Genomic DNA, 1,153,433 nt, shown 5'->3' with positions numbered 1-1,153,433 from the left:
GACATAATCACTGATGCTTCCTGGATCATAAAACTATTCCATGGAGTAAGGGCAGGAGATTCTGAGATTTATTTTAAATAAATTAAACAAAATGAAGCAGCAGGAAAGCAAGTCCTCATAAAATCTGGGCTGGGGAATTCTGGGAGTTGAAGTCCACAGGTCTTAAAGTTGCCAAGGTTGAGAAACACTGGTTTAGGAAGTCCCTCAAGACCTGGTTATGTCCTCAGGCCTTGGGGTCTTTGGGAACCAGAGACATTCTTAGATGGCTCCACTATAATTGACATTCTGCTCTCTCCATGGGATTGGTCTATTTTAAAATCCAAATGTTTTAAAATTTGGGATAATGTTTTTATTGTAATAACAACTTTTTATCTTTTTGTAAGGCTTGCTTTTATTCACTCATTATTTTATTTAATTGTTGTACGCCACCCAGAGTTGCTTGGTGTGAAATGGGTGGCTATATACATGTGATAGATAGATAGATAGATAGCAGTATTATTGCTGTTCTAAAACCTCACTATTTTTTCAAAGCACAGTAGGAAGAGACCCCAGACAAGCATGAATTTACATTGTATTTTTAACTGATCTTAACGGTTTCGGTGAACCACTCAGAGTCGTTTTCTAATGAGATGGGTGGTGACAAATTTGATATCTAAATAAAATATTAAAAAAATGAAAGGTATTGATAGGGTGCCACATGTAGACTAGAGAACTGTGGCATACGGCAGTGAGGGGTTCTCCACTATCAGCCCTCAACCTCTCCTGCAAGCCCTGATCAAGCAGACTTCCACTGCTCCTGCACGACAAGAACCATACAAGGAGCTGCCCATCAATGATCTAACAATGCTTTTACCTTCCCTTGTGAGGTTTCCCTCTCTCAGGGATCCCGGCTGACGTCCTCCGATTCACTGTCGAGTACTCTGGGTCTAGTTCGTATCCTTCATCGTCAACCCCGAGGCTGCGGTTATCATCCTCAAGCCCGTACGGTTCTGGTTGGAACCGTTCCGGCTGGGAGCGATTCAAGTCTGCATTGCTCCCAGTTGGCGCCTGGGGTTGTGGAAGAGGCCCGTAGTTATCCCTCCTGCTTGGCAAAGTGAAGCTGCCGTCCTCTGGCCGGTAATTGTTCCCAGGAACGTAGGCATAATGTGGGCGGTAATTGACGCTCCGGGATAAGCTTCCATAGCTGTCGGGGAGGTCGCCATAACCGTTGTGGCTCACAAATGAACGATACTGGCCATCATGACCATCGGGATAGGAATCGCTGTAGCTGTTATAAGCTCGGGTCAAGGTGGACGATGCCTGTGGTGTGATGTATCGCTCTCCGTTCTTCATGTGCCTTCTGTCTATGGAGTCAGTGTAACTACCCATAGGAGATGATCCATCCATCACAGGGAGGCCATCTGGTCCAAGAGGGACTTGGCGCACCGTTCTAGTTGTGACGGTTTTGACCATTTTTGTTACCTGCGAGGCAGAGAGAGAAGAACACAGACATAATTTATTATTTGTACACCAGTGTGCTTCAGGGTAAATTATTTTACACCCACCCATCTGCACAAATGCAACCCAACCCAAAGAAATGGAGGATACGCCTTTTGCTATCAGTTGGGATCCTTCACAAGGACGTTGGAAGTGCTTTGCAAAAGATCGATGCCTATCTCAGCCAGTGTGGTGTTCATCCACTGGCCAATCAGATCGTAGGTGTTTAGTAGAAGCCACAATGTCCCATGTGTTATGACATCACCGTGCAAATGTCATACTTCATGTCATTTGTGCTGTGATGTCCTTTGGACAACCTTGGATCAAATACCTTCATGAAGTCCCTATAATGATCAACATACTTTCCTGCAATTTTTCTTTTGCCCCTCTTAATTTGGAGGCATCTTATCATATCATAGTTCCCTACCTGTGTTTAGTCAACACCCTTAACTGGATCAGTTAAGGACCCAGCGACCGCATTCACACGACATGCTATATTTTGCTAGTTTTAAGCTTGTTCTAAGGCTAATTCCATGTGTGTGTTGTGCAAACCCAGCACATTTAATTTATGATTCAGTGGATAGTGCAAACCCAGAGAATGGCTAAATTCCCATGATATGTGAAACCTAGTCAACTATGGTTTATTCAGTGAACCATGCTAAAGCAAACCAGGTCTTAATAAAAAGACTGAATCCAGAGCCAGGACTGTAGGTTTAAGGCTGGAGTTCTTCACTCCATTCTGGAGATGCTACAGACTGAAAGCTTTGACATTGTCACAAAGCTTCATGAAACATGATCTTCCTTTATAGGGGAGAAGCTATACATTATCTTGCTCCAAAAACATGCACCAAAAGTCCTCTTAAAGATTTTCCACCCGTATAAACATGCCACTTGGTTTAAGACCCATACAGGCACTCACTCATCAAAAGAGAGAAAATGGAGTAAACAATTCTTTAATGACACAGACACATGTTGTCAAAAAAACAGGGGGGAACACTGCATGTTCTGTGAATGTCTGACACCCATGGGTGTTTGTTATGCATGGGTAACAAACACCACACAAAGCTTTGAACAGCCAAGGGTTTATGAACAATATTTATAACCCCAAATGGACAGTACGTGTTTGGAGATGAGCAAATAGGAAAATCTGTCTTTAGGCACATTTTTCCCTTGCCTTCCCTGTTCCCTACTAGAGATTGACTTGAATCCCAAACAAGATTTACCCAGAAACAAACACTTAATTGGCCCGCCAAGGTTGGGGCAGAAAATTCCACAGTATTACAGTAGCAATAACAAATCCATTTTTTGGGATCAGCCTGGAAAGTCTTGCTCATAAAAGGAGAAGAATGAAGCCATTTAGTTCAGTTCAAAAGAGAAACCAGTAGATCAATAAGCAAAGGAAGAAGACAAAGATCTAGAAAGTGGGATCAAATGCTTAAAAAAAGTTTCAGGACATGTTTGCAAATCGATATGTGGTTGAAAAGAAGTGCCTCTCTACTCTGTAGCACTGGGGAATCTGCATTCAGCATGCTTGATGGTTTAGAAATTATGCAAGGGGAGAAGAGAGGAAAGTGGAGATATTTTGATCTGCAATAACTAATTAAAATAGATAGACCAACCGCCAGATTAGGTAAGTCACTTCAACAACCCTCCACAAAATAATTAGAGCTTGTTTTGAGCTGTTCCAAACATATGGTCCCTCCCTATTTTAGCACCATGTTGACAAGAGAAAGAAAAATGCAGAGCCACCCAAGTAGTGGATATCTTCTTCTAAAGATAGCTTTGAGCAACTGAGACTCGAAAAATATACACAACACAGAACCTGCTGAGATCACCACTAGTGGAATAATTAAGAGGTTCACAGACAAGTATGCAACATGAGCTAACGACACTAGAGGAATTACTAAGGCCTCCCTCCATCTTAAGGAAATGTTTATATCAGTAACAAACCTGCCCACTGCATTTTCAGTCTCCTCCCCCCTTTAAAAAATGTTTTTATTTCTTCAGTGTAAATAAGGGAATCCCAGCTCAAAAAAGCCTTACTCGGTTTCAGGAATATGGAAAGCAATATATCACTCATCTTTCAAATGTACCTTTACTTTGTTTTAAGAGCTAAGGGGCACCTGAAACAACTCGCCCTTAAGGGGTCTGATAATTCCTAAGGTGAAAGAGAGCAAACACAACAGAGTTAGTCTTCCTACAGACTTAGAAGTCTTCTCAACTTTGCTGAGACAATAATTCTCAGCCAATATTGCTCTGTCCAAGGTCCCGACATTAGCCCTCCTTGCCCAACAGCTGTTCATTTCTCTTCAGTTCAGTTCAGTTCAGGTTTTTCTGATTGGCAAATAATCAGGAAACAGCACCAGACAAACAATCAAGGAAGAAATCATATCCTAATCAAGGAACCATCAAGGACAAAGCCATATCTCCACCAAGACTAGCGAGGCAAATTGGTATGTAGAAATAGCCACCAAACTCTACTCTTCCATGTCCTGATGATGTTACCTACCCTGGGAATGAAATGTCTGCAAGAAAACATCCAAGCTTTGAGAACACCAAGAACCCAACAGCTTTCAACCCTGAGCTGTGTGTAGTCTGTACTATTGGACATTTTCCTGAGCTTTGCAACATATCTGAGAAGAACTGTGGGGCTCTTTCTAAGATCCCAAGGGCAGAGAGGAACTGCTGGGCAAGGAAAATAAGCTGTTCTTCCTGCATCATATCTCTGACAAGGGGGCATCAGGAGGAGATTGTTGAATGTCTGGAAGTCCTGGAACAGGACAGGAAGCTGTGAGAGAGATGATGTTGGGACACAGTGGGTTTAAGATACTGTAGAAATAAGGGTCCCAAGTGAGTTCTAAGAATGAAGAAGTCACTGATTTTGACAGTGGACCGTTGGATGGATGCAAGGGAACCCCGGTGGAATGACAGAATGACCTTCCCCCAGACATACAATTGGGCCCAACCCAGCTGGTCCTTTCCTTGACGGTTGGAGCCTCAAAAAGGAGCATCCCCATCTGGGAAGAGTAATCACTGCCAGTTCCTGATGGTCTGTTAAGGGGTGCTTTTATTTTAATGAAACAGTTGACTGGTTTGTGTTATTTCTTGTAACTGTAATCCACCCAGAGTCACCTTGTTTGAGCTGGGCAGCCATGCCAACCTCAAATAAATAAATAAATAAATAAATAAATAAATAAATAAATAAATAAGGAAGACCAGAGGTGGTGCCCTGTGATAGCCCAATGCTTACAAAGAACAGAAATGCAGGATATGCAAGGAGAAAAGCCCATGAGCTGCTTCAGAGTCTATGGTACCCTTCTGGCACGGTGTGATGCAGAGAGGAGGGAGGAAACATGGAAATAACCTCCTGGAAATTGTAAAGAATTAACACAACCCCACTTGCCTGTCACCCTTCCTGCAACTCTTGTTGTTGTTCAGTCATTAAGTCGTGTCCGACTCTTTGTGACCCCATGAACCACGTCGCGCCAGGCCTTCCTGTCCTTCACTGCCTCCCGGAGTTTCCTCAGTTTCATGCTCATTGCTTCCGTGATGCTATCTAACCATCTCATCTTCTGCCGTCCCCTTCTCCTCCTGCCTTCAATCCTTCCCAGTGTCACGGTCTTCTCCAAAGAGTCCTCTCTTCGCATTAGGTGGCCAAAGTCTCTGAGCTTGAGCTTTAGCATCAATCCTTCCAATAAAACTCTCTCCAGGAGCACCAAACAGAAACACTAGCGCCTGCTTCTTTTCCCCCTTCGTCCAAATGAAGTGATCCGTTTGGAATTGTTAGGAAAAGGAGAAAGATGCTTTAGGTGGATGGAGTATTTGATAGAAGCTGTCAAAACTTGAAAGATCCTTTTGTCTGACTTGTGTCATAAAACACCAAGTGGGGAAGGAGGAAGCACTCAAGGATAAAAGCATTCTGACATTTCTGAGCGCTTTTTTTTTTTTTTTTTTGACATCTAGACTGTAAAATTATTAGGCCAAAAAAGGGGCAAGCCATTATCTTATTAACAGAAGGCTGTGAAAGAGGGTGCCCTCTTGAGGCCAATGAAATGGGAAGTTCAGGCCTTGCTCCCCAGCAGCCATTTTAATTGAAAATGGCTTGGCTTTTCAAAAAGAGCTGGAGGAAGCCCAGATGTTTCCTTCTTGCAGAAATCACAATGCGGGCCACCGTCCCCTGGCTATGGGTGCTCTGTCTGTAAAAAAGGTGCCTCACAGGTAACTTTGAATCCAAATCAGTCCTTCAATCTGACGTGGGGATGGATGGAGGACTCACCTGTATGAGTTCCTTTTTTACGCCCAGCCCACCTTGCTTCCCCTTTCAATTGGGAATATAGCATGGACACGTTTCATTCCGCCCCGGTTTTGCCAAGGTGGGTTTCTTGAATTCCTTTCAAAATTCACTTTTCCCATCATAGTATGATGGGAACAAAACGACAGGGTCAGGTCATTATGCTTCACAGCATCTGGAGAAATGCACAACTTCCAGGAGTCTCACAACAAGCATATTCTTCTGGCAAGGCTCAAAATAGAAGAGGAAGGCCTCTTTAAGTACCTATCAGACTTTTAAGGTAGGCCAGGTCAGGAAACAGACGCTACACAAAATAGACACCACACAAAATATTGGAAGTTGATACAGGTTATAGTAACAGGATTGTGAAAGCCTGACAGTTTTCTTTCCCTTCTTATACCAAAGAGAATCAAGACAGGCCAGTCTTGAGTTTCTTCCACACCTCTTCATGTTTTCCCTCCCCGTTAAACCAAAGAGAATCAAGACAGGCAACTCCAACTTTCTTTCTCACACTGTCTTGTTTCCCTGGACCGAGCACGTGTTTTGCTCATAGTCTGACCTCTTGTTTTACTTATGGTCTCCACATATCTTCTCCAAGGCCATCTCTGTGTTCCTCTGTCTAAAATACCTTCTTGTCCAGGAAGATCTAATGGCCATCCAGGTGGTCAAACCAATCTATGGCAGCCTTTCCAAACCTGATGGTTAGAGATGAGAGAAGTGAAGATTCACTATACCTGGAGGCTATCTGATGAGGACCTTCATACTGGAGCATTTAATTAAAAAGTGACATCTAGAGTCAAATAGTCCACCATGGAGAATATACACTGCCCTATGTAATAGACCCAAGACCTTGAGATCTGATATGTGCTGAGGCTTCTCCTGGGTGAGGAACACATAACCACTCGCCATCTAGACCTCTTCTAGATGCAAAATCCACAACAGTTGTAATTTGGCCACATCAGACACAGATTTCCATGACTGCAAAAAGAGTTATCTGCAAAACAACGGTGCCTCTCAACTGCCATGTTTTTGAGAAAAAAGGAGTGGGAACTTTGCTGGAGCAAAACCAGGGCCATGATAAGAATGTAAGAGACGGCGCAGGGAAGAGGTGAAAAGAGATTCTTTTTGTTCAGAAATCCTTGTGCTTTAAACCACATATACATGACACGCGCTCACTTTAATCTGCCGTAGTGTTCATCTGCTGGGAAACTTAAACAGCCTGCACCTTCCTGTGCAAGGTCACCTTTGTTGGTTTAAGATGTTAAAATGTTTGCTTTCTAATAGCAATCACAAAAATGAATGAGTGATGCCTCCAAATTAGTCCTTTGGGTTTGAAAGCTACCTGCACAGAGTTAGAGGCAGAAAAATAGCCGTTTTCAGCCTAAGACCCTCTAGATGGAAATCCTCATCACTCTAGGCCACCCAAGACATCTGGCAAGTACTAACTAGAAAAAGGCAACTGAGTCAAATAAAAAGGGACTTACAAAAACATCATCAACATCACTGCTTAGAACCCTGATGAACTGATGCAGCAGATAAAGAGTGGGTACATGTGTGCACACACGTGTATATGTATACATGGGTGTGTGTACACACCCATCTCTTTTTCTGGACTGGAATGACAATGGCTAATTTCCATTCTCTTTTTTCTCTTTCCGTCCACTGACTAGAACATGATTCTCCTTATTTACAACTACCATGATTTCTCTTCTTTCCTGCTCCCCGGATAGGAGCTTTCTGAAACTCATGGTTTAACGTATTGTTTCTACCAAGTTTGCAGGTCTTTTCCGGCAATCTCAAATGGGCATTTCTGCTAAGTTGCTGTTTTCAGCCGGAACTTTTTAGACGCTTTGAAGGTAGCCTGTTTATTTATTCATTTCCTGACTTACCTCTCCCACAAGAAATCGCAAATCCACCCAAGGAAATCAGAAATGCAAGTTAACACAAGCTTGAGGGATGGGCAACCTGGTTTCCTTTGAGTCGGAATGAAACCAGAGCTTCAAAAGGAACAGTGTTCTTGAGACGGGGTGGATATCACCCGCAGAGACATATGACAAACAGTGGGGGAGGAGGAAGGCTCCGAGGACTTCGCCATTCTACAAGGGTCACTGTAATTCTTGAAGCTCAGAAGCTTCCTCTTCTCTCCCAGCCAACATCTCCTCACTCTTCAGATGGTTCCACCCTGTAGCTTAGCTGCACCAAGAGAATCTCAAAAGCTTGAACCCCCATGCATGGTGCAAGAATTCCTAGGCAGCTTTTCTTCAACTGGTACCCAACAGATATGTTCTCACAAGCCTTGAAAACTTCAAAACATCTCCGTCTAAATCCCATACATCTCCAGAGTTAAAGTGAAGGCTGAGAAGATTCCCTAAATCCATTTATCTCGCTATTCAGCATCACAAACAGTGGTCAATAGGAAGCTTCTCCCTTGCTTGTGGACTTGTACGTTGCATATGCTCCTCCTGAGTACCAGCTACTGGCAAAACTGGGGCATCTTCTAATCCCCTTTAAAGCCGTGAACACGGATAACTTAGATGGAATCAGCAAATTCCATAATCCGTGTAAGGAATGTTGAACAACCTTGGCACAGTTATTTTGTCTTGAATCTTATAGGGTGAAGATTATGAAGAACAAAGAAGAATGGTTCCCAGCTCGATTTCCTTCATGTTACAAATTTCCATAGATGACATCTGGCACTTTTTCTACCTGGCAAAGTTTTGAGTTTTCTAGCTTTTACCTAGAAGAAGTGCTTCCAATCATTGTACAGCCCTCTTCCTGTTCTTTCCTCCAGTTCTGGCAGAGAACATTCAAAATGTGATAAAGCATTTCAAAATTGGCCGTACCATAGATTTTCACAAGGACATTACAATTCCAGCAGTTGTATTTTTTTTCTCCTTTTTCTTAAACCTCCCTAGAATGGCATTCATTTCCACTTTATTCTGCTTTGTTAGGATGATTTTTCCCCATCCCCAGAATTTGGGATCAACTTACTTTGCTCCCAGATGTTTCGGAGTTGCTGCAAGAAAACAAAAATTTTTCCCCTGTATGGGCTCCTTCCTTTCCCTGATAAAACTAAATTGAAGTCACAATCCCGCATGGTTTAAGTGCCTTCTAATTTTATGACTCATAGCCACAGTGGCTGTAAAACAACAACTCTGAGAAGCAAACATGTAATTTGAAAAGCAATGTTTATCTAGCATTAAAAACAGTGCAAGTGTGGTGGGCTTTCAGGAGAGGAACACCACAGCTGCCTCCTCCTGTTGCCCTAAGTCAAAACATGGCATGTTTTTGGCTTGGCAGATTGTGCAAACGCAATCCTTAGGATTGTAAACCATAGTTCATGGCTTAGTGTGTCATACCAACCCAGCCAACTGCAGTTGACTTGATAAACCACTGTTAAGCAAACGATGGCTTCACACATCATGTAAACCCAATGGTGGAATTTTTGAAACTATGACCAGACCACCGCTCCTTTCACAGCTCTGTGCAAAAGAAGCTTAAAAAACCCATATTACCATTTAATCAAATATCAGATTATCTACTTAAAGACGTTCCAGAAAAGAGCTGTAATGGTCTCTTCTACATAGGAAAGGAAGTCTACAACATGCTTGATGATTGAATTAACTCACTTTCTGACTTCACACAGTGTATTGACCACTCATAACTAACCAAATGGGCCATATACCCATTTGTTATATTATAACAATTATAATTATATATTACATATATATGTTTCTAGCTTCCTGAGGCTTTCAATGGCAGCTCTCCTTGGATGATTGGGAACAAGCAGACATCAAATTTGCATGCAAGGGATGTATTCTAGCAGGAACGACGGTCTCTCCAAAATAGAATGCTTGCTATTATTGCAAAAGGCTTCCCTGTCATTTTAATGGGGAAAGATAACAGTACTGTATCCATTTCAGTTTTGATAATTCTGACTGTGAACATCTTTCTTATCAGTTGCACGACTATTCTGGGCAATCCCTATCACCCACGTGCCAGTCTTGTTTTATCTAGCAGATAGCACACGAAGAGGTCTCTGCTATTCATATGAAGCATGCTTCTGAAGCACAAGACTTAGGGAGGTCCTCTCCTTGGCTTTATTATTATTTTTATTTATTACATCATAAAATACAAATAACAGCCAAGTACAGGGCTATTTATACAACAAGACCTGGAAGCGATTAACCCTGTAATGATTACAGAACATTAAAACATTCAAAGCAGAAAATGTGTATCCATGTTAAGTACGATTCTGAGATGCAAATGGACAGAGAGTTGCTTACGTTGTAGAGATAATGCTGAATATAACACAGAGAAGAAGTTGCAAAGTAGAAAAGTAGATATTTTATTTTATTTATTTCTCGTATTTATATAGCTGCCCATCTCAACCACACTGGCTAAGTATTGAGTTTCTCACTTTGCCTTTCTCTGTACTCCGACTGATTTGCCTTTACCTTCTTGTATGGCTCAAGGTTTAGCTTTATCAAATGATACACCAGAGCCCACGAGAAAGAGAGAGAAGAAAACATGAGCTCCATCTCACACCTAACTTTCCAGTTCCTCCAAGATCAATTTCCATCAGTTGGTCTTCTCAAAACCAAGGGATGATTCATGTATGCAATGGGCAGTATGAGAACTTTTCCGAACATAGATTCAAAACAGACAAAAAGCATCAGATTAGTCTTTATACTAGATTAGTCAACATCATCTACTCCCAGATGCATCTAATCTGAGATGCCAAGAATTCATCTTGGATATGGGAAACATACGGACACAGCCATGTCATTTTCTTATTCTTATTCTGCAGATAAATCAAAAAGACTACCGACTTAAGCACAGATCTCTTCAATCTTCGGACGGGAAAGAGAATGAAACCGAGTGGTTAAATCTAGAAAACCAATTCACCTCTATTGCAACATAACATACAATAAGCTGGAAGCAAACACCATCAAACAAATTTGCATCTAGCTCTGGGATAATATCTACAAGACATTTTTTTCTTTGCAGAGCCAAAATACCATGCCTGTACTTTCTTCCCTCTGCCCTTTCTTTTCACTGTAGCATGTACAAGAATAATAATTAAAAAGCAACCCTAACAGCTCAAATGCAGAAGGCCAGTACAGAACACGATAGAAAGTTACCCAACACAAACAGCCATCCTTTCTTTACAGGAATAACGTAACACAAAAGAAGGGGCGAGATTAACTATTAACTCTGGCATCATTATTTAGCCTTCAAATAAAGAATCCAATAACTGATCATCATAAAAGCTGTTATCTAGAAGGGAATGGAAGATGTAAATAGCTTAATAGCAAGGCAACAATACCCATAAAATATCACAAAGTTCTCCATAAGCTATAGGAGCAAAGCAAATGACAAGAACAAAAAAGGCAAGTACTTGAGTGGTTTTGCAAAATATTCTTTAAAAGTGAGTTACAGATAGAGTCTTTTGGGGAGGGAACAGAAGAATTTGTCCATTCAAGCCAGATGCCTCCTTTGAATCTCCAAAGAGGGCATATCTTTATGTTTCTGTTCTGTTGTCGTTCTATGGACGTAAATTCAGAGGTTCATTTAATCTTGGATGGAATATGTAGAGATCATAGCAGGTTGTCATTGTGGGTTCTATCATCTACAGTGGTCTGTAATCCCTTATGAAAGACATCAAAGCTGGTAGCTGTCAACACATCTTGTGGCAAAGAATCCTACAGGGTAATTAAGTCACTGCATGAAACACTGCAATTTTTAGACAAGTGCCAAACTTTTCTTCTCTCCTCCTTCTTCCCAACTTCTTCTTTTTTTTGGTGAGCCATGTCCTTAAAATTGGAAAACACACACACACACACACACACACACACACACACACACAGAGGAATGGTCTCACTACAGATATCTGGAAGTCTTTTGGGTTCTCCATACATTATGTCATGTTACTTCATTTATAAACAGTTCTTTCCTCTTCCATTCACAAGACTCTGGGCAGCTCCACCAGCATTCTGATAAAGCCATAACAAGATACGCCTGGATAAATCATATTAAAACTAAAATTAAATTGGAACCAACACCACAACCAAAATGCTTCCAAAACACAGATCACAACAAAGGATGCCCAGAGAGAAGGTACTTTCGCCCCATAGGCACAGTGGGAAAATGTTCTTTTTAGCACCTTCCAAACAGCAACAGAGTTGGGGCCCTCCAGACCTTGGAGGACCAGCTATTCCCAAGAGATGGGTTGCTACTAAGTGGGCTGGTTTTCAGGCCCCCAACCTCTTCCTTCTGAGGATGTGTGGGCAAACCAACCCTGTCTGGGTCTCCATCTCAAGCATTTACTTAAATGTCACCAGTTTTGTCACTCCTCACGGTCCTGCTGTTGAGTCCTCAATGTGGTCCCCAGACCCTGCTCTCCATTTCATCAGGGGGCTAGACCTTCTCTTTATCCTCTTTTTTTCCACACCCTCTGTCATTTTACAGAACTCAAAAGGGTGGGCCACCGCCATCTCTTACTCACCTTCCTGGCTTAATCTTCCCAAAGAAAAATAAACACCTTCAAATGCGTCAACAGCTTCTAAAATAAACTTCCGTTTGAGAACATCTGCTCAAAAGCCAGACAGTGTTTTTATCAAGCGGCCTTATTTTTTTTTTTTTCTGATTTATTCATTCACCTGTTACCACAGCTTCCCTTCAGCTTCCAGAGAGACCAGCACTTCAATCATGCTGAGAAAGTGCTTCCATTCTCTGCTAAACATTCAGGTAATTTATTTGCGCATTTCAGTTATTTTAGTCCCCAATCTGCCAGGAATCAAAAGTACCAATTTAGACTGATTTAGACCTTCAACTCTAGACACCAGGAGAAGGCAACCAATGCTCCCTACAGCATATGGGGTTGATTTTTGCAGCCCCAGAGCTCCTATAGACACCCGCTGCTGAAAACAAGTGGAGCAAAGACATGAACGTTGGACTTCAACCTTAAATTACACTTTAGTGTAAAAGAGAAAAAGAAAAGGAAAAGATCAAAACCTGGTGAAAAAAACATCCTGAATGCCAGTCGTGAGTGTGAGACTCAACCTCAACTAATCTGCATACTTGCCCCACCCACAAACTCTCACCCTCCTCCAAACTCTAAATGGAGTCTCCATTGCCATGTAAAGATTGTGTTCACACAGTATGTTGGACCAGCACCTCCCTACTATGCACACCCCAAAGGTTAATTCAGAAGCTCAGTTAAATCTGTGGTAAGATATGGCTACACACTGGGAGTAAATCTGAACCTCAGCGATGGAAATGCTGCAACCATCATTTCCTACCTTCGTCTCAGTCCTCCTTGTGGTCCCGTCTTCTGAAGTCACAATAGAAACGTGAGATGTGGGGGTACCAGGATCTTCTTCTACGGTCACAGTCTCCTCTACCATCTCTTGGGGCTCTTGCATCATAGCTATGGATGTCTGGTTGCTGGGACTTTGCTCCTAGATAGGAAAGAATGGGCAGTCTCAAAAACTTAGGCAGAAAAGGAGGAGAAGAAGCCTATGATAAAATTTAAGAAGGGTGTAAAACACCTATGCAAATCACAGCCAAGAATACGTAGGTCTCCTGGAGATTCCCAAACCTCATTTTTGGCTCCATATTTGCAAGTTCTTTAACCGCAGCTGATGCATTATCACTGTTGAAGCTCCTAGCCCATCCAGATGCTTGCTCACTCAATTCAGAGGTGGCTTTAGGCATTCAAGAGAGCCACTTCATATTAATTGGATGGGTTCCAATTCCTTATGTTTGGGGATCTACTCATCCTTTAGTTATCATGAAAACCTGGTTTATACTGTGAAGGTGATATGGTTTATAGATTTTGGTTAGAATATCTCTGTATGCTTTGAAGGCCTTTTGGAGGTCCTCCTACACTCATTTTTCTCCTTGACTTGAAGGAGGAGAAGAAGACAACCTAAAACTCCTTAAAAGCAGACCCACAGATCTCTTTTCACACTAAACAACCAAACTGTTCTGAAAAGGAACAATGTAGGATAGGCTGGGTACAGTTGTTGTTTTTCCACACTGTCTCATTTTACCTACACTAGATCCGTTTCGACCTATTCTGCCAACAGTTTGCAATTTTTTAAAGATAATCCTGCCCCCAAATGCATTAATATGCCTTCTTTTCTATGCATATTTCTTAATGCATCTATGGCATTTTGCAAAGGTTGTTATCGTTATTATTATTATTATTATTACTATTCAGAAAAGTCAGCCAAACATTTGCAGCCTTTTGGGGTCCATTTCATCAAATACACACTTTTTCTTCCTCTGCAAGTTTCCTTAATGTAGGCACTTCCATCCATTCTTTTTAACCTAATCTATGTGTTTTTCCCCACTGGTGTCTGACTTTTCCCTTAATGCTCATACTTTTGAGGTTAAACTGACCGAGGGGCTACCCTGTCGTTATAATGGATGCACTAAATAACTCCAGTTAAGTGGAGATCTTTCAAAGGCACCATTTACTGCTTATTCACAAGAAATGGTTTTGTCATATTTAAAAGCAATTTCCATGCTCCCTCCCCTCCTTGGGTCAAGCTGCTGTGTTCATAGATACAACACCTCTAAATAACAAATGTTCTGCCAACTCCAGGACTCTAAATCTATGTAGTTACTTAGAAGACTTGCACCACTCTTAAATTAGTCTCTTTCCCCGTGACTGGGGGCTCTTCTTCACCCCCGCCCCATTGATGGGCTTTCCTCCCATCCTTGAGATGGGAGGATAGTACAACAATATTAAATGCCTGCCCCCACAACATTCCTTTTACTGAACCCCAGCAAGGAGGCCTGTTGTGTTACTGTGTTGGCAGAAAATCCAGATATTCAGTTCCAGGGGAGTTCAGTGATTCAAAATAAATCGCCAAAGCAATTCAAAGCACCTAGCTGAATTGATTTAGAAAGAGCTGGATACAACACAGGGATGTGACAGGCTTTTACAATGTGCAAAGGTGCCTCCTTCCAAGGATCTGAATTGGATTCATTCCAATTTTGCAGTCATTCACCCCCACTCCCACCCACCCCCACGCTTGCATCTTATCCACCGGCAGAAGGAAAGTCCATGGTATTTAAGGCAGAAAATCCTTTCTGAAAGCGCCAGAATGAGATTCTCCTCAAACATCGATCCACTGACGAGGTCCCTCTGCTATAACCAGTCCTCTCGTGTTTGTTTCAAACTGACCCACTGCACTCCTGCTTCCAAAAATAGGTAGCTGAATTTTAATTGTTCTCAATACTTCCATCGCTGTTCTCCAATGTTACATGAGGGTACAAGAAACAGTCCTTGGCTTTCCAAGTTTTTCCTGCTTATCAATGTGTCTCCCACAGCTCACCAAGAAAAGAAAGGTCCTACAAGGCTACACATGGTTTAACTTCTTGTATTCACAAAAATGAAGCCTTAGTACCCAAAGCATGTACTTTACTACTGAGCTATGGTCTCCTTCCCATCAAAGGAGAGCTAACTTGGAGTTGATGATCTAAAAGCTGGCCTATGAATGATTCTGAAAATAAAAGTGAGACCTGAGCCCCTGCCCTGATCTACCCACCAGCATGTTGATGGTATCAGCGTAGTGACAATACTGATCTGCCCTAGACACCCCTGGTTTCATTCTCATTACTGCATCAACTCAAGAAATTGCCTCAATTTCCTGAAAAACACTGTTCTATCCACCTCCAAGCCTTTGATAGCTGGCATATTAGTGTTCGAGAAACTGGGTAGGTTTAACTTGGAGAGGAGAAAACTTAGTGCCTGAAGGACTATGGCTTAAGACAGGTCAAAGATTAATTTCCCTTCTGGCCTAAGAAGGAGAAATGGACACTGGGAGTGAATGTTAGGTGTTTAAGATAGAAGGAAGAGTGACCTAGAAAGAAAGATGGTTCTCCTTCAGTGAAAGCCTATAAGCAGATGACGTTTTGGGGAAAAGACCTAGATCCCTTGTATCAAACATGGGGTTGGTCTAAAAGACCCTTGCTGATGGTAATATTCTAAGAAAGTTTTTTAGTTTCGTTTTTCTACAGCGTTTGTTTTTCAATATTACTTATCCTGACCTTCCATATGGGAAAAAACGTATGCTTGAGAATCAAGCATTTGAGATGACAACATCTGTAAGTTGCAAATATCTGTCCTCACGTTTTTTCACTAGCATTTTCTGTTCCTGATATTTTTAAAATCCTCTGGGTTCGCAGGTAAGGCGTAACTTTTGTTGTACAGCAGAGATGGTCCTGAATGTGTTTTTTCTGTGCAGCTGAAGGAGGCTGCCAAGATTTCAGTGCTCTTTGTTCAAACTCTGCATGGGAAGAAAATGTATCTCTTAATTCTTACATGATCTTGGGCTTCCTTTGAGACAAACCGGCTAAGGTGCCCTTGTTTGCCCCGGCTTTATTTACTGCCTGACATTGTGGAAGAAGATGCCATGTCAAAATTAAAGGCTTAGATTTTAGCCCTGAAAGCAGCTTTTGCTTCCAAGGAACTCCAACAATAAGCCCCATCACAATGCCATTCTTCTATTCCCAACCCTCATAGATGTGGCCAGGAATAAATGAGGACAAAGGTCTTCCCTCCTTGTTTTAATGAGGACCAAAACTGTCTCTTCATACACACAAGCAAAGTGCAGTCTGTTTAAAAATGGCTTCCTGGATCAGGGAAGAATGTCTGAGTCAAAGCCTGGGGCACTAAAAATTGTCCCTGGAAGAAGCCACAAATGGACCTGACCTTTCCCACAAAGCCTTAACAGTTCTAAGTGAGAGGATCTGGTTTCTTATCCTCTCTTGTTCACATCATCTCCTTGCATGATTGACTTGAGTTCTCGTTTCACTACTCTATTTGCTAGCCCTTCACTCATTAATTCATTCCACATCTGCAGCGTGCATCCTTGCCTGCCTGCCTGCCTGCCTGCCTGCCTGCCTGCCTCCCTCCCTCCTTCCTTCCTTCCTTCGTAGAAAATCTATGTAGTTGCTAAGAGTTGACATGCACTTGATGGCATATAATCAGTCAATAATCAGTCAATCAATAATGCAATCTTAGATGTCTTCCAAACTGGTGTTCCATCTCAACTCCACTCAACTGCCCATCCCTTCATCTCCCCTTGGCTCAAATTCCTGAAGCAGTAAATTCTTCTTTGTGACATTAAGCCTGAGAAGAATACTAGGAGAGAAAAGAATATTTTCACCCTTTTCAAGTTCTTTTTGCAGCTCTTCTTTGAAAATATGTTTCGGATACAAATAAAACTCCCACTTTGCATTCTGCTTTGCCTGCGGGCATAGCAAATCTTTAAAGCTTGGAACTTACCCATACATAAAGTAAGTTTTAAATTAGCCTTTTTTTTTTTTTAATTTCAGTGACAGACTTGGAAATCACAGTCCTGGGACATTTTTAGAGTGAAGCTACATTCCTAAAACAGCATGCAAATAGTTTGGAAGGCCAAGTCTCCCCAAATTGGAAATTAAATCCCTTGCTTGACTCATTCTCAGGGAAATGTGGTTGGCACCAATACTCTTATTTGGAGTTCTCCAGGTTTTGGGAGATCAATACCAAAGTAGAAATCACATTTTTTGCAGAAGTTTTGCCCCACATTGTAATGGTTCAGAAAGGTGTGTAAAAAGTGTGATATCTACTTCAGTGTTGATCTCCTTTAAGCCTTGGAGAACTCTAACTAAAAGCAAAGTTGGGCTACTATTATCCCAAGAAATCCTTAAAGAGTAACACTCATTCTTTCTAGGACACAACAAAAATGCTTTGACTGGTTCTCTGGTCTTTCACTTCCATGTATTAGTGACATTCTCCATATACATACTACCCCAAAACATGGACAAGGTGTCTTCATCCAGTTTCACCTAACGAGTGAGATTTCCAATCCTGCATTAGAAAATGTTAACAAGTACATTTTTCCTCTGTTGAAAATTATTTTTGAAGTATACTTGCTCTCCTCTTTTGCCTCCAAGAGAAATTCAAGAGCAAGTTCTATTGAAGCTCTTCTATTTGTTTAGTTTCCTCCTTCTGAGACCTCCTTCTATTCCCCAGGATTTTTTCCCCTCAATTTAATTTTGGACTAAAGACAAAGTTTGCAAAGGTCTCCCTGGGAACTTAAGCTCACAACTAAAATGAGTTTCCTCCCTCCTACATAATAGCACAGTGTAAGGTTCAAGGATCCAAAACAAATAAAACAGCGAACTCCGAATAGGTTGTATTTATAAAAGAATAAAAGTTTAAAAGTTTATAAACGTTTACCAAGCTTCCATTTGCCTTCAAAATAAAGGATTTTTGAAGCAAGTCCTCTCCCTCTTACAGTTACAGGAATTCTCTAAAACAGGAATCTCTAGAGAAAGGAGAGTCCATTTTTAAACTTAATATATCTTGCTGTTCTATTTAAATCAACATTCCAGGTGGCTCTTCGCACACCGTTCAAAATAGAGAGAGCTGTACAAGCTTAATAAGTCAACATCAGCATTGAACACCTTGACTAAGGTGAAGTTAATCACTCCTGTAGACTCCTGTAGAGAAGAAGGATACGTAATTTGGTTTTCCAGTTAACTTTTATTGCAGAAGTTTGAATCCTATGAGATAAATCAACCATACTGCATCTACATTACTGGTTTGAGTCAAAAATCAAAGCTGGAAAATATCAGCCAGCAAGCAGAGGATGGATGGATGGATGGATGGATGGATGGATGGATGGATGGAGAAAGGAAGGGAGGGAGGGAGGGAGGGAGGGAGGAAGGAAGGAAGGAAGGAAGGAAGGAAGGAAGGAAGGAAGGAAGGAAGGAAGGAAGGAAGGAAGGAAGGAGCTGCATTCTTCTATGTGACAACTTCACATAAGGACATGGAATCAACATTGTTCTGCCAACTCAATAAAAGGAATTTTATAGTATTTTAACAATCTGAAGTGCCTAGTTAACAGAAGAGGAAACAAACTGGCACCCAGCCCTCTCTGATTGACAGAGATGGTGGATGTCACCAACTCACAAAACATTTATGCGTGGAACAGATCATGACAACACTTCCAAGAATTAAAATCTCCGAAGGGAGAGAAACATTGATACATTACTGTTCAAGAGCTTTCCCTCTTTCAAAGTTGTTCAGGAGAAGAATAAAGGATGGAGAAGGATTCTTAAAAAATGAAAAATAGTACCAAGGAAGTGGAGAAAACAAGTGTAGCACGTTCCCTTTGCTCCATTAGCAGAGGGCTAATGTCTTTCACTCTGCCACATGAGTTGTCCCCAAAGATCAGAAATGGCCATTTGTCATGTTGACAAGTGTGATGTCTCTTGGAGATCCTTCAGCACCTCATCTCCTGAAGAGTTTAGGGGGTTGGGTCTTTTTTTTTCCCCTTCCACCATTATACTGACGGGATAGAAGCATCTGCAAAGTGGTTCCTCTACAAACAGCATATTGTGTATTAAAGTTGTGGGTGGGCAGAGTGTTTAAAAAAGAGAAGGAAGAACCATTGGCTGACCTTCAGAACACCAGAATTCCCTGTGGTTTTGAAGCAAGGGGAGGGAGAGGTGCAAAGGGCAAGTCGTCATGCAGGGCAGAGACTGCCCAGCTAAAAATGCATCCACACTGTGTGGAACAATGAGAAAATTACTCTGGTCACAGGGCCAACAGACCTTTCCTGCTCTTGAAACAAAGAGACTAAAGGATGAAAGGCTTGGTGTGGATTTTCTTGGCCTCCAATTAAAACAAGCAAGATCTATGCTCTCAACTCCCACCCTTGGGAAGGAAGGAAGGAAGGAAGGAAGGAAGGAAGGAAGGAAGGAAGGAAGGAAGGAAGGAAGGAAGGAAGGAAGGAAGGAAGGAAGGAAGGAAGGAAGGAAGGAAGGAAGGAAGGAAGGAAGGAAGATGTCCCTCTACCAAGTAGCTCCCAAATCTTTTTCTTAATTTTTATTGCCTAACAGATTTTGGGTCAGTCTTTGAGCAATGTTTTGGAGATTCCAAGAAGAGGCCAAGTGGGAAGAAATGGGACAATCCACAAGCCATGGGGCGGGGAATCAAGATGATTTGAAATGGGTCTTCCAGTGGTTGTTGGCTAATTTGGGGAAATTTCTTTCCTGTCACTTTCCCATCTTCCTTGTGCTTGCTTGCTTGTCATCATGACAGGACTTCGCATGGCAAGTGAACATGCCCCAAATTGCTTTGAACCAACAAAAACCTTGCATATAAACCTTTCTCGTGCTTCCAGCCAAATCATCTCGAGCTGCTACCAAAATGGGCAAACAACAAGGGTTGTTTGGAGACACCTTTGCAATACAGAAGACGCTACAAGAAACCCCCCTTGGAATAGGGAAACACCACATGCTATCAAGGATTGGCTAACAGCGATTTTTCCATTTCTCTCCACCTGTTATGGGCATCATGCAAATAGATCTGTATTCCTTTGTTTTTTAAAAAGATTGAATCATTTGCAAATTCTTTCCTTTCTCCGACATGCCTTTCCCCTTAACTCAGCCTGGTCCTGAAATTAAAATTAAGTGGATACAACTGTGTTCTATTCTGCAGGGCTATATGTATCCAACTCTACTTTTTGGAAATCATAAAAGCCACATTCTGGCCCTAAAAAGGATAAAAATAAAAATAAAAACCAATACCCTAATCAAGGAACTACCAAGGAGAAAACCACAGCCCCATCAACACTGGCAGGGCAAGCTACTGTATATAAACAGGGAGCCAACCCCCCACTCACCAGCACTGATGATGTTACCTAGTCGGGCAATGAAATGTCTGTAGGAAACCACCAAGCTCAGAGAGCACCAAGGACTCCACAGTTCAACCTTGAGCTACAGAGATTCTCTTCTGCTAAAATATGTGTCTCCATTTCCCAATGTGAATATTGTACCACCTAGCAGAGTAACTATCCTTCATCAAGATACATCTTTGACAAAGTGGGAAATAGCCTGTCATCCGGTGTCTTTTAGATGACCTGTGAAGCTCTTTTAGCTAAAAGCGTACAATAAAAATAATAAATATCTGCCAGAATTCACACTTCACCAAAGTTTGTGGCACAGTTCTAAGCAGATTTAATATATCAGCATACTTATTTAAAAGCATATTTAAATAACTTTTCTAAATCCAGATTACTATGTCTAGAGAATGAAATGTACTGTACCAAAATGGATGTGAGCTTGAAATATATTTGCTCACCCTTATTATCTTCCACCCACAGGTATTTAGTGACATGCAAAGTTGAACATGGAGATTACATTTATTTATTTGCATAACGGTTGACTTCAGTTATTTGGGCCACTGTTCTCCAATGGTAACAAAAATATCAATTTGAAAATGGATAAAAATCACATTTGGGCAAAAGAACATAGCCGAAGGAGCGAATTAAAGAAAATCAACATAATATTTCAGCAAAGCGGATAACCCAATTGTTGCTAAGTGGCGTATAAGCCGGTGCAAATTCTCTAGGTGCCATTGATTAGTTGATGCTGTGCAAGTCTTCCATCGGTGCATAGTTTATTAAATGAGAATTGCTAATATTGAAAAGTAATTGTTAAGAACAACTATTTTTTTCTCCCAGTGCTAGCTGCTCCACCAGATTTTACTTAAGAAACCATTTCTGTCATTCTTTCACAGATAACCTATTTCTCCTTTAAGGAAGAGGGCTCATGGTTCTTCTCCTGCCTTCTGACTTCCCAAAAGCCCCACAAGGTAGACTAAGGGTTGTGAGGCTGTGAAAAGACCCTAAATACCCCATAATCTTCTCCATGAGCTCCTGGAAGAAAGAAGGGAAACAAGAGTAACAAACAAATCACACCATAAGTACATCTTTGCAAATCTTTTAAACATAAGAACAGCCCTGCTGGATCAAGTCAAGGTCCATCTTAGGGTCAGCCTTCCCAGCTAGACCAGACGGGAAACCCGACCAGATGAGCTAATTCTACTTCATTGTAAAGCCACATTAACAGAATCTTGCAAGTCTGCAGGTACAATTCTCCCACCATCTCCTTTACAGCCCGAGAAACTAGGGAGGGTCCCTTCTGAGCCTCTTTCTCTTCCCATTATGCAGCTGTGGGCTATGCCCTCTCTTATCTGACTGTTCCATTGGCAGCATCTCTTTGCCCCGTCTCCCAAGGTCTTTCCCACATACCATTACATCTTAATCCAGCCTTTCGTTTCTTACAGTGGCCATCAGATGCTTTGGGAATGTTTGCAAGCAGTAGATGGAGACCCCCCTCTCTCCTGCAGTTATCTCCTTAAAACTGGCATTTGGAGGCATTTAGGTCATACTGATGTTCAAGAGTTAGAGATCTCCATGGATCTGTCTTCTATGAATTTACCCACTCTTCTTCTAATGTCATCCAAGGTAGTGTAGTGGCTATCTACACATCTTGTGTCAATAGCTTCCATGGGTTAATGATGACAAAAGCTGCTGTAAAAGGGAGTCTGATTTGGAGCAGAGCATGGTTTCCCCAAAATGTGGAGTTAATAGCCGGGGGTGGGGGGAAGAGGCAACAGACATAACACCAGCACTGTAATGCTTCTATGATTGTGGAGTCCTTGGAGTTCTCTGAGCTTGGCTGTTTTCTTGCAAACAGTTTGTTACCCAGCTAGGTAACATCTTCAGTGCTAGAATGGAGTGGGGTTTGCTCTCTATTTATATACAGGGGCATGCCCTGCTAGTGTTGGTGTTGGTGTGGGTGTGGGTTTTGTTTTATGTTTTCTTTCTGGTAGTTCTTTGATTAGGGCATTGTTTACTGCTGATTGTATGTCTGGTGATAATCTTGGTGCTAATTTCTGCTTATCTGGGTGATGATTGCTGGCGAGGAGATGTTCTGGTCTTTTGTTTTCCTTTTTATTGTCTCTTTTGAATAGTGCGTAGATGTTGTTTATCTCTATGTGTCTGTTGATGGCTGCCTTGTCTGAATATCAAGCTTCCAGGAATTCCCTCACACTTTTGGATTTAGCTTGGTCTAAGATGCTGACCGTTTCCCATTTGAAACTATGGTTAAGTCTCTCCATGTGTTGTGAGATTAAGGAGTTTTCATCGTGTCTTCTGACTGCTGGTTGGTGTTCATGGATGTGCTCTGCCAGCCTTCTGCCTGTCTGTCCTACATAGTGTTTGTTGCAGTCCTTACACTGTATGTTGTAGATGACTCCTGTTTTTTCTTCTTGGGCTACTGGGTCTTTTGGTTTGCTTAAGAGGTTTTGGAGGGCTTTAGTTGGTTTGTGTGCTATGAAAATGTCTTGTAGTTGTAATAGTCTGTTGGTAGTTTCTCAGACATTTCTGATGTATGGCAGTGTTATCCTTTTCATAGCTTGTGTTGGTTGTATTATAGTAGGTTGAGTGGTCTGGCACTTTTTGATAAAGTTGCGTGGATATCCATTTTGTTGGAAGATGTTGTGTAGGCGGTCTGTTTCCTTTTTCTGCTGTTCTGGGTTGCTGCAGTGCGTTTGTGCTCATTTGAATAACGTTCTTACACAACTCCTCTTGTGGGAGGTTGGGTTGTTACTTTGGTAATGGAGTACTTGATTAGTGTGGGCTGTCTTCCAACAGACTTGGGTTTCTAATTTGCTGTTGTTTCCTCTGCTGATGAGGATATCCAGCAAGGATAGTGTGTTGTTTTCTTCCTCTCTGGTGAATTTTATTCCTTTGAAGATGTTGTTGATAGTTTCATGTGTCTTCTCTAGTTGTTCCTTTTTTATTATAACAAAGGTGTCATCTACATACCGGATCCATACTTTAGCTTGTATGGGTGGAAGTGCTACAGTTTCTAGGTGTTGCATTACAATCTCTGCTGAGTCCTGACAGTGGTGATCCCATGAGTGTGGCTCTGATTTGTTGGTATATTTGTCCATCAAACTGAAAATAGGTGGTGAGGCAGAGGTGGATGAGGTCCATGATTCTGGGTATTTCGATCTGGGTGTATTTGACCCTGAGCTACACATATTCTGTTCTATTGGCTTGTATGATTCTCCTTTGTAGCCAACATACAAGAGCTGGTGTGGAGAGATTTAAGCTGTACTTCTACATACCCATAGCTAAGCTCTATCAAACTCAATGGATTTTGATGCAAGTACAAGGTTGGACTATTAAGCCAGGAAAAGGAGAAGAAGGGGATTATCTCCCAGCATTGGAGTCTCTGATCTCAATTCCCCCACCCCTACCTCTATGGGCTGCTTTTAGCAAAATCACAGATCTCCTGTCTTGGATATTTTTAGCTCTGGGTAGTTTATTCTGAACTTTATTGCAGTTCTAGTGTCAAAGTTCCATTTGGCCCTGGACTATTTGGAGAAAAAAAAAAAAAGCAATTGACAGATAAGGTTAAGAATAAGGGCCGAGTGGTGCCAAAGAAGCCAATCTAAATTCTCATCTCCAAAGAGTTACTCTTGGTCACTCAATGTGTTGTTTCGGCATTAAATCAGACAGTAAAAGATTTTCCTTGGAAAGAAGGAAATTAGGCACTCAAGAAGTGAGAAATCCATCATCCAAAGGCTTGCTCGGTTGCTGGGTTGGAAAGCTCTCACCATCCATTCAGGGTTTGTTGAATCCTTGGGCATGGAGGGGAAAGAGGCAGGGCAAGTCAATGCTTTCAGCTGGGAAGCTATCAAGACAGAGGTTTTTTTTCCCCTTTCTTTCCAAAAGATGAAGAGAAAGTAGCAAGCACTGCAGAAGTGATCAAAAGAACGGCAAGGGTCCTCCTGACCCTCTTGCAAATAACATAGGCTCTAGAGACATGTTCAAGGCTGGTAACCACCCAAAGTGTATGAACACAATCCCCAGTCTCCAAAAGCCTGGGTAAGAATTCATTCCATGATGAATAGAGAAACAGAGAGGGGGTGAAATGGTTAAGGTGTTGGAGTAGGACCAGGGAGACCAGGTTCTAGGCTGCTCTGAGCCATGGAAGCTCACTGGGCAATTGTGGGTCAGTATAGAGGAGTAGGGAGATGGCCTTCAAGAAAATATGCAGCAACTGTTGGGAAAATATGATCTTAGTCTGGGAAAACAGGAAGGGGTGAGAAAGAAAGATTGTGCCACTTTGATTCTCTTTGGTATAAGAGGGAAAGAAGGGGAAATGCAGTCCAGATTTTATTACTATACCTTCTAACAGTAAGGTCTGTTTCCAGAAGTGGCCTAACTCAAAGAGCTGACAGTCACCTTCCTTCAGCCCAACCTTCCCCATGATGTGTGTGTGTGTGGGGGGGGGGGGATTGGAAGAGCATAGTATGTCCTCCTCAAGATCTTGAAGGAAACATATATAAATCAAGCAAAACACACAAAGGTCATTTATTTTCAATACTGTATCAGCATATTGTTGAAAAGACACAACCACTTGTTCATTCACTCAAGTTATACTGTGCCTTTCTTCCAATAACTTTTCCACTCAAGGTACTCCCGCCTCCAATTTATCCCCACAGAACTCTACAAGATCATTGAGGAGAGAGAAAGAATAAAGATGAATGAATCAAGCCCAAGGGCACCCTGTAAGTTTCCATAACAGAAGGTGCGGTAGAAACTGGGTTTTGCTGCTCATAGCCTAATATCCAAACCACTCTATGGCTTCTCTCAGGGTACTTTCCACACCATTGCTGCCCCTCAACCTCAAACCCTTCCCTGCCAACCTGTATCCCCAGTATTGAGGCTCTGTCCTTCTTGGTTGCCAGCTGGCACCCCCTCAGCTGGCCAACACAAGGCTATTGCTTTAGTTTCAGATCTTCCGTATCATCCTTTGGTTTTTGCAGCACAGGGAAAGATGGTTTTAAAAAATATCCATCAACCACTTCCCCATCCCCAGGAGCAGCTCTCCTGGCAGCATTTCCTCGAGAGCAGGACCTGAATCGATAGCAGATCAGCTCATATTCCCAAGCAGCACAAAAGACTCATAACCTGAGGAGACACTGACCCAGGGTTGGTCTCAGAATGGCAGACCCGGACGCGGTTCTGTCCTAGAAGGGTATCTAGATGGCAGAGATGCCAACAGCAGGAAAAGAAACCAATGCCTTTGCAAACATTTGAGAAGGACAACCAAGGATAACACCCATTCATTGACTTGGATTGTCCCGTATCTGGGAAAAATCAGCCCTTGGTGGCATCAGTCCAGTATCAGGGTGGCCAACCCTGGGACTTTCCCAGAAAACTTAAGGACACCTCCAGATGCAATCTGTATCCCACTGGATCCAATCTGCATGTCTGCAGACTTTCCAGTGCTTCATCTAAAAGGTTCTGGTGCAGAAATGGCACAAAGGCCGCCCAAACCTTCTTTCTTCTTCTCAAAACAATTATTCTTCCCTGTCCCCGTTTTTCCTCTCCTTTTTTCTTAAAAAAAAAAATCTTTCCTAATGAAAAAACCTTGGAACATCAAAAACTTGGGTACAACTCTGCAAACGTTCTGCGTGGACCTAAGGAGGATACATTCTCATGAGAATATCAGTTATCACCCATATCATCTCTACGCTACTCAAAGGAATGCAGGAAATCCTTCTCATAACCCCTCCACTTCTGCCTACTATGGCTTGAAGGAAACCCTAACGGGCAATTGCTTCATTCTGTTACGGTTAAAACTGAAAACCTTGGCAGATTTCATTGCCAGCTTTCAGGCTAGGGGGACTTTTATGACAAGGTGACAAATCAGGATCCAACCTTCTCTCTCCTTATCTGTGAATCATGCAGAGCCCTTTATAATTTACAGGCAAATGTAATTTCTGCTCTTTGAAAATCCACAAGAGGTTGTTGGTTACTGCCCTTGGTTTGTTGGCTGGATTCAGATCAGTTTTGCTGGGTCTACAAATGAATGTAGACCCAGCCAACATGATGACTACTGATTTGCATCCAGTAGCCATCATGAGAGAGCGAATGGCTTTCGACGCTAAGACTTAAGGTTCTGAAGGATAAGAGAGGAACAGGAGGCAAATGCAAACGAGCTAGCTAACTAAAAATAGCGCGGGTGGCTCATGTAAATTTTGCACACAGACTTCCAAGAATGTGCATAAATCTCTGCAGCTTACATATCTCATAAGAGATAAATCAGGCTTAAGAGAAAGAGAAAGTTTCCATCGTTGTACTTTTTAAGAACTGTGTAAGCAAAGACAAAGGACACAGAAAATATCCTAAATAAACAAATACCTGTCAGTAAAAAGTAACTGAGCAACCCCAATGGTTAAATAAAGATATAGCAAATTTTCCAGGGGGGCCCCCTCAAAATTATTTTATACATGCCAGCAGTTAGCAACCTTGTTTTGGTGTCACCATGCACTCTTACATCATGAGTTGCCCAAAATCCATTGGAGTTGGGTGGCTAATAAATTCAAATAATTCTATTGCCCGACCGCAGTAGAATTTTGCAAAATTGGGGGAATTATTTCCTTGGGTAGGCAAAGCTTTTTTAGCATTTGTGGACACCACACTGCTAATCCCAGAAGTTCCTAAATGGACACAACACCTTCCTACCACAAATAGAGTGAAAAGGACGTGCAAAGGCTGTCGGGTGTAGAGACTGAGATCAACCAAGATACTCTTGATGGTGAAACTGTTTTAGGGATGAGGATCGGTTTTTCTCCACTGAAATCTAAACTCAGCTGAAACTGGCCCCAGATCTTGACAACCATTGCTTAGCTGAACAGCTTTTAATTCATAAACAGCTTTGGCTACGTTGGCAAGTCTGCTCAAGGATCACGAGAAATTCAAATGTTACCCCAAAGCCTACAAGATTGAGACCAGGCCTACAATATTCCAAATTTGGCTGGAAAATATGCCCTTTTTTAAAGCGAGACTTGTAAACCTGGTTCTTCCTCCAGACCCTGGCCTAGGAGGTATAACAGGCTCCTTTGGGGAATACGTGGCATGGAAGATTATGATTTTACTGCTTTTCTTAGAGATTATAATTTTTACAACTGCTTTTAAATTGGTTGACACCCAAAGTTGTTAAGGAGTTGGACAGCCTTGGAAATGTGAAAAACAATAAGAAAATTGATAAATGAATACAATAAACAAATATCAACAAGCTCACAATGATGGCTCCAGAGGAAAAAGACTGGCTCTGCCTAGCAATAAAATATAAATGTGCTTTTTTCCCATCACCAAGAAACGCTGGAGAGTACCTGTGTTTTCCTCATCAACACTGGGGAAATGCAAACAGGCACTGTTAAAATAGGCTTCACACTCCATTTGTGTGTGCATGGATGTGTGTATATGATACCCACACACACACACACACACACTGTATAGTTGTGACCATGATATGAAAAGCAATTAGCATTAAACAGGCAATAAAAACATTTTCCCAATTTGCACTGGCAAAATCATTGCAACATGGAATCGAGAAGTGGGGTTTTGATCCTGTTTTCATCAGAACTGTCTGCTTGCTGAGACGCTAAAGGAGTAAAATGGAGATTAATCCACTACTGATCCTCAATGCAACCCAGTACATCCGCCCTGCATTACAACAAGGCACAGAGGTGCGGGGAGGTTCATGGCTGATCAGCAAGACAAAGATCTGCTCGTGGGCTGACATTCCCATACTTGATACCCAGAACTTCCAATTTAAGCTGGGCTGGAGGAGTCATCTCCCTTCAGATGTTAGTGGGCAACCCATTTCAGCCCTCCTGACCACCATGGAATGTAGCTCGGCACCATTTGAAGCCCCCTTCCCCAAATTTCAAAGGAAGGTCCCTCCAAAAGGAAGGAATTCCTCAAGTGAATGCTCAGGGGACACAACAACAAAAGCTGCTGGAGTGGAGTGAATGGAATGGAGTATCCTAAAAAAGGGCCCAGACAACTGGCTGGCTGAAACTTTGAAGTGTGACATTCTATAGAGCCCCCTGTGCCTGGGCACCTGCAGGAGCTTGCTACTTTCCTCAGAATGGAAAGTGTCACGGCATTGGGCCACAAGCTCAATCTCTTTTGAACACGTATGTGTGACATCACGGGGCTTGCATGGCCCGGCTGCAGCTTTTGTTATTCTACTCTGCCTTTGCTGATGCCCCTGGACATGCGTGTAATCCAAAGGAGCTGTGTCTGATAGGTTTCTCCACCTGGCAAGGTCCCCCCTCGATGAGATCACTTCTTGATGGCAACTGGGAAGGCCTTTTGAGACACCAGCCATTAATAACATCGGCTGGCCGGCTCCGTCGGAGATTTCCTCCGCTGATCGATATCTTAGGCTGTGCAGAAAGAATGGAGAACTGCTGAGTTGTTGGAATTCCCCACCCTCCGCCACTGTTTTCTCCTTAGAAGTCTATTTTCAAATTAAAATATAAAACACTTGTTTGACTGGTTTACCCCCTGAGGACCCCGGTCTTATCTAAATGTTTGGCTGTGACTTTTGCTAGTGTAGGGTTTATTTATGTTAAGTTCAGTTCTTTTCCATGTCTGTTTGGCTGCCTTAAGTGTGCCTCAAAAGAGAAAGAAGGCACGCATTTATATAAATGATAAACCTCATCTCAGGGATGGACCATCCACAGAAGAAAAGGCCAAGATCATCATCATCATCCAGACCAGCGGCGGCACTCAGCTGGGATTGCTACTTTTGATCATCATCAGATCATCAATCATCTCCAGACCTTTGGGAATAGGGATGAACATTTTTAAAAAGCAGTAATTTCGGTGGTGGAGGTCTTAGATGTTTGCAGGAGATGTTGACTTTGATCCTCACAGCTTCAGCCAAGGAAGAGTCCAATAAGAGTCCAAAGTAGGCAATAATCTTGAGAACACAAGATAGGGACAGGTATATTTGGCTTGAATTTTCATATGAATTAATTTCCATTCTATGCTTCCTCTGCACCAATAGGAACCCAATTCACCAGCAAACCTGCTCCTTTGAAAATAGGACAATCTAGCTTGCAACTAACACCCTCCCACCCCCGTGGAATAATAATATATTAGATTGAAAATGATGCCAAATCAGACAGACTCGAGGCAATTTACAATTAAAAACTCAATAAACACAATCAAATACATCCAATAAACAACTTCCCGCTTGGGGAAGTAGATAAAAAATAATTTCAACCCTTCTTACTCATTGCTCAGAGACACTTCAACCCAGAGGCTTCCAATGTTTTTCTAGGGTAGAGTAGGGATGGCACCAACCAGATTTTGGGGGAATGGTATTCCAGAGGGCAGGAATCTTTATTTCTAAATAAAAACTCATACATAGTTCAACAGGACTGCAAAATCCAGTATCTTGGCACACCTACTGATATTGCCAATATTAAAAAATCTAAACATGCTATTTAGAAGGAAACAAGAGTCATACGTTAAGATAGTTCAGGCATTCTCTAGTTTTTCAAAACTGAACAAATTTATTCGAGCACGAACCACCACGACCATTATAAACCAAATACACAGGTTAACAAATTTGGACACAAACCAGCATCTACTTGAAGGATTGGTGCTGGAGAAACCACGTGGGGAAGGTCACTCAATTTGTCCTCTGCCCTTCCCATCTTTAAGAGGTCAGTGGACCAAATAAAACTAACGATAGTAAAAACCCAGCTAAAATAACACCCTGGCCCACACTGGCTGAGCCTGCTTCCTACATTCTCTTTTTATTTTTAAAAGAATAAATGGGTATGGGAAAGTATGAAGTGACAGCCATCAGTTGCAGATTCTCAAATTTACTTATTCCAATACTGCTGGATGGAAGCAATGTATACGCCAAGTAAAGTAAAGTAAAGTAAAGTAAAGTAAAGTAAAGTAAAGTAAAGTAAAGTAAAGTAAAGTAAAGTAAAGTAAAGTAAAGTAAAGTAAAGTAAAGTAAAGTAAAGTAAAGTAAAGGTAAAGGTAAAGGTAAAGGTAAAGGTAAAGGTAAAGGTAAAGGTAAAGGTAAAGGTAAAGGTAAAGGTAAAGGTAAAGGTAAAGGTAAAAGTACCTGGCTTTATGAAAGGAATCTCCTTCCTTTCATAAGATGATTAAATCTATAGCTAACACCCCTGGGCACGCAGTAGAACCCACATTGGAAGAAATTAGTGCAGAAAGTTGAGTACAGTATTTGGGGATTATATTCCAATGAATATATGCAGCAGAACATTGTTGCCCTTGGCTGTGTCATAGTTGAAAAGCTCTCACCAGTCTTTGGAAATGTGAAAGACCAAGTCGCCTCTGGCTTGGAATGGAAGCCAGAAGTTTCAAGTCAAGGGGTGGGAGCCAGAATACAAGCAAGAAATCACTCTTCTTCTCTGGACAAAGTCCTTGAAATACAAGGAAGCTTTCATAGCGGTTCCTTCTTAGAAATGCCAATGACCAGCCTGGGGAAGTCAAGCCACTCAAGGACCTTAAAGAAAAATGACCGAAGTTATGGAGACTTCCCATAATAAGCTTTTGTACAGTGCCCCAAGCTGCCAATTTTAGATTCAGCAGCTCCTCTCTGAAACGTGTACAGCCTCAAGGGTCAATCTAGCAGAGATCTGGAATGCTAAAAAGGTCACACTTGCAAGAACTGAATCTCCTGTAAACTTGGTAAGTTGCCTCACCTTCTAATTTTCATCCATTCATCTATATATTTTAATGACAGCAACCCAGGAGCAGGAAATGATTCCCTTGCTAAATAAGCAGATTGCATTCCAAAATCTGCTGCTGTTTTACAGTTATAATAACACACTGTCAAAAGCAAGCTGTTCTCGCCACAGAACAAAAGTCTGACCACTACTGTGGTGGACCTATGCCTGATTTTGATCCTGAAGAAGACAAAAATGAAATAAACTTTTGCCATCTTAACAAAGAGAAGCTTTCAAGCAGATAGGTACCTGAGATAAAGCAGGATGCCAATAAGCAGATGAAACTCAATTGATATGAACAAGACTCCCAAATGTTGGATTGTAAACCCTTTGAGGTAGTCCAAACAAGAAACACAATGTTGAGTACTAACTCTATCTTTATTGTAAAGTTACATTAACAGAATCTTGCAAGACTGAAAGTATTTCTCCCTTCCTTTCCTTTTACTCCCCGGAAAACTAGGGAGGGTCCCTTCTGAAATGCTTCCCACGGCTCCTCTCCTTCTGAGATACCTTTTGCATGATGGTTGTCTAATCTGTGGCTGTTCCTCCTGTCTCCCAAGGTCATTCCCACATCCCATTACATGGATAGTCTCTATTTTTCAATACTTGCCTCCTTTTTATATCTATTGCAAGTGACCTTCTTACTATTTTTTTAACAGTAGTCCTTCTCAGTCTTCTGAACTCAGGTCTCAGTCTTCTGAACTCAGGTCCTTCTTTTCAGATGCAGTAGCCCATCCCGATGTGAGGAATGGTTGCTTCATCTTCAGCCTCAATGCACATCCTTGAGCACCAATGTGCCATGTAGAACTCAGTTTGCCAAGTATAAAAACCACTGGGGTCTGTCTCAAACTCTACTTGTAGGACCGTTCTGTTGTTTTTTCTTTTTCCAAGAATGAACATATACCTCTTCGTAGTTCTTAGAAGAAGACTGGTGGTGGCATAAGAAGTAAATGATGAGTTTACAATGCAGAGTTGAATCTTCATGGACGACCAGTTGAGGAAGGTTTGGGACCATCATTATTGCTATGAGAACTGGAGTGTTAAAAATGTGATGACAGTTGCAGCCATAAAATCTCTGGAGAGTTTGTCATCAGTGTGATTTCTTGATAACCTGATCTCCATTCTTCTTGCTAAAACCAAACAGTGTGAATTGCACAAACTAGTGGAGGTGATCTTTTTTGAAATCAAGTCAGAGGCTCCTTTCCTCTGCCTTTTTCCTTTCACCTCTGCAGAAAATGATTGAAGCTGACCAGCATGAAAGTCAAGAGCATCCAAACCACCGTGTTGGCTATGGAAAGAAATTTCTATAAATTCAACCCACATGAGAGAAAGCCTAGCAAATTAGGGGGTTAGGAAGAATAAGGAAGGAGCAGGGTAAGAAGCTGTTCTTTACAAGAGCCTGTAAGACTAGCCATGGCACAGAGGTAATAGGCAGGGTAGTTTTTGTCTTTATTTCAACAAAATAGACTGGTTAGCAATCTGGGAAAGATGAAACCAACGTTTTTACATAGAGCATAATTCATCCTTGGATTAATTATTAACTAACCTACCTACCATTTAAATGGTTTTAAGGAAAGATTAAATTAAAGTCGATTGGTGGTTAGAATGATTAGCGTACACCTTCAAAAGAGTGAGAGACAGCTCACTTGTGAAGACCAGCCGTTAAGAAGCAAGGAGGACAGAAGACTACTACCTTTGTGCTCAGGATTATGACCATCTGGTTTATGACCATCTGAACCATCTGACCATCTAGTTTATGACCATCGGAATGACCATTATGACCATCTTATGACCATTAAGATCACCTTACGACCATTAGGGTTTATGACCATCTGAACCATCTGACCATCTGGTTTATGACCAGGATTATGACCATCTGAAAAAGAAGACTGGACTAAATGGACCTTTGGGCTGATTCAAAGGAAGGTGCTACTTCTGAGGTTCCACCTCTGCCTTACTTATTTACAAGGGCCTCAAAAACCCTTCCCATACAATGAAACTCAACATGAGGTCCTATGAAGGACCTCATCCCATGTCACTATTTGCCCATTTAAAGAACTGGGGAACCTCCAGCCCGCAGGCCAAATTTAGCATACCAAAATGTCCTGGTGGACCCTCTGAGTAATGAACAAGGCCCCAAGTCTCATCCTTCACCTCCAGAAAGAGCCACCAGTTTGCTCTTTGCCTCAAGTATTAGATAGTTTGAACTGGTCCTCTTCCTGCTTCATAGAGAATTCCCTTTGCTTCTTCTCCCTTAAAAAGTAACACTGCTTCCAAGCTTAAGAACTTCTGCATCAACTCCTTCCTGGTGTTCCTGCAAACTTGCTATAGTATAAAGAAAGCAAAAAAGAGCCAAAAGAAAAAAAAAATCTTAATAGTGGAATTAAAAGCCAACCAGTTCTTAGATTTGGAGGGAAAAAAGGAACTTTTAAAAAGAATTATCATATCAGATGCACTCCAAGCCTGAGATCTTTCAAGTGGGCTTTTTGCTGCAGGCGATCAGTTTGAAGAGCTCCAAAAATAAATGCAGGTATTATGTAATGTGCTTGTAACAGGCTCCCCTACTGAGGGAAGCACAGAAAGTCGTGTCTCACCCAAAATGATGGAAAGCAAAGATGAAACTCCAGTTCACATTTCCAAGTCAAACTCTTTTCTGCTAATCATGATTTACCATCTTCCTACCACCCTGCTTCTTTTTAAAAAATCATTGTTCTGTCCTACAGAAAAACCATTTTTTTCCTATCGTACATCTGTGAAAGTCCCTGGCAAGGATTAATTGGGAATCGTGAAGGAGAAAATTGTGATAGTTCTCACAGTGTCAGTGAAGAACAAGACACAAACCAATCTCAAGTTACAAAACAAAGGTCAGATGAAAACAAGCCTTCTCAGAAGAAATGACTAAGAAGTCCATCAGGCAGGGCATGAAATTACACAAAGGAAGGTTTGAAGTTGGTCTTTATAAATAAACCTGGTTCTTAATTAAATGCCACTGCTTAAATTCTTTTGCTTGTGGCTTCATAACTTTCTTCAATAAATCTTGTTATTCTCAGCTCCTGGATTTCTGGTGAACTTGTCTACCTGCTTCTAGATGTTGCCTCTTGGATGAAGCTTGAAACAAATCCCATATCAAAGATATACAAACAAATATCCCCAAAGACTCCAGACTTAATTTCTAGCTTCTTTAGGAAAGGCTGCTGAAGACCTCTGTTGGAAACCCTGGAGACCCGTAGTATTTTCAGATTTTGGACTTCTCATTTGATCTTGTCGAACCTCACTGTCCCAAGAGCACGAATGCTTGAGAATCCTATAATCTCACCAGACTGCAGGTGCAACGGGAGGTGTGAGACCATAGGGAGGCTGGGGGAGAAATGGAAGTGAGAGTAGAAATAAACCATCAAAGGTCAGATGGCAGTATACCTCATAAACTGCCATGTAGCCTAGATGGGAAGAAGCATTTCAAATCATTCAAAGCAACTCCTCCTTAATGAACTTACTATAAATGGGGTGGGAAATTCCTCTTGCAGTTTCCAGGATTCTGTATTTACCCCTGATGAGCTAAGGACACCTTAATGTTCTTGCATCCTTGGTCTTGCTCAACTGTGTGGGGCCTGACAGGAAAGATCTCAGAAGCAACATTGTCTGCAAGAGCTCCCTTCTTGTGGAACGTCCTCACACCAGAAATGAGATCTATTTAGGAAGATTTTAAAAACACGGACATTCCAAAAAGCATTTAGGGACTGTTCATTGCTTGTATCTGGGATGAGTGAAGGTGCTAGTAACAGTAATGCCTCCTGTGATTATTAGAAGGGTTATTATTTTGTCCTTGTTTTACAGTTACTGAATTGCTGCACTACATTTTCCTGCTTGTAAGCTGCTTAGCGTTGTAGTGATTGTATCATAAAGCTTAAACATAATCTCAAATAAAAATGCAGAAGTCAGAGATCAACAACCTGCACGGAATGGATTCCAGAGCCGCCAACAGAAGCGAGCTTAAAAATTACTTAGATAAACTTAGATTACAAGAAAGTAACTGCCATTGGGTCAACCACCAACTAAGTCAAATACAGCAAGCTAAAATATCACTACGAAACCCCAGCCCTTCTGCAATGTTGTTCAACCCCAACTCTGGCCAGTTTCAGCCAGTACTGGCAACGTTAAGGGTTGCTAATATCTGGAGGGTCATTTAGAGGAAGGATTTGATCTGACTCATGGGGTGGGAGACCAGATTAATAGATAGAGCATCTGTTGGACAGCCATAATTAATTATATTCTCTCTCTGCCATCGTCCTATCCGGTTTTATACACATGCAATTCACCTCCCTACTAATCTGTTGAGGAAAACCCATTCGCCAACTGAAGCCACAGGCCAGGCCAAAGCATGCTATACACATGCTGGGAGATCTAAGCAAATTGTCTATGCCACTAGTGCTATGCATTGGTGGACAACAGAACACAGCTATGTGGAACTCTGGTGACTGGTAGATTAGGGGTTTGTTTATAGCTTTAGGAGCAGTTGAGCAATCTGTCTCCAAAACACAACACAATCACTGTTAAAGTTTCACAGTGGTGCTCAAATAGGGGAAAAGGTTAAAAGGGAAAAGGGTCAACATTGGGTAACAACTGTTGTGAATCCAGACTTCTGCAGTAACTAAGAAGCATGGAAATTCACCAGGGCAGGAGCCCCAGTAAATGACAAAGACTGATTTAGTAGGCTGCAATTAAGTTTCTCCCCACTGCAAAACTTTGCTGGTGCTTGGTTCCACGCCTCATCTAAGGAATGAAAGAATCGCCAAGATCCTTCAACTAAAATCCGATACCCATCTCAACCTGGAAGACAATTCTGTGCCGCTTGGAACTTAGTAGACATGTACTGGAGTGTGCTGCAAATTTCTCATTTTATGTTTTATGCCAGTGCAGATTCGCAACACTAAATCAGGAGGTTTGTCATCTTTTTCATAAAGACTCACTGAATCTGGCTACCATGCTGTTTCCTTCCTTCCTTCTCCCTCCTTCACTCCCAAGGAAACAGCTCGGAGAGTAACTGTATTAGCAGTTCAAAACATTGCATTGTTGGTGATAGCTAGGATGAACCAACACCAAGACAGTGAAAAAGTAGCATCCGTGATAGTTTTGTGCTTCAAAAATAGGCTTCAAGGCTGCCAGTTCAAAAACATATGGACCACGTGCATATTTAGTTAATGATCTCATCATCCTCTCTGATAGTTTTCATTCACTCTATGCTTGTACTGCCTCGTGAGTGGATACACTCACCGAAGTATAGATGTTCCCTCATTGAGATGTTTGTTCTGCTTCTCAAATTACTGCAACTCTCCCCAAAGGGTACAATAACAAATTTCTCAACAATGATCACAAATGCCACCTTCCGCGGACTTCCCCGCTAGCAATTTTGTCTAGCTTTTTTGGGAGTCCTCCAACCTTTGTTGTACCAAAATAACAACAAAAAGGACCAGCTTTATACCACTTCAACAAGGGCTAGATCATGCAGTAAAGATGCTCTAAGTCACTAGTGGGAAAAGGGAGTAACTCAGGGAGGTCTGTTCTATCATCATAGCTATGGGGAAACAACTGAATTTCACTGGGGAGAGGAGCCGTGGACAGTGCAAGCCAGAAAAACTGAACACAACTCTACCACCATCTTTTCAGAGTTGGATGGTGCCCCAGGAAGCAATCAGAGGCAATATCACTCTGCCTGATTTTTATACCAAGGGATAGGTTTCTGTAACAGGCAGCAGGAATAACCTTGAGGGACAGGAGGAAGAGCCACAATCAAGACAACAGTCAGTTAAAAGAAATCTGAGTCCAGGACAAAAATGTAATTTGAGAAGGCGTCTTAGACAACACCCTCTCTAGTTCTCATGAATATAAAAGGAGGGAAGGGAAAGAGTATTCAGATTTACAAAATTCCGTTACTGTAACCTTATAATAAAAGTAGTACGAGCGTGCATAACTTTGGTTTCCAAGTCTGGTCTATCCTGAAGAGCTGACACTTCCTATATTCTAGCAAGGGTGAAGGGAATACCATGGTTGAAGGCCATAATTCCCTACCCATTTGGTTTATCAGCTGTTGGGTTTTATAATGGCTGTTTACTGCTTCTATTATACTCCAAGGGTACATTTTGAGCAATTTTTATGCATCTGTGGGCACAACTCAAGAATCTTTCCAAAGATGGGGGTTGAACATGTGTTAAAATAAAATAAAGCAAAGCAAAGCAAAAAGGAGTCACAGAAAACGCCCTTCTTTAATGATCACCTTGCTCCAATTAGTTACCTTCCTACTGAGATCAGCACCTTCTCCTTGTTTTGGACAGTGTAGGAATCTGGCCACAGCGGGCGATAGTGGGATGAAGCATTTCTTCCTTCCTTTGCAAAAATGTCTCTCCTAAAAAATGCTGATTTTTGTTTCTTTTGCGGGCTTGCTCATATTAGGAACAAGTAACTCTAAAAAGAGCATGAGTTGGATCCAGGTTGCACTTATACCCCAGTATTATTTTGTACAACTCAAGGTGGTATGCATAATGCTCCCATTTTCCCCGTAACAACCCTGTGAGGTAGGTTGGGCTTAGAGAAACAGAGGGACTGGCCCAAAGTCATCCAGATGATTTCCATGCCTAAGAGGGGGTTAGAATTCAGGATCTCCCCATTTCTAATCCAGTACCTTCGCCACTACACCAAGCTGATCTCTGAGGCAAGCTTCTGATGGTTCCATGAATAGGAATGACTTTGGCAACACTACAGAAGTGGCTTGCCATGATAGTTGATGATTTTTTTTTTACTTCCTGGTCAAGCCTATGGTGCTAAAAGTCCTGGTGGTCTCCTATCCTAAGACTCCAGCATTTAAATGAGGATGGTTAGCTCTTCAAGGTTAGCCAAAATTATGTAGTTTATGAATCTACTTCAGAGTCTGAATGTATTCCAGTACATTGCCCTGATCAATCAGAGCTGTCTTTTTTTAGATCATTACAACATTGTTTAAAAACAACTGAACAGATTGATTAAATGCAGACTTCCCTTCCATTTTTTAATCCCAGGGAATTATCTCTCTTTGGCGTCCCCTTCTCGAATTTGGTCATGCTTGCAATTGCTGGATTTTTATTTTTAACTGAAAAGTAGATCTTATCAAAAATTAAAAATGGATCCAAGGCCCACCAGCCATTGCAGGGAAGGGCTACTAGATAAACTTGCTTTGAATTAAGTTGGTCCATTAGGTAAAGAAAATCAGTGCCAGATGAATCCAATCTGAGGCTATTGAAAAGGATCCACGCTTTTTCATTCATTCTTGCAGCCAAGATCATTTCTTGTTTGCAAAACAACCTTCAGTATATCACCCAAGTAGGAAATGCATATTCACAATTTTCCATAAGGAAGAACATCTTCACCAATAGCTGGCTGGGTTATTTCCGACCGGTTAACATGAAGTTCAAAGCCATAGCTAATCTGCTTGCAATTATTGTAATTGCTTATCATTTCTCTAAACACGACAAATGTCAAACTGTCACCCTTATTCTGAAACAGTCTGAAGATTTGACATCTTGTACGTAGGCTCAAACCGCCTCCAGTTGATAAATATTTACAAATCAACATGACATTCCCTTTCACCTCTTTCTCCACCGTGAGAACTAGAATCACGGGGAGATCCTCCTGCATTTTAAAGCCTACCGCTGTGTGAGAATGTTTTTGCTACCAGACCCTGCAGGTATCAACCTTGGAGAAAAATTCCATCTTGAAGGACAGGGGACTTTCGCACAACCCCTCTTATCCTCCGCAGCATATCCATATCAGTGCACAAATGTTCTCATGCTGTTTGCTGGGATCAGACAAGATCAGGAAGGGAGAGGAAAGACCATTCTGCTGGCCAATGGGGGGTGGTGATGGTGGAGAAATATCATTGTTCCAGCCAGCTCCCCCCACCCCTCTCCAGCACACAGTATTAAACCCTGCAAATTAACAAAGCATGTTCCAGCTTTCCAAGATGTATTAGTACCAATCCTGGTTAAGTTCATTCCTGAAGGCTGAACATTATTGTTAACTTGCTCCATTTAGCAATCACTTTCATTGCCTGGAATTTGCTGCTGCGAAGGACAACGCTGAACCCAAACGGTCCTTCTTATCCACCAGTTATTAAGCTCATCCACAGTGAACATTCAGCAAATATTCAATTTAGAGGGGGGGGGGAATCAATTAATATCACCTGTAACAGAAAAGAGATGCTCTTTTTTCCCCCCTCTTTACCCCGAACAAACAAACAATTCCTTTGTCTTGGTAATCAACTAAAATGTTGTAAGAGCAACGATGTTTGCTTTCAATCTTCCAGGTTTACTATGCCAAGCAATGTAGTCCTGGCGCTTTATTGAACACCCGAGATGTTGCAGATCATTACCTCCAGCAGACACAAAAGACATTAATGGCAGGATTGATGGGGTAGAAGGGAACAGCTCCACAGCATGCTTGGCTATTTGCACAAGGTATATACAAAGAAAGAGACACACTTGATGGAACTGGGCAAAGGTGTGATGGAGGACTTGGATGAGGAGGTTCAAGGACAGAAGCATTTCCTCAGCCCACAGCCTGAGCCTGGGAAAGCGAAGAGGACGAGACTGGCACCACTCTAACGAATTTGTAGCGTTCAGTTGCAGGGTTTGGGAGTTAGAGTTAGTCTGGCAAGATTCTGTCTAGCAGGTGCAAGCTAATAAAGTAACTGGGCTGTTCCAGGACTATCTCGTGGAGTTTCTTGGGCTGAACCTGACAAAAGGCTTCAGCTTTCACCAACTTGTTTGATCGCCAGAGGTGATCAGGAATTCCATACTGGTGAGTCTATACAATTCCAAGTATACGATGGGGAAGTTCGTAAAAGCGGGACATCATTACTATCCTTCTGCAACCACCATGGGTACCAAGGGAGTCATTAACGAGAAGATGAAGCCATCAATTCAGTTCTCTTTTTTAAAGTCCACTTGAAACTTCTTTTTTTAGGGGCCTGAGTATTAAAAGGTAAAGATACCCTCGGGTTGTGCTGAGTTGTGATTTCTGGTGCCTTAATGGGCACATCTAGGTAGTTTTCTTGGAAACCGCATCGAAAATCTTTGCCCTTGTTTTCTTCTCAGGTGTTTCTTCAACTTCCTAATCCAGCCAGCATCCAGGGGTCTCCTGAAAGTCTTCTGTCCAAATCAGGGTTTCTCAACCTTGGTAACTTTAATCCTATCCCTGATTCCTTGCTGGGTGGAATGCTAATCCATTAGCAGAAAAAGAAACATGGATGCCCAGTACAAAACCCAGAAAGGTCCTACTTTTTCTGCCTCAAAGAACTAAATAAACAGGGCCCCATTTTGTCCCCATAACAGAATGCAGGTTAGCACTCCCTGGCCATCAGCAAACAGCAGCTTCACAATTTGAAATGTAGCAGACATATATACAGCATAGTTACACTAAGAATGATAGCACAGACATTCGGTCTTCCAACCCAGGGACTGGGTTCCAGCAACCGCCAGTCCCTATCTTCCCAGCAACACCCCAAGAGATCCTTTCAACCAGGCAATGTGATTATTAAAACACAAGTGTTGAGTTTCCTCTTCCTTTCAAGTGGGATATCTACACAGGCTGGGTTTGCATTGCACATTTGGTTGACAGCTATGATTATGTTGTTACCATATGCTCAGAATGCAACCCACATTGTTGCGAATTCCAGTTTCCATCAATCTCAGATGATGACTGCTCCAGGTCTTTGTGATGCAGGAAACTAAAAAATTTGGTTACGTGGCTGGTGGAGGGGAAGGAAGAGGCACACGTACCAATTTGTTTATTAACCAGAGTTTCGTCTTAGTGTATTGTCTGAATACAGTGAAAATTTTAGGATACACCCAGGATAAGTTTAAAGATGATGTCTCCTATGGGTTGATGTGTGGTTAGTCATTGTTTTTTTCTAAGATGGGCTTTGTTGGGACTTCCCAACCCCCTAGAAATGTTCTGGTGGTCTCCTATCCAAGTATAGCCAGGTCCAACTATGCTTAGCTTCAACCAAAGTTGGCTTAATCCCACTGAAAATACAAAGAAAATCTTGAGCAAAAGAAAGACTACTAAGGAAATCTTCAACCAACCTGTGTTAGACCCATTTGGGTCAGATCTTCAGGTGGCCCCCCCAACACTAAATAGGCCTGACCACCAAAGCCCATCCCTCTTCTATGACTGCATTTCAGGAGAAATCTTCATTAAACATGGCCTGATTTATCCAATTCTACCGAGCATTTTTTCGCTCATCCCACTGTTTAGCCGGTTTGTATGTGCTGTGAGTTGACAAACGTGTCAGCAAAAACAGGGTGGGGAAGCTAGAGCAGTTATTTGGAGGAGACAGATTGCCAGCTTTCTGTTTTTGTTTTGACGTGACATCGAACACCCCCGAGCAAGAAAAGTGGGAAACAATTAGAGCAGCTTCCCGCTGGAGCTCATCGGTAAGCGTTTTTTTCAGAAATGCTGAACGCAGATGTTGCCCGTTGCTTTACAACGCCCTTTGTGGAAATGTAAAATTTTTGCTCAGCTTTCTTGCATCAGAGCAATTAGAGGGGCAAGGATGTGCATGCAGAATTAAATTGGCCCTTTTTTGGGGGGGGGGGAGAAGAAGAGAAAAATGGCAGCCTTGTTTTTCAGGCCACTGTTTCATCTGCTCTTCCCTTCCACATCTGTTACCACCAAGGGCATATCTAAGCATCTTGGACTCCTCTCTGAATCTTCCCCTTGCCTTACCTGCATTTTCCAATTGCTTCACGCTCTTTTTCCTGCAAGTCAATGGTGCCATAGTTTGCCTCCCAGAAATTCTCAGGGTTAAATCACATTCCCCATTTGGTGTCACAAGCATTTGCAAGAGCGATCTCCAGCTTTGTCAGATCTAGCTTAACTGGGCATCGACAAGCTAAAATCAACCAGGATTGAAGAACTCCATCCAATTATCCAGGCTAAGCTCTTGGTGTCTAACTTCACTGTTACATCCACAGTCACCTTCTCTGTCCTACAGTCTCTCTAGGGCAGCATTTCCTAACATCAGCAACTTTGTGTGTGGACTTCAATTCCCATGCAGCCTGGGGATTACAGCTCCCAGAACTGCTGAGAGATCTAACAGGAAACAGAAACGGTATCAGCCTGGCAGGGTAGGCCAGGTCAGGAAACAAACTTCACAAGGACTACTGGAATTCTACTTTCTTGTTAAAGGATATAATAACAGAATTCTGAAAGACTGACAGAGATTCTCTTTCCCCCCTTATACCAAAGAGAATCAAGGCAGGGCAATCTTGAATTTCTTTCTCACTCCCACGTCACCTCCAGGGCTAAGATGATGTTTCTTAATGGCTGTTGAATTCCTTCCTCAAGGCCACCTCCATCATCCTCTACAAGTGGTGAGGATCATTTGACCCAATGAATTTCAATTCCACATGTGGATCACCCAATGACTGCTTGATGAGATTAGGACAAGAATGGAAGCACAGATCCAAAGTTGCTCACATCTCCCCCCTCCCCAGGTAATATTTAAGTCCCACACCAAGAAAATGGGCATTCCCTCCAATGAAGGGCATTCATCGCCATATTAATGTTACGTGTAATTTGGCTCAAAGATGGAAGCCAAAGGGGAACAGAGATTCAAATGGTTTCTTTCTTCATCCATGTGCAAATCTCAGATTTCTCCAGCATGAAGCCCTCCAGATGCATTGGGACTCTAGATGCTAGAATTCACAGCAGCATTGCTACTTTTAGGAAAAATGAAATGCCCATCCTTCTTCTCCCCCACCCTCCTTCAAAACTGAAGTCAGGTTCACAGAAAGGTTAGTTTAATATTTTCCAAAAAGATGGAGCTTCCAGATTTGTTAGATAACCCCGTGGCTTGTCTATTTGTCTATTTCAGGCAGACCACTGTATTACTCACTTTAAAAAAAAAAAGGGGGGGGGAGGACTGAATAGGAAATTAGACCAGATGATCTCTAAAGTCTCTTTCTCACAACTCTGTGATTCAATTCATGGTTTTAACAAAAGCGGCAGGGTTGCTCATGTAATGGTTGGCTGGGGTCCAGACTCAAATTGGGTTAGGACTTTGCCCTTATAAAGAAAATTCATAGTAGCATGTAAAGAGGCTCCTACAGTCTACTCCCTTCCTACACTGAAGAACACAGTCCAGCCTGGATAAAAAAGAAATAAATCTATTACTGGCAGTTCCCAAGCTACACTAGGAGATTTGTGATCTCATTCATTCGCCCTGAGCAAAGCTACCGGGGATCACTGGAGGTGGGTGGAAACGCAGTAGCGTAATCAGCATGTCAAGAAGCTGGGAAATTAATCTAATTAAACCACATAAGAAAAATAGCACTAAGGGGAGGAGAAAAATGAAGAATCAGAGCAAAATACATCAAAGCCTAAGTAATTTGCACTCAGGTCAAAAACCTCCCTTGAATGGACATCAGTATTCATCACAGACTCAGAAAAACATTTATCTTGTGGATTCTACATGGAAGGGTTTCCCCCCAGCCCTTTCTGCTATAAATAACACCAATTATGAATAGAAGAAGAGGGACAAATTGGACAATCCTGTGACTTATCTACTTGGGAAACATGCTAAGGTATCAGGAGAATATGGTCACCCCTGTCCAAAGAGTGGAGATTTTGCATTGGTGAGAAGAAGGGATTGAATTAACTGCCCAGAAGAAAGGAGAGAGCCAGCATGCATAGCCCAGCAGCTGAAGAGAACTGAAATGGCTGACATTTATCTGATGGAACTAGGAGATATGAAGTAAGGGTTGGACAGATCTGTAGAAAACAAGCTCTAGAGAAAGCAGCACCAGCTGCAAGCAGAAAATCAGTACAGATGTTACTTAAATAGCCATCGTCACTTTGAAAAGAACTCAGGGTTAAGCTTTGAATCTTATCCTACAAGTCCTCCTCCTGCAACTATCTTACAGTGTTTGTTAGTTCATCTGTCTGAAGATTGTCTGTGGTTGGCCAAATCATTGGGGGATGCCCATCTATACTTCTAAATCCCTAGAACCACGTATAGTGGCCAAGTAAATTTTCCAAGTATTGATTAACCATTCCATGCATGCTTTGTTGATCTTGAGTCTGCAGAAGTTAAAAATCTAAGTCAAGTTTAACTCAGTTATAAGTCAATAAAGAGGAATTTCCTGAATGTGAGAACTATTGAACAGTGGAGCAACCTGTACCAGGAGTCTCTCCATCCCTGGAGGTTTTCAAGCCAAGACTGGACATCCATTTGTCTGGGATGATATGAGTATTCCTGCCCTGGGTAGGGGATTGGAAGAAAAGTTTTCCTAGGTCCCTCCCAATCCTATGATTCTCTAAAGCATTAGCTTTGCATGTCCACTGTCCTGGGAACAATCCTCATGGGATTAGAAAAGAGATCCACCTGAAACCTTGGAGATGTTGGTGGTCAGTGTAAACACTACTGATCTAAAGGGACCGATTAACTGTTTTGATATAAACTAGCTTTCTATGATTCTAGAATAACCCAAGGGATCATTCAGGGAACATCAAGTGTAACAGATGTTATTTTTTTTAATTGAGTTGGTTTGATCATTGTAGGAATGAAGCACCAATTCTAAAAATGATTACTTAGACTTCCATTAATGGGAAGTCTGTGTGGGTTAGTTAGAAGCACATTGCGCAAGAATGAAATAGTGGGGGTGAGGATGAAAAGACTCATCAAAGCCCTTGCCATCCTCTGCCAGGCAGGATTATCTTTCTGCAATATTTCAGTAAATCCCCATTGTTCTAACAACCCAGCATACAATGCCAAGTCTTAATCCTGTGTGTCACTGGGAAATTCACAGCTCAACAATTCCCATTCAGTCTCAGCCAAAAGTCTTAGCGTTGGATGAAGCCAACACACTATTCTATGGGAATGGCACCCATAGCCAATCAATTTCAAATGATCAAGGAAGATTACAGGGTGAATGACAAAGAAAAAGAGAAAGAAATAGAAAAAGAAAAAGAACATTCAGCAATATTCTAACCAAATCAAGGGCCACGGTGCCAGGAAATAATTATGCTTTGGCATCCACATGAGGGTCAGAAGAAGAGGAAGAAAGGTACAGGCCAAAGATTAGATTCCACATAGAAGCAAAGTATTAGTAGATGGTATTTCGCCCTTCAGTACAGATTTGATTACTGGAAATTTTTGCAATCACTCTGATGGAAAACGAGTCAACTTTGGCTAGATTTTCAAGCAGGATCCAATCTTTGTCCACCCAGCTTATCAGCTTTACACCAATGGCGAGGTATGAGAGTAACAGGTAAAAATGCCCTAAACCAAAACCAAGATGCTGACAATTGCTCAAGCTTGCATGATGCATTCCCTTTTAACTCACACGGCAACACTAGGTTGGAAGTTATCCTGTAGCAACACACTAACCCTGGCTAAAGATGGCAAATTTTGGTTAGGGCTTGATGCTCTTCGAGTTGAGATTTCTGTAGGCCCTGCAGTATGACAGCCTTCTTTGCTAATGGGATGCGATGGTGGGTTGACTGCAACAATTCTCCCTTTCAACAAATTCCCCTTTCGTTATTCTGAGTTGATGGTTTCCATGAGATGCAAGCCATCAAACTGTCTGACCTAAGAAGCTGCTTTATGATGAATCAAGCAATCTGTTCTTCCATTCTTAAGAAACAAAAACTCCAACCTTTCAGGAAGAAATATTTCCCAGCACTATTTGGAGATACCAGGAATTGAACTTGAGACCTTCTACATGGAAAGCAGTTGTTCCAACGTGAAGTGAGGACTCTTTTATCTTTGTCCTTACAACTTTCAAGCAAGTGCCTGGTTGGGTGTTATAAAGCAAAGGGAGAGAGATGAGAGACAGAGAAGCAGTTTGCTGATCTGTTGCTAATGTGAGAATGGTCAAGAAAGAAGACAGATTACATCTATCACATCAAAGCTAGCCAGATGGTTCTCCTATGTAGCACATCTCAAGTCCATCACACAGGACCTTTATGGTTTTCACTAAACCCTTTTCTTGTTTTATGCAAAGTTTCAAAAAAAGAAACAAAATGAAAGGTTTGAATTTTGTTCCTGCCGAGAAGATCTCATCAGGAATCTATCCTCAGCTTGGAGCTTTTGTTATTCCCAACCAGCATGGTAGACAAGTATAGTCCACACCCCATCTGTTAATGGAAGTATCACCTTAACATTGAATGGGCTTTCTCTAAGTTCTCTTAACGGGGTGGGTGAGGAATCATTCCACTCTGGAGCAGGAAAGCAAAATGTCTCAGGTTCACACCAAGTTTCATAGATTTGATGCCCTTTCTTTGGAACCTACTCTCAGCATCCTGGGCTACTGCTTGTAAAACCTTCAACAGCTGCAGCCTGTGGGCGAGTTTTACACTTCATCAAGATAACTTTAGCTGGATGGTCACTGAATTTTTTACAGCCTACATCTTTCCTACCACGTTGTGGGCATGAAATGCCAAAAGCAGCTTGGGAACAGCTGTGGAAGAGGTGACAACTCTTTAGACCCAAAGCCAAGTTCCTTGGACATACAGTACTGCTTCCTCTGCCCTCACTGGGTTGCTTCCTGGTTCTTCTGTTACAGGGAGACATTACATTCATTCCCTTCCATTGGACAGAAGAAATGTGTTCTTGGTTCAGGTGTCCCTTGGCTTCAGCAACAGAAATACAAAGAGAAATCTTCACTGTTAAGAAGTTGCTGTTAAGAAGAGACTGAAAACAAGAGCCATCTTGCATCAAAATTCACCCAACAGCTTAGAGAGAAGGGGGAATGTTTGAAAGGTTTAGCAATGGGTCATGTCCAACTTGGTTTCCTACTCCTGCCTGTCCAGATGCATGACCCTGCTGCAGAAAAGCCAACAGAGAATTTGGGGCCACCCTGTGACCCCACAATGGCATCAGGTTTGCTTACGGGCCGGAAAGCAGAGCCTATTAATTATAGCTATAGCTTCTGCTCCAAAGGAAAGACTGCCAACTCATTCTTTCAAGGTCTCCGCTCTAGAGTGGTGGGGCAGAATACTTCCCACTGGCAAGAACTCCTGCCTCCTCTCATCTTCCAGCTTTTAGAGTCCCCCCTCCTCCATCAGTCATGGCCCCATGGCACCTTGCCATTGTTCCATCTTCTCCACTTGTTCTGAAAGGTGACTTTGCTGTTTACTCCAACTAGTAGCCAGTTGAGACTTCTGAAGCTTCAGCGTGGAGACTAAGCGTGGGAAGAGAAGAATGATAGCAGGGGTGGGTGCTTTAGGGATCAGTAACATAAGAGGCTACATTGCAGTGGTCCAAAGCTGCTGAACAGTGTATGACAGATGAGTGCTTGCAAGACTGATCAACTTGTTGTCATGTACATTTTCAGGGACAGAAGCCCACTTGATGAGAAACATTAGGCTCCACGGGAAAACCTCACATTCTCTTTGATTTCTTCCTTCTTTTCTTTTTCTTATATTAGTTTGTATTAATTTTTATCTTCCTTTTTTAAAAAAGAATTATACCTATCTGTCTGTCTGTCCGTCCATCCATCCATCCATCCATCCATCCAACTGAAAATCTCACACAGAGAGATTTCAAAGGAAGGCATGAAACCAACAGAGCCAAATTCCAAAAGGTAACAGTAGATCAGACATTTGACCTCAAGAAAAAAAAAAAAATTCACGACAGCACTTGTATTATACCATCTTTCCAGATAGATCAAACATGTGAAGGAAGTGACTCTGAAGAGTTGCTGATGGATTCCAATTTGGCCATTTCACACTGGAATCTCCCTTTGAAGTTCTTTGGTGGAACTACAATAGCATTAATGTCTGGGTACAGAATGTCCTCTGAGAGTGAAATGTTCTCATGCAGGCTTCTGAACGCTGCCTTTTCTGAAATGTCAAATTTGTCCATTTGTTCCTCTGCATAGAGACTAACCTCTTTGTCTCATTTGGAGAGCAGAAGGGCACGGGTAGCAGAGGACAACACACCAAATGCGGCTTTGCAAAGAGGATGGATCAACTGCTCCTCTTCCTTAAGGAACACTTCCATTCTTGATGGCTATTCCTGCCTTCCCCCGTTACTGAGCAGGCTAGCAAAACCTACAGTACATGTAATTCCACCTTTCTAAGCTATCAATTGGCAATCACATTTTCATCACATGCTACTTGGAAGCCCCATATCCCAATCTGAAAGCTCTACCATAACCCAAACGTGGAAAATGTCATTGAGAATGCTTTCTAGGTTTGGAGTCATTAAAAAAAAAAAATAGTTCCATGCTTAAAAGCTGGAATTTAAAAGCAGGCTCCAGGGTTAATTAACCTGTGGCCAAATCAAGAACTGGTTATTACAAGGAAACGTCACCGCGTGGCAAAATTTCTCCGTAAATTTGGAAATTTTATAAGTGCTGACTTTATAAATGCACCATCCATGCTATCTTTTCTACTAATCAAAAAATGACACACTGAATTGCAGCTGGACAGCAATTTTCAGACCCTTTTTTCAAATAGATCCAAATTTAGCTTAGCAAACCTGGGGTTTCTTCCGAGTAGTTATTTTCTAGAGTTTTCCTGGCCCAATATGCAGTCTTCACTTAGACACAGAACCTAATTAGAATTGCATATTTAAGAAGACAGCCGAATGTTCTGTGCCACATCCAACTTCATGGAGACTCCAGCAGTCCATTTGCAAAGCCATTTCAAGAAGCGTGCAATAAAATGATGACATAAAATCGTAGGGGATGCAAAAACGACAAAATAATTACCCAGTTATGAGTTGACATTAAAATAGTCCAAATAGTATAATGAGCTGCCCTTAACATGGGGGAAATATCTATATATTAACAGTTAATATTTTTACAAACAATCTCTTTGATCATTCAATCTAACCTAGATGAGAGATGTCAACTTCCATCTTCTTGGAGTAAGACCCAGTTCTTTCCTCCAAGCAGCTGACCAGCAGTAGAATCTTGGTTAGTGCAAATCATTAATAATGGATGGGTCATGCTAAGCCATGTGTTTTAACCATGATTTGTGGAATAAACCATGCTAGCTGGTTTTGCACATCACGCTCAACCATAAAACATGGGTAACAAACCACAGTAGCTGGATTCACACAATATACTAAGTCCAAATTAAGCAAGCCAAATGAGAGTGATGTATAGAGCCAGCATTGTATTTCGAGGAGAGGAGAGGAGAGGAGAGGAGAGGAGAGGAGAGGAGAGGAACACATCTTAGCTCAGAATAAACTCGGCAAGATGAACAGTGTTCCTTTGGGTATGAATATGACATATACGTGGTAAATACATTGGTGGCTTCTTCTTGTAACAAGTGAAACAATGTGTGAATTGCTAACTCGGCTAAATACAGGAAGGGCTGTGGGAGGGGTGTTTAAATGTCTGCAGAAAATATCTAGCTGTGACTAAAAAACAGCAGCAAAGAAGTAGAATAAAAAGGTTGTTTCACTTGAGTTCACTGGTTGGCATTCTGATGCAATTCTGTCTCTGGTTAATTCAGTTTTGCGAATTACCAAATGGAATTAAGAAGCAAAGCACTCTGCAGTTCAGGATGAATTAAGAGTCTGAAAAAGCTGGAAGGCTGAACTTTTACTGACCTCACTCAGCTCGAGAATCCACACTGACCCAGTGGAACAGAAGGGCTCCAGACAGGCTCTTAAAAGACTCACAGGTTGATGATCCATAAAAGAGTAGGTCATCTAAGTGTCAAAACAAGCCACACAGCCTTAAAACAGCATGTGCGCCCAACAGCCTGTGTTTGGAGAACCATCACCTGACTTTGCCCTGTTCAGAATAGAAAGAACCACATTTGGAAGGCAAGAGCATGTTTAAAGCACTGGTGAGTGGAAAGTGGTGTCCATATTTGCTTCTAGTGGTGTCCTTAAGAAGCCACAAGGACTTCAAAGGGATGGCACACGCCTTGCAGTGCCATCGCACAAAGAATGCACTCCTGTACTTACCCAAAGCACATCACTTGTGTGATGATGTCACCATGCACGTATTGTTTTGGAGACTCATGTGAGTGGGGCACCACCATGGATCAATTCCAGTCTTCCATTTGTTCAGGTAAGAAATTCCTGCCTACTACTGGATTGTGTAAATTAGGTTTATCTAGAGAGGTTACAGAAATATTCTTAAAACATCCTGATTTGACACTGCTCTGTCTTCTCCTTTTTAGGAAACCCTTGTTTCTCCTCCATGTCTCCTCATTTCAGGAAATCCTTTTATTCAGCAAACCCCACACTGGCTGGATTTACAAACAAACTACAGAGAACTGCTTTGGATCAGCCTAACGTCCTAGCAAAATTAATCAACAAGGGTGAAGACCAAATTATGCTACCAGACAACAGAGCCGTCAGATTGAGCTACCTAACGATATCAATCATGGCGAGAGGGCATACAAGGTTCTTGAAGTTTAGGCTGGGATTAGCAGATCAGGCAGCATAATGGTATGGGGGAAAGACCTTGGGAGACTGGGCAAAGAGTCTTATGCCCCTTATCTGCCTAGGGAATGGTCAGATAAGAGACAGCATAGCCCACAGCAGGAATGTGGAGGGCAGGGCAAGAGGCTCAGAAGGGACCCTCCCTAGTTTCTTGGTCTGTAAAAGAGATGGGGGGGGGGGATTGTACTTTCAGACTTGCAAGATTCTGTCAATATAGCTTTACAATAAAGTGGAATTAGTTCATCTCATTGTGATTCCTAACTAGTTTGCCCTGCAAGGCCAATATCAATCTTGCCAGTCTGAAAGTACAATCCTCTCCCTGTCTCCTTTACAGCCTGAGAAACTAGGAAGGGTCCCTTCTGAGCCTCTTCCCCCTCCCACTATCCAGCTGAAGGCTATGCTGCCTCTTATCTGACCATTCCCTAGGCAGTGACTCTTTGCCACGTCTCCCAAGGTCATTCCCACAGACCATTACAGGCAGTAAGGATTCCCCGGCCTGCTCTCATGAGACAAATGAACTACAGAAGCGAGTGAAGACAGTGGTAATCAAAATCAAATATTGTCACATGGAGCGTATGAATCAATAAGAAACCAAGCAAGTAAGCAATAAGCGAAATTAAAGGCAGGGGGGAAGAACAGGCAGAGGGAAAAAGGGAAGTCTCTAAATTGTGATGCTTGGGGATGGGAGACAAAGCCGCATCTTTATCACGCACCAGAGCTAATTTATTTGCCACTGTAGATACAGGATGAAGAATATGGGAAGATGCTCCCCCATTTATTCATTTATTAATTCATTCATTCCTTTTTTTTTCCCCCCTAGGCAATCTAAAATGCTGCCATTCGAAGACAATTATGTCCATTTCTTCCTCTGCTGGATTAGAAAGTAATTTCACAGACTCATAAAACGCATAACTAGAAAAATATATCACCTGCATTCCCCCGTTTGGTAATAATCTCTGCTGGCCGCTGCAAAGAGCTCCTGTAATTTTTCCAAATTCTCTTTGCCTTTCATTTTATGGTCACACAAGGTTCCCAAAACCGCTTCAAGAAACCGATGCACTCACGGCATTGTCTGGCTGGTTGGAAAACACGAGATTAAGCAGGATTCCTGTCCTGAATCGGTGTTACGTGCACCCGAGGAGATATGGGCAAGATCTCAGCCCTGATTCAATCCGAAGATGAGTAATTTCACCGACTCAAAAACGATAAATAGGCTAGACAGAGCAAAAATAACCCACGATGACCAACAGCAAGAAACGGTTCCTCAAAACGGATAAAACTGAATGAAACGCAGCTCAAGAAACCAGTTTTCATGCCTCTGAATCCACATATGGATGGGCATATTTCTTAAAATAGAAATGTTAAGTAAGCAGAGGATATTTATAGCAGCTTGGATCTCTCTTTTTTCTGGGCAGTGGACCATAACAGTAAGTCACTTAGTCCAGATGTGTTTGTTCATTTCTTTCTTCCTTTAATCATTTTATACGGCTGCCCATCTCATATGCATGGCCCTGGATGGCTAACAGTTACAAACAGAATAAAAAGATAGTAAAAAACAACAACAACCAAGTTTAAATAACTATGGCTTATCCAATAAATTACACTGGCTCAATTCGCCCAGCCCAACTAAAGCAATTTAATTCCTTGCATTAAGGAAGAGCAGGATACATAAAACTATCTGTTGTAGTTTATGAACCCTGCCGTATGGCTTAATCTTTGAGGGACTTGAGCCACTATGCTGGCTCAACAAACCATGATTTAGCTCCCTGAGTGAACTCAGCCTTAGCCATGATTACAAGGTTATGAACGGTGATGCTGAGGCAGAGCTACGCCGATGTGACAAAGATTAAGGTTGCTCCAAAATCAGATGAGCAAGGCAGTGTTTCCCAACCTAGTTAACTTTTAGACATGTGGACTTCAGCTCCCAGAATTCTCAGCAACCACCATGAATTCTGGGCATTCAAGTCCACGCATCTGGGAGTTGCCAAGGTTGGGAAACGCTGAGCTAAGGAATGAAAGAATATAGGTTAACCATTAAGCTCTCGGCTTGAGAGTTTTCTGCAAACAGACAAAATCATGATCAGACCTGTTCTTTACTTCTGAGTAGTCCTACAGGCTGCTAATTTAATTGTGAAGTGAAGCTGTGCTGGAGGGGGGAGGAATATTAATCTTTTATTTTCCAGCATGTAATCAACAGGAAGAGCTTAGCAGCAGCAGTGAAGGAACTCTTCCGTTAACGTGCTTGTACTTTTCCAAAAATTGTCCTAGTCGCAATAAAAGAGATTAGCCATTTCAGGAGCTGAGACTGTTTTGGAGAGTAGAAGGGGAAAACACAGCACGGCCACCAAAATCCATGCAGGTCCCCGTCGTTCTCCTCCCTACCAGCTGTGCTGCAGTAGAGGAAAAGCTATTGGAAAACACAGAGATCTCCTTTGCTACACACAGCAGTTGTTAAAAGTCTGGACTTTGTTACTGAATCCTAAGGAGATCTCATGCTTGTTCCTCTTCCAAGAATAAGGTGTTCACTTTCGTCCAGCAACCCAGGCTCCCGTCTATCACAGATTTCCATCCCATCTACTTAATACAAAACATACCCTAATATCTGCAAAGCTACATGGGTAAAACATGGGAGCTCTCCATTTCATACCAATCAAGTCACTTTTAGCATTAAGCTGTTTCTCAATCTTGCTTTAATTTCTTCCTAAACCTTGGCATATTTCCTTCTCTATGACTGTGGACTGTTTTTTTCTCATCAAAAGCTGTGCATCAAACAGGATTGTCTGCTCCTGGACATGGCATATGAGGATGCAAAAGACCTCACACCACACACTAATCTATAACGTGAACCCAACCCTTGCAGCTTATTTAAGCAAACCAAGACTTAGTGGGGTTACTGTGAATCCAACCACATTTTCCCATTGGGTAACTACCCAGAACTACCAGCTTGTAGTAGTGGTACAATTGTGACAATTATTGGACCGGGGGGAGGGGCTATTGCATATGAAAACCACAAAAATCAGGGTCGTAAAATTTGTCTTCCAGATGTTGCTGAATTACAATTCTCAGTAGCTCCAGCCAGCATGACCAATAGTGAAGACCCCAGGTTCTCCATCTCTGATGTAAGTAATAATAAGGCCTACTCCAATGAGCAAGGTGTACTTAAATGACAGGGAAACACCCACTGAATTATCTACATTCTTTTATAAAGAAAGATAACTGATGTCTAACAGCCAAGGTAGACAAGCAGGAATCACCTACAACATGCAGTGCAAGGACTGTGAAAAACACCATGTGGGGCAAAAAGCAGAAAATTGAGAGGACCCATTCATCAACTGGCAATCAGAAGATGAACATTTCTTGATCTTACCACACTCTGGTGAATTCAACCACTATTTCAGTTGAGAAACTGCAGATTACTTAGACAGAAGCTACTTCTGCAGCCCTGTGTGGTCTGAAACATTTGCCTTTGGGCTTTCAGTCTGTAAGCACCTTCAGAATAATAAAATGGGAATCTGGAGTCCTGAAGTTTTATTGAAAAGTTCTCCTACAATTGATTCCCCCCCCCCCCCCGTCCCTGGTTCATTGACCACACGAGCCTGCCTGATGCACGTCTGCAGTGAGAAAACGTTTTTATTTTCTGCCTGTCAAGTTGCTGAACCTGACAACAGCTTTGTGTACATATTGTGGGGTTTACTAAAAAGAAAGACATGCCAATGTTTTAATTTATTGTTGCAATGTTATCGTCACAGCTTATCCAGAACTTGGATTTTAGACCTTTTACTGGCGAAAGGCAATGGTCCCCTCCAAAGAGAATGGAAATTCTATTTCTTGCTGAAGGATGTGACTATAAACATAGATTCAGGAGTTTTGCTTTGCTTTTTTAAATCCACTCCAAATCATACGAAAACAAAGAACCAGAATTAATTGTTAAAAATTGGCAGTATCAACTTCAAACGTATCCTGTTACTTCAAAACAAGACATGCTTGAATTGCTCTATGCGTTCATCTGAAATGCCAAAGTGATTCTCCTGTTTCTCCTGCACACTTTGCATCACCCTCCCACCTTAAAAGTTGTTTTTTTCCCCCACATCCCATTTCTTTCAAAGTTTCCACAAGAATAGGCAGGTTAGCTTCAGCCTGGAATTTTGGATGGCTTCTGTAATTTTCCCAGTCATGACTGTCGAAAACTGGCATTTTCCTGCTGTTTGGAGGGCCCAGCCTGGTTATTGAATTAGCCCATCATTCTGGGTTTGCATAGTATGTTGAGCAAAAAATCCAACTGCATAGCCTGGTCTGTACAATATATTAAGCCATCAAAAAGTAACCCAGATTCACAGATGTTGTGTGAATGTAGCAGCTAGGCCTTTAGGCGACCTAAGCGCTGTAGGAACACTGTCCAAATGTGGCATAAACCCTAAAATAGGTGTCCCCCCCATTGCAGATAAATGCAGATTAACTGAAATAAATAATCATCTGGTTGTGTAAGGAGTGTCAGAAAACAGCCCAGCTAGAATCAGTGCCATTATGCCTGGTTTTAGCCAAAAGGCCGAGAAGAGAAAATTTGCCCTACAAATTAATTGCTTAGAAATGAAAATGGAAGGTGATAAATCAAAAATTGTCATCAAGGGAGCACGTGCCATTTTCGATTGTGATTTATTAAACGGCTATTGCACCGTTTCTCCATGATATGCAAAATTATCCAATCGATTGGTCCAGTTTTTTGCTGACAAAAGTCTTTGCATGGGTGGTCAAGAGTCCAACAGAGAGCTTCAGCTGTATTAAACGGGTCATCTGTGGCTCTCTTGAACTAAAGGCAACGCTCTTGTAGCAAAGGAATTAAAAAAGATATTGCATATCCTGTGTTCTGCTGTACAATTTAAATATGATGAATAGGTTAGGAACTGACTGTAATGATTGTTCAGTTCAGCCAAAAATAAGATTAAATACCTGCAAATAAACATCGAGACACCACTCCAACAGAAATCATTTGATGTTCACACTGATTGCTGTAAGTTGGATCTTCAAGTTGGATCTCAAAACCCCACTCTGGAGTCTCTCTTCTCATCTTTCTGGCTGTGCAGAATTTGAATTTAGTCCTTTAAAGCCCTTTCACATCTGCTCTGCTCAATGGCTGTTGAACTAAATAGAACGGGAAATGCACCCGGGTTGGGTTGCCAGAGCAAGCTATCAGCAGAACACCTTGCAGGCTGTTTCTCAAAGAGGTAGAAAGAGGGAAAATAATGCTGGGAAAATAATGCCAGGCTCTTGTAGACGTTTTGTGTGAAACGAAAAAAATGAATTTATGGTTTATGGTTTTGATGATTAGACAGAATCGATTATAGAAAGAAGAGAAATACGTTGTAACCATAGAGTAAGAGGTAAACTCATAATTGTACTTATGGCTTCTGTAAAGAAAATCGGAAGCTACTTCTTTGTGTCATTTTACTCTCTTTTCTATTTGTTCTTTACTCCCCCCCTTCTTGCATTTTTACCTTTCTCTTTGATTTCTTTCTCTTTCTTTTCTTTTTCTTACTTTATATTAGTTTGTATTGATTTTTTCTTTTTAAAAATCTCTCTCTCTCTCACTCACTCACACACACACACACACACATATGAAAATAATGCCAGGTTATGTTGCAATGAAGACTAAATCTTGGTTGGGGGGGTGGGGGGTAAATGTTCACCCCGAGGGGTTCTGGAAGTTGGGAGAGCAGCGAACAGATCTGGGTTGATACGGAGCTGGCACAAATAGTCTAGGGATCATACAGGTAGTCCTCAACTTACGACCATTCATTTAGCGACCATTCAAAGTTACGACGGCCCTGAAAAAAGTTTGTAGTGTACAATTATTGAACTGCTCCACTGAAGCTAGATAAAGATCTGGTAGAAAGGCTCCAGGTCTTTTCCTACAACCTGAAAAATCCAGGGATGGTAAAAAAGGAAGATAAAGGAGTAAAAAAGAAAGATAGAGGAAATCCACCCTTACGATGGCAAACTAAAAGCAATCCTATTCAAGCTCAGTTGACTGAGACTTTCTCCTAACAGAATAAGGCTTTCAGGAAGTTATGAATCATCAGCCAAATGCATCATGAGCCAACGAATCCAAGATAAAAATGCATTTACTCCAGCCCCTCCCAGCCTGGAATCTTAGCCAGCTCACCTTTGAGGCTGCTTTAACTACTCTAGGTAGTATCACAATCTTTCATGTACCCCTCCTATCAAATCTGCTCACCACAAAGCCAACCCACTCAATCTGCTTTACTACCATTGCGATTCTGCAACGTTCCCAACTATCACCCCTGCACAACTTGCACAACGCAAGGTTGGTCTTATGCTCTCCTAAATGTTAAAGTGCCATCTGAAAGAGCAAAAAGCCCTGTCCCATGCAGCAACTGATTATGAAGGAAACAAGAGCAATTTGATTGAGTAATACTACCTGGATAACTCAGCAGCTGGTAATTGTCTACAATCTGGTATGCCAATGAAGAGAATTTCTGCATCAAAATATATTGACCTAGACAAGAAATTTGTACCTCCTAGAAGGGGATCAATGTATTGATGGTTCTCAGTGCATTAAAACAAGTCCCAACCCCTGAAAACCAAAACCACTGTTTTAAAGTCCACTGTTTAAGACACATGGGTGCAAAGAATTAATTCTGTGCATACCACAGGCTGTTGCACATATTGACACACTTTATGCATCATACTAAGTCTACTATGGTTGTTCAATAAACTACAATTAGCTAAACTCATACAAAATCCCAAGCCATAAAGTATGGCTTGGACTCACAAAACAGAGTGAACCAGAACTAAATAAATTACATTCTGGCTTAGAATAATGTATGAAGCCAAGCAGTGAGTTGATGGTAACATGGTCTTCAAACAGCTCCCACCGGAATTATTTTTATTGGTTTAGCATGGGTGGTGTACCATGAAGCCACCAATAACAGAACAGCAGCAAAAGTAAGAAGAAAATATCCAAAATGTTGAAGAAGTAATGGTCCTCAGTGTTCCTCATGTAGGCACTTCTAAAGGTATAACCAAATCTACGGATGTCATGAACAGAAGACCTGTAATTCAGTTGGCCCATGGTTCTTCTCTCTTTGCTTGCAGTATAAGACCACAATCTGGAGAAATTCAATTCAGGATACCCCAAATTTGATGATGGATGTCTGAAAAAACCTCCACAGAAGCACCAGATAAAGCAGTGGATGAAAGATCTGTATCCAATGTCCTTCGGCCAAATTTCTTGAACAGCAAGATAGAGAAACCGTACTCACTGTTTAAAATATCCCATTTCTGATACGCAGTCACAAGCCACAGCAGGAATTAGTCTTTCTTCAGCTATTTTATGGTAGAAGACAGATGTTGATTTTTATCAATTTTCTTTTTCTGGAAGGGTTTGGACAACAGTCAGATTTTTGAGGGGTTTAATTTTGTATAAGCTTGGCTTCTGTTCAAACTAAGAAGAGTGTGAACAATAAAGAAGGGGAGAGGGTTTACATTTTATTGGGATTTTTTTTTCCACTCTGGTGTTGGCTTTGTATCAACGTTTTTCTCGGTGTGCATATGGGTGTTTTAATTCAGCTAGGTAAAAACTTGGGGGGAAGAATACGAAGAAAGAAACTGTCAAGCCATGCTAGAGAAGAGAAATGTGAATAATGCAAGGGTGAGTAGATTCCTCCAGTCCAATCTAAACAGATCAAAGACACACAGTAATACTTTGAAGTGGTTTAGGACTAGACTTCTGAACCAGCCAGACCCTGCAGAGCACAGAATTATACATGCATTCAAAGATTACTTAGTGTAATTTCCTGCTTAAAGATGAAATATGCATCAGGCTAAGTTTCCATGAATTCATGCTGTGGATCTTGACTCATCTTTGGTTGGGTGGCTCCCAAGGGTATCAAGATTGTCCCCAAGAGATGCTTAGATGGTCACAAAGAAACAAATGCCTATAATCCTACCAAATCTGAGTACGGAGTATGGAGTTTTACAAAAGCTTGCTCACTGCACTTTGCTGGAACTGAATAAAGAAAGTATTTCTGATTCTACTGGGAGTGACCTGGGGAGACTGGTCCAAGCAAAAAGAGGAAGAAGGAAAGATTAACTTCTTTTTGTGCCTTGCAGACACATTCCCGTCTTCCTTTTTGCTATTCTGATTTTGAGAAATCTACTTACCTAGGATTAGTGGACTCATGAGCAACTCGGATGGATCAGACCAAAAACCTGTCAAATCCTGAGTCACACAGTGGCCCTGGGAAACTTACATGCTGGGGGCTTGGGAGTTCCCAGAATTCCAAGGAACCAACGAACATCTAGAATGTTATTTGGCTGATCTCAACAGCTAAACAGGTTCAACCCTAGTTGTTGAATGGGGGACCATTGAGACGCTTTAGGCTAGGTTTGAGAAGTTGAAAAACATTCCAGAAGGCAACGATTGACCATTTTTATAACGCTGCCAAGAAGTGCCTCCCAAATGTTCTGAAGTCAGCCATGATCATCTTCATTCCTGCTGTCCCCATCTGAACACTACCAGTCAAACAACACTACCAAGAGCATGTCAAGCATGGAATTCAAACAATGGCCTACTCTGTGGACTACAGCAGCTCTGGGAGTAACCAAAATTCCTCCATTCCATTCAAGGGAAAAACAAACATCTACTGTACGTAGTTGGCCTCACCTCCTCTGGTTTTTAACACAGCCTGTGTGCATTTGGCTAACAAAACACCTCAACTGTTGGGAAACTGACAAGCCATAAAGACATTACAAGACGCTGTAGTTTTGCAGTCCGGTGCTTTTCCCTATCCAGGATTGAGGATGCAACAAAAAGCTTATCTCTGTGTGTGTAGGTGCAGAAGAGCTCATTTGAGCCTAGAGACTAGAAAACAGGTTGAGCTAACAGTGCGGTGCACACTTCTCATATACATAGAGAAACATGCATGGCGCACCACTATTTCAAATGGCAAAAGAGGCGTTTTGGGGCATAAACTGTACAGGCATTGCACTGTCTTTGAGTAGGACAGGATAAAGGCAGACGCAAGGCGTCCCCCTCCCATTTGTAGCAAGGCGGTGGAAGTCTCTAAATAACGTTTATGGCAATTATAGTAGCAGGACTGCAAGCCACGGGCGCTGCAACTCCAGATGTGAAGGTCATTCTCGACACTTCATAAATAACCCAACCGCCTTCCCTTCTGTCTCCTTTTAATCTTCCCATAAAGAGGGGAAAGCTTGCAAACGTCACCTCTCATTTTCTCCCCCAGTACCCAGTACTCCCCAGTACTGTTTCCTTGTTTCTGTTTAGACATAGCTTCTTTTTGAGGGAAGGGGGGAGAATCCAAAAGAAGCCTGATGGATTCTCTGTCCTCTCAATATAATTTCAGATTTTTCTCCTTTCCAGAAATAATGGGCTGGAAGAAATGGAGCCCCCTGGAAACAAGATTTGATTGTTGTGTTTTTGAGTCAGCCATGGCAAGACCCACTTAACACTCAGTTTTGATATTACTATGCCCTTTGCTGGAGTCTGGGCTGTCACTGATGGATGAAAAGTCAAACCCCAGAAAGCAGGATGATGGTTAGGAGATGAGATCCCACTATCGAAGCAGAAGGGAACTCTCTTAGCTTGATGGAGTGGTCTCATCAACCCAGCGCACCCAAATGTTGAATGCGGTCACATTGCTCAGTTAGTTGAGGGCCTGGTAAATACCACGAACTTCATCACTGTCCAAAAAGAAGGCAATCCTACAGTACACAGGGTCATGATCCTGGTTCTCTGGAACTGCAGGGTGGCTTTTCTGACAACCCTTGCAGCATCAGAGAACCTACGGCATTAATCCATATGTGCATCTTGCTTTAGAAAAATAAAAATAAAAATCTTTGAGTCAAGTTGGGCTCTTGCTAACTTTACAGGTAACTCCATCAGTTTCTTCGGCAGGTTAAAAATGGTTGGTCCTGGCTTTCTTCACACCCAGAGAAAGTCAGCCAGATACTACTTTCCCCTGCAGTAATATCATGTACACAGTTAGTAAGTTTCAAGTTCACTAAAATAACACCATATTATAAGCGCAATGGTGTATGTGTATACTACATATCTATCTACATATAGTCTGTCTGCCTACCTCTATCTCTATCTCGCCAGCCAACCATCTTCTTACCTACCTACCTACCCACTTACTCTGTCTGTCCTGTCTATCTATCTACAATATCTGTCTATTTGACAAACATTTCCAGCAATGTTTGCATGTTACAGAAAATACAGCTGCGCAAGAAATGGGGGAAGACAGTAAGGCAAATATTCCATTCTGTTCAAGAAAAATATCTACCATTGCATCTGTTTCTGCCTTCTGCTATAGACAGGTTAAGCAACCTTCTGAGAGCAGCATTTAACTGGGGAGGAGGCCACAGAGGACAAGACTATCATACTAAGTAGACAGGGCTACATAGTGCAGAAGGCTGGAGCTGGGAATTTCCCACTTCCTCCACTATATGGGAGGACTGAAGTTGGTTGGTTGATTTTTAGTTGTGTTATGTCTCCTTTAGGCCATGTACTACCATTTCCATGGGTCTCCTGCTCAAAAGAGCAGGACTCTACATCCTCTATTTTCCATCTGAAGGTCCAGTGGCATCTGGTTGTCCACCCTTGTCAGAAATGATGATTTACACGCCCAACAGTAAGCCAAAACCAAGCAATTCACAGCAGGACTTCATGCCAGCTGTGACTCCAGATTTATTTATCCTTCTCAGATCTTTCCTTTTCAAGGCGTCCAAACTGGCAGCCACATCTACATCTTCCATAATTTAATGCCCCTTCTTCCCTCCCTGGCATAATCTAACCTACTTCACTGGGGCGTTGTGAGCTTCAGAGCCAATAAAGCGAGAGATTGCCTTCTCTCCTAAATCCAATGGTTTCTCCTTCATCAAAGCTTTGCGCTCTACAGAAATCCTGGGAGAAACAAAGACCCTTTCTTTGTAAAGAGTGATTTACGGTGGTGCAGATTGAAAAAGGGAGCACACACACACACACAAAGAATGTTTAGAAGCTGATAACCGACTCCCTGGTAATGCATTTCCTTGGCTGAATGTCAGCATTGTTGAATATCATCAACTCAAAAGGAAACAGGCATAATGTAATAAAAAAGAGGCCAGTCCAACAGAATGGAGGTGATTCAGTCTTCAAAAGTTTTCTCCCCACATGTACAGGGTCTTAAGGAAGGAATAAACCCCAACGTTGGCTTAATGTTCTTAAAGCCTGAAAGATAATGCCTGGGGGGATTCAGTCCTGTCATTCTCGGCTTCTGCTTAAATCCCAGAACTGCCAAGATTTTAAAGCATTTTTTCCTTTAGATGCCACCTGTTGGGTGACATCTCCAGAAAGCTTGGCTATCTCAGCCAAGTCACAAGCCAAGATGCATAACCCGTTCTGTTGTAAGAAGCAGCAGGACCAGCTTTCTGGCAAGAAGCAGGCTGAACAGTAGTGAAGAAGTTGGGCTTCCGTTCATCTAGAATTCAGGTTTTTATAGGAGGCTTTATCGCCTAGATGTTTTCAGCAGGCTGTTAAAAAAGAGCTGCCAGCTACTCTGTGTCTTCTAGATGGACTTGGAGCGAATGCTCTATGAATGGACAGCTTCTTTTACTGGGTTGATAAGTGGTGGGTTATTCCTAAAAGCAGACAGAGAGAAGAGTTTTCTGTCCTGCCTAAGAACTACTCAGAATTGTCCAATGAACTAGGATCGATGACAAACAGTTAGAAAAAAGCCGTGGAAGATTATTTCAATATATGAGCACTGCAGTGAGATTACTATATGAACGAAGATGGAAAGATTTGGCACTACCCACCATGGAGGAATGGTCGGTGAAGATGATGGAACTTGCGGAGATGGCTAAATTGACTTCTTTGATCAGAGAAAAGACAATACCTATGTTTACTGCTGACTGGAAACCCCCTATGGACTTTTTGCGCACAACAGAAACAAATGAACTTATGATTTATGGTTTTGATGATCAGACGGAATAGATTATAGAAAGAAGAGAGTCATGATGGAACTTTAGAGAGACAGGTTAAAATATAATTGCTGCGACAAATATTGGAAGCTACTTCTGTATACCTTTATATCTTTCTTTATATCTTGTTCTTTTTCCCCTACTTTCCTCTATTTCCTTTTTTATTGCACTTTTAGTTTCTTCTGTCATTTCTTTCTTTTTCCTTTTCTATGTTCTAATTTAGTTTGCAGTAGTTCTTATTAGCGTGGTCGCTCTTATTATGATATATATAAAAGGACTGTCCCATGAAATCAGCTGGCATGAGGCCATCCTGAATAAATCATTTCTGCATTTGGCACTTAATTCACCTATGGAAACTCAAGTAGTGAGTAGACCGCTTTAAAAGGAAAGGAGACACAAATGTGAAGTGTCTTATAACTGTTACTAAGGGAAACTCCATGTTTAGCAGCAGCACAGCTTCTTCAAACGGCAAACAGAAGGAGAGAAGATGGTGTCAGCCTCGCAAGGTAGTCCAGATAGGAAGCACGCCCAGATGGACTAATTCTACTTTATTGTAAGGTTACATTAAGAACAGTCTGAAAGTACATTTCTCTTCCGTCGACTTTACAGCCCAAGAAACTAGTGAGGGTCCCTTCTGAGACACTTCCCAGTCCTTCTGTGGACTCAGCTGCTTCTCATCCAACCGTTCCCCTGGCTGTGACTTTCCCCCTTGTCTCCCAAGGTCATTCCCACAAACCATTACAGACAGATCTGGAACCAAAGGGAGGATGCTGAGGAGCAAAAGTATCCACATTTTGCAGGGGAACCATGGGATTTTTAGCAGCACTGTGTGGAGAGCACCCTCCTCCCTGAAAATTGGACCACAACTTGTTCAGAGGGGTCAGGGTGAGTGTCTGCAAAATATTGTTGCAGATCTCAAAGGGACCTTGGAATTGCTGAGGGCAAGAGCCAGGAAGGGTTGCTGGTTGTCCTTATTCCCTCCATCCCTCACAGAACTTCCCAACATGGCCTGTTGGGTCACTGTGGCAAAAGAGACATTCTGAGGTCACAGCGTTCATAGAATGCCCCAATTGAGGGACATTTGAACTGCAACCTCTCCAAAGACTTACATGCTCTTTCAAAGCTCTTCTGAGTGCATGAACATTATTAGATCTCTGGAAGTAAAAACTGTATTCACTGAACGTATTTTTTAATCTACTCAAAGGACAAGGGAGCCCTGATTTATGAAACAAAGTTGATTTATTTTTATCTACTTATCTTAAAAAAAATTTAGACTGCCAAATAGCCAAAAGTCTCTGGGCGTTTTACAATCAGACACCCTAAAAATGCAACTGAAGTTAAAATATATGCAAGCAGAACAGATACAAAATAAAGACGCAAACAAATTAGACAGCAGCAAGGTTGAAAGTCTAAAACAATACAAATTCAAATACAATGAAAAATGAAAATGAAAAGGCCTGGGAAAACTGAAAGACATTTACTTGGCAACAAAATGATGTTAATGTGGGCACCAGTCGAGTCTCTCTGAGGAAGGAATCCATAAATGGGGTTCCACCTCAGAAAAAGCCATCTCCCTTGGAGAAATCCACCTCACCTTGTTGAGGTTGGACGTCCCTAAGCCAAGGATTTTAAAACTTTCCTTGCATGACACAAGAGTTTTGGACTTTCCTTTATTTAATCTTTTTTCAAAAGAGCAAAGAAACGGAAAATCAAAAAAGGAAGTTCCAGCCTGATAGAAAAAGCGTAGCCAGAACTGAAAATGAAACGGAATCGCACAAATTAGGCTGCCTAATAAAAAGAAGTAACATTATGCGATTTGAGGAACACCTGGGCTAAGATGTGAGAGATGTTCTGGCACAAAATCTCCACTTCTCAGTATATTAAGTTTCAACGCCTACTGCGGAGATCAATTTACACAAAAGGCTAAGAAAAATGAACAGAAAACCTCCTTCAGTGGCTAGATAACAGCTTCTCGTCCTGTTTTTGCAAAACAACTCAAATTCCATGCTCCACTAGAGAGACTGGCATGACAATGTCAGCCCACAAAACCAGGTGTAATTTAGCGAAAAGCCTCTGTGCTCCACAGGTGTAAGAGTTGTCCTTCCTTTCTGAGCAGAGATGGATTCATTACAAATGCCGATAAATCCTCTCCGTTTGCAGGGTTTTCTTTCGCACTGGACTGTTCTTGAGGCGGCTACGTTTGGGCTCAAAAAAGTAATCGAGCCCACGTTTTCCCAGCCTTGACTATTTGGTTCCATCTTTTTAAACAAATCATTTAAAGAGCTACTGTTCTTTCTTCAAGAAGAGAGATATGAGGAAGCTATGGTGGGCAACACAGCATGGATGCCAACGGGTTGAGATTGGGACCTGATCTTGGAGCCAAAACTGACGTGAAAAATGGAAAAAAGAGATATGAGATATGGTGGGCAACACAGCATGGATGCCAATGGGTTGAGATTGGGACCTGACCTTGGAGCCAAAACTGACGTGAAAAATGGAAATAGGGATCCCCTTGGAGGTTTCAGATGGGAGTTCCTCAAGGCCTAAAAGGAGGGCCTGAGGAACACTTTTCTTCCATATGAACCTATCTGATTTTTAAGGCCTTAACTCCCATCATCCACAACCAACACGGTGTTCAGCAGGCCAGGAGGGCACCTGTTTTTTTTTAGGAGTTAATTGTTTCATTGTATTATAAGATGCAAGTAATACATTTTAGAGTACAGATCTTAGCTGGGCACAGCAGTATTCGGACCATATAAACGAGACATTGTTAGCACTATAGCAATTTAGATCATTTAAACCTTCACAGATAAGGGAAAAAAGTAGGTATATAATAGTTTTTATTAAAAAAAAATTACATATCTAGTAAGAAGTACGTGCAAAGAAAAAGATATAATAAATGGGAAAGAGAAAAGAAAGGAAAAAAGACAAAGGAAAAAGGAGATAGGAAAAAGAAAGAGAAAATAGAAGAACTGAAGTGAAAAGAAATATAAAGAAATGGCTTCTGATCTTCCTCTCGGCAGTTATACATACAGTTCTAATCAAACCCTTCTCTCTAAGTTTACATCATAATCCCCTTCTTTCTCTAACCTATTCTTTCCAATCATCCAAACCGCAAGTCACAAAACCATTTTCTTTTTTTACACAAAACGTCCATGAGGAGTTTCCAGTCATTGAGGAATGCCAATAGTGACCTTTCTCTAATCAAACAAGTCAGTTTGGCCATGGGAAAAAAAGTTTATGTCGATGTTCAGGATCATTCTGAGAGGTTAATGAACATAAAGGTGCTTGAATGGTTCAATTAAAGCCAAGTATGGCCTTGCCAGACTATTACGAAATGCATTGAATTATTTTGTAATATAATAAGGATTTCTATCTTAAGCTTGGTACTTAATCCTGAGGTTCCCACTGCTGTTTTTCAACAGGGTGATGATCCCCCCTTGCCCCATATGAGGATGGAGAAACAGTGATTTATGACTGCTCTTCTCCCTCTTTAAGATGCCCCTGTGGTGGTTCCATACATTCTTCTAACAGCCGTGAGATCAGGAGTCACCTATGCCCTTAAAAGGAAGGCACTGCAGTTCCAGCCATGGGAGGAATGCTGCCTTTGGACAGGGAAAGAAGTCCTCAATTCATTGAGCCTCGTGTGCCCTCCGCAAAGTGAGCAGGAAGCCAATCGGACGTCTGTCTTCCCTTAAATGCCTGACAGTCCGTTCAAAAATTGGAGCGGTAGCACGGGTCCCGCTTAGCTGAGCCCTGACAGATAAACAATGCCGTGGGAAAGTGAGGCATCCCACGCGTTTAACACAATAATTTTATTTATTTATTTATTTGATTTGATTTGATTTGATTTGTCCCCGCCCATCTCCCCACAACGGACATGCCCTTCTGACATGGGCAACTCTTCGTACTCCCAGTTCATGGATGCTGCAAATTTGCCCTGAATATTTCTGTTCACCACCACCACCTCCTCCCCTCTTCTTCTCCCTTCTCTTCCTCTTCCTCCCTTCTTCTCCTCCCCTTCCCCTCCTCCTCCCCTTCCTCCTCCTCTCCTCCTCCTCCTCCTCCTCCTTTTCTTCCTCCTCCTCCTCCTCCTGCTCCTTCTCCTCCTCCTTCCCCTCCTCTTCCTCCTGCTTCTTCTTCTCCTCCTCCTCCTTCCAGGTTCTCCTCCCCACAGGATGAAAATAACCAAAGAAGAAAATTTCTCCTCTAACTCTGTGCACATCAACAGCTGATCCACAGAAAGGGACAGCTGCATGGGTTTTGGGGTCAAGCGGTGTAAAAAGCACAAAGACGTTCAGTTCTCGCCACATCCACAGGTGGCATTCACGCAGAAGAATAGAAATAAGCCGGCGTTCCAAACATGGGTGGATCTTTTTTAAAAACCAAATCCCCAGACTGAATATGCTTTTTAAAAAATATTCCCAGTCCTCCAGCAGGAACCTCACTTGGCATTCTCAAAAAAAAAAAAAAAAAAAAGGACAGGCCATTTATTCTTTTTATTTTTCAAGAAAAATAACGCTGTATTCTTATCAGCGGAATAAATTGAACTATACTACAAGGATTTCAATAAGGCTGAAGATTACCCTGTCCTGCCCCCGTGGCAGGATTTTCATGCTCATACATATCTAACAGGCCACCTTTGATCCTGTTTTGAAAGCTGACATACATTCCCAGTACAAAGGAGGCGTCTGCATTGTACAGTCTCTCAAGCCAGATGTAGGCGACCATGAATTCAAAAACTCAAGTTCCGCTTTTTGCTGCCAAGATTTTTTGAGCCCTCGAGATCACGCACCAGCAATCTTCTCATCCCCGTGTTAAAGACAAACTCTCACACTCAAGCTAACCCGGATTCAAAACGGTCAGCAAGCAACTTCTGCTCGCGTTTGCCTTCTGGATTCCACCACTTTCAATGCACAAATTAAGACAGAAAGCCAATCAGCTTCGCCGCCTGAAATCGAGACTTCCAGCGGTCCTGATTGGTTTCATCTTGACCACCAACTGAATTTCTGAAATTATTATTCCGAGTTTCTTCAGGAGGTGCAGTTAATACGGATCCCCCAGCAAAAGTTGGCCACTGACAAGTGTTTTATTTTCTAAGCACTTATTTGAAATCTGCAGAGAAATGCAAGGGAAGAGAAAAAATCTATTTAAATAAGTGCCCGGTCCAAGGGTAATAATAACGATCAAGATTTTTACGTATCTTTTTTTTTTTAAAGAGGGCATTCATTCATCCACCTGCCCTAAAGAGAACTTGGCAATGATTTCCATCAACAATCTCTTTTTTTTGTTTTATTTTCAATACACGCAATCAAATACGGTGAAGGAAAGCAAACACATTTCTACAGTAAGGAAGATTCTTACTTTCAAGCCATTCAGCGTCAAAAGAATGCCCTGGATTTACCAGGCACTCCTCAAAGGTCAAAGGAAACTACTCGCTTCTTCAACTGTTAACATAGAGGGGGAAAAAAACCCACCATAAATAAGGCAGAAAATCTCTCCATCTTTCTGAAAAGCTGTAGGTAAGCAGTTAGAATTCCTTTCCTCTTCCCTCTAGGGGGAAAAACAATCTATTTCTCTCTCTCTCTATTTTCCTTCCAACTCCCCCTCCTCATTGTGTGCATCTCATTCACCGACACCCCCCCATTCAACCTTTCCCGCCATCACCCCCCCACCCCCCCGACTGTGCCAGGCAGGGAGGGGAGAAAAAGAAAAGGAAAAAAAAAAAACCCAGAAAGACGGGCACTGCTCGCCCACTAACCTGTTTGAGTTCTGCGGGCATTGATGCGATTCCTACGGTGCTCTTCTTTTTCAAATAAATAAATAAATAAATGAGGCCCCCACCCCACCCCCAAGTCCCTACATTAATTCAGTTTGCAGGCAGGGTGTTGGGGAAGAAGTGGCGGCGGTGGTGGGGGGGGGAGGAAGGAGAGGGGAGGGTCAGCACCGGCAGCTGAGTGCTTTGACAATCTCAGCTTTTCACTCCCTCCTTCCCTCCCTCCCTCTCGGTGTTTGCCCTTCTGAATCGTCGAGAAAGAGGCAGGACCAATCGGAGGAGGAAGAGAAGGCCAAAGGAGGAGGAGAAGAGGAGGAAGGCGGGGGTCCTTCTCTCTCCTTGCCCCTCCCTTTCTTCATTCCTGAGGGGTGGGGAGAGAAGCGGGGGGCCCCCTTGGCCAGAGGCGGTGGGCTGCTGCGGGGCAGGGGGCCTGATCTTCCGGACGAGGACGGGGATTGAGTGAACTCCTACTGATTTGCTGCAAGGGGTGGGCTGGGGGAGCAGCCGAAACTGACAGGCGCAGCTGGCTGCTGGCAAACCAACCTCCAGCCAACTCCAGCCAGCCAGAGGCTTTGCCTGGCACTCAGCAGGACCACGGAAAGCCTCCAAAAAGCTCCCAGGAGCCCAAATAGATCTTTTTTCCCCCCTCCTCTCCTCATTCGATGGGGGGGGGGGGAGAAAGAGGAATGCCCTGGAGGAAAAGCTGAGGAAATGGGAGAGCTCGCTGGCAGCTCGGAAACTTCTCCCAATTTGTTTGTTTTCCCCACGTGGTGGTTCGGAAAGCCCCTTTGCACGTGAGCAGAGGATGAGAAACTCTAATTGTGATCGATCGATCAATCGATCAATCAGGAATATTCCAGCCTTCCTCTGGAAGGAACCCAGAATGGTGAGCAGGGCAATCTAATCCCAGCATCACCAGAAGCACCATCCAAAGCATCCAGGAGAATAATAGTCTATTATACAGTTTTGTAATCATGGGAACATGATGACATAATGATAACACTAATAACATCCTGGGCTGACCCAGTGCAGCACACAGGACGTGGTAAGTTCAGTATGTATTGGGTAAAATACCTCATCAAAAAGTGAAAGGAAAAATATACCTTGGATGTACAAACCTGGCCTCTCCTGAAAAGCCGCATCACCATTTTGCTGCAGAACAGCCAAAGGATTTCAACACGTGCTGTGATACACAGGTGTATTTGTTTCACAAACACACACACGCAGACTTACGACTGTATGGAAATAATTCCATGTAAAGAAAATGGAAGGGAAGCAAGGGAGTTCTAAAAGCAGAGGAGTTAAAAAAATTCAGACCTTGCAGGGTGTATTAACATCTCGTGCAAATTCTGAGTTCCTCTGCCCAACTTACTACACTGAGTTGCGGTGAGGATTAAACGGTACGGGGGAGAGGTCCCTGTACTGGAGGAAGAGAAAGGAAGAAGGGCCTAATTTTCATTTCCTAGATGATCTAGCAGCTCCAGAATCTCGAGCGGAAATGTTCTTGGCCCCCTTTCATTCTATTGTCAAGAACTGCATGGGGGTTCTCACCTATCTTAACATGGAGCTCCAGGCTTTCCCCCAACCTAATGGAATAACTAGAAAGCTCTTTTTCGCAATGGAAGGAAAATACGAACAAAAAACCGAGATGGGTTCATCCAGGGCAGCTAAAATTCCTGTGCTGATCCTTAAGGATGCAAACCAGCATCAGCTATTTAGTGCAACATCAGTCCTTGTCCTGTGGCAGCCAGAGGCGGAGTCTACACTTCGTGTTAAACCACAGCTTGGGTACCCACGGTGTTCTAAATAAACTCTAATTGATTGGGTTTACACCACAGGCTAAGCATAAACCATGGTTCAGCACGATCAAGTCCAGCTAGAAAGTCAGCCCTTAGGGCAACTGAGGGGCTCCAGATTTAAAACCACAGAATTGGAGCATTGCAGATGGAACAGTCTCTGTTGGAAGACCTCGAGCAACATTTTTTTCTGGAACATGAGCCTCACAGTCTTCTGCTGTTGGACTTTGGGGCTGGGCTTGATCGTAGTTGTAACCCAGACTGCTTGGAGGACCTTAAACTGCTGGTCCCTCCCTGGCTGATAAACTCAAGCAGGCTTTCCTTCCTGTCGGAGAAAGGACATGGATGTAAAAGAACATGGACCGTAACAGTGGTAACCAGAGACTGTAAAGGGAGGGGAGAATTAAGCTTAAATGACAGCAATGTCATGTCTGAAAGGCAGGTTGTTCAATCTGCTGTTTAGTTGGGAAACAGGAAGACAGCACTTCCGATTCCACCCCCCCACCCCCCACCCGCCATTAACTGCATCAAGCTAGAAGCACGGAGGGAGGGGGAGGCTTTTAAAGCCAATTCAAGAAAAGCATTTGTCCACAGAGATTCCCTTATCAGAAAATTTTGGCACTGGGAAAAAAGAAGAAGAATGCTGTGTAGGCCGGGGATCATGGAAGTTGTAACCCAGCCTTAGTGGTTATTCAACAAGCCATCGCTTCACATGATGGGGTGTCCAACCTTCCTTCCTTGCTCCATCTGAGCCCCCAACTTCAGGAGTTCTAAAATGTATATTTATGTTCCAGGAAATGCTACCACTCAACTTGCTAAGATGAGCACGCAGGCCTTGAACAGCTCAGGAGAATTAAAAACCAGAGGCTTATTTTGATGAAATCACACTCTGCATTTCATTCTGAAGTTTCCATTTTATCCTTCTTTTTTCTTTCTTTTCTTTTTTTACCTATCCTTTTCCATCCCATTGCAATTCTGGCAGTCGCACTCCCTATTCTTCTTCGAACTAGGACATTAAGTGCTGAAAACTCTTTCTCCACCCACTTCAGAAATTCAAGATGAAAAACACCGGAAGGTCTAGACTCTGCTCCCTGCCAAGGTTAAAATTTCTCTTCCTAAACTCACATTTTGATTCAGATTTCCTGATCACATTTTAACCTCGTGCATGCAGACGTACAGTATCTATCCAACTATCGTTCTCTTAGTCTGGAAAACACATCATCAAACAACAGTACAGAAAGTTGGGATTCCCACCGATGTTTCTAAGTGCAGGGTAGCTGATGGGCTCCAGGTACGAAATCACAACATTGGAAGGGATCTGCTTTGATAGAAGGAAGTGTGGAACATATCCCTAACATCCAGTTTTTGAAAATGCTGATTTTTCATGTCCAGGGAAAAGTTTTGACCATCTGAATATAGTTTCACGGGGTCACCCAGAACCCAACAATGGAGAAATTGAAACTCCCAGGAGATCCCATTGTAAGCACTAAAATGTCAGGTGTATTTACAACTCAGTCCTCTATCTGACTTTTCAAAAATAGTTCCCCAACGTTTGTTGTCATCTTTCTGTGCGTCAGCTTCTGAAAGACAGTTGGTGATTGAGTATTAGGAGATACGGATGACAAGTAGGCTGGTAGAGATAGGGATTCTCCTCCTGAAGGTCTTTCAGTAAAAACTATGTTCTCCTCAAGTACTTCTGCTACTGAAAACTTTTAAGTAAAGATAAAGAATTCAATCCAGTAGTAATGTATGGCTGTGAGAGCTGGACCATAAAAAAGGCTGAGCGCCGAAGAATTGATGCCTTTGAACTGTGGTGCTGGAGAAGACTCTTGAGAGTCCCCTGGACTGCTAGGAGGTCAAACCAGTCAATCTTAAAGGAAATCAACCCTGATTGCTCATTGGAAGGACTGATAATGAAGCTCAAGCTCAGATACTTTGGTCACCTAATGCGAAGAGAGGAGTCTTTGGAAAAGACCCTGATGCTGGGAAAGATGGAAGGCAAAAGGAGAAGAGGACGGCAGAGGATGAGATGGTTAGATAGCATCACTGAAGCAATGAGCATGAAACTGAGCAAACTCAGGGAGGCAGTGAAGGACAGGAAGGCCTGGCGCAATATGGTTCATGGGGTCACGAAGAGTTGGACACGACTTAACGACTAAACAACAACAAAAGAATTCAAGAAATGCACAGCGCTGTCTGTTTTACTTCTCTGTTTCCTGCATTCTGCAACGCAGGGGGACCTGTTTCCAGAAAATCGGAATCAGCTTCTCAGTGGGTTCCTTTTTCAGATGTAGTCTCTCAGATGCTTTTGCTTAACTTTAAGAGGTATGCCTGGTTAAATGATGTTGTGACGCTTTTCATGATTGTTCGTGCAAGCTCTTACAACAATTGTAAGGCTAATGCTTTCCGAAGGGACAACTGCTTCTGATTCAAGGATGCAAGAACCCCCACCTCACCCATAAAGCAACATATTCTTTCTTTAGCATGACTGGCTTCCCCTGTTTATATGTAATATGTATTTATATACTTACTTGGGCCCGCTGTTTAGAGGCTTCCCCTGATACAACAGCACCAAACTTTGACCAATCAAATTACCATAAAACACAGGAAATCAAACACCAGAATTAAACAAAGCAGATCATTAGATCAATTTGCCAACTCCCCAAACCATGAAGTTAAAAATATATTAAGAAATGATAGCATCATTTTCAAGGCCAAGGGAAATTAAAAGGTCTCCGTCTGGCATGGAAAAATGATTACAGCAGGTAGCTTGATCTGGGGAGGGTATTCTACAGCTGAAGGGCCATTACCAAGATTTATTTTATTAATCATTTAAAACTCTGACTCCACCACAGAAATATCTCTAATCAGGTAACATCCTGAGGGATAAATATTGATAAATAGAAGAAGATCCAACAAGTACAAATTGCATTAAGATGATAATTCCCATACAGCAACTATGAGCCAGCAATTTGGAAAATCTTGGGTTTGGTTATTCATTCACTCCCAAATTGTGGGTTCCACTTGTTTTAGCAAACTCTTCAAGGCTGTGGAACTACTTCTTACATCGTTTTTCAACCATCTTGGTCTGTACTGGCCAGGGAAACAATGAGTTTTAACCCAGGATGTATGGAGGTTGGATGAAGATACTTCAAAGCAAAAAGTATCATTAAATTCAAGCTGTGGATCTTGGCTTATTGTCCATCAGGTGTGCTAGAACCATGACTCAAGGTCTGGTCTTGGTTCAAAATCCTGGCTTCTATGGGGACCAACCAGGATTCGTTTTGGCTTGGAGGATACACTGAACCAACAGCAGGGAGTATGTTGAGGATGTCATATTCTGAGAATGCTGAGAATATCTTGTAGGCCTTCACACAATGCCCTCCAAGATGACTGAGTAGCTGATATTTAGATCTGCAGTGTGCATTTATAATTTTTTAACAAAGTACTGAGGTCAAAATGGAGAACGAAACCAAGGGGATTGTCCACATGTACATGATAGTGCCACGTGCAGAACATGACTGTCCCCTGCCCTAAATGTTCTATCTCTGGGTGGCGTAACTACTCCCACTGGCGATGGGAAAATAAAAAAAAAAGTACAAAGGGTTTGCATCTTCTGGGAAGGAGCAGTTGAGCAGAAAATAGGGATTCAGAACATTGCTGAAAAATGTAGCCTATATTCAAAGAAAGGCAAGGAATGGAACTAACCCCATTGGATTGCATTAATTTCCTTTCACAATGAAGCCTCCAAAACTCAGTGAAATCCTCAGTATTATGTGAATCACTTTGAAGTTGCTTAGCTGTATCCCCACATCTGTTGCACCCCTTAATCTTCACTATATCTACATCAGAAGCTTCTCAGGGGTCTATGGAGCTTTCTCTTAGATGATTTAGCAGAGAATGTTTGCCTCGATGCTTACCTTCGTAAACACAAATGCAACTCAGCAACCCTGATCTGTTCTTTTTGAAAAGGTATGTCAGTTCCTTTGGTGTCCCACAGCAAGGCTGGTTTTTCCCCTGGAGAATCATAGAAAGTCCTTTGGTAGGACAGGCCAAAGGTTCTTGGCTCCTTTTAGCAATGTTGCTAAAATGTATAAACTTTTATTGGCATTTGAAACAGAAGAAGAACAGGTGAAAGAATGTATGATAAAGTGGACTAAAATTTTTTTGGTTATAATATACAGATGGAACAGTGGGAAAATATGTGGTTGGAAGGATTGAAATTTACACTATGTTATGATCTTAAAGAGAATTTTTATAAAATGATGCACGTTGGTATACGTCAGCAGAGAAATTGTCTAAAATGTATAAAGGCCCTTCAAATACATGTTGGAAAGGTGAACAACAAGAGGGGACATTTTATCATGTTTGGTGGGCATATAAAAAAGCTAGAAAATTGTGGATTCAGATACACACTGACTCAGAGGATTTTAAAGATTAATATACAATGGAGACCAGAGGTTATTCTTTTAGGATTGATGGACAACAGCTGGGAAAAAGTCATGGAATTCTGTTTTTGTATATGATAACTGGAGGAATGGAGGAATGGTTGGTGAAGATGATGGCGCTCGCTGAGATGGCTAAATTGACTTCTTTGATCAGAGAAAAGACAACATCTAAGCTTACTGCTGACTGGAAACGCCCTACGGACTTTTTGAGTAAACTGAAAAAAATGAACGTATGATTTATGGTTTGGATGATTAAGATAGGATAGATTATGGAAAGAAGAGAGTCGTGCTGTAACCCTAGAGTAAGAAGTAAATTTATAATTGTAATTATAACTGCTGTAAAGAAGACTGGAAGCCACTTCTTTGTATCTTCTTTCTTTCTTTTCTACTTCTTTCTTTCTTGCTCTTTTAGTTCTCCCTTTGATTTCTTTCTTTTTCTTACTTTATATTAGTTTTTGTGTTCGTTTTTATCTTCCTTTAGAAATGTATATTTATATACATATACATATACACATATATACATACATACATATATATATATAATATTATATATATAAAGGTTCCTGGCTCCAAGACCTGATTATAGAGTTTAAAAAAGCTGCAACTGACATACAAGCCCAGGATGACTCATGGCCATTAGCAGTTTGATCACAGCTCCCCTGAACCTGCTGGGGGTGTGAAATGGACAGTTTGTTTAGCCTAAGTAAACACCAACTGCATGTTAAAATTCAGGTCATTTGCTTGCTTGAGAAAGATTCAGGTCATTCTGCTTGCCGGTGGAACAGAAATCAATATATCGTAGACTTCCCTATCCCTCACAAGAAAGCACCGAAAATTCAGAAGTCTGTTGCAAACTCAGCTATCTTTGGAGGATAACATTTCTTAAAAGAAGGAGAAAATGGATTTATAACTAGCTGAAAAGGAATAATACAGAGAGGTTTTTCAGGAAGACCAGCACATCAGGGTGATTCCAAAGCAGGAGACAATGAAATCCAATTTTGCCTACTTCAGTTTCCATTTCCTAAAGCAATGACTCCATACGCCTAAAGCAAAAAATACGTTACTTTTAAGATATTTACAGTCCACTATACCAGGAATTTGCATGGAGATTAACAATACACATATAGTAATTTAAACGAGAAACAAGGTCTTTGTTAACAAAACCAGCAAAGGACGGGAGAACAACGCAATACCTTAACCAGCAAAGCTTAGTTTTAAAATGCCAAAGGGGAAACCAATTAACTTTGCAATGAAATGTTGCAGAGATGGTAGGAGGAGCAGCCTTATAGAGGAGATATTCCAAAATCAAGGAGTTGTTCCACCTTAGCAGACCTGCCCTAGCAAAGCGACGTGGAGAAGTGTCTCACCTGAACATCTCAAGAGACAGACAACTGGATTACTGAGCAGTTTTTCCACATCCTTAGAGACCTTCAAATGTGTTGGAAATTCTTGAAATGGTGGAGGGTACCAAGTTGGAAAAGACTACTATAGAAAGAAGAGCTCCCTTGTAGAAGAAAAACAAGAGGGTGGCCTAGGTAGGACCATCAGTATGGCAGTCACTGCTTGGAACCCTGGTACCATTTGTAACACGCACATTATTAATGAAAATATTCCATAAACAAAGAAGTCCATTATTTGGAACATGGACTGTCAACCATCAAGACAATGCATAAAATTGGCATTGATATATAACTGACAAAATAACCACAATTACCTGCAAACCAAAACTGCTATAATAAATGGAGTGCCACCAGATACTAGATAAACTCAGATCAGATGGACCTCTACGTGAGCTCAGTTTCTATTTGTTTTTAAGATCATCCTTTTTACAGATGGGTATCTGGACAAAGAACGGAACTACAGGGGGAAGGCTCCATTCTTCAGCTGATAATAGGACAAACCCAGTCAACCCATCCTTTGGGAATACATGCACACAAGCACACACAAACACAATTTGGCTGCATCGAAGTCTATATCTCTGTCCATACTGGCATGAGGATCAATCTCGCAACTGGTCCCCAACTGCAGGATCTCGAGAAAGGCCTGTTCTGTTTTTGTTTTGAAAAAGCTTCTCTCCATTAAGCAACAAGGCAAGTTGGAACACGTAGAAGCATTATATGAGGGAATCCCAGGATCCTGGCAGAGCATCATTGGCCTTAGATGTGGTCTAGGAAATTCTTCCTACCTCCATGGGCCAGCTGAAGAGGATCAATTACACAAAGCAAGAAAAAAAAAGGTTTTGATGGAACATAAATCTAAGGAGCTGGGGGTTCCACAAATGGACCAGTACAGACCCACCATTTCTCATTTGTATGGAAAGTGGGTGGATCATAGGAGGAAGACAGAAAACCCAGGAGGAAAAAGAAGAAATGGAATATGGTACCTAGAAAAGGATGGGACCAGCCAGCTGGTTGAACCCTTGAACAGACGCCCTCTGCATTACAACATGTTGGTGCAGCCTCCATTTCCGTTCTAACAAACTAGAAGTCTGCATCAATGAACCACGGCTTGTTTGCTCTGCCCCTTACCATCTTCCAAGCCCTGCAGCCAAACCATCTCACCACCTTAACTCCCCCAAGCGCCAGCCCATCCAACGTCCAAGGAGGCGATGGCCATCCTGCCCTCGTTTTATCTGCCCCCATGGATAAAAAAAGAGGGAAAGGGGAGAAAAAATACCTCCTTGGGTTCATGGCAGGAAGGATGGAGATGGCCACGCTATTCTAAGCATTCACAGATACGCAAATCTGGGGTCATGGGATCAAAGGACGTGGATGCAGACAAATAAACGAGACGAGCAGGTTGTTTACCTGCAGAACCAGCTGCTGCCATGCAGTTGCTAAGGGCTGGCCACTGCCGATGTTGCACACGTTTATGCGATCCGAGGGCTGGTTGGCGCGCTCGAGTTGCAAGGAGACATTGCGCCGTTCTTCTTCCAGGGCTCGTGTGAGTCGCTCAAAGCGAGCCTCCTGTTCCTTAACAGAGGCTAAAATGCTCGCTGCGGATCTGATATCATAGTCATCCATGGTTAGGCTCAAAAGATCTGGCCTGGTCACTGACGGGGCAAAGAGAAAAGGTAGGGGGACATGGGTCAGGAATAAAAGGGATGCATATATTCAAGGTTCCATGATGTAACCCCTGTGCTTCAAAAGCATATTTGCCTGGAAAACCTGTCCGTTAAATTAAAAATAGCATAAAATCCTCTTCATAAAACAGGCTGATCATGCATATGTTTAGATGTAACTCATTAGGAGACTTTTTTTAAAACATTTCCATCTGATATAAGATTTTCATCCTTTGTGTGAATGCAGTTTTATGACACAAAGAAGAATGTTCACAAATACCTTCATTTCTCCATCCCTGATAGATCAATGCCTTTTTTCCCTTCTTGTGTTTTCCTGGGGCAGATGGATCGCAGTTAACTCTCTTCCAATCTGCAGGACGTCTACTTGAAATGGAGCTATGTGACTGCTTGAGGTTACAAACCCACAACTCCTAAAACAGAAGCGAGCAACGTTTACAGCTCAGCCTCTTGACTTTCTGGAGAACCAAAAGAGGTCATCTAGTGATGCTGTGGCATCTCTGGAAGGCACGGCTGAACCTTTGGGCTCTTTTGGGGGGGCTTTGGGGTGGGGCCATTGAGAACAGGAGACCTCCCCACCCCACAAGGAGCCAATGGCTTCCCTTCCTACCGTTGAAGCCTGAAAACAGAGACAAAACATTTTGACCCGAATCTGCCTTTTTAACCACTGAATTTTGGCAGTATAATTTCAGGGTGCTGTGGGTTTGCCAATGGGAAGCTCGGGGCCACAGCTGGGAGACTATGAGTTACCGGCTCCTCTTCTAGGAGTTGGGTCTATTCATTACACTGAAAAGGAAGAGAAAGACCAGCCAATTGATCAGAAGATCTATCAACGCTACAAGGCAGGATTCACTCCTTATCATGAAGCTCAAACAGATGATAGTTATACGCCTCCCTCTCCCTCTAACCTTGGAGTTAATCTGGCCAGGCCAGCAGCCAAACTCTGCACAGCTATAAAGCTGTCCTCATTTAATAGATAGGCCAATAGCTGGTCAACTATGTTCTGTAGCAACCATTCCTCTCAAGATCCTTATTCTCGGTTGTTTTCAATACAATCTTCTCCAGATGTGTTGCTATTACAGCCCCCACAATCTACAGATGATGGAAGTGAAGGCCCAACACATGTGGGAAAGTGACCAGCTCCAAGGAAAAGACTCAGATGAAACCCCAAAGCAAGGGAACTCAAAAATACTTCCAAGCTCTAATGACAGAATTGAAGATATACTAGCCAGCCCGGAGCAGAACATATTGTACCACATGCTGAAAATGCTTCAGAGACAAACAACTAAATGCAGTTGACAGACTGAAGAAAGGATTAATACGTTTCCATGCTTACATGCCATTACAATAAAAGAAATATCAGTTAAAGAAAATGTAATGTTTTTGCTGTTATAGGGAATGTAAGTTTTTTTCAGCAGAGGCACTGACTGCTTGACTCAACAGTCTGTGCTTTTTATGTTCAATCTAGTTTTTAGCCCTCATGATTGCAAAAATATGCTTAGTGGCACTATCTGCTTTTTAAATAAAAGTAGAAAATGGAAGGCTAGATTAACAGATTTTCATCTGCCAATGCTTGGCTCCTCATTCTTCCGCATGAGAATTGCAAGAAGAACATATTTTACGAACTGATGCACAACTCACTCTTTTTCAGAAGGGTCAAAGAACTCAAGCTTTTGTCTTAGTAATAAGAAATGCACAAAGCCAGTGAAATAAGATCTATTCAATGGTGATGTTTTTATGCATGGATCCCATCACAAGAACACAAAACGCATAGGGAGCTCCAATACAAGGGGAGGAACATCAATAGCACAGGGTTGGGTTGTCACATGGAGCACCAAAGGAGAAAGTGTGGCTCCATATGGAGGGACTGGCGAAACACCCAGGATCCTAGTATGGTTGAATAAATGATGTGGTCTTAGCAGAAGGTTGTCCAGCATGCATCTACTCAAGGCATTTTTTAGTCAAAAAGTATCACTGGAGACCTTGAATGCACCTTTCATCTTCTATCTTTGAGACCAGTTAAGTTTCCAACCTCAACATACTAACAGAAGCACAGAAAGTTGGGCTTCTTTCTGAAATCCACATCATTCTTCGAGCAATTCCATGCATCACCAAAAATTCCTATCGTGCATGCTGGGACAGCAAGACAATCAACCTAGTAAAACTTCATCTTGTTCCTACTTGTGTGTTGTTATCACAGATTAAATCACACACACCCCTACAGCTGAACGATCCATGGGTCTTAGTCCTTGGGATGTCTATACAGAATTTGGGCCTTAGTGTTTCAAATCATTTAGAACAGCATTTGGCTCCTGTTAATGCTGTTTAAACAAACAACTCAATAACCAAAAGCAGTGCCATAGAATAATGGAGGGAGTTGGAAAATGCTGATTTCAAATCATCCTTCTCTTCCTACCATCTCTTTTTCCCAAAGGAACTTCAGGGACTCTCAAATACTCACTTTCCACACCAGGCAAAATTCAATATTTGCCCGGCACTCCAGGGACTGTAAGAAATACAGCAGAACAGGGAAACCATTTCAGATCACAACGCCAGTGGGTCTTACCATTCTGAAGAGCCAATATCTATCTTTTAGGCCCCAATCCTGTCTCCAAGCTGAACCAATTTTTCGAAAACTTGGCTTCCAGCTTAAAATGGCAACCTACCATCTAGAGGATTTTGCAGTGCTGACATACAGGCTGTTTCAAATTTAATGATCTAGAAGAGTAGAATTTGATCTTATAGACAGAATGCCTACAGTAGCTATAGCTATCTCAATAAAGTCTCACCCAGCAAAATCCTGTTTTTTTTTATGACTGTATCTTCTTGCAATTAAGTTCTCAGCTGCTCCCTAAGTCCCAAGAGTGACTAAGCAACCATTGTTCCAGCTATTACTTTTTCTTTAATTTTTAGCATTTGCCTGAGAACCAGTGTGGAAAAATAACTGTTCTAGCCTTCAACCTAGAGACTGTTTCATCCTCCATCACAGAAAGAAAGAGAGAAAAAAAGGATTTTCCTTTACAGCTCAACTACTCAGCAGTTATAGAACAGCCCAAGAGACTTCTGAATTTTCAGAAGTTTTTTAAAAAATGTCTTTAGGAAATAATTGCCTTGGCTCTCCCCTTCGTCTGTGGTTTCTTAACTTGGGTCCTGTGGATAGATTTCAAGGGGCCTGTGAACTTGGAAGGAAAAAAAAATACAACTCTATTTTCACCAACCTATAACTGAAATCTAGCTTTTCGTTCAATAACGTACATTTGCAACAGAGTTATATGGCCTGTAGGCTCTAAAAAGATTTGTTAACTTTAATAAATCTCACTATCTACGAACACTGTACCCCCCAAAAGGATCCTGTCTTCTTATTGATTTAATGGATTAATAAAGAAGCACATATATTACATTTTTACTATATCATAAACACCATGTGACATATTTGCTATTTTTTTAACAATAACTATATTCGAACATAATTGGTTCCCTTTGGAACACAATCTGTATACATTTTATTTATTTTATTTTATGCATTTCAAAGCATTTTTCTGAGAAGGGGTCCATAGATGAGGGGTGAAGAGCAACCTCAATCTTCTCACTCTTTCTAACCTTGATAGCTTGTATGGTTCTCTTCCTCCTCTTCCTCCTCCTTTTTCAACATCTCCTAAAAGGATGTTGTGCTGTTTTAGCAATTATTCTAGATTTTTTAAAAAGCCTGTAGAGTTCTGTTGCTTGAGGCTCGGAGAGCTGGCTTGGGCTGGTTATCCAAGGAGGATCTGGGTGATTTTAATTCCTGCCCTTTAAAAAACACTGTCTGCCACCATCTTCCCAAACCATCTTTCAGAGAGTTAAAACCACCACCCTTGCTATCCATGAGGACTTTGAGTCATTTATTCACTAAATTTCTGTCCTGCCATTCATTCAGGGCCCCAAGGCAGCTATACCACATTCCTTCCTCCTCTTTTTCGTCAAAGCAACAACCCTGTGTGATAGATTGGACCGAGGGAGAAGGACCAGTCCAAAATCACCTAAGGAGCTTCTATGGCTGAGATTGGACTAGAACCTAGGTCTTCCCACTTTTGATCCATCACCTTCACTGTTACACCACCCTGGCTCTTGGGCTGAGAGGGAGGGACTGGCCCAAAGTCCTCTAGGGAGCTTCTGTGGCTGAGGGAAGTCTAGAACCTGGGACTTTTCAATGACAATCTAACACCTTAACCACTACACCACACATTCTGCAGCAATTTCCATTTAGAAGAGGCATAAATATGGCAGGTGTAAACAAACGGTCTCAAGTGAATCTCTCAAATCAGGAACCATCAAATAATTTTTGGATTCCTTTTAAGGAGTCACAGAAGGCATTAGCAAATGAATTCCCACTCCTGAGAAGGAAAGAAGAGTATCATCTTCTTGTGTATGCATTCTGTAGCCCTCCGAAGTCTTAAATGGAGATTCAAAAGGAGAGATTACGCCTGGACACTAATATAATGTGAAAGAAAGGGTGGAGGGCAAGGGATTAATTTCTTATTGGGGAAGGAGTTCATTGTTCACCACCAACCAGCAATGGAAAGAAGGTCTGTGTGCTACAAAAAGCTATAGAAGTAACAATCTCTTCATTCTGTGCACGAAAGGCACAGCTGCATTAACCATGCAGGGCAGGTCTACCTCCAACTAATGAGACCTTTAGAACTTCTCCATGCAATTATCTTTTGGCTCTCCTGCAGACCCCTCCCTTAAAAAGAACTCCATAAATTTTACCTGGGGGAGGAGGATAAGGCAGCAGTGGGAGAAAAATGAGGCATCCCAGAGCTTCTAAATGTTGGACAGCTTGATTCCTGGAGAAAAGGGACAGGAATAGCAACCTTTGCTCCCCAAGAAAACTGGGACAGATGCTCCAATAAGAGCTCCAAAAGCAGACCTGATATGTTGCTCAGTCTCCAGGGGGAAGAGGAGGAGACCGTCCACAAGAGGGCTCTACCCAACTACCAATTACACATAATTGAGTAATGAAAAGTTAAGCTTAGATGGACAACTCTTCTCCCTGGTATGATACCTGTCAGTGAGAATCCTTGGAAATGGTAACCCCATGCCTGAATGGTACTACATCCCTTTCTGGCCCATACGAAATAATCCACGGCCTTTTCTCAAAGCATGGGGGAAGTGGTTGTAACTTAGTTTCTTTCCCTAACATGCTCTTGTGACTTTGGGGTCAGGTTCCTAGGCTGGAAAATGAACCTACAGGTTTGGAGGAAATAGCGATGAAACCCACTAACGTTTGAAACATCTCTTAATGTCATGATCTTTGGCCTAAGGCAGTCACAGTTGTCCACCAATTGTCCCTTGCAGTACTTTAGCTGGGAGCACCAACAGCAGACAAAACCCATTTCACTGGGTTAAAGAGTTGTCCCCAGTGAAGGTGGAATGAACCAGGTAATCTGAATGCTAGTCCTATGAACGTTTCCACGTGGGGTCTGTCTGTGTCATCCCTATGAGGTAGAGTAGAGAAGGAAATTGACTGCACAGAAAGACTAGAACGATACTGAGATAGGCTCCAGTGCCAGAATCTTACAAGTATGCCAGTGTTTTCCCTTCTCTCCCTCTTAGACTCCAGGGAGTCGGAGGGAACGCCTGTCTGACTCTCCAATACTTTCCTGCTTCCCTGGACTTAACACATGCTTTTAAACCACTTGTCATCTTGGTGGCTTCTGGGTGGCTTCTCCAAGGCCGCCTCCATGGCTCCCTACCATCTGTAAGAAGGAAACCACAGCTCACAGCTCAGGATATCATTTGCTAAAAGAAGGCACTGAGCAAGTGCAAGGGTCACCTGAAGCTCCAAGGATAAGGGCAATGATCTGAAAAGGGCCTGTCAGTTGGGGTTGCCACTGCCTCTGAATGCCCCCTGCCCCAGTTCTCTGTCGCTTGAAGCAACCTCGGTGTCTGCTTGTATCCCTTACCAGTTTGAGCTCTAATTGGAGCTATCCATGGTGCTATCCAGATCTTTACCTGGTCTTGCTGGATCAAACGGCACTTTGTCCTGCACTGATCGTGTATCTTCGGTAGACAGTCCTCTGAACTCTTATCTAGAACTATCTCATTCAGCTGGAATCCCATTGCACTGATCCTGACATATGGGACAGAGCCAAGGTTAATTCAAGGGACTTGGTGAACAATGCTGATTGAGGTTCTATTAAAGACTCAGCTAGTACAATCCTAGCATGATGTCAAGCCTTGCGAGGTAGTCCAGACAAGAAAAACATTCAGAAGTACTAGCTCTATCTTTATTGTAAGGTTACATTAACAAAATCTTGCAAGTCTGAAAGTACATCTCTCCCTCCTCGCCTTTACAGTCCAAGAAATTAGGGAGAGTCCCTTCTGAGATGTTTGCCACCCCCACATTCCTTCTGTGGGCTCAGCTGCCTCTTATCTGACTGTTGTCTAGTCTGCAGCTCTTCCTCCTCTCTCCCAAGGTCATTCCCACATATCATTACACACATGTACACTACATCATGAAAGTCAGAGTCAAGTGGGTAAAGCTGGCTCTGCAGGACTAAAATTGTCTCAAGAGTCCAGAGGGCAGAATGGTTAGAATATTAACTAAGTGCTGGGTGGACCCTGGTTCAAATCTCCCCTCTGCTTCAAAACTCATTGGATGGAACTAAGCCACTCATTCATTCCCTCTCATTGTCTAACCCACTTTGGAAGTTTGTTGGGAAAAAGAAAATGGTGGGGAGCTATTTGAAGGAAGCCTGAGATAATAATTGTTCATTTGAGTGGAAGAAAGAGAAATGTACTAAAATGTTCTTGGAGAGATGTATGAGACTTTTCTGCACAGTCTCAGCTAATTATGTTCTGGTTATTCATCCAGGTATAATTAACTCAGTTAATATGTGCATCATCATTAGTAACTAAATGAACAGACTAGAAAATTTCAGCCACAAAAGTATCGGAAGAATTCTAGGTAAATCTGCTAGTTATGCTGTGCTATTTATACATTTCTTAACAACTTCAAGAGTTGGATTAAGGCCAGATTCAGCAGATAATAGCTTTCAATTTTCTTCCCTACTTCTTATCCTTCCAAATAGTTTCTAGAGGTAGATTTAACACAAGCATTTTTGGTCAACAATGAGGGCCGCAAACTTATTTTGAAAAGCCAGCCAGAATTCTTGGGAATTCAATTTCACAATTCATATCAGAATTTTGTATGCCAAAAAATGTGGCGGTGAAACAATTCTCAATATGTAAAATGTGTAATGCGTTGTGGCTACGTGGCCTTTGAAGAAAAATGGCCTTAGGTGTTGCTTTATTAGTAAGCAATGGAACACAGTAGTTAAATCTGCACAGATCTCAAACAGCATTCAAGGGCATGCAACATTTCCCACATGCAATTCTGGAAAGCGTGCATTGTAAAAAAAATACACACCTAAGAAGATTAGGAAGGTCTTTATGTTAAGAAGGCTGGGACATCACACATTAAAACCTAGAGGAAATGAAGTCACAGACAACCTTAAGCTGAAAAGGCTGTAACGAAAGAGAGAGGAAAAGAGAGAAAGAAGAGAGGTTAGTTTGCAAGGTGTTAGTAAGGCCATTCTCAGTTGTTTCTAGGCATTGTCTTTCACCAAAGAGGATTAGCTGCACATTGAGAAGAAAAAGTACAAAAGCAGCTTCAGTCTAAATACAAGAAATCCAGAATGTTTTATGGCAGTGTTTCTCAACCTCAGCAACTTCAAGATGTGTGGACTTCAACTCCCAGAATTCCCCAGCCAGCATGCTGGCTGGGAATTCTGGGAGTTGAAGTCCACACATCTTGAAGTTGCTGAGGTTGAGAAACACTGTTTTACGGCATGTAAAATTGTGGATCATACAGTGCAACTCTATCAGCCTTCCTGGGAAGTCCCCCAGTTGACTTCCAAAGGCAATGGGACCACGACTCCAAAGGTGATGGGACCATGACTTAGTCAGCGTGAGCATTGGAGAGCACCAGATTTGGAAAGACTAAACTGTATCAACCTGAAAAGGAGAGAAGGGTCTCAAATGCCATTTGTTCAGCATTACCAATTTCTCTTTCTTGGTATGTAGACACTGGCTGGAGTTCAACTCACTTCTTACAGGAAAATTCCAAAGGAAAGGTTGGTTTCTAGGAGACCCAGCATCAAGTGGGTTGTCCTGAGCATTCAAAACCAAGAAGTGACCTCTCTCAGATTTGACTTTTTTTTCCCAATCTGCCCAATTATTATACTTTTTTTTCCAGTCTGCCCAATTATTCTGCCTGATGCTGGCTCGCCAGGCCCCAGGAAATCTTCCAACTTCACATTCCCCAACAGACAGAGCTGAATCACAATCCCAGGGGCCGTATGTGGTCTTCCAGCCCCAATTCTATGCTCTTCCCAGCCATAAAACTGAGAAGCAAAATGGAGATTGATGGTGCTATGATTTAAAAGAAAATCCACAAAATAGGTGCATAAGGGTTCTGGTTGGAATCTATTCTGGATTTTTAAAAAATTAACTCTTCCAACCTGCCCCATCCTAACAGGAGGAGTGAAGGTCAGGAGACTAGCGGCATTAAAGGGCTTCAGCAGATTATGAACTTCTCTTCTCGTCCCCACATTTCTACATTGGTTGTTCCTGTTTTGTGTTTTTTCCACTACATTACAGTCTATTTCCCAGCCCATCTTGGGCACCTTGGAACTGGTGGGCAGAAGAAGACATTTGCTTTGTCTTGTCATTCTGTAGAGATGTAGGGATCCCTCTGTCTGATACCATCAGCTCTGTTTTGTTTCTCAAGAGCCCTGTTTTTGCTGGGCACTGAGTGAGCTACCGAAGGAAGTAATTATTGCATGTTATTCTGCAACTGTCTTCTTGCAGGGTCCAGCAAATTCCATTTCAAAGCTAAGCCTTTCTCCTCTGCTCGAACGAGAGGGTGCTTCTCTCCTGGCCTTTGGTCTTGTTGCAGCTCCAATTTGGCTCATTATCAACAGTCCCACACCAATGAAAAGCAATGAACAAAGATGGCCATTTCAATGCAGACACAGACAGGCAGTCACAGTGTGCTGATGTCAGAAGAAAAAAGGGGGGGGGGAAAGGATTGGTGAAAGGGTTTTGTTTAACGCAGACACACACACACACACACACACCCAGCAAAGTAATCCATGAAACAAAAGTTCAGCCAAGGAAAGAATGAGGAGAGAGGAAACGTCGTGATGAAAAGAAAAAAGGGGAAAATATTCCCTAACTCAATGCCCATTTAGGGGGGAAAAAAAGTCTGGCATTATTTTTCATTTCAACTGCACAGGTTAGTCAATGAAATGTGTGCCCTGGCAGAAAGAAAACAAAAATAGAAGGGGGGAGACACATTTTGGTGGCAGATTATAACTGCGGATCTTAGAAAATAAGGCATCTCTGATAGCCTCTTGGTGATTCAATCAGCTGAAATTGAATAGTCACAATGATAAGAAAACCGAGGCTCCCATTGTGTTTTTAACTTAATGATTTCCTTAATAAACTTCACTTGACAGGAATGAGAGAGAGGAATAGGATAATTCATGGAGAAATTACATTCATTGAACAAACTGACGACTCAGACAAGTTCCATTTTTTCCTACCCTGTATCTGCAGAAAGTCTGCAGATGGTCTTCACCGGGCTGATATTCTACAAGGTATGTAGAAAGGACACAGAAATGTGGGGACGGCTGTTTTGCTCTATATATGGATGGGGCTTCCCAGGTCCTTTTTGATATCAGTGTGGAGGGTTCTTCCTTCACTAGGCTTTCTCTTTCAAGGCCAAGTGAAGTCAAGTCCTGGGGCTGAGATATATATCTTTTCCACGCAGTAATGGGCTCACTGGACGTAAGAGACAGGAAAGAATATTCTTAGTGTTCCCATAATGGTTAATAAACATTGTGCTACTTCGCAGCAGACCTTACACAACATTCTCTTGACCCACTGACCAGTATGTGTATGAGTTGCATCCTGAGGTTTTTTTAAAAAACCCAATCAGCAGGAATGAACATGGGCTTATTTAGGTACTAAAAAGTCCCCACTCCCACCCTCAATGGAGATAAATCTTAGTTTAAAAATACAGATCTTCATCCAGGTCAACAGGCTATATGAAGCAACTAAAAACACTCAGTATCACCAAGGGTTACTGAATTCCATTGCAAATCATCACCCCTCACACTGTAAAAAGTCTACTGAACTATCCATAAAACCAAGAACAAATATTTGCTTGACTCCATTGCTGAACAGTCCAGAATAGCATGGATTAAGCATAAATCAAGTTCTGCCCGTCAATCTTTTCTCCAGCCACTAAACCTGCCTGTGTGCTAAAATGTCCTTAGTGACAAGACCAACACTCTCAGAATCAAACTTTTGTGCGCTAATCCAAGAGTTATTTTTCCCCTCAAAATAATTACCAGGAGCTCTGATAAGGATCAAATGCATCTTAAGTCTGTTGTGAATCTCATTTTTTTAAAGAAGTAAGCAAACTTGTTTAGTAGTTGGCTATTATTATTATTATTAATTACTGTTACTATAGTTCAAAGCTACTCCATCAGCACTGGTGAGACCACAAGGATGTCACTATGTCAGCCTGAAGGAACTTGCCAGGTTCAGACTGAAGAAAAGAAAACTGAGGGAGACATGATAGCTGTGTTCATGTGCATAAAGGGAATCTTCAGAGAAAATGGTCAAGAATTATTTTTCATGGCCACAGAAAGTAGGACCAGAAATAACAGGTATAGGCTGCAGCTCCATACATTTTGTTTAAATATAAGGGAAACCTTCCTGGACATTAAGCTCTGTGCAACAGTGGAACAGTCAACCTATGGAATTTGTGGGTTCTTCATCTCTAGAGGTGTTCAGAAAAGGCAGGAAAGTCACCTCTTCAATATAATTTAATTGGTCTCCCTGGACATTGCAGGAAGGTGAACTAGATGGTCCTTGTCGTCCCTTCCAACTTTAAAATTGATTCACCACTCATTCCCAAGTAAAAATCTTTCCCTGTTCAGCTAACATTTTTCAAAATTGGATCTTCTGCACCAAAATAGATATTCCACCAAAATAGATGTTCCATCACTGTGAGAACATTCTTCCATATGCAGACCAATCACTCTTTGGCCTGCTTTCATGTCTCATCCGTTTCTCCAGCTAAGCCTCTCCAACTCTGGAGCGTTTAGGGTTTCATTCTGCCAAAAATGTGTGTGTGTGTGTGTGTGTGTGTATAATTTTAATCCTGAGATTTCTGGAGAATTGTGAAGTTTGAACTTCAGTGGTAAGAAAGCTCTAAATGAAACCAAAGCAGAACGCACAGGCATTTGTGTGCATACTTAGAGACAAAATTCTGTGTGGGCTCCATAACAGATGTGTCAAAGACACATACCAAGATGAGGAATTAATTGATACTATAAATAGCCTTGTGCGAACGTTAGGAACACAAAGGGCTTAATATGCTTATCTACAACCAGAATCTGGCTACAGTTAATTGCTGAGGTGAACTTGAATGCCAAGGATATCCTGCACTGGAGGACAGGGAAAAAAGAGACAGAAGGAAGGGATAATTTAGCCCAATCTGATCATTTGATTCCAAGTCACCGGGAAACGTCCTTGCATTTATATTAGAAAAAGCACCACACTGCACCCACGGCTAATTAGGTCCAGAGATGAATTGAAAAAAAGCTTCTGGTTTTTTTTTTTCCACACCTGAAAAACATGTAGCCGAATCACTTCATTCTTGCAGCCACAGGAAAGCACGATGCTCTTTTTGTCCCCCATTTCCAATGGATTTATGAGGGCAACTTCTATTTCTACTCTGGGGAATAATGCAAAGAAATCCATCTGGGCAGAACTGATAAGACAGAAGCAAACAAGAAGGTGGGATGTTTGGTTCCTCTGCTGTCAACAGACACTTCCTGCTAAAGGGGAGAAGAAGACAATGCCCCAGGAAGATCAGAAGCTCCTTGATCATCATTTCTTAGGAGGAATGGTGGAACTGGAATGCAATTAATGTCCCCCCTTGGGGCTGAAATATCGATCTCCCACACAGAGAGGCAAAAGAGGAGGGTGTGTGTGCAAAGTATCCTTCTTGAAGAGCGTGGTGATTTTTCTGAGGATGCATCGTTTCTTTTCCCCAAAGCAAGGCCAACTATTTCACAGCTCCAGCCAACAATAGCTGCGTGAAGCAAATGTACAGTGTCTCCCTAGTTGTCGGGAATAATCTGTCTCTTTGCCCACAGGCACTCAACGGCCTGAGAAGCAGATAAGTTTTAACGACAGCGTCTCTGAGCCTCATCATCAGACGTGATGGATTCTGGATCCAGCTTTTCTTAGCAGCCCGGCCCAACAGAAGAGTCTTTGTAGCGTTTTGCTTTGGAAATCAGCAGGAGAATTGCAAACGCTGGCAATTCACTCCTTGATCCGAGGAAGGGTGAGTGGACTGCGATATGAGGTGGCCGCTGGTAGGGCAGGCCGCACAGCTTCCTAAACTCAGGAGCGGGATGGCAGAGAACGCAGATTGCCTGAGGCCGCACACAGCCAAACCCTAATTGAGACAAGAAGCAATGATGAATCTATTCCAAGCTACCTAAGTGCCTCACACCTACCGCAGAGCAAACCTGAGCAGGTGCTCAACATGAATAGCTTTGCAGTCCACCTGCCAGGGCCTCTTACACCAGAAACACTGGTTGAGCCAGAAAAATATGACTTTTGCATACAAACCAGCTGTATTTTGGGCTCAGAGCAAGCATTATTCTAATCCCTCTGTACCTGCAGTGGAGGAGTCTGCTCAATTCGATGATGCATCTTGAAAGAAACATGAAACAACCCAGGAATCTTGGCTGTCTAGTCCCCAACCCTTCAAAAAAGTGGCACCCTCCTGTCCTGCCTTGACCATCATCTGAAGTTCCCATGCTTCTCAACTTTCAGTGTCCAGCCTCCTGGAAACTCTTTGCTCCCTGTCTCCAGAGGCTGGCGAAGTTGGGCATTTGCTAAGCCCAAAGATTAGCCAAGTTGTCCCACCATGCTTTCACTCCCACTTTTGCAGAGTTCCAAAGACCAGGTGTAGCCTAAGAAGCTAAATCCATTAGTAGAGATTCTGGAACTCCTCACCACTCTCAGTGTCCTCCTAATGCAGCCTTTTTTTACCCAAACAGAGCATGAGAAACATAGCAGAAAGTTTTTTCCCCCTTCTCCCCCTGAGTACTCCCTGTACAATTCTTAGTCTTGATCTCTGTCTCTGATCTTCTGAACTGTCAGGGACAATTTCTCTTTCCTGCGCATCTGAGCCCATTCTCAAGCTTATATGGGTCTCTTGTTAAAAAAAAAAAAAAAAACAAGAAGCAGAGATTTCCCACATTCCAGGAAACCACCCATCTTGGAGACTTTGATGAAGGGGAGCTGAATCCTAATGAAGCGTTAACTAGCAATCTAATTAAGAAGGGACAATCCATTTGCAAGCTGTAACACCACCTTCCCTGCAGATCATGTGGCAAGCTGCCAAAATGTGCACTAGGGGTTTGCAGTGGTAAAGAGGGTCAAGCTCAACAGTTCTCTTGGCAGTGTTACAGAAGTGGTTTGCTGTTGCCTTCTTCAAGATGTTTTTTAAAAACTTCTCAGTTGAACCAACAGCCCTAGGATTCCCACCCAAGTACTAATAAAAGCTGACTCTATTTAGCTTCTGAGACCAGCCAAGCTTGGACTGATGCTCCAGATGTAACTTTGTACACCAGAGCTCAATCTTTATTGAGTAACATTGGATCTCATACTCAGGGCTTTCATGGCTCATAACAGAAAGAAAATGGGGAAGGAAATGCGCCTTCAGAGATTGCTCCCACCCATCCTTTACCTACACCCAGTGGATGGCCGGCTTAGCAAAGAAGAAAAGCTGTGAGTTGCCCTTGGTTTTCTCTTCTTGAGCAGTTGGAAAAGAGAGCGAACTCTGGTGGCATCTTTCTCCGGGAGATCTTGGTGTAGCACAAAGAGTTCCAGCAACCAATGCCCCAATCTCCCTACGTGGACATCCCCCTCCTCAGAGAGGAAGGGACAAAACAGCACCCCTCCCTGCAAGAATGTAGAATATAGACAGTCAAGCAATCTGCGTTCCACTCCCAACCATCTCAGAGATGTTTTCAGCAGGACATTGTCAACATTCCAAATCCTTCTAGAGAGATTTCCTACAGTTACTATGTCCAATACTATTCTACTTGGATAGAGCCAGTCTGGATCCAGTACCTGTTGAAATTACCGCAATGCTTTCTCTGTGAAGCTACCCTTGAAGATGGCTAGAAAACTAAAGCACTGGCTGGAATTAGAAGTTACAATAATATTATGCCAACATCATGCTGTTGGCTTCCAGTTTATTTCTCCACCCAAATCAGAGGGGTGGCATGAATCTAAGAAGTCCTTCAGGGCTCTGTAGAAATGAGAGAACATCTTTTTCCCTATCTTCCAAATCTTGAGATTTATTTATTTGTTTAATTTGTATGCCGCCCATCTCCCCCAGAGATCCTCAGGGAGTCTCCTCCTGAGATCCTCCTCCTGAGACTTCACCCCAAACAACTTCACCTGATGAGTTATAACCTATCACAGAAGCAGATCGTTTGGGTATTCGCTCCCTCCAACATAGAAAGGCTTCCCCAGAGAGATCTACCTGGCCCTACATTTGTTATTTTCTTGGCATCAAAGAGCTTTGTGCTTCCTGTTAAGCCTGCCTCTGCACTATGTTCTTAGAATTTTATCTTCATTACGCTTTTAAATTCTTCTGATGCCCATCTTAATCCTAGCAGATTGTCCTTGATTGCTGGTTTTAATAAATGGTTTCATTATGATTGTTTGTTCTTCTGTGATGTATGAGGATTTTATTTGTATTTTATTGTGCATTGCCATGAATATGATTGGCTATAAAGGGGGTAATAAATCTGAGAAATGATAAATAAATCATATTAATAATCCTGACATATGGTAGGAACAGCACCTGATTTCCAGGAGAAAAGAAAGCTGTGGTAAATATGGCTTAGCAAGCTTTGTTTGCAGAAAGAAAAATATTTAAACAGAGAGAGAAGAAAACCTGCTGTTGCTTATTTCTTAGACACAGAAAAGAGTTTTACAGTCAGCTTTTATTATCTAACTTCATTTGCAATACATTTAATAATAAATCTCGCACATGGAAATGGTTTTAACTCAACAAACTGTTTTTTTAAAAAAAATGCAAGGCATAGAGATAAGAGCACAACAGGAACAAAGCACTTAGGACAAACAACCCTCATTTCCTCCTAACTTTGCAGAATTTTATGAAAAGCCAGAAATTGCCCATTGTGTAAGAAAGAGCAGAACAAAACAGCCATTCAGAGTTTCAGGGTAAAACTTTCAAAAGGGCAAATTTCTCCACTGAACTGTGGCAACTATTTCCATTCTGAGATTGGAATCGCTCAACAGAGTCAAAGTACATCTGCAATAAAATAAAATAAATAAAATAACATTCAAAAGACCAACCCGTACCGAAGGGTAAGATGGGCAGAGCCATAAAGAAACCTCAGACCCAACATTTCAAAAGCGGGGAGAGAGTTTCATTCAGAATAAAACTTTTGCAGCCAAACCATGTTGTCATTATGAGACGATGACCACGACGACGATGATGATTGATTAAACTTGTTCAAAGATTGCAGCCAGAAAGGGCTCAGTGGCCGTAACTTGGGGCAACATTTGTTCTTGACGCAATCAAAGGAACTATTTCAGAAACAAATGGGTGGAAGATGCAGAGAAGACACTAGATCCACCTGCCTGAACGTAAATAAAACGCAGTACACAGAAAGAGGTTGTTTTTCAGGGGAAATAAATCAGAGCAAAACAAAATTCTCACTTCTTATCTGGGGCCCCTCAAACACCCCAGTTCAATTTGAGAAGCGCAGGATAATTGCTAAGAGAGACCCATTACAGCGGCTAAGAGTACTTCCGCTTTCACTCGCTGAGCACGCAAAAGATTTTTTTTTTTTTTGCTTTGACCTCTGTGAGTATTTCAATGGTAGTTGATTTAATTGGAATGAGCTTCGAAGAGAATTTGGCACTGCTCCAAATAAAGTGTCTCCAATCTGCCAGGTGACCCTGGAAAGGACGTAACAGCATTCCCAGACCTGATGGAAGGCCACCTTCTTTGTCCCCACCCACATCACAGACACATGCACACAGAGAGAATTCCTGGGGTGTTGCGTGGTGCAACTAAGTTGTGAGAACATCCATGGAGATAGGAAATTGCCCTTTATGGAGTCAGACTATCACTCCAGGTACTCTAGTCCTGCCTACTTTGATTAGCAACATCTCCCCAGGATGTCCACCAGATGTTTCCTCATCATCTGCTGAAGCCTTTTCCCTTGCTTACTGGAAATGTCAACTTGAACCTAGGACTCACTGCAGGTAAATCCTACCCTCCATCATTATATTAGTGCCCTGGGTAAAGAATTTAGTATCTCTAGATCATTTGATCTACACATCCCACAGTCTCTTGTTATTGGCCAAGTCTCCGGGCTGATTGTTATATATCTCTATTCCAGTTTTTCACTTAGGATTCATATCACCATATACATCTTTTTATTGGAAGATCAGTCTATTCTGCCCACAAGTCCATCCATCCAGTGGTTCCCAAAGCAAGCAATTTCCAGCTCTGGTTTCTCATGATCTTGTTGGCTAGAGCAGTTGGGGGTTGAAAATAGGACGATCTCCCTCCAAAGCATGGGTTCCACCACTCAAGTACATTTGGGAGAGGGGGGAAGTCCATGAAGGCCATCTAGGAAAGGGAGCACTATGAGGACCAAGTTACCTGGAGTACATTACCAAGTATCAACATTCAATGCCATTTGGGGTCAGCTTCTGCTTACCATAGCTTTAGGGCAAAATCCACCTCCTTAGTATTAAGGCCCAGGGAATTCCCAGCTCGATGAAAACTGTTAAGGAACAAGAAAGATATAGCTTAGAAGCTGACAAATGCAATAGAAAAAACAATGACTGAAATAAGAGACATGTACAATGAACATTTTTGAGAGGTACAGGGAACTATTTTGTGGTGAAAAAGATTTTTTTTAGTATCTCATGCTTTGGATCACGTGGTGACTGGTGTGGTGTGGTTGGACCGTGAGTGGGAAAGAGCTGGCTTCAAATCCAAAGAGACTGAAAGCTCACTGGATGACTGGGACTCTCCTCCCCCATCAGCCTAACCCACCTTGTAGCGATGTTCTCAGAAAATGAAAGAAAAACTATATCTCTCCCCTCTGAGCTCCTTATGGAGAAAACCAGCCTAGAGACACACAGAATGGTGAGGCAAGCAGACAATATAAATACATCGTAAGTTTCAATTGATGGTATATAACCATGTCTCAGAAGTTTCTCTCTAGGTCTATCATCCATATACCGAAGAAATGAAGATGAGAGAGTGGAATAGCATATGGAAACAGTTTCCTGAAACCCCTCTGCCAGCCAGCAGAGACTCAGTTAGACAGACCTGTGATCTCTTTCTTTAGAGAGCAGCTCCATAATAATCAACATTAAAGAGAAAGAGCCCATCGCTCAGTGACAGACCACCTGCTTTGCACACAAAAGTTCATCAGTTCATTTTTCAGCATCTCCAGGTAGTTCTATCAATGGCTTTCATCTGTAACTTAGCTGTCCCACAACATTTGGTTCTCAGTTCCCAGCTGACTGTAGCCCTAGAGCAACATTTTAAAAAATGGGATCTCTCTCCTCTGAGCTGTTCTTCTTTACCCATAGATATGTTTTAGCTCCTACAGCCCAAAAGTCTATTTCTCACCTAAGCAAAAAAAGCCAAAACACAAGTTTTGCTACTTATTTTACAGAAGATGTGTTCCATGGTTGTTAGAAAGCTGGAGTCTATTCAACATGTCATGCTGTTAACTCAGCAAACAAAGAGTGGGATTTTAGATTCATGAATTCCTCCAGGCAAATCACCAGTATAACTGTAGTGGGATAATGCCCATCCTACCACCATGGACACAGCAGACGGGAGGCACTAAAACTAAAATAAACTGTCACTCATTTTCAAGAGAAGCAACAAGTGACAAACTTTGCCAAGAAAGGTTATAAATAATCTTGACACCTTTGCTAAGGAACAGGCCCCCCAATCAAGCTGGGTCTGCTAGGATTTGTCCAGAAACATCTCTGCATAATTTCCTCTCACAGCAAAGATGAGAATTTCCCCAACGTTGGAATCAATCTGGAGAGAGATAATCCCAAACAATCTCCTAGGCATCCTAAAATTATTTAAAAAGTAAACATCCTTTCGGGTTCAGCTTAGTTCCTGTTGACTCCTTGTAGTTTTCTTGGCAATAATTGAGATGTGGTTTCTCTTGCTTTATTCTGGAGTCTCTTTTTAACTTCCCCGTTTAGAGATCTACAGGCCTGGTGGTCTCCCACTCAAATGCTAATCAGGTCCAACTCTATTTAGCTTTTCAAGATCAGTCAAGTCCACTGATGCTTCTAACTCGGCTCCAAAAATCCGTACCTGAACACCAAATGCCACAGTGAGTTCAGCATACTGTAAGATCTGCTCTTGGGGGAGTGTGAAACTATCTAAAACAAACCCTAAGAAGGAGGTTCAACCTTTATTTGCCACCAGCAATACTTAGTGTTGATTCAAATAAGGCATATCACCCAATCACACATCTCTTAATCATTTCATTGCTGCATCCCATCCCAGCCTATTTACTATATCCTTGGTCACCATCCCACCAAATCTCACCTGCAAAATGTGTCAGACAAAGGTCCGCCATCACAAATCTACCAATGAGAAGGAAAATGTTTATGACTGATGGCTATGTAAAAGCACACACCAACTTTGCCTTCCATAACGTGATTCTGTTGTCCTAATTTCCTTTTCTCTGCTCTTGGCTCTATCTACTTCAACAATAGGATCTATGCAGGAACGAAGGGGGGGGGGGGAAGCAACATGCCAAACATTTCATAAAATGCGAGCTATACTTCATTATCAAATGCAATTCTCTTTCCTGGCTATACTTCTCTTGTGAATTTTAATCAAATATCTTATAGCTCTCAGATGAGAAAGGTGGAGAGAGAAAAAGCTGTAATGGCTTTTCTAATTGCTTGTTCTATGTCACTTGTAACTAATTACCCCAGTCACACCTTTGCAGACTCTCTGAATCTTTTCGAAACACTCTTTCAAGTGAAAAACACCTCCAATATTAACTGAAGAAAAGGAGATATGCAATTAAGCCTTCCTCGCAACAATTCTCGCAACAACTACCTCTAACTAGTAACAAGGAGGGTAAATTAAAATTTTTGGACAACAGGATTTTCAGAGATCAAATTCCTCAAAACAGCCCAAAAGCTGGTCCTACTCTTGCACAGGTCACAAAATGAGTCATATTCCATGAGATTCTTGTGGCTTTTAGGATGACCCAATTACTTATTATGAATAATTCTAAAAGAACAAGTTCTATTTTCAAACTCAACTCCATCGGTATACGTTTTAATTTTTTTGGCAGGCTGTCTCAAAAAACAAAACAAAAAAAACACTGCCAAGAATTGAAATGGATTTTCAGTGGTTAGGCAGAATGGCAGTATGGCTAGATTCAGTAAATATTAAATGCCTAGAAAATAACTGGAAACCCCAAGTAAAATAATTGAAACTGGAAAACCCAAGCCATGGTTAATTCATTAGTTAAGGTCGCCTGCTAAGTAAGTAATTATGCAATGCAAAATATAGGCCATTATTGTTAAATTGTGCATAAATGTGGCTTAAGATGACAAAACCGGCCACAGCGCACAAACATGCCATAAACAAGAACGCTATCTTTAAAAATGCTAGACTTTAAAATCAACTGAACACAATAAAATACCATCCAAGTGACTGTATGATGCAAAGCGTAAAGCATTTATTAATGGCAGGTTGAGTATTAACGCAGGGAAATTAAGCTCACTTCTTTTAAAGGACACAGCAAAAGGTACGAATCTTCCGCAAAAGTTCCAGGGAACAAAATCTGTAGGCTAACCCTCGCATTGTGCATAGGCCTTTCAACAACCAAGGTGGACCTAAGACATTGTTTATCAACCTCAGCAGCTTTCAGATGTGTAGATTTCAACCCCCAGCATGCTGACTGGGGTATTCTGGGAGTTGAAGTCCATGCATCTTAAAGTTGCTGAGGTTGAGAAACACTGACCTAAGCGTTAATGCTGTGCAAATCTTCATAGTCAATTGAAGAAGCAATAAGATTCTCCTCCCTGTTCTAATCAGCAGAACAGGTGTGGTGCTGGTAGGAACCAGGCATCCATGTATGTGAGGTACTGAGCAGAATTCCAGTTTTGACTGACGGAAGCACCAAAAATGGTGTTTTGATCAAAGCAGGCATCACTATTGGTCACAGGAAGACAGAGGAATCTCACCTCTGTAGCATGAAGCAACTCATCAGGCCAAACTGTCTGCATCACACAACAAGAGAAAAATGAAAAGTTCTCCAGGAAAATGTAGACTTCAGAAATTTCGGAGTGATAATTCACAATCCTACCAAGCATAAGAAATAGAGGATTATGGTCAGCAGGCTCCTGTTCTTCCAAACAAAGCTGGCATTAACCAAAAAGTTGCATCAGGCTATTGGACAATAAATAAAGTTTATCCCAACAGAAAGTAATCATAGTTGGGGATATGGATCCTGCCTCAGATTAGATTGTGTGTGTGTACGTATGTGTGTGTTTTGTTCCACTTGTCATCAAATTAGCTCTTACGCCAAGCCAAGACACGTATTAGCCTTGACTAAAAGAATCTCTTTCCAGGGGGTGACAAAAAGGCTTGTACCATAACGACAGATAATTTCTAGAACCTCACATCAAGTGACAGCATATCCAAAATTTGTTTTCCAATGAACCTTGCAGATTAACAGCTGTACAAAACCAAAAGATTTGCAAAGCCCACTGAGCACCCATGAATTATGAATTATACATTTCCAACTGTTTAAAGCTAATGTACCATAATCCTTCTGTGAAGATTGTGTGGAATGGCTGAGATCATTACCTTTTGTAAGGTTAACGATTCCAAAGAAAAGATATTTAGAAGCTGAAAAACAAGCAAATGTTCCACATGTTACGTTCACAGAACATAACAATGTGCTAATAAGTAGGTATAAATAATTACCTACAAACTTCAAATTCTTACATGCCCACAGCAGAGGCCGCTGCCTTGGAATTTATTTCACAATGAAATTTTCATTACAGAACCCCACTGTTTAATTTTTTACAACCTAACATGCACAAAGGTTCATGAGACCCAATTAAGTTAAAATGCAACCCACAATCACCTTTTATGCAAATGTGTAAAAGGGCTTATTACATGATATGCTAATTCTGAGTTTCATATCCCTCAGATGATGGATGAACGGTAGCACTAAAACCTCTCCAAGCCAAGTTTTTTAAAATTCTGTTCTCCTTTAAGTAGCAATCAGAGGGATCTGGGCAGTATCCTTTTCTGGATGTAGGGTCATTGTCATATTAATGCTATTTTAAAGATCAAGCAAAATCTTAACGGTAGTTACATTTGGAAACCGATGCTCCATGGTGACTCTGGAAACTCCAGTTTTTTCTGTTTAAAATTCCACTTGTCCAAGGGTGTGTCTTGGACTGTCAGAAATGGAATACATTTGAACCAGCATTATATAAAACATGTCTTACAGGAGGTCAGATCATTTGTCCATCTACTGTAACATTGCGCTTTGACAGAGAGTGTACAGAAATGGCATTGAAGAAGCCATCATGTAAATATCAGCTTAGCTATTGAAGAGAGGAAGGGATAAGAAAGACAGTCAAGTTTGCCCTACTTGGAATCTCTATCAGGCTTTCAAGACTCTATTATTATACCCTTTAACAATAAAATAGAGTTCCAATAGTCTTTGTGGATCCTATTTCCTGCCTTCCTTGAAGGGCTGAAAGGTCCTTTCCAAGGTCTCAGCCAAACAGTGCCTTTTCCACCCAATGGTACCTAAGATCCTTTAAACTGGAACTGCCAAGAACTATACATGGGACTTCCTTCTTGCACGCAGCTGTTTTCCCACAAGTTATGTTTTTCCCATAGCTCAGACTCTGCTCAGAGTTCCCCACATCTGCACAGCATCACAAAATTGTGCTGCATTTTGGATTCAAAGGCAAAAAGAGACTGGAGTAGACAGAGTATATTCATGTAGCACCTGTCTGCAACTCCTCACACTATCTGTGTCGTTTCCCAATATCGTAAAGCCACAGCATGATCAACAGAAGAGAGCATCTGGTTTAAGGATTTTTAGACCAACGGTAAGCGTGTCTTTGAATCCAGAGAGCTACAGTTCTGAAATGTTGCAAGTCAGTGATACAGCATTTTTATGGAGAAAGGGTCTAGCTTGAACCCCAGCATCTCTCGGTAAAGCGTGGAAAATTGCTGGAAACATAGGAGAGCAAACGTCAATCTTAACTGAGTCAACAGTTGGATAAATGGGAGGTGCAAATCCATAACTTCGTCAGCAATTGGACAGAAGAGGGTTAGTTGTAGTTCAAAGACGCTGTTCGAATCTTGCAGTTACCGGAATCTTGCTAGAATCCTGCAGTTACCACCCGTGCCTCTGGAGACCACCCTGTCCAAATATGGTGGTGGTTTTTTTGGGAGGGGGGTGCCTTCAAGTCAGTTTTTGACTGCTAGTAACTGCCTTGGCTAGTCCCTGCAGTTTTCTTGACAAATTTTTCAGAAGTGGTTTGCCCTGGCCTTCTTCTTCCTAGGGCTGAGAGAGAGGGACTGGTCCAAGGTCACCCAGCTGGCTTCATACCTAAGGCAAGACTAGAACTAACAATCTCCTGATTTCTAGCCTGATGTCTTAGCATATTCCACTCTTGCTCTGTGCCACAAATACATTTAGTCTTTCCAAAGCTATCTTGAATGCTTTTAATAGAAATAAAAGGCAACCCCCCCAAAACTGAACTCCAAAAAGCAAATCAATGCCAACACTTTGACTATTATCATATCATCCTTGATTGTATTCTCCAAAACAGAGATTAGCCACTACAGAAACACACACAAACAATACTGGAATAATTTGGTTATAATTGCAATAACCAGAAGCACTCAGCAGCCAATACCGTCAAACAATTCCATGTTTAGCAGACGTTCCACCCGAATTTTAATTACCCAGCACAATGGTAAGCTGCCTGTGACCAGTATTCATCGGCGGAGCAATTAAACTTGGCAACAGCTCTAATCCAAACAAAAAACAAAGCAAGACCAGAGAGAGAGAAAGGCAAGAAGTACTGTAGCTACTTGTGATGGAAGTGAATGCACTGTTTTTTTCCCCTAACGCATGTATGTTGCAAAAAAAAAAAAATCATCCTGTATCCAGCCCTCCCCTTTCTGGGGAAGGTGATTGAGAAGGTGGTTGTGCAACAGCTTCAGAGGGCCTTGGATGAAGTGGATTATCTGGAGCTTTTTTAGTCAGGACTCAAACCAAGGTATGGGATAGAAATGGCATTGGTCATGCTTTTGGATGATCTCTGGCATGAGCGGGATGGGGGATGGGAGGACACCATCAGTCTTGCAAGACTGTGTTATTATAGCTTATCTCAATAAAGTATAGACCCAGTCTTCTGGTGGCGTTGATTTTCTGGTCTACCTAGTCGACTGACATGGTAGACTGAATGATCTCTAAGTCCAATCTTGGAATACAGAACCAGGAGGGAGAAATTCTTTGGGGACCTTCTTCTGGTGCCTTCCAATCTTTCATGGGGTACAATTTCTTCATCTAGAAGTAGTGCTCAGGTGGCCAACAGGGAAATTGCAAACCACAAAACAGTATCCCAGAACATACCCAACTCCTTGATTTTGATGCTGGGAAGGTCCAAGCAGTGGTGCCTACCAAATGTATTGGGACTGTAGCTCCCCAAATTCCACTAAGGGGAACATTGGGAGGTGACGTCCTTACACCAGAGGTTGGTCAGCTCAAGATTCTACAGGAGTATGAAACAAGGGATTTCTTCTCTTTTCCAATGACATTCCACATTCCACAGCTCTTGAGCATGCTCCATTGTCTCCCCTGAGCACACCGGTAGGTTAACCCCATTAATTAATTCATTCTAAATCGCCTTCCAGGACACAATGTTTCCCCAAAGGGCCCACCACATGCCATAAAGACCTAACAACGGGCATCAAGTGAAGAGATAACAGTCTGTTTCCTCAATACTAAAAAAAATCCACTGAATTCACCACTGTAAGAAAATGCTTTATTGTATTCTGGTCTCCTTCCCCAAATCATCTCAAGTCTAGACAGCAGGATTGATCTCTGCTGAGCTGACAGCGAACAGAAGATGTTCAAACACAAAGGAAGGCAGAATGTCCTGCACCCAGCGGGCCTCAGATCACCAGCACAATAAGCGCTGGGCTAGATCACAATAGCGGAATATGAATGCTTTCAAAGAAAAGAAAGTGAAGGATTATGTATGTTGGCTTGAGAGGGAAGAGGACTCATTGCAGGGAGAATGAAAAGCAATATATGGTCCAAACCAACCAGGATATAACTACAAATATACAGACCACTGACTGGAAAAATCAGTGAGAAGAAATAAAAGGTTTATATTTGCATTAATGTTGCGTTTAAGGATCCTTACTGGTTGAAAGGAGGAGGAAATAAAAAAATAACACTTAGCAAATGGTGGTATAAGAGAAGAAATGAACCACAGAACGTTCTCCTTCAGCTGGGGCAAGGTCCAACAGAGCTACTGATGGAAGGCTGCTCCTGGTGCTATCTCTGCTATGGAGTTTACTGGATGACTAATGCTTGGTTATAGAAAAAGCCCTCTTTCCCTGTAAACCTGATTTGAATTATTCCATGTTCCCTCAAACATGGGTTTTTCAACTGGAGTTGCTTGTACTACCTAGTGAGATATGGAAGCTCTCTGGGAGTCCTTCAAATTTAAATTAATATTATAACTGAATGCCTGTACATATATCCTCCTTAGAAAGAGCAGATGTTTTTGTTTCGATCTGGATGGAACGCAGGCCTTTGACAGACTGATTGGAGGAAGGTAAGATATGAAAGGTTGAGAAGTACTGTCTATGAAGCTTCTCTTTGGAAGATCTAGAGTTCCTCAGTGTAAAAGACTGTTTGGGTGGAACAGGAACTTTCTACTCCAATAGAGGACCTCAATGCATCTCCCCCTCTGATACACAAATAACAGCTGACTTACTACTATATCCTCTATAGCACAGGGAGTAACAACTATAAACCCTTTTTGCAAATGAAGTCTGGCGTTGCCTGAGAAGTGAACTCCTTGCAAGAAATGTGCCACTGTCTAGCAGATGTCCAGACCTGTTCTTCCAAACACAGGAACATTTTTAAAGTACTTCTTTCTCCAAATCATAAATTATTCACTGGTGATATTTAGCCGACACGCAGAGTGATTGTTATTAAATATCACATCTGTATTGTGGATGAGGTCATGTCTATTAAGAAAGGTTTCCCCTTGGTCTTTTAGTGATGGCCAACTCTTCCCCCCACCAAAGGAACCCAAGGTGGTTGATGTGTTGTTGTTACTTTTAATCAACATGACCCCCTGATGATATAGGGTTTGAGCAAAGTGATTTGCTCAAGGCTGCTTGAGAGGTTTCGCTACTAAGGAGGAGTGTAAACACTTTGCTAATAATTAAGGGATTATGCTGAGGCATCAAAATGCCATTTTGCACCTAGAGGTTTGCATTTAGATGTAATGGGAAGAAGGAATAACCTTGAGGAACAGGAGGAAGAGCCACAACCAAGACAATGGTCAGATAAAAGAAATCTGAGTCCGGGCCAGAACTGTAATTTGAGAAAGCATCTCAGAGAAGTCCCTTCCTAGTTCTCATGAAGAAAAAGGGAGAGGGGAAGCACATTCAGACTTGCAAGATTCTGTTACTATAACTTCATAATAAAATATTAGCTTACGTGTCTTTGGTTTCCAAGTTTGGTCTACCTTCACGGGCTAACATCAATTGCTGTTCCTCCTGTTCCTCAAGGCAATTCCTTCTGTTCATTACATCAGGTAAAACTGTGCTGCCATTCCATAATGTCCTTTGGATAATTTAACAACTTCTGCTTTTTTGTTTACAGTATGTGTTTGTCAGGTTCAGCCCAAAGAACTCCAAAAGACGGTGCAGATACAGTTCTGTTGCGTTTATTTGCTTCCACCTCCAGACAGAAATCACCCCAGACTGAACTGAACTTCCCAAGGCAGCAAGCCAAAACACCGTGAATTCCTTAGGGTGGTGCCAGTCTCATCTTCTTAACCGTCCCACGCTCCAGTTGGGGCTAAGGGAATGCTTATCTCCTCGAGCGCGGCCTTCATCCAACCATTCCTTCACAGTGTTATAGTGTTGGGATTTGGAATTTGAATGTACCACCAGTTTGTTCCTTGAGAATATTTGTGGACATGTGATAAAAAAAATGGCAACAATGAAAAAACCTTGAAAGCCTGATCCTTTCCTCATACTTATACCAAAGAAGGTGCAATTAATTTAAGCTTATTTTTAAAATTTTCTTCATTTCTCAGGATTAATTGATGTTTTACTAACCATCACATTGCTTTTCCAAGGTCATCTTTGTGGTTCTCTACTGGGAGGCTCTGTGGATCAACCTGACCAAGATCACCTGTTTCTTATGTCTGCAAACTAACTCAGGGACATAAAAAATAAACTTCCTGCTCCCAGATTCCTTGGTTCAGGCCTGCTGGCCCTTACACCCAATTTCCTGTTGCTTCCCATCACAAATCTAGGCCAGTTGTTTCCCTTATTAGGGCCCGGAACTACAAAATATTAACCTTCCAACAGACTCCTCTCCATGCAGGACAACCCTGAATCTCAATAGACACCAACTCCAATTTCAGCCACCAGAAAGGAAGGAAGGAACCAAGGAAAGGAAATTTCAAAGGAGACATGTTTTCAGTCTGTCAACACCAGCAGCCATGCCAAGGAAGCACTGGCAAAATAAGAAGGTGCCAAAGTACATATGGGAGCTAAAAACAGAAATGGAAGCAAGGTCTGAATCACTGTGCCACAGTGATTTTCTCAAAAAATATATGATGGGTGGCAGGTGGCTGTTATGGGAACATGTCCAGGAAGAAGATAGTAGCAAAACAGTGCTGAAATGAGGATTCTCTGGAGAAAGCCCTAGTGGTCTCCAGGAGGCCATCAATCAGGGATTCTCCAAAATGCCAGGGTGAATCTATTTCACTGAAGGGTGGGGGTAAGGCAAGAGTTTAGGGTGGAAGGAAACTGGATAGCTTGGCTGATCAGCTTTAGTGAAACATTGGAAGGCAGACAGAAACAAGGTATGGAGTCATGATGGCTTCTAGGTGACTTTGAAGAAGAAAACCTGTTGCTTTTTACTCTATGTGGGTTGCCCTCTGCAGTCCTCTCTGATGCATTATCAGCTTTCAGCAGCCTGTTATCAGCGATTTTCTGTAAGTTGGGAAACCAGTGGATGTTGTAGCGCAATTCTTCCATAAGTTGGACATAGTTCTGAAAAGGAAGCATACCCCTCCCCCAAAGACCTTGAAAAGAGCTCCACTCACTTGGAATCACCCTCCCCTAAGGCCATGCTCACCCCTTCAAAAATGAAAAAGCAAGAACAAAAAGCTTTGAGGTGTCCCCCACAGCTGCCCCACTGGGCCACCAGGAACAGATTACATAGTCAGGACATAGAAGGGTATGTGGGAATGACCTTGGGAGACCAGAAGTACCAGATCTAACTTTATTGTAAGGCTACATTAATAGAACCCTGCAAGTCTCAAATTACATCTCTCTCCCTCCTCGCCTTTGCAGTCCAAGAAATTAGGAAGGGTCCCTTCTGAAATATTTGCTAGGCTCCCATTCCTTCTGCAGGTTCAGTTGCCTCTTATCTGACCATTGTCTAGTCTGCAGCTCTTCCTCCTGTCTCCCAAGGTCATTCCCACATACCATTACAGGACCAAACATTTAGACGATTCAACATAGTACTAGAAATACTACTCTTCACTCCAATCTTGATTTTTTTTTCATTCATTCATATTTTTTAACAGTAGTAGATTTAATGATAAAGACTCTTCCTTTTTTTAAAAAAAATGCACATTTTCCATTAACTAGGAGGGTATGGGGGAAGCCTCATTTCCATTATTCTCTTGAGTTGTTCTTTTTTTAATTCAAAGAAATATATGTAACCAACATCATTCATTTAACTGGACAGAGTGGAAAAATCAGGAAAGCTTATTTACACAAACAATGCTTCAGAACTAAGAATGGCAGAAAAAGAACAGGGTGGGGGGAGGGAGAATATTCATTTTCCAGAATAATATTGGATTTTCCACAAGCCACAACGCTGGCAGAGAAGTCATATTGTACGCCAACAATGGAGTTTGTTTGCACAATAGGAACTCATTTGTTAGTGCCACTAAGAACATTTTGCTTCCAAATAAAGCACACACATCACAAAAAGTTCTATATCAAGTACAAGACAGGAAAATACAGCAAAGAGAAAAGAAAGAAAAGAAGGAAAGGGCGACTTTGAAGAAGAATCAAATTGAATCAATACTTCAAAGATGAATCAGCTCTGAAAAATTATACATGCTGACTTTGCAGTTGGGCTAAAATGATTTTCCACCATCAGTCCAATCTCTGTTTTTCTAGATCTACTTTTTTCTTCAAGGACACAAACACAAAATCTTTTTTTTTTTTTTTTGAAAAATAGCCTTCATTCTGCCTGGTAGAACCTTGTTCCAACGTCCACTGGTTTCATCAACCGGACAGACAGGGTCAAAATTAGCTTCCTTTTTGGCCAGTCCTGTTTCTGGGCTTTGAAAGTGGAAAGTACCTAATTTCAACTTCAGTTTCCATGAACTGAAATGGTAGTAAAAGCTTTCCTTTTCCTCCCTGTATCTGCAAGGGTGTAATGAAAAGGTCTGCAGGGTTATGAATTTGAAGCAGGGGTGCAAATACCACCTCCCTGAATGGCTGTGAGCAGAACTGAAGCAGCCTCAAGCCCCAACCTTGTGTGGGCCTGTTTGCTGAGATTCTCCTTGCACGTACTTCCTCCTACCCCCATCAGAATAAATACTGATCTCCTTTTGCTGAACTGCACAGAGACCACAAGGAAGAATTAGAGGGTTCCCAAAAGCCACCGAGCCCAACTCTTGGCCAAAACAGAAGCTGCCCCAAATAAAAGGCAATAAGATTCACAAATCATTCCTTGCCAGATTCCACCAGAAAGAACTCCTGACCTCCTAGCTTACTATAGGCAGAGAATTTGGGAGGGTAAGTCCCTTTCACTGCATCTGAATGAAGAGAACCACAGCTGACATCAACATCAACACCACTTTAGTATAGACCAGGGTTCCCCAAAGTGGTCAATATCGACACCCAAGGGTTGATGGGACTATCCAAGGGTTGATAAATGGCTGGGAGTCAAAAGGGGGTCAGTAAATGCCTGGGGAACAATAGGTGGTCGATAAATGATGGAAGGTCAATTGGGGTCTATTAACCTTTTGGGGATCTCTGCAGAGCTCCACGCCAGTTCCTAGTCCTAAAGGTGAGATAGTGTTAACCAGGGTTGGATGGTCAGCCACCAGCAAGAACAGTCTTGAATTGTCTCTATTACTACTACTACTACTACTACTACTATTATTATTATTCATAGTACTGTTAGTTAAGGTAGTATTTATTAAATTGTTTTCATATAATAAATGTTTTGGGGAAGATGAACCATCTGAAACTTTATGAAGGGGTCAATGAGCTGAAGAGTATCAGGATGCTAGCATGCTGCAAAGTTCTGGACAGGGCTGTCAACTAGGACAATGCCCTACTCAATTTCTGGACCACAAAACAGCAGATGACCAAACTTTCCGGGAGCAGGCTGACCCTACTTAATTTCAGCCACTTCCCAACAGAAGCTCTGGGACAGAAGGTTGAAGGAGCTGAGGGCAGATAGATGATCTCTGAGTGTTCGAAGAGTTATTTGCAATGCCCCTCAAGACTTCTCAAGGGCCCAGCTGGAACACCAGAACACCTCCAAGGTAGAGTAGAGGTCAACTGCTTTTCCCATTGGACACAGAGATTGCTTTAAGCAAGCGACAGGTTTCTCCAAGAGGGTTGGGGACTCAGTGCTGCCTTGCCCAAGAATGACAAGAATGCAGGACCAGGGATGACACAGCCTCTTGCTGGCCACAGTCCTCATTCCTTGCATCCTGGGGAAAACAATGCCTTTCCAGAGTTATTTTCCTTCCTACAGACAGCAAGACAAGTCATCTGATTTGAGTTATTTTAGGAAGCCAATCTGCTACAGAGTTTTTCCTAAGCCAAAAGATAAAATAAACAGAAACACATTCCAGAATGCGGCAGGAGAACTCCCATGCCAAGTGGGCTCCCCTCGTACTATGCAAACAAGTAAATGGAAGTGGGCTTCTTCTCCAACTCTTTTGTCAGGCCAGATGTTTTCACTCAAGCCCTAAAGACCTTATTCTTACCCGTTCATACCTGCACTTAAACCAAGAAAAAGGATGCATGGGGATTCAATGCCCGCACCAACAGAACTTCTAATGCAGCAAAGAAAAATACCTTACTAACCTAGGTTTGATTTTAAAAGAAATCTCAGAAGCTGGTTATTCACTGAACCTGGGGAGCCACCAAGCAGAAGGATCCAAAATGTGAGCCCACCCACAACTTCCTAGAAAATAATCTTCTTTCAACACTTGAATCCCTGATAACAGCCTGCGTAGAGTTGGAAATGGGAACTTGATAAAGAATTCTGGCTTTGAGAGACAGTCTGGTGTGGTGGTTAAAGGCACCAGGTGGAAGACTGCAAATTCTAGGCCAGCTTTAAGCATGAAAGCCAGTTGGGTGACCTGGGGCCAGGCCCTCTCTCTCAGCCCTAGGAAGAAGATGACAAGGGTAAACCATTTCCAAAAATGTTGCCAAGAAAACTGCAGGGACTTGACCAGACAGTTCCTGGGTGCCAGGACTGACTCAAAGGCACCAAAAATGAGTGGCTTAGTCAATGTTGACTTTACAGTTGGACTAACCTTATTTCCACAGTTCTCTAAATCTGATTTTTCTCCCCTCCCCAAACTGCATAAGAAATCTTTTCTACCAGCTCTGACCTATTCTGCTGAGATAGCTCTACGCCGATCAGAGGTAGCCTCCTTGTTCCAACCATCATCCTGTCTCATGAAGTGGACATAGGAGTCTAGGATCAGCTTCCTTTCTGACCCCCTTGGTTCCTATGACTTAAAGGTTGCAGCCTAGATCCATATGAACCTCTGGCTTCTGTACAGTTAAACCAGTGTTTCTCAATCTTGGCAGCTGGAAGATATGGGAGGGGTGGCTGGCTGGGGAATTCTGGGAGTTGAAGTCCACACATCTTCCAGTTGCCAAGATTGAGAAACACTGAGTTAAACGTTTGAGAAAGTTAACCAGATCACTTCTGCAGGCAACATGCATTCCTATCTCAAAGCAGCATGTCGCTGTTGTTTTTAAAAGTCAAGGACTCTTCACGCAGGGGGACAACTGCAGAAAGCAAGATGTGCTTATCCAGTGTGGTTTTGCATAATTTGCAGTTTTTGCCAATCATCCACTTTTTCGACTCCATCTACACACTTTTTACATACATTTGCACACATTTACAATCTTCACACACCTCACGCTGACAATGTGGGCCTGCATCTAAGGTAAATCAGTTTTTGAGGAGGTAGGTGGCTCGTATTCTGTTAGACAGAAAAGAACAGGGGGCAAATTTGAAAGGGGATCCCACAAACTAGCTACAGGGGAACCTCGAGTTACGAATTTAATCTGTTCCGTGACTCTGGTTGCAACTTGAATTGGTTGCAACACGAGGCAAATTTTTCCATAAGGTTCAATGTAATTACCGTTAATCCGTTCTGGCGTCCGCGGACCATGCATCAGGGGCAGAAAAACGGCTGCGGACCATGCGGCAGGGCGGAAAAACGGCCACGGACCATGTGGAACGGGCGGAAAAATGGCCGCGGACCACGTGTCAGGGGCGGAAAATGGCCACGGACCACACGGCAGGGCGGAAAACGGCCGCGGACCACGTGGAACGGGCGGAAAAACGGCCGCGGACCACGTGGAACGGGCGGAAAAATGGCCGTGGACCATGTGGAACGGGTGGAAAAATGGCTGTGGACCATGTGGAACGGGCGGAAAATGGCCGCGGACCATGTGGAACGGGCGGAAAATGGCCGCGGACCACGTGGAATGGGTGGGAAATGGCCACGGACCACGTGGAACAGGCGGGAAAATGGCCACGGACCACGTGGCACAGGTGGAAAAATGGCCGTGGACCATGTGGAACGGGCGGAAAATGGCCACGGACCACGTGGAACGGGTGGAAAATGGCCGCGGATCCGGTTCGTAAGTCGAGGCGAGTTCGCAAGTCGAGGTAAATTTTTGGGGCCAGAGCTGGTCTTATCTCGAAAAATTCGTAAGTAGGGGCGTTCGTAACTAGAGGTACCATTGTACTTCGTAATGGGATCCTCTAAGGTAAGGATGCTGCATCAGGCCTGTAGGGCCTACAACACCAGAAGCCATATTGTGTTGCCTGACTAAATTACATACATTTGCATTCATTATTCTTTGCTTTTGCTACTTATGGAGAAGTGCAGAGAGCCATGTAAAAAAATAACTCAGAACAAGGGTGACATATGTCACCCTTGTTTGAAAGAATCAGAGCCTCGTTTCCTGCAGTTCTGTCTGTTGATCCAGAAAATTGAGAGCTTCCTTTCCTCTGATTTTGGGGGTGCCAATCACATTTGGCCCCTTCCTCCCCCTAAATTATGAACAATAAAAAAAAAAGCATAAAGGATGTTAAAGTAGATTAATCTCTCCGGGGTCTTATCTTTATTTATTTATTTATCTATCAAGTTTGTCACCGCCCATCTCGTTGAACGATTCTGGGCGGTTTACCAAACAGTTAAAATCCATTCAAATTACAAAATTACAATCTACTATTCATAAATAGAAAATAAATCGGCCCAGGAATAATTGGCAGTCACTCAGGGAGTGTCATTGAGGCATTAGCCACCCCCAAGATTGGGTAAGATGGTTATCACCCCATGCAAGCTTGAACTTGCCCCCCTCAGCAGAACATGCCCACAAGCTCTGTGGTTAAGTTTGCAAAAGAGTTGAAACAGGAAGATATTGACCAGGTGTGAAGTTAGATAGCGGAAGAACAGAAGCAGAGATGTACAGGTGTATTCAGATACAGTGGAACCTCGGGTTACGAACGCTTCTGTTAACGAACTTTTCGAGTTACGACCAGCTCCGGCCGCAAACATTTGCTTCGGGTTGCAACCAATTTGGGTTGCGACCAGAGTCACGGAACGAATTAAGTTCGTAAACTGAGGTACCACTGTAAAGCCTAAAATAAAGATGTTCCAAAACTACTAAGTGTCCCAGATACAGAAAATCACCAGTTGTCATGGACATAGACACATATGGTTTGAAAATGTCTTACGTTATTATGGGATGTTAGCTATGAAGTACGCATGCTTAACTATGTGGCCGATCATGTAACCTCTGATGATGATGCTGTTTTTGAAAAGGTATAAAAGATTTATGCTTTCTATTTTTGGGGCTCTCTTCTGGGGAAGGCGTCCTCAATTACTAAGGCGCCTTAATAAATGAGTTTCTCGAGTCCAGTCTTTCATTGGGTTAAAGGGCTGGGCTGAAAACCCCGATTTGTGGCCAACAAATTGTTTTATCATTCTGTTTTTATTGTACGCTGCCCAGGGTTATGTTTGTGAGATGAGTGGCTATATAAATTTGATAAATACCAATAAATAAATAAGTAAATAAAAGTATTAAGCGGGTTTACCACCTTGAGCTGACCAAATATGTATACTGGGGGGGAAAAAAGGCAGGGTAAAAATCTAATATTAATAATAATGTTTCCAACCAGCAGCCAGAAGCAAAGGTGAGTCAACAAACTGTTCCCCCTCCCCATGCTCTGCCAGGGACCCTTCCCCATCATTCTGATCTCTTCTCCCCAAGCTTTTGCTTCTGCAGCCACTGCTATGCACCCAGGAAAAGGCGCCTATCTGAATGTTGCATCTCTCTCCCTTCTGCACTGCTTCCAAATTAATGGCAAGCAATTATTTCAACCTGCAAACTGCTTTGAGTCGCCTCGAAGCCCAGCAAGTGGGGAAGGAAATGAATGAATAAATCACAAATATTGGCCACGGCAACGGAGAACAGGAAAAAGAACACTGGTTTTTCCCTCATGCACTCACACACGCGTGCACATCCACGATTCAGCTTGGTGCCGCCTATGTAACGGCGTGGCTCTTTGTGTTCTCTGTTCAGAACACTGACATTGATCTGAAAGTCGAGTCTAAAAAGCATTAAACGCAAAGAAACTTGTCAAGCAGAAACAAAAGGGGGTGCCAGCAAATTTAATTAATAAACATTGGCACAGCAAGAGCATTGGCTCTCCTAATCCATAATGATTTCTTACATACCTAAAACAAACCAGCATGCAGGGTGAGTTGATATTTTCAAAGATATTCTGAAAAAAAAACCTGGATTGGTTCATCCTTGATGTAGTGGGCCATATGCCATGTGTTTCAAGAAAGATCATCAATCTCCCCACATTTTATGATTCCATGTGAATAAAATAATTACAGGCCTGTATCAGCTTTGTCAGATAAACAGACCCGGACCGCACCGTGTTTTTTCAATTTGCCATGGTACAATGCTAAAATTCATTAACATTTTTAGGACGACATAAGAATGGCGATGTTCCGTTTTCCCAATATTGTGCAGCTCAGCCACTGAATCACACACCCATAAAATATCTCTTCTAATTTATATATGTACTTGTACTGCTCTCCAGCCAAAAGGAATGAATAAAATCATATAACCTGATTCCCTCTTGAAATTCAATTTCCAGCCTTGTGAATAAACAAACAAATCATTTGCAGAAACCATTTGTTCAAATTCAGGACAGCAGAGGCTGTAAGATGGACCTATTAACTGGAGCAATTGTTTTAAAACAGAGTTTGAAAACACCACCACCAACAACAAAATCACAGATCTTTATCCAAAAGAGGAAGACAAGGAGATGCACAAGAACGGTTACATCTGCAAATCATCTTTGACTTTGACTGGTCAAGATGAGACTATGGGCCAAGTCCATCCTGCTGGTGAACACTCACCAATACGTTGCCACTTCCAACTAGATGCTCTCTGTGTGTGTCCATGTGTTTGTGTGTGTTTGGAGTCCCAGCAAACCAACCATATCTTCTCCAACATCCCATCCCTTCCCTTCCCTTCCCTTCCCTTCCCTTCCCTTCCCTTCCCTTCCCTTCCCTTCCCTTCCCTTCCCGGCTGCCAGGGCACTGATTCATTTATCTACCTTGCTATCATTTTCGGTTGTGTTTTCCAACAGATAGCTTGTAATTCTTGAAGCCCGCTCAGCACAGGCAGTTTCCAATGGGCTGGTTTCATCTGGAGTTGATCTGCTCTTTTTCTCTATTATTCGATTCCAAACAAGGTCTCTAAGAGGCAAATTTGGGCAAAAAGTATCCCAATGTTGAAGATACTTGAACTGTTCTTCCCCTGGTTTCTCAGAAGTCCCATAGAGCTTCATTTCTATTGAGCTCGCAGTACTATTACAAAGAAGTTGGGTTTCTGATGTTCTCAAAGCTTGGTTGTTTCCCTGCAGATGTCAGGGGTAAGACCTTGCTTTGAATAGTGCTTCATATATAAATAGAAAGGTTGCCCTCTTGTCCCTACATGTTTCTCACCCACTGGGGCTCAACTGCATGACTCTCCACCATTCTCTCTCTCAACAATCCAACAAAGGTTTTCTCATGAGAACGTGGAGGCAGATCTAGGAAACATGTCCCTGGGACCTCCCCCAGGCCCAACATGTCCCCATGCTGTTCAGGCATTGCAACGCCAGTATTTGCTGCCCCAAACCGACATTACATGAGAACAATCGGATTCTCTATTTTGCACTCAGGAGAGCTTTACCGATGACTCGACCGCAACCCAGTTAAATTAATGTGCTTTGGAAACTAGCCAGCCTCGAGAAACGAATTGGCACTTGCGGCTCTCTAGATATACCTTGGAAGGTAATGAAGCAAAAGAAACACAGGTGTTTAAAAAGGAGAAGGGGAGGGGAGGACAGAGAAACCTCAGATACCTACAGTGTAATTTGAAAAATGTTCCTTGACGTATCACAACTGTGTGCCAATCACTAATTGTCCCACTGTTTCTTCTTGCTTCAGTAGACGGAGACTACTGTACAGCTAAGCAAAATAAGCTTCTTTTGTAAGACGGTGGTGAATTATTTGCCGTCTAAGAACCAGTCTGGACCAGAAATTAATATTTACTCAACCAACCCACCAAGACTGTTCCTACTGCTTCCAGTCCTACGTACATGGAGCTGCATTTTAGGATGGAAACTTTGAAAAAGATCTCCACCCACCAGAGGCCTGCCAGGGTTGGTCACAAATGTCTGCCCTCTTTCACTCTATACATTACTTTTTCAAATCCAATCCAACTCAATCTATTTAATTACAGTCAATGACCAGCAAGATTAAAAAAAGAAAGAAAAACTCAGAAATAATCACCAAGAAGACAGCACAATAGTCATTTAATTCAGACTTAAAATCAGACTAAAGCAAAAATGGACTGCAATGCAGTTAAACAATAGAAAACATCAGATAAATGTAAAAATAGGATAAAACAGGTATACCATCAAATAAAAAAGCAAAGGAACTTCATGAGGTCATCGCTCCAAGATTAGGACATCAGTCTTCTTATGGAAATTGCTGCAGGTAGAAACATAGCAACTTTATGGGTGATAGTACGGTTTTGATCTGTGAGTAGGAAACAACTTCTCCTTCATGTTTTTCCCCCCTTTGATACTAAGACGTGTGTTTGACCACTGGACCTGGCACCCTCATTTAAATTCTCAATACTCAGAAAAATGTATTGATGTCTTGGACCATAAATCAAAGAAGCTAGCTCCATCAATATCAGCAACTGGTAGGATGACCACCAGCTGATTCATAAGCCCAACCTGTATCCAGGCCAAAGCTCAACTCTTCTGCCCTACACTTGTTCTAGGCTCCCTTCCATCTCCTAGAGATGTCCAAAGCTGTGACAAATACCAGGACTGGATTGGATTCTATTTTATTTGCAATGGATGTAGTCTGGCTAGGGGCTGGGTGGGGCTTTCCAGTAGCAACGTTACCCAAATGGATGTCGTCTGTTTCAGAAATTTGGGTCCCACTACTCACTCCTTGGTTTTCCTTCTCCTCTCTCTCTTGCCGTGCATACACTTCTATATGATTGTCCTAACCCAACAAAGAGAGGACCATGCATCTAATGAGCAGGACACACATGCCCAAAAGCACACGCCATGACAAATGTCATATAGTTCATTATTACATAACTGGCTGCAAATCCTGTGCTGACATTTGGCTGCTCCACCAAACAGAAAGTAACTCTCTCGAGAAAGAGTCCCCCAGAGCCTTTGGTTGACGAGATTTACTGAGCTGAGAAAGGTAGGGGTAGCAGAAGTTCAGCAGCTGAATTATTTTCTCATGTAGTGTTTCATCCCAGGGAATTCATTTGAATGACACGCTCACTCAGGATGCAGTACCTAGCATGGCAAAGGGTTATTTCTTCCCATTTCAGCAATTCACCGCAACATGCAATTAAAAATTGGTTATTAATATCAGTGCACCTATCAAGCCATTAACCTCATTCAACATAGAGGAAAAACCAAGCACACCCTCTGATGCCAAATTAATACAGAAAGGTACTTGGAGCGGAAACTCCAAGTGGGGTTTCCTTGTCGTTTTCTGCCAGGTACTGTTTTCATCCAATTGACTAGGTGGCTGTTAAATATATCATATCTTGGCAATATGCAAGAAGATGAAAGAAGGCTGCTGAATCAAGTCAAAGCTCTTTCTCGTTCCAACTTTCTGGGTCCCACAGTGGCCAACTAAGTGCATTTGAAAAGTTCACCAACATGAACAGAAAGTGCCCTCTTCTGCATTGATGTTCTCCAACCATAATTTATGGGGTGCTGTTTGGGATTCAGGAGATAGTACACAGCTATAAAGACCAGTTGTATAGCTGAATCCTCCTGTGAGATGGGCGACCATATAAATTTGATAAATAAACAAACAAACAAACAAACATATTAAGCTCCCTTGAAAGCTGCCTGAACAGATGACCATCCTTTCAGCTAATGAGAGGGAATCTTTTCTTCTGTAGTGAAGGTCTTTTTCTCAGTCCCAAATCTCCCCACATTTAATTTGAATGAATGACCCCGTGTCCTAACATTCTGAGAGGAAGAGGGGGGAAAATCTATGTCATGTAATGGTTTTATATAACTCTAGCACATCTTCCCTTACCTGCTTTCCCTGTACGCTGGTCATCTTCAGAAGACTCTAAGAGGTGGCCCAAATTCTGTGATAGATTAGTGGCCATCAAGGGAGGACCTTTTCTGGTCAAGCAACTCATATGGGGACATCTTCTTCTGGGGACACTCACCTAAATCCCATCCTCTCCAGTCCCAAATAAAGGCCTTTTTATTTTCCCAAACTTTTTTTTTTAATGGAAGAGAATATATAAATGCTGGGTTGACCTGCTACTTTATCTCTCGTGCAGTTTTAGTGAAGTTGATGCTTTACAGTATTCTTCTTAGCATTTTGTCAACTGCTCAGAAAACATTTACCCTAGAGGGTGGTATCCAAATTCTTAAATATGAAAATAATGCAGCAAAGGAACTGTAGCCCAAGTGAAGAACTGGGACAAGGAAAGGAAATTAAGATGTCTCTGCTGGCATTTAAAGTCTGATACGACTCCACCAGAGAAGCAAGGTTTGTTCGCCAGGAGATTTTAAGTGAGGGTCTTTGCTTCTAATATTTTAAATTAAGCACTACAGTTGTTCCAGAGGATTTACTTTCTGTCCTCCCTCTTTGTGTTGAGGGAAACTTTCCCATCATCTAATTCTATACATTGCTCATCACAATTTTGAAAGCACCAGTTTCTCACTCTACAGTGCATGCAAATGTTACAGCAAGGAGAAGATGACAAGGCTGGGGAAAAAAAATGTCACAATTGTCATGCAAGCACAAGCTTTGTCTGTTGGCTACTGAGTACGGTAAAATCTAAATAAGGCTCCTTCTGGAGTAAGGGCAGATCTGTTTATGCATGGTGAAGATAAAGAACAGAATGGATGCTTTGCTGTCCTTGAGTGATGTCAGCTCTTCAAGGTAGACCAAAAACAGAAACCACAAAAAATACTAGAAGACTATTGATATAGGCTATATTGACAGAATCCTGAAAGCCAGAAGCATTTCTCTTTCCCTCCATCTCATATTAAAGACAGTCAAGGTAGGGCAATCTTGAGTTTCCTTCTTACCCCTTCCTGTTTTTCTGGGCTAAGTTCATGTTTTCCTAGCAGCTATTACGTACCTTCTTCAAGACTATCTCTATAATCCTCTACAAGTACAATGATTTTGTTTGTTAATTTATACTCTCTTTCTTATATCCTATCATGATACTCAAGGTACTACCTGGAGATATTGGAAATTGAGCCTGGGATTTTTCTGGATGCAAAAAGGAGTCTTCCTAACTAAGCTACGGATCTTCTCTGATGATGTACACCATAGATCCATTTAGCCTACATTCTCCACTCTGACTGGCAGCAGCTACTTTCCTAGACCAACTTGGAGATGTGGGGGGTTGAACCTGTGGCCCTTTCCATGCAAAATATTCATTCAACCACTAACTACAACCTTCAACAATGGGTGATCTGACCTTTTTTTGATAGGAAGGTATTGTTGCTGGAATGCTAAGATTACTACTAGCGTCTTTGTTCTCTTGATCTGAGTGGCTACAGAATAAATAGAGGAAAAACACTTCTTCTGATAGTTCATATTTAGGTGATGGGGTTCCAGCTCCAAGACCTGGCCATGACCAGAACAGAAGAGGCTTCAGAAAGAGATTAAATCCGTGCACAGAGGATAGGACCTGTGATTATTTTTGATCATATCAACTAAACAGAACGTCCATGGTTGAAGACAGCAGAATGGTGGCTGGGGGAAAAGAAATAGCAGGGGAAATATATTGTTATGGATTTCCTGGAATAGAGGTAATCCAGATTTGCAATACATACTTAGTGGGTGGGTTCTCTGCATATGTAGATTTATTATTGTTAAAGTTATAAAAATCTGGGAGGAAAATGTGGGACGGGGAAGTGTCTTCACGGTATTCTCCAAGAGCTGTTTTATTTTGTTTTCAGTTTCTCAAACAAGGCCTTCAGCCCCCTGTAAATCTTAATCCATTTGTTTTTCTCCTCTTCCGATCTCCTACTTCCTCCTTTGCATTTAATATAATTAACATTTTGCATGTAACATTTGTTGCCTTCTCTCTCTGAAGCCTTAGCAGGATGGAATGGGTTTTTAATAAACACGAAATAAAATACATCCTATGTTAAATGTGTTTCTTCACGCATTGGGAGAAAGTAACTATTTTGGCAGGAACAAGCTTGAAAGTTTGGTTCATTTTGAAAACATTTTGTCTTTTTGAACCCTTGAACTGGATATATTCCAACTCTACAGAGCCTGACTGAGCCACTTCAGGGGCAGAGTGCTTTATTTGCCATAAAAGACAGTTCAGAGCAGTCACGTCTAAAAATATTTCAGACATTTAAAGCTGGACTGAAAATGTATCTGTTTAGGCAGCAAGAGAAAAGCCAACTTAATCATACGGCGTAAAACAAATCAATCTGAACTAATCCATACTCCTTTCCTTTCCTTTTTTTAAAATCCACACACCTTGCTTGGCTTCTCCACATTCTTCTTTGAATTTCTTTTAAAAATGGGATCTAGCAGTTACATTTTCCACCTCCCGCCACTCTGTCTTAACTTGGCGACTTTTAAAACAAACATACAATTTGCGTACTTACAGGAAGCTTACAGTCAATGACAGTAAAAACGGTGGACAGCAGGATGCATTGAACAGTGGTTCATAGACCTAACATATTGCAATTACAATTTTAATAGACAATAACAAGGGGTTACACCCCCTACTTAAATTGTTACCTGTCCAAATTATGTTTCCCTTCTTCATCCACTTAAATGGTTATTGTCTTAGGGAGCGGCTTTTCACTACATTCATCATCTTAATACTGCATTGTCATCAGAACGCTCTCTCTCTGTCAAAATCCCAAATTGCTTTGCCAAATGATCAAGATTATCCAGTCCTGGAGTTTGAACCAATCATCATTTCTCTGCCACTCCTACAGAATTCTGCAGCTATATAAAGCCCACCAATATCTAGCTGTAATATATATTGCAACAGAAGCTGCTGAACTTTCAATAGCCTAGGTATCTACTATTTGGATCTATAAGCCCCAAGAGGCACTGGGTTAAGCCAGCAGCTCTCCAATGTTGGGATACTGGAACCTCTGAAAAGATAAATGAATTTCCATGACCCCCTTCAGGCGTCTTCTGAGAAGGCTGGGCTAAAGCTAATTAAACACAGATCCAAACATCCAGGAATAAGATTACTCTGATAAGTAATTTATTGCTAAAAAAAAGAAAAGCTAAGAAACATTATAAAAGAATTCCAGCAACTGCCAAGTAGCAACGCATGTTCTGTTTATAATAATGCTCAAATTCCTTGTCCCTCTTTCACTTCCCCGTTCTAGGAGCAATTCTTTTTCAGGCAGGAGATATAGTTTCCATCTATTCCTTGTTTTGGTAATGGCCTGAAGTGATATCAGGTTGTTTCCTTTTGACTGAGGGTGAGAACTAGCTTTCACACATGAATAAAACTAATCCCACTGAGCTCAGTGCTGGCGAGAAACAAGAGATCACTTACTTTTAATGGTTAAAAGTATTCATATGTCACAGAGGTTCTCGAACATCATAGTACTGAACTGCCCATTGGGTCTTGTGCAGGTAAGTTTTGGTGGTGGGCCTATTTTGTCAATCAGGTTCTCAAAAAGTGGTGCTTTTGACCCTCACTTTGAGATCTCCTGGGTTAGGATGATTTGCCAGTCAAATCTATTTTCAAGCCATGCCTGCATGGCAAGACTACGTACTTGCTCCTACTGGTCAAAATGACACAGTGCTCCATTTAGCCAAGATGTAGTTAATCTCTTCAATCATTTACTTCAATCACTTGATTGGCTTGATTCTAAGAGGGTGTTTACCTCCACAAAGGAGGAAATGGGTGAGTTGAGAGAATGGAGGAGTCACATTGCACAACGCAATGAATCCTAAGCAAGTTGGGTTTCCCAACATGCTCAACCACCCACCCACCCACACACTAAAACTAATCAGGTCTGCTTGCAAATGCTGCTAGTAGACCTTCAACAGACTTGAACCATGTAAATGCCTGAGGCCAGGGAGAACTCACAGGTCTACTGTAGAAACCATGATCTGCGTGGGAAGCATCAAGGCTCTTTCAGTTTGCCAGGGGATAGGAAAGAAGTGGATTTCAAATTCCTGAAGATCAGTTGCGAATCAAAGTAGAGCAGGTCTAGGAGATCCCTTTTCTGCCAAGGATCCCATTCCCTCAGAGGGAATCTGGGGACTCCATGGTAAGCAGGTCCACAGGAAAATGTGGCTGAGATGCCATCTTCTCATCCTCCATTTTTTCTTCTTCTACTCCCTTGAGGGAACTGAGCAACTCTAGGGGTGGTTTACCAATCTGCCCAGTAGAAAACCTTAAGGGAGGGGATGGATGAATCAAGAACGTCCCAGTGAGCATTCAGTATGGCTTGAATCCCCAGCTGACATGCTGGAGGGAATGGAAAACAGAGAGTGGGTGGAAGGGTGGAATGGGTTATCCTGGGAAAAGGCACAGCCAGCTGATGGGTTCCCACTGCAGCAGCTTCATATGGCATGCCATTTCTGATTTCTTACCCAAGAAAGACCAAGACTGTTATCCATGTCATATATCTTCTGCATAGAAGGGTAACAAGTCTTCAGGTGTCCCAAGTTCCTAACCAGATGGCACTTCTTCTGCAAGGAAGTTAGATTTCAATCCTTTTTTGTTGCAGAAATTGTCCCAAGGTGGAACACCTGCCACACCTTCCTTCCATGGACTGTGCCTTTTAAAACTGCTTAGGAGAGATCCACTTCCACCTGTGTGCCAGAAGATGGAGCTCAGTCAATGTCCGCCCTACTAAGTAGACCAGATGATGAAATCAACTCCAAAACTACTTCTGTTGAGATTAGCTATAGTAACAAAATCTGTGTTGTGCCACCTCCTTCTTATACTTCAGTGGATCAGGGAGGTGTCTGTCTGAGCGGCTTCCGAAAGTTATCTGCCTGTTCTGGACTTAAAAATGCTTCATCCCCTTTTTTCCTAGGTAACAGTTCCTGCATTATCTCTGTCAAGGTCATCTTTCTTACTCTCTACAGTTTAGGAGGAAAACGAAGTCCCCACCCAATGTTTATTATACAGAGGGAGTGGCAGTATTTCCCTAGTCAATTCAGTTGGCCTTGTCTTCATTACCTTTTAAGAAGAATTCCAAACACTGGAAAAATAGTATGATGCTGAATATCAAATACCGGATTCAAAAAATGTTCAGTTTTTGAAAAAAGCTATTTTTTTTCCCAGTAATCAAAAAAGTGACACAGTGTGTCTCCCTTTGGCATAGATTTCACAATATTTTATGAGACCAGACAGTTTTATGTGTAATTTGATATACTGTTATTAAATGAACATGTGCTATATGTAGATGATTTATATCAATTTAGTTTTGTTTTGGTATTACAATATACCCACTAATTAATTTGTTGGATGAGCGTATATTACTGTTTTCCTTTTGTTTCTGTACATTGTTTTCTCTGCATTTAAAAAAAACTGGGGGGAAAAATTAAAAAATGTTTTAAGTAGATTTTTTTATTGAGTAGCTTCCCCCCCTTCGTAACGATGCTGATTTTCATTGCCTGATCTTAATGGCTGATAGAGTGCCTTCCAAAACTGATAGTGTGCATTTCTCTTTTCTTCAATCTGTGTTCCTGCCTAAGTTTGTCTGTGTGTATGTTTACAATGTTTTAGGTTTGCATGGAAGAGTAAACCTTGGCTTGTACAACAAGCTTCCTTCACGAACGGCAGAGAGAAAGCATTCAGTAACTGCAGTAAATCATTGGGCTACCTGGATCATCAATCAGGCTGGAAGAGTCACCTATTCAGCTGTCTGAATCCTTTATCTAAGTGATGAGTCACAGCTAAGCTTCTCCCTTTCTTCACTCCCATTACTGGACTAATACTGGGCAGGATTAACCACAAAACAAGCCAGCAATCCACCACGTCAGTGACAAGCTCAGTTCTGCATGGAATAACTGGGCTTCTTGCAATGGGGGGAATCACCCCAATTGACTCTCTTGAGCAGAAAGACGCAAAGGAAGACAATAACATTGACAAAGGCATGCAAAGCAGAGAGAAGGAAAAGCTGCCCACGTTGAGAACGCTGGCGCAAAACAGATGAGGCAGGGTAGAGGCAGAATTTATATACATATATATTTAAATGTGTCTTCCCCAAAAGAAAAATTGCTCAGGGCGCGGAGGTGCCAAGGTGATAGAACTGCAGTTTTCTACAGGCAGATTTAATCTCCCTTCAAATTAGGACAACAAGAGACAGGTATTCCTCCTGTTCGTGATATCTGAGTTAAAGGCTGGGAGGAAGATGTAACCCACAGCCTTGTAATGCAGGAACAAAAGGAGGAGCAACATGGGTGACATCAGTAGTAAGACACCCTGTAGCCTAATACACTTCCATTTGGGATTTCAGATCCAGCAGAGTCAGTAAATTAGACTAGAAAGAACCCAACTTGGACATACTTAAGAAGGTTCACGTGACCTTGCACTGGTTTTTATCATTCCCCACAAGCCTACATTACAGGGGTGCACCAGGTATGCAGTCTTGATATGTCCTAGTGCAGCCCTCAAGATAATGGAGCCACCAGTATCATCAGCCTCTTGTTCTTCCCTTCTCCTTCACTGACTTAAAATATTCTCCAACCTCTTGATGGTTTTGAGAATGAAGGTTCTGCTGAGTTGGCACCCAGTGGGATTTCAAAGCAAAGAACTGGGAAGAATTATTCAGAAGAGAAGGAAGGAGGAGAAGAAATTCACCTGGATTTACAATGAAGCTCCTGATGTCTCCAGCTACTTGCCCCCATCTTCACTAATCTTTCACTCTTACTTGGAGGACATCAAGATGACACTCTGGAGGAAAGAGTCAGGGAAGAGGACTTTCAAGGTCCTCCTCCTTTTTCTGAGCACCCCAAGCTGAGGGTCCCTGGGATGCAACCAAAGAATGGAGGAAAGGAAAGTCATTCTCACCTCAGCAGAGAATTAGATTAAGTAGATGACTTTAAAAAATCAGAGAGAGAGAGAGAGAGAGAGAACACAGAAATAAAATAGATATTCTCCCCCCCCCCCCCCGATTAGATTCTCTCCAGTTCCACTTATCTTTTTCCCCCTCCAACCATGTGCACTGATATAGGAAACAAGAGTGACAGAAAAATAATAATATCTTTACATTATCTCTGACAAGCATTAAAGAGGAGAAAGATTTCAGGGAGGAAAACTCCAATCCACTTTTACCATATCTATTTCTAGATAAACCCAGGCTGTGGCATGCATTCAACAGAAGTGAGTCTGGTTTTATATTTCATTTGAAAACAGCCATCAAAAGGACACTATTCGCTGTTGGAGTTGTGGTGAAAGTGTTGGACTGGCATCAGGGAGATCCATGTTCTAGTCCTGTGGAGAGAAGAAGGAATGGCCTTGAAGGACAGGAGGAAGAGTCTCTACCAAGGTAAATGGTCAGATAAGAGGGGCTTGAGTCCGGACCAAGAGAATAATGTGAGAAAATGTCTCAGACAAGCCCCTCCCTTGTTCACACAAAGATAAAGTGAGGGAAAAGCACATTCAGACTCGCAAGATTTTGTTACTACAGCTGCTACACTAAAAGAGTCTTTTCAATGAGATGGGCAGTGACAAATTTGATAAATAAATAAAAAATAAAATAAATAAAAGTAGTCTTGACCTATATAGTGTTGGCTTCTTCGTCTGTTCTACCTTGCTGGGGTGACAAATCTTCTCCCCAGCCACAGAAACTTCTTGGATGACTTTGAGCCAGTCCCTCACATGGGGTTATTGCGTTGAAAAAATTGGAGGAACAAGCCCTAACAATACTGCCCTGAGCTCCCGTAACAAAGGCTGAACAGAAACCAAACCACACTTTTTAGAGGATCTGGTCTCATTTTTTTTCTTGCCTTTTGCTAATCCTCTGTTTCTTGAAGAAACCCTTCAGGTGTCCGAATTTAAACACCCTGAAGGAACAGTCAATGTGCAAACATAGTCTTATCATCCTAAAATGCTGGAGGAGGAGCAGGGAGTCCCAGGTTCTAGTTCCTTGTCGGCCATGGAAGCTGTTTGAAGGATTTTCATCCTGTCATTCTCTCTCAGCCCAAAAGCCAGTGTGGTGCACTGCATCCTACTTTATGATGTAATTAAGTATAAAGCCAGCCAACATCAGCTTAGAAAAGCAAAAGTGGGCCAGGAGAGCTGCATGTAACTTTCTTCCGCAACGAAAATACTCCAGCAAATCACAAACTAATTTGTTCAGTACCTAAGCTTTAAAGGATGCAAGTGTGCTATCACAGATTCCAACCAGTAGTAGAAAGCTTGCAATACAACATGGGCTTTCTTGCAAAGCTGTACCTTTCCAGCAGTAATCCAGCCAACCATGACTAAAAAGTATATTAACTGCATTTGGATGCTTAGTTTAATTTAGAGTTACCCTTGAAGTAGATTAAACCCTAATCCTGACCATATGCTTAACTCCTCACAACATAAATACATGCTTCTAACCACAATTCTGAGGGAGACACCTCACCTAAGCCTATTTAATAACAGCCAACGTATTATCCAAACATGCATTCCTCACAGATCTGACGCAGCAGCACCTGGACATAAGAGGAAGGCAATAATTTATTGAGAATTCCACATCTGTAGAAGTACAAAAATGGGAAAGGGATGAGGGGAAACCTCCGCCAAAGGTTAAGAATAAAGGTGAAGTCTCAGTCAAGATAGCATTTTCAGTATCTCCAATGTCTGCAAGATGCTACCACTTGGTATGAAGCTTCTAAAACTCTGTCTTTGACAGAGGAAAAAGTGGAAGGAAAAGGTAGGAAACAGAATATTCTGGAAGAGGGTACAGCTTGCTAACTAGAATAATGAACAAGGTCATTTCACGTTGCAACATTGTCTTGCACACCCAAGTTAATACCATTCATATCGCCATCCATTTTTGTCTGATGTAAATGTTCTTCAATGTTTTAAAATGTTGCTCTGCCTTTGGTAGAGAAGAGAGTTCTTCTATTTAGCTGGAAACTGTCTCTGCTGTTGCCAATAAATTATCAATTAAAACGTGCTTACGTTTCTATTTTGCAACTTCTTCACAGTAGCCTGGCAGAACTACATCCAGGAGCATGCCTGACTTTTGAGGTGCACATAGCATGGTGGAATAGCAACAATTCCTCTTTTCAGATAAACAGTTCAGAATTTTTCACCATGTTGGGTGACAAACACAAATTAGTTGGATGCCCGTTCCCGGGAGACCACATTCAGGTCAATCCTGAATCTTGCAGTGATGAATCTCCAAGAAGAACAATTAGACATAGGCAGTTCTGATCCAAGGACTCAGTTAACTATTTCTCAATTTTTTGTATATTCCAGGGACAGACAGCTTGCTTCAGCTGATGGGTTAAATCAAGACCTTGAATTTATTCAGCAGGCTACTGCTAACAGAGTCCAGGGCTTAACTGAATGAGATTAACGTTAAGAGTTCCTTCTCTCATTGACTTGAGTTCATGTGAATCCTAAAGAAATATTTTCAAAGTTGTCAAGGTCAGTTGGACAATCAGAATCATATTTTCAAAACTGGGCTTCACTGCAGAATCTTCTCCATTCTATATTGGGGACATATTATTCCACTGCAGCTTGATTTCTGGCAAATTGAGAAATAGTTGCAGGCAGAAACAATTTGAAGGACCCCATGCTGTTTTCCTGTACCTTTTTCATCTCCTGTCTACCTGGAGTGCAAGAATCGTATCTGAAACAGCTCAGAACAATGGGCAGGACAATTCTGCTTGTCCGAGCATGCTGCCTAAATCTCTGATGTTTTAGTTACCCACTGCCAACTTCTCTTTTCTCACATCTGGTGTGATTGTCATAGCAATTGCTTGCTTCCAAGCTGTGTATAGCCAGGGAAAAATTGGTGGAAGCCCCTAAAGCCCTATTTTTGAAGCTTTTTGTGAAAGACAAAAAATAAGAATGAGATGAGACCTTTATGAGCAATAATTTGCACAAGAGGAAACTCTCTAAAGCAGCTTATATCTTTACAGATCTAATCTTTCATGCTTAAATCAAGATAGACTCAAGTCAGAGGAAAATGTTATTAATGCTCTATTTTTCAAAAAAACAAATCTTGTATAAGGAAATTTCAAAAGTGAGGGTTTCAGATCCATGGTAGAAGATATACTTGACAAAGAAAAGCTTTTGTATTCAATGCCCAGCATCCCCAGGTAATGCTGGATAAGAAAAACAATGTTGGAAACCTTGTTGCTAGCATCAACAAAACAAGTCTGAATAGTTATTCTGGGATAACAGCAAATAGTTTAAATGTGGTTGTATGAAATCTATATTTTATCAGAATTGCAGAGAAGTGAGAAATTCAGGTATTGACAAGTGACAGGTTTCTCTAGGAAAAATGATAAGAAATCCAACCAAGAGTATTCCCAGCAACTATAAACTCACCTTGCTCTGCCTCTCTTGTGGGCACTCCTGATCATTCACCTGGTAGTTTCTGCTAATGGCTGGGTGATAAACATGCTACAAAGATTTTATTAGGACTAGGAATTAGATTTTATCAGTGGACCAGTTTATATTATCCTTTTCATTCTCCATGATAATTGCATTTTTGAAATGATAATTTTCATCACCATAACTTGTTTCATGTAACGGCAGCTGAAGACTGTTTCAAAAATTATTAAGCAAATATTCTCAGGACCCACTGTGGCATAAATAGTGGTGTTGCAGAAAGGGAAGAAAATTGAAATACTGCCAGCCACCAGCATTAACATATGATAAGTTAGAAAACATCTGGACTATAATGATGTCACTGTTTCATAGAAATCTGGACCATCAATAGACTCAGCACTGGAGCAATCTGAACACGGATCCCCATCTGGAATACCAGGAAAAGGCAACCAGTGTACTCATTTCCAACCTGCTGTTCTGATCCACTGGAAATCAATCAATCAATCAATCTACCTACCTATCACATTTGTATAGCCGCCCATCTCATGTAGTAACTCTGGGTGGTGTAGATAATAAAACAAGATACATAAAAACCATTAAAAGCAACCCATTTAAATTTAAAAAGATAAAAACAAAAGACAAAATGGCAGAAAAACATACAAAAGAGTGCATGCAACTAACATCTGCCATCCCAGGAAGAAGATAGCTCAAGGTAGAAGAGTCAAAGGAAGGTGGACAATTTGTTGAGCTAGAAAGGTTCAGCACCCTGGACAGCACTGAAAAGCCACAATCCTAGAGGTACCTGGATTTAGTTCAGGACCATGGCTAGCTACCCAAAAGACCGAGGCAGGAAACAAGGTAGCTCATAAGGAAGATCGCCTATTCCTGTGACTGCTGCATTTGGCTACCTGGCTCCTTCTAGAGCAGGATGAAGGACTAGGGGGCCTCCAAACATTGGCCCATCTCCCATCAGCTAGAGACCTTCTCATGCCAAACAGCTTGCCAAGAAACAACTGCTCAGAGATGTTCTGAGTGTCACACAAAGGAGACCGTTTGTAAGTCCTTTGAGGCTGCCATCATTTAGCAAACTTGGGATGTTTCTGGATGGACACAGATACACAAATTATCTCCTAGGTCTCTGTTAAATCTCAAGGGGGAACTTCACCTTATCAAGCCTTTGATGAAATAGCCCTTCCATACAATTCTGCCAAGCCACACCTCTTCAAGTCTTCCCACCACATCCAAGTACACGTCTCCCTAGCCTTCAACAGCTTCACTGAAGCAAAGCAGCTGGGCAAAACCAAATTATCTGCCTCACTGCTTTGACTGGAGGCGTCAAGGTGCAATGTCTCATTCTTTCATTTGTACTCCTGCTTAGCCACAGGATCAGAAATGAGGCAGCTTCATGAATGTAGGAGCTCCACCTGCAGCCTGAAATGGTCCAAACTGAGATAAACACTGGTAATAATTAGAGCTCAAAAGCACACTTTGAATACTTTTCTTTAAAGGCAACCTGCCTCTGAAGAGCAGCAGGGGGCTCAAATCTCTACTGGCAACAAAACCTGAATGCCTTGTTCTCTGAGTCCCCAGATCAGCTTAACAACTAGAGGGACTTGTCTGAAGACTTGTTGCCCTACAACTCTTGCCCCACACAGGGGTAAGGAAAGACATGGCAACCTGACCATGCTAAAGGCATCAGGGAGCCAACAGAGAATGTGATGGCCCTGATTTTTCTTCTTCTGGGTTCAGAATAGTGGGAATACCAGGAGATGACAGCCTCCCAGCCTTTTGCAGTCACGATGAAGACACTGAAAGTGATTGCTTCCTATTTGGCCAAGATAACGATGATCTTGCACTAAGGTCAGGGGAATTTTCACCATAGGGAATGGTTGATTGGGTCAGTCATGTCATGTGAACACAGCCCAACTGCTTCTGGAGGAATGGTTCCTACCCCCACCAATGCAAAGCATACTGATGTTACTTTGCAATGGTGTTAGCCCTCCGAGGTAGTCCAGACCAGAAGCACAACAATGAATACTAGTTCTATCTTTATTGTAAGGTTACATTAACAGAATCTTGCAAAGTACTCTTCTTGTCCCTTACTTTGAGTCTCCCAAAAATTACAGAGGGTCCTCTCTGAGACCCTTTCTCCACCCTTCCTCCTTCGGACTCAAATTCTGTTTATTAGACTGTTGTCTAGGCTGCGGCGCTTCCTCCTGTCTCCCAAGGTCACTCCCACGTGCCATTATAAATGTACATCCTGCTCAATGGTTGAATCGAATCTTACGAATGGTTTGTCCTCTGCTGCTGGTTATGTTTAGATCTGTGTTTTTATGTGTTTTTTAATAGTGGCTTTTAGGATGGTCTGTTATGTTGTTGTTGTTTGATATTTTTAAATTGTTTGTGAGCCACCCAGAGTCTCATATGTGAGTTGGGCAGCTATATCAACTGAATAAATAAAACACTACCTAAACTGGGCCCCAACTGAATAGGATACATCCATATTCCTCTACAGCAGATTGTATTCAGAATTCTGAGGCACATTATTTTTATTTTATTTATTTATTTATTATTAAATTTGTATGCCGCCCATCTCCCCCCAACGGGTGACTCTGGGCGGCTCACCATTAAAATCAGAAACCCCATCAACAGTTAAAAATCCCCCCATAAATAGTTAAAGAAATAAATCCATTAAAAATCAGATCTAAACGTTATCCTGGATTCCTTTGGGCCAAGGAACAGGCAGCTGCCTTTAATGCTATGGGGCCATACAGGTTTTCCCCAAACAAACCAAAGTTACTCCGGGTGAAAATAAAATGTGATCGGCCATTTTCACACTGGAAAGGCTACCCGCTCTGCATGTGACAATTTTAATATTGGGAGTTTTATTCATAGGTTTTGCTCTACTCCGTCTTGCATGAAACTTTGCTCTGTGACAGCAAATGCATTTCCCCATAATTACGTAGTTCACTTGCAGACCCAAGATAAGCCTCCCAAATATGCTTTCTCTTCATTTGCTGAGGAGGGGGTGGGGGGAACCAGAGCCAGGAGCGAGGAGGTGGCTTTATCACCGGTGCAATCAATAATGAATGAAATGAAACATAAATGATACAAAATGAGTTATTTGCAAGCTTGCAGATTACGGCAGACAATAGGAAGCCCAAAGTATGCAATTAGCAGACATATAATTAATCACACTGGGTTTGGGTCATTCTGCTCTCCGTCTGAATAATTGTATTACAGTGGCCAATCCATGAGGAAAATCTGGCTTACCGAGATGCAAACATTAAACTAAGGTGGAGATTAAATCAGAATTTATCCGAGTCAAATTCTCTCTCCTCTATATGCTGTCCCCACCCCCTGCCCTATCAATAGAGACAGTCTGAACAAAAACAAAACAATGCAATATAGATTTGGAAAAATGTCAAGGGCTCTCTTTACGTTTTTAGTGCATAATTAATACTGCGCTGAAGACCTCCGGCAGCTGAGAGACACCGTGACTTCTCCAAAGAGGGAATCCTGGGATTTCAACCTCATTGAAATGGAGTCTATTTTAGGAGGATCCAACATGCAACCAAGGAGGTATACTATTGGGAGGATAAATTAAGTAACATTACACGAACTCGGGGGTAGCATGAAATAAAAATGAGGGAGGAATCCAAGCTATCATGAACACAATAGCCTCCCCTTTCAATGACACTGTTTTAATTCAAGTCTTTCTCTTGAACAGGACGTGCAGCATTTCTTCTGCTAAATCACACGTTGATGATACAAAGGGCCTAGGTAACCAAGGGACAGGATCCGATCCATGCTAGGATCCCCTTTCTTTGGGACATTTTCTCACCTGTGTTGCCCTCCTCTTCTTCCTGTCATCTTCCTTGTATGGCTTGGGACCAAGGTAACCCCAAGATCACTTCTTTCAACTTGAATCAACTCATCCAACATGAGCATCTCAGGAAAGACTGCTTGTAACTAGGGGGGATGGAGGCCAGGAGATGTTTCTACCCGATGGACCTCATACTATAGAACTACCAACTTCTTGGGGACCAGACTTGCCCGGACATGAATGACCTTCTGGAACCTGGTTAAAACTAACTGAACCGGAGGGAGAGGGAAAGCTATAGGAATGCCTACCGTGCTCTGGTTAGGTTGTCAAATTAATTTTTGCCCTATATTTTTATATATTAACTGTTCTGTGGATATTTTATTTTATTTTTATACACAGCCAAAAGTCATATGATTGCCCTGGTTAAAAACGGAATACAGTTAGTCCCCGGGTTAAGAATCCCCGGCTTAAGGACAACCCAATAGTTAAGAATGGAGCCTCTTGTAGCAAAATTCGAGTTAAATACTCAGTGATTCGAGTTAAATACACAATGGTTCGAGTTTAGTACACAATGCTCCTTATACAGTATTATACAATATTACTGTTCCAGCTTACATACAAATTTGACTTAAGGACAGACCTTGGGAATGGAACTCGTTCTTAAACTGGGGACTATCTGTAAAATAAATTAAATAAAATAAAAGCTGCAGACTAAGACAGATTGCTGTTTCTGGACAACTGAATTGGTTGCTTTTGAAGCTTCTGAAATTAGGCTAAGAGACACATTTGGTTCTCACCACTGCTTTGGCTCCATGAATTGATCGATCTCAATTCAGTTCCAATAAAAAGAAGGGGAAAAAATGGTATTTTCCATGTGCTTCAGGTCCATCCATATCGGGTGTATATTTGCTAATTCACCCCAACATTCCCCAGCCTTCCACACAACACTCTTTTTGATCAGATGAGAGAATTCCATGAAGACTCCACTTGGCTACTTTTCTTATTCATCAGAGATGGAGGGTTTTTCCAGAGCAGCAGAGAAATCTCTGTCAAATTTGCTCCCTGAACCTAAGAGTCTGAGTTGGGCTTTGTTTCTTAAATACCTCCCACAAATCAGGTTGAGATTGTTTCCCCCCCCCCCCCCCGTAACAAGTCTTCCAAGTGACGCGGAAGAGACTCCATAAGGGTTATTTCAGTACTAATCCATTCGGGGGGGGGGGGGCGAGAATATCATACTCCCTCTGAAGCACGTTTCTAACCAATTAACTTAAGCAGTGAAAATATGGTCTTGTTAAGTATTTAAGTGATTCCCAAGCTCTTTTCCCCCATTTGGTCATAAGTCAGCAAACCTCTCTTATGTGCGTGGACCTCAGTGGGAGCATCTGGCACATGGGCAAGAATGTTAATGACAAGTTCTTACATTGATAAAGCATTAGAGAGGGGACCTGAAATCGATGCTTGCAAATTGCCAACCGCTTGCAGGGGGAGAATGAGAAAACATACACGTGATGGAGTTTCAGCCCAAACAGAATTAATTCCAGCCTCATTTAGAACAGGACAATATCCAAGTCTGTTTAGCCCAACAGGAAGTCCAGCCTTTCAAACCAGACGAGTGAAAAGTGGGCTAAAACGCTGTCTGGTTCCCTTCGCCCTTTTACTCCTTGCATTAAAGAAGAAAAGAGTCTTAGTGGGTCTACAACTTTGCTAGGACTAGCCTATGGCATACCAGAAGGGCAAAAACACGTTGCAGTCTTTGCAACTGGCCCAAACTCTGTTGGTATGTATTGCAAAGATTGTGCAATGATCTTTTAATAGAACGGTGTTCAAATTATATTCATGATCCAAAATGACAGAAAGAAAGAAAGAAAGAAAGAAAGAAAGAAAGAAAGAAAGAGGGAGAGAGAGAGAGAGAGAGAGAGAGAGAGGAAGGAAGGAAGGAAGGAAGGAAGGAAGGAAGGAAGGAATGAAGGAAGGAAGGAAGGAAGGAAGGAAGGAAGGAAGAAAGAAAAAGAAAGAAAGAAAGAAAGAAAGAGGGAGAGAGAGAGAGAGAGGGAGAGAGAGAGAGAAAGGAAGGAAGGAAGGAAGGAAGGAAGAAAAAGAAAGAAAGAAATAAAGAAAGAAAGGAAGGGGGAGGGAGGGAGGGAGGGAGGGAGGGAGGGAGTATACAACTCCAAAATAAATGGATTTTTTGTGACACTAAAGCAAAGCAAAGCAAAACAACCTCAAATGCTATTCCTTGTTCCAGATGGCTCATTTTCCCCTTTTTGGCAACCATCTGTATAGGCATATACACATGGGCTGCTGATAAAGTATAACACACTTTTTCCAAAGCCACATCACAATTCAATGCAGACATCGTGTATTCCATCCCTGTCTTGCCACATTACTAACAGATGCTATGAGCATAAGAACCACCATGTTGGAGAAGACCATTCAAAACTCCATTCTCTTCCCACTATGACTGACTCAAGAGCTCTGTGAAGCTAAGCAAGTGGACAGCAGCAGGTTCTTGCTTCTATTTCCAACAAATCTCTGAGAATCAAATCACCTTCATTACTGCAGGTAACAAGAACAATAATAATATATTACATTTATACGCTGCCCAACTCCCAGCGACTCTGGGCAGTTTACAATGGTTAAAACATTTAAAAACAAAGAACAGTACAGAAAATGCGGAACCAGCACAAGACAAAAGAGCAACCATGGCCAAGAAAATAAACCCAAAGGAGAATGGAAAGGAAGAAGGGGCATCGATTGTCCTCTCCAAAGGTCTGGGTGAAGAGCCAGGTCTTTAAGGTCCTTTGAAATACCAGTAGGATGAGAGGTGGTGTTTGAATTTGGGGGGGAGCCTCATACACTGCAAGGTTTTGATTCCTTAATTACTTATTCTACACTGGAGAGATGGAAACATTGCAGAAGAACAAGAAAGTTCAAAAGAAAACCTTGTGATGAAGGAGGGAGGAACTTTAAGCCTGCTGATGTTGGTGCACCATATCTCCCATCTGTTGGGAGCCTGGCCAATGATGAACAATACCAGAAGAGGTCATCCAAGAGGGAATATTTGCAGTCTGGATAGAATAAAAGTACAGCAACTTCTTGATGATTGAAATATGTTCTCACTTTTCCCTTTAGTTCATGGTTAAGATAGAGGCATATTATTTATTCTTTTATTCACTTGGGACTTGACTTAGAGTGTAGAAAGGTCTTGGAGGAGATATGAGCAATACATCACAGAACAAAAATCTATCAAAACGCATTTGATTGGCTACTATCTAACACAGAGGCCTTCTTATATGTACTTCTTATATTCTTAGTTCACAGTTAAAAAATGGTTTAGATCAGTGTTTCTTTAATATTTTGCTCTCAGAACCCCTTCCCACGTTTAAAAATTATGGAGGACCCCAAAAGAGAAGTTTGTATGGGTTACATTTATCAATATTTACCGTATTAAAAATTAAAATTGACACTGGAATATTTATTTATTGAACCATATAAAAATAACAATATTAAACCCATTAGAAGTTAACACAAAATATTTTTCCTGAAAAAAATTCTATATTTTAAGAAACAAAAAAATAAGGAGAGTGACATTGTTTAAATATTTGCAAATATCTTCAAAATCTGGCAAATAATTTTGATTTTGTGGACCTCTTAGAGGGTCTTGGGGGACCCCCCAGAGGTCCTCAGACCACACGTGAAGAAACACTGGCTTAGATGGATTAGAAAATACATCCTATGTCAAAATGTCCTCCATCATAAGTCCCAATCATTTCCCCCCAATCTTTCCACTTGGAAGCTGCACACAAACTTGGCTTCAATTCTCCAAAACATTCCCTCTCTTCTTTCTTTAAAACCTGGAAAACTTTGTCTTAAAAAATAAAAGCTACTTATCAAGAAGCATTGAAATTCTCTACTTTTTTTGCTCCACATCTGTGCTTCGTGTTTAAGTACATATCCACATTTCTTTCTTTCTTTCTTTCTTTCTTTCTTTCTTTCTTTCTTTCTTTCTTTCTTTCTTTCTATCTATCTATCTATCTATCTATCTATCTATCTATCTATCTATCTATCTATCTCAGATACATGAATGCAAGTCTAAGCTAGCCAGGAGAGAAACATCTCCAAGCAACCTTATCACCAGACATTACAGGGTGTAACTATATTTAACTATTTATGTTTAAAAGTTGAGATGCTAGAACTGTGAACCAGTAGCTATAGCAACTAGCTCAACTTCTCTGGAGAAAAGAATGTTTCCGCTGATTTCAAGATAGAAGTAATTCAGGAACATAGAAAACCTGGCTAACTATCTGGATCGAGGCACCTTTAAAGCAGGATTCAGGGGCAGAAGTCCCAAAGCAACACTTTGCACATGGAGGAAGGGCCTCAGTTAAACCCATCCAAGCAGGCTTATTACTTTTTAAAACAAGGCAGGTAATAAATATTCTTTCAGTTGAGGGCTGAGCCCCCCAAACTCAAGTTTGTTTTTCTTTACTTGGGAACTGTAATGGTATGTGGGGAAGACGGGGCGAAGAGATGCTGCCAAGGGAATGGTCAGATAAGAGACAGCACAGCCCTCAGCTGTATAATGGATGGGGCAAGAGGCTCAGAAGAGACCCTCCTGAGTTTCTCAGGCTGTAAAGGAGACGGAGGGAGATTTGTACTTTCAGACTTGCAAGATTCTGTCCATGGAGCTTTACAACAAAGTAGAATTAGCTCATCTGGTTGTGATTCCTATCTGGTTTACCCCACCAGGCTGACAGAGGCTTTCCAGAGCCCTCTGGAATTGGGGCTGCTTATAAACACTGTTCAGAAATAAATAAACCACAACAGTTAGGTTGACCCAACAGGCTGACTCAAAACTAAACAGAGCACTTTATGGCTTAGCACCTTAGGTGAACCCTAGGAAGGCTCTAAGACGCCCCCGGCTTTTTCTGCAAATGCTGAAGTCTCCTTCTGAACCCTAAGCCAGCTCTTAACGAAAAGGACAGCAGCCGTACCGTACCGGCAATGAAGCGACTTCTGATCTCCCCTTCCTTTCGGTTCAATTCCAACTGGAGGAGCGACGCTGTTTTCTCACCAATTTCTCTCCTCTTGTCCATTAACCAGCCCAGACAACGCACACAGGCTTGGAATGCCTCACGCCCAACCCCTCTGATTTTACACGTCCCCTCTGCACACTCCACGCGGTGAGTTACACCAAGCAGCCGCATCAAGTAGCTTTCCCAGTCGGCTTTCAGACTGCACCCGAGGCCGTGGTGCACGGCAATTTCCCCTCCGGTTATGTATAAATTCAGCGAGCTGCTGGCTCAGGAGAAATATCCAGAGGTAAGATCAAAACGGAAAGGGCAGCACGGCGGCTTTGCAGAAGGGGGGGAGAAAAAAATCCCCACTGCCAGATGTCCAAAGATGAAATGAATTAGCCTTCTTGGCCAGGCAGACATCTGCACCATCCCAGTTTCAGGGGGGGAATGTGTGTGTGTGTGTGCATACACATACACACATGTGCCTGTGTATATATACGTGTACACAGGCGTGTGTGTATGTATACATGTTTTGAGTAAATGTGTACATGTACACCAGCACGTATGGGTCTGTATACATGTATGAATATATATGCATGTGCGTTTATGTGCACGTATATACATGCATGTGTATACACAGGAGTATATATGTGTGCATATGTGTATACACGTGTTTGTGAGTGAATATGCATATGTGTAATGTAAAGATGTGTCTGTATGTATATATGTGTATGTGTGTGTGTGTGTGTGTGTGTGTGTGTGTGTACATTTGGGTATCCATGTATTATATGTCTATGTGTGAGTGTATTTATATTCCCTCCAAAGCAATTTTTACCAGAAATAATTTTTTTAAAAAGAACTTGTTTGTAACGCTGAGCTACCAAGAAGGTTATTCGCTAATCTCTTATTAAAGATGAAGAAAGTTGAAGTACTCCGAGAAAGTTTATGCTCTAATCCTCCATTTTTACTTATTTATGTTACCATAAGTTTCATCAAAAACTTGAGCAAAGGCAGATGCTGGAGGTGATCGCACATAAATACCCACAGCAGATGTAGCTTTCTCAACCAGGAGAAGAAATGCCAAATCTTTATTAGGTTTTTTAAAACAGAAAAAAAAGCAAGATTAAAAAAAAAAAAAGCTGTAATTTTTCTCTTTGACTTCTCAGTGGAACTGCAAAGTGTACCAAACCTTGATCAAAGATAATTTTCCTTCTTCTTACCCCCACTGTATGAAAAACGTGCTATTGTGGAGTGATCACTGAAGGACACAACTGCCCCACCAAAGACATTCAGGTGTAAACTGAAACCAACATGAGTTGCACACACACGTAGGGCTGTGCAAACATCTCTTCTGTTTTGCTGTCTTTGCCTAAATTAAATCCTTTGTAACTGTTTTTCCCAGCTTGCAACTTTGTGGTCACAAAAGCATTTTCCTTCATTTAATCCTCAACATTTTAGACCGTATGCTTGGATAAAATATATTGTGCTTCCTATCAAGACACGTTGAAGGAGCCAAAGTTCTTCCCAGTCTCTTTTCTTAGCTGAGTAGAGAATGCTAAGCCATCATTGACTTGGTGTGACGTGTGAAACCAGCCACTGTGGTTTGTACACCATATCTTATGGCCTAAGATTAAGTATGCAAAATTTTAAAAGCCGCAGCTTAGCAAGGAGAACAACTGAGGGTTTCTGCAGCCCCCAAACAGCTCCCAGATTTGTGTTTTCTAGCCAGAGAAAACGGTGTGCTTTTTCAAACAGAGGTCTAAAGAAAAATAGGAAGCTATTAAGTCAAGGAGCCTGCTCCAGCTAATTACAAATCGATAAAAAGAAACAGAAATTGGAAGCTGTGTAAAATAAAGACCTCCTCCTTAGAATTGTACCAAATAAAGACCTCCTTCTTAGAAATGTACATATTCTAAGCAGGTAAACGCCTCCATGGAATATCTACATTTTACTAATTAACATTTCCTTCTGCTATCCATCGTGGGGTGTGTATGTCTCCCTCTTAAATGGTAGGATACATATAGAAAAAACATGCAGTTTTATTGACTAGTCCATGGGCTGCAAAGGTGTGATTTGCTCTAGTTTCACATCAAGGAGAACAGACCATACCATTTTGGATTACAAGGAAGACATGCGGTTACTGAATGTCCCCTCCGCATGTGAATAGACATTTTTTAAAGGGGGAAAAAAACCCTGTTCGCCTAGCTGTGCTGCATTTTCTACCTGGAAGAAGCTTTTAAAGAAAAAAAAAACCCAGAAATGCTCGATCTCCCACAAAAAGTTCTCCTTTGCAGTGTGAAATGGAACAGTGATTTTCGCTGCCTTCTAGCTGGCTACACCCCGTGCTTCAAAATATGCTGACCGGCTCACTTGCTTTTTCCCTGCTCGTGAGCTAGATATGTGTTCAGCACGCCCTTTCTCCCCTTAGACATCTAAAATTGCGTATATTACCAGAAAGAGCCAACCAAAAAAACCCCAAATGAAACAAAAATAAACCAGTTTTCTCTAAACAGATGTTGCACTACTGCTCAGCAAGCGGTCATTTTCAAAATATTTCTCCTTACATTCTTGACATCCAATTCCACCGGGAATTTAGCCCAAGTCATTAAATCAAAGGCTCACGTTTTCAGCCGGATGCTTCAAATCATCCAGACCTGGGGCTACAGGTTTGAAAACGAAAAGGCACGAAAATATCTGTTGCTCGCGATAAGGTCTAGAAGGTGGATCCCATTTTATGAGCCTGAATGTAATACGATACCTCTTCTTACTCAGAGAAAGCTGAAGCTGTAGTTAAGATTTTTGGCCGTCAGCTATTGAGCCCAAATGATAAACCCGCTAAATATTTTTTCATTCTAGTAATAACATTTTGTGCTCCACCTATTCATGGCACATCAACTATTCATAGGTACAACATGGTAGGAAGATCACCAGGTAATACAAATATGATTTATCGAAAGCTCTTTAATATCTCGGGAAGGGAGAGGAACAGACAAGAGATGGGTTCCAGAATAGACCGATGCTGGCCAGGTTGGAATTTCCCAGTGAAATGCAGAGGAAGCAATGCTTGTTATGGGACCAATTTTTTATTTGCTGGCACAGAAGTACAGAAGGCACGGAGTCACAAGGAAACCCTTCAGGTGTAGAAGAATGTGAAGATAACCTTGAAGAAGCTATGCAGGAACAAAGAAGGGAATCTGACGACAATGGTCTCCTGGGAAAGGAGAAAGCGTGAGAAAGGAACTCAAGATAACCCTGCCTAGATTTTCTTTAGTATCAGAGAGGATAGAGAGAACTTGGGCAGGCTTTCAAGATTCTGCTAATACAGTAGGATTCCTGGGTCTGTTCCTTGAAGAACTGACATCAATCCTGAAACCCTGCCCAAGTTTCTCTCTGTCCCATCTTATACCAAGAGCTGTTTGGTGCAGTGGTTGAAGGCACCAGGTTAGAAACCAGGAGATTTAAGTTCTAGTCCACCTTAGGCATGAAGCACTCTGGGTGACTTGGGGCAAGGCCCTCTCTCTCTGCTCTAGAAAGAAGACAAGGGCAAGCCACTTCCAAGAAAACTGCAAGGACTTGTCCACCTAGTCCCTAGAAGTCAAGAATGACTCAAAGGCAAAGTAAGAGGTTGGTGTGGTGGTTAAAGGCACCAGGCTAAAAACCAAGAGATTGTGAGTTCTATTTCTGCCTTAGGCACAAAAGCCAACTGGATGACTTTCAGCCAGTCCCTCTCTCTCAGCCCTAGGAAGAAAGTAATGGTAAACCACTTCCAAAAATCTTGCCAAGAAAACTGGAAGGATCTGTCCAGGCAGTTGCCAGGAGTCAAGACTGACTCAAAGGCAGTGAGAGCCAGTTTGGCACAGGGGTTTAAGGCACCAGGCTAGAAACTGGGAGATGGTGAGTTCTAGTTCTGCCATAGACACAAAACCAGCTGGGTGACTTTGGGCCAGTCCTTCTCTCTCAACCCTAGGAAGGAGGAGGCAAGGGCGAAACACTTCCAAAAATCTTGCCAAGAAAACTGCATGGACTCATCCGGGCAGTTGTCAGGAGTCAAGACAAACTCCAAGGTGCATGCACACACACACACACACACACACACACACACACACCTCATACTAAAGAAAACAAAGCTAGGTTTATTTTGAGTTTCTTTCTCCTTCCTTAACAATTGTCGTACTTTCCACAATGTCATCTCTAAATTATTCTGACAGGCATCAAGGGCTGCTCCTTTTCATACAGACCTCCTCATGGGTTGTGTTCAAGATCAGAAGCTCTGAGCATCCCTGCAACTAAAGGGCAATTCACAGACAATTCCCTTACCTCTAACCTTGATGCTCTGGGAGGCCTCTGGTAGAGATGGCGGCCACGTCATTTCTCTACTCACATCCCAACCACCAACAACACTGCAGACTTTCCGGAAGGCATTTCAGCACAAAGGGCCTTCTGTTCTTCTGTCTTCTTGGGCATTGTTCAGTTGGCAACTGGGCTTCATTATTCTTCTGCTAGCTTTATTTGGATGGCTTTTTAATAACTGACATTGTTAACTGCCCAGAGGGCTGACAGATGGAAAAGAAGGATCCAACAGCCTTCAAAGTAGCCAATATATAAACAGAGGCAGTAGACACACCACTCATAACTACTAGTGCTTCTTGAAACCACCATACAGTTATGATGTGATCTCTGCAGCTAATTAGGATTCAAAGAGAAAGATAGATCAGAAATCTCCTTGTTGATTTTCGTTGGAAGGGTAAGTAATCTGCCTTCTAACTTCTTTTTTGGGGGAAGCTATGTTTCTGAAGAAAACTGGTTGAGTTTAGGGAGGGAAGGGGAAGGGGAAGGGAAGGGGAAGGGGAAGGGGAAGGGGAAGGGGAAGGGGAAGGGGAAGGGGAAGGGGAAGGGGAAGGGGAAGGGGAAGGAATCTCAGCTATTAGAACAAGCTACATTCTAGATTTTGAACTCCCATGTAAGATTCAGAGGAGTAATTCAGTCATTTTAGACTTGACATTTAATGATCTCCTGAAGATCTTCCATCTTTGGATTGCAATGTGCAACTTGGGTTGTAGGTCCTTCTTCCTGTACATTCTGAGGAACAACTTTCTGCCCCCCAAATCCTACCCAAATGGCTGCACTGATTAAAATCAGCAGGAGGGGAAGGATGCTCCCGACAACATATTTCTTTCAGAATCCAATGATTTCCATAAAATGGCAACACTTATCAGTTCCTGCAGTTGTCATAATCCCAGTTCTATCACTAAAAACAGCAAGAACGCTCAGTTGAAAGCTTGGTGTCACTCTCCTCCTCTGTTTCTCTCGCTTTCTAAATGTATGTGTGCATATAACTTTATGTAAATTGTAAACTTTAAAAGTTAAATGATGTTATCTATTTTCCCTCTCAAACCGTGACATGTAAATTATAACTAGATTAAGAACTTCACTCTGCCAGCCTGAAATAATGATCAACATTAAGAATGGCACACGGCGCTAAACCACGAGATTAGAGAAGAATTCCTGGTCTGAAGTTCATCCAAGAATAGCAGTCTAAGTCTGAGATCTTAAATAGACTCCAGACTTACTTTTATTAGAAAGGCAAATAAAACCCTGCCTTCTCAGCTCCTGATTTTTACCTATTTTCACAGATGAAGATGTGTTATGATCAAACAAAGGCCAAATTAAATCTACACTGGAGCCAGAAGAGCGAGGAGTACAGCCTTTAATAAATCCACGTGTTTAATTCTTTTTAGTGGCAGCCATGAACTGTTTATATTTCTTTTAAAAAGGAAGACATTACAAATGAATGTGAATCAAGATTGATATGAGAAGTCTTCAAGAATATAGGAAAAGTATAGTCTGCTCTCAAATAAATAAACACACTTATCTTGCATGGAAGCAACATCTCCAGCAGAAAAGCATGAAGCAATTTAATATTCTGATTTAGCTTGCAGGAATGATTGCGCCTTTCCCTTTTCTACAAGTTTTGTTTTAGTTTTGTTTTTCAACTAACATTTAAAAAGAAAAAAATGGGAGCAGGCGTAACCCAACCTCATGAAAAACTGAGATGGACATAAAATTTGCCTAATATTCTAAGGTTGCAATTCTAATAAACATAGTGACAAAGGAGAATGCCGCTTTGAAATTAAAGTCATTATTGGTTAAACATGCATTAAATGGTACCGTAAGTCTCATACCAAGAATCACTGATTCAAGACCGCTGTTGCTATTTTGCATACTACACCCAACAATATTTTGCAGCATCTGAAAAACTAACAAGCACATTATGGCCCAAACTTTAATGGTCTACATTATCCAGAGAGAAGAGTAGCATGAGATATAAATAGGGACAGTCACCTGATGTAGAGAGTAAGGAAGGTGACCTTGACGGAGATACGCAGACTCCGTTACTGAAGTGTCAAGGGGAGAAACATACCTTAAGTCAGTCCACAATGGGCAGAAAATATGCAGAAGAGATTCAGACAGACACCTCCCTAAGTCACAGAAGTATAAGGGGGGGGGGGTACAGCACAACCAGACCTGCCAGACTCTTATTACAGCCAATCTCAGTCAAATTTTAGTAGTTTAACTTTCCTGTGGAGTTGATTTCCTGGTCTGGCCTTCCTTGTGGGACTGACACCTGCAGACAGTGTCTCTTCACTAAATTATGCTGGGTTAATCTCATAATTAATTCACCCAATTATAATGTTGGGTTAATCTCAGACTAAATGTAGTCCTGTTCATAGAAGATGTGTAACTGGGTTTGGGAGGGAGGGAACATGTTGTATGAACAAGAAAGCTAAGTCAGTTGATAGCCGATTGACCCTAAAGTGGGTTAAATATAGACCCAAACAGAAAATTAACCCTTTTCTCATTCATGGCAGAGTCAATATCTAGAGGGGCCCTGCAAAAATGGGATCTCTCTGGACAACCTATCCTAGTGGCTGTTTTGCTTTTCTCATCACATAGACAGAATCATGGATTCATAGAATGATGAATTGGGAGGACCACAAAAATCTTGTAGTCCAACCTTCTGCAATGTGCAGGATAGCAGAATTAAAGTAACAATTAAAGGAGCATAGAAAAACTCTTGTTGTTAGTCTACTGGGGATTCTTCGCAGTCGTCCATGGAAGTGGAACTGTAGAATCCCCACCTTCTTCATCATGACAAACTCTCCAACCGAAATATGATTCTGTGTTGCTAGGCATACAAAAATTTACCTGAAACGCTTTCCTTAAAAAGGAAGTGTTCCCTTTTGGATTTGACAGTGAAAGCCAAAACTTGGTGCCGTGATAAAACCAAGCCAAGGGTTGTCCTTCCATGGTTTCACTGGGAATATGCCCTAGCATTGTTTCCAATTAGAATGAATTGGATTAGGTATGCATAACTTCAAGTTCATCCTGTTGCTCTCTGTAACAGCAGAAGCACTATAACATTTGGACTCATGAATTAACCTTGTGAGCTTACTGGATGATCACATCTCCATCCATCAAATCTGTGGAATACAATAAATGTCAGAGCTGTAACTTAAACACCACTGGAAGGCCATTCTGACACCTATGGCCTTGATAGCGAGGTTAGCATATCATCAGTGAAGACAAACAAGCCCCTCTTTTTTTTTTAACCAGGTCACAATAAGCGAAGATTCATAAATCTAGATAATAGAGATAGAGGTCTTCTGTCTCAGCAACGTAAAGAATAGTTCCTTTTCAAAGATGCTTTTTGGAAGATATTGATTTCCCTGGAATTTTTATTTATGAGAAATAACAGTTGCAGGCAATAAGGTGGCCCTGGAATAATGCTCTCAACACTACAAGCATTGGAGAGCTTTGGAGAGGGAGTTTAGAAAGCCCTGGTCATCTGGAGGAGTAAGTGGTAATGATCCCCTTGCACCAGAATTCTACCATTGTGGATTAAGGACCTACAAAAAGAAGTTCTTCACACTATGAATCAACCATTCATGACTGCAAGATGTGGCAATATCCTCTGGTTGACAACATGGCCTACAAAGAGATCGAGCATCTTCATGGAGGATGCATCAAGCAGCTATTCAATATAGCACACTAATCCATAATTTGCTTTAACCATGATTTATTTCTGCCAAGCCAAGAATAAACAAACCAGATTATATCTTTGTGCAATGCGTGCACCCATCCACTAGCCATGCTCACATCATATACGGAGCAAGAAACTCAACAATTCAGAAAGTAGACGCAGCATCGTTTCTACCATTATCACTGTCATGGAATTTAATTGAGATTGCTGACTTGCCAACATTGTTTGTATCTTAAATAGCTACCAAGCTAGATCTCTTTAACATGGGTGCTAGTTTCTACTAAGATGTTCCTCCCTTTTCATTCCTGGCCTCAGCTGTGAATTGCCTTCCTCTTCCCCACCAGCTTTTAAGAGTGCTTCTGGTCCTGTTTATCTTGGGGAGAGGAGAATGTTATTTTTAAGGATCATTATCAGCCAGTATCCAGTCTCCTTCTGAATTTCTTTGCTAATAGTATTTCACATGTTTATGGAAATCGCCCCGCTCAACATTGCACAAATGAAAAGCAACAAGGAATCCAGTGTCAGACAGCACATTTCTGAATCGGTAACGGATAATGAGTCATTCCAGAAAAAGATCTGCAAGGAAGGGGGGAGTGTCCTTTGGGAAATGGGAGATTTTTAAATGCCTGTCCCTCTGAGCCAGAAGCATTTATTTTTATGAAAAATTGAGATAAGAGGCAACCTCCGAGGACTGAGTCCAACTGAGATGCTTGAAGAGGCTGGAGAAGGAATTTTGCCTGGACCAGCAATAAAGCAAGGAAAGTAATAAAATGATCGTGACATATGAGTTTACCATTAATGCTTCTCTCATAAACAATTCATTATCCAAGATTATTTCACACTGCAAAAAAAAAAAATATATATATATATATATATAAAGCTAATCAGTACTTGCGCCAAACTGTCAACCACGGATAGAAAAATAAGAAACTGCCTAATTAGCCTATAATTATGGGATGTAGGCTGCTTGCTTCAACAGGAAAAAAAAAAAAGATGGATGTTTATGACCGAATTTTCATAGCATCACAAAATGTCCATCCCAAAAGATAATGGTAAGAAGGGAACTTGAGAGCATCTAGCTCACCCCATGCTTAGAGGAGGAATCTCTATATAAGATAGATAGATAGATAGATAGATAGATAGATAGATAGATAGATAGATAGATAGATAGATAGATAGATATAACCTCTATATATAACGGCTTCCAGCTTCTATTTACATTATTTCTCACAAAGGAGAATCCATCACGTCTGGAGCCAGTCTGTTGAACAGCTTTCACAGCTGGGACATTCTTCAACAAGGAACAAGGAACATCTGCTTCCTTGTAATTTAAATGTTATCTTCACATTTCATTTTTGTCCTGGCTTCAGCCATTTCTTTGTCCTGGTTCTGCCTGTCTGTTGAAGTTTGGCTCCAACACACCTGTCCAAACCCCAAGGCACCCTTGGCCCCAAAGAGGTTGTGTCTCCTAAATTGAAAATATTATGGAGCCGTCTTTCTTCTCCATGACTTTGTCCAAATCAGGAAGCTGAACTGAGAAGATAAGGAAGAAGGCATATTTCTTTCCCTGCAGATGCGATGATACGATGGTTAGTTTACCATCACTTAATTTTTCCAGGTTGAACTAGAAAAAATATGGGAATATCGACGGAACCATACCAAACCAAGCGTGTAATGCACTAATTCAGAGCCCCAATTCTCCAAAGAACCACCTGGATCTCATTCTCGCTAATACCATTGGACCAAAAGATTATCTGAGATAATCTGTGATACTCAAAAAGGCTGGGTTTCATTGATATGTTTTTATGTTTTTATTCACTTGTTATTTTATTTTAATTGTACGCCGCCCAGAGTTGCTTTGGGTGAGATGGGCGGCTATATAAATGTGAGGTATGTATGTATAAAGAAATATGAAAGGTTTTGTACCACTTTGGAGTTATGATGAAAAGAAGTCCCAGCTTCTTTCTGGATTTTTATGCCCCCTTCTTGCTCCTTCCTCCATCCCCCTCCCTCCAGTTCTTGTCATTTCAGTTCTTGAAACTGGACAACTTCCAAAGCTGAGGACAAAAACAATTTGTTGGACACAAAAACTGCGTTTCAAGATTGCCAGGAAACTGCAGTTAGATCAAACCAAAGCTGCCAGATTGGGGATTGGCAACATATCTCCAAAATACATCGCCTTGCTACGGGCAGAAGAATATCATCCAATCTGTTCAGAGTCCGAGTTAGTGCAGGATGGAAACTGAAAAACCAGGTCATAAACAAAGTCACAGTTCAGGATAACAAATAGTCAACAATCAGGTTGCAAAATCCAGAGAGACCACGGTTTGCAAGCAAGGTCAGAATAACAGAGCCAGGCCAGAACTCAAGGAGCTGAAAATAGACGCATTTCAATGGAAGCCAACCTTTACTTCTGACCCTTTGCTATAACCTACCTAAGATTCGGTTGTAAGTAGTAGTCCTTGGTGGCAATTTACCTGAGTAAATCCCTATTTTAGGGATTTTAAGCAGGCAGTTTTTCCCCAGTCCTTCCCTAAGATCCAGAAAAGGAGGATCCCTAAGGAATGATGGTCTACTTAGGAGTTAAGAGCACCTAGAAAACATTCTTAATTACCCACCAGAGAGGGGACTTCATTCCCTTCTCTGGCTGTGTCCCGGCCACATGCTTACCCCTGGTTAATAGAGCCATGGTTTAATTAAACTGATTTTCTGAAGTCATATGACATATGGAACTGCACACTAGTCACACAGTATAAGTTCATACTACTTGCTATGCTAAAGAGGATTTGGGTTAGGGTTCAATGTGTTATCCAAACAGAGCTGGAGGGGATGGAGGTTCTTTGCTATGGGTAAACTGCAAGCCACCTCAGAGCTCCACGTCTGGCACATGATGTAGACCGGGCAGGCAAGATGGGGCTATATCTTCCTTGTTGACCACAGAGTTACAAGACCTAATCTGCCTTCCAGGATCTTCTAGAATGGAAGCTTCTTCTGGAGAAGAGTCTTCCACAGAGACTGCAAGATCCTTAAAGGATTCCATTCACTTGGAAGTTCTTATCCCTCAAGGAAACATTTGTTTTCCCCAGTCAACAAGCCCATATGCAACTCAACGTTTTCACAGTGGTTCCACTTAGGACATCCTTTAATACCTACATTAACAACTTAGGTTGCCAAATAAAAGTATTATTTTCCCCCAGAATTGTCAGCAGCACTTTAAGACAGAACTATTGGCGGACCCAAGTTCACTACAACAGAAACATTTCCCATTCTGACGATTTGTGTTTTAAAAAAGGCAATTTTCCAATCAGTTATGGGTTCTGGCCAAAGTTACAAGCCTGGTAAAGCAGAAACAGTTCAGTCATATTCTAACCAAGCAGAACATCTAGAAAATACACTCTGAAATATTAGTTCTTGTCAAAAGGGGGGGGGGCAGACTCGAGCCCGGTTTCTTGTTACTGTCCAGTTAATGATTCTGCAAACATTTCAGAACATCTCAGAATTTAGCACCTTGCTTAAACAGCCCTCTTTTAATTGCTAGCAGATACTCCATTAAAAGATTTAAAACCCCTTCCCCAAATGGTGAAAGTGAACAAAAGAACCTTGATGTATGTGTCGCTTGGCTATTCACCAGCCACATTTTTGCTCGGGGTGGAATGGTCAGAACCATCTGAGTTTCTGATCAGGTCATGCTCCCACCCTACAGACCATATCTCCAGAACATCAGAAGAAATCGCTCACAACCCCTGGCCCTTCTCACCAGGACTGCAGAACTTGTGGTCTTCCAAAATTGCTCAATGATTACAGGCTGTAAAGGACTGTAGAAATGACCTTGGGAGAAGGAATGGATGAGCCGCTCAAGGAGGAGAAACAGCAACTTATCCTGGGACAGTGGAAAAAGTGAGAAAGAACCTCAGAATGACCCTGTCTTGATTCTGTTGGGTATAAGAGAAGGCAGAGGGAAACTCTGGCAGGCTTTCAACATCCTGTTGTTATATGCTACAACAATAAAATAGCATGCCTGGAATCCTTGCTTTGTCTGTTTTTTGACCTGGCATACCTCAAAGGGCTCGCATCAATCTGGAAAGCTTGTCAGAATTTTTTTTCTGCCTCCGGTCCACACCAAATAGAATCAAGGTGGGGTTATCTTCCTCCATCTATTCCTTCCCCAAGGCCATCTTTGCATTCCTTTATAGCCAGCAACTTCAGGAACTACAGCCAAAAGCAATAGATGCTGGAAGTAGTGGGTTAGCCATATCTGGAAAGTTTCCCATTCTTGTTAACAGCAACAGGAAAAAGCATTCTGGGATTCTTAGCTGGAGATAAAGTTGCAGATGCAAAACAGGTCGCTCTGCAACCGAGACCATCCTTCTGCTCTGAATGTAAATTACACCATCGTCATCATCACCATCATCATCGTCATCATCATTATCTAACTCAAAACATATTTCAGTTCAGCACAGGGCTGGGTGCTTACGAATTGGATGCTATGTTCCTAATGTTGTCTTATTAATTTGAGTTAGCATAGGACTACTCGCACTTTCGAGTTAATTTTATACAGAGAGAAGTTGGTATACTATCAAGATGTAAATCATATGGCTTAGTTAACCGTGTATCTCATGGAAAGAAAAATAAAGCAGAGTGGATGAGCCATAGAGGAAATATTACCGGAGAGAGAAAAAAGCAAAATGGAAAAAAAAACCCAGCATGTACAAGATAGAAAGCAAAAAGAATGCAGAAATCTAGGGAATCAGGGTAAGTAAAAAAGAAAATGATGCATGAAGACAGGGACGCTCCCAAACACATCCACTAAAACTGGGAACAGTTCCAAGCTTAAAAGCTATATAGCCACAACCTGCTCCATGAATCATGATTTGCAACCCATCACTGCCATTTAACATGGATTGTCTCCAACTGTGTTTAGCTACAAAAACAGCAGACGGGCTCCTCACCTAAGTATCTTGAAGCTGCAGTACTTGGAAAGCCATAAATAGCAAGACAGAGGGCTGGCCCAAGATACTACAATAAAAGCAATAAACATGATTTAGTTCTCCTGGTGGGTCATCACAAGAGACAAGTAGACAACCTTTCAACTCTCCTTGCTGAAGGATGGCTTACCAGCAGTTGTTTTATAGTTTTAGGACTGTGGTGCTGGGACTCTGTTTTGTGTGTCTGCCGAAGAAAGCAAGAGTTGTGTCCTTCCCAGCTGAGTTCAGGGTTCAAGTTACTAGGTGCAAGGATCAGAGATCATGGGTTTTATCCAGCACCCACTTTGCAGCTCTGGAGCAGTTCCTTTCCCCTTTCCCCGTTCCTTCCTTCCTTCCTTCCTTCCTTCCTTCCTTCCTTCCTTCCTTCCTTCCTTCCTTCCTTCCTTCCTTCCTTACTCTCTTCCCTTCCCTTCCCTTCCCTTCCCTTCCCCCTTCCTCCCTTCTTTCTTTCTTTTACAATCCCCAGAATTCCAAGAAATATTGGCCATGCTGGTGGGGAATTCTGGGAGTTGCACAGGCTGGACAAAATTATTCCTATCAAAGATCTCAAGCTGTAGGCAAAACACCCAGGAGATCACAATTTAAAAAAAAAAGCAGAGCTGATCAGGTTTGCACAGGCAAAGCGTGATGCTGCCAAAATTTGCTCCAGAGGAGCAAAGGCTGAGGAGTGAAAGCAGAAACACACAAATAGAATGTGTTATTTTATTAGAAGAAAACAACAACAACAACAACACAATACTATGACTCGTGCTGGTAATGAGATGGCAAAGAATTCCACAAGACAGATTCTAAGACTTTCTCTAACTAGTTTCATGAATGCAATGCAATCAGCGTTCTTACCTTGTCCAGTTTCTAACCTGAGACTGGCTCCATACGACACAACGGAGAATTCTGGAAAGACAGGTTATAAATGTTGTTAGCCAGAAGCAAAGAATTAGATGGTAACATGGTGTTCAGACATCCGGTCATGCCTCTGTGTGGGTATGTATGTGCATATGCAAATTTCCCCCTCTTAGTTAAAATCATTTGCATCTGAGCCAAACAACCCATTTCTACAAAATGCTTAACAGGGTGAATAAGGGTGAATGAATCTTTCGTAGGAATACTGAAAAAGGGGCTATTGATTCAATCAACTAATCTCACGGGGGGGGGGGCTGATTTAGGGTTAAGTCAATTCCATCCAAGTCAGCTTCACTGTAGAACACCAAAACCGAGCCATTAATGCCTACCTAGTCCTCCAAGAGAAAGAGATGGAAAGAAAGAGTGGCTAAAAGAATTAAATCCACTCCATTACAGGGCACAGAGTACAGAACAGATGTCCCAAATGCTGGTTGACTGACAGTGAAGCCACATCTGTTGCTGCCTCTCTGGCCAATGGGGAAGGAGCTAGTGACAAAGACTGGACAATGAACATTTGGTCCAAGGGCAGAGACTCGGTATTACCGATATGGCAAATTGCACTGTGTTCACACAGCGTGCTAAACAAACACCATTAGGGTTGAAAATATAGTTCTTGAAACTTGAAAACAAAGAGTTTTCAGTTTAGTGTGAGAAATGTGACCCCCAACAACTTCTGATGTATTGAACCAACCATGCGTAGACAAGCCATAGTTCAGAGCAATGCACAAACCCATTTCCAATATATGTACACACTCACTGGATGCTTTGAATGAAGTATTAAAAGATGGAGAGCACTGCAGATATTGCCCAGGACATGTATAGATCCAAATTAGGTAACCCCATCAGGAGATCAATAACCTATTCATAAAATAAGCAGCTTAATCTGCATTGTGCCACACTTTCTACCCAAACAGATTTAACACAGCAACTCCGCTAGCTTTGCAAAAGGTAGGTAACGGGTCCACCAACCAGCATTTGCTAAGCCTATTAAAATAATATGTAGATTTAGTTAATGACATGCAAGGAAAACATGCAAATTAGCTGTGGTCTTTGTCTGGCCCCTGGCATTCTGCAAATTGTTCGCCCCTGAGGCCCAAAGATTCACAAGGGAAGGCAGCTCTAAGTAAACAAGGAGGCCCAAATGATCCAATCTTTTTTTCCTAAAAATACAGATGGTTTGGGTTGTTTTTTCTGTTGGTTTGTTTTTTGTTTCTGTTTTGTTTTTAAGCGCTAGCAAAACACAATTTGCAACGGAAGGAATTTTCAAATGCCCTGCAATGAGACTCTCTTCAGTGCCCCAAGTTCAAAAAAGTGTTTGTCTTCTGCAAGCAGGGCTGACTATTGGGGTAAGATCAAAGCATTTTTGCTTCCATCTGGGACTCAGAAAAGTGAAGAAGGGGCGGAGGGCGGGGAGCTCGGCTCGAAGCGGAAAAAGGGGCTCATATTTGGAATTCCTCCCATTTTTGCAAGAGCGGGTCTGCAGGCTTTCACGCACCGCATGCAATGTTGGAAGATGGTCAAGAGCAACATTCCCAAAGGGATTAAACCAAATTGGGAAAGTGGGGATGGGGGGGGGGGAAGCCAGGATAGCCGAGTTGCAAATGCCACGTAGCGCACATTCTCTTCTATAATTCATGAGGCATGAAATTGCCTCAATATATTATTTGGCTCTGGACCAAATCAACCCTCATTTACCAGTTTGAGAGCAAAACAAATCTAGGTCTCCAAACTGATCTGCCTAATGTGTTCGTTTCATGGATATCAGGATTCCAACGCTTGTTTACTTTCTCGTCCACCGTGGCAAATGTCTACGTGGCATCTCATCGGGTTCCGAACCCAGTTTCAAAGGGAATCTTTTTCATCAAGTCTATCCTCAAGGGCTGAAGCGATGCCCTTTGTGTCGGACGCACAGAGGACAAGGCTACCGTACAACAATCTTTGATATCTGAGATTTTTTCTTCTCCAACTTTCACTGAGGGCAATACACTGAGGGCAATACACCAAAAATTCATTAGGGTTCAACTTTGAAAGTTGAACAAACCCAGCCATTGTGATCTACACCTGCCCAGTGCTTTGGATTTAAAGACAAAAAGTTGCTTTGGGGCACATGCAGAGAGGCCAGGTGACACTTGAATGCAACATTTCTGACCTGTTGTACATCTGCTATGTGGGGCCTTTGAATTCCAAGCACTGCTCAGACCTAGGAATGTAGGGCATATGGCTGAGTTCAATGTGCAAACCTGACCAACTGTGGTTGGTTAGTTTAACCCAATGGTTAAACAAATCAGGGCTTGATGCAATGAGATAGCAGCTGTTACTCTGCAGAGAAACATTCCAAGGTCTGAGGACATCAGTTCTTTGAGGTAGAGCAGATTGAGAAACAGACACGGCGTGAAATACTTAAACTCTACTTATGTAATGGAAGAATCTTGAAAATCTGACACTTTTCCTTTTTTTCCTCCTTCTTATACCCAAGAAAATCAAGGTGGGCCAATCTTGAGTGTCTTCCTCACATTTTCCTGTTTTCCAAGGTTTACCCAATATTTTTGTAATGGCTGCCACCTATTTTCTTCAATGTCACCTCAATTCTCTTCTACAGAGGTAGACAATAGTCTTTCCTCTTACTTGCTTACCAGTTTTTTTCCAAAATATATTTTTCTGGCTAGTTCTTCCAGCATGCCAACCATTCTGCTAACGGATGGATGGATGGATGGATATGGACTGGTTTTACAACTTATCCAAGATTTATGGTTTGTTGCTATTGTCATACTCTGCCCTGCTAACTGATGTGGATAAAAAAGTAGGATAACGTGGGGTAACCAGTGAGGCTACTATCACTGGCAGCAATGTAGCTAATATACATGAAGAGCTTTTAGGCATGCAATTGTACAGTTCTGCTAAGAGGAGAGGATGCTAATATTTAGCTTATCTCTGACAAGCAAAGAATTCCAACTGTGCAAATCCCTACAACAGTTGATTATCCCACAAAAACTGGAACAGTGTCTGACTTCTAATCTTAAGAAAGAGGATCCAATTACAGTTGCCCAGAATGAAGCCTGAATCTTCATTCTGTCAACATGTCTTCAGCAACTAGGTTCCAGAAACAGGAGGAAACACATTTTTGACATTTTTTTTAATTTAAAGTCCATGAGTCCATTTACAATCTGATGGAGTACAATATTAATGGCATCTAAATTGCTCTTGGTCTTCCGAATCCTGACATCTCGTTTGCCATGACACCTTTCATTTAGAAATTACCACATTCTCCAATCTAGAATTACCTTCAGGCTCAAAGGAAGATATTCCTTTCAGTCATGATCCACTGCTCCTGGATTTTTCAGGCCAGAAGATGAGGCTCCACCAAACTTGGCAGACTCCACTGACACTATCTTGGTGGACTTCTCAGCAGCCTCATCTTATAGGAACCCATGGTGATACTCCATTAGGAGCAGACACAGGTCCTCAGAGTGAACAGAGTGAACAACAGCATCAGATCAGCTACACCTCATGAGAAGGCCTGAAGACCATCCTACTGCCGAGTCAACCTCTCTCCCACAGACAGGAGAGAACCCTTCAATCAACATCTTCCAAAGGCTCTGTCCAGGTGCTGATATACATTGCCTGGCCTGAACATCATTCCGCTGAACCACACAACACTGTGGTGACCCTAGTTCTCAGCAATCGTCTCTGTTGCAATCAGTTTCTTTTGTAAGTTGTGACGGGATAAGAGATCTACTATTTTTCTGTTTTGACTGCTGCCCCTGCACAATTTCTTGGCACTGTAATTTCCTTCTTTTCTGATAATCTTTTCTCCCTCTGTAACCCAGGCGCGTGCCTAAGCATTGCTGAGCATTTCTAAAATATGCCTTTGTTCATAGACGTCCTCTTGAATTATTGATTACCATGAGGCACACATTCAAAACATGAGGCCAAAGCAGAAAGACCAAAACTTGGAAGGAAGTGAAACACCATGAAGAACTCCCTGGGTGCGCGTTAGTCCTGGAATAAACTTGAGGAACAAAGCGCATGGAGTGCCAAATTCACACACCGCACTAAGCCATAGCTTGCACAACTCAATTTCTGGAATAAACCTCAACGAACTGGATTCACACAACCTGCTCAGCAATATTTTGACTTAGTGCAATGCACAGACCACATCAAAATCAGAAAATTAGATGCTCCCATCCATGGAAAGACAATGAATTCTACTTATGTTGATTTCCAGCACAGGAGGAACATTGAGTTCTTCTTTTATGGTGCTTCTAAACTCTGAAGCCAGAACTATTTCTCTCCTTTAGGAAGAGAACTGTCTTCTGAGGTTCACCCATTTTGGACAGGAATGTACATGCTGTCTTTTTTTCCCAACTCTAAGCATCGCTTCAACAGTCTCTAGTGACAGGGGGAATTGCTAATGAGCTATTGATCGGGAAACGGTAGCCAATGAAGTTGCCAAGTTGGATTCTCTCCTTTTGCTTTCCTGGCCCCTAACTGTGCACTGCAGTTTCACAGACATAGCTATGTACCTATGATTCCCTTCCCCTGCACACACAGATTTAATAAGATGTCTGCACTGCAATAAGAATCATTCCTTTCTGTTCCCTTTGTTTAGATGGCAGAGCATTCTCCAAGTATGGGCCAAGGAAATGAAGAGGACAGAACACTGGACAGGGTGCCTGATTCAATGTTCTAATCAGATCACTGTTTGGTCCACCCAAACTCCAAGAAGCGTTAATGGAGACATCCACAAAGCACGGGGGCAGGGGACAGCATTGATAGATATGGGAAAGCGGTTAGGCTCAGCACCATGGAAAAGAAATATTCAACCACCTTCCCTCTTGAAACCCAAGTCTTTTAAAGCTAGGCTCTCCAAGCCATCCCAGAACCAACCACAAGTCACGAGCATCACTTATTTGTGAATCAAGCCTTACGTTTTTGAGAAGTTCCATTGATTCAGCTTCTTACATGGACAGTTCTTCACTTGACCATTACATGAACCTGCACTTTCTGCCTAGGCAATCCAGAATGACATTCTAACTCCAATCTTCTAAGGTGGTGGATTGAAGAATATTTCCCCTAAGGGAATGTTGAGTTCCTCCAGGAGCCACAGTTAGGGTCTCCTAGCTTCAAAGGTCCCAGCTCTTTTGCTAAAAAGGAGTCCTTCAGCATGTCATGACCCAAAAATGCAGCTAAGGACAGTGTCTGCACTTTCAAGAGGAAAACTGGACTGCCTTCAGCCTCACGGGCATCCACCAAAGCACTTGAGATTTACAAACCGGAAGTAGATACCCAGGATCTATCGCTACTTAACACTCAATTGTTGCTAGATCTGAAGCTTGCACAGATGAAGTCTTTGCCTGAAATTCAGAGCATTCCAGACATTGATCAATGGAAAATTAAATTTGGGCTGGCCAGGTAAGGATGTCTCTTAAATGCCCGATTAATTTCCTATTCTCTGGGGCTTCCTTGCAAATGTGGCATGCAATATGGAATACATCAAAGATGTAAAAACTATACACTTCAGAGCCCAGCCTCATAATTTTAAGCACTCTACCTGCTAGTGTTTTTTTTCTTAACTCAATACATGAAGAGCTTCCCACAAAACTGTAAAGGGTGTAAGGATGATTAAGCTTGAGATAAATGTTACCCCTTTATCCTTCAGAGATGCACTTCATGTTTTTGTTAGGGTAAGGATTTCATAACTCTGGGTCACACATATGTATCTGACCTGTGTAATGATGCTTTTACAAATGTTGGGTCATATCTCTCTACAAGCAGTGGATAACCATGCAATGCACTAATTGCCCAGAGTCATTGGGAGTCAGGCAACATATAAATTAATACAGATAATCCTCGCTTACTGACTGCCTTGTTTAGCAACCGTTCAAAGTTATGACAGTGTGAAAAAACAATTTGGCAACCAATCCTCACATTTATGATTGTTGCAGTGTCCTGCAGTCAAGGGATCACCATTTGGGTGCTTGGTAACTGACTTATGACGAGCAGAGTTAATAGAGAAGGTGGAAGTAAAATCATAAGTTGCAATCATGAGATGTTTCGCTTAACGACTGAATGGGAAGCAAGGTTGTAAGCCCATCACGGTTACATGATTTTCCACTGAGTGACCACAGTGCTTAATGACCAAGTTGCTGGTCCCAACTGTGAACGCTAAGTGAGGACTACCTGTAATAATTTAAAAGAGATACTTAACAAAATTTGCCCATTCCCACCCCCCAACCCAGATTGTTTTATGACATTCTCACATCTTGGACATGCGGAAATTCAAGGAAACTGAACTTCCATATGTCTGGAACATCTCAAGTTGGGGAACGCTGAACTAGCCGTAACTGTTAGGTTCACATATCACATTGCGCCAAGGGCGCATTACTTAATGTTGTTGCTTACAGTTTTCAGAGTCCTTTCAGACAGCAGATGAAGACTTAATACAACAGAAGGCAAAAACTATTAAATGCACAGCAAAAATGCCTCTGGATCTCTCAGTAAAGCCAGGGCTGTGTCCATTTGCAGAGTATTGCTAAGGGTGTGACATACCTAGATTTCTCAGTGAGTGCCTTAAATCAGTAACCCACACCAACACAGTCCTGCTTAAATGGAAAACAGATACTACCATTAATTTATTTAAATCCACAGCCAGCCAATTCTATTCTCTCAGTCGACTGAAATGTCACAAATCAAAGCAAACACTTTTGCAAATGTAGAAGGGAGGAAAATGAAACTGGTGTTCAAGCCATACAATCTGCGTTTAGCCAGTCTTAAAACAGAAGAAACAGACTCTTGGCAGCTTCTGGATTTCAAGATGGAGGCTAACATGTCGTAGAATAATTTGGACACATTTGGGGACCTATTACTCTGTTAACATGGGCCCTTGTCTTCCACTCTAAAGGCCCCCTCAGCAAGAGGAGCATTTGGAAATGTCCCTTCCACAAATTACAAGCACTCACGCAAGAATGGAGTGTGAGAATTCAGAATCAAAGCTTAAACCTTTTCATAAACTTTGGGGGCTACCAGATTCCTGATTTTTTTTTTTTTTTGGCTATCACAGACTCTTCTCCTACAATGTCTGCAGATATCTCCCAGACACAGAGGCAAAGAAAATATCTTGACCCCATTTGCCTTTGTTCATCCAAGAAGAATCTAGACTGGCTTTAACATGTGGCAGAAAGCAGTGACGAAGCTGCTAAGTAAGAATAGGACATCCTCTCCAACTATCTCCAGAGGGGGAAACTCAGAGGGTGAACAGAGAGGACAGAGATTGTCTTAAGTAAAGAGGGAAGAAAATCTGTCTTTCTTCTCTGTTCACCCTCTGAGTTTAGCACCTCTTCCTGACCTGCATCCTGCCTGCTCCCATCCCCAGCCTCTTCCTGTACAGACAGCAGAGTCTTAAACCAAGGTTCCAAGGCCCAGCACCCACAGACGTGCTTTTCCTGGCTCTGCATGTGGTTAGTGTGTGTCTGTGCAACACAGGAACACCAAAGGCCTGCCTTGTCCCAGCACCTAGAAAGAAACATCTCCAGCACCCCGAGGGACAAGAGCAAACAGCAGGAAGGGACACAAAACACAGCAAAACATCTTTAGTTCCTTTGCTAGAAGAGAAGAAAAAGAGAATGTGTGAAAAGAAGGACAAAGAGAGCAACACAAGCATGTTCAAAGGATTGGGAGAGTCCCCCCCAAACACACCCACCCACCTGAGCTCCTATCCACCTAGGCTGCATGTCTTCAAAAAGTCTTCACTTATTTAAAAAAAAATGAATTGAGGACAGAATCGCGAAACACGTGGTGCATTCAAGGGCCAAACAGCTGGCCAGACATCCAAACTCAGGAGCCACATCCAATCGAAAACACAATTCCAAAAAACCCTTCAGGGACTGGCAAAAACATTTGTTGGGAAAAAATGGCTGAAGAGAATAATATGACAGTCTGTTCACCTGGAACAAAAGATGCTCGACGTCAGACCAGAATTGTTAGGATTAACGTTCATTTTGGCAGGAGCAAGGGGGGGGGGGATTTCATCCCATTTTCATTTACGTATGAAAAAAATGATGTTTGCCATCAAAGGCTGGCAACTGGTAGCTTCTGGATCACAAGGACCATCCTATGGTTCTCTTCAAAGAATTGGCTTTTCTAAAGCCTACCTGAGTTTCCAGGCATCTCTGGGGAAGTTTACACTTGGGGCTGGTTTTGAAGTAGAAAATCCATGTCCTCTGGATTTTTTGCACTACAATTCCCATCAACCCTACCATTTTGGCAAAGGGGAGGGTTTTGTTGGATCTGTAGTTTGAAAGAACCTGGAGGAAACCAGCTTCTCCTTCTAAACTGGGGATGAAGCAGCTTCAAGTTATGGGTTGGGTTTTAGAAACATCAACTCTGGTTTTGCAATGCTCCCTGCATTTTTCCTCAACAATCAGTTCCCGAATCCAAGCTGTTGATCAACCTGTTGCCAGGAGCTGCCAATCTTAAATAGCTCCAAACTTAACAACTAGGCAATTTGGAATAATTGGAAGATTTGATGGAGATGCTTGGACCTTAAGGGTGCTGAGATCCTGCAACCAAATGGCACCATAACTGCACCGTTACAACTACAGTTGTTCTTTGCGGGGAAATGAATTTCAAGGATGAAAAATCAAAGCAAGAGACTTCCAGTTACGATTAACCTCACGCATTCGCTTTTTAAAAATCCCTCAGCCTTATTACTCAGAGGGAGGGGAACAATTCAGAGTGCAGCAATTACGTTCCAAACAGAACGAATGCCATAATTATACCTTCAGAGGTATGTGAAAATATTTTGAAAGGCAACAGTTCAACTGCAGCTGCTTCATGCAAATTGCACGTGGCTCCCTCTGTTCTCAAGTTTGAGGATTGAGCAACACACCAGTTTGGACACTGTGTGTGAGTGACAGCAGGATGCTGTTAGTGCTGTTCGCTTCTTTAACACAGATGCCCCATAAAGTGTTCTGGATTCACCTCTACTTCTTCTTCATGCTGGCAAGATGAATATTATGGCTGCTTTCCCCCAACACGCTTCACCTGGGAATTCACCTATTTTCTGTGTCCAGTATGTACATCTCAAAATTCCCCAAAGAGGCTCAGTTTGCCCAACCCTCCAGTTGCAAAAAAACCCCCAAAAAACTATCCAAGCTTAGTTAAGTTGTATGAATGGAACTGCTAGATCACTGCCTGACCTGGTTAAGCATGGTGGGTGAACACAGCCTCCAAGTAACATTTACATGCAAGAACAGTTTTAAGAGCAAAATGTTGGCCCTGTTCAACGCTTCTCCAAGATAGCCCCTCAATCAGGAACCTAAATGCTTGGTAATTGCCATTCCCAGGAATACACAGCATATCCTTTCAAAACGCGCTGGACTTATGACAGCTGAAGTACAAAACATCTAGAAGATGCCATATTCAAGACAACTAATTATTAGATATCACGTCGGTTGGCTGCACCCATCACATAAAGTCAAGTGAATTCTCCTTTAAGTCAAATGTGACTCCTGCTGAATTCATAGACACATCCATACAGTGTTTTTATCAGCAGTAGAGAATGGTACAGGATGTTTTCTGACTTCTTGCACCAGCCTATCGCTCTAATATTCCTTGGCAAACTCCCATCCAAGAACTACCCAGGCCCAATCTTGCTTAACATCCAAACTCAAACAAGGTCAACTACATACTACTCATACATCATGTGAAGCCATAATCCCAACCACAAAGATTAGATTCTTTCAGCACACTAAACAAAAACCCAACCCATGTTACGTCTTCGGTATGATGGGTAAATCAAGTCAATGAAGGCCAATTTTTCAGGAAAGGAGTGAGAGAGAGTCCTGCTTGTAGGTTTTTCAAAGGCAGTTGGTAGCCCCAGTGGGAAATACGGGAATGGATGCAGGAAGGCTTGTTCCTAGATTTAAGCTGGTCAAGGGTTTTAGGAAGACATTTTTCTTCACACTAGATGCTGTAAAATTGCAAATGTTCTTCATTCAGTCTTTCCTGAATGAACCAATAAACATAACTCAGCACTTCAGTTGCTGGACCAATGTGATCTATAATAATCAAATTAAATAAATAAACAACACAAATGCCAATCTGCCCTTTGAAATCCAACTTAATTTAATAGATATGTCTTGCTACATCACTGCTAAATCACAAGATCTGAATTGTGCAAGTCATGATATCTTGTGACCCTCTATGGAAGCGAAAGTTGGACTTTAGAGAAGCAGGATAGGAAGAGTATTGATGCTTTTGAACTTTGGTGTTGGAGAAGGCTCCTGAGAATATCATGGACAGCTTAAGAAAACAAACTGATGGATCATCCAACAGATCAACTCAGGGTTCTCACTCAAGGCACAAAGGACCAGGCTCAAATGATCCTACTTTGGACACATGATGCGAAGACCCAGCTCTCTGGAGAAGGCTCTGATGCTGGGAAAGGTGGAAGGAAGGAGAAGAAAAGGATGACCAGCAGAAAGAGGGATGGACTCAGTAACAGCAGTGATAGGTGCTGGGAGGCTTGAAAGAACAGGTTAGGGATAGATCATCATGGAGAAAATCTATGTGGTTGCTAGGAGTCAAAAACGACTTGACAGCACATAATCAATCAAAGCACTGCAGGACTGCAACTGCAGTTGTTAAAATGGGTCTCCTTAAAATTTGTCATGAGATGCAAACAAAAACCAACTGCAGTCCCCCCCCCCCACCACACAAACCTCCAGTTAAACCTGCATGTATCTTGTCAATTTCTAACTACAGTATCTGGGCTTGAACTGAATGTTGATAGGAATGGTTTTTTTTAATCAATAGCCTTGCTTATTTATCTGAAGTTGCTCCACAACTTTCAGAGTAGCCAAGCTGTAAATTCAATCAAATAATATAAGCTAATTGTTAATCAAGATATCATAATGTTGGCTTCCTCCTGTGAGTTCAATGTGAACCAGACTTTGCCACCGTGCCATTTCTGAAGCTTCAATTCCAATCTTGATTACAGCCTTACAGCCAGAAGGGTCTAAAGCATCAACGTTGCGAGAAATAAAAAGTCTGAAAGGTAATCAATTTAGTACCACAAAAGACTTCATAGAAACCATCCAACTCTCAGAACATTTCTACTAGACTTCTTGCCCATACATATGACCCATTAATTAAACTTGCGAATGACCCCACAAATATCGTGATATAAAAACGGCCTTGAAGCAACCTGTGTTTCCTTGCTGATTTTTTTTTTTACACTCTAATTGGCTTTTAAGTTCATTGAAAGCAGGTGAAAATAATTGCTGGATGATTTTAAGGCTTGAAACACCTTTTAAGCTAAAATCGCACTGTTTTTTTTTTTTTTAAGAAAATGCAGCTACAGGTTCTAAAAACTGCAAGCACATTTCATTAGCACATTTTCTCAAATGTTTGTGAGCCAGCTGACCCTTCAGTTCATTACATCAAGAGCAGCTTTTCCAGGAAAAACAATTTCAGAGGAAAGGACCGCTAACCTACTATGCCCACTGCTTGAAAATATTCTCTCTACAAAGCCTGCAAGCATGCACGCAAATCTCTAACGTTTAGAAATGACACCTGTTTGCACAGCAAATTCCCATTTGCTTCCAGAGAAGGTAAGGATTAAGCCAGTGTTGTCCAAACTTGGCCACTTTAAGATGAGTGGACTTCAACTCCCAGAATTCCCCAGCTGGGGAATTCTGGGAGTTGAAGTCCACTCATCTTAAAGTGGCCAAGTTTGGACAACGCTGGATTAAGCAAAGGAAAGGTGCATTCATCTTTTCTGGTTAACAATGACTTCTCTTGGATAATCTTTCCATCACTCAGTGCCTTGTGGAAAAAGTCTTCATTTCTCCAAACTGGAAGTTTTTATTATTTATTTATTTAATTTATTATTAAATTTGTACGCCGCCCATCTCCCCCAATGGGTGACTCTCGGACAGTTCCTTTTGGACAGCATAGGACAATAGCCCAGTTGGTTTTGCTGAACACAGAGGTGCTTAAGAGCCTGTAGTCAGAACCTATATAAATATGCAAGACATCTCTGCATATTTATTTCGGTTAAAGCTTCACCCGCACCTATCAGGAGGACGAGGACTGCTTAACAGCTTCCAATCTTTTTCAGATTGGAAGGGTCGTTTGGAAGATTGTTAGTATGTCGTGGGCACGCTCAGGAAACGGCTCCCAGTACAGCTGTTCCCCAGCCTCCATCCCAAAAGATGTTCCGTATCAGCTGAATTTCCTTCTGAGTTTTCTTCCAAGGGAGACAGCCTTTTTATTTAATATTAATGCTTATATGATTCAGGCATCCTTGGAAAGAAAGAGGATCATAGACTGAAGTCCATCCTCCTCCTTAGGGGAGGGATCTGTTACTACAAGCCCCATGCAGCTGGGCAAGTCCAAGGAAGCAAGAACCGCCCCAATTTCAGGAAGCAATCTTGAATGCTCCCCTGGAATAAACACGGGTTCTTGGAAACCTCAAGAGAAATGTCCAATCCTCGTTTATAGCAAGTTAATTAAGATGGAGACTTTTTGAACCCTCTGAGATGCTTCCTCCCAGATTTCTCCCCACCTGGGCTGAGTTGCCATTTATGAAAAAAGTTGTCACCTAGTTCAGTTGTTGCTGTTTCATTCCTTTCCCAACTTCTTTTTTTTTTTTTTAAGAATATTAAAAAATGGAAGGGAGCTTGGTGGCCATGTATCCTGCTGGGGAGCTGAGAGGCAGAAATATATCTGAATTCAGAGAAACCTCTGCTTAACTAGACATACGCTGCACAGTCGGTGGAGACCCAGCGTGCTGAAAGGTGAGCTACAAGCAGGGTTGCTGATAAGCCAAGGAACTGAGCCCAAACTGTAGCGTAACTTAACATTTACCGCTTCAATTCTGGAGCATCTTCAGAAACAGCCACCCACTGACAGATAGACAGACAGACATTTACTTACTGTAGCATGCTTTGGGAACGCAACCATCTCTACACACCACCACGGGGAAAAACCTCCGGGAGATATAGTCATGAATTTTCTAATTCAGCTCTGCAATTTCTCCCTTAGATATAGGGCCACCTATTACAGCTTGATCGTTTCAGAGTCGAAGCTGAAAAAAAGACAGGTCTACAACCATTCCTTCTTCAGTATCACTCTGAGCAGATTTGACCTGCGGGGATCCTGTTTAAAGCTGTTCGTTTCTCCTAAATTAAAAGCCAAAGGTAGTTACCTTTGGACAGGAGGAGGATTAATAGCAAGCTGGCTTACGGGGGCTCTGCTTAACAATTTACTGATTAAAGATGTTGCTATGAAAGTGCTGACCCCATCAAAGAAACCCTGCAATTAAGTCAGAGCCGCACAAGAAACCCCTCATGTGCACATCACCCAAGAAATAAATCTACAATGGAAGCATTTTTGTTATTATTACCAAGGTTCTGGGCTATTTTTAAGACCAAGGTGTGTTATAATTACATCATATTTCAGTGGATATTTCTTCAAAGGGGGGCTTTTCCCAACTTACTGTTTCTGCATCTTTCCGCTTTGCAGCCCTCTGCTTCCTTCCATGCAAGAATGAATATCGAACCGTGACCAACCTAAGTCATCTCTCCCGAGACACCCAGATTTAGAAGATCAGGGGACTTCAGACTCGGAGGTCAACATTTGCCAATCTCTTCTTTCAATCCTCAGCCACAAAGCCATTGATTGGATTGCTTTAAAGCTTGTCTTCTTACTTCCTGCTATTAGCACAGATGAGTAGAAGAGCAAGAAATCTCGTATCTTTGGAGTACTGCTAAGGAAGGGCTCCTACTCATCACATTTTCTTCCACCAGTTGTGTTTTATCTCTTCTTCTGTTCCTCAAAGTTCCAGTGTTAATGGCCATTATTCTCTTTTGCGTGACCCAGGGAGAAGATCTTCTGTTTAGAACCTTCACTGGAGGGTTTTGTGGCTGCTGAGCATGTTCTCAGAGTTTATCTTGGGAGGGGGGAGGAAGTCCTGGAAGAAAGGTAGGTCCATGTTCTCATCCAACGTTTGCTGGATATGGAGAGGTCCCTCCTTCTGATCTGGAAATTTGTTTCAACACCTGGTGTTTTAAATGGTCCACACATCTTTTGGTCTTCCCCAAAGGGATGGCAGTTGTCCCCTTTCAAGCTAAGAAAGTCAGAGTTTCAAGAAACCATCCAAGGACTCAGGGCTGTCACAAGGAGTTCCTTATTCTCACCTTCTATATTAGCCCTCTTGCGGAAGACTGACGCTGAACCCGGCCAACTGCTTATTTGTACAACAGGAACAGGAACGCAGTGAGAAACCTCATCATTACTTTGACCTAAAAGACCCCAATCCGCTTGCGCAACATTTTATTTATTTATTCCACCCATCTCACCTAAGTGACTCTGGGCAGCTCACAACAATGAAAACAAATCAGTAAAAACAACCATACATACTAAACCATCAATCGAAACCACATTAAAACCTGAAAAACATAACCATAATCAGCAGCAGAATCAAATCCATAAATCACGTTCAATACAACTGTTGAAGAAGTTCTCCGCTACCACCAGACCCTCAAGCATGGTGGCCAAGCCATGTATTTGGAGACTTCCTGAAGGCCAGAAGGGTTGGGGCTAATCTAGCCTCTGGGGGATGACGTTCCAAAGAGCGGGTGCTCTCTTCCTGAGTCCCATCAGATGACACACCTTAGTAGACAGCACCCATAACATGCTTCTCCTGCCAGACCTGATGGGATGGGTAGATGTAACCGGGGAGAGGCAGTCCCTCAAATATCATGGTCCATTGCCACGTAGTGTTAGGTTCAGCCCAAAGAACTCTCCGAGACAGTGCAATACAGTTCTGTTGTGTTTATTAGCTTCCACTCAAGACAGAAATCTCTCCAGACTGAATCTAACTTCCCAAGCCAGCAAGCCAAAACACTGTGAACTCCTTAGGGTGGTGCCAGTCTCATCTTCTTAACCTTCCCACGCTCCTGTTGGGGGCTAAGGGAATGCTTATCTCCTTGAGCGCAGCCTTCATCCAATCATTCCTTCACACATAGGGCTTCACAGGTCATTACCTGCACCTTGAATTGAAGCTGGAAGCATAGTGGCAACCTATGGAGCAGAGGGGCAACATGCGCTGATCGAGGGGCTCACATAACTGCCCACCCCTCCCCATTATAGAAACGGTCTTCGAATACTGGACACGTTTTGCTGCCACACCGAAACATCCTTTGTCTCCAGCTTTGCTGACGTATCCCTGAATATTAACCGTGTACCTAGAGCCCTGGATCTGGGTCCCCGGAGTGACTTGAGCCCATAAATAATGGATTCCTGAAAACTGAATAATGGAGGGAGATCAATAGAAATGGCAGACACCCAACCTAACGGGGCTGGATCGGCTTAGGGCCTCAAGCCCTGGAGAGAAATCCTGAGGTCTCGATTCTTAATGAAGTTTTCAGGATTGATGAGTTCTGGCGTTGGCCTTCCTTTTGCAAAAGAGAAAGGAAAAAGCAAGAGGCTTTTGCAAAATGCTCGAAGAATAATCATACAACGGTCAAAAGTTGGCAAACATCAACAGCAAAGACATTTTGATGATCGCTCTTCTGTTCTTTTTTTTTAAAGAGCCTTCTTAGAATATCTTCCTAAATCTAACTCTGGTTAAAATGGTACAGCACATCCTTCTCCTTCTTAAGGAAGACCTGAAAAGAGCTTTTCTCTTTGCATGGGTTATATTTATTGATATTGACCCCATTAAAAATTAAAATTGATGCATTTGCAGCCACTAACGCTTCTTGTGATTGTTTGATGCCACCTTTCTCAACCTTGGCAGCCTGAAGATGGATGGGCAAATCGATTTTATTTTGGAGATAAATCCAAATGGACAAAACAGTACCCAGGACCAGCTTTGATCTCCATACGGGTGCAGGATCTGAGCGAGCGCAGGCAGAATCATGCCAAAAACTGCCTTCGGCACTTGTGCGTAAATGCAACGCTGTTACTGGTAAAAATAAAAGAAGAAAAGGGCAATAGGGCATTACGAGACAGAAGTTTATTCTTTTCTCTGTAAGGGGGTAGCAATTTTACAAGATGTAAATGTACACTTCTTGAGGTTATTGGGCCTCTGCCCAGGACTGCGCTGTGCTCAGCAAGAGAGCCACAAGTATCATTCTAGGTTAAAACTCAACAAATTGAACTCAATTTTTGGGGGTCGTACAGGTATCAACATGTGATTTTCACGGAAACAAGGAGGAGTGGTTTCCCACTGCCATCTTCTAAGACGTCTATGTGACCTCCTGGTCGAGTCCACAACCTGAGGATCTCCAGGTGGTCTCCTATCCAAACAGGTCCAATCCTGCTGCGGCTTAAAAAAAGAAAAAAATTAGCCAAAGTCCATGATAGGCTACCACAAGCTGAGAATACTTTCTAGGCAGCTGTAGATGTGTTACGTTTAATGAGAATTTCTCCATCTAATGCAGGGGGGCGTACGATTTTAATTAAGATCACGACTTGAGAGGGAAAGGTTAACCTTCCTTTCCTGGGTAACCACAATCCCGCTAAGCAATATATTCTGCAATGTCTGTACTACTTTCCTGTTTGGACTGGAGGAGTTAGGTGAAAAGTGCTTATTTTTAGAAAATGAGTTAACAGGGGAAGAGCGGATCTGAGAGATGCCAAGATCTTGCCATTTCGCCTTTCTAAACCGTAAGTTGCTCAGCAGGTTAAAAAATTAGAATTGCTAATAGAAATCAGACCACTGGGGTAGGGTGGGGGAAGCATTTTTATGGACCAAAGTGAGATTTGCATACATGAGATTCACGATCATGATTCTCCCCACTCGAACCAGTTCCTGGAACAGAGCAGTTCTTCTCCATCCAGAAGATCTCTGCAAACGGTTCCCAGAGAGCAGAATTTCCTTGTACATCCCCACTTAGATTTCCCCACTTATGATGCAATTTCCCTTCCTCCCTTCCTATTGTTAGCTCAGTGTCAGGAAAACAAAGCAGCCTTTATTATTTTTTTTCTAAAAAGCACCTTGTATAAACCGTCATCATCAAGTCACTGGCAAATTCTTGTTCTTTTAAAATAACCACCTTGCTCCTCATCCAGTGTCATGGCAGCCAGCAAAATAATTACCTAGCTGAATGGAGCACAGGGAAGGGGGCATGGCCCCAACCTCCCCCCACCCCCTGGCCACCTTTTCCAAGTTTTCAACTGTCAAATGCTTTGAAAGACAATGAGTTCGTTGTTACGGGCCGCACTTTGTTTTCTTAAATTGTTGCAAGCTGCATTGAGCGTTTATGCAAAAAGAAAGGAGGAGGAGGAAGAGGATGATGATGGAGGAGGAGGAGGAGGAGGAGGAGGAGGAGGAGGAGAGTTACACTAAGCCAGACTGAGGTTGGCTTAATTTTTGCTGAGCTCATAAGTGAACTGAACTCAGTCACTGTGGCTTGCAAACAATGTGACACATGTATGATTTCTACCAGGAGCAAAAGGTGGCTAAGCTGAAGGTCCCGCCGTTCATTTTATCCCCACAACAAAAATCCGGTAAGGTAGGCTGGGCTGAGAAAGAGAGACTGACCCAAAGTCACCCAGCAAACTTTCGTGGCTGAGGATTCATCCGGACCTTGGTCTCCGCAGCCCTAATTCAATCCCTTAATCACCACCCCACACTGTCTCTTGTAGTTTAGTCAACAAATCACAGATAACAAACCATGATGTGCAAATGTGTGAACCCAAATGTTTCACTTTGTTCCCCTTCATTTACAAGCCTAAGGCCCTTGGAGGCACACTGCTGTCTCGGTTGACACACCCCACTAAACCACAGCTTGCTTTCCTCCAGTTCATTCAAGAAATCACAATTATCTAGCATTGCCTCTCATGTTACATCCTCCCCCCCCATGTTAGAACCTTTAACAGCTGGGTTCCCGCAAGCCACACCTTCTGGTTTAGCATGACGTGGGAACCCATTTATTAGAAACTTGACACAAGAATACATGAAATGAAGAGGAAAAGGCAAAGCCAGCCTCTGCAGGTGTTAGATTGAGAAACATTGTCCTGGATCAACCCAAAGTGTGGTCTGAGGACCCCTGGGGTCCCCCAAGAGCCCCTCAGGGGTCTGCAAAATCAAATTATTTGCCAGTCTATGTTGAAAAACAATACAATACTGTGGAGTCCTTGGTGCTCTCTGAGCTTGGTGCTTTGCTTGCAGACGTTTCATGACCCAGCTAGGTAACATCATCAGTGCTAGTGAGGGTAGGGTTTGCTCCCTGTTTATATACAATAGCTTGCCCTACCAGTGTTGGTGGAGAGTTGGTTTTCTCCTTGGTGGTTCCTTGATTAGGGTATTGTTTTCTGTATGGCTGTGAGAACTGGACCATAAAGAAGGCTGAGCGCCAAAGAATTGATGCCTTTGAACTGTGGTGCTGGAGAAGACTCTTAAGAGTCCCCTGGACTGCTAGGAGGTCAAACCAGTCAATCTTAAAGGAAATCAACCCTGACTGGTCATTGGAAGGACTGATCATGAAGCTCAAGCTCAGAGACTTTGGCCACCTAATGCGAAGAGAGGACTCTTTGGAAAAGACCCTGATGCTGGGAAGGATTGAAGGCAAAAGGAGAAGAGGACGGCAGAGGATGAGATGGTTAGATAGCATCACGGAAGCAATGAACATGAAACTGAGCAAGCTCCGGGAGGCAGTGAAGGACAGGAAGGCCTGGCGCGATATGCTTCATGGGGTCACGAAGAGTCAGACACGATGGACAACAATCCCTGCTTATCTGGATGTTGGTTGCTTGAGAAGACGTGTTCTGGTCTTTTGGTTTCTTTCTTAGCTTGTTTGTCTCTTTCGAATCGTGTATAAACATGGTTTATCTCACAGAGCAAACCCCACACTTACTCGAACTGATGATCTTACCTAGTCTGAATGTCAGCAAGCAAACAACCATGTTCAGGAAGCACCAAGGACTCCACAGTTCAACCCTGAGCTACAGAGATGCTCTTCTATTGAAATAATACCATATTAAAATCCCACCAAACGATCGTGAGAAGCAGTCACAGCAGCGAACGCACCCAGCTTAATTTTTAACATGGTCAATATTGATAAATATAACCCATACAAGCAAAAGCTCTTTCAGGGTCCTCCACAATTTTTAAAAGTGGGGAAGGGTCCTGAGAGACAAACAAGTTTAAGAAACACGGAGGTAATGCTGCTTCGTACATGGATAGGAGAAGCAACATTATACCAGAAAAACTAGGGTTGGAGGCTATAGGAGAAATGAAGCCACAGGCTCCTTTTCCTGCAGAAGTGCCCCCACTTTGCTTTTCCACTGCTCTCTAAACCTCTCTGGTTAATCAAATAGGAAACCAGCCTTTGCAAGGAAATGGGTGAAACCCGATCATCCGGGCCGGCTGATGCCTTTTAAAGGTTGTCTCTGCACCGTGCCTGCCAGCTCGCCAAACGGCTCTCGTTGGCAATTCGCTCCCTTGCTATTTTCTGTCAAAACATATGTTATTTCCAGCTTTCAATCTGGTTGAAGAGTATGAGTAAATGAAAAGCGTTTTCCTGCACGTGCATACTTGTCTGCTTCGCAATCAGAAAAGCTCTCAGAGCCCCCAACACAAGCAAAGGAAATTGGGTCGGATTCTTCCATGGCGGAAGCTGAGCAATTACCGTAATTCGGAGGAACTACGGAGGATTTGCAAAAAGCCCGTCCTGTAAAAAGGTGCCATCATCTGGGAGAACCTGGCTGCCGAATAAAATTAAATCCAAATGAGAAAAAGAGGGGTAATTCCATTGCAGAAGATAGAAGGAAGCGAAACAGAAAGCTTTGCGGGGAAAGGGGTGGCCGGCAGAAAAATCAATGGTTTCAATTACTTTAAAATTGAGCGTATATGTTAGAACATGATTACTTTATGACGGGTAACGCGAGAGGCATCCCGCATTTCCAGGCTCTGCAATGACCAAATTTGCCGTCCCTCTGGGGGTGAGAGAAGAACCCCTCGTAAGAAGAGTTACTCCTGGAAAAAGATGAGGCAAGGAAACAAAATCAGGCAGAAAACCGCCAAATTGTTTGCGGCTGAGCGTGTGTGACGAAGGCCACCATGGGGTGCTAAAATACATAATGCTAAACTAACGGTTTGCTTAACTATGCTTTATCAAAGACGACAAGCTGGGCTGCTGGGCACATTACCAACGGCTTCAACCCTGATTTGCTCCAACCTCTTGTTATTAATGCACCGGGGAAGATCGAGGGGTTTTGTTTCTAAAGTTTAAATGAATCAGGGGCTAAGCAATCGACTGATTAATACAACAGAATGGTTTGGCACATGCTACGTGAATGTAACTTAATGCACAGAGGCTTAAATTTATCTTTAAATTATTATTAAGCAGCTGTGGTGTTACACTGCTTTAGGGCTGGTCCCTCTCTCTCAGCCCTAGGAAGGAGGCGGCCAGGGTAAACCGCTTCCAAAAATCACACCAAAAAACTGCAGGGACTTGCCCAGGCTGGGAGGCCAGGAGAAAATCTCAGGGCTGTGGGGTTAGACTGAGAAGTTCCAAAAACATCTCGCAGAGCAGCAATGCCCAAATTATTTTGTATTGTTGCCCAGCAAATGACACATTCCCATCGTGAAGATCCCAGGTGTTGAGCTGGACTTGACGAATTTTACCCTACGTCTACCCACATTTGGCCAGCTAGCAATCTTTGATTGCTGAAAAACATCCAATTCTGTGTTATCATTGGGGTGATCGGTATCATGAGTTCCTGCATCAGCCTTGATGGTCAAACGATTAGGACAGAAGATGACTTGGAAACCTCGGGGCTGTAGGTTCGACTCAAAAGATTCCAGCAGGAAGCAGTGCCAAACCATTTTCATATTGTAGTCCAGAAAACAACGTGGCTACATCCATGAGATCACCAAAAACTGAATTCAACTCAAAGGAGATGTTATCTTAACCCCCAAAAAACCCCAAAATGGCACCTGGTCACTTCTTCTAGGATAGAAGTACAACAAGGCAAGGAGAAGGGGACGGACCAAGCAGTTGAAGTCTCAGCGTGAAAGAACATACAATATTTGAAGTGTAATCTTTTCCGAAAGAGATGACTGATCATTTCATGTTTTTCGTGTCTTTGTGGAGCCGCCCTTGCCAGCTGGGCTCCCTTCAAGTGCAGAGGTGCCATGCCCATTGAGAATTCTGGGTATGGAAGTTCACGCATCGGGAGGGCACCAGACTGGGAAAGGCTGGGCATTCATGAATTCAGGGCCAATCCTATTATAATGCAGGATGAGACAGCTGGCTTGGATAACAGATTTTCAGAGTTGGCAGGGAGGAATTAGACCAGTGCTTCTCAAAATCTGGTCGGAAGACCCTGGGGGTCCCTCAAGACCCTCTCCAGGGTTCGCAAAATCACAATTATTTGCCAGCCTATGTTGAAAAATAATGCAATATTAAAATCCCATCAAACATCACGAGAAGCTGTAGTGGCAGTGAAAGCCTCAATTTTAATTTTTAATATGGTCAATATCGATAAATATAACCCATACAACATCTTTTGGGGTCCTCCATCATTTTTAAAACTGGGAAGGGGTCCTGAGAGAAAAAAAGTTTAAGAAACCCTGGATTACAGGATAGCACTCTGCCTGATATATCCTCCAAATCTCTGTTTCTTAACCTTGGCTTATTATTATTATTATCATCATCATCATTATCATTATCATCATCATTATTATATCTTCATCATCATCATCATCAGTCTAGGCTTAAGAGAGGCCTAGACTTCAACTCCCAGAATTCCCCAGCCAGCAGGGCCACTGCTGAGAATTCTGGGAGCTGAACTCCACACATCTAGAAATTGCCATGTTTAGGAAACAGGGCTGTTAACTATTGTACTTTATTTTAAAGTAATCAGCGCTGAACAAACAAGCACCACGCTGGGCTCAAAGACTCTTTGCACAAAGTGAATGTTTTAATAAAAAGGGGAAAAAACAAATTTTAACAAACATGACATTTAGGCTTACTATAAGTTACTCAGTTGATGTCATTTCAAATGACATGAGCAATCCAAAATAAACAGACCCCCCCTTTTTTTAATCCATCTCTCTCCACGTCGTTAAAGTCTCAAATGACATTTGCTCTAAAAAGAGCGAAACTAACAAGGAAGGAAATGTCAAAAATCTCCCAAGGAAAAAGAAGAGACATCCTGCAGACATCCTCTCTTTGTGGAGACGCAAACCATGTTATTTGGTTAAAAAGGAGACTTGGACCGTTGTTGTATTCAACCTTCGGAAACCGGTCTGAATCCTGACAAAAGATGCTCTTCTTTCTTTCTTTCTTTCTTTCTTTCTTTCTTTCTTTCTTTCTTTCTTTCTTTCTTTCTTTCTTTCTTTCTTTCTTTCTCTTTCTCTCTCTCTCTCCCTCCTTCCTTCCTTCCTTCCTTCCTTCCTTCCTTCCTTCCTTCCTTCCTTCCTTCCTTCCTTCCTTCCTTCCTTCCTTTTTTTCTTTCTTTCTTTCTTTCTGATCAAGGATATCTGGGGACGGACTCCAGGGTTGTAAATGGATTTACCCCATGAAGAATCAGAAGTCATTTTGGAAAACGCGGTGGCTATCACATTAAAATAAGGCCTTCAACTTTAAATCGGTCTTCCCTGTTGGATTGCTTGAGATTTACGCCGCCACCACCATCTCTTTTTAAGGAAAAAAAGGAAACGGCTCATTGTCATTCAGGAAGCATAATGCAAAACACACAGAACACACCGCAGAAAACATATTTGCCCATAAAGCTGTTTCATTTAAGCTTCCCTTCACTTCAGATCTCGTGGAGGGGACCAAACTAATTTTGACATCCACAGAAGAGAAGCCCACAAGGCCAGGGTGGTGGGGGGGGGGAAGAGGGGGATGAAAAACCAGCTTTGCACAGCATTTTCTCTAAAACGTCCAGTGTTCTCGGTGCTACCATCTACGAAACAGAAGCACGACTTTCAGTTAGACTGCAACTAAGCATTTGATGGTCATTCTGGGGGGGTCGTTTCCAGCTGAGCACGCACCCCCATCCCCAGTCCGTCCCTATCTCTGGACCGAAGCACGCACATGCGCGACACAGTTCAGCTGGCAAAAATATACAGCTTGATGTTTGTTTATTAAACATCAGCAACCATTAAAAAAAAAAAATTAATTGGGCTAAGGGGGGGGGGACGAAGGCAGGTTAAAAAAAAAGAAAAGAAAACAGGGGGACCCAAATCACAGGCAAGAGTTCAAAGGAGGAGCCTTAACAACAACCTAGGTGATCTACGCATCGTAACACTTTCCAGAACTACGGCAAACAACACGGGATAATTAGCATGGAGAATCCCCAAGGGAAGGGTTTATTAAAGTGGTTATTTCCGCTTTAACTCTTTTATGTGTGTAACAGCAGCAAAGCGAAGAGCGGAATCGAGGTGGAAAGGAGGACACCAGGCGATCCCTCTGCTACTCTCCGCCACGAAGGAAACAACGTGGTGGAGAGGACGTATCCACCACTAACACCATGCAAGCAACGTCCTTATTTATTTTATTTAAAACGTTTATAGAGTTTGAACCCAGTCACTTCCGTCCAATGCAAACAGAGATTCCATCGCTTGAGCTAACTTCTTCTTGATTAGAAATGTTTGACCACTACTGGCAAAGACCTCTCCCCCGAGCCTCCATCTATGTACTAACCATATATCATGGCTTTCAATCCCATAATAGTATCCTAATCGCGTCAGCCCTTTGAGGAAGGCCAGGCCAGGAAAAAGACAATGCAAGGATCCCACGAATGCTACTTCATTGTTGCAAGGTATAATAACAGAATCTTAAAAGCCCGCCAAAGTTTCCTTTTACCCCCTTCTATACCAATCAGAATCAAGGCAGATTTTTTTTTAGTTTCTTTCTCATCCTTTCTTCTTTCCCAATCTGAGATTTAAAAAAACAACAGAACAATTCTTGCCTTTCTTTGTCAAAGTTACCTCCTCCTTCCCCTGCCAAGAGCACAAACGGTGCTAACCTGAAACTCAACAAGCCACGTTCGCTAACCTGAAACTCAACAAGCCACATTCGCTAACCTGAAACTCAACACGCCGCGTTCGCTAACCTGAAACTCAACACGCCGCGTTCGCTAACCTGAAACTCAACACGCCGCGTTCGCTAACCTGAAACTCAACAAGCCGCGTACGCTAACCTGAAACTCAACACGCCGCGTTCGCTAACCTGAAACTCAACAAGCCACATTCGCTAACCTGAAACTCAACACGCCGCGTTCGCTAACCTGAAACTCAACACGCCGCGTTCGCTAACCTGAAACTCAACACGCCGCGTTCGCTAACCTGAAACTCAACACGCCGCGTTCGCTAACCTGAAACTCAACACGCCGCGTTCGCTAACCTGAAACTCAACACGCCGCGTTCGCTAACCTGAAACTCAACAAGCCGCGTTCGCTAACCTGAAACTCAACAAGCCGCGTTCGCTAACCTGAAACTCAACACGCCGCGTTCGCTAACCTGAAACTCAACACGCCGCGTTCGCTAACCTGAAACTCAACACGCCGCGTTCGCTAACCTGAAACTCAACACGCCGCGTTCGCTAACCTGAAACTCAACACGCCGCGTTCGCTAACCTGAAACTCAACACGCCGCGTTCGCTAACCTGAAACTCAACACGCCGCGTTCGCTAACCTGAAACTCAACAAGCCGCGTTCGCTAACCTGAAACTCAACAAGCCGCGTTCGCTAACCTGAAACTCAACAAGCCGCGTTCGCTAACCTGAAACTCAACACGCCGCGTTCGCTAACCTGAAACTCAACACGCCGCGTTCGCTAACCTGAAACTCAACAAGCCGCGTTCGCTAACCTGGAACTCAACAAGCCGCGTTCGCTAACCTGAAACTCAACAAGCCGCGTTCGCTAACCTGAAACTCAACAAGCCGCGTTCGCTAACCTGAAACTCAACAAGCCGCGTTCGCTAACCTGAAACTCAACACGCCGCGTTCGCTAACCTGGAACTCAACAAGCCGCGTTCGCTAACCTGAAACTCAACAAGCCGTGTTTGCTAACCTGAAACTCAACAAGCCATGTTATAGTTTAGTGCTACACGTGAACTAGCCTTAACGGAGAAGCTAAGCCCAGAAGGACGCTGTCTGTAGGATTCCTTAGAGGTTGAGAAAGATCGTTGCACCTAATAAAGAAATGGTTAATTGCACATGTTCTGGGAAAATCCTTTCTCTATTTTTTAACAAAGTTGTTAAGCCAACTAAAGTTTGGGCTAGGACTGAGAAGGTCTAGTTTCACGTCCACCATCAGTTGTGGAAACAAGCCAGCCAGGATCTGTGTCTCTCTGTCTCTCAAACACACACACTCTTCTCTCTCCTTTAAACTGACCACCTTATAGGGTTGTTGTGCATAAAAACTGGAGGGAGGAATGCTATATGCAGAACCTTAAGCTCCTGGAGGAAAGGCGGCCGATCAAGCTAAGAAATATAGCACCTTGGTATTTTTTTTAGGTTTTAAAAGGGCTTCATTTCCCCTTCATGCCAGCCCTGAAAGATATTTCTTTCATAGGGAACAACCTCCTTCTGCGTAAAGCACCACCGATCTTATCATTTCCTCCAAGCAACCACAAACAAGCCTGATTTTAAACAATGTGGTTCTAGACCAGAGGCTTAAAAAGCAAGAAAATAACCTCTCCTGTCTGAGGTCTCTGTTTTTCCTTTTTTTTTTCCCCCAGCACCTCACATTTCCATTTTAAACTAGAGCAAGATTTTTGTAACAGCACCACTGACATATTGACGCGGGGGTCATCTTCCCTCAATGTTTAAAAAGCATTTTCTCCAAAATAAATAAGGTTTTTTCTTTCTTTCTTTCTTTCTTTTTTGCATAAAGCAACCAGGGAGGGGTCTGGGTGAGTATGAATCCTGAAATCAATACCAAAACACATCTCTGTTCGTGCTTATGATCTTGGCAGGAGAGATATTGATTACAGTTATAATGGTCTCAACTTTACCTGCTGTCAATAACTCACTAGGCGTGTGCAGTCACTCCGTATTAAAGAAAAAAACCCTCTTGCGCGCGAGCGTGCGTGCGTGTGTACACAGTCATTTAAGCAACTGGGGAAGAAGCACAACATTTCCACTCACTGTAGGGCACAACTCATTTTCAACATCACCCTTGAGAGGACCACGGTGATAAAGTCAGAAACCGCACCTCTCCAGCCAGGGGGGGACTAATAATGGAAAGTTATTAAGTTATGACCTTGAAACCTAGCCAAATTATTTTTAACATAGGCCGGGGTGCAAACGAATGAGAAAATGTCACCCAAAGCTGATTTATTCAGGGTCAAGAGAATCCGAGGGGGATAAACGTCACCCTGTGCAAGCCACAGGACCCCCAAAGTCTCCAGACGGATGGGAAACCCAAGATTAAATTATCACTCCGTATCTTGCTGTACATCTAGGGGTGACCAAGCCATTTGGGATCTGCGTTCCATCCGATACAGGATCCATGCAGCGTGGCAATGCTGAAAGGCACGTGCGATCACTAACAGCTGTATTTCTTGAATCATTGCTAATAATCATTCAAGACTTCTGAAACAGGTTCTGCCCGCAAGCAGGACCTCACCTTTGCACAGGGGTGATCCTACCCAAGTGTTTCCCAATTCACAGAACCAAGCATGGGCAGTGTTGCATTTTAGGACTGTATATCTGCAGCAAAGACAAATTTGGCCGGCTTTGTCCCTTGGGTTTTTTTTTAGTGGAATAAAATTACCATACGGCAAAAATACATCCCCAATAAATGCAGCGTCGGGCGAGCGAGTCAAGGAAGACGCTTCTCAGCAACTTTCTGTTACGGATCAGAGGTCACAACCCCCAAACCTCAGAGCTTTAAGGACATTCCTGTATTTTCACCCAGGCCTTAGAAACGCCTTAAAAATTCCAGCTGAGATGTCAACTTTGGTAGGATAACTCGAGAAGGAACGCAACACCAATTCCACGTCGTTCACCGAACGCCACTGACGCTAGAACGAAACCAACTCGTATTTCACTGATCTTAACCTGCTCTATTCTGGTTTGTTTTGCGCCAGGTTTTTTGGATTTCATGGTTTTATGGCTTGATATTGCTGCGGGAGCCGCCCAGAGTTGAGTTTACAATGGGCGCCGCACAAGCCTTTTGAATAAATAAGGAAATAAATAAAAAACGTGGGCTAATCTGGCACATCGCTGAACAAAAATGTTGCACATACACTCTCACAGGACTTACTTCCTTAAATAATCTTGCAAACCAACATCTCCGTGACATTTCTCCTAACTCGCCGAGGCAAGACAGCCCACAGTTTTGCATCTCTTTTTGAACACCCTTAATCAAACAGTCTCACCTGTGTGACAAGCCCCCATTTATCCAACGGCTGCTTAATCACGCCGCATTTAAAGTCTGCCCGCCGTAACGATAATCTAATTATATTCTAGAGGAGCTATTTTAGCCCTGTCTGCAACTAGATTAATTCGGTGGATCCAACCTCGGCTATCAAAACAGCTAAATAAAATAGAGGGGTGGGTATCGCTACATAAACCCAGATTAAAGTTAGGACTGTTTCTCCTTGATTTCCAACAAGCCGAGAAGTGGCCCTGATATATTGCCAGGCAGTGACATTATGCTGACATGGAAGAGATTTATCTTTAAAAAAACCAGCGGGGCTAAAGATAGGAAGGCTATTTTAGGTCCCTAAACAACAAATTTAGTTAAATTAAGGAGAGGTATTATTGCTGCAGAGATAATAAAATGTATCTTTCCTTTCGGCTTGCGATACAAAGACCTTTTATTGTGCCATTATGGTAAAAAATCAGAGGGGGCGTTTAGAGAAATCTGCAAACCTCAGAGCATTTCACAATTAATCACCAGAATCTCTGTTGCTTTTTGCCAGCTTCAACCTAAGGCTGTTTTGTAAGGAAATGCTGTCTTTCGTTTGAGATTTTTCTGTCTTTTTTCTTTTTAAAGGGAGGCATTCAATTTCTCTTTAACGTACTGCAGGGAAGAGACTGAGAAGTTTCCCCCCCCCCCTCCATTTCTTAACAGCCAACATTCTTTCATTTAGGACGCTCACAATGGAATCCATCAAAGAAGGGTTTTTATCTACATGGGAAGGCCCGTGCTATAAAATGAAACTATGAACGTTTCGCATCCATTTTCCCCGCCACTAAAATATTAGCTCCCCTTTTAAAGAAAAGACGTTAATTTGTTTTAAAATAAGAAGGATTGGTCCAATGCAAAATAACAGACCAAAACTCTGCTTCCCCATACCCTCCCACTTTTTTCAAAGTTTTTCCTAGGACATTGGAATATAACATTTCACTGTGAGGTAGCATTGCTTTATTAATCTATTTCAATATTTCTCAAACTTGGCAACTTGAAGAGGTAGGGACTTCAACTCCCAGAATTCTCCAGCTAGCCATGAAATGGCATCCACAACCACAGCTGTAGCAGCCTGATTCACACATAAACCAGGGGATAAGCCATAGTTGGCTAACTAGAATGGTTGGGTTCACCCATTACACTGGTGACTTCACAGACACGTCCATGTAGTTTTCTTGGCAACAACAAGGATGTCCGTTTCCCCCTGACTTTTTCCAGAATGGTTCCTTTGTTCCCCAACTTCTCTTTTAGGGATTTCCTCATCGTCCCCCATCCAAATGCTAGCCTGGTCTAACACAGCTTAGCTTTTCAAGATCAGCCAAAGCCAGTTAGGTGCTGCTACGCTTCGCTTGGCACACCTTCATACAGAGCCATAAACCTGGTTTACAAGTCATCATGGCTACTTTCACACAACTAATTAAGCCCAAAGTAAATAAACCATGCTACAGATACAGAGGACTGTGTGGCCCACCTATTTGTGGTTCATTCAATCAACCATTTCCTTCCTTTTTTAAAAAGCAGGCAATAAAGTAAATAACAATCTGCTCTTTGCAACTTTATTTAAAGACATAGATAAACACTGAGCTAGGTTTAACCAAGATGCAAGGTTAGGGTTACAAAAAAATTATACTTGCCAAAAACTATACCTGTACAGGAGAGAAAAGCCCAAGATGCAAGGTTAGGGTTACAAAAAAATTATACTTGCCAAAAACTATACCTGTACAGGAGAGAAAACTTTAAGAGAGGTCTTTCTATAGCGAAACCATGGCTTTGCTTGTTTGTGGCTTAAGAACCTGTGTGAATCCATCCATGCAGTTCAAAAGAATAGAACACAGACGTTTGTCAATGACTGAACTCCGGAGCTTCATATCATCAAAACTTTTCTCTGTGTGGCATTTCTGCCACAAACATTATTGTTAGATTATTATGCTACCCAATTTACCATCCATGGGGTTGGAGTTTGGGAGGGGCGGGAGGAACATTTAATTTCTCTTAGCAGGAACATGATTTCTTTACAGCATCCAAAGCAGCTACTTGCAGCTACACAAAGAAATATTAAGACCGGTAAATGAGAGATCTGGTGTTACAATAGCTCGAATGGGTTTTCTCCCTTCCAAATCCAGGTCCGCTTCTCCTCCAGAGCCATTTGCAGAAGCCTAAATTGCACTAAAGCAAACGCGATGCACCCGCTCAGATTTCTAGAATGGTGATATGGTTGCCTACACCCAATTTCCACAACGCAACAGCTCAAGAATTTGAAAGAACGGTAGTGGCAGAATGTGAAGCACAACCAACACACCGGTGAGACAGAAGCTTGTGCGGCCAGAAAGTTATTCCCTACACTCCGAGACGGAGATGCAAAACTCACAACCGCCACAAAGTTAAGAGATGCTCTTCCAATCAAGAACCAATTAGGTGTTCCAAAACAAAACCAAAAAAACAACCGACCATTTTTTGCAGGAAATTCTGAATGGCTAAATCAGGAACAGGCAAGCAATATGAACTTCAGGCCACCGTCCACATCACTCCCAATCCTGGTTGTACTAGATGAGGCTGGCAATGCCCATAGCCCAAAATATCCACAGTGGACCAAAGTTCTGTACAAACCCCGGGTTAAGAACCCCTGGTTTAAGGATGACCTATAGTTAAGAACGGAGCCTATGGCAGCTAAATTTGAGTTAAATACACAATGATTCCAGTTAAATGCACAATGGCTTGAGTTTATTACACAGTACTATTTATACAGCATTATACAATAATACTGTTCCAGCTTATGTACAAATTCGATTTAAGGACAGATCTTGGGAACGGAATTCGTTCTTAACCTGGGGACTCCCTATACTACTTCCACAGAGCATCCCACCCATTTCAACTGGCTTACAATTATTTCACTTTGGCCACCCTGATAATACACAAACTCGGTTTGAACACTGACACACTGTAGGTCAGAATCCACAGCAGATGCAAACTTTACTCGGGCTGATAGGTCAGGGGTCCCCCAACTCTTCAGCTCATCGACCCCATCATGAAGTTTCAGACTGTTCATCAACCCCCAAACATTTATTATATGAAAATGATTTAATACTATTTAATAGTTCTACACCTAACAGTAACATTGACCCTTGGATAGTCCCATCAACCTTTGAGGGTTGATATTGACCACTTTGAGCCAGCACTTCCAAAGAAAATACACACTCAACCAATGAGGTACATCTTCTACCCATTTCCCACATTAGAGACACACTGGATGCAACAGACAGAAAAGTAATGACCGTGCTCAGGACCACCAGCCAACCCTTGCATTTTGCAAAACCCTCCTGCCTCTCCTGCTCTTTTAGACCTCCTGAACCCAAGCACCACCCTTACTTGAAAGTTCCTTTGGATGGCAAAAAGAAGGGGAAGGGGAAGGGGAAGGAGAGGAGTTTCCCCCAGTGCCCTAGTTTCAGCACCAATCTTGCAGGAAGCTTAAAGAAGAGGACAGCATCGTGTCATTCTGGCAAAGATGCCATCAAGGTGTTGCAATCAAAGTCAAGCTGTTGTCAGTCGAGAGGACAAGCGTGGGTGTCGGAAATGTACAGTAAGCACGGCAAAGGGAAGGAGATATTAATATTAATATTAATAATAGAGTTCTGCAGTGTCAGGCCCATTCACCTTCCTGTCAACCCAAACAGGTGAGAAAGGGATCCCTTTTCTCAAGGGTCACCGCCCCCCCCCCCCGGGCTTATCCCCAGGGAAGCAAGCCAGCACGCCAACTCGGGGCTTCGTCCCAAAGGAGGGCGAAGAACACAGTCCCAGAACAGCCACACCGCTAACAATCAACCTCGGAAGCGGGAAGGCGGCTCCGGGCGTCGCGTTGCCAGAAAGAGACGCAAGCAGAGATTTCCCCCACGCCGGGCCACCCCGCCCGGCCGCCGCGGTTCCCCCCACCCCCCTCCGCCCCCCACCCGAGCCGTCTCCATCAAGTTCTGGCCGACCGCCCTCGGAAGCCCCGCTGCAGCGACGGAGAAGTTTAGGGAGCGCAGCCTGGGGACCAGGGGCAGCTCCTTGGGGGGAGCGGGGCAGAGCAGGGAGCCCCACCTTTCTGGGCGACGGGGCAGCCCGGCTCTCCTCCCCCCCCCGTTGCATTCCAAGCGGACCCTCCGGAGCAGTTTCCGAGGCGAGGCGAGGCGAGGCGGGGCGGGGCGGGGCGGGGCGGCGCTCGCCACCCCCCACTGCAGGGTTCCCACGCGGCACAAAGCGGGTCTGTCTAGCCCGAAGCAGCGGCGGGGTGGGCTCGCGGGGCAGCAGGCCGGGGGGCGGGGGCGGGGGGCGTGCTCCCCCAACCCGGAGCCGCCGGCCCGCCCCCCCTCCCGCGCGCGAGCGGAGAGCGATGCTTCTTCGTAGAGCAGCGAAGCGGGGCTGCCGCCGCCGCCTCGCGGGAAGGCGGGGGTGAAGGGAAGCCCGGCTGGGCTGGGCTGGGCTGGAAGGAGGACGGGGGCGCGAGGGAAGGAGGGCGCAGACCTGGCCTCTGGCGGAGGAGCTGCGCTGCTCGGAGGCCGCCGCGGGGACCGCTGACCATCTTCCGCGCCCGCTGCCAGCGCTCTGCCCTGCGCCGCGCGAGAGCCGGCGGGTTCCCACGAGCGCAAGGGGGCGGGGGCGGCGGGGGCGGCGCCTGGCTCGCCCCGCCCACTCCTGCCGGGCTGGCTTGGAGGAGCGAGCGGAGCCCCCTGCGGCCACGCCGCCCCGGCTGAGCGCGGGGTCCGGCCGCCCTCCACCCTGCCCGGCGGCGGCGGCGGCGGCGGAGGAAGAAGCGGCTGGCCGAGCGCGACTGGCCGCCCGGGCTGGCGCTCCCGCGACCCGCTGCTGCCAGCTCACGCCCTGCCAGGCTGGCGTGGCAGCCCAGCCCCGGGGCTTGAACGCCGGGCTCCGGCGGCCGCGTTCCCACGACCCTTCCTGCTCTTTCTCGCGGAGGATTAAAGGGGTGGGGGCCGCGCTGGAAATGGTCCTGCGAATCTACCCAGCTGGGGGGGCGTAACTGAGGCCCGCCCCCGGTCAATTCCGTCAATGGGCTCTTCCGCCCCCCACCCCACCCCACCCCTCCCACCCACCCACCCGCGGTTAAGGGGTGGCGGGTCTCCGCCCGGTAGGGAGAGACCGTAGATGCGCCCGTGGTGCGCTCGGCTGGAACCCGCGCACCTGCGTGGCTTGTTCCCCTCTCCGCATCCCCGGCCGCTACGGACAGTCTCAGTCAACCAGGCTCACGTCCGCCAGGAGGGCTGGGGAGCGCAGCTGCTGTGGTTTTGGGGCCGCGGGCGGAGGAGGCGATGGCGAGGAGATCGCTGAGGCTGGGCACGTTGCCTGAGCGAGGAGGGGCGCAGGGGGCCCGGTGGGCAGGGGAGTCCCCCTGCAACGGGGGCGAGACAAATCGAAGGAGTGAGTGGAATAGGGCGGGGCTTAATATGTACAGCCGCTCGTGCAGAAGAAAAGGGCACTTCTGAACGGTGCCTGTACTGAACTAAGCGAGCTGTCTAGGCCTTATGGGGGTGCCCCCCCGATGTATTTGCTGGTTGGGCTGAACGAGGGCCTGGAGACTACAGAGCTGTCGCCTTCCTTTACTGGCCTTTTTTTTTTTTTTTAAGGGAAATTAACATGCAAGAAAAGAGCAGACCCCTGCAAAGGTGCAACGCGTTCCCCGCAGGGGTGAAATGCGTTCGACGGAGGAGAAAGGGGGGGAGGAGTAAGCGGGAGAAGGAAGAGCCGGGGAGGGAGAGGTAGGTCTAACCGAACGCCGGGGGGAGGAAGGACAAGCAAGCGGAAGAGCCGCGCCGCTAGAGCGACAGGGACAGAGAGCCAATAGGCGGGGGGCGCAGAGCCCAAGGGGGCGGGGAGCCGGGTGGGTTCGAGGGGACCCGAGGCGCGCGGGCGGAGGAGGCGGGGCCGAGGCACGGCGGCCAATCGGGGCGCTCGTTCTTGAAAGGTGGGTGGCGCGCCCGGAAGCGGCTCGTCGGTGGAAGTTGAAGCCACTCGAGCCGCGGAGGGTAAGCGGGTGGCGGTTGCCGCCGGAGACCGCCGGGCTGGCTCGGCCCGGGGAGCGGCTGGGCCGCGGAGGGGGAGGCGCTGGGAAAGAAGGCGGGGTGCTCGGGGCCACAGTGGGGCCCGGGCGTGGGAGGCGCTGGGCTGTACGCGGGGAGCCCGAGCGGGGGCCCTGAGTCTCTCGGGGAGCAGGGGGTCCGCGTGGCCTGACTGGGGCAGCGAATGTCTCTGCTCCGGGGATAGTTCGGGGGCTGACGCCGTGGACTACCAGCCCCATCGGCCCCCGCCTGCAGCGCCGTGACAAGGGATTGTGGGAGTTGTAGTCCGAAAGATCTGCGACACGCCATGGCCTCCGTTCTCCGGCCTGGGTTGCATCCCTTTAGCTGGGGGTGATGGGGGTGAAGGCATGACCCTTCGCTGTAGGAGGACTAGGGCAGGGAGACCGGGGTTCAAGTCTCCCCTCAGCCAGGGGGGCTCCCTGGCGACTTTGGACCCCTTCCTCTCTCAGCCCAGTCTACCTCGCAGGGCTGTTGTGGGGGATTTTTTATTTACCACGTTTGTATAGCTGCCCATCTCCCGTAGTGATTCTGGACGGTGTACCTAATAAAACAATCCAATATGTAAGAGCCATTGAAAGCAACCAATTTAAATTAAAAAGGTTAAAAAAAACAAAATAGCGGAAGTGGAGCTCTAGAGAGGCTGCCTTGAGCCCCTGAAGGAAAGGTGGGATGGAAGCCTGCTAAACGCATAAATAAACTTGCTTAACCATGTCAGGGAAAAAGCTAGTGTTGGCATTTACAGAACATGGAAACCTTGGCTAGTTTAACTCTGGTTTGAACTTGGTGTGGTTGGTTACTAGCTCCAGACCCAGAAAATGGGATAATATGGTAATTGGGTTAAATGTGTTCTCTGAATGTAGCCCACATGTGCTTTCTGAGACAGGCCAAGTTGCCAAAAAAGCATTTTTGCCTTTTGTCCTATATTATTGATATACAGGGCAAATGTTCTGGCTTTCTCTGAAATGCACTTTTTATTCCCATAGCATAGACTTTCTGCCAAGGAGTCAGTGCAGCCTGCCTTTCTCCCTCCATGTTAGCCTCTTAACAACTTTGAAAGTCAGGTTAGGCTGATGGGAAGAACAGCAGTGGCTGGGTTTGACACTTGCATCAGATTGGAGTTGATTTAGCTTAAGTATGTGGATTAAACTGTTTATTGCTTAACAAGTGACTGAACCATGTGTTTTAGCCTCTTTAAGAGACCATAATTTAAAGAAATGATGGGTTAATATGTGAGCCAGCCTGGTTTGTGGGTTGGTATGTTGTGCAAACCCAGATAAATGGGTTAATTATTGAGTCAGGCCATGGATGCGCTTAGCCTAGTATTGTTCATACTGTGCAATCTTTGGTGCTGTCTGAGCTTGGTTTGCAGATGTTTCACTACCCAGCTAGGTAACATCAGTGGTGGTGATGATGATGCTAGTGATGACTAGCACTGATATTACCTGGTTGGTTAATGAAACATCTGCAAACAACCAAGCTCAGACTACACCAAAGATTCCACGGTTGTACCTTGAGCTATGTATATTCTCTTCTATTGTTGATATTGCCTTTGTTGAACTAACATGTTGGTCCATGTTTTTTTTTGGGGGGGGGATTCAGTTGTTGGGTTCTGTACTGCCCAGTGAACCATCAGATAGCTATGTATGCTGAGTTTGTGCAACACACTGAGCCTTAAGCTAGTCACATTTTTATTTACTGTTTGTAAACCCAGTTCCTGACTACGCTAAGACATGGTGGGGCTTATTTGGTTTTCACTTAAGGTATTGTGTGTACCTAACTAATTGTGGCTTAGTCTGTAAACTAATTATCCAGACAATGCCTTGGCATGATGCACTCTGGTGGTAAGCCTGGAGCTTCACATAGGACTGTGTGTCTGCAAGGGCATCATGGCTTGTGCTGAATGCCTATGTACAGATGGTTTCCTTAGTTCTACTTGGATATATGAGTTCTAAGACTCATTTCATTTCTACCTAACATGCTTTTTATGCAGCGGGGGGGGGGGTTACTGGAGTGGGTCAATTGCATGCCAAGTTTATATATTGAAAACAAAAGGCTGTGTTGTCTGGCCTTTTACAGCCTGGCACTTCCTACATGTTGGGCTTCATGTTCCATTATCCTGAGCTAGCACAGATAGCTAGAGATAACAGGAGTTGTAATCCAAGACAAAATTCCTTCTTTTCCATGCATCATTTTATAAACGTGTTGCTTGTGTATAATAATTAGCTGTTAAAGTTACAAGAGAACCAGTGTGGTATAGTGGTTAAGGCATCAGACTAGAAACCAAGACTGCGAATTGTAGTCCTGCCTTAAGCACGAAGCTAGCTGGGTGACCTTGGCCCAATGTCTCTCTCAGCCCTCGGAAGGAGGAAGCCAGGGCAAACCCCTTCCCAAAACGTCGCCAAGAAAACTATATGGACTCACCCAGGCAGTTGCCAGGAGTCAAGAATGACTCAAAGGCACCAAAAAAAAACAAGTTACAAAAGTGATCAGTTTATTTTTTTATTTTTTTTTAATATTTTTGACTAATTGGCAATCCTGTGAAGCTGCTTTGAATTTTACTGGTAAAATGGTTCCAAGGTCAGAGCTGAAGCTTCACTAGTATAACACGCACCTACATAGATGTCAGTTCTGTTGTGTTCAAATAGAATCTGCTAAACCTGGGTAGTCATAACCTCCATTCGTTTTTTGTGGTTTTGATGTTGTGCGGACCCGATACGTTTTATGGTTCAGTATATTATGCAAGGCCAGAAAATCAGTTAAGTGAATAACTAAGCTGAGTGTGTTACTTTAGGTTTAGCTAAGCGTGGATATCATGGCTAATTTTAATTAGAGGCATGCACTTCTGTTTTTCTGTGACTGCAATCAATCTGTAGTGCATCCTGAATTGTATTATCAACTATTTGGCCTTGATTCTTCAAAGCTCTATCCCAGTGTTTCTCAACCTTGGCAACTTTAAGACGTGTGGACTTCAACTCCCAGAATTCCCCATGCTGGCCAGGGAATCCTGGGAATTGAAGTCCACATGTCTTAAAGTTGCCAAGGTTGAGAAACATTGCTCTATTTTGCACCTGCGGATTACAAGTAACCTTTCACTACTGCAGGGGTGAAAAAGAAGAAATACTTTCAGTTAAGTTCAGTTGCAGAGTTCGAAAAGCTCTGAAGGTTGGTTTTTTTAGCTGATCCAAAGGATATACCTTGCAAATAAAGAACTTGGTTTATAGGTAAGTTTTAAGGTCATTGCCAAGCAACATGTAGGGGCTAGGAAAGGTTCTTCTCTGGTAATTTGAGAAGCTTCTGCCAGTTGGTGTAGGCAGTTCTGAGTCCAGTGGACCCTTGTTACCCACTGTGTTCCTGATCCTGTGCCTATTTATATGGGAGTAAATCCAACCAAGTTCAGGGCAGCTCACTCTCGGATCAATAGGCAGAAAATGTTGTTATGACAGTTGAGTGCTACTCTGAGTTTTTAAAATTCTGTACATTATTCCAGCCTTTTAAAAATATCACTGCTAAATAAATGATTTCTGAAAACAGATGCAGATGTCTATACTATTAACTGTTTTCACCATATGGAGCAAATGCAAGCTTTAGCTGAAATGCATCAAAGCAACTATGGCAATTCTCCCAAAGCAGTTTTGGCTACAACAGGAGGATGAGTTTTTTTATTTTTTGTTTTTGTAGTAGGAAAACTTAAGAACATGTTAAAGACTAATTTCCTCTGCTTCTGGCCAGCAGAACTGGGTAATAGGTAATCCTGCAGCCAGGAATTTTTTTCTGTCTTTTGGGTGGGACTAAACCAAATGCAATTAGACGTATGAAAATAAATGTTCAGGTTTTGTGACATCTTAACGATTTTTTTATTGCATAAGCTATTGTTTTCAATTAAACCGTTTTAGACACAGGAAAGCCATACAATTGTAAGTCAGCTCTGATCTAAACTAGTGGGACTATAAGAGGAATGCAAAATTGGTGGTAAAGGTCCAAGTTAAAACTAGTTTCTTAATCATAGGAATCCAGTGTTACTTCATAGGATTCTTATAAAGGAGATAACTGAACCAGCCTTTCAGATGTCAATTAAAGGAAGATTCTTGTTTTTTTTAATTTTTAGATTGGCCTTTTAAAGGCCGAGTACAAATAATGTCTAGAGTTTTTCTGATGTAGCTTAATACTATTCATAAAGAACATAAATAAATAATCTTTCCATCTCTGTTGAGCAGAATTATTGAAGAGTGATACTAAAGTGCAAGATTGTATCTATTTTAATGAAATTTGTATATATCTTCCAAAGAACATTGGGCTGGTGTGGTATTTCTTAACTATTATTCTAAATAACTCTTGCATTTTTAAATTCAGCCTGCGTTTGAAAGCTAAGGACTTTCAGATTTTTCCTAGGTGGGGAAAATCTAAAGGAAAAACAGAGCAAGCAACCTATAAGAAAAGTTGCAAGTCTGGAGTGGTGGTAGGATAAACAACGGTTGGGTTAACCTCATGGTAAACCATGATCTTTAAGCATTTCTCTAAGGCACAATTGGCTGAGTTCACACTGTGTTGAGCCATAAACCATGATTTACAAACCACAGTGGCTGGATTCATACTTTGCATTAAGCTATTATATGTTTTATGTACTTTTGGTGTGGCATGATTTGTGAAACCTCTAAGAGAACTGATATTTATATGGGCCATAAAAGTAATAAATAATAAAGTAATTCTGGTTTGTGTCAAAGTTTAGATGGTTGAACAGTGAAATGAAATAAACATCAATACTCCAAAGGCTTTGAAAATGATAGTTATATCTTTAAAAAGTATTCTTAGTCACCAGAAAAGGAAAGAAGAAACTAACATGGTTGAGCAATAACTTTATAAATGGATGAATATTTTATCCAGTAAATACAAACTAGTGTGAATTCCAATGTCTTCTGCTTTTTTTCAGAACAGTTCTTAAGCATAATATTGCTTCTAATTATCTCTATGCTTGCACATTTCAGTTGTTCTTTAGCACTTCATTCCAGTGCTCAATATTTATACCGTACATCTTAGGAAACATAATCACTCCTCAGTGATCAGTCTTGCAAAGAACATGGGTTTTGTATGATAAAGAAGATTCCAAAAACGTTGCATTGCTGCCTTTTTGGCCCTCAACCCCGCAAAAATACGTTAAGTACAGCCCTTGCTGTGGAAAACTCACTAAGAAGAATCAACACCATTATTGCAAAGTGTGGCTCAAACCACTCTGTACCATATTTCAAATAGTGGTTTATATGAGGACAGCTCTGGTGTGGCATAAGCATTAGGGGGGAAAAAAAAGGAAGTAGTTGCATGGTCAGTTTTGAAAGCAGATCCTGGATTTCGGATTCTCTGTTAAAATCTACCAAGAGCGTTGAAATCCAAGTTGCAAATAGAAATGGAGAATGTGAATGGGCACCTCTTGCGCTGATTAAAATGACTTACACATCTGTATTCACCACATGAGTAGGAGCTAGAGACTTCTCAGGACTGACATCACCTCTTGGTGATACTGTTAATTATGGGATGTTTTTCAGGGATGCATCTAAGGCTACAAGATGCGTGTCTCAAACGTTTAGGCAAAGGAATATATCTTTTCAAACACAATAGCGTGCATTGCTTTGAACACATCAGTGAAAAGAACACTTGTGCATTCCTCCCTGTTCTTTTGGAGGAAGGCTTAAAATCAAATGCTGCACCTGGTTTTATAAAAACTTACCAGTGCTGTTCCCTATTCAAATAGAGCTAAGTGAGTGTTTTGCATTTGTTGAACAACAAACTGGCAAATCAAGGCGCTGAATAGATTTCAATTATTATAACAATGTTAAGCTGTCATGTTTTTAACAGATCTATATAAAGCTAATCACATAGAATAAATAAAATATGGAGCAAAGGGTGATAACAAGAAGCAGCGAAGTGAGACAGACAAAATATTGGAAATGTCAGCCTTAATGTACCCATCATTTTTTGATTTATATCTCATTCTTGTCTTTCCGTGGCTGCTACTGTGAGCATGTCATTAATAATGACTTCTTCGGAGCTTTGTAGTAATCTTTAAGAATTCTAGTTGAGTTTAAAGGTGATTTAAATTATGCCATTTCTAATCAAATTGCAGAAAGGGGGGTTAAAAGAAGTCATTAGAGTGCTGCTTCCCATAACCTGATTGTCACAGTAGATGGCAGCACTTGTCTGACCTTGGAAGATGAACGGGGTTAATGTTTGGATGAGGGAGCTCTTGGGTAAAACTCCCTAAAGAAGGCAGTGGCTACTCACTTTTATGAATCCATATGGATCTTTTTAAGCCCATGGAATGCTAATGAAACTCAGGTTTATTTTTCATCTAGATGCAGGTTGATTTCTTGATGTTCCTCAACCAGCAGTGATGGAGAAGACAGGACATAACTGGCTTAATAAGTATATGACAAGGTTCTTTTGCTCAGAAAGCTGAGGGTGCTCATGAAAGGGGCCAAACTCCAATGTAGCATGTTGTGAGTTGGGTTCTTACAACTCTTCTGGCCAAATCCAGTGGCACTGAAAACTGCATGATTGTGTAAAGTGACGGCAGACCCATTTTTGATTCCTGTCAGCTATTAGAAATGCCGCTTGAGTCTAGCCTTTGCTCCAGACTAATTTGTGATACATGCTCCCCTGAAGTTCTGTATTATGAAATATTCACAGACCAAAAATACGAAATACTATTGGTGTGGTAAGATGAAAAGTATGAGTTAGAGCAAAAGAACCTTGACTTCAAGGAAGCTGGCTCTGTTTAGCAGGCAGTTGCATAGCTTTTCCTGTAGCAAAAATTGGTTCCTACACAAATAGAATTCTCTCTTTGGTCTATTTCCTTGGCCGCTGCTTTGCAAATGGAAAACTCTTTTTGTATGTAAAATGAAATGTTATGGTTCAACCCTCCACTGAACAAGCCATCATTCACAATAAGTTAAGCTATAGGTGGTTTGGTTTATTTTAACTGGATTGTGGCTTATCCATTAAGTCTCAGTCTGAAGGCTCTTCCTCCTGGTCTCCTGTTATAGGAGTTTACCATCATGGAAGTCCTTACTGTACTCTTTATTATGGAAGTAGAGATCTCAGCTGCAGTCTTTGGCCAAGAATTTGTTTTAATGTGTTGTCCCAAGTCTCCAGTGCAATACACAGTGATTTAAATTTGGGTAGCTGACCTGCTTGACTAAAAGCTAATCATTATATTATGACTGAGTTCACACATTATATTAAACTATGGTTTAGTCAGTGATTTGTTAAATAAGCCATAAACTAGGGCTGGGAACTCCCAAGCCACACGATGGCTTAGCATCATGTGTGAATCCAGCCAGTATATTGGACTGGCTTGGTCTCCCATTGCTTTAGGTATGAACAACCATTTCCAAAGCAACTTCTGAAAAAATCATAAACCTCTAATTAGTGCTTTGAAATATGCTGCTTTAGGCCTGTTTCTCTGTGTGTGTCTTCTTTGGTCAACCCAAATCCTGATTTCCTATGTTAGAACTTCAGTTCCTCTTTCTAGATGTCTTGTAGTTTCAGCTTTTGCAGTCAGACCAGTCTTGTTCTTTAGGCTGTTCCTTAGATCTCTGGTTCAGAATCCCAAATTGGTAAGCAGAAGAAGATGGAGTTAGAATGATCTGAGGGATGGAAAAATGGGTGGCATGGTTTTTCCTCATTATCTAGGATCTTGGGAAACAAAAGTCTACCCTAGCCAGCATGGGTAGCAAGGATTCAGTTGCCAAAACCTTCTGGTGGTCCCCAGGCTATGGCTGCATATTTTTAAACCTTTTTTCAATAGGGCCTCCCCAGTTCTTGAATATTTTGCCTGCAAAGATTCTGTTTTTAGATTGGCAAAATAGGGTTGGGCCTCTCAGAATCAGATGTCCCATCACTTGTTTAGTTTTGGCTTTCCATGATGTGTGAATGCAGCTCTTGTGGCTTGTAAACCATGGCTTATGGCTTAGCATAATATGCGAACCAGCCATTGTGGCTTACTCTGCATCTATGGTTAATAAACAATAATTTAAAGTTGCTAATGCTCAGCAGTTGTTTTTTTTTAATGATTCCCCAGTACATTCTCAGAGGACTTTTGACTGAGGAAATATTGGCTATTGACAGTAGAGGGCGGTAGCTAACATATGCTTGTTTAATCTGAATACTATGTTAATGAAAGCAGTGATTTAATAATGCCATTTGCTGTTAAATCACAGAATGGCAATGTCTTACAAAGTGTCTGGCTCTTCCTACTTTTTAATATTACTTTCAACTTGCATTTCTTTTTTCTGCAGCCGGCTTCATTGGTTATACATTTTTAATGCTCTTCTTAATATCATGGAATATTTCATTATCAGTTTAAAAGTCTCATACCTTTTAATGGCTTTCCAGGTGAAACAATATATTGAATGATGAAGTTGTGTGTGATGAAGATGCAGCTGGAAGGCCAGGGTTGGGGTTGAGGTTAGGGTTACATTGCAGGGGGCTCTGTATGCATTTACCTACACTAAAGTATATCAGAGCACCTGGCTTGGATATTTCTACTGATAGGCTGAATAGTGGTTGTTGCTGAAAACTAGTGTGGTCATGTCAGTTTAGCACCCATTATGCTAAGCCACATCATGGTTTGTTGTATGAATCCAGCCATTGTAGTTTGTAAACTATGGTTGACTTGATGTTGGCAAGTGCCTGGCCTGTCATAAAACGGAAGGATCACAAGCACAACTTCTGGGGGTTGTGGGGGGGGAAATGAATCACTTGAGTGGCTTCTCAGAGCCCTTCCCTCCAAGAAAGGGAATCTGAGTATGGGTAAGGCTAAAGAGCAGACATGTAAGACTGTAAGTACTACTCCATTAAGGATGGGATTAAATTGTACATTTTGTACCATTTTAAAAGGTCACTCAGTTACAGGGAAGATTTTGGTCAGGAAGAAGGGAGAGATGGAGCTGGAATGACCCTGTCTGTGAATAGGGCTTTTTTTTGTTCACAGGAAAGAATTGGCAGGGCCCATCTGTGGATTAGTTTATCTGTAATTGTGAAAGTCCTTATCAGGAGCATATCCACCTGCTGCTGAAAGCCTTGGGCATAGCTCCAGGGAGCTCCAAAACTGGTTAGCAAATTGATTTTTTTCAATGTGATGGAAGGGATTATTAACTTTACATCCCTGATGAAATATAGTCGCTCTGCTTAATTTTAACATATAAACATTAAAAAAAGCACACATTGTTTTGGTGTTGGCCTTGGCCCTGTGTTTTTTAAGTTGAATGGGTCTCTCTCTAGTAATAAGTATAGCCATAAAATGATGTTTTCAGTACCATTCAAAGCAGGGTGGAATACTGTGGAAAATGTCTTTTTTTTCTGTTGGAATTAAAATCCGAGTTGCCTTGAGGAGGACACCCTGAAACACAGATCTTGAAGGAGAAGCGGAGTCCGTAGCATAGAAATGGGAAGTAATCTCTTTTTGTCTTTAGCCATGTTCTTGGTCTCATAAATGTAATTTAATTTGTTTTCAATAAAACCACTTGATCATCGCTCACTGGGGCAAGGTTAAGTCAATTATTCAGAGCAGCTAGGAGTTCAGCTATTGATTTGTTTTTCTTCCATCCCTCCATCTCTGCATTCTGGAAAGCTCTTAATAGATGGAAGCTATTTCTGGCTGGGAGATGTGCAGGTGACTGTTTCAGTTACTCCCATTTTAATCATTGTTTCAGTTGGAAGGAAATGGCGCACTGTTGTTTTATTACTAGGCGTTGTTCCCAGTGGGGCAATATTCAACAAGCCTTGCAAGGTTCTGATCTGTAAGGAACATTGGTCACACCATCCGAACATGGCCAGAATCTTTAAACCTGATTTTGAAAGGATAGTGCAGTATTGGAAATGGGTTTAAAGGAGGCTGCCTTAAACAAGGCCGGATTCCAGGACCTCAAGAAAATAACTTTCTCCAGCCCTTGTTCCCTGACTAGCAGTGCCAAAAATTAAACCTGGAATTGGACATCTGCATGCAAACTTGGTGGTGCATCTCTGAGCTATAATTTTTTATGCACCAAGTTCTGACTTGGAATTTTTAAAAGCATTATGCTATAATTACTTCTCTGATGATTTATCAGGCCTTTCTTACACAGTACCAAACATAGCTTAGACTTGCGCACTGTCACAGTTAACCACCACGGATCTTTGGTTTCCAACCAGCTGTAGTACGTATAACAGTGTTCCTCAACCTTAGCAACTTTAAGATGTCTGGACTTCAGCTCCCAGAATTCCCCAGCCAGCTGCTGAATTCTGGGAGCTGAAGTCCAGACATCTTAAAGTTGCTAAGGTTGAGAAACGCTGAAGTATACGATCACAAACTAGGAAAAAAAGTTTCTAGTTGTGGATCATGACGAAGAAAGAAGAGGGTGCATGGAATCTTGAGCCTCTTTGGGGATACTTCTCGGAGTGCTAAACCAAGATTTAGGACTTGTTTGAGTGTAGCAAACTAGTGCCCTCCAGATGTTTTGGATTTCACCTCCCTTCAACCTTACCTGTCCTGCCCAGTAGTAAGAGATTATGGGAACAGTAATCCAGAATATTTGGAGAGGAGAAAGTTGTCTCCTCCTGGTCCCAGTGCATATTGTATGTTACAATGGAACTGGGTTTACACGTCATGCTAAGCCAGGGTGTGGTTTGTTGGTTTTGGGCATAGCATAACATACGAACACTGCCTTAGGGTTTGTAAACTCCAGGGCCTATGCGGGTGAAGCCCCTCGGAGACATTTCCCCGCTGCTTCTGAAACCTAAGCTCAAATTTTGACGCTTTCCCTGCGTTCAAGCTGGGCTTTGACCAAGGCCGCACCTACACGGGAGATGTTGTTAAGGAGAACGGCAGGAACTTAGACCCCCGGTTGCAATCGGAAGGCCGCGTTCGCTTACGATTTCCGAGTCCGACCAGCTGTCATTGCCTGTGTTTCATTTGCAGGCTCCTTGAAGCATGACCTTTCACTGACCATCTCCGCAAGGAAGCGCAACTTCCCCACCTGTAACCCATGTGCATTCTTTTCTTTAAGTTTGACCCGCGACCCGTTTCCAAAAATGCCTACAGGTAATGTCCCACTCCGCTTACCATCTCTTATCAAAATGCTTGTTGCCGCTCTCGCTAGAGTTTGAAAATTCCACCGTGGCCTGGCCTGCCGAGCCGTCTCGGCGGTGCTGTTGGGGTCTCAGGTGAGCCTCTGCTTTGTCTGCTGAGCGTAAGAGAGACTTGACTTCCATCTTTTTGATGCGTGGATTAAGATGGAATGGCCTGTGCAACTTTTGCCTCGTTTCTGATCTGGGGTCAACGCCATCCTGTCTTCCTGTACACATGCCCAAAGCAGCTGTAGCAGTAATTTTAATTACAATGCTGTTATGACTAAGTACAGGACAGACCAGGAATAAAACAACTGATACCATAATGTATTGCCATCAATTACAATGTCATGTGCAAATGAGGAGCTTCTAAACCAGTGTTGTCCAAACTTGGCCACTTTAAGATGAGTGGACTTCAACTCCCAGAATTCCCCCAGCCAGCATGGCTGGCTGGGGAATTCTGGGAGTTGAAGTCCACTCAAAGTGGCCAAGTTTGGACAACACTGCTCTAAACCCAAAAGCCCATGACTTACAGAATTAACCTCTGTCCTTTCAAAGGGACAGTGAAGAAGTTATTTAAAGCAACTTCACAGGGCACCCAGGGAGGGTAATTCTTCCCCTCCGTTAGCAAAGCTGCTTTGGAGACCGGATTCACACATTGCCCTAACCCGGGATACTCACCTTGTGCTAGCTTGAGGGTCACACTGCACCCCCTTGATGATTTTAATTATGTGTTTATGTCTACCTACCTTTTCCTTTTTCAATTTCTGCCCCACCCACTCTTAGGCTGCAAAAAAGTGGCCGGTTTTGTCATAGTTTACTGAATAAGCCTTTGACTGGATGAGCCCCAATATCCTGAACTGGATTACGATGCCTGCGTTCACCCATTATGCTAAGCCACGAATTGCAGTCCGGTCAGCCAACCACCTAATTCAATAAGTCTTGACTCAACGTAATTTAGATCCAGTGAAAGTACGTAACGTATCTTGTTTGCCCCAAATGTTACAAGGTAATTTCAGAATCAGAACTCTTCTGTAACAACATGCCCGGTCTGTGATCGTTTTGCATAAATGTTTTATGTGCAAGATACTTCTTGAGTTAAATGTTTGCATTTCAATATTTACTTATCCTCCAGGGTAAGAACGTGTTTTTGTTCTGTTTTGTTTTTTTGCCTGTCTGCTTATAGATACATTTCCTTGCAAGTACATGCATTTGTCAGATACGTATTTATCACAAATGCATGTATTTGCTTACAGATAGGTCGTAGAAATGTTTTTCACATGAGGCGTGTTGAGTGATATCTTTATTTTATCTTTTATGTTTCATGCTGTGTAATTTAAAAAAAAATGGTGGAATCCTTGTGAGATCAAGCTAATGAAGGATAGAGTACTAGGCCATGTTGGGGGAATATTAGACCACAAGGACAGTAAGAAAATGACCAACCTGTATGTAAACATGCAGAATAGAAAATAATTCTATCAAGGCAACACTAGTGTGGTAAAAATAGCAAAAGAGTTTCAGTCAAAGGATTAGAATAATACAAGCATTTTGCATTTCTCAAAATCAGAGCCAATGGGTCTTTAAAGGAAAGTTCTTTTTTCTTTTTTTTTACCCAGTGCAAATTTATCAGGAGTAGTATTGGCTGTGAAACTTGGATAAAGGAGTGTGTGTAAAATATAAGGAGAAAAAAAAATGCAAATATAGATACAAAGCTTAAATCACTATTTTTTGTTCCATTCTCAGCTGTAAAACCTGCCTGTGGCAGGAAACATACTTGTCCATCATTTGTCTGTTCAGCTGATGCAGAAACCCAAGAGCAGGCTTTTGGATCAGCGTTCATAAAAGCATTTCATTTATCTGCAGCAAAATATGTAAAGCCCTCCATGGCTTAAGACCAAGTGCCTTCTCTCTTATATCCTTCCCTGAGCATGAAGATTTAGCAGGAATGATGTTGTAAGAACCATTTGCCAGGATTAGTTACGTAGCAGCTGGAGGGAGAGAGCAAACATTCTTAACAGGCACCCAATTACAATACTCCTTCCCCATTTAGACTTCTGTAACATTTTGGCACAGCTGAAACGATATCACTTCACTGAAACAGTGAATGCCAGGGTACCACACAACCACATCAGGCAAACCAGTGTTGAACCTTGAGGACTTCATCAGCGGGCTGAACCCATCCATTCCTCCCTGTAAAGACCCATGGTTGCCCATTGGCTACCCAACCATTTTTGTTGACTTCATTATAATTTTCAGTCTCTTAGAAATATGACATGGGCGAAAAGGTCTTCCACTGACATTTTCCCAGGAGACAATCCTCTTCCTCCTTTTGTGCCTGTCTTCTGCTGAACATGTAGAGTAATTTAGGATATTCTAACAACCATTTATAATCATCTCAGTAATTGGTATAGAACAGTGTTTCTCAAAGTTGGCAACTTTAGGATGTGTGGATTTTAACTCTCAGAATTCTGGGAGTTGAAGTTCACACACCTTGAAGTTGCCAAGTTTGAAAAAGATTGCTTTAGATGGATGATTGGGGATTTGTGGCCCTCTACAGTTGCTGAACTACAACTCCCAGAATCCTTTAGTATTGGCTTGCTGGTAGAGCTACTAAATTGTAATTAGGCCCCATCTGGAGCACTATATGTTCCCTCTGCTGTAACAGCATATACTTTCCATGCTGTAAATAAATGTCTCTCATTTAAATGTGTGTGTGTTTGCAGAAACCTTCATAAATCCCATTTTGGTAATATAAATTGCTACTGTTTGTAAATACAGGTTTTATGTTTCAGAGCTATAATCTCAATCTTTTTTTATGGAACTGAATTATATCACAGGAAATTGCTTCAGCGGTATGAATTCTTGGGTTTCCATCTCTCCACCCCCATGTTTAGAAGTTGCATAAATCTTCATATTGTAGAGATTGTGCAGCTGGCTTTAGAGCTCTTGTAAATTAGAGAATCTAGTTTTTGCTGTTGCTGATCTTTGGTAAGGCTACCTTAAAGTTGGGTGTTTTCCCCACTGGGGTTCGAACCCACTCTTCCCCATAATTGAAAGAAGTTGGTTTCTAACTTGAATAAGTAGACTGATTAACTCACAGAACAAAGTCATGATGTGCCTGGGTGTTTCCTGATACAACAAACTGTGATTCACACATAATGCTAACCCATTATTTGTTGATCAGGCAATTTAGTGACACAGTGCAGCTTCAGTACATCCAAAGATGGTTATGATTTAGCTGACATGAATGGACTTCTAGCTTATTTGGTTCCCTGTTAGGTCTGCTCTGACTGGTTAATGCTAACCCAGAATGTGATTTTTTTTTTTTTTAAGCCGAGGATTGAAATGGGAATGGAACCATCTTTGATTTTAGATAGTAAATCACTATTTGGAACCGTAATGGTCTTACTCAGTGCAACTGTACCTTAAGGTGCTTTATCAACAGGCACAAATGTTTGCTTGTGTTTATCTGGATTATTTCTGGTTTGTTTTTGTGCCTTGCTCAAACCTCTACCCAGTCCACAGAAATGTAAAGCAAGAGCATCTAAATAAGAAGGAAACAAAGTATGGATTTGCCAAGGAATCTGACTTGTTCAGCAAGCCATAGATAAACATTGGCTTTTGCACGAGGTGACCCCATCCATTTATTTCCATCCTGATTGAGACCACTATATTTGAACCCAGTGTCCTGTTTAGACTTGGGGATTGGCTTGCTGGCAGAAACCAGCATCAGAAATCTTGGTTTATTCAAACCAGGAAGGGGGAGTGAATCAGCAAATGCAGGCAAATACTTTGCAAACATTAAGCCTGCTTCTTCAAATAAAGGAGGCATCATAGCATTTAACCATCTTTTTGTTCTTATTTGTTAGTCTTCATGTTCTTGCTTCTGTGGATTAGATAGATTTGACACACGTAGACTCTTTCAAAGCCGTGCATTCTTCAGTTGATATGTTTGGACAGAGTACAAATAAAAATAACCAAACAAATACGATTAGGTGCCTCCTGGGAGCAAGGAGGAAGGCGAGCATGCCTGAAAGATGCTGTGTGTTTATGGTGTGGATCAGGAAAGGAATAAAAAATTGTGTGGGCCTGTTTAAAAGCAAGCAAGCTGGTTGTCGACAACAGTGGTGTGATGGTATTAATTAACTTGGCTTTGCTCTGTGTGTCACCCAATTCTTGCAGTTTTGGCTGCAGGTCTCTAGGTGTGATGGATGATAGGCAGAATGAAGCCGACATAGTTACTTTTGCAGGAATTTTTTTATACTTCCCGGCAAAGCTGTAATTTCATGGTAGAATACATACCAGGTCACAGATTCAACCCCCTGAATCTCCAAATAAGACTAAGAGTTAAGACTAACTGTTTAATCGGTTTCTTTTTCCCCAGGGAAAAAGTCTCCTCTGGAAGTGTGTCTGGGATGAAAGACAAAACTAGGGCAGATCTTGAATCCAAGCTATGGGTGTTGGTAAAACAAGCAGTAATTCAGGTTAAAGATACCCTCTGAGCATAAAACTGGTGAGATCATTGATTAGCAATGTATGGCCATTATAGTCAAAATTGTCTTTTCCATGAATTAGTGTCTTTCCTAGGTCATCAGAATTATTTTATAATGACCAGCTATGTTGGGCTTAAAATAGCAGACTGCTTCAGGGGTCACCTAGAAATGTTGATATTGTTGTTTCTTGATTAGTTTCCATGAAACCTGGAAATCAATATCAGCGTCATTGTTGAACAGCAAAAGGAAATGTGTTTAGCATCCAGTCTGTATGTGCTTAGGAAATGTGGGGAGGAGATAGGCAACATATTCCATATGGATCTAGAACATTTAAGTTGTCGCTAAATCATGGTCCCCTACCTCTGATTTTACACCATCACATTCATGGTCTAAAGTATATGGATTGCACAGCTCACCATATAGGAGATGCTCCCCAGCAGCATAGGTTTTCTCATGCCATTATTCTCCAGTAACTGGAATTCATATATATTTCTGCCATGTTCAAAGGTATGGAATTCAACAACTGGAGCAGTGATGGCTACTGGTTAGGTTTAAGTACTATGCTTAACCGATAATGTGGTCTGTTTAGTTTTAGTTGGCATGATCCCAGCCATGGCTGTTTGTAAACCATTTCTTAGGGTTTAGCAGTATGTGTGAATCAACTGATATGGCTTGTTCAGCAGACCCAGCTTAGCATGATGTGAGAATCCAGTATTGATGATCTTACTCGTGTTAAGTTCTGATGCTTCCTTCCAAAGGAAATTGGTCCCAAACAACTTACAAAATATAATCAGCTTCATGTACATATTATTTCACACCTCCCATGTTTCTAGTCAAGCCTAGTGCATTCATTCTTTTTATACATTCTCTTGGGCCCTTAGACAGTCTGGATCTCCTGCCTTGAATAGTCTGATGTTCCCCTTTGTGCAGTATTGCTTTAACAGTTTAAATCTTTTGGAATTTGAACAGTAGTCCAGATTTAACACAGCCCAAGCATAACAAACTTCCATCCTGAAGGTCAGGTATGACCCAGAGGAGCTCCTGTCTAGCCTTCCATATTATTCTACTAGATCTGGCCTCTGAAACCTTCCTTCATGGAAAGCGGAGGCCAACAGGGATTGAACATTCTCCAACGCTTCTGGTGGGCATCTCTTTGCAGAGATATGGGTTTTGGTGGAGTGTGGAATGTTGGGGTAGGATTTAAAAATACTGCTGAAGACCTCGAAGAAATTGGGATGAGAAGCTTGGAGAACTTTGAATGTTTTTGCTTTAAGAACCTTACTGCAGCTTTCTGGTCATTTTGAAGCTGTTCCACAAATAACAGCGAGGAGATGACATCATCTTCCAGTGGGCATTAGAAGGAGCTCTTTAAAAAATAATAAAGCGTCTTCCTTTGCTTTACTAGCCAAGCGGAACTGGGAACCCCAAGACTACTGAGCCAAAAGATTACAGATCTCAGTGTTCCTCTGAGATTATTCTGCCCACATTGATCACTTTTAGTCTCTCCTTCTCCTTAATCTCTGAATTCAGAACATTGAATTCCAGATGTCTCTAGGAGAAGTAGCTGCTTTTTCTATCCCTTGGCCTTCTGCATGTTCAGTCAGTTATGGAACTGCCCCATGGACTTCTTGAGGCCACCTTCCCTATTTCATGAACTATATATGCCTAACAGGAAAGAACAAACATCCAAGATACACTTTTTCTGAAAACCAAGCCAGCTTGAAAGCGCTGATTACACCTGTCTGGAAGATGTATTTTCTGATAGCCTTCCCTCCCCGAAAGCCCTTAAAATTGGAGAGCTGCCCGTTAAGGTTGAGTAGTGCGAGAAGGCTCCTCTTTCAAAATGCTGCTACCAGGTTTCTATCAAAAGGATGAAGAGAGAAGCCTTTGAATGAACATGCTTTGCAGGAATTCAGCATCCCTGCACATTTTGCACAGTTAAATTGTATAAAACTGGCTAGTCCGAAAATGGCTGAGTTCGTGTTTGGCATCATTGCTGAACCCGACTGCACCACATCATGGCTCAGGGTCCTATGCAAGCTCAGCTGATTGCACCTTATTCATCAAACCATAGTTAAACTGTTGCTTAGGGCGATGTATAACGCCATCTCTCTTTTTTTCCATCTTGTGCGGCTGCAATAAACTCCATTTTCCAGTGCAACTATAAATTTTCTGTTCTTTTCCTACAGGCTTATCCTAGCAGCTAACAGGGATGAATATTACCACAGACCCTCCAAATCCGCTGACTTTTGGGACAGTAGCGGTGAGATCCTCAGTGGTATGTGTAGTTCTCTTTGAGTATGTGCTTATTTTTATTTATTGGGTTGCTTAAGGTGTCCAGCTTGGTCCTCTTCATTCCGTTTGGTCCTACCACAGCCCGGTGAGGTGGCCACTGGCCCAAAGTCATCAATCACATCAGGGGCCTTTGAACCTCGATTCCCCCAAGCCTAGTCCTGCACTCTAACCAATGCATCACCTCGGCTGCCGCCTTCTTCCTGTTGTATTTCTAGCAGGAAATCTGCAGAAAACAAGTACAGTGGTACCTCGGGTCACGAACGCTTCTGCTCACGACCAATTTGGGTCATGAACAGCACCGTTCGCAAAATTTTGCTTCTGTTTGCAAACTCCACATCGGGTGACAAACAGGATCCGCGGCCATTTTCCCTGCTGACACACGTGGTTGTGGCTTCCTGTAGGGAGGGGGACTCTCCCTCCAAGCAATAACCGCCTCCCCACCCGCCTTCCTGTCCTCCACGCCTCAAGCAAGGTTAGCGTTCTCTCTCTTCATGCTGTACTGTACTATACTTTGTGTCATATTTTTGTGGTTTAAAAAAACAACATGGTTCAGAACGGATTAACCGTAATTACATTGAACCTTATGGGAAAATTTGATTCGGGTCGCGACCAGAGTCGCGGAACGAATTAAGTTCGTGACCCAAGGTACCACTGTACTAGAATGCATTTTCCCTTCTACCTACAAAGTGGATAAGGATGTTTCCAGTGGGTTTCAAAAACTATCAACCGGTTTTCAAGGGTACATTTCCTGAAACATTATCTTCATTCCTTAGCGAAGTTGTATTTACAGCTTACAGAGCAGCAGTTTAGTTTGGCCCCTGAAATCCCACGATTACAGTCCTGGTGAAATACAAGATTTCGCTCTGCACCAGTCCTGGTTTTTTTTTAAGGGCACAATTTCGGCAGACCCGATGCTGCCCTTTTAGAAGCGTTCCTGTGAACTTGTGCTGTGTCTTGAATTGTGCAGACTGCTCCAGCTTTCTCGAGCGATTAGCTTTCTGTGAGAAACTTTTAAAGAGTTCCTTAGCCTGTTGCCTGCTGAAGACCCACTCTCTCTCCTGCCTAGCCAGCCCGAAGTACATGCTTCAGTATGCGCATAAATAAAAATGAGACATGAGCAGACAAGCCATAGGGATTTTTTTTTAAATCATCTCTGTGAAGATTCTCTTCTGCTTGATGTTGTTGTTATTGGCAGGGAGAAGGTAGAGGATAAATTATTCTCTCACTCTGTCTGTCTGCACCAAAGTTCTTTTTACTTTCTGAAAGTCTGGTTTTTGTTCTAAATTCTTGATGGGTATGCTTCATGCTTCCCCTCCTCTCCCTTTTTATACAGAGAGATGCTTAGCGAAGGGGAGCCTGCTGAAATCTGAATTTTAAAAGCACTCTAGTCTGTTTTGATGTGTTTATCCTCTCTCTCAGCCTTTCTTTTTTTTGTGCCTAGTTTTATAAGACATAGGCCTTGAACTGTCAAACTTCTCAAGAAGTTTGGTAGTTCAGCTTCTGCTTCTTATGTAGTGTAGCTAATGCCTTTCTTCTTTTGTCTCCTGTGAAACTAGACCCATTCTTCACTTTCCCAGAAAGTGAGTTGTTAAAACTGTTTTACATTGCTTCTGCCTTAATGCAGCCTTATTTTTATCTAGCCTGGTTGCCATGGGCGACCAAGGAGGATGTGTAGGCAAGCGAACAGGCTGGGGGGGGAGGGAAAAAAAGACCCTCTCTCCATCAGTTGTTTGGTTTCCTTAGATAGCCCCTTTCCCCACAGTTAGTGTGGACCCACAGTTGGGTGAAAAAAGGGGCAGAGTGCTCCATTCTCCCCTAAGCTTGGATGATCCAGGCTCTGCTTTAGCAATAATGCTACTGTAGGGGCATTGGGCAGCATTCTTCCCTATTCCAAAACTGTTCCAGCGGAATAAAAATGATTTAGTCTGAGTGGCAGACCTGAAAGTACACAAGGAATGCCACAGGCTCAATAGGGCACCCCCCATCCGTGGTAGGATGACAACTCTAAGAGTTCCCAGCCAGCTTAGCCAAGTCTCTGGAGAGCACCAGGTTGGGGAAGACCAAGATCTGACGTGCCAGGGGTAGATGTTCATGGCTGCTATTTATTGAGGATATGACTTCCAAGCAGTGGTGTGCGAGAGCTGATGAATACGTTCTGATGTTGCATATTTCTGTGTGACTTCTACATAGCATCGATGTGGCAGGTGTCCCATCAATGTGACGTTTCTATACTGAGTCAGTACATGTTTCCTGTCTTACGCAGCCATACTCAGAAATCACTTCACCGCTTTGAATGCTGCTTGTTTGATGGCGACTGCAGGCCACTTGATGGCACGCAGGTAACACATTTGTTTTTGCTGTCACGGCAGGCTTGGACATGGAAGAAGGGAAAGAAGGCGGGACTTGGCTTGGAATCAGCAAAAAAGGCAAGATGGCCGCCTTGACCAATTACATGCAGCCGCAGATAAACAAGAATGCAAGAGGAAGAGGCAAGTATGTAGAAGGAAATGAGAAGGGATGGGATGCATGCAAATCTGTTCCTGTCTCTCTCAACCTAGCACCTTCCAGGTGTACCTCAAAGTCCCAACCCATACAGTTGTATGCCAATAGCTATTATGGTGACTTCTACACAAGGGCTTTCCATCTTTCTCCTTTGCTGGTTGGCTTTCACTGCGACGGGCGACGTGCAATACAAGGAAGGAGACCAACCCGCTTCTCTTAGATCCTGCGCACGTGACCCCATTGTCCTTCTCTCAGTAAGGTGACTCTTTTCCTTGTGCTGGTGGTACCCGATCTTGTATGATGACTTGATCACTCATCTGACAGCATGTTTTTAGTACCCCCAACACTGCAAAGAAAACTGGAGAACTACTATTATTTCCTGTCTTGCTTTCAAGTTTCTTTAACTTTTCCCCTTTGGAGGGGAAAATAAGAATCTGTGATTTAGTTATAGTTTCTCCCCAACTAATGTGGTTTCAGGAGAAGTGGAAACCAAAATGACAACAAAGTTGGAAGGTCTAGAGAGGCCCACTTTCCAGCACCTTACTAGGATTTGATCTCAGTGGCATATGTTGGAAAGGACAATTAAATTTCCACTTTCACATAACACAGAAAGAATTAATTGATTGGGGGGGATTAATTTAGCCCTAGACAGGATTTAGATTTTCCTAAGGCAAAATCTGCCCTCTCTTTGTGAATTGTTTGGGTCAATTATTCAGGATTTTAAAATTTGCATGCAAGCTCTCCCATCCCCAATGCAGGGTATTATGCAAACAGGAAGTAGAATCACATTAAAACAGGCAAAGGTTAATGCTTTTGCCTGTTTTAATGCACCCTTCTGCCAAAAGAAACCCAATCCATGGTTTAAAAACTAATTCTTCTTTTCCTCATCAAGCTCACTGGTCAAGGCTTGCCAGCAAATATTAATCATACTAGTGAGATATTATATTTATTAAACAAACGAGACTCTAATTGATGGGCTGGGTTTTATTGCTCCTCTGGTCAAAAGGGGTGATAATACTTGTATTGTGCCCACCAGGGATTTTGCCAGAACCAATGGAAGTGTCTCATCGTCATCTTCTCTTTTGCCTGCTTTAAAGCAGCAGCAAAGACATAAAAACCAACTGTTGTTAGTGCTTAAACTTGAGCTTGAAGCTTCACTTTCTTTGCACATTATGACATCTGTCTGTACAAGGAAGATTCCCAGCTTCACACGGGGCAGGAAGGGTGTTAAGATAAAGGACTGAGAAAGCGTTTTGCATCTAGGTTCAACCTATGTTCAGTTCTGGCATTTGTAGGTAGATGATGATTGGGAAGATCCCTGTCTGAGACTGCGGACGAAGATGGGCTGAGGTGGACAGCACCGAGCTCTTTGCTAAAGAGATAAACGATCTCTTGCCCATTCCATCAGCATTAGGAAAACAACCTGATAATGTAAAAACTGCATATTCATGACAGTCTCAGCACAGAATTGATTAATCTTACGTGACCTGCTTTTATACTGTGCCTTGGCCAGTAGGAACTCTGGCATTTTATTCAGTTCTGATACACTACTGAGCTAACCTGATGTGAGGAAATGTCAGGTCTCCTTCTGGGAAGTGGTGCCCCCTCATTATAAATCACTTGTCATATCCCTCTCTTTGCAGGTGCTCTGGTGACCAATTTCTTGACGTCAGATGTGGATAGTTACTCTTACCTGAAGAAAGTTGCCGCGGAAGGACATCTTTACAATGGGTTCAATTTAATAGCAGCCGATCTGAGGTAAGTCTGTAGTAAACCTTTGTTTAGCAGCAAAGGGGAAAAACTCAGAAATCGACTCTGCACATGTTATGGGTATGCTGTTGTATAGCAGAGGGTCCATGCTACCTGGATTTTTTTTCCTCTGAACCGCAGCGTTTGCATTCAGAAATGGGAGCGCAACTTCGCATAGGATTTTGGTTTAGATTTTGCTCGCCCGAGCCTTTTTGGTATCAAGGCCAATTTTTTTCCCCTGGTGGAGAACAGCTGGATGCTTAAGCGCATGTTGCTTTTGGGGTCTTTTGGCCTTTCCAGATCTGTAACTGACCTGTTGTTGATGACTTCTGGGGTTTCCCCAACTCTGTAGTTCAGCTGTGCTTTTTTGCATTCGTGTCGCTTACCCAAACTGCTTCAGTCCACCGTGCCTGCCATCTGGCTACTTTTCAAACCGAGCACTAGCCTGATTCAATCTATAACTAATTTAGAGCCTATGGAAGAGCATGTTGGTCATTTAAATGCCTTGTGCGTTGTCCTTGATAACATTTCCCAAGGTGCTGAGTTCCTCCAGACGGACTGGGTGAGAAGTACGTTCCTGAAAGATACTGTAATCCTTAATGTTCAGTCTGCATTGTCAGCCTTTTCCCTAACTGTATAGCTAATAATTTATGACTTGGGTGGGGGAACCTCTGGATTGCATACGAATTCCAGCTTCTCTTTTTGCCGTCCCCTGCAACAGGCCAAATTTTGACAGAAAACAGGTTGAGCAGCCTTTCTCAACCTTTTTACCCTTTTATTATTTTCAGGTTGCAGAGAATCCCTGCCTAAAAATTATTCTATCCATAACCAACACTAGGCAGCACACAAAGTTAAAAAAAACAATGTTTTTTTTATGATCTCTTACACAACCCCTAGCAAAGCGGCAAGGTGGCAGTGCGAGGGATTGTAACAGTGCAGGCACTAGCATTACACAATGTGCATAGTTCAAAAACACATTTTTTATTTTCCCACAGTCTCTGATAGAGCCCCAAGGTTCTGTGGAATCCTGGCTGGTGTAGAGTATTGGTGTGCAGGAAAAACAAACACATTGGCTTATTTATATCTGGTGTTTGTTAATTGTCCCAGTGTTACAACTCTGGGCTGAGAACAACAGAGGAAAAATAAACTAAAGATACACAAATAATAAAACAATCATCAGTTAGAGCTTTCATAAATCCATGCATCTATGAAGGAAACTCCCCACACTGATCAGGAACAGTAGAAAGCTCCTTGAAAAAGGGAAGCTTTTCACAATGTTTCTGAATGCAAGAAGGGAAGGCGGCTTTCGAGCTAGCAGGGGTAACATATGCCATAATATGGGGGCAGCCACAAAGAAGGCCTGCCCCCTCATCCAGGTCCCACAAACCTCTCAAGGAGAACAGGCTCTTCTCAGGCTTTCTTGAGATGTCCAAAATGGTCAGGTAGAGTGAACTCTGGCAGCGTGATGCCAGAGGCAACCCTAGTGCTGCAGGTTAAGGGCTAAGCCACTGGATAAGCTTAGGGCAGTTTAAACTCTGCAAATCCTACAACTGTTGGCCTTGCGGGATAAACCAGATAGGAATCACAACCAGATGAGCTAATTCTACTTTATTGTAAAGCTATATTGACAGAATCTTGCAAGTCTGAAAGTACAATTCTCCCTCCGTCTCCTTTACAGCCTGAGAAATTAGGGAAGGTCTCTTTTGAGCCTCTTGCCCCACCCACTATCCAGCTGTGTGCTATGCCACCTCTTATCTGACCATTCCCTTGGCAGCTTCTCTTGACCCAGTCTCCCAAGGTCTTCCCCACACACCATCACCACACCCCAACAAGTTCTTGAAAGAAATTAGTCTCGTCACTGAGCATGATAACATTCTGTCATTATCTGACCCTTCCAGTAGTAGAGAATTATGTTTAAAAAGAAAAAATAGTTACTCGCTCTTGACTACAAATCACAAATATGTTGTACATATTTTGACAAGGACAGGAAAAATATCCTTGGCAATAATTACTTCTGAGATCCATTTTTGACAGCTTGATCAGGCAGCTCAGAAAATGGATGAGCACCTCTTTAGAAAAATTAATCGCTGAACTGAGACCCAAAGAGGAAGATGTTCAGCTTTCAAAATATGCCAAGACCATCGTGTTGGCTTTCTTTCCCGCAAAAGAGGATTATAGTTCTCCCTCTCCATTGTACTCCATTTGTCCCTTTCAGATACAAGTAAGAATACATGTAGCTTAGGCTTCTTATATCCACCACCGCGAAAGAGAGATGATGATGAATCGATGGTAATCACGAATATAGTTTGAGAGAAACCTTATTTTTATAAAGGCCGTATCTTGAAAGTCAAAGCAGTCAGTGGTAGATTTTTTTTTAATGCCTGCACCAAGTCAAGTAGACCATTAGAATTCACCTGAAGGCAGCTGCAAGTCATGGTAGGTCACTCAGAAGCTTTCATTTAAAGCATTTCCGAATGTCTTCTGCTAGAGCAGTGATCTTCAAACCCCAGCGGTATCGTAACTACAGGCGGGCTGTGTCTGATTTGCTAATTTGCCCTTGGACTCTCTGTAAGGAAGAGAAAAGCTCATCTGGAACAGGGGTTGGAAAGGAGAGGAAGGGAAGGTGGGCTCCGGTTGGGGGAAGAAGCTTTCTTCAGTTTGAATAACATACATTTCTCTTTATGTGTTTGATCCAAGCTTCCCTTCCCAGATCTTGCAGCCTGGGTGTGTGCGTGGGGCGTGGGTGGTTGGTCTTTGATGGCTTCTTCCCTGAATGAAAACACTGCAAGACCAGCTCTGCTCACCGTCTGGTGGAAAGAGATGAGCCATTAGCTCTTCTTCCTGCTGTTTCTTTTTTTACCCCCCCCCCCCACTCCTGCTCTCTCTCATGCATCTGCAACTCCCCAGGCCCAATTTCGTAGGAGGGTTTGGGGCAAGGAAAAGCCATGTTGCCCTTGCGGGCTTAATTCCCTTGGTTTATTGGACGGCTCTTTCTCCATGAAGCCTGTGCGTTTTCTTTATCAGATCCTGCATCAAGGAAAAGCCATTTGGATTACCTTGTGAGCATTTGATTAAAAGAGACCCGAGCGCCATCTTTCTCCTGAAACGGCACTTTATCATTTTCACCTGCCATTTTCTTTCTTTCTCCATCTTTTCCCCCCCATGTGCGCTGACGTTTTTATGCCAGCCGTAAAACAGGCCAGGCAACGCATTTGGTTTATATGCCAAATGCTCACTACATGGCAAGATTGGGGTGTTTATGATCTTTGGATAATAAACCTTCCAGCGATTCTGGCCGATTCATTACTGCTAGACTTTGCATGGATGCTGCTGTCTGATTCCAAAGAAGAAAAGCCAGTGTGATCCTGCCATCTCTTTTTGTAGAAAGAGAAAAACCAAACCATTTGGGGCTGTTTATCTGAAGCTGGAGCAGAGTAATATGGCTATTCTGATCCGTAAGCCTCCTTTAGCAATTGTATGGATGCTGCTTGAATTCAACAACCTCCTTGTTTTGAATCGGCTTGCTGTAGCCAAGTGGCTCATCGCTCCCCATCGCAACCCCTTGAATCGTAAAGAATTGCCCTGTTCCTAGTGTCTAAATAAGACTTACTTTGGATTTAGTGCCCTTTAGTTCTGCAAAATCTTGTTGTGGATTTGTAGGATGGAAGACAATAACAGCTGGTGGAAATAATTTTGCGGGGGGAAAGCAGATCAGTTTGGGGGGAAAGAGCCCATCCAGCTTTGTTCTCAAGACAGGAAATACATCCTTTCCAATGGAGGTTCTTCCTTTTCCCCATTTAGCAAGTGAAATTGGGAATCTCATGAGGCTTCAGACTTGGTTATTCCCCAGATATCTTCCACCCAAAAGCTATTATTAAAGGTAGAACTAAATCATCCTGCTGATGAAATGGAGCTCAGAGCCTTTCTACATCAAAAGTCTCCTGGCTTCATTAAGCTTGCTTCATTTCAGCAGAATAATGTAGGACTCAGGTGTGGGAATCCTTGGATTGCTACTGTTTTTAAACTGTTCACAAGAGATGGTGTGTGGCCAATCTGGCTAATCTCGAAAAAGCTATGTCGGATTTGACATGGTTAGTCCTTGGATAAGAAAACCTTAGGAAATGCCAGGGCCATGGACTAGACTGGAAAATTGAAAAAATAACTTGGAAGAAAGCAGTGGCAATCTGTTTCCATATTATTGCCAAGACGTTCACCCAAGGTATTCTTGTAGTCACCAGGAGCTGAGTTTAGCTCGAAGGAGGCTATTCCATCTTAATTACGTTTAATTTTTGGCTGGCTCTGCCTACTTGTTGAAGTGTGGCTCCAGTGTGCCCCTCCAAAGCCCAGGGCAGCCTTTGCCTCAATGAGGTGCCATTTCCTAAATCTAAAATATTATAAGGCATCTTTCAGGGCAAAATGAATATCTTCCATAACTTTGCCCAAACCAAGAAGCCAAACTGAGAGGATGAAGACTAAGCCATATTTTCTTCCCTGCAGATGTGATGATACCATGGTTAGTTTCCCATCACTTCCCACATTGATCATTCGGAAATGTGTTTTTTTCTGGTTCAGCTAGCAGGTGCTGGACATCCCAACCAGAGAAAAATCTCAAGTTGATCCCCTGCCCATCCCAGTGTAAATTGTTCGAGCATCCCTTCTGGGAAAACGAGCATTGTTGTTGGGTTTTTTCCCCCCAGCTGCCAAAATTGTTTGCTGTCTCAGGCTGGCAGCAGTTTTACAGATTGAGGAACGTGTAATTGCAAATGTTCTTCTGGGGAAATGTAGAATGTAGAAAAAACAAGCTGCAGATGTTCTGAATTAACAAGCCTGCACATCGATTCATCGCCCACCCTGCCCCAAAACTTCGAGGGTTCTTATTTCTATATTACTCCCTCAAAACAGTCTTAGTGTAGAAATTAATATTCTTTTTACCCAAGGGCTAACTTTAAAGTAAGCCACTCGTGACTTATTTGTCCATAAAATTACCATATGATGATTATTGTTTTATTCTTGTTTGTACAGTCAGGCTTGGTTCATAAGTATGCATAAGAACTGGCTTCTTGGCTCTTCCCCTCATTCAGTCAAAATCTTGCCTACTTTCACAGAGCATACCATCTAGCTCGAGATCTTACATCAGACAATGGTTTGCAAAGCCAAATTCTGATTCAACTTTACATTAAGTGTATTACATTATGCTTTTAATTGCTTTTGGTAATTTGCTGGTAATTGATATCCTGGTATTACCTAGGTTAGTTGTCTCCAAGCTGGTGTGTTGACTGTGGGATGTCGGGAAGATAATGTGATCCAGCTAGAAGGTACCAGTTTAGAGGACACTCACTGTCCTGTGCAATGAAAAAAAAAAAAAGTAGAGTTAGGGAGATCCATTGACAATTTTGGAATTTGAAGGAGCTAAATCTTCCTTAAAGCAAAATCTTGAATCATGAGCCTGAATAAGTAAGCTAACAGTGGTGCAATTTTCAACTCTCCTCATTTTATCACCGTGGCTTCTATTTTAGAACAACTGTCTTTAGTCTATCACTGCTCCTATTTTGTTTTTATTTTTTATTTTTTGGAGTGCCTGTGTTTAACATTCGGATCAAGGGAAAGATGCTAGCCATGCGTTTCTTCAGGATTCGATTTCCTTACTCAGATCTCTAAGATAGAACGGAACAGAGGAGAGATGCATCAGCTTTAGTTCCCAAGTCATAAATGCCAGTTTATTTGGTTGTCAGTATGCCAGGCTGGACTGGAAACAACCAAGTAGTCAAGCATTCGTTGACTTCTGATAAGGATATGTATTGCAGAAAAGCAAAAGAAGCTGTTGTGAAAGAATTCAAGCAATTGCTGTGCATCGAATGCAAGTGCTGGTTGTAGTGAAATCAGTGTCCAAATTCTTGGCCTCTAGGAGCCAATCTCTTTTGGGCAAAAGGCCCAGTTTCTACTTAACTTGTGCTTTGGTAACGAGAGATCTGCTATCAGGCTGTTTGCTTACGATTGTTTCAGAACTGGCTCTCGCACCATGACTGAATGCATGGAATCTTGGCCAGGTTCATAAGCCTGCTTTAAACCAAGGTTTGTTATCAGGAATCCTGACTGCTCTGGGCATATTAAACCATAATCCTAGGTTTAGACACCATGCAAAGCTATCCCTCTTTATTTCACTTAATCTTTCCACAAGGATCCTACTCATTTACTGAGTGCAGTCTTCTCCAACCCTTTAAGATTTGTTTAAAAAACCAAGTAAAAGAAATAAGTAAAAAGAAACAAAGCCCCCGAAGGAATTGTAGGATAATTTGCGTGGATGGCTGTGCGGTGAGAACTGCATCTTGATTCACTCTCCTTGGCAAGGTGTGTGATATATTCATTATTTTTGTTTTGTGTTTAAAACCTAAATTAACAGACTTGGTTTCCAAGGAATTGCTGGTGTGTTTTTCTTTGGGAAAAAGACCAATCTAGAAAGGGGAAACTCAGTATGATTAATGCATGATGCATAATCGTATTCTCTTGGGACTAGCGTGTGTGTTTTGGAAGGAGAAAAGGTATCAGACTTAAAGGTGCCCCACTCTCACTGGGGAGAATAAGGTGATAAATCAGAACTATATTTGCCCGGCGATGTGACGGCTGCAAAGCAATTTTAAAAAAAGATCAACTTTTTCATTTCTGATGGTGGTTATTAGTTTGCTTGGCCCAACCAGTCTCTCTCTTTTAAAAAGAAAACAACCCTTTTTGTTTTATTTATTCATTCTGCACTAAGCCACGTGCATCTTAATGACTTCAGCAGAGTCTGTTCGCATTGAAAATGCAGCGGATAAAATGCAAGCGCTAGTCAAACCACTTTGAGGGAATGGGTAGAGAGCATTCCGACGCTGGGGAGAAAAACATCCTTCTACAACCAGGATTTGCTAGCATTTATTCACCTGCATTATTGGCGGCTAGCGTCCGTTCAACCATGCTACGTCATTTACTCCCACTAGTTCATTGTTCAGCCATAGACCAGCAAACTTGTTGCTGGCCACGTTTCACTTTTTTTGAATGGAGAAGCATCATAGTAGGTTAAAAAGCCATTTTTATTCTTCCTTCCTGCCTTCCTGCCTTCCCTCCCTCCCTCCCTCCCTCCCCTGGTTTTTGGGAGGAAATGCTGGTGGGTTTGTTTTTTAAATTATATTAAGCCCATTTCAGGACTTGCTCAATAGCTGGCCTGCGTTTCTTATCTTTAAATGGTAAAGAATTCCACCGCTGATTTTCAGCAGATGTGACCGGGCATGGCAGCGGGGCCCATTAAAAAAAGGGGTGGGTTGCCCGCCCCAATATTAACTCACCCTTTCTTTGTGCAGATGAAAACCCAGAAGATGGGGAACAGGGATTAGTCCACACGAAGCAAGATGGAAAAAGAAATAAAGGAGGCAGAGACGGGAAATGGTTCCAAAGTGTGAATGCAATAAATGCATTAAATACTTGGGATTGTTAGGCAGAGGCATAAGGGAACACTGCCAATGTGCTGATATCCTGGTGTGCTGCTAATATAGTAGCAAAATTCTTTTTAAAAAATTCTACTTAAATGGAGATAGAATTGTGTTCATCTGTCGGAAGCACCATGCCTGAATCTTAACATGCTGAAATGATGTATATTGCTGCAACGTCGTCTTAAACTATGCAAATGACTTTCTTTGCAAACGGCTTTAAAAAGCTAAAGGAATATATTTTTGCAACTTCGTACGCTGACATAAATCCAACAAGAGGCAAAAAAAAAGTGTGCCTGTGTTCTATATTTAAAGGGGGAGACCGAAACTGCCACATTCACCCTGAATGGTATCATCGTTTCAAAATACACAGAACAATTTCTCTTTGTTCAGAAGATATATAACATTAAAAAAAAAAACAGCTTTAAGGTTGTAAATAAATGCTTATGGGATGTAAAGTGTTTGAGGAAGGGAAGAAGTAAGGAGATGGGAAGCAGGGTGTGTGTGTGGAAACAGAGGTCAGTGACAGCATCTCTTGATTAGATTAAGCTTGGAGGATTGTGTAATATTGGGAGTCTGGAAGCAAGTCCAATTCCAACTACGGCTAGCAGGGGCGCTATAGCAAGAGCAGGCAATGTGTCTGGGTCAAGGTTGTCTTCTGTAGAATTGAGGAGGTCATCTGGAGACATCATCTGAAGCAGTGTTTCTCGACCTTGAGAACTTGAAGATGTGTGGACTTCAACTCACTGGCTGGGGAATTCTGGCAGTTGAAGTCCACGCATCTTAAGTTCCCAAGGTTTCAGCCCCCTTTTGTAGAGGCGTTTTGAGGAATGTAAGGGTGGGAATGGGGACAGAAGTCATGTGGGAGGCCAACTCCTTCCATTCCCATTCTTAACAACCCCAAACCCATGAATCAACCAAGAACTACACTGCAGACTTCCTGTGGCAAAATGGCAAATTTCAGCAGTGCATTTTGGGGCCCATTGGCAAGGGGTTCATGGTGGGAATGGAAATGATCTACCTCCTGGTTCCATTCCTATCCTTAGTTGATTGGGGGGTGGGGGGGAAATCCAGAGTTGCTATTGAAAATCAGCCATTTTGACATAAAGTTTCAGTGGTATGATTACCATATGCATGCACTACTGCTTGCCCATAGTTTACTCATCCCACGGCATGTACTGAACTGTTTGCTTCTCTGTTGAGGCAGAAACCTTGTTTTTAGCTTGACACCAGGCTGGATGTAAGCATTTATCTTTGCCCCATGGCAAGAATGTTGCAAAAGTTTAGAAATGGAAGTTGGGAACCTCCTTCCTTAACCTGGTGCCCTTCACCTTGGTTGGAATTTTACTCCTATGATCCACTCCCACCCATCCAGCCAAATAGTTGGGTAATGGGGAAGGGAAGGGGTTCCCAGATACTTAAAACAGGACAGAAAGCTGTGGAGAAAACCAGGAACTTCCAAAAAACAGGAAGAAGGAAGAGATGTGATCAAGGTAAGGGGGCTGGTTAAGTTGGGAAGTTTCAGAGCCAAGATTGAGGGAGTCTGTGGGCCAAAGGTCCTAAACCTTAGCAGGAGTGTAGATGCCAAACATTGGTGAGTGTTAAACCATATTGTGGCTGATTATAATGTATATGTAGTTGTGATGGGCAAAAGGAATAATCTTGAGGAACAGGAGGAAGAGCCGGAACCAAGACAAGGGTCAGATAAAAGAACTCTGAGTCTGGGGCATAAATGTAATTTGAGAAAGCGTCTCAGGCATGACCCTCCCTAGTTCTCACAAAGATAAAGGGAGGGAGGGGGGAAGTGCATTCAGACTTGCAAGGTTCTGTTGCTGTAACCATGCAATAAAAGTAGTATTAGCCTGCATGACTCTGATTTCCTAGTCAGGTCTACCTTGAAGGGCTGACAGTAGTTTAATATATAATATGAACACAGCCCCTGCAGTTTATATCCTATAGCTTATAGCTTGGTATGTTTTGCACATCCAGTCAACTGTGGTTTACTGAATCCAATGTTAAACCATTGCCCAGTATCGTGTGCAAACACAGCTTGGCCTGGTGCAGCCATTCAACCTTGGTGACGTTGTGATATAAGACGGCCTCCAGGATGAAATCCCTGGTAATTCTATTCATCTTTCTTGCATTTCTGCAGGTGGATGTGACTTTTTTTTAATTGACCTTACAGCCTGTGCAGTGATGGAAGACCAAGGGTGATTGCTGATAAAATTAGAGCAATTATTTGAAGAATGCGTTACGCAAAGCAGTTGGCCAGGTTAGGAAAGGAATACTGTAAATAACACAGATCTTTACAGGATGATTGGAATCGCATGGATATGGTCAGTAGAGAGCTGCTTTTTCCTCTTCTGTCCTTTCAAACCCACATTAAGCCTCATTTAGGTCTCCTGAAATGGAGGGAGGGAATCGGGAACTTCAGAATGGTGAGAACCCAAAACCTCAACATGCAGCCAGTAGATAACTGGCAGAGAAGGACAGACTAGAAAGAAGTAGAAAATCCATCTCCTAAAATAGGAATAGCAAACAAGTCTTTGGATGCTCCCTGATGCTTTACAAATAAGCCAGATTTGAACCTCTAATTTATGTTTTGAACCACAGAAATCAGCTATCTGAGATAACCACAGAGGCGGGCTGGAGGGAGAATTACAATGACAAGCTTATTATATTGGTAGCTTAAACTAACAATTATGTTTCCAGGGAACTTTTCAACTAGTACAGCCATGTAGTGTCAGTATCCCCTTTCTTTTTTTAATCAATCGTTTTTAAGGAAAGAAAAAAAGAGCAAATGAACAAGCAGAAGGACAGTTTTTTTTTAATGATGGAGAAATGTAATATCAGTAAGTAGACAAAGGGATTACCGAGATTGTATAGTTAGTGTTCAGTATACCATTGATGAGAAATTAACCGTAACAAAGTACTTTAAATTATTTTAACAATATAAGAAAGGATTTGAATCACTGAACTAAGTGCGAAAATCGCCACTATTTGTTTAAAAATATCAGAACTAAAAACATTATGGGTAACTATTAGTTCCATTTTAGCCAGGAAAAATGCAGAAGGGTTTGAGTTACAGACACTAGCTTATAAATAGCTGAATAAACTGTACTTTTGCTTGTTAGGTTTCAGGTGTGAGCTGATATCTTGAGCCCCCAATGTGTTAACTCAGGCTTGGTTTAAAAAAAATCTTTTTTTTTGTTTTTTTTTACTAAGCCGACCATTGCTCTCATGAGCCTTTTGGTGTATATTCTCCATTCGCTAACAGAACAAAACGCTGGAAAATTCTTGTTCTGCTGTGTGTAAAAACATCCCATGATCACTTAAAAAAAATTGTTCTGCAGCAGGTTATTTTTCTACCCAGCACAGAGAGGGGGGTTGAGGAAAGCTTGCATATTATAAAAATTGCAACTAGGGATTGGCTCAATTTATCGGTGGCTGGCGAAATGGTTTACTGCCATAAATAATAAGTGAATCTCCTGAGCAAATGATACATTCTCATTCTGGGATCCAGCTCAATAAACCAAGATTTGTTTGAGGAATTGACTTTCCATGCGGGAAGGCTGAAAGCTGATAAGTGCGAGCCATCTATCGGCAGCTTTGTAATATTGTCCGTGAAAGCTTGAGGTGCTCGGAGAAGTCCTCTCCTGCTTCCTTCTTCCTCTGCTTGAGTTTGTGATGGGCTAATCGCATCTGCTTGCTTGCTTGGAAAACCTGTTTTCCAAGTTTCCATGCTGCATGTGCCAAGACTGTACTTGCTCTTTCTTCCATTAAAGCCAATTCTTTGCTTTGGGCTGGCATAGCTTCCTCTTGCTATAATCTTGCTTGCCCCACCACGGCCCCCATCTGCAGTCCAAAAGTGGCCAAGACAGTTGGTGAAAAAGAGAAAGCGCATTTGGACTTACCGTTCCACTGAAAACAATCAGCGTTTAAGTTGAGCCTTTACAATATTTAAGCTCAACAAACATTGGGGAGTTAGTTAATTTTTCTGTGCAGGTTCTATGACACCAAAGATGGATGTCTAGTTCATATCACTGCATATATTTCACTAATTAACTTTGCATTTGGTCAGGGCTGAGAAGTTATTATGCACATCTATACAGATAATTATATTCAGTAGATGGACTTATTTTTTTTCCTACAGCATGTTCTTCCTTCAGTAAAAATTGGGTGGTTTGTGGGTTTGGCTCCCCCCCCCCTTAATTCTATAGGTATATGTTGGAATGGATTCCTATTTGTGGTATTTTAACTTTTTTTTAAATCTAATTGGCTTTTGGATACAGGTGGTGATTATCCCAGGAGGCTGAAAGTAGCAGACATAGCTTTTACAATGAGGAGATGTGATTGGAATATACCATGGGATTGTTCAGTGGAATATATACAAAAAGATTAATAACCAATCGATGTAGTTGGTGCAAGAAACTGTACTAATTTCAGTATGGGGGACCCATCTTGGATTGCGGATTGAGGTGTCAGGAGGGGAATAATCAGATTCTTATTGGATAAATGGAATTTCCTTTTTTTAAAAAAAATCTTTGAAGGCAGAAGAACACCAGTAGAGCTGCTATAGGGCAATTCCATGTCTACCCCCTGCCTTCCAGCAGAAGACTTCCCTGACCAGATCTTGCTCTTAGTTGCTAATTTCAAAAATGTTTTTTTTAATTAATTAAAAGCTGATTAGTATGAGTAAACATACAAAAATGTTCTTCTGCGCTGTGGTTGTCTCCTCCCTTCTGTTAGCTAGCCTTTTAAGAGTGTCTCTATTGCAGAAATTTCCTTTGATTAATTTTATGAAAGAAAACAGTGTGCTGATTTCTGAACAGAGGGGGAAAGTCTTGCTGGGTTGCAGATTGTACCAAAATAGAGCTTAATCAAAGATTTGAGTTGAGTTTTGCAAGGAGAACTCTTTTTTTTTTCTATTTTTATCTTTTAGCACCACTAAGGGAGATGTAATTTACTATTACGGAAACAAAGGAGACCCAGAACCTGTCTTCCTAAATCCCGGTGGGTTATATCAGAAAACAATGGGTACTTAATTTATTTAAAGCAGTGATCTGGCTGCGTACCTGCTTGTGTGTTTTGCCATGATAATAGAAATGAAGACAAAGGTGCTGAAGCTTGAAGGGGAATGTTATGCCTTGAGAGATTCAGAGGTGGACCAGCTACTACTTCTAGACTTTTGACTAAAATCTGGAAACTTCTATTTCTAACGCTCAGTTTGTTAACGTCGGTCCTTAAGTTTCAATATGGCATGCAAGTCGGGAGACTCGTTAGCATAGTCGTTGATGGCTTTTCTGTATGCGAATTATGAGAGTTGTGGGTTCAACACATCTGGAGAACAACCAGTTGGGGAAAGCATATTAGCCACTATTGGGGTAAATGGCTCCAGTGGGTCCTCCTTTGGTATAAATTTGTTTTATATTTTCGACATTTAAAAAAAAAAACATAAAACAATAAATTCAGGATTAATTGAGAGCTACCTTCTACAATTCCGGACGAGGTGATGCTATCTTTTCAAGAGAAGCTGAGTGTTCTCGCTTGTGACGTCCTGTGCTTTACAGGGACATTAAAAGAAGAGTGGTCAATTATGCACACCCCCAGCACACCACAGTAGTGCAAAAATGGGGAATCCAAAGGATCTAGCAGTGCTGACCTTGGGCTTTCCACTTCACATTCTCTGTGAAGTGAGGTCTTGACTGGGAGAAGAGCTGATGCTGAACAGTTGACATTATTTGCACAGCTCATGCTTATTTATTTATTTATTTTGGACTATGGTCCAGAAATCCAGGGGGATACTAGAGAAAAAGAGAAATACAAAAGAGAAATTGGCTGTCAGACCCCTGGATGCTGGTAACTGTCAAGGAACCTCTTTGCAGTTGGAAAAGATAAAGAGCAATTGATAAACAGTGTTGTAGTCTATTCTCTAAAACACAGAAGAAATTTAGTCTCATTCACCAAGACTGTCCACTAAGCTATAGAGTGGCAGTTAGCAATGTAGCACATACACTACCTCTTGATGGCATCTGTGAAACTCCAAAATTAAATGGATTTATTTATTTTAATAATAAGCCCAAACCTCACCTGATTGCAAAATCAGGTGAAATTTTGGGGTCCTTTCCAAAGAACGTGCAAGACTTCAGGCAAGAATCTGAAATCTTGCTCAACTTCCCTTGAAATTTTGGCCTTGGAAATAAATTTCTCGGGTCAGATTATCTAAAATGGCAATATCTTAATAATTAAATTACAATTTAGAATTAGCCTTTTATAATTAAGCTTTCTAGCAGTGTATGCTCCTACCTGCCCTGGTCTTGGGTTAAAGCTTCCAGTGCCTATTCAACCATGGGTTTATCTTACCTGTTGCATTAAGGAGATACATAGGAACAATGGTACCAGTGGGATGAAAAACTCAGGACTTTGTGCACTACGGGCGAGTGCTGGGTGCTGGCAGAACTGAATGCCCACCGGATGCAAAGAAGGAGATTAAATGGACAGTCCTGAGTTCGAGCCCTTTCTGCCTGCATATCTTTGCTCTGGTTGATGGACGTTGTTCTGTAGTCCAGTGACACATTGTAGAGAGTAAAGAGGAAGATCTTGATGGAGAGAGGGAAGATCCATGAACAAGGCAAGTAGATAAACCTGGTTTAAGCCCTGATGAGGAGGGAGGGAGGGTTACAAAGACATCTCAGACAGTCACCCCCTCCAATTCACATGAACGTAAAAGAGGGAGGAGGGGAAGCACATTCAACCTTGCAAGATTCTGTTACTATAGCCAACCTTAATAAAAGTAGTTTTAGACCTACGTGTAGTCTGCTTCTTGGTCTGGCCTACCCTGAAGGGTTGACACACATGAGGACCCAGTGGCATATTCAGGCGTTCATGGGTGGGGGAGAGCAAGTGACCTAAGCATGATGGCATTGTAACACAAACCACAGTATTGCACACACAACTCAAAAGGGGAGAGCTTGCATTGTGAGGAATGCTATTGTCTTTCGGCAACACGGCTTCTCCCACTGTATATATTTGGGGCCTCCGTGAAAACAACTAATGAAACAAACCAGGGAATTCTTTGATAAAGCAGTGATAAATCCCTTGCTGGGTAAAATGGCTACGAATGCACTATTAGCATTTTCCATTTACATTATTTTTCTCCTAGCAAACTGACTCTTACAATACTGTGGCACTTTGACTTGTCGTCACAGCTTTTATTTCACAGCTTATCTGTGGCAAAAGCTGTAATTGAGTTTCCTGTATTTTTCATGAGTGGAAGACATACAGACCTTCATGCATTGCTGAACCAGACCACCACCACCCCCTCACTATTCGCCACGTTGGCAGAGGATTTAAATTCAGCAACATCTGGAGATCAGTAGGTTCCCCATCCCTGCAAGCTTATCTTGGGATTTGGGCAACTTATTTCTTGATTTGTTTGGTTTGATTTGCACCTCTCAGCTCAGAGCTGACCGCTAAAAATAAATTTTAAAAAAATGTTAAAATCTGCTAAAACAATGCCATTCAAACTGGAACAGACTAGCTAAAGAGGTAGGTTTTAAGCAGAGAAAGTGGACGGCCAGGTGTAAATTGAATTGGACCTAATCATCAAATCAGACCTGATTTTGTTCAGTCCAGTTTGGGTTCTTAAAACACCTTGGTACCAATCAGTTTGGATGCATTTGACTGTATTTGAGGAATCAGATCAATTTGCACAGCCCTAAGAACCAGTCCCACAGATAACCAGGCCCTAAGCTGCACAGAGTTTTAAAGACCACATCCCACATCTTAAATTGTGCCTAAAAACACATTGGTGACCACTGCAGATCTTGTCAGACAAGTGTACTGTACTCTCTGAATTAGGAGTCAGCACTGTTTTGGTCCAAGAGAAACTTCGGGGAACCCTACATAATAGTCAAACCAGGATGTTACCAAAGTACAGGCAGTTGTAACCAGACCTGACTAGCTTACAAAAGATCACTGCTGGAGCACTAGACATAATTGTGCAAATGCCCTGTCTGCCTGAAACTAAACTCAGTGGGACCTCTCAGTAACATGACTGCCACTGCAAGTAATTGAACGGTGGTGGAAGGAATCCCTGTAAGACAGAAATTATTCTGAAGTGATCTGCTTAAACCATAGAATTGTATGTATAATGTACCTGTAAGATTTGCCCCAATTAATGCAGATTCATGTAGTTTCAAATGAAGAAAATAGTTCAGTCATCACAGTTTGGGGTGAGATTAACCTGGCTTTGATCTTCATTCTACGGCCAACTCTGGCTTTAAGGTTGAATCCAGGTGTAGCCATCATGCATGCATTATGTAAAATGGCAGTGGTAATGCGCACAGAGGGTTGGGCTGAGACAAACAATTTTTCCAGTTTCTGTGTTTCTACACAAATGTAGGGAGCTCATTTTTTGTGCATGTTATAATTGTCACCAGGGGAAGCAGCTGTGGGCAGGTTCTTGTTTTGTTGGAAAATGCCTGAATGTAGATTTCATCTCACCACACAGGGGTATACGGCTTGAGCAATTCTTTGTTGGATACACCATGGAAGAAGCTCCAGTATGGAAAGCAGCTTTTTACAGATGTCATCAAGCACAGTCAGAACCTCAAGAAGGAAGATCTGGTGCAGGAGCTCATTAAAATGATGAATAACCAGGACCCGTAAGGCTCCATGTCTTCTCTTGCTTTGCTTAAAACCATTATCTGGGTGACTGCAGATGTCCAACAATCAGGGATATTGGGAGTTGTAGACCATCAACATCTGGAGAGTCATAACTTCCCCTGCCTTGACTGACAAACTTAGTCTAGGGTTGCTGGTGGCATTGTTCCCATCAAGAATCCAGGACATTTAGCACCCAATGTATGTATTTGCTACAGACTGAGCCATCTTATCTTGGCCAGGTTCACATAAGAAGGTTCCGTGTCATCCATCAAAGTGGTATTTACTACTATTATGAGCTCAAGGAGCTTAGAGAACTGGCCTGGTCCATGGCACACCATTTAAATAGGGAGACTGGAATGGTTTGTGATCATCAGTGTGGATAGGAGCTTCCTGCCCCTCTGCATGAGCACCCGTCCATAGACCTGCTTGCGTTTTGGACTCTTCCTTTGAGAGCAATGTACTGGGGTCTCCAGTGAACAACTTCACTTCAGGAATACTACTAAACCACCCGCAAATACCCATCTAAGCACAGAAAGTGGGGAATTTCAGTTATATGATCTCTGATTTAGCTTCTTTCTGTCCAGTCAGCTGCCAGACCCTGCAATGGAGGATCAGGGAAAGGATTACGTCCTCCCATTCCTAAACAAGTACGCAGCTCTCTGCGTTCGTTGCCCAGATTACGGAACCAGGTAAGAGAAAGACCTGGTGGTTTGGATTATTTGGTGTGGAGGCGGAGAAGCTGTGACTGAATGCAGCCCTTCCAAACTACTACTTTGTGCTAAGGGGAGGTCCCCCAAGATTCTGCTGCTGAAACTCTGTGGCAGACTCCAGATAAGGATGGTACACTTTTCTGCCATTCTTTTTTTTTTTTTTTTTTAACAGCAAATCAGTGAATATGCATAATCCTCATGTATCAGTACATAGCTACTCTCCTTTAAAAAGGAAGAAACACCATCAAGGCCCCCAACACAGGAAGAAACAGCCACCCCCCCTAATTAAATTGCTGCTCCCAGACAGAAAAGCATTGCTTGCTCCAGATTTATTGGGATCTCTGCAAAGGGATTGATGACGCTGACACTTCAATAAACGTATTTTCAGCCTCAGATTTTGCGATACGGATAGGCAGTTGCTGCACTACATCAGAGCACGAAGAAGAGTTTGGTGACACCTGACAAGAGTCAGATTTGTTGCACTGAGGCCTCCCACAACAAAGCGAATTTCCAAGTTTGGGAAAGGCGCTTTTAATTCTGCTGCAGACGCACCCAGAAAACATGGTGATTTCTATTGATCACTGTTATAATTTATTGATTACAGTTATTTATATTCTGCCTTTTAGGGTAAATATTCTCCCAAGCAGCTTACAAGCAAGATAAGTCATTGTAAATCAAAACACAGTATTATTTAGAAGCAAAGAGACAAACTGTTGCTTTGGCTTATCTGCCTTCTGTTCCAGGAGGGCGTCATTAATCTTGGATACGGCCTGATATAAAGACACGAACAAGGACAAAGTTGAGCTGGAAATTGATTTTGGGGGCGGATGGAGGTGCCAGTGAAAAAGTGATTGGGCAGCCACCCCTGCAGGGAATTTTGCACCCATCTTTTTAGGTAGAGAATAGCAATCTTTAGCGCACAGCAGTTTTCTGATGATGGAACTGGCACCAGTTCTGAAGGAAAGCGGAGATTGTAAAGCTGAGTTAATATAAAGCAGTAGGGGATATCCCTTGTGTTAACTCAACTGCTGCCAGGTAGAATTTATTGCTAAGATGGCTAGAACAGGAGAATTTTCCCCTTGACTTTAATCTTTCCTCTTTGTGGAAGTGGTTGATTGTGGCAGCAGTGGTGGTATAGTCTGTTTCTGTATTAAAAATTAGCACTTTGCACCCAAATAATCCGCAGTGAAGTCTTGCCAAAGGTCTTGAATTCTACTGTGTAAAACAAAGAGACAGAATCCAAGTTGCCCATTTTTTTCAATCCCATATTCAATTTTCCCTTCCTCTAATTTCTTTCTTTTTTTGCTACGTGATGGAGGGAGTAGACAGATGAATGAAGAATTAGGAACCCTGGCGACGATTACATGAGAACTACATTAATCTTCCTTGAAATAAATCATCTCCCTCTGGCTTTCCATAGAGCAAACGCTGACTGTTTAGGAGAGCATCTCGAAATTATTAATAATGCTCAGGGTGGTTTTGAACCCAAATGCATGATTTATATTCTTTTAGCTTTTATAATGTGATTGCTATTGTTGCATTATTGTTATGTGTATGTTTTTATCTCTTGCTGTTGACTGCTTTGAGTCCTAAGAGCAGAGCACAATACCTATGCCGATAAATAAATCTCCCCCCTTTTCAGAGCGAACACAGTCATTCTCATCGATGGGGAAGGACACGTCACGTTCACCGAACGCACCATGCTGAATGCTGATATTGACCAGTGGAAGACCAGCACTTACCAATTTAAGCTGCAGATATAACTGTTTTCCTTCCGAACGAATTGGAAAGATAAAGTAAAGGGAAGAAAATGAACTGCTGAACTGTCAGGGCTGGGGGAAGAATCCAGTAAGCATCTAAACAGAGCAGATACTTTTTAACATTGCCTAGAACACTGTAGCATTTGTGGGGGGAAACCCCAAACAAAACTTTTTTTTTTTTTGGCAGAAAACCCAGAACAGAGCAATTTGAATAGGAAAGCAAGCCCTATCTAAAAAACAGGCTCTCTTTTGCACAAAGGGATCTGTTGTTGATCTTGGGGGGCGGGGGGGGGAAATTGCATACCTGCTTAAGCAAAAATCTCCAATGATTTAACTTGTTAATGAGAAATGCAGAGAGCTTTGGTTAATCATGTATGGTACACTTCTGTTTTTCTGACCTTCCTTTGACCGAGGAAAGCAAAATGATGAAATCATAGGGCAAATCTTTAAAAAAAAAAAAGAAGTCATAATTCAGTATTGGTGATGCTGTGCTACCTTTTAATAGAGCAGCATTAGCTGCTTGTAAGCTTTTGTGATTGTATCGAATTTGTGGGGTGTTTTTTTTTGCAGAAGGGCCTGTAAGAATAGGAAGAATTCTGTGGGCTCCCAGTTATTGGGCCTATGGAGAATCCTTAAAATCAGAGGATTATTTCTGCCTTCCTTTGATGGCAACATAACAAAACCTGGTGTGAAGCACGACTGTCTTTTAATTAGTACTGCCTCTTTAAAACTGCTGAAAAGAATTGATCAACGATCCATCTTGATCTCAACTCGTTGGTCAAGAATCTTGTTTGCTCAGAATTCCTTGGGGTTTCTTTTAAGACTTCCTTTAGAGATCAAGCAGTGTCCTTTCTGGATTCTAAGGCAGGAAAAGGGGGGGAAACATGTAAAGGGGTATGGCTGGAAATCTCTGATTCCCATTTTAGTGAAACAAAACTTTGCTGTTTTGGGGGTGTGAATATGTGTAGATTTTGGTGTGGCAACCTGGGCACTTAGCTATGGAAACTGCAGCCGTGTCATTCTTGTGCCCTTTGGGAGGCTGATGGTAACGCTTGTCTCTTTTTCAGACTAAATTCTCGCTTGAGTGATATGATGCCCCAAAAGGAACTTTAGGTTCTGGTTTTATGTCCACCTACCTGGGAATAAATCTTGTTGAAGTCAATCAGGCTTCCTTCCAAGTAGCTATGTACATGATTGCATTGTTCTTTTCTTCAACGCAAGGGTCACAATTCATAATTGTACCCACCAGAAGCCACTTTGTCCTCTAGACAACTAGAGAATCAAGCACGGCTCAGTCGCTTTAATTGCACACATTTTAGGCTGCAGACCCAGGGCCCGTTTTCTCTGAAGTCAGTCTTGTTGATCTCAGGAGGACTTCTGAACCAATACGTTCAAGGTTACACCGTTAGTTTTGCATCTCGAATGAGGCTGTACCCAGCCGTGCAGCAAGAGTGCCCGAAAAGCTGGCGAGCGAGGCGGCTCGTGCGGAAAATGAACACACCATGGTGAGATTATGCAGCAGCATTGCCAATTTAACTTGAGAATGTACTGCCTGTGGTTTAATATGCTCCCTTGCAGCTGTGGAGAGCTTAAAGTAATTCCTTGAATGTTAGATTGCTTCCCAGTTGTCAGCCCGCAGCCTGGAGGAGGCGCTTGAGTCAAGAAACATTAAAATCCAAGCCAATTTTTCTCCAGTTAAGCCCCATGGGTGAGGCAGGTTACTTAAAAATGGATTGCCAGAGCTTTATTCCCCTGTCTGCTCTGCTCTCTCTCACGCAGTATATTCTTTCCACGTTAGCATTCCACAAATTGCTGAAACCACCGAGGTTTTTGCCTTCCTTTACGGTTCTTGAAGATTTAATCAGGGGCTTAGCTTCTGTCTTCGGGGCTCTGGTAGCACCCGGGGAAAAGGGTTCTCATAGTATAATATGATGGGAAATTAGGATTAAGGTGGCAGCCTACCAGGCATGGCAGCCCTCCAATTTCAAAGCACATTAGAATATTCAGGGGCCAAATTCTGTTTTACGACTGTGTAGAAAATGGCTGTAAATCCAAAGGATGGCCGTGAGTTCAAGAAAAATGGTAATTGTGAGGTAGGCCCCCATATTAGATTTGCCACAGAAAGTTTTGGTGATGTACCAGTGCTTGCTGTAATAGCCACATCGAGCAGGAGCCTTGGATACAGATGTGAATGTCCTTAACCTCCCCCAAGTGTACATCCTTTAATATGAGACTGTCCCCTCTTAGAGTTGTATAGGTGTCACTTAAAAGAGCCCTCCATTTTTCAGTGATGGGCTCCACATCGCAGGCTTACTTTGAGAAGTTCATCCATTCTCGGTTCTTATCAGTAGAATCCCCAGCTAGGAAATGATTGATTGAGGATGGACTCTCAAGAAAATAAGCATCACTTGAGACTGGATTTGAATCGTTGGGCTGTTTGGTTCCCCACATTGCCCTTCACGAGAAGAAGGGCAGATGTGAAGATTTTCATCTTGGCAACCCGTGAAGTTGTAGAAAATTAGCCGTTCTACCTGATCAAGTCATCGTTTTCCTGTTAGGGTATTTCCCTCTCTCTATATATAAAAGGAATGTCCCATGTAATGAATTACCGGTGGTCTTTCTGAATATTTTTAATTGTTTGGAATGCCGTATGCCCTTGCCAGCATGGGATAAAAGCATTGCAGTTGGCTTTTAGTAACCTGATGTCATTACCTTTTTCGTGCTTCCCACATTTAGCTTTAAGTGACAACTTGTATGTTGGTACAACATGAGCTTGTTTGATCAATTGTTTTAAAATGTATAATTTATATATCTAAAATACTGCCAAAGAATTCTTCATGCAGCTCAGATGTGATGTTCCTTTTAAATTATTAAAGAATTGAGCCTCAGGCACACACTCCAGATGAAAACGAAAGAGGTCGTAATAGCATCACAGATACAGGCAAGGGAAAAGCAATATCATCGGGGAGGGGGGTCTCTCTCTCTTTTTTTTAGTGTAGTGAGGACAGGTGAAAGAGCAAAACTGAAACTGGAAAAATGAAAAAAGCATATACAATCATGCATGGTTGAGATTTGATCCTCCTTTCCTTGTAAGCCTTTAAAACAACTTTGATACTGTAAATTATTATCTCTTGAGACAAACATGTCTTACAAAAAACACACAGGTCTGAATATAACATACAACCATCATCGTCTCTAAGTCTTCAGTGTTAACATGTCTTTGACTCACCCTGCTTTAAATTCTTGAAAAGCAGAGAGCCAACGAGCCACGATAGCCAACACACCCTTTCCCAGCTGGATACTGTTCAGATGTTTTGGAATGATGATAAACTTCACTGGCCCACTTGAACTGGGAAATTAGAGACACTTAAATCATGCCTTAAATTAAAATCACACTGAAGTTCTAAATATCTGCCTTCCATAACTGAGGAGGAGAAATCACTGATTGAATGGGTTGCTTAATTAATTCTTTCTTGCCCCCCTCTCCATCAAAATATTTTTGCTGCTATTACTAAGGAATGTTCCAGATATTCTCTTTTTGATTCTGAACATATAGGTAAGGAAGCAGTGAGAAGCCAAATACAAGCACAACTCGTCTGATTTATTAGATACTTGCAGTTGAGCACACACATGATAGTAAAGCTCTTTGCCTAAATCTAAGGCTGGCTTTCAGTTGATGGTTTTTGAAAAACAAGCCATCTTTCAACATTTGCTGGCCACTTCCATGTATATTATTTAAGAACTAGTGGGAAAATGGCTGGGTTCTTACATCAGCTAAGTCATAGTTTGTGTAAGCATGATTTGTTGAATAAACCATAGAGGGAATCACATGCTTTTCTAAGCCATAAACTCTGGTTTACAAGCCAGAATGGCTGAGTGCACCCAATGTGCTAAGTAAAACCAGACAATGATTAGTGTGATGGGTGAATCTGATCTGCCATCTAACCTAGCATTAACGGTAAGTGGGAAGCTGTTGAGACCCAAACCATGGCTTGACCCAAAAGGATGTAACTGTATACCATTCCAAAGCATGGGTTGTAAATAAAAGTCTCGATGCTACCTCACATTCAGAAACCCAGCCAAATAAAATCTCTGCTTTATGTTCAAATGCTTCAATTCTAAGCCAGCCTTCACGAGAACTAGTTCTTGAAGGCAACAGAGGGTTTTTACATGAGGGACAATTCAGATGTTTTAGGGGACACCACCAAAACCCGCCATCTGATATGGTTCACTCAAGCACAAACCACAGGTCGGAGTTGCGTTGCGTGATGTAATCTGATGGGTCTTCAGTGCCAATTGCAATTTGTTTAGGGGCATTGAAAATGGCACGCCCGGAAATTGTAGCAGGGAAAAATGTTTGCAATTATTTTTGTACTGTATTTAAAAACTGAAGCAGACTTCGGGGTGCCCGTTAGCGTGGCTTTTGGGGAACTTGCTAAAAGGATAGTTTGGCCCTTGTACACTGAAATTAAGGAGTTGCTTTGGGTCACTGAAATATGACTTTTTAAAAAAAATTCCATTCTCTTTTAAAGCTTGTTTTATATCGTCACGTACACCTGTGTGCAAACGCGATCGATAAATAAACTAATTGATACTTTCTGCTGATGCAGTAATTTGTCTGAAAGGCTATTTGATAGATCTGAACTTTCCCCACCATCGAATGAAGCCCGTTTGCCACCCATCCTTCAGTTGACATGAAGCTATACATCAGCATGGAATCTGTTAGCCGTCTTTCAAACCGGCCCACTGTAGCAAAAAAAGACTGTCCGGTCCATGAACAGCTACGAACTATTTTGCTGTGTCTTAAACGGTGGTGTAATGTGGTGCTTGGTTCATTGGAATGCAGACCGTGCCTCTAGGTTTTACTTAAACTACATTTAATCTCGACTTGCATCAACAACATAATGCTGTCTTTTCGTTACCAAGATTTAAGATTTGGGGGCGGGAAGGGGGTTTAAATCGCAATTATTTATTTACTTATTTATGGCATTCTGTTGCAAGCCACTTGTATGTTATAGGCATATGCCCCCCCAAGGTAACATTAAAACCATTTATAAACCAAAATGAGCACAATGCCTCTGTGTTTAAAGGGCTGCTGGAGAGACCGCTGCAGAAAAATATCGATGCCCGTTCCTCCAGGAGTGAAGCTATTTTTAATAAAGCAAAATAAACAAGCTGTTCCCTCGCCTTATAATGCGGTTAAGAAGCCAGATCACTCTTGTAAATGCATGCTTGGTTATTGCTGTTCAGCATGCAGCTGGTCCCTGGGCCATGATGGATACAGCTTCCTTCATATCCAGTGGTGGAGACTGTTAGACACCATCATTAATCTACTGAGGAGGCACAGCCTTTGAAAATAAGAACAAAAAATAGGTCCTACCTGGGGAGGAAATGGGCTCCTTGTCAAAATCAAACTGATTAGGTATTTATATTTATTTGCATAGCCGCCCATCTCACACAAAGCGACTCTCGGCTTTCTCATCCATCACCTCTTATTTTGGTTCTAGTGTATTAGAAGATACCTCTGGACCCGTTGCTTTGCTTCTTTTTCCTGGGTATTTTCTTGCCATAACGAATTTCTTCCTCCTTCAGTGGTCTTCCAAGAAACAAGGATGATCAAGCGTGCTACGAGATCAGGACTTTGGGTTCTTCCTATCCTAAAAAGATTTCCATTCCAGTGGTTTCTAGAACTTGGTAGCTTTAAGAACCTGGGCCTGCCCAGATGTATCTGGTTTCATCTTTCATTTTTCTTTTTGTAGCCTGCTCTTTATAAGCTGGTGGACAGCTACTGTCTTGTTCACCAGAGACTGATTACTGAAGGATGGAGTAAAATGTTTTTAATAAACATTTCTCCTGCATTCTGGGCCTGGTGGAGATGACAAACGTCTTGAGAGGAGCACATGACATTGAGCTAGAAATCACTTGAAAACTCGGGAAGCAACCAAATTGCTCTCTTATTTGGGATTTTTATTTGTCTCTAGCCAGGTTCTGATAAATAACTTTCCATCCATACAGCTGTTGGCCTCGCCCATCTTCCTACTATTGGTTCCTAGCCATGGTCACATAAACCTCCTCATATTGCTCTGTGCCAGTGGTCAACCCCAGCTGCTTCTCCTTGTGCTGTCTCTGCTCCCTCCAACCAACCAGTGGAAAGTTCTCCATCCCTTTTTGCTGGAAATGGGATTTGGTGGGAGATTCCACCAAAGGAAAGAAAGTCCCAGGGAAGCATTGCAAGATCGTTGAGCTAACCTTTCATTGCAGTTAACCAGCTTGGCTTTCCAAGCCCACCAGCATCCTTGGGATACTTTCACTCACATTCCTTGGTGTTCACTGTTGCCTCCAAAAACCAGGGAAGTTTTCTAACGCAGCCTTTTTAGGTTGACATCCAAAGAGAAAAGGCAAGTTGTCAGCAATGATGGGGAGAGAAGACAGCCTTATTCTGAAGCAAAAACTGGAGTTGGTTTAGAGACTTTTGCAACAAAAAGCAAAGGAAACCACTGGATGGGACTGAAGGAGAGGTAATTGGGTGTCACTCTAGGTTTAGGGCTTCCTGGTGAAAAAGAACATGGAGGTTGGCATGTCATTCAGTCCACTGATAGCCTATTGATTCTGTCTTTCCAGAGGACAAATTCAGGGTTGGCAACATGGCTCTTCCAAGCTGGTGGTGGGCAAACTTTCAGTGTCCAGGCTGCACTTCATATTTGGGGGATAACAAAAGGTGGCGGTGGGTTGAGCCAAGACATTCAGATCCCTGGAGCCACCTCTGAGCCCAGGCTGATGTTCATGGTTTCCTGATCTGCTTGGGAAAATATGCGGAGTTGATGGATTTATCTGAATGTACTTCCTGTTATTTCTTTGTATATTTTCATTGATTTTATATGTTGGTCTGGTCTTGCATTTTGAGATGGTCAATTGACAAATTCATTAGCATGAAAGAATGAATGGTTTGCTGGTGTTTGGAGCTGGGAATCACTCCTCAAATAGGTTTAACGTAATTTACACAAGAAAGGACCTCCAACCCAACTACTACTGATAATCCTGGCTTAGCCCAAAACAGTCTCATGTTAGTCAATAGCCAGTACCTAGCCATGTTAGTTAAATCTTGCATTTGCACAACTTGTTAAAGCTGGCTACATTTAACTTAGTTTCATTTTTGGGGTGGCTCAAAAGGCTCCTGGCCCCCGCCCATTGTGTTAGCTTATGATTCAATTTATTATGCAAACCCAGAAATTAGCTAATGGGGTGTTGTGAGAATGCAGTCTTTAAGGTGCGGCTGATGTTTAATATATATTTTTTTCTATTTTATTCTGCCGTTTGAATGCTCTTGTCTTAGCTCCACTGAGATTTTAATTAGTGACAATAATTAGGGATTTAAAAGGCACTGGGTACCCTTGGGGGCAGCTTGCTTGGTTATGTTATTCCTTGAACCACATTTTCCAGGTTCACACCACACGCAGGCTAACGTGGCTTGTGGTGTGTGAATGCATGCAGGGTGTCCTGAATAATTAAGGTGAGAATCTTCGACTTGTCCCGGCTTGCTACTTTAATGCACTATTAAACACATCTGCATTTGCAAGGGTTTTTTTGACTCCCGTCTGCCCCACTTTATTGTTCTGCTTTCATTTTCTGCAATCCCAGGGCTGGAGTGCTCCAACTGGATGGATTCGTACGTGCACCCTTCTACACTTGCTACCTTCGTTATTACAGCAATTTATGACGATTGGCTTCCTATTGCCGAGCCCGCTGTTTTCCAAGACTTGACTGGCAGCCCGGAAGCCCGCCCGCCCTCCGCTGCGCCTCCGGTCGCCCAATCGCCGCTGTCGGCCCCGCCCTCCCGCCGTTCCTATTGGCCGCTTCTCCCCGCCCCCGTCGCTGCTCCTATTGGCGGCCGCGCGCGCGAGGGGCCGCCGTACCTCCGCGGGTCCAATGGGCAAGAAGCGCGCGAGCCCGCTCCTCGACAGCCGATTGGCCGAGAGGCGGGGCGGCGAGGCAGCCTCTTTGCGGCGGGGTGAGGAGACGTTTAAAGATGGCGGCGGCCGGGCGAAAGCGGCTTCGCTGAGCGGGGGAAAAAAAGCCGCGGCTGCGGAGGAGAGAAGGCGGCCGCCTCCCCTCCCTCTTGCTTGGGCCGCTTGGGGCCAGGCGGACGCGGAAGGGAGCGAGAGGAGCAGCAGAGACGCGGCGGGCATGGCCCAGGTGAGTGTTGGGGCCCGGCGCGGCCTGGCCGACTCCGCCTGGAGGGGAGCCACCCGCGGGAGCCTCCTCGACTAGGCCCCGCGCCGCTGGTGGGCCGAGAAGCGGAAACTCCCCCTTGATTGATGGCCGGGGGAGGGGTTGAATGGGGCACGTGGCCTGGCCCAAACCTTTCTATAGCCCCCCCATTTGGGGGAAGAACTTGGGGTGTATTTGTTCTAATTGTGCTTAGATTCTCTGAGACCTCAAGTTGGTTTATGTGGGGGGGATAAAGCTCTCCTCTCCTCTCTACTTTTTATAACCACAGCCCTGTAAGGTAGGTCGTTTGGGCTTGGCCCAAAGTCACTCAACGATGTGCAGGGGGCTTTCGGGGGTCCCCATCCCGGATCTCACCTCCTTGTCAAAATGGAGCTGGGGGGTGTTCCTACCTCCTTGGTGTGGGGGAACCTTGCATGGGTGGTACTGCGGCAACATGGAAGGCCGCTGGAGATAGATCATTGTTTGCGTGCCTCCCCACCGTTCTGCTTGTGTCTTTCCCGTGGATTCCTTGTAATTACGGTTAAATCATGGTGCATGCCATTAATTTAATGGAGTCATGGCGAGGTTCTCATAGGAGATGAGAGGGCTTGGCTTCTCCTCATCACCCCAGCCCGACAACCGAGTTTGGTGTCTGGGTACTAGAGACAGGGCTGTCGGATGAAAATCAGGGAGTGGCCCCATTTTCTCCTTCGGGGCTGTAAGAATTCTAATTTCCGTGCCCCTCTAAGGAGGTGCAGTATGAAATGAAAAAGTACGACATCAAGAAATTAGGGGATGAACACCCTGCAATCCAGGTTAAAATACAGAGCCTCATCTTGGGGTATCATATCTGTCTTTATTCTACCTGAAGGCTGGCCATATTGACCATTAACAAACAAAAAGTCCCAACCAGCGTACATCCATCTGATTTTTCAGAACAGCAGTGGGTAAAACTTTAAGAAAGGGCCACACTTCATGTACGATATGAATGTTTTCATGTGGCATTAATGTGATAGTAAAATATGACTTTCAGAAATAAGGCATGGCTACTGCTGTGTAGTACAACAATACATTTCTGGTAGCTTTGGAGCGATGACTGTGTAATTACATGTAGGGAAAGCATAAGGTTTTTCAGTTGTGTAAAATCCTTTGCCTCTGAAAGCAAGCACTCCTTTTTGTTTCTGTAGTTCAGTGGTGCTGTTTCGGGAGCATGCCAGGTGGCCTATTTCAGTTCTAACAGTTTTATTAAAGCAGACATATTGTTTAGACAAGTGAGTCTCGTGACGGCAAAGTTTACAAATGTATTGTGGCAAACCTTAACTTTTCTGGTCCAGCTTGGCCTGGTGCGTCTGATTTTCAAAGCAATCCGCTGGGCGTCACTATACATTTGAACAAGTCGTGTTGCTTTACAACAGTGTAACACCATACACTAAAAACATGATTGAACATAATCTATAATAAATCTACTTGTTTATTCACTTTATCTAGCTGTTCCACTCCTTTGAATTCTCAAAGGAGGCTTATCATATAAATTGAAGAAAGTATTTCTCCAAAAAACTGCTCTCCTTGTCTGCCACTTACATCTACCACTCCAGATCCTGTATTAATAGGAACACTCCCACACTATGCACCATAAATAAAATTAAAGTATTCTGTTTTGAAGGAAGGACATTGATTTTTTAGCGTGCATAATACCAGTAAGAAGCCCTGTTTTGTGATTAGAAAGATGAAGAAGACTTTCTTGTGTGTGTTTTTAGTGGTTTTTTTGAATGTAGAGAAGCAAGACTATATTTTTTTAAGCTCACCAACTCTGAATCTTCTTATGTTTACTTGATATATAAATTGTGGTGAATTAAGTCAGATATAATCCAACATAAAATTGGGATTTTTTTAATATCTGCACTATAGAATATGATTTTTTTTTTACTGGAAATCATTTCTACATTGGTGTATATATGTACCATGCTAATGCTGTTTAACTGAAGGAATAATATGCAACAGCACACACTTTGGATTTTATAGCACTATTCTGAATATTCACAGTTTGGAACATAATGAACTTTACAGCAGTTTTCAATGGTTTTTATTGCAGATGAGAGAGTTTTCTGTCTATTTTTTTAGTCTAAGTTTACATGAGTCATACATTTTTATGTCAGTTTATTTAAATTATATTACTTTTAAATTTAAAAATATACTAGCATAAGATATGTGACCAACCCCACCTCAACTAAAATCCATTTACTTTTTGCTTTTGTCTTCAGAATGTCTGGTCAGAAAAGGAGTATTTTAAATTAGAGCTGAGTCTGGTTTTAGTAGCTGCTCTTCCATGAACTTTCCAGAGTCTGGATGCTACATTAGAGAAGGCACTTGGTTTGTAGTTGTATGATGGACTTCTTCAGTGCAAGTAAAGAGAGAGCCTATCTCTGTGATCCACTCTATGAATGTTCGTGCCCAAGTAGAATAGTAGTTAGCATTCACAATATAATCACTATATTTATCCAGTTTCTTTGTTGCAAGCAGAGTACTTCACTAGTCCTAGTCCAGTAAGAAAACTTAAGTTTGTCATGGAAGTATTGGAGTGTAGCACATCCCAGTTCTACTGGAGTTGAAGTCTGTCATGCTATCATAGTTATGTCTGCTTGGAGTCCCTTGGAAAAAGTACTCTGTAATCTAGGGTAGCTGTTTGCAGAATGGTTTCCAGTTTAATTTGCTTGAGGGCCAGTTTTGGGATAGCTGGTATACCACCTGCTGTTTGAATCTCTGATTTTAGGACCTTGTTAATGGAAGGAGAGGGACGTAGTTCAGAGTTGGGCGTAGACTTTGCTTATAGAAAACCCTGGGTATAATGATTGGCATTTTATCCTGAGAGCTGCTGTCAGACCATGTAGGTTATAGGCCAAGGCTGGTATAAGACAGCTTTGTATGTTCACATTTCATTGTTCTTTTAGGCCAGTTCTGTGTTTCAGATTATTTTCTTTAGGCAAAGCCAATAATATTTGAGAAGCAGTTGCAAGCCAGTAGGCCTGCTTAAAAATATAGTAGGCAGATGACAGTTATGGAAGCTGTACTTATATATGAAATGAAAGCACCTCTCCAAACTCATACTCTATATGTCCCCATAATTTTACCAAAGATGGGTCAGCTATAATCCATTGCTAACTTAGAACTAAGAACTTAAAGAAAAATGAAAATTTCTTTTTTGTGTAGATCTGCTGCTTTTTAATTACATGTCGATAGAAGAAATACTACTCTGAAGATTGGGTAATTGAAATGTACTTCATAATCAGAGCAACTGACAGTTGACTGCTTTTCTTTGCAGGTTGAAAGAAGTAAAGGAGACCTACGGCAGCCAGTGAAGAGGCTCTTAACTTGGACATCAGCTATTTAAGCTGAATGCATTGTGATTTCCAGTAATTGAGACAGTGATTCTGAAAGCTGTCCACATTAATGAAAAGAACAATGTAGTCAGCTTAACTGAATCATCAGTGTTGCCTATTGAATAAAGCATGACAGATCCTATCTTGGTGGACTTCTGCATGTGAGGAACGTAGATTTCTATACCCTTTTGTTTAAAACTTTGTGGGTTTTTTTATTTTTTTTCCTTTTGGTAAGTTTTAGCTATGGAGAATTACGAAAATACACCTCCCCTTCCAAAAGAGCCAGCAACCGAAGTGAATATGGAGAACCCTTCTTGTCCCCCACCACTGCCGCCCAATGAACAGCCTCCACCACCTCCCCTGCAAACGTCCAGTGACGCAGAGGTAATGGACGTTGGCTCTGGTGGTGATGGACAGTCAGATACCCCTGCTGGGGACACCCACGCTGTCAACAGAATACAGCTGCTCACAAAGGGATCTTCATGCTACCAAAGTCGTCTTATCATAGATCCTAACAGTGACCAAAGCCCAAGAACTGCTCGACATGCACCTTCAGTTAGGAAATTCACTCCCGATCTTAAGTTGCTTAAAGATGTAAAGATTAGTGTTAATTTTACAGAGAGCTGCAAGAGTAAAGACAGAAAAGTTCTGTACACTGGAGCTGAGCAAGATTATGAGGCAGATTCAGATTTAGGTATTCACGGTGTCAATGGGGATATGCATGCTTGTCCTCTTGGTGGGAGTAGTGGCAGCCAAGCAGCTCATGTAGCTGGTGAAAACAATGACAAAAAGGATGATGACAATGATGTAGATCAGGAAAAGCGAGTGGAATATGCAGTTTTGGATGATTTAGAAGATTTTACTGACAATTTGATGGAAATAGATGAAGAAGGAGGGTTTACATCTAAAGCGATCGTTCAGCAGGACAAAGTGGATGAAGAAACCTTGAACTATTCTTATGAGGTAACTACATTTTGTTTCCAGAATTTGGGTTTTGGGAGGAAGGTATGAATATATAGCATTTCTGTAGCATTTATGTTAACTGGGGGAAAAAAAACTGGAAAGAAATCTCGCTGGAACAAATTTTGGGCTTGGGGGCTGCTTAATCATATCAGTCCTCGTTTAGCAACTGCCTTGTTTAGCAACTGTTCGCAGTTACAACAATGAGGAAAAAGTAACTTTGCAACCAATCCTTGCATTTACAACCTTCACAGGTCTGTAAAGCAAAGGAAAGCTGAAGTAAGATTGTAAGCACAGTTGTGGTTTCACTTAGTGGCCATTTTGCTTAATGACTGAGTTGCCATTCCCAATTGTGGTTGCTAAATGAGGACTGCCTCTACTGCTGAGTTATGTTACATCAAAATACTTGCTGTGGCTTCTGAATATTACTGAATCTTCCTGAATATTACAGAGCTGCTAAGTTACTTACCACTGCTTGAAACCTGCCACCTTGATATAAGCTGAGTTACAAAAACCTCAGGCAATTTGTAGATTTCTGTAGCAATACCTGCCTTGTCAGGGAATGAGGAAAATAGCTATAGGGTGTGGTATCTGATAGCATGTTTTTCAGGATGAATTTGATAATGATGTGGATGCTCTGCTGGAAGAGGGCCTTTGTGTTCCCAAAAAAAGGAGGATGGATGAGAAATATGGAGGGGAGAGTGACCATCAGTCTGATGGAGAAACGACTGTGCAGCCAATGATGACCAAAATAAAAACTGTTCTTAAAAGTAAGCTCTTGCAACCAATAATATACCTAGTTGCCATTAACCATCTCAGTTTCCATAAGATGCTGGCTCTATTCCTGTTCTCCTCCCCATGTCATATCTGCCCAGAACGGCTGCATTTTGGCCTGTTCCCAGAAAAACATAGCCCAGTTTTGTTCTGAGTATGAGCAAAGCCATCTGATTCATGCAGCTTTCATTTTACATACAGAACAGTTGGCCCATGGAGGATTTTGCACACCCTTGCTGTCTTAGCCTTTTTCCTTAGAAAAAAGGAAGTGTTGATACATTTCAGCTTGAATGACAAGGGGGGGGGGGTTCTTCAGAAACCATTTGAAGAATGTCAAGCTTCTTGATAATTTGACTGTTAACTAGGGAGGCAGGAGGTACTGCAGTTTCAAAATAACAGTTGAAGAGTTTGTGCACTAAGCCATGTCTCGGTGTGTTTCTCTTTCAAAGGTCGTGGTCGCCCTCCTACAGAGCCTTTGCCTGATGGATGGATCATGACATTCCACAACTCGGGCATCCCTGTGTACCTGCACAGAGAATCTCGGGTGGTCACCTGGTCCAGACCTTATTTCTTGGGAACAGGAAGCATCAGGGTATGAGCTGGATTTCATTCTTTTACAAATGTTGGTAGAAATTAAACATTCTGCAATTATTAGAGCAGTTGCTGACCGTCACTGAATTTGATTCTATAAAATCTGATTTCATTTTATTTAAGAGATGACGTATTATGACTGTTGTGCATTGGTGAACCAAGCTAATCATGAAGCTGTCAGCATCATTCAGAATAATAAGGAAAAATATTGCCTTCCTGCCTTTTGAGTAAAAAAAAAAAAATCTATTTTGGATTGTTCTTGTATTCCAAAATAATATCTAAGTTCTATTGGTTGTTTGACACTAAATGCTTAACTCATTAGTAAGTTAGATTATCAATATTTTCTTGCTTATTGATTGAGCATCTTTCCTGGGAAGAAAACTTAAGCATAATCCATCACTGATTTATAGAGTTCTCTACCGCAAGATGCAGTGAGGACTGCTAGCTGAAATAAAATCAAAGAGTGTAAAATGCTGTTTAAAACTAGTTCTCGGATAGGTTGCTGCTATTCTAGGCTTCTTGGAGGCATCTGGCTACAATGGCAAGTAAGATGATGAAGCAGATGGAGGCATCGCTCTCTACTTCTTTTATGGATGAACATTATTTACAGATGAAAGCAGGGGAGTTTTGAGCACCATATGTACAGTAATATATGGTGGATGGCACATATTGTGCTTCAACATATTACTGAAAATATATTGAGAGGACATGAAGCAATTATGATTGCTTTATATTTTGGTACTTTCAAGGTGCACTTTTTAAATTCACTGCTTTCTCACAAAATTTTCCTTCTGATAGTACAGAAAATACATACCTAACAATGGTGTAAGTTACTAGAGAGCCAGGTGTTTTTATAATGAACGTATAGAAACCACTTGTAGAAAACATGTTGCATTTTACTTCCCAGTTTATTTAGAACAGAAAAACAGTTCTCAGAAGTCTGAAACATTGCTAGTAAAGGGTAGAGCAGTATATCTGATCATAATTAATGGAGTTTTGTTGGTTTTGTAGCCTTGGCTCTCATCTTTTAACTTGCAAACTGTGTTGCAGAAACATGACCCTCCTTTGAGTAGCATTCCTTGTTTGCATTATAAAAAAATGAAGGAAAATGAGGAAAGGGAACAAAACAATGACATAACCCCAAATGGGGAAGTTTCACCTGTAAAGCTCACGGAGAAATCCCTGGAACTGGATTGTCAAACGGAGGAGCCGGACTCCACTGCAGCTGATTCTGGAATTTCAGATGAGAGAGATCCATCTGGGGGAGATGCAGCCCAGGGAGCCTTGGGACAGGTGAAGGCCAAAGTTGAAGTGTGCAAAGATGAGTCAGTAGGTGAGTCCTGTAAATTGGAATTTTAAGGCACAGAGGACCTGTAATTTACCTTTTCCAGGTGCCTTTTTGGAGCCTGGGTCAGATACAGTGGTACCTCGGGATACGAACGCCTCTACTAACGAACATTTCGGGTTACGACCAGCTTCGGCAGGAAAAATTACCTCGGGTTATGACCAACTCGGGTTACGTCCAGAGTCATGGAACGGATTAAGTTCGTATCCCGAGGTACCACTGTACTGACAATTCAAGTTGCACATCGTCGGCGTCTCTCCTTCATTCATCCAGAGATGCTGCTTCTGCCACCGCTGCTAACTTGCTTGCGTACTTTGTGTCATTTTAATGTACATTACTTAGCAGAACTTGCTTTTGTTCGACTGTGCTTGTTTCAGCTCTGATGGAAAGGGAACGTTAACAGGGGAGCAGAAATCTTTTTCAGATATTTCCTCTACATATATTGCAGAATCATAGAAATAGAGCTCTTTTAAAATATGCTACAATGTTCAATTCTGTGGTTTCTGTCAACCAAACTATAGCGGGCAGAATCCTTTGAGTCTCATGTCTTTGACCAGGCTACTTCTATATTTGGGTTCGCACTGTTGCCGTCTTGGTTGGAAGGAGCACGGAATGATTACAGTTGCTTTGTTTTCTTAGATATTGAGGATTTCCGACACTACCTGGAAAAACGTTTTGATTTCGAGCAAGTAACTGTGAAGAAGTTCCGAACGTGGGCTGAGAGACGGCAGTTCAACCGCGAGATGAAGAGGAAGCAGGCAGAATCTGAGCGGCCTATTTTGCCAGCCAATCAGAAGCTTATTACATTGTCTGTCCAAGATGCACCCACAAAGAAAGGTAGGCTTGTTGTAAGAATGTAATTTATGGACTTTTTGCATAAAAATGAAGAGAAATTGTGTTTTATGGGTTTGATAATTAGACAGGAAAGATTATGGAAAGAAGAATGTCATGCTGTAACTTTAGAGAGGTTAAAATATAATTGTACTTACAAGTGCTGTGAGGAATATTGGAAGCCACTGCTTTATATTCCTTTCCTTTCCCTTTTTCTTTTCTTTTCCTTTCTCTTTAATTTTTTTTACCTTTCTTGCACTTTTTGCTTTCTCTTTGCTTTCTTTCTTTTTCTCTTCTCTTTATATTAGTTTGTATTTTTATCTTTTTTAAAGTTTTAATATTTCTTATACAGGTAAAAAAAGAATTTAATTAATTTAAGGCCGTGAGAATTAACCAAAGTTCTATGCAGAACTGTTTTTATTTCTTTGTTTTTTTCCCTCCTCTCCAATGCAGAATTTTGAGTTTCAGTACTGAGTGTTCTTAATCCTGGAAAATGCAAATTTTATTGTTGACTCATTGTTAGGATAATATATTTAGATCAGTGTTTCTCAACCTTGACAACCCTAAGAAGTGTGGACTTGAACTCTCAGGATTCCCCAGCAAGCCTGGCTGGCTGGGGAATCCTGGGAGTTGAAGTCCACGCTTCTTAAAGTTGCCAAGGTTGAGAAACACTGGTTTAGATACTGGGATTGGTATCGCTCAAGGAGTTCCATTTATCCTGCGGGACTTCTTAATGAAAGCAAGAGACTGCTCTACTATATTGTAGACTGCTTTTGGCAGGCTCTTGCCAAATCTGTTTTTTTTTTTTTTTTAGAAGAGATTGCTCTGTGGTGTTTTTGCTGTTTAAGTCATAAAATCTAGGAAGTCCCTATCAGCAAACAGAATGTGTTGGTGGACCTTGTTTGGTTTAGTGTAATAGCTCTAGTTTGTACTAAATAACGGTTTTTCAACAAACTGGATAAAGAGGAAGGAATAGATCCTAAAAACAGTGCCCAGGTGTTACATACAGATGGTCTTGGATACAATATCTAACCAAGCTTGAAAAGGTCCTCTGTCTTGAGCTGCTACAAGTCACTGTAGGTAATGCAGTGCTAGATGAACTATTGGCTTGACAAAAAGCACAGCTTCCTGTGTCATGTGAAAGGTATTTATTCCTGCAATCTGAAACTACAGGTGTATAAGCCTGTGTTCATGAACTGGTATATAAATCTTAGTGATAAAAGAGCAGATGACTGACTTTTGCCCAGTTCCTGGATGGACCTGTCCTCTTTTCCCTATTTTGCCTTTGATTTATCTGCAGTTTCAGTTTGAAACTCACTATAAGAGATTGTTCATTAGGCTATACGGAAGATATTGTTTAAATATTCTTCGGAGTAGAATATTCAGGAATTGGGGACCGGTGCGTCAGTCCATCCTGCAACTTTTTTTAGGGGGTAAGTGTTGGAATAGTGTCAGAAGAATGGTACCTGCACTTTGCTTTGTGTTTAGGATTCTCGTAATCTACCTTTGTTGTTACTAGTGAACATTTCAGAGATTCAAAACTGCATCTGTGCAATATCCTTGTTTTCTAGAGTTTGTTATTAATCCCAATGGGAAGTCTGAAGTTTGTATTCTTCATGAATATATGCAACGAGTCCTAAAAGTTCGACCTGTTTACAATTTCTTTGAATGTGGTAAGTCTTCCTTCTAATACTTATTTGTAAAGTAATGATTGTATAGAAATGTGTATTTGATCTGAAGATCTAAGCTTGAGCCATGTTTGTTTGTTTGTTTTCTGGACAACTGAGGGTACTATGAAAAACTTCTTGTTCTTCTAAATATATTTGCATTCAAGAATGTTAACAGGATGCACAATGTGGCTGGAATAAAGAAACCATAACATGTTATATGGGTTATAAACAAAATGTATTCATTGTAATGTGCTTACTCTTTTAACTGAACAGCTTTTGTAAATTGTCCATCTAAGACACAGAATGCAAAGGAAAATCAAGTCGGGAAAGAAAAAAAGAAACCTATGTAAATGTTCTGTCCAGCCACGCTTGGGATCATCCTTGCTAATCGGTAGAACTGGGTGCAAATAAACTCTTTACATAACATGGCCCAGAATCTCAAACACGGACCTCTCAGTCTTCTTGATGGGATGAGATGGCACTTGCTTAAAATAGCGTGGCTTTTGACTTTCTCTCCTTTCTCTTTAAAGAGAACCCAAGTGAACCTTTTGGAGCATCAGTTATTATTGATGGAGTGACTTACGGAGCAGGAACCGCCAGCAGCAAGAAACTTGCCAAGAATAAAGCTGGTAATGTAAAGCTGTCGAGGTCTGTGGATGATGATTGGAGCCAAAAAAATTAGCATTCACAGAACGGTGCTTGCCAGTTCTGATTCTACGTAGGAGTTATTCTCTAACCAGTTTGCTCCGCTAGCACACGGAGAAATTAACACACACGATATATGAAATTAACGTCCGTGACTGAAATACAGTATCGCTTTCTTTAAAAGTCTGAGTTGAATTCTGTTTCTGACTTGTTCAGCTCACCTAAAGATTGTGGCTTCAGATGAAAAGACACCAACTACTGTTCCCTGTTTAAAATCCGTGAGATTCAATTGATTCAAGTAATACTGCAGTTTGAAGCAAAATAGTGGTGCTCAGCAATTCAGTAATAAAGGGAACGACTGCTCCGTTCACCGTCATTGATGTAGAATTGTAGAATTGACGGATGTGCGTAGTGAATTTTGCACAGATATATCTGGGACTCATTTCCCAGAGGCTTTCCTGACCAAGTAAACATTCCTGCAACTTCAGAACTTAAAACCTTTTCACCGTCCTAGAAATGATGAAAATATTGTTTTATGCTTGCTTGCATTCTTGACAAAATGTACACTTACAGACACACGGTTTGCACAAGGCACTAATCATTCCAATTGTTACTTTTACAGCCCGAGCTACTCTGGAAATCCTCATCCCTGATTTTGTTAAGCAGACCTCTGAGGAAAAGCCCAAAGACAGTGAGGAGTTAGAGGTACGTTCACAGCTGAGTCCTCATGTATTAAGGTCATTGTCCCTTCTTTACACAGTACGCGTGTAAGGTTGTAGTTTTAATGATGATTCTCTCCTGGCAGGCAGGTTTTCTTTCAGGGTTTATGCAGGTATGTTTTTCAGAAATATTTAAAAATATTAACGCAATTAAACTTTGAGCTTCTTTGTATAGAATAATAACTGCCATTGTACGTGATTTTTTTGCTCTTTGGCTCCTCCTGTCAGTGGAAGGAGTTAAATAGAGTAGGGAACCCTTAGAAATAAAAATAATAACATCTCCATGTCATTTATGAAAAGAATAGTATTGGTACTTCCTTGTATTTTGCAGACCTGAAATGAATTCCCACTGCACTTGACAGTTCTGTGATCACTGAGATTTGATGATAATGTCTTTGGATGATAATGTCTCAGATTAATAAATCATGACAAACTTTATTATGGGTCACTTACCCAGATTTAACAAGCCAAGTTGTAAATTACCTTTGTATCTGTTCAAAAACACCTTTTCCTTCTCCCTTTTCAGAATGTTATGGTTATACTTGGAAATAACGAACATAGTTTTACAGATTAAAACAAAATTTTGTACCCCGTTCAAACAGTGGCTTACTCCAACTCCAATGTCTGAATATAACCCTTGTGAGCTTGTACTGTTCGTTGGTAGTTATATTCCTGGTTCCCAATCCCAGCTCCTAGCAAAAGCGAACTGAAGGCAAACAGCTCTTTTGTTCTGCTGTTTATTTCCTTCTCCCCAGACCTTTCCTTGTTAGTTTACCTTCCCATACTCCAACAGCAGAGCGAACAGAGTCCCTCCAAAGCATATAAAGACCTTTCTATGATTAAATGATCATTTACCAATTTTGTTGTAGTATTTTAACCATATCAGTATTGAGGACTCACGGGTATATGAACTGACCAGTAAAGCTGGACTCCTGTCTCCATATCAGATCCTTCATGAGTGCCTTAAAAGGTGAGGTGGTGTGTTGCTTGCATGATTTATGCTTTGAGGAAGGGCTGATCATTTTTGCACAATCACTTTTCATCTGTTTTTTTTACTCTTTAATCTGGCACTCATACGTTGGAGAGAACTTAGAAATGGTTCCTAAGTTATGATCGCTATTTCAGGAATGGGACAGAAACCTCAATGTGCTAGTTATGGTCTTAACTCTGCCCTGTGAACATTACGATTGTCTGCTGCCTGACCACCATGTTCTGAAATGTGGGGGTTTGAAAGATGTGCTGGAGCTGGTAGGGGAAGACTGGAGGATGGGTATTTCCCATATGATTTGCTCACACATATTCCATTGCCAGTTGAGATTCAGTGTGTGAAGTTGTCAGTTCTTAAGGCTCAAACCCATAATTGTAAGCAACATCTCTATTATGGTTGGTGGCTATGCAGGCCTCAGAACAGGGACAATTTGCTTAGCACGTGCAGTAAAAATCAGTAACGTAATTGTCCTTCAAAAATTATGAAAAATGTTTTAGCTGAACATTTGAGTCCAGGTTTGATGCAAACATTTATGTATAATGTTAACATTTTAACTCAACCCAGACTTTGTAAATGTTCAGAGTTCCTAACAGTATTTAATTTGTCCTTAAGAAATCATGGCATGGGTGATACATCTATAAAGTTTGAAGTGATTCCTGGCAAAAATCAGAAGAGCGAATATGTCATGACTTGTGGGAAACATACTGTACGTGGCTGGTGTAAGTATAACAGCTACTAGGAAGATCTGTGGAAAATCTGTTCATTTGTTAGATTTATATCCCGCCTTTTCTCTGTTCTTATTGGTACTGATTTTCTTGTTTAACCAGTTAGAACATTCCTATATACTAATCTCTCAGTCACAAGACACTGTCATTTTAGTTATAGTTTTCGATCAAGAACAGAAGTATTTATAACTCAGCACATCTGTATGAAAAATTGAACTGCTGTTTTGTAATATTTTGAATACATGTTTGTAATGAGGAAGAAAATTTTGGCTGAGTAACTGCTGTGGAGGATTAGTGCTTCCCATATCCTTCTGTATACTCATAATTATTAGGAACCAAAGTTGATAATTTAATTGGTAACCACTCCCTAAAAAGTTACAAATCTTACTAATAACATACAAAACGTTCTGCATCATAGGACTGAAACCACCTTCTTTAACAATATGATTCCTTGAGGCAATAGTTTTTCCTCTATCCTGTGTCCATTTACTAAACGTTTTCTATGTGAGTGTGATTTTTAAACTCCGCTTCGTGGTGATTTTGCAGGTAAAAACAAAAGAGTTGGAAAACAATTGGCTTCCCAGAAAATCCTTCAACTGCTTCACCCACATGTGAAAAACTGGGGTTCTCTATTGCGCATGTATGGCAGAGAGAGCAGTAAGATGGTTAAGCAGGTAAAGCATTTTATATGTTGAACCTTATCAGATTATTTAAGATCTGTACTATTGATAATGTTAAAAGTTGCACCCTGTTCCTTATAATTGTCAGTGGCCGTTGCATCTTTAAATAGCGAAGTAGCAAATTTTGCTTGAAACTGACACTGCCCCACTGAAATCTGTTCATGCAGTAAAGGCCGGTAAGGGGCCTGTTGCTGTAGAAGTGTTGACATGCTCAGTGAGGGAAAGGCCTATCCTAAGCTCCTAAGAACCGTGGCACTTGTTATTCACTGCTCTGACCTCCTTAGCATCCAACAGCATGGGCCACCGGAAAAAATTAGAAGTCACTTTCAACTCGGTGCAAGCATGTCTCTTTCCTAATTGACATTTTGGATACATTGCTACCTTGTCTTTCAGGGTAAAATGAATCATCAGCTTTCATGTCAGTGGTCTTCCCAACCAGTAGCAGTTCTATCTTATCGGGAATAAGTTGGTTTTGCCTCGCTTAAACTAACTGCAGACACTAGTTCAGGGTTCCTCCCCATTTCCCTGAGATGAACTGATAGAAGTGAAAGCTTGAGAACCCCGTTGGGTTGATGCATGTATGTGGTGGGAGATCAGGATCTAAAGGTGGAACGGGAAGCAGCCGTGTCCCTTCCAATGACATTGCAGTATCACTAGATGTCCTCTGAGTGTATTTCAGAAGGCTGAGAGGCTGGGTTGCAGCCTTGGCCCCTCAAGCGTTGTTCAAGCTTGAATTAACGTAAGGAGCTGAGGGCTATGAATTGATGCAGTACCTAGCAACCGCAATTGAGACCCACCTTGCAGGGCCAGCTTGGTTGAATTGGGTGGCTATACAGATGTTACAAATAAACTAAATAAGGAGATTCTGTTGAAAGATGCAGAATGATCTCCAGTTCTGTGATTAGTTGCTTAGACTGAGTTCAGAGATATTTTTTTTTTAGGTAGGATTTCAAAGGAACCTGTTAAAACTGAAGGTGCTTATGGGAACGTTTCATTTCATTTTAACGCCTTTGTGTAGGAAACTTCTGATAAAAGCGTGATAGAGCTTCAGCAGTATGCCAAAAAGAACAAGCCAAATCTGCACATTCTGAACAAGTTACAGGAAGAAATGAGAAAATTGGCACAAGAAAGGGTGAGTAGTTGCTTTGCACGCTCCCCTGCAGCATCGTCCATACAAAAGAGATTTATGGTTCTATTTAGTTCATTGTTCTTCTCATTCTTAAAACGTTAAGATATTTAGAAAATCCTCAAGGAAAGCTTTTCTTGTTAGCTGTTTTGCAGAAGATTGTTATTTTCTAGGACCACTGAGAATCTCACAGCGCTTACTGCTTTCACAAAGTGTGATAGCAAGGCTGGCCTTTGCTGTTCTATGAAACTGTAATCATAGGAAGGGGATGAAAAACTCATCCTCTTTCTCTCTTTAAGATGCACTTACTTTAAAACACCAGTTTTCTTCTTCCCTTACAAATCCAAGCCAAGCTCTCCAACCTGAATGTTAACTAAAAGATTTCTGATGCTAGTGGAAGCAATCAGACTCGCTTTCATTACCACCCAGTTTGTTCATGTTCCATAGAAACATTTCCTTTAGGACACCTTTGTTTTTGAGAAAAAGATGCTCCTGTTTCTGTTTTAACATTTTTCTAGCAACTGGGATATCATGGAACAAGTGTAAACACTAGTGTTCTGCTCAGGGGACGTTTTGAAACATTGGCATCCAGTGAGGATGAAGGATGCATATAATTATGGTTGGTTTCTTGTATTTCTAGGAGGAAACTCGAAAGAAACCCAAGATGACAATTGTAGAGTCTGCTCAACCTGGCAGTGAGCCTCTCTGTACTGTTGATGTGTAATGAGAAAGACTAGGAATTGGAGCAATAAAACAAGTGGAGAAAGTTAGGGTTTTTTGTTTGTTTGTTTTTTTGGTCAACAATTTAAGGAGGAATTAGTTTGCTTCAGAAAACAACCTAACAGTCAAAGCTGCTTCAAATGTGCATTGTATCTTTGCATCAGGGTGATAATACAAATTTTGTGTGTATTTCCCAAGACGTTGTTATTCAAGAGGGCAAAAATCTGCACAGGCCTACGTTTAAAAGAACAAGCAGCAGGCTTGTTCACCTAGGCGAAGTTGAGGCGCAAACTCACTCCCCATCCTTTTTCAAGAGAGATTTGGGTTGTCTTCAATGGATATGATGAAAGATTAAATTCAGAATGTTCATTTAAGGAATCGAACGAATGTCTAACACAGGAGCATAGCTATTCCTGCTTTTATGAACCTACAGGCACTTGTTTTCTGAAAAAGTTTCTTATATCTCCGCACAGAATAATATGCACTGATAACACACTTTTAACAGCTACATTGGAGGAAAGAAACAAAAGTGTGCGTTACTTTATGCCCTAAGGTTAGGCCAGTAGAGTTGCTTGTTAATGAATTTTGGCAGACTTAGAATTTTTAGCGTGGTACACTGATTATCAGACAAGAACTGATAGTATACAGCTCTGAGATTTCCATTTTCTTAATCATTGCATTTCATTTAAAAATAAGAACATAGGAAGCTGTGATTGTAAGGTATACTTCAGTTTCTCTTAGACATAAACAGTGAACTTTGGCAATTCTGCATAAAGGTGGGCCAAGCATCACTGCTCTGCAGCTTTTCTGCATGCTAGTAGGGCTTATAACCACGTTTTCCCATGGTTTATCAGAGTAACCGTGAATGCTGCAGCAGCGCTTGGTAAGTTGCCTTTTTTGTCATTTCAGTTTAATTGCAACACTTAGCATTTCCTCACGGCTTGACTTGGAAGCCAGGAAAATCACTGGACCCATTTCAAGTTTGTTTTTGTTTTGTTTTTTTAAAGTGACTGCCTTTGTTTTTACTGCCTGTTTAGTGCTTGCAAATTTGGCTCTGGAAACGATTTGAACATAAATTGAGATTCATCAGAGAGGACTCCAAAAAGACCTAAGTAAATTTTGTTGTTGAAATGAAGAATATGAATATGTAAACGTTGTCTACAACCCCTCTTGGTCCATGGCTATGAAATATTTTGAGTAGCAAAAACTACTGTGAAAGAAATCCATACGATTTGGGGTGTGTGTGTTTTTTCCAGTAAGGCTTCAACCCTCCCAAAAAACTAAAAGGATGGATTGGGGATCAGGTCCCCCCCCCCGAACTGTTTTGCATAAGCAATGGACATCTGGTTTCGTGACTCCTTGATGTCCCTTGTTGCTGCAAATAAAGCAAGCGGTGCTAGCCACATTTTAATGCTCATTTACAACATGGCTGCATTTAGGCTGCATCTAAGGGGTTGGTAATCTGAAATCCAGGAAAGTGCCAGGATCTTCAAACAGTTTTTTGCTTGCCATGGTGTATATTGCTTGCTCAGTTTCTTGTCACTAGTAATGACTGTTCAGCATGTCCATGGCTGGTTGCACGCAGTAATATTTAAAACCTCTGAATAAAATGTTGTATAATAGCATTTATCTTTGCAGGAGGCAGATCCCTTCAGAGCTCCAGTTGGAAGCTCTGCCAACAGGAAACTTGGTAGGAATAAAGTCCAATTGCAATAAGTGCTAGAGCACTTGCTTTCACCCTCAGTAATTTGCAAATAATATTTCTGGGGCCCTGCGGACGAGTTTTGGCCCTTTGGAATTTTGTTCCATAGATATTCCCTCAGGTCACGATTTGCCACAGAATTAAGCATGGCGTTAAATGTATTGCTTCTGTTCTTTAAATAGCCCAGCTTCTAATCTTCACCCTAGTATTTAAAAGCACTACAAATCCAAGGGGAAGTCAGATATTCCTTTTTATATACATTTCTTACCAGGGTGGGGACAGCACTTTCCCTCGGGGGGGTAATCTCTTTCCCAAACTCAGAATGTTTTGCAGGTTCTCTGCCGAGTATCACAGATGCCTCCTTCCAGAAGGGTTTTGCCAGGTTGAGTCTCTCTGGCTTTAGCCTTACCTGTCGGTATCCGAATTGATAAGAGGTGACAGCCGCCCTTAAAACCATCCAGAGGTGTCATTGTAAACCAAAGGCTAATACAAGAAATTATGCATTATTTAAAAAAATAAAAGTGCTGCAGCCTGTTCAGCAAGACGTTCCCACAAAGCGCAATAACAGCTGGAACAAACCATGTAATTACTGTGGTCACTGTGAAGTATTTCTCGTCATTTCCGATGTTTACTATAGTTTGAAGCGTAAATGGTCTTGTGTTTGCCCTGAAGCACAAGCTGCTGTGATAGATCCTTGCATTCATTCCAGCTTCTGCATGGATACTTGTGCAGTGTGATTCAAGACATTGAGAACTTTTTTTCACAGCCCTTATAACTCGTGGTTTTTCTAATTACTTCCTTCTTGGGATTTTAGTTTTAGCAAGGCCTAAAATTATAGTTGTTCTCTTCTTCTCCCCCCCCCCCCCCACCTTTTACCCTCATTAAATCAGTATATTGCTCTGGATGGGCCTTTCATTGCACCATCCTTCAAGAATTTCTTGCATTTTATTCTTTCCTTGAGAAATGTGAGAAAACTGTTTAAATGGTAGTAATTGGTCAAATAATTTAATAGTGGATACAGAAAAGAGGTCAGAAGCCATCCATTTATAACTCAGCTAAAATTTTAACAGTCCAGTTACTTGGATTCTTGACCGCTGGAAACAGATCTCTACACACTTGTTCTAACAGTTCTCACACTTGCAGAAGTATTTCATTCTAGCTTTTTCCATCTTATACTAATCTGTATTCTGGGTTATGGTGAAAACTGAAATAATTCCCTGTAATGTCAGTGGGGCGTTCCAAATGTTAAGCTGCTCCGTCAGTCCTTTGGAACAACTTGCAGTGATTAATTACAGTATTGTATTTTGAAAATGAATGTGACCAACTCAATGTTACTGGGTGCTGTATGAATTGTAAGTGGTCAGTTGGTTCCCTTATAAAGTCTCATTCATTGAGCCTCTGTGTTACGTCTTTTGAGTTACTTGTGTGTTTTCTCCAAATATTAGTTTCAGCAATAAAGTTTGATATTATGTAAGAGTTTATGATTATCTGATACTGCCCGTCGTAAGTCTTTAGGCTTTTTTTTAAGTTGTATCTCCAGGAGAAGCTATTGCAATCCAATTTTCTATCTAGAACGGTCGTGTGACTGGCAGAGCAAATTTTCTCCGATCTGTGCATTTTGTATGTGAGTGAAGAGTTAAATAAAAGTGCATTTAGATGTTTTATGAAATACTCCTGCGTGTGGGGGGCGGGGGAAGTCCTCTTAAGGTATTTCCTGTTTAACTATTTTGGAGGTGCTGTCTTTTTGAGATTTTTTTGAACCACATTAAAGAGAGGGGATTCGGTATTTAACATAGCAGACATCAGTCATTTTAAACAGCTCATAAAGACAGGTAGCTGCTGCTGCTGCTTCCTTTTTCCAGGAATAGCTCCCACTTCTTCCATAGGAAGAAGGTACAGGATAACATTTTCTAACCATTGTAGACTCCAGAGAATACTTACTAAAGATTACGGGGGCTATGACTGGTTTAAATGTAACAGCCAGCTCTTTGAAATTTAGCCTGGAACCTGCCAGGTAACCAGTGTCTAGGTCTTAAGAACATTATTCTACCACTGGCAGTGTAACCAGCGGACCTTTAGTGTGCCCTAAAACAAAAGCCATCACAGCTCATAGGCGTGTTGCAGCATGCACTCAGCGCTGGAGGAGTCTGTCCTGAGGTGGCATTGTGGTTTTTGGCCGGGACCTCTAAGACTTGTCCTTGTAAAAAAAAGAGCACTAACAGGCTGTCGCTTTGGATACTGTATTATGGCTGAGGTACAACTTCATCATACCTTTGGGGTGCCGAAAGTTACAACACAGACGCACCCAATGGTTTCAATTGTTTACTGGTTGGTTTGCCTTGGTATACAAGACTCCCCTTTCACCGTTTAGGCGTTTGCTTCTGCCAGTCCCCTTGAACTGTTGACGTACTTCAACCTGGTATGTTTTTGAATCGGAAGCAGCAGTTGGCTGGGAAGACCGCAATGAAGGGAGGGGGAAAAAGCAGCAGACACTTTTAAGATTAGGAAGTAAAACAGCAGGTTCCTTCTGTGCTTGGTGGTCAGTCAGAATCACTAGCTGGGACATTCCACGGCTACTCTTTGGGGGAGCCTGTGGTGTCGACCTCAGCAGAAGTTGCCACTTCTGATGTCACAGCTGGAATTTCCACCGAGCCTGTGGAGGTGTCACTTGCTTTACTGTTTGAGTACTCGATTCTTTCAAAGAAGAAGAGCATCTCGCAGTGCATAGTGTGGGGAAAGAGGTCCACCGCCTCTGCTTTGGTAACCCGGAAAGGACTCCCTTTGACACGATGAGAAGGTGCTCGACAAAGGCTGTCAGAGAGGAAAGACAGTATGAGTCTTCATCCTTCTATTTTATAACCTGAGGTTGCTTCTCCCCCCATGCCCCCCATTGCTGGGTGGGCTGGCTGGCTTCAATTCTACACATCCATGGGAGACTAACATGAATCAGTGTTGGCCCATGGCCACGTAAGGATCCTTGCACTCATGGCAAGTGAACGGCCCAATCAGACTTTCTGAAAAATTAACGTCATTTGTGCACTCACTCCACAAAGTTGTTCATAGCAGCTCGAGGGTTGCAAGACACATAAAGGAGCTTTTTCAAGTGTTCAGCTTTTCGGATTGCGAGAATTACTTTGGAATCTAGAAAATTATGTTTGGGTAAACATTAGAATAAGGCTTTTGACCGCCAGAACAACTTCAAGAAAACAACAATATGTCTTCCCTTTGAGAGAAAAAGCAGTATGCAAACAAAATGACAGTAACTAAGGATAGAGGAATGTAAACGGCCATATTACCCAACTGTAACCGGTGTTAATAGTTTCAAGGGAAAGTAGGAAAAGGCTTATAGTAATTCTGCAGCCGACTATCCCTTTTCACCAGGAAAATTAAGGCTTAACTTTCCTTTTTTCAAAGTTACCCTAACCCACATTGCAGCCTATTTATATCTCATCACCAAAACTCAAAGGCAAATTTTGCATCTTTCCCCCCCCCAAAAGAAATAAGAGGCAAATGAGAAGACTTTTCTGGCCACATGGAGCAGAAAGCCGGCAGAGTTGCTAGATAACCTATAGGCAAAGAAGCATTTGGGCTGCTCTGTTTTTCTTCTCAGGGCATATTCCTTCTTGTCCTACTGCTCCATGTACAACTCTCTGTAAACTTAAAATTCTACTTAAATGCCACCAAGCCCCCCACTTACGTAGCCCTGCTCGGGGAGGATCCACAATTGTAATTGTATTATGCAGTGCTAATGTGTTAACCAGGTGAGGAACAAGTTCTTCAGCCTTTCCCCAGTGGAATTCAACATTCATCAGCCCTGAAGGGGGGGAAAAAACCCTTATTTTTGCATTTTTGTTAATATCTTAGCATAAAAAAAATATCATATACCCCCACCAGAATTCCTCATCAGAAGCATTTGCACATCCACCAGTTTGCGTACTGTATGTGTCTTACAAATGCATCTCTCTTGTGAACGTGGCGATAGAGTAACCGCAGGTACAGTTTTAACTATTTGCGAAGAATACACAGGAGAGCCACTGCAAAAGCAGGCAACACTAGGAACAGCAGGGATAATTCAAAAACAGTATAATAATGGTACAGGCTTTAGGGGTTAACCCCATTTTTCCTTCCGGTTGTCCTAAATATTTTTCTCTCTCTGCATGAAGAAGTTTGAAAATTTCACATGGCATTTCCACGCTTCCACCTATTCCAGCAACTGGCAGAACTTAAAACTTGCTTTAACTTCACAACTATCAAGCTGTTTTGTTGATTTGCCATTATGGCTGTAAATCTGTCCTTAAATTTATCTTCCTTTGCAAAAAAAAAAAAAAAAGCTATTTGTATCTATCACCACTTTTAAAAAAAAAAGTATTACAACATCGGGGCCTTGAAATCCTTTTTTCTTAACTATCAATGATAAAATTTTGGAGCGCTTTAGTCAAAGTAAGAACAAAATATCATTCTTGCATTTGGTTCTAACAGAAATCTTTGGAAAGCTGATAAAAATGTACTAGGGGACTCAAGATTTATTTTACCAACCATTAAGCTGGGCATTTGCTTTGGCATCTTCAACAGCTTCTTGACAAAGTTCAACTCCAATAACTTTTTTCACTTTCTACAAGATAAAAGGGAGTAACTATGGTTAATGCTTTGCCTATTATAAACCTAACAGGCAAAATCTGTTGCCCGCAAGCTGAATATTCTGCCCTCTTGTAGCTTCTTAGCAGTGTTGGTAACTCAACAGCTACTGGACATACAAGTTCTGCATCTGACTCTTCCCCCTTCGCTGTAGTGCCGTTATTTAAAAAAAAATGCAACTGCTTTAAACGCAATTACAGGCCAATTTGCATCAGTGATGCCTTAAGAGAGCCCCCTTTGCAGTGCTGTCATTATTTTGACTGATGTGAATTAAAATTCATGTTTTGAGTATTAGTTGCATGGGTCGGTTGGATTCAGTCTCCACACAGCCCTTGGACAACTACGACTGGGGGTTGTGGTGTCGCTGTCTCCCCCTTCCCCATGGAAACAGCAAGCAAACCTGTTCTTTCACCTGAGCAAGAGAAATGCCAATGGATCCAGTTCCACAGCAAACGTCCAGCACTGTGGTGTCCTGGTTGATCTCAGCCCAGTCCCGAATGGCAGAATACAGAACCTCGGCCGCTTTGGTGTTTACCTATGAAGTCCAACATTATTACTGTATTATCTAACAAGCAGGGAACTAAACCAGAGGCAAAAGTCTCTGGGATGAAGTAAGACTTGCCTTCAAACTGGAATAACAAATTAATCTACAGTGAAAAACTTCACACAGACTTGCGTATTGAAAGGAGTGAAAACCAAAACCACGTTTGGATCATAGAAACAATGAAATGATAGGACTTTTTTTTTTTTTTTTGGTCTATGACCATAATAAAAATTGATCTATCTGATCTATCTACCATAAGAAATTACTAAAATTTAAATGGCTAGCACAGATTATAAGATAATACCAATCGAATGACTATTTTAAGATTAAGATTATAAAGAAGAAACAGAATAGAGATTCACGTAATTTGGATAAAACTACAGGATAATAATGAAAGTTAAACAAAAGTAGCTGAAGTGAAATATAAACTCACTTTATCCTTTAAATCTACAGGTAAACTACATTTAATATTAATAATGCAACTGTAAGAACTATAGTAGTACGATATAAAGTAAGCGTATTAAAGGGATGTCAGTAACTTAAAAGGCTAAAGAGCTAAAAAGGCTAATCGTGCAAATTTATGGGCGTAATCAGTCTAATGGCTCTAATGATTATGGATAAGTGAACTGTATTGATAAAGTCACGGACTGCATTTAATAAGCACTTAAACTACATTAACTGGACCATCTGTAGGTGGATGTTACATAATATAACACAATTTTCCTACACTTAAAAAAAACGTTATCGCAATCATCTAGTAAATAGTGTAAATAAAAGTCATTGGAGTGACTTTCAAAGATATTTTTATTTTCAAGGGAATTCATACAATATGCCAGGTTCCCTAACATTCTTGGGGTGATGAACACAATTGGAATCTTGCAAGCATGGCACAGGGGTCTGAATTTTCAGTTTGATTTTTTTTTTTTAATTAAAATTAACACAAGGAGTCTCAGAGCAACAAGACAGGGCAGAATCAATGCATGCCTCTTATTTTACTTCTTCTTTAACACCTGTTTATTAGCTTGTATAATTTTACTCGTTAAAGTTTTAATGTACTGGGAGGTTTACAGTTGATCCCGACACAAATTCCTGTCCTCATTTTTATGGGGGAAATACAGGGAGGAGTGGACACCCACTCCATTTTCCTAGGGCTTCAGTTCAAAAACACAGCCCATCCAGTGCTTCCAACTGCAAGACCAGGTTTGAGCACAGGATCATGAGAAATTACCTGGAAAAAAGCATGGGGGGAAATCTGGAATTTTAGCCCTAGAAGATCTTCTTGTATGTACTTGTCACCAGCGATGTTCTTCAAGATTAAATCTTCACGATGGGGTGATTTTCTGAAGGGGGAAGAAGCAGGAAAACAGGGTTTCATGATGACCTCCGCTGCATCTGCACCTGATCATCATATTCGACTAGAGATTACGGATAAAACAAATTAGGGACAGAAAAAGAGTCAAAGCTGATGCTTGAACTTATTAATGCAATGATTCTTCAGCTGCAGTGGCACAATTAAGTAATCTTAAATAATGCTCGCACATTAGTGAAATGGAAGACTTATAAATGCTCCCATTTTATTGGGTGATCACTATTCAGGAACGTTCCCAAAGGACTAATAGAGACAAAGCAGGAAGAAGAATTCCACTAGTTAACATTTCACCCTGAAGACCTATCTATTTCCAGCCCCTCTTGATTGTCTTGGCAGTAACTGCGGATAGTGGCAACTAATACTATGATAGTAAAACAAATACATAAAGATCAATTCTTGCATCTGCCTAGCCACCATGGGAAATGGAGCAAGTTGCTCTTAGCTTATAGTATTTTTAACGAACCTTGGGATTTTTCATTAAATGCTTAGCATTTTGAAGATTCAGCTGTATTTTACAGCAGTTTTGTTTCTCCCTGACGGGGAGTGATGATAACATGTGCCCAATCTTGCCATCATGTTTTAAGAGAACTGGCGCTCTGCGTTAACCCTGAAAAATGTCTCTGTTATTACCTTTGACCTTCTTCTACAAAATACAAAGATGTTATTCCACTGTCCTTCCCAACGCCTTCTGTGAAGTACGTAGCCATGGAGGCTTGCAACGTAGCAAGTTGTTCTTTGCTTAATTTCTAGAGATTCCAAAAGCAGAGAGGGGCTTAGATGTTTAACAGCACAGCAAGTTTCAAAGGAGTGAAGAAAAATGAAGGTCTGGTCTTTGAAGCAAGAAGTATTCTTCCCCAAGAAAACCATGCATTATATCCCAGAACAACGAGCAATTTCCTGAGACATCAAAAACACTGCTTAAAGTATGTATTTTATTGTAGAAACCAAATTTAATACCTGTGGGTTAAAATAGGCAATTGCCATGACATGGCCGTTCATACTAGTACGAACTGTTAGCTGTTTCCAGTGACCTTCGTAGGTTTCTGGACTATAAACACCGTAACACGTCGACCTGTAATTTACAAATCCTTAATTACTAAATCAGGACTTAGTAAGTGCAACTTTAATAATTCTGGAAAGAAGAAAAATGAGAGAGTTTTGGGGACGTGATCGTGCGCTAGTTTCTAAAGTGGAGTTCCATCACTCTTTGACCTCTTTCTCCAGGAGAGACCACACCTTATAATGGTCTGTTCTTCCACAAGAGCGAAGACTTATGCATATCAGATTTCCAGATACTCTCCTATGTGGGAGAAACCTCCCTCACAGTTCCAGTCCTGGCTAGTTCCATAGAACAGGCTTGGGGCAAAACAGGGCCCTGTAACTACATTTCTATATCATGCAAGATCCAGGCTGGAGAGAAGAAAGCAGATTTTAAAAAAGAAAGGAACGGAAACCTCACATTCTAAAAATGTGTAACAGCAGATGGCTCACCGTATGTAGTCTTGAAAAGCTTTTGCCACCTTTTTTGCCACGGCAGGAATGTGAATGGTATCAAAGGGTTCCACCACAGCACAGGTGCCACCCTTGTATTTGCCCAGGCGGAAGCCGACGGTTTTGTCTTCTTGATTCGGGCCTAAGCCAATCAAAAATTCACATTTGTTGCGGTACTCAGTCTAAATGCAAAGCAAGGGAACGTTCAGAACAGGACCGTCAGGTACGCTGCCTGGAGTTGTACGAAATAAAGGCGAGGAATGACAATAACAACAGTGACAGCAACAACAACAACAATTCTTTCGTGTGTTCATTCATTCATTCAACCACTTATGCTTCTTAGCAGCAACAGGTTACTCTGCAAAGACTAGGTACCTCCTACACTTCATCTCAGACTTTTATTAAATGATATCACACAATGATCCTGGTATGCATGACCTGTAATGGCGATGCTTTCACTCCCTCCAAGGAGCAACACAGCCCATTGTGCTTCTCCTTTTGCAGGAACAACCAGGGTAGCAGCGTTCGGTTGTTGTTTCCCATCTCCCTGAAACAGAATTTCAAAATGGCTTACTGGAGTTAGGGAAGGGGAAAAAAATTACAAAACCAAAATGGGGGCCCCATCACAAAGCAACATCGCCAGCCGTGATAGTCATTTAAAGCAGTGGAAACTCTTGAGGGTGCTCTTCCAAGAATCGGCTAGAGACTTGCTTCCCGGGCTTAAAATCCAAGAAGGTGTGAGGCAGAAGAAGAGAAGAGGATACCCTGCCTCCCCAAGTAGTAAGCAAGTGAGATGGCTAATGGCCCACCTGAGCTAACAGTCCTGTATCAAGCATAAAAGGGCAAAATTCTCACTAGCCTTTCACCATGGCTAGGCAGCTGGGCAACCAACCTGCCCATGACGTGGCTTCTGGAAGTAGAACGTCCCTCTTCTGCACACTCAGTTCCATTTCCACCCCTTCTCCCCATGCTGTAAAACCCAAACTCTCCACATTTGAGCCCAGTATGCAGGTCATTAGAGGACAGCTTCCAGCTTTGACCCCTTACTCCAAATGGTCCATCTGCAAACGGTGGAAGAAATGAAATTGTTCTGGCCATCTCAGTGACCTGGAGCTGGAGAACTAAGTTCACCATGAGCATGTATCTACAAGGGGATGAAGTTTCCAGAAAAGAGAGTTACCTTGTCAGTTTCAACAGCACTTCTTCACACTGTTGCTTCTTCTTCACCAGCTGGTCTTCATATGGGATAGTCCACAAAGGAGTCACCACGTCTGCTATCTGCTTGCTCAGAGACTCCTCTTCACCTTTTAAAGGTGGGCGCTTGGCTGCAACGTCTTCAGTCCCTTCCTCTCTCTTCCTCTTCTTCAAAATGGGATCTGCCTTTGGCTTTGCCAACCGGACGCTCAGGTTTCGGTTCTTCCACCGGACCCCGTGGAGAACTTTCATAGCTTTGTCCCTTTCTTCCTCACTCTTAAAGGTGACAAAAGCAAAAGTCTGTTTCCCCATCAGTTTTATTTTATGCGGGTTAAGTCCATATCTTGCGAGGAATTTCTTTACTTCATTAAAACCAATATATTTGGGAAGATTCTGAAGTTCTACCTTATAGATTTCTGAAGTAAACAAGTCATCTTTAATATACCTGTACATGTTGGAAGTATCTGAAATATTCTCTGTATTTTTCTCTTCAGTTTGGACCGCTGACTCTGGAGTGTTACTTTTTGTATCAGCCGAGCACACGCAATCATTGTTTTCTTCCATTATTTCAGCTACTCTGTAAAGAAAAACAACAGAATCGACTCTCTTACAGCCCACAGTACTAAATACTGAACCACATCACAGGGAGATAACTTCAGGCTCATCAGTATAAAAGCTAACCTAATAAATTATCTTTGGGGCTGTCACGCCAAGTCAGAAAATGGAGTAAATCAAAATTAAATTGAACAATAAGCATTGTAGAAAATCTTTTGTGACTCTTGGCCAGTTAGGCTGGGTTACTAGCATGCTGGCTTTACACCAGCTCCAGAAGGAGAGGTGTGTTCGCTGCCTCGAGTTGACCAAATTATCTATCTGTAAAAAAGCCAGGGTAAAAATTTAATAATAAGAAAAATCAACTTTAAGCAATTACAAGACAATGTGTGGGTCAGCAGCTCTACTCCATGGGAACTACTAAAGGATCAGGAGCCTAACATCCAAAAGAAGGACAACTCTAATAAACTCATCCTAGCAAAACGTTAACCAGACAACCAGCGTAGTAGAAAGCAGAAGCCATGGATTGATCCAGGAACGTCTAAACATCCCAGTTTCCTTCTACTGGGAGAGTGAGTGCTAGTTATGCTGGGAAAGGGTGCCTTCCAGCTCATTCTGTTTTAACTTCTGTAGATGGGGGATAATGGGAGCCGTAATCCAAGGGACCCTTGCAAGGCTGTAGAGCAGCGTTTCTCAACCTCAGCCACTTTTAAGATGAGTGGACTTCAACTCCCAGAATTCCCCAGCCAGCATTTGCGGACTTCAACTCCCAGCAGGCAGGCTGGGGAATTCTGGGAGTTGAAGTCCACCCATCTTAAAAGTGGCTGAGGTTGAGAAACGCTGCCTTAAGGACACTCGTCCACCTTGATGTCATTCTGGAAGACATCTGACAACCGTCCTCTTAAAGAGAGCATCCGTCTCATTTGATGGGTTTCTTTAGTTTATAATTCTTGGGTGGATTCTTCGCTGGTTCTATAGATGGATTTTATTAGTGTTTTGTGGCATACGTTGCAAGCTGCCCAGCTTCGGAGGCGGTGGGGGGCATTTCCATTTAGATCAAGCAAGAATCGCAGCGTTCCAAAGGAGTCCCTAAATGGACGCGGTTGGCAAGCAGAAGGCGAGCAGGAAGAGCTGGGGAAAAGGCCAAGGCTGCTGCTTGCCAGTCCAAGAACGCCGGCCTTCCGCAACGCGGGGCTTTCCAGGCGGGGCAGGACTACATCCCCCAGAAGCCCCTGCCCATCGGGAGTCCGCCAACCTACTTCAACCTGGCGCTCTCCAGCCGTGCGCCCCTGAAAGCAGAGCGTTCCGCGGGTTTCTAATCCACTCGCATCCGGAGGCCGCCAGGCTGGGGAAGGCCGCAGGGGCGCCCCCACGCTCGTCTAGAAGGCCAAGGAGACCCGGGGGGGCTCCCCACTCACCTCGCCCACGGCCAGGCTCCCCCAAGAGGCGAGAAGCCCCACGGAACCGCCTCCGGCCTCGGCTGTCAGCTGCAGAGCGCGGGCGCAGGGAGGTGAGGGCGTGGCTTCCCAGGGGGCGGGGCCGCGATGACGCCTAGACGTCGACGCCGCTTTCGATCTCTGCCGTGATCGGCCTTTTTTTTTTTTTTTTTTTGGCCTCGCGGAACCATGGCTAAGAAATCCCCGTATATTCAAGCGCACAGATTGCGCGCGCGTGCGTACGTACAACAGGGTAAGCGTGAACGGACGTCAGCCCTCCTCCAAGCGGCGGCGCCATCTTGAGTCGAGGGGTCGCGCAAGGGCCGACGGGAAGGAAGACAAAGCGCGCGAGGGCCTGCCGCGCCTCGTTGCCCAAACCCCGCCGCCCCCCCGCGCAAGAGGGTTCGCCCCCCCAACGCGGGCCGGGGATGACGGCGTTAGACACCCGCCACCGAGCCAGAGCAAGCCGCCGAGAAACGTCGGCCTAAGCGGAGCTTCTCCCGTCCCGTCAGCCCTTGCGGCGGCGGCGCGCGGGCCGCGGGGGCGTGGCCGCAGCGGCGGGGGCGGAGTCAGAGCGGCGCGGCGCAGGGACCGAGCTCGCGGCGGCGCCGGCGGCGGGAGCGGACAGCGGAGGCGGGAAGCCGCGAGGCGACGGGGAGCGGGCTCGACGGGCAGGCGGGAGCCGCGCCAGCCCCACCATGGCAGAGACGAAGGTGAGGCGAGCCGGACAAAGCGGGCCAGGAGCGGCCGAACGGCGCCCCGCCGCCAGGCCCCTCAGGCGCGGGGCGGCCCGCGAGCCCTCACTCCCTCCCCGGCGCCGCCCGCCGCGCCGTGCCTTCGCGTCCCGGCGGGCCGTGGGGGCAACGTCCGCCGCGCGCGCCGCTCCTCTTCCCCCTTCCCGCGGGGAAGCGCCCCCTCCGCGCCCGGGCCGGGAACGCCGTCCGGGACTTCATTTCCCGGCATTCCCGGCCGCGCCGCGTGCGGCCGGGGCTTCTGGGAGTTGGAGTCCCGGCGGGAGGGACGCGGCCTCGTGCTCCGCTCTTCCCCTCCCGCCTTGAGCGGCGGCGGCGCCGGAGGAGGAAGAAGAGCGGCCCACGTGCTCCGCCGCCCCTCGCGGCCAGGCGGGATTCGCGGCCCCGCCGGGCGGAAGCGGCTGGAAAGGCCCGGAGCCCATCGCTTGCTGGGGCTCTGGCCTCCCGGGGCTGCGTGCTTTGCGCCCGACGCGCGGCCCCCCAGCCTAGCCTTCCGGGCTCGTTTTCTCTCGGGCCCTCCTTTCCCCCGGGAGAAGAGGGGGCTGCTGACCGGGGGAGGCGCCCCTTCCCCGGCAGGCTCTCAGGGCGACCGTCGTAGGAGCCCAAGAGCGACGCCCGCGGGTGGTGGCGGCTCCGTTGCGGTCCGGGGACCCTTCCCCGTACGGCCCCAGCGCTTTCCTGGTGGCCTCCAGCGAGGACCCAGCCCTTGGCCGCCGCCTGCCCCGGGCGCGTTTTGCCTGGTTCGACTTTGTACGCAGACAGTCCCTGTCAGTTCTCAAAGCGCTCTGGTCTCGGGACCCCTCGGCCGCCTTAAAAACGATGGGCGACCCCAACGAGCTTTGGTGGATCGGCGTTAGAGCTATCGATGTGTACCGAATTAGAAATTAAAACCGGGAAATGTTAAAGGGTTTGCTTATTTGACTTCACAGGCCCCCTGAAAGGTCTCAGGGACCCCAGGGGTCCCCAGACCACCCTTTGAGTGGTCCGTGAAGCTAACAGCTAAGCTAACAGCAGTGAATCCCTTAAAAGGCATCAGGTTCCATGAATGGAAATTTAAGAAAGCGGCAGATGTCTTTGGGCTTTCTGGGTCCAATGGGTGAAAGTCTGCTTTGGCATCGTTGTTTGTTTCATGGTCTTTTTTTTTTCCCCTGTAGTACAAAATAAAATACAGGTAAGGTTTGATTTTGGAGAGTTGACCTCCTCCTTCAGATTTTAAAATCCTCATTTATTTAGTAGCCATCAAATTCTAGTTGCAAAGTTCTCGTTCTTAGTTTTTAACAGCTGCTTAAAGTAGAAAACAAGAAAATACACAATTTGTTTATTTACTTTATTTTTATGCTGCCCACTGTGAAAGACTCTGGAGTAACGCCTCAGTTCTTTGTGACAGGTTAACATCCTTCTTTTATTGGCATTTTTATACTCATTTCTACAGTCTCTGCCAGGGTTCCTTCCTCGCCTTCTGATGCTGAAAGTTATTCTTAAGACATCATCATTATTATTATTTGTCATACATATTCACAAATACATAGCTTGGTTTTGGAATCCAAGAGGAGAAGGGAGAATGTTCACCAGCCTGATTAGAGCGTATTTTACTATGGTTGGATGTCATTTGAGCATCATGCATGCTTTATGAAAGGGAAGAAACTGTAGATTGGCCCTTGGCACCTGTATTTGGAGGCGGTTACACATTTGCACTCGCTTTTTCTGAAGTTTAGAAGTGGCAGATAATGTAATTAAAAGAACATGACTTGGAGGTTTCTGCTTGCTTCTGTGATAGTTTTGAACTCAGGCTGTTCTTTTGTAGTTATATTGACTGCCATAATAAGCTACTATTTTTTCAGAGTGAAATAGGTTTAGATTAACTTTCTAATGAAGGGCAGATGGGTGTGTTCATGAGAATTTCTATCTTAACTCTTTAAAATGATCTTCTCTAATAAGCCTTTAATACATATAAAGCTTTTTCATCTAACTCCACAGGATGCACACGAGGAGCATGACTCCGCAGCTGACAATGCAGATGATTCTAACCACGATCCACAGTTTGAGCCCATAGTTTCTCTTCCGGAGCAAGAGATCAAAACTCTTGAGGAAGATGAGGAAGAACTCTTCAAGATGTAAGTACAAGCCAAGCTTTCAGCAATTAAATTAACAGAATCTCTTTAACTTTCAGAAAGCGTAAGAGTACACTTTTAGGTATAAGACTGAACTCCAGTTGTGGTGGGAAATGCTGTAACATGCAGGCTTAACTGGACGGGTTGTTTAAACTCTATTCGAAATTGTAATGACTGTAACTGACTGCAACTGATTTAGCCATCCAGAAAATAGATTTTAAGAGCATTTTGTTTCAGAGAAGCTTCTTGAGAAGTTTTTATTAATTTATAACTTTCAAGCTTGTGCTGTCTGTTGAGAACTTGGTGGAAAAATTAGTTATCTCATGGAGGGAAAAGTTCCCTCCCTAAGATGCTAAAAGCTCCTAATTCAATATAATATCTGACATATTCTTTGCCACATTAATTTGTCCTCTTTTGTTTGCATTTTTTTTCTCATGAAGGCGGGCAAAGCTTTTCCGATTTGCATCAGAAAATGACCTTCCGGAATGGAAAGAACGTGGTACTGGTGATGTAAAACTCCTGAAGCACAAAGAAAAGGGGACCATTCGCCTCTTAATGAGGAGAGATAAAACTCTAAAAATCTGTGCTAATCATTACAGTATGTAATTTGGTACTTTTCTCCTAGTTAAGATTCCTATATATGTTGGTATCATAATGACAGAGTGAATATTAGCAGTTAAGATAAAACGCCGGTGCTCATAGATTGTTCTAGATAGCATGAGGCTCATTCTCAAGCATAATTAAAATGTGCAGAATGTCAAACAATGGTATGATCCAGTGCCATCTGTTTAGTCAAAGCCGTGCAGGTACATCTGTCTGTCCTTCAGCCATCAAGTTCAGATCATGGCGTTGCAGGCAGAGAAGACATACAAGTTGACTGAAACAAGCAAAGTGAATTCTGCAGTACAGGAGACAGACAAACCCTGCCCAGGGTCAAACTAATAGCAGTCTAGCTTCCTTCAGTTCAGCAATTCTAGGGAAACTGTGCAGGGGCCATTTATTATATTTGGAGTTACAAGCTGCATTGTTAGAAGCTTTGTTAAACAAGCTGTGGACAGCAGCAGTAGCATTCTGAAATACAATTTTAATTACGAATAATAGATAATTGCCCATTCGTTCTTTTTTAGATAGACTTGATCTTCCATGCTGGTTCTTAACAGCCTTATAAGCTGCTTATAAGAAATGAATAACGGCTTGATGGTTTGTATTACCTTGTTGTATTACCTGTGCCTAACTCCTACTCCCCCCCGCTTCTAGTAACACCTTTAATGGAGTTGAAGCCCAACGCTGGCAGTGACAGGGCCTGGGTGTGGAATACACATGCTGATTTTGCAGACGAGAGTCCTAAACCAGAACTTCTGGCAATTCGGTTTTTAAATGCAGAAAGTAAGTTACTTGTTTTGGGGAAGCAAGACTTCTTTTAAAATTGATGTCCCCCTCCTTGTTGTTTGGGAATGATGGGGAAACCTCATGTTGAGGAGGCTGCTCTCTGCTAATATCCATTAATTTGTTCATTGGGCTGGGAGGAGAAGCAACTCAAATTTTTAAGCCAGAAAGGATGTGGTCCAGTCTATTAGAGGACTATAGATGGTGTAATGTATCTCAGATCTTTGCAAAGTCATGAAACAAACATGGATTTGGACAGTTGCTTCTCAGGCCTCACCCTGTAGAGTTACAAAGCTCCCTTTTTCTGCTGAATGAAGTACGTGCAGTTTCTGTCTAGTATTAGATGATAGTGACCTCAAGTGGCCACTAATATAGCCTCTCCTGGTACACCAATTAACAATTTTGGTTTTATGGAAATTATCCCCCTGTTCTCTAATGCTGGTAATGACCTCACCACTGCTTGTTTTAATTCTTTGCTCAGGTAATTATTTTTCTCTCAAAATGGCAGCTGGCTTCTGGAAGGTGAAATTTGGCTGAAATGTTATCCCCTGCATACAGTTATGTGCAGATTGTAGCCTCTGGCTATGAAGTGTGTGTTTTTCTAGATGTTTTGAGTTGTTTGCTAAGTGTTTAGATCCAATGCAACATATTTATGATACTTTGCTTCTTTAAAATAGACGCACAGAAATTCAAAGCAAAATTTGAAGAATGTAGGAGTGAAGTTGATAAAAAGGGGAAGAAAGGTAAGATGTTTGTGTTAGTTTATTTCTGACAAAGGAATACTACCATCAAGAGATCTGAAGTGTTTCTGCAAAAGTCCCTGGCCAGTCAGACCAGTAGGGAAAATGTAAAATTTGCACCAAATATTTTACATAAGTCTGTGAGGTGTATATAGGTTTGGTGTTACTTAGAGTAGGTGTATTGAAAATAGCGCATTTGATTTGGTCATGAGTATTGTGCATTCCATTGATCTCAATAGAGTCAACTGTAAAGGCATAAAATTGAAGCTATTTTTCTGCCCTGATCCTATAACATTTAGACTGCTTTGATCATGCTTAGCAATTATTAAAAAGTGGAACCTTTAAAAATACCTGCTACAGCTTTAAATGTTGATAACTTTAAAGTGAAAAATAGAGAAGGACCGATATTTCTGGAAAAGCTTAAACCAAATTAATTTCATCTTAGGCAGTATATCAGCGTCTTACAGAATTAAGCTTCCCATTTTAATTTTCCCTAGGGTATCATCCCAGTTAGTCACAAAATTCGTTTAGACATAAATCAGATTGAAAAGTTTTTTCCACAGTAATCCAGGTTACTCTTGCAAGGAACAACACCTGCATTTAGAATATTCACAGGAGACTTGTTTCTCAGTAACTATACACACACACACACACACATACACACACACACACACACACTAAAATAAAGGTTTTTCTTGATGCAGCCTTTCTAGCTATAACAACATAGACATTTTTCAGTAGAAGCAACTCCCTTTTCTAGCATTCTAGAAGTCTTTCTAACATAATTGATCTCTCTGTTGAATCTCGTTCTCACCATTAAAGATGTAACCAGCCCTCTTTATAAGACCTTTTCATGGAAGGAGAAAATTTATCTTTCCCCCTTCCTCCTCTGCCATTTAATGCCAACTTTGTGCCAATGTCTGGTTTTACTTCTGCCTTATTGGAAAAGAAATAATGGGATGCTTTCAGCATTGATCACAAATTCTTTCATGTTTAGTTGTGGGAAATACATTCAAAATCTGCCTTGGGGAAGATCAGTACTTGATCTCAGTTATCTTTCATTATTTATAGCCCATCTTTGGCTATGAAAATCTTCCAGTATCACCAGCCAAATTGTATAAGCAGTCAGAAGGATATCACCCAACATGGTATTTCTGTAACCGGTGATCTTTAGCTATAATGGATGGAATGATTTGCCATCTGATCAGATGTGGTAGGAAGCTGGAGTGATTGTTTGGGGTCTAGGAGCCTGATGGCTGAAAGATCATTGAAGCAGTATTTTGGCAGTCTCATCTTAATAATTCTGAGATGTTGAGACCCACAATATTCTGATCAGTAGGTTTTTTATTATTTTCATTGTTTTGGCAGGCTCACTCTGTGCGTGACTGTGATAGTCAGTCACAGTGCTTTTTAAGTCTGCTAGAGTAGCAGTCCAGGATAATATGAACATTTCCTTCCTTGTGGATGTCTGTTTCAATTGTCTTGGCACATCACATTTAATTCTTAACAGGTTCTTATTGTTAAACCTGTGAATATGCTGCGCTTTCAAGTAATTCTTCTTAGATCTTCAGGCAAAGCAAATTGGAAAGTGATTTTCTTTGTTTATGTATACATTTGAACCATTTTTAAAAAAATACCATATCAAACGTAGCAAAAAGTTCTAATGTTATATTCAGTTCCTTGCATATCTATATATCTGCAGTTCAAACTCAGTAGTGCATTATTAAAAAGACTATGTTTTCCTGCTGCATTCCATAACATTGTTTCCCGTTAATGCCTATTAAATGCTAACGGTCTACACCGACATCTTTTAGCAGAAACAGACAAAAACGATAGCGCTGATAAAATTGCTGAAAAATTAGAAGACCTTTCTGTAAAGGAAGAGAGCAAAGAATTGGACAAGAAAGAAGTCAAGGAAAAAACTGAAGAAAAGCAATAAATCATTTTGGGCCTTGTGTTTTCCTTTTTCTTATTTTTTTTTTCTTAATTTTTACAAGGGACTTTATAAAGAACTGTATTCTGATGTTCAATTTTTTTTCTAAACTTTTGCCCTTTTGGAAGAGTTCTTCAGAAAAATTCCATTCCCCAGTCATGAAAATGTACTGTGCTAAACTTTCTTTTCCATAGTGGAAATACTTATTTATAGTCATCCAAGAGAGTGAATAAATAAAGCTTTGGAAATGGTATGAAAAGGACAGGGTTTTCTATATACTTCAGACGTATGGCTGCCATTTTTACCTTGGGTTATATGTTTGGGTGCGTATTTTAGGTGAGGTATAGTGTAACTGAATTATACCAATAGAAAAAGAGTAATGAAGATGTTTCTTATGCGTTGTGGCTGAACGTTGTAATGACTGAAACAAGAAATTTTATGCTAAGGTTCCTTTTCTTGTATTTGGGGTTTGAGTGACCTTGAGTGTCCTTGTGCAGCTTTATTAAAGAAAACGGCATGTCCCTTAGAATCTAATGTCATCCCACAATGGCCTGTTATGTATTTCAAAATACTGTGGTTCCTTTTGGTCAAATGTGGTGATGCAGCAAGGCAGAATATATGTTTTCAATTGCAGCAGAAATTGAGAGATGTTCAGTGATGCAACTTTTAAAACTGCTTCGAAAGCCTTTCTCTGCAGAGCAAAAACCTTACCTGCAAATCTTTACAGGCTCTTCTGTGTAGGTGGGACAAAAGTCCAGTTCTTCTGTCTGGCTATCTTTAAAATTTTCAGTATAAACTCACCATTTAGGTATTAAGACATGTAATACATTTTCTGTTACTTTACTGTCTTGATATAACATTTTCATAGTGCTTTCTGGGGAAATAGGGGCAAAATCACCTTTTTAAAGATAACTTTTGGTTGTGAGAAAACCACATTTCTTAACACCACGTGAGAAAAAGCACCAGTGCTTGAATTTGCGTCCATTAGTTGAGGACGTGGTTCACTTGTCTAACAATAAACTTTTGGGTAACAAATGTTTCACAGTGGGCTCCCTCCTCATTGCCACTGATACTTGAAAGATTATTCTGTTAACATTCACAGCACAGGTCGTATTTAATCTTCACCAGAGACCAAAAATATTTGTATGATGAGCTCCTGCGTCCATATACACAGATTATGCTCACCCAACAAAGTATATTGTCACTTGGCAGTTCTCATGGCAAAGTGGATTATAATTGGTCCTCAGAAATGGAGGAAAAGAGAGGGTTTTTTTACATATAACTCAGGCTTCCTCAGTGTGTATATGTACTGCAACCTGTCTTAGTGTGAGTCTCTCTTTGACCTATTTCTCTTGACTCTACAATTCTCCCCAAACGTAATGCAAGTTATCTGTCATACATATACGTTGAGAAGGCCTGATGCAGTGTCTTTAAAGATCCAACTTCCCCATGACAGCCTATACTGTTATGTTGAGAGTGTGACTCTAAAACATTCCTTTTCCTCTTGCTTGAAATGGTATGCACAGCGGGCTTTTTTTAATTATTATTATTAAAAGCTTTCCTTGTTCAGTTAAACAGCAGAACTGTCATGTAATACATTTTGAACTCATCCTTGACCTTTCTCTGGAATTTTTAAGTATTTCCTTGATTCTCCTCTCTCTTTCGTGCCAATCATTACATTTTTATGGACGTATTTGTTTCTTCCTGTAGTGTTTTTTGCATTACTATACTCTGAGCAAGGCAAGACTGCGAGGGTAGGGAGATGCAGAAATACCTCAACTGGTCCCAAGGATGTGTCAGTATATTCAACAGTAAGGTAAAAGGGCATTGAACTCTATTTTCAGATTAAAATCACTATAAATGGATTTTGGTTTTAAGTTGTCAAAAAGAGGCACTGTTCACCAAGCTAACTTTGAAATAAATTTAAACTTCATCCTTATTTTTGTTTTGCTTAGTTCTTGAAACAGCAAATGTTGCGGAAGTAAGAGGGGGAGGAAACCACAATCTGCGTGTTGTGTTTTCAGCTCTTAGAACCTTTGAATTGCATGGTCCCTGGATCATCTTTGTGTGGGTTATCACTCCTGGCCTTCCCATGAAGCTGTTTACAACTATTTAGTGGCTTGACTCCTATATTGTAATTTTTGGAACATAAAAAGCTAATCATGTGCAAAGAGCATCTGTTGAACGTTAACCTTTAGTGCACCTCCTCATATATCACTTGGGTTGGGGGCACAGGGAGAGAAAGGGAACAAATGCATCCTTGTTGCAGTGTGTAAACGTACTATGCAGGTAGTCTAAACACTCCCTTTGTAAAATCCAGAGCTTGTGTGTGCTTCTCCAAGGCCCCTTCTCTGTGCTTGTTATGGTGGAAACATGTTCAAAAACTGAAGTGAAGCCGACAGGATTTATGTAGTGTTTGTTTAACTTTATTTAAAGAAAAAAAGTTTCAACTATGCTGCGAAAAGGAACAGGAGCATAAAGTAAGATACTACAAAAGAAGTATGTGCAATCTTATTTTAATTGGAAATTGGATTGGTATCTGAGTTACTGCAGCTTGAAGCTGTGCTTTGTCTTATTAAATCGATATCACGGAATACACTGCAGCAAGCCTCTGTTTAAATGTGTTCTCTCGTAGTGGGCCAGTTGACTTGTATAAATAAAGCTGCAGTTTTTATAATTTGCAGTTCCATAAACCTCTAGGGAGAGCCAGATTTGGTGTGGTGATTAAGGTAGCAGGCTAGAAGCTCGGAGACTGCGAGTTCTAGTCCTGCCTTAGGCACAAAGCAACTGGGTGACCTTGGGCCAGTCCCTCTCTCTCAGCCTAGGAAACAGGCAACGACAAACCACTTCTAAAAAACCTTGCCAAGAAAACTGCAGGGTCTTCTCCAGGCAGTTGCAAGGAGTCAACACTGACTTGGAGGTGTGCGCGCACACACACATACATGCACGCACAAACCTCTAGAACACTTTCACCTTCCTAGCAGGACTCCTGAGATGAATTTGGAGAATGGCTTAATACTGTACACAGTAATAGCAAAATAATACTAATGGATGGTTTGGAAACTGCCTTGCAACATAAATACAATATATAGACATCAGTAAGGAAAAAAATCAGTTGGATTTGATGCCTCCACTTAACTGCAGAAGTAGTTTTAAGTTTCACTCCAGTGATAAATGTTCCTTAAATCGTAACCACATAATGCTATTTGAAGCCATGATGAATAATTCATCTCTCTGCATTGTAGTAAAATAAGATTTGGACAATAAATGCTACAAAACTCCTTGGTAAAAATCTGAATGTATGAATGTATCTTATGTAAGATACACATGTTACAAGATGTAATAGACATATTTGTGCTAAAAACCTGATGGTAATATATGACAATTTCTTACTAGGTCTTCACAACTAGGTCCTCTTAGGTGAAAACAAAATATTAAGGCATTTGATAAAGTAGTGCGTGTGGTTGCATCAAAATGGTTTTGTGCTCATATTCTTTGCAAGCTGTGTTTTCCACAATAACTTTGTATTGGCAACTAAATTTGCCCACTGACTTAATCCCAGAGAAACTGCTGTTGGGGAAACAAAATGGGTCATTATGGAAGCGGAGGAGAACATGACAATGAAAGTATAACATTGAAAACATGGTTTTACCAAATGTTCAACTCAAGACATTTAGATTACTTCAACTTCTGAAGGTGTTGTAGCCAAGTCATAAATGTAGTCCCCATCATCTTCAGCTGAAGAACTTTCCTATCTCTCTGAGGTCCTGGGCAAAATAGATAAAGCTGTTCTAGAGGACAACCGTCTTTTACTCAACAAGGTCAGGTAGGTTGACAGGGTTGGATCTCACGTACATGTCTGACTTGAGAAACGGACCCACCAAGTTGGCAACAACTTTAACATTACCACTAGTACTCAAAGTTGTTGACCTAACTTTTCAGTTGTATGAAATTAAATGGATGGATGAGTGAGAACCTGCATTGCTTAGCTAAGCCCCCACCAGTGGTGCTGTATCATATGATTGATTTATAGAGGAAAGTCCTTAACTCACGCTTGACTCCTAGTGACTTCTTTGTCCTGGCAAGTAGAGAAAAGCCTCACCATGGCCATCATCTTGGGTGCTTTTTGACTTCCCCATCCACCTAACAGCCTGGGATTTCCTGCTGCTCTGTACTGAATTGTCCCTTCCCTTCTAAGCCCGGGGAAGTCACCCCAGGGGCCTTCTGGGTGCTTGTAGACTTGGAATGTTGAAAGGTGGTCTCCAAAAAAAGGTGGCAGGGATGGGAATTTAAGAAATCTGATGGGAGAGCTGCAGTTTGAGTCTCTCTTTGTTCCATGCTTTTGCCTGAAATTTGTACTAATTGTATAGTAGGCCTTTGCAATCAAACCAAGTTTGGGGATGGGGTCATTAGTCTGTCCCTAGACACCACCCTTGGTTCCATCAGATTTGCTACCACAGAATCGACAAAAATCATCTCCAGAGCAAAGCACCGGCTGCTGGCGTCATGGGTGAAAGATTGCCTGTGGATTATGCAAAAGTCTCACACATATTTGTGTGTGTGTGTGTGCAGGCATAAAACATCTGTGAGGTGGGTGTGGGGAGAAGCTGGTGCAACCTGGCTCGTTCTGAGCTTGCTCATAGTGGCTTTCTTCCCTACCTTCCTGTGGATAAACAATAGAAAAGGACTTCGGAAGCTGATGCGGTTCACAGATTGACTTCCTGTGGGAAGATTTCAGAGAAGTGACAACACTAAAATGCAACCAACAGCTAAACCTTCCAGTTCCATCCGAGAAAGAACAAAAAAAAGTTCAGATGCATTTGAAATGAGATGTATGACTGTATTTTGCAACAATGGTTAGAGTTGATGCCAAAAAAATAATAATCTGTTTTTGTTTATTATGGATGCACTGGAATTCCTCAAATTTCTGACTGAGCTAATTAAAGGCAGGTGCCTGTCTCTTCCACTCCCACCCTGTTCCATGGCACGCAACCAGGAGGACAGCGTGGACAAGGAAAGTTGTAGGCTCAGCCTACTCTGAAGCTGCAGCCCAGAACAGAACTGGGCCTCCCTTCCCCTGCAACTCCTTGGAGCTAAGAGTGGGAAGAAATTACGGTTATTGTGAAATCCAGCCTTCTGTAGACTACAGTACTGGTCTCGGTTGCTAGCTCCATCCTGCGTGCTGCATAATTCAGTTGTGCTATTTATATATCAGCGTTTATACACAAGGTAGTTTGTGCATGCACTCACCCAACAATCAAGCAATCCGCTATACTTTTATTTCAGATTTGAGATTTCCTGGAATTGTGAGGCTGAAGCCAAAAGGTGCCACCCGTAAAAGAGAAGACTAAGATTTTCCCAGAATACAGAAAGGAGGAAGCACTTAAATACAAAGCAAGAGAGAGGTTGGGTTCATTCCCCCGTGGCCCAAAGCTTTCATCATGGCTTGTTTATGGCATACACTGGGGGAAGCTTAGCCTTTGTGGAATGTAAACCATGGCTTATGGTTTATATAATGCTGCCAAAAACTTGCAGGAAGCTAGTAAAAGGATTTTTTTTTCATTATATCCTATGCACTCATTTGAAAACATTTATTATAAATATTAAACTCTTTTAGAGATGGTGGATGACACTTCAACGTTCTTAGATGATCTTTCCCTTGCTCTGGTGAACGTCCACGGGATTAAAATGATGGTTGAGCAACTTTACAGAGTGCCCAATCTTCTTTGAGGTTGGGGTTATTAATAAACCTTACAAAGCCAATCGGATCTTCCAAAAAGGCCTAGTGAATATGAATTACTTCAGTCATTTATATGTAAAATTTATACCCCACCTCTCAACAATTATGGGAGTTGTAGCACATGGAGAGCACAAAGTTGGGGGAGGGGAGGTAACTACATATAAAAAGCAGCAATGGTAGCTGAGTTGGTACAAAAGACGTTCCAAATTTTCACCCAAAGTGGGTAATACTTCTGATGAGAACCAACGTGGCATCGGAGAGCGTGCAAGGTTTTGAGTTCTCCAGAATTCCACCTTTGGCAAGCTGGACATGGTGGAGCTGCTATGTTCCTCCTGCTTTGCTTCTTGACTCATTGCTGGCCCTTAGAGAGGACTCAGAACCTCACCCTTTGGAAGAATGTCCACATTCCAAGGCGAATCTCCTCCCTCCCCCTCCAAAAACTTTCACAGCAAAGCCGGTATCCATTTCCCCTTGCCGCCTTGCCCTCCTCCCATCTCGGCTTGGCGTAGCTTGCTCTGCCTCTGAACATCCTGGCCAGCCGGCACGCAGGGATGCATTGGGATGTGAAGCCTGAAGGACCTGATCTGGAAAAGGAGATGGAACCGGTGTGGGGAGGGAATCCTGCAGATCAGCTGCGGGAGAGCCAGCCTTTGGGGCTGGGAGGTGAGGAAGAATATGATGAGCTTCACGCAAGCCATAACCTTCCTCTTTCCTAATGCTGGTTCCTAAATCTATTGCCGCCGCCGCGGCCAACATCTCTCTGCAGTGCTACCTTAAGGGGTTGGTTGACAGCTGAGTGGGCTGGCCTCTGTGGGTTGAGTTTCCTGTGCAAAAGAGGTCAGCTGTTACCCATCCCTCTTTTTTTTTTCCTCTCTCTTTCTCTCCCTCCCCCTTTCTGTCTCAGTTCCCCCCTTTTTTTCCTCTTCTTCCTACCCCTTTCCCCCTCCCCTGCCTGATCTCGCTGCAGTGCAAGACCTTCATCTCGGGGCTTCCCCCACGCCCTAGTCCTCTCTCTCTCTCTCTCTCTCTCTGTCTCTCTCTCTGACTGACTCTCGGCTCCCTAGTGCCTCTTGGACCTATGGATTAACGCACAGTGATGTATAATACACAGGATGCCCAGCTGTATTGGAAAAAGATTTAAACCCACGAAATACATTCCCGTCTCTACTGCAGCTGCCTTATTAGTGGGATCAACTTCGCTCTTTTTCGTATTCACGTAAGTCTGTTGCAGGTCTTTTTTCTCCTCCCCCCCCCCTTAAAAATTTTTTAAAAAAAATCACGGCTAGCGATGGAGGTTTCTGACCCTCTGGGATGTGGGGCTGGTGATCTGCCAGCAGAACTGGATTGCTCTTGGGGGAGGAAGATTGAAAAGGAAAAGCAAATCCATGCTTAGATGCGGTGCAGGTTTCTCTGTTGGGACTGATGCTCAAGCGGGCGGGGGGGGGAGAGGGTTTTTCGAAATTGTAGGGTTCTCTGGCACATAGATAATTTCTCTCCGAGAATTATTTTGCTGGCCTTTAAAAAAACAACCACCATGAATCGGCGTTGTCCATTTCTCGCCAACCTCCAGCTTTTGTTTGGGGGGGGGGGAAGGAGGGTGTTGACATATATTTTAAGTAAACAGCCTTCTGGGAAGTGCAAAAGCTTGGGTGCAGCTGAGTCGCAAAATGAAGCCTCTCTGTTCGGTTCGTTATGCTCTGCCAGTCTGGTCGTCATTTACCTTGCAGGCCCTCGAGCAAAAAGGCTTCCAGATCTTGATTATTTCCCCCACCCCAGCCACCTATTCCTTTTTTCCTTTTTTCCTTCTACCCCATCCTTTCGCAGCAAATTTCTGGTCAGGTTGGGGAGAAAATCCTTTACGAGACCGGGAGGGGTTTCATTTTTCCAGGATCTCAAGGCACAAACAGCTTGGCAGAATTGCTTTCTTCTGATCAATAGTATCAGCCATAACAGTTTTCACGGTGGAGAAGTTTAGTTCTGTCTTGGAAACCCCCAGACAGTCCAGGTTCTCTTCCCCATCTTGATTTCAAACTTGAACTGGAGTCTTAAAGAAATGATGCAGTCATGAGTTGGTGGGTGCGCGTTGGCCACGGAAAGGAAAGATCCTTTCCATAGTTTTTGATTTCAAAACGTGGGTTGGAACTTCCATTTTAGCAATAAAATAGCACCTTCTGCCTGGATTTGTTTAGAACTCCTGTAATGTTCCCCATGAAACAATAACGTTCAGATAATTCGAAGGGGAGCTGGGGTGGGGTGCGGAGATGCTGTTTATTCCCTTCTTATATGCAGTGCTTTTGTTTTTACTTGATCTGAGCTGGAAGTCTTGATTTTCCTTGATTTGGGCTGCACTGTACATTCGTGGACACTCCAGACCAATTTCTAATGCCTTTTGAAGCCCTTGTAACTTGATACTAAAATGGAATGTCAGCTAGAGAGATAAATGCTAGCTATCTCCACTCATTTAATGGGTTTTTAGCGTGTTTGTGTCTGGCAAAAATGGCCTAGATTTGTCCTGGGTGGCAATGATTGAATGGAAAGTGCTGTTGAAGAACTCAGGCTGAGCTTTCTGGGGGATTTGAAAGATTGGTAACAGGCAATTGAAAGACTGTACTCTTTTCCTACCCTCTCTGTCCAGTTTTAATGCCTTGCCTTCACTCTAATTTTCAGTGACAGAGCACTAGAAAAAAGGATGTTTAGTAGATTTAGGCTCTTGTGTCAGGAAAATATTCTTGGATAATCAAAAGGACCAATGAGGGTGTTTTCACTGGTGGCTTCCATAATGAAATGTTGTTGTAGGTGAAGATTCCCCCCCCCCCACCTTTGGTTTTTTAATTGAGAGTTCTAGATTCCTTTCCTTTCCTTTCCTTTCCTTTCCTTTCCTCTCCTCTCCTCTCCTCTCCTCTCCTCTCCTCTCCTCTCCTCTCCTTTCCTTTCCTTTCCTTTCCTTTCCTTTCCTTTCCTTTCCTTTCCTTTCCTTTCCTTTCCTTTCCTGACACTTGGTAATGATTTGTTCCTTGGTCAATTGCATTCTTCACTTCAGCTGAAACGGATTGTCCCAGCTCTTTAAAATAAAAGTAATAAATATTTTTAGAGGAATAGCTATATGAACCAGAAGCAGTCATCTACACGTTGCAAATTGTAGCCAAGTTACAAATTTGTTTTTCCTTCCTTGCAATGGAAGAAAAGTTTAAGACCTGTGTTTAAAAACGTGGGGGTCAATATTCATATACAGCATACTTTGTAGCTTCTTTTTACTTGAAACAATTATCCTTGCTCCAGTCATGGTTTTTCCAGGGACTACTTTTCTGAAAACGAGGCATTCCTTTCACTCCTTGGGAATCTATGTGTCCATATTTTCGTGCAAGGTTTTCTTTGTGGCTGAGGTCTCTGCTGAGTGGCTCTGATGCTTTTGAGTTACACAAGAGGAGATCTTGTGCAACCGGTAGGATAGTCTTCTTAATGGGAATTCCAGTTTAGCAGTGAAGGCCATAATCAGTAAAGGCTCTCAGTTCAAATCTTCAATCAGAAGCTGATTGGAGGCCAAGGTTTGAGCTAGGCACGCTCTGGAGACCCATCTAACTCTAGGGTTCTATGGGGAGAACTTTCCCAAAGCCATGTATGGACCATATACTAATAGAAAACACTTTGGCTGGGATTGTACGCGATACTAGGCCAACATGTGATTTGTTTGGCCTTGGCTTAAGGGGTGACCCAGCTATTATGACATGGAAAACATAGATTGATGGCTTAGCATGAGTTAAGCCCTTAGTGTTGGTCTAAGTTCAGGAAACCACAAGAACCACCAGCTACAGACTTGCTGGCTGGAGTGAATATGCTCCCACGTCAAAGAATAGAGGGGAACCACGTTCTTGAATCCCTTCAGCCATGAATCCTGAAACAGTGCTGAAGTATCACACAGCCCTACTCAAAACAAAAAAATGCTCGTAACCAAGTTGCCTTGGATGCAGTCTGTAAGCAAGTCTCTGTCAAAGCACCTGCCCTATGGAACAACTTCCCCACATGATCAGGAGGGTCCCAACCTTTTTGGTGTTCTGGAAGGTCATGAAGATCTGGCTTTTCCCCCAAGCACTGGGCCAGGATGTTAGGGGAACCCAATATGGGTGTGACTGCTGTTGTGAGTCTGGTATATGCCTCGCTTATTTATGGGGACTATTTTAATTGTGGGTTTTGCTTTGTTTATAGAAGTTTTATTATATCATTGTCATGTGGAATGCTGTTAGCCGCCCAGAGTGATGTCCGTAAGATGGGCGTCTGTATAAATGTTCTAAATAAAATAAATAAAATTAAACAGCCCATTTATCAGTGAGTGCTAACAGACATTTGTTGCAGCTGAACTGAAAGAGAGATTTATTAAGAAAAGCATAGGAGGGAAAACCTCCCCTTTAGCTAAAATCTGTCAGAATGGTCTATACTAGTGTTTCTCAACTTCAGCAACTTTAAGATGTACAGTATGGACTTAACTCCCAGAATGCCCCAGCCTGGAACATTCTGGAAGCTGAAGTCCACACATCTTCTAAGTTGCCACGGTTGAGGAACATTGATCTATACAGTCTACCTTCCTTTAAGTTCTCAGAGAAGGGAGATACAGATGCCACATGATATCATGTCTCTGTATATGGGTTTTACATGACTTCCACCTCCTCTCTTGGTGGGAATTTCTCTATTTTTCTCTATTTTATCCTGTCTGGTGTCTTTGTTTACATTGACAACCAGGAGGCGGGCACTATAGGACTGATTTTGTCCCATATGAGACTCAACAGATATAGATAGCCAGATGTTTTTCAAATGGAAGTGAACTCATGGACCTGGATAGCTTCTTATGCCAATACACTGTATATAGTCATCTCAAACATCCATGAATTCAATTCCCTTCCATAGTATGGATGAAAGAGTCTTGCAAGAACTCAGAGAGGAGCCCAAACCAACCTCATATATATGCCAGCTCCCAATTTCGATGCCTGACAGACCCGTCAGGAGAATGACAATGGCTGCATTTTCCCTAGATACCCCCCAACCCTCCCCCAAAAGAATTGAAATGACTAAATTTAGGAAAGCTATTCTTGACGTTGGCTACAGCTGTGAAGAGGCATAATTTATGCTGCTGGTGACTTCTCTTCTTGTCCCGCTAACTAACAGAGACCAAGGTTTCCTTGGTGGGCCAAAATAGCAGGCTGATGATCAGGGGAAGGGCCAAAATTCTCACATAAGCCCCCCCCCCCCCAGCCTCTTTGCTTCATTTTTTTCTGCATTCAAAGCTGTCTTCTTTGGTATGCTGGACAGTGCTTGTTAAACTATATTGGGAATATTCCATTTATAAATAGAAGAAGCCATTTATATGAAAATTCTCCAGTGGAGATTCTTCCTCCTTTCCTTCCTGCCAAACCATACAGGCCTACGATGCAGAAAAGGGGAAGCTAAAATGCTTAAAAGCTGAGAGACATTGCTGTTTGCATTGTGATCAATCCCATGCTCTCGTTGCAGAGATCAATTTTAACCTGCCACCTTGGGTCTGCTTGTTCAGGACATTTCCCCCTTTCTGCAAGATGGTTAGCAGAAAAATAAATAGATAAATAAAATTCAAAAGGTTCTCTCAAATGACGCTGCCAGTCTTGAAAATGCCAGTACACTTCATGCCTTAGAACCAAGCTCTGTTGGTCCATCTTTTTTTTTTCCTTTTGGCTCTATGACCGTATATTTTAATAAAATATTTTTTTTTCCTCTGTAAGTTAGGTGGCCATATCAAGCGGAAGTGTTTCTGCTGAGAAATTGGGCGTGTGTTTCTCTTTCCTGAGCAACTGATAGGTACTGACGCATGATTCTATGCTCACCACATTAAGAGCAAGGAAAGCTCTGCCTGTGGTCAAAAAGATCAAGATGGTAGCCGCCATGATGCAATCAAAGCTCCAGTGTCCGTACCAAAACCAAATGGAGCATTGATGGCACCATGGTGGCACCATCTTGACTTTTCTGACCACACCCTGCCCTCTTACTTTGTGCACTCCAGCAGTGGCATAACAGGCCAACCAAGAGGTGCATTTGGCAAGAATTAGGAATGCAATCCAACAGCCCACCACAGGGCACATTACACAAGAGTGGGGTGAGCAGAGATGCCAAATGGAAAACTCAGAAAGAACTGCTGGGAAAGGGTGCCTTCCAGCTCATTCTGTTTTAACTTCTGTAGATGGGGGATAATGGGAGCCGTAATCCAAGGGACCCTTGCAAGGCTGTAGAGCAGCGTTTCTCAACCTCAGCAACTTTAAGATGGGTGGACTTCAACTCCCAGAATTCCCCAGCCAGCATTCGTGGACTTCAACTCCCAGCATGCTGGCTGGAGAATTCTGGGAGTTGAAGTCCACCCATCCTAAAGTTGTTAAGGTTGAGAAATACTGCTGTAGAGGAACTTAGCCTTGAGAAACAAGAGAAGGAAAGTGGTTGCTCAGCCCTGGGAAAACAGAAAGCCTGAGAAAGGGACTTGACTTTGTGGTACTTAAACAGGGAAGATTTAAGATAAGCTTTCGAGACTTGGTTATTGTAACTTACAACAATCACAAGCATTCCTGAAATCCCTGCTCTGTCTATGACTTGACGTGATGTACCTTGAAGGGCTAAATGACCCTCCATTGGAAAATCCCATTTTACATGGTGGGAAGTTGTCCCTCACCAATTCTGCTGCTGAGAAACACATTGATAAAGTTCACTGATGGTATCTCCCCATTCCAGGGACGCTGATACTCTTAAATTAGCACATGTTATCCAACTGTCAGATTCTGAGCCTATTCTGGATTTGATGACCTCCTGACTTTCTCCCTTATGCTGTGCAATCACAACATTACAACAGTACAAAAGAAGTTTTTCAGGTCAGCACATCTCTGAAATATATGCAGATCAGGGAAATCTGTACAGCTTTCTTTTGCTGTTGAACCTGCACACGTACAAAGAGGGACCAAGAGAATTTGCAAATCCAACTTCATAGCTACATATCTATCCAGTCATGTTCACTAAATGGTATATTGGGATTCTTAAGCAGTCTCCTAACCAGGCACTGACATAACCTAGATCTGCTTAGAACTATAGGCCTGGTCATTTCTTTTAAAATTTACAGTTGATATATGAAGGTTATGTTCAAGCTTTGACCCGACATTTAACTACCCTTTTTCATAACAGGGCTGAGTTGCACATTGGCTGATCTGACCTGGACTAAAATCTCATTGTAAAAGGATCAGTGGTCTAGGATGGATCTAAGATGGATCTACTTCCTTGCAGTTTCCAGTCTGGCTTCTTGTCATTACCTCTGCTCAACAGCAATCTCATTTGACCAGATGGCTCTGAAGTTGCAGTCATTCCTCCCTCCTCCACTGTCCCCATCAGTAAGGTTGCTTTTCCAAGAGCTAACATTTGCTCTCTTGATCTATTTTCTGGTGGGTATTTACAGCAGTTGCTGTTCTCTTTGAAACTAATTAGCAGCACCTCTAATTATGTTAGGCCCTGTAATTGAAATTACAGAGTGCTGTGTCAACAGAAGATCCAAAGTTTACAATGCCAAACCCAAGCTCATCGGAAAGATTTTATCTTTGGACATGTAACTTTGAAACAGTCGCTGTTCATTAACACAAGCCCTAATAAAGTAAAAAAATGAAGCTTGGCTGATTCACAAAACATTTTCTCCTTTGCCTCTTGTGACCTGAAATAGCACAGTCCAGGAAAGACTATCGCTGTAGGATGGCCTACAGCTCTTAACATGCTTTAACCTCTACACAACTGTTTCTCAACCTTGGCAACCTGAAGATGTATGGGCTTCAACTCCCAGAATTCCCCAGCCAGCATAGCTGGCAGTTGAAGTCCACACATCTTCAAGTTGCCAAGGTTGAGAAACACTGCTCTACACCTTTGGTCACACCAGCTGGACTTCCTAAAAGTGCCAGTCTGACAACACTTAAGAAACACAGATGTTCTTCTCTGATGGCACAGACTCTTCTGGACTGAACCACTTCAGTATGGAAGGGGTAGCTGTTACCTTGTGTCATATTGTACATCTAGGGCAGTGCTTCCCAAACTTGGCAACTTCCAGGTGTGTAGACTTCAACTCCCAGAATTCTCATCAATGGCTATGCTGGCTGTGGAATTTTTGGGATTTGAAGTTTACACACCTGGAAATTGCCAGGGTTGGGAAACACTGATCTAGGGGCAGCTTAAGGTGAGCAGAAAATATTAGACAAGACGTGCAGTGAGTAAAAAGATATCCATCCATCCATCCATCCATCCATCCATCCATCCATCCATCCATCCAATAATATATTTCTTTGGTGGTTTTTTTCAATTGAGACAAAGGCAGATGATAAGATGATCTCTTACGTTTGGAGTGTGTGAGGTTATGTTGGAGATACAGACATAATCTTGAAGAAGGAATTCAAGAGCTGTTAGGTCAAGGCTATCTTAGCCTTAAAAGAGAGAAGGAGGTGAGAAAAAAACCCAACATTGCCTTGCCTTGATGCTCTTTGCTATAGGAATGAGGGGAGAGAAACTCTGTCAGGCTTTCAAGATTCTGTTATCATACCCTGTAACAAAAAAGTAGAGTTTCAGTGGTCCTTGTGGAATCTGTTTCCTGACCTGGCCTACCTTGAAAGGTTCCCCAGTATCCCAAGAACTACCCTTAAAAGGTGTAAAACAAAGGGGGCGAGCAGGGGAGGAGACAACAAAACTTTATCGAATTGCAGGAGAATTAAACTCAATGCCTAATTAAATACAATTAAAAGGATCCCTTTCTGCACTTTAATTTCCCGTTTTCCATCATGTAAAAGCAGTCATGTCTTTCCTTTTTAAATGGAGCGTGGCTGCAAGCCACCCGCCAGCTTCAAGGTTGGGCATCTTCCCCTCTTAGAGGACAGAACCCGATGGCTTTGTATAGCCTCGTTAATTGGAGATGTGCCTGGAAGGCAAGACATGAAATGAAATGCTGGTAAAATGTTCTTATGCAGGTTCCCTGTATTTCTGCGCCAGCTGAAGGTCACAAAGCAGAATTCCTCCCAGTCTCGTAGCCTTGAGGTGGCCAAGAAATATTATTTCTGCATTAGCCGGTTTATAAAGATGCTCGCTTTTCAACAACAAGCCAGCTCACTGAAATGCCTGGGACCCAACTTTTCTGACCAAAGTGATTCCCTGGAGAGATTTCCTTTTCCAATTTCCATTCCACTCCCCCCAATGGTTATCCTCTTACTGCTGGTCCATTTAGCAGCAGATCAAGCAGCCCCACCAGAGTTTCTTGTCCTGTTTGGCACCCACAAAGGTAATAACCAGGACCATGATTAGAACAGCGTCATCACCAAGCCTTTTCCAGCTGCGGCTTGAAGATTTAATCACGCTTTAATGCTGTCCTGTTGAAACACGAATTTGTCTTCTTCTGCTGAGGCTGATCTGATGTTACTGAAGTTCCTTTTCTCCCACTACATCGTAAACTTCGGTGGCCCCCTCAAGAGGATGATCTCAAGATCTGGACCTTTGTAATCTTCTCGCCCAATCCGTTGGTGGCTTTTTCACCAACATGACTCATCTTTTACAACACAAAGATTACACAGTGTTAAGGAGCCTGAAGTAATCGCCTAGGTTTTAGCAGTTTCTTCATGGGGAAGACGGGGTTGCATTTGGGACGGGACGCTTAGCAACCAATTGATTTCAGATTTTGCAAGGCAGAATTTCAGGGTTTAGAACAGGATCCATTGCAGATTTGGAGCGAGCGACTGTCGCCAGCAGCCACAAATCTTAGGGTTTTGATTATATTTCTGTGGAGCAATTGAAACTCCATCAGCATTTGGATGTCGAAGAGCAAAGTATGGAAAGTTTTCCTGTTTGGAAAAATAGCTCCCTTTAAAAAACAACAACAACTGCCAACTTGCTGTAATTCCTCACTGTGATATTTACAGCACTACATACAATAGGCCAGAAAGATGGCCCCGGGGCCACAATCTCTTTGTTGGAAAAAGTTCTGATTGATTGTTATTGATGGGGAGCTGAAACAAGCACTGGGAAGAAAAGTTTTATGTATTATTAGATCTATCACCCATGTTTATTTTGTACAGCTCAAGGAAGCATATATAATGCTCCCTCCTGCTACTTTCCCCACAGCAACAACCCTGTGAGGTCGGTTGGACTGAGAGAGAGGGACTGGCCCAAAGCCACCCAGTCGGCTTTCATGCCTAAGGGAGAACTGGAACTCACGTCTCCTGCTTTCTAGTCTAGCACCCCAACCGCTATATCAAACTGGCTTTCAAGTTATTAGAAATAAGGATATGCACGACAGGAGCAGGAGGAAGAAGTCAGTGTTTTATCGTGTATGGCTTATTTCTGCTATTGTATTTTTTACTGATATTTCTTTTTAAAAATGGTGGCTTTCATGCATGTTTCTGGCTTTCTCCATTAATCCCTACGTCGTTGATGACCATCTTGGAAAGCTCATCGGGCCAAAAAAAAGGGGCGGTATTTCATTACCACCGCCACACTTTCATGAATAAATATCAAAATATGAAGGAGTGGGAATTTGAAAAGGATCAGCGAAGCAGCAGGAAACTTGGGCCGAGCGTGAAGAAAGAAAAGGAGAAAGGCTTTTAAGCAAGCAGAGGGGAAGAGATAAGTTTGGCAGGAGAACTTGGGTTAAGGGAGTAGAAGAGGCTAACGGAAGATGAGTTCGCTAAGGAAATCTGAACCTAAAAGGCTCCTCACATCCAGTCTGTGTGTTTTCTTTAAATTTCTGGTTCAGTAGGTTCTTGTCACATCCCAAGTTCCTGCAAGAAATGTTATACTGATTTATGTGTTCCTTGACCCTTCTTAAATCTGAAAGAGAAAAGCTGCATCCCTTTTAGAGGGAGTTTTCATCTTCTACATCACACATTTCCGTTGCAGTCCTGTGGCTTTATGTGTCTCCCCCCACCCCCCAATAAAATGACAGAATGATTATTCAGTGGGATAATGTTTACCACAGGGGAAACAAATGCAATCCAAACTTTAAAAAACAAGGCAGCAAAACATTTTGGATCCATCTCCGGAAAAAAGAAAAAAAGACTTTGAGGAAAAGGACTAGGATGAGGATCGATGCCTGATTATGCTGTTGCGTGTCTCTTCCTTCAACGGTGCCGAAACCCCTAAATTTCATTCTGTGAAATTCATCAGATTGTGGTATTAATGTTTATTGTCATGTATGAATATTTGCACACCGTTCCTTTACAAGGAATGTCCTGCTATTCCTGAAATATCTTCCCTCCTCTGGGGACAAATAGATATATTTTATCATTACCCAACCCTTTTTAATAAAAAGACTCAAAGAACTAGCTTTCCTCCTTCTGTTTTTATCTCCACAACAACCCTGTGAAATGCATTACATGTAGCTGAGTTAGAGCAGGAATGGAAAACTCTAAGGTTTTGGAAAGTATTTTAAAAAAAAAACCTTTAAGAAGAAAAAAAGCAATATTTTGTTATCATGGAATGCCGTTTGACTGATGGGGAAGGAGAATGGAAAATTTCAGGAGAGGAGGAGGAAATGGAGTATCCTAGGAAAGATTAAAAAGATTATGGGGTATTAGAACCTTGAATAGTATATCCAGGAGGACAGAGTAAGAGAGCTGGCTTAAGTGGCTAATTCCTCTCAAATTCCTCCATCCCAAAATTCCTTTTCTGAAGATAGAAAGGTCTGGCACCACACAGCCCATCTTTGGAGCTGGCATGAAATTAGCTTCGTAGGACCGACATTGCTGATTCACGACAACAGTCTAGCCACCCTTGACTTTTCTTCCAAGTCATCTGTATGTGGAAGTGCACACCCTGGTGAAGTTGTAAAAATTATACATAATTATCCATTTACATCATTGTTAGAAGCTTCATGCAATGCAGCAGAAAAAAGTTAGCTCAGATTCTACACCCAAATATGTGGGTGGTATAATTTAAAAGAAGATTCGATCCTTATTCTTGTTGATGGAAAGGATGAAGAATGACCCAAAGGGCTCAAGGTTTCACTCAGTAAGTTGGGAGAAGTATCACTGGCAAACTCTCATAAACTCTGAAAAGCTTTGGGATTTATGGAAACTGGGGTGGCATGTGGGAATTGTCCTTCCTAGCAGGTGAATGAAACAAAAGAAATGATATGATTGCGTCTACAATGGTTAGCATGTTGGGATAAGGATGCTAACCTTGAATGGGTAAAGTTCTTCGAGCTGGAATGTGTCCTGCCCTTACAGTAGTAAAGGAAGATCTTTCAATCATGACATTGCTCTTCAGGTAATCAGAAATGATCTGGTGCAGACCCATTTATCCTCGAGGGAAATGACTTTGGCCTTCAAACTGGATGTAGGTAGAAGATCCACCATGAAGCTTATCTGCAAGAAATCTCTGCACTGTTCTCCCACCTCCATACTTCCTTTACTTTGCAGTAGCCTCTCTCCTACGGTTTTAATTTATATCCTTTAATTTTAACTTATGCTAATTTAGTTTTACGTGTAGGCCAGCTTTACTATATTTGTACTTTCCAGGCATGTTGATGGGATGATAACTTCTGGAATTTCTAAACGGTATGCCAATGGTAGATGAGAGTCAGTTTGATGTCATGGTGAAGGCACCAGGCTAGAAACCGGGAGATGGTGAGTTCTAGTCCCATCTTAGGCACGAAGCCAGCAGGGTGACCTTGGGCCAGTCCCTCTCTCTCAGTCCTAGGAAGGAGGCCAGGGTAAACCACTTCTAAAACCTTGCCAAGAAAACTGCAGGGACTAGTCCGGGCAGTGCCCAGGAGTCAACACTGACTCGAAGGCACCCAAAAGAAAAAGGAAAAAAGAAGGCTAATGGTAGAGGAATCATACATAAAAAAGGGAAGGGTTTTGATCATATAATTGCAGTTACCATCTTGACCTTTTTGATCTTTCCCCCATTGACATCCCTGGGCAACGGGCCCCCAACCTGTTGACTGATGAGGAATAAAGCTATTTTAGGTTCTTAAAGAAGCCTTCATTCCAGTATCAAAACCCAGCACAGCTCTCACAGTGTCGACGGAAATGGCGATGGGTGGGATATATCTAGTCCTCTGTCTCCTACAGAAAGTGATTTGAAATGTACACCCAGCTAACCTGTTTATATAACTGCTAATTGTGTGAATGCGATCCAGTTCATCCTTGATTTTCATCTGCTTAGAAAATGTCATATGACTTTGATGGGTCTAAAGCTATCATGTTAACCTTACTAAAACGATATTTATGTCTACAAAGAAACACGGCATTTCTCATGACTGTAAGTCAACATTGTGAAGGGATTCACTTCATAAAAGGCAGGATTTCCTTCCTTCCTTCTGCCATTTTTGTATTTTCTGTTGCTTTCAGTGGTATATAGTTTAAGGCTATGCTTCATTTACTTGGAGAACACCAGTATAATGAAAGTAATTTTAGATAAAAGCCATGTTTTAATGGGACTGTAAATTTTCCAGCTGTAATTAGAGACAGCCATCTTTTCCAACAGACAGACATTGCAATTTCCTCATTTTACAAGGTAAAGGGAGGAAAAAAAACACATCCATTCAGCAAAAAGAGGCATGCAAGTTTGATTTTGAGATCTATCATCCAACTATACTTTATTAGCATCTGAGACAATCACATTTGTTTGTGCTCTGTTCTTATGTGCCCTACATTCAACATAGTTTTAGATATAGATAAAATCTTGTACTCTAAATCTATTTGCTGGATCCACCAATGCAAAAATACATAGGAAAATATTAAAAGGAATATCATAAATGTATAGAAGGTAACATTTCTAAGTACAATTCTCACAGCATTTGTGAACCTAGTTTTAAATAATTAAGAATTAGATGTGGGGCTAGCTAACTCATCCATCTCCATATATTTACTCATTCACAATTGCCTATATTCAGATACTGTATGCAACATGTAAGGTTAGCATTGCTCATGCACAAATGGAATGGATTTTTACTTGTATTAGCTATAAACAGGCTATGCTATGCTATGCTATACAAGGTCCTATGACTTGCTGTAGCTCAAGAAACCATGCTTAAGTCAGTGAAACAGACCATAAACCTGGCTGGGAACATGGTAAGATGGACTTAGACATCTTCTCAGGGGGTTGGCCTGATGGAAACAACACCCTGAAGAATAGAGATCTTATATTTTAGCCCATGAAGAATTTTTCAACTGACAGAGATTTTCAAAGACTTTTATTAGCTATTGACCTAGAAAACATTGTGGTGTGTCTTACTTTTAACCAGTAATTCAGTGGTTTGTATTTCGGTGGGTATAAGATGGCCCATATTGGTCATGTCAGTGGGGTGAATTTATAAACAAAACTCAAGAGCCATCAAAGATTTGTAATTTTCAGCATTGACCTCAGCCCAATATCTTCTACACATCTGTCTTGACTGTTCATCTCTGCAGTTGTAAGTCATATTTATTTCTTTTCTTTTCCTCAGCACACATGCACACATGCTGTGCTCCAGATAGTATAAATAAATTAGCAGCTGGCTGGTGACTAAAACTCAAAACTGAACAAGGCTGGACTTGAATATGAAGTCAGATACTGAGTAATGTGGCGTTAGGTCTCCCTCTGAGGATAAATCTATATCTAAGGATGTCATTTCCTAACTAGCTATGGAAGTGGATTATAAAGAAGGGTTGGGAGCAGAGTCTACTAAATCTGCGGATTAGCCAAGCCCATTAGAAAAAAACAAGTTAGGTCAGTCTGAAATTTCCCCAAAAGCAAAAAGAAAGTCAAGAGTTGACCAGGAATATCAACCAGGATTAGGTCAAGTTTTTAGGCCGATGGTCACATTCGGAATTTTGGGAACACGATGTGGGCATTGTCACAAAACAGTCACAATGGGGCGAGGGCAGCTTGCCAGTTCACAAGATGGCTGCCACGGTAGGCATGGTGATCCATAAAATATTTATAGAGCCAAAGGAAAACTGGTGTTTGCTCCCCACTTTCTCTCTCTCCTTCAATTCTAGCCTAGCTTTGCTTGCTTTCTGAATAGGGGAAAGGCTCCCAAATGAAGCTGAAACAATACGGATTTAGAAAGAAGGTAAGATGTATGGATTTAGCTATAACTGCAATGTTGGAGTTTGGCTGTGAAGGCTGTTTAGTTACAGGATTTCAGGTGACAAAGCAAATATGCTATTTCATTTTTTCTAGAATGCAGAAAAATAGAATTCCTCCTGCAGCTGGACTGTCGCCCCCGTGACATTTTGGAAAATGAATCTCAGAATAATGACCCCACCCCTTCTTTTTCTTTCATTAGCTAAAGCCAGGGTTCTTAAATCAGGATGGAATTTTGCTATTAATAAGGCAGGTTATGTTCATCACAAAATTAGCCATTACCATGCAGATCACTTTCAAAGCCCAGGCAAGCTCCATCCAGTTGAGTTACAACTTATATCCCTGAACGTTTTTATCTATTTTTACATTTCTCTGAACTCCAGTGAGTCAGAGATTAAATTACATATCTTCCCTCCAAAGATTCTGGGTGAAATCCTCCCTCTCTCTCTCTCTCTCTCTCTCTCTCTTTCTCCCTCCCCCTCCCTCCCTCCCTCCCTCCCTCTCTCCTTCCTTCCTTCCTTCCTTCCATCCATCCATCCATCCATCCATCCAGCACAATCCAGTTCCTTAAACTGAGATGCTGCCAAGGCTCAAACTGAGAGCTTCTGCTACCTCCATGTGTGCTTTGAGTGATGGTCCATATCTGTAAATAGCAGAGATACTGAGGTAGCCAGACTTAGCATCAGCAAGATGTTTCATACCATAGAGGCCATGCCATTTGTCTCCTCAAGGTGCAAAGGTTACGCAAAAGATCTTGTTGGAGTGCTTGTCATCACTTTGAGGGCTCCTCTGGTGACTGATGGAAGAGCATCCAAGTATGTGCAGTTCCTGGAAGTTTTGCTTTGCGAAACAGCTTCAAGGGGACAATTTGCACAAATCTTCACTGAAAAAGCACCCTAATGACACTTATGCTGGTAGCTTTTTGCTCAGCGCACTTTGAGAGTCCTCATAAGTCTTCCAAAATGGAGATCTCATTGATGGTGTGACTCATCTAGATGAAGAGAACGTTGATGTGTGGTTCGGATTGCATCCATGGTTTAAACTGATGACTATAGGGAGGACAATCAACTGGCTAATTAGAAGATTCAGTGGTAGTGCTGTCTAGGTGAAGAGGTGTGTCAGAGGGAGGGAGGGAGAAACCAAGAAAGAGCAGAAACAGATCAGAAGGGCAATGAGGTCACCACCATTAAGGACATATCTGCCTCAAACTGGTCTAAAATTGAACTGTGAAGTCAAAATAATTCAGTGTTTGCAGTTCTGCAGTTTGCACAATTGGTTATTTGGGAATAAAATTTGCAGGAGAATTCAGAGGAGTTTGGATGAAGAGTAAGATAGCACCACATTTGAAACAGGAGAAAGCCTTCTCTGTTGGCATGCAAACTTTGAACTTCCCGTCCCTCTTCACCCATTTCATTACTCATTGATGTACTTCTTTTCTTATTAAATCTTCCACCAATTTCTAGGTGAGTTACTAGGTTATTGATTACATTAATTCAAATGATGAAAGCATGATTTGTTCCTCAATTTCTGCCTAGGCAGGCACTTGACTTATCTCTCTGACAGTTTTGATCTTGTTTTAAAAACTCTCCATTTTAACCATTTATATTAATTTGCTTTACGCAAGCAGGTCTTTTTAATGTTGTTTTTGTACAGCTTTCTCAGAGTTTCCTTGGGCACTTATCACATAAAGATGGTTCCATAAATAAATGAAATGTACTGGTGTGGAATAGGTGTTGATGGAGAATACCAAGAAGATGCATGATTGTTGCAACCAGAAGTTGCTCATCTACAACTCCCAGCACCCCTACCTGGAATGGCTGAGCTGAGGGATGCTGGGACTGTAGTACAGCATCATCTCGAATAGTCCTCTAACCTGGTTTATTCTAGACCTACTGCAATCTAACTATCAAACCTGGCCAAGAGCTGGAAATTTTGGGAATAAGGAGTCCAGTGGGTCTGGAAAGTGGCAGGTTGGAGAAGGCTGATCTAAATTGCCCCAGGTTTTACCTGTTGGTATAAACCTTTACTGACCTTCCAAGAATGTCTGCTGTCTCTGAGCACACCTACATTCTTGCTAGTCCTACAAAGAACATAATCTGAGAATTGTCAGGGCCAGAACAGGTTTGTGATCTTCTGCTTGTGGGAGGTGAAGGGCAAAATGTTGCTCCCCACATTCTGTCTAGAGAAATCAACCTGGGCTGCCTGGTGAATCTGATTTTAGCACTGGTAATGGGCAACAAGTCAGTTCAGGAGGAGCCTCGCAAGTTGGCAGAAACTGTGTCCACCAGACAAGGAGAACTTCTCAAGGTTTGGAGGCACCGTTTTCTCTCCACCACACTTTGTTCCTCTCTGCATAATGGTAGGGCCAGTCTTAGTCCAGAAAAGCAATTTAAACAATAGGCCCAGAGAGAGAGGAGAAGACCTTAAGGGTGCTTAAGAAGAAGAAATGGTTAGAACTTCTCCGTGCTTTCCAATGGCTTCCTTCGACACAGCTGATGTTTTACCAGCTGTGGACTTTTATTGTACAAAGTGCATTCTCAGCAACTACGAGAGAAACCACAGCCGTAATTGTACAGGGCATGGAGCAATTTGCTGACCTCACGTCTTCAGAAGTAAAACCAAGTCTGTGAATTCACCATCCCACAAAATGCCAATTCATCCCCTCTCCAAAATCACTGGATAGATGAGGAACAAACTGATCGAGCCCTTCCTCTAAACACGTAGAACAGGATGTGGGTTTGTGAATTTCAGATCAGTTAGATATATACATTTGGTTCTGAACGAAAAAGAGCTTTCTCTTGAAATAAATGAAAGGTTTTGATTCAAGGAAGTGGGTGATGGCATTTTTACGTGCTGACGGCATTCTGTACTTGACCACTATGAGAAATTGGGTGGCACTGCGGAGGATGTGGAAAGAAATTGTGTGCCCGTTCTATTAAATTCTATTGTAAGCTGATTAGTCAGTGGCAATTTAAATTTGAAAGCTGCAAATGTTGCCTGTGAAAACAAAGACTATACTGTTCTGGACTCTCCATTTTCCCCAACAGAAAGAAGTTGTAGAGATCAAGCCCTTAGCACCAGCTTTAGTTTCCCTGTGATGAGTGCAGAAAGAAAACACAGGTGCAAGGAAGAAAACGTTTGAGCAATGCGGTCAGCCTTTTGGGTGGAGTTCTGCTGCATGACCCTTGAATAGCACTGTATGTATTTCATGTTTTTCTCTGGCCGATTCATGTAACAAAATTAAAAAATACATACCCCTGATGATCAAGTGCTGGGTATAGCCAACAAGAGAACACGGTTGTTGCTTCTCTTGCAGACCATCACTAAGAATTGTAGTGTCAGAATGCATCAGCGTCTGGCAGCTTCCTAAATTCATATCTTCTCCAAACCTCTCTCATGAAATTGGCAATCTCTTCCCTTCACTGCTTGACTGTCCTTATCTCATCAATTCCAGATTTCCCCTCCCTCAGCAAACTAGGCTCTTATCAACTACCTAAAGAAGACAAAACAACAACTAAGGAATAATAGTAACTAGAAGGTCTTCAGAGGTAGGTGGACAAGTTTGCCAGTAGGGCATCCAACTGCAAAATGTCAAAACCTTTCCAAGGGGCTAGAAAATTGCTTAGTCCCTCTGAACGCTGGCTTGATAAAAACGGTTCGGTGACAATTTCCTTTCCGGGAGCTATAGAAGATTAATATACAAGACTAAAGCTGAAGCTGTCATAAATCTAATCTGAAGTCATATAACAGGGAACAAATAACTGTAAGGAAAAACAGTAACACACTGTTTTATATATTCCAATTAGAGGATAATAATACATCGTATTTTTCCTTATTACTTTCAAGAACGTTGTTTTGGATGATTGGTTCTTCCTTCAGGTTTTTGGGCAAGAAGAAGAATCTTTGGTTAGTGTTAGTCTTATCTTGGGGTTGTTGGTTTTTTTTGCACTAATTGGCTGGTTTGGGGCCACGATTCTTTGCCAAGATGGTGGGGAAGGATAGGGGTGTTTTAAATGAAACAACAATAAATAGATCTGGAGTTCAAGACTGCCTGCAGTCCACTGTGGCAAAAAAAGGTTGGATAGATCTACTTAGAACCCTCCCAGCATTAAAATCCTTTGATGTATATTTACCATTTCAAGTGATCTATGTGGTTTCTTGCAATTGCTTAATTTCTCAACCTTAGAAGTTTGTTTTAAGTTCAGGGAAATGTAGGATCATTCATGAGCCTTAGTCTTTGTGTTCGGTTCAGCTCCATTTCTGTGGCCCAAGGAGCGGGCCACAACCCTGGGCAGCAAATCATCCATTTAGGGTGGTATAATTTTTACTGTCCTTTCCACTTCAATGGACTGTTGGAAAGAAATCATGCAAAGGGTGCCTGTGCGTGCGTCCGTCTGTCTATCCCTCTGCAGGATAACTCTCTGAAGATTGAACAAAGTAATTTGGTGTTGGGGGAAGAGTTGGCAAACGGAAGTTTTAGAAAGGGGCTGGATCTGGGCCACAGAGCCAAAAAAATCCTCAAATAATTTCCCCAATGCATCCCTATAGGACAGACAGTTGGGCAATGGCTCTGGGTGCTGTTGACCCCTCCATTGTAAGCCAAATCTAAGTCACATGGCCTAGAGTGGGGCCGATGCCACCCATCCTGTGCTTCCAGGGCACGCAACATGCACAGACACAGCACAAGGGGAGAACCTAAAGGCGTGCGTAGATGCAACACGTTACTTCCCTACACAGAATCAATGCAGACTGTTCCTATGGCCACTACGGGTAGAGGCATTGGAGAGAATTCCAGAAGCCATGCTCCACAGCCTTTCCCTACTTTATCAACGTCAAAAATCTGGCTTAAGCTAGATAGGCTTAATGCACTTATTTTGAGTCGGTCCTGCAAACCTGGGGCCCTCGGAAGGTTCATTTGTCTTCCAGAAGTCAGAAAAGTGGCCTGCCTGGTGCATTTTTGCTGTACACCTTCTTGTAGACTTACTGTTTTTAAACGAAGCACATTGCTAAATTTTGAAAAGGGTGGATTTCACTGCATCTGTGTTCTCCTCTGTGTATAACCTTAGGAGGTATAAACTGGGTAGGTTCATTTAAACGTTCAGTTTGTTCTGCTCACGTTTCTCTTCCGTCTTTACTTTTCACTGCAGCTTCTGTGGAAGGAGAGAAACAATCTTCACATCCAGTCATTTTTCCCTACCGCAGCCTAATAGTACAGAAGGTTGCCTGTTCATCAGTTAGGTTAATTAACCTGTGATTAATTAAGTAGCATTATTATTATTCTGCAGTTTTCTCTCCTTAAGTTTGGGGAGGGGGTGGCATTTTCATGAGCTTTGGAGTTTCATCTACCTTGCTGATTTTTTTTCCTCTGTAGCTGTTTTGGTTACATAAGGATCCATATTTAGAAAAAGCAATCTCTCGTATGCAGATTTCGTCCATTAATTGACTGCAACCCATACTTTTAATTAAAGCTTCTTTAATTAGATTACAAACCTACTATTTTGCCTTCTGCAGGACAGAGATGGGGAGGAAGTTATCTCAGCACCCTGTCCTACCTTTGTACTATCTGCTCCCTTCGGTAGTTTTGGTTGAAAAATATTCCCTCAGGATTTCTCAACTGGAAGTTGTTGGAATATAATTTCCACAATTCCCCATTAGTACAGCCCTTGGTAGAAAAACAATGGTCCATGAGCTAGCAACCAAGGAGAGCTACCCATGCATAATTTCTTGGAGGGCTTCCTCTTTGGTTGAAATTAAAATGGATGGCTTGAGGCCAAAAAAGTATTTATGGGTTATTCGGAGTCTGCTCCTTTCATGCCCCTAAAAGGAGGAAATAAAGAACTTAGAGTTAGTGCCAAATAAGGTAGAACACTTAATCAATCACTTAATTTATCCTACCCTTAGATGAACGCTGTACAATACTGTTTGGACTCCATGTCATAGTTCATCTTCTAAACTGAGATGACCTGTTGTTGCTTTTCTGTACTGAAGTTTTTAAAGCCATTTGGCTTTTTCTGGCTACCAAAGAATTAAGAATTTTGGGGCAAAGTTGGCAATACAAAGAAGGGCTGCAGAATTGTGTATTGTAGCTAACATCAGCCTTCTTCAGTCTGAGGCCCTTCAGAGCTGTCTGTAGCACAGCCAAAATTATTATTATCTTTTTGGTAGTAAAGCTTGAATTATTAGCAAGCATTCAAGCAAGTGGGTAATAGATCTAAGGATGTTGACCCAGTACCCTGAAATAGCATCCAATAACTTCCTTTTTTCCCCCTTTTCTTTTACAAAGAAATGTAAACAAAAAATGATTAACATGACATTGCCAAATCTTCCAAGATCTGATCCCTTGTTAGATACCTCATGAGCTTTGGCTATTTTAAACTGAAAACATTTTTTTTATAATGCTAATTAATTTAATAACCACATCATAGTTACATTATATTTTTAAGCCCACTTGACGTGGTGTGAAATCACCCAGTGATGCTTGAAAAGATTGTCCATTCCTGCAGTCAATCAAGGTCAGCCTCATTTTCCTCCTGGAAAGCCCAATATGGATTTGTTGCCCATTGTGTTAAATGTCGTGCCTTTTCTACTCACTCCTTCTCCCTGGCAGGCTCTGGTTGCCTTAGCTGAGCACAATATTTATAAATACGTTTCCAGTAAGGGTGCTTAGCTGCAAATTAGCTTCCATTATTTACACAGCACTCTGGCATATCTTGGCTGGCCGAGTTGGGCTCAATTAAGTAAGCATAAATAGTTCCTGTGCTCCTAAAGATCTTCAGCTGATCTCTGGTGCCTCCAGTTGGCTCTTGGAGGAGAACAGCTGCTACCACAGCTTTCTAAGTCCTTGGAATGTGGGTGCCGTCTGAGTGCATCCTTCACCGTTCCTCGTCTCTGGAGAAGGCAGCCAAATTAACGGGCATTATCGCCTGTCCTTGAGATCTCATCCTTATAAGAAAGATGTTTTGAAATTTGTGGGTGCCAACTTGTGTATTCTTAAAAACAAGGTGGTTCCATATACATTCGTCCTACTGCGCACATGTAACCGTGTTGTGATGTAGCACCAAATGCAAGATCAGGCCATGCCCAAGAACATGAGCGTTCCTTTGCTCTGAGCTCCACAGAAACAAGCTAGATGGGTCAACAGAATTGCAGGCTGGAAATTAGCATGTTCCCCATATTAAAAAAATTACAATAAAGCAACACGCTATGTATCAAAAAAATTATTTACCTATCCTTCTCCGTGACATCTTTGTTTTTTGTGTGTACAGACTGGTACTGGAAGGTAGGTGAGAGCAGGCAGATTTAAGGTTTAGCAGGTTGTGTGGCTCTGTTTTTAGATTTAGAGCCACCCAAGTGGGCAGGATGATTCTACTCGTTCTTCTACAGAGTTCCAGCGTTATGATCTTAGAAGATATTTGAGTTCTTGTCTCCTTTTGTTGTATGAGGACATTGTATAGATTAGCTCCAGGACAGGCATAAGGTTTTCCTTGTTCCATCCCTGATCCATACCTTGTTGGACTTTTCCAGTGTCCAAGTGGCAACTTCAGAAGGAGGTGATCTTAGATACCTCCTGGGTTGAGGAAAACTCCTAGGCAGAAGTGAATCCTTTACCTCTGATTCTCTTTTTTAAGTGGAACTCTATCTCTTTTCTCAGAATGGGCTCTTCAAAACATCCTATCAGCCCCAGAGAGCCTTCCCAAGGGCCATAAGATTTGTAGTATTAGCGCTATTTCATACGCTGTGTGACACACACACAGACACACACATTTCGGCACAGAAATGATTTCATGGTAGGAAAATATGCATTTATTGCCATAGTGATTCAAAAACTCTGTGATTGTTTTTATTTTGCTATGGAGACATTAACTGAGTATCAGCTGTCCCATCAGCATGTTCATTTGAAGTGGGGGAACTTAAACTGTAGAACCCAGCTATTGTCCTACACAAATTTCCAGCACATACACACTTCTGGGAGGTAAAGCACCTCTTAGGACATTTCACATAATAAACATAATTGTTTTTCTTCAGACCAATGGCTTGATCCAGGTTCACAAAACACAATGTCCAACAGGATGCCCAGAGCTTATGTTAATGTGTGAGGCAGGCCTTAAAGGGGCTGATAAATCTGGCTAGCCTTAAATTCACAGCTACATCTAATTGCCTTCGAAAACGAATGAACCTAATTGCCATTTCTGCTTATCCTGGTAACAAATTACACTATAGAACAGGCTGCATGACTGATTGATTCACTCTGGTTTGTATTCTGCTCCTCTAATTGTTTTCCAGAGTGGCTTTCGTGTGTGTGTGTGTGTGCGTGTGTGTGCGTGTGTGCATGCATATACAAGGTTTGGGGCTGTGAGGCGTATGGTTCAAACAGGGTACAAAAAGAACCGAGCAGATCAAATTAAGGGGAGCATCTCTTAACGTTCAGACCAAAAGCTATTGTCATTCCTGGCCATCAGGAATGGTGGTACAGCTTGGTAATTTTAGTCTTTGGGGGTCACGGTGAGTCTCCAAAGTAATATTATAGCTAGTAATAATGCACCCCCCCCCCCGGGGCTCACTTTGCAGAAGAAGACCCTTATTCTGTGCTTTAAGGTCCTATCTTGAAGACTCACTCAAAGCTCTCTCCCCCTGTTTTTTTTTTAACAATATCACAAACCAGATTGATGAAGCCCTTTATTTTTTCATGATAAATACACAGTGGTGTCCCCCCCCCCACCCGCCCCCCAGCCTTTGCTGCATTCCAGAGCCATTCCTTCTTTAATCTCCATGGTTCAGGGGTGATTTTCTTTTGGCTGAGGCTAGCAGGCAAACACATTGAGTCCAATGGGAGAATGTTTGGGGAAGGGTAAGGCCGAACGGGATGAGGTGTGGTCCAAAAATGCCTTTTGCAACATGTAACCGCTCCTCTGCTCTGCAAGCCAGCGACTTCCCCATCTCTCTTGCACCAAACGGAGGATGTAATGTGATCTCTAATGTCTGAAGGAAAGATCAGCGCGGCTTTCCTTCTCAAGAGACAGACTAAAATCAAATTTCCATGCAGTTCAGGCAGCCAGGAATTTCTGGCTTTTCACCAATGCTCTTTTGCGGGTTCCGCCTCACCCCCAGACTTCTAAAAGTGATCTGGAAGATTTTTGCATTGTGTGGTGAGATGGTATGGTGAGAGCAAAGAAATCCACTGACCCAGCGGATCCCAGTAACCAGCAGAAGTAAAAGAGGTACGTGATGCATGAGTAGTGACCACTTGGCAAATGTCCGAGCAGACCTCTTGTATCTTTGCTATAAAGCTTTGGACATCAGCACCAGTCAGTAATGTGGTCAACAGGTCATGACTTGGTTCACAAAGGTCTCAAGCCGCGGTTTGCATAAGCACAGATCAGGAATTAAGCCTCAGTTGGCTGCTTTCAGTCATCCTGTTGTGCCCTGAGCTGTCCCTTACAAACCATTTTTGCTGGATTCAGACAAGTTAAACTAAAACCAAACTTATGCTACCTGATGGTGAAGCCAGCGTTAATGATTAAAGAATGTGATTTAGCCGGATCAGAATGAAAGGCTGCGTGATGCATAGAGCAAAATCCACAGGGTGATACATCGCCAATGTGTCTTATACCTTTCAGCAGCTGCAGCATGACTTCTTCTGTGCCACACAGAAGGTATACCTTGGGAACGGACTCCCACGTTGCCCTAAGCCACCAGGTAGTTGTTCTGGTTTGGCCCAGTGTTTTGGGTGAATCAACTATGCGGGTTGTAAATCAGGGTTTCTAGACTTAGCATAGAGTCTACTCAGTCCATTGGAGCTTAGTCAACCAACCTTGGTTGAAAGAAACTGGCTTAGCATGATGGGTGGAACCAGTTCGTTCCCCTTGGTTACAATAATGAGTCACTTTTGTACACCAGGCCCTGTAAGGTAGCAAACGACTTTCTCCATTGTGGCTTTGCATCTTGACCTCTGCCTGTTTGGAAGGATATCTAGGATTTGCCTTCAGATGAGGGAGCCCAACTTACAGCTCGGAGCCCTACATATGCTTGCATCAGGCCCCTTCAGGTGACTGCACAACCATGCGGGAGTCTTCCTACGTGGAGGAACTATGCAAGTGCATCAGAACTCAAGCGCAATCCATTCATATTCCAACCAAAGAGCTGGAGAAGCTGCCGCGTGTTTCAACAGCGAGAGACAGATCAACCCCAGAAAACCTTGCAACCTGCTTCCACCTGACACAAGTCTTCAACCGACGAAGAGGCATTGGCCTTGCCTGCAAGCATGCTCATTATTATATCTTGGTCTATAGATTCATCACAAAGTCCATTACCGAGTGACATGCCAATTTCTTCCTCTGCACAGCTCTTGCACGCCTGAAAAATGTTTGAAGCGCTGGCTTGCACACTCTGAAGCAAACACAGGACACTCGGGACTTACAAGGCTGTTACTCGTTTGATTGATTACTTTATACCAACCCTATCAAGATATGTGATGCTTAAGAGGATAGCCCCCCAAAAGAAGGGGCGGCATCTTTCGGGGATGTATCTCTTTATTGTCTTAACGTTGGTCTTTTGGCTGGTTTTCCATGTACAGAGAGCAAAGTGGGGATGCTCGGCGCATAGACAGTAGGCTTGTATTCTGACTAGCAACCATTTTCCAAGATAGGTGGCAGGACCTTCCCCATCACTACTTTTGGATGGTTTCAAATCCTTGAAACTTTCAGCTGGGCAGTCTGCCTCTGAACTATGTCTCCTCTCCAAGTTTTCTATGGATTTCCTGCCCAGTTATTAACGTTTTTTGAACAATTGTTTTCAACTGAGTTCATCAACCATGTCAAGTGGACCAAAGAAGGAAACCGTTTTGATCTCTTCCTTTTATAATACCACCATACCTTAAAACAGAACTATCTAGGAACCAGTGGTGATATTTTTGGAGCGTTCTGCTGGTAGGATGTGAAATGGGCTGAAAGCAAAAGAACTTTCTGGTTTCTGACCAAGGATCTTCTCCTACTGACTTGCTCTAGTCCAGAACTTTGGAATTGCTGAAATCCACTTTGGGTAAAGAAATAAAGCTCGATCAGTTTTATGACAGCTCTTTCAGTTGGGCCAGCTGAGAGGGATGACCCAAGGAGACCCATCACTGAAATGGAGGGTCCTCTTTCTCATACCTTGTAATTTTAAGAGTTTGGGGAGGATTAAGGGAGAAGATGAGTAGCTTAAGGCACCATTTCACCCTCAGAAAATTCCTGAACCCCCCACATGCTGTGCTGACTTTGGCATGCTATGAACGGTCTATTGATGCCTTCAAGTGACTGCAAGTTGCACACTTCAGTGTAACAGAGATGCATTCCTTTGTGATGAAACCTGGGATGGAATTTGCCCTATGGATTTCGCACCCAGGCGATCAATTGGCAGGATGACTCTAAGGATGTGATCCCTAAATCAGGTTCAGCCTGGGTAGTTTACTTGATGTCAGTTATAAATTGGGCTGTTGAAAGAGGAGAGAGAGGGAGAGAAAGAAGCAGGCAGGATTCCAGCCTCACCAAACGTTAATAAATTTGAAAATGTTTCTTGGCATTTTGCTGTCACACTAAGATCACAGCAGTCACAGTAGGTCATGTAGCCCTTAACACAAGGCGTATCTTGACAGCACAATGCATTGCGGTACAGTACTCTAAGAGACTTATATTGTTGTCTAGCAATTTGGTTAGAGCAGTCTTGAGGGTGGGAGGCGAAAACGGAATAGGAGTTCCCTATGGGTGGAATTGAAAGAAATCCTCATAAGAAGATGAGGGGCTGGAAAGATCAGGAAGAAGATCTCGGTTAAAAAATACTACGCCAGTGGGATGATTTCAGAAATTCAGATTCTGAAGTTTTCTAATAGATATGTTTGGGGAAATCTGGCAGATGGAGAGCTGTGGCCCACCAAGATGGAGTTTGTCATGTCAGGCATGAGAGATATTTTGCAGAGCCCATCTCAAAAAAATTCTCAGTTCAAAAATGGCATGCACCCACACATACATCCATTAGATGTATTCATTTGGGTAGCTATGTACAAAAAAATGTACACCTTTCAGAATGCTGCGTACCGGCGCCAGTAGGAAGAAAACTGTTTTCTGAAAAGAAATGCAGATTTTTTTTCACTCTTTTTTTTTTTTTTTTAAACAAAGGGTAATGTGGAATTGTGGCAGAATGGATAAATGGTTGAATATATACTGTGCTGATATTAACTTTATTATTTACAGCAGTGTTTTTTAACCTGGGGCCTATGGAGAGATTTCAGGGGATCTGTGAACTTGGGTGGGAAAAAAAATTACAACTTTATTTTCACTATTTTCTTTGATGCATAAATATATTTTCCTGAGAAGGGGTCCATAGGTTTCACCAAAGGGTTCCCTGGCAGAGAAAATAAAATAAAATAAAAAATTAAGAATCCCCGATTTAGAGTACAGTGGTACCTCTACTTACGAACTTAATCTGTTCCGTGACTCTGGTTGCAACTCGAGTTGGTCTCAAGCCAAGGTAAAGTTTCCCATAAGGTTCAATGTAAATACGGTTAATCCGTTCCGCCCTCCGAATTTGGTCGCACCACGAGGCAAATTTCCCCATAAGGTTCAATGTAAATACGGCTAATCCGCCCTCCGAATTTGGTTGCACCCCGAGGTAAATTTCCCCCATAAGGTTCAATGTAAATACGGTTAAACAGTTCTGAAACATATGCAATTTATTTTTAAACCTCAAAAACCTTCCAAACACCACAAAAACCTTCCAAACGCCACAAAACACACCACGAGCCTCACCGAACGTCTCCTTGCTACTGCGATCTCGCCCACAGGAAGCCGCGACCGCGTGGCAGCAGGGAAAATGGCCGCGGATCCGGTTCGTATCTCGAGACGGAGTTCGCATGTCGAGGTAAATTTTTGGGGCCGGAGCTGGTCGTATCTCGAAAAATTCGTAAGGAGGGGCGTTCGTAACTAGAGGTACCACTGTATTGATATGCCACTCGTGCCCTTAACAGTCCAAACCTCCCAGAATTGCGATGAAAATAAAAATACATGGAAAACAACAAAAAAAATAGGATTAAAACAAACCAAAAGAATGGATGCATCAGACAACAGAACGATGACAATCAAAACAAGGAGAACAATTGAAACAAATATATACCAAATATCAGCTCAGCTGTCTCCACTGTTGCAACGCTGTTCCTTCCCTTCTGCATAATTCCCTGAATCATAATTGGTAATTAGTAATTAATCATTGTAATTAATCTATTACAGTGAAAGGCGCCCATGTAGGCAAACTTACATAGTCTTTATAATTTATGTAAAATGCAGTATTCCTCTCTTAGGGACTTGATTCCTTACTAAGGAGAGACACACAGTATATCGATAATTTGTGGGTTGTGTACTGTGGATACAGCAGGACATACATACACACTTCGTGCGCTCACCCTGTGCCTTTTGATTCATGAGACTCTTTGCCCAAGCAGCTGCTTCCGTAATTTAATTAAATGCATCACGATACCTTGATCCCAATCATTGTTTATCTGGAAGTCCTATTGTTTTCGCTATTTAGGACCACAGCCAAAAACCACAGCGAAGTTCCTAACACTTTGAAAAACCAAAGGGGGGAAAGAGGAAGAGAAGAAAGGTGTTCTGTAAGGCAAGTATCACATGCCACTTTGCTTGAACCCTTGAAGCTATCCTTATGATGCAGCATGCTCAGCCTTGGTTTGCTTAAGCACAGTTTAATGATTGAACCACCATGTGTTGGGTTCCCCAAACACAGTTGGTCATGAATCATAGTCTGCCAAATACTGCTCAGGTACAAGCAACATGTCGTGCCACCGACAAGTAAGCCATAGAATAGCTCAGTGCAAAACTCAGTCTTAGTTGGAGGTGGGTCCCAGGCTGGAGATTAATAGACATAGACAGCTGTAGGCTACTTTTGCTATAAAAACTAAAGTTGGGTTTAAACATCATGGATACTTATGATAAAGTATCCTTTCAGTGAAGTTCAAGTGACTTCAGGTTTCTTTCTTGTCAACAATACAGCTTGGTTTGTCATTCCCATCTTCCTTCCTTCCTTCCTTCCTTCCTTCCTTCCTTCCTTCCTTCCTTCCTTCCTTCCTTCCTTCCTTCCTTCCTTCCTTCCTTCCTTCCTTCCTTCCTTTCCTTCCCTGGGCAACTGCTCTGGGATTCTTGGTGATCTCCCATCCAACTATTAATCAGATCCAATCCTATTTAGCCTTTTGAGATCAGCCAAGGTCAACTAGGGGCTGCCACTTAATTAGGTAGATAATTATTATTAGATTATGGTATTATTGGGTTTAGTGCATTGAAGAAGCACCATGTTCTCTCTCTCTGACTTATATTGGATAGCAGTATTCAGCATGATTTAATGCTATAGAAGGCCTACGGATTCCAAGCATTTTATTTTCTATAAATACTCTGAAGATTGCAGTCTAGATTTTACAGACGTTAGGTTACGTAGCAATGTGATGCAACCCTTTTGGGGGGCAGTGATAATAGGGGGGAAAGTCATGTTGCAGTAACAGAAAGGTTCTTCTTTTCCATTTAATTATTGTTTATACTTCCCCCTTCCCACTCTATAATTTTTTATATCTGCCTCCCTCCCTTTCCTCATTCTGCAGTGTGACAGTCCCACCTCTTTTCATTTTCTTCCGAAGAACCACAAACGGTAGGGGCTGACATCAAACGGAAGATTGCAAAGGGGTCCGAGTTCAGAGCAGGAAACAGAGAGCGTGTGGGTTTTTCCATCATGATGGGCCAAAACAGGAATTAGGAACAGTGCAGTTCAGAGAACAGAATGGTTCAGAATAAATTCAGGTTTTGTAAGAGTTCTGCCGTGTTTTGGAACAAGGAAGGACGGTGTACAGACATTATCACCAGGAACACAGCCTTTAAATATTTACAGGGCAAGAGATTCATATGCGCATATTATTTATTTGTTGGCTGGAAATTCTGGAAATTATAATACAAACATGTCTGGAGGACATTAGGTTGGGAAAGGAATTCATAGTTTAAGGCTCTGACCCTAGATAGACTAAGGTGTTTTCTTTTAATACATATCAATTTTATTAAAAGTTTTAAAGGCAACGTAAAACCTAACACAGAGAATAAAGAAAAGTAAAAAGAAAAAAGGGAGGAAGAAAAGAAAAAAGACAAAAGCGCAGAAAGAAAAGATAAAAAGAAATAGAAAGCAGCAGCTTCTGATTTCCTCTGCAGCAAATATAAGTAAATGACTAAGTTATCTCTTACTCTATGATTACAAAAAAAAAAAATCACTTTTTTCTATTATCCATTTTTTTCCCCTAATCATCAAAGCCACAAATCATAAGTGCATTTTTTTCCTGTTTCATGCCAAAAGTCTATAAGGGGTTTCCAGTCAGCCATAAATGTAGATGTTGTTTTTTTCTTTAATCAAAGAAGTCAGTTTAGCCTTCTCTGCAAGTTCCTAGGTGGACTAATATGGAAATAGACTATTAAGTTCATTAAACAAATTATTATGCTATGAAGTTCCATCCGGGTGTGTATCAGCAACGCTACTGAAGAAAGGTGGACAAGTTTTTAGAGGATGTGAAGACCCTGTGTCAAAGACACAACTTATCCACCCCTAGACTTTCCACTGAATTGGACCTTTCTTTGTAAGACTCCATAGCATCTTTCCTTGCCAAATGTAGCCTCCTTGAAGCACTCCATTTTTCAAGGATCCTTTTCCACCGCTTTCCCCCAGTTCACCAAGCACGTCTTCAGGTGTGTTCCCCCCATCTCTTTCTACTCAAGGGTCTCTTCTTCTTTAAAAAAAATAATCTTCCCCCAAAGCAAGCATTTTGTTTTAGTTGACTTGTCCAGAGAAGATTTTAATGGAAGAGCCACGTTACCATCAGTTGGTATCCAGGGACTATCCATGAATGAAATTCCCTTTCTGCGGACCGTGGGGAGGCACGCTTCACGCCAGAGTTCTCAGCTGGTGGGGCCAAATATTGGGATTTGAATCACTGTATTAAATTTTCTCCATCTGGGTTTTTGTACTCGCTGTTGCCAAGCGTGTGGCATGTTAGGAAACAGTTACAAGAGTTAAATAAGAATTGGCTGGCGTCACTGAGCCCGGTGCCCCTGACTGTGTCACTAGCAGAGAGAGTATTTAATTTGAGAGACAGACGCAAAGAAACCAGATGGGGAAAACAGACTTTTTAGGTAGAGAAAAATGTGGAGCATAAGCTAGCAAAAAATTCATTATGTGCCATCAGGTCAGTGTTGACTCTTAGCAACCACTTAAATGAGCTTCTCCAAGATGATCTGTCTCTAACGTGGTCCTTCAGGTCTTCCAATGGTACGCCCATCACCCCTGTAACTGAGTCCATCCCCCTTGCTGCTGGTCATCCTCTTCCTCTCTTTCCTTCCATCTTTCCCAACATTAGAGCCTTCTCCAGAGAGCTGGGTCTTTGCATAATGTGTCTGAAGTAAGATAATTTGAGCCTGATCCTTTGTGTCTCAAGTGAGAACTCTGGATTGATTTGTTCTAAATGATGTATTGGCTTGCTTTCTCGGCTATCCACAGTATTCTCAGGCGTCTTCTCCAACACCAAAATTTCTCTCCTGCTTTTGGACCCTTTTTATTTCAGTCCTTTTGTGTTCAGCAGGATAGTGCTGGGCAGGTTCAAGAATGCCACTTCCCAACTCCTCTTCCACAGCATTTTTTCAATAAAATGAATTGTTCACAATGGGAAGGAAAAGGTAGACAGACAGGCAGACATAATGTTTCCACGTTTCTCTGCGCATGGGAATTACACTTAAATAAAAATCCAGCCCACTTACAGGAAAGACTGTGTTTACTATCTGAGTCAGACTGTTTACAATCTGCTTATTTCCTTGGTACTAAGCCCCCACTGAACACCGAAGGAATCGGCTCCTGAACATTCATGTATATAAACTTCTTTAGATCACTTTCTTAAGCAGCATTGAACACTGGGGACAAAAGCATTGTGCTAAACCCCAGGAGGTGGGCTGGGTTAGCTGGGGCATGCTGGTGGAACTCAGCTGCTGTGCTTCACAAACCAAGACTTATGGCTTAGCAAGTTGTGTGAACCAAGCCAATCTGGGTGACTTTAAGAAATCATGGTTAAAAAAACTATGGTTAGTGGGATTAAGCAAGGTATGAATCCAGTCTCACTGCCTGGCTCTCACAACATCCTAAACCACCCTGTGTTTTGTTTGGTTTTGATCTAGCCATGCCATTTATGAACCATGGTTGGTGGCTTATTGCAATGAGTGAACCCATCTCATTGTGATTTATTCAGTAAATTATAGTTAAGCAAACTGTATTTTAATGTGAGGCATGGATTCAGCCATGTTCTGCTTTCTGTCACATACAGAGCCATGATGTTGCTTGCTTGGAACATCACTCAGCATGTTGTATCAATGTGATTAAGAGATTAGCAAAAGTATTAAGAATATAAGTACCTGTCCTCTTCTTTTCTGACTTCCTTGTATGTCTGGTTACAAACTGGTTGGAGATTTTGCTGACATGTGGCCAAATTCACAGCATCTGTCAACTTAAGATGCAGACTGCAATCTACCTGGGTTAAACTAACCCAGGGGCTAGATGACAATCAGTGCTGAAAAGGAACACGTGATATAATAAAGCATGCATATTTTTTAGAAGTGATGGAAAAACAGGGAACAGGGAAGAATGGCAAAAGGAAATGCACTCCCATGCTCCTCTCTTTCTCCTTCTTCTGCTGGAATGAAAACAAAGAGAAAGGCAGAACCCATATCATATCATCATCATCATCATCATCAACATCTTCTTCTTCTTCCTCCTCCTCCTCCTCTTCTTCCTCTTCTTCTTCCTCTTCCTCTTCTTCTTCTTCCCTTCTTCCCCTCCTCCTCCTCCTCCTCTTTTTATTATACTAAGCAAAAATGTGCCTGGCTCCTTTGTGGTGGAGTGTGATATATAAACACAGCCAGCCTCTAACGTAGCAGGTTGTGTAAACCTAAGTCCCTGTGGTCTGCTCCACTGTGTTTTGTAATCCGAACCTATAATTGTAAGCATTGTGCTGATCATTCAGCCAATCCACAGTTCTGGTTTTTCACAGCTTGTCATGCTTAACAGAATCAAGGTTGGCAATCAACACATGTTTCTCCTCTGGTCACTCTCCAGGATGAATACTGTTAATGTTTGGTGACACCTAAGTAGCTCTTTTGTTTTGCCATGAATCAAAAGGCTGTACAGCTCCCTTGAGTCATTGCTACAAGGTTTAATTATTTCCCCTGAGTCTTTTGAGGTAAGGTAGTTTCAATTAAGATTTAATGTCTTTGTTCCCTGCGCCAAACCCAGCAAGCAGAAGAAGCTAATAAGCTGGAACAGCATCTCAAAAAAAAAAAATGTACACAACGTTACCTTTAATGTTTTGCTCCCCGTCCCAGCATTCCCCTGCTGATTAATGTTCCTCGCACATTAGTGCTCCTTGCATATGGTTTATGCGGAAAGAAAAAAGTCCTCAAAGTCATGGAAGAAGTGATGATGCCCTCCCCTCCCCCAGTTAATAAAAGGGTACCAGCAATCATTAGGACCTTCTCCTGCTTAGAAATCTTCTGGTTGATGGATGGATGGGTTCCTGGTATCCTCCAAGCTTGGATGTTTTCCTGTAGACGCTTCATTACCAGGCTAGATAACTTCATCAGTACATGGGAGGATGAAGTTTGTTGGTTGCTTATGTATAAACCTTGCCTTGCCAGTCTTGGTTAGGGTGTGTTTTCTTCCTTGATAGTTTGTTGATGGATTATTACTGTTTTGAGCATCCTAAATAACACAGTTTTTTTTCTCATTAGTCTTAAGATTGCTAGTCTGAAGTTCTGTGGCTTATTTGTGTGACCCACAAATTAGTGAACTACACTGGAACTGAGCATATGGGGGTATCTGGCTTGTGGGCATGGTTTATGGTTTGGGTATGAAAATTGGATGAAGGGAGTAAACCGCGGCTTAGCTGAGTAACAGGAAGTGTGTTGTATGAAAAATAATTGTGGCTATAGTCTGAAGGCTAAACCTTTGAAACTTTTATTTGGTTGGGAGAACAGTTTAATTCAGCATGCAGAAGAATCAGTCCCCAACATCTGCAGGTAGTCTTGGACTTTACCAGTCTATCATGGAGACGTTAACCCTGTTGAGTTCCGTGGGCCTCACTTCCAGGTCAGTGAGTGCAATTTGTAGTCTGACTACTGAGAGAAGCTGAGCTTTTGTTCAGCTGCTCTACCCAGGATCATTTTCTCTCAAATTTTCCATTAATCTTCTCCTTTCCTGATTTGCAGGATGTCTCTTGTCTTTGGAGACCACCCAGAACATAATGGGATGCCCAGAGCAACTCACAGCAAATTTCTCCTTTGTATGTGTGATATGAATAATTGAACAGGGTTAAATCAGCTAGATGAATGTGAACCTCTGGAACTGTGGCGTCTAACCATAATTTCTTAGAAGAAACTTGCACCTATCTTACTTGATCTTTACCTTTTTCTTTAAGTACCTCAAATGATGGATACCTGCTTCCATTTGATATCTTTCAGCCCAGAACTGGTTTCATTTAACCTTGATATTGTCTCCAGCCATTGTTGTCTTCCCCATTTCAATTTTATTTCAGTAAATCTGAAAGGAAAGCCATAAACAAAGAAACCCCATAATAGTTTAGGATTCTGTGTGAATCAGGACAAACTATCACTCCAGAGTAGTAGTTGGGACCAGAATACTAAACTTGAGCAATCATTAATGTTAGACCCAGTTGGGATATTTGGGGGCCCCAACCTATTAACATCTGGAGGTATTTTCATGGTAGTTACAGACTAGTTTATCATTTAGATCCAAACACTGGGTTAGTTTTTGATTAGAATGAGAATCATAGCCAAATGTGATAATAGTGCTGACTTCCCGTTTTCGTCTGAAATTGGCTCAGTCCAAAAGACCACAATGTGTTTCCTGATAAGTACAAAGGGAGGTGTTTATTGTGGAACTGGTGTGTCTAGCACATGTACATGCGCACACACAATCTCCAAAACTTGGCAGAGAGAAATTAACAGCTCCCCTGTTGTTTTGAGGAATCTTGGTTGATAGCTCCCAGCACATTCTCCTTCTTGTCATTTTCTTGGGCAATTTTGTCTCGCATGGCAAGATGCTTCCCCAAAGGGGAAATTTCCGAAGAAATTGAGGGTACAAGAAACACCTTGAAGTGTGTGGTGCTTTACATTTAAATACGTAGATTCATCTCCATAGGCACTTCCACCACCGTTCAGAACTTTGAGGATAAGTTCATCTTGTCCGTATGGAAAGTAAAAGGAACAACTCTCTAGAAGTGGGGGAAATGACCAGAGAGATGTTGACAGGTTTAGTCCCACTCACCCCCATGTTAAATTCTGTTAAATTCTGTATTGGTTTGCTTTAAATCATGGTTGCATAATCCATAAAAAGAGCAGCAGAAACAGAGGAGGGATATCAGCAGAACAGCAAGTAGGGGCATTTGAATGAAAGTTGTGGATTGACTGTGTTGTCCTGCCTATCTCTTGCTACATGGCTAAGGAGTGTGTAGATAGCTCCAATGCTTTTACAAACCTATTAAAGGAGGCATTGGAGGTCCTTGGAGGAGACCTTATGGCATGTTGTTGGGGGAGATGACCTTCCCTCCCAAATCAGCCACTGGAACATTTGCAGGCCTGCTATGGAATGCTCAGATGAAGGTTCTGGAGAATGGTTCTTCTCTCTATCAATCAACAGGACCACCCAATAGGACAGGACCCTTTGCAGCAGAAAGAGCATACAGAACACACTTATTAGAAAAGTGTGCAGAAGGAAGGACACCTTTCTTCATATAGTAGTGAGAACACATGAGATTTTAAATCTCCCTAATCATGATTGTCCTAGATTCCTGGGCTGATCCCATCTTAAGCTAGCCTACAAGGTTATTATGAGGCTAGATAGGAGAACTCTCCCCACCTCATTTAGGGAGGTGAGAAGTTACATGTTATGTATTGTTATTGCTCATTGCTTCAGGAAGTTGTCTGTGAGTTGGCTGGAACAAGGCCATTGTTCTCCGTTCATCCAAATAGCCTGCTCCGTTTATATGATGCGCTCTGTAAAACAAGTGGGAGAAATCAGGTTTTAACAGGCAGCTGCTAGGTGACATTTCCTGGAGGAAAGTGGGCTGGGAGAAAAAGAGAGGAGAGAAAAGCTGTGCCAAAGGGTGCCATTGCTGCAGACAAAATAAAGACAGCACGGCATGGCATTTAGTAAACTCAGATGTTGGAACATTCCCAAGTATGGGAGGGAAAAAATACCTCATCTGCTCTAGGAAGAACTATCATGTCTTTGTAATCAGATGTTGGTGGCCATGGAATAGTTGGAGGCTGGCCCCCAGTTCCTTCTCCCCCCCCCCAAAAGAAATAATGATAAGGGGGAGGCAAATCTGATGTTTCCATGAATTCATAAAAAAGCAGTTGCTTGGCGTTAGCTGTGCCTACCCCTCCCACCACTTCCTCGTCCTTTCTTTTCCCTTTGATCTCTCTTTGCTTGCTTTTCTCTTTCTAAAACCATTGTCTTCTACCAGAATGTTGGCCCCTGGAGTGCTGTTGGAGCAGCGCTTCCCATCCTCACCACCCAGAGTCCCATCCTCACCTCCCAGAGTTCTCAGCAATGGCCGTATGGATCAGGGAACTCTGGGAGTTGATGTCTGCACAGCTGGAAACTGCCCAAGGTGGGAATCAGGGAGTTAGAAGTCCTTAAAGGAGAGTGCTTAGTTCCCAGAATTTTCTTGCTCCCATTCCTATTCTTAAAAATCCAGGGGGGGGGAAATGCCAAAATGGGTCAGAAAAAAAATCAGCCCCATTCTTTCCTGTGATAACATCACCCATGCCATGACCTTCCTGCTGATCAGGAGATGAAGCTGAGGCTCTGAAGAACATTGCCCGCCCTCTTTTAGACAGTAAACCTGTGATTAGGGCTTGTAATCATGCTTTGTCCACCTGCCAGCTATCTTCTTTAGCCCAGAACGGTCATAATTTTTAGGTGCCCAAAGTTGACTTTCCAATAAAAACCTGAGCTGGTGCCTGATTCCAGCTGTTGGCTGCAAGTTGGTGTTATCGTTTAATCCACGTATAGCACTAAGAGAACGTTAGGGACTTGAGAAGTGATTCGTAATCATGCTAGTAAAATGAATGCTGATTGCCTGTAGATCTGCTTCAGGGTTGAGCATCACGCATCCCTCCAAATGAAAAAGACACTGCGTTGTACTTGGTTAAGGTGACCCACTAGCAAATGAAGACTTTGTGGAATATTTGACAGCCGCGTAGAAAAGATTAAACAGGAGGGATGTGACTTTCTAAGGACTGCATTTCCACTTGGTGTGACGCATACTATTGAAATAAGGCAGGGCAAGCCCCAATAATTGAATTTTATTCTATTTCATTTTAACTGAATTCAGATTAATAGCATTACTCGGCATGTATTTATTCATGTCCCTCTTCTAAAGGTTCCTTTGCAGATTTTACTGAGATTTCGGAAAACTTGGACGAAGTCATTTCAGCTCCCTGAACGGCTGAGATATGTTGTGGATCAAAACAAAGAGAAAATAACTATAGTTTATTGCCATCAACATCATCATCCTGTAAAATCTCAGCCGAAAGTTTTAAAAAATTGCTTTTGTATAACCACTGTCAAAAAGATCAGAAGCCACTTTTTAATCTATCTATCTATCTATCTATCTATCTATCTATCTATCTATCTATCTATCTATCTATCTATCTTTTCCTTCCTTCCTTCCTTCCTTCCTCCCTCCCTCCCTCCCTCCCTCCCTCCCTCTCTTTCTTTCTTTCTTTCTTTCTTTCTTTCTTTCTTTCTTTCTTTCTTTCTTTCTTTCATTTTCTTATTTATTCACTATTCTTCCTTTTCTTTGTTTCTTTTCTAATATATTGTTTTTATCTTGTTAAAAATTTCTTCAATAACATTATATTAAAAAATAAAACAAATGGCTGTTCTAATGTGTGCTGATAGGAACAGATTAAGCCTAACGCAAGCATTTGTTCACAGCTGGGAATTGTTTGTTTTGGGAACAATATATTTATTCATGGCAATAAGTAGCTATATCAGACTCTGGTGCTGGGTTATTAACTTAATGGAAAGTAATTTTTAGATGCATGTTTTTTAATAATGCTTTTTCTACCCTGGGTGGGGGTGAGCTGGTCCTTTGTCTCAGCTGGTAAAAACTTAAATCAATTTAAGAGCAGATTAAACATCTTAGTTCACCTCTCTTTGCATCATGTAATGTTTTGCATCCTGTTTTAGATCAGGCAATTGGGTTTATCATCAATCATAGGTTGATCATGCAGTTGGATTTACCGGCTTGGTCTGGAGAGTATGGATGAAACACATTGGGTTGAATAAGGATATCCTATTAGAAAGATGCTGTAGAAAATTGGTTGAAAAACTACAAAGCATCATGAGATAGGATGGAGGAGATAGTGAATTTTGCTTCCCACCCAAGAATAACATTTCTTGTTCCATAAAGATTAGATCCCCGTCTTGCCTTCTGTTTGAATCAGGGAAATGGGTGTTAATCATCTGAACCAGAAAAGGTCAAGCATAGGGAGGGTGGGGGGCACATTTCATATTTAATTATTCAAATCCATTTCTGTTGGATGAGAGAAACCTTTAATACGTTTCTTTCCTCTGAACATGAACAAACATGTTTATCTCTTGGCATTTTTAAGGGGTTACTCAAAAGGAAGCGCAGGCGGATTTCATGTGTTGTCCTAAGCCATAATGTGATTTGGCTTGGCTTTGGCTTAGTGTCTTACGTTTACCCAGCCAATGATGGCTTTGTCAACAAGCCAGGATTAAGCTGTCCAAACTTTAGCATGGTGTCTGCTTCAGGACACGGTGCATTTTGTTAACTGTGTTAACGGATAGATCGGATGTATGCTTTAAAAATGTCGCAAATATAAAGTTATTGTTACGTTCTGTGGTTCCCTGAACAAAAAGCTTTCACTTCTTTAAAACAAAGCGTTCTTTAAATGATGGAATAAGGTTTTGCAGAGGAACAGTTCCATACAGTTTATTTTTCGAGAGATTTTGCACAGCTCAAGTGTTCACAATGTTTTGAGATTGTAAAAAATTTCCAGAAAACAAATTATACCAGAAACAGCAACAGGGTGGGGACCAGAACATCTGGCTGATGCTTATAATGATTCACTGTGTCCTTTATTTAAACTTTGCTGAACTCATTCAAACATGCTATTCATTTTTCCCTGCATAGCTAAAAAGCCGTAGAATAACCCCTGGTTACAATATGCATTGTTTTTGATAGTTTGACCTTTCTGCTGTAGCCCAATTCTTATAAGAAAAGAAATGCATTCTTCTCTCAGAACATTCTGCAAAATCCAATGTTGTCTGATTTTTTTTTTTTTTTTTTGCATGTACTATTTCTCTTGTAAATCACTACCCTTTTTACTTTTCTTTTTTATCTGTATGAATGTGGTTTTTAGCAGTGATCATTGGTTATGAATAAAAATGGAATGGGTTACTCAGAACCGGATGGTGCCAATCACGGTTTACAGCTCATACTTAGGGATTTAAAGCTCGTATCTGTAAAATGACTTCCCAAAATACAGGCAAACCTTAGTTTAGAATGATCTGCCTACTTTTCTTGCTGCTTGTTTAATATCCCCATTCCTTCTCCAGAAGATGTCAATAGGGCTAGTTTGCTTAGATTAAAAACCATGGGCTTGTCAGCGTTTTACTATATTTTGATCTTCCCCATAGCTTGTCTTTGTGAAATGTGTTAGTCAACTGTTGATTTCAGTTTTTCCATTTGAATGTTCTACCATAGCCATGTTAGTTAGTAAGTTTATGCACTGCCATTTTAATCCCCTGTTTACCTCCTTGCCTGGACCTGAAACTAGCACCGCTGGGGCTATTCTAGGCAATTCCAGAATGAGGAGGTTACAACCAAGGAGATCTGTTTACAGATTCTTGCCTTCTTAACATCTGGGGGTGTGGGGAGAAGAAATCTGCAGCATGTGTTCTCATCCCACATGTTGAGCAGATCTTACTTGGAATAGATGGTTCTGCAGCGAACCAGAAGCTGAGCTATAAAGGCATTTGTAGAAACTCGTAGATTCTCCTGTTGTGAAATCAACCCCCATGCATGCCAAAGGGAGAACATCTGAAGCTTTGCAGAAGGACCAAAGCAAAAAATAGGGGGAGGAGGGCCAGGACTCTTATGGAGAGGCTTCAAGTATAATCCATTCAGGAGTGAGCACTGGGGAATAAAAATAGAAGCTGCATGTTGAGTTTGGCTGCCTACAAGAGTTCGGCTGCCTACAATGGCTCCTATAACGTTGGTGTTACTGTACAGCAATAGCTCTAACCTGTTAGGAGGTAGGCAACTGCATTGAGCACCAGCTGAAGCTTCCAGCTGTCTTCAAGGATGGCCCTAGGTGGAGTGAATTGCTGTAATCCAACCGCAAGGTGATAAGGGTGAGAGTTGCCAGTCCCAAAAGCCCCTGATCTAAGAAACTGCAACCGAGCAAAGACTGCACTGGAACAGTTAACCTTGCTTCTCCCCCCTTCGGTGGGTCAGTGTCAGCTGTTGAGTTTGACAAATAATGTTCTTGTTTCTTCATGTGTCCTGTATCCAGGTGCCCGTGGTTGACCAGAGCCATCTCCCCAGCTGTTCCACTCTACAATGGGCTCGTATTCCTGTTTGTGCTTGCAAACTTCAGCATGGCCACATTTATGGACCCAGGGGTCTTCCCACGAGGTAAATTGGGAGAGGGGAAAGTGGATTTAAGAAGGGTGGGAAGGAAGTAGGCCTATCCTCCAATGGCAGAACTTGCTTTCATGCATGCTTGCTTAAAAATATCCCGTAATTAAACATTGTTAATGATGGTAATGCCATTTTAACTGCTTTCCGTTATAAATAATTCTAGTACAGGAAATCATCATAGTAGTGCTGCTAATAATGGAGATCCAGTTTGGTGGTGTGGTTAAAGTCATTAGATTAGAAGTCAGGAAACCGTGAGTTCTAGTTCCGTCTTAGGCATGAAGCCAGCTGGGTGACTTGGGACCAGTTGCTCCCTCTTAGACCTAGGAATAAGCACAATCCACATTGTAATGGGATGTGAGAATAACCTTGGGGAACAGGAGGAACAGCCATAACCAAGACAACAGTCAGATAAAAGAAATCTGAGTCCGGTGCAGAAATGTAATTTGAGAAAGCGTCTCAGAAGTGACCCTCCCTGGTTCTCTTGAACGTAAAGGCAGGGAGGGGGAGGCACATTCAGACTTGCATGATTGGATTACTGTCACCCTATAATAAAAGTAGCATTAGTATTCATAACTTTGCCTTTCTAGTCTGTTCTACCTCAAAGAGCTGACACACACCCCTACAGAAGGGAGAAAACATCAAGCTTTGCAGAAGCACGAAAAAAATCAGGGGTGGGGGAACTCTTAAGGAGAGCCTTCAAGAATAACCCACTGAGGACGGAGCATTGGGGAATACAAATAAAAAACCAAGTTGAGTGGGTGGGAAAGGAATGGACAATCTTGGAACTGTCTATTTGGCTGGAATTGTTTGCTTTAGTCATAGGTCCTCCTGCTAGAGATACTATTGGATATAACACTTAATGAGGGTCATATATCCACTTCCACCTAACCAGGACATAAACATCCTACAATAACATCTTTTTCTTGCTCTGCCCCCATGACATTGTCTTCATCTCATCCCCAGCCAGCGAACAGGACAGGTTTAAATGGGCTTTAGCTTACCACTGGTGAAGTCACATTTTCCATCTTCTTCCAACACCGTTGAAGGGATATAAAAATCTGTTGGCTTTTTCTCACCCTTTGCTTTGGAGGGAAGTGACATGACTGCAGTCACCTGGAACAGAGGCATTCCAGGCAGGATGGGGATCAGCAGAGGAATAGCAAATGTCATGCCGGTATAGTTTTTTTTTTTTTTTTTGCCAGATCCAGGATGTGTGGAGAGCATGAATTCATCAGCAAGGGAGGACATCTTAGGGACCCCTACTGAGTGCAGACTGTTGACTTTTAGTGCCAGGCTGATATGTTTTTTAATTTAATTTGAGAAGAAAAGGCTGATGAAATTGTGGTGACTTCAAGTCTGACTGTCTGTCTGTCTGGATTGATTAATTGAATTTTTGGGGCGGAATGATTAGCTCCTCTGGAAATAAATAAATAATAAATGCAGGCAGGGGAATAAATAAGATGCCTTCCAGGTCTTCATCTGGGGCATTGCTTCACAACAAGGATGCCTGTGGTAGAAGGGACATTCAGAATTATACGAGACGTGCATCAAAATGTTGCAGTGGGAGGGCTTCCAGCTCAGAATTCCAGCCAGCTGTTTAGACGTGTCCTTTTTGAAGGAACTTCTCTCTCTTGATAGACCTTTGGTTGTCATTCTGCACCATGCTGTGCTTTCGTGCCTTGTTATCCTCATGCAGGGATTTCCCTTAAACCTATTTTCTGGTTTCTGTAAATCTCTAGATTTCCCAATCTCCCTCTTGCTGTGCGTGCTGGCTAAGTATTCAGGGTCTGAATTTGCTATTCATCTGTTGGATGCTTTGCTGTGAGTTTGAAATTTATTATTGTTGTGGCCAGTGACTCATAGTCTTGTCAGCTGGGTGGGGGTGTATGTAGCTTGCTCTTTGCTGGATTTCATCACATTTGATGGGCAGATGTCCACGTAAACAGCCTCAGTGAATTTGGGTTTGAACACATTTGCATGGCAACAATAGTGAATCTACATTAAGGGCACTGGAGAAGTACAAACTAGGTGTCTGGTTTCCCAGAACCCAAATGTTAAAAATGCACAACGGGAACATAATTGAAAACCCTACGACCAAGGGTCATCCAGTGTGGCTGATGGGAAGAGATTTAAAACGGACAAAAAAGCATTTCTGCACAATGCAGAATTAACTGTGGAACTTATTGCCATAAGATGTACTGATGGATGGCATTAAAAGGGGATTAGCTGAATTTGTGAAGGACAAGTCAGTCAAGGCTATCGATCTTGAAGAGTCAGTTTTGCCTCTGAGTTGGGGGCAGGATACCTCCAGATCCCAGTAAAAAGGAGATAATGTTGGAAGAGAGATGGACCTCCATCTCCTATTTCTGAGCGCTCCAGAGACCTGTGGTTGGCCAAGGTGAAACCATATGTTGGGCTAGGATGGGCTTGGCCTGATCCAACAGGACTGTTATTATGTTCTATCTAAATCAAATATTAACGTTCTCATTAAAAATGGTTCAGCATAAAGAGCCGAAATCAGAGGTCCATGAAAGATCTCCACCATGGGGAGGTTCACATGGAATTAGATGGTCCTGAACATTTAAGACTCTCATACTATGTAGGGATCAGTGAAACTGTGTGTAATCACTCCAGCTTGTACTTGTTCTCTGATATCAACTGTAACTTACAAAACAGATGCAGACTTCACTGTCACAACTTTGTTCCTCGGTGCCAAGAATGTTGTGTCTCATCTAACCATTTCTTTGTGTTGGCCAACTACCGAGCAGCCGACGAAGACGAGGATAAAGATGATGACTTCCGAGCTCCACTCTACAAGAATGTGGAGATTAAAGGAATCCAAGTTCGGATGAAATGGTGTGCCACATGTCACTTTTATCGCCCTCCACGCTGCTCCCATTGCAGCGTTTGTGACAACTGTGTTGAGGTAAGAACATGCGTGGCCTGCTTTTAGTGACAGAATTGTACTTCACTATAGAAATATAACCAAACATAACATCAACTGAGTATTGATTTTGCAGTAAAGGCAATATACGAGAATAGTCGCTGTTGTGAATATAGGATGCATCAGAAAAATTTAGGGGTTGGTTGCAATTCCCTTGCTATTGGAGGTGCAGTTTAGAAGCTGAAAAATTAACTCACATGATTAGGATGTGTCCTGTGGTTGTAACATTTTGGATTGAAATCCACAGGACTGTTAATATGACTCATCACTTGTCCACCCTACTTATACTCCTCTTGGCATAGTCCTATTATTTGTAAACTTATCAAGAATTGTGGAACGGCCAACAGTTTTATTCTGCAGTACTGGAAGGAATGATTTTATAGGGTCATAACATTGCAAGGCCATCTTGTCTCATCCTGTTAAGTCTTCAAGCAAAGGATAGCCCGTCATCTCCTGAGGGATCTCAATATGCTTAGTCTTGGAAAGAGCCGACTGAAAGAACATATGATAGCACTCTTCAAATTCTTGAAGGGCCTGTCAGCCAGAAGAAGGTCCAGATCAGTTTTCTATCATCCCAGGGTGCAGAACAAAGAATAATTGTTTTAAGTTACAGGAAGGCCAGTTCTAGCTGAATGTTAGGGATATCTTCCTAATGATAAGAGCAATTCAACAATGAAACCAGTGTTTTATTGAGATAGTGAGCTCCCATTCTTTGGATGGGGCAGTTCCTTGTCAGAGATGCCTTCATCTGGATTCTTGTACTAAAGGAACTGGATTCCAGGTCCTTCCAACGCTATGATTCTATGACCCATAATATTCTCCTGACCCTGATGTATGAAACTCTAAACTCTTCTGATAAATTAGATGCCTTAATGAAACCCACTGGATGTTTAAGCAGCTACCCAAACAAGGCAAGATCAAAAGTGTACTTGTGCAACGTACGAGTCTCTTTCTTCTTGCGAGGCAGTTTTGGCCACCCTGGCCGAAGAATGAAGTCTTTTAAAACCATTTTCCAGTGTGGTCAGTTGCGCAGTTAAAGAGGAGATGGGAATCAACTCTGGACTGAGAAATTCATTCAAAGAACTCAGCCAGAGTCAAACATAAACGCTCTCCTCCAAATTACAGAAATGGCCCAGGTGAAGGTTAGTGAAGAGAATTTATTGTCTGAAAAGACAATGGGATTTTATGTCATAGCAGGAGTGTTTTATTGAGCAGTATATTTATTACTAGACAAATCTCTTTGTCACACATATATCCCTTAAGTGCGCGCTCTCTCTCCCTCCCTCTCTCTCTCTGACACACACACACACGCACACAGACATACATATACTTAGACAGGTAATCCACATTGTGCTGTTCTCTTTTGGAGTAAGCAACACTATACACTCCACAGTAAAAGAGTAAGAAGTAAGAAGCAGTGAGAAATTAAAGGCAGGGGATAAGAGGAAAGGAAAAGAAAACTAGTTAGCTGTGATTTAAACAAGTTCCATTCACTTATCTGTTCCTTCTTTTCTCTCCTAGCTTCCACATCCTCCATCCACCGTTTCATACCCTGCCTTTTGTTCTTTAAATTTTTCACTCCTCTTTTTTGAAGGACTTTCTCTTTGGAAGGTCTTTCTCTTCTTCGCAGTCTGTTCCCTTGATCTGTTTTGCAGTTCAATCCTCACTGATTCACGCCAAGGTTGATTGATAATGGCATCCATACAAGCCAACCAGGCTAACTTAAGGATGCTCGCATTCTAAAAATGGTCAGAGGTGGGGCCTGAAAGATCTCATAAGAAAGAGCATGCATTTCAGAGAGGTGCATTGAATATTCATGACCAGACCACTCAACCCTACCACTTTCATTCTGGTTATTTATTGTTGTATTTAAACCACATTCATTTAGCACCCATTCATTGTTAACCCCATTTCTTCTTGTTTGACTGCACACACTTTGTGTGTAGCTCATTCTCACTGCATTCGGCCTAATGTTGTTCCTCCTAACACACCCAACTCTTACTTCCATAGAGCAAAAGGGGTAGACGCTCTTCCAACCAGCCATTTTCACTCCTTTTGAGAAGCGTTAGTGGACGTTGCAAGCTAAAAATGGGAGTTGATGTTGTTGTTTGTTATGATCATTACCATTATTCCTGAGTTAATATCTGTACATACGCCAAGTACGTATGCATGTATTACACTATCTCTCCTGTCGTTTCACCAGGATTTTGATCACCACTGCCCTTGGGTTAATAACTGTATCGGACGGCGAAACTACCGCTATTTTTTCCTTTTCTTGCTGTCTTTAAGTGCCCACATGGTTGGCGTGTTCAGCTTCGGGCTTATCTATGTCTTACACCACGCTGAAAAAGTGGGTGTGGCCCACACCGCCATCACGTATCCTCCTTTTGGGGTCCCCTTGGGTTCAACCAGATGCCTCGATCCCCTGAGGGGGGTCTCAAGCCAGCATGAAAGAGATTCTTTCTACAATATTCCAGTGCCTGTGGCACAATGGTCTGCAAGGTTTCCTTAACCTCAGCATCCAGAATGACAGTCATGGGCATCGCTGGGTTGTTCTTCATCCCAGTGATTGGCTTGACTGCTTTCCACATTGTTTTGGTGGCCCGGGGACGCACAACCAACGAACAGGTAAGATGGCTTTCTAACTGCCCTCTTTCTGAGATTTTGGGATTATTTATTCAAGTTATTCCCTGCAGTGTCAGAGCAGTTGATGATAAAAAAAGTACAGCAGGGTGGTGTCAGCCTTACCAGGTAGACCAGATAGGAATCACAACTGATTCTACTGTATTGTAAAGTTACATTAACAGAACCTTGCAAGTCTGAAATGACACTTCTCCCACCATCTCCTTTACAGCCTGAGATACTAGGGAGGGTCCCTTCTGAGCCTCTTGCTCTGCCTATTATGCAGCTGTGGGCTATGCCCTCTCTTATCTGACCATTCCCTAGGCAGCATCTCTTCACCCATTCTCCCAAGGTCTTTCCCACATGCCACCACAGGTGGTAACAGTGCTCAGAGCTAATGGGTGCTTCCTTCCTTTTTCAAACTGTCCGTGTCATTTTAATTCCAGGTGACGGGTAAATTCCGTGGGGGAGTCAATCCTTTTACTCAAGGATGCTGTGGGAACGTGGAACATGTCCTCTGCAGCCCTCTGGCTCCTAGGTAAGATCTAAATAGAAATACAGAAGATTAATAATTAACCAATGCTTGGTTGCTCCTCCTTTTTGTGTGCCTGAGAGCTTGGACACTCAACATGTTGGCCTTCACTTATTTATTCATTATATTTTTAATTTGAACTAACAGAATCAAATTATAGATGAAAATTTTAACCTCTGCCTCAGACACCTTGATGTACTAACTTATTTATTACCCTGGCAACATGCAACTTCATCACACGAGAAGCATTCCTCCATGGTCTTTTGCACAAAAATGGCATTCCATCTTTTTTTTTCCTCGTAGATTTTCCATCTTTCTGCTGTATGCTTTATTTTTTTTTCTTTAGAACCACTGCTGATCTTTCTCAGATGGGAATTTAGATGGTTTGCCTAGATGAATTAACTAAAACTCTTAATAGTGAATCCGATTTCTTTCCCCGGGTTAAAGTTGATTGCCATGGCTATTATCACTAATTAAAGATGGGTCCTTAGGGTAGATGACACTTTGTAGGATAATACAAGCAGAAAGAACAGATTCCCAGGATAAAATTTCACAGTGGAGTCGACATCAGAGAAGATGAAGGCGAGAGTAATAAACGGGAGAAATGAGAGAAAGTGCCAGGAAATGGAGTTCCTTGGAAATTCTGTGGGATTTTCTTCTGAGCTGAAGTGCATTAGACTGGGATGGCTATCGAGACCACTCCATATTAATATGGAGTTCAAAACTTCCATTATCCCAAAAAATTATTCTTTCTTCTGACAGCAACACGACTTGAGTTCCAGGCTCCCCTATGTTTCCTCTGTTCTCTTCTTCCTTTTCCAAGGAGAAAAGCTGGAAATGTTGCTTGAGTTTTGGCAAACCACCATTTAGTGTGATGCCTGAACACTAAACTGTGGTTAACCTTCACACTGGTTTGCTGAAACACACCAGCTTCATTGGCCCTGTTTTGGTCTGGGCTTGTATTACACAATTCATAGTAAACATTAACCACAGTTGATCACATCCAGGTGACAGGTGTTCGCATCCAGGTGATGTGTCAAGTAACAGTTAATCAAAAAGAGCAACTCATCCATCTGAGCTTCTTCTGAACTGAGACAGCATTTTGTCTATTTCCTGGTGGTTCATACAGACTTATGGGGCAGAAAGTTAGCAAAGTTGAATGGCCAAATACAATATTCCATATTCCTTTCCAAACTCTTGTAAAACCATTCCACTAACAATTATAGTCATGCCTACCTGATTATATTCAGCATTTAGGCAGACTAATATGAGCCATGATCTTTCCTATAGCTGTTTGCCTTTCAAGTTCTCAACCCCATTACTTTGTATTGTTTGTACAGAATAGGAGCCCTTTAATACATCTTTGATGCAAAGCAGAGTAATTGATGGAGCCCAGTTGTGGCTTTTGATCTGACAGTTTTCATCATAACTAGATAGAGTGAATATTCTACTTGACAAAGAGAAGGCAGAGGGGAGGGGAAATCTGGTCAATATTTATTACTTTATATTGTCAACCATTTCAAAACAGCAAAAGAGAAGTGGAAGAGGGCTTACTCTGCAGGAGAAGATTTAAGGAGTATTTTACCTTAAGCCCACTCAGGGTAACATTTGGTATTGTATACTCACGCCCAACTGTGGCCACCACTAATGCACATAGACACACACAAAAGCGTAGTATTTGAGGTCAGTTGTAAGAAATAAGAATTAATAGGAATTGATTGAAATCATTAACAATTGGGCTCGCTTTTGTAACGCCCCAAGTCGACTGCCAGTGATGGTTTCCTCGTTCTACCTAATGGTAGGGCTGACCATTAAACCATTAAACCTACAGAGCATTGATTTCCTTTCCCTTCGGGGTATGGACACCCCCCACTATGTGTTCCTCCATTCCTTGTCCCAAGATGAGAAGGGAAAACAATGGTTTCTCTAAGCTTGAGAACTTTAGTTGCTTTGATGCTACTTGCAAGGATTTAAATGAAAATATGCCTTCCTTTTGCCTAATGATAGGACTGGCCCTAGCACATACTATGACTGTGTTCAACCATTGCACCATATCAGAGCTGGTTTACTGAATAAGTCACAATTTGCTGGGTTTGTTCAGCACCCTGAGACAAAGACAGAAAAGCACATACGGCATAGCAAACAGTGTGTGAACTCATCTAAGCTCTACCCCTTGGGCTATTGTTGTACAGCGCAGTTTTCCTAAACCCGGTACCTTCTGAATGTCAGGCTAGGATGGCAGTTGTAATCCAATTCATGGGAAGGCATTGAGTTGAAGAATGCTGGTATATATTTGACGTGCAGGGTGAAAGGAATTTCCATTCATGCCTTTGGAATTTTGCACAGAAAAATCCCAACAGCCCTTCATTCCTGTTCCTTTGTGTAAGCCACTTGTAGACATTCATCTTAGATGGTACATAGCACGCAAGATGTTTTCCATAGGTTCTGTCTTTAAGAAAAGATATGCTCAAGGTCCTGTGATCTTGCAGGTACATTGTGGATCCAAAAAAGAAGGAGTTGGTAAGCGTGAAGCCACCTTTCCTGAGACCAGATCTAAAGGAGCGACAGATCACTGTCAAAATAAGTGACAATGGTGTTCAAGCCAACCTCAACCAGAGCAAGGTGAAGCATTCCTTAAGGAGAGATCTTCTACCTGGGACCATCGATATGGAGACATATTTCCGTATTTTCCTAAGCCATAAATCTTAACTACATTTGGCTGAATTCATAAAACATGCTATTGTTGCTTTTAAGCACTATGGATTAAATAACTTGCACTGGCTGGGTTTGTAAAACATGTTGAGCCAAAGCCCAACAAACTATGTTATGGTCTAGCATGATAGGTGAATCCAGGCCCACATTAGAAATCAAAGTTAGCCACTCATTTCAGATTCCAGTCCCTATAAAGCAAATATTCTCGGTGCCAGATTGCATAGCATCATAGATTGCACTAAGCAATGATTTGTTTAACCATGGTTTGCTGAGCAAGTCCCAATAGGTGGGTTCAGACAACGTATTAAACCATAAACTAGGATTAGCAAAAGACAGTGTCTGTTTTCATACCCTGGGTTAAGACCAAACTGAGCAAACAGCACTGCAGTTTAACACAATGGATGAAGACAATTGTTATCTTGCATAGTGTGTAGAGATGTCTAGAAAAAAAAAATCACATAAATTTAAGGGTTAGAATAGACCTCTGGGCAACACTGAATGACTTTGTTTCATGATTATTTTCAGTCTAAAATTAGCCTAGAAGGGCTGGAAGATAAAACCATGGATATCCAACCTCCTCTCCCACCAAAAGGAGATTCCAGTAAATACAGTGAACTGGGAAGCAGTGAAGGTATAAGACTTGATGTTTTCCTTTTTAAATCAAGTGCAATATATGTAAGTGTGTGAATTTCCCTCTTTTAAACTTGCTTTCTGCTAAAACCTCATGATCGGTTGAGCCCGTGATGTGGAAACTATTGGATTCATACAAGCTAAGCCATTGCTTGTTTAACTGTGATTTACTGGCTAAACCATCATTGGCTGGGTCTACATAACACCCTAAGCCATAAGCTAAGATTTAAAAAATTCAGTGGCTGGGTTTACGCAGTTCGCTGAGCCACAAACAAGTGAACCCCATTATGGGCTGTGTGAAACCCAATCACAGGCTGGGCTTGGCATAAGCCATGGCTCGTTTTCTTTTTTGTTTTCCAGAGAGCAGCCTTTCTCCCAAACTGATCAGCCCTCCCACACCTGCCATGTACAAATATCGCCCTGCTTTCAGCAACAACTCTAAAGTCCATTACCATGGAACATCTGAACAGGTAAGATGGTATGGCTGCAAGTTGAATCTTACATTTGGCTGAATTAAACTGAACTGCCAACTTCGGATCCACTTGAAATATTATCTGTCTATGTCATTGCCTCCTCCTTGTGTCAGAATAAAAATTACAATGGAATGACAACATATAGAGCATGGCTGGCTGGGGAATTCTGGGAGTTGAAGTCCACCCATCTTAAAGTTGCCAAGGTTGAGAAACATTGATATAGAGGCTTAAAAACGTGCACTGAAGAGGTCCTGCCCATCAATTTTATCCCAGCCTTCTGAATTTGATGTGTTCAGACTTCAGTTCCTAGGATTCCCAACTTCATGCATATGGTAATGTTTTTAAAATTGAACCCCAAGAAGCTGGATGTGATTCCAGGTGCTGATTGTCATCTATAAACCCTTGGACTGGAGGCTTTCATCCAAACAATGAGAGTGGTGTGGCACCGTGGTGCCATTACAGTGGAAACTCCTCCCCTTTCACAGATGTGTGTGACCTCACAGCACACGTGCAGAGGAATATGGAGATAGACTGGAATGACAGAACTATTAAGTAAATGTCAACTTAGCCTGGGAAGGAAAAGGGAGTGAGGATGAAACTCAGTAATCCCATCTTGATGCTGTTTGGCACAGAAGAGGGAAGAGAGACACTCTGATAGGCTTTCAAGATTCTGTTGTCATACCCTACAACAAGAAAGGAGAAAAGGTGTGGCATGTTAGGAAACCATTACGAGAGTTAAATAAGAGTTGGCTGGCATCACCGAGCCCGGTGCCCCTGACTGCGTCACTAGCAGAGAGAATATTTTACCTGGGAGACAGATGCAAAGAAAACAGATGGAGAAAACAGATTTGTTAGGTAGAGTAAAACGTGGAGCCCAACCTAGCCAAAAATTGATTATGTGCCATCAAGTCAGTGTTGACTCTTAGTGATCACATAGATGGATTTTCTCCAGGAGGATCTGTCCCCAGTTAGTCCTTCAGGTCTTCCAATGGTGCACCCATCGCCACTGTTCCTCCACCTTGCTGCTGGTCATCCTCTTCTTCTCTTTCCTTCCACCTTTCCCAGCATTATGAACTTCTCAAGAGAGCTGAGTCTTTCCATTGACTGATTGACTGAGTGATTATGTGTCTTCAAGCCAGTGTCAGCTCCTAGCGACCACATAGATAGATTTTCTCCATGACGATCTGTCCCTAACCTGGTCCTTAAGGTCTTCCAACAGTGCCCCCATCACCACTGTAACTGCGTCCATCCACCTTGCTGCTGGTCATCCTCTTCTCTTTCCTTCTACCTTTCCCAGTATTAGAGCCTTCTCCAGAGAACTGGGTCTTCACATAATGTGTCCAAAGTAGGATAAAATATTCTATTCTATTCTATTCTATTCTATTCTATTCTATTCTATTCTATTCTATTCTATTCTATTCTATTCTATTCTATTCTATTCTATTCTATTCTATCCTATCCTATCCTATCCTATCCTATCCTTTTCCTCTCCAGAAGCAAGCCTATAACTGCTGTTCTTTTTCATTTCGAACAATGAGGCCACAGCACCAATCAAGAAAGCCATTTTAAGAAAGTTGTATAATGGCTCATAAATCTTTTTCCAGGGACTTGTTCCTTGGATGAGAGACAGAGAGAGAGAGAAATTACAATGTGGAGCTAGCTATGGTTGGAAAATGTATTATCCCAGGAGCCTCACCTTATTACCCGACAAATAGCTTGGTGCTCACACTATAATATAGTTCTATATTTGATTCAGGTAGCACTGAAGCTGCAGTTTGAGCAAATGGAGTAGAATATTGGGGGAGGGGAACTTTTAAAATATGTCCCCTTGGCTGGGAAAGCAGTGACAGGGGAGGGCTGCCCCTTGAAGCCCTCCTGGTCTGCTTCTTGGAGAATCTGGTTGATCTCTTCAGGAAGAAGGTGGCCAAGATTTTTGTTCAGATCCACCATGTTCCTTTTCTCAGGGCAGTGATTTTGCACAGAAATCGACAAATCTGAGATCGAAAGGGTTTGTTTTTAAAGAATCAAGTTTCTAGCTCCCGTGATGGGACATGTCTAAGAACTGCTGTTTTCCTACCACCTAACCAGTTGGTTGACCTCTACTTTTAAACATCACCCAAGTCCATGGCCCTCACCTCCTCTTGTGAAAGCAAACGTCATCCTGAACGTGCTCTCCTTCCATTATACCCACTGATCTTGGAATGGGATTGGGTCTCCTACAGGAGGGGAAAATACATTTCTGCATCCTCTCTCCATAGCCTACTGAAGAAAACATGGTCCTGCTCTCCTGCCATCTTCCCAAGACAAGGGTGGACAGTGTTTTTTAACTAATCCTTAATGTTTAAAGGAAAAAGGAAAAAGGAAGAGAGAGAGAGAGAGAGAGAGAGAGGTGCAATCTTGGTGGGGGGGACTGGGGATCTGAAAAGTGAGCGGGTGGCAGGCACCCAAAAAACATGATCCATGTGAAAAGGGGGCAGGGTTCTCATTGCATGGTTGTAGGCACCATCTTGACTTTTCACACACACACGTGGATGCTCCACTGCGTGGTATATGTGGCCCCCAGGCCATAGACTACCTAAGGTTAAAAATAGTGCAGGAACATCAATGGAAATAGGATCAGAGCAGCTGATCCTCTGTTTGGGTGTCTGTTGATCACAAAGGGGAGCAGAGATCACTTGGGGATGGGACAGGAACCTCTGGGATTGCCTCATCACTGGCCCCATCCGTCCCTTTCTTGTTTTCTCCCAGATCTCCATTCAAGAAGGGCTCAGGCAAAGCTCCATGGCCGACGAGAATGATAGCAGCCTGGATTATCAGTCAGAGCCAAGCCTGGAACTCCCCAACTATCGGAAGAGCTCCCTCCACAAGACGTACCAGTCTTCTCCACTCCAGATCGATTCTTTGGCTGTCAACTCAAGATCCTTGAGTCTGAAAACTGCTGGCCGGAGGGGCCCAGACAAAATGCCCCTCCATCCTATGAAGTCAGAAGGGGCTACCTCAACCCCCTACAAAAGCATCTTTTCCCCTAATTCTCTCTCCAACAGGAATGGGAGCTTATCCTACGACAGTTTGCTCAACCCCATTTCCCCTTCAGGGAAGCGGTGCATCGCCCATTCTGCGGTGGGCTCCGTTGGGTACCACTCGCCATATTTGTCTGCCAAAATGTGCCATCTGCGGGGCAGAGAACTCCAGCGCCCACCTCCGCAGAGCTTTAGCCCCGGGCAGGGTGGCCCAACCCCGCATCCGCGAGATCCCTCCCCGGTCCGCTATGACAACCTGTCAAAAACCATTATGGCATCCATCCAAGAGAGGAAAGAAATGGAGGAGAGAGAGAAGCTCCTCCACTCTCACCCAGACTCCGTGTTTGCAGATTCAGGGGTGTATGACACCCCAAGTTCTTACAGCCTTCAGCAAGTCAGCCTGCTGTCGGACGATCCCCGTAGTTTAGTGATGAGATACGGTTCCAGAGACAATCTGATAACCAGCAGCAGCTTTAGTGCGAGGAACCCAGCTTTGCAGGCCTCTGTTTCTTCACTCTCGAGTGCAATGACCCGAGTGTCAAGGACTTCCACACCTTCTCTCCAAGCAGACCTAGCCAATAACAATATCCAAGCCCATCAGGCACTACAGGGCAGGATGAGTAACGGCTCCTACAAATCGCCAAGCCACCAAGTCCCTTCATCTCCAAGTGGGATCCCAAGATCTCCCTCGTACGGGGCTCCAAAATCTGTCTCCTTTGTTAACACGGTGGAGATAACCGAGGCCCAATCCATGGGGACTCCAAGGTATGGATAGTTTTACCATGACTGCAATTGCTTATGGGGGGCAGAGTTTAGGCTGTGGATTATTTTAATATTTCTGAATGATTTTCAGCAGATTGGGAAAGATCTCAGAATGTATAAATAGGTATCCAAGTGAACTGGGCAGAGATACCCGTGCAATGCAGTTGAAAAACAGATTGTCTATGAAATCGGAATGTTTAGTCAGCTAATCTTTCTCAGTAACCTTTGGATTAAAAAATATGAGCTGGGTTCATACACTGTTCTATAAACCCTGGTTTGGTTTCACCTTGGCTTGTTGAACAAGCCATAGTAGGACTGGTTCACACCCAACAAATTAAGTCATATACAAATCGCCATCACACTGAGCCCAGATCAAACGAATTATGGTTTCATGTGATAGGTGAACTAGTAACCTCCATATCATTCAGGGATTACAACAAAAATTAGCAGCTAATGCTAGCTTCTCCACCAACTTGCCAGAAACTTCTGTTCTGCCACTAAAAGGAATTTGGCGCTAACCCCCTTTTGGATTAGCTACTAGTAAGACACAGCTGAGAATTGTGGGAAGTCTAGATTTGAAAAGGTTTAATTTGCACATAAAAAATGATAAAAACAATAAAAAATCTTTACAAATATATATATATTTTTGTATATATTCATTAAACATTAATACACACACACACACACACACACACACATACACATATACACACACACAAAGTTAAAAGGTGAGGAAACCGTCATCAAATCACCAACCATCCCCAGTGCTGTGAGCCCCCATTAGATCCCCATGCTCTTCTGGAAAGCCAGGAGAGTTGGGGCCAACCTCATCTCAGGGGGCAAGATGTTCCACAGGGTGGGGACGATGGCAGAAAAGGCTCTTCTCCTCGACCCCACCAGTTTTGATCAGAGAGTGCATGCAATCCATATGTTCAGTTTGTCTGGGTCCATCTGGAGCTTCCTCCACCCTGTAAAATTCCTTTGTCTTCTGTCTACTAGCTTTTGACCTTCCCTTTCTTCTGGCCACAGGGAGGACATCCAACTGAAGACTCCTCACAGTAAAATTAATGGACAGCCAAAGGGCATTTCCAGAGTAGAGTGTCGGCTAGGCTCAGCCTCTAGCGCCCAGGGTCCTCCAGTGAGTCCAGCTAGACACTCCAACGTTAAGAAAGTCTCCGGGGTGGGTGGAACAACCTATGAAATTTCTGTGTAAAACAAAAAAAAGAAGAGTAAGAACATGGTGAAAGAAGAGCCACCTGCAAACTCATTTGTGGAGCTACATACACTGTGAAGATCCGACTAGAAAAGGAGGAGGAAAACAGCTGATGGTGCCTGCCATTTTATTTCATGGCTGGATTTTTTTTTCAACCATTTTTAAAAGGCACCCAAAGGTCCCCCCCCCCTGCCAGCCAAGACCAGCTGCAGCCTTATTCTTCAAAGAATGATGCACTTTGTACAGCTCATTGGGTACTTCCTTGAAAAACTTACCCGCCTACCGACTGACAACGCCAGCTGTGTAGAGCAATGGTAAAACCATTGTGCATTTGTTTCTGTCCATCCAATCCTGTCCTTAGGCCTTGTTGCATTGTGGTTGAAAAGCCACTTACAGGGTCTTAGTGTTTTCCCCTCCACCCCTGCTTCAAGCCTCCAGGCTGGATGAAGCCCAAGATGAAGGAGTAGTGGAACTCAAGATGAAGGAGTAATGGAACCCAACAAGTTTCTGGGTTTCTCTTTTCAGCCTACAGTATCAGCGATCAATACAAGTCAACTTGGAGGAGCTGCATTTGAAGCAAGCAAGCGCTGCCTAATTCAGTGTCTTCTGGGCCCGCAACTGTTTCCTTATCTATGGTGGGCTTCTTAATTCATTTCAGGGCTGGGAGAAGGGAATCAGATTCGTGCGTCCACGTTTTGGGGCAGATGTACATCTCTTTCTCCTGTTAGGATGAATAGGAAGTTCTTGTGCTCATGGAAACTGGGCACATCCATACACACAAGAGAACCCTAAGCAGCATCCATCGAAGAAAGGCTGATGGACACCACTAGACCTCTGAGTCTTATTCAGTCTCTTAGACACCACCCTTTGGGCCAAGGGAAGACAAGGGGCAATTTTCTGGCCACCTTCTTACCATTTGCTGAGGCATCTGAAAATTACAATGCGCACATGAGGAGTTTCTCTTTCATGCCATAGAACTCTTGCACAAATAAGGAACTTCCATTTTTCCTTGGACTATTATAGGTGGGTTTTCAAACAATACCAATAACCCTGTCCTGCTTTAAAAAAAAAAAAATCAGAATATTGAGATGGTAACTTATGATTTTAAACAGCCATACTCCTTCCAACTCTCATGCTACTGGGGGCTGTGAAATGGTGTACTGTCTTGCACTGGTGCAGTGTGTATAATCTCAACGCAAGGTATTTTGATCTGTTGAATTTTGCGGTGTGTGTCCGTGTGTTTGCGTGTGCATGTGTGATTGTGTGTGTTTGTCAGCTGAACACACGTCTGTAGGAGATATGTTTGTGGCCTGTTTGAAGATGGGTGAGTTTTCCATAAACCTTGAATATCCACAGAGACAGGAATACCCCAACACTGCTGATCACTAGACCTAGAGTTGATCCAAAAGAGAATTTGGAAATGAAAAGTGCTCGTAAGCTGTTTACAAAAATTCTAAATATTTATCCTCCAAATTAGGCAGTCTTCCCCCCTCCTTCTGCCTCTTCCTTTCAGTATAAATTAATCTCATATTTCAGTTCAGTTAAGAAACAAGTAGAAGATAGAAGTAGTACATTTAGGGAGATGATACTTAGCATAATGGCCTTAAACAATCCTTTTTTAATTTATAAAGTTGGATGACAGCCTCTTAAGGCTGAATCTTGAAAGTGAATGCTGCAGAAGATCATGATTTTAAAAATGTGGGGTTTTTTGCCATTTCCTTTTAGCCAAATTGGGGGGAGGGCTGCGTATGTGTGTGTCACGGAAGAACTAGGAGGGCTGGTGGGAGGAAAGGATCCCTTAGTAAAAATGTTGTACTTACGATCACTTGAACACAACTTGCTATTTGCTCTGGAAAGAGGAAAACATGTTCTCCTGTGGAATAGGGAAGAACCAGATCAATGGAACAGGCTTAAATCTCTCTCCCCCATACCAAGGAAAACAAAGAAAACTGCATTTTAGGAAGGCAGAATGGTTCATTCTTCTCCAATTGTTTCTGACCAGCACTGACTCTCTAGGCCAGATGATTTCGGCCTGCTTTTCACCCTTGAAGCTTAAAATGTATACCTGCTTGGAGGAAAAACCAACAAGCCAAGCACCCCAAATTTCCCCCTGAATTAAAAAAAAAAACAACACCAAAATTATAGCCTCCCCTACTCCAGGGGTGGCACTCCAAGATTTTTTAAAAATGACTCAGAAAGTTCTGGAGAAGAAATATTTCAGGCCACCCTGTGGATTCATTTTAAAATTCATGTGGTTAATCATAGCTGATTTTGCAGATCATATGCTTTGTTGGTTTCTTAGATTTACAGTAGGGTTCCCAACCGTGGGAGATGCTTCTCATATTGTAATGGTGAAGACCAAGAAGCATTCTTTGTCCGTCCATCCACTGTTGCATGGTTTGAATAGCCAATTCTTCTTGGGTGAGATTTTGGAGGGAACCTGAACCTGTTTGGATGTGACTCACATCCACTCTTTCCTTGGGCTCACGATAAACTGATGGCATTTAATGTTTCTGCTCTTTTCATCTGGGGGAAAAAAACGGTATGGGAAGACCTTAGAAATCCAGGTGGGATAGACAGGGATCCAAATGGTCAGATTACATTGCTTCCTTCCTTATGTATGTGATATCAGAGGTATCTGCAGGGCATGGTCAACAAAGTCATGCACGTGCAATGTGCATAAAAAATGGCCCGAGCATCAATCATGTTGTGGCTGCCATCTTGATTATTTGGACCGTGGCCTATAGGCACCCCTGGGTGTATGATAGTCTGCGTGTACATATGTATGCCGCAAAGAAAAGAGTATGTACAGATCTGTACACTCTGGAAATGTTAGCTCTAGAAGAATGCAAGGATGGTAGGATATTCGCTTGCATTGTTCCGGGAGATATTACCGTTGGAATGGAGACAGTATTAAAAAGATCAGGAAGGGTCGGATTCTGCTATTAGGATAAAGCAAGGTGAGGGGGTGACCTGTTCTTTCAATCTGGAGGTTTAACAGCCAACTATGGTCCAGATTCCTAGGAAAAAAAGACAATTAAGACGTAGAATTCCAAAGTGATTCCATCAGCTTTGGTGCTCCATTCTCATCCAAGCTGGATTTCATACCTGGAAGTGGGCTCTACACCATCTCAACGGCTTCCGACCAGACTTAGTCAGAAGTTGCCCGCTCTCCTGTGAAGCTATGTCTAGCCTCTAAATTTGACCCAAAATATTTTGCTGCCTGAGGCCAGGAACAAGATGGCACCCACTCCCATTCCGGGTGCAAAAGCAGTTCCGTTTTTCTTTGGTGCTGATAACAGATCTCCCTGATTTTGAAATCAAAGGGACGCAGAAACAGATCGCGTGGCTCATGCCTGTTTCCTCCAACACCATGTAGCCTCCCCTAGCATCTTCTGCCTAAGGCAGTGTTGTCCAAACTTGGCCACTTTAAGATGAGTGGACTTCAACTCCTAGAATTCCCCGGCCAGCCATGCTGGCCGGGAAATTCTGGAAGTTGAAATCCACTCATCTTAAAGTGGCCAAGTTTGGACAACACTGGCCTAAGGCATCTACTACATTTTGCCTAAGAGTAGGGCTGGTCCAGGATGAAACTGGAATAAAGTGCCTTCTGGGTAGCTGGGCCATGACTGCTGAACTTTCACCAGGCTGGCAGATAGGGATGAACGCCATTTTATTCCCGCTAGATTTTAATTCATATCTCTGCTCTTTCCCTGGCACTTGAATACTGCTGACTTCTTCACTGTTGTTGTTGACTGTTTTATGGTGTGACTCTATTTTTCTGTCTTCTGATCAGCCACTTTAATTCCAGATGGCACATAATGGACTCAGAACGCCATCCTCTATCTATCTGTAGGATGAAGCTTCCTTTTGTTCAGGGAGACTTATCTGTCTTCCCCAGCCAGATAACCACTAAATGTATTGGAGTTGCAGCTCCCCCAATGTTTACTCATGATAGAAGCACAGAATTATCAAAATGGAAGCCATGGGTTTCATCCCCCTGCTCAGGGCTGGAATCCTAATTAAAACGTCCCAAACAGTCCTGCTTGAACGGGAGGAACCCACCATATTTCTGGTCATTGGTTCCACAGTTGAACTAGTCTTCCTGTTAGGAAGTTTTTCCTGACTTTTCACTGGGATCATCTTCATTGTACCTTAAACCCATTATCTCATACCCTACATTATTGGATGAAAGAGGACAGGTCTTGCCACCTTCTTTCAGATATTTGTTCTCCCACCCCTTGGTCTTCTCAAGGCTGACCTAGACCTGTTTCTAGTCTCCCGATCATCCCTACTGCCCTTCTCTGAACCCATCCCGGTTTGACTCAATTCTTCTTAAAAGAATGGCACCCAGAACTGATTTCATATTTCTGATGAGGTCTGGCTAATGTAGATTAATGTGGAAGAACTTTTCCATGACCAAACCCAAAGTTTGCATTTAAATTGGAGCTTCCCTCCAAAGTTTGCTATTGAATTGTAACACTTAGCCGGACAGGGAAAGTTATTATGTGTGAGGGAAGCGCTTTGTATTAGCTGCCTTTAATTTTAAATTTCATTTTAAGTGAATTAAAGCAAATATCACTTCTATCCAGGCCCCAAACATTTCTCTTTCCTAGCTTCTCTCGCCTTTTATGTGAGCATCTTCCAATAAACTACGTGCTGACCGAGCACAGGCCGTGAACTAGGGGAAAAATGGTTTGCATCTGGGATATAAATACATATTTAAAAGATCCCTCAAAACATGCATTGCCATTTTAGGGAAAAAAGCGATTAAGGAACATATCGGCATGTTTGGAGAAGTATGAAATCTAGCAGATGAGTTCCTTCTGAATAGTCTGGGAAGTGTAGATCAAGCCATTTTTCTACTGAACTTTGCAAAGCTTCATAATTTCTGTAGCACCTTTAAAATCGAAGCAAAAGGACGGAGAGTCTAAAGTGCGCGCACACACACGCACAGATGTTCAACTGAGCAGATGTTTTGCTGGGACACATACTGGTAATTTCAGTTGTGAAACCACATGGCGCTCTCTCTCCCTCTCTTTATTTAAATTTGTCTTCCCCCCTTTTAATTTCTGTGAGAAATGAGCTTGCAGGATAGCAAGAATTTAAAATCAAACCAATGTTGTTCACAGAATCCTGAATTCTGTGAGGTCCACAGCATTAGGTTTTTCCTTTAAAGAAGAAGAAAAGAGCCACACCTGGACCTTTAAAACACCTATTTGTCTGCAGAATGGCAGCATGAATTTGAAAGCTTTATTTATTTTGGCCAAGTTGATTTAGCTCTAGCATGGCCAATAAAGAAGGCAAAAATGGAAGGCATTGGGGATGCAACTCATGAGGTTAAGATATATGGATCCATCCACAGAAATTGCGGAAGGGAGTTTCTTAAATCCAGACATGAGACTCCTTTGGAACGAGAAGATACCTTTCACATTAATAGTGTTATGAGAGCTCTGCTTTTCTTCTTCTTTTCTTTGAGGTCTGCATTTAAAATAGACTAAATGGTAGTAAATTATTCAGATCTCTTGAGTAGTTGGCATTGACCAATTAGCAGAACCTGGAAACAACAGATGTCTTCAGTTCTGGCTTGTTTCCAGCCAATGCCTGGAAATCATCTGCTTGGAAGAATGGCCCTTAGATTTTAGTCCAGATTTTGTGTTTGCAGTTAGGAGAAAGTCTCTAGTGGGAGGTTTGATACTCTGTGGGGAGATCTGCCATAACACGAAGGATTTTAGGGATATCCAGCACTCAGACTTTTTACAGATGGCCAATTGCTCTGGTCACCACATATGAAGGAGCCTCTATCCAAAGTTTGGTTTGGTGTTTTGAATGATCAGATTGGTCAACATTTGGCTGGTGTGGGTCTTCCGGAACACGGCCACACAGCCCGGAAGACCCACACCAGCTATCGTATTCTGGCTGTGAAAGCCTTCGACAATACATTGGTCAACATTTCTTTAATTCAAGGCATTGCAACTCATTTGTTGGACTAAGGGTGATTCATGGTTACTGCAAGTGGCAGTACAGAGCTGATCTTGGCTGATTTCAAAAGTAGAGTCAGGCCTGGTCTCTCGGAGATCATCAGGAAATGCCAGGAGTGTAGACAAAACTGGAGAATCAATATCTCAAAAGGAGACCATGACCCCAGAAGACTATTTCTGTGTTGTTGCCCAGAGAAGAACATGGATGTGCCCAACATAGTCACTAAGAGTTCAACTTAATTTAACTTTTTATTTACTGGGTCATTAATTTCTAGGACTTTTTAAAGAAATGATATTTACATATGATGTGGTGAGAAAAAAGTGAAGAGGGAGAGGAAGCCCCCAGATTCTGCTGTGTTCTAAATGGCTCAGTCAACAGTAGGAAGGTAGAGAAGGCTGGAAATTGACGCTACTGTTCTAATCTCCTGCTTGATTAGCGCATTGGAACCTGGGGGAAAGCTCCAGATTGCAGTCTGGAACTTTGAGATCCCATCCTGAGCTTTTGCTCCCATGTAGGTCCAAGAGGGCTAAAATTTGCATCAACTGAAGTTGTAATCAAAAAAATTACGGATGTCCAGAGAAGAGCTAATCAACTGCACTATTGAAAGAGAGCTATTTTATTGCATTCAAATATATCATTCATAGGTGCTGGTTTTAACTCCTGTGTCTTTGATCCAGTCAGCTCTGTTGCCCTTGGCTGATAAGCAGAAGAATCAGGAGAATTGAGAGTTTGGGAGTAGTCACAGGTAGAAAATGAAATTAATAGCTTTTGTTCCTTGCAGGTACGTGTGCAAAAATGTAATTCAGAGATTTTGTTCAAAGGTGATTCAGCTGAATCTCCATGAACTTGACTTTCCTGCGCTGAATTGGAAAGTTGAACCGAATCTCCAAAGTGTCACCAGCTGGCCACAAAATTCCAATAATTTGAATACTTCTGTGTCAGTGCAGAAAAGACCCAGTCATGCCCCAAAACCCGACTCACATTAATCCAAATCTTCAATTGCTAATCAGATCAGTTTTATGAATTAATTTGAACTGTTGAATTGAAGTAGAGTGGTTTTCTATATCTAGTTTGCACTTCCTACTGGGGTTTGGCTTAATCGTGCAGGGCTAATCTATGATTTTTTTGGGGGGGGGGGTGTCTCATTTTTGAAGGAGTTCCTGAATCAGGATGCTTACTTTTTTGTAAGGCGCACTAACTGGATCCTTTGCACTTTTTCAACTAGCTTGATGGCATATGCATCTTGTCCAATTCAAGCAGGCCAGCTGAAATCTCTCTTCCAGACATACGCACCTAGATGCTGGACAGGTCTGGTTCATGTAGCACAGTAAGCCAAACCTTATTAAATGTATTGCATAATCCAAGCTTGGTTGAATTCATGCTGAACACTAAGCCATAAACCATGAAACATAGCCCACAAGGGCTGGGTCCACACGACATGCCAAGTCAAAACCATACACCACCCGTGGTGGCTTAGTGCAATGTGTAAATTCAACCAGAAAAGAACATTGGTTAATTTTCAGCTTCTAAGCTGGGCAAACGAGGTGCAAGTGATTCAGAATCGTAGCAAAATAGTGACATTCCATGCCAAGAATATAAACAACTATGTTGATCTTCTTCTCTTTTTCCTCCCGCATCTGCTGCTATGGATCCTTTATTACTCCACGAAGGATCACCAGCAGAAGCCTCTGTTTTATCAAGCCTTTTTATTTTCCTCCCTGTGCTTCAAAACATGAAGCCTCAAAGCTTTCTCACCCCAACATGGTTCACCTTGAAACGGTGAGCCACAGGAACGCATTTGCTTTAGAAAACCGCAAAAGATTTGCATTAGAGGTCCAGCTTTTTCACCTCATCCCCCCACAATCCCATTTTGCCTCCTTTGAACTGCTTATTTTATTTTGATCAAACTGCAGGTTTATCTTTTACATTCCCTGAATATTTCAAAAGAAGAAAGAAAAAAGTGCTGGTGTTTCTGACATTCGATGGTTTTCATATTGGATCTTTTTCTCTCTTTTTTTTTTTTTTTTAACTTGAAGCCTTAATGCTTTACTTCTTTGTCAGATAATGAGAAGCTGCTGTAGTTCTGCTTGGGTTTAATAATAGACTTTACCCCATGAGGTTAAAAAAACACACAGAAGGCATCAAAGACAAAGAGATGGGCTTGTGAAAAGCCCAAGAGATGGATCACGCAGCGTTCCTGAAGGATGTATATTTTTTGCAGGAACAGCTGACAAGGTTCAGCAAATCTTTCCGGAGCGATCAAAGAAATTCCCAAGTCATCTTTTTTTGGGGGGGGCGAGGGGAGCAGATATCCTCCAGTGTTTCGACACACACACGTGCACACGCACGCACACACACACACAGATCAACTATGCAGATGTATGCTTTCATGTTGAAAACCTGATATGCAGCAAAGTGGGTGTGCTAAAAAAATAAGTACAGCGTACCCAGGGTTTTGTAAATATTCGCTCATAATATTTGTACGATTGGGTCTATAAGCAAGACTCTCTGGGTGAGGATCACAGTCTTGCAGACAAAGCCTAACAGGGGGGGCCACAATGTTGTGGACCTGGCTCTGCACCCAAGCTTGGGATTAGGGACAGAAACAACCTGAAGACTGGGGGCGATGATGCTATTAAAATCACAGTTGGAGGACCTTGTTGTTGGAGAGATCTTTTAACAGTCTGTATTCACCCGTTCTCCTATCTCGAATTGTTTGGAATGTAATCTGTGCAGGCTTCGTGGAACGTGTGTCTGTAATTCTCATCTCTGTCGCTTTAGTCTCAATACACATGTATATATTTTTCAATTTTGCTCTGAAGGTGGCTTCATTACGCTTCCATCTTTTGTTTCGGAACCACATCGTTGTTTGGGTTGGGGGGGGGGGGGTATTCAGTTTTGAATGCCCAGGTTGGGGAATTCTGAAATGTTGGGAAAAGGAGCTACCATCACCACAACCAGCTGCCTTGTCCAAATCCAGATTTATTTGGCATCCCAGAATGACTGACTAGTTAATCCTTCTAATCTCAACCGGTTTAAGGGAATGTAGAAAGGGACGAATCCAGGCTAAGGCAGTTGGTCTTAGACAGAAGGAACAGAGTGATTGATCTCTAGCTAATGTAGACATCTGGTGTCTTCAACGGCTCATGGTTATCTACCTCAACACCACCAGCTTTCTTGCCCGCCTGATTTTTAAAAATGGTTAAGATTCTTTTCATTTGAATAAATCAATGTGTGAGGTCCCAGTGTGCTGAAAACAAAGCAAAACACATCAACTTTGCATCGACTTTGATTTTCGAGATTGCTTCTAGACCCACAAGGGCATCAAAGCTGCAAGCAAACAAAAAAGGTAGGGAGCATCATTGGTTGGGAGCTAGAGTGGGTGAAGGTAGGTAGGTAGGTAGGTAGGTAGGTAGATAGATAGATAGATAGATAGATAGATAGATAGATAGATAGACTGAGATAGATTGATGATAGAGAGATAGATCTTTATTACAGTCCAAGATCAATACAGGGGTAGGTTATAACAACCAATTATAGTCCAAAAATATAAGAGTATTATAACAATTTACTACGTGGTACATTTCTGTTGGCAAGCCTGATGTGGCCTTATGGCTAAGCACAACGTTTAGCAATTAAAAAGTTGTCATTAACAAAAGCGTCTAAATAACATTAATTGGAACTGCCAGGCAATTAGGGATTGAATTAATGGAGGACGCAGTTCCCTATAATATTTACATCTTAAAAAGACGTGTCCTACCATTTCAATTTCACCAGAGATGCAAGAGCATTGCCTAAGCGCTACGAGAATCTGGCTGAGTCTACAGTATTGCCTAGTAAATAGTTTTATTTTAGCAGAGACAGTTCAGTCTCCGTCTTAGCTTGGAGTCCTCCATGGTTTTTGAACCTCCTAACCCAGAAGAATTCATCTGAAGACCTGAGACTACCAGTGGCTCCCGGTCAAACCTTGACTCAGCCCCTAAAGATCTGAAAAATGAATTGCTAACAGGACGGAAGGAGAAAAGCATTGAGCAAACACAACTGGAGAATAACCATATTATTCTGTTTTACTTCCATTTCAGTGCAAATTAAAATCAGTTTAATTTTTTTGTTCTGGCCAAAGAGAGGTCTCAAAAGAGAAGACATTGCCAGCTCCAATTTTTACGGAGGGCAATAGCGTGGAGAAAATGCTGTGAAATGTTAACAACATCGGATAGTACAAGGTACATTTAATTATTCATACAATCTCAAGTTGCTTTAGTTTCTGAACTTCTTTCCCCAAACAATATGGAAAGACAGGGAATCCCTCCCAAGAATGTGAATAAAACACAATATGGTCTTAATTGCTCAGTGCCAGTTAAACGTTTAAAAAAAAAAATATTTGGACAGGAATATCCTAAATTGGTGCTCTTATTATCTCTCCCATCTAATGGTTCTATTTTAAATCAGGAGCTCCAATTATATCCCGCCCGCTTCTGTGAAACAGAATTGCTTGCCATTCATACCGAACTATCGCACGCTTGCCACTCATTCATTCCTGACGGATCTTTGACAGCTTGGATGGGAACCAGCTACGAAAGGCTCAAACCGAATGACATTTGGGTTGTTCTCTTGCCAACATCCCTCCAACGTTTTAAAGAGATGTCTGTGATTATGTAGACATGAAACTGGCTTGTTTGGGAAGGCCCACGGTGCTGGAGTGACTAACACTTAACCCATCATTTATCCTATTATTTAAGGCTCCTGTTGGATGGGCTTTTCCTAACGTTTCTTCCATCTGGGTGGCAGGGACCGGGGTGTCCGCCAGAGGGCAGCAAAGAGGCGAGGAGGGTCCCTCTGGCACCCCCACAGCCCGTTTTGGGGGCTGCAGCCCGGTCCAGCTGCCCCCGCCAAGTGCTCGCAGCAGGTTTCAGGCCATGGCTTTTAATTCTTTTGCTGGCTGCATTTTTCATAATTTTGGAGTCCTTCCATGGACAGAAAAAAGAGGGCTGGCTGGTTTCTCAACCTAGGCCACTTTAAGACGTGTGGACTTCAACTCCCAGAGTTCCCCATCCAACACGCTTTAAGATGGGTGAGCTTCCCATGCTGGCTGGGGAATTCTGGGAGTTGAAGTCCACACGTCTTGAAGCTGTGGCTGAGGAAGACTGGCCTAAGACACAGCCTTAGACAAACTGGAGGGACTACAGCTCCCATCAGTCCTCACCGCTCCGGCTCATGGCAAGGCATGATGGGAGTGGAAGTCCAAAAGCATTCCAAAGGCATTAGGGTGGGAAGGGAGCGTTCTTGCAACGAGGTGCCTCCCGACTCGGGCTACCGCTCCCATCATCCCCATCCAGCGTTGGCTGTGGATGATAGGTGCAGGAATCCACCAGGTTGGGGGAAGCAAAGCTGCTTTTCCAGGTTCAAAATAGTCCCCTCCCCTTCCAGGCGGAGGAATTACGGGGAGACGCATCAAGACGCCTCCCTCTTCAGCGGAGGGATCTTCTCCTTTCCGGCCGGCTCCGCGCCCTTCGCTCCGATCCGCCCGCGTCTCTTCTGCGGGCGAAGACGCCTCTCTTTTCGAAACCGCCCCGCCCCTTCGGGTCCCCTTTAGCCCCGCCCACCACCATGCCACCGCCCCCTCCGGCTAGATCCTGCCTCCGGGACTGTCCCCGCCCCTTACGCCGTCCGCCGCGCGGCTCCCCTCCAATGGCGGAGGCCCCTCGCCGCCCTGGCCCCGCCCACACGGCTCCAGCCTCGCCTTCGCTGGGGCCGAGGCGTTTTGTCCCGCGCCGCTCCCCGTCCGCGGCGGGAAGCGGTTGGGTGTGAGGCGCTCGCGCTCCGCCGACGGATCGCGCGGGCGTCCCTCACGCAGCCCGCCATGGCGTTCCGGCGCGTGGTCGCGGTCTCCGCCGCCGCTGCGTGCGGCTTGGCGGGCGGATCGGTCCTTTTCTCCGCCGTGGCGCTCAGGAAGCAGCCGCCGCCGCCTCAGCAGGGGGCGGAGAAGGCCGGCGGGGACGCCACGGAGCCCGTCCCCTCGTCTTCGGGGCCGCTGCCGCCGCCGCCGGGCCTGCTGCTCCTGCCGTCGCCGGCCGCCTCCTGCCCCACCGGCGCGCCCGCCTGGCTGGAGAAGCCCAACGGCTGCGGCTACTGGGACAACAACTGGGACAGGTAAGCCCCCCTGCCCAGAACCCCCCCACTACCTTGGCTGGTGGCTGTTCGCCCGCCCGCAGCCCCTTCCCCTCCAAGCAGAGGAGCCGCGCAGCTCCCGTCAGTTGGCAACCCCGAGCTTCCCAGCTCCTTCCCCAACCTGGCGCCCTCTAGAGCATCCCCGCCCAACCCGGTAGGGGGTCCTCGGGGTTGTGGGTCTGATGCGCCTGAAGGGTGCCAGCTGGGGGCGGGAAGGCGATCCCTTAAAACGGGATTATTTTTTTCTGGGGATGCCATGGGAGATGGCTCTAAGAGTTGGTTTAGGGGGTGGTTATTCTCCCGCAATCTTGGTCTTTATGTTACATTATTTTAGTGGTGGTTACCTGGTTTTTGACTGCTGTTGGTTGTCCCTCGCCCAGAGTCACGAAGGACAGCTATCCAAATTTGCTAAATAAATAAATCGCAGTGTCTTCTGCCTGAGTGGAGGTAAGGCGAGGTGGTCAACCTGGCGCCCTCCGGCTTACTGGGGTGCCACGAGTCCTGCTCATTTGCTGGGAGGAAGAGGGGGTTTGATACTCCAAGCCAGTGGAGAACATCAAATGGTTTTCTCCTAGTCCAGGTTCTGGATCTGGGGCGCTTGTGATCCGATGTGGGGCTGGTCTCCCCGGCAGGGTTTTGGGGAGGGAGATGGAGGGAGAGGACAGGGCAGGGCCTGCCAGTCTGGGTTCCGATGGAGGAAAGATGGCCTAGATATGCCTAGGCCAGTGTTTCTCAACCTTGGCAACTAAGCTGCGAATGGACTTCTATTTTCAGAATGCTGGCTGAGGGATTTGGGGATTGAAGTCCACCTATGCTGGTTGGGGACTTTTAGGGATTGAAGTCCAGACATCTTAAAGTTGCCAAGGTTGAGAAACACTGGCCTAGACAGTTGGGAGTTTCTGCTGGGTGATTTAAAGCAAGTTGTGCATAGGGGTGTGTATGTCACAATCATTCCTAGAGTTGTCATTCGGATGTGCTGGCCTTCCCTGCTCTCTGTAATGGGAGGATGTGAGCTCTAGCCAAAACATCCAAGGATGCTTTGGATATTAAGGCAAGGATGCAGAGTGGATGTTAACATACCAAGCCCTCTGAATGCTTGAATGGTATTACTAAGCCAACCTCTCCTTCTCTTCGCTGTATGCCTTTAAGAGCTTTAAGTTGAATGCTCTGCTTGTACAGGGACCTGCCCAGTTGGAGATACTTTCTCAAAACAAATTTCTAGATGCTGACCCTGTAAGCGAATGTCTGGATCCGTGCTCTAAGATAAAATAAAGCTTGTATGGAGATCCTTATTTTCTTCTGAATAAGGTGGCTGAAGGTATATCCAAGAATGTTAGTAGCTAACATTTCTCTTGCCACTTCATTGTCTTTGTCTTAAGGATGAACACAGAATCTGTAGCACAGAGTTGCTGAGGATGAACAGTGTGAATGAACTGTAGTAGATGTCACTTTGTCCCTGATTTGTTGATGTTTTCCTTTTTTGCGGGGTATAGCCGTGCCTGAGTGGAATTTGAAATTGTTGGCTAGTCTTCTACTAATGCCATAGGAACTAGAATCACACTTTTAAATTCTAGGGTGGTTTAGACTGGCTTTTCTTCAAAATTACAGGTCCAGCACTCGTACCATTCATATAAAAAAAAAAATCAAATGTTACCAATCCACAACCGTTGGGTGCCATTTCTGCTTAACACATTTTGAGTAGTTGCCCCATATCATAGCAGTTCAGGAGAACCTTTGAAAATATGTAATTTAAACTGTAGCAGTTCATATTATACACACACACACACAAAGCCACTTGACACAATCTTGGAGAATTTCAGATAATATCAAAATAATTGCCTAATGACTTCGGTTTTTCTGCTATAAATGAAATAATACCTTTCATACTGCAGTTGCTAATTCTCTTAGTAGAGAGAATTAAGCATTCATTTCTGCATGATCCCTTCCCAGATTAATAACACTAAATCTGAACAAAAGCCTTTCTAGCATTTAATTTCATAATGGGTTGGAACTGCTGCACACAGTGAAGGTATGTATAAATGAAATGCCTGTAATTAGTTTATGTGGAGGTACTGGATCCGGTCTAGTTTTGGATTTGGACACACCCAGTCTGGTTTATACATAACAAGAAACTCTAAATCAGAATTTATTGGGAAGAAGTAAACTTGCTGCTGCATGCTTCCTAATTGCTTATGTCCAGGAGTGATTTTGCTGTGTGTGAGAGAGAAATTGAATAAATAGCTACTTGAATGCAAGCCAGAGTTCCTTGGCTTGTTCTAACATCCCGAAAGCTTCATTTTGAACTTCTGAGTGCAATGGCCCATTCAGAAAAGTATTGTATCACATGTCTATATGCTAGAATAGCTAACCTTGGCATTTAAAATCTAGGATTGTGTGGCATAACATGTATAACTTTCTTCTACATTCAAGTTCCATCTGTTCCATATTTTCAAAATTTTCTGATAGCTCATTTGTATTTCTTATCTGGCCAGGTTTGTAGAACTTTTAGCATATCAGGAAATTTTGTTTAGCTTTGGGCAAATAGTTCTTTTATCAATAACTTTCTTGCCTGTATGTTGTTTGTATGTCAGTAGCTGCTTTTCCGAATTACTGCTAATTTATATGACTGTAGCCCTAAATATATTTCTATGCAGTAGGCCTGACTTAATTCAGTCGGATTCACTTTAAATAGGTGGTATTATCCTCTTTATATTTGTATTTTTATTTCTTTTTAAAAGTAGGAATTGTTACAGATTTCAAGAAAAAGACTGCTTCTGCAAACTAGAAAGTAAGACATATAGCAAATTGATATTAATAGCTAGCAGCTATGTATTTATCTTGCCACTGATTCAATTTTTAGTGTTTACATTCAGATGTGTACTATTTTTCAACATAATGGCATATGTTGTAAGAGTGAAGGACAATATCTGCTTACTTGGTAGTATATTAATACCATAAACATCCATTGTATCAAGCTGTTATATAAATACTGAGCAAGCTTTGTGCAGTTGTGCTTCCTTTTATATCTTTTGAGATGGTGCATTTTCTTTTGGCAGCTAAAATGTTCTGACTCTCCTTTATTTCTGCACTTAATAAATCATTAAAGATAGAATCTGAAATGAAATGCCAAAACTGTGTCTGGTATTAAAGGGAGAATAAAAATAATCCAGTGATAGGAAATGAGTCAGATTGCCTACAACTACAAACTGGTCAGCCAGTTTGTAGTTCTAGGCCATCTGACTTCAGGATATTTTTTGAATACAAATGATTGCAGCTAAATTGTTTTCTTGGTGGATGTGTTAATAATTGTGAGAGGATGAAGTAGATAGACTTCGCATTTCCACAAAATTCCTCCATTTTGGAATATATGGAACTGCTTTGTGTATTCGCTAAGAATATATATTTATGCAGGCTGGCTTGTGTTAGCAGTAGAACCCAGTAGTCTTGACACACACTCTTGAAATCAATGATACAGAATCAGATGGATCTTAAATGTAACTTGGAATTCAGAGACAGGAGCTACAAGTATTTTACTAATACTCCTGCCCATACTTGCAGACAAGTAGCTTCTATTTGCCCATTTCTCTCTTATCTTTTAGAGATATTATGGGTATGTTGCACCTTAGTGAAAAATGGCCTGAAGGAGATATTCAGTTGTGCAATCAGAATCACTAAGTCTAAGGTTGACTTTGTCAAACAAAGGTGCAGCTCTGGAGCTGAGATAATTTCTTTGCATATCTGCTATGTTTAATGTAAAAATATAAACTTCAAGTCCTACTTTTAGGAGAGAACCATTGGCTCTCATGAACCTGAAGAAGAAAAATGAAGAGACTGGAGAACTGGAGGCTTCATCTCGCTTAGCCCACTATAAAACAAAAGCTACTAGGCATATATTCCTCATACGCCATTCTCAGTACAATATGGATGGGCAACAGGATAAAGACAGAATCTTAACCAAGCTGGGTATGTATGATACTCTTTTGGCTGGATAGGGTAGTGGGTAGAGATAAAATTTGTGGTTGCTAAAGACCTGCTGCTCTAGGTCTATAATTTATGGAGATCCCTACATTCTTTCCTAGTACAGATTTTCTGTACTGATTTGCTTGCTTAGTCACCATCCAATCAAATGTCTTCTAAGTTGGCTTACTTTAAATGTACTTAACAAATTAACTGGTGTCTGTTTTTAGGCCAATGGCGAAGGCTTAGATGTCCTCTTTATTCAGAAAGGTTTTCTGTTTTCATTGCTTACAAAATTGCAAATTTCTTCTGTTTGGATGCAAAATATCCTTTATATGAAGAATGCAAACAAAAATGGTAGAAAAAGGAACAAGTTCTTGTTTTAAAACACTGTGCTGGAACAAAAATCTTTGTGCCTTATTAGGAATTTATTCATAAATATACTTTTCAGGCCGTGAGCAAGCTGAGCTGACTGGGAAGAGGCTTGCAAGTTTGGGGCTGAAATTTGATAAAATTGTCCACTCTTCAATGGCCAGAGCAACAGAAACAACCAACATTATTAGCAAACATCTTCCTGGTGAGTGTCTTCTTGGAACATAATTTGTGGTAAGCCATATTTATGTAGTTTTAATACATGCATACAGGGATGTGCCGGATATCTGATTTGGTTGTACTTTGAACCATTTTATCGGAAGGGTTGAATTCAATGTCTCTAACCAGCAGGGATCTAAGAAGTTTTGCAAATTCTCGAGGAAGACTTAGTGCTGTGTTAGCAAGATCAGTAGCAGTAGTGAGAAAACAAAGTGGATCCAGGTTAGGTCACATACTGGTCACATCTTGTCTTTTTGCCTAAGGTGGCTCATGTGGTCTCAGGTAGCGGTGCTGGAAAACCTCAGGGCCTTTTCAGGTTTCGCATGGAGCTGTGTTTAGAGAGCTTGATTGGAGCAGTGGCGATTATAAGTCTCTCTGGGCATCTTCAACCTATCTTTTGTTACAGATTTTTGGAGATCTGTAACAGTGTGTGTATGCTTGTTTGTTGCTCTGTAGCTCAGTGATTCAGCTCCTAAAATTTATGGATCAGGGAAGCTGTGGAGGATTTCCTGGCTAACAGGAGTGGTGCTACTAGCATTTTGAAATGGATCTAAAAAAGAATTGGCAGCCAATGCAGATGGTATTATCATGTCATGTCAGTCCTTTGCCAGTAATTTGTTTCCATACAGTTTCAAATGCAAACCCATATCTAACACATGGGCGTTTAAATAATCAGTTAACAGCTTGTCCATAACTGTTGCAAGCCTATTTTTCTCCAGACGTGGCTGCAATTAGGAATATATCTTTCAACTGTCTAAAATAAATACAACGTGCATTTCTTTATGTTTGCTAAGATTCATCAAGCTATTGGAATGCATTGTGTCAGGTTACATTCTGACCTTTTACTTGTCTCTTTTCCACATACAATACAGATTCCTTATATGTTCCTAGAACATTCTAGGACGCAGTGCCTGAGTCACGTATACTGTTGTTCCTTGTTCCTACTTCTAATCCTGGCTAGTTTACAATTGCAATCAAGCTAACAGTGTCCTAAGCCAGTACCTTGAACATCATATAAAATGACCTTGAACCAAGGTAACATACAGTGATGCCTTTTAGTAGGTAACCAAACAAGGAGCATGAGTCCAAAAGACTAGTTAAGGTTTAGGGATTGTGATGGAATGGAATTATGGAGGCCAGACTCAGGGAGGAAAACATGTTCTTTCATCTCCTGAGGAGCGAGGGAGAGATAAGAGGATGAGGCTGGCACCTCCCTGAGGAATTCATAGTGTTGTGACTGGCATTACTTGGGAGCTGGAGTTTCAGTCTGGGAAGATTCTTGCTAGAGGTTGTAGCTAATAAACATTGCTGGACTGAATTTACATGGTCTCCTGGAGTTCCTTGTATGTCAGGCCTAGCCCTAGGCTTTAAGATCTGTGGCGAGATGAGCTAACTTTGGGGTCCATCACAAGTTACAATGGGAGCTCTCCTTGAAGGCTGCAAAGCAATCAGAGCATTTCAGAAAGTTGGGAAGCAGGTCCAGAGTTGTTTATATCTATCCAAAGTCCAGTGATGGCTCTCCATGTCAAAAGTAAGACTTTGCGATTGGAGCAATGGCAGTAAACATCTCTATGAAATCTGTGTCCAGAGCCTGTTAAAAGAGTCATCATGGAATCGTATGTGTCTGTGGAAGGACACTAATACCAAAAGGCCTGTAAATCCTCTTGTGTACATTAGATTGTATATGAATCAGACCACAAGGATTTGAAATACATGCATCCTCTCCTCCCCAGGGGTGACAAAGCTGAGCACGGATCTCCTGCGAGAAGGGGCTCCAATTGAACCGAATCCTCCCAGTTCTCACTGGAAGCCTGAAGCTGTGGTAATATCTAGTCCAGCATTAGTTTTCGTGGTACAACTTTTGGATTTCTTTTAGATCAGTGTTTTTCAACCCTGGTAGCTTGAAGATGTATGGACTTCAACTCCCAGAATTGAGATGCGAGGCTCAGCATCTTAAACTGGACTTTATTTATAAAAATATTTATATTTTTAAAAATATATTTTTAAATATTTACTTATAAAAAGGATTTATACGTTTTGTTCCTTCAATCCCTGCTGATTCCAGCAATCCAAATACTATTAAGTCTGAAGGCCTCTAGATTTTAATGTGTTTGGGAATGGATCACTGATTCCTGATTATTAAAAGAAGAGAAAAAAAAATGTATGCAGGTTTAAATATCCACATCAATCACCAATCTTCTGCTTTTAGCAGTATTACGAAGATGGAGCTCGCATTGAGGCTGCCTTCAGAAACTACATTCACCGAGCTGATATCAAACAGGAAGATGATAGCTACGAAATCTTCGTTTGTCATGCTAACGTTATTCGCTATATTGTCTGCAGGTAACTCAGACGGTGGAAGAGACCGCTGGGGTTGGGGCAAACTACTGGTTCTTAAGTTGGTTTAGCATGTTGTGCCGTGCATTATACAGAGAGATCAGATGCATTTAACACATGTTTGGGAGTTTATGGATGTCCAGTCATTGGAGCAGTTGCCTGTAGGATTAACTCAAAGCTTTTGCTTTCACTTTGAGTAGGGGGATTTAAAAGTATCATTAAAGAAATGCACGGTAATATTTAAAAACTGGGTGGGGAAGAAATGAGAATATTTTTATTTATTCCTGTGTTTGGAGAACTTCTGACATGTATGAATTATGTCAGTGACCTTCCCCACTCCGCTCTGTCCCCACAGTCTCCCCCAAACTGAAGCCTTTTGGATGCTTTGATATTTCAACCAATGGCTAGGGGAGTGGGTGATGGGAGTTGCAGTTCCATACAATGGAGGGCAGCAAGTTAAGGGACAAAAGGATGAATATACTGATGGAGTCACTGTTCCACCATCTCTCAGGTGTGATTTCAAATGTCTTAAGTTTTCTGAATACGACATATGCAGGAATTGTACTGGTGGCATATTAAACTTAAAGCTCGGTCAGTTTTAACGAGACCGATCTATACTTGAACCCATGTTTATGTCTAACCGTGCAGACCATGGACAAGACTGTTGTACTTGAGGCGAGGTGTTTAATTACTTACGATTACACTAATTTAAGATTGCTTTAGTATCATGCTAAGTTTACTTTAAGTTGGAGGACAATCCTAGAAGCAATTATCTCTTTTGGAGTTTGGGTCCAAGAGGAGAGAGAGAAGATGGGCAATGGCTGTAGAAATATTTATAGTCTTGCTAAAACAGCGAGCCTCTTTTCAAGATACTTTAGCTCTCCTGGGGGATAAAAGCTTCATAAAGTTAATTATGATTCTTCAAAAGGCTCATATCTAATGCCAGCATAATTTCTGAAAAATACTAGACTTGGGAGACCATTTAGCTTTTGGCAACAGTGAATTCACAAAGTCTGTCTTGAACCCTAAGGAAGGTACATCCCAATTTAGTAAAGCTTTCTGTGAATGAGTTAAAATCATTTGTTGATGACAAATTTATTAAAACTGTACTGATTAATTTATTAAAAACTTAGACATCATATATGCCTAAAATGGAGGTTGGGCATTGGATTGTGACTATGGCGTAACGACTTGAACATTCAGTTGGAAGAGCTTAAAATGTCCTTTCAGCTCCAGAAATATAGGCCTGGTGGATTGGGGTTGATGACAAGCTTAGGTGGATGAATCTGGAGTGGTTTCATCTTTTTTGAGATTTACCAGCCACTTTGCTCCAGATTCTTTGGATAATGTGTAACTCTTCAGTAACTCCAAACAGCAGAAAGAAGATCCAAGTTGTTCTTGACTCCCAGTTAGGAAGTCCCTCATTGCCACTGGAGGCACCCTGTGTTGGTGATAGGACCCAGATGGTAGAGACAGTGAGTAATGTAACATAGGATCCATGACTGACATTAGGATCCCACTTCACCTTATGAAATACACGATTTGTGAAAGAATATATTCTCATGGTCTCCTAAGAGATTTCTCATTCTTGTTGTTTTATTTTGCGGATTTGCTCTGAAATACATGCATTACAGTGGATATGCCAGTTTTTATTTTTGTTTTAATGACCACCAGGAACAATGAATTAACCTTGCAGTCTTTATCAAAACATTCACAATTGTTTCCCCCCCCCTTTTTTTTTTTTGAAGAGCATTGCAATTTCCTCCTGAAGGTTGGCTTCGGATATCACTGAACAATGGCAGCATCACCCACTTGGTGATCCGCCCTAATGGCAGGGTGGCACTTCGCGTGCTTGGTGACACTGGGTTCATGCCACCAGAGAAAATCACCCGCAACTGAGTAAGCCTTTCTGGAGCTTCCCGTCAGCCCTGAGCCAATGCAAAACAGTGGAAGATTCTTGTTGTATAGGATACCAAGTTTCACTAGTACTTAACTAATGCCTATTTTCGCCCGTCCTTCTTTCAAGCTCATGTAAACAGGAAGGGTCTTCAGCCAAAAGGACAATGCTACACTCACCATGTGGCCAACACTTTCCCTTAAAAGCTGCAGGCTCACTTGACTGGACTTTGGATGTCTTGAACTATTTATTATGTGTGGATATTTTGCACTAGTACATCATGAAGCGCAATATTGACAGTGAGAGAATTGCTCTACACAGCTCAAGTGAGAGGACCTCCCCCTTCATGGCTTCAAAACAAAAATGCTGGTGGCCACTCACCAAAGGCTATCATAGAATCGTTTCTTTCCTACTGTGGGGAAAAAGATAGAAATACTGCAGAGTCCAGTAATACATATGGGGTATTGAAATCAATATAAAGTCAGAATCAACAAAATCCAGTAATTTGGAATGTGAGAGAGATGAAATCTTAAGGTACCACCTTTTCTTATTATGCAGCTCAGATTTGCACGTAGGCAAGGATTGGGACTGAAAATATACTTCAGGGTCTGCAGCTTAGAGAGAGGTTCTCACTAGCACCCAAAGCAGTGCCTGAAAAAAGCAAATAGAATTTTCTGTGCTCTTCTCCCTTCAAGCCCTATTTACTTGCTCTTTTATTTGAGCTTTTTGCTATAAGCATCCTATTTCTAAAAAAATCTAAATAGGAAACTTTCCTAGGATTCTCTACCATTAATAATTGTTACAGGTTACCATTTATCATTTGATCCCAGTTCCCCTGGGGCAAAGGGCATGTGGGAATATGCGTACTAAACAACATCAGATTAGAAGTGAGGGTGGGTCATTCTGTTTCTTTAGCGTGCAGAGATTATCCTTCTATACTTAATTGTTAGAGTGAAATATACTAACTCTTTATGGGGGAGGAAACAGTCTTTGGCCAGTAACTTCTAAACAAATGCTTCTTGTGAAACTTGTTATCTAGCTACTTGTGGGATTGCAAAAATGGAATAGCAGGGTGTTGGGTTATTCTGTGGTCCTAGAAGATGCCAGTGATCTATGTCAATCAGTGCAGAAAATTAACTTATTTCTATTTGTCTTTGTATATCTGCAAAAATAAAAAAATGAATTGATTTTCACTTGAGACTTCTTTAAAATTAAAGCTCCTAGACCAGGGTTTCTCAACCAGGGGTTGCAGGAGAGATCACTAGGGGTTCCCTGGGAGATAATGAAATAATTTTTTAAATAAATCATTCGGACAACATGTTCTCACAGTGATGAGCAGAAACCAAACAGAAATCTAGTTACAACTCTGAGCTCTCTGGTAGTATGCTGTAGGACTGTGTTTAGTTGGTTGAATCCATTCTTAATTTTTGACACGAGATGGGGAGACTGTCGATAACAAGTGAACACTATATTGCAGGAAGGGAGGAATATTACAGGAAGGGGAGGGAGAAGTGCATTTTTCAAGAAATTAATGGACTCGTCCAACTTAGTCTGTGATGTCAGTCTGTCTCTCCTGCATCTTTTCCCTGCGGTTTTCCTGTAGTTATTTTATCCTGTTATTTTAAATAAATTTTGTATATGTTTATTCAGTCATGTCCGAGGGTCCAATGTGGCGATTTTTGAAGAGGAGGTGTGAGAGAGAAGAGGAGGATTCTGGAATGGACAATACCGATAAGTTTAATGAGGATAATGATAATGAAGAACTTAAATCTTCTCAGGCATTTCCCTGCACTGGTACATCAATGGACTCAAAAAAAAGTCTGTCTTTACAATGAAAACTATTTACCAATGGGTTTTACATGGACTGGTGTTCCAAGTTGTCCTATTCTGTTGTGCCTCATCTGTGGCAAACAACTTAACAAATGCAGCAATGCCTTCAGCAAAATTAAAGCAGAAATCACTGCCATATGACAAGTAGAAGTTCTGATTATTTTAAATGGCTATTGAAATCAAACAGAGTAAAGCTTTTGTTAATAAAATGGCAGTCAGTAAAAAGTCCAAGAAGCAAGTTATTTAGTAAGAGAACTTATTACACAGCAAAGGAAAAGTCATGCTTTGGGTGAGAAAGTAATCATGCCAACATGTAAAATAATAGTGGGGAAAATGCTAGGACCAGATGTACAAGGAATGGAAAAGGTTTTACTGTCAAAGAGCACAAAAAGTCGGCATGTTGATGACATGTCAAATGATGCTGAAGAGGTTTTGTGTGATAAACTGAAGAACAGCAGCTTTTCTATCCAAGTTGATGAGTCAACAGATTTCACCAATAAATGTCACGTTCCGGCATTTGTAGGATTCGTAAAGGATGCTGAAATTCAAGAAAACATTTTCCGCTGCAAAAAACTATATGAAACATGCAAAGGCCAAGATGTATTTAATGTTTTGTCTTCATATCTGGAAACAAAAAGTCTGTTTTTGTGATGGACTGGAATGGAGGAAGGGGGGTGAAAACGGTGTTCTCGTCTCCAGAGCAACGCTCTAGAGATAAGCGGAGAAAGCTGGCGCATCCCTAAACATTCCAGAAGATAGTAGAGAGTTGTGCCTGGGAACTACTGGTCAGTCTGAAAAGATTGATGTCAGGCCTAGCCCAAGGAACTCCTGGAGACCGTGCAGGTTCAATCAGCAAGATTTATTAGCTAGCGCTTATTTACAGAATCTTTTCAGACTGACCAGTAGTTCCCAGGCACAACTCTCTACTATCTTCTGGAATGTTTAGGGATGCGCCAGCTTTCTCCGCTTATCTCCAGAGCGTTGCTCTGGAGACGAGAGCACCGTTTTCACCCCCCTTCCTCCATTCCAGTCCATCACAGTTTTAGAGGCTGTGTTAGCCTGTACTGATGGTGCTCCATCAGTGGTTGGCTGCATGAGAGGTTTCGCTTCTCTTGTAAGAAAAGAAAATCCTGACATCATCACAACACGTTGCTTTCTTCACAGAGCGGTGTTGGTGTCATAAACTCTTGGAGATGAAAAAAGCTCTGGATGATACTACAAGAATCGTTAACTTTCTTAAATGAAGACCAGTTCACTCAAGAATGTTTTAAAAACTCTGAAAACCTGGACAAAGAGCACATAAGTCTCCTGTTACATACCAAAATATGATGGCTCAGCAGAGAAAGAGTTCTCAACAGGGCGTTTGAGCTGAAGGCGGAGTTGCAAGAGTATCTTTGAGAAAATAGTATTCCGCATTTTGCTGAGTACTTTGAAGATGGAGAATGGTTGCAGAAACTAGCATACTTAGTGGGCATCTTTCATGATGTGAACCAGCTGAACAAGTCTCTGCAAGGCCCTGGAGAAAATGTTTTGACTTCAAGTGGCAAGATTCTTGGCTTTAAAAGAAAACAATGTTTGGAAAAATCACGGTGCCGAAGGAAATATTGAAGTGTTTCCACTGCTGCTTCCACTTTGAAGGAAGAGGAAGAACTTTGTGAGCTGCAGTGTGATTACACACTCGAGGAGATTCACTGATCTGCCCATGGACAAGACCTGGATTTCTGTGAAAGAGTATCCTGCCATTCATAGGAAGGCATTGAACATTTTGCTGCAGTTTTCAACTTCTTACACATGTGAGCAAGCTTTTTCTTATTGAACAAGCATCAAAAACAAATCTTATTTCAGTTGAAGATGAAATCTGTGTGCGCTTATCTGAAGTTCGGCCCAGAATTATTTGTACAGCAAAAAACAAGCACAGGTTTCACATTAAAGAGATAAGCTTCATTCTTTATTTTAAGAACATTGCTAATGCATATATACAGGCCTACACATGAAATGAATATAATAATTTTCTAACTTCTGGCCTATATTTGAGCCTGAATGTGCAGGGGTTCCCCAAAGCATGAAAAATATTTCAAGGGTTCCTCCAGGAAGGTTGAGAAAGGCTGTCCTAGAGGGTGGTTGAAGTTTTTAAATCAAGATTTCAATTCTGAGATTGAATACCAAGATTCTATAAATGCAAAAATAGAAGTATGACACTTGTCTGGGCCTTTGCTACTTACGCAGCGCAACGGCATCTGATTTTATTTTAGTGGGAAGAGGGAATTGAAACGAAAAGAGACTATGAAATACCACATCCTAGTAATTTCAGCTGCTGCTTTGGATCAGATTCTAAAAAGCCCTGGAATGTGTAACTTACATGCCATTAACACGTGCTAGTCATCCATTGGGTTTTTCTCGTCTTACATACTTTGATGTACTACATAAGGCCTTTGTGACTTTGCTTCCATGCCCCAGCAAAAAATATAAAAGTGCAGAAACCAAATAGCTACCACAGGTTTTGTATTAAAATTGCAAAACCAATCCACTGATTAATAGAGAAAACACGTTTTAAATAAACAAATTTAATAAGCTTGTTTAAAATTCACATTAACACATTGACCCCCCCCAAAAATACACAAGTCGATTTTAGACAATATTTTCAACACCAATAATTTGACCTCTCTTCAGACATCTCAACAAAAGTGTTAACTGAACATTTGTGCTCCAGAAACACCCTTGAGTACAAAAGTATTAACAAAGCAAAGGAAATTGGTCAGTTGCTTATGGTTTTAACCAATTATTTGCAGTGGCTTAGCAGGAAGGCTTTCCTTTATACCATGGAGTAAGCTTTACACAAGAAGACCTGTGAATGCCTAGAATAGCCCTATCTGGCTTTGTACCATTAAGTCTACAAGGTGTAATGTGCATAGAGCACTTTGAGCATGAAGGCTGAATTTCAGAAACCATAGTACACTAAAGGATTTTTAGAAACTGACTTTATCTCAACATTGCACTACAGAACTCTGGTGCATTTCTTCTGTTTTTTTCCTTAGTACCACAACCCACCACAGTCTTTAGGGTGGGATATGTCAGTACAACCTGGACAGATTTTATACTTTCTGGAGAACAACACAGATAGCGAATGCAAGGTGGCTCACGAGGGAGCTGCCCCAAAACCTGGTTGCGTTTCTATCCCAATGATCCTCAAATTAATTTGTAACAGGTTTGGCTTTAACTGGGAGTATCTGTTATTTATGTATAGGACACTTACATTACATATATAAAATAAATAGATGGTTACAGTATCTGTTGGAATCTTTTAAACTATAAATGATACCTTTAAAAACTCCAAAAGTGGAAAGTTAAAATGTGTTTAATCTATAAGGGAACATTACTAATTTAAAAGCAAGACTGAAATACCAAACATAAAAGTTACAAAAGGCACTAATAAAACTGGAAGAGTCTTGAGTGCAGTTCTGAAGTTTTAGTACCAAAAACATCAAAGAAGTAGTATATAAAACATTGGTTACACATGGGTAAGGAAACCACCGGTGCAGTTCCTGAAGCTGTGATTATTTCAAGTTAGTGTGTAGTAAATAACCCTCGCCACCACTCTCTTTAAACCCGAGGATTAAGAGAATCTCCCATTTTGTGTGTATCTTCTTTCCCTCCCTGCTAGAGATTATCTCCAAATTACACACGGACAGACAATCGCAGTAGGGAGCTAGGCTATTAGAAAATGGCTTGCAGTGAATATCAACATTAGGAATGTGGAGTCGGGCAGGTTTATTCTAAAATGTTCTGTCAGAAATTAGCGATCATGAAATGGCACGGGATTTAAAGTAACAGGTTTTCATCAAACATGGAGTTAATGTTGATGGTTTTTGCTCCCATGGTATGCAACGATGAACTTAGCTCTCAAGGGGAAAGCCAGCGATGGCTTTATTACTGCTAATGAGCTTTTCTGTCGGAGCTGCAAAGTCTGCCTGAGACCAGAAAGAAAGAAGGGCAAATGGGGAGAAATACTTGTGTTATTTCTTTCATTAGCTTTTCTTAAAGGTTCAGCGGAGGCCACAGCAGGTTCCCTTATGCTTTTTAACAATCTTAAGTAGATGAGATCGTAAATCGTGAGTTTGCACTCTGTACCCATTGGGAAAAAAGGTTACTTATTCCTCTCTCTCAGCCCAACTGGAAGACTAATTATGACAACTCAACTCTTTACAGATGCTACAGTCAAGAGGATTCCAAGGAGAGGAAGAATCACAGGCAGACTGGATCTCAGTGAATGAGTCCAAAAAGGCCACTTCAGTCCATGATCACTATACTGTTCAGGTGATTTTCAGGAGTAACTTGCTAACTTACAGGACACTGACAGTCTGGTAAACGGAATGAAAATAATTCTCTGCCAGCAGCCCCCTCTTCCAAGAATAAATAAATAAAAGTGGTCAGGGAAACCATCCTGTCAGTGTTTCAACAATCCAAAATTTCCTTCACTTAAACATTTCATTGCCAGTGTGGAGGATCCCATGCTAATGATTAGGCAGTCCTGAGAACTGTTGCCTTTTGGACAAAAGAAGGTAGTTCACATACGCTGGGGTATACCGTCCCGGGCTCCCTAAATCCGGGGAGAAGGTAGCAGCCGCTGCACTGTACTTCCCCGGGCTGTTCTTTCCTGGAGTCAAGTATGGCAGACTTCTTGCTGGGCTTGAGGTGGCTTGACGCTTGACTTTAAGTGAAGGACTTGACCACCTGTCAGAAAGAGGCAGCAATTTTTATCTATTGTAAGAGTGTAAAATGGAGAAACGGTTTTCTGACTTGATGCTAAACCGGAACGCCGTAAGCCTTTGTCGTAACAAAGAACTGTCAAAACAACACACAACAAAACAGCACCAGAAAAAGTGCTGCTATGGATTTCCTATAAAGACCATTTGTAACTAACTTTAAATGATGTAGTTGTACAGGTTTTAGTACAAAGTAGAAGTCAACCGTCTTGCTTGTTCCTTACCCAGGGCAATGCAACAGGAGAGCGCTGTTTGGTGGATGGATAAGGTCCACCCCTAAATCCAGCCCTAAGCTTCTGAAAAAAGTGGGAAGCTAGGCATAAGCCCTGTCTCTCTGCCTCCCATAATCGACTCCACAAGATGCAAGCACTTGTGCCTTTGCCCAAAAGATGCCCCAAGACCCCTTCTTTTGCACGTAAAAGGGAATCTGGAGGGGACATGTAGCTGGAAAAAAGGGAATGCATTTTTGGGGGGAAGGGGTGGGTGTCGGCGAAAACCCAACTTGCAGTTAATTCTAGGTAAGTAAATCTCCTGCAAACAGCACAATCAGCTTCTCAAGAAGAGTAGTTATACCCAAGCGGTTTAGTTACAGAACGATGGCACACGGCGACACTGGTGCCATATCACTCCCCTGCACCCCCCGCAATGGATGAGACACCAACTCAGAGAAGTACGTGGTCATCAAGAACTGTCTAAAGCTTTAGAGTATTTACCTTTGCCGTTCAGAAGGAGGATAAGCCTGTATAGACTTGTTCCACTTGTAAATGGCAGGATACCTTTGGGCATCGATCTCTACCCCAAGTAATGCAGTTAACGCATCGCTGTCCCACTTTGAGGGCTGATCCCTAAGCAGAGAATGAGAACTGGATTAGGAAGCTGAGCACAGAGAGAGGCTTACTCTCTAACGTCCGACGGATATTTCAGCATTTTAAAAGCCTGTCTGTGCTTTGCTGACAGAGTGCCAAAACTGGAAACGTTTACCTCTAATGACCCAGAGCAAATTAATAACATCAACATTCTCAAAAAACTGTACCACCTCTTCCACCTTTAACAAAGTCCAATGCACATACTCACTTGCTTTTAATTTCATATACATACATCAATTGACAATACTGAAATAATTCCACAACATGCTTGATGGCTGAACTAACCCAGTTTTAGGGTTTGTACGTCATAAGCTAATCATACAGGTTGGGCTCTCACAACACACTAAGCCATAAAGAAACTAACCGAAGTTAAAAATTAATCATGCTTAACATGTGCAAACACCACAGCCGTGTTTTAAGTTAACAGTTAAGCATGCTATATTAATGGGTCAAAACCACCTTTTCTGCATTACAGAAACAGATGTCCTCCTATCACTACGTATCACTGCAGTGAAAGTGATACCTGAATTAGAACTTGTCGTGTGTGAAAAGTGGGGATGGGGGGGAAATAACTGGGCCATGTCCGTATTTAAAAAACATTACAAGTTAGCAGTTAGTGTAGGAAATGTCCTTAAAAATACATTTCCTGCTGTGGAGTCCCCAAAGAAACCACTTTCTTTATCCACAGTCCATTTCATACCCTAAAAGGAACAGCTGCTTGGTTTTTCCGCTTGGGGATGGCGTCTTTAGAAAACCGGGTAGAGACATCTCGAGTGGCAATTCAGAAGCACGCGGCTGCTTTCTCTCCCCAGCCCTGGCCTCGGTTTCTGCCGAGGGCCTCTCTGCCTCTCGCGGGTGTCCCTCTTCGGTTCTGTTTTTGAGATCCTCGTTCTTCCTAGCAGTGGCACCTGCCTTGGAAAGCAGGGAGCACATTTTAGGCAGCTGCTCTGGGCATTTCCGAATTTTTGCTGCCCTCTGGTTTGCCTTGCCTGGTGAGCTCTCCCTCACTGTGGCCTGATCCTGACAAGAGAACTGATCAAATTTTTCCATTAAATTGGCAACGGGGGACGGAAAGCATTCTTCTTGGCTTGGGTGCCTCCTATGGTGGTTTCCTGTCCTATCATCACCAGCTGCAGGACTACAAAATCCATTTTTACTGGGAGGATCTCCTTTTTCTGATGGCCTGCTGGAGGTTTTGGTCCTTGGCATTATATTCCCAGTATGTTCAATGGACAGAATGTCACACTCCGAGCTTCCGAAGCTACCAATAGTTGGTTCGTTAGGTGCTATAACGTGGCCGTAATTTCTGGCAGCGTTTTGTCTGTTTTTTACTTCTTCCAAACTCATATCGTCGTCATCGAGAAATGCTCCAACGGAGACAGAATTACAGTTTTTACTTTTACCTATAAAAACAAACAAAAAAACGTGGACATCAGCAGGTTTTCACATTCATTATACCCCATTGATCTTGGCTATACTGCTTCTTATTGCTCTTATTTAAAGACAGCTGAAGTTTGCTCCGTATCTATTTTATATTTAAAGTTTCATCCAGTGTTTCTCAACCTTAGCAACTTTAAGATATGTGGACTTCAACTCCCAGAATTCCCTGGCCAGCCATACTGGCTGGGGAATTCTGGGAGCTGAAGCCCACATATGTCAAAGTTGCTAAGGTTGAGAAATACTGCTTTAATCTTTCCCATCCATTCCCTACGGCAGATTGCGACTACAGGACAGGCACCAACTCTTATTTGACAGGTATCCTTCATTTTTAAGGAAGTCTGTCTAGAAGGTAAGAGATGCCAGCTGTCTTACTTCCCAAGCTAAATCTTTCAGAACTGGGGATGAATTGATAGCAGCATCAGAATTTATTTTTTGCAATTATGGATTAAAAAAATTATAAAGATCTATTGAGTCGAAATGAAAGTATATATTGAATAAAAATTCATTTTGAACACGGACATCAGGAGATAACACAGACACCACCAATACTTCTACACTCAACCAGCTAGCTTGCTCCTGGAACTTTTCAAAGCATTAGCATGTTTGGCTAGAATTGCTTTGGGGATTAAGTAATTCATTAAACCACCACACCCGTGCCATTATTCTGCTTTCAATCTTTAAAAAGAGTCTTACCAGAAGAGTGCGGAGGTTTGTATCTGTTGTGGGCTTCATTTTCTCCTGTTTCGAGTTGAGCATTATTGCTCATTTCCTGTTGATTCAGGTATTCTTCTAGCCGTTCTAGCCCCTCCTGGGAAGACAGATCAACAAAACAGCCCAGAAATTCCCAGTATTCAACCCAAGGGAACCCCAGTTCATGAGCTAACTCCCTGTAATAAATAAGATAGAACGAATCATTTGTGAAGGTATTATATGAATTTGACAACACATTTACTGAAACACATTTTTAAAACAACCAGCCTCAGGACTGTATAAAAGCCATCACAAACTCAACTTTCTTGTTCTTTAATTAGCCTTCATACACTAGAATGCCAATTTGTTTTATACTATCATAGAACATCAAGGGAGGAAAAAACCCCTCAGTATTACCCTATTTACCCAAAATGAAGATGACCCCAAATTTAAGAAAAGTCACAATGAAAGATCAGGTAAACAAGTAAATATTGTAACAGAAAAAAGTCCTGTGCAATTTCCAGTTTCCCAGTGAATCAACTCCAATTCTCAACACCTTCCCCTTGATGCTATGAAAGTATATTCTGACATATTTGCATGCACGCACACACAAACACAGATCGACACATTCTCCCCGCTTCCCAAACAAAACAAGAAGTAGGAGGGGAAAAATAAGACAAAGAAAGGGGTAACTGGACAGGGAAGAAAAGAGAAAAATAACATTTAGGTGGCTAAATGCACCAGGTAAACACTCTTCCCAAACATTAACTAATCTTCCGGCTAATTTTCAAAGGCATCCACATTTTGCAGGGCTACTTCTGTAGCCATCTGCAACTCATCATACTAATTCCTTTGTTTCCAACAGCTTCTGCTCATGTAATCCCCCCACCTCCAGGAACTTCTTTGAGTTAATACAGTTAGGGCCTGTTAACCCAAGAAACACTTCTTTTCCTCTATAACTTTTTAAAAGATATCCAGCATATGAAATACTCTTAATGCAGAAAGGAATGGGTATGACATGACATGGAATTAAAAAATAGCAGATTCTTTCCAAAGTAGAACATTTCAAGACAGAATTGCTGAATATACAGAGTATACCAAAAGTCAACCCCCACAGGACAATCGTAATACATTTTATTAATTTTTTTTAGAGAAAATGTTATTGTACTTAGGAATGCTCAATGGTCATGTGTCAAACAATAAGAATTTAGAAGAAAATGGCAACCAATTCAAACATTTAATGTAATTTTTATAATAAATTGTCTATCCGCCCTGAGTTTTGGTGCACCCTATATAAACATTGTGCCTGTTGTGTGTAATTATAATTATTAATAGCAACCCCTCCTATTGTATTTGGTGCTCACACTTGTTAAGAGTTTAACGGTGTTTAAACAGAACTATTTCCTGCCTTTTGCCATGTGGCTTCGAGCACCGAGTCTGAAATACCTTCCAACTCTTTCGACCCCTCTTTCCAGATCAGATTTTCTGAGATGGTAAAAATATTCCGCCCTGTCCCGAGGTGGAGTCTTCCAAAGCCTGCGGAAGTCTTCTGCCTGTTAAAAGGGAAGGGAGAGGAGAGATGGAGGGAGTATTCTACTTTTACAGCAAGCTGGGCCTGCTGCTTTGTGAAAAATAAGAAGCGTGCATGGATGATTTATCTACCTGTATTACCACCACAGTAGCACACCCCTCCCTATTAAATCATGCTTGTATTAAGTACGTTTCACAAACGCCGCCAAAATGGAAGAACGTGCTGAAGCAAAGGATTTCTTTGCTCCCTTTACCTTGGAAGGACTCACTGGACCTGCGTAAGCCCTCACTGTCAGCATAGGATCTTTGGGGCTGCCAATACATCTGGGCAAAGAAGCAAGCGGGCTGCTGTCTGTTTGATCTGACGACCAAGGGGCTCCAATCACGGGTGCTGAGGCGTTATCTTCCGCTCTGAAGAGGGGCACGTAACACTGACCTGGATCACAAAGGATTGAAAGTCGTATTTGGGCAGAGAACCTCCAAGGAAGAAGCAACATTTTCAATATATCTGGGTGCAAGAAGAGTGGATGGGGGATCACCTGCTGCTGGTGTATGAAATATTTATCAACTTTATTCCTGACTGAACAGAATGTTTTCAAATATCCCAAAAGAATTTTTAAAATATTTATTTGCATAAATAAGGCTGCTGTGATATGGGTCAAAAAATCCTATGCTAAATAACCTTTTAGTCTTAGTTTCTGTCCCGTGTGATACATGCCATTTGCTTATGGACACTCTAAAACAGAAGTTGTAGAATGAAGCCCCACAGACAGCCAACATTAAATACAAACCTTCCAAGTGTTCTCTAATTTTTGTTTTCAGATCTGCCGATTTATTTTTGCTCCTTTCACAAATTACCTGTTATGCAAGAAGATAAAGATGTGTTAGTTAAGCATAGTGGACTCATATTTTGTACTTAAAATGGAACTAAAGTATAAAGTGTATTTAACATGAAACCAAGACAACGGTGACACACTCTAAATGCAACTTACGTCTGCTGGAGTTTGATCATATTTATTTTTTGGGTTCTTTACAATGCCTGGGTGGGAAGCAAGATTGCTGACCACATCTGGATTCCCAAACTTGCAAGCGAAATGCAGTGGTGTATCAAATCCCTACAAAAATAAACATACGAATAATCCATATTATACAGTGTTATGTGCGTGCTGCTACCTTAGCTCCTGAAATTCTACCTTATGGAGGATAGCAATGGATCTGCGGGTATGTAAACTCTTGCAGCCAGCAGAAATGAATGAGCCAGAATGCAGGAAGCCAAATAACGAGTGAATATTAGATAATTTTCCTTAAGTTTGGAATGAGACATTTCAGGTTAAAAGGTTTTGACCACAAAACATCCTGTACAGGCCTGTTCTAAGCAATTGTGCTTAGAACAGTCATTGACTCACTGGGACAAGTGTGAATGATTTGGGCTGGGATCCTGTCCTCGTTGATCTGGCAGCAAGTCCCACTAAACTTAAGGGACCTTAGTTCTGAGAGGAGATGTATACGAAAGCACCTTCGAATGCATCTGAGATGGTCCTTGAAAGGAACGGGTTTTCCTATTAACATTTCAGCATTAAAAACAAAGCGTGCATTTGGCACTGAGACTCACCATTTTATCTGGTGTATTCAGATAAAGATCCACTATGTAACTGATGCGCTTCTGCAACATGATTGCGTCATCATCAGGATACATCAGCCGCATAAATTCGGGATTTTCCAGAGTATCCAACAGCAACCGGCAGATGCCAGGTTGATTCTCTTTGGCTGCAACGTGCATGACGTTGTACCTACAGCCCTCCTAGAAAAAGAACAGACATCTTCACCATTTGTGATTCCCCCCCCCTTCTCATCTGACAATGGAACAGCCTTGCTGCAAAAAAGAGATTAAAATGCACATTAAAAGCATGCCTAGTTATAGAAAGAAGAGACTGTAACAGTTCCTCTGTACAGTCTCTTCTTAATGAACTGCTTCCCTACGCACTTCTTCACAATGAAATGAAGCTTCAGCTATATTATAATTCTCAGACAGGGGTGTCGCTGTTTGGGGCAATATTCCAGCAATCATATAATCAAGTATCTTGTAAGTAATACCCATCCTTCTTCCACCCATCTGAAAATTCCTGCCTCCTCGCTCTCTTTCTAAAGAAGCAGCCGCTGATGTGAAAGTTCATGCTCTTTTGTATCCTGCAGCAAAACCACAATTCACATAAAAAGTTATTTTCACACCCGATGTGGATCCAACATTTCTCAGCCCCGTTAAGTGGTCTGAAATAGCCCCCAAAGGTTCAAGCCCTCCTTCCAGCACCAGCCCCTTTTTCTTCAGCACCTGCTCCAAGGTGAATGCTAACCCTCATTAAGAAAAGGAGATGTCACTTGAAAGTCACAAGATATTATTTCAGAACAAGCTACGTAGCAGTACAGTATTGGCACTTAACACAATGTCATGTTGTGACAATCTCAGAATCATAGAACTGGAAGGAGCCATTTAGGTTGAGCACCATCTTCTCCATGCATAAGTTTTGAAAAGGAAAAGCAGCTGGAATGTGTGTGAGAGAGGGAGGCAGAGAGGTTGTAGTCTGCTCCCAACATGGTTAGGCCTGTCAAAAAACATTCTAAGAAACTGGCTTGTGTTTAATTGAGGAGACCACTGAAGTTAAAAAAAAAACACAAAACACTTTGGCGCATACGACTGTAAGTTAAGGACTTGCTGGAACAGCATAAAGTCACTTCCTTTTTCCGTGGTTGTTTTCCACACTCTGCCATCAGCCTCAAAATTAGCTTATAGAGAAACCAGATGTTACACCGAATTGCCCTGATGCCAAGACTGGCCAAAGCCAGCGACACATTTTCTTTAGTAATCATGTCTGGGGGGGGCGGGGAGGAACAAAGGGTCTGCTTGTCCTGCAGCTGGCAATGGCCAGGGAACTTTTTTTTTTTTACCTGCACAATAGTCGGATTGTCTCCAGAGCCAATGAGATAGCGAGGATTACTCCAGATGAGTTCTAAGAAGGTGCTTTCATCTCCTTTCTCAACGGCTTTCCGGAGTTTTGCGGTCAGATCCTGGGTACGAGGGCTTTTGTAACTGTTGGCTCTTTCTTTACTGACTGCTTCCAGCTCAGGAGAGCACAACCCATCTGTTAAGGCACAAACAGCATTGTACACTCATGATGCAATACATACTCAAAAACGTGCATCGGCTTTTGCAAAATGCAAACTTACCTATACGTACAAAGGTCTGAAGATGTGCATACGTTAGCATTTGGGCAATTCATTGAGATGCAGAACCCACAGGGTTAATTTTAAAGACCTTAAGGCAGGCGTAAGCATGTTACTCCATAATAGGATTAAACTGTAACTTTCCGCATCCTTCCCTTCCCCACCGTCCTAGTTAAGCAGCAGCCAGAGCCTTCAGATCTATTCGCTTCTCTTGAGATTCTCAGGCTGCTCCTCTTTATAAGGTTGCAAGTTCATTTTAAAAGCACAACCCACCGTTCTCCGTAATAATAGTAGATGTTTAAACTAGCCTAAAGTCATTTAACCCTAAAAGCCATTTAGGAAGCGTGAAACACATTTAAGCCTTCTACTTACCTCTATTGAAGACTGAACAGACTTTCACAGGAGACAGAGATATGGAGGACTTGTTTGGAGAAGGAAAATAATCACATATGCCTTTGGCAAATTTCTCTGCATCTTCCCTATTTGAGAAAGCTTTAAACCGTGACCCTTTAATCATCTTAACAGCTTGCAAAGCTTCCTTTTTATCCTCATACACATGTACCCTTTCTGGAAAAGAAAAGCATTGAAATAAATTCGTTTCTGATGAAAACAAGAGAAGGCAACACTAAGTCAACAAATCTGTTCCTCTACTTTTAATTGCAAATTCTGTTGAGCTACTTAATGTTGTGGTTATTTACAGCAGAGAATACTCATCTGGTCTGGTGAATTTTACTTTCAGAGACTAACTACAATACTCCACATAACGTCTAATTTGCAATTTTTTCCAGGCCTTCCACATAAATGATCAATTCTAGTGAAAATTGCAAAAAGACAATTACATTAAAGCTGCAGGGCACACCATTAATATTGAAAACAAGAGCTTAAACTGAGTTAAAATCATCCTACTAACACTATGATGCAACGGTGAGTTGTCTTTTCATCAGCAAGTCAACTTTGTTTCCTGAGGAACTAAACAACCTTTGTAAAATAACTTATTCTGTTTGAAACCAGGGGCCCAAGACAGTGACAGCAAAAAAAAAAAAAAGTGATTGCCCATTATGAGAATCTCAGATTTATATGTTTTCATGTTCTCTGGCACTTGTAAGAAGCCTGGAAGAATTTGCTTCATCTTCTGGGGCCTTGTTATCTCTTACATCTCTGCTCGAGATAATATGGTTCAGAACAAGTCATGATTAACAGTTTGATCTTATCTAGTTGGAACAATCCAATCTTTAGTCCAGAAGTGGGAATTCAGCCTGAGATCCATATATCCACACTGGCCAATTAAGGTCACATGGGTAGAGCTATGAGTTGGAGGGAGAGAAAATCCACCTTTAAAAAAGGCACCAGTCGCTGGAAAAATCTGGCAAGATGGATTTAGCCCACAGGCTATCCCTGAATTCAGCAAACTAGAGATTGCCAGTTTTGGATATAACAGCAACTGGGGTCCTTCTAACACTGGAAACAAACGTTTATGATTCCAGAAGCAAGCAAGGGGACGGATGGGAAAGGAGGAAGCTTGCAAGCTCAAGATTTATGCAGACTCATCTCCTTCCTCTCATAGCTATACTAAATCATCATGAATTTATCCAGGTGGTCTCCTTTGGTAAAAAGAAAATCCCCCCCCCCAGCATTTTTGGACTTCAAACATTCCAATTTTGCACAAAGCAGAAAAAAAGTGGGCCATCAAACCAATTCAAAACAATAATCCATTTTATTTTCTAGCACAAGTAATGTTAAGCTTCAGGTATTACACCCCTGAAAAAAAGTATTGATCCTTGAAAAAGCAGGACTGCTATTTTTATGCTGAGTATTTATTGTTATCACACTAAAAGGTCTACTTCAACGAGCATTTATTCTCAAGTAATTCTACCATCCTGGCACCACGTGCACATTAAATGCAGGTAATCAATAAGATTGAGTCCCTTTGCTGAATTCTTTATTTGCTGGCCAGAAGAAAGCAATGTATTAAGCACAATTGGTATATGTCTTCCCTGAAGGAGTCTCAGACTCTAAAGCAGCTCCCTTGTCTGTTCTCGCTCTACAGCAGCCATGCTGGAGAACTCTGGATATTGCTGGGACTGCAAGATCCATCAGTTCCAGGGAGAACTGGAGTTACTGTCAAAGCATCAGGAAAGAAGACTTCTTTACAGTACAAAGAGGCTGCAAATGAAGAAGACACCGAAGGGACTACTATATTTAAAACACCTTCATAAAAAGAAACTCTTACCATTTCTGGCCAATATGTCATCATACACTGGGCACACACCATAGTATATCAGAGGCATTTTGGAGGGAGTCTGAGAACGAACGGGAGAGCCATTAGCTTCATGCATCAGGGCTTCTTCCTCAGGAGGGTTCAGACCCATGCTGTATCCAAAATCCCCATCCTCAGGAGAGCCTAGGTGACCATTTGTTTTTTTGACTTCTGGCTGGCCACCATCAGCTGCAGCACTTCCAGGAACGCCATTTGAAATGGGAGTCGTTGCCTCGCATGCTCCTTGCTGTTCCAATAAAGACTGGGCCAGTCTTTTTTCAAAAATCGATCTGGTGGTTAGAGTAATGGGCCCACATTTCAAGCCAGCTTTGACAATTTCTTCTCTCAGCTCATCAGGCGTCAGCTGCTTTAATCGGGAAAAGATTTCATCCATTGTTATCATCCCTGTAAGCAAAAAAGCAGAGGGCATCATTTGAGTCAGAGGTATGCTAAAAAGATATGCAGGTTTAGGCTGAGTCAAAAGGAAATATTGGTTTGTTACATTCCACATTGGTTAGACTAGTGTTTTTCAAACTTGGCAACTTTTAAGATGTTTGGACTTCAACTCCCAGAATTCCCAACCCAGCATGCTAACTGGGTTAGACCCCCAAGCACTGTGTCCACTTATGGGCACCACACTTAAAAGAAAGACATAGTCACAGGGGCAAAGTTGTTTGTGGAAGGGATTTTTTAAAATATTTACCATCAATAACTGCTGAAGGGAGTGCGTTGAATCTAACCAGAGCAAAAGTAGGAATGGCCTTGGTTAAGATCTGCATGGGAACCCATTAAGGGATGCAAAGATTGGAGCCTTGATTGGGAAACTGAAAAACAAGCCAGAAGCTGCAGGGCAAACCACTTCTATACTGTTGCCACAAAAATGGCATGGACATGTCCATGAAGTCAACAGTTTTGCTCACCTCAAAGCAGATTTTTACCAATTTAGCACTGGGGGCTCAATATGCATGAAAACGTTCCTCTAAAATAATTAGTCTTCTCCAATGTGGACCCTCCAGGTGTGCTTGGATTCCAACCCAGTTTTTTGGGGAACTGTAATTCTAGCAAGAATTATGAACTGTAGCACCAATTAATTGTAACACTAGCAAAAGCACACGGAATATAAAGTGGAACTCTAAAGTGATTTCCTGGTGGTTTTATAGCCATAAAGGAGAAAAAAAAATCTTTCTTGGAGATGCTTTCCTGGTTCTCCCTTTACCCAGGATTCCTTACTGGCAGTCTCATTAGTTTCAGGTACTAGATTAAACTTTTAAATTAAAAAAAAAAAATCTGGGCAATGGATGGAATGCTATGTTATTGTTCTGTTTCTTGTTATTGTTGCTTCTGCTGTTCTTGTATTTCAGAATAGTTTTAGTGTGATTTTTGAGTTGCCATTTTCATATTATTGTAAATGCTGTCTTTGAAAATAGAAAAATGTATACTTTATTTTAAAAAAGATACACACACACACACACACACACAGAAATGTGCATCTCCTCTAAATTATTCACGAGCAAAAAGAACATGCTTTCCCCCTTTTAAATTGCACAAGAAAAAAAAGTGACTTCCTATTAAGCCAATCAAGACTTGCATAAAAGTGGCAGGACAAAAGGGAATGTGTTTTTTTCTGGGGCATTGAAATCTACACAAATTGCATAGATGTTCCACAGGACAACTCAAATAACTGATTCAGCCAACATCTAAAAATCAGTATTGTTAAAACTTGAGATTTTGTTTGTGGTTTTTTAATTTTCTTGTTACCTGCAGGTCGTAAGGGGAAAAAGGGTATCAGCCGCAATCCAGCAGCTGAACATAGCTCCTGACTGGAAGTCATTTTTAGCTTCTTTATCCAAGACTAACTATAGAGATTACAGTATGTAACAGGAAGCTTTTCACATACAGCTGTTTCCGGTGAAACTCGAGTGAAAAACGTCAGTACTAGCAATAACATAAATCAGAATGTGTGTGTTTTCTAATTTGCCACAAATCCAAAAAGGTCTTTTACTTACTTTTTAATATGCCTATGTCAAGTAAAGGATACCATTACTGAGATATGTATATAAGAGATTTTATAACAAATCCAGAAAGTTGAAACAAAACTCAAACTTCTTGTTAACCATCTTTCTTAAAAAGTTTATAGAAATCAGTGCAAGTACTAAACACTACTAGCCACGGTCACAATGTTTTTATCCCCCAAGGAAAATCTGTATTGCTCAGAATTGGTACAATTTTTGTAGCTCTGATGAAGGCATATTCCAAAATATAAATTTATCAGATTTGATTGATAATCAGATTACATGAAAGTTTAGTGAGAATTCCCATGTGTTGGAATGGCCAACCTTCTAAAGTACATGCACATTAATCATTTCAGTGCATTAAGCAAAGGGATCTAACTACTCACAGATAAAGACCAATCTTTTTGTGCATTTTAGAAAAAAACTCATTTCACTTGTGTTGATCAGTTAGAACTACCTCGGAGAAGCTGCTTTGAATCCCACACTTTGGGGAGGTTCAGGGGATTGAGGCAAAGAAGTGTTGCTTCTCTTGAGCAATACTGATGTTGTAGAATAGCCTCCCTCTGGAGATCAGGCTGGCCTCCTCTTCATTGACTTTATGAAAACTTCTGAAAACTGCTTTGGAGAACTTTTCCCTGATTTATTGTTGCCATCTTTATTTTTATGGTATTGTTGTCTTTGTTTGAATGTTCTTTTGATTGTTCTGATTATGAGTGTTGGATTTTTACTTTTGTACCATAGGTGTTTTAATGGTAATATTTATTTTATGTAAGCCACCAAAAATTGTTTTCATTGTGGCAGGATAGAAATACATTTAATAACGAATTAATTAAACACGAATCTTACTGGAGTATTAAAGTTACTGGAGTATTAAAAAACAAGAACAGAACAGACCATTAATGGATGCCCTCAATCTATTTCTGTTTTTAGCACAGCATCTAATGTTAGCAGCAAGCATGCTGAGCATTATTCTAGATCTTAATCATTAAGCATCTGGCAAAATGCTTAAATCTACTTCTGCTTTCCTATTTAAAAATAGAACGAAATAAGAGCAAAATCTCAACTGTAAAAGAAAAGCTGCAGTTGAAGACTGGAAATAGAAATAAACAGAACATTTCAGTGGAACAAGAATACTGGGTATATTAAACAATTTGCCAATATTTTAGAATAGAAAATTGCTCCCAACTTTCCACAAAATAATGGATTTTAAGCAGATTGGTTCCATGTTAAAATGAAAAGTAAATTGGCCCTCCTGCCATAAGATTCTTTTAGGGAAATTTCTCCTCTGTATCATTCCAATTTTAATATAGGTGGTGCCTAATAAATGCTAATTTAACATATATCTAGTATCTTCCTGAAAAGCCTAAACACTCCAAAAACCTTAGTCATCTTGAAACAGTTGCTCTGGATTAGAGAGAGAAACATAACATTTGCATTCAAGAGAATTCAAAAGGCTTACCCTTATTCTTAGGATTTTTATTATTGTTGATCACAAATGAAGGACTTCATGCTTTAAAATATAATTTTAATCTAAATGTATTGCTTTCATGTCATCAGTCACAGTGGATTAGGAAAGCTTCTTAATGGGGAGGAGAACAGTAAAATCAATATCCAGAAAGAGATGCAATGCAATTCTTTGCTAATGTCTCAAGCAGAGGCTGAATAGATATTTGTTGGGAACACTTTAATTCATTTAATTTCTGCAAGGAACTAGGATTTGGTTTTACATCCAAGCATGTTTGGCTTTCCCAGGAAAAGTACTAGCCTGAAAACACATGGCTTTGATATAAAACCAAAACAAGTAAGAAAAAGAACAGAAATAACCGTTTTTACACACTGGTTATTATTTTTCTTACTATGCTTATATATTGCCAAACCTAAACAACTGTGTTTAGTGAGCCTTAGAATCTACATTAGAATTGCCACTGAGAAAGCCCTTTTTTGTTTTAAAAATTCTGCACTTCCATTTGAATATTTCTTAAATATGAAGCTCCTCAGAATTATCTGACATTTATGCAGTTCTATCTACGTAGTGACAGTCTGTACGGATCCAGGAGTTTAATATCTAAAACAAATATAGTGGGGGTATTCACGGGGGGTGGGCACTGATGACACAGGCATCCTGACATCAGGCAAATGATGCAATTTATGTAGTTGCATCAGATGTCATAATTGCACGACACACATGCCATCATTTTTGCATCTACGGCTGGTTCTGGATGCTACGGAGACAAGGGAACGAGGAAGGAGGGGGAGAAAGGAAAGGATAATTTTATTTTAATAAGTGTATTTTACGTATTAATCGTGTGGTTCACCGAGCGTGCTTTCCCCCTGCGCCTTAGGCTGGATTAGGGCTGGGAACGGCTCTCAGCGAAACCGAGAAATGAGCCTTTCGGATGCGGAGAGGCTCCATGCATTTGGAGAGCAAGGGGAGGAAAGGTAACAAAACCCACATTCGGGTCATAGGAGAACAGCCTGGCCTTCAGCGACGCTCCCGTCTGCTTTGTCTCGCCTGCCCCTCCAGTTACCTGGTGGCCTCCCATCCCCGCGGCCTCCCCGCTCAATTTCCTGGGATTCGCCAAGCTCTTTCCTCGTCCTGGATCGCAAGCCGCCATCACCCCCTCGGCTGGGGACTGCAGCCCCCATCATCCCCGGCGCAGCGGAGTCCAAAGCGGCGGCGGGGCCGCAAGCGGCCTACCTCGCAGGGAGGTGGTTGTGGGGAGAAAGGAAAGGCAGCGTTCCCCGCCCCTCCCGGGAAAGGCTCCGCGAGCGGCCTCTCACCTCCATCGAAGCTCCCGGGGCAGCGCGGCCTCTCCTCGGGAGGCGGTGCCGGCGGCGACGGGGGCGTCGCGCCGGGCCGCAGGCCTCGCCCCCCTCGCGGGCCTCGCTCCAGCAGGCGGAACAGCCAGCCCAGCGCACCGATCACGGCGCAGGCGGCCAGCAGCTCCCAGACGGGCCAGCCGGCCCAGCCGGCCTGCCACAGCCCGCCCCAACTCGACCAGCCGGCGGCCGCCGCGGCCGCCACCCATCGCTCCATCCTTCCCCGGCCGACGACGCCACCGCGCACGCGCAGAGCAGCCTCGGCGCCCTCGGGGACCCTGGGCGGTACCTCACGAGCGGCTTCCCGGCGTCCGTCGCGCTTCCCTCGCCCACCAGCCGGCCGACCGCGCACGCGCAGACGCGCCCTCACTCGCTCGCGGCGCCTCGAGGCCCTTCTCGCTCCAACGGCCGGCCACGCGCGGGGCTGCCCGCGGCACTGCCTGAGCCGAGGTCATGGTGCTCCTCGCCTCTCCGGCCCTCCGCTGGCGCACCCGGGGGCTGAGGAGGCCGCCTCGAGGCTCGGCGCCGACCCTCCCCATTTCTAAAGCTTCGACGGCGAAGCGGCCTCGTCCCGCGCCCTTGGGGGTTTGAAAAGGGAAACCGAGGCGCCGAGCTGACCAGTTGCGGGCCGCAACGTCATCCAGGGGGCGGGCGTGCCGCGCTGCATAACGGGAAATACGGGTTGGGAATTCGATGGCCGAGTTCTGCCTTCCCTCCCGGAATGCGAGGGAGGACGAAACCCATAATTCCTGCGAAGCATGGGAGGTGTAGTCCAACATGTGGGGAGAGGAGCTTGCTGGGGAACCCCACCGGCGCCTTGAGAAGATGACAGCTTGGTTGCCTTGGTAACGGCGTGAGGGGCAGAGAAAGGAGCCGCAGCGAAACACTTCCGGGATTCCGATGGAAGCTTGCGGGGCTGCCACGCAAAGGCTAGAGATGAATGGCGGGGGCGGAGTCCCATGGAAACCGGAACTGGAGGGTTGCCGCGAAAGTCTTCTCTAGAGTTTTGCAAAGCCACGTGGCGCTTGACTCTCTTTCCAGGGCATCGTTTGCCAAGGTGGTTGTTGCCAAGGAAGCCGTGGCTTGATGCGAGGCCTGGGCGCGTTGGACCCGGGATGCAAAGCCAATCCCGGCCCAAACAGCAAAGATGGAGTAGCTTACGTCGGCACTCCAGGAGGACTCCTTGCAGCCTTCTCCAACGTGGCGCCCCTCAGAGGCATTGCAACGGCAGTGCCCATCATTCAGGGCCCATCAGCTGCAAAGGATGGGAGTCGGTCCAGATGCTGCCATCTGAACCCGTTCCATCCAGGTTGGATGCTAAGCCATGGTCGGTTAAGTCAATCGGTTGGCTGGATTGGTGCAGTAATGCTGTCTGGACTAAACCACAGGGTACCCCAGAGGTTGAGCACTACCCAGGTGGCAGTAGATGGCATGGGCCACATTCCTGAATGGATGGTAGTGCTGTAGAGGGGAGAGGGATGTAGATTTAAAGGAGAGCTAGACTCTTGAGAACTTGTGGACAGCTAGGAAAACAAACCAATGGGTCATCAAACAAGTGTTCTCACTTGAGGCACAAATTACCAGGCTCAGATTATCCTACTTCGGACACATGATCCAAAGATGTGTCTCTGGAGAAATGTATAATGCTGGGAAAGGTGGAAGGAAAAAGAAGAGGATGACCAGCAGCAAGGGGGATGGACTCAGATACAGCAGTGATGGGTGCACCATTGGAAGACCTGAAGGACCAGGTTGGAGATAGATCATCATGGAGAAAAATCTATCTGTGTGATTGAAGGCACATAATCACTCACTCAGTTGGTCAATGGAAAGACCCAGCTCTCTGGAGAAGGCTGTGATGTTGGGAAGGGTGGAAGGAAAGAGAAGAAGAGGACAACCAGCAGCCAGGGAGATGGACTCAGTTACAGTGGCAGTGAGTGCACCATTGGGAAACCTGAAGGACCAGTGTAAGAAGAAAATCAAGCCCACTCCCCCACCATACTGTCTTCCCACCATAGTTTTCCTCCCTCAAACAAGGCAGAAGGGTTAAAATTTACAGTTAGAATGGGCTCACCTAAAAGATTAAAATGTGGCAGGGAGAGTTAACATTCCTTGAACATAGCCGAGATTAGCATACCAATCAAGCAGCGCTAGTTGAACAAATATCTCTGCTCAACAGGATGCCAAATTGCAGGAAACCACAATTCAGTGGGGTGCCTGACTTCAGAGCACTCCCTCTGGGAACTCCAGCCAAGTGCGATTTCGAAGAATTCCTAGAGGGTGACAGAACAAAGCAGGCCTTCTCTATATAAAGGGCTCCCAGGGAAATCAAAGGCGGGGTTGCCTTCCCACAGCTGATTCTGTGCGTTGTGCTCTGGGAAGTAAAACTTTACCTCTGTTTCAAGCAATAGCCTGTGCATTTTTATTCATGGCTTGGAATGATCTTGGTAAGATTTCTTTCCAACACCAGGTTAGGGACAGATCTGTTATGGAGAAAATCTCTGGTCGCTAGGAGTCGAAAATGACTTGATGGCACGTCGTCATCAGTCTTTAAGGTAACTCACCAGGATCTGAAACTGGACCAAAAAAACTAAAGGAACAGTAAAAGTGATCTGCTTCTCACCTCCAGAAGCCAACTTATAAAAGACACAAGTGCTACAGATTGGATTTAAAAGACTGAACACTCGCACGAGATGGAAAGGATGAAAAGGCACCCTAGATACTCACCAGCCCCACACGTCCAATGGAAAACTTTAGAAAGTCCATTCAAATTTATTTTAAAAATGCAATCCATGCTCACACTATTTTTTCCACCGCTGTGAATATAGACCGTTAATATAGAGCAGTTAGTCTCCTTGCTTTGTCTAAGATTTCAACCACTACCTTACTCTTTATTCTTCTGGCCTAAGGCAGAAAAATCACTCGTACGCCTCCCTCCTTTTCAAGTCTATCTCACATGATGCGTCCTTTTCATTTGTTTCTGTCCTAACTCCCTTTTCTTTGCAGAACTGCCTAGACAAAATACAGGAGCCTTGTAGTCTCTTTTCCAGCTAACAAAATATATTAAGCTTTCACAAGCTGTAGTTTAGATCATCAAATGCCTAGATTTTTGCCACCACAGACTAACGTGGCTCTCCTCTTATATAGTTAAAATACACAAGGGACACTTTTTTTTTTTATGAAAAATAGTTTATTGCACAAAACCTTTCAAGAATGTTTAGTGTATCTTAGGTTTTTCTTATATTAACATGCTCTGTTTTTAAAGCACAATTATTAATCTTTAATCAAATGCAACTAACTCTTCCTTTGGAACACTCAATCAAACATGTTATGAAAATGACTTTTTTTTTCTTATCGATATAATTTGACAACAGTTTGCTGGGAACAAGAAAAATGTGAGAACATGATATGCATCAGATGTTCTTTTTGGTAAAAAGGAAAGAATACTCTGTGCACAGCTATACTTGCAGGAAGGATTCCTATGACTAAGAATCTCATATTCTGCTGCGTTAAATTTTCCCATTCCAAAGGTAAGCATTCTGTATTTTCAAGCGAGGGGGGAAAAATGCTACTTTAAAATAGATCCTAATTATAAATGGAATGGCTTGACCAGCATTCACTTTTTAAATTAAGGCAACCTTCCACCTTGCTTTTAGTATACCTCTGTCCCTCAAAAAGTCAGTGACATAATTTGATTTGTAAAGATTATGTCTATCATTAATGCTCCCTTGCTACTTAATACAGCTGCTTACCAAAAAAAAAAAAAAAATTTACAGTTCTGATTCTGAGATCGAGAAGAATCAGCTCTCCCAAAGTATCCTGCAAGTCTGGGTCCCTCTGGGGAAGACTTTTTGCTTCAAAAATGTTTCCTGGTAATGAAACGGCAGAACGAAACTGACGGCACACAAGGAGAAGGAAGAACTGAGTTCACAGAACGCACAAGTCTCTAAATCACTTAGAAGACCATAAGGTGAATTAACATGCAGCACATTGTTGCACTGAAGAAACGTCTCCATTTTTAAAAATTGCTGTTAACACTAAAAGATTTAAGCCCTCAGAAGAATCCTCCGCTAATATACAGAGAAACACTGAAACCTTATGTAGCTCTACCTTCCAGGGATGAATAAACCCTGTTTATTCATGTTTTTAAAAATGCAATAACCATAAAGGCTCTATTGCTTATTGTGAAGGTTTCTTTAAAAAAAAAGCAGCATGCTCAAAGGGACCAGTCTGAAGGATTCAGCAGATCCGCTTGGCTGGTCTGAAAGCGCAGGAGGAGCACCCTCCCCTCTCTCGGTTTCTTAAAGAATGAATTAAATGACAGTGCTTTTAAAAAGAGAGAATGACAGCATATATTTTCTGGGATGAAATTTATTGGGTTGGGGTGCTTACGATTCTCCAGACCTACAAGACCCACTTCTTTCCTGGTCCAAATGACAAGTCATGGGAAATATAAATAAGACGGGCTGGAAAAGGGAAACAGGAGAAGCGAAAGAGAAATGGATTTTTCATTAAGTAAAAATACAATGGGGTCTATTCCTGTCCCTTCCCCCCTCCCAAGATATACAGAAATTGTCAAAGAGGTGCATTAAAAAATCTGATTTACTGTTTTAAAATATGTACATAGCATTCAGCTGTGACTGTTAATAGGACGCTGAGAAAAGTCTTCATGGGTAAACCAAAATTGTGAAACGAAAACAGCTAAGCAGAACAGCAAATTTTGGAAGTGATTATATGCATATTATTCATGACATAATATTAACTTTGGTGTTTAAATACTACAGTATTTCTTGCTTAAGTTAGCAGATACATAAGCTTCACAGATATGAGCAGCAAAAAAAACCCTACTATTTACTGTATAAAACCAACATTATAATAAAAGTTATCACATGTCTAGATTGACCCATAAAACTGTCAAGATTTTGTCTTGATAACTCTGGATTAGTCTTACCAAATAATTAACTCTAACTGAGATTCCTCCCTCTCAAATTTAAAAAGCTTTACATTTAAAAAGTACCTTTCCTTCATGTATTAGATGAAAAAACCAAAATGCCTCACAGGAGATTCCGAATCATTGTTTATAATATTACAAATATTAGAACTCAGGTTGAAAAAAGAGATGGACAATCAAAGCATCCATATAAAGCCTATTTTGAAAAAACAGAATACCCAGAGAAAAGGTGTCTCGGCTTTGACAGGAAAATCAGAGTGACATTTCTACATATTATCTGGAAAAACAACCTTCCACATTCAATCAATCCGTACCACTCAAAGGTTTCTTTGGTCAAACTGTTGAAACGGAAGTTTAATTTACAGATTGTGTCCTCCTCAATAGTCTAAGATTTTCAGTCACACTGAAAATAGCAGTCCTGCTTCTGAATTTCCCCCATTATGCTTAGCAGAATCATCATCGAGTTATTTAAGCGTTAGACTTAAACGTTAGACTTAGGGTTAGCCCCGCTTACAAAATGGGACCCAGTTCTCCTAAGGAAGCTAAGATCACAGTACCTCCTACATTTGTGACATCCATTCACTCTTCATTTCATTTTCCAGGATATCCTACAGTGCAATTAAGTTAAAATCCTGTGCTTTGACACGGAGCCCAAAAGGTAGAATGGCTCTGAATGTCAATTGTTGAGAAATGATTAAAAAAAAAAAAAAACTAAGGCTGTTGTTTCAACCTATTAATTATAAATGAAGATGTATTTGCAAAGGCTACATGAAATCTGGGCTTCTGGTTAGGCATTAGGAGGAAGAAATGGGGGGGGGAATTAAAGCTAAGAAACAGGGATTTTATAAGCAGTGTAGAACATTTATCTTTGAAAGATACAATAAGTAAATTAAATTTCTAAAAAGTTCTGGTTTTAGGGCCAGCTTTCTTAGGCCCACACACACAAAATGTTTTCAGAACACCAACCTTAGAAAGTAACCTTAGAAAGACAAAAATAAAAACCAACCCTCGTGATTTGTAATCCACAGAAGAATCCATATATATATAAGATGCTCCAGAACAGAGCAACATCACACACAATTCTGCACTGCAGATGTCTGCAAAGACAAACAACAAAAATGTGCAAACAGCATCTGTCAGTAGGGGAATCAAAATGTTTTACTGGGCCAACTTATGTGCTTGGAAGCCAACTCAACTGATGCCATGGAAACTGTTTCAAAGAGGGTGATTTTGAGATGTGCATTCCTCCAGAAATTACTGATTTGTAGTTAGGTTACTTGCTTTGTTGGCGCATGGATCGAAGATGTGATTATAACAATAATACTGGATTTTGCTGAATAATCTATCCATCAATGAGCATCAAAATCTGAAGCAGACCAAAACGTCACCAAACTAGTTTAGCAAATTTTAAAAAGTGAAAACTGAAATGCGGCCTGTTTTTTCTCCTCTCCACAGCCATAATAATTCGAGTTTGTTGTCAAGGGCTTAATATAGCAAACCTCCCATCCTTTTCCCTGGCTCCAGCCCATCCTCTCTCTCTCTCTGCTCAAGTACAACGAACAAAAGTCTGATAAAGCCATTGCCTTCGAAGATTTTTCCGTTACTAAAACAAACCGTAGGCGAAGGACTCTAAAGTGTGTGTTTAAGAACAAAATATAAATAGGGTTTTGATAAATACTTTTTTTTACATACTTAAAAGCAGTTTTGATGGAAATCAGTGGGCCCCTGGATCACTGGCTCAGCTCTTTCTTGACATCCGTGCTTGGCTTGTGTTCCTGAAGGTCTACATGGGGAAGATTCTCATTGGCTAATAGAGTTACAGAGAGATTGGAAGTAAGGTCCGTTAACTGCCCTTCGATCTGCGTCCATGAAGACATAGATTCATGGACTGTTATCGTATGCTCTTCCATTTGACGCTGAAGGCTGTCCATCTCTTGCCTTTCAGAAGGAAAAGAAACGGGAGAGAAACAGGATGGCTGTTTAAGAAGAATCCTGCTGGACCGTCTGATCCCATTTCCCAGGAAAAATCAGGTGCTTCTGGAAGATCACCAGGATCAGGAAGATAGCACCCCACCTCCAACCCCTGGTTAGAGCAATTTGATGCCCGTGGGGTGTATGAACATGTCAACCCTCAAAACAGCATTCATGACCCCCAAATTAATTTAGGAAAAAAAACCACTAGTGTACTAAAAAAATGGCAGAAATCTTATACGAAGAGACTCTGGCAAGAACATCAAAATATAGTCAGTTTGCCAAAATGTCACTGAGGGGGCAATCTCGGGAGATTTTAGCAAACTGGGAGAGGGGCATTTACAGCATGATTTGAGGTTATTTCTTTCTGGGTGGCTTTTTGTTTTGGGGTGTGGCCATTTCTTAATGTTTATTATAGCTAGGAGTTGAAAAACACAGAAAGCCTGACTCACCGGAGTTGCTGGAGACAGCTGTTGAGGTTTCTCAATGGCTCTTTGCTCACAGCTGATGGGGGCTTCAACAGCTCTTCCAGCAAAGCTGCAGGGACAGGACAATCCGGAACCTTTACTGGTGTCACAGGATTTGATGAGCTGGTCTCTCCCTTGAGTTTTTTCTTTTCAAAAGAAATCACGCAAAAGATTGTAAGCGACAAACTTACTTAACATTCATATTTAACAGTGGGAAACCTGGGGTCTTAAGTCTTGCTCTCCATTGATCAGGGCCTCCTAAGGTCCAGAGAACCACAATATTAAGTACTGGACTGGTACAACCAAGGGATCCCAAATGAAAAGCAAGGCAGAAGTCCCATTCTGCACAGCTGCTAAAACAGAAAAGCATCTTCCAAATCAAAACTGCTGGGTTGTAGGTTTGGGATCAAGTGCTAACAACAAAGCTGTGGTATGAAAACTGAGGAATAATCCATATTTCATGGTCCCTTTAGATACCTTTTTCATTTTTCCATGCTTCAAATCCAGCTTCAGCTGCTGGTTCTGTTGTAGCAGAGTTTTTATGCTGTTTTTCAGTTCCGTCACTTTTGCTTGAAGCGTGAACTTATCCTTCTGAGTTATGGACAAATCATCCCGAACCATCTCCAATTCCGTCTTGATATTCTACAAGGAGGAATGATACCCAAGTAACAGTGTATCTGCATTAAGCAATGATTTATGCAAAAATAAGGCTAGTTTGACCACATGTCTACTCAGAAGTTCACATACTTGTATAAGGCATCGTTTGTCTCCACCAGGATGTGTTGACTAAACCACAACTGGGTTGACACAACACACTAAGCAGTAAGCAGCGGTTTTCAACTATAATAGCTGGCTTCATACAATATGCAGAAATCAAGGCCAAATGAACCATGTATTAGCTCAGTGCGACACATGAAACTTGCTGCAGAATTTTCACCGCCAAGATAGCGATTCTAGGACAGCAGCCTTAGATAAGTCTGAAACAGAATCTGAATTCAAGTCTGGAACATTTCTTACCTTATTTTTATTAATTCAGAATCATATTTTGCCTCTAATTCTCTCAAACAGAACAAGAATGACCTGCCTGGGTATGTGAAACAGCTGTAGAAATCCAATGAAAATACCTGCAGAACTAACTGCACGCCTTCCAACTCCTTCTGACTGCGTTGTTCAGTCAAATCCAGCTGTTGCTTCAGGGCTTGGAGTTCTCTCTCTTTCTGCTCAACTTCCCATTTGAGGTCTTCCACCTGCAAGGACAAACAGAGCCAACTCAAAACCAGGGTTTGCAGCACAGAATTCTTACAGTCTGTCCTGCAGGAAGGCAAGCTCCTGACATTCCCCCACAGCCTTGGGGCGGGATCAGCAGCACAAGAGCGTAGGCTTTCATTTGCTGCCAAGCAAAGTACATTCCAAATGGGACCTTCCTTTCCATTCAACCATCCACGAAGAATCCCAATGATGAGCACAACTGCCCAAGAATTTGAATCATCCCTCTACGAATCTTGGGTCAAAACCAACGAAGATCTCTCTCACCAAGAATTACTTTCAACCTTTGGGGGAGTGCCAACTGAGCCAAGAGCCATTACTCCATTTTGGGGCAGCCAGATCTACCATTTTATTACATATTGTATGGGGCAGAGCAAACAAAATCCCCGCGTTCAGATTCCAAGTACTGATGGGATAGAATAGGAAATTCAGAACAAAATGCTTAACGATTGTCTTTTCCCCACTTCAGTTAAAAACCCAAACATGTACTCTTTACACCTAAAAGGCAACACTTAATAATTCTGAGTTGAGACTTCAACTCCCAGAATTCTTCTGTGTTGGTTTCCCAACTCTGATATTCCTTCTTAGAATACTCTGAGCATCTGCACTGCTCAGATTGCAGCTGCACCGTAGACTCTTCCCAGATTCGGAGTAGAACTTTTTTTTCATTCAACCCAATTTCCTTTTCATTGGAGATGGTCTCCTTTTACCGTGTTCCTTCAGTGCTTTGCTACTGCGCATGTCAACAACAAATGCACATCAAGAGGAAGGGAATGGCCAAGAGCACGTTTTCACCTCTTGGTTTTCTACAGGTTGCTTGCCAAGTTGCTCATCCAGCTGCTTCTGCAGAAGTTGAAGCTGAGACCGAGCATCTACAAGCTCTTGCTGGATCTGAGATATTTCCTCTGAGTGCTTCCCGTCTTCTGCCCTAGAATAGAGAGAGACTCCAATCACCTTGAGAATGCCAATGCTCTCAGAAACTATAGACCCGTATCATTATTGAATAATGACTACAAGTTGTTGATGACGATTCTGGCGGATAGACTGCAAATCATTTTGCAAGAATTTATTCATGAGGATCAACGTGGGTTTTTACCTAAAAGACAGTTAAAGGACAATCTTGGAAATGTGCTGGATGTTTTACAAAATGACGTACCGCTGGCGTATGTCACCAGAGAAATTGTCTAGAATGTACAATGGCACTTCAAATACACGGAAAGGTGAGCAACAAAAAGGGACATTTTAGCATGCTTGGTGGACGTGTAAAAAAGCTAGAAAATGTTGGATTCAAAGACATATGCTGTTTCAGAGGATTTTGAAGATTAATATCCAATTGAGACCAGAGGTCTTTCTTCTGGGACGGATGGACAAACAGTTGGAAAAATGTCATGGAACTTTGTTTTTGTATAGGATCATTGCAGCGAGATTATTGTACGCACAAAGATGGAAAGATTTGGTACTACCCGCCGTGGAGGAATGGTTGGTGAAGATGATGGAACTTGCTGAGATGGCTAAATTGACTTCTTTGACCAGAATGCTTGCCTGGCTCAGTGGTGCATCCCCGGCTGCTGTACCCACCCTTAGGGCAATGATTAGAACAGTGTTTCTCGACCTTAGCCATTTTAAGATGTGTGGACTTCAACTCCCAGAATTCCCTAGCCAGCCATGGAGCTGAAGTCCACACATCTTAAAATGGCTAAGGTCGAGAAACACTAGTTTAGAAGGTTAGGGGGTGGCCTTGTGATGCTGAAATCTCTCCAAATGTAGCAGGTTGCCCCTCCAGACGATTGTCCCAGGTATACAGGCTTCCCTCCCCTCATTCACACAGCTCACACATGAAGACGACAGCCAACCGCGCGCAGCCTTAGAAACCTCAGTGTTTCCGTTTTGCTCAAACACTCACTGCAGCTTGTCGACTTCAGCCTGCAGGGCATGGATGAGGACCTCTTTCGCTTGCAGCTCTCGCTTCACCTCGCCGAGTTCTAGGGCAGCAGCTTTATAATGCCGACGGTTATGGGCCGACTCCGCTTTCGTTGTTGTGACCTGTCACAGCATATTGCATCGTTACTGCACTGGCAAACTGCAGCCTTTCCCCAACCTGGTGCCCTACAGATGTCTCAGGTTTCAGCACCGACACCAGAAGATTACAGCCGTGTTGGCTAGGAATCCTGGGAGCTGAAGTCCAACCCATCTGCAGGACACCAGGCTGGGGAAGGCAGAGGTATCTACCTCTAAACCTGTTCCTTTCTTTCTCTCCCTGGGAACACCACCTTTCCAAGTCTAACGTCTTGGCAGTGCTCATAGTAGTTCTGGGCAATGTGCAACGCCATCTCCACACTTCTATTGCAGAACGGAGGGCATGTTGAAAGATATTGAGGGAGCTTCAGTGGAGAGGTTCACATCTGAACACTGAGTGCTATCACATCTGGATAACATCCCATCTGCAGCCAGACACAACCTGGGCCATCCACGGTGCTGGCTGCAGGGTTGGTACTTTGGACTGAGAAAAACTCAGGGGTCTTCTGGCCACCTTCAGGAAAACAGCTTTCTTACTGACCCTCCATCTCACAGAAGGCTGGGACCAGCTTTTCTGTGCACTGCTGTGAAGCTTGTGGGCATTTTTAACGGAGAGTCTGTCTGCTGTGTACCCTGCCACCCAGCTGGAGGAGGCCCCACATGCAAAAGGGGGGGGGCAAAGTAGCAATAGAACATATTTATATATATACCCCCTGACCATAGGTGCCCAAGCACACAAGGAGTCCTTAACCAAGCTCTGAATGCTTTCAGCCCAGACTGTACCTGTTCTTTAAGGCTGATGACATTTGCTTTTTCTTTTTCCAAGGCCATTTGCAAAGTCTGAATCAGTTGCTTCATTTTCTGATCTTCCTCCTCTTTGCACCTCAGAACTGCCTGGACCTAGGGATGGGAGCATCACAAAGCACAGAATGCATGATTGACTTCTGCATATATTTATTATTTAATTCGTATACAGTACAAAAGATCTGCCCTGGGATTGGAGCTTCCCAAAGCCCCTTTCTTCAGCCTTGCTGGATGACAGTCAGGGGAGCATCCGGAAACCCTCCATTTGGAAGGCTGCAGTATGAGATCAGATGAGCCATGACTTAATTATGAAAGCATCTCACGATACCTCCCTACAACCAATATAGACCTATGTCATTTATGGAGTTTTGACTGAATGAACCAAGTTCCTGTATCAAGAGCCAGGGTGATTTCAGTGGTGAAGATGATAGACTGGGAGTGGGGAGAGCCATGATGATGATGATGATGACGATGAGGAGGAGGAGAAGGAAAAGTAGCAGTACCTGAAGATTGAGTTGCACCAGATCAGCCTCTCTCTTGGCCAGAGCTGCTTCAAGAATGCGATTGTGCTCTCGCAGAGCTGCATTGGACTGGCCAAGGCCAGTGAGCTTCCCACGTTCGTGCTCTAGTTCAAGAGAAAGCTTCTTGTTTGCATCTTCCAGGCGTTTGATCTTCCTCCGGAAACCCCTTGCTTCTTGAAGCTGTGTGGCCACACAAACAATTTTTTTCCCCATTAGACACTGCATTGCATCCTCAGTGAAAATTACCGACCCCTTTCACTGAAGACCTTTCTCAGTGGCATCTCAGCATCACCCATGGACTGGGCCAGAACAGTGTTTGGATGGTTAGAGACTACATTTAATTTTGGAGGAGGGGGGGAAGCTAGATGAATAATTTGAAGGGGTGCATTTCTTTCTTTTCTTAGGATTGTGGGGGGAGTTGGGTTTTCTGTTTAACTCAGCTAAGTCTGTTCTAATGTTTACACTAGAGATGTTGCCTGCTTGCCCCTTCTAAGTGGCAAGAAGCTAACCCAGCAATTTTCAGGAATTGGGGGTTAATGGATTCAGGTTTAGCATGGTTTATTAAAAACCCAAATAGGTTCACATTCACACATTAATCAAGAATCAAGCATGGCTTCAACTGGGTTTTAAGTGGCACCACTCCCCCTTTGGTCATATCAAACTGAACAAAGAACCAACTAACCCACACTACAGTTTGTGCAGTCATGCCGGTTTGCCTACAGTGAAGAAAATGCATGACAGCGCTTGGTTACGTATATCCGAGATGACGGAGCCACACAAGAAGCCATTAGCAATTACCTCATCTTCAAGTTCAAGGACCTTCTCTCGGTATTCTTCCAGTTCCTGGCTGGTGACCGAGATGACCTCTTGCAGCTCTTTCTCGAGAATCATCTTACTGTGGCTTAGAGACTGCAGCTCCGTCTCTAGAGTTCGGATCCTTTCCTGAAGGCAAAAGGCACATCCGAGTTAAGTGTCTCAGCTCGAGCAGGAGTGCAATTCCATTAGCGGATAAAGGAAGCGATGTGGCTTACTAGACTAGCTTGGTTATTTCTGCCCTCGGAGATCTGTGCCTTTAATTCACTCAGCTCCGCTTCAGACGATTCCTTCGCAGCAAGGGCCTCCTGAAGCCGGCGACTGAGGATCCCAACGGCGTTCTCGTAGGCTTTATGTTTTGCTTTCATTTCCTTCTGGGCTGAGTTCAGGTCAGAGCCCAGCCTCTTCATTTTCTGCTTCTGTTCTGTAATGGCCCTACGAAGAGAACCAAACCGAAGTCAGTAGCACAGTATTTCTGTGTGCTGAGGAGTGGCTGAAATAAGGGAGTTGTTTTGGATACATGAAAATACTTGTTTGGGGATCAGTGAACGTGCAGATCATTACAGAAATGGGACAGAACAGACTTATGAATATATATGGAAAGACACGTTGCTGAAACAGACTTTTCCTCCCGTCTCCAGGATGAGAGGGACCAAAATTCCATTTTCTGCATCCAGACATGACTTTCCTAAACCGTGCATCCCAAAAATATATAGAATGCAATTCTATGTACAATTCTTATGACAGAATCGATAATATTATGCAGTGTGCCCCATTTCATCCATAAAGTTGTGATGGTGGAGGGGGGAGGATAGCATGCCTATACTCACATCTTTGTTTCTTGTTGCATTTCATCAACTTGTCTTTTTAAGTCTTCATTCACTTTGACAAGAGCTGACATTTGTTCTTGGTCAAACTGCAAAGACTGGAACATTTGGAGAAAGCACCAAAGAAAAAGTTGAAATGATACATTCTCCACTACAGAGAGCTTACATATTTAGGAACAAGGCCAGGTTAAATGAATAACGTGAATTATGGAGGGGAAAAAAAAAGAATGATTGAAAGTAAAAAGGGAAAACCACAGAAATGTTTTTACTGTTTTGGTTTCACTGCAATGTTCATCTGAAAACAGCAAGCATTAGCCTAAACAGCTTCTTTTGAAACCAGCCATGCTAAACCATGGTTTAAAATTATACATAACTTGGGATGCAGGGCGTTAAGACTAAACTCTTGTTTAACTGGGCTTCCAATCTTCTTTGAAGAGCATATGTCAGCCTAAAGATAGTGTTGGGAGCAGAAATGAACATGGGGCCACCTTCCAGTTCGTGAATTTGAAATACTCTCATGCACTAAAGGATACGCTGGGTTTCCTCCTCACCTGTAGCTCCGTCTCCATGTCATTTCGTTCTTTTTGGGCCACCTGTAGTTGGCTCTCCAATTCCTCCATCTGCTGCTGAATCCGAGTCACTTCCTTTGCAAGTTTTGAATTTTCCACCTCCATCGATTTCTTCTCGCTCTGAAGCTGAAGGAATTCCCGCTTTAACTCTTTGATTTCAGAATCCAGCTTCTTTTTCGTAGACTTCAGTTCGCTGATTAGCTGATCTTTTGAAACTGCATCTCTGCGATAGGCTTCCACCATTACCTACATGCCAAGAATGAAATTAAGTCACTTTTTTTTTTTTTTACAGAACACATGACAAGACATCAAACTCTGTGTTACATGCAGCTACCCGCTGTGTAATATCAGGAAAAGATGCAGTGGCTTTAAGATGCTGTAGACATGTGCTAAGTTTGCAAACCCAGAACACTTTTGGAGATCCAATCCAAAGCACTGCACATCTTCAATTTGTATGCCAAGAAAAATATTAAGCACAGTTCATCTTCATGAGTCAGTCTAAAAGTGAAAAAAACCTACCTGGATTTTAGGAAGAGAACTCACACAATTTCTAGGCAGGAAATTATATTATGTAACTACAGGTGCTTAACTCAACGCTGACACTTAAGGTAGAAGCACAGATAAACATTTCATTTTCCAGTTTCTTCAAAATGAGACAAGTTAGAAAAGAACACGCATATGCACCTTCTGTTGCAGAAACTGTTCCTTCACCTTCTGTGTTTGCTTCTTCAGATTTGCACTTTCATGTTGCAGATTTTCCACCTATCGGAACAAAATAAGCAGCAGCACTGAATAAGAACTAAAAAAGAGAATTCCTTCAGGGTCATGAAGACAACCTAATTACAATTACATTTCAATTACAAGACCACAGATTATCTGGAGGCGGTTGATAAAAGTTTAATTCCACCACCAAAGCAGAATCTGAAACCTAACATTTAAGACAAAAGTTGCAGTGGGAACAGGTAAAGTTCCTTTGCTTTGAATAAGTGAGTTTGAACATTTGGCCTATCAAAGGGCTATTTTCAGCCAGTACTCCAAATAAGAGCATTAAAGCATTGGGTATGTAAATTATTCCTCTTGAAAGTTGAGAATCTCTGCTTTTGGTAATGGTTTTAGCCAACACCTTGACATGTTCAGTCTGAAAACACCCTGATATTCACAGGTCACAACCACCACCGATCATCAACCATTGGTAACTAACGTCAAGCCTTGCGAGCCCATCAAACTCAGGAAACAAGAACCACTTGGATTTCTGGAAAGATCTTTATTGCCAGTAGGGATAATGCAACAAAACCTTGAAAGCCTACTAAAACAATTCTCCTGATACCTAGCAAAATTGAGGCTGTTTCTCAATTCCCCACCTTTTTTTTGCAATTGTCCTTTTTCCTCCTCCACTTTCCATCACACTAACCAAAAGGAAAAAGGGATGCTTAAATGCAGCAAATTACCTGACTTGATTTGATGGCTATTTCTTGCCTCAGTTGCTCCAGAACTTCTGATGCTGCCTCTGTGTGGCCTCCTAAATGCTGGATGCCCTCTTCAAGTCCTTCTTGGCCTGTTTTCGCCACCTGCAGGGCAACCTCTAAGACAATCTTCTCATTCTGCAAATACCGGATGGTGTCGTCCTTCGAGGTGGCTTCTCCCTGCAATTCAGCCAACCTGGCCTCCAGCTCATCATAGCGCACCTGAAGCTCACCCAAGGTTTGGTCTTGGGTCTGTAACGTCTCTTGGGTGGAGGTCAGTTGTTTCATGAGATCCAGCTGTTCCTGCTGCAGAGTCTCCACCTGAATGTCTCGCTGATGCAGCGTTAATTTTACCTGAGCCGAGAACATAAGGAAATTCACCGTCACTATGATCTCCTCCCACTGGAAAAGCACACATCCTTCACCTGGGCTTAACTCTTGATGAAGGAATGAACAACCTGTGGCTTCACCCAGATCCCTGAAACTCAACACATGTTTTCCAAAACTTTGAGGCAAGATACACAGGAAAACTGAAGCAAGAGTCCAAAAATAGGTTTAACATGATATATACATACGTGTGTGTGTGTGTGTGTGTGTGTATTTAGAAGGAAGATCTCAGCCCTGGTTACTGATGAGATAATGTAGTGTGCTAAAAAACATTAGACACAACCTCAAGTTACTAATCCAGAGAAATAAGTCAGTGGCAGGGAGGATCAGGGCCTTATTCAGAGTAGCCCCTACATTCTGGAACAAAGTTTGGGAATCACACGTCCTTGGCTATAATGCAAAATAGAAAAAGTGTGCACCTTTTCTAGCTCCTGTTCCAACGCTGCTGCCGAATCAGCCATCTTCTGAAGCTGCTCTTTCTCTTCCTCAAACTCCTCCAGTTTCCTCTGCAGATCCTCTTCCACCATACTCTTAGCCTCTTGGATCTGCAGAAAGGCCGCTTCCTGGTCTAACATGTCGGCCTGTCCAAAAGCACCAGATGTTGTTAAAAGTGTGGAAACAGCTGCCAAGGGAATGCTAAGATACAGGAACTTTGGGGGGCCGTTGTTGAGAATCCCACAAAGAAATCTGACACCAGGCCTGAAGCAAAGCTTCTTTAGGGCCGGGTCGATCTAATCCTATCTTAAGGATGAGGGAGGAAATTCAGATTAATTGTGAATTAATGACTAATAAAACATGGCTTATGACAGAAGACATGTCATTCTGACCTGAAATGAAAAGCGACTCATTTGTCCATTCCTAATCTCTATAAGGTTCATCTTCCACTGATTACGCTCACGATGTAATCCTAGCCATAGTTTGATGGGAGAAAATCTCAATGAAAACTGGTTCCTCCTAAACAGGAACAGATTTAGTTCCTCTTCAGGCATTCCCCATTCGTTCACACACCCACAAGAAAAGGGTACGTATCCAGTTAACTGTATCTTGCTACTTCATCCAAACACCCTCACAAGCCTGTGCTCAATGTGAAATATGCTTTGCTTGAAATAAGCTGGTATAAAAACCACTGCATTTACCTGTGCAACTGAATCCATGCAAGATTTGTTAGGTTTCTGTATTTATCTGAACCAAAAGAAACATGGATAAAAGAGCTTCTGACTTCCATTTTTTTAAAATAACTGACCAGAGCGCGTCAACCTGAAGTCCTTCAGGTGTTCAAGACCCTTAGCAGGCCCGGCGACAAGAGGCCAGAAACAGTATTTCCAAACTTTGGGTAGGCATCAGATTGCATACAGAGATACATTCCTGAGCATTTACTCCTTGTTCATTTCTGCAGATTTACAGTTTAAGGATCGGCAATCAAATATTCCTTTCAGGAAATTTGAGGTCCAGAGAGAAATCTCTAGAATCCTTACCTCAATATTTTGTAGCTGTGCAGCTATACGCTCCTTCTCTTTGATGGATCTATGCTGAGTCTCTGTTAACTGATGGGACAGGGTTACGTTCTCCAACTTGAGATGCTCCAGCAGACCAACCTGAGTCATCTGACCAGCCTTGGGAAAACAGGAATCACGAGTGGGAAGAAGGAAAGGTACTGTTATAACAACTGTATTTAGAAACATACGAAGAAATCAATTCCCAACCATTAGGGCTATAGTTTATGGCCCTCTTTTCTTTGGATTAAAAGGCCATTTCACTTATAATTGTGTGTCCAAAGAGACACAGAGCAGTCATCTATTCCTGATTTCTGTTGCTCTCAGTTACCATCATGTGGTTTTATATCATTGTTTCTTTGTGAGTTTTTAATCCTATGCTAGCTGCCCAGAGTTGCCATTGCGAGATGGGTAGCCGTAGAAATCAATTAAATAAACCAACAAGTGGGAACAAGAATAGCCTTCGCTGTAGTAGCCATGGAAGACTCTGGAGCCAGTTTGCGCCAGAGTCAAATGTTCGGCAGTTCTCCAAGGCCCCCTCTCTCACCAACAAGGCTCAGCCACAGGTGCAGTTCTACAGAGAAACGTGTAGGAAATTGTTTCCTGTTGAAGGCAGGGACTGTGACCCAGTTCGAGACCATGTTCAACCAATCACCGATCAACTCTATTTAATTAACGACATGATAATACTGCGCATATAGAAATATGCTCTAGGTATGGAATGAGAAGGGGAGAGAGGAAAGCTGTGATTACCTTTATGTTGGCCATATCGCTCTGCAGGCGAATTCTTGCCTGTTGAGCTACAGCCAACTGTTGTTGATACCAATGCCGAACTTTCTGTAGCGATGCGATCTCCGTCTGAGACGACTTCAGCTTACTAGTCAAGGACGTGCGGTCCAGCTGGACCTGCTGGAGCTGGCTTTGTAAAGAGGAGAGCTGCTGCCGGAGATCATGAACTAAAAGGCCAAGGAAAAATTTGAATTAGAGGAAGGGCAGGTTAGGAAAGTCCACTTGTAGCTACCAACAGCAAAGAAGGTCCAGTTTATTCCCACTTTTAAAAAATCCAGGGTAGCTAAATAAAACAGGCCAAATGATAAGAATACACTTCGAAACTGCAGCCAGGTGAAAGTCTAAGGATAAATCATACAACGCCTGATGGAACGGAACAAGTTGTCAAAATACACAGAAGCAGGGAGACAGAAGCCCCTGAATGGACTTTCCCAGGGAGACACATCCACAATCATGAAGCCACCCCCTCAGGAAGTCTTGATCCTACCACCTACCAATGAGATGATCATTAAGGATAGATCAGAAAAAGAAGGTTCTGATTTCACTCAATACAGGCTCGTATTGATGAAGAAGTGTTTCAAAAAATGGCCCGGGGTCAGGTTACAATCAATGTATCTTTGAAAAGTACCCTTTGGGGCCATAGGATTCTCACACAACAGCAGAGCAGATGGACTGAAGATGCTTGGCTTGGGTCTACTCACCCATGCTGTCCTTGTTAAGGACACTTTTCTGCAGGTCTTCCACCTTCCCCATCAGTCTCTGGTACTGTTCTTCTGCCAACTGCAGATCGTTATTGGAAGCAACCAAGCCAGCATTCTTGGCCTCCAACGTGGCTTGTAGTTCTGCCATGGCATGTTCCAGTTCCCAGCAGGACTGCTTCAAGGTAGCAACCTCTGAATTCAGGGAGTCCTGCTTCTGCTGGCTAGTCTGCGTATGCTCCATGTGGGTTTGGAGTTTCATATGGACAGCAGCCAGCTGGGCTTGCAACTCTGCTTTTTCTTTGAGAGCCTACACAAAGCCAAATCTGGTTTCACGTCTTCTATCAAACCAAGGCAGTAACAGATGTGTCATAATTGAAACCAGGATGAGGTGGGCCTTCAAAACCTTCTATAATATCCTCCATTTTTTTGCCACGGGAGCAGGTATCTCCTCCATGGTACCTCCTCAGACGGAATTTTTAGTAGATGTGTTATCACAATCATCCCACATTCTCTCAAGATCACAAACCAGCCCCTATTATTTTCACATTCATTCTCTAGGAAGAACAGAGGCTGGACACCCATCTACTGGAAATGCTTTAATTTGGATTCCTGTGCTGGGAAGCAAATTGAACCCTGTGGCTTAAATGGCCCCTTCCCAGTCTAAGATTCTACCAACCTCAAGAACTTTTGAAAGCTGCAAATAGACTAGGTCTATTAGCAATGACCTGAAATGCACACCTTCTTTCCACAGATACCCCATATATTCCATAACCCATCCCTGAACCTACAGAAGCAGTGATATGCTTCTTTGGATCCTGGGAACACAAGAAGATCCTTTTAGAACTCCATTTGTACCTCATTGGCTTCCAATGACAGGGCCTCCAACTGTCCCTCAAGCCTCATCTTCTCTTTGAGGACTTGGAGCAGTTCATCCTGGGTGCCTGCGACAGAACTTTCCATGGATATACTGGGGTGAGACAAAACCAACAAACACTGTTATGAAGCTGTGCCAATTACATGCAGGGTTGTTTCCCAGAATCACAGAGTCAGAAAGCATCAGAAGGGTCATCTCATCCAACCCTCTGCAACGTGCAGGAAACTCAGTGAAACCATCCAGCATCTTCTTAAAAACTTCCAGAGACAGAGAAACCTCAATCACCATAGGTATATTGTACAGAACTTGCATTCAGGAAGGTGTTTTTTTTTTTTCTTATTTGTTCTACGCTGGCAACATCCAACTCAAGAGAGAGTTCAAACCAACTCTCACTACCAGATTTCAGACAACCTGGTACCTCACCCACTCTACAGCCACATGGGCGACACGGCCATTTTCAAAACAGCCTTGCAAAGGTTCCTGCTTCCGAATTCAAAAAGGAAGAGGACTTTCCGACCACTGCAAATTTGAGTCTTAGTTTTATTGTTTTTTTGTTGACATGCTAAGCCTAGTAGGCTGTTTTGCCATGCTGGTTGCAAGGAAAGGAAGAGGGCGCTTCCCACCATAACTGTAAGAGAAATGCACACACACACACACACACACACACACACACACACACACACATATACTCTGACATGGAAATCGTGCCACACTCTGTGGGCAGACTGAGTATTCTGGAACATACGCTGATGCAGAAACCAAGACATTCCTTAGCAGATCAAACAAATGCAAGAGAAGATTCCAAGACGGAACATTTGGAGTTGGAGAACAGTCGCAAAGTCTGCTTTACCTGCTGGAAACACTGTCCCGCCGGCTTCTTGCTTCCCCGTTGATTTCCTGGTCCTGGGCGCGATGCTCTGTTGCAGCCGCCTGTAGCACCTCCCTGATGGAAGGAAATTGTCCGACGGCATCCAGCGGGACTTCCTGCCCATTGATGGTGAATGCCATACCCTGCTTGTTCCTGGGGCTGAAGAAAGCACCAGTGGGGCCCCTTCCCGACACACTACTGTAGGTAGAGCTATCGCTTTCGTTACCATCCAGCCTCATGCCTGTTTCACTGCCATCCATTTCTGACATGCTGTCTCCTGCCAGGGAGGAATCTTCCAGTCGGTCATCTGGATCAGGGGTCAGACTGATGGACGACACAACCGATGTTAGACTGCTTGAGTTCTGTTTCAGAGCTCCGCCCGACGAATTGGCACCTGGAACGGTCCCGCCGGCACTTCCCTCCGGGTGTTCTGTTCGATAATCTGCCAGAGACCGAATCCTGCTTGTCCTGGACAATTTGGAACTTTTTTTCTCTTTCAAGGGAGCTGGGAGTCCCAGGCTTCCCACTTTGGGTCCTCGCGGGACACTGGTTCGCAAGAAGGAATATTCTTTGGTCATTGCTACGGGGCTGGCCCTTGGTAAGATCTCTGGATTCAACATCAGCTCGGGATCCAAGGTACTGGAGGGGCGGCTTTTAGCTGTAAACAGCTGGAGTAAAAGAAGGAAGGCAGGAAAGGAAGAATATAAAGGGGGAAGAAATTGGAAAACTATTTTATTTATATCCTGCCTTCCCTTTTTTATTTATGTCCCACCTTTCCTTTTAATTTGATTTGTACCTCACCTTTTTTACTTGATTATATCCCACCTCCTTTTTGATTTATATCTCATCTTTCCTTTTTTATTTGATTTATATTCTGGCTTTCCTTCAGAAGCTCAAGCCAGCATACACACCACTCCCTCCTCCCACTCTGCCTCACAGCAACAACCCTATGCGGTAGGCTGGGCTCAGACTGATTGGCCCCCAAGTCACCTTGGGAACTTCTGAGGCTGGGGGTGGGCTAGAATGTGAGTTCCCCAGTGCCAGTTCTACACCTTCACCACTCCACCCCATTGGCTCTTTTTGAACATCTTCCTTTTCATCAACTAATTCCTTGAGTTGTTTTGTGGTTTATCCTTCACAAAAGTGCCACAAAGGCAGCTGCTGGAAGCTTATGAACTGGAAGGACAGCTTCCCCTTTTTCATGGGAGACCCCAAGGTGTAAATAAATAGAAATGTCCCTTTCTTTTATCCATCTTCGTCAAGTTTGGAATCACTAATATTCCCACTACCTAGGAAGGATTCTATAAACACCAGATGAGTCCCACTGGCATCTGAACATCATTATCTTCGATCCCTTGTTCTATTCAAAGCTCCAGCCTGGATAAAAAGTGAGATGGCAAATGCACCACACCAACTTTTATTAAGAGAAGGAAAAGCAGAGCCAATCATAGGTCACCCAAAAGCTTTCCCCCAGCCTCAAACACTCAAGGCCCAGTTAGCACATCTCATTAAGCCAACCTTGGTTTCACCATGTTTTTCTGAATAAACTACAACGGACTGAGTTCACACCACAAACTCTACAAGCTATGATTTACAAACAAGTATGCCGGGGTTGACCCAACACACTCAGCCAAATCTAAAGAACCTACATGATGGCTTCAAGAGATGCGTCAACTCCACCCTCACCAGATTTTCTCAGCTTAGGGGATCTTCTGAGCCCTTCTGGTTGCAAGACACTGCCCAGCATCCATTGGGGTTGGGTGGCAAATAAATGTAAGGAAATATCATCATCATCATCATCATCATCATCATCATCATCTCCTGCGCATCTTTTTTCCAGGCACTTACTCTCTCCTGATGCCTCTTTACGCGATACTGCTTGAGTTGCTCCTCCAGGCGCTTCCGTGCCTGGATCCGGATTTGTTCTTCCTTCTCCAGCGGGAGAGGAGCATCTGCTGAACCTGCAGAATGAAGAGCAAGTTGAGCAGTCCAGTGACTGCCCTGCGCCGATAAGCAAGGAGATGGGACAGACAGGAGGCCCAATTATTCCTTTGTAAAGCCGTAAGAAATTTAGAGACAAGGTAAAAAGGAGAAAGAAAGAGGCAAAAGAATTTCTCGGTTTCGGTTTTGCGGAAGTTAATTTTTGCTGTGTTTGAAGAAAGGTATTTCATGAGAAAGGAGAATGCTTCCAGATCCCATTCAGCGTTCCAGAGATCAACCACCACATGCCTTCCAAACTTAATTAGGATGATCAACAGGAAAAGGCCTGAGAACATTATAGTCCAAAACATCTCAAAGGCACCAGTTTTATTCTTCACTAATAATTGGTGTTGTTTTTAATTGCTGATGGGTGGTTAGCCACCCTGAGTCTCATTCGCGAGATGGGTGGCCATGTTAATCTATTCAATCAATCAATCAATGAATAGCTGTTGTCCCTTGCTCATAATAGGATCCAGCAATTACACAACAGAAGCTTTGCATCACCAGCTTATCCGCATTAAGGCTGGAGACACTCCAGGTCAAAGGAACAAAAGGTCTGATTTCAGCTGAGAGAGACACTTGGCAGGTCTAGTTCTGAATGTAGGTGTGAATTCTCAGGAGGTTTCATATTGTGCTCCTGGCATGCAAAACCCCCCATTTTAAAGCCATTTCACTATGAGTCAGATGGGTGTAATCACACCTTACAGGTGGAGAACGGAGGCCAAGACAGAGCAACTGTCTTATGCCACCAGGAATTGAATGGACCTCAGCATCCACACTTCTGGCCTTGTAGTCCAACCTGTACCTTTGAAATGCTTCATCATCTGAGTGTAATTTGTGTGTGGCCACACGGAGCACCACATGGGTGTGAACTGTGAGGAAAAGGCTGGAACACCCAGACAGCCTTACCCTTCTCATTCCACCACATAAAATTCAAGCAAGTGAGGCCACATGCATGGTTAAACAGACTTGCTAACAAGCAGTAGGAGAACGTGACCCCAAAAACTCCAATTCCATTGATATTAAGAGCACAGCTCACTCCAGCTGCCCACCAGGGGTTCAAAGAATTAGTTTATTACTCCTTCCACCTAATTACCGGGGGGGGGGGGGCAGGCAACTTATTTCGGTCACAGCCAGCTTCTTCCCTGGAATTTCTTAGCCTCTGAGAATTGCAGGGAAATGGCAGTGATGAGATGTGTCACCAGAGAAGCATGGTTCAATATTTGATCCTTGTTTGGAGGCTGGGGGGGGGGGTGTTAAATCAAAATAGGAGCATCACTTAGCAGAACCTCAGTGCATCCCTCGGAGGCTTGATTTGCAGCCCCCACAAAAGAAGGAAAAGTGCCCCAAACTGCTTCACTAAAATTGCTATTTGGAACTAAGGCAGCATGACTTGGGGGGGGGGGGTAGGGGGGCAGGTGGTATTCTCCAGGAGATGAAAAAATTAGTCTGAAAGAACTGCCTGACCCTCAGAATGAAGGTGGACAACCACCAAAGTTGATTGAACCGTGGTGGCATTATCAAATACGGAAACTAAAGTAACAATAGCATTGTGGAAGGCACCAAGATTTAGAGAGACTCCCCGCCCCCCCCCGCCCCCCCGCATCACCAGTCATCTTGGCCTGTTTTGAAAAGCAGTAAGCAGGATCAGGTCTGGCTTATACTTGGGTAAGAGACCACCAGGATATCTGAGAAGTCAATGGCAAACCACTTCCATATCACTGCCAAGAAAATAACACAATCGTATTATCAAGTCCCTTAAACCAGGCCAATTTAAGTGAGATTTTACTCCAGCTGCTTTGTTACTTGCTATTTGGGTGGTGACGGTAGATATTATCAAATTTATTTTTCAGTCCCAGATCAGTACCAGGTCGTTGCTACTTGGATCTAGATTTTGAAAAACAGCCAGTGAATGCTTGTTTTAAAGGGCAGGTCCCCATAATATCGACAATTAAGAAACTACCACATATTTTGCTGTTGTTGAAATGCGCCATGTTCCGCCTTGTCAACGTTTAGTCTGCACCAGCGTGTACAGGTTGGTGACAACATCAATGGTGGGGCAGGGGGAATACCTTGTTTTAAGAGAATTGCAATGGCAACATTTATTCAAACCTGCCAGGCAAAGAAAGCAAGCCAATTGGTTAAAGGCAAAGTCAGAGGTGCCAGGTGATGCCAAGGATAAGAATCATTCAAGCTTCGAAAGCAGCATTCAGAAGAGATTCTGCAGAGGCAGAGGCAGAAATAGGTGGGGGGAAACTTCTTTGGGGTGGAGCAAGAAAGAACAGGTGGGCTCCACCATAAAGAGATGCTTACACAGTTCAGTTTCTTGCAAGGGGAGGCTTAGTTTGAGAGACTGCAGTGCGTCCTTTCTAACAGCTAAGCCCTGAGCGCTACCGCCCTGAGATGCCTTTAGGTGCTTATGGAAACCAAGCACACCTGGAGCTGGCTCTTCCCCCCGGGAGCTGTCGGTGGGGTCAAAAGGCATGGGCCGCTCAGGGCAATAAGACGTCGGTCCATTTGCGCAAGGCTCCTGGCTGCTCTTTGGTGCTAAGTTGTCTCCTTCGGTTGGCACTCTGCTGTTATTTACACTAACCGCTGAAAAAAGAACATCAGTTGGGAAGAGGTTAACGGTGGGTTTGGTCCCAAGTAGGGACAGCAAGATCACCCCACCCCACCTCCCTGTTCCCAGGATATCCTGAAGGTAACAAAACAGGCTCCCCCATCTCTCGCTCCAGACGGTTGGCACCGCCACTCTAAAACTCCCATGCCCTCTCGGAGAGATCAAAGCATCTGGCAGGAGCTGGGTAGAGATCAAAGCAAAGGCTGAGCTGGGCCTTGAGCTGAACTGAATGTTGCTCTCGCCATGTTCTTACCTGTTCATAATGCTCAAGAAGCCACTGAGAAAACAGCCCAAGAACACCCAATACAAATTGCTTTAGACACAAAAGGTGCTGAAGAGAGCAATCCTCTCCAGTCTGGTATCCCCCGACATATTGGATGTCAAGATGAGAGTGGCATATGCATCAAGCTGGCCTAAAACATCCCTGATGCAACCCCCATCCCTCCCCTTGCTGGGTTCAACAGACATATAGTTCTCCCATCTGCATGGTGTTTCTAAAACCTCACAAGGCAGAGGAAACAGAGTTCTCTTGCTTCAGGTCCATGTAGTTTAGCATCATCCACCTTAACGTTAGAAGAATCTCTTGGGCAGATGTTCTTCCTATCTCCCTTTGGAGAGTCTGGGACCTTCTGGTGCAAAACAGATACTATGATGCTGCCCTGTGGCCTGGTTCTAACATTATCTTCATCTGACTTCCATTCTTCAGGCAGACTGGTTGAGAGTCACCTCCACGGAGCCAATATGTGTGCTCTGTGGGTTTGAACCTTAAGCGCCCAGAACTCATATTATTAGTTTGAATGATTTAAGATGTGCAGGAGGGGACTGGACTCCAAGATAGAGGTCTTCTTGACTAAAGGCCCCCAATTCTGATCTAATACCCTTGTTCTTTCCTTTTCCAGAGAGAAGGGAAGATGGAAGAGGGGGAGGTGGGTGGAAAAATCAAATAAGCAGTGGAAGAAACTCCTAGGACAGAAACTCATGTCTGGAGTTCTGTCATCCAGTGAGTGCCACAGTAGACAAACACATGGACAAAGGTAGGTATTTCTACGGCATTAGCTATGAAAGATACCACTGAATTAGTTGCTAGGAGGAAAGTTCAGGGAAGGGTTACCACCTTGACCTTTCGGTAATGAATCTTCCACCATTACAATCAAACAGCAGTAACAAGAGTCCTCACAGCAATAAGAAAAACCATATCCAAAGGAACTGCTTACAGTTGAGGTCTTCTCCTTCCATTGTCCAGTTAGGTTTGGCCTCCAGGTCTGGTTGCTGTCCAGCACTGCAGGGGGTACCATTGCTGGCTTCCTTTTCCACAATGACCACTGAAGAGTCCATGGCTGATATAGCAAAGGTCCAGGGGAAATACTTCCCCAGTGGAAGAACAGCTTTCCAAGGGCCCTTATTGAGTCCAGTTTTTCTCCATCAGTACCGCTGGGAGCCAAGAGACAGACTACACATTGTTAAGGCTTTTGCAGTGATTTATTTACAGCATGCAATTCGGTTTAGTTCCAGCCCACTTGATGGACAATTGAAGAATTTCTGGAGATCATTACAGTAGCTGCAGAGAAAGAAAACAATAACTGAGTTACATCACACTCTGGAGACAGACGCACACGCACACACACACACGATGACACTCCTTTTTTAAAAATAGTTCCTTGTTTTTTTAGAGATCACATACATCTGCCACATATAATTCTGAGCTCACTGAGTGCCAATCCTTATGTAAGTCACATTGGCACCATCTCAGAATGGGAGTGGGGGCTTGCTTAGGCTCCTACAGGCTGGATGGTAAAACTGAGGATGGGGGGGGGGAGTAAATCCACAAACTAAATATTTCAGGATGTGTATGAATCTCCAAGCAGCTCGTGGAATCCATCTAAGCTTTACTGAGGTTGCTACATGTGAACGGCATTGGCTGAATCAGGGCAATTATGACTGCTCCTGTAGGGAGTGGGAACAAACTATTTTCACTTCCAAATCATGTTACCAGTTGCCTTTTATTTTCATCATTGCAACTGACAGCTAGACTATTTTATCCCACCAAGTGCAGACAGTTTGATTTATAGGACTATGCATGCGTTTATGAGGCTGAGTATTTGGCACCGAACTAAAATATATCTTATTGCAGATGAGTATATTGCTAATGGAGGATGGAAGAAAAGGCCTGCTGCCTGGTAAGGTTGCTTCGTTTTGCTTGAAGAAAGCGACAGAGAAAGATTACAGAAGAGTTCAGCCAGAGAGGAACTAAGAACCTCAGATTCAACTCTCATACAACTCTAGAGCCAAAATCAGCCAAAAAGGCTAGTTTCAGATAACAGTATTTGTTCAAACATCACAAGGGTAAATTATAGTTTATGCTAATTCAAGATGCAGAAAGTAAGTTGCAAAGGCTGGCTTTTATAGTGCACTTAAGAGGATAAGACCTCTGTTGGACCTCACTGAGGACCCCAAATAGTTCAATGTTAGTTTCCCTGGTTGCCAACCAGATACCTCTTAGAAATTCATTAGCAAGACATTAAAGTTCCTTCCTTCATGGCATTTAGAAGACCATGAAGACAGTTTTACTTTATCAAGACTTCAACCCTTGATGTCCATCTTGGGAGAGTTGATTTATTAATGCTTCTCATAATTTTTAATGAGTTGTAATTTACCCAGAATCTTTTGATTTGGGCAGGCTATTAAAAAAAAAAGTTAATAGACTACCACTCCCTCATGCATGTTCCTCAGCTTACCCTAACTGACATGTACATGATATTGCCTTTGATACTGGTGGCTGAGCATAGTCATCACAACTAGTAGCTACTGATAGCCTTGTACTTCATGAATTTGTCTCATGTTCTCTTGAAGTCATCCAATTAGGGGTTGTCATCACTACAGATGTTCTCTGAAAGAACATCTGAAAAGTTTTTAAATAATTACAGAGTCCTCTGGAACACAGTGTAAAAAGTATCCCAGACTCCAGGGATTGTCCACTAAAGGATAATACTAAGATCCCTAAAATGGTGTCCAGGAGTGCCACTAACCAGAATTAAGAATCCAGTAGAAACAGTCATCAAAATATACATAATGCACCAGCTCAGACACTTAAAATGGCAACAAACTGAGCTGATCTTTAAGCAAATGGAGGCATGTTAGGGAAAAGATAAATCATGAAGAATAGATGAACATTTTCCTTCTGATCTATTACCAACAGTACTTTACTAACTAGCCTGCCATAACCTCTCCTCCACCACTGTGGAAAAATGTGAGCAAGGAATTTACACTTCTATAAATGCCTTTACAGTGTAATAATTTGGAAAATAATTAACTTCCCAAAAATGGAGAAGGAAAAGTCTCATGTTGGAAGTGCTTCAAAGACATTTGAAGAGGCTGTATTTGTTTCCAAGAGATGAAGGCTGAATTTGGACTTGCGCAACCGAAGTATCTATTGTACTGTGATATTCTCTAGAGAGATCAATGAAACCTGTGCTTGATATATCCACCTTAGGAAGAACAGAGCAGAAAAGAACTCTTCCCAACCTTATCAGCTGCTGGCTTTGAATAGTCTGCCAAGCTTGGGTGATGGTTAGAAGCCAGGCAAGTTTGGATCCGGTCATATTTCAGGATGGGAAATGAGGAAGAAATGTGCACCAAAATGTGCTGGGCTCCACCCCAGAAGAATAGAAACAAAACCCAACAGATGTCCATCTCTGATACAGGTGGACTCTTGAACATTCAGATCTTCTTTGACCCTACATTCAGAAATCCTTCTCAGACCAAGACCATCTTCAACCGTACCAAGGTGATTGTCCTCAAATTCAAATGAATAAGGAAGGGTGATTGTCCTCAAATTCAAATGAATGAGGAAGACCGGTTATAGCAGGGTTCCTCAACCTCAGCAGCTTTAAGAGGGGTGGACTTCAACTCCCAGATGCTGGCTAAGGAATTCTGGGAGTTGAAGTCCACCCCTCTTAAAGTTGCTGAGGTTGAGGAACCCTGGATTATAGTATCTAATTAAGATTCAGATCCTCCCCCTTCAACCGCAAACCCTCGCTAGGTGGCTCTTGGCAGGCTGGGCACAACTTAGCCCACCTTGCTGGGAGGGCAGGAGGGGAAGGGATGGTGTACCCAAGCCCATGTTCCTTGGGGAAGGAGCAGGATGAAAGTCATCGGCACACCTCAACCGCCCCTTTCCATGGCCAGGCGGCCGGCCTCCTTTCGCAAGGCCAGTCCCCACAAACGCAAACTAGGCGTTTCATGATAGGTGACTCTTAACCTCCGTGACGGCCTTGCCGGGAGTGTGTCACCTGCCGAAGGGTTAAATCCACCAATCCATTAAAACACCAACAGCAACAACAACCAGTTTGAGTCCTTCACCTCGCCATTATACCCGTGAATAGTCCAAATATTTTCCAAAATGCATTATATTATTCTCTCTCTCTCTCTCATGTACAGAGGATACTTCACAAGACAAGACACACACATATGCACACGTGTGTGTGTGTACACACACATACATCCCCCCACATCAAACCTTCCGCCTACCCAGGTCTGTATACTCCATAAACTAACTCCATACGCATACACACAGGCACACAAAGGCGCATGCACACACATACACACACCCCACATCAAACCTTCCACCTACCCCGGTCTGTATAGTCCGTAAACCAACTTCACACAAAGACACACACACCCCCCACCACAAGGGAAGGATCGAGAGATTCACACGCGCGCGCGCGCCTCTGTGGCAAGACACGTGTGCGTGTGAACACCATCCCTACCCCATGTCCAGAGCCAGACCCCCCCCAGTCTCCCTGAGGCGGGTGTCGACGCGTGGCTTCTCCCCCCTCCCCGGCTTATGACCCCCGCCCGGCCCGGAGCCAGCAGGCCCGCACCCCCGCCCGGGCCCGGCCCTAGCCCTTCGCCCCGCTGACCTCCCGGCTCGGCTCGGTTCGGCTCGGCTCAGCTCGGCTCGCTCGGCTCGGCCCGCCCTTCCTCCGAGACGTGGCGCGGGCGGCAGGCGTGGCGACACCGCCCCTTCCCCGCCGGACGCGCCGCCTCCTCCTCCTCTCCTCCTCCTGCTTCGCCTCCACCCCGCCCGGAGGCGCCCGAGGACGGTGTGCGGCCGCGCCGACGCGCCTGGAGCTCGGGGAGAGCGACCGCCGGCGAGGGGGGCCGAGCGGCGGCCGGAACGGAGGGAGCGGAGCGCTGTTTCCCCGAGCGGCGGACGCCTTACAGCGACGCAACTTCCGGGAGGTTGCGCGAGGGATGACGCGTCCTCGCCCCCCTTCTGGGTTTGCTCCGCCTCCTCCTCTTCCCGGAGGGTTTAGCCGCGCCCTTCCCCAACCGGGCGCCCTCGCAGCGGCTGGCCGGGGAGGGGCTTTCCCAGCTCGGCGCTCCCCGCGGTCTGCATCTTTGGGCCGCCGCACGCGGGAGATTTGCAGCGCGGGGGTGTGTGTGCCCCAGTTGCCCCCTCCCACGGCACGTCCGGGGGCGCCCGCTTGGGCAGGGAGCGCCCCTCTGGCACCGCGGCGACAGCACCGCCCCGGGATCCCTCCCCTCGCAGGGGCTGCACCCCGGCGGCCGCGGGGGACGGTGGGGCCGTCTCGGGAGCGCCTGGAGGGGATGCATCCTGCAAGAGGTGGAGGGCGGGGGGGGGATGCGTGCACGCGCATACACACGCATACAGAGATACACGTTTGTACACACGCACACATATATACTCGCATACATACAAATACACGCATTTACACTACATATGCACACACATATACACAAGCACACATATACACACAGATATATATACAAACACACACACATACACACACCTACACCCAAGCACACACGTGTAGAGAGGCACGCCCTCTCTTTCACACTTATCTCCTTTGTAAAAGAATTAAAGAACCAGCCAAATACGGTGACAAATAAATAGGACGAAACAAATCTGCACGCTCCACCGGGCAGGGCCACCGGCGTGCCCGTCCGTCCGTCCGTCTGCTGCAGCCTCGTCCGTCTCCTGCCCGAGGCCCCTTCTGCCTTCTGCAGCATTTCAGCAGCTGCTCTTCTCGTTTCACACACACACACACACACACCGGCCCGAGTGTTGCTTTGCCCCAGACAAGGTTTCGTGAGCGAGGTGGGCAGCTCGGGGTGGGCGTTCGCAGCTGGCTTGCCCGCCTTTGCCTTTGCCTTCGGAGGGAGGAAGAGCCAAGCCCTGGATTCCCCTTGCGGAGAAACTGGACGAAGAGCCTGAAGTGTTGGCTGGTGTGGGTCTCCCGAGCTGTGTGGCCGTCTTCTGGACGTTTTCTTTCCTAACGTTTCGCCAGCCTCTGTGACCGGCATCTTCAGACGGCAGGAGCACAGACAGGAGCAGTTCTCTGGGAGGAGCTGGGCACAGAGAGAACCCAGCTGAAGATGCCGGTCACAGGTGCTGGCGAAACGTTAGGCAACAAAACCTCCAGAACAGGCCACACAGCCCGGAAGACCCACACCAGCCATCGTATGCCGGCCGTGAAAGCCTTTGACAAGCCATTGAAAGCCTGAAGCGTCTCCATCAGAGGCTGGTTTCGCTTCCCGGACCTTGAGAGAGCAGAAGGAAGCGAAGACCTTCTGCCCAAAGTTGGCAGAGTTTACCCTCATCAAGGAACTGCCAAGGGAAAAAACAAAACAACCCCCCCCCCACCAACACTGGCAGGGCGTGCCACTGTGTATAAACAGAGAGCAAACCCCACTCCCTTCTAGCACGGAAGATGTTCCCTAGCCGGGTAACGAAACGTTTGCAAGAAAACAGCCAAGCTCGGAGAACCCCAAGGACTCCACGGTTTGCAACTCCCATACCCTGCCCGAGAAGGAGTAACAGCCACAGAAGGATGCCAGTCTGTTGTGTTGCTTGACCTTTTTTTCAATCAGCAGCAGCAGTAACGTCTTCTCGTTTGCAGGATGATCGTTTTTCTGTAATAATGCATCCCCTAAAAAAACTGCAGTAAATACATTTAATCGGGGTGTATATAAATTGCGAAGCAGTTGTTTGAAAGGAAACAGGGCACAGGCATTGATTAGAATATTTCTTTAAAAATCCACATTCCACGCACGGGTGACTTGGGATCTATCCCAAGGGCGGGGGGTTGTTGCAAAACAGGGCCGCTGATAATTACAGTAAAAGACCTTTGTGTGGCTATTCCATTTGCTTCCTACACCAACATTTTAAAAGGTGGCAAACTGGAGGCATCTGCTTGCCCCTTGGTGTAAAATGCACACTCATTTGAAAACATGCTATGTCAGGGCTGACAACCTCGTCACGACCCAACGGTCTAACAGTCATTAAATGAAGTAGAACTGACCCATTGCATGAGTCAGGTGGAAAATGCCATGTGAGATGGGGTGGAAGATCGGAGCAAGGAGAAGGAAGAGCTAGAATCTGTATCGAAGATGACAAAAGATATTTTAGGAAACTAGAAAATCTAAAGCTGCTCCTACAGAAACGCCCATACACAGTGATAAAATATGCAATCATTAGGGCTGCGTAAAATACTTGATTTGGATATCCCAACCCAAGGTGGTTCAATCAAATCTCTGAACGGAAATCAATCTTCCAGTTCGTTTGGCTTGATTTGAATACTCCAGTCAATTCTTCTGAATCGATCCTATTATTTACACCTTTTCAGAGGGTGCAAAAGGGCGTTTTTACCAAACCAAAAAAGACTTTCTAAATTGGATTTAGATCCGAAAATCCAAATCAAATGAATTCAGAAACCTGAACCAAATGGGCAATTTGAATCAGATGAATCAGTCTTATCCTGCTTGGACACTACCCTAATAATGTCTCCTTTAACGTGAGCAGAAATTTGGAAACGTAATAGAAGTGATTTGCGGGGGGGGGATGGGGGGGGCTCAATAGGAAGGAAATGATTTGCCAAACTGCCTTCAGAAACATATTTTAATAACTTTCTATTGCTGTTCAATAGCATCTTGCTCTATCATACATGTCCACTAGAGGGCGCTCTGCTTACATTTGAATTAAGCTGTGAGGCTTGTCTCAACATAGCGTTAGGCTTTAAGGTGCCTCAGGACTCCTAAGGAATGAATAAAAAAAGGGAATAAAGCAAAAAAACAAACCAAAACAGAGAGAAAGCAAGGATTTTGAGGTACCTTTTCTGTGCCTTATTACTGCCTTCTTTCTTTTCCCTTAATTTCAAGAAAGTCATCATGGGGCAGAAGAACGTACAGAAGACATGAAGCTCTCCTGAAGAGCTTGCAGGACATCTTCTCCCACCGAGGATCAAACTTATGACCACGTGTGCTTTGCATATTGTATGACCCCAGATAGTTCTAAGAGTTAGTGAGGTAGATGAGCAATCCAATGCTTTTACTCCATCCTTGCTTCAAGGTTACGTTGTTTGGACTTGGGAGAGGAACTGCCAGAGATGAACATCTGCAAATGCCTCTACTCTCCTTGCAGGAATTCAGGGAGTGCCCTCAACTATGTAAGCATCTGTGCACACACATTCTTGGGATTCAGTTGCAGAGGATAAATCCGTCCCACAAATCTGAGGAGGCAACTTTTGGGGACGAAAACCTACCTTATCATTTGTTGATAGGCTTGAGGGCCACAAAATAGGATGCCCCACCTGATCAAGGCTGGGTTTTGGGGAGCAATTTGAGGATCTCCCCACTTTATTTACCAAACATGCTATTTTAGGACTTACACTGTAGTTTTGGGATGTTTCCCATTGCAAAATGCTGGGATATCATCTTGTGAACTTCAGCAACCATGATCCATGAGGACCAGACAAAAGGCCATTTAGAGTCAAAAATCACCCTGGGGCCACAGGTTGCTCACCCCTGCATGACGCCATTGTGAGCTTTTCGGTTTCAGCTCAGTGTTGTGCAAAACCAGTTGCTGTAGCTTGTAAAGCGTGCTCTATGGCTTTTGCACAAACTTGGCCAACTGTGATTTATTCAGCCAGTCAGGGTGGTTGGCAAACTACAGCTCAGAGTGATGGGGGAATCCAGCTTTCCAACTGTTCTCTTGCAAGAGGAGCCTCTGGCAAAGAAGAATTATATACCTTTCCCAAGGAGTCAGCAAAGGGCTACTCTTCACATTAACATCTGGATTAAAACTCCAGTGATATTGACATGAATTGAATGGGTGAGCCCCGTCTTACCCAGTCCTCTGCCCTCTAGATATATTGGATCCAAATGGTGCTGGTTGGGGGTGATGGGAATTACAGCATGGCACACTTGGGCAACAGCAGTTTGGGAAAGTTTGTGCCACGGGACAATTTATAGTTAATGCTAGACAGGCTCTGGAAACCCTGAGTCAGCAGCTCTGAGCTGTTTGGAAGAAGAGAAGATTGGGAGATGTGGCCACTGTCTCTCCATCAGTTGTTTCTGTTTGGGAAAGAAAAAAAAAAGACCCTTTTCCCTCTGCGTTTTCAAGGATGTTGGTGTTCCAGCCCCCACATCTTTCAAATCAGGCCATAAGCAGGGCCTTTCTTTTTCTTTGAACCCTTGAAAATGGCAAAACTGGGAGTGTTTAAGGGAAGAGGGAGACCCGGGGTCTGCGGGCTGCTTAAGCCAAGAGACAAACAGCACGGCTTGGATTGGTGGAAGCTGTCCAAAGGCCTCACCTTTGGAACTGCAAAGAGCTGGCTTTGACTGGAAGGAATTTCAGAAAATGTACTGCAGTAGCCTCTGGGAAGATTTCAAGATCCGAAGAAGGCCAGTTTGAAAGCCCCCATCCTCTCTCCGTTGGCTCTCGTTCTGGACTCGCCAGGATATTCCAATCCAATTATGTGCTTGTCATCCGAAAGATGTCAGAACCTCTTGCCAGAATCTTCGCTTCTGGAGGATTAAGGCTCTTGTTTAAAATGTCGAGTGGCCGTTCTCATGATTTGTCCTTTCGGAATTCCAGGTCAAGCCCCTGTTTCTTTTCCTCTCCCGTGCGCAAGTTGCATTAATGTTGACACAGGAGAACGTCACGGGGAAGACTCAGAAAACAATCCACTCGACTTCCAGTTCAAAGAGCAGATTCTGAAGAGTCTCAGACGAGGGCTGCGTTTCCTAAAAGGCACAGACAACGGGGTTATGTAGCTCGGGGGAGGTCAACATTTTCTGCCCATTGAGGTTTTCAGCAGTTTGCTGGGACAGCAGGAAAGTAGACCTTGGAGGAGGAGAGGTGTGTTAGTCTATGGTAGCCAAAAATCAGGAGGGATCTGGTGGTGCCTTTTCAGACTGAAAGCTTATGCCTTTTAATAAAATGTATTCATCTGAAAAAAGAGCTAACAGATTCCTTCTGGCTTTTTGGCCTCCAGAGAGTCATGGCAGTATGGCCAGGACAAAAATACGTTCACTTTAACTGGTATTATTATTATTATTATTATTATTATTATTATTATTATTATTCCTTTAAAAAATGCCCAACTCCCTTAACTGCTCTAAGGTGTGGACAAAGTACAGTAAAAACATGACTAGTATCCATTAAAAAAATAACAGTGACTATAGAACACCAAAACTAGAAAGGAGGCATTCAAAACCCTGGGAAAAATAACTCAGTTTTGAACTGTAGTCAGGAGAAGATTTGCTTTGACTCCATTGGCAACTCATTCAACCCAATTTCTCTCCGGTCATGTATGGAATCGTTTCCCCCTTTTATTGTATGAAAAAGTAGTAGCCCTGGAAGATCTCTTGAACGTGCACTCAAAACTACCTCCTCAATACTGTAGATACCTTCCATTTGCTCAAGCAAGTCAACCAAGCCAACTGTCTCAAGTCAAAAAAGTGTGTGTGTGTGTGTGTGTGTGTGTGTATGAGAGAGAGAGAGAGAAAGAGAGAGAGCAAGGAGCTGAACATCACAAGGGACATTGCACTTAGGTGTGTCCTGACTGATCTAGTTGACAAGGACCTTCTTCTAACTGAAGGTCTGTAAGCAGGACAGTCCTCATCCCATTCACAGAGTTTTGAAGGCTTATTGTTATGATTATTATTATTTCGACTGATATCCTTCAAAAGCTCATCATGGCTGGATGGGCCCCTCCCCTCATTTTCTCTGCACCACAGTAACTCGGTGAGATAAGGCCAACCATTCTCTTGAACTTGGACCAATCTCTTAACTGCTAGACTTATCTCTGAGTCAACAGATTAAGGGATGGGGGCCACAATCAATGTGGCTGAAACATTCACCTCCCTGAGTTGGCCCCTCCCTCAACTGTCACTTGGCAATGAGCCTCCTCTTGGGCTGCAGTAAGGAAAAAGGGAAGGCATGTGGTTCTCCTAGGTGGTGGATTTCCTTCTCTATCCTCAACTGTTAGGTTGGTAGCTAAGCAAATAAAGAAGAAGCCCCCAACTTCTGGTTTATTTGTGGTATTAGACAATTCAGACATAAGGGACATCTTATAAAACCTTCCCTGGGCTTTTCCCCCTCTTGCTCCTTTTAAGGTGGCCAGCTGAACAAGAAAATAGTGTACATGGGAGACGAAGGAGGGAAGGAAGGGAAAAAGGAAAAGAGAAGGATGAAACGACAGAGAAGAAAGGAAAGGAACTGGGAGGGGAAGGAAGGGAGGGGGAAAAGAGGAAGGGAAGGGAAGGAGGAAGGAAGTGGAAAAAGAAAAAAGGAGAAAAGGAAGGGAGGAAGAGAAAAGGATAAGTGAAAAGAAAAGGGAAAGGGAGAGAGGAAGAAAGGAAAGAGACAAAGAAAAAGGAGGGAGGGAAGGAAAGGGAAAAAGGAGGCGAAGGAGGAAGAGAAGGAGGAAAGTAGAGTGAAAGGGAAGAAAAAGGGAGTAGTAGAAGAAAACGGGAAAAATGAAGAGGAGGAAGAAGAGGAAAAGAAGAGGAAAAGAGGAAGGGGAAAGGGAAGGGGAAGGAGGAGGAAGGAAAAGCTACGGGGGGGGGGCGGCGGCTTCTGCCCCTTTTCTCGTAAGACTATGTAAAAAAGGAGCCCCATGAAAGGGGAACCCAACAAGCCGGCCAGGGCGAGTGCAACCGCGCCCAGTGCCCCTCCCGTTAGCCGAAGCCGCCCCCGCGCCCCTCGCCCCGAACAGGGCTGGCCGGAGGCGGGGGACCGCGAAGCCCCCCCCCCCCCGCCCTTCCGTCGCAGGTGATCCGCCCGCCCCGGGGAGGCGGCGAGGAAGGCGACTGGACGGCCGCGCGGGAGCAGCGGACCGGGCGGGCGGGCGGCGTCGGGGAGGGCGGGGAGGGGAGCCAGGCGGGGGCGCCTGCCCGGCCAGCCAGCCAGCCCGCAGCCAGCCAGCCGGCCGGCCAGCCAGCGCGAGCGGGCACGGGCTGAGCCGCCCTGCCGCCGGCCGCTTCGCCGAGCAGGCAGCGCCCCAAGGCAGGCGCAACCGGAGGAGCGAGGATGGGCCGGATCCGCGCTCGGCCCCGCCGACCCGCCTGCTTGCCTCTGCTGACAGCGGCCGCCCTGTGCTGGTGCTGGGGGGCGGAAGGCCAGGTAACCCGGGGCAGAGGTTTCGCAAGGGGGGCGCGTTCCCTTTGGACTCTCGCTCGCGCTTCCCTTCCTCCTCCTCCTCCTCCTCCTCTAGAGTCGCTTTCCTCTCCTTTGCAGAGCAATCAGATAGAGGGGACCCCCCCAAAAACAACCCTCCCCCTAAACCCTCCATGGAAAGAGCCGCTCCCGACGACCGCGAGAGCCGGGCATCTCTCCAAAGCGCCGGGCTCGGTGCGTAATTACGCTTCGCCTTTCCGAGAGTTTGGGCAACCGGGAGGGAGAGGGGCTTGTCCAGACACGTCGGGGTGCCTTCCCCCCCCTTTCTTCCTCCGTTTCCTCGGGCTCGGTGGAAAGTTGGGCGGGGGGGGAGGCAGAGGCAGAGCCGGAGGAGCGGGGCCCCCTTGGATTTGCAAACAGGGTCCATGTGGGTTTAATTGAAAAGAAAAATTTAAAAAATGGGTGGGTGGGGAGAGTCTTTCGCCGTTGTTTATGATCCTCTGCGGTGGGAGGGAAGGAGGCGGACAGGACTCTCTTTGATTTCATTTTCCACGGATGCCTTCCAAAACGAACCCACGCAGATCTGGGGAGGGGGCGAGGGGTGCGGGGGGGAGCATGCTTTCCGGCTTGAACGGTGGTGGGAACGCTTCTCCGTACCACCAGCCCCCTTTAGAATGAAGTTGCAAGCCACTGGCTAGCCATTCTCTCAAACTTTTCACAGCGGCTGTGGGTGGACACCCGATGAAAACCGGTGGGGTTGAGGGGGGAGGGAGGGGGAGAGGCAGAGGTGATCAGAAGCAATTAATCCAGCCCCCTGGAATGGCCAAGGGGTTGAGCTGCCCAGTTTGGGTTCTTGAAACTCAGCGTTAGTAGTTATTTCTGCCTCCAATCCTAGTGGGAGCTCTGGACTCATTTTCAAAACCTGCCCCATCTCTTCACTCCTCCACAAGTGACAGCTGTCATCCGTGGCCTTCTCCATCTCTTTGGGCCAGCCAGAAAAGAGCAGGCAAGAAGAGCCCTTCTTGGGTCTTTCAAAGTTGGTAAGAGGACAATGCCAGGAGGCCCAAGGCGGCTTCCACCGTGAAAAGCAGAAAAAGATCAGGTGGTGACCTTCAGCTGGCCGTTTCAGAGCAGGATTTGTACCATGCTCTCCGTTAGGCTAACGTGGGATGGTGGAGTTTGTGGCTTTGTGTGTGGTGCGAACCCAGCTGAGATGTTCTGGCTGTTGGAGGTAGAGCTTGCTCACCTTCATATAGTACAGAATCAGAAAGATGAAATCTTGTTCTTCCTGGCATGATCAGGAAGATAACAGGCAGAACTTCTCAGCAACATAGGAACACGCTTCTGTCGGATCCACTGATCTACCAAAACCTGTGTGTTTGCAATGGATTCATACCTGGCACTGAGTCACTATTTGTTTTAATCATGCTTTTTTTAAAACTAGCTGTAATGATCTACTCCCCATCACATTAGACCATAAGCCATGATTGGGAATCACAGATTGCATAGAACTAGAACTAGGCAAGCCCCTTTGTGGCTTTGTCATCTGATAGGAGAACCCAGCCAGTACACTGACCCAAAGGAAGAAAGTTCTGGATTCGAATCTCCATTAAACCATGAAAGTTAGAATTGACTTGGCTACACAATCTAATCTAACCTTTTCTAACTTGAGTTGATGTTCTTCTGATGTGATAATTCCTAACTAATATCTTGGGAATGATGAGATCTGTAAACCCATGTACCTGGGGGGAAAAGTAGGATCACATATAGCATATTGAGCTCCTTGGAAATAATAATAATAATAATAATAATAATAATAATAATAATAATACACCCCAGATTTAACAATTGTTGATAAGAAAGGCAAAAAAAAAGTCTGGATAGTGGACATTGCAATGCCTGGAGACAGCAGAAGGGAAGAGAAAGAACTGGAGAAAATCACAAAATACGAAGACCTGCAAATAGAAGTAGAACGACTGTGGCAAAAGAAAGCAAAGATAGTCCCAACAGTTATAGGCGCCTTGGGTGCAGCCCCAAAACATCTGGAGCACCTCTTGAAGACCCTCTGCATGGACAAAATCACCATCAGTCCATTGCGAAAGGCAGCTTTATTTGGAACAGCTTCCATTCTGTGATGATACCTTTAACGCCATCAAACAACAGTCCTTGGAAAGAACTCAATAGGTGGACAAAAAGGCCAAATCCAGTCTAAACATCTGGCTGACTGTGCGACCAACAACAATAGTAATAAGCCATCTGCAGATACTTGCTCTCAAAGCAAAGAGCAAAGTCTGAGATGGATTTTCCCCCTCCCCCCTCCCCCCAGTCTTGCTCCTAAGCTCAGCAAAGTATTAAAAAAACCCTTCAACTCCGAAACTATGTCCCTCAATTAGCAAAGAATGCAGTTTGATTAATAAAGTCTATGACATTTCAGCTATTAAAATCTGCAGAGCAACTGGCAACCAGACTGCAGTCACAGCTTGCTGTATTAAGTCTCTTGCCAGATCAACCAAGCAGATAATAGAAGCCAAATCCATGTAGTAAATAATGCAGCCAAAGTGGGAAAAATGGACCCTTCGGCTTGTTACAGATGTAGGGTTGTTTGTAGCCCCTAAAGATCACCACCATTAGAAAAGCGGGGGGAACAGGAAGGTTGGGTCAACCATGGCCAGCATTGACTACTGTATAGAAAATGTGCCCTTTCGTTATCTGCTTCAGCGTAAGACATTGGCATCCAAGATCTACTCAGTAGAATGACCTCCAATTTCTCAAACACAGTCAGGGTGCCCTAACATATTTTCATCTCCATAAAGACTCTCAGTTTTTCCCAATTTGGGGAACTTCCAGATATGTAGGCTTCAACTCCCAGAACTCTCTCAGCAAAGACCCATGTCAGAAAAAGCCAAAGTCCAACTTGAAAAAGGCCAGCATTCTCTTTAGGGGCACAGTGTCAGCCAAACCCAGATCTACTTTTCCTGCAGGTATTTTAAACCTCAAAGGTTGAGATTTGCTATTTGAGAGCTGGGGAATGCAGATGTTGGACAGAGTCCAAATGAAAGGCCAGATGAATGTTCTTCTCTTCCCAGCTGACCTATTCTATTCCCTGTCACATCATGAGATGCCACATGAGATGTAGAAATGCGCAGAAGCTGATGCTTTAAAGTGAGGGTGCATACGTTTTCATGGATACGTGAGGCTTTCATTTGACCAATTTTTCATCCCTATGGATACAAGCTATGGGTTGATTTGGCCTTGACAGACCATTGAGGAACGCAGCGTTTGAAGTCTTCATCCCTTCCTCTCTAATCTGATTAGTATTTAGGAGAATATGAGGCAGCCCAGGTCTATAGGTTAGCTTGGGAAGTTGAAAAACAATTTGGCAAACCACTTCTGCATCATTGTCAAGAAAACTAGATGGGGACATCCATAGCATTACCAGTAACTGAGTTCAAACTGAGGGAATCTTTATTGTCAAGTTCACTTAATGGAATTTGCCCGAAGGAAGAAATGAAATGCCATTGGAAAAATAGATGTAGAGGAGATCGCCCTGAAGAAGGTTTTCAACAGTCATTTGATAGACATCAACTTAGACTCCAAAGTGAAGAGAGAGTGAGGAAGAAACTCAAGATTGCCCCACTTTGACTCTCTTTGGTATGAGAGGGAAGAAGAGAAAAAACGATGTCAGGCTTTCAAGTTTCTGTTATTATACCTTTGAACAATAAAGTAGAGTTCCATTAGTTCTTGTGGTGTCCATTTCCTGACCTGGCTTACCGTTGAAGGTTTGACAAAGGCAGTCTTGCTGATTTGTTTTAACAGAAGACCCAGGACAGTGATTACTTAGCATGGTGCTGAAAATGTAATCTTCATTATTTTCAACATCTTCATTCAGTTGGATGGAAAGTACTACTTTTAATTCCTCTCCCCAATTAAGGGATCAGTTGGTGCACGGGTTCCTGTTTTCCATGGCAGTCTTCAGCTGTCTGAAGCCTCCCTGGCTTTCCTCACCTGGATGGAGACAACACTTAAAAGTGGAAAGGATCCTGGAGATGGAGAAATGAAGCTGAAAGGATGAAGTTCCTTCAGTTCCCCTTTTTGGAAACCCAAGATAGGATCAGAGTTTTGATACTTGCTGTAAGAGCAGGTTGGTCCACTTGTAGAGCTGCAAATAAAACTAACGTAAGAAAAGCTCTTTCATCAAAACTAATTATAAACTCTGAACTTTGCAGAACTCTGGTGGTCGATAACTTTCTGAAGAGGGAAGAGGGAGGGGAAAAAATAAGGAAATCATTCAAGGCCTTTGGGGAGGTTGAAACCCAGAGTAAGTAGTCAAAAAGATGGCCTGTGGCCTGTTTCCCTTCCCACATGTGGATTGTTTTCTTATCCATATGGCCTTCTGTAGCATGCTCAACATGTGGGAACATCCTAGGGGTCTACATAAAAGAAGGCCTACTTTGCACTGTTGGAAAACAAAGCCAAATTCCAAAATGTTTTCATCTCTGTTTGGGGAGGGAGGAGGGGAGAAGGGAAGGGAATAGCTTTGAAAAACCAAAAAATCTCACAAAGAGCCTCTCCCAGAATTCTCCCCAAGGACTTGCTTTGAGCATGTCTTTGAATTTTCCCAGCAGATTCCATGACTGTTGTTGCGAATGTGGTCTGCAGGGCTGTGTTTCCTGAAGAAGAAGAGAAGACCACCAACCCACCTTTCCCTTCTCTCTCAATTTGCTTGCTTTAACACAACAGCTAGGCTGCCTGGGATGAATAGAAGATGTACATCTAGGGCCTCAACATCTGGATTTCCCCAAATACTGCACTTTATACTTTTTTGCCCCCTCCTAAGCCAGCAACAATATTGTCTGCAGCCCTTCTTAAAAGAAAGACAAAGGAAAAAAGTAAGGGGGAAAAAACAGGAGGAGGAAATTGAGAAAGGGGGAAAGAACTGGAGCACCCAAGGATGTAGGGGAGGCAAAAGACATTGTGTTCAGGACCCCCTAGGATCCTGATGACTCGACTAGGCATCCAATGGCTTTGCTTCCATCTTAGAATCTTGTACACTCATTACAATGTCAGTTCTTGGGTTCTCGTTAAATGTGGCTGTACTAGATTAATTGACAGCCAGTTTGGTGGAGTGATTAAAGGCACTGGACTAGGAACCAGGAGACTGTGAGTTCTGGTCCTTCCTTGGGCACAAAAGCCAGCTGGGTGGCCTTGGGCCAGTCCCTCTCTCTCAGTCCCAGGAAGAAGAAGAAAACAAGGGCCAGCCCCTTCTGAAAGTGCTGCCAAGAAACTGGCAAGAATCTGTTCATATAGGTGCCAGAAGTCAAGACTGACTCAAAAACATCCCTACAATCCTAGATTAATTCGTAAAAGTAAAGTATGCATACCTACAGTGGTGTTTGCAGGGAGAGATGACAAGCATGCAGTTGAGGTCCTCCTGCCCTTTACACACGTTTTGGTTTCTCACCCCCATCAAGACTGTTTTGTCCCGCATCGCCAGGGACGCTCCTGCACACATACAACAGAACCAACAGAAAAATATAACATCGGTATTTCTCAGAAGGCTGATGCTTATTTGATGAAAGAGCCAACATCCATGCTCCTGAAGCAGGATTTTTTTTTTTAAAGATAATATATGTATATCCCATAATGCTTCCATCAAGGTGATATATGTTGAAATTCCCACATGTTCTCTGATCCAGGCATGGAAGTCAGTTTAACTTCTGCAAAGTTGAACTCTGGAAGTCCGTCCAACTTCTGCAAGATGGCCATACATTGAACCTTGTGTGGTGCTCAATGGTCATGGAGCTTTCTAGGGCTGGGTAGGAACAGAAAACCAGGTCATGAAAAAATCACCTGGAAATGTCATGTCTTTCTATCCTTCTCCATTTTCAAAAGTCCATCAGTCACTCAACCAACCTCCCCCCAACTGGAGCATTTCAATTTGGGACTATGTTTTCAGAACACATGCTGAAGTGTGGGAAAATGATTTGGACTGCTTGTTTCAAAACCCCAAACCAACCCACAAGACTGTAGACCACTAGCAAAAATGGGGAGAAACACAGCTGCCCAAGGACCACCTTTTCTTCATGCACAGAGGGGGCTGCGTAGGTATTCAGGATGACTGAGACTCCAGAAATGCAATTGCTTCACCGCATTCCTTAGTCGCAGACCAACCTAGGAAGTAACATGGATAGATTTTGTTTATTGTGTGACTTGGCTCAAAGTAGGGAATAAACCCAAACCATCTTCGACAAGACAAGCCTTCCAAACAATTCTATGGCTAGGAAGTGAGCCTCGGAAATGCTGCAGAAACAATGCTCACTAGAAGGGAAAGTGCTTGAAAAATGAAAGTTGGCTTAACTTTTGCTTGTTCCTTAATGTTGACTTTCTCTTGTCTACTGACATGCGCCATTAGGGAACCTGAAGGACCAGGTTGGAGACTGATCATCCTGGAGAAGGTCTATCTCTGTCGTTGCAAAGAGCGGATACCAACTGGATGGCACATAAGCCATCAAGTTGTTTGCAGCCATAGGTTATCACCCTAAGCCTTCAATATTGTAGTTAGTAAGCTTTTCTGGAGCCCCATAATATGTGGAATTTTCAAGAGATGTTGGCACTTTTGAAAAATTGTAGCTGGTTTAATTGAATTTGGGGAGGATATGAATGCTTTTGGGAAGGGCTAGGAGGATACACTGGTACCTTAGCTGTCAACACATTGATAGATTGCATAATTAGGCTGCGAAGCCTTCAACCTGCCACATGTTTTCTTCCTTCTTCCCAAAGTTGTGATTTGGGGGGGCAAAAGTTCTGAAGAACAAAAGCCACCCAATTACCTGGGATGTTCCACTAACTAGAAAGAGAAAGACATTTCACAAGGAAATAACAAGCTGTTTTGTATTTGAGATTCTTTTAAAGAAAGCCACACCTTTTCTGAATGAGTAAGCCATGCCTTCACTGACTCACAGACAGTATTCTATTTCCATGCTATTACCTACAGACCTTTCTGGCATCTGATGTTGTAACCAGCAAGAGAAAAACATGTCAGCTAAGCTCAAGTAATTTGGTGCTATGGAAAAATAATTTCTGGCTAAGCCAAAAGATCAAAAGCAAATTCTAAATCTTGCTGGGATTTTTCCTAATAAAGGGACAGCTGCATTTACTGTATAAAATCCAGTTAAACAAAGCAGTGGTGTAATGCAACAATAATCCCTTGGGTTTGAATTTTTTTTTAAAATCCCATAGATTTGATGAGGCTTCCACCCTTTCTCAGCATTTCTCTAAAAAAAGTCAAGATGAGGGAAGATAGATCCATCCAGATGTTGCTGAACATCAGCTAGCATGTCTTCAAGCAAGGGATCCTGGGAATGGATCTTCAGCAACATCTGATGTTGGGTACCAGGTCTGGGTTGTAAAGCTCTGCATGACCACAAGATGGCAGCACAGAGATTTTTGGGGGTAACTCTTTGTCTCCACCTGTGGTCATCTGGATTTTTCTCCACGCTACCTGGTACCCATGATACAGATTTCTCATCCTTGCATCTCATTGCATACAATGGTTATCAGTCTTGATATCAAAATTGTTTGGGCCTGCAGGAAAAATTAGGGGGAAAATTGAAATCCTAAAACACCACCTTCCTTACCAACAGTTTTCAAAAAGAAAACTGTTCTAGGGTAATTCCCACCAAATTCCATACGTGGGTTATAAGTTGTCTAGCAGCCACTAATATAAATCTCTATCTCTGTTTCTGTATAATTCTATTCATACAGCAATTTTTCATTTGCTCCCTCAAATGCTGGACAATTTAAGCTAAAGTACATTTTAACCCTAGAGCCAACCAAACTAATTTTAGTTTGGTGTGGTTCAAATATGTATGGCTTGTTTATATTTGGAATATGGAGCACGTGTGTGTGTATGTGTGAGAGAGAGAGTTTGTGTGTTTGTGAGAGAGAATATGTTGGTTTTAGCTGATGTGGTTCTTGTTCTCTGCTACGGTCAGAGTACCATTTGCAACTAAAATGTGTATATGCAAAAGCATCTATAGATATTGTAGTACATGGGATTCTGCTGGTGTGCTCTAAGGTCAGAGGGAGCATTTGCAAATCAAATGTATTTATCTGAGAGATGGAATTTGGCCTCCATGGTCAAATGTTCACATTCTCCGAAACAGGAGTCCTTAATCTTTTTGTAAATTCCATTGTAGGGTATAAAGGAAAGCCTTATATCCATTAGAAACTCCTCTTTGTGGATTGGAACATTGTCGGAGGAAAAAAGAGAGAGAGAGAGAGAGAAGGTCTCTGACGTCCCGTCTTTCCTCGCTCTTCCCGTCTGTCAAAATGCATTCAAAAGTTGGCTGAACCTTACCGAATAAATTACAGACTGCTGAGCTGACCTTTTCAAATAGAGTAGAGCAAACAGGGCTGGGGGCTGGGGCTTGGAGAGTGTTATGGTTTTTGATTCCCTCTCCCTGCCCTCCACCATCTCTTAAATCAACAGAAAGATTCTTCTCGGAATCAGTGAAGCATGTCCCCTACTAGATACCAGGAAAAACCATTCCAGAACGTCAAGAGGCAGCAGGTTAGCATCAAGTGTCACAGGCAAAGTATAAGGGACACAACTCCCTGACATTTTGGTATCACCCCTGAGAGAACTGCCTGACCCTGGAATGGAGAAGGGGGCTTCATCTCCCCCTGTGCTTCTGACAGCCAAATATTCTGGGTCAACCCTTGTTCTAAGCCAAAGAAGATGACTTAGTGCAAAAATAATCAAGAAATGATGCACTGGAGAAAAGCATGGGTGCATGTATGAAGCAGGGAGAAAACTTAAGAAAATAACATCCTTTCTCAAGAGAGTTTAACTTCAGGCCGAGGGGAAAAGAATCTAGAATATTTTCACATCTGGGCTTATAGAAAGACTCTGTAAGATTTCTCTGTTGTCTTGCCAAGATCCATTTTGTGTTTAAACAGACTAAAAATGACTTAATCCCTTTGTAGTTTTCTTTTCTTTTCTTTTTTTTTAAAAAAATCCTCTTTCCTCCACAATTAATGCCAGAGAATGAATGGTGATTAGAGGAAGGCCTTGTTAATTTATAACTTTGTTCTATCCAAGCCTGATGGGGGATGAGAAAGATAACAGGATTTGTATCTTTCAAGTTGACACCGAAATTGCACGGAAGTTTTATACCCTTAGATTTAAGCATCACCATAGAGCTAAAGGTTAATATAGCCCCCTCCATGCTGAATGGAAACACTGAAACATTTCTGAACAAGATACCTTTATATTATAGCTTTAACCTAGCAAATCAGACAGGACAACCATTCTGTTGATGGAGAAGGCAAACTTATGCTGGCCAATTTTCCTCAACTTCCTCGACACAACTCGATGTGTTTGGATTGGCGCCCTCCAGATTCCGAGCCAGTGTGAGTTTCGTTCTCCTCCCAACATATTTCCAGGACAGGAATGACTTTGTTTTGAATCCATGAGCAACAAACAATTCAGAATTGAGCAGTCGGAAAGGAGGAGAACTTGATTGGTTGGTGGAGTGAATGCTATGTTCAAGGAAATAAGAACTTTCCCCATTTTTGTTTTGTTTCAGGTCTATTATTCTTGTGGGGCTCAGTTCAATTCATTGGAAAGAGGCTTAATTTTATCTCCTGGTTTCCCAAACAATTATTCATCAGGGATGCACTGTATTTGGCGATTTCTTATTCCTGCTAAGACATACTTATTGTTGGAAATCTTTGATTTTGATGTGTTTGAAAGCATAAGTGAAAACCCGAATGCCTGGGACGGATATTTTTCTTTTACAAAAAATACAAACAAGGATTCTTCACACACTGAAGAAACCACAGAGTCTTCAAGCACCATCTTTCCTGCCAAGACTTCGGTTCCCCATGATCTTGACCCAAAAGAGCTTGATGATGGCTTTCCAGAAGCTACTTCTCAAAACCATGAGTGGGAGGAATTCCATCCAAGAGGAGAACCCAAAGAAGTAGCTGTTACTCAACCAAGTAAATTCCCAGTCCAGGGAGTAACCAGTGATACCTTGACAAGACAAATGTCTGATGGAAAACAGGAGAATAAGGACTTGGTGGACAAAATATTCTTTGCTCATCATCCTGCTAAGGAGAATGCCGAAGTTCCTCAGAAACATTTAGGAAAGGTGATTTTTGGAGAAGATGTTGGCATTTCAACAATGATATTGCCAGTTAACATCTCTTCCACTCCACCGTTCTCAGCTGATGCTTGTCCCAATGATGTCTTATATGTCTCAGACCTCACTGCCTTTTCTTCTCGCTTCTGTGGGACAAAATCGCCCTTAAACAAAAATATGACCTTTGGATCTTCTCTTAAGATGGTGGAAGTCATTGTGGAGCTGATCACAACCACCAATCGTGGGCGAGGGTTTGCGATGCTCTTCGAATACAAGAACGGTACAGAAACGATCGCTACAAATGATGTCAAGGATGGAGAAGAGAATATGATGATGCTGGTAGTCATAACTGGGATCCTGTTCTTTGCATTGATTCTGTTATCCTCACTCTGTATTGCATGTAGGTAAGTGTGAGATGGCGGACTCTTCTTCATTTTGTGTTGAAGTCTTAGTCTTTGAATTTATTTATTCATTGCATTTCTATCATTTCTAAAACTAAGTCAAAGTTATTTCTTTTCATGCCTTTTAATAAAAAGCAGGCAAGAAACACACACAATTTGAACATCGAACCTTAATTGTAACCTATTGGAGGAGTGTGAATACTAAAATTTAGTAACTTTGATTAGATGGGATGGACATCATACTTAATCAGATTGTTATTGCAGAATAATACATATAATATATTAGTTACTATTCCCAATTTCTTTGTAAAAATACAAAGGGAATATTGCAAATTATATGGAATATAATTTTTAATGTGATTATTTTTATGGAGGGTGGCCCACAGAGGCAAACATGCCTCAGATGAAAAATCCAAATAATCTTAAACTCATTAACATTGAGATCTTCAATTGTAATTAATCTTGATATAATACTTCTTTCTTTTTTTTCATCCTTAATGGTCAAAGTCATCTAAACATTAGAGTATTAATAATTTTCAGTCAATACTGTACAAATATCACTGTATCAAAACAATATAAAGTATTAAGATTTACAACATAATTTAAAAAAAAAGTCATAATTCAGACCTACTTGAACCCGTGTTTCTGAGGTCCAAGTCCCACACTTTAAGCTGCAACGCTAATGGTGCAATGGAGTGATGCTTCTCTAACACAAGGAAAAGGGGCTTGGGAGAATATTATTCATTGCTTAATTAATACATGAATAATTTTTTAAACAATGACTAAATAGTTTACATAAAATGTTGACCACTTCTTAAACATCACAAGTTGGATAATGCAGTGCTTCTGACTAATCAGTTGGTGAGTATGTTTTTGTAAAATGCATTTAATACACATTAATAAACTAATTACTCAGATTAATACATCAAGAAGCATCATTAGCTTTAAATCAGCAGCCAGTTCACACCTTGTATGAAGGTTTAGTTTTGACTTAGTAGATTTGCAAATGTAACTGTGGCTTTTTAAGACCTTGTCTATAGTTTATCATCAAATGTCAATCCAGTCAATTGTGGCTTATTAAAAAAAAATCCAGCAAACAGTGGCCTAACTAACAGAGGTGAAATACAAATTCTTTCATAACTGGCACCTAAACATGGCCCAAATACCTTGGCAAGATATTTTATTTCTGCTATGCCTGCATGCCTTCATCCCATCCATGAACAAGCCAGGCTTAAGTAGTCCTTAACTGTTGGAGTGGTATTTTCTCCCTTATCTTGACATTGTTCAAGAACATCTTAAGGTATATAATATCTGTGATCCTTAGTCCCTCCGGTCTTGAAGGGAAGTCAAGGGTGACTGCAATGATGAGGAACAGAAGCAATTGGTAACGAGGAGACCAAGTCTTGTGTTGGTAGAGTTTTCTACTAATTTATGGATAACTAGAGAGCATTTCAACTCAGCAGTAGGGAAACACTCTTAATGCAGTAGTCACTGCCCATCGCTGAAAGAGAGGATACCATAGAGGACTGTAGGACACATCATGATCCACTAATAAGAATCCACATACATGAATGATCTGCTGCATTGAATTCCCAAGCTGGCATGGAACCCAGGTGGGGAGATAATAGGACAGGTGTGGAAGGTTGGAAACTCCTGCCCCAAATCATTCCACTTTGGAACATTTTATTCCAATCACAGAATCAGAGAATTAGAAGGAACCATTAAAGCCTTGAAGTCCAACCTCCTCCCCGCACCCCATACAGGAATCCAGTTAATGGACTGACTCATTATTGAGTCTCAGAGACCCCAGCATTCAACCCCCATTCCTTGGTGCAATGCCGATCAGAATGCAGCAAACTTAATTGCTCAATTGTTGAGGAAAACCCATGCACAGCAGAATTGTCTGTTTGGGGAGCATGGGCCCCAAATTGTCTGTTTGGGGAGCATTTTCTCCTTCCATGCTGCGATTCTGTGCCCTTCTGAGGCCATAACAAGTAGCAACTGTTGTAGCATTTCCTTCTCTAGATCCTTCTATTCATCATCTCCTTCTCGTTTTCATTGGTGGGCTAAAAGTAGCAGCTTGGCCCCAGTCAGCAGCCCAGCCCAGACAAATTCCCAAATTCCCAAATTCTGGCTGTGTTGATCACCTAACATTGTTTTCATGGTGTGTGTTTGTGTGTGTAAATGAGTGGGGGAGGAGAAAAGACAGTTCATCAGTAAATGCCCAGAGATTCATTCTCCTCAACCACAGCAAAATCTCTGGGGATTCTCCAAGATTTTTGCCACACTGATCTCTTTGTTTACTGGTTGGAGAAGTAATGAAAGCTTCAGTTGTTGGTTGGCCAATACTTCTAATTACTTTTGGCCAGGAAGCTGGCCCTGAATCTGGCTGGCCACCTTCGTGAACATGAACCGTGCCCTGCAGAACCCAAGGTTGGGTTGTTTAGTTTCATTTACCTTTGTGAAGACAAAGAGGTTGCAACAGAATTCCCTCCCCCACCACCAAACTTTGCAAAATGTGGAGTATCTGAACTGTCAAATTACAGGTCCCAACAGTGACCTGTGTCAATAGCCATCTTGGGGCTTCTCTCTCACTTCGTCTGGGAGAACACAGAAGATGAGCTTCTTCCTTAGGTTTCACTTACTAAGAAGGAACAGGGATCCTGTACCTGTGGATAACGGTGTTAGCAGGATTTTTAAAATCATGCTATGTTTAACAAGCCCTAATGGCCTGATGTGCACATTGGGCAAAATTGGAGTGTACAATCTGTGGCCTGATTTTAGCCAGCTCTCATGTTGATTTCAAAATTACTCTGCCCCCAAATTGAGGCAAGTTACCTTGCCTTCTGTCTAGACCAGCTCCTATAAACAAGAACTCCTGATCGTTTCATGTCCATCTACCCTTCTTCCTCTTTCTACTTAGTTACTAGTTCTATCTAACGGCCAAGCCAAAATGAGCACCAAATGATATGATGTCAGAGATGTTTTGGACCATGCTGTTTATACTTTTCCCTGGAAGCAGGTTGTATACATTTCTAAGGATTTGTTCCCTTTCTTTTCTGTGCTAAAGGAAAAAAAAAAACTAAATCTTGGACTTTTGGCTAGACTGGGAGGTCAAAATAGATCGCAGAAGAAGGCAGTGGGCAATCACATCTGTAACGCAAGAACACTGCAAGGGTGCCGTTAGCAAGAGTCCAACTCAGCTCAAGGAAGTCTTTACCTTTCTATATGAAGGACTGTTCATAACTAAATGATTGAGATGGTTCCTGTTCCTTCTTTATTTCCTAGGTGGAAGTTATGTCTCAAAAGGAGTTCTCTGGAAGTCCACAGTGACCAAGAGGTTAGTGTAATTATTTGAGGTCCTTCTATGGACTTGCATTGTGACTTGGTTCCCCTCTTTTGAAGCTGGTTGCTGACCGGTTGCCTGAAGAGGTTGACTGAGAAATGTCTTGCATTGTAGAGTCAGATCCAGAACGCCGGTGTGGATGTCAGTGAGCTCCAGCTGGTGATCCCTGGTCAGGAAAATGAAAACAACAACCATTCAGTTGGAGGAAATGGCCTCGGTAAGCAGGAAGATGTTAGGTGGGCTGTGTTGTCTGATCTTTGTAACTAGAGAGTTCTTGTTCAGGGTCCAACCGCAGGAGACTCCATTTCATCCTAGCTGTTTTACCACACAACCAAACAGTATTAAAAATTCCTTGAGCGTGGATTAAGTAATGAACTGCTAATGTACATCCTTTAATCACATCTAGTTATTTTTGGACCGCTGCCAGGGAATTATGGGAAGCAAAGTCCAATGTATCCAGAGGTCCACGAGATTAGGGAAAGATGATAGAAGACATGAATAGAAACTCAGTGGAAGTCTTCAGTTTAGAGGAGATCCATGACTATAGAGCAGTGTTTCTCAGTCTTGGCAACTTTAAGATGGGTGGACTTCAACTCCCAGAATTCCCCAGCCAGCCATGGGAATTCTGGGAGTTGAAGTTCACACGTCTTGAAGCTGTCAAGGTTGAGAAACACTGCTGTAGAGCATCTGAGAAGAATACAGGATGGGTTAGAAATGATTCTGAAAATGTGCTCGCTGTATCTCTGATGCAAATAAATACATTTTTGCATTTTCTTTAGTCACATCTTGCTCTGGCAGTCTGGAACCCATCACCGATCTAGATGCATCTTCAATGTCAGCTGTGACGGGGAGTGATGAGGTCTTTATTATTTCAGCCAGTCCAGAACCTGGTTGCTTGAGTTTTACCTCTTGTAAAATGCAGGTGAGGAACCTGTTTTGGGTTTCCAGGGAAATGGTCTTTTTTTAAGTCCTTCCGTTCTGTTGTCTTGAAAAGTTGATGATAAAGTCCAAGTCGACTGACTTTCAGCGGTTCACCTTAACCTCCGTAAGACTTTTAATATGGGGTGATTATGAACAGACGTAATTCTGAGGTCTTGCCTTTCTTTAGACCATCCTGTTGGATATATCACCTCTATCCATCAAATGGTTTCCGTTGTCATGCAGAACAGAGGAAAGATCACCTGGTGACCTCCTCCTATTTCTGTTCTGCTGCTCTTATGTCCTATAAGAAGGATAAAAGGGTTAAAGCTGGAATAATTAAGGTCATTCCCTTGCTAATTGCTACACACTAATTAGCACTGGAGGATTGTTTCTAGTGGCTCTGGAAAGTTCTGTGCCGAGAGAGATCACGGTCATGTTTTCCTGTCCAGATTTTGCCTGTTTTTATCTCATTTTCGCCAGCCAAATGTTTTGAATGCTTGTTTACGTTTAATAAACAAACTTCAGGCAACATTTTGTGCATGTCTTCTTGCTCTGATCTGAATATAGGCACTGATTGGGGGGCAGGGGGGGGGGCGCTGGCTGCTGTTACAGCAATTTTCCAACAAAACCAAGCTGTGACTCAAGAAGGAATTTTCGATCCGGCTCTGCAATGTTTGCCGTTGCTTGAAAAAAACGAGAAAACTCTGTGCAGTCTTTCCACGTTCCCCTGTGTTTTCTCTCTCCTAGGACCACACGTTGAAGCGAAGCACCACAAACCCCACTTCGGTTTCAGAATGGCTGATTCCCAAGCAAACGGGGCCCGGCAGTGGGGTGCCTGACTCCTGGGGGGACCACCCCAAGAGCTCTTATCTGAGGCAGCAGACACAGCGCACCTGCACCTTTCAGGATCTCCTGGCCCCGTTTCCCCAGCTGCAGGAGCGATGGTGCAGCTGGGTGACCAACAGTCCTTTCACCAAGCTGGGGAAGAGCGGAGTGAGTATTTGTGCCTGGGGAGAAAAGGAAGCAGATGGGGTGGCTTTGAAGTCTACCTCTCTCTCTCATCTCTCTCTCTCTCTCTCTCTCTTATCTATCATCTATCTCTATCTCTCTATCTATCTATCATCTATCTCTATTATTTATCTATCATTATCTCTATCTATCTATCTATCTATCTATCTATCTATCTATCTATCTATCTATCTATCTCTATTATTTATCTATCATTATCTCTCTCTCTCTCTCTCTCTCTATCATCTATCTCTATTATTTATCTATCATTATCTATCTATCTATCTATCTATCTATCTATCTATCTATCTATCTATCTATCATCTATCTCTATTATTTATCTATCATTATCTATCATCTATATTATTTATCTATCATTATCTATATCTATCTATCTATCTATCTATCTATCTATCTATCTATCTATCATCTATCTATCTCTATTTTTCTCTCTCTCGCTCTTCTATCTCTCCTGCTGGCTGGGGAATTCTGGGAGTTGAAGTCCACACATCTTCAAGCTGCCAAGGTTGAGAAACACTGCTCTATTCTCTCTCTCTCTCTCTCTCTCCTTCCTATCTTTCTCTATCTTTCTGTCTCTATTCTATTCTATATTTCTCTCTCTCTCTCATCTATCTATATCTATCTAAACTGCTTGCAAGAGCCTTCAGGAATGCCTCTTCTCTGTTTTCTCTCATCTGCTTGTCAAAGTTGTTGATGTGGATCTTTTGTTCCTTGCCAGAGTTTTTCTACGCCAACCCCAAACCAGCCCATCGGTATTCAAAAAGTTACCTCCGCTGGAGAAATAGAAGGAGCTTCTGAACTGTCCCATTTGGATGGTTTGGCCAGTACCGCCTCCTATCCATTGACACATTCGGCACAGAAACAGCGGAAGCTGACTGGTGGCTGCAACTTGAGAAGATCCCAGTTTGCAAACCCTTCTTTTGGCTCCTTGACGAGTTCTCCTGGCTGCAGCCACCCAAGGCTTCCTGGGCACTCTAAAGTTGAAGGCACTCTGTCCCTGGTCAAAAATCCCTGTCTGAGAGGAAAGGATGCTCCAGACGGTCCCATCCGGCTGAAAAGCAACATTGTCAACTGTTCCAAATCCAAGGATTCTTCTTTAGACATGGATGGGCCCAAGCCAGTGTTTGTTATTTCTGAAGAAGCGGATGATCAGCAGCCTTTGGTTTTAGCAGAGCATACAAATCAATATGTAGATGTTTTTTCCGAGTCAAATGCTGTTATCTATGAAGGAGGAACGGCCAAGATGGAGAAGCAGATGGTGGACCTGCCGCTTCAAGAAGGCTTGGATGAGTCCACCAGAACCAGGATGGGCATGGATCTGTGGGGGGAGTGCTCCAGTTCCTGCCAAGATGCCTTTAAAGGTGACAGGAATGAAACGTATGTTCCTGGCGCTCACCAAACATCAGAGTCACTGGCCTCTTTCAATTCAATAACTTGTCCGAATATGCTACTTTAATTGGAAGTTCCTGGTTTGTGGAACTAGAAGTGAGGAAGACTAAAAGCTCCTTTGAGATGGAACAGAGCCGTTCTGCACAGACAGCATTGAGAGGCATCCTTAACTCTGCTTAGGGGCATATTCCTGCACTCAGCGGTGCTCCTTTGCTTCCCCACCACTTTTTCTAAGTTGCATGCAATGATTGGGGCCAACGCTGTGGTGCACAGTTTGGTTGTGGTGCATAGAGACCACCCGACGTTTCCCCTCTGGAATAAGCAGCTCAGCTTTTTTGTTTTCTTTTAAAAGTTGTGTTTGAACTGGGAGGGGTTGTCTGTTCTAACGCCTATCAGGTTTATCACGCAAAGGGGCTGTTCTGGTTGCAGTACTTAGCATGAAATCAACCAAATTCTGGCCACGGTTGGGGAAGGCTTCTGAAGTTCTACTGAAGTTTAATTATGGTTGCAAAAATAGGGAAGACAGTGAGCAGGACTGCGGTAGCTAAAAAAAAATACAAGAAACAAATGTGAGGAGGAGACTGGTGGCACCTTTCCAGATTAACAGAGTTTATTAAAAGACATCAACATTAGGAACCCTAACTCTCCTCCTACAGGGTCTACAGTGAGAAGCACCGGATTCAGCTGATGAAGCGGCGGTCCAAAGTCAGGTTGATTAAAAACCCACAACAACAACAGGGTTTGCATTCACATAACACATCATGCTCAGTTTGGGTGAGCTTGGATTAAACTTTTGGTGGGTTGGCGTGTTGCCTACACTCAGGCCCTTTCCTGAAGTTGTGGTATTGCTGAAATGTATTGCACAAAGGAGAACAGTGTGTTAATTCTGAAAGCAGGGTAAGTCTTTTGACGAGGCTGGTTCTTCAGACGTGAAGGCAAATGTGGGCTTTGGAGCAGGTGAGGGCACTCGCGCCACGTCTGCCTGAAGCTCCTTAAAGCAGCTGTGTCTTTTCTGGGATCCCACGATTACAGCAGTGCAAGCCTGGGAGGAGACGCATCTGGTTTAAAGGGTTGTGGGTGGGTACTAAGCGGCCAGTACTTTGAATCAACACCGCCCCACGCTTTTCAACCCATGCCCTGACCGGTTGAAATTTCTCACTCAAGAAATGATTGGCAAGAAGGGATCTTTCGATATTTGTAGGCTAGTTGAAATACCTGGGGGATTGGATGCTTACAGCAAATTGCCCTCGGGAATTAGTATTGGAGCATGGGGTACACGTTCCACTTTTGTGGTGGTTGAGTATTTTGAGCTGGCCAGGAGGCTATGGATAAGATGTCAAGCCAACATGGATGTTATTTTTACAGCCAGGTCCATGCTTTGTTTGGCTGACCCCCTATTAGCAAGGAATGCTTCTCGGTCGCCACTAAAACAGGGCACCGCTGTGGCTTAGTTGTGCAAGACGATGCTCTCTACAACTACGCACCCTTTGTACCTGAACCAAGAGAAAGTTTCCAAATCTGACTGCACCTAATGGCCTGACTGGTATTTTCATGGCCTTATCATGGAATGTTATTTAGACTTTCAGACTCGCCGGACACTCGAATAGAAGGGAATGTGTTCCGAAGTCCTGCATTTGGTTCAGACAGCTGTTTGAGAAAGTCCTTGAAATATCTGCTGGAAAACAGGTGCCAAGTAAGGAATGGGAAAAATCCAGCTCTATCAAATAGAGCATTTTTGTTTTTCGTTTTTCTGCTATGTCTGGGAGCTTTAAGGCTGGCTCCTAACATACTTAACTCAGATTAATTTCTGGTTTCACCTGCTGTTTTAAGCTTCCATCTGCTTTAGCTTAGCATACTGGGCACAGTTATGGAGGGGCTTAAGATTTGTGTGTGTGCGTGCGTGCATGTGTGCACATTTGCACTTTGAAATGAAGTATTTTCTCTCTGAAAAATAGGAGCACTGGATTTAGTCATAGTAGGGGAAAGATGAGCAGAATTTATAGTGCTTTTGAACGGAAACCTGTTTTCCTATCTCACTTTAATCTTCCACGATTGCTGGGAAATCTGTTCTAGCTCAAGCAACTGTTTTAGTTCCAGCAACTTCCACATACACAACTCCCCCGGCTGCTTCCTTTTGTTTTTGCAAAACATCAACATATAAGAAGCTTGTTTAATTTTTCTCTCCCTCCAAAAAGCTGCTTCAAAGAAACCAAGGCGTGTATTTGTATGGATTTTTTCTCTATGAAATTTTCATACCCTTAACTGCATGATCAGTGCAGAAGGTATGTCTGAAAGGTGTACATTTAAAAAAAATAAATACAAAATACCTAAAATATTTGGCTACTCGTATGATCCTTGGTTTGGGTAGAAAGAAAGATGGTACCCGGAGCTCACACTTGTGAAACTGCCACAGATGGCTCCAAAATCTGTGTTCCTTAATTCCAAGCCACATGACGTGGAGGGATTGCGTTACTTGAGTGCAACCTCTCCCAAAAGTTACTTTGCAATGCCACAGTTGCTGTTCCACATCCTGTTATGGACTAGGCATGTTGTCTGAAAGGTTTTTTTTAAAGGGGAGGCCTTTGGGAAAGAAGCCACGTTGTATTTGGAAGACGGGAGGGAGCACGGCCCCAAATCAAATGTAAGGTTGCAACGTGGACAAACGCATCTGAATAGATGCTGTACTCCGAAGACAGATTTCCTTAGCTCGCTTCTCGCAGTTGGCTTCTTCTCTGATCCAGATGCCTTCATCCCTTTTGTATAGAAATTTTTTCTCTCCCCCCCCCCCCAATTTTCTGTCTTGTTGCAAGGCAGAGCAGCTCCTGCGTACTTCCAGCCACAAGCAGGGGATACTGTTCAAATCTAGGATCTCCTCTTCAGTTACTACTGGAAGGGGAAGATTTCATTTGAGGCATCCTTTGGTGACGCTCGGAGCTGAGGATGGTTTGCTGAACACTTCTCTCCCCAGATACTCTCAGGCCAAGCAGAATGGGCAGGGCAGATGTGAAGATACATTTAAAAGCCCACGGCTTTGGAGAACGGTGGGGAATTCAACGGAGAGTGGGAAGCCCTGGTCTGTCCCCCCCAACTCAAAAGAAAAACACTGCTTAGAATTCAGCTGTAGCAGACCAGCCAGCCCAAGACGGGCATCTTGGTTTAAAGCCATGTGGATCATTGCGGCCAAGAATGCAGTTGTGGGCGACGGGGGCCAGAAAGACCTGCCTTTGGGTTCCTCCATGTCTTCATCTTTTTCTTTATGAATTGAGCAAGGCTCGCGGGGTAAATTTTCCGGCTTTTATAAAGAAGCCGAAATTCTGTCCTTGTAAAATAGGCATTTTTACGTGTTGTCGTCTAGGACGCGGAGTCAGGCAGCTAGGCTGAGTTTTCAGACCTTGGCCAGCCCGGAAGGAAGAATCTATCATCTTGTAAGATCAAGTGTCCAATAAAGGGTAAGAGTTGTTTGCTGTATTTGTTACAACTGCACAATTTATTCCAACCCCCTGGATGTGGGTTTGGTGCTGGAGAAACTGAAGGCAAACAGAATATGCTAACCAAAATAAAGAAGCAGAGTTTCTCTGAGCAAGCTTTTTTTTCCTTTTAATTCTGGAAATCACCTCAAAGTGTTGGAAGAGCCATAAGCCAGAAAAAAATCCCAGAGAGATTTTTTTTAAAAAAAACTAATAATGTAACCTGCCTTGTTCTTCCCCACAAAATCCCCCTAAAACACAGACCAGTTCTGCCTCTCAATGTTTTTCCTTTCTTCGCAGGGCTGGGGTGGGAAGTGGAAGGCCTGCCCTTTGGAGAAAGTGTTCAGTTTGAAACATCAAGCAGAGTTTATGAAATTGGATTACTGTAAGGATCACCTGGCCAAACCATACTTTTTTTTTTTTTTTAAAGGACCAAAACATACAAGAAGTGTGTAATACTGTGAACAAGGGTGTCCTTCAACAATTAAAGAACTGGTTAAAAGTTCAGAGATTGATTTAGTCCCATCGACATTGGTGTAAAGTTAATATTTTGATTAGAAAAGGTACAATATGCATGTAACGGGGTGAAAGGGAAAAAAAACACCTTTTCATTCCATTGCACAACTTCCATTTCCTAATGCACAGAAAGTAGGATTTTCTAGGCACAGGCAAACTGGAGCTCCCTCCAGATGCTTTGGGAGCAACTCCCAACCTCCCTTCTGAATGACTGAAACAGGCTTGAGGAAACAAGAGCTGAATTACTGTTACTATGAGATGTATGGCGCTTACCCCCCACAATTCTCCCCACCGAGTTGGAATCCAAAACATCTGGAGCACTCCAACATACTGATCTCTGATCTATTTCTTTTTATAATGGAAGGCAATGTCCACAAAAATAAATTTAGTGTCGACAGACTGGTGGATCATGGTGTACGCACAGTCCCATCATCTAAAGCATGGCATTATTGGCCTTCAATTTCACCCCATCAGGCAAAAACGTTTTGATGGAAGTTGGTCTGGAACAGAAGTATGTGCCATATTTAAGGCCATCCTCCCCTCCCCTATTCACCAAACCTTGGCTTGCATGCCAGACTGAGCTGAAACCTGGAAACAAGCAAGGGGAATAGAAAATGCCGACATCGTGCGTTTCGACATTTCCCAAAGATGAAACGTGAACTCCAAGTTCAGCAGGGTTGGAATGGTTTCCTTTTTCCCCCGTTTCCAAATTTCAAGGAGCATGCCAGAACTTTTTTTTTTTGCCTGCAAAGAAAAAGGCTCAGAACATTTCATCTGAGAGCGGAGAGCCAACTTTTTAAAAGTCCCAACTCTCCATAGTTTCATCGTAACTCTGGAGTTAACCCTCCAGGTCACGTGGAAGACACTTCTCTGATGGGAACGGAGGGAGGAAGGAGTAAATTTAGCTGGGGAAGGTGGGGCCCTGTTGTTAATTCTTGTATTTACATTTTGGTTGGCTACTGAGGGCCGTGGCGGTGGACGGGGTGTGTGTGTCATCAATGGAGGGAGGACCAAATTCTCCTCTTGGTCCTTTTTAAATGTTGGAAGGGGACCTGGTTACCTCTCCTGGACCATGCCACCTGGTTACCTCTCCTGGACCATCCAAAAATGAACCTGGAAAGGACTGAGTGGCTCTGTGCAGATTTCAACCCCCCCCCCCCCGCTTCTTTCTCCATTCCCTGAGGCAGGAAAATTGTAATAATTGTAATGCAAACTTTTCCTCGGATTGCTGCAAGGTCCCCTGTTTTATTCTCCTGCAACTAGCATGGAGACTGACAGGGTCTCCAACATTCCACTGAACATGGTCTGTGAATAAAAGGAGCCGCTGCTTCAGCAGAATATGGGTTTTTATTTCAACAAGCTTGTGATGAGACCTGGTTAGCGTACAGGCTAACCTAAGATTCCTTGGAAGCTCTACATGTTTGAAGCTGGGAGCAAAAGACCGAAGTCTGCGGACATAAATGGAGCCAATCCTCCCAGCCCATCCTTAAAAGATGCGACAAAGGGCATTAAATCCTGGAGTGGCCCGTTGCCTTATCTTTGGATCACTCCCTACGTTACCACTTCAAGACACAGAAACAGTACTTTAGAGTCATTTCGGTGCGTAAAAAGGTAATGTAGGTTGGATTCATTTCTCTGGATTGTGCCCGGCACATTATTCTGATTTTAAGGGTAGAGACAGCAGCCCACTCACTATTCCTATAAAGTAGTGTTTCTCAACCTCAGCAACTTTTAAGATGGGTGGACTTCAATTCCCAGAATTCCCCAGCCAGAATGCTGGGAGTTGAAGTCCACAAATGCTGGCTGGGGGATTCTGGGAATTGAAGTCCACCCATGTTAAAGTTGCGAGGTTGAGAAACACTGCTATAAAGAACCCCTTCTGGACTTTTTGTGTGAAACAGAAAAAGAAAATGAAATGATGATACGCGGGTTTGATGATTAGAAGAAATATTAGAGGATAGAAAAAATGAGAGTTACACTGTAACCCTAGAGTAAGGGTTCAGTTTAAATCTATATCTATAGCTGTTGTAAAAGAAAAATCAGAAGTTGTTTCCTTATACTTTTTCTTTTTCTTTTCTTTCTGGACTTTTAGCTTTGTTTCCCCTCCCTCCCTTTCTTTTCTTTTTTTCCTTTATCTCAAATATTAGTACTTGTTAGTTTTTAACTTTCTTGTTTAAAAATGTAATGAAGTTATTACAAAAAAGAGAGAGAGAGAGAGAGAGAGAGAGAGAGAGAGAGAGAGAGAGAGAGAGAGAGAGAGAGAGAGAGAGGGGAACACTGCTATAAAGGAAGACATGATTCTGGCAGAGCTATGGAACCAGTACCTAGGTGCAAATGTTTTAAGCAATCGATGCTGGGAAGACTCTGCAAAAACGGGGTTTAGTACAGCCTCCCCCAACCTGATGACTTCTGCAGGAGTTGGGACTGCAACTTGCTCAACTGCCCCAACCTTGGTCAAGCCAGCTAAGGATTCTGGGAGATAGAATTCCAACGCATCTAGAGGGCGCCAGGTTGCAGAAAGCCAATTCTGGATATTGCGGAACAGTGCTATTGCTACTTGAGCAACATTAGGAGTTCTAAGAGGAGGGAAGAAGGGTCACTCATCTTCCTCCCACCCTTCTAAAAGCTGCGTTGGGCTTTTGTTTTAAGATCTGCCCTATAAGGGAGGCAATGGAGCTGTATGCCAGCCCCAGATTATTTCAAGAGCAATTCTGGTCATGCCAATTATCTGTTGCATAATTGCTCTTGTTGTTAGTCAAGAGGACGGGTTTAAAAAAATAAATTTAAGAGAGAGGTCACTGTGCCATGATAGCAGAGACCCACTCCCCTATCTGCCCACCCCAAAACTAATGCTGCTGCTTCATTTTATGGCCAAGAGGCCAAGATCAGGAATAGCTACTGGGAGACCAGGATAAAAGTTGCCAGTATAAACATCTTATGGTCAGCAACGGTACTGAAAAGTCCTCAAGGTCAGTTTGATTATGCCTACTCTGTTCCATCCTCAAGACCTCTGTATCGTCAGCAGATGTTTAAGAACAAAACACAAGAGAATTTCTAGTGGAATTAGACTAGTAAGAAGGAAGAAAAACCTGCACCATTGTTTTGAAGCATAACTGCCACCTGCTAAGAACAGGAACTGCAGGGGGGAAACGTTCTCGGGAAGCCAGCAGAAAGCTGGTGGAGATGAAATTCAGTTCAAGACAGCACCAGTCTGAGTCCTAGAGGACTCGTTTCATCGGGCAGGGGGAAAAGGAGAAGGGGATCTGGGGAAGGAGAAAGGGTTGAATGGAAAGGGAAAAAAAGAGGATGAAACAATTGGATCTTTCCAATCAAAGGAGGCTATGTCAATTGCACCAGTTGACAGCAGCACACACGTTTAAGAAATGCGTGTGGAGCGTGGCATGAAAGGATGAGAGACCTTAAGGGGTCAGTGCTTGGTCTTGGATAGCCCTTGGACAATCTAGCCGTGACCTTTGACTGGGGAGGCCGGGAGGACCAGGCCATCCGCTCTTGCAGGACGCTGCGTTGCTCCAAGAAATTGGTGAGATGGGCAGTGCTCCCCGCTTAGGAGCCAAGAAGGTGTTTCTCTCTTGGCGTGGTTTGCTCTATTTTGCCTTCCCACTTTCTCCCTTCACTCCACAGTCAACGTTCCCACAGAGTTGCTCCATTTCTACTTCTCAGCCTCGACTGCCCCATCGTTCCTCAAGTCCTTATATTCCTGTTGTAGCTCAAAACCAGGAGGAAAACAGGGGCGGGCTGCGCCTTTCTCGCTTTCAAAACAAAACCCCTTTTTAAACAGCGCTGAGGAGAACACAGGGCGGCAGAGAAGCGACAAGAGGAGGAGGAGGAGGAGGAGGAGGAGGAGGAGGAGGAGGAAGGGGAAAAAAAAAGGGCACGCTTTCACATCAGAGTACCTGATGTAAAAAGTGGCCGATCCCCATTAGGAGGGAACAACAAAGCAAAAACCGTAGACTCAGCGTTTCTGGTTTAATTTTCCCATCCCTCCTTGCAGGCTATAAGAACTGAGACCAGTTAAAATGCCCTGGGAATCCTTTTCAGTTTTTGAATCGTGTTTGTTCACAAATGTGATTGAATTTCCTGAAATAAAAACCAAAGAACAGGAAGTTACTATTTTTTTAACGTCACCTGGAAGAGATTTTTAACAAAGGAGGGCGGCCCGATATCCTGGTTAATACCCTCCACTCCCAAACGCTTGGCCCGTTTTAACTCATTTCTTCAATTCTGGACGCATTTCGAGCTCAGAATATTTCCACGAAGGCTGGAACAGCTGAAAATACTTTGCATACCACTGCTACCCAGACTGATTTTAATATCTAAAATCTACCAAATGAAACAGCCAGGACTGATGGCAAAGAAGCTTCAGATCATGCCCACCTATTGCCTGGAGCTTGATAAGCAGATTAGCCACAGAGTTCTATTCGCCCCAGAAGAGGAAAAACACCCCTTCCGCCCCCTCCGTCTACAAACCGTTCTGCAAACCCTGAGCTTGAAAAGAGGGTCACTCACATGGCGTGGTGTGCTTTCACCTGAGTCCGACAGTTACGTCCCCAGTAGCAGTCGGGGCGCGACGTGACAGCCGCTGCAAGAGAAAAGAAACGCAGCGTGGATGCCTCGTTGAGATTGATCAAAAGCCGGTGGGGAAATTTGGTGGGCTGTGCTGAGCTTGAGGAACCCTGCTCTATCCTGACCCCCCATAAAACCTGTTTCAATTCCCTTCTATTGGTAGGTTTCGATCGTTCGTTCTTCCTCAGTGGGGAACTAGGAAAGTTACTCATCAAAGACTGCATCCCGCTGCAAGTGCCTGGATTTTCTTCCCTACCTGGTAATTCCACGACAGGAATATTCTGCCTGTACTGATAAGCAAGTTCTCGGAAGGTGCGGAGGCCGCAAAAGTAACAGAGCACCGTTTGTCCCGTGATTCGGTAATCTGAAAAAGAAAGTTGGGGTTGTGCGTTAGGAAGGGAATATTCCTTGGAAGATTTGCTCAGTGGGTGGCAAATCTTGGTGTGGCGGGCTGGGCTTCAGATCTGTCCTCGTGGGCCTGAGAATGTCGGAATACCTGGACTGAACAGAAGCAGAATCCAGAAAAAAAGTCGCAGAGAAATATGTGGTTGGAAGGGATCAAGATTTACCTGGTAAAATAAAAGTTCCTTTTTGAAGAGCTAGGAGGCTTTCGCTCAGCATGTTTTTCCAGGTCAACCCCCTGGATTGCAAGTAATCCTAGAAGAGGAGAAACGTAAAATTCCAAAATTCAAAAGAACATCGAGCAGAGATTTGAAAATGCCTTTAAACTCTTTGGGAAAGTGTGGGAATTGTGAGTGTGACAGTCCCCAATGTATCAGTTAGCATGAGGAGGAGGAGGAGGAGAGGGAGGGAGGGAGGGAGGGAGGGAGGGAGGGAGGGAGGGAGGGAGGGAAGGAAGGAAGGAAGGAAGGAAGGAAGGAAGGAAGGAAGGAAGGAAGGAAGGAAGGAAGGAAGGAAGGAAGGAAGGAAGGAAGGAAGGAAGGAAGGAAGGAAGGAAGGAAGGAAATCAAACCACAGGGAAAGTGCATTAGAGTTTGTGATTCAAATGTCCAGAATTTCACCCTTTTTGAAGGAAACTGATTCTAGCTAATAGTGGCAACATGGGAATAATATCACCAGGAGCAAAAGGCCTCCTAAATTTCAGTGTTGCTCTGCTTTTGATTCAAAAGGGATGGCAAAAACCCAGACATGGCCAATTTGGGATTTAACAGCAAGCTGGAAGGCAATTTGGTGTAGTGGTTAAAGGCGCTTAATTGGAAGCTGGGAGATGGTGAGTTCTAGTCCTGCCTTAGGCATGAAAGCCAGCTGGGTGATTCTGGGCCAGTCCCTCCCTCTCAGCCCTAGGAAGAAAAAACCATTTCTGAAAATGTTACCAAGAAAATTACACAAACTTCTTCCTGCAGTCACCAGGAGTTGAGACTGACTCAAGGGACCGTAACAGGATGGCTTTGACTCTGCAGCCAATCAGAACTGTCTGCAGGATGTCATTTTAAAAAATATGAAGGTGATTGCTTTTTTGTCCATATTTTGGACGAAAGAATATCATTTCCAATTTTGCAACTCCCTGCCCGCATCAAAGCAATGGCTAAAACATTGGAAGAGTGGAAGCCAGATGTTCTCACAAAATGCGCATCTCTTTGGGCCCCAATAGCTTCTCAAAAAAGCTCTTTTTGAAACTGACCATACCTTTAGAATATCTGATTCATAGTTATTGCCATTAAGAACTCCGTCTAAACATTTGTCACCAAGGTTGATTTCTGTTAGAAAGAAACCAAAATAAAGGATGTTATCTCTGCTCTGAAGGAGCTATGAGGTATTTACTGTCTCTTGTGAAATAGGCACAACTTCTTATGATTAAGCTGTAGATTCCCAAAGGAATGCCATTGATCTTAATTCTCTATTAAGTCATAGGGACTCAATTTATGTCATTTATCTATTTTTATTTATTGAAAAGACTTACTGATGGAAGGCAATTGCCTCTCGCGGAAGACAGGCTGGACCCAGAGAAGCAAAAGAATATCAGAAGCATCAATAAATTACAAAAGAGTGATTTTTCTGGGGGTTTTGTTGCGAGGGGAAAGGGAAGAAGATTGCAAACAGGATCATACCACAGAATGGTGCTAAACAGCCAAAGCAGGACACACGAGCACATCCCCAGTACAGATGACAGAAGGGCTGCAGACAAATGGTACCTGTGAACACAGAAAGGAAAACAAAATAAAGCCTCAATTTTCTGCCGAAGAAACAGCAGCAGATTGAAAAACCCCTTCAGTCATCAATTAAAAAAAGACCCAGAAACATCTGTTGCATGCAATGTGTGAGAGGCCAGGTTTTCCTCTTCTTCTGCAGCCAGAGGCTGGAAATGGCTGTTTATGGGATGTTGGATGTGAGCAGAGAGGCAGCAGAACCCTAAAATGGCAGCCGAGAAGGAATTGCCCGATGGGGAATAGAAAACAGAAAGATGGAGGGGTAGAAGCAGAAGGAAAAGCTTCTATGAAGTTGGGCTGACCAGCCATGATGGTGTTCAAGACATCTGGAGAGACTATGTTGTGGAAAGCTGATCAAATATATATTCTTCTTTTAAGAGGGAAGAACTCCTCTGAAGATTGCATGGGCCCAAGGTAGCTTCAAACACATTTTAATCTCATGGAGCCTCGTGCATATAATAGCTGGGCATCTTGTAAAAATAAATCAACTTTTAAAACAGATATCTTTGCTTAATGTAGTCTCAACGATTGTCTTGGACTGTAAATAAAGAAATAAATACATCTTTACTTAAAACAGATTACCAAAAAGAAAAAAGGACCCCCCCCACCCCCAAAAAAGTTTTCAAATCTAGCCACTCACAAAAAAACCCAACAACCCACTTTCAAGGGATCCCAGCTTTGTAAATATTTATAAGTATCCCATTTTGGAATCCTCCGCAGAAACCACTTGCCCGAAACAGGCTGAAATGCCCAAATGCTCCCTCTTGCTTACACTGCTGTGGGGCAATGTGCTGATTCTGTTCCCGTTCTGCTCTGCGGTCCGGCATTGGCTGAAAACAGCAAGTGCAGAACACGTGGCTTCCTTGAGACGGGCAGACATATTCCTGGACTGCTGCGTTGGGAGAAACAATGCATGGAAAACAGGAAAAGGGGGAGTACAAAACAGGAGATGGAGGTTATCCTCACAGGGAAATTTACTCAGAAACGCCACAGAAGTTAAAGAGGCAGACAGCCCCCCCCCCCGCCCCCCAGCACAGTTATGGGCTGAAGCTCAGTGACTGATCTAAGGGCAAAAGGTCTGAGGGTCAAAGTAGGACAATTCAGGAGGAGAGGCAGATGGCCTGCAGACCATATCTGGCCCTTTATTTATTTATCTGTCGTACTTGTATACCACTTCGGTCCCCCAAGGATCCTAAGCACCATACATATCAGTTAATTTAATGCACCCCTCAGTGAACTTCAAAACCTTTCCCTGAGAGATCAAGTCAGGTCTCTATCAGTCCTTTCCTTTCATCTTGGAAAGCGTTTGGGGTGTTGGAGAGCAGAAGGTCACAAACTACCTCCAGGAGTTCCACCCTCAGACAGAATTCAAGTTGCCCCCATTGAACCAAAGGATTAAGTAAACAGAGGATCCCAAAGAAGATGCCAATGGACAATGGGTGGAAAGCAATTTCCTCTCTGAATTGTCAGCCTCCTTGTAGGATTCACTTGACAGGGAAAGACAACGAAACTAGGGACCCAACCCTGGGTGAAGTCTTTCCCAAAATGGATTAGCCTCTAGAAGAGTTTCTCAACCTTAGCAACTTTAAGATGAGAGGACTTCAACTCCACGCATCTTAAAGTTGCCAAGGTTGAGAAACACCACTCTAGAAGATAACTTCAGAACCAGCCACTGGTAAATGCTAAACTACTTGCCTCACTGCTGTGAAAGCTGATCTCCACCCATGCTCCAAATGACCATTTCCAATAATAAAGGAAGTCCTGAAGCACACAAACGCACTTCCCCACACCGCAATATCAGAACTATCACGCAAAGGCAGAATAACCAGTACAAGGCCTGAGGCTTCCCCGCAACCCACATTTGACTGGTGCACTGAATGGAAAAACCAGGAGTTCCCTAGAAGCAAAGATCTCGATATGCTTGCTAGAAGGTGCAAGACACCCCTCACCTTTCCAGCCCCTGAATATAGCTCTTAGATGCTCTGACCTGTTGGAAAGTTGGAAGAAGTCGATGGGGAATCTCCAGGGACCTGCCCAGGTTCTGTTTTCCCTTCCTGCTCTGGAGAGGCGAGAGGTGGGACAGTTTGCCGATGATAACCTGGACATTGCCGGCATAAGACATATGGCTGACTGCAAAGAAGGAAAATCACATTCCTGAAACTGACAAGGTGATTGCTACGAAGTTCTGTTCCACCCTGAAGAGCCCTGAGCCACCTTGAAGACTAAGTGCTCCATTATTGCATTAAGCCAGAGAGCAGCAACTTCATTGGCCATCGTGTCTGTCCTTGTCCGGCGAGACTTTACTGTGTGTTTATTCCACACAGGTAAGGTTCTTCCCCACTTTTCTCAGAATACTAAAACTCATGGTCACCTGATGAAAATGACTGGCAGGAGAATCTGGGCAAACTGTCCTCCCCCGCCCAAAGGATGTCTTCACTCAGTACCTAATTAATTTGTGGAACTCACTGTCACAAGACATAAGGTTTTAAATGGGAATTAAAAGACTTGATGGAGAATATTATGTCAGTGGAGGACTCCTATTTTCACGTCCTACATGTGGACTGCCCACTTTAAAGTATAGAAACCTTTTAATGATGGGATTAAGACAATGAAAATAGATCTGGATGTCCTTGGCTGGAACACCCAGTAATTCAAGCTGCAAGACTTTGATTGGACTCTTTCATTTCCCTATATTTCTGTTCCGAGATCATAAGCCACTCCCTGGCCCTGCCAGATGGAGAACCCTGATTCAAATCTGGCACCATTCCTCGGACATCCTGCACTCTTCTGCTGTACCACCAATTTCTCAGACAAGCTTCAGTAAATAGTGGTTTTATGAATATTGCTCACAAACTGAGAACATCAGCTTGGTTGCAAGACAACTCTCCAAAACGTATTGCGCTGCCCACGTGGCTTTCACCTAATATCAGAGGATTCACTGTCCACATCTGACAGATCCAGCAGGTCTTCTGAACTGCCTTCTTCATCCGAAAAGGACCTTCGCACCTTTGGCTGAAGCATGTCCTGAGTGATTTTGTTCCGGGCATCCATACTTCGGATATCTTCTTCATTACGACACTTATCTACAAAGACAAGGAAGGGACTTCTGTTTTGAGGAAGAATTGTTCCTTAGGATCTCAATGGAACCTACTTGGGATGAACTCCCAAAGCAGCTTACAATTTCAATGCATTTGAAAAGGTACAAGATAATAGAGATACATGTGTGAATGGATGGTGCCTCTTAGTTGTTGATAGTTGATAAAGTGGAGTTCTAGGTTATTCTCCTTCAATCTGTATCCCAGGGTGGTCCCTCCAGTCTAGGAGAACCCGGCACCTTTCAGTCCCCTCCCTCCAGCTGTGCCAGAAGAAAAATACAGAATATTCAGGAGTATGAAACCAATTTGTACAGCCTGGTATCTTTACAAGTAATGAATGGATGAGTGGGCTGCAATTATCTCCACAGAATGTACATTGGAGAAGAACATGTTCCATAGTTGGCCACGAATAGTCCTTGAAGGAGATGCTTCTGTATTTTCCTTCTAGCACAGTCAGGAGAGAAACTTCAAATTCCTCCTCAAAAAGACACTTTTCCATGAAGTACTGAAGATGTTCCCTAGACAGGTAATGAAACGTCTGCAAGAAAACAACCAAGCTCAGAAAACCCCAAGGACTCCACAGTTCAACCTTGAGCTACATATATTCTCTTCTATTGAAGCATTATATATAAACTTTTAATTCACTTGCCCGGCTAATGCTCTAATCAGAAGTACCAGCACTAATTGCATACACAGTATAGTGTGAATCGGTTCTCAGACCGATAAGGATTTAAGTAGAAACTACTCTTAGCAGCAGACTCCCCACCATCTCAGAACAGAGACCAGCCTCTTCACTGCTCCACCAGAACGTTGTGAAGAAAAGTCTCAGGAAGTTCCCCACTTTAATGTATGCAGAGATATATTGCTTCTTAATTGAAAATAGTTCATTGGCTGGAATTCTTGCAACACGTACATGCAATGCTAAATTGTAATAAGGGGAAAAAATGACACTAGTATTGTAATGACAAAAATGCTTGCAGATTCCATGTTCCCCACTTGCCTGGGTGTTGGATGAGATATGCTTCCACCAAGTTGTTTAAAATATGGTTTTTACAAATACGTTCCACTGGACAGCGGCAAGTCGGACAGAGAGAAGAGCGCTCCATCCACCCTGAGTAGCAAGCAGCACAGAAAGTGTGCATGCAGGGCTGCAAACTGAAGACAGGAACATGGGAAAAAGGGTGAGAGTGTGAAAGACGATAGGAAGCAATTGGTCAACAGTGTTTCTGATTCTAAAAGTCATTTGGAGGATTAGGCACAAGCCCCCAAGCTTTGTAAACCAGCTTTGGATGAAATTGGAACTAAGCAACTCAAAAGAGAATTGTAATTCAATCAAACCATGATGTTTTTAATTAAACAAAACACAGGAAGATAGCCAGAAAGGGGAGGAAAGCAGTAATGGAAGCCCAGAGTTCCCAGTCTTGCAAGTGTGATGGATATGGGAATGACCTTGGGAGATAGGAAGAAGACCCGTTGCCTCAGCTGCAAGTCTTCCTCTTGTCTCCCAAAGTCACTCCCACACACCATCACAGCAAGTCACCCAGGACTGGCTGGAAACTCTTGGCTTGTGTGTTCCTTCCCCTTTTTGCCTATATGTTTAGTTTACTGATCACTGTTGTTACTTCCATATGAGCAAAACATGGTTTGAATTAGGCCACCAAACGGTTATGACAAAACACCAGGCTTGTTCCTGATCTCCAAACCATCCCTTGGACAAGACCTAACCTAGTACAGGCAACAGCTTCAATTATCTTGGATCATCAAAGAATGTAAGTTTTAGACCCTTTAGAGTTTCCTTGGCCAACGGAGAAGAAAAGGTGAAAAATAAAATTACAAGTTATGTGGCTAGGAATTGCTATGACATGGAAGTCTGATGTTACTCATGGATCCCTTGGGCCCAATGCAAGCTCAAGATATCATCAAATACTCCAGAAGCACCTTGATTTGGTCTGCCGGCATTCAAACAGTTATTGGACGACAAGCCATCATTCTTTTTGGAACAGTTTAGCTATTTTCTTGCTTTGGTTCTTAATATTCCTAAAGATACCTAAAGCTGGAAACTGGTGAATCATTTTCGTATTGCCAGATCCTGGAACATTAAATTATATCCTTCTTGGGAGTAATGATATATGAAATGTCGGAAATGTCAGTGGCTAAATTTACCCTCAGGATCTTAAATTTTTCAACTAAGGATTATTTATTTCAATTTGGTCTTCATTTTCCAGTTATATGAACAAAGAATTCCCTAACAGGTTACCTTCATCTATATAAATGTCCTTCTGGCCAGCTATTTATTGAATATGGATATTTAAAATTATTTGTATCCCTCCTTAAAATTCCATATACTGTAGCTTTGCACATGTGTGTGTATGTGAATGGACTTTTTGTTGTTGCTGTTGTTTTTATTCTTGTTTTCTCCCTCATTTGTTTTCTTCTTTTTGAAGTCCTGCTTATTTCAAAATTCAAAAATAATCCTTTTTTTAAAAAAAAATCTGGCAGTTGGTACTGCTAATTCACTGAAATCTAGGCAGGGTGAAAGGAGGGAGCTGTTACATGTTAATCAATGGTCATCTCATAGCCATGTACAGTGGAGTGTGTATTTAATTTTCACAACCAAAACACACAGATGGTTGAGGAGGTCTGGAGCCTTCTTTGACTTGCTTCTACACATTTCATTACTGGAGGTGTCTTGGTCCAACACCATAACCACTACACCACACTGGCTCTCACATTGTGGCTGATATATAACTTGGTGGTTAACTAGGAATGCCTAATGCATTGTCCACATGGCAGTGAAATTGGAAACTGATTGGCTGAGCCAGGAGGCCTGTTTCAGAATGTTCCATGGCTGAGGAAACTGATGCAACAAGGGAGACTGATCCACAAGGGGCTATGGAGTAGCCACAGAGCAAAGGAGCATTGGGACACATGGGTGGAATGGTGGGGCTTGGAAAGGAAGGGGTAGTAAGTGCCTACAGGAAGTGAGGTGAGAAAGCCAGAACCTAAGGGAGCTAAAAGAAGAACCAAGGACAAAAATTGGACATACAGCCCAAATAAAGAAAAAGGTGGGTACTGTTGATAGAATGGGAGTCATCAAGGAGAAGAGAGAGCCATGAGAACATACAGGTGCAAAGGTTAAGCCTTGATTAGTAGTTGGGAATCTGTGGCATTCCAAATATGCCTGAGCTACTACCCCCAGCAGTCTTCTCCAGATTCGGTGAGTTGTGATTCAGCAACATTCAGAAGTCACAGGTTGCTTGCTTTAGACCTCAGCGAACAGCATTTGGCCTACTAGGCATTATGATCACCAGGTGACCCAGGAAAACTGACGGGTCCCTTCTAAGAAAAATGAGTTCCACTTCTTGAGATTAATCAACCAGATTACTTGGCTTTTGGGCTTTAAGTTCAAGAACAATAGAGGCAGCAGGGCAATCTCGCTTACTCAATCATATCTAATGGCAACAAGAGTGAGGTATGAACGTGATTCTCAACTGTCCTCCTGACAAAGGCTTCTTCTCTTTGAAGCCCCACTGGGGAGAAAATGAGTTAGTTCAGCACGTTCCTTCCATCCAACCTGCTTCCCTATGTTTCTCACCACACATGGCTTCAGCACCCAACCAACTCATATGGACTGCTCATTCCTATATTAGTCAGCTTGTGATCACCCCTCAGTCCATCTATACCTGACACAGTCATGAAGCAGTTCTTGGCAGATGATGCAGCTCAGGCTTTCTCCCATTTTGTCTGGCTTCATGGTTGCTGATCTGGCATCTCCAGGGTCAGTTTTCATTGCACATTCGTCTGGAGTGATCACTTGAAGGGCAGAGCTGGCACTGCCATCTGCAAGAGAGGTGCTTATGTCACATTGGGGAAGGCATGCAGAAAAAAGACAGCATGGAACCCAACACATTGTTGCTCAACAATCAAGAGCTGATTGTTGACAACAGAAATGAGGGCAGTTCTTTCAAAGGAGCAGAGAAAGGCCTTGGGTCTATATTCCAACCTGGGAAGGACAGGAGACCTGCATTCCAATGTGAGCTGGGGCCAAACTCAACAGCATCAACTTGAAAATTTGCCAGGCTAAGCATGTTGAGTTAGAGGTAAGGAAAGAGATCACTTGTAAATTCCACTCAGTGCATGAATAACCCAGAAATGAGATGGCTACAAGGCTGGCTCCAGGAGAAGTCTAGAGCTGAGACCTCAATTCTTCTTGGTTTCTTCTCGGTTGGTGTAAGAGGTCCTCCATGCCTTTTCCAACCCAACAATGGCAAGATTATTGCAGTTAAAGAAGGTTCCCAAGGACCCAATTGCCCAATATTACACTTCAAATATTACACGTCAAAACAATCAATGGGTGAACTGTTGTAATGTCACAGGGAATTTGCAAAATTAGCTAAGGTTGGCCATAGATGGCAGAAGAACACTATAGTTGCTGTGATGAAAGCTTGATTAGGAGCACAATTAAGGTTTTGGACCAAGAAAAGAACAAAGAGGTGGCCAAAGAAGTGAGAGGGATGAAAATGAGAAATGCAAAAACAAGGGGGTAATGTTTGGTAGGTGCGGAACCACATGCCTAATTTTGAGGAGGGGGAAATGACTTTGAACTAAGGTCTGTGCGCTGGTGCTAGGAAAGTATCAAATCTCTCACTGCAGAACAATAAAACCATTTGTCATATACTAACCCCTTTTGATTTTCTTCCTAGCAGGCTGGAATGAATCTTCTTTTTCTTCCCTGCCTGAAAGCTCTAGCATGGCCAGTGCTGTTTTCTCTGTGTCCCTCAAAGAAATATCAGAAGTTTCTGTATTTACAACAGGCTGCCTGAGTTCAAGCAATGCCTCTGGTCCAGATGGTACCAAGGTAAGCAAAGCAGGTGCAGAAGTAAAGGTGCAAGGTTGTGATCCTGCAAACATGGAAAGGGAGATGGTCATGGTAAGAGATCTTTGGATGCAACCAAATTGCTCTGGAGGAGCAAACTCTTCAAAGAAGAACAGCTCTAGACTCTACTTCCTGAGTCAATCTTTGCCTGTTCACCCCCTTCATCCTCCAGGAATACTATGGTCACCCCCAAATGATGATTCAACACTGGAGCCAAGGGGCTCAGCCTTTACCAGATATTGAGAGGTTCGCCTTCTCAGTGGATATGGACTCGGTGGGAGAGGTAGGAATTTCAAAGAGGTTTGACGTTGAAGTGGATGGCTGTGGTTCTTCATAGCTAGTCTGAGAAGCTGGTGGTGGTGATGCCGTTGAGGTCCCATCATCACTTTCTCTGGTACTTGAGGTATCTTTGGTTGTGTGGCATGCACTTTCAACCTTGGCTTCTGGAGATGGAGAGATGGGGAGTGAGGGGTGCTACCTCAACAAGGCCAGGAGATCTGTGAAGAGCTGAAATGCTTTCTGGTGGGGCCATGGCTGAATTCTTCCATGCCATTAGCCTTCACTCACCTCCTGGCTCATTAGCTGCATCCTTTTTGGGGTGCAAAGATTCATACAGGTATGCGACGTCTGAAAGAAGAGAAGATGGTTGAACTCAATAGACCAAAGCAAAATGGCCCTCCTTGTAAACTCTTACCAAGCGAGGCACAAATGCCACCCTCCTGTTCTTTTCTGTTTCCAGTGTTGTTGGTCAAAGAAACTGAGAAAGAACAGCTCATCTCCCTGCTCTCTCCCATTGACCCAACACAAAAAGCATTGGCTGGTTCACACAACATACCAGACTGAGCTAAAATGGGATTGGGTAGCTTGTTGTTCAGCACATTAGAGGAGGCCAGCCACTGCCTTAGCAATGTGCAAATGTGATCATCCCATTAAACCCAATGAGGATTCTTTTGTCTGAGCATCCCAAATAGGTGAATAGGGGTCCTGTAATCTGGGTTGATAATATAGCATGGAGTGGGAACCAAGTACTAGGTCAACTGTGAAGAGTTGAAGACTCTGTTGAGCAAACATGGGCAGACAAACCAGTACTCCTTTAGATACTTTGGACTACAATTCCCATTGACCACATTAACTGGGGCTGATAGGAATTGTTAAAAATGTCCAGAGGGCACCAGCTTATCTACCCCTGACTAGGAGAACTGCATAGCAAAATGGAAATGCAAGTTCAGCTCAAGCCTGGAGCTCCCTTGGTGATCTTGGATCAGTCACTCAACACAGGACTCAAAACTCCATGTTGAGTTACAAGTGGTTGCCTAGTTTGGGCTGCCTTTGATGAACCTAGTCAGTTGTAAGCTACTTAACAATCTACAGGTAAGCAATCTGTAGTTTTGCATGACCTATCAACCCAGTCTCCCTCAACTGAGTTGATCACACGATGTTGATTAAAAGGGTGAGGGCACCCTGCACTCTCTTGAGATAAGACAGAATAACAAAATGAAAATAATCAGTAAACAGAACACTTAAATAAAAAGGGGAGAAATCCCTAAGAAAGATGGAAGTACAAAATAACCCAATTTTGACTGAGCTTATCCAATGGAAAAAGCATGCTTGGGGCAGGGGGAAAAATGCAAACCCAAAGAAACGCAAAGGAGGCAAGGTGAGAATCAAACCCTTTGCAGCTGTGTAAATTAAGGAAGCAAGCACTACACAGATTTCAGTTGTGAAAATCTGGGGTAAATATAGGATCTTGGAAACTGCAAGAGAAATTTCCCATCTTCTTTTAGAATGAGTTGATTAAGACAGAGTCTCTTTAATAACTTGAAATGCTTCTTCCCAGATCTCTTGCTACCTGAGCTATATTGCTATACCTGAGATAAATTGTCCACTGACCATACTCCTCTCTGGGTTGTTTTTATCTACTCCCCCATCCTCCCCACAATCTCTCATGGTGAAAATGGCATGGAATCTTCTGAAAAATAGCAGGACTTGTCTATCGGACAGGAAGGTCGTGAATTAATTTTGATACATTTTCAACTTGTTCCATTTTGGCTCTTCCCTTCTCTCTTAAAGGTTAGGTTTTTGCCCAGGGCCAGGAAATAAATGGAAGAACACTCAGCCCAAAAGACAGATTTTCCCCCAGACATGCTTATTCCACCTTCCCATAACTTGCTGAGCCAAGATATATATGATGCCAGGGAATTACAACAGTTGAAGCCCAACAGGTTTAGGGACTCCACATTGAAAAGGCTGCTTTGACCCACCCTTCCCCTCATTGTATGAGGCTGTTAAGGGATGGGGGTGGGGGGAAACTTACTGTTTTCTGGCTCATTTTTCCTGTAAACAACATAGATCACATCTCCAGTTTGTAAAGGGCAAGTCTGCTTCTTCACCACCTTCTGTTTATTAATAACTGTTCCGTTAGTGCTGCAAAGGGACGCAAGACAACATAGGTGGGATTAAAGAGGGGAGGGGCAGACAAGAGCAAATAAGCTACTTCTGCAAAGAGGTTTGGGGGACTGCCAGCTGGGTCATCAGTTGGGACCTGCGGGGTTGCTAAAAAGGCTAGGCCGCTGTTTAAGTGAGAAACAAAGTTCTGCAAAGTATGGTGATGGGAGACCTTGTTGGAGAGCAGGCCATCACCTCCTAGAAGCACCATCTCTCTCGGCCTCCCCAAATCAGGAGGATTCTGGTGGCGTCTTTTCCCACAATTTTTATTCAAAGACATCTGCTTTTATGAGCTGCAGTTCCCTTCCTCTGATGCAACAGAGTGGCCACCGATGTAGGGTTTAAATGGGGGAAAGGGCTGGGAGTGGGGAGAAGACAGGATGGTTATGTAGATGCAGGTTCCGTGGGAGACAGATTACAAGTACCTTATCCATGAACAATGGCAAGGTGCTAGAAATCCATGGGGTTCATTGAGAGTCTGCTCTCAACAGTTGCTGCTTGTTGAGTCTCATTGTGGTTGAGACCCACTCTAGTGCCCAACTCTTACTCCACTAGCTCACCCAAGATCATGCTGCAAAATCAAACCTCTTTTGAGATGCCATCAGTCTTCTACCTACAGCGGCTGATATAGGTTAATATCACTGTTAATACAATGGAGTTCATCCACCCAGCTCATTTCCAAAGGGACTCAGAAAAACCAAGCCTAAGAAACATGCAAGAATCATTTTCATCCACAGAACCACAGAAAAGGATTGGAACAATGCTGACCTGGTATCCTGCAGCGAAACCTGACCAGATTTTTCATCCACTGTTATTTTACAGTGATCCCCAGATACCAGTTTATTGCCGGGAAAAGATAAATCACAACCTTGGAGAGAGAGAAAATGAACACCATTAAATTTCCTTGAGTCTTAAGCCTGATGGAAAGGAATTGCCTTTTTAAACAAGCCAGTTGTTTAACCAAAGATTTGAAGTTGACTCTTTTGGAAAACGATTGTAACTGGAATCAATTGTGTTCAGATAACACGAGAAGAGAAACTGAAAAGAAATGTTACAAAAGGTCTTCTCCCAGATATATGGAGAAGGTTCAGAGTGGGCTCTCCCAGCTTGGGCATGTCTCACTGAATCATGGTTTAGCATCACATATGAACCCAACCAGGAAGCACCTGGATGAGAGTCTTGAACCAGGCAACCCATTCAACTCCTTTGCTAAGGTGTCTTTTGGACTGAAAGGTAACAAGCTAAGATTCTACTTTTACTACTTAGTCATTAGGATATAAAAGCTTAAAAGCTGTAGATCAGATCAAAAGATCCTCTACTGCAGCATTTTATATGAGCTAAGCATTCCTAACAAGATGTCATTAAGAAGGTAGAGAAAGAAAGGTTTTGTCTCGACCCCTAAAACGGTCCTCAGGGATTAACTATCTCCATTTCTATGAAGCAAAAGCCTTTTGCAGACTCATTCTCCAAAAATTTATGGGATCCTCTTTAAAAGCTTCCTAAGAGGCCATTTTTGTTCAAATGTTTTGCTGTGGATTTACGATGCACACACACAAACAGAATCCAAAATTTCCACCTCCAAAGGCAGGGGACTATTACTTTAATAACCCCTGCCACAAAATTGGACTTGGTAAATCATGCTGGATTTACATCAGTGTGAAATTTCAGTCTGTAAAAGAGCTAAGGACCCTGTTTGTACTGACCATTATATTTGCCCAAATCCTGTTCACCTTCAAAAAATGGCAGGTCTACGTATTAAGCAGAGAACAAACATCAAAGCAATATGCCAGTAAATTCACTAAAAAATTCTGCCCATGAGTCTTGCTTTAAAGACATACATTGAAAACCCAGCATGCAAAAATGAGTGAAGGGTATCATGATTCTTTCTCAAACTTTCCTGCCTTTAAAGCAACATCCGTGGGAATGTTTGAGGCACGATACTCATGAAAGGACACGAATGAATTTTTATGTAACTTTCCAGCAAAGGGCTGGGCGCCACACTCATGAACTTTGGCTGGGCTGCGACATACACTTCATACACCCAACCCCTTTCAGCACCACACCTTTCTTCCTTCCAATCGTCCACTCCCTCTTCAGCAACAAGACATGGGGCTCGGCTTGTTCCACCCCCAGCCGGATCAGTTTTCCCCAAGGTTGTGGCCGTCGGATCGGCTGTATCTTCCCTCCAACGTCCATGTGCGCCATCTGCACTCACATCTGAAGAAGGGGAAACAAGGGAAGGGAGGAAACATCCGGTGAGCGCTGTGTCGATGCGGGAGAGGTTTCCCTTTGAGTTCCAGTGCGGGGCATATTAAGAAGAAACTAAGCCCTATTAAATGTGGTTGAAAAGATGAGCTTTTGGGGAGCAGGACTGGGAGGTTTTTTAAAGTAGGATTTCCAAGGAAGTGTGTGTGTGTGTGTGTGTGTGATATGCTTATGGTTTTTTTAATAAGCCTTTACATTGTTATTTCTTGTTTCTAAATTGTTGTGCTGCTCTTTTTTGCTCTTTTTACGTTTGTAAGCAGCCCAGAGTCATAAATATGGCATGGGCAGCTACATACATTTGAATAATAATAATAATAATAATAATAATAATAATAATAATAATAATTCTATCTTACCTTTTATAAACATATCTAATACTAATAATATAAAATAAATAAAATAGTAATAATATTTTTATCCTACCTTTTATAAACATACCCAATAGCCCCCGGCTCCTATTTTCCCCACAACAACATCCCTTAGAGGTTGGTTGGGCTGAGAGGGACTGGCCCCAAATCACCCAGCTTTACACACACACACAAACACACACACACACACACGCAGTGTGTGCAACCCACACAAATGTTTCCCTGGGAAAAGCAACGACTCTGCCGGGACCCAGCAAGGCACGCCCCGTCCCCGTATTCCTCAGCCGCCCTTGCTCGTCCCCACCGCGTTGCACACCTTGCACGCTCGTCCCCACCGCTCTGCGCGCCCTCCGACGCGCCTGGGCTGCGTGTGGCGCCCCAGCCCGCCCCTCTTCCCAGAGTCCGCCCCCAGTGGGCTTCCCTCGCGCCCGCCCCCCAAGGCTTCCGGGGCCTGCTCCTTCCGGGCCTCCCCGACCCTCCGGCCCCGCTGGCTGTGGATGCTGGGACCTGTAGTCCTGCCCCACTGGGAAGGGGGGCGCCCAGTTGGAGCCCCTCCAGGCAGGGCTTGGCCGCTCCCGGCGCCGTCGGGCCGGAAGGGCAGCCGAGTCGAGTCGGGCCGGGCCAGGCCGGGCCCCGCCGGGCCGGGCCCCGCCGCTCACGCCCCGCTCCGGCCGCCCGGGAGGCAGCCGCCGCTGTCAACAGACCTGGCCAGCCCTCAGCTGATCCGGAGGGGCGGGGCCGGGGGCGGGGCCGCGGCGGCCATTGGTCGGCGGGGCTGCGTCGCGGTGCGAGGGCGGGGAAAAGGAAGCGGACGTGCGCGAGGCGGCGGCTAGAGCGTCCCGCGGGGGCCATAGAGGGGAGGCTAGAGGGGAGCTCTTTTGGCGAAGACACGTGCTCGAGCTGGAGTTCAGTCGCCTGGAGGATGTTCCGTCGTATAACTTTGCATTTTTATGATGAATTCATAAACCATTGTAATATAACACACGCACACATATAATATGATTATATGACATAAATTATATAATCATTTATACATATATATATTTATATGTAGAATCATTTATACATATATATATTTATATATTACACATGACTATATGTATTATAATCATATATATCAATATACAGTAATGATATAATATATAATATAATATATTAATACAATATAATATATATATAATATATATAATCATATCTATATTAATATAGAGATATGGTATGATATAAATAAAATATTCATATATATACTGTAGATGATATGCTATAAATAATATCTATATTATACAGCATATTATATATGATGACATGATGTAAATATATCCATATATGCATGATTACATTATTTATATCATATAATCACATATATGTGCTTACAATAATATATATTACAATCACAAACTATATTAGAAATTAAATTTGCTTTATATCATAATTACATATTATAATTATAATCCCCTAAAATGCACCTACGCAGATGGGTTCCAACATATAGACGCCTATAGGAAGGTATATACATACATATATAAACCTAGATGGATATATGTGCATGAAGGTCTCACTTTTGTGCACATAGGGGCTCTCATAAGTTCGTGCATGCACACCCCACTCACCCTTTCCTTAGCCTATTCATTTTTTTTTAATTCAGTGTTTTGCATTTTTTAGGGTAATCTACTTTTTCAAGAATGACAGGGATGATATGTACAGACCTGAGGAAAGTCCACTTCCAAGTTACAATTTATGTCTCTATTTCTGTCCATGCAACGAGGGTGTTGGTGGGGCCGCTCTCTCCCTCGCCACCTCTATGGTTGCAATCTCTAACCTTTCCTAGATTTAGAATACATCTCTATGAACGTAGAGCTATAACAGTTAAGGAGACCATTACTGTCTTCAGTGGACACACTCAGTACAAATCATAGGGATTTTCTCTTCCTACCAATACAGTATCAAGTCCTGTGTCCCTCTCTACCTATTCAACCAAAAGTCTTCAGTGGGTTTATTTTTTTACTTGAAGTTTTTAGTGTACTAACTAGTTTCCTCATGGCCTCAAAGGGAGAGCGGCTTTTAAAGTTTCAGTCTATCCCAACACTTCCGGTTCTCAAGCGCAGAGCGTGGAACCCGCCATTTGAGGGGCAAAACCTTCATGTCCCCGCTTAGGATTCGCACGGCAGGCTTCCTACAAGAAGAAATAGGAGTTTCTTCCACCCCCCCACCCCTGCGGGGTTTGATCCTGCCCCCTCATTGGCTGCTAAAAGCGGGGGGCGGAGCTGAAAATGAAAACAGCTGTTGGCTATTACCAAGGTTAATTGAAGGGGCAAAAAAGGAAATAAATTGCAGAATTCAGGCAGTTGAAGTCGAAATAGTTGTAATTTGTAAACAGGAGGTGCCCAAAATAAATTTCTTGCCATTATTTCTGCTTCTTCGCAATCCAAGCAAGGGTGAATTACTTTATTTTGGTCTCGGTAATTTTGTCCTTCAAGAGCAGCAAATTCAAAACCAGGAGTAATTCCAAAACCAAAAATGTTACTGAAACAGGTCTGCAGTTTTTCTTGGCCGCCTCTTATTTTAAATCTGGGTTTTAAAGTTGCAATAGTTGAAATGGAAATTGTCTTCCTGGAATTCCTGTGCTTGCTGAGGCATTTTTATATTGTTTTATGATGATGAAAATTCATATTATTACTGTTGTTATTTATTTAGGGTGGGACTCCAGCTAACATGTCAAAAACTTATTTAGTTTAGGTTAAAAAATACAGTCATATAAATGTATTAGAAATAAATATGCACTTGAATAATAATTGCATTAGATAAGTATAGATAGAATTGTAATTGTTTACTGTTATGACATATTAACTTTTTTTCTTTGTTGTATTTCTTTCACTTTTTTGTTAAAGCTCTTTCTATGTGTTTTTTCTTCTTAATAATAAAAAAATAAATTAAAAAAAGACGTTTTGTTTTTTTTCATGCCGTAATTTGGAGGCATTGATTTTGGATCGGTTCGTATGAAATCATCAGGAGAAGTATATACGTTAGAAGTGGCGCAGGAGCAAGATTTCCTATGGTTCTGAAGATCGAAAGCAGCTTGGCAAGGGTGCAATGGTAGGAGGGAAATAAGAATTGGGGCTAATGGTTATATCCAGGTTATGGGAATATCCGATATGCAGGTTATGGGAAATGGTTCCCTCTGGGAGGCCGGCCATGAAGACCACAGTCTCCATCCAACCTTTGGTCCTCAGCATTCCTCCTTGTGTGGTTTTATGCTTGGGGATCTTTGCTGTCTGTGCTCACAAGGTCCATCCTTGGGGTGGGGGGTGGCGGGAGCTTATTTCACCCCTGGTCCTGTTGTGCTGCTTCATCATGGCAGGGGTGAAGGATGTTCCTGGGAAGAATGAGCAAAGAACGTCAGGAGTGTATGCCAAGAGTATCTATTCCCAGCAAGGTCACTCCAGGCGTGAAGGTCATTCCAGCTGCCCAGCTAAAGGAAGATGCTGGAGGTGGACGATCACTTTAGTGACAAAGGCCACAGCATAAATTCTTACTGTGCGAGAGAAGGCAATGGTAACCCCTTTTTTTTTAACCAAGAAAACCACATGGGTGGTAACTGTAAAATGATTGTTTTCGTGGAGAAAATTTATCTATGTGGTTGCTAAGAGTTGACAACAACTTGATGGTACATAATCAATCAATCAATCAAAAAGCTTCTTTAGGGTTATAAAGAGTGTGCTGTCTCTGGAGAAATACCAGAACATGTTGTAGACATTAAAGGAAGAGCCAAAATCAGGAGGAGTCTGGTAAGACCTCATCCAAAGTTTATTAAAGGGCATAAGCTTTCATGGGCTGTGTGACTTCTGATTTTGTGTTGGACAACTCCGATTCCATCCGCACCTCAGGCATTCTGAACTCAGCAAGGGCATGTATTTTAGGAGAACAGCAAGCCTGTAACTGTCTTTTTAAAATGTACTCGTGATGAACCACAAGAGATCATCGTTTCTCATTTTGTTATGTCTAGTCCATGGCTTTGCGGAGCCAGGAACGGCAGTGGGTAGAGTCCAATGTTTCTGATTGTGATGTTTTGATGAAGGGAAGAACAGTGCATGGTTTTTGATGGATGGAGTAGACTTTGATGTCAGTGATGGTTTGCTAATCAGAGCCAACCCTGTCTGGTGAATACAAATTACAGGCATTAAGAAACAGCCTGTCTTTCTTCTAAATATAGTGCAGAGTTAACAAACCCTCCTTTCCCAGGGACTGGTTCACACATGGATTGCGACCTTCATCCAGCTTGGCCAATTCAGGCTTTGAACCTCTGTTAATTTTCAAAATCAGATCAGGATTGACCCTTCCTCCCCTTATTAAAACCTCCTGGCTGTTATTTTAAGAGCTTGAAATAAGAGATAAACCTGTTTCTGTGCTAATTTTTCTCATGACAGAATCAATTTGTTCTCTTCCAATGCTGGCTGGTCTTTTCCATTTGATTTCAAATTGGATTTGGACCTCCAGGGATTTTGGACGTCAACCTCCCTAATGTAGTGTCAGTCGAAAGATGCGGAGAGATAAAAAGTCAGCTTCAGTTAACAGGAGATTTATCCTTCAGCCTTCCTCCTTCCCGGTTCTAACCTGGTTTGTCTTCCTTTCTCATTCTCTTCTGAATTGGTTGGCTAACAGCGGCATAAAGAGATTGAACAGAGATAAGACTTACAAGAGGGAAATTGTTCTGTTTGGGAAGACCCAGCCTCGATACATCATGAAACAAGTTTTATCTAGGCTGATATTTTCTTTCATTTTTTAAAAGTCCCATAATGTTAGAGGTCGTTCAGGTTTCTACTTATCCCGGCTTTATAACCAACTATGGAGGCCCATTTCACAGAGCAGAGGGAACCAGCAGCCTTCCAAAGGTGCTGAGTTATAACTCCGGCGTCTCCTAGCTGGGTTGGCCAATACTGAAAATTACATATCCCCAAGAGGCAGTATATGATTGGTTTCATCCTTATTAGGAAACAGATGTTCATAGCCACAAATTTATGGGGTTCAAACTATGGGATATTTATGGGGTTCAAACTTATACTATGGGGTTCAAACCTTCTACTGGGAATTGAACTCACGGACTGCAGCACTTTAGATTATTATATATATTGCATAATTTTAGGAGCTCTCCAGGAAGGTAGACTTTTTATTGATAGATCCAATCCTGAAGGATGTCCCAGCCCTTGGACTAAAGTTCATATAGGCAGAAAGAGGGCCTTATGTCAACCGCTTAGTCAATTATGTTGAAATTGATTTATGCATATTACAGTCGGCCACTCAAATCTGACCCTGAATGTTTCTTACATCACTCCTGGCTTGGAACCCATCAATGGTGGTGCAAAGCATTTTTTTTTACCCGTGTTGGACATTATGGGAAAGTTCAGTGAGATGTGGATGGATTTACCACTTCTGCAAAACAGAACATCATTCTGATTTCCTAGATTGGCCCAAAGTCTTTAAAAAACGTTGATGGTAGGTAAAAGGCAAAGGAAATAGGGGCGAGAGACAGCAACTTTGGGGGTCTTAGAGGGAATGACAGGGAGCAACCCAACTGTACATCCATGCTTATGCAAACGATGGTGCCTAGGAACATTGAGCACATGAGGAACATTCCCATTATGGTTGACCTCGCCCAACATAGCCCAGTGAGCTGTGTTAACTCAAACCAGGCAGATGGATGTTTTGTGATGGTCCATGTCCATCCGGGGAACCATTTTGTGAGAGCACCCACAATGCAGGCTCATTTCCAACAACCTGCTGGTGGCACACGTGCTGTAAAACAAAATCGGAACCTGAAAGGACTCCTTGTCCATTTCTTGTTGGAAGCCGGTCTGTTTGATTCACCCTCAAGCAGTTCTGTCCTTCCATTCCATGGGAACCAAGGTGTGAATGCGCCCGGCCAGAAAGGCTGTTGATGTGAAGAAACCACAGCATGCACATTGCCAAGGCAAGGCTCAGTGCAACACCTGGACCACGAGATGGCACTGTGGGTCTTCTGAAACCATCTCATCTTTTTTTTTTTTTTTAATTCTTTCTTTCTGGAGATTTCAGTTTAGCCCTTTGTGCTTGGTGGTGTTATCTTCAGCTTCCTCCCCCTCTTCCCCTTGTAAACTCTTTGTAAGCCCTCTGGCAGTTTTACAGATAAAATGAGAAAAGGGGAGGAGGAAAGGAAGCCCCAGGCTGGATTTCTCAACCACCTTCATTATCACACCTCTGTAACAACTACAGATTTCCCCACCACCACCCTCCCTGCTTTTCTGAAAGCAGCTGCAGCCTCCAGGCCCTTCAACTTGCCTTAATAGCTCTGCTTTTGGTGAGCACAGAGGGGCACAAAGGAGCTGCCTGGGATCCTAACCATGGGTTCAGGCTGGCACTGAGGATCTTGGGAAGCGTAGCAGAGCAATAGTGACAGGGTGCTGGTTGCTATCTAGGACAGTTCCTTGTGACAAGCTAGGATGGGGTCCACATGACAGGCTCACCCATGGCTATATATATATATATATATTGCCTTCAAGTCAGTTTTGACTCCTGGCGACGCCTGGACAAGTCCCTGCAGATTTCTTGGCAAGGTGTTTCAAAAGTGGTTTGCCCTGGCCTCCTCCTTCCTAGGGCTGAGAGAGATGGACTGGTCCAAGGTCCTCCAGATGGCTTTGCACCAAAAGTGGGACTAGAACTCGTGGTCTCCCAGTTCCTAGCCTGGTGCCTCAAACATACACCAAACTGGCTCTCATCCATGGCTAACTTAGTAACAATTTGCAGCATTAACCAGTGTTTAGCCAATGCGACCCACTGAAACGTGCATCATTTGCATGATTTGAATTAATGCAGCTCACTGGGCTATGTTGGGCAAGGTCAGCCCTAAGGGGAATGTTTCTCCTCATGTGCTCGATGTTTCTAGGCACCATCATTTGCATAAGCGTGGATGTACAGGTCTTAGATGGTCCCAGATCTCACTGGTGGCCTTTTCTGAGGACCTCTGGAAGCAAGGAATCACTCAAGGATTGGGAAAATGGCCATCAAGACATTTCCTTGGAAAACAGGGTGGGACAAAGGAAGGGGGTCCTGATGCTTAAGGATGGTATGGTTATCAAGGCACTCTCCCTTTATGGCCCTCTCCAATGGCTTTCTCACCAGACAGTAAGCCTAGGAACAGATTTAACCCATTCAGGGGCTGGTTCAGTGCCTTGAACCAGAAACGAACCAAATGAGCTGGATTCTCACGTCACCTGAAGCCACAGGAAGCCAAACTAATGTTAAAACTCACACAGCTTAGGTTCTTGCACAAAGGCAGCTGTTCAGTTGTTACTGACATGGCTAAGTGTGTTGAGGGAACACTAACCCCTCTCCTTGTGACCAAATGTCTTGTCTTGTCTTGTCTTGTCTCATCTTTCCTTTAACTTTTCAAAGGAAGAAGATTCACCACCAAACTAAGTTGGAGTTGTATCTATGAGGAGGAAGAGGACAACAGGATAGGACTTGCACTTTTTTTTAAATAGATGATACTGAATTTGGCCCCCTTTGGGTAGTTAGCATTTTTGGGGGGGGGGGGTATATAGGTCACCCAGTGACTCAGCAATCCAAACTCACCCTCCCATGGGCATAGTCAGTGCAAACCAGGAGCTTGTACTCAATTTTTCAGTGCTGAAAATGCTGGAAAGTCAGAGACCAAGGTTTGGGTGTTGGGAATCTTCTCAGGGCCGTTAGTGGTCGATTTGATATCTTCCTTTCCTGTTCTGTTTTGCCAAAACATGGGTAAGCAAGTGTGCTCTATGGGCTTTGTTTTGCTAACTAGTGATTATACAGGGCCTCTTCCTGTAGTCTTAGTTTGTATCCTGGCTTGAAAGTAAGATAGGAATCATGCAAATCTACAGGAAGAAATTACCTTGAGGATTGATTGATTATGTGCTGTCAAGTCATTGTTGTTGACTCTTAGGGACCACATGGATAGGTTTTCTCCATGATGATCTGTCTCTAACCTGGTCTTTCAGGTCTTCCAGTGGTGTACCTATCACCACTGAAACTGAGTCCATCCACCTTGCTGCTGGTCGCCTTCTTCTTCTCTTTCTTTCCACCTTTCCCAGCATTAGGACCTTCTCCAGAACTTACCTTAAGGAGCTTTGGGTTAAAACCTAGAATTTTGCCACAGTGACTTCCTGGTCTCTGTTTTACTCAGTTCTAATCTGGCTTGATTTTCTGTTTGGCCTTGCAGGCATAAAGACCGCTTGCTCTTCAATTGTACTTTTTGTCCTCTACCCCCCCTTGCCGAACATCTGGATTGTACATTACTGTGCATCTCCCTTCATGCTGAAGGAGCTTTGCCATTTTATTCCCTTCCAACTTGAATCTAATTTTCTTCCTGTTCTAATGCATAGCTTCTCTTGTCTCTGATGTGTTTTTCCCTCATTGCGTTCATCAACTCCCAATTTAACATAATCTACAGATTTCATCAGCCTTCTGGCTCCTTGTCTTGGGTGGCTGGTTTAAAATAACAGCAGGCAAAGGTTTAGATTGCTATAGGGCACCCTGATTGTCAGAAGGGGGTGGCATAGAGGTGGCCAGAACATTTTTCCCTGAATTTTTCCCAATATCCAGTTGGTGGAAGTTTTCTACAAACGACAAGGTTCATGCAATATGGTGCTTAGGCATAACTGGATTGGTTTGGTGTTGGCTCAGCATGTTATGAAAGCTACTTTGATGTAGTGGTTTAAGGCACTAGGCTAGAAACTGAGAAATTCTGCATTCTAGTCCTGCTTTAGACCCAAAACCAGCTGGATGACCCTGGGCCAGTCCCTCTCTCAGCCCTAGGAAGACGGTAGCAAGGGCAAAGCATTTCCAAAAATGTTGCCAAGAAAACTTCATGGACTTGTCCAGGCAGTCACCAGGAGTCAAGACAGTCTTGAGGGCACAAAGAAATAAAAACAGTTACAGCCAATTGTGGTTTATGGAATAAGCCAGGGTTAAAGCAGGTCACAGCTTAGTGTGATAAGTGGACGTAACCAGATTCCTTGATTTTTTGCCACTGCAGACCAACACAGCTCTCCTCCTACAACATGGACATAACCAATACATCTTTGTCCTATTTAAATAAGAATTGGGGGGGGGGGTGTGACAGCATAAAAGCTAGGTAGTTTCTCCCCCACCCCGCAAACTCTATAAATCTAGGAGAAGTAAATAAAGCTGTTAAACTAGACTTAAGCTTAGAAAGAGTGCAGCAATTGCTCAGATGTCTGTTAATTGTGTATATAAATGAGGTCAACAGAGCTGAGCCACTGAACTCTGGCATTCTTACACAGATGATGGAGCCCAACTGCCTTGCAACTGCCCGGCATTTTCAGTAACCCCCTGGTGTCTCCGTTGGGGGCGGCTATTTAAATATGCAACAGGGGCCTGCAAGCTGCGTAACATATGTCGGTGGGTGGGAAGAAGGCCACTAGGGAGCATTTCATCCTATCCCCCCCCCTCCGCCCACCTGGACTAACAGTCATGGCTTCTAGCTTTCGGTATGACTACACGCAAAAAAACAGATGCCTGGGTCGCTGATGTGGTTTCTGGGTCTTTGGGTTGTTGTTTGCTCAGCAAGTCTCAGCAGGTGGCTCCCCGATTGGACTCAGAAGCTAAGCAGGGTCAGGCTTGGTTAGGAGTAGGATGGGAAATAGGGCTGTGGGCTAGAGTGGTGAATCAAAAAAGCACATCTGTCCCATCTATGAGATTTGGTGGAAAATACCTGTGACAGACAAACTGAAAGGGCTGAATGCAGAAGGAGGGAAAGACCTTCTTGTGAATGTGATTACATTTGTTAGCAGTCAGGTCATGTCAAGGAATTTAGAGCTGGGAGGGAAGGAAGGAAGGAAAGAGAGAGAGAGAGAGAGAGAGAAAGAAGGGGGAGGGAGGGAGGAAGGAAGGACTGAAGGAAGGGAGGGGGAAGGAAGGAAGGAAAGAGAGAGAGAGAGAAGGAAGGAGGGAAGGTAGGAAGGAAGGGAGGGAGGGAGGAAGGAAGGAAGGAGTAATGGGAGGGAGGGAGGAAGGAAGGAAGGAAAGAGAAGGAAGGAAGGAGGGAGGGAGGGAGGGAGGAAGAAGCCATCAAGGAGAGGATTTGGACCATAGATCATGTAGTCAGAGCTTGAAGGAAGTGTGAGAAAGGAACTCAAAATAAACCCTCCTTGATTTTGTTTCGTATAAGATGGGGCAGAAAGAAACTTGGGCCAGCTTTCCAGATTCTGCTATTCTACCCTACACCAATAAAGTTGCATTTCTGGAGTCCCTGCAGTGTCTGCTTCTTGACCTGGCCTACCTCAAAGGGCTGACAGGTCATCCCTTTCCCCACATTCTCTGTGAAACTCAGAAAGAAATCTTTAAGTTTCAATTTGAACACGGCCTCGGGTTCAACTTAACGTCTCCGTACATTGCACGGCCTTTTAGGCAAGTTGTGTTTCTTTTGATTATTCTTTTTCTTTTTGTGTTGTGCTGTGTTATTATGGCCTGCCGTCCTAACCCTCACCTTATTACAATCAAATAATCATCATAATAAGTGCATCCTGGAAAGAAATGGCAAACCTATTCCATATTTCTGCCAAGAGAACCACCCAGATGCTTCTGTGGGGTTCCCAAAAATCGAGCCCAACTTGAAGGAGACTTTGTCATTTGCAGAGGATGTGTTTTGTTGGCAAATTGCAAGGAATCCAAGGGATAGAAGAGCCAAAAGCGCCCCCCCCCATGAAAATACCCCTGAACTGGAGACCAACCACCTTCTCTATTTTAAGCAGCCGAGTGAAGCCTCCTTGTTTTTGCAAAAGCCATTTATTCTAGAATCAGCATTCTTGGCTCAGGCTGGGTGGGTTTGCAGAGCAGAGGGTGTGAATCACACGCCAGAATGTTCCTCGCCAGGAAAGGAACCTCATTCACACTCCAGCATGAAGAAAGATAGCTTGTAAGAGAAAGTTGGGCTAGCGCCTAATTCTGTGGGTGATTGCAAGCAATTCACACTTGCAGTCTTGAAATGGGTGCAGCAAATCCTCTCTTCCTGGTTCCCGACCTCTGCAGATGGATTGTCCATCTGTTGTGCCTCTGATAAGGGCAGAGGTAACCGGATTGGTGGTATCTGGGGTGGGGGTGGGGGGCTGCTGGAGTAAAGACCAAGAGAACAGCTCTATGGTAGAGTCCCCGCGATGCATAATTACCTTCAATTCATGTCTGCTCATGAAACACCAAGATGGTGCATGTGTGTTTTGACGGTGCTAAGTAGCTGTGGCTTTCACACCCCAGCAGGTGCTAAAACAAATATAATTTCTGGTGACGGTACACGAAGATGATAGAGAATGTCAGGCGAAGGGGAGGGGGCACCCTGGGGAGGGAGGGAGAACAGATTCGCCATTATTCATTGTGGCAGGCAAGACGCTGCTCTCTGCACTCAGCTTCGCTGTCAGCACGAATTTAAACATCTCAGCCGGCGATGCTCCTAGTCAGGCTGACGGACTCTCTCAAAGTCACTTTCTATTCTCCAAAAATGACATGTCTATCTCTCCGCCACTTCTAAGGCAAAAGGAGATGCCCTTTTGGGATGGACGGCCCGTTTGGAACTGGCTGGAATCAGTGTGGTCCTATTCCAAGCGAGCTTCTTTGGCTGGGGCAAGAGGACATCATGTCTTTTCAGCCACCAAGAGCTGGGGGGACCATGGCAGTGATGGGCTGATGTCCCAAGGATTTTTTTCCTTTTTTTTTTTGAGATGAAGGGCATTTTGCAAAATAGGGATGCTCCATTGAAATGAGCAAGCTGAAAGCAAGCTAACAAGGGTCTTCCTCAGATGATCAAGATGCTTTTCTGAGACTGTATGCAGAGCTTCTGTTGGCTTCTTCCAACCTTCTTCCAGTTTGGCTCCCGATCCCTGGGCTGGGACTGTGATTCGCAGCTGTCCAGGCTCCAGCAGATCTGGATCTTGGGAAGAGCTGGGTTTGTTCCAGGGGTGTCTGCAAGGTATGGTCAAAAAATCAAGATGTCAGCCATGGTGGTGCAATTGAAGCTCCACCCATTTTTTTTTTTTAATGTGTGATGCCTCATCATGGTTACCATCTTGACTTTTTTTGGCCATATCCTGCAGACACCCCTGGTTGTTGCTGTTGTTTCTTCCAACTCTTTGGGACCGGTGACCATCATTTCGTCAGGATTGTCTATCAGTAGCTGCTGCTTTATATCCTTGTAAGCTCCTGCTTGGGTCGCTCATGGTAGCATCTGCCCAATGTCTCCTGCCAGTCTCTGTTTTTGCTGCTTTCAATTTTTCTAAGCATCAGCGTCTTCTCCAAAGACTCCTATTTTGGCAGGATGAGTCCAAAATATTGAAGCTTGTCATCTGTCCTTTCAGCAGTCTATTCTTACTTCAACTTGTTCTGAATGTGCTGTTCTTCTGGCAGTCCGAGGTCCCATCAGCCATTTTCTCCAATACTGTGATCCAGCAGCATCCACTGTAATTTATTCAGCCTTTCAGATGATCCAAACTTTGTAGCCATTTCTTAAAACTGGGGAAACCCATAGTCTTTGTGGTCAGTGGGATGTCTCTGCATTTTCATTATTTTATCCAATTACTCTTCTTCCCAACTAACCAATGTCTGTCTGTTCCATGGCTACAATCGCCTCCTTGTGGCTTTTTGAACCTAGGAAAATCAAGTCTGATGCTTCTTCAATGCCTTCTCTGCTAGCTGGTGTTGGGGTGGCCTCCTGAAACTTAATTTGTGCCTTCTCATTGCGAAGAAGGCCAAGGAGTTACACAGCATGCTTCATCCCCCTTGCCTGCCAACACCTCCCCATTTCTGATTGGTCCTGATTCTTTCAACGCATCTTTGTGTTCCTAAAGACTAGAAATTTGGTCCTTTTTAAGAATGGAAACTGAGATTCCCAGGATGCCAAATTCTGTTATTAGGACTACCTCTGTGACCCTGGCAGAAACAGTTCCTCCCTTCTTTCATTTTGGGGAGCAAGGACATTTTAGAAGAGGGTCCCTTTTCAGAGGTGGCTTTCAAGTCAGAAAAATTGCCCCTTGGTTTCCATTTCCACAACACCTTCTTTTTGTCCACCCAGAAAGAAAACAAAGTTTTCAGAACCGTCTCCACTTTCCAGCTTGCAGCAATTTAACTTGCCCTGAGTTCCCTCACACCGAGAGGGAGCCTCCTGCACATGTTTTCCAAAATTAGATAATGGGGAACGACTGGGGAATGATGTGAGAAGGGGAAAAAAAATCTACAACAAAAACCCAGCATGATTAAATGTCTCTAGGGCCAGCAGGAATCCCCCCGAGGTGCTTTTTGCTCCAATAACCACACCTTTGAAATTGCTTTATTGCTTTAATAATGTGGTGGCGAAAAGCAAAGGGGTGGAGACCTGACACATTTATTATTTATGCCTGCAAAAGATGAAAGTGGGCAATTACAGCCTTTTAGAAGGAATGGGTTCAGGAGAATTGCCTGCCCTGTGTTTGCGCTGTCTTTTTTAATGGCCTCCATCATTAGCTTTGAACAGGCCCATCCCTGTAGCTCTAAGAATGGGTTGGCTTGGGCCCGGCATCTGTCCAAAAGGCAGGCTGACTTTGTTGATCTCCTGAATCTCCTGTGGTGGAGATGGTTGGTTTCCTGAATCTCCTGTTGTGGAGGGGTGGTTGGTCTCCTGAATCACCTGTGGTGGAGAGGGTTGGTCTCCTGAATCTCCTGTGGTAGAGGGGTGGTTGGTCTCCTGAATCTCCTATGGTGGAGAGAGGGTGGCCTATGGTGGACCTCCTCTTTATAGCCCTTACCATCTTCAGCTGCAAGAACCCCGTGGCAGCTAAGGGGAAAGGGCTTCATCCCAAGTCATCATGTTATTTGCCTGTTTTAGGCTTCACATGTTGGATAACTCAACTAATTTGGCTTAGCAAAGCCTGCTTAAAAATAAAACAGCAGCTTAGTGCGCTGTGTGAACCCAGCCACTCATGGCATCAGCGCCAACAAGACTTGACATCCCACTTGGGACTAAATGGAAACATCACCTGAACTTGGTGGTTTCTTCAGTGTCCTTCAAATAACCTGGCCCCAGAAGCATACCGTCAACCAATGCAGCTCAGGGAGCAGAGGTGTAATATGTGCTGTTCTGCTGCTGCATTTTGAACCAGCTGGGTTCCCCCCCTCAATTTTCCACCTTTGGTTTAGCAAAGCTGTGAAAAGAGCAGGCATGGAAGGTGAACATAAAGCATTCATCTCCTCTGTACTGGGAGCTGGTTTTGTGAACAAAGAATTACAACACTCTAGCAAAATTTCTCTCTGCTATATTTCCATTCAGTGCTAGACAGCAAAGTAGAAAGCATGTGTTGACTGGGTATCGTCAAGAGCCTCACTTGACCCAAGACTGTAAGAGTCTGGGCTGAATTTCCCACTCGAGGTTTTGCTTGAATGAGCAAAACAAACACACCATTGTTTCCAGTCATTCAATGTTACAAAGAGAAGGGTGAAAATGTTTCAGCAGCACCTGGTGAATTATGGATGAGTGTCTCAGTTCCTACATAATGTTAGGAACAAGAGTGTGGAGTGTTTGGGTTAGGTGTAGCTTAATGTGGCTGGTAAGTCATGGACTATGGCTTGGTGTAATGTGGGAATGCTCTGTGTAATGCCTTTTCTGCAAACGCCCCTACCTGCTACCAGGTAGAAAAAGAGGCAGGCAGGAAGGTATGTCATCTTCTTCTAGATAGTGCTGATATGGAGGGTGGTTGGTTTTTCTCTCTTTCAGTGGGGAACAATTCATGTGAACCTGGGGGCAATATATCCAGCTGTGCTAAGGTTGCGGTCTTGTTACCCTTTAATCGTGCTCTATATCACGCTCCCATTTAAGGAAGCCTTCAAGCAGAATGCCGAGATTAATTTGACTCTGCTTTATTTCATGCGGTGAAGAAGCAGACGTACGGGCTGGAACAAACATGAAAGGAGTTCTGCAGCAGCACTTGGGTGACTTTGTGAGATCTCGGAAAACATCCGCCAGGTCAGACCCGGTTAGTCCTTGCAAAAAGATTCTGGAGGAAAGCAAAATGTCATGGATGGGGCTATGTTGTTCTTAGGAATCAAACTCAACTGGAGGGCGTTTGCTCACACGTTTTGTGCCAAGAGAGCAAGGCCAGTTTGTGGATTGTTCCCTGCCTCACTTGTTTGGAAGGTCAACCATCAAACAACCAGTTTGCTTCACTGATGCGGGTAGCAGCCAGGATGTACAATTGTGTATCCAGGCTCTCAAAATGGAGCTTTTTGTGATTTAGTCACTGAGAAGGGTTTTAACATCCCTTTGCCTGCAGACCATGTCCTCTGCGTATCTTGAAGGGAGGTTTTGTAAGCTCCTTGTCGAACAACGTCTCTGTCCTTGTGTTGTTGGTCAAGTGGAGGACATTATCCATCATGTCCTCCGCTGCCCCATTTACAATGAGATCAGGGCCAAATTATTGATGGTAGGTGAACACAGGAGCTCGGAGCTTGAACGATTGAACTACCTTCTTGCAGACGTGTTCCCAACGGTCAGCAACCAACTTGCTCCTTTTGATCTGCTGTCATTTAAACTCAGAAAGAAATACTCAAGTTCTTAGTGGTAACTTTGGCTTTATCTTGCTGTAGCCTTTTTACATCTAATACACTTTTTATTACTTTGTTTTGCAATCTTACTACTATGTTTTACTGTTACTTTGTTATATTACATGGGACATTATATATAACGACCTGTGGTTACAACAATAAACGTACGTACTTTTTGGGGCTTACATTCAGCATCCTTTTTCATAGGGAGCTGCAACAACAGCTCATGAACTCAGCAGGCTCTTTGCTCCAGCAATGCAAGCCGGCCGAAGGCCGAGAAAGAAAGGAGAAAAGATTGAAAAAGGTGGTCCAATTTTACGCTGCCAGGATAAATAGCTTGGAGTCCATTGGTTGTGGTTGTGTTAGGGGGAAGGTGAGAGGCTGAATGGTCTGTTTGATCTGGGTGTCTCAGCTCAGGAGTTGGGCTTCATGCCAACCTCAAATTCTTTGAAACTTTGACATCAATATAGGGAGGGATAAGATAACAGCTGTTTATCCTATCCTGTCTATGCTGGATAAGATAAAGCTTTTTTATGTGCTCAGAGCCAAGCTGGAAGCTTCTCCTTTTGGGGGGTACCTTCCAAATAGGCTTAGAAGGAAGCGGTGATAGCTTGTAGAGGAGGAGATGGATAATAAACTGAGCCTACTGAAGAGCATCAACTCTTTTCTTTTTATAAATACAGACTTAAATCTGGGGACCGGTCTATTCCTGGCCTGCATGGAGGGAGGTCAAGATAAAATTTGTAACTTACAGAACTGTATGGAGATTTTTTTAGAAATCTCTTGGTTGTATGGCCAATCAAGATCTAAAGAGGAGTTTATTGATATGCTTTGTTAGTCCTTGAAGGTATTTTGGCTGTTGGAGAAGTGGCCAGGGAAGGATCAGGCCTCCTTAGGGCAATTCATTGGATAAAGTTACCTTCTTCCTTAAAAAGTTTCTTGGATCCCATTGTCAATGGCAAAAACAGCAACCAGTTAATAATCATATCATTGTATCTCTTGGGCTTTGGAGAGCCCTAAATGGTATAATTTGGGAATAAGTCACCTTAAAACTTTTTTGGAAGACAGGATGACAACATTTCTGACTAGTCATGCTGCAAAATCATGTTAATGGTGCTTGGATTTATGTCCATCTTTTGTTCAGGTCTTGCTTGTTCAGCTCTCTTAAGGGCCTTTATGGACAATTAAAGTTTGATTTTTGTGCAGCCCCATGCCTTAACTGGATTTTTGTCTAGCAAGTCCAATTAATGCCCTTGTCGGCCATCTGCTTGGGAAAAAGGTTTCATCTTTTAGCTAGTAATTAATGCTTCTCAGTTGTGTTCAAGGAGTAACATTCGATAAAGTCGTCTCAGCTTAGAAATGGGGAAGAAAAGCACTTTTTGGAAAAAAATGATGTGTGTTCTATGTCTTCATTTCACAACTCTTGTTATTTGCTTACAGGTCCTGTGTTGTTGTCTTTCAAGGCCAAAAGACCAACCCAGATCCAACCATCCAAATCTATGGTTCTTCAGATGTTGCAGGATCACAACTCCCATGAGCCAAGCTGGTTGGGCATGATGGGGCTCATAGTCCAGCAAAAGTGTAGCATCCCCTAGCATAGTCTTTGCCCTTAAATTATCTTGCATGCCTCATCAAAAGACTAAACTAAAATAGTTGACCCCATTTTCTGTTTGTTTTGGAATACAAGCCCGGTGGTTTTGAGACAGTGGAAGACCTGTATTATTCCTAATGCTTGTAAAACCAGCTCTAACTGCACAAGCATTGTTTTCCAAGTGATTTCTTTAATGCCAGGAGGATTAGATATTTCGTTTCGGTTAAGCTGAATAAAAGGACTGTGAACCTCGTGCTGACGCGTGCAGTTTTAAACGGGAGGATTTAGACACATCAGTTTGCCTTTTCCTTAGTCCTGAAGCTTAGAAATGGGGATATAAATTCTTAACCCCCTCCTGCTTCCAGTTTTTTTTTTTCCACTTTACAAGAGTGATTTTAAGACTTTTATGAAAGATATTCCTGTCATTGCCAAGAAGCAGTTTTTTCAAGCCTGCTACTCAATTGTAAGAAACTGTGTGGCCCTTTCTGACTTTACACGTGACGTTCCTCACACTCTCAGTGTCCTGCAGCTTGCCTTATCCAAATCAAAGGAGGAGGACTGGGCTGACTATGGGCTCCACAATTATACTGAATTTTATTTAGGGGAGAGGAATGACAGAAAGGAGATGAAGTTGGATGGAATCTTTCTCCTTTCACAAAAAGACTAATGAGTGCTCCGTGCTGGGAGATGAACTTTTGAACACTTTCCAGAAGACTTGCTCTCCAGCGTTTTCATTTCTTTCTTTTTTTTTAAAAGTCCGATTATGATAAATTTTTAAAACAGAGGAAGGAAGGAAGGAAGTGAAAGAGCTGGGGGGGGGGGGCGGAAAGAGGGGAGAGGATGCCAAACAGCTGCCAAGCCTGTTTCAGCAGGCTGTAAACTCACAATCCAGAGAAAGACCAGCTTCCAGGCAGGGAGAGTGTAGCTTGATAAATGTCTCTTGCTGTCTCTGGAGATGGACTCGCAGAAGGGAGGGAGGTCATCTCACCAAGCATTTGTGAATCCTGCTTCCTTTAATTATGCTTTCCAGGAAAGCCCTTTGCTCTCCTATCCCACCCACCCAAATTCTTCTTTTGACATCAAGTGTGTTTTGTACCCTGAGCAACTCATTGCAGCACATGAACATCCCTGATGCAACCCTTCTAAGACCGCTTCACCCATCACGCTCGCTGGAGACCCCTCACCGGGGTGGGTTCATGCAATGGGCAACCCTAAATCAACCTTAGCATGCTGAGATCAAACCTCCCTCTTCATGGAATCTCTCACACGGAGAGCATGCAAGGTTGGGATAGCGTCTACCTTCCATATGCCATGTTCAAAGGATGCTGTCCATGATTTGAGCTGTGGGAGGTGGTGGTCTCTTAAGAAGGTGGGCTTCAGGCTGCTTTGCCGTGTGCTCGATGCTTGAACTACAACTGGAACTGTTCATCAGCAACTCTGTTAGTACTACTTTATTGGTGGGCTATCCCCCACTCCCAGATCTTTCACATGGTGCCACTTTTGGAAACTGCCCTGTCTACAGAGCCAGCCTTAAGAGGGATACCCTGCTGAGCTGACAGCCGGCTGGCTGAAGGAATAAGAGGAGTTGGTGTTTTGCTGTTAAAAATGTTATTCCACTGCAAACGTGATCATGGGATCATAAACTTCTAATTTGTTCATTTTGGCTGCCCTCCAGTTTGGGTGGAAGGGGGAAAGCTTCACCAGCTTTTGTGTGCATGGTGTATCATCCTCTTGACAAGGAATAGAGAAGGTTGGATATTGATTTCAAATGCTCCATTAATATGATGATGATGATGATGATGATGATGATGATGATGATGGTTGGTCACACAGTCAGCCAGATGTTTAGACTGCATTTGGCATTTTTATCCATCTATTGAGTCCTTCGCAAGGACCTGGGATAGGCAGATGTTGTTGTTTGATGGTGTTAAAGGTATCGTCACAAGATGTAAGCTACTATTATTACTATTACTATTTCTGTTGTTGTTATTATTTTGTCTGACACTGGCTGATGGTTAATCTATTACCGAAGTGTCCTTGGGTCAAGCTTGACTCATGGGGCCTATGGGGACACCTCCACATAGTTTTCATGTAATTGTATGGCAATGGTGAGATGGCTTTCCATGGTTTTCTTCCACAATGTTTCTTAATCTCTCATCTAAGAGAGCTACCATATCTGGGTTGCAAGAATCCTAACCACCACTAGGTGTCAACAGTTTAGTATTTCCTGGTGATCTCTCAACCAGATATCAAGTCCAATCATGCATCACTTTTGTGAGATCCACCAAGGACAGCCAGGACATTCGCTGTACAGATAACTGGAGAAGTCAAGACTGTCACTGTAGAGGCTGTTAGTGGGGATGACCTTTTTCCACCTCAACATCTCTGCCCCTGGCATTTGAGCATGTAAGCAGAAGTTTGTAGAATTCACACCTCCTATCACATGGTGGAGAGAGCTATGGAGATGACCTTGAGGGAAATATGCAGAAGCTGTTTCAAAAAACCAAAAAGGGCCAAAGTATTACTTGAGCCATGGGGAAGGAGATGGTGTTAGGAAGAAATTCAGGCTGGCTCCTCCCTGACTCACTGGGGTATCAGGAGGGGAAGAAAAACAGAAGCAGACTTGCAAGATTCTCTTAATCTACCCTGTCTCAATAAAGCTTAATTCTAGCCTTCTTGTGAAGTCTGTCTCCTGATCTGGACAACGTGAAGGGGCTGATACATGACAATTTGTCATTACTTGATGCCTTCAAGCATAGTAATACTTCAGCCTCTCCTTCCCTTTGTAGCCGCAACTAGGTTAGTTGCTCCATGCAGTAGAACTTCTTTTCCCCTTTCCTCAAAAAGCCGTAGGGGACCTACAGATTCCCTCCACCACCATCCCAGACAATACAAAAGTGCACACAGGGCTCCATGGCCAGATAACCTACGATGGTAATAAACTACACTGGGCTGAACGATCAAGAATCATTGTCTCCTCCAAATCTGTCGCAGGTTCATTTTTCTATTTTTCTTTTCCTGGGCAAGTAGCACGGTGAGCTGTTATCAGTTGTTGGTTCTGTTGATTGCTCTGCTTTTTGGCTTGGGGAAAAAAAAACACCCATCTAGAAAGTCCAGAGCGTTGACAGCAAAGTTGTAAGCACGTTCTTTTCTCAGCTTGTAATCCTTGTGACACTTGTAAAGATGGAGGTTGCTCCTTGCCACGCCAATTGAGCGGCGAAGGGAAGCTGGAGAGAAGCCAAGCTGTTTCTTGTCATCTCCTGCAAGGAAACTGAAGAATCGAGTGGGAAGGGCAGAAAGACTACTTTGCCAGGGTGTAGTCAAACTCCCACACCTCGGAAAGGAGGGTGCCCAAGTACTGGCTGGAAAACCACAGTCCTCTGCCCTGGAGGGAGCTGCAGCCAGCTAGCACAGCAGCAGAATCCAACTGGGACAGCTTGAAAAAGGCATGCTAACAAATAAATGAAGTAAAAGGAAGGCACATTCAGATTCAACACCGGGATTCCCAGCTTGGCTGTCAAACAGAGCTGTTGCAGGCAGAGTAGCAGAGATCAACTCAACAAAAGAGATTTCCTGCCTGGCATGGTTGAGAAGTCGCCCATTGTGTTGAAAAGCCACATTGTCTGCTGAAATCTCCCAGCGGTGGAGAGCAGCTAGGAAAACATTAGCAAGGTGAGGCGAAGGGTGTGGATTGCTGCCCCGCTGCCAGAGTCCCAGATTCTCATCAGTTGCTGGCGTTTGTCACCGCCTGCAAATTTGGGGGACAGATCTGCTCCACCAGGAACGCTAGATTGCATGTCCAGCGGGTCCCAGCTGGGATGGTTCAGTGTGTTTTAGTTAAAATGCAACAAAGGAGGGTGCAAAACTGGGGGGGGGGCTCTGCAAAAGTCCAGAGGACCACTGGCTGGCTGTCAAAGGATCCCCACCCTCAACCAACTGTAATTTTGAGAGGCCTGCACATTTCATTTGCCTAGGGCACGCAAGGAATCCTTCAACCAGCCTGCATGGAATATTTCAAAGTCTCCTTTAAAATGCAGAAGGGAAACCCTCCGCTTAAGCTGTATGTAGCTTGTTTTTTCAAATAATGCCACTAAACAACTTTGCTTCCTGCTCATTCTTCCCTTTGTTAAAGCCCGAAGCCACGGCTTGGATGCTCCATTATGTTCCGAAATGGAAGTCTGTAATTTTATCCTCTCCCCCCGCCGGCCCCGTCACCTGAGTCCTTTCTTCCTCATCACACAGTGCGCTACTAGAAACAGCGTGAGCCTGATAAAATATCGATCACGGCCACTTTTATAAGGTGGCGAATTCAGTTACGGCAATGGCCTTTGATATTCTCCAATTTCCTTCAGGAGTTTTTCCAGGGAAATTGGGACAGGCAGCAGAGGAAGAATCGCTTGGCCAGCAAAAACTCTTGTTTTGGGGAAGGCCCTCCGTGCTCTGAATTCAGCCCCCCTTTCCAGCTGTGCATTCGATGAAGGGAGCTGCAGCTCTTGAGAATTTTTGCCTTTTAATAAAAGGGGTTATTTGGAAAAGGGGCAACTATTCTTTGTAGAAGAATCCCAACCCAACAGAACTAGTGCTGAGTGTGACGGAAAGGAGGATGAATGTGATGATGAATGAGCTCGCACTTGATCAATACTATGCAAACTCTTTTTCTCTTGGCTCCGTCTTGTGTAGCCGTTTCATAAAAACCGAAAATGAGGAACTGCAGGATCAATTACTGGAGCCCCCTCGCCCCCCGCATACAAAGCAAGGTTGTTCTTAGATGTCAAATGGTGGAGTGTCAGCAATTGGATGTTCTTGGATAAATCAGATCCCATTACTGGGCAATTCCGGTGGATCAGGAGAAGGATTAATGTCTGTAATGCTTTGGATTTGATTAAAACTCTGCAGTACTTTGGATTTAATTCAGACTGCACGGGGGTATGAACCCAGGCCCTGTCTACTACTTATTAAAGCAGCTAAACTTGCTTGCCGAGCTTGTACGGTTGGCGCAAGGGAGCATCCGCCACAGCCTTGTCATTCTGGAAACAGATGCAGCTGCTTTAATGAGTTGCAGAGAAATGCTGAGCTGCAAAGAGCCTTTTCTGAATCCAAAGTGTTGAGCAGGTGTGGTAAGGATGTCCTTATCTCTGGCAACAGACTGGCTCTTTGGGATAGGCAGCCCCTAGCCCCCTAGCAAATACTTTGCTAATCAAACCCTTGTGTTTGAAAGAGGAGCGAGAGGAAGAAGAGTGAGGACAGCCGCTTTTCTCAATCCAGAAGCTTCCAGACTTGTGCGCCAACTCCCACAGTTCTCCAGCCAGACATACTGAGAACTCTGGGAAGTGAAGTCCAGCTATCTAGACAAAGGTAGCCAGCTTGGGACAGGCTGTGTTACAATAATGAGAGTTTGCTTCAATAGTAGGGCATAATAGGTAGCTCAGGGTTGAACTGCTGGCTTCTCCAAGCTGTTTTTCCTGCCAGTCTGTAATGGGCAAAAGGAATAACTTTGAGGAACAGAAAGAAGAGTTGTTACCAAGACAACAGCCAGATAAAAGAAACCTGAATCCGAGGCAGAGCTGTAACCTGAGAAAATGTCTCGGACGAGACCCTCCCTAGTTTTCACGAAGGTAAAGGGAGGGAGGTGGGAAGCACATTCAGAATTTTGCCAGATTATTAAAAGATTAATAAAAGTAGTTATCAGCATTCATAACTTTGGTTTCCTAGTCTGGTCTACTCTGAAGGGTTGACACAATCCAGGAAGGAGCCAAACTTCCCAGAGCAGTGTTTCTCCATCTTGGCAACTTTCAGAGGTGTGGACTTCGACTCCCACACCTCTGAAAGGTGCCAAGGTGGAGAAACCCCTCCTCAGTAAAACCCAATACATTATGAGCTGAACTGCCAAATTTATAGACAAGGCAGTTCAACTAAGAACCTGTTCTCGAGCAGATCGGAGTTTCATGTAAAGATGATGTATTTATCAGAATGCTTTTGTAATTACCACACATTGTATTTTCTTTTATCTATTTTACCCTGGAATTAGATCCTAATTTATTTTACCTCTATTTTATTTTCTTCGATAGGGTCGTAAGACTAATCAATGAATAAACTCAGGAAAACTCAGATAAGCAGGAAACAGCGCCAGCTCAACCATCAAGGAAGATACAATAACCAAGGAACCGTCAAGGAAGAGATCCCGCCAAGACTAGCAGGGCACTCCACCATATATAAACATCCAGCAAACTCTACTTTCCCACGCCTTGCTGATGTTATCTAGCCTGGCGATGGAACGTCTGCCAGAAAACAACCAAGTTCAGAGGACCGAAGAGGACCGGTTTCACCAGCTGTCCTAGTAGACGAACACAGTTCCGGCACCTGGGTGAGGCAAGCCATGTGGCCCGTGTGCCCCTCTGAGCTGCACGGCTCTTTAATGATCCACCTTGACCAAAGGTCTAGCCGCGTTAACAGGCTGAGCATGTTGGTCAATAAACCATTTACTCTCCTTTTCCCTCCTGGCAGCCACTCTGCTCTGACTCAACCTGACACCCAAACGCTTAACTACCTTTTCCCATCTGAAATCAATGCTGGGCTTATCTTCTGTGATCTACAAAGAAGTGGAACGTTTCAAAGGACAGGGGAAGGGTGCTTGAGATGGAGGAAGGAAGGAAGGGGAAAAAAATCTTGGAAAGGGAACAGGGGAGGCGATTGACTCAACAGCTGAAACGAAACCCCAAACTGCTGCTGCCACCGCAGATTTTGGTACGCTCCTCTGGTGCTTATGGTGGAAACCTCACACACCAAAACACAAAGGTTGGGTCACTGATATTACCAGTGGAGCTGAATCGCAGACACTCCTCTAGCCAGAGATTTCAAACCTGGATATCATCCAAATGCACGTTCTCTCTCTCTCTCTCTCACCCTTAGCATCCTACTTATGGATCACGTAAGAAATGAAATCATCTATCACAATGCTGCAACCGATGATAGGCGATAAAATCTCCAAATGGCGATTGATATGGTTTGGGCAGATCTGCACCATGAAGCCAATTTGCTACCCAAACTACTCCAGAATTTGCTGCTCTAGAGAACACAATCCCAGGGATGGAAAGTTCAACGCAGGGCGCCCAGGGAAACTTGAACAAGGCCAGCTGAATCTCATCTCGCCTGCTGTAGACGGTTAAGCTGAAATTGCAGCAACGGACAAAACGTTTTGGCCAGGTGTATCAAACACCTGTGGCCCCCTTTGAAACCATACTCAGCTGCCTTGCGTGCTAGGGAGATAACACGTTCATGGAGAGAAAAATCAAGCATTTGAGTTAATTGGGAAGTGGACATCCCCCTCCCCCCAGAAAGGACTGAAAAAATGTGGGAAGTACGGTAAAAACTTGCTTGTCCTTATAGTCAAACTAGGTGGGGTGGGGTGTGACACTGCACTTAAGTGTTGGCATTTGTTACCCTTGCATAGATGGCTAGATGGTTGCGATTCCTCTCTCTGATCCAGCTGCAGGCAGAGATCTTTGGGGTGAAAACTCAATTTCACGCCTTCCCACTTTCTCTGCCCAACCAGCCAGTGGAAAGATCTCTTTAAAAACATCTCTCTCTAAGCGTCCATCCCACGGCGGGATAGCAGAAGTGGCCTGCTGGCAAACACGAAATAAAACAGGGTGCCAACTTCACCCCTGGTCCTCCCCAAAACCCTCCAAGCAGGATGTGGAAGGAAACAAACACTGGAATGGTGCAACCTATATAATATAGTTTGGCCATTTTCACAGGTATCGTGGTGATGTTGCATCTCTCACAAGAGATCCCTTCTTCGTGCATGTTTCTCACCCCAACTGGCAATGGAGTCGGTTACCGATTATCCTTTAAATTCAGACGGCACCGTAGAAGAATAAGCAATTTCTGCAAACGCTTTCCTTCCCAACACACATATTAGTAAGACCGCCTCCAAGGTTCCTGCACACTAAAAGATTATATACTCCAATTAATCCCTACGTTGCATTTGTACCAGTGTTGTTTTTTTCCTCCAGACCCTAAAGAGGATTGAGTTGGAATAACGTTAACCAATAACCAGAGAGTGGTTCTAGAAACCATTTTTTTTTTATAAAGTCTACCTATGTTAAGAATTCAATATTGGTGTACATTTATATTAACAGAATATTTACATGTTGCTTTCTTTTGTTGCTGTTTTTAAAACAAGAAGTCAAAAAAATTCTAATTTCTCCATAATATAAGGCAAAAAACAAACAGTTTTTGTACATTATTATTATTAATTATTATTATTATTAATTATTTTTTAATATATATCTGTAACTTCAGTTCCAAAGTACCAAAGAAACCAGTGGCCTCAATTCAGGAACCTCACAGTGGACTGTATGAAACTACAGTTATCTCCATAAATAATACTTTTAAGAAACCCTGGGTGTATGTTTTGTTTTTACTTAAGGATCTGAGGCCACAAAATTTAAACTAGAAACAAAAGCTTTTTTTTCTTTTTCTTTTTCTTTTTTTTGTGTGTGAATAAAGAGCACAAAATTTAAAAAAAAAATACATTCATTAAAAATGTTCCTTGCATTGGGGGAAAAAATGTACAAACTTGGTAATATTTTAACTCAGCACAGAAGCAAAGAAAAACAAAACAAAAAACAGAAATCAAGACCTATATATTAAATTTCCATTTTTTTCAGCAACCGTGTGGTTGAAAGGTTTGTAACCTCGGATGCCCTCTTCCGCGCCCCCCCCTTCCTTACCCCCCCCAATCACTTCTGGAACTGTGCTTAATTTCTACAAATTTTACAGTTAAAAAAAAAAAGTTTACAGCAGTGCATTTTTAAAAGGTTTCCCCCCATTCCCCGTCCTCCTATTATTTACGGGTGAGTTTTAAAATTCATCCGGTTGGCCGGCTGGCCGGGGACTATCGCGCTTCGACTTCTTTGGGGTTCCTAGAAGGAGAATAGTCTCGGGACTCTGAGTTTGTGAGTGGCGTAGTCCGGCGGGGGGAGGAGGGTCTTGTACTACTGGCCGGGACCAGGGGGGGTGGAGCACTGAGCGCAGCGGTGGGCGGGTTCCTATTCAAAATCCCATTGTGCATGGCGGCCGAAGGACTGAGTCTAGGATAATGCATCCCACTGAGATGAGACATGAAGGACGGTACGTGGGCCAGGTGGCTCTCAATGGGGGATGAGTGCAAGTGGTGCATCCTGGCACGCTCCAGTTCTTCCCGTAAGTGCAACCTCTCCCTCTCTTCGGCTTGCCTGAGCCTCTCCTGTTCACGGCGGGCTTCCAGAAGGTTTTCATGGTTATAGTCATGGGGCTCCCTGTCTCTGTAGGAGCGCTCGTGATCGTAAAATCCGGAGGTGGTGGGGAATCTATGGATGGGATCGGCTCGGAGCTGGAAGTCCATCCGGCGATGCAAATCTAAGCTCCGGTAGGCATCTCGTAAAGGGTCCCTCACTGGGTCCCAGGAAAACCCTGGATGGGGCAGCCTCTCCCTTCCTGAGAGTGGATTCATGCCCATTAGCGGGGTCATCATCCTGCTACGTTCCAAAACGTTCATGTTGTTCATCTGATGGACGCTGCCCATCGAGATGGGCATGGTGGCTGCCATTGTATGGGGCAATGGTAATCCGTGCAAAGAAGGAGGTGGCGGGTGCTCTACACTTCTAGGATGCTGTGAAGATTCTGAGCTCACAACCAAGACATCACCCTCCTCTTTACGCTCCTCTTTGACTTTGATGTCATTCTTAATCTTCTGAAGGTCAGTCAGAAGCTCTGGCTTTCTCTCCACGTCCTTGTTCATCAGGTTGCTGAGTTTCAAGCTCTCACTCAGGGCAGGTTTGCTGTATGGAGAGACAGACTGAATTACTGGCTTGGTGTTGTCCTCTAAAGATCTCTTTTCATGGCTTGGGGGTTCCTTTACTGGGGAGCGGCTTTCTTTGATCTTCTGGTCTGCAACTGGAGGAGGATCTCTGAGCCGGTCAGGAATCTCTCTCTCCAGATCTTTAGGCCTTTCTCGGTCAATGAGGGCAACTTGCCGGGTGGAATCGCTTGCAGCCTGGCTGTTGCTACGAATGAGGTTGCTGATCTGGTGAGTCACGGGAGCTGAAGCGGGTGAAGATCGGTTTGAATGCCTACTTTTATCCAGAAGATCCCTGGAGGAAAACAGATTGAGCATGTTGGTGTCAGGTGTAATCATTTTGCATTATTATTCAACCCAGCTGGTAAACTTAGTTATATATTAAGTATTACTAGCCCTTTTTGCACAGACACTTTTTTTCTGGAATCTGTTTCACCAGCTGAAAAAAAGGATATCAAACACTTGAAAGGAGAAGAGCATGACAATGCCTTTTTCAGAACTTTGGACAGATTTCTCCCCATGGGTCTGCAATCATGCTTCCCATCCTTAGGCATTTTTTGGTTTTGTGTTGTTTTTTACAATTCTCTTTCACCAACTTCCTAAAGCCTCCCCAACAGACTACTCATGCTGGCAGTGAAAGATCACTCTTGGCAGTCCATGGGTATCTCCTATTGTGCTAAAATTAATAACAAGGCTGAATACACGTGGTAAAAGAAGAGAAACATTAGACAATCATTACAAATACACCCGTGACCCCCTGGCCGAAGAAATTCATTGCAATTGGACTGAATGACTAAGAATATACCCAAACACACAATTATTTAATCCGCCTACTTTACTCAGAGGGCAATCTTTCTGGAGATTTCCCAGAATTCCTTTTGGCATGGCCTCCATCTCAGAAGCGCTGACCATACTTCGGCTAACATGCTTTAGAAAGGACTAGGAAAAATTTATTCCAGAACTACTGGATGGGTAAGAAAGATATTCTTTGTCTTGGAAATCCAAGATCGTTCCTTCCGTGAACGCTTTGCCAAATGAAAGGACTCCAGATAAGGAAACATTGAAGCCAGTAGGTAATTCTACAGTTAATACCAAGCTGCTTTCAGTGGCAGAATTTTGTTTTGTTAATTAATTAATTAATTAAGTATAGCCCATTTTTATTTTTAAGCATAGGATTAAATGCTTGGGTTGAGCTCAACTTCTGATGTTTTCAGGGTCATATCCGTGTCATTTTCTTGGTATATGGAAACAGTTTGCCATTCCTTCTTCAGTTTCCCAATCTAAGCTAGTCTCTTAAGATTTCCTGGAGTCTCCCTTACATATACTAACCCAACCTGACCCTACATAGCTTCTTTTTACAAGGTTGGTTGGCCGTAGGTTAATCCAGACAGCAATTCCAGAGTTTCCATAGGAGCAACTGCCCAGGTGTCCAACTTTACAGATCCTGGTATCAGCACTCAGATTTCTTCTATGAGTGAGCAGCTACTTGGTTTGGGCCAGAGACAAACTGGGTTTATTTTCCTTTCTATTCCTTTAATCTCAATTTCATTCAATTTTATTTCATGCTTTTAGGGCTGGCTGATGACCAAAGAAAGTCATTTCCACCTGTTCTGTCTTCACCAATGGTGTGATAATGGGCCACGAGGAGTCAACTCAATTCCCTCAATTCATGAGGCCCCAGCGACTCTTCCAGGGGGCCATTTGAGGACTGACAGATTGTGATGCCCCTTCTCAATGTTATCATTCTTGGCTTTGTCTTTTATTCATCATGCAATTTTCGATTTGTATCTTGTATCTCAATCATTTATTGAGATGAAAGAGCTTGCAAAATAGGCTCTTTTCAAGCCATTTCCCCTTCTCTGTCTTCCTTCTGGATGTCTGTCATGGCGTCGAGTCTGCCACTTGCCTGCTCTTTAACTTGAGTCACAACAGTTTGCCAGGTGGTTGAAATGCTCCCCACTCTCCAGGATAAGCCTAAACTCTTACTAAGCTTGTGGACTTGGAATGCTGAAGGAACAATGCAATCCCTCAGGTGGATTTGCTTAATATGTTCTGGTCAGATTCCTTTGACAAACACAGGCGAGCAAAAATGCAGTGGCCAAATTCACCTAATGTGCTGTTGTTGTATTATTTCATTAGTATTATTATGCGCTGATGTGGTGGCCTGATTCACGCCACAGGCTAAGATCCTGGTTGAGTTCCCATCACATCCTGCACCCCCAAAAACCCAACACAATTTAGACCGGTCTAGTTTTGTCAATGCTAAGTGCGCCATCCCATTCTAGGAAGACGTTTCTCTCTCACCTCTCCTTGTCTCGCTCTTCTTTACTTGAGGAAAGATCCCTCTTCTCGGAGTCTCGATCCCTGTCGTGATTCGTCACGGAGGAGCTCCGCTCGGAGTCACCTGGCTTCGGCCACTGAGGCGGCGTCGGGAAGGATGGCGGCGTCCGGTGCAATCGGTTCCATGGCTCATGGGGGCTGCTGAAGCTCTGAACGTTTGGACCGTCTTTGTGAGCAAAAATGCTACTGTGACCTACAAACCGAGAGAGAGGGGTGGAAAGATCTGGTTAGCTCCTTAATGCCCTCTGCTTGAATAAAGGGGGCATTCAGTCTTATATAAGATCTGCAAAAGGCCAATTACCAGCACATTTATCTTTTTTCAGTCTGGAAAAAGAGAAAGAAGGGGGTGGGGTGGGGGGGAGAAAGACACTTAGAAACAGTAATAGTGAGACAGCTCTGTGGCCTGAAAGAGGAGCCATTTAAAGTCTCTGCAGGAAAAGAAACCCTTGAAATCTGAATAACTACGTGGATGTAATGAGGCCATTTGCTCTAAAGATTGCAGGTGAGCCCCAAATCGCCCTGCTCCCTGCTGTGATATCCAGAGCTAAACTGGGCCTATTGTGACGGCTACTGACATTTATTACGAGAATGCAACTCATTAAACATGATCAACTGCCTACGATGGAAAGCGGTGTGGGAGATTTTTGATTAGGGGATGAATAGGCTGAGCTTGAGCACAATCGTTTGGATCCTCTGCGAGCATCTTTCTCCTCTACAAACTCGTTCCGTCAGCAACTCACAATTCTGTTTGCCACTCAGCCATCCCTTGCCTGGTGTTCCCCAGATGTGTTGGGACTGCAGTTCCCAGAATTCCTAGCTGGAACAGCGACTGAACGTGAGGGTGGGAAATTCTGGGAGTTCCTGTCTCATTGCATCTGAAGAAGTTGGGGAAGGGTGATGTAGCTTCATGAAAGGAGAACATTATCTACCAGATGTTCTTTGTGTTAATGAAAATAGCCCCAAGGATGGAGAGATGATGGCTTTGTGGTGTGTGCCCTGTTGTCTGGGCCTGCAGAATAAATTGGGTGTTTTTGAAAACTCTGGGTTTTGTTTGGTCTGTATCTGTGACTGCACACAAAGACGCAATCCTTAAAACATGTATATACAGTTCCAGTCTCAACATGCATTGCAATGCATGTATCTCTTTGGCCCCACCAACGTTCCTTCCAAGAAGGGGCACGCTTTGCTTTGTGACTGCTTTTTCTCATTTACAAGCCCCAATCCAGCAGGCCTTCTTTCCAGAAAGCTGGGTCCAGTTAAGGGAACCCTCACAACATCTCATGACACTAATAACCTCCATGCTATTTTTGGAAGAGGCAAGCATGCTCCTGTGAGACGGTGTAGCATTTGAACAGCCATACGTTTGCAAGATTGGAATTCCAATGTGTCAGTCTATGTTTAGCTACTCTTTTCTTGAGACAATAATCAGCACATGAAGAGTCATTTTCAAAGGACCATGTGACCACATAGGAATAAGGGAACTGCTGGGCCGCCCTTAGATTAGCCAGGTCAGCATGGTCTGAAGGAAAAACAGAATGTTCCAGTGCTCCCTGGGACATTCTGGCCTCCCAAATGGCACATTTTGCACAACTTTATATAGGAAAAAGTTACACTGGAAAAGGTGAGCTACAGCAGAGTTCAAGCTCTGTGGGTCAATCCTTCTACATTCAGACTTCTATCTCGGGATCAAGAGATCCTGGCTGGTCAACGCAGGCCCCTGCTTGGAAAACCTGGAGTCCTCCCGACGTTTTGAACATCATCTCCCTTCCTTATGAATCTCAATCCAGCAGGTCCTCTTTTCAGAAAGCTTGATCCAGTCAAGGGAACCCTCTTAGCATCTCCGCATGGCCAACAACAAGGACTGTGGGAATCGCCGTCCAAAATATCTGGAGATCATCAGTTCCCTCTCCCTCCAAAACTGAGCTAGACAAACAGATGGCTTGACTGAAAGCTAATCCAACCTAATTTAATTCACGTGCATTTCTATGGCGACGTGAGAAAGTCATGATATGCGCGTGCTTTGCTTGCATTTCACAGGGCTGAAAAGCTGAACCAGGTGTCATCAGATTGCCTTGATCAACCCAAGACAGACAAAGAGAGAGAGAAAAAAGGCCTGGATCCTGCCCACCCTATGTTCTCCTGCCTCAACAGCTGATGCCATTCAATGGGTATCACATGTACTGCCTGGTATCTGGCTCAAAGCTCTTCCAATAAGGCGGTTGGATCCTGAAGCACCACCCAAGCTGCTTCCTCAAACCCTGGACTCGAGACCCCAAGGATGGTTAAGTTGGGGGGGGGGAGGGATTTTGTCGGGCCCCTCTTTTCTCTGGGAAGTGAGCTGAAGTCACCACTCCTGGTGGACGTGGAACATCAATTATGGGAAGCCCCCTATGGAAACTTGGAATGTTTTAGCTGCAGTGATTGGGGGGGGGGGAGGTTTTAAGAAGTTTGCTTTGCTTTATAAACAAATGGCCACCGGCTGCTTTCAATAGGAATATGTGGCTTCCCTGGGAGAGGAGGCTAGTCTGCAGGAACCCAGCCGTACTTACTCAAAGTATGACTGCCTAATCCGCCAAAGGCATTGCTGCTTAAGTTTCCAAGGCCGCTGAAGGTGCTTGACCTGCTAAATGGATCTGGAAAGGCAAACAGGGTTTTAGCCGGCATTTAGCCAAGAATGCTGGAAAATGAAATGTACCCCCTTCTACCCGCCCCCTTATTTGTTTGTTTGTTTGTTTATTTATTTTCCATGGTTTGAATCCAAGTAGGATTAGGCCAGACTTTCAGCTAATCCTTCTCCTTGCAAGGCCCTTGCACAGAACATTCCCAGCAGGTTAAACACGGAGAATGGATCGAAGCATTTACTGCCTGGAAACAGGTGCTGGGGTTAAGCTCAGTGCGTGCCAGAAGAGAGAGGGAGGCCAAAGTTTCGTGGCCGAAGAGCCAGAGTGACTAACGCAGCCCCCAAGCTAAAACTTGAGCAGCTCAGAATTGCAAGAGCAAAATAGAAAGCTGTAAATTGGTTTCTGGTGGGGTGGGTCATTGAGGACAAACCGACAGGAGAAGGGCCCATGATGAACTCCCAGGAAGGCCTAATGGGGGCCTTTGAGATACTGATTCTTTCTCTCTCCCCAGCCCCCCCCCCCTTGATTGTCTTGGTTAAATTACACTTTATGGGCCCAAGTAGAGAGCAAGGATCGGGCAAAATCTAGAAAGGACGTCAGGGCCAGTGGCATCATCTTGAAACCACATTCTTTAATGAAAACGGGATCCTTGTAACGTCTACCTCTTCTCTATCATTTTATGTTTTCTCCCCACTTGTTATGCTTATGGAAGCTCAAACGCTACAAAAAGACAACTTGACCCCAAAGAGCAAAATTAAATGATTGTTCAGGCAGCACAAACAAGACACATGAGTGTGATGGAATCATGATTTAAGCTCATGTTGTTGGTTATGAATGTAGCATTGCTTGACCACCGCGAAATACAAATTGGAGCTTGTAAAAATGAAGACGGTGTTCTGCCTGGGAATAGACAGATTAATAATTTAGTTTAGGCTGAAATGATGGCTCTCCTAAGCTTAATTTAAAGACAGGCCAGATGGTTAGGGCTGGTGTTGAATTTGCACCATTCATGAAAGTCCATGAATTATGCCACAGAGACTCTGATCAGCAAGGAATACTTCTGGGTAAATGACCAGCTGGGCTGAAACTGACATTTTTTTACAAGCTGCATCAACAATTTGCCATAATGTGTCTAGTTGGTGGGTTAATTATTGTGTCCTTCACCTGCCCTAACAATAGTAACTATTTGAGAAGACCCACCACTTGCTATGCACCTAGCTTGTCCCAAATCTCCCACTAGAACAAGCCGACTCAGTTTAAAGCACAAGTTGTTATCTACAACAGGGATGGGTGATTTGGCTGAAGGGTGGGAAATCACATCATCAAATCTGTGTCTCTCCTCCCCCCTTAGAAGAGCTCAAAAGTTACTTCAGAAACATGATCAAGATTTTGAGATACTAAGGGAGCAAATTCACCCAAGCTTGGCTTCATCACTGGCACTGAAAAGCAGGACTCTCCAAGATCAGAGGAAGTTCAACTCCGATAACTAGATCCAGGAGTCACACAATGGAGGCACTCTTATGTTCATCCTGCCCTGATTCTCAGAACTATTTGACTGGCCATCACCGAAAAGGACTTCTCTGATTCTCAGCTCATGCAGTATGAGAATATAGTGTTCTGTATGCCATGTCTAGCTGCCTGTAAGCTTGCCCACCCAGATTTCAGCGTCCATCCAGGCACATTCTGGAGAGTACAAAAGCATATATTGACAGATCTGTGTGCTTGTGGTATTTGAGATCTCCCCGTTTTCCTGACTGGGATTCTGGAAACTGGAAGACTATGGCTAGGTTAATCCACCTCTAATTTTTTCCAGATTGAGCTGTGTTCACCCGTCATGCATAGCCTAAGTGATGGAATCAACTAACTTTCTGGCTTCACACAATGCACTGAATCATAAGTGAACCAAAGACGGTGGGGTTGCATAACCCACTTGACTACAAAAAAACAAATCAAGGTTAACCAGCTGTGGGAACACAGCCCTGCTTAGGTCTTTCAATGAGCTGTCTTAGTCTGCTGTGTGAACACAGCCATGAAGTTTCCCTGAGAACAGCAGTATTTCCATGCTGCTTGGAAGCAATTACTGAAGACGTTGACATTGAAAAAAGGAAATCCAACCAAACATTTCTTTTTCACTCTGGCATTCCTGGAAATATTGGTGGTTTTTCCAAAGGCAAATACATCTGATTCAATGCCTTTGTATTTAGAAGGCAACCTGAATGTTTTTTCAGCTAAGAGGGTAATTTTGTCCTATTCTATTCTAAACAGGATCTATAAACAGATTTTCCAAGACGGTCAGGAATGTTACGTAGTGATTGCTCTTCCAGTAGAGCCTAAAGTTATCACAGCCCTTCCACACATCAGCGTCTTCCTTTTCCTTCCTTGTTCCTGATGCATGGGAAGTCAAGGCATACATCAAGCAGACAGGTAAATGGGAAAAGTAGGGTTTACTTACACCTACCTGCCAAATGGCTGGTGGGCAGGAAGCTGCTATGATGAGGTGAGGGTCCAAATGGAGTGGAGTTTGGATGGGCGGACCCTGCAGGAGCAACAACAACAACATAAGCTTGTAGCATAATCTGAGAAAAGTATTTGAGAAGGAAGGAAGGAAGGGAGGGAGGGAGGGAACAAAACATAGATTTGATGGTTGGGGGAAAGAAATTTGAATAGCATACTCATGTCCTTGGGCTGGGAATCATGGAATCTCTTTTTCTGACTGTCTAAACAGATTCCCGAAAGCCTTCACAATGAGACCCAATCATTGGCCAGAGGGCTTTTGAGTTTCCTAGGAACTTAGAAATAATCCTTGCTCCTGAGGGATAGTTAAAAGTGAGTTCATCTATCCATCTTCCTTGCCTTGACGAACAGGCCATCATACATCAACGTAATATGGAAACTGGATGTTGGCTATGATTTGTCAGGGAGGTAAACTCAGATTCCAAAGCAGGGGGCTGGCAGGAAGCATGTCACTAATTTGTCTTATTTTCCTGATTCCCCTAACCTGAAGTACTTGGACTTGTACAAATATGTAATGCGTATGTATCTGGAGAGAGATGTGTGTGTGTGTGTGTGTGTTAGCAAATGAGGTTGAGTAAGATTAACAAGTGCATTTTAAAATCTTACAAAAGACAGCAGGTGGGAGACGGTCTCCTGGGAGGAAGGAGATAAGATCTATGTAGCCACACAGAAGGTGTATCGTTAGCTTTCCCTCAAATGTGCAGCAAATCACGAGTATGGAAAGATTGACATCTACTAGTGCATGCACATTGCAGGTCTACAGAGTGAATCACTGCAAAACAATTTCTTTCCCCAAGGACCTTTATCTGCCATTATTTCCCCACCACCCTCACTGAAAACCCTTGCTAAGATTTTGAAGGAGCCCTGAGAAGGTTGTGGAAATGATCGGCCACCCCCCTGGCCTTGCTCTCACACGGGCCCTTCACCACTGGAGGTATTGAGCGCACTGGCTCCAAGCAACTGGAAAACCAGTTAAGGAATCCCGGGGGGTGGGGTGGGGTGGGGTGTGGTTGGAAGCAGCCCTGGAGAATGGCACCCACTGTTATCGATGCCTTGAAACGGATGGAGCCTGTCATCCTGTAAATCCTTTAGGATTTCAGAAGGTGCATAACAGATGGGAGATTTCTTCAAAGGAGACATCCTACAAACTTGACTACATGGGGCCGATAATAATGAGGAGGAGGAAAGAAGAAAAAGGTGTCCCCAAGAGAAAAACCAGGGATGTCACCGCGGGCTGTTAGGGAGCTATTAAACTGAAGGTTTGCCAGCAGCTGAACATCCATTCCAGGGTCAAGAGAACCTAAGATAACTTATGTCTTTGGTGGTAACATAGCAGCGTGGCAGAAGCTGTGTTTCAACAAGGCAAGGAGGAAGTCTCAGATTCTGGAAATACAAAGATTTATTCCTCCCTCTGTAGAGTCACCATGTTTGTTCATCTTCTTCTCCGCTGATAGCCAACTTTATGGAGATTTACTGCCCGATGGCTCGGTGTATTCACAGATGGAAAGGAATTATTTATAAGCCACGCGAGGCTTTGGATTTGATTCTGGAAAGGTATTTTGGAGCATCAGGAACGCACTGGCCCAAGACTCATTAAAGATGCTGTATCTGTTTCCTGCAGGAGCCAGGGCACTTTTTTTTAGAACAGAATAGAATCCGCAGGGCTTTTAGCAGGGGGTGAAGCAAAAGTCTCCAAAATTTGTCTTTTGCGCACCACAAATGTAAAGTCAGAACTCTTATGTTCCACTGCCTGTAATGGTGTCTGCTCTTAATAGGTGCATTTAGAACTGCCACTTTATGAAATTTATTCTTAAACTATAACAAAATCACTTATTGTACCAATTTCATGGGGATAGGAATGAGGGAACAAACCTATTTAAAATGCAATTCTTCTATGGGATTCCAAACCCAGCCAAATTTTCACTCGTACAAGCTCTGCATGCTGATTCCAGTCGTCAGGTGGTACCTCATGCTCTCACCAGCATCATCTGGACCTTTGCAATGTGCTGCACATGAGGATGCCCTTGAAGACCCTCCAGATGCTTCAACTGGTTCAGGAACCAGAAGCCCAGCTGTCGGTGGGTGATCTCTGATGTGAGTATGTGACACCTCTACTTTAGGCCCTGCACCAGCTCCCTACTAGCTTCTGAGTGCAACTCAAAGTCTTGATTTTGACCTTGAAAGCCATACACGTTTGGCATCAGAGTGCTGGCAGGATTGCCTTCTCTGACCAGTTTAGAGCTGCCCAAATCAGATGTTCCAGGAGAACCTGCTAGGGGTCCCCCACTTTCACAGAATAGAGAGGGTGGAGGCTCACAGATGCCATGTCTTGGGTGCTATATCTGCCCTGTGGAATACCTCCCCTTGAGACACAATCACCCGCCTCCCTTTACTAGCATTTCATATGTTGCTCAAGACAGAACTGTTTACAGAGGCATTTGATTTCTGATTGCCATTTCTGATTGCCACTCTATTTCTTGCTTTTTATGCATTTTGTTATCCTTGCCTCTTTATTCATTATATGGTGGACTCTTTAAGGTATTGGATAAATCTGTAAGCCCCTGAGAGTCATCTGGTTGTGGCAGAGGGCAGATCAAATGAATAAATCAACAGATAATTCATGTGTGGGTGTACAAATACTGTATATCACTTGAAGTGTGGCATTCCCAAATCCTTGAGTGAAATGCTCTTTTGACCAAGACAATCCAATAGTTTCAGAAAAAGAAATCTTTCTGACAGTATTCTCAAACATCGAGACTGGGGATGTTTACTTAGTAATGATAAATCAATCAAGAAAAGGAAGGAGGTTAGGACACATGTGTATAAACGGGATTTTTCCTCACCTGTGCTGGAGAAGAGGGGCCGTGCAAGATCTTGAGAATAATGGAAACCAGGAAAGACTCCAGGAGCGGGTGGTCTGCTGAAGAGGTCAAGTTTTCCACCTATTTCTAGCTTGTGGGGATCCAGCTGCATTTGCTGTCAAGAGAGAGAAAAAGGAAAACCTCATTATACATTTCCATTTCCCTTTCCTAGCGGAGCAGGAGGGGGAAGGAGCTCCCAGCAAAGGTCTGATGCTTCACGCCTGCTTTGCCATCACCACAGAGAATAGGCCAGACTAGCGGCCACATCTGTGGTTGCATCCTGCAAGTCACGTTATGCCATCTGCCTCCGTGAGGCTCTTTCATGCTACAGTTTCTCACCCTGCCTGCTTCCTCAACAACAACAACAAAAGTCTGAAAGGAGCTCTCTACCCTGGGGGATTTGGGGTGGGGTGGGGGGTTAACCCTGTAGGAGAATGCACCAGGATCTGCTGAGTGGGTCAGGCACCCTTGGATGGTTCTGCAACCTCAGTCTCTTAAGAAATGTTCCAAGTGCAACTGGCAGAACCAATCTTCAAAGGGTTGGGTGATCAGCATCATGTACTTGGTTGTCTCGGTTGAGAGGGAGAAAGAAAGACAGAGAGGGGTTCAAAGAGCTTGTCTTTACCTGTACAAAAATAAGTGCAAAATGAAAGACGCATGGAAAAGGAAGAAGGTGAGGAAAGAGATTCCTTCTTGATTTCAAGGGGCTTGAGAAGATTGGAAAAGTGCCGCTCCCCTACACTTGCTATTGGGGAAGGGAGTAGAAAGCAACAGGGCCTGCTTCTTTGGAAAAGATTCAGCTCGTGGTTAAGCATGATGGTTTCTCCCAAAGGATGACAGCTATGAATGGCCCACAGAAGGCCTATGTGTCTTCTAAAGCTGCAAAGGACAGAACTAGCACCACAAGTCATACACCTGGCAAGACTCTTATGGCCTTCAAGAAAGCTGGCAAAACCTAGCTTTTCTAGAGAGTGTTTCAGGACCAATTCTGGGGCCCTCAGTGCAAGTTTTGGTTGTATTATGATTATATATTGCTTGTATTCCATCATCATCATCATCATCATCATCATCATCATCATCATCATCATCATCATCATCATCATCATCCCATCTAGACTCCGGATTGAGGTGGTAAATATAAATAAATGCCATAAATAGATAAAAAAGTCTGAGTTTAGGGTTGCTTCCAAAAAGTGGATTCCCAACATTTTCTCCTCTTCCCCCTTGTCCTCTGTCAATGAATAGAAAAGCAAAATGCATGATGAGATGTCATCACAAGCAGATTATCCCTGTTTCCTTAGAGTAAGAATATTGTATTTTACTGGTTCCTGCTTCTGCATCTACTACATAGCTTAATGTACACCTAGAACAAAGGAAAGCTCTAATATCTTCTGCATAAAAGCAGGATAACTGCCATGGAAGAGACACCTGAGAGCTGGCAAGGAAGTTTCACAATCTGTTGAATTGTTGAATCTTACTCAAGCATAGCCCTGCTCTGACAGGGGAATGGCTTGGGTGATGTGCATGTTGGTTACAAAATCTCCTTGATTACCACTGGGCTTAAAACCTGGCGTGCCTTAATGAGGAAGTCTGGAAAACTGGCACCAGCAGTACTGTCATGTGGAAGATTGTTAAAAAAGCCAAACTGAGCCATGTCAATCCTTCATCATTCTTACGAAAGGGTATGTCTCCTTCTCAAACTGCTTCCACTTCAAAGATCAAAGGATCACTCGCTAAATCTCTCCACGTGGGCAACATAGTTCCATGAAAATCAGAGGAATACTTCTACTGATTCAATATGAAGTAGACTGAACCCATTTCCTGCTTCTCTCCCCCGCCCCGCCTGTAGTTACTCAGCTATGGCATAGCTATAATGGGAATGAATCAATGAACAAAACACAAAGGGGTTGTGGTGATGAGAGTAGGGAGGAGGGTGTAAAAGCAACTTCCTTCACTATCAACCTGCTCTTATTTAAGTAATTTAGAAGGCTGTGGTTCTGCAACCACCATCTTCACAAACCCTCTGGGCGTTGTCCAACTAATACCAAGCTACTTCTACAGAAAGTAACCAACCACAGGGTGTTAAACGTTTGCTTCTGTGGTTGGTGCTAAGATTCTGAAGCATAGGTATTTTTGGTGGTAGATGTGTTTTATTTTTTTAAATTTCTCCCTCCCCACTGAAAGCATTCTCTCCCGAGGAGAGATATCTAAACTTTGGAGATGCCACCACTAAGTCCCTCCACACCTCGCTCCAAATCTTCTCCAACCTATAATTCTATCATATGGTAAGGATGCTTTCCAATCTCTAAGCATGTTAATCTGTGCACCTAGCAAAGTTTTCTAGCTCAAATGCTTTGGGTCCTTCCTGGAATTTTCTGTTAGCCTCAATAACACCCTCAGGTAAAACAGACCTACGGACTTGGGGAAGATGACTCAAGACTTCACTGAGCTGAAGATGGCAGTCTCTGGATTCTTCCTACATGGGTATTGGTGAAATCACTAGGGTGTGGGACACCGGCCATAACTAACATTTTTACTTCTCCAGTTCCACACTTCCCCTCCGTTCCCCTCCCACCATCCACACAATACCGCCGAACGCCCCCGAGCGCCTCTGACATCAGGACTGACATTCTACTCGCCTGCTCTATGTTTTGTAAAATGTCCTTCACCGTATCGCTCATTTCACTCTGAACAGGATAACACTCCATATTCCACAGGAGGTACTAGTACAGAAGGGAAATGATATTAAACACGCGTGCTTTGTAGGACCCCGCCCGACCCAAGCACCGCCCAGCCTTCCATCTCTGATCTTCTCCTCTGGGTTGCATTGTTAATACCTGGGATTCGTTTTGCTACCAAGACGCCCTGCCCCACCAGAGAACACACAGCCATTTAGATTTCTAGGGTAGATGTTGAAAGATAGAAAGGCTTAATTAATTCTGCACTTTAGAGGAAAGCAACACCATGAGAAATGAACCTTCTTTGTTAATCGGGGTGGTGACGGAGGGAACATAAGCCTCAAAGCCAGAAGAAAAGACCGCTCGTTCCTGAATAAATGTGCTCGATTACCTTTATCTTCTGCTGGTGATGGTAGATTTGCCAAGCAATCTGCACATGGACAGCACACCACTTCCCAGGCTTCTGCAACGAAACAAGGGCCGGGATTCAATTTTAAGCAGCCATGGTGTCAACCACTCCCTCCTTTGCGCAACCGTCCAACTGTTTCTTTGATTTATAGGCTGCCCCAATCTGTACGACTCTTACAAAATGCAATGATCAAACACTGTAAAAACACAGAATATGTATCGTCCCAAAGAAACTCTGGAGAAAATCAACAATCAATTAAAGAAGCGAAGCAGCCAAGGGATCTAGCTACCCATTCTCATCCAGGACCTGGGCTCTAAACACTGATCTAGCTTTGTTTTTACAGGCTTGCTTCAACAGGGCCAGACTATGTCCTGACTTTGCTCTGAAACTCCTTCATGTTTGTTTTTCAGGTAAGTGTAAGAATAGAAAAGTCCCAGCCAGCATGCTGGGAGCAATTCTGGGAGTTGAAGTACACACATCTTAAGGTTGCCAAGTTTGAAAAAAGCTGATCTAGATCATCCCAAACTATGGCATGCTTTGTCTGGTAGGCAAATTTGCTAAGGAGACAGGCCCAAAGGTTTTCTCCTGCTAGGTCTGATCCTGCGACTGACTGTCAAAAGCTTCTGAACATCAAGTGGAGAAGGAGAAGGACAGATAAATAAGAGCTGAATCAGGCCAAAAACCTCTTGATGAAGCTCGACAGATGTTCATAACCTGAGACCTTTTGGGGAACAGTGGCTCCTTGAAAGCTTTAGGTTCAAAAAGTTATGAGGAATTCAGAGTTTTTAATAAGGGGAGAAATACTAAATGCGGAACTGTGAATAATTCATATAGAAACGTTCATTTCTTCATTTCAAGAAATGAAGTATGTTTTCCTTTTTTTTTCCTGGACCCATTCTACTTATTGGTGTGGTCTTCAGCATCCCACTGAAAGGTGAAGTACAATTTTCATTCCAGAAAAAAAATCTGTACATTCTGTAGCACTTTCTTATGGTGATGCCTCCAAGAAGCACACTAAAACAAGGCCTGGAGGCATCTTTTCTTGCTGTTGTATTCTCACCAACATTAGCATTCAATAGCGCACTTTCTCAAAAGATGGATGTTTCCTGCAGCCACCATGTTTCATAGCTATTGGCCCATCAGCCCCTTGAATTCATAAAATAAACACACGAAGTAGGTAAGCCAGAAAACCTTTTATGCTTTTGGCAATCCAAGAGGGCTGCCCGAGCACTGAATTTCCATTTTTTGCATGCAAATCGGAAACTTCTGGGCTACTGGCTCTGAGAAATGGGTGTGATTTGCTACCATGCAAATTTGCACAATTGTGTAACTGCTTCATTTGCAACACGTATGCCAATAACGTAATCTTGCTTTGATGCAGAATTTGAGTTTACTGGAAAAAAAGAAAAAGGTCAGCCTGGAATCTAACTAGTACTTTCTTTTGGATTTTTTTTTTTTTTTTGGACTTCCAAATGTAATCTACATTCCCATCAAACTACCAACTAGATCTGACCTTGTTTAGCTCTTTTCAAAATCAACCAAGGTCAGCTAGACACTGCACCTGCTGCAACCTCTAATTTTTTTTTTAAAGCATTATGAATAGTTTTTACCCATTTCCTCATTTTTTTCCTCCAATTTTAAAAATAAAAAGTAGATTGGAAAAAAAACCCTGACAAACCTTACTTACTCGTACAGGAGCCCGATAGGGGTCAGCCACCTAAGAAAAATATGGAAAAAACAAATCAAACTTTTATGAAACCTGGATGATACATGGGAAAAAAGGATTTTAATTCGGGGGGGGGGAGGATGCCAGTAAATGAGTAGAACTGAGCAGGAAAAGGGCGTCCCACTTATTTCAGTGCAAGAACATAATTAGAAAACACATGAAGTATTTTAAGCATGCAACCCCTTTATTTCAGTCCATTCAGTAACTCAGAATTCAGACCTGCTAAAAAATCATCTAATTTTCCTCTCTTCTTTTTTCAGATAACGTAATTAACATCTCCCTAATTTTGATACTTGTTTCTGAAAGAAGGATGGTGGGGCTGGAAAACATGATATATATATTTTTTTCTGTTGCAAACCATGGCCAAAATGAAAAATCATCGCCTGCGGGTTAACTTTTAGCACACATCAGCCCAAAACAGGAGAAGAAACACACTGGACTTGGGACTTACCCCTGGTGTCTTCTGCAGAAGCGTATGGTGCACTGTGCCAGGCCTGCTGGCCACATCAATTGGATTTGAAGTCTAGAAGGAGAAAATGAAAGAGCTGGTGAGTTATGCTTTACTGTTCCAGCAATGCTTTGATCTGACCCTAGCAAACAGGAACAATTATTTGACGATACTGAACAATACATTCAGAAGGGTTACTGATGGACTAGGTTACTACAATGCTGCCATGAAGTTCATTATATGGGCAGGAAGAACCTGAGCTACGACCATCTAAGGAGGAGGAATCTTTGTGGGGTTTTTCGGTGGGGTCTAAAAGTCCAAATGCTCTTGGAAACGTTAAGGGATAACCAGGAACAAAACATCCAGCATCTGCTGGCTTTGTTTGTGGATATCTGCATATGAATGGCCCGTATTTGGAAAATGGGGTTTGCATTTTTGAGAATCATCTCAGGCTAAGGAACCCATTGCATTCTCCATGACACCATCATACAGCCAAATATTGGCTGTCTGTTGTTGAGAACTGGTAAGAAGTATGCAGTTAGCTGCAGAGCTCTGTAAAGGACTGTTAAGGGGCATTGGCAGAGATGGTGGTGATGGGGTTGACAGTGGCTCAAACTAGGTCCTAACCCTCAAATGTTCTTTTTGCAGGGAGGCAAAGCTTCCTCCTGTAGAGCCAATCCCTCTTTATTAAGTACAGAAAATATGGATGTAACTCCAATAGAAGAGAATATATGTAGCTCAGGGTTGAACTGTAGAGTCCTTGGTATTCCAATCAACATCAGCTCCAAGCACTGATGATGTTACCTAGTCAGGTAATGAAATGTTTGCAAGCAAACCACCAAGCTCAGAGAGCACTAAGAACTCCACATGGATGTAACGGTCAGGGAATCCAAAATGAAAACTCTCTCCCTGACAGTCAACAGAGAATAACAGCCAACAGCATCAGAACACTTTGGGGTGGGGCAAGACACATCTGGTATAAGAGGATGTGGAAAGGAAGGAGCCCTGCCCCGCTCAACATCCTGCGTTACAATCCAGATATGGAACAATGTTACTGCTGGGGCTCCATTTACCCACCACATCTGTTTAGTTTTCAATAATCTGCTCTACCAGGTCTTGAGAACATAAAGGAGATCATCTGTTGGTAGTGTTATGTAAAACAACTTGGCTAACTGAAAAGATAATGCAGTGTTGTAATGAGATAGAGTTCATTCTGCAGCCAGTCACTGGCATGTCCTAAATTTTCTGGAATATCTGAAGCGAAAAATGTTTTTGCATTGTTCAAGGGAGCCTGGTGGGAGATCTTCTGATGTCGCTTTTTACCCATGCACTGTGCCTCTTCCATTCTCCTTTTTAAAAGGGACTTTTGCTTTATTAGAATATAAATGTACACCATGCGGATCCAGGTGAATTTCTTTTAATCAATCAATTAATTAATTAATTATATTAATTCCTTTTCATTGCAACTCTGGCTGATTTCATGGGGACATTTTCTTGGCAGCAATACAAAACAGGTTTATCCTTTCCTTCATCCAGGATTCCCCCCCCCCCCCCAACATCTCAGTCTAGCCTGCAGCCTTAGTGTTCCCTGGAAGATGCTAACCAAGGACTCAGGTTTGATCTGCTTAACACTTCTGAGATCAGGCCAGGTCAGCTAAATGCAGCCAGCTCCTGAGACATTTAATTCCTTCTAGCAGAAGTTAAATGGACAGAGGGACTCTGTCTCCAAGTTCTCCTCTGCTTCCTTTTTTAATTACTATATACTATATATCACTACATACAGTACTGCATCATACTTTCTTGTTTTAAAAGCTTATTGAACATTTTTATTTATTTATTGAAACATGCATGTTTTAAGAGTTTGCTAAAAAAAAATGACAACTGGGGGAGAAACTGGGCTTTCGGTAGTGGCTCAGAAATGATAAAATGTAGTAGCTAGGATGACTGGCAAAGTTGTATTGACTGAGTGTGTCAGCCCATCGAAGTAGGCTAGGTCAGGAAGTAGACACAGCAAGGCTTCCAGGAATGCTACTTTAATCTTATAAGGTATAACAACAGAAGCTGGAACGCTTGCCTGAATTTCCCGTCACCTCTTCTTATACCAAGCAGAATCTGGACGTGGTTGTTTTAAATTTCTTTCTCACACCCTTTTCTTCCCCAGGTCTAAGCTTCTCCTCTATTAACAGTTCCTGCATTCATCCATCAAGGTTACCTCCACCTTCCTCCTCACTGAGTTTCATATGTGGGACTGCCTTGTTGAATGATTTCAATGGTTAACCCAGCCCTGAGTTTGTCCCTGAGGCCAGCAGTCGCTGGAATCCAATGCTTGCTTTTTGGAATGGAATGAGGACCATTAGCTCTTCCATGCAATGGCCCGGCACCTGTTTTCCTCCAAGATGAGTGCAGTAAGTTTAACTAATTCCCTAGCTAGACATTAAACCTGCAACACAAGCCAAAACACTGTCAGTTTTCAAAGAAGGAGGCTTTTGGAGAGGCCTGTGAACATGAGACAGGTCAAATATGACCCACCAAGGATTGTTTTAAAAATAGGAAGGAAGGGAAGAGAGAACGATGAAGTATCCTGAGTTGTGGGTGTGGAACAGACCCTCAGCCTCCATCTCTGAGCAGAATTATCAGGCCCTTTTCTAAACTGATGGATAAGGAGGTAAAATAACAGCTGTGATGCATTTTAAGGTCACATTACATTAATAGTGTGAATGATAACAGTGCCCTCTGGTCCTTCATTCCCCTGAAGACAGATGGAAAAGCTTCCTTCTGCAGAGCAAATTGAATACTTTTGACCTTTCCAAGTTCTTAGCTCATGAGAAATGGCCTTTGGGAAAGTAACTAAGAAGTTTGCAGTCAAGTTGGGATCATGTGGCAAGGACTTACATACGAGGCCTTGGGGAAGTGACACCAGAAGAGGGAAACAAAAACAAACTCTTTGCTTCAGAGGGCAAGGAAGACAGAATTCATTACGCCACGGTCAGCCCCCGGACATGTCTGTCATGATGATCTAGAGGTTAAGGCAGCGGCCACATGGGAGGAAGAGGCAAGTTTGAGCAGAAGAAAGGTTAGAATGATTTGTGCAGAGTTTTGTTCTGCTCGAAAGATTTGCATTCTGTCTCTCTTCCAGGGAGATTAATCATGATCGCAGCAAGTTAAAGATAATTTAGGTGCGGCCAGATTCTCCCAGTTCTGCCAAATGTAGCAGAATGCTCTGAGAATGAGGATGGGAATTTTCAGTGCGGAAGATTCATGGGTTGTTACTAACCCGTTTGGTATGATGTATCTTCTGCACAAGCTGAACCCAGAAAAAGAAGTATCAGTGATCTGAGTTCACACATTAGGCTTAGTGTGTTGTTTTCATCCTGGAGAAGGTCTATCTTTGTGGTCACTGAAAGCTGAAGCTGACTCGATGGCATAAAGTCAATCACAACCATGTTGTTTGGGCCAAACCATTGTTGTCTGTTAAACCCTGATTTATTGACTGTTGTGTGCATCCACAATAAACCATGGTAAGCAAATTGTTACATGGCATATGTGAAACCCACGGTCTCTGCCTTGCATTTATGGATCAGCTGGAATCCTACACAGCTTCTAGGCGATTTCAGCTGAGTGAGAATTTCTTTGGCCGACACTGGAATGTGTCAAACCTGGACCTTTAGTCCTACGCTTTTTCTTTAATCTTTCCCCACACTTTTTTTTCTTCCTTAACTTCCTGCTTTATATTTTTTCATGTTAGTTTTATTCATGTAAAAATTTTCAGTACAAATTTTATTTACACACACACACACACACCCTGGATCTTTAGCTGGGACCAACATGCTTGGTGGTTGATCCTCTGGAGAACGTGTGCCAGTCCAACCCTTGTCTCAGGTAAATAGTATATAAGAGTGTATACAAGCCTTTGGCTAAGATGGATGTGGCCCCTTTCAAAGAGTTCATTTGTTGCTGCCCTCTTAGCTTCTTCTTTTATTGCTGTATTCGTTGGATTGTCTTATAGTTGTTAATGTTCCTTGTCAACCGCCCAGAGTTGTTGGGAGTTGGGTGTGTATAAACTGAATGAACGAACGAATGAACGAATCAGTTTCGCTCATAGGTATGGAAGGACCAGGGACTCAGCCAGCTGCTTGATTCAAGGGAAAGAAATAGGGAAAGGAGTCCATTTGTTGGAAAGGTTAAGTCCTGAAATCACTGGGCTTGTGATGACTTGGCTGGTTGGTTAAACTCAGAACTCTTTTTCAAGAAGAAGAAACCAAGCGAAACCACACAGCGAGTTTACGCAGTACTTCCACCAAATAGGGCTGCCTTCCCGACTTTTGCCAGAGTGACCTAGCGGTTGGAGAAGGGTTAATGGGACCCCTTATGAACTTTATGCGTAGAACAGGAAAAAAATGAACTTGTGATTTATGGTTTTGATGATTAGACAGGGTTGATTATAGAAGAAAAGAGGGTCATGATGTAACTTTAGAGAAAGAGGTAAATTTATAATTGCACTTATCGCTGCTGTAAAGACGATCAGAAGCCACTGCTTTGTATCTTTTTTCTTTTTCTTTCTTATCTGCACTTTTAGCTTTTTCTTTGATTTTTCTTTTTTCTTCCTTACTTTATATTAGTTTGTATTAGTTTTTACCTTCACTTTTAAAACTTTTAATAAAATTATTTTAAAAGAGAGAGAGAGAGAGAGAGAGAGAGAGAGAGAGAGAGAGAGAGAGAAGGGTTAATGGGAAACAGGCTGCTGCTTAACTAATCAGTTTCACAGATGGCCTTGTGTTTTGGGTCAGTTTCACTGCAGCCATCAATTTAATGGCTGACTTGAGAACCGCCATAGGCTTGGCCTCTGTGCAAAAACCCTCGGCTCATTAAGACTCCGGCCACATGCATTCAGAATCTCCTCCCTCCCTCCCTCCCTCCCTCCCTCCCTCCCTCCCTCCCTCCCTCCCTCCTTCCTTCCTTCCTTCCTTCCTTCCTTCCTTCCTTCCTTCCTTCCTTCCTTCCTTCTCCTCTCCTCTCCTCACCTCTCCTCTCCTCTCCTCTCCTCTCCTCTCCTCTCCTCTCCTCTCCTCTCCTCTCCTCTCCTCTCCTCTCTTCTCCTCTCCTCTCCTCATCTCCCCCTCTCTCCTGGCCTCTTCCCAGTTTGTTTTTATGCTCCACCCATTTTTCCTGTAGCTTTTGGCGGAAATGGAAAACAAAACAAATCAGGATTTGGCTAAATATCTGCCTGTTCATTTGGTTCATATGCAATAATGGAATTTGTTGGGTTTTGATTTAATATGAAGAGGAAATCCACTCTTTTGGCTTAGCATCTTGTGCAAACCAGACCAAAATGGATAAAACAAAACCCGTCTCCATGTTATGTACAGAAACACACTTGTCAGCAGCGCAGGGCAACCCAAGGCACAGAGAAGCCCCTTCTGAAAATGATGTTTGATTCAGGAAAACACACGTATGTATTTTTTACAGCCACTTCTGGACATGCCAGTCAAAACTCTGCCACAGTTTGTTTGGATAAAGAACAAAAAATAAAACCAATGAGAAAGGGGATCCCAATCAATGTTTACCTTCGGTTGAAAAGCTCCCTGAAGGGACCCAAAAGGACCTGGATGTGGGAGCATTGAAGGCATTCCTGGCACTGTTGGGGGGTAACTTGGAAAGAACTGGGGGGAAAAAAGAGAAAATTTGCGTTACAGATGGATAATAGAAGGGTGCAACACATCTGGTGCAACTTTTAATTTTTCAGAAATGACAACCCAAACCCTCGCCCAAAGGCAAGATTTACGAGGCATATTTCTACTGTACTTCCTAGAGCTCATTTTTCACCAAATTAAAGATAAAGTAATATCTACAGCAAGATGGTCTCTCTTAAATTCTAGGGTGTTAAAAGGCTGAGATTTGGGGCATTTTTAAATAGGCTCACGTTTTCCTTATAGCCAGCTTTAAGATCAAGTGGCCAGCCTTGAAGGAATAGAGTTATGTGATTTCCTTCCTTCCTTCCTTCCTTCCTTCCTTCCTTCCTTCCTTCCTTCCTTCCTTCCTTCCTTCCTTCCTTCCTTCCTTCCTTCCTTCCTTCCTTCCTTCCTCCCTCCCTCCCTCCCTCCCTCCCTCCCTCCCTCTTTCTACTGAAACAGCAGTTACGCACCACCAAGGTCTTTTGACATAAACAAAGATAATTTCATTGGATCGCCTTTCTTTTGTGGTTGGCCCTCACAAGCCTCTCCACTTTAATCTTCAGCTACCCTCCCAGTTACAGTGCCAGCCAAGATGCACACGCTTTTAGCTAACCACATCTTGGTTCCTTAAACGCTGTTGGTGATGCAGCAACCAGAGAAACCAACTGGCAGGACGAGGAAGGCAGGACGTTCTACCACCTACCTGTGCTTCCTTTACTAGGCTGAGAGGCTGAAGATGCCCATTAGGTTAAAAGGATCTGGAAAGGCATGTCTGTTTTTAAGGACTTTCAGAGCCAAGTTCTCTGCAAGTCAGCTGCTCTCATGTGGATATAAAAAGATGAATCCCCTTGGGTTAAGCTCCTGGAGATGGTATTGTGCAGTTTTACTGGCAGTGAAGTTTACTTCTGTGTTTGGCCATTGCCTTCCTCTGTGATTTTTTTTTTCAACCTCCAAAGTTAGTCTACAGCCTTGGGGACCCCTGGAGGGGAAGTCGCCCATTCAAGGATTATCTGTGGCCAACCCTACTTAGCTTCCAAAATCATCCAACGTTGGCCAGGTGTTGCCATCTGGCAAAGTCATTCAAGTAAAGCGATATAAATAAATCAATGTCAGACCAGTAATCATCAGCCATGTCTGGCCAACCAGTGTCCTCAAGATTAATATTAATATTATTATTATTAATAATAATAATAATATCACTGAAGATCAGACCAATTACCAGAAGAAAAATACACTTGCAAAAAAAGCCATTTGGAATGAAAAGGGAATTAATGTCTTTGTGAAGGCTTGCAATGATGGATGAAAAGGCCCTCTGTACTCACCACGTTAATTAACCTTAAAATGTGGGTAAGTCTTCAGGCATGTCTAAAATGCTTAGGGCAGAGGAGCTCAGCAGGAAGATCCCAGAAACCTCCAGATATTTTACCGAATTCTAATTTTTTTCCCCCAAGTCGCAGAAGGGGGAAATGATTAAACATGCCACTCAAGAGTTTAATTGTGTTAACTCAATTTCATTTTAACTAAATGTCTCAGGAAGGAAGGAAGGAAGGAAGGAAGGAAGGAAGGAAGGAAGGAAGGAAGGAGGGAAGGAAGGAAGGAAGGAAGGAAGGAAGGAAGGGAGGAAGGAAGGAAGGAAGGAAGAAGGGAGGAAGGGAGGAAGGAAGGGAGGAAGGGAGGGAGGAAGGGAGGAAGGAAGGAAGGAAGGAAAAGAGGGTGAAATGAAGGGAAGGAAGGAAGGAAGGAAGGAAGGAAGGAAGGAAGGAAGGAAGGAAGGAAGGAAGGAAAAAGAGGGTGAAATGAAGGGAAGGAAGGAAGGAAGGAAGGAAGGAAGGAAGGAAGGAAGGAAGGAAAAAGAGAGGGGAAGGAAGGAGAGAAAGAGAAGGAGGAAGAGGGAGGAAGGGAAGGAGGAAAGAAGGAAGAAAGCGGGAGGAAGGGAAGGAGGGAAGGAAGGAGGAGAGGTGAAGGGTGGGAGAGAGGAAGATTTCTGACACTCTCTGCCAAATTCCCACAAACGAAGTCAATGGGGGACCCGGCAGCAAGTTGCAAGTTGCTCACACTTCCACTGCTTTTTTGCCTTTCGTCATTCTGTTTCTCTGTTTAGATAAGGAAGCATCTTGAAATGATGAGCCAATGGGTCACGGGTTGTCTAGCTCTATACTAATTTCTCCTCCACTTGTCTAACACATTCCGCTCATCTTGGTCAGCCATCTCTGCTTTACATAACACTCCCTTTTGCTCTTAGTTCGCTTAATCCCAAATATGTAGGTCTCTGAGTGCCGCTTTGATAGTGACTCACTTGACTATGGTCATGAACTTCCCGACTCAATATGGAAAATCAGATGCCAAATCACAGGATTCTAACCCTTCCTAATTTTCTATTTTGGGGGGAAATTTCTGGATGAGCCCCAACTTGAAGTCCAAAGTGCTAGAGAAAGAGAGATTTACGGCCTGGCTGAGAAAAGGCCTCCAAGAAAAAAACACATCGGAGATTAGATCTGAAACAGAACCTCAGAAGACAGAATGAACTGGAAACATCCAAGAGAGCGAAAGGAGTTTTATGACTTTATTGTCTGAGCAGTTTATAGTGCTCTAAGCACGAAAATAAATACAGGTTTTTTTTGTTTCTTGTTTTTCTTAATCCTAAAAACCCCCCCCATGCAGTGGAAACTTGCTGCATCAAAAACAGATAAGGAAAACATCAAGTACAGAGAAAACTCTAGTTTTTAAGAATCGGAATAAAAGGCACTTACGTTGGAATGTCGAAAGTAAGGGTTATCAAGTTTGGGAGCATACTTGTCGAACTAGAAGAAAACAAAAAGGCAGAGACATTAGTTGGTTTGGTATAAGCCTTGGAATGCAATTGAAGTATAGCCAAACATATGTTGATGATGGTTTGGGGTAGTTCATAGACGGGGTGGCGGTGGGTTGTTATGATTTTGCTTTGCGTTTTAAAGAGCGCCTTCTAAAAAAACATGACTTCTCTCCTAATTTAGAAAATCAGTGGGGCATAATGGTGAAGGTATTAGACGAGGAGTGGGGAGACCCAGGTTCTAGTCCCCCCTTAGCCACAGAAGCTCCTGGGGGGACTTTGGGACAGGCACTCTCTCTTGGCCAACAGCCACAGTGCTGTAATGGTTCAGGAGAAGGCAGGCCCAGGTTCTACTTCCCCTTCAGCCATGGAAGCCTTCTAAGGGACTTTGGGCCGATCCCTCTCTCTCAGCCCAAAAGCCAATGTGGTGTAGTGGGGAAAATGCTAGACTGGGAATGGGGAGACCCAGGTTCTATTCCCCCTTAGCCATGGAAGCTCTGAGGTTGACTTGGGGCCAGTTACTCACTCTCAGCCCAACTTACTCATAGGGTTATTGTTGTGGGGAAAAACTGGAGAAGGGAGTGCTGCCTTATGTTCCTGAAGTAATGGTAGGATATAAATCAAATAATAAATCTAATCAATTTGCAGTGATGAAGCAGCACACTCAACCAACTAGCAGCATCAACCTTCACCGTCCAGGTCTCTCCCCAAAAAATCAGCATGCTTTCCAATTGATTCCCTCAAAGTCTGTACAATTTATGAGCTGGTGTAGAACATCTTGTTTTCTACCCAACAATTTGTATTTCATCTTCATATATCCTAGTGTGTAAAGGCTGTTTTCAATTTGTCTTCTTTTATTTCCATCTCAACTCCCTATGATGCCTCCATCTAAGTTTGCCTCAAGACTATCACATGGAACAATCACCCAATTTAATCCAAGCTCAACCTTTTACTCACATAATATGCCTCAATCCGAACCCTGAGGGGCTCTCATCATCTTTCAAAATCAACCCCCTTCAAATTGACCTTTTTTAAAAAATTGATCCACATTCTGCTCAACCCCACTCTGAAATGGGAAGTAACAAAAATCAGAGTTTTTGTACAGATCAATCCATTGTGGATCTCCATCCCTCTTTACTTTTAGTCTGTAATTCAACTCCTGGTCATGCTTTTCAGAACACTGTTGGTTTGACCCAAGTACCCCCTCCCTAATTAATATTCTGATCATGCCCTAAGAACGTTTAACCCCTTCCAGCCTTAAGCAGGTGGAGGACCTAGCATGGCAAGAACTGATCTTTTTAAAATGCCCCCCTTCCCCCAGCCAAATTGTCATGTTCTCTTGTGCATTCTCCGCCATACAGGAGAGCAGATTTGCAATTGTGTTAATTACAGTTATTATTGGGGTCATGTACCCTCCAGTGTAAATACCAGAAATTACTAAAACACATGCAGCTGGTGGTTTCAATGCCACCCGCTCCAGCATTGGGATTAATCAACCCATTTAGTGGAATATCAGAAAACGGGAGATCAAACATCACAACGAAGGTGCGGCAAAGCTGTTGTTACGCTCTTCGCCTGACATCCGCGGGGCGTGGGTGGGCGCAAAGGGATCAGGTAACAGACTTCTTAAATCTCAGGCCAGCTTTCAAGTGAAAATGTTGAGCTTGTTGTTCTCAGGAGGAGAAAGAGAAAGATCTTTGGGTGACATTCAAACACCTGGAGGCAGTCCAGGGGTTGACGAAACCGTTCTTTGTTCTTTGGTTAAGCGGATTAGTGCCGCCAAAGGGTTGACAACAGCAGGAAGAGAAAAGACGAAGTGTCATTTCCCACGGGTTGGCTCTTCCCCAAATACAGAAGGGAAGGACCTAAAAAATACGGAGGGGAAACGCTGAACCCTGTTTGGTGCCGTGCATCAAAAACCAAACGTTGGTGGGAAAGGCTACGAGCCCAGCATTTGCTACAGACAGGACTGAGGAAGGAGTCAACTCAACAGCACTGCTGTGAAATGAAAAAGTCAAGGGGGTGGAGGAGGAGGTCTCCCTTCTCCTCGCTTGCCCCAGGATGTCAAAGAGCTGCTGTGTTCCAGCCAACAGTTTGGACCAGTCCATATCTGGCGATGACATTTGGAGGAAAGCGGGTGGCGCCTGGTGGGTGGGCAGCATTCCACAAAATCAGCACAAATCTACCAGCTGGCCTCTCTGGGAGGAAATTTTAAAATAACCCAAATACCTGAAGTAGTCCTTCAGCCATGCCATAAACAAATATTCAGCTATACAGTACGGTCCGTGTTGAAAGCCCAGACGCTTATTTATCGTTCCTTGGCTTCCCCAAATCAAATGTGAATATTCAAGGGGGGGAAGAAAAACCTACCACCCCTGGGTGGTACTGACTTGGATAGCAATGAAAGAAGAATATTTTCACCAGCAGCTGAATTATTATGATGGGATGAGAGGCCGAATGAGAAACAAAGGTGGCCACAGGTAACGTCCTGGGTTAAAAACATTCCATGGGGTTGTGGGTTTTCCTTACACGCAAAACGCCTTTTGCCATTAACGGCCCTCTTGCTTTACCCGTTCTGATTCTTGTGTTGCTTCTTAAAAATTCGCACACATTAGCACGCGCGTTGCCATAAGTATTTATGTGAAGCCTCTGCGAGGCTTTCCTCTTTGCAGTTACGTGCTAGGGATCAGTTACGTTAGCTGCTCAAAACGCAGAATGTACAAGCTCGTGTGGCAAGCCCAAGCTCCGTGTTACTCAGTTCCTTCTTTAAACAGACCTTAGCAGAAAGTCTGAGACCACCCGTTTCCCCCCCACGAAAAAAAGATAAAGTCAAGGTAACACTGAGGAGCTGCAGGAGCAAAATACACCACATTTGCTTGCAGTGAAAAGCGGCGACTGCAACTGAGCCTTAAAACAATGCGTCCTTTGGACTAGCAGAAGAGGAACAATTTTGAACATCCTTCAGTGCTGGCCAGAGGTGTTTCTACTTATCCACACATTTGGGGGGAAGGGGTACGCACCCGGGGAGGTGCAGTGTGCGGCATCTGGGGCAGGCTGGATGGAAAAGGAGTAAATGTGTGCTGGTGGGTGTGTTGGTGGGTGTGTTGGTGGTGGTGGAACTCCGCCCTCAGCATCGGCACCAGAGTCCTGTCCGCACTCTGAATCAAAAACCGATTGTTCAGTTCTTGTCTGAGCAGCTTGTGATCTAGAAGAGGAGGGAGAAGGAAAGAGAGAGAGGGAAAGAGAGAGATGGGAAGGAAAGAAGGAAAGAAGGAAAGAAGGAAGGAAGGAAGGAAGGAAGGAAGGAAGGAAGGAAGGAAGGAAGGAAGGAAGGAAAGAAAGAAAGAAAGAAAGAAAGAAAGAAAGAAAGAAAGAAAGAAAGAAAGAAAGAAAGAAAGAAAGAAAGAAAGAAAGAAAGAAAGGACACCACGGCCCAGCAGCCTGTGAGTTTCACAAAAACGTAGAAGTAAAAGAGTCAAAATATTCACCTGGCATTCCCTGTTTCTGCAGGTTATGCTGTGGTGGTTTTCTACGTGAGAACTCATTGGTGGAGGTAAGAGAGATGCCTGTGACAAAGTACCAATCAGAATCCCCGAATGAGGCTGGCAATACATGATTGGTTGGTTGAATGATATCAACAGGCTGGTATCTAAAGAACAAGAGAGAATACCATGAGTCATCACAGTAGAAAACATTTGGGGGTGTTAGCAACAACCAGCCCCTTCCCACCTCCACCTCCCAACCCAAGAGACCCTGTGGATCATGACTGATTTTGCTTTCAGGAGAATAAATTTGGGGTGAGAGGGGGGAACCCAACAATGTCTCCATCTTTTCTTCCACCCCACCAACATTTCTGGAGGTGCTTCATACATCCAATGAACAGGGGAGGTTGGACCTTGAAGGTCTATATCGTCCCTCACGACTTTTTGGTTTTAGGTCCTGCGACAGATAAATTTACATTCATGAAGCACAGCAACCATATTATTTTTTGTGCCTTAATGGGCCAGAGAAACTCCTAAGCAATTGCTTCTCATTTCTTTTTCTAGAAGTGGACTTCCAAACACAAAACAAAACCCCACACCCACAAAACCCTTGCATTTCAATCTCTTTTCGAAACCCACCCTTTAAAAACTTTCCAGACTGTGCAAAGCCAACATTACAAGACCCATTGAAAGAGAATTCTGAGAATTCTCTCCCAAGTTATGAATGAAAAATGATTAGATTCCTCAGAACTTTTTCAGCCTGAAAACCAGATTTCTTATGTAGCTGGAAATACGCTGTTGAAGTAGTTATGTGAAATGAGTTGTCTTACAAGGAGGTTATTTCTAAGCCTTTTTTTGGGTAATAAACTGCGTCTTACTGTTGTGTTTCTACGTATTTATTGTAATGTTTTGCACTGTTTATGGGTGTTTTCAGTATGTTAAGGGACTTTGGCTGCAACAAAAAGTGGATACGTAGACCCAATAAATACATTAATAAATTTGTGCTACCAGCAGCTTTCCAATGATTTCTTCTAAAAAGATCTGATGGTTCTGGCAGAAGAAGGGGAATGAAAAAAAGATCAGAAAGGGAAATATTTTTCTTCCATTGACCATTATTTGTTATATGTAATTTCAGTTCAGTGTAATTGGGTGCTCTGGGCCTCAGAGGATTAATACCAAGGTCCTAATCAGGTTCGCTTGAGTGAACATTTGTGGAAATTGATTTATGAAAGCTTGTCCTTTAGCCCACCCAAGATTATTTAGGGACAAATAATCATCTTTGCAGATACGATGGAATATTGAGGAGAACAATGTTCAGTCTCCAGATGCCCAGCCAATATGCAGAAAAGCATATTGCAGATTGATTTCTAAAGTTCAAGAAAAACTGGTTGAAGTTGGGTGGGTTGACCAATGGTGATAACAGCTGACCTGGTTTACTGAAATCCAGGTCTACTGTAAGCATACTGCTTTAAAGTGGAATTGCCCATTTCACCTAGCTAAATGGCACTCTTTGTCCCACACCTAGGCAAAATCTCAGAAACTCACAAGTAGGCCAGTGTGTTCACTTATTGCAAAACTCAAGCACAGGCGGGAGGGACATGGTGCCGGCTTTATTTCTAACAAGAAATCCAGTACCCCACTTCTTTCCCCTTTAAACAGGCCTGGAACAGCCTTTTTTCCCACGTTGACCTCAAGTACATTTAATAATTGTACAGGTCTTTTAAAAAATAACAAGGGGAAAAGTCTGGCCTAATTAAGAAACAGGATACTTCTGCTATTATGGAGATAATCCACTTTGTGTTTTCCTGGATTAGAAGGATTGGGGAGAAGGGGAAGAAGAGTGGATTTAAACGTTCACAGCTGCAGAGTTCCTCAGGATCTGGTTTCTTTAAAAGATTTCAAGCTGGACCTGGTGGATCAGCATCTGACTCCACGTTTCAGCTTTCTGGTCGATGGACAGAAGGCCAAAACGAGGCGGCCCCATGAATCTTTATGTCAGTCTGTATGTGTCTGCAATGATTCATCTAAGCAGGGGCAGTGATGGGCATAGAAAACCTGTTCAATGTTATTGCTTGCCACAAAGGGGAACTGTTCCCTATCAAGCTCGTGATTCTTCATTTTCTCAGTGTGTGGACCCCGAGATGCCAAAAGACTAAGTGGAAGCTGAAGCCAACCAAAACGGCCAGCTGAAGCGGAGGTTGGCATAAATGCCTTCTTGGCATTAAGGCTGGGCAAAGCTTTGATTGGGAGATTCAACTCGTGACCCAACCCCCAACTTGCATCCAAATGATTCAGGTTGACCATCACAACTGAATTCAGTGCTCCCAATCAATCTGAAAATCTGGAAGGGCTTGGGTTCTTTTTTTAAGTGATCCAACGATTGGATTTGAAGCATCAGGGAGTTACCAATGGTTCCAATGGTGTCGGCCTGGTGGGTCTGAATCAAATTAATGGTTTAGACTGGATCAGAACCAATTTTCAGGACCCTCCTCAATATAGCAATGTAGAGGGCTTGGAGAAGGTGCACAGAAAATGATCAACGTAGCACAATTTGCCCACATAGCACAGTAATTTATTTTAATTGGCAGCAGCTCTTCTGGGTTCTGGGTTGAGGACTTGCTCATCACCTACTATCTGACCCATAATTTAGAATCACTGAGCTGCAGGAAATGTAGGAGGCCTTCACATCCAACCCTTACTCAGGGTAGGAACCCCTGACAGATGGCCATCCAGCCTCTGTCTCAACATTTCTATTACGGAGCTCAGAATCTCCCTAGGAAATTGATTCTATCATTGAAGTTTGTTCCAGGGAGTCCAGACAGAACTTCTAACCATTCCTCGTTGCCCAACTCTGAGTTGTCCCATTAAATAAGGTTTGGATGACAGAATTCAGTCCAATGTCTTTCTGACTTAAGTCTCTGAAACTGAAGGCAAACTTAGACTTTCCGGAAGACAGGTCCTAAGGAGACTGGCGCTACAGAGGTTCAGCCTACAAACACTGTGAAGGTCACATTCTTCTCTTATTTCGTATCTGTTGGATTAAAAACCTTCCAGGAAGAAACAAGAGTATCCAAAAAGCATCACTGCTTTTAAGAGTTATAAATCTCTCTCTTTCCCACCATCTCTTTCTCACTTGTTAACTAGCTTTGCATAGGAAGCAAGAGGAGGTATTGGCATAAATGTACATCTACATTAATCCCCACTATATCTAGATTTTCTCTCTTCACTGTATAATCGCTCTCTCTCTTTTCTTCTGTTGGTATTTTAGGGTTGTTGGTTTTTTTTTTGCATTTCACCATTAATCCCACTGGGTGAATTACAGAGTCAAATGCCAGATCAAAAGGGGGCCTTTAACAGTGAGAGATCCACCAGAGACTCCAGCTGCTACAGTAACAGATGTAAGCTAATGGAAAACTATAAAGGGGAAGTTTCAGGGCACCAAAAGCAGAGATGAATTCATAGTTAAGAATATGCAGGGAATGTCTCAAATCTTGTGAATGAAAAATAAATAAAAGCTTTGCTCCACTTCCTCCAGGAACCCAGGTGTCCAGCTATACAAGGGGAGTGTGTGTCAAAAAGTTGGAACGCGGGCAGATATTATCATCACCCACAGAAACATGGGGTTTATTTGCCTTCTAGAGGCAGATCTGGTGTCCACCAACCCGAGTTCTTCACGTTTCCCAGCTTAGCCGTGCTTCATATTTAGGCTCAACTCTGAATTTTCTCCTTCCTGCTAAGGACAGAAATGTCATTTGCATACTTTGATTAATTCCCAACTGTGAATGTTATTGAGGAATTTGTTTTGCGTCCATAAATGTATAACAATGAGCACCGTGTCTCTATTTTTCTGTGATGATGACACAGAAAATCAATGCTTGCCACAAGAATTTTGGGGATGGGAAGGAATGATCAAAAAGAGATGTCTGGCTAAGCATTTCTCTGCCCCAGGTGTGCCCTGCCAGTTATCTGGGGCAGAGGCAGTGAATCACAAATGATGGTGATGATGACGAACTACAGGGTAGAACATTCAACTCAGAGATTACATTTTTGAGCAACTGCAGGGCTACTTCTGTTTAAAGAGAGTTGAGATTAAACCACAGAAGATGCTCTCAATTCTTTTATTTCTTTTCAAGTAGGCTTGACTGTGGACCTTCCACAGTAACCAGGATTAGTTTGTTCAAGGAAGAATCACAACCCCGAGAAAGAGTTGCCTGCAGAAAGTTTAATGTTTGGCATCTCTTCCTAGAAGGATCAGGTTGCCATTGATGGGAAGGGCCTCTTGTGCCTAAACAACCCAAAATTTGCTGGTATTTTGAGAGCTGCAACCTTCAAAAAGAGGGTTTTGAACTAGATTAGATACTGTGAACCTGGTTTGAGGTCCTAGAAAGATGCTCCCTCTTTCGTTTTCCCTTATCACATTTTTTCTTCCATATTTTTGAGCTACTCATAATATAACCATGACTTGTTCTCTTACTTCTTGTTTTATGTACACATTTTTAAAAAGTAACCGGGAGGAGGAAAAAAGGTCTCAATTTCATCAACATTCTCTGAGTCCTCTATGATATGATGACCCTTCAATGCTACAACTTCAGCTTGAGTAAAAAAATCTTTACAGGAGACAGGATGGGTTTTGTTGCTGATACATTTTAAATCACAACATGGTTTAAATCTGAGATTTAAACCATGACATGATAGTTTGTTGATGCCTCAGGATAATAGGCAACCACTTCAGAAAAGAAACAGTCTGTCTGCTGGTGACAAACCCTCTTTGAAACAATGCTTTGCTGCTGCAGTGCAAATCCTGGCTTATTTTCACCCTAGCTTGAACCCAGAATGCTGGCTAATTCCTGTCTTGGTTTTGTCCTCTTCCTGTTTCTTCTGCGTAGTCGAGAAGAAATGGATGCAAAAACAAATTGGGAATGAGCTGCAGAAGATATTATTTTGCTTGTCGGGAAGAGTGGCTTGTTCAACAGATCGTGATGGGAAGTATTCCTGATTTAGCATGATTATACCACTTTAGGACCATCCTGCTTCAGCATCTCTTACCCATTTCAACCACTCTTCTGGCTGGCTGTTTGGTTTTGACTCTTGTTACCTACATATTTGGACCGAGGGCTTAATAATAAAACATAGGATGGTGGTGGTGGTGGTGGTGGTGGTGGTGGAGAACGTATCTCAGTATGAAATCCAGACAGCAGGTGGGACCTACCTGCGGGGTGACCTGGGATCACAAGGCTGTTGGTGGGCAAGGCTGGAGGTGGGGGCGGCAGCGTGGGAGGGGTGGCGAACATGGCCGGATGATGCTGGTGTTGGGACTGTGATCTGAGAGGGAAGTGCGAGGCGGCAAGGTTAGAGATGGAAAGGGGCACAACCGGGCCGGAGGAATGGTGGGGAGGGATCTGTGGGGACAGAGAAAGGTGCTTGGGGAGGCTGATGCTCGTGGCGCTGCTGGCGCTGCTGCTTCTGCTGTGAAAAGAAACAGAAAGAAGTGGGGAGGGGGGAGAGAGGAGGAGGGGACAGAGAACACGGTTAGAAAGGGAGCAGAGCTTCTGCAAAATAACATCATCCTTCCTGAAAGCTTCCCAGCCAAAAAGAAAAAAAACCAAAGTTTTTGCAGCATGTAGACCAGCCTTCTCCCCTAACGTAGAGTTCTACAACATCCAGAAAAGCTGGGATTCCTGGACGCTGTTCTCCCAAGAAACCCCAAAAAGAGCTCCTTCTGCCATCTAAATTAGGTCCAGCATTAGCTGGATGACCTTAAATCTCTTATTCCCTGAACCCTCCTTCGGCTTTGATGTGGGCGAGATCCACCTGTTATTCCAGGATCAGCTATGCTGGTCCACCATGATGCGCAGAGGTTTCCCCTCAAGAGCAGAATGAAAAACACCCTCCGCAATGATACCCCATCCTTCCATTTTTTCAACATATTTGAATCAGATCAGTAACTCTCCCTATCTTGCCAGTTACGTTCTCCCCCTTAGTCATTCCTTCCACCCACACACCCACCAGGAGCTGGGAGAATTCTGGAGGAAATTCACTAGAGCACTGAATGCTGTCAAAACTCATGTGATTTTCGAGACCAGTGGATAGGATGGAGAAGGGTTGGAAAACGACTGAAAAATTCTACTGCAACATCCCCTGCTCTTACAAAGTTTGAGGAACTGGGGGTGGGAATCTGGAAGATGATTGTCCAAACCCTTGAGTTGGATGCTAGGTTGAAGAAAACCACATGTGAAGGCTGCAAAGAAAAGACCTCCCAATCAGCCTTGGCCTACCCACCTGATATTATTGAGTCCGTTGTGGGCCACTTGGTGATGAACCTGGTAACTGAGAGGAGGGGGGATGTGACTCGGCAATTGTGTCCGGAGCTCAGGCAACAACTGAGGCTGTGACTGTGGCCGAGGCTGAGGTTGGGACTGAGGCCGAGGCTGTGGCTGAGGGGTGAGCCTCGGAGGTGCTGGTGCTGAGATCAACGGCTCCTTTTTCAATAGAGGGCTAGCCCGAGTGCTGGACGTGGGTACAGAAGAGCTGGAAGTCACGACTGTTGTGGTTGGTGGGGGGCTGGGGAGTGGCAGGACAAAGGGCACGTCCGTGTTCAGTTCCTGGCTGCGTTCTAGCCCAGACACTTTAGGGATGTTTCCTGCTTTTGTTTCGGCCTTGTCATTCAAGGTTGGACCTACAAAAACAATGGGGGGGGGAATAAAATCAAAATTTACATGCAAGATTGTTCTCAGATAACTGAGAAGGAAAGTGCTGGGGCAGGAGATCCTTCTGGCTGGGAATGAAGTTCAACACATATGGAGAACATCACATTTTTTTAAAACAAGGATTTTCTTCTCTTTTTTGTCCCATTACGACATCCTTTGCCATACTCTCAAGTTAAGATGGATCCCATCAGTGCTTGAGTCCTCAGAGGGCTTCAAATGTAAAACTAAATTTCGAATGGATGCTGATTCGAGATTTATTTGCAGGCTAGAACCAAAAACACAATCAAAAAGTCTCTAACCGCAGGATAATCATCTTCAAGCAGTGAAGTCCACTTTCTGCAAAATGGGTCATGTCCTGAACAGGTTAGGACAAGCAACGCTACCACCACCTTCTCCTTCATGGTAAGTACAAGAAGCTTAGTATCCCACCATTTCTATTATAGGTACAGAACGGGGAAAACATCTAGAAGCCTTGTTTACATTTAGCAAGCCAACTTACAGCGTTTTTCTGGAGGGGTCAACACGAACCACTTTGGCAAAATGCTTTTGGGGCCAAGTTGCTGTTAAATACATAAAGATAAATCACCCAACAGATGGTTTTGCGTTTTCCATCACTATGTTTTGGAATGGCCCCAACAATGACCAGCTCTATTAAATTTCTTTGAGGCTTTCAAAAATTACATGTTCAGTGCTACTGGTTCCACCCTGGCATCTGATCGTACCAAATTACTGATTTCTGGCCCAGTTCTGAACAAGGTGGCAATTCAGTGCCCTCTACTGAAACACTGGAAAGACAGAAATGCTGTTTATTTTCTTCCAAGTTCTAGAGTAGTTAATTTTCATGCCTCCCAATAATACACTTGAGTCAATTTGCCAAAGACTCAGCAGTCAACTCCAATTCTTCAACCTTAATTAAAGCTGGACTCACATCCGCTTCAGCTTTTTTCTTTCACAGGCAACCTTGACAGTTATCATGAACTGTGTCTTGGCCAAACTACGTTAGAGATTAAAGTGCGCTATTTCCTTCCTTCCTTCCTTCCTTCCTTCCTTCCTTCCTTCCTTCCTTCCTTCCTTCCTTCCTTCCTTCCTTCCTTCCTTCCTTTTCCCAACTCAGGTATACCACTTTGTTCATTATCTAACCAAACTTCCTAGAACATGTTTGAATCAAGAAACGCATTGCCAAGATACACACACACACACACACACAGAGTATATTGGTAGGACAGATGTCAACTAGAGGCATTGCAGGTAAAACTGAATGTTCCTTAACAAAAGGCACCATGTTATCCCCTAATTTCCATTAAACCTGTCCATACCAGCTGCCAAGGGATCCCTCATGCGGCTTTATGTTGATCCTGCCTCTTTTCACTGCAACATCTGAACACTTCAAAACTGTTCAAACATTTCTCCTTGCGATACTTCCACTAGGCAAAGAGAAGTTGCAATTCTCATCTTTCCAACGAGTGGACAATGGCATCAAAGGCTATCTCCTCCATGGGATGGATACGACCCAGATCCTAGGTATTTGCTTGAAAAAGGTGTTTGGTTATTATGGATCATAAAATGTGTTTTCCTCTGTGCTTTGGACGAGGCTGAAGCATCATCCTCAACTGAAAAGAGCAGTCACATATGAAAGACCAAAGTCAAAGATTAGAGGGATAAATGGTAATACCACTATGATGGAATTCACCACACAAATCATTCGATTAAGCAGTGTACGCTCAAAGCAAGAGAGAGAGAGACGCTATTTTATTTCAAAATTGTGGGAGCTGAGCAACAATGCTCCCTCTTGATCTACTGTGGGCAGGGAAGGGAAGCAGCCAGCCAATGTGGAAAATAAATGAGATTTGCAAAAGGTTTTGTCTTGTCCATAATTGAAAGATGAGAGATGATCCTCAACCGGAGAAAAGGTTTGGTGTACAGCACAAAGAGAGGGGTGAAGTGGATAGCCTCGGTATTTTTAACTCTAGGATTCTACTGCCCAACTCTTGCAAATTGCCTGCAAATGTAAGAAGGTGCCCTACGACGAGATCTTTGCTCCACAGCAGAACTGTCATGTTTTCACAAAGCATCTTCAGAAAGCAAGTTCTGCAGTTTGACTTGACCAAAGAGAAAATACAGGTTGAATTCAAGAATAAAAACCACCCGCCCAACTTAAAAGGGCACAAAGCGGATTAGGCTGTTACTTCCAGGGATGTTCTGTAACTCTGATTGACGTTCCCACACATTTCAGAGGAAGGGAAGGAGGGACAGACGCCAACGAACCTGTTCTGCTGACTTCTCTACCTAAAGCACATTTTTCAAGGGCTTAGCAAAGTGTAAAGGAAAACTGTTGAGTGTGGTGGATGAGAAACCCAACTGGTGACATGGCTTAGGGGTAGAATACACATTTTCAGTACCTGCGTGCAAAAGCAAACCCCAAACCAAAACAGCAGAATGACAAAAACGGTCTACCCAGAAGAGCTGGGGTGGAGTTTTCAGCCTGTTTCCCTCTTTTTCTCTGATCGCACAGCTATTAATTACTGCGTTCAGGCTATTTTCTTCCATTTCCCACTCAAAATCAGCGAGAAAGAATTAAGCCATCCTTTGACGCTCTGCCACCAAATTTTGGGCTGCTCTAGCTGTTGCAAAAAGGGACTTCTTAGTGCCTCTTGCTGCTCACAGCTACCTCCCTCTGCTTCTTATGAACTTCATGCACGCATTAAGGCTGCAATTCTATATTTGGAATGAACCATCATGGAACTCAGCGGGGCTTTCATAAAACGGGGATGGGGATTTAACAGCGTGAAGGGGTGGAAAATAATGTCCCCAGATGGCACAGCGAAGGGCACGGTTATGTAAATATTTCCATTTGGGGAAACCAGCTGCCCTTCAAGCAAAATAGAGAAGGCTATGGATTTGAAAAGCAGGCATTTGGAATTCTGACTTGGGCTTGGACAGTCTCTTTTAACCCAGTTCCAACTCGGGCTACGTTTTGCTGAGTTCCTTTTGCTTTTTTCCACATTTCCTCTCTTTCAGGAAGATGCTGCTCCTGCACCCCAACGCAGATCCAACCTCTGGCCCTCGCTTCCTTTGTGCAGAGCCGTCCATCAAGAGACATCGTCTTGCACCATCTAAAACACTCCCCGAACAGCTGCCACTGTCAATTATTCTCTTTGACAGCCTTGCTGAACAGGAAAAGAACTGGAGCGAACACTTGCCAATTTTAATAAACTGTGAGGCTCAAGTCATTTAACCTGCTAGATTGCAGTTGGTGGGACTGTAACGAGCCTCGGAGCTTTGGGAATGACAAAAATGGTGGCAAACAGAGCTGGCAGCTTGGTCCTTCGGGTTCGCTTCCAAGTGCCAGGTCATAATTGTAGCTTCTGGCCATTCTTATAGCTCTACAAGTACGTATTAGAGGGGTCTCTAATATAATTAAAGATCTGGATATATATTGCTATATAACTGTTACACATAAATAGGCACACACTGACACCTAGTTAGGCAATTTGTTCTGATTTTAATAAAAATCGAGTAGGGCCAGAACTGGTTAGCCATGGGAAAGGAGACCATTAGGGAATACCGGGGTGGGATCTAGACCAGGAAGTGGAGAAAATGTTCTGGAGGAAGGCAATGGCAAACCACCTGTGTATGATTCTCAAAAAAACTGCCCTGAAGGGTCCATGAAGTCACCCAAAGTTGGGGTTCGACATGAAGGAGATTTTGTCTTCACATCCATAAGTTTTTGTGTCTAATAAGATTTCTTTAGATCTTCTAAAGCATTATAGTCCTGGATACTGTTCTCACATGTCCAATGGAAAACCCAGCCCTGCTTCTGTTTTTTCTTCCTCTTCAGAGTCACCTGAGTTTGGAAGCAAGTTCTAGGTGATGTCTGTATCTTGGCCTCTTCCTTTCCCAGAGCCCAGGGCAACCTCTTTGCAAGGATCTTTGAGGTGGGTTAGACTGAGCATGTGTGAGTCAACTAACAGCACCCAAGGGAGCTTAACAATGGCACATGCCTCATCTTCACACTGAATCAGAATTCCCTGCTTGCATCCTTCAAAAGGTTATGAATCACAACTGCCCCCCTCATTAAAAAAAGAACAATGCAGAGGCAGTAGGGTTGCTATGTTTTTAATATAAAATGTGCTCCAAAATGGTTTTCTGCTATGGCATGTACACTGGAGCGATGCAGCACTTCGGATTCAATTTGAAAGGAGTGGTGTTCTTTCATGACTATGCCCAGCTGGAAATACTTCCATACCACTCTTGGTCATATGTTTGGATTCAGTCCCTCTTCCTTCCATGGGACCAGAAATGCAGCATCTGTCTGCAACTCATTAAAGCAGCCACATCTGTTTTCAGGATTACAGGGCTGTAGCAGAAGCCTCCTCTACAGGTGCTGTGTTCCCATTCCCACCTGCTCCAAAGCCTCTCTTTTGAATCAAATCCAACACAATGCACAGCTCCAACGTGCACACGCACGCTTCCTCGAAAACAGTTTTATTTGTCTTTAAATCAACTGCTTTAGTCGCATAGAAAAGTCATGCAGCTGTATTGGATTAATGGATTAAAGCTCATTTGATGAATTTAATTGATGGCCCTCTTCCAGAGGCCTCCAAATTCACAAATAATCTACTCAAAGAAAACCCCATCACCCTCTAAGCTCTTTAGTCAAGTGCCTGAGGTCTGCTCTCGTGAAGGTCTTATTTGTGTGGAGTTTGACACACAAGGCATGACAAAGGACGTTTGTACTAGTTACTCTAGAAGCTGTGAGCAGGAAGCTCCTAGAATTATGGCTCCCTCAACTTCTGCATGGTCAGCAATGTGTAAGCTACATCGTTGCTTGAAGGAAGACCTCTTTGGGAAAATGTAGATACCACATCGACATATTTGCAGCAGAGGAGTTCATTTATTCGCAAACAGCTCAACTAGTCTGGGAAAACATGGAGGACAAAGGGTGAGAATTTCCTCCCCCCCTAAAAGGAGGCCTCTGACAGCATTCAGACCCCTGAATTGATGAGATGGTGAGCTATACCTCTTGTGGTCTTGCACAGGGGGGAGATGTTCCTTGAGACGGCTGCACTGTATCTAGGGGTATTAGCTGGAAGCCTGCGTGACAATGCACTCACGAGAGATGAATGGAAACAGGCCTAGACTGCGGGATCAGGGCCAAGGCATAAAAGGCGAGGGATTGCCATTCAGATTTGCAGAAAAGTGAAGTCACGCCACATTTGCATAGCAAGTCAGCTGCTGGCAACCACCCAAGGTGGAGCTTAAGTGGGATTTTCAACCCAGGCACCTACTGCCGATGCTGGTTCGGTAATGAGATTGGAAGTTTCACGCAGGCTTTTAATCTTGGCCTTCAACGCCAGATCAAACTCAGCAGGGTTAAATCCCTTCATTCTGGCTCTTAAGCAGAGGCTAACTGGCTTCCGACCCATGACGTAAGAGGCAATTGGCTAAAAAAAGGCACACAACTTTTTTTCTTTTTTCTCCTTTTAAATGCAACATGGGCAAGGCGTTTATTGCCTAGCCGGGCAGTTTAGGGGCTCTTCAGGATAGCTAAAATAAAGAACCCGAAGACAACCCCAGCGTACTAAGTAATCAGGTCAAAGCCTTTTAAAAAGACACAACTCAATTATCTACCAAGCGACTATGCGGAGTTTTAATTAATCAAGGAAGCGCAAACATCCAATCCTCAGCTCCCACGTTACTGAAGAGGGGAAGGAGGTGCTTCTTCTCCTGCTCCCTTTCTCCTTCCGCCGTTTGAAAATCCCATTATTGATTCCCACCCGGCTGTTGAGTTATTAATCGCTCCAATTAAATCCCCAACATAGCCTTGCATTGGAATTGAACCCCTCAATGGATCAATAGCGTAGAAGCCCCCAAAAGCAATTACTGCTCAACCGGACAGAACAGCCAGTTCTGCTTAAAAAAAAAACAACCAAATCAAAGGTCACCGTTCCTCAGAGGTAGCTTGATCCAACTTTAAGAGGCCACCAAGAAACAGGGCCATCTGTTCTCCTATGGAGACAAAGAGGCACAGTCGTCTTCCACCTGGGAGAGAGGAACGGCTTTCCATTACACAGAGGTTGGGGGAAGCAACACTTTTTCAGAGCTCCTTGCGTTGGCAAACTAGAGACTACAGCCCTAGTGACGTCCCAAGATCCAGATGTGGAGGAACGGGGCTGGCTCCAAATTTCAGTCTGCTTTGGAAGAGAGTTCTCAAAGGTCCCCCTGCCTTTGTGGATGGGTTTATCTTGCAACTTTGCCTTTTCTCTTTGTTTTGCGTTGTAGGGAAAATCCGTGCTCCCCTGGGTGTCTGTCCCCAGAAGCAGCCATTTTGTTTTCCCAGAATGCCCTGGATGTTCCCTTAGTGAGCTAAAACTGGAGAATTTCAGCTCTAAAATGAGCTCGTAAAGCATGGCTGACTGAAGTTTCACACGCCTGCACAAGGACCATTGTCACGGACTGGGACCAAGGAAGAGATGGCATGATTTCTCCTATCCAGAGTTTCTCTTCATACAGGACTTTGTAACAAGTTCTGAATTTCTGCCTTATCAAAACTTTCTCAGAGTCAGGCACAATCCGTTCTCTATTCTAGCCAGCCCTGGTTCATCCTTCCTAGAAAACAATATGCTCCATCTATCATCCTTGGAAAACTACTTCTAACTACAGTTAAGAAGTCATGGATCTAAATCAGGGGGTGAAGGAAGGTGAGTTCATCCTATAGGTATCAGGGTGTCCCCTTGATTTTTCCCCCTTTTGGGGCTTTTCTAGGATCATCTGTCAAGGATCATCTAAAGGAAGTAGAAGAGCATGGCTGAATTACAAACTTGATTTGTATCAATGAGTACCTGCCAAAACAGTTTTGGGGAGGAAGGATGATAATTCTGATAATAATTAAGAGGAGTAGGAGAAGACCACGGTAAAGATAATGAGTTTCAGGAATTCTTGTGTTTGTCTTGATATACAAGTCGGTGATATCTGTTCCTAACACTGATTGTTCTATCTTGAGCCATCACTCCAGACCTCCATGTTAAAACAAAGTAACATGGAGATTTGGAGTGATGGCTCAAGACAGAACAAGAATGAAATGTGATATATTTCAGAAAACGGAATCCATTAGGCATCTTTGCAATATCCAGTATATATCCCAGTATACAATGTACATAGCAAGTCTGTCCTTGTAGTTGGGATATTTCCACCCCTTCTTGTATATTAATTCCTGGATGATCCATTTATTTTCCCTCTAAAAAGAAGAAAACCCGATGACAAGATTGAACTCCATCTTATTAAATTCTTTGGCTCAGTAAAGCCACATCTTCTCAATTTACTTTTCATGCGTTTCAAAACCAATTTTAGCTTGAGTGTAGTACAGCGGACCAGGTTTTGTGACTCCCCACCCCCTGACAAAGAAACCTTTTGCTGAATTTTAACAGACACGATTAGAAAATAGGTATTATTTATGATCAGGACCATGATGTTATTAATATTAGAGTAGGACATTTAATTTCTGTCTGGTTATTGTAACTCATGGACACATAAACATTTAATAATGTAAACCTCTACTGATCTACAACACTGGTCTCTCAAGCCTTTAATGACACCACACTCATTTGGTAACTAATTGACTGCAATCTGATTGTGTGATTATTAGCTTGCTTCCCAAAATGGCCTTCAAAATTCCCTTTTCTACGTTTTCTATGTCTTAAGTAAGGAATGCAGAATCTTGCCTAAAGTTCTATGCAAGTTGCCAGACCACAGGCCTTGGAGTTCAGATAAAATGAAGCCATCACTCTGACTGACTTAGTCGGTCTGGTTCAATGGTTACTGAATTATCCCGTGCTCTGGGTTTACAGTTATTGGACCATAAGTGGGTTGGGTTGAAAAATGAAACAAAAGCACTAAGTTTTCCATGTTGTGCAACTGCAGCCATTAATGTCTTTAATTGACTAGGTTAAGGGGGTGGTTTGAGCACATCAACTTTGAGTCCTGTATTCACAAATGTTTATAAACACCACTGAGAATCCATGGATGATCTATTCAGGCATGGCAACATGGGCAAGTGGGATACGCCATGGACCCATTTTTAACTTTGAGGGCACATTGAGGGCACTCTCACAAAATGGCTGCCCCATGAGGGTGGCTAGTGACAAAACACTCGTGCTTCCGAGCTACGTGAACATGTGCATTGCGCCTGTCTGCATTTCTTTAAAGCAGCCGCATCTTCTCCCAGGCTCATGTGATAGCTGCATGATTCAAGGAAAATAGGCACCTGAGTTAAGGAGGCACCAAGATTGATCTCAAGTGGGCATGAGTGTGTTGTTGGTACTATCTTAACTCAAACCCATATTCTCCTGGAATTGCATGGCTACTCTCAGGGGCAGCATCGTACCCACACCTCCTCTAAAATACCTTTCTGGCTTAGAATCCAAAGAACTGCACACCTCTAGTGAAATTAAATGCATGCACTACTTTTTAACCCCGAGAACACACAAAGTGGCGGATCTCTCGGTTTATCTCTCCCCACCTCCCAAGGCGGTATCCAGTTTGCAAACACCCAGTACTTTCATTTATTTATTTATTTATTTAGTTTCATATATATCTTTGTCGCAAACTGCCCAGAGTCGTTTCGACGAGACAGGCGGTGACAAATTTGATAGAGAGATAAATAAATAAATAAAATTTCAACGTATGCCTTTTGGCACAGGCCTGGCGATATTTTTTTGCCTGTAGGGAAGGGGGGAAGTTTGCATTGCAAAGGAGGAACGGGTGTTTTGTCATTCTGATGAAAATAGGCTTCTACAATATCCATGGGGCTGTAGGAAGTAACATTATTCCCTTGTCCTCAGAAACACACACACACACACAAACAAAACAGAAGCACTTGCTTGTGGACAGCACCACTGCTGATGGAGCCAGATGTTATCCCCTGCTGCCCACATGAACTGGGACAGGCCACATCAAGGCCATGTTGCAAAAGGCAAACTGTGAGGACATCCTGTGGAGTCCTTGGGGTTCTCTGAGCTTGGTTCTTTTCTTGCAAACGTTTCATTACCCAGCTAGGTAATACAGTGCTAGAATGGGATGGGGTTTGCTCTCTGCTTATGCAAAAATGCAAGGGAATTCTTGGAAGCTTGGTATTCAGACAAGGCAGCCATCAACAGACACATAGAGATAAACAGCATCTACACACTATTCAAAAGAGACAATAGAAAAGAAAAGAAAAGAAAAGAAAAGAAAAGACCAGAACATCTCCTCACCAGCAATCATCACCCAGATAAGCAGAGGTTACCACCAGGTACACAATCAAGCAGTAAACAATACTCTCATCAAGGAACTACCAGAGGAACAAAACAACCCCCCACCACCACCACCAACACTGGCAGGGCAAGTTACCGTGTATCAACAGAGAGCAAACCCCATCCCATTCCAGCACTGAAGATGTTACCTAGCTGGGTAATGAAACGTTTTCAAGAAAAGAACCAAGCTCAGAGAACCCCAAGGACTCCACAGTTCAACCCTGAGCTACACATATTCGCCTCTATTGTGAGGACATCAGCGTGACCTACGATGGCAGATAAAGCAGTAACTTCACTAACAACACTCCAGTGCTGGAAAGGCAAGAGCAGTGTGGATGGATTAGAGTGGATGTTACCAGACAAGAGGGTGGGTGGACCTTGCATTGAAAACGATTTCTCTTACTGAAGTTTTGCCAAAGCAGCAGCTATTGTATAAATAAGTAATACAAGGTCATGTCTTTTATAATCCTTGGCCACCTTAGATAAATCCAATTTCATCATAGGTTGGGAGTTTATTTGGGTTAAAAAGAAAAAGAAAAAAGAATAACCCTCTGGTCTCCTTAGCTAACATTTCTCTGCAAAAATGGGAAAAGTGTGTTTACTCAGCTGTTCAACATCATCCAGAGCTGAAAGCCACCACTGTGCGTCTGTCTTCTCCTTGATTTCACCATGCTTTTTCCTCAAATTGCAGTAGTTAATACTTTTAAAACAGAGGCCCTCGTATTGGGCCTTTAGTAAACAATCCTCTTCTTTCTTTAGCCAAAGCTAGTTAAGTCCAGTTTTGAACTGAGCTTCTTAGCAAAAGTTCCCAGCTCAGGGACAGGTGAGTGATGGCTGTTATGAGAAGCAGCTTGGCAATTCATAACACAATTGCTGTGGGGCTCCCAAAAGACAAATGGTTGAGGTTATTCTCTCCCCACCCCTTCTAATCTCTACCACTCCATTGTCCTTTTTTTCAGAGCGGTTTCAAACATGGTTCAAACTGGGATGCAACGATGGAACATAGGGACTAAAAAGGCCAACGTTGCCAATAAGCTTTCTCGCAAATAAATGTGGTGGTAGAGGCTCACTAAAACAAAAAGCAAAATTAGGGGCAGGAGGGCTGGTAGGAGCCAAGAGAAAGGTTCAGAAGGACATTGGTGTTTATGGGCACCACCCTGATATCCATGGATTTCAGCTGTACACTCTCACGTGTGCAGGGTTCTCCTGGAAGGTCTTGCCGAGTTCCCAATGTGGACATTTTTCACCACCGTTCCATCCTCACCTTTTCCAACATTGCCTCTCATGCTACTTTTATCCAATTAATCTGCACTGAGATTTTTGCTCTCATCTGCTATGATTAAGGTGGTTTCAGACCCAACTCTGTTGTTCATGGGACAGGGTTTGATTTGGTTGCGAAATTAGTAAAAGCAAGTATTTCCATTAAGAAAATGAAATGAATAATAAATGATCCTTTTTATTGCTAAAGATGCTGGCGACTGACCCCTCTAAGTGCAAAATTAGTTTTTCATCACTGAGATATGGGGAAAATATCACCCTCTGGGGGAGATGGGTGGCATACTAAATAAATAAATAAATAAATAAATTTGGGGGGTGGAGAAAACCCCACACAATTAAAAATAAAGAGCAGCAATATATATATATATATATATATATATATACAAAGTAAAATTGCCATATGCCTATTTAACAATGCCTATTGGATATAAGCTGAATATTGTCACTCTCAATGTTTTCCAGTGGGCGAGCAATGGACGCATAGGGTGACACAGTAAAGCAAAATGGGTGGGACCATGTCCTGCTTATGGATAGGGCGATTATCACTGGTTCCCTACTAATCTGGGGAGATCTTGTTTTTAAAAGTGGGTTAATCCTACAACTCAAAATGATGAGAAATCACGCTCCCTAATTTCAGCAATTAGAGTCAAAGGAAGATGTTGGTCAAGCTCTACGCAGCTGGGCAAGACCAAAGAAGCAAGAACTGGCCAGATGTCAGGAAGGTAATCTTTAAAGCTAGTCTGGGGTCAATACAGAATCTTGGAAACTGAAAGAGGAATGTCCAGGCCTCATTTATAGCAAGATATTTAAGGCAGAGTCTGAAGACTTTGAAATGCTTTTTCCCAGATCTCTCCTTACCTGGGCTGAGTTGCCATTTATGAGATAAGCTGTCAACTGACTCACCTGTTTCCTTCTAGTCTCCCTTCCATTTCTTTCCCAACTTCCCCATAACCTCTCTTAGTTTTCAGGACTAGAAAAAAATAAAATATAAATGAATAAAGTAAAATATCCACAGGGCCATAGGCAGGAGGGTTTTCAGACTCAAATGGAAGGAAGCTGGACAAAGAGTTTGATACGTTCTGACTTCAATCTACCAGAATACAGAAACAATCTGCCAGTATTCGCAAACACAGAGCAACAGAGAGCTTGGAATAAATCAGTCCAGTCAAAATATCTGCAAAATCCATCTGCAAGGTTTCAGGAAGACGTCAATAGCTTCCTTCTTTCCAGCTTGGACCTCTGTGGAGAGGTCCTCTGTAGCTATCTAGCAAGCATTTTAAAAACAGCATGGAAGATTACCGCTCAAAGGGGAAGTGTAAGTTGTTCTTCATAGCACAAGACATGGAATGGCATGCATGCCCCTTGCAGCCTGTTCCTATGGCAACCAAAAATTCAATCCAAAAGGATGCACCGGGAAGACAAGGCAAGAGGTTCTTGGCTCTGGTGTTGTAATGGTATGTGGGAAAGACCTTGGGAGAATGGGCCAAGAGATGTTGCCAAGGGAACAATCAGATAAGAGACAGCATATCCCACAGCTGGATAATGGGTGGGGCAAGAGGCTCCGAAGGGACACTCCCTAGTTTCTTGGGCTGTAAAGGAGACTGGGGGGAGGGAGAATTGTACTTTCAGACCTGCAAGATTCTGTCAATGTAGCCTTATAGTGAAGTAGAATTAGCTCAACTGGTTGTGATGTCTGTCTGGTTTGCCCTGTGAGGCCGACAGATGTCTTAACTGGACAGTGCAGGCTCAGGACATACAACTGGCTGGTAATTGGAAAATCTTTGTAAAATGGAATGAGAAGGATACAGACCTCCATACGCTCCTTCTAAGTACCTTGGCCAGGAGATAAACGACATCCTGGTTCATCACACTCAGTTTCTGTACCATACACACTGGCTTTATCAGAAACCATATTTTGGGACAAAGTGTTGGGTGTGATTTGAAAGCAACGAATCACTTTGCACACAGAAGACTAGATGTCTGGGGGGTGGCGGGGAGAGGGAAGAGTTTAGCTTACAACTTTCTCCCTCACATTACAGGTTTTTCAAAGCAGGGGTCAGGTAGGGGACAGCCAAAAGTCCCTATTCCATCTGAGTTTGATTTTTTCCCCCCAATTGGAGCTTGGCATGGAGCTTGACATCTACCTCCACCATCATATTGGCATACACAGGACTCTAACAAACGCCAAAGGCATTCATAGTAAATAAAAATGACTGGTGGGCATGGATTAAGGTTTTGCTTAAAGGTCTATCAGCCCAGAACAAATGACCAAGGGAAGGTGGAATCTGTTTGCCTTCTGCTTAACTGGTTGCTCTAGGATTGGCCATAGCCATCATCATGGCCATTTTATGAATGAGTAAGCCCCTCCCCAAGTCTTTTATCTGGATTCTACAAGGAAGGAAAACAGTGTGGCCTTCATCAGCTTTGTGATCCTAGCCTTGTTGCACTGAAGGGTGGTTATTTAATTTTTTGTCATGCAGGTAGTACTGGAGGACATGCATCATTGCTGGTGCTTTGAAAAAGATAGAAAACAAACCCTACAGTGACAGTTCAGAAGCTCCTATAACAACCTCATAATGATTTGTAGCAGGAAGCCCTACTGAACTCAATAGGCCATTTCTGAGTAGGCAGGTACTGACTGCCCTGGAAGTGAATATTCTCAACTTTGGAGAAGCATCATGGGAGATTCCATGCCTCTTCTCTGGATGGCCTTGTAAAGTGGAGGCAAGGTTTTCAGCTTCTCTAATAAATGCACAGAAAGAGCAATGGTGACATGTGGCTTTTATTGTGAGCCAACATGCCTTGTGAGATCATCCCTGGGGACTAGGAGGGCATGGAAGGAGGAGGGGCTGAATCCATACACATGACCAGGAATGGTACTGAAGTATTTCCAGTTGAGTACAGCCATGGAAAAAACACCACAATCACAGAATGGTTCCATGGCAGCCATTCCTAATCTAGTATTTCCAGATGTGATGAAAACGTACCACCCAACTCATATAGGTCTCCTTACTCCTGATACAATTCTTAATGTTGGCTCTCCCTTGACTGAAAATTAAGGCAGAGAAAGCAGATCTGACATGATACAGAGAGGCTATGATGCTGAACAGTTACTCGCTGATTTCTTTATGTTTCAGTGCAGAGGATCCAGTCTATCCATCTGAATACCCATCATAAGGTTGGATTACATTCTTCAACTCACCTTCTAGTGCAACACATTGCCCTAACCAGAGATTCTTCTCAATCACTCTCTAAAATCTGCACGTATTTCGTTCTAGCAAAAGCCACAACCGAGCAATCTTTTTCCTAAACCAAATGACAGGGTCTGAAGTACAAGTAGGTGGGCCCTCCAGCGGGGTGGACTGCTTCCCAACTGGTAAACCAAGCAAAATAACAGCACATTAGCGTGCTCTGTAAATATCAGGTTCCTGGTTAAAGTAGATTCACAGAATGCACTTTCCAGCAAATGGATGCCTATTTATTTATTTTGGATGAAAAGACAGACCCTGGAAAAGCAGTTGTTTTGGACTCCCATAGAGGGCTTAAGATGATAATTTCCATGTAATAAGACTGGGGAGAGCTTAAGTGCAAGTTTTAAGTAGGATCAGCTGTCGGTGGCAAGAGCGAACAAATTATATTTTGGTTTAAACATGGCAGAAACACCAAAGTTATTTTACCTCCATTCCTAGAAAAACAGATGACAGGCTTATCCTTTTGGCTATTAAAAGAGAATTTACAGCATGCTGCAGTTTGGCATTATGAGTAAATTGAGTCATTATGTTGTATTTCAAAGGCAGCTTGCTCCAGGTCCAGCTTCTTTTCATTATATCCTGAGACGTTCATAGTCAAAAAAGCCAGATTCCCCCCCATGCTATGAATGAGAAGGGTCTGATTCTGCAAATACAGTGGCAGGGAGACATGTGGGTCTGAAAATGCCAAGAAGCTTTTTTGGTATCAATCTAAGGCAGTGTTTCTCAACCTTGGCAAATGTAAGCCATGTGGACTTCAGCTCCCAGAATTCCCCAGCCAGCATGCTTCAATAAAGACACAACCGAATAAAAGCCTTATCCTATCAACCGGGCTGTACCTTTGACACTGAAAACAGAAAGGCCTGAACTAGGCCAGAATGTCCATCAATCCAACAGCCAGTTACTCCAACTGGGTACAAAAATCTTACCAGATGCTTTTTTTTAAAAAAAGTTGGAAATGCCATGCATGACACCTGGGATTTTCTGCATGCAAAGCCTGTGAAACCCCACAGCGTCACCCTTTCTAGCTAAAAAAATCATTCATTCTTCCCTTTTTTCCTTGAATATCAAAGCATACTTTCCAAAGCATAATGGCCAAACTCTGGTGTCAGGAAGGAAGGAAGGAAGGAAGGAAGGAAGGAAGGAAGGAAGGAAGGAAGGAAGGAAGGAAGGAAGGAAGGAAGGAAGGAAGGAAGGAATGAAGGAAGGAAGGAAGGAAGGAAGGAAGGAAGGAAGGAAGGAAGGAAGGAAGGAAGGAAGGAAGGAAGGAAGGAAGGAAGGAAGGAAGGAAGGAATGGAATGGAATGGAATGGAAGGAAGGAAGGAATGGAATGGAATGGAATGGAATGGAATGGAATGGAATGAATGGAATGGAATGGAATGGAATGGAATGGAATGGAATGGAATGGAATGGAATGGAATGGAATGGAATGGAATGGAATGGAATGGAATGGAATGGAATGGAATGGAATGGAATGGAATGGAATGGAATGGAATGGAATGGAATGGAATGGAATGGAATGGAATGGAATGGAATGGAATGGAATGGAATGGAATGGAATGGAATGGAATGGAATGGAATGGAATGGAATGGAATGGAATGGAATGGAATGGAATGGAATGGAATGGAATGGAATGGAATGGAATGGAATGGAATGGAATGGAATGGAATGGAATGGAATGGAAGGAATGGAATGGAATGGAATGGAATGGAAGGAAGGAAGGAAGGAAGGAAGGAAGGAAGGAAGGAAGGAAGGAAGGAGAAAGGGGAGGGAGGGAGGAAGGAAGGGGGGAGAGAGAGACAGAGAAAGAAAGAAAGAAAGAAAGAAAGAAAGAAAGAAAGAAAGAAAGAAAGAAAGAAAGAAAGAAAGAGGGAGGGAGGGAGGGAGGGAGGGAGGGAGGGAGGGAGGGAGGAAATTTTAAACACACCTTTCCCCTTGGATATTTCTTGAGCTTGCTTGTCTTTCATTAATTACAAAGAAGATTCCTCCTTGGTAGCCTTCTCTACATTCCTTTTTAAAGAAATCCAGATTGAATTGAGAGAGTGATTAGAAAAGATGGACACATTCTTTAAAAGAGAAGGGGAGGGAAAAGAGGAAATTCTTTGTTCTTACAGCTATTTTACAAAGCCCCCAGGTAGGAGCTCTGAATGTAGATCCTTTGTACATTAGGTGTGTATAGAATATTTCCCAGTACCTAGAAAGAAGCCTTTCCTGTAATATCAGGTTGTAAATCAACAAGCCCTTTCTTGCATATTTATTGTTGAGTTTTATTAATCTTGCGGCTTCCTGTGGGGTAATGTGGGGTTTTAGTTCTCAGCTCCTCCTGGAGAACCAGAACCCCTGAGGCTTGCGAACACCCTTCTATTGTGGTTTCTTTCTACCATTTTAGAAAGGGGGGAAGTGGGAAGGATAACGATCAAGTGACCCTCTTTTCAGGACGAGGGAACCGCCTTGGTGCCGTGAAACGAAAAGAACAGATTTCAAGGGATTATAACTGAAAAGGCGAGGCTGCACCATTGGACGTACCCGCAGCAAACAGGCTCTGCTGGGTTGGGGTTCAGATCTGGAATTTGTTGTTTGTAAATAAATGTGTGAGAAACATGACGGTTTATGCCCATCTGCTAAGAATGGCCCATCTCCTCCATTCATGAATCACAATTTTAGGGCCAAACCTTCCAGGTGGGATGGAGGTCTGGGGTAGGCTTTGTCATGCAAAGTTACGGCTTCCTGAATAAGCCAGCATCGAGGTCAGTCTTGCAGATGAGCAAGGTAATCATGACACGTTTGGAACATACCTGGTTCATTTTCCCATCCTTTTTTTTCTTTTTGCTGCTCTTGCTTTGCACTTTGGTAGAATGCTTAAAAGCTCGTTAGGAGCTTAGAAACAAATCGGGAATACAAATCTTGCATCCTACTTTGCACATCAATCATCTCTGGTTTCTGAACAAGGCAAGGTTTCAAACATTGTAATGATGAAAACCCACAAATTGGGTAGAGGGCAGCTGATTGATGGAGACCTCAAAGAAGAGACAGATAGAACTGGGAAATGCTGGCCCTGAAGATTGCTTGAATCTGATACGTGTCGGGGGAGTCTGATTTCTTTTCAAAATGTTCCTCTTTATCCTCGTTGCGCAGGTAAACTGTTCTTCAGTGTGGAAGAACACCAGGACGTTCCTGAGACCCCTAAACCGCTGCCCCCCCGCTCCTTAATTAAATCTAAGGAAGTGCACGGTTTCAAAGCTCACGAGATGCTAAAACTCCCAAGGTTTTTCAGCATTCTAGCACAAGTTCTCATGATGAGATGGTTGAAACCTTGTGGGATTTGAAGATCTTCAGCCCTTACCTGGAAGGGAGAATGTATAAGATCACAAGATGCCACCTGGGTTCCGTCAACCTTACTAATTTCTGGATTTTCCTAAGCCATTGCTCAAGCATCCATCTTTGCAGATGCGACGGAAGCCTGAAGCCAGAGCATGGTGCTACATGCTACACTGAGCTGTTCTGGTGTGCCTGTCACTGCTCACCTCCCCCATTTACCCCCAAACTCAAGAACGCCATGGACTAACCGAGGCCACATGTGAAATTAATTACTGCAAAAATGAAACTGGATTGTCTTTTCCTCTTCCTCTCTCCTCCCTTCTCCAGGCCGACAAAGGTCTTCCTTAGCTCTCTCTGAGGTGTGTGTATATTTTACTTAAGCCACCGGAGCCCCGCATAAGCACAACCTAGGCATTCATTAAAGCCAAATGGGAAGAGGTTGTGCGGGCACAATTGCTCCTTAAGAGAGCCGTCTCCTCCCCGCCTCCCCTCCAGCCTTTGCTGCTCTAACGTACGTTTGGGGTGCATCCATGAAAAATAAACATGAATCAAGTAACAGGCTGTTCCTCTCCCTCGCTCTCCTCCCCTCTTCATTCCTCGTCTGAAATAACAGTCATCTCTGCCAGGCTGGGAACACCACTTCTCAGTCCAGCTTGTAGAGGGGATAACCACAGAGAAGCAAAAGTGGGGATAAAATCCCGCTCCAAGGTGCCAGAATATACAGTCAACCATGCCGTTTGGAGCCAGAGTAAACTTTGGAACACAACAGCTTTTGATTCGCCTCGTCCCAACGGGCACGTTAATTATTTAATAGGTGGCTTGTGGGTTTTTCAGCAGTGGAAGGAAGAAAGGGTGGAGGGAAGTTGGAATTTTCTCTCTCTCTCGCACACGCACAGATACACACACCACACGTGCACAGAGGCCCCGTGGTATTCTGCTGCGGAAGACAGAAAAGCATCTGATGCTCGAACAGGGAAAGTGGTCAGGCCAGTTCCCACATTAAGGAGCCAGAGGGACCATCCTGCAACACAGGATGAGCATCAGCCTTTCAGGATTCTGCTATTTTATGCAGTAAAAATAGAGCTGTGTGAGTTCTTGGGGCCTGTTTTCTCACCTGGCCTACTTTGAAGGGCTAACACTGAGCGGAGATTCAATGAGGGCTGGCCACATGCAACAAGATCAAGGGAAATATATATATATATTTATATATATATATATAAATGATGTTTCGCTGTTAACCTGCCCCAGTTAGGTATAAGACCTGCAAAAACGCTGGCCTGATGCACAGCACCCAGGACATGAAAAACATCCATTTTATTTTTTTAGTTCATTTTTTGTTCTGAGTCATGACTCTGGCATGGCTGGACAATGAAATCTGGACAATGAAATCTGTGTTCTTATTGGCTTTTCGTGGGCCATCAGCGATGGCGCCAGTCAAAACCTCAAGGAAACTCAAGTGGACGTATATACACATGCAAACATATATACCCAGATGTGCATTTTGGGAATAAATGAAAAGCTTAGAAAACACACACACACATTTAAGCCTGCTTGCTTACCGCCTAACGCTGTTTGACAGCAGCACCTTCCAAAATGACAACACCTTACTCTCTTGGTTGAAAATTAACACACCATGATACGAAGGCTGACAACCTGCCAGCAATAACAGAAGCAGATTTTAGAAAACTGTTGCTCTATACTGAGATACCTGGGTGGTATGTTAAGCAGAACTGACCCAGAGGAAATGAGGGTGGGGAGGCAGGATGGGAGAGAAAATAGCTTTTCTCTGGCTGAGCAATTGCTTTGCAGCAGGTGAACAACTGGAGTCTTCCCCACCCTTCTCTGAAAACCAAAGAGCCGATCTGAACTGTGTTTTGGATGCAAGAATCAGTTGGATTCCTGCGCTGGGGAAAATAAGACTTTTGGAGAAACTGGTCTGCTCAAAATAGCTGCTTTGCAACAAACACAATCCGTAGGTGGCTGACAGCATCTTCTTTCTATTACACTGGCAGAGCTCTCTCTGGGCCACAAAACAGTGGTGGAGTCCTTGATGCTCTCTGAGCTTGGTTGCTGGTTCACAGACATTTCATTCCCCAACTAGGTGACATCATCAGTGCTAGTCATCATCCTCATCTTCATCCTCACTAGCATCATCATCACTGTATGAAGCTGGAAAAGGACCAGGGCCTGAAGGCGGAACTAGAGAGGATGTGGAAAGTCAAGGCCAAAGGGGTCCCCGTGGTGGTAGGAGCACTTGGGGCCGTGACTCCTACGCTGGGAGAGGGGCTCCAACAGATCTCAGGAGCAACATCAGAGTTCTCTGTCCAGAAGAGTGCAGGGCTAGGAACAGCTCAGATCCTGCGCAGATCCCTCAAACTCCCAGGCCTCTGGTAGAGGACCTGAGATTGAGAAAGATGCAGACCACCCATAGGGGTGAGAAGGCATTTTTTTTATATGTATGTATGTATGTATATTTATCACATTTATATAACCACCCACCTCACCGTAAAGGCACTCTAGGCGGCTGACAATAAAAACCACCAAAAAATCAGAATGTTAAAACGGCTACAACGAAAAGACATCAACCATATTATTCGTAACAAGATGGCAGAGAACACTGATGTTAAAAACAATGCAGCCATCTCATCAAATCACCGTTTCATGGAGACTCCCCAGGCCTGCTGACACAGCCACGTTTTAAGGGGCTTCCGGAAGGATGCCAAGGATGGGGCCGGTCTGTGTCTGTGTATGGATGGATGGATGGATAGACAGACAGACAGATAGATATGAAATGCAAGAGCTGTCAGCGCATGAGGGATGCCCCTGAATATCCACTCTCATGTGCTTGGTTAGGACAGGATAGGCTGCTGTGAGCAATATAAGGATTTACACATCTCAAAATGAAGCTAATATAAAAATCAATTACTGAAACATACCACATGTCAACCCTGGGATTGCTGTGGAGAATGAACTATTACTGCTCGCTGCACAGATTGATTGGGCGAGTACGTTTCCTGCTCATCAGCGGTGCGCCCCATGATTCCCAGGCTGGGAGGGAGGGACGGGGAACGGGGGAGAGAATTGTGCATCAGTCTGGGGCAGGCAGGGCGGGGGGAAGCATCAGCAGCAGCAACTTGTTAATAGTGTTCTCTCTACCAAGGCTGACCTCTCTGCCACGGAGGAAGGAATGGGAAATCACAAATTCAGAAGAATTTTTAGGCAGCGTAAGGATGCAGACAAAAGGGAGAAACGGGTCCCGTCTGCAATTAAAGAGCACGCTGCACCCGCATTGATCATTCTCATTGACTGAACAAAAGGAAACACAGGATGACCTCATGGGTCAACGCAAGCCTCCCCTTCTTCTTGTCCAGGCACCCCCAAAGCCTTCCCCCGCTGACTTGTCAAATTACTTGTCAATTGCTGGTCTGGCCTCTATTATGCCAGTGACCTGCACCAAGAACAGGGTTACCGCGCTTGCTGGCTCGAATCCCTAATGGGCCATTATACAACTCTGGACAGATTAATATTGATAACTTGTCAAAGAGATTCTTTAAAAAAAAAAAAAGCGTATGGAAGTGGAAGATGAGGAAAGTGGGGGGAGGGGGATATTCAGGTGGTATTTAAAAAAAAAAAGGAGTTATGGACACACGGGGAGCGCCAAAACCCTCCCGAACCAGCAATGTTGCAATGGGAAGCGTTGCATCTTTGGAACGCTCCACGTTCAGTACTGCAGATGCTGTGTAAAGCTCTCCACTCATTCGCTGAACTGTAAACGCGGAGGCAATGTTGTGGATCACACGCATAGCAAACCAGAGTTGGTGGGCTTCAGGTTTTTGCTCTTGAGCAAGTTGGCCGACCGCAGAAAGCTAGGCGGAGTCCAACCAACCTGGTTAGCTCCTGGATGTGAGAGACTGCAGGGGGCTGAGAAGAAGAACGGAAAGAGAATCGACATCGACGATCAAGAGATAGGAGGCAAAGCTATGGATAACTTCTAAGTGACAACTCGGGGCAGGTGGCCAGAAACCTGGGATGAAGCGTTTCAAAGCATTCAAAGAGATTCTGCCTTAATGAACTCCTGATAAATGAGGGTGGGATGTTCCTCTCTCAGTTTCCAAGATTCCGTATTTAACCCAGGTCCCTTCCTGATAATCGGTGTAGCTCAAAATGGAATCAAATGGGAAACTACCCCAAACAGCCTCTATTTATTTGTTTGCACGGCTGACAGCCACAGTGGATGGCATGGTGATTTTTTTTCCGGCGCTGCCCTCTTGAAGATGGGACATTCTGATTGAAATACTCATCTCAAAATGCAGAAACCAGGGACAAGTTTAGTTCATTTAAAAGCAGTTTTGATAGCTTCTGGTCTCTCTTCCTGGCCAAAAAAAAAAAAAGATTTCCCCCAGTGTATACATGCTATAGGAAACCACAGTTTTCCGTTGCCTCTGAATTGTGGTTCAGTGTTGCTGGAACCCAGTTAACTCTGCATTCAAACCAATCTTGAGCAGATCAAAACATTTTAATCATCCTAACCAAACCAAGAGAAGCTGTTAGGTCTGGTTTGGCTGCTTTTCACTTCCAAGGGGTGTTTAAATCTCAACTCGGTAAAACAGCAGAGCCTAGTTAGAAGCGAATGTTTGTTAAGCCAAACGGGAGGGAAAGGTAAACAAAGCCGGAGAAAAGATGAAAAGTTAATTTGATTTTTCTTCTCAAAAACCCTTGTAGCTCAAGGTAATGTAAATTGTTATTAGTTGAGGGTTGAAGTTATTTATTGAAACGCCTTCCCTCATAACCCAATAGCTTCTTTTAATTGACTTTCCTTCCAAACTGCAAATTTAAAACTTGGCTGCTGGGGTAGAGCCGAGCACGTTGGTTATTTTCTCTCTCTCCCCGCCCCCCCTTCCCTGACAATCGACTATATAATTAAAGAAAACAAATCATCTTTATACAACATTTATGCCAGCAAGACGAATTTATTTGTTTTTAAGGGTGGTTCTCTTCATCCTTTAAGGCCTGGCATGCTGTTAGCCTTCTGGAATATTTAACAGTGCCACATTTAAAATGTAAACTATTTTCACAGAATGGACCAAATCTGAAAAGAACGGCACTTTGTACAGACATTTATGCCGCCGAGAGTAATTTGGGGAGATGCTACCGTTTCTCCCCCCCCCTTCTCTCTTCCTCTCTCAGCTCTGAAAAACATGGCCCTGCCTTTGGATCCATTAAATCAAAAAGCAATTTCAGTCTGTAATGCCCCAGTAAATAATTAAATACTTCCTATCTCCTACAGTATTACTTCAATTTATTTTGAGCCCGGTGACGGGAAGGCAACATGAGTACCCCAATAACTTTAAAATAACAGCCGATTGCTCACCAGAGAGTGCTGAGAGGTTTACAGCTCAACTTTTCACCCTAATACTACAAAGACCTTACGGGAGGCTGGCTCAACCATGGAAATCCTCAACTGGCAACGGCTGGGCTGTTGTGCTGAGGCTCGATCTCACCCACTTGTCTCAGACAATACTCTGCTGCTGTTGAGATTAATGCCATAAATTGCTCTTCTCCATCAGCTGCCCTCCTGTTGACATTTCTGGCCCGTGTAAGTCGAGCTTTTACTGACATGAGACAAAAGGCACTGATTGAAAATTGACCTGAGTGGCTGCAGATTTTCCATCGGGTCCTAACTCAGAGTGGCACAGCAGGTGAAGGAGTCAGACGAAGATATGTGAGGGGAATGTAGAGGATCTGGCGGCGGTTCTAGGAAACCTTAGAATCTCAGAGTCTTGCGTGAAGGCTTGGTTGGGAATAAGTGAGTTCAAATATGACACGCTGCCCTACTGTGTTTGGCTTCCGATCAGCCTGGCATTGTGTTACTGAGGCTCACAACCCAAGGTTAGAAGTTGTATGGATCCAACCACTGTGGCTTAGTCAACAGGCCATGGCTTACTGCCGAAGGGGACCTCAACCACTGTGTTTTGGGTGTGTCAGCGTCAGGCCTAGCCCAAGGAACTCCAAGAGACAGTGCAAATTCAGTCCAGTTATGTTTATCAGCTACAACCTCTAGCAAGAATCTTCCCAGACTAAAACCCCAGTTCCCAAAGTCCTCCAGCCACAACAGCGTGAATTCCTCAGGGAGGTGCCAGTCTCATCCTCTTGTTCCTCCCACGCTCTTCTGGGGAGCTAAGAAAATGTTTATCTCCCTGAGCCTGGCCTTCATAATTCCATTCCATCACAGTCAGGCCACCATGACTTGTTCAACAAAGGTTCACGCTAGGTTTAGCGTGAAATGTGAAGGCCACACTATTTTATTATCTGCTTATAGAGAGTTTTATAAATGAGGAACTATCCCTAAGATCACCCTAGTCTAAGTCACCATTCAGAAAGCCCACGCATTGGTTGCGCTGCATAGGACATCTTAATTAACCCTCTCACAATCTTGTTTTTACTTACGTTAATTATTTAATAGTTTTCATTGGTTTTATATTCCGTTTTAACAGTTGGTTTTATTGTGTGCTGCCCAGAGTCACCTTGGGTGAGATGGGCTGCCGTATAATTTGGATCGATCGATCGATCAATCCATCAGTCCTTGGACCATTAAAAGGTGGGCTGAAACCAGACTCCTCCACCTACAGTTTAGATTCTGGCCAAATCACTGGAACGGCTGCTAATTAAGATGAACTGTTTTCGTTTGATTCCCCCCCCCCCACGATTACTTGTCAGTGCTGTCACTGGAGATCCAGCCAGAACCAAACCCTTCTGGGCAAAGGGAAATCTAATTAGCCAACTCAACTACTGGTTCTCTCAATAAAACATTTCAGGGCTTTGACGGAGGCCGCGCCTCTCACGAAGCCACGGAGGAAGACATGGGAGAAGGAAGAAACAAAATGATTGGCCTGCAGTCACACTTCAGGCAGGAGAAGGCCAGTCCTGGGTCTCTTTCCTTCTTCCTTCGTTCCCCAGATGGAACAGAGGGCTGCAGAGCACTGGATAAGTTAAACATGAGTGTTAGTTTCCACTTCACTGCTAGCCTGCTGAGGACCAGGCGAAGGAGCCATTCATTTCAAGCTCCTCACACACCCAGACCTTTCCGAAATAAACAGCACGCCTTCTCTCTGGAGGTTTTGCATTTCCAGTCTTTAAAATGATTTACTGTGACAGGTTAGCACAGCAGGAAAACCGGCGGGGGGGGGGGGACAAAAGGAGGAAAAAAAGCTTAATTCCCTCACAGCAACAAAATTAGGCGGCCCTGATATCCAACCAGCAAGGTCCCTGTTTGGGATCAGACATGAGAGTGAAACCACAGAGAGCTGCCTTAACAAGAAATCTCTCCTGTTTGGCTTGAGGTGCATTTCTTGGCTGAGAGGATGAAATGAAAGACAATAAAGTAAAAACCAAGAACTTTGGAGCAGTTGCAAAGCGTCCCACTATCTGCAATTACAAGCTGCATGTCGGGAAAATGTGGTTTAAGACTGTGCCTGGCAGGCTGCGTGTGTGTGTGTGTGTGTGTGTGTGTGTGTGTTTAAATATCCCTGGGATAAGTGATGATAGAACTGATCCATTCTGCTGAAGGTTCTCAATCAAGCTCTTTTGGCTTGTAGCGAAGACCATTTCTTTAATATAAGGTTGCATCATATTAAGTGGGTGTGAAAAGGGATGGGTGACACGCACAAGTTTAAGGCAGACACACGCAGGCACACTCTTTTTAACAACTATGTTTGTTGGAAAGGTGCTTTGGACCCAAGGAAACCAAGGGCGAGCTGAGCCAGAGAGAATCCAGGTTTGAACGGAAGGAAACCTCAGCCCAGTCTTGCCCAGCAATTGATCTCTTTTAGTGACCATGATGGATCATGAGCTTAATGAACTATATGATGAACAACTTGGTCTAATGAAGTATATGCAGTCCATCTGAGTGCACAGGGGTGTGGAAATACAACACCATGCCAGGTCAGATTGAAACAAGAACGTGCCAAAGACCAGGAGATGATCAAACTACGACAGATGGATAAAAACACCAAGAGTCAAGGATGTGAACTTTCGTGATCAAGAAGAGACAGACTCCTAATTGTTCTCTAAACTGTAACAGTATTCTATGACAAGATGGATGAAAACTAGTTGGTCAAGGGTCCAATACTTGCAGGACATAAAATAGATGAAGAAGAGGAGTCATGTGTGTGAAGTGCATGACTGTGTACATGTAGCGTGAAGGAACTCCTCCGTTCTAGAACTTGCCATATTTATTTGCTGCTTTTCGCCTACTGCTTCTCTCCCTCTCTCTCTCTCTCTCTCTCTCAGGCTGGGAAATCTTTCTGCAGCCAAGGCCAACTTTTGGTAACTGATTGTTAATTCGGATAAACTCGCATTAGTTGGGAATGTGTAGTTCTAATTAGTCATGTTAGAACGGAGAAATGTATTAAAGGGACAATTGTATTCAGGTTTTCATTCAATAAACCTATACATACATTGCTGCCTTTGTGGCGACTGCAAAGATGGGAGGAAACAAGTTCTCTCCTTCCCAAGAATATTCACACAGCCTCTTTAACCAGGTCTGTTGAAGACTTTGCATTCATACAATACGCTAACCTTGGTGTCTTTTGGGGTGACTGAATAGGTGGTGTGAATCAGGCTCTTTTGGTTAGTTTATGGTTCAAAGGATTGTGCAAATCCAAAAAATGGGATTAATTCAGTAACGAGGTTAGGGTACGGTGAAGGTAGCCCCTTGATGTATCTCTTCTTGATGTTTGTTTTCCCTTGTTGCCCCCATTTTTCCATGCACTGGGGCAATTCATACATTATGCTATGCGGAAAGGTTGGTTTGGTGGTGAACATGTCTGAATATGCCCATAATTACCAGGATAAGTGAATGTGTGATTGTGGTATCATCTGCCGTGAGAATCCAAGGAGGAAGCCATGAACAAGCTAAAACCAACCTCGGCTTTGATTTACTGCTAAACCATTCTTGTGGCTTAGAGTGAGCTGAAAATGGAGTTGGGATGTCTGTACTGCAATACTTTGTAACGGTGCCTGTGCAACCATCTGGGGAACTCTCGCACTCTCAGTCTCTAGCCACACCTTCACACATGCATTTCCTTTTCTCTGCCACAATCCAACCAGGTTTGCTCATTTCTGTGACTTCAGTACCACCAGAGTGGGAACCAAACAAACAGCTGTTGTGTAGCTATTCATCTACCCTAAACCCTGCAACTCATCTTAGGAAAGGTTACAGGTGATTTAGCAACAACACCCTGCAATAAGGATTTTCAAAAAGCAAAATTAGCTGCAAATGAAATGTCAGGAAAAACCTCCAAGATCTAATTTTAATATATGTGCTGCTGAACCCAAGATAGATAACTAGGGCTGGTTGGTCTCCTGTTGGGTGGGTTAGATATTATCAATGTACCATTAGTAGTCCAAGTTCTTATTGTACGAGGGTTTTGCAGAGGGCCAGTTGCGGTCCATTTCTAGCACAAAATATCAGCACGTGGTTTGAGAGCTGCGTGGAAATGCCTCCGTAAAAATTTCAAGGACAGCACCCTCGCGATGCCGTCAAAGAGATGAGTGGGGATAAGACTTCATTTATAAATGGAGACAAGCCAACACTCAGCCCTGCATAAAACTGCTGTCCTCAGGCTGCTGATGCTCACGGGGAGGAGAAGAGATTTGCAGCCCATGCCCAAATGTCCTTTTCTTTCAAGAAGGGACATTGGTAAAAAGAGAGAGAGAGAAACCCATGCTAGCAGAACAGTTAGAAGGAAAAGGGTAAGGTTGCACAAGATCCAACCTTGAAGAGTTTTTTTTAAAAAAATTTGTAAATACTCCTGGATATTCAAGTAATAAAGAGATGAAAGTCACCCAAGTCTAGGGGTCTAGATTGGCGGTAAGGGGAGGTAAAAGGAGAACTGCAATTCTGCTTTAATGAATTCTTCACCTGATTTTCACCCTGTTAAGCTAAGAGATCAGTTCAAACTTCACCTATTGATTCCTTTCCTACAGTCTGGTGGAGATGAAGCAGCGGGAGCAGGAGGAGAGAAAGGGGGAGGCATCAGAGAGAATGGGTGTGCCAACTTTTTTAACTCTTGCTCCATATATGCCTTGTTGTTTGGGCCCCACCCACTATGGAGAAATACTGTTGATTAGCATTTTGGGGTTCATAAGTTAACACACTTTCCTTCCTGTAATGATATGTGGGAAAGACCTTGGGAGATGGGGTGACGAGATGCTGCTTAGGGAATGGTCAGATAAGAGACAGCCCTTAGCTGTATAATGGACGGGGCAAGAGGCTCAGAAGAGACCCTCCCGAGTTTCTCAGGCTGTAAAGGAGATGGCAGGAGAATTGTACTTTCAGACTTGCAAGATTCAGTTAATGAAGCTTTACAATAAAGTAGAATTAGCTTATCTGATGGTGTTTCCTGTCTGGTCAATCTAGTAAGGCTGACACTTCCCCATCTATTTTGAGGTAAAAGCCTGGCCTGTCCAACAGAAAGCTGGGGGTCTGGAATACGTAAGGGAGTCTGCCTGAGAGACCCATGTCTGAGAAAGCTCCATGCCAAACCAAGAGCTCTCCTTATTTGGCTGTTGACTGATCTGCAAGGAGAACATCCTCAGTATAGGAAGATCTCCATCCTTATGGAAGACAAAGCAATGCCTACCATGGGACAAGCAGCACTGCATGATGGCAAGCAGCTACTGATCCCCACCTCAGACAAGGAAGGGCGTCCGTTTTTTTAGCAGCAGGGACATGTCTAAGAAAGGGAACAGAGTACCCTTGAACTGTGATTTGGTTGCAGATCAAAGAGATCGTGGTGGAACACAAAGCCTCCTTGGATTAGCTTGCTGGAAAGTACCACCTATTGAGATAATTTGCACTCAGTTTAAATTTTTAGGTTCACAACCACCCGTTTTCCAACCCACCATTTGTATATTTACTTCTGTTTTGCTGTCCCTATATATTGCATTCGGTGGAGTCCTGCAGACCCGCAACTTGATTTGGAAAGAAAGTTCCATGATATGCCTCATGGTCTGCTATCAGTTAAGCATGAACTGGATTGAAACATCAATGCTCTAGAACACGACTGTGCAATGGGTGTCCCTCCAGGCCTTCCTGGACTCCAACCGTCGCCATCCAGAAAGGGATGCTGGGTGTTGTAGTCCATCTCGCCTTTTCCCATTCCTAATACAAATTACGGATTTATCTATGCCCCACCTTTTCAGACCTATATATAAGGATGCTAGCCCAGAACCAAACTACAAAAGTTGCAATACCTTCCCAAACATACAAGAATTAAAACAGCAGTTAAAGTATGATCAGGAACCTGAAACAGTCCGGCAAAGTGCATGCTGTTCATTCAGTTCTTTCTCTTTAGAAAGAAGGAAGGAAGGAAGGAAACAACTCACTGTATTGTACATAAGAGTCTCCAAAACAGCTTAAGTGATCTGAAAATGTAGAAAATAAGGAAGATGACCTTGACAGAGATAGGCCAGATCCATTACCAAAGCAACAAGGGGAAAATCATGGTTTAAGTCCAAAACAGGAAGAAAGCATGAACAAGTGACCCAGGCAGACACCTCCCTAATTCACATGAGTATAATGGGGGTGGGGTGGGGGAGTAAAGCACAGTCAGACTTGCAAGGTTCTGTCACTATAGCCAATATTAATAAAAGTAGTTTTAGTCTTCTGGTGGAGTTGATTTCTTGGTTTGGCCTACACTGGGGCTGAGAGAAACCATAAGGCTTCTAAAGGGGAGACGTCTTGGTGGTTGATGGCCAGGGTACCTTCCAAGCCTCCTGCTCTTGGAAGGGGGTCTTCAGAAGGACAAGAAGAAGCTTAACCAAATGCCCAGGAAGCACGTTTCCATCATGACCTACCTTTTGTTGCTGCGGGGGAGAACAGCTTCTCAGAGCCTTCCGACACCTAAAAAACACAACCAGAGAAAGAGGCTTTAGTATTTCTCCAACTGCCATAGCAAAAGAAGTCAGCCTTGAGACCGAAGGCTGTAGTTGTGCGTCACACTTGGAGGATGGGCAGTGTTATAACATTATACATCAAACAAGGAGAAAAGAACAGGGGTGGAAGAAGGTGAAGCAGCATTCGAAATCAAGGCTCAGAGAATACAGATCCTCCCTCTGGTTTTATCAGTGTTCCTGGAAAACGCAACAGAAACTTCTATCAAGGCATAGCTACCACCACATCTCTTTTTGAAAGGGACCCACAACTGCAGTCTATTATACCTGCTCTCTGCTAATCTGATTATTAAGTAAAACTGCTTCCTCCTGTTTATATATCCAGGCAGCATTCTGCTTTTTGAACTCCATCCATGTTATATTTCAGCCCTGGGAAGTCGTTAAGAAATCCAATTAACCTAAACCCTGTAAACAGCCTTGTGGTAATCAGGGGTATTCAGTTTCAGCCAGACTGAAAACAACATACAATGGGGAGGGGAAAAAAATCTATCTGCAGAAAGGTTTCCCTAAAATCTCACCTAGTAAGTGCTTGCTCCCTCTGCAAAGCAGAAAGTCCAAACAGTAAATAAAGCAGATGAACAACTTTTATTTCGGCGGGACAGCTGTGTTTTAGGAAAGGGCTCTGTAAATTTGCTAATCAGCCAGCAGTTTGGATTACTGAGTCACTTCCTAGTGAGATGGGCGGTGACCAAATTTGAAATATAAATCAATAAAATAAACGATGATTATTATAATATTTAAAATCAGCGCTTTTAAAAATTACAAAAAGCAAGTTGCTCTTTTAAAATTAGGCATTCCCTTCTGGGTGAAGAGGAACGCCTCTCCTTCCCTGGAAGTGCTGCTTTGCACACACACCCCACCTAAAAGAAGCGTGTTTGCCACTCATGTGCAGATTTAATTGATGTGTATCGATTCATTCACTGTCAGAAACCTGAATCGCATCTTGGCTAAGATGTTCTTCACCAGAGTGACAGCCCCACTAAAATATTGCATCTACACAGTCTTGAGTTCCTGGCACATACCAAAAAAATTGACCCAGCAGAAAAGAGTTTTTTAAAAAAACTTTCTGGGCCAGAGAAAAATTGAGAATTGAGCAAGACTGACCTGTAAGTCTGTACTGATTCTGTGGTATACAAGCAGAATAAATAAAAACTGTAGGGGAGGCACAGCTGAAGAAGGAACAGCAATATTGCAGTCCTAACCATGTATCCTCGGACCTAAGAGTCACTACGTTCCATGTGGATTTACCGCTTAGCACACGTCAGAATTGCAATCTGTGTATCCAAAGGGACGGAGCTGAGCTCCACATTAATTAAAATAAGCATAAGAAGTCAACTTCCAGCTAAACTAAGCTGGTGTTCTTTCCAACCTCCCTGGTTTTATTCTGTCCTTGTGTTATGATGTGCCTTGTGAATGGTTCTGCAACAATACATATTTCATGGCCAGAGATTTAGGAAATGGGATAAACACCCGGAGAAATGTTAACCAGACAGGCTACAGTTCTGGGCTGTGACCCAAAAGACTTGCTGGAATCAAGGAGAGATTTTCTTTCCTGGCTTCCATGGCCTATGGACTGGTTTTTTTTTTTTTTGGCAGTAGCAAAGAAGACTGTTTATCAGTGCGATTCTTTGGGGCGAGAGGTTATAAGTTACGGATACGAAGACTACGAGCTTAAAAGAGAAAAAAGGTGAGACGGCTGGTTGACAGAAACGTGGAGCCTTGTTTTCCATCAGGGTTATCTCTGCTCACTGAACAAAATAACCCCAGAAATCCTTTTGAGAGATGGTGACATCTCCCAGGGAAGGACTCCGGCTTGAGGTTATAATGCTTAAATCACCTTTTGCTGAAGGAGCGAAACTAAGGGTAGGCATTATTCTCTGCCAAGGTTTTGTTTAATGGCAGACCCTGTGGTGCCACCTAACATATAAAACACTGCCCTTGGCAGCATGCTTTCTCCGTATGTTGTAAAACAGTAAATTTCAGATTTCCTTCCTTCCTTCCTTCCTTCCTTCCTTCCTTCCTTCCTTCCTTCCTTCCTTCCTTCCTTCCTTCCTTCCTTCCTTCCTTCCTTCCTCCCTCCCTCCCTCCCTCCCTCCCTCATGAGAAATGGAATAGGAGTACTAGAGGTCATCAACAGTGGTAAGCAGCCACCTAGGTTGTTTTAACAGAAACACTGTACCCACTAGGCATTATCCGATTCACACAACAACCCAATGCCTGCAGAGATTCTGCTCTTCCTCCGATTTGTGCTGGTTGAATGGAAAAGAATCCTTCATATGTATTTACAACCATTGCGAATGATTCCCTGTGAAACACATACTGGCTAACCTCTACAAAAGTACAAACAATCCCTTACATGAACAGGATAGGGTAGGGCTAGATTCAAGCATCACAGTAAGCCTTAATGTGGTTTGTTTGAGCTTCGTGTGCTGTGCAAGCCCAGCCAATGTCATTGATTACCCATGGTTTACAGACTTAGAGCTTTGCAGAAACCCAGCCAATTCTGATATGCTAAAAAATACTCAAGCAAACCATGGTTTGGCGGGGGTGTGGGCCAGGTCACAGCATGCTTGATTTGTCTTACTAGACGACAGTCTAGCCAAGGGATCAACCCTAACTCAACTGGAGATGTTGTGCAATGTGCCATATTGAGTTAACTGGAAGTTTAGCTAGCTTCCGTCATGGAATGGAGAAACGGGTGCCATCTTGTCCATCTGAAGTGGCTAAGGGCCTTGGGCCACCCCACCATCATTTTACTTTCAGCGTTTTCTATGGGGCTCTGCAACCCAGTAAAACGAGAAGAGTATTGTTTGGTGATAGGCATGTCATTTATTGAAGGATTAATCTACTGGAATTGTGCAATTGTTCAGTTCATCATGTCAATTTAGAACAACCTCCAACAAACCCAATCCTTTGATCTTCCATGAAAGGATTTAGGGGATGAAGGGATGGAGATGAAAACTAAAGGCGCATGAGCACGAGGCTTTGTTCACCAGCAACAGGCAAAAGGTTGAGTGGAAGGGATTTTCACCCCCGTGAATATTAGCAAAGCAGTTAAACCAATGCAAATAAACCTGACCCCAACAACCATCATGTTCAGCCCCGCAGACGTGGACAGCAGCACCCACAGAGAAATCTTTCTTGAATGTTGGTAATACCCTGTCAGATAATCATTCTGCCACAATAAATATGCTTTGGAGAAAGCGCCACACATTTCAATTACGAATACATCCAGATCTTGGGCCGAATATTTTATCCAAATCAAAGCTCCGTGCGTCTTACACCCGGGCACAGCAGGACAGCTCCAAACTCACGCCAGTCACGACAGAGCAAGTGTTTTCAGACAATGGTGTGACCAGATCAAGAGGTGGACTTTCTCTCTATCTTCTATCTCCATCTCCATCTCTCTGTCTTTGGCAGATGGACAATTTCAAACAGAAGTTACATGGAATATATGTAGGCTGAGCTTCCATGTGATGCCCAAGTCAACTGTGTTTACATGAAACACATGGTTTGGTTGCTGACAAAACCCACGGTATGCATCATGACCATCATGACCACCACCGCCACCATCACCACCACCACCACCATCATCATCATCATCCACAATTAAACAAACAGTCCAGCTTTTTCGCATCCGCTAAGCCACAAAGAAACCAAGGGTTGTGTGAATGCCTCCACTAGTTCTTTATCCACCAGCTTTTTCAGACTTCCCCAGCATTAACCTCTGTTGATGGGAACTGTCACGGTGGTGAAGTTCTGCCTGACCTGAACTTTGCTGAACATTTTACTGCAGGACTTCTTCAAAAGGAAAGTGAGAGGTGCTTTTACTACTGAGCTCTTAGGTTCGTAAGGAAGATTGTTTTGCAAATTCTCTATCTTTGTACCAAAAATCCTGCCAAGCTTCCTTCATCTGCTACTATGTTGCTCTTCCAAAGGAGAACATATTTTGATGTCATTTCCTTTTTGTTTAGCTGGATGTTCAGCCAGAACGCAGCAGAAAGTTGCAAAACGTAGCAGAAAGTTTCTTTCTTAAAAAAAGGAAAGAAGCATGTGTTAAAATAAATGTAAACAATAATTATTTACTATTTAAATGCTACAAATGATGTCTTTATTTGTAGCCAAAAGGGGGAAAAAGATAAAAACAAAGCCATGGTTAAAACTGTAGCAAATTTTGCAACAACTGTATTAGCTCTTCAATGACCTGATTAAATGTTCTGTGCAAACCCAACTAATGCATTTTGAGTTTGGCTTAGTGTGTTATGTGAACCCGAGCCAAGTGGATTAATTCTAAATAACTCTGGATGAACAAACTCTGTCTTAGTGTAAGATGTGAGTCAGGCTATAGTTTGTGCCTATGCTTCACACCATGGTTTAATATTATATATGCAAGCAAGAATATGCAATAGTAAAATTCTGGGTGTCCTCTCTCTCTCTTTTTCCTTATGTACCTGGGGAAATGGTTTGGACTCCACTTTTAGATCGGTAAAACCAGTTAAATTAAAAGCCAGTATTAAACCATGACTTGAAGTTGGGTTGTTTTAAACTAATCGTGGTTTGCCACTCCAGATGATCTGATTCACAAAGCAAATGCTTCCCAATCTTTCCTCCCATCCATGTGGGAAGACGAGGCAATATTCCGAAAGCTCTAAGACTCGCTGGAGCATTTTCCTGCTCCGGCAAGTCTTGCTAAACCCTGGTTAATGTAATGTGTGAATACAGGCACTGCCTTCCACCATTTCATCTTTCCTTTTTGAAAGAAAAAGAAAAGAAAAGGACCTGAAGCAGTTGTAGGAACAGGGGAAAGATGAGCAGCATTGCACATCCTTATGACATCAAAATCCACTCAACACATGCGTCATTTGAGTGGAGAAGGATAGCAACGTTACCAGCCATTGAACTGGTGTTATTTTCTCCAGCACATTTTCCCACTTGAGGCACCAAAATACCTCCACTCCAGTGGCTCCGTACCCAGGTGGATCGGAGATACCACAAATCAGGGCCTTCTTTTCTCCCTCAGCATAAGTCTCCCCCAGTCATATTCCTCCCTCAGCAAATACGCTAGTTCTGGGTTCCTCCATTGCACCAAGTCATCACGGGGCATTCTGAAAGGTGCCTCCACCTCCCCAGCTCAGACCTTATTATTTATTTCTAATACATTCTGAACTCTGGTGCAGATACCTTAAGTGCAGAAGGCCCACACTTTACTAAGGGCTATGAAGTGGGCCTAATAAAATATGTGCTTCCCTGCTTCCCGTACACCTGCAGCAGAAAACCACAGTTGCATGCTGGTTTTGTCCCTCAATCTACCTTTCCCAGCTGAAATCCAGTACTGCTCAAATTAATTGCTAAAGGTTTTCTCAGCAACCAGAACTGACAACCAATTATCCATAAAAAGACGGTAACATTTCATTCAGCGTAAAAGCATTTTAAGGAAAAATGGATGGATGGATGGATGGATGGATGGATTGACGAACAGATAGACAGATAGACAGATAGGAGGGATGAACAGATAGATGATAGATAGATAGATGATAGATAGATAATAGTCACAGACCAGCACAAACCCAGTATGTAACAACATTTGCAATCAACCCAATAAGAACAATATTACCTAAAAAACATGACTCAGCAAGACATAAACATTACAAAGCCAAAAAAGAGTGCAAACAAGACTGCAGTTAATATGAAGACTACATCAATACAGTAACATAAAAGTGAAGGCCAAAGAGCTAAGAACTCAAGTAATCAAAAAGATATAAAAAGGGAGCTAGCTAGTCTTAACAACTTGGTCAAATCCCAACGGATGTCCCAAGATTGTTTGGGACCTCTGGGTTAAAGAAACGACAGCATTAAAAGGAGCTGATGTTCAGTTCCATAAGTTCTCTTTTACTAGCATTTCCCACATGCTTAGAAATCCCTTCTAGGATGTCACCCAGCGTCCCCAGCCAATACTGGTAGATCTTGAAAAGCTAAGCAGAGTTGGACCTGTTTAGCACTTGGATGGGAGGCAACCAGCAAAGTGTGGGGTCAGGGCTAGCTGGGGAAGTTGGAAAGAAAAAAAAATCCCAGAAGACAACAGCAAAACGCTTTGGCACACTACAAATCAATGGCAGGGGCTCATCTTCCCATTCATTTTTTCCCCAAATGTTCCCCTTTCTCTTGCTGCGACCCCTCCTCACACAACAGATGCAGCAATCAGTTCACACCTTGGGTCTCTGTTTCTGTCAAGCTAAGTAAGAGAGCAAGTGCTGCACCGCTGGGGAGCACAACCAGGACTTGGCGTGTCAGAACAAAGTCCTCGTTACGATGCTTGCCAGGAACCTGCATTTATCATTGTAATGACCTGCCAGACAAGACTTGGCAAACGATGAAGAGGCACGGGAGGGGAGAGGAGGAGGAACAGGAGCCAAAGGGGAACTGCCAAGTGAGTCATTTCTCCTGCGATCGCGGGACCTTGCAGGGAAACCATCACTTCTATTTCATCTTTTTTCCCCCCTCTCACCAAGAAGGCCAACTAAATTCCCAGCTGCCTAAATTCTCACCTTCTCCCAACTAATCCTACAAACAGCAAGTTGTGTGCCCAGGAATTCAAGGCGCCTCTATCGAATTACCCACGCGTCTAGAAAAAAAACCTTCCCGGGCTACATCAATAGCAAGATAGCAGAAGAAAACTTTTTTTCCCCTTCGCACTTGGGGTGGTCTGCGGCAAAAGGCGGTGATGTCAAAGTGGCGTCATGAAAACGCCATCATGGATTGACATCCCTATGTCAGTGTAGAGCAATACAGAGGTGAAGAACATTTGTGGCCACTGTTGGGATCATATGAACGTAGCCTGGGAAAACAGGAAGGGGTGAGAAAGAAACTCAAGATCGCCCCGCCTTGACTCTTTGGTCTAAGTGGGAGAGAAGAGTAAACACAGTCAGGCTTTCAGGATTCTGTTATTATAGCCTATAACAATATAATACAATTTCAGTGGTTCTGGTAGGGTCTGTTTTCTGACCTGGTCTATTTTGAAGGGCTGACGGTCTGCCACAAGGATGTAAGTCTTGGCATTTGTGCGAAAATGCCACTGCTGATGGGTAAACATCTGTTCCTGCTTTGCCACTCCAAAGACACCCACGGTTATGCTCTATAAGTCCCCTTCTCAGACTTACCAGCTGTGCTTAAATTTCAGGGATGGTCAAAGAGACTCCAATGTTTTTTTAAGAATGTGCGGGAGTAGCTAGCTTGATTAAAACTGGTGATGGTCCTGTAGATGTTATGAAGGGCTTCTAGCTTCCCCACAAATGCAAGCATCGGACTTCAGCAGCCTCTCTTGAACAGTTCAAGGGTCCAGCTTTGAAGCGTGCAGCCCACCCAATCAGGAAGACCTGTTTAATTGTGCCTGGGTGTCCATATATGCACATAAGGCATGGAATGGAAACAGGGCAGGCAGAATGCTGAAACATGTACTAGTCTCATAGGCCCACAATTATTATGTACACATTACAGATAGTCACACAACATTACTCCGTGTTGCTTTCAATGCATTTTTCACTTCTCATGCATCCAACCAGCTGGGAAAAAAAGAAACAAAGACATACATTTCCTGCTACACAAACACAAATTTCCTGGGAAATCTGATTACATTTCTGCATTTTAAGTGTGTTTATGCATGTGTCTGGATGACTCAGAGAAAAAAGATACCACGGAGGGCATATTATAACCTCCTTGCTATTCTAAAATGCTCAGAGCTGCCTCGTCCATTGAGTGAAAATATGCGTGCAATGGAATTAAAATGAAGTGATTCTCTATGCTTGATCGTTTGAATAGTTGCATGTCCAACAGTGGACAGCTAGCAATCCAAATTAGCCATGGATACAAAATGTGCCTCCAGAAATGTTTCACCGGTGATCAGAACCATCACAAAGAATGACCTTCTCTTTGGTGACCACTCAGCTGGTCTCCAAACCTGGGTGAACCTACAGGAAATTTTAGAAAGAAAATCCCAAGGTCCGGGCAGTTTCTCAAGGAAACAGATAAAATACTTAGATAAAATATTTGAAGATGTCCTCTGCCCTCCAAGATGTCTTCTCCCAATCAAGCTTGGTTCTTTTTTTCTGATCAGGAGAACCTACGTGCCAACCAGGGCATGGGATGGTGGTCATCCACCTTTTAAAAAAGATTGCTGAGAATGCTTAATGGGTCCCCTGAAGGATTAGAGGCATTCTTGAAAAGAAAGGCAAATGCTAGAAGCTGACATCTTTGAAGCACACCAGCTTCCCTTCTGCTCATCCGTTTGAACTGGATTCAGAAAATCTCAGAAATCATAAACAGCAGGTGGAACATGGAGACTGGTGGGGTCCATGGACACATCAAAACTCACATTGCGCCTATCAGCTCTGAGCCAACTGAAAGCCATGCGCACTTGCACTGTGTTGAGGGAGGGGATCTCTAGGCACGCACGATAATTTCTTGAGGCTCGTATGGAATCTCCAGCAACATGGCCATTCCTCATTCCAATCCTAATGTTACTAACCAGATCTCAGCCTGTGTCTCAACACAAAGAACTTGTGAGACACACACACACACACACACTTTTCAGTTACAGCACTGATGTTACAAAACAGCCTCCCAGTAGAGAATCAGGCTAGCTCCCTCCTTGTTGAAGTTTTGGAAATGATTAAAGACAAGCGTCATTTCAGAGAGCCTTCTCCTGATTTTATTATGCCATATTTAACTTCTATTGTATTGTTGGATTATCATCGCTGGTTGGTGTCGTTTTTATTGCTTTTATGGATGCTTACACCGTGGATGTCTGAACTGGTTTTTATATGCTACGTCAGCCATCAAGAATCTTTTGATTGCGGCGGGGATAGAAATGTGTAAAATAAATAAATGTGTATCACGTTTCCTCACAGTTTTGTTCGTCTCTACTTCATTACTCCCACGTATTTTTGGCCGTCTCCAAGGCTTACCTAGGCCATCCCCCACAGTGGACATGCAGCAGCTGTTGAGACTTATCACAGGCTGACTGTCCGCCGAGTTTACAAATTAACACCCTATCGAGGCTGCCCGAGGACTGATTAATCAGAAGGAGGGGGTGGGAGGGCCTTTATCAGTGCTCGCGGCTGCTATGAAGGAGGAACAAATCTCTCTGGGGGTTGGGGACATTTATGAACGAAAGACATGGCAGGCAAAATGGCATAGTCAAAGGGAGCCGATTTAGCAAGAGAAGGAGAAAGATGGAGAGGGACAGAAAGGAGAGGACTAGAGCAGGGTTCCTCAACCGTGGCAACTTTAAGATGGGTGGACTTCAACCTTGCTGGCCACAACTCACTAGGAGACTGGGCCAATTGGGGGATGGGAGGTGGGGAATGAAGATTTCAGTCCTATGAAAACCATCTTGAGTTCCTAGAGGAAAAATGTGGTATAAATCTAACAGATATTTAGATTTCTCTTTCTATCCCTATAGGTCTCTTCCCACTGCTTTCTGAATTCTACTACCAAAATCTAAGGAACAAATCGTACGAATGCCATTAATTCCCAGATAAAAAAGTCACAGACTTCTCCAGATTCTTAATTTCTCTTGTTTCCAAAAGGCATTGGCTGGAACTGAGACTGTTTAAATGTTAACTCCATGTGTTTGCATCTGACACATTCAAGATTTCTCTGAAGCAGGATTCTGGAACAGGCCAAGTCACAAGCATATTATAGTTCCCTTGAAGTCTACCACACCCCTCCCTATACCAGCATAATCATGAAAGACCTTATCTAATTAATTTCCCAAAATTACCCTGATGTTTCTGGGAGTCTTCTTCTCACATGACATCTAAACTACCCAGTGAAAGATCCATGTCAAGGCTACCCTAAGCTTCTAGATGCAGATTAAATCTCTGAAAACCATAGTTAATCTTCCAACTATTTCTAATCAAGGGACAGGATTACATTTTGAAGCTAAGATGGCATGGCTGATATTCCTCTTCTCCCTGCGGAGAGGGCTCTTCCAAAAACTTCTAAAACACCACACACGACTCCTACAAGGCAACAATTGATTTTACAAAACCACTCTGTCTTTGATGTGTAATGCGAATTCTCAGCTCGGCTCAGAGAACAAGATGGGATAAGCAGGAACCTATCCCCAGAATTGATCTAAATGCAAAAAAAATGTCAGATTTGGGGGAAGCAAGGATTGCCTTTGATTTTTAATTATTTACAATTTATGTCATGAGGTATTAAGGTCTCAACTCAGCATTTAATTGACATTATTAAAATACTGGGAAGATATTTTATAATAAAGGAAGCTGTAACGGGCGTCACAAAGTCTGGGAAAGAGGACAGTCGTTTTCAAAATATTACAAGTACAGAACTTCTGCAAATTCTTTTTTTATCAGGAAAATGGGTAGCCTCATCCCCAGTGCATCAAGGGGGATTAACAAGAAGATTAAGCAAGTTCTATCCTAACGAAATAAATAGATAGATTGGGTGCTGAATTAAATACATCCCGTTGCCAAGATTTCTGCAACCCAATTCGCTTTTAATAAATCTAGTTAAAGAAGAATCTATGCGAATGGCAGGAGCTTTTTCACTGAACTGTCAGCTCAGGTTGATGGCTTGACCCAAAAGTTCTCACTCCCTTTGAATGTTCACCTGTTAAATTGATTTCAGCATGTTTGACAATGGAGTGGCGGAACACTTGGCCAATAAACAAAGCAATTTTGGAACAGTTCAAAACATCTGGGTCTGCAAACGCAGCACGAACACTTCAGGCTTTTTATAGAGGTGCATCTAGTGCTGACACATAGAGTCACAATTATCTTTTTTGGTTCCTTTGCATTCTTATGTGCAGCTGGAACTAGAACCCAAAAAGAGATGCATACACAGAAATTTTGCCACAAAGGTTTCCAACTCTTTGCCTTCCATTCCGGTATCTCTGGATTACCAGTATCTGGGAAGGTCTTTCCATCAAAGTCTGTTAGTTCCAAACTACCACTTGAGTTGCAGTCCCAACTTTATTACAATCAACATTCAAACTTTTCAGCATCTGAAATGAATTGTGTCACTTAAATATTTCCTCCAACCCCAACAGTTTCAGTACAGGCTTTCTATTGAGGCCTCCAAGTATCTGACAATGAGATCTTGAGAGATTCATCTGCCAAGGTCAGGATGAGCAAATTGAGATGGGAAGATTGCACAGTCACTCCCGAAGTCTTTTCTTGGGAAATGACAGAGAAGGGTAGTGAAGTTTCCCACCATTTGGAAGCATGAAAAACACCCACATGATCCCTAAAGGAAGCTATAAAATGACACTGTTAGTATCGACATAGTTTGACAAAGTAGAAATCCCTGAACTCTCTTTGAAAGGATTTCCCCTCTAGGAGAATCTCATCCCAACCCACGTGGTTGATGTAGCCCCATCCATTTTGCATCAGGCTTCTGCTTACAAGAATGGCTAAGATTGCACCACCTTCTCTTCAAAGCTTGCATCTCCTCAGGGTTTGCCTCTACTTATGGGGGAAAAAAACCCCATAGCTACTAAGAAGAGAACGAACCAAACCAGTCACTGGAGATTTTACTTTGCTAATCCCTGCAAACGCTTATGTATGAAGCAGGCTATCACTCCATGAAAGCCAATCCCAAAATATCTTTCATTAGTCTGTAAGGTGTCACCAGACTCTTACTGTTTTTGCACACGAAGCTGTGGCCAACAGATTACAGTGGTTTCTCCAAGCATGCTGCTTTTCCAATCTGCCACCAAGAAGGGCAGGGAAACAGAACAGCAAGGACAGGAAAAGAGGAAGCAGGTAGTTACAGCTGGTAATGCAAAAGAGGAACCCAATGCCTTCATATAACGAAAACCTCAACACCTCTGCCATCAAGACTGGGAAATAAACAAGGTGACTCTGGATCTTCGGTGCAGACATGGCATCTCTCAAGCCTGAACCTTCTGAAAGGCGTGTTTGGTCTAGTCGCCTTCCAAACAGCCCTGCAATCTGTCAACCAATTATGAATAACACTTCTCTGACAAAAAAAAAGTGTGGTGGGTCTATTTACTTTCAGACTGTAATAATGCAAATGAATCAGACTTCTGGCTGTAGTCCCACTGCTTTCCAAGCTGGGGCTCTCCGCATTTCCAATTCCTGCCCTTTCCTTTTCTCCTCCTCCCCCCCCTTCCTCCTTCTGCTACAAAATGTCACCAATTTATTTTAGCCCGGGGGCCCATTTCAAATTTTACCACAAATACACGAGAAATGCATTTCTCAAGCTGTTACCACTTAACTGTACAGATATCGGCGACTCGGGGGACGCAATATTGTTTACACATTCTCCTCTGCGGAATAAGTACGGATGCCAAAAAAAATCTCCGCCTGAGCTTGGAAGGAGACGTTTACTCTCTGTTTTATGAGACTTCCCTCGATTTGTGGCTGCCTCAATGGTCGTAAAAAAAGCGGTAAATCAAAAGAGCACAACAAAATTGCAATAATAATGGTTGAACCTGGCTCTGAAGAGCAACAGAAGGTAGGAGGCTCTGGGCTGATTTAATGCCAGGTGTGAAGGAGCCCTAACATCTCCGGTACGGCACATGGCGGGGACTGAATAATGTCGGGGGTTCATTTGCATGGCAAGAGAGAGCTTCCGACGTGACTCGCTTCTCCTCTTTCTCTGTACTAGGTCCATCACTTACTTCACTGCTGGTGTTCGTATTTCCAAGGCAGAGGGAGAAGGATTAGGCTGTTTCAAGCGTTAACCAGAAGGGGAGGGGAGGGAAGGAGACAACCGGATGGCCAAATGCGCTGAAATAACAAAGAAAAAGCCAAAGGCGGGGCATGCTTGCACACGGGACAGTCAATCACTTTATTTATTTATAATCAAATTTGTATGCTGCCTGTAATGGTATGTGGGAATGACCTTGGGAGACTGGGCCAAGAGATGCTACCAAGGGAATGTTCAGATAAGAGACAGCATAGCCCACAGCAGGATAGTGGGTAGGGCAAGAAGCTCAGAAGAGACCCTCCCTAATTTCTCAGGGTGTAACTGTACTTTCAGACTTGCAAGATTCTGTTAATGTAGCCTACAATAAAGTAGAATTAACTCATCTGGTCATGTTTCCTGTCTGGTCCACCTGATAAAGCTGGCACTGCCCAACTCCCGACTCTAGAAGGCTCAGAACCAGCACAAGGAAAATACAATAACGACTTCACCATAATCATACCACCATCTTATCACAGACTTTGTCAAACAAATGTTTGCTAAGAAGGTGGTTCTAGCAAGGAGAGTTTTAAAAAGAGATTAAGGGAGAAGTTTTAGCTGTTGAAAAATTGTTCTGCTTTTTGAACCCAGCTATTTCCAAACATCCTTAGCCTATGGAAAAGACATTAGCCATGGAGGCCTATCATTACTCTGGCTATATAGATACATTCTATAGCGTGTAAGATGTTCCCATGTACATCATTATAATACTGGTCCATCAAATCCAGCGGTGTGAATGGAGAAAGCCAGTAAGGTATTCAGGCTTCCAAGTTGGGAGTTTTTCCAATGTTACCAGGAGATGTTTGGGATTCAACTTCTCCATGCAGCATATGTGCACATATCACATAGCTGCAACCCTCTGTGTTAAAAAAATACTATCTATATTTTATTTATAATTTAGATTTCTAAGGCCACCGAACTCAACAGTGACTCTGGGAGATGTAAGAATGAAAAACAGAACCACAGTATACTCAATCAGAAAAGAAAATGATCACCATAACAGGGGAAACAGACATGCATTATAAAACAAACCCCACATAATTCAATCCAGGTAGAAACACATTTCAACCTATCCTAAACGTTGGGGAAGAAACCAGGTCTTCAAATCTGTTTAAAGGTCAGCAGGCTTGGATCAAATCATCGTTACATCTTTAAATCATCATTACAGGAGAATTTCATTTTTTATGCTTGTGGTGTTCCTGACTGTATCAGGTTGGCCACTGTGGAATAAGAAGAACCTATGATTTGGTGTAGCAGGAATCTTGTTAAGAATTAGTATGCATGGAAGCTGATGTAATCACAAATCCTTAAGAGGCCACAAAACCCTTTGTTGGGTTCAGGTTGAAGCAGAGGGGAGATTTCCCTCCTGGAAATTTTCCTTCTCTGAGGACATTCATCAGGAAAAGTGGCATGTTTTGAAACCTTCCCCTTAGGCCATATTGAAAGATTGCTCTTGTTCCTTCTAATGTAGCAGGCAAATCGCAAGAGGGTTCAAAGATCCATTACAAACGATAGAACCCAAAACAAGCTGGCTCTGTAACTTACGTCATGGGCAATCTTTCTTTAGGTTGATGGTCCTCCAGAATTCCCAGGTATGACGAATTACCCAGCCCAACCATTCCTACAGTTGCTCGGGCTGCACTGCAGTGGTTGTCCCAGACATGGAAGGGACCTGTTATGTCATTTGGATGGATGACAATGTATTCACCATCAAAGCATGGGCTTGGACATTTCAAAGACTCCTACTCCTCACAGAACCATGAGTCCAAAGCTGCAAGTATGTCTTTATGGAGCTGAGGAAAGGATCTTTGAATCCTTCACACCCACACACAGAACATCCCAGGTCAGGGGGGGAAAAAAGTGCCTCAAGGAAAAGATTAGCCTGGAACTCTTTGCTTCTTGCGTTTGGATATTTAATGATCTGCTAGCTCAGTACATTTCCAGTAAGTTCAATCGTGGACTTTCCCTTCATAGTTGTTCTCTGAAATTGCTGGGTTACAGAAAGGCGACACGGTTTGACAGAGGAGAAAGCAGTGGACTCTGAACGCTCTGCTTTGCCAAAAAGACGGGGTCATGTTTTCCTAACATTTGGAGTGGACTGTTGAATATAAACAATAAGTGAAGGAAATGACAGGGTTATTCTTATGGAGTTTTGCTCATTCTGCCTCATGCTGCATCATCCCGCATGTCAAAATGTTACATATCTGATTTGTTAATGCCACGGATAGAAGAGTTTTGCAAGAACATTTCAGTAGTGCTTGAAAACCAGGAGAAAGAATCTGGAGTGACTGGAAGCCAGAATAACTAGATTGGTTCTTCTTTCCTTGTCTTCTTCTTCTCTCTCTCCAGATCTCACCTCTTACTCTTCATCTTCAAAGAGCTATCTGGAACATAAATCTATTTCTACTTCAAACTATTTCTACTTCAAACATCTCTCATTTTCTTTATCCAGCTTTCCCCTTTTAGTCATCCTCATATTTTTTTTAAGTGTTTTATTTCTCTTTCTGAAATTCAACCTCATTGCAACTCAGTGGATATGGCTTAACATAAATAACCTGAAAACAATTTGGAGGGTATGTACAAAACCCACATGTCCATATGTACGTTTGTGTATATAAATGATCAATGGATTGGCTGTGGCTGTAGTTATTTTTAAAATTGCTTTTCTCTATGAAACTAGTTTAGCAATCCCCATAATGGATCCTTAACTTTAGATGGATGACTGCCACTGAGATATAAATATAACTGAATTGAAAGAAAAGACAGATCTTTTTCATCACCATCCTACCATCACCACCACCAATAGACAGATTCACTATTTGGATTCACACGTTATCCTAACACGTTATCCTATAGTTGCAAGGCTCATACAACCCACTAAGCCATAAATACCCACAACGGTTAGGTTCCTACAATCGACTAAACTAAAGCCAAACCAAGCACCTGATGACTGAAGTGTGATGACCAACGTCTGCTTCCCTCATCGTTCTTTGTTTCTATCTCCTCTGCATCTTCACTCCCAGATCAAGAATGTGTCTTGACACTGACAGTGTGCTAACCTAACACCACCTTTTTCAGACATGCATGCTTAAACCTCTATGAAGACTCAAAGGAAAGGGAGAAGCCATTATGACACAATTCTCAAGATACCTCTATATTTATAGCATCTATTTCTGTGCTCTCCTGGCTCATTCAGTGTTAGCAACTCCCTCCAAGCTCCACAGCCAACTTATAGCCTTTAAAGCTGTAGTGTTTCCACTGGGTTCTGTTATTTTTCTTTTCATTCTTCTTTTCGGCCTTTAATACTGACTTCGCTGAGCAAATGCAATCTGGAGCAATCTGGTGGCCATTTTCCACAGATGCTTAAACATGCGTACCAGTCAATTAACCCTATTGACCCAGACTGTCATATGCAGAAAGAGCCCTGACGAAAGAAGGAAGAATGGAAAAAGTGAAATGGTGATCGGTGTGCGTGCAGAGTTATTATTATTTCCAGATCCACCTTTCATGTTTACAAAATGGAGCTTCAGACATTCCAATGAAGAACAGTATGCTGGCCATCAAAATGAGGGTGACTGACCACCCACCTAGTTTGACATGAATCTTTTTGGGCAGAAAGGGTGATAGGAAGACTATCATAGAAGTTCCTACTTTCAGGAGCTTTCAGGAAGATGTCCACATTGCTCCCAAACCACAACCCCTCTTTTCAGTTTCGGATCAATCATAATCATAACAATTGTAGCTATTTTCACTGCTGTTTAATTGTTTATTTGTGATGCTTAGGTTGCCTTAGGTGTCCTAATGGTAGAAAGTGGGATTTCACTGAAGAATAAATAGATCAGAGCACCAGCTTACAACCTCGTTCACATACATGAAGTCCTAATGCAATTTTGTTTGGTATGTGCTTACAATTCTGTACAAATCCATCCAACCGTGGCTTATTCAATAAGCAAAACAGGGGTTTACTGATGTGTGAACCCGTCAATGAAAATAAGGGAGGCCAAAATTCAACTAGATCCATCTCAAAGATCATCAAGAACAATTCAGTTTTCATCCTGGTACTTTTCAGACTTGTTGAACTAAATTTAATTTCAAAGTTTCATAGTCAAGTGACTATGTCCATGTTTATGTCCATACATTTTCTTCACAATACTGCCTTCTCCTGGGATATTTTTCTTTTTACTCAAGCCTTAGGATTTCCAGGTGTTTTCCTATCCAAGGGTCAATCATTCTTAGGTTGTTTTTTTTTCTGAGATCAGCCAAGGCTGGCTAGATGTGCTCAACTATTAACTCTTAAATCCAAAGCACCACATCATTTGCTTACCATTGACAAGCTGGAGCCAAGTGGCTCTTCTAAACAGCACAATTAGGTATATATCAGGACCACAGTAAGAAAGCCTTGAAGCCCCCTGTCCAAGGTCCCTTCAAAACTAATAATCAGGAAATAAACTGGAATGACATAACTAGGATAGATGTACACTTCAAAGCAGATTTCCAATGAACTGTTGGATTTTTAGTCTTAACCTTAGCATACTGTAGAATGCTTTAGGAAGAATGCCATCAGTGGCCTCTTTGACCCAACACGCTAAGCCATTATGTAGCTTGGTTCTGACACAGCATATTCTTTGAACCGAGCCATCAAGGTTTATAAATCATGATTTGTGACAGAAGTGGACAGAAGGGTGGGCATTTGGGGCCTCTTATCAACCCCAGTTCTTGGTAAAGGCACATAAATCATCATCCTCTTGCTGCTGACTGTCAGTGGCATGACAACTCAAGAAAACATTGAACCTGTCTGATAATGGGATCCATACAAGCCAACCAGACTAAATTAAGGACTGCTTGCATTCTAAACCTGGTCAGAGGTGGGCCTGAAAGACCTCCTTTAAACAAAGTGTGGATTTCAGAGACATGCCCTGAATATTGCTCAGGAATGACTAATTTCTTTTTTTGTTGATCTTTGGCTCTCACAATAGCATTTCTGGCTGGCTGGGAAGCCCTGAATTTAAAATACATTACTGTCATCAGAAGCACTGTTCGGAAACATGCGCATACATAGGAATAGCCAGCAGCGAAATACCTTATCACACATCTGCAATATTTGCACAAAAGTCCATGATTAAGTGTCTCACTTTGACTCTTCTCCTCTTTCCCTTTCCACTGAAGTCATTTCAGAGTCAGGCCAAATCTTATGAGTCAACGGCTTAGGATTGTCTCCCTGATCCACAGCCTCACTTGAATCCTGTCCAGGTACACACAGAGGTGTGGCTTTGCCAAATGCCAGGTCAGGTTTTAATCATTGGAGAATTAGCTTGGCGGCATTCCCTTGGATTGGTATGCCTTGAGCTGACAACTCATTCCATTGAGATCTGTGACCCCACTAAGCAGCGCAACATGACTAATGCAGAAAAGCAACTCATGCCCACATGTAAACACATCTTTGGAAGCCTCTTGGGATCTTCAAGCCAACTCATCTTTAACAGAAGGCATTTACAAATGTGGAAGGACACTCAAGAATTATCATGTCCGCTCAGCTCCAGTAGTATTTACCTACAAAACTTTCACTGGAGTTGGTAGATACACAGACACGCAGGCCCATAAGTGGTTGTGTGCTCTTCAACGTTGGTGAAGATGGAAGAAGAAACATCTTTAAGGAGAGGTGTTCCATTTTGCCAACATGGAAATCGTGTTGCCCAAGTAAAGACTTGCCTTAATCTTAATAGAAGATGCCAACTATCACAATCTCATTAGTCAACCCTCTAGACAAAGTAAACAAATGTTGTCCTGTAAACATTTAAAAAGAAAAAACATGCTTTACAGACAAAATATCTGCCTAAGGCATGGTAGACAAGTATTTGGCAAGTATTTTGGACTACAGCTACCATATCCTAGCCAACACATTCAATTGTCAGGATTATGGGAGTGGTTGTCCCAAATACCTTAAATATCCCTCACCCGAAAGTTAAAGAGCTACAGATTCTCTCTTGGCAATAGCTCCTTCAAAAATCATAGCTCTGCTTTGAATTCCTCCGGCTTAAATAAAAAAGGGTGAGAAAACAAGCGTTTGCACTGGTGTTTTGCCTCCCTGACCCACTGTTAAGAATGATGGGTTAGCATGCTGCTCAAACATCCAGGCCGATATTTTTAATGCCCTTCTTTAAAGAAATAAAAGTGGATTGTTTAAGGCAGCTGTTGACAAGTACCACGGTGGGCCATCATTGTTTTGCAGGGCGTATTTCACACAGAATGTACAGCTCTGATTTTAATTCCTCAAGAGCAAAGGTAGAAATGCTGCCACTTAAGCCAACCAGGAAGAGAAGCTTGGTCCACCCTCACACAAAGCTCAGCATGGCTTGCTTGGTTTTCGTTCAGGGTGTTGGGTGAACCCGTATGAATGTGGGCTGCAAGCCCGGATTTATGGCTGGTGTGCAAGCCTAGCCAATTGTGGTTTGCTCAAAAATCATGGGTAAGCACTCCACTTGTGGCTCTCTAGGCTGCATGTGAGTTTGCATGTGCCAAGCTTAAACACACAGTCATGCTGACTGCAATTACAAGGGAAGGGACCCCCTCCAACATAAGCCTAGTGGTGAGGTTACGACAGAACCACCACTCACATTTCCAACCATGCTTCCAACGTAATCAATTCCCCCAGACAAAGCTTCACGGTACCGATGTTGACGTGTTACATCAAAACACATTTGCTTTGTCTGATCTCTGTCTCCCCTCCAATATAAATGAAGCCCAGGAACACAATTCATAGGGAAGTTAGCTCAGCATCTCTGCGGTGAACAACGGCTGAGACAAGTCTAGCAAACAACGAATAACTGCCTCTTGAGCACAGAGAAGCTGGTTTCCCCCCCCCCAGGCTAATGACCTCCATCGTTCATCGTTCCCTGAGGAATTGCAGTCATTATTTAGCCAAAGTCAAAACTGATCGCCGTGCTTGCAAAACTAACGCCAGCTATACCTTGACAAATCTTGCATCACACAGTCAAGCCATCTGTTCTTCGGGCTGGGGCAAGAGTGCGGAAAATAGGAATCTTCTTGCACACCCACCCTCATTTCTCTTCCTAAGTCTCTTGCTGGCTTGCTAAGTTACCAGCACAGCTTCTCTGCTTTTTTTCATTGATTGTTTCTTAAACACTCCAAGGGCTCCTGAAGCAGTTTCTGTCTCAGCATCTTCAAAACAGCTGAAGTAGGAACAGGAATGATTTTCCACCCACTGAGCCAAACCCACTTTTCTGACTCGGTTCAAGGCTACCTTTCACACATCTTATAACGCACCATCTGGTGAACACCAACCTGGAGTTAGCGCTTTCGCATTTTAGGACGGTCACACAAGGGTAGGGGAACTAGATCCAGCACAACCACCTGGCCAACACGCTTCTGATCATGTTTAGGTGGGATAAAAATGTAACCACTGGAAAAAAAAATCCTCTGTCCCCAACTGTTTCCACTTCCAATCAAAGGCATTAACTCAAGCCCTTCTCTCCCGTATAGATTTACATAATTTAGACGCATCTATGTTTATCTCGGTACCTGGCTGACTTACACGTGCCATGGAAGTTAAGCAGGGTCAGGTCTCATCGGTATTTGGATGAGGACTGACAATCCCAGGGCTGGCCAGACTGAGATGTCAAAAAATTTATCCAAAGAAGGCAAGGACAAACCACTTCCATACAGCTGCTGCCAAGAAAACATGGAACAGCATGGAAGGGAGAGTCGGGACCGCTGAAGTCTATAAGGCGGGATGGGGGTCAGACAATGTGCAGCGTTGTGGCACTGTGAGCAAGCCTCAGCAATTTTCAACGGGTGTCATGAAGTTGTTCCAAGGGGGTAGAATCTGGGGGATAATGACACCACACCGCTTTCATCATTCTGTTGAAAGCCACGATGGATGCTGTTGTGGGTTTCATGCCTCCTCTTGCCTCTAAGTTCCAAATCCTTAAAAGGATTTAAAGACTGAACCTCACAGTTTAAAGGAGGACACCCAGTTTCCATGATCAAGGCTGTATTTTATCCTTGCTACAGGTTTTAAAGATAGGCACTGGAGCCCTTCCAAAAATGGCTGCCAAATTATAATTTGTAACGTGACTGAAGGAAGGAAAGGATTAAAACGCATGAACAGCATTTAATTGAGTTAATATAATTTTAATGCCATTTTATTTCAGTAAAGCTTAGAGTACGGGGGGGGGGGGAGGCTTTAGCCTGGGAAAGATTTCACCCCATCCTGAGCTACAGAGGACCCCTCTGCTTTTGAGGAGCCTGCTGTCCAGAACATCTGTTAGAAGACAAAAATGGAAGGTTTTCAGGACCTATTCCAAACTGGAAAAAGCAGCTTACTCACCCACTGTGGCATCACACTGTAGGTTAATATGAATGAATGTCAGCTTAGAAATGGAGAAGAGGAGGAGGAGGAGGAGAAGAGTCACAGCCTCACAGCCTTAGAAAGCTCTGTCAATCTATGGTATCTGTTTTAAACAATCCTACTTATGCAGGCAATTAAACCAGATAATTAGCTTCATTAAGTGCCTCCTTTGTGTAAAAGGGTTGAGGGAGAGATTTAGCTGGCTTCTTCAATCAATACTTGGAGAAAAGAGAAATATTCTTTAGAGTTTTCCTCTAAATTCAGGATAGAGAAGCCAAGCATTGGTGGAGATTCCTTCCTTTCTTCCCTCCCTCCCTGAAAACACAGTAATCATTCCTTCCAACTACCATCTGGAGAGAGAAACTTCAAATGCCACCAAGGTGACAGTTTTTGAACCATACTGGCATAACATCTATGAACTAAACTTTTTAGTGGCCATTGCTCAAATCTGTAGTTTTCAGATCCATAATTCCTGCCTTGATGGATGAACCTAGGCATCTTCAGTGGGTGGGATTGCCCATTCTTTCTCCAACAACTTTTTAAAACATTTTTCTGACAACCTCTTCTTGCTCTCCCAAGTTTCAGACTACAGGGTAGGGCTTGCCCTAGCACTGATCTCCTGTTCAAAGAAGTTCAGTTTAAGCATGGAAGAAGCAAAACCTTAGAAACATCTTCCGGACTCAAAGATTTCTAGATTGGCAATTTTATATATAGTAATCCTGCTTAAACAGAGCTGATGGACTCCAACAATGTTGAAAGTTGGTTGTTTATGGGAAGGAGATTTAATCTCTTCCTCTTCATGTCATTATATCTGGAATTATCATTTCATGGGAGAAGTGACAAGATGGGAGAGACAGATGCATCAAACCTGAGATAAGCTATGTACGATTTTTTTCTAAACTACCCCTGTGGGCTGGATAGCCAAACTGAAAGCCAACTGAGTCCAACAGGAACCTTGGTAGCTTCTGTAGAGGACTTCCTTAGTATCAAAACATTCTACACGGGACTGCCCTTGACGAGCATTTGGAAGCTGCAATTAGTCCTGAATGCAGTGGTATGAAAAGCTATGGGTGCCCCTCGGTGTGACCATGTAACGCTAGCACTTTATGAACTGCACTGATTCCCTGTAACCTTCTGGGTACAATTCAAGATGCTGGTTATCAACTAGAAAGCCACTCATGGCATGGGGTCAGGTTATTTGGGGGAATGCTGGTCTCCAATTATCTCTGCTTCTCTACCATTGAATTTAGAGGAAAACTCCAAAGAATATTTCCCTTTTCTCCAAGTATTGCTTGAAGAAGCCAGCTAAATCTCTCCCTCTGCCTTTAATGGGCATGCTTCAGGCCCCTTCTATGAAAGAGTGTGTCCTAGTGGGACCCAGGAGACATACCGTCTTTGTCACTGTGCCTGCCCTGTGGAACAATATTCCCCTTGAGGCTCAAATGGCCCCTATCCTTCTATGCTTCAATCAAATCTTAAGATCCTGGTTCTTCCCTTGGGCCAGAATGTGGTATGAGCTTGGCTAGAATGAGAAATCTTCATGGAGAAATGTATGGGTTCTCCTTGGTTACTTCTGTTATGCCATTACTCTGCTGTTCTTTTTTCTGTTCTGAATGTTTATTGCATGGTATTCTGTTTTTATTCTATTTTTAATTCCTTGGGTTCATGTTTCTGTAAATTTGAAGCTGCCCAGAGTTTACGACTGCCCTAATCAAACAAACAAATACAAATGATTTAAAAAGATTTGCAAATATGGTGCTTGGATGAGCACACTGACAACCGCACAAGTTGGGATCCAATCCAACAGCAAAACATCGGCTTAAATGAAGATCCAGCAAAAGAAAAAAATACTCCACCTCTTGCTTCTGTAACAATAACAACACGAGCATATGACTCAGGCATTAATACATGTCTTGGGTAAGGAACTTCTGGCTTGTTCACAATGCTTGCAGTTGATCCATCAAGAGACTGCTGGCAGGGCTTTGATTTAGGGTTCTGCAAGCTTAGCAACACTGAACCATTATCCAAGATGGAGCTACCTCTCTGTACCCATAGTGAACAGACTTACTATCTGATAGTTGGAAACTATGTCCCTACATGGCATGGGACCAGGTTACCGAAGGGACTGCCTCTTCCCCATGACTTCAACCCGTCCCACTCGATCACACAGAGGGGGCATGCTTCGGACCCCCACAGTAAAAGAACTTTGATTAGCGGGGTCCAGAAGGCGGGCCTTCTCTGCGGCAGCCCCCGCTCTCTGGAATATCCTGCCCCCGGAGGTGTGATTGGCCCCCTCACTCCTGGCCTTCCGGAGGGCTTTGAAGACCTGCTTCTGCCACTTGGCCTGGGGTGGGGAAGGAATACTTCAAGTGTGGGGATGGCTAGCCCCATAGAGGCCTGCTGTCTTCAGCCCCAGATCCTTCATCTTCTTGGACTCTCTTCTTCTTTTTTAGTAATGTTTTTGGAATTTTTGTGTTTTGTGCATTTATAGGTATTTATGGTTTTAATGTTTTGTGTGAACCGCCCAGAGTCCCCCATTGGGGGGAGATGGGCGGGGGAGAAATTTAATAAAGAAATAAAGAAAAATAACTGCAATTAAAAAATGAAAGGGTCTGTCATTCAGCTTTGTAGAAGGCTGGATCCATCCATCCATCCATCCATCCATCCATCCATCCATCCATCCATCCATCCAAACATCCATCCAATCATCCCTCCAATCATCCCTCCAATCATCCCTCCAATCATCCCTCCAATCATCCATCCATCCATCCATCCATCCATCCATCCATCCATCCATCCATCCATCTTATTTTTAATATACAACCACGTCTAGGAAGAATAAAAGAATAGCCAGGATATCACAAGGCTCTTGGAAAATACTGCTCCTGGAATACATTCTGGGTAGCCATTCAGAGTGGAGTCTGACACAGAGTAGTTTTGGGGCAAAGCGGAGAGGAACGCTGTTCTGGCAGAATGGTATTATGCTGCTCCCTGGGAAGCGAAGCAAAACAATGGAAAACATTTAATCTCTTCCCTAATTCTGCACGGTGGGGCAGCTCCTTCAGGCAGCAGCGGCAGAGCCTGTCTACCTGGCAGGGGGGGTCATTTCTCCTTTCCTCTTCAGCTTTGCCCCCCCCCCCCCCCGCATCCCAGGGAATGTTCTGCAGATCCCCGCTGCATCTTTCAATGGCTTTATCAGAGTCTGCACCAAGTCAAGCATGAAAGGTAGCTATGGACCCAGCAGGCAAGAGATGGGGTGTGTGTGTGTATGTGTGTGGGGTGTGTGTGTGTGTGTGAGAGAGAGATTCGCAGGGAGAAAGGGTGGGGGGGATGAAGAAGGAAACATTTGGCGTCCTTTGTCTTTTTAACCATTTTTCTTTCTTTCTTTCTAAATGCAAGTTGCAGAACAGCGGTGAATAATTAGGAGTCTTGCAGCGAAGGCTTAAACTCAGGAGTAACCCTTCTAACGGCCTCAGCGATGGATAATCAGGTGTGCGTTTGTGGGGCTCAGCACGCCTCCCCACCCGCTGCCCGTCTTGGCCTTGTAATTAGAAGCCTCCACACTTGGCTGCATAAAGGCAGATTGCAACAACAGTGTGAAGCCCTCTGTTTTGAAGCTGGGGGCAACAGGGTGGCTGCTGTCTGTGACGGAGAGAGACAAAGGAGGAACAGCAAAAAAGGAAAGCCTTCTTTCGCCTCCAGAATCCAACATCCTCCTACAGCAGTCAAGTTTAAAAAAAAAAACAAGGATCCCCCACACAGCTTCCTTTTGGAAATTCCTTCATAGCTAGTGGCTGAAGAAAAGGGACACAACCAAGGGATAAAAATACACGCAATCCAGCCAACTAAGACAACGGTGATGTTCTCACATCAACAGCCCTTTAATTCTCCCGGCTCTCAGCATCTTCAAGGAAGACCGCCAAGGTGGTATAGTCATAACTGTAAGGGCTGAAGATGTCCAGGCCAGAAGCCAAGGCAAGCTTTTTGTTGTTCGGTCGTTAGGTCATGCCCACTATCAAAACACAGCGCAGATGCCCACCACTTCCCAAAAACTAAGTGCGATTTCAATTTCCCATTTGCATTTCAATGTAAGTCAAATGAATTAATTCATATGATTGCTGCCCAGTTCCATACTGGTTTCCCCATCTGTTCCTCTGAAAAAGATAATGGGACAATAACTCCTGGAGGTCTTTGAGGGCTGCCTTAAAGGACCCAGGGGATCCTGTGTGGCCCTGGGGTGGTGCACTTCTGGGCACTGCTGACAGAGGATAAGTGTTCTTCTGTACCCAGGTTAGTCCTCTGTGCTCTGCCAGCAGTGGACATAGGGAATGGCCTTGAAGGGCAGGAGGAAGAGCCACGACCAAGTCAACAGTCAGATAAGAGGGGCTTGAGCCTGGGCCAAGAAAGTAACTTGAGAAAAAGTCTTAGATAAGCTCCTCCCTAGTTCCCTAGAAGATAAAGGGAGGGGAAGCACATTCAGACTTGCAAGATGCTGTTACTAAAGCTGTTACAATAAAAACAGTCCTGACCTACATGGCACTGGTTTCTTAGTTAGGGCTACCTTGTTGGGGTGAACCTGCCCCAGCTATATCATACCTGTCCAATAGGTACCATCCAGAACCCATTTCAGAGCTAATGAGGATGGCCAGAAGACTGGAGAAAGTGTTGCAAAGCCTACCCACAAACCTAACCCTCTTCCTAAGTGAACCAGGGTGGTGGCAGTGGAGGAGGGCACTGTGCCAAAGCAGGAGGGAAGCACAGGGGCTCTTCTGTGCTTTTTCTCCGCCTGGCGTGAAATGCCAGTGTTTCCTTGGAATGCGGAAAGCAAATTGAGGGGCTGGGACGCCTGCTTCTGGCTGACCCCCAACTTAAGCTCTTGTGAATACCCATTTGTAGATATTTAAAGCCAAGGAAGATCATTAGCTAGCAGAGCCACTGGCAAGGGAGCACTAAGTTGGATTCGCTAATGTGCCTCGTTCCTGAATAATGAAAGGGCAAAAGTATCCACAGACGCCTATCTGGCTACAACTGAAAATGCTATCACAAGAAAGTGCAATTTGAGTTTGCGCTGCAGCCTCCCTCTTCCTTTCCAACACTCAACGGCAGCAGCACAAGGGGGATGTTCTCAACCCTCCTTCTTTTACCTTCATTGCATTCATATTCTTCCTCTCTCCCTTGCCTCTGTTCACAAAACTGGAGAAGGACCAATGGTTGGATTTGCATCTGCTAAGCTTAGTCAGATATAACCTTGATAATGGGCGTGTGTGGGTATATTGTCCTACCATCACAAAAGTGAGAAGCCCCCAGCTTCAGAGGGGTATTGGGAGACCTGCTGTTGCAGAATAGACAATAATATGTTCATAAGCCTTGAAGTAAAAATGTTCAGCCTCAGGACCAAGACTTGTCCTTGAAACCTCAAGGAAGCCTTCATGCAGAACGGTCTTCTGCTCTGCAAGCCAACAGAAAGAAGAGACGTTCTTAAAGAATTCCTATCTCCACTTTTACAACCCCAGCTCTATGGCAAATTATTGACTTCCTTCAGTTGCAATTTGCTTTATTATCTCCCAGGCCTCCCCCTTCTCAGTCTTGCTTCGTTACTGACAAAAGCAAGCAACGCCAAATTAAAAACCACAACACGAAACTCGGTGAAAACATTCTGTAGCCCAAGTGGAGTCAATGAATCTCCCCAAAGGCCTATAAAGATTCATGCTCATTCCTTCTTCTGCACAGCCTTCTCTTCAGTTGAGTGCTTTCCCCTTGTGAAAACAGCTTAAATTTTTATTTATTTATTGCATAATGCTCTACCGTGCTAATATATTCCCCCATTTACAAAATTCTACCATTTAGAACTTAAGGAGTATAGGCATGAATATAGTTCCCCAAAATGTCCATATGAAGCTTGACCAATTATTAAGCTTGGCCAAGATTCTGTCTCTCACAATGAATGCCCCAAATGCAATGAAAATCTGCTTCATCGTGGTTTGTCAAATAAACCACAACCAGCTGAGTTGCGCTAAGCCACCAACATTGCTTTACAGACAACCAGAAATGCCTGGTTCACACAATATGCTACTCTCCAAGAAACAAACCCTAAATAGCTCAGCATACCCAGTGGCTAGGTTCAGGCAACACCCTTAACCAAGTCTGATATAAACCTAGTAGATACATTCACACTGTACATTAAGCTTGGGTAGTTTTAACTGTATGCACTTTAATCTGCAGTTCAACATATTTTGCAAATCCAGAAAAAAATGGGTTAATTCCATTTTACCAGAATAACATGTTGTGGGAACCGAGCAAATCAATCAAAGGGACCAGTGATCAGATTTAGCTGCAAGGCAGTTTTATATGTAACAGGTTTGGCTAGATGTAGATGCGTAGAGTGGTCTACTACTTTGTGTTATGCCTAAGATCAGACTAATAGCCCTAGAATGTTTTGATATTGTCCCGAATGCGTGTTTCGTGCAGTTGCACTGAATGAGTTTGCCAACAATGGCAAGAACACTTCTATGGTGAAGTCTCTATGCTGCTTATTCAGGCTTTGAAAGAAGGGGTGACCTGAAATCATGTTCTTAGCTCCTATTTTCCTTGACATGAACCCTAAAACAAGAGAGAATAACCTTGTGGCCCTCCAGAACTTGCTGAACTTCCACCCTGAGCATCTCTCACCATTGGCCATGCTGATTGGGGCAGAAGGAATGTAGTTCATCAACATCTGGAGAGCAACCTAACCCTCCTCTAAATGCATACAGCCTGAAAGGTCGCGAAGGACAGCCAGTGATAGCCAATCTTAAGCAAGGACCTATCTGGTTTGTATTTGGCTGGGAAACTACCCAGAAATCCCAGGGCTGTAGACTAGATTGGAAAACTGCTGAAACATCCTGAATGAAGAGAACGGCAAACCACTTCTGTATTGCCGCCTAAAAACTAGAGAGGCACATCTCCATATTCTCAAGTTTTACTTGTTTGTAGAATTCAAGTCACTATTAATGTAATGGAACTGTTCTCTCCTTTTCTGAAGATCTTCAAGGGTCCACTCTGTATTAAGAAGATATTTTTCTTCTCTTCTTTCAGGATTGAGTCTGGGGTACTCTGCGCTCCGCTATTGTGTTTGGCCCTTGCCACTACAACATAATACGATAAGATGCCACCACCTTTCACGAGTGATCACTGCTCTGAAGAAATAAATCTGGTTCCCATTCATCATCATCCGACTGAAAGCAATTCAGAGGACCTCCATAATTTCAAGAGAGGGCAGGCTTTCAACCCAACGTAACACATGCACGCACATGCACACGCGCGCACACACACACCCCCCATTAGCCAGCAACGGCCCATATTATAGTCCACAGCAGACATTTTCCCCTAGCAAATACTGCAGCCTTGCTGTTACGTGCCTGCAATTTTGTTTTAACACTTCAAACTGCCAGAAGAGCCAGTGTCTGCTGAAGAAATCTGATGCAGTACAAGAAAACAAGATTTTTTTAAAAAGGAAGGGTAGAAGCCCTCAACGCAGAAATGTTAAAAAACAAAAGAAAATCAACAATAACACCAAACCAAACCAGAAGCGTCCATCAATAATCCCACAGCTCTTTCAAGCAGCCCACAGCCAGGCTGTCTGGAAGGGGGAGGGCAAGTGTTAACTTCCAACTCATCTGCTCTTCTGGACACCCTGGGGACATCCTACCACAGCAAACTACAATTTCTAGTAAATATATCCTAGGGACACAATTAGTTTTTCAGCTGGGGACATGATAAATTGGGCATGCATAATTCAAGATTGGAATATAAACTGCTCTGTGACAGGCTTCCAAGCTTCCCAACAGGAGAATATAAACTACGCTGGCTGGCAACGCAAACTGATGGACAGGACAAATACGTGTCTGGTTTCGTTTTACGGCTCAACGCCTTCCTTTTGCCAATTTAAGCATGCCGTACATTTTCCTCCTTGCTCCTTTCTACCCTCCGCAGAATTTGTAACCAATGTTTTCAAAGTCTGGTGAATTTGTCATAAAAGTACGGTTGTATGTATGAATGGGGGTGTGTGTGTGTCTGCTGATATATATGGACATTTTCTTCATGGGAAACTGGAATATGTCAAGCCACAGAATCTTCCTAGCTACTTCAGCAAAACCATTCCAGGCGAAAAAAAGGAAGAAAGCGTTGCTTTTTAATCTTTTCCTGAAAATAAGATGAACGCTTTCTGTCCCCATCTCTTACGCAAGAGAGATTGTCTTAAAACTTCAGATAAACACAAGCTTTAGTTCTACCACGTTGCCCGCTGGGTGCTCTTTCAGCTCAAACTATTATTACCATATCATTTCTACTGCAGAAGTCTAGTGAAGCCCTACGCCCTGCCACAACCAAATACCTTGAGCCCCTTAAAATGGGCTATCGCGAATCTTTCCTGTCCATTTCTGATGATACCTTTCAAGCACACACCATCTGAGAAGTTGCCAATTTTAATACTGAGGCTGCGGGATCACGATTCAAGGTCTTCGCTGGATCCCAACTATTTAAATCACACAAATTCCTCGAAAAGCTTCTTCTCACGTGTTTGATACTCTGAACCAAACCCAACTATGCTATGTTCTCTCTGTCCTTGCTTCCCAGAATCAGTTGTTGCTGTTGGGGAAGCACAAAGCTCTAATGTTCTCAAGACAGAAATTGTTTGTGGGTAATTCGTAGGGGCAACGCAACCAAGATCTTTCTGGCATCTTTCTCCGGTTTTGTCTTACTTGGGACAATTAGGGATCAGTAACATTTTAAGGCCTGGGAGGCTTCACACAATGTAAAACTCCTGAGTTGTCAGCCAGGGGGGCTCACGTGAAAGACCCTGTAGGATCTGTCGTTGCCAAGGCTTGGATTAACCCATCACAAGGATGACCAGCTCTGCACGGATTCAAAATGGCAGCACATTTTGCAGGTCTTCCTTGCCATCCAGCTCCAGACAGAGCCATTTATATCCTTTGCCTAAGCAAGACATTCCCAGGATATACAGGAATGAAAAGATGCCATCTTTCAGGAATTTTTAAGGACTAGAAGTACCAGAACAGCATTTTTTCTGTCCGCATCCTAACACAAACCCCTCTCAGCCATCTACAAGGCTCTTGTCGGCTGCATTCTCTTCCAGTTCTCTGGGCAGATGGTTAAAAACATATTCAGCAGAAAACATCCTAGTAGGTTAAAAGAAAAACATGGGAGATACACAGACACACGGATATGAAAAAGGAAATAAACTTCTATTTCAGAACCAGCACCTCCACTCCACTTTAAAAAAGATACACTTACTCAAGCCAATCTCAGATCATTTAGTCAGCTTGGCCATGGGGTGCGCGGGTGGGATTTATCTCTGTCAAGCCCCCAATATCAGCTTTCACCCAGAAATGCTAATTTTGGTAAAATAAATAGTTTGCACGCTCTCTTTTCGGCTCGGCGCTTGGCTCTGTTAAAAGCCTGGGAGCAAGCCATAGAGCTGAAATGTACAGATGTTCGACAATCTGTACTGGTGTTAATTACCCTAATGTGAGCAGAAACTCAACAGATCTCTGCTAATGAAGGAGAAAGTTTTCCAGTGTGACTACCTTATGTTACATTGTCACTGCATTACCACTCCCCCCCACCGACCCCCCTCCAGCCTTCTCTGGCAGCTAATCTCTCCCCAGTCTCCTTTGCATTTTATGTTGTCTGCCTTTCTCTGCTAGCTTGCTTGTGACCATCTAAGGACGGGAAATATGCAATATGGCAGGTACCCCGAGTCTGATCGGCAGGGCGACGGTTGCGTGTTCACAGAGGCAATTTCAAATAAGGGGAGGGTGCTTAGTTTAACCTATCTCCTCCCCTCTGGATGGGCAGGACGCCTCCTTAATAGACAAGCACATTGCAAAACTCAAGGGATGCATGTTGAAGAATATATTCCAGTTACCAGTGTACTGAAGGGATTGGGTTTCAGCCCTTCAAGGTAGTCCGGACAACAAACACAAACCATGAGTACTAATACAACCTTTATGGTATCATTACACTACAGGTGGTCCTCATTTAACAACCACTTGTTCAGCGACCATTCAAACTTGTGACGGAGTTGAACGAGTGGTAGTTATAACTGGTCCTCGGAGTTCTGGCTTTCGCAACATCCTCAGAGTCACGTGGGAAGCCGGCAGGAAGTCAGAAATCGTGGTCACATGAGGTCCTCACTTAATGACCTGCAAAGGACCCGGTCCTTGCTTAGCTATGACAACAGGACTGTTGGAACGGCCATCACTAAGCAGCACAGTCACGTGGTGTCGTGCTTTACGACCACGTCACTTAGCGACGGCAATTCCAGTCCCAACTGAAGTGGCAAACCGAGCGCTACCTGTAACAGAATCTTGCAAGTCTGAAAGTATTTCTCCCCTCCTTTCCTTCTACTCTCTAGAAAACTAGGGAGGGTCGCTTCTGAGACACTTCTCACATCCCTTTTCCTTCTGTGGGCTGAGATATCTTTTGCATGATGGTTGTCTAGGCTGCAGCTCTTCCTCCCGAGGTCATTCCCTTATACCATTACACAGGGGTATCTGCAAGAATGCAGTCAGCTTTTAGGATTCACAATCCAGGGCAAAAACGTATTGCAAACAGGACGGCCTCCAGGCTGGCATTTTCATGCTTTAAACTGTGTATTTGCATACTGTAAGCCACCCAGAGTCTTTTGGAGTGGGCAGCTATAATAAATTTAATAAATAATAACAACTGTAATAAGCATTCTGTGCCCATCAACTGACTAGCCTCAAAATAACCAGCTGGAATGTTGCAGCTCTGCAGTGTGTTCAGCACATTCCCAGCCATCACTGACCCAAATGGGCCCACCCCATGGGGCTTCCTGTACCTTCTATGGGAGAGAGTAGAGATGATGCATGCCCTACCCAATGGCCCTCTTTGTTGTGGTGGTTGTTATTGCTGCAAGCACAGGGAGTTCACTGGGGAGACCCACAACTCTCTTCCTTTGCTTGACCAGTAAATCCAATCAACTACAGTAAAATCTCGTTTTAATAGACTAATTGGGGACAGTGTGTGTCCATTATTCCTGACTGTCGATTAAATATGAAAGCATGTCATCCGTGTCAGTTTACATCATTTTCTAATGACACTGCCCAAATGATATAAATTGCTGCAGGTGTTGTAAAAACAAGGCAAAATTAACGTAAATGTAACTGCCTCACCCAGACTACTTTGGAGGCAACGAATTTGTCCGTTATTTCAGAGGGATGTCTGCTAAATCGGGGGGGAGTTTGTTAAATTGAGGTTTTACTGTACTTCTGTGACTTCTGGATGACAGAGGTGTCCAAGTATGGTATGCATTCTTCCAAAGGCAGGAGGGGTGGATAGTAATTGGCCAAGCATACATTAGCACAAATGCTGCCGGTGGGGTGGTGAGAATTAAGGCGTCGCACACTAGAACACCACAAAGTAGGGAGAGGCAGTCTTTTGCAGACCATTAGACATGCTTGGAATGTTGAGACAATGTTGTCAAATCTTCCATGAAACGGCTTGTGATAGCATTCAGTCACCAAGTAGCTAGTTAGCAGAATGCTAACAAGGTTGCTCCTGCTATTCCTTCTGGGTTGCCCCCTAGCTTACCCTTGTCTTCTTCTTCTGGGCTGATAAGAATGCTTCCAAGCCAAGCAGAGCAAGCCATGTTAAGCCAAAATCAAGCCTAGTTCAGAGTGGTCTAGTTCACTCTTGTCTACAGACGCAGAACCTGCGGCCCGGGAGATGTGGCTCAGCTGTAGCAGCCAGCATCCTTCCACACTGGCCAGGTTGACAGGGGATTCTGGGTAACCCACTGACATCTGTAAGGGCTACAGGTCTCCTGTGCCAGGAAGCAGCCTTCTTAAGATGTCTGGAGATGCCAGGGAATGAACCTGGAACCTTCTGCGTTAGAAAGCATGTGCTCTATAACTGAGTTATAGCCTCCCTTTCCTTCCTCGCAAACACAAATGTTGAGAAGATGGCTGGAAACCACACAGCTGTGGAATGGCAGCTTCAGACAACCCCCCAAGTGGGTTGGATGGCCCATGTCTTCCATTCTTGTATTAATTACTGTGCTTAATGGCAACAAAAGATGTCTCAATTTAATCTTCAAAGAACTCGGCAAGATCAAAACACAGCTGGGCTGGATCGAAAGATGGCCTAGACCAGCCCATGGAAGAGGCACTCTTTCCTCCATCTCTCCCCACCTCCGAACCTAAAGGCAAGGAACTACAACGATCAAAGGCAGCCTGTCTCATAATACTCTTCTGGGGAAGGGAGGAGAAAGATGGAATTGATTTCTCCTCAAAAAAACAAAAAAAAAAACAGCAGGCCAAAGGAAGATCCAAAACGTGTGAGTAGAGACACAGGGAAAGAGAGAAGAGAAATCCTAAGGCTTTTATTCACTTTTGTTTTTTCAATCCTTAGAGATGATGAAAGATGGATCAAGATTGAAATAGCTTCAGGACAAAGTGAAGCATCTGCCACAACTGTCTTCTTCTGGGAGTTGGGGAGAAGAAGATGACTTATTAAAGAATGTCCTCAGGACAAAACACTTATAAAGAAGTCCCAAAGGAGTGGGGCTCTCTGCTCTTTTTTTTTTTTTTTTAAATCTCCCTACTTAGAGTGCAAGCGAGAACAACAACTCCGGGTGAAAGGAATTAATCACTGGCTTCTCAAATGTCGCAAGTAAGGAGGGCAGGAATGTAGCTGGGGCCACAAAGGGCTGGTCTTGGGAAAGGCTGTGTATTCATTAGTAAGTCATGCCCTGTTTTCTCACTGACCAAACTTTTCCAACCTGGCAGTCTCCAGAGCAGCGTTTCTCAACCTTGGCTGGCTGGGGAATTCTGGGAGTTGAAGTCCACTCATCTTAAAGTTGCCAAGGTTGAGAAACGCTGCTCCAGAGCAATGGTGATGTTCATAAGCTGGAGGGAACCAGGATGGAGGGGGAAAAGTGGATTCTTTTCTTTATAACATTCTAAATGGAGCAGAAACCTCAAGAAACCTTTCATTTATCCAGCAAGCAGGCAGCAAAATGCTTCGTTTGATGATGCAAAGGACTAAGGAAGATGTAATATCAAAGCAAGTGAAGAACCATATGAAGTTCCTCTAGCATTACAAAGGGACGCAGACACGGTCTCCAGCACAGGAGATCACTGGAGATGCTCTCTTATCTGGAGATGCCACAAACAGAACCTGGGATTTTCTGCAACCAAAGTAGGTGCACCATTGTCCTCACAGGACGTGGACCATGCCTCCTTCCCTTCCTTACCACACCTTACTTAAAGACTTTCTAACCTGACTTAGCGATTGCCAGGGACTTCTCCATGCAAAATGTATGCTCTACTACTATTTTTTTCAAGGAAGACCCCTTTCTCCCCCATTCTCGTCATTCTGGCAACCCAAAAGTCATCTTCATCCCTGTTTGGCACCCCAGAATTTCTGAAAGAACACCTTATGGGTATTTCTTTTAAACACCAGCTGCTCGGAGCTTGGGAGCTTGTTTGAACAACCTATAATTCACTCTTTCAAAGCCACACCTTTGCATGGGATTTTCAAGTTTCGACTTAAAATGCTTGGATTACCCTTACCACGCTAGTTATGGATTCTTTGTCTGCCTCAAGTTAAGCTACACAAAGAGTACTACAAGGAGAACAATTGAGGGGATTACCATGCCTGATTTGTTTTTCAAAAACCCACCACCTTCTTGTGATGGTACAGATTCAATTTCAGACTTCTCCACCCCACCTTTTGACTCTGAGGGTTAAAGCAAAGCAGCTTTTGCCTTTTTTTTCCTTTTTCAAGAAAGCGGAGAGTCTTAAATTTCATCCTGACTAAAAGGATTTGCAATAATACAGCAGAGCCAAGTTCAAGACCCCCAAAACTTGGCAGCTGCCCCCAGCTAGACTCCAAAAGTTGTTTCTTGGGTTTCCAATAATCTGTCCTTGTCCCTCAAAGCTCAACTGACTCCCAAGTTCAATATAGCAAGAGGGGTTGCTCAAGAAGAGGCAACTGAAGAGGACGTATTTGTCATCTTCAGCAGCTTCTCCTGTCCCAGCGGCAGCCTCCTTCTCAGCAACATCAGCCAAAAACAATGTCATGGGGGCTGACAACTCTGCTTCCATCCTACTTGCACACCATATTACTTGTCCTCTAAAATCATCTCTTTTACCTTATACTTGCTTGCAGAATACATGAAGGGCACAATAATAAGCTCTGCGCATCATCCATAGGTCCTGAGCCTTCTCCACCCTATCACCCTTCTTTTGGAACAGTTCCTCTGCTATTAAAATTTCAAAGGTAAGACGATGCTCTTCCCCAGGGCTTGGGGGGAACAAATGTCTTATAACAAGCTGTGGACATTTATTATCTGGTGACCCATACGGGAGCACCGATTTATTTTTATTTTTTTTGAGATTACGTTTTTATCACTGATACTTCTTTGATGCATTTTGCCTTGTTTGTGAGCTAGATCGAATCTGAGATTGATTCTACCCAGTTTACAAATGGATGCAGGCAAGCAATGAACCGAAGAAACACCAAACCGCAGTCTGTTGAATTGTCAGCTTCATAATCAACAAAACAAAACTATCCTAACTCCCTGAATGGAGTCTTTCCCGTGGAACTGGCACTGGGAAATCCACAGTTTGGATCCCTTCTATACGTTATTCACCGGGATCTCCTACGGCCTGGAGTCTGCATTACAAAACTCTCTAAAGGGCAAACAGGTCCCCGAAAGGTCTTGATGGAAGAGAGTGAAAACGTTTGCAACCGTGCTAGCGTCTCTGCTTCGGTGTGGGAGAGTGTATATACATACGCCTTCTTCTCCCTCCCCTTCCCCACCACTGTTCAATTGGGGAGGGGGGGTGACACCCTGGAATTATAAACACCATTTGTCTTTGCGGGGCAGCCGAGGATGGATGAAATATGTGCCTTAAAGCTTATCAGCTCCAGCACTGCTAAAGAGAAAGAATTTTTCGGAGGAGAATCAAAGGTCTCTGGAGAGGGAAGAACATAATGGAGTGACCTTCAGCTAATAAAGCCCACCCGAGTCCAGGGGAGCTTGGGGAATATTGACAAAAGTTCATATTTACAATGGTCTGGATGCCTTCCAGAAACCATTACCAATTTAGAGAGCCAGTAAGCTGGCAGGCCTTTTCTGTCCCTCTCAGAGTGAGCAAGAGAGCTACTGAAAACACCTCTTCTTCCTTTCCTTTCTCCTTTCCCTCACCCTGGCTACAAAAATACAATGCGGTAAAATAGGGAGCACAGCCATTCCTCTGTCATGGGCCCCCATTTCTTTTCTGCTCTCGCGGAAGCGCGTCGTAAACAAGTCCGTCGCCTTTGTTGCTTTTGTTTTCGTTTGCACAGAAACCACCGTGCAAACCTGCTTGCACGTAGACTGCAAAGCTGAGAAGCCAGAGTTTGCAAACCTTCTTTTGAATGGCTGGAAAAAGAAGGGGGCAGCCGCACCGGGGCTCTCGTGGCCTAACTTTCAGTGGGACTGATGGAGCAACTGTTCATGTTACAGCAAGAAGGATCACAAACTCTTCTTTATGATTCCCAGGTTATGGGTACGAAGTAAAAATGAATCCAGTGCTGTTTTTCCTATTGCAATAAACAAGAGCTGTACAGGGGAGCTCAAAGTACTGTAAGAGCTGTGAAATGTTCAATGTCAACGGTTCCCATTAATGGTACATGGGGACAAACCTGTTGTGTGAATAGTCAACAGAGGTCTTCTGCCATGGTGGACATTTCTGAGTACAGTTCTGGAAAGCCACTCTGTTTTCAGTGGTTTCCTGCAACTCAAATATGTGACACCCACGGTATGGATGGTCAACTCCTGGGCTGCATGCAACCTTACAGATAATTTTGTAGAAAAGGGCATTATTTCCTGCCCATCTCTGTTGGGAAACTAAAGAACAAAAATGAACCCATCAAGAAGTTTAACACACCCATCTAAAGACAATCCAAATTTCAAAAATGAGCGAGAATTCCATCCACACCTCCGCTGCTGATGTCCTCACTAAGTTGGCATGTCCCTTAGAGCTCTTGGCCACCCCCTCCCCAAATATCATGTGAAAAGATTTGGGTTCCTGGCTGCAAAAATCTCCCCTCCGGGCACTACAGCAAGGAGGGGAACTTTTGCATTTCTGTAGAGAATCAGGAATGGAAATTGTATATACATATATGCACGCAACTCAGTCAGATTATCAGTTCCTTTGGGGCACATTGCTTGGTGTCTTTTACAAGCATTAATACTTAATGGCAGTATCTTTATAGCAAACCACAAACCTTCTCTTTTCTCCACTGGAACAGCACTCTTCCCAAGCCCCAAACACTTCTGACTGCAGTTCAAGATCCTCTCCAACAGGAATTAACTAACAAGACAGGTGGCTTGTCAGCAATGGTGAACAGCTGCCAGATAAAGCATGCAAAGCCTTTGGTATCTCAAAGGGAAGATCTGTGCTGTTGCCTCTACGGTTTGGAACGGCTGTCTAAAACTTGACAGTGTTGACCCCAGAGGTTTCTCTGTAAGATTCTTTTTTTCCCAATTAGATCTGTTTCTAACTAAGGCTGGGTCTGAAATGTATGGTTTCAACCAGCAGAGGTGTATGAGGCTGAGAAGACTCCATTGTCTACTAAAACGAGGACTCTCTTCAACACACAGCCTTCTGTAATGATATGTGGGAAAGACCTTGAGAGACAGGGCAAAGAGACACTGCCAAGAGAATGGTCAGATAAGAGGTGGCATAGCCCACAGCTGGATAGTGGGTGGGGCAAGAGGCTTAGAAGAGACCCTTCTTAATTTCTCAGGGGTAAAGGAGACGGGAGGAGAATTGTACTTTCAGATTTGCAAGGCTCTATTAATGTAACCTTAAAATAAAGTAGAATTAACTGATCTGGTTGTGCTTCCTGTCTGGTCTACCAGTCTGACATCTTCTGTGCTCACCATCACACCCCAAAAGTCCCAGCCTGAACTTCCGATTAAAGAAGGATCAGGTCATAGGTGAAGGGAAAAGCCTCTCTCTGGGTCATGCAGAAAAAAATTGGCATTAGGATGGTTTAGCTTTCCCCAGCCTGTTGCATTCCCAGAATTTCTAGCCAATGCAACCTTTGGCTAAACAGTCTAGACCAGTATTTCTCAACCTTGGGAACTTTAAGATGTGTGGACTTCAACTCCCAGAATTCCCCAGCCAGCCATGCTGGTTAGGGAATTCTGGGAGTTGAAGTCCACACATCTTAAAGTTCCCAAGGTTGAAAAACACTGGTCTAGAAGTTGGCCCAACGCTTCTGGACGGTCTCCAATTGTTGGATGCGGCTAACCAAATACAGCCAGCAGTCTAACTATAAAATTCCCTCTGTTAAGACTGTCTCATTTCTTCCCCACAATCTGCCCCCAGGAGAAAGAGAAGGGAAGAAAGGAAAGAAGGCCCCTCCCACTTTGGGGCACAGCCCCTCCCCCTGCTTGCTTCAGCCCTGCCCCACAAAAGTGGGTGAAAATATCTAACTGTATCAATACACCATGCTTAACTTGTTTCTTTGAGAGCCCAATTTCCTGGGCTAGCACAATGCACAATAACTCAACTTAGCCCATTGCCTGGTTTAAGCCCAAGGAACAAATCAAGGTTAGTAATAACACATGTTATACAAATGCAGTTACTAATCCTTAGCTGAGTAGATTAAATGTGTTGTTTGAACAACAAAACCTCTATGATTTACTTGATATCAGTTCCGGGTGATGGTGAGACACCTCCCTCCAGAGAACTTCTCTCCTTGATCAAGACTTCTGCTTAACATTTTTTTTCTTTAACAAACTGTTCAGGTAAAATACAGGCCACCTCACCAATAATGTCCACTGTTACAACATCACTGCCATAAAGCTGCAAAATCTTAATTCTCAAGTACATTAAAATCCTTGTAAACCTGTCTCTGCTTTAACCGTGTAATATTTCAACACACAATGACACCCTTTAAAGATTAAAAAAAAAAAAAAAACGAGAAGGAGACAGATAAAATGCCTAAAGGAAACTTCATTACTTCCTAATTTCTGGGAGATCAGCAAAGCAACTTGTGGCATTCCCATTTCTCTGGAGCTCCAAACAAAACAAGGAGAAGAAGCCACGGGGCTGCATGGAAGAGGTTTACAAAACACAATTATTGCTGAAGGCAAGCTAGATCCAATGGCTGGATCATTCTGATGTAAAAAGTCCCATCTGACAAATGGATGTTAAACCGGAATCTGGCACAAATCCACAAGAGGATTTTGAATGATTAGAACCTTCAGCACTGAAAGCCTGGCCTAATTAATAATAATAATAATAATAATAATAATAATAATAATAATGATGATGATGATGATGATGATGCTTTGACAGAAGGAACACCACAATTTCATTCACTTAGCACAGTAACAAAACAATCATATAATGAAAGTATAATTCAAGTTTGATGATTTCCTGTATTCTGCCAAGAGTCATAGGAACGCAATGGTCAAGAAGCAAATAAATAAAGGCACATTTTAAAAGGGTAAGCAATTAAGCTTTATTATTATTTTTTTCTTGCTGGTTATTGCTTTTGGAAATGTACCGTTCCCTGTACAACGGGCATGATGCGTTGCGTGGTAAGTGGCAGCAGCGTTTGGCATTCAACAGGGAGTCTGTTGTCATGCATGCCAACAGACAACTTTTAGGAACAGCTGGGGATAGTGGAGGAAAGTAAAAAGTCCGACCCAGAAACAGAAAACTCGTCACTCTCTACCTCTCACCCTTGCAGAAAGCATTCCTTCTATTAATCCATGACTATTGCTTACTTCCAACGGGCCGAAGTAAGACACACATAAGAATGTTCAATATCAATATCAACTCTTGGCAAACGTCACCCAGATGTCAATTTATATCTTTTTTTTTTTAGATTTCTAAAATCTAAAATCCCACCTTTCTTATTTTCATAAATAACTCAAGGCGGTGAATGTATCTAATTCTCCTTCCTCCTCCTATCTTCCCCACAACAACAACCCTGTGAGCTGAGCTGGGCTGAGAGAGAGGGACTGGCCCAAAGTCACCCAGCCGGCTTTCACGCCTAAGGCGGGACAAGAACTTGCTGTCTCCTGGTTTCTAGCCTGGGGCTTTCAGCACTAGACCAAACTAGCTCTCTTAATTCCTTTCTTTTACCTCTGACTTTTCCTCCTGGGCTGGGATAAAGCTTAAGGACTGAAATCTAGCTTGTCCCATAGACATTTAGACAGAGTTGGGTAGGCCTGTTAAAGGCAGGATGAAGGAGCAAACGGCTGGGGATGGAAGCAAATTGCAGACGTGCTAAGTTCAAGTCAGTTTCGTTACTCAGGCTAAAGCTTCCAACATGGACCAAGGTCCACCAAAGCTTATTCTGCAATAAAGTTGTAAGTCCTTAAATGGTGCAGTATTCTTTGCTGCAGCCAACAAATTTGGCTACTGGTTCTCTAGAAATCCCCCCAACAGGATGGACTACATATGAGCAATCTACCTGCTTTAATCCCTGTCTGCAACGTGTAACTGTATTGGCAAGATCCAGTCCATTGCAGTGCCTCCATCTTGTAAAACCCATAAAACAGATTCCAGAAGTCAAGCATGATGTGCATATTGCAGACACATCAACACCCTTTTCCCAAAAGGACAAAACATGTCACCAGTCTATGATATGCCCCCTGCCCTGGTGTGTGTGTGTGAACTAAGACAATTCCAGCTTTTGGCCCCAACCCATAGTAATTGTCAAGAGATCCAGAGAACGGGGAAGGCTCTATTAATAAACAGGGTAGAGGAACCTTCCAGTTCAGGATGCCATTTATAAACATACAGCAAGAAGATAAAAGAAAATAATTATCCAAGCCTCGTTAAAGTCATCAGTTAACAGTGTCAGGTTTTTGCCCTGCTGTTGACCTGGAACAACTGGTGCAGTGATCCCTCCTATGTTATTGTCAGAAGAGCTGAACAAAAGATCTCATAGTTTTATATCCCCCCCACCTCCAGCCGTTGCGGAGTTCAATTTTCTTGCAATGGCTGTGCAATGAGGAAAGCTCTCTTCTCTGACAAGATATCAAGACGCAGCAAATGCATTCTTCAGCTGAAGCCACGTGTGTTGTACACACACTTCACGAGCTTCCTCTTCTGCTCTTTCTACCCTTGGTGTTTCAGATTTCCAACCCTCTCCCCATTACTAAGTTCAAGGAAACGTTCTTCTCCCTTGTCTCAGCCAGTGAGCGTGCATGCACAGTGGATCATCAGTGATGGTTTCTTGAGTGAATTGAGAGAAAAACAGGAGTGGGGAAAGAAGAGGACTGTTTCTCAAGAGCATTGAATTTCAGATACCCAAGATCACGCCCTTCCCTCTATTTTCAACAGAGAGAGAAAATGCTCTTGTATGTGTACCTGAAATGGCACACTTCATTTCAAACAGGAAGGCTGGAGAAAATTCTATGGTTTATAAAAGCACAAAAACATATATACTTAAGGGGAACAAAAAAAAAGAAAGAAAGGGGAAAAAGTGAGTCCATCATTGCCTAATGAAGATGGAGCAATGGGATGGAACGGTTGGATTTTTGAACGGAATCACTCCATACTCCAACACCGCATTGCAAGTCTTATCCCTAAAACTATGAAGACCAGGTTTTATGGCTTAAAAGCAAATTGTGCCACAATTCAGCTGAATGAATACATCTGGACCCAGTCTGTGTCTTTGGGGAATCTTTTACATGCTTTCTTAAATTCCAGAAATGTGCAAAATCATTTGTAGCAGTTTCATTTTTTTAAAAAAAGAATCCTCATTTACATTTAGTTCAACGTGTTCCTTAAAAAAAAAAAAAACAGACCAAAAACACCTTCCCTTTTGATACATTTTGCAACCAGAAGCTAAGCAGACAGTCAAACAAGAAGAAAATAATAGCTAAATATTTCTTCCTTAATGAGAACACAAGAGTAGGAGATGAAAGCCAGTTGGCAGGATTTTCATTTGCACAACAAAGGGACAGAATTTGCAAAAAAATACCCCCACCCCACCTTCCTTACAAAGCCAAGGGCTCTGTAATAAGCCAGCTTCAATTTCTTTTCTAGAGGGAAGTATTCCAGCCAACCTTACCCTGTAACGTTCAGCAAAACTCAAGAACCTCCCCCCAGGTTGGGCCACATTAATCCACCCCAACAGTTCCTATCAACAAAGGCTAAATCTTGGCCAGATCTGGATAAACTCCTCAACAAACTAAGAAAGAATGTGCTTACAGGTAAAGAACTAGCAGGTGCATTCACCCAACATACCAAGCTTGATTAGAGTTCATCTTGGTTCATTTTTAGTGGTTTAGTGCATTGGGTAAAACTCAGGTCATTTGGTTACATCGGTGCTTCTCAATCTTAGCAACTTGAAGAATATCTAGACTTCGAATTCCCCAGCGTGCTGGCTGGAGAATTCTGAGAGCTGAAGTCCAGACATCTTAAAAATTGCTAAGGTTGAGAAACACTGGGTTAGTTTATGGTGAAATACATTACAGGAGCCCAGAGAATGGGTTAATTCAGTCCCCAGCTTAGTATGTTGCACGAATGCATACATACACACAAACACATCTACTCCACAAATATCTGCCAAGCATAATTCAACCTTAATGTAGATTCTCCACCTAATCATACAATGAAGCTGGCAAACACAGGCTAATGAGTGCAGATCTCATTTTGGTTTTGTGACACATATATATTTTTGGATCAGAATCCTGAAATCTAAATGTCTGGCCACTCACAAAGCTATGGAATGGATGAGAAGGAAGGAAGGTGGTGTATGCCATACATTTGCAGGTTGGGAGCATCCCATGGCAAGGGGTGGGGGGCAGAAAAGAAGCACCAGAGAAAGAAGATGCAAAACAAAACAGAGTGGCAGAGCAATTCAGTTTAGGAAAGAAACTCTAACCCCCAAACTCAAAAAGATTCCTGACCGCCGTATTGGAGAGTATTTAATCCCATACCTTGTTTGCTACCAAGCCGCTCCTGTTTTGAGGTAGCTCCAGGTCCGCGGAGTTCTACAGAGAAAACAAAAATGTCCATTCACAATCACTTTTAGCAGCATGGAAAAAAAACCCCAATCTTCTCTGCACTCCTTGCTTTGGCTAAAGTAGCAACTGGTTCATGGGTTTAAATCAACCTCTGCCACTTCCCATTATAACCTGAAAGAGGCTATGATTCACTGATAGGGTGGGCTTTTGACATTACCCACTCTGATATTTCACAGATTTAGGTTTTGCCTTGGTTTCATGGACCAGCTGGTTGGCCTCCTAACTTAGATGCAGTGCCAGAGGCCTTCCAAGGCCAGAAAAGGTCTCCTCCTGAGCCTGGCCACTGGTCCATGTCCATCTTTGTATTGCCCATGGGACTGGGGTAGCCATTGGCAGTTGTTCTCCAGGGTTTTCAAAGAGAACTTCCAGCCCTCTTGGGGCTGTGGAGGACTAAGCCTGGGACCTGCGGGGTGCAAAGCTACATTTCTACAGCACTCGAAGCCATCCTGCAAGTTGATCCAACGACTCTGCCCTCTTCTGTACAAGGCAACCATAACAGTCATTCAGGGTAAGGAAGCTGGGATGGACCCAACAGATCCTTATTTGGTCAAGAAACCTCAACATATGCCTTCTCTAACCTCTAGTTGTCCTCTAGATGTGTAGGACTGCAACTCCCACAATTCCCAGCCAGCAAGTAAACTAATTCCGGTGCCCCCTTTCCCTTCCCCCTCCTTATTACAAACCCAGGTTGCTTAAGCCAACGACAAATAACATGACAGGAGTTCACCCAGGCAGAGCTTACGCCACCCCTTCTGTCTTGGGCCAGAGGACTCCTCTGTTCCACCAGAACTGAAACAGGGCTTCCCTTCCATGCGCTATTTGGCAAACACAGCGAAGAGGTTTAAAAACAAAACCAGGCCCTCCATTCATGTTGTGTAAATCTGAGATAAGAGATTGTCTGCTTAATCCTAATGAGGCCTCTCCATTAAAATCTTTATTAACTTCAAGCTCAGCTGGCTGGCCAGAAACCTTGTCGGCACCCTGGGCCTCTCTTCCTATCCGCTATCTCTCTGTACCTCGATCTGCTTTAACTTTTACAAATAGCTCTAAGATGTTTCCACTGCTTATCAGCAATGCCAAGCCGCTTACTTTATCACTGCTATTGCAGATAAAATAAATGAGCTAGGGATGAGATGAATAATGGCATTTTCTGCAGGCAGGGTTCCCATTACATTCACAACAGACTGTAGATTTCAACTTCACCACAAAAGAGACATGGGGGTAGGGAGAGAGGAGAAAGAGAGAGGGAAGGCAGATTTTAACAAATAACCTTCCTTTTGCTCAACAGTCTCAGATTCCAGGATGGATTTTAAGCCTACCTGAACTGAGGAGGCAATTAATTTTGAAAAAGATGGGAAGCCTGCCAAGATTTGACTTCTCAGAAAATCCCCAGGCTGAGCATACTGTGACTTTTAGAGATTTTTCTTTTTCTGCGGTGTTTGGCATAGGAAGAGGAGGCTTAAAGCTGTACACAGCCTAATAAAGCTGTTGGCTTTCCGCTTCTCCCCCCTTCCCTGAAAAGACGACGCTTGGGAGTCCTCGAAGGGCAACTGAACCATGGGGTACTACAAGGTAGGAAGGCTTCAAGGGAACAGGGGAAATGGTTGTATTCTCAAACCACATTCCATTCAATAAACCAGATGGGCTGGGGTCATGAATTGCATTAGGACATAAACTAGGAACCTTTGGGTGCCTACAGGCTGAAATTCACATTGGCCAGGGGGAAGGGGAGACCTCTAGCACACAAGGGCGATGATACAAATTTTTTTTTTTTTTGTCTGCGCTCAGTCATTGCTGACCCTGCAGTGACTGCTTGGACGAGTCCTTGCAGTTTTCAAGGCAATTCTTTTTCGGAAGTGGTTTGCCAGAGCCTCCTTCCTAGGGCAGAGCCCAGCTGGCGAGCACAGGAGGCGGGGTTTCCGTTGCTTCGCGCCCTTTTTCGGGCACGCGCGGTTTTTTGCGCTTACCGGCAACTGCTCCCAACTCCTTTTTGCAAGGCACCGCCAGCATTTTTCCTCCCACCGGAGTGAGAGTCCCCATTTATCTACTCACGTAAGTTTTCGAACTGTTGGGTTGACAGGAACTGGGGAGGAAACAGGAGCTCACCCTGTTTAACGTGAAGGCTGGACTCGAACCGCCGAAGCGTCAGCCATTTCTGGCCGGCAACTGGGGTTTTCTTCTCTGCTCTTTATAAAGTACACTAAGCCTATTTTAAGGGTGTCCGTTAAGTCTCTGTGAGTTGGCAACTTCATGGATGCCTTCATGGAATTTGCTTGGCAGCAATTTTGAAATGTTTGTTCCTGCAGTCTTCAGGGAATTTTTTTTGGTCTCTCAGTCAAAGCAATAGCTCTAGTATTTCCTTGTGGGCTCCCTTCCAAATACTAAATAGGACCGAGTTAGCTTTCCAGGGTTGGTCAAGTGCCACGAACTAGGTAGGCATTTGAAGGTGCTCAATAGAGTTGGTGTACACACGTGTGTGTGGTGTATTTTTGCCAAGAAAACTGCATGGATGTATGTAGAATTAGACTCAAAGAAGACATCTTAATCCCAACCCCTCTGGAAAGTATCAAGTTAGGGAAAGCTGCTATTTCTTGACATGACACAAATAAAATGTCCTGCCTTTTTTCATGATGGAACCCAAGGCAAGGGGGGCCCAGTCATCCTGATTCATGAACCATAGCTTATGGCTTAGTACAGAGTCACTTGGGTATTGGGTACTGTAAGTTCTAGCATTCTTCATCTTGGTCAGGAGTAGCATCCTTGTGGGGGAGTTGGGTGGTGATATAAATTTGACATATAAACAAACAAACAAACAAACAAACAAACAAACAAACTCTCAGATGGAATCCCCTCTACATATTAACAAAGAGTTGGCAGTCACAGCCACGGTCATAAAACTACGGCTTAGAGATTTCAATCTTCGGCAAGATAGATAACAATTATGAAATGGTGAAGAGAGGGGCATCAACCACATTTTGAAACTTCTGGCCAATGACAGGGATGGGCATTTCCAAGTTATGCTCTTTGCTGATGGCCACTGGATTCGCAATACTGAAAATCCCACTGAATGTCTAACAGCGCCAAGTAACAATGCCCTTCTTCTTCCTTCCATTGCCACCAAAGAGCAGGGCTGTCCAGGGTTCATTTCTCTGCCATTTTAGCCCCATCACTGTATCAAGGTGATCTATTATTGGCAGGGCCGGATGAAAATGAATCCATTTCCCAATTATTTCTTGCTCTGTAACCTCCACTGAAGAAGCACTGTAAAAGGATGACTGGGCTGCTTTGATGAACCCCTTTTCTGGTGGAGGGGGTCTGTACAGTTCTAAAACAGAGGCATTTATGGAGGATTGCCTATTATTTGGGAAACACACACTCTCCCCAGCTTTGGGACTGAGAGTTTCTGAGTCAAGGAGCTACTTGGAGGTCTCTTCTTAACACAAAGGAAACTGTAGTTACGCTCTCACTAGCAACTTGAGGGAGAAGATGAGGTTAAATGCTCAACAGCACATTTTTTCCACTTGTTATCTGTTGAGTGCATCAAACATACCTCCTCTACCAGAAAGGGAATGAATTTTTCTCTGCATTAACCCCCCCTCAAAAAAACCTAAATAATATTAGGTGTTGTGGTTCTTATTCCATTTCTCTTCCTTTCCCCCAAATCAAAATTCCAACCTTCGCTAACCCAACCCATGTAAGAAGCAGAACTGAGAACGAAACATGGAGAAATGCACATCTCTTCAGGGTTCTGGTCAACCTGAGCGCCATTGTCTTCCAAGATACTCCATTCAGACCCTTCCTCCAATTTTTCTTTTATTTCTTTCACCACAAAAGGGTTAACGATGAACAGATAACAATGCGCTGTGGATACAATTTCAGCTTTATTTCTACAATTCTGAAAAAAATAGTATGTGCTTCATCCAAAGGACTGATAGACCAATGCATTAAGCTTGGATTTCAACCAATCCACGTTTCTGACATCTATGTTTGTTTATTGAAGAGATTTGTAAACCCATCTTTCTCACAATTTGCGGCTCTGGGCAGCCCACCACCACAATTATTTTTTTTAAATCAAAGTTAAAAAAAAGAAGGAAACGCTATACAAGACATATACAAACATATACATATACATATACAAACATATCCACAGACAACCAAGGCTGGCAATGATAAGAAACTCTCATCACAGAAGTTCTGCCATCCTGGTCCTGCATGGATCCCATGCATCCTGCATGGGAGAAAAGCGACGTCTTATCGCTCTACGGAAGGCCAATAGGATTTATTATTTATTATTTCCATTTATATGGCCGCCCATCTCAAATTCACGACTCTGGGCAGCTAACAGTGTTAAAAGAAAACAGAAAAACAACCCACAGAGAAACAGCGGCGGAGGTAAAAACAGACTCATCAATCACAAATCAACATCACCAACGTATGAGATGGACGGAATTAAACCGTAACTCAGCCGTCTTCAACCTGGTGCCTTTCCAAGTATGTTGAGTTGTAATTTAAACCTTGGTAGTCAATGGTGCCCTGTACCCATGCCAGGTGGGAATCTCAGGAGCTGTAGTCCAAAACATCTGAAAAAGCACCAGGTTGGGAACACCGTCCTAGGGAGTGAGACGGTACCTTTTCTAACAAGAACGTGGTAATGATTCCTCATACTTTTAAGGCCCAAACCAAGATGTCTAAGCTAAGTTTAAGAAAAAGAAACTTCTGAGGAGCATTAAAATGGGCTGAAGAGTCTGTTGAAGGCACGGTGCAGAAAAATAGTCTGCCCCAAAGATCTGGGCAGATATCTATGGCTACATTCCCTTATCACAGCAATGTCATCTCTCTCTTTTTTTTTTTTGCCCCGAATGCTCATTGTTGTTGCTGTTGGTAGTTTGTTTTAAAACCATTTCCATCGCGTTTTGCGAAGTCTATCGTCTTTCAGGGGTATCTCACTTCCGGTTAACATCAACTCATAACATAATGAGGGAGGAAGAGAAATTAGAAGTTAATTAGCATGGCGTAGACAGGGAGCAGGGTCACAATAGGAGAAGAGCTATATTCTTAATTGTTTTGCTGCGTGCTGTAAACCACCCAGAGTTTTGGGCTGGGAATGGCACCCAAAGGGAATGAATAAATACAATTTTCAAGGCCACCCTCCTGCTGCCTGTCTTGGCTGCCAAATCAACGTCCTTGCTGTTTTACTCATGTTGCCTTGTAATAATAATAATAACAACAACAACAACAACAACGATGCCATGTTCTTTAGTAGCCACAAGATGGCACACAAAGGATCCGGTTTCTTTCCCTCTTTTCTTTTCTTTTTGCTTTTAAGGTGACCGGGAGAGCAAATTCATGTCCGCCAAGGCCAGATTTCACACCTCTAAAGAACAGCAAGAATGGAAGGAAACGAAGCATGTCAGAAACCCCAGCAGGGGTCAGTCTGCTACTTCTGAATTGCCACCCATGCTGAGGGAGGCTGGTCTTTTTAAACAGAACTGAATTCTCATTTTTTTTTTTTAAAAGACCTTTCCAACAGCCATTTCTGTTCCTTCTGTCAACAAGGTTTATTGATGCTCCTGGAAAAAGATCAGCCGTTGAGTGAAAGTCCTTTCCCCCCGCCCTCTATTTGCCCACGAATTTTACAGCTCTTCCTTCGGATCATTGGTTGGTTTAAATCCTTGAAGCATGGGTGTCTAACCATAACTACTCTATTGTAATAGCCTAGAATTTTTATTTCTGTTTGAGAGGGTGGTCTACCAGGAAGCCAAACTCAACAGCACCTAAGAGATATGAACACCAGAGGTTTCCTTCTTACGACGCTTCCTTCTTAATGCGAATGTTGAAAACTTTTGAATATTCTTCCCTCCCTGTGCAGACTGGGGAAGATAGAGACTGTAGTCCAACACATCTGTGGAGGCACATCGAACAGACATCGCATGCTCTCTACGCGATGTATTTCTTTACCCTGAGTTTCCACAGATTAGAGGTGGAACAGGAATGTCTTGGTGAGTTGATCTATTAAATCCACCATACTGCATGAACCAATCCCAGAGACTTCACCGTGCACTTAAAAGATAAGGGCAAATATTTCAATATTTATACTAAAGAGCATTGCCCCTATAAAGGATCATAAAAACTGGCCAGGTTTTACTGCAAATAGTTCTGGAGATTTCCTTTCCATTTGCTCTAGCTGGAGTTGATAAACTGAAACAACTACATGAAAGCTGGGATGGTAGGCGGAATAATGCTTGATAGCCACACAGAATCAAGATGTTTGTCACCCTGCCATCTTGAGAGGATTTTGAGAAAATAAAAGCAGACCATAATCTTGCTAAGATGCCAAGCTTTTGGCACACACACACACACACAGACACACAAACAACTACAACTCAAAGGAACTTTTTTTTACCATTCCCTACCCCACACTGTCTCCGTTATATAACTACCCACACAGGCATTTCAAAACACAGCTACTTCCTATACAGGCCACATATTTTTCCCAAGAATTCTCTCTATTTCCGCTTTCTAAGGACTGTGTTTCTCATTAAAATTTCTGGAAACTGTTCAGGCTTGGAAGCAGTTTTGGACAGATCCGTAAAGTTGATACCCGATTGACAGGTTCCCGCTGAAGCGTTCAAAAGTAGCCTAGAAGCAAACCCCGGGCCCCATGGTCTTTTCATTTTCAATCAACAATATCATGGGCATGTAAAGATTGAAAGGGGTAGTTTAGTAGGACTCTTTTAAACCACACGTGAAAGGACAGTTCGCAACGCCTTTGATGCACAGCATCTGTGGCTTATCTTTGGCTTCTGAATTACTCTGTTAGCCATTAAACTTCACTTGAACCATAATGGCATGAGGGAAAGTCATGGTGGGTGGCCTTTCAGGGGTGGGGGGCATCTAATTCAGGGGCTGAGTAAGTCCCTAGAGTGTGTGTTTTGTTCAATCGTTCACATTTCCAGTTATAAGAGCTTAGAAATGGCCATGTTTCCAACAGCACTTTAGAAAGTCTACCACCAGAATACGAGAAGACTGATTTGATGGACCAGCCATTGGAACAAGCACCATTGGTGCCCTCGCAGGTTCTCATGCTGTCAAACCCATCTACAACGTTGGGTGGTGACCACACAGTCATCGCGCTTCACCTCTGCATGGGAAAAACGGAACCACACCCTTTCTGTGGTATTTACTCCACCTGCCCTGAGTATGAAGGCAGAATGCAAAAACGCAGCGTCTCGTGCAAAGGGTTGCAAGAAACAGCCCATCATTTATGAGTTACAAGGAGGAGGAGGAGGAGGAGGAGGAGGAGGAGGAGGAGGAGGAGGAAGAGGAGGAGGCAGCCATTATGCAAAGAACCTGATGACTTCTGCCAACCTTTTTGAGACTGCAGGGCTTACAAAGACTCATCACGATCGCAATCACCGCTGGCAAGAACAAAGAGGTAATTTGCCACGCAAAGACAGTGAAGGCAAAGAGACCTGCACACCCATCTCAAAGGGGTAACAACACAAGGACCTCTGAGAAGACCGAGGAGATGAGCGGCAGGAGAAACATAATGCTTCAGGAGGGCTCTCTGCCAAGACGGGCAAGGCCTCGTCCAAAATTCATTATCTTCAAGGATGGGTAAAAGCTGAGAATAACTTATTTCTTAGCAGGGCTAAGATACCGATCAAGAATCTTCTGGCTTCATCTCCTTCATCATGGTTTTTATATAAATCCATCTTGCATTCCACGGAGGTTCTTTCCTTGCAAATGAGAGCCCTGATTTCCCCCTTTTTTCCCCTCCATTTCATATTCAGCCAGGACCAAAAAAGCAGTTTTCATGCAAAATTGCTTACCATTAAATCAAAACTCCTTTTCACATCCCAGAGAACTGCGAAATAGCTTCTCTCGCCTGCTCTTTGGTAGAAAGTGAGCAAATTCACAATATATATCTTTTCCTGGTCTATGATCGCAATAAAAAGATTCTGATTTTGGAGAATAAATATCTGGGAGCATTTACAAAAGCTGGATTTAAACGAAGATGAATTGAGGAGAAAACAGCTTCTCCCAACTTCCCAAGTCTCTTAGTGTAAAGAAACGATCTTTACTCGAAAACTGAATGGATCATAGTTTTTACCTGAATGGAAATCCACAGCAGTGAAGTTTAAAATGCCTATTTCTTTGCAGGAAGTTAACAAAACAGGTTCAGGGTTTTATTCTGGTTGTTTAGAAAAACCGATCAGGGACACCAGGAGGTGGTGGAGAGCAGAGGAGTTTAGCATTTGTAAGCGGTTAACCCCCTTTGCCTTCTAAGTCTACATGCAGAGAAAATCGGATTTAATGCATAAACATAAACCACCAGAGTTAAATTCTGAATAGAGATTTAGCTCTTGAGACATGAGAGTGGCCAGGCGTGTTCTGCTACTGAGTAATATCTTTAGCTTGAGATGAACTTTCTCCTGAGAACAGATAATAGAGATTACAAACCCAACTGTCCTGTTTTAAAGATGCCCAAGGATTTGTGTGAAAAGAAGCTCTGTGATTCTAAACAATTCCTGGAAGCAAACACTCTCTCCTTTCCCTTTTAAAGTCACCTTTGTATAGTTCTCCTCTTTCGTTAGCTTCTTCTACTTTTTTTTTTTAAAATAGATTTTTGGCAGTCATAATGCACCATTTAATGAAGCATATGTTTGAAATCTATGGCTTACTTATTCCTTTAAATGTTTCATTTTGCAGAGAGGGTTACTTTTGCCCTAAACTCCACAACCCTCTTCTAAACACTCTGTGTTTTCCTTCCAATCTTTTCCTCCAATCTTTTTGCACGTGCCGTGAAGCAGAATATCCTAATGCCATAAAATTTGCCCTTTGGGGTGTCTAATTATCCAAAATGCAAATTATCCGACGAACTGAGTGGAGTGGAATAGTCAGAAGAAGAAATGACATATCTCAGGGCCTAGAGATTTTCTCTTTCACAAATGCAACCTGCAAATCTTTGGAACATTTTTGCCCTATTTGCTGGGCCAAATGACAACACAGTTACATCGGACCATTCTCTAAAGACCATTTCTAACCAGCTCTAACCAGCTCAACCCTAACCAGCTCTGGCAAACTGTGTTTTCTTCTCTTTCCTGAATTAAAACCCCACCCAGGAGGAAGAAATGACAAATGAAACTGAACTGGGAAACTAAGGGCCAGCTGCTTTAGTTTAAAGATCTCACTTTAAATATTATGTTTCAATTCGGGCTCATCTAAAACCTCTTTGAACTTTGCGCAGTCAGAATACAACTCTTATACACGCAGATACCCAATGCAAGGTTGTTTTTGATATAGCCCAACAGAGCTACCTCTAATATTTATAAAGGACAGAAATGCACCTAACCAAGGCTATGGATGAAGTAGAAAAGTGAAAAGCTGCTTTATGAAGATGTAGTGTTAGAAATACATGCTTCATTGTTGGTGCGTCGCTTGTTTACTGAGGATTTCCTCGGTTTATCTCAGTTTATTTATCTCAGTTTCTTTCTGTAGTTATCATGGCAAATTAGCAGCTGTTACTCTGCCATGGATCCTATATACCTGCCTTCCACATCTCCAAGTCTTGTTCCCTCCTGCTTTACAAGCAAAAAATTCTATGGAAGCCTGATATTTAAACATGAATTCCCCCACCTCGCAGCCATTCCCACTCCAGCAAGAAGCCAGAAATCACATCCAAAATAGTCTGTTTTTCCAAGTCAGTTTTACACGGGATCCGCTCCTATCATCTCAGTTCCAAATATTCTTCCGTTTCTGCCCAATATTCTGTTATGCCACGGGGCTTCTTACTGAAACCAGTTTCTTCTTCTTATCTTCCCAGTGCGGCTAAACAGGACTTCAGTCCGCATACTTTGGCAGTGTGCGGATGTGTGCACGGACAGGCGGGCATGTAACAATTTCGCAGAATTGTTCCGATCCTCGCTGCGACCTGGCTCCCCAAACGGGTAAGTCCACGGAGCGCACCGGGGGCGGGGACCTCCTTCCTAGAAAGTCAGCAACCCCCATGGGCTTCAAATGGCAAAAATGTCGGTTTCCAAGAAAACTTTCCGGGAAGTTGAATAAAGGGCCAGGCTTGATTCCAAAGAGACCGATTTGAACGAATAAATCTCACTGTCTCGCACACAAACAGCACCGAGTCTGCCAATCACCTCCTTTCCTGGGGCTACACGGTGTCAATTCTTGGCAGCACCCACCTCTGGAAAATATAGCCTGAATGAAGATCCCCCACCCCCACCCGCAGACAACAAGTCATGAATATTTCCTCTCTTTGGGGAGGAGGAGGAAGAGGGAGGGGAGGACAAACAATTTTGGCCGGAATTCTGGCAGAAGGTAAGACTGAAGGGGAAACACACACACCACCGTCCGAGGAACTAAGGCTGCGATGTCTCCTTCGTTCCCGACTCCTGCAATCGAACGGGGCGTCCTTCATTAATTCCTCTTTCTCTGCCCCCCCCCGCTAAAAGCGGGCATTCAATGGTCGCCCTGATTTACTCCAAGCGTTTTTGACCACGGAAAGTGATGGGGGAATGAAAAGAGACGGGGGCAGGGGGGCAGAGAAACTGCGGGGAGCATCGGAAGCCGGAGGGGAACGAGACCAGCTCGCCCCTTTCATCCAAAGGCGACGCAGGGATTCGGCCTCCCCACCCCCGGCCGCCCGTCACCCCGAACGCAAGAGCCGCCCGCTCGCCGGGCAGAAAGCCGCCTCGCCCCGAAGGCACCGCTCCTCCGGCGCTGGCCTCCCGTTCTGTTCCCTGCGGAGAAACGCGCCGCCGCTCGGGACATGCGACCGCGCCGCCTTCTGCTACTCACCCGGCCGGCCCCGCGGCTGTCCGAGCCCACGGCCCCTCCAGGCGATCACAGGCGCAGCGGGCCACTGGGGAGGCGGCGACGCAGCAGGAGCAGCACCGCAGGGGAGAGGTAATCCACAAGGCGGGGAAGGTGGCCGGCCTCCGGCCTCGAAGCTCGCTGGGGCCAGCGGCGCCCAGGCACATCCGAGGGAGCCGGCCGCCGGGAATCCGCCAGTCCGGGAGCCGCCGGCGGCCAAGCCGCTCGCCTTCCCGCTCCGCCGCCCGAACGATCCAAGCAAGTGCAGGAGTCCGCCGCGCGGCCGCCCCGGCGCCTCTCCTGCGCTCCTCGCGCGCTTCCGACGCCCGCCGACCTTCCCGGGCGCGGGGCGAGGAGACCCCCGGGCGCCCCGCCCGCCTCCGCCGAGGCAAGCCCGAAGCAACAAAGTTTCCCTTCCCGGCACGGGGCCGCCGCCGCCGCCCGGCTTTCACGCTCGCCCGTCCCCGCCTGGCAAGCGCCGGCGAGCTAGCGCGCCTGGGCTGGCAAGCCCGGGCACCCCGCTTTCCCGGAGCCGGGCTGCGGGCTCAGCATCGCCGGGGAGGAGTCGCCGCGGCCGCCCGGAGGGAGAAGCGGCTCGGGGCGTCCGCCGCGGAGAGCAGGCGAGCGAGAAGAGGGAGGCGGAGGCGGAGGCGGCAGCAAGCGCGGCTCTGCCCTCCCCCAGCAGCACCATCCGAGCCCGGGGCGCGCGCGCGCTCGCCCCGCCGCTCCTCCGCCGGCCCTCGGCTTGGCCTCGCTTCCTGCCGCGCTCGCCTTTTGTTCAAGTCTTGGAAGCCATTATTCCCAACCATGGAAAAAGGAGGCGAGGAGTCGAGGGAGGGAGCCGCCGGAAGCCCCCAGCCTCCGGGGCGAGCCGCAGTCGGTTGCGGAGCGAGCCTCCCCGGCTCGGCTCGGCTCGGCTGGCTTTTTCTTCTCCGAGGCAGACGCAACACGCCCAGGCGCGATCCGTCCTCGCTCCCCCCTTTTCTCCTTCCGCGCCCCCCGCTCCTGCTAATGCCTTCTTAAAGCACAGCAGCTCCGGAGAGGCGGCGGCTTTGCGCGCAGGCGGCGGCGGCGGCGGCGAGCGACTAAAATGTATGTAGCAGAGCGAGCGAGAGGGAGAAAGGGGGGAGAGGGGGGGAGAGAAGGGGGGAGACTAGGCGCGACTAATCCAGCCAAGAGAAGCCGATCTCCCGGCTCCAAAGGGGCTGGACCCGGGGGGGCGGGGGGAGAGGACAGGCGCGGGTGCGAGGAGCCCGCCCTCCCCCCCCCACTCCGGCCTGCAGCTTTGTTCCCCCCCATCCGGCTGCCAAGGGAGGGAACCGCGTGCCCAGGGGGGCAGGCTCGCGTGCCGGCGTCGGCGCAAGGAGAGGAGGTGACAAGGGGACGTTTGGCAAGGGGCCGACGACCGCAAGCGAAGCCCTCTCCGATAAGGTCTTGCGCTCTTGGGGGAGGAGGAAGGGGTGTGCGCGCGGGGCAATCCTTGCTGGACGGTGGCCTCCACCAACCTGGGTGCCCTCCAAAGGTTGGGGAATCCCACCTGGCCGACTACAGAATTGCCACCCGTGTGTCTAAAACCGGGGGAGGCATCGCGGCGCTTCTCCCCAGATCCAGTTCAAGGTTGGCAGCTTGGGGCCGTCATCCTTCTCCAAATCGTGCTATCATTCTGAGCTTCAGGATCATGTGCCCCTCCCCAAGGGCTTCCCTCCGCCAATGTTAATGCTACGTTCAGACACAGTTCTGTCTTGGGCTGTCCTCGTGCCAGCTGGCTTCCTAGGGAAAGGACCCCGGTGCATAGCCATGTTGCATCCTGACTACCCGAACCAAGACCAGGCTGGCAGGCAAAAGACAAATGCTGTGCATTGGTTGCGTGGGTGAGTGCCCACTGCCAAATCGAGAGATAATCACAACCCACAGTTAGGTCCCTAAACCAGGATGCTGACATCATGCCCAGCTGTCTTGGGCAACCGAGTTCTGCTGTAGCTGATACTCGGTTCCCAACTTCCAGTCACTGTTGGGCAGTAAAAACATCTGGAAACCTTTGCTGGAGTCCAGGTAACTCAGGATCCGCTGAATTTATAGGCTGGGATGCTTGTGAAATTGCAGATGCTGAAGAGCTCCACATCTGCCTTTAGAGGGGGAGAAGCTGGCTGCCAAATCAGGGTTAATTTGGGATAAATTTATAAGAGCACACACAGAGACCCCCAAGAGTTTTCCTTTATGACCGTCCTTGCTGCCTGCTAAAGAGATTGCCTTGCCTAAGGGGGGAGGACAGGGGTGGGGGAGTGCCGGGGCCTACAACTGCAGAAATGATTTTTGCAGGAAGACGGAATGATTGAGTGGAAAGGACTGCCTCAGATGACATCCAGATGAGAGAGTGTAACTGTAAATACAAACATCAAAGGAGATCAGCCTTGCCCTCTGTGGAGGATACACAGGAAGGGCCTTTATTGGGGGAATTTTTAAAATATAAATCTTGGCGGGGAGGGAAGATATGTGTGAAGGAAAGAATGAAGGGCTCGCTTCCCCTCACCATGCGCCAATCCAGTTCCTACAGCTGGCTTCAGGCAGAAGCTTGTCATAACCATCATGCCAACCTTTGTCTGCAACTCATTAAAAAAAGTAGGGTGGGGGGAGGACTTCTAGGAACTCAAGGAAAATTCTGATGCATCACTGTTACAAGGCTTGCTAGCCTCTGCGTAACTTTTGGGACAGCCCTACAAGGGAGGATCCACGGAGAAGCAGCAACACACCCATCACCATGCACAAAACTTCAACGTTCAGATCTAGCAGCCTGACCATGCAATTGGGAGAACATGTGCAACCAAGACGGTGGGGTGACTGACTTCTGCAATAAAGGTAGATCTCGAAGAAGCACCAAGATGTCCAAAAAGTATAAATCTGGGCACTGACTGTATGGATAGTGCTGGGTGGGCTTCCAAGTAAACTTGCCCAGAATTGCACCTTCCAAGTTGAGGAACCAATGGGTTCAGGTAACAACCTAGACCTTTTTATGAAGTTAGTGATACCCAATACATGAATGTCACAGAAAGGGACAGAAACGACTTCATTCTGAATTAAACATTGGGAGTGTCCTTCCTTTGCCTTCTTCCTTTTGTAGAATGATGACACCCAGTTGGGTGTGTTTGCTCAAGCAAGCGCATCAAGAGCCCCAAGTAGAAAAACATGGTGGTCTTGCCCACTTGGGGCTTTGTCCTTCAAACACGGTAAAAACGATGAAGATGGTCAAAACATAACCTTACACTGAAATTTCTCTTGCCCATGGTTTGTTGAACAAACCATCCTGGGCTGGTCTGCACATTATGTTAAGCCAGGATATTTTCAATCATGGCTTGATGAATATGCCGTAGTGTTTTGACTCGCAAGATCCTAAGTCCATACAGGGCCTAAGTCAAAATCAGACAAACTACTTTATTGCTGAGCGATACAGTGAAATCTTGTTTTAACCAATTCACTGGACTTGGGAGGGAATGTCTGTTATGACCCAAAGCCTTGTACATCAGAGAATACCTCACGGTAGCAACACAAATGTTGCAAGTGACAATACAGATGTCATTTATATGCCATTACACAAACAGCACAAACTTTTGAATGTTTTTTTGGACGCTGTTTGCGTAATAGCGTCATCATCATGTAAACAATGCAGTTTACGTCTTATGCAGATGGCGTAAATCACTATGGAATTGGGTCTGTTGCGTGCAAATCCATTGCACAGAGGTCTGGGAAATGCAGTTTTCAATTTATTCTTGATATTTTTTGGGTGAAGCAGTTTCTCATTTAGCTAATGCTTCTAACTGGACTGAACCTGGAATCTTCGATAGGCAATGCATGTCCTTTTTCACTGAACTGTGATTTATACGCTTATCTACCTATCTACCTACCTACTTACCTACCTAATCTATCTAATTACAAATAGTTGGTTAAAATCAAGAAGCCATAACAGAAGTGAACATATGGCAAAACGCAGCAACCAGAGAGGGAAGTGAACATATGCGTTATCTGTATGGTGCGAAGTGTTGGTAGCACAGATGATGAATTAAGTTTGCTTCTGTCACTGTTTATTGAATTTCACTAAGTATTTATAACACTTCCATGAGATATTCTGTTATTTGGATATTGGATTCCATTAGCTATTCGTTATTTTAATACTTCTTGTGCTGTTGACTTCCCATCACCCATCTCAGTCTTTCCTCTGCCCTTCTGTCAAATGTTCCTACTGCTTGTTTCCCCATCTAGAAACAACCCCTTCGCTAGGAAAAGAAGGGAAACAAGGTGGACTTCTGAGCTGAACTCTCCTTCACGAAGAAAGAAACTTCTGTGGAGCATCACCAAAGATGCTTTGGTATTAAGCATCCGGGCAATTCATACAGTCTCTGGATGATCAGAGATCTTCAGAGCAGCATCCTCTTTCATGCTGCAGTGGAAGTGCCTCACTAGGTGCTCCTGTTCTTTTCAGGCATCTGGCAGGAAAAAAAAACGTTTTCTCTATTTTCAAAGCACCTTGTCTTGGATTTGTTCCAAAGCAACAGCCTTCGGGTGATTTGCACATTAAGGCTTGGAAGCTTGCGGAGAAGAGGACAGAATGGAAGCAGGTGGTGGAAGATGCTAACTTGGGACCTTCAAGTCTCATCAACAAGCCATCATGGAAGTTAGGGGGAAGACAGCAATTCAGTACCCCACTTGGGTTAGTTAATGAAGCATAGGAAGAAAGGATAGCCTTACAAAAACCAGATATTGACAATCCCGTTCTTGTTGGCCTGACCCTGCCTCTCCTAGCCAAACTTGCAGAGACAGTTTAGAAGGAAAGGAAAAGGAAGACTCAGCCTGGGTCCAGAGGTGATGGAGGGAGAGATAGGTGGATGGATGGAGAAAGATATAGAGAGATGGATGGATGGATGGATGGATGGAGATTTAGAGAGATGGATGGAGTGATGGATGGACAGATAGAGGGATGGATGGATGGATGGATGGATGGAGAAAGATATAGAGAGATGGATGGATGGATGGATGGAGATTTAGAGAGATGAATGGAGTGATGGATGGACAGATAGAGGGATGGATGGATGGAGAAAGATATAGAGAGATGGATGGATGGGTGGATGGATGGATGGATGGATGGATGGATGGACAAACATGGATGGATGGATGGATAGATAATGGACTCTTTCTTGTGGTCAGTGACCAGTACATAATAAAACTTGATAATATAAGCAGAGTATATATGCGTAGGAAAGTATTAAATATGAAACTAATTAGGCACATTGAATAATCGGCTATGCATCTTACATATAATGCAGCAAAATGTGGCTACACGTCATGTAACAGAATCACATGTCTCTGAAAATCAATTCAGGGTTTGATGACTGAGCCACAACAGCCTGGATTCCTACCCTGTGCCAATCCTAAATTACAGTCTGCCATGGCTGGGTTGACTCAATTTACTGAGTGGGCTCCCACGATACCCCAAGTCGCAGTTGGTTTGATCCATGTTAAACCCTTCGTTTGCTAACTAATGCACCCTTGACTGGATTTGCACCATGCCAGAATCCAAACCAAACCCAACCAAAGCATAGCCTGACACTATGAATACCACATTCAAGCCAAAACACAGTGTGTGAAGATCACACCTTATCAGGATTAATATATGCAGAGAAACAGCCAAGAACACTCCCTAACACTTCCTTCCACATCACAGTCTCTACATCACAAGCTCCTTCCATGGGGAAAAATTCTCCTGTCTGCACAGGCCCACATTTCTGGGCAGGTCCAGCGGCAAAGTGAGAGGAGGAATTTATATCCCGCTTTCGTTCGAGTGTTGGAGTGAGACGAAGACACTGACGTTTCAGTGGGGAATTAGGTCTGTGCACCGAAACCTGTACTTAGGACCTGCAGATATTTGCGGTCACCTGAGTCAGCCAGTTCCTGCCAGATTTTCCCACGTGCTTGATTAATTCATGCTCAAACAGGCAGCCACCTGCCTACTACAGTTCCAGCTACTCTGCCAGCCCATCTGACTGTGTAAATTGTATTGCGACGGATGCGCAATCTGCAGCTGGAAAGTCAAGCGTGGAAGATGTTTTGTTTGCTTTAAACGCGGAGGAGGAAACAGAGCTCGATTGTTATCGGGAGTTAGGATAAGCGGGAACTGTCTTCGCCCTGTAGCCGCGTGGATCCTGCAGAATGCTTGCAAAACTTCTGTTCCTATCTAGGCTCCCTTCCCGGGCATGGGGAAGGCCACCCCCAGCATGCCCAACTGGAAATTCTAGGTCCCGCAGCTCCACGTATTTGATGGCACCAAAACTGGGCTACAGCCTTGCCCAGACTCTGAAACCACAAGAGCCTCCCGCCTACTGCGTTAATCCAAATTTTATTAATTTCATAGCCAGGTATACAAACGCATGCGCTCGCACACAATGCGCACATGTTAAAGTTTCCACCCCAGGAATGTTTGTGGGCCCAAAGCGGTTGCAACTTCGTCAAATATCTAGGGCAGGGATGTCAGCAAGAGGCCCAGGCAATGCCCATTAACATGAGACATCGACGCTTGTTTTTGAGTCCATCGTAATAAAAACAGCGTTTCACGTTAGCACCCTGCGTGAGGAAATATGTATTACTAACGGCAAGATATTAAGAGAAACTCATCCCCAGCTTGCTGCCACTGCCAAAATGATGTATTTCAAAATCATGCTGGGTACGTTAATGATCTGCAAGGTAATAGAAGGCAATCTAAAAGAAAAAGTCTTCGGTTGCAACCAGAGTGCACACGTCTCATGTTAAGCAGTCAATTTCCTCTCTCCGTCATAAAGAGATTTTTAACGACATGTTTCATTCGGCAGAGCCCTGTGGCTCCAGGCTTGCATTTTCTCCAGAAATCATTGCGATTCATGATAGCCCTCGCTGACACCGTATGAGCTTACTAAACAACAACAACAAGAACAGTTTGCTGATCTTGGACTGAGCCTGGTCACCGTATGCCTCCTTAGGAGCAATTTTACAGGTGCACCAAAGCATGGAGCAATTTGCCCGGCTATCGCTGCTGCAAAATATTTTCGTGTGGTGCCTTGGCCTGGCTGCGTTTCCCTGTGCTCTGGCGATGCCGCAGAAAAGGATGATCAAAAGGCAGAGATATCGGGGGAGTTAATTTGGCCCAATGTGGACTGATTATCCATCAGCCAACAGGGCCTTCTGGATGATGTAAAGGTGAGACGTCTCCAAGGAGGCCACTGATCTTGGGATGTTTAATGGGGAGCTCCTGCGGATCAATGCAAATATTTCCTTGTACTACAGAAATGGACAGATGGGTGATGTTAGGTGTGCAAGCCATACTTTACTGGAAAATATCACATCTGATTTTGAAGTTCCTAATCCTGAAGGCCAGATGGGGAAGGAGGTGTAAAGGTATGTGGGAAAGACCTTGGGAGACGAGGCAAAGAGATGCTGCCAATGGAACAGTCAGATAAGAGAGGGCATAGCCCGCAGCTGGATAGTAGGCCGGGCAAGAGGCTCAGAAGGGACCCTCCCTAGTTTCTTGGGCTATAAAGGAGATGGGGGAGAAGTGTACTTTTAGACTTGCAAGATTCTGTCAATGTACTGTAGCTTTACAATAAAGTAGAATTAGCTCATCTGGTTGTGATTCCTTTCTGGTTTACCCCATGAGGCCAACATCAATCTTGCAAGTCTGAAAGTACAATCCCCCCCTCCCCCACCGTCTCCTTTACAGCCTGAGAACCTAGGGAGGGTCTCTTCTGAGCCTCTTCCCCCTCCCACTATCCAGCTGAGGGCTATGCCGCCTCTTATCTGACCATTCCCTTGCAGAGTCTCTTTGCCCAGTCTCCCAAGGTCTTTCCCACATACCCTTACAGGAGGTCAAGGCAACTGCCTGATGACTTCTTCTGCCCAGGTAGCTTTTCTTGACAGGAGGAAAGTAGCTAACTGCATTTTAGCTGTTGGGCAACCCCAGATGGTATGCTGGTAGGTCTATTTAATTTTTGAGTGTGTTATGCAAACCAAACTAATAGGGCTATATAGATAAACAAATAAATAGTTTATTATGATCCATAACCTGAAAACAAAGGGAGGAACAACAACAAAAAATATCACCCCAACCCACAATATATTGATGACAATTAGTTAATAAACTGAAACATTGTCTTATGAGAATGATCAACGGCTCTCATGGAAAAATGAAGTGAAATGAAATGAAATGAAATGACATAAAATCGCTAATAACAAACCAAGCCTATGTGGCTAGTTAAATTTTAGTGTGTTGTGGAAACCAAGCTTATGGGACTAATACAGTATGCTACTGTTAAGTTAACCATGGGAAACCATGCCATACAAATAAATTCCCGGGGTCTTTAATTAGATGAAGAACGCAGGATATATAGATTAGTCCATCTATCCATGTATTCTGGCAATGTTCATTCTGATGGATCGTGGCTCTTAACAGCAGAGATCTTCCTTATCATATCCTCCTGATCCTAGGTAAGACTGAATCTGCCAACTTCAGCATGCAAAGTTTGTGCTGACCTTATGACATCAGTGACAGCAAAACATTATGGGTTTCCTTGCACCCCAGGTTTGACTGGACGGGTCCAATAAAGAAAATATGTCCAAGACAGCTGCCACTCAGACTAGTTGGTGAGACTCCAATTGGTGTCTACTGGATGTGCTGGAAAGGGAGAACAGTTCACAGGATCCTTGTTGACCACATGAGGCTGAGTTTCTGGAGCTGTGATCATCTAAATTTATCTGGAGGAGACCAGACTCAGGAAGGCTGGAATAGGGAACCAGAAGGACCCAATAAGGCACCCTCCACTCATCATGAAAGTGTGGTTAATACAGGTAATATAAATCAGGTGAGGGGATGACACTTCTCCAAATTAGCATGCAATCTAAATTTAAACAATTGGGAAGCAATGGAATGAAGCATGTGGGCCCAATATGAGCAGATACAATAATGCATGCCATAGTTTCTTGGACAGAATCAGTCTCGTGGATGAGCAAAGCAACTCTAAATTTATTCAGTTAATTCCTGGTTTAACTTCCCTCTACTATTCGCTATACCTTTCTGGCACCAATGTGATTGGGCCCAAAAGAAGCCAAGAACAAGCCAGAAGCTGTGTACAAGCTGGCCACCATCAATATGCCCAACTATGGTTTGTAACTCCAGACAGACACCCTTAATAAGCCCAACTATGGTCTACATCTCTAAGACAAACACCCACGCATCTCATAAGCCAAACTGATCATATTATAGCTAAGAGGCAGTGTAGGTAGAGAGAATAGGGTGCAGAAAATCCATGATGGAAGGACTAGGAGCTTAAAGGAGTTATAGAAGGAACTGAGAAGACTGTCCTCCAATTTGGAAAGGATCTGAGCCAACCATATGATGGGGTGCTAATCACTATGAAATACCAGAGCTGTGAACAACCAACCTTCTTTCCTTAAGATATTCATCTCTTGTTTCTACAGAATGCATGTTATCATACTGCAAGAGCACATACCTTATTCTATTACAAAACAATTTTTTTTTAGTTGCTACATCTTCAGAAGTCAGGCGATAAATGCATCAACTGCGTCAAAACAAACGTGTTCTCGTTAGAGGTTGGGAGCCGTTGCAGTTTATACTTTAAACAAAGTATTAAAACAGCCAGATGATTTCTTCTCTCGTCTTTAACCAAAGCTGCTGCTGCTTTGGCATGGGAATGAACGCACACACACACACACACACACACTCCTTTTGTGTGTATTTTGCTAACATACAAAGAAACTTCTGTTTATACAGAGAGTCCGGCCTTAAAATCTACAGTTTGTGAAGCTGTAATTTGTGGTTTGCAACTGTGGTTCACTGAACAAAGAAAGTCTTCTGGTTTGCAATACACCCAGCTTCTGCTTCCCACTCTCATCACCACACAAGCTATCACAACAACAGTCTTTCACCATGACAAATATATGAAGATCCAGCAACCTGGCTTCTTCCCAAGCTCTTGTTTCGTGGTGCACCATGAGCACCAGGGTGCTACATCAGTTCTGCTGGAGCACAGCCTTGTAATTAGGGCTGGCAAGCTACTAATTACATACTGCCACCAAATCTAACAATTTTCCCAATAAAAAGAAATAACTACTTTGGTGTTGGATATGGCAAATACAATTATATACTCCCCCCTGCTTTTTTTTTTTCATTTCATATATATGCACATATATGATATATTGACTCAGGAGGCATGTGGGGGGCGGGGGGGGGGAGGAATTAAGATGGTCAGACAGACTGACCTGCTGCAAAAATTAGAGATTAGATAAACTACACAGAGATATGTAAAAAGGGCAAATTTTCTTCCATCTATAGCTGTTTTGTAATGCCTTCTTAAAACCTTAAGTCTACTTAGACCTGTTAAACATCTAGAGAAGTTAACTAGAGAAATGAGTTCAGCATATAGCAGAATGTCTCAACTCACACATCGTGCAAAACTTTGTCTTTACAGTGTTGTGGTTTGTAAATTATGGTTTACCTCCAGGTGGTGGTGGTGGGGGGAAAGACACCTTAAAACCCACCCAGCTCCATTTTTTACAAACTTCCCCCGTGCCCAAGATTGGCCTACTAAACCTCAGTGGCAAAATGGCAGTCTTCTATGCTGTGCTTTTTCTCTTTTCCTCCTTTTTAAAAAAACGTTTAAAACAATGAAACAGATGTATCAAGTTTAGGAGAGTGAATGAACCTATTTTCGATTTAAATAAAAACCAACTGCCTGAAAATGAATTAGAAGCATATATTTGGATCTGCCCTTTCTGGTGATGCTTCTGCCACCCAACTCAGGTGTTGCAAAAATGGGGCCCTGGCTGAAAAGGAGTTCCTTGTGCTCACCAGAGTCAGTTATGGACACTGGAGAGACATCTGTGAGTTCCAATCAACCAAGAGCTACCTGGTTCTGAGAAAATGTGACTCAGCATGACATCAGAAGGCTCGTTCATAGAGCACCAATCTGGCGTAGCATCTGAACTTGCCCTATTTCACAACCAGACTCTATAGACCTGCTCCCTCTTAGAGCCTAGAAGTGCCTCCAACTTTTAACCGCTTCTGCCATCTGCATTCTAATTCTTCGGAGTGCTGAATGTGATAGTTTGCTAAGCAAAAATAATGGCCAGTGAGTACCTACAAGGGCAATTAGTTCGGTGTTTCAGGGGAGCATCAATGTGAGGTTTCTTTGAGGGCCACGTGGAAGTATCCAGTGGACTGCTTTTGCATGCCAAGTGGTCTAGGAGATGGAAATGATGCCCTTGATGAAGAAATTAAATTGCTGTAGTCAATAAAAAGCCAATACAGTTCTCAGTGTGGATGGCCAGCCTGGGGACTGAAAATGGTCCTCCCTTGAGAATTGTTTACCATGACTCGGTCATCAGGCAGTCCTTTTCACTAACAAACCATCTCCAACGTTTCCTAGCTAGAGAAAAAGAAAATGGCTCTATTTTTGTGTGTTTTACAGGACTGAGATTTGCTCAGCACAAATAACGAACAAGAAAGGAGATTGCCTTGAATCTGCTTGCTTGGTTTCTGTGATCAGAGCTGGAGATTAGCTAGCTAAGAAAGTATCCTGGTGAAGAGGTAGAGTTTCTCCCACCCCAACTCAGGCAGTTTTGTTTCTTATATCTTTCAAGACCACCAAACATCAAAAAATGGAAAGATGGAGAGACAGACAGCTGTGGCTGCTGTTCATGAATCTTCATGAAGGGTGCTGAGGCCGTCCTCCTGGGATTTGGACACCTTAGTACTTCAGGGAGTGATTCAGAAGGCCTCTTGGCTCCTGAAAGTGTTCTGTTCAAATGCATTTGCACAGATCCTTTCTGCAAATCTTGATCCAGATGACTCATCAAAGTTGCCTCCGGCATGCTTTGAGATGCCTTAAGTAGGGAGTTCTGCAAAGCAGCTGTTTGTATTGCTTTGAGTCACTCTGCTTTGCAGGGCACCATCAATAATATAATTTATTAAACTTGTAGGCCACCCAATTCTCAATGACTTTGGGCATTATTTATTTGTTTATTTATTAGACTTACATCCTGCCTGACATTCAGAAGCTCAAGATGGTATACACAGCACTTCCTCCTCCCATGTTTTCCCACAGTCATCACCCTGTAAATTAAACTGGACTGAGAGTGTCATGGGCTCAAAATCATTCCGTGAACTTTGGTGGCTGAGGGTGGACCACAATCCGAGTATCTCTGCTCCTTGTCCACTACACCACTGATTGGGGTGAAGCACTGAATCCTCAATGAAGATTTGTGGAGCTCTATGTGTGCAATACTGGTTCAGTGGTGAAGCAGAATAAAACAAACACAGTTGTCTTATTTTTACAGGCGCTCATGTTCTGCAGAACATACTTGAACAAACACTAGCTACTTCTTGTATTTGATTCTGCAGAAGTGAGCCAATTTCTTAGGTCAATAAGAAATGTGGTTGTTTATCCATCTGGAGGTTTTTTAGTGTGAGTGAACGAGAACTTCAGACTTTTTTTTTTTTTTTTGAAGAGTCACTGCTTTATTCTTTTGAAATCATATGCTTTGCATGTTTGTCCTCTGAAATGCCCCATTCTTCATTTCACTGAATACAAGGCTAAGAAGCACAATGTCTTTTCTATGCCCAAAGGCAAAAAAAATAAATATTGGGCAAGATCTGCAACTGATGTATTTAATAACAACAAAGGCATAGCCCAGAACAGAAAACAAAACGCACTACACCTAAGTCCTTATTGGATCAAAACACCTTTTAGCCTAACCCACTGAGTAAATCCAAGTTCCAAGTTTATAAAAGGCACTTGGCTTATTTACATTTCACAGGACCAGGAGATGGCTATGTGCAAAGGCCCCCCAAAGATGTGCTCTTTGTTACTGCTGGGTTGGGATGACATGGTAGACCACTGATGAAGTGGCTTCACCATCTACAAATCGTCATTTCAAATCAGGGTTCATGGGCTTCCAGATAACCCTTCCAGGTTCAGATGACCCAGCGAGCCCGACTGTCACAATACTGCAATCGTTTTCTTTGTAGAACTAAACAGATTGAAGACAAAAGACAAAATACGTTGGAAAGAGTCTTACTCTAAAACCTACTAAGGTAATGGGCTTTAAGTGTCCATTCTTCCAATCCCATTGGAGAAGCTCATAATCATGTATCCCCAAGATCATATGTACACACATATGTATGATTTTAACATCCCTACGCCTATTGTTTTCTGTTTTAGTTCGGTTTTTAATATTTTTTATACCTTTTAGTGTATTTATTGACTGTTTTCAAACCCTGTTGTACCCCGCCCAGAGTTGCTTGGAAAAGTGAGATGGGCGGTGAATAAACTGTGTAAATAAAAGAATAGAGAAAGAAAGAAATCAGTGCTTCCTACTCAAAGATACACTTCTTATGCCTATCCCAGTCTGAAACGTGCTGTCCTACCCCAAACTATCCCATGTATTTCATTCATCTGCTGCTCTTCAGCCCCTTCATTTCCTGCTTGTACACGGATCCTGAAAGTCCTCGGAAAGTCAGACCTTTCCTCCCATACCCAACGTATTATATACAGCAAGTGGCACAACCAGGTCAAAAGGTTGATGGGCTCCACGAGGGATTTCTGGCGCAGAGAGTGTCCTCATGTTGCTCCAACGCCTGACACACAGCACATTGCAAAGATTAGACGGTCATAAAAAATTAGGGTCTTGTGTCCATGTTGGGGCTAACCATCCACAGCAGGACATTTTCTTTTTCTTTCTTTCTTTCTTTCTTTCTTTCTTTCTTTCTTTCTTTCTTTCTTTCTTTCTTTCTTTCTTTCTTTCTTTCTCTTTCTTTCTTTCTTTCTCTCTCTCTCTCTCTCTTTCCCTCTCTCTCTTTCTTTCTTTCCCTCTCTCTCTCTCTCTCTCCTCTCTCTCCTCCCCTCCTTTTTTTCCCATCACGATCACCAACCATTCCCTCCCTTCTCCCTCCTTCCCTGTTCATGCGCCTGTCAGTCCCCAAGGGCTGTAATTCAGCTATCCTTCCCTCACTCTATCTATCACATTTACACAAATCCCCAAGGTGGCCAGCCTTCTAAATGTCTTTACCTTGTGCATTATCCTGGGGCTTAACAATCCAATATTGGTGCAGCCAAGCATAATTACTTTCCATTGATGATAAAATGTCCTGAATCCTGCCAACCCTGGCTGTTTGCATCTTACAGTGCCGAGGATCAATAGCTACAACAAAGGAGTGAAACCTGATTAGATGCTGACTGCTGCTCCGTGGAAAGGGAGAGTGAGCTGTTTTGCAATATTGAAGCTCTGGTTAAGAAGGAAACAGACATCTCCCCTTACAAGGATTGCCTCTGAGGGTTGTTTGGGGAGCTTGTAGCTGAAAGAGAAGAAAAATGGATGCCTAAAACAGGGGAAGGTGAATTCAAATGCTCTGATGCTTCTATATCTACAAAGATCAGGATTGTGCAAGCCATAGTATTCCCTGTGATACTCCATGGAAGCAAAAGTTGGACTTTGAAGAAGCACAATAGGAAAAGAGCATTGACACTTTTAAACGTTGGTGTTGGCAAAGGCTCCTGAGAATACCATGGACAGCCAAGAAAACAAACTGATGGATCATCAAAGAAATTAGTCCTAAATTCCATTCATTACACAAATGACCAGGCTCAATTTATCCTACTTTGGACACATTACATAAAGACCTAGCTCTCCATAATGCTGGAAAAGGTGGAAAGAAAGAGAAGAAGAGGATGACCAGCAGTGAGGTGGATGGACTCAGTTACAGGGGCTATGGGGGCACCGTTGGAAGACCTGAAAGAACAGGTTAGGGACAGGTCATCATGGAGAAAATCTATGCACTTGCTAAGAGTCAACTACAAGATGATGGCACTTAACCAGTCAACCAAAAAACAGGGAAAGGTATTCATATAGTCTTGATCACAAGGTTCAAAGGAAAGGGTGCTCCATCTTGCAGGTTGCAAAGGCATGAGTTTTCTTGTTTCTCAGTACATCAACTTCTGGACTTCAAATTTGGTTCCATCAACACCAAGAACATGCCATCTGTTTCAGGCTTTTAAGTGGTGTATCACAGGCTGCAAAGACGCTGTAGCGTCTTAATTGAAAGCTGTATTTGACTTAATTCAAATTTAATGCCATTGATTAAATATAATAAATGTGACTAAAAGTCACAATTGGGCAGCAAGAGTTGGAGACCACAGCTATGGTTTTGTGATGCTCTGATCTATGCAGAAGACAGAGCTAGCCGCAGATTTCTGGATTTTTAAATAAATTTCTAACAGGGAGAAGACAAAAGAGCCAAACAGCACAATGAGTGTGTTCAGTGGCTGCATAATGCATGATATTGATGAAAACTAGGACTTTGGGTAGGAGAAGGAATGGAATGAAATATTTTGAAGGAGGACGTGGTTTATTAGGATACCAACAAGGGTCAACCCTTGCTGCATTGTTGATCTCACCTTTTATTGTATTATTTGAAACTCCAGGGTGGATTCATCAGCACATAAATACATTAACCACTTGTCATTCCATCCTGCTGCCAGGCTGGGACCCTCCCCCCACTTGTAAGACCACTTCAGTTCTGAATGGCACATCTAAAGTTTACCATATTGTTCTGAACTAGCTAGACACAATCCACAGCCAATCTTGCAGAAAAGCGAAGAAATCATGGTCTATTTGCTCCATCCATGATTGGTTTCTTTCTTTTTAAACATTTGTGGATTTGCAAGAGATAGGATACAACACTAAATCAGGACTGAGCCAGGAAACCACAATCTCATCTCATATCCCTATTTCACATCACAGTAAACATCAGTTGCTATCAATCAACCCAAAACAAAACTGGGGTTTACACCTCAGTAAAAGCAATAAAGTCTATGAGGACCGTTTAGGCCCAGAATAGATAACCTGGTGTTCTTTGTAAGTTTTGGACTTCAGCTATCATTAGATATCTTGAAATCCCTGTGAGATGTGGACAGGACAATCTTTCTTGCAGATGTATAGTTTGTTCTGAGCTACTGGCACACACCACTGGTTGACAGCATAGCCTTCCTAGATCCATTTTAAATCTTGGAAATTCATCACGACATCACAACGGAAAGGAGGAACATGATTATGGCTTTCCACCTGTCAGTCTAAAGTGAAATGTAACTTTGTATTGGTCTCTGTACTTTGCAGTTCAGGCATGGAAGATTTAGTGCTCACGGCTCTATTTCTGAAGGGGGCCGAAATTGAAACAAAGCTGCTGTGTCATGAGAAAATGAACCAATCCTGCCAGCCATTTCTCTGAAGAAGAAGAAGAAGAAGAAGAAGAAGAAGAAGAAGAAGAAGAAGAAGAAGAAGAAGAAGAAGAAGAAGAAGAAGAAGAAGAAGAAGAGGGAGGGGAGGGGGAGGGGAGGGGAGGGGAGGGGGAGGGGGAGGGGGAGTAGTAGTAGTAGTTTTTCACTTGAGTCCAATTGATTCCCCAGATTTCCATCACATTTAAACCATCTCGAACCATCAGAGGAGAGCATTGATTTGTTCTGTGGTAGAGCACAGACTGGATTTAACATAGATGATATTTTTTAAGGGGATGATTACTAAGGGAGAATGAAGATAAAACTATATTAAATAAGAGGACATGAGGTCTTAAAACAGAGTTACTCAGCCGTCTATGCCTACCCCTCTCTTAAAGAAGGGCAATAACTCCGTCACATGCCTCTGACACAGGTGAGCTGAACTGTAATGAATTTGCAGGGTGTAATAAACCTGATGGAAATTGGCTTAGAATAGACTTGTTGCAATAATGAATCCTCTTACAGCACAGTGCTTTCAAGGACTCTGTCCTCATCAAAATGACATTATGAATAGTGGGGGAAACTGGAAGACTAGAAGTCTCCTTTCTAAGCAGGTCCTGGAAGCTGGCCGGTGGTATCTATCAAAGAACATGATATACAGGCACTGTGAAGCAAACTACAACACAACAGCAGACTTTGCTGGATCTTAACTTGTTTCAAGTACAGTCCTGAGTTACGTGAAACCTTGTGGGTCTCCACCCAAAGCAGAAAATAACTGGTTAAAAGATGTTGGCTCCCATCTGTGGCAAGAAGCATCCAGAGGAAAACATAAACATGTTCTTGGTAGAGGAGCTGGTAGGACTGCCTGGCTGGGTTTGTGATGTTACCCACTTCTGAACAGAAGGTATCAGTGGAGCCATAAGTATCTCTGCAGCCCAGGGATCTTCCCAGCTGATTCTCTTGCATCCTGTCTGTGGCTCAATCAAGGGATCTCAGTACAAGGAAGAGGAATGGAGAAATCCAACTAATATTTTGGTAGGCAATAACATCATTTTCTTGATGAGTATTTTTACTTTGTACTTTGAGAAAACTTAATGCATCTTAACTGTAGGCACTTTTGAATAATCCTTGGCATACTTAGGACCTGTTCACAATCCAGACAAATAAGAGAAATGTATTTGGTTCGCATGGCCCCTGGGAGGAGAATGGAGGGGCCTGCAGCTCAACTGTTATGACATGTTAATTAACTCAGGTGAAAGAAACTGGAGATCTACAAACTCCATGCAGCTCAACCTTCTTTTTCACAGGCCCCAGTCTCTGTACTCCCAACTATCCTCTTGAGATTTGGTGGCACAATCTTCCACCAATTTTCAGTGCAAAATTAAGGGGTAAAAGTTGCACTAAGCTTTCAATTGTTTTAATGCACCTTTACAATGAAGCCAGCAAAAGAAACATTTGAAAGAGGAAAATCCTAGGTCTGGTCTCTTCACAGATATTTTTATTGTCTGGCCCATATCTTGGGCACCAAATAATTAATTAAAGATAAGTCAGATTTCTTGGAATACTGTGTCCTGTCCTGGGCACCATATTTTAAAAGGAACATGGAGAAGGAAGTTAAAGAAGTCTGGACATTAAGGCCTATGGGAAAAGGTTGAAGGATCTGGACAGGTTGGGCTTCTGAAAGGAAGACTAAAGGGGATTTATGAAAGTGGTTGATCATTATCTAAAAAGCAATTATACACAAGAGGGGGTAGATATATTCCATATAAAAATTGAGAGCAACACAAGGATCAACAAGTTGAAATTAACAGAAAGAAGATCCCAGCTAAATGTTAGAAGGGTTTCTTGCCAGTAAGAGTTATTAAGCAATGGAACGGACTGGTTGATCAGCGATGGGCTTTCCTTTGCTTTAGGTTTTCAAATGAAGTCTTATTGGCAACTACTTGGGGGTGGTTTAGTGGACTTCTGAACAGAACAGATTACTTATAAGGTCCCTTTCAACCAATACGTTCTATCAATCTCACCACAATGCCTTTGGAGACATCTAGTTTGCCATGAAACCTCATGGAAGTTTGCTGAGAGATCCTTTATACAAAGAAAGGCGACTTGGTCACGAATCATAGCCAGTTCTACTCTAACTACGTGCAAAGGTGATTTTGGGGCAGAATGAGTTGGAGCCCGATTTCAGGAGCAAATGAAAGGTGCGTTGAGAACCTGTGTGTGGGTATTTGTGTGTAGACCTTGTAGGCTTCTGCTGTGGTGCACAAGAAATGCCATTTCCAGCCTCTTTGGCTATGCTACCTTCTACAAGCATTTTATAGTCCTCAAGATGCTTAGCACTTCCAACTAAAAGCAGCCTTAAAATTCATCATTTGAAGGAATGCTTACTTCCACATTTTGCTTTGGTCTTTTCCCATTTAAATGGGAAACCCCATAATTTGGTTGTGCAAGAAGGAAAAATCAGATGCTCCCCCCCCAAAAAAAAAGCAGGGAAAGGGGAAAAAAAAGATTGACTGTACATCTTTTATTTTGCTTAGAACAGGAAATCACTTGCAGTATAAAAGATTTAACGAGTTGAGGAACCTAAAAAGGAAAGGAAGTGGGAACAGATTATCAAGAGGAATAAAGCAAACCCCTAGAGAACTTACCAATATTAAATATTAGGTTTCTAAACCAAATATATATAATGCATTTAGGGACTTAATGGAAGTTCTCAGAAGCACATTTATCTGTGGCTTATGGTTCAACAGCCAATATTATAACTCCATTTATCATTGTTAGGCAATGGGGGGAAACTACAGACATTAAGAATCAGCACAGAGAAAGGTCTGTTTTCTTGACAAAACGATGCACGGCCCCAACACACAGGTGTTCTACTGTTTTTCAAGGAAGTTTGATTCTCTTGCTGGTCTAACTGGTAATGGAACAATAATTTTATTTCTTAGCAAACACAGGTGGAAGTTGAATCTGAAGGAACAATCTCTCACTGGTTTTAGTGACTATGACTCAGTAATTTACTTAGATGTAAACTTATGTTTATCCCAACCCAAAGGTTAGTTATGATCTTGGGGAGCTGCCAAAGATGCCAAAAATAATGTTTTAGAAAAACTAAGAGGCCATCAAGATAGTAAAGGAGGAAAGCTGTGTTACGCTTAGCTCATAACACAAGGAAGGGCTGTTAATAGAGGTTATAAAATTATACATGTGTAAAGATATCGGCTACCAGAAGTTATAGTGAAGGGCGCTCATCTGAATGGCTTTGCAACCAGATTGAACAAGTTCAGGGAGACCATCAGTGGCTCAGCATAATTGCTAAGTATTACTTCCATTATCAGAGGCAGGGGGTTGGGGAACCTGATCAGGAGAACGTTCCCTGATGGTCTGCTTGTACACTTCCCAAAGGCATCTGGCTGGGCTGTGAGAAGAGAATATCAAATTAGGTGTGCCATTGGTTTGAATCATCCAAGTTCTTCTTAGGACAGCCTTTCCCAAGCTGATGCTGTCTGGGTGCTGCCTTGGACTACAACTCTCAGAATCCCCAGCTGTGATCCCACCCAACTGGAGAGGACCAAGCAGAAGATCTACAAACATCTTAGAGAACTGGCAGAAGAAAGAGACAAGGGATGAATAAAGGGGATGAAAGGAACACCTGCCCAGCTGAACAGATCAAAACTATATATCCAGGCAGGAAATAAGCCTGCATGTTAATAAACCCTCATGTGTTAAGCTAGTCTTAAGAACGGGACTAAGGTGGTCTCTTTCCCAGGCTTTCTGTTCCAAGAATGCTAATCCAGAAGGAGAAGAATACCTAGATGCTTAGTGTGTTGGTCAATAATTACAGGCTTCCGACTATTTAGTCAATCCAGAACTGCCTTGGCTGGTTAATTTCACAGCCTTGCTCACTTTTACTGGTCTGCTCCTCCGAGGCTGCAACTTAAGTCAAGCACTAATTGACTTGCACCTACTGAGCAGGAAGGCAATTAGGATGAAACAAAAATGCTTTCCCCCCTTGCCATCTTGGCTGCAGGAGAGGGGAGCTAAAAAGGCAGAGAAGGGGAGGGACACGGCATGGCAGCAACCACCTGAGTGAGCCACTACAGATTCTGTGCTGGTGGAACAACAGCAGATGAGGGCTAACAAGACTGAAGTGGAATGGCCATTCGGGGGGAAAAAAAAGTTTGGAAAATATAGGCCCTGCGTGGCCTGCTCCAGCATCGTGCTTCGTGGGCAGGAAGGGAGGTGTGCACCTGGACTTAGCAACTGGCTCTGTGCTCTTTTGCGAATCCTTGGCCTGTTCAGGATACCGCGGCACTGAATTCTGAATAAATCAGGGTAAGCAACTAAAGTTGCATAGTTCAGAGACCCTGCGTGGATAGCGATTTCTGTAAACTCCGAGCGGCTGGACCGAGCCCAGAAAAATAATGCAGGAAATGAAACCGGAGCAATGCAATCTATCCTACGTCCTGTACCATACATTAACACTGGTAAGGGTTTACCACCATTCTCAATAACCCTACTAATCGGTAATATTGGACAAGCGGCATAGGACTCACACAGAATCCACAAAACCGGGGGTCTTGTGGTCGTTGGTAATGTCACCCCCTGGGCGGGGGGAGTTCCATGTTCCCCTGATTTTTCAATTTTGGAAGCTTCCACATGATCAGTGCAAGGAAAAAAAATTCCCTTGGCGAGAAATAGCCTCTGAAGCTGGGAGAAAGAGAAATCTCTTTGATGCTTAGGAATAAGCAAGATGCTACAGACACAAATAAGAATAACCATTCCCCCCGCCCCTGCCAGCACGACTCCTGCTCATTTAAAAAAGGAAGGGGGAAAGAAAATCTCATTTAAAGGCTAATTGGAACACCAGGGGAGAACCATATATTCATTAAAAAGGCAACAAATTTATAAAAGCCAGTGCTGCCATATTAATGAGGCAGAAGAGGGATGCAGTTAGATTAAAACAACAATAGTAATGAGATCCTTGCACTTTATATTTCAGAGAGATATTATTGCTATCATTTGAATATAACGTTATTAGCTATATGTTCCTGCGCGGCTCCAGCCAATTTGCAGAACTTTGCAGAAACCAATGTTATCCTTCCAGGACGTTGCCTGATGACCAGCCTTTCCATCGCTCGAGCCTTCTGATTTCAAAACTAAAACAAAGCAGAGACTGACTGCCCTGTTCTGACTATTTGTACTGCTCTCGTAGAGGTAACAGGATGCTAGCGAAATGGGCATGTTTACTCGTTTGCCAGGTTCTGGTGCTCACTGAGACCTGACAACCTATTAATACTTGTCCTTCCTGGACAATGAATGAACACAGAGATTGTCCCAATGTTGGTCTCCCTCTCTGATCATACATCTTCCCCCTTCTATAAAAATAGTAAAAACTAGGTTTTGTGCACATTTCTGCGCTTGTCATTTTCAACAAACAACACTAGGGTTTGCTTCAATTAGGAGAAGCTCTAAGGAGAAAGACCTTGAGCAGAGATTTTTCATATCATCTGCTACCTGATCCTAGTAATTGGAGAAAACAGAGACAGAAGCCGGGTCTTCCTGCAGGCAACATCATTTGCTATACCTCTGAATGTTCCCTACAGAACAACTTAGCTTGCTATTTGCAGCTATTTGCCTCTAGACACCTAAGGCTAACCTCAAAAAGTTAAGTAGAGTCAGGCCTGGTTAGTATTTTTCTCAAGAAAACTACATGGATATATCTCTGAAATCACCAGGAGGTGAGCTCAATTTGAAGGAGAATGTATCTTTATCTAGACAGACTAAAGAAGTCTTCAGACAATCATCTGGTCCATATATTCACTTGTGACTCATAATATGGAATAGGACTTGGTTTGAGACTCCTCTCAAGGAACTCACAACAAATTCCATGACGTTTACTATAGCCTTCTCCAACATGGTACCCTTCAGAGGTGCTGGATTTGCAACTAGTTATCCTGGCTGGGAATTCTGATAGCTGCTGCCCCAACACCTCTGGAGAACCCTATATTGATGCTCTAACAAAATGCTAACAGCACCAAACAAAACAGCTAATTGATCCAAATGTTTTCCAAGAATATTTGTAAAGGTGAGACTTCCAGGATTCATTCCATACCATATAGGTTTTTACTGTTGGAACCTCTCCAGAAATATTTCCTGACTGGCTGTAATGGTATGTGCGAAAGTCCTTGGGAGACAGGGCAAAGAGACGCTGCCAAGGGTAGGGTCAGATAAGAGACAGCATAGCCCACAGCTGGATAGTGGGTGGGGCAAGAGGTTCAGAAGAGTTTCTCGGGCTGTGAAGGAGACAGTGGGAGAATTGTACCTGCTGACTTGTTCTTTCTGCTTATCGAAAGGGAGGGCATTTCTCGAGCACTTTGGGGCCTGCATAAAGAGGTTGTAGGGCTGCAGGTTTCAGCCTCCCCCTGATATCAAGTCATCCATTGGCATATCAATATTTTTTACCCAAGCAGGTTGGGGAGTCTGCCTTAATGAAATATTTCAGAGATGAACAAAAGCTCCCGCTCTTAGCTGAATACATTCAGATAGTTTCAATCAATTTAAGTGAAATCAAGTGTGTTACATCAACCCAGCAGAAAAACCAAGGTTTTGCAAAGATATCTCTTTTGACCCGAAAGCTCTTTCTTGATGTTGACACCATCTGTGGAGTAACATTTACTTAGGAAATCTCAGCAAAGAGACAGCGCACTTAGCGAGACCTCCGATTAAATTGAACAGCATAAAAAGGGTAAACATGATTTATAAGAGGTAGTAGTGTCATCTGTATCTCCAAAGCAGTGATGGATTAAAAAATAATATTCTTCGTTGCTCACTTTAAAAATACATGGAGCATTATTAATTCCCCGTGTTGACTTCCTTTGACATTTCATCCTTCCTACTTAACCACTTCGTCTGAAATCAGAAGGTAAGGTTAAACCTGTTGTAACAGAGGACCTCGTAATAGGCCTGACAGACACTGTTTTCTCTAGGCCCCCTGATTTGGGGAGTTTAACTAGCTGAACTCTTGAAAACCAACCACATCAGTTCTCCTTTTAGTCCGGAGGGAGAGTAAGTAGTGGTTGTGTCTAATCAACCGGGAAGAAAGAGGCCTTGGGTCACACATGGAAATCACTAGAGTTATTTAAGTTGCCAAAGGTTATTAATAAATCTCCCATTATTTCCTTAAGTAAATAATTGGAGGCCCATCTTTCAAACGAGTTATGTCTGGCTGTGTTATGGTACCAATTTGATCCTTCCTTTTCCCCCGCCACCAAGCAGGAAGCCAAAATCTCTGGTGACAACAATGGCAAAACTGTGAATTATAAACATTCATGTGTCTCTCATTTGAATGCCTCCTCAAATTTCCTTGACAGCTGGGCATAAGAGAGATGGAGTGGTGGGGGAAAGAAAGATTCATGTTCTCTCTGGAGTGTCTCAGCCCCCAAAAGTCACTTGCTGGAAAAAAGAAAATCTGTGTCAAAGCCAGGTTTCTCTGAGGAAGTTTTAAAAGTCCTAAGTAACATGTGAAACAGTCAGGATGTGCAGGGTTCGATAATGTGTTTTCTTAGCAAGATTGCAAAGGAATTTCCCATGCTTCACGTTAGGGCATTTGTACTAATCCAGAAACTCAAGAAAGGAAAAACGGAAAGCCGTGGGAAAGATTCTGCACCAAATCCTTGGATAATTTTTTTCCCCCTTCATTTAAACTGGAGCTGCCAAGTGACTTTCCTCGTCTGGAATTGCAAACAGATTTATTTCAAAACAACACGAAGTGGCATTGGCCTTTTCACCATGTTTTCGTTCTACACAGACCTTATAACGTTTGTAAGCCTGTTGACATTAATTCAAAGCAAGGATGGGTACAAATTATTAAGCAAGTAGGCTTGACGGAGTTGGGAGTCGTTTTTTTGTAGGTTGAAACTAATGAACCAATGCAAATTGATAAAAACAACAATATTAAAACTAAAAAAAAAATGTATATAAGAAACCCAGATTGGGTGGTTCATACATTTCTTGTAGACTCTGGTTGGGAACATAGAGAAGAACAATAAACGGGGAAATATTGACTACACTGTAAAACTGATCCAGACCTGAGACTGGCTTAGAAACACTGCTAACAGCGAGAAACTTTTGTGATGCTTCATTGTGTAAGTAAGCCAGCATCAAGTGGAAAAAGATTTGCCAGTGCCGTTTTCCAACACTAAATTTGTGCTGTCCTGCTTTAGACCCCAAAATGTTCTCCATCTGTGATTCTTTCAAGTTAAAAAGAAAGAGCAGATGACTGGTTTGGGTTAAGGATAAACATATCAATCACGCACTCGTATGCACATACGCACAAAACATGTGCTAATATTCACAGATCACCCTTCAAACACCAGTAAGAAAAGGGATTGGAGGTGCTTAAGGGCTAAACATGATTTGGGAAATCTGGAATGAATGCCCGCTTTTTAAAAAATAAAACCCAGTGAGATGTGGCTGCATTAAACAATAGGCCTGAGCAATGCTTTGAATTGGATTAGGAGGAAGGGCCTCAGAACGTGCAGGAGTGTGAATGGAGCACCTGTCTGTGATGCATTAAAGCAGCTACATGATCCTAGAAAAAGAAGCTGCTGCTTTAATGGGTCTCAGACAAGCATTGTGTTTGCCCTCCGGTATGCTCTGAAGCACCTCTTCTAAGCTGAACTGGAAACACTACACAAACCTATCGAAAGAACTGAGTGATACCTGTACATCAATGTATCCTGACTCCCCTCAGTTTGCATGTGCCTATTTTAATGCACACAAATGCTTCTGACATGGAATCCAGCGAAGGGACCAGCTGTAGAGAGCGCCAGAAAGGGAAGAGTGAAGAGGAAAGAATGGATGACTCAACGAGTCACTGAGATTGTTCCAACCAGGTGCAAACAATCTTTTTTCACTTGGGTGCAGAGCATACTTCTAAAACAACATCTTTTAGATCCTCAAGGACCATGGGAGGGTAGATGCGTGACAAGACAGGATAGGTAAGCCCTGCATGTTTGATTGCTTCTCATCGGGGCAACAGAGCTTTGGTTTACAATTTAGTTAAGGGCGGTAGCCTTACTGAAGGCTCAGCGTGCCTGTTTCGTTCTCAGTTGATTTATTCACTCTGCAATTGTGCTTCAGCAATGTGATTTTTGGGAAGGCTCCAGACATGGGCATCCACAGGGGAGACAGAAGATGGACAAGTGACCCACTAGATCTAATTGTGGCTTCTGCCAGATGTCTATTGCTCTGGAGGCTGCTTAAAACCCAACTGGTTTAAACCATTAGCCCTAGACGTGGAGAGGGCTACGCAGACTATCATCTGGGATATGCATCAGGCAAAATGTCTTCAGTAAAATACAGACGAGATGGATGAATCTTAACCCCTGTAAAAGGCACGATTCCTAGAAGGTTTTCAAGGCACCAGCGTGGGTAACTCTAACGTATTTTCAAATGCTACTTTCCCTCTGATTTTTTATGGCAGCCTGAAGTCATTTCTGTAAGGAAACATCTTGTGACATAAAGTACTGAATGTTCGTCTGTCTTTCTCAGTATTCATACTGTAAGTATTTGCGTGAATACTATATAAATATTTCTTTAGGCACATCACTGCTGTTACTTTCTAGAATCTCCACTCTAGCCTTAAAAACAAAACAGAATGAAGAAAGAACCCCAAGTCATATACTTAGGTTAAGAAAAACACCAGTCAAAACAACAGGATTTAACAATCATTACGTTATCTACTTGATGACAAATTAATGGTTTCTTCTTTCTTTCCTTCTTTTCAAATCTTCAATGAGCATAGCTATTTTAAGACATCTGGGCATTTTTAATGAACCGAGATGGATTTTATAAATAAGCATTTAAACATGCTTGCATGCTTAGATCTGGTTTGGTCGCTTTGTTGCTGCTGCTTCTTGGAATTCAGATTATTCTTTGCATGCACGCACACATACACACACAGCGTAATTTTCACATCCACTAGCAGATCCTTCTAATCTCCAAAATTGCTGGCAAGATGTATTTACTATTCCCGTTGGGAGTGTTATGGAACAGCTGCTTCCATAACAGGAGAATGTATTCTTGTCAGAATTCACATTTATTCAGGATGAACATTCATTTGGAACAAAAAAGGGCATCTCAAACATGGCTGTTGTGTATCATCTCTCTTTTTGAGAGATGATATACAGTAGGCACTAGCCTCCTAAGAGCTTTGGAGTGGCACATGGGACCAGAACTTCCCAGCTGAGGAGGTCGGAGCTCCTCCTCTTTGGGGCAGAGTTTTTCCAAAATGTGTTCCATGGAACAACTTGATGGAATTCTTTGACAGGCTAAGGACAAAAAGAAGTTCACTCCAATGCAATCCATTTTCTATCACTAGAGCGTTGCCTTTTGATCAGAGAATCCTTTTTTTAAAAAAAAATAACAGGCCCCACAGCCTGAAAAAGTTAGGAAACCCTTGGACTAGAGGCCCGCAATTGGCCCTTGCAATGCTCAGATTCTATGAGTGTCATCTTTTGGCCACTTAACCCAAATTCACAATTTTCGCGTAATCCCTAATGAGCTCAGGAATTGGGGAGGGAAGCATCAGGTCCACAAAGCCCATCACATCTTCCAACTGGGAAGCCACGTTGTTCAAGACAACATATTGTCTACGAGAGTGTGAACGTGTTGAAGGAGAGGAGTTGGGAAGGGGAGGGGTGGGGGAAACTGAAAGCTCTGCTCTTCAGGCACCCATCCTGTCAACAAGGGAGAGCTGATGCGGGCACAAGTGGGGCTGGCTTGCCAATCTTCCTGGCAGGAGAAATATTGCTACAGATGGCAGTTGCCAGCAGGGGAACAGGGAGTGAAAATAGAGGAATTCATGACAGAAATTACCAGAGAAGAGAAGGAGAAAAGCATGTAGAAAGAAAGAAAGAAAGAAAGAAAGAAAGAAAGAAAGAAAGAAAGAAAGAAAGAAAGAAAGAAAGAAAGAAAGAAAGAAAGAAAGAAAGAAAAAGAGAGAGGAAGAGAACTGAGTCATTTTATCTTGAGTGTTAAAGCAAAACCAGACTTCAACCAGTCAAACAAACAGAACGGGACCAGATGGTGTAAACTGGTACTGACTTCAATAAAGAAGCATTAATGCTCAAGAGGGGAGGCAGATCTACTTGACTGCCTCTGATTTCCCCATATACTCCTGCCCCCACTAACTCAAGGCCAGGCTTGAGAGAACCTTTGCGGTTTCATGCTTTTAGGAAGCGTCCACATCAGTAGATAATGACCTCAGGCCCACAGTAACCAGAGAAGCCCGCTTTGGGCCACTTAGACTCTTTGCAGGTTTCCAGCCTACCGCTTGGCAAATGGCCTTCAGTCTTTTTCTTTGTGAGCACATGCAGACTGTAATTAAAACTCTTTAAATAGTTTTGACACATCTATGCATTCCTTTTATCCACCCTTTGCCTACCAAAGAACATGCACAAGCATTTTAAGAAGAGTTTCAAAATAGCGTTGGGAACCGACATGGGAATATGATCGTGATGTCACATGGACCAGCCAATAAGTACCTGCTGGAGTCCGTTTTTCTATTCTATAGTGGAAACTCAGGAACATGTTTTTGCCCCCAGATTGTCTTTGCTCTGGTGATAATATAAATCTGGTTTCCAGGGCAGCCAACTATTTCTACCACCTCCATTGCCCTTGCAATATTATGTTTGCTTTCGCTGTTAGTGCAGGAGCATTTAGAAAATTAACACATCAATATATTTATTGTGAAAATGTTGCAAGGAGTGCTGTTGCTTATAATTCTTCAGGTTTTCCAACACAATGAAAGGTTGATTTTGGCAGATGTTCCTTTGCTAAAACCAATAACAACAACATGGAGGGGGAACAGACATTACATACATATATATCCATCCATCCATCCATCCCTGAAGTTGATCTTGATTCTTAGTTGATGTCATGGCCATATATCCATATGGTTTTCTTGGCAGCAGTATGGAAATAGCTGGCCATGTCTTCCAGATTTTTTAAAAACTTCCCAGTAAATACAGACAGTCCTCTACTTACGAACTTTCGAGTTACGAACTTTCGCTGATACAAACAAACCTGTCTGCAACTCCAACCTAGAAGGTCCCGGAAGGTGGGAGAAGGCAGGAAAGAGTTAGTTTATGGTGCGCTGCATACGTACACTTGGCAGTACTGTTGCGCGTTGGGAGGCTGAGAGTTTTATACTTGGTTGGACTTACAAACAAAATGGACTTACAAACAGACTCTTGGAACGTAACCTGTTTGTAAGTAGAGGACCGACTGTAGTCCTTATATTTCCTAATAATCTCCCCCCAAAGTACTAACCAGGCAACATCCAGTTTAGCTTCACAGTCCTGACAAAGTTGGTGAGATGGTGTCAACTGATGAGAGAGAGAGAGATCTGGACTTCCACCAATTCTGCAATGCTGCAGTAGATGATGTTGGAGGACATTAGATATATCTATACTCAGCCACACCTGGGCAGCAACAGGAGTTCAATAACCTCTCCAAATTATGAGACTACGATGACATACTGTTCTGTCCTTCTGTCCCCTAACATGACTCTTGGAGATGGAAAGCATACAATTCTAGGTGGATTATTTTCTTTAGATCATGGGTTTTCTGACTAAATCCTTGAAGCCCCTTTTAGAAAATCCCACTCCAAAGCTATTCACTGAAATGAGAGCCAGTGTGGTGTAGCAGGATGACAGTGGAGTCCCAGGTTCAAATCCTTGTTTCCTGGGTGATTTAGGACCAGTCCCTCTCTCTCGGCCCAATTTTCCTTCCAAATTGTTATTGTGGAGGAAGGTCTGATGAAAAGGTGGCCTATAAATCTATGGAACACATATATAAATGTTGGAGAGTGGGGTAAAGGGTCAAGGGGAAGCAAACATGACTTACTGCTCCCTAAGAAAATCTAACCCCCAACTGAAGATGCTCAGAACAAGTTACTAGGTATTAGCCATTCAATTCTTTAAAACCTGTCAATGCTTTTACCTGATTAGTTAGTAAATCTGGAAAGACCTGTGTTTGTTCACTACTTATTGACAGAACAATATTGATAAAGCAATATCTAAGCTGAGCCTAGGAGAACAGAAGGGAACATGAGTCAAAGGCCACCCTGTGCTTGATTTACTTCTCTAGTCTTTCCTTGAACACAAGACCCCTTCACCATTCCTTTTTCTTATGTGAATTCCGTTTCAGATTTTTTTTTTAAAAAAAGAACATTGCAAAACATTTTTATCTCACTGTCTAATCATTATTAAGCAACTGGACAGACTATTAAACAACAGGGAGGAAGGACCAGGATGTGCAAGTCAACTGCTGAAGGTTTCTGAAGTGACCGTGCCCGAGCATTTGGCCTCAGTGCTTTTAAGTGGGCAGAACAATTCCTTGGGGAGCTCTCTTTTATTTCGACCCCCTTTTCTGTCTGATGCTGATTGAATGGTCCAATTGCTTGCTTTTCCTAGACTCTAGAGGGACCACGTCACACTTGCCACCCCACCGCCCACCCCCAAAGAGAAGAGCTGACTAGATTCCCCTTTGGAAGCAGTTAGCGCTACTTTATTATTCAACCAGAGAAGATTCGTGTTGACCAGGAGGACGAGAGAGGTTGAGGTCACATTTTGGCAGAAGCGCAGAGCTCAAATCAGGACATGCTATATTTTAAATATATTTAATGCAGGCTTCTTCAAGTTGGCAGTCTCCCAAGGCTTGGACTGTGTGTCTCAGAATTCCCAGAATCCAATACATCAGGAGACTCTATGCAAAAGAACCACGTGCTGTTGAGAGATAGGAACGGGAGCCAAGGAAGAAAGTCCTATTGTCCGGCTGCGGCTTCAGCCGAGATTGGAATAGTGGTGATTGGAGATCCAACCCCACAGAAACAAGGAGAAAAAATGGGAAGAGGATGCTGTGAAGCCCCCAGTGCAAGTTTATTGCTCTTTCAAGTAGTACTGAAACATGTTTTTGAAAACTCTGGAAGTGGAATTACTGAATTGGGAAGGACCACAAAGAGCATTTAGTCCAACCAGCTTGCAACGTGCAGGGAAACCAGTTAAGACCGATGCATATCGGTCCATACCCTTCTTAAAAACCTCCAGGGATGGAGAACCCAGAACCTCCGTAGGTAGACTATTCTACTGTCAGACAAATATTTCCATCAAGAAGCTTTTCTTTTATATTTAAATGGACTTTAGATAGCTGACATGTAAACCCATTTTCTCTAGTCCTAGCTTCTGTGGCAGTTCAGGATCATCAACCTTTTTATGAACTGACACCATGTCTCCCCTCAGTCAGGCTGAACATCCCACATTCCTTCAGCCTGACCTCACAGGGCATGTTCTCAAGTCCCCTATCATCTTCATCACCTTCCTTTGAACCGGTCAGTATCAGCTTAGAAATGTGATGCCCAGAATTTTAAACAGTAACCAACATGTTATCTCAGCCTATGTAAATGCATTTCTAAGATTTAATCAAGCTAGATCTTGGTGGGCTTCTCTTGCACGTGTTAGGAGCAGGTCATACAACTGCACTGATTATTAAAGTCCAGCCAGTTAACGTGTCCTCTCCCAAAATGTGCCATCGGCTGGTGACCCAACTATCCATTAGGTTGATACGGTATACAGACCAGGTCATTTATATCCTTTTTCTACCCCTCATATTATGCCTGGGGTGAGGATGATGTCATCAGCGCCACTCTCCCACTACATAAATGCCATCTCCTTTGCCATCTATGCCATTTCAGATGCGGGCCAAGGGTGTGGTAGGATGAGAATAACAATCTGCTTCAATTTCAGCAACATGTTATAGAGTGGAGGTGAGAGAAGGCACTGTAAAGTAGTCCTGTTATTGTTACTGATTGCATCTGAAGCCATCAAACAGCCAACCAGGCGGGGATTATGTTTCCAAGTTACATGTGCAGCGCTCGAATCTGTATGAGAGATGGATGCGGAAATGAGCCTTTGTATTATCCCGAGGGAAAAAGACCAACATTTGTAAAACAAGAGGGGGAGACAAAAAAGGGGGATATTTCCCCCCCTCCTCTTCTTTTTGTGGTTCTTTTCCTCTTCCAATTTCATCCAGGTTGCACATGAGTAAACATCAATTTTAGCACTAATATGGAGCACTGCTTTCCTTGAGGTTGGTTGTCTGATTTGTAGAGTGATTGTTAAATCATTAATTGTGTGTTTTACACTCAATTTTTAAAAGCTGCATCTTGCCAAGAAAAAAAACGATTCACTTCTGGGTTCCCTCCCCCAGAACACAGACTTTAGGCCCATCATTCCTCCCCTGCTTTGGGGGGGGGGACTGTAGAAAAACAGCATTTATCACCATGCAGATAAATTGTAACCATCATACTGTCCAATGCGTGTGTTGGAATGTTCAATGAAATGCAGTTTCCTGAGGATTATCTAGGTTAACCGCAGCAGGAGCCCCAAGATATACCTTAAAGGCCAACCCATTCATTGTGACACCATAAATCCACTCACACAATGTGCAGATCACCCAAGTGAGGTCCTTCACACTCGGCTGTGTCTGTGAAAACTACGCTTGCGTAAAGGAAAGCATGTGTGAAATGGCCCTTCAACGGTGCACATTTATACACATTCACACATGCACCATCACAGAGAGAGAATATCTTTATACACAAAGATACAGCCAGCAGCTTGAACATCTGTGAATAGGTCTCCTTCCTGCACTATGGTACCCCTAGCCAGGAATGGCAAAGCAAAGTTTGGCACAGCTTTAAAGAAAAAGCTACAAATCAGTCAGATTATCTGGCTTCCTCTAAGAAAGCCATAAATTGTTTACAGCAGCCTTGGTTTTTAATGGGGTAAGGAGGGAAGGGAAAAAGGTTAAAGAAGGGGGAAAGCTTTAATCTAACCATTTCAACACATTTGGAGAAGTCCCTTCCTGCCGCTTACAATTAAAACATAGTTTTCCTGGTTGCGGCAATCTCTGAAGGCCAAAATCCCAAAGGGTCCTATTAGAGCGAAGAAGTTAAAGTTAATGTAATGGACAGAAGTTCTGAAGCTAAGTTTTCTTGTTGGCTTTGAGTAACCTACCCTACAAAGCAAGGGTAAAGTGAAGTCCAAGTTCTTTGGTCCAAGGTGGGCTGGCTGACCCATTGTCAGGCCCAGCCCAAGAACAAGGGTGAGAGAGTCCAGCTGAGCTAAATTCCTTTATCTGCTTACACCTTATAGACAGAATCTTGCCAGACTAAATCTCTGATACTTTCCCTTCCTGGAATGCACCCCCTCCGACCTGATAGCCTTGATCTCTCACATCACCCTCCTCTTCGTAGATACACTCCATCACACCCATTGACAAAAAGAGCCTATGCAGTTATTCAAATATCATTAGGCAGCTGGGGTGAGAAGGAATCCACAAATCCACTTGCTATCACATCAGGGGTTATTGCCCGGCGGTGAGTGAAATGTAAAGCAAGACACGGACCTCCCATGGAGCTTTGAGTTAAAACTTGGAGGAAGCCACAGGAGTCTTTAGGAGGAGTGTGAGAGATCTGGCCTGTTTCTTTTCATTACTGCTACAGTGCCAGTGAGAAGATCCTAAAATTCTTTCTAAACCCTGCAATGCTTCCCAGAGGTTAAAAGCTGACTAGGGAGCCAAGCTAACATCTGTGGATTTCTGCCACTGAGTAGAAGGTATATATCCTCACACCGTTTCCACCAGGAGCTAGGGCTATAAAGAAAACAGACATACCACCTTACAAGCTTTGTGGAGACTGACCATGCCATCTCACAAGCGGTGGCATCTCTTTCCAACTGGACTCTAGCTTGTTCAAATGGAGAAGTCGATAATGAATATCAACGGGGTGCACTTCCTGCAAGACAGAATGTGACCTTCCTTTGGCATTTCTCCACCTGACTCTTTTAATTAAAAGAAAAATTAACATTAATTAAAAGCGCGAGGCTCTAGCATCATCTTTATTTCAAAGCGTGTCTTGGGTCCCTTGTAAGTATACATAATAAAAAAGGTCTGTAGTTATACCCCACTGCTCTGTTTGGAAGTACCTCTACTAAGCTCAGAAAAATAAAAGCCAGAAGTAAATTGGAATGATAGCGAACAATCAAATGGGTTTAACGCTCATGCTGGAAGCAACTTCTTCAGCTTGTTTTCGGCTCTTCCTGGTCATGTAACGGATCTCTGACTTTCTACTTCTTCCTCTCTATGTTCCAACCTCTTTCAGCTAAAAAAGGGGAAAAACTCCACACAAAAACTTTTCAGGTTCTTGATCCTTAAGGTTTACAAATTAGGAAACTGGAACATGAAAGGAAGGAGGAAAAAGTTGAAGGGTCTTAGACCTTTTTTTAAAAAATAGGAGATTCATAACCAATCATATTCCCAGACTTGTTTACCTTGATTGTGTTTTCATCCATTTTTTTCCCTTTTGTTTTCAATTTTCTTTTAAGAAATGGAACACAACGGGGAATATTAAACATTGCCCTCAGGAATTTAGATTGTACTTTTTCAAGGTGATAAAGGTCTTTGTCTTAATAGATACTTGTCTGCACACTCCATAACTATGTTGGGCAACTGTTTATATATTCACCCAGAGGGCTGAGTATATAAATTGGCATCCTGTTTGATAAAAATAAACTTAAAGTGGCAAATGCTGACCTCTGGCCAGTTGCCGTGGCCTAAAGAATTCCACAATCCCCAAATCTTGAAATATTATGGCCAACTATTTGTATTGTCTCCCTTGCTCAATACCTTGGGTTATCTGTCATTTTAAAATGAAGCCAGAACTGCTATTCTGCCTTTGTAAGATGACTTCCCTTCTCTATAGCAAGACTGAAAGGAGGAGGAGCAGGAGGAGGAGGAGAAGGAGAAGGAGAAGGAGAAGGAGGAACAAGGAAGGAGGAGAAGGAGACAGAGGAGGAGAAGGAGAAGGACATTTTTTCCATAATAATGGAGAAAGAGAAGGAACTGGAGAGATTACGTTCAGCTACAAAAAACAAATCAAAACCATAGGAAAATTAAAACAGAAACGCCACTGAGATCTCCTTTCTTTTTTCCCCCTTCATTTTTTCATGTTGCTATGGAAGGGTGTCTAAAATAGTAGGACAGGATAGTTAAAAAACAAAAAAAACCCAACCTCTCCCCAACAAATAAGACCTAAGATAACATTGCTTCGAGTAATTGAACCTCCGCTCCTGAATCAGACATTGGATGGTAATTTGGAGTCCCGTCTTCTCACATTACAGACGGTCGTCCAAGGAAGCCGGCATGTCGTGAAGGGCAACCAAATCGCGGCTCTCGGCATTATTAATGAAGTAGATGGATTAATTTCCTATTTATGAGAAGCTAACCAACTGGCTAGCTTGCTGACAGCACTATTAATGATCCTTAATGCCCCACAGGCAGTAATGGGTCCCATTGGGGGATGCTAGAGCTGTGCAATTTGTATTGAGGATTTAGACATTAAAAAAAAAGAGGAGGGGGGGCTCTCTTGGGAGTAGGTAGTTGATCAGCGGGCGTTCCAGTGGAACACAGCAGACAAATAATAAATGACAGGCTTGCGATTAAATCAAACCTTCTACTTTAAGTGTTAAAGTGTCTGAGTGTCACTAACAATCTAGGGCTTGTTCCAGTCTCCCGAGGCCTCCTGAACACAGAAGCAGTGAGCTGGAAGGGAAAGAGGGAAAGAGAGGAATCAGGCAGGAAGCAGGAACAAAGCAAGGGACATCAACGCCAACGGCAGGAGTCGGCTGCCTGGACAAGGGGAAAACCACATTAAAGCTGAAAGGCTGGGAGCAGCGGAGGCCGCCTTGCCCTGAATTTAAAGGCATGACCCGTCCCGGGAAGGGGGCCAGGAGAAAGCCTGATTCTGCCCAGCAGACTCCTCTGGCCATACGTGTCAGCCCCACCTGGTCACCAAGGCGTCTCAAAAGCATCTCTTGTGCAAGGCTGACGTCAGAAGCCAAAAGGACGGAAGGGTGGCGGTGGAAGGTCCTTCGCTGGAAACAGCCTTCGTCTAAGGACCCTGCCCCTGGGAAACCTTGATTCTCCTCCTTTGTCTGCCTCTTTGTGTGGGAGAGAGAAGTTTTTTTGTTGTTGCTGAATGGTTCTGCATGGTGTTTTAAAGGCTCTCCTAGCTCAGGCGTTTCTATCTTTAAAAAAACCAGAAGGCCACTGCAAAGTCAGAAGATGGAATCTTTAGGCACCCGTTCTGGGGAGGAAACACCTAGATAACCCTGTCTCCGGATGGGATCTGGAATTTGGGGTGCTTCTTCATATGGCGCCAACAGGCAGGGAAAGACAAGAACCCCCAACAATGGGGAAATGGAGGGTCCCTAAGCTCAGCACAACCTCAACCCAAGGTTTAATCCAGGATAAAATAAACCACGATGGAGCCCAAAGCCAACTCCCAAGAATGTTCACTTCTCACAAGCAGCCAGCGCTGCGAGATTGTAGAGATCTGGAACCGAATTAGAACCAGCACAAAGCCCTACGTCGGAGGTGTCCTTGGTCGGGTCTTACAAACAGAAAATATTTATTAATTAAGAGAAAAAAAAGCCCACAAATTAATCTGACGATCGCTATTTGCCTAATGAATTTCTATGTTCTTAGGACTGCCACTCTTTTATTCAGAATGTGCAGATCTGTTTTGAGAAGCTTCATTCCGAACATTAGCACCATTCAGTGTGGATCATTTGGGGTTGCCTTGTGAAAAAACTGGGAATATATATCTTTGAGGACTAACACACAAATCCTAAAATAAAGTACATCTTTATCAAATCTTAATTCCAGGAAGATGGTGCACACAATAAAAATGAAATTGTTTAGAATAAAGAGCCATATTTTTCTCCCTACAACATCCTTAAAATTAAATGCCTCCCTCCCTCCCTCCCTCCCTCCTTCCTTCCTTCCTTCCTTCCTTCCTTCCTTCCTTCCTTCCTTCCTTCCTTCCTTCCTTCCTTCCTTCCTTCCTTCCTTCCTAACAACAATAACAACACCACAACATGGAGATGGGATTTGTTATGCTTTGATTACATCCTTTCCTCTTTTTTTTTTTTTTTTTTACACAGTGGAAGTCATAGGCTGCAGTGAATAAGAAGGCTGCAAATGAAAAAACACGAAGCATCACACTTGTTTTGCTCATCTTAAATGCAAGATGTTACACATGCTTACTCTCTAATTAACAGCACTGTACACACAGCTGGTGAGACCCACATTTTCCAAGAATCAAGTCTGAACTAGGCGAGCAATGACTTGGGAAATCCTAAACATCGTTCGGGGGGGGGGGGGGAAATTGGCCAGGGAGACACCTTGGCCCAGCTCTCAGAACCGTATCTTTATTAAACCATCATTGGCACAAGGTTGGCAAAATGCAAAGCCAAGGAAGGTTGGATTAGCCTTATGAAGTCAACCTGGGACCTTTTCTCTGGCATCTGTCACCAGCAAGAAGTTGCAGACATACGGGTCGGGATTCCAATATTCTTCTTTTCAGACAAAGGTAGAAAATGCTTTGCGTGGGGTCTTCTCATACGGTATCCTTACAGCTTTCTTAACAAAATGAGTTTTAAGGGTAAAGTGTTCATTTGAGTGCCCTCTCTTCTCACTTCCTCTATTACGTCATGTTTCTCTCCACGATTATGAACTCCGTTGAAATTAATGGACAAAAGAACTCTTCAGTTTCCACTGCAGATTCCTTTCTCTGCCTTAAATTAAAAGCACTGATTTCTCTGATAATTTCAAATGCTGAAGCCTTTGAGGGCCCCATTTAGCGGCCACAGCAACTTTCCCTCCCAGACCCTGGGTAACTCTGTCAAGCAGAATTTGCATTGATTCTTTGCATTTGCAAATTATGATGATGATAATACCAGAATCGGCGGCGGCAGGGTCTACTAGGCCTCAAAACTTTCTGGGTTTTGCATGTAAAGGGGCTGACCCAAATCCATGAATGAAACCCCTTCAAGACACTTAGATGGACTTTCAAGTCTAGCTTCACAAGAAGAGCCATTTAGGACAAGAGGGAGGGAAAGTGGTCCAAAGATCAGCAAAGAGCTATCTACTTATGGGTTCTCATACATAAATTAAGAAGCTTGCCCAATCTGGTTGTTTCCAGATGTCTTGATGGTTGGAGATGATGAGATATTTCATCTCTTTTCCTTGCCTGACATTCTTTGGAAACAATTTCCCAAATCCCATCAGTGCGATGACTTCCCTTGCTTTTCTCCATCCTCTGCAAGCAAGTGCAGAAGGAGAAAATAATCATTTCCTTCAGGAGAGTCAAGAGGCCGCTGCAAAACGCCACGGGAAAAGGAACATGCCAGCTTGCTCATCACGCTGAGCATTCGTTCTGCCACTTGCTGTCAAATTAAAACACAAGCCAACAACTCATTTCTCCAGCGCTCACAGTTACAAATTAGTCCATTAAGTCATCTATAGAAGCCCCTTTTACTTCCTCCTCTTCTCTTCTCAGTAATGACCTCAGAGAATTCCTTCATAATCACCAAGTTCTCCTGGGAGGCTCCTGAAAAGCAGACTGGTAGCATGCCACATACCTCCCTCTTCCCACCACTGTCTTATTCTGCCCCTCTTCCTGCACGGCATTACTTTCAAAAGGATGACGACAAATCGAAGAAGGGGTTAGACTTGCAAGCAGAAAGCACAGGGGTGACAGAAAGGCAGATACATGGTGAGCGGTGGAGGGGGGGAAGAAGAGGAGGGAGGAGATACTTAACTTTTGAGCAAAGGAGCCCAATTTTAGCATCATTTTAGGAAAAAAACATGCCTTCTTGAAAGAATCTCTTTTTACACACCTCTACGCTCCATCCTTTGTTTCTTCATTCCCCTTCCTGGTAGGAGGCATCTCTGTTCTCCAAATTGCTGTCACATCCATGGGAAGAAACAGGGGGCGTTGGAGAAGGACTGCAGGGCACTGAGCCCATCTTCTTGTAGTTTCTGCAATACAATCCATCAGATTGTAGGATATTTGCAGATACTAGGTTTAATGCAGAAGGCTCGCCCCATTTCACGTTTTCCATTTTTCCTCTGATGAATATTGAGGATCTGTTGGCAATCACCCGGCTCTCGTACTTGAAGGTTTTAGCATCGTTTTCAGCGGTGTGGTGCTTCTTGGACTTTGTAATTTGGAACGTTCCGTTTCTTGTACCTTTGCGAAATGCTTGACAATCCTCAGATCGATGAGAAGATCATATTAAATAGATGAATATATAAGTCACCAAACAACATGACTGGCACTTTCCGCTTATCCTGGTTCTACCTCTTCTGAATGACTGCATTCATACCTGGTTTTTCTTCCCAATTTTAAAGCTGAAATATTTGTTCTTTGCGCAAGCAGTAACTTAGAAGTGGGATGGATGGATGGATGGATGGAAGGAAGGAAGGAAGGAAGGAAAGAGAAAGTAAGAAAGAAAGAAAGAGAGAGAGAGAGGGAGAGAGAGAGAGAGAGAGAGAGAGAGAGAGAGAGAGAGAGAGAAAGAAAGAAAGAAAGAAAGAAAGAAAGAAAGAAAGAAAGAAAGAAAGAAAGAAGTCATATAATACATGATCACCATTCGAAATATGTCTCAGCATCTGCAGCGGCTGAAACGGCATGTGGTGCTACCACATGGCATTTTGGGATTCATGTGCACAGATTGTATCCCCAGCAGGGGCAAATTATATCCACCACCAGCACCCATTGAAGAGGATTAACTTCTAGAATCCCCGTAGAGAGAGCAGAGCCCACAGACAATACTAACAGTATTTTAGCCACATTTTCTCTAAGAGCTGGCAATGGAAAATAGAACAATTTCTGAGTCTTTGGCTGCAGAAATCTGTACTGGTTGCTCTCCCTCCCTAGCTTACGGTCTGCACTTCAGCGTCCCCCAAACTTTCACATCTCCAGGCAGCCCAGAGAAAGAGGGTTGTCTGAAGCTCTGGAGAACCCATCACTCATCAGCGCCAACCATTTCGAGCTAAATAGGCCAATGGCTTTCTTGAATTTAAGGCAACATCATATGTTCCTCCTTAATGTTGCACATAGCAGATGGAGCGTAGCCCCCCTGCGATTCTGCCATCCCCATGCAAACATCCCAGAAAAGAAAGGAGGGATCTAGAGCTTGTGGGTTGAAGGCGGCGGCCCTCAACCAAGTTTGCATTCACCAAGGTTGACAACCTGGAATATTTCCCAGACTTCACAGTTTCTCACCTGCATAACAAATTAAGGGATTCTGGATTCTGCCTTTCCCACTCTCAGGAACCATGTCCAGCTCGGTGGCTGTTCTGAAGTACGCAACGCAGGCTGGCTGTGAATGACAAGCAGGCCGTACGAATGCTTTCCTGGTGAACACCCAGAGGTTTTCAAGGTACTTGTTTCTCGACAGCCTGTGCTACGGCTGTTTTCATGGCTAGACACAAAAAAGCAAGTTCTAAAGGGAAGACGATGGGGGGGGGGCATATTGACAGGCCCACTGCTATTGCAAAGTGTGTCAGTGGAGCAGCAGCTCCAGTGTATTCCCTTTACACACACACACACGCACACGGGAAATGGAGGAATCCAAAACCATGCGAATAAAAGAAGAACAGAATAAAATCTCAGTTCTCCAGATCTCTACACAGAGTCCTTCAGACACTATTTTGTTTTATGGACTTCAGCCTTGCAGGAGAGCCAGTTTGGCATAGTGGTTAAAGCATCAGGCTAGAAACCAGGAGACTGAGTTCTAGTCCTGCCTTGGGCATGAAAGCCAGCTGGGTGACCTTGGGCCAGTCCCTCCCTCTCAGCCCTAGGAAGCAGGCAATGGCAGACCACTTCTGGAATCTGGCCAAGAAAACTGCAGTCACCAGGAGTCAACAATGCCTGGAAGGTGCACAAACACACACACACACACACCCTGCAAACAACAGATCAGGCAGACTTGCTTGCTGCAGGCAATCTATCCTTCACAACAGATATCTCTTTACTTTGTCTCTCTGCTCCACACCACTGTCCTGCTTCTTCCAGCACTCCACCATGCCATGCTGGATGGGAATTTTTGGAAATGAAGCTCAAGATATCTTGGAAGGCACCAGCTTGAGCTGATAAGTAGAACAACCGTATATGCCAGTCATCCATATCTAATAATCATTTTGGGAGACAAGCAGGGACTGAGTTCCCACCTCCACCAAACTTGGCTCAGTCTGCATGTTCTGATATTCCATAAGCCACGGCAAATCAAATAATGGCTTCAAACCACTCTTTTGTGCTCTTCTGGTTGGTCCAAACAAAGGCATGGCACCATCATGGGACAGGGATGATGCTACAGATCATACCTATTAAGTTAATATACTGAACCCTCCTCTGCCTTTTGCAATTTCTCACCATTTGAGAGAAGCACCCTAATGTTTTTGAACTGTGGACATATGCAGAACTGGACTGTCTAAAACTGGTTCCCATAAAGCTTTCAAAATCAATGTGCAGCCATTCATGACAGGCAGCTGGACAACATGTTTTCCATCTACTTCAAGAAAGGGGGGGGGGAGAGAAAAGGAGAGAACAGCTCACAAATTTTCTCTCTGCATTAGTTGGACATATTTCAATGCTTCTTAAAAGCCCTCTTCCCCCCCACCTCTGTTTGTCTCAAACCAATTTCTTTAATATGCAAATATTAAGAGAAAGGAAGGTTTACCTTTCCTCTTAGGATCCTTCAGAATCCAGGCATGATTAGAATGGAAAATTAAAACTCTGTCAGCAGTTTTCTGGCTCCCCTAAACTACACTCACTCTGTGATCATAACATTTTGCTCCCAGCTACGATGTTCTGAAATTTGCATTTCTTTCAATCTGGGATTGTTTCATTCTCTTCCTCCCCACCCTTCTCCCAAAAGGTAAACAGAATAGTGCTGGAAACCTCTTAAAAGAATCATCTTGTCTTGCAAGCTCAGCCCGGTCTCTTTTCGGAAGATGAAAAGTAGGAGGTAGGTAGAATTTCCACTGTTGCTAGATGTTTACAGGAACTCTGTTCAAATGTTCCTCAAACCACATTGGGAGTGACTCCATTTCTGATGTAACAGTCCGCATTCCTGAGATGGTTCTTGGAAGGGTTCCATCGGGAGCAGACGGGCAGACATTTTCAGTTGGACCATGTCATTGGGACAACCTGCTCCCAAACCATCTTACCAGCTGAATTTTAGCAACCCAGCCAAGCATCTCATGGGAGAATCACCCTCAAACCCATCAATGGTATGACCCATTTTGGTATATAGTGTTTTATCCGTGCGTGAGCAGAACAACTTTCCAAAAGCTGTCCTGTGGATCCAAAACCTTAATGCAAGAACCAGCACTTAAAATGAAATGCTGATGACGGGGATTCATAATCCTAATGGTGACACTGTAGAAAATTAGCCAAGTATATGATGGAAAGGGTCTTTGCAAAAACAGCCATGGAAATGGGTTACGCCGTTGAGTTTCCTGCTCTTCTCTCTCTTTGATTGGAACCCAGCTTGCATCCCAGAGATCTTTTTTTTATAGACAGAAAGAAAGAGACCCCCCTCCCTCCCCATCAGCCCAGAAAACAAGGGAGGGAAGGGGAATTAGAGAAGCTTTAACAAGCTCTGAGCTGTAGATTATAAGCCGCTGCTCAAAATTTATAGATGTTTGGATCCTTGCCACGCGGAACAGATTGGCAAGCTGATCAGAATCACAGCAGGATGTCTAATGAGCCCCACACAATTTTTCACCCCATATTTTTCCAATAAAAAAGCAGTTAAATACCAACCACAGCCACAGCAGACCCGCCATCTGGCTGCCTCTTTCTACAGCCATCATTAAAATGTTTTTTGGCAGTTTACACCTCGCTTCTTTCTTTTCTCTGGCTCTTCCCCCCCTTCTCTCCCTCCCCCTACCGGCTTTTCTCTGTACAGATGTGGAACGAATTTTCTGACAACCCTTGGATGAAACAAGGGATTTTATAGATTAACTGCCTAACGCCTGGGTCTAATTTTAAGCATCTTTAGCACACTAGCGGCATCTCTTTAAGTGAGCTAATTGTAAGAATGTAACTCCACTGGCAATATTTGGGCAAGCTTCAGTGAAATTGGAAATCAGCCTGTTAAAGGGTCCATATAAACCAGGCCAAATACATTCTGGGAACTTGGCTTGCCTTTAAAAAAAAAATATGGGGGGAACGGTTGAGTATAAAATTATTGCAGGATTGTGCTGTAACTAAGCATGCTAAAGAGTTACCATTTAAACCTTTATTGCTGGGTTAATAATGTACATTTCCTCCTTTCCTACTGAAGCCCAATAGGAGGGAAAGCCACCCTAGCTCCAGTGGAAAGTCTCTTCATTTAATCCCCGGGTATAAATTTCCAGGGACCAGGGGATTTGCCAAGGTTGAGTCCAGGGGACAATCTGATGATCTTGGGTCAAGAGCCCAGCCAGATGGTCAACAATGAGGAATATGAAGCCTGGTGCCCAAATCAGGAAAGATCTTAGCTAATCTTTACTAAGCAGGAGGCTCTACAATCCAGGCTGGATGGATAGATCTCATCCAAATGCTGAGTAAGGAGTCAGGTTGCATACAAATTTAATAAACCATCATCATCTTCATCACCACCACCATAAAGGTCAATTCCCAATCAGTGATTTAATAGAATCTTCAAGGGTCATCCAACTATTGTTGTTGGAAAAAAAAGTAAGAGGACAGGCTTTATGGCACTTTAGTAATGGCTGGATGATGCTATGAAGATGCTCTAAGTCACAAGTGGGGACATGGACACAGGCAGTCAAAGATCTCTTGCTGACAATTCCATAATGCTGATTCCAGCATTAAGTTAATAGGCAGCTAAATCTGGTGGGATTACAGACAGTTTTCTCTGTCATTAACTGCGTAACTAAGTTTCCTTTAGAAGATACAAAAATGACACCATCAAGACTTAATTTCAGCCAATGAAAGGCAATCTAAAAAGAACATTGGCCATGCTTGAAGCTTGAAGGGGGTGGGGGGAGGAAATGATGGCAGGGAAAGCCATCTTTCGGTTCTTCTGCATCTGCTTTGTCCTTGAAGGTCCCAGATTCAATCCATGGCCTTTCCAAGGATAGATAAGATGGACTCTGCTCTGAAATCCTGAAAAACTGCTGCAAGTTAATACAATCAGTATTGAACTGCAGGAACCACTGGGTGATCTCAGTTTAAGGCAGCCAGATTCTAATGTTTTGCCTCTTAAAAAGAAATATTACTAAGAACCATATTAAAAGCAAGTTCTCCCCCCAAAATTAGGGAGAGATACTGAGAGTGCCTTTTATCAGCTGAACAAGTTCTGACCTTCAATCAATATGGTGAATTAGATGGCCACCAGGAGGAGGCCTTTTCTGAAATTGGCCTGAGGCTCTGGAATGGCCTCCAGGGATCAGAAACAAATCGTTCTTCATACGTTCTTTTGTAAAAGGAAAAGGGACCTGTTACAAATTGTGGAAATTCTGGGTCACCAATCATTAAGATTGGAATCTGGAAACTGATACTATGCTGGAGGGAAAGGACACCCTTGGCCCATTTTGGCCACAAACTGTGTAGATGGAAAAAAGAACCCTCTGTTATTAGGGAATAATACCTAGGGTTGAACACCAAGAATGTAAAACTGTATGACCACAGATTTCCTCACCTGGCCTGACCCCTAGCCATTTAGATTTCCAGCATATCAAAGGTTTCATTCATGATCAAGCAGATGATTTTTGGAAGCCCACCACTCATGCTTTGATTTTACGGCATACTGACAAGTCACCATTACCCTTTGTTAATATTTTAATGTATCTAAACTGGTGGCCATCCCCATATTTCATGGCAGCAATCTACATAAATCAACGATGCACTGAATTGAAGAAGGTCACTTTTTTTTTTTACCACCTCAAAAAAGCTATGCTTGGTCAGACCAAAGGTCTATCTGGTTCAACCACCTGCTTTTAACCAACAGGATATTTATTTCACGCCTCCCTGAGAAACTGATGAGACACATAATGCTCCAATTTGATTTTAATTGGAAGTTGTATTTTATTTTGTTTATGACATATTATAATTTGTAGCATGTATGCTGCCATATGCGGTTACAGATCCAAAACTAATAAAGTTAGTACTACTACAAACAGAGGAGCAAAACAGGCCACACAGCCATCTTCTTAGAGGTTCCCCTGCTTAATTTGCATCACTTTATTTAAAGCTTGATTCTTTGGTGCCACATCTGAAAAGCAAGCCTTGACCTTTATGGATTTTGGTGTAACTCTCTGTTGTTTTGGTCAACAGAAGAAACAACCCAAGAAATATCATTCATTCTCTCGCTCTCTCACACATCCTCATGTTGGGTGTCTTTAACCCATGACTGCAAAATCGAGGAATGCCTATAAAATCATCTTGCGTTCCATGTTCCCTTCCACTAATACATATTTCTACAGTATTTTGTGAGCTCACGACAAAGAAATAACTAGGCCATTGCTAAAGCTGGTAACAATCTAGGCTGACTCAAAAAACCCCCCAAAAAAACTCCCGGTTTTTTTGCACAGCAAGAGAAACAGAAAACATCTTTTCCTCTCTCTTTTTTTCGGAGCTGGATTCTGCTACGATCAGTGTGGAAACGTAAGCAGCCAAGGAGGGATTCTTGAAATCCAATTACCTTTCATTATGCTGGAAAACCCATATGTAAAAAAGAAAGAAATGTCAATCCAGAGATTTCTTGGTCTTTTGACTCCCTTTGTCTGTTATGCAGTTTACTTACCGCGACAGTTGGGTTTTAGAACATGGTCAGGGAATGACACCGCTACAAGAACGAAAACTGTCTGTTCTTAAATGGTTTCCATCCAATCCTCGTTATGTTGCCCCAAGGCATCTCTTCCCAGAACTGGAGCTGTGTGACTTGTTTGCGCACTCTCGTACTACCCCTTTCGTGACTTGCTCAGGCAATAAAGGAAAGACGAAGACAACTGTGAATTTGACCTCAGCCCAATTTTCATTGCATTGAATTCTCTTTCTCTAAGGATTCTCGTGGCCCCACTGCTTTCGCTGGGCGGGATGTGCGTACCACGGAGCAGACCCACCCGCCCTTTGATAGACTCCTTTTATGATCAGAGGCCCCACCTGGGAGTGTTGAATGGAAGGAGGGGCTGAAAGGGGGGCAAAAGGCGACTTTCCCAGCCAGGGTGTTGGCCCCATGGGGCAAATTTGGGACAACCCGACCGAGAGGAATATTTCAGCAAAGGAACAAAACTAGCATTGAACAATAGCTGTTTATCTGCACAGCACCCAAAAAGCTGTAGGCCATCAGCTTATATATTACAGAAATATGATATGAACTTCCCTTAACTTGAAGTCACATGGGTTTATTTTTATTGTTTAGCACTGTTAGGCTTTGGAACTGCTGTGTTACCTTTATGGATTAACCAGGTTGGGTACTGGCCAGCCCAACCTAAGAGCAGCAACATTATAGGTCTACAAGGGATCCTTAGGCCCTCACTGGTTTTCTAAATGGTTTACAACCAGATCATACATCTTTTTGCTGGCATATATTTTTTGCATTGCGATTTCAACTTTAAAGCAACTAATCCCTAAGCAGACAGTATCCATGGGTTCAACTTGGACAGTTTTGGCACATGAAAAAACGTTTTGTTTTCCCAATTTTAAATACACATGAATAGGATATTATTGTAAATTGTGTGTGTGAGATACACACACAAACACACACACAGACAAAGACACACACCGAGGACTCTTCGTGTTATAAAAATACTGTGCAGTGTGTAACATGGAAATCAAGAAACCAAACAACCGAAGACATGGAAGCACAACATTAATCAGGACTTCAGGAAGGAAATTTTAAGGGAGGATTGTGCATAACCATGTAACACAAGCCAAAGGAACACATTCAGGACATAAAATTAATCATGATTCATCTTTTTTTCAACAATAATTTTATTAAACATTACAATTAAAATGATAAAAACTAATGCAAACTTTAAAAAAGAACGAAAAAATGAAAGTGCAGAAGGAAAAAAGATAGAAAAATATAAGAATATAGTAAATAAAAAAGAAATATGTAAAGAAGTGATGTCCCCCTTCATCACAACAAGTATAAGCAATTTTAGTAACTTATCAGCTTCTCTTAAAATACAACAAATGATCTCTTCTTCCCATATCTCATCTAGTTGTGATCCATCTGAGTGGCAGTTTTTGGAACTCTAGCATCAGACCTGCCAGATCCCTGTTGAAAGATTTTACTTTGCAAACTTTCAGGCAACTGGGAAACACAACCACTGTCTATGACCCCCAAAACTGGGAGTGAAACGTCACTGCTCCTGAGATTAATTATTCCCTTTCCTGAAGCCGTTGAAGAATCAGACAAAGTCTTGAGGACATCAACTAGGAATTCTACAGAGACCTGAGACTGAACAGACGATACAGAGGTGAATAATGGCTCAAATTAAGCTTTGAGAAAATAACAAAAATAGAGCCCCTGAGATTTTTCCTGTCCTCCTTCTCCTCCTTTTTTTGCACTTAATTCAAGCCAAGCCTGAAAACAAACTTATTCACAAAGACAAACTCAGCCTGACCATCTGCTCTGTGTTCTCTAGAGGAATGGCTTGCTCCAAAGAGGTCCCTGTCTCACTGGAGTTGTTTCCACCCACAAATCATTAAACAGATCCTTTCCCTAATCTTCCCAAATATTTTGTCCGTCTCGTTTTCAATTCAAACCTGGGAAACACAAATTTAAACCTGGTCCAAAACCAAATATGGATTTTTCTCTTTTCTGAGGTGGCTTTTATTCAGGCAGTTTTCAAATTTCCAGAAATGCTGATAATACCCCATGCCAAGTCTTTCTTTTTTCTCCTCCTCTCCCTTCCTCCACTCACCTGCTCCTGATCATTCCATGCCAGAAGTACGTATCTTTATGAAAACACCTTGCAGAGACCCCCTTATGACACAGCTGTCAGAGCCAGTTCTGAAATACGAGTTTCATTAGTTAGAGTACCTCTGTACAAGGGAAATGTCAGCATGGAGGTTTTAGTTAGTATGCAGCTCGCAGACAAGCTGGCATTAGACCCATCTTGCAATGTTACATCACGGATGCTGCTGCTGGAAAGTACAGAGGTAGACCAAAAGGGATATGCACCAGGTAAGAAAGGATGAAATTTAATACAGAGTGTGAAAAAATACAAAAACTTCCCCCCCCCCCCCATAGCAGTTCTCAACCTTTTCCTTTAGGTGGGATACTCTGGTCACATAAAAAGCTTTTGTGAACCATTAGAGAAGACTATAAATTCAGGACTGTGATCCCCACATGGCTTCTGCTGGAGCCCAAAATCAAATGGTGGTGTTGATTTCCATAGCATTTATCCTACTTGGTTTTACAGTAGGATTTACATTAGTGCTTTGCCTAATTCTTACAGCAAAGCTATCAGTGCATGGTGCAATGAGGGGTTTTGTTATTACCCAAGTAGTTGTAGAGCTTGATGCTGACTGGGGCTGAGGGGGAAGGACTGGCCCAAGGTCACCCAGTCTGCTTCTGTGTTCAGAGAGGACTAGAACCTGGCTTTCTCCACTCTTAGTCTGGCACTTCAACCCCAATACCAAGCTGGTTCTCCTGGACCCCAAAATTAAACAATTCAGAATAACAGAAGTGGATAACCTTGTGAGAAATTGATGGTTATTTATTTTTTTTCCATTCTTGTTGATATCTGTAGACACTGTTCTAATCTGGTTAGTTTCTGGGCAGTGAATAACAAAGCTCAAATAGCAACTAAACAACAACGATCTACTATGGAAAATAAAAAAATCTGTTTAGTAGTGGACACTTACAATCAACTAGGGTCAAAGACATGTTGGAATAATAATAGTTTTTATGAGCTTGCAAAATACAAGAAAGGATGTGGCTGAATGCATCCCGGGGGGATGTTTCAAAGAACAGGGGCAACCACTGACCAGGCCTGTTGCCAAGTCCAACCCCCATATAACTCTCAAGAGGAGAAAGGGATTCTTTCTCTAGACCAGCGTTTCTCAACCTTGGCAACTTTGAGATGTGTGGACTTCAACTTCCAGAATTCTGGGGACACAGTCCACACATCTTAAAGTTGTCAAGGTTGAGAAGCACTGCTCTAGATGTTCAGACTAGAGACTATGTTCAGTTCTGATAAGGTGCTGTCTGATGTATCTTGGTGAATGGAGATTTTAGCATCTATCCCATGATAGCAATGTCTTAATGGATGGTCCATGGACTACAAGTTGAGAACCCTTATTCTACAGGAGGCTATCAGCAACTAAAAAATACACCTTAATAAGTTGCTGTGTATGTCACAGGACTTTATTAACGTGGGCAAATCTACATGTCTACACATTAAAGACAAGAGCCATTTCTCAGAGTCTAGAAAGAAGACTCAAAACTGGGCTGTAAAAGAAATTAGAGCTTGTGGAAGGTATGAGTGAGTGTTAAGGAGGGACTTGGCCAAGAGATCACACAGTCCAGAGACAGAAGGAAGCATGAGAAAGAAGCTCAACGTAACTGCTGTGGTTTTAGTTAAGGGATAGGATGGGCAGCAACTTGGGCAGGCTTTCAAAATTCTGTTATCATACCCTACAACAATAAAGTGGTATTCCTGAGATCTCTGCAGTGTCCATTTCTTGATCTGGCCTATCTCAGAGGGCTGATATGGGCCTACTTTCAGAAGGTTTTAAAAGAAGCAAAAATGAATTTCATAATGAACCCTGAGCAGACCACGGGAAATAGGGGTGGTCCCTTGTAAACAGAAGCAGCAAGCAGATATGGTGCAGCTTGTGACATGGAAGGAAAAGATAGACTTGATTAAGTTTCTCTACAATAGTTAGAAGGGCCTTGTTCAAGTTGTCTTGTTCTCCCTTACATTACTTCTACATAGGAATGATAAAGCAGCATGGAAGACCATGGGGGGAAGGGGTAAACAACGTCATGAAATCATCCTGCGAGTGATGCCAAGCCACCTTCCCTAACTTGGCATTCTCCAGATATGTAGAGTAACACCCTCATCATCCCTATTCTGAGTGGCCTTCAGGAGTTATCTAATACACCTAGAGAGCAGCCATCCGGGGAAGGTTGTGGTCAAAACTACCTTTTTCAATGAGGCTTACTAATAAGATGGAATTGCTGTTGACCTCAATACTATTTTTTTTAATGAGGTTGCTTGATTATGAAGACCAATAGCCTTTGCTAGCCAAGCACATGGGCTGGAGAGCACCTGTAGTTCAACACAGCTTGGGGAAGGTTGCCATAACCTTTGGGTTTCAACAGAATAGGTCAAGAAGTTCCCAATCTGATATGTGCCTAGAAAAGGTGGTGGCATTTTAACTGTGTCTTGAAGCAAGTCATTGGTGAGCAATTCGAAGAATCCCTCCCTCCTTGACCTTGGATCATAAAGGGACTGAGACATTTTTCAGACTTGATTTTATCAGGCCACAAAGTTATGCAGCTGGTCTGGATGGTTGGCGAACAGTCTTGACTGGGATTCTTGTACTGCTGGAGGCCAGATGTGACTAAGGCTGGAAAGATTTCTAAGTTGTTTTTTTTACAGGTAGGTCAAGGATTGGAGGAAGCTATTTTCTTTAAAAAAGCAACTATTTCACCTTCTGTGGTCATTCGGCATGAATCCCTGCCTAATATCGCATCTTTACCCAAGATCAAAGCTGCTAGAATGATACAGCACGTTACTTAAATTCAAACAAGCTAAAAGCTTTCTCTTTCTTGTTTGCTAGATTCAGTAGAAGCTATATGGTGTCATCTGTTGCATGTCCCTTCCTTGACCGTGATTTGTCAAAGGACAATGAAGATATCATGTTAACCCTTGTACAGAAAACTTTTGTATTGCTGAGAATGCAAGATGCCAAAAGGGGTGAAATGGAGCGGACCTTCCTTTGAGATTAAACTCCTTCTTGGACCATGTTTAAATTAACCAGGAACTGCCCCCCAACCTGGACTTTCTCCTAGACAGCTCAGTATAAACAATTGTTGCTTGAGTCATACAGGTACATTCAAGGGAACGAGAAAGGTACTTCTGGTGCCGTCCATTATATTAACGCATCCATGCTTTCATCTATTATTTGTGAAGTTGATGGCAATGCAGCAAATGCTTTATTCCAGGCCAAGCCTTTAAAACGTATCATTCACAGCAGTCTTTGTTTCAATATGTGAGCAGAAAACAGTATTTCTCATCAACTACTCTTTGATCCTACCATAAACTGATGGGAAAATAAGATCAGAAGAATTGTCCTAATGGATCAGGCCAAGAGCTATCTTCACAGTGGCCAACCCGTTGCCTCTGAGGTGGCGATGGAGATACACTCCTTTCCTGATTTTGATCTCCTGCACCTGATATGCTGCTCCCAACCCAGAGAGAATGCTGAGTGTATAAAATCAATAGCTTTTGATAGGCCTGTCCTCCAGGATGCCCACAAGTTGGCACTTAGTGGCCATCACTGGCTTGTAGTAATGAATTCCACAGACTAAAATATGTATGGTGTGATGAAGTGCTTCCTTGTGTCTTTTCAAAATTTATTTCCAATAAATTTCACTATAGGATCTGTGGTCCTAGGGTTTTGAGAGCAGGTAAAAAAAAATTCCCTGTCCATGTTCTCCATGTTAACTGATGATTTTATACACCACAAACATGTCCTCCTTGGCTGTCTTTTTTCCAGTCTAATGAATGCCAAATGTTCTAGCCTTTGGATCCTGGGCCTGCATAATATTATAGAACACTCTTAAGAGAGGAGACCACAATAATATCCAAGTCATAGTGCAAGGGTATAGCATGCAGCAATGCTGCTGAAGATAAGCAGATTTAGCCTTGATCTAAGCTTGAATGGGAGACCTCCGATGATCTCCCATGCACGTCACCTTAAACTTCACAGACAAAAGACAGGAGAGATAATAAATTAACCTAATGGCAACAGCTATTAATTGATTGTATAAGGTACAGTGTACTTCATTCTTTCTTGTGTTGGACCAAGACACCAAATCCTGCCATTCTCAAATGGTGGGTTAAAACTGGGTGACTGCGATTCCATGCTCAACACACATTTATTAGAATGTTCATCCTGATCAGGAACACTTTCATTTGGACTGCAGCATTGAACATGAGGTTAACCTGCTGGTGTCTTCCAAGTTTATAATTCTATTATTTAAATGAGCCAGTTGCTGTATCCCAAGGCCCTAGATACCTATATGTCCACAGATGGTACCTACCAGTTTCCTGCCACCACCAAACTTCATTCTTGTAATTAAAAAGGGGAAGAGAGAGAGGGAGGGAAGGAGAAAGAATTTGGCATGCTACAACACAAAGCACCACCCTCTAGCATTAGCTTCATTTCCAAGAACGCCTTCCAAATTAAATGGCTGAGTTTATGCAATGCACAAAGCCAAAAGTTATTTTGTTTTTGTTTTTTTACATACACCCAAGCCATCAAACGGTAAGGAGGAAAATAACTGTGGTATAAACACTGCAAATGGCTGTATCCCCTCTCTGCCAAAAGTCCAGGTTCAAAGAGAGTTAGATGGTAACTTCTTTCGGAATGGTGTCTACGGTCCACCTTCCCTTAAAGCTCTCAGAGCAGAAAGATACAGATGTTACATTATGTCAGGGGTCCCCAAACTCTTCAGCTCATTGACCCCTTCAGGACGTTTCAGACTGTTCATTGACTTCCAAACATTAAAATAATTGAATAAATGCTACTTAATTATTAGTAATAATAATAACAATAACAACAATGACTCTTTGGATAATCCCATCGACCCTTGGGGGTCAATATAGACCGCTTTGGAGAACCCTGCATTATGTTATGCTCTCGTGTCCAGGTTTTGCATGATGTCTACTCTCCCCTCTTGGAGGGGGGAGGTCTTTAATTTTACACAGTGTATACTCTATGTGGTGTTTTAAGTTACATTGACGACCAGGAGGCAGGCAGTACAAGATCAGTTTCATCCAATTTGGGACTCGACAGATGTAGGTAGTTGACAGATCACTTTATAGGCTACCTACATCTGACGAGTCCCAAACAGGATAAAACTGGCCACATAATGCCTGCCTCTTGGTGGTTCTAGGAAGCTCCTTTGGATGATGCCTGACATAAGCCTCATGTTGAAAGCAGAAGTACAGGTTGAAAATTGTGGGCTGCGACCTTGAGCTAACAAATCTAAATAATCAGCAAGCCCCATTTCCCTGGCTGTTTCTTTCCAGCCCTGCCTGTTCTGGCAGGCAGTTCTGCTCAAGAGAAAAAGGAGCTGCATTGTACAGAAAGACATTTAAATCAGAACATTCATCCTCTGCTTTTCTGATAGAGGAAAAAAGGCCTGAAAGCAATTTTGTGGTGCTCTGAGAACATGATCTTCCATTGGGTGGAAATGCCTGTAAGACCGTTTAGAGTTTCCAACCTGGGCAGAAAAGCAGTGGAGCACAGGCAGATGGGAAATCAAACCCAGTATGGATTTGATGCTGGCTGGGGAATTCTGGGCGATGAAGCCCACACATCTTCAAGTTGCCCAGGTTGGGAAACATTGGTCTAGAGCTTGTCATTGCCCGGGGGATCCGGAGAGATCCCAGGGAGAGGAATGCTATCCTCAAAACAGGAACAGCAACCATCAGGACTGGGCATCGAAAAGTGGGGAAAAGAAACAGGGACTGATTGGGCAAGTTAAGCCCCTGCGTCTTGTGGAAGGTACCCTGTCATTCCAAGTTTCAAATGGAGCAGAATGACCTGACCTCTTGATCCTGACCTTTGGTCGCAGAATAATGGATGGAGAATGCAGGGCATCGGCTGTCCTAAAGAAGGAGGGCCTTTGGGTGGGATGGTGGGTTTACTGGCAATGGAACTTTTTCTTTTCTTTTTTTAAAAAAGCTTGCTTTGCAATCCAGGAACTTTGTAAGGAAGCCTCCAAAAGCTTTGGTCATTTCTGCACCACAAGTGTTGGCTGGCCTTTCCTTAACCAAGCTTCTTTGATCTTAAGATATCAAACTCTGTGAACTGCCGCTTTTTGTTTTCTTCTCCCTCTTTTCACTCCCAGCATTATTGATGGAATAATTTCTGGCTTGCCAACAACTTTTCCCTCCACCCAATTTTCAGTCAAAGGTTCTTGCTGACATTTAATTGCAGGCCTGAACTGAGATTTATCGTCGCTATTACCTCAGTTGCGATTATTTTTTAATTTTCAAACCTCAACTGCCTTATGAACTTTATTCTGAATAATTTACGCGACATTTGTCAGAGGAAGTGGGTGTTTGGGGAGGAGAGAAGAACAAAGCTTTCTTTTCCCCCCCCCTCCCCCCACCTTGAACAGCACTTCTAAGAAAGAGGAGGAAGGAAGAGAGACACTCTTTGCTTTGTCATTTAAAGCAATTTGCCTCCCACTACCATTTTTATACAGCAGAAGATTCCTACCCTCTGCATTTAAAAACAACTGGAGGCAACTTCATTTGGGTAATTGGGTTGACTAGATAGGGCGGTGGCCATGAAGCTTCTTAAGTCAGATGGGCAAGCTCTAAAAAGACACGTTTTCTTCCTTCAATCGGGTGAAGAAGTTGAAGGGGACATAGAGCCCCTATCAGATAGATACCCCTTGGAATAACCCTGGACCTCAGAAGGAGACCTCATCACTTCAGGCACCAGCTTGCTCCAATGGTTGATAGCTTGGACAGTCAGGAAGTTCTTCCTAATGTCTAACCTGGACCTCCTTCCTTGTACTTTTAACTTGCTGGTTCCGGTCTTGCCCTCTGAGAAAACAGAGAACAAGTCCTCTCCCTCTTCTCTGTGACAACCCTTCAGATACTTTCAATCGCTATTGCATCTCTGCTCAGTCATCTGTCCTATAGACTAAATATTAACCTTTAATCATTCCTCACAGGACTTGATTTACAGATTACGTATCCTTTTGGTAGCCTTCTGAACTTCTTCCAATCTGATAAGTACACACATGCAGCTGTGATTCTGCTGCTCAGTAGATCACCAAGTTCACCTAGTTTATATAGCCGCCCAGAGTCACTAGCTTTGTGAGATGGGCAGCTATATAAATTAGACAAACAAAGAAACAAGTTATTAGCTTCCCTAACCCTCAAGACACAAAGCAGAATGAATGCTGAAGCTCCCATTTCAGTAAAGAACTCACTCAAGGACTCATAACTAATGTCTCCAGCAAAGCATTATGTAAGGTCAGGAGAACAGAAAGTGGTGGGATCTGTGGAGCCCTTGGTGCTCTCTGAGCTTGGTTGTTTGCTTGTAGACGTTTCATTACCCAACTAGGTAACATCATCAGCATGAGTGAGTGTGGGGTTTGCTCCCTGTTTATAAACAATAGCTTGCCCTGCCTGTGTTGTTGGGGGTGTGGTTTTCTCCTTGGTAGTTCCTTGATTAGGGTATTGTTTTCTGCTTGATTGTTTGCCTTGTGTTAACCCCTGCTTATCTGGGTGTTGGCTGCTGGAGAGGATGTGTTCTGGTCTTTTGGTTTCCTTCTTACCTTTTTTAATTGTCTCTTTCAAATGGGGTTTAAATATGATTGATTTCTATGTGCCTACTGATGGCCAATTTGTCTGGATGCCAAGCTTCCAGGAATTCCCTAGCGTTTTCGGATTTAGCTTCTCTTCTCTTGGAGCGGTAGGATCTGCCTGTTTCTCAGAAAGAGAGACCGTTCCTCGGTGTGAAAGGTACTATCATGCCATTGCTTCTTCATCTGCTCTAGTTTTAAACAGGATCCCTCAGCACAGCTGTAGTTCCCAACTACAGATTCATTCAGCAATTCACAAAGCAGTTGCTGGGCTCTGCACCCACAGGACACATCCCCCGGCCTTCCAGCCATTTATTAGATAACCCAATTCCTCTTTCATGACCTTATTCCATGCAACTGTTCAGTATACATTCAGGGATAACTGGAAAACACGGCAACAACAGTCAAGAAAAGAGCAAGACAAAGCTTATTACATTCCACTCCTCTCCTCTGTCATGAAGCATTTAGCTACCATTTCATGGACTGTTATACCCAGACTGGGCATACAAATCAGTAGGGAATGCAGTTTTGTAATATTGGATGCTGTGGTCAAGCCACTCAAGATTAGGGTTACCATATTTGGCCTGCAAAACTGAGAAACACAGTTTGGCCCGCAATGAGAAACACAACAACCTAATTCTTTGCTGACATCTAGGGGTCGCCTGGATTTTTGCAGCCCAAATATGTTTTTCCCAGCTACATGCGGGAGGTGCGAGGAATTGAACTTGGGATTTTTTTTTTTTTTTTTGCAAAACGGATTTGATTAGGTGCCATGAAGTTGGTGTTGATTCTTAGCAACCACACAGATTTTCTCCAGGATGAACTGTCTCCAACCTGGCCCTTCAGGTCTTCCAAGGGCGCTCCATCACTGCTATAATCAAGTCCATCTATCTTAGTGCTGGTCGTCCCTTTCATCTCTCTCCTTCCACCTTGCCCAGCATTGTAGACTTCACAAGAGAGCTGGGTCTTTGCATGATGTGGCTAAAATATGATAACTTGAGGCTGGGCATTTGTGCCTTGAGTGAGAACTCTGAATTGATGTGTTCAGTTTCCTAGGTATCCATGGCGTTCTTAGGAATCTTCCCCAACATCAAAGTTCAAAAGCGTCAATACTCTTTTCCTATTTTGCTTCTTCAAAGTCCAACTTTTGCTTCCATAAAGTGTCACAGGGAATAGTATGGCTTGCACTATTCTGATCTTATCTAACTATAGACACATCACAGCATCTGAATATGTTTGGCCAGGCCTTCATGGCTGCTCTACCAAGGGCTAGTCTGCAGCAGTATTTCTGCTTGTTCCTCTGCTGTTGAAAGTTGATCCTAAAAAGCAGAAGCTATCCACTGCTTCAATATCTTCTTTGTCAGTTCTAAGACTGCTTGCTGTACCTGTTACTAATTTGGTCTTTATATTTAATCATAGTCCTGTCTTTTCACTGTGCACCTCAACTTTCGTGACTAGAGCTTCCATCAGCAAAACAGATGCAGTCCCATTAAGCAATGACTTCTCCCCCATTAAAGACCATCTTGTCAACAGATGATCAGCCTCATCTCAGGCTGTGTTTCCAATGATAACCACATTGCTACCTTAAGTCTGAATCAGCCCCGAATCTCAGTATGTCGAGGAGGGGAAGCGGAGGGAAGGAACAATCCTATCCTGTGCCTTGTCTGCATAAATCTAGCAGTACGATTTGTTATGTTTCCCTGGTGAGGACAGACCTGAAGGAAAAGTGGAATCCACTGTAATGCTTCAAGATATACTACTGTGTAATATTTCAGAACCTGTTTTGTAGAAGAGGAGCAGCAATGTCGGCAGGGTGGGAGGGAAGGGGAAGGGCGGGTAGAGACAAAAACTTGCAAGGTCAGGAAGATTGTATCTCATGTTCAAGATGGAATCTTCTGCTAAACCGATTATAGCTGCATGTATGTGCGTGTCCGTGGCTGATCCTGGCACCGAAAACAGGTTCTGGGGGATCAGCCCTGGCTCAAATTCAGCCCTGCAGCAGCTATTAAAATAAAACCAAGGCAGCTGATCAGACCTGGAATCTTCAGCAACCAATCAGTTCAATGGGTCTGGCCATTCTCTCTACAATAAAGGTGACCAGGCATGAATTTTAGGGAATGTCTGAAAGGACGCATCAAAACAGCTGCAGAAGCTGGCCACGCTTGCTTTGGTGTCTTCGTGTTGGGACAGAGAGGAATCTGGTGGGAGAGTTTCTAATGCATAAAACTTTGGAACGCAGGTTCTATAGTAGTGCAAATATTGGGTGTTGTGTACAAACCTAGATCATATTGCACGGTTGGTTGGCTGGTTGGTTATTTATCTATTTATTCATCATATTTATATAGCCAACTAACTCACATAAAAGTGACTCTGGGCGGCTTCTTTGATGGTTTTGATCTTAGGAGAACAGAACAAGATATCCCTTGCTCCCCAAGATGAGGATCGGCTTCCAGGAAGAGAAGGCCCTGGCTGGCAGAGATACAGGGTGCCTCCAGCTCCAGAGATTGCTGACAACATGGGCTGTTCTGCAGCAGAGACTTCTTTTGAGCAAGGAGGCCCAAGAGAATGGTGGGGAACCATCCCGCCCACCGCACTCATGAGAATCCTGCATTTGCCAAGGCAATCTGCAACGTGTTTGGGCTTAATCCTCCGATGGAGAGCTGTATCAAAAGCATCTCATGGAGGAATGAGTGTCCATGTGGTTTCTGTTTGTTTGTTTTTGAACTCCAATTTTACAGGATTTTCTTTTTTTTTTTTTGGTCTACGCGGGGGGTTGGGTGAAGGGCGGATGGCTCCTGCGCAAGCCATCTTCTTCCTTGACATGCAATACCTAATTAGCATTAAGTTGGGTCACTATTCTTTCAGCATCTGTTTTTCTCATATGACATTTTGCCTAAGCGTGATGCTCCAAGATACTCATCTCTCCCTCCACCCGCTTTCCTCCAAACCGCTGTAATTTTGAAGGACTTTTTTTCCCCCTTTTGTTTTTGTCCTGTTTCCTAGCCTCATCAGAGTGCTTCCTAAAGTGGAGGCTTTCAAACGTATGAAAAAGTGAGACTAGCAAAAGACATATGCCAAAGGAAGATACATTCCTTTGTTGTCAAAGTGCCAATGCACAGGCTTTGTTCTGTCGACTAGAAATAAAATGGCATTTCAAGAGAAGGAGGACCTTTGGGCAGGCCTTTTCAATATGAACCACAGCACGATATAGGAACATTAATATCGTGGTCCTGGAAGTGAGGAATTTTTCTTTGCCTGCTGACTGTTAATCCTGACCCTACACGTTACACTGGACCAGAGATTTTTGACTGTGACAAGAGGCAGTTTATAGAAGAGCATTCAGTGCCTCCACTTTGTCATTAGGGAAGTTTCGGCACATTGGTGAACCTTGCTGGGCTAACCCAAGAGCGTTGAGGTGTGCCACGGTGGAAAGAAATACGACTCGGTGGATGGACCCAAGAAGAAGAGGATCAAAGGCAGAATTAGGCAACCGGTTGCCTCTTATCACTACAACTGTTACAGTTTCTTGCTCCTGATCATATTGGCTGCAGCCGATGAAAACTGAAGTCCATCAGTCAGGTGCCAAGTTTCTGTATGTTTAAGGGATTTAGTTATAAGCTTAAAACTTGGGAGTAAGCTTACTGAACCTAAAAGGATGAGTCAACATGAATAGGATGGTGCATTTAGCTGAGATACAACCCAATGAGCATGATGGGATAAATGTATTAGATCTGTATCCTAGCAGGAACTCAAGGCACCATATGTGGGAGGGTCTCGCCTCATTTTATCCTTCCCACAACATGGTAAGCAAGTCAGGCTTGAGCGATACAGCACCTCATGCCAACTCGCAATGTGTCTTGATGGCTTTTGGCTTTGCACATGGCGGGAACCCAACCACTGTGATTTATTCAATAAACCACACCAAGCATAAGGTATGAGTCAAGCACACAACTATCTCAACATTAGTTACCCCAATCAACTCCTTGGTTGAGGGTACACTTGAACCCAGATCTCCCTGCTCCCAGTCCAATAACTGAACCAGCGTTACCAATATTCCACAATGGTGACCCTTAGTAGGAGAAGACGGTGCCTAACATTTCTAAGACAGACAACTAACGCTCCTGAATGAAATCCTTTTGAAGTTTTAGCTCCAGCAGGGAAGGGGAGACCTTGCCTACAAGCCCAGCATCATCCTAGCTTCATCCTTCACTAAAGCAAAAGAGCTCCTTTTTAAAAATCATTCCTCAAGCCACTGATTCATAGGTCAAGGCAAGTACCATCTCCCATTTTGCTAAAGGCTGTGGCCTAAGGAAGTTCAGTGCTCTGCAGAGACTTTGTTAAAGCCTGTTCCTTATTTAAAGGGCTGCAAGCAATTACTGGGTGGGTCACGTTTATTGAATAAAACCATTTAAGCATTATGTTTACAAAGTCAAAGAAACATTAAAATCCGGTGAAAAACAATTATTTTTACAGGATACATCTGCAAGCAATACAGAGTGGGCTTTTTATTATTTGTTTCCCCCCTCGGTTTGCCGTTTCCCCCTCCCCCCTATCCTTGGTAAATTTATCCATAAGAGGCTTGGTTGGTGGTGTGGAAAATGTCCACATCACAGCAGTGAATTATTTTGGAAATGCTAAAATATCTTATTTGCAAATATCACAGGCCCTCCAAAAGCCAAAATAGCTGAGGTTTCCTGACTAGTCAATCCTCTTGGTCTTGGCAGAATGCTTCAGACTAATCAGGAAGAACTAGACAAATAGTTATTTTATTACTAAGTCTGTCAAATAAATCAGGATGTGACCAGCAACCTTTTCTAAGACCCCTTCTGCTTGGCTGACTAGTTTGCTGTCAAGGAGGAGGAGAAAAAGCTGCAGAAAAACAGAGATCTCTGTGTGTGACTTTGCACAGCACAACGTTGTCGTCCTGGAGGCTCCAGATCAAACCTCTTCCGCCCTAGAATCACATTATCTTGGCTTTCTTCACAATTTGGGCAGGGCGGCATGGCTCAGGCAGGCCTGTGGAAGTTTTATAACCCACTAAATTCAATCAAACTTGTTATTTTTACACTGGAACTTTTGGAGGACTTAGTGGTGAAAAGTAATACAAATACTGTATTTTTTTTAAACGACACTGCCAATTTAATTAGACTCCAGAGTTGACCTGCCTTGACATTAGATTCTCGTTACTATGGTTTCCTGACTATTTTTCCCCCTTCAAAAAGACAAAACAAAAGCTTAGCTTAAGTGCCAAAATAGACTAAAGTTGACCCAACGCCGGCATTTCACGTCTCAATGAAAACACGCCGGGCTTGCAATATATTCCAGTGAAAATAAAGCACATGTACATATGGAGCTTTAGCTTAAATAAAGGCAGGGATAGTAAATCCCTTTTTGGTGAAGAAAAGGCTATCTTGGATTCTGATTTAGAGATCCCACCATAAAATCTGTCACACTTGCAGAAGGCTGAAAATTACCATGGATACTTTTGCACACAACATTAATCTGCAAGGTGGATTGAGGAGACTTGGTAGACCCACCTGCCTTGGTATTATGTGTGAACTGAGCCGCCACGGCTTGCTAGTCAACTACTTTTTTTTTTAATCTTCGTGTGACATGTATGAATATTGACTTGTATGAAAGTTTCTTCTTCTGCTATCCAAACCAGCAGCTGTACGTGACCTCCAGAATCTGTAAACCTCATGCTATCACGAGAGGCCTGGCCTGCATCATGGTGATTAGCAGCACGGCATGCGGAGAATAAAACCTAGTGTGCGATAAAACAAATGGCTGTTGTTCACATGAACGCAATGAAAAAGTCTGCTCCTTAAATCTGCTCTCTGCTTGCCATTAATCTGTCTCCGATCCTTATAATATAGCTCCACAGAGCACAAATTACATCACTTCTGTATTCTGTACAGAGTCCAACAAACTGTTGATGATAAACAAATAAAAGAGAATCTATGTGGACAGGACTCCTGAATTATGACGGGGTATGAGATCTTCTGCAGTGGATACAGAATTTGCAGAGGTGATTCCATCTATGGAAAATTCTAGTCACTGGAACCAGGCAAAACATATGTTCTCCAGGTAGGCCTGAGAAAGAACCCCATGTGGAATACAGAAGAGTTTCTATCCTTCTCTAAACTAATAACCTCCAGATGTATTTGGATGGTGACTTGGAGAATTTCCAGACAGCCTGGCCACCAGAATTCTGCAACTGCACTTTCAACATTATCTCGTTGGCAACAGATTAAGGAACAGTGGCACAGACCCAATGGACTTATGGACCAACAGGGCTGACTTCCTAAAAGATAGCGTCCTCAATTCCTTGGGTTAATTTTGGCTTTCCTGTACAGTTAGAAAAATGAGTTTTGGACAAGTCTTTGCCAAAAGTCACTGAAGAGAGTAGGCATTTCAAGCATATTTTAAAAATGGCTTTGCGTAAGACAGAGCTCTCTACCTTCAAGCCGGACGGAAGGGGGACCTGAACTAATTCAAATACCACCTAACTCCAACCAAAGCTGCTAAAATGTAAGAAGCTTGAGGATTGTTGCTCCTATTTAGTAGGAGCTGGCTGAAACAGTAAGGAGAAATAGTACACTATTGATGATTCATAAAGCCGGCTTTACACAGTTGAGTGATTGCGAGTAAGGGCAATAAATGTACTTATGACATTGGGTGGGAAGTAATGCCTGAACTCATTTCAGGTCCATGACTGATCAAAGAAACACAAGTGTTGCTGATAGAGAGAGCCCACGTGCCCTGTCTGTTGCAGAATTACAGCCTCAATAAAATCTCATTGACTTTTGCTACTTGCTCTATGACTTGCATTACACTCGGCTAATTATACAGCTGTTACTTTGGGCTATAAAGAAAAGGAGGATCGATGCCAACCATGGCTAAAAAAAAAAAAGAGTGGCCCATAAATGCAGCTGCTGGGGAACACTTTCAGTTGCATTCTTTATGTTTATGAACTACTTTAACATGACAGGGAAGTGGAATGGAGATAAAACGGAAGGCCCATATTCCTGTCAATGTGCCAAGCAAGCCCAAGTACAACCATCTTTGGAGCCAATGAAAGGAAGCGTTCTTTTTTTTTTTTTTAATCATGGTTTCCAGATCGAGCCAGAATGTCCTAGCTGACACATAATACTAATCAGAAGAGGTGGGTTTGTGCGTCATAGAGTTACAAATTCAGTTCATGCATCATAGTTGAGAAAACCTGATAAGAGTCCTAGAGATAAGAGTCCTAGGGGGTGAATCATATAAGAGAATGGAGGAACTGCCTTATATTTAATCCTATATTTGATCCACCTAAGTGTGTATTGTCAACAGCGTCCAACAGAAGCTCCAGTCCTAGCCTTGGTCTGGAGTTTTTCCAACCCTACCTTTCATAGATAGACATCTAGTTTATTCATGGTCCCTTGAAGTTTAAGAAGTTGTTAAATCACAGATTTGTAAGTGGAACCTGAAAAGCCATAAAGACCAACAGAAGAATTTCTAGGATATTCTCACCTAAAATGTTCTGTAGCTTGTATTCTCTTTCTAATGGGTATCTAATAAGATAATTGATGAGACTGCTCAGCGTCCTCCCCCTTCTCCAACCATATTGGGGAAAGAAACCATCCATGTAGAACTTCACAATGATACAAACATTGCTCTTCTGCTGGATGGGAACTAAAAGCCTACTCTTAAGAAAATATGCCCAATTTGGAAAATGTAACTTCTTTTTTCAGAACTAGAGTTGCAGCGTGTTGGTGGGAAAATACGTTAGTGATGTTTGGCTCCCAGTATCTTGTCTTCATCCGGAAGGAGACAGTAGATGAATAGGGGCAGCAAGTCCTGCTTTCCCTTTGCTATCGGATGAGAGAATAAGAGTAGAAGATTCTCTGTGGATCAGTAAAAATAAAGGTGGACCACCTATTAATTTTTACTTGAAATAACTGAGGAGGCACAACGTTCTCTTCTCTTCCAGAAATGGGTGCCTGTTCTTATTGGTAACTGGTATGCTGGTGGCATTCCAGAAGAGTCAATCAGCGTTAACAAGGGAGGAAGTTGTCTATACTAGGATAGTCAGCCTAATGTTCTCCAGATGTTTGCTCTACAAATCACCAATTCTTTTGCTGCCTGCCAAGCTGATTGAGATTCAACGGAGTTGAGCTCCAAAGCATTTGGAGAGCACTGGGGGTTTATTCCTGTCTACACTGATGGGCTGGGCTTCCAAAAGGAATCTTTCCTAAACTTTCCAGGAAATGCACTTAACCTGGGACCTTTTCTACACCTATTCCAATCCAACAACACAATGCATTTGGGAGATTCCTGAAGACCACAAAAGTGGGGTTGGAACTGCATGCAAATGCCTTAGCAGAACCAAGTCCATATCAGTTCTGTCCCTGAATCTTCAGACCTTCCCTAGCAGCAATAAAACGAGACCTACAGATGGACAGGTTGTGTCCTTGGACTCGGTTTTCAAAGGTGTTTTCTGCTTTCTGAGAGACTGAAGAAGCACTTGCACATAAGTCTTTACAATTCCCTTTCTTAAGACTTAATATTTCACACTGACAGTGGGGAAAGGAATTAGAAGTGCCAGCAGCTACCCAGATAGATGTTTAAAAACCCCTTTTCTCTCCCTCCTCCAGCTCTCCTCTCCTGCCACATCCCTCAGCTTCAGAGAATATTTTCCCCTCAAATTGGTTTTAAATTAAAGGAGGCGATGATGGCAATGTGCAGGCTCAGCATTTTCCCAGGTGCACTTAATCTAATTTCATTAAGGAGATCAGAACTGGTGATTGCTACAGCCGAAACATTAAGTCTGCCCATTTTTTTTGGTATAAAAAACCATTAGTTCTGTCAAAGGATTGGCGGGTGGGCTGTTTATTATTGGAGATGAAAGCCTGTTTTGCTTCCCCAATAAACTGTCAGGAGCAGTAAGCCACAAATTAAGTCAACTGCTGCCAAAGATTTAGGCGCAAGGATTCCGACTCAGTTTGACAGAGGGCTGTACAAGGAAGTCAAAGAAGGCAAGACTTCAAAAACATGGACATCTACAGGGGAGCAAGGAGGGTGAGGGGTGTTATTGGTGTGACAATGCGAGGGACTTCATCACAGCTTCTACTGTGGACATCTATGCTGGAGGAGAGCATGAGAGACACCCCCTTGCTCCCAAAACAACTTTGGGGAGACTGAGGTCCAGTTGCCCAGACCAGTCATGGCAAAAATATATTCCTAGTTCTCTCTTGAACCACCAAGTTTCTTGACTCTCGTGTCCACAGTTCAGATAATGTTCAACCCTTTGCCCTCCCATTTAACTAACGTGTTTTCTTTGGCTAAGCTTCGGCCACCTTGGGACTGCAAGTAGCTAGGTTATATTCTTCCAGATTGGGAAGGTGCTGATTCAAGGCAGTCGTGTGAAAACTGGTGGATGGAATAGCCAGTTCATAGAGCGGTAGGATTAACTTGCCTGGATTAGAACACCACATCAAACATTTAATCAACTTAAAGGGCAGCATTATCCACACCCTTCTCCCTCCTCCTCATCTTTTTTGGTAAATGAAGAAACGGCTGATATCACTGCGGCTCAGGATCCATGCAATTAAACTCTGAAAGAAGGGAATAGGTCCTTTCTATCTCCCTGCCACATCCCACACGTTCATAGTTAATCCTGTTCCAAGCACGGGTATTAGCAAAATTCTTAGTCACATTTTGGAATAATAACGAGAAGGGATCAGTCATCCCCTTGTTTTATGCAATCTAACTTTTGCCTCCTATTTTTATTTTTTTTGCACAGGATGCCATTTAGCTGAGCAGATTAACAAGCTGCTTAACACTTTTCATTGGAACGCTAAAGCAGGTAAGAGACAATAAGAGGAGCTGTTGATGTTTTATATTACACCATTATGTTAATGTTCGCTAAAGTATGCCATAAGCGCTCTCATTACATGTGTATAAACCAATTCTCTGTGGTGTTATTCCTGTGCTAAATGCTATAACTACATAAATCTTGAATTAATGGAGACTTTATAGTTCCTAAAAAATGAAGGGTAATTGCTATCTGTTAATGCTGCTGGAGCTAGTAAAGGAAATATATATACGTATATATGTATATTTCAGGGAGAGAGATTTATGGGCTGACAGAGCAATGCCACTTCCAGTGGAACACATGATTGGGGAAGAGAGTTAAACAGCTCTCCAGGTGCCACAATCTTCATCCCATGGGTCAATGCTGACTTGGGGTTACAGTTCATTTCCAAAATATCTGAAGGGAAGAAGGTTGAAGAGGCTGGCTTAGTAAATTTTGGGTGGTAGGAATGCTGTGTTTTTCTCCTTCTAGAAATGGAGGAGGAAGGATACATGAAATTGTGTTGCAGATCTAATGAACGTTAGGTTTCAAGGGAATATTAAGATTTTCTCAAAGAAAATTCGACTTTTGTTTCCCTTTTCTCTCAAAGCAAAAAATGGGGAATTAGAATTCCAGAGGGTACAGCTGCTGGATCCTGATGTTCAGCTGGAATACAACTCTGATACTATCCTCATCAGACAGTTACCTGAAGTTTGGTGGGGTTCTAAGGCTGTGGGAACATCCACCCAAAAGTATGTTGGATCATGGAAAAACGGGGGGCCTTGCAAAGCAAAGCAAAGTTTGGCTTGGTTGTCTGCTACATGAGACATCAACACTTCCAAGCTTGTACTGGCCTTCTTTGAAAATATCAACTCTGGTCTCCAAATATACATTTTTAGAGTCCCCAGACCCTCAGTATGTACCGTTCACGGTTGGGAGTAGGCCCAGATGACATGACACAGTAAGACCACCTACCAAAATCCAAGATGCGGTTGTCTTATCTGCTACAAATAAATACATACATTCCTGTTGAGAAGGAGAGTTCTACTCAATAAAATGGAGGCCTGGATTTCTGTCTGTAGAGGTCAAGAAAGAACGGCAGAAAAGATACGGAAGCATCTTTCTTTTCATTGCGCTGAGACCATAAACAGAACCTCTCTCAAATATCATCTGTACAGAGGGATACTAAGGAAAACAGTTAAGCTACCAGCCAAATTCAATGCAACTTCCTCTGAAGGTAACATCAAATCCCACATTCTGAAAGCTAATCAATGTTGCTCCGATTTCTATTTTTTCCTGCCCGCTACCAAGGTGTAGTCAAAATTAATCTAACAAAGGTCACTCTCAGACAGAATGCTGGCTACCAGTGTAATTTAAATAATCATTAACAGCATAGCTCTGTACTAAAGGGCCAGGCCACTTACAACTTCATCTGAGTGTTGACTAGTAGATCTTTTAGGTGGCTTTCCAAATGATACTTGGATTGGGAAAATGTAAGGAGAAACTTTGACGCTTCCCCTGCCAGCAAAAAGAAGAGGAAGGAACTGAGTCCACCTTGTTCCCTTCTTAGGAATCATGATCTCAACAGGGCAGACAAAAACAATAATACTCAACACAGAAAAGCCAGATTCAGCAACTTGGGTGGCTCACCGATTTCTGTGTTCTTGGACATCACAGCCATGCAGTCATCCAATGCTTTTCCTTTAGATGACAGATTAAGGTCACCTCATTTTCCAAAGCTTTTAACGGATAATTGGGGCTGGTTGGTGCTTTTATCACTCTGTTTATTTAAACTTCCTCTCCTGCTGATCTTCCTGTATATATTTGTTCTTGTTGTGCTTTTACTGAGTTACAAGACACTTTCTGTCTATTTGTTTTAGGCATTTCTTAGCCTAGCCTTCAATCAATGGCTCTCAGAGCAGCTTGGCCACAGAATCCTGCCGTAAGTAAAAACCAACCAAAAGACAATATGCAAAATAAATAAAGGAATGACACTACACATTAAACACATTAAAAGCAGCAGATCAAAGACCCATAGCTCAATTAAAAAAATAATATTAAGGATAGCAGAGCAGGCATCACATGAACTCCTTTACAAGAAAGTTCCACAAAGGAACCACCAGTGAGTTAGTTCCAGCTCATGGTTGGGGGGACCTGGAGAATAGCATGAGCTGCTGACAGTCCAGAACCCTAATTTGTGGTTCACACTGGTGAACATTTTAGATCTTCATCAAGACTTTGAAGAGGAGACAAGGGACAGGTGAAAGACAAGAGATATTATCCTGGTTTATAACAAGAACTGTGTTCAGGCTCAGGGACCTGTGTTACTAGAACAGGCATTCTGGGGTGGTTCTCCACAGTGATACTTTTATGCATCAAAGGTTTCAGAAAAGACCGAGAAGAATTGCTACTGCCAGCCAAAAGGGGACAAAAATTAACATTTGGAAATGTTCACAATGTCTGTATCCTCTCGCTTGTTCATTTTTATTTCCTCAGCACTTAGCTAAACCTTTGCAACCACAGACAACTTGCACAACCTGGAGGCTTTTGCAAGACTTTGTGCTATCCTACTTCCTGAATGACCTCAGCATCACTCTACGGCAACTAGATGGGGTTCACAGAAAGTGGGAATGCCTTAAGTGGGAATTGCATTGACCTCAAGGGGCTTACACGCTTTAAGCTATGAGTTTAACTACATTTTTAAAAGTAAAGTCAGGGGAAACTTTTCTGGAATGCCCTCAACCTGCTGAAGAACAGAAGATGGAATTCAAAGGAACTGGAATTTTGTAACATTATGGATCCCAAGCTGGCTATTCACATTTTGACCGGAAGCAAACAGCGCAGCATTTTAAACTGAATATTTATCTACATTAAATATTTGCAAGACTGCCATAAAGACAAAAGATGTATTGCGCCATACGCTCATTTTTAAGTGTAGAAGTGAATGTCAAACCTGTTACAAAATAAAGGACTAAAAGAAGTCTTGGCAAAACATCCTTAAAAATATGTTTATAATGCAAGCACACCATGTAGTGTATCTTGCACATACACTACTATAAAGTTGGTTGCCCCAAACCGCATCCTGCTTGGGAGCAGTTATATGTGACAAGTACAGCCAACTTTACTCATTTTCTCTAAGAGTAAGACCAAGAAAGGTGTAGATGCAGTCCTAGTTTTGGACTAGTGCTGGCTACAAAAATTATTTTTGCACACTGTTAAGCTCGGGCTCTAATGCTCAAGTGCAGAGCCGTCCCACTGGAGTTTAGTGTGAGCATTTCAGAGTAAAAAGGTATTCACTGACTTTACCCCTTCTGTAGGTGAAGGGTACCTACGTCAGTGGAGATCACTGGGTTAAAACACAAATTCATACATACATCTTCTTGGCCTTCCTGCACTATAAAACATCTGACTCTACTCTCCCAATGACTAATGGAGACATCAAACCCAAAAAGTCGGAAAAATCTTTGCTACGTGATAGATATGTTATGCGCGGAGCCAAAATGTAACCTGACAGCTACAGCATCATCTGCGAAAGCAGGTTACCGGTTGTCTATCTTCTCACTCCATTACAAAACTGACATGTTTAAAGTCATTGTAAATAAAATATTGCTTTGCAAGTAGTTGTGGTAGGTGGTCTTTCTCAAAATAAGATGAAAGGGGCACTGGCATGGACCTGAGTTCATTTCTGATCAGAGCACGTTCATTGAGAAATGGATTCTTGTTAGCCACAACAAGCCTTTATATGCGTATAGGTGTGTGCAGGCATGCACAGTGAAGCTCAAAACAAAAGACAACTTATGTAGCTTCAGGAAGCTCAGCAATTAATATTTCTAAAACCTGACAGGAGAACAGACAGAAAGTATTATTGTTTGGCTTCCTTTTACTTCCTTGGGGACAACAGAGGATGTTAAAATTATTACTGTAAGTGAAGGGACATGGTCTTACCTTATCGTCAATCTCACTCTCGCTGTCACACTGCAGATAAAAAAAAAAGAGAGAGAAAGAAAAAGATTCAATTATAACTGGTAGGAAAATTACATGTGTCAGTGTGTAATTCGCCACCCCTTCCTGTTGGCACTGGAAGTCTCATAAGATACACAGCAGGAACAAAAGGGCTTACATTTAGGCCACATTTATATGCAAGCAATTCATGTGTTAGGATCTGGAACATAGCTTGCACATGGAAGAACAAGAAACAAGATTTGCATGGCTACTATAAACAAACAAACAAAACTTGCCACACTTAATGATTACAGGTAGTCCTTGACTTACGACCTTTCGTTTAACAATCATTCGAAGTTACGACAGTGCTGGAAAAAGTGTCTTACGACTGGTCCTCACACTTATGACCGTCACAGTGTCCCCATGTTCACATGATCAAAATTCAGGTGCTTGGCAACCGGCATGTATTTATGACAGTTGTAGCATCCCGGGGTCAAGTGATTGCCATTTGCAACCTTCCCAGGGGGTTTCTGACAAGCAAAGTCAATAGGGGAAGCCAGATTCACTTAACAACCATGTTAAAAAAGTTGTAAAATTGGGTTGACTCACTTAATGACTGCATCGCTTAGCAATGGAAGTTCCAGTCCCAATTGTGGCCATACGTTGAGGACTACCTGTAAAATTCTTTGATAGCCATGGCAAGTAGGCAGTACAGAGGTAGGGAAACAATTTTGGGCAACCAAACACATTTAGAATTTGGAGAGCATCTTGTGGCTGAAATCATCAAATGGTTATGATGAGGATGAGAACAGATCATCCTCAATATAGCTTCAATGACGGATTGGCCAACCGTGAAACATACCTCCTTGCTCTATGCCTTACCACCTTAGCTTATCTTTTGCCTTATTTCTGGACAGTTGGGACAAATAAAATGTTGGGATACAGCCAGCTGTCAGATTTATTTCCTAGAAATGTCAACTATGTCCATCAGCATTGTTGTATATACAGAAGGAGGTGAAGTTTTAATGCATGCCAGGTTCCTATTATGTTTACACCCAAACACAACACACACATTTACAAATAAAGATACATTTCAGCTTCCCAACCAACTTAGCCCTTTTTTCAGATGAGGGGACACACAAGAATTTCAAGAGATCTTTCCAAGAGGCATCAGCTTCCTCATCCGGGAATAGACTGCCACTATCTCTTTCAGTTGGGATTCATCATTTTCCCTTTTGATTATGGCTAGCTTTTAAGAAAAATAGGACATTGCTCTTCCCTTCTGATTTTCAAGTAGGAACTTACTGTGTGCAAATGTGATCTTTGATCTTCAAATAGCAGGTCAAAATAGATTACAGGCATATTAACTGATTTTCCCATAAATGTTTGTACATCCAAAAGAATGACTGGGGAATGGTCCTACTGACAAACCTGAACAGAGAAATCCATCTGGATCCAATTAACCAATAATGCAAACGAATACATCTGCTTAATCCCAGTTCCTTCTCTAGAGTAATTACTGCTATAGGCCTTTCCTTTGGACAGATCATGCCCATTTCCTTCTCTTCCTTCATCTCTCAGGCCCAAATGACTTTCTTAGAATCTTCTCCTCCCCCCTTCCATGATATGCAGACTAAGATGCTGGCTGGGGGATTCTGGGAGTTGAAGTCCACGTGTCCTAAAGTTCCCAAGTTTGAAAAACACTGATCTAGATCTTAAGGGAAAGAGCAACTGTGGTCATCCAGCAAAACTTCTATGCTCAAAAAAACCAAACCAAACCACCAAGCCGGGAGGACCTTAAGTAGTTTTACACTGAACACACTTGCTAGTTTGGAAAATGAAACGTCTGTGTTTTCAGCTGTACATATGGCAGGATAATCACAGGTTGGAATGTTTCAGGATGCACAGAGCTCGCTAGCTGGAGATGGGAAAACATTACCATCGCAACGTAAAAATGGAGCTATTTGGATTTCTATCTGGGCAGAAAATGACCTCCAAACAGCAGGGGAGTTCTCCGTTAAACAAGGAACTTATCCTTTCCCACTGAATGCAAATGTGCTCACTTGCTAGAAAGGGCTATTTCTCCAGCTAGATTGTTTTAGCCAAAGGATATGAATCAATACACTTTAGGCGGTGTTGTCAAAGCACCAAACAACCTGGAGGAAAATTCTGAACTATTGTCTCTACTCTTAAATCTCCTCAGAGAGCAATTGCACCGTCTGGTTCCTATCAAAACAGATCCAATGGCCTATCAATTTCCCAGGGCTACCAACCCAGAGTTATTTTTTGCATCAGTCCTACGGCTTCTGGAATCATCCAAAGGCACATTCTGACAACGAAACGACACCCAGGCTGTTAACTATACTAGTGTGTGTGTGTGGGGTGGGGGGGGGAGCGGTGATAAAAATGAAATCTGGAGCTTCGCCCCATGGGGAGAAATGAAAGAGAACCTCACCTACTTTCAAGTGTAACTGTTATGCAAGGGGCAAATGTGATCTCTTCCTCAATTACATAGTTCGCTTCTACGTTTTTTGCAGGCCAGACTTTAATGTAGGATTGATTATTCTTGGACTTGCTTTGTTTTTCTTTCCCACGTCACTGAATTCTGGGAAGGCATCCCATGACGTCTTCTTCTCGGCTTGCACGGTCACCTGTAAATGGCCACCCCTATTTAGAAGCATTCTGGGGTCCTAAGAAGCGTGGCCCTGCATTTTTAACACAGATTTTAAAACAGGAGACACGACCCCTTTCGGGTCTAGCTTAAGTGGCCGGCACCTTGAGGACGCTCCCGTATATTAACATCTTACTGGAAGATCAACATCAACATCTTGGAAGATATTCTTTGGGTATGCATTTGGCTTTCATTCTATTTTTATTGCATTTTATACTGTTTTTATTGTATTTTAGTATTTATTGCTGTTTTATTGTGAACTGCCCAGAGTCACTTTTTGTGAGATGGGCGGTATCTAAATTTGAAATATAAATCAATAAATAGAAGTTGTTTTCCTAGTGTCATCTAAGCTTTAAAAAAAAAGCTGCTTTCTGATTAAAGATGTCCAAACCCTGAAGGAATTTAACAAGTGAAGAAGGGAGAAGGGAGGGGGGGAGTCCTTTTCCATCTTTACCACAATGGGACAAACGCCCGTTGTCAAAATACACAGCTAAAGAAAAGTTGAAGAATGGCAAGGACAGATAGCTATGGGGTTTCGTTGAAAGACAAAAACCTCAATTACCTGGATTTTCCTCCAGGCTGTTAAAGCTCCGAGTTTATAAGTAAATCTGTAAACAGTCCATTGTATTTTGTTCAGAAGGGCTTGTAAAAGGATTACTGTAGAACTGTGCCAATTGCCTCTTAATTCTGCCAAAAATGTTTGTAAAGAAGATCTTAATTGGCCCTGCTCCCCCCCCCCCTAAAAGTAATGACAGGTTTAAGCCTGCATTCTGCTGAGCGAAATTTAAGAAGGGAGGGGAGGGGAGGGGAGGGGCAGGGGAAAGGGGGAGAAAAGAAGGAAGGAAGGAAGGAAGGAAGGAAGGAAGGAAGGAAGGAAGGAAGGAAGGAAGGAAGGAAGGAAGGAAGGAAGGCAGGCAGGCAGGCAGGCAGGCAGGCAGGCAGGCAGGCAGGCAGGCAGGCAGGCAGGCAGGCAGGCAGGCAGCAAGCTGGACTTTCCTCTGCCACTAACAAACAGTAAGACGAGAAGAAAGAGAGAAAAAAATCTAGGCATACTTTGGATTAAACAATACTCCCTGAAAACCAGTTGCAATTAAACTGGTCCATCAGTTAGATACGTCCACATATGGAACATATGCTTGTTGCAGCTTTACTTCTGTGTTGTCCAAAACCTTACTGGGAACAGATGGAGGACCAATGTTTTAATTTTGTTTTTATTTCTTTGATTCAAATACCCTTCCAGCGTTAGCTCCTTTCCTTTCTTTCCTGGAATTTTGAGGTAGGGAAGAAACCATCTCAGAGGGTTCCTGGGTTCAAAGAGGGGCCATCTGAGGTGGAAATTCTCTCTCCAGTTCTGAAAGGTGAGTGCTAGCCTACACAATGACCCAGGAAACACTCTTCCCAGGACCACAGAACAGCAGCCCAAATGCCTCCCCCCCCCTTACAGGTTCTGCATATGCAGAAAGATGGTTAACACATGACACAAAGCAGAAGAGAACAGCTTTAAAATCAATCCCACCTCTTGAGAGTGCTTTTCACCGGGGTTGCTCCATATTTTGATTCCCTCTGACATTCAATTGATTTATAGCTTGCTTACATATGGTAAAACATGTGAGGGTCAGGTGGGTTAAGGAGTTTGGGAGATGGCCATGGGAACTGTCCAGAGGTCCAAAGGCGAACAAGGACACCAAGTCACCTGTGTCTGTTTTAAGGGAAATGGTAAAATTCAGTATTTCATAGCCAGTGTGATGACACCAAGGACCAAAGGGGAATCCAGATCTGTAAAAAATCATGGAGGAACAGTGCTCTCATTTGTTTACTTACAAAATACCATAGAGGCATTTCTCCATCTTCATCACCTTGCCCATTATCCTTTAACTAGAGACCCCAGAGGACGTAACAGGAAACATTCATCAATTTCTGCCACCGAGGGCAAGAGCTATTAGCGGAACAAAGCTGTACATCAAGCAATGCCACCAAGAGTAAAATGTCCTCTTTTAAAATATAAGGCCCACCCCAAGATAGACCATGGCTATACAAAACCACACATGGATTCCTGCCTGCTGGGATCTCTCGTTCGCTGTGCGTTCCCAAACAATTTGGGGGGGGGTGTGACGCACATGGCTGCGAATGTTCTTCTGAGTCTGCGGGGGTCCCCGCTCCCCTCGTTTCAAATTTAGCACCACATTAGTGTCTGTGGAGGGTGGCTTAAGAAAATGGGGGAGAAAGGCAGCTAGGTTTATCACAGGCCAAACAGACAGAAAAGGAGGCTACGGGGACGTGGGGCTTCCACACATCACACATCCGCGAAACTGCCAAAACATTAAGCTATTGCCAAGTGTCAGAGGGGTACTGATTTATGGCTGCAATTTTGCCACTGTGTCCTTTATAAGGTCCCTCCAGTCATTTTTCCTGCTGGCAAGGCACTCTGAGCTGCTGTAGCTCAGGGAGAAGGGTAGAAAACCAGCCAAAAGGTTTTTGGGGAGGGCGGGGTGGAGGTGGGGGCGGAGGGAAGAAAAGAGAGAAAGGGAGGGAGGAGGAAATGTAATGTTGACTTGAACTCGCCTCAGGCAAGAGAGAGTCCTAGCTTCAGTAGCTCTTTGACAGGTTGATGGAATTAATCCATGGGCCTCCCTGTAGCTCGACCAACTCCTGCTTCTGAAAGCTGATGGAAGGAAGGGACAGGAGGGGGTGGGGGGCGGTGGGTGAGAGCTGCAAGAAACAGATTGAGCCCTTAGGGCAGCAATTTTCTTCCTTTAGCACAACCCCCCCCCCCATTTTTCACTTGGCAGCATATGTCATCGCACTCTACGCGTATAAACATACGGAGACACCCCCCATCTTTTTTCCTCTGCACAGCAAGAACGTTCAGGGCAGCCGCAGAGCACGGAGGCGGGTTCCTCCACCCCCCCCAACGCCCAGCACGATACTTAATTCGATACTTAATTCGGAGGGTCAATGATGCATCTACGTTTGGTCCAATGCACCCCCCCCATTCATTTGCTGGATGCTGTGTTATGAAAGGTCCCCACAGCTAAGGTTTTACATGCTGATGTAACCAGCCTCTTGCTCTTTTCCTCTTCCCATGGATCTCTTTATCTGCCTCCATTTTAGCTGGTCCCTAAAGACCTGGTGTTTTCTTAAGGACCAGCACCTTGGACAGCATAACGTGGTCCCTTTCCCCAGCTTACTGATGTCCCCCTCCTCCCAAAATCTCTGTGGGGGTCCAAGAGCCAATCTTTCTCTCCCCTCCCCCTTCTCCCCCCCCTCACCTTTTAAAATACTATTTAAAAGTCTCTTTTCAGATCAAGGTCAATTCCCAAAGGACCGGCTGCATTTTCCCCCCATAACCACCCCAGCTCTCCCCACTGCTGCTTCTCTTTTCCTTAAGTCCTCGTAAATTAATCAGGAATGCTCTAAGTCATGGCAAGCTGTAGTGTAGAACATAAAAGGAAGTCCCTTGACACTTAAACCTAGGATCTATTAAAAGCAGGGGGGAAGAAAAAGGGGGAAGAGGTGGTGGATGGGGAATAGACTTGCAACAGGGGAAAGGAGAGGGAGAGAGGGAGCACGTTCCACCTTCTTGTTGCTGTTGCCGCTGTTAGATAAAAGCTAGGAAGACTTTGTTAACCAATTCTGGCCTACATCAAAACATCTTAAATAATTCAAATAACGTGTTTCAAGGCAAGGAACCAAATGTTGCTCTGATCTTCTATTGCTGCAAAGGCAGAATATTACCCCAAGTGGGCTGGGTGGGGAAACAGACTTGAGCGTTGCAACCCTTTAGGAAAATGTCAGAACCTGTAAAAATCATAATTTCCAGCAAGGTTTTATTTTATTTATTTATTTTTTGGGCCTCCTCGGGTAGAGCAAGCAATCACAGGCGTGCGTATGTGGTGTGTGTGTGTGTGCGTGTGTGCCTGCGTGCGTGCGCCTGATATAAACTTAGCCAGGCTGAAATGTAGGTTTCTGACAAGCTGTTAACAAGACAACATTCAAAAGATGTCTGGAGCTCTCTGGGAGACAGGGTGCCATTTCACTGCTCTGAAGAAGTTCACGACGTGACAAGCGAAAAGCAGACCTAAAAACCTTGCCGTAATTTTCATTTGCTTCTGTCGCAAAAGAACTCAGGTGGAAATATTAGGAGGCTGAGCGCACACGCGCGCATGTGTAAAAAAAAAATAGAAAGAAATGGAGGAGAGCAAAGGAGGGAAGCAGGAAGGCCAAAATCACAGCTTTCGCTTTGATCGGCGGCGATGTTCATTGGGCAATAAAATAAAAATAGATAAATAAGTAATATGGGGATTCTTTGGATATGTAACCCTGAGGATCTGTCCCAAGAGAAACAGAGCAGCGTGTATGTGAAACTATCTCCAATGATGCCTGATAATTATTGAAGATCTGGACAAGGGATGGAGAGATCAAGAGTCAAGCTCCCTCTTGCTGTGAAGTGTCTATGGAAATTTTGGAACGGCCATGGTTTACACAAACCTAGTTCATAGAGTAAGTCATGGTTGGTTTGGTTCCAGTCACACACCAAGCCACACTCTTTTTCTGAAACCACGGTGGCTAGGTTCTCCCCCTGCATCCTAAGCCAGGCCACATGATACGTGACGTGAATTTATCCCATCTCATTCACTGAGGGGGTTTTACGATGGCTAAGCAAGGATGGAAAGGAGAATCATGTACGGTGTGTCATTTGACAAAAATACAACAAAAAAAAGGTGGGCTGTAGAATAAACTAAACAAAAAGGCCCCCTTGCTTGTGACAGGTCTTCCCTCGAGGGGGATCAAAAGCTTCCAAGCTTTGTCTAGACGCCCCCCCACTTTCTATCAGTGCTTGATTTTTTTTGTTGAGTGCGTCCGGGCTGGAAAGGCAGGATGTAGCTTGAATTCATAATATTAAAAACAACAATTCATTAGAGGAACCAATACCACCGCCAACATCAAACTAGATGAGCCAAGGGTCTGGATCAGTAAAAAGACAGCTTCGTACATTCTTCTGCTCTGGATCACCCTAGTTTGTCACATTCAAAGTCCCTGTTGTGAAAAGTCCTTTTCTTCTAGCAGAAGCTCTCCTGAAATGAGAAGGCAGGGTCCCCCAGTCCAATCAGTTGGTCTCTAATTCCCACTGCTTCCTAACTGAGAACAAGAATTGTTATAACCCAAGACAGGATGGTGTCGATAGAGGGGTTCCCACGCTCCCGTCTCACATTACTTCTCCTAAAATTCTGCCAAAGGGTCTCCTGATTTCCAATCAATATTAATCTTCCTTTTCTGTTTAAAATGAAACTTATTAAAGCCAGGCCAGGAGTAAAGAGGAAACTGTACGTATGTCACAATAGGTTAAAACCAACACATAAGTAGAAGAAACAAGGATTTTGTTCAGTTGAGATATATCCCTATCTCTATCTCTATCTCTCTATCTCTCTATCTATCTCTCTATCTATCTCAGCTGAACAAAATCTCTCTCTCTCTCTCTGTATATAAAGCTGCTCCTACTCTACGTGGAGTACATATAAATATTTCTCAACAATCCCTGTCAATCAAAGAGTTCTGTTTTGGAACTTCATTAACATGTATTCTTCAATAGAAAACGTGCAACTTTGCTTTTTTTCAGTCCAGGGATCCTGGGAACCGGCAGAAAAAAATCAGCACTACAACTCAACCAACAAACTTTTTGAAGCTATTTTTGCACTTCCTTCTCACCCGTGGTCCCAATCGCATCTCTTCCCATTCCAGAAATTGTACCCATCAGTGGCCAACCTGGGGATGAGAACTTTTAATTTATTTTGTGGGACCAGCGTTTCACCCCCCCACCCTTGTTTTCACACTACCAACTTGCAGGATGCTGCTGTGGGCTCAAAAGGAGAGGTAGCATTTTTGCCCTCTTTCCTAATTTCTTTTATCGGCATTTTACGTGCAAAACTAACTGTGTAATTTCATCACGCTGGGTTGATGCCCACACTTAGAAATATCTTATCGGTCTCAGCAATGGCCGTGCAGGCAATGGAATTCTGGGAACTGAAATCCACACATGTGGAGAAGACCAAGGTAAGAGTATTTTCTAAAATGCACTGATGTTCCACCTACGTTGTTGGAGGGAAGGAACTGTATGTGCCAAAGAAGGAGGTGAAGGACTAAGTCTGTCCTTATGAACGGGGTCAAGGCCTGCCTTTTCATCCATAGGAGTTAACATAATGCTGATTTTACTTAATGCGTTAACTGGGTTTCAACTGTTTTATGGTGGTCTTGGGGGTCTCTCCAGCCTCTTTAGAGTTCTTGAGAGTGGAAAGGCAGGTACAGATCAAAAGGACAAATCAATCATCAAATAAGTGTCTGCAAAAATGGAAAGCGGGGAGACTTCTATTAAAAAGCAACTTTCTCCCCACCTTCTCAAAACCGCTTTTCCCGAAACTCAGCAGATTATTCTTGAATCCGCTCCTGTCCCCCCTGTATCTAAAAGAAATTTCTGGCCAATGCTGGGGAACAAATCAAGGCACATGACTTCAATACCTTTATGGAGCCATGCACTGACAACTCTTTCTCATTCCCCTAGTGAAAGTAAAAGCCTAGGTGGACCAATTTGTTAGTGGAGCAGAATGATCACCATCACCATCACCATCCTTACAGAAACAAGACTTTGCACTGTCCCAGCATGACCTCCATTTTTCACAGACAGAGATTCCAAAAGAACAAACTCTTCTTGCAATGGTGGCTATTTTTCTCTAACCAAGTGAGGGCAGGAGGGAAACGCACACAAATATCCTACCAATGGCAATTAAGATACTTTCACGTCAGATGAATTATGTGATTGAAAATAAATCTTCCCAAGATGCACAAGAGGGTTATCTGGCTCCAGTCAGACTTATGCATTACTGGTTTTATATGTTGTACTCTAGTTGATTAATATAGGTAATCAAATTATATAGCCTTCCGCTGTGCTCTCAAATTCAAGGCTATAATGTTTTCAATGACAAAGTTCAGAGAGTTGTATAAAAATGTACTTCGTGCTGTACCAGCCTTTTTACGGCTGCAGTAAAAAAACACCATTTTCAATTTAGTAATAAGTGACACAAAGCAGAGGCCTCCGACAGGCTGCGGCTGCATTCAGTGGAACATGAAGACGGGTTGCGAAAGGTCAGAGACATATGGCTACTGAACCCAGGAACCAAGCTATATGATCCATCGCGTCCATCCCCTGGAAGGCGAGGCGTTCTTGGGACCCGAATGGGATGGAAACCATGGTCATGGGCAAGGAGGTCCCCCTACTTTTAAAAGGGGTAGGTCTTCGGACTGCTTGTTACAAGATGGCAGGATTAGAATGACTGTGCAAATCTAGTAATTCTTAGCCTACGTAATGGGCAGAAGGAGTGACCTTGAGGGACAGGAGGAAGAGCCACGACAAAGGTCAGATAAAAGAAACTCGAGTCCAAGGCAGAACTGTAACCTGAGAAAATGTCTCAGGCAAGACCCTCCTTAGTTCTCACAAAGATGAAAGGGGGAGGGGGGCACATTGCAAGAGTCTGTTACTATAACTTTATAATAAAAGTAGTATTAGTCTGCGTGACTTTGGCTTCCTAGTCTGGTCTACCTTGAAGGGCTGAGAGAATACTATCTACTGGGGTAGGAGCAAACTAGACTTTTTCTTGGGCTTAAACCAGCATCTCCTCCATCTGGAGTCCTGCAGATGGGTTCAGCTGCTTCTCACCATCCCTAGCTCTGATCTCCAGATTAAGATAACCCATGGCTTCTCATTGGCACCTGGTTGCCCATTGAAGAAGTATGATCATAATAAGGTGTTATGACACCTGCATTGCTTTCCAGGCCCAATTCAGGCACCTGACCAGGCCTTTCATAACTTGGGACCACAGAAGTTAAAGGAATGCCTCGGTGGTATGTTCCTACCCATGCTTTCTCATGCTGACAAGGTGGGAAGCAGGTCTCAAAATAGCTTCCCATCTTCTGCTTAGAGTGGTTTGCCTGATTTTAGTGCTCTTTCTGCAGAACCCATAAAACCATTTCTTGTTCTCCCTGGCCTTTTAATTCAAAGTTAGTATTTAGGCTGCAAGTTGGCAGGGAGGTCTTTGTTTTTTCTTCGGCTTCTCTTTGCCCACCTCCCAACCCAGCAGACAGATGAATAAAGGACTGATAGCTTCTGTCATATTGGAAAAAAGCACTTGAAAAGAAACTGTGGGTTGGGTGAAATTTTCGACTAGCATTTGCCCATCCCGGGTTGCTACGAAGAAGCGCAAAATCTTTGCTCCGAAGGTAAGCACCTAACCTTGCATTTTGTCCAAGTGATGCTCCAGCTATTCTTCCACTGTTTTTCTAGAGGTTTCTCCCATTGTCCATTAAAATGACTATTTCCAAAGGACTTTTATGCAGCTGATGGATGCCTGGGCAGAAGTCAGGAAAAGAGGAACTCTGCATCCATAACAGTCTCCTCCCCGCTAAATGAACAGCAAACTGGTGAGCGCACGGCCTGCTTGTGAAATGAACAAATGAAATTAAGGGGCAGGCAGCTCCTGAGTCCGTGTTAAGGATTATTTGGGTAAGCTTTCTCATTAAGCCAGGGTTCCTTTCTAGACAAAAATGTAGAATATGTATGTGCAACATTGTCAGGAATTAGTAGCATCTTCTCCAGCTTGTTTCCTTAGCAACTTGACCTTCTGTAAGGTTTCCACAGGCAGGCAAGCAGGCAGGAGTGTGTGTGTGTGTGTGTGCGCGTATCCCCCCAAATCATATCACAATAATCTTGTGATTAAGAGCATTGCCAGAATGTGGCCTTGCCTCAAAACGGAGAATTAATGACTCTGTATTAAATGATCCACTGATGTTAAATCAAATTAAAGAACCCTTGCAAGAATATTTAACGCTTAATGATAGGCTCCATATCAGAGCAGGTTTAATCTGGGATGCAGATACAGATGTCATGAGAAGGAATTAATCAGCACTGCTCCTGCTGAAACAGAAATGCAAAATTGCTGAACAGAATGAATTAGAAACAGATTAGAGAACTAGGACTTAAGACATAAAAGAAACCAAGCCAATGCCACCCTCAGAGAGCTAATTTGATATACAGGAGAACTTAATTTGCCTTTAACGGCGGAATCGGACTGTTTGATGTTATTAGGAGGAGCTGTATGATGAACCAGGAAAAAAAAGGGGGCCAGATAGTCCTTCTCCTTGTCAAAAGAAATGAAAGATGATCTGAAATAACAGTCTGGGGGAGGGAGAAGGTGGAAGAGAAGAAGCCTAGATGAATATTCGCCGCCTAAGGGATGGCGTGGTTATCCTACGCGCCAAGCGCTGCTGGAAACGTGGGCTGCAAGAAGTTTGATCGGCATAAAACATCAGAAGAGCATGTTTGCAGCAGCTTTACAAGCCAAAACCCTGCAGTGACAGACAGCTTGGCATTAAGGGACTGCAGATGAACGCAGTCGGGAAGATGCCTGAAATGCTGGTGGGGAAATTATTCGGAGTAATTCCCAGAGGTGGGAACTGCCAGCTCACCTGAGTGCCTCTTCTTAGATCTAGGTGGCTTCCCCTATAGTGAGCCTTTCGGCAATCCTTGAGGTTCAACCTGATCCTCATCCCACCGGTCCTGCTGGGCACCAACTCCCAGTACTCATTTTATTTATGTCCCACTTTGGTACCTTCCTAGGAGAAGCTTTTGGAGGCTCACAGAGATATCCAAGTCATAAAATATACAAAACCGTCAAGCATAAAACCCCATACCCCAGGAAACTTAAAACAGATGTTCTCAGAATTTTTCCTATTAAGAACCTTTTAAAACACTTAAAAAAACCCTGTTAACCAATTAACTGGAGGCAACATTTTAATCAATATAGCCTCAATCAATCTACACGATCGATTGACAACGCGCAACTGAAAGCACATCTGCCCAGAACTGTAGAGTCCCTTTTTGGTTGTTTAATTATCACATTTGGTTGCCATTTTGTATTTTGTATTACTTTTAATGTTGTATGGGGTTTTTCCCCCTGTTAATTGTTTGCTTTTATTGTACACTGCCTAGAGCCGCATGGTTTGAGTTGGGTGGTCCTATAAATCCATTAATTAAATAAATAAAGTTCATGATGTTTATTGGAGGAGGTGAAGCTTTAAGCCTTTTACATTTGGGGGGGGGAGGGGGAAGTAGATTTAATAAGCCTAGTGGGAGCTTAACAAATACGTTGTGCTCATTTTTGTACACTTTTTTAAAAAATAAACATAGTGCCAAATCATGTGGCCAAATGTTGGTGTTCCATAACATTAATTTAATCATAGATTTATGGAACGTGTGAGTTTGAAAGATCTTGGAGATCACCTAATTCGACCCCTGCCCACCGCAGGAATCCTAGTTTATATCGATAGCCACAAATTATTGAGATCTTTTTGTGGTGTACGATAGGGTAAAGATGTAAAGGCATTCTGAGCACTAGACAAAATGCACTGGAGATTAAGTAGGAGCCACTTAGCTCTCCTCTATGTGAATTCTCAAAAAGAGGCCACAATGCGTTTAACTGAACTTAGTTCCAAGTAGCTGGATATGGCCCCAATCCTATGGGTCTTCTGAAAGGTTGTGAAGACCTGTAATTTCTCTTAGGCATTAGGGCCAGTTTGTTAATGGAGCCCAATATGTGTGCTTTGGTGCTGTGAATCGGTTATGAGGTGCCTCAGTTACTCTATTATGGTTAATTTTTCATTGTATTTATTGTTCAGGTTTATACTGGTTTCAACCTCACCTCCCAGAGTTAAAGACTGATAGCCACATACATTTTCCAAATCAATCAACAAATACACAGCTCAAATACCATTGCGATATTCATAAGAACTGCTTTCGTCCACTTTGCTCCCAAAAGTTCACAAGAAGCCACAGAAAGTTTCTCAAGTATGAATATGCGCAGAAAAGGTTTTCTTGCGCAAAAGCACTTGCTTATAAACCGGTATGGGGGAGGGGGGAGGAGAGATCAAGCGATTAGCCAAAGAATTTGGGAAAACAAAATAACTAGATTAATTCCAAAGTGCCAAGAAAAATATTTTGAGAAGGCTTTTTATATTGCTGCGATTGTAATTTTCAAAAGACTATCACGGTGCTTTCAACACACCAGCTGGAAATGTGAAAGGTTGTAATGCATGTCAAGCCACCAAGAATATGCAAGTCAATCTGAAATTCAGGGTGATTAATATAAGATTAGCTAATATTTGTATAAAGCTTTGAAGATGCAAAGTCCTAATTAGAATTTCTAGATTAGCTTGGTTTATGGCCCAGTGCAATCCAAATCGGTAAATAAAAACGTGCCAAGATTTAAACACACACTGGCCTATAGATTAGTGCACCCAGGAGGTATTCTGAAGTGCTTCAATTTTCAAGAGGGAAATAGAAATTCATAGGGGGGGAGGGGAGTGGACTTCCAAAGCGACTGGGAAAAGCAGGGACGTAAGACGAATGATTCTGCAAAAATCAGCCACTCTGGCCCGTGAAGATGTTTTCAATTACGGGCCAATCCTGATTGTAGTCTGAAAAGTCTTCTTGGGCCTGCAGCTCAAAACACCAGGCAGGTCATCTCTAAATAGGCCACCGCCAAGAAATAACAGGGGTTTAAGCTAGACTAGGAAATGAACAACTTCTTGGAAGAAGGCAATGGCATCACGAAGACTACATGGATCCACCCCTGAAGCTGGATTCGAAGGAGATTTTATCTGGCTTTAAGGAGCATCATTTCCAGTAGGAATTTCCCCCCTCAGATTGACTGGTGGCTTCACGTTATATGTCAGATCTAAGAGTCAAATGAAGGCATAACCAAACGCCCATGCCATGGTAGTGTTGGCTCCCATGGGAGACATCTCAGAATATAGTTCTGCAGATGGGATTGGCGTGTTACATAATATTTTGGGCAAACACAGAGGCAGAGGGTTGGAAGAGGAAATGGAAATTGCCAAATCCAACCTGCCGGGATTCAAATTAAAGCACCTGGGTCATGGCCATTCAGACTGCTTGAACATTGCTGGCAAAGCGGGCCTTGTCACCTCCTTGGGCAACTTGATTCTGCTATCAAATTGCTCTTCTTATTAGGAAATTTTTCCTAATATTCAACTCATTTATGACCTTTACTTCATGGCCTGCATTCTGGGACAGTAAGGAGTGAGTCTTGTTCCTCTGGTTTGACATCCCTTTAAATATTTGAATAATCTTTTTAACCTTTACTTTTCAAGGTAAACATTCCCAATTCTGTTCATCTCTTCTTGTTGGACTTCATCTCCCTGTTGCTGAACGTCCTCGTTTCCGTTTTCTGAATCTGTTCCAGGTTGTCTGAATTCTGCCAGCATGGTGACAAAAGTGGTCACAGCCGTCCATGTTGAGCATGACCAACGCTGATGCGTGATTACTGTGAAAACTTTTTATTATGATATATTGATCTGAGTATTTTTGCTGTTGCTGTTGAACTGGATAATTTGTAATACAAAATTCACAAGATAAAAGTACAATCAATGAAATGATACTCCAGGACGGAGGGCTAATTTTGTACTTGACAGATGTTGGAAAGTACAGCCCTCCCGGGACTGTGGTCAGGCAGCATTTTTCTGTCGGGTGATAAAAGAATTTAATGGCAACTGTGTTGGAAAATGCTGCTGGCAAGCTGAGATGCTGAAAACACTGAGAGAAGAAATGGTGGGAAAAACAAAAACTTTTTCAGCATTTTCCACCTGCAAATGCCAAGGAAGTTAGGCAGCTCCTGAAGACCCAACTGCAGTTTTGGGATGGATGAGAGTAAACAAGACCAACCTTAATCCAAACAAGACCAAGATGCTCTAGGTAGAGAAACCAGTGGGTAGACGATTTTCCATTTTCTTCTAATGGTGTGTCTTTGTATGTGTGAATAGAAGCATATTTTTCCTTTCGCTTATTACTGTGTTAAGACCATTTAGGCTTACCGAAGTCTGCAAGAAGAACTGATCGACTTACTAGAGCAAATAAAAGGAGACTGCACCAGTCAGCAAGCCAAATCTCATATATTTTGAGGGTGTGGTGCCAGTGGGGGATGGACCAAAAAATGATTATGCTTGGCAAGACAGAGAGAAGTAGAAGAAGGGGAAGGTGAGGGATAAAGGGGATGGTGTGATGGAATGGAATTATGAAGGCCAGGCTCAGGGAGATAAACATTTCCTTAGCTCACCAGAGGAGCGTGGGAGATACAAGAGGATGAGACTGGCACCTCCCTGAGGAATTCACACTGTTGTGACTGGATGGCTTTTGAGTTGGAATTTGAGACTGGGAAGATTGATGTCAGGCCTAGCCCAGGGAACTCCAAGAGACAATGCAAATTCAGTTCAGCTTTGTTTATTAGCTACAACCTCTAGCAAGAATCTTCCCAGACTGAAACTCCAGCTCCCAAGTCATCCAGCCACAACAGTGTGAATTCCTCAGGGAGGTGCCAGTCTCATCCTCTTGTATCTCCCACGCTCCTCTGGTGAGCTAAGAAAATGTTTATCTCCCTGAGCCTGGCCTTCATAATTCCATTCCATCAAAGATGGTTAAGGATGGAGAGGATCAAAGAGGTTAATGGGATGGAGGGATCTATTCATTCAGTAACCAGGAACTGGGCCTGACTCAATGGGAATCTAACCATCATTATATAATTCTTGTTTCAAAATGGGAGGAAAACCACGCTGCCAAAATTCATTGACCTATCAGTGGGAGTTGCAAGATTCCAGAACAACAATAACCAGACCTGGAGCATTTGACAGCCTCTGGAGCCCCAGATTTCCCAGTCCTGCAATGAAACCCACAGGACAAATGTATCAAGGATTTAAAAAAAAAAAAAATTGGGAACATCCTAATTTAAAGAGCAAAGTCTTCCAAAAAGCAGCAAAACCTACAAAGAAAAAGGAACCGTGGTGGCCACGACAGCATTTTTTTAAAAAAAGCAGGAAAGTGTTTGCTGAATTTCTTCTGACAGCCAGACAGACAGTTCAGGAAAGAGGTGGCACGCCATCCAACAGAGAAATGTTGCCTCCGTTACAAATATGGCCTTTTCCTGCTTAATTAAAACTGCTGAATACTTGAGCCGGAAAACTGTAATCCCCATTAAAGTGTCATTTTAGCGGTAGGTGATCAGACCTTTCAAGCTACGCTAAGTAATTATGTTAGTGGGGACCATGTGCTATCTTAATGGCAGCCCAGGAAGGTCACAAATGCGCAGGGTCGTTGCCGAATTTGTTCCTTCACCAAAGTCAATCAGTGCACCCCAAACATGTTTCCATTATGGCTTCATTGCTCAAAGCACGGTGCTGATTGCAGGAATGGCCAAGCATCTGCCAAGGGGGCTTTGGGGTTCATTCAGAGCGATGGTTAAAAAAAGTCTAAATAATGCACGTAATGTAGCAGTGTACAACCAGTCTAATTTGAATTCTAGCTAGCCATGGTGTAATGGCAGGTGGGAAAGACCTTGAGGGATGGGGGGAAGAGACGCTGCCAAGGGAAGAGTCAGATAAGAGAGGGCATAGCCCGTAGCTGCATAGTGGGCAGGGCAAGAGGCTCAGAAGAGACCCAAGTTCTTGGGTTGTAAAGGTTTCAAATTCAATCCATTTATAATGCATCGATTATGAACACCACACACAATTTGTATAAGATTTTCCTCGGCAGCTATGTGTATTTTAATTTTTGTATCGCAATGGAAATTTTGTTTTTAATTGATTTTATGATTGTTCGCCACCCAGAATCACTTGCTGAGATGGGCGGCCACACAGATCAAATAAATAAATAAATAAATAAATAAATAAATAAATAAGTAAGTAAGTTTCTTGAGTTGTTGGAGAAACAACATTGCACGTCAGCTAGAGAACCTCCTGCGCACAGGTCAAAGCTGCATAATCTGCACAGCATTAAAAAAAAAAGATTAGCTAATACTAAAAAAGACAGAGCCTTTTGTAATCCATTAAATTAGTGCTAAAATTATAATTTCCTCTTCATATCTTGCATTAGTGCTTTGAAGAGGACAAAGGCAACTACAGGAACTAGCGAACATGTAAGCAACTGCTTTTGAAATCCAAGTCAGCAGATATATGGATCCTTCCGTCAAAAATTCAAAAGCAAATATGTTTTAAAGTCTTTTAGTGCATCCTGGAGCATTTATTTTCTTGGGCATGCAGCTATCTGAGTGTATAGTATTTTTCTGGCTAGCCAACAAATGTAAAATTCTATGCACTGCGTGAATCTGTGTAATTAAAAGAAAAAAAGCAAATCATTGTCGTTAATGCAGAAGCAAGATCATAAATGAATACATTATTAAGTCTTACTGAATTAATGTTTAACTGCAATAGAGTTGAAATTGAATGAGGCAATTAATCAGAGCAAGGACGGGGCGCTGGGGGTGGAGAGAAAGATGATAAGCATCTGTCTTGCTTTTGAATATGTTGAGCAGAAACGACCTTCAGAATGGCACTGCCAATCAAAGTAAGCTAGCTGATATTTTGACAGCTCTGATGCCACCACGAGCAGGAAAATGTGAGTGTGACAAAGATCCATGCTGCTCAGGAGACCCTTTGGGAATTCGATTTTGCCTCTCAAAGCCCGAACTAGACACGGAAGATTTACACTGGCTGGGAAACATGTACTTGATCAAGTACTCAAAATGCCTTTTTATTTTTCATAATCATTACACCATTCACACATGCTGCAAAGTGATATATAACGCTGGGGAGAAAAGGCTGGGGACTTCTCTCTGGAGCAAGGTCAGTGGCAGTCCTATTTTGCAGATGGATAGCTGGGGTGGAAAAAACATAACGTGGGTCCAAGGCCACTAATGAATCTTGGTTGAGCAGGAGGCAGAGATCTTGGTTGTGGCTGAAAATGGCTTAGTTCACTCTGTGTTAAACCATAATGTCCTTTCTTTGGTTTGGCTTAGCCTCATGTGTGAACCAACCTTGGGGTTTGTAAACCAAACCACAGCACATCCAGTTACTGAGTATTGGCCGGAGTACTGATTAAGATCTCCCAGGTCCGAGGCCTTCTCAAGATCATGGGGAGAAGCTGCATAGGATATTAAATGTTGAGCTTATATTGCAAAAGGATGAAGTGGGGTGTCCTAAAACTTCTATTTGCCAGAAATGGAAACAAGTTGATGTCCTCTTAGTTAGTTCTTAATTCAACACTTTGAGAAGTCATGCTGGTCCTGGTCAAGCATCAGCATCCTTTCTTAATTTTGTTCCTGACAGCTAGAATGGCCCTGATTTGTACAGTGTCAGTTTTTACCGTTTTACACCAATATCTCTTCAGAGATGAGGAATGGAACCCAATGTTCTCAGGCTGATAAATAACAGATCAAGAACCATGAATGCCAGGGTTTCCAAAGGAAATCCCCATCAACTCTTACAAGATGTTGAAATAATTTTCTCTGACCAGAGAAGAGTGAATACAGTAGTTGAATTGCAGCAGAATATTGGGGAAGGGGGTCCTTGCCGCACAGAGCCCACCCCATCAATTACCATAACGTTAATCCAATTATAGGCATCACAAATGGCTCAGGGGCCGTGTCCTCCCTACGCCCCATAAATCATGCACTGGGTGCTTGTCTCCCTCCACTTCGCCTGAGTAATTCACCCGACAAAGGGAGAAGACCGGCCGGCTACATCTGAGAAGAGGCAATTAAAGTTAGTTCCTGAGGTGGGACTCCACAGTTTCACTCCTACACTGCTAGTAGGCTACACTATGGCTAGTGATCAAATACTCTGCAACATCTGGATCATGTTGTATGCAAAGCTTTAATTGCGTATGGCCCTGAGCATTCAAATACATGCTGCTTTCTGTCTACTGTATCTAACTGTACCTTCCCACACACTTACAGTCTTCCCACTTTTCCTGCTACTTCTGACAATCCCTTACACATCGAACCTTGCAGAGGAACTCCATGGAGTTTATCCCACACAACAGCAGCGTGCAAATTAGGGAACCTTTTTGCAGACATAAATTTTTATTCTTGTTATGCGGTTGCTTCAGATTCTCTGGATGGATACAAAATATCCCCATCCTCTTAGTTTGGCCTAACTTTATTCATTTAAGTTAAAAGTCTTTTTTTTAAAAAAATGTTAAAAATTACATGACGGTTCCAAAGATACAATTGGACTAGCATGGCTCATAAGCAATTGGGGGAGGGGGGGAGCTAAAACATATATTAGTTCTTTCACATTATGAGTTTCTTCTCAAAAATTATTAAAGCCATTTGTCAATAGCTGCAAATAGTTTTGCTTCCTGTGTGACTTTTTTTTTAAACTTTCTTTTTTACTTTCATTTTTCTTTTGTTAAAGCAAATTAATAGCGACTTGTCAGAGATCCAATTGTCTCCTTTCTCAGTGGGAATTGCTGGAGACTCGTGTGATAAAGATAATCAGCATATTCATTTCCACCAAGGACTAGGTTCAAGGCATGCTATTAAAGATGTCTGCTCTGATATTCTTTGATGAATCAACTAATTATTATAGCCAGAGAAGAGTTTACAGAGACTTTAAAAAAAACAAAATTGGCTGTTAAGCACGTACTTTCTTGCCCCCATGTTTTCTATTTAGGCCTTTCTCAAGTTGTCATCCTTCTGACATGTTGGACCATAACTCCCAACATTTCCAGACCACATGATCATGGGCCAATGGAAGCTGTAGTCCAAACTTGCTCAAATGGCTCCAAATTGGGTCTGAATTCTCTATCAAGCTGGCAAAGAATGTCCACTTATGCTCAATCACTTGGCCTTCTCACTCACAAAAATGACATATTTTGATGGGACTTTCCAAAGTCTTATTTAAACCATGAACATCAGCTTGGTTAATTAGAAGTTTGCCTCCCCCTTTCCCCCAATGATAACATCAGCTGTTTCCTCCTTGAACATTAGTAGAAGCTTCTCTTGTGAGTGATGGGACCAGTGAAACCACAAAAATCTTAGGGGACAAAAACGAAGTCACCAACTGCAGATGAAGGGACTACCATCAATTTTTCTAGCAAAATGGAAACATGGCCAGCAGACCAGTGGGTGACATTTTTTTCTCTAGCAGTTTGGACAGTCAGCTGAATTCAGTATTGCCCAACAGGATTTTCACAGCGTCCCCTAGTCAGGTGAGGAACAACTTGATAAGTGGAAGAAAGAAGGTTAACCAGACATTTCTGGGAGAGGAAAACCTGGCTCCTGATATTACAACTGCCTAGATTCATCTCTTATACGAAGCCATAATGTGGCTGGTCTGCATTTCTGATGTGCAAATGAAATCAGCCTTAATATGTATTCTAACTGGCTAATTGTGACCCATGGAAATGTAGGTCATGTCCTTGTTTCCTGACTTGTTTTCGGTGTCCTGCTTAAGCATCTCATAAGATGACAATGTTAGCTGCCATACTGCGGCCAAGAGAACAATAGGGAGGTATCTTTGAGATCACCAGAAGTTGAGCTCAACTTGAAAGGAACTGTGTGCTTCAAACACATCAACAGCTCAGTGCCAGAACGAACTACACCCTTCCTCAGAACACTTCAGAGGGGAACATTGAAATTTTATGGTGAGAGCAACCGCCGTTAAATGCCTGGGTAGCCGAGCAGCAGAACAGTCTGTGCCTTTACTTACTCAACTCCAAGTTTGGAACTGTGGCCAGGTTTGTAGTCTGTCCATGTAGCTCAAGTGAAGCCTCCTGCCTCCTCAGCTCCAAACTTGGTAGTTAGAGAGAGGGAACAGATGAATTCTGATCCGACACAAGAGGTCAAACCAAGATGAGAGATGGTCACAGGCTTTGGCTTGGCTACCCAAGCCAGTCAAAAGGTTTCCAGCTCTGTTAATAGAGTCCATGGCAATGAAGGCACAGAAAGGTGAAGAGACAGGGAATGACTTTCCTGGTAAGATGGAATTTTATGCATACTCAACAATGACACTCTTCAAGGGAAGCAAACAGGGGTCTTACAACTGAAAACAGGAGAGAGAGAGAGAGGGAGGGAGGGAGGGAGGGAGAGAGAGAGAGAGAGAGAGAGAGAGAAGGTGAGGATGTTCACCAATCTGCTAGATAAAAATCAACAAAGCAATTAAGCTTCAACAAAAACAAGACAAGGTAACTCCCTGCACCCCAAACAATCTGAATGTTAATTACTGTGCTTACAGGAGAGATAAGAAGAAGAGCCCTCCCTTTCCTTTCCTGAGGAATATATTTCAAAGACATGAAAAATGCATGAGCAAGGACTCCCTTCCTGATGTTGAGCTTCGGTTTCCTTGTCAAATATTTCAGCTCCAAGAGGTCCAGAGGAAGGTTAAAGAACAATATTTTCATGAGAGAGAGAGAAAGAGGGCTGTCAAGAAGGTTGGAAAGTGATGGGAGTTTTCATAGGCTGCCAGTGACCCCGTCAAGGTCTTTTCACCGTCCAAAAGCATCACGGTCATAGTTTATGTCAGGTACGAGGACCCTGGGCTCAGCCTTCAGTTTCAACTTGCTCTCCAGATTCTTCTCTAAAGAGGAAACAATGAGATCCCAAAGTCCCATGATAGATATTGCACTGACTTGGCCAAATGGACTTCTGCAAACTAGATTCCACGCTTTCCTTGGCTTTCCTTCAGATCTAAGGAAGGGAATTCTGAAGCTCTCAACAATGGCATCCATTTACAAGAAGAAGGTGGGTGGAGGAATGAGGAAGCTGGCAGTTCTCTACTTAGGACAGACATTCAGCAAAGGAGCTTCACCAAACCACCTTGGGCAGTTTCAGCCAGAACACAACTGCAATCTGTGCAAATTAAAAACCTAATCTTCAGTTCCATATCTAGGCTGACTTTACACACTATCTTGCAAAACATCACCTGTTTGTCTTTTACTTATGGTACAAATACAACTATTATGGTTAATAAAGAACGGCCTAAGGTTTAGCATGTTGGGCAAACCCAGCCCAATTTTTGCAACAGTTAAACATCCTGTGGCTTTAGCATGATGCAAGAACCTGGACAATTTTGTCCACCCCATCAAATTGCTGACAAACTGTACTGAAGCTCTGCCATTTTTTTCCTCTTCTAAATGTCATGTTTCTCTTTGGGTGAGGGTCTCAATTCAACGTGGTTCTAAATGCAATTCTAACAGGTTGACAATACCAATCAAGCCATGCTGAAAGGGGAAAATGTCGTTTGGAGGGGGGGGGAAGCTCCAGCCAAGCGCCCACGACCACAGGGCCCTTCACCACCTTGTTTTTCTCATCATCGAATCGAGTGGCATATAAATTGCAGTAATAATTAATGAAGGAAGGGGTGACCAAGGAGAGCAGCCGGTGGTGGTGATGGAAATCCAATTTGTGAAGAAAATAATTTGCTGGTTTCACAGCTCCTTATCTTAAGCTAACGACAAAGTAAAAGCACAGTTAACCTCAACTTGTTCCTTTTCAATATACATCTCACTGCTATTTTCTGCAGCTCTAACCACACCATCGTACCCACCTTCTGTGGCTCGTGCATCTTAACGCTGAGCCACTTAAGAGCTGAAGTACAGCCGATCATTTGCCACTCAGACACTTTTAATAAACCTGAATCAATCACGCTGGCCCCTTGTCCTTTATCATGGAGCATCCTCTGGATACCCACACTTGTACAGCCATCTCTTCACTCCCCCCCCCCCAAGTGGGGCCGCAAGAAGATTAATCTTAGCACTGCTTAAGACTCTCATAAGCTGTCGGTGATTGAGGCAGAGACCGAGAAGCAGCTGGTATTTTACAGGTGTTAAGGCCTGGTGCGTGCGTTAAGGCGAAGCCATAAACTTCCGTGACAGGTACAAATCACTAGTACCTCTCTGCCTCTCTCACATCAATGGTGGTTTGTAAACCAAGGTTATTTCCTTAGCATGGACTTATTTATTTGTTTACTTCCGTACGAGAGTTGTATGCTGCGCAATCCAAACAGGCTTCTGGTGGCTTCCAGAGCCGCAGTGAAAACATCCTCAGTGTTAACATAAAACGTAAATGTCCACAATGCATCTAAAATACTAAACCATCAAATGTCCATGGTAAGGAATGTAACATGAAAACAACCAATAAGCCATGATAAAATCTGCAATGATGCTCTAAGACGACCCTTTGATTGACTATGTGCCTCCAAGCCCGTGTCAATTCTTAGCACCCACACAGATAGATTGTCTCCAAGATGATCTGTCCCTAACCTGGTCCTTCAGGTCTTCTAACAGTGGGCACATTGCCAATGTAACTGAGACTATCCACCATGCAATATAATCTTTACACTAATATTACTCAAGATATTGCTGTTACATAAAGGGTCCTGGCTGGTTCTCCATCCAAAGTCCACATAAATCCAGTTTAAGATGCTTGATTGCTAAAAGACTACAGGGGAAGCAAAGCTCAAGTATCTGGCAGCAGAGCGTGGAGCCTTGCTCATTGAGTCACTTATTGCGCAATTCTACTGTGCTGTAGCACCACCACTACTATGGTCAAAGGAGATACTGATGCTCTTCAGCTTAACTGAACCTGGTGGCCCAAGTATGGTGCAGTTTTGAGCACTGAAAAGCCACAAAATCTGCATGATCTCCAAAGACCTGACTAGCAGCCTGTCTTGAACCACAGACTGCATCTTTCCCACACATCACAATGCTGAAAGGCACCTCAAAAGACCTCTGGGGCAAACCACCTACTGATGCTTGCAGAGATGATGACATCAAACCTCAAACAACGCACAGCAGATTCATTTCCAAAAAAGTGTGTTGGAGCACGGAGGGGTGCAAAAATAGCATTTGTCTACAGTTCCTTAAAGCAACCACCTCTTCAACGGCAACTTTTTGGAATTGTATCTTAAACACTGCACAACCCTAAAAGAGAGTTTGCTGTCTTTTGAGTAGAACACTGTTGGTATCACCAGGACGATCTTCTTAAATTATACCATAAATCCTGTTTTTTGTAAATTGAACACACTGTTTTGAGCAACTGGTTTTCAGGGGCAATGGAAAACCAGTTTGATCCATCATTTGAAAAGGAAAATCAAGTCCTCAGGAGCATGCTGCTTCAGATTGCATATATCCAACTCTGTCCATCCTTCCTAGCTTTAGTTTCATCATCTATCTCCAGACAACCGCATTTATTGATATCCTTTTTACATAGAGATGTTTGACACTGGACACAGTTCTCTAAGCTTCGATCTGATCCAAATGAAACCAAGTGAGCTCTGAGGCATCTAACAGCCACATTTCTCTGTTGACGCATCTTAAAATTGTATTTGACCTTCTGTTTACTGCAATCATAAGTTTTTAAACCCTAACCTGTTCTTGTTGTTCAACCAATCTCCCTCTACAACTAAAATGAGAAATTCTGCGTTCCCTGCTCCACGAAAATATACTGTGGATACGTTATTGCTACTTTTACTGTTAATATTTTATACATGCTTCCATGGCATGATGAATTGTACACAGTATAGTCTCTAGTTTCCTCAAAGACTATTCATTTTCACTGCTTATTTCATTTTTAAAATGGGAAATACAATCCTGGTTTTTGCCCTCCTTTTGCCAGTGCAGTTTTTTAAAAATTAAATCTCCCCCCCCCCCCCCCGGGAGTGGGAACTTGCTAAGAAAAGCAATGAGTTTGCAGCAACAGACCCAGCTTCTGATGAAAAGGCTGATTAAAAGACTCACTCATGTTGCAAATGTGGAGAAAATTAGATGCCTAAAATGAGAAGGTTAAATTTTAGACCTTAGCAACATCTTTAATGAGTCTGTTGAAATAAAAATGGGTTCTAACTGGTACATGGACACATCTCCGGATAAGAGTACCTTTTTTCCCCTCTTCCTTTTATCTCTTCATTCAACAGAAAAGAGAGCACCCTTCTGGGAGATCCACGTAGCTCTTCTAGATGCACCAGACCGATTTTGCCAATTCTGCTCAGCAGCTTTGGCATTGCTGAGAAGCAAACGATTTGGAAGGCTTTACAAGGGCCACAGGGCTAGAGGAACCATGTGTAGCATGCAGGGTTAGGCAACACCTGGACTGGCGACATATCCTGACTTTGCTATTTTCTCACTTTCATGAGAACCAAAAATCCAGCCTCCTACTCACTCACCACAAACAGGAAGTGCTCCCAAGATAACAGGGTTGCCTGCAGCTGCCTGCTAAAACTTGGTCTTAGAGAAAAGACAGAAAAACAAGGTAAATCACCTGCTCATTAACCAAACCTTCTAATTCTTACTAGTTTCCCCATTATGTCCTCCTCCACCAATGCCAGATTACTTTTTTCATTCTCCACCAGGAAAACTCCTGGCAGTGACTAGTTCCCACATCCCAAGTCTCATCTCTTTATAGCCAACCACCAGACCAGTGGGGCATTTCCCAAGAAATGGATAAAACCGCATCTGCAGAAACTCTACAAACCGGTTGAAAGTCAGTAAGTCACGAGGTTCTCGCTTTCAGTTCCGTAATGTTACTGAAGTGTTGCTTTTGCACAAGAAGCCCAAAGTGGCTTGCATTGTGTGTTGAAACAAGTGTTTCTGTGTTACCCTGTTTCTATGACTTGGGCAGTTGACGTTTCGATGGAGGCTGAACACTGAAGCATTATTTATGCCATTCTAAAACTTGCGCGTTAAAGGTAGGAAGAGTGGCAGAAAAGGACTTCCATTGGTTTATTTTACTTAAATATCAAATTTGTCACCGCCCATCTCGTTAAAAAAACGACTCTGGGCAGTTTACAAAGCAGTTAAAATCAATTAAAATTACAATATAAAATAATCCTAAATAAATAGAAAATAAATATAATCCAAGAGTAGATGGTAAAATAGGCAGTAACTCGGGGAGCATCATCAAGGCGCCAGCCACTCCCAGGATTGGGTAGGATTCTTGTCACCCCATGCAAGCTGGCAGAGATGGTTAGTACTTCGATGAGAAATTACTAGGAAATCCTAGGGCTGGGCTAAATTGGGAACTCCATTCCAAACATCCTGGAAGAAGAAAATGACAAACCGCTTTTGAACTGTTGTCAAGAAAATCACAGGCATTGGTCACCAGGTGTTCAGCTCAACTTGAGGAAGTCTTTATCTTGATCCTCAGCAGAAATTTAAAATGAAAAATGAGCTGAGAGACACCACATGTGTGCATTTGTAGATAGCACAACTCTGAAGCCATTACAAAACAATTCTAGAAACTGCTGTGTATCAGATGCAAGCTCTGTTAAAACAATCAGCATTCAAATATCTTGCAACGCTTTGTCCTGACTGCTCTACATGAAGATCTTGAGATGAATCTGTTTGGGGCAAGACATACAATTTCCATTTGTTCTTTGACAACAGAAGGATCAAGCTCAGATACTTTGGTCACCTAATGCGAAGAGAGGACTCTTTGGAGAAGACCCTGATGCTGGGAAAGATGGAAAGCAAAAGGAGAAGAGGACAGCAGAGGATGAGATGGTTAGATAGCATCACTGAAGCAATGAGCATGAAACTGAGCAAACTCAGGGAGGCAGTGAAGGACAGGAAGGCCTGGCGCGATATGCTTCATGGGGTCACGAAGAGTTGGACTGAACAACAATAGAGGGATCTAATATCAGATTATTTCCTTTGACCATGTGAGAACTAACTCCCACACCATATATCCTTGCTCGAGACTGAGGCTAATTAAGATCACCTTAACCCTGTAGCGTAAATATTAGATACAAAATAATGGCTAACAGGATAACTGAAAAAGGAGGTTTGAGGGACAGCTGGCATTCAGATAATGACCTGGTTCACAAGTTGGGCTAAGCTGGCATTCAGCTAAGTCCTGGTTCACGATTGGCAGTGTTTATACATTCTGCTAAGCCATGAATCTTGCTTTACAAACCAAAATGGCTAAAGCTAATCAAACAAACCACTGTCTGTAAGCCCAAGCAAGTGTTAACAAACAATACAGAAAGAGGGGCATCTTTTCCATAAATTCTCTGTTTATGCTGTTTTTTTCCAGGAAGATAAAGCACAACCCCTGAACTTTGGGTTCCCTACAGGCAGGACATATTTCACACTGCAGTCACGTTTGAAGATTGTGGATAGGTTTCATCCCACTAAGACAGAAAGGACACAGCACACATAGCTCAACTTATGATTATATTTAAAATGTTTCAGAAACCTCAAAAACAGTTTAAGTAATGCAATAATAAAACTCTCAGTGAACCTGAGCAATAAAATCCATCAACAGAGGAGATGGGTAATATAATCTCTTTAGGAAAAAAAAAATCTCTCCTCTCTGCTTGAATTACCTTGTGCAGCACAAGATAGAGCATTTAGTTGATAGCAATGGATTGAAATCTCTCTTTAGGGACATCCTTCTCATAATTGTGCATTCATGCTTCTCTCCCCAGTAGTAGGCTAAATACAATTTACCCTTGCACACACTTTTATAGGGTTTCTGCAAATCCCCCCATTTTATTACCACCCTGGTTATAATGGGGAGGGGGACATGCAGAATTCCTGAGGGCTTGCTCGCTAACTGTGCAAAGATATTAAGTGTGAATAATAATAATAAAAAAGAATCCAAGGAAGGTCTCTATCTGCAATTTATAGTTTCTCCATAAAGGACCTTGGGGAACAGCAATTTGAAGGTGAAAAGAAAATGGAAAGCAGATCTTAAGGTAGAAAATTCCATCTCATCGATGGAAAGGAATTATGGGTTGGAAGCAGCCCGGATGGTTTTAAAAGGGGGCCTAAGAGTTAAAGCACGGGCCTTCATAATGTATAGGAAGCACAAAAGTGGCCCCTTGTGTTGATTAAACAGATTGATAACACGCAAATGCTCCAGAAACCAATATATGTGAGCAATTTTTAAGAAATAGCGATAGTAAAGAGATCTGAATTATTCTCCTAGGCCCCGTATAAATAATCCAATTCCAGACATAGAATGCTGTAATTATCAGCAGTGGGTAATTTTCCTTCACAGGTTATATGTATTTTTTCAGGAGGTGTTAAAAATGGGGAGGGGGGGGAGAGAATAACATACCATCTGACACATGATAAAATTACCATTGTTGGTGTATCACTGTGAAGTGGAGAAGGCTGATAGCAGACACGTTTTCTTATAGGTGCTAATACCACCCAGGGATGATCCAGCAATCTGTGATAGCGAGTGTTTTTCCCAGTTCTTTTCATCAGGAACAGAAGGCAATTAAATAAATGCTGGTATAATGCACTTTAGTACAATCAAGGGCTGTCCAACTGACTTTAATGCCCTTTACAAAAATAATTATTGGGGAGGGGAGTCTGTCTGTCTGTCTGTCTGTCTACCTACCTTATTTATTAATTAAATTTGTATGCCGCCCATCTCCCCCAATGGGTGATTCATTAAATTTATGTAGCCACCCATCTCACAGAATGTAACTCTGGGCAGCATACAATAAAAACACATCATAAAAATGAACAATGAAAAAGCATTCTGCAACTAAAAACACCAGTCGAAGTTACCAACAACAGAGGAGCAGAGAGAGTTATCACGATAGGCAAATACAGCCATCTCACTAATTCACTTTCTTAAAAGCACCTTCCCCTGATGATCCAGCTGGCCCTGCCAGGAGGGAAAAAGCCATGAAACTGTAGGGGACAGAAACCTTGGCAGAAATAAACAAGAAGAGCTTGTGTCAACCACTGGAACGATCATAGACAATCCTAACACTATATGTTTGCTACGTTTCTACTTTGGGCTTCTTCCAGGAACTCCAAGAGGCCTATAGAACAATCCCTCCTCCTGTTTTGTCCCCTGTTAACAACAACCCTGTTAGACAAGATGGGCTGAGAGACCGCGACCATCCCAAAAGTGTGTGGTGAAGCCAGCTACCGTAGCTTGCAAACCATTGTTTACAACAGGAGTACAACAATGAAAACTTGCTAGATCCCCTCCAAAGACTTGGAGAGTGTAGAGTTCAAAGCTGTCTCCTTTGGGGGACATTTTGTGTGATGAGTGTGTGTGTGTGGGGGGGGGGTTGGAGTAATTGGCAAGATCATTGTCCAATCCTCCCCAAATGATGGCCTCCATGAGTTCTGGCCACACCTCATGCGTCAAAGCTCAGTGCAGCCCTCACGCTGAGGAAAGTTCTGCAACTAGCTGTAGGACCTTGCACAGTCTGTAACCTGATTTCTGCCTTGAATGTCTGGATCCACTTTGGGACATCAGCTAGAGATCCTCTGTGCTTAGGATGGATTTTCCAATGGATTTATCTTCCTTTCCTTTCTGGATCCAAAGGAAATGAGTTCTCCTGCAGGGTCAAAGGTGAGGAAACGGTTACGTTCAAATGCAGCTCTCCCTTCTTCTCTTCTCAGGGCCATTTCCTTAAGTGGTTGGGCATCTATTAATTAAACGGGAAGTCACGCCACAAGGTGCTAGGGCCCATCTGCCTTTTTGAAGCTCCTGAGTGGCTTTTAGGATCTGACACGTTGAACTTTCAGGGGAGAAGAACGTTGGACTGTTGATACACTTTGACGTTTGTTTCCTGAACGTGTTAACTGCTTACATTTCCCTTAAGCTTTTTAATGTAAACCCTGACACTAGGGCTTGAGGTAGGAATGAAGTCTGGGATAAACATAATGTAGAATGTGTTTACATATGTTTAAGGCAGACTAGCACCTCCGTTTAAAGGCCGATGGTATTGTCAGCTTAGCCAAGGGTCTGGACCATAAATGCAGAGGAAATGCTTTGGGGGCATGGAATGTGAGACTGGTCAAATTGCCTCCTCAACTTCAGGCTTCAGAAGTGTAAAATGGGAATTCCTGACTAAAAAAACTCAGCAGTAAGATAATCGAGTCATGAATATTTCCACATACAGGTGGAGAAAACGATGAATCATTCCAAAATGAAAAAGAGGGTCACACAAATGAATGTGATCTATGCAGGTTTAGAGAAAGGAGAGGTATACCTTGCTTTGTGTGTGTGTGTGTGTGTGTGTGTGTGTATAAAAATAAATAAAAAAACCAGGAGAAGCTTCATAAAATGGTGTTTGTCATTTGCAATTGTAACAAGTACTTGGATTAAATACCATACAGATTTTCAATCTGCTGATCAATTGAACAGGGTCACCTTGTTATTCTACCAAGAGGTTTTAAAATGGATTAATCTAACTCTTTAATTGGTTACTTACAGAAAGAGTAACTAAACATTGAATAAAATGCATTATGATCAGCAAGGAGCACTTCTCAAACCCTTGGCACCACGTCTTTTAAAAACAGATCTTGTGGTATCTTATCTTCCACGTTTGTTGCTATGAATCAAAGCATCCATTCCAGAAAAAAAAAAAAAAGAAGAGGATTTAATCCGAATCATATTGGCTAAAATGAAAGTTGTGTAAGTTATGTTGCATTATTTTATTGTGTAGATAAACAGTAATTTTATTTCAGTCCAAAACTAGGACTAAAGCATATCATCAAGCAACAGTAAGTGAAATGTCGTTTTGTTGTTTACATTTTGACACGCGTGGAGCAAATGATATCACAAAAATAAAGAGACTGACTATTGAAAATATCACTGTTCTTAGAGTCTTGATGCATACTCATACACTAACATCTGTTCTTCCTAGCCCCCAGGCTCCTCTTCATTCCATGTGCCTGGCTTTGGGGTGAGGTGGAGTCTCATGATGCTTCTCAACCACACATCTGGTTCAGCCACGATGCTTCACATCAGCTAGTGCTTCAACTTTGTAGGCAACCACGTTCTACGTCCATCCCTTAAGCTTGTGGTGGGGAAACCTGTAGTCTCTGAGATGTTGGTCAGTGACAACTCCCAACACTTCCAAGCAATGTGACCAAGGAAGAATATTGGAAGCTGTATCTGGCACCACCTGGAGAGTCATTGGGTAGCCTGACTGAAAGACTTGTGGCCTTGGCTCCTAAGATTAAAGGAGCCAAGGTATTATCAGGCATTGTTTTGTTTTCCAAACACTGCCTCCATCAGGGATCCTTGATGAAGCCAAAAAGGAACTGGGTTGCGGGGGCTTCTCTGCTGCGCGATGAAGGCAAAATCCCAGAATAGTCGCTGACCTTTTCTGACACATTTATTGTCTTTTATGCCAGTTTTCATACTTAAAGGGCAACGCACCTGCTCAGCAGCATTATGATAAAGCCATTGATTTTAGATAAAGCTAAAAGATAATTTTGACTCTATGGATAATACATTTCATTTGCAATCAAAGCCCTGTTCCTCTCAGCATTTATTTTTTCTTAAGGCTGTGCATGCACACTCAGATGGAAACAGTGAAACGGAGAGTCCCCCCCCCCCTTTTTTTTTTGATATGCTGCTTGTCTGCATCTTAGACTCTGGAGTAGAGATTCATGGGTTGTGTTATACTCTATTTAGTTGCGTGAAGCCATAAGGGGTTGCATTTGCTTTTGGCTTCGTGTGATACATGAACTCAGCCATGACGGCTTGTAGGAATGGGTGAGCCCGACCACTGTGGCTTGTTAAACCAGAATGTACAAACAAATCCTGGCTTAACAGTGAATGGAGCCCAGCCACAGGAGGGAAGACATCAAGGCAGGATTCAGTTCAGCACCGAGGACAGCTCCAAGCAGGTAGCTTATTCAAGCACGGCTGAAGGTGACTAGATGTCTTAGAACCCACAGCTCTAGGCTAACTGCCCAACTTCCAGCCCTTGCTAAAATGTGAAAACTGGGTTTCCAACCAGGCAGCTGTCTGGCTGGAAACCCAGAGTGCCTCCTGCATAGTGCTAGTTGCCTTCTCAATGCTGGTCCATTGTGAGAATAATTCCATAGGCCAGGAGAAGCAGGTAAGTACAGCGTTGAATTTATAGAAATCCTGATTCAGGGATCTTGATCTCAGGAGATGCAGCTCCTTAAGTGGCATGAAGTTCCTTTATCAGCATTTGATCCACAATGGCTCCTTCATATATAAGGTGGCTATGCAATATGCATCAAAACCCAAGCCAATTTCATGAGAGTCAGTGCGTTGCAGTAATTAAGGGCTGGCCTGGCCTAATAGGGAGACCCAGGTTCTAGTTCCTCTTCAGCCATGGAAGATTTTGGGGGGACTTTTGGCCAGTCACTCTCTCTCAGCCTAATTTACTTGTTGATGTATGAAAAAAATAGGAAGAGGAGGTGATATGTACTCTGTCTTGAGCTCCTGAATTGAAGGCAGGATGTAAATCTAGCAAACAAATCAATAAATAATAGGGAGGGATCTCAGTGTTAAGCAGGACAGGAGACCTTAAGAGTGCTGATACCTATTTCTACCCCTAGGTATAGACAAGGCTTATCTGTGCTGAATAAAAATCAGGCTCGCATATCCGGTATATAGTTGCTTATCCAGAAATAGTAAGATTTAATATTCTAGGAGTCACTTCTAGCCCAGGCAAGGCCTACATCTTAATTCAGTTCAGAGATTTCCACTATTGGTCTGTTTGCCTTCTTATCGACCTGTATTTACTAAGAGTCTTCCATCAGGTAATATTTTCAAGTTGTTTTAATTGTTTTTCTTTCCAAGATTAACAGTTCATGTGTAGGACATTGGATGTTGAGATTTAAAAGGTACGGGAAAGAACTGCGGAAGATGATTTGAACAGTTTATACTTACTTATCATTTTTGTTTAGCTTTTCAATCTTGAAGGGATGCTGTATGATCCAAATTCCCCCATCCCACCCTCCCCGGTTTCTCCTATTTTTTACCGCAATCCCTCCAATCCTTGTTATTACACTAACTGATGCTGTATCCTATTTTATTTTGGACTTGCAACCCATCGTAAGCCATTGATAAGCTAAGACTGGCCTGAGACCTGGAAGCCGCATGTACTTCCTGGCTGACTTTCTCCACTTGCCTTGCCAAGAACATTTTTCCAGGCAGAGAAAAGTATGTAATACAAGACTGCCCCGATGTTTTGTCTGCCAGCTGTCACTGGAGAGGTTTCTGTTGGGTGTCAAACCTGGATTTCCACTTCAGCCACACCTGCAGAGCTGTTAGCTACTGCCAAGACTGGGGAAAAGAGGAAAAAACCCTCTCCATTTTATTTACTCGATGCCAAGTAACACAGTCGCTTTGAATTAATTTTGGTAAAAGCGCGACACCTTCAAAGTGAGGGCAAGCATGGCTTTCTGTAAAATGGACGGCGTGAAGATATGTAGCCTGGAGATGTGTCAAAACACATTTTAAATGTCCCTGAACTGGTGCTGACATCACTGTATTGAAGAAAAGAAGTGGGTTGTATGAATCAGTGTCTCTTAGATTCTGGGTTACAGGTTCACAAGCTCTCAGACAGGAAGCCAAAAGATGAAAGTGGCTTTATTCTGGCTTACTGAGATGTGTCACCGGGGTGGAAGTGAAGGGAGGAAAATCAATGAATAAACCATGGTTTCTTTTATAGATGAAAACCTGTGTGCTTAGCCTGTTGCTTGCAACAGTGGCTTAGCAAGATGGGAATTGGTGGCTTATTCTTTGCTTCTTTTTCTGTTCCACATGTCTCTTACCAACCCACAGAGAAAGAAGAACATCTCTAAGGGAAGCAAAACGAATCATGAAATGGACACCCCAGCTCTGATCCCTTTGCTTCTTTGCAAGACACACCAAGGTCACAGCAAGATTGTATGAATGCAGCCAGAAGATCCCCAGTTCAAACACTGGCATCTCTAGGCAAATCTAAGAAGGACAGCTATTTCGAATTACTGCAGACAAATATGTTGGGTTTACACAAGCTGTGCAACTGTCATTTAATTAATCCATGATCTTGAGTCACATAATATACTGGACTATAAACTACTGAAACAGGCTGTATTCACACCATACTCTGGGCCACAAAGAAGCTAGCCATGGTGAAAACTAGCCAAGTTTAATGTATTGCAGCTTCTAGGACTGTAGTTGACCAGGTTAAGCATGTACTTTAAGCCTAGCCATACCAAGTCAGAACTCTTAGACTTAAATTAAGGCAACTTCCCATCTTCCACTCAGTAATAGTAGTAATCATTATCAAGAGGAGGAGGAGGAGGAGGAGGAGGAGGAGGAGGAGGAGGAGGAGGAGGAGGAGGAGGAGGAGGAGGAAGAATACAGAAATATAAAGACCTTCAAACAGAGATCAAGCAAATATGGAAAAAAGTTGTACTAATGCCGATGGTGGCATGTGCCCTTTGGTGCCATACCAAAAGATCTGGAAAAGCACTGAGACACAACAAGAATGGGTAGAATCTCAACTTATCAATTACAAAAAGTTGCTTTTGAACTTGAAACAGCTCATACCGCACAATTATATCTTTAAGTACGTTGGATCCTTGCAAAGAATTCAATAGTCAAAAGTACCAAATCTGGTCAGAACTGTAGTAGACTGTGTAATGGAGGAGGAGGAGGAGGAGGAGAAGGAGAAGGAGAAGGAGAAGGAGAAGGAGAAGGAGAAGGAGAAGGAGAAGGAGAAGGAGAAGGAGAAGGAGAAGGAGAAGGAGAAGGAGAAGGAGAAGGAGAAGGAGAGGAGGAGGAGGAATAACAACAACAATAATAACAACAACAACAACAACAACAACAACAACAACAAAAACAGCAGCTGTGAAGCCAGAATAGCATTCTGAAAAATACTTAGAGAAGGAGCTGGGAGTGAAGCTTTCCCCCAGAAAAGACTGCCAAGAGAAAACAGTCTCAAGGCACTCTCCTGAGTAGGACACAATTTTCCTCTTGTCGATAACTAGCCCAGAGGTTCTAACCTTCATTTATGCTCCAAATGCTCAATCCAGGATGTAGAACACACACCAATTAAGCAATTCAGCTAAAATAAGAAGGCTCTGAATCAACATAGCTGCTGCCGCTGCCCCGGCGGAATCGAGGGTTATCAGCTTGGGGAAAAGGTAATTTATTGAGCTTAATATTCTGCGAAATGTTCTCATGATAATAAGATTGTAAGATCGTTTTAATATCTGAAGTCATGTTGAAAAGGTCATTCCTCATCTTTTACGCCTACCTAAGTTATGTAAATTAAAGCTACTCAAACAGAGTGGAGGATGTGTTTGCTGGGGGATTTTAAAAAATCTTTTTTGGGTGGGGGATAGGGGGAGGAAGGACAACCCAAGGTTACCGGCTTCAAGTCCAATCAAGCTCCCCCAAACTTGAGTGGATCCACAATCCATCCTTTAAGAATCTTTCTGATTTATTTTCCTCCCACTTCCTGAAAGAGGAAACGTTTTACACCATTAGATATAAAAAGTCATATATAGCGGTGCTTAAAAGTCTGCGAACCCTTTTGAATTTTCAGTATTTCTGCAGCAGTATGACCTGAAACGTGATCTGTAGCTTTGGATCATTCTCCCCAACAAATAAACGAATAAGAATAACTTATTCTTGAACGAGTTTTTGACTCATTCCGCTGAGTTCTCTTTATCTAGTTTGAGGGACCTCTGTGGAGAACAGATCGTGTTTTAGGTCATATTGGTGCAGAAATATTGAAAACTCAAAAGGGTTCGCAAACTTTTAAGCAGCCCTGTAGTATCCAGGGAGCATAACTCATATGAAGCTGCTGAGGGGGGTCTCATCTCCTTCTGAGATGGACCAGAGATTGACTGCGGTGCAAGGCAAAAATTTTTGCCTGTTTTCCACCTTCCTCAAGAAACCCTGTTCTGCCAACTCCCCTTGATGCTTCCTAGGCAAAATCCATGCAGTTTTCCCAAGCATCCCAACATGCTAAACATGTGATTCAGAACTTTCCAGGTTGCTCAGTCATTCTAAAGCACTTTGGTTATTGCAAGGCCACCACCTAACAGCTGATGATCTGAGACTATCCAAGTGCAGCAATATTGCTTAGCAGAAGCAAGGCCATCAGTTCAGGTTTAGCAGGTGAGAGCCAGATTAGTGAAGTGGTTAGAGTTGAACTGGGAATGTGGAGCCCCAGTGTCCTGACCTCATAAACGGCAGCTCGTTATCTAGTTTATTACTGCAATAAATCCATCAGGCTAACCTTGCAGCTGTAAATCCAGTCCTAGTTCAGAAAACAAAACTGGGCTCACTGAGGAATGGCCATCGGAAGGAGTAAACAAGCTGAGAGAAGTCAAGAGACAAGTGAAGTCAAAACGCTAGGGATTTTTCTGTGGCAAGACTTCTGTGGAACTAGGACTTAAGGTTGGCCTTCACAGTTTAACGTTGCCCAGCTTGCTTCCTCTGACATGTTATCGGCACTGCTAGCCCTGATAAGCCTGGCTTTCCTCAGTAGGCTACTCCCAAGGAACTCACGTTTGGTTTGTCACTCCTATGTTTTTCCAGCTTCTGACATTCTCTTTTCAGATGCCAGCGTTCTCAAGGACTTGGCAGAGAGTACTCCTGGTCTGGAGTCTTGGCTGAGTCTAAGGCAGAACAATGGGGCTGTTTCTGGCATGGCACAGTTGCTAGGGCCTGGAAGAACTGAATCTGGCTCTTGAGATGTCTCCAGGTCCTTGAGACAGGACCATGACACCAAGGTACAAATTCCCAATCGGTGGTAAAGCTCACTAAACATTGTTAGGCTACTTGGTGCTGGGTTTGGACTAAGACATAGTTCATGGAACAAACTGCAACTGGCTGAGCTAATCCACAAACTACGGCTCCTGGAGGAAAGGCAGGATGTACGTGTCTAAATCTAAGGAATAAATTAAATCGTTGAGGAAAGGGCCTAGGCTTACTTAAACTCTCTGAGCAAGAACTCAGAGACCAAGAACTCCAAGAACTCAGAGACCAAGAACTCCAAAAAGATCCAGGTAGTAAATCAATGGCAAACGCTGATCTAACCCCCCAAGTCTTGGATGTATCAAAATTCAGCCTCTTCTCCACTTACGAAGGAACTGTCTTTGGGTTATACAGAATTCTCAGTAAAACCTTGAAAAAGGTTGCAGTAAGAGGAGTCTTTAGGTCAATGACACAAACACGCAAACCACAAACGTCAAAGACAAATACATCAAAATCTCACCTCACTGTGGTTTCTTTCAGAAGCTGGAGCCCAAAAAAGTCTTCTTATGTAAGCGTTAACTCAGTTTAGATGGTTGAAGATAACATTAACATTCATGCACAGGAATGTATTTGATGTGTATGAAAGGAATCAGCTTAAGCTTTTATGGGGTAAAACTGAATCCCCACTGCAGCTGCAGAAAGAAAGTGTTTCTCTTCCAATTATCTGCTCCTTTCATAATACATTTTACAGAGAATTCTGTTTGGCAATGAGTGAATTCAAGGAAATTGGACAAGTTGGCAGTTAAAGGAAGTTAAGGCCTTGCAACGGTGTTTTTGATGTCTTCGGTCTTTGAAGGACTTGTTCCTATAAACAAATACTTGGAGTGCCAGTCAATGTTCAGCTTAGTGCAGGATATCCAACCCAAGATGCATTTAAGCAGATCTGGTGGCCAATCAGCACCATAGAAGAGTGTGTGATGGATACTCACATCAAATGGTGACTCTGGCCAACTCAGAAAGCAGCTGCCATATGAGCAGGACCAGTCACAAAACCCTTATTTCCCCAAAGGGAAACTGGTGAGATTTCTCTCTTCCACCCTCTCTAGCCACTTGGCATGTTTTCTATCTCTTTATCTTAGCTTTTTTTCTAGGAATAGGGGGTGTAGTACAATGGGTATAAATATCAAACAACTGCTCTAACAAGGAAAGAAAGAAGAAAGGAGCCTAGGTACAGTATAGTGATGTAACTACTAGTCTTAGACCTAGATTTAACTAGCCCTGTGGACAGTTGGTTAGATAGGTCTGTTACTTCAACTGTGAACCATATAATTTACCTTCCTCCCTGTCCTTTCCCATTGCTATTTCATGCTTTAAAAATGCTTTTGAACAACAACATGAGCCTCTACAATTGTGTCTGAATCCACCTGGCAGCCTCTCTAAGACAACATTTGCACGAGGCACTGAATGGAGATCTGGGAGAAGCCACTGCAGCTTGGAGCAAATAGTTTTGACTAAAGGAAGGTTCCTGGCCTGATACAGGTAAAGATAACACTGATGAGCAGAAGACCAACAAGAGTTTATCTAACTCTAGAAAGCTTGAAAGGCAGGCATCTACCCCACAAAACTTCTCTAAAGAAAAGAGATACTAGCATGCGAAGAGAGGACTCTTTGGAGAAGACCCTGATGCTGGGAAAGATGGAAGGCAAAAGGAGAAGGGGATGGCAAAGGATGAGATGGTTAGAGAGCATCACTGAAGCAATGAGCATGAAACTGAGCAAACTTCGGGAGGCAATGAAGGACAGGAAGGCCTGGCGTGATATGGTTCATGGGGTCACGAAGAGTCAGACACAACTTAACAACTGAAGAACAACAACTAGCATGCCTTGCAAGAAATATGCAATTGTATTGATTTCAGTTTCAATTGACAGAACATTCAAACACTGGCTTGTTCTACCACCATTCTATGTGGAAAGCTTAAGCAACAGATACATCAGATGGAGTTATTGTTTGTCTATTACTCTTCATGCAAACCATGCTAGCAATGATCCAACCTTGTTCTACAGCTTTCCAAAAACACACCTGTGTAACACCAGGATATTCCACCCACTTCTGTTCCTGGCAGAGTGGGGTTGCAGGCTCAAGTCAGGTAATACAAAAATGTTTACAGTGGTACCTCTAGTTACGAACTTAATCCATTCCGTGACTCTGGTTGCAACTCAAGTTGGTCTCAAGTCGAGGTAAAGTTTCCCATAAGGTTCAATGTAAATACGGTTAATCCGTTCCGCCCTCCGAATTTGGTCGCACCACGAGGCAAATTTCCCCATAAGGTTCAATGTAAATATGGCTAATCTGCCTTCCAAATTTGGTCGCACCCCGAGGTAAATTTCCCCCACAAGGTTCAATGTAAATGCAGCTAAACAGTTCTGAAACATATGCATTTTATTTTTAAACCTCAAAAACCTTCCAAACGCCACAAAAACCTTCCAAATGCCACAAAACACACCACAAGCCTCACCGAACGTCTCCTTGCTACCGCGATCTCGCGCACAGGAAGCCGCGATCGCGTGGCAGCAGGGAAAATGGCTGCGGATCCGGTTCGTAAGTAGAGGCGGAGTTCGCAAGTAGAGGTAAAGTTTTGGGGCCGGAGCTGGTCGTATCTTGAAAAATTCGTAAGGAGGGGCGTTCGTAACTGTACTTGTTTTTAATGGTGCAAGGTGATATGAAGACATGGGTGATCTCCTGAGGTTCCTTAAGGTTTCTTTTAACATGCACATCTCTCTAACCTGCCTACCTGAAGTGTGCTAGGGGGAGGGGGGAAAGAGAGCAAGAGTGAGTGAGTGAGTGAGTGAGAGAGAGAGAGAGAGAGAGAGAGAGAAAGAGAGAGAGAATGAATTATAATAAAAGGTTGATTAATTATGTGCAATAACCTGGATAGCATATCATGAAAATTCCATTCTTGTTTACTCAGCTAATTCACTTTTTATGAGTGTTTAGGCTTTAAAGCAAAACAAAGCACTAATTACCCAATTAACGAGCAATTAAGTTACTGCAGCCTAATAGCCTGTACAGTGACTGCCTTTATGAGTCTGATGGTGAGTTAAGAGACCCATTAAACAAATTTATACACAGCTGTAGCAAACACTACATTTCTGGAGATGTTACAGTACATGCTAACATATATATATATATATATATATATATATATATTTCCCCCCCCAAGTCCTGCCCACCATTTTTAACAGTCGCCTGTTTTCGGAGGAGGAAACAGACCGGTTGGAGGAAGCCAGCACCTGTTTAAAGAAGGGTCGCTAGTAATTATTTTTGTAAAAGTGACCATCCCAAAAGAGGGATGGTGGGCACATGGAGGATGATACATATTGGATGGCCTGTCACACTCCCCAGCTGTTTTAATACAGCTGTACAACATTTATCATTGCACAGGGGAAAAGAAAGAACTGTGCAGTAGTTCGTATGCTCTAAGGAACAGTGGATTGTCATTAATCCTTGAAATTTCTCATTTGGACCATCTGCTCCTGCTTTTTATAAACATTCAGGTTCCTAGACTCTGGACACAGAGGAGCCAAAATGTGTATTAATGGTCAGTTTTCCTATGGGTTACTAAGAAGGAAGAGTAACATGTAGCAATGCCTTCATCCCATCTCTGAAGAACGTCTGGGATTTCAGTGACACACTCTTGCACCAATAACCATCTGGATTTGCCTTTAGGCGAGTTCTTATTCTTTCAGACTTTAAGGTTACCTCTATGTTTTGGGAGAAAATATAAAAGAACAATAATATTGGCTGTGAGAATGAACACATGAGAATGGTTCTCTGAGAAATTCAGGCCATTTGGGCTGGGGAAAGAAAAGCCACAGACAATGGTGACATAAACTACAGCTATTTAGAGCCAGCTGTAATCCTTCTTCACATCTATATATACCAGCCATGACAAGGTAAATGGATTGTGACATTACAAATGATGAAATGTTCTCAGGCCAGTAAAGGACCAGTAAAATAGTGATCTATGATCATCACTCATGTCACAGGTTTTTCCCCCCTTTTAAAAGCAATTTAGAAAGAAGGGTCTTCTTCCCCTGTGTGGGATTAGATGAGAATTATTATGGGAAGTTAACCAACCCAGTTGTAGTCAGTCTCAGAAAGTGGGTAAGCAGAGATGGAGGACAGCCTGCCTTAAGTAAAGAGAGCAAACTTTTGAGAACTCCACACAAACCCACAGGAGTCATAGAGCATCACATGAGCTCTAATTCACTCAACATTTACGACTGCCATGCTCAATGGAAGAAACCTTACCTGACTAATTGTATGAGGTCCTCTTCATTACTTAACTGACTGTATTTGCACAACTTCTAAAACAATCGCTCTAAAGCAAGAAGGCATACTGTTTTTGCTTTTAGATCATGAACGTATGTCCTGAAATGCAGACACCTAGCAGAAAAGCAGACCCTTCTTTGAATGATAAAAAGTAGAATGCTTTTTTCAAAAAAGAGGGTTGGGGTTAGTAATGGGATAACCTCAGTGATACTAGTCAAACTGCAATCCATGCAACCCATACTTGTAACCCTCCAAATGCTGATGGACAGCTGGCCGTGCGTTCTTCCTTGACGCTGCTGGGATGCTGAAGAGACTCAGTGTGAGGTGCTGAAGCTGGATTTGGGAGACCTGGGTTCTAGTCCATCCACAGCTATAGAAGCTTTCTGGAGGACTTAGGGCCAACCATGCTTCCTTCAGGCAACCCATCTCAGGGCTTTTGTGCAGATAAAATGAAGGAAGATCCCTACCCCATGCTAGCCATTTTGAGCTCCTGGGAAAAGGCAGGATACAAAACTAAGAAATGAATTTAGTATCTGAAACATGGCCCAGTTCTACCTTGCAGGGGATGGATAACTAGAAGACCTCTAAAGGTCCCTTCCAACCCTCGGAGTCTATGATTCTATGAACTTAGCCAGCTGATTTAGGCCAAGTTGGACAACGGGTCCAATTGTTCTAACAGGTACACTGCCTCTAAGGCCTTTTCCTAGCCCAGACTTTCTTCATCTAGGGTCACCCCAGAATTGAATCTAATCACTCCCACATTCAGAGCATGATTGGTCAATGCTTCCATCATGCAGCTGAAAGCCAACCCTTCTTCTCTCTTTCTTATAAAGGCAAGTTCATTTACTGCCACCCCTGGCCGTGGGCATTCCCCCCAACCCATTTTCAGCATGGTGGGTGTCTGACATCAAACCCAATCTCCTTTTTCTCATTAGCGCTTCCTCCCAAGCAGACCTTCAAAGGTGGTAATAATTAATGAGCCCGTGTCAGAAAATGAATAAAAGATGGCTCAGATGCTTCCACTGTTCAGGGCTGACCTTTTGCTGAGTCGACTGTATTAATATATTCTCATGTTGTCGGACTCAGGATGAAAAGAGAGAGCGAGAGAGGGAATGAGAGAGAGCGTGCTAACTGCCTTATGAATTATTTATCAACACAAAAAGTCTTAACCAGAAACAGTGTTAACATTAATTCCTAACCCTCAGTGTCACAGCAAAGTCCTGCATAATTGAATTTTTGTTCTTTCGCCAAGCAATCAACACACTCAGCCCTGTTGTCTTCAGCATGCAGGCTGGCCCAGGGGGTACACCTGGAGCTCACCTTTTTGCAAAACGGGTGCCACTGTGCAATGCCAAAGAGGCAGCCAGAGATGAGAGGAAGCAAGGTGGGAAGCCACTGCTGGCAAAATGAGAAAAAAGGAAACATGGCAGGGGGTGGGGAGGGACATTATTGAACCAGTGCTGACACCAAACAGGGCCACTGCTTCTCCAGTTTCAAACCACAAGGGGAAGGAGGGATAAGCGAGACAGCTAGACTGTCCAGACCTCAAGGACTGTGTTCAGATCTGGGTACCACATTTCAAGGAGGGTTGAAGGATTCTGAAAAACCTGTGATGGGTTCAAAGAAGAGCGGTGAAGATGATCGAGGGATGGGAAGCTGAGTCCCACAAGAAGAGCTTGAAGGAGTCAGAGAGATATAGCTTCAACAAGGTCAGACCAGAGTAGTGGGACAGAAAGCAACAGAATACAATACTCTTCTACAGGTACCTGAAGGGAGGTCACCCAGAAGAAAGAGGATGAGATCTCCATCATCCCAGAGTTTAGGTTAATGAATAATTGGTTGAAGTAAGAGGAAGACAGCTTCTGGCTCCATTTTTCAAACACTGCTGAACTCAGCAAAATGCTCTTGAGAGGGTCCAACCTTCCAACTTTTGGCAACTTCTAGTCAATTGCTAAAATGGGATGCGAGGGAGTAGTGTTTTTAAAACTTGGCAATTTTAAGACGTGTAGATGTCAACTCCCAGCATGCTGGCTGGGGAATTCTGGGAGCTGAAGTCCACACATCTTAAAATTGCCAAGTTTGAAAAACACTGCAATGGAGAATTCAACAGGAGAATGGAATAATGTTTCCTATTCTGAGATACCAGACCAAGTTAGTAAAATGAAGAAGAAAAGAGAGCCCCTCCATGTTCTTTTAAAATAACAAATCACCGATTCTGGCAGTTACAACATAACCTAGGCAGATTTTTCTTGTTACTCTGCTGTTTTAAGGGCCTCTCCTCAATGTGAATCCAATTATCCAAAACCTTTGTTTTCTCTAACAAAAGGACTGTGTTTTGAGGGGCTCAAACTTCATCTGGCTTTAATCCGTTCGCAGCAGGGGAGCGTCGTAGCAACCATCATGGGGTGCATGTTTTATGAGGGCAGTACAAAGGCGGGGTGATTTGAAGGGTGAGGGAGTGGCATAATTCTCTCCCACCCTCTACCCTAACCCTTGCGGGAGGAGCATGCAGAATCCTGAGGTCTTGTGAGAGACAGATACCCTCAACTTGTGGATTTTTAACTTTTGACTGTTTTACTCTCTCTGTTGGCTGCCCTCCTCCTCACAATGATATAGCAGGAGTAGCTTTGGGTCATGGAAACGTACAGAACCCATTAGACGCTATTCCTCAGCCAGTGAGGTAACCCACCAGTAGGACAGAAGCCGAAAGTAGGTCTTAAATTGGGGAATCTGAGATATGCCTGACTGCCAGACAGGGCAATCTAAAAGGGCATTTACTGGGGCAGGTAGAACTTCCTGATGCTAACCCTCAGGTCACGAATACTCGCAGCAGGTGAAAGATCAACGCAGACAACCTACAGACATCATCTCCAACTCTACCATCCACCACAAAGGAGTCAGAGGTTGTCACGCCCAGGTATACTTTTCAATTAACAGCCTGCATGCTCTACTAAACTCTAGTTTACCTTGCATGAGCATTTTTACTGATCTGCAAATAGAATGGAGATAAGAATAGAGATGTTGGCTCCTTAAGGACCGCTGACAAGGACAAACGTATTACTATGCTTTCTGCAACTTAGGTAAAATCCAGCCAGCATGGTTTTCTAGTGGAGGAACTATGAAACATTTCTCTTGGATTTACCAAACCTTCCATCAGATCCCACATGTGCAATATACAATATGGCTAGCAATGGCAGATATGTGGTCACTTGCTTTAGACCCAAACTTAGAATCTGAACATGGAATGGTGTGTCAGTCCAATTCAGTATTTGGTGTGGAATACAGTATTCTAGTGGCCAACTAGAAATACAGTTCACGTAACCCTCTTCCAAGATACTGTTGTTTAAAGTAAGCTGCCTTGGATTTGGGAGGTCATATAAAGACCTGTGAGCCTCTAATCCTATGCCAGTTGGCTTATTCACAAGTAAAAGTGCCTTAGATGGCATCATAAAGGTTCTGCATATAAAAATAGCTATGCTAATTCAACACTGCTGGACTACATCAGTTTGGACAGCAGGTAGGTGGATCCCCAAAAGCACCTTTGAAATTGAAATGCTTGGACTGGGATTCCTTTATGATATACTAAGCTTTGTTGAGGTACAAAGGATCCTCTGCCATCATTTATGGAGAAAGGCTCAAATGCATCTTGGCTGCCTTCTAAAATGATATCTGCAACTGAAACCCTATGCCACTGTTCTTTGTGTTGCTCTATAAAAGGGCACATCTAACATGGCCAGCTCCAATTCCCATTATTCTCAACCAGTAATTGAAGTCCCAGACATCTGGAGGACAGCTTTCCACAAGTTGTTTTTCTTTCCATTGTGCAGAAATGTGACTCGGAGGCTTAGTTTTCTTAATTGCTAACAAAACTAAAAATGTCACTTTATTTTTATTTGTTGGTTTTATATATATATATATATAAAAGCCAACATTTTTTTCCTCCAGAAATCAGATTGAGAGGTGATTCACTGAAGACATACAGACACAGTCATCCTGCCCTTGCTGGAATTCCCCCTCTGAGACTCACATGATACCCAGCCAAGCGCCGGAGGGAAGGACAGAAAGGTCTCAATCTAATGTAGAATAATAGGATGACAAATTGCAAAATAACAGAAAATTACCAGAAATCTTAAGTAACAGTGCAGACTGGGGCTGAACCAAAGATTCTGTCCTCGTGTACTGAGCCTTATTTATCCAAAGTTGGTTTTTTAGCCCATTTTGGTTTTGGATTTTATAAGCATTGTCTCTCTAAGGAATTCAGGGTGGCATACAAGGTTTCAGTCTTCTCATTTCATATTCACCATAATCTTGGGAGGTTGGTTAGGCAGAAGTATATTAACGGGCCTAAAAGCTAGTTGTCTTCACTGATGAAAGAGGGCCTGACCACAGGTTTCCAAAGGACACGTCAGGCCAAAGTCCTCTCTGATCCAAGTTCTGCTCTTGAAAAACCAATCAGAAGTATTTTTCCATGTAAGTAAAACATCATCATAAAGAGAGAGGGAGGGAGGGAGGGACAGAGGGAGGGAGGACCTTAAAGTATGCTATGACACTTTATGGAATACCTGTTTCATTTCCTTTAGTTTTTTCATATTGATTCACAACCAAGAGTACTAAGCATTCAATTCTTCCCTCTGTTCCCAAAGTTCAGACTGGTGCTGAGGTACCAAGACTGTGCACAAGAAGGCTAGTGCTAGGACTTGTAAAACCCAAGGTTTTCAGGGAATTAAACCACAACAAATTAAGGGCATAACTGGAATACAAGCTATCGAGAAATACTCCACAGACTGGCACTTGGTAGAACAAGGAAAAGGTACTCAAATGGCGGGATGTGTCTATACTGCAACTACATAGATCAGAATGGCACTCCCTGTGAGTATGAAAGTGAAAGTTGGACTTTGAAGAAGCAGGTTAGGAGAAGTTTAAAATGCTTTTGAACTTTGGTGTTGAAGAGGACTCCTGAGAATATCATGGACAGCCAAGAAAACAAACAAATGGATCACCAAACAACTGAACCCAGACATCAGACTCAAATTATCATTTTGGACACATGATGCAAAGACCTTGCTCTCTGGAGAAGGCTCTAATGCTGGGAAAGGTGGAAGGAAAGAGAGGAAGAGGACGACCAGCAGCAAGGGGAACTGAATCAGCTACAGCACTGAGGGGGGCACCATTGGAAGGCCTGAAGGACCAGGTTAGGGACAGATCGTCATGGAGAAAATCTATTGATGTGGTTGAGTCAACCGACTTGATGGCAATCAATCAATCAATCAATCAATCAATCAATCAATCAATCAATCAATCAATGGGACACAAGAACCTACCTAATACAGAATCAAACCTTTGATCCTCTTCAGTGTAGTGATGACACTGATATGCAGGAACTCTCCAAAGATTTTATGGAAATGTCGACACAGTTTTCTGGGCAACAATATGAAAGTGATTTGCCATGTTCTGGGACTCTCTATTGGTCTCCCATACATGTACTGACCAGGCCTAACCCTGCTTAGCTTCCAGTCCCAACAAGATTGGCTGGAGAACATCTTAGAGCAAACTGCCAAGCTCAAATAAGAGAAGACAGTCTTTTAACTATGGTGATCCAAATCTCTCTCAGTCTTTAATGGACAAAACAAGTCATTTGATTTGGCCCTGAAAACTGCAGAGAATAATTAGCAGTTCCTATCAATAAGCATTTGGATCTTTGCTAGAGAGACAAGTGTTTTAGCTTGTTCCAGTAAAAGCAAGAAAAAAATAATCTTGTGCTATGGATTAAAAAATAGGTCTGGGTTTCTTACGACACTACGATTAGTTTGTCAGTTCAAGACTGCCTGGGTCATGGATACCCAACAATTATTTTGTGAGTGGTCCCTGCCTATTATCATTGTACCTCTTACACATTTCATACACATACATGCACTCCTTTTTCAGAAAAATACTCCATGCACCTGATGCAATGGACTGTAGCCAATGAAAGATTTGCCAGAGTCAATTTTTTTAGTTTATAAGGTGCTACAAGATTCTGTGATCTGAATCTTGTCAAAGAAGACACTATTTCTCATGCCATTCCTTCCCTCCTAGTTAACGAAGGGGGAAAATGCTTCCATAATTCCCAGAACACTACAGTCATCTGGAAAAAGTTTTTCTGAAGGAATATGAAACTTTGTCTGGTCTCTGATGCACGAAATCTCTGCAAAGCACCACAGCATCAATGGATTATTTTGAGTGGCTTGTTTGCAAATTATTTCTTTAAAATCAGAGCAAACATCTGGAGCTAAATTCTTCCACTCTAAGAAAGAGAGAACCATTAAAGTGTGTCAGTGATTAATAAGGTTTTTCTCCCTGATCTAACTGGATAATTATTAATGAACTCTGGAAAAATATTCATTAAATTTATGAAGTTCCTGCAGATAGCGTTCTCCTGCATTAGACTTCAACTTTCATGGTCAGTCCTATTGTCCTTAGACACATAGGGGCCTCATGCTGGGGAAACCTTGGACAAGGGGTCACAAATGCACAAAGCATGTGAGAAGCAACAGAAGATAAAATCATTAACAATTTTTTGCTCCCCAAAAAGGAGCAAAAAAAGGGGGGGGGAGGGATTTATAGAAATGGGAAGTGGGAAGCAGAGTTCTTCAAGACAGCTTACAGAAAATGAGGAATTGTGTCTGAGGTGAGAAGACCTGGAACAGACCCTCTTCGTGGTCTTCCAAGGAGGGAGAAGAGCTCCATTTGGATCGTTCTGTCATCAAAGATGCATACGTAAATTCTCCCTCCCAAAGAGAGGGACCCAAGGTGCCACTATTTTCCATCTGGATATCGGCTTGAAGACGGTAAAATAAATTAACAGAGGCATCTAAAAAAGATAATCCTCCATTGAACAGGTGTTTTTCTCGCCCCCGCTCCTCCTCCTCCCCTCCCTCTCCGCCAAATTACAAGTTGCCAGGAAAAGACAGGGGCCCGGCTCGCGTTTTATTTCACTCCCAGCTCCTTCCATTAAAATAATAACAGGCTTTATGTTCCTGAAGCGGTAATTAAACAAGTGCTTTGGGAGGAAGCCCTAAAGCATGTTGTGCTGGAAAGAAAGGGGAGGCAAAGAGGCGACATCACTGTTGGGTTGGTCCCAATTCAATTCCACTTTCGCCATCTGAGTGGGAAATCAAGCTCTCATTTTCAGCCCCTCTCGGCATAACACGTGTTTCTAAATGGAGCTGGTTGTGTTAATTGCCAAGGGGCTGTTCCTAACTAAGGTTTCCAAAGAAGCCACAAGGCTATCGAGCCTGCACAGAATCCTGTAGACCAGCTGCTCGATTTTGTTAAGACGCTGCAGCCTTTAATGGTTCACATTGATTAACCTTCTGGGTCTGGCTGGGCTGATTGTACCAATTATAGAAGATATTGATCGTGTGCCTCCATTCGGTAAAGATTCACTCCTGTCAGCCTTCCCAAGTAGACCAGACAGGAAACACAACCAGATGAGCTCATTCTACTTTATTGTAAGGCTACATTAACAGCATCTTGCAAGTCTGAAAGTACGAATCTCCCGCCATTCCTTTTGCAACCTGAGGAGTTAGGGAGGTTCCTTTCCGAGTTTCTTTCTCTGTCCATTATGCAGCTGTGGGCTATACCCTCTCTTATCTGATTGTCCCTGGGCACCATCTCTCCCCCGCCCCCCATCTCTCAAGGTCATTCCCACATACCATCACACTCCTTGTCTAGAATGAGCCAGTCTAGTTTGCAGGCAAATCAAGATGCCTTGCAGGAAAAGGAAGCTAGTGCTTGGGTTACCTGCCCCATGGAAACTTTCCATTTGGACCACTTGCAGTGTGTTTGTGTGCAAAATTGCTTTTCTGTATTTGTTATATTGACTGTCTTATTTTTGTACTGTGAGCCACCCAGAGTTGATCTGGAGTTGGGCAATGCCTACACTGAATAAAATAAATAATAAACAAATAAATAAATATGGGGAAAATAGTAAGATCCACCTGTTGTAAGCATCACTGAGATTAAAGTATTTTGGAGTTGTCCAGAGCAGTGCTTCTCAACCTCAGCAATGTTAAGATGTGTGGACTTCAACTCTCGGAATTCTGCTGGTTGGGGAATTCCAAGGAATTCTGGGAGTTGAAGTCTACAAATGCTGGCTAGGGAATTCTGGGAGTTGAAGTCCACACATCTTAAAGTTGCTGAAGTTGAGAAACCCTACTGTAGACCATTCATCACCGACCTTGGCACTACAGTTTTGAGGAGTTGTAGCCTCAGTACATCTGGAAAGCTGGCATTTCCAGTGACCCACCTCTGGAGGACACTAGGACAAGGAAAGCTGTGCTAAAACAGTATAGACATAAACATTATTAGGGTTCTCAGTGTTAAGTACTTATTTATCAGTGCAGAGGCTCAGTAGCTCAAGCCATCAAAGAAGTAAATCTCTTTTCCAATTAACGTTCCTGTCTTTCAGAAAAGTGTCTTCTCAAATGTCACACGATTCAAATGAAATCTGGGGAAGTGTGAGAACGAGCTGCTCGCTTCTCAGTCCGATTATTAAAATGACTCTAGTTCATTGAGGCTCCACACTGTGAGATGTCAAAACAGCTGGGTAATCATATGAATGAGGTGGACGGGTGACAAGAGCAGCGCACGTTGTGCCTGTCAGTTCAGGACTACATCTTGGGTGCATTTGCATGCTCTGCGTGGTTGCGTATCTTATTCAGGTATCCACTGGATGCCTCTGCAGAGAAAGAGCATCCCCAAGTCAAGCTGTCATCGATGTCATTAAAAGATGAAGCACACCCACACCTATGCTCAAAGGGAATGTATCTCTGAATACAGCAAGCAAGGAGAAAAACAAAATAAGGGGGACATTGCCAAGGGCTGACTCCATTTTTGAGAAGATGCTTCCCTGTAAGCGGGGTTCTCTTGAATGCATCTGCCTCGTTCTCCTTACTGTTACTGTCTTTGCCCATTAGTTTTCCTTTCTCCACCACCCGTCCTCCCTCCCAAATAGACCCGGAGGAATCCTGAGGACACACTCTTTGCTTTCCCAAAGGTGAGGAGCACCCATAGCTGCAGAACTAGGAAACTCCAGAGGAGGCCAGCAGACCGTGGCTTACTTCAGAGATGGATATCACGTAGCCCTCCAGATATCGCTGAGATGAAAACTACCACCCTGCATTACCACCAGCCCTGAACAGTAGGACTGATAAAGTTCTAGACATCTGGATGGCCATAAGTGGCCCATCCCAGCTGGATGTGAATGCAATGGGTCTCAGTAAGGGCTAGGTAGAGCCAACTCATAAAAGTTTTCAGCTTTAAGGGATCTTGCAGGCTGCTGTTGGAGATGGAAACACTGGACCTAGCAATAAAAAGAAAGTAACAGCAGAAGGGGAGAGAGCAGTGGTGGGTATGGTAACTTTGGGAATGACTGGCCTGGCCCCTAACCCATCCTGCTGGCCTCAGCCTGTCTTGCATTGAAATCAGATTCATCTGCTGGTTCAGTTGACTTCTGGAGGGTTTGGAAGAGGGTACGTTGTCCTTTGCTTCAGCTTGCAAAACATCTTGGATGCAGCTGAACCAAGGGTGGACTCTGAACATACCAAGCAAAGCAATCTTTGTGACTTCTATGTCTCCCTGGTCACCTCAGAGATTTTTGTAGGCATCGGCATTTGTATATGTGTACATGGTCGTTTTTGTGCAGTTTTATTATATCAAACAATCCAACACAAAACGTGCGTACATTTAACTGAAAGCAATGTGATGTAGTATTTGACTTTAAAAGGAAAGGAAGGAAGGAAGGAAGGAAGGAAGGAAGGAAGGAAGGAAGGAAGGAAGGAAGGAAGGAAGGAAGGAAGAAGAGGGGAGGGGAGGGGAGGGAGGGGAGGGAGGGAGGAAGGAAGGAAGGAAGGAAGGAAGGAAGAAGAGGGGAGGGAGGGGGAAGGGGAGGGAGGGAGGGAGGGAGGGAGGAAGGAAGGAAGGAAGAAGAGGGGAGGGAGGGGAAGGGGAGGGAGGGAGGGAGGAAGGAAGGAAGGAAGGAAGGAAGGAAGGAAGGAAGAAGAGGGAGGGAGGGGAGGGGAGGGGAGGGAGGAAGGAAGGAAGGAAGGAAGGAAGGAAGAAGAGGGAGGGAGGGAGGGAGGGAGGGAGGGAGGGAGGGAGGGAGGGAGGAAGGAAGGAAGGAAGGAAGGAAGGAAGGAAGGAAGGAAGGAAGGAAGGAAGGAAGGAAGGAAGGGAGGGAGGGAGGGAGGGCAAAGTGCAATCTCGCTGTGCAGAAAACTTCCCACAAATATGGCAGGACAAAAGATATTGGAGGGTGTTTGCATCTCTCCGCGGTGTAAGTGTGTAGGAATATAATGAATATCTCCCTCTATCAATTTTAACAAGGACCCCTAACGTGCCTTGCTATCAAATTCAGAAACTAGACACAAACACTTCTTTCAGCATTTCGGACAAAAGTAAGACGATAAACCGAGAAGACGGCGTATGTAGAAACGCAGGCACGCGTTGGCAAAACAGCTGGACCGCGCACGCCAAGCAAAGATGACCGCAAGACGGGCTTAACCATTTTAGACAGAGATAAAGCAGAGATGAGTCACAAAGCAAGCAGGGGATGCCCACCCAGAAGCACTCACCTGGAGGGCCAGAAATTGCAACTTTTCCTGGGGATGAGCCGCTGACAAACCTTGTTAAGATACGGGTGGCAAAGCAAAGAAGCTAATCAGGCTTCGGCTAGTATGAAGTTTAAAACAATTTCCAGAAGAATTGTGATTAATCCACGGCCAGCCGCTTAAAGGTCAAACGCAGTCCTTCTCTTGACGGCTAAGAAAGGACTGACTTATTTTTATCTCTCCTTTAAAAATTACAGCAGGCATGGAGTGGCTCGCAGAGCTGAATAATGAACGCCATAAACCTGCCTCATAAAAATGGCATTCATGCAGTCGTACAGCGGGTCAGATGAGCGAGGAACATTTCATTAAAATTTCCCCTTCTTGCCTCCCCAAGAGAGGCTTAAAACTAATCATATAAAATGGCTGAGTGACACCATTAACGAGCATTAATATTTTAAAGCTTTAATAGTACAACAGAGCGGGGCTGTTATAGCAAAATTATACAGCCTTATTAGATGGGGCACTCTGGCTGTATTACATTTCAAATATCAGCGTCTCGGGCTGGAAATATTAAGGGGTCCAAGGTCCACAGCATAAATATTTTAAAGTTTGTGAGCTCTTTTTTTTTTTTTTAAAAGGGTGGCTTGTTCAGGCTCAAGAGGTGGAGTCACATCGCGATGGGTCTTGAGTTATGATCATTTATTTAATGGGAGGGAGGGAGGGAGGGAGGGAGGGGAGGAATAAGAGAAGGAAGGAAGGAAGGAAGGAAGGAAGGAAGGAAGGAAGGAAGGAAGGAAGGAAGGAAGGAAGGAAGGAAGGAAGGAAGGAAGCTAGCTTTGTAATGAAGGTTGATTAAATCCTCATTTTCCCATCAGGGTGCCCTTTGGGTGCGTTGGGGCTGCGCTTCCCAAATTTACCAGTCAGCACTGCGATCGTGCTAAAAAAGTAAAGAGTTAATTAGGAGCCACTGAATCCATTCTTGTTTCCTGGCGATTCCACGGACAAATGCAATCCTTAGTATTTCTTCCAAGGACAGGTGTGTAATTTCCTTGATCCTCTCCATACAGCCTCTTCCTTGTCTTCTGCATCCCTCAGCCTTGCAAGGCCCGGTTGGTTTTCTTCTTTTAGTCCATCAAAAGGTGCCTAATTTCAGGTCAGATTATATGTCCATGTGGTTTACAATGGTCTATTCTTGTGATAGCTCTCCAGAGAGTTTTTCCCAGCAGGCTTGCTACTTTTTTCTTAAAGTTTCAAATTTAGAAATAATTTTAATTTTGCATAAGATATATAAAATGAGGAAACTGTGCCCAGGTGACCTGCATGTCCACTCAGTCTCTTGTCCAGGTTCTGCAAACTATAGATGGTCAGCTTTAAGGTCCATGAAGTTCTCGTTTAGGATATTTTATCTTCATTCTGGATTTGTACTGAAGAGACCTTCCAAGAGGGGATGTCATTGTAAATAGTAAACTCCCTGTGTGGAAGGCACCTTGTTCAGAATAACCTCAAACCAGGAGCAAGCTCTGAGTAAAGTATCCCCTGGACAGACCAAAGCACCAAGGTAGCTTGTTGGATTCCAGCCCCATTTCAGATGTTATCAAAACACAGCTCTCACCTTCTAATATTTATCGGACTTCAGCTTATAACCGTCATGTTAGTTTCACAGTTCAGACAAGGGAGACCTAATGCATAATCCAACCTTTAAAAAAGTTCTGGTTGATGTGAGGGGAATATTTGCCACATTCTAAGCCATGAATCATAGTTTATGAATGACACAACTACACAGGTCAAACTAAAACCAAAGCACATTATAGCTCAGCACAATATAGGACGCCAAAAACATAAATCTCAGCTTGTCCTTTTACCTGTCTGCTAAGAACACGGTTGGCATTATTATTACCACTAATATTACTAATGATTAATATTAACAATTTTACCCATGGTACTTCTCCCCGGTTAAACTTTGATTAGTTGTATGGTAGCATTTTGCCTATGCTGATAACAACATTTACAGCATTCTCCTTCTATGAGCAAGCACCCTACTTAGGAACATCTGAAGCTCAGCAAACAGATCACTTAAGAACACCTCTTAATTACTTTGGCATTATAAAGAAGGCTCCTCTCACAGATATCCAGCTGTTTTGTTTTGTGTTGAGTAAAGACAGAAAAACATAAAATAAAATAAAAATAAAAAGTGGAGACATATTCAACAGCTACATCTCTCTTTCTCAACAGATAAGACACTAGGATTCTGTGAAGGGATAATGCTGACAACTTTGTGTCCTCCTCTTCCTCCTCTTCTCTTTCTCTCTCTCTCTCAATGATATACAGATAGTCCTTGACTTACGACCACATTTGGGACTGGAACTTCCATTGCTAAGTGATGTGGGTCATGCCCGATTTTACTACCATTTTTGCCACAGTCATTAAGCAAATCATGCGGTCATTAAGCAAATCTGACTTCCCCCACTGACTGCTTGTTGGAAGCCCCCTGGGAAAGTTGCAAATGGCAATCACGTGACCCTGGGATGCTGCAAACATCTTAAATACATGCTGGCTGCCAAGTGCCTGAATCTTGATCACACGACTGCAGGGGATACTGTGATGGTCATAAGTGTGAGGACTGGTTGTAAGTTACTTTTTTCAGTGCCGTCGTAACTTTGAACAGTCATTAAATGAATGGTTGTAAATCAAGGACTACCTGTAATTTAACCAAGCAATTTAAGACTTCTTAGAAGGCACTGGCAAAAGCAGGAATCAATCCAGTAACATGTTGCTTAAGCATGTTATTTCTTACAATCAGTCCATGACTCAGTGGCCATGAAAGCAGGAGAAACACACTTTTATATACACAGTAACATATTAATAATGCCCAAATTTGCCATCCATTGAGTGTGTCCTTATCTTTTTATCAGTTGATTATTTCTGATCTTTCAGGTGTTTATGTACAAGTTTAATATCATTTTGCAGTGACTCCAAGGAGCAGAGAGAAGCAGCAGGAATTCCCCCCAATATTTTTCACTATTGCATTCAGTCTGTCCAGTTCTTACTCACAGCCCTACACACTCCAAAGGATTAAATTCTTGCTTCCCTGTAACCGTCTTTGTTCTTGCAAACTCACTTTTCTCAAACCACCCTTACTTTAGACTCCTCTTGCTTATTAGCTTTGGGGCAGATTATGCTGTAAAATGATAAGAGTTAATTCAGCTCTCTTTTATAGCCAAGATGGCATTTTTTTTTTTATGTACAAAGCAGAGATTTAGGGAATTTCCAAGACTCAGAAGTTCAAGAACTCTTTAGGAGGGGAAAAAATATCCAATGAAGGCTGAGCACATACAACGGACATGGAATATTAACTATTGTGGAATTTTGTGCATGGAAAGATAAGATCTGGAATAGGGAATCAGGAAATGAGATTGTCCATAACCTAGAAAAGGGCATGGCTAATTAGTTGGAAGCTGAGCAAGCACAATCTGTACGTCAACTTTCTGCAGCATGCCCAGCCTGTTAACTTGGTTTCATTCTGCACTGTTGCCATGCTGCCAAAGAAACTCATAACTACCTTGTAGGCTTCGGGTGAGCAAGCCACATCAGAGATAGGTGTGAAAGCAGACATCTGCACAATTAAAAAAAAACAAAAAACTCCCTGCTTTCCATTCTTCACCTTCAGATATAGGAATTGAAAATGCTTCACAGAAGAAGCATCTGGTTCCTTCACTTTGCATGCTAGTGAAGAAAACTACTTTCTATTCTGGGAGGTGTAGGTCTGGTGGGAAGTATTTGCGAAGATGAAACATCCTGTCTTCACTGCTGCTATGGCTGGTTCTAGAGAGATGCAATGTCTATGCTTCTCTTACAGTTGCTCGTTCAAAGATAAAATACCACTCTTTTTATTTTTTTCTCCTATTGGAGCCAGTGATACACTTTAGGCAACAGCATTCCTCAAGATGACTATATTTTATTCTGCCTGTCTTTAATCCGCTAAGGAAATTTGCTGTCTTTCTAACAATGTCTGTTGTCTTCTCCTTCCCCAACCACAAGCCACCCACTTCTTCCATGGAAGACCTGTCTCTGTCCCACTTGGAAATACAGTATACAGAGAGATGATAAAGACTTGTGAAATAATGTGGATTGGTTAATGGTTAGGCACGCTGTTCCTTTCTTTAAAAGGCCTTTAAATCAAGAAGTTCTTTCTCTGTAGGAGAAAAAGTCTTTCCACCTCACACTTGATGGACACCCAAGTCTCAGGACAATACATGTATCAAATCCTCTGAGCACACCAGAAGCCTAATTCACTCTAGATAGCTTTTATTTTCCTACTTTTCCTCCCTTTTATTATTTCCATTCTGTCCTAAACCATGTTGAGAAGTCATTGCAAGAGATTGCCAAGAACAACTTCATTTCTTCTGCACAGGGGGAAAAAAAGAAGAAAGATCTAACAGCAGAGAAGCAGAACACAAATATACCCAAAATGTGTCACTGGCTACCACTGTACAAAAGGCCAAATTCTGGATGGGTCCAAAATACTTTTCTGGCTAGGCTGAATGATATGCACCGCCGAACCACTATGCTCACTCCTTGCAAAAAATTATTTGCAACGTGGATGGCAGCTTCTGCTGTCTGACATTATTTGATGTTGGAGAGCGAGGCAGTATAGAGGTTTATGGCACGTAGAAAGGTATCTTTATTTCTAGTGCAAGTGCCTCATTAAGTCAAGAGAGAGCTGGGTTACATCAGATACCCAAGTTAGGGTGCCTTGATAGCTAATAGTTGTTTATTTTCCTTGGATTACTGACAAATTCTTTGGTGAACTCTGGTGCCAAAGGAACTTGGTAGGCTTTCAGAAATTGTGTTTTGACTTGGATGGAGTATAACAGTTGACTGTTCTATCCCAGATATCAAAATGCCTTGGTTGGCTCTGAGAAAGATGGATCAGGGATTTCTACACATTCAGGATGAGCAAGCCAGCAAGAATTAGACACCACCATTTAAGAGGTTCTCAAAATCTCACAAGAAGCAACAGAGCTACGAAGGTGTTCCCTCTGAAGCTGCACTTGCCTCCAGTCTTTCCACTTTGAGAATGAAATGGTTCCTTTCCAGCCCAATCACTGAAGATTGATGATGGTAAAGAAAGGAGTGTGTTAAATTTTGGCCCGAGAATTCAGAAGGGGCTCCTTCAGCTATAATTCTCAGACTGCACAAGGATATCTAATCCCAGAGCCAGATGGGTCCTGAAAACTTGGCTAAGGCCACCAGAGCTTTCTCCTCAAAATCTACCAAACTGCAGCTCTTATTTGAAAAAGCAGAGAGGGGTAGTGGTAAAATTTAACAGCAAATCCACCAAGTCTGAGTAAAATCCGTATCTATCTTTTGGGAGGAAGTTTGTTCTGTTTGCTGCAACTCCGTGCTCATTTAATGAAAAAAAAACTGTGTTTGTTTCTCTCGTGCAGGTCGACAGCTAAGGGAAAGGTGTAAATCACACACTCATAAACATCCACAGTTTCATACTTGCGCTCAACATATTTTTTTTTTCCTTTTTGCAGAAAAGTTCTTTGCGCATAAAATGTCTTTCTTTGTGGAAGAGCGAAGAATGGCCTAGCTAAACAATGCACTGAAGGATTTGGGGAGGGAAAAGAGAAAGAAAAACCTGGAAATGTGATTTTCAGGCACAGAGAGGGAACCCTTTTGCTGCCAAGGTGACACAGAACATAATAAAAAAGGAGAATCGGTATTCTGCGACCCTCTGTCCAAGTGACGGACCCGTGATTCTTCCAAATGGAAGAAGTCTCACTCCATTAATTCGAAAACCAATCGGAGGTAGACTGGTGTGTGTAAAAATTAGGCATTTGTTACCAAACTATTGCATCAAAGCAATATTTCATGCTACGATGTTGACGTGATGGAGAATACGGTGCCACGGACATAAATCAGCTGGGCTCCCACCCTTGGCGGGAGGGCGACCTGAAGATAAGAATTCATCAGGGCTGTGACCTGCCAGGGCTCAAGAGGGAGACCAAGGGAGATCAGAGGGATCAGAGAAATGGAGGGGGGGGGGGGAGTGAAGGAAGGAAGGAAGCCCCACCCTTGAGAGCAAGGGACAAACTCACCGAAGGGTCTGTCTTAATCTTCCCACTGATTAAGCAGCAGGTTTTGCCCAGTTAAAAGGTTGCTGAAAAACAGGATCCTGAATTGATAGCACAACACCTTCATAGGGGAGAAAGCTGGCAGAGAAGGAAGCCACAAGCTACATCCCCCCCCCCCCGCCAAAACATGTTAATAAGAAGGGTGGCAAGAAAAAACAGCCATTAAAAGGGATCAGATCTGGCTCGGGCGGAAGGCAATGTGGAAAGCGAGGGAGGAAGGCGGGCTGGGTTCAAAGAAAGGCAGGAACGCAGCCGCGTGGACCAAAATGGTGATTATGCCTTTATGGAAATATCTTGTTAATTGCTAGGGCAGGTGGGGGGGAGGGATGACTTGAAATTCAATTGTCAATGGGCAGCTAATTTAGGCCCTGCCAACCTATTAGCTGTTTACAAATCGCAGAGTTCTGGAGGAGGAGAGGAACAATGCGCCTGGAACCAGTAGAAATGGCATTGCGCGCCGAGGACAGAGAGAAACAGAGCAAGCGTGATTCCTTTTTCAGCATTCTGCAGAACCTGAGAAACCTCTAGGCCAGTGTTTCTCAACCTTGGCAACTTTAAGATGCGTGGACTTCAAGTCCCAGAATTCCCCAGCCAGCATGCACAGTAGGCTGCCATGGTTTGTCAAACCCTGGCTTCATCTTAGGTGTGAATGCAGCTGATGCAAGAGTGCTTGCTGATTGCATGAATCTCCCCTCCAATGTGAGGCTGCAAAAGAAAGATGGATGTCTCTTACGGCACATCGTCGGTGGGAGCGGGATGCCATTAAAATCTTTAATTACCCAGTCTGAATATTGAATTTTTCACGCCATCCTCTTCCTTACGGAAGCCCATTAAGCCAAAATGAATTCTGGGATTCTTAGATAATCAGTCGGCACGCAGAGAGAAATATTGCAATTTCAACCATTCCTAATGTTTCTTAAGAACATATAGAAATACGGGTCTTAAGGGAAGCAACCCCGTATGGTCAATGCTCAGCTTATTTTCTGGCACTGGTCTAACAATACGAGGACTGGAAACTTTTGATTACAAAAAGGAAAAAAAAAATACACAAAAGTGGTTTAACAAACAAGTGAAAAAAAAAACGAAGAGAAAAAAGTGTTAATGTGTCATTATAACAATAAACAATTGCAATTCGATACATGCTTATCTCATACAAATATTATTCAAGTGCATATATATTTCTAATAGATTGATATGACAACCATGTTTTTTTTTCTTTTAACCTACTGAATTTTGTATAAATGAGTCCCATGTTGCATTATACTTGCCCCTACAAGGTCTACGTCTATATGCAACCCGCTTATAAGTGGCGAGTGCAGTCAAGTCTTCAATCCATTGAATAAATGGGGTTGTAACGAGGATAGAAAGCTTAACCAGAATGAACTTATTTCACTAAGTTCTAGCATAGAGCAGAAATGTGGGTATTTCTCACTTTCTTGTGGTTTCTCCTGCTTGAGAGAAGGAGCAGGTAACTTGGTGCTTTTGGACAAACCTCTAACTGATGCCTGTGGGAAAAAAACTTCACCAAAGCATCAGTGTGAAGTTGCGGATAAGCCGTTTCCTTCTTAACATCTGTCCCTAGCTGCATTCTTGTTTTATAGATTATCATTTCTCTTTAATAAAGGAAAACCCCCCAAGTCCCAGCTTTGGCTGGTGATGGATCTTTCATTTATTTTTGTTGCAAGAAACCAAATTAAGGAAATTACTTTCAAACTAATTTTACAGTGTTAGAGAACACCAAATGAGGTGCTAGGGAGAAGCTCCAAGCTTTCCAGATGAAGCTGTTAAGGAGAGAAGTAATAATTGGAAATTGACTGTGAATAAATCACGGCAAAATTAAACCGCGTTTAAGTTACACGCAAAAAGTAACATTACACAGAGCTAACCGCTCAGATACCTGAAACTACTGAAGGTTGCAGAGATGGGGTTTTGCTAGAGGAAGAGGAAGAGGAAAAAGAAGGAATGAAAAACAGAATGTATACTTGCTTACCAGAAAGTAGGTAGGAACCATGGAAACTTAGCTACAAACATGGTCCACCCTGAGAAGATGGACAAGTGACTGTTGCTGCTCACCTCTCTTCGCTCCTATTTATTCTTGCACAGGCAAGGGGATAATGGGATATGGATCCCCTTCTGCAAATGAATGCTGGAAAGTACAATAAGATGGCTACAGAGATCCCTGCACAGATGTGCACAGATGAACAATCTAGTAATGCTGTAGGAGTTTGCAATCCATGACCATACGTGGTCACCAAAAGAAAAAGATCAGGATTATTCTTCTGGGGTGTTTTCCAACCTGGGCAACTTCCAGTTGGTGGGCTTCAGCTCCCAAAATTCTCATCAATGGCTCTGCTGGCTGTGGAATTTTGGGACCTGAAGTCCACACACCTGGAAATTGCTGCGGTTGGGAAACACCGTCCTAGCGTGTCAAACATAATGCCGGCACCACTACCTACCCCAAGAAAACAAAGATCCCTCTGCCCAAATCATCTTCTCAGCTACCATGAGGATTGAAGCATTTTGAGAGAGATCTTTCCCTCTCTCCTGGTTCTACTTGAGCAACATTTCACAGAAATACAAGGCAGGGCCTTGCTGAGCTTTGGACCTTGTGTGAGAAGTCCAGATGGTGTGTTTTCTCTGCACCACCCACTGTAGTCCTCAGGATGTTCCTTCTATTTCAGTTCACCTTTATCTCTTTTTTTTCCTAAGCAGATGGGCACAGTTCCAAATGGAGCGTTGAGTTATAGCCTCCTGCCATGCTTATTTTTAAAAATAGAACATTCAACGGATTCTTACAAATACAAATGGTGCTTTGATTTTAGTATTCCAGCCAGTTTAGTTTAGTTTAGTTTAGTTTAGTTTAGTTTAGTTTAGTTTAGTTTGTGCCATTGCTCTGTTAAACACTGTATGATTTGATATGTACTGGACAGTGGCTTCTTCTTTGGAAAAGTTATTTTATTGGGCAGTGTTATTGTTACTGTTTATTAATTTTTGTTGCTATCCAAACGCACCGTTGATCTTGCTGTTCGTCACCGAGGACAAATTCCTTGTGTATATTTTATACTTGGTCATTAAAGTATTTATTGTATTGTATTGTGTTGTGTTGTGTTGTGTTGTGTTGAGTTTAGTTTAGGTGCACCAAGTTTGATAGGACCAAAGAAGGTCTCCAAGGCACATGGGCAATCAGCAGCTGCACTCTTAGAAGCTCAAGGTTAACCCACAATGCCTTTTGTAACTTCCAAAGGAGCATTTAAAAGCCAGCACGTCTAACGATGACAAGCTGGAAGAGGAAAGCAAATGCCAGTCATGCCAAATCTGTTCACAGCATAAGCTGGGGACAATCTGCAACTTGTGCGCAAATGCTGTTAACGGAGAACAAATATGGCAACCCACATGGGCAACTTCACTCCAAGGTCCACGTTCAAGTTGGAAGAACATCAGAGCTGGCTCTGTTCACTTCATACGAGCTCGGGGGACCATGTGGGGGGAGAAAAAAACATGCACCAGAAGGCATAAAGGAAAGATGAAAATATTATTTAAGCAAGAAAAGGAAGCAACTCTTCTCAAGGGGAAAAACAACAACAGGATGTTTCTTTAAAAGCTAAGCAAAGCTGATCGCACTGGATTTTGTTTGTGTGGGTGGGTGTTTAAATAGCATACATTTGCTCCAAGATGTATGTATTAACTTCTGCTAGTTTATGCCTTTGTTGTATAAGTTGCATTTAACACCACAGAGTTAAAAAACCAAAAGTTAACAAATTGGAACCTTTCCAACCTTGTTTTCTTTTCTTTTCTTTTTCAGTTGCTCTGGTTTTTTGATAGTACTATTTGCTCAGGAACGTTTGGGCTCATCCAAAGAGAGAACTGGTACTCAAACCTCTCGGTGCCTGAACTTTAAAACCAGGGGCAACAGTCTTCTAAACGTGGGGTGTTTGGGGAAAATGCCCACCTAAGTGGCAGACCTAGACAACTTTGGCTACCCCCCCCAAAAAAAGCTAAGCACCTGGCCAGACCTTGGATGGGAAACCACCTGAAGATTCCAGGGTCATAGGTGACCTGCAAGACTGAGACTGTATTTGGAAATTGCATCAAGCTAGAACAGTCTCTTCCATAGTTTGTTTAGTATGACAGACGAGCCAGAAATTCTGGCGTGCTTGCCTATGTGCGTTCATGAATGCGAGACTGACCCTGATGAGCTTGGAATGACACTCTTTTTCAACCAACTATAGAACAGCCTGAAGTATTTACCTTTCTTTCTGTATTTCAACTAGCATATTGCCAAAGACATTTATCTGCAACTTTGTGTAAACATTACCACACCTCCCTGCTTATTTGCTTCAACTATTATTCAATGCTTAACCTTTTTATTCTAATTGGCATATTATCAATGGACATGTTTGCTGGAGAACTTTAGAAATGGGGACTGCATATCACAATAGATACTTCATTTCCTCTTCTGTCCTTCTTGTTAACCAAGCCACACAATCTTTGTCCCCACTTTTAATCCATGAGCTAAAGCCTACGAAAAGCAAATAAAGAAAGAGCAGAGAACTCACGCAGATTGGGAAACATTTGCTAATAGACTGACTGTCTTTGAGAGCTTAGACTCTTCCTCCCCTTCCTTCATTTTTCACTGATGAACCCTTCTTCAAAAAGACTTTAAGATCTTGAAGGATCTGCAGATGTAGGATTTGGTCAACTGGCTTTTCAGCTCCATGGTGAATTCCTCCCATGTCCTGACCCTACCCTACCCTTTGCCCATCTAAAAGAGCTAGGATAGGCCTTAACTGAAGCTTAGTCCAGGGATGTGGAGAAGGAGACATTCAGATGGTTTTCTATAACTTCATAGAGAGACAACATCTCCTTCACCCATTCAAGAAGAGAATGTGGTGCCAGGAAGGGAGCTTAGCAGAGCTATGACAACCTTGCTCTTTGATTCCAGCTTTTCTTTCTGTACAGTGTCCTCCAAATGTTTATTAGATTGTTAGACTGCCCCAACCAGGCATCTCTTGGTAGCTTATAAAGGAACATTAACAATAACAAACCCATAATGCAACAATGCAATAATAAATACAATGATATGAAGGACACTCATCATTGTCTAAAAATTGGAACATGAAAACAATGCCCAAGGTGCTACTCTATCTAATGAATTAGGACCTTGAGAAGAGCTCCATTTTAACCTGCTTCCAGAAAGCCCACAAGGGTTGGGACCAGCCTCATTTCCAGTGATAACAGAGACGTACTGCAGTAGCAGAGGACAATCAACCATTTCCTCTGAGTTGTCTGTATCAGACAGATGGATTCTGGTTGAAGAAGGTGGGTTTAAAGGTACTCCAATGCCAAGTGCCACACAGCTTTGCAAGTGAAAACTAGCACCCTAAACTTCACTCAGAAACATAATGGTGTTCAATGTTACAATATTGGGAGTATTGCTGTTGGAAGGCTGCGAGGAGCAGGAAAGGGTGAGGAGATATTAAAAAAACAACAGACAGAAGGCGGGTCTGCCGATAGCTTTTCTCATAAATGGCAAGGTGGACCGACTGGAAAGAAACTTTTGAAGTATTACATCTTCACAAACTAACTTTAAGGGAAGAATGGAAATTCCTCTTCCTTGAAAGGCAAACTTTAGGTCCCCTGGGCACTGCTCCTCAGCAAACCACTGTCCCTCGGTCTTATCTTGACAGCCACCCAGTCCTTCAAGCTTCCAGCTCAGTTTTAGTAAGTTGCTCTTGCTAGGATTCAACTGCCATTTAGCATTCGTTGAGCATCCACTTGCAATGAAACGCGATGGGAGAAAGAACGCACCATTCATGGATGAGGCGATTAAGCCAGGAAGCTGACTGTATAATGAAGAAGTTCCTCTGAAAGGTGCATTCTATTGTTAAATGCATCTTTGTATTCCTAGCAGCACAAAAAAGAGGAAAGGAAAGGAAAAGAAAAGAAGAGAACATACACACCCCTCTTTGTTTTGACAAGCCAGCCGAAAATTCTGCTTATTGCTTTAACAGCAACATTTTAACTGTCAGTCTGGGAAACAGTAAAATACTCAGAAGTTCAAGAACACAATGAAGCTTGGGGAAGGATTTGGACAGACTCTCAGTGCTGTTTATATACTTTTTTTTTTTTTTTTTAAAGCACTAAATCCACAATTAGTTCAGCGCTTTACCTTTCCCATCCAGGCTAGAAGAATAATTCGCAGCACAGTCTCCTGGGGAAATATGATCGGGTTATGTGCTGTGTTTTCCTTTTATCGAACTTGCTATTGAAAAGCCATTTAAAACAATATACTACATTTTAAGTGGTTAGTCATAGGGGTCTACTGCATAGTGATGATGTCTCTGCTATGTAATACTAACACACCGTTCTGGTTATTCAAAGGATGTTGTGTTGGCGATCAATATAAACGATCACAAAGTTGAGTTCACCAAGACAAAGAGGTTGGTGTTATCACACATCCCTGAGTAGCCTTACCCCTCAGTAATTATCACTGTCTGTATGCTGGCATTTCGTTCTGATCTTGCTGGATCCAACCCCTCTTCATATGGTATGTAGATATTACTAATAAGGACCCTGGAGCTGAATAACTAAGGATTGTATGTGTGGGTTTCATCCATCAGTCAAGGAAGGAGGTCCACCAATCGTGCAAGCACAAACACACACAAAATTCATACATGCACACACTTACCCAGCTCAAACTGATCTTGACATAAATCCTACTCCATCTATCTTGTGGGTCCTCTGACTTTCAAATGTCTAAGCCTGAAAGAAGAACTGGTCTCTTTGCACAACCCCTCCCTCCAGCCCCCTCTTTCTTGAAAGGGACCAGAGTCTTATCTGTAAAAAGAATCAAGGTCTATCCTCTTCTACCTCTAGATTAAAAAAGGAAATTAGGCTGGTGCTGAAGGTAGGTCGCTGAGATATTGCAAGTCAGAATAGATCCAGCGGTAAGCAACCTGTAGTTCTCCAGACGGGCTGGAAGCCCATTTCCACATCTCCATGCCACTGGGCTGTTGCTGGAACAGATTCTCAGTGTGTGCAATGCTACTTTTAAAAATGCATACATTTATGCGTGGCTGGCAATCTCGCCCTAATTTATTTAGTAGATTTCAAAGTTCTCGCTTTAATAAGGGACATGGTTCATTTTGTGAGCAGACCACCTCATTTTTATCCAAAGAGGAATCTGATCATCAACTTCAAACGAGGGTTGGGCACTCCTACTCAGAAAAAAGATGCAGCTCTGGATTTTTGGTGTTCCCCCTCTACGTTCCCCTCCCCGCACGCACACCAAAACCATCATCTCAGAAATAATGTTACGGATGCTTTGACTTAATGAGGCCAATGGTGTGAATAATTAAAATTCGCTGATGAAAGAGAAATCCAGCGACACCTTACCTTGGCGAGTTTTGTAAAGGACTATATATGGTTTTAATGAAAACGGAAGACCGAAAGGAGAATTCTATTTTATCCCTGAATAAAGCTGTTTTGGAAGACCAGGGCCCATGCAAGACACGACTGCTTGTGTTTAATCCAGGATTATGGGCTGAGGCGCCATTTTGGGGAGGCACCTGTGTCTCGCAGAAATGTCCTCTGAGATGAAACAATGAAAGGAAACAACTGCATGATTTCCAGCAAAGCTAGGATGATGACAAAGAACCTATGTCTAATTAGCTTTGAAGATAGTTGTATACACATTGTTAGTGAGCAGACCATTGTTTAAACAAATTGCAACCACAGCATTCTTAAACTAAATGACTGGCCAAGCCAATCATGGGCCTTCATATCAGGGGGGAAAAAAATTCACAGCATTGCCTTGAACCCTCTTACAACATTTAAGCAGCAAACACTGGATGTTTGATCCAGTGACCTTACCTGGTGAAGTTGTTAGGAAACAAGTGCGGGGCATAAACCTCCCTAAAGCTTGTATCTAGAAATACAACTCTACCATTTCTTAACTCGCAATGCAGAGAGAACATTACAAGCTGTTGGGATCGCACATCACATTAAACTATAATGCAGCTTGTTTGTTTGTGGCTTAGCCAACCAACTACTGGGGTTTATAAACCAGGGCTTAGTATTATTGTTACCAACCAGCAGGTACAGCCTACCTATCCAGTTCCCGTGTCCCAAGCGGAGGCACTCAGAGTTCTCCCGTTGTGTGAACTTTGAGCGGGATTCAAAGTTTTCGTCCAGGTTGCTGTAAATGGGATCTTTTAGGAGTGAGGGAATATAGAAAATGTGGTAAATCAATCAATCAGTTGCAAATCCTTTATCAATCACCTCAAAGGGATCTCAAGAAGATTTAGTTGAGGTTACTATTAAGGGTTAACTAGCTTACATGATTATGTTTGGGGTGAGAGTTTCATGTATCACATTAAATCACAAGGCGGGTGTTTGGATTCGGCTTAGCAGGCTGTGTGAATCCATTTCACTGTGGTTTGCAAATGACACAACCCGCCATCTGAGCAGGTGTGAATGGTGGCTTACTCAATAAAACTACATACAGCTTAGAGCAACGTATGCATCCTGTCTCTGCACGCGTACATGCCTGGGTACAACCTATCGCAGTGTTTCTCAACCTTGACAACTTAAAGATGTGTGGACGTCAACTCCCAGAATTCCCCAGCCAATCCCAGAATTCCCCAGCCAGCATGCTGTCTGGGGAATTCTGGGAGCTGACGTCCACACATCTTCAGGTTGAGAAACACTGGTCTATCACGTAAAATAAACACATGCCCTACCAGCAAATATGGTCCGTTCTTAAAAACCACAGAGCTATATTTTTAAGGAATGGAGGGATGAGGAGTACAGTGCAAAATATAATCTACTTTTATTCATTCACCAACCTGCTACTGCAACAATCTTGTCCAAGTAGGTTGAAAAATGGTATCTGCCATCTATAATTTATGCAGTGCCCCTCTTCTTTTCTCCTCCTCTTTTTTTGGGGGGGTGAACATAATGCAATTTTCCCTTGGCCCAAAGGGGATAATATTCAATCAGTATTAGCACTTTCCTTTGTAAATTAATCTGAACCATCTAGCATACAATTACAGCCCTTTCTTCCAAATCTTAAATTTCAGCAGATGGATGGCTTGGGGGTATGTTTTATTCCAGGTATGGAATTAATTGAGGAATTCTTACACGGGGAAGAGAGAACTCTGCATTATTGCTGAAAAACTTTTCCCCCTCTGCTTCTGCACTTAGGCTAAGTTACCTGCAAACAATGAAGATTCATTATGGACAAATTATGGTTCGAGGAAAGGAATAAACAACATTGTTTTGAAATGGCCTGTTCCACTCCACTAAATTAAAACACCCTAGTTTGTTGAGTAAGACACTACTAGTTGGTCTTAAACACTGTGCTAAGCCAAAATCAAACTAATGCTATTATTGCTTAGCAACATAATGTCCAAACCCAATCTGTAAGGGTTGTTCTTTTTGCTATTAACTATGGAAGAACATAGTTGACCAAGAGGTTATACGCACAGAATGATAAATCAAGATTGCTTTGAGCTATGATTTGCTGAAGAAGCCAGAGTCAATCTTGGAAGCTGGCAAAATACTTTTTTTTTTCCCTCCTCCATTTCTCCTGAAATAAATGGAGCACAATGAAAAGTCCTGGAGGGAAGCAATAAAACACAAGTTCTTCCCCCAGATAAACTATGTTTTCCTTCCTGGGATAGATTAACATATGCTGAGCTAAACACAAACCACGTTTTTATTTACCAGCCACATTCTTCCTCAAAATTTCAGCAGCTGTCAAGCTTTGAATAGCCTGGGAGGAAAAGGAAAAAAAATTAACTTCAAGAAAACTGGCACCAAGTACAGCTTTGGGTTGGATATGCTCACTCTGCTTTTGGGGACAGTCACATCCTATCTCAAACACTGGAGGCTCTAGAATGCATAACTGGGAAAAAAATAAAAAACAAATTATTAGTCCTGGAATATAATAGCCGGGAGTAAATCAGAGGACAGGCAATTTTTATTCTGTTTTTGCAAAGTGGGGGCACGTAAAGATTTTTTTTTTTTTTTTTTAAAGGGAACTCTAGCTGTTGTCTTTAGGAGTCAGGACAGTGATTTTCCCTTTTTTCAAAAAAAGGAAAATAGATGATTTAAGTCTCCTAGAAGCTTAGCACAGCTTTTCCACTTGTTTTTTTTTTTCAACGAGGGGAAAAAACATACTGTCAACATTCGTAAACGATATTTGCTGCTAAATTTTACTATTCTGCACACAAAGTTTAGAGGCAGGGGAGGAGCAGATATCTGAGGTCCATGTATGGTTCCAAATTAGGTTACCCCTAATTTGAACTAGTTCAGCCTTTATCCACTTGGCAATCCAAACTATTACAGACACGCATACATGAGCGTGTTTCGTGTGTCTGTACATATATATTTATATATCTGTATAAATGCTATTCTACTCAAAACCTGTACTTCCCATTGTCGGGGGGAGGGGAGGAACATCCTGGGCTTTATAAATCAAAGTCCTAAAAACTCATTCAGAACTTCCTTCCGTTATTATTTTGCTTTATAACTTCCCGGTTTGGAATCCTTTCCTGATTCATCATACACAAAGGAGAAACCTCTCAAAAGCAGCCACCGATGAGCCTTTCCCCCCGCCCCAAATGCACGCAAACAGAAAGAAAACTGAAAATCCATGATCTACCTTCTCCTGCCTGAATTAAAGCAGGATGATCTGTTATCAATTTACAACAACTTTTGTTCCGGTAAAGCTTTCCTGTGGCTGGCTGTCAATACGCCATGATGAAATTCTAAATTCACGGCTGAGGCCAGCATACCGAACTGGCCATCAAATGCTTCTTCTTTGCTCTCAGCAATCGATGCGCGGAAAACAGCACTCTGCGGGTCAATTAAACTGGCCCTGGTGAGAACGCAAATGTTCTGGTTTGGCTTTTAATTTCCTTGCGCAACTGTTCTCCGCAAGCAAAGTGGGTAGAACAGGTTTTAGCACCCAGAATGCCCCGTTGCTGCCTGCCTTCTTGTAGGCACAGGCCCTTCTCCATGGAACTGAACGTTTCTTGTCAGAATATTGTATTTTTCTAACCCTGGGGAAAATTCCCAGTGTTGTATTTTGGAAGCGGGGAAAATGTGATTCGTTCCCCCAAACAGAGCAGGCATCGCCGCTGATGTTGTTATGGCTGTAACGCAGCGACAGAAAATTCACTGGTGCCTATTGGATGCATAATACGCTATTTTCCCCTTCTAAGGATGCTTCTCAGCACCCCATCAATAAAAATAAGAATTGGCTTGCAGTATTTCAAATCTCATTGCACAGAAGGCTCTGCAGCATCGTCCCCAGTCCCCAGCCTGAAAGGTCTACTTTAAAATGGATGTCTGCATTCTGCAAGATCTTGTTTTCCGCACACTTAAAGCAAATAGGATGTTTATTTCTTGGTTAAAGATAGACTAGGAAAAACAAGTGGATTGTCCTGTAGCATCCGCAGTTCAGAATGTACCTGAACAGCTGCACGGCAGGAAATAATTAAGCCACAAAATGCATTAGGGTTCTCTGTCTCAGATGTTCTCCTATGGATGAACTTCAACTTTCAGAATGCTAAGCAGTGGCTGGAGTGGCTTGTGATATAAAGTTTATAAAGCTCAGAGGAAGGTTGCCAAGATGGTGAAGAATCTAGAAACCAAGCCCTGTGAAGAACTGACGAAGGATCTGGGTATGTTTAGTCTACAGAATAGATGACTAAAGGGATATATGATGGAAAGAGGCAGAACACCTTCAGAGGGCAGGTTCTGACCCAAAAGGTTAAAATTACAAGGAAGGAGTTGAGGCTGGGCATCAAGAAGTCTAGAGGTCTTCAAACAGAGGCTGGATGATCATCTACCAGAGATGCTCCAGTGCAGTGTTTTTCAAACTAGGCAACCTTAAGATGTGTGGGCTTCAACTCCCAGAATTCCCCAGCCAGCATGAATTCTGGGAAATTCTGGGAGCTGAAGTCCACTCATCTTAAAGTTGCCAAGTTCGAAAAACCCTGCTCTAGTGGATCCTGCACTGAGCAGAAGATTGAACTGGATAACCTCTGGGGTTGTTCTAATCCTACAACTCTATTTACATCTATGATGGGCAACCTGCATATCCTTGTTTAAACTCCTCAGCCCAATTTCAAAATAAAAGTGCAGGAGATTAGGTCATTCAGACTTCTGGTAAGAACCACCAAATAGGAAAGAGAGAAAGAAGAGGATAACAGAAAGGGGGGGGGGAGTATAAAGAAGGTTTTTTCTATCCCTCCATATTTGATTTAGCACTATCTTTTGTGGGCCCCCGACAGAAAACCGCTGGGTGAATGAGGCTCTTAATTGATCTGAGTTCATAACATGAACCTTCAAAAAGATTCCTGTTCTCCAGTGGTTTGGTAGGCTCACTTGTAGTAAATCAGAGGCTGCATGAAACTGCATGGGGAGTCAATAAATTGAGGGATTCCAAAATAGGACCCATGTTTCCTTCCACAAAGTATCTGCTTTGTAATTCCTTCCCCCAGCTTCCTGTTCAGCAAAATGCAAGTCCCTTGCACGCTATTGTTCACTTGACCATTTTTTGTTTTTTTCATTTGTTTCATCCTTTCAAAGCTACCGGCGTCCTCTCTCCAGAATTGAGGCATACATGTAACATTACGACATATAACCAGTGATAATTGATAAACTGGCTGCATGAATCGATTAAAGAACAACCAGAAAGACTTCAGGCCTGAAAAATAAAAAAAAAATATCTTCTTGAATATGAAGCAGTTTTTTTTTTTAAATCACTATCTCTGAAAAAGTCACCCCATTGTACATTAATGCAATAATTAAAGGGTTAATTACATGGGCCATAAAAATAAGCTCTGTAATTTATGGTGCACACCCACTCCCTATAATCTGGCCATAAATAAAAGGGTTGGAGATAAGGAAAAGCTGCAGGCGAGGGAGCCCAACTCACCCACTTTAATGGGCAGTTATATGACATGCTTCTAGTACGTTGGCAGTAAATCAGCAGAAACATCTTTTATAGAGTTCTGGGTTTTATGATGTCATTAACTTTCCTCCTTATATTTAAGGGATAATTAAATAAAAGTCAGGAGGAAGGATCAAAGGATGAGCCCGTGCTGGGTAAGGTTGAGGCAGCCCCAAGAGAACTTCCATTGCCCACTTTCTTCCCAGCTGGAGATGCTACAGAGAAAAAAAAAAATGAGGATTGGGGATGCGGGTGAGGGGAGAGAAAAAGAAGAGGAAGGAAGTAAAAGACCACCAACTTCTGGCCAACTCTGAAAAGCACACGGAACATTAATGAATAGCTTTATGAGAAGCAGCTCTTTAATCAATGCTCCACAGCTTCCAACATTACAATTTAGCCAAGATTTTTCTTTAAAAACATCTCATTGGCAAGATCAACCTGCAGTTCAAAGCATTCTCAAACAGAGGAGATGCCTTTTAAATTGCAGGTTAAACCAAATGTCTCAGAAGGATAAGCCTCTTCGGCCGTACAACCTTGTACAATAATCAGAAGCTCTTCATTGTAGAAAGGTGTACGACTGTTGATTGCAAGAGATGGCAAATCACACCATAGTTAATGTATCCATGGGGGGAAATTCTGTACTGCCATGCACATATAGAATGCAAAAGTCCATTTTCCATGGGTGGAATGGAATGGGTGGAGTAGTCTTTAAAAGAAGGGGTCCAAGATTGTGGAATATAAATATATGCTCTTTCTTCTATTTTGTTAATTTTGCAAGAATGATGTCTTAAGAAACTGGAAGTTGCTTAGTTGGCAAGCTTAAAACACTGTTATGGAGTAATTCCATGTGGAGCATAGGCTTGTATGCAGAAAATTGGTGGTTCGACCCTTGGCAGCTTTAGTTACAGCTGGAAACCTGCTGAACTTCAGACAAACTGAACCCAGTCAGGGTTGAGTAGACCAAGTATCTCACCCAAGACAAGGGATCTCCTTCTATTCCTGTGCTACTCGTAACAGAGTTAACTGGAACTGATTTCACCTAAACTTATGCAGCGGGAAAGCATGCCATCTCATCTCACTCTGAATTAGCACAGCATAAATCAAATGGGATCATTTACTGTTCAATCATCATTCTTGGTAGTATGGTTTCAGTCCATATTGAGCAACGGTACAGAGGAAAGATAGGTTTAGCAATGCTATATAGGGAGGAAGGAAGGAAGGAAGGAAGGAAGGAAGGAAGGAAGGAAGGAAGGAAGGAAGGAAGGAAGGAAGGAAGGAAGGAAGGAAGGAAGGAAGGGTGACACTGCCTAACATAAGAAAATGTGTTATGGCAATGCTTCTTAGTGGGTTTTATGCATTCAAACACCTCTAAATGAAAGACAGCTTGCATGCATAGAACATAACCATCAAGATGATTGTATACCATTACCGAAAATTGAACTGAGCCTGTACAACCTATGCAGACTTCCAATTTCTCACAGGAAATGGTTTTGCCAGTCTATTCGCATAATGAATGTAGATATAAAGTTAGCGCCAAAGAAGATGGGAACCCTCTGGGTTGTTTAGCTTCAGTCTTTTCTGTCCTGCTTTGCATTATTCTTTACAAAATATGGGGAGCTTTAGTGGGGCGGGGGAACCACAGAAATGAGAGACTGCTTCTTTTAGTTAGTTCCCATCAAGAATTATGATCTTGGTGGAAAGGAAAGGAAAGGAAAGGAAAGGAAAGGAAAGGAGAGGAGAGGAGAGGAGAGGAGAGGAGAGGAGAGGAGAGGAGAGGAGAGGAGAGGAGAGGGGAGGGGAGGGGAGGGGAGGGGAGGGGAGGGGAGGGGAGGACTGGAAATTGGTTGAGGAATGAATAGCAAGGCTAGGCATTTATTTCCTTATTAAATAAGATGATCAGCCTATTGTGGAGGCAAGAAGCAAATCAACAGAGATGATGACTTGGTACTACAAGCTCTAAACACAAGTCTTCCTCAGCCCAGTTCTTGCCCAGGAATAATTCAGGCCACCTGAAAGAGGTTCAAAGGAGGAGACAGGATAATCCTATCAGGCAAGATGGAAGGAACTGGGTATATTTAGTTTGTTAAAGATGAGCGAGGAGGGATGCACTAACTCCTTGATGCCATTCAAAAGATGGCTATAATCTGTGAAGTGTAAGAGATGGAATGACGGATTTGGATTACAGGAAGCCAGATTCCAACTGAAGGTGAGGAAAAACGGTCTTAACACATAAGAGCAGTGTGACGGTGGAACTGATTGCCCAGAGAGAGGTGGGGTCTCTTCCTGGAGTGGGCCCAAGCAGACATTAGACATCCATATCCTGGAGTCTTTCATTTTGGGTTCCTGCAGTGAACATAGATTGGACTTAAGGACCATTCCCTTTCAATTCTAGGACTCCGTGCACCTAAGAGGCTGGGAGTCTGCATTGCCTTCTGCTATAAAGCTCTGCGACAGAGGAGGCATCAAAGGAGACTTCTGAAACAGGAACAAAACAAAGGCTTTTAAAAGTAATTAACCCAGGAGATAACAACATAATATAGATGGATGGGGGAACCACCAGTATCCTTCGATAACATTTGGAATCGTTGTTGGTCCAAACTCTTCCTATGCTGCCACCTGAGCTTTTAATTAACACACAACATTTTAGTATTGTCAGAGCATAGCATTTTCGCATAATGAATTTTGGAATTATAAGCTTGAGGTGCTTGAATAGTGAGCGGCAAGACGAGATCATCATCATCGTCAACATCACCATCACCACCAGTAGCCTGTATCTATTCATGGAATGAATAGAGAACTTTGACATGAAGGGTGAACCCGAAGTTCAAGTAACATATTAAGCCAGAGCTGTCAAGCTTCACATAAGCACAGCTACAAAATTTGGCTCTCCAGTCCCTTAATTCCTCATTGAAGAGTCAGCTTATGTGGCAGAAAGCTCTTGGCCTGACTTGGCTTCACTAGTCTCTTTACTGCAGACAAGAATGAAACCATGTACATACAGAAGAAGACCTGTCGAGTGCAGTGTGCTCAAAAGAAAAGTTTTATACAGGTCTATGCTCCTGGGTTTAAATTTTAGGATTTTTTATTCCTGCCTTACTGAGTCAATTCCCCGGCCATTTTCTTGACAACCTTGGAAGCCCCCTGACCAGTGTTGACAGACTGGTTGTATCTAGGTTGGGAACCAGCTTTCTTTTTTATAAGTCCTCTTTCAACTGGGAATCCTCCATTCCCCATTCAATAGGCTCATTGCTTGGAATACTCAAAGCCTCCTTGAGCTCCTGAATGAAAGATAGGATGTAAATCTAATAAATGAATGCATGAAGTTGAAGACTGCATTTCTGGAGGGCAACCAGGTTGGGGAAAGCTCTGCTAAACTACTGTTTACCGAATAAACCATAATTAGCTGGTTCATACACCCTACGAAGTCCAAACTAAATAAATCATCTTATGGCTTAGCAATACACATGAACCCAGCCAGGAGGCAGATAGTTACAGTTGGAGATTATGTAGAAGGGGGCCAGTGTTGATAATCGAACAATTTCATCATTTCCACTTTACTCAAATCTATAATAGGACTAAATGGCACTCACTCATCGCTCCTCCACAGGATCTGCAACGTGGAAGAACAAAAACTCCACAACTGCCTGGTTTGAACTTTGCCATTTTTCATGGCTGTTCTTCGGAGCATTAAGACAGGATGAGGAATGAGCTGTGCCAAGGAGAAAATTTGCTACTGTCAAAGTTATTTAGTTATTCATTTACAAATATGATGTGATGGAACTAAAGAAGGGGAAGGAGACAGATTAACTGGCCGCTATTAAAAATCGTAAGGCGATATCTGGTTATAAATCTTTTTAATCAAGTTAGGGTGGAGAGGATGTTATTTTTACATATTAGGGAGATTAATCCTTATTTAAATTAATAGAAGGCCAGGTATAATTAGATATCGGCAGGGTTGAAATGTCCATAAAAATGGAGTTTATTTAGACAGCGTTTTTTTAAATCATCTTACGATTTGCAAGGGTTTGACTTCACAACTCCCCAACCAGGCGTCCCATCAGCGCCTTTCCTTCCCCAAGACGACGTTGGGAACGTGCAAAACTCCAGCCATCCCTCTGCCCTGCGGGGACGACCACTTTTAACCGCTGGACTTTATTTATTACGCTCGCCCTGGACTTTCCAGAGTGCCTCTTTTCATCGATGAAACTCCTCCTTTGGAAACAACAAAAACCACCTCTTCCTTTCTCCCTTCCATCGCCCGTTTCTATTTTTACCCATTCGTCCTTCCCCCCGCGGGAAAAAAGAAAAGAATCAAAGCGGTCCCCACACCCCCGCCGCCGCCCCTCTCTCTTTCCCCACCCCGAAATTAAGTTTTCTGGACTGAATTAAGCGGCGCGCACCAGAGCACGTTCAGCCACTGGAAATGATTTAGGAAGAGTTGAAAAAGAAAGGCTGCAAGCCTTTATCTTTTGCTACAAGATGGATGCGCAAGGGGGCCTGCTGCGGTTAACAGCAATTTCAATCCGTTGCTAGCGGCAACAGTCCGGGGCGCAGCATGGGGGCATATCGTGGGCTTCACTGCTGCAGCAAAGCCCGCACACAGGGGGAAATAAATAGACTTTTCAGCTGGACAGGTCTCATGAGAGGATTTTGACATAAAGGGCCCTCTGGAAAAGCTGGAATTGTCAGTCCTCTGAATAGCTTCCCGCTGGGCTATTAGCTTCTGTTACTGATTTGCAGTGTATGCAAGGGGGCAGGAACACCTGCAGCCTCCTCAGATGCACTGTGGGAAGGTTCCCCCCCCTTTTTTTTTTAAAGAAAAAAGAAAAAAAATTAAAAAGGAGGGGAGGGAAAGAAAAAATAATAAAAGGGAAAAGAGGAGGAGGCATAGCCCCTCGGTTGAAAAAGGGAAGATGACCCCGGGCCATTCTCCTTTTTAAACCATCCAGAGATGACTCTGAACTGCCAAGGAGGGCTCAAACCCAAACTGGAATTAATAATAATAATAATAATAATAATAATAATAATAATAATAATACCAGGCAGCAGCTGCAAGGAAGAGAAGAGGGTGAAAATTCGTCCTGGTAACAATAAGAAGGCCATCCACTTTAACTCAAGGACAATTGGTTGGATGAGGATTTTTTTATTATTATTATTATTATTATTTTTTTTTTATCCTCCTCTCCCCCAAGAGCGGAAGCAAAAATCTTTTATATGCTGAAATACTCAGCTCGAGCAGAGTTTATTAGGAGCAGGATTTTTAAATTAAAGCTCAATCTCTGTGCTTAACTTTTTTTTGCTTCCCTTAATTCCTCATCTGGAAACAATATTAAACTGAATCTGAAGTTTCAAGTGGTTCACGAGCAAAAAGCCAAGGAAGAAAATAAGAAAAGGTTAGTAGGCAGATCTTTTTGGGGGTTACCTATTGCTTTAAAAAAAAAAAAAAAACATCAGAAAGGGCAACGGTGGTTTGCTCCTGTGAGTAGGGTGAAAAATTATGATTCTCCAGCTACTTATGGCAGGAAATTTCTAACAAATTGCATATTAAAGTGGCTAGACGTGCAGGGCCACTCAAAATAGAGAGTAAGCAGCCTTTTGTGCCTGCTGGCTAGGGCAATTTTACATATTGGAGCCATGGAGAGTCATCAATGCGAGGAGTTCAGTTGTTTTGTGTGTTAATGGTTGGGTTGACATGTGTATTAATGGTTGGGTACAACATAAGAGAGCTCCTTCCCAAGAGCCAGTGGGAGATTTCTTGGAGTAACTTGCTTAATCTTCTACTGCTGATGTCCAAAAATAAAATACCTCGTTTACAGACATGGCTTTCTAAGACAAACATTTGCAGAATCGGGTGTGGAAATAGTCGTGTATCACCTCAAGATATATGTGGTTTAGACATCAGACTATGTCCCTTCAAAAGGCATATGGTACTGTCCCAAGACGATGCTACGTCCAATTATATGTGAGGTTTGCTGATTTGAAGACACCTCCATGCTAAAATTGATCTTGCAGGTACTATCAAGACCCACACAGGTGGGAAAGAACAAAGAAGTAAGAATTATACAGGACTCAGTAAAGCATCTTTTATGCTGGAACTGGGGGAAAATATGTCTAAATTGCAAGAGGAATTCCAACCCTCATTAGTGGGTTTATTAAGGTGGAGCCTTTCAGAACATTTGCAATTTTGCAGATCCCCCCTGGGTTTATCAAAGGCTACATTCTGACATAAAAGTGTTCTATCAAATGCTACGCTTCATTCACTTTAAAGAAGATCATTATTAAGGCTGAGTAAGATGATGTTTCCATGGCTGTGTATGTGTTGGTGGGCACGGTCAACGCTACTGAACAATTTTTCAAATCTTAATTGGATCCATTTTTTTTAATGTATCCACAGTATGAACCGCGTTCATATGTGGTCATATAATACACTTTCTGAAACAAGCTTATAAAACAAATTAAAATTTATGAATTCAAATGTTGAAGGAACACTAGATATGTCAAGAAAGTGGTTATTAGAATGGTTTATACAGTCCACCTTTCCTTGAGCTCTCAGAGCAGAGATACAGATGTTAGATTATGTCATGCCCCTATATACAGGGACTGATGTTTTTTTTAAACCCAAAAGAATAATCCAGCCAGATCTGTTCAGACCTTCACAATATACCTTGAGGATCTCTTGATTGTACATTTCCTAACATAACACTCTACTCATTGAAAGCAGAATACACTGTTCCAATTCTTCTGGCCACTGAAGTTCTGGAAGACTTGCTTTAAGATTAATATTCACACCAAACCAAGCGGTCCCACGTTCCATGAGAGTTATGAATGCTGTGCAGCAGAATAAGACATTTAAATGACCCAACCATAAAATCAGTATTGCTTCAGAGGTGTTAATTCTGCTAGAAAGATCCCTGTGGATCCACCCACATAGCTGAGCTATTAAATATTCTCCAATTCTCCCAGGAGCCTCTCAGAGACAGCAGCTCAGATATAGAAGAGAACCTGTGCTGAAGCACACAAATATAGATGCATTTTTGATTCATACAATCCAAGGGTAATAAAGATATTAGCATGCAGAAGAATCAGGAACAGATACGAAGCAACCCTTGCTCATCTAAAAATGTTATATTTATGTGGCTGAACTAGGCTTGAAGCCAAGGTACTGTTAAATCTCAAACAACTATTAATTTTTAGATTTTTTTAAAAAAATTAGATGCTGTAGTCATATGTACCATGAAAAGAAACCTTCAATTTTGCCAGGGAGTTAGAGTTGGAAGCAGAAGACTATTGCAGCTGATTGCCACTCAGTCACAGGTTTAGTGCATTAAAATATGCCTTCATGTACAGGATTAGAGAACAGTGACCCCATATCCCATTGGTTGTCCAAGAAGTTGTTAGAAATTATGCTGGATGAGGTAGACCTTTGAGATGTTCCATCAAGATATTTCTTACTCGGTCTTGGCCCTATATCTTCTCATGTTCACTGTGTTTTATTTTTCAATTCCCCATTTTCTGAAACCTGATCTTTTACTTTCCACTTCCATCTAAAGGAAACTGTAAAGCCATCCTTCAGACCGAAATGTTTGATATTATGGAACACAAAAGAATATTTTTTTTAAAAAAAGGAATGTCATGACTAAAAAAATTAAAGTAATGTAAAGTAAAATATTTTAATCGTATTATTTATTTTACTTTGCACATAGATACACCATCTGCCAACACACACTGGACCAATGCACTAAATTATGATCCTGAACCTTCAGTGAAGACACCTTCATCTTGCAGTGGATTGATTTAGGCTAATAATAACAAAACCAATTCTAAATCTTAATAGACTATATAAGCTAGGATATAAATGAGATTTCTTAAAGAAAGTTTTAGACTTATTGCAAACTCTAGCATCCAATGACAAAAAGATTTGCTAAAAGAAAAGTTAATAGGACCATGGATACTTTTTCGTTTAAAAACTCATTCTCTGAATTTTCAACCGAACATCTTCTATTGATGAATGTTTTAATCTTTCTTTCAATGTGAAATCTGAGGAGAAATCTATTCTCTTTGTTTATGAATAGGATGACACTGAATGTACTCAAAGCCTACCAAAAATCTTACCTGGGTCCTCAGATCAGTTTGTGGAACACCTTCAAACTGTCTGAGCAATGCCAGCGTTCCACAGAGCAAAATTTAAGAATCATGCTTTTTGGAGCAAGCCAGAACAACTTGGCTATATCTGGCAAAGCTCTATGATTTAAGGAAAATATTTGACAAATACTCACACATGCACCAACAGCAGTTGCCACTCATTTGGAAGAGACAGCAGAGGGAGCAGACTCTGCAAAGATGCCAGCACAATCGCACAAGCACACTGAAACATGTCTCAGGAGACATTTGGAAAAGCTGGTGATAGGACCAATCAAAAAGATCACCGCAAAGAGATGGAGCTGCACTTCAGGCTGGAAGAGAGACAGATGGCCTTTCTAGCACTCTGGCAGCATTAAATATTTGTGGATTACACTCATTCAAGATGTCAGCTGGCAGAAACCAAAAGCAGAAAACCCTCTTTAAAAACCATTTATTAGAGAGGGCAGATGAAGAGTGCCAAAGACTGGAGAGAAGACACAATTCTAAATTTTAGGAGAATTTTGGTCAGATGACCCACAATGGTTCCCTCATTCCTTGAAAAGGTCCACCTCCTTCTTGCTAGTCCCCAATTGTTTAACCTTCTTCCTTTGCATCCAAATCTATTAAACCACCCTGAGAAAGATGACAGAGATTCTCCTCCTTTCACCTAAGGGCACAAGGAAAGCCCTACTGGAACAACCAATAGTCCTTTTAGCTCTGCATGACATTGACCAACCATGGGTATGTGAATCCACGCAAGCATAGATAGGAGAAACCGATCTCTATCAGAGATGATCCCCAGCAACTGGTGTTTCAAATATACGACTGTGATTCAGGAGACAAATACAGACATCTATTTGTCAAGTGCAGTGACCTTGAAAAATAATTGTGTAGAGGCCCATGTTCCAGAAGCATCAACTGAAGAGATTTCACTTTTCTCAAAAATTGGGGAAAAACAAACAAAAGAGACAATTCCAGGTCAATGGAATACAAGTGCAACTTAACAGCTCTTGATAAGGAAGGAAGATGGAGTAGAATGATGGCTGTGAAGAAAGATTGAGAGAGACCTTCAGAAAAGCTTAATTTTCGGGTCGGGAGAAACAGTAAGAACCATCAACTGGCCTGTGACTCAAGTGCTCAGAGTCTACCTATCCTATTAATATTGAAAGTATTTAAAATAAAGAAGAAAGGTTTCAGCCAAGCTTTGCAAACAATAAACTGCTACTCATAGCTCCCTTTGGAAAGAAAGAAATTTAGAAACCCAACCAAGCAGAAGGTTCTCCTTTCCTTTGTAACCCAAGTAGATGAGTCAGCTGGGCCTGGAACCTGTCCAGAACTCCTTCTGATCAGCTTTTAAAAGAGGGGGAAGTCTGCAGTCATTTCTAAGACTTCACCATTGACTTGACTTGGTGAGGGAAGGGAATGGTGCATGGATATAAAAACCAAAGGAACCGTGTTCCTGGGGTTTCTGAAACAGAAGGCGAGTTGAAATTTGACAGCTAATCCTGGCCATCATTCTACCACAACATCCCCCAATCCATACTCCAGGCTGCAATGGGTCAGGTCAAGCAACACTACCAGACAGCAGAATGTTGTTCATTCAGCAAAGTAATATAGGAAACTTCTATGTATCAAGAAGCCCTTCGAACAATGTTCTAGCACTCCAAGGTCAGACTTCAAGGAGCTCTAACAAGAAGCCTCTTAAATACCTTACTACTATTTAAAACAAGTAAATAAATCATCGGCCATAGGCAAAGTCGCAGCTCCCAGACATTTTATTTCAAAATATGTGCGTACAAAAGATATCAAGGAAGCTACAGGAAGATTCATATTTCAGTATTAAAGGGAAAAGCTCAATGAATATTTCACGGTTTCAGATGGAGGCTTTGCAACCATGTGCTTCTCATCTGCACCACTGCTGGAAGGAACCCGTCAAAACTGCCTGGGAGCACAAACAGAGTTAGCATTTTCCTGTAAAATTTTAATTGGGAAGCTGACACTATATAATCTGTATATCGCTGCCTCCGAGCTGTTGTTAAAATAAATAAATAAATAAAAGCATCATCATCAAAGTGTTGCATTGTTCAATGAACACATGTTGTCTATCCCAGGCATGATCTGTGCTCTTGGAGGAAATTGCTCAGAGTCATCAACACATTGAGCGCAATGCCTAGCAGCATACAGTCAAAAGCTCAGAGCCACATGATAGCTGAAAGCTGCAGATCAGGAAACATTTCTGTCCACACGTGAATAGATAAAGGATGGTGTTTTTGTTGGGCTGTGAAAGGCAAATCCTTTTAAAAAGGAAAACCAGTTGGGGCAAAGCTGGAGTAACAAGCCGTTCTCCAAACGCGTCTCAAACCCAAGGGTTTTCCTCTAAAGGAAATCACTTGACAGAAAGTTTCGACTTGAATTCATCTTACAATGCAATGTTACGTGTGCCGACTCAGAAGTATGTTCCACTGACTTCAGTTGATCTTTGTCCCAGAGAAGTAAGGACAAAACGATCCAACTGCACCCTTGATTCTCACAAGGATCCATTCTGTTCTGGTGGGGTGGATCAGAGAGGCTGTTGTCCAGAAGAGAGGGCATCACCAAGAACTCTGGTGTGCATCAAGAGCGGTTTCCCAGAAGAACCTTTCAGAGGTCTATCCTTCATCCCACCACAAAATGGATTTAATCTGTTTTGCTGGTCCTTGTCAGACAGCCTGAACATTCACCAATGAAAGGAGTTCTCAGATACATTAAAGTTCTCTAAGCGCATGCATTGATTCTTCATGGCCCAGATCGCTTTTTTCCATCCAGAAATGCAACACTGAAGTTGGTTTAAGAGCTCTTCTGTATGTGAAGACAGGCAGGGACAAAATCTGTCAAGTGCTTTGCCCCAATATGCTGTCCTTCCAGATGCATAGGGACTGCAACTCCCACCATTCCCATGGTGCCAGGGAATTCTGGGAGTTGCAGTCCCAAGGCATCTCAAGAAGATCCCTTGTTTAAAAGCGCTCGCACTTAGCAACTCTTAACTTTCTATCTCTCACTCAAGACACAGAACCGGAAGCCAGTTCTGCTGTTTAACTGAACAAAGACCCCCTTGTAGAACCGCGATAAGCATTTCACCCACAGCCCCACACGTTAAGAGTAAATGTTAAAAAGCACATTCTGTTTTCTGATGGTTTCTCTGAATATGTAACTTTATCAATCTCTGAAGTGACCAGCTGATAACCAGTCTATTCCTGTTGGAGTCATTCTGCTGGGCTGCGGCTGGAAATCCGCTAGGCGGCCAGAAATTTTACTCAACAGCACATCTTAACTGATTAAGCAGGTGGGAACTGATGCTAGATCAGCAGAAAAGGGGCTCTCTCTTAACCAGAAACTGGCCGCAAGCTGTGTCAGGGGATTGACCGCAGATATTATGCTGATAACAGAAGATGCTGAAAATTACAACTTCCTGTTTCAGCGTTCGAACGCTCGCATGCAACTCCAGAAGGGAAATGCGAGCATCAAGAGAGACGTTTGTTTTCACAGGATGTATACCCCTGCAATTCACTCGTTGCATTCTTCAAGCACATCACGCGCATATACAGCTTATTCACGGGGCCATTCATTAAAAAAAATTTTTTTTTTAAATCCTAGAGGTTCACAAGTCCGGTCTTGGCTGTTCACTGGGTTCTGCTGGAGAACTCATAATTGTAATTCAAAAATTGGGAGAGGACACAGAATGGGGTTGTAAGTTGTCTTCTTCGCTACAGGCCAATGGGGGGGGGGGAAGGAGCCATATGTGAAGAATGTATAGGTCACAGACATTTTATTGGTTAGTAAACAGACTCCATGGATCCTAAGGAAGCCTCATCCGACAGGGCTGAGGTGGAGAACATCTGTTGGGGTGCTCTCCCAAGATGCTGCTACGGAGATACTCCCTAATCACAAAAATGACTCCCATTTATAAGTCCAGCCAGTGGCAAAACTCCCATTTACCAAATGGCAATGATAATTTCTCATACCTTAGTTGCCCCTAGGTTGATGGTCAGATAAACATTTCCTCAAGCTGGCTCAACGCCTGGTGACTACGTCTGTACAGTTTTCTTGGGAATGTCGGGAAAATCTGCTATTATCTACTCCTGCCATTCAAATTTCCCAATCTAGCCAGTGGCTTTGGATTTCCAGGTGGACCCCCCTCCAAGCTGTTTTACGCCTTCCCCCGAGCAGATGAGTGCAGCAGCAAACAGAGCAGTGAGTTGCAACCACTCGCCATTTTTAATTTTTAAAGAACGTCTGTGGAAATCTACAGACTTTCGTGTAAATAAAGTTAATGCTAGGGATTTGTTTTATTTTTTTTTCTTTGCACAGCAGTAGGCTAACTTTCCAATTATCACTATCATATTTAATTTTTTTAAAAAAGAAAGAAATTAAAGGGAATGAGAAGCATTGAGGAATCCATAGTGTTATCATTGCCTTTGGAGAAAGAATGTCCTCTTGACCTCAATTTTGGTCATCAGATCTTAGTTTGATAATAATAACTGACTCTGCAAGCCTATCAAAATGCCCTGGAAAACTTGTTTATGGAGAAGGCAGCCCATGAGAATGGCCTATTTACTCTTAAGCATCTAAGCACTCTTCCTGGATTCTTTCTTAAGGCTGCCCTAGATTATGACTGACTGATTAATTGATTTAAATTTATTAGTTGCCCAACTCCAATGGATTCTTACCTGCTTTTGACTTGGCATCTATTTCTTTAATTATCCTCTCCTGCTCCAATTCACACAGGTCAGCATGTCAAAGAGAAAGCCAGTTTCATTTTAATCAACAGAGAAAGCAAAATCATTTTCCACCAGGGCACCGAAATATAAATACCACCTCTTCTCCCTCTTTACTACTGCAATATGTTCCATTCATGTGTGCGCAGGGGAATATATTTTGTTACAGAAATGAAGCAAAATGCCATCCTTAATATATACCTTCAACCTCAAGCAAATAAACCACACTGCAACAGACCTGTGCTTTAAAATATGGCCCTGGCATTAAGAGCAATTTGAAGATGAAGTTCCAAGGAATGTTCAACAACAAGCTATGACCATCAAAATTCCCTATCTGTACAGGAAATTTCCAGCTCTTTTCTGCATGGAAGGGATTAATATAATCGACAATACCTTTATTTACTCCAAGCATCCCTAGCTGTGCCTGATTTGCTTGCAGGAAGTCCTGTGCTCAGCTTCTTCGGTTAAAAAGGACCAGATTGAAGGTGTAGAGAAAAAATCCTCCAGAATACAGGACACTCTTGGTCAGGATAGAAAATACTAAGTTGAGAGGACCACACTTAACTTAGAAGACAGTTCTCTCATGCTTACAGCTGCATGGAACTTCTTATATATGATCCAAAGGCATTTTAAAAAGCAGGTGCACCATGCTTGAAGCATAAGAAGCCACAGTCCTAAAGGGTTGCAGTGATCAAATTGCATCTATGTACACATCCAAGATGACATATCTTGTTTGCCCCTCATGTGGAAAACCAGTTCTTATATTTGACATCATCCTTGAAGTAGACCTTCATGGTTAGACCAGACAATGTCCATGGCTAGGAAGAAATGCATTAACCTATCATTTAGCCTACTCTGTTGATCCTTCATCTGCAGGAACTTTTACACCCACAGAGAATCTCAAAAACTAGGCTGCCCACTAATGTCTGCAGAGGGAAATGGTACAGTTTTACCCTTCATTCTCCTGCATGTGGAAAGAGAGTCTTCACTCCTGTCCTTACATATCTGTCTTATGAACACCCTTTCTATTCCATATTTCACTTGTTCTTGTTGTAATCCAAATGCCTAACTTTGGGGAAAACCAGTTTAGGAAATGCAACTAACATCCTTCATGAAGCCCTTCCTAATCTTTGTTGCACATAGCTTGTTATCTGTTTACATTTGGCTGAATCACACCAATTCAGGGCACTATTTACCCAATTTCTCTTCAGTCCCTGTAGTTCTCATCTGCACTGTTCCTCCAGCTTAAAGGAAAGGCAATTCAAGGTTAGGTGGGTAGGTGTTCAGAGAAAAGCAAAGAATAGAGCAGAACATGGCAAACTGAGGCATTCTCCCAGCATGCTAATTTTCTCCAATGCGATGGCACAGCGTGTGAGCCACACACAGACCATTACTGCTTTTGTGATCTCCACAGTGAGGAAACTGGATGCTAAGAAGTTTTGCCTGGATGGTGTCCTGGTGCAATGTGGACAGCAGAAATAAATGGGAGGACGCACAAAAACTCAGCTGACCCCACCTGAGTATGTTTCAGATGCAACAAGATGTAACAATGCTGGCTTGCTGAGAGTGGGGAGTGTCACTTTTCGATGGCTTTTGTTTAGAACAGAGTGAGAAACTGGGGGAAGAACATTCAGGCTAGAGAGAGGACAAATAATGCTCCAGAGCAGAAAACATCGTGAGCTCCCATGTCTGTGCCCAATCTGAGACAGCTGTTGCCTGGATCAACTGCACATGGAATTTGGAATGCAGTCAACAGTATTAAACCCAACATTATAATCATGGCTACTGATGGAGGTAGGCTAACTTCCCATTCCACATTAGCAGAAAGATGTACAGAAGGTCATCCTCCTCTTCTTTTGCAAGGTGAATCGTTAGCCTTGTTCGTTTCCCTTAATTTATCTTTTCCTCCTCCTTTTTTTTGACCATTATGTATGAATGGGTAAAAACACCCTACAGGAGAAAAGCCACAAGTATCTAAGTCCTTCCCCTGTCCCTCCTCCTCTTCCTACATTACAGAATTCAAGATCATTTTCAAACATCAGCTTCAGCTTGCCTGGCCACCATTCTGCAGTGCATTCTGGGAGTTTTGGTGAAGATAGCGTCTTCAAACCATGGCAGGTTTATAAACAGGGTACAGATGAATGTTCTTCTCCTTCCTCACCTCCTCTGATCAAAACGTAGTTGTTCAAAACAAAACAAAGCAGAAAGCCCAGGAAGGAGTCATATGACATTGATGCCTTGAGGGTTTTCAAGGAGATCATAATGACATAAGGCATGAGAACATGTAGGTTTATGTAAATCAAGACCATCCAATTATGTTCTTGTAAACAAAGCTAGGGGGAGGTTCTGTGTATCCACTGTAACAGCAACACAAACCTCAGACCCAGTCCCTCTGCCAGTATCTTTGGAAACCAAGACAACTAAATCTGGTGCGGTGTGTGTGTGTGTGTGTACACATATGTACATACTTATTTATGGCTTTGAGGATGAGTGAAAATTTATGGGACATTTGATTGTAATTAAAAGCAGAACGCAGTTTAATTGGAAGCAGAGGGGGGCATTTTGCAAGCGAATTAATGGAACTGTAAACCAAAAATATGTTTTATGAGACACGCACTCTCTGGGTTCCTTCTACACGTCAGCTTGCATAAATGCAGGAAACGCTCACTCTGCCATCAGGCCATTAGTAGTCCAAGCTGCTCTGCTTTATTTCATTTTTATTTTTCAGCGTGCCCAATGCTTTTAATTACTTTGCAGGATCTGAGCAAGATCTAGTGAGGACTGATAACTGAAAACCAGGATTGAGTAATCAAAAACTGGAGTCCTCGGGCCTTCTCCTATGGTGCATGTTTGCTGTCCATGTTTTTTTTTTAACTTATGCCCTTTATTTCATTCTCAGACACCTTTTAGGGTACATTCCTGACAGAGAAAAGAACATGTTAATCAAAAGGATTTATTTAAAATGCAACACAATAACTTAAAAGAAAAAGACACCTGAAGCACGATCGCTTGAATATGTTGGCCAAAGAAGACTGTATGTCGTATTTGGAGACAATCTCAGTTTTTTGAAACACGGTTCTTATGGAGCCAAAAATGGTTCCATCCATGCACAAGGGGAGGGGGATTAGCAGGTCAAAAGAAAACCCAGCATTTGCAAAAGGACATAAATTCTGTAGGACAACACGTTAGCTATTCAAGAAGAAGGAAAACCAAATTATCAAAGAAGCCCAACAGCTACACTCACAGTCCAGTGGCCAACATTGGGCATTATAAAGCTTACTCTATCCTGGCCATGAGGGTGCAATTCACCAAATCACCCTCTAACACAATGATCTCAAGGGAGAAAGGCCTGATTGGGCATTTTATAACCATCCCCTCTGTCCCCCAAACCTGTCATCCTCAACTTCCTCAGTTAGAAACGGTCTCTTTAAAGATTTTATTTTATGTGTTGCTTCTTCCAAGTTTCTAGCTTTCAGCGTAATTAACGGGGAAATATGTTTGTGTTGGTTTCCGTAGGCAGAAAAAACTGGTAGGAAGTAACAGACTGAAAGTAAATTTATGCACTAAAGTTGATATATTGCAATCGCTCAATCAGCTGGCCCAACTTCCAGATTTATGCTGATATCTCCACTTGGCTGTTTGTTTATTTAAAATACTATTGGGGGACCAAAAATAGCAGAAGAATACAATTCCTCTGCATGCTTGGTTCCAACAGATGTCCACAGACAACTCGGTCTTACCAAATCTATATCTGTACTACTAAAAGCACTGATAACTCCAATTAGAAATGAATTTAAAACCCACATTTGAATGCACAGTTAAGGTATAGTCCTAAGGCTTTTACTTCTAAGGAAGTTTGCGTGCTTACAAGAAATCAGGTCTTTTTTTTCCAATGTCGACAAAGTTGAGGCCTTTGATCTTTGTTTGATGCATGGAGAAGTTGTCCAAGGTTCCCTCCCCTTCTAACAACTTCTCCTAGCTCTCTCTTAAATGATAATAACATGCATGCAAGGACATTACTTGTTAGAAAAGGAAGACATGAATGGGGTTAAGTAAAGGAATCAGCAATCGAGAAACATGCTACGGGGTAGTCCTTGCTAGCTATGGAGGCCTCGGAAAAGATATCCAGAATACCTACAAAATTCAGAACAGTGTGGGCAACTGTATTCCATGTTACACTCTATAGAAGCTAAAGGTGGTGTCTGAAGAAGCAGGATGGGTGGAGGCCTGATGCTTTTGAGAAGACACCTGAGAATTCTGAGGACAGTAACGGCATCAGGCACATCATCCTGATGCACCTGATCTTTCAGGTGGATCTACACAGAATAAGACTTGATTGATTTTAATAGAAACTTACTAGATATACCCTCCCCCCAATCATTAACAGGATGTGAATAATTCATTTAAGTGGAATATCTGCTTTCAAGGTAGTGAAAGAAGATCGATGTTTGGCACCTGTTTTTTAATCTCAGACAGGCTCAATATCTATCAAAATAAGAGCCCCCCCCCCCTCCATTGCATGACAAAGAGAGGTTGAACCCAACCATGTAGGGTCCTTATCCTACTATTTCAATTAGTAACCTGCAAAAAAAATTACAAAGGAAACCAGATGAGCACTAATACAGGTGTCCTTTTGAGTGGACATAGTTGTTATTATTATTTAATTAAGAAGGACCGTGATAATATCTGACTAGAATTCTCACTGTTTTTGCACCTTCAATATTTTGCCTTCAATTGCTTATTTAGTCTTGCTTGTGATCTTCACTTATGCTATTTTGCTTGCAATGTTAGAGGAATGTAATGAAATATATACATACACACACACACACACACACACACGTGCATTAAAAAAATTGTAGACTTTGGAGGGAGTGAAGATGGTTGGCTTGGTAGGAGTGACAGGGCAGAACTTAAGTTAAATATAAAGCATCTATAAAACCATTCTACAGACACATTTTGGTATTCCCCCCCCCCCCTTAGTCTCATGGAACAGGAAAGCAGAAGAATCATATCAAAAGTGCACATATTATGTGAAAGACTTACACCATTAAAACTATCCACCAGTTCTATATTTGGCCTCCCGCTTGTTTCACTTTAAAAAAGCATAAAAGCTCATCGCACCCCTGATGCCCACGAGAAAAACAATCCAAAATCCACAGAGGCAATACTTTTATTAGCCCAAATAAAGATTGACAAACTAGTCGCAAGCTTTTGTATCTTAAAGAACACTTCACCAGGCAAGATGCTGAGAAGCATAAAAGGGACAGAGAAAGGTTAAAAACATGGCAAACTAGAATTAGGCTCAGATGGAATATTTGGGGGCACTTGATGAAAAATTTCCCTCCTTCAAATACCTCTTTCAAAATATTTTGGGAACAGCCACGGCCACAACATCAGATGTAAACATCTGCTCATTGTTTAGCGCTTGTGCCAAGACAGCTTTATGGAGGTATCACATAATTCACCCTGATTGGCTAATATGGCTGTGACATTCCACATTTGAATAGCTGGACCCACTTAAAAAAAAAAAACTAGAGCTCGGCAGTGGTTTGGGCTTGATTCCCCAAAATGCTCTGGAGTACAGGGAGATGCAAACATAATACTTTGTCTGCAACTCTTTAAAGCCGCCATGTCTTCTCCCAGGATCATGAACCTGGGAAAAGATGAGGCTGCTTTCAAGAGTTACAGACTTAGGTTACGTCCATGGCCCTGGGGGCTCCAAAATACCTTTTCCAAATTATTTCTGAAGCACCGCCTAGCCCTACAAAGCATTACCAAGCCAGGCGAAAAACAATCAAGTGAGCAAAACACAGTGAAAAGAGAACATTTCGCCGTTTTCCTTTTCACGCCATACAAGTTCGCTCAATTATTTTCTGCAGGTCAGCGAGAGGACATTTCGGTTTAGGGGACGTAGGAACTCAGAATTCTCCCTTGCTGGGAGGTCTCAGAAAATCACGGCTGGGTACTTGATCTCTGTAAGACCCGGCAATTAAAAAACAAAACATATCAGGGCTCTGGCAGTTTTCAGATAAACAATCCTGCCCTTCTACGCTCATTTTGCTCAGCTGATCAAAAGGAACGCCTTGGAACACTAGATAAAATGTCTGCTCTGTGATTTATTAGTACCAGCATGGTGGCAAAGCCTTTTGGCCTTTTTCCATTAAGGAATTGAAGCCAGAAGCAAATCAGTTTCATTTGCTAGCAGAACTCTGAGATAGAAAACTTGACTCTATAATTAAGTCTGATAAGAAGCGAGAATGGATATCTTTCTATACGTCTCTATATTACAGTTTACAAATGGTGGGACGGAGTGAGGTTCTCCCTGCAAGCAGGAAGCACAATTTGTAGATTTTAACAGCCAGTCCAACCTATTGATCAACCTAGGCAAGATGCTGCCAAGCTGCAAATTTCTAGAAGTCCCAGTTAGTAGGGCCAAAGGTGTGGGATACTAGGACTTCAGCAACTGGTAGACCACAGTTTGTTCTCTGGTGTATAAAATCCTTGATTACTCTCTTTGACATACAACCGAGTGCTTACGCATGCACACATGTGAGGTTTCCCAACATGAGCAACAACTCTGAATGTTTACTTGACGTGCAGAACAAATCAAAAACTCCAAAGTTCCTTTCAGATGCAAATCAAGTCTATCTCATTGGCTCAAAACCCCTCCAACCAACATTCAAAGCACACTTCACCGATGACAATAGTGAGAAGCTGTGCAAAGGCCAGTCTCCAATGGATTCCAGACGATAAAGCTGAACACTTCTCCAGCGGCAGTTACCCACTGTCAATTTGAAATGCTAAAAACAATTAAGAATGATTTCACTCTCTTTCTCAGACTGGCAAGGAACTTAATTTAAGCTTCAGTCATCAAAGAAGATGGGACACGGCTGATATTATTTGCCAGTCAGCCTTGGGTTGTTTTGTTCACTTTGAGGGGTGGGTGTGAGTGTTCACATGTACCTTTTTTTTTTTTTTTAAAAGAAACAGCTTAGCAAGGGGGAAAACCTGGAATGTGGGAGCAAAGATGAAAATTCAAACTTCAACTGAACATCCCAAACCCACTTCCAGGAACCACTTTTCAACTTTTAGAACTGGACAAACTTTATCTGGACCAGCACTGTGATAAAAAAAGTATAAGCATGTCACCAATGAAACATTAAATGTAAACATGTGTGTGAGAGAGAAGAATGTGCACAAGAGATGGAAAATTGGGACAATAAAGGGGTCGTTGGTTAGGTAAGTCAAGTTTTAGCAACATGGTGTTGCTGGACCCCAATCTATCCGTGGACATTTTATATGGCATTTGCCTGCCGTATCAACTTGATAATTACTTTACAACTCTGATTTTTAGGGAAATAAGGGGGGGTGGCGGTTTGCAGTCCAATGCCTTCTTCATGCCCACCTGGCTAGGAAAAAAGCATAAAGGTCAGCTGGATAACAGGGGGCATTTTGAGTGGCAATAAGGGAGGTTAAGAAGTTACTGAAGTTCCAGGTGTGTCTGTTCATCCAAAAAGGCTGACTTCTCCAGGTCAAAGGAATACTATGTCCACTATGAGTTCACGATCATAGCTAAAAACGTGCATAAATTAAACAGGACAACGGCAAAGTGGAAAGTGCAAAAACCTATTTTCACATTCGTGTTCTAGAGAGTATGTTTCACGTTCTTCCATCTGCAGAGAGGTGTAATAGACATGACTGGGAGACGTTTTCTCCCCAAACCTATTTTTTGGACTCTGTATGGCTTCAGGGCCTGAGAAGACACAACAGATGGCAAAACTCCCTTCAGTCACGGAATAAGAGAAGCAACGTAGAAGCTGCAAGGGGACTTACCGAATAACCTTTTCCTGAAAGCGACTGAGCAGAGCTCTGTGGAAGAAAGAGAAGGTCACTGTAAGTAGTAAAAATGGTTACACATCTAATGCCGTGCTGAAAAAAATAGAGGGTAGTCTTTTCCCTGTACAGTTTACCCAATGTGTCAACCAAAGGAGTATAAGGTTATATGTGCATTGATGTGTATTCCATTGAATGTGGAATATGTGAATACACATCAATCACATCAATCACATCAACCAATCAATCACTGAATACCCATCTAGCTGTGTATTCCATTGAACCCAGCCCCAATCATGCTTGCAACGTCTAGAATGACCTAAACCATAGGTGTGAATGTGGGCAGGAGAGTAGAAGGCAATTACACCACCTAGAAGCTTGTCTATCAGCACCTCATCACAACTGTAAGTGTCTGCTGTCCTTATGTTTTGGGTCCCCCACAGTTACTCAATAAAAATGCCCATCCTAAGGAATTCATCTAGGACCAGGGTGGGGAAGCCCTCGTTGTTCTTCCTTGGGATAATCACATTCCTTTGTTGCTGCAAACGTTTCTCCATAAAGCACCATCATTTCTTTTCAGGTAGCTATTAGACAAGCCGTCAGATGCTTGTAGATAATCTGACCAAACTAAGTTGAATTTGAGTTTCAAGCATTCATTATCCCATTATGGAAGTTCTTGATATGTCCTCTGAGCCTGTAATTTTGGTCCTTAGCAAAAGCGGGGGAGGGGGGAGAGAAGGTACTTCCTCTCCATTCCATATCTATATCTGTATTTCTATATATCCACAAGCTTCTCTGCGTATAATTTAGAGATGGAAGAAAAGCACATGCTGGTAAAGCTAGCACTTTCACCGCAGGGGTTTTAAAGCTGAGGGTTTATGAGCAACTATCACAAGTTATAATGAGATGTAATGTATGTATTTACACTCTGCGTTTGAGGGAAGGCAGAAGAAAAACAGACAGGAATACCATGGGAAGAAGGTGTCCGTGAAAGACTGTCCCCACGCTTAGGTGTTAGGAAGCAACTCTGAAAAATATTGGTGCATAACTTTCAATCGCGTAACTTGTGTGGAAAGCAAAGAGATTTAAAGGAAAGGCACACTAACAGTGTATTCTCAGGAGATTTAATATTGACTATGCTAGATAATTTTCACTCATCCATTTTGGTAAGTTTCCAACATACTGTGTCAGGTTTTAGGTTTCATACATGAGAATACAATTCTGCTCAAAAGAAAGGAGACCCAAATCATTCTTCTACCTTCCAGACATGTTCAGACTACAACTTCCAAGATTCTCTTACTAGTGAAGGAACATTCAACTTGAACTGTCAGTGAGCTTGACTTCTGATGATAAAACCATTGTACATCTCTATTCTCATACATAGGGACATAATATAATGTAAAATCTGTACCTCTCTACTCTGAGAACTTACAGGAGGATGGTCAATCAGGGCATGACAAACCCAGTCACATCTCAGCATGGGAAGCTAGCTGTTTGAGAACGGGGGTGATGAAAAAAATCACAAAAATCAGGCACTCTTATGCTGAGGGTCACTTCTGGTGCCCGGTTCTTTTTTAGGTCCTTGCCAAGCTTCCAAAATGGGCCCAAAACTACCTTCTGCTGAAGGCCAGCTCTGGTAACCACCAGAGATGGATAATCCCATTAATTCCTTCACAGCTGTGTAACTTAAAGCACCACCTCTCCACTTCAGTTTTTGTGGTTAAATCAACAAAGGAAGGCTGAGAACCTTCAGGGGTCACTCTGGCTTCTCCCCCCTCATCTCTTTCTGAAATTTGCAGCAGTGGGATTCTTGAAATTCAGAGACGCGTGCTACGTTCTTCTACAACGTGTTGCACCACCAAAGGGTCAGGGGCCAGAACCTTTTTCTGGCTGGGGGTGACTTGGGGGGGGGTGTTGTTTTTGCATTTTTTTCTTCTTGCCTCTAAGGATGACGTTGCTGTAGGTATCCAAGATGGAATGCTTGGATGTTTCTTCCTCTTGGGGACTTTTTTTTGAAATAAAACAGCTGAGTAACAGTCCGTTGGAGTTATCAACAGCTCAAAGCAGGCAAGAGATGATCAAGAGCAATATAATGAAAAAGACAACACGATTGCTGGAGAAGTACAAATCTCTTTTCGGCAAACACACATAAAGAATAACCAATGAGGCTCAGCTTTATCTAAGCGCTGCTGGAAAGGGCAGAATGCCTTTTCTCATTTGTGTTTTCCTTCCCCCTCCCTGTGTTGACATTTATTCATTTCTCTGCAGGTTAAAAGCCACTCTGTTCTACCAGCAGAAAGACAGCTGGAAGGGGCAAAAGAAACATCTAAAACTAACTCAGAGGCTGACATAATTCCTTTTTTTGGGGGGGGGGGGAGGGATATAAAATCACACACAGATGCACGCTTCTCCATGCAACCTACACTGCAGTGGCATGCATTTCTTCCAAGGTATTTCCTAATCAGCTGCTATTTATGGCTGATATTTTATATTTCCAATTCCCACCTTGGGGCTCCTGAGGTGGCAGCCAACCGCCAACATTTTCGGCTGGGCCTCTAATTGCCAATTTGCTCTCTGCTTTGGTAGATCGCTCCATTTAGCCCTCGCTGTGCCCCATATCCCTCTTCATTCATCTAGGTATGCCCCTGAGAATCTGGAGTGCTAGCTTCCCCTAACTACGACAACTAGTTTACAAGGGCTGGGGGGGACAATGTTCAGTCGAGTTCACCTCCTTCGGGGGGGGGCAGCACAAAATTGAGAGTCTATGACACCAGCCCACCCGACGCTCCCACCCCCACCCTTCCATACATTTCCAATTAATACAGTCTTGCTGCGGCATTCAAATATTTGCTGTTTTGTGGGGAAATCAGGGCCCTATTTAGATGATAATAAGAAGCAATCCATTCCATTTAGCAATGGAGAAAATCCATTAAAAACGCAGGCTGTTCTTAAGCTGATGGGTCAAGGAAAAGATAAACCCTTTTTTAAAAGCCATTATGTAAAGTGCCGGGTGGATTTTTTTACACCGTACGGTGGGGGAAATTAGGACAATTATGGAACAAAGAGCAGAATGGGAAGGAGAAGCAACAGAACCCCCCACCCTTTCCCCTTTTGGGATGACCCCCAATGTTCCCTTATTTCATTTTAATCCAAATAATCGTAACAGGTGTGGGAATGGATTTGCCTCTTAATTCTTTTATAATTACCCATGCCTAATTGTGAAGGATAGGTTGCGGGGAAACCCCTCCAAAAAAACCCAAACATAACCTTTTGGGGAGCTGGCTGATGGGGAAATGACCAAAATGCTAGTGAATGCATGCCTCCTAAGATGAATAGGATTTTAGGATTCAAGGTTGCCTCACACTTGCTGGCAGGGGACTCCTGCTTCTGTCAAAGGTTCCCAAGTCACGGGGGCTCATCTGAAGCTTGGCAGCCCCAAGTGGCTGGACCGTGTTTTTTTTATAACGGAGTCTACAAAGGTTTCTGCTCTGCTGTGCGAACAACCTGCGGCCCAGACTTTCATTCTGACTCAACCTAGCAGAACAGGAGATGAGCAATTTAACAGCATGGTTTGCAGACCAGCTTGCATCTCAAGGGCATCTCAGGGCAGTGTTGAGAGGAGACATGGATGTTGAGGCCTGCCTTTGTTAAAGAGGCATTTATTTATAAATAAATAAAAGCTTCTGGTCCTTCCTCATAACACCAATGTGGTAGCAGAAGAAAGGAATTCTCTGGTTGACCCCTCTTTGGCATTTCTGCTTGATCCATTCTGCACCTGTTAGTCGCCTCGGGCCATAACTCTGTCTCTCCATCTCTCCATCCATCATGATGGGGTCTCGTAAACAGGTAGGTTTTAACCAGCACTCACTCAAGCGTTTCGCTACACCTTGCAATGGAGTCTTGCCATTTATTTATTGGATGGTTGGTTTTTAAGGGGGTACGAATCCTTCCAAAGAGGTGCTTGCTCTTCCGAAGCGCTCCAGAAATGGAATGGCATCTTAGTTGCAGCAATAAATAAATAAATAAATAAATAAATAAATAAACAAGCAAGCAAGCAAGCAAGCAAGCAAGCAAGCAAGCAAGCAAGCAAGCAAGCAAGCAAGCAGGAATGCATACAAAGCATCTCTCTCCAAACCTTAAAGCAGCCCCCTTTTTTCCAGTCCTGTGCAATAGCTTTAGAAGCTGCTCTGGGCTACCTGTACAGAGTAAGAGAGATGGCCTTGATCAAAATATGCAGGATCTGTTAGCCAGGCAAAAGGGGCTGAAGTCCAGAACAACAAGGTAACATTCAGAAGCAGCTTAAGCCGTCGCCTCCCTAATTCACCGAACTCTGAGGAGGAGGAGGAGGAGGAGGTGGTGGTGATCTAGCACAATCAGACTTGCAAGATTCTGTAACGATAACTAAACTCAATCCAAGTATTGTCAAAGGCCCGGAAGACCCACATCAACCATCAATCCAAGTAGTTTTAGCCATCCTGTAGAATTGACCTCATGGCCGGGCCTCCTTAGCGGGCCTGACACTATCCACATGCGTGTATGCATGTTGCAGAGCACCTCTTTCAAAGGATTTGCACAACCCTAGTGTAATTCTCTGGTCTGAAATGGTTTGGTGAACAAATCATTGAACGGTTATTTCTTGCTGGCTTCCTTCTGCACTTCATTTTTGACTGAGCAGCGTGCCGGGATGTCTCTACGGCCTAGGGATCCATCCGCAACGTGGCTGAGGAGTTATAAACGTATGCAAAGTTACAGAAGCTTTAAATCATGATTTCTATTAATTCTCTTTCCTCAGTACACGGGCCATTTATATTTATTCAAAACAACGCGGAGGAGGAGGAATGAAATAGAATGCAGTTAGATGAATTTAGAAGGGGACTAATGCTACCGAACGGGTGCGCACGCTGCAGAATGCCCTAAGTGGCTGTCCTTGAGGAACACGATCTGCTTGAGGGCTTCTCAGAAGCATCCATTGGCCATTGTGGAAACAGCGTGTTGGACCAAGACCCTCTGATCCAGCAGGCCTCTTCTTATGTCCTTAGGCATGAGACAGAAGAGACAGCAAACCCCTCCATGCGTAAAAAGAGAGGGGAAGCATCACGAAAAGTGCAGCCAGAGAGGAGACCACGGATGTTGCAAGAAAACGCCCACCCACATACCCCAGCGGATTGCCAACAGGGCTGATTTGCCCCTTACAAGGATTTCACGGGTCTTTTCTCCCCCTCTTTCCTTTTGGATTCCCAGATTTGTCTTCCGTCTTGAAATCGGACTCCAAGGGCGTGCCTTCTCCAACCGTTCTTCTTTCCCCCACCACACAGCCTGTTTTTAACTCCCTGTTCACACTCTCATAACACGTCGAGCGAATTCTGGTCCCTCCTTCCTTCCAGCGCCACCACCGTCACATCGTGCTGTCAGAGTTGTCAAGCTGAATCCCGTTTTAATCTGCCAGAAGCACTTTTCGGCTGACATTTTTAATAAATACTTTCAGCTTTTAAACACATTTGTGGGAGCCGTTTTACCCCAATTCCTTTCCCTCCCCTTCTTCTCCCTGTTCAGGAGTCTAAGCTCAGAGCGCCTTAATAGCAAATACATTAGACTTATCAAAGGGTGTTTTTTTTCCCTAGCATCTAGAAACAGAGGTAGTGTTTTCAATTTTAAAGCTAAATTAACTGTCCAATTGAATTTAGTTGGCATGAACTGCTTTTCCTGTGACAGGTTTTACTTATGAACCATATTTCACATTAATAGAACTCAACATGAAAACTTATTCTCCCTGGGACTTAACCGTGGCTTGCCACTGAAATGTTAAATTTAATATTTCAGACGTGCCTAGTGCCAGCATTTGATTATTGTTCGTCATTTAAATCTCTCCTAACGGGGAAGGTCCTAATTAGCAAAAAATCATGTTTTAATGAAGGCAAAATGCTAATTGCTAACACACAAAAAAAGGCTTCACATAAAATTATCTCAGCACTTTCATTGATTTCTTGGCTATTGAAAGAAAATAAAAAAAAGGGGGGTGGCTGGGGAGGGGGGGAAATACCCATTTGGGTGTTTATACACAAAGCCACCGTCTGCTTTTGTTTGATCATAACATTTCACTCAGAGGCAGCGCTTGGGAAATTCAAAGGGAGCCCCTGAACCTCTTGCCATCTTTCAACTGCCAACCCAGGGCTGTGCCCGCCCCCCACTCCCCACCAGCGAGCTCAGAGGCAGAGAAACTAAAATAGGTTCACCAGTGGAATACAGGAAGATTACCTAATGTTTAATTTTGGGGGGAAAGCAACATAAAAAGCGTGTCTGCGCGCTCGCGCTCGCTCCCTTGCAGACATACGCTCGTTCACCCCAACTTTCCCCCTCAAGGAAAATCGTCCTTCCTACCAGGAACACCGATTCCACGTTGTGGTCCCCATCTCTGATCCTTCACTTATCATATTATTTGCGCTGTGATTATAGTGTTTGCAAGAGAGCTCAGCCAAGGAGGCCTCAACGCTCCGTCATGCCATGGGGATGGGAGAGAAAGTTATTACACGTTGACCTCTGAACGCCGACGTTTGCTCAAGCAAGGATGACGAAACGGCGGCCCGCGGGTTTCTGGAAAGTTACTCACATCACTGAGGCAGTCTCTGGAGCTACTCAGCTGGGAGCTGGTGGCTTCCCGGATGCTGTCATCTTCACTGTTTCTGCCACCCCGTCTCGCTGGGATCTTCATCTGAGAGGAGCAAGGAACAGCACTGTCTTTAGTAAGGGGTCGGAAGAAACCATACTCACTTATGCCAAAAGGCCCAGGCGCCTCCCTGAAACAGTGCTCTGCTGGAAATGTGTTATGGGAACGTTTAGCTTTAAACGAGTGCCATTTCAGTGCCCCAAGGTAGCAAGATGGCCCTGAGATGCAGACCAGCACCTGATCTTTCATGATACATTCCTATCTCCAGCAATATGCAGCTATTCTGCCTTCCCGTACTTATTCCAATAACCTGCCTTGGAATAAGTATTTTTAACCTCAGGAAGCCAACTAGACTAGGAAGTTGATATTTCTCTGTAACACAGAGAGAGAGGAAAAAAGTCAAGGTGCTACCTCGAATTTTAGGCTTTATTGTGAGCATTTTAATAAAGGTGATATTAGCATTTTAGCATGGCATCCATGCCTCTGTTTGAAGCTTAGGGAACCATGTTTTTCCTTTCAGCCAACGCCATTTCCTTTGATGTGCAAAAACTAGCCCTTTCAGGGACCGTCAGTCCAACAACAGGACTGTATTCTGAAGTCCTTGAGTGGTGTAAGCGTTAAAAGAAACCAACCCGGGTGCGAAAGGAGGAGATGCAACGTATTTTAAGGGTGTCTAATCAACATCTTGTTGCTTTCTGATGCATCCCATATATTGAATGTATGCATCCTTTTTTCCTGCACCCTATATAAAGGCTCGATCCCCCTTAATAAAATGCCTTTCGCTTTACCTGAAGTACTTGTGGTTCATTGGGGGTGGGGGAACCACTTTGCCAAGGTGTTGTTCCTTGGGAAAGACTTGATAGGTGGATAAAAATGCCAAACCCAGTCTAAACATCTGGCTGACTGTGTGACCAACCATAATTTCCAATCCCTTGATTTGATCGCATCACAGAATGCTGCAATCATCTTCATTATCTTCCATGTTTCCTTCCCTCCAAAAGTTACACATGAAAAACTGCACATTTCCAACTAAGCCTCCTCTATTGTGGCAGGCAGAAATTGAACAAATAAACTTGCACACAGCAGCGCATAAAGAGGAATCTGACCTAACAAGGTCTTCTGTGGGCAAGCAAATTAGAGGTACCAGTGCTGCCATTAACCTTTCCAAGTAAATATAAATTATTAAACTTCCTTTGGTACCTCTGTCCCTTGTTTGCTGCTGTGAATTAAGAGGGTCATCCACCTTTTCGACAGATCTTGTCCACTTACACCTGCTGATTGCCAGCAGGGAGCCCCCGCTCCCTCCCCTGCTGCTGGAACAGTAAGACGACCTGCTTTAATTCATTGGTAATTACCTTAATGAGACACATGCAGGCCTGAACTGGGAGAACAACCTGTTTTGCACAATGCAACGTATTGGTTTCGGTAGGGGGGATTCCTTGGCAGTCCAGGTTAGAAATGAACTTGCCAAGAGGGGTGTGACTTGAAGCTGTTCCTCGCTCAATTACCTGAATTTGCCAGTTTTCAACCCATGGAAGAGAGAAAGAAATGCAATGGTCAACATTCTCTTCTTCCAAATCAGTGCCTTACTTCTTTCTCTTTCCTACCCTTAATACGCACACACACACACACAAATTGCCTGAAAAATGAATCAGTTTACACCAGTGTTTTCCAAACTTGGCAACTTTAAGATGTGTGGACTTCAACTCCCAGAATTCCCCAGCCAGCATGGAATGGAGCCCGTTAATCTTTAAAACGACCTAGCCGGGCCGCCCTAAGACTGATGCACACAAGACTGAGCAATGCACCACTTATGTTCCCTGGTCAGTGAGAGCTGCAGAATCAAGTCCATTCCTGTTGCTTTCTGGATTTTGTACGAAATGAGACAAAGGAATGATTGCAGGGGGTGGTGGTGGGGCCAAGGAAACCAGAGGGGAGAACCCATTTACCCCCTTCAGTTACTTCTGGTGGTCCCAAGAAGCAGACTTGGCTAAGAAGACACCACTGGACATCATGTTGTGGGATTAAACATCACACTCATCGCAGCAATAACTTGTGTTTTCATCACCCTCGAGCATCGCTTAACTCTCCCTGTTATCGCTTTTGGTTCTTCTCGATTAAGAATTCCCTTTTTCCAGGGTAGAAGACCTTAAGACTGCAAGGCGCCACCCACCCCAAAATCCAGACTCCGTTTCGGATCGGTCTCCTGCTACCATTCAAGACCAGGGCCCTTCAGCAGCCCATCTCTTTGGAGAGCGTCAACACGCTGGCCCTATTTTCAACTGGTAAGCAGGCCTGCCATCCGCTCATTATTAATAAACACACTTCGATTTATCAAAAGCTGCCTTCCCTTCTCAGTGCCGCTGGGAGCTTCAGGGCAAAAGGAGACAAATTCTTTTCTTAAGTTGTTCTGAAAGATGCTGGGCTCGGTGACCCTCACCCCCATTAACCTACCAAAACTAGCTTGCTCCTAACGGGAGCTCAACTGCGTGCACAGCAGCAGACGTGAAGTGATCTTTGGCCGTATCAATGTATTTGTTTATTATCTTGCACACATACAGAAGCATTTGGAAATATACTTGGGGCAGAAGCCAAATTGAATCATCTGCCTTCATTTTCCACCCGATCTGAAGCTACAGCTGCTATAACAGGCGGTGGGATTTCCCCCCATGACAATTTTTTAAAAGCCCCCCCCCCCTTTTTAATGCTCTTCTTAAAGCTACAGCCATCTGCTTTAGTTCTGTTTTGTTTCAGCATTCTAATTTTAAGCTCCACGTTTGTCTTTAAAAGAAACTCTTACTATCATAACTTTAGGAACATGCTGATTTTGGCAAGTGAAATTAGAGAGGAAACTCCAAGTCGAGCTGATGAGTGAAATTGTGCAACGGTGCTTCCGGATAACCCAATTCCCACACAGCTACTACGCAGCACAGAATGCAATGCGATAGAAAAAAGTGGCCGGCTTCACACAGCACACTGAATCATGTAGTAGACGGGACTGTGGTTTAGCATGAACCTGAACCTTGCTACTGTGGTTTGAAAAGCGTGGTTTATGGCTTAGTGTTTTGTGTGCACCCGACTGTGCTTTACTCAACAAACTGTGACCAACTGCAAACCGTGGAAGCGGATTAGGCGGGGGAGTTTTAGCGTTGCTTTCTTCTACTGCAGTGTTGTCCAAACTTGGCCACTTTAAGATGAGTGGACGTCAACTCCCAGAATTCCCCAGCCAGCCATGCTGGCTGGGGAATTCTGGGAGTTGACGTCCACTCATCTTAAAGTGGCCAAGTTTGGACAACACTGTTCTACTGGTTCTGAACAGGTGAGCAAAAGTCCCCCATGTTGCTGGATGACTGTAGATCAACATCATTACCAAGACCGGTTGCAGTAATATTAGAAATACTAGTACGGTTCGTATAGGTATTACGCATTTACTATTTTGCTTTATTTTTACTTAGGAAAGAAGAGTGGGGAAACCTTATCATTCTTTCCAGAACGTGGAAAATCATGCTTTCCAGTTTTCAAGCTTGAAAGCAAGGCAAACCATTTGCCTTTATAAATGCATTTCATTGAGGCCTTCAAGGAGAGAGGAAGGAAGGAAGGAAGGAAGGAAGGAAGGAAGGAAGGAAGGAAGGAAGGAAGGAAGGAAGGAAGGAAGGAAGGAAGGAAGGAAGGAAGGAAGGAAGGAAGGACTGACCGACCCATGTATCAAAACAAGATGGAATCAGCTGAACACATTACATCTGACTTGTTTCCTTGAAAATTCAGCACTAATGTATCCTAACAGAATTTATCTATCCCAAGCATACCTCATAATGAGATCAGCTGGGAAAAATATCAGGCTTGTTTGTATATTTTATACGTGCTCTAACTTGGCAGTTTGCAGATTATATATTCCCCAGGTCCCTCCTTAAATCGTTTCACACACTGCAATTTGATTTTCTTTGCTTGCCCTTTGCCACAATTTCCCTCCCATACATTTTATTGAGTTGTGACTCACAGAGCAACATTCCCTTTGAATTAAGGGTGCAATCTTTTCTTTTTCTCTCTATAAGGATAAGGTGGGAAGGAGGAGGAGGAGGAGGAGGAGGAACGACAACGACAACAACAACACAATAAAATGTTACAATGGGAAGATTTTATGATTGAAATAGGACTCTGATGTCCGGGTGTGGGTGTTTTCAAACCCCCTGAAAATGCATTGTCTGTAGTTCCAAGGTCCGTAGCGATGCAATCTTTATGCTATTTCCTATAGACTGGAAGAGCTCAAACAGAAAACCTTCCCCCACCTCTGAACTGAACTGCTATCCAACCCTCCTTCCATCGGCCAAGAACAACAGACCAACGTAAAATGTGCTGTCCCCACTTCCAACCCTTCTTCTGCCTCAGTTTCTATCACCAGAGGTCAATGACTTCCCTCCAAGATAATGGCTGGCAAAGCCTAACAGATTTTACACCCCTTGAGGCTCACCATGGGCAGTGCCAGAATAAAAGAGGAACAGATAACTTTTCACGCAGGTACAGTGACGGCCCTTCAAGATAGGCCAGGTCAAGTAACAGCCATCACAGGAATTACAGGAATGCTACTTTATTATTGTAGGATATCATAACAGAATCATAAAAGCCTTCTAGAGTTTCCTTCTGTCCCCTCTTATACCAAAGGGAATCAAGGTGGGGTTATCGTGAGTTTCTTTCTCACTTCACACCTTCCCCTTTCTCAAGACTTAGTTGGCTTTTCCTTTTTGCTTAACAGATCCTGCATTCCTTCATCAAGGTTACCTTCATATTCTTCTGCGTACGGCTGAGGATGACTGCAGCCTGTCTCATTCGTGGGCTGGGAATGAGAAGAAGGCAGTGTCATGCGGACATGACAGAAAGCAAAAGGTTGTGTTTGCTCACTGTCCTCACCAAGTAAAGAAAAGTCAAAGAGAAGCCAAAGGATGTTTTATCTGGATGGTATTGTTACAGATATTAACAAACCTCATTAAACTGGTGCAAAGAGAGGGATAAAACCATACTTTTTTTACGTTACAATCAATGTAACTTCCAGTGTGTAACTTAAGGTGGCCTTACCCACTGAGTTCAATACAAAAGTAGCTGGATTTAAATCAATGTCTCGACTCATAATATGGATTAATAAGGGGTTCCGACATACAACAGCTTAACAAAAGGTACTTCCTCAACCCAAACTATATTAGGTGGTTAACAATTGTGATTTTCAGTAATTCAGACGTAGATCTGTAGCTCACAGAGAGCAAGACAAAACTCTCCTAAGTTACTAGTTTGCATCTAACTCTATTTCATGTCTCTTGAGGTTCTAGTAGAGGTTACAGATTGAATGTCTTGCCTCCTCAGAGATAAACTATCATGCTAAAGAGAGAGTGAGAAAGGTTTAAATTGTGATTTAATTTCCATTTTGTAATTAATGCATTTCCTGAACATGAATGCATAATAATTGATTAGTGTTGTAAGGAAAACACGCTGATTTAGAGCTCGAGTATTTATTACAGTCAGTTAACCAATAATACAAAATATGAAATCAAAACTTCATTAAAGCTATGATAAAGAGTAACAAACTAAGAGCCGATTATAGTAGCAGTCTGTGAAATAGGAGAGGTTTAAACATATGGCCACCTGCTCAGTGACAAAAAAAAAAAAATAAAAGAAAAAAGAAAAATATTCAAGAGCTAACCTGGTATGCTCCAGATGTTTTGGACTACAGTATCCAGAACTAGAAGCAGGGATTTGGATCTCAACATATCTGGAGGTTGATAGGAAAGTTCAAGAAGGCCTTTTAAAGCAAGCCGGAAACAGGCTTGACAGGATATATTATTTTGCCCTCTCCTTACAGTAAAACACAGTAAAAGTAAAAAAGTAAAAGTAAAAGTACAGTAAAAGACTGCTTGGGTAACCAATTCCATCCAGTGAAGGTAACATTTATCTTTAAAAGAAATTCCAGATGATCTGCCATATAAAAGCTTTCAACGCCTCCCAAAATAATTGTGACAATAAAATAAGACACCTCCTCTGTACTGAAGTTCTGCTTAGCGACTGCAGTTGCCAGTCTCAATTGTGGTTGCTAAGTGAGGACTACCTGCAGTAAGATTCTCTGGTCAATACTTCTGTATAAAATCTTCTCCATGGATTAAAGATCAACCTCACAAATGTCAAGTTCTGCTATGATTAATGGTGCAAGACATATAAACTTCTCTCCCACAAAAAGGAGCCACCTTACAAAGTAAATATTGCCTTAGAAACTGGAGGCTGTCAACACTATGCACGAGAAATGATGTGCAATAATGTATCTATGCATCGCCGCAAAGACGGCAAAGACCCCAGTGCCACCAACATTTAAAACATTGATCACCGGAAAGCAAAGCTTAGCAAGTAGCCCTTGAGAATTTGATTAAATGCAAAGAGATAAAGTACAACAGAAGATTATGGCTTAGGTTGAGCTACGACCCTCATTAGTGTGTTTACCCAATTTTTTTTGTTCAGCATCACACAGAGCCAGGATGAGAACTGACAGCTTTCATGATACTGTCATCAGCACCAACATACCATCTATTAAAGGCTAATATGAAACAGCTGTGATCTTCACAGCAACTGTAAACGTAATATCCATATTACATTCTCCACACAGAATGCAAAGAAGTCATACAACGTTGCAGAACTCAACCGAGAAAAAGCGATCCCTCAATTTGCTGACACAATCTGCACTGGAGAGTCATCTCTGAAAAGCTGGTAGATGCAAATCAAAACAAAGCATGTACATCTGCGTGGGCACAACACCAACACACAAGAGGAAATCTGGAAAACAACTTTACTAAGAACATCTGCAAACCGAGACTTTGATCAGAGGGTGTCCCGACCTATTCCACAGAGCAGCTGTACAGAACAGAGAACAAGTTCTAGTCATGTTTGGGACTGGAATGGATGGTGTGGCCAAGGGGACTATTCCTGCTTCCTTTTACCGGGCTTCTGCAAGGCTTGAGCCCAGCTGGAGCAAAGCCAAGCTGGAGATGATTTAGGTGGGCAGATACTAGCCGAAGTCCAGGAAGACAGACTTGAGGATGCTGGATGGAAGGAAAGATATTACGGAATGCAGAATGAAGAAAATACATGCTGAAGAGTCAACCTCAGTTGAAACAAATGGGAATAGAGAAGTGGTTTTCCACCAAGGAATCCATCTTCTATCCATTTATTATTATTTCCTTCTTTAGGGCCAGAACTTCCATTCAACGGGTTCGTTCTGGACTCAGGAGAGTCAGGGCCAAGCCATTTAGACAATTAAAGGTCTACTTCAGCACTATGATTGCTCCCAGAAAATAAGAGGCACACCCTGCCGATCTTATGGCCTGCACTGGGTAGAATCTGCCCATCCTATATCAAGTTGTGAAGACACACTGCTTAAGCTTCCCATGAGATTTAATTTCCACAATGTCAAGGAAACACAATATCACTATTTCTTTTTCTGTCCTGCTTTTGAAGTTTGAAAGTGAGCTCTGTCCATTCCACTTTAACCAGAAGGAAATAGGAACAGCAGAACAGATTTCCAGTGGGTTCAGTGTGTCGCCTCCATCTCTTTTTACCAAACAATGCTATTCCTGCATGCTCAGAAATAAATCCCACTGTGTCCATGTGGTCTTAATCTCTAGAAAATATATGTAGAATTGCAAATTTAGAGTACAATCTATTCAGGATTGTGACACTACCAATTCCAGCTCCATGCAATGGACCTTATTCCCTGATGAACCTGTAAAAGATCACAAGTTCCCCCTGTTATTTTTGATCTATTTTTAAAAATAATATATTGGCTTATCTAAATGACTCACTGCGTGTCTCTCTGGATGTTGTGGAATAAAGCTCCATCAGCCTCATCTAACAGGGCTAATAATCACAGGCAACAGACGTTGTAGTTAAAATACTTGGGGACTGCAGGTTCAAGAATCCTGCTGAAAATTAATGGTGGACAGCATGGAAACACCTGGTTCCGGTTAGATTTTATGGTTATTAGCATGCACTGCTTGAAGATGATCATAAGAACGTCTTCAGAAAGTGAGTTGGACAAAAGAGAAAAGACCAAATGGCTAAGCGAGCGAAAAGGAGCCTAAATACTGCAAAGGGTGATACCCAAGTTCTGAAGAAGCTAACCCGTCTAGCATGCCATCAAAACAGTTATCTTAAAAAGCTAGAACATGACATGATCTTTCTCCACCAGAATAAAACTTGCTAGCAAACACCTGAGCTGTCTCCCCAGCAAAGGCTATACGAAAATTGCAATTAAGTGGTCAGTGTTTTTTTTCCCCTTGACACTATATCAAAATTTTATTAGATCTCACAGATCTGCACGACTGCTCTACGGAATGCACAGACATTTAGTGTTATGAAGGGAGGAAGAGATTTTCCAGTATTGACAAATATTTAAACTTGCTCCTGTGTAAACCTGAATTTGGCATACTCCAGCACAGGTATAACAAAATGTCAGACAAATGCTGAGATTACGAACTTGACATTTTGAACAGAATGGTGCTATGATGGCCAGACACTGCCAGTTCTACTTAGAGTCAGCAGGGTAGCATCGAATGATTTGCCTATATATTTAAGCATAAATGGATGAAAAGGTTAATTTCTGGACCACACTATGGACGTGATGGAAAAAAATCATCTCTCCCATGTCCTGTAGTGTAGACTGTAGTCTTTGCAATACATCAGTCTAGACAGTGGCTGCAGGCTGGCATAAGCCAGCTCTTTGCTTTTTCTTCCCTTGCATGTCAAATAAAAAGCTGAGCTAGCTAGAAGCCTTCTCCCCAACGTCCAGTTGGCTATGTAGAAGAACATGATCATTAAAGTAAAGCCTTGACTGCATAGACCCACTGGGAGAAGGGGTGTCCATCAAAGCCAAATGTTGGTTAAATCTGAACAAATACATTTTTACAAACTCAGATTTTGTCCACTGCATCTAGACAAAAGGAGGGAATATAAAATTTCTGATTTCACTAATTACTGTATGAAATTACTGTATTTACAGGTCTATAAAAATAATTCATAAAATCCTACAATCCTATCAAGTCCTAATCCAAATTAAAGCATCCCAAATAGATGGTTGTTTAGCCTCCACTTGGAAAACATCCAATGAAGGGGAGCCAGCCACATCTTGGGGTCATTGGTTCCACTGCTGAACTGCTGTTACCATTAAGAAATTCATCCTAGCATTTAATCCTTCGTACATCTCCTGGGCTACAGTCCTAACTGGTCCATTTTAGAAACACCCTGAGTGACGAGGCAACATACAATCTTTTAGACTAGAGGAAAGTCTGTTGGCCCTCATCTAAGCAGGTCTACCAAAGACTCTGTCTATTGGGGACATGTCTATTGTGTGGAAAGTCCACAGAATAGCACTTGGTCTAGTTTACTTGAGCAAGGAATTCCTGTGTATTCTTAGAAAAGAAGAGGCGATGTCTGTGTGGAACACAACATGAATTTATGGTGAGGAATGGACCTGGAGCCCTCCAGATGTTACTAAACTGTATCTGCCAGTTGCTCTAGCCAGCATGGCAGAGAATCAAGGATGCCAATAGAAGAGAATATATGTAGCTCAGGGATGAACTGTAGAGTCCTTGGGGTTCTCTGAGCTTGGCTGTTTTCTTGCAGACGTTGCAGAAACGTCTGCAAGAAAACAACCAAGCTCAGAGAACCCCCAAGGATTCTACAATTAAGAATGCTCAGGGTTACAGTTTAGCAAATCCAATCTAATTGCCCAACCCTGGCTTAGACTATTGCTGAGGTCACTTGCTGCAAGGTGGGAGGAAATCTTGCGGTGGTCAATCTCAGGATTACTGTGTTTGGGCCACCACTGTAAAGATGGCTCCATAGAAAACATGTGAGCAAATCCTCCAGAATCCTTTGGGGACACATCTTCTTTATTCTTTAGGAAATCGGAGAAAGGAATTCTCAACCTTCAGGCAGATTGAATGGCCACCATTTTCAAGTGAAGTCACTTGATAATGCTCTGCCTTGAGTAGCAAAACAGAGCAACAATTATTTCTGTTAATTATCACTGTGTTTTGCTCGGTGATTAACATTCACGGCTGAGGCATGGGGAAACACATTTTTCTGAAGTCGCACTGCGATAAGGACAAACATGGGGCCCTGTGGAATTGTTGTTTATCACTTAATATAGAAAACGGATGAGCCGAATTAAGCCAAAGAGCCAGGGGATAAACAGAAGCTGCAAAACGCAACGCCAGGGTGCTGCAGTTGGACAATGACCCAGGCGAGGAGGAACCCCTCTTCCATTTTGCCCGTGAGTCTCCAGCCCTCCACATTTCCTCATCGATGTAGGGCATGGTGAATTTCATTTAGCCAGAATGCTTGATTGATTCAGCCCAATCTGTGGTCCTGCATATGGGCTAGATTTCAATTCCTCAAACCCCCCAGCCCACAGGCCGTGGGGGGAAAGGCTCCTCCAACAGAACACAGCAACTTGTTATGATGGGAGTTCAACCTCAAAGAAGCAGAAGATGGGTTTCAACCAGAAGCTTGGGATTTTGCTCAAAGGCTTTTGGGGGCGGCAGGGTTAAGCACTCAGATTTATTCACAAGGGCGTTGCAATTTTCATTACGGAAGCATCGCTTGGGAGACCGCTTGAAAACAGCGTGCGGTATTGTAGCTGCAATCTTTGCATGCACTTATAAAAAGGTTTAACCCAATGAGGTTTATATGCAAATAAGCTCGGGTCAGACGGCACTCCCAAACGACAAAAGAAACCAAAATTACAACTTGATTCTATTCAGATGCATTTAGGAATAACTTGTCCATGACATTTTAACAGGGTTTATTCTCTGCCATAGGGTTCGGCATATCAAAATTAGCATATCTCAGGATTACTGTGTTTGGCGTATCAAAATTAGCATATGCATTGCTGAGTCCTCACTGCTTTTCTTGGAAAAGAATTATAGGAATTTCTGTGGAAGGGCCACAGACTGTTATCACATTGTTGCCGAGACTCCCCAATTTTAATTTTGTTTCATCAGGTCTTGAGCAGCAACACCAGCATCTTGTGATGTTTGCCTTAGGGAGGTGGAAATAATATCATGAGACTTGCCAAATCTTGCACTTTCAAATGCTTTTAATTTTGCTGATGTAATGGGGAGGAGTGATTTTAAGGGGCGCCCACTTGCAGCAACGTCTGCACTAAAGGTACAGGTAGTCCTCACTTACCAACTGCCTTGTTCAATGACCATTCAAAGTTACAGTGGCACTGACAAAGTAGGTTTACAACCGGTCCTCAAACCTGTGGCCGTTGCAGCGTCCCTGTGGTCACGTGATCACAACTTGGGCACTTTGCAACCAGCATGCATTTACAATGGTTGACGCAACCCGTGGTCACATGATCACCATTTGTGTGCTTCACAGCCAGCTTCCGACAAGCAAATTCAATGGGGAAGCAAGCAGGAAGTCACATGTCATGGCCACATGATGTTGCACTTAACAACCTGTGGTGATTCGCTTAACAACTGCAGTGGAACTGACATAAGAAGTCTGGTGCAGTCATGTGATGTTTCACTTAACAACTGTGTTGCTTAGTGATGGAGCTGCCGGTCCCAATTGCTGTTGGCAAGTGAGGACTACCTATATTTTCTTATACAGTACCACTGTAAAGATTTGTTCATGGTAAACTTGCTGAGATATTTTTACCTGACCAAAACCAAAATAAATTAGGACTGCACAAGATAGAAAACCCCAATGCTGTGACACCAAACTGGGTCCCTTCAAATGCTGTTCCTTTCAACATCATCCGTTTCAGCTTGACCAATAGTCAAGGGCGACTGCAGTTGTATTATATCCATCTGAAAGGATCGAAGGTAGGGGTTGGATTATATCTCCTTCCCAATTTGCTGACCAATTCAGAGATTGATGAATTTGAAGAGGCCAGTTTGGGGGAAGGGGGAAGATGAGTTTTCAAGCAGTAATTTATTTAGATGGTTCATGGAGAGTTGGCAAATTACTGGGAACGGAACAACAGTAGACTCTCTTAATTATTACTTTTATAGCATTACTACTGACTATTAATATAGTTGATTGTTTGGAAACACCAACCACACCTCCTGGCTGCTACTGGCTGGTAACCACACCTACTCAAGAAACATGAGGCTCACACTTCTCAAAATTTGCCCCCACTTCAAGAAATCTGTCCTGCTCCCAAAAAGACGAGAACCCCAAGTCCTCTATTAAGAACTTCTGACTCACCACTGACTTTCCTACTTGGTAGGTACAACTTTTGTTCTCAAAAGCATGCAGAGAGAAGCAACTGGAATGAGGCAGGTGAGATAAGGACTGGTTGGTGTGGGAGGAGAAGCTAATAAGTCAGATGATTCTCCTGTGATTCAGATCTCTTTGATCTGATATTAAATTGTCAGTGTAGTGGATTTTAAAACACCGATCTGCTCTCATCCTGCGCAGTCTAATCTCAGCTGAACATCGCTCGGCCGGTTAGCTGGCACACCTCCTCCTCGAGTGCATTCATGCACTCCTTGCCTTTGCTAACACTTTTTAGATCAAGTGCCGCCCACATTATACCTGTAAATTTGCAAATCAAAGCTCTATCAGTGTTAAAGGAAACCATTAGTGCAGGGAGAAGGGAAACAGCCAGCCAAGTGGGTTACCTCAGCAAAACAAAGCAATTAACATCTGAATTTACAGGGAAATATGTTAGTGCAACAGATGTGCACACATTTCCTTTTGGCCCTCTGGTAAAAGGCACAGTTTAGGGACCAGATGTTTTCATTCATGTCAAAGACAAATCCAGCTGCATCAAGCTGTGAAAATTTCTTCTGATCTGTCAAAGCCTGCCATGAGCTAAAAAAAGGGAGGGAAGGATAGATGGGGAGGGTTACTGGAGAAAGAAAATGAACCTAGGTTTGAAAGAAAAGCTTGTTTTCCACTGGGAGTTGCTTTGCCATCTGTATTTAAAAGCTTTTGACTACTTGAAGCTTTCTGCAGAACTTGGAATGCATTCAGTTAAAAACATAGACATATTAAAAAAAAGCAACACTACAGCAGGGCTGTGAGGCTTCAGGAAAACTTGCAGGAGAGGCACATGCTTCACTTTGAAAACCTATTTGTGAACTCAGTGGGAATTGTACACAAATTAGAATACCGAATTCCCAAAGCACCACCAGCTATGCAGTAGAGCTTCACTTCTTTAGGCTGCCTGATTTAAATGCAATTCCAGACCTGGATGGATGGATGGATGGATGGATGGATGGATGGATGGATGGATGGATGGATGGATGGAAGGTAGGTAGGTAGGTAGGTAGATGGATGGATGGATGGATGGATGGATGGTAGATGGATGGATGGATGGATGGATGGAAGGTAGGTAGGTAGGTAGGTAGATGGATGGATGGATGGATGGATGGTAGATGGATGGATGGATGGATGGAAGGTAGGTAGGTAGGTAGGTAGATGGATGGATGGATGGATGGAAGGTAGGTAGGTAGGTAGGTAGGTAGGTAGATGGATGGATGGATGGATGGTGGATGGATGGATGGATGGATGGATGGATGGAAGGTAGGTAGGTAGGTAGGTAGGTAGGTGGATGGATGGATGGATGGATGGATGGATGGATGGATGGTAGATGGATGGATGGATGGATGGATGGTAGGTAGGTAGGTAGGTAGGTAGAGATAGATAGATAGATAGATAGATAGATAGATAGATAGATAGATAGATAGATAGATAGATAATAGGCTGGAAAGAGAGAGAGGATAAGGGGGGGGGGAAGGACAGGAGAGGTATGTAATTCCATTGCTTACCAAGACACAGTCCATCTGGGCAGTTCTGCCTTCAAACCGGACCTCGGACACATAAAGCTTTGGCACCTCATGGATCCATGGTCTGACTGTGTTACGCTGATGTGCTAACCCTATGCAACCAAAAGTCAAAAGACTCAAGTGGAAAGCTGGCTTTGAAATGTCATCTCATTTTTCCACACCGCCTACTTCCTTAAGAGGCTTGAAATTCTAGGAGCGGCCCTAACACCCTTGCTAACATGCACACCAAGTAAGCCTTGCGATGCTTAAGTCACCCTATACTTCCCGTGATACGGAATAAAACAGAAACGAAGTAGGGGAAACGTGAAGACCCTAGCTTCTGGAATTCTTTCCGACCTTTTTAACAGCTGTGGCCGCAGGGAGGCCTCTGTATTTTCTTCTGTGGAATAGGGACACTGTATTTGTGTGCGTGCTTGTGCATTGGGTGGGCTGCATTAGCTCTTCTCTGGATCATATGGCCAGGAAGGAGGAAGCAAGTGGACTTAGAATGGAGCAGTCAGCAGTATCCTGAGACACTGCCCATCCGACAGGGATGCGCTGGAGACATTTTCAGGAATTCTCTTCTTGACGCCTCAAGCTGGATCTGCTGGCCCATTTTCAGACTCAATCTTTGCTTTGCTGGCTTTTCCGCCTGCACCCAGTTTGGTCCGTTTAGTTTACATAATTTCTTTCCAACATACCGTTCTTAGGAAAGGGCAACATCCCTGAATTGATCTCTGATGACAGTATAGACACGTTTCACATCATTTTCTTGGCAGCAAAACGGAAGCAGGAGAGAGTGGTAAGCAATTAATGGAGTTGCAGCACAACATATTTGAAGTCCCTGCCCTTGTGAAGTACTGCAGTTAAGGCCAGACACAGCTTGGGGTCTGGCTATAATGATAGACTCTGATAGCAGAAGTTGGACTGTGTGGTAGAGGAGTGCATGATGCCAAGTTTACTAGATTAAGCCATCATTTATTGCAAGTTGCAGTGCCTGGCTGACCTTGGTGATCTTGAAGAAGCTAAGTAGGACCAGGCTTAATTAGTACTTTATGGGGGGATCTTCCAGGAAATTCCAAGACTGGAGGTTAGTCAGGGAAGTTAAAAAAAAAAAAAATCTAGAAGGAAGTGAATGACTAACCATTTCCATACTGTTCCCAAGAAAGCAATATGGACTCATTAATGTGTCTATCAGGAGTCAAACCTGGCCTGAGGAGGGAGTTTTCTCCTTCTCCTTCTCTTCCTTGCCTGCTGTAGGACTTACACAATACAGTTTTAAACATCCTTCCTTTCTCAAAATGGCAAGAAATAATTCCATCAATTTTCAGCATCATAGTCAGAAGAAACTTGAGAGTCAAGAGAGAAGTTCAGAACAGCATGCAGCATTGTCTGTAGGACCTCTACTTGTTTTGCACTTAGCCTTCAAACATCTGCTCTGCCCGGCCAGATTTTCAGTTCTCTGGTTCTTTTGGAAGAAAAAAGTGGGCTGGGAGTACAAGAGCCATGATGAAACTGTCTAGAAAGTAGATTTAGAGGTAACCTTGGATGGGCAATTTATGTGCCACCTAGTGCTTCTAGGAAGACTTCTTTTCCAATTATTCATTAGCATATAGCATAAAGGGTGCCAAGCCCTTGTCACTGGGAACACCAACACCAGTTACATTTGTATGTCAGAACCGGTTCAGGAGATGAAGAGATTACATGTACATGAGGATTCTTTATTGGCAAACAGAAGGAGAGGAAAGAGTCACGCATTGCTACTGCCCTTTGACACTCAATTGCAAACACCCAAAGTGTTTACTTTTCCCATGATGACAATTTCTGTTTCACAGGTTTCAGCAGGAAATGAAGAATTTAATTATAATAACCACTTTTGCACAATGCAAGCGCTTGCTAATCACACATAATCATACACTGAGTGCCTCGGTTCACATCAGGCTACCTCTAAATATCATTTTAGTTGACCTATCCAGTTAATGTGTCCCTAGGAAAATCTGCAGGGTAACACTTACAAATCAACACCTGGGAAAGGGGAAAACAGAGAGACAAGATGTTTATAGTGGTTAGAGAGGGGAATGCAAGCTCTCTTTAAAAATGAACCTGAAAAACAGAAATTAACATTTAACATTGACTATTCAGCATTCAAAAGAACTGATCCTCTGACTGGAGGTATTCCACAACCAAGGTGCCACAGCTGATAAGGTTCTCACTCATGATTTTATATAATATATCCCCATCAAATAGTGGGACACAGATAAGGAACTCCTTAGTAGAACTGAAAACACAGGAACAGAAGAGCCTCAAAGCTGGACCAAGCCAAGGGTTCCTGTAGGTCAGCATTCTGGATCTCACCATAGACAACCACCTACGTCCTGGACACTCTCCAAGCATGGACCTAGGAGATAGCTCTCTTCTGTTATTACTCCCCAGGAGCTGTTATTTTAAATCTGTGGCCTGTGATTCAGGAGGTAGTAAACAGCAACGGAGACTGATAGTCCAATCCTTCAGGTATTTATCTGGGCTTCTTTAAAACCATTTGAATAGTCATTGGCCTTGTCAGTCCTTGGAGGGGAGACTGTCAGGAATAGCAAGGCTGTAGGCTAGATTAGGAAGTCAAAAAAACATCACAAAGAAGGCAACAACAAACTGCTTCCATATTGCTGCCAAGAAAACCACGCAGGCAGGATTCCATCTTCCATTGTGTTTGAAGGCATCAAGCAAGCTTTGTTTGTTGTTTATTTGTTGGTACCATATTTATAAACTAGCCTGCAGCAGTTAGCAATGTATAACCAAAGTAACCCAGAACCCAGCCCTTTCACACACAAGACTCTCCTTTAAAATCTCGCTGTCATCTCTTGAGAGTTGCTGCCTAAGGCAACTGACTCATTTAGACTAATGGTAGCTCCAGCCCTATTACTTCTTGCTCTTTAAACTGAGTTGACTTTCAGGCCACAAAGTCCTTCAAAGAGAGGTCAATACACAGTTAAAAAAAAAAAGATCCCATAAAGGAGATTTTACATTTTAAGGAGGTGGCCCTCAGCATATAGGGCCTAGAAAGCTCCAGATCTGGAAAAAGCTCTCCTACTATAACACAACCTGAACATGTTACAGGAACAACTGCAAGTCATTTTCCCTGGACATACCTGTCTTCCATTCTGCCTCCTTCTTCCATCATTCTCTGAATCAAATTTTAGAAAATTGAAAATGACTGGGTAGTGCCCCATTGTATAACAACAGCATACACATGAAACAATCAACAACATATTCAGAGGAATAACATTCACAAGGGAGGAATTAAACAACAACACACCACCCTTCCTGGATACCCTCATCAGCAGAGGAAACAATTAGAAAATTATTAACTATTAATTAGTAAATGAGAAACACAAATCTATCAAAAAACAACCCCCACTAAGTGCTCCATTACCAAAGTAACAACCCAACCTCCCACAAGAGGAGCTGTGTAAGAGCATTACACAGTCATGAGTACTGTGAGTACAAACACACTGCAGCAACCCAGAACACCAGAAAAAGGAAACAGACCACTTATACAACATCTTCCAACAAAATGGATACCCACACAACCAAAAAGACCCAAACAAGACAAAACAGGACAAAACAGGAGTCATCTACAACATACAATGTAAGGACTGTAACAGCCACTATGTAGGACAGACAGACAGAAGAGTAGCAGAGCGCATCCATGAACACCAACAGTCAGAAGACACAACAACACATGGACAGATCCAACCATAGTTTCAAATGGGAACCTGTGAGCATCCTAGACCAAGCTAAATTCAAAAATGCTAGGGAATTCCTGGAAGCTTGGCATTCAAGCCATCAGTAGACACATAGAGATAAACCACATTTACACACCATTCGAAAGAGACAACAAAAAGCTAAGAAGGAAACCAAAAGACCAGAACACATCTTCTCCAGCAACCAACATCCAGATAAGCAGGGATTAACACCAGACAAACAGTAAAGCAGAAAACAATATCCTAATCAAGGAACTACCAAGGAGAAAATCACACCCCCACCAACACTGGCAAGAAAGCTACTATATATAAACAGGGAGCAAACCCCTCACTCACTAGCATGATGATGTTATTTAGTCGGGTAATGAAACGTCTGGAAGCAACCAAGCAAACTCAGAGAGCACCAAGGACTCCCCAGAAGAAGATGCGCCTTTTGTATTAACATAACTAGGTAGAAAGAGGAGGAAAATGACACGGGACAATTTTAGCATGTTTTCTATAATAATCTCAAACAGCAGAGGTGCTTTGACAGAAAGACTAAGAAGAGCTCACTTTCCCTTGATTTCACTAAATTGGCTCAGACATACCATATTCCCAGTCTCACCATTGGCACTATCATCATTTTCTTCTATTAAGGTCCCCTGGGAGTCAACAACATGAATAATTGTAATAATAATAAGAGTTCTTTTACAATATACTATACAAGCAGTGTGTGTGAAGTCCTTGGAAAGCTATGTCAATTCTCTTTTATTAAATATTGTCTTGGAGGAGTTGACTAAGACAAATAGAAAAGGGAGTGCAGTCCTATGGCAAGATATGAAACAATAAATTGCCTCAACGGTTGGATTTGACTGGGATTTTACACAGAAAGACATTAGTTCCCTGGGCCCCGTTCCTGTCTTTCAGGCAATCAGGAGACAAATGATCAGCAACCTTGCTGAGAATGTGCTAAATTTTCTCTTTGCATTCTTTGTTTGGAGGGTTGGCATTTCCATAACTTGCACCGTATGAAATTTCACAAGAGGTAAAGCTGCACCACACTGTTGCTTCAGATGCATGCTTTCTCCCTTGTATGAGTCACATGAACCCTAGGTCAAAAACCATGAACTCAAGCCGCAATCAACAATTTATGTACTTTTGCAGTTACATGCAAAACACAGATACATGAGGAATATATCACATTTGGACATTCCTGTTCTGCCAGAACGGTCTTTCAAATAAAGGCTTGGACTCCAGCCTTCCACTCTTGATCCAACATGGAAGACTGTAAGTGCATCAAAAGTTAGAAGCAGCCACACAAGGAAACACAAGTTACGGAGACCTTTATCAACCTCATCAGAGTGGAATGAAGGATATTGATTAGGGCCTAGACTTTAATCATATTCCCACTGCCAGACATATACCTCACCAGTATTGGACAGATCTTCTATCAGAAAGCAAAGCAGTCTCTTTCTTGAATCCACTTAATACACAATGCATTTTTGAGCACATTTCTGGCTTCGGTTACACATGGTTTTTAAGCTTGTCATGGAGCATGTTTTGCTTATTAGGGACATGGAGTTGGAGTGACCAAACGGAGTGACCAAAAGGACTTGTCTGCCTGTATGAGGTGGAGGGCTGGAAGCAGAGGGCTGGCATTCCATCAGCAGAAGAACTCAGTAAGATTCAGTAATACAACAGACATGGATCTGTGTGGGGATAAGTGATATCACTAAGAGGCCAAAGGCAAACATGTGCAAGCAGTAAGTGCATGTATGACTCGTAGGAGAAAATTCAATCCGACTTGCGGTGAATCACAAGACAGCAGCCTGTTTGAAGCAACACATTTCAATGGGAATAGGACTGCCCAGTTCCATGTGTGCACATGGATCGTCTTTGGCTACTAAGCAATGAGAGAAATGCACACTGCACATGCTAAGAACCTCTCCTAGTAAGCCCTTCTTAGCTCATTACATAATCTTGTCCAAGAGCATGGCTTCCTTTATTATTTAGGACATTAAATCCATTGTATTTTCCTTCCCTCTTTACACTTCTACACCCACCTCTCAATTCTTGTGACACTGTACCAATTAAAAAAGGTCTACAGCTTTAAGTGGAATATTAGTGCTCCGAGCACTCAGAGATGCATAGTTAAACTCTGTAGGAGGACAGCTGGGTTAGTTTACAGTAGCCAAAAATCACAAGGCGTCTGTATCCCCCTTTCAGAATAACAAATTTTCTCTGAAGGCATGAGCTGTAGCTTACACCTTTTAATAAAATTTGTTAGTCTGAAAAGGTGTTATCAGATGCCTTCTGATTTCCAGTTAAACTATGGAATGGTAACTGTTAAGTCTGGTGGGAGACCACCACTATCTTTGATGGCTTTTCAGACAAAATCACTGTGAGAGCATCCATGGCTACATCTTGGGTTATTTCCAGCATCCCAGACCACAGGAGTTTCGATAGCACTTCCTGGGAGACACAAATAGGAGGGGATCTCTTCAATCTATGGTCTACTTGGGCACTCCCCAGACCCTCTAACTGACCATGAAGACAGGACATACTCAAGAGGTCTTTGGACAAACTCAGTGTGATTCTTCTAAGGTTTTGATATCTGTGGTGGGAGAAAAGCCTACAGAAAAAGCTACTTTGCCCCAAGTTTTAAACTGGGGATGTGAAGAGGAAGTAGTATGAGGCATATTTAATGGATAAGAAGATGGGCTGGCAACTTGATCTCAGCTTCTGAGCAAGTTCACATAGAGCTGGGGCAAATCAATATGCTCAGAGGTATTACTCTTAAAAACAAAACAAGATGGACATACTGAAAAATAAAGTGCCAGCCCTCAGCATCATTTTTATTTCCAAGAATGCTTAGGACAAAGATAAGATGTGACTGTATGCAATGAGAGGCTACTGGGAGTGGAGAACAACAGTGCCTTCCTTGACAACCATGTTGTAAATGCACACCTCAACTGCAGCTGTTTTGTGAGAGCACCTATAACATGCTCTTACAATTCCCAACACACCCCACTATAAAATGACTACAACATGATTGCGTTAAACTGGATGACCACCCCATGGAAGCAAAGAATACCTCTTTACTGCATCAATTGGTCATCTGAATGGAGGACATCTTCAGCACAATGCAGAGTTCCACACTTTGCCACTGAATATAAAAACGACCTACAGCTAAGAAATCATGACCTTGGAACGCAAAAGCCCTGCTTTCTAGGTTTATCCACCTTTAATATTGCAGCTTAAACTAAATCAACAGTGCATTTTAAAATCTACCTTGTATCTTTCCAAATCTACTGGAGAATGCTGAAAGTCTCACAATGTCATCTGTAGGAGAAGGGAGCTCATGCTGGGTCAAAACTCTGCATGCCTTTTAAACTTCTGGCAAATGTCATGTAAACTTTTCGGCATTTCTAGGTTAGCCAACTAATTCCGTTTGAGAAACAATCTCTTTGAGGAACTTGCAGAGTTATCAGAGACTCTTAATTTGGGGGCAGGGGACAGTTAATATTAGGACCCATCACTTGTTGAACTGTTCCTTAACCCTTATTGTGCACAGAGGCAAGTTGTGTTTAGTTAATGGTGAGAACAACATACTTTGCCCAAGTTCAGATGACCACCCCAGGAAGACCCTCTTCAAACACCTGTGGCCTAACAGGGAATGAAGGTCCTAAAGCTTTCCTCAGAAGAATGAATGAGACAAAGGCAGATGTAAAGAAGAAGTTAATCACAACAACAGACAATTAACTTCTAGCCCAAACAGGTCCACCAACCATTTATGGCAATCTATTCCCAGATCAAGCTTGGTTTTGCTCCTGATCTGAAAATACATGACAAGCTTAGTCCGCAACTGAAACATTTTTCTGACCTTTCAGATTAGCAAAAACATCCAAAGGGTAGGAAAAAGCCATCTCCTCAAGACAATGGAAACACCACTGATCAGAGTGGACCACCTGTAGGCTTCCAGATGTTGTTGAACAGCCAGTCATAGCTAATATGGACAATGTTGAGGAGTTCAGAAATATTTGGAGGACCAGAGTTGCTCAGCCTGTCTTATGGATAAACAACCCTTTTGGGGTCAAGCATTTACCAAGCAAGTAGAAGATAAAAACCAAGGTGGAAATGTGAGCTCTGGTTGCTTCCACATGTGGCACTTTACCCTCTCAATCCTGCAAGCCAGAAAAAATGGGAGATACAAATCAACCAGGGGAGAAACAGCTTGGAACAGCCGTGGCCCAATGGATCCAGTCTATTGAAAGAAAAGCATGTTCTTGTAATTTTTTAGTTGGCAACCCAACCCCAAAATGCTAAGCTGTATTGACAGACCTGGGGCTTAGAAATCCAAATTCCTGAATAGTTCACTCAGCACAAAGATATTCTGCAGGCTTACGTCCACCCCCAACAGATAAATTGGCCAGGAAATAAACAGAGGCCAGCAGTTACTAATAGGCATTACTTTTCTGATAAACTAAAGCTGTATTGAGCTTGGCAGTGAAATGGTTCAAGATCTGATAAAAGCAGAAATGAATGCGAGGAATAATCCCAAACATAGAAGGAGCATTCCAAAGGTATTATTCACAGGCACTTTTCTGAAAGTTCTCCTTGGAGAACTGTAGTTCCTTGCTAACCTGAGCAGGTGTTGTGGTCAGAAACAGCTGCCCATCCAGCATTCAGATACCCCCACAGAAAAGATCTTGTTACAAGTAATTTAACAAAAAGTCCAGTCCACACACAACAATCACGAACTTGACAGCCTGTCCAACAGCATTAGTGTCAGTAGTCATGTATGCTTTATGTCCGAGAGAGAGAGAGAGAGAGAGAGAGGAAGATACGTTATCTGCTGGTTGCACATGGCAGAGAGAATTGTGAGCTGGGCAGATGCCAGGCTGGGTTACAATGACTGCCAGGCAGATTGCAGTTTTGCTCGAGAGCAGGCGTGAACCGAACTGTGGATTCACCCATGCCTATTTCTGCAGATACTGTTATTGGTGAAAGGCTGGAAGGGGGAGCAAAAAGCTTGGAGGGCAAATGGGGACATTTCTCTAGGGATAATGTGATCCATACAAACCTACTTAGAAGTCTGGCATATTCTTTAGTTAAGTTTGCCTTCCATATATCAGCCAGTATCTAGTGAAGAACCGATTCTGTGTTTCTAAAGAAACCATGGCTCTTTGGGGGTACATCTTGGTTCTGTTCAGAGAGCAGCTCACGTGCAACCGAATAAGTATGGCAAGATGATCACCTGTTAGCTAAAAATCCCAGGGCCATGGATACGCTCCTAAAAGTTTAACTGATTTAAAGTTAAGCTGTCCTTTCAAACTGTCTGCACCATCTATCTCCTCGGTGAACACCACACTCTAAAAACTGGCCGTAAAATTCCTTGCTTTGTAACGTTTCTGCAAAATAAATAAATAAGTAAACAAGTACACAGTACTTTATCAATAATAGGTTTTTACAAAGCAAAGGCTGGGAGAAGGCCAAGAGTTAAGATGTATGATTATGGTGGGATGAGAACCAGCTTGGTACTCTTAGGCACACAACAGCTACCACCTATTCCAGAAAGTTCATCATGGAGAAAATCTGTCTATGTGGTCCCTAAGAGTTGACAGTTTGAAAGAGCCAGTCTGGTGTAGTGGTTAAGGCATCAAGCTAGAAACCGGGAGATGGTGAGTTCTAGTCCTGCCTTGGGCACAAAGCCGGGTGGGTGACCTTGGGCCAGTCCCTCTCTCTCAGCCCTAGGAAGGAGGCCAGGGCAAACCGCTTCCAAAAAACTTGCCAAGAAAACTGTAGGGACTTGTCCAGGCTGTTGTGAGGAGTCAAAATAATCAGAATTCAGTATAATTACAGAAAGGGAAAAATTTGCATCTCCTACGTATCAACTGGACACTCAAACATTCTGAATCTCTCCGTCTGCTATCTAAGAGCCTTTAAGGGGAGAGGAAGATCTGTGATCTTCTTCATGCCAAATGCAGGCTTTGCCCACTGAACTTGGTAACCATGCTTTGTCTCTTTGGCCCATATAGACTCAGCTTCAGGGCCACTGGATCCCACTGGTTCTCAAATGCACAGGCAGAAGAAAAGGCCAAGCATGGAAGAAAGGAAAGGAAGAGAAACCCTGGCAAATTTAACCAGCTGACATTTTAAATAGTATGCTACTCGCTGTTTCCAAAGGTAACATACGTGCAGACACCCCTTCTACATCACACACAAACCTTATAACTTTTGCTCCTTTATGTAGCAGTCATTATGTCCTGGAATATCAGTGAGAATTCAGTACGTTTTCTCGGAACAAAAAGGGAGAATCAATGTCCTTATTGTTCTAGTTCACTTAAATAACTCTTCAGTGCAAAGTCAAATATTAGCCAATATTTGGCACGGGACCCTAACAAAAGAGGACCTATTAGCCTTCCAGTCCCTGATAGGGATACTTTTAATTAAGAACTGAGGGGTATCCTCTTTTTGTAATCACCCATTACTGATTAAGCAGCAAGACACAGAGTCCAATCATGATCCGATTGGGAAGATGCTAAGTTACAGAGGTGTTACCTTTCTGAAATTGTCTGTGAATTGATTTCTTTTATTGAATTAATAAGTGTTATCATGCTGTACAGAAGGCAAAATTGCTGCTGAATGCAAGTGATAACATATAATTACAGAAAATCAAATCCTAATCTGCAGAGCTAAACCCGGTGTCAACATTTTAATTGTAGTTATGGGAGTGCAGTTAGCACCAGGGAGCAAGGAAAAAGAATCTCGTGGGTGCAAAAAGGGGGAGAAAATCTACAGAAACTGGTACTTTCAAAATCGTCTGGGAATGGGATCATTTAACTGAGGAAGGGGTGTTAACAATCCATGGAAACCAGGATCCTTTATTTCTTTAGTAAGGGAACACAAAGAAAGGGAGGAAAAGAAATACGTATATTTTTGAAAACCAAGGGGGTACCTACTTTGAATTCTTGGTGAATTCATAATAAAGAACTGCTTTATGGAGAGAAAAAGCAAGGTTTAGGGTTCAAGCCAGCTCTGCAAATTTTGCTACCTTTGGTGGTTCCACAACAACATCTACAGGACGTAAGCTCACAAACAACATTCGGAAGAAAGGCATGGTCCTCCCCATTTTACAGAGAGATCAGTTTGGCTCAAGTCAAATCAAGATGACTGATTTTGTAACATCCTGCTCATCTTCTTAAAGAGCATGGATAGGCTGTGTTTCAACATCATGCTAGGCCATGGTGTTTTTAAAGCTGGATTTGTTGAATATGTCAGAAGGGCTGGGTTATAATGCTAAGCTCTAAGTTCTGGTTTACAAGCACAATGGCTGAGTTCACACATCGTGTAAAACCAAAATCAAACAAGCCACACTGTGATTTGATACAGGAGTAGAAAATCTGTGGCCTTCTTGAGCTCAGCTACAACTCCCTATATTGTTCATTTGGCTAGTTGAGGTTGCTGGGAATTGTTGCTCTGGTGGCCACAAGTTGCCCGTGCATGGTTTAATGTGAGATATGAATGCAATTTGTACTTTTTAAAATCTTGTTGTTTTCCTAGAGGATCCCCACAACTGTCAGCAGAATGAACCAAGTCTTCCAAATGTAGCAGGACAAGTTTCCCACTCAAACATGAAGCACCACAGAGCCTCTGCCATCAACTTTGCTTTCTTTTAAGCTGTTGATGAAGGTCCTTTATTTTAAGGTAGGTTCAATTCTGGGATGTCCTGCTCAATTCCATCCATTCCATCTTTACACCTCCATTGGCTAAGGTGTTATTAGGGTTCTATAGCTGTTTTTCCCAACCTTGGATATGCAGACTTCAACTTCAAAAACAGCCACAACAGCTGAGGAATTCTGGGTGTAGAAGCCCAGACATCTGGACATGGCCAAGGCTGGGAAATGCTGTTTTCAGCTTATTCTAGAAAGATGGAATGGCTGCAAGGCAACCTTTGTTCAGCACATAAGCTTCTAAAACTCAAGAAATAAAATAACAATTTTGCCTCTTCGGAGACCACCTCACACAGACAGAATTTCCCCAGATGCAGCCCCCCCAAACTGCTATAGGCAACTCTACTTCACTAACCCTTGCCACTTTGGATCAGTGGTCATCAAAGAAATCTGTCTCCTGGCTCAATTACTGTTCTTTCCTGTTTAACACTGTTCTAAGTTTACTTAGGAATTAAGTAAGAAGAGGTATCTCGCCCTCCCTTGAAGAAAATTTGTGGATAATCTCTACCCTCAACTGCCATATCTCCTGTGATCCAGAGTCTTTAGTTATTTTAAAACTCTCTTTAGGAATGACAGCCTTTGTTGACAAAAGGGAGATAGCAGAGTCAGGGACACAAGGACAGCTGTTCTCTAAGCCCAGAAGACCGATTGATTTAATAACTAACTTAGCTAAATCGTTTTGCTAAATTGGTGCAATTAGTAGCTCAACTTCTTTTGTGGACACTCAAATCAGTTTAAGGGGGTCAGGGAGAGATATTGACTTTTGTTTTCTCTGGCTAATACGATCTGTTTATGTGGATCTCATTTAGGAGATGGTGGGGTCTGCCAATTTTAGCTACCCTTGGCGAGGAGAGCGTCTGGATATCTAAAGTCTGTCGTGAGCTGAGTTTGGTTTTCATGACTTTATGGACACATATGGAAGTGTTTAGCCATGGCCTTCTCCCAGATTGGTGTTTGGGTTCCCAGTTTGGCCTATAGCCCTAGGATTTCTTGGCAGTCTCTAAAGACTAATGAGGCTTAGCCACCTGCCTATCCATCTCCCCAGGAAGTGCTGAAGTCTCGTGCCAAGAACATTCTGGCAAAGCGTGGTGACATCATCCGCCTCTTCCCATTGGCCAAGCAATGAAAAGACTTTAATTTCTTAGCCATACCTTTTCTCCAGTTCTCTCCAGTAGGTAGAATGAGTCCATTTATTTGGTTTTGATGTTCTTACGCCAGATCTGACTGGGTGGAGTTAGTTTAATTGTTTCTCAACCTTGGCACTTTTAAGATGGTGGACTTGAACTCCCAGAATCCCCCCCTCCTCAGTATGTTGGCTGGAGAAATCTGGGAGATGAAGTCCACCCATCATAAAGCTGCTGAAGTTGAGAAGCACTGGTTTAATTCCATACAAGTCTTGGCCTGTTTTGGATATTTCCTTTCTGGTGTTCCCCAAAAGTGTGTTGTGGGAAAAGGACCACTTGCAGTGGAAAATCTGGAATTCTTTCCTGTGCAAAATAAGTCTTCATCCCTGTATTAGTGTATTTCAGCAGACAGCAAAACCCTTTGTTTTTATAAAGCCTTTTACAGATAACAAAGCCTCTGACAGTTTTAATAACTGATTGGTATGGTTTCATAGTGCTACTGTGGGATGATAATTGTACCAGTTTTTCTATTTTCCGCTGCTGTAGATTAAAGTTTATCTCCCCATTTTATCTTTTGCATTGAGTAGCTGAATTTTCAATGCTTTCATTGTTAAGTGACAGTGTTTGCCACCTTGAGAGTATTTTTAAGGAAGATACCTCAAGGATAAAACTTTCAGGGAATTGCCTGTAAAACACACCTCTCAAAGTGCACCCCCAGAAAACTAGAAACTTACACAGATTCGCATATAACTCTAACTCCCCCTACTTGCCACAGGTGTTATTGTAGATCCTTCAAGAGGAAACATGTAGTGCCTGAAGTAATCCATGATTGGGGGAGCAATCTAGGTCTCCTCTAAGCACAAGTCATAGGCAAACGAATGAAGCTTGTCCAGCTCACATTTCTGGAGTTAAACATTCTTCAGTGACCATTCATAGTTCAGCACAGACAATTTGGAAGAACTTGCTCAAGAACACTCTGCAGACTAAATTCCTGCAGCTTAAGTTAGCAAGGAACAGAAAGGTAAGATAGTAACCATACCACAACACTCAGGAGAAACTCAGGCTTAGCGACATGGGAATCCTTAACAATATAGGAGAGATAAGGGCCTGAGCCATTGGAAGCTACCAGATGGAAAGTCAGGAGATGAAGCTAAGAGACATTACTACTCCAGCCAAGTCATAACTGGAGGTGATTTATACAGCTTTTGTCCCCGTGGCCAGCTCTGGTGAATGGAGCCAACCCAGAATCTGGGTTTTGCTCCTGTAAAACCTAACCTAAACAGCAATCTCTAGAAAACAACCTGAACAACATTTTTCAGCAATAGGCAAATCAGAAACTCACCACCGTACAGGAAAAGAGGACAACCAAATTAAGGGTTTTAGGTCAACCGTTCCTGACAGAAAGGCAGAATGCATTGGATTATAGATTGCATTATAGCAAACCACTGAAATTTGCACCCGCAACTGCACGTATATTTAACAAGCATATTTTTTCCCACTTTTCTTTCCTTACGGTAGCCTAAGGACTCATTTACCCTTTGTGGCTTCTGAAAGACACAATCAGCCCCAACCATGCAGGCTAGAATCATGTAAGGTGAACAGGATGCCAACTCTTTCTCCCAAAACTTGTCCCTTCCAGATTTCTAGCAACTATCCAAAAAAAACAAACAACCCTTCTTGCTTCCTTCCCTGCACACCTTCTGCTGGGTTCCACCATTTCTACATTTTTACAAAGGTTGGAAGTTCCCTTGCTGATGTTTCTTCTCCCCCCTCCCAAGCTGGCAAGCTGAGAACCTGAATCTCCCCACTGATGATCAACACAAAGCAGCCAACGAAAATGTCATCCTTCTGAATATCATTTACATTTGCTGCCCCCCGTACCAGGGAAGAGGCACAGCAATTTGTACTTTGGCAACTGCTAACCCTACACGGCTGCTCTCTGATGCCCCCAATTTGTTTTTGACAGGCCTAATGCATCTTGGAAAGAGGGAAGCGCAAGGAAGAAGGGCCATAGCTAATCAGAACTGATGTATGAAAACTGAAAACACCTAATTGGTTCTAATTTGTTGTTAACATTCAGCTTGCTCTCCTGCTAAAAATAAAAATAAAGCAAGGTATGACGAGGATTTCAAAGCAAGCGAGGGACTGGCTTGCTATTATGTCCTACTCATGCTGAGTTTACTTGGATCCTTAAAATAAATCATGGTTGGTGATGGGGGACAGAAATCTCTGAGAACAAGATTCCTGATTCCTTCCATGTGTACACTAGGGGGGTTTCAACCCTCTGCAGAGTTGCTGTCCTCTGTTGTTGCTTTTGTAGTGGTTTTATTCTCTGGTGGCTCTTTGTGCTTGGTTTCAGATGCGATGGGTCACCTGTTCTTATTTCATGGTTTTAACCTTTCTACAGCACACCAACTCCGTAGCAGAGGATGTTATTCAATATGCATATGCTGAAAATAAATACATTGACCCCCAACTATCAGTGTGTAGCTAACCCGTATTTATAACACTACTCCATGTATATTGATTTAAAATTAAGTCCAAATGAGTTCACCAAAAATGCATCCCGGGGAACAGCTAAAGGAATTACAATTAAACATACAGATGTTTATCTCAGTGTACAGGTTTAAGTTGTGTTGCGTGCACATACTGACTGGATTCATACTCTGTTGAGAAAGGCCAGCATAAAATTTGCAGTGGGAATATATGGTGGTGAAAGCTAGACAGTGAAAAAGGGACGGAGGAGATTAATGCTTTCAAGTTATGGATTTGGAGAAGGTTGTTAAGAGTACTGGAGTACAAGAAGAAGCAATCAATCTAACCTGGATTGACTAAAGACCAATTGCTCCGAGCAGGTGATGATCACCAAGTAGAAATTCACATGCTTTGGGTGTGCAATGAGAGTGGATGATGGGCTTGGTAAGGTTGAGTGAAATAGGAGGGAAAGAGCTTGGAAGAGCTAAGAATTATCATCTGAGAGAGGTTGAAATGGTGGGCATTTCTTCATAGGCCCAACTCAGTTATACCTAACTAATATACAGGTAAAATTCAAAAGTGCATTATAAATTTAAACAAGCAACTAACAGTGCATCTGAGGTCAAAATTTCTCTGGTCTACTATTCTTCTCAGAATGATCACCAAGCAAACACTCTTGGAATGTCTTTGAGTAAGCGATAAGCTTGTCTTGCTCATGTTCCCCTGCAGTTAGGATTTAGAGGTACCCTACTATCAATCCTCTTAATTACTGCAGTGATGGTTGCATCATTGGAAGGTCCAGGTTGGGGACAAATTGTCCTGGAGAAAGATATGTGGTCACTAAGGGTCAACATCGACTTGATGGCACACAGTCAATTAATCAGTCACTTCCAAACCTAGAGGCTGCAGAGAGATGCCATAAATAATAGCTACGGAGAGCATTCTTCTCTCCACCCAAAAGTTGGACTTCTCAATTCACCCTCATAGACTTCAATAGGCCAACTTAGTCAGTAACCTATCTGGAGTGCTGAAAGGATAAAAAAGGAAGTGATACTTGGTGCTCTGCCCACTGCCATGTGGGACTAGACAGCCCCCAAACTCTGGCAAAGGCCACTGGCAAAGAAGCATCAGAGAAGGTTTGCTCAATCAACCATTCTCTTCCAGACAACTGCTTTAGGGTGGGAAGTGGGGAAAAGGATGGCGGTGATGCAGAATCTTGTAGAAGCGATAAAGGGGCATGCAGGGTTAAACAAGCAGCCCGCCGTTCTTCCAAAGATAGACCTCGTGGTGTTCCAATGTGAAATATGGCTGCACTGGTGCCAAGGGAGGAAAGAAAACAGAGATACCTTCTATATGTGAAGGATTTCATATTTTAATGCAAGGCAGATGCGGACCCCCAAATGAATAATTCTCTGTCTATAATTTTTTTTTAAACCCCTCTTCTGATGTCTGAACACTCTTCCTGTTCAGGGAGGGGGAAAAGCCTCCTGGACAGCATTTCATCTCTTGTCTTAACCCTGATCCAAGTTTGGGAGGGGGAGGGGAAGAAGGGGAATAGAAAAACATGATGTCACCCCAGACACCACTTGCAATTCCCCTCTTCCTTTCTGAAGAACTTGATTCTTATTGTCTGTCTATTGCCTCCTTCAATAGCCCCCTTAAGAACTCTCAAAGCTAAATGAGAGCGAGCAAAGATCTAAGAAGAAAGGCAATCGGAGAGTGAATTCCAAGGCAATTTTTCATGCCAGTTCCTTGGTGATTTAGAGACAGGATTGGGCCTCCCCCCCCCTTTTTTTTCTTTGCACCAGATTAAAGGGTGAGAAAGAAAAAGGCTATGAAATCATTTTAAACAGGAGCAGTTCCAGCGAAACACCCTGGACCTTTTGAATATCAAGTGGATTTATTATTATTTTATTTTTCCTTTTGCCCCCATCTGGGCTCGGTTTTTGAAAACTAGGAAGACTCTCGAAAGAGTTTGCTAAAAGCAAGTCAGGATCCAAAAAGGTTGGAACAGAGGGGGTGGGGGGTGCGACCCACAATGCAGGCCCTGGTCTTTCAGAAGGGATATTATGTAAATAAAGAGCCTAAACATCAACATCTAAGCTCAGAATAGATTCTCGTTTGGAGCTTTAATAAGATCTCATCTCGCAGTTTTGAAACAGGCATGCTGAATAAAACAGCAGTTAAGAAAGAAACAAATTATTCAGATTTAATGCAAAGTGTTGAGTGGACTTGCAAGGCTTTAAATCAGGATGGCAAGATGGCATGAGGACATACCCCCTGATACCCCAAATTGGTGCCCACAGACTGGACCACAAATAGAAATAATTAAACATTGGCGAAGCTTGCAGGATTTGACGATTGTGTGAAATGATGGCTCCTCTGTTATGGGGGACACATGCACTCAGCCCACAGCCGAAGAGCATGCAACGTGCCAGAAAACGTTGCTGACTCCTGCCGTAGCTGTTCGAGAAGCAGGAAAAACAACACATACAAAAATTCAGCAAGAGGGACTTACTTGCTCCTGGAAATCTTTTCACCTGTTTATTAGCTGTGGCCATAGGAGTCCCTGCGTTTTCTTCCGGGTAATAAAAGTACCAAGTTGTGTCTCTGTGTGTGTCTGCTCTGCCCCTGTGTTCCATCTGCACGCATTTGTTCTGGGTGCACCAGGAAGCATGGGAAGAGCAGCTTCAACTTGGCTGTGTGTAATGGAAAGCTTGAGCGAGGAAGATATTGGAGTGGAGGATCAACTGGAGGATCAAGGTGATCAGGAGGGAGGGGGAACATTCCACAGCATGCGCCGTCCACAGCAAGAGTGTGGGAACAGAAAGAGGAGGAGGCTAGCCTCTCCCTAGAGTCTCACAGGTTATAGCCACTAGTTGCTTTAGTGTCAGGCCTAGCCCAAAGAACTCCTGGAGACCATGCAGGTTCAATCAGCAAGGTTTATTTGCCAGCACCTGTTTACAGAAATCTTCTCAGACTGACCAGCAGTTCCCAGGCACAACTCTCTACTATCTTCTGGAATGTTTAGGGATGCGCCAGCTTTCTCCGCTTATCTCCAGAGCGTTGCTCTGGAGACGAGAGCACCGTTTTCACCCCCCTTCCTCCATTCCAGTCCATCACATCTAGCATAGGTTGAGTCTGGCGAGATTCTGTCTGTTAGGTGCAAGCTAATAAAGGAACTGGACTGGACTGGATTGCCTCGTTGTTGTCCTTGGGGCGAACCTGACACTGTGGGTCACTGGACCCACAGGCGGGAGGGAGACTTAGACAGGAGCAGCCAACAACATTCTGAGCCAATGCCCTGACGTTCCTCCCTTAGGGATGCATTGGGGGTATTTTTCAGGAATTCTTTCCTCCACCTTGTAGCCAGAATGTCTCCTTTTAGGACTCCTGGATAGACAGTTAGAAAAAAGCCATGGAAGATTATTTCAGTAGAAGATGACTGCGGTCAGATTACTATAGGCACAGAGATGGAAAGATTCGACACTACCCACTATGGAGGAACGGTCGGTGAAATCGACAGATCTTGCTGAGATGGGTAAACTAACGTCTCCGATTAGAGGAAAGACACTATTCACTGGTGTCTGGAAACCTCCTGTGGAGTTATTGCGTAAAAATGAACTTGTGATTTATGATTTTGATAATTAGACAGGATAGATTACGGAAAGAAGAGAGTCATGATGTAACTTTAGAGAGAGAGAGGGAGATTAAAATATAATTGTAACTGCCGTGAAGAATATCAGAAGCCACTTCTCGTTATCTTTTTTCTTTCTTTTCTATTTTTTTTTACTTTTCTTTTCTTGCACTCTTAGCTTTCTCATTGATTTCTTTTTCTCTTTCTTCTTTATTTTATATTAGTTTTTATCTTCTTTTTAAAAATACATACATACATGCATACATGCATACGGAATTCTTTTCTCCACCATCCCATGTCTGATCAAGCTCATTTTTAAACACCATCTTTCTTTTGCTGGCCTAACTTCCCGTACCAAATGCAATCCTGTTCTGATACATTTTTGAAGAGTTATCCTGCTGATTGATAGACAGGGTCTCAAACCCTTTCTACGAGTTTCTTTGCAACTTTTTCGGGTTGGAAAGAGTAACCAGGATCAGGAAGCAAATCACAGAGAAGAACTTGCACGAGATTCCTGGGGAGATTCTACCTGCTGGAACAGACCATAATGGGCTCCATGGCCTCACAAGGTATCAGGTAGCCTTCTAAGAGCTTTTAGCTCTTTACCTGTCAGCTTCTGAAAGGTGACAACAAGGGAATATAACAACAACAACAAAGTTCATAATAAATAATATTAGAAATAATGGTCTGGCAGCCAATACACTTTCATCCAACTCACACCATTTTCCCACTTAAAAGAGTTCTCTTTAATAATAGAAATGCACTGGGTTTCTTAAAACCAGATGTTACAAGGGCTCCATTATTATTCCAGGTGGAGAATCTGTGATTGTTTTAGATTAAACACAAGTAGGAACATTTGCAGCTGTTCATAATGCCACAGTATTAACAAAGCTTTCTCCAACGTATTAGAGCTGAAGCTTTGGTTGTGGAGCGTGCCCTTCACAATAACGAAGAGCTATTCTTTGGGGACGAAGGCTTTTAAGAAAGAAGTGGAAGTGATGGAAGGATGGAAAACCGTGTTGTAGCAAACTTTACAGCAGGAATTGAGTTCTGCTAATGCTAGAGCTCTGAAAGACTCACTTTTTTCCTTTTAAAAACACAAGGAATATAGGGGACGGATGCCTGCCAAAATCAGATCTTTGCATCTATCTACCAGATACTTTTGGTGCTAGGTGACAGTGACAAACCCACATTTCCATTCAAGACCTTTCTCAGTCCTTATCAAAAGGCATCAAGATTGGGAACAGACTAGGAATTGACAACTTTTTGGCATCCAGGGACCACAATCTTTTTTTTTTTTATGTTGACAATCATAGGGGACAGGACTGTGATGTTACGACATCATGTCAAATGGGCAAAGGCAGTATTTTTAGGTTCTTTGGTACGGGAGTGGGATGTTAAAAACCAACAACAAACGAAACCCTTCCCTTCTTTTATTTGAAAAACTGGCTGTTAAGTGGTTTGCCACTGAACGGCAGTTGCAGGATCTCCAAGGGCTCTGGAGACCGCAAAAAAAAAAAGGGGGGGGGAGGGTTTGGGGACGGGGGTGTGAAATATCCATTCTGAGTAGAAGGTTGTTCTCTACTATTGAGCTAAGAGGTTTTCATGGCTCTGGGTCTGATTTCCCATCCATCACTGCTGGCTCTCCAGTCAAGAATCACGTTTCTGCTTGTGGAAAAGTCAGCTGTCAAGAAGCAGAATGAGCATATGCCTCTACAGATTAAGTGCTGTTCCAACATTACTCCTCCTCGTCCTCCTTCTCTTCCTCCTCCTCCTCCCAATTTGGTTCTCCATTAGGAATATAAGGAACGGTTTTAGCTGAGGACTGTCAATAGTCTCCTGATGCATTCCAGATATTTTGGCCCATGGCCTTCCTCAGCCTCAAACCACAAGACCAGTGGAGGAGTTCCAGTCCAAAGTATCTCAGGGGCACCACGCTGCTGACTACTGGTCTACTAACTAGTAGCAGTTCCTCTGCTATTGCGCAATTCTCCCTACATCGAGAGATCTTTGGGCACAGTACAAGGCAAACCACATCAACAGGACTACGGCATCTGCAGATCCATGTTTACATCCCGTCTCCCCCTACGCTTCCCCCTCCCCACCCCATGTCTCAGAGTGATGCCGTGTTGAGCTTTCAGGGCACAGGAGGAAATTAGTGTTCATGTGAGATGGTGGGCTGGCTTTCCTGACATTGTTTGTCTGAACCTAGCAGCTGTTCAAGGATGCCAAGTCTATTTAGCAAGTAGGATGAAGGATGAAAGAAAGAGCTTGGAGTGCATGTTTGCTGTATAGCTAAAAGCACCAGAGGCAACGCAAAACCAACATTCATTCTTGCTTCAAGGGCACAACATTCCCCAGTTTGCATCTTATTCCTTTGCCTGAAGGCACAAGATGTAATGAAGGACTTTAAAAGCAGGATGTATACACGCCCCCGCCCACCATGTCCTTATGATTATATTTTTCTGTTGCATGAAATGAGAGAAATTCCTCCTCAGGGAGGAAGCTATGACCCCAGCCTGCCCTCTGAAGAAGGTACACTTATATTTTATTGCTGTATTTTGGCAAATCACTGTAGTCAGCAGGAATACACACACAGACACACACACACACACCCCTTAAGGAAAGAGAGGCACTATCCAATGAAGGAGTAAATATTTTGACAGCTCGTAGGCTTAGATGTACAAGAAATGCTGGGGGGCCGTGGGGCGGGGGCTGTAAGAGACATATCAAAATCCTTATTAGTCCCAACATGTGGCTTAGTAGATATGTCTTATCTGGGTCTCGCCAGCCAGTTCCTGCTAGTCCAGGATCACAGTCCCTTGGATAACACTCTGCAGCCACTATCATCCTCAGGAGCACGCCAGACTCACGCTGGAAATTATGTCACACTGTTGCAAGGAAGACACACCTTTGGTTATCGCGGGATGACACACCGGGCAACATCTGCCTTTCCAAGTGGGGCGGCTTGTCTGAGAATAACTTCACAGTATTTGAGTAATGGGAAACTTCAGTTCAATGCTTCCCCTTCCTTTCCCACCCCCCTACTTACAGCCCCGGAGTCAAATTAGGATGACTAACTCTCCCAGGAGAGAAATGCGTACGATGCAATTATGTATCAATGTTCCTTGCACATACGGGATTTGGGCTCAATTATACTCATGATGTGGGAATCAGGTCCAATTGGATTTGAACATTCAAATAAATTCAGGGAAATCGATCTGCTTCGATCAGAACGTTCAAGGCGATTGGGGCAACTGATAGCATTTGATCCAGAATCAGACTGAATTGGTTTAGACTGAACCTGCATATCAGACCTATCTACTTCAATTAGCATCAATTTGCACCATGGATGTGCATATGCACATGTGAGAAAAGCTTCCCATTCAGTTATACGTGTCCCATTCAATCCCACAGGTTCAATCACGCTTCAAAACAATTCAGACTGTTGCATGTTCACCCAAGCACCGCATGTACGCATGTATGCATTATATTAAAGCAGATGCCCACTTTAATTACAATCTCCCTCTTATTTCGACCAAACAGAGTCACTCCCAAAGCGGCAATGCCTGGACTTAGACTGACTTCTACATTCTGAAAAGTAATGGTGATAAAATACCAGTCCGTTTATTCTATTCTGTAACGATTGTGGGTCATAATCTCTGAATGTATTATGTTTCACTGGCCAGGTGCACCACGTCCAGGAAACATGGGTCAAAACATTTTCTCAAAGAGGACGGCAAGCCAACCGACAAATTTCAAAAAAGGGTGTATGAGCTGAGGAAGATCTGCTGTCTTCTTCCTATCAGGACTGGAAGACACATGATAGCCCTCCCAAAGACTAAATCTAGTGTGAAAGTTGTCTCTCTGTGAAGAATCGGAGGAATTTATGTACCTACCAGGACCAAAGAAACACCTGCTTGCTTGCACTGTGTTTCCACTTGGAGGGACATTTCAGATGACAGCTGTCACGAAGCAAAACTCATTGAGTCTGCAGCAGACAGGATGCTGGGGAAGATCCCATGTGGGTTAAAACTCAGAAAGCCTTTAAATTTCTCCCCCTTCCCCCCAAAGAAAAACAACCCCACCGTGTTTCAAAAACTCATTTCAAAAGAGGTATCGGAACAATTGCTCTGAATATTCAGAAGGATACGTCCAAGTTACCACTGGAACAACCACCTCGCTCCGTGTAAACGTGCACATTTGGGTATCAACGCGTGAAGATAGGCCTGCGAAAACAGCATTTGACCCACCTTTCCAGACCCAGCCTAATCGCTCTTTTTTAAATCACAGCTTCATTTCCCTCCTGCCCACCCCAGAATATTTAAATCCATATAAAAGGTAGCAATTCCCCCCCCCAACACACACACACTCTACCCTCTTCTTGATCCCACCTCTCAGGATTTCTGTTCAACCTATAAGCCGCATTGCCTTCAATCTCTTTTATTTGTAAAACACCACCCACCCCTCCCTGTGGTTCATTTTACTTTGACTTTCCACAGCTTTCTGCTATAACTTAACTACCTGCCTTAATTTACATCTAGAATGCCAGTGGGGGGTTTCTGGGCACGTGGGGCTCCCCAATTTATGTCAATGTTCCCACCAGGAATTAATATGAAGATGACATCTCATCTTCTTGACTCCGATATAATTTCTCAAGGCAGATTTGTCGACTTTTTTCCTCTCTCGCTCTTGCATATACACAGATGCACAAAAGAATAGCACTAAAGGAAAATAAAGATGACAGCACAGTTGAACAAGGCAGCTATAAAACAGTGATAGTAATAAAGAATAAAAATGCTATATCGCGTTGCCAAGGGAACCAGTATTCAAGGACTCCAGGTAACGCTGTAAAACATGCTACTGAGCGTAACGCACTAAGCAGGTTAAGAGGTTATTTATTATGTTACAACATGCCATGCAGTGCCCTCTGGTGTGTGCAGAAGACAGAAATGTGTGGGAGTTTTAATTAAAAAAAAAAAACCCTTCTCCTATAGGCCTTTAGAGGGAATTAGCAAGAACTAACTGTTTGCTTTTCCTGGTACAAAATAAAGAGATGCTTTGGAGCTCTGCGTTCATCCTTCACCTGCTTCCTGAGTTAACCCCTTTTTGGAGTCCTACAATCCATTGCCAAACCAGGTTGAGTTTGCCCAAGATGCTAAGCCACAAAGAAATTAATCGCGGTTACAATCAATTTGGTGCGGAGGCATCTGCTAGGGCTTCAGCTGACTTGGCTAAGCTTGTTGGGCTAACCCAGCTGCAAAGAGAAAGCTCAGATATGGGGAAATGGGGATAAAGAAACAGGTTAGCCCATATAATGCTTTTTGTCCATACAGGGGTAAACGTCAGATCTGAATCAAAGGATCATAGGCTGCATCAGTTGTTGTTTAGTCGTTAAGTCGTGTCCGACTCTTCGTGACCCCATGAACCATATTGCGCCAGGCCTTCCTGTCCTTCGCTGCCTCCCTGAGTTTGGTCAGTTTCATGCTCATTGCTTCCATGATGCTACCTAACCATCTCATCCTCTGCCGGCCTCTTCTCCTTTTGCCTTCAATAGGCTGCATCAGACGTTGGCTTAATTATAAATATGTAGCAAGAAGCTGGGCATCAGGGCATACCGAAATAGAGAGCTTTTAAAGGTCCTTGGGGACATTTTGGTTTCAGACAAAGGCAGAGGGTTTGCAGAATTCAGAAGTCATACATGATGAGAACCAGTTAGGTGCAGAGGTTAAGGCACCAGGCTAGAAACCAGGAGACCGTGAGTTCTAGTCCCACCTTAGGCACAAAGTCAACTGGGTGACCTTGGGCCAGTCCCTCTCTCTCAGCCCTAGGAAGGAGGCAATGGCAAGCCTCTTCTGAAAAACCTTGCCAAGAAAACTGTAGGGACTCGCCCAGGTAGTCGCCAGGAGTCAACACTGACTGAAGGCACGCACACACACACACAAAGTGATCGCTGCGAGGCATAGATACCCTCGGAAGGAAAGGAAGGATTACCATGGCTGTGACAGCCTGTGAGAGATGCTTTAAAAAAATCTAAGAGACCCCTAAGAAGAAAAGGGGCTTCGTGCACAGAAAATGAGAAGCAGAAGTCCGAGCTTTCTGCCTGATAGTTCCCCTGTGAAAATATTTTAGCAGAAAACATTAAAAACAACAACAACAAAACCTTTCCTTCAGAAATGACCATGGGGGGAAAAATGTCAAAATAAAACTGGGCACAAGGGGAAGAGATGCATCCGTGGCTAGTCAGCAGCTTCCATACAATATTAGTTCCAATGCAGGAAGGCCTACGTGGCAGCTGAACTGACTAGTTTGGAGGAAATTTTACACCTAGGATCCAAACTGGCCCTGTAATTTAGCCTGGACACCTCTGGACAATTGGCATCTTCTACCAAATCCTCATGAACACCATGGATTGGTGTTTGGCATGCAAATGAGCCCCCCCGCCCCCCAATCTTTGGCTGCCTTTATTTCAGTGTTGCCCAAAGTTGGCCACTTTAAGATGAGTGGACTTCAACTCCCAGAATTCCCCAGCCAGCATGGCTGGCTGGGGAATTCTGGGAGTTGAAGTCCACTCATCTTAAAGTGGCCAACTTTGGACAACATTGCTTTATTTGATCTTCAACTTTTTTCTTTTTCAGCCACAACTTACTCGTTCAGATCGCTTGTATTCTTCCCGAAAGGCAAGTGGAATCAAAGAAGGCTGGAGAACTTTTCTGAGCAGCGAAGACAGATGCCGGGTGACCATGCGCATTCGGTGCCCGCTGGGGGTTTCCCTCGAGAAGGCAGTGAACGTTCTGATCTACTTGGCATCATTCTGCCCATCTAAAAAGTTTAAAGATAATCCCCACCCCCTTTGTTAAATCAGTTTTAGCTATTGGTTTTCGCTGACCTCAAAGAGACAGCACGGAATCAGGGAATGAAGGGGAGGGCTTTGGAAAGATCCAGCATGGTTCCTGATATTTGGGAAGAGCGGCCACCCCAAAACAGGCCACAGCTGTCTCTGGCAGGCAAAGCCTTCACCCACTTTAAGAAACCTTCAGTTCGGTTCTCCCCCCACTAAGTGGCAGCAATGCACTACAAACTACAGTGAGAAAAGAAAATGAACGGGCGTGTTGTATCCCTTCACTTTTTAAAGCTGAGCTGGTTGCCACTAAGAGGGAACAAGGCTTGCACTGTGAGAACTCAATGCCTGCGGACCGAGGTTGTGGACTTCAGCCAACAGCATTAGAACCTGAATTCCACCCTTTGTAAGACAATGGTAGATCAAAGGGTTATCCCCCCACCCCAATCCAGGATCCAAAACAGATCTCAAAATAGCACACACCATTTCGGAAAGATCAGCTTGCACCAACCCTTGTGCAGCGTAGATGGGCCAGTCCTGGCCAATCCTTGGATGGGAGACTTAGAGAATCCCATAGCCGTAAACTGGATGGGGTGGGGGTGAGTGGGTGGGGACCTTCTGAACGAAGTCAGTAGGAAGCCACATTTATTTATCTGTTTGTTGCTTATTTATACAGCTGCCCAACCAAGACACAAATCAGGGTTGAGTACATAATTAAAAAGAGCAAATAATCACCATCATAAAACATATTGCACCAGAGGCAATTTCAAACAACCCTTATCAATCAAAAACAGCCAAGACTGTTGTAAAACTCCTGACCCAGCGCCTGGGGGAAAAACAGGTCTTCAAGGCCTTCTGAAAGATAGGCAAGGTCAGGGCCACCTGAATCTCAGGGGCAATGCTGTTCCATAGGGCAGGAGTAATGACCACTGCCATACTGCTGCCAAGAAAATTACACAGACACGTCCTTCAAGTCCTCAGGAGTGGAACTTTACTCGAAGTACGTTTACCTTATATTGTGCTACAACAGCAAAAACAGTTAAGGAACAGCGAGGCCACTGGTGTGGAGAAGACCAGATGCAAGCTTTAGAGTCACACGCAACTATACTCTGCTGGATGTTCTTGGGGGAGTGGAGAAGAGAAGGTGGAGTGGTGCTTTTATGAAGAGTGAGAGCTCTGAAAGAAATCACCTCTAGCTAGCAGAAGTTTCCTTTTCCATTAAACCATTTGCTTCAATGTTTTCATCAACAATCCATACAAGCATAAGCAGTCCTTACAGGAGCATTTCAATAATCAGTACATAAACGATCAGTTCCTAACAACTCTCCCCTAAAACACAACAGAAACGTAGCAGTGATACATTTTGGGGGGGGGTGATTTGTGAAGCCTGCTTAATTTCCTAACCCAATACAGAAGAACATGAGCTGGACATAAACATACGTGATCCCTAAAATAGAAGAAGAAGAAGAAGAAGAAGAAGAAGAAGAAGAAGAAGAAGAAGAAGAAGAAGAAGAAGAAGAAGAAGAAGAAGAAGAAGAAGAAGAAGAAGAAGAAGAAGAAGAGGAAGAAGAAGAGGAAGAAGAAGAGGAAGAAGAAGAGGAGGAGGAGGAGGAGGAGGAGGAGGAGGAGGAGGAGGGGGGAGACAGAGAGAGAAGGACACAGAGAATTTCTCTCTCTCTCTTCTTTTTCTTCTGTAGTAGCGTGTCATAATCTAGAGATGGGCATATATGAAGCTGTGCTACCTGGCATTGCATCGTTTATCAATATCTGGAGGGCTACAGATTTTCCATCCTTGCTGTAAACTCATATGCCTTCCATCTAGGCTTCATCCTTCCTGAGATAGCAATGTAGAGCTCCAATGATCTACTTGGAGTGAAACTCCTGTTTGGGACACCAGGGGTATTTTATGTATTGGTGTAATTTCTCGATACAATGTAATATATATACCATCTCAAACCTTGGGCAGCGCTCAAGAATCTCAACAAGCCCTCCTGAAATACAATCCCATAAATATAAACAATAAAAAATTGAATAAAAAGAGGGCCAATCCATCCACCGACTCCAGCCCACCTGAAGGAGAAAGATGGCCCTCACTGGAAGCAGAATATGGGGTTGCAACTTCCTCCAAGCTTTGAGGAGGGGCTGGGCCAGCTTGTGTGACTGCATGGAAAGGGGGAGAAGCAGACTTGAGGGCCAACTTGAGGATTGGCTGACATCACTCTGTGCCCCAAGTCTTTCAAAATGTGCTGTCTGAATCCCAAAGAACATTCCGCTTAGGTGGAATCACCCCATGCATCGGTTGTATCAGTCTTTCCAGTTTCCTCATCCTTCTCACCCTTGGCACTCTGTCCAACAGCTGATTATCATGTTGTTGGCAGTCAGCTGTAGTAATTGAACTCAACCTTGGTGGGAGGGGAGTTGTGCAGAAGGTTAGGGAACCAAGGACCTGGCCTACTGTTATTTATAGCTGATTAAGCTTCATTCATCTTCACTGAAATGTTGCAGAAGATGGAAAGGATCCCAATACACATCTGTGTTTGATCACAGGCACCAGCTGCATATGGACCCCCTCCCCCTTTCGTGGAAAGACAGGCAGGGAAGAAAAGGGGACCAGTTAGCCTTCACACAGCTAAACAAACCAACATGGCATTTAGCCACAGTTTATCATGCTAAAAACCGAGCCTTTCGTAATGGGGTGGATGCCAGGTGAAACTCACACTACTTTGGGTGGGGACTGAGTCCAGAGAGATGGCCAGAGGGATATTTTGCCATGGTTTCTGATTTATTGGTCAAATGCAGATGTTTTGGAACTTGCCTGTGTGGTTTTACTCAATGCTTGTCAGAAACAAGCAAGCAAACTATCAATCAAACAAGCAAACAGAAAGAGTAAGGATAGCCAGACGTGCTGGAAAGATTGTGGGCCCTTGAGAAAATCTTCCGGGGCCTCCTTGAGTTGGAGACTCTCTATCCTGCCAAATACACATCTGTCTTTCCTTCTACCTCATCAGCAAGCAGACGGATTTGGGTTTTCCACGGTAATCCATTGTGTTTATGTCAAACTTTCTAGCTAAGAGTCATCTGGCTGCGGCCTTTGAGCTTTCCACACACCACCAGAGAATAGCAAAAAGTGTGTGGATGTAAAAGAGAGAGACTAACCTTGTTATTCTTTTGTTGGGCTCCCTCTGTACTTTTAGCAAACATTCCTTCTTTAATGTGTGCAAAGCCCTCGGTGATCCCTGGATTAAGGTGATATTTAAGCGCAAGGACTTTTAACGGCTGTGCTTATTTGAGAAGCTGGGGGATTTGACAAAAAACCCCAAACACCTATTTTAAAGCTTCTTCTAGGCATGAGTGCAGCAGGTTCTTACCTGATGGCTTAAGCATGGTAAAAACATAAATTGGGAGCCAGTCTGGTGTAGTGGTTAAGGTGCTGGCCTAGAAACCTGGAGACGGTGAGTTCTAGTCCCGCTTTAGGCATGAAAGCTGGCTGGGTGACTTTGGGCCAGGCCCTCTTTCTCAGCCCAACTCACCTCACGAGTTGTTGTGGGGAAAATGGGAGGAGGTATGTAGTAGCGAAGAGATACAGAATGGTTTCTCAGCCGCCACTGTGTCACCTGGAAGTTTGCAACCCAGATATATGATAGCTCTCACTATAGACCCAGCAACACATGCAGAGGGCACCAGATTAGGAAAGGCTGAAGTTGGCTGAGGGAAAGTTGCAACTAAAACTAGATGGGCGGAACACACAGTAGGGTAGGAATCTTGACTATGTCAGGGTATGATTCAGAGAAAATACACTGGGCTCCTATCCTGAAGACCCAGGTCCCAATCAAGAACTCAAGCATACGATTCCCTAATCAACCTAACTTCTAGCCAATCCTTGTATCCTGCACCCCAAGACAACAAACTGATCTATACAACTCAAGCAGGTTTGCTTACACCGCCAATATTTTAACATACATTTTACAGAATGTGCCCCACACAGCGATGTGCAATATGAAAGAACTACACAAATAATATAGCAGAACAAACCCACCCAAGGACAATGCGTGCATCATGAAAACATGAAGGGCTTGAGAGAATTAAAGAAAGAAATCCCATGAGTCAGTAAAGGATATCAGAATGAGCAGTGGGCGGGACGCTCAAGGGCCTCCTCCCCAAAGGAGGCGAGTTGCAACAGAAGAAGTATCCTCCCCAGTCACCCTTGTCTCAGAAGAAAGGAAAACGTCTCCAAAGTGACCTTAATGTATGGAGTGGTTCTTAGGAAAACAATAATCCACACCAGCTCCAGTAGAGGAGCCAAGTAAGATCAAGATGGTGATTGTGTACAAAAAACTGGCTCCTGAATCAACGTTCTACCACCCATGATCCCTTCCCTGATGTTCACCAGGTCCCGTATCCCACCAGACTTCTTACATTTAAAAAAATAATAATTTCAAATAAAATTAAATGGCAATCTGGCATGCTGCAGAGTACCAGCCTCTGGTAGAAGCTTCATTTACAAAAATGCCCCTAAGCCCCACGGGGATTTTTAGTGAACAAAACTGGCCCACAGTTGTCGCTTACGCTAAGCTAGCTAGAAGGAAGAGACAAATTCTCCAGTCTGCCTTTTATAAATGGAAGTAGGGCAGGATTGCACCAGGTCACGGTCAGCTTTGTGAAGCACCCCTGACGGTGGTTCTCCAAAGGGGGAAGATCTTGGCTCTACTCTGTGGAATGAACAGAAAGGAGAAAGGGACCAGGTAGAAGGGAGCTGGCTTAGACAACAACCCTCTATACCCATCAACAAAAGCAAAGTGCAAACACCATCAAATCAGTCTTTCCTTCACACTTACCCCACTGTTGATAACAACAGGAATTTTGATAGTTGCCAGCAACAGGCACTCAAAAACCTACTCCAATTACATTATTTTAAACTCTCTTGGAAGAATCTTGCTGTTCCTTCTATGCTCCCTTGATGAAAATGCCCTCCACCCAGCAGTCCAGCTTCATAAAGAACAACACACTGTTTTCTTCCCTAAGTTTGGCCATCGGCCCAGAGGCAGCCAGAAAAACAGATGAGAGTGACCGTGAGCAGCAGCAGGACCACAATGATAGATGAAACCTTTATCTGGACACCTAATCTCGTAATTATTAATTTTTCTAGGCCTTGCCATTGTCACTCTGTGCTGCTAAGTCAAATCAAGGAGGTAACAAGAGGGAAAACCCACTCACAAGGAAGAAAACCTCAACCGCGCTGAAGCCTACTTCCCTTCCCACAGACATTTCTGCAAAGGTCATTCAATCTAGTCCGCGATAACTAACATTCTCCCTTCCCTCCCCAAATAACTAAATAAAGACATGGAAGGGAGGATTTCAGAGGATTTAGAAAAATACATTTCAAGAAAGGTCATGGATATTAGACTTACATGAAGGGAACGAAAAAGTATTGAGCAGGAGAAAAACAAAGAGAGACCAAGTCAAGGTTGTCCCTTTCGCAAAATGACTTTGTTCCCAGGAAACGGAAACACTGTTCAACCAGTCGCTGTAATCAGCAGAATGGTTATCAAGGGTTTATCACATTTCAATGCTTATCTAAACCAAACAATCCGTAGAATGGTGGCTGATAAGGCCTCCCTGACGAGGTAATTTCAGCAATTAGAAACTCTACCATGTCGCACCAGGCTGATCTGAACAGCCCTTCCACTTTAGACTGTGAAATCTTTTTTCTCCACCCTCTTCCAGAGCTGTTTTGCTGCCATTCTCTTTCTCAACATTTGTGGCCACCCACCCTATCAACTGCCGCCCTTTCAGCTCTCCCTTTCTTTGGTAGACACAACTTGCTCTCCAAGACTTCTCGCTCTGAAAAAAACCCACGCTTTTCTGACCGAAACCCAAGGGGTTGGTTCCACCTTCTCCTGGCTCCTGGGATCTCATTAGAAAGAAGAACACTTGGTCAAATCAAGTGCCCTCCACCCTAAAGAAGGAAAGATCAACAGTGGGCAGCAATCCTTGAAGGTAGCAACATGACCCTTCAAACAGTTCTTTAGCTAAAAGCAGCCTTCTACACCAGGGAGCATCCTTTGAATCTGTCATCTCTAGTTATTCAAAGATCAAATAGCAGGTGATGGAAATGACCTGTCTTTGCCTGGAGAGCCACTGCTTGTCAAAGAAAAATACTAGCCAGATAGGTTGGTATAAAGCCATTCTAGTGTTCCCAGTAAAGCAGGGAAGAAGGCATTCCTTCTAAAATGGCATATATCTGCCCCAAAAGGGCGCCTTTCAGATTTGGCAAAATACCCTCACTCTGTTGCCCTTCCCAACGTGGTAGTCTTGCAAAAGTCTTGGGATCAGAACTTTCAGATTTCCCACCTACTCTCCATACTGGTTGGGGAAGGGGACTATAACGCTGACATCCAATCCATCTAGAAGGTTATGGGTTGGGGACCTCAGTTTCTGGGTCCTGAGACGCGCATGTATAAAATGAAAAAAACAAAATAAAACAGAAATGTAGTAGGAACTTAAATAATTGTGGCTTTAAATCCAAGCAGATGTGAAGGGCTCCAATTGGAGGATAACAGTTGGGAATGGGGTGGGTGGTGGGGAACAGGAAAGGATACACAACTCATCTCTTTAACATTATCCCTCCAGTCAAAACTGGACCATCCTCACTGTTTTTAGAAAATGGGAAAACAAATTTCTCACAGCCCCCCACCCTCCACTCCACCCCACATCCTGTCCTGTCTAGGTTGACCCTACGGAAACATCCCTGTGTGAGGCGTTAGCATCACTGCAACTATTTTCGTGACTTGGTTCAGAGAGGAGTTCTGGTGTCAAAGAAGTTATAAACAAGCATTGGTTGAGCCAAAACTTAAGAACCTCTCGCTAATATTTGGTCTGTTGTTTTAATGAAGGAGCTTGGATATGCAGTAGGTCAAAAAATAGGAGCATGCCTTAGAATTGTACTTCTAGGTCTAAATTGGCACTATTTCTAAGGAGCAGTATTTCCAGACTTATGGATGTCCCAAACAGCACACAACTAGACCTGTTTCTTACTGGCCATCTACTCTTAACTAAAACCTTCATCCTTCTGCAAAATCTTTAGGAGAAACCCTAGCTGCCAACTCTTCAACGTTTTTATTACAGAGGGTTTATTTTCCCTTGCTTTTGTTTGCACAACTATGCCCAGCTTCAGAATTATGCAGGGCTTAATTTAGCTAATTTGTTTATCTTGCTAAACAGAGTGCTTTCTGCTGCCTTGAGCAGAGATGGACTTTCAATCTTACCGTGTCCAGACGTGCTGGACACCAAAACAGAGATGACCAGAGACTAGATACTGTTGACAGTTTTAATCCGTCTACTTTTCCCAAAGCTTGCTATCTGTCTGCAGTACTGAAACTGGCTTGAATTTTAGAAGCTAAGGAATCCTAGATTTTATACACCATCGCTAAACAAAATAGAGTGGGAAAAATCCCAAACAGACCCAAGCAATGGAAAAGCAATCACTCTAGCCGATGATAGTGTTGTGGGATTTTCCAACAACTTTTTTTCAATCAAAATTTAATGAATGAAGAAACAAATCCAGATGTGGAAGGCTGTTTCCCTTAATAAATCATGATGCATGCATTTGGCATGCAAAATGCAAACGAATCTGTTTAAATTACAAGAGTTAATGTGCTTATAAAAATATAATAGGATGTCTTCATGGTTTTAATCACAAGTATACATCTTGAATTTCAGAAAAGATTACCTAGCTCAAGTATCAGATTTTACAGTTGAACACTCATCAAAGTGAGTTTCATAAACATTCACTGAGCAAATCTTTTTCTCCCCATATAACCTAAATCATCTTATTTACATCTGCACCAATTTGGAATCACAACTCCTTATGCAAATCACACCACCTCATGGAACAGAATTGAATAATCTTTCACTTTTTTTAAAAAAAATGTCATTGGTTCGTATTTCGTTTTCTCGTTAACATTCATTAAAACAGATTCTGTGTTCCGACCACACATTACATCTAAAAACTCCATGATTCACTGAAACTACAAAAATGTGCTTGCCCAATGACTAGAGGGCTAAAAACCCACAATGCAATCCAACTGTACTGCAAAGTGAGCAGATACAGAAGCTGATCTTACGGTAGTAGGAGGCATATGGTGAAAAAGAGAGAGAGAAGCTTTAAGGACTTGATGAATTACAATTGATATGACTCTCACAGTTTCTTTCTAGGGTAACATGAAATCCTGAAAAAGACAGTCCCCTTTCATGAAGAACACAGAGGTCTCAAGCACTTCTTCAGATCATTTTTGACCCATGCACTACCCTACCACCCAATTCATACTTTTAACAAGCAACAGGAAAACCTAAAGCACACCAATCCTTTGAAAACAACCTCACATTTCGCACTTCTTGTTCAGAGCACCCAATCTACCAACTATAAATCGTCACTGTGGATGTTTATAGGAGGCCATAAACAGCTTTTTATCACTAGGTGATTGCATTCTGAGATCCAGCCAATGGTGCAAGGCCACCTATCACACAGAAAGCTTAGTCTACAAAAATACACAGTGTACACACCTTGCTACCAGCTTCTTCTCATCATTTCACCATCTACAGCTTGTGGTATGTAAGGACAGGCGAACTTATATTACTATGTAGTTACTGTAACTTTGAAGCTGGGGTGGAGAATCCTTTTTTGGGGGGGGGGGTGTCAGATACTGGATCTCCATGTGGTAAACAGAGAGGAGGTGGGAGAGAAGCCAAGGATGGCCACCTCTTTCCATTCTTCTCGGTGCCAATGTTATGGATTATAATTACTTGTGCTGGAAAGCTGAATTGAACTCTTGCAGAGGGCTTCTAAATCCAGGCTGAAAGTTGCAACTTGCCAACATCTGCTGGAAAACTTGGGAATAGCCACAGTTGAATGGTTAAGCATCTCCTATATGTGAAGAAGATCTCAAGTTCAATTTCTTGTGTCTACTAAAGGATACTAAAGGATACTCCAACCTCAAACTGCAAGTCAGTGCAGAAAATACTTGAGGAAGCTAGTCAAAAGCTTGCCAACAGGACATTTTCCACCCATTTCTGAGGTTGGAAAGAGGCATGGAACTGGAAGGCTAGATGCTGGTGGAATTTATGGATCATTACTCTGGCTTCCTTAGCTCTTACACAGGAGAGGCACACAGCATAATTTTTTTTAAAGGGATGGGGAACCTCAGAGCCACCAGATGATGCCAAACTTCCAGCAGCCTCAGCCTGCGTGGCTAATAATCGAAGATGCTGCAGATTGCTACTGAGCAACATCCAGAAGGTCACAAGATCTTGTCTGACTCAAGACATTGAGTCCCTATCCTCAATATCTCTCAATATCTACCCTACCATGGAAAGCAGAAGCAGAAAGAGAAGATACAGGCAACAAAATATGACACTGAGAGATACCAAACCAAATATTTGCACTGTTTTATGAAAGACTGGGGAAAGAGCCAATCAAACAAGCAAGCTAAGCCTCAACCAAACAAGAAATAAAACTTTAGGCCTCAACAACCTCTTCAGCTTGACAGGAAATTCTCAAACTCATCCTTGAGGTCTGCTTATGTGCCGCCAAATTGGTGTCGACTTCTAGTGACCACAGAGATGGGTTTTCTACATGATGATCTGTCTCTAACCTGGTCCTTCAGCTCTTCCAACAGTGTACCCATCACCACTGTATCAGTCCATCCCCCTTGCTGCTAGTCATCCTCTTCTTCTCTTTCCTTCCACCTTCCCCAGCATTAGAGCCCTCTCCAGAGAGCTACATCTTCACATAATACATCTGAAGTAAGATAATTTGAGCCTGGTCTTCTGTGCCTCAAGTGAGAACTCTGGGTTGATTTGTTCAGTGATCCATTTGTTCATTTTCTTGGCTGCCTGTGGTATTCTCAGGAGTGTCCTCCAACAACCAAGTTCAAACGCATCAATACTCTTCCTATCCTGCTTCTTCAAAGTCCAACTTACACTTCCATAAAGTGTCACAGGGAATACCACTGCTTGCACGCCCGAGGTCTGCGGAAGCAATACATGTGAAATAAAACCCACCTGCCCCAGGCAGTTTTCTCAGAATCAGTTTGCCCAGGTTTCACTTCCACCAAAGTTTCTGAGAAACAGCTAGCAGATAGGGTTTAGTGTCTTTTTTCTTGCTGCCGCACGTTTGCTTTTTAAACCCAGACATTGGCAGGAAGACCTTGTCAATTTTTTTTTTAAATGCACACAGCTTAATGATGTTTGCTAGTGTTATCAGTGCCAAGTTAAATTTAGCTTGAATAAAAGAAATGGTAGCTCTCTGAAGCCATAAAAACAAGCGCCCTATGGAAGCGGAGCAATTAAAATAGGAGTTTTACAGATACAAAGAAATAAAGCGTACTAAAATGCTGTGCACGTGTGTGAAGAGGGTGGAGATGGGTTGCCCTCTGTCTGGGGGGAAAAAGGGGAGCAAATTGAGTAGGTCCCTCAGGATCCGGGGAGAGGCAAGTAGATCAGGATAACCTTGGAAACAATGCTGGACCAGATTCATTCTTGAACGAGAGGCCACTTGGAAGTTCCCAAGGCTGCAAATTAAGCTGGGAAATCAAAACAGAAAATCCCAGAAAAGGGCAACATCAAATCACTCCTACACAGATGTCAAGAAAATTGCATGATTGGTCTGAAAATCATCTTTGCCTTTCTTGGTTTTTAGCTTTGTCTTTCAAGACACGCTGAGGGGCTCCTTCAGGAGCTGGAATGTTTGCCTTGGATGAAGCTTCCCTGGAATGCAAGATATTGTTTCCAAGGAGATATTCCAGCTGTGGACCTCTAGGACAGCAGCCCAACAGGAACAATGATTCTGGACCCTGATGATCAATACCTTTTATTAAAATTAGTCAGTTTAAATATAATTCCAAGAGTTATTTCAGTATTTGGGGGTTTCTCACAAGTTCCCACCAACCTCAGAGGAGGAACTATGGAAGAAAAAAACTGCACTGATGGATGGTACAGCCAGAAGCAAATGAACTTCTCTCCTCTTGCCTTTAAGAAGTAGCTGACAACTACTGGGTGTTCCAGGAGCTGGAAAGTGAAGAAACTGCTAAAGCAAGGAAACCCTGCAGTTTCCAATTAGTATCGGGGACAATTGCCTGAGGATGGAGTAGGGACAACCCTTGCATCTTAACTGAATTGGCAGATCCCCAATCCAATCTTCAACTTCAATTATGCACCTCTAACATGAGACACACCGTTGATTACTGCTGATTATAATAGATCTAAGCTAATGAATTCTGGGGTTAATGGCCACCAGACATGACAAATGTAAGTGATGGAAATCAACTAGTGGAAGATCCTCAGCAGATGGTGGCCCCTAGCTGACCCAGAAGCTATCTCGGTGAGGTCAGATCCGGGTGATGCTTGAAGGGAAGACTGCCTGGGAATTCCAGGATGGTAAATGAGGTGGCATCTCTAAAAAAAAAAAAAAATCCCAGGAGATGACAATCGTAATCCACTTCCATAACAGCACCAAAAAAACCTTCTGGAATGCAGCCACATGGGTTGAAGTTCAACTCAAAAGCACCAATGCCTTAACTTTCACTGCCTCCTGGATTTCCTTAGTCCCAAGCTGCCCTCTATTCATCTATCCTAGTTACAATCCTGTCATCACAGAACTTTAGGAGGTAACTCCTTTTTTGCCACTGCTGTTGTCCTGAATGCCCAAACCAGTTTTTCCCATGAGACATATGTGAAATCTCACATCTTTGGCTCCAACTTCAGGGATCTGTTTCTATGCCTCTTAGCTTCCTTCCTGTGACTCCGAATGTCTTATTGTAATAGTTGCATTCCCTGGTGGAAAACTATCAATTCCATCTATCCTAGAGCTTATGAGGAATTGAAAGGGGGAGAGATACTGCAGAACATGCCCTATTTAAAAGCCTTACATTTCTAGGACTTGCCACAACTAATTACTGCACCAGCGGTGACCCATATTTCCCCTAATATTTTGCAATAAGCCATATTTTTATCAGTAAGGGCGCAATTCCCAAAGGAGCCAAGGATCTGGAAATGCAACATGATCTCTTCCCTCCCCTTTTCTTTTGCAGGGGGTTGAGAGAGCTGTATTACAGAGGAGAAATATTTCCTTGGGGACACAGAATGTTAACTAGTTCATTTCAATTCCACAGCCCAACTGAACATATCCAATGAGGCAGTGCTAGTAGCTTCCTGTGCTCTTAATGAGATGCTGAAATACAGTTGAGGTGACACTCCTTAACTCTTGGGAGGGGAGAACTGCTCCAATTGTCACCACTGTCATTTTACAAATATGGAAATGTAGCCCGCCGAGACTAGAGACTAACCATATGTTCAGCATGTCTGATTAGCTCTGGATTATCCCATCACAGAAACATATATTTTAGTGAGACTGTTCAGCAGCCACGTAACCGACATGGATCTGAAAAAGTAATCAACGAGTGGGCAGCTGTTTGGATAATAAATGAATATTCAAGACTTAAGGTAAAAAGAAGTAAAGATCCTCTCAAGCAGAGCTGATGACTTCATGGATGTATGATGTCCATGTCATTTTCCAGGCGTCATACAAGGGCTTCCTTGGGTGGGTTTTCATTTCCCAATCTAGCCTACAACTCTGGGATTTCTTGCTTGTTTCTCATTCAAGTGTAAACCAGGCCTGATCCTCTGTGCTTTGAGGTCAGCTAAGGTTGCCTTGGGGCTGTCTTCAGAAATAGCACGCACAAGGTCTAACAGGTGCAGTGTATGGCCTCTTCCATGAACAGAATTCAAGCAGACGGAGAGTCACGGCTCCCCTAAAAATTACTAGAAAGCTGCTGTCACCAGTGAAGTGGTGGCTTTCCAGATGTTGAGCTCTACTTTCCAGCAGGCCCAAGTCAGAATCACCCAAAGGGAGAGGGGAACTGTAAGACAGAAATCCAAACCACCACACATTGCCCCATTGGTCATGGCAACCAGTGGCTTCCTTGTCTGACTCTCCTGCCTTTCTACAGTCAGCAACCCGGTGCCCTTAACATATTTTAGACCACACTGCCATTGTTCATTGTTATAAGCCAGCTCTTGGGATGTGTGTGTGTGTGTGTGTGTGTGTGTTCCTCTCCTCCCGTTGCCATTTCTACATTGTACAAAGCAGGAACTGCAAGTTCTTTGGAGGGGGAGGGGGAGGGGGGAGTTGTTGATGCAGGATTGAAACAAAGAAGGGGACCAATGCAAAGTATGGCTCTGTATCTGAAATGAAGAGGTGACCGGCACTCTTGCATGAAAAGTATCAAACTAATTTATCAAAACATATTTCTGGAGCTTGTCGTAGTATTGGGGATTTCCTCAGACATTTCCATTCCCCCCCCCCACAAAAAAGCCATCACCATTGAATGAATTGAGAAGAAAGAAGGGGGTCAAATAAACTCTAGGCAAGATGACCAATCACGGTTAAGGAAAAGCGAAGAGCTCTGAAGTGAAAAGTAAATCCACGTGTTTCACTGGAAGTGACTTCAAATTCAAGCATCTCAAAACTGGATCAATCGCAGATTGCCCTGTTTCCTCCTGGGCTCTAATGTATATGTTGTTGGCAGAACTACTAAGTTTATAGACAAGGCAGTTCAGTTTAGAACCTGTTGCATTGAACCAATCAGGGTATCATGTAAAGGCGATGTATTTAACTGAACGTTGCTTCTTTGTATTTAGCATATATGTATTTTATAATACATAATAAACCTATTTTGTCCTGGAAATAGACCTTGTACTTTACCTTTATTTTCTTTGATACGGTCATAAGACTAATCAATCAATCATCTGTCCATCCATCCATCCATCCATCCATCCATCCATCCATCCATCCATCCAGGATCAATGCTCAGTTATATAAAGTGGAAGTTATATTTTTAGTGCTTCTGTTGTAATTCTTCTAAAAGTAGAGAGAAGATCTCCACCCATAAAAGGAACAAGCGTCTGTGTTTTTAAAATGCTCAGAGTATCAACTGTACAAATATATTGTGCTTACTTGCTGATAAAAACAAACTTATAGGTTGTTTGATTTGAAACCAAAACGATTAAGGAAGTTGAGAGAGTGAAGGGGGGTGGAAGAAAGAAAGGAAGGATGGAAGGAAGGAAGGAAGGAAGGAAGGAAGGAAGGAAGGAAGGAAGGAAGGAAGGAAGGAAGGAAAGAAAGAAAGAAAGAAAGAAAGAAAGAAAGAAAGAAAGAAAGAAAGAAAGAAAGAAAGAAAGGGCAAACTCTCAAGAAAGAAAGAAAGAAAGAAAGAAAGAAAGAAAGAAAGAAAGAAAGAAAGAAAGAAAGAAAGAAAGAAAGAAAGAAAGAAAGAAAGAAAGAAAGAAAGGGCAAACTCTCAAGGTCATTTCCATGTCCTAATCTTATCGCTACTGGTGGAATATTAACTAACCAGGTTCACTCTAAATCAGCCACTCTGCTTTTGCGACAGAATGGAGTGGCGGGGAGTGACAAACTTTCTTTAATCATATTTCTTTGGCAGGGCCATCTTAGTTTTAATGAAGCTCCATTACAGGAGATGTCGGGAAATATCAAAAGCTGCTCAGAGAGAGGAAAATCTGAAAGTACAAAAGCTGGGTCTTCTACGGATAAAAGAGTATGCAAGCTCTGAATTACTTAGGACAACACTTTGGCATGGTGCTTTCTATGATAAATTGGACACTTTTGGTAATTCTTTTCAACAGACCTGGAAGTATTCCAGACAACATGCCAAGCTGGCACCTTGCAGAGATGATCCTCTTAGCCAATAAGGCCATTTAACACACTACAGGTGTAAACATCAAAACAATGCTAGCAACATAATGATTTTTACATTTCCTGATGGGCTCCTTAAAAGTCATAAGAATTTACATCTACTTCATTCCCAAAATCGGCTGTTACATTTGTCTAATACCTTTGTAGTGATTTGAACACCATCCAGAAAGCCTGTTGGTGGCCAGTTTAGAAGCATAATAGAGACGTCCCTGGTCTCCCATTTTAATCCTGATGCTAATGCTTCCTCCGAGTTAACCACAGTTAACCTTTGGAAACATTCCGGTTAGAGCTAACAATACCTGGAGGGAATCTGAACCAAACAGGGGGAAAGGTTTAAAGCCCACCTCTCTATTTACTGAGATCCTATTTCTGTTTTGGAAAAATATGGGGAACCCTAGATAGATGAGGAACCAAGGAAATAGTCTTATAATAAGTCTAACTATTTGTCCAGCTACTTCACTTTGTCAGTTATCAGAAGTTTTTCCAAGCATTACCTGGAGATATCAGGGATTAAGTCAGGACCTTTTTAAACATGTCCTCTATAACTTGGCTATTCCTTGATTGCTGTCAGCAAAATCCAGGTACGAAGGGACGTGCACTTCAGAAGCAGACATTTTCCTTCTCACTGTCCCCACTGTAGTTCTCTTGCGCACTTGATGTCTGCTTTGGAAAATCCCCTAAAGTCTTTCTTTTGAATGCCATGCATGAAATCTGAACCCATTTCCTATCTTCTCTCTCCGGACTCCTGGGTGTGGACTTAAGAATTGGCATGCTCTGACTGCTTTTCTTTCACTGTATTTTGTCTTGCTTTAATATCCAGAAGGAAAGAAAAAAAGATACAGAAAAGAAAAACAAAGCAGAGCAAAGGATACTAACAGGAAAGGAAAGAAAAAGGATCTGTCCCCCCCCACACACAAAACCTGCTCAAGAGTAATACAGATCAGTCTTTCCATTAAGGTGCAAACACCTTCTCCCTTGCTAATCGCTCTTTTCTATTATTTTCAATGGGCAAATTTGAGTCGGAGTTCCTCTAGCTGACTGGGGCTGCGGGTTGCTTCAAGCGAATGCAGGTGAGGAAATCCATTTCACAAACAATTCTGCTGTAGGTGGTGTGGAAATCTGGAAATCGGTGGAAGCAAGCCATAATCACCTCTGCCCTTACCAAACCTAAAGTTTGGGACTGGTCATTTTACCGAACCTTGTTTTAAAACAGCCTGCATCAGGGGATCCCATCCTAAAACCATTATTTTTTTTTGTTTAAATCGAAAGCTAAGAACGTGAAAAAGAGGAGGAGGAAGAATTACACTCACAGTTTGGCTTTCATAAACTGGAAACTGGAAGTTGTTCTTTTAGTTAGCTATTGTAATAGCATTTGGTAAAAGACAATAAATGAGGCAGATGGTCAAAATGAGCTATTTTTTTTTTCTCTCTCTCTCCCCCAACATGTATTAATAGACAGCTGAACTGAACAAATACTCTGACTCCCAGCTGCTAATGGCCAAATTTCTCCCTATTTTAAAAGAAAAGTGAGTGCAACCAATTTAAAAAAAAAAAAAAAAAAGAAGCTTGTACAGATTTTAATTACATAAATGCATGGGACTGTTCCTTTTGTTCAATGAAGATATGGAACTGGGATGTCAATTTCAGTGCCAACAATAACTGTAGACATCTTGAGGATCAAGGTGTTGGAAACTGTTCTACCAAAGAACAATTCTGAGAAACTCCAGTTCTCAGGGACATAAAATTAATAATGCAATCTTGTGTGTCTCTTTTAAGGCAAGGTGTGGACCTTCCTAAACAAGCTCAGCAGGGTTACATGTGGTTCTGAAGTCTCTCTTTCATTAGTAAGCAATTCTCTATGTTTTTCCCCATTCAGGTACAGACCTATTTAATTCAGGAAACCATAACCACGTGCCTTCACGCTCAGTAAGATTACTTCACTCCATTCAACTTTGGCCAACGTTCGGAAACTGAATGTAATACCAAATGGATTTTCCAGGTCGTTCTCAATGCTTCTGTTCTAAGCAATCAGAAGTCAAGAAGACATCCTGAAGAATGGTAATCCACTTCCAAGGAAACTCCAAGGACAGATCCATGAGGTCAGCAGAAACCTCACCTGCATCAAATTATTTTTTAATGCTTGGTTTTTATAACTTTTAATTGTATTTATGTTTTTAGTGTGTTGTAAGCCGCCCAGAGTCCCCCATTGTGGGGAGATGGGCGGGGACAAGTTAAATAAATAAAATAAATAAAATCAGTCCTATGGAATGGTAACCACAGAAGGACCTAATTCATTTACTATCTTACGTTACGCTCCTAAGCAGCAAAGAAACAGAAGATCTTAAACACCTTCCTCATCATGGGTAGGCAGTGTTTTTGATTTGCTAGTCATATTTGGAATTTAAGAGCATTTCATAGGCAGCAAAGGTTACCCCGCAGGGTTTACTCATTCCTCAGAATTGGAGGCATACTGGTCATCAGTTATCAAAAAGGAAATTAGAGATAGTTCCTGCTGCTGTTTTCAACAAACACTCATCCCTACAGATAATTTACACACACACCCAGCTTCTGTTCTCTTTTTTCTCATCAGGTGGGCACACTTTCAGATACAACATTGGGCTGCAACCCACCCACCAATTTTATTCTTTAAAGATGCTCAAGAGACATGTGGGGCTGAGAGACATTTCTTGAAATAAGGGTAATGTTCAAGGTTGGTGCTTTACTTTGCATAATGCCAACTTTCCATCTCAATGTTTAATTAAATTTTAATTAAAAGCTTCTTAGTGAAAATTAGAGGCAGCTGGCAGGCCCCAAGGGAGGAATTCATAAGTGCCCCAAGGATGCTGTTCCTATAGGAAACTGCCCACAGACTGTGAGCATCTTCAGGGGTTCTAATAGATGTTCCATCAACAAAAGAATACGGGTTTGCAGAAGGAGCAGAGCAGTGTTGGACCCTACCGAAAAGGGGGGCTCAGGACTTCTGAAGAGCTGCAAAGCAACTTCTGAACACAGAGAAGAAACGCTATGCAACCACAATGACCTTCCAACCATCGCGTTGACCCTAGCAAAAGTGTTAAGTTCCATTACCTGCATTTAACACTCCATGAAACCACAAGAAGGATGTCCACTTGACAGCAAAGGCCTCCAGTTGCCATTTTCAGGAGCAGCAGTTCTTATTAATAGGGGGGCACAGACTGTTAAGTGTGGGTAAGTGGGATGGGGCAGCCTTCCAAGAAAGAAGAGAAGCAACATGAGGTCTGGAAGTAGAATCTGAAATGAGGTTACTCTAACAGCAGGAAAGTCTTCAAGAAAAGAAAATGAAAAAGCCATAAAAAAACCCTTCTGATGCTCCTTAGCAGAGGCTGATTTTTAAAAGTTATCTGCATCAGAATTAACTGAAGAGCAACAGGGCTTACTTAGCATATTAATAGTTTTGCTTGCAGGAGAGACAGCCACCTTCGAATAAACATCAGCCACAGAAGGGCTTAAGTGACTTGTTTTAACTGCCCGCTAAGTAGTCTTGACAAGGAGAACCTTCCCACTAAAAATGTGCTTAAACACTTGGAAACATTAGCAAGCCTGCAAGACGCTCCTCTACAGGAAATGAAAGTGTTGATTGTATCTGTTGCTACCAGTGTTTCAGAATTAAAGCCAAGACCCTCCCATAGATGCTGGTTCTCAAAAGCCTCAGCAAGTGGCAGCAACTGGCATGCATTGTCTAAGTTGGGAAGAGAAGCTGGATTTGGCCTGGCCAGTAACTTCCAGAGAATTCTGGGCTATAGGCTAGACTGGGAAGTTGAACAAGCGATCCAGAAGGTTGGCAAGGCAACCAGGAATCAAGTTCAGCTCAAAAAGAGCCTTTGGGTTTTAGTCCAAAAAGACAGTAGGCTTGAGGAGAGTGTCTCGACGTTATTATTACTAATTAAATTTGCATGCTACCCAACTCCCAATGGCTCCCAAGTAAAGACATTTTAAAAAATACGAGACGAGAATAAAAGATGACAAGAACTGGACAGGAATGAAAAAGAAACACACTCACACAATCCAAGGGGGCTTCACCCACCCTCGCCAAACCCACCCTCCATTAATCAGATAAAAAGAATTGAGGTCTCAAGTCGAAGTTCATTCGGATGGATGGATGGATGGATGGATGGATGGGACGGATGGACAATCTGGTTAGGTAGCTGCAGTTGTTGAGTAATTTTATCAGACTGTGAAGATGCAGAATAACTTTCTCAGCCAGGTGTGAGGCCCTAGAATTGTCTGGTGGTCTGCCATTCAAGCATTTATTACCTTGGGTCAAGTCTGCTTAGTTTCTGGCACCATAAGGGTGCTTGCATTTGCTTAGTCATTCTAGCATGGTGCCCTCCCAAGTCTCAGGTTTCCCAGCCAACACCTGGAGAACATCAGATTGGGGACAGCTGATGTCATCTCAAAAGGGATAATCTTTAGCTTCCTACCAACCAGGACAATGCTGTGGAACAAAGCCAGAACATTAGAAGTAAAGACGGGCTTCAACGGTCAATACACATGTAATGGTCATCCTTGTTAAAGGAACCAAAGCCCTGATTAGCTCATCATTCAGTTTAATCCAACTATTAAGATTGTGATGGTGCTGGTGGTTCATGGATAAGGCAAGGTCTTAGGAAGTCAGCTGGATGACAAGTTTGGATACTTGCAACTGACTCTTGCTCCATTTAGTTCATTCAGATTATCTAAGGATTCTTGGCTGCCAAGAGCAGAAGGAAGAGGGGGGAAATACTTTCTTCCTTCTATCAAAATATGATTATTTTAAAACATTTTAAAACATTAGTGAACAAGCAATACAAGTTATTCTTTATATTTGCCATTTTCTACACAGACACCCTTTCCCCAAAATGAAACCTTTCTGGAAATTGAGAACGAATCGGAAGGATAAGGTCACATTTCCTTGGAAACACATCTTTGAAATAAGAAATCTATGGCTTAAATGAGTATCGACTGATGGTTTCCTTAAACACAGGGAACGTGGTTTCACCCAGAAATAGGCAAACAATGTACAGAATAAAGAAATAATCAGAGACAAGGAGGAGAGTGGGTTTAATAGAGGTTCTTCAAAACTGGTTCCCTTTCCAGCAAAGCCAGAAGATGAACTTCTCTGCCTAACTCAATTTAATGAAATACATCTATTTCACACTCCTCTTATTGGGTGAATGCTAGCTGTTTTGTCCTCGCAAGCAACCATGAGAATGGAGCAGTGATGAAAAGAGGAAGTTATTTATTTAACCCCTACCCCCCCCCCCAATCGCACACGGTCTCTAAAGTGATTGCTCAACATTATCAGCATCGCCAGATGATCCTTCCTTGTTAATGCACCAAAAGCAACTTTATTTCCAAAGTTACTAGAGAAAGAAACAGAGAACTGGGGCATTATTCCTTCTTTTCCTTTCCTTCCCCTCCCCCCCGGTTTTAAAGCATGCTCCTCTCTGTTCTTCCGTTCCACCTGAAATAGAGGTGGAATTATATCTGCTTGACTTGAAATCGATCAGCCCTGTTCTGACAGTACAAAACGCATTAGAAGTAGAGCATTCAGGCACTAGGGAGGGAGAAGGAAGCCTAAATGGATTAAGATCGCTAAGAAAGAAATGGCCAGCTTCTACACCTTGGAAGGGAATTACAGAATGAGCTCCCTAGCCCACCCTATCTCACAAGAAAAGTCTTCCTAATATTTAACTAAAATATCTCTTTTCTGCTAAGGTTCAGTCCCTATCTCGAAGGAGCAACAGATAAGAAGTTTTTTCCATCTTCTGTGTGGTGGCCCTTCAGATATTTGAAAAGGGTCATCCTGTCACAATTCGCTTGACTCTCCACCCCACTCTAACTGAACCCAGAACTCGGGTGTCACATCATTTCTGGAAGGAATATATTGCAAGAAAAATAAGAGCTCCGTGGCTCTTTAGAAATGAACAGCATTGTATAAGCTTGGGGAAGGACAGGCCGCTTTATCCAAATGCTTCCACGAGCAAGTCGTTTTAGGATTTTTCAGAGTCTGCTCAGGGTTTTACCCACTTAAATAACTTGGAGTCTTCTGCCAAGTTGGCTCCCTCAATGTTCAATCCCCAGTTCCAGAAGATGTGTTATTAAATCACATCTTTTGTTCTCATTCCTTTCTAGCAATAGCATCACCAGGCATTCTGTAGGAAGACTACTGAGAGAATCATGAGCACCATCCAGCTTCCTCCTCTTCCTCCTCCTCCTCCATCATCATTAGACCAAAGATATCCCTTAGAAATGTTACTTTGGAAGCATCCCTTTTCATTATTTCAGAATAACCCAGCAGAGGGCACTTTAGATTCACAGACCACACTTCATTTTCTTTTGTCTCAAAGAACCCCCGAAGCAAACCTTGCCAAAACAAAGGTGGAGCTGTCTGCTCAGAAATGAAGATATTGCAGCTTTCATCCTCCTCCTTTCTATCCCTCCTCAAGTTTTATTAAGTTCTCATCTTTAATTCATACCTGCAGTGGGGCTGATGTCACTCCATCTGCCTTTTCTTTCCTTTGAATCTACAAAGCTCTGAGAGGAAGCCTACAAAGATATCTTCGCCTTCCTTGTTTTCCAATTTAAGTGGTTTGTTAACATTTGACTAACATCGGGAGAGAAGGATATTCTTGCAGAGAGCAAGGCTGCAGAAATCAGGAGAATACTAACTATTAGATCACTAAATCTTCCCTCACCGCAAAGGGCAAAGTATGGAGCTCATCTGCATATTAAACCCATTCGTCGTCCAGTTAGTACTTCTCGACCTTTTTCAACCAAAAAGGAAGGACCAGCAGAGCTGTGATGAAAGCATGCCGCGTTCTGAAAAGGTCTATTGTCACCATTTGCAAGGGGGTTCTCCTTGTTTTTTCCCCTCAAACAAATATAGGAGCATACAAAGCAGGCTTTAGGTCCTCTGATGCCATGGAAGAGTTTTTTTCAAACTTTCAACCCCAGTGTCCACTTGGAAGGGCTATAAATCCATGAAGGTGACCATTTACAAAAAGGCCGCAGGTAAGAGTGGAATCAGGACATAGGACCCTACGCACTGAAAGAGACAAGCTGATTTGATGCGGACAATATTTATTTTAACAAGAAAATAAATTTACTATAATCGTTATTATTAAGATATCAATGTTTTAATCTCTAACTCCTTCACACTTTCACATTTAACTGGAGACAAGCAGGAGGGATAAGGGAGTTTTGAGGCCCATCTAGAACAGCACTGTGATGGTTCAGAACTACAGCTTGAGAAATAGTATCACGTATCAGAGATGGACAACTTCCCCACAATCAAGAGCCACAATCAGCCGGAGGATCACAAGTGCCATCACCAGAAGAGAGGTGGCATCACCAGAAGAAGCAGGGCTAATTTTACATCTTCTGGTTGGATGACTTCTGGGTTTTAATGCATGGGAATGGGAGCTTCCAGGAGGCATATTCTAAGCTTTTGCCAAGCCTTCACACCTCCTCGTGTTGAGCATAGTAACTGGTGGCTAATTCAGGGACCAAAAACTCTTAACCGAAGCAAACACATTAAAGCTAAGTCACAACTGTTTAAATAAAAGATTCATTACACACTTATCTCACTCCAGAATGGGTTGAACTGTCATAGAACAGAACATATATGGATGATTGGGCTTCTCTCATTCAACAAATGTACGCCTGCTTTGGATCACATGGTCCATAAAATCGTAAGAACTAAAGAAAAGCTATGATGATTCTGTCTGAAGTGCATCAAGTGTAATATTCTGTAACCACTGTGGCAATTCCTGAAGTTGTGGTGGCCACCAAATTTTGGACTAGCTTTGATTATCACCAGTAAGACAGCGGCAAACAGTGTCTTGGTTGCATTTCCCATCTACTGACATTAAGGGACATAGTGCCTTTGCCAAGGAGCCCCTAAAAAATAACATCTCCCTCATGTTAAATTTGATTCATGATGGCTTCATGGACCTATCTGTGTTGGCACTCCAAAGTGATTTGCCCTTCTCTTCTTCGAGGAAGGTTTTTTTCAGCGTAGTATACAGCCCTGGGACTTTGGGGGAGTCTCCCATTCTACTACTAACTGCATCCAACTCTGCCCTGCTTAGCCTGTTTCCATGGTCAGTTAGATGCCACCATCTGAACTTGGCAGGAGGCTTCACCTTCTATGAATTTCCCTAAGTCACTCTGGGGCAAAGTTTAATTATGATTTCTACTTTGCAGCATTTATATTTAAGGCACTCAGGTGCTGCTGAAGGTAGATGGTCAACTCCAATGCCACGGCTGCTCTCCCATCGCAGTTCTTCATCATGAAGCTAAACAGTTTAGAGAGAGACGCTTTCTAACACCGGACCCCACCGAGTCTCTTGCTTTGCATAAAGAGGTTGCACGTTCCATCACCAGCATGTTCAGTTACAGTTATAAAAAAGTCCTCCCTAAAGCCGCTACACCCCAAATTACCCTCCTTCCAGCTTATATGATCAAGGTGAGAGGTGATGGGGAATCTTTGCAAGCCTCACACCTTACAAAGGCACGCACACGGTGTATGTTGGCTTATAACACACCAATCAGTTCTTGTATGGTCTTTCCTACAATGATGATACCACCCCATCTCTGTAGACATCATACCACCCAATGCTCAAATCCCACATCCACAAGGAACATGCCGGGCGTATTAACGAACCTGCAGTTATGACCAAGAAATGCCATGTTTGTCACGTTCAACCTTGTAATTCAGAACACTGGCTTTTGGGGATGTTATCGCAAAATTGCTCCAGCTTTTTTCCACCCACTTGACAGCCCTTCGGCTTGCCGGTGGCTTAAGTGGAGGCGCTTCAGATAAAAGGCCAGAAAACGGGGAGCTTGTCATGAGCCTAAACTAATTGCCTCTTAGCTTTTGAGCCTGAGGTTTTTCTTCAGTTCCAGAATCATTTAGGGCAGCATCATTTTCAATGTGCTGCTTAATGGCCAGGATTCCTTGCCCATCTCTATCCAGTCACATAACAGTTGTGTGTGTGTGTTTAAATCTGTGGCAAGAATGTTCACGTTTCTGCAGAAAGCAGTTGACCCGAATAAGGAGAAGATCATCTGTTACCCACACAGCATCAAACATTCCTCGCTATTATTACGGTTAGCCAATTCTCCACCCCCTCCAATGAGTACAACAGAGTTTAAAAAAAGGCACACTGAAGGGGGTGGGGAGGACAACTGATCCTGTCTGCAAGACTTGAGATTTAAAAAAAGAAAAGAAAAGAAAGGTTACGTCTGGCTGTACATGTTCACATGGAATACAATTCTTACCATGTTTATTTTGTTTATTAATTTATAGATCACATTTATATAATTTAATCCTCCATAACTGACTACTATCAGCAGCGGTAAATGCTAATTCATATAATAGTATGGAGGAATGACACAGACCTTACCTGTTTCTGGATCTTACACCCTTTGATGTAAAATCTCAAAAGTAATACCCAAAAATCGGAAGGAGTAGAGTCACATTTTTTTCGGCTACGTGTTTATTAAAAGGCATAAAGTTTCACGAGTTGTAAGAAAGTTTTTTTTAAAAAAAAGATAACAATAATAGTCTGAAAAAGGTGCTTACTAGGTTCTCTCTTGAGTTTTGGCTACCATAGAGTAACACGGCCGTCCTCCTACCATGTTTAAAAGTGATATTTTATTTTAAGAGTGTTGCAGGCAAAATATATTGGGGGTCAGCATGAAATGGGTTCTAGATCAGGCCTCTCTGCTGGCTCAGAACTTAGAACTTCAAGATGATACGTGCGAAGGATTGCGAGAAAGCTCCATTTTTCTATTGTAACCCAAGAGAACTGCTATCTCAAATGGGACCAAGTTGCTGTCCTTTAAGAAGTGCATAGCATTTTACATAAACCATTTTCCTCTCATCTACTCACTCATATATAGAAGTTTTAGAAGTATGGACTCCCAAATTGGCTCAGGGCTATTACGCCTTTCCATTAGTTTAAAATAATACACCACAGTTTTCCTGAATTAACCCTACTGCTTCATATAATGTGGTTGCCTCTGGCACTTACCATTAATGCGTAATGAGTGAGCACCATGAGATGGCTGGCAATTGAGCATCTCTCCTGCTATCAGATTGTCCTCCTTGGCTGATTGAGAACTTGGGACAATGTGTCTTGACTTTCCAAAACTTCTACTGCTCTTTCCTTCTCTTGTCCCCCCTTTTCTCTTTGCAATCCACTGAATTCAAGCAACCTTCGCAGTTATATATGCATAAACGGTTTTCCCAATGTGGGTCCCTCCAAACGGGTTTGGTCTCACAAGATAGTTCCGCCTGATTGATGATGTCTGAGATTGGAAGATAAGCAAGGTCAAGCTGGGTTGGTACTTGGATGAGAGTTACTTGGGGAATCCCGGGAGACTAGGCCGTGAGCCCAGGAAACATCTGGAAAGCCAACAATGACAAACCACTTCTGGGCCAGAAAAGTGCATGGTTGTGAGCACATAGTCGCAAAGAGTTACATTGAACTTGAGGATCTTTTTCCTTACTTTTAAATGAGTTAGATTTCAACCTCTCCCCAAACCATGTGTGTATGTATGTATGTATATGTATGTACGCACACACACACACACACACACATATTAGCTGTAGCATAAGCAATAAGCAAGTCAACAACTGTTTATTTCCCTATTCATCCCTGCCTCCATTCCCCTTGCCTTTACTTGACTGATCATTCTTAGACCACAAGTTCCCTAGGGAGACAGAGTTTGCATTGATGTTCCACTTTCTAACTGCTCATTCCCACACTCTGCAACTCAGCAACCAGGTCCTAGGATCTAGGATCCTTACTTCTCTTTTAATTCCTTTCTGTTCAAGTCAACTGCATGTATTTGTGCACACCCTCCCACCTCCTCTATTAGAGTTATTCTTGGTTTTGCTCAGGGCATGTTATTAGTCAGAGGACAGTTGCTCTGCAGTCCATCTGTTTGCCCATCTGATTTGGTGCGGTCTGTTCTCACTGCCAATCATGATGGCATCTCTCCCAAGTCTTGAACTGGTGATGACCCAGAATGAACTTGATATCTTCTGCATGGGAGTGGGGGTTCTCCTCATTGACATCAGGATCAATGTGCAGCCCACCCAATGTTGCTGAAATGCATCTCCTATCATCCTGAGCACTGGCAATGCTGGCTAAAGCTGATGGGAGATGGACTTCAACACATCTGGAGGAATACACTTCTCTGCAAAGTCAAGCCCCTTTCTGGTCAGGCTTGACTCCTGGTGGCTTCACATTATATATTTTTTGTTTTGTTTTTTAGCAACAGCCTAGGAGCTGTGTGCCATTGTCTTCTTCTGGGAGATTTTCAGACTTCACAGACTAACATTTCACCTGGGATTCTCTGGATATTAACCAGGTTAAAACCTGGTCTGCTTCCAAACCCAAACTAGGTGAGTCAGGTCCTATCACCTGCTGCATTATCATTTACCTGGACTGGAATTCATTGATTCGCTCACAATAATTCTAAGCAGGTAGAAAGTGCTGCTTAGAAGTGCTCTTTTGACTTCAGATGTTTTAAAAGAAAGCTCTTCCCAAAGGAGAAAGGTATTTCTTTGGTCTTTATCCCAAAGGAGTTATTCTTTGTAGGCAGTGGCTTATTCCCCACCCTTTTAGGGCATCTTGAAGAGTTCTGTCTCCTGCGCAAGTTTTCTGCCTTGTCGTCCCCCCCATCCCTAAAGCAAAGGTTACCCATAATGTTTCACTCGAAAACTCATCCGCAACCATTCCCCCCACCCCCCAACCTTTTGCGGCTTGCCTGCATTCTGGGCCATAAATATTTCACTGAACTAACTAAATGGCTGAACGGCTTTGCAAGGCGAGTCGGAGAACGTGTGCAGAACAGGCCCTGGCTGTTGGTCTGTGTCTTGGGGAAATCTCTGCTGGTTGGCATGTGTTCCGCTATTGACATGGAAAGCAGCAGCGTGGTAGAACAGAGTGTACTGCTTGGAGGAACACAGAGCAAATCTACGTTAAAAATAAATAAATGTCCTTCTTGCAGTACTGCAAGGAAGGAAGAGGAGAGAACGCAGTCCTTATAGGTCCTTTGAGTCGATAAAGGGTCTATGTGTGGTCAAAGAGAAACATCTTCAGAGAACAAATGGGATATTGCATCCAGCTCGTGCGCCGGGTTCACTTGGAATGAGAGGAGAAAAGGAAGCAAGGAGCAAACAAACCTTTTCGCTGGCTGTCCTCAGAGATTTGAAATCAGTATTATCAAGTCAACAAGAATCCAACTCCCGTAAAACCCTACAGACATTTGTTCTTTTCAAGGCTTTAATCCAATCACGCTCTTCAATATATACCGCACAAAGGGGGATGGGGGAAAACCTGCAGGAAGACTGTTTTCCACTTTGGCAAAAATAACATGGATCAGCAATGATCAGAATTAAGGTAGTTCTTACTGAATGATGGTAATTGAGACTAGCAAGTTCGTCACTAAGTGAGCCGGTTGTAAAGCGTGACATCATGTGACCATGCTGGCTTATGATAGCTGTTGTGGCAGTTCCAGTTGCCGTTGTTAGGCAAATCCCACATGGTCATTATGCACAACGTCACGTAATCGCCACTTGCAACCTCCTGCCGGCTTCCCCATGGACGTTGCTTGTTGGAAGCTGGCAGGGAAGATCACAAATGGTGGTCACGTGACTGCGGAATGCTGAGACCACTGTAACTGTGAGCCAGTTGCCAAGTGCCCAAATTGCGATCACATGACTGTAGGGATGCTGTGATGGCCGCATCTATGAGGCCTGGTTCTAAGTCCCCTCATTCAACATCGTCATAACTTTGAACGGTCCCTGAATGAGTGGTGGCGGAATGAGGACTACCTGTACTTTATACCCCAAAAAACATAAATACCCCCACTGCTACAGTCCATTCCTTGCTTCACTTCCTCTATACTAACGACCAGGTGTTGGACAAACTAGCCTAGCCAACACTCAAGACAGGGGTGGCAGCCCTGTTTAAAATTTGTTTTAAAACTTGCAAAAGCACAAATGAATAATAAAACTTTAGAAAAGAGGGGGAGGGAACAGCCTAATGCAGACATGGCTGCATTTCCAAGGAAGATTTATAGAGTACCTTTCTGTCTCGGCTCCTCTCCCTCTTCTAATTTGAGGCAATTTATAGCTCAAAACCATTTTGTAATTCCATACCTAAGGGGAGAAGCTTAAACATATCTAAAAAGAAATGCCAAAAGGAGGCTGGGAACTTGGGGGAATCGGAAGACCAATGAATCTGAAAGGAACCAAGTTAGGGCAGCGTGGGTGGGGGCTAATTCGCAGCTGTCCATCACTCAGGGAGCACAACATTTGATGACTTGCTGGCCCAATGACCTTTGGTTGAAAAACATCATTTGAAGACATGGCAGGTTGACACACCCGCCCTATGTCAGCTACCTTTTGCACCAAGTAAACACTTGATGTTGTGGCCACTAAGTGAAGGATGCTTTTGTCAAAGTGGCTGAAAATAGCTGAATATCATCAACAGGTAAGATGGAATGGGAGGGTGGGAGGGAGGGACCATCAAGTGTCTGCACGCACACACATCCAAGCCCATGGCATCATTTAAGCCTTGCAGCAGACAATTTTCGATATAAAATGTATTCGCTGCTTCCCTCAACCACCAAAGGTTATTTAAAATGTTTGTCTTTGTTCTTTTATGACAGATGAGAATTTATTTCCCAGCTTTTAGCTGGGTCAGGAAGCAAAGAGGCCTATGGCTGGAGAAAATAAAGTCCTTGGGAAAGTGACACTGAAATAGTTCAGAGACCCCTTTCCCAGCCAAATCATGTGATCTGCCTGAAAAGTGTTCAAAAGAATCTAGGGGCAGTTGCAAATGATGACTTTATAAATCTAAGACGGGCAGATGATACACATCACGGTTCACACACATTCCCTGAATGACAAGCCAGCATTGGAAGCAAAATGTTCCAAGAAAAGTTTCAGCAACTTACGTTTCTAGGGAGAATGTTTGTTTTACGTGGCTTTAGTGGGAAAAATCCAAGCCGGGGAGATCACATTACTAGGAAAAAGGACTGACGCTGAATATCTGGAAGAACTATCTCCCTAAAGGGTTTGAAAACTTGAAAAAAGGGTTTATTCAAAATGTGGGCTCTCCTTTTTCAGGTTAAGCACCAGCTTGATGGCTATTACTTAGGAATGATGCAATACTGCCTTTGTGATATTACAACAAGGTTGGATCAAAGAAGACATGAAGTCCTGTCCAGTCTATGTCAGCCTCATGAGGTAAACCAGACCATGAAATCAACTCCACAGGAAGGTAAAACTACTTTTATTGAGATGAGCTACAATCTTGCAAGCCTTATTGTTCTGTACCTTCCCCCCCACACACTTCTCATACTTGAGTGAATTAGGGAGGTGTCTGCCTGAGTCATGGAAAGATTGATAATGAAGCTCAAGCTCAGATACTTTGGCCACCTAATGCGAAGAGAGGACTCTTTGGAGAAGACCCTGATGCTGGGAAAGATGGAAAGCAAAAGGAGAAGAGGACGGCAGAGGATGAGGTGGTTAGATAGCATCACTGAAGCAATGAGCATGAAACTGAGCAAACTCCGGGAGGCAGTGAAGGACAGGAAGGCCTGGCGTGATGTGGTTCATGGGGTCACGAAGAGTCGGACACGACTTAACGACTGAACAACAACAACTGCCTGAGTCATATCCAAATGTTATCTGGAGGTTCTGGACTTCAAAACGGCTTTTCCCTGGGTAACAGCTCCTCCATATCTCCATCAAGGTCATCTTCCTTACTTTCTATACTCTTACTAGAATTCTGCACCAGCCACGTCTGCTTTTAGCATATGCCATTCCCTCCCTATGGCACACAAAATGGCAGTCACAATGGACAAACCATAAAGCAGGTCTTCAACAGAGGGCAGGCCACTGCGATTGCTCCCTGCTACTAATCTCTGTGATGATTTCTTCAAACCAGCTTACTACGGTCCTTTTCAATTTTCTAAGAAAGCCTAGGAAGACTTTCGCAAGATCCAGAGTCAATCATGGAAAGAAAGACTGTGTTAGAAACAGTGCTTTGCAGCAAGCTGGCCTCCTGTTTTGGGGGCTGATTTAATTAAAATAATATTTTTAAAAATTAAAATTAGATGAGGCAGAGAGATTAGGAGCCAGCAAGGGAAAGGATTGTGGGTGCTACATTACTAAAATTGACTGGATGTCTCCGAAAATGGCTGGGGCTGCAAGTTTCAGGGGGAGTTGGAAGGTGTTCTGGGCTGATTCACAGCTGTCCATCATTCAAGGGATGTATCTTTTGATGTCTTGGCAATTCAGCTGCCTTCTGTTGAAAAGCATCATTTGAAGACATGGCAGGCTGATGCAGATGTCCTCTCTGATGTCTGATCTGTGACAGCTGCCTCCCCCACCATGTCAGTGCTTGACACTGTGGCCACCGAGTAATGGACACTTTTGTTAAAGTGGCTGAAAAAATAACTGAATGTCATTGAAAATGTGGCATGGAAGAAGGTGGAAGGGGGTGAGGAGAGGAAGGTGGATCCACAGCGGTCTCCAAACACATCCAACACGTGATGTTACTGAAGGACCAGGACGTTAAACCACACAACCTTTAGCAGCTTTAAAGCTTAAGACATATCATGTTGCTATCTATCTATTAATGTGAAATGGGAAGATAAAATGAAAACCTACAGGGAGTGGGTTGGGACAAAGAAGAGAAGCCGTGCTTCACACGAAGCAACATGTATCCAAAGCAAATGAGCGTCCAATTTTCAAAGCGGGACCTGCGTTATAGATAGCTCCTGGAATCACGAAAGATGCTTAAGACACCCTCGGGCGGAATAAATCAGGGAACCAATTCTTCCCCAGCTGCACTCATGACCTGTTTGTGGCTTCTTCAAAAGTGTCTGGGTGGCCACTGTGGGAAGAAATAGAAGAAAACTTTGCCACATGTACTGGAATTGGCCAGGAACGATCAGAGCGCCCGCCCCTTGCAAATACGCACAGAAGCTGGCTTTTCTCTCCAGGCACGTTCTCCACCATGAACCAGCAATTGAGCTGTGTGAGAAACTCTTCTTCTTGTACCTTCTGCAATCCGCTGCCTTAAAAAAAAAGTGAACGTCCTGATCCAAGGCAGAGTTGAGAAGCAATTGCCCTGGGTTTACTGTTGATGGGCAGCCCCTCCCAGTTTCAGCCCACCCCCTCAACTGGAGGCTCTGCCAAGCCCTTATAGTCCTTCCCCCAATCTTGGGCAATGTTTATGATAGTTCGCCGCCCAGAGTCACTGGTTTGAGATGGGCGGCCATAGAAAATGAATGAATGAATGAATGAATGAATGAATGAATGAATGAATGAATGAATGAATGAATGAAAAAAATGTGGGGCTACAGAAATCTTGTTCTGTTGGCAGAGCTTTATTGCTCCTCCCCATTTCATTCATTGAACGGGTCCACTATGACGTGGCTTGGGGCTCAGAGCAATGGTGGCTTGGCATTAGGTACAAACCCACCCACTGTGGCTTGTCTGAAAAAACCCCATGATTTAGAAAGTCTGAAGTGGCACAAGGTGGGAAGCTCAGCTACTGGCCTCCCTGTCTCCATTTTAAAGAACGAGCCATCTTTGGGGAAACGAAAAGCGTATGGATATCTCCAGTTACAAAGAACTTTCCACTCCTCCGGGACAAAACGATTGGCAAAATGCCCAACCCTGCATGTGCGCTTCTGGCAGACCCCAGCCACCCTTCCTGCTCCCGACTCCACGCAATTCACAATCTTCTTAACCTTCGGGCTTGGTGTAAAAGAGGTTTCCTAGCCTTCCAGCTAGAATAATTTACCAAGACGACCTCAATGTTCTCTGGCCTCTTCACTCAATAAACAATCTGAGCCGGTAATTTGGCCAAAAAAAGAAAAAAGAAAGAAAGAAAAATTCAAGTACGAGTTCTCTGAAGCTGTCTGACTTTGTGTGGCCCAAAAACCCCCCACCACCTTATTTTTCCAGGTCAGCAGACAGTAATTTGAGTTCCTGGTGATAAAATCAGCCACACAACACGTTCCTTTTCTTTCCTTAGGACAATGCAGAGTCTTTATTAGATTTGCTATTACAACGTGCCTATAATACGTTCTCTAACTGGCAGCTCTCAGGTCAAATGAGTCTCTTGATCAATTTACTAAAGGTCCCTGGCTGCTGCTGCTGCTGCTGCTGCTACTGAGGACTCTCTGAATAGTATCTTTTATTCACCCTGCTAGGCTGGAACAATCGACTGTCAGGGTGACCGTGTTGTCATCTCTTGCTCCCCTTTCTGCTGTCTCATTTGGGCAAACAGGAAGCTGGTGGTGCGCTTCAAGAGAATACACCAATGCGACTTGCATTTGCCAAGAAGCTTGGCAGACCTTGCTCGTGAATAAGGGACTGAGAAGGGGGAGGGAAAACACAAGCAGCAGGGTTGGTACTTCAGCTTGCTAAAAACAGCTGCAGGCTGCACGAAAAGGAAGGCAGGGATCCGACTTGCCAAATTAGCATCAGGTGACCTTGGTGGGGGAGAAAACAGCCTTGCTATATTAGCAGAGGCGGGAGTCTACCATTTGGGGCCCATGTTCTAGCTAAGTTCAGAGCTGAATAAAAACCCCTGATCAAGGACCTACCACGGAGAAAACCACACTCCCACCAAAACCGGCAGGACAAGCTACTGTAGATAAACGGGGAGAAAACCCCACCTTCCCTCGCAGTGATGATGTTACCTAGTTGGGTCATGAAATGTCTGCAAGTGAACCACCAAGCTCAGAGAGCACCAAGGACTCCACAGAAACCACACGTAAACCATGGTTTCTTTTCAAGAGAGGAGTCCATAAATCTGTCGGACTTCTCGCAAGACCGCTTAAAGGCCTGGTCTAAGTTATAGTTTAAGGATGTTTTCTGGAAGAAACTACAAATGTTGACCTTGCATATGCCTGAAATACCCCTAATCCAAACCAAGGAGATCACTGTAGGCTAGCGCTTGCACATCATGCTTATCCAGAAAATGTGAGGCTTCCAAACCATTTGTTCATGGTTTGGATGTGGGGAAAGGTGACATTTGAATTCATGATGCCTTCTACTTCTGGTGCAAGACTGCAGAGTAGGCCTAGAGGTTGCAGCAGATTTACTCAAACAACTCCACTGTGTTGGGACGGGCTTTTTCCAAAGGAAAGTAAGGGCTGCTTCAGAGATTTTTAGGACTGTGTGGGGCCAGCCCCTTCCATCTCATCGCTTCCTTCTCAGTTCACTGAGCGACACAATTCCAACCAACCGGCAACGAATTGCAATTCAATCTGCAGAAATCGCTAAGTTGGTGTCCTGATTCCAGAGCATGAATGCAGAATAAAACACAGCTCCAGACACAGAGGCACCAAGCGACTAACCTTTTTTTGATCCTCTTCTCCTGTCCAGAATTCCCATAAGACAATGAGCAAAAGGCAAAATTAGCGAAAAAGATCTTCGCCTTCCTAATCTTCTCTCGGAGCTCCACTTACACCCAAATAAGTCAGAAATCATTTTGAACCTTTTTTACTATTAATGCAGAGGTCTTGCCCAAGTAAGATAGTTTAATATTTAGCTAACGTTACTGTATATTTTAGACTGAACAATGGCACGTGTCTCTGCAAATGTGCAATGCCTTGTTTTCATTCATACAATTTATACTATTAATTTGCATTATTTTATTAATGTATCTATTCCACTTTAACGTATGGATCTCCATCATTATTATCATTGTGTGTTGCTCTTTTTCTTTGTTATTAATTAAAAAGCAATACAAATAAATGTTTTTTAAAAAGTACCTATTCGTTTTTTAGAAATATTATGACCAACACTAGACTTCATATATGCTGCTCTATGACCGTAATGAAGATTTGATTTGATTTAGATTAGTTTCCATAAAAGCAATCCACTAGCCAGTATTTCTTCCAGCCTATTTTATCTGCTTGGATATTTCACATCTATTTTAGCAAGGGGCAGTCTCTTACCTAAAAGCTGTTATGGATGCGAACGTGTCTTTATTTCCACTATTTATGTGTCCAAAGATAACGGTTTTAATCTATTGCTGTGCCCCGGGGGAATGTTGTGTAACTCGAATCTTTACCAGCAAAGCCTGTGTGTAATCTAATTAACACAGTGTCTGCATTAATTAACCTTCTGTCTAACTTGTAAGACCACAGACATGACGTAGATAATCTTCAGTCCAGCAACTGACATGGATGTTTCCTTTGGGTTTTTTGCTCTGAAAATCTAGAACTTTAGACAATACAAGACAGCTTCCCCATTTTTAAACACTAGAATGCCCAGGTAAACTACTTTGAGAACTCGCTGCGGTAAAGTGATGGGGTAGAAATCAAGCAGTAAATAAATAAGAAAGTACGTAAAAAAACAAATACCCAGGTCCATCCACACTGCTTAAATGTACTTCTCACCTTGATTTTAGCTTTCTTCCTCTTATGGTGCAGAAGAAAGCTCCCACACTGATTGTAACCTTATAATCTGGGCTTCTTCACGTATGCCAATAGGGAGAAGATTGTGAACAGCCTGAAAATGAAGCCTTAATGACTCAAGACAACTAGAAGTTGAGAATTCGTCATGCCTTGCTGCATGTTACTCAAGACATGAGACCTAAGAATATTAGGTGGTTATTGTTATTCAGCATCAGAGAAAACCAAGGTAGACCTTTTAATAAGTGCCCAGTCACTTCCTATTACTGGACAGATGAACTGAACAACTCTATCCAGAAGTCAAGCTTTATTCCAACAGACTCTGTCACATCTTTCCTCAGCCTGACCCTTTTGAGTTGGACTTCAATTTAGGTTTAAGGAGGCTGAGTGCTAGATGTTACAGCAGTGGGTTCTTGAACTGTGCAGGGGGTGGACTAGACCTCCAACACCACTTCCAGCCCTTACTTTCTATGATTCATCTGGCTAGCAACTATAGGAGGTGAAGCCCAGCACATTTGGAGGTCAGCAGGTTGGGGAAGATTGACACAGAGTCAACTCCTGCTGACTTGACAGACTCATCCATGTAGTTTCCTTGCCAAAAATACAAAACTTTGCAATTCCTGTCTTCCTGGATCTTATTTTCAACTTCCCAGTCCAACCTACATCCTTGGAATTGCCTTCAGGGTTTCCCATCCCAGTTCTAACTACAGGTTTTCTAGGCTTAGCTAATGAGATCAGCATAACAAGTGTTATATATTTTATGTCTATCATTTTGTACTTTTTAAAATATACCTACTTATTCATTTATCTGTACGTTCATGGATACTTTGCTCTCGCTGTGGTTGTTTTGCACTGGTTACTGATTGTAATAAAAAGCTGGTGGTGGTGGTTCAGTGTTATCTAGTTCCAACCTTTAGTATTTTCAGATCAACCAATGTCATCTAGGCTTATTAAGGGAATACAGATAGAGACAAATATTTGTATCTTACAGCCAAATATTTGCCTAATTAATTGTACCCTCTCCGAAGTCCCTCCTGTTCTTGTTTTCAGACAGCAGCGTGTCAAGTTTCTCCTGCTATTCTCCCCTGGCTTCCAGGCCTTTGCCTTTCACAGAAGAGATGCCAAGCCTTGGTGTGCGTGTGCGTGTGTGACTCTGCCTCACTTAATCAACAGCCCAAATTCACACTCTCCCTCCCCGCCCTGTAGTGACAAGTAACCTTGCTTGAAGGACCAAAAGAAAACAGAGTCCTTAAAAAAAATAAATAAATAAAGCACAAAGCTATCTTGAGATCAAGCGATGTGCTTACTCAAGCTGTGCGTATTCTCAACAGTTCATGTAAAACCATCAATCAGTCAGAAGTATGAAAATTGGCTCCCTGAAGGATCACGGCACAGAGAAGGTGGGGGAAGAGCAGACACCGGGGGATGCAGCAGTAATGCCTCCAGTCTACTTTCTGCAAGGCAAGCATTGCTGGGAACAAGCGCCTGTTTAATATGCTTCCCTGAGCAAACTCCAGTGAGCTGGCCCCACTTCGTTAAAGGTCTTTAGACCAGAGCGGGATTTCCAAGCCTTCTTCTTTCCTCAAACCTCCCTCTCCTGTCCCTCCCATCTGCCACGATGCTAACCCATATGGCTTGTCCTTCCCGGCCCGTGGGGAAATAGGAACCACGGTTCAAGATCCAATGCAGCATTTGTTGTGATCCTGCAGGCTCTTTGGTGAGAAAGAATTGCTTTCTAAAATGGGAGGGCAGTCAGAAATTAACAGAACTACTTCCATTTTTGCTATTTCTGTTTGAAGTGAAATCATGCACAACCAGCTTGAGTAGATGGTCTTCCCAGCCACACCAGATGGCCCCGCATTAAATTGATCCCTTCGTGGTTTTTGGTTTAAGGATACTGAGGCATTGCAAATGTGTCGTAGCTGAAAGCCGACCTCTTCTTTCCCTCCTTCCCCTCTGGAAAAACATCTGGGCCATCTACTACAAGGTTCTACTTGATATAGACCACAACTGGATTGCCCAGCCTCAGGAAGCTTGAGTGAAACTTGTGGACCTACATATTTCTATGCAATTCACTGCAAGGCTAGCTCATTTCCATGGCTCTTCCTTCTGTCACTTCTTCTAGAGCAATCTATTAATCTCAATCAGATGTCCTTTAGGTGCTGGACCAGAAACACTTTGACTCTCCAGCCAGAATGGCCATGGGATATTGGTGGCCCAACCCATCTGAAAGCAGCAGGTTGTGGAACTGAGCAGAGGAAATACCAATTCAGAGATACTGACTAGGTTTGCACTTTATGCTAGGCCATGATGGTCAACCATGGTTTGTTGACAAAGCCAGCATACAGGTTGTGGACATAATATATATTTATCCCTGGTTGATGATCTAAATACAGTAATCAAGGTCAATTCCAGAAGATATTCCTCCCAAACAACCAGATTCAAAGCTTTCCCCAACATATTCTGTTCCCCAGGACATTATGCTTTCAGGTCTGGGGACATAACATAGTTATTAGATTATTTTTTCCAGCTACAGAAGCTGCTCCCTGATTCCTGAAATTTCTATTAAAAATGGTATATGTTTATGATGCAATTACATTGTTTAACACATTTCACAGTACTTACATGCCAACAGGCAGGAACCCACTGATGTGGGACTTCCTAGGGTATCAAGAATTTTAAGGAGGAGGCCCTATTCCCATGCTACAACAACAGCTGGTTGGACATGCAATCAGCCTGGCATTGCCTCCAAGAAACAAGATGGGATGTTTGAAGGACATCACCCTGTTATCTGGTGCCATAAATATGTCGTTAAAAAGCCAGAGAGAAGAATTGCATTATATAGATAGTCTGATTCTTTGTTCCTGTAGAGGAACAGCTGCTCACCAAGAAATCCATGCAGGGCCTGTAACATGGCCAAGTATATTCCAGGTTTCCAATTAATTTTTTAAAGTACAGATTTAGCTACTTTCTAAGCATAGAACAGACCCTTCTCTCCACAGGCCTGGTTTATGGAAGGAGGAGAAAGCTAATAGAGCCCAACAGCACAACAAAACTAGAAACAGCCATAACAATAAAAGTAAAGACTAAGATGCTATTTCAAAAGCCTCATAAAAACAGATTCAGCAACAGCAGACTTAAGGATTAAAAGACATACGCAAAAATAGTATTCAGTAGTAGAGAATATGTGTGACTTAGGGTGAACTGTTGGGTTTTTGACGTTCTTCAGTTGTTTTCCTGCATACATTTCACACCAATGAGGTGACCTAGCCTGGTAACAAAACAGCTTCAGGAAAACCACCAAACTCAGAGAACCTGCAAAACCCAACTAAAAGAATATGCCATGTATCGATGGGTAGAATCCATCTTTGCAGTTCTGTTTGAATCTGGACCCGTCAAACTTCTGGTGGGAAGGGATTCCATCCGCAGAAACCGGGAGATGGCTTCTGCGAAGCTTGATAGGCAAGCCATCCAGAAGAGATGGAAAACCTCAGCACTCCAGAGACCTGAAAGCCATGCCCTGCCCTTTTCTTCAAGAACTCATTTTAATCCACTCTGAACCAGAGGAGCTTGTAATGCAAGCCTCCTTCTTAAAGGTTTCTATGGATGACTGCTCCACAATTTAATGGTGAAAGAATTAAGCCAACACTCTGCTTGGAGCCACGGCCTTGCTGAATGCAAGTGAAAAGGCTCAGAAAGCGGAAGGATAAAAGGAGAAGAAGGGGGAGGAAGAGGGAAAAGAAATCTCAAACTATTATTCTCTCTAACCCTAAACACTATCATTATTTTTAATCCCATCCCATAATTTGTGGTTGCAGTTGACATAGTGCTTCTGAATGCTTGAGGTTAATCATACTGCCAGGGCAGAGAGTTCTGGCTTGTTCCCAATAGCTTCCTGTCCTCAAAACAGCATTTTCAATGATTTCTGCTCCTTAATGTACAACTGAGCAAGACAGTAATTCCATGGTCTGGTTCCTTAAAGTTCACCAGGAAGCAGAAGACGCAGAAGAGCTTTCTTTATGATTTATCTCTTTCATTTCTGCTGGGTTTGCTGTCCAAGAATCACAGGGTGCTGGAGTCGATCAAAATTTCATCTGGTCTGGCCCCCGTTTCCAAAAGTGGTTTTTGAACTCTACACAGACTTTGAACTGGGCAATACAAAGTTAACCTGCAGGGTGAAAGCAATTGACTTTGTATTGCTCAGTACAAAGACCACGTGGAGTTTGAAAGCTCTGGAGTTCAAATCTTAGCTTGGCAATCCACCTTGTTAGATGCCTGTAGTCAAGGCTTGTTCTCCAACTGGCTGCCAATCTTTGTTGCAAGGCAGGGGCTATCTACCAAAAAGTGCCACTGAAATCTTGAGCAACAGAGGTCATACATTTTTCTTCCAGCATTTCTGTGCAAAAGAACATCTGCTAAACTATGGATTTAACCATGAGGAAGGGGCCTTTATGAACTTTTGAGAAATTTCATTGCTAGACAAATTTCATCAAAGCACTTGGACAGCTCTTTTATTTTCCTTAAAATGTCAGCTTCTCAGGTCATCCCCATCAGGGATAATACCACAAGCTCTGATTGCTTCAGCAAGCCAAATTCAGAAACTTTGCTCTGATGTTGGCTTATTTTGAAGCTAAACCACAATCCTAGTATGGATGACTTAACAAAACTCATGGAAAACAGAGAGGGGAAAAAAAACTATGGAAATTCTCTTCTTGGCTAAGGTGTGCGTATGGGCGATGGGGTGGGGAAGCAGAAGAGTATGGAAACCAAAATCACGGTGCTGCATTTCTGATTGTACTCATCTCTTCAAACCATAATTTAACTTATCCCCTTCTGATCTGGAAATGACTAAATGTGCCGGATTACAAAATCAATAATCCAATAGAAGCGAGTATGTGTAGCTCAGGGTTGAACTGTGGAGTCCTTGGGGTCCTATGTATGGAAGATGTTACCTAGCTGGGTAACGAAACGTTTGCAAGAAAACAACCAAGCTCGGAGAACCCCAGGGACGCCACAAAACGAATAATCCCCATCTGCACTGACTGCATATGCTGCCAGGGAGTTATTGGGAGGGGGGCTTGTAGTGCTATCCATTTGGAGGAACCCAAGTTGGCGAAGGGAGATGTGACAAGCAAACTGGTCTCTAATGTGTTACTAAAAAACCAACAGCATTTGCAGAGTTTTTAAAATTGGCCAGAACTTGTTCACCAGCTTTGAAGTTTGAATATTCATGCTAAGTTAATCTTCCTTCTTGATCTGCTTTGCAGGCCCTGGCAATTTTTCCCTTCTGCATCATCATAGCAATTAATCCAAAGCCAGGTAAGGAGGCTGGGAAAGCCATTATCATGGAAGGCCTTGACTTTAGTATCTACTGAGGATATGTAGTTTCACAACATCTATCCTCCGCATGTCAATGAACCATCACTGGCCAGTTGTGAAGAGGTTGGAAGATGTAGTTCAGGAACATCTCAAGGTCCACATATTGCACACCCAATGACTTAAAAGGAATAGACAGCAGCTGATGGAAAAGGTCTCCACCTTCCTGTGGTGTTTTCCAAACATGTTGAGATGATGACTATATGTTCCCAGATAGCTGCCCTAGAGAGCTCTGTCATAAAAAGTAGACAATACTAAGCTGGATGGAGTAATATTCTTGCAAGTAGCTATGTATTCAATTACTCTTAGTAACTACTGGCTGCTGGGAGGTCTGTCAAGCTACGTTGCAGGTCCTACACAAATAACTGCCAAATTAGATATCTTGCCAGCAGATTGTTGCCAAGTTCAAAGGGAAGAGCTGCTCTGTAGAAGGTTTTCCACCTTCTAATGAACCAAAAAAAGCTGTTTATTGATGGGAATGAAAAAGGCCTTCTGTTTATTAGCAAACTTCCCCTGACCCCCAGTTCAAGAGCTGGACAGAAAGAGAAGTTAGCATTTTCCCCACCAAACAATTATGCTTTGTTAGATCTTAACTTCTTCTTTATTTTGTGTTTCCTTATTATCTGAGGCCAACGTGACACACTGCTCAAACAATAAAAAAGCCTGCCCCTTTTCCAAGTAAAGAAAAGATTTTGCATACAACAAAGGAGGTGGCTATTAAACAAAAAAAGAAAAAAAGAAAAAAAAAGAGAGAAAAAGTGTATAACTGAGCCTGCCAATTAAACCTAAGAGGAGACAGAGAGAGTGAGAGATACAATTACAGCTTTCTGTAAATTACTTCATGTAATTAAATCTGCTTCCCTAAATTACAAACCATTTAGCTCTTCTTTTATAACAATGTAAGCAATGACCACCAGCAACCTTTTTATGGGAGCTGAATGCCATAAAAGTGGTTAAACAACAACCACTTTTCTGCCTCTTGTCTTCAGAAGCAGACGTCGGAATGGGATCTGTTCCCTTCTGTCTTGAAAGCTCCTGTTCCAGGAGACAGAGGAAGGACAGCGTGGCTTCTTCCTCTGAATTCTGAGCTCTGGGACTAGACTCACACCCAAGGACGTCCAAGCGGCTTATTAAAAAGCTTTCAAAGCAGATCATAGTTTAGTGGACCGCTTTAGTAGATCCCTACGGTGAGCAGGTGTCTGGGTTAGATGACCCTCGCAATGCCTACATTCTATGATTCTAGGAAGTCTCCATGCATAGAAAAAAAGAGCGGCTTAATATTACTCTCCTGTCCCTCAGACATGAAGGTCTGATTGCACTAAATTAAGCCAAGATATGTAGCAAGGTGTATTCAAGCCATTTGCGTGAAGACCCCACTTGTGTATGGGGCTGAACTGAATTTTGTTTTTTTTAAATGCCTTCAAGTCAGTTTTTGACTCCTGGCAACTGCCTGGACAAGACCCTGCAGTTTTCTCAGCAAGGTTTTTTGGAAGTGGTTTGCGACTGCCTGCTACCTAGGGCTGAGAGAGAGGGACTGGCCCAAGGTGACCCAGCTGGCTTTTTGCCCAAGGCAGGGCTAGAGGTTCTAGCCTGATGCCTTAACTACTCCACCAAACTGGCTCTCCTGGCTGCCTGGACAAGTCTCTGCAGTTTTCTTGGCAAGATTTCAGAAGTGGTTTGCCACTGCCTGCTTTCTAGGACTGAGAGAGAGGGACTGGCCCAGGATCACCCAGACCTTTGTGCCTAAGGTGGGACTCAAACTCCCAGTCTTCCAGTCCCTGGATTACTGCCTCTTTTTAAACATGGGTCTTCCCCAACTTGGTTTCTATAATGGTATGTGGGACGGACCTTGGGAAAAGGGGCAAAGAGACACTGCCAAGGGAATGGCCAGATAAGAGATGGCATAGCCTGCAGCAGGATAGTGGGTGGGGCAAGAGAATCAGAAGAGACCCTCCCTAATTTCTCAGGCTGTAAAGGAGACGGAGGGAGAATTGTACCTTCAGACTTGCAAGATTCTGCCCATGTAGCTTTACAATAAAGTAGAATGAGCTCATCTGGCTGTGTTTCCTGTCTGGTTTACCCCATGAGGACAATCTCACCCTCAGGCTGCAGCCCCCACAATTCTCAGAGAATAGGGCACATACAGGAGGAATTGGAGCAGATGTCGTCCCCACCCTTCTGGCATTGGAATGCATCAAGTTCAGGAAGGCTGGCTGAAATTTTGGTATCCCTCCTCCTTGCAGCCAGGCAGTGAAAATATTTAGCAAGCCGAGAGTGCAATTCAGTTCTCTTTCCTGTCCCCCCCCCCTCTCCTGGGCCCTGTGTGTGTGCGAGATAAGAAGGATTAACACCACTGAGCAAGCTGTGTTAAAATAATAGGTCTTCCCCTACTCGGTGGCTTCCTTCCGCCATTCCCGCTGCTGCCATCACGCTATGCCCAACGATTCCCCTGCACTTTGCATTCTGCTTTCGGCATCAAAATGCCTAGCCGGGACTTAAAGCAGATTTTTAAATTAGTTCCTGACAGTGCAAACAGATTGCTATTGATTGAAATGAGCCTTATTTTAGTTCTTTAGATGAGCAGTCCTAATGACTAAATACTGTATTGCCCATTTCGACACTTTGTGCTGAGACTCCCCAGTGGTTTCTTTGGCAGCTGTGAATTTTCCACACTTGCAGATTACTAGGGGAGGATGGAAGCAGGCCATCTGTGGCTTCCAAATGCGTGGCAGCTTTTCAGGCTGAGCTGAAGGCAGAACAATGGAAGAAGGCGATGGCAAGCCACTTCCGTAGCGTTGCCAAGAACACAACCCGGACACGGGCCTGGACGTGGACTCACGAGGAGCCAAGCTTGACTTGAGGAGGCTTTAATCTTCTAGCTGCCCCTTCATCCCCGTTCTGAAGGACCACAGTTCTTCTGCCCACCCACCTGCCTAGAAGAAACAAGAAAGGAAGGCTATTCTCTGCTTCTTGCCTTTTAAGTCCTTTCCCTCGTGATTCTGATTCCCTGGATATCATCCAGAATTCATCCGGATTTCTCTTCTGCATTTTCTTTCTCCCTCTCCCCCCGGGGAATACAATCTCCTGTTGATGCCCAGTGATTCACACAAAGATTGTTTTAACAAGGGACGGGCATATTCTCCAAAAGGTTCCCATGGCTTAACGCAGAATTAATCTAGCCCTTCCCCTTTCAAAATCAAGGGAGAGGGGTTGAATTTATTAGAGTGAATTGATCAAGAGAAGGAGTTACAATTTGGAAAATACTCAGTCCCTTATTCCTGCCACCTCAGTGCCCCCACCCCCTGCTCAACTTCATATGTTTTGTACCAAGGCATAGGCTCTTGCATTCAACAATCTGCTTGAAAGAATTTCCATGGACTCTGAGATCCTATCTTATCTTAGATGTATGTTCATTTACTGGTTGGGATATACTAGCTGGTCATTCTGTAGAGGCTAGACTATCACAAAAAGTATGATGGGTAGGGAGAGGCTTTGGCATCCTGCATGCAGAGGTTTTGAAAAGGGAATAAGTCACACCAAGTAAAATCTCCTTGGAATTAAGCTTAATCGCTGATGACTTCATGAAGACATCCATGTGGTTTCCTTGGCAAAAACATAGAAATGGTTTCCCTTCGCTTCTTTCAGGATGCTGTTTGACTTCCCAGCTTAAACAACATTTCTGGAATTCCCTAAGGCCTCCCATACAAGTAGTAATAAGACCCAAAGCTTCTTAGCTTCCAAGCCCAGACAAGGATCACCAGATTGCATCACAGCCCAGCTGATGCGAACATACCGGCATGTGTATAATATGTACTGGCTGCAGAATACCGCTTTTTAACTCTAGCTTTGCAGCACAGTTGTTTCTTTAGCAAAAAAGGGACTATTCCCAGAATACGAATTAGTGTAAGGGTCTCTCTTTCTCATCCTTTCTGCCCTTTGGAGCATGGATCAAGGGACTCTTGATGTGCCATTTTTAAAGTCGCATATGGGTTGTTTTACAGGACACGGGCACTGGCTTTTGGCTGAGAAGAGTCCCTTTGGTGGTAGAGCACTGGCATTGCCCGCAAGAACGTCCAGTGTTCAATTCCCATTGTTTCCAACTAGAAGGGAAAGGAAATATGTTTTTTGCTAAGGACTGAAGAAAGCCAGTTAGTGTACAAAATACTGGGCAAGATGAAATATCAGCATAACCTGTGCTAAAGTGGATTTGTTGATGTTCTTCTTTTTCATTCCTTCCTACATTTCTTTTTCCTTCTAGCAATTTGGCCAGGATTTCAGAGTCAGCTGTTCTGTGTCTGACAGGAAGAGTAGTCCAGAAGTTAAAATGTGCCGGGAACAGAAAGAACAACTTCCTTCTCAAAACAGGAGCTGACCCTGAATTCAAAGGGAGAATTCTTGCTTTGCCATTTTTAAAGAAATGCTTCCGGCATACAGGAACACGAGTCCAATTTGATGGTGGGGAAATAAACAGCGAGGTGGAAACCTTAGGCAAGTTCCTAGCAGTTTTACACAGAGTGCAAATAACTCTCCCTCCCAGAGAACTAAATCCTTCTTGAAAGTTGGCCACCTGCCATCAGGGGTTCCCTCACCTGCCCACCAGCCTAATTTCAACGCTCCCCTCCTGATATTAAATCGTAAACTGCCCTGCCACCTAAGAGAGATTTTCTCAGATTTTCCCCCAGAAATCCTAAATGCCTCCTTGTTCTCCGCCCTCCTTCAAAAAAGAGAGCGCCTCTAAAGTCACTCTCTCCCAGTGTGCCTGCTGTTTGGGGGGGTTGATGTTCCTCTTCCCACAATGGAAAGAGGCTAGAAGGAAGATGACAAATCTTGGTTAGGCGGCCAACCTTGTTGCAGCAACAAGGGGGGGGGGGATTAAACAAACCCTGGGGGGGGGAGAAGAAGGAGGAGGAGGAGGAGGAAGAAGAAGAGGAAGAAGAAGAAGAAGAGGAGGAGGAAGAAGAAGAGGAGGAGGAGGAAGAAGAGGAGGAGGAGGAGGAGGCGGCGGCGGCGGCGGCGGCGGCGGCGGCAGCAGCCGTGCAATTCAGTTTCATCCCCAGGACATGGTTCCTTTGCCTCCCCACCAAAATTCTGCAATGGTCCCTCTCTTTGTAATCCCACCACCTGCAAACGCAATGAGAATTTAGGGAGGCCTTTTCTGCTCAGCTCTTATCAGGATAAGCCGCCTCTGCTAGCTGTACAAATGATGTTATGCCCCTGGAACGACTGAGCTAATGACTGAGCACCAGATTGCTCCCCCCCCGCCCCGCTTCCCCTCAAAATATCCCAGATGAGTGACTCAGAGTGATAAATAGCTTGCCAACCAACATCATAACCCCGCCTCTCCCTTTTCACCTCCTTAGCTTTGAACAAACATGTTAGTGCAAGCAAAGGCTGGTGGAGCTGACTCCACTGGGTCAGACGGGCAGGCTAGACTGTGAGCTCTTGCTCGACTCTGTTAGATGCATTATCAAGTTTTGAATGCATGGGAGAAATGGCTGGAAGAGAGTTGAGCAGAGAGGAAGGAAAGAGCCTCCATCTTTATGCTTCTCACACACTCCAAACTCTCTGCCTCACCTTCCCTTGTAGCATTAAATTCAGCACCAGGAACCACCCGTAGCACTCAGATCACAGGAAGCATATGAAGATCATGTTCCTCAACCGTGCACCCACCAGCGCACATATGGGGGCACTCAGAGCCTCCTCCCACTCTATCTGCAGCAAAAGCAGTCAACAGATTAAGCTCATAGCCTGCAAAGGGAAATTTGCCAAGGGAAAAAAGGGGGGAAGCTGTTTTTTCCAGAGCTGCTCAATTTTCAGAGGGTGTACCTAAATTTTAAAAGTAGGGGGTAGGGGGTCAGGGAAGCCTCTTAAATCTCATCGGGCCCTCTGCAAAGTTTGATAGTTCACAAACACATAGTGACATAAATTCCCCCAAGAACATGATGTGTTGTGGGCAGTGCTATAGTTTGCAAGACTATCAGGTTCAATTTACATCACCTATTTCAGAGGCAATTTGGTATATGAGGATAATTAAATATGTTCCTAATGCCCGGGTACTTTCCCAAACCCTTTCCTTATCACCCATCATCCTAAAATCCTTTTGTTGCCACGGAACAAAGGACAGGATCTTGGGGGATTGCCAATTTGGGTATTTCAACGCCACAAACTTCACCCAGAGAAGATTCGCCATCCATGATCCTCAACCTAAGGAGTTTCTACCAGAGTCAGGTACATTCAACCAGCAGCCTGAGCATGGCATTACCACGGTCTTGTTTCTCCAGCCGTACTTCTTAAAAGCAAACCTTTTTCTTAAGAGCGTTCCTCCACACATAAACATAAATTCAACAGCACCCTTTGCTTATGTAATATCTGGACCAATCTGGGTTCTTTTTCCTCTTAGCCCAATCTAACCTAATCAAAGCAAAGCAAAACTTCCCAAAGAACAACTCCATGGTTAAAGTTAGATGCAACCATTCCATCCTACCTGCTTCTGGACTTTCAAGGGGATTTTCTTTTTCTTTTTCTCCTTGCCTCGATCCGTTTCTCTCCCCGAACTTCCGGCATCGTTACTGTGGCCGTTTTCGCTGGGTTCGGCTGACACGCAATGTTCGCTTTCCCGAAGTTTCTTTCCTGGGTGTCTCTCCCATTTTTCCTTTCTCTCCTGAGGCTTCAGTGACATGTCCTTCTGTACAAGGGGCAAAATCAGAGAGAAAAAGGTGTTAATATTTACCAATTCACCTAGCAGCCCTCGGCGTTCAGGAATTCCATGCAGGTGAATGAGCTGGTTGGCAAAGAGGACTAATTACTCAATCTTTCTTTGTTAGACCTCAAGGTCATTTATTGCATATTTATTCATTGCATGTTTATACTCTCTTCTCTTTGAGAAGTCAAGGTGGCTCATAAGATGACAGTGAACACTCTCTTGAATCTAGTATGACTTTTGGTGGCTACATGGATCAATGTCCTTCAAATCCCTAAACGGCCATCACTTAGAAGAAGTTGCCTTAGAGGACAAGAAACATTCTAATGGCCTTCCTTCACAAGGCAGCAGATTGGAGTTCAACGTGCTTCAAAGCTTCTTGACAGTAAGAGAAGCTTGACAAATAAAGCAAGTTTTCTGGAGGACAGTGGCTTTTCTGCTCTGGAGTCTTCAGGCAGAGGCTGGAGAACCTTCTGTCCAAACAGTTTCAGCTCCAGACTTCTTGTTTCTAGAAAGCAGATGAATTAAATGGGCAAGAGGGACTTCTCCTTTGATTCTATGATCTTGGCAGTATGCAGTGGTGTCATACAAGGAAGAAACTCCCCTCCCCCCATTGCACAACTGAGGCTGGAGAAATGGGAAGGGGGAAAGGTAGATGCAAATAATGTCTCTTCTTCCTCCGCCCTAATTTAGTTCATGGAGAAATATACATTCATCTATGGTGAGTTTGGTTCCCATGTCCAGATGTGGTCTATCAGGAGGAAAAAGCATATGGATGGGAACATGGTAATTGCCCCACCATTTAGGATTTCACATCAACGTACAAACTCATGCTAAATACTAGATGACAGTGATATATACAGTGGTACCTCGGGTCACGAACTTAATTCGTTCCGCGACTCTGGTCGCGACCTGAATTGGTCACGACCCGAATCAAATTTTCCCATAAGGTTCAATGTAATTACGGTTAATCCGTTCTGAACCAGATGTATTTTTTTTTAAAACCACAAAAATATGACACAAAATTCAGTACAGTGCAGTACGGAGAGAGAGAATGCTAACCTTGCCCGAGGCGACTTCTGGCGTGGAGGACAGGAAGGCGGGTGGGGAGGCGGTTATTGCTTGGAGGGAGAGTCCCCCTCCCTACAGGAAGCCGCGACCACGTGTCACGGGAGGGAAAATGGCCGCGGATCCTGTTCGTCACCCGATGCGGAGTTCGCGAATGGAAGCAAAATTTTGCGAACAGTGCTGTTCGTGACCTGAATTGGTCGTGAGCAGAAGCGTTCGTGACCCGAGGTATCACTGTATTACGATCTCTTACCCCCTAAGCAATTATTTGTCTATCTAACCCCCTCTTGACGATTTTGATCTCAGAGAGTTTCTCCAACACTGACCAGCTGTTCCTCTTAGGAAGTGAAGGTGGGCTGTTTTGCATGACCTGCAATCTTCCTTAACTTGCACAAGGTCATCCAAAAAGAGTCACCGCAATTCAAACCTGTCTCTGAACTAAACCCAGCACTCTGTCTGCTATTCCACATTTACCTGCTTTGGTTATTCCCCCCCCCAAAAAAAAATCATACACAGATACAACACCAGTTTTCTCATCTATAAAACAGGAGAAATGCTTTTAGCCATACAGTCTTCCCTAGGGAGAAGATAGCAATGGCAGTAAGTGTAAAATGCTGTAGGCATTTTTAAAAAAATCAGTGCATTATATGTTCAGCGATGCCTTTTTAGCTTGGTCACAACAGTGACATCTCTATTCAGCCTCTGTACAAACTGGAGGGTGCAACAGAAACCCAGCTGCACTGGCTTGGCAAGAGTCGGGCTGCGCAAAGCAAAACCAGGAGCTGAATAAACGGCCTGTTGGCTACAGTACGCTAGGTTTCTCTCTCATTCTTTCTCTAATTTTAAGTAGCAGATTATTACATGGAGAGAAAGCGGCACAAGATCGACATCAGAGGACCGGTTAATGTTCTTTGTACAGCAAAGCTCTATGTCCGTGATCAGTGACATTTGATTTTCTTGCAAGCTGCTAATTTGCTCAACAGCCAATATAAAACATCTGCCTACCTAGTAACATGATTGCTTTTAAAAAAAAAACAAAAAACAAGTCCCATCTGAGCAAAACAAGGAAACTACCACTGCAGTAAAAATGGTAACGCCATAAACCTGGGAGCAACAGAGCTTGATGAGTTTATCACCCAGAGTCACTCCGCAGTGAGATGGGCGGTGGCAAATCAGAAACATAAATAAATACATAAATAAACCTATCTACCTACCTAAATAGCACAGTATAGTGGCTAGGGAATCTGAATGAAGAGATCTAGATCAAAATCCACCCCTGGAATGCCATCTACTGTTACTTTCCCAGTTATTTAGATCAACGGGAGAAGCTATTCTGAAGAGCCCCTTTGCTGTCAAACCCAGGATGAGGCATCTCCTGGGTGGCTTCTAGCTGTGGAAGACACTTCTCAAGAAGGTGTGTTGGTCTTCCACTCTCCTTCTAATCAGGAAGATGGAAGGTACTCATATCTCCCACCAACCTTTTAATTGATAACAGAATTGATCTGAATGATACTGATTTGAATTTTACCTGATATCAACTGTACCATTTGGGAGGAGTTCTGAAGGCCACATCAAAGGCTACCTGAAGGACTCCTACAGGCCTGGGCCCTCTGGTTGTACTTCTGTCTTAGGGGACCGCTTTTAAGCACCCTGGAGAGCAGCCAAGGGACTGACGCATAAAAGCCCCCACTCTTTTTCTCCCTAATTTGTTATTTTGACTGCCAGTGGGAGGAACGGGTGCATTAAAGATGCGCTGCTTGGGTGCTTCCTCATTCCCCTGCCCCGTCCCCAGAAATGATGAATATCCAAACCCACATCTGGAAATGCACCAACACATCTTCTACAATATCATTTCAGGCTTGGCTCCAAGACGAACAGTTTCTCGAAAGAAACCTCCCGGAGTGTGACCTATGTGACTTCAGGTTTCAGTCCTGAGTCCCCCATGAAGCTGAGAGGCAATTCAAATCCAAACAACAAAATCCCTGCTCTGGCCCTAAATCGAAGCTCTGCAATCGATCTCAATTAGGGTGACTGCAAGGGAAATCTTTCCTTTTCCTAACCTCAACCTTACCATCCCTCCCTAAGCTGGCCACATGTTTTCTTTCTTGTTTTTTTTTTTTTTTTAAGCTTTAGCTTCAACATTTCCCATAACATTTGCTGATGTAGTCCAGATGCACCTGGGCTGTGTTCTCTGAGAAGACCTGTCAAAATACAAGCCTAAGAGTCAGATGCTTCTTGTCTGATAAACCAGGGAACGTTAGATGCTTGGAAGCTGTAAGCAGTTCACAGGTGTGAGATACAAAACTAGACCTGGAAATCCTTCTTAAACCAAATGGTTCCTCACCCAAAACCAAGGTTTCTGTTCATCTGGGACAATCTGAATCTCAACTTGGAGGAGGCTGCAATGTATTTATTTTATTTATTTATTTTGCTTTGTTTTATAAGGCCTCTTAACTAGTTGACTTTGATGGGGGGAGGGGGAGACAGCAGAATTGCCAGTCTCAGTTCAGGCTTCTGCACCATTAAGAGGAGAGTCTTCCCTTATCATTAAGCTACCCAAAAGCATTAACTGCCCTTGGGGGAAAAGAAAGCTCTTGTTTTAGACAGCTCCTGCTCAGATTTGAATCTGCAAGTCCTTGAAATCTACATACCTGTCTGACTTAAGCTGTCCAATTTTGTTTATAACCATAGTACCTTGAACACAGATCAGGAATATACAGAAAAAATAACCTGACTTGTAGCCAACAGAGAAGAAAGGAAATAAATCCATACAGCTGAATGCTTAAATTCGTGCCAACTATTTATTTTTACTGCAACATGCAACAATTGAAAGGATGCTGGTATCTGGCTCCCTTGGAAACAACTTCTAGTTTGCATCTGTAATATAAGATGATATTTACATTCACAGGCTTCTGTGCCAACTTATATATATAACTCACAGGCTGAAGCCAACCAGCTTCACTTCCCTTTCATTTCAGGCAGGGGTAATAGCCCTGTTAGAGGCCAAAGGAAACCTTTGGGGCCAAGCTGTGGGATTTCTTGGAGTTGAAAGTGGTAGCATTTCCCACTGTGTCCTCAACCCCAAATGGTCTTTGCTTCCCTCAGGAATTAAGCTGACCGAATGACCTTTATTTTTTTAATTTATTTACTGGATTTATACAGCTGTCCAACTCACAAAAATGCAAACTCCAGGCAGCATTTATAAAAGGAATATAATAAACTCCATGAAAACAGCCAAAAATCACAACAACAAAACACACGATCGAGGCACTCCACCCTATATCACACTTTGCAGGGCGAGTTCATCGTCCTAGCTCCAGTGCCTGAGAAAACATCCAGGTCTTCTTAAAGGGTTGGAGCTAGTAGAATCTGGGGGGTGGGGGGTGGAGGTGGGGGAGGAGATAATTCCACAGGATGGTCCCATTCAATGACACTGTTCGAAAGAAGGGACCTTGACCATGCCCTCTCTGTTCTGGGATGGGCAGAAATAGCAGGTGGTCCCACAAATAACCTGGTCCTGCACCAGATAGAGCTTTATAGGCGATAACCAGATGGTGGATAGCCATTTTCACTCAAACTAACTCCCTTGTAGGGCTCTTGTGAGAATGAAATTCCTTCAGAGGAATGTCAGGATGTAAGTGGAAAACATATCAAAGTGGTAATCCCTTTCCAAAGAATAAGCAACAAGGAAGGAGAGTGGAGACTAATGCTTTTTAAGAATGAAGGAAATACAGTAGTCCTTGACTTACGACCACAATTGGAACAAGAACTTATGTCGCTAAGAGATGCAGTTGTTAAGTGAGTTGTGCCTGATTTTACTACCTTTTTGTCACAGTCGTTAAACAAATCACACAGTCATCAAGCGAATCCAAGTTCCCCCACTGACTTTGCATATCGGAAGCAAATGGCAATCATGTGACCCCGAGACACTGCAACAGCCATAAATACATGCCGGTTGCCAAGGGCTCAAATTTTGATCACTTGACATGGGGACACTGCAACAGTCGTAAGTGCGAGGATCATTCCTAAGTCACTTTTTTCAGCTTCAAATGGATGTTAAACAAATGGTCTTAAGCTGAGGACTATCTGTAATTCAAAGCCCATTTGATAGCCATGCTGTCACAGATTGTAGAATCTTAGGGCTGGAAGAAAAATTGGAGATTTTCTAATTCAACCCCACCCCAGGGCAGGAATCCTCCTACCAACCCAGACAAATGGCTGTCCAGGCTTTGTTTGAAAGCCTCCAGTGATAGAGCACCATGACCCCAGGAGGCAGGCAACACCATTGCTTAATAGCCCTTACAATTAGGAAATTCTTACTTATTTCAAGTCTGGCACAGTAGTTTTCTCTTTTTCCAGGGAAGATGACCAGACCTGTAAGAATGGAGCCTCCCTAATTAACTTTTCTTGGCAGTAGAAACTGTGTAACTTTGGAACACACTGCCTCGGAAGGTGATGGCCTCTCCTGAGTTAAAGGTCTTTATGCAAAGACTGGATAACTATCTGTCAGGAATGGGACACCAGTGGATTTTCAACCTAAGTGGGGAAGGAACTAAATGAGCTCTGAGGCACCTTCCAAATGAACGATTCTGAAGCTTTTTGGATGAACAGAGCAGGACACAAGCTGCATCATCCACACAGAAAGAAAAAACCCAACAATATTGTACATAGACAGCTCTTGAAACCAACTGGCAAAAAAAATAGTAATTTAATTATTCCATATTAGCAGTCTAGCACGTTTCAATAACAAACCCTTCCAAGGGATCTAGAAAGTGAACAAAACGTCTATGAAATAGGTGTTAAATTGAATGCAAAACGCTAACATAAATCAATAACTGTCTACCTTCAATTAGAAGATACTCATGAGATGGCACTACATCCATCAGTCAAAATTGCCAATAACTCATGTATTTCTATCCAAGCCTTTGGGAAGGGAAATGACAGCTGGAATGATCACCCAGAGCATCGTGCCTTGGGGACAGAAGCACCAGTGATTCAATTCGAAGGCAAAAAGGTGATTTGCACCAAAAGGACATCTTTGCAACGACCTTCTCAAAAGGATCTGGAGCACTTTCTCTTCCGACTCCAAAGGACACCCAGAAGTCATGCCTGTGATTATCCCCATATTTCTATTCAGGCTCATCCCTTCCACCCATCCTTTATCTTTTAAATAAAAGATGTTTTAAACACTGCTTCCAAATTGCTCTTCTGCTCCATCTTAAAGCATTCTGATCATTTTCAAAGCCACTTGTGATTTCCCATTAGGGGGTCGGATGGAGTTTTCACGGATGTTCCTTTGGGCATGCCAGAACGGCAATATTTTGTTTGTTAGAAATCACCCTCTTTCTAAGAATATCACCATGCCTCATTCGTGCCCCTCAACTTTATTCCAGGCAAATGAGAGAGCTAAGAAAACTTTTTCTAGAGGGTAGAATTAAAAAATAAGATAAAATTGGAAAGTATATATTCTGGAGAAGCTTGACAGCCACGGTGGAGGGAAGTGCTATATTTCTCCAGCTACTCTCGCTAGACCCCTCCAGGGAGAAATTTTCTGTAATGTCTCTGCTGCAATCCTTTTGGTTGCTCTCTTCCCTATTCACTGATCTCCCAACAGACTTTTCTCACTTGCAAGTGCCTCAGTTGGAGGGCAGTTGCTCACATCTCCTGCCGTACCTTTTGACAGGCGCTCAGCAAGGCTATTAAAACTCCCACAGGTGCCGGCTGTCCGTCAAAAAGGAAATGATCCTACTTTAAGCCATCAGTATTTCCTCTGGGGATGGTGGTAAATGCCCAGAGACTAAGGGGTGCCGAATTACTGTCAGCAGAAGGCATGTCAGGGAGCAAGGGAGCTTAAATGATTGAAGGGAAGTGGGGCCCTGTTTGTGGGCAGATGAAAGAAAGCACACTGCCAGGACCAACCCAACCTGTCCGGTGTTTAAGGATGCTGAGAAAGAGAGATCTTCATTCGCTAGATGGCCCAAGGTTGCCTGTCTTTTGACAACTTATTTATATGCTTTGGGATTAAGTCTTTTCAGATCAGCCCGCTTGGTTTGCACAAGAGTATAACAACATAATAGAAAGCAGCCGATTCTAGTAGGGTGGCCACCAAGTCAGAGCTAGACAACCCATCCAGGTGATATAGTTGAAGGGAACAAGTTTCTTAATCCCTGGTCATCTTCAGCTAGGTGTCCTTCAAACGTCTTGGGATTTTCAACTCTAGATTTCTGAGCACTGCAGTCCAGCATATCCTGGGGCTCACAATGAGCATTAATTTTAGATGTACGGAATGTAAAATCAGAAGAATCCGCCTTTAAGGGTTGCATACTTCTCCCTACGTTATTTGGTTACTGCCTGCCGCTGTAACGTTCTTAGCATTCTTCAGCGGATGGGTAAACTACGATATTTAGTACTGCATTGTTTTTAAGCTGCCCAAAGGACATAGTCACTGGTCTTAGAAGATTATTTTAGTCTACTTTTACTTGCAGGAGCTTTCACACAGAGCTAAGGCTTTTGAAAAAACAAACACACAGAATTCAAAATCTGAATTAAGCCAGTAATAAAAATAGCCAACACCATAGCAGAAATGCCATCTGTTTACAGCAGTGAAATACCATTGAAAAGACAGGAATCAAATCTATCAAAATCAAAGGCCTGAGAGTCAGGGGCGTGCAAACATCCATGCATACATGCGTGTGGGTTTTTCACAGTGTGTTATAAGGCTAATTTGGGGGACCACATGAGTCTCAAAGAGTTCCACCGTCTAAGGGCCGCTACTGCCAAAATCCCACTGCTCTCTACCACCAACTGCACATAGCAAGATTTCAGATGAGCATCAAGCCTGGGTTAGAGAAGGTGATCCTTGAAATCACTTGGGCCTCCTCTTGGAATTGGCAGAAGCAGCCATAACTAACGACCTTTGGATTAAAATGGAAACGAACTCAGCCTGGACTACTCCTATTTCTCTTTTCTTTCTTCGCCCAAGTGGCTAAACACATTGTCCAGGCGTAATATCCCGATACAACTAGAGACTGCAAGAGACAGAGAGAGAGAGAGAGAGAGAGAGAGAGACAGACAGACAGACAGACAGACAGACAGACAGACAGACAGACAGACAGACAGACAGACAGACAGCCCATTTCATTGCTTGATGCATATTACAGGAAGTTACTTATTCAGTATGAATTCTGAACTTTACTATTATATCCCCTTGCGTGCTTCTTTAAACAGCGCCATGCCTTCCGACTAAAAGACACAAGTTGTGCAGCAATTTATTAATCTGCCACATTACGCCGTCAGGAGGGCTGCTGTGTTTCCATTTATCTGTTTGTTTGTTTGTTTTTCCCAGGGTTTAGCTTCTAAAATACGCCCATGAAATACATTAATTCCCCAAAGAACGCATCATAGATGGACTGAAAGTCAAACCTTGCGCAATGAAAGCTATTTTACTTTTCCAGCAGTTCCCTACGCTGTAAGAAGAAACCATATACCTTGACAGCATGATCACAATGTTTACTGTTAAAAACAAAACAGAAAAACCCTATTCAAGCCTTCTTCAAATCCATTCACCTACACAGAAGTATGTATGGTATGTGTGTGTGTGCTTGGGTCGGGGGCAGAGAGACAAAGATGCCGAAGGCCGAAAGGGAGAAAATAAAGACAGACAGAAGAGGAAAACTAAAATCTTGAGTTTCAGCATCATATTTGCACGAGCCTTTTTAAGGCTCTATTTGTGCCACCTTAGATCAAATGCCTAATAAGTTCAAAAATCAGCCAAGGTTCACAATGTAAGACACAAGATATGCAGCATCTTGGGGAAAAAAACAGCTCCCACTGGAACATATTTAAGGAAAAGCTGGGCAGATATACATCGTGCTCCTAAATATGCAGGATTATTACCCATTATGACCAATACAGTCTTCAAGTTTTCCGCTTCTCTGCAATGCTTCCTCCTTGGGTGAAATCTGAAGACGGTGTAGCCCTGCCACCATTCATTCATTCACCCGCCTGCCCCTTTCTGCTCTTTTCGGACACCACCATTTCACCAAGTTAAGGTGACAATGGCAGCAGTGATACACAGGAACTCCCCCCCCCCCAATCACCTTACACTAAGTCACACCATTGATCCATTCACCCCAGAATTCCCTACAATAACCAGCAGCAGCTTTTCTGGAAGCAGAAATCTTTCCAGCCCTACCCGGCCTTGAACGGAGGACCACACCACGGAGTCAACAGTCCAAAGCAGAAGATCACTTGTTTGCCAGATGTTTACGTCAAGCCAAGCACTTTTTAGAACAGCAAACCCATCCCAAAGGTTCCAGACCCTCCTGGTCAAAGACGCTCAGAAAACAAGCCCCGACTCCCAGCTTTAAGACCGTGCAATGCTCTCTTAAAACTATTTACATTTATCCTGTTGCTAAAACCAGTTTATCAGGCTACCCAGAAGGGCAAGGCCAAACTCTTCCTTGATGAAGGAGGCTGCCAGTTTCAAGGGGAAAACCACAGTTTAAAGTGGCAATTCGGCTGTGCTACTGTTCCAGCAGCTGTTTGCCTGCCCCTTTCAGGACAAGCTTCATCTCGAATCAGTGATGATTTACAAGAGTGTGTCTCAAGAAGAACCACGTCTCATTAGCAGCGCACCAGCTGGCGCCATGTCGCGCTTTCAGTCCCAATTTTGCTTAAGTGCTTCACAGATACTTAACATTTCAGCAAAGTCTGGCCAAAATCACAATCTTTAATTAGGGATCACAATTGCAGTCTCTGTTCAATTTTTGGGGTGGGGGGTGAAAGAGAAAGAAAATTCTAATCACAAGCGGGCTACCTCTTGCATCACAAATTCGCAGGGCCAATTCACACGTGCAACATCAGAACACTATGCTGGATGTGCCCCACGAATGTTCAGCTGAAATTTCTATGACCATAGGAAGACTTCTTCAAACCATACCAGACTCCACAAATTAGTAACTTTAAGGAGTCTCCATGCAATTAAGAGGGAGCAGAGCTGCCCAACGCACCTGCCAGCAGTGCTCTGTACAATGAGAATATCAACATGCATAGAGTGGGGTGCAGAACTTATCGTTCTTCACAAACTCCCACCACTGGCTGATGAAAGTTGGAGTCCAACATCACCTGTAGAGCCCAAGATCTTCTACAAACAGGCTTCCAGCCACACGCCTGCCTAAGTTCCTTGTTTCACACCATACATGGTCAACCAGCATGATGCTAAACATAGGACCATTGGCAGAAATCAACTGCCCACTTATTTACTATTTACTTATTGTGTGTACTGTACATCTTGCCATTTTTATGAGAGCTGAAAGAGAGATCAGGAAAATTCTCCTTCATTTTATCTGCACACAGACAATTCTGCAAGGCAGGTGGGGCTGAGAGAGCTCTGTTCACCCACTGGACTCCACAGTCAAGCAGAAACTTGAACCTGGATTTCCCCATGATCAAGATCTTAATTGCAACCCTACTCTGGCCCCCTTCATAGCATGCATGAAGGAAGTCTCTGTCCATGATCACAAAGGGGGAAGGCTTCTCTTTGCTCCCTTCTACGCTGACAGCAACCACTGGCAGCTCGCCAATTCCCTCCAGAGAGTATTAGCTTTCTGAAGCTCTTCTGGAGATGAAGAACCAGACGCTTCCCTCTCTTTACCCTACTTGAGGAAAATGCAAAATGTTCACCTCCAGGAGGGTTGGCGTAGGGACACATACACAACTGATTTGCCCCTGATTTTACCTCTCTAGACTGACAAGCCAAGGAGAAGCCTGAGAAGGAAGCTTCTCTTCTCCTATCTCCATCTTGGCAGAGCTGGTTGCTAAGCAACTAAGTGGGCCTTATCTGGGAACAGCTTCCCTCCCTTCCCCAACAGGCTGGCTGGAGTGTTTCAAAGCACCGGTATGGGGCTTCTAATATTTTGCAAAGCTTAATCACTTGATGCTTGCAAGGAGTCCAAGTGGAAGCTGGGGAGGTGCTGTTGGATGGTTATAATAGCAAGCTGGAGGGAGAACTCCCCTCCCAAAACAATTTAAAAAAAAATCCTCTGCAAACAAAGGAAAGGGGAAGGAAAGAGGTTCCATGCCAGGGTCAAATATGGCGAGATAAAAGGATGCCTTTGAACAGGGGAAGTTGACAGAGGCCCTTTAAATGGAGAGAGAAGCACCAGGGAGAAAAATCAGAGGCAATCAGTAGCGTAAGAGCCATGTAAACACACACACACACAAAGGAGGCTTGGAAGTACAAATGCCACATTCCTCTGTGAAGTTCAAAGAAGGCCTCTCCTTTACCAGCAGCCAAAGACTGTGCACTTAAAGGCTTCCCCTTCTTCTTCCTGAAACACACCACACACACAGCAGGCCAACTTTTATTTCTGAAGTCGTCTGTTCTTCACAGCCAGGCATCAGATCAATGTTTCTCAACCTTGGCATCTTCAAGATGTGTGGACTTCAACTTCCAGAATTCCCCAGCCAGCCATGCTGGCTGGGGAATTCTGGGAGTTGAAGTCCACACATCTTGAAGATGCCAAGGTTGAGAAACACTGCATTGGAGGGATCTTGGAAGCAGCACGTCAAAAGTTAAATCCCTAATTTATTTTTTTTTTAAGCATTTCCTTCTTTTTAAGAGAATCCCTGACAGGGGGCAACTGTCTGTGAGCCTTACTGGGGAGGAGGGAGGTCACTGTTTTACGAGGGAAACCCAACAGATCTCACCAAGGAATGGAATGACATGGTTAGGGAAGGACATGCTACACAACATCAGTTTGAGGGCCTCGTAGGCAGAGGTTAGCCTCTAAGAGATAAACCACCATGACACGTGACGCAGTCCGTTGTGAGAACAGAAAAGAGACACTTGGCTTTATCGGGGCAGACCCATTTGTATTATCATTTACTTGGAAAATACACCTAGACACCTATTTTACATATAGATATATAAAAAGGATGCTCGACTATGTTTTGCAATGGAAGAGCATTCGATCGCATTATTTCTGCCTTGCAGGCTGAGTCCGTACAGGAGCAAAGGACACATTTATGTCATCAGCAGGCATTAGGTCTTGGTCAAAGGTGGCATAAACAGAGTTTCATGAACTCTGTCCCTTCCAGCCAGACACTACTTGAGTGTGTGTGTGTGTGTGTGACGTAAACCTATCCTGTCACCCGATTCAGCACACCACTGTAGGAAACCCTAGATAAGAAGCTACATATTACTTCCTGACAAGAACTTTACCAGGAAAAGACCAGATCTGGGGCTTTTACTGCACACCAGAGAAAATCCTCCCAGCTAGCTTTATTTTGATTTCAGCTGTGGGGTTTCCCCTTGGCAAACAGCTGTAGCAACATTTTCAGAATTAAAAAAAAGAGGGCTGGTGGACGCAAGACACAGCTGAGAACTGATAAGGAAGGCTGCTATTTTTTCAAAACACGGGAGAAATACCATCCTGTTTAAAGACAAAACGAACAAAGACGGTTCCACGTCAGGACGCAAACCCTTGAGAAACTGCAAAACGTAGCTGAGATACCAGGCCTTACCTCTCCTTTAATTTTTCTTTTTCCCCCCCAAACAGTCAACAGAAAAATACTTGTCATTTTTTCTTCCACTAACCCCGCGGAGCCACGCTCATCAGCAACATTGTGGGAAATCGCTCGATACTGTTTATCTGTTGCTAAAACTTTTACAAAAAAGAGCAACCCACAGACCCACGGCTGCCGACCCTGTTTTGAAAGAAGGCAACTGAGATAAAGAAAGGGATACCATTTCCCAGGACTTCTTCAGACCAAAAGCTGGGCTGACTATATTTCCACCACATTGAAACAATTTATGCAAGCAGTGGAACTTGCTGAGATCATACGCAGCCTTTTCTCGGGAGCGCTCTGTCTGACTTTGTAGTTTGATAGCCCTGGTTGCTGTGCTATTTACTGCTTTGAATGTAATATCTGAGTAACATGCCCTAGAGCAAAGTTTTCACATGGGCTGGAAAGCAGCTTTCAGTTCAGCAAATCTTCCGTCAAAGGGCTGCAGTGGGTTTGCCAAGGTCTCCGCTTTCATGAATCTCTCGTAGCTTTCCCTCCTCTTTGATTTCCTTGCCTTACCCAAAGACTAGGCAAAGAGATGTGTAGGAGTCAGTATTGACCTCTGCATACCTTGCCTTTTTCTCCTTCGATTGGCAGTGCTAATTGAATGCCGTGGGAGGGACACGTGGAAGGAACAGAAAAATAAGGCGATGGGTACACCAAGCGAACTGACTCCGATCATTCCAGCAAGATGAAAAAAGGAGGAAAATTGTGCCAGATCTTACACGTGGTGAGCGATTCATTTCAAGGATTTCGGACCTTGCGTTGCATAAATCACCAGAGCAGGAGACAGCCATCTTTCCTTGGTAAGATAAAGTCTCCTTCTAGTCAAGCTTGAATCCTGGTGACATCTTGGACACATTCAAGCTGTTTTCTTGGCAACAACAGGGAAATAGTTCACCACTGCCTTCTCCTACGAGGTACAGACAGTCCTTGCTTACTGACTGCCTTGTTTAGTGACTGTTCAAAGTTACAATGGTGTAAAAAAAACAGCTTCGCAACCAATCCTCGCATTTACAACCATCACAGTGTCTCATAGTCACATGATCACCATTTGTGTGCTTCCCCACCAGCTTGCGACAAGCAGAGTTAATGGAGAATGTGGAAGTAAAATTGCAAGTTATGACCGTGGTGACTCGCTTAATGATCAAATGGGTAGTGATGTTGTAAGTCCATCACAGTAACGTGATTTTTCACTTAGTGACCATGGGGCTTAGTGACAGAGTTGCCAGTCCCAAATGTGGTCTCTAAGTGAGGACCACCTGTAATTTTCAACTTCCCAGTCTAATTCACAACTCCAATATTTTCCAATGGTCCTTTATTCAGGTCTGACCTTGCTTAGTCTTTTGAAATCAGCCCAGCTTGACTGAGGGCCTCCATGGAACTAGATACCCCAGGCACCAGCCCTTCCCCCCAAATCTTGCATAATACCAAACCTCATGATCTTTCAGCAAACTCAGCTTCCAAAATCTTGCACGATATTTCATCCCCTTTTAGATCATTGAAGGTTTTAATTTTGGAGAGTGCTGGGAATGACGTTGCTGAGATATGAACAGGAGCTTAGCGCAGGAAGGCCGTGGAATGAGAAGAGCGATCCAGCAGCACAGCCCCTGCGATGCTTCACGAAAGCACAGAAACCAGGAGGGGAAGGCAGCAGCATTTCCCAGCTGCCAGTAATAAGACTTTTCCTGTCCCTTTGCACTCCTTCCCTGTCAAACACTGATAAACACTCCATCACTGCCGGAGCAAAGCCCGAGTTGGCGGTGACAAATTGCAGAGAGCCCGAAGACAGACAGCGGGTGCTTGAGATTCCACGAGCAGCAAAAGAACCTTAACCCCCCGCTTCCCCAAATATCCAAATCATTTGCAGGGGCAGTGACCTCTCGGCAGTCAGCGCCAAAAGGCTAAATATACCCTACTCTGAAACCTTGCCCAGGCATCAGTAAACCTGCTCAGCAAACTGAAAACTGCAGCCTGTTTGCTGTCACCAAGGGGGGAAAAATAGAAGGGGGACCAGTAATGAAATCTAGGCGGAGGGAATGCATCTTCTCATGGCGTTCTTTGGCACTGGGGCCACCACTGCCTTTGGGTCGACAACCCCTTCATCTCACGGTGCTAAGCAACCCCTGCCTGCCTGCCTGGCACGGGAGGGCAGAGCCTGTTTGGAGAAGACGGTTCCTGAGGTAGTCTGAGGCTTTATCAATTCAATCCAGCACCTTGAATTGGCCCCGGAAAATGATATCCAGTGCAGTGGAATGAAATACCGGTGCTGTCTAGCGATAGCAGGGAGAGCCTATTTGGTGTAGTGGTGGGTTAAAAACTGGGAGACTGTGAGCTCTAGTCCTGGCTTGGGCACAAAGCCAGCTGGGCAACCTTGGGCCAGTCCCTCTCTCTCTGCCCTAGGAAGGAGGAGGCCAGGGCAAACCACTTCTGAAAGTCAACTGCAGAGATTCGTGTAAGCAGTCCCCAGGAGTCAAAACTGACTTGAAGGCGCCCCAAAAAACTCAGAGCCAGTTTGGTGTAGTGGTTTTAAGGCACCAGGCTAGAAACCAGGAGATCGTGAGTTCTAATCCTGCCTTAGGCACAAAATCAGCTGGGTGACTATAGATCAGTCCCTCTCTCTCAGCCCTGGGAAGGAGGAGGCCAGGGCAAACCACTTCTGAAACCTGGTCAAAAAACCTGTGTGGATTTGTCCATGTAGTCACAAGGCATCAAAACTGACTTGAAGGCATCCAAAAAAGAAAAAAAAAAGGATCCAGATTGGTGTAGTGATTAAAAGCACCGGACTAGAAGCCAGGAGACCGGGAGTTCTAGTCCTGCCTTGGGCACAAAGCCAATTGGGTGACCTTGGGCCAGTCCCTCTCTCTCTCCACCCTAAGAAGGAGGAGGCCAGGGCAAACCATTTCTGAAAATGTGCTGAGAAAGCTGAATGGGCCTCTCCGGGCAATCGCCAGGAGTCAAGACTGACTTGCAGGCCCGCCAGCAAACTGAGAAACGCAACAGAAACTCCCACCTGCTAAAGAGCTGGTTCTGTCTCAACGGAAGCCAACAGGGCTGAACATTCTAGGAAACACATCGAGGGCAGGAGGACTCGAAACAAACAAACGAAATACCGGGTCTGCCTGGCGAAAACTGAACCCTGACTACCAGGAGATGGGGGATGGAAAGGCAGCCGAGGAGGATAAACCAAATGGGGCTGCCCCATTGTGCCTCCCATCCCATTTGTACTTCTAACAATGCTCCTGGTGCTGGAGGTCACAGCGACACGATTGGATACCCAGGTGTGCGTCAAGGAAGAAGCTCAGAAGTCCCGCGTAATCATCCAAGGCAGCTTCTCATAAATGTTAGCTGATAGGAAAGCTTCTTTTTCTCAAGACTCTGCCTTGTGTCCCTGCTACCCCTTAATCCCTTCCCTCTATCTTTCCTGTCTCGTAACCCGCTAAGAACTCTGAGGGGGTTGCATTCAATTCTTCTTATACAAGCCCCCGGGCGCAAAAGCTTTGTAAAGATATAAAAATAAAGTAAGTGCATTCAGCTAACAGGAAGGTAACTAGCCCCTTTTTCCGTCTGAGTGAATCTTGGTGCCTGAAAGCCAAGGTAAGGAATTAACAGAGGAGCAAGACCAAAGCATTTCCCCATTCATCAAACATTAACCGTTTGGGGACAGAACTTTCCAGCGTCGGTGTCTGAAATGTGGCTCTTGGGGGGATTCGTAGCTGCATACATTTGGCTGTATCTCTCTCAGCCTACAGCCTTCCCTTGCTTGAATGTAAAGAAGGAAAACCGACCATGGTTAGCCAAGGATCCTTTACTTATTGCTCCTGTCCTAAATCATCCATGTACCAAAAGGGAAATAGGCAAGGTCGCTCCCCGTTCCCTCCTTTCACTCCCCCAGGTTGTTTTCAAGCACCAGGTGACCTTTGCCCTTTTTCTGGGCAGGTGGGCATGCTTCCCAGCAAATGCTCCACTACTGACCACTTTTACTTTCTAAGCAAACTTATGGGGCCCAGAGGCATTCTTGGAAATCAGCAACGGTTGTTTGCTGGGCAGCAAGCCAGCATCCATTTATTTTTAATTAGAAGAAGCTTTAAAACAAACCTAAATCGAGCGGGGGGGGGGGGGGGAGAGAAGACAGGCTGGCAGACTGCAAGGCAGCAGTCCACGGATGCACTGGTGCCCACAGACAACATACTGCTCGCCGTGATGTAAAGCAGTGGGGCTGGGAGTGAATTTTCTGCAGTCCATTATTTCAAGGCAAGGATGGTGAAGCAGGAATATTGATTCGCTGGAGCTTACACGCTGTCCCAACTCAGGGAGACTTTCAGCAGCTGACATTCCCTTCTTTCAGTAAGTTGATTAAAACAGCAAGACGGTATAGGTAGTCCCCAGTTTAGGAACGAGTTCTGTCCCAAGGTCTGTCCTTAAGTAGAATTTGTATGGAAGCCAGAACAGTATTATTGTATAATACTGCATCAGTAGTATTGTGTAATGAACTCGAACCATTGTTGATTTAACTCAAATCATGGTATATTTAATTCAAATTGTGCTACAATAGGCTCCTTTCTTAACTACGGGTCGTCCTTAAACCGGGTATTCTTAACCCGGGGATGACCTGTATCAAAAAAATCAACCAACAAAAGTAAGTCAAATTGCAAAGGAAACAATGGCCATCAAGGAACAATAAACATCCAGATCTAACCCAGAATGGGGCTCCCAACAGATACCAAGTGGCCTCCCTAGATCCCCTTCAAAAGCCAATTTGCTACAACTCCACAAAGGGGTGTCTTCGGTTGGCGATGAGGTGACTAAACTTTGCAGGCTTCTACTCCAGGTCCTGAATGCTTCTTTTCACCATGCCTGGAAGTCCATTTCACTACATTTCTCTTAACTGGGCTAGCTAGCTTGCAGAGAACAGAATGACTCCAAGAAAAGATACAAACTCTGGATGGTGGCCTCCAGTTTGCTGAGCAGCAAGAGAAGGAGAGGCGAACCCATTGTTTCGTCCTATGTATCAGGGAGGGACAAAGAGTGAGAAAAGAGGAGCTCCTTCTTTTCATTTCAGAAATCTTGGGAGATGAAATGAAAATGTAGACCTGGAGATGAGGAGTAGGAAAAAACTAGATAACACATCATCTCCTTGCTCAAGTGGAAACACCCAAGGCACTCAGGACAAGTTCCCAAAACTGGGATCTTCCAAGCAAAGGTGGACTGTGCAGAAGATGGAAAACTAAGCTGTTGTAGAGCGATGCATCCTGGTCTCACTACTCTCCCGTATTTCTCAAAAGAGTTAACTGCTTTGTCAACCCAAATGCTACTTTGCCACTTGGGACTTTGCCCACCCCACTTGCACATACAATGCATATTGCTCTGAAGAGCTGCAAAGTCCTTAGAGCAAGAGTTTTTACTATATAGGTAGTCCTTGACTTACGACAATTTGTTTAATGACTGTTCGAAGTTATAAGGGTGCTGAAAAAGTGACTTACAACCATCGCAGCGTCCCCACGGTCACGTGATCAAAATTCGGGTGCTTGGCAACCAGCATGTATTTACAACGGTTGCAGTGTCCTGGGGTCACATGATCACCATTTGTGACCTTCCCAAGAGGCTTCCAACAAACAAAGTCAATGGGGGAAGCCGGATTTCCTTGACGCCCGCAGCAAAAAAGGTTGTAAAATTGGGCGCAACTCACTTAACAACCTCGTTGCTTAGTGACGGAAGTTCCGGTCCCAATTGTGGTCATAAGTCAAGGACCACCTGTAGAGGAAAAACATTTCCTGCAACGAATAGATTGGGTTGTACTGCTTCAAGCATTACATTTGGGTGGGGGGTGGGGGGAACAAGCCAGCAAGAATGCTAAGTATGCAGGCTTTGAAAAGCAAAACATAAAAATGTGCTTGGAACCCCTGCCTTTTTCAAAGGAGAAAACAACTTCATGAAGCTAAAATAAAATTTAAAAAGTATCCACCCCTCCTAATGGAGACAGGAGCCTGTATTTGCACCTGCTAAAGCTTCCACAATCGCGGATATGCTTCATTCAGTAAACAGGTTCTATAGACCAGTTGGGACAAGCTTTTGTTTCAAACAAAACACAACACAACACAGCACCAAAACCCTTCACCTCATTTGCAGGTACTCGAGAATTCAAGCTTTGGGGCTGTATTAGTTTTCCTAAAAAGGACAATTCAGTTCCTCTTCTGTAATCCCATCGCCTTCCCCCACCACAAATCCTTTATCCTCCAACACAATCAAATTTTTATATTGCTCTCAGACTGTGGAGGTAACACAAATGCTCAACAGCAGAGTAATCTACAGATTTAAGTATCCCTAAATACACAGTGAGAAAGATGAATTGCCCATTAAGAAAAACATGCGCCAGTCCCTAAATACATATGTTCAGTCTAATGCACATTCTAAGTAGTCTTGGAGTGTGAATTTAAAGGAAGCTAACAAAGTTGGAGGGGAGGGAGGGGGGAGAAGACATACTGGCAAAGGAGTCATTACACAATGGATAAATAATATATCATTTAGAACAAACTCTCTGGACTGTTGTGAACAGCTGCTTTGTCACTGTTAAAAGAATAAAGCAACACGGAGATGCAAAATTTAAATTGTGCTAATATTCCAGGGGAGAGAGGTGAAATCATGGAAGGAACCCCCCACCCCGCAAAGAGAGAAAAAGCTTCTTTTACCACGTTGTAACATGTTGGCAAGCAAGACTGGCCAGAAACCATCACTGTCTTTGGTGCGTTCACTGCGTTCAGCCAGCCATGTTCAATTTCAGAATAGGCCATTCCATCTCCTGATTTTCCCTTCTAATTCTGGGTCCTTTGGGGCTGTCCCACCCACAAAGAGTTTCCCCCTTAGAACTCTTTTATATTTCAGCCAATGTTAAGTTTCCCCAGCCTGTATAGTTTGCCCCCACTGACTTTCTATTTATTATTTTGCATTTTAGATGTAGATCCCACCTTTCATTTCGAAGCTCAAAGCAACAGAACCAAAATCTTAACAAAGGTATGACTGCTCTGAACAGAGCATGAAGAATATTCTTGAGGTTTAAAAATTCTGACATGTGAGAGCACAACTTGCCCATCCAAAAACACACGTTTGCTCTTCGGTGCCCTGCTGAAATCAAAGCAGGAAAATGACATGAACCATTCAAAAGTTGCCTGTGTGTGTATGTACGTGTTTATATGGGGGGGGGGGGCCGGGATAGTTAGCTCAAACTTTGGAGGCTGGTGGTTTTCAAAGAAAACTCATCAGCCAGCAACAGGTTGAGGCAAAATGAAGACAGAGGCGCTTAAAAGGATTCTGTTCCACTTAGCAATCTCCATCCCCCAGTCAGAATTTCCACTGTAATGCCACCTGAATATCATCTGGGACATATCTGGTGATGAACCACCATATCTAACATACTGCAGCTCACCGTGAAATTGGAAAGGACCCAGAGCATTGTTTGCAAATCTTCAGAGTTAATCCTTGTCCTCAGGCTTGCCATGAACGGCATGGAAAAACAGATCGATAAGCAAAGCAACCCAGGCATCCACGTTTAACGTCGTCTTTATGGACGGACCAAGCTAGGATGGATAGAATCGGCCTGTTCAAGTTCACAAGCATGCCCTGTAGGGTGAGCCTCCGAGGAAGCATCTTGTATCTCAATTTTCCTAGAAGTGGCTGAACTGCAGCCAAGAGGTGTCCGCCTGCCAAAAGTGGAGCATTCTGGGGACTTGGTGGAATGTGCGGCTTCTTGTTACGCTTGCTGCACCAGATAAGGATCAAGGGAGACTCAGATGACATTGCCTGCTTTATGCCTCCGCCAAAATCAAGCCATCCTGTTGCCCTTGCACAGAGGGGGCTTGGTTCCAAAGCTCCCTGCAAGGGGGAGGAAAGGATCCACCAAGACGGTGAAGGCAGAAATGGCCCAGATCCACCCACTCTTGCTTCTGTTGAACTGTAGGGAGCGACTGGTTCTAAAACCTTCCATTATTTTAAAGTAATTTTACCCCAACATGGAGCCTTCCAAATCTGCCAAGAGAAAGAGATGGAAAGGTCTGTAACGTCACTATTTCGACTTGAGGGCAACTTGGTTTTTCCCCCCCGTTTTTAAGGCTACCTTCAAAAACATCTGCAGTTCAAGAACTCTCTGTGAGTCCTAAAATTTGCAAAAATAAAATCACTTTCAAAGCAGCTAAAAGGGCCAAAAGCAAGGAGGCTCAGCTATCGTTTCCTTGCCAGACCCCACTCGCTCATTTAAAACTGATTCCTAGCCTTTTAACAAAACTGCTCTGAAGTGATTAACAAAGATGATCAAAGTGTGCTAACGTGTTCAGTAGGACCAAAAATACAGACTCAGAAGCAGCAGATAAAAGAAAGGAGGGATTACAAGAGAATAGTCCTGCGGAACCAGAGAATCTGAGTCAAAGAAGAAAAAAGATTCAGTGCCATGAAAAGCCCTTGAAGGCAGCACCCCCCAAAAAAGCACAGACTTTGTCCAGTGCCAATGAAGGAACCCAGAAACAAGACCAAGGAGGTAGTAATTTGATGGAAATTCTGGCTGAAGTACCAGATGGCTACTGTTCATGTCAGCAGCCTGTGGGGCTTCAACTTCCCGAACTCCTACAGCTAATATTATAAAATAAAAACCTTCAGCGGGCAATGTAGCTATTACTTCATTCCCTCCTGATAAGAGAAAAGCAATTATTATGGTGTAAGGAGCATGGCTTTTTTTTTTTTTTTTAAAAAGAGCCAGGACAGGAGGAATGATGGACCCTCACCATCAAACCAGAATCTGCAGGTGGAATACAAGACATTATAGCAGACTAACAGGACCTCTCTGTGGCAGGAAGGAAGAAAATGCCACAACATTCAGAGGGCATCGCACGAGAGCTTGTACTCTGATATGAGCATAATAAAAAAGAGACACCAGATAATACTCTGATGTGAACCATGGATGTAGTCTCCTTCCATGCACATGAAATCTTCTGCCCTCCTTCTGCAAAAAAAAATAAATTAAAAAAAATCCCACTTGTTCCGGCCTCCAGCAGGCGGATCAAGAGGGCTGCTCCGAAGCATCTGGTGTGCAGAATATAACAACTTGCTACTAACACTGCAACGATGCTGTCATCCAATGCCGGTTCCTTCCAAGAGACGGGGGTGGGTGGGGTGGGGAGGAGACATTTTGCAGCCAAGCTTCTTATGTAAGCGAGCCTTCAGGGTAGGTGTGGAGGCGTCCTCTGGAAATGCAGGAAGCTATTTGGCAGAGGATGACAGTTACATCTTTCCCTGGTAGGAGTGGACTGGGGGGACATGAATTATATTGGCAAAAGTTGTGGGGTGGCCTGAGGCGAACTGGAACTCGAGGGAAGGAACTGCAAGAGGAGCTTCTTCATCTTTGGGGGGGGGGGTCAGAGGTCTTTGGCAGAACACAACCCAACCAGCGCCTACGATGATGTGTGGGGCAAATCCAACTTTTGCACTGGGGTACAGCAGAAAGTTGGAGGTCGTTTCACAGCTGCCCATAGATTGCGCAACGTCATACTCCTGAACAGGGCCCAATCGTGGCCAAGTGAATGGTGTGAACTGCCTTCTGCTTGTGGGGGGGGTGGGTGGGATTCTCCCTACCAGATATGGCCTGGCTCTATTTTTTTCCCCAGACAAATAGCTTGGGGGGCATCTTCTTTCTGCGCCAACCTGCCAATTCATAGTCATCTGCCGCGGTGGCTTTCCTCCACTGCAATGACATCATAGAAGCTTTGCCTAGAGCTCAGAAGACCACAGCTGCCACCTAGAACTGCAGCTTCTCACAAGCACTTTTGTTTCTTGCACGCTCTTTAACGCTGAAGAATTCCCAGCCCCCCCCCAAAAGGTCGCACATTCGGCTTGCTTTATTGCTAACCATTTCTTCTGCTTTTTTATTGATCTACGATGTAACCCACAGGACACCGCTCTGGAATTCTGGTTGAGTGAAGGGCAGTATATAAATATTTTAGGGGAAATGAAGGTGACAGAGACAAAGAACAAAGAGAGAGGCAGGACGAGAATATAAAATAGGTATCGGAACACGCCGAAACTTCAAGAGACTCAGTTATTCAGGTTCTCTCACGCTGCCGTCTTCAAACTTTCCATCGGCCAAGGAGCTCCAAAGTTTCTATTTTTCTCAGCCCCTTGAGGTAGGCCAGGTCAGGAAACTGACACTACAAGGATTCCAGAAATGCTACTTTAATGTTATAGGGTATAATCTTGGAAGCCTGACAGTTCCCCTCTGCCCTGTCTTATACCAAAGAGAATCAAGATGGGCTTATTTTTAGCTTCTTTCTCACCTCGCACCTTCCCATTTCCCAGGACTGTCTGGCCTGAACCCAGTAAGTTGTACTTAGTTGCAACCCATATGTATTGAAACAACCAACTTAGAAATATGGACTGAGAAACCAGCATATTTCAGGAAAACACAAGTTTAGATTAACTGGAGTTTAGAGTTTGGGGTTAACGCTAAACTCAGTTAATCTCCTTCTGGAGGCTGCACCAGAAGAGAAAGGAAGGAAGAAGTGTGTGAGCTTGAAGTTCATTACAACTTAGGTACATTATACTAAACCATGGTTTACCATTACATGGACAAATGTAACCCTAACACAGATCCATGGATTAACATTCTATAGAAACCTTTCTTTGGGGCTTATTTTTGCCCTTAATTTCATGACCTAAAGTCAGCTTGGGGTCTAATTGGGCAAAACCGAATTCTTCTCCTTGAATGAACCTTTGGGGGAAAGGTTGCAGAGTGGAACATATTCAATCCACCAAAATGTAACCAAAGGATTTTGCAAACCTGTAACACGCTCTGTGGACCGGAGGAATGCTAAAGCATCGGTGTTATCAGTCCCTCTCTTACAAAAGTGAAAAAGATAAAACTAAATTTACTGAAGCTAAAAATCAGATACCACCACAAATTTGGTTAAATGAACCGAAGAGTGACTGACAGAAGCAGCTGTAAATTCCTGTTTAATGAAGGCTGATGCGCTGGGTTAGAGTTACTGAAAGGCACTGGAGGAAGAGTATATAGATTATCACACATGCGTGCGCGCGCGCGCACACACACACACACACACACACACACATTTAAGACCACGGTAGGTTCTTCCCTCTTGTTGCAAAATGTTTCTCAGAAAATTGCGAATGCTGAAATTGCTGCTAATTTAACCAAGTTAACATTGTAGATGAACAATCCTTACCCCCCTATTAATGGGTCATGAATATTGAGCTGATTTCCCCCTCCCTGCCTCCAACCTCTTTACCACGTATTTTTATTTCCCGTTAACAATAGCCTGCACCGTTTGAGAACAAGCTAAGAAGAAAAGAAGAACAAGAACTCAATCGGCATAATCAAGTTTGTACTTAAGCAAAGACACGCAAAGCCCTCTTTGTACTTAACCGGTTCTCATCATGCAAATAATTTTTCTTCCTTTGCATTCAGAAGCTAGACAGCCAAACCCTGTGGGATTTCACTGGGTAAAATCTAACATCTGCTCTCTCTGGTGATGCGCAAAACACAGTGAGCCATTTTGATTTAAGAGCAGGCCAATCCAAAAGTTCTGGGGATGAACTGAGCATTTGTGAAACGATATTGCCTGAAGTAGAAAGTAATTCACGTTCCAGATACATTCTAATTTGTACATTTCTAGTTTTCTTACACTTTTCGTTCTCTTTTCCGCAGTGGGATCTGAGTTTCTCTGCTTTTTAACCTCACAACAGCCTTTTCAGGTAGGCTAGGCTAAACAACGGAGAACTGTCTAAATTTGCCCTTGATTGAGCAGGATTTAATTCCTTTAAACCATTTTTACCCAATTCTTCAACCCAAAAAGGTTCCTTGAGTAGGTTCCATGAGCAATGAGGGAGACACGGGGTAACTTACACACACTTTATATTCTCATGACATAGGTGCAAAATGAAACGCCACTAGGTATCAAGATATGCGCTTCTACAGATCTTCCAACACAGTTCACAACTCTGAACACGGATAGGTTAGGGAGGAATGCATCCAGGAGTCAACGAGAGATGGTTTGTTGAAAATGTATGCATGAGAAAAACTATGGACAAACAAAAAATTAAAGCACGTTAAAAGCAATACATAGAACGTGTGAATTTTCACTGACAAAATGCATGAAACTGATCTACCCTAATCGACACACAGAATCAATACTACACTTTATCCCACATCTATGGTACACAGGTAGTCCCTGCGTTAAGAACGCCCGGTTTAAGGATGAACCATAGTTAAGAACGGAGCCTATGATAGCAAAATTCGAATTAAATACACCGTGATTTGAATTAAATACACAATGGTTCGAGTTAAATACATAATACTACTTATACAGTATTGTGCAATAACACTGTTCCGGCTTCCATACAAATTTGACTTAAGGGCAGACCTTGGGAACGGAACTCGTTCTTAAATGGGGGACTACAACACAAAAATTTTCTAAAATGGCTTCCTTATTCCATTGCTAATTCATGCTCTAAACCTATGTTTCCCTACCTTGACAGCTTCTGGATGGATGGACTTCAAATTCCAGAATTCTCCACAATAGCCATGCAGGCATGGGAATTTTGGAATAGGTCCACACATTTGGAAGTTGTCTAGGGTGGGACACACTGCTCTCCAGTGTCCTACAGCCTTAGAAGTTCCTGTAACCCTCGCGTTAATTTTAAAAGCTCTTTGCATCAATTCATTTTGACTATTAGCAGAAGGGCCGTTTGATACACCTGGGGAAGAGGGGGCTGATAGAATGAATAGAAATGGAAATGATTATTTATCATGATTTAGGTAGATGTCAAGTCTCTATCTGGGATAAAGAAGGGAAGAACAGCCTTACTGGATCAGAACACTGACTCAGCTTCAAGTCTCTCGGATGGGACAACCAGACCTATTTACTTACTTACTTTATTTATTTATTTATTTATCAGTCAATCATATTTATATAGCCATATAACATTTAATATTTATATGTTCCTTGGAAGCCTATAAAATGACAGATTCCTACTACACAAAGCCACTTCAGAAGAACCAGCTTTGGGAGAATTAAGGTGTGACTTCTTCACGGTCTGATTTCAGCTCTGTGGCTTCATTCCCAGCTTGGTTATGATACCTCTGAGTTTTGAAATGCCTCGTATTTGAGAGTTTAGCGCCTACAGGTGAATTTATTTTAAATTTTGCTGTTGCTGCACTGCTAGCAAGTGTATGAAAGGGAACATTCACAGAAAGCAGATAAATAACTTTGCTGCCAAACTCTGCCCATTTCTTTAAGCAAACACAGTATAATTTTCGAGAGTTTTTTTTTTTAATCTGCAGGGCTCAAAACCTGTAATTATATCATAGGGATGTATTTGTTGAGTTTTTTTTAAAAAAGAAGAGGTTCAATAAAAATCAGCAAGGGTTTACTGCCTTATTCCTTCCTGCTCCAAACCTCATGCCTTATTCGGAGGTAGCCAGAAAGCGAGCTGTCTTTGTTTCCCTAACCAAAAATATTCCAGCAATGGGATATACTATTTCATTGCACCCCCTCCCGTGCCTTGAGACTGTATTGTCATGCAGCTTCGTTCCAAACCCACTCTTTCGCTCCCCCTCTGTTGTCAGTGACAGCAAGCACGCACTTGTTGAAAAGGCTCACACTGTTCCTGGCTTAAAGGCCTACTAAGTTCATTTATTCTCCCAAGAATTTCTTGGCACGAGTCAACGGAGAGATATCTCCCATAAGCAGAGAACTTGGAAACTCAGCTGTCAGCAGACCAAGCCTGACCAAAACCTGGTGACTTGGTTCTTCTTGGCTGAAGTCTACACAATGCATATTTTGAGGGTTGCAATTAAGTGGTAAAGCATACTCCGAAACTTCAAAGCCAACTAATCATGAAGGCTAAACCCAATCAACGTTTCAAGAGAAATGTTGCCTTGGGCTGCTGTGGATGGTGAGATCCCCTTTCAGGCAATGCTCTGGAAGATTGTTTTCTTACCCTGCTGCCATTCCTAAATTTGGAAAGTTATCCAAGCCTCGCTTTATTTATTTTTTTCCCTCAAAGCAGGCCCCCACCTTTCTTCCTTACATCCACATTCCTGCTTTTCTGCCCTTCTAGCTTAAATGCAAGGATGGCAAACTGGACATTTTTCCAAAGTACACTGCTGTTCCTTGAATGTAAGGGAGAAAGGTAACTGCTGCAGGGATCCCAGGAGCACAGCTCCACTCCCATGGTCCACACACAAGTTCAACCTCTTCTTGAACTGGAGAATTTTCTGGAAGTCAGACTGAAAGCCTGCCCACCCAAGCCCCCATAGCCCCTGCCCACAAGAGCAGCTCACGTGATACATACAAGTGTGTGATTAACAACTTTTGGACTCTGGAAATAATTGTTGTCCAGGGAATAGGAGAAAGTGCATTGTCCTGTCCTCCTTTTCACCATCAGAGCTTTCTCCCCTTAGGACATCATCATTACTACTGCAAGGCCGAAGCTGCTGCTTCTATCTTTACAACCCTATGTTTCTTTGCTGCTGCTTTCAGCTGAGAAAGGGCCAAGCTCAATAGCTATGGCTATGTGATCAGGCCTGGGGTTCCCAGGGGATCAGTGAGATTTTACGATGGCTCCCTTATTAATTTTATCCCCTCCTGTTTTGTGCGTATTTACTGTTTTTTATATGTAGTTGTTTTTGTGTATTTATTTTTTTAATTGTTGTACATCGCCCAGAGTCACCTCGTGTGAGATGGGCGGCGATATAAATATGATAAATAAATAAAATAAATAGATAGCAAAGTGCATCTTTTGGATGCAGACAAGTTGATCCAGGAGAACTTCCGAGTTACGGACACATGCAAAGAACAAGGTTTGCATTAAGGGCAGTGTCCTCACCCAAATTTTCCTTCTTGTCCTCTTGTTGCAAACTTAAGATTCAGTACAGGATACAACAAACCAATTTCAACGACCTAGGCCTGGTGGCAACTCCGTTCCTCCCTTCACAACAAGGAAACAGGCACATTGTCTCCTAACCAGAGGAAAGTGAGGAACGTGGCTCAAACTCCAGATGGAAAAGTTGTCCTTCTCATGAAGAAAACTGAGCTCCAAACTTCATACCCTTGATGGTAAATATTGTTGAGAAAAGATTCCACCGCATATGCGGTGTAGACACATGTAAATCTAACTCGCAAATCAAGTTGGCACTTCATCCTCTAGATAAGGGTAGTTATGATTTCCTATTGTAAATTGCTAACACTTCTTCTGAACTGCAGCATCGGGAAATCCTCTCAGGCCAACCGACTACCTATATGAATCACGATTACTTCCATTACATCAAGTATGTACTTTTTCTGTGTGAGATGAACTGCACAGTATCCCAGAATTCAGATGCACACAGAAATAGTAAACAGCTATTCTTTTCTGGGAAGGTTTAGCAATCAAGAAACTAGAGTAGTGTTATCTCTTCGGTGAGAACAGAAAGAACTGGAAATTCTGGTTTTCACCAGACCCATCTAAGACTGGAATCACCTAGTGAGTAAACTATATTATGAGACTGTGTGCCAGTACTCATACTGCCCTCAGCTTACATTGCCCAAATCCACCACTCCATTTTCAGTATGCTCTGTCAATTTAACTTACATTTACGTATCTCTCCGCAGTTTAAAAGCCAAGGAGACATTTATTCTTTCACTTAAAGATCTACTGGGGGAGGGGGGAATCCTCACACCATTGTCCTAATATTTGTCAACAGGCAAATTGCATGTCGCAATTCAAGGGGATGGGATGTCTTGCACATGTATCTAGATTTGTATCAGAGGCTTAGGACAGCAAAGTATTGTAGAGAGTAAGGAAGATAACTTTGAGGAGCTAGTTGAGATCCTTTACTATAGCGATGAGGGGAAAACATACCTTAAGAGCAAAAAAAGTACGCAGAAGTGGCTGAGCCTCCTTAATTCACATGGGTATAAGTAGGGGAGGAGGTACAGTACAATCAATGTAAATCAGTCAATCAGTCAATCAATCTGGCATTTTTATCACAGCACCCAAAAATCAGATGTGGAGAACAGGACGCAGGTTCTCCAGACTCCAGTATTTAATTTCTACCATGACTGAGCAAGTCAACGCTGCATTCAAATGCAACTTCCTGCTGTACTTCTTTCGCCAGTTTTGATCTCTTCAAGCAATTGAGATGAAGGAAACACTAACTCTTCTGCAAGGCAGAGCCTAAAAGACATTGTTGGTGAACATATTCATACTTCGTAGAAGGCATTTGGCTGATGACAGTAAACTTTAGAGCAACAAGGCTAGACATTCAAAACAAAACTGAGCGTAGAGGCAGGGAGGATTTGTGGAAAGATAAACAGTCCCGCCCCCTGCCAAATTAATGATTGTGAAACTTCGTAGAAGGCCTTTGCTAATGACAGCATATTATGATGCAGGTTAACGGAAACCATATACCAATGTAACATTGCCCCAACCTTAAGGAAATTGAGTTCAGCTCATCAAATGCACTGAAGATGTCTGAAGAGTTCAGCTCATCAAAACATGTACAGAACCATTTGCAATAGTTGGCAGAAGAAAATGGCTTGCAATCACTTCTTGAGGGGAGAATTTGGAGGCTAAATATTGGTAGAATTCCACACATTCCCAGAGATGTTGAGGGAAAAATATCTCTGCCTCCACCAAGACATCTATGAAAAGACATCTTCTGGGCTGCCAACAGACTCCAATATACCTTGCCCTATCTTGACTAAGAACTCTAAAGAAACCAGATAGGAATTAGTTAATCATGAACAATGAAAGACCCAAACAGATCTGGACTTTAACAGTATCAGGACCTTGGAGAGTTCAATCCAGATGATTTATACTCAGAAAGATGATGGTTGTGGCAGCACACCTCTGTGGCCTTGTAAAGCTTCAAGAAGGCCAGAAGAGCCATGTGTTTTCATACCTCCAATTCTGCTTGTTTCCATTTAAGACACAAAAAAGGCCCTTGGCCTTTTCCAGGCTCAGATTCTTAAACGGCGGGGAAATTCCACCTCAGGTTGTTGCTCTCAAATAATAGGAGGGCTACAGCCTCAGACTGACAAGACACCAAAGGGATGGTAAAGACTTGCCCTCAATTGGGTGGCCTGAGATTCACTGCACTTTGAATCTCTGCAGGATGTTGCTGCATTCATGACCTAGAAATACGGCACACTCTGTAAACGGAAGCTGAGAACAATTTTGCCATATCAGTACGAACCCCTATATAATTGCTTCTTGGCCTTTTGGATAAGATTAAGGCCTATCTAATCCCCCATTCTGTTTCCTCTGTCCAACCAGATGCCTCCTGAGAAACCCTGAAGAATCCTCCAGCTCATGTTCTCCAACATTAGGAGTGGGAAGCAGAGCACTTCTTTGCAGCCCTACCTCATTTTTGGAGCTGGCATTGAATTTTTCTCCAGAAGTTAAGATGGTATAGTAAGAACCTGAAGATCTTTAGGAATTCCAAGGAGAATCTGGAGGTCCACAACAAGAACAACTGAGCGAAGCAATCAAGCTGCAATTCACCTCTCATCTCTCTTGGTGCAAGATCCTGCAGTGGACACTGAGCTTTTGAACCTGAATTTTATCCTATAGGGCTGAAATTTGTGTGGGTGGATTAAGTGGTCTTTTGTCTTATCCTCCAGTCTTCAAAATTCAAGCTGTACATTTTGATATGTTAATATCTGGTGCCACAATAAACTGAAGACAATCTTAGTGAAGAATTGAAGAATATATTAACTCATCATCGCATGTAAAGATGCTATCCTGTTCCTGCTTTGTATCTAACCGGGTTAAATTCTTTGATGCCTTCTTGAATAACTCCCAGGACTTAGAATAAGATGGGTTGGCAACGCAGTGGAATCGCATTCACTGAATCCTGCAAGATGTTGGCATTCTCACGTGAAAAACTGTGATAATTGGATAACCTGACACGATCAGAGAGAGAGAGAGAGAGATTTGTCTCAAGATATCCAAAAGAAAACCCCCTGTATGACTCTTGGCTTCACCAATTTCAACCTGAAGCAAGTCCAAATGAGTTAGGGAGGAATTCAAACTGCAACAGCCAAACTGATACAACAGCAGTGTTTGCTGGGGCAGCCTGTTAACAGGCCCAGATCAGACAAATAACATCTTCAAGACCAGATATTTTGGATTTTAAAAAGTCAACAACATTTGGATGACTGCAATGATGCATTAAGCACACAACGAACACATTTTATTAGTCAGAAAATTCAGGGCTGAATTAAAAGGCTTGGCTTGAGCTTCATACCCAGTTCCACATATAACAGAAGCTGGTTCTTAACTTTCCAGCAACTGATAAAACCAAAGGATATTAAAGGGGGAAGGGGGGAACCTCCTGAAGCATTAGCAAGCTTTGCAAATGATTATTGAAATAATATCCTGAAGCCTCCCTGAAAAGTGCTGGGTTTGCATATCAGGTTGTTTTCTTTTTTAATCCAATTTAAAACCTCAGAGATCATCTTGACCTACTGGGGAATGCAAGGTTGAACCTGCGTTGATGCATCTCCACTGGAACTCCACCATTTACTATGGTCTCCTGATTCCAGAAGATTTCTCTGAATCTCTAACCAAAACCCTTCTCTGTTTCATCCCACATTTTCCAGACTTGCCTTCGAGAGCCACATGCTTTGACCCTTTAGTGAAAACCTTTTCTCCCCCAAAAAGGACCAGCTTAACCAAGGGATTCCTCAGCAGGTAGCAGTGCCCGGCTGCGCTAACTGGGGCTCAAAGGTAAGCAGGATCAGTCCTCGTTAGGATTTAGAAGGAGACCCTCCAGGGAACACCAGCAGCGTAGGCTAGACTCACAAGTGAAAACAATTCCCTAGAAGGAGGCACCTACAAACTACTTCTGTACCGCCGCCAGGAAAACTGTACAAGCCCGTCTGTGCAGTCACCCGCAGTCAAGCCTGAACTGAAGGAGACTTTACCTAAAACCAAGGGAGACAGGAAACCAGAGCAGCACTCGGTTTTATATTAGCACAGCTTCTACAGATTTATGCGACAGTTTCTCAGAGTCTCAACAGTCTGCTTAAGCCAAACTGCTCTTTGGAAACCTCAGCTTGCAACTCCTGGTTCAAAGCCAGCATTTTCAAAAAGTAAAGTACGAGCAAGAACAGTGGTTGTGTGTGTGCGTATAGATTTTTCTTCTTTTTAATAGGAACTTCATTAAGTTATAAAAAGCATAAAGATAAAAGCAAAGAACTAATAATCAAAGAGAGAAGCAGAGAACAAGAGAGTTAAAGAAAGAATACAAAAGCGATGGAAAGGAAAGAAAAGGGAAGAAAGGAAAAATTACAAAAAGAATGACTTCCAACTTCTTATACAGCAGATATAGATAAATCATAAAACTAAATCTTAACATACATATTTTGTATAACTTATTACTTTAACTAATCATCACATCCATAAATCATAATTTCATTTTTTTTTCTGTCTCTTGCAAAAAGTCCAAAAGGGGTCGTATGGATTTTCTAATACAGATTAGAAAGATTTTTTTTTAGAAAGTTAAGAAATATATTACACTACGCCAAGTTTTTATTTCCTTGGTTGTATTTTTGTCACTTTTTTTGTAACAGCACTTTTTAATGGTTCTTTTTTCCTTCTTGACAGTGTATTATTATTATTTTTAAATTTATTGTTTTAATATGCTATAAGCCGCCCAGAGTCCCCCATTGGGGGGAGATGGGCGGGAATACGTTTGATAAATAAATAAATAAATAAATAAATTTTTGTATTTTGTTTTTCTTTTTTGGTTATTAATTAAAAAGCAATAAAAATTTAAATAAAAAAAGTTAAGGAATATATTTAGAAAATCAACATTTCTAAGTTTTAGAACACACACACACACACACACAGAGGAAAGCTGAGGTCCTGATAAACAGATAGACCTTTCAGAAGACTACAGCTGTTCAACATATTCATTCTATATCCAGAATCCTCAATCAGAAGACTCTGCAGCTCTCAGGATCTTGCTCAGCACAGCCAATGATTAAGGACACAAGGAATTCAACTACACCTAGACCAGCGTTTCTCAACCTTGGCAGCTTGAAGTCCACACATCTTGAAGTTGCCAAGATTGAGAAACACTGAGCTAGAGACTATCTCTGTGCTCAACAAGCAAGACATCTTGCTTGTCACACTAGGATCTCTTAAAAAGAGAAGGAAATGGAATCTGGAGCAACCATGAAAGGAGGTGAATGGAGAATTTCACTCATGCTTTTGAGGCCATCTTGATAAAAGGCCCTTTGGGGTGGAATTTCCTTTCCTTTCCTTTTCTAGGACAGTGCCAACTCCTAGGAATAAACGACGCAAAGTTAAAAACTCTGGCAAAGAGGCAAAATTGCTCCTGCTGATAATATGTACGAAGAAGTAGCAGGGCACATAAATAATCAGCATGCAGAACCCATGGTGTGTGCGTGCATGTGTGTGTGTGTGGAATTTACGAAGAAAAAAACCATTCCAGTAATACCGTAAATCATTCTGGGGCAACACACTGGACTCTAAACTGTAGGCTGAGGTTTAACACACACACCCTTTTGAGTTTTAAATGTTTCCCAAAGCAATCTTGGATCAGATTTGGTTGCCTGCTACAGAAAAATGCTGTTTTTGATCTGCCTTAGGGGAATTTCTAAACTGAATGGCTTTGGATGCCCAGAAGCTGAAACCAATTCCAGGTAAAAGAGGTTTGGGGCTAATTACAACGTAAGCCCTGCAAGAAGCAAAATAAACATTACATCTGGTTTTGCACCAGTCAGACTTGCTGAAATGAGGGTATCTGTTATGCTCTGTAGTTGCCCAGAAAGGTATTTCTGGGATCTGCTAACTTGCAATTTTATTATGCAGTGCAAATAAATAAAACCACACTGCAGGCAGATAGCCAACCTGAAAGACACATCAGGGCAATGTTACAAAATCAAAACAACCCAAAGTCATCCTGGATCTCTGGCATTAGTTTAACTCCTTCTCTTCCCCCTGGTTCTAATAAAGGAAAGCTGCTGTTTGAATTTCAATGGAAGTTTCACAGGAGCTGCTATTCATATACAATCTTTAAAAGAACACGTTAAATGCATCTGTGCAATTAAGTCGGCTCTTAGGTACAAAGAGCATTTTTTTTTTTTCAAATCCAGATAAGGGAGCTGCCAAGAATAATAAAGCCACTGTTCTGAACAAGTAGAACTAATCTTTCTTTTTTCTTCTCTTTTGGAGACGGGGCAATTAGAGCAGGAACCCTACCTACTCAGAAAGGGCCCAAGCTATTAGTTGACACAACCCTACGAGTTATTTCTGCATTTGGGATTTCCCGTCTAAAACGACGATTCCGTGCAGCGATGCCATGACGCAAATCTCACGTACTTGCACCCCACCGTCCCCGTCTTTCTGGCACGATGTCATGACGAGCATTTCATTTCACTGTGGCCGTTCTTCCATTTCCTGGCTGTTTTCAGTGGACCAAAACAGGCAGGGAAAATACATGTGAGCACGTGATACAGAAGAAGGACGTGGGGAAAGGCACTTAAAGGAATATTTGTCCTGACCTCTGAAAAAGCCATTGGAGAAAGAAGAGGGACAGCAGCGTGCAGAAAGGAGGCAGCACGAGAGGAAACCCACCACTGTAACACAGTTTGAGCTGAAAGCCTCCCACTTAATCCTGCTGGTAACAGGTGCTTAATTCTGCCGCCAATATGAACCTCACGCTGGAGGAGGAGCAGGAATGCCAGTAACATGATCCACAGTACATGATACTCCTTCTAATCTGGAGATGAGGGAAAGAAAAACGAAAACAGAGCAAGCAATTCGTTCGTTTAGATTCTGGAATCCCAGATGGCAACTGGTACCCTGGCGTCGTCTTGGGGGCCTGTAGAGAAATGCCCTAAAATCCCCATGCTGCGTTCTACAAGGGGTTTCTACCTACAGGATTAAGGAGAAAGGACTGGAGTGAGTGGCAGGGTATAAGCTTGGAAGCTCAGCAGAGTCAGGTGTGGTTAGTTTTCGGATAGGAAACGAACAGGTAACACGAGAATTCTGGTTTGGACTTGTAAGCCAAAATAACAACAACAACAACAACAACAAAACCTCCCGTAAGACACTGCCAAATCTACACAGGGGTGTAAATCACGTCACCAGGAGTTCAATGTTGACTCACAGAGCTCTTTAATTGAAATACAGTGGTACCTCGGGTCACGAACTTAATTCGTTCCGCGACTCTGGCCACGACCCGAATTGGTCGTGACCCGAATCAAATTTTCCCGTAAGGTTCAATGTAAATACGGTTAATCCGTTCTGACCCCTATGAATTTGGCCGCCAACCGATTTTGGTCCCGACCTGAATCAAATTTTCCCATAAGGTTCAATGTAAATACGGTTAATCCGTTCTGAACCAGATGTATTTTTTTTTTAAACCACAAAAATATGACACAAAATTCAGTACAGTGCAGTACGGAGAGAGAGAACGCTAACCTTGCTCGAGGCGACTTCTGGCGTGGAGGACAGGAAGGCGGGTGGGGAGGCGGTTATTGCTTGGAGGAAGAGTCCCCCTCCCTACAGGAAGCCACGACCATGTGTCACAGGAGGGAAAATGGCGCAGATCCTGTTCGTCACCCGATGCGGAGTTCGCGAACGGAGGCAAAATTTTGTGAACGGTGCTGTTCGTGACCCGAATTGGTTGTGAACAGAAGCGTTTGTGACCCGAGGTACCACTGTATATTCCTATTTTCTATTCTGCTTTAATGTTTCTGGGCTATTTGGAATATGAGAACATATGTAGGGGGCTTACAAAATAGCTGCCACGAGAGCTTCTGATCCACGAAACGGTTGTCACCCGAGGTACAGCCAGTCACAAAACACCAGCTTTGTACAAGAGATTGTGAATACAAAATGGTTTGACCTTGAAAGGGGTTATCTCGAAATTACTGGAAGGATTCCAGAATTGCTATGATCATTTCTGGAAATGTTCTGGGGTGGAAACAGGGCTTTTTGGAGCATGGAACACTTTGGGGCTGGACAGAACAGCTGTTCTGAACTCGAAGCATTTGACGCGCTACCATAAAACAGCCATTTATCAGTAATAGATTGACGAGGATGCTCCTAAACATCTTTTCTAGGCCTTCCAAATCCTCGTTCCTTTCTAGCTTAACTCCTTTTTCAAGACAGGAAGGCACGCCTCCATGCAAAACCCTGGGTTGCAGACTTAGTTTATTCCCTACAAATGCCTTGGGGGGCTTTGAAATAAAAATGACGCTAGCAGATTTCCAGCCAAGGGCCCGGAAGTCAAAGGGCAAGAGAACATAGTCTCCCCAAGGCAATCTTCCTCAACCAAATGTCCGCCAGATGTTTTGGAACAGTATAAGAGCTAAGGTCCCATACAGCATGCATGGAAACGACACTGTTAATTGTGCTGCACATCTTATCATATGCATGTCCGTGTGTGCGCGCCACTGGCCATCACAACGTTGGAGTAGCATTTTTACGACGTTTGTCTATTTTAATGGGAGTTCAACAGTGCTATTTTATCTTTTAAAAACTTTTTTTGCATTCCTGTAGCATCGGCATGCATGGATGTGTCAGACTTGATCATTCTAGGAATGGAAGCAAGGGACACATCACCAAAGGATCTACAAGTAAACCCCACAAGGGAAATGGAGGGATATTTTGACTTTTTTAAAAAATAAAAGGAATGGAAATGATAGGAGGGGAGAACCTGGTCCTCTGGGGTTATTATTCTGAAGAATTACCAACTAACAGGTTGGAGGAAAAAGTGGCGTCAAGGCAGACCAGAGACTGTGAACCGATTCGGGCGATTCCCAAGCCATCTCTTTCTTGATTAATGCGTTGCACTGAGCAGCCCTTTAAAGACCTAATAAAAATGGTAACTGAGTGCAGAAATATCTCATAATTATCCTTCTGAGCTGAGCCTGAATCTTATGCTTTTATTCTTCGTTTTTTTTTCCAAGAGAAGAGAAAGCATCAACCTTATGCAGCAAAGAATGATGATCGTATTTCTCACACTTTAGTTACTTGTGAACAAAAACCTAATTATTACCAATTAAGATGGGAGAAGCTTTTTTATTTATTACCACTTCACCTTCTTCTATGGTTCTGCCTAATTCCTTAATTGATTCCCCTCCTCCACCAGGCAATGAATGAGTAATGAGGCTATTTCAGAAAGTGTGCGGCTTTCACCCTGGCTGATTCTGTGGATGAATACCAAGGTGGCAACCGAGGCTTAAACCGGGGTGGGGTGGGGGAGTGGGGGTTTAGGAGAATGCGGCCAGGGTTCCTGATTCAGTGAAGACACCAGAGATCATGACTTTTTACTTTAGAGGGGCCATTTTGCATCCGAGATGCCCAGCTCTTCCCTAGACAAAACAGATTGATTTCCAATCAGACGTAAGTATGCCCTCCCACAGCCCCCCCCCCCATGCAAACACACTTATTGAAGCAAAATAAAACTGCAGACAGAAGGAACTGCAGGGAAATCCAACAGAATCTGTGGCCGTTCACACATCACCGGTGGGTTTCGCTCTCAGTGAGGTGCAATTTAGAAGTCACACCGGGAGTGAAAGCCACAGATATGCCTCCTTCCACGATGACGGTACGTGAGTGCTGCAGTCAACCCCTCCCTCTCCCCTCAGCATCCTGATAATCCATCAGTTACATTTTTATCTGGATCAATGAACTGTTTTCCCTTCCACTCTGTCCCCAGCTTTCCAATCTCCTGGTAGTTCTAGCTACTGCTGGCCTGGGTCCCCTTTCTGGTAATCAGCATCCAAGTGGTACGCCATAATTCTCTATATAACCCCATCAAATCAATCTGGTATTTATAGTCCATCCTTCCAGCCATAGGAACCACCTCTAAGGGGTTCCATGCAGCATAGTGCAAAAAAAAAAACCCTTAAGGGCTAACTGATGAATGATGATCCGTGCTTTTATGGAGAAAGAGCTACTGACGGGGCCCTTTATGCAACATAAAAGGAAGGCAGAACTAAAACACTCAAGCCTTTATGTACAAACAGCAAGCAAGTTATTTATACATTGTTTTATCTTGCTCCCCTCTGCTGGCATTCTAAACGAGATGCTCCAGTTTGGAAAGGACACAGATATTGTTTGTAAGGTTTAACTAACGCAGATCCAAAATCTGCCTTGCAGTTTCTCAGACGCTTTCATCTCCTTCCAAAAAGGCTTCTGTTTTCCCCACCTAGCTCTCAGATCATTCAAGAACTTCTTTCAGATTTCTCTTGAATTTTTTCAAAAAGTGGCATTTTTGAGATGATTTTGTTGTAAGAGATCACAGTGAGTGCAGGTGCTGAAATAGCTGCTTTTCTTATACATTTTTTTATGGTCTCTCTGCAGCTCCCTTGGCTGGTCACCAATCCCACTCTGAGAATGCCTCAAGAAGGTAGACCGAATGGGATATAATGAAATCCTGGAAAACTGTACTATGGAAACCTAGTCAGCTCATTCTCTCTCATGGACATACTCCTTAATCACCTCATTAAAAAAAACCCATCCAGGAGCATGCTGTTGCCCCAATTCTCCTTTAAAATGAAATTTGAAAACCAATTCTGTTCCATCAAACTGAATGAAGACGGGTAGGAAAAATGCACAACTCTTTTTCTCTGGGGCACTAGTTTTAATTAAGGCTTTTATCAATTTTTCAATCTAAGCTAACAAATAGACGGGCATGATGACGTTATTGGTGCCAAAGGTTTGTTCTTTCATATTGATAATTAATGAAGGAATGAACCTTCAGCCCAACAATGCCCTACCCTATTTTAGCAAAATCCCTACCCTGAGAACTTTCTTTGCTGCTTAAGCCGACATAAGCTTTAAAGAACTTTACAACAAGCTTCTTGTTAGAACATGCTAGATTCTGACATCGAATGCCTCAGATGTGGTGATCCGTTCAGCTCCCAACCAGCAATAATGCAGTTTTGACCTTGTATCGTGCATAATATATTATAAACCAAGCAGCATTGAGTAAAATATCTATCATGAATTGTCAATGTCATCTTCAAAACCCAGCAATATGAACGTGATGTAATGGTGGCGAAATCCAATTCATTGTCAGCAGAGAACGGACACGTGTACCTTAAGAGTTCTGAATGGTTAATTAGAATTATTTCTGTCTCTGCTTCCCCCAGACCCATTCCTCAAGCATATCATTTTCCAGATTTGCCATTGGAAAAAGAAAGCTGAGGAAAGCATCAACAGAATTTTACAAGGTCAGGGGGATCTTTAAACATTTTTTTAAAAAAACGCAACAGCAGTTTTATTCCACTCAGAGTCCCTAAATTGCTCAAGCAATTTGGGAGCAACATAATAACACTGTTTACAAGAGGCACTGTTCAAAGCAGTACTTTGCAGCCCCATAAAGCTGTGAATAAAAGGGAGGGGGATCATAAGCTTGCAAACACCAGGAAGCAAAAAATATCTGAACTTCGTGGGACATCATCTTGCCAAAACCTCCAGGTATAGGAAGATGATCCAGGACAAAGATGACAGAAGAGGGGAGTTTAAGCAAGAAGAGGAGGAGACACAGGATTCAAGCACCCATGTCTAGCATTCAATACTCCAGCTACCCAATTTGAGGTCTCGGTCTATGAAACAGGCTGTTCATGGGGAAATTATTATTTGATTTATACCTTGCCTTTCTATTCCAGCTAATACTCAACGGAGCTTACAAGAATTTTAAAACGAAATGAAAAAAATTAACGCATAAATACAATAAAAACTAAAATGAAGTAACAAAAGTCTGGAGAAAGGGGGTGGGGCATCTTGACCAGTTTTCTGAACATCAAGAAAATGGGAGTAAAATGCAACCTGCAGTGAATTTCTTCCACTGGTGGAAAGGGGCCCTTTGACGGCAGGGGGCCTGTCCTTTCAAAGAAGATGAGGAAGGGGAGGAAGCTTACTCTTGAGCCTGGCAAAGGATGCAGAAACCAAGCAGAGTAAGGAGTTACCGAGGAGGAAAACTCTCCCTCGAGGATCAAGAATTTCCCACCATCCTTCCATGAGATCCAAGTGAACTGTAAGATGAAACAACCAATGCAATGGAAAAGTCCTAAGAAATGTAGTCTTAGGCCCCATCTTTGGTTAGATATTCAAGCATGGCCTTTAACCAAGCACTTCTTTCCAGCTGAGGACTGCAACTCTCACACTCTCTAGCCAGAAACTCTTACAACATTCTCTAGATCAAGGATCTGAAGGCATTCTGGTTTCTGCATAAAAGGTGGATCTACTTCTGTCTAGCCATGGAGCAGTTCAGATATTCTGGAAAAAAGTTGCTTGAACCCTGTACCATCTTCCCTACAACAGAATGCTGGGAATGCTCAGGCTGGATACACCAGTTTTGCATCTCAAAGGTCCCAGTTTCATCCTCAGCATCTCCAACTGTAGAGGGGAAGACCATTATTTCTCTACCACTGCAATTCACAGAAGACATAATACAAAGCCAAAGGAATTAATGATCCCACTTGGCGTCCTTGTTTCCATCCCTTACTGAAAAACCATAAAAAGGCAACCTTCCACAAGTTCTACACAGCTACGTAGTACAATGGAATGATCATAGATACTCCGTCTTCTGAAAGAAAAGCATACTTACAGTAGAACACAGAGATGGAGGACTTGGTGTGTTCTTCAGGCCACAAGAACAGGAAGAGAATGTACTGAATAGATTTGCTTAGACCTACTCTTCATAATTACACAAAATCCTCCAGAAGGACACCTCTTCTGGTATATGAAAGCTTGTACATTTCAAGTTCAAGGCAGGGGGAGGAGGGATCCAATAAAAACCAAGGAACTGAGTTAAGGCAATAGATTTTATGTGAAATAGTGTATGGGTCATAAAAATATGATTTAAAAACTGCAAGGCTTGACAAGTTGGAGAGTAAAGGTGCCACACAAAGTATGCTGGATGAAACGTAATTGAATGCAGTGAGACAAGAATGTAAGTGTTTCTTTTTTGGGATTTAATACAAGGGTATTAAACCCCGTATGACAGTGGAATCTGTTTCTGGAATATCAGTCAAGGAGATGAAATTAGTCTAGAGATGAAAGGGCTAACACACACCAACTCAAGGAAGGCTCTTCCACTCTAAAACATTTGGGAAATTTCAGACTCTTTCTGGCATGGTCCCTATTTCAACATTCTTTCCTGGGGACGTGAGCATCGAAGTCAGAAGTTCAAAACAAGGTGTCAGCCTATGTCCACATTGACTGTGATGGACAAGTATGCTGGAACAGCCCATCTTCTGCTTGAAAGGCACGTGTCTGCTGTTACATAGGCTTTGCTGTTGTTTTATTGGCCTGTTGGCTCATTTGAACACCACAGAGGGCCCCTCTTCTGTTTTGGTTTTTCCTTCTTTCTGACAAAATTCTTGCTCGCAGGAAACATTTGAATGACGAATGTAACATTCATAAATATCCTCAGCCTCACCACTGGGAGTCCACATGAAACTTCAGGAATAAAAGGGCTATTCAGATCCTGTATCACTGTTTTAGTGGAAAAGTGGGGAGAAATGAAAGAAAAACAGAAGCAGGGCTGAACTGTACCCACCTGATGTGTTAAGGCTACAAATTCCCAAAGATCCACCCTTTGTCCTGTTCAGTCAAAACCATGACCCCTCTGTCTCCAAGTAGCTGTCAACTTTTGACAAGCAGACAGTTCGTCTCTCTAATGTCTAGGCCATTTTTACTTTTCCAAGGAAGAGTTTGTTTAGAAGGAGTTTGTTTATGAATGTTGCACCACACAGCTTTCCTCTAACGTAACATAAGCAGCATTATTCAATTTTATCCTCACAGCAACCCAAAGAGCTAAGTAAGGCTGATTGTCTAATTCAGGGACTTCAAATACTTGGGACTTTAGTTTGGACCAGGGAAAAATTCGTCCATATCTTCCCTCTTTAACATAGGCATTTTGGGGTAAACACTTGCCCTTCATTGTCCACGTCAGCAATGATACAGTCCGGCAGCAGATGGGCATTGCACCAATAACAGGGAAAATGTGGGGAAAACACCTACAATGGTATGGCCACATTTTACGAGCACCCGACACCATTGCCAGCACCACCTACCACTTTAACACTGAGGGCAGACGTGAAAGACCAAAGGAAAGATGGCAGGACACAACACAGACATGAAAATCATCCAGCTGGACCTGGCTGTTGTGTTTGATCGCGTGAAATGGCGTTCATTGACCTGAAAAGCAGACCCTGCCCCTGCAGGAAAACGCTAGGATGAAGATGATTTCCCTTTCATTACAGTAGAGTTTTCTACCCCATTCTTGCAAACACAAGAACTGGGATTTGGCACTCAGCTCTCTCCTGTCCTAGTCCCAAACCCTGTAACTACTATATTGTGGTGGTCCTGTGGACAGACCATACCTATGCAGATCAGAGCTTTAAAAGCAAGAGCACTCCAGCTTTCTCCACTCACTCCCAAAGAGGAAAGCAAAGACTGTAGGGATGAATGAAAAATTAGGATATACTATATGCTGTGAATTTTAAAGACTGCTTAGATCCTAAAAATAGCTTACCACCCTCTTATCCTTCACAAGCACATATATACTACCCAGCGTGCAAAAGGTTTCACCCGGGGCAACCAACAACATTTGCTGTCTCTTGCAGATGTGTGTCTGTGTTCATACAATAACCACTTGCAGCAACGGAGACAATCCAGGCCCTGTTGAACGATGGCAACAAAAGCTGATTTGGAAGCCACGGACTGTAACATGCCGCTAAACAAATGAATGTCTGCAATATCAAGGCATTCACGGGAGCAGCTGAGGGGTCTGAAGGCATCCTGGATCCTCACAAGATGCCAGAAGAACCTGAACCTTTTTGTTCTAATGCAGATTTCAAACCAGAGGCTCTACCTTCAACCCAGTGCTTATAAGAACTTCAAAGTCATACATGGGAATACTCCCCACACATACATGTGTATTTTGCTTTTCCTACCATTATTACTCCTCGGGCACATAGATATCCAGGATGAAGAGAGCCAATGGTCAATAAAATCTCACAATTAAGACATACAAGAATGCCTGCAATTTTTATTTTTATTTTTTTGCTTGATGCTCCTGATTGTCGAAGCATATCTATCATGGCTTTAGCTCTGGCAAGCAATAATGAGGCTTTCAAGCTGGACTATTTGTAGAATGTTCTTTTGGGGAGGCTCTTCAAACCAGGAGAAAAATGGGGGGGGGGAAAGGAATGTGTTTGAAAAAAAGGGAAGGGGAAGCCCAGAATAGCTTTTTATTATATAAAATGCCCAGAGTTGGGTGGAGTTGGTGTTCTTTTAATCTATGTAACAGAGAAATAGATAAATACATAAATAACTACCTAGCTAGCACTGGGACTCAATCAGGAACTTTCAGAATGGAAATCAGGGGTATCTCTGCCACTGCAGTGCAGCTTAAAAATATCCAAGGACCATCATCGTGCAACTGAAATGGGGTATGTCAAGCGGGTTGCATTTTGCATGCATCTTTCATGAACACAAATGTGTTCATAAACAGCTCCAGCCCCTTCCCCAGGATGAGAGAAGCCCTGCTCAGGAGTCTTCTATGAGGACTCTCCCTCCAAAGAGGCACATGTATTTTAAACCCATCTTGTTGCTATAAATATTACAAAGCTCCCTACTCTTTGAAAATAACTCCATTCTCTGAGCGGCTGACATTAGAGTGACATCTAAAGAGGCATCCATTTTGCCCTGATGCCCTCTGTGTGCCAGTTTTGTTTGAGGAATCAGAGAGAGGGGGCAATAAATGCCTGCTTACTCAACCCTCGCTGGAGCACTGGCCCGCTGCTCCGGCACAAATGGCCCTCTTCATGTCAAGTGCACCATGTGCTCTGCCTTGGTACTATGACCGCATATAAAGGCCAAAAGAGCAGGTTCCAACTCCAAGGCACTGCTCGCAGGAAAATAATGGCTGTTTGCAAGGATTGCTTGGGATTTAGAATAGCAAAAGGTTGAACAGAGGCGGCCAATTTGCAGGAGTGCATTCAGAGCTTATCTTAACCCTGGCTTGTTGAATAAACGACCCACTTAGTTGAACTCTCTCTGTCTTGCATCAGAAAGATGGAAATTAATGGACCATATTCCTATCTCCTCCTCTACCACAGTATTCCCTGCCTTCTTCAGGGGAACTTAGTTTGTGGAGCAGTAAAAACATCAGAGGTATGCTTTTCAAATAGGATGCTAACTGAAGACACAACTGAACCTCTTATTTTACAACATGGAAAATCTTTTTTGGTCTGAAATTGGTCGGATGGACTCATCCTTTATTATGGGCAATAATATTAAGGTAGCAGGTGATACGATGCTAATTAATAAGTCTGTTAACACTGAATGGGATCCCTGAAGAGATGCTAGGGTGGCATGGTCTTCCAAGTTTTCGTCTTCCCTTGATAAGAAATGTAGAAGCCTCTCCCCGTATCTGGCTACCATCACTAAAACATCATGGAGGAAAGATTTCACATCTCTCCATTTTCATACCACGCTTTCCCCATACCTTGAAGGGAGATTTTGTAGATGTCCTGTAGACAAGTGCTTCTGCTGCCCTTGTGGTGCCAGGCAAGTAGAAGACATGGTCCGTTACATCCTCTATTGCCCCTTCTATCATGAAATTTGGGGGGCAGAGAGAACTGATGATGAACAAACTTAAGGAGTCAGATGTTGAATGAATGAATGACTTTCTTTCAGACGTGACCAACCTTTATAAGACCAAGAAATGTTTACGCTCTTAACTGTAAGATTGGCTCTCCCTTAATTTTCCTCCATGCTTCTTCTTTGGTTTTTCTTATTATTATTGCTAATTATACTCCCTTTCATGGGATGGGATGTTGTTCCGATAAATAAATATAGTGCTGAATATGCCCACAGTCCAACTTACACATAGCCTTTTACCAAACCATAGTTCACTATGCCATGGGGAAAAAATGTTATGGAAAAGACAGCCTTCTCAGGTGGTTGATGTCATCACTTTTCCAAACCAAATGTTCTACATGGGGAAGGAGGAGTTAGAAAAGGACCAGAACTGGAACACCTCCTTGATGTCAACATCCTTTTTGCTCACACCTTTATCCTCTACTGAACTGAAATTAGAAGATGACTCCCAAAGCATGATCTTCCAAGTTATAACTTGTAGGTTCGCATTCCATAATTTATCTCTGCTTTCCTGTTTCTCATATTCTTGCTATGGAAGTGCACCTGGAAGAGGCTCCCTTAAAGGGCAAAAAACTTACAAGGCCACTTCTTAAAAAAAAAAATACAAAAAAACCCCAACTTTAGAAAACTAAATTATACCAAAGCACAATGGCAACATGTATTGAACCAAAAGGGGCAAATGTATAAATTTTCGGTATTTGTTTCCCTGCCCCATCTTGTACTCATCTATGCAACAAGGATTGCATCATCTCAACCACCAAATACCAGATAGTCTGTGCCACTGAGTGAGAAGTCATCCACCCCTTGTTCAGTGGAAGAATCCAATCCAACACAGCTCCAGTGGATGGACTGTGGCTTTAGCCTGAATACATCTGATGAAGGGGACCCCCTAGCTCTCTCTTTACTTGACCAAATAAATATTTCCTTCTCAAGACAGTTCAGAAATGAATAAGACATTCTGATACTGAACAGCAGAAGGAAGAAAGGAAAACAGGATTCCCAAGTGAAAATCTGTAGGATCTGGCAGAGTTGAGGTGCTCCAGGTCTTATCATTAAAGGGATACCATCTTATGGGACACTGAAACCAATCTTCTCTGTGGCTGTCCTCTGCAACAACATTCCTCCTTAAGTCCATAGGGCCCAAGTCTTCTGATCTTCAGGGAAGTCCTCAAGACCCAGCTTTTTCAGCAGCCCCAGGACAGGAGGACTTCCGGAGGGAAGTTCTTATTTTCTTTTCCTCTTTTGCTTTTAAAATTTACCCAATACATTATCGTACACTGCCTAGAGTTGCCACAGCAATTGAGATGACTCATGAATTGATTAAACAAATAAAAACAGATATACTAAAATATCTATTATGCCTTGTAATGAAGAGCGAATTCCAAGAATGACAATGGTCATTTTCTAACCTTTTGCCAACACTCTCAATTGAATTCTATAATCTAATAATGACATTGACAATGACAAGGAAGCAATCTATGAAGGCTTCATGTCAACACATTCTTCTCTCTCTTGTTTCTACATGCAGTTCTGTGAAGCAATAAATTTCCTAGGACTTAACGATCAGCTTGCACTATGAGAGCCAACACTGTAATTCCCAATTGATTGTAGATGTTAATCTTCCAAGACTCTTGTTCTCATGCCACGATTTATTAGCCAAATTAATGACGAATTGCTGTGCATGAAGGCAAGTTGCTGCTTTACATGAGAACTCCGGGAATGCTAGCCATAGGGTCAAGGCCCTTTCAAGTGAATCCCTGACCCACAGAAATGAAGAAAAATGCATAAGATTTTGGAAATGTGGCTTCTGCAGAAAAGCACAAGTTACTGTATATGGAGACAGACAGGGTTTTATCTTCCATTTAATCTGGCATAAATATGTACATTGCATATTCTGATATCAGCATTGTGTGGTTTAATAACAGTGAAAAAAAGGTTGTGGCTGGCATGGCACTTTGCTGCATTCTACATGCACATTTATTTAATTCAAAGAATTGTATTTATCTGTCTATCAGGATAGGGAGATGCCAAGGTGGTTGTCTGTGGGACAGATACACCACCTATCTCTAGACTTCAACAACTGGCAGTATTTTTTCTGAATCTCTCCCTATCATATTTGAAGATGCCAAGCTTGAATCTGAGAAACAAAGCAGAGGTCTTTCAGCTAATCAGCAATGCTGGAGACCCTAAAATCTAGCACAAATGTCAGTACCAGCTGGGCATAAAGTAAGAATACAGGCACCACGGAATTAGGAATGATGACATTATTGTAGAAAAAGCCTCTTTAGGAAAGATCATTTTCCTAACCACGTTCCTCCTCTCTCCTGTGAACCTGCTCAGCAAAGGCACCCTTAGCTGAAGGCCTGTTCTGTTCAACAATGATGATGATGATGTTCCATCAAGTCACTGTCGACTCTTAGCAACCACACTGATAGATTTTCTCCATGATGATCTATCCCTAACCCGGTCTTCAGCTCCTCGAACAGCGTACCCATCACTACTGTAACTGCGTCCATCTACCTTGCTGCTGGTCATACTTTTCTTCTCTTTCTTCCACCTTTCCTAGCATTATAGACTTCTCCAGAAAGCTGGGTCTTTGCATAATGTGTTCGAAGTGGGGGCATGTCCCCATTTATAATACTATACAGTGTCTTTGCCCATCTTGTCTGGCTGTCTGATGTCAACCCCTTGAGATTGCCCGGGTCAAGAAACCAACTCCAGAACCTTGAATGGAACTCCACTGTTATAGGTTATAACAACAGAAACTAAAAAGCTTGGCTGTGTTTTCTCTTCCCTCCCTCTTGTACTCTATTAAATTAAGATGGAGTCAGTCTGAGCTTCTTCCTAACACTTTCTCTGTTTCCAGGGCTTAATGCATGCTTTTGTTTTCGTAACCATCTCTGACTCTCCACATCTGTAAATGCAAATACAATGCGCATGGTTGACCCCCTGTGCAAGAGTTGGGAAAAGAGACAAGGGTACTGGCTCCAAACACAGCAACTTCGGAGCAGGTGGAATTCACACAGGCCACCTCCAACGGACGCAAGACGACCCAAGGGTTTGGCAAGTCCCGCTAGATTGGCTTATTAAAAACTGGCCCCGGCCATCTGTTGGTGGTCAGGCTCTGTGAGGTGGCAATCAATTACAGCTGTTATCTCATCCGAGCTTTGACAGATGTTTCTCCCTTTCATTGTACAGTAATTACTGGTGAGTTGCCAGCAGGATCTCAGGCTTTAATTGCGGCGCTAATTTGAAACAAAAGAGCACAAGAAGGAGAAAAGAGAGAGAGAGATGAGAGGGAAAAAGAAAAAGGCTGCCTGTGATAAAAAGAGAACCATATCACAAGACTACATGGACTTAAACTTGACTTTGCCGATAGAAAAATGTATATCTTCAATTGGGGTGACTGTATTTCACAACCCTCCTTAAAGTACATCCAAAAGTTGCTGTTGCATTTTCACACAGCAGAATGCAACGGTAATTAAACAAACTTCAATCATTTTTAACCAAGTTCTTCTTCGTATGAAGCAATTTTATGAATTGCATTGAATTATGCCATTAAGCTCTCCGTAAATTAAATTCAGTCAAATCTACTCGTCCCCCTGACCCTACCCATGTCTTTGCCTTAGGCCTAACCCCTTTGGGCAACAGGCTGAAGGTGATCCAGCAAAAGACTGCACAGTTCTGCCCCGGTGATTCCAAGGCTAGAAGCCTAAATTAATTCCGAAGTTGAGTGGATTAAATCAAGATGCTGGTTAAATCAACATGGTGGCTTCGGAGGATACTTGGTCATTTCTAGCTTTGCCAATATGTGCGCTCCTGTTCCTTATTTCCACTTCCCACTGAATTCCGTGTTCAAGATGTAAATGTCTTACTTGCGTCTTTCCCATTGCTAACTTATTTATGGCGTTACCGAAGGAGGCCATGTACAAACAAACTTTGCCACAGGCTTATGTTTAACATAACTGCTTCCTCCTCTTTCCCCCCAACCCATCTTAAAAGCTTGAAGTGGGAGGGAAAGATAAAATAAGTCAGGCACAATATTAGTTTTCCACATAAAGGGATTCTTCCCTCTGCGCATCAGCCTGAGGATAGTAATTTGACATGGAGCAACAGACTACCGCAGTTCAAGAAATAAAGATGGGATAAATATGAAATAAAGCCGCAAGATCCAGACTCAGGGCTAAGGAAGCAGTCAAAAATGCAGACCAGCTTCAAAAAGCTAATATCCAACCACAGATTTTGGTGCTCAGATACCCAGACCATTCACCTGATGCTAATCTTATTGTATGGGTGCATTCTCCCCTCTGACAGATGTGACTTCTTGAAGATGAAAATACACATTTGAAGTCAGCAGTTCAGAAAATTACTCAGCGGGAAATGCCGCACACCACTATTATAGCTGTATCATTCAGCCTTTCATGGAGGAAGGAAGTGATGTGCAGAGATATGGTGATAGAGGGGGGAGAAAGTGAGGGTGGGGAGATGCATACTGAAACCAGCCCGAACCTCACGCACGGGGTGATATAGGGCCATTTTCTCACTGCTGACCACACAAGGTTGTGGGGAAGATAAAATAGGTGGGAACCATCCAGCTAAGATTTAGCTCTGCTACTCATTAATATTCATTCACTCTAGAACCCACATACAGACTCTCTAGTACATCCACCACACTAACATATATCCTGGGCAAATCCAATGACATAATGACATAATCTAATGAGTGATGCCAGTCCCTTACTTGAATCTTCTTCCAAGATTCAAACTTGTAATGAAGAGGAACAGCCTGACCTTGAGAGCGATGAAGCTGGGGAACGGCCTGCCTGGAGAAGTCATGGGGGCTCCATCACTGAGGGCTTCCAAGCAAAGGTTGGTCAGCCATTGGTCTGGGATGGTGTGAAGATTCCTGCCCTGGGCAGGAGGCTAGACTAGAAGACCTCAAAGGTTTTCTTCCAACCCTAAGATTCTAGGATAATACGATACATTATACGTGTTCTATTTCCTCTGTTTTTAATTTCTGTTGTCAGCTCCGATAAACACCCAAGATGAATAAACTGCACTTTGTACATTCCAACACTGAGCCTCCCCTCTGTTTAAATACCATCAGATGCTTGGAAAGCATGCCATGATCTTTTGGCTCTATAAATTAATAAATATGCAGCAGGTATGCAACAACAAGGGCATTAAAAAAAATTAACTGTCTACATCACTCAAAGGAGGAATGAATCATTTCATTATTTTTTGTCCAATTGCCAGGACCCTATTAGGAGACTACATTCAGACATTCAGACACATTTCTGGAATGCACCTAAAATAGGGTGTGTATCACCGCCATCATATATACCAACAGATGTGTCAATAACAAAGATACACCTCACTCCTGAGGCAACACAACTCACACACATGCTAAACACATGCAGGAGAGCACGGATATGTGAGAATGATTAGCGCAGTTCTTAAAGACAGAGCCGAAAACTTCACCACTAAGGCAACAGTCTCCTTTGACTGTAGACCCAAACTCATAATCAGACATAAGCTGTATAGTGTCCAACTCCCCTCCCCCGACACCTCATTAGCAATTAGCCCTTGCCAACTGCTTTCCAAAAAACAAAGCTTCCAGACAAACTGGTTTGGCTTTTGAACCATCTCCCTCAACAAGAATGACCTTCACTTCTAATTAAAAACTCCTTCAGTCACACCAGAGAAAGTCTATTACAGAAGCTTTGTCACAGAACATTATCAGTTCCACTTACTTAACACATCACTCAACAAGCAGGGGAAAGGAGGGGGAACAGGGAGTCCAGCATGCTCCTCCTGAGGAGGCCCCAGGCCGTAGAAAGTAATTAATGTGAGGTTCATGGGCAGAATGGGAGGGTGCTGAGCAAAGGCAGAGCCCAGCTGCCCAAACTTTAATCCCTCCCCAAAGGATTAGAGTTGAAAGGTTGGAAATGGTTCCCTAAACTCAACAAAAGAGGCTGCTGAATGAAGTAACATTATGACAGAGAGAGTCAAGCATGGGTGGGAACAGGAGCCCACAATGAACAGCTTCTCACCTTCAAATATCTACAAAAGGAGGCCATTCCTCATCCAGGTCAGGGAACAGTCTTATTTCCCTCTGGTTCATCTGCATCTTCTTCTCCTCTTCTCCCACTTTAAGGTTTTGATTTATCCACCAGACCAAAGGGATAAAGGTGTCCCAAATCCAGAAACTAAATACTTGGGTGTTGTTAAGGGGAATATCTGCTTCATTAACAACCTTTAATCACCACGTTGTGCTCAGATTAAAGGTTCTGAAAGAGTGAAACACATATTCTCCCCCTCCCCCATTCATCTACCTTCTAAAGAACAACTTGGGTCAAAAATGAGTAATAAGATTCCAGTTCATGAGAATATGAACAACAGCAGCAACAAAAATGTAGATAGATAGAAATCTTTGGGCTATCTCCCCCCAGTAGACAAACCATCCAAATTGGATTATGAGTGTCTATTGCCCCTGATGGTATTATTCCTGAAAATTCAAAAAATGATGGATCACACAGAACTTGAAGGATTAAATCCCATCGTAACTACTGCATTTGTTTCCTTTCCCAGCAAGCTTTGGCAGAATCTTTGGTGCTGTCCAAAACCACTTCTCTATCTGGTAGAACATGATTGGTAAATTTGCAAGGTCTTCCGCATTTTTTCTGGAAAAGACATGATCTAAACCCCAGCCATATTGCTTCCTTCCACACCACTTTTCCCCACCCTAGATTTCCAACCCTCTTGCCAAATGAAATCACTCGGCATAGCCTAATATTGCCTAAATACAGATTTGGACAGTCTTCGATCTCATGAGCAACACAGTAGGCTTTTCTTTTGCTCTTGTTTGGATTCCACATACACAAAAGCTAAAGGAGATTAGAATCCCCTCCTTTGAAGTGGATATTAAGCAACTTCCTTAAAGCTCTTCCTCTATGTATTGGAACAGTTTTCTACAACCGACTACACATTTTAGGAGAGATTTAGGCTAGATTTTCAAACTCAAGGGCAGTATCTTCAAACTACGTTTCCTAATTCTGCACAAAACTGGAGCAATATTCAATCTCCAAGGATCTGCATTAGCGTTAAAGACAAAGAGCTTCTATAGAGTTATATTCATCTGTATAACTAGATTAAATTATGTGCATTTAATTAGGGATTGTATATATTTGCAAAAATATTTTAAGAACCAGATCTGTGCAACATTACATCATGCTGGTGATCAATAAAACTTTTTTAAGTAAAGCAGAGCATTCGTTGGAGATAGCAAGAGATTGTTCCTCTTTTTCTCCCCCCCCCACCCACCTTGTGTCAGTTACTTGATTTACAGCATATGAACACAAAGCACTGAGAAGAGTGCTGTGGAGAAGTGTGTGTGTGTGCACGTGTGTGTGTGTGTGTGTGTGTGCATGAGAGAGAGAGAAATGAAATAACAGACTTGAAACTCAAGAGTGGATAATGTGAATGAAATATCTTTCATGAAAATAGTTCCGTTCCTGTCAAACCATCTAAAAATGTGATAAGGAAATAATAAAGAATTCATTCTAAAAACACGGTGTCACAGAATGTTCAACACACATGGATTCCCTCTTAAATGTTGAGGCAACGTACCCAACAAGAGAGGTGATTTGTGATTAACTCACACCACCTAATTCCACAAACATCCAAGACAACAATCAAAGTTAACAAGAATTCAAGCAAATGGACCTAGCAGATGGACGTACTGCATATATTTCAGAAGTCAACGTTTCAGGCAGTGGGAAAGATAAGAGAAAGGAGTCAACTAGCCCACCAAGAAGGAGCTGTGGTCATATTTGTGCTCCGTATCTGACCCCAATAATTGCGAACCACAGAATGAGGGGATTGTGAACGTCTGCTTCCAATACCAGAAAGAGAGAAGAGGAAGATCCTGAGAGAATGACCACACTTGAACCTTTCTCTCCCCCCGCCCTGCAAAACCAAACTGCAGGGGACATGTTAAACAGCCCATTTTGAAGGAGGGAAATGGAAGACTTTGAACTTCTGATGTCTAGACTTCACAGCAGGCTAACAGAAGGAGCCAGTGCCTGCGGGAACGAGGGTGGGGAGGAAATAGACAACTAAACCACACGGTCTGTAACCCATTACTTTACAAGCCAGTTTCTATGGCTCATTGCTCAGGACCGAACAGGTTAGCGGTCAGGCTTTGGAAAACCACACACCAATTTTCGGTGGTGGGATGCCAAGAAGGAGGCGAAGTGTGGTTTGGAGAAGCGGATGAGGAAAACAGGGCAATGGGGTTTCTTGGTGTGAACAAAGGAAGAGAATGAAAATGGTATTATGAAGTTGGGGGTCATCCAGAATTAACAGCCTACAAAAAGGACTTCTCTTCTTGTCCTCCCTTGACATATTGATGTATAATCGCAAGTAATGACAGACGTTCAAAACAGAGGTGAGATGTGTCCTTGGGCTGAATGCCAGTCCAGTTTTCTGCGGCTGCCTTGAAAAAACTTAAAGACCAAAGGGGGGAAAAAAAACCCTGATGCAAAATCCTATACAAACATAGATCTACTAGAGCAGAAAGTATATCATGAATAGTTCTGGGGGACAATGCTATTATTATTTGTTTGCAACGTTCCCTTTTTCAAACTCAGTTTATCAAGGATTGGGGAAGCCAAGCCTATGAGCAAAGGGCAGAGCCTAAAGTGGAACCTTACTTATTTACTTATTTACTTATTTACTTATTTACTTATTTACTTACTTACTCATTCATTCATTCATTCATTCAATGTCTACAGCCGCCCATCTCAACCAAGTGACTGGGCGTTGAACAGAAGAGAAAAGGTGACATCAGCTGGACTCTGTTCTCTTGGTTGTGGTCACTCATCCTGAAATAGAACCCACATGCCTGAAATTTGGAAAATCTAAATATAAAGGCAGTTATCCCACATGTCTAGGCAAAATTTTAATTTGAAACATGATGCAGCTTCCCCCCTCCTTCCCCAAGATAGACACATTAAGTTTTTTGGCAATGCTTAGGGTTAAGCAAGACCAGCTCTAACCTGATCATAAACCACCAGGGTTATCTTGTATGTGGCAGATAAAAATTGAAGCAACCCCTTGAGCATTTACACCCATCTCTTCCAAGATCTCCCTTACAAAACTGAAGACTTACAAAGGGGTTGGGGAAAAAAAGATTGGTCACTGCCCACAAAGAAGAAAGTTCACTAAATAAAACCAAAGAAGGAGTAATGCTACACTAGCTGAGAAGGACATCTATCTTTATGGCTTTAGAAAGGAGCAATGCTCAAATTCACACTCAGCCATGGTTGTTCCTCAGTGGGTGACCAGTTACCAACCTATCCCAAAGGACTGTTGTTGGAAGGAAAATTTGGTACATATGCTGCCTTGAACTTCTGTAGGAAAGGCAGTATATAACTCAAGTAACTAAATGCATGCCAATTCATCCTTGTTATTAATGCAAGGGACTTCCAGAAATATAACATTTCTGCCCTTAAACATTTACAGTCTAGAAATGTGTACTTGACCCGATTCTCAAGCATCCATTTTCCTTTATCCATGTTTGCTAACCTCTACCAGGTCAGAGGTGGATACCTGGACTACAACTCCCACCAGCTCGCCCAATACGATGCTTAGACAACACATTCATTGTCCTAATTTGTGACATTTCACAAGTTGTCATTTTTATTATTTTTTAAATTGCATGCTGTTTCCCTTTAACCAAGCAAAACTGGTCAGATTGATTAGGATAATTGGCCTGCAATTTGTTGACAGTAAACCCAGATGAGATCCACGTATATCAAAGATGACAGTCGTGGAATAATTGTGTTATCTCCAATTAACCAGAATGGGGTGTTGTTGCAATGTGGCAACCAGCCTCAATTACATTTCTTACCTTAAAAAAATATTTTTAATCTTTATGATCTATCTTGTAATGTAAGAAATAATCAACAGCAATTCAGACCATTGGCGCTGCCATTTCTGGTAGCTTCGCTTTGTGTTTTCAAATCAATTTGCAAATTTTTCCAGAAATTTCAGCTGAGGGATGTCATGACAATAAGAGCTTAACTAGGTGGTTTGAATCTGTTACAACAGTCCTATTTTGCTTATACTTGTTGATAGTATAAGCAACCCCAGCTGATTTATAAATCCAGATTAAACTGTTTTGTTTTACATTTAATGCAAATCACAGCTTGGGAATTGTATTTGATACAATTCATTTCTGGAGACTTAACTCCAGAACTCTTCCCCCTTATTCAAGTTTGAGGACAGACTTTGCAATGGTTCCAACCCCTCCTTCCCCCAATTATGAAACGTCTTTCAAGGAAACTCCCCAGTTATATTGTTTCCTTGTCTATCAGGCCTCTTAATTCATTATCTTGTTTCCCATTCTGGATATATTTTTCTCTATTTCTTGTTTAATTTTAGCTCACTGTACTGACTGTATGTTACCTGATTCTCCCCGTATTAGCTTTTATTTATAGATTTAAACATCATGCTGGCTTTAAACGTAGTGCTTTTAGATTTTTCATTACTGCTGTTATTGTTGCATTTCATTTTAATTGTAGGATATCTAGAGGATTTGTTCCGTGGACTCTTGGAAAGCTATTCACTCTCCTTTTATTCTTTCCACCATTTCTTATTTTACTCACAACACTGTTTCAGGAAGAGAGTATTGTTCCCACTGACGTGGGCATACATTAAATATGTGAAAAACGGGGATCAATGACAATGAAATGTAAAGAGTACAGCTTGTGACTTTAGACATTTGATGAATGCCATCTGGCCCCACAAAACCTTGAGAGGGTCCCAAGAAGACTGCAATATCCCCTGCTTTTAAATCAAATCTTCCAGGATGCAAATCGGGGGAATGCAGGAAAGAAAATAACAGAATACCAGCCTGATTCTCAAACTCTTTCCCCAACACATAAACGCTGCTATCTCCAATCTCCCTGCTCTTAACCATCCCTTTATTCATATTTAAGGACTTCCTTCCTTCATAATACTTACAACAACAGCAACTCTGCAGAGAGCTCCAAGCAGAGCTTAGGAGAGAAAGTGAAAAAAGGGCAGACCAGCTGTAAGTAAATAATAAATACCACTAATAACCATGGTGAGATTATAATCATTAATAATTAATACTAATATATGTTTCCACTCAGCTTTCAGGGTGTGCTCAGACCATGCCGTGCGAGATAGAAAACATCTGCTGAACAGCTCTTGCTCTCTCTATCTGAGAGGCAATGCAGGGAAATATATTTAGGAGACAGTGTGGCATCAAAAGCCTGGCTTGTTTATGGTACATTCGTTGCAGGGTTCTGGAACGAGCAAACAAACAAAATCTCTATCAGATTTCAATGCAACCAGGATTAATTCAACAGTCATAGCATTAGAGCCCCAAGATTTAATTGGCTTCATCTATAGAAAAGCCAGCTCGAAAGCTAGACTTACGCTGGGACAGATGATAGTTAGGCTGCTACAGTTTGTTTAAACAATGGTTTAGTTACATGGGAGGAGAAAACCAACCAAGATGATAAGGAGGCTGGAAGGAAAACTTAAAGAGGAATGGTTGGAGGCACTGGTATGTTTAACCTGGAGAAGGGAAGATTGCAAGGAGACACGATAGCATCTTGAAGTATCTGAAGGACCGTCATGTGGAAGACACAGCAGAATTGTTCAGAGTTGTTCCATAACAGGACAAGAAACAAGGGGTTTAAATTATAAGGAACTAGACTTTGGTTGGCCAAAAATGCCTAACCTTAAGAGCTGATCAACAATGCAATAAACTCTTCAGAAAGTAGCAGATTTTCTTGGACTGGATGTATTTAATCTGAGGTTGGACAGCCCAGTATCAAGGATGCTGCACTAGAGGACTCTTGTACCAAACAGGGAATTGGACTGCCTGGTCTCCAAGTTTCCGTCCAACCCATATCCTCTATGATCAAGCCTATGGCCAGAAAGAAATGCAGAGTTTCCTGGATTTAGAGAATAAAATGCAGACCTGATTCTGCCACAATATTTTTTCTACTGTTCAGCGCCCCTACATGAAAGCTGATCAAGTGATGCTCAATCTGAAAAGCAGACAAGGAGAATGCCTACTTCCAAACCCAATATGGTAGGAATTATAATTGCAAATGACCAGCTGCCCAAGTGCCATCTTCCATGAAACCCAACCACTTGGGTGTTCCATATGTTTAAAGCAGGTGAGCCCCACCGACTGACCAGTTTCTTTGATCTATTTTGCGTTTCTTGAACAAACCACGATTCACTTTCTCTCAGGGCTGTTTTCAAGGGGAGGCTTGAGAGACACAACAAACAACTCAGGCTGCAATTTTGTTTGACAACACAGCCATGGCAGTTTAAAGCTGGTACAAGACATAGTTCTATCTTCCAAGTTTGAATCAAGCATTTACCACCATCCTTCTCAAAGGAACAGAAACACTTCCGAGTCATCCCCAGCCATTACTGGATTCATTGCCCATGTAAGCTTTTAAGACTTGTTTCCCTACTTGGTGACCCTCACAAGGCTAACCTCAAATTATTTAACCCTCCTAAGAATTATGGCTGAGTTAGTAGCCATCTTAACCTTTGAGGAGAAAACGTATTTCTGAAACTAAACCACTTTTCCCTTTTGGAAATGCAAAACATGTTGTTTTGTTCACCCCATTTTCAAGATTTTGATGGAAACGAGGAGGAACAAGACAGCGCAGTCAAAATGCAAGACAGATGTTCCAGTGTGTCTGATGTCTAATGACATTCAGGCTTTTACTACTCTGTAATTTTAAAAGCTAATTATGAAATTATTGGCTGCACTGAAGAAAGAATTCCCTTCCAAACCAGAGCTTAAATTCTCTATAAACATCTTAAACCATAGCCACTTGTCTGGAAAGAGAAAGGGCCTTTATGTTAAAAGGAGGTAATTACCATTGCTGACCATTTCCCGAGGTTATCTGGCAAAGCACCAATAATGCATTTAGTTTATGAACACTCTCAGCAACCAGAGGTTAAACAAAACACAGATGCTGTGTTAATATTCAAGCAAGCTTTGACAACTCCAAACACAACATATAGAAGTGCTCAACAAGTTTGCCATTGCCCAGGTTTTCGGAGGGTGGCGTTTGAAATAACCTGGTTCATTTTTTTTTTTTTTGAAAAGCTGCTTCTTCTACATCAGAACCAGCAACAGGCATCTGTCACCTGGTCTAAGCATGTATTTTGGGGCGACTCTGACTCTGAAGTTCACGCCAGGAAAATGTGCAGGCAGGCAGGCAGGATGGACGAGAAGAAAGAAGGGAGGTGCTAGGAAGGTACTTGGAAAACCTAGTAATCTCATTCAGTTCTACAGCCAAAGAAATGTGCAGAAAACCAGAATTGGTAGGCCTCAGAGGTTGCCAGGGGCAACCATGAAATTCATTTTGAAAGGGGAAGCCTGTGAACGGCTAGGAAGAAAAAGCAAGCTGTATTCTGAGACAAGTTAAAGGGGAAAAAAAATAATAACCTTCTGTAACCAGACTTCATTAGTTGCTCAGAGGCAGCAATATTTTCAAGGGCACTAGAGTGACTGTCAAAAATACCCAGAGAGAGAGAGAGACATACACAGAGACCGACAGACACACACTCACACGTATATAAATAAAAATAAAAATAAAAATAAAAATGAAGGGATGCTAGATCAAAATAGCGCAGACTGATATGGAAAACTTCACGTGGATGAGATCTTTTGTAGAAACTGGCAGAGAAAAGGCCCTGTTTACTATTCAGTGGAACTCAAGTTGCAACATTCGTTGCAGATATACTCGCTGAAATATTATTACACCAACTACGTGCATACACTTTGTGGCAGAATGTAACAACTAGAAGAAAACAGCAAAACATTCAATTCCATGCCATGTTGGATGGCACACCATGAAAGACTACTTATAGGTAAGTAGGTGGGGGGAATGAAGCCTTCCAGATGTGTTGAATTACAACTCCCAGAAGGATGCACCAACCTGTGGCTCAGCAACATCTGGGTGGAAAGGGCTACAGGCTCTCCCTTCCTGTGGTTTTCCAATCCAAGCTACTTTTGCAATGCACTCAAACAGAAAAACAACATCCACAACGACACCTATCTGGTATCCTATTTCTTCTCCTGCCGCTAGCCTACTTTATCAACTTTGTGTTTCAAATTAATATTTTTCGCAAATATTATGCTAGAATAATATAACTCTTGTGATGTGTAGGAGAACGTTCCCAAAATTCAGGATATGTGTAACAGCCTGATATAGATACTACAGAAAGACTGAAAAATCTTTCCGTTCTTCTCTCTGGCACTAGAAATTTTGGTGAACAGGTGCTACTTACACTGACCCTTTCATGATTCATCCTTGGTGACCCCTACCCACCATCGCCACAAGCTTCTGATTAGTTGACACACAAAGGGTACCTGGGAGCCCAACAGATCTAGTTCTGAAATCCCATTCATAAATCAGTGGCTTACTTCATGTCTTGGTTGATTTCAACTATGGTTTGCTCTGTAAGCCAGCACTGGATGAGCCAGCGCATGACCCTAAGCCGTAAGCCCTGGTTTTTGAACCACAATGGCTGCACAGACACAACATTCTGAACACAAACCAAGCAAACGCATTACGGCTTAGCGCAGTAGGTGACCCTACAAGACAGTATTTCCCTTATGTTGACAAGATATAGCTTCCTTCCTTTTTTTGGCTTGGTTCCTGTTTCTCACTGCCTGCTCTTTGTTAATTCCTAGATATGGAGTCTGGCTTGAACCAAATCTCCAACATCATTGCTCTTAACCCATGAAGCAATGCCAGAATGAAACCACCACCTCTTCTGAATTGCCTACAGCTCGCCACACAGTCCAGGAAGAAACCCCCATTATAACTTAGGACAAAGGATAAACATAATCAGAGTAAGGCAGAGCACGGAATGGAGGCGACCCCAGAAGATGGGAGTCCCACAGATATCCCGTGCAACTTCTTGGCTGTCTCTGAAAACAAGATTCAAGGCTGGCTGAATGGATTCCTATTCTGGATTCCTGGTTGAACCAGGTCCTGTTCCTGGTTTCTTAGGACTTGAATTTCAGACTCAAAGCAGGATTGTGTGGTTTCCACTTGCATTTTTCTTGCAACCTGCAATGGACATCTTTCCAGGGCTCTTAGGCTACAAAATTGGCATACTCAGGTTCCCCAGTACTCTCTGGAGATCAGCCTCACACTCTTTTCCTCTGCTATTACTCTCTGATGATGTAATGAGTATGTCACATACTAACAGGCACTCCATTCTGAGAACCACCAGCTATGACAGCCTGCAGCCTAAGGCAACTTTCACTGAAATTAAATCAAGGGAAGCACAACCCAAGCCAGTGTAAAAAAACATCAACAACAATCCCCAAACTCTCATGATTTAGTTCATCTGCTTGGCACCAGTTGTCAAAACCTCAGTGAGATTTTCCAGTCTTGAATTAATGCTTCAAAGTAATTCCCATACACAGCAGTCATCCTTCATATGAAAAGATACTAATCCCTTCTCATTTCATGGGACAGATGAGATTTATATCTGGAGCTGGTATCTTAACTAGGTTTGCATTTCCCAAGGTCTAGGCGCTCTTACATTCAAGCACATGAATTTTCCCCAGACAAGCAGCAGGAATACTGATGTAGATCACAAAACTCTTGCTCTCAAAGCATAATGTATTAATGATGGGAGATAATCTTATTTAACAGATTTATCAGCATTACCGCCTTCCTCTGACACACGGAGACTGACTTCTGGTGAGCTGAAGAAAAGAGAATCCATTTATCCAGATCTGTTTCCTTATTAAGCCTCTACTACATGTTCAATACGCAGCAAAGCTAGGCTTTCTGCGTGTGAACGTAACACACGAAGCAGGCACACGGGTGGAATCGGTAACGGGTTGTAGGGTTCATTGTTCTAACCAATCACACTTTTTCCCACAACATCCCGTTTCCTCTCATTTTGTGCTCCTTTCGAGATACTCAGTTCATGTAATCAATAATAAGTCTGTTTGTTTAAGGAAGTTTTATTTCTACGGCTCCCCAACTCAGACAAACGCACCTCTGGGTGGAGAGTCTATAAGATCTTCCTTTTTTGCCTGTTTAATAGCCAACTGAATCTCAGTTTGGAAGTGAAATGAGGCCTCCTTGAAGTGGGAGACTTGCCAGGTTAGAAAACTTGTAAAAAGTTGCCCCAGGAAGCATCCGCTTCATACAGTCTTGTCTTGGGTGGATGGCAATAGTCCTATTCCCTTGAGTCTTTATTTTTACTAATTTACATGCAGAAAACCAAAAGGAAAGATGAAAAATAGGACAGGGCACCGTAAAAGCTTATTACTCTCATACACAAATTCAAACTAAACTAAACTTATATATTCGTAGCATGCTTCCTATAAGATATTCATGGCCCACCTTTTTCCCCCCCCCAGCAGTTTGCCAGCAGATTTAACTGACAGCTAACTAACCTGTCCAGTTTTCCTTTCTGTGTTTTGGAGGGCATTCAAATCTTCTCTCTGCATCAGCAGCTTATACTTTCAATGTTTGCTTCCTCTCTATCACTTCTTATTTCCCATTAGCAGAAAATGTATTCCCAGGCAGACATTGAAGCTTCTTCTAGGAGCAAAAGAAACATTTGTTCCATCAAAGGCTAATTTAATTCTGCTCCTGTCCTTCTCTGACCCAGTGATATCACTCAGCGGGGAGTTTGGGATTTTAAAAGCAAGAAAAATGCATTATATCTGCAAGCAATTGAGACTTTTTCAGGAGCGGGGGCGGGGAAATAATTTATTGTAAGATCTTACTTCTTCTTTCAGTGCCCAGAGGAAAGTGTGCATGTTTACAAACTTCAAAAGCTAAGCCTTTTTTCAGTTATCATATTAAGCCATGACTTGTTCCCATCATGGTTTAAAACATCCATAGCTTCAGCATCTCAATATATAAGCAAATCTTTATTAAGGCTGTTTTTGGTCTGTTTGTTTTTTGTTTAGCCTTCAAAAGCCTTGTCTTAGATTCTTCAGGTTTGCTAGGAGAACAAAGATGGACCAGAAATGTAACGTGATACCAGTCTCTTCCAACGTTTGGACTGCAGCTTCCATAAACCTTCACTATTAGCCCCTTTGGCCAGGGGTTGTCATCTAAGTTTTCTTCTCCTGACTCATATCCTTCCAAAAACCATGTATGTACATTTTCTGCAGACCTGAATTCACCAATCAAAGAGCCAACGCTAGGTGACACTTGTAACTGGATTTATTTTAACAATATTTGTTGAAAAAGCCATAATATCTTGATCCCATACATCACACTAAAAAATATACCATCATTTACAAAACAAAATGGCAGGTTTATACCTCACACTAAACCAAAACTAAACAATCCACATTATAACTTTGGTGTGATATGTAAACCTAGCATTCTATCTGTGGTTTGGACTGGATACTGGGCCTCAAAGAAAGACTCAAAGTTTTACCCTTCTCCAGTCCAAGACGAGCCAATTAAGGCACATGATTTTTTCAACTGGAGATGAACAAAACCAACAGTAGGTCATCCTAAGTTATGGGCTCTTTCTCGGATAAAAGGTTATTTTAAGAAAGAGGTCAAATCTTCCAGCATTAAGAGCTCAGTAGCTTCATGGCAGTAGAGTGTGCCAATTCTAGCAAAGTCCAACCATCATCTAAAATAGGCATGCCGGGTGTGGGACCCCACAAAGCTGAAAGAAAATGGCTTGCCAGATGTTTGGACAAGCTCTTTCAGCAGTCTTAAGAAAGTGGGAAAAATGATGTGAATTGTAACTCTGTATGGCTGATCACATACCCAACAAGGATTTCACAGATGAAAATAGAGTTGTAGTGTCCCTCTTCTCTTTCATTGAGAATACTGTAAGAACCCACCACTGTATCAGACCAAGACGTTCCACCATGGCTAACCAGATGCATTCAAGAAGAAGATCACACACATCCTCTTCCATTGCCACTCTCCAACAGCTGTTTGCTGGCTATGACTCAGGAGGCAGCAAACAGCTATCAAGATGAGTAGTCAAGGATACCCTTATTCTCCATACAGTTGACCTTCCCCAAGAACAGCCTATCCCAATTAGTTCAAAGCACAGAAAAGGTCTCTGGTACAAACATATTGCATTCATATGTGTCTAACTTCCTAAACCACCAGGCTACACTTTATCTGTTCTGTGCACCAAGCCAATCTGTACGCAATCTCATTCCAACCCTTCATGCTTGCTCCCTCCCCCTTTCCACCCACAGAGAAGGCGCCAAGGTAAAGCAATAAGTTGATTTCAGTTTGAAACCACCTGTGTGTGCTAAGTGGAAGCAAATCTTGTAACAAGCAATTTTAAGTACAGACAGGAAGGTGAAGAAAGAGGGGGAGGTAGGAACACAACAAAAGCCAAGAAGATCCTCGTTAAATATTTCAGCACTTTCATCCAACATCTGTCTTCTGCTTTACACTTGATAAAGCCAGCAAGGTACAGACAAGTTGCTCAATTACTGTCAAAGAGTGGGGTTCAAAGCTAACAAAACAAAGAATGCAATTGCACTGAAGACATCCAGCAGGTTCTGCTGTGAGCTTGCAAAACGAAATAATAGAAATCACCCTGATGGTCACCTGAGTCAAAACAAATTTGTTCTTTTCCCTTTACTGTCTCTGCTACAAGAGCAGGGCTCCCTTTTTTCCCCCCACGCTGGCAGAAAACAATTGGTGCCACACGTGGAAATGATGCCACCCATCCATGTCCCCGAGACAAGAGGGAGCACGGGAGGGCAAAGCCAACCAACTGGTGCAGCTAATGAAATGTCTCAACACTCTGCTTGCCTAGATGAACAGCTAGTTATGCAAACAAGAACAGAAGCCATTCAACAGCAGAGCATTGGCAAATGAGCTCGGTCAAATGTTAACCCTCAAATGTTAACACAACAGCAGCAGCTTCAGTCCAGCATGAAAACAGAAGAGTGAAATAAACCTTATAGAGCATATCCTTCTTGTCCCGAGATGTCCTGGGATGTATTGAACATGTCCAGCGCTAAACCAGTTCCAAAAGGAAAATATACACAGAGAGAAGGGAAGCTTTGATCCAGGTTTCCTTGTCTTTTCACGTCTTTCTCCCAGGCACTACTCAAAAATGTCCAGTTGTTAGCAATGCCTCTACGGGAAGTTAGAAGTCATAGTCAATCACTCTCGCCAGGCTCATGCACCCAGAATTGTTGATGAGTGGGTGGCCTTCTAATCAATGATTATAAAAATAAATCTCAGATTTATCCCAGATACTCTGCATAAAGTATCTTATTTCTAAAGGTTACAATTAAGATCTTGGTTTATACAGCACTGCCATGAGATCTTATCAAGTATTTTCCCCTGGGCTGGCAAAGATTAAGAAGCAGGCTTAGTCCTCAACCAGGGTTTCCAGACCCTTTTCATATATGTTATCAAGTGTGGATCTCCTCTATCATCTCCTGAAGCTGACATGGAAATAAAGGATGGAGAAGTTGCCACACGCTTGTAAGAACTATTGGTGATAGCTATTTTAGCCTCTTCCTCTCAGCTCACCATAGCTTTTTAAGGTCAAAAGGCTCACTGCATTTGCTGATGTACGTTTCAATTGTTTATTATATTCTTAATTGTGGTTCTTGGATCTTCTTGATACAGAGGTACTTACAGCTCTAGGAATGCAACAAGCTAAGTGACAATGAACTATTCTGAGTGTCAATGAGTTTCAAAAAAGATAGGAGCAGCGGCTGACTGTTGCAACAAGTATACACTCCAGATTAGAGGGGCCTTCCCATGGTCTTCAGTTTGACATCAAGACTCAACACAAGGACAAAGTAATAGCACAGCATTTCAACCTCCTAGGACACTCCACACTGCAGATCTAAAAGTGAACATTAGGGGAAAAAGAGACTTTTGCAGCCCCATTGAACAAGAGACTGCTGAACTCACGTACATCAAACTGTTTCAGGCTATTGTAGAAGGCCTAAATAAGCACAATGGGTTTTTAGCAAATACAGTTGTTAGCTGATAATCTGTCCCTGTGAAAACTTAACCTGTATTACTATCCTGACCTCCCCTTCCTCCCCCAGCTCATCCCAAAATATTTAAATCTTACTCAAGTTCAGCTGCTCCATGACTTTTATCAGACTCTTGATTTTTGGCTACCACAGATTAACACGGCTTTCCTCCTACAAGCAGAGGAAAGTTAAGAGGGAAAAGAGTGGAGAAAGGAGACATGCTCTCTTTTAGTGTGGACACACCTAAATGTGTGGTGTCTCTAACACATTTCGCAAGACCCACTTGCTGGTCTCAAACCTAAAAAAGATAATTGCACATTCATAGTCTCCATAGTCGTTCCTTCATGGTTTCAGGCATTAAAGCACATGAAATAACAATTACAGCTTTTCCCCATAAAGACCAAGGGCATCACTGGAATTCAGAGATGTATGACATCTAAAATGCCCATTAGCCAACCTTTGATAGTACAATTGGTCAATGAAACCAGGATTGGCGCGTATGTTCCCTTTGGAGTGGTGACGCAGTCTGGTCTGCCTCATCAGACTGCAGTGTTCTGATTACTTCAGTTCCAAAGTGTGGAGACTAGTTCTGTGCTCGTTCTTCCTCTTGGGAACCTTTAATTTATGCTAGAATCAAGAAAGGATTTCAGGGTGTCCTTTCTACTCAACTAATTATCCATTTAAATCATGCATTCATTAAATACTTCCCATGTTATGTTTTGAAGACACAGCTGTACCTTGTAATGCAGACATGCTTCAAAAGGAAGGCGTTAAAGGCAAACATTCTCCACAATCATAGTCTTCAAAAATGTATCAAAGGAAATTCAAATGCATATCTATCTATCTATCTATCTATCTATCTATCTATCTATCTATCTATCTATCTATCTATCAAAGATAAACCTACTATCTTTTGCTTCTGAATTACTTATATTTAAGCAAGGAGCAAAATGATTTCATTTCCTTCGTTCCCTTTCTTAGAGACTTACAAGGAAGTATTGAATCTTCTTGTTTAACAAATCAATGCATCCAGCGAGGAGGAGGCAAGAGAGAATTGGAGAATTCTGAAAGTGGTGAGGACTGAAAAGGGGCTGTTGGAAACTGAAAGCAGTGGAAAACCTGTTCCCCCCCCGCCCCTTTTTGATTGGTTGTAAAAAGGTCTGACATTTTACAGCTATGACACACAGCGAAACAATCCAACACCTGAAAATGCCATGCCATTTAGATTGAGATCACAGCTACAGACATCAAAAGATAAGCCAGGTCACCATCACAATCAATGAAGAAAGAAAACGAATGACCAACAAAAGAAATTAAGCAAATGAGACAACAGATGGAGGACAAAATGAAAAAGGTTTCTAGAAAACTCCACCCACGCGTAAAATGAAACAACCCCCCATCTCTTTACATATAGTTATGCAACTTCAAGCACACATCACCTTATTTATGAGCCCCTTCCCACATTGCAAATCAAATTTTAAAACAGTCAGAAGACCATAGTTAAAGAAGAGGGGAAGAGGGGAAAGCAGCCTGGTTTGACCATTCTTACAGGGGAAGCCTGTGAAAAGTTGGGTCTTCCATAAGTGCCTAAAACAAACAAACAATTAAGATATTCAGAAGTAAATCATTCTAGAGTTGACTGTAAAAGAGATTTTATTTTATTCTAAAGAGCAAGCTTGAAGGATAAGGGGTCCCAATCTTTCCTCCATGAGATCATTTTAATCCTTTCTGCCAAACTCTCAACTATGGTTTCCCTAACATTTTTGTCACAACTCATTGCACTCAGAAGAGTGTACACAGGGTTAAAGCATTTTATCCACTAAACAACTCAAGGTCTCCCTAGACAAAGTCTAAAATTCCACCATATCACACTCTCTCAGAAACAACTCCATCTGTATCATACTCATTCAAAGCAGAGATACAAAAAAGCACTCTGTTTTTTTTTCCTATTTTATCGACTCTCCACTTTTACAACCATGCGGATGTGGTCAGAAACGTTGGCTTCACATTTTTGACAAGCTGCACTTGCCACTGGTACTTACTGAAAGTATGGAGAATGGGTCATGATCAAACTGTGCCTTCTGATTCTTGTTTCTTGACTAAATTGAATTTGAACAAAACAGACCCGCAAGTGCAGATATAACAGCCCTATGGTTTTCTTTTGATCCAGAGTTCTCACTTGAGACACAAATGACCAGGCTCAGATCATCCTACTTCAGACACATCATGCAAACACCCAGCTCTCTGTAAAAGGCTGTAATGCTGGGAAAGGTGGAAGGGAAGAGAAAAAGAGGATGACCAGCAGCAGGGTGGATGGACTCAGTTACAGTGGTGATAGGTACACCATTGGGAGACCTGAAGGACCAGGTTAGGGACAGATCATCTTGGAGAAGGTCTACCTATGTAGTCATTAAGAGTCAACTTGACTGGATGGCACATTATTAATCAATCAATCAATCAATCAATGCAAAGACCAAGCTCTCTGGGGAAAGTTGGAAGGAAAGAGGAGGATGACAACCAGCAGCAAGGTGGATGGACTCTGTTACAGTGGCAATGAGTACGCTGTTGGGAGACTTAAAAGTACAGGTTAGGAACAGATTGTCATGTAGAAGATGTGCTTGCTAGGAGTTGAAAATGACTTGATGCCACATAATTAATCGATCAATGGTTTTCTTAATATTGGAACCACAGAGAGAAGAACCATTCATGGAGTGATTAATAAAGGAAAACAAAGCATGTTTGCTGCTACAGCCAAAGAGGACTTATGTAACTTTAGCACCTCAAAATCTACAGCACGCAATCCTGCTTCTAACTAAGTCCTTGCTCCATCCATTAGGAAACAGATCTGTATGCACTGATTTTTTTAAAAGAGATGGTGAGCTAATGAACCATATTCCCTCAAGAAGAGGAAGTGTTGAAAAAGATTCCCAGCTCCCAAAAATAAAGACAGACTTAAAAAAAAAACACGGTTGGAATTCAAAAGCAAGCCGATTTTAAGCTGCTTAAAGACATCCTCAGGAGTAATGTCCAGTCAGGGGAAATAATTAAAAACAACCACCACAGACCACCTTAAGAGTAGGGGTGGGAAATATCTGTGATCAGTTGCCTATGCGAGTTCCAAGGGAGGAGAATCACGGCATGATGGATGTGGAAAGAAAGTGCATTAAAGGAAATTGGAAGAGAGGAGATTGTCACTCATATTCTCACATTGCTGTGGCTTAGTCCAAAGCCTGTGACATTCACATTTTGCAGCCTTTTCCTTGGCTGAGAGAGAGATTCAAAGCCGAGAAAGATTCTGTGTCAGTGAGTCATCACCTCCACCAGGAGCCTATTATGAAGTGGAGCTAATTAGGGATTCCACAGAGACTAGGAACACAAGGCAAGGGTGTAGTTACCTTAATAACAGCTTTCTGTAGAGGGATAAAAAAAGAATATCCTTTTTTTCCTTGGAGGACAGGTGAGAATGGAGAGCCACAGGCCAGGAAAGCATTTTTAGGAACGGCAAAAGGCTCTTTAAGGTTAGAATAGGAAAGGCAATCAAGACAAAGAGGAGGAGAAGTAGTAAATGCCTGCATGTTCCTGCTAATAACTTTGAGCATCCTTGATTGGAATCAATATCACCACCAACATCGCCATCTAGACTTGCAGGTCTTCAGTGTTCTTAGATCTGTAGACAACCGTTAGCCCCAATTTTCAATGTTTTATACCAGTAATACTCATTTATTTTGCCTTCAGATGTAAGATGTGAATGCTTCCAGATTAGAGTGGGGAGGCAAGAGAAAAATGATCATCTAACTTGTCATTTAAGGGCATAAGGATCATCAGCCAGAAATCATCTTGGCTATGTTTGCTCCCCAATTCTGCACTGTTTTGCAGGGAAAGGATAACAAGAACAATTACAAGAATGTGTGATTGCACACAGTGACACATTAACACTCCACTCACACCTCCTCTCTCTACAAAAGCCTTTATCTTCAAGATTAACAACAACTAGAAAGGGTGACCAATCAGTCACCCTTTACATCATTATAACCAACAATCACACAGAATCTTTATGGTGCCTTTATTACACAACATTTTGATGCTTTGTCTGTAATCACTGACATTTCTGCACCCTATAAACTCAAACTTTGCTGAATAAAGTTAGGTCTAACTTGATTAACCCTAACCTATTATATATTAGCTTCTTTCATAAATATAACTTTGGTTCTGCTAGGGAGTGGAGAGGAAAGAGACAAGGCTTTATTCCTGTCATGTTGCTATAACTGTGTCATTCATACTATCTCACAGTCAAGAAAGGGAAAAATTTCATCTATTGCTGCAAAATCTTCACACAGCTCTTGAAATCCTGCTCAGAAGTTCCTAAGCTCATATGTTGATTATAAGGGCGAGATGTCAATTAAAATACAAATTAAACATGGGCACAACTTTGCACTTGTTTATAGTTACAACGGGGAAATAGGAATTGCACAACGTGTGATCAGTACAGATACCTAAACTCCACCCTTGGATTCAAACACAATGCATTCCATTATGAATGATATCCTACCTTTCTTCCTAAGAAACCTGAGGCAACACCAGCGAGCTCCACCAACGTGGATTTCCTGGAAAAATTTAGACCATTTTCCACAGGGAGGAAAAATGTAGGTTTACATGCAAACATTTTCTCCTCCATAGTGCCTAGACTACTGCTTCATAATTGGAAAGTAGTAAGCTCTGAAACCAAAACGCCATTTGCAGTTGACATCCATTCACGGTGAACTTCTGAAAGGGGGAAGTGGGGGGAGGAAAGCCATGGAAAATTAATCACCGAGAAATGCCCCTTTTGCATCTTCACAACCATTTGGAAAGAGAATGGGCTGTGAAAGCGCAAAAGCGCTGATTTTTTCCCAGCTTTCTGGGGGACATGAACCCAGGGAGAATCCAACATTTTAATCTTTAGGCTACTGTGATCTTCTGGCCGCCCAAACAATTTCCAGCGGCAATCCGAAACCTCGTGCCTTCAACATGAGAGGACAAAAAGGTCAGAAGTAAGAAAGTTCAGACCGAGCAATGAAGTCTTTTCAAAACGGCAAAGCCCAGCGAAAGATCAGCCAGGGTATGTAGGCCAGCTCACTTTGCCAAGGGATACCAGCACACAAACATCTACATGGGTTTCAGAGCAATCCTATCACCTGGTGGGCACAGAAATTCAGGACTGGAACTCAGTCTGAAGCTGGATCTCCGTCAAGGACAGTATACTGTATACTTTTGATGCTTTTATGGGATTTTAGGCTAAGTTCAGAGCCACGGTATTCCTTGTGACATTTTATGGAAGCAAAAGTTGGACTTTAGAGAAGCAGGATAGGAAGAGTATTGATAACTTTGAACTCTGGCGTTGGAGAAGACTCCTGAGGATATTGTAGACAGCCAGGAAAATAAACCAATGGATCATTGAACAAATCAATCCAGAGTTCTCATTTGGAGGCACAGATGACCAGGCTCAAATTATCCTACTTCAGACACATGATGTGAAGACCCAGCTCTCTGGAAAAGGCTCTAATGATGGGAAAGGTGGAAGGAAAGAGAGGAAGAGGGTGACCAACAGCAAAGTGGAGGGACTCAATTATAATGGTGATGGGCACATTGTTGGGAGACCTGAAAGAACAGGTTAGGGATAGGTCATCATGAAGAAAATCTATCTATGTGGCTGTTGGAGTCGAAAACGACTTGAAGGCATGTATCAATCAATCAAAGATGGACTGACTGACAAGGAACCACGCCAGTCCTTTGCACACATTCCTTATGGGCAGCCTCAGGGATAATACAGCAAAATTAAGTAGCCTTAAATAAACAGTTGTCACTCACTCCAACTTTTTCTGTTTGTTTTACTCTTCTAGATAAATACACATGTTATTTATTTACAGACTTGCATAAGACCTCTGAAAGAGAGCATACAATAAGGAAGAGTGCAAAATCCTTGATTCACAAGGCTCAAGGGGTAAATTCAAGGCCACAAACATTTGTCACCATCCATCTTTCCAAGGAAAGGGAAATTGGGGAGCCCTACAAATCCATGAACATTCATTGGGAAGAAAAAAATAAATCCACTCTTAATCGCTAAGGCCTGTTAGTGAGAAGCTAATGAGAGCTCAGCACATGCCTGAAGAATTGTTAGCTGAAAATACAGCTAGTAAAGACTTGACATCGCATACGTATCTTACCCACATGCTTAAAAGAGCACCTTAAAATTAGCAAGACTGGCAATTTTGCCATTCAAAGTCTGTTTGGCTCTGCTGGATAATTTCATGGAATCTCTTCTTCCATATTAACTTGCCTCTCCAGATGATAACCTCCTTTGCAGACCCCAACATCTGAAATGAAACTGTTGCAGGGTGCTTTTCAGCTTTCGTTCTTCCTTCAGCTCTCTCCAAAAACCTGACCAAAATCTTTTCAGCATTGGGTTAAATCTACAACACATTCTTCTCCCCTAGGCAAGTCTCTTTTCCTAACATCCATCTTTTGCTGTTTCATAGAGCACTGATCTGGAATCCACTCTAGAAATCTTGAATTGCGGCACGATTTTGGGATTACAATACAGTGTGTGTGTGTGCCTGCGTGTATATATAAATATAAATAAAAAATCAATGGCTACTTTAGAACTTCCAGACGAAGTGGGACTTCTCAGCAGCCTTATGAACTTCTCCAACTGCTTTAAGGAAGACAAATTTTACATCTCCAAAGGACAGGGCCTTTTCTGTGGTGGTGTTGCAACTCTGGAACGCTGTCCCAAAAGAATTGCATGGGGCATTATGATCTTTTCAACAAGTAAAAAGAAACACAAGCCAAAAAACGTGCCAGGGCATTTTAGAAAGCCGTGTTGCTACTATGTTTGTGGGGCAAGAAGAGAACAAAGAATCAAAGGAAAGAAAAACGTGCAGAACAAGAGAATCAGCTACTAAGGCTTCCTTTCAAGGTTTCCATACTTTGCACCAATGTCTCTTTGTAATAGAATAAAGTCACCTTAACAGTTTGAGGTCTGAATGACCTTCAAACATGGCTGTGTTTGTTTTCCTGATTAAGGCTATCTCTCTGCTGGCTGAAGAAAAGGAGAACTACCTTCTTCTTTCTGTCCTTGCATCTTTAATTGCTTGGGCATGCTCAAATTCTCTCGTCAGCTCCAGTTGCAAAGGTTCCCCAGCAGCCCAGCAAAGCTAAAATGCTGTGGTTTACCACAAAGAGTATTTAACAAGGCTCCCTGATGGAGGGACAATTACATAGAGAAAACACCAAGGCAGAAGGGGAGAGAGAGAGAGGGCGAAACAGCAAAGAGGTTGTTTTACCTTTTCGCTGTGAGCCGCCCAGAGTTTGATACAAGATGGGTGGCTATATAAATGTTTTAAATAAAATAAATAAAAGGGAAACAATGAATGCTTGCTGAGAGGATTCACATGCAACCCTAAATGCAACTAATGTGAACTCATGTGGAGGCTGACTGTTCCTTTCTATTCATAATCCTGAAGTCATCTTCGCCACAGCAAGTTTACTATGTGCAATCGAGAATCATGGTTTGGAAAAACCTTGCAATAAGGCATTCACTATTTAATGAAACACAGAATCTGCCTTTTTAGAGAAAAAAAAACATTTCCCATACTATCCATTCATACAGTGCTAATTAAAATTTTAACAAGATCTTCTCTGAAATGCCTCCTGAGATACCGCACACACATCCTTTTTTTGATTTTCCCGTTTCCAGCCCCCACCAATCCACAGCTTGGGGTCACTGATAAATTCTGTCCTTGTTGGGTTGTCTTGGGGTTGTTTTCCAGCTCCTCCCCTAAATGTTTTATTATACGGCTGCAAATCTTGAAGTTCAGCTGCTGTTGAACATGAATGGTTTCCTTTTAGCTAGGTAGACCACAGCACTCATATTCAAGGTTTGGAAGGAGAAGGAGTGGTGTAAACCAGAGAGGACGTTATAGAGATGAGGCCAAGGAACCAATGCTGAATTATGTAAATATTCACCTGGAAAAAAAAAAAGATGATCTCTTCCTCCGAAAATGTACTGGGAGGGTCTGCCAGAGAAATATATATGTTGCAGGATACTCAAACTTGCACCCTTAAAGGCCTCCCTGCTTTTCATCCTCCAATCACACATCTCCTTCATAATGCAAATATTTCTCCATCCCTCACGTCTTCCCAGTGCCCAAAATCCAAGCATGTGTTTGCAATTGAAGAACTGGCCTCTTCTACACTATTTTCCCCCAAAGCCCATCTAAATGGGAGTTTGGCAGAAGATGACTCTATTTCACAGCAACGGGGTGGGGGGTGGGATAAGAGAAGGAGAGAAAGAAAGATTTGTAATTGCTGGCAGGTCTTCAGCATCCAATATGCTTTAGCAACATATAGATTTGATTAAAAACATTTGCTCCCTGTGCAAAATTGAGCAGGAAAAAAGAATGAAAACAGTTCTCTGCAAAGCCATCACTCTTTGCCCATCTTGTCAGTTTGCCAGATGGTGCCCTGCTCCATCTGCGGGGGTCTTGCAGGGAGGGGGGCCCAACTGAATGACTGCCGAGTCAGTCATCCCAGCAAACTAGCTTTAAATCATTTCCTTGGCCTGCAAAGAGGGTGGAAGAGTGAAGGAAGTCTTGCTGGAGAATGGATCACTTGTCGCAAACCCTTACAGGAAGCCGGGGGAGAAAGGGAAGGATGGGAGACACAATGTCCCCATTCCAATGTACAAATGCCAGGGGAGAGGGTGTGTGTGTGTGTGTGTGTGTGTGTGTATACCTTCTATTGAGTCAGAGTTCTGAGAATTGCAGCAGGATTTGAAGAGTCACTGAGGCTGGGGAGGCCACCCCCTAGCTCAGGGCAAGAATCCAAATTCAAGCAATCCAGATAGACAGGATTTCTCTCCCCCCCCCCAATGGTCAATGAATTTTTAATTTATTTAATGGATGTACAGTTAACAAAACAATCTTTATCTTAAAAAAAAAATTAGGAAAAAATAGAAGGCAAGAGAGAGCGAGAAAGAAAAGGAAGGAAGGAAGGAAGGAAGGAAGGAAGGAAGGAAGGAAGGAAGGAAGGAAGGAAGGAAGGAAGGAAAGATTCAATCAAATCAATCAATCAACCTTATATTTTATACTTGTCAATAGTCACTGGTTTACTATACTACTATACTATAATCAGTACAGAATATTATGGTAAAATATCACAAAATCTCTGCCCTAGTAACACATATTGCTGCATCTTTTCATTAGCAGAAAATACTGCTTTTTCCAAAACAGGTTAATCACACATTTCCGACAACCTTGACAATATCACATTTCCAGTTCCTCAGACAGACAGACCCAGGGCATAGATTTTGCACACAAAATCTGTCCTCCTGAGGCTCCTACAGCTTGACCCTCTAGGAAAACTACTGAACAATAGCCTCAAATCATGTTGCTCCGGATGCTAAACTCTTCAAGCAAGCAGCAAACCAAAAAGTGGTTTTCAGAAGCCCATATCTGGCCCTGGAGGCTCCCAACAGCTGACTGGAGTGATTTTATTTTATTTTATTATTTTATTTTATTTTATTTACTGGCACAAGATTTTGGAATCTTTGTTTCCTATACTATAAACATATAAATGAATAACAGCAGCATCTTTTACACATGGACCACACAGAACGAACGGAGCCGTGCATGTGTGTACAAAACAAAACTAAACGTAACCATAATAGTAATAATCATCATCATTATCATACAGAATTGAAAAATAACTCGAGACAAAACCAAGAGCAAACAAGAAGAAATACTAATGTTTTTTGCATATGTATATGAATAGTCATCTACCTTGAGAAAAAGAAGTATTTTAAGCATTTATTTATTGATACATGCAGGGGTGTGAAAGGTTCTCTCAACTTCCGTACAGTATTCAGTCATTCTGCCAAGCTCTCGTTTGTTTAGATGACAGTAACCCATTAGGAAAAACTGGCTATTAACGTAGCTAATAATGGTTGGACATTGGACTACATTTGCTTTTCCCTTTTGAACTCTTCATTGGGTTGACGTTTTTCAGCCCAAGCAACTTCCCCCGCGTTTCAATACCACTGACCCAAGGAAAGATGCATTTGAATTCCCCAGAGTTTTGCAACTACAGACCTAGCAGCCCACCAGGTATGTTGTTTTTGAGCAAACCAACTAACCAAGGGGAGCCATCCCTTAGTAGTCCCTGCTAGTCAGTATTTCCATTCCATTTGATCCGTTCCTTTCGCTTCCTGATTAGCCAGTTTGGTCTAGTGGTGAAGGCTCCAGGCTAGAAATCAGGAGCTGGTGAGTTCTCGTCCCGCCTTAGCCATGAAAGCCGGCTGGGTGACTTTGGGCCAGTTTCTCTCTCTCTGCCCAACTCATCTCACAGGGTTGTCGTGCTGGGGGAAATAGGAGGAGGAGGGAGTACGAGGCACGCTCCCCGCCTTGAGTGATTTATAAAAAATAATAAAGGCAGGATTAAAAATAAAAATCTAAAACAACAACAACAACAACCACCGCAGCGAGATTATTGTATGCAAAAAGCAATAAAATACCTACAGTGGAAGACTGGATGATAACATTGACTGAGCTTTCAGAAATGGCGACGCTCAGCAACATCCCCCACCAGAGTCACCCTCTGGGCGAGAGGGGCGGCATATCAATTTAATAACAAATAAATAAATAATGAAAATAAAATAGGGTCAGTGAGAAAAATGACAAAGGCTCCCCCCCACCCCCCGAAAGACTGGAAACCTTATATGGACACTTCTGTTGAAAAAAAGAAAAGAAAAGACAGAAGTGATGATTTCTGGATTTGGGGATTTAAAAGGGCCAAAGAGGATGGCGACAAGAATAAGATGATAATTACTCGATGGAAAGAAGGGCGGAAGGCATCACTATATGTTTTCTTCTCTTTGCATTCCTTTTCTTCTCTTTTCTTCTTAACTTTCTATCTTTTTATTTTGTTTTGTCGGCTTTTACTGTGCCGGAAACAGTTAATAAAAAAAATATAACAGCCACCGAACAAACCCTGGAGCCTCAGCTTTTGTCAAAGGCATAAAGCAGCAGCTAAGAGTGAGGCTGGAAAAGATGCCCAGACTAACCCAATCCAAGATCAGAACTCAAAGAGAAAAGAAAAGAAGGGATTCAGAAGATAACTCCTGGTTTAGGAACTGCCTTGACAAGACACAGTCGTTAAAGACCTGCTTCTCAGCTGCCCCCCACCCAATTGAGAGACAGACCCCCCCCCTTCCTTCAACACACCTATTCCTTCCAGCTGGGTCATTCTCTGCTGTTATTGTAACATTTCAGCCTCCGCCAAAGAGATGACAATTACTTTTCTAGCTAACTTTATTTTTAATGAGCTCTGAGTCCACTTCCATTGGAAGGACTCCAAGCTGCTGCAGAAACCATTCACAAATGTGTACACACACACACACACACACACGCAATGCCTCATTTGCAAAGGCGTGTTATTATTACACCAACTGCAAAGAGGAGTTTTCTATTAAAAAAGAAAGGAAAAAAACACCGTGTAAAACGTTTCGCAGCAGATGGATAGAAAACTTCACACAATAGAAATGCCTGAGGACCTTTCATTGTTACATGGAAGAGGCTCCCCCCCCCCACCACCACCACCATCCCTTATTAAGAATGAAAAAGCAGCGAGGCAGGAAGGGGGGAACTGGTTCTTAGCCGAAAAGAAAAGGCAGAATGAATCAAGGCAGGCGAAAACGTATCAGATTGTCAGCCTGGCAATAAATCCTGATGCTCTTTTAATACCGTCCGTCCCTTGCCATATCAGGGTGCTTAAAAACACTGCGATGTGGACTCTGACGAATCCAGGAAGGTAAAGCCGAGCTGAGTAGGTTTTGCATTTTGGCCATTTAAAAAAAAAAGGAGGGGGGCAAGAAAAAACAGCAAAGGCAAATGATCAAGCCGTAAGGATTTAAGAGACCTCAGCACCAACGCACACCTGCAGGCCTTCCAATTTATTATGGATAATTTATGATATAATTTATGGATGGCACTTTGCATTAGTAATCCGGCCCTGGTGGGTATATATATCTGCAGCCCAGACGTGACATCCAGCCCCAGAACCAAAACCAGCCTAGCTTCACGGGAGAATCCTCGCGACGTACTCCTCTTCCGAAATTTCGGCTTCTTTCCTCCCAAAACAAGACGGTGGGTGGAAATCCTCGAGAAGGATCTCTGTCTCCTTTGTCTCCAGTTCCCTTCGCTTCAGAAAACTGAAATCATTTTGTTCCCCCTCTGTTTCACAGCTGGCTAAAAACCTAGCAGCGTCTCATTCACATTAAACGAATACTTATCAGCCTGAAGTGCTTTAGAAACCGAAATCTAAAGGATGAAATGAATCCCGCTGCAGCGTACAAAAGGGGATGGAAACTAGCTTTCTGCTAGCTCAAGTGTTGGAAGATGGGGGGGGGGGGGTTGCTTGCTAGGGATGGCATTGAGGGTGCCCAAATACATTCCAGCTGCACAGGTCATGAAGGGGAACTAGGCTACAGTCCAGCACTTGGACAGCCCAGAAATTCTGAATTCTGTTTTTGTTTTACCATGCCCTCTTAATTCTGTTTTGTAACTCCCCTAGCCTCATATGCAAAATATCCAAATGTCCATTTTTATCTTCTTCTGATTCTATATGTCAGAACAGGGTGCAAATGCATTTATCCAAGACACCTGGAAGACCAGGGTTATACAACCTCTCCTTATGTATACCTTGAAGGCACACATCTGGATCTGGTCAGTGCTGAAATGGAAGACAACTTCTCTTCTGTCATGCAAGAAAGGACCCTAACTTACGTTGGTACCACTGTTACGTCCTGGATATTTTTCGATCTCCAAAATGACACACATAAGCAACTGCAAGTGTGCTTTTTGCAACTTTTGCACCCAACACTTTTCTGCTTTGGAAGAACCTCCTTGCTGCTCTTGTTGACCACAGAAGATTTCATCTTCCATCTTTGTTCGTGGAGGCTGCTTGTTTCACCTCCTTATGGCATCAGACACAGGCAAGATGACGTTTTGTGCTCCCCAGGGATTACAGGAGCTGAAGTTAATATGACTAAGTTATGCAAGCCTGTGCTTGGACAGTCCTAGAATTAGAGAAGCTGAAGCAATCTGATAGCCTCACCCACGTTCATGCAAGTTCCACAGTGGATGAAAGGTGAGATACCACTTTACCAGCAATGGTGTGGATTCTCCTCCACCATGGCAGAGTGGTTTAATTTCCATACTGCAAATGTACCTGAATCACCAAGGGCTGCGGTCAATTGACTGATCCTATGCCATCAAGTTGTTTTCGACTCCTAGCAACCACATAGATAGATTTAGCTGTTGTCAAAGATACAGTCAAAAGAATGCTAGGTGGTTTAGCCACAAAGCATGTTCCTCTTCTGAAACCAGGTCATTTGCCACCAAGTCAATTCTAACCAATTTGAGCTACTGGATCCCAGCATTATACGCCTCTAATTAAAATTCATATTCACTGGAAGAACCCTTGTAAATAAGGCCACAAAGGCTGAGAAATCCCCAAGTACTATCTTACCAGCCTGACATGACACAACTATTATTTATTTTTTGTTATATTTATATCCCCTCCTTCCTCCAAGACTCATGATAGCTCGCCTGGGGCTCTTCCTTCATTTTAACCTCTGCCAACAAGAATCCAGTGAAATAGTTTGGGCTAACAGAGGGTACAACTGTTATGTTTGCAGACCACAATGGCTAGACTCACACAGCACACTATGCCCAAACCAACTATATGATGACTAAAAAGTTGTATGAACTCGGCCAAAATGTGTCTGTCTATCAATTCTCACCACTGGGAACGATCAGTTCTTACCACTGCTTCCCTTATCTTCCCCAAAGGATTACAAATTTGCCAACACACACTTTTTTTAATAGAGGGTTTCGATTTGTCGGAGAAAACTGTTTCTCCATTTGCAGGAGTGTTTGTTTTGCACGTTACAGCCTTGAATATCACAATGACACAGAGCCAAGATCTAGGATAGGCAACCACATATCTTACAGATGTTTTAGCGTTCAATTCCCACCACCCAGCAAGGCCAACACGAAGAGTTTGTGGGATGGCACCAGAATACAATTCCTAACTAAGCCACTTTTTAAAAAAAAAATTTTTTTTTTTTAACATTTAGAAATAAGATCTTCTTTACACAATTGCTTTGAAAAACTACACAAAAAGTTTTGTTCTCTTAAAATTCACTTAGCTTCTTTTATGGGGTGCCTCAGTATAATAATGCATTATGGTAAGTTCTCTAGTCCAGCTTATTTCCAGATGAGATCATTTTTCATCACTTTTAAGAGGAAGTGAGGGGTTGGAACTTGCCAAAAAACTCAATTTTTATTCGGGAAATGGAGGGAATATAACCCAACCTCTGGTCTAAAGCAGCAAAACATCTGCAGTTTGATCCCAGCTAAACCAATCTGATAGCAGATGGTGGGAAAGGCCTTGGCCAGAGAAATAAATAAATAAATAAATAAATAAATAAATAAATAAATAGCTAAATAAATTTGGATTAAGGAACCTTTCTGTACCCCGAAATTAACCCGTCATTTTGCATACCAATACAATGCCCTCTCAGTGTTTTCAACCAGCCTATTACAAACTGAGGCTCCTACTTATACATGGATTTTAATACCCAGAATTCCCTGGGCAGCATACCCATTGCAGAGAATTCAGGAAAGGTTACTCAACTTGTAGAACATTTTCTTGGATGATGAAAAGGATACTAGAACGGGGAAGGTTGCTTTAGAATAAAACAGTGATTTTGTTACCAAAAGTTGTCATTAAGCATTACTTATAACACTTGCTTTTTTAAGTTAATGCATAGAAATTTTTGGATTGTGTTGGTTTAATAATAGGCTATTATTCCTGTTTTACTTCCATACTGGTTCCAAGGAAAGTAATGACAAAAATAACTTATTTTAGCACTGAAATTCTTTAAGATTTTTTTTACCTTAAACATTACAATTACTTACAAATTTCTTCTTGTATTGATGTGATGTAGGAACTATTATTGAGAGTGCATTGGCTTCGCATCCAAGTTACTTTAACAGAAACATTATTCTACAAATCCTGCTTATTAGTGGATGAATCAATTAAATTCAGTTTCAACCACTGAATTTTGCTCAGGTGAAATCCACACCACTTAGAATTATTACCTACCTACAAATGATATTAGGCCTTTATGCCATGTTTTAAAAACGTCAGTGACGCTAGATCTGAAATAACATATTTTTTGTCTTGGTGGTATCTTTTTATATCTCCCTCACAGTACCTTATTCTTTTGCCACCATAATTATGTTTTTTACTTGCTAGAATTAGATCTATCCATCAATGTCAGGAAGTCCAACATAGATTCAGAAACTCTAAGACTCTATGAGAAGGGAGGGAGGGAGGGAGGGAGGACTAGTTAGGAAGATATAAACCATCCCAGATTCCCCTTTTTAAATTTACGTATTTACTAGTCGGTATAATTTGTATGTGTTTCCTGCCTTAAGGAACAGCTGGAAACTGCTGCTGATTTTTGGCAGATCTGGTTGGAGGGGTCTCTAAAGGGTCATCTGTTGTTTCAGAGGTTGAGATCCTCAGCCTAAAACTTAAGAACATAAGCTGTGCTCTGCTGGATCGGACCTCTGGCCCATCCAGCAGTCTGTTCTCCCAGTGGCCAACCAGCTGCCCAAGGAAACTCACTAGTGTCCTAGCAGATGGCCTTCAGAAGCAGTCCCATCAAGGCTAAGAGCCACTGCTAGAAAAAACATCAGTACAGCTTTGCCTCTTCATTGAACTGTCTCCCAGAGGAAGAGTTTTAAGTAAACTCCACAGAGGAAAATTTTGTCGTAAGGGTCCTCAATGTAATGTAGTCATGGAGTGGACCAGGATGAAGTCCACCTTCAGCCATGGAAACTCACTGGGTGACTTTGACTCAGTCTAACCTACTTCACAGGGTGTTGGTTGTGACGATAAAGGAAGATCCCTATGGAAGTCACCTTTTGCTCCTGGGAAAAAGGTAGCATATAAATCTAACATTTATTTGTCGTATAACTAAAACCTGGAAGCTTTTTTGAAGCACATTCTGTGGTTTCTATAATCACTTCTTTTATCTATGCTTTGTCTTAACTGCCGTTCTTCTGGGATATTGGTCAGGGCACCTCTGGGAAGGAGGGATTAGAAAACAAATAAATAATAGTACTGTTAACCTGGTCTTAATGTAGGCATGAAGAATACTAAGGTTGTATTACAACACAGATAGCAGCTTCCACCCCTCTGGAGACCGAACATCCCAGCTGCTGACTGATGTTTCATCTCAGGCAGTTTTCCCATTTACAGCAGGGCTGTATCTTTAACCTTTCTTAAATAATTAACCTGCATACAGAAAGAGAGATGAATCTGTTCAACCTGCAGCAAATTTGGGCATTGCTATTTCTAAAAGAGATTTGCATCTGCTGGAGAAGTAGTTAAGGGGGCAGGAAAGAAAAGCCGGCTTGTTTTGCTAAATGCTCACGCGAGAGGCCAAACCAGCATCTCTCTCCCTCTCTGAGGCCTGAAAGACCCTCCCCACCACAGCGCTGCAGGAAGACACTTACTGTTTTCCATGTTTACAAACAGCCCTTTCAGATCTCTGTCCCCCGAGGAGGCGTGCATTATAATAAATTCACAGTTCGCATGATGATGATTTAAACAGCTTTGGAGTGGCGGGTTTTAATGACTTTGTTCCCAATTTGTCAGCCTGTCCTACCTGTCATCTTCCCATGCTGGCAGAAGGCATTTGTCAACAAGCTAAAGGAGAAGTACTTTTTTCACTCTTGTTACTGGTGGGTGGGCGTGGAGGATTTTCTTGGACGGGGGGACAAGCCCCATAAACACATTTGTTTTTCGAGTTTTTAGGACAGCTCCTTCTCTTCAAAGCCAATATTCCAAAGAAAGCTGATTTATGCTAAAATACTCGCTCCCCCCATTATAACTTTAAACTACATCATTGTCACACAATGATTGGGGAGGGGAACTGAGGGACGGAGATCAACTTTTCTTAACCTGGGGATCCATGAATAGATGTCAGGAGATCTGTAAACTTGGATGGGAAAAAAATTACAACAGTTTTTTGACCCTTGCAACCATCAAAACAAAACCTCGAAATCGATCGTCCAGCATAACCTATTGGTTATTTTTTTTAATATGTTGGTAGTAATACTGGTTTCCATTGCAATATAATTTACATCTATGTGTTTTTTTTTAAAAAGCACTGAAATACATGTTTCTGAGAAGCAGGCCACAGATTCTCAAGGATTCTCAAAGAAGCCTATAGAACACAAAGGTTAAGAATCTTTGCCTTGGTCAGCCCTTCATGGCAATCCAGACAGGAACCAAAGCCATGAGTACTAATACTTATTTTATTTATTTGTCATGTTATTTATTTACTTATATGTCACGCTTAATACTACCTTTATCGTAACAGAATCTTATGAGTCCGAAAGCACTTCTCTCCTCCCCTGCCTTTACTTTCCAGAGAACTAGGGAGGGTCCCTTCTGAGAAGCTTTCTCTACCCCATTCCTTGTTCGGGCTCAAATTTCTCTTATCAGATCATTGTCTAGGCTGCGGCTCTTCCTCCTGTCTCCCAAGGTTATTCTCACACCCCGTTACAGCCTTAAAGAGATCAGCGCAATGGAGCTTGCCAAGCCTGAAGAAACTTACATTCATACCACATGCTCTAGTCTCGATCTGGCCTACTGGATTAGAATCTCCAAGTTTGTTGTTTGAGCAGAGCAGAGGGACCCCGTTTGATTCAGAATTTAGGTTCACCCGTTGCACTAACGCATGGATTGTTTACACATAATAGGCTGGGTATGTACTATCAAGTCTGCCGTGAATATTTACAAACTACAACAGCCAGGTTCTTGCAACACACATCCACAGAAACGATGGTTCACCAGACGAAATGGCTGGACGCTCCTCTTGTCCTGTGCCCAAACCATGCAAGTTGCAAACTCAGCCCAAATGTCCTCAAGCGGTGATGGAATGCCAGCTTGACTTGGAAAAGGGGGAAGAGAATGCCGTGCAATTGCAAAGCGAGTTGACCTTGAATGATTCAAAGGAAGTGGGGTATTTAGGTATTCTTGCCCAACTTCAACCCCAATTAAAGCATTTGTTTTATTCAGGGTGTGTGTACGTGTGTCCACCAATTCATGTATCATTTGAAGAGCACGCTGCAAAGTTTGAAATCCTCTACTGAAAGCATCAGTAGATGATAGGGAGCAGGATTGAGCATGCTATGGGTTTTAGAAAGATATATTAACACACACATACACAGACACACACACACAGAGACACAGACACACACAGAGCTTCAATGCTCCCAGGTTTACCTCCCTCCCTGGCCTTGCAGTCCTTCACCCACATCACAACATAATTCTAGAGCCAAGGCACCCACCACCGCAGAATTTTTTTATATTGCTCACTAAATGTTATTGCTACGTGATACCAATAAAATGACTAACTGTACTGCAGTAAACCGAGCATGGAAAGATAAAAGTAATTATAACTTGGCAAACATGAATCCTTTAACTAGATTACTAATGAAGGCTCCATTGCTGAGGTTCCATCAGCTTCTGCACCACCCACAGGGAAAAAGCGCGCCGTGGCAATACATTTTGTTCTGCCACTGTCTCCCTGCATACCCATTTAGTAGGGCACCAGCTACCATTGGGTGAATAATCGGTAGCTAGCCTGCAGACACAGGATTATATATTATAGATCCAGTTCACACAAAGGAGGGGAAACAAGCTTTTTCTCTGAGATTTACCCCTGCAGCTCTTCCCACTGTTGAAGAAGCTAATCAATTTTTTGTAAAGTAAACCTTAGCCAATCTTGATTTATCCTGAAAGGATTAAGCAGGGCTTGACACAATTAGTACTTGGACAGGACACCACAAGGAAATTCCAAAGTGGAGAGGTCTTCCTAGTTCAGCACTGTAATGAGTACCCCACCTTGACTCAGCTGTAATTCAATTTGCCTTCTTTTCACATCGAAAAATACCAGAGAAAGGTTTTTTCTCCACTACAGAATAAAAGAAATACAAGTAGTCCTCGATGGCTGGTGTGGGTCTTCCGGGCTGTGTGGCCGTGTTCTGGAAGTTTCCAGAACACGGCCACACAGCCCGGAAGACCCACACCAGCCATCGTATGCCGGCCGTGAAAGCCTTCGACAATACACAAGTAGTCCTCGCTTATTGACCACAATAGAGACTGGAAAATTCATTGTTAAATGGGGCGATCATTAAGTGAAGCATCATGTGACCACACCTGATTTTACGACATTTTTTGCAGCAGTCATTAAGTGAATCACAAAGACATTAAGCGAATTATGCAGTTCCCCATTGATTTTGCATACCAGAAGCCGGCTGGGAAGGTCACAAATGGTGATCTCATGACCATGGGATGCTGCCATTTTGAGTTGGGCAGGGTCTAAATTTGAAATATAAATTAAAAATAAATAAATACATAAGTGCCTGGATCGCAATCATGGGGATGTGGGAACGCCAAGACAGTTGTAAATGTGAGGACCGGTCATAAGTAGCTTAGTGTCATCGTAACTTCGAGCAGTCAATAAATGAATGGTCGTTAAGCGAGGACTAACTATATTCATTTGGAAAGGGATGAGAGGAAAATTCTCAAGAGAGAAAGGACGGAGAAGAAATATATAAAAATACCATGCAGATACAAGCACCCATTTTACAAGGTTCCATCTCTCACTGCAGGAAGCCACCAACAGGAAACACTCACTTACACTTACACACACACACACCGCCCCTGCTTTGAGAGTCTCGAATCAGGGCAAAGTGCCAAAGTATGAGATTGTCACAATGAACAGTGCAAAATGCAGGTGCTTAAACAGAGAAGGCACTTCATTGTCATAACTGGGAAACACCCGCTTTGATAATTATGTCTCTCCATTAAGGGCAATGGGTGAAGGTCACAGATGGAGAAGTGGAAAGTTTTTCAAAAGGCTACTTAGATCCAAAGGGGTCCTCAGGTTTAAACAGGGAAATTAACACTGCTGAGTAAAATGCTAAAATGCTCCAGCTCCTGAACAGCTGTTTCTGTTTGTTTTGGCTGTAATATTTTATTCATTTGACCAAACCTGGGCACTCATCCTTCACCTTTGCGTGAAGACATTTCTGCAACATGAGACCTTCCTTGTTATAGAAGTGGTGGCTGTTCATCTTCACAATTAGGGAGGTGGTGGGGGAGTGAGCGAGAGATCAAGAAAGCAAGATATTGTAAAAAAATAATTAGGCATATGGAGGGAATGCATCTCCAACGCACTTACGCTAGCTTCTCGGCACACAATTAGATTAGCTTTTTCCTTTGGCTGTAACTTCCTTCTGGAAATAGGTACAGAGCCGGTTTCTGACGTTCGAGAAGAGCAAGCAATCGCCAGAAACTGTTTAAGGAAGACTCAGATAATGACACAATGAGAGTACGTTTAGGATGATCAGTCATAGCACTTCAGTCTGGCAAAGTCAGTCGTGGAAAAGAGTGAAAGTCGGAAGGACGTGAAGCAGCCGGTTTTGCAGAAGAGGGGCAATACCGGTCTGGCGGTATTCCCACAATCTATCCATCCAATGGACTTCAAGTAAGGTCTAGAAATACAGATACAAGTCCTCAAAAGTGGGAAGCTGCCAAAGAGGGTAGGTCATTAAAGGGATGCCCTCCAGATGTTCTGGATTTCTAACGTGAACCAGCCTCAGCTGGTGAAGGAATTGCAACCATTGTCCAAGATATCCAGAAGAATTCAACTGAGGTACTCCAGGGTCTTGCAATGTTTACAGAGATATAATCCCTCAAAAGTGTGTGAATGCAGAAAACATTGCTTTTAAAGTCACCACGATCACCGCAACCCTTCTTAAAACACTGCTCGGAGTTGCAGCGTCCAGACAGAGAAAAAACATCTAGCAGGTGAACATCCATTTGAACGTTATGAACGGAACTGACGCAGGTTTGAAAATTTTTTGAAGGTAACAGAAATTTACAACCACCACTCCTGGAATTCTCCTACCCATTGCCACAACTTTTATGTCCAGAGGATCACAAAAGCTGGAGAACCTACTGCTCTTTCAGTGCAAGAAATGCCAATCACCTGTAATATCAAAAGAAAAATTGTTTTAAAAAGCTTACAAGGCGCGAGGTAGGGGGAAGAAAAAAATTAGAGACAGAGAAAGCAGCATTTCTAATTCTGGCACAGAGCAAAAGCAGGTTTTTAATGTGCCAACAAGCCAGTTATTTTCTTTCCTCCTCCACCCCCCACCCCAAGCAAGGAAGTTCAGAAAAAGCATTTTATTTTTAGCAAGGCAACGTGTTCCTTTGTTCGCTCCAGTAAATGCCATTGCATCACAGTAAGTGATCCATTGCAGACGCAGCATGAACTACAAACTGGAATATGGAAGGTCCGAGTCAATAAAAAAAGCATTTACTGCACTATAAAGTACCTTAAAAAGCGGAAGGAAGGAAGGAAAGCACGCCAGAATGTAACATGACTTGAGTTTTCCACTGAAGACCGAGATAAGTGACCCAATCCATATTTGCAGTCAGAAGCCAGGAAAAGATAAACACACCATGGTTACGAGGATCAACTTAGTCTGCTTTCTCTGACTCTAAGTCTGCTTTTCCCTACCTGTTCTGCCCAGGTGTGTCGGGCACAGTTCCTACCACCCCTGGCCAATAATGCGATTTGCAGAATGTCAACTTCAACAATCCTTCCTCCGCATTTTTTTAAACAATGGGTAGCTCCTCATTATGAACGCAGGGTTCAAAAGAGGGTGCATTGTCCTCAGACCCATGCACTCTCACACCCCCACACTCAACTGCACGCCAACACCAACTTGTTCAGTTCAACGGCCTTCTCAAAACGGGCCGGCGATGGCCAAAGCATGCCTTCCCCTACAGCAGTGTTTCTCAACCTTGACAACTGTAAAGATGCTTGGACTTGCTGGCTGGGGAATTCCGAGAAGCTGAAGTCCACACGTCTTACGGTTGTCAAGGTCGAGAAACGCTGCCCCAGAATCGTCACCGGAATGTGTTAATGTTCCTGATGGTGCTTTCGCACTCTGCATAGAAGGAACTTGTGAAACTCAGCAGTGTCAGGGAACAGATGGACCACCCTGGATTTCTATGTTTTAGCTTTCACTCGTGGAGCATTCCATCTGGAGCACTTCCAGCATACTTCCCCATATCCCAACTGTCCTCTGCTTCCTTCTATTCGCCGGCCAACACCGGACCTGCTACGTTGGTAGGATCACACCCAATCACTGAAGCGCTTTACAGCCTCCTCAAAAATAGGACAATCCATCAAAGAAACCCTGCCTTATGTTTCTGCCCAAAGTGAGCTCCCAAACATTCATTTCCTCTTCTACCCATTGGAACTTTCCACGGGCTAATTCCTCTCTTCAAAATCCCACAAGCCAGTTTTAAAGGGCTCGAGATTTTGGTCCCATCTCCCAAATCTAGACAGCAAAATAAATGTGTTTGGAGGCAGAAAGGGGAAATCAGGCCCTTCTAATTTGTAATTTGAGACACCAGGGCATTTTCCCCCCCAAGGTCGTGAAATGGCTGCAGAAGAGCCGAGACCACAGTTGGGACTTTTCAAAATCAAATATGATATCTGTGATGGGCTGCTACAAACAGCTGTATTAAAATGTGTGTGTGTGTTGGTTGTAGTGACAAATTGTCACTATCTTTTTGCGGGGGGGGGGAACCTAAAGATCTTGAAAATAAAGCTTTTTTTTTTTTTTTTTAATGGAACTGTCTTAAAATTATGGCCAGTTAAAGCTTTCTTATGAGAAGGGTCTCCCTTTCATAAGCTGTGTTGCTTTTTTTCCTTGCTCATTAGGCACAAGTTAGCTTGCCAATAAAGCTGCATTAGTCACTAATGCCAAATATGTTAATTGTGGACATCTCTCTCTGTTTCTCTCTCCCTTTTAAGTGGAAACCTATTAGCAGTAGTATCTAAAATGAGGGCCAGCCAATTTGCTATAATAGTTATGCTTTTAAAGGTTATCAAAACCCCAAGGCTAATAGTAACACTGCTCCCTTTGCACAAGATAAGGGAATGGGCTCTTTAAATCTGAATCATTCTGTTAAATATATCATTAATTCAAAGAATTTAACAATGGGACGTTATACCCACGATCTTGCCCTTTCAAATGCTCGTGCCCAGAATGGCTTCATTTTAGATATCATATGGTGATTCATATACTGGCAGAAACAGATTTTTTTTTTTTAAAATTACACTTGCCGAAGAATTTTTCTAGTAAAAATGCAGGTGGGTTGCCTGAAAGAGTAAGAAACTGTAATTGGCCAATTCACCTCCAACATACCAAATGGAACTTCGCTCTCCACCAGTTTTCACAGTTCCTGAACATCTGACACAATTCAGCACCTGCAGAGCATCATCCATTTTCCCCTTCCCCCCCCCCCCATGTGCTTGCTGGTTGAAGTGGATAGCAAGGTCCACCCAACCAGGCTGGGCTTAGAAGCTAAGCAGGGGTTAGATGTGGGTATTATTTGAATGGGAGATTAGCAGAAAATCCCAGGACTGTAGGCTAGTAGCAGGAGTTGTGGGGAGGCTGGGGAAGAAATGCAAGGGACAGTAGCAGGTGACAGCTTATCTCATAAATGGCAACTCAGCCCAGATGGTGAGAAACCTGGAAAAACACATCTCCAAATATTCAGACTCTGCCTTAATTAATTCACTGCAAATGAGGTTGGAAAATTCCTATTACAGTCCCCAAAATTCTGTATTTACTTATTCAGTTCCTTACAGAACTTATATGACTGCCTATCGGATATAATGATTCTAGGCGGTTGACAACAATCCATAAAAACGAAGATAAAAACTTGCCCTGCAGGAGCATTTAAGAGACCTTATTGAAATCTATACGCCTCTTGTTTCCTTGGTCTTGCTTAGTTGGGATGGGAAAGTAATAGCTGAGCCTTTCTATACTATTATAAAGAAAACTGCATGGATATGTCCATATTATCTGTAGGAGTCAAGCCTGACTAGGAGATTTAACCTACATTGATTGACAAGCCAAACAGCTTGTCAACTAGGCATGATGGTGACGCGCCCATTGAGAGAAAGAATATACTATGGAATACACAAACGAACATTTTCATGCAGAACTGGAATGAAATGATTTCTGAGCCAAATCAACCTTCAATCATTCTGGCTGCCAGCAGCTTTGGGCTGATTAAAGTGAACAGCAGAACTCTGGACAGGGCCACCCAGATTCCTGGAAGCCAACATCCTTTGCAAAAAAACAAAACAAAACAGAGCTACGTTTGCAGGCTTGCTGACTTGTACTATTCTCCGAGGAGTTTTTAAAGGCAACTTCCCAGCCGTGCAGAAAGAAGGAGGCTCCACACGCAGGGCGTTAAAGTCATCCAATTTGGAGGCAAAGCTGTACGTGGCAAACCGAAACCAAGTTCCAAAGGAATCCCAGGACTTCCACAAACGGGAGCTTGTAACAACACTCAATGCAACAAGATGGCACATGATGGGTTCCCAGGAACCCCAACACACTCGTCAAAATGGAGCCTAACAAGAAGGCTAGGAATAATGAAAAGCAGCTAACAGAAGAACGCTAACCAACCGCGGAAGGCACCACCGTAGCTTAGGAAAAGGCACAATTGTGCTTTCATGGCTTTAATTCTGTTGCCAGGCAAACTTGGGGAGGCATCTTGTCTGAAAGCAGCAAGCTTGGCCAAGTACTCTGCAGTGGTTTCAAGAATAGCTGGTCCAATTTACCCTGTACTTCAGCCATGCCCTTATATTCTGCTGTTCAAGTTCCCCACTGTTATTGTCTGAATGCTCCCTCTCTTGAAGGACAAGGGTTATTTGGGGAGTAATACAAATGGTGGTTTTGTCCCCCCACCTCCCTGCTCTTCAGATGACACCCAGGGTGCCCTCCAACCCCCCTTTCCCACCCTGCTGCAAATCACACCCAGCTACATTTCCTAGCAAAAGCCTAGGAGCTTTCAAATGTCTTCCCGCTCCTCCCTCCACAAGGAAGGGAACGTGAGCAAACAAGATGGGGCTTCAGCACAGCAGGTAAGCAGCCTCCTGTTTGGGGGAACGCTGCAGGAACCCTACAGGAACAGAAAATGTTCTAGCAGCAAGACTCAGTTAAAGATTGCAGGCAGTTTATCCCCTGTTTAAACATCCCTGCCCTCCAGAGAAGCTGACCACTGAGCATCTTGAAAGCAGAAGATCTCACCCAGCTAGACTCAGGAGACCTGACCAATCAGCACTGCTGGTTGCTATGAGGTCACAGCAGCCCAGGGTGGAGAGCAGCTAGAACTGCAGCTCTGACAGCACTGGATGCAACCTTCTCGAACCGTCTGCCAGAGACAATGAAAAGGACAGATTTGTGAGCATTTAGTAAGCAGCCCAGACTTATTTGACCCAGCAATCAACTGACTGCTCCTGGGCTTGCACTGCGTCATTCCTGCTACACCCCACCTACTGTCCAGGGAATCCAGGCAGAGACTGTTGTTGTTTTTAATTCTTAGAACATCATTGACAGGTGGGTTCAGCCAAGGGAAGGAGAGAATCAAATAGTTCGTGGATGAGTCAAGGTTTCATAATGGGTCTCCCCAGCCTGGGCGACAGGATATGAGTGACCTTGGCTGATCTTACAAAGCTATGCAGAATCAGACCTGATGATTCCTTGAATGGAAAACCTACTGGGACTCCTAGAACTGTAGGCTAGACTGGGAAGGCTACGATGAACCATTGCCAAGAAATTTAGAGAGACGTGTCAAAGCTTGACTCAAGAGAGGCTTTGCTTTATGTCATACCCAAGAGTAGACAAGCTTCGATGGCCAACATCCACAACATGGGTGAGGCCGCATCATCTTTGTAGGAGTAAGACTTAGTTCTGGATACAGTTTTTGTTTTTAATAGCAATGCGTCTATTTCAGGACTTAACATTGCTATGTTCTCCTCTGCTTTCCAACCCCCAAGTGACAGCAAACGTTCACCAACCACAGAGGGTTCTGAGATCCAAAGAAATGGGACTTGGAGACCCCAGAGAGGCTGGCTGTGGAGAGCCACAGAGATGACATTGGAGAATCTATGTGGCGACGGTTGCAAAACATGTTTTAAGCCCCAGAAAACATTAGAAGGAAACTCAAACTGGCTTTGTCTTAACTCCATGGGTTATAAGAGAAAGGGAAGGGAAAACACAGTTAGGCTTTTAAGATGATAGCCTATATCAATAAAGTACAGATCCAGTCTTTCTGGTTGAATCGGTTTTTTGAGCTGGCCTACTTGCAGTGGGCTGATCGCTGCAAACGGTCCGCTCCAGGTTTAACGGCAACACCACACCGATTCTCACCTCTGATTGACTTATTGCTTTAATGTATGTTTTCATTCTTTATCAGAAGAGCTTACTGACTTCCTGTTTTTAGGTTCTGAATTTTGTTCTCCACAGTAAGCAATGGAAAGGCTGTTTGGCTCTAGGATGAAACAAGAAACCAGCTAACAAAGCTTTTCAACAAGAGACATGGGGCTGGGGAATTTCATTAAAAGCTGCTGGTCTTGTGGTATCTGTTTGGGAATGCCAGATCGGCTTGAAAAGCTGGCTTGATTAGATGTTTATAGATGCAGAATGTTTCAGAAGCAGGAATGGCAGGGAAGGGAGAAAATGTGCATTGGTAGCCAGGCACCCAGTTTCCCCATGTGAACTGCTTTAAAGAGATATCCCTGGATAAAATCTGGCTTTTGCAGAAGTTCCTACATTATACATCTTTCGCCTTTACTCCTGCTTGGGAGGGAACAAGTAAGCAAGCACACTTTATCTATTTTTCACAAGATGAATTATGTTCCCAGATCAGTCACTGTAAAATTACTAGAATTTGTAAAGGGAACAGTGCATATGTTCAAGCTCTAGCCCAATGCAAGAACACACCTAGCCAAATGTGAAAAATTACCCTGATCACAATAAAAACACAGAGAGACTAATATAGATTAGACCAGACCACTACGAGGAGCTCCCAGACTCTGCGGTTAGTGTCCGGAAACTTAGCTAGTATTTACTTTGAGAAGTCTGGATTAAGAACAGGAAAAGCAAAAACTTACGCATTCTTTCTTTCCCTGCTGATAGTTTGAATCCCAGTCCCCATTCTTGCATTGAGCAGAATGCTTTTTTGCAAAAATTAGGCTCTGTAGGTATTCCAGCACCTATCAAAGTTGGGGAGAAGGAAGGAAAACCATCCATTTTCATGCCAGGTCTGCTGATAATCCGGCTGTTCTTTAAAGGCATGCTAATATTCTCTGAGAAGTAATTATGCAAGGGGAAAAAAAGCATTCTTGCGGTTCATGTTGGAAAGTTTCTAGTAGCATAACCAAGAAGTACCTAAGCGTGGGAAATTCAGTTGGTTATTAGCAATTGCTGCTAACTGAAAACATGCACAGCATTAATCTGAGGTGCAAAGGAGGAACTCAGAAACCAAGAGATAGATAAAACACGTGCTTCCCTGCAGAACCAAAGTACGGCTCTCCAACCACCACACTGAAAAAATGTAAATAATTCCCCCATCCCCACCCCCTTCTTATGCCAATCACAAGTTTGGGAGTGTCCTTTTGCACAGCCCTCGGAACCTAAGCCATGTAAGCATGTGAATTTGCCCCATTCTTTTGGAAGAACATTCAATCAGCCATTGATAGTGCCAGGAAACCCATCTTGATGTTATCTTGGGACTACTGTACTGCATTTCCTCTGCTCTGGTAGTTTCATTCCACTCCTTAATCAGAAGATGTTTCCCCAGAAGCTTACCTTCAGACATTTAAATTCTGCTTTGGAACGAGCTCTTTCCTTTCCATCGTTGGAATCAAGAAGCAGGGCATCTCACGTGCTTCCCCCACTTGTGCCAGCTGAAATGATGCCGGAGAAGCTATAGCCAGCTTTCTCCTCTCTTTGGGATTATTTTGCAGCTCAAGCAATAAGGCTGCAAAACAATTTCCTGACAAAGTAGGAAATGAGCTTTGGAATGAGTTCAGGAACTTTCAGAACAGAGATTTAATTGCTTGGAACTCAGAAGCCTCACCAACCGAGCAAGTGTGCTGGTTCTAAACCCATCAGTGCACAATCACAGGCCGGTCCAAGGCTCTGACGACGTTGTTATTATTGCAAGGTTTCAAAATGATATTACAAAATTTCTGTTGGAAGCCACAGAGAGCCCCTCTCCCATTTTTTGAATCGGCTCTTCTGTGGCTAACCTGCACGGAAAGCCTTTGGATCTGGAACTTCGAAAGAGCTCTGGGTTCACATTAATACTGATCAGTAGAGCATTCACCCACGAGCATTAATGTAGAAGGAAACAGAAGATCAAGCAACAATGATATGCCTTCCTGCACTTATTCCACCAGTTTTGAAATATGATTGTTATTTCTTCTTGTCTGAAGGGGGAGGAAGGTGAATCCAGAGAAGCGATAGGCAAGTACAATGTATAAAAGTCACTGATCTCCATAATAGCTTACATGTACATGATGGGAAAGACCTATTTCCCATCGCTATCTCAGATTAAAACCAGAAGATTAATAATTTTTTTTAAAAACTTGCTTTTTTGCCCACAGACCCCCCAAGAGCCACGTACAAGACAAATACGATTAAAATCCAAAAAGGATCCTTATCAGAACAGAAATGCACATTTCAGTGCCACCGAAAAGCAGTGGTCCAAAATAACAATACTGTAGCTTTGACCCAACAAGAGGAAGCTGTGTATTAAAAGCCTAACAATGTTGCTCAGAGTTTGGGATAAGAGCACAGAGAACACACGTTCTGATAGAGCTGGCATCAATCCAGATCTTTGCAGCATGCATGCATTTCTTCCACGTGAATACTTGTGCTGGGATAACATGCCACAGCATGGTTTAACCTGTGATTCTAAGGTTTGTTTCTGGCTTTCTCCAAAGTATAAACCCTTTCCAAGTAAGAAATCTCATTTTGGCAGGGCGGGGGTCAATAAAGTCTAATTCAAGACTCAAGTTAACAAATCCTAGTGTGTCTAGGCCATGGTGAGTTGTCAAAGCTGAACCCAGATTCCTTGTTAATTCCTTATTTTGGGCTCCATCCTCTAGTGATTTGGAAAGAACAAATCCCAAATAAGTCACAACTGTTCATCTGAAAGATTAATTCTGGCTTACAAAGCAACAGATAAAGCCAATCTTGACTTAATGCTGCATCTAATTACAGCTTCCATCAATAAGAGTTGAGACAAATACGCACCCAATCAGTCCCCAATACAAGTGGCTGAATATAATTCTTCAGTTATTTAGTTATGGATTTCTTGTTTAGAATTATTGTGGCTGTTTTATGCTATGTATAGTTGTTTATTAACTGCCAAGGGTTTTAGCGGATTACAGTGGATTACAAGTCAAGTAACTACAAACATACATAAATATATACACACATTCCAGTAGTGTCAGCTAAATGGATTAGTAGTAGCATTAGGACATTTCCAAGCAGCGCTAAATATATATATTATATATAGATCAAAATGATATCTGGCTCTCTTACATCAATCAATTAGACTTGGGAACAGTGCTGGTAAGGAAAGAGAAATGACTGATAATGCCAAGCTGCTAAAAAGCTCCTTTTTAATTTCCAGCATTTGAAAAATAGCTATCTGTTTCAAACTGTTGCTTGGACAAATTAATATTTCGGCTTGCAGGAATCCTCTCGAATTCCATGGGCAGCTAAGGTAATCTTTCATTCTAAGCAAAGCCGTCAAAAGCTGTAGAGGTTATTGGTGGGATGGAAAGAGAAAGGGAAGCTAAGTCCATAGAAAGCTCTAGGTTCTTAACATTTGTGATTTCTTTGTTGGGAATAGGAAGAAGTGGGTTTGACTGAATTGCAGACATTGTGATATGATGCAAGGAAGAAAAAGTCCCTCATTCTCCTAACAGGAATTTTTATATACCCTACTTCAGACGTATGATGCAAAGACCCAGCTTTCTGGAAAAGGCTCTAATGCTGGGAAAGGTGGAAGGAAAGAGAAGAAGAGGATGACCAGCAGCAAGGGGGATGGACTCAGTTACAGTGATGGGGGCACTGTTGGAAGACCTGGAAGAACAGGTTAGGGATAGATCACCATGGAGAAAATCTATGTGGCCGATAAGAGTCAACAGCCACTTAATGGCACATAATTTATCAATCAAATACACGCACAGCTTGGCTTCTGTGCTATGGAGTAGGCAGATCAGCATCTATGATTTCTTTTCTGTCTGCAAAAGGCCTCACTGTGTCATGTCTGTGAATTTCCGCTGTAAGCAAGTTTATCAGAATGGGGCTAAGTATCTGGAGAGTCAAGATTTATTGCCACGCCTGGCAGTGTTCTGGCCCCTGTTAAACAACTGATCTCACTACATCTCAGTAGTTGCGAGTTCCTAACAGATCCTGACTAATCTCAGAAGATAAACCAGGTCAGCCGTGGTCCTTACATGAATGGAGGACCATCTGGGAATGTAAACAGATGACTAGGAAATTAAAAAGAAACAAAAACTATATCCCAGAGGTGGCCCCTTCCCAACACTTCTGTTGCACGGCCACAAAAACTGCGTGGTTGCAATCGCCAAAAGTACTTGCTATCATCAGACTCAACTCTTCCACTAGATATGAACTTTTAAGTTGCGAACTTCCGCTGATACAAACAAGATAGACCCAGATGTTGGAACCAGAAGTTGGGCTGGAAGTCGGGAGGAAGCACACCACAAAATAACCCCTTTCCCGCCATCTTCTGACTTCCGGTTCCAACTCCGGTCCTGACTTCTCACATGGTCGGTTGTGTTTGGTGTGTGGCAACTGCAAATTGCAGACTGCAAATGTCTGCAATTAAGCACAAGTACCTACGCCATTGCTCCCACTTATGTAAGGTGCGAACTGAACATTGCACTATATTATAAAGTGAATCTGATGGTTCTACTTTAGTGCATCGTCCAACCGACTATTTAATAAATGATAGTTAAGCAAGCCATGATTTAGCAGTTTGTGGATCCAATTCAACTTACCATCTATTGAGAAGTTAACAGGCAAAGAGAAGCAAACTTGAACATTAGACGAGAGGAAGAACAAACTCTGGAGGGCGGATAGACCAAAAACTTGTCAATGAACTTTTGTTATTATAGGTATTGATGATCTCAAACTGGGGACCAAGCTGTGTCTTACTAGCCATATCATCATTCCTTACTCTGAAATATCACAAAATGAGAAAGAAAAGGAGACCAAGACAAGACACAACACGGGGATGCAGGGGGAAGGAGTAAGGGAGCTTAGTGCTCAAGACTGCCTAGTCACAAGAGGCCCAACCCTGCTGCTTACCATTATGGCCAACTCCCAACTCATGGTTTCACCTTCTTAGCAAGGTTTATGGTCATGGTAGGGAACAGAATGGAGCAATAGCTTCAGGCGTTTGGTGACCAAAGAGGAAAACCAACATTTCTTGAAGAAGCTGCTTTTTGCAAAGCCCGATCTGTTCTCTGTTTCACCAGTAGAGAAATGGAGTGTTCAATGTGATGTTACTTGCAAACCCAGGTGTCTTTAAGCCTCAACAGCTGATGTATGTACCAAAGATCTTTTCGTAGAGTAATGTTTCTACATCTTATAAAATTTATGGAACTCAGGGCTGTTAAACAGTGGCCCTGATAATGTTCAACTACAGTCAGAAAATCCTTGGTTAGGTAGACCATCCTTGCTCAGGTGACATGTGCCTCAACAAAGCCTCCTAGTTTAAAAGCAACACACAGGGGTGAGAAAGGTCTCTTTTAAGACCCTGGGGGAAAAAAAAGGGGATGATAACCTTGTGCTTCTTTCTGGTTCAGCAGAGCACATTTTAAGTTACGAACTAGAAGGTGAAAAATGTACAGCAAAGCAAGACTTTTGGAATCATTTACACAACACCTGAAGATCCAAGAGATCTGGTTCACTAAGCCAAAAAGCAACACCTCACATTATGGTTTAGGGTTGTATGTGCACCAGTCCACAAGTTAGTCTGGAAGTATGCTATGGAAAAGAAGAAAGCATGGTGTGGAAAGAACTAAGGACGTCTTGGTTCCAGTTCCTCCAAAGATGCAGAAATTTAAACACACAAAATTAGCACTCTAGTTCTGGTTTTCCTTTCAAGGAATCAAACAAAACCTTAACAGCGTTGCTAGCTTTCAAGCTCCGATACAATTCTTCAAGGCATAAAACATCCTAAAACCATATTTGTACAACCCCTTTGTTTATGCTTCGAAACTCCCCAGTGTGCTTTAATGTCTGTCCTGGGAGGGAGGAGAAAGTGAAGAGGGAGCAGGAAAAATAACTTTTTAAAAACAGAGTTCACAGTATCAGCCTCAAGCTACTTATTCATGGTTCTTTTGAACACCGCCAGGGTAAGTTCAGCTCCAGTAATTCCCAAATGCTTTTGACAACACTCTTTTGTAGAAGGGGGGGAGAAAATTGGAGAACTTGAGATACTCTTTCAGGAGCTCCTGATCAACCAGAAATTATTCTGACCTGGTCAAAAGTTTAAATCTCCTGATCTGTTCATCTCCATTCTGCCAAGCCACAGAGACATTTGGACGAGAGCAAAACCTCTCAGATCTTTCCAGAATAAAACACTCTCAGAAGTCCCCTCCTTTTCTGCAGGCGTAGAAAAAAGTGCAGAAATGCTAAACAAGGCACCCGTTGTGATTAACCAAAGGCGAGGCTAACTGTGGATCCCTATCAACAGTGAACTTGCTCTTCAGGACATTACAGGGGTTGATACGACAAAGGCTACGCTCAGGTTTGCACGTTCCCGACACGCAACAATTCAACAGCACACCCCTGCTGCCTTTATGAGCAAGACAGAAGTTAAAACAAAACTCAAAAAGACTCCACTAATCATCTTGATAAATTCCCCGTCATCTTCCCACTCCCACAAAGACTGAGTATTTTCTTAACAAGCCTTATAATTCTTTTGCACAGAAGCTTCTCATTTGCTTTTTTTTAAAAAAAAAATCTTTTGATTAGGCAAGGAGTATTTTTAGCAACTCTCTTGAGTTGCTGCAGCAGGGTGCTTCTCTCTCCCCTCCTCCATCTCTAACACACACACGCACACACACAAAAACACAGAGCTGGGCTTTTGCTTCTCTCTAAGTGGGAATGTGAAAAATGTTGCCGAGCTTTCTGGCAGGAGACCCAATGCATCTCAATTTGGTGCTTTCATGAAGCAATGCAAATGTTGTTATATTTCATACTTCAGCTTTTAGGCAGCTTCTAGCAAAAGGATCATAAAAAGAACAAGCTGTATTGGGGGAAAGAAGAAAAATGGAACATGCTGAGAATTTCCTTGAAAAATGCACAGGTGGAGGTAGGCTGGCTCTCCCACGATCCAGAGAAACTACTATTGTGAGAAAATTAGGGCAAGAAAAAAATACCCTAGGCAGGGTCCTCTCGTGGGGGCCACAAGCTGCTTGCCCCATGCCCAAGGTGGGATTCATATTTGTTGGGGCCCATTCCCAGGCCTCTCTCAGCTGGCAATTAGAAAGAAAGAAAGAAAGAAAGAAAGAAAGAAAGAAAGAAAGAAAGAAAGAAAGAAAGAAAGAAAGAAAGAAAGAAAGAAAGAAAGAAAGAAAGAAAGAAAGAAAGAAAGAAAGAAAATGTTTTCAAGGCGCAAAAAGATCAGAAAAGTACGATATTGTAGGGGGAAAAAATACATACTTGTTATGGAGGAATTTCAGCCGCTACAGTGCATCAAACACAAGTCCTATCAAAGTTCAAATCTTTGTGCCTCCTCCTACCTTCCGAACTATGCAGTGGGCTGGACTTTTGAGAGGATGCCCAGTTTCCACCTGTCTCCTGTTTTAGCAATACACAGACCTGATATCAGCTTGTTTACTTTTGACTGCATGAGAATTCGCTCTCACACCCATCCAGGAACATTTGAGTAACTGTGTTGGAAGGAGCTGCTGAAATCGTTGAAACCCAGGTTGGCTGTAAGGCATGAAAGCAAATCTATTCCCATCCATCTCTTCCTGGTTCTAAAAATCTCAAGCAAGCCTGAAGCGAGATCTAGCCAACGTTTTACCATTCTGGGTCTCACAGTGGCCCTTCAGATGTATTTAGGAAGTTCACAGACTGGAAAATTATTGTTTTCTTCTACGTTGTTTCCTAGCCCCCACTTCAGTGATGCTACTTGGATATGGTGAACCACCATCAAGAACTGTAGCCATGGATAGTCTGATTCTCTATGAATTTCTCTAGGTGAAGCCTCCTTAGATTCAAACTTAATGTCTGGAGACTATAAACAAAAATGTTCTTTTTTTTGGCAACAATAAGGAAGTAGTTTGAAAGTTATTTCTGGTTGTTTTTTTTCAACTTCCCAGTCTAGTCTACATCCCGAGGTTATCACTGGTTATCATCAAACACTAACCCAATACAACACCGTTTAGTTTCCTCAAGGTCAACTCGTCCAGCCAGCTGCAGTGACTTAGTCCCTTCGTCTCCTTTTAAAACCACATGAATTGGTGATCACCGCGGTTGAAAGCAGTGAATGCTAAAGATAAGCTATGCATTTCATAAAGATGCTGTTGCCCAAGGAAGTCCTCTTTTTTTATAAAGAGTATAAAACTATGCTCTTTGCACTAACCTTCTGCAACCTGGCACCCCTCAATGTATTAGGAATATAATGTTTTATACTGTGCATCTTTGAGGGCGTGCTTGCCTGCTTTCCAGGAAACCAGCAAAGGAAACTTTGCCTGCTCAGCGATCCATAGAGCAAACATGTGGAGATCCGATACTTCAGGACGACCATGCAAACGCTCGCAGGTCTCTTCCAACAACTGTGCATGACTAACAGGTCCATGGATTGCTTTTTAAGAACCCTTGCTAGGTATTAATCGGGTGCACCTTCAAGGGAACTTCCTTTTCCAAAATAGCACCCGAAGTGAAAACCGTCACTGGCCTTAGATTCTCTGACCGAGCTTCTCATCTTATCCTCAAGCCTGTTTCTGCAACATTTGGAAACACTACTGTGATCACCATGGAAACCTTTAACCAAGGAGACGATGCACAGGACATCAATTCCAATAACCCCCTTACAAGACGTTGGAGCACAAGCTGTGTGAAATATAATTAAGCGGTAATTAACAGAACATCACAGGTATAGACGGCTTCTTTGTCCCTAAGCTGCCCTCTGGACAAATATCAACATGATGGGTTATTAAGAAATACACAAAGTAAAGAGATTGATAAAGATTTCTCTTCTTTTCACGTTATCGTGGTAATCTGTGCACCGCTTGCATAAATGTTCTGTCTCCCAAAGGCACGGCTTTAAAAAATAAAAGCAACATTTGTTCAAACAGTCCCTAGGTTGGCCTTTCTGTGGGTTTTGTTTCTTAAATACAGTTTCAGCTAGTTTAAACTGACCTAAACATACAGGGATTTATCCTGTATCATACGCAGAAAGAATCCGGACTGCAGGATTTTATTCCTTTCGAGGATTAACAATGGCCGTTTGACAAACCAAGGATGGAACAGAGTTTCCCAAACATCTGAAACCAAGCTAAATTCCATGGAAAGTTTAGTGGCACCTTTTTTCCTGATTACTACCATTAGCCTCGCAAAAGGGGGCTACATAAGAACACATACATTGATCCTCGGCATGCTGTCACGGGAACACCCATCCAGGAAATTCCTACTTTCAAACAATTTGCATCACTCGGGACTCATATGATTTTGAAAATGCCAGAATCCAAATCTTCAACATTTTACAAAGCGTATGGAATAGATGCTCTCTCTCCGTTTACAAGGACAGGGAGAGCTCTGGCTAAGCTACCTGAAATGCCTCCATTTCTTCATATCTGCAGTCATTTCGAAACGGTGCATACCTTAAATATACAATCACCTACCAAGCGGAATGTGAACAGACACCTAAAAATTGAGAAGGACTGAAGGATTCCGAAAGTCAACTTCAATGCTTTTTTCATATTTTCAGAGAAAATTAATTAAAAAAGAACTCTGTTTTCTCTTTGGGGGCACTATTCCACAAGCCGGCTTGGCAGAGCAATGAAGCTTCATCTGCTTTCGTCTGGCACTTGCTAGGTTAAGGAGAATGAAATGCAAATTACAGCGACACGGGATACAGGTGCAATTAACTTCAGTCCTGAAGCTCACGACTGATTTCCCATGTGGCTCTAATGCCAAGCACATTGTCTGCTCCTGTTCCACAGTTTACACTTCCAAAAACTCCTTTGGGACAGAGCGCTGATGTTTTCGTATCTTAGACTCGTGGAGAGGGAGAGAAAACGAAACAGCGCATAAAAAACACACCCAAGTAATAAGTTCCCATGCAGGACTGTACCACTTCCAAGCACTGATAGGGAAGATAGGAGAGATCCAAATTCTTAGGTATTCCTTCTTGTTAAAAAGCTCTCCTCTAACCCCTTGCTGGCTGGGGAATTCTGGGAGTTGAAGTCCACACATCTTCAAGCTGGCAAGGTTGAGAAACACTGGCTTAGACTACCGACTAAGACTAGAGAGAACCAGGTTCAAATACAGTGGTACCTCGGTTCACGAACTTAATTCGTTCCACAACTCTGGTCGCGAACCGAATTGGTCGCGACCCAAATCAAATTTTCCCATAAGGTTCAATGTAAATATGGTTAATCCATTCTGACCCCTCCGAATTTGGTCACCAACAGATTTTTGATCGTGTCCCGAATCAAATTTCCCCATAAGGTTCAATGTAATTACAGTTAATCCGTTCTGAACCAGATGTTTTTTTTTTAAAAAAACGCAAAAATATGACACAAAGTACAGCCCGAAGAGAGAGAACGCTAACCTTGCTCAAGGAGACTTCTGGCATGGAGGACAGGAAGGCGGGTGGGGAGGCGGTTATTGCTTGGAGGAAGAGTCCCCCTCCCTACAGGAAGCCACAACCACGTGTCATGGGAGGGAAAATGGCCGCGGATCCTGTTCGTCACCCGATGTGGAGTTCGCGAACGGAGGCAAAATTTTGCGACCGGAGCTGTTCGTGAACCGAAAAGTTCGTAAACAGAAGCGTTCGTGACCAAGGCACCACTGTACTTACAAGGACACTAGGCTGTTGAAGATAAAATGAGCTTGAGGGGGAGAAGAAAAGCAGTGCACAATGAAAATAAATCAAGCTAACTACCATGTATAGGGAAAGCTATAAAATATCCTTCCACACGAAGTCTGGAATCTGCACCAAAAGGCATTTTCCATGTCCTGTCTCCAATTTCTTCCATACCAGCCATCGCTATTCCTGTTACTCTGGGGTCAAAGTAACCAACAACATCTTCTCCAGTCCTCTGGCCCAAAATGAAAAGGACCTCCCTAACCCGAGATGCAAAGATGAACATTTTACATCCCTCCAAAGCTGGGGAAGGATCTTGAATCCTAGGAGAACCTTTCAATCTGTGTGAATCTACTGCTCCATGGAGCAGAGAATGCCCATAAAATAGCGCCAGGATACATTCTACCTCTTTGTGTGCCATGACAACCCTGAGCATTAGAAACCCAACTGGAGAACAGATGAGAAAAATGTTTTCAACATACAGTGAACGTGAGACAAGGAAGCAAACCTGTTTGAGAAACCTGGTGCTTAAGAATAAGTCTCTATAAACGTATGAGCACATTTATCCATGGATCTGGGTTGCAACATTGGACACCGTGGCCTGCAACGCTGGTCCAGCGTCTGACTTTAGGCGAGTTCATTTTACAAAAGGCTTTTGGGGGACGTCACTCTAGGATGAAGCAAGGGAAGGCTGTACTTTAGGCATGCTTTTCCCAACCTCCCTTGGAAGGCACAGAATTTAGAAGGCACTGCCACCGAAGAAGACTCAGATCAGTCCGGCCGATGCCTTGACCATCAGAGCTGCATTTCAAGGGTGCAGAAGCTCTGGCTGGAGCTTTCTAGCCAGGAGCCCCACCCACTGGCAGGGGACCATCCTGTCCTGTCTGCTGCCAGGATTGCATGATTGGAAGACCAGGAGAAGCAGCTAAGCACAGGTGTTAATCATGCCCTGACACACCTAGAAAAGTGAAAGCTGGACATGCAGTGCGCCATCGTGTCACCTCCCAATTTGTCACTTTGCATTCAGCGGTGGAACAAAATCCTAGGATCCAAGTCAGAAGCAACCTTTGTGATCCTGGGAAGGAGCAGAGCAGCAGTCAAGGTGGGGAACGCAAACAGCAATCTCTCCTGCAGAGGAAAAACAGCCCTACTTCTTATAGGGTTATTCAACACCATGGGGTTTTTCTTCTTTCTTTGGAGCAAAATATTTTAATGCCAGGTCTTCAAGGTAGGCCAGGTCAGAAAACAAGAGTGCACAAGAGATGCTGAAACTCTACTGTGCAGGTCATCCTCATTTAGTGAACAAAATGGGGACCGGCAACTTGGCCTTTAAGTGAAGCAGTCGCTAAGTGGAACTGCAGCTGCGCTTATAATCTTCCTTCAGCTTTCCTTTGCTTTACAGACCTGTGAAGGCTGTAGATGCAAGAACTGGTCTCAAAGTTCATCACCGTCGAAACTGCAAATGGTTGCTGTACGAGGCAGTCGCTAAACGAGGACTACCTGTATTCCTTTCGGTGACAGCAACAGAATCTTGAAAGCCTGAGGGTGTTTTCCCTGCTTCCCTCTTATGCCAAAAAAAAGTTAAGGAGGAATCAGCTGAAGATTCTTTCTCATCTTTTCTCCCTCTCCTGAGCTTAAATCATGTTTTGCTAAGTCTCAGATGTTATCCACCATCCATGGATTCGGCCCATGCACTGCTAGTTACTGACCAGCATGGGTGATGATGGTCAAAGAGCTAAGAAAGAGACATGGGGCAGCACTTCCCAATATTATCTTTCCAGTTCCTCTCTCTTCCCCCTCCCACAATTCAACAAGTTTGAAAAGCAGCGACTGGCATATGCACGTCTGCTCTTCAGGCCATGCTTTCCCTAACGTGTTCTAGAACTAATTCTGTCTCCTGGAATCCAGTTTAGTTTTCTACAGTCCAATACTCTAAACCATCAGGTGGAGCTTCCATCGTACCATCCACTGGCAACACCCCTGGAAATCACCCCAAACCCTTGGAAGGAGCGCAGTAGATAAACAGATGTATAAATAAGGGAATAAATACCCAGCTTTATCCTTATCTGTAAGCAAGATCCCCCAGCTCTGTCCTGAACGTGCCAAATGTGGAAAGAGACGAGCGTTCTCACATTTCCACGGGCTCAATGCGCACATCTTGCACCACTGAATCAGCCAAGTTTGCACTGCCCGGGCTTCCTCTCTGTAGCTCTCAGCAATCCTATCGTGTCACAAACCAGTTGTCATCTCCCTCCCAAGTTTCGGCACAGTGCAGAAGAGAAGTCTGCCAAAGGCCTAACACAGGAGGAAAAAAGCGGAGGCAGAATAGGACGCCAAAGAACTATTTACACCCAGTGACTGACTCAGCTGTAACATGACCTTGGTTGTGTTTTGCTATGGAGAGCATTAACTGCCAATAGCTTCTATTCAGCACCTTCTGCCAAAAAAGAAGCAGGTCCTTTTTCCTCGGCTGTTTTCAGTCTTCTGCTTCACTCATTCCTTCCTCTCCTCCTGTGCACTATTTTTTCTTCCCTTTCTCTCTCAGCCAATTCCAAAGGCTGTCTGTAAGAGAAGCTGAAAACATTTCCTGCACCCATCAAATCCCTTCCTTCTTTCTCGCCGAGTTTGACTCAGGAAACGTTTAGACCATCGTCAAAGGGAAAAATAGATCCAGATCTTCCGTAACGGGAAGTGGGAGAAGAGGGCAAGGATGAGAAGCATGCAATGTCAGTATGCCAAACGGACATCCATCCTGCAACCAAATAAACTACTGAACGATGTGCAAGGGGGTGCGCACTTCAGTGCTATTTAAAAAGAACAATTCAGCACAATGGGCTGAAGATCTCCACTTGGGAGCTTATGAGTAAGAGTGGAAAAATAAAGCTTATGGCTTAGTGTTGTGCACAAACTCAGCCAACTCTGCCTTACTCAATTAACCACAGTTAACCATTTTTGTTAGATATATACCCTAACACCCCTCTAAGCTTGGCAGCTACATTGCACTTCCTCCTCTGGCTTTTTTTTCCCACAACAACCCAGTGAGGTAGGCTGGGTTGCAAGAGAATGTGATTAGCCCAGAGACACCCAGAAGTTTGCACACCTTAGGGGGGACTCAGTCCCCGGGTCTCCCTGCTCCTTGTCCAGCACCTTAACCACTGCACTACCCTGTCTCTTGGACTGAGAGGAAGGGTTGGGCCCAAAGTCCCCCAGGGACCTTCTTTGGTTGAATAGCGAGTAGAACCTGGGTCTTCTCACTCCTAGGTGAGCATCTTCCCCACTACACCACATTGGATCTTGGACTGAGAAAAAGGACTTGCCCAAAGTCCCCAGGGAGTCTCTGTGGCTGAGTGGGGACTGGAAGCGGGATCTCCCCACTCCTAGTCCAACATTTTAACCATTGCACAACATTGGCTGAGTTTACGATCAATGATCAACCCAGGTAGTATAGATATGTCTTTATTCTTTTCAGACTGCCATCAAGGCAGAATTGCACAAACCTCACTCCTGCTTCTCATCTAAGCAAGATATACCTCCAATCAAACCAAACCAAACTTGGAACAAAAAATGAGAATCCGGAAGGTGAACATAATCAAAAATATCCTATGATTTTTCTCCCAGCAATTCTTCAGAAACTCATGGTTTCCCATGTGCTTCTGTTCTCCAAATATTTTGAGGACCTTATGGAGTCTTGCAAAGGGTTGATAGCTGAGATTTTTATTTGAATAGCATTCCATCTGTTTGAAGGGTTATATTTGAAAAGCAGAAAGGGGAAAAGGGAAGACTAAGTGCCCTAGCTTTAAAAGAAGGGAAAGGAGGGAAAAGTAGAAAAAATATTAATGTTTGTGCAGTACATTCTACATGGTTGGACCAAGATAGCAAGAATTGGCTTCTTAATGTTGGGGGGGAATAATCTAGCCTACAGAGCTCTTGAGTTCAACATTTCAAACTAAACTCAACATTTAGCCATGATCTATTCTCCCCCCTCCCCAAAGGAATGCTGAAAATGCTCCAATGAGTGAGTTCACACATGTCAATAAGCTACTAACCCTAATTTACAAACTGTAGTGGTTGGGTTCACACAACACACCAAACCACCTTGCAACTGGACAAAACATTGTATTTCTGGGGGGAAACGTCTAGTTTGCACAAATGGAGGGCACAGACAGTGCGGTGCTTCTGAAAAGCAAGTTGCCCTACCCACCTTGAGAACAACTGATACCTTAGAGTCAACTAAGAAAACCCAAACAAACGTCTATATCACTAGACTTTATGCTTCCTGTTTGGGAACCAGATGTCAGGATTGTTCCGGAAAGAACAGAAGTCCTGTAGCAGCCCCCATGTTCTGCAGGCAAGGAATTTTCAGACGGCACCTTCTTCCTCTTGGACAAGACAGTGACTGCAGAGATAATAAGAATGCCGTTTGCAATGGTGGAGGATCACTGGCACTCAAGAACAGGATATACAAAGCTATGTGGATTAACCATCTGACCTTGTTCCTTTGAGAAGCATACAAGCAAAACACAGGGAGAAAAAAGCAGTACTTTCCAGTCTTCAGAAACTCAGGGTCACTCTGCCTGTGACAGGAGAGCTAAGTTTATAAACATAACAAGCAGTAGCTACTGATAGCTTTTACCATCCATAAATAGAAGGTCCCAGCCGCTTTATCTTCCTCACCTATGTCCAAATAAAGAATTCTAAGTCTGGCTTCAAAACAGGAATGTTTGTAGAAGACATTAATTACACAGTGCAATAGAAGACCCTTTGCACCTTTGCATACTGGATCTCAAAAGATGTAGAAACCCCACCTGGCTAGAGATTCTGGGAAATGAAGGCCCACACGTCTGGAAGGCATCAGGGTCATCATTAACTAACTTGCTTTGTTCTTTTAGGCACACTTTTGCCATATCTAAAAGCTGCTGGAAGTCACAAGCTCAGTTAAATTATCCAAAGATGAAACGGGTAAAAAAGTCATTACAACATTCTCATTAATGGCTCATCATCCAAGATGGTGTCCACAAGCAGGGTGGATAAAGGAAACAATGTCCTTAACGCCAATGTATTTGTTACAAACAGTGTCACACTTACAGTAAGACAGCCCTACAACAGGACACACGACAATTTGTATTTGGAGAAGTAAGTTTCATGCTCAACCGTTTGACACAAAAGATACACATCAAGAGGGGGATTTTGTTCGTGCTCTACTGCATTTCTAGTTATTTATCTACTCGGCTGAGTTGCTTCACAAATATAATATCAGAAGAATAAATCAGATAGCACTCTAGGGGCAAATATCAATAAAGATCCTCGTGCCCTGTGGGAAAAGACAAAATCTGATGCTTTCTATGCTGAGATAGTATGTCAGTTTAACTATGTAAATTGCTCTGTTTTGACACACTGCTAGTCCAAAAAAGAGCAGTAATGTTTTCCCTCGTCCCACCAAAGCTTATGGTCTGCAATAATACCTGGACAGCTAATGTGATTGAGTTAAACTCCATAGGGTCCCCATAAGGGGAAACACCTCATAGCGGATGTTAACAATACAGATTTGCAAAGCAGAAGTGCACGCTTTCTTTAAAATCTTAGACAACTGTAAATAGGATTCTAAGATTTCAATTTCCACACACCAGCAACTTTGTGGGGTAGCAGGTCACATCAATTTCAAAACCAGCAACACGAATGTTGATATTTTAATTGCCTCTCGCCCTTCCACTCGCAACCAAGAGGTAGCTATAGTCAAATTCTTTTGGCTGTCCTTAATCATTCATCCCTACTTGGCTCACTCTGCAATGGATCATAAGAAGGAAAGAACTGAACAGGGGGGGAAAATGTTCTTTACACCACCAACTGATCGATACAGAAGCATTTTTTTTAACCAGCAAAGAAACAAAACTTTTAAAACAAACATGGAAAGAAAAATGAAATGAGCAAAGTCCACAGAATATGAAGATAAAGCAGGAGTACACATTTAATTTTAATGAGGACAACAGAGACTGTTTTCATCCTCATTTTTCATACATTCAGAAGTGATAAATAAAAGCCAGAACAAGAGGGCTTTTTTTGGGGGGGGGGGAGAACACCTGCTACCCAAATGGACACATGGTTTGCTTTTAGTTTGGTGTGCAATTATAATACACATACATGTTTGCACGTGTAGGTTGCCACTCAAAAGCTATTGCAATTGTTTAATTAAAGCCATTTTTGGTTTTGCACGGGCACAATCACCCAACATTGTCTTCCCTGACAGTGCCGGAGGAGCTGAAGAACATGCTTTTGCAGACAATTAGTACAGATCTGCCTGGTGCCGCCAGCTCTTAAAATAAACCGTGCATGCTAAGTAGCATCGGAACAAGTTCAAAAACCCAAGAGGGAGGGGGAGCAAGGAGAAAAATCGAAGAAAAAAATTACCGAAGGATGCAAACAAGAATTAAGAACGAAGCGATGGGCGCACCCGCATTCAAGCAGACACCAGCCGCCCAACTCTCCTGTTCCAACTCACTGAATAAATGCATTGTTCCTTTTGCATTTTAACCACTCTGAAACTGATGTCCTGTAAAGCAGTGGGGGTGAAAAGCCCAACACGTTCTAGAACGGTTTTGGAAACGGTCTTGTTTTCCAAATGAATGGCAGCCAGAGACCAAAAGATGGGCAGCAATTTTCCAGGAGAAACTGTTGCACTGCAGACTGTCGCTCTGGCACCCATCAGAATCCCTGCCCCCTTGATCTTTTCTTTAAAAAATGGTTTTAATTAAGGGGGGGGGAAAGAAGCTGGCATGTTGTAAAGATGCTATAAAGCCTCTCACACTATCTTTATTTACAAGAAGGCCTCTCGGCCCCTGAGTGTTCTCCAGACATAAATACAGCACCGCACAAACATGAAGGGCGAGTAGTAACTCCTGCTCCTAGGAGCAGCTGTTAGGAGCAGTAGCAATGGCTAATAATTATCATTATTAGTCTTCCTTATTAAGCATTATGAGTTCCCGTTATTAGTCATTAGTGTAATCTATTATTACCATCTCAAAAAAAAAAAAGAAAGAAGAAGAGAAAAGAAAAGGAACCGGAGGGAGATGACCAGAAAAACCTATGCAAAGTAGTTGCAGTTTGACTCACGGAACAGAAATCAGCCGATTATTTTGAGCCGATGAGGCAGAGCAGAGGGAAAGAGGGGCCCTGGGCTGGGAGAAAAATGTAGCAAACCACAGAGGAACAGGAGGGAGCCAGATGGTCTTTAGAGTACAAAGGTCTGTGGCTTAGTTTCACAGCCATCCTGTTTTCTTTAGACTTTTTTTTTTTCCATTGAGGGCACCAGCAGAGTGCATTTATGAACAACAGGGCTACCTTCTGGGCCAGGGAAAAAGCCATCTTGAAGGGGAAGCCCTTTCCTGGCTGGCGCAACATTCCACCAGGGAGACCTCTGATTTTGCACAGACAAGTTGCAGTCTTGAAAGACTTCCTGTCCGTGCATGTGCAGAAAACAAACAAGCACAGCCTCTGAGTGACGGCCTCTCCATCCCCATTCCTCAGTGATGTGAACATTCTCTGGCTGCCACAATGCAGAAAGTCTGTCGTTGGAGTGGAAGGGTGAGGAGGTCGTGGCTGGCTGAATTCTCCACAGGTGCGACAACTGTGAACATTGCATGGAAAGATCCCCTGGCTCAGGGGGAAAACTGATCTGGCATTATCCAGTTAAAATGGATTCTCAGCAGACAACTAACCTGAGATCTTGAAGAATCCCAGCCATTTGGGACAGATGAGCTGCAAAATATGTTGAGGAGCACAAGTTGCAGCAGGCACTAAACTGTTTTCCAACCCACTGTTTTTGCCCTACGGCTTTCTCTTCTCCACCAGCACCACATCAGAAAAACTTAAAAGTTACGTATCCCATTCTCACATTCTGCAAAACTGAAAAAGTGGTGGGTGAAGGGTGTTCAATGCTTTTTGGGAAGTATGCACACCTCCCTAGAAAAGAAAGGTAAGCTGTCTTGCAGAAACTATCTCAAGGGACTTTTAATATCTGAATGGTGTGCACATAGAAGAGGGAGTGGACTGACTGTCTGCTGTTCCAGAAGGAAGGAGCAGAACCAATGAGCTAAAACACAAGGATACAGATTCAGGCTAGACCTCCGGAGGAACTTCCTGACGGTAGAAGCTATCAACCAGTGGAACAGCCCACTACATAAACCAGTCAGTTCACCTCGGCTGGAGGTCTTCAGATAGAAGCTGAATGATCCTTTATTAAATATGTTGTAACGGATCCTGCACTGAGCAGGGGGTTAGTCTACATAACCTATGTGGTCATTTCCAACTTTATGATTCTATGACTAGAAGTTATGAACAGCAACCTCATATGTTTGTTTTCTGGTAAATATGTATTTTGTGGCAGGCCGCTTACACCATAACTGTCATTTTGTGTATCAACAAAACTTCCTCACAGCCATCATTCTGGGAGAAAACCCACAACTTTCCAAATGTTCTCTTCGAGAAGCTCTCTTAACTCTTTGGCGAAAGACCCTTTTTCATTCAGTTCATGACTAAAGCTAGATGACGACGACAATGTGCCATCAGGTTGGTGTTGACTGTCAATGACCACAGATTTTCTCCAGGTCAGCATGTCCTGGTCCTTCAGCTCTTCCAATGGTGAACCTACTGCTGCTGTAATTGAATCTACCCACCTTGCTGCTGATCCTCCTCTTCTTCTCTTTCCTTCCACTTTTCCCAGCATTACAGACCTTCACATTCACCTACACCCCACTATTCTGGAAGCATAAAAGGCTACAAATGGTAGCATTCCCCATACTGGCACATTTCTACCTCTGGTCCAACTCTGAAAGTCTTGAGAAAACCTGCTGCGTTCCCAACTGCTTAGTCAATAAACTGTGTGTCCAGATGGCACTATACAAGTTTAAAACACACACACACACACATCCATCAGATCAATAATTCTGGCAGGAGATAAACACAAACATCTACATGGCTAGCAATATGACAAATTGCCAGAACAACAACATGCTCACCTAAGAGTCAGCTGGATTGGGCAACTACACAACAGGAGTTTTGAAATGCTCACAGTATTGGCTTAGTGTGGGTGTTGTGGCTGCAACAGCAGCTAGGTTTTGATTTAATGCCTGAGTTTTCTTACTGTCCCTCAAGGCACAAAAGTTAAGTTCTCTGGAGAATCATACTCCATTCTGAGTTCTTTTCCTGGATGACATAAATACTAAGCCAAACCTACATTTCGAGGGAAAGGAAAGGAAAAAGAATAGCGAGGCTACATCTAGGTAGTTTAGCGAAACAATCACACTAATGGATTTTCCTTCCACCCTGCAACTCCCAAATGCTGTATCTGTGGGTTTGTGCTTTTTTAAAAAATCACATTCCTCTCCTGAATGCAAAACTCTGAATTGTAGTCATTGGAAGCAACCTATTTCTAGTGTTGCTAGCAAAAGCAGACATAGACAGACAGGCTAACTCATGGGGGAAGCAAGGGGGCTCCCTAACTCACCCACCCACCCCCAGCAAAGCTGTCACCTCCTGTGAAGCAACTGATTCAAGTTTTTAAATAATTAAATCAAATTTAACAATGGGTCTGACATGGCCGCTCAAAAAAAGAAGCTCAGCTCAAACAGCCAGGTTTAAAACAGCCACAGCAATGCAATAACATTGGCCAACATTACATTGGCAGATCTCTCCTTGGCCCCAAAACACGTTGCAATACAGTCTTTCCAAAGTTATGGATATATGTTAATACATGTTTATCCTATTATATTCCAAAGCACCAGTGAAACTACCTCATTAATATCTATCTTGGTTGACCGCATAAGAATGCAATTTTAGTTGGTAAACTGCTCAATTAATGGTCATAGATTGTTGATGGACTGCTTGTTTAACTGTGGTCAAATGTTGGCTGGCATTTCATAAAGCCAACAGAGCAGATTCACAACTGAAGAGCTACATGGAAGTTTGTCGTCTTAAGTTACTTTGCTTAGAAACAATTATTGCTTTGTTTCTTCCTTGTTTTTAAATGTAATGAATTTAGCAGTGTAACCATAAAATGTTCCAGGATAGGGAGAGAAAATTGTTTTACACAATTGTCAAAAACCCAAATTTTACACCATTGTCGAAAACTCACTACAGTTAAGTTTACAGCAAATCACTTCATTTTTACGTAAGAAAGTGCCATCCGCGGGCGACAACTGATTTTGGCAACCTGTATCAGTTGTCCAAAATACTAAATGTTTACTAACCAAAACACGTTTAATAAAAAATATAAACGTTAGCTGCTAAAATACATTTTGTATTATTATTCAAGTTAGTTCAGTGAACTGCAAAAATGGCATGTTAACGTTAAAAGTTGTAAAAGGTTTAGCAATGCAACCTTACCTCTCTTTTTTGTTATTGAGGTTACCATTTTTAAAAATACCCGAATGCTATTTGGCCAATGTATTTGAAGAGTCAGCCAACCAAATCTCTGATCAGCTGATCTGCACAGATCTCCAACTTTCATTAGCTTCACGTTAGGAGGGAAATAAATGGAGCCCATTCGCCTCTGGAAGGCCACAAATTTGATTCTCCTGTTCCGATATCTGACTGACTTTGCTTCCAAATATAATGGAAAGTTTATCATGGGAGAAGTAGCAATTAAGTCTAAGTTTTCAGTCCTCCATTATTTTTTTCTCGCAGACAATAAGCACCGACATTCTTCGATCAGGCAATTACTTTGGAAACGAGCCTTTCCGCATTTGTAATTGGAACCTCTTGGTTACTAGCAATACATGTCTAATAAACCCTCTCCCCCCAAAACAACCCTCTGCTCAACCACTGACATATAAACCCCAGGATCTTGCATGGTGTCAATACATTTTCAAATATATTTTCAATTTCAGTAGAATCAGTAAAACCCAGAGAGCACGGGGTTCAAATTTTCAGAGCAAAGCTCATTAAATATAAGTAAATATTTCTATACTATGAAGTCCAAGAAAAGTATTGTAGCAGAAGCCCAAGGCAGCTGTCCAGATATTTTGAACTCTAACACCCAACAGCTTCAGGAAATATGGTCACAATCAGGATTTATGGGAGCAGTCTATGAATTATAATCTGTTTCAGGAAGCAAGCCAAGTGTTACCTTGAGTTAGAAATTATATATACAGCCAAAGTTGTGCATGTCAAGGGGTATAATTATAAACAGAATTAATCCATTGCAGGAAATACAGCTTTTAATAACTGCTTTATTAACAGTGGCCATTCACAAAGCAGTTGGATGATAATACAAATGTTGATATGAGGCTGAGCTGACTAAACCCTGCAGTGCAATCAAAAAGACTTCAAACTTACTCAAATCGTAAGACTTGAACCTTCAGTTGTAGCCTGCTGGAACCATTCTTTTCCTGAAGGTTAATGTTAAGGTTAGGTATCTGGTCTATGAATGGCCCTGACCCTGTTAGCCTCTGGAAAGTCTTCCAGATTTGGCTTTTCCTTAAGGCACTGGGGCCAGGTTGTTAACTGAGCCCAGCATGAATGGGGTTGTAGCTGTGATTGCTTATAGGAGCCTCAGTGACAACATAACATTGCCTTTTCCATGTACTATTGTGGTTTTACGTTTTATTGTGAGCTGCTTAGAGTCACTGAGTTGGAGGGCTATACACATTTTATAAATGAACATAGCAAAGGATCCTGGGAGACAGGAAGGGTCCTCCACAAGTTTCAGAACATTCCCACTGCTAATGTCACAATTCTGGCCTAACCTGTTCATTGTGGATCTGGATGTAAACTCTCTTTTGTGTCATGCAATGCCTAGGTTCATTCCTTAAAGAAATCCTGACTTAGTGCAATTGCAGTTTCCTGAATAAACCACAGTCACTGGGCTTGCATAGTCTGTGAACCATGGTTTCCAAGTGACAATGGCTAAACTCAAACAGGAGGCTATGCCAAAGCCAATTAACCACATTCTGATTTAGCCCAATGTGTGAACCCAGCCACCTTGTTGGATAGATGGATCATAAAAGCCAGGTAAGAGAAAAGGCCTGGAGGACCCCCACTTTAATCAACAAGAAATGGTTGTAAAACACACATGGGTACAGACATGGACGTGCCTTTGGCTTTCACACACTCAACAACTCACAGCCAACCAGCTGAGTGGAATTTGCTGTGTTGGGATTTGTGGAACAATGTTCCTCAAGCATGGTCTCCATTGTCCCTCAACTCTTGCTCAAATTCCCCTCCTCCAAAAGTGACCTCCCTCTCCTTTGCCTTTGAAGCCAAAGAACATCCCCGTCACTCACCCACTCAGTAGAGTGCCGTACCACTTTCCCAAAGTCTCAAATGATTACTTAAACTAAATACACCCAGCTGCTTCCACTTAGAACATCTTGAGTGTGAAAAACCCCTTCTTACCAGAGCAAAAAGGGGAGGGCAGAGGATTAGAGAAGATCCCCAGTGATCAGCTTTTCCATCTAGAAACATTTCAAGAGAAGAAAATGCCACCAGGAGTCATTCTAATTTATTTTTCCAAGGCGCTCCTGGCAGGGAGCAGGATGGGGAGGAAGCGTGTCTGCGAAGCAACCCTCTCATAGGAAATGCCTGGCCTCATGCAAGGCTTGTGCTTGGAAGAACAATGCTCTCATTCTCTGGACTCGTTCGGAGCAACCCTGCGCACAGAGCATGCCCTGCTGAAATCAGCTGGTGCATAATGTTCAGCTGATATAATGTTACCCCCTTGAACGGCAGACTGCGCCAAGCCCAGACAGTGCCAGGTTCATTATTTACATACACCCTTCCCAAAGGAACAAAGCAGCAGAACTAGTTTACTCTGAGCTGGATGGATATGAGTGGAGTTGGCACGTGAGGGAGGCAGAAGGGAGGAGGATAATGGAGAGGGGATGGGAATTGAGATCCAACCAAGAGGGAGAGAATCAGCTTGGGCAAGACCTCTGGAGGACTCAAAACATACCTTGCTAAGGCTGATCCTTCCAAAGCAAAAGGTGCAGTGATATTTGAGGTCTTCTCCGCTGCTGGTTTCTGGGCCTAGTTCAAGGTGAGGGTTGGAAGTGCTAAGTCAGGGGTGGGAAGCCTGTGGCCCTTCCTAAAGAGCTGAACAAGAAAGAATCCAGTCTGCCTCCCTGCTGAGGGATGCTGAGTTCAGCAAACTCTGCAGACCTCCCACCTCAAGTGATTAGGAACCAAGTTCACTGGAAGGTTGGCCCAAACTTGTAATGGGCAGAAGAAATAATCTTGAGGATCAGGAGGAAGAGCCCCAACCAAGACAATGGTCAGATCAAAGAAATCTGAGTCTGGGGCAGAACTGTAGTTTGAGAAAGCGTCTCAGACATGACCCTCCCTAGTTCTCATGAAGATAAACGGAGGGAACGGGGAAGCACATTCAGATTTGCAAGATTCTGTTACTCTAACCTTATACTTGCTTTCCAGGTTTGGTCTACTTTGGAGGGCTGACACCACCTGGATGAACTGCCCAAGCCTTAAAAGTGACATTGGAGACCCTTGTTCCCTGCTCTACCAGATGAACCTGACTGCTATTAGAGCAAAGAGCTTTCTGAAGGTTTAGGGGAAGAATCTGTGGCACTCCAGATGTTCTTGAAGCACAGACTTCACCACAAATATCTGATATTGGGACTACAAATCGCCTCTATCCCCAGCTCCTGTGACTCTTTTTGTAAAAAGCAATTCCAATCCCATTAGCCCACGAGAACAAGATGAATAACGTGTAGACGGTAAAAGAACATTCCATGAAGAGTACAGCTGAGAGATAAAGGATCTAGCCTGACATTGCATCCTTTTCCCACTCCAACTGTTTTGCTTCATGACTTTAAAGGGGAAAAAAAAAAGATTGCAATCCAGGAGGGCAAGTCTGCCCCTTTGTACTCATCTAGAAGCTACTCTGAGGGCCCTTCTGGCTGAAATGCAAGCTATAAAAGCTTTAACAAACAAACCTTGGCTACTGGCCATGCTGGCTCCCCCGCACAGCTGCTGAGACTTATGAGGGCACAGGCCGTGAATGGATAAAAATAATTTAAAATATAATTCTTCTTTTTCCCCCTCCCCCCTAGCATCTCTGGTAAAACAAGAGGAAAGAAACTAGCTCTCTGCCACATGGAGAAATCTTTATATTGTGTTGTTTACGTTAGAGGATCCGTGTTGCATACTGCACATGAAATATCCATTCTCTTTGCAAAACACCCATTCTCCCCCAACTCAACCTTCTCATGCCCATGTAACTTTTTCAACAGCTAGCAAACACCCAGGCTGACAGGCAATGGGAATCCCTTCCCGTCTTCTGATTCGCTGTGCCCTCCCTGTTCTCCTCCCCGTCCCCTTCCCACCAACTCAGAGCTTGTGCAACATGGCAGATCCGTCGCTCTGTCGACGCTCTTTCTCCTCTCAATTGCCACCAAGCGACGCCGGCTTGACTGTGACGGTGCAGAGAACCTGAAAGAGGAAACCACCGCCTCCCCTTTTCCTCTTGTCGGAAAGTCTTCTCTCTGTCATCTCTGCTCAAATCCCTTGTGACAAGAGAGGCGGCTTCATGAAGCTCCTTGCATCACCAAGCACATGAAGAGCAGAGTGGCAGGGAGAATTACTCACACAGCGCTCCAAGAAAGGGGGCGGAAGCTGGAAGGGGAGGGAAGGACCAGGAGCAATTCAAGATAAGATCACGCCACTTCATAAACAGTAGCTATGCACCCGGAGTTGGTGAGGGAGCACAGTCCTAGGGAGAAACTCTTCTTTTTCCAGGGCTGGAACATGGATGAGATAAAGTCCTCTAAGTAGCACCTTAAGCATGCAGTAGAGTCTACAAAGTGAAGAGCACTTGGTTGAATAGAAGGAAGTTCATAAAGACCCTTCTCTGAGACCCTTCTCTGAAAAGGCCAAACAAAAGGCTTTTATGCTTAAAGAAAGACACCCTGCAGATCTCAAATTTGATTTAGACTGTGTAGTCTTGGAGCCTCAGCCCAAGAGACCAGAATAACTGAACTCATTAAATTCTAAATCTTCTGTATGACTTCAAGCAAACATATTTTCAGGGCTGCAGGGTTTGATCAGGACACAATAATGCTGGGTCAAATTCTGTTCTTCTCTCCCCTGCCCCCTTCCCCTGCTTCTGTTTTTCAACCTTATTCTCAGGAGGCTGGTGAATTTCCTTTGGTGATATTTTTATTTTTATTATTTATTAGTTTTAGATCCCTTTTTCCCCCCTCAGGAGCTCAAGATGGTGTACACAGCATCCTCTCCTCCTATTTTTCCCCCCATAACAACTCTGCGAGGTAGGTTGGGTTGAGAAAAAGTGACTCACCCACAGTTCCCCAGGGAGCTTCTGTGGCTGAGGATGACCTTGAAACTCTACTAGTCCAAGACCTTCACCACCTTCACCCTCCCTTGGGCTGAGAGAGGGGGACTGTTCCCCAAGTCACTCAGGTGGCTTCCATGGTTGAGGTGGGGAGACAGAACCTGGGTCTCTTCATTCCTAGTCCATGGTCTTCATCTCTACCCCACACTGGCTCTTGGGATGAGATGGAGGGACTAGCTCAAAGTCCCTCAAGGAAGTTCTTTGGCTGAAGGGGGACTAGAAGCTGGGTCTCCCTGCTCCTAGTCCAAAACCTTCACCCCTGAGCCATTCTGGCTTTTGGGCCAAGAGGGAGGGGACAGCCCAAAGACCCCCAGGGAGTTTCTGTGGCTGAAGGGAGAGTACAACCTGGGTCTCTTCTCTTCTAGCCCAACACCTTCACCAATACACCACAATGACTCTCTACATTTTAAAGACAACTTTATGGTCAGAGGTGGTAGAGATACTAGTGCCGGCATTTTCTGTTAAGCCTTTTTCCCACACTCCCTGGCTGTTCATACTTCCTAGTCTGAAAAAGCCTATGGAAGTCATTTCCTCCCATCTTCCTTTGGAACTGAGTGACAGGGCAGAAAGCTACAGGTGGCTAGAAGACATAGCACCTACCCCCCCACAATTTCACCCCTAAATTAGTGCAAGGATGATGCACACCACCCAAAATCTTTTCCAGGCTAAAAAAAAAAAAATGTCAAAAGCACATTCTCTTCCATCATGTGGGATGAGAAGAGCAGGAAAGAAACACAGAAATGTCTCCCCAGCATGGCATTCCTATTCAAGGATCAAGAGAAAAAAATCTAGGGTGCAATTCTCGTAATTCCTTCAAAACTGAATGCAAGGATAGTTTTAAAGTCAGGCTAGGTAATGCAATCAGACTGCTTTTACAGATGTGCATTTCTCTCTCTCTCTCTCTCTCTCTCAAGCAGACAAAGTTGTCACTGTACATCAAGCTTTTGTCAAAGGCAAAATACTGCTTTGTTCTAATGCTGTCTTCACTTTCTTACTGATGAATTAATGAGGACGTTTTTCTTTTTTATCCTCATCTGGTGCAAGACAGCAGATCACAGGGGGAAGGAGCCTTGAGAAAGAAACAAGCATTGAAAGGAAACAAGTTTTGTCACTTGCAACGCACGCTCAGAGAGAGAGAGAGAGAGAGAAAAAAAAGACACGGAGCTGGGATCGTAGCCACAAACAGTGCTTGCCTGCTTTGTTTAAAATGCCGGATTATCTTATTAATGTAAGCGAAAGGACAGCCTTGTGCAAACTGCCTGTGACTCATCAGCCACTTGAAAGCTTCCCTTGGCTAGTTAAACACCCTTTCCATCCCTTATTTCTGCCAATCGAAACCTGTTTATCTTTCAAACGGCAGAACAATTCATTCATGTACCTCCCCCCCAAAAAACTCCCCCAAACAGCTGGAAACGAAGCTCAGGGGCAGAGGAAGATCACTTTGGTGGGAAATGGTGTTTTTCAAGGTTTCTTTCTTTCTTTCTTTCTTTCTTTCTTTCTTTCTTTCTTTCTTTCTTTCTTTTTTTCTGTTTCTGAACAGCTTTGCTGAAAGGGCAGCTGCTGTCTGAAAAGAATTCAGCACCTGTTCCTTTTCTGTGTGGGGTGGAGTGAATGGAAATAGGCTTCACCATCGTACCCAAACAGCAACAACAACAAAAATTTTTAATGGTGGAATGTGCAGAGAAATGGCAACGTTTGTTTTTTTATACCTTTCATTCCAATTAGAGAATGTGACACTTAGGGATGGATGGAAAGAGTTCAACCATCCAGTTATGGGCTCAGGATTTTTAAAGAAACTGATTGGAAGAACAACAAAGCAGTGATGGGAGATGAAGGAAAGCGGGCAGGCTGAACCCGAAAAAGACATTTTTAAAAAATCAGTTATCTAGAAGAGGGTAAACTCAACCTTTACAGCCTATGAGGTTACATCTAATGGGTTTATTTTACAGGTAGTTAATGACTGAATATTTCAACAGGAAGGGCAGATCATGTGTGGGTGGAGGGGGGGGGCTCCCATTGATTCCACCTTCATTGGCCACCTTTCTGTTGGACACAATCTAGCCCTGAATGGTTGAAACCAGAATGGATGGACTGGAAAGGAGCTTGGGGTCTTGGATGTTATGAATAGCGTGTGTAAGACAAGAAAAAGATATTTCAAGCATCGGGGGGGAAAACAAACTGAGCAAAGGGATAATTTCTTATCTTGCAAAACCCACCTTAGAAAGGATTCCTGGTGCAAAAGAAACAGAAAAGACTTCTCAACCAGCCCTCTGAAGGCCACCAGAAATGTGGCGACAAGCTCATCAAACAAACCCAACACTTCCACCGGCCAGCCCTGAACAGCTGATCACAGCCAACCCAACCCAAGATGCCAATCAATCAATCAATCAATCAATCAAATAAATAAGGTGCCTCGGCTGGGCTGTCTCGGCTGGGCTAAGCTGGATTCAGTTCTGATAGTCCGAGAGCAGGTGCATCGGGCAGAGAAGATATACGAGAGCTCTACAGGAGCATTTCAAAACGTGGTAAACAAAGACCAGATGGATATTTCAGTCTTATCTGGGAAAAGAGCTGTTAGCCCTTCAGGGAAACAAACCAGGAGAAAGAAGTTCAAATGATTCACAGAGACTCAGAAAATGTACGAATAAATGAAGGCTGGAGTTTTGTTTGTTTGGTTTCCAGGATTCTGTATCTTTTCTCCTGGCATTAAAACCGGTCATTGGAACTCTGTGTGAATCCTGCTTCCCTGGTTGGGTGCTGCTCTTGAAAGGCACATCCAACACATACTTGGGGAAATGCCCTAAGTTGATCAAAGTAGGGTTAGGGTAAATGCCTGTAGTAATAAATAAACAAGCAAACTGTTCTATCAGGGTTAAAAAGGAGCTCTTTGTCCTGGCTATATATGATTTTATGCAGCTTTCACATTGCTCCTAACCCCCCTTTTTCCTAAGCTAAGAAGCCCTACTACAGGTATTTCTCCAGCTACCAAATCATCTTGGTTGCCCCTTTAGTAGTTCTAAAAGCTTCTGATTTATGGATCAATTAACTGATTTACTTAGACAGCTGACTAATTGTGCCAATCTAGTTTGCCATGGCCGCCTTCCAACATTTCTGTGGAGAGAAATCCAAGCTCTGTAGTATCTTCTAGGTTCACCTTCCCTAAAACTGGCGTTCTCCAAATCCCACAATCCCCAGCCCACAAGCTTCTATGTTGGTGGCCTAGTCCATTGACAGATCTCATTGGCTGGACATAACAAACTCTCCAATCTCATCTGTGCTACATCAAGTCTTCTTCTATGTTCTGAGAGCTGGTAGATTTAATTCCTGTCCATTTATTTCCATTAATCTACTGACACTGTACTTCACAAAATCTCTCCTCAATTTCCTTCTATTTATCATTTCAAACCATCAATCAAGATACATTTTTTCTTAAGAGAGACATCAGCAAGATTTAGCAGCTGAGCCACCAACCTTCAAAGTCTTTGGATATCATATTTCTCATCTGCAAATATTGGAAGAGGAGAAGACACACACCATTGCATTTTACTCTTCACTTCAGCATGTCATAAATCTGTTCCCAATACGTAAATCAATAATTTGCTGGAGTGGCCTTGTCCCTGTCAGTGAATTACTTAGTTTTCTGGCAACCGGGGGAAAAAAACCTTTAAACCTCTGTAGTGCATTACAGAAACCAGAAGCTATAGATACTGCAAAGAAGGACAGACTACCACAACTCAGATCTGCAACAAGATGTAAGAGCGTGCTTTCTTTCCCCAACAGGAATGTTACTAGCCAGGTTTCCAAACATACACTTCTCTAAAACACTCATTCTACCTCCTCCTAGTCCAAACCACTTTTATAATTTTCAAAATCACCCTGAGATCAAAATCAAACCTTCCTAATTGTTTTTATGAGTCATGTCTTGACTTCATTTTTCTCTCTCCATTCTAAGATCTCACCTACATTCTTCAAAAGTAGGTAAAGGGTGCTCTGTACATTCTCACAAGCACTAGTACTATACAGCCTGCAGGAGATCAACAACGTCGCAATTCCTTGGATGTTCAGCATGCATGAACCTGGAGCAATGGGAGATCTGTGCAAACCTGCACTGTCTTTTGCAATATTTATATCAAGAGACCCTAGAGCGGTCTCAAACAAGAGGTCAAATCCCCTTGTGGGGTTCCCCCACCCATGAAACCTTAGCTAGCCTCCAGCTGCTTGCCTTCCTCTGTTTCTCAATGAATGCAACTAACATTACAAGATCTAGAATTTGGCACCACAGCACTTAGATTAAACACGCCCACTCCCCTCAGGTGAGGAAATGGGTCCAAACGCTCGGCTTTAACCTGCACCACCTCCAGCAGCAAATTCCAGCAAGGTTGACGTCTGAGATACCTGTACAGCTCATGAATTCACCTGAAATTCTTCTAATGTGTAGACAAGTGCAGAAAGCACAATTTTTCCCCAAACCCAGCCTCGCCTACACAGGCAAGGTGATCCCATCTCTTTACAGTCCTTCTCTCCTCTGCACCAGCCTACCGGTACAGAACATCTGCAGCCTTTTACAAGGAAGCATTTGAGGATAAAAACATGAACCGCTTGCTCTCAGCCAAAAAGATCCAGGGGAGTGGGGAACCCCACTTCCAATCTCCTTAAAGCTTTGCTTTGGATCTTGTTCTTGCCACCCCCTTCCATTACTCAGTTTCTCCAAAGAAACTGCTCCCCATTAGCAGCACAAAAGGTTAATTACAGTGCTGTTGTCAGATCAAGAGAGAAGATGCCATAAGGACCACCGCACCCCCAAGGTTAGCAGCTATTGACCCAAACATAACATGGCAAGGGACCCAAAAAGTTGCACCTACTTCTCTATAAGCACAGCTTGCTCCTGAAATTAGGAAATCACTGGGCAGGTCCAAATAATTCCTGAACTCCTGCAGATACTACCTGTCTCATGCATGGCTGCTCCTTTCAGCACACGCCTTCCCCACCTTTCCTTACAAATAAGTCTGTGTGGGAGAATTCAGTGGCTGAAAGCCGACAGATCGTTTGGATAAGAGTTACTGGGCATTATAGTATTATGAGCAGCCTACCCAAGGGATTAAAAATCTACAAGAGCAGATTTGCTCCTGGAATAGGAAGAATTCCTTTCCATCCTTGATGCTTCTTCAGGAGTGCCATTCAGCGCCTGGTTCTTACATTGTACAGAGCCAAAATGTGGTTTTGTTTGGCTCTCGGTTCAGCGTTTTGCGTAAAGCCAGTCACTGTAGCTTGGTCAGACCATCACGGCTTCATCAATGTGTGAACGAAACTTGGATTTCCTCCCAATTCTTCTTACGGTTGGTTATAAGATCAGGAAATAGATCTGCACTTGGCACCATCACCACACTTGGCAAATCAGGTGGATTCAGTTTTGCTAACTTTTTCATTTTTCTAGTCTTAAGCTCATTGAGTCCTGCTCTTGCACTGGTTTGTGATTTAAGAAAGGACTTTTTGTGCCATTTTTTCCCCCAAGGTATTGTTACGCACATATATGCAAACCAATTCACCAGTTTGGGAGAGAAATAGATCTCACGCTCGGATGTCGATCTGGAATTGCAAATTAAGAAAATCTGCTTTAAAATGTAAACTGAATCCGTCTCTTCAGTAAAAGCAGTATTTTCCAAGAAGTCATCCAGGTTTGCAGAAACCATTTCTGGAATTCTTATCATTAATTACACAGTCTTCATTGTTTCACAACAGTTAGATGTACTTTTGTAAGGAACCACAATATGAATTGTGGTCAAATATCTTTTTTTTTTTTTTTGCTGTTCTGTTAAGATAAATACTTGTCCAATCCTTCTTTTAACTACCCAAGGCCTAGCACCTGCTCATGGTACCAGAGCTTGGAATAATTTTGTAAAGCATATTAACTCCTAGGGCAAGCTTGACCCAACTTGCAAAAGCCAAACCAGAATATGATTTGATGGATTTCTGGCTTAGAACAGTGCATACACCAGTCATGATGGCTTACTAAACCATAGGTTTCAGCTTAATTAATTCCATGAACCCAGCCTATTACAGCTTATTCAAGAAAGCAGAGTCAAATAAAATACGGCTTAGCTATGTATAAACGTGGTTGCACACTCCTAATAATTTAAAGCATCTACACAACCAATATCAATCAACAATGTATGACACAACCCACAGCCATCAACACAACCAACAGCAATCAACAAAATGTATGATACGACCAATAGCAACCAATCAAATATCACAAAAGAAACTGACGCTCTACTGCCAGTAAGCAGAAATTCTACAGATTGACAAAATGGCTTTGCCCATCACAATAGCTACGTTTTAAAAAAAAGTTACTTGCAATAATACGCGAAAGCAGAACTACTACATTCAGTTTCAGCTGCTACCAGTTGTAAATGCCTTCAACTTGCTCCAAAAATAGCTCTGATCATTGGCGACCATCAACACTCCACTGGAGAAAAAGTTAAGAACATTTTGTTGAGGGACTGGCTCTTCCTTTCACAGGGGAAGATAAAAAGCTTAGCCCTGAAAAAGTGACAGGACCCATTAAATGTTTTCATATACACCTGGATCTCCAGAACAATTCCAGCTTCCAACCCAAATTCCAGCCACAGGTTTGCCACCCTTCCCTTTCAGCAGGATGCCACTATGAAAGGAGCATTCCTGTGACCTTACTGGTTAGCCCACACATGAGCATAATCTGGTCAGGGACCAGCAGCTGGCCACTTAGGGCTCCATCAAAAAAAGGTAAGTCAGACTTCCCTCACCTGGGCAGACCCCAGATGTATAGAATTGAACTCCAACTCATGATGGTTGAGAACTGAAGTCTGCAGAACTCATCAAAATTAGGTCTAGGTAGTGTGTTTTATCGGCAACTGGATTTTTACCAGCTTGGGACTCCCATCTGCTATTGCATTCCTGGGCAGTTGCCTTTTTATAGGAATGAACCATTCCAGGCACGTTCTCAATCGACACTCAGTAAGGAGCGTAAACAACTAGCAGGCCACTGAGAGTAAAACTTTAGAGTAAAACTAGCAGGCCACTGAGTTATTAAGAAAGCAGCAGCCAAAAACTTCCCTGCATTTATCCCCCCCACCCCAAAACAAATCTTGATAAAAAGCAATTACTTAAAAGCCAAGAGCAATTTGACAATAAATAAATATTCTTTTGTTATTAGACACGCTGCAGTGTAATTGAAAAATACAAATTCCTGAGTCTTTTATACCAATGTATTTGAACTTGTGATCCAACGTCTGGGGGGAAGGGGGGGACAGCAGGGGGCCCTTCTGTCTCTTTCAATAATCGTATAATTATACAATCCCTAAAGTACATACTGGCTGGCAACATTTCAGGGGATTTTAATCATTACAGGTGACAGGATTCTCCTTTCATACAATTCACTAGAAGATGAATGTCCACTTTATTTCTATACTGAGCCTTCAACTCCATCTTCATAGAAGCCCTCAGATTTACAAAGGACAGATTTAATGGCCTAGCTGGCCAAAGCAGCATCAACAAGGAATGTGGTGAACTTAATGCGACTGAAATTGTTTTTATTATTTTTATTTTAATGAAACAACCTATCATCTCTGAGCATCGTTATCCCAACTATTTTTAATGGATTTCACATCCTTTATTTAATTTTACAAATCTTGACAGAAATGCCAGGGAACTTGCAATGCTATAATTATATTTCTTCCAATGGTTGTGAGTTATTAACAAGGCTGTCAAAACACCATAATTATTTTATACCAAGTTTGACTGATTCCTTAAGCTGCCTCTAGAACATCCCTCCATCTCCCCCCTTCAATTAACAGTGGTTGTGGGCATATATTCTGGCAAACAGGAGATCTTGAGACTACTGAAAATTTGGAAATTACACCCAAACTAGAGCTTACAACCCAGCGAAAGAGATCGTACGAGCCACTACCCTGCAACCTTCAAGAGCCAAAGAAATGAAAGGATCCAATTTTAGCTTCATAGTAAAAACTGCAAGGATAAAAAAAATGCTCAAACAATTAGGTAATATGTATTTTTTTTTCCTTAAGCTCTCCAACATACGAATGCAATGAGAAGCAGCGGATCTGTTTTGTATTAAAGCGTCTGGTGACAAGAATTAAGTCGACAAAACAATCCCGAACAATGCCCATTTTAGGAACAAGGGCAGGAGTGAGATTATCTGATATAAACACTCCCAGATCTTTCAAACTCCAATAACCCATGAACATTAATATGAAATGGAAACAGGGAAGTGCTGACTGGGAAAAAAAAAACATTAACAACAATAAAGTCGAACCCTGTTGATAAGGATTGTAAAAACCTGCTGCTGTATTTGTATCACACCAGCTGCATACAAACACTGGCGTTTCCAGGATTAAACTGGAGAGCCTCACTAGGAAAAAGGGGGGGGGAGTCAAGAATCTACTCAGGGACCTAGAAGAAAATACTGTAAGAGCACCACCCTCTAGTTGCTTCCATGGTGCCGCATGGAAGTCTATTTTAGAGGCCAAGATCTGTGGCAGGGTTGGTGGGAGATGGGACATCAAAGGGCCATCAAACTGGACTGTCAAGAGGACTGCTGAGGAGCTTCTGAAGAAGGACAACCCTGTTCGAAAACGCGTGTGCTTTGGACAGATGAGCGATGAGAAGGCCGCCTCCGACTGTCAGCGAAGGAGAATAGGAGATTAGAGAGGACTGCTAGCTGCAGACGTACGGCAGCGTTGAGGGCATCAGAAAGAGACTCCAGATCTTTCCCCGGCACCTGCTCCTTGTGTCTTTTCTTCAAAAAGAAATACACACAAGCTCTGCACAGACAGACACTCCTTCAACGCTTCATGCCATTTGGCTCTGGCGCAGCACATTGTGAATCTCAACATGATGACCAGTAAGCCATGGTTCATGGCTTCGTGCGGGAATCTATAATCCACTATGCCCAACCAAACAAAGGACATAGAACTGGTGCTGCCCATTACACGGGAGAAAGGCACATTGGGAAAAGAGGAACGGAGCCACGACCTGTTCAAACCCAACCATTAAGGCAGCAAGTGGAAATTCACTCCAGGACAGGGGGAATATGCTCTGTTATCATGGTTCTCTTCTGGCTTCCCTAAAAATGGATCCCAAACAGCTCACCATTCTGGGATATAACTTATCTAAGCAGTCAGGGTTAAATGGATTCTTTTAAAAATCATCTCAAGGTGCAAACTGCAAAACTTGTGTCTAAGGTACTTGGTCTAACTTCTGAACTTTCCGCTTCTTCCTCCAATCCCTGTGTTTTTGCAAGAGCTTGCCTGATGACAAGTTCTGAAAAACTAAATTAAATTCCTGCAGGCTTTTCAGAGCCGGTTTAGCTGGGCCCAACGTTGCTGCCCTCCTATAGAAAGTCTGTCTGCAAACTCTTCTCTCTGGGTGAAGTATCACTAAGTAAAAACCACATACCATAGGATGACAACTTCAATTAAAAAGAAGAAGAAGGTGAGCAGACTTTAGTCTCCTATCCGTCCCCTACTCCCCCCAACCCCTGCCTTTTCTGGCTGCTTTTCTTAAACAAGGCAGAGTATTTAGCTGGAGACATTAACCCAATTATCTCTCCAGGAAGACTCATCAAGTTTTCAACTGTCAAATCCATCACAAGAACGAGAACCCAGCAGAACGCCTGTTCGCTTGCAGGGCAGGGCATGTTGGAGGCACAAAAGTAAAGTCACTACATGTTTATGTGGTCTGAGCACAGTGAGAACCGCAGAATTAGCCTCAAAAATGTAGCTACCCTCACTGACATGGATATCTTTAAAAGAGGGACTGGGCCAATCTGCAGAAAATAAGACATTAACTGCTAAGTACAACGTCTCTGTACTGCCTCTGAAACCAGAGACAGCGTGCATTTCAACAGCTGCTGGAAACAAGAGCAAGATAAAAATTCTTCCTCTGCATTCTCCTTAAACACTTCCTGAATAAACCTATTTGCCTGTCATAGAAAACAGGATGTTCATTTAAAAGGGCTTTTAACATCCAGCAATGGCATACAGATCACACTTTAACACCCACACTCTTAGTCCTGGGGAGTCAGGAATAGGTGACAAGCTTCTGTTAGGGTTGAGTACGAAGTCAGGGTCCCCAACGTTAGATGCTAGAAGGCAGCTGTGCCTATTACTCAGCTCTTCCTACTGAGATCCCAGAACATTCTCCTTAATTTGGAGGACAAGAGATGTTCTTCAAAACATAACTGAATAGTAAACCTGTGTCCTGCTCCATTTTTGTTTCAGTCCCAATGCTCCACCGTTCCTAGGACAATACAAAATGCAGGAGGCCACATGGCCTTGGACCACCCTTCTCCAGTTCCGTACACTCTCCAGATGGTTGAGCCCGTAGCACCCAGAATTCCCAGTTATGGATCTAACACATCTGAAGGGCACCAGATTGGGGAAGGTAGCCTCGGTCAATTGAAGCCAAGCCTAAACACCCTGAAACCACCAAAGGATAAATTAATTTGCAAAATTTGCAACTAAGAAATCAGCTAGCTTTTTATTTAGGCTATATTTCTGTCCGTATCAAGTGATGTTGCAACTTTACCCTGCCAGTTCTTTCAGTGAACCGGCCAAGCAAAGAAACGTGTCCAACTGCACTTTAAAGCAGGCGCTGACTCAGCTTGGGTATACGTACCCTTCTATTTCAAGGCCTGCAAGAAATGCAATGCTTGTGGACCAACTTGGCAACCTCCCTGTCCACTAAGAAGGACAAGGGGTATTTAACACACACACTCTTATACAGTCTCTCGAAAGGAAGCACTTCATCTGAGGGGGCTTGTTACACTTCACTCCTGTCCATTGGCTTACTCTTCTGTTGATATTTGCTGAGGATGAGCAAGAAGAAGAAGCCGGGCTGACGTGCTATAGATTCCCAATAGAGGCAGCTGGCCTTGAACTTTATTCATGAACAAGTTTGGTCTAATCAGATTTGCGCTTAGCTTGTTTTCCATCACTGGAGTTTTAAAACAAACTGGAGTGGTTAACCATGGTCAAGGGTCCAACTCTAAGACTAGCAGTTTGTCTAGTGTTGGTGTTATCTAGGTTGGGAGGCAACATCTTTTCAGAATTTCATAAAAGGAGGCTTCTCTAGTTTCATCTGGAGATACCAGGGACTGAACCAGTGACCTTCTGCAAATGCTTTAGAATGGATTTGGGATTTGGATTTCAGGACAAAAAACATATCATCTATCCACTCTAAAAGCCAACTGCAAAATCCTGCTATCTTTTTCACTGGTAACTGGAACAGGTAGATGACTCCCCAAAAAAGTTTTTGTTTTCTGATGGTGTATTAACTGAATGGGTTCAGAGGGCACGTCCACCTGATCACTCTTTCCATGCCTCAAGTCCTTCTGATACCAGCAGAACGTTCCCCTGAGTTTGATCCATGCTGTTTTACTAGAACTTATCTTCCTTTCTTGCAACAGGGCTACAGCAGCCTAATTGGAGAGACCAAGAATGAAATTGACCAGATGTAACTAGACACAGGGTAGCTAAAATTGTCAGTTTCCTGGCTTGTCAGTTTCTGAAAGAGCCATTCTCAGCCACACCCAAAGCAAGGTGGATATTGCACAATCCCACATAGACACAAACCCCCAACCATAACATGTGATCACCAGGAAGCAGGACACCTTCTTCTAATAACCGATCCACCATGAGGACTACATTCACGTATCACGCTAAACCAGGTATTTTTTAAAGAAACACCACTTCTTAAAGAAATCAGAGTGACCTGATTCACAACATCCCCTCCATGAAAGCTTTCTACCTCTATGATTCTATGGCTTAACATAATTTGTGAACCCAACCAGAGACCTATAGAAAAAAAATCCTCTCCTTGACTTCGCAGTCAGATTAAAGTCAGCACAGGAGCTTCATCATAAAGCACATGTTTTCCATATAAAACAGAGTCTGGGAAACATATCCACAATTTGAAAATATAGTGGGCTGCTGCTAGAAAACATAGGCCAAATACACCTTCCCAGACCAGATGCCCAACTGGTGACCAGATGAATTCTGTGAATCGCAATCACTCTTGGGGTAGACACCAATTCAGGAAAGGGCAGTGCAGACCTACCCATTCACAGCCATTTACTTATTCAACGGTACTGATAACTTACCCGAACCCTGAAGGACTCTGGGTGATTAAAATAGGAAACACAAAAACAAACAAAAGGGAATAAAACAACACAATATGACAATAAAACCCAATCCAAAACCCAGGGAAGATTCAATTCCGGCGAGGCGTTGCACGGCGCGTCTTACGGCTGGAAGGATATTTTTCATCCTTGCATTTTCCAAGCCTTGGAGTCTCTCGATGAAGTTGTTTTTCAGGAGTGAAAATATATTTCATGCTAATGGATTGCCTGCTACAAGTTGTGGTTGCTCTGACTAGATTACATGGCTTTCAAGGAAGCAGCAGGGGCAGGCAAATCCATATTAATGAGGATCCGTCACGAAACAGAGCATCCCTTGGAACTCCAGATTGGTTGTGGGGAGGGCAAAAAAAAACGAGGAGGAAAGTTCAGGATCCCTGTAGACACAATCCTCTAACTGTTCATTTACCTGCATCGTTCATACAGCACGGCTTTATGTTTTTCACTTAGCGTGATTTATTTGTAATAATGAGGCTTGAAAAAAGATATTTAGACAGTTTCGGAAATGAGAATAGCGAGCTCTTTTCCCCTTCCCACCCACCCCCAGTCCTTTTACATATTAGGTTGGAACAAACCGTTCTAGGCAGATCTTTATTTGCTTAAATGCTCCTTCAAGGTCAGCGTGTCAATACCACAAAGTCATGACACCTTTTCCACTTTTAAGCATTGATGCAATACCTGCTCACCGTCATGGCCAATAAGGTAAGCTGCATCTTCCACCAGGAGGGATTTAATTTTAATTCAACACAAAAATTACAACTGGATTGGGAGGTCACCTTGAGAGAACGATATGTGAAAAACTTCAGATTGATCCTGCACTGCTCGAGAGGTTTGTCATTACAAAGGGCTGAATGGAAAATCTTGATGTTCAAACTGCTGAAACATTTATTTCCAATAACCTTCTCTCTTTGGAAAGTACAACACAAAGTTATCCAACCGTAAATGAAGTCAAGAATAAGAAAAAGGACCCTGGGATCGGACTGCAGAGATTGGCGGCATGCTTGTTCACACCCTGAGAAGTTTCTACGCTACCATCCAAAAAACAGGCACTGAAATTCCAGATTAATTTATCCTGCAGCACTTGAGCTGAAGTGCATTCGACACACAATGGACTTAATTGCGGCTAGCTTAGCCCAGTCATTCAAAAACCATGTGCTATGAGAGGTCTGCTAGAATGCTACAGGCCATAAATGGTCGATCCAAGCAAAGCATCTCTGTCCACTGGAGAGGGTCTCCATGAGACCTCTGCATAAATCACTCTCCAACCAGAAGACATACCAACTCTGCAGCTCACCCAAAGAGATGAAATAAAGGCTGTAACGGGCAGGGGGGGCGGGGGGAAATGGTTCAGTAGTCTGGCAAACTAAGTCCAGCTAGCAGTTATTGTAAAAATACACTTTTTTAAAAATAAATGCTGATTTTATATGGATCGGACAACTTTTCTGCCTGCGCATGTAAGATCAGTGAGAACGTACTGATTTTGCTTGGTCTCAGTGTTTTTTTTTTTTTTTAAGATACTGATTAAAGGTTTAAACTTTGCCATACCAATGCGAAGCTCTTTAGTTTATATGTTTATCAGGGCAGCTGATTTGTCTGATTTTGTTCTGTAATATAAGCCACCCTGGAGCTAGTTTCCAGTGGGGTTTTCCCCCTTAGGCACACAAAAGAACAATACTTTTGACTTGAACACCTTTATGTTTTTAGAGAGTGTCAGGTTCAAAATTTGGAAGAGGAAGGGCTTTTATACCACCTTGAGCTCCTAAGGGAAAAAAAGGACATAAATATAATTAAAAATAGCCACTCTGACCATCACACAAGACTAAGACCTATTACAAGAGTGGTCAAGGGGGGGTGAAAATACTAATTCCAAGCCAGTTTAAGAAAATACTCTGCTACTCACTGCAAGTTTACATTTCTCTTTTAAAAAGCCCCAATGTGACTTTTGTTGTTCTTTCGGTGCCTTCAAACTGCTGGCAACTATATAAACAAGTCCATGCAGTTTTCCTGGCAAGATTTTCAGAAGTAGTTTGCCATTTGCTGCCTTCTTCCTAAAGTCACCCAACCAGCTTCTGTGCCTAAGGCAGGACTAAAACTCCCAGACTCTGGGTTTCTAGCGTGGTCCCTTTAACCACTATACCAAACTGCCTTTCTGGAATATCATCACTTCTGTATAAACCAGAAAGTCTGTAACTTCATCACTTCCATATAAACCAGAAGGTCTGTAACTTCTCTCCCCAGAAGACAAAGAAACCATTTACATCTCAATGCTTCCAATTCCATTTCACTGCTTACCTGCTAAATTCTAATATCTGATTTTCCATCAAGGTTAATCAGTAGCAAGCCTAAGGAAGAAACAAGATTTGTTAAATTTCTCAGTCCCATAGCTGACTTCTTTTTCAAGGGGAAACTCCACCAAATAGTCCCTTGCAATACTCAGAGCACTATAAACTTTGTCCAACAAATTCTGAGATAATCCCTTTCTCTGGGCAGATAATTACTTCCATAACGTGAATAGATGATTGATATAAAGCCAGTTCCCGTCTTGGCCTTCACTCCTCTTAAAAATGAGATGAAAGTAAGGCTTCGAACACTAAAAAGCAGCTTTTACATGTGAACCTGTAAGATGGAAATCTGCCAACTGGTTTCACACACAAGTGGCTGGGTTCACCTATCACGCAAAGTCACAGAAATCTGTTTACAACCTTCCAATTAATTTAGACAGCCATCCAGAGTGCTTCAAAACACCACCTTAGCACACAACGTTCTACAGGGCGCTGGAGGACCTGTGTCCAAGGGTCACCCCTTCATTCTACATCTGTGCAATTTCATCATCTCAAGGGAAGAGATGGATCACTGATCAACAGCCCGCATGCTTGCAAAAACTGAGAGCCACAGACACTTCTGAATTTCCAATTTTGCTTGGATTCATATTAAGCGAAAAGGCCCATGTGCAAGAGCCTCGCTCTTGTAACACCACCAAGCTACTGTGGTAATTTTTACAGGAAGAGGGAAATCCCCGAGCACCACAGATAAATAAAATACAACTTCCCAATTTCATCACCACAGCATTTCCTCTTAACGCAGAGCGATGGCAGTTCAGAAATTCTGCAGGAAAAAGCCCAACAGCCTGGCTTATTCAGTTTTTCTTAATGGCTGGTTTTGATAAAGCCAAGCTGTTCGATTTTATTTATTTATTTATTTATGCAAGTGGTGTAATGCAACAGCACGAGAACAGAAATGCCACATGAACAAAGCATTTGCTTTCCCAACCTGTGTTTAGGTTTCAAAGAAAGTGATGGCGTAGGCTTAAAAACACCAAGGAGCCCCACCCAGCAATAACTTTTTTTTTTTTTCAACAAAATTAACTGCAAAGGAAGTTCTCACGCATCAGAATAACACAACCCTTGGTCTTCATTTCCAAGGATCCATCAGCCATCCTTAATAACTGAAAATAATTTATGGCCACCACCGACTGCTTTGTTTAGAAAGGTGTCCACCTGTCCAGAAAAAATGGCAGACATTATTTGGGTGGTGGATCCAAGCTGATCTTCGCTAATCTCAATAAACTAGGTACGGTCAGATCTGGTTTAGCATTCCAAGTCTAAAGGCTAAATTGGGAAGATAAACATCTCAGAAAATGAAGGAACTCAACCACCTCTGTACTATTAGCCAGGGAAGGGCACAGATGGACTCATAAATTCATCAAGCGTAAGGCCGGACTTGAAGGAGACTCGGCTTAAGCTGGGAGAGGGGGGTCACAAGTGTTCCAATAGGATGGAAGAACTCAAGGGGGCAACTTTACCACGTTGCCCTCGAGCTTTTCAGTGCTGTGAACACAACAGAACATAGCTCACCGTATCTCCATCCTCAGGAGACCACCCAGGACATGCTTTCAGTGCTCCAAATGTGCTCATCCCCCTCCCCGCCATGGCTACTCTTTGACTAGCGGAAGACTCAACCCCTCAGCTAAGCCACCTTTGGATGAATACAACACAACGGACTGAGCCCACCCCAAACAGCAATGCCCGGTTTTACACAATGTACCAAGCCAGTACCAAGTAAATCAAGCTACTTTCATAAGATGCATGGACTCGATCAAGACCTTGCAAAAAAGAAACCGCCTGAAGTAAGACATGTAATATTTCTCCCTATATCAATGCAATTCCAATATGATGCAAGAGAGGGATGGAAGAACTTCAAGTCCAGAGTGCAAAATTACTCAAGTAATGTGGAAAAAGCAAATGGCTGTCCTTATCCTCCCTATCCAAGTCTCTTATAACTGCAACTACACGGCATTAAACTAGGAACCTTTGCATTGCGAAGGATATATTTTATTTAAAAAATTAGATTTCTCTCTAGTGGTCTACAACACAACTACATGTCAATTAACAAGATGCGCCTAGCATTAAAAAGAAGAAAAAAACTGCACATATCATTAGTTGAGCATATGCCAGTTGAGAAATTTTGGCCCTGGTAATCCCCTTGACTTACAGTAACTCACTGGCAGTCCCCCCCATCCAACAATAGCAGCCACTCCTTGATATGGGGGGAAAAAAACCCCACCAGCCTTGCCTCGGGATTCCCACCTTGCTTTGTTACTGAATGTGTAAAAGGAAACACACACCCAAATGCACACTTAGGCAAACACAACCGCCCTCCGGAGAGGCTCCTCACCTCTCTCTCTCTCTGGCCCTTGAAAGGAAACAAACAGATCCTGCTCATGTTGTTTATTGTGATGAGCCCATTAAAACCCAAGATGCTGAAAGCAGAAGTTCTCCTCTGAATATTAATGAAGTTGAGCTGGAGGCAGCTGCTACCGTTCCCTACGCAGGATGATTCTTCCAAAGATCCTGCAGGCCACCTGGGGTGTCTCCTGGGCAGGACTCACTTCGGCGCAGTTCACCCCTCTCTAAGCTGTGGATCACACGTGTATCAACGAACATAGCTCCATCACCCCTAAGGGCTGTCTAGTAGTTTAAGGATCACAACGCACAGCCCCATCGTTCTGCCACTCACCAGAACCTAATTTCTCCCTTCGTCCAATGACAGGGCTGTCCCCACTAGGTTCATGCTGCACCATTCACTAGAGTTCAATCATTAGTGGCATTTCATCCCAAGCGTCTTCAAAGAGTGGACCCCTTTATCATTACAGTAATCCTTCAAGGTAGGTCACACCCTAGGTCAAGGGCCGCAGACACTAAGCCAGAAGCACTGCTAGCTACATTCGGCTAAATCCCTCCTATAAACCTGATCTCAGCCTTTAAGTTCTGCTGGGTGCCCCTGGGCAAGTCTGCTGGCAAGCCCCGGGGCAACCCTAACCCTAACCCTAACCCATCTTTCAAAGGGGTGTTCATGCCACGCTCATTTTCAAAGACAGTGCTATACTTGTGCTGTAGAAAACCATGATAGGAATGGTTTACCGTCTCGCCTGAAGAGGTTCTAATAAAAAGGATGGCTTTAATATGGGTTGCAAAATTACAGCCTTTTTGTTGTGCAAAAATGGCATCGATGGAGTACCAAAAAAAAAAGAGAAAGAAAAAAGCAGATTCCGTACAATCATTTCCACAAACCATGTCAACTGTATTGCCTGATACACACGCGATTTAAGCACAGAAGGGTCTTTTTTTAATGATCTTTCACCTCCTCTCTAAACTGGTTGCTCAAGATTCAATCATCAGAGAGATAGATAAGATACCTTTCATCCTTACAGCCTTTTCCTTTATTGTTCAACCCTTCCCAAGCATTAGTTCCAGGGCCTGTGGAAAAGACAGGCAGACACAGATGGATCTGTTCATTTCAGTGTCTTATTTATTTGTTTGCTTACGTCCTAATTTTGTTTTGCCTGGTTCCTGAATCAGTTTCAAGAATTCTGACACAAACTTTCAACAAGGAAAATTCTTAAAGAGGCTTCCTTTAGAGCGGGAGAGAAGCCATTGCCAATTACATACCGAGCCATTTACTCTCGCAGGCACCCCTTGTGCATCACCAAAGCTGTGTTGGCACATCCCTCTGATTGCCACACTCATTTCTTGTGCACTTTTCCCTTGTATGTGAACAACTCAACGCTCACAACAAAGGGCGAGCCTACTCATGGGGTTTACCCTCTGTGGGAATCCTCTTAAACAGGCCAAATGATACACAAAGGGGTAAGCTATTTCAGGAAGAAAACACACACATTTCTCCAGACACTGGAGCTTTTAAAATCTCCCCAGATAGCAATGAGAGAGATTCTTCAAGCCTGACTTTATAGAGTCATACTATCAATATACACCAAGCCAGCAACTCAAATCATTATTGAAGAGTAAAGTCCATGAAATCTTTGGGTATTCTTCACAACAGAAAGACCCCACATTGCATTCATTATCCACTCTCTCAGTAATACAGCTGTGGAGAGAAGAAGGCTGGGCAGTGTCTAACAATTTGCATCTCATTTATTGACGATCAATGAACAAACTCCCTTATTTTCCACTGCTGCCTTGTACAGTTCTTCCAAGCCACCCAGCTTTGTCAGCGATAGGACACTCTAAGGACCATAATTGACCACAGAAGACGCCAAAGCAGCTTTTAAATGATGCACCCAACCATGGTGGATCATATAGGGTACCTAAACCCAGAGGTATTATGAACTCTCCCACAATCATTCTGGAGGCCCATCGATTCGATTAGCAATTAGTTTCAATGCCTGACAGGTAGATAGCAATAATCTGGCAGAAGAATACAAGAGAAAGAAAAGATTGTGGGAACAGCAAGAAGGGCCATGAAAAGCAAGCATCTTCAGGATATTTTCTGCATCTGGACCATCACAATCAAGGCAAGAAAGCGGAAGGTTTCTTCATGTAAATCTTGGTTAAGACCAAATCAGCCACAAGCATAATCAAAAATATTTTCCAAGGACAGGGTTCACATGCATGCAGCATCACAGCACAGAAGGAACATCCTTCTCCAAATGCCCTTCTGTTGCAGATTTCAAAAATAATACTGACAGTTTTCTTTTTAATCCATGCAAATGAAAGATTCCAAAGTGCCAGCTGTTCCTCGGGACAAGCAGACAAGGGCTGAGCCTTACAACCAGCAAAAGTTTGACAAGCTACAAAGTTTACATCCTAAAGAACCATGTAAAATCCAGTGCTGATCTTCCACAACTTCAAAGTGAATCTTCCAGGGAAATAATAATAATATTCATAGTACATTCTAGACAGACCCACTGGCCAACTTTAGAACAATTCTTTATTTGGGCAATTCCATTCCCTTGAAGGATCTCATTCTCCGAATGCAACGATCACCAGATTCTTAGGTGGCCCATTTTGGTTCATCTAAGTTGACTTACTCCGAAAAACCAATCCAGAATATAAACACTACCCAGAGATTTTTGTTCTTAATTGAAGGGAACCAAATCAGCCAGTCGAAATGTACAAAATGACTAAGAAATACAGCAGGATAAAAACAGTTACCAGAAACTCTTTATCAATTCAGACTTTCCCATCACATCATGAATAAAAACTGAACAGAAAAACAAAAAATCAGAAGCCACACAAAATCCCCTATTTGGTCCAGTCTCTCTCAAAATATCATTTCCTGCTTCGCTTAACTTCTACACTCAGACAAAACAAGCCGTTCCTAATACCAAGCAAAGACAAGAAATTCCTCCAATTATTTTAAATTTCTTTTCTTCTTTAAAAGCTAATAAAAGCATATTCAGGTCAACCCAGAACGCCTCTCCATCCTGCTTCAACATCACCCTCTCCCAACATCAGTCACAGCCTTTTCTAGTTTCCAAAGAATTACCCCGTTTGGGGCAATGCAGCCTCCATACAGTAAAGCTCTGATCTTCTCATTGCAAAGATCATTCAACCCAGTTTCAGCCATTCTCCTAAAACTGTGGTGGATTTTGTGCAGTGCTGGCATTCAAAGAAAGTTTTGCATTCCCCCCCCCCCGCCCCGCAAGTCTGCCAGCCCTTTACAAAGCTAAGCCAACACACTGCTTGCCCTGAGCCGACCCCCACAGCTTTCCCAGCTGACATGGAGAACAAGGGTCACCCAAAAGGGTTGGCCTACATCAGCCCAGAAGAGCATACAAGTACAGGCAAGACGGTGGCCAGATGTTTAGCATGCTCTGGACCACCGATGGACACCAACACAGACCCGCTTCCACGCCTAAGGTTCACCCTTCATTCCTCCAGATGTTGCTCCCACGCCCTCAAAAGTTCACGGAGATGGACCAGCACGCGCACAGCTGCCCAAGGATGCCCAAGCTCCTTTCCCTCTGTCCCCCCACCCAGAGCCACCCCCCCATCCAAGCAGAGCCAACTCCTACCTCCAAGGCTTCCATGGTGGTGAAGCTGGCGATGGCAAATCCATCAATTAAATCCTCTTCTTGGGAGCTGGATTCCCGCCTCCGCCGTCTCGGAGGTCTGACATTTCTGCCTGCAGAAGCCTGGATCTTGGGCAGTGGACCATTCTGGCTTGTATTCTCCTTGCCCGGACTGGGTTCCCTTTCGGACGTAGAGGAGGGGCTTTGGTTAAGTCTATCCCTGCCGTTGGGGTCTCTTCGTCTCACTCGATCCCTTTGGGATCGGGATTTCCTGCTCTGTCTGATCTTGCCATCCATTTCCAAAGCCACAATAGGATTGCCAAATATGATTCTTGTCTTATTCAGGTTTTGTACGATCCTTCCCCGGATCCAGCCCCTTCCTCTTTCTCAAAGCAGCTCCTTTCTTCTGGCTCATGAAATCCAAAGGAACGAAGGGGGTGGCCAAGGGGGAGGGGGGCGAGAAATCTAATCCAGCAGCCCTCGGAAGGAGAGCCAGGGGCGATCCAGCGGAGGGGAGGCGAAAGCAAAGGGGGTGATCCAGATCCAGACGCCAAGGGGGAGGCAAAAACCAAAAGGTAAATCCACAATGACCTTGACCAACGATGCCCCTCTCTCGGGGGAAGAAGAAGAAAAAGAAGAAGGGGGGATACGGAAAATGAAAAGACTGGAAAAGACACCAGCCCCGCTGCAATTAATCTCGAGTTCGGGTCTGGAGAGAAAAGGGGGCGGGAGGGGGGAAGGCAGCGCCCCCCTAATCCAAATCAGAGCGCGCCGGGGCTCCTCGGAGGCAAAGAAGCGGGGGCAGAATCACGCCCCCCGCGCGCCCCAAAAACCCCAAAAAATTAATCAACCGCAGATCCAGGAGGGCGAATCCAGACGGGAAGGGCGGGCAGGCGGGCAAGCGGAGAAGGAATCCGGGGCAGCGGGGAGGAGAAGCAGCGGCAGCGGAGGCAGCAGAGGCGGCGGCAGCGGCGGCGGCGGCGGCGGGGTTGCTCTCCGCCGAAGACCCCCCTTTTTTCCCTCTCTCTCTCTGCCCCCCTCCCGCGCCCCGCCCCGGGTTCGAATCCGGGGGCGCCCCGAGCAGGCGAGGGCGCCAAAGAGGGGCGCCGGCCGCTTCGCGAAGGCTGGAGCTGCAACTTTGTTGCGAGGCCAAGCGCGCGCCGGGGAAGGAAGGAAGGAAGGAAGGAAAGAAGGGAGGAAGGAAGGAGCGAGCGAGCGGACTCGCCTCTGTTTCTTGCAGCAAGAGCAGCAGCGCCAGCCGCCGCCTTCCTCCTCCTCCTCCTCCTCCTCCTCCTCCTCCTCGGCGGCTGCGGGCGGGCGGCTGGGCCCGCCGGCGGGGGCCGCCGGCCCGCTCTGCCCGTGCCCAACTTTGCCCCCTGCCCTGCCCTGCCCTGCCCGGCGGGCTCCCCTCGCGCCCCAACCCGGAGGAGCTGCCCGCGCCCCCTTGGCCGCTCGCGCGCCGCCCACCCGCGGCTCGGGGCGCGCCTCAGGAGGCGCCGCGCCGGCTTCGCCCCATGCCGCCGCCCGCCCGGCCGCCCCGCCGCCGCCCAGCCCTCCGCTAGCCGCCCCCGGTCGCCCTCCTCCGACCTGGGACTCGCTCGCTCGGGGCTTTAGCACCGCCCGGCCGGCTGCGCATGAGCAGGGGCGGCCAGCTGCGCGTCACTCGCCGGCGCAGGCCCGGAGCTCCGGCGGCCCCTCTCGCTCGCCCGCGCGCGCGCGCCTCCGAGCCACCTGGCGCGCGCGCGCGCCCTCCCCCCCGTCCCTCGCGCGCCGCCGCGTGACTGGCTGGCTGGCTGGCTGGCTGGCGGGCACTGGCCCCGCCCCCTCCCCAATTCGAGGGGTTGTGGGAAAAAGGAGGGAGGCGACCACCCGCTTCGCGAGGGGGTCTTCTTTTTTTTTTTTTCTTTTTTGCAGAGGGAAGGCGGGGGCGCTGCCCTCCCCGCGCGTTGCCCTGAGGGGAGAGGAAGGAAGATCCCTGCGGGCGAGCCGAGCCCCCCCCCGCCGCCCCCTCCTCAGGTTGCAAACTCCGCGCCGGGGAAGGCTTCCCACGACCGCCTCGCCGCCCAAAGGAGCCGACCGCAGGTTAGCTCCCTTGGCCGGTGGAGCGAGCCCAGCCCGCGTCGCTCCTCGTCTCCCGCCTGGGATGGAGCAGCGGTTGCGGGGTCTCCCCCCGTTGCACAGGCGGGGGTCTCCAGCAACCCTGGCTGAGAGGGAGGCGCGGAGGCTGCCCCTCCGTGAGCGAGACCCAGACCTGTTTTAACGTGAGAACGCGCGCCTTCGGAGCCCCGAAGAGTGCCGAAGAGGCCGGGGGCGCCGAGAGAAGGAACAGATTTTAGGAAAGTTTACCCTGACTGAGGGGTGAGGTCTTGCCCTCCTTGGCCCTCGGAGCTGGTTCACACGACCCCCTAAACCAGGGCTTCCCAAGCCTGCAACTTACCCCACATGGCGTAAAAGTGTTTTTCCTTGGGGTAACCCCACATGAACCCATTACCCAACCACAACGGGGACATTTAAACCGACTTAAAGATTGCCACGTGTACTAAACTATATTTGAAAATCTCCCAAAGTATTCCTCCTAAGACAAAAATCAATGAAATTACCAACGGTAAATTGTTGGAGTGGCAGGAAGATCACTCCGTGGTGTTGTTTTTATAATACAGGGAGTCCTCGAGTTATGACCGTTCGTTCAGCGACCGTTCAAAGTGGAGGGTTTGGGATAATGAAGGAAAAAGGGTGGGAAGCACTGCCCTAAATCGTGGCTTCCAAACCAACCAGGGTCATGCCAGCGGCTGAGCTGAAATCCAACAAACCCCATTGCACTTTTAACTGTGTGGGTCCCTCTCACAGTGGGTGATTTTTATCAGCTGGCCTTCCCCCCAGTTGGGAGTCTAGGTGGGTTGCATTACCATGCAGAATCCCCAGTAGTCAGCGTAGCTACTAGCAGAGAGTAATGGGAGTTGTAATTCTGCACAACTGGCGGACATTTGGCTGAGACCAGGACCCGTTGCTTGCAAGCAGCAGATACTTAAAAAAAAAATTCAAAAGTGAGATTTACTAATTCGCTGTCACGCTTTATGGAGGGGGGTGGAAGGAGAATCCAATATACGTGAAATGCGTCTCTTATTGGATCATTAATAAGCCGGCCAAAGGGGATATAAAAGTACTAGATGACCCATTGCAACCCTCAACTGAATTGACAGCCTGTCTGTTCAGTGCATGCCTTGCATTAAGCCATTATTTAACTATCATTTATTGAATTAGCCACCACTGGTTTGGTTCTCGGGCCTTGGTAAGGAGCGGGGTTGCTCCAAGAGTCATACGTGGGGGAATAGCTAAACTACAGTTCAGAATCTGAAATGATTAGATCAATATTTTTCATTCAAGACAGTAAAACTAATCAGGTAAACTATAAACCAAAAAGTTATTTCAGTATTTCATACTTTCTACACTTTTCCATTTACTGGGCCACTGACTTCAGCGGCCCTAAAAGCAATACTCCAGCATTAGATGCACCAGGTTGGGGGTGGGGGGAGTAGATTAAAGGAATAGTTAACCCCTTGGTTTTAAACAGAGCCTGTTGGGGTTTACATAATGCCTTAAACCAATTTATTTTTTAGCTTTATTATTACTACAACTTTCTATGGGAACTCATGTAAATTCCACCTAGGATGGCTAAACAAGCTATGATTACCGTACTTCGCTGCGTGAATCCGATCAAGTGACCTATTAAGATTTATTTACTAAACCCACGTAAAACATTTGCTCTCATTTCATTTGCATGAGACAAGGGGTTTACGTACATTAAAAGATTGCTTAATGCATAACGAGTGGCGAAATGCAAGCTTTCCAAAGAAACACACTTGAATAAACTCAGAAGACAAAAATAGACTACTTTGAGCTTATTATCTGCAGAACCTAGTCTTGTAGGTCATTTATTTGTGAGCAAAATGGGTGGCTAAACAAATCATTTCCTACCTTGAATCCACTCCATTAGATTCTAGGTGCTACAAGCCCCCACCAATCAGTCCCTCCCCTTTTTTTTTCCTTAACACATTCTCCCCCTCCTCTCCTAGAAGTTCCTCTTGCAAGTTATCCCGCAAAGCAGAAGCAAACTTTTTATAGTTATGGAAAAGGAAGAAGTGGAGAATAAAAAGGGAGCTTGGAGTATAGGTATATGAGCTTGTAAGGGGAACTCAGTAGATTTTCATCTGTGGCTATAAAACTACAACTTTTTAAGCTGCTTTTTCACTTTCCCTTCAAACCCTCGGTTATTTTACTTACACAGGAAAGATTACATTTATTTATTTATTTATTTACTTGCACAGACACTTCATTTGTATATAGTAGGAAAGGTTATTAAGCCACTAAGGCGTCTGTTTCCTAATACGTATGGCCTTCAGCTGCAACAAGGATTAAAATTCTAAATTCTAGAATTAAGGGTCTGGATTTAGTTTTGCATTCACTAGCTTGGAGTCTAAGATTAAATCAAGTCTTGGAAATGCGTGAGAGCCACATCAGTTGCAGTTTTAACTTAGAACAGTAACTCATCATTCTCTTCGTTCCTTAGCACACCATATGCACTTCCAGGTTCTTCTAGGTTAAGATTCTTTGGAGAGGTTATTGTTGCTCTGGTTGTAGATAAAGTTAGTGAGGATATCTACAGGGAGCAGTTTGAAAAAAATCATGAAAGTGTCGCTTTTCATGTTCACCCAATTCCAATCTTGGGCTGGGCTGATGAGATCCTCAGCTATAAATAAGCTATCAGTGTTCAGCCTATTGTGTTAGATAACTCCAGGTCAAATAGTTAACGATTCAGCAGTGTCTGTAAATTGTGTCAGTTGAGGGAAGCCATGGTTAAGCTAATGAAGGATAAGCACGTAATTCAAAGACAGCCGCAATAGTTTGCAATATACAAAAAAAAAAGGATAAAAATATAATAATGATAATGATAATATCATCATCGTCCTCCCAGGTCCTTGGGAAAGACTTGATAAGTAGATAGAAATACCAAATCCAGCCTAAACATCTGGCTGGCTGTGTGACCAACCACAATAATAATAATAAGTTTGCTGATTTTCTGGATACTTGCAAAGCTTTTACATTTTCAAAAAGGGGGGAAGAACCCCTAATTTAGGTGTGTGCTTGCTCTCTATACTGAGAGTGGCTTGGTTTATTAATAGCCGCCATATTTTTGCAATGCACCCCAAAGCAATTAAATGATTCTGCTACCTCACAGGGTTACGGTTGTTGTTATTATGGGGAAAATAGGATGGAGCACAACGTATGCCCCCCTGAGTTGTACAAATAAAGGCAAGATATAAATCTAATTTAAAAAAAAAAAAAACCCTCAGCATCTTTCTGTACAACCTGGGAAGGTAGGCCAGCTGGGCAATTAAGCTCTTGATGTCGCTCTGCCCCTCCAGCCACGAGGCGAATTGGCATTTTGTTCCTTCCTTAGCCCCAAATTGCAGATGGAGGGGTGTCATCTGCATTGCAAGACATCCTATAATCGTTCTTGGCCCAATTAAGCAAGAAAGATGGGTGAATATCTAACCGCTTCCTTTGGTAATTGTAGACTACTGGGAACTGGTCATTTATCTACTCACAGACTTGGCTGGACTCTGAGATGAAATGGGTGTTTCCCCCCCCCTTTCTTCCCTTTTCTGGGACTTTGAAATATTTGGCCTGGGGAAGCTTTTCAAAAGCAACAGATCTCTGGTCTGCAATGGATGAGTTGCAAGATTGCTAAGGGTCAGTAGAGTTGAATCTTGAAGCGTATTCTCCTTCCGTTCTTCCGTTCTTCCTTCCTTCCTTCCTTCATAAGCTTTGACTTCCTGCTGGGTCCACTAGCCAAGGGGCAGAAAGACATGTTTAGCTTAAGATGCGCCTATCTCAGGAGACCAGACTGGCTCTTTGTGGACCAAGCCTGCTTGTAAAAGAACAATTTGCTGCAGAATTCTAAAGCAATGAGGAAGGTACATTTGGCAGGGGAGACAAGAAGATTAAGTCTTGATTTGCCTGCCTAGAAGCTTTTTCTCTGGAATATGGCATCTCTGTGATAGTGTTTTGAGCTAGGCAAGGAAGGAGGAGTGGAGAGCAGCCCCTGCCCCTTACCCCCTGCAAATCAAACCTAATGATTTTGGTAGGGTCGTAACATGGAGGAGAGAATCAATGGGAAGGGGAAAGGTTAAGTACCCCTGTTTCTCCATTTAAAGAGTGTGGTTGGCAACAAACGCAACAGACTTAACATATCCTCAAAGCCCTTTCAGTGTATACATCCTGTGAAGACCTGAGGTGTGAAAAATAAGAGCATCCTTAGAAAGGTGTGAAGTCTGCCTTCCCTCTACCACTTAGAGCCGTGTCACACATTACATTTTTAAGTGTGCACTTCTGATGTGTCAGGGGTAATGTGTGATGAACGAGGAGTGCATTTGCAAACAGACGACGTAGAGGCATGATGTTTTTAGAGGTGCAATTCATTGTCATATGCACATTTGGGGGGGGGAAGCATCTCAGAATATCATTCTGGAAGGCTTAGCTGCCTTCTAGATCATGGGAGTGATCTAAGCCTGCTTTGAAGGCTTGAAAATCTGATCCTTTCTCCACCCAAAAAGTGCAAGATGTTTAGGCAACAGTGTACTCACCGCCGTGATTTGTACATCTAACTCAGCCAAGCAAATCACAAGGTACAAGTTTTGAATCCAAATGTTATGGCTAGTAGGATGGGGGTTATGGCTTCCAAGGGCAATGCAAACCTCATCCATCGGGGATTATTTGATAAACTGCGATTAAGCAAGCCATGATTTATCGAGCAATGAGAGCCCAGCCTGTGTTTTCTATAGGAACTGACTCTCCCTTGTCTGCAGCTGGTGGTAAATTGCATTGCTATTGTTGACTTACTGTTTCATAATATCATTTTCAAATGTGTTTGTATAGAGAAAACTTATGTTACTAATTGTTGTCTTTAAAACCTGGAGTAGTGTGTAAATAATACTGGAATGTTTACATATTCTTGAGTTGTTTTTCTTTTTCTTCTTCTTCTTATCCAGCTCCAGGTTGCTTCTTGGCATGGCAACTTGTAGATTGGACGATTTTAAATTTATGAGGATCTCATCTCAGACTTTCCCACTGTTTTAATAGGAAGCTCTGAAATGCTTTCCCTCCTCTTAAATATGTTGCAAAGAAATTACTCTGGGAATGAGGCATAAGAGTTTGTGTGTATAGACCTGGGAATGGAAACTCCTTTTTTAATCCTCTGCTTTCATTTTAAGCATAGGTCAACCTACTAGAACCACCTTGGATTCATATATTGTGTGAAGCCAAGGACTGCTTAACCAACATGGATTAAATTTGGTCCATATATCAGCAAACCATAATTCATAGTTAACATAGCTCAGGGCTTGAGGCCACATAACAGGATCAGCCAAAACCAGACAGACGTATTATGGTTTGTGAGATACAAACCGGCCACCATGGTTGGCTTAGTTTTGGCTGAGTGTGATGTGTGAAGCTAATATTGTGGCTTGTACATGTGGTAGGTAACATAGCACAGAGTGGAAAGTCAGCCTAATTGGGGCTTAGTTGGTAACCCATGATTAAGCAAACCGCCAAAATGTACAGCAGATGAACAGGGTGTTGAATACATTGTACAAGCCTCAAGTCTGCCTCCCCTTGGTTTAGATGGTCAGCTACAGAGAACCAACTTGCTGTAGCAGTATTTATTTGCAGTGCCTGATAAGCCTTTGGCAATCATCTAAATGTGAACAAATACTTGATGCTTTTTGTAGCTTGAATGGTTGGCACACAGTCTGGCCAAGGAAGGACCACGTGGTTAAGTAGAGAATCTTTTCTGTGGTTGGCATCTGCTCTCTTCTAAGGCAGTTTTTGGCAGTTTGGGTTGAAGGCTGCTGCGTTTCCTCCCAGTTCTGAAGAACTACCCCATGATGATGTTCTGAAACTCAAAAGGGATGAGGAAGGATCATGTGAGGTGAAAACGGGGTTTCAAGGCATCTGGCTGTGCTCCCTTGCATTCTGTCACGCTTTGAAGGCTAAAGACCTACAGAATTCCTCCAGACTTTTCAACAATATCTCATCTTTGGTTTTGGTTTTAAAACTTAGGTTAGCCCTTCAGCCATGTGAAAACTGCAGTTCCCAGATGGTTTAACCTCTAGCACTGCAATCTGAGCAAGGTGGCCCTTGATAGCCCATATTTTAAGACGGGTTTGGGTTAAATAGCATTGAATGGGAAGGCAAATTTCCAAAGTAAAAATAAAGCCCAAAGACTAGGATTGGCCGTAAGTTCTAGCTGTACCTGAGGTCCTTCAGATTCTTCTTTGCATTGGGGAGAGAAGGGTAGTCATACCCCCTATGTCTGGGGAAATATACCAGCTTATGATGCTAGCTAGGTTGGGACACATTTCAGCTGCGTATGTTGCTAAGATTGGGGTCAGGTTGATCTTTTCTATGATATGCCATCATTCGGCAAGTCATTATCCTAATTAGGTTGCTGATTTAGAATCAGCAGCTACACTTCAGACTGTGTAATGAAGGCAGGATACAGGTCAGGACAAGGAAGGAAGACTCATCAAGGGAACTTCGTCAGTTGCAGTGAATATGGTGACAGCAAGATTCCCTTTCAAGTGAGCAAGTTGGCTTGGGCCACGCCTGGCTCCAAAGACCTCCACAGAAGCATGGTACAAAGAAGGGAAAAGGGAGACGATGATGTCTGGAAATGGATGGTTTTCCTGCTACAGACAAATTACCCTCTGAGAATCTGTCCCTGGGCAGAAATAATCCTTTTATCTGCAGCCATGTAACCATGCTTCGTGCATTCTAGTAAGTCATGGTTTGTTTAGCAGTGGTTTGTTGACTAAGCCACAAGGGGCTGGGTTGACATTTTGCTTTAAGCCAGAAGTGGGCAGTTCTTTTAGGCCCATGGGTAGACTGCTGCTGATATGATATAGTTGGACAAGATGGAGCTGGAATTGTAGGAGCCATTTAATATTGATTTTATTTTATTTTATTTTATTTTATTTTAAGAAAGCTGGCATGGAAAGCTTTCCAAAGGGTTTAACACGCCTGTTCTAATTAACTTTTTTAAAAAGAGAGAGAAAACAGTTGCCAAAGATTACGATTTTACTCTTTTAATTGTAGTGAGGCTACAAAAATAGATCTGCAGATTGCCCACCCTTGCTCTGAACCATGAAATGTGGTTTACAAACTACAGTGGCTGGAATAACCCAACACGCTAGGGTAAAACCAGAGATGATGGGCTTGTCACGCTTTGCAAAAAACATCTTAGTAATACCATTGATGCTAATGTCAATATTAGTAGGATAATATAATAGTGAAATTCAAATAGAGGAATCCTACCCTGAAGCCATGATTTAAAAAAGCTTAAGGGCTGGAAAAGCAGACATAATTTTTCTTGAAATACTTGCACTTTGAAATTAATACCTTTATCCATATTCCTTCCTCTGCTAAACATGGGCTCTTAAAATACTGTGTGTGCATATATATATTTTCCCCCCCAAAGTAACTCCCTAGAGATCTAAAAAGCAGACACTGTAAAACGCAGCATTTGCTGTGCTTTAATTTCTCTGGTCTATTAGTGAATGCTGTTTTTTGAATCTTTTTCTTTGCTCAGAAAAAAAATGGATTTAGAAGACGGATTTCCAGCAGCAAGCAATTTTCAGGCAGGTTTCAAGTGGAATCTGGGCGGAGTGTGAAAATAATGTCCTAAATGGTCAGGATTCTTACATGATAAAAGGTGCTAACACCTTTCTGTAGTATTCGCTAAGATTTCATTTCTTTGAACTGTTGTAAGTGCCACAGGTTCTCAAATACTTCCCCCCCCTCCCCTATATTCTCCGCTGGCTGATGAAAACAAGCTTGGAGGAAACCGGTGTTGTAGCTCAGGAGAGAAAGTGTATTGAGTAGCCTTTGTGAAGAGTGATCGTTTTCACGTTTCATAACGGTTTGGCAGCCTACCTTCTCAAGCTCATAATGTTACAGAATGGAAGGGACCTTGAGGATGATCTAACCCAGTGCTTTTCAACTTTGGTGAGTTTAAGACGTGTGGACGTCAGCTCCCAGAATCCCCCAGCCAACTGGGGAATTCTGGGAGTTGAAGTCCACATGTCTTAAACTCACCAAGGTTGAAAAATATGGATCTAACCCAATGCCCCACTCAGTGCAGGAATCCCCAACGGATGGCCTTCCAGCCTCTGATCACTGGAATTCATCAGAGCTGATTTACGGGTGTAAGAGTGCGGGAATGAGGAACATTTGGCCTTTCTAATGCTGGTGATTCACAGTTCCCAGTTTCTTCTGACCTTATAATCAAGCGTGAAAGAATTCAAGGTTTCCCCAACATTGCCCTGCTTGATTGGACCTGATAGAAGGCTGTGATCAACAGTGGTCAGTTAGATATGTCTGGGAACCCTTACAGTGGGACATTTTTTGTTACGTCCCAGTTGGTATCCAAGAAGAGGAGATGTACTCCAATCATCACATCAAGCCCTAAAGGTTTGGCTTTCCATGTGATACGGGCTTGGCTCTTGGGGTTTATTCCATAAACCAAGACTAAGCCAAGATTGGAGGCCGTGCAAGACCATTGCTAACTTTGAGCATCGGATTACAATCTCTTTTAAAGCCATTTAAGCGGTCGGTCATTGCCCCAGGTTGCTTCAGCAGGTTGCCCAGCTTCATAACCCACCAAATTCCTGGAATATACGATTAGCCAATGAAGCTGGGGGGAAAAAGAAACCCATTAGACTTTGTGGCCTTTCCCCCTTAAAGCAGAGTTTGCAGCCCTTGGATCTTACCCTGTTTTTTTTTTTACCCCCCCCCCCCCAGCAATTCTGCAGCATCCGCTCTTGAAGCGTTACAGGCTGAACTCTGCCCTTCTGTACGCGAGATGAGTTTTATGCCTGTCTAGTGGGTCCCGCATGGTTTGAAATTTGCATTGCCATGCGTTAGGTATTGCTGCTCGGCACCAGACGTCATCTGGGATTGCTCCTCATGCTTCCCAGCCTGGGTGTAAATCTGTTCTCATCTGGCGCTTGCTCCAAGCGACAGATTCCATTTTGATCCGACGCGCGATGCAACCAGTAAGCAACCATTAATTTCTGAAATTAGCAATAATGGGACCATTGCTTTCCCCCCCCCCTTTTCATGCGCTCTTATGTGTTTCCTCAAGTCCAGGCGCATCAAGGTGAAGCTGCATCTGCCTCAGGTCCAGTTTGCAGGCAGCGGCGCTGAGGTCAAACATACATTTGTCCTTTGTCAGGGGTGGAATTATCCTTGGGACTGACAAGGCTTTCGGCGAGCGTCTTCAAAAGAATCTTGGGTTGTTAGCAGCATTCTTTTGCTGTTGACCAAAGACCTGGTTTTAAGAGGAGGAAGGTACAGAAATGAGGTGTTGAGTTAAAGTGAAAAAGACAGAGAAAATGTGTGGCCACGTTCCCACACTTGCTTCCATATGGGAATGAAAAGGGGTGTCTATTTTCTTATAAGCAGGATGGAGAGCTATGTTTATGAATTGTGAATGACAATTAATACATCTCTTCCCTGGCTCCACAAGGTGGGAAAGCCCATCATTTCCAACTCTTTTCTTTGCATTTTTTAAAGATCTGGGTGGTGGGTGCATGTGTAGGTAGATAAAAGGCAAAAGACATATCTTAAACCTTTAAAAGACATCTGAACATTTTTCCAGAAAGGTGCTTTGGCTACCTGCTTTAAAATCCAGATTTTGGTACGCAGATGGCACCTGACGTCAAGCCATCCTTCCATGATTGGAGCAATGGCAAGAATGGCCAACTGCGGTGAGCTTTCCGGACTCTTGAATGGGACCCTTATATGTTGCAACGTTTTGTTGCAAGTCCCACTCGTCTCAAATAATTATCGTGGCTGGATTCACCCCTTGCAGTAAACCAGGGTTGGCTGCATCAGCTACACTCTCCATGTTCTGCTCACCCATAAAGCAGGGTTTATGGTGCTTCACACAACACGCTAAACCCAAATGAAATAACCCCTTTTACAGCTTAGCGCTATATCCAAATCCATATTTATTTTCAGCTGTGAGGGTAAACATCTTCCTGGGTCACAAATAGTAAACCACGTAAATGCTACATCCGTGTCCTTTATTAGCAGCTTGGAAATTGCCTTGATTTGCCTTCCCTCCCCCCTTTTTTTCCTTCCTTCGGTTAAGATTTTTTTACTTGCTGAGACGTGTGAAAGGGGGAAAAAAAGTCACCATAATTAGTTCAAGAATACAGAACGTACTCCCAAATCCACAAGTGTCAAAATTGCCTTTTTTTCCTCAAAAAAAGCTTGTATCTGAGTTCTTTTTAACAAGTACTTATTTTGAGAGGGAAAGATTATATCCTTCCTCTTTTATTTTTTAACGTGCCCTTTATCAAAATGCGAGGAAAATACCGGTCTACCCATCTACAATTATAGTGGTACAGGCTACTTGATTTATCTAAAAGAAGAAACATATCTCATCTATTGGAAAAAAAACAAAAGTAGAGCAAAGCAGCCCCTTTTTGAAGCTGAATCTGTAGTAGAGCCTCTACAAAATCTGAAATCTCTTTCATGTTTGTGTTGCCCCGTGTAAAAAAAATTGTGCTTGGGCTGACATATTACTATAAGCTGAAATATTATTTGCTTAGTTGTGGTTTAATGGGTTCTATAGATCCAGCTATTGGGGCTTTTAAACCCTGATTTATGAGGGTGTGAATCCAGCCAGTGAGGGCTTACTCACTAAACCATAGTTAAAACAGGCCATGAATAAATGAATCTGGCTGATTGCATAAACCGTGCAGACCAATATATACAGTCAACAACATCAAGAAGGCAAGCCCAGAAATCAACTGGATTACAGTACGAAGATTCATAAATTTGCCTCTTTTTGTATTTTGGTGGGGGATAGCATAGGAAGCCAGCACAAGGACTGGGATAAAGTAGGAAGCAAGTATAGTAAGGATATCTTCCCTACAATGCTCCCCAAAATACAGAATGGGTCCCAGATCGTGAACAGATTTTCCAGCTCAGACTACTGATAGAGTCCTCGGTTAACAGTCTGAGATGTTCATACCAGGCCAAGACGGGGACGTTATTTCACTGAACCTGATTTGAAGAGCTTTGTTCAGATTAAAAGGCAGAATATGTGCAAATAGTAAAATTTAATGAGCTGGAGACAACCATTTTCTGCACGCAGCACAGTCCGTACAAAACTGATCAGATGCGGGTTTGTTTATACAAGCAAAATAATCAGGTTCTGGAATGCGTTTGAGAAAACAAATAAGCATTAATCTCTCCCTCTTTTTTTCCTCCTCCTTGGCACCCACCATTTTTAGCAAGCTTCACTTCTCTGGAAAGATTATAAACTCTGTAGCTCAGGGGAAAGTGGGATTAGTGGCTCATAAACCCTGACCGTATGAAAGGCTCTTCATGTAAAAGCCAAGAGCATCGATTTTGTTTAGGTATAAACAGCCACCCCACTTCCAAAAACTAGAATAAAGAGACATTAAATGGGCATTTGGTTGTAGTTTTCTTGATAGTACAACGGTCAAGTTGCAGGAACATTATGGGGCTGATATGAGCAACCGGATAATGGAGAACTGAATGCTCCTGTTGACCAAAGTTGCACCTATTTAGTGGGGCAAGTCAAAGATGCACAATTGTGTATGTTCAGAGCCTAGCCCTCTGCTGATGCAAAAAACCCACTTTTGCCACTATGCTAATAGGCTTTCCAGCCTTCATTTTAAAAACTTTCAATTGCTTTAAACATGTAACACATTTAATGACTTTAAGGACTATCCAATTCTGCAGTAGCCCATTGCTGAATATTTTGGATTTTAATGTCATTACTAAGCTTTGGCTTCCCTATGCTCAGTGTAGGAGGAGCATCAAAAATTAATCTGATCCACTCATCATCCCCCCCCCCCATTGTATATGGTATGTGCTTGTACGTTCCTCAAAATCGTCTACAGATGGAGAGGGCAAAGTGTGATTTGTCTAAAATACCTTGCCTGACAAAGCCATAATTGGTTGTACAACATATTGTGGTTCCCAAATTATAGTTAATTTGTAAGCTGTAATGGGGGGTGTCTTGGCCTTAGGACATGATGTGAATCTATGGTTTATGGTTTATTGTTATGTCTAAGGGTGTCACAATGGTTTATTCAACAAGCCATGATTAAACAGTCTGGAGTTTAATGCAATGAATGCAACAATATGGCTGGGCACATAGAAGAGAAGCCAAAATGTGGTTTGATTGGATTTGGGTTGAGTGCATTGTGCCAAACTAACTGGGTTATTCAGTAAACCATGTTTAAGCAAACCATGGTTTAGAGTGATAGAGGAACTCCATTGGGATATGATGAATTCACAGTTGCTAAGGTGTGACTTTCCTCTTTTCAAACCTCTCTCTTTCTTGCTATGCTGACATGCTGGATTTATTTCTCTCCCCGTCCTCTCGATTGCCCTTAAACCGAAAATGATGCCTTTTGTCAGTTACAAAATGTCTAGTATTACAGGGAAAGTGTACTTTGCACTAATGGTGGCAAGTGTCAGATTGCTTCATGCGGAGAAGACAACTTGCTTTGCAAAAGAAGAATTAATCTGATCCCTGTGACCAGAGAGAGGTATTGACTCTTCAGGAGGCTAGATGGAGTGTGCATTGGCCAACCTGTGTAGGATAAAAATCCCAGGGCCCCTGGGATGTGTCTGGACTAGGCCATTTCAGTCTGAAGATGGAGGTGGAGTGTCCTCTCTGCATGTCTGGGCCCCTGCACATAAAAACCTAGCATTTTAGGGGAAAAAGCAACAGGCTTGTATCTCATCTTCCAGTGAATCTCTCCATCCCTGTTAAGCATGAGATTTCAGCAGTGAAGTGAAGTGGTCTGCTTTAGAGGGTACTTCAGGTTGCTTGTGGTACCTTTGGGGTGTGTGTGTGTAAGACCTGCACAAGATAATCAAGTGCTCCTATATTTGACTTCAAACAGAGAACAGCCACACACTGCTTCAGTTCCTGGAGGAATGACCAAGAACAAAGTGTGGTGATTTCTCTAAATCAACGATATATATATTTCAACTGAGGTTCCTCAAGGTGAGGTCCACAGCCATGACTGTTTGAAGCAGCTCCAGGAGTGTTGACTCAGATACTTCAGAGAAGGTCATTAGAATCCCAGGAGGCAGCGATCCAGAGAAAATAGTTGAAGAGTCAGCATGAGGTACTCCCTCATGTCCCTTCCTGCTCAAACAGTCTTATTTCAAAAGCTGGTGGCCTTTTACATTAAGGCCATCTGATCAGTTTGACTGGCTCTGCAGAGGACAAGGACCAGCTTTCCACCAGCTGAGCTGCCACTGAAACAGCAAATGCCTTTCCACAACCTGCACTGTTGGGCCCACATCGCTGAGCTTTTAAATCTGTAAGTTGCTTCCAGTTCCCATTTGAAGGATCTGCCTCTGTAGGCTGTAAGCTTGATGAAGCCTATTATTACAACCTCTATTTATATCAGCTGTATTTTCTTCTCCTTGTTGTTCATTTCATTGGTTGAGTATTTCTTACTCCTCTTCTTTGTTTTGCACAATGCTGTGGACCCCAAAAGGGAAGAGTGGGACAAGTATACCCTGCTGAGAGTTTGAACTTGGCTTTCAACAGCAGATTGGGGGTTCAATTCAGACCTCTCTCCAGTTGCAGAAAGAGGTTTTTACACTGCACCCACTGTGGCTACTCTGAAAAGGGCAGATGCAAAAGTCTCTTGGATACTCAGCAGGGTTGCGTGCGTGTGTTTTAAGTTGTGCAGCTGGGGAGGGGGAATGACTTTTGCAGCCAAGTTCTTCAGCCATTGTGGCATCTTCATGGATATTCATGATCTCTGCAGAATGTTCGGATGGGTGTCCTTTCTCTTCTTCCGAGGGCAACTGGAGAGCCTTGATTGTTTTTCCTTAATTATAGCATCTCAGCCACAAACTTCAAAAGCACTCTCCAACAGTATTGTACATTATGTTAATGGCTTTCCTCTCTTCTCCTTGATTGCTACGTTGAATCTGAATCTGAGCTTCCTGAATCCTCTGCGGAGGCAACTAAGTGCTGTTGTAATTCTCCCAACCCCGTTTATATGGCTTTCTGCTTCCAGCATTCATACTTTGGGGAAATTGGTTCCTCGCTCTTCTCGTAGCAAACACTCTTAATGCCATTCCAGAAGGGTTTAGCATGAAAACTGGATGGCTTGAAAGCTTTCTGTCGCGCTCAAAAACTGACTGCCTTGACTGGTAGGATCCATCAGACACAAGGCAGTTCCTCTTCCTCCTCCTCTTTTCTTAAAGATGAGAACGAAAGTTCCTAACTTTTTTAGAACCAGGGTCGCATTTGGCCTTTGTTGTACTGGAAAACCATACTCCCAAAAAGAGTGGGTGGACCAGATCAGAAATTAGGCACTGCAAGACTTGAACTCTATTGATAGAGGCTACAATAACAGAGTCTTGAAAGCCTGACAGTTTGGACTCTTATGCCAAAGAGAATCAAGGCAGGGCAATCTTGAGTTTCCTTCTCACCCCTTCCTGGTTCCTGGCTAAGTTCATGTTTTCCTAATGGCCGCTGCATATCTTCTTCAAGACCATCTTTGTGCTCCTCTACAGGCCTGGATAAAAACTAAAATACACTTTACTAACAGTTGAATTCTAGAATCAGCAACCAACTCCTTCATTTCTTAATAAGCTGGCCTGTTAAAGGAGAGGGACTACGGAAGAAGGCCATTGCTGATTCATTTTTCATCTTAAGGTCAGTCTCATCCATCCAGTGTGCAAACAGGAGATTTGACCTTTGGAAATGGTAGGTGAGGCTCATCAGAGCTCCCTTCGAGAGTTTGAGCCAGCTGGTTATTTAAATGTCACTCATGGCTAAAAAAATAAAATAAATAAAATAAAGACGAGGTTGTATTATTTATAACATCTTTTGTCTGTTTCTTCATTATTCTGAAGGTTGGGATGCTATTGGGGACTGTGAATGAAGCTTTGAGAGACCCTGGGAGAAATGAATGAAAAAACCTTGAGTCATTCTGAATTGGCCATGGAAGTCTAATAAATAAAATACAAAATGTTGCACATAGGTGTACAGCTAGGGGTGTGGGGAAGATCCTATCCTGGAGCATCTTAAGCCTGAAACGAGCAGTCCAGCCTTCAAAGAGGTCACTTCTGCACTTGGGATGGTCCCCTTTAATTTTCTTTCTTTGTTTGTGAACCTTGTCTACTACCATAACTATGTGTACTTCTGGCAGTTAACAATTAAAAACATGCATCGTAGTACTTAAAACCTCTACAACAAAAGAGAAATATAGGTAAATTAACTTAAATGGTCTTAAAATAAATAAAAGAGGGCAATACCAATTTCTAAAGCTTTGGTCTGGCCAATCCCAGGCCAGAATAGTCCGTTTTAGAGCTGGGGTGTCCCTCGTTGGCACGTTTTCCACATTCCTAACTCGTAGTTCTCTTCCTGGTTTTTAAATCTCATAATACAAGTTTGGGAGTAAGCTGTTGTACAGCAGCGATGACCTTCTCATTTGGGCTGCAGAAGGCAGTATAATCACGGCCACGAAATATTTGGAAAGGTGGTTAGGGCCAGGAGCATCTGCTGTATGTGGTCAAAAAAGTGAAGTCAGCTGCCACAGCAGTGCAACAAAAGCCATGTCTGTCTTGGAGATTCAATTGCACCATCCTGGCCACCATCCTGACTTTTTTTTTACATACCTGGGCACACCTGATGTTAGTAAACGACATGGCCTGCCCATTGATGACTTTCAATCCATCCTGTTTCCTATAAACCTTGCCGTGAGGATAAGGAATGGGGGGGGGAGGGGAAGAGACACTCTTTATGCTACCCCAATGCTTCTTCAGGTGTGGGGGGGGGGGAATGATAAAAATTATTCCAGGGAAAGCAATAAACTTGCCTTCCCACTTTATGCTCCTGGTTAAACATCAGATTTAGTGTCACTGAGAGAGTGAAATGCTAAAGAGTAGACAATAATATACTTGACGTTAAAAAAGCTTGTTTTTAAATATTTTTCAAGGTCCCTCCCTTCCTTCCTTCCTTCCTTCCTTCCTTCCTTCCTTCCTTCCTTCCTTCCTTCCTTCCTTCCTTCCTTCCGGCTCTCAGTTTCCTACATCCATCCATCCATCCTGATCATGCTATTCCCTTTTGGGGGAAAGCAATGTGATGCAAAGCACAGCTTTTTAATCAGTTTTGTGCTTGAAATAAATTGCCCCAGGGATTGCTTGAAGAAGGAGGAAAGTGTGACATGCGTCAAAGAGATGTTTTATCAAAGCCGGTTTGGCTTGCGAGAACGAGTTTCTGTATAATTCCCCTTCTGCTGGAGGCTTTCTTGGGAATACTGTGGGCCCCCATTGCTGTCTACAGAACAGGATCTTTGGCTAGTTGCTTGATACTTCCCTGAATGGTTGAGTTCCAAGATGGCGATCATAGCCTGTGCTAAGCTATGATATGTTTGACCATGGTTTGTTGAATAAACAGACTCCCTCACGATTCTACATTCCACGCTTATCCTTTTCCTTTTCGCCAATCTATATGTTAAGTGGTGGGTTTGCAGACGCAAAGGGCCAAACAATGAGCAAGTTGGTGGGAAATAGTTTTTTCCTTTGTTCCTCTCTGCGCAACCCTCTGCCCCAGTCCAGTTCTTCAGGAAAAAGTCCAGGGTCCCTTCTCTCTGCTGATATTTCCCACACATCATCTTATTCAGACTTTCAGAGTTCCAAGTTTGAAGGATACATAGAGCGGAGAACTTCAGTTATCCAGTTTGAAATAGAAGAACTAGTAATAAAAATACAGACTCTATATGGAGAAGGGGCAACATCCTCGTCTTGCTTTCTGTCAATGCATTTCTCTGTTTCAGGGTTGTGGCTAGACTGCTACAGTCTCAATGTTTTGGGTGTCTACTTTGCTAACATAGGCCACTCTCTAATCCTGAAGGTCTCGAAGTCTGCCTTGAAAGCGCAACCGCCTGGTGCCGCCGGTCTGCGTTTTCTCCTTGCAGCTTGACTCAAGAGAGAGATTCCTTTTTGACTCGGTTGCAATTATGGAACTCTCTCTTGACGAAGTTTCAGCTGCACGCATACGTTGTCTCCATGGAGCAACCGAAAGCACGCCTCTTTGTGTAAGCATAGGCACAGCGGTGTCTACTCCAGGACCAGGCTGTCTTTTAAATGGCCTGTTTAATGCCTTTTCTTATGTGAAATGAAATTTAATTTAATTTTTACATTTTTTTTCTTTAGGGATTGTTAGTTTGATTGCGTTTTTTAATCTAGGGCTAATTTTATTTCTTGTAAACTATTCTTGGCTTCTCTAGGAGAATGGAGGATATGCACCAGATAAATAGTAAACCAGAGCTCCCAGAGATAAAAAAAAAAACACCTATTTTAAACATTATTATATTTTTAAAAGCGGGGGGATTGTGCCTCAGAAAAACACCTTTTCATAGTTGAATTTTTAAAAAAAAGGAATTAAAAAAAATAAAAATTGAATTTAAAAAAGTTAAAAAAGGAAAAGGGGCAATGTCCCTGTCTTGCTTTGAGTTTCTTCCTATTTAATTAAATAACCTATTTTAAGCCTCAAGTGTTATCTTAAAAAGGGGAGGGGGGCTGGCACTGCATCTCAGAAAGCCACTGTTGTTAGGTATCCATGATATAATCCTTTGGGGTCTGTGCAAATGAGGATGGGGCCATCTGAAGGGCTGCAGATAAGGTGGTTCTGCTTAAGGATCTCAATTTAATACATGAGGACAATTTCTAGAGAAGAAGGGAAAGAAAAAAGTTCCAACATCTAGGTTACCCACCTATGCGGTGTGAGGGTCAGTCTCTTGGAACAAGGCTTCCAGGCCAGAGCTGAATTTCAACCTGCCTGATTTGTAGAATTAATAATACAGGGAGTCCCCGGGTTAAGAACATCCAGTTTAAGGACGACCTATAGTTGAGAACGGAGCCTATGGTAGCAAAATCCGAGTTAAATACACCATGATTTGAGTTAGATACACAAAGGTTCAAGTTCAGTACACAATACTACCGATACAGTACTATACAATAATACTGTTCCAGCTTACGTACCAATTCAACTTACGGACAGACCTTGGGAACGGAAGTCGTTCTTAACCTGTACCATTTTCAGGATTCAGATTCGGTCCCTCCATGCAGCAGAAGTGGAGATTTGCTGCCAAGGAGTGAAATGAATAAAGGGAAATGAAGTGAAAAACCTCTTAGAGGAACAAAGATAAGCCGTCATGCAGTATGCCAAGCAAGAGCAGTGTAATAGCTGTTCTGCTTTATGGTTGGGGGTGGCCGGGGAGAAGCAACCTGTTATTAAATACCAAACAGAGTTCCAGAAATGTAGGAAGGGCTGCTAAGTTTTGTGTCGATGGGATCCGTTCCTCCTCGTGCCAGACCATCTCATGAAAAATACAATAAACTTAAAATATATATATATATATATATATATATATATATATATATATATATATATAATTTAAAAAAAAAAAGGTTGGTGGGGGGGTTGCTCCACTGTTTTCCTGTTGATCGTTAGCCAGGGTTTCCATGACACCGAAGGAAAAGCCAAGATAAATATTTAATTATGGAAACAATCTGATAGTTGAAACAGAGGTGGGAAGGGGAGAAGAAAACTAGGACACCACGTAGTTTGGCAAAAGGAACAACAGCTACATTTCCTATTGATGGAATTATTTTGCTAACAAGAGTTAAATTAGCATTGATGCATTTCTCGACATAGAAATAGGAACTGGAGGCTAATAGGATGAAACGGAAACAGCCGATTGTTTGAAAAGCATTGATTGATTTAGGGGTTTTTTTTGGTCTGGATAAGGAACTATATGTTTGCGGGGGGGAAAAATGCAAGGAAGATGCTGTGCAAGGACATAAATCTGGCATTATACCCACCTAGGGCCAAACTAGCCTCTCATATTTGCTCTGGTATAGTTTATTTTAAGCATGGTTTGTTCCACCAGTCACATCAGCTTGGTTCCCAGAGAATAGCTGGATGGATTGAATGTAACCAAGGATAATGCTAATTAAGCTTAGCTTCTTGGAGCAAATGAAGATGTTGGGCCTTAACCCAACTTGGTTAAGCCTCCTAGGTGAACTCAGCTTGTGGAACATTGGTAACACAGAAAGTGATTTATTGATTTTGGAGCCCCTGCAACATTTTTCAGATTTTTAGGTCTTCAGTGATGAGTTTAGTTTGGGTGGCCTTTGGTAAAATCTGGGATTTGTTCTAATTTTGTAGGAACTTAAAATAGCCAATTAAAAGCAAAGGTGCAATACGGTTGTTGTAGACTCTGCATTTCATTGTCTTTACACGCTGTCTTCTCTCTTTTTTACTTGTTTCAGAACATGGAAATAAGAGGGGGAATGGATTTGCCAATATTTCCACTAAAGTCCATCTCTCATCACACCATTGAGTAAAAGTCAAGGAGGAGGAAGAGGAAGGAGAACTCAGATAAATGAAGGTATGTTACACTTAATTTACAAAAGCTATCTTAATATAGCACTATGAAGAAACAAGCAGGTGCTGTAAGAGAGGGAAGTACTTATATGAATGATATCAGGTGTTGTGTCTTTCTCACACAACACACACACTTTTTCTGTTCATACAGCTGCAGGCTTGGAAATGCTGCTGAAGTCGTTAACTTTGTGCTGGAAGCGGGTCTTTGGGATTGCAGGGAAGGGTTAAGCCCACATAACTTGTATCAAACCATGATAAAAGCAAAGCTTGAACCGGTGGTGTGTGCACTTAAATGCCTGCTTTTTGAAACCACAAATCTAGGGGTTTTTTTTCTCTCTGCTTGTTCCTTGTTTCCAAGGTAGACTAAGCCTGTGGCAATTTTACCATGGATCTAGAAGAATTAAGGATTGGCTCCGTGTATTCTGGAAAGCCTTAAAGAGGGATGTGCTCTCTAGCTTGTGGAGTTAGTGCCAAAACATGCTGGGATTTTTCTCATCATTGTTTCTAAGCTGTATCTGTGGTTGACTAAGAAAACACACCAGAATGATATATAGCCTCTGCTGCTTTTGTGCATTCAATAGGAGCTTGATCTGGAGGAAATGTGCAGATGTTACATTTGATGGCATCAAGAGACAGCGTTCTATTGCTAGCAGAAAGGAGCTGTTGTCAAACACAGAGAATGGGCTAAAGCAAAAAACAAAGAAGTTGGGAATATATGGTACGGATAAAATATTCCTGTTTCTGCTCTGGGTTGTGTGTGCTCTGTTGTGTGTGTGCTTCAGGAAAGCAAAACAAGCTTGGAGCACATTCATGAACAGTAGAGAATTAAGGAATAATTGCAGGCCCAAAAGCTAAAATCAAGATGTGATAGAAAACAAGAGACACCTAAAATAAAGGTGTCTCAACAGCCTTTCTGAAAGCAAAGAGATTGAGAGTCAAAGGCAACTTCAGAAGGAGTTGTGGGTAACCTTGGGCTTAGAGTCAAGCTGCACTGAATTTCATGCCTAATTAAATTCAAGGCTCCTGTTCTCTCTTTCTCTGAATTCTCATGGGTGAAGGAAAGGTGGGAACATAGGACCAGGAAGAGAGAGAAGCAGTCAGCTTCCCACATTGAGGAAAGTCACAATCTCCGGTAAAGTAAACCAGAATTGGCAGCATTCACGCATTGTGCTGAATCACATTGCTTCGGGTTGCGTAACATGCTAAGCCCAAACCCCAAAAGCCACATTATAGCTTAATGCAATGTGTGAACTTCACAGAAGGGGGGGGGGGAGAGAAAAAAAGTAGCTCCCCTCGTCTTCTGTTCGTCTGTGCCCCATATGGGCTTCAGCTTTCTGATCGGTAGTTTCTGGCCCCCCACCGAAGGACTTGGTGTGATTGGCCTTTGTTCTTGTAAATTCAGCCTTTTTGGTGGGTGAGCTTGAGAATGGCCCTTTGAAAGTGCTGGAGTGGTGTGAACCTCTTCAGTCTTCTGGAGCTGAAAGACAGATGAATTAATCTTGAATAAAGAGGCTATGATCTTTTCAATGGCCCTTCAGTTGTTCATACTGAATAGCTTTGATGCTCTGCTGGGTAATTACTGGATCATCCAGATTATGAATATAGAGAGAAGTATATTCCTGTTCTGGGTTATGCATACTGAAGCAGAGATCTCTCGCCCACCCACCCCGTCCCCACTTTATCCCATGATAGAGGAAATGAGACTGGCTAATGGCTTGTTCCTGTTTCCATTTCTCTAGTAAAAGTTATGTGACCTTCCTATGCACTTTTTCTGGTCACAATGCATGCCTCTGGAACAGTTCATTGAAAGCTGGTGGCAGAAGCTGGAGTTTCCAGTTGCCCCATCACCACATGTGGCTGCAAATGTGGGGAGGTCTTTATAGATATGGAAATGTATTCTACGTTTGGTCTACTAATAACATTCTGAAGTTTGGAAAGAAAGCAGAATTTCTCTCCCCCGATGTTCTTCAAAAGGTACAACAAAGACGTAGGAAGGGAAGAAGAAAACAGCGGAGGTCTAAGAGGCATGAAAGGAGCAGAAACTGATACAGGATGGGAGTAGCTGAATTCACACATGTGAAGCCAGGGTTGTGTAGCCATGATTTATTGTACACGCTACAATTGGGTTGCTTCACCCACAGAACATAAATCAAGGTTCACAAGCCAACCAGGATGTTAAGCCAGAAGTGAATGTTATGGGTTTGGGTAATGTATGGCCCCACCCATTACCCAAACCCATAACATTCACTTCTGGCTTAGCATCCTGGTTGAACTCCTGGTTCCACCAGGAGCATCCTGATTGAGAGTAGTCCGGAAGAATTAGAGGATGGAAGAAGAGCAGGAATCATAAAGCAAAGGAAGCTAGAGAAGAATTGGACATAGGGGAGCTCTCCACGTGCTAAAGAGCTATAGAGGGCCGGAAACTTGCCAATTACATATTGGCCTGAACTGGGGAAAAGGGAATCATTGGATTTGAATGCAATGGGGAGCTGACCTAACTTCACATTTTGGAAACAAAATGCATGCCAAAATGTAATTACCATTTGGAATTTGCATACCTCTCAAGTTTATTCAGGGAAATTTTGCTAATGAAAAAGTATTACGGTGGAAGAATATATCGGGCAAAATGCTTTCAGAAAAGCCAAGTTGCATAAAATGGGCCTGTATTAGGAGGAAGGCCTATAAAAATGTCTACAGCTTTTTTTGTGCAGAGTTTACAGTAAAACTTTAAATTGAGGTGGAAATTGGTTGAGCAGAATTTAGAACTGGAAGAACGAGGAATGGAGAAGAAGCAAAATTGACAAATTTTGTCCATCACTGGGTCTGACATAACCCAACAATTCTTTAGCTGCAAGTCTCTAGGCTGATTTACGTCTTTGTCTTCCATCCCCCTTCCCCAATTATTCTGCCTTTTCTTTAAAAGCCTAAAAAATAAATAAGTAAATACTTCAACCCCTGAGCACTCAATATTCATTCCCGTTCCCTCTTGATTCAAAGAAGAAACATCTTGTGGTCTGCCTGAATTAGCTAGGCTGAAGGCAGAAGTGGCTGGATGAAACCCATGAGATAGTATTTTTATTAAACATGAAAACCATTATTTCATTTGTGGGAAAGGCTCTCTTGCTTATTTCCTCCCCTTTCTTTGGTGAGTAGATTTGTATCTGTCTCAGAGGACAGTCTATAATGCTATGATGTAACTCTGCACAATACAATTGTAGTTCAGCTGTCTCCCACCCACCCCGTTTCCTACTCACCCTATATATTAAACTAACAAAATGTGTCAAAATGCAACAGAGCCGCTATGATATAATGTACTTCAAAGCACTTTTTCAGTTCCTAACCTTGGGGATTTTGATGCTATGTCAACATGAACAGTTTTGTACAAGAGATGGGATTTATAGAATAAATGCCTGGGATAAAGATTAAATCCAGGGTTTACACACTTTCTGAGCAACATAAAAAGCGCTTCTCTAAAGAATTGTAGATCTGGAAAAGACCTCAAAGGCCCAACTGCTGTTGCTATAAGATCCTTGATTAATGGCCTTCCAACTTCCACTTACAAAGCTCTAATGTAGAAGGTACGACCACCATCAGAGCGAGTTGTTCAGCAGCTTGTATCAACACAAGATCTTTCTGATTTGTTGTAACCCATCCTGTTTTTCCAAAGGTAGTGTCACCCCTTTGAGGTCGACCAGGTCAGAAAACAGACATCACTGAACTACTAGAACTCTACTCTATTGTTATAGGGTACAATAATTTAATTGTGAAAGCCTGACAGAGATTCTGCCTCTCCCTTCTTATGCTAAAGAGAATCAAGGCAAGGCATTCGTGAATTTTTTCTTCATCCATCTTGGGCTATCTGGGCTAAACTGATGCATACATAATGGTCATTAAATTCCTTCTTCAGGGCCATCTCCATACTCCTCAATATGTAGGAACACTTTCCCGTAGCCATCTGAAGAGATCAGAGGATCTCCTCTTTGGCTTCTACATCATTGCTTCTTCAGGCTAAACACACCCAATTATAGAACTTGGTCTCCAGGTACATCAGCATCTCTGTTGCCTTCCACTGGACATGTTCCATCTCATAATCTCAAGTCTGCACATTGGAGTAGATAATAAGGAATCAGATGGACTTGGGGCAGGTAAGGTGATGGCCTACATATTTGTAGTCTGTTGTACAAATGTACCTGTTAGATCTTTTATTGGCCTGAGGTGGTGTTATATGGACATGGTCATATTGTTGGAGAGAAGAACTCCTAGGCCATCAAGGTCAAACCCTATACTGTACAGGAAATCCAGAGTTTAAAGAATCTCCAAGATACGGCTTTTCAAATCTCTACTTGAATATCTCCATATGGAAGAGTTTCATCCCAGATAAATGGGTCCACTCTACAAATCTCTGTTAAGATTTATGCTGTTGAAATCTAACCCTGGCCTCTGGAACAGCAGAAAAATAGTCTGTCCTTCAGTCCCTCTACCAGTGTAATCGGACTGCATAAAGTTCTTGTAGAATAAAACAGAGTATAAAGGAGAACTCACTGGAGGAAAGGTGAGATATAACCCCCCCCCCCCAAAAAAACAGGATCAGCCTTACTGTTAGGTTGAGTGGGGCACTTAATATGGCCAGTCCCCTGGTTATTACTCCCTCCAAGCTCCCACCCTCCCTGCTATTCCTTTCTGCTGAGAACAGAGTTAGGCATCACATATCTCCTGATAAAGTCTCCTAACCTGGTCCTTGGTAGAAGATGCTGTCTATACATCTATATGCAGTACAGAATAAAACCCAATAGTAATTCCATCATTCGTCATGTCTTTGGTTATTTCTGATAAACAGAATGCAGGTCTATTGTAACATTCCTACAGTCTGAAAGGCGTCCCCACTGGGGGTTATATGGCTGAGTATCAGGATCTTTTTGATGATGGGTACGTTCAGAGCCCTTTTGGGACAGCCTGGGAGCCAACCAAATTTTTCTCTCTAACCCTTTTAATGAAATATTCTTAGCTCTTAATGACAAGGGAATGCATTTCCAATTCTGCTGTGGCACTGAGATCAAGAGCTTCCTCATTGCCTTCTCAACGGGGTTCAGGTTAGCACACTGTTATTCCAAACCATCTGAAGCTTAGCCTATTAAGTTGTGTTTATTATAGCAGCGAACATCAATTATGGATCTATGCAACTCAGAGTTTTATACTTATTCCCCCATGGATGCTTGGCCTTTCTCTGAGCAAGTGAGATGCGCCAACCTATTTATTCCATTAGCCTAACAATGCAGCCCTGTTTTTCTCTTATCACCCCTCTTATTGGGCCAAGCAGATGATCAATTGTTCTTAATGGGCTTTCACAATAAGGCTGTGCTAAATGTTGTCTAATCCTCATCTTGTATTGTAAAACAAGAAAGTGCCCTATAATGAATTTGGGGAAATCTAACTATATGTCTTTGGTCACCTATTCCGGACATCATCAAATACGGAAGAGAATATCTGTAGTTCCAAGTTGAACTGTGGAGTTCTTGATGCTCCCTAAGTTTGGTTGTTGCCTTCCAGATGTTTCAGAACAGGCAGCAAACCCCACACTCACCCACACTGATGACATTACCTAGTTGGGAAATAAAATGTCTGAAAGCCAACAACCAAGGTCAGAGAGCACCAAGAACTCAACATCAAATATAATTTAGGCTAACAGGTTAACTATTGCAAGATGATCTGATTGTCAGGTTTCTTTCCAGAATTTCAGTCTTTATCCTTAAAGGTATGGACAGTGGTTTCATACAGCCTGAACTTTAAGGTTGCCTTGTGGATGTGCAGTGAATCCTTTAGCTATAATTTAAAACGTTTTTGTACAGTTCCTACGCAACATGGTTCCTGGTTCATAGCCCCTAGAATTTGGGCCCTGTTGTTGTTCAGTCGTTAAGTCGTGTCTGACTCTTTGTGACCCCATGAACCATATCGTGCCAGGCCTTCCTGTCCAGAATTTGGACCTAGCAGATACAGTTTAGGACAGGTGCTCTGCAGGTCTTGAGCAGAGTTTTGTGAAACTAATGCCAAATTTTGCAAAGTTGCCTTTGATTATAGGAATCCTCCACTATTTATGTGTGAGTGTCGGAGCCAACGAGTTCTGTGTGTTCAACACAAAAGGAGCTTGTCTCCAACTGATCACTCTAGATAAAAACAACAATGCATCCAACAGCCCCAAAACACTGTGCCAACCAGTTGCTGAATAACACAAGCAATACAAAAGAGTGCAATTAGTTTCTTGTCTATCAAAGCAGAGATTTGCCTGGAGGAAGTCTGTTTTCTGTCTTCAGGAATCGTGGATTTTTGGGTTCTTTCTTGGAATAGCTTGTATCCCATTGCATGGTTACAAGTTTAGTTGGGCTTCTGTTGCAGCTCTGTTGACATACAGCTTCTATAAGATCTCAACTCACCTTATACCTAGCTGACATCACACGAAGAGAAAAACATGGCTTCACATACCAAGAAACTGGTCTGTAGAAAAGCTCAGGGGCATCACCAAGTTAGGATGGAAAAATTCCTTCCTTGTCTGTCTAACAAGTTTCTGCCAGCCAGGGTGAACCCCACTGAGCCCAACAGACCAAGATCTGACATGGTCTAAGGCACTGTCCTACATTCCTCAAACAGCCTCTGGTTTTGCAGGTCTTGAACCTACATCTAGGTTCACCATGCAACCTTGAATGTTGATTGAGATTACAGACAGGAACTTGTCCTGCCATCCACAGGTTCCCAAATGATGCTAATTTCGTGGAATGGGCAAATTGCCCAATCTTGGTTTCATCCACTTTCTTATTAGGTTCGTTCTGATCCAGTTCTGCTACAGATTTTGCATTTATTTTTGAAAAGCCCCTTCAAAGACTTTGTATTTCTGTGTATGGGTGTTGCTTCCAACGTGAGAGGTCGTATGGCTCTTTTCGTTGTATCCCTACCTTTTGCAGGTGTTTTGTCCCTCATAAAGCATAGCTTTACATGCACTTTTCCTTAGCATATGCCCTTCTGCATGCCTTTTTAAAAAAGCACACCGACTCTTTTCGATGCTCATGAAGGCTAGGGTGTGGAAAACGCATTCTGGAATAAGTTTGGGAAGCGTGAGTTCGTCCGCTAAGCCAAGGAACTTCTTTGTTCGTATATTCATTGACTGAAGTTTGAAAAAGGAATGGGGTTTTGACTGTCTTGCCCCAACCCTCCCCTGTATGATCAATAGAAGAACAGGCAGGCTACAGACAAATACTGCTATTTGCTTAGTTTGCATTCAGAAACAAACCAGATGAATGTTTCACCTATCTTCTGTATGCTTCCCTCCCCCCTCTTTTCTTGCATGTGGTTTTCCTCTCCCCCCCCCCCCCCGCAGAACTGCTCTCTCAGCTCAGCCATTAAATTGCTGACTTCATGATTTCCCTTCCTTTGTGCGCCCCCCACCACTCTCTTCTCCAGGGACGGCCTCTTCAAACACTGGTTCTGCCTGCTGCTACATTATGGCTTGGATGCTTCCCAGTCGTCACAGCTGTGTGTTTTGAACTTGACTGATTACATTGGGAAGTGAACCATGCTGATTCACTTCTCCCACCCTGCCTCTTTCTTATTAGAGAGCAGTCAAGCCTGGTCCTTCCCCCCACAGTATCAGAGCTGCGGGGTTTGTTCACCTCCTTGCTGGTGGGACTTGATAATCTCCCTTCCCCCCTCTCCATGATACCCCCTCCATCTTTGACCATGCTGCTAATCAAAGGGAAATACAGGACGGTAGGAGAACCCAAAGTCTCTGATCTCTCCCATCGGACAGTTGCTCTTCCGTGGAGAATGGTTGTCGTGCTGTTAAATGTGCGGGGTTTCAAAGTTGCATGTCTCCATTTTCAAATGCTTTAAGATTAGGGCAATTTACCAATAGTTTATCCAAGCTGATGGCTGTTCCCTTCTTCTTAGCAGTTCCTCTTCCTTCATACTTGGCTTGGAATGTAGTAGGCAGAGATGGAAAGCTTCATGATTTGGTGAAGAACGGGTGGTCAGCGTAGCAGTCTTTGAGTGGGCTTAGCTTGGCTCCATGCAGGTGAGCCGCAAAGCTTTTTTGTCTTGGAGACACTGCAAAACCCTTGGCAGTTTGAGGCATAGAGGAAATGTCAGACTACCATGGGCTGTGTCAGATCATGGTCCATCCCATTCCATGTTGTTCATCCTGGCTGACAGTCACCCTATGGAAGTACAAGGTAGGGACTTTTCCAGCCTAAACTGAAGATGCCAAAATTGCCCCTGAGCCTTTCTCTCTGCAAAGCTACCATTGTCCTTTTGTAGTTTAGGTTACTATAACTTTCAACTTTGGCAACTTTCAGATGTGTAGATCTTGGGTGTGTGCATGCTGGATGGGGAATTCTGGGAGTTTGAAGTCCACACATCTGAAAGTTGCCAAGGTTGAGAAACACTGCACTACAATGCAGTTGGCCAATAACAAGCGGAATAACTTGCTTTTCTTTCCCCCGGTTGCTTGCCTGCCCCTTCACCCTAAGTTCTCCTTTCCATATAATCTTAAAAGATGTTCAGCTATCAGAGCCAGAAAGAGGCACCAGAGAAAATGGTGCAACAACAGGAGATCCTTCTTTTAAACCACATGCATTTCTTCACTTGCATTGTTGATCTGACAGCAATTCAAGAGAAGCTGGCATGAGGAACACCTGTGTTGCAAACTGAAAGGTAGAGGCTGAGAACTTCGCTGTTTGTGTCCTGATTTTGACCTTGTGGTTTGCAGCCTGGGAACTTCTTGTTTCATAGATGTCGCCCTACATCAGAAGTCAGTAACCTGATGACCACCAGACTGAATTCTCATAATCCCTTCCTGTTGCTTCTGAAGGTTAAGGTTGATTGGAGCTGGCCCAAAATATCTGGAAGGCACCATGTTGCCAGTCCTGTTGATATACCTTGACCTGGAAGTAACCCCACGGAATTTCTTTTTGAGTAGACATGGAACATGAGGGTCCTGTTAGGCCTTCTACTTTATTGCTCTTCAGCTTCTAGGGACCCATAAAAACATTATTGGCTCTTCTCTGTTCACAATCCTTCAGCCTGAGCCATTTTTGAATGACAGACAAGTGCTGAAGGAATTACCAGCTGTCTGGATGCCTGGTGTACATCTCTGTTAATGTTTTTTGTGCATGCAATCAATAAAGAAGGGGTTCTAAGGAGAACATTTTAAGTATATCTTGATTTCAGCCCTCGTGGCTGCATTGGGTGAGCAGGTTGAAGAAGAAGAAGAACCTTGAGGGTCAAGACTCTGCAGTGGGTTGGCTGTGTTTCAGCGGGCATAGAAAGGTGGTGGAAAGTTCCAGAGACCTGTCAGCCACTTCAGCTCGGTTCTGTTTGGGAGTGGCAGGTCCAGTGTCCAGAACATTAGAAGAACCAGAGCAGGACTGTATCTGTACCCACGCTTTTAATTCTAAATCATCTGTTCTACAAGCTTGGAAACGCATGGAGTTGTGTGTGCGGGTGTTTGTAAGCGAAATCACTTTGCATGCTTAAACAGGTTAACAAATTACAGATGGAGATGGGCTTCAGAATATTCCGCTGTAATTGGATTTCAGCTTTGTTTGTTGTTTCGGCATCTGCTTCCTGAGGCCATGAGATGAAAAAAGAAGAAGGAAAGAAACAGAAAAAGGAGATTTCGTTGAAACGTTTTGGAATATTCTCTGGCTCCTTGAATGAATCCCAATTACCTTTTGAGGAGAGCTGCAAGTTGGAATGAAATTTCCTTTATTACTTTTTAAAAAAAATTAATGTCCCCCCCTTAAAGGTTTTTATTGTTCCACTCGGCAAAGTATCTAGTTCCTGTGTTAAGACTGTCTGTTCCCTGAAGCGTCCTTGTGAGATAATTACACAGGCTTGTTAATGGTGGTGAGTCAGGCTTTGTCAGTTTCAAATAACTGTAATCTCTCTCGCGCGCGCTCTGCATATTCTTTGCATTTTTTAAAATTCACCTCACCAGTTTTGTGTGTTTGGAAGTATGTAAAGAGGGCCTTAACGAGGGGCAGGAAGAGGCAGTTGCTGAAGGTGGCAAATCCAGGGTGATAGAAGCAACTTGGACAAAACAGATGTGCCCCTAACCCAGTTTCTTCCAACCTGGGCAACTTCCAGAGGTGTGAAGTTTGATTCCCAGAATTCTCAGCAATGGTCATACTGGCTGGGAAATTCTGGGAGTTGAAATCCAGACATCTGGAAGTTGCTCAAGTTGGGCAACATTGGCCTATCATCATCACCATCGCCATCACTATCATCGTCTAAACTTGTATGTCACCTGACTCTCATCATTAGGTGGCTAACCTAATCTGTTGCCTTCAGTTTAGTGGAAAATGGTGATTGGATCCACCCACTGAGCTAACCCATGGTGTACTTAACTATAGATTAGAAAGTAAGCTACGATTGGCTGCTGAATTCAAAACAGGCTGCGCATAAGCCTTGTGGGCAGATGGTGGCAGCTGGGTTCACACATCGCTTTGTGCTAAGACCGGTTGTTATTGAGCAGCGTGTTGCGAGAACATAACTACAGTAGTGCCCCATTTCCAGCAATGAAGATTCAAGCATGCTTATTTATTTATTAGATTTATATCCCACCTTTTATTCAAGACCCCAAGACAGCATGCCTGTAGGTGTACCCTCTTCCTATTTTCCCCCCCAGCAACAACTGTATAAGGTAAACTGGGCTGAGAGAGCGAGACTGGTCCAAAATCCCAGGGACTTCTTCTTTTTTGTCTATAATTTTTATTAAAACTTTTAAACCAGAAGATAAAAACCAATATAAAGTAAGAAAGAAAAAAGGAAAAGGAAGAAATCAAAGAAAAAAGAAGTGCAAGGAAAGAAAAAAAGTGGAAGAACAGTAGAAAAGAAAGAAAAAAGATATAAAGAAGCAGCTTCTGATATTCTTCACGGCAGTTATGAGTACAAATATATTTTAACCTCTCTCTCTAAAGTTACATCATCAAATTCCCAGGGACTTCTGTGGCTCACGGGGATTAGGGCCTTGGTCTCCCCATGTCTGGTTCAGCATCTTCACCACCTTCGCACCGTCCTGGCTCTTGGGCTGAGAGGGGAGGACTGGCCCCAAATCTTCCAGGGAGCTTCCATGGTTGAGCATAGACTTAAAACCCGGGTCTTCCTAATGCCAGTCTATCACCTTAACCAATATAACACATGGCTCCCTTGTGGAGCGTATAAAAGCTTCAGACCTGGGTAACCGTGACTCTTCCCCTTACAATGCTTCAGTTATTGACCAAGAGCAGGACAGGATCACCTATTCCTCTGTCCAGTTTGTAGCAGGATGGGGTAGGAAGCTGGTTGCTGGCCACTTTGGGTAAGACTTAAGGAGTAAAAGAAGTCTCAGCTGAGTTTTTGGGGGGTTGGGGAGGAGGAAGTTGTGCCAAAGGACCTGCTTTCCCTGATTTTGTTGGCTGTGACTCGTTTGCCGCCTTGTTATAAATGCTCCAATTGAGTGTTTTGACGCAGCAGTCAGATACAGGTAATCTCTCCCTTGACCTCCTGATATGAGCGAGCGGGATGGAACTGCTAGTTAAGCACGCCTGCCTCCTGTATTATTTGCGCTCCAACGCGTTGCCTAATCAAATGTAATCTATCTCTGGCTAAAATACACATGTGGTTTTCACAGCTATTTAAACAATTTCTCTCCCCTCTTGGACACCTCCCCCCACCACCTGATCGCGTATGCGAGCCGCACCGTCCTTATCTCAGTTCAAGGCTGCACTTTCTGGGTTCTGATGCAACTCTGAGCAGACTTTTCGATATTGCACAGATGCGTTTCCATCTTTTTTCCCCCCCCCCTGCTGTTGTGGTCGAAGGCAGACGTCTGAGATTGTCCTGGAAGTGCTATTTTATGAACCGGATTGCTGCAGCTTCGGGTGGTCCAAAAACCCAACTGGCTTTGGTGGACATGAGGGGACAATATGCCGTGAGAAGTCTCGGAGGTCCCTCTCAAGTGATACTAATGCCCAGGATTCAGCGGCATCTGCGGGGTAGAAGTTAAGGGGAAACAGAGCATTGGAAGCCCCGTTCCCTCTTCTCCATCTGTCATGGTATCTCACGCAAGGTCGGAAGGAATGAACCTTAGGGTGTGATGCTGATTTCATCCTCCTGAGAAAAGCAGGAGGCTGCTGCAAAGACTGTGGATTTGGTCCAACAACCCTGATGAGAGGGGTGCCTTTGGGGCAGAAGCCCTGGGACTCGCTCCAAAAGTGGGCCCCCACAGCTGGCTTCCTCCAAGTTCCAGGAAGCAAAGCACTATGCCCACCTCCTGTTTCTCCTCTCCCAGATGCACCACGGCTGCTGAGGCAAAACGGGGCCCTCTTGGTTTTTGGGGGCTTCCTAAAGCAGGACTGAATATGTCCTCGGTTACTCACTGTCTGTTACACCACTGCTTCACAATCTGCAATCCTTCTCAGTCCAGCGGCTCCCGAATTGCAGTTGTGACTGGGAAAAAAGGCAAGAAAAAAAAGCGCCCAGCCATATTCAATGTATGGAATTAATTGAAGTCCATTTCCAATGCATTTATATTCGCGTGGAGTATAATCAAATGTCTGTGTGTGTTTTCTTGTCTGGACATACCTTCAGGACCAAATATCATCCCCAGTCTGAAAATTTTGCATAAACCTACATTCATTGTTTGTCCTTCCTTGCCTTTCAAACCATCTCTCCTCTCCCCCTTCCCTTTCTATCCTCACATCAAGCCTGTTAGGGAGGTAAGTTAGGACTGAGAGTCGTAGAGCCCACGTTTAGCCTGGGTTCGCTCCATGATTAATTGAATCGAGTCTATTGCATAAAGTGAGGCTTCGTTTTAACAGACTAATTGAGTGGAAATGTTCACTGATGCTAAGAACAGGTTTTCCTATCAGCACCCGAACGGGGATTTCTATCTGATTGACTCTAGTTGCATTAAGGAGCTGGATAAACTCTGCACGTTGGGTTCCTAAACTTGGATGTTCTCGAAGAAGAGCTCCCACTCTGATGGTGTATTTTCAATTTGCCATGTGTTGTCTGGAGATGCATGGGTAACCTGTGATGGATTAGCAAAATTAATCTCGGTTATGTCAGGAGCACATTACACAAGGCTCAACTGAGCTTGATGGATTTTTTTCCCCCTATTTATTTATTATTTCCTGCCGCGTGCCACTAAATCGGAGCGCTCTTAATCTTGTAAAGTATTGGAGCTGCATGCGGTACAGCAGCTTACATATAAGGGTCAGCATTTCCATAATTAACCCAATTTTTCATGCTTCCTTGTTGCAGGGGCTTTAATTTATGCTGGACCAAAATTGTTTGGCAGTTGGAGGGCTTGGCTTTGCATTCTGAAGAGGAGGAAAGACCATATAAAGTAACCGAGTTTTTGGAAAAGCATTCTTTTCTGAACGAAACTTCTTCGTGCGAATTAACCTTGATCCAGTTTGAATCCTTCAGAAGTTGAACGGATGAGATTTAGAACTTGTTCAGAAAGTTGCTCTGATCCAATTCAAGTTTCAGAATCATAGGTGCTGGTAGAAAAGCTTGCTGAATTGCTGAACCAGGTCCTGGTTTTCCCAAATTGATAGAGAGCCATCTGGTTCTGCTCCAAACTTCCAACTTCAAATCACTTGGACTTGAGTTTCCTAACAGAATTGTAGATTTGCCTTTCGATTAAAATCTCTGAATTGAATCTCCAGATCTAGGTTCACACAGCTCTAATGCATCCTTTTGTCCTGGACCCTGAAAATCCCCCCTCCCCATTAGCATGATTCTGGGGTGACCATTCCATGCTTTGATGGTTTAAATGGGCATTCCCAAATGCCTGTCATTTCCTCTCCTCCTTAGGTGTTCCATTTTTTCTTGGGTGAGTCGGTTACAGCATCATTAGGACAACTGAACAGAGCCGTTCTTTTTAATCTTTACAAGTGTATCTAGATAAGCTGAGAGACAGGCTTGTCCTTTATAGGCACCAGGACCTCCTTCTGAAAGGACACGTCTAGGCTGCCCTTGCCCTTTCCCCCCGCCTTTGTCTTCTCCTCCATGGTGGGTGATGCTGAATTAATGCACGAGTGAGCTCTGAATACCAATAAAGTCGCTCCACTTTTAATTGGCTTCTTAATAACTTCTAGACAAAGGCTGGAATGAAGCAGACATTGATGGTCTGGGTGGTGTAGTTGGAGCTGAAATGATGGTGACCATTTCTGGGTTCAAAGGAATCCATGAGCAGCTTCAGTAGGCTTAATTTAATCTGGTCGGGGCAGAAGGAGGCAGGAATTATATTAAGGACCATTCTGACAGCTTTACTGGAGGATCAGCTTCATCAAGGCATCTCCATTCCCCCTACTGCACATTATAGGAGAACTATGATTTAACTTCAGGAACTTGGGTACTTTCTTCCTCCTTTCCCCCCCCCCCCTTTCATGCCACGTCTTTAGTCCGACACCTAATAGACATTGTGGACAGTGATGAATCTGATCTAATGAGATAGATTTGATTGGCTTCAAGGCACAGTTACTGTTTCTAGAGATTCATTCTATTGACATTGCAAAAAAAACAACAAAATGTTGGGAATCTTATCTTTATCTGGCTTTATTTCATTCTACCTTCGGGACTGAATAAAACAGCCCTGGTTACTCCAACAGATGACTTTCACAGGAATTGTTTGTTAACAGCCTCATTTAGCTCCATTTCTGTTGGGGTCCGCTGTCTGTATTTGCTGTGAGAAAGATATAAGAAAATAATTCCTTGCATCTGAGACCAGTTGAATACTTATCTATATGTTGTATCAGATGTAGCAACATAACCCAAAAATAATTAAAAACCAGATTAGTAAAGTTACTGCTTACAGCACATTTCAAATGAAGGATGATAACCGTTCCTCTGATATATTTTGCCTTATATTCATAAAAAGAAGCCTCAGACTGACAAACTCTTTTTATGTGATATTTCATAATCGGTCATTATTGCCTTGGTGATGAACAGAGTTTCTTGGTTTTCTTTTTTCGTTTTGCAAATGCAGAGCATGTATGGAAGTTTGGGGTCTGGAATCTTCTTAACTGCATGATGTTGAAATCTGTTGGGATCCATACTCAGATAATGGATCATGGAGCCAACCTTTTTCTCTCTGACTTCCAGAGGATCACGATGGAAGAAAATTAGTCATTCCTTTTCTGTTGGCTAGTAGATCAAACTAATCAGTTGGCCAGTGGGGGAAGTGGGCAGAGCTCCCGGACAGCTTGGTGAGGCATATAAGAGACAGGTACAAACCAACTACAACCTGTCGGATGATCACTCCTAATTCCCCATTGTTATTCTGTTTATGCCGAAAAGAACACCAAGATTTCCGGGGAACAACTGATCTTCTAATTGAATTGGCTCCCAAGCTGCGTTTTTTAAAATGTCCAACTTGATTGATTTTTGCTGCCCTGCATGACACCTAACCAAGTACCACTTTAGCTTATCATTACCAAGCATTTATACATCCCAAATGGCTACCTCTGTAGAATTATTTTTGCATCCCAGCAACAGATTTGTAAAACAAATGTCTGCTGCAAAAAAGGAAGGAAAGAAGGAAGGAAGGAAGGAAGGAAGGAAGGAAGGAAGGAAGGAAGGAAGGAAGGAAGGAAGGAAGGAAGGAAGGAAGGAAGGAATTTAACTGCTGGAGCTGAGTGCATAAGTTTCAATGAATAATTAATTGGACGACAAAGCTTGCTTTCTGCTAATGGGAATACCTACAAAGAGAGAACATGGTTGCATACTTTATCCCAGGGATGAGTAGCTTGGCTCAGAGTCACACCCCTGAACCCCTTTTTTGGGACCCCAGAGCTCTCCCAGCCCCGAAGGGAGGGAGGGAGGGAGGGGGGAAGGGAAGGGAAGAGAAGGGAAGAGAAAGAGAGAGAAAGAGAAAGAGAAAGAGAAAGAGAAAGAGAAAGAAAGAGAAAGAACTCCTTAAATTTTAGACTCCAGGAAGAAAGAGGAACTTGGCCTTCTCTACAGCTCCATGCCTTTGTATTGTTAGGAGCATCAGTTGCAGTCTTCTCTTTTTCCCAAAAATCAAATATGGCCCCCAGCTTCCGAAAGACTTCCTGCCTCTGCTTTAGGTGTGTCTATTTCTCTTTTCTGATTATGTGTATTTTACAGTAAGGAAACATTATAAGTGTCTTGTTGGCCTTCAGGCTAGGATGTTGGCATCTTCCACAGATGTCCGAGGTGGCAGCATCGATCAGCAGGCTTAGAGGAATCCCAGAACCACCCAATGTGTGTGAACCTGACTGTAGTGTGCGAACATCTTTTCAGCAGAAAGAAAAGTGGGTGAGGAAGGATGAAGTGGAGTAAGGGGAATGAGGACAAGTCCATTGAAATGGACTGTTGAACTGCCCCAGCAAAGTGTTTTACTGAGTGAAACAGGCAGATCACCATCTGTGTTTATATCATATATGTACATTGTGCATTTTTAAATGTAACCTTTAAAAAAGTTGCATCCATTTCTTTACTCGACTAGGTAACATCATCAGTGCACCTAGGTGCACCTGTTACCTAGTTGGGTAAAGAATCATCTGCAGTCAAACCACCAAACTCAGAGAACACCAAGGACCCCACGGTTCAACCTTGAGCTACATATATTCTCTTCTGTTGATACATTTCTTTTCCCAATGCTTTTGTTTCTGTATAATTTTCCTCGAATAGATATGTGGTATATCTTACGTGCATAATTTTCTTTCATTTGTGACATTTTTGTATACAGTTTAGAAGCTGAGAAATATTTGGAGGCTGATACTAGCTGCAAGGTGTCTTTTTTGATGTCTACACCGATTTCCTTGAAGCTAAATCCATTGCCATGGACACTGATCACAGCAAGGGAGGGCAAGTGATGGAACATGTGTGACGGTGTCATCACACTGATGCCAGGCCTGACATACTTGCATCAAACGACAGGAAGCGAAAACATGCTAGTAGCATTTGCATTGTGACATCACTGCACGTGTTGGCCTGTTGACATCATTGCAGATTGCCCATTATCTTGATGCCCTTGTTTGCTTGACTTGACTTGAGGTTCTTCTGCTTGTTTGCAAAGTATCAGACCCCTCTTGTGAAAGGAGTGTTCAGAGGAATAGTTGTGTGGGTTGATGCAATCAAATGATCCTTGGAAGATGATGTTAGATACTTCACTTCCTCTGGATTTATTTCCCACCTGAATGGAGGTGTCTGTCTGCACTGTTCTCTCTTGGGGGAGAACGTTTCAAAGCAGTCCTGGAACTCCAGAACGACATATTGCTTGATCTTATAAAGTAGACAGTGCAGCTAGAATGTTATTAGTTCGATAAACAAGAATTTGGTTGTTTTCATTAGGCAGACCAGCTTTCTGCAAATTGGTAAGAAAGCATAAATTCTTAAATTTAGATTTTCCTAGGAGAAGAAACAAGAGAAAGATGTTGGATTCTAATTGCCAGGACCTGCAGTTCATGTTTAAAATCCCCTCCCTAAAGTTGTAAAGACCCCCAAAACATGTGAGAAAAGCAGATGTTGCTTTCTGATAATGATATTTTCTTGAATTTTTCCATTTTCCCAGTGTTTTCCCCCCTCCCGGACCTTCAGATCTCTCCCTTACTTCCTTCAGTAACTTACAAAAAGTCTTCAGCTAAAATCTAGGATGATGGCAGTTTTAAGAAATGCATAAAGATTACTGTGTCAAGACGGCAATTGTCTTGGCAAAGCGCTTCTTGAGTTACCAATCCCAACAGATGTATAGGTGGGAAGAAAAGAATAAAAAGTTTGCCACTTCCTTTCTTCCCCACCCATCTTTTTAATATAAAAGCAACATGTCTCCATCTGGAGAAAATGTTCTTAAACCTTCTACCAGCTGTGGGCAATTTTATTCTGCTACTAGAAATAAAACATTAGCTGGGTGGCCTACCACCTTAAGGAATTCATCTCCTTCAGATGCCCTTTTTCATTTCTGCTCTGGCTTACTCAACAGTCATCTTTTGCTGAGAAGTCTTTAACAAAACAATCATCCCTTCATCTAGGGCTTGCAGCTGTTTCCCCAAACACCCCAATAACCTTTTCCAAGAAGAGCACGATATGTGTGCACACATGTGTATTTCTGTCCTGTTGCCCCCTGAGCAGACTCTGAATACTTAGAATTCTCTGAACCAGACCACATTGTATTTTTCTTGATTGGAATCTGTGTAGTAATTCTCGTGCTTGGGCAAGGCACAATTAAATCAATTCTAGACGTTGTGGTACAAGGCATTAACTTCACGTAGCCTACAGAAAAAGGCTCTTGATTTTCAATTTGTTTGCCTCTGGCCACTCCAAATCCGTGTGGGGGCAGCCTTTCGTAACTCTCCAGATCTCATCTTAATAGAAGTAGGATCTAGCAAATTGCAGGAAAAGAAGCAGCTGTAAAAAATTCTAGTACTCCACAAGCATTTTCTGTAACCTTCTCAGTCTCCTGCTTTTTATATTTAGATTTTCCTCCCAACATTTTTTGCACATCTGTTTACATTCGCTCGGAATGTCTGTTGCTTTTAGTTATCCTGGGAATGTCTGAGCACAGCCAAAGCTGACTGGCTGCACATCTTTATAATGCCATCCCGTTCCCAGGGTGTTCCTGGTTGGGTGGGATCTCTTTTGGGACACATTGTGGAAGGATGCAGAAGAAGTGGCCGCAAGGCAGGCAGAACAATGCTGAAATTGCAGCTGCCAGAAGAAACTGTGGAGCTGCATAGAATATTCAAATACGTGCAGAAGATATTTGACAGGGAAACAGTTCGGTTCACCAAGATTTCTGGATTTTGCCCCACTATTGCACAAGGGTGAAATTTTGGCTGCAGTGCATTCTTTTAAGGAATAAAGAAGACACAAACGCCCTGTCGGTGTGTGCAGGACTATTCAACGTTTTGTTTCACGGCCATATATTTCCACTTAATTCCCTACCTTTTGTAATTTTACCAGGGATGCAGATGTCCAGTCGACTGCTTCAGAGCAAAGTGGAGCTTCTCCTGAGTCACTGTTGTCAGGCAACCTGAATAGAAGTTTTTCCTCCTCTTCCTCTCCTCTTCGCCATGTATTTGGAGGGCTGTGTGGCTGAGAATATCCTACTTCCAGTGCAGGAGGTTGAACTTAAGTTCAGCAATCACTCAGAAGAACAGCTTCTTGAGTGTGGGAAGAGTGCGAGGGAATATACAAGCAAATAGTTCGGTACTGCCTTGGGACAGATAATCCACCTGATAGTATTCTGTGCACAATTTCCTTCTTGCATTAATGTCAACCCCTAGCAGCCGCTCACAACCAAGAAAGCTAGATTTCCATGGAGTCTTATTAACCAAATGTATTGAAAGGGAAAAGGGAGGGTTAGGTTACCACAATCTTGGCAACTGGATATATTTACTTTAGCAGTCCATTTATCTCTTAAGTTCATTAGATCGGGGACTGCTTGATCCTCCTCCTAACTGTCTGTTGCTGCCAAAGGAGGTGGCCACCTGTTTTTCTGTTAAAGGAGGAATGTGGAGATGTTCTGAACGGGTGATATTTTGCAAATGGTTATCCTGTCCTCACACTCTGAGAGGTACATTACAGTTATTCACCTTAGTGACTTTCTCCTGCATAGAGTGACCCAGAGCTCAACTGGATTGCGATGGCCAAAATTTGGTGACATTGTGCTCTCAAAATCTGAGGGAAAAATACTGAGGATCTTGGCTCCAGCTACATACATCATGGCACCACGACTTCCTTCACCCTTGCCATCTTAAAAAACAAAAAAAGGAGTCAACTGAACCTCCTAATCAGCTAAACATTGTCCACTCCTAATTGAAGCATTGGCCTGTATGTCCAAAGACGCATCTCTCTGTACAATTCAGTATAGGCACATTTCAACTCATCATCACTAGCTTCAGTTCTCTTTGATTTGGTGCTGTATGAAGACCTCCTTATTGCAGCTGGCTGGCAACCCCCTTCCCTTGACTGCAACTTGCAACTGAGGCTTCTGTTGAGCTTCACCTTGTGCACCTTGGCATCCCTCTATGACCCTAGATCAGTGTTTCTCAACCTTGTCAACTTTAAGACGCGTGGACTTCAACTCCCAGAATTCCCCAGCCAGCATGGCTGGCTAGGGAATTCTGGGAGTTGAAGTCCACGCATATTGAAGATGCTAAGGTTGAGAAACACTGCCCTAGACTAACAAAATGGAAAACACTACCTTGTGAGACCCTACTATGTAAGGAGTTAAGAAGCCCTTTACGTAGCTTAAAATGTCAATTACTGGACAGAAAGTTGCTAGAAGTTCGGGCCTTCTGAATAAGAATCATGCTGATTTAGACCCCCACTGGCTTGAGATCCAGGGGACCGAAATGGAACCCCCTTTTGCAGGCAAAGCATCTCCAGCTTCTTGGCCCACGGCCTGCAATATTGATATGGATGCACTTCCTTGCCAGGCAGCTGAGCCTGGCTCCAATCCAGTGTTAATTTGCAAGTGGGAATAAATGGTAGCCATGAGGAATTCTTTCTGGTTTGCTCCTTGAGCCAATCCCTTCTCAAACCAGTGCATTGCCACTGTTGCTGCGGAGCTCGTGCCAAGAGCTGGCAACGCATTGCCTGTTGTGGTTAAATTTGACAAGGAGCATCAGCTCCCAGGTGCTTGGACACACTTTAGCAGAATGCCACCAGGATATTGCTAATGTCAACAGTGTGAGCAGGAAGCATCTAATGCTAAAGGCCAGTGGCTAAGCTGCTGGAGGGCAACAGGGAGACTCTTCCATAACTTCTTCCAAGGAGACCTTTAGAACGTTCATCAGAACTTGCTGGTAGGCTTGCAAGAGGAGGAAACGTCCTAAGTGCCACTCAGCTGCGGCTCAGACTTTCTCCTCATTCCCCTGGAATGAAGGAGAAGTCCCTGGTGCCTGTGTGTCATGGATTTTCCACAATGGTGAAAGGGAAAACCAGAGAGAGTTGGGTTTTTTTTTTCTTCACACGAAGGAATGAGTACACAATTGCAACATTTCAGCAGTAAAGCTCAAACCCTAAGCATTTAGCATTATCCTTTATTCCCTAACTTCATTATAATATTGCTAAGGATGTTATTATTTTTTATACCGATTGTTTATGTACGTGTTGGTTTTATTGGATTGTGGTAAGCCGCCCAGAGTCGCTTTTCTGGGAGATGGGCGGCTATACAAATGGGATCAATCAATCAATAATAAAATAAATCATGATCAGGGGCAGATTGTATGTCATCCACAATCTGAAAAAAAACCCTTGAGCATGAATACCAGCTCAGCTTACTTCCTTCAAACCTGTCTAGAACCAGTTTGAGACTCTTGTGGTTATCAGAGCTTGACAGAGTAATGGGTCAAAGATCGTTCACCTCTAAGTAGGTTATCCAAGTAGGCTATTTAATATGGTGCTCTGTCTCAGACACGTAGCAAGGCAGTCAAGCAAATCACAGGAAGCCAAGGTCTTATATTACCGTAGGAGTTCACCTCTAAGTCAGCACTTTTAATTCACCCTTCACACTCCCTCCTTTCCTGCCTTTAAAAGCAGGACGACCATGAACACTCACAAATTGGACATATATGTGTTTCCTACTTTTTTGTGGAATATCCATCTAGGTTTTTAGCAATGCCACTATCGGAGAGGAAGATGGAGGTCATCCGTTCAGGAAAGAGCAGGTGGAGGTGGATAAGCTGCTTAATCAAGGTTTTGTGCACTGTATTACGACATCAGTTATACATACACACACATCAGATGCCATTGACTAGAGCACAGACACCACCAACCCCCCCCCCCCAGCAGCTAGGAGTAGGGGCTTCTCAAGGACTATGGGCAAGAAGTGAGTCACTTGTCTCATTGACAAGCTCCTCAATAAAAGCTACCACAAATGTAAACTTGGAAGCATCTGTCTTAGTAGTTCTTTGCCCATTCTCCTTCATGGCTTGCTTTATTCCAGTTCATTAAGTTGGTTTGCTTAATAAGGAAAAGCTGTCTCCCCCGCCCCCCCACCCATTTTCCAATATCAGGAAATGGCTCAGACCTGCGTCAAATGAGATCAAAGCAGGAGGATCCAGTCACTCTTCCACTTCTTTCCTGCGTCTCTAACCCTTCCCAGCCTCTTTCCCTTACGCTGTCAGCTCCCAATTCCTCTTTTATCCACTTAAGGAAGCACATTTCTAGACTTTAGGACCTGAATAAGGAGAGGGAAAGATTTCTGTAAAGCTACTAAGTCAGGGTTGAAAACAGCAGGTGAATTGAATCACTGCCTTTGCTCATCCAGGATGAGCAGAATCAAACTCTATTTTGCATGATAGAAAATAAATACAAAACATAGAACAAAGAGGCGCCACATGGGGAAACCATGACTAAGGTATTCTTAGGGGAAGGGGGAAAAAATCACTAGCTTTTAATCTGTGTGCATTTGCAACTTGCGGACTGTAAAATAGACCTGTTTGGCAGAACGGTTGTCAAGATTTTTGAGATGAATGGCGGCAAAGGGGTTTCAGCCTTGCAAAACTCCATTTCCAATCGGGCTTGAGTACATTATATACCTCTCCAATCATTATTCAGCATTTATTCTCTCTAAAGTCTGGAGGGGCGGGGGAGTCTGAATTTCTAGCCACTGTAACTTAGGACCATGTTCTTATTGGATTTTAAAGGGTCCAGTTGTCACCCTAGCTATTTTTTTGGCCTTCTGAAGCAATTTGTTATAATGCATTGTACAGTTGCCTGGAATTATCTTACTTTAGGATCCTTGGATAGCTCACGAAGAGCTAATGAAACTGAAAACCCATGAGTAACATTAACAAATCACTCCTGGGGGGGGGTATTTTTCCTACTAATCTAGTCTGCCCGTTTATTAAAAATAAGCTTTCATTCTGTTTCAACAATAGAGTCTTTATCATATTAGACCTGACACATCCCATTTGTAAATATGTATTTCCTCCGTCAGTTCCTAATAAATCTTTGGGAATCTATAACCCCATTGATACAGATGTAACCATCTCATTCGTCTTTCCTCGTTTTCACCTTTGTTTATTATTGACTAATTGCCTGCCAGATTGAAAATATGACAGAGGATGTTATGTCTGAGTAGCTTGATTTCCAACTAGCGTTAAGTAGAAAGCACTCCCAGTCGTCGGCAAATCAAAACAGGACAATTGTATGTTTGGATGCTGGGTTACGTTTTGAGAAGTGGCAGGGGTAGTTTAAAGTGGAGGTCCCCACCCACCTCTTTCTTCTTTTCCCCAGTGCCATTTTTGGGGTTGAATGGGTTCCCGCAAACTTCTTGTTGCTCTTTATTAAAGCACTGGCAGTTAGAGTTACAACAAACGGGGAGGGAAGAGAGATTTTAATACACGTTGAGAGATGATTTAAGAACCCCAAAAGGGGGGCAATTAAAAAAAAACAGAAGCAATAAAACGATAGTTCAGTTCCTCTGAAACAGCTTGACAAATGATTTTTCTTCTTGTAGACTGGGTATGTGAAGGCTGGGGTGCTAAAGCCATCCTTTCCTTCTCTGTGCCAGAAGCATTGGGCGTCTGATGTCAGAGATGGGTGAGTTGGACTTGCTGAGGTCTACATGCCCTCAGTGGTAATTTGTTGGGAGCTGTGTGCGAAGGACCCCAGTCTGCTGGCCTTTTGCAAAGCCATGAAGACCTGGCTCTTCCCCCTGGCACTGGCACTGTTAGTTGTGGGGGCTCTGGTCTGTCTGTGGTTAATGATTTTGTGTTCTTCCTGAGCCTCAATGTGGTTTTATTTGTTTTTTCTTGGTTTAATAGAATGCTTTGTTTTTATTCTGTTTGTTGCCCAGAGTTTCTTGCATAGATGGGTGGCCATATTAGATATATAGATAGGCTATTTTTCTTTCTGTCCTCTTATTTTCCTCCCTCTCTTCCTTTACTCCTTCCCCATTTGTGTTAGCGAGCTCAGCTGATCAGTTGAAATTAGGACTGAAGGCTTCCAATGGTTCTCAAACTGCAGGTTGCCAATCTGTGTCCTGTTGGAAGGGCTGTCAGAGGACAGTGCTCTAAATCCTTTTATTTTATTTGACTTGATTTATTTTCTGAGCTTTTTATGTTCCTCCCATCCAGCAGGACCCTGAGCGGCTAGTGCTCGCTACTTACAGTAAAAATATGAACGTACAAAAATAGTACAATCAGATAATGAACTACAGTGAGAACAATATAACAGAAGTTGGTAAGAAAGGAACGAAAGCTGCTGAAAGCCAAAATACACCAATATAACCCAGGGTGGGAGTTCAGATTGATACCATTGTGGGACCTTTTTGAGAAGCTGGGTTTTAACAGTTCTCTTAAAATTCAACTGGGGGGGGGGCTGGTCTGATCCTTGCCAGAGTTTCAAAGAAGGGGGGATTCAAAAGATGCAAATTCCTTCGGCCCAGTAGATGACAATTCCTGGAGTAAATTTACTTCTGCTCAACCAATGAGTTTGTCATTACAGTCCCATAGATATCCCGCCTGATTCAGGTTTATAAAGATATAAAGCAAAGTTTACAGCCAAGGAACCCTCAGGAGAAGCATTATGGGTCTTGGGATTGCCCCTCTACAGTCTGTAGAACCTGGTCTGAAGAACTGCTAACAACTCACCTGATTACAGTTTTCTCTGTCAAGATTAGTTCTCTTGCGTTTCTCTTCCACTTCAACGCCTGTGAATTTAATGCAAGTTGGCCATCTCCGGGTAACTGGTTTTTATCTTTGCCTGCCTGTCTTCCTGCTTTCCTTCCTGGCATTGTGTAGGTGGACACTCAAGATGGTATTGGAATTGGTGATGGGAGAATGTGTTTTTTTTTCTCAAGGCATTCAAGGGCAAACTGGATCTGCATCTGCCAAGGAATGTGGTAGCTTCTTCCTCACTGGTAGAACCTGCGTAGACCAAGAGGTTGAATGAGATGTTCTCCCAAGACCCCTTCCAACTTTGTCCCTGGGTTATACATGGTACTCAGTGATGTGATTAATTTGGTTTTAGCTTAGAGTGCCAAAGCTCAGAGCCTTTGTTTCTTTCTACCCTAATTTCTTACTGAAGGTAGAATGAGACCTTTTTTGTCTTCTGATGTGAGCCTTTTCTTCAAGCAAGTGTGGAATGCAATTAATTAATGGATCCGCCCCCGCCCCCCACCTGCCTTAATTAACACACTGCATAAATACATGGCCAAGGTCAAAAGCTCTCATTGGCCTTTAAAAGGCTGCAGAGAAAGAGAGTTTGCGGGCTGTCGCTACTGAGGCTGAGTGTCCCTTCTGAGAGGCAGGTGGGTAAGGTTCTTGACAGCCCTTTTGTTCCTAATCAATGGGAAATTAATTGGTTTCTTTTAATGGGGAAGGAACCAGGAACTCCCTACAACCTGCTGCATGGGATGTGTGCAGCTGGGTTTGTTCAGGCCAAAAGATTGTCGGCAGTTCTCTCTGCCTTTTGTCAGCAGACAATGGTTGACTTTTAACCAAATCATTGGTGTTCGCCAATGCTTGTCTTTGGCCACAGTTCAGATGTCTCTGATGACTGGGTAGGAAGGAGGAACCAAATAATCCTTTTTTTTCTTTCCAATCGTTTTTATGGAGAGCAAGTTTGGAAATTGTGAGTCATCTGTCATACACAGCTGTCTTGTGTCCCAAATGACAGACTGTTTAGTATTATGTATACATGGAATTAGCTCCTATTTATCTCAATGGACACATTTCTTCCCCCCAAAACAGCACTTGATCAGGGACAGGCATCCCCAAAATTAGAGTGGATGGTTATGAAACTTCTTGATGAGTTTCCATTTCTCCTCTTGGTGGGGTTGTCCCTTTATCTGTCATCCATCAATCTGGCCACTGTACTATCCAGACCATATTTTTCCAAGCGCTGTATTTTAGCGCTGGTTTCTTGGTTTTGGACATTAAATCTGTACCACAGGCGGCAAATTCTGGCAAAACCCCGCTTTGTGTCCCTTCCTTTAACTTGCTTAACGAGGCCCTAATTTGACTCCATTTACTCCAATTAGTTCAGTTTGATTTTGTTTACTTCAGATGTTTGATTAAACTTTGCTTAAAATGGAACTAATCAAAGGAGCAGTTCAACTTAGTTAAACAAGCAAACTAAGCGAATTAATGCTTAAGCTGAAGCAGATGCTCTGTTTCGACTGTTCTCGCGTTGGCAAGGAACTCCAAAGAGGAAGAGGATTAGGAGAACAAAGACTGCCACGGCTGGGAGACCTGGTTCAAATTTGCCTGGGTTCACACAACATGTCAAGCTAGTTGAGGCTCAGTGTGTTATGGAAACCAAGCCAATATGCTTGATTTAAAATTCAGGCAAATCCATGTCATTGGGTTAACTCAATAAGATTTTGTTCAGTAAATACATAGTGTGTGAACCCAACCCTCGGGTGTGCTGAAAAGTTGCAGTTACACCATCTTCTTCAAAGGTGGGGAAGAAAAGAGGTTGATGAGTGATTTCTTTAAGAAAGAAAAGTGCTGGATTTGAACCTGGGAGACCTTAAAGGCTGTGGAACTCTGCGCTTGGGCTCTATTGTGACTTTTCACAACATATATCTTAGTAACGTGCATTTAAATGCTGATAGTTAGAAATGCAGGGGAAAAGAAGATACTTTGCATTTGTTCATGGGTGGTCTATTCTATTTCACGTGTGCCTGAGTGGAAACATGATGCAGAAGTGGAAAAAGAAGGATTTTAATTCACATCTTCCATGCTGGACCCAGGCACAGTTTGATATTTTGATTGGTGCCCTGAGTTATAACTGTCACAAACATCAAATACCCATTCTGAGGCAGAGGGATAAATATATTGCTTTATTCTCTCTCTTTCTTTTGAGTGATTTGTTTTATCTCCAGGCAAATATCATTCTCTGCCTCTTGGAAGGGTTTTTTTTTTCCTTTCCTGTTGCTGTGTTGGTTCTTTCGGTTTTGCTAAGGTCTAAAAGGAGATAAAATGCAGTGCCTCATTTAAAAAACAGGCCCTTGAGACAACAGAAAAAAAAACCTTGATGGAATAAGAAAGGAAGGAAGCAGATGGTTAAGCGTTAAACTGCACTCATACTACAACATCTGGCAAAATACTGCACCTGTACATGTGCCAAAATACATCTGAAGAGCATCCTGATTTAAATAACATGTTTTGCATTTGAGAACAATTAACACCAGTATTTGCATAGTATGAACTGTGGAACTCATCCACATTATATGTGTGCAAGAAGAATAGGGACGTGGACCCGGTGGGTTCTTTACTATGAAAGGTGAGCATGTCCATGATGCTTTCATCCACCAAATCTTCTCTGTAGTAGGGGGGTGCAGCTTGTTGCACGCAACCTGCTGTAGCTCTTTAAAGCAGCCATGTCTTTTCCTAGGATCATGCGTCTGCCACGTGTTTTGAGGCAAAGACACAACCGTGTTCAAGAGTTGCAGGCGGCCATGTCTGCACAGAAGGATGATTTTGGAATCAAATCTGAAGCCCTTTACAGCTGTATTTTTTCATCTGTATTGAATCTAGTAGATACATTTCTCTGCTAGCCTGGAAATTAAGATCTAATACTGCAAATGGGGTAGGCATCTCTAGGGACAGGACAAACTGAGTGGCTCCCAGACTGTCTGGATTGCTGATTGAAGTCCATCCTCAACCACGGAAGCTCCTTCAGTAACTTTTGGAGGGTCAGTGTCTCCCAGCCTGACCTACTTCCCAAGCTAGCTGTAGTCAGAGGAATTTGGAAGAGGGAGTGCTATGTAAGCTGTCTTGGTCTCTTGGAGGAAAGGTGAAATATAAATCAAATTAAGATAGAGACCAGATGACCATCTGTTGTGGTTCCTGCATTGGGTAGAGTTGCACTAGGTGATCTCCAAAGTCTCTTCCAACCCTTCCATTATTTGATTCAGTGGATGGATGATAGATAGACAGATAGACAGATTGAGAAGGGAAGCTGTAGAAATTGGTTGCTTTGGTCAGGCCTGGCATGCCATCAAGCAGTTTAGGTGATGGTCTTGGAGGTAAATGTTAGACCGTGCTGGCTGGGGAATTCTGGGAGTTGAAGTCCACACATCTTAAAGTTGCCAAGTTTGAGAAGCACTGTGCTAGACTGTAATTGAATCCTAACTTCACAGACTGAGTTCACCCATTAAGCTATGCCATGACTTGTTATAACCTTGGTTTATCAATTTAAGACCCAACTGGCTGGAATACAATATGCTAAATTCACAGACCAAGGGCTGAGAAGCTGATTTCTAATCTGGTTGCACAGGATTCATGGTTATTCTCTCATTTCCCTCTTATAATCCCTTCTCCTTGAAAAATGCATGGGGCATCTTTTAAATCTGTGGAATCTCCCTTTGAATTTATACCTGCGGTTTCTGCAAGACATTCTTTATTCTTAGTCATTCAGCTGAGAAATAGACAATCAGAACCAACCCATCTTGAGATGTGAGTCCTAATGGCCATGATCTAGTTCTTGGGCCTCAGCCTCACTTTTGCAGAGAAAACTTGGTCATCTTGATCTGTGTTGCAATTTTGGTAGTCTAGCTCACCTCCTGATAAACTCATTATATTTGTGAATCTGAAAACGACGGTTGACTGAAGAAGTACATTCTTTTTTTGGAAAGTCTATTTCCCGCCCCCAATTTGTTTTTATTACAGTTTTCTCGCACGTAATACAGATGGCAGCTGTTTTCATTGGGATGTTTGCTTAGTTTTAACAGAGTGTTTAGACAGACAAAGTGGTGTGCAGGGAGGAGGAAAAGCACAGAAATTCCCTTTTTCTTTTCTCCCACTTTTATGACTTCATTAAATACTCGCTTGGCATAATCCCCATTCCGTGTCTTAATAAATGGCTACATTTTAAAACAACATCATATCTTGATTTTAGATCAGTTAATATATTTGTGTTTTACAGCAAAACTGGATTGACATACTTGGCGTAGCTTGTGTATACAGCATTTATTGAATAATTTGAATAATTGGCTGGGTTCCCACAACACTCTAAATCTTTGCTTGTGGTTTACAAACACAATGCCTGAGTTCAGACAACATGCAACTGGAAGCAAAGAAACCGAACGATGCCTGAAAACACAATGTGTGAACCAAACCTTTGAAAAAGAATTATTCATATGGTTCACACATCTGTTGGCTTATTGCTAGTGTAGCCAGAACTCTTCCCACAATTATGGTTTCCCATTATACAGTAAAACCTTGGATTGCGAGTAACTTGTTCTGCGAGTGTTCCCCAAGATGAGCAAACATTTCTAATAAATTTTAACTTGATAAACGAGCGATGTCTTGCAATACGAGTAGTATGTGATGCCAAACGTCACATGGTCACAACACATGGTTCTTCTCTCGCTGCAGGATTGTGGGTGGTTGTCTCCCATGCTAGTGATAGTGAAAGTCGTCCTACACAATAACCCTCCTCTCTCGTCTCCCTCACACCAGCCACGAAGGTTTTCAAAGGTAAGTGCAGGTTACCGTATTTTTCCGACTATAAGACGATACTTTTTTCTAAAATCCTTACGCTAAAAATTGAAGGGTGTCTTATTCAAGGAAGTAAGCCGAGGAGAGAACCGCGCGGTTGCAAAACTGCCCATACTTTGTCTCTGCAAACAGGCTTCCTCCTATTTCTAGCCTCCAATCACGAGTGAAATAGCTTGACTCTGCAAACAGGCTTCCTCCAATCACGAGCCTCCAGTCACGAGTGAAACTGCCCATACTGTCTCTGCAAACAGACTTCCTCCAATCACGAGCCTTATGGAACTGACGTCAGCTGATGCTGAACAAACCAATTGGAGGAAGTCTGTTTGCAGAGACAAGCTATCGGCAGTTTCACTCGTGATTGAATGTAATCAGTTATGCAAAAGAGCATGGAAATAGAGCTGCAGAGAGACGGTTTGGACCTCCTCCCACCGAGTGTATCAGGTCAACGTTACCTAATTACTAAATAAAAATGTGTTCTGCACTATCTTTAAAATATTGATTTCTTAATTTTGGGTTGGAAAAGTGGGGGTCGTCTTGTACATGGGAGCGTCTTAGTGACGGAAAATACGGTAATTTGTTTTAGTTTTCTTTATATTTTGTATTTTCTTTATTATTTTGTATTATATTACAGTATTGTTATCATTTTTATATGAATATTTTTGCATTGTGGAACGAATCATCTGAGTTTCCATTATTTCTTATGGGGAAATTCGCTTTGATATACGAGTGCTTTGGATTACAAGCATGTTTCCAGAACGAATTATGCTCGCAAACCAAAGTTTTATGGTATATGAACACAGCTTTGATCTGCTGATCAGTGACTTATCAAACTTCAATCGCCAACTTGCATGTGAGAATGCCATTCTGTGAAAATTTCCCGTCTCTACCAGAACCCTGTTTCCTGGTGTGGTAATTTTTCCCTTGGTGCAGCCTGGATGGAAGGTTGGACAGAGCAAATACATTAAAATGGCTTAGTTGCTTTGTCCCCATCTGACCTTCCTTAAAAAAGCAGTTTTTGGAAACCTTTCCATGTTTCCTTGAGAGTTCCACTTTCTTTTTCCAAGTCAGCAGCTGTCAACCCAACCAGGTAGAGCTGACTAAGAAACCAACACCGTGTAGGTCAGGACTACTTTTATTGTAAAAAGCTTTAGTAACAGCATCTTGCAAGTCTGAATGTGCCTCCCCTCCCTTTATCTTCATGTGAACTAGGGAGGAGCTTGTCTGAGACTTTTTCTCAAGTTATTTTCTTGGCCCAGGCTCAAGCCCCTCTTATCTGACCATTGCCTTGATAGCAGCTCTTCTCCTATCCTTCAAGACCATTCTCTCTGCCCTCTACTACAGCATCTCAGGGATGACCCAACCCCCTGCTAATAGTAGGAATTACTGCACTACATTCTTAATTGTTTCCTCCTGCCCTTTCTCTTTCACTTCTCAGTGGATTCCCAGTGGCCCTGTACATATAATGAATTTCCCTGCCATTCACTCTATTCTCTGGATAACTGCTCTTCACTGACTAGCCTCCCTGGGTTTGTGGGAATTTATGGAGGCCTTCATAGGCAGTGAGGGATCTCCAAAGAGAGTTAGAGCAGAGCAGCAAAGGAGACTTTGCCAAAGGGGGCAAGAAACCAGCTGCAGAGAACTGGGTCTCCCTCTCGTCTTGCATCCATTCCCCAGCTCAGCAGAGGCAAGTTGTGCTCTGTTCCTTGTGAATCCACCCCTTCAGTTCAGCCATGGCCCTTCCACAATTCTTTTTCCACTTTCTAGCCTTCCCAGTCTTGCCCTGGAATTCTCAGGTGGCCCTAAAACTGGGTAACTTTGACTTTGTCCAGTAGCTAAAGAATGACTTTGGCTTGCTATGGACTGAAGCATTATGTATCTGGATATCAGTGATCAAATCAAGGCAGGGTCTGTTGTTTGTTTGTTGATCATTTACATTTCTAAGGCCATTCCACTCATCAGTGACTCTGGGTGGCATACAAAATTAAAAGCAAAGGTGTAAAATAACAGAGCTAGACAGAAAAGAATCACGGTCATCTTGGTGCCTAGATACCCACTTGAAACCTATGAAGGCCTGATGTAGGGAACTCCCACATAGGTGAAGATCACATAGGACACACATTGATATAAGGGTCACAGTTTTACCAAAGATAGGACACCACGCTGTAACTTTTTGGCAAATGCATCCAGAGGATGTTGGCAGTGGAGGGGGGATTCACAAAGCTAGAATCCTCTGAAAAGTTAATTTGTTCAACCCAAGAGCTGGATGCTTGCATGAGTTCCAGAGAAACGCTTCTCTAAATGTAGTTATTTGGTCACCGAAGTTTCCCTTTGGAAAAGAATTTAACGACCTGCCAATTTCTGCTCCTTCTCTACTTGGAAGGCGACTCAGTTCTAATAAGCTTTTGGTTGTAGAGGAGAGCTGAAGTTGAGAAGCATGGTATCTGTAAGTGTTGATAGAAATGTATTGGCTTAATACTTCTCAAAGTGAAGGTGTGGTTGGCACTGACCCATTTCAGTATGCCAAACACCGAAGTGCTTAAGTCTTTGATTCATATCCTTCTAGTCTGACTTTGTAGAAGAAAGCAGAAGGCTTAAGTTGGCAGACTGACTTAAAGCAAAAAAATCCATTCTGGGCAGAGCAAAGGAGGGTTGTGCCAATTGGCCAGCGTGCTCCCTGCTGTAGTTTTCATCCTTGCAAAATATTCTTGATGGCCAAGAAAGAGAACACCAGCCCAAATCCAGGGCAAAGATATTTTTAAAAGTGCAAGGAACCCTGCTTATTTTTCTTTGTCCTTCACTGAAGAAATTAAACTTTTTAGTATGAAGCGTCTTGGCTGACAGTTTTAGGAAATCCGGGTGTTGTAAACATGAGCAAAATTCCTTTATTTTGGCAAGCGCAGGTGGGCAAAGTTCAAGAGTGCTAATTTAGATACATTTATTATGGCACACGGTTTCTCAAATTCAATTAGAGCTTTTGGATAGAAACATGGATTGCAGTTCCAGTAAAGAGGACCTTTATTTTGTATTGTAGTTTAAAGAAAAACAAAGTGGGAGACGAGGTGGCCCCAAGTCCTTGATATAAGATGGTTCAACATCGCCAAGAAAAACACGACTTCTACAGGTTGGACAGTATCCAGCATTTACCTGTCCTCTGAACATGGGGGGGGGGGGGCTAGAATTCAGAAAAAAATAAAAACCACGTCCAGGTTCACAGCAACTGAAAGTGCAGGATGACTCTTTGCTGTCCTCTTGATTCTGTTTAGCTATCCATTCATTTTCATTCCAACTCTAATGGTTCTTTATTGGAAGGGGTGGGGAGGAAGTGGGAAGCTGCTTCTGTTCTGAAAGGCAGCGATTATGGCTTTAAAAATAAATAAATAAGTAAAGCCATAATCACTGCCTTCCCAAACGCTTCATCCTTACAACTGAACACCCGCTTCCACCCTTCTCATGAATTGAGCTTTGCAGCATCCCTACGAAGGAGAAATCCTGCAAGGAAGGGGATGGAAAGGAATAGCTCACAGCAGTGTTGCTCAAACTTGGCCACTTGAAGATGAGTGGACTTCAACTCCCAGAATTCCCCAGCCAGCCATGCTGGCTGGGGAATTCTGGGAGTTGAATTCCACTCATCTTCAAGTGGCCAAGTTTGGACAACACTGGCTCACAGCATGAGGTTTTTCTCGGAATTTCTCGCTTGAGAAAAGCCCCACCAGAGAGGAAAAATCGGCTTAAGTTTCAAGAGTTATCAGGCATTGAGATTCCAGTTGGCATTGGAAGCTTGAAGGACCAAGATAGCTTCAAAAGAAAAAGAAAAAAAAAAGGAAGAAAGGAGAGAGAGAAAGAGAGAGATCAATCTAAGATCCAGACGGAAAAAGATTGCATCTTCTGTTAGGTGCCTCGCCTTTCTAGAATTATGCCATTTGTATAGAATTTGGTAAATTGCATTGACAATAGGTAGCAGGTTGAAAGAACACGAGTGGTCCCATTTTTATTCTCTCCCCCACCTTGCCAATTCCACCCTGTCATTGGGGTCTTGCTTCCTATGTGTGAGATTTGGCATACTTGTGTTCACTAAGTGGTTTTGATTTCCATCTGTCAGCTGCCAAGATGGGTGAGGAGTTGACACCCACCTTTATAAACTGCGAACATTTCACTAGTGTGACAACCGTGTTAAGGATGTCTAACATTCTGGGTAATCGGCTGCAAACCAGCCTTGTCCCAACCTGGTGTCTTCTACAACTCCCATGTCTCCTTAGCCAAAATGATCATTTGTGAGCACCATGTGGGTGCTCTGTAATTCAGTCTAAATCGGACCTGTGTTAGTGTCCAGGATTTTATGTCATATTCCATTCTGTGGTTTGGGTGGTGCCTGTGTGGCTGTTTTAATTGCAGGAAAATCCGTCTTGCTTTGCATCATTCTGTGATATGCAGGAACTCCCCAACATACATTTCCTTTTTTTGCAGAGTCTTCAATAGAAAGGCTAGCAATTAGCAGACCGCACCATTGCCCCATCTGTGGTGTGGCAGAATCCACTTTGTTGATTTAGCCCCATCCACTCCCACTGAAACCCGCATCAAACTTATTTTACATCCTTCTCCATCTTAAATCCATAGTATCATAGAACCGGATAATAGGAAGGGACCACAAGGTCATCTAGTCCAGTCTTCTGCAGCATGCAGGAAAACTGATTCAACCATCCATGAGAGGTGGCTGTCCAGAGATGGAGAACCCCAATGCCTTAGGTAGACATTGTACAGACGATACATAACCTTTTCTTCCACCTGAGCCACCTTTCTTCTGGAAATTCTGCACTGAAATTAAAGGAATTTGGGGGGAAGAATCCCCTCTTCTTCTGAGAGTTGTTTTATAGCCTGTTCTCCAAGTAATTGTAATTTAAAACAACAACATCTCTCAAGCTGTCCAGTAGCAAAGGGAGTTGATGCTTTTGTGTGTGTGCATGTGTGTGCGTGTGTCTTTCTCTGTGTACAGCTCTTGCAAATGTAATAAAGAGCTGGAGGGTTGGTACAATGAAGTAAGTGATTTCTTGGTGACCTGTGGGAATCTCCCCCTTGCTTCCTCTGTTGATGTGAGTTTGCATTGAATAGTAATGAATATATTATTCATTGCCACCCACTAGGGAGAGCATTGTGGCAGTTCGAGCATAGATCTGTAACAACAATATTGCAACGAAGAAATGGAAAGAGAGGGAGGGAGGGAGGGAGGGAGGGAGGGAGAGAGACAAGGAAGCTGTTCAACAAGATTGAGAAGTCTGATAGTTGCTCCTTCAGGGAGGAATATGTGAGATACATTTCAAACAGGGAGCGAGAAATCTGTGCTTACCACTTTGGAGAAGTGATGCATTAAACTGTATTGGTGGAAGGTTTGTCTTTCTCTTGCTTTATTCAATGGGTGGCCCTGAGAACAAGATTACTCCAGAAAGGCTGGCATGACAGCTGGTGCTCTGAATCAAGTAACCCTTCCAGCTGACCAGAGGCGGGGTTAGCCCCCGAGGATGAATCAAATAGGTGGGTTGGAAATTGTCACATTCTGCTCATGAGGTTTTTCCGTCCCGATTCTGCAGACCTGCGTTTTTACCACTGAAGGCTGGAAGAAGATTAGGGCTGATGGAAATTCCCCCACCCCAGAGATCTTTTCGAGTCGACTGAAAGAACAGTAGCGTAAATAAATCAGGGTATTATTTACGGTAGGCCACATGGCCTCTACATTTCGGAGATTTCTTGGATGATGGGTTCTTAAGGAACTCACCCAATAAGCCCACTTGCTCAGCTTCTCCTTTGGGGCATAGTTTAGAATGATAAGGGAATTAATGGCATGCTTCTTAGTTGAGGCACGTGTGTGCAACAGTAGCACATGAGAACAAGGAAGCCCCCCAAAAGAGAGGTTGTAGGAGTTGGCAGGGCCCCCTACAGGCATGGAAGCCTTGCGGCTTCTTGATGATGGTTTTCCTGTGGGTGCCATGATTTTGTAAGGCATCTTTGGAAGTGAGGTGGGTGAGAAGGAAGGTGGCCTTTTCAGTGGCAATTCTTCCATTGTTCAAATAAATGAATATCCTAGAAAAGTTTATCTGATCCCACATTCTCTGAATTTCAAGATGATGTTTTGTCCAAACAGTTCTGACTTTTGTTCCTTAAGTGAACCAAGATTGGATGAGAATTTTGACATAGAGGGCCTCAGCTGTTGGTTCTTCTGGTGTATTACTTTGATTACCACTATCTTTATATTTTTGAAAAACACCTCCCGACTTATTACAATACTGAATATTTATGATGTTTTAAATAGTTTTCTTTTATTACTAATCACTGTGAATATTTCGGTTTAAACTCAGCAGTGGAGTAATCAGGTGGAGAGACAGATCAGCATATATTTGGGCCTAAGGCTAGTTGATTCTTGAAATTAATGATTGCACCAAAATTTGGATCTGAAATACATGCTGGAGATTGTACAAGCCAATCTTGGAACATAGAGTGCAATTAAAGGTTTTCCCCGGGGAGCCTGCTTCCAAAGACACTTGGCCCAACGTTTTGGCCCAATGGAGTTGTTGGGAATCTAACCTCCCCTACAAGAACACATTTCGGAGCATGAACAATGTGGAGCACATGTTCAGGAAAAAAATAACAAGGAAGCACCCAAGTGCAATACATGAAACATGTATACTAAGAAAAGTATGGCAGAGAAGAGTGGATGAGGAGGACCTTCACGCGCTCATGCAGACTTCTCCAAGTATTCCAATCTGAAAAATGAGTCCAACCCAACTCAGGGTTTAGTCCTGCTGTGATGTGACTTGCTGCTTCCTGGAATCTGCACATGGAAGCTACTCACTGGCACAGCTTCTAGAGGAAAAGACAGGCACAAGTTTGTGGGAGTTTCCTCTCCATCTGGGGCTATCTTACATTCAGAGGTCAGAATCCAAGATCTTCCTGTCAACCAGCATAAGTCATACAGTCAAAACAAATGTTGATTGCTAGTTCCCACTGCATACATACAAATAGAGCTTCAGAGCTTCAAGTGAAACATCTGGAATCTTTGCCCCAAGCTTCAGGGGTAAAGTGGCTGCAAGCATGAATGTAACTATGTATTCCGCCTCAAAGGTGCTGCTTATTTGATTTCCCTTTTTTTTGGTCTCCTCCTCTTCCATTTGCCTTCTAGACAGATTAAATCTATTTCCCATTCTCATGGTCAAGGAGGAGATTTGGAAGACTGTTGATGTTCTGCATTGATTTTTGTTTCATGCAGCTGCTTGATAACAAGGGGAGAACGGGCAATGCTCTGGCATGGAATTGTGACAAAACTGAACATGCTGATGATACCTTGGCAGGGAGGAGGCCTCATGACTCAATCCGATAAATATTTCTCAACTCAGATTTTACCATGTGAGAAACCTCCATTATCTAAAGATCAGTAGTAAGCATCCATAAGCTCTTGCCAGAGGGGAAGCTATTATTGTTTGTTTATTCCACATACGTTCAAGCCAGGATAATACAGAGGATGCTGTGCCAAAATTCTTGTCTGCTTACATGAGACCATTCCATCTTTGGAGACACAGTTCTAAATATATTTTAGAAAGTGAGTATCTTTCTTGAATTCCAAGTGAAAGAAGTCCCATGGACTTCTCATCCCACTCCTTCGTTTTCAAAGTTTTTTTTTATTATTATTATTAAAAGCTTGGTGTTTACTCTTTCAACAGAATGCCTCTGATAATTAAGTTAACTGCACTCTGTTGCTGAAGAATAGCACCATGTTGCTGGTTTTATCTTAAGACTTCCACTGTTATCATAATTGAAAGGCTGACCTTGTTTTAAGCAAGCTTTAGGCACGATGTTGAGCAACTCTTGAATAAAGCCAGTAAGAACTTTTGGGATTATGTAGGACTTGAGATGGACTTCTTCAGTAAGGTGCTGAAGACGTTTCTTATCCTGCAAAAATGCATTTCATTTATCAATGTCGGCCCTATCACAAACACCTTGTCAGAGCTGCCACACGTTTTTCCAAATAATTTTTCATCTCCTTGCAGGCTATATATTTAACATCTCAAACAGCAGGAACATCAAAATGACTGGAGGAGGATTGTTACAAAGCAGATGGAATGTCTTTTCTTTTCCCTTCTGGGGGCAGAAAATATTTCAGTGGCATACAGCCAATGTGCTTTATCAGTAGGAATACAGCAAATAAAATAAGGCAGGCCTGCACTGAATCTTATTTCTCTAAACCTTTCTCTATTTCCTTTCATTTCAGAAGGGAACACTGGCACACCGAGTGTTAACTGATCACCATTCATTTCTTTCTTTCTTTCATTTATTTATTATTTAAGGACTCCATCACTGGAGGCTTTCAAGCAAAGGTTGAGCAGCCATTTGTCTAGGAGGATATGTGGATTCCTGCCCTGAGCAGGGGTTGAACTAGAATACCCCAGAATGTCTTCTGATGCTATCTTCTGTGATCTTATCCTTCTAGTAGGTTCAGCAAAGCCAATATGGTTGTCTTTCCTGCCATCTTCTCAACCTTGTGAAGAAGGTTTGCTCTAAGACAGAATTCTCAGCCTGGGACTTCCCAGTAAACTTCACAAATATATGAGAATTTGAACTGAGGACTCTCTCTTCCCAGGCTGATCCTCTGGTCCAGCAGAACAGAACTTCTGTTTCCAGCAGAGCAGGAAGTGGGCTAAATTAGGGGTGCAAATCTTAACTCCATCCATTGCATAGAAAATGCAAGAAGAAGCAGATTCACCTCCAACCGTTCTCCTTCCCCAAGATATACGAGATACCTTCCATCAACTTTGTCGCTGGGGAGATGGGAGCAGGACTGAATAAACAATCCTGTTATTAATAGTATTAACTTTTAGTGTGGTTAACTCAGTTTCTCAACATTGTAGCAACACCTGGCAAAAATAGGTGATCTACCTCTGCATTCTTTCTTTTTTAAAAATGTGAATGGATCCAAGACTAAAACAGTCTGCCCTCTCCTCATTTAGATTTATAATTGAACTGGCTTCATGGCTTGGCTCCAGTGCTACAGCAATTCTCATCTCTGAATAAATGGTTTTATGGCATGAAAAAAAAAAAAATCAAAGACGGTGATAATTTAATAACCATCTGGGAAAATACCTAATTCTTCATTCCTGACATAACAGGGCTGTTCATACCCTCTTCCTTTTATTATTATTATATTTTCGCTGAAGTCTGTAATGGTTATTAAAAAGAAATTATGACCCAATCTGAGTGCCAAATTTTTTAGGCTATGTGAGAGATCCTAGTCCTTCCAACTAAAATAAGACAGAGGAAATGATGAAGTTTTGAATAAGGTTTCTACTGAGGCTATTTGCAAACTAGACAGTTCTTCCGAGCTAGAAGATTCCAGTGCTTTCTCCAGAAGGTATGGCTTTCTTTTGGCACAACCCACTTCCAGCCCTTGGCCCTCAACTATAAATGAATGAATGAATGAATGAATGAATGAATGAATGAATGAATGAATGAATGAATGCTCACGCTCCAAGAAATACCCAGGAAGGGGCATTGGCTCAAGAGGACAGGTGACCCGAAACATCTCCCAGAGAGAATTCTGAAGTGAGATGCTGCAAAGAGAATGGGAGAGTAATGAAAGGAACGGTAGATGTAACCAACTAAGAAATGAGTGGAATCTGTTTGGGAGCATTTCCTAAACAGTCCACGTGACAAGAAATGTGGGGAGAAATAGTTTGAAACATTCTGAGAGATTCTACCTTAAAGAACTCATTAATCCACAGGGGCTGGAAATTCCTGTTGCAGTTTCCAAGAGACTGTGTCGGGCCCAGCCCAAGAACAATGATAAAACAGTCCAGTCACATACAGTTCCTATATTTGCTTACACCTTATAGACAGAACCTTGCCAAACTAACTCTATACTACAGCAGCTAGGGGATATACCCCGTGAGACTCTAGGGAGGGGCTCTCTTGAACCTCTTTCTCTTCTCACGCTCCCCCTGCGGTCTGTGCTGCCTCTTGCCTCCTCCCCCCTCCTGGAACGCACCCCCTCCCTCCTGATAGCCTTGATCTCCCATATCACTCTCCTCCTCGTAGATACATTCCATCGCAGACTGTATTTACCCCAACATTAGCATTAAAGATACGAAGTCTGCAGAAGCTGTGCTTCCTTGGTCTTGCCAACTAATCAGAGCCATGATTAGTCCTCTCCAACTTGTTACCCACTGGATTTCTTCAACTTCATCAACCCCAGAATGGGACCATGAAGGATGTCACCCAAAATATCTGAAAGTCGCCAAGTGGTTAGCCTTAGACCATTGCATCCGGATCTTGGAAAAGTAAGAGAAGAAAAAACAGTGTAACCAAATCCCTCTATGGTTTGGAATATCTGTCTGCCCTTATTTGCAAGAAAGGAAAACATGGTAATCTTTGCATTAGCTAATCTGGAGATTAGGTTTGGCTGGAGATTAGAGACGAAGAAATACAGCTGTGCGCAGCATAGGCATACCCAAAATAAAAAAAAAATCTTGACGCAGAGTCCCGTATTCCCCGGAAGCTTTTTGAAGTCAACAGTTCTTAACGAGCCATAGCATAATTAACTCTCAGTGATGTTTTTTCATCCACATTGAATTATTCCAGCAGCCAGGTTAACATGCCCCAAATTGAAATCCTATCCCTTCTCATTACATAGATTTAATCAATAATATTAATTGGGAAAACAGGAAGATGTCTTTATTAATCTAGCCAGATAGATATGCTTTTGAAATAGCAACAAAGTGATTAAGCTCGTTTTGTAATACGTTTCCGAGGTTTTATACTCTGGTGTTACATTCTTATATCCCCAAACTGGCTGCCTAACAAAGATTTGGAAAGCTGTTAATTCAGAAAGATGGGAACTTGGCAGTCTCTCCTGAAGAATTTTAGGAATGGAGGTGTGGTTCAGAAATGTGTTAATTCACCATGGTGAAGAACACAACTGGATTTTCAGATCACCGAGTGTCGCAGTGAGGCTGCGAGTGAAATAAAAGGATTTAAACTTGATTCAGCAGAGAAAAAAGTTGTCATCTGTATTTTGTCAGTCCTTCAAGGTGGGCCAGGTTAGGAAACAGACATCGCAAGGCTTACAGGAAGGCTACTTCGTTGTTGTAGGGTTTAACAACAGAATCTGGAAACAGAATTTCCCTCTGCCCCCTCTTATACTAAAGAAAATCAGAGTGGGGTTATTTTGAATTTCTTTCTCATGCCTTCTTCTTTCCTGAGATTGAGTCATCTTTTATTTCCCTTAACTGCTCCTGCACATCTTCGTCAAGGTTGTCTTCACATTCCTCTACAGATTCACACTGAATTTAAATCGCGATTTTTATATCATGTCTGTCTGGGTTTGCAGAGCCCTCTGAACAACAGTCTGTGTCCTGTTTTAGGCCAAGCACATATACACAGGGAGTGAGTTTCAAGAGTTTGCTTTGGTTAAAACAAAGCAAAGGTGGTGACAGGCAGATCTCTCATATCACTTTGGTGAGATGGGCGGCCATATAAATTATTTAGATATACATATGTATGTGTGTACACATGTTAGCTAAGTCCCAAATGAGCTTCAGCTTGCCTGAACCTAGCAATCAATCCAAAGCAATGGGTGGAAGCATTGTTAAGTCACATCTGAAGATCTGGGCATCCATGGATGAGTCATCAGCTGGTCCAAATTCGGACTGAGGGAGTTTCAGGAGACTAGAAGCTCAAGCCTTCAGGTGCACAGAGTCCAGGTTAGGATGGCTGTTCCCAAAGGATCATGGCTGGGCAAGGAGACACAGTAAAGGAATTTAGAGCTGGCTGTGAGGAAGGTATCAGTGAATCATTAAGGAGGGACTTCAGAGAAGAGGTTACATAATCCAGAGATAGAAGGAAACTTGAGACAGAAACTCAAGATAACCCTGCCTTGATTTGGCTTAGTATAAGATAGGTCAGGGAGAAACACAGAACAGCATCCAAGATTCTGTTGTTATGCCCTACAACAGTAAACAGCATTTCTGGAATCCCTGTCATGCTTGTTTCTTGACCTGGCCTACCTCGAAGAGCTGACACCAATCTTGAAAGTTCCCTCATATCTTCCTGTCAGCCTTACCAGGTAGACCAGACAGGAAACACGACCAGATGAGCTGATTTTACTTTATTATAAGGCTACATTAACAGAATCTTGCAAGTCCAATTCTCCCACTGTCTCCTTTACACCCTGAGAAACTAGGGAGGGTCTTTTCTGAGCCTCTTGCCCCACCCACTATCCAGCTGCGGGCTATGCTATCTCATATCCGACCATTCCCTAGGCAGCATCTCTTGGCCCCATCTCCCAAGGTCTTTCCCACATGCCATTGCACCGTCATACCTTCCCCAGAGTCAGCTCTAAATTCCTTTGCACACTCTGAGCACTTTTCCTCTGCTTGGCGCAGATAGCGGTGCATCTGGGGAACTGGGTGGTCACCCGGGATAAGGTTCCTTGTCATCTGACTGTGGGCTCAGCTGGATGATCGCCTGCAGAGTCAGCCTCAGCTACTCAGTTGCTTGCCACTTCTTGAGGCTGACTCTCATCCTCAGCATCTGAATCCTCCAAATCCAAGCTGAGCATGACCATCTGTGGTTTACAGACCACAGCGCTTGGGTTCACACAGTACGTTATGCTGATGCCAAGCCATATGCCGGGTTAGCAATAGGAGTGAATGCAGCCCCCATCCTGGATCAGACTTGAAACAAACAGGTGAATAATGTCGCCGCCTTCTATGGTTTCTTTTCTTGTGACGGGAAACACATTTTGCCCTGGTGTGATGAAAAAAAAATGCTACTCTTGATTCAGCTCTTGTAGGAAGTTATTATCACAGCGTGATGATTCATCTTTGCCTCTGGTGATGCATTAGAAAGGGAAAGCTTTTCTCTGGAAGAAGCACGAGAAAGAAAACCAAATCTGTAGTATGTCCCAAAGATCTCCCCAAAGCTTCCCCCCCCCCCCAATCCTTGGATGGTTTACTTCTGGGCGGTGATGTGATAAGGATCCACAAATACTTCGGTTCCTGCAAAGAACCGTCTTTTGTAGATTGCAATCAATGCTGGCTGGAGTCACGGTGCTCGTTGCTCTTTCTCGAAAGCATTACTATACTTATTCTGGTGCAAGCGGAGATTTGCAATGCAGCAGCCTCAGCGAGGGAAGCTACGGGCAAATCAGACTGCCCTAAACCCGTTTTACCCCATTTCTTCATCAGTAAACAATTTAAGGGATCTGCATGGAAACTTACCCTTAAATGCGTGTTTAAATAAATATACCTCTCAAATGATGCATTTTGGAAACTGCATTGATCTGAGTTTTGAGCAGGGAGGTTTGAGAAATATGAAAGATGGGGGGTTGTTAAGATCCAGGCTGAGGGGAGGGAGAACCAGAATTATTAAAAAGGAAGCATTTTTTACCCAGAGTGGATTCTGTGGTCATCAGATATGGTGGCGGCACCAATTCAGATGGTTTTCAAAGGACTAATTTTTTTCCTTTTTTTTTTCCCTGCACTTTTCCTTTCTCTCTCTCTTCTTTCCTTTCTTCTTTCCTGTTTCTACGCTTGATTCGTTTGCGGTCATTTTTATGTGCTTTCTAAAGCTTTTAATTAAAAAATTATTTTAAAAAAGAGTAAATTCTGCTGGTGCGGTGAGCAGATATTCTAAAACTAATAGCAGGTGTGGGACATTTTATCAGTTCCCCAGCGAGTTCCATAGTGAGTGACTCTGAATTTTGTTTCTGGTCCAGCACCTTAACCATTCCATATCTCTTGACTGCCTCTCTTTAATGTATATGGATCCTCCGTGGGGAAGAGAGAGATCTTTAAAGCTAGCTAATTTATTTATTTATTAAATTTATATGCCACCCATCTCCCCCAGAGGGTGACTCTGGGTGGCTCACGATTAAAATCCAAATGGTAAAAGCAGTAAAAATTTAAATATCCGTATTCAATTAGCTAAAAAGATAATTCTATATAAAAAGATTATATACAATTCAAGATGGCGGGGGGGGAGCAGAATCAATTATCCTGCCAGCCAATTCCAACAATGCGAGCCCCCATCAGGCCCCCAGGCCATCTGGCATAACCAAGATTTAACAGCCCTTTAAGAAACTAATTGTATCTGGTTGCTACAAACCTGCCTCTGTTTCAGCAAGACGTAAAGCAGATTCATGGAAGGTGCGCGTACGCACACGCTGAAGAAGCCCATTCACAATTTAGCTTGCTGCACTCTTTGTAAGTGTCTTAAGGGGTAGGAGTAACCTTAGCCGAGATCATCTTGGGGGCATCTGCAGAGCTGAATCCCATCTTCTCTTCCCAGGGGAGTCATGCTGGTTGCCTTCCCTCCTACAACTCTGACCATGATACCCGCAGAAACTCTGGCTGCCAGAGGCAGCTGAACCCCAACTTTGCTTCTCTAGGCTGAGCGCTGATAAAACGGGCAGATCTTAATCATCTTACTTGGCTTGAATCCCAGTGTGATCACCTCTGGGTAATGTGTCTCAGCAGGTCTTCTATTTTTTCCGTTCTCTCCAGAGATATAAAATACCCTGATTAGGTGGCAAGAAGGGGGATACAAGAGGTGCAATTGCACTTCTTTAAATCTCAGATTGGTGCAAAGAATTCCCTTCGTTTTGCTGTTGTTCTGGATAGAATAGGAGTTCACTGAAGAAATTAAGGGCAACTCTCCGGCCTTTCTTGTTCAAATACATGACAATCTCTTTACAGTTTTTTGTTGTCTACGAACTATGACTCATTCAAACCAGGTTTAAACAAATTATGGCTTTGTAGGATAAGTAGACTCAATCCATGTGGCTTATTTAAGAAATCATGGTTTAGGGCAGTGTCCCCCAACCTGATGCCTCCTAGATGAGCTAATCCTAGAAGAATTAGGTATTTTCTCAGGTGGTTATTAAATTATTGCTGTCTTTGATTTTTTTTTTTTTAATGTCATAAAACCATTTATTCAGAGATGAGAATTGCTGTAGCGCGGGGGCCAAGCAAGGAAGCCAGTTCAATTATAAATCTAAATAAGGAGAAGGCAGACTGATTTAGCCTTGGATCCATTCACCTTTTTAAAAAAGAAAGAATGCAAAGAGGCAGATCTCCAATTTTTGGTATTGCTACAAGGTTGAGAAACTGAGTTAACCACACTAAAAATGATCATCTCCAAGCTTCAGTTCCACTGGTTGGGGATGATGGAAGATACACTCCAACCTCTCTGGAAGACACCATGTTTGAGAAGACTGGCTTAGTGTGATGTCTGAACATAGCCATTGGGGCTTATTCAACCATAGTTAAGCAAATGCTGACATAGCTCAGTTTGTGAGCCCAGACACAGTAACAGCTTCATCTAGGGAGAATTAAGTCTGAGTCACAGGTTATTGGCAGTGTGTCCCAGATTATTGTCAGGCAGTGTCCACATGTTGCATTAGAAAGCTGGTTTACATGCCTGGCTCCATACTTGCTCCATAGTGGAGCTGATCTGGAAGAGAATGAAAGTCCTGTTTACACTATTTCATGTCTGGTGCCCCAACATGGCACATTCCTCATCTGTTGGCCAAACTCTTGCCAGACCCTACCTCCAAAGAGAGGTGGCTGGTACCCTTGGCGATTGGGCAGAAAGGTTGCGATTACATCGTGATCCCTGGGAATCAAAACTTACTTGTATTACACATACGGTTTTGTCTACTCCTTTTGCCTTTTTCATTGAAAACATTGGCCCTTTTTTAGAAAGAAGGGGGGACGCTGCATCTTTTCCCCACTTTTAATCGATGGTGGATTGGCTCGCTCAAGGATCAACTACTTCAGTGACTTGATGGGCTTCAGAAAAAGGCCAATTAGCTGCTCCTCATCTTTGCTGTGAATGTTGAGGTCCTCCTGAGTCTTTGTAGATTTGACAGCATGCCCCAAATCTCCAACCTGCAATTGCGAGTAGGTTTTTCTCTTTGTAGTATTTTGAATGGTTGGGCTGTGTCCCGTTTTCACCACCACCACCACCACACCAGCTTTCTTTTGCTCAGATGTTGTTGGCTGGTTGGTTGAAATCGTTGGCTTAAAAGGAGCATTTCTCAGTGTCAGCCTTTATCTGGATTTTAGTTTAAAATCTTTCAGGCATAAGGAGGAAGCTTAAAAGCTTTTGTGCTGCCCTGCTTTACCAAATAGGTTTAATCCTTTTCGAACAAAGCTGTGTTCCAACAGGTTATTTTGCTATAGGCATCTGCCTTCCTAGCCAAAGCCAAACCTTGACAAGTACTTATTGTTAATTCTGAATGTTTTACACAGTGACAAATGTATCTCCTCCTCACATGTGACATCCAGGATGAAATGCATATGATCAAATTTCCTATAGCTTGAATGGCTCCGCTGTTAAAAAACATTTCCATATCATTCCGGGGCAGCAATCAATCCAGAGTCATTGACTTATATATGTGTGTTTTTCTTACTAGCATAACTCATAGCCAGGTTTAGGGAAACTGAGATAGGTTGCAATCTGCCACCGTGCTTGGGAAAGATTAAAGGGAGACTAAAAATACATCCATCAACTTTTCTTGGGTGTTTTCCAGGCGAATTGAAAAGAGAGCTGTCACTACGATGCAAAACAAATTCAGGTGGAAGATTATATACACGCACACACGTATATCGACCCGTCCCACCTGGTCGGGCAGAGAGGGCATACTGTGGATCCCGTCAACGAAGGAACGTCAACTGGCGGGGCCCAGAAGGAGAGCCTTCTCTGCTGTGGCCCCCACCCTATGGAATACACCCCCCCGGAGGTGAGGCAGGCCCCTACTCTCTTGACCTTCCAGAAAGCAGTCAAGACCTGGCTCTGCCAACTGGCATGGGGTGAGAAAAGGGGCAACCAACCCTGGAGGTGGCTGGCACCTTGAAGATGTTCCCATATGTTAATCTCTTTTCAGTCACCAGCATCTTGGAAGATATTATTACTTATGTATGTATTTGGTTTTACTGTATTTTTAGACTATTTTTATTCTATTTTAACTCATATTTATTTGTTGTTTTTATGGTAAACCGCCCAGAGTCATTTCCTCGTGCGATGGGTGGTGTCTAAATTCGAAATGTAGGTAAATAAATAAATATAAATACACACACACACACACACATCTCTGTGTAAGGACAGTTGGGATCATCTTTTCTTTCCCAAGTTGCCATGCAGATGAAACTCGGTGACGCTGGGGAATTTGAAAAGTCCCATCCGTCCTTGTTATTCAGAGTAATTGCCCATCAAAGGGGCCTTGTTAATTCTCATCCCCGCTGCATCTGAAAGGATGCCATAGTTCACTCCTAGCACCTGATCTTGGGGACTGAGATACTGAACTCCTGCTAGAATAAAGACAAACAGCCACAGAGTGTCGACAAAGTGCCTCGCTCTGCCTGCTGCATCTGCAACTGCCCCCCTCTTCCTTCAGTTTAAGAAACATTTAAGGCAATTAGCAGGATTGTCAAACTGGCTGGCTCTCTATGTTAGGTTATGCGTGGATTTTTTTTCCTTTCCCATTTGTACCAGAAGTCCATTTGTATATTCTGAGTGACCCATGAGCTTCAGAGAGGGGAGACCCATCAGAGCTAGACTGCCAGATGCAGGCCCTGGGTCCCTCAACCCAGGAGGCCAGTGGCTAAGGCATGTCTTCTGGAACAAAAACTACAGTAGCCAGCAGAGACCTCTCATACTGCCGTGACTCCATGTCTTCACAGGGCCCTATGTAATCCTGTATGAACCCAGGATGATCGGGAAATCCAGATGCCCGATGGAGGTATGTCTTCTTTTAGAAGTTGAAAGCAGCTGGTAATGAGAGTAACGGCCCCCAAAGATTGAGATCGGTATAGTAGGGGAAAGAGTAGTCATAGGGAAGGTGTGTGGTAGACAACGTCCTGCAGAGCCTTTCATTCCCTCTGAAAACATCAGCAAAATAATCATCTTGGAACATCTTTTACCTGCATCTTCCACCTTCCGTATCGTTTCAAGTATTGCAACTGTAAGGAATTTGGAAATGGGATCGGGGGGGGGGGGGATTAATTTTCCCATGGTAGAACCCTTAGCACAGTGTTGTCCAAACTTGGCCACTTTAAGATGAGTGGACTTCAACTCCCAGAATTCCCCAGCCAGCAATGGGGAATTGAAGTCCACTCATCTTAAAGTGGCCAAGTTTGGACAACACTGCCTTAGCATATTCATCCTGCTTTTAAAACCATGTCCCAAGGCACCTAGGTCTAGAAAAACTACAGAGCAGAATTAGCATTTTCTTCAACTTCTTGCCAGTCTTGCTGGTAATGCTAGAAGCTGTCCACCACATGTGCACCACAACTTTGTGTATATTTGCCCAGGAAAATGCAAAAGGTCTTATACTGCCCATGGAGGTCCTTCATTCTCATGATTCAGAGATGTTCTTCCAGTTTGGACATTCCTGATCTTCTGAGTGTGTGCAGCCGCCCATTGACGTGATTCACTTACACTTCCATATATGGATAGAGGGCTTACATATGGACATGAAAAGGAACCCTTTTCTGACCTGTAGGGCCAAAACTTCCCAAGTAAATCTCAACCAACTGTTACCATTAATTATTTCTTCTGCAGCTTGGGAAGATGACATTTTAATGGAGGACAGGTCTTCTCATTGGTGGTTCCACTCCTTTCCAATTTGTCAACTCCTTTGGGGCTGGCCGGGGGAAAGATTTTGAAAACTCATCTCTTCATTGCAGTCCTTCTAAGAAAGAGGTTCCTAAGAAATAGTCTCAAGAATGGATTTTTGTGATGCACAGGGTTGTTCTAAATAACTGTTTGCCTATTGTACCTATTGTGATCTTTCCTCCTATTGGATAAAGTGTGCAAATGTATAATAAGCTTTTCTCTCCCCCCCATTGCCCTCTTCATCTGAGGAAGCCAAGATAATAACCTATTCCTGCTGATTAAACTGAGATGGATGTCAGTTATGAAAGACCTGGTTCATCAGAGAACAGCTAGACAGATGTTTCAAGGATCATCTATACAGAAAGATGTATAAATAATTCAATAGATGGATTAGTATAAATCCATAATAAGTACATAGCTTGGTGAGCTGCAGATATGGGAATGAGTGGAAGAAAGGGGAAAAACATCTCATTTTTGCCCTGTTAGGTTTGTTCGTTTCGGCTATCTGCGAGGGATAATAAAAACAGCACACAGATCTGATTGTAGAGATGTTGGTGATCCAGCTTTGTGAAACTGCTTCGGTTTTTCAAGCACACTCCCCAGTTCACACGTCAAAGCCAGAGGCAACATAGCTGATGCAATTTGGTTGTTCAGGAGTCAACCCAAGTTGTCAATAAGTTCCAAAGGATCCGTAAACATACAGATACAGTGGTACCTCTACTTACGAACGCCCCTACTTACGACATTTTCGAGATACGATCAACTCTGGCCCCAAAAATTTACCTCTACTTATGAACTCGCCTCGACTTACGAGCCATTTTCCTCCCATTCCACATGGTCCGCGGCCATTTTTCCGCCCGTTCCACGTGGTCTGCAGCCATTTTCCGCCCGTTCCACGTGGTCCGTGGCCATTTTTCCGCCCGTTCCACGTGGTCCGCGGCCATTTTCCACCTGTTCCACATGGTCCGCAGCCATTTTTCCGCCCATTCCACGTGGTCCGCGGCCGTTTTTCCTCCCCTGACACGTGGTCCGTGGCCATTTTTCCACCCTGCCACGTGGTCAGCGGCCATTTTTCCGCCTCTGACGCGTGGTCCGCGGACGCCGGAATGGATTAACGGTAATTACATTGAACCTTATGGGAAAATTTACTTCGACTTGCGACCAACTCGACTTGCGATCAGAGTCACGGAACGGATTAAGTTCGTAAGTAGAGGTACCACTGTATAGCCGTACAGATGGATACAGCTGTAAATAAGATTTCAGCCATCTTCCAAGTAGACACTGACGTACTGTGATAAACCTCTGGAATCATGCAAGATCTGTGCAAATTCTAATGATATTTGGGCTATTTTCTGTGACAATGTTTCTCAACATATGGTCTGAGGACCCCTGGGGGTCCCCCAAGACCCTCTGGGGGATCGGCGAAATCAAAAGTATTTTGCCAGCCTTTGTTGAAAAATAATACAATACGAAAATCCCCTCAAACCATCATGAGAAGCGGTAGTGGCAGGGAATGTGGGGTTTCCTGCCTGGTTTATTTCTTCGTTTGTTCGTTTGTTTGCAGTTTCTCTTGGTTCAAAGTTGTACTAGTAAGCAAAACTACTGGAATGAACTGCCTGAATTTTCTTCTGCCAGCTCCTCTTCCTCCTGATGCCAGTTCTGCATGAAACTTTGCACGTGTCAAAGAACATGAAACAGACACAGAGATGACTGCTTTCGTTCCATTCCTTCTGCTATTGGTAACATTAATGCTTAGATCTAAGGATTATTTGAAGTTATTTTTAACTCTCTTGCCCTCCCAACGTGCCTCCGGGCATGGCGGGATATCTGTTTGCTTTCCGATTTCGATGAGGAGTAGCAGGGAAGTACAAAACAGCAACGGCAGCAGAAAAGAAAAAGAAAAAAAGGTGTATTTCAAAAAGCAACTAAATGGCTTGGTTTAATTTTTAATTTGTTCTGGATCACATGAAAGTGTATTTAATCTTCTCTCCCTGAAAGGAAAGGCTTGTTCTTCTTATGGAGAGAAGGGGAGAAGAGTTGGAGGAAGGGGTGATGGAAACCAATGAAAGGGTTTTTAATTAAGTTTTAAAAGAAAAGTGTCATCTAGGGAGCAATTACTAAATTTTATTCTTTCTCAAGTGGCATGTATTGTCAAGGAAATATAGCACACCCATTTTCAAAGTCTCTCTCTTGGGGAACCCAAAGAATTTAAATGGAGAAAGAAAATGACACTATCCAAGTCTCTTTCCATAGAACTCTCTTAAGGATCCAGGGGATGTGCGTGTGTAAAATGAGCTTGTAGTGATTGCTCCTATTTTTCAATGGCAGGGATGCACAACATCAGCTGTTTGATTGGCATGCTAGAAACCATGCTCCAAAAAAGGGCTGGGAAAAATGCCTGGGTAGAGCCAGGACAAGACTGAATTTGGTTTAATTGAATCTTCATTAAGTGTAGCAAACACAACTAGGTATTTTTCTCCTCTGCTACACTGGAAATTAGAATCCGATCATGTCCTTAGTGGCAGTGCGTGGCCCCGAGGTCTCCAAGGGGGCCCTTCTATGGTGGTGATCCTTGGATGAAACCAATGTTTCAGAAGGGTCAGAGAGCAAGAACCAGAAATTCGAGTTGGCACAAGCATTCACCTTCTTTTTAGCAATCTGGTGTGAGATTACCAATTTTTTACACTCCATTCAGTAATGGAGGCGGTGATAGGCAGCTGCTGAGCAGTCAGGTGGAAAAAGGTGGTTGCACCAACTTGTTCCTGGTGGTCTTCTCACTGGTATCTCTTCCCAGAAGAGCTGATAGTCCTTCCAGAAGAATCTGGTTGCCACAATGGGAACAAGTCATTGAATGTGATGGAAACAAATGGGTCAAGAGGAATGCGTGAACCCCTCTGTTGAAAATCAGTCACTATTTTCCCATAGAGTAGGAATCAGTTAACTGGCAGTATAGTACATGTGGTGTTCAGTATAGTTTCAAGACCCATTTGCAAGGAATTGAACAAGACTTTTGCCAAAACTGTCCTGTTCATCCTTATTCTGTGAAGATAGAGTGAAAGAAGAGTATTAAAATGAGACAGAGGGAAAAAAGGAAGTGCTCAAAAATAAGGAAAGTAGATATTGGACAGTTGAGCTTTTTCACTCTGGCCCCAAGCACTATTACTGTTCCATTAGCCCCTCTTGATATGGGGATGTGGGCATCAATGCCCTTGCTCTAGAGATGAGCCAGTATTTCTGTTAGCACTGAAAATCCACCAGATCCAGTACCTTGCCCTGGTAATTCCTTCCCCTTTGTTGACATTATCCAGAGAAGCTCCATGATTTGTACCTGGTCTTTGAGATCCATAACATCAACCTTTGGAAGCAAAGTTTCAGTGACCTCTCTCAGGAGATGGAAGAGCCCAGAAGCTCCTTTAGTAGCAATGATTCCCTTTTTCCCTTGTTGTTTTTCCTTTAATGTGGGTGGTAAGCTTGAGATGGTGAATGCAGAGGCTGAACCATAACTCATTTTCCTCCTCCTCTTTTAGTTTTGTCACTAGGAGCCTCCCAATAGCATAGCTGATCATTAAAGCCGTGTGTAACATCTGGTTATTGTTCGTTTAGTTTATTAGCAATTGTTGGAGAGGCCGGCATATTAATGGCAAAAGCCCAGAGGTATACATTTGGTCATGTCTCACCCCTAAACGGCTCCCATTTATGTGCAAATATGAGCATATGACACCCATAGATAATTAGGTTGCAAATGGCTTGGTGGAGTAATTGCACCGTTCCTCTTCCCTACCCAAAGCTTCAAAGTAATTTCAGGTTTTTATAATTACAGAGCAAGTGGACTGTAATAATTTCCAAATGTTCTGGGCTGGTTTATAAAAAGCAGCATCAGAAGCCGCCACACGCATCTCCTCTGTCTCTTGCACAGGAAGGATCTGTGGCTGTGAGTTATGAGAGGCTTTGAAGAATCAAACTTGGTATACGGCATTTTTGTTCCGGATGCTCCAGCAGGAAGGTTCAACAAGACTTTCTCCTAGCAGTTAGGAAAACAGATTCAAATCTGGGAGAAACAAGGTTCACAAGCTAAGCCAAAATGTGGTTGGCTTGCTTGCAATTTAGCATCTGAACCCAGCCTCTGCAGTTTGTAAGCCAGATGTTATGGTCTCGTGGGCTGGGAGAACCCAGGCAGTTGTGTTTTATTAAGTAAATAAGGGTTATTCATGCTGTGTCTTAGCATGTTATCTGAACACAGCCTGTCCTTCTGCCACTGTGGGCAGACGGATATTCTGGGCTGGATAAACTAGCACTGGTTGAGTTCGCACCTATGTGCCAAATCAAGTTTTGCTTAAACAATAATAAACGTTCATTTATTGAATCAGTTAGAACCATCTACTTTTGCACACTACACGAAGCTGTACTGAAACGCCTGGGTTCGCATTTCTTGTTAATCCAAAACCTAGAAAACCACATGATCTGATGAACCAGGCTTCTGTAAGACAGCTTTGTCTATCCCTGCTGATCTATTGCCAATCCTCCTGTAGCTACAGAAAATCTTGTGAGTTAGATAATGTACATAATCTACTTGGTTCTCTCTTAAGTGTCATAGAATCCCTAAATATGACTTAAGTCAAATTTGTTAAATGTCCAAATGTTGACATTTGGAGCCACTGGTTTTCCCTAGTTTGCTTGTTGATGTGTTCTCCATCGGGTCCTTAAGGACCTGATGAATTTTGGAAGAAGCTTGCAGCTGACAATTGGCCGGTACTGTGACTCAGCTTAGTTTCTGGTGAGCTCTTCTTTTGGAACTAACTTTGGCTTGGCATCAGCTCTTTTACCAAAGACTGTGAAGTTTGGTGTGAAGGAAATACCAAGTTACACATCACTCTATCTTTATCACTGAGCTTAATTTTTAGTAATGGAAAATGCCATAAACTGGAAATACGGTTCCAAATGCCGTAAAATGGAAATGAAAATGCCACATGGGTTCAGTAGGCTGTGGTGTTGGCTTGAAGGAACTAACTGGGGTTAATGGAAAGGACCATTCCACCCAGTCCTGACATTCTATAATTCATGTTGCTTTGATTTTGACTACTGAAATGTCCTCTGGGTATGATCTGCTTTTGAAGACAGTTTGGTTTCTGCTTCTGTGAAATGTGTGAGAGAAACTTCTGAGGGACTTAGTGATGGATCTCTGATAAGAGTGGAAAGTACCGAAGGGGACCAGTGAGTAAACCTCCCCCAAAAGCCATACACATCCCCTGTTTTCCAGGAATGTCTATCAGGCTTACGTGTAGTCCAGGAGCATTCTTAGAAATAAAGCTTGCACTCTGCAGTTTGCCAGTTTCTCACTTTTTCATTGAAAGAAATGTTTTTAAAAAGTCAGGTCTGTAGAAAACCTAACCGGTGTCTATGCAGATATCTGAAGGTACCCTGGAGCTCATCAGCTCCTGTTTGTTGCCCGAGTTTATAACCTTGATTTGCTTTAGCATCTTCCATTTCTTTTTCTTCCTTGTTCCTTTCTTTCTTGCTGTCTCCCTGTTCCTGCTTTCTTGAGAATTTCGAATGTTTCAAAATGCCTGGAGGCAAAACTCATGCTCACGTAGGAGCAGAGGGAGACTTCAGCTCTTAACAACTAATGGGAAGAGGGATTTGTGGAAGTGATCTGGAAGAAGACAGAGAGAGAAAGAGAGACTCCAGCCTAGCTTCTGTCTCACTAATTTCTGCAGGGACTTGGAACAGGCTACCAGATGTCAGAGCAGATTAAGAGTTAACCTCTTGAGTATATTAGGAGTTGCTAGAGTTGAAGAATGACTGACACTGCTATTCATAAAAGCACCAATCAGACATTAAACAACAGCCCAAGCTCCTGGCTTGTCTCCTTGTGCTTTGTTGCATGGTGACAATTGGATTGCCCAGGAGATGACTTCTCAAAGTATGCTCCCTTGTATATTAAAAGAACATGATGGCTCAGTCTGTCACTTATCTTAACGTGGGAAGAGATTAAGAACTCAGTGTTGATGTGGCTGCTAACATGTGCCAAATATTCCCAGTGCACACCTGTGGCAGAGAAGGCTTGGTCAGATGGCCCTAGTCCTTCCTGTGGTCCATGCTTGGGAACAATATCTGAACTCTGAACAGCATTCACACAAAGGGATGAGTTAATTAGTTAGTCTGCACCACTAACTGAGGAAAGTGGACCACATGTCTACTTGCCATCTTCAGAAGGTGGTGAGATGGTGTCAGGAATCACCAGAATTGGTGTGATTGCTCCAGGCAGTGGTCCTCCAAACCTGCAGGTCTTTTTAACTTCCTGACTGGGAAGCCTTCTCAAACTGAACTAGACACATCAGGAGATACTGTGGAGCATTTTCTGTTTGAGTGGGGATCTTTCCTAAGCAGGATGGCTTCCTTAACTCAGGTGTTTCCTTGGGCTCTAATTCTTTGTCTTGAATCCTAGTTCTGCTTACATCCACGTTCAGTGTTAAGATTACGGCTGTGCAGATCTTCAGATGGAGACTTTGAGCAAACCAAGGTTCAGGCTCCCCATGTTTCTAAAAATGACGTGGCCACAAACCTTTGCTTTGTGTTGTTCTGAGGCCTCTTCCAGGGTTTCAGCCATCACCTGCAGTAACTGATAGAGGCTCACACACATGCTTTGAGCCTATATCCAGCCCAACTATTCTAAGGGTCAGCCAAGGCTGCAATATTGCTTCGCACCAAGCTAGGATAAGATGGAGCGGTGAGTCTATTACCTTCATCCCTGGCTTGTGGGCATGGGTTGAAATGTGGGGTGAAACAACTGTGATAAATAGTTATTTGGTACACGTTGGGAACACTCCACTCAGTGCCAGGAACACTGTCTATGGTTTGGAGATAAACCATAAATAACCAACCTTTGAAATCAATGCCCAGTACAGTCTTAAATGGTTTGCTGTAGACCATGCTTTAAAAAACACAGTGACCAAAACAAAGATGGGCGAGGCTTCAAAGAGAAAACAGGTATGTGGGGGAGACACACCAGATATAAATTAATTGTCTGGTGGAAATAGTTGTGAAGCTTATGGAAGAAATCACAGCTAGAATTCAGCACGAGTGTCTCTGTGTCTGAGAAAATGGAAGATGAAAAAGCCTTGCTCTTTCCTATTAGTTCTCTACACCCATTTTACTTCAGACTGAAACAGGGAACTGAAAAAAGGGCTGGGTGGGGGGAGCGAAACCATCCACTATGCCCTTAATTATCTTCATACCTGAGTAACAGACTAAATATCTCAGAAAGTAAAATAAATCCGTCCTCTGACACGTTTAGAAGGGGAAAGTCAGGACTGTTATTCAGTTTTGATTTGCTGCAAAGAGATGTGGTGGTGGTTGTGACTATTATTGACTCGCTCTGCCTGCTTTATTGTTTAATAACGACAGCTGAGAAACCCCTGTTTAACTTCTTCTGGCTGGGGATGTGCAGTAGGGAGCAGGTGAGTTTAGATCATTTTTGCTACTGCCTGGAAAGAAGGAATAACGTTGTGTCATTGGTTGTGCTTCCAAACTGATGCAGGGAAAGGAGCCAGGCCTAAAATAATCTGGATTAGAAAGCTGTGGATGAATTTGGACAGCTGCATTTATCTCCTCTAAACCAGGGACCCCTAGCACAGAAAGAGTGTTTGCATATGTGATTAAGAGCCAGGCTCTACCATAAAATACGGGTCAGCACTTCAGTTTGCTGGAGCACAGGGGGATTCCAACCCCCAGATCCGCTTCTCCCCCCACCCCCATAACCACATGTGGTCAAGTGCGGAACAGATGGCGGGTTAGAATTTCCATGTCAGCGCCTTCTGTTAAAAGTGGGAAATTGCAGGTGGAAAGGGAATATGTTGAAGAACGACAAGATCTCAAGGGGAAGTGGGGTTTTCATAAGAGGTTCCAGGTGGACCTGAGAGAATAGGAGAAAGAAAACAGGGGCATGTTCATTGTTAGTAGGATTGGGAGGAAAATACCACTGCATTTGTCTTTCACATGATTAGAGGGTTGAATCTGGACAGAAGAAACCTGAATTCATATTTCTACACTAGCATAAAGTTCAGTGTTGGACTGTTTGATTTGTTTCACTGTAATCTATCATAGAGGCTTGTTGTGAAGGTAAAACTATATTATGTTGTTTCTTTGGAGAAAGGAAGGGTGATGAAATGGTTAAAGGATAGGACTAGGCCAAAGGGAGACCAAACTTCTCAAGTCTTCGTCTTGGAGGCTGGCTGGGTGACTCGGGATCCATCTCTGGTCCAATCTACTTTATTAGGGCTGTAGAAGGAGGGAACCCTTGAGTTCCTGTAGGAAAAGCCAGAAATGAATCTAACCAGTAAAATAAAAACGTTAAAACTGGGACTGCAATGTGTGAAGAACTCATTCCACAAAAAAGGTAAAGTAGGCCTTCAGATGAGCTTAACAGTTGGGAATGGCACCCATGCTATTTTATTGTCAGTGTCACAATGCTGTATCTTTGTTTATACTATTAAAACCATACCTTGCTTTTGCCCAGAGTGGTACATGGGCTCCCGTCCAGATCGTAGCAAGGCCAGAGCATTTTACGTTACAGGCCACCCAGGAGATTTCAGAAACTTCTCAGTTTGCTGTTAGCTATCAGATCAGGGGCAAAGAGGACAAGATGTACTTTTGCATTTAATGTGTGTTGAATGCAGATACCAGCTGATCAATAAGTAGATTGGTGGAAGTCGGAAAAGGAGAACCTAGCTCTGATTCAGAGCCAAGGGGGTATAATGGTGAAGGTGCTGGATTAGGAGGGGGGAGACCTAGGTTCAAGTCCACCTTCATCCACATAAGCTCCCTGGGGGACTTTGAGCCTGTCCCTCCCTCTCAGCCCAAGATGCAGAATGATCCAGTGGTGAAGATGCTGGACTAGGAGTGGGAAGACCCAAGTTCTGGTCCTCCCTTGGGCATGGAAGCTCTCTGAATGATGTGAGGGGATAGTCCCTGTCTCTCAGACTCAGAGCCGATGTGGGGTAGTGATGTAGGTGCTGGACTAGGAGAGGGGAGTCCCAGGTTCTAGCTCCCCCCCCACCCCCAGCCACAGAAGCTCTTTGGAGGACTTTAAGCCAGTCCCCCCTCTCAGCCCAAAAGCCAGGGTGGACCAGTAGTGAAGGTGCTGGACTAGGAGGGGAGGGAAACCCAAGTTCTAGTCCACCATCAGACAGAATTCCCTGGGGGACTTTGAGCCATCCCCCTCTCTCAGCCCAAGAGACAGAATGCAGCAATGGTGAAGATGCTGGACTAGGAGTGGGGAGGCCCAGGTTCTAGTCCCCTCTCAGCTACAGACGCTCCCTGAGAGATTTGGGTCCAGTGATACTCTCCACCTAACATTCCCCCAAGGATTGTTATGGAAGGCCTATAGACACTGCCTTGAGCTCCCAGAGGAATGAACAAATAAATGCATGATCTGCTGCAGTTGTGATCTTTGCATTGGTAGGAAACAGTAACTCAAGCTTAAAGCAAGCTCTCCCTTCAGATTTAAAAAGCGCAGACATGAGGAAGAAGTAAGAACAAAACTGAACAAAGGTGGTGATAATGTTGATGAGTTGGGAGGGTTTGTTTAAAACTTCTGTAAGGAGGAGATTTCACCAGGGGAGTGCCATTTGGGTGCATTCTTCTATATATCTGCCTCTGAAGAAGGAGCAGAGTCCTCCATCTTATGTCCACTGCACCATCTCTGTAAGAGAACCCCCAAACACAATAAAAATAATCACCCGTTTAATGTAAGGATCATTTTTAATTATCTAAAAATGCAGAGTTGGCCAAAGATAGCTCTTGGATGGGAAGTCACCCAGAAATCCCCAGGCTGACTCAGGAATTAAAAAAAAAAAAAATCCCCAGAAGAAAGCAGTGAGAAGCCACTTCTGTACTGTTGCCCAAAAAACCCTACACCAGGAGTCAAGCTTGATTCTGAGATTTTACTTGTAATTCTGCCTTTAAAAAAAGAAAGCCATTGCTTAAATTCTCAGCATGCATCTTTTCTCCCCACATATTGGTTTCACGGCAGAAATGATGTACACATATTCTCTGAGGATGCTATTTTAAGTTTGGGGGATTTTAATATATAGATGCATTTTGCCACAAATATTAGTTACCACCTAGCTTAGGGGACAATTAGTGTTGCATTGATGAAAGATGTGAGCCTCAGGTGAACAACTCTGCAAACGAGAGATTTTCCCCATCTGTCATTTAAAATCTCACTGTGACATTTCTGCTGTACAGTTTTCCGTGGTGCCTGCATTTCCTGCACAACGGGGCCTAATTGAAATGATTCCTAACTAGGGGTGGGCAAAACCTTTTGAATAGGAACCATTTCAGATTTGAAGCACGCCGTCGTGAGACGGAAACAGCTGTTTTGCATTCAAACTGCACTGTTTTGACCACTGTCAATAGATTTTGAAAGTGTTCTCAAAACATTTCCAGCATGATCGGAACAGTTGGCTTTGAATGTAATGCAACTGCTTTGAAACAGAAACAACTGTTTAGGTAGTCCTCGTTTAGCAACCGCAATTGGGACCGGCAACTCAGTCATGAAACAAAGTGGTTGCTAAGTGGAACTGCAACTGTGCTTATGATCTTCTTTCAGCTTTCCTTTGCTTTACAGACCTGCGAAGGTCATAAATGTGAGGACTGGTTGTAAAGTTGCTTTTTCATAACCATCGTAACTGTGATCAGTTGCTAAACGAGATAGTTGCTTAAACGAGGACTACCTCTCAGACCAAATTATCCCTAAAACTATATAGTAAGTACTGTAAAGTTTATTTATGGTCCTAGACCAAAGTTTCATACAATACAGAGTACAACAGAACATAAATGAAAGTATCATATTAATATTATAGATATTTGGGTATGAGAGAGATTGATCGGATCCCATTTAAACCCAGAATCTCCCTAGAGCAGAGGTCCCCAAAATCTTCAGCGCATCAACCCCTTCATGAAGTTTCAGATTGTTCATCAGCCCCCAAACATTTATTATATGAAAATAATGTAATAAATACTACTTTAATAGTACTACTACTACTAATAGTAATAACAATAACAATAATGGATTGTCCCATCAATGGTTGGGGGTGGGAGAACCCCACCCTGGAGTCGTCCAGAAGAAACAAAATTTTGCAGCCTTTTTAGAAATTTCAGAGGAATTCTGACAAAAAGAGCACATTCTATTCCACAGATCAGGCTGGAGGATGAACAGGAAGGAGGAATATTCGTGCACAGTGGCATGTTGCTATGTTATAAGGAGCAGCCCACCAAACAGGCTTGTAGATGGCACCACAGCCTCCGTGCGAGGGCACCTACCATTTTGGAAGGTCATGTTGCCCAACCTCTCCAACACCATTGATGTAAGGCGGTTGGCTTGTAAGCCTCCCATTAAAGTTTTTGCTACTTAATCCCCAGATTGATCTTTTGCAGGATGCTACCTCAGCAGAACAGGACTGCCCGCATTTCTCATTTGAGTGGGACCTCAGTCTCCAGTTGATAATTGAACTGAATACATGCACGTGTGTGCGCGCGCCTGTTAACACGGTCAACGTTCATTCCCTTTTAATCCCTACAAATTGCTTTGCACTCCAGAGCTTTTGTTCCCCATGTCAAGCGGTTAGAACACCACGGCGTGGAGGAGATCAGTTTCCTAAGCACCCGCCGTGCCATCTTATCCAGGCGGTGGGAAGTGCAACGTTGTTTTCTTGACAAATACCACAAAAACGACACAAGGGAAGTGAAAAGGGCCTCATTAAACTCTGCTGTTTTTAATTAATTGGTCCTTCAGCTTTACTTTCGTGGAAGCTGCTCACAGCCTTAAGCTTTCCTGCGATTAATTACAAAAGATGAGCAAATCACAATAATTAGTTTAGCCTCCGGTGCTCGCTTGGCCTCTGACCTAAAATGTGCGGCTTCTCTGCTGCAAAGGAAATGAAGGAGGAGGAGAGGAGGAGGTGGCTGAGCCTTTTTTAGTTTCCTTCTGAATTACAGATGCAAGCAAACCCCTGGCCCACCCTGACCCTTCCTCCCTCCTTGTTATTCGTCAGGGAGAAGCCAAAATTCCTTCCGTGTATTCCTACCATTTGGCTCACGAAAGGAGGCCTCGGTGGTGTGATCTCAGAGGCATCTTCCAAGGATTCCTGTGGGTTATTCTCACTGCCGTTGGAGAATCTGAAGCTTGTCATCCTTGGCTCCTGGCCCTCTGCCGTCTTTTCCCGAGGATTTGCCATCACACGATTACAAAGCAAAACATGTCAGCTTTCCTGTGGATTTTCCCTGTGTGAAAGCCAGGAGAGGGGGGCGAGGAGGAAGCGTGCAAGTGTGAAACAGTACCAGGCTATCTTTAAGTGCCCTCGTTAAACATTAAAACGCCCTCCGGCAGGAGGGAAAAGTTCTCCTGCACTTCACCTCAGAATAGCATGGTGGAAGTTGTCTTCTCAGAAGGAGTGGTGGGGCCAGAATAAGATCTTAAATTCTATTTCTTGGCACTTGCATCTAATTAAGATTCAACAGAGGGATTCAGATTGGATTCAGATTCTTCCTGTGGTTGTGCCTCTAATGCAGTGGTTCCCAAACTTCTCTATGTGCCACACCCCTAGAAATTGTTTGATTAATGTTCGCACCCCCTACAAAAGTAATATCATATTTGAAGATGAAGAAGTCTCAATTCTAACACGGGTGAACAAACTGAACTTTAAAAAAATGAGCTTTTAACTCAGTGCATGAAACTGTTGCAACCTCTGAAATTTCATCTCACACCCCCTGGGGGTGCAGGCACCCCAGGTTGGGAATCCCTGCTCTAATGATTTTCCCCTTTCATATTGAAATTATAATCTCAGGTCAACTTTTGCAAGTCTTTGGAGCTTCCCCCTTGTCTTCCTATGAGGGTTCTCTTGATGTCTGGTCACCGGATCTGCCCCTAACCACAGATCAGCCTGCCCTACCTTGTTGCCATAGGAAGTGCTTCCCCATGGATTTCCCTGAGAACCAATTGGAGACATAATTGCTTCTAGAGGAGTTCATGGAAGGATGGGCTCCTCTTGGAAGGAAGTTTAGTTGCCAGGCTTCTTTTCATGTGGACAAGGAGAAGCTACTTTCTGTTTCCCAAAATACTAGAACTAGAGGTCACCAATGAATTTGATTCCCGGAAGAGTCAGAACAGACAAAAGATAGTTTTTACACAACATGTAATGAAACTTTGGAATTTGCTACCAGCTTGGTTGGCTTCCAAAAGGGTTGGACTAATTCATGGAAGTCATGGGATCAATGGTTATTAGCCTTAATGGTAGCGGGATGGCCTCTGCAGGCCATCTGCTGGGAAACTACTGGGCCCTTGGTTGGCTACTGTGAGAACACTGTTGGACTAGATGGGCCAAAGGTCCAATCCAGCAGGTACCTGCTTATGTCCTTATGTTCTCCTAAAATAAACTTAAAAAATCATTTAGAGACATCACTTTTTAAAACATGTGAGGGTGCCAAGGGTATCTCTTTCAGGTTTCTTTAAACTCTCAAAACCCTGGCTCTTTGCAAAAACACTTCTCTCCTTTTTCTGGTGCTTCCTGGAGTGATCAGGCAAGGCCATACCAGGAAAGTGTCTTGCCAAAGCGGGCAATAAAGTGAAATTGTTTCATGAACATCTGCACAACTCAGGTATCCTCCAAATAGGCTGCATTCTTATGTCCCAATGTATCTAGAGACCCCAGGAAGAAGAAAACTGACATAGCTCACTATATATGCATCCTCTTCTTCCTGCAATATCCATTGTATGATTTTTGCAGCGATCCTGTAAGTAGGTTAGGATTCTGCACGTGAGTGGCACTAAGCTATTTCAACAATAAACTGAGCAGGACTTTGAAATAGGGGTCATTCTATCACTTTCCTTTGTTCACTATGGTTTGCATAATATCAACTCTAAATCCTACAATGCCTCAAAGTTGGGTGGGTGGTAGGTCAGGTTAGGACAGTGATGCTGAACCTGTGACACGCATGTCAAAGGTGACACGCCACATTTTGGGTGACACGCCAGTGTTCACTAGCACCCAACAAAAACTATTCTCCCTGTTTGAGTCATCAAAGAAACCGAGTTTGTTTTACTCGTGTTTCGTTTTTGTAATTATTTGACATCCCTTTATATAATACGTAGCACCACACAGGATTGGACTGTATCTTTTTTAAATAAATGAATATGTAAAGAATTATTTCTCTTTGGTTCGGGGAGGGGGTGACACGCCAGCAGAGTCAAGTTAGGCATTTTCTGAATTTTTGACACGCCGGGCCCAAAAGACTCGCCACGATTGGGTTAGGAAATTGACTTCACAAGGACTATGCCATGTAGAATCAGGGCAGAGTTATCACCCTCACTTCTTTCCCGGGGCCCCTGTATAATCTCTTTTATTTCTTGCATTCCTTTGGCAATGTTATCTCTGCTTCTCTCCTCCTGTTTTGCCCCACCAAGGATCTACTTCTTTGACATCTGGAGAAGGTGTCTATTTCAGCCTCTATTATGGAGGGAAAACCAAGGGGGATCATGACGGTTTTAGCTGACATCTCATTTGATTGCATCTCTCTCTTTTTTTTCTGACACTCTGCCTGCTTTGTGAATTATCTTGCAGTAGAAGGCAGAAAAAGGAAGAGAAAAATAAAAAGGCATCAAGCAAGCCCCCTCCCCGCCCCCTCTTTCCTAGACAGGTACTCAATGTCTACTCAGAGGCAAGACACTAGCTGACAGTTGAGATGTTTCAAAGGTATTTTGTTATTGTTTGCTTGTAAGTGAGATAAAATTAACCAAGTGGTAACCACAGCAGGAAAGCCAAGATAAGATTGACACTTTCATTGTGATTTTTCTTTCCTTTCTTTGCCCCTCCCTTATTTTTAAAAACGGCAGGTTAAGTCTTGACACTGTCTAGAATACACGAGCCAGATTTTGCATCTGGATGAAACAGTACTTCCTGTGGTGACTTCCTTCAAGGCTTGCATGCACTAGTAGAGACTTCTATTGAACATATAGCTTTTAGGGAACCTCTTTAATATAATAGATATAATAGTATTCATATGACTGCTAATTGCATGGAGTCCACCAGCATTGAGTCCCTGATGAACAGAGCCCAGATGCGGTGGGTGGGACATGTTATCAGAATGGATGACCACCATATGCCTCGCCAGGTGGTTCTACAGTGTACTGGAGTCTGGGAAGAGACTTGGAGGTCGACCACGCAAGTGCTACAAAGATGCTGTGAAAGAAACCCTACATCACTGGGACATCCAGCCAAAGGAACTAGAAGCTGTGGCTGCTGATAGAACCTGCTGGCGAGCCCTGTGCTAAGCCTCCACTGGTTTTGAAGACAGACGCCACCAAAAACTGATAGAAAACCATGAGTGGTGTCACAGAGTAGCATCCACAGTTACTACAACAATGGATTTCCAGTGACCCCCATTGTGCTAGACTCTGCGCTTCCAGACTGGGACTGCAGAGCCACCTCCATGTCCACAGATGAACTGCACAACAGAATGTCTTCTTCAAACCCGAAGGATTACCATATATCATAATGGTATTAATAATAATATTTAAAACTCTGAAACTTAGCCTTCCTGCAGATAGAGCAAATATCGCTCTAAATATTTTTTGGTGGACTTCCTAATCTGAATATGTGCAAATTTATAATAACAACCTGATGGAAGGGGCTAACTTCTTTTGTCACGTATATCTTTGGGGATCCTTGTATACACAGTTTTTACAGATGGTTCCAATCTCCCATGAGATCGCCAAAAGGAAATTCATTTCATTCCTTGAAATTCCTCCTGGAAATTCATTCCAGCCATGGAACTAGTGGCCGTGGGGAAGTGGTGAACTTTGGAGTGATGTATTGCAATAAGCCATGATTTATTTGACCCTACTTTGCAGAATAAACCACAGTTGACAGAACTTGTGTGACACTAGAAGTCATAGACCTGTTACAAACCACAGGGGTTGGATTCACACCCCATGCTATGCCAAAACCAAACACATTCTGTTTTGGCTTAGCCCAGCCTATGAATGAAGCTGTCTTCTCTCTGGAGAAAGGTCTGACTCCCACTTGAGAAGGAACAGCTCTAGGAGAAGGCTTGGCTCTACCAGCTGCTCTGGAATTGCAAGCCAGTTCAGTTTTAACGGTTAGAAGATCTAGGTTCTAGAATGGATTTGCTGCTGCCTGTGGCTGCAACATCTGGACAGCTACTACAACTCCAAGTTAACATTATGGAGGCCACCAGACAAATCCTCTGATCTGATCTAAGGCAGCTTGACTTCTCTGCCAAGGAAAATACTGTATCGCCGTGGCTTCAGACTGAATAAAACTTTGAGAAGCCACTGAAGATACGAGAAGGTCTGGCATGCCTGCTCTGTCTCTTCTCCCCCTCCCCAAGCAACAAATGTGCCTGATTGCAGCACAGCCATATACACTGTGTAATGAGCCTCCCGTAGGAAATATGTAATTGTGCATCTAGCATGATAATTAGAAATCAGACCGGGGTGGCTGCAGTGAATTCCCTGAGCTCAGCATGTCAGCTGCATTCTCTGCTGAAAAGGGGGAAATCGCAGAAAAGAGAGAAATTATACCTCTGTGGATATGGAGGTGCAACTGCTTTGAATATAAGATGAGAACGAGTGGGGATGCAAATATTTGTTTCATCAGGTGCCCCTCCTTCCAGCCTCGTTCTTCGTTCCCTTTTCCAGCGGTGCATGGCTTGAGTTCCTCTCTTCAAAGCCTTGTTTTCTGCTTCCCCAGCTTCTCTAAAAGTTACTGCTGTGTTGGAATTTTTGATAGAGCCGAATTTGGGGGGGGGGGGGGAATCACTGCATGGGGTGTGCACGATCGTCTTAACTACTTTTAATTAACACAATTTTATTTTATTTTCATTGGCATTCAATAAAATTTAGGAGTGTAACTCTTGGTCTACTACTCAAAGGCCAAGGGTGGTCTCAGGCCGAAATAGATTAGGCAGCCCAGCTTAATTCCATTGTGAGTAAAGTCTGAGTTGAGCTCAGCTCTTGGGTTCTTGGAAGAAATATGGAAGTCTTTTGGCTTTGCCATCTTCCTGGATGTTCTCCCAAATGGCATTGGCTTCAGTTCTCCTCAATCCCAAGCGAGCATACTCAGTAACAAATGACTGTGGGAGTTGTAGTCAAGAACCTCTGGAGAATACTAAATTGCCTATTCCTGCTCTGAAATCTTAATTTCAGAAATCTTAAGTTCTACGCTGTGTTATCTCTTTCTTTAGTCTTTGCCTTCCTCGGACGCTGTGGTGGTCCCCCAGAAGGTTACATTTGCAAAAAAAAGTTTACTTAGCCCTGATGTATATGGATGGAGGACAGGCCCCATTAGGGCTTCCCACTTCTGCAGAAAACAGGAACACTGAACAAATGAAGCCAGCAAAGACAAGAACCTTGGTGGCAAGTTCAGCAGGAATGAATTTATGAAGGGGGATTTTTTGAAGACAGCTCTTTCCTTTCCCAGACAGTTGTAGAAAATCATTTTTGAAGCTAACTCCAGAAGAAGATCCACTCTTTCTGGCTGCACATGCACATATAAAACCATGGTTGAATTATGGATTGTGGAACAAGCCACATCTGGTCATTGACTATGATAAAGGATTTGATTGATTGGATAACCCCCTACCTACTAAGTTGGCGCCTTACCCTAACCATAGGTATGCAAACCACCATTCTGAGTGGACACAACTTGCTTAGCCCCAAACCAAGCAAACCAAGTTACAGCCTACCACTGTAGGTATCATTTCTAGGTTTCTTTTTCTCTCTTTTTTCTTTAGTTCTGGGTTCCTTCCTTGTCTGAAAGATGCCGAGGAAGGTGTTTCATCTGCCTCGGCTGCATTTTGAGGAGCGTTGGTGAAATGGGCTTTGTGGAACAGAGCAGAGCAGAGCAGAGCAGAGCAGCTCGAAGTGCAGCGTTAGACCGCTGGGCGGAATGAAAAAGACCAGCCTTTGCCCTTCTTATTTTTGTCTCAGCTTGTTGCTCATTGTCCGAGGCTCAATGGGAGATCCTGAGGCTCTGCACAGTATCAACCCCGGCGGCGTCCTTGGGAGCAAAGGCTGCAAGCCAGCTGGGAAGGAAAGGCCTCCACTTTAGAGTGAATGGAGGGGAGGAGAAAGAAGGCACGCTTGCTGTTCTCAAAGTAGCACCGGAGGAGGTTGCCAAACACGCTTTTGACTCTGCCAGGGTCATGCCATGAGTTTTCCAGGCATGCTTTCAAGACTGAGAACTGGGCTCCTTTCCCACTAGGAAAGGGGGGGAGGAAAGCTGCGGGGGGAGGAGGAAAAAAGCTCGGAATTTCATAATGCCTCTGACAATTCTAGCACTGAGCAAACCGCGGCAGGCTTGATTTGGAATGCATCCAGCAGCTGTAAGCCGCCAAGAAAAATGTTCTGGGAAGGGAAATTATCCCCCTCTCCTCCAAAGCATGTTCAAAGGGCTCAGGACTGACTTCCCTCGGAGCCCCCAAACTTTGCAAAATCCCCAGTTCCCCTGTCTCCTTCAGCTTGAGTCCTCATGATCAGAACAGCTGTTTTTACAGGGGTGGAAGCAGTTTATAATTTGGGGGGGGGTTGGCTTTTGGCTGCCACAAGCACCCTATGGGTGGAAAGGCAAGTATAGATTGGCAATTGCTGTTTGACTGTAGACTCTCCATCCTGCCCTCCCTCTTCCCCAGGACCTGAATGAATTCCAATTGCAGTTGCGTCCATGGAAATGGCTCCTGGGAAGTTTGCTTTTTCTACGGTCCTCAAAATGGTCATCAGAGGTATCCTAACAAATCATCATTTCCCAGGACTCCTGGCATCAGGGTCACTGCCGTTTGAGGAGAGGAGCTCCTAAGGGCCACCACAGTAGTTGCCCAAGCCCTAGCCAAGTATGCAAGCGTGGGGTGCTTATGGAGTAGGAGTGGAGATGACAGGATGGAAAGATCTGAATCTGACCGCTCAGGTCAGAATCCAAGTCCAAGAGAAGGTTAGGTGTTGTCATGCTTGTGCCCCTAGGAAGCGTCATGTAAATTCTCAGAGGCTCATTCGCTGAGCTTGCACATCATGCGTGATGCTACATCGCATTTGGGACTGTGCCACGTGCTAAGCTATTAACCATGGTTTGCAAACCACAGTGACTGGGTTGGCATAGCATGCTGAGCCAAAGCCAACTCTATCATGATTTGGTTTAGCCGATGTATACACCCAACTGTTATCTGGACACCACATCTATGATCTAAAGCCTGTAGTTTGCTTAACAGTGATGTGGTGAATATGACTGGAAGGAGTGGGGCTAAATATCCTATTTAAAGGGAGGAGATTAGTCTTCCGTTCAGGAGATTTGCTACTTGAAGCTTCACAGGCTGCCATGGAGGCTTTCGTTGAAAACTCTAATTGCTGAATTTGAGCCACAGTATCTTGGTGGCTGCATGAAACTGAGTGGTTGATCTCTGCATCAGAACAAGTAGGTAAGATTTATCATGGCTTGCTCCGTTACATTTTGAGAGTTCTCCTGCCCTCTGATGGATGCTACTGAAGGCCCCATATCCAAGTCAACCAATCTTGGCCCAGCTTCCCCAACCCTCCATTTCAGCCTCGGGCCAGCAGACCTGCATGACCAGTTTCTCATTTCTAATGACATTCCTTGTGAAACTGTAATGGACACCCATGCAGATAACATGTTAATTTATTAGTTCAGCTCAGCTGGATTCGCTGAATGAAAAACAGTTGCAGAAGTCTCTCTCTCTCTCTTAAATAAGATTCAGGGGGCTTTTATAGGTCTCCAGCCACTTTTAAAATGCAGAAGGAAGCCAGGAGTATTACTTTGCTAACCCATGTAATTCTGCCCCTGCCTGATGAAGGTTAGAGTTTATCTGCGGCCTACCACACTCGGATGAGAATTGCCGGAGCGAGTCAATACCGGCGGAGTATTGCCAAGCAGTTTTGTGCCATCTGCACTGAGAAAGGGATGTTTCACTCCTCCTTCAGCTGAATTAGTTGTGGATTATAAGTAGGGTTTGCACAAGAAAGAGCTGATGAGGCCAACTCGCTGTGGTGAAGCTTGCCCCATCTGTTGTTAGTGAAGTTTGAGATTCGTGGCCTAGAAGGATAAGGAGGTGATGGAAGATTATTGTTCTTCATACCATTTCCCTCCACAGGGGTGGACAATAGGGAGAGAAGGTGTTTAAATGTTAAAGAACTGGATTTTCTAACATGAATGGAGACCCACCAAAAAACCATTCTGTATATCATAAAACATTGAAATAAGAAAATTAGTATCCTGCCTCTCCTCCCCAGTCATGCCAAACTGTTGGTTTTGCAGACAACTCCACATTGGAAATTCAAGAGAAGAATGGGAAGGGAGATTCAGTGGCTCACTTGGAGGGTTGCTGATCCTTATTAAAGGACTTCAGTGGTCTTCTTCCTGGGTCAGCACTGTTGTAATAAAACTGTCTACTATTTGGGAAAAATGTGGTTTCTTGTTTTCAATGGGGGTGTAGTCCTTTGCCAGTTCTATAAAGGAGATGGGAATAGGAAGATACAATACAAGTCACAAACGGAAAGCTGTTGTACTTGGGGAATTCCAGATTACTAGTCATTGGCCTAACTCACACTCCAGACTTAAACTATAATATGGTTTGTTTGATTTTTGGTTTGGCACGCTAGCCGAAGCCAGGCTCCGTACTTTGCAAGTTCTCCTTTACAGCTTGGTCTGTTGCACGTACCCAGTTCATTGTAGCTCATTCAGTCAACGGTGATTAAACAAGCCATGGCTTGGTGGGATCGTTAACTAACTGCTAAGTAAAACTGCATGAGTTGGTTTGCTAATATTTAAGGAGCCCCCTGTAAGCTTCATCTGCACGGGTGGTTGGGTGGGTGGGAATGTCAGCTGAATGATCTTGCAGATTTGCAGCAGTATAAATAAAACACGATAAGGTCAATTGCTGCTTAAATCCACGCTCCTGGCTCAGCCCCAGCCTGGAGCTGTATGTTGCATCGCTGGAGGGCAGAATGTAAATTGAGCTGTTGTTTTGAAGCATAGCAAGCTCATAAAAGGAGCTGTCAATTGCTTTTGAATGCATGACAGATTTATCCTTTTTGCAGAGGAAAGGCGGGGCCGTGGGTGTTATCTCGAACATTTTCAGGATGTGTCGATTTGTCAGCTTCTGTTAAGGTTGGGAAATAAAGGTGAGGCTACAGCCAGACCAGGCTAGGGACAAGCCACCAGTGGGACAGCTTTCTCAAACTCCTTCTCCTCCCCACCCAAAGCTGATGGCCTTGCACTGCTCGACCCTAGAAATGGCACATGGGTGAAGAAGAAAGAACAGGGGGATCGCTGTCAACCACGCCTTTGGCATTTGGTGTAGGTATCTCCAGTCGGTGATCTCCTTTGGGTGGTGACCTTAACAGTGGGAATTGGACTTAAATATCCAGCCACCAAGCAGCTTTGCATTCTGTTCAGAGGGAGAGCATTTCACCCTAATTAGCTGATTAAAGGAAGGCTGCCTGTTGATTTAGGGAGCTAAACGGCCCATAATGAACAGCATGACTTTAGAGCTAATCTCTCTGTGTGTGTGTTTTAGGAGAAGGAGAAGTTATTATTTTCCCCCCTCTCCCCCGAAAGTTCCCCCTATTGTAACTTGATATAGTCTTCTATATTCTTATATGTATAGTCTTCTTGATATAGTCATACTAACCTTTCATGCTCCCCAACACCCATCGAATGCTCTTACCCCTTCTTTTAGATTCCTGTTTAATATACTGTATATACTTTCTGTTTTTAATTCATATATCTTTTAGAGCTTCTAGCTTTTCATTTTTTTTTTTTAGATTTTTACATTTACTCCGATGTATCCTGTGTTTTTTTTTTTAATGACTGTACCCCACCCTCCTTATGCTGGTCCGTGTCCAAAAGGAAGACTTGATATGGAATCACCGAATCTTTTTTTTTATCAAGTAAAGATAGGAGCTGCTGAGCGCTCTTGCAGGCTCAGCGTCTGCTGATGGGAATTTTCAAAAACGTGTTAAAATGGCATGAAATACCCGCTGAGGTGGTGGTGGTGTTTCCTTGTATCCTCTTGGCCTGCTGAGTTACATCCGCACGCCTTTCTTTCATTTTTCTCTTAAAAGGAAGGTGTGATAAGAAAGATTACCTACTCTGAACTCTGTTATCAGATCTCAGCTTGAGTTTGTCAAGAATTATCATTCTGTAGACTTTTGGGTAGCCAGTAGGTGTCTCTGTGAGTGAAGGACAAAGAAGAAGATCGTACAGGCAAAATCTGTTTTGAATCATCAGTTCCGTTGGGAACATTGGATTTGCCAATCTGAATCTACTCCAGAAATCATTCCGATTAGATGTGAATGTTCAGGTTGTCACACTGGATCAATCTGCTTCCTGAAGTGATTCAAGAAAAGCCTTTTGATGTGGGTGCAGAAATTCAAATCATTCACAGTTATTTATAGACATCCAATTCACTTAGGCTAATCAATCTGACCCCCCGTTTTTCTTTTAAAAGTTGATAGAGTTTGGAGTTTCAACCCAGTTATCTTCAAAGTAAATCTCTGGATTGAATTTTTGTACAGCTCCACCAAGAATGGTGAGATGAAAGGCACAGGAAGTTGCAAGCCATCAGAATATTGATTTGTGGTTACCAATCAAAACTCTTTCAGTAGTGGAGGTTAGTCATAAGTTGAAGAACATAATGTGCAGTGTTGTCAGTGGGTGGGGGAAATTGAAGTTAATTTTTAAACCCATCCATCAGGGCCTAGCTTGGTCTTGGGGAGAAGGAACTTAGAAGAACAGAGGTGTGCTTTCAAAATGTTTATCAAACTCATCGAAGAAAAATAAATAGTAAAATCTCCCTCCCCATGATGTACAATCAGTGTTTCCAGACTCAGAAATGACAAGGAACCATGCCACTCATTTTCAGCAATCACACTGTTGAAATCTGGCAGCCCAAACTGAAGGGAAGCTAGGAGACAGATACACACCCAGAGAGACTTAGGATCTATCTGTGGCCCTGAGTCCACAGTTGTCTGTTCCTGTGTGACAGCCACATAATACAGAGTGACAGTTTGTTTAAAACTGTTTTTCCATACTTTTGAACGGTTTTCACCTTTTCGTTTTGTCAGATCGCAGAATTGAAAGTGAGACGGCCCGGTTGTTTTTGGATGGCCAGCTGATGGTCTTAGAAGCAATACTTTGCATCTACAGATGTTGAAGATGAGACTTTTCTCCTCTCTCATCCTCTCTCGATAATGTTATGAACGCAGAGGCATGGCTAATGAATTCTTAGCAGATATTTCTTTCAAAGCATGCAGATAATTTAAGATGGCTTAAGCTTGCATAATGTAGATTTGATAGATATAACAAGGCAATTAAAAGCTCATTAGGTTTGACCTAGCTTCCTAGTCAGACCTACTTTGTCTGTCTCTAATAGTAGGCAGCTGAGTTTACAGATCCATGAGAAATCAGCGTTTAGGAGTCAGATTTAAGCAATATACATTATTGTATACATATATACAATATACGCACACACTCCAAGGCATCCTTTCCCAATCTCCAAATAAATTATGATGAACATTTCCAGAATTCCCAGCCAGTGGGCATTGCTGGACACACCTAGAGACAAGAATGCCAAATTGGGGAAGCTCAGCTAAACTTAGAAAGCAAAGTTTCCTTTGCATTGAGCTCAGTTCCTGCTGTCTTCACTGACTCTTTCTTGTGGGTTTTTTTTTTTGGCAAACATGTGGGTTTTGTCCTTTTTAGTCCAGCCTTATAACCCTGGGATTTCCTTGTACCCCCCTAGGACTTCCAAGCTGTTTTCCAAGTAGTAACCACATCTGAGTCTGCATAGCTTTTTAAGGTCGACCAAAGTTGGCTAGGTTCTGACATAGAATTGTGTGAGTAATTGGAATTTTTTTTTTTTTTTTTACAGAGGCCAGGAAATAAAGTAAGGTTTGGCATCCTCACCAATATAGAGAAGGAAAATTTCCTGGGCTTTGCCTTTCAAGGGCAGCTGCTTTTTCCATACATAGAGAAACGTGGAAGAACTTGGGGAAAGAGGAAGAAAGTGGACATGACTGTCGCTGGCCCAATAGAAAGTTTAAGGGATTCAGCCATAAATGCTTTTTACGGTCCCTGGGGGCAATCTAGTTCTTGAACCCAGTCCAGCAATATGGTTGGACCAAGGCTGAAAACAGGCTGCTGGTGGTGGTGGCAAATGAGGAGAGAGGGGTAGGTGGTGTTGGTAGCAGGATACATCTCCAGCATCAGCAATTTATTCCTCAGTAAGTTGCATACCACATAAATGAAGACCTATATATGACAATTTCTAAGCCTAAAGTTAGTCCAAAATTCAAAACCATTCAACAACATCACTGCTTAGACTAAGGAATAATAGCATCTCCAGTTTTACACACTAGCAGAAATTGTCTAGGACAGGAGCGCACAACTTCCATTGGATGCTTCTGGCGTTAAGCACCTGCCCTCTGGGATAAGGCTCCCCCAAGATCTAGATGGCCCCCACTCTGCTGCTGTTTAGAAGAGTCGTGAAGACCTGGCTCTTGACCCACGCCTTCAGTGAAGGAGAATGAAACCCTTCAGTTCATCGTGCTTGCCATATTTTTTATGTTTTATTGATTTTATTGCACTTTCTTTGATTGTTGTGAGCCCCCCAGAGTCATTGGGGATGGGGTAGCATTCAGGTTTAATAAATGATTGTTGTTGTTGTCTGCATGATGTGCGGAGGGCCATTCTCCAAGAATGGCTGGACCAGAGTCCCTCTTGAAGAGATGATTCAAGAGTTTCAAAAGATCTACAAGGCTTCCAGTTTGCTCCTGAATGCCCCCAACCCCAGCAGAAAACAAGTGGCAAAGAATCAATATCTGGCCCCACCCATTCTGGAGGGAGGCTGGTGGGCTGCATCCCTGCTCTAGGGTTGTTTGTGGTTTTCAGATTTCTCAGCCTGACTTGGAGGTGCTTCTTACTTGACCGTAGCAATTCTCTTGTCAAGATGGGTTGGAGGGCTTGCTTTCATTCCAGCCTACCTAAAACAAACACAGGTGTGCAAACGCACTGTACCCAGGGCTCTCGGGAGCCCTGTCCCAGCTACTTCGCTAGGGGTTCATGGATACTGATGTCCCATTCACACATGACATCTGAGTTGCAGGGCACCTTTGTGGGGTGATGCTCTGCTGCTGATTGAACTTCAGCTGGGACCTCTGTGGGAAAGCGAAGAGAAATTCAGACGTTGGCTGGAGAGAACAGCTTTGGTCCTCTTCTTTTGAGCCAAATGCCTCCACCTGCCAGATTCCTTCTCCCCACCTGCTCCTGTTCATAAAAGGAAAATTACTCTGCAGATTTATGAGTTACCTGCAGCTGTAATTTATCAACTGGTGCCTTGCCCTGGCCTAGACAATTCGGGGGCGGTCTGGGCCTCGTGATTAATGAGCTCCCCTGACCGATGGTGGCAGATCTTTTACAAAGATTTAATTCAAACATGTTCTTAAAAATAACATGTGGCCTGGTTCGGGAGATCACAGATGAACATTTGGGGTCCCAGATGTACTCCTGCTGTAAGACGGGGATGGGCATCGAAGTGGCCTTTCCTGCAGTTTGACAGTGAATGCCTTTGCTTTGGATTTTCATCACATAGGCAGGGGTGTAGATGCAAAATCTGACTCGCTTCTGCTCCTTGTTTCCTGTTTCACAGATGTGGAACAGCTAGGGCAAGACTGAGTTGGAAGGAGGGATAGCTCCTTGCTTCCAGTGTCCAGGGACAGATACAAGCAACTGGAAGGACTATAGCTTAGTGAAAGAGCACCCACATGGCATGACAAAGGTTGTAGGTTCAATCCCCAGCTTATCCAGAGGGAGCTTGGAAAATGAGTTGGCCTTGGTCAGTGCCATGAATAAGGATCTGTGTCCTTCAAAGGTGAGCCTTTGCTCATTGAGAAGACATCTCCTTTTCATGCAGGAGGCCTGGATTTCCTCCTATCTCAAAACTTGGAGAAATTGCTCTTAGTCAATTGAGTTAGATGGATTATGGGACCAAAATTATAGATAGTTTCCATATCTCCATGCTGGCTTTCAGTATGGCATTGCAAACACCTTAATTTCAGAAAAGCAATCTCCCCTGCTTCCCTTGATGCTTTTGTAGCCTCTACTCCTAATTTTTTTTAAAAAAAAGTCCAGCTGGAAATGACCACCTTGGCAGCAAATTTTGACCATATAATGATGGGGCTCTGGAATCTACAGAAATGGAGCTGGAGGCTGCATGTGACCCCCAAGGTCACATCACTGCCTTAGGCTGAGCTCTATGAGATAATAAATGTAGAATGAATTTAACTCCTGATATTCCAACTCTTCTGTGAATACTGATGGCCAATCTGTCTTCCAGGCTTTCAAATAGTTGTTACATACTTGATTCTCCGATATTTTGGCTATCATCTGCAGAATGGTATTCTGTCAAATGCTCAGTATCAAATACTCAACATTCCTCTAGTTCATCTAACAAATATCATTGGGGTTTGTATTGCTGGGCATTTGCATAGGCAATTGAAGGCACCCCTTTGCCAGCCTCTGGAGGTGTCTATCAGCTGTTCCCTCTTCAAACCTGATACCAAGTCCACAATTCTTCCATGCTGTTTCTCCTGTGGATTGTGTCATCATACGATCTAGCCATTGAGTGCTGGTGGCCTTAGTTAAAACTGGGTGGAGTTTTAACTAAAGGTATTTACGTATTCTCGTGGCTGTTTGACTATTCTGTCTTCTCTATCCTGTTTGTAAATTCCAACTCACTAGTACTGTACTCAGGAGAAAGAATAAGAGAGAAAATCCAAAATGAAAGTGGGGTCAGTAGCCAGGAACACTGTGAATCATGTCATCAGGCCCTACATGAAGTCCCAAGAAGCAATCCAAGGACCAGGGGTTGACTGGAAATATGGGAAGCCGCAGCAGAGAAGAGTCGTGAGCAGCTGAATGTTAGCCTAAGCTCTTGGCCACACTGAAAGGCTACAAAGTGTGGGGTTAAATATGGAGAAAGGGGCATCTTTTCTGAATCTGGTTGTTGCTTTCGGCAGTCTTAGTCCTGCAAGATGTCTATCACATTAAGCCTATCTGCTTCTTTTGCAACTTCGGTGCGCATGTGTGTGTAGATTTCCATCCAGAAGAGCTGCCATTCTATTCTGTGATAAATTTCACACATTTGCGTTCGTTTTTTGTTTTGTTTTTTCCCTATATGTTTTGCTGACATCTGAATTCAGTTTTCCTTAAGCAGGTTTCACCAGCCAGCTTCTGATTCCTGAGGGTGTAAAGATCACTTATGGAAAAAAGCAGTTAAATGTAAGGTTACAGGAAGGGCAAGAAGAAAGAATTTCACAGCCCCCAGTTGGGAATGCCTGCCTCTTAGCACATCAAGTGAGTGTATGTGAGAGAGTTGGCACTCTAGAATTAAAATAAACCTGGCTGTCATCACTTCAAGGGCTTTCATTCTGCAAGTCATCGTGTTCTCAGTCAACAGAATTAAAGGATCACTTCGGGCAATGCTTTTGATTTACCTGCACTCTCTAAATGAACACTGCTTTTGAGACTATCTCAAGCTTGCTCCTTGGATGTGTATGAGGACCTTCTTCTGGTTTGGGGGGGCAATTCCCTGGATAGTTTCGAATAGCTAGCTACTAAGAATGAGACGAGCATGGTGTTGGCAACATGGTATAAGAATGCTGCAAACTTTCATATAGGCCATCTTGAGTTCCATGATGAAGAATACTTGAGAACTTCTCGTTGGAGGAAAAGCTGCACTCCCTGAGTTAGAGCACCAACCACACCTTCAATTGTGGAGATCTCCCCTTTTAATCCTGAATCATCAACTGACCCATTGCTAACTTTCAGAAGATGTTGGCAGATCCTTATTAAGTGTCCAAGATGAAAAACTATGTGAGTGGATTTATACTTGGGGTAAGGTTATGCTCATGAGTTGAAATTTTGCAAAAGGGGTTTGGCTACTACATTTTAGGAATAATTCTGAACATGCATGCTTAAAAATCTCTTATGAATCTATAAGGGTTTTTTTTTTTTTAAAGCTAAGTACTCAATAGTCTATACCTTAAAGGAGACTCAATCTTCAAAGTTGACTAGGCACTTGACAGAGCTCTCCAACATTTTCTTATTCCATTTCATCTTGACCAGTTGTGCCACTTTGGCAATTATCTATAGCTTCTGTTGCACTTACTGCAGGAATTATTCTAAACCAGTATCACAAACTGTAGCCATTTATTCCCACATCTGCATCTCATCTCTATCCTGCTGTTATATAAATCTTGTGCTGCACCCGCAGTGTGATCTTTCTCCTGCCAAGGTTCATCTCTTTTCTCTCTCTCAGAAAATTTTGCCTGCAAGGCCCTTGTCTGTCCTTGTAGCCAGTAAGAAATGTATTTCTGTGTTCCTCCTGGCAGACTTGGAAGGAAACAAAAAAGGATGACCAGCAGCAAAGTGGATGGATTCAACTGAAGCAGTGGTGGCTACATTGTAGGAAGACCTGGAGGACCAAGTTGGGGACAGATCCTCCTGGAGAAAATCTATCAGTGTGGTTGCTAAGAGTCTACACTAGTGTTTCTCAACCTTGGCAGCTTAAAGATGTGTGGACTTCAACTCCCAGAATTCCCCAGCCAACTGGGAATTGAAGTCCACACATCTTCAAGCTGCCAAGGTTGAGAAACACTGGTCTACACTGACTGGATGGTTCATGATTAGGGAGACTTAGCTGCCTCCTTCCCTCTTCTGTTTCTTGGAAGCATGTGGCAAGCAGGTTTGAGAAGCTCAGAGAAGGGAGATGGCTGAAAAGCTATACCTCTTTCTCCCACCCACCCAGGCAGCATTTGTGAAGGAGCAGTGATTTCTTGATCTCCTTGGGTAAGGAGCAGCTGGGACTTACAGCAGTTGAATTAAGAGCAAGCCTTTGAACAGCTGGGGTTCTATATCTGCCTGCCAAGTTGGAATGAGATTCAGAGTGCTTGGTTAAGTGTTGCAGCTGAATTTCTTTATTGAAGAAAGTAAATTACCTCCAGGGGCAGGTGATAGCCAGAGGGACAACATAGATTTCTCTGTATCTGGAAATCGGGATGAAGCATAGGCATTGTGTTTGTGATAAAAAAAAATGGAAAGGTATGAATTGAAAGTGCTAGGATCAAGCAGGTGTGTAAATATGTTTAGATATGTTTGGGAAAGGGGAACAGAAATGAATTGCCTGAAGATATAACATACGGCAGATTGCCTTTTCTTGTTCTGCCTGCCCAAATATCTCAAAAAAAAAAAAAAAGATGGAGACGTCTCTACATTTTCTTAAAGGTTTTGCATTCCATTCTTTAAATGTGAACCTGTAGCCTTCACACAAATGCCCGATGGATCTCCTCCCATCAGTCGCAAAAGTTTTACAGTACAAAATAATGAAACAATACAGTTGTATGCAAATTCACTTAGAAGCTAAGCTGAGTTCAAGTCCAAGTGTAGGGTTTTCTGGTCTGAGACATAAATCAGAATCACATATGGTAACCTGAAGCAGCAGCGATCAATTTGAACCGACAGTAAAACCCAGTTTGTATGAGTTGAAAGCCTAGAAATATAGTTGTGTTTTTGTATGGTGTCTAAGCAACAAGAGTAACCATGCAGAAGCTCTTGGTGAGTCACCATCACTGGAATTTCTCTGACATCTAAGTGGAGGGACTTTCCAGTGGTGGTTGCTCTTGTTTGGAATCTCCCCATCGTTCTGGAGAAAGATCTCAGGTGATCTCCATGACTTATGAATTGCCGTGGGAGGAGATCCATCAGGCATTTGTGTCTAAAGCTCTATGGGGCTTCACTGGTCAAAATTAGCACTCTGGAAAAGCTCAGAAGCTAACAGGGCTCTACTGGAGTGCCAGCATGCCTATAAAATAATATTTCATGCAAAAGACACTATGTCTGTTCTCCTGTATTCCATAATGTCACTCTACCGTTGAAAAACTAAGAGCACGTGACAACATCTGCCTTTAAAAGAAATCAGAATAATGGGAGGCAACGTTGCTGAATGCAAAAGAAATTTGTAAAAAGATTGAAATATGATGCGAGGGATGTTAGCTACCTTAAGATAATATATTTAGGTAATGGGCATAATTTAATCTATATGTGAGTTCTGCAGATAGCTGACCCAGAATTGAGGAGGTGGACTAAACTGCCTGTTTTATGGTTGAAGAGAGCTGCCGTGGCAAAGATGGAAATACTACCTGGAGTATTATTTCTCCTTCGGATATCACCGATTGGGATGTTACAAAAGAGCTTAAATAAAATTTAGCTGAAGGTTAATTGACACATATGGGATTGTAAAATTGCTAAGGTGTAAGTGGCAAGTATCACAGCTAGGGAAATCTGGAGGGGAAAATTCAATTCTTCTTATCCTGCACTCGGTTCGTCTTATAAAAAGAGCCTGCAAGAATCATATCTTAAATCTCCTGTGTTAAATTGTTAAGGAAAAATGCCCTCCCTGTCTCTCTCTTCTGCCACTAGTCTCTTACGTCTTCTTCTGTTTAAACTTCCATTGCTATTGGGTGTTATTCTCCATTGACTGATGGGAAGAAGAACATCTATTTGGAAACTTCTGTGCCTTGTAAGGTTCTATTGGAATGTGTTGGATTTTTTTTGAGGCTCTGGTTCTGCTAACACAAACACCTCCATCCCAAAACTAAGATTTGGTGGTCAAGCTTCATTTCCCTTCTAGTATTCCCAAGTGCATTTCCAGTCTTCACAAATGCTTCTGAAGGCTTGATAATCCTCACGCTATTTGCTCCTCTGTCTGCAGCACAGTTTTCCCATAGTTGAACTCTCGATCTCTCCAGAGTAAAGAGATGATGCTTTTTCACTATTCCTCAACTGGTTTCCTGTGTGTTTCCCATCCTCCTTAGATGAGGACAGTGTTCCTATATAGAAACACAAAAAACATCTTATATTAGCGTTGGATTTTGATATTATGCTAAGCAGTAATGTGGTCCATTTAATTTTGGCTTGGTCTTCTGCATGAACCCATCATTGTGGTTTGTAATCCATCATTTACAGTGTAATCTGTCATGTGAACCCAGCCAGTTGTAACTCTTCAACAAACTGAGGCTCAGTTTAGGAGTGAGCTCAGTCTAGGCCAGGTGAGATCTCCATCTATTGTCAACTAGCTGTTTTCAGGTTCTTAGAGATCTTCCCCAACACTCCTACTTGATCTTTTGAAAATGCCAGGAATTAATCTTGCAACCTGCTGTGCACAAAGTGATGTTCAATCCTATATATATATATATATATATATATATATATATATATGAGGCACTAAGCACCAGATCCATAGAAGCAGGGGTCTACCACACTAGACAGGACCCAAGGTGCAGACTGTGCAAAGAGGCCTCAGAGACAGTCCAACACATAGTGGCGGGGTGCAAGATGCAGGCAGGAACAGCATATACTGAATGGCACAACCAAGTGGCTGGCATTGTGTACAGGAACATCTGCACAGCATATGGGCTAGACCCCCCCAAGTCCAGATGGGAGATTCCGCAGAAGGTCGTGGAGAATAACAGGGCTAAGATCTTGTGGGACTTCCAGATCCAGACAGACAGAGAGGTACTGGCCAATCAACCAGACATTGTGGAAGTAGACAAGGACCAGGAGACAGTGGTAGTGATGGATGTCACAGTGCCGAGTGACAGCAACATCAGGAAGAAGGAGCATGAGAACCTGGAGAAGTACCAGGGCCTGAAGGAGGAAATAGAGAGGATGTGGAAAGTAAAGGCCAAAGTGGTCCTGGTGGTGGTAGGAGCACTCGGGGCCGTGACTCGGGGCCGCTGGGAGAATGGCTCCACCAGATTTCAGGAACAACATCAGAGTTCTCTGTCCAGAAGAGTGCAGTGCTAGGAACAGCTCAGATCCTGTGCAGAACCCTCAAACTCCCAGGCCTCTGGTAGAGGACCTGAGATTGAGGAAGACACATACCACCCATAGGGGTGAGAGGGGAATTATTATGTATATGTATATACACACACATTTCATGCTTCCATGTTGACTCATGCAGTATTCTTTCCCTTGTTCCTGAAGCTTCTGACTCATGTCTGAGCATTTGATTGAGGAAGCCAAGAAGCTGCCATAATGCAAGGTCTGGGAACCATCAAACTGAGGAGGGGGAGGTAGCCAATGTGGAATCTGGATCCTGAGCAGCTGGAGTGATGCATTTAAGCTCTTCCATGGAATCAGAATCAGTGAAGGAAAGCTAGAAATGATTACCAATCTTAAGAATAAGCCCAAGAGTTGGGAGCTCTGAAAAACAGAAGCCAACTAGGCCCTGAGGAACTCCAGATGCTTAATTTGCTAGGCTTTGTGTCTAGTTGCTGTGAAGAACATTGCGCCTGAAGGATTTTTTCCTCCTCCCTTTTTTGGAAAAAGGGAAAAGCCATGTATCTTTTGAGATGGAAATAGTTTATACTTCTAGGGGGGAAAAAATCCAAACATACCTAGATTTTCAACTTTGAGCAACCACAGGCGAACTTGGACAACAGCATTCATGCTACAGTTATTCCACCTGATGCTCCAGGGTCAGATGTGGCCCCAGAAAGCTTGGATGTGGTCTTCAAGGCTCCTCCCCATTATTATCTTATGATACATATTTAATGGGATAGATGAGGATTGATTGAATACAGAACTGGAGATCTGTCATATTTATCCTAGAGTTAGTATGATGGATCTCCAGTCTTGTATTATAATCATTATTATAATTAGTTCAGGAAAAGCCAGCCACCACTTTAGGCTAATGGACCTCCAGAATTCTATTTCTGTGATGGCAGCACTTCCTTTGCAAACAAAATTCCTGGCTAGAGCTAAACATCAATCATCTATCCTGTTTGTGAGCAAATTGGGTCAACACTTTTATCACATTCTCCAGTGCGGGAGAAGAAAATCTCAAACAGTTAGGGAATGGCTAGGGTAACTGGATGAGCGCTATGTAAGTTTTCTCTAGTTTGTGGGGAAATGCTGTTATTAAGAATAATGTATGTAAGCCAGGTTCTCATTTGGCACCCCAGTATTGTGCTATCGAAGAAGGAGAAGGAAAAGAATACAATGTAGAAATTGTCCTCCCAAGCAAACATTTTCTGCTTGCTAGTTTTCTCTTGGCATTCATCTAATCTGTGCTAGCTACTTGACCCTTTGGCCTGTAGTTTAAGTAGCAAAGTTTCTGGAGAGAGAGATTTAAAAATGGTAAAACTGCTAATTCATGATGTTGAGGAAGGTATGTGTAAAAAGACAAAAATCCATTAAAAACAAGGAAGATAAAAATATGATTAAACGTGCCTGAATATTTTTCTACCAGATACACAATGCACGTTTAAAATAAACAACAATATTTTTTATTATTTTTAAAGCACCAGTTTAGGCCCCCTTGTATTTCTTTAAAACCAAGTGACATGTCTTAGATGCGTCTTCAGACAGATATCCTCTTCTATCATCACAAGTCATGTGAACCCCAGGATGTCAAAAGGAACTCGTGCTAAAAGCAATATTAGGAGCATTTTCACAATAGACCCAAAGAGCAATTGTGGATAGAAATTACTTCCTTCACCTGTGGTCTGTTGGAGAGTAGGGTGAATTATGCCACATAAATCTCTGCTACCGATTTGTGTGAATGCTGCCACTCGGTCATGAAACACCACCCCTTAACCCTCCTGACTCCATACCACCTTTGGTTCTTTGTTAAAACAATCCCGTGGATTTCTCTATTTTAACTCTGACTTGACTTCATCGTGGGTTGTTTTAGGCTGTAGGCTGTATAACACGAGTCGTGAAGGTCGCAATCAAATCAAGCCTTGTAGAAACTTCTGAATAATACCTACTTTTCCATCCTCTGGTTTGAGTCTTAACAACCTCAGAAGGATATGTTTTGCTGGTTTAATGTCACTCCTCCCACTTCACTGAATTTTGGGTAACGAATACTGCAACAGACTGGGGATGCTTCACAGAACGGCTGCGCAATTGCTGAAAGGGTGGTAGATCAATTCAGTTCAAATGGAAGCTTTAATGCAGTGGGGATGATTTCAGGTTGATGGGAAGTAAAAATGCCACTGAAAACTGCCAGTTGGATCAGAAAATATCAAATTGCTGCACTTATCTATTCAGCTGAAATAGTTCGGCTCAGATAATTTACGGAGTAAACAGCTATTGATTTTTTTTTTTCAAACCAAACATAGAAACAAACAGTGTTTGGTGAATAAACAACAATTTCCAGACAGTTTTGGAAAGCAGGCCTTCTGACAAGATGATGTAGGTCAGCAGTTCTTCTAAATAGCAGCTACAGGACCCTATTTTTAAAAATAAAAATTTAATCAAATATCTGAAGTCTTACGAGATTGCCAAATCTTGCAAGATTTAAATGTTCTTGCAGGAGATCTTGTGAGAGCCCAAAGATGAAAATGCTCATCTTCTGTTTTTAATATTTGGTGCCATATGCCACTCAACAATGAACAAGGCTCCAAGCATCATCAAGAATCATCATCATCATCTCATCTCATCTCATCTTCTTATTTATCACCACCCCGAGGAAAACTAGCCAGTTCTCTGTGGCTTTCCGAAATGTGAGCAAGTCTGATGCTGATCCAACTTCAGATAGAGCTCTGCCCCAAAGATGTGAGATGAACACAGAAAACAGGACCTTGTGGTTCTTGATTGCAACAGTCCTTCAAGAAGAATGGTGCCTTCCCTACTAGATCTTTTGGGATGGGTCTTTCTGGATGGGTAGAAACCACTGTGGGAAGGTGGTTCCACAGATCTCCAGGTACCAAGACTCATAGGCTTTAAAGCACCTTGAATTACACCCAGAAGTCAACTGTTAACTGGTGCAGGTTTCACAGTAGTAATGTTCCTTCGGCAAACCAGGAGGCACCCTTTATTCCCCAAGCATTGCATTCTAGACCAGCTGTAGCTTCCAGATGATCTGAACGAGACACCAGCAGTCTCACATTTTATGGCGCCAAAGGATTTCAAGAGCAATCATGTCTGTGCCTCTGCAAAACAAGGCCATTAGCTGATTGCAATATCTGGAAGCTTTTTTTCCATTCCCTTTCCATAAACAGCTTGGCCCTCTAAAAGAGGATTACACTCACAATGTTCTGGCAGCACATTCCCTTGTGATTGATGCTGTTTCCACAAGGATCAGTGGAATTAAGGAATGATTTGCCACTCTCTGTAAAGTGCTTTTGGAAAGATCTTTTTTATTTTAAGGTTAACTTAAAAGGCACTATTAACTGTTCCTCTCCTCTTCCTTCACAGGGCACAGAAAGGGAGAAGACTGTCAGCCCCACCAGGTAGACCAGACCTGGAAATCAACTCCACAAGAAGAATACAACTATTTTTATTGAGAGTGGCTACAATAGCTGAATCTTGCAAGTCTGCTTGGGCTGCACCTCCTCCCCTTCGTATACCCAGGTGAATTAGGGAGGTGTCTGTCTGAGCCATTTCCACATACTTTCTGCTTGTTTTGGACTTAAGCCATGTTTATCCCTCATTGCTTTGGCAATGGATCTGCCCTATCTCTGGTAAGGGCACCTTTCATACTCTCTACAAAGACACAGGGAAAATTTTGAAAGAGAGACTTGGTGTAATGGTATGTGGGAAAGACCTTGGGAGAATGGGCCAAGAGATGCTGCCTAGGGAACAGTCAGATAAGAGACAGCATAGCCTGCAGCTGCAAAATGGGTGGGGCAAGAGGCTCAGAAGGGACCCTCCCTAGTTTTTCAGGCAGTAAAGGAGATGGCGGGAGAATCGTAGACTTGCAAGAATAGAATAGAATAGAATAGAATAGAATAGAATAGAATAGAATAGAATAGAATAGAATAGAATAGAATAGAATAGAATAGAATAGAATAGAATAGAATAGAATAGAAATCTTTACTGTCATTGTACTACTTGTACAACGAAATTAAATGCCACCCCAGTGTAGCTTTACAAGTATAAAAACCATAGAACACATAAAACACATAACACACATAAAACATACAACACAACCTTCACATTCCGTATTGCACAACCCCCGATACTGTTAATGTAGCTTTACAGTAAAGTAGAATTAGCACATCTGGTTGTGTTTCCTGTCTGGTCTACCCAGTAAGGCTGACATCTGGAGAGTATCTTCTCCAGTGACCCAAGCCTATGTTTCAAACATCAAGATAGCCAAGTCTCAATCCAGCCTTTCCTGCTTCCATGACCGATGTGCTCCCCAGGAGTGGAGTAGTCAGACCCATACTTGGAACACTGCGGGCTGAGAAACTGCAGTATCCGCTGTTCCGATAGGTCCTTGATATCTCCAGCAGTCTCTCCTCATCCAGTTCATTCCAGAAGGTTCACTCCGTGTTCCGCCAATTAAAGAATATCGATTCACGGGACCCAGGAAGCACATCTACTTCATTGCAATTCCTGCCCTCTGGAATGATCTCTTTCCCCACCCATCCCCGCCCCCCGAGATTCATGTGGCTCCAAGGGGATAATTGTCTGTACCTTACTTTTAGCTTTCTTGTATGTATCATGTCTTTCTTACTTATATCCTTTCCGTTAATATTCTTTCAAAACGTTGAAGAAAATCAATAAAAGAAAGAGAAGCTGCGCAAGAGCGCAGTCAGCTATGGATGTTGTAAAACTCCCATTTTTATTAGACAGAAGCTTTGGGAGTTGTTTTTAATCCTTCTTTTCAGGTGGTTGAAAATTTCAAACCCGCCGCATCTTTCTCCTCTTCTCGGCTCATCCTCCGTGTTGGTTCTGTTTTGTAACAGAGTCTGCTGTTGGAGTCTGTTCTGTCTACCCTCTTACTATTTTTATCTTGACGTAAATATGTTGTTATGCTCAACTGATTACAACTCCAATGAGGAGGTCTTATTGCAAAAAAATAAAAAATTGTCCTCACTGACTCCTGTTTTCCACCGCTGACCTGAATAATTAGATCACTGCTGCCTTATTAATGCTGATAATAGGTTGGGGGTTTTATGATAAACAGAAGCAAGGAATGTTGAATGCACTGGAGAGGGTTTTTTTCCAACTTGTTCTTGCCATATGCACAGCAAGGTATCCTTGTTTATTAGAAATATTGGTTGAATCTAGGGATGGTGTGAAAATGTGTTTAGTTTGTATTTGACTGCCAATGTGTGAAGCTTAATTTTGCATTTTGGAACCGACAGAAACCTGTTTAGCACTTGAAATTTGCACTTTCCTAAATGTTACATTGCAGTTTGCTGCTCTTTTAAAAATACAGTATAGATTAGGGAAAAGCTATCTGTAAATGTGAAATGCATCACATTTCAACTGTTTGCAAAAACTATATGCACTAGGCAAAGTTGCAAGCAGAAATGTAACTGGAGTAATATGTACCAAAATAAGTGCAAATTTCAGTGTAAACAATTAAAAAAAAAATCTCAGGTTTGATACTTGAAAGATTTGCAAAAATCAAAATAATGGCTAAATGTGGGCTTGTGGGGAAAAAAGAGAGTAAGGGCCAAGGCTAGCTGAAGAACCCTGAGGGAGTTTTGAGACTTAATGCCCCAACTCCATGTTTCATTTATATCTTACTGGACGATTAACTTTCCCTTTAAAAAAAATCAGTGATTGAGACAAAATAATGGAGAGGCCCTGTCAAATGGGGCTTTTCTAGACTACATCTCTGTAGTCATTGTTTATTTCCACTCTCTCCACAGTCATACTGGAGATGAGAGCTGAAAAAACATGTCAGTTGTTAGGTGGCCTCCCCCTATGTAATGCTGAGCCAACAGCACCACTCAAGACATTGTTCCCCTTCTGAAAAAGGTAGAGGTCCAGGAAGTGGGAATAGAAGTAACAGCTCCTACGTGTCTTCATGATGTTTGGGAAGACTGGAAACATGGCCATTGGCTCATGGATCAAGTCATCCAAGATCATGAGCTGCTGAAAGACAAAAGAGGCAGTAGGAATGGGAGAAGGGATGCTTGGGTTGTGAAAACAAGTCTAGGGGGAGGTTTCTGCTATGATTAAAGATGGTTCTTTTCCTTGACTACTAAAATCTCCCCCTTGGATATGAACTGATGGCTCAGTCCCCTCCTAGGGAACATAGATCACATAGAGGACAACTTAATTGAGGCCAGATGGGAGAAACAGAAGTCTGTGAGTGATGGACTACTTATAAGTAATAGTTTTTCATGAATTAGAACATCTCAAAATGACAATTGATAGCTGGCAACTGAGCTGAGGGTGAAGGCCACCTCATTAGTTCATGAATAACCATCCTTTTGTTCTAGAAGTAGCTTCCTAAATTCTGTTTTTCCTTCCTTTCCTTGTTTATTTTTTTAAATAGCTACAATGCTGGGGAGCTGAAATAAGCCCGCTCCATGCTTCTGTGCTAAATGAGGAAGGACTTTCCTTGTTAATCCAAGTTGGTGCTTAAAGACATCAAAGCAGGCGAGTGCCTTCTAATTCTTATCGGGTCTGATCAAAGATCTCGGTATAAGCACTGTTGACATTAACAGGTAGCACTTGAAAAATGCCATATTCCTAATTCTGAAGAATGACTGTTTCAGCAGAAGACCGTTGGGGATCATTAATTGAGACCGGTCATGTGTTCCACTTTACCAAAGTCAGTCCTCTAGATGAAGGGCTATCAAAAGATAGTCCTATGCTTGAAGGACTCTTCTCTTTGAAGGCTCAACCATATGAGTCTGACCGACAAAGAAAGTACCGTGAGAAGAGTTATCTATCTTGAGTTAGCAATCCCAGGAGAGTAGATTAAACAGGGATACTGATCACTTGGTTTCCATCATTTCCATTTTGGTGAGAAGTATTACTTCTAAACGTTCATTTATCCCTTGATATTGGTGATATCTGCAACTCCATATCTTTTTCTACACAGTTTAGAGCAAGTGCATTTCTCTCTTTCTCTCTCTTTGGAGAAACATAGGTAGCTATGCTTTAATGGGATTTGTTCCCAAAACATGGGGAACGTTGAACGTGTTTCAATTGTCCCTGTTTTATCATAAACTATCTGCATTGCCTGCTTCCTTTTTCTTCTTGTTTTTGTGGTTATTGTTTGGCGGTTATTGTCTTATTTTTCAAGGTTGAATTCCTCCCCTTGGGATTTTGAAAGGTAAGTACCGGCACTTTTGATTAAGGTGACATGTGCAGAGAAAAGTCTGCCGGGTAACATTTGATTAAGTTGAGATTCCTGTGGAATATCATGCTTGATACTCATACGTGGTAGAATTGCATTAAGGGGATACATTTGACCATACCTATTTTCTGTATCTCATCTCTGTTTTACTTTTATTGTATTACAGATTATTTGGGTAATTTGTTTTGTTTTCAATTATCCTGCGTTGTTGTGATGTGCAATTATGGCTACTCCTGATTATTGTTGCTCATCACCATATAATTACAGTAGAGATGGATATCGTTCACGTTAAGTTTAATTGTGGATGAGTAAAGAATCTTTTTGTAAGTTACCCAGTTTGAGAACTGGAGCACGCAAGGTACAAAACACTTCCTGATGGAAGATCCTTGAAGTCTACGAAAGTTTCTCTGACTCACTGTATTAACATTTCTTCTGCTGTTTGCCTTCACTGTTAGCAATGCATCTCACGCTGGGAACTTGGCAAGTCCTCTTGGCCAAGGGTTACCATAGACAAGAGCTGGTTTCAAATGAATGCCGCCGTCTTTCTTAAGCCAGGCATGGATTTTCAACAGATGCTGATTCCTTTCTCCCTCAACACCAAGGAAGTTAATTGAAGGAAAGGAACTGTACATTAAACCCAAGAGTTCTCTGTTGAGATTCTTGGCACTTATAAATCAAATTTATTTATTTATTTATTTATTCACTCATTCATTCATTTATGAGTAACAAGGCCCCATAGGCTTCTGATTTTAAGGGTCTGCACAAATTGCAGATATACATTTTGCTGCTGATCCCAAGGATTCCTGAATGGAATTAATTCTCTGCTCACTAAGGGGAATTGTATCTTGGCTTTACAGTTACTATCTCCATTAGGTAGGAAAAGGCCTAAATGAGTAAAGTTTGGGATCAGCACCACATCCAGAAGGTATCCTGACGATGAGGCCACATGAGAGGTAACCATTCCTCATTCTAAGCAAGTGAACCCCACAAGTTATCTATGGGGAAGACTCAATTTAGAAAATGGGTGACTATAATCCCAGAGATGATCAGGAAGCAAACTGATTTTAAACATTATGACCAAGGATCCAAACACTCATGGACAGTGTAACAGACTGCTCTACAGTAGCTGGTGCTTGCTGGAAGAGGCGGTGTTTGTCCCCTGCAGAAGAAGTTCAGGGAGATCATTCCTAATCCTCACTCTTTAAAGTCCTGCAAAGTAAGGGTTTTTAAAAAAAAGAATGGCTGTCTCTAATTCAGATACTAACTCCAGATCCTTCTCAACAAACCATGCTATATGAAACAGGGTCAAATTTCCTGCTTTTGCCCTATTTTTGGTATGACCAGCTTTACCAAATTCTTAGGATAAAGCATTCTGGGATCAAACCTTCCCATTCTTAGCACAGCCAAGAGCAAAATATTTAAACAGAGGCAACTTAGAAGTTCAAGCTTTACTTATTTAAATTTCCATTCATGACCCTTTGAGAACACTGTCTTTAATTAGCAATCATTTTTAATTTGCCTTAATTTGATTTAATTTAGTGTGAGAGCATGCTTGAATCTGCATTTAGGTCAGATTGATGAGTCGCATTAAATTCAATTCATTGTTGCCAAATTCAGTTTCTCTCCTTGATATTAGAGTCAAACCCAAGCACAGTCTTCTCCTAGGCAGCATTCACCCTTAAATTAATGTGATATTTAAAACCATTAACCATACAATATTCCAATTTGGGCAAGATGTTTTACAGGGCGCTCCCATGTATGTCTACTCAAAATAGGTCCAAAAATGTGGTGTACCTCTACTTTATGTAAAATATGTCAAGTTTTAATTATCTATGCTTGGGGGATTCTTTAATACGAGCCTGGGAATCTATTGGTTCACCGATATTTCTTAACTCTTGTGCCCAGCATCTTCAAATATTGGCCATGCTGGTTGGGGCTGCTGAGACTTGTAGCTCATCTGTTGGGCAGGGTTCCTCCTCCTTGATCTTGAAGAATGATGCAGAGAGATAAAAGTCAAAGTCTGTGTATTCCTAGCTTCTAGAATTCTACAAGAATGTTCTTATATCCTACAAAAAGTGTGATGCCTATCAAGGGGTTGCAGGAATACCTAACTCAATAGGCTGACCATATCGTGGGCTTTCAGTAATGGATAACACTGCAGTGTGTCTTCACCTTCTAACTACTATTTTTGAAAGTGCGATCAACAACCCCACTGTGTCTGCCCCAAAGTCCTATACTGATGATAGCCTAGATCTGGGTAGAATTCCCCTAAGGGCAAAAATACAAGGCCCTCTACTTTTCCACTCTGCTCATGGTCCCATCTTTATTTCTATTTTACATGCTCACAACCCTAGAAGTAGTTGGTTGGGGGTATAGCTCTTATGAACCACTGGCGTTGGAAGATAGATATTCTGAGTCCTTTTTAAAATTACGATTGGCTTAATTTTTGTTTATCTGCAAATTAAGGGGAAAAACCACATGAGAATTAAATCAGGCATCACCCGCTCCCATAGGCATCTCATCAAGCAGAGAACTTGACTCCTTCCCAGAATATTTACCAGGTCAGCTCCACCATTAGACAGAGTGAAGCTGCAGGTATTAGAAAGTGGCAGACAGTGTTGGAGGACAGCCTGGCCCTGTATCCCCTAAGTTAGTTTGCCACCGTGGGGTACAATGGGAGTATCATCCCATTTTTAGTATGAAGAAAAGTACTGAATGTACTTTTACAAATTGAACAGAAGAGGTGTTCACAAAAGGCTGAGCACTTTTGTATAAAATGTCAAAATATTGCTTTCTCAGGACGAACCTGCAGGTCATATAGCTGCTGAGAGATGCCAACCTCTTGAACTCTGGTTCCCCACTTTCCTCCCCCTCAGATGTAAAATGAATGGCAATTCAGTTAACCAAAACAACAAAAAAAGTATCCTTTGGGGAGGTTGAGGAGAATTTGCTTTACGCCACCAAACGCGAAGCCTTGTTCAAATCCAAAGGCAACAATGTGTATTTAGCAATGCAATAAATGTCCCAGAAAATGAATTATGTATCATCCCAAAACCCTCAGCCTGAGAGTTTAGCTGCTATGCTAATCTTTTCGCAGTATATCCTCTCTAGAGGAGTGGTGCTAAACACTGAAGTGCATACAATTCAATGTATGTTTAACTTGGGAGTAAGATTTTGTTTAGCAGGACATGCTCTCAGAAAAGTATGTGCGAAGGGGAAGCCAAGCTTTGCTGCTAATGCTATTATTTCTGCCTTAAAGGAAGGGATTAGTTCAGATGGCACGTAGAAGCTCTGTCTTCAGGTTCAACCTGATGCAGGATAACCGTTGTTAAGAAGAGTTGTTCCTTCCATTTCTTGCTCATGGACATTCAGGAGGCATCTGGTTGACCTGTGACATTATAACTTCTTAGAATGTTGGTACCTGGGGAAGCTATTCCCTCGTAACCCTAGGAGGAAGATGCTAGCAAGCCACTCTCCAAATGTTGCCAAGAAAAGACCACAACAGTAACAGCAACAGCAACTTCTAACTCATTATCTTGAACAGATTGGTGACAGCTCTTTGTGTCTTCCCCTCCCTCCTTAGGAGTGGATGTGCATTGTTTGAGTGCAAAACAAGTGCACAGCTGTTACCTCAGGGTAAGGTAGAAAAGCTACGGTAGAATTTCTGCAGACAAAAGGCAGACCTCATGGAAAGGTTGAGTAATGTAGCTGTGGGGGGGGGGGGTGCAGAAGACTTGTTCCAGGAGGTTGTCTCCGGGAGGTGACTTGGGCTGAAGCTTTGGAGGGTCGGGGAGGAGGCCTGTCTTGTTTACTGGTTTCCATGTTGTGGTATTCCTGGGGGGCGAAGGGGATCCTGAAGCTGTAGATCTGTTACTCACTTTTTTGTTGGCCATGTGGTGGGGAGGTAGGAGTCAGTGCTCATCTGTTTCTCTGCTTTATTGGATCTGTGGGCCCCAGTATCGTTGCTGGGGCTGGTCCAGGTTCTTTTCTTGCCTCTGGATGGCATTTTTGGGCCATAGGACTATGCCACAAGGGGTGAGGCCAGTCACAAGCCGGGAGCTTATTTCAGGAGCTGCTAGTTTGTCACCATCTTAGCTCCTCCTCTCAAGCTAGGGTAGAAAGCTGGATTCCAAACTGGGTGGCGTTTTAGCTCAGATGCAGTAGAGCATCTACTGATATTTCTGAAAGATTTGGCATGAATTGGGCCCACCAACCTTTAAGTCAAAGATTCGAAGCAATTCAGTGAAGCTGAGGTTAGAAGTGTCAGTACCAGCACGTAAATCTGGGTGGCCCATTGTCTTGTACCAGCTTACTTGGGAGTAAATCCCCTTTGGATTCAGTGGGATTCCCATGTTGACATGTAAAGGTCAGTAAAGTTAATCCATAGCCAGGCTTCAACTTTCCCTGAAAACCAGATATATTCTTAGTCCTTGCTCTGACGATCCAAGCCAGGTCCCCACAAAACACAGTTTCAAGCACACAGACTGCTATCAGCTGTATGCAACGTCACCTCAGATCCATTTGGACAAGCAGACACACCACCCCCACCCCCAGCCTGGGAGATGATGATAAAGAGGGCTAATTAGCTCATGTTCAAACAGCGGTTTTGTACAATTTAATATTGGACAGAGTTCAGGGTGAACGGCTAAATGGCACAGAAGGGGGAAAAATAATAATCCCCGGAGCCTGAGCAAATTATATTCAGTAATCTCTCCACCGCTGTTGACTTTGCTCTGCTCTCTGCCCTATTCAAAGACTCTCTTATTTCCCAGCTAATTTCTGAACCCATCACAAACCGCTATAGTGTTTCAAAGCAGAAGAAAATACAGGTTGAATTCTGATGGAGACATAACTTCCCCATTAACTGAGGGAGATACAAAACAGCTGGAAATCGTACAGTGGTTGGCTACCTAATGTTTATTTTGTCCCAGCCTGCTGTTGGATACCTTCCAGTCTACCTGTCCCAGCGGAAGAGGGTTGGCACTGTCAAGGGGCATCCAATTTTCTTGGGCTGAGAACAGCAATGGGGTCTTTGGTTGAAGTTGAAATGTAATTAAAATAAAATGTGATTAATTATCTAATTAACAGGATGGCTTCCAAGGCTTTTAGTAGCATTGCCATGTGATAAAATTATGCATATCTGCAATGCAAAATTCAGAGAGCTGCATCCTCTGTTTCTTGCCATTTCAGAGAAACTTGGCAAGTATACCAATACCTGAAACCTCTTTTGTTCTGGAAGATAGTTCAAGCATTCCAAGTGAGTTATATTTTTAGAACTAAGCCCAGAAAGAAAGAATATTCTAAGACAAACATGGACCCTGAGAGTAGGTGCTGGTGAAAGCAATCACTTTTCTTGTCAAGGACTGCCAAGTTGCTCACCTTTTCAAATGTTCAATGTGCAAAATGGTCTTTTCCCTTAATTCTGTCCAGTAGATTCTCTTCCCCAAAGTAGGGATTTTGGCTCGTAGGAGGAAAATAGAAGAAAGAAACAAATGTCCTAGCTGGATTGAGGTTGGTCTGGATTGTAAGCTCTTCAGTGGAGGACTTGTCCAGTATGTACATCAGGATGGCAAATCTATAGTTTCTTGAATCTTCTTTCCTCCCTTTCTTGACGATTGGGATAACAGTTCCTTTTCTTCAGTCTCCTGGGACTTCTCCAGCCCTCTAGGAGTTCTCAAAACTACTGAGTGGTTTTGCTATCACCTCCACCAGTTCCTTGAGTACTTTGAAATGTAATCCATCTGGCTTTGGAGATTTGACTCTGATTAAATTGGCTAAGTTCTCTTACTCTCTCATCTGTCCTAAAGTGGAATTCTCTCCTTCCCCCAGTGGCATAACCATGATCAGCTGTGGTTACATTGCTATTAATATTTATGATATATGAATTATTTTAAATATATTTGATTGATTAATTGATTTTGCGCCATCAAGATGTTTTCAACTCCTCGTGGCCAGATAAATAAATAGATAGATGAACTTTCAGGTCTTCCAATGGTGCCCCCATCACCACTGTAACTGAATCCATCCATCTTGCTGCTGGTCATCCTTTTCTCTTTCCTTCCACCTTTCTCAGCATGGTAGACTTCTCAAGAGAGCTGAGTCTTTCCATTGACTGATTGATCATGTGTCAGAGTCTGCACACTCAATCCCAAAATTCAGTAAATCCTCTGGAGACTAAAAGTTCCATCAGAGATTTCTTTATTCAGGAGAAGCATACAGCATCATAGTTTGTTGAGTCTAATTCTACATAGCAAAGCCTTGTCCTTTTAAGCCCAACTTCCCCCCCTTCTAGGTTTCTATTCCTGCTTGCAGCTCTTCGCGCCTTGCACCATTTCTCACACCTCCTGGCCTTGGATGTCTGTCTCAAGATAGAGATAACGGCACCTGGCCTCCTCCTCCCTCCTTTATGGCAGGTCAAGCAAACGGTTTAGCATAACATTCCCAGCATTTCACTATTGACCTATGTTTGGCAGTAAAAGGAAAAGTTTGGTTAGCAATAAAAGTGAAATAAAAACAATTGAAGGTTCTTGTTTGCGTAGATCCTGACATCATGTGCCTTCAAGTCAGTGTTGACTCCTAGCGACCACATAGATAGATTTACTCCATGATGATCTGTCCCTAACCTGGTCCTTCAGGTCTTCCAACAATGCACCCATTGCCTCTGTAACTGAGTCCATCCACCTTGCTGCTGGTCATCCTCTTCTTCTCTTCCACCTTTCCCAGCATTAGAGCCTTCTCTAGAGAACGGGGTCTTTGCATAATGTGTCTGTTTTTAAAGTCATTATAATCCACTTTAATTTCCCTCCATTACGCCAATTGTTCTATTTTAATTCTCCCATAAAGTCTGGCTCCAAACCTCCATTCATTCTCATAACTTCTATCTTTGCGCAGGAATGTTGTGAATTTTACAACACCCATTCACACAGATGTAACTCCTGTTGTGTTCAGTGTTTTTTCATTTCTTTCTCAAAAGCGTACTTTGAAATGCGACCATTCCATGTCTTCATAAAGCTACCTGGCTTCCAATCTTTTGTGGGAATTCAGATTGATGGCCCTCTTTAATTTTAGCGTAGATTATTCCCCTTCTTATGAGAAGATGTAATACCAATCAAGAGGTCAAACTGGAGTCATCCCTTGCTATCTTTTGCAACCGGGCTTGGAATTGCTTAGTACCAGAGCAGTGTTTTTCTCTTCAAAGTGGATTTAACCAGCACGAACCTGCCATGCTAAATCAGTAAAATGTAACAACACTTTGACACCTGTTAAGAACGAGTAGATCTTGAAAAGGAATCCTGCTGTTCCATCACCTCTTTCTCGACTGTTTTTTTCTCTTTTCTTTCATTGAAATGGGGGTGGGGGGGGGAAGATGTCTGCAGCATGTTGTATTTTCTAAAAACATTTATGTGGGAAGAGATTATTTTGCATTTCTGGGCCAGTGCCAGACACAAAATGACACGTTGGAAATGCAATAGCAAAGCAAGTGGTTTCCCTGGTAACAGCACTGAGCTAAAACTTCTGTAGGTTCCCCTATCTTGCAAGTTCCTTGCTCCTTAGAAGTTTTGAGGACAAACTTGGAAAGAGCTTGTATCAAGCTTTGGAACACTGAACGTGACTCTACTCCATAAGAGATAGATGTCATTGGGAGACTGTCCCAATTCCACCATCCTCAAGAAGTCGGGCTGATAATAATAGATGAATAAGAAAAGGTCTTCATTGCGTTAGCCATCCAGTGAACATCTTCTCTGTGGAGATTTGGCACCAAGGTTGTCACAAGGTGGACATTTTTGGATAGGAGCATGGGTTTTTACCAACTGCTTCTCTCCCCAACTCTCATTTTCCGAATTTAGATTATTTGATTCAGTTGAAGTGATGCGATTGCAAACCATTGTGTGTGCTGCTACATACAATGGCAAGTTCAGGATGTATTTGTCAGCCCTTTGAGATAGTCCAGACAGGGAACCAAAACATGAGTACTTTATTGTTACAGTAATGGAATTTTGCACGTCTGAAAGCACTTCTCCCCTCCCCTGCCTTTACTTTCCAGAGAACCAGGGAGGGTCCCTTCTGAGAGGCTTTCTCTGCCCCCATCCCTCCTTTGGACTTAGATTTCTCTTATCAGACCATTGTCTAGGGTCTTCCTCCTATCTCCCACGGTTATTCCCACAGCCCATTACAGTTCTCTGGATTATTAACTTCTGGCAAGAAGATTACCTTCTCCCTCCATTTTGAAATCTCATGCATCTATTTTTTTTTTCATCGAGGAGGGAGAGAACTCTCACAAAAACTATTAATATATTCATCATAGAATTATATAGGAAGCGTCTTTGAGCCTCCCTACTCCCCGGTTATCAACCTTATTCCATTTCTGCTTAAATCCATGTAGACAAAGAGAACCTGCCATCTCCTTAGGCGGTCCAATCTTTTCCATTATTGAACAACTCTTACTGCCTGAAACTTTTTCCTAACGTTCATCTGAAATCAATGCTCCTGCGTTTTCCACCCAAAGTAATTTTAACTATAATGCTTTGGTTCCTCTCTGTGTCCCAACTTTGGTCCTGAAACTTCCCTTACCTATACATCATTCCCAGTCCTCTTCTTTTTCCCATCTTTGTTTTTTTTTTCCCCTCCCAGTCTTCATCTATTCGAAGAAATATAGTGGTCAGTACACTGGGAGGATAACCCAGTTTTAGAGTTACTCTTCCCACCTATGACTGAGATGCGGTATGAAAATAGGGTGGGGGTATGGGGCTGCATCTCTGGTAAACATCTCTTCATTCCTGCATCTGTCTAAAGCTGGAAGGTAGGAAGAGGCATTGGACAAAAAGTTAATAGGAATCTAAAAAGGGGGGGAGAGTGAGGAGGAAAGGAAATTAGAGAGAAGAAGGAAAAATTAGAGCAAATTAGGGTACTCATTTATCAGTTGTTTTTTTTTAAAGCATCGGTTAAAGAGGACTGTTGGCATGTGTAGATAGCATTCCCAACAGATGAACATGAATGTCAGCATTGCACCATCAGCTCCAGGGCCTTATCGCGATGTAAATGAAGCCACGGACCCCCACTGTTTACTTTCTTTGGGATTCTAAGTAACAAGGACACCGCAGAGAACAATGAGCTGGGAGGGGTGATGGTGGGGATTTTGTTGTGGGTATTGTTTTTCTTTTTTGAGAATTAACAGTTAATGAAAATAAATGCTGACTTGTTGCCAGGCTAATTTCTAAACACAAAGCAGGGCTCTGTATGATCCTAATGAGCCATTATGACTTCCTTTTTCTTCTCCAGTTTCCATTGCAAAGATTTATGGTCAATATCCTGATAAATGCCATCTGGAGCTGCCGGATTTGTGTGGCGCTGGGGCGGCAGCACGGTTTCTGCAGCGTGGTGACTCGCGCTAATCAGTCACTCCTGCAGATTTCAGCAGAAACTCAATTTTCCTATAACAAGGCATAATGAGAAGTATATTAGAATATCGACAAGGGGAAGCACGTAGGAGCTGAGGCTAATCCAATGGAGCTGATTGGGCCCATATTTCAGGTGGATCATTGTCCCCTTTGTGAAAAATGGAACCCAAAAAGAAATGAACACAGGGTTGCACCAGATCCAGAAGGGAAGAGCGTGGAATTTGCTCAGCAGACTAGTTCTCTGCCAGGAACTGAGGATAAACTAGGGTAGATATCTAGGGTTTAACTCAGCAGGAGGGACCTGAATGCTGCAGGACTGTCTTGCATTTTCAAGTAAATGTATTGATATACCTTATCAAATACAGAAACATACACTTCCATAAAGACAATCAAATCAAAGACTAAATTTGCTTAACTGTTTGACTGCTAGCAGCAGGCTTTGTTGAGAAACCAGGGTACTGTTGTCCTTGGCGTAAGACCATGAAGCAACAGTGACCTTTCTCATGGCTCTGAAGTGTTCAGAAGCCCAAAGTGGCTTCATCTTCTGCAAATGGTCCTTGGCTGCTTCTCAGCTGGAACACGCCAGGACGAAAGTAGGATGTCTAAAAAGAAAACGAGAAGGACCGTGCTCGATCCAGCTACTCCACCATTCTTGCCTTCTGCTTAAGCCCACCCCTACTTGCCCCAAAGCAGAAGACGTTCTCTGGAAAAACCAGCAAGACAATATGCAGAATTAGAGGAGTAGGTGCGGTTCAACTTTAATTCACATCAAATTCTGGTTGCAGAACTTTGGTTGAGATGTTTGTAGAATTGGAGCAATTATTGCCTGGCGTGCAAATATGCACATCTAAGGAGGAGTTTCCTTAGCAGATCTGATATACTCTGCTAAAATGCAGCACATCTCTTTGTTAGTAAAAGATCAGCTCTAACCTTCCACCTGCTTTCACACTTGGGATGCAATGTGCTTCTGGCGCCTTCTGCTTTAAACACATTTAATCCTTCTCTTAGATCAGATATCCAGTAATCTTCCTTTGTATGCAAGAACACAATAGGTTTCTCCCATTAGGCACTCAATTATCCAGCTCGGTCACGCATGCTTCTTACCAAGCATCCCATGCTCTTTGACTCACCCCCTCCCCACCCCACTAATCCTCTGCCATTGTCACTTCCAGAGCTGATTGGGAATTTATGGGCACAACTGATCTCCTTTGAAAACTAAGCCTCCTTTGATGGTTTTTCTGGAGCACATTGGCCCAGCACAAACGTTGAATCAGAGCCTTGCTGGGTGAGCGTAGACAGTTTTACATTCTGCTGAAAAAGACACACCCAAAAATGTTACAAACAAGGTATTATGTCTGGGTGTCTTTGTAGAGAACCACTGAGATGACCTTGTTTTCTGATCTAGGATTGTAATAAAAGCTTTTGATTTGATTTTTGATTCGAGATGACCTTCAAGAAGGTGCATGGAGACTGTTAGCAAAACATGAATTATGCCCAGGGAGACAAGATAATGTGAGAAAGAAAGTCAAGATCCCCCTGCCTAGATCTTTTTGGTATAAGAGGGAAGGAAGGGGAAATGCTGTCAGGCTCGCAAGATTGAAGTCAGCCCTTCAAGGTAGGCCCAGTCAGGAAACAGACACTACAAGAAATACTGGAATTCTGTTTTATTGATACAGCCTATAATAATCAAATCTTGCAAGCCTGACAGCATTTTCCTTTTCCTCCCTCTTATAGCAATGAGAGTCAAGATGGGGTCACCTTAAGTTTCTTTCTAATGCCTTCTTCCCTTCCCAAGATTAATTCATGTTTTACTAACCATTTCTGCGCACCTTCTCCAAGGTCATCTCTGTGGTTCTCCGCAAACCTAGAATCTTCTTGAGCCTGAAGATATCTCTGTCTAATTTTTCGGCTGTCTACCGAGGCTCCAGTCTTGGCAGCGTGTACAGTTGTATTTTGCTATTTTAGAAGTGGATAACCTCAGACAGAAGATTATGATTTAGTTATAAAGGGAAGTGTTTTAAGTCATTGCCAGAGCTCTTGCTTCACATGCTGAGAGTTCTGGATTGATTTTCTAGCCTCTCCCCTACAGCTTTCTTCTGGTTTGCAGGACAGTTCCCCCATCTGATTTGCAGATGGACATCTGGGGCTCCCAGCTGTAATGTCAGCAGGAAATGGACCCAACATGGCACACAAATTAACAATAGGACAGCAGGAAGGGACATTCAATCCAAACAGTATCCTACCTATGTTCTGGCATGACCGTGTGTTGCAGAAAGGAAGAACACATCCTTCCTGATTGAATCAGGAGGTTGATATTTGATCTCTGGCTTCTGCCCATTCACAAATACACTAATTCACTCTCCTGCTTTGTGTTGGGAGAAGGGGAGGAGGGAAGTCTACCATTCAGCAGCGGCATTGCCTGCTTTCCATCACATGCTGCTTAAATATTCGTTCAGTGTGTCCGTCACTGGCAAATCCAATTCCAGTGGTGCAAGGAATTAATTGAGGGCATTCCAGAAGAGCTGTAGGCCAGGCAGCAAATGAAAGTGGTAATTAACAAATGCTTTCCTGGGACGTGTGATCAAGAGCTTGATAAAGGAACCTAGATTTGCTCATCGCTTGCAGCTCTGCTCTGAGCCAGAGAGAATCATTCTGATGTCCTGTTTGGTTTGGTTTGCTTTAAAATAAGTCTTGAAAAGCCAGGAATCCGATTTTTGGTTAGGCTGTATCTCGCATCTTGTACCCGCTGGTGGATCCAATGGGGAAAGCTACTGTGAGAACCCTGGAATCTGAGCAGATAAGTAGAGGTCTTCCCTATTGCCTGATGAACGTTCAGCTCTCTTCATGGAATACAGCTGATCTATCCCTGAGCTACTTAAGTCTTGGATACGCTGCACGGTGGAGGAGAAACTGAGAAATCATGTAAGGTGCGGCATGTAGTTCTACTGCTTTGCTCCTCAAATTCTGAGATTCTGTTGGCTTCTCCCTAAAGGTGTCCTCCTGGATTCTCCATCATCCAAACACCTTTTAAAACTGTCAGTTGTGATTTTGTGTGCCTGTGTGCGCGTGTCTTTTGAACTGCCTTCTACTCTGAGGACTGTAAACAGTTTTCTGAAGCAAGGGGGAGAGTGTCATTAATTACATCGTCTAATAAACTCATTTGGCTTCCTTCCCAGTTTCCAAAACAATGTTCATACCAGCCTGGGATACTGGTGTTTCCATGTAATTATGTTTATATGGAAAGTTAATTTTTGTTTTCATAAATTGGTTTGAGGCTTCTGGAAGCTATTTGGAGATAATTAACTTTGCCCACACAGACTTATGAGTGAAGGGTGGTTTGTTCGACTTATGAAGTAGCATTCAGTACAAAAACATGAAGAAAGGAAGATCAGGAGTGGGTGATTGTGGTGGTCTATACCCTTCACTCCCATTTTCAGTTGTCCCCAAGCTTTAAATATGAATGCATTCATACAACACATTAAGGCATAATATGTAGTAAATGGTCTGAATCCAGTCATTGTAGTTCGTATAACTCTATGACTTAGTATGTTCTGGGAACTTGGCCGATTGTGGCTAACCACTAAACTTGGTTAATGAAACCTTAGATTAGCATGGTGTATGGCCCCAAACCTGATGTAATAGTGCTTGTTTCCAGATTAATTATTCTCTACTTTTTGGTTTTTTGCTTTACCAGGTATCTGTTTTAAACTGGGGCCAGAAACCCACCTTGTTTGCCTAAACCATAGGTTGAGCTATATGTTATATGTATCTGTTTGGCATTCACACATTGTATTTCAAACATGGGCTTCAAACTTTGGGTGATCTTCTGCAAAGGAGCATATCTCTAAGAAGTCCATCTCAAGCTCTTTTGAGAAATTCTACCCATGATGTCCAAAAGTACAATTTCTTTCAGGCTAGATCATCCTTAGCTTTATGAAGCAAGGTCATCTTTGCATGTCAATACCTGAGTTCCTGAGATCATACCTGAGTTCTGGAGCAGATTATGGTGGGCTAAAAAGAGTTACAAATATGTTCATAGAAAGGCAGCAGGTCATCTTTTCAAGGTTACTGCCCATTTCCTTAATGGACTCCCATGCACAACGTATGTGCTCATTGACAGGTTTGGTGGAAAGACATTGCCACAGAGACCAAGAGTAAGCTGTCAGGGCTTGATGGCTTGATGAATGCAACACCAGTTCTGGACTTTGACAGAACTACTTGGGTCAGATCCTCCATTTTCCATGCACATTTCTCCTTCCTCCCTCTGTTGATTTCTTTCCTTGAGTTAAGATCACGGTTCTTGGGTTTGGAGTAGAAAATAGCCTTTTTGGTGGGGTAGAAAGTTTAATCCCAAATACTTAAATTGTGACAATACTTTTTCTCTGAAAGTTTCTGTGTTTCCTCTGGATGCTAATATTTCTGTCGTCTTCTCCATCCTTCCCATTGCTTTGACCTTCCTGAATGACTCAGGTGGGCTATCCCATTTCACCTAATCAGGAATCTCTGTAGCAAATGGATAATGTAGGTATGTTGTATTTCTAATTGGATTTGGTGACAAGAAAGTACCACTGATAATAAGTGAGAGCAATTGAGGGTGAAGGCAAGTGAGTGGAATTGAAATGAGCAAACTCTGCCTCAGTCACAATCAGCACACACAGAGATCTGGAAACTCTGAATCATCCTGTATAAAATGCAATATGTTTTTAACTTATCAGTTATTCATTTCAATTGCTTCTTTGACAGGCAGTCCACAGTGAAAATCCAAGCACATGATATCTCAGCCAGGTTTTCAGGGGCCAAGGTTCTTCTCCCTTGGTTGGTCTTGGGGTGGAAGATGTACAGAGAGTTTTAATTTAACACAAGCGTAATTCAGCAAGCATGCCTGTTCACACTGAAAGGGTATCCCAAATGATGAAATTGGATGGCTTTCAAGTGTGCCCATTCTTAGCCCTCCCTTTGATTGCTTCACCACCAAAAGCAACAAAGGACAGAAGCCGAGATTTCATGAGCTGCCCATGCCTATTGATGCCTATCAATTTTAGAGCTGTCAATTTGCATTTTTGCACTCTGCATCTCCTAGGCTAATTCCCTGGTTTACCATTTTGTGAGTTACATCTCGTACTCCAGTTGGGAAGGGAAGAAAAACATTTGCATATCAAAGGTGAGCATGCTGGAACAATAGCCCTGGATGAGATCAGAAGCAACTTCTAGCAAATACTAGTAGTGTTTCATCTGCATTTCATGTCACCACAAAGAGACAGTGCGTGTTACTTAGAACAGGTGGCTTATTTCAAAGACTCTACCTCGTCTCCCTTCCTTCGTTCCTTCCTTCAAGCATGAACACAATGCGTCTTGCTCCATACATATGTATCTACTCTCTTTTTTCTCCCTGTCCCTCCCTCAGCTACAACCTTTCTTTGGTTGTAAGATCCCACTGTGGTTGTTAACTTTGGTTGCAAACTTCTGGCACCCCAAGAAACAGAGAGACAGACTGTTTCTTCCTAGGAGGCAAAGTTGGGCAAACTCTTCTCCAGACAAAGGAGTTTTGCCTGATGTCCCTGTGAGGGTGGGCATGAAGTCGTGGGATGGAGAAGAAATTCAGTTCTTTTCTGAACATGTTCTACTTTTCCACATTTGAACCATTATGCCACCCAAAATGTATTTACAGTGGTACCTCGAGTTACAAATTTAATCCGTTCCGTGACTCTGGTTGCAACTCGAATTGGTCGCAACACGAGGCAAATTTTCCCATAAGGTTCAATGTAATTGCCGTTAATCCGTTCCGGCGTACGTGGACCATGCATCAGGGGCGGAAAAACGGCCGCGGACCACGTGTCAGGGGCAGAAAATGGCTGCGGACCACACAGCAGGGCAGAAAACGGCTGCGGACCACATGGAACGGGCGGAAAATGGCCGCGGACCACGTGGCATAGGCGGAAAAATGGCTGCGGACCACGTGGAACGGGTGGAAAATGGCCGCGGACCACATGGAACGGGCGGAAAATGGCCGCGGATCCGGTTCGTAAGTCAAGACGAGTTCGCAAGTTGAGGTAAATTTTTGGGGCCGGAGCTGGTCGTATCTCGAAAAATTCGTAAGTAGGGGCGTTCGTAACTAGAGGTACCACTGTATTGTCTGAAATGGACAGTCCTTTGAATTTTGCAATGCTGGTGTTGAGAGAGAGACAGAGAGAGAGATTACGGAACAACCGTTCTTATATTCATGAAAAGTATTTGGGAAATGGTTGGATAAAACGATGCATTAGGAAAAAATTGCAAATGGAATTGCAGTTTGGAGAAATGTATACTAAAAGGCCCCAAAATGTATTACAGATGCTTAAAGATAATGTTTGCCAATTGTGATGGATTGGAAAAAAGGAGAATCTGAAATAGACAGATTTATCCACCCCTAATAAGAAACTGAGAGCTAGGTTAGTGTAGTGGTTAAGGCCCCAGGGTAGAAACCAGGAGACTGAATTCTAGTCCTGCCTTCGGCACGAAGCCAGCTGGGGGACCCTGGGCCAGTCCCTCCCTCTCCGCCCTGGGAAGGAGCGGCAGGGGCAAACCTCTTCTGAAAAGCCTTGCCAAGAAAACTGCAGGGACTTGCCCAGGCAGCTTCCAGAAATCAAGACTGACTCGAAGCATACCCACAAAAAGAAAGAAACTGGAATTCCTGGGTATAGTTGAAGTCCTGACTCAGTATGGGCAGCAAATTGTTTTTAATAAAAATAAAATTTAGTGTCTTAAGAGATCTGAACATAGTTGTGGCAAAACCACAGATTTCTGCTTGCTTGCTTGCTTGCCTGCCTGCCTGCCTGCCTGCCTGCCTGCCTGCCTGCCTGCCTGCCTGCCTGCTTTCTTTCTTTCTTTCTTTCTTTCTTTCTTTCTTTCTTTCTTTCTTTCTTTCTTTCTTTCTTTCTTTCTTTCTTTCTTTCTTTCTTTCTTTTTTTCTTTCTTTTTTTCTCTCTCTCTCTTTCTTTCTTTCTTTCTTTCTCTTTCTTTCTTTCTTTCTTTCTTTCTTTCTTTCTTTCTTTCTTTCTTTCTTTCTTTCTTTCTTTCTTTCTTTCTCAGCTTTTTCAAGACCTTCTCGTTCCCTAGCCCCTCCCCAACAGGCATAAGTCTTCTTGAAAAACACAATTTGACATGCTACGCCGACCTTATTGATAGATCTGATACAACTCAAGCTTTCCCTTCCAGTGAGTAGGGAGGGGACTGGTTTATCTCTCTTGAGCATTGATTTTTCTGTCCTTGTATTTTTGGAATTTATGGAACCCAATGAATGAAAGAACAAATTCGATTTCCAGGCCCTTGAAAGACTAAAGTGGTTAGTATTTTACATCCTTCCACCCACCTTCCACCATAAAAAAGAAAGACACTGGGCTTCAGAAGGCAATAGGAATGGCAAAAATGAAAAACCAGTGGCCAAACACATGATCTTTGCAAGGCTTTATAACAGTAGGCAGATCTGACGTTCCTCTCTCTTTACAAAATACAAAGGTGTGGAAGTAGTTTAAGGAACATCCTCGGATATCTGAGAACAAAACCAGAACTTGCATCCAGGTGGAAGAAAGATTGTTAAGATGTCTCATTCCATTATATTTCTCACTGCTATACTACAGATATTTTTGTAAACCACCTTGAGATCTTTTTTAATTGGGAAGAAGCCTAAAAATATTTATAAATAAGTAGGTGTCATTTCAAGTCTTGTTGGGTGTCAGGTGATCAAATGAATGAATGAATGAATAATAAATAAATAGTAAAGATGGCAGAATATGAGCAAAAGATTGTTTGAAAATAGCTCCTGATCTTGAAATTCCAAGCAGTGGTATAGTTTATTCTAATCCATGGGTGGAAATCCTAGTCAGTCCCCCCTTTCATGTTTTCCAGAGCTCCTTCCAGGCCTAACTGCCAAAAATAAAAAGCTGGGTTTCTCACCATTTTGAGATGGAAAATACACAAATCCCTAAATCTAGCTTAACATAGCTCAGGCAAAACTCGGGGGGGGGGGGGAGAAAGAAAAGAAAATCCCAACATTGCCCATTTATATTTTTCAGCCCTTTGAGGTAGATCAGACTAGGAAACCAAAGTTATGAATGCTAGTACTACTTTTATTATAAGGTTACAGTAACAGAATCTTGCAAGTCCGAATACTCTTCCCCCTCCCTCCCTTCATCTTCATGAGAACTAGAGAGGGTCACGTCTGAGTTGCTTTCTCAAATTACATTTTCTGCCTTGGACTCAAATTTCTTTTGTCTGACTGTTGTTCTGGTTGCAGCTCTTCCTCCTCTTCCTTGAGCTTACTATTACAGCCCATTACAATATTTGATCTGGGCCCCAGCAGTGGCCCTCTTCTCTTCTTCCCAAATGCTAAAGGTAACAGCTGGCCACCAAAAGAGTCCTCTAGACCATCCGTCATTGCTTTAAGAGACTTTTGGTCAGCCAAGTGGAAACATGTTCCAACATGCTATGCTGGATTAGCACATAAAAAGCCAGGTTGAAAGCATCCTCAGATCGGGGGTGTGGACATATGATCAGCATATGGAGAATGAGCCAGAAGCAACAGCTGCTTCTCTAGTTTTGCCCCAGGATTGGAACAAGACTGAATAAACACAGCATGTTACAAGCATGAGGAATTGATGGTGAACAAGTAAGTTGCCTCTGTGTATTGGCAGTGGAATTCACTGGAAAAACGAGGGGGAAGCCCTTCTCCTTCGCCAAACCCATCCAACGTTGTCTTCTCACTATGAAACCACTACTACAAGCCTTTAGGATCACCTCGAATGACCTTTCCAGGAAAAAAAAGGGGTTGTCCTCAACTGCTTTGCTTCAAACGTAAATGACTTCTTCCTCACCAAACCCTGTTGAGATGTTTCTCTCCTCTTCACAATCCTCTTAGAACATTTTGGGAATAAATATATGAAGTAGGGGCGGGGAGCACACGCTATCTTGATATCATCCTACAATTAGTCTAGAAATGGAAACAGTATTTGTTCAGTCTTTGCCCCTCCCGACCTCCTGCTGAGAATGAAGTGATAATACGAGTGTTATGATTAAATTACGTTAATGTGCAAATATGTACTGATTTCATCTAAAGAGCACTTTACGGTTTCCTCTGTAAAGCTGTATAAACACTAGTAATCTGTACCACAGCGGGCCTCTTTAGTCATTGGCCACATTTAAATCTATCAAGCTGGGAGACTGTATTCATTTTGATGTCTCTGCTTCTAAATAAAAAGGACTTCTCTTGGGAATGGGAAACTGTTATTAACACTGGACATGACACCAATGCTGTGTTTTATGGCAGAAATCAGATGCCTCGTGTTTTCCCCCTCCTCCCATTATTCTTTTGTCAAGGGAACAAGCTTGTACGATCATGAATGATTTGTTCATTGTCGTTTGCCTCTTTGGTTCAGGCCAAAGATGAGCTTGGAGCTAACCGTTGCTTGTCTGGTTGTGTTTTGAAAGAAGAAAAATCCCTTGTGGCCACGAGTTGTGTCTGAGGTTCTCTGGAGATGTTTTTCTTTGTGGACAGTTGCCAAAATCCAGAGACAAATACTGAAGGAATATTAGCTCTTCCATGTTAAAGGACAAGCTGGATGGCCCTGGATTTGTGATGTCCACAAGTTTGGACTGTTCGAAAAGAGGACAATGCAGATTAAGGAGGGCGAAGGCAATCTGTAGCTAGGAGTCTTAAAGGCTGTATGCTCCCTCCAAACGTCAAAGCTACCATACCAAGATAGAAGGCAGTTAGCAGACTAATCTGGAGTGAAACTGGAGAAAGGGCAGAGCAAATATTTAAAGATAAACATATTCGGGGTGCTGTTCCTCTCATTTGGAATCTGTAAGACTGGAATACAGGCTACTGTGGCTGGTTTTCTGGTACAGCTTCACTTTGCACATTTGGAAATGAAACAAAATATTGCAAAGAAAGGATTCGTCTCCAGCTTGCCCTGGAAAACTCTCCCCAGACTTCTGTCAGTTTAGAAAATAATAAGTGCATAAGGTTCAGGATTTGTGACGTGCGTCAGAAGATACCAAACCCCATAATTAACGTTCATAATGTTTGACTATCTTATGAACTGAGATCTATGGCTCCTAAAAGTTCTTGACGGATTTGAATTCGTGTTTTGGCTAGTCTACCTTTCTTTCTCATTTGGGGATTTTTTTCAAGGATGCCAGAGATCTGAGATTTTCCTCCATCTGAGATATACCAAGGAGGCAGGTGGAATGTGATCAGATAGCCATCTAGATGGTAATTGATATTTATGGAGTGAATGGCCTGGTAGTTTGTGGTATGTAGCATTTCAGGGAAGACTTTAATGAATCCCCGAGGAGAAATTTTCTTTGGCGGTATCTGTTGCACCTGCAGTAACTCCTGACTCTATTATTTCAATGCGCAAGCAAAGCATTTAAGCAAGAACCTAATTTGGGGATGTTCTGTGATATAAATAAAATAAAATCAGCTTCTTTTCTCCCCTTTCCACCCATCACATTGGTACACAAGCAGTCTTTATGCCTTGTCAAAGCCAATGCGGAACAACCTGATGAGAGGAAGGCTCTGTCTCTCTCCCAAATAAACCGACTGCCACAATCAAGGATGAGTTACCTAATCTCAGCTTTTGGGTGTCCCAGTGGATGATAATGAAAAGACAAAATCTCCTTCCGGTGGAGCTCAGCTTCTGCATGGACCAGGGGTTTTTTTCCATGCAGGTTTTTTGGGGGAAAACACAGATTATGTCCTGTTTTTATGGCTTCCCAGTTGAGACTACAGCTCAGTATTCACCAATAGTTTCCCTTCCAAGTTCTACCCAGCTCAAACTTGCTTAGCATCCAAGCTCCAACAATATCAACTAGATGCTACCACCTGCTGAGATTGTTGTTAATTAATGAAGGAGGACTGTGACAAGGGAGTAGACAGGGTAATGCTGTTGTCTTGTGACTGAGGCAAGTGACAGTATAGGCAAAGTTTTGTCTGATGACTCCCTGTTGGTTTACCACTTGTTTCACAATCTTCTCAAGGTCTGTAATAGTTAACCCAGTTTAGTGCAACACATAGAAGAGGCCTGGGGGCACCAGTTTGCCTGCTCTTAATCCAGATGCAGGTTGCAAATACCCGCTTCTCATAAATGAAGTGTGATGGTACCTGCATTTGTTTAGCTCCAGAGCGACCAAGGGTAATCACAGTGCAGTCACCTGTCTAGCATCTTTCCAGCATTCTGCATCCTTTCTGGCCTCCCCCAGTTCTGTGAAGGCTGAAGAGAAGATTCCATGGGACTTTGCATATTAGAAAATGGGAGCAACCAGGGAGACTTCAGAGTGGTGAAAGAATCTAACCAAGATAGTCCTTTCTACCACATGCTACAATCAAGTAAGCTCAACACCACCACCAAGAGCCATTGGAAAGAAATTCTCCAGCATCTGAGAAGAAGGTTGGAAACCAGAAGCTCTTTTCATAGGAAAAGAAAACCCATGAGGAATTGCAAGGTAGATTTCAGTGTCGTGTTCCTGTTGATGCCACTTTCTGCTTCGGCTGCGATCCATTTCTTGAAGATCAATAGGACAGTAGGGATGGTGAGACGGAACGCCAGACGGGGGAGAGATAAATTCCACACCCATCTAGTTTTAATGGCACTATTAAAGCATTATCCCTTGGAATACAGGACTTTGCGAGAGACTGATAACGTAATTGGAAAGGAGACAAATTAAGATGTGTTTCCTTAGTAAGTTTTTTTCACTCCTCCCCACGCAGCTCTGAGAGGCACATTTAATAAAACTGCAAAATCCCTGGCCAGCGCAGATAGTCGTGTCACTTCAGATTAAGCTGGGGTCTTTGTGATTGCTGTACAGTAGAAGAGAACTTACTCCTTGCATGGGAAAGGGAGACATAGGCTATGGTGGAGCTGGAGTGCAAGATGGCTGAAACCTTCACCCCAGAAAGAGGGCTCAGGCCAAGGATTAGGAGGCCCCCCTTGTCTGCTACCTCTTCCCACTGTTCTCAGCTCCCTGGCTGGAATTTGTCCTCTACCCCAGGAAGGTGAGCAAGCAGATCATGGAGGTGGGAAGATGTAACTTCTCCTGCTGAGGTCATGCTATTTTCTGGCTGCAGTGAGAAGAGGTAGCAACGGTTGATAGCAAATGCATTTGAGTTTTTAAAAGCTGCGTATATTCCCCCCCCTTTTTTTTTTCTTTTTAATTGCAGATTAATGCAGACATAAGCTGGAGCAGACTTGTAAACAGGCAGAAAGCAAGGCGGCCCAAAATAGACTGTTGGCCAATCTTGAAGGTCAGATATATTGGTTTTATCAATGCATGTATATCTTGATGTTAACACTGTTCATCAGGGTGAGGAACCAGGGCTACGAGGACAGACTTCATATATTCATGGATTAATTTTATGCGGCCTTGGTCAAAATTAAAAAAAAAAAAAAAGAACTCAGGCTGGTAAAATTCTCCCTCCCTTCCTTGCAACTTGGAAGAGAGAGGCAAGAAAGAGAGAGAGAGAGACTAAGAAGGTGTCCAGAAAGAGGAAAGAGAATGTGTTGGAGAGAGAAGGAGTCCTGTTTTGCACACTGTGCTAAACCATATTTTTCTCTAATCATGGTTCATTAAATAAAGTGCAGCATCACACTTGTGGCTCCTCTAAATTGCTTGCTTCAGTTCTACTCATCGTGTTAGCCCTTCAAGATAGACCAGAGTAGGAAACCAAAGTTATGAAGGCTAATACTACTTTAATTATAAGGTTACAGTAACAGGAATCTTGCACGTCTGAATGTGCTTCCCCCCTCCCTCCCTTAATCTACAAGAGAACTAGTGAGGGTCAAGTCTGAGGCACTTTCTCAAATTACATTTCTGCCCTGGACTCAGTTTTCTTTTATCTGAGCATTGTCTTGGTTGTGGCTCTTCTTCCTGTTCCTCAAGGTTATTGTTACAGCCCATTACATACTGTGGACTTGCAGTGGATTACCCTGGACCAGACATGATCCTCAGTGAAAACGAAGCTGCCCATTCTTGCTATGCAAAGTAAGTCCCAACATGTTCCAAAGACTTTCCTTCCAGATAAATATATTTACAATGGTTACCTGAAGCAGTCTTGTAATACACAGCCCCCCAATTTTACCCAGCACAGCAGCTATCGCCTGTTTCAAATTGACCATCACAATAAGATGGACAGATCGGCTGTATTGAGCTTCAGGTTTAACGACCGTGGTGCAAACCACAGATTTCCTGATGTTTTGCCAACAACTGTGGCTGTCATCTTCAGAGGCAAAATGGTCTTCTATATAGACAACAGGCAACTGACAAAGAACAGATGGTTTCTGGTTGTGTAGCAGACTACCTTGCCTCTGAAGATGACAGCCACAGTTGCAGTAAAACATCAGGAAATCTGTGGTCTAGACCACGCTCACTAAACCCTGAAGCTCAACACTGCCCAACAGATACTGGCCATGAAAGCCTACACCAAGATGGCCAATGGTCTTTCTTTTAATATAAGTTGAGCAACATGGAGCCCTGCCCCAGTGGTCCAGATAATCTTGCTAAAGAGATGAAGGGGCTACAAAGTTGCTTTTCTTATTGTCAGTGAAAATAGGAATCTTGTGCCAAATCCATCTTTCTTGGGTTGGCCAGCCTGAAAAATCACCCTATTGCTTAACATGGGGCATCTCCCTCGCTCCCCCAATGTTAAACAAAGAAGCAGGTTAATCAAATTTTCTTTATCTTGCCCGTTGTGTAATTAAAACCACAACAAATGGTGCAGTTGACATTTTTACATCTAATTGTGCCTAATGAAACATTAAGGACAATTAAAAGCATCTCCTCTTCTACCCTGCAGGTTATTATAGGCTGACAAAGAGCTGTCATTGGCTTACTTGGCTAAGGGTTTGTTAATTATATTAAGAGTTGATCACAGTTTTCTGCTGGAAACTTATGTTCCCATCTTGATCCCATCCCTTGAACTCCAGACATTTTAGAGGGGGGGAGGCAATGGCCATATTTAGTATTTTTGGGAGGGTGGTCAAGATACGCAAAGTGGGCAGAGCTGAAAGTACAGATAGTCCTCAACTTACAACCACAATAGGGACTGGAAAATTTGTCGTTAAGCAATATGTATATATGTTGCATCTCTCCTGGAAAGATGCCTATTTCAAAAGGGAAGATGAGGTAGAGGATCAGGTCCAGGAATTCTCTGCAGATTTACATTTTCCAACTGAACTGGGATCTACTGGGAATATAGCAACTTACCATAATGGACAGGATGAACCCTGCTTGGTTTCCCAAAGAGAAAAGGCTCCTAAGAATCAGTGTTGGAGTTGTAGTGTCAGTTTATACCTGTGATGGAATGGACTTATGAAGGCCAGGCTCAGGGAGATAAGCGTTTTCTTAGTTCACCGCAAGAGCATGGGAACTTCAAGAGGATGAGGCTGGCACCTCCCTGAGCAACTCACGGTGTTGTGGCTGGCTGGCTTGGGAGCTGGGGTTCAGTCTGGGGATTCTTCCTAGAGGTTGTAGCTAATAAACACAGCTGAACTTATTTTGCATTGTCTCTTGGAGTTCTTTGGGCTAAACCTGACAATACCAGAGTCTTCACAAGATGTGTCTTGGGTCCTGTGAAGATGGATAACGTTAACAGCTATGATATCATGGGAAAAATCTCCTTCAACCTATGTTAGGGTTTTTTCTTCAGGTACATCTACCTGCCTTGCTGTGAATCCAGATCCCTGAATTCTCCTGCCTTGACCCTTGGACTGCTCTGCTTGGCTTGGAGAATTGGACTTGTTTTGCTTTTCAAGCTCTTGCCTCTGACTCCGCAATGGCTTTCTTTTCATGGTTATAAAATGTTGATTTTTTTTTTCTTTCATCCTAGAGAGAAAGCGCCTTGAAGGTGGGTTATTGCTGGCTTTAGACCATCAAATGAGACAGCTGTCCTTCCACACCTAGGCTGGATTGACTTAATCTGCTGTCATCTCAGGGTTAACGGGCTGGAGAGCTGGGAGAAGATTATCAGGAATGACCCCGTCTGATGGACGATCTAACTAATTCCTGCAAAGGTGGATAGGAGACTGACACTTTCTGGTTCTTTTTTAAACTCCTAAAAAAAGTAGCCATGGATCAAACTGGGGGAGATTCCTCTTCCTTGCTCTTTGTTTCTGATTCATCCTTCCCAACTTTGCCCAGAGAGAGACACTAGTTTGAAATTGCTTGCAATGCAGGGGTATAAAAACACTTGAGCTCTAATGTGTCCTCTTATCTCACTGATAAATATCTGTCAGATTTCTAGAAATGGACCACATTGTGGAGATGAGAAGAGTTCTGCTTGCCTTTGCTCCAAAAAAGATTCGGACCAGTACGGATGGAGAAATTCATTAAGTTGAATTCTGTATCTCATGTTTTTATACCTTATATCTTTTACAGCCTCAGTTTTATGAATGTGCCTTTTTATCGAAAAGAAAAACAGCTGCATGGAAACTCATATGCATTTCTTTTTAATATAAACTTTTTTGTCTAGCACATACCTTTTATGCTAGAGATTTCTCTTAATATCATGCTTTTTTTTTTTTTTGATGAGCACGTTCCCCCTTTTCTGGGCAGACCTTCCCTTTACGTAACATTTCAGAAATTGCAACCGCCCCACAATACTCAGAAAAAATGATTTGCCATCCTCACGTAGGTCCTGAAACTGTCAATTGGGTAGTCTTGAATTAAAATGCAAGCAGGACAAATGTTCACTCTTCTGTGATGACATCCCGTACAGATTCTTCTTGAGCGAGCCACAGTTATTTTCCCCTTTCTTCCCCTAAAAAAGTACTTTTATGGCAGCTTGTCAGCTCTCCCCATCTCTGACAGAATGACTTTTGTTTAAATCTTGGTAAAAGATGTGGCTATTAGATGAACCCTCTGGAGATGGTGGGGAGAGAAAAGGAGAATGATAGATGAGCAAATTGTGTCTCTGCAGCTTTTCTATCTAATTTTTCAACTCTTTGGAAGATGCTGCTGTGTGAAGCATCTCCATTCATCACCCCGTAAGTAGGGGGAGAAACGGGATATATCTAGATGTCTACATCTTTTGTATTCCTAGATATCCTTTTGGCAGAGGTTAGATTGTCACTTGCCTGCAACTGTGAGAAAAATGAGGAGATTCTCTGGATTCTCTTGCCGTGTAATTAGTCCTTTTGTTTGTGTGTGACAAACCCTTGGCAGAGATTCTGTACACCAGCCGGAACCACGTCTTCTAAAAGCAGATGGGCCCCTCAAGGTTGAGAAGTCAAGTCTGCTTGGAGGAGGTAGAAGCAGATGGGAAAGGATCATCTTGGCAGCAACTGCTGGAATCTCAAGGCCGAAAAATCTTCACCTTCTCCCTGGTTTTCTCCTTTTGTCAATAATTGCAAATGTTTGAAAGTCAGCCGGTGGGAGGTGAACCAAATCTCCATAATGTGGCCCATGATGAAAAGATGACCATACGTTGTTACTCCCAGAGGCTGAAATTCATAAAAGTATGAGTTGAGATCTTCATGAAGTGGGTTTTTATTCCTTGTGACATTTTTGTGGGCCCAAGAAATGTGGAGATATGAGGCAATGGCAGTCTGGTTTTGGTTTTGATGAAGAGGAGTTATATCTCAGCTGCAGAGATTGCACAGAATGCATGTTCTGGAAGCCTCAGATTCACTCCCGAGTCCTAGTAGAGTTAAGCTTTGGTAGTTAACCCACAATTTCATTTTCCACAGTGGCTGGTTAGTTGCATTTAGGAAGTCCATAGGTTTTACCTAAAACAAAGAAAACCAGGGTGTAGATGGTAGGAAAGACTTCCTTGATGAGATTTTGGAGGATAAGATTAGGCAAAAAGAGCCACCAGCTGTTGTGCTATGAGTCAGCTTCTGGCGTCAGCCAGTTCATGCTGAAATTAATTAGCACAGTATTTAGTGGTTTCTTAACCCTTGTTTATTATGCTCACACTGTGATGGAGGCCTGGTGTGCTGTATCGTCATTCGAAGACAAACCACTGAGCTAGGGTGCTGCTTTAGTGAAACTTAATTGTTTGGTCGGTTTAATTTAATTTTGACAAAATCAGGGCCATTAAAAAAGCTGCATTGATTGCCCAGCTAGTCATGGCAAAGTTAACCTCAGTGAGACTTTTTTTTTTTCCCTTTTGAATGACTTGGTTCAGCCAGCCTTTTTGAAACAGGAGCCAAAACACCAGTTTGCTAAGGCAGCCTTTCCTGCTGCCCTTCTTAATTCATGGGAAACCTGTAATAGGGAAGGAGAAGAGAAATTCCACCATACTTAATCCACTTATCACCCACTTTGTTGTTGCTAGCAAAGGCTTAATGGAGATCTCGTTCAATCCATCAATAAGTTTATTGTTGTCACCCCAGGTCATATCAACATAGCCTAAAAGCATGAAATTGGTAGTAGTAGTAATAATAATAAAAAAACCCAACGTCAACAAAGAAAAAGCATGTGAGAGAATTAAGGTGAAATCAGTGCTACAGATAAAGATGATACAGAATATTATTCAATATGGGATAGATTTTATCAATGGCTTGATAAAAGAGGTGGAAGATAGAAGTTAGAAAATGACTGTTGTACATGAGTAATACATGAACTATCCTGATAGCTTAAGTATTACTATTATTGTGGTTAAAAGATGGTAAACGATCTATATTGATAGATGAGCTGGTAGGATTATTAATTATAGAAGCATTACTAGACTATATTATTATTATTGTTATGAGTTGATCAATGATTTATACGAAGAACTACTTTGATACTTTAAATATTGTAAGTAAAAGATGAACTGTTATGATGTGAGATAAATCAATATTAAGAGCAATACTCTGACATATTATTATTATTGTCGTTGTTGTTGTTGTTGTTCTTGTTAAAACAGGGTGAATGATTTATGTACCTGAAAAGGGAACCAGTTGACACAATGTTTTTCTGAGTATTGATATATATATATCATATATATATATATGAAAATAAAAAAAATTAAAAAAAAGAACTTAAATATTTCTTTGTTGGTAATGTTTTTGATGTGGCACGTGGCAGCGTGATGGAATGTGGCTAGCAAATGCAAGGCTGCATAACCTTATTTTTAGTTTACTTTCATGGCTTGCCTTCAAGATTTATCTTTTTTTGAATCACCATTAAGAAGAGATGCCCCGCAAGAAAATCTCAAAAAGGTAACAAAATCCCAAAGCAATCAGATAAATAACCTAAAATAAGTCAAGTGATGAAGCATGGATAGCAAAATCATCTCTCTAGTCTTGTGTTAAGGGAGAGGGCATGGCCCTCTAAATGTTTTAGATGTTCACTGTTATCAGAAATCATCCACATGACTAGCAGCAAAAGATTATAAGACGTCTACAGGATTATATGTTATTTCCCTAAAGCACTGAAGACAATTTAGGCGATCGAAGAACACAGAGCCTGGTCAAATGTAGGATTTCTTCTTTTTTTTTGGTTAACATCATCATGGTGCTGCCTTGACCCGTTCCCCCCCCGCCCCTCGTGCAGACTTTGATGAGAAGAATTCCTGTGCATTCCTTTTTCCTCCCTACCTGTTGTTTCTGAAGAAAGTTGGCCTGATAAATTAAAAAATCATATTGCATGATAGCGATCCCCCCCTCATTGTTTAATCAACTCCCCCCTCCTTTGCTTGCATCTCTGGATTCCTCAAATACTTCAGTTATCTAAGTTTTGATGCCTCTCCTGAATGGCTTTTGATCCTCCTCTCTTTCATCAATTGCTTGTAAATCTTTCCCATGATAGAGATTAGAGGAGGAATGAGTGATGCATGCTGTCAGTGAGTGGAGCTAATTTGACTCTTGATAACGGCACTGGTGATATAGACGTATATCCAGAGGCTTCATCCCTGCCTTGCGTACCAGGCCAGAGGAGCATCTCTTTGGAGAAAATGGGATTTTTGTTCTTGATGAAGGTGGAAACTAACGAGCATCAAACTGCTGTTGGGGAGGCAATCAACAGTTTCATAGCTCTCTGCTTGGCAAATTCCACCGGCGGCAGCATGCTGGGTCCGACCCCTTATGAAGACCTGGGGAGTGGGTGCTTGTAAGAACAGGTTATTTTCAAGAGTTTGCTAGCTGAGCAGGCAAGGACCCATGGAGAAATAGCATGCTAAACATCAAAGCAGCATTGACTTTCTGCACAGCAACAGAGCGTACTCATCCCCGTGATGATTGCTTATTAGCCAGCTCTCAGATTCCTCTTTCACTCCATCATGGGTACATTCAGAGCTGCCCAACTGTTCTTCACAAGTTTGTGGAGGAGTGTGCCTGCGCGGTAGCCAATAGCCATCTGAAGCCATGAAAAGTTCACCTATGTATAAGAGTTCAGGTGTGACATTCAAGGCTTATAAATAGAGCTACCTGCTTTGCTAACCTGAGCATGAAGGATGAGGCAGGCAAGTATTAGTTTTGGCAACATACCACAACAGGTCTGAAAGTTGGTTCCAACTAACAAGTTTTGAAACTCAAATTTGTTTTGTTGTTCTATTTGCTACATTCAGAACAGGCCAGGCTATACAAATACTCACTCACCAGCCATGCTCAAAGGAGTTCAGGACAACAAAAATATTTCTTCCTCCCCCTCCTCCCAATTTTTTATATGAACCCTGGGAGGCACCAAAGGTGAGAGCAAAAAAGGTTATAGGGGCCATTCATTCATTCAATTTGTACAGCCACCTTCTCAACAGGTGACTCTGGGTTGTTGGGTGTTGATACTCTAATTGTTGCATCATACAATATTTTAAATGCATGGTCATTTAAGCAAGTCTCTTCAATGAGCTTGAAGTTATTAAAAAGGAAAACAAACGAATTGGGCATTTTTAATAGCTAGTAGCCACCAGCCGTCCAAAGTCATAAATGCTCATATAAGCAAGTAGGCTGAAGCTCTTAGATGCCTGGAGAATTGCAGTGAGGGTAAGTTTTCAATATTTTCAGTAGGCAAATATTATCTAACTGAAAGAAATCAATTGCTTTAACGTTTAATTCTAAGCTGCTCAGAGTGGTTGGGAATCAGGCGGCCTGTATGTGATATAAATAAATATAAATATATAAATAAGCCTTGTAAACGTGTTACCTTTTAGAGAACCAAGCGATGTGGCTTTGAAATGACATGAACCTACTAAGAAGCCTGTATTTTTCCCTTGCACTGGCTTGTCTTTTCCTCTCTTGTTCCCATGAATTGCTTTCAGTTTTTCTCTTGGTGGTGGTGTTGAGCTTAATGGGAAAGATGGTGGAAGATGATACCATAGATGTTCTTTTCTGCAATGCATCTTTCCATTATTCTGAAGCTTCTCTGAAAAAGCCCCATGGGAGGAGTTCACCTCTGTGATCTTCCCTTGGAATTTATAAAAGCTTTAGAAGCCAGGAAAGCTGCAGATCTCTTGGGGAAATCATTGTAGGAGCCCCACCTTCCTGTGCCCCTTGGCTGCCTCATAATTCAACACGTGCAAGAAAACCACGCTCCATCCATGTGAATTCCACCAACATGATCTTCTCCCTTGAAAGGCGTCTTGGGCACAAATTCTCTTTAAACAAGCGGAGTGAGACCCAACTGGGGAAAAACTGTAGAACTTGATTACTGGTCACAACCATTTTGTGCATGGATTCCTTATGCTGGGGTCTGCCTTTCTCCCCTGATCACCCCATTTTATTTATTAATGGGGAGGGTAGACTTGGAAAAGGGTTGGGTGTATTGGCTGGTTGGCATCCAGGTGCCTGGATCCAGCGCTTTGGTGCTCTCCCCCTCCCACAAACAGGCCCAGCAGGGAATCAGCCCTTCATTCAGGCATGGTGATTTTTTTTTCTCCCCCCTTTTTCTGGGAACAGTGATTAGTTTGCAAGTCAGAGAGGAGAATAATAATGTCAAGATGGTGCACAGCTGCTCCAGCCCTCTTTCATTACAGGCGCTGCACAGCTGACTTCCTCTGATTGCCAGTGATTTTCTCAATTACGGACGGGGAAAAATGGGGTGGAAAAGTTGCAGATGTCACTCATGGTGCCAGCGCTTCATGCCTCAGGATGGGTGCATGTTATGTCTTGAAAGGCATAGAGGTATCAAATGCTACCCGTTCCTCCTAGAACTTAGTCATCTGCTGATTTGGCCTAGATAACAAGAGAATCTGTGTTGTTAAGCTACCTTGTTTTTTTCTTCCTTGTGCAAGCCTTTCTGTTCTACTTTAGAACAGTGCTTCCCAGTTTTGATCACTTCCAGATGTGTGGTCTTCAGCACCCAGAATTCAAATACCGGTTGCAGTACAGACCTATCAAAAAAAGGGTTGTCCAGCCTGAATAAACACACAGTGAAAGTCTGTGCCCAACACTATGCGCCCAGAAGTGACGAAATATAGATGCAGTGAAAGAACTTCCCTCCCTCATCATTAATAGTAAAATGCTATTATATATGTCTGAAATGTAACTCCATTTTGAATTTAAAGCTGGCAGGATCCCGAGCTAATTAGATCCAAGAATCTGTTTTGATGCTGTTCTCCTATGTGTTAATGGGATAGCAAATCCCCAGCTATTTCTTGACTGCCATTAGGTTCAATTTGCCAAACAATCTTGCCTTGGAAAGTAATTAAATCGACTTTAGTTCTTTTAATTACCATTTGCCTCTTGGTAGATGTTTGTGGACAAAAATGATGCAAGGGACATTGAAAAATATGCATTCCAAGAAGGGGCCTGGGTCTTGTTTAAAATGTAAGGAGAGAGGTTGATCAGCCAGCATTACAATGAACTCCAAAATCTATCTGAAGTGATCCAGGCATGGAAACAAGGAATAGGGATCAGCTTGGATGAATGCATGACATAAATCAAATCTCAGGACAACCAGCAGCAGGAATGTGCCACAGAATTGATGAGAATAGGGATGTGCAGCATTTGGGTGCACAGGAAGTGCACTTAACATTTTGGGAGGGGGCACCTCCCACATATGGATTTGCAATAATTGATGGCCATTATGTGTAGTTTTGAATTAAGTTTTGTTTTCTGGTTTGATTTTTGTTTTAACAAAAGGTGGAGGAATGTTGCACAATGTAATCAAGGCTTTTGGAATTACTCTATTGTATTACATAATTGTCCAGGCCTTTCCCTCACCCCACCCCCCATCCTCTTTCCTGCTCTCTTTCTCTTTTCCTTGCATTATTATTAGTAGTAGCATCACTGTTCTTAATTTTGAAGCTGGGTTGTACTCTCAGTATTGTTGTGCTGTTGATGTTTTCTTTAATCAGTTTAACATACAGAGGGTCTTCTGTTGTTGGTTGTTGTCCTGTATTTTGGAAAGAAATGTTTCTTCTTTAAAAAAAACCCCAACTATATGTGACTGGTTCCAGCTGCAGGTGGAACCAATCCTTCTAAAGAACTTTTCTGCCTTCTTTAACTCCCCCACCCAAGGTATTAGATGCTTCTGAACCAGATGGAGAACACGGCTGGTGGTGGAAGAAGGCAGAACGGGCTTGGGGTAAGTAAGTGATTTCTGACTTTGTCTAAAGTGGCACTAATTCTGATTTTGCCACTGTGGATTTTTCTTTCTGTTTTGGGTTAAAAAAAAGTGGGCAGGGAATAAGTGTCTTCTAGCTATCTTTGTAGCTGTTGATTGATGCTCTGTTGACTTGGTTATCCTAGATTCTGTGCTGCCAGCAAACCAAGTTGAGCTGACTGACCGGAGAAAGGATGTGAATGTACCATATGTTGCCTGGAGCAACATCATTTAGTATTCTTACTGGGCATAGCGAGTACATTCCTGCTTGTTGCAAAATGTAGTGTGGAGTGTGAGGAAAACAGTTTTACCCAGAGGGCTTTTGGGGTGTGATTTCAGGTATTTTATTGTGGAGGTTTTTTTTAATATATCTTCTTGTATATTTTGGTATTTTTATATTTCTCCTCATTGTAAGCTGCCAAGAGTCTGTTGTGGTTGTGAGGGGATATAATATGCTCAATAAAACTAATAATAAAGGTATGGATTGACCAGGAGGAAAAATACTGGATTTCAAACAACTAGCCCAGTCTAACTTCAGGTTGTCGTTGCTGTTATTGTGGGCAGAAATAGCTTAAGGGTTGGATTGTCTTTTCCAGATTTATCCTCCTAACAACAGTATGAAGTAGGTTATGCTGATGGATCTCAACTTATTCAGTAAGCTTCCATGGTTTCGAGTAGACTTCAACCTGGCATGCCTTGATTTTAGTTCAGCTTTCTCACCACTCCACCACACTACCTCTTTTAGGGTGACCAGTTTTTAAATGGGCCTTCCTGTATTTGATGTTAATTCAGTATTTACGGAAGAGAGTATCAGATGGAATATGTTAATTTCTGTGTTCTGTAGATGGTGGATTTCTACCATTGCTGTTCAAGAGGCAACATTGAGGTCTGTTGTTGTTTTCTTGAGTGATTGGTGGCCCTACTCTTTACAGCTTCCACCGGGCTCTGGTTTCTGAAGATAATAGGTTCTGTGACTTGAAATTTCATGTGCCAATGCCTTCGCTCTCTAGATTCGAGAAGATTGGTTGGAAGCCTTCCAGAGTGGGAGAATTAGTAACATTGCCAAAGTTAGCAACTGCTGTTGGAAAGCAAATTTGTCCAGCTCTTAATGATACAATGCATTCTGAAACGCATCATTTATCTGACAAGCCTCCTGCCTCTGAATGTCCCCAAGTGAACTTGTTTGGATGTTATAGTTTTCATTTGGAGCTCTGTAAGATGGAAGGGAGACCCCAGATGTTCACCGAAAACCAGCTTCTCATTGTTTAAAACCTCTGGGCAGCCTCACACAGAGAGACCAATTTCTCCACTTTAAATTCATCAGGCAGCATAATAAATATTACATGGATGTAAATCTCTCCAATTGGATCTGGCTAATGTGAAGTGCAAAGAGAAAGTGAGGAATGCTTGCATTCATGACCTGCAACTGTATTATCCATGCTAATTTGGACAACAGTTTGTACTAAAGTTAGCCATTTAATCTTAGATGTGTTCCTCCTTTTCTTGAACAGAGCACTCCAAAGAAGAAATGTGTGTTTATTTCCATCATCCTATTTGAGGGGCAGAAAATTAAGGGAGGGAGCCTAGCTTGCAGAATTTCATCAGGAGGAGGAGGAGAAATTCTTAGTTTCTCAGGGGGAGAATTCTCCATTAGAAGAAGCTGTAACAAAGTTCCTTTCTTGCCCCATTAGAAAGTTTTGGGACTGCAGAGTTGTGGTCAAAAATGGCAGTGCAGGCTTGTCAGCCTTCCCAGGTAGACCAGTCAGGAATGACCAGATGAGCTAATTCTACTTTATTGTAAGGCTATATTAACTGAATCCTGCAAGTCTGAAAGTACAAATCTCCCACCGTCTCTTTTTACAGCCTGAGAAGTTAGGGAGGGTCCTTTCTGAGTTTCTTTCTGTGCCCATCATGCAACTGTGGGCTGCCCCCTTTTTTTCTGATCGTTCCTAGGCAGCATCTCTTCCCCCCGTTTCCCAAGGCCTCCATTATTTAGAGCAACGGTTTGTGCAAAAGCTTCTACAAGTGCAAACTTTCCCACAATGCGTGTTCATGTGTTATCCTAGTAAAGAAGCAATAACGCTACCAGGACTCTTAGGAAGTTGAATCTGGCATGTAGGTTTTCTGCTGAAATCCGAGCTCACAGAGTGAAATCTTCCAAAACTTACAGGCTGTATTCCCAGAAAGAAAAAGAAATGTGGGCATTGACAATAATCCTGTAATAGACAACTGTTTTCCCAATTTGTAAGGGGAGACTTCAGCTCATTTAAACCCCTCTGGAGGTGAGAGGTTGTGAGGCCAAGAAAGGCATGGCAGGGAGAATTGATTTAAACAAGCAAGAAGCAGAAAGTGAGTCTGGTGGCAACTCCTTTTATAAATGGCACCAACTCAGGTGACAAGAAACTGGGAAGAAGCATTTCAAATCATGCCAGGAGACCCCACCGCAAAAGAAGATTTTATTTCCTTCAGGGCACAGAGACCTATGTAGTCGTTAGAACTGCTAACTTTAGAGCCAGGGCCGTTCAACGGAGACCACGTTTTGTAGAACACGATGGGGTAGCGTGTAAAGGTGATGCATTCATCTAAACACTGTTTTGTATTTCAGTGCTCATGTTCCGGTATTCTATTTTATCTGACACAATGTTATCTCACTCTTTTATCTTTATTTTATCTAAAATGTTACCTTAGTTTATTCTATTTTATTGCAGCTGACACCCACTGTTTCTTGATATGGTCAATGGATGCATCAATAAAGTTACACTGTGCTCAGAGACTCCACTTTAATGAACTCACTATAAATGCAGGTTGGAAGTTCCTCTTACAGCTTCCAAGATTTTGCATTTTCCCTAAGATCAGCATTAAAGATACTGCACTGTGTAATTTGTGCTTCTTTCTTTCCAAACTATGTGAGGCTGGGCACCCTGTGTATAAAAATCAAGTCATGGTTGAGGTGAGCTCAACTCTTGGTCATGATATGAATATATCTGTGCTTTTTTTTTCTGAGGTGGTTGTGATGGCTTCTCCCAGGAAAGAGAGAATGAGAGAGATTTAACTTCCCAATCTAGTCTACCGATCAGGGACTTCCTTGTGCTCTTCCATTCAAGGATGAACTAGGTCCAATCCTCCTCAGCTCTTTGAGATCAGCCAAGGCCAGCTGACTATTACCACTAGTTTGTGATTGCGTGCTAAGAATGAGCCAAAAGTTAGTTCCAGAACTCTATCGTATCTTGAATTGCCTGAAAAAAATAATGTGGGTGATGATTGATTGATGCCAAGGGTTGTAGTCTCTGGAGAAACAGATGATCCACATGCTTCTGAGACAGTAGGATCCTGGAGTCCCTGAGAAAGATGATAAAAACCAAGAAGGAACAATAGCAAGGCTAGTGGAAGGTTTCTCTGAGCCTAGTGTGACTGTTGGAGGAAGACAGATGTTTCTGGCTTCTAAGCCAGACTTGTACAAAGCACATGTTGCCATATCCCCCTAGGAAGGACAGATCTGTTATGTGTCACAAAAAGTATCATCAACTGCACATCTAGCAAAGAAAACACTAATATTCTAGGGAGAAGACTGTCAGAAAAAGCCTCTACTTAGCAGAGTGTGAAGGCTGGCTATTAGACTTGTTCCTCAAAGAATGGTACCATAGGGGCCCAGCTTAAATTTCCAGAGGGCAGGGCTAAAGTGAAGGGGATTTTGGAGAGGTGTGAGTGAAGGACCATTGTCAAGCCTTTTGGGAGGTGCTTAAAACTGAGTGTGATTCTTTCTCAAGCACGAGTCTCAGAGTTCTTTTCAGCAACATTTATTGAGATGAAAGGGACAGGCTTACAATAATTCCAGCAACTAAACTATTATTCAGTATATTCTTGTGTACATTAGAGTTGAGACTTTTTGGTGTTCTTTCTAGTAGCATTCGTGTCATCCCTCTGGAAGGCAGATCTCTTCACTCACAGTGGGGAAGCTTGCAGCTGGCTGTTTACAACATGGTTTCCTGAATCTTTGTCAGTCTGGAAACCAACTCTCAGAGCAGGTCTGAGGGAAGGTTGGAGTCACAGCCTAAGGAAGTCTTCCAAGTGTCAGAGTGATGAGATTTGTATTGCTAGGGAAGGCAAAGATTAGAGTTCCTTTGTATGACATAAGTTAAGGTCATCTTGCTGTGAAAATTAAGACAATACTCCAAAGAACTTTAACTAAATCATGATCTTAAGGGTGCCTGTTCACAACTTCTATTCCTGTTCAAAGTAATGTTGCCACATGTATATACAGAAATAGAAAAGATAATTAAAAGAATATGTAAATCAGGAAAGGGTTTGGTGGTGGCTATGAAACCAATAGATCCCTTAGAGATCTCCCTAGGTTGTTGGGATTATGCTTTGATTCTAAAGAACCAAAACCAACCCCCCCAAAGTTATAAAGGACACCCACGAGACTTAGGATACACCACGTTAACTTGATGCAAATATGACAGAATTAAGGAGCTGATGCAAAGTGTGTCTGTTTTAGATTTTTGATTTATTGATTACATGTCAACACATTGGTGTTGATTCTTAATGACCACATAGATAGATTTAGGGGATGGTGGCATATTATCTGAAGCTACACCTTTAAGTAGATCAACTGATTGATCAGTAAATGGAGTGGATTTTCACCCAGGATGGGAGAAGATTCCAAAACAGCTTCTGCAATTATTAAACACCTTGATAATGGGGAAGAAGAAGAAACAAGCCAGCTGTCCCCTGTTGATTTTCCATTCTGAAATTGGAGGACAAAAGCTGTCTTTGCAGTTGGAAAGACAGACTGTTCTAATCTTCTCTTTAAGTGACCATCAAAACTCAGCGAGAAGCTGCACATCCCCAAGGAATCCCTGTTTCCCCAAGGAATTTCAGCACTGATTCCTCCATTGGTTATCATTTCTCCAAATGAAGTCTCTTTTGAGGGAGCTTTGGGAAAGGACAGGAAGTGGCAAGAAAGATGTGATACAAAAGGGTAGGTTGGAGTTAGGTTAAGACCCATCAAGGGAGATACCACCTCCTTTCAACTTGCAGCCATGGTGAACGAGAGTTCTCACCTGTTCGGAAAAACTCTGCTTCAAATCCATTTTTTCCTACTGGACTTGTTTAGGGAACTTCATTGGTTCCCTGCTTTAACCCTGCCTAGCTTCTGCTGAATGTCATCTTTTCCCTTTACCCAAAGCAAAGCCTCAACTTTGCAGCTTATGGTACATTTCCTGACACCTCCAGCTTTCATATCAACTCTTTGTGAGTGATGGCAGCTCCTGGCTGTTCATAGCAGTGGTACATCATCATGTAGGGATCATAATTGCATGAAATAATAATATCTAAAAGGTCTTCCGGTGAGTGACAAGCTTGAGAATGCACCTTGACACCTGCCAAAGATGTTCTCCAGGAACGCAAGGAACCCCCCCCAGCTGTTCTGTCTCTTGGTCAATGCATGCAGCCTGCTGGAGTTAATCCAATTAACCTGACAAAGTCAAGAAGGGTACACTCTTTTCTCTACCTTGCAGGTGGAGATGTGCTGCTGTGGCAAAGTGGATGGTGAAATCCCAGACTGTGCAGCCAAGATGCAGAGACAAATGACCACTGGGTGCAGCCCAGAAATGCTAGGCATAAACTCTGAATATGTGCCATACAAAGGTTGGCATATCCAGGAATGAAGATCATGGTGGCAGCCGCTGCCGACACACATGCACACACACACACCCCATCCTCTCCATTGCTGCACTGGAATCGTTTTGCAGAAAGTGAAAAATCCCACAGTTGCTGGGTGGGGAAACGACACTTAGATCAACAGGGAGGGATAGAAAGCTGTCATAAAGATATTGTGCCTTGGCTTCTGGAGCAAGAGGGAGATCCCAGGAGGCAGGATGGAGCAGGAATTCCCACCCTGAACACCCACCCTGAACACCCACCCTAAAGCTATAGAAGAAACATTGCACGTCTTCCTCGTTCTCAAGATGCTTTGGAGTTTTCCAAAATGTTGGAGTTATGATGGAGGTATGACGTTCTCCATCTCTCTCCTGGTATCGAATACCTCTCCTGCATGGTGAGGGAGCAACATGGTACTTGGAATCAAACCACCCTCACACTCTGTAGTCTAAAGTGGCTGTTAATTTCCCTTCCCGACAGTTCATGGCATCCTTGAAGGACAATAGCTGAAGGCATCTTCTGCGTGCTAACCGCCTGGACTTTTGAGATTGTTGCAGAACGTATTGTAGTACTTGAGTTCGCATGACTGGAATGGAGGAATGAATTAAGAAGCCTACCTTTAAATGAACAACTAAAGAATATACAGTATCTTGACTACATAATACAGGAGAAGCTACAAAGCAAACATAGGGCCTTTTCTCTCTTTTCCTGTCATCTTTGGCCGCTCGTTTTCATCCGTTGGCTGAAGATGGACTCTCGGTTCAGGCCTTTGGGAACGCTGTGAACTGATTTGACAGAGCAGGTTATTTTTAAGTACTGTTCTGGGTTCTTTTTTCTAGCTTAGTATTTTAACGTTAGCTCTGTACACTGCTTTGCTTTTTTTTTTAAAGAGTGCTTTAAAAAGGTAAAGGCTCCTTTGAGTAGAACTTGACTCCTGGTGATTAAGCAGCCAGGCCCGTGCTATTTTCTTAGCAGTGTTGTGGAAGAGGCCTGCCGTTGCCTTGTTCTAGGGTGTTGTTGCAATTTCCCTACCTAGTCTACAGCCTTGGGATTTCCTTTTGGTCTCCTGTCCATCTGTGAACTATGCTTTATGTAAAGTCGTCTTCTTTTTTTTTTTAGTGAACTCCAACTGATTTCATGGGTACATCCATCTAGTTTTCTTAGCAACAGTAGGGACATTGTTTGCCCTGGTTTCTTCCAGGATGTTTTTTGACTTCCCAGTCTAACTTACACTCCTGAGATTTCTTTGTGGTCTACCATCCAAAGACAGACAATGTCTGACCCTGCTTTTTCAACCAGTGTGGGCTAGGGGCTTCCACCTGATCAGTTATTATTCTCTTCAGCATGGTTGCTGGATAACTGCTTGGCAAAATGGTTCAGCGAGGAGGCTTGGTCTGAACTGTGCGTCAACCACAATTTTGGCAACACAAGTCAGAACATATGTTTGTGTTGGGACCTCCAGGCATGGCCTGTTACTGCTCAGGCTGCCACAGTATTTGCTTTCAGCCAAAGGTTTGCCCTCTGCTCTTCAGGTCCTCCTCATTGAATGTCCTTTGCTGCAAGAGCACCAACTCCTGTTTTTGTGTTGGCTGGAGGGAGATCTCAGTTACTCCAGGTTTTTGCACTGAGGTGGGGGCTTTACTGCGTGTCGTGTAGGTATTGTGGAAAGCAAGAAGCATTTGATGAAGATGCCATCTACTGGACAAGAGAGCCCAAGGAAATGGGAAAAAATAATATATATGGGGTGGGGGGGGGGAGCATGATAGAGCTCTTAATAACAAGGTAGACGGAGAAAAGTAGAGTGGAGGGCACTCCAAAAATTGCATTGTGACAACATGAATCATGGTTATTTTGATTTGTAAATGTCTACTTGCTTGGAGGAAAGTGGCTTACCTAGTACTTAGCTGTCAACCTACTCCAACTTGCAGGCTGTTGCACGTCAACGAGGGTCTGTATTTTTCACAGTTTGTATACAGGGAAAGCATGCAATCTCCCTCCTGTATGTTTTCCATTGCTGAGCACTTGTCTCACCTCCTCTCTGTTATTACGGCCTCTGGAAGTGGAGTCTTGCTTCTTGATGGAGTCTGCAGCGTTGGCATGCGTACAAGGAATGGAAAGAGAAAGTGGGGGGGGGGAGGAATCCCCCAATTCATACTGAGATTTGGGCTGAAATTCTGTTCTTCTCAGTTTCTCCCTGGCCTTTGGAAGCAGGATTTATGAAACAATGACCTACAGGGCCACTTTTAATCTGGGGAGTGAGGTCCATCGTTAAATCCAAATGAATGAAATGCTTTGGGACAAGACAGAGCCATGTAATTGGACTGGCAGCTGGGTCTTCTTGAAATGTGACAATGAGATGGGCTGTTCCACCATTGGAAGGGACTTCAGGTTACAAAGGGGGCATTTGGTCGCCTTGGTGCACACTTCTTCCTCCATCGCTGTGCTACCCTCCATTAACATCAGCAGCACCTTGTCTAATGGTAAGGTTGGCCCTGAATCTCAGTAACGCCTGATCTTTTTTTGCCAAAAGCCAAAAAAATCATTTTCTGGCATCTCATTATGCCAACAGACTCTGTTTGACACAGTGCCAAGCCATAGTTCTCTCTTAACTGTGATTCATTGAACAAGTGGGTATGCACATTGTGAGATTGCTAACCATGATGGCTAACATCAAAGACACTCCAGATATGGCTTAATGCATCATGTGAATGTTGGCTTCTATAGGCTTCCTCCAGGGAGAGCTACAACTGCACCATCTTGCATCAAATTAATTAATCCCGCTGTTGTGCATTTGTGTAGTCAGGGAGTGTGATTGCAATCACATCGTTTCCTTGGCTGTAACCAGGCACTGCTCAGAGAAATGAGGGAGCAAGAAAGTTGACTATGTCAACAAGATAAGCTTATATAAGATGCAGGAGATATTTCTTCAGCCTTCTGGAAGAACAAATGAGCTTTCACTGGTCTTCATGAGAGCCTCCAAAATTTACTCCAGCTAAGATTTCAGACCTTTATTTCTTCCTTTGACATTCTCTTCCCAAGAAGGGCATCCATCATTGCAATATGATAGGCCCCTCCACTCGTACAATTCTTTTCCAAAGCACTCCAGGAAATACGGTTGAGTTGCAGGAAAGGTCTTCAGAAGAGCCACCTTTCTCTCTAGTTTCAGAATTGCTGGGATGGAGGGAGGTTACTGTAGAAGCAGCCCAAGTAATTTGAGGAGCCTGGCGTATCTTCACAAAAGCAATCCAGGTTTGTTTGTGTAGAGTATTGTCTCCCTCCACACTCAGATTCTGGGAATGCATGCGCAGATGTTGCCCAAGGCCCAAACCATTACACCACACTATTGCTACGATCACAGGTGGGAAGTTTACATCTTCCATCATTCAAGCCACAACCAGCCACCCATGGCTTCCCCTCTTGAATTCTGGCCGTAGAAAGACAAGAGGGCTGGAGAGTAGCTGGGAGAAGGCAAATTATCTTCCCCCTACACACACACACACACACACTGTACATACGTACATTCTGGTCTTAGTGACTCTGCTCGGAGGCTACTGCTGTGTATATTAATAGGGGTTGTTAGCATTTCCCAAGGCTGCAGTGATCTTCAAATCAGAGGCAGCCAGCAGTTCTTGGTTTGCTCAGTTTGAGGGAAGCCACTTCAGTAATTAGCACTGCCTGTCTCTCAGCTTGTCTTCCCCCAAAGATATGGCGCTGCCAATGTGGCTGCCGGATTCTTTCATGCTGTTAATTTTCTTGTAATTATTGGGAAAGAGCAGCAGGAGGAAGAAAGCTTGGGGACCTTGTAGCGAAGAACAGAATACTTGCAAGGGTGCTGATTGGCCTTGGAGGGAGAAGTGGGCAGCTGCTCCTTTTGCACAACTCACTAGACCATTGTGTGATTTGCTTTCAGCTTAGCTGGTTGTGTGAACCAAGCCAACAGTGGATAAATCCAGGATGCCAATAGGGTGTCCTACTGGAAACATTTTGGGGGTTGTTCAGAGCAGATGCAGCCAAGGAAGTCTGCTCTTTGGATTTGGAGTTCAAGTCCCCCTCTTACAACTCCGAAGAGCCCACCAAATCAAATCCTGGATCTATCCACTTTTTGAGTGTGGCCTTTGACAAGTCATCGGAAGGATACTCCTTTGCAGTAAGCAAAGGAACAAATCATGGCTTAGTGGGATGTTTAATACAGCTAGAAAGAAGGAAGGCAAAATATTCCAGTCTCCATCGGCCAGGGACCAAGGGATATTGTCGCCCCCGCAAGGTAGTCTAAGCCAAGAAACCAAGTCCATAGGAAGGCTAAAACTATTTTTATTGAGATTGGCTATAGTAATACAATCTTGCAAGTCTGATTGTGCTGGACCTCCTCTTCCTTATAGTTCAGTGAATTAGGGAGGTCTGTGATTGAGCCACAAATGTTATCTCGTAGTCCTGGACTTAAAAATGCTTTAGACCTTTTTGCCTAGGTAATGGTTCCTGCATATCTTCATCAAGGTCATCTCCCTTACTCTCTACAAACAGCACCATCTGCTTCTAAGGAAGAACAGTGAAGCAAGATGAACATAATCCTTACATTGGCTAGAGGAGGTTCAACTACAAAGGACTTGCATTACCTTTGCTCGCAGCTCCTCCTGACAGTTGATCTAGAACCAGGGAGCTGAAAGACCTCATCTATCCACTGAGGGATCAAAGCCCACCAATTTCTGTTTAGGCAATAGGAGGTCAGGATGGATCAAGTTTCCTGGAATGGGAGGGGTGTCTCTTTCCCAAGAACTGGTCCCCAACATCATCCAGTTCCTAATTAAATCAGGACTATTTCTAGATCTGCTTCCCCCTCCCCCTTTATCCAATATAGCCTCCTTACTCGAGTTATCAGTATATGCACTTGGGTGGGTGGGTGGGTGGGACTGGGAGGAGCCTGGGAAAGGAATGGAAGAATGAGCATGCATAAGCAATAGACAGGAACTTGCCAATAGCTTTCTCAGCCCAGTTGGGAAGAAACCTGGGGAGAAGCATTTTGAATAATTCAAGAAGACTTTGCCTTAATTAACTCACTCCCTATAAATGAGGCTGGGAAGGTCTTCGTACAGTTTCCAAGAGGTCCATCTACCTCTAATACCAGCATTAAAGACATCTTATGGAGGAAATCTGTGTATTTCTTGCTTCCTTAAACTTGCCAGCTGTGCGCGGCTGGACTATATGCACACACACACCTGTAGGCAAAGCAGTCCTTGCATCTCTCCAATCACCTCTTACTTAGCTGGTAGAAAGGGACTCTAAGCTTTTCAAATCAATCTTGATGATGATTGCAGCCCCCACGTTTTTCAAACTTGGCAACTTTAAGATGTGTGGACCCCAACTTGGGAATTCTAGGAGAGTTCTGGGAGCTGAAGCTCAGCCATCTTAAAGTTGCCAAGTTTGAGAAACACTAGTCTAAGCTTTTCATTTACAACCCTCTCTCGTCCTGAAAAGCCTTCCAGCAGAAGGCTTCGGCTTGTCTATTTCCTGCTGGTTCTTCTCCTGTTTCCTTCAAAGATGCCATCCGTGTCCCCCTCGGCCAATGTCGTCCTAGCTTCCCAGAGATTTCTTCTCAATTTTGTGGTCTTCTCCCCAATCTCAGCAATGGGTTTTCTGGCAATCCTTTTTGCCTGTACACGGTGCAACATTAACATAACTGGTAATTAATTTGTTTTAATTGTTTTTATATAATCCCCACGAGCAAGCTCATGTTTTGTTTTGCATCTGTTATGTTTCTGATTCAAATTTTAATGCTTTAATGGGAAGGAAGCCAACTGCCTTTGCACTCAGTTCTATGAGCAATCTCTTGGCACCCTTCCAGCGCTGTATTGTTGAACTAACTATACAGCCCTGTAATTTAACTAGCAAAAAATGTGGCAAATCACTATTATTAATAACAATAAATCTATTTCGGCAGGTTGACAGCATTAAAATAACAAATCAGCCAGCAAGGAAAGCTGGTAATTTGGGGTGCTTTTGACTGTGATCATCGCAACAGTGTAATATCCATTATTAAGAGGCTTTAGGGAGCCACGTAGGAAATGTCTGTAGATGACAAGGTGATACAGAAATAACTGTGGGAGGACCCAGAGGGCCTTGGCCTAGACTACTGTTGTCACTCACCCCCTTCTTTTAAATATTACAAGCAGCAGGGGACAGAGTGTGGAAAAGAGGCCTTATCTCTTCCGGCATTCACTCTTAACAGCTTAAGCACGGGTGGTGCACGTTTGTGGCCGAGACAGACTGGGGCTTCTCTCTTTTTGTCCTCTCTCTTGAGCTTTGGCTGTCTTTCCTGAAGCTGATCAGCTGCCTACACAGCTTAGCTTCAACTGATAAGAGATACTAATGTCAGCTGTGTTTGGCACTCAAATCTCTCTCTCTCTCTCTCCTTATCTACCTACCTACTTATCTTCCTTTCTGTCTATATACTTCCCTCCCTACTTAGCTATCACCTACTTCTCTACCTACTTATCCATCTACCGATCATCTATCCATCCATCCACCTATCTGCCTACCTATTTATCCATCTACCTATTTCTTACTTATCTACCTATCTACTTATCCATCTAACTACTGATTTGCCTGTCTATTTACCTACCTACCTACCAACCAACCAACTTATCTACTTACCTACCCCCTACTCCTCCACAATCTAAGCAGGCTGTCAATGGCTTACCACAAAATAAAACATAAGATATATAATAATGTAAAACTCCCAATACCTGAAATGCCAAAATCCACTGGAAGCCATTAAGTGGTGTCATGTCCAAATGGCTCTGGAAGAGTGTCATCTTCCATTTCTTCCAGCAGGCCAACAGCATTGGAACTAAGTGAACCTCTAAGAGGAGGCCATTCCAGAGGGTTGGCCCTACAATGGAAAAACAGCCCTTCTGGACTTTGGCCCCCTTGATCTCCCCCCAAAGGGCAACAACCAGCTGTTTCTCCTGGGACAATCAAATTGGTCAGGCCAACTCCTGTGGAGAGATACAGTCCTGCAAGTAACTTGGGGCTTTAAATGTGAACTTTGTAAAGCAGTTGGACAAAGCTCCAACCTGGGAAAACCTCCCAGATAGTTGGGTGCCTGCAAATGAGGATTTATGTTAAAAAGGTTTTACATAAATCAACAAGGCATTTGCACATAGAATTAGGCGTAACTGATTTTTCCAGAGTAACTTCTGGTGAGATGGGCGGCTATATAAATTTGCTAAATAAATTGGATGGGTGGATGGATGGATGGATGGATAGATATTTTAGTCAGTGACTAGATAAAACAGAACATATGTATATAAACTAGTTACAGCAGAAATTGCATATTGTTTCTCTTCTTTTTTTATGGCATTATTATTATGACAGCAGAACTAGAGTTTTTTTTTTTTTTTTTTTTTAAGATAACTACATGAGATTATTAAAGCAACTTTGGTCTGAGAAGGTGCTCAAGCAGAGGGATACCTCCTCCCTTGCCAGTTACAGATGATGGGAACAGTTGCCCATAACATCTGGAGGCTTTCGCTGGCTATTCCTCATTTGAACTAAATGTTGCTTCCAAACTGAGAGGAGGAATGCCCTTGAACACCAGTTAGACAGGTGGAGAAAAGATGCTATTTAATTGAAGATCCAGGCACATAGCAGCAATTTTTGGAGTATATCATAGTTCTAGTATCTCCTTCTTTTAACCTCATTATTCTCTTGGCCTGAAGTCAAGTAGGTGAGCTTTCCCACGCTTTGAAGATCCATTTATACAGAAGTCCTGAAGGGAGGGAGCAGCTACTCAGCTGCAGCCCATGGGCATTGCAGCAACATATCAAAGATGGTTTGGGTGAGCTTCTCCTATATCAACAACCCAGAGGATACAGACACATTCAGCCAGCTCAACAGCTGTGGAGGAACGTTGTTTCCGAACAATGCCACAGCTTGTTTGCCTTGCTGTAACATTTTTGTCAGGGGACCAGGAAGTTACGAGAACAGTGTTTCCTATGCATTCATTTCTAAATGTAACTGTAGGCCAAAACAAGTGTAACTAGAGAAATATCTGCCCTCCTTTGTTCCTTCCCATCTTTTATGCACTCTTGCACAGTTACCTCCAAAAAGTTGTACTTCACAACTTTTGAGGGTTATTCCATCTAATATGATTTATACTTGGATTTCTAATAGAAGACAATATAGGTAGCTCAGGGTTGAACTGTGGAGTCCTTGGTGCTCTCTGAGCACACTGGCAGGGCAAGCTACTGTATATAAACAGAGAGTAAAGCCCACCCTCACTAGCACTGACGATGTTACCTAGTTGGGTCATGAAACGTCTGCAAGCAAACCACCAAGCTAGGAGAGCACCAAGGACTCCACTTGAATTTCTCCCAATACTGTATATTTCTGCGTACGTTTGCGGGGCGAGGCTGAGTTCAGAAAAACACCCTAGAAAAATCTGGAAACAGCACCAATATTGATGTGTGCTTACTTCTGTTTGGGAAGTGCAAAGCAAGTAGGTTTGCATTAAAGTAGGAGCTGAACAAATATATCTCCCCTCTTTAGAGACAGGTGAGTTGATATCGGCATTTACAAAGGTGAAATCCTCTAAGAATCCTTTGGCTTATTACTACGGGGAACTTGGGGGGAATATAGATCAGGAAATGTTGCCTGATGGCCATGTTGATTGAAAATAGTTGGAGCTGTAGTCCAGAAAATCGGAAGGCCATGGAAAAGCTGAAGAAGACATGCATAAATACTCATAGAATGCGGAAGATTTTTTTAACACTCTGAGCCACACAAGGGCAGAATATTGATTTGACAATTCCCCTCTAACTTCTCCTCTCTACATCCTAGGTCAATTGAATTTTTTCTTCTCCCTTATTTATCGTCCATGGGAGTCAATAGCCTGTAATCAGGATACTTGAGGAAATGTGAACCTTGGCCATAACTCTTGGCGTTCTATTTTAACTGATTAGTTTTGCAGCCCGAAATGAAAAATATTGATCCCTCTGATCATTTCAAACCCTGACTTATTCCTCGTCACTTGCTCCCCCCCCCCTTTTAAAAGGTCCACATGTAGGCATTATATGAGCAACAGAGGCTAATATGTCAATGTGCAGTGATGTATTAAGCATGGTGGTTCTTTCTCTGCTGCCACGTGGGATGATGACGAAAAATAAATAAATAAATAAAAATTGATGGATGATATGGCTTTAAATAAAAGCCAGGGTCCTGTTCATTTAAGGTAAGGTTGAAGAAAGTTGATCACAATTCTGATTTTTTTTTTTTAACAGAATATGGCTCATAGCACTGGAATAACATGGGCCAGAAAAGTCCTTTATAGTCAGAACATTTCTATGGCATGAAGAAGGGAGGCAAAGCTATTAAAGGAAATAATTAAGGCAACTGCAGTGAGGCAGGAAACAGATAAAAAACAGCCAATATCTGATGTTTTATTTGTCTATCAGGCCCAAAAGAAAGGCCTCTGGTCTCAATTGTGTATTCATCTTTAAAATCCTCTGAATCAGTGTATGTATTTGAATCTATTTTCTAGCTTTTTTACACATCCACCAAGCGTGATAAAATGTCCCTTCTTGTTCTTCACCTTTCCAACATGTATTTGAAGGGCCTTTATACATTCTAGACAATTTCTCTGGTGACATATGCCAATGGTACATCATTTTATAAAAATTCTCTTTAAGATTATAAGAGTGTAAATTTCAGTCCTTCCAGCCACCTATTTTCCCATTGTTCCATCTGTATATTATTGATTTCCTGGAATTTTACTGGAAAGTCTGCAGAAGATGCCAGCCACAGTGGTTGGTGAAACATCAGGGTATCTAGACCATGGTCCCTAAACTCTGAAGCCCAATACAGTCCAAAAGATAAAACTAGCTTTCTCCTAATCCTTCATTTCCATCAACTTTAAGAAGATCTGTTTGTGTATTCTGTTCACAGTGACTGACAGTTCACTGAAATACAGTTGGTTGGTCAAATCACAATGCTTTTTCCCCTTTTCATGTAAATAATATGTTTTCATCAATGATGTTGATGGCTAACCTGTTCCAATTTCTGCCACCATGACTTTTGCACTCAACCAGTGTGCTAATGTCCTGTTAATGCAGCAATTTCCCATCTTTTTTTAAAAAAAAAATAGAATTGAAATTAAGATCTGCATCCAGATTTGTTCTTAACTTTCCTCACTGTATGGAAGGTTTGTGTGCAGCTTCCTTAAACATATGCATCATTCAACATAAATTTGCCAGGAACATTTTCAAAATGTGACTTTGCCTTGTCAATTTTCTAAGCCCGGTCTTTTAACATCAGTTTCTCCAATAATAGATTTTTTTTTTTTTTACAAAAAGGTAACTCACACTCTTTTTAAAAATATACTTTCCTTTCTAGCTGCAGTTCCCACAAAGATGCATGCAGTATTTCTTTGCAGATTATTAACCAGAAAAAGATAAACTCTGGAACAACCTGTTCAATTTTACTATAGCAGCATCTGCAGTAGTTTTATCCTAGCAGAGCTCTCGTATTTGCTCCCACAGAAATCCCATGATGGATTTTTTTTTTTTAATGTTCATCCTTTATAAAGCAGGGTTTCATTTTATATTCTCCTTCCCATGCTGCTGGTAGGGCAAACTGGAGAAGGAAATAGCTTTACAGTTGTATAGCAAAGCAACCAAGAGGGGAGCCAGTCATGGCAATTCACTATGGAAGAAATTAAATTATGCAGAAGATTTTGCATTCCTATAAATAATGGCAGCTAAGCTGAAAGTTTCTACTGTAGCTCAGGAGGTGGCCAACATCATCCCCTGCAATTAAAACAAGATGCTTTGCAATCAGCCCGCTGAACGGATGCTTGGGTTCTTGTATCCTGATAGTTTTCCTGGCTGTTTGCAAAGGGGCTGAATAACGCATGAACCTCTGGGAATGATGCAGAGAACACTCAGCTTTTGTAGCACACTGGTGAGAGCATAAAACCCAAGTTGCCACGCTCAGCCAACACAAGCTGTCTGGTCTAAGCAAAGAGGTTGGTGTTCCTAAAAATTTAACAGAAAGCCATCTTGATCATGATTATAGGAAAATAAGGAATAGTCTCGCAGAAGATCAGAAAACTGGGTCATCTCTCTGTTAGTTGGTTTCCAAGCCTAAGGATGGTTTTTTCCTTCTACTCCAGGTTTATAACCTGAGGCTGCAAGTCAACCTGAATCCCACTAAATCCTTAAGAGTGACCCAAGGTGTCCCTCTGAGAATCGCCATCAAATATTAGTTTTTAATGGGATGCAGGGTGTAATATCCCTTTCATGGATCACTGCCTTGTCGTGGCGAAGGGGCTTGCGTAACTCAGTGAAGCCATGAGCTATACCGTGCAGGGCCACCCAAGACGGACAGGTCATGACAGAGAGTTCTGACAAAATGTGGTCCACTGGAGAAGGAAATGGCAACCCACTCCGGTATCCTTGCCAAGAAAACCCCATGGACAATGTTAAAAGGCTAAAAGATATGATGCCGGAAGATGAGCCCCTCAGGTTGGAAGGTGTCCAATATGCTACTGGGGAAGAGCGGAGGGCAATTCCAAGTAGCTCCAGAGAGAGTGAAGCGGCTGGGCCAAAGCCGAAAGGACGTTCAGCTGTGGATGTATCTGGAAGCGAAAAGAAGGTCCGATGCTGTAAAGAACAATATTGTATAGGTACCTGGAATGTAAGATCTATGAACCAAGGCAAGCTGGATGTGGTCAAACATGAGATGACAAGATTGAACGTCGACATCTTGGGAATCAGCGAACTGAAATGGACGGGAATGGGTGAATTTAATTCGGGTGACCATTATATCTACTACTGTGGGCAAGAAACCCCTAGAAGAAATGGAGTTGCACTCATAGTCAATAAGAGAGTGGGAAAGGCAGTAATGGGGTACAACCTCAAAAACGACAGAGTGATCTCAGTGCGTATCCAAGGCAAACCATTCAATATCACAGTCATCCAAGTCTATGCCCCAACCACTGATGGCGAAGAAGCTGAAGTTGACCGCTTCTATGAAGACCTACAACACCTTCTAGAACTAGCACCAAAAAAAGATGTCCTTTTCATCATAGGGGATTGGAATGCTAAAGTAGGAAGTCAAGGAGTAATCGGAATAACAGGCAAGTTTGGCCTTGGAGTACAAAATGAAGCAGGGCAAAGGCTAATAGAGTTCTGTCAAGAGAACAAGCTAGTCATAGCAAACACGCTTTTCCAACAACACAAGAGGCGACTCTACACATGGACATCACCAGATGGTCAATACCGAAACCAGATTGATTACATACTTTGCAGCCAAAGATGGAGAAGCTCTATAAAGACAGCAAAAACAAGACCAGGAGCTGACTGTGGCTCAGATCATGAGCTTCTTACTGCAAAATTTAGGCTTAAATTGAAGAATGTAGGGAAAACCACTAGACCACTCAGGTATGACTTAGATAATATTCCTTGTGAGTACACAGTGAAGGTGATGAATAGATTTAGAGGATTAGATTTGGTAGACAGAGTGCCTGAAGAACTATGGACGGAGGTCCGTAACATTGTACAGGAGGCAGCAACTAAAACCATCCCAAAGAAAAAGAAATGCAAGAAAGCAAAATGGCTGTCTGATGAGGCTTTACAAATAGCTGTGGAAAGAAGGAATGCGAAAAGCAAGGGTGAAAGGGAAAGATATAAGCAACTGAATGCAGATTTCCAGAGAATAGCAAGGAGAGATAAGAAGGCCTTCTTAAATGAACAATGCAAAGAAATTGAGGAAAACAATAGAATGGGGAAGACTAGAGATCTCTTCAAGAAAATTGGAGATATGAAAGGAACGTTTAGTGCAAAGATGGGCATGATAAAGGACAAAAAAGGCAGGGACCTAACAGAAGCAGAAGAGATTAAGAAGAGGTGGCAAGAATACACAGAAGAACTATACAAGAAAGATCTTAATGTCCCTGATGTCCACGCTGGTGTGATCACTGACCTTGAGCCAGACATCCTAGAGAGTGAAGTCAAGTGGGCCTTAGGAAGCATTGCTAACAACAAAGCTAGTGGAGATGACAGTATTCCAGCTGAGTTATTTAAAATACTAAAAGATGATGGTGTTAAAGTGCTGCACTCAATATGCCAGCAAGTTTGGAAAACGCAACAGTGGCCACGGGATTGGAAAAGGTCAGTTTATGTTCCAGTTCCAAAGAAGGGCAATGCCAAAGAATGCTCAAACTATCGCACAATTGCACTCATTTCACATGCTAGCAAGGTTATGCTCAAAATCCTACAAGCTAGGCTTCAGCAATACATGAACCGAGAACTACCGGATGTACAAGCTGGGTTTCGAAGAGGCAGAGGAACTAGAGATCAAATTGCCAACATTCGCTGGATCATGGAGAAAGCACGAGAGTTCCAGAAAAATATCTACTTCTGCTTCATTGACTATGCAAAAGCCTTTGATTGTGTGGATCACAACAAACTGTGGCAAATTCTTAAAGAGATGGGAGTACCAGACCACCTTACCTGTCTCCTGAGAAATCTGTATGCGGGCCAAGAAGCAACAGTTAGAACCGGTCATGGAACAACCGATTGGTTCAAAATAGGGAAAGGTGTACGACAAGGCTGTATACTGTCACCCTGCTTATTTAACCTATATGCAGAGTACATCATGAGAAATGCCAGGCTGGAAGAATCACAAGCCGGAATTAAGATTGCAGGGAGAATCATCAACAACCTCAGATATGCGGACGATACCACCCTAATGGCAGAAAGTGAAGAAGAACTAAAGAGCCTCTTGATGAGGGTGAAAGAGGAGAGTGCAAAAGCTGGCTTGAAACTCAACATTAAAAAAACTAAGATCATGGCATCTGGACCCATCAATTCCTGGCAAATAGAAGGGGTAGAAATGGAAGCAGTAACAGACTTCATTTATTTGGGCTCCAAGATCACTGCAGATGGAGACTGCAGCCATGAAATTAAAAGACGCTTGCTCCTTGGGAGGAAAGCTATGGCAAGCCTAGATAGCATATTAAAAAGCAGAGACGTCACCTTGCCGACAAAGATCCGCATAGTCAAAGCTATGGTTTTTCCAGTAGTAATGTATGGCTGTGAGAGCTGGACCATAAAAAAGGCTGAGCGCTGAAGAATTGATGCCTTTGAATGTGGTGCTGGAGAAGACTCTTGAGAGTCCCCTGGACTGCTAGGAGGTCAAACCAGTCAATCTTAAAGGAAATCAACCCTGATTGCTCATTGGAAGGACTGATAATGAAGCTCAAGCTCAGATACTTTGGTCACCTAATGCGAAGAGAGGAGTCTTTGGAAAAGACCCTGATGCTGGGAAAGATTGAAGGCAAAAGGAGAAGAGGATGGCAGAGGATGAGATGGTTAGATAGCATCACTGAAGCAATGACCATGAAACTGCAAACTCAGGGAGGCAGTGAAGGACAGGAAGGCCTGGCGCGATATGGTTCATGGGGTCACGAAGAGTCGGACACGACTTAACGACTAAACAACAACAAAGGGTGTAATATCAATTGTATTCAGTTGATTTCACTTAATGTTTCATTAAATGAAGTGCCAGTTACATTCACTCAAAAACATGGGTTTGGTCTTGGGTCATGGCAACGTGTCTGTCCTGGCTTATCTTCTTTTTGGAGTGTGACTGTTGATTCAAATATATTGATTGACTTGAAAGAATGGATGTTCCTCTGTTTGAGATCTTGATTCTCGATGTGTATCATGTTTGATCTAGAGCCGTGGACCTCTAACCAAGTTTCCCCAAGAAGCAAAGTTCAAAAAGATCCAAGTTCTGTTTTCAGTTCAACCATCAAGATAGAGTGGGGGATGAGATAAAATGAAATAAATAAATAAATAAATCTTTAAAAATGAAACAAGTAAAAGCCCAGGTCTTTCCCAATCAGCCTGGCCTCCAGAAGGTCGTTCCAAAGCTGGAGTGCCATGACAGACAAAGTTCCATCTTTGTACAAAATGCAACTCTCAAAGCCAAGGATGACCTTCCTGATAGAACTTATTGTTTGGGTGATATATTATTGAAAGGAGGCACTCCCTCAAGCATTAAGATCTAAATGGTTTATGGCTTTAAATCTCATTACTAAAACCTTGAAGCCCAACCGGGAAAGTATAGATGGGCAGTGCAGTTAAGGGTTAGTGCGTGGTCCCTACATTCTGCAACTTCTGAGTCATCAAAGGGAGACCCATATAGAGCACAAAGCCATAGTCTTAATCAGAAGCCTATTCTTCTGGATGCTTAAGCTCTTTTTCTGATGGTTTTGTTTCTCCTGATCTTCTCTCTTGAAGATTTGGTCGGCATTCTCAAAGTCTAAGACAGCTGTGTTTCTAGTACTAATCCATGACTCAAAAATTTCTGTGCTGGAAAAATTAACAGTTGTTCATGCCCCAGTCTTACTTTTGGAGCCCTTTCTTCTGTGCCCCACTGGGGAATGAGTCCAGCTGTCAACATTGTTGTTTTTCCATTATATTAAATATGTGATGAATGTTATTGTATTCTCTCATTGTTTTGAGGCAACAAAAGCAGAATAAATTGCTTCATCATTGCCCATTAGATAATGGCCAAGCGTTGAAAATGGGGAAATATTACATCTTAGAACTACACCAAAGCAGATTTCTTTTTGAAGCCTTAATGGCTATTTCGAAATCACTTTGATAATAGAGCTTTATGATCAACGTAGTCTGTCAAATACTTCCTGTTTATGAAATTTTGCTGTAATTTAGAAAAGCAATTAAGCATGTGATTAAACTTGGGTATGTACAGGTTATACACATACATACTCGATCCAGTTCTTGGTGTTGGAAAGGGGAACTAATGGTGTAAGAATACGAGTTGGAATTTTCTGAACTCCAGTGCACCTGATCCGTCGACCTTCCCAATGTACTGAATCATGGCTGATTGTCCATTTCTGTTTTTACAATGCTCTGAAGACAATCTAGGCTCAGAAAAGGCTCCCAAAGAAGTTTAAAAACACATATTTGGAGAGAAAATGAATTGTTCTTTTTATATCCCGGCAACGTAGGTCTCCTTCAGGCCATATGTATTTTCAGATCTTACCACGTGAAAATATTTGAGTAGATGGTTCTGTTTTGGATGAGGACTTGGAATGAGATCAGATGTGTTTTTCTCATTTTGAATTAGAACACTTCTGGTGCAATTCTACCTCTACCCAAAAGTAAGCCTTGCTGGATCCGATGGGATTTTTTCCCCTAGAACAGTAGTGTAGACGGTGGTTCTTATGCTGAATGTTTTAAAAAAGAAAATAACACGAAATCAAAACTGGCCAAGTGCACAGCTCACTAATGTATAATGGTGCATCAAGGACTTCATGAACAATAGGGTGCACAAAACAACCGTGAGTGTTTTAATATTCTGGTAGGTTGCACCTATGGATTTCAGGATGGCTGTGGTTGTGTCTTGTGCCAAATCGAATTTGGTCTCCTCTTAGCCTAGTATTGTCTGATAGTCAGCAGCTCCCCAGGGTTCAAGCTGGGTCATTTCCATCACCTAGTATGTATTGCTGCCTTTAACATAAAAAAAAAGAAGCTGAAGATCAAACCTTGGCCCTTCACTATGAAAATCAGGCTGAACCACTAAATCAGAAACTAATGATGTAGAAGAAATTGGCTCCCTTTCGTGGATTTCTGATTCCAACGAGCAGGGATTTGTTGATGACTTTGAGGGTTCCTTTGTCTTCTAGCATTCTATGATATGGTAACAGTTTCCATATTAGAGAATATCTGTAGCTGAATATACAGTATGAGTTGTTGGGTATTGGTGTTTTCTGAGCTTGAGTTTCCTGCAGACGTTTTATTCCCATACCAGGTAGCATCATCAGTGCATGGGGGTGTGCATAGCTGTTTATATGTGGTAGCTTGTCTTACCAACCTTGACTGGGGCATTTTCTTCCTTGGTTGGCTTTTGGGTGGGGTCTTGTTTCATCTCTGATTGTTCTTGTTTATCTGGGAACGATAGCAGTTATCAAATCCCTGGAAGAATGTCAACTGGAGAAGCCAGAACCTGTTCTCCATCATTCCAGAGTGTAGGATGTGGCATATAATGAGCCCAAGTATAGATAGGCAGATTCCTTTTGAATGTTAGGAAACACATCTAAAGATCGTATATTCAATGGTAGAACCAATGAAGAGATGCGGAGAAGACACAGTGGGTTGTATTCAAACAGAGACTAGATAGGCCATCTCTGTGCTTCTCTACAGTCAGAGATGTTTAATTTGGATCCTTGCATTGAGCAGAGGGTTGGGCTTGATCTTCTCAGTGGCCCTTTCCAATTCTAGCATTCTTTGATATTATGATCTTTTTCCTGTTATATCCTGTAAGAAGCTGAGTGGGTGATCATGGCAGATCTTGCTGGTTTGATACAACCAAAACAGCAACTCTTTTACTGGGTTTCAGTGGTCAGTTGCGTTCAAAGAAAATTGAAGAGGAATTAGAAAAAGAGGCATGGTAGGTTTCAGAGTATCATGGTGATGGTGCAAGTAAGAAAATGGGAGGAGGAGGAGGGGGGCTTCCAATACCCAAACAGCAAAATGGCTCAATGTGTGGAAAAGTGCTTCTTGTACAAACTTGTAAGCGGAGGAGCTGTTTGTCAAGAGCTAGATATTTTGCATAAATGGCAGTTTAAGCTTTTATCTTAATGTCAGCGCTTTGTTACAGCTGACCCTCTTTTGGATGAAAGCCCATTTAAGCTATTGTAGACTAAACAAAGCAACCCTTTGCTGAAAGAGGGGAATAGAGGAAGTGTTGTCAAAAGGCTTTGGATGAAAGCCCAGATGGCATGGAAGCGATGGCTGTGAGGAGAGCAGGAAAATATATGGGCTAGTAAGGATATGAAGGTGGGGATGGGGTAGGTGGGATGGAAGGCTACCCTGAACTGTGGGGAATCCACCATGATGGTTTCAGTGATGAAACCTTCTTCTAATTGGCCAAAGAGTGTCCCGTCTGCCAGGATGGGATGCTGAGCTCAGTCTCCAGGGTTTAAAATCATAACAAAGATCAGCCAAGTTCTCAAGATGTTGAAGAGCACCACCTAGAGATAAGTATCCTCTTCATCTGCAATTGTCACTAGATTAACGGCCTTCAAAATGGCTAACCACAAAGCGGACAGAGACCAATCTTGAGTGGACAATTATTTTTATCTTCCAGAAGAGAATCTGATCGAAAGCCAGCTTTACAAGAAACTCTTTAGAATTGAAACAGTGTTGCTCACGTACAGATGTTTTGTATCCCCATGAGTAGTACAATCAGAACTGGGCAAATTTATTTAAACACCTTGGAAATATAAATAGATATTGAGGTCAAATATCCTCTTCAGTGCCCAGAAATGTTAAAAATACTAGCCCACCCAACATAATACAGGTTAGCAGTGAGATTGTCCTCATGCAAGTAGATGTGAAGTTCTCATTCTGGACAGACTTCCATGGTATTTGAGCCACACATAGCAAAGCCTGATAAATATAGTTTGCTAAATTGTATACCAGGCTTCATCAGTGAGTTTGAAGTCTCCACTAAGGCTCTTTGAAGCTTGGCTGAAATAAGGAGAGGACCCATAAAAGATTCATGGAGTTCCTTATTTTGTAGGTGCTGGTCAGCATTATTTATTGGTTAGATTTCTACCCTTGGCTAGGAGCTCAAGGTGGCCTGCATAGCATGCCCTCCTACTATTTTTCCACTGTAAGGTAGGCTGGGCTGAGAGAGAGGGTGTAGCTCCAAGCCAGTTAGGAAGCCTCCATGGCTGAAGGTGGATTGACTCTGGAACTCTCTGGTGCCAGTCTAAAACCTTAAGCACTATTTCACACTGGAAGGCTCCTTCAATTTCTTTCATACCAGGAAAGAATCATCGGACTGTTGGCTTCCTCTTTATTGTGAATTTCTCCACAGCATCTCCCTTGCACTTACACAGCCCAAAGCAAGTCATGCCAGGGACCCATCTGGCATTCCTTGATAACTTTGCAGTAGCAAGGATTGTCTTGGTAGAACAACACCTCCCTTTGGGCAGAATGCAATCTGTTCACTTGTGAATGAGTCATTGCTGAAGTAAGACAGAACCTGCAGCCATCTGGAAAAAGGAGAGATGGTAAAAGGCAGGCAAACGTGGGTAATGCACTAAGCCATTTCCTTGGCTGCTTCGGGACTTCATATGGATATTTGCCAAACTCTTCCAACCTTCATGTCTGTTTATGTAATCTGTTGTAGGACTTGCATCTTGAATGAGAGTATGAATGTTCTGCTTCCAGACTTGGTTGGAAGCCATCCCTAGGACCCGCTTTGCTGAAAGCCACTCATGCAAGCCAGCATGTGACCAACCCACATTCTAATGCTGTATGGGGTTTGGGGTCTTATTTTACCCATTCTCAGTTGAAAATTCCTCAGCAAGCAAGCAATTCAGACTTCTGGTAAGAGGCTTTCATCTTTATCAGGAGGAAGGGAGAGAGAGGGGAGATGTCATCAGAATGAAAAATGAAAGAGGGAAAAAAGATCTCATACAGAAAGAGAACCCCAACGTTCTCCCACAATTTTGGCATGAGTTCTTTTTCTTGTTGTACCCGTGTAGTTTAGGATAGGCCAAAAACCGTTTGGGCAATTGTTTTCCATGTGACACTCCATGGATGCAAAAGTTGGATTTTAAAGAAGCAGTGTAAAAGAGTATAGATACTTTTGAACTTTGATGTTGAAGAAGACTTTTCTGTATGCCATGGATAGCCAAGAAAATGACTAAATGGATCATAGAACAAATCAACACAGAGCTCTCAACTGAGGCACAAATGATCAGGCTCAAATTATCTGATTCTGGACACATGTGGAGATCCAGGTTTCTTGAGAAGTCCATAATGCTGGGAAGGTGGAAGGAAAAAGAAGATGAAGATAACCTGGCAGCAGGGTGGATGGACTTGATTACACTGGTGGTGAGTGCACCATTGGAAGACCTGAATGGGCAGGTTGGAGACAGATCATCCTGGAGAAGGTCTATATGCATGGTCATTATGAGTCAACGTTGATAGCACTTAACCAGTCAATCTTCCTGTTGCTTGCTCCAGCTAACTTCTGGTGTTAGCAATACTCAACTGATTGATGTGTTCAGAAGAAAAGTGCTCATCCCTGTCCTATCCAGAGAGCAGAAGTCAACGAAGGACCATCATCTTGATTTGAAGACAACTCAGTGAAATCTCTGAATCCAGTTGTCATTCTGAATCAAGCTGTCAAGTTGAACTGGATGCCTTTTTTCAAATGGAATGAACTTTCCAAATCAATTCAGTTCAATCTGTTAACTCAGTGCATCCACTCAATGCAATTTTCCAAATTAAGATAATTCAGATCTGACTGAACTGATTATCGAATGGACAATTTAACTTGGATTAACACTGATTGACATAGTCTTTTCCCTTCTCCAGAGTCAGTTACTTGTCCCAGTCTGTACAAGCTCAGAAGTGGGACATACTGGATGGTTGAGCTCAAGAACTTCCTTGAGGATGCTGGGGGTTGATATAAATTCTGGCTATTTTTTTTAAGTACATTGGGTGCCATTTATCTCCTATGTAATTCGCCATCATATGTTTCTCCATCCTTTTTGTGTGTCTAAGCCATTATATAGAAGCAGTTGCTTCTGGCAGACCCTTCTTATTCAAAGACACCATTTCCTCATCCAAAAAAGTCTTCCAAGAATAGCTATAATTTCACTTTACCTGAGGGCCATCATAAAATACCTTAGATAAACAAATTCATTCTCCATGGGATGTTTGTTGTATGCCCGTGGTCTTTAAGGAGAAATAATCTTTTGGAAACTAAAGGGGCAAGAGAAATAAAAGGAGGCTGAAAAACATTATTTTAGTAGAGAAAATAATACGAGGTGGCCAGATGCTGAAGGGCCCATTTCTCCATTCTTCTGAAGCAGTCTGTTGCAGGGTTAGAAAGATGCTACCACAGTGCCATCTGAAGGTTCAACAGAGAATCGTTTTATGGCTGGAATCACAGGTTCCAAATCTGGGGCTTCCTCTTCAGATGAAACAAATGGGCTTCTAAGATTCCTACAGGTTAACAAGAAGATAGCTAGATTCCACCCCCCCTCCCCCAGGCATATCAAATTCTGGTCCAAAGTCTTCCATGGTGGTCCCAAACCATGTGGAGGTTCACCAAAACTTCCACTGTCTTTTGCAATAGCTGAGAAGATGTTGAAAATAGCTACTCGATCTGCACTTGGGCATTGCTGATTGTCAATACACCAGAGTAAATCTTTATTCCAAACAGCAGTTGACTCAGTTAGTTGTGTCATGTGGACATGGCCTCCGGAAAGGGAAAAATATCCATGCGACTTTCCTGTTTTTCTTATTGCTCCCCATGTCAGTGTAATGTTTTTCTTCATTCTTTTGTTTGTTTGCCCACTGAAACTAATGGGAGCATGTGGGGACACTGGAATATTGGAGCAAAAATCGCTCTTGGGATTACATTTTAACTGATTCATTTTCCTGCCTTCAGTAAAACTTGTTGACTCATTTGAACTTTTCAGATATTGGATCATACTCTAGATGAGGGCCCCTCCCATGTCTGGACATGGGTGAATGGCTCCCTTCCCTGAGGACAAGCAACGCAAAGGGATCAAGAAGGGGTTTCTAGGATTGAGGTGTACTGCATATGCAAAAGTCTTTTTCTAGCCCCTGAAGCAATGAGGATCCTGGAATATAAGGATTGGAAACAAATTTGGAGATTATCTAGATCATCCCCATGCCCAGTGTGGTGGAATTCCATACTACAGCATCTGTGATGGTGTCAGCCGTCCCAGATAGACCAGACAGGAAACACAGCCAGATGAACTAATTCTACTTCATTGTAAGGCTACATTAACAGAATCTTGCAAGTACAAGTCTCCTGCCGTCTCTTTTACAGCCTGAGAAGTTAGGGTGGGTCCCTTCTGAGTCTCTTTCTCTTTCCATTATGTAGCTGAGGGCTGTGCCCTCTCTTATCTGATTGTTCCTTAGGCAGTATCTCTTCCCCTCCCGGTAAGGTTATTCCCACATACCATTACAGACAGCCTCTGTTTAAACACTTCCAGCAAAGGAGACTCCACCAGCTTCTGAGGCCACCTCTTTCATTGTTGAAGCAAACAACTTCACTTCCACACCTCAGGAAGGTGAATAGCATCTCCACGGTGCTAACTGCCTTGTTGGTAACATTGTGGTTGCTTGCCCAGACTTTTTTTTTTTTTACTTTCCAATTTTTTTTCGTTATGTAGGGAGGCTTTTTCACATTTTTCTACTTTATCTGGCCTTTAATATATATAAAAGAAATAGTTGTTTTTCTGGACATGGCTACATATTTCCTTGCAGCAAATTTTTAAAGTGAGAACTCCCCTAATGTAAGCTTTAAAACCAAATGTTAGCTAGTGTTCTTTATGCAGGACTTTCAGCAATATGTGCTTTGCAGGGATGTTGATTGATTGATTATGGGCCATCAATTCATTTTCAACTCCTAGCAATCACATAGACAGATTTTCTCCAAGACAATCTATCTCTAACCTGTTCTTCCAGGTCTTTCAACGGTGCCCCCATCACTGTAACTGAGTCCATCCACCTTGCTGCTGGTCCTCCTCTTCTCTTCCCTTCCACCTTTCCCAGCATTAGAGCCTTTTCCAAAGAGCTGGGTCTTCGCATCACGTGTTCAAAGTAGGACAATTTGATAATGTGCCCGAAGTAGGATATTTTGAACATCCAAGTAGGATAATTTGATGTTGATTGGGAAGAGACAAACATAGAGAAGACTTTAAGACAGGTCTCTTTCCCACTGCCAACTCTGAAATTCACGGTCAAATTCTTTGACATCCCTAAATGGGTTGAAGCAATGAAAGAGATGTGAAGAGAGAGACATCTCTGACATACCACACCTCGGGAAGGAAGCAAAAATGGCTTAGATCTTCACTGTAGCTGATGGGGGAGCAGAGAGGGGTCTCTGTGTGTGTGTGAATCAGCAAGGAGCAAAACAAAACGTCTCAATGCAAGTACTTTTCATTCCCTGCACTGTTGCTCTAGGCAACCAGCTTGAGTGGGGCTATTGTCTCTAACCTTAAAAACTGATTATAGG

At 42.9% G+C, this 1,153,433-nt stretch overlaps 12 protein-coding genes and 1 long non-coding RNA gene across 48 annotated transcripts in view; 7 read left to right on the top strand and 6 right to left on the bottom strand.

The window, feature by feature from the left end:
- ARVCF (ARVCF delta catenin family member) overlaps nt 1-181,339 on the bottom strand; it is a 257,122-nt gene extending 75,783 nt beyond the window's left edge. Inside the window, exons 1-6 of one of the 7 annotated variants that reach the window (XM_088135346.1) lie at nt 181,250-181,339; nt 149,303-149,353; nt 94,605-94,670; nt 77,483-77,727; nt 13,072-13,230; nt 854-1,461 (exon numbers count right to left, since the gene is read on the bottom strand). In XM_088135346.1, the coding sequence (XP_087991472.1) occupies nt 854-1,461; nt 13,072-13,230; nt 77,483-77,698 (983 nt within the window). In that variant the 5' untranslated portion in view covers nt 77,699-77,727; nt 94,605-94,670; nt 149,303-149,353; nt 181,250-181,339. Of the gene's footprint in view, nt 1-853; nt 1,462-13,071; nt 13,231-51,584; nt 51,854-68,416; nt 68,815-77,482; nt 77,728-94,604; nt 94,671-149,302; nt 149,354-180,826; nt 180,845-181,249 lie in introns of those variants that run through there. The other 6 variants (XM_088135349.1, XM_088135350.1, XM_088135351.1 and 3 more) reach the window with 6 other exon arrangements.
- A 169-nt stretch (nt 181,340-181,508) lies between these two features.
- TANGO2 (transport and golgi organization 2 homolog) lies at nt 181,509-228,150 on the top strand. Of its 3 annotated transcripts, none has more exons than XM_088135354.1 (9): nt 181,509-181,709; nt 193,769-193,891; nt 200,600-200,688; nt 203,075-203,194; nt 204,851-204,965; nt 217,359-217,429; nt 220,929-221,082; nt 221,668-221,772; nt 223,436-228,150. In XM_088135354.1, exons 2-9 carry the CDS (start codon nt 193,836-193,838, stop codon nt 223,554-223,556), a joined length of 831 nt encoding a protein of 276 aa, XP_087991480.1. In that variant the 5' UTR covers nt 181,509-181,709; nt 193,769-193,835; the 3' UTR covers nt 223,557-228,150. The 3 variants fall into 3 exon arrangements, with proteins under 3 accessions (XP_087991480.1, XP_087991479.1, XP_087991481.1); XM_088135353.1 differs by lacking the exon at nt 181,509-181,709 and adding an exon at nt 182,682-182,766; XM_088135355.1 differs by lacking the exons at nt 181,509-181,709; nt 193,769-193,891 and adding an exon at nt 182,716-182,766.
- Nucleotides 228,151-231,555: 3,405 nt separating this feature from the next.
- DGCR8 (DGCR8 microprocessor complex subunit) lies at nt 231,556-250,283 on the top strand. Its single transcript, XM_088135338.1, has 14 exons — nt 231,556-231,746; nt 235,081-236,101; nt 236,709-236,868; nt 237,322-237,464; nt 238,514-238,796; nt 239,448-239,645; nt 241,211-241,312; nt 241,840-241,938; nt 242,577-242,659; nt 243,543-243,643; nt 244,274-244,380; nt 244,933-245,060; nt 246,085-246,198; nt 246,833-250,283. The coding sequence occupies exons 2-14, from the start codon at nt 235,382-235,384 to the stop codon at nt 246,914-246,916; spliced, it is 2,322 nt and encodes a 773-aa protein (XP_087991464.1). The 5' UTR covers nt 231,556-231,746; nt 235,081-235,381; the 3' UTR covers nt 246,917-250,283.
- A 640-nt stretch (nt 250,284-250,923) lies between these two features.
- TRMT2A (tRNA methyltransferase 2A) lies at nt 250,924-260,329 on the bottom strand. Of its 4 annotated transcripts, none has more exons than XM_088135341.1 (12): nt 260,083-260,329; nt 257,834-258,424; nt 257,092-257,200; nt 256,654-256,835; nt 256,120-256,234; nt 255,793-255,908; nt 255,022-255,133; nt 253,662-253,784; nt 253,151-253,226; nt 252,312-252,428; nt 251,659-251,755; nt 250,924-251,425 (listed from the first exon to the last, which is right to left on the bottom strand). In XM_088135341.1, the coding sequence occupies exons 2-12, from the start codon at nt 258,409-258,411 to the stop codon at nt 251,188-251,190; spliced, it is 1,863 nt and encodes a 620-aa protein (XP_087991467.1). In that variant the 5' UTR covers nt 258,412-258,424; nt 260,083-260,329; the 3' UTR covers nt 250,924-251,187. The 4 variants fall into 4 exon arrangements, with proteins under 4 accessions (XP_087991467.1, XP_087991465.1, XP_087991466.1 ...); XM_088135339.1 differs by lacking the exon at nt 260,083-260,329 and adding an exon at nt 259,818-259,987; XM_088135340.1 differs by lacking the exon at nt 260,083-260,329 and adding an exon at nt 259,659-259,811.
- A 25-nt stretch (nt 260,330-260,354) lies between these two features.
- On the top strand, nt 260,355-268,696 carry RANBP1 (RAN binding protein 1). Of its 2 annotated transcripts, none has more exons than XM_088135344.1 (6): nt 260,355-260,548; nt 262,565-262,701; nt 263,139-263,296; nt 263,956-264,084; nt 264,762-264,827; nt 266,642-268,696. In XM_088135344.1, exons 1-6 carry the CDS (start codon nt 260,534-260,536, stop codon nt 266,761-266,763), a joined length of 627 nt encoding a protein of 208 aa, XP_087991470.1. In that variant the 5' UTR covers nt 260,355-260,533; the 3' UTR covers nt 266,764-268,696. The 2 variants fall into 2 exon arrangements, with proteins under 2 accessions (XP_087991470.1, XP_087991469.1); XM_088135343.1 differs by having other exon boundaries at nt 266,639-268,696.
- A 4,300-nt stretch (nt 268,697-272,996) lies between these two features.
- Nucleotides 272,997-337,093, top strand: ZDHHC8 (zDHHC palmitoyltransferase 8). The gene is made up of 12 exons (XM_007427747.3): nt 272,997-273,160; nt 273,402-273,713; nt 313,267-313,388; nt 316,163-316,320; nt 318,542-318,714; nt 318,864-318,966; nt 319,407-319,498; nt 321,982-322,114; nt 322,730-322,835; nt 323,195-323,304; nt 326,056-327,092; nt 328,119-337,093. The coding sequence occupies exons 2-12, from the start codon at nt 273,610-273,612 to the stop codon at nt 328,300-328,302; spliced, it is 2,322 nt and encodes a 773-aa protein (XP_007427809.1). The 5' UTR covers nt 272,997-273,160; nt 273,402-273,609; the 3' UTR covers nt 328,303-337,093.
- A 2,918-nt stretch (nt 337,094-340,011) lies between these two features.
- On the top strand, nt 340,012-355,406 carry PGAM5 (PGAM family member 5, mitochondrial serine/threonine protein phosphatase). Of its 6 annotated transcripts, XM_088135332.1 has the most exons (7): nt 340,015-340,434; nt 344,237-344,415; nt 344,861-344,986; nt 346,734-346,822; nt 347,210-347,343; nt 349,086-349,236; nt 350,885-351,760. In XM_088135332.1, exons 1-6 carry the CDS (start codon nt 340,145-340,147, stop codon nt 349,234-349,236), a joined length of 969 nt encoding a protein of 322 aa, XP_087991458.1. In that variant the 5' UTR covers nt 340,015-340,144; the 3' UTR covers nt 350,885-351,760. The 6 variants fall into 6 exon arrangements, with proteins under 6 accessions (XP_087991462.1, XP_087991458.1, XP_087991461.1 ...); XM_088135336.1 differs by lacking the exons at nt 349,086-349,236; nt 350,885-351,760 and adding an exon at nt 355,271-355,406 and having other exon boundaries at nt 340,012-340,434; XM_088135335.1 differs by lacking the exon at nt 350,885-351,760 and having other exon boundaries at nt 346,734-346,819; nt 347,213-347,343; nt 349,086-350,422.
- A 166-nt stretch (nt 355,407-355,572) lies between these two features.
- On the bottom strand, nt 355,573-371,598 carry ANKLE2 (ankyrin repeat and LEM domain containing 2). 3 transcript variants are annotated; one of them, XM_007427749.4, is made up of 13 exons: nt 370,951-371,598; nt 365,803-366,234; nt 363,945-364,139; nt 363,297-363,490; nt 361,966-362,154; nt 361,346-361,468; nt 361,145-361,211; nt 360,608-360,789; nt 360,270-360,376; nt 358,827-359,020; nt 357,394-358,096; nt 356,541-356,672; nt 355,573-355,795 (listed from the first exon to the last, which is right to left on the bottom strand). In XM_007427749.4, the coding sequence occupies exons 2-13, from the start codon at nt 366,230-366,232 to the stop codon at nt 355,576-355,578; spliced, it is 2,736 nt and encodes a 911-aa protein (XP_007427811.1). In that variant the 5' UTR covers nt 366,233-366,234; nt 370,951-371,598; the 3' UTR covers nt 355,573-355,575. The 3 variants fall into 3 exon arrangements, with proteins under 3 accessions (XP_007427811.1, XP_087991456.1, XP_087991455.1); XM_088135330.1 differs by lacking the exon at nt 370,951-371,598 and adding an exon at nt 370,609-370,923 and having other exon boundaries at nt 365,803-366,301; XM_088135329.1 differs by lacking the exon at nt 370,951-371,598 and adding an exon at nt 370,623-370,922.
- Nucleotides 371,599-372,721: 1,123 nt separating this feature from the next.
- GOLGA3 (golgin A3) lies at nt 372,722-401,228 on the bottom strand. 3 transcript variants are annotated; one of them, XM_088135326.1, is made up of 24 exons: nt 400,958-401,228; nt 397,253-397,596; nt 395,732-396,013; nt 393,287-393,399; nt 391,421-392,106; nt 390,552-390,663; nt 389,697-390,003; nt 388,960-389,162; nt 388,189-388,326; nt 387,133-387,294; nt 386,312-386,680; nt 385,548-385,625; nt 384,846-385,109; nt 384,298-384,392; nt 383,686-383,902; nt 383,453-383,596; nt 382,637-382,834; nt 382,113-382,229; nt 381,217-381,356; nt 380,109-380,241; nt 379,172-379,294; nt 378,525-378,689; nt 378,033-378,193; nt 372,722-377,547 (listed from the first exon to the last, which is right to left on the bottom strand). In XM_088135326.1, the coding sequence occupies exons 2-24, from the start codon at nt 397,371-397,373 to the stop codon at nt 377,340-377,342; spliced, it is 4,536 nt and encodes a 1,511-aa protein (XP_087991452.1). In that variant the 5' UTR covers nt 397,374-397,596; nt 400,958-401,228; the 3' UTR covers nt 372,722-377,339. The 3 variants fall into 3 exon arrangements, with proteins under 3 accessions (XP_087991452.1, XP_087991453.1, XP_087991454.1); XM_088135327.1 differs by having other exon boundaries at nt 395,855-396,013; nt 400,958-401,227; XM_088135328.1 differs by lacking the exon at nt 395,732-396,013 and having other exon boundaries at nt 400,958-401,227.
- A 7,030-nt stretch (nt 401,229-408,258) lies between these two features.
- LOC103056619 (uncharacterized) lies at nt 408,259-428,397 on the top strand. Its single transcript, XM_007427751.3, has 7 exons — nt 408,259-408,468; nt 418,053-419,014; nt 422,300-422,351; nt 422,472-422,574; nt 423,137-423,279; nt 424,026-424,271; nt 425,026-428,397. Exons 1-7 carry the CDS (start codon nt 408,376-408,378, stop codon nt 425,761-425,763), a joined length of 2,337 nt encoding a protein of 778 aa, XP_007427813.2. The 5' UTR covers nt 408,259-408,375; the 3' UTR covers nt 425,764-428,397.
- Nucleotides 428,398-431,869: 3,472 nt separating this feature from the next.
- Nucleotides 431,870-450,207, bottom strand: CHFR (checkpoint with forkhead and ring finger domains). 5 transcript variants are annotated; one of them, XM_088135323.1, is made up of 18 exons: nt 450,185-450,207; nt 448,911-449,064; nt 447,616-447,715; nt 446,717-446,826; nt 444,970-445,029; nt 444,636-444,845; nt 444,209-444,427; nt 443,210-443,366; nt 440,527-440,681; nt 439,352-439,514; nt 438,419-438,561; nt 437,204-437,323; nt 436,333-436,416; nt 435,911-435,981; nt 434,833-434,920; nt 434,520-434,627; nt 434,207-434,279; nt 431,870-433,777 (listed from the first exon to the last, which is right to left on the bottom strand). In XM_088135323.1, exons 2-18 carry the CDS (start codon nt 449,050-449,052, stop codon nt 433,735-433,737), a joined length of 2,046 nt encoding a protein of 681 aa, XP_087991449.1. In that variant the 5' UTR covers nt 449,053-449,064; nt 450,185-450,207; the 3' UTR covers nt 431,870-433,734. The 5 variants fall into 5 exon arrangements, with proteins under 5 accessions (XP_087991449.1, XP_087991448.1, XP_087991451.1 ...); XM_088135322.1 differs by lacking the exon at nt 450,185-450,207 and adding an exon at nt 449,988-450,178; XM_088135325.1 differs by lacking the exon at nt 450,185-450,207 and adding an exon at nt 449,988-450,178 and having other exon boundaries at nt 437,204-437,320.
- Nucleotides 450,208-474,727: 24,520 nt separating this feature from the next.
- FBRSL1 (fibrosin like 1) lies at nt 474,728-985,607 on the bottom strand. 11 transcript variants are annotated; one of them, XM_025169843.2, is made up of 21 exons: nt 983,941-985,607; nt 846,321-846,521; nt 760,785-760,886; nt 754,178-754,213; nt 662,443-662,472; nt 582,947-583,000; nt 539,763-539,808; nt 510,340-510,736; nt 509,270-509,523; nt 504,067-504,227; nt 500,520-500,570; nt 497,662-497,757; nt 492,101-492,172; nt 491,602-491,640; nt 489,906-489,977; nt 489,476-489,559; nt 486,819-486,951; nt 483,914-483,997; nt 481,390-481,473; nt 478,805-479,033; nt 474,728-476,795 (listed from the first exon to the last, which is right to left on the bottom strand). In XM_025169843.2, the coding sequence occupies exons 1-21, from the start codon at nt 984,232-984,234 to the stop codon at nt 475,559-475,561; spliced, it is 3,756 nt and encodes a 1,251-aa protein (XP_025025611.1). In that variant the 5' UTR covers nt 984,235-985,607; the 3' UTR covers nt 474,728-475,558. The 11 variants fall into 11 exon arrangements, with proteins under 11 accessions (XP_025025611.1, XP_025025606.1, XP_025025625.1 ...); XM_025169838.2 differs by having other exon boundaries at nt 474,729-476,795; nt 509,270-509,526; nt 983,941-985,606; XM_025169857.2 differs by having other exon boundaries at nt 474,729-476,795; nt 491,611-491,640; nt 509,270-509,526; nt 983,941-985,605.
- Nucleotides 985,608-1,005,352: 19,745 nt separating this feature from the next.
- Nucleotides 1,005,353-1,090,247, top strand: LOC148216582 (uncharacterized). Its single transcript, XR_015795144.1, has 4 exons — nt 1,005,353-1,005,473; nt 1,034,806-1,034,907; nt 1,081,343-1,081,538; nt 1,088,928-1,090,247. It is a non-coding gene; the product is annotated as an uncharacterized LOC148216582 (long non-coding RNA).
- Nucleotides 1,090,248-1,153,433: the final 63,186 nt, after the last annotated feature.

This window comes from Python bivittatus, unplaced genomic scaffold (assembly GCF_059951505.1).
Source record: "Python bivittatus isolate LINGU-HERP-01145 unplaced genomic scaffold, Pbiv_v1 ctg000100_np1212, whole genome shotgun sequence".
In the NCBI taxonomy this organism is placed as follows: Eukaryota; Metazoa; Chordata; class Lepidosauria; order Squamata; family Pythonidae; genus Python; species Python bivittatus.
Note: the sequence above shows the minus strand (reverse complement) of the source record. Positions and strands in the feature narration are given on the sequence as shown.

Excerpts from the sequence above, each read along its gene's own strand:
- TANGO2 (XM_088135354.1), top strand. The coding sequence starts at position 193,836 with ATGTGCATTCTTTTCTTTAAGTTTGACCCGCGACCCGTTTCCAAAAAT. Across the intron at positions 193,892-200,599 it reads GTTTCCAAAAATGCCTACAG|GCTTATCCTAGCAGCTAACA; the intron begins GTAATGTCCCAC and ends CTTTTCCTACAG. Across the intron at positions 221,083-221,667 it reads ATGATGAATAACCAGGACCC|TCAGCTGCCAGACCCTGCAA; the intron begins GTAAGGCTCCAT and ends CTTTCTGTCCAG.
- DGCR8 (XM_088135338.1), top strand. The coding sequence starts at position 235,382 with ATGGAGAATTACGAAAATACACCTCCCCTTCCAAAAGAGCCAGCAACC. Across the intron at positions 241,313-241,839 it reads TTACAATTTCTTTGAATGTG|AGAACCCAAGTGAACCTTTT; the intron begins GTAAGTCTTCCT and ends TTCTCTTTAAAG. Across the intron at positions 243,644-244,273 it reads CTTCATGAGTGCCTTAAAAG|AAATCATGGCATGGGTGATA; the intron begins GTGAGGTGGTGT and ends TTTGTCCTTAAG.
- TRMT2A (XM_088135341.1), bottom strand. The coding sequence starts at position 258,411 with ATGGAAGAAAACAATGATTGCGTGTGCTCGGCTGATACAAAAAGTAAC. Across the intron at positions 257,201-257,833 it reads GTGCTGTTGAAACTGACAAG|GGAGATGGGAAACAACAACC; the intron begins GTAACTCTCTTT and ends ATTCTGTTTCAG. Across the intron at positions 251,426-251,658 it reads GCTATGAACAACTTTGTGGA|CCTTTGTCGAGCACCTTCTC; the intron begins GTGAGTGCACAA and ends CCTCTCTGACAG.
- RANBP1 (XM_088135343.1), top strand. Across the intron at positions 262,702-263,138 it reads GAGGAAGAACTCTTCAAGAT|GCGGGCAAAGCTTTTCCGAT; the intron begins GTAAGTACAAGC and ends TTTCTCATGAAG. Across the intron at positions 263,297-263,955 it reads AATCTGTGCTAATCATTACA|TAACACCTTTAATGGAGTTG; the intron begins GTATGTAATTTG and ends CCCCGCTTCTAG.
- ZDHHC8 (XM_007427747.3), top strand. The coding sequence starts at position 273,610 with ATGCCCAGCTGTATTGGAAAAAGATTTAAACCCACGAAATACATTCCC. Across the intron at positions 316,321-318,541 it reads TTTGTGACAACTGTGTTGAG|GATTTTGATCACCACTGCCC; the intron begins GTAAGAACATGC and ends TCGTTTCACCAG. Across the intron at positions 327,093-328,118 it reads CAATCCATGGGGACTCCAAG|GGAGGACATCCAACTGAAGA; the intron begins GTATGGATAGTT and ends TTCTGGCCACAG.
- PGAM5 (XM_088135332.1), top strand. The coding sequence starts at position 340,145 with ATGGCGTTCCGGCGCGTGGTCGCGGTCTCCGCCGCCGCTGCGTGCGGC. Across the intron at positions 346,823-347,209 it reads ACTGGAAGCCTGAAGCTGTG|CAGTATTACGAAGATGGAGC; the intron begins GTAATATCTAGT and ends TTCTGCTTTTAG. Across the intron at positions 347,344-349,085 it reads ATTCGCTATATTGTCTGCAG|AGCATTGCAATTTCCTCCTG; the intron begins GTAACTCAGACG and ends TTTTTTTTGAAG.
- ANKLE2 (XM_088135330.1), bottom strand. The coding sequence starts at position 370,878 with ATGGAGCGATGGGTGGCGGCCGCGGCGGCCGCCGGCTGGTCGAGTTGG. Across the intron at positions 364,140-365,802 it reads TGACATATTGGCCAGAAATG|AAAGGGTACATGTGTATGAG; the intron begins GTAAGAGTTTCT and ends TTTCTTTTCCAG. Across the intron at positions 361,212-361,345 it reads ATGATCAAACTCCAGCAGAC|GTAATTTGTGAAAGGAGCAA; the intron begins GTAAGTTGCATT and ends CTTGCATAACAG.
- GOLGA3 (XM_088135326.1), bottom strand. The coding sequence starts at position 397,373 with ATGGACTCTTCAGTGGTCATTGTGGAAAAGGAAGCCAGCAATGGTACC. Across the intron at positions 387,295-388,188 it reads CACAGCTACAAAATATTGAG|GCCGACATGTTAGACCAGGA; the intron begins GTAAGGATTCTA and ends GCTTTTGGACAG. Across the intron at positions 377,548-378,032 it reads AGCTGTCTCCAGCAACTCCG|GCAAGAGATGGACAGCCTTC; the intron begins GTGAGTCAGGCT and ends TCCTTCTGAAAG.
- LOC103056619 (XM_007427751.3), top strand. The coding sequence starts at position 408,376 with ATGGGCCGGATCCGCGCTCGGCCCCGCCGACCCGCCTGCTTGCCTCTG. Across the intron at positions 408,469-418,052 it reads GCTGGGGGGCGGAAGGCCAG|GTCTATTATTCTTGTGGGGC; the intron begins GTAACCCGGGGC and ends GTTTTGTTTCAG. Across the intron at positions 422,575-423,136 it reads AGTTGGAGGAAATGGCCTCG|TCACATCTTGCTCTGGCAGT; the intron begins GTAAGCAGGAAG and ends CATTTTCTTTAG.
- CHFR (XM_088135323.1), bottom strand. The coding sequence starts at position 449,052 with ATGGCGCACATGGACGTTGGAGGGAAGATACAGCCGATCCGACGGCCA. Across the intron at positions 446,827-447,615 it reads GTTTCGCTGCAGGATACCAG|CACTAACGGAACAGTTATTA; the intron begins GTCAGCATTGTT and ends GTCCCTTTGCAG. Across the intron at positions 444,428-444,635 it reads GGCGAACCTCTCAATATCTG|GATCACAACCTTGCACCTTT; the intron begins GTAAAGGCTGAG and ends CCATGTTTGCAG.
- FBRSL1 (XM_025169838.2), bottom strand. The coding sequence starts at position 984,234 with ATGGATGGCAAGATCAGACAGAGCAGGAAATCCCGATCCCAAAGGGAT. Across the intron at positions 510,737-539,762 it reads CTCCCCCGCAGCAACAAAAG|GTCCAACCTTGAATGACAAG; the intron begins GTAGGTCATGAT and ends TTGTTTTTGTAG. Across the intron at positions 504,228-509,269 it reads GATCCCAGGTCACCCCGCAG|ATACCAGCCTGTTGATATCA; the intron begins GTAGGTCCCACC and ends CTTGTTCTTTAG.